Source organism: Meles meles, chromosome 6 (genome assembly GCF_922984935.1).
Source record: "Meles meles chromosome 6, mMelMel3.1 paternal haplotype, whole genome shotgun sequence".
Classification (NCBI taxonomy): Eukaryota; Metazoa; Chordata; class Mammalia; order Carnivora; family Mustelidae; genus Meles; species Meles meles.
In genome coordinates, this window is record NC_060071.1 from 38504931 (window position 1) to 39656060 (window position 1151130).

At 37.9% G+C, this 1151130-nt stretch overlaps 2 protein-coding genes, 2 non-coding genes and 3 pseudogenes across 6 annotated transcripts; 4 read left to right on the forward strand and 3 right to left on the reverse strand.

Annotated features, from left to right (window-relative positions):
- Positions 1-97682: 97682 nt before the first annotated feature.
- Positions 97683-104010, forward strand: LOC123943520 (annotated as a pseudogene).
- Positions 104011-293450: 189440 nt separating this feature from the next.
- Positions 293451-923161, forward strand: UNC13C (unc-13 homolog C). Of its 3 annotated transcripts, none has more exons than XM_046009970.1 (35): positions 293451-293976; positions 313494-313593; positions 318285-318356; positions 327486-330734; positions 456186-456208; positions 456794-456858; positions 543876-543954; positions 545084-545089; positions 546225-546296; positions 565335-565554; positions 576722-576949; positions 577907-578048; positions 621509-621678; positions 624808-624923; positions 627065-627228; positions 645725-645881; positions 657752-657820; positions 659880-659969; positions 664662-664790; positions 708521-708654; positions 731561-731646; positions 781414-781540; positions 797165-797261; positions 797935-798078; positions 806686-806763; positions 812403-812480; positions 830644-830732; positions 835670-835819; positions 841436-841559; positions 849618-849674; positions 854683-854763; positions 868919-869066; positions 916288-916380; positions 917930-918089; positions 921324-923161. In XM_046009970.1, exons 4-35 carry the CDS (start codon positions 327743-327745, stop codon positions 921607-921609), a joined length of 6654 nt encoding a protein of 2217 aa, XP_045865926.1. In that variant the 5' UTR covers positions 293451-293976; positions 313494-313593; positions 318285-318356; positions 327486-327742; the 3' UTR covers positions 921610-923161. The 3 variants fall into 3 exon arrangements, with proteins under 3 accessions (XP_045865926.1, XP_045865927.1, XP_045865928.1); XM_046009971.1 differs by having other exon boundaries at positions 318345-318356; XM_046009972.1 differs by lacking the exon at positions 664662-664790.
- Positions 308044-309102, reverse strand: LOC123944680 (heterogeneous nuclear ribonucleoprotein A1-like). The gene has a single exon (XM_046009973.1). It carries the CDS (start codon positions 309100-309102, stop codon positions 308140-308142), a length of 963 nt encoding a protein of 320 aa, XP_045865929.1. The 3' UTR covers positions 308044-308139.
- On the reverse strand, positions 419596-419711 carry LOC123945145 (annotated as a pseudogene).
- Positions 438304-438411, reverse strand: LOC123945332. The gene has a single exon (XR_006819175.1). It is a non-coding gene; the product is annotated as a U6 spliceosomal RNA (small nuclear RNA).
- LOC123945376 lies at positions 612769-612874 on the forward strand. Its single transcript, XR_006819206.1, has one exon. It is a non-coding gene; the product is annotated as a U6 spliceosomal RNA (small nuclear RNA).
- A 98430-nt stretch (positions 923162-1021591) lies between the features above and the next one.
- On the forward strand, positions 1021592-1022915 carry LOC123944191 (annotated as a pseudogene).
- The last annotated feature ends 128215 nt before the right edge of the window (positions 1022916-1151130 follow it).

The window sequence follows — 1151130 nt, forward strand, 5'->3', positions numbered from 1 at the left end:
GTGTGCTCTGGGTACTGGGGACACATGAATCCCGTGAACTTTACAAAATGGTGTGCATTTGCAAACAGGGAGAGCCCCACTCAATTGGAGTGGATGCGGCCCAGACTCCGACATGAACGGCCAATAAATGGGCATCAAATTTGGCTGTTTTCCAGTGGCTGTAATGGGTGTTGCTGTACTCACACACTTAGAAAGCCTCCCCTGGGCAGCATTATTTAAAGCCTGGAGCCGCTTTGACAGCTGGGTACTGTTCTCTCCATTTTCCACTTCTCCAAGTCCCACCAGATTAGGACACTTACTCATGAACACCCAGCTCCTGGTGGCCGAGGAATTGGAACCCCTGTCTGCCTAAGCTTCATTGCTTGTGCCTGTTCCTCCTCTGCATGGTACTACCCCTTTCGCAAAAACTGCAGAAATCCCATGGCCAAGACAAAAATCCCCCCTCCTTTCTTAAAAAGATTTTATTTATTTATTTGACAGACAGAGATCACAAGTAGGCAGAGAGGCAGGCAGAGAGAGAGGGAGAAGCAGGCTTCCTGCTGAGCAAAGAACCCAATGCAGGGCTCAATCCCAGGACGCTGGGATCATGACCTGAGCCAAAGGCAGAGGCTTTAACCCACTGAGCCACCCAGGTGTGATTTGGGCAGAAAGCTCCTGAGAATTGGCCTTAAAGCCCTGGCAAACTGCCTTCCGGTGACAGGAGCCTTTGAGGGAGCCACCTGGTTGCAATCCGGGGTCCCGCGCGGTGTCGCCCGAAGCCTATGGGAAAGCGCTGTAAAGGGTGAGGGCACATGTGGCTCCAGCCGCCTCTGAATGCCAGCAAAACCTGTCCTCTCCTCAGGGAGCCTGCTTCAGTGGCGACAGGTGGGCCCTACCAGGCCCCAGGCCCAAGCTCCAACCCTGGGTTGGGTGCTCATGCTTCATCTGCATGGTCTTGGCCCCGAAGCCCTGCAGATTGGGGACCTCTGAGCCACACCCCAGGAGACTGCCTGCCCCCCAGGAGGAAATGGTGCCATTTGGAACTGTACAGAACCCACAGAAGGGGAGAAACTGTATGCTCCCTTGAGGCCACTGCCAACTTTGGTCACCGGCCTGCCATAAACCCAGAACCTGAAGTGCTGTGTGACCACTGCCCTCCACTCAGCACCCTGGCAATCCCGCCTCAGCACTGCAGATCTTTTCTGTACTCCAAGACTCTCATGGGACTCTTCATGGGGCATATTCTGGAAATAAATGTCATGTCAGGGCCCAGAAACCTCTGACACTGGTTATAACAAGACTCTGGGATGTCAATGGAGTCCCAAGCCATGGGCCATCTCAGAGTTTGTCTGCAAAGACATGGTTGGTGGGAAACCCGTGTGCTGACAGAGGGTGGAGGAAGATGGAAAAAGCTAGGCTTCTCCAGCATGACGGCACAAGGGGCCTAGGCCAGGTCCATGCCAGTGCCACAGAGGGCGCAGGAAGCCAGGTGCTCCTCAACATTGCTGAGGGCTGAATCACACTCATCCTGAAGCCCACACAAGCCAGATCCTTCACCAACTCAGGAGAACCCCATATGTGCTCATGGTCTTGACCTGAACAAGATGAGCATCTATGTGGTATAGAACCCGCAAGATACACCTGCCAGGCAGTGGGGACTGACTCAGCCAAAAAACATGTACATGGGATTCAACCACAGACAAACGTGTTGTGGGAAGCTCGAGGCAGACAGAGAAATGGGGTAGGGAAGGGAATTCTTCCTGAGGCCTTCATTGTTGGCCAATCTCACTATCAACTTCTTTTCCTTTCATGGGTAGGGGCCAGGGTCAGGCAGGATAGATCCCAGTGTCTTCCCACTCTGCCACTGGACAAAAAGAGCCCTCTCCCCCACCATCCATCGTGTTGTAGATCTAGGGTGGGGAAAACTACCACCCATGGGGCAAATGGACCTCCCCCAGATTCTCCCAATCCAGTGTGTCTGGAACATTAGTTATGGATGTTCTGTGGCTGCTCTCAAGCCACTGTGCAAGAGTGGAGTCATTGCTGGAGACACCACATGGACTGCAACGCCTCACAGAAGATCTTTACAGAAGACTTCCCAGAAAAGTCTGTGATGGTCCCCAGTCTCAGAGATCCTTAGAACATGTCCTTTCTTTGAGTAAAACGTAGCGCCTCCTTGGTCAAATCTAATATCTTCACCCCCAGAGGCAAGGACTTCCATCCTTTTAGCCAAAAGACCATCTCTATCCACCCCTATGGACACCTTGAATGGCACGTCTACAGGTCTGTAGCCCAACGGGAATTCACTGTCATTTCCGTGGTGGTGACGCTCAGATATGGAGGTGTGAGTGTGAACGTGTGGGGGTGAGCGTGCATTTCCTCTTTGGTAGCCACAGTGTGCAAGGAGAATATGATAGAGCAGCGTGCTTTCTGTCCCACAGGAGCGGCCACGCCATGTGTTTGCAGAATGCTCTCAGAAGGAAGCCACCTTCATAGAACAAACTTCATCTGGGATGACTCCCAAGTCCCCTGTCCTGGACACTAGGTTCCACCGAGGCTGGGGGCACACAGAGGGACAGAGACTCCCCCTACCCATCAGGGTTTTGAGGGACGTCTGCTGTTCCAGGACCAAAGATCCTGAAACCACTCATCTGCCTGTCATCCAGCCAGGCATCTATGAGAGAGATCTCAAGCAGAAAGGACACACCAAGAGACAGCAAATGACAGCCTTGTGTGGCAAATGCCATGAGAAGGGACACTTAGGAGGACTGGGGGTATGCAGGGTTAGCCAGACCATGGGGGAGGGGGGACCAGGGGTGCTCCAGGAGGATGTCACAGCTGTGCCCTTGGGTGGATACACGTGTCATTGTGACTGATCATTGGCCAGACCGGAAATGACAACATGGGCGGGGGGCGATGTCCCTAAACTGTCTTCTGTAAGGCAAAAGTTCAGTAACGCCATTTCTTTCAGTACCATTTCATGTCACATGCATCCGTGAGTCCCTAAAGCTGATTGGGTAGAACATGAAGTATGTTGTTGGCCATGGCTTTCACCCCTGAGGGGCCGGGGGCAGAGCACACCTGACATTTCTTTTGGCAGCTTTCAGAGTAGGATGACTTTTCCCATCTTCATCTGGGACTCCAGGACAGGGAACAAAGGCAACACAGATCTACACTTAGAAATACCACAGAAATCTGCAAACCCACGTTCTCACAGGAGCTCAAGGTTCAGGACCTGGGTGACAGAAAGGGGAGGCCGATAGCAAGGAACCAAGGGAACATGTCATTGTGCATATGAGCTGACCCCCTTCTCTACCTGTCGGGAGCGAGCCATGCCTGCCAGGAGGGAGGTCCACCTGCACCTGGTCTGGCTGTTTGCTGCCCTTGAGCAGAGCAGAGGATGGGCTGACCTGGGTGTGGCTGTCGGGGGGGCAGAGGGTCAGCTGGACACAGATGCTACCTGCCAAGTACCTCTAGGACCAGCTCCTGGTCCTCAGCTAAGATGAAACAATCATTTTGTGGAGTGACCTATTTCCAGGGACAAGCCATGTGCTCAGTACTTGTGTGACCACATCCTCTCCCACTGTAGTTTTTTAAAAACACCTTAGGCAGGTAAGACTGACATACACAAAGCCGTCACTCGTTAATGTATGTGACTTGACCCTGACTCCAACCCTAATATCTAGTTAAGATATACTCAATTTAGAATATTTCTCGTATAGTAGAGGATGGTTTTTAGGAGCTAAGGAGTTCAGGGACCAACCTTCTTTGGTCTTATTCTCCCTTGAATCCAGTTAAATGGGAACATATTCGGCCACGTGCTATCTGGAGAGTGGCCACACGGAGGCAACAGTGAGTCAACAATGCCCCCAAACCGCCCACAAAGCCCATTCTTCATCCTGTCAAGCCTTGTTCATTCCATGTCTACAGGTCATTGTATAGATGATGCAAAGTGTGACGTTGTTGAATTTTTTGAAAACCAAACTAATGCTTTCAACCTGTTAAGAATAGAAGATGTTTTCTAAAATCTTGGACTTGGAGAGCACGTGAGGGCCCAGGGGACTGGGAAAGGGCTATGCCTGTGGAATCTATTCAGGTCTACTTAGGAAACAAGGATGGCTTCTATTCCATTTCTTTTCAGGAAGAATTTGTGTCAACTCACAGCACTGAATCCACACCAAACAAAGAGTGCAAAATGGTGCAGCTCAGAGGAAAACAAAGCAGAATCATCAGCCTCCAGAAGCGGAGAAAGAGCCACCCCCAGGAACAGAGAAGACTTAGCAGGAAGGTTCTATTCAGGCCACTTAGCATTACTAGAGATCCTCTGGAGCTAGAGGTCCAGAGACTCCAGTGCACCCGGGGGTTGTGGGTCAGGCAGAGCGTACACCCTGATGCTGCCCTGTTGGAACCCGGGATGAGTCTCCTGGTCCCTTCCTCCACGGGACACCCCCTACCCCCTGGCGACTCCAGCCTGCTTCTTGGAACTCCTGTTCCCCTTTCTGATGCCATCCTTCACTTTTCCTATTCCTGCCATCAGATAGAGTACGTTGAACTACTTACTATTCTGTCATTTACATGTTTTCGGTCATGTCTGCTGTGAAATGATACCTCGCATCATCCACCCTGATGTAGAATCCGTTGTCGCATTGCCTGACTTCGCTGTGCCCTCACAGCGTCACGGGGCTAGTGTCCTGGGCAAGGTCCTCACCAAGCCAGCTCAGCGGTTGCAGTGAAGTCCTGACCCAGGCACTGCAATTTGTGTGCAGGTAAGGCAGCACAGCCCAAACCTTGGTTTGTGTTCAGGATTTCTCACGGCAACTCAGCAACATTGATGGCCTGGGGGCACGCCCTGAAGACACTTGCTAGTCCAGTGTTGCCCTGGCGAGTCTCCATAGAACAGTCACTGTGTCCAGTGGGGGAACCCCATAGGAGTGGGGGTGATGGGAGTCAGAACTCCTGAGATAGAATCCATCTTGGAGACACCCCAGAACTTAAAAACATTTCAAAATAGAGCTACCCTGTGACCCAACAATCACACTACTTGGTATTTACCCCAAAGATGCTGATTGAGTGAAAAGTAGTGACACCTGCCCCTCATGTTCCTGGTGGCATTGATCACTCTAGCCAAACTATGGAAAGAGCCCTGATGTTCGTGGACAGATGAATGGATCAAGAAGATATGGCTCATATCTACAATGGGATATTATTCAGCCATCAGAGAGGATGACGACTTATCATCACATCCACCTGGGTGGAACTGGAGGGTATTATGCTGAGCGAAATAAGTCTAATAGAGAAAGACAATTGGCACATGGGTTCACTCACATGTGAAATAGGAGAAGCACCACAGAGGATCAGAGGGTAAGGCAGGGTAAACTGAATGGGAAGTCATCAGAGAGGGAGAAAAACCACGGGAGGCTCTTCTTTACAGAAACAAACTGAGGGTTGCCGGAGGAGAGTTGGATGGGGGATGGGGAAACTGGGTGATGCGCATTAAGGAGGGCACGCGATGCAATGAGCGCTGGGGCTTATACACACCTGATCTATTATTGAACACGGCATGTGAAGCTAATGATGTTGACATTTGGTTAAACAAAAAGAACTCAAGCAAACACTCCTAAAAATCTGTATGGAACCACCAAAGATACTGAACAGCCAACGCAATGTTGAGAAAGAGAAACAAAGCTCTAGGAGTCACAATTCCAGATTGCAAGTTAGACTATGAAGCTGTGGTCATCCTAACAGCAAGGCACCGGCACAAAAATACACGCGACCTTGGGAACAGGAGAGAAGCTCAGATATAAACCTGCAATTGTGTGGCCAATTAGTGTTCCCCAAAGCAGGCAAGAATATCGAAAAGGAAAAGGACAGTCTCTCCAACTAACGGTGCTGGGAAAACTGGACAGCTACGACCAGAAGAATGCAATTACTCTGCTTCCTTACACCATACAGACACATAAACTCAAAACAGTTTCAAGACCTCAGTGGAAGATCTGAAACCATAAAAATCCTCCAAGAGGGCACAGACAATAACTTCTTGACATGGACCAAAGCAACATTTTTCTAGACTGTCTCCTAAGGCAAAGGAAATAAAAGCAAAAATAAACAATTGGGACTATATCAAAATAAAAAGTTTCGGCACAGCAGAAGAAGTAGGAAGAAGTAATAATACTAAGACAACCTACTAAAAGGGAGAAGATATTGGCAAATATCCTATGTGGTAAAGGGATAGTGTCCAAAAATACATGGAGTGGTTACAACTCAACACCAAAAAACAAACAATCCGACAAAAAATAGTCCAAAGACATGAACAGACATTTCTCCAAAGAAGAAATACAGATGGCCAATGGTCCCATGAAAAGATGTTCACCATCACGCAAGCTCAGGAAAATGCAAATCAGAAGTATAATGAGATATTAGCACGTACTGTCAGAATGGCTCCCATCAAGAGCACAAGGAACGGCAGGTGCTGGGAAGATGTGGAAGAAGGGGACACTCGTGCACTGTTGGTGGAACAGCAACCTGCAGCAGCTGCTCTGGACAACAGTATGGAGGGTCCTCAAGACGTTACAAATAGAGCTACCCTGGGATCCAGCAACCACACTACTGGGTATTTACCCAAAGCATACAAAAACAAGAACTCAAAATGATACATGCACCCCTATGTTTCCTGCAGGATTATTTACAAGATCACAATATGGAAGCAACCCATGTCTGTTGATAAAGTGCTAAATGAGCTGAGAGATGTGTACACAAACACACACACAGTGGAATATTACTCAGCCATAAAAAGAATGAAATCTTGCCATTTGCAGCCACAAAGATGGATCTAGAGAGGATTATCCTAAGTGAAATCAGTCTGTCAGAGAAAGACAATACCATATGATGTCACTCTTGTGTAGAATTGAAGAAACAAACATACATAAATAAAGGAGAAAAAAGAGACAAACCAAAACACAGATTCTTAACCACAGAGAACAAACTGACAGTTACCAAAGCGGAGGTGGACGGAGGGATGAGGGAAATGGATGAAGGGGACTCAGAGCACACTTGTCTTGATGAGCAGTGAGTAATATATAGAATTACTGACTCAAGTTATTGCACCCCTGAAACTAATGTAACACTGTATGCTAACTCACTGGAATTAAAATAAACAATAGAAAGATTTTTCTTTCAGTAACCTATTTGAAAACGCTTTGATACACAATGTTCATATGGCCTCCTTGGGAGTATTTACTCATCAATATTTATTCATCCTATGCCTTGAGTTCAAATTTCACTAAGTTCTTATATTTTACCTGTTAATCCTAGCCCACAGGAGCCATGGTCCCTTTTCATACAGAGTCAGCACCTATGCATTCAAGAGTGTAAGTAGAGAAAGATGCCATGTCATATCCAGAAAGCTATTACTGTGTCTGTTTTAGTATGAGATTGTCACAGAGTGTGGGACAGGTTTCAGAGCTGGTTTGTTCTCTATCCTGGATCATCAATTCAGTGGCCCTGACTTGGATCCATTTGGCTACTAGATTTCCTGTGGATGAGCTTGCTTCCAAGCACATCCATGGAAGACACAAAAGTGAGTGGGCTCAGTGCGGGGTAGGAAGAGGGTCAAGTACAGACAAGGGTACGATCCCTCCCCTACTCCAGGAACTGCCATGGGTGTGAGTATGGGAGACAGAAGCAGCGGGAAGCCACCAAGCTCACCAGCTGAATGCTGGAGGCACAGGTCAAGGGATCTCGTGACGTGGGTTGTGGAGGCTGCTTGGAGCTACCTCTGGGAGGGAGAGAAGGGAAGGAATAAGAAAGAGAAACTGCCTGCCCCTGGCCCATGCCACCTGCCCACTGCTCCTGGCACCCATCAGTCTACACTGCTGACAGCCTGGGCTCAGGATGGGCTGGCTCGGGTCCCTCAGCACTCAGTGGGGCAGCTGGCTCCACGGCTCAGGGACATGCAGAGGGCGGTGGCAGGGAAGGCTGGCCCTCCAAGGTCATCCTCTTTGAGCAGACAGTGCTGCAGGACTGCTGAAAACCCACTGAGAGGGTTGAAAGACATGCCATGGATGAACTAAGGCACAGAGAAACAGAAAACAATATTGGTTTTTAAGGTTGCAGCTGTCACCTGAGGAAGTATGACAGCTTCCCTGAGGAGGACTGAGGGGAGGGCAAGTCAGGCTGAAAAGGAAGACACGGCTCTCCTGATTGGGGACCTGCATCCCCTTCCAGGGCAGCGCATCATCCTCACCTCACAGGGGACCGAAGGAAGGGTTCCCTCAGGAGACTGACAGAACTACTTCTTGGGAAGGCTACCCTGGCATCGGCTTACACCAGGCAGAGGATGAGGGCCAGATGGAGGGAAAGCAGTATCCCGGGGGCCATGGGGCAAGAGCAGAGGCTCATGAACATGAAGATGACGAAAAATAGGAGGCGGCAGCACGGGAGCCCCTGGCATGAAAGTGCCACCGGGACAGTGCCCACAGCTACAGTGACTGGGCGCCTTCTGTGGCGCCTTCGGTTGACTTCAGTGGACTCCAGGTTAGTGCTGACCACAGCCCTAGGAAGTGTGCAGCACCACCGCCCTCCTCTCCCCATGCTGCTGCTAGGAATCACAGTCACCAGATCCTGATGGGTTTTCATGGAAAAGGAGTACTGGCTCCCACCACACGTTGCCACTCTGGTGGCAGTCTAGTGTGACCCTCGTGCCTGGCCAGAGACTGCTGTCTACCTGTCGTCACACAACTCAACAGACAGGAGGGGGCCCCTGAATTCCACAGGTTCTGATGAGACAGATCCACAGGCCCCCACCCACCACCAACATGCAGTGGCTCACTTGGGACCTCGGCTATTGTCATGAGCCACACCATGCCCTGTTTCTGTCACTTCCAACAGAAAGTCAGATTCTGAGGCCCCAATATACTATACATCCTGGTTTACGAGCTGGGGCCATGCCATGAAACCACATGGCAACTGTCTGTTAGAGAAGGCCACCCTGCACCTCCTGGAAAATGTTTCTAAGGAACTACATGTCCATCAGGGCTACAGTATGAACAGTGGTACACAGCTGGCATGGTAGTAATCAATAATTCTGACAAGGGTTGACCACCTCCCCCAGCCCCAGTTTCACAAATCTTCTTCTGTCCCCATGGAAGTCATGGTCTGCCCTCAGAAAAGACCCCAGGAAACTAACCTTTAAACTGAATGCTCCCTTCATGCTCTGGTTTAAATCTTGTCCAGCCACAATAGTATGAAAGTAGGAATCAGTCACAAGAAGAAAATGAGACAGTCACAAATATGTGGAAATTCAACAACATGCTAGTTAACAACCAATAGTCAAATAAGAAATCAAAAGAAAATTTGAAAGTATGTTGAGACTAAAAGAGAACCTATGAAAAGTTATGGGATGCAGCCAAAGTAGCTCTAAGGGGGAAGTTCATAGAAATTCAGGTTCTCATTAACCCATCTGAAAGCTCTCCAATGACCAACCTAATATACAAGGGATAGAATTGGAAAAAACAAAAATACAAACAAACAACAAAACAAAACAAACAAACAAACAAAACAAGCAAAACCCAAAATCAGTGGCCAGAAAGCAATCAAAAAAAGGAACATGGAAATAAATCAAATGGAGACTAAAAAGACAAAGGATCCATGAAAATATGGGATGCCATTTTTGGGACGATAAACCACACTGACAAACTTTTAGCTAGACTCACCAAGAAAGAGAGAAGGCTCAAATACAATGAGGAAAGAAAGAGGATTGATTCCTGTCTTACATCAAAGTCCTAGAGGAGAACACAGACAACAACCTCTTCAACCTTGGGCACTGCAACTTCTTGCAAAACATGTCTCTAAAGGCAGGGAAACAAAAGCAAAAATGAACTATTGGGACTTCATCAAGGTAAAAAGCTTCTGCACAGCAAAGGAAACAATTAACAAAACTAAAGGCAACCTACAGAATGGGAGAAGATATTTGCAAATGGCATGCGAGATAAAGGACAGATAAAGGTCTGGTATCCAAGATCTACAAAGATCTGCTCAAACTCAACACCCAAGAAACAAAGAAACCACTCAAGAAATGGGAAAATGACAGGAAGAGGTACTTCTCCAAAGAAGACGCACAAATGGCCAACAGTCCATGAAAAAGTTCTCCACATCAAGTCTTGTCAGGGAATTCAAAACCAAAATGAGATACCACCTTCCAGCAGTTAGGATGGCTAAAATTAACAGGACAGGAAACAACAACTGTTGGCAAGGGTGTAGAGAAAGGGGAACCCTCTGTTGGTGGGAATGTAAGCTGGTGCTGTCACTCTGGAAAACAGCATGAAATTTCCTCAAAAATTTCAAAGTAGAGCTGACATACGACCCAGCAATTGCACTCCTGGGGTATTTACCCCAAAGGTGCAGATACAGTGAAACAAAGGGGCACATGCTCCCCAATGTTCATAGCAGCAATGTCCACAAGAGCCAAACTGGAAGGAGCTGAGATGTCCTTCAACAGAAGAATGGATAAAGAAGAAGTGGTACATACATACCATAGAATTTTACTCAGCCATCAGAAGGGATGAATGTCCACCATTTGTATCGACATGGATGGAACTGGAGGGGGTTATACTAAATTAAATCCATCAAGCAGAGAAAGACAATAATCATTTGGTGTCACTCATATGTGGAACACAGGAATAGGGCAGAGGACCCCAGGGGAAGGAAGGGAAAATTGAATGGGAAGAAACTGGAGAGGGAGACAAACCATGGAAGACTCTTAAGCATAGGAAACAAACTGGAGGAGAGGTAGGTTGGGGGGCAGGGTACTTGGGTGATGAGTGATGGGTATTAAGGAGGGGACATGTGGTGATGAACCCTGGGTTTACGTGCAACTAATGAATCATTAACTATTACATCAAAAACTATACTTGGCTAACTGAATTTAAATTAAAAATGTGAAAAACTTACCAAAAAAAAAAAAAGAGAGAGAAACTTGAGTTATTACAAAGAATATCACAAAAATACAAAGGATAGTCAGATCTTCCCAGGAAACAAATGCCCAAGACCAGACAGTTTCACCGAGGGGCTCTAACCAGATGGTAGAAGAAGAATTAATGCCAACCATTTCCAGACTGTTTTTTTTTTTTTTAAAGGAGAGAAAAGGGACCCCTGAGTGGCTCAATGGAGTCAACCGCTGCCTTTGGCTCAGGTCATGATCCTAGTGTCCTGGGATCGAGTCCCCCATTGGGCTCCTTGCTCAGTGAGGAGTCTGCTTCTCTCTCTGCCTCTGCCTGCCACTCTGCCTGCATCTGTGTGCTCTGTCTCCCTGACAAATAAAAAAAAATAAAATCTTTATTTTTAGTAAAAATAAAAATAAAAATAAAAAAGGAGAGAAGGGCATATGCAAATTATCGGCAACATCAATTCAACAATCCATCAGGAGAATCACACAACTTGATCCAGTGGGATTTATTCCAGGGATGCTAGGTTTATTCCACATCTGCACATCCACCAATAGCACACAGTACCTTAACAAAATAAAAGATAAAGATCCTGGGATTGTTACAATAGATGCAGAAAGAACACTTGACATGATTCCATATGCATTCATGATGAACACTCTAAACCATCTGCAATTGAGGGAACACACCTCAACCAAACAAAGGCCCTATGTGAAAAGCCCACAGCTGGCATCGTACTTGAGGGTGAAATGCTGAAAACTTTCTCACTACCAGCAAGAACACATTAAAGATGATCACTTTTATCACTTTCATTCATCATTGCATTGAAAACCATTGCCAAATGATTTAGACAAAAAAAAAAAAAAGCCCCAAAACCAAAAAACAAAAACAGATATGAAATCTAAATAGGAAAAGAAAATGGTCACTATTTGCAGATGACATACTACATGTAGAAATCCCTAAGGAGTCCACAAAAAATGTTTTATTAACAAATAACACAAATTTGAATACATTAGAATAAATAAATTCAGTAAAGTCGCAGGATACAAAGTCATTATACTGAGGCCTGTTGCATTTTTTTCTTTTAAAGAATGCAAGTATTTGACATGGAAAGAGACAGAGAGAAAGAGAGCATAAGCAAGGGGAGCAACAGAGAGTCAGGGAAAAGCAGACTCCCTGCTGAACAGGGACTGTTCAATGCTGGACTCATTCCTAAAACCCCAGGACCATGACCTGACCTGGAGGCAGACACTTCACCGACACTACCAAGGACCCTGACTTGTATTTCTATGTACTGATGACCAACTTTCATAAAGAGATTAAGAAAGCAATGCCATTGACAATTGCATCAAGCCAAAAAAAAAATAAATCTAGGAATAAAAGTAACCAAGAATGAGGAAGACCTAGTATACTGAACACATAATGGAAAAGGAAGGAAAAATATGTGTGTGTTGGTGGGTGAATGTATGGGCCAAAGATTTGGAAGACGACACAAATAAATGGAAGTGTATGCCATGTCATTAACTAGAAGAGTTAATAATGTTAACATGCCCGCTGCACCCAAAGCAATCCGGAGAAAGAAGAGAGAGACAGAGTCCAAGATGGCAGAGCAGTAGGACACCTTCCTTTCATCTGGCACAAGGAAATTTCGCTAGCTAGCTATTAAACCGTTCTGAACACCTGCGAATTCAAGCACAGATCCAAGAAAAGAAGAGCAGCAATGCTACAAACAGAAAAGTGACCACTTCCCACAAGGGAGGAAGTAGAGAAAAGTGAGTCTAAGCTGATAGGTGGGAAGATAAACCTGGGGGGAGGGAGCCTCTGTCAGCCGGCTACTGCCAAGTGCTAGGGCATTTGTAATTGTTTTCATTATATTGTAAGATGAATTCCGCCTTAAAGAAGATTCATATGGGAAACTTTCAGGACAAATACAGATATTTGATATACTTAAAAATCCTGGAACTGAAATGGGTAAGAATTTCCAGAAGTAAAGCTGCATTCTGACTAAACCAGATTTAGTAACATGGGACTAAATAAACTAAAAGATTATAATGTTGTGTCTCTTAATGTTTTGTCTTATTTTAAACGTTGCTGGTTCTCTAATGTTTGCTCTTCCCGACTAAGGAAACTTTTTTTCTTAAGATGTCTGTGACTTACAGGGGCACCTGGGTAGCTCAGTGGATTAAGCCACTGCCTTCGGCTCGGGTCATGATCTCAGGGTCCAGGGATTGAGCCCCGCATTGGGCTCTCTGCCCTGTGGGGAGCCTGCTTACTCCTCTCTCTCTACCTGCCTCTCTGCCTACTTGTGATTTCTCTGTCAAATAAATAAATAAAATCTTTAAAAAAAAAGATGTATATGACTTACAGAAATGTAAAATTTTTATTTGCAAACAAATCAAAGGATTCAACATTTTTTTCTGTCCGAACCCTCTGAAAATCAAAAGGTCTCAGTAAGTATTCTTTCTTCCATGGCAATCAGTTATTTGCATAAATTCAATAAGAATCTGTTCTCCTTGTAACAGGACACTATTGGAAACATGGGTTATTTTACCAAGGCTTTTCAAAAATTTTGCCAAACCCTTCAAATTAAGCATTCGATGAGTATTCCTTATAATTCTCAAGGACAAGCCATTACAGAAACAGCTAATAGAGTCCTAAAATCCTATCTCAAAAAATTAAAAGAGGGGGAGATACTACAGGGAACAGTGAAATATTCACCTCATACGCATTTAATTTTAACTCTTTATGTTTTAAATTTTTTGATATAGGTCGCACAGCAGCTGAACGGCCAGAACAGATGGAGAAGAAGAAGACGCCTCCCCCCTTACAGTCAGAGCTTAATAAGAGATCTCCTGAATCAGGCCCTAGAGATAGCGAATCAGATCCAACCCAATGAAGCATTGATCACTATATTATTAACATTATTAACTATGGTTGGCCTCCCCCATAGTGAGGCCCCCTATTGGGCATATCTGTCTGACCCACCTACTATAAGGCCTGTTACTTGGGATGATCCCACTCCCTGAGTACACACTAATGTTACAGATTATTTTGGGGGCAGCAGCTCTGATGGCATGGAGTGCACGGAGCATTATATTAATTGGACTAGTCTAGCAGCTCAAGTACCTATATGTTTCCAGTTACTCTCCTCTGGCCATGATTTTATCAATGGGTGTATGGTGGTCCAATTGAGACCTCATATAGTTACCTATATTTTAGGATACAAAAGAGGTGGAATCATTTGGTCTAATTCTGAGATAGGGCTGGAAAGATGGACAGTCTATGAGGTTATAGGTGACAAAATTCCTAACACTCCCCAGAGAGATATGCGTCCTCCTGGTTATCCTAATTGTCCCCCCAAATTAAACTATTCTAACCCACACTTCCATTCTAATCCGGCCCCATTTGGACAGAATGTCTCCAAGAAAAGCCCTTGATCATCTCTCCTCATGGCATCCCTGATTTCTCCATCACTGATTGGTCAAGAATGGATGGAGAAGAACCTCTGCAACATGTTGCTTACCCTCCTGGCCTGCCAATGCATAATGTGACTATCCCTGGTGGGATCTTCTCTACAGCTGGAGGGATGTTTCATGCAGAACTCTGGAAACTGGTTACTGCCCTGGGACCAATTGGGATGCAAATAGCTAAGAGCGGTTATACTGCCACAAAAGACTTCAACCTAACCTTACGGGGCCTGTGTTCCTTTTTTACTGGTAGTGTCTTGGGAACAATAGTTCTCACCCCCTTTCTGGGGGGACACCTACTGTATAACATCCATTGTAACAACTGTGTATTAACTAATTGTTTATCATACTAATGTTAGCCTTGATTTAATGGAATTGCAAAAAGATATATCAAGCATCAGTCAGTCTCGACTGGATGTAGTTAACCCTCCTGAAGTGGTTGCACATATTCTAGATAGTGTCCCCGGGTTTAACCCTGGTAACTTGTTAAAACATTCATTTTGGCTGTTTACTGGACTTCTCCTTATGTTACTACTCTTGTGTTAATATGGTGCAGTGTACAGGTTCATGCGGGACAGCAACAACTACATGCCCAAGCACAAATACATTTGCTTGACTTATTTAAAAAGGAAGGGGGAGATGTGGGAGGGCGCGATAAGGCTTGAGACGAGGACCAAACCAGGCGCTGACTTGTGTCTCCTTTAAAGTCCAAATAGCCTAACAAAATGTTTAGGATGGAAAAGTTGAGTAGCACTGAGAAAGGGTCTGCGCTATGTGTTGTGTGCTCGCCTACACGATTTCCCACACGTTTACTTGTTAGATGAGATCAATTTGGTTGGGGTCATAAATTCATAACTGGTCCTTGCTGTTCCAGCACAGCTTATGAATCACTCTCAGGTTTGTTGTTACTTCTTGTATGTTTGGAGTTACTTTGGAGTCAGTGCAGCTGGTTAAAGAATTATCTGAAGACAGAGACCACTGGCCTTGGAGAGTCTGCATTTAGACTGTGAGAAGTATATAATGGGGAAGTCTGGAGGGTTTTTTGTGCATGTAGTAAAATCTTTTGTAATCAGTTAAAAATAGTTATTGTTGGTTATATAATGCCTTGCTGCCCTGAATAAACTCGGCATTGGTGGAAATCATCCCCTATGCTCCTCCTGCCCCCATCTCTTTGTCTCTTTAATTTCTTTTCACCATCCTTTTACCCTCGTGCTTCCTGGTCGATTTGTCACGCGGGCCACGGCAGGTCACCCAGTCAATTCAAGATGAATTTTAAAAATTAATGAAAACACAGGAGAATTAAAACACAACCATTCAATATCTTTGGGATGCAGCAAAGACAGTCCTAGGAGGGAATATTATAGCACTGCAAGCATTTCTCAAGAAACAAGAAAGGTCTCAAATATACCACCTAACCCTACACCTGAAGGAGCTGGAGAAAGAGGAGCATAGAAAGTCTAAACCCAGAAGGAGAAGAGAAATAATAAAGATTAGAGCAGAAATCAAAGAAGTGAAAACCAAAAAAAAAAAAAAATAGTAGAACAAATCAATGAATCTAGGAGTTGCTTCTTTGAAAGAATAAATAAGACTGATACACCGCTGGTCAGATTTCTCAAAAAGAACACAGGAAGAACCCAAATAAATAAAATCATGAATCAAGAAGGAGAGATCACACTCAACACCAAGGAAACACAAACAAGTATGAGAACATAGGATGCCAACTTTATGTCAACCAATCAGGCAGTCTTGAAAAAATGGATGTATTTCCAGAAACATAGAAATAACCAAAACTGAGCCAGGTAGAAAAGGAAACCTGAAGAGACTCATAATCAGCAGTGAACTTGAAGCAGTCATCAAAAATCCTCCAGGAAACATGAGCCCAGCACCAGATGGCTTTCCAGGGGAATTCTACCAAGCATTTAAAGAAGATTTAATACCTCTTGTTCTGAAACTTTTCCTAAAAATAGAACTGGAAGGGTAACTTCCAAACCCTTTTGATAAGGCCAGCATTACCTTGATCCCAAAACCAGACAAAGACCCCACCCAAAAGGAGAATTACAGATCACTATTCCTGATGAATATGGATGCAAAAATTCTCACCAACATACTAGCTAATAGGATCCAACAGCCCATTCAAAGGATGATTCACATGACCAAATCGAATTTATTACTGGGCTGCAAGGGTGGTTGAACAACCACAAATGAATCAGTGGAATCCACTACCTTAATAGAAGAAAGAACAAGAACCATAGGATTCTCTCAATAGATGCAGAAAAAGCATTTGACAAATTAATGTATCCCTTCTTGATCAAAACTCTTCACTGTGGAGGGAAAGAGGGTACCTCTACATCATAAAGGCCATCTATGGGAGACGCACAGAGAATATCATTCCCCATGGGGAAAACTGAGAGCTTTTCCCTTCAGGTCAGGAACACGACAGGGATGCCCATTCTCATCACTATTGTTCCACATAGTACTAGAATTCTTAGCCTCAGCCATCAGAAAAGAAGACAAAAAGAAATGGAAAAACGTTCCATGGCCAGGGATTGGAAGAACAAATATTGTGAAAATGTCTATGCTACCCAGAACAATCCACAGTTTCAATGCAATCCCTATCAAAATACCATCCACATTTTTCACAGAACTGTAATGAATAATCCCCAACTTGTGTGGAAGCCGAAGAGAGTCCGAATAACCAAAGGGATGTTGAAAAAGAAAACCATTGCTGCTGGCAATGCAATGGCAGACTTTACGCTTTATTACAAAGCTGTGATATCAAGACAGTATGGTCCTGCACAAAAACAGACACACAGATCAATGGAACAGAATAGAGAAACTAGAAATGGACCCTCAACTCTAGGGTCAACTAATCTTCCTCAAAGCAGGAAAGAATATCCAATTGGGAAAAAAAAAATGTCTTCAATAAATGGTGCTGGGAACACAGTACAGCCATATAGAGAATAATGAAACTGGACCATTTCCTTATATCATGCACAAAATATAGACTCCAAGTAGATGAAAGACCTCAGTGTGAGACAGGAATTCATCCAGATCCTTGAGGAGAGCAGAGGCAGTAACCTCTTTGACTTCAGCCACAGCAACTTCTTGCTACACATGTCTCCAAAGGTGAGGGAAACAAAAGCCAAAACAAACTGTTCGGATTTCATCAAGATATCATCAAGCTATCATCAAGATAGCAAGGTTTTACACAGCAAAGGAAACAGTCAACAAAACCAAAAGACAACATAAGGAATGAGAGAAGATATTTTCAAATGACGTATCAGATAAAGGGCTCATATCCAAAATCTAGGAAGAATGTATCAAACTCAACACCCAAGGAACAAATAATCCAATCAAGAAATAGAAGACATGAACAGACATTTCGGTAAGGAAGACATCCAAATGGCCAACAATCATATGAAAAAGTGCTCAACATCACTCGGCATCAGGGAACTACAAATCAAAACCACAATGAGATACCACTTCACACCAGTCAGAATGGCTAAAATTAACCAGTCAGGAAAAGACAGGTATTAGTGAGGATGTGGAGAAAGGGGAACCTTTTATACTGTTGGTGAGAATGCAAGCGAGTGCAGTCACTCTGGAAAACAGCATGCAGGCTCCTCAAAAAGTTGAAAATAGAGCTACTCTATGACCCAGCAATTGTACTACTGGGTATTTACCCCAAAAATACAAATGTAGTGATCCGAAAGGGCACGTGCACCCAACTGTTTATGGCAACAATATCCACTATAGCCAAAGTATGGAAACAGCCGAGATGTCCATCCACAGAGGAGTGGTAAAAGAAGATGTGGTGTATGTATGTATGTGTGTGTGTGTGTGTGAGTGTGTGTATGTGTGTGTGTGTGTGTGTGTGTGTGTGTGTGTGTAATGGAATACTATGCAGCCATCAAAAAGCTAAAATCTTGCCATTTACAAAGACGTGGATGGAACTAGAGATTATGATGCTAAGCGAAATAAGTTAATCAAAGCCAATAATCATATGACCTCTCTGATATGACAAATTTGAGAAGCAGGCAGGGGGTCAGGGGGTAGGGAGGAAAAAATAAAACAAGATGGGATCGGGGGGAGACAAACCATAAGACTCTTAATCTCACAAAACAAACTGAGGGTTGCTGGGGTGTGAAGGGATAGGGAGAGGGTGGCTGGGTTATGGACGTTGGGGAGGGCATGTGCTATGGTGAGCGCTGTGAATTGTGTAAACCTGATGATTCACAGACAGATTTCCCTGGGGCAAATAATACATTATATGTTAATTTTTAAAAAGGCAATAGAAAACGTCTTTGGAAATAAATAAACTTCTCTTGCAATGTGCACACACAAATCTGCAGGGATTAAAGCTAGAGCAAAATTGAGATTCTTCCTCATATCTAGTCACCAAAAGTTCATCTTCATTATACACACTTAATTTACCATTAATTCTTCTGTTTATGACAAAGTAAGATAATATAATTAGAAAATACAATTTGGGCTTCCTCCTCTCTGATTTTTATATACAGAACTGACTGCAGTATATTTCAGCCAATAACTAATTTATATTTATTAACAATTTATTATGTGCTAGGCACAGTTTTAAATATCTTATATTCTAATCAATCCTCACAAATGTATGAAATATTTACTGAAATCTTCAGTACCATTTAAAGGTAAAGGATATAAGTCATTGAGAGCTTAGGTAAATTTCCCAAGACATCACAAATAGTAAGTGGACAAACAGATTTGAACCAATGCAGTCTGGGTAGAGACTCTTTGCTGTTCAACTTCATTCTATTTTGTCTAAATTAGACTCTACGGTAGGGATCATGAATACAAAAAGAAGGCAAACTGGGACTGTGGAATTTAGAAATGGATATATTGGTAAACTGTCCAAGATTGAAGTCATTATGTCCAGGATTGTCCTGGGTTATACCCTCTCTTCTTTTATTACAATTAATAGCGCCTCTTTTATTCTCAAAATTTCCTTGTTTGGGAAATTAATTACAAATTCATCTTATAAATAATGCATTTATGCTATTAGAACATAGGCTAACATTTCAAGGTTATCAATAAAAAGGACTTGACATGTTGAAATTAAGGTTATCACAGACTCTCTTTTATTCTTTGGGGGAGAGTCAGTCATTATACTTCAAATTAAATCAAAGTATTACAAGATAAATATATAAAATATTTGGGGTAAACATACAGGTAGAGATTACTCAATTATATTATTGATGGAATTGATGTGTGCTAAATACGTTTCTTCACATATGTATACAACAGGGAAGGCAACCGTTGGCTTACTACCTGTTTTTTATTTAGTGATGTTTTTCAGTTTATCCACTTTTTTTTAAATATTTATTTATTTAACAGAGAGACAGAGAAAGCACAAATAGGCAGAGAGGCAGGTAGAGAGAGAGGAAGGGAAAGCAGGCTCCCCGCTGAGCAGAGAGCCCGATGTGGGGCTCAAGCCCAGGACCCTGAGATCATGCCCTGAGCCAAAGGCAGAGGTTTAACCCACTGAGCCACCCAGGCGCCCCATATCCACCGTTGTTTTTAATCTTACCTCACATTGATAAGCTAGGAAATATACCTAAAGATAAAAGAACAGATTGAGCTTCCAGCTTGAGAAAAATACATTGTATTCATTTAAAATATTTTTAAATTCACCATTGTTATTCTCCAAAACTCCAAACTATAGGACCCTTTCTTGAAGACCTGACATCAAAAACTTCAGATGTCTTTTGGTAAAAAGAGATTATGCCATTATTTATGTGGATTATAGCTGCCATAAATTTATTGTTATATCAACTGAACAACCTTATCAACAACTACCCTCTCCAAGAAAAAAGGTAGAAAAACCTTTGGGGAGTATCTAATGGGACATGAATTAAATAATAAATCTCTCATTCATAGAACATGGTGTTTAGAATAAATTAAATCTTTTTAAAATTTGCTCATCAATATATTCAAGAATTTATATGCAGACCAAAAATATTTAATATAAAATACTTAAACCTGATTATATAAAACCAGTAGGCTACATAAAACAAGTAGCACACATAGAAGTAAAAAAAAAAAAGATTTTTATGAAACAATAACAAAATTTTGACAAGATTGCTCTAAAAACTAAAGCATGAATGTATGCAGTTTGCATTGGGTAACTGGTACCATAACTCAGGGCCGGCTGACAATAAGTTTTTGTATGTATCCTTGTATGTATTTTGTAAATCTCATGTTGTTTTTCATTTTTCCAATCTGTTTTGTCTTGTGGATGATGATCTTTGTTATATAAAGTTATAAGTGATGTTACAAATTAGAGCACCTAACAGAAATACAGAAAGTATCCACCTCATCATTATGAGGGCACAAGATAAAAGTTCCCTCTTAGCAAAGCATGAAGGGGAAATCAGAAGTGATTTAGTATTTTCAAGCAGGAAATTAGCTGCTTACATGCATTTTGTAATTTACTCTTTCCAAGTGAGAAAGCAAAGCACGAGTGTTTTAACAGGGGCAGGGTATTTATATACATTTCTAATAATATTGCAAGTAAAGAGCGCTAGCAACTCAAATTCAAAGCAATACTGAAGATAAATTTAAAGGTGAACATTCAGTAGTATTTTTGTTGAAATACTATCCATAGAAATCTCCATTTATTAGACTCCTCTAGTTCATAGCTGTGTTACCTCCAAACATTGTATTTCTTCCTAAAGATGATATTTCCTTTCACCTTCTATCTAAAAGGATAAGGATTTTCCTCCCAGATAAATGAATGTAATTAAAGTGAATATATTAAAAAAAAAACAAAACTACATCAGCTTTCTATCTTTTCATTTGATGAAGCCACCCTTCTAAAATAAAACAAATAGTAACTCTATCCATTTTAAGCAAGCTATCTCCCTATATGAATGCATGCTTTATATTTCTCTTTGTAAGTCTGAAAATGTCTCAATGAGTCTTCCTTGTCAACTGGTTATTAAAAATGGAGCATGATTTTCTTCCGCCTCTTTGTTCTACTTTACAATGCTTTTAGGTTCAGACCAGATCAGAAGTAGAAAGAGTGTACAGATAAGTGGGAAACAAGGATTGCATAAACAAGAATAAGCATGTTTTGAAAATAATCAAGAACCTTAGTAATTGGTCATGAGCATTCCAAAGGAGGTGCAGCAATGAGGTAATATGTACCAGCAGGAACACGATAGTGCTTGCTTAAGGGTGTCAGAGCAGAGAGGTACAGAACTTGAGGCTGGAGAAACAAGAGTTCATAGACTTGGGAACACTTTCCCAATATAGAGTTTAACAACCAGTGAAGACCCAGAAAATAGGACAAGTTCACTGGTAGAGTGGCTCTTAAAAGCCTGGAGAGAATGAGTGTCCACATTGAACAAAGTGGGAATGCCTGAATTTCCCTGGGCTACAGTTCTAGAAGGGGTCAAAATGGCTCAGAAAAGTGACTTAGCAGGGGCAAATATATTCTGTGAGACTAGACCACTCGATGGAGGATTATATCCAGTAAGAATGCCCAGAGGGCACATCCATTTACCAAAGTCATCAGGAACACCACTGGTGAAAGGGCTACTGGTACCATTTTGTAGTGTAGAGACTTTCTTCTGTAGGCCAGTGATGACAGTAAGAAAGACGATCACAGAGTTTGGCTTTAGAGCAATAGAAAAGATGGAACACCGAAGCAATAATGAAGAGGTGGGAGTGTATAACTTCCAGAAGCTAAGGAACCACGGTTACTATAGTGACCTGCATATCAGAAAGATAAGCAAGGGTCTCCATCCACAGGAAGTTAAGGAGATGGTTAGTAAAACATAGTATCTTGGAAGAGTTGGGCAGAAAATGGATTTGGATGCAGATAGCTTTTTCTTTTCTTTCCATATCACTTGTCTTGTATTTGTATATCTTCCTTTTCCTCTCCTTCAATGTCCATTTATTCTCACAGTGTAAACCTTTCCAAGATTATATTTGGCACATATATGTATATATTATACACACAGCCATATCAGTATTCTCCACCAAACTGAGAGAAGTATAAGGTGTAAAACAAAATCACCAGCATCCATTTTTCTCTTTATAAATTCTAGCCTTCATTGTTTCATGTTTCTCTCACCATTTCTTGGCTCTCAATAACCTTTTCTGCCTTTATTCCTTCACTCGGCTGATGTTCACTGAGGGTATATCACATGTTAGTTTTACTGGAGACACAAAAGTGAATGAAACAAAATTTGTGCCCATCTGGCACTTCCATTCTTGGGGGGAGAGAGAGAGTAGAGAAACCATCACATGAAATACCAGGTAGTGATTGCTGCTCTGGAAAAATTCAAGAGAGGTCAGTGGGATGAGGCTCCAGGGCTGGCGGGGAGTTGTGGTTTTATCGTATTCTCCTCTCCTCTTTGGTAAACCATGGTTTTATTTTATTTTTTATTTTTTTTAAAAGATTTTATTTATTTATTTGACACACACACAGAGAGAGAGAGAGAGAGAGAGAGGTCACAAGTAGGCAGAGAAGCAGGCAGAGAGAGAGGGGAAGCAGGCTCCCCGCTGAGCAGGAAGCCCGATGCGGAGCTCGATCCCAGGACCCCAGGATCATGACCTGAGCTGAAGGCAGAGGCTTTAACCAGCTGAGCCACCCAGGTGCCCCTAAACCATGGTTTTAAAAGGAGCAGTTTTCATCTCAGTCTGAGGAGGTTAAAAAGATTACTAAGGGAGAGTAGTATTTGTGATTTTTTATTTATGGTGAAATGTGAAATTCTATCATTTTTGGGTACAGGAAGCAGTTGAAGAGCCTAATTCTTCTCTTTGGACCAGCACAGCGTCCTCTGCTTATATATTACCCCCGACCCTTGCATCAATACCTTGAACCTTTTTATATAAATGGTAAAGATGATAAAAACAAATGATCTAAACTTCATTTTGATCCTTATGTCAGAGCACCCACCACAAAAATCAAAGTTTTCTCCAAACACCTGGGTTTTACTATTTCTGTGAGATGCTGCCTAGACAAACATGCAGATAAGTCAACCAGACATCCAAGCTCTAGTCTCCTGTTTTGAATTCTGTGAAGCATTGAAACATTGTCAGGATAGAGGGGCTGTCACTGCCAGTAAAGGCTGATGGTACAGACTGTTTTGCTCAGATGGTAGCAAGGTAGTATTTGCTGCCACTTTGATGATAATAGTTAAGAATCTCACATACTGTTAAATTCTGCCATCACACTACTAGCCTAGTTTAGGCAAAGCCAATGGCACACTGATCTTCTAGTTCAGAGAAGAGATATATTGTCTCTGAAATAATAGGTAGAATCAGTGGCCCTTCTTTCTTCCTCTCTTCAGGACTAGATCATCTGGTCTGTTTTTCTCTTGCTGTTTGAACCACAATGATTCTACCCTGAACAGACATCTGAGTCCTCATTGACATTTGCTGCTGGTCTGAAGAAGACATTTGGCAGCAATTTGAAAAATTACAGTGGGGTTATTTAGAAGACCTCATGTTCCATGGCATTTTTTGGTCATGCTGCCTTTTCCTGGTGGCTGGGTAGAAGCACTAATAGGACAGGAGGCTACATAGCCTCTATGCACTGATATCAATTAGCTGGCCTGGGCCTCACGCTATCATCTGTAAAATGAGCTACACAGAAACAAAATGGCAAAACCATACTAATCATATGAATTACGGAACGTTCTATTCAGGCAGAATTTCATCTGGAGAGATACATTTCAAAATGTAATTTATTTTATTTTTATATGGAAAGCAAGACTGTCATCTCAAAAAGATGGTAAACATGTATTGGAATTAGATGAGGGATTTTGTTAATAAGTGAGACCAATAACATGTTAGAAAGCGTTATCGTTAAATCACTGGGAATGTGAGAGTGTTGAGGAAGTCAAAGTTGCTTGCAAGGTGTACTTCAAATTGGGTCACATGCACGTTGCTGCAGCCACTTGCAGCCAAATCTATGCTTGGTGATGGGAAAGGGAAAGAACATAATGCTGGAGTGGAATCCTTCCCTTGAATACTAGATGCTGGGAGCTGTGGCCAGATTGCTTATGCTCTAACTTAAAATCAGTAAACTTCTCAGTCATTTATTTACTCCCATATAAGGGCTTAAAAACAAAAGAGGCTAAATTTGAGTGTCTATAAATTGACTTTTGCAGAGCATCTAGGTGGCTCAGTTGGCTAAGTGTCTGCCTTTGGCTCAGGTAGTGATGCCAGGGTCCTGGGATAGAGCCCCACATGGGGCTTCCTGCTCCATGGGGAGTTTGCTTCTCCCTCTCCCACTGCTTGCTGCTCTGCGTGCTTGTCTTCTCTCTCTGTGTGTCAAGTAAATAAATAAAATCTTAGAAAAAGTAAAAAATAAATAGACCTTCAGTGTTGCAGTATGAGGTATGAGGAGAGGAGAAACATTCTATAGTAAATGAGTATTATTAACAACTCTATGCCCACCATTTTGGTATATGTGCTGCCGAAGCGAGCACACCACCATTTTGGTAACTTGATGAAATAGAACATTCCCTCAAAGTTGTCATCTAAAGAAACCCCCACAAGAAGATGTAGAATCTGAATAGATCTCCATTAAAACAACCAATTCAGTCATTAACAACCTTCCTAAATGAAATTACCTGTTGCAGGTGGCTTCACCAGTGAATTCTGACAAACATTTCAACAACAATGATATCAGTTCTCTACAATCTACCCAAAAAATAGCTAGGAAACCCTTCCTAAGTCATTCTGTGAGGTCAGTATTATTCCAATAACAATACTGGATGGCAACAGGAAAAAAAAAAAGGAAAAGAAACTACAAACCAAGATGTTTCATGATAACAGATATAAAAAACCTATAAGAATCCTTTAGTAAATAAAATTCAACCCTGTATGAAAACATCTATATACCATGAACGGGTGGAATGGATTCCAGGTATATAAGGCTGTATCAACCTTTTTTTAAAAAAAGATTTTATTACTAATGTTGCAATGTTCATGGGATCAGTAGTGATGGGCACTTTCCAAATTCTGATATTTGTAATTTGTGTCTTTTTTGTAATTTTTTTCTTTGATAACCTGATTAGAGGCTTATAAATTTTACCGTTAAGGAAAACTGAAAAAGTAGTGGTCCATAGTTTGTTTTGGTGAAGTTACAAGTGTTCGCCTGGCTAAAGCAGGAGGTAAAAAATACACCTAGTGAAGTTGCTTTGAGAGAACAAGTTTGAGACAGAATGTTAATACTGCAAGTGATACGTTACTAATTTCATCTTACTAATGACTATAGGAAGTAGAATTCTAAAAGGAGTCTAACTGTTGGCAATCAGGGACTTACTGAAAGAAATAAAACAGATTTTTGTTTGGAAAATCAGCATGGAAATTTGTTACTGTTTCTTTATAAAATCATAACAGATTAGTTTGAGAAAGGCAATGAATAACACTTTGCTACTTACAGTGCTGTCTTGGGCAAGAGAACATAAAAGGAAGCATGTTTATAAAATTCATTCCTAATATATGTGCGTTAATTTAGTTCTTAAGGAATATTTTCATTTTCATTTGGACATCCCATTTCAGATTTCCTATAAACTGGTCCAATTAATAGAGCCTAGAAAAATGGAACCAACTATCTGAGCTACAACCATTCGGAAACTGTAAAAAAAAAATAATATTTATTTTGTAATTCATGGAAAATTTTATTGATTTCTGCAGCAGAAAAGTAGTACAGGATGAGGGACAAAGAACCATTAAAACTATTATTTGTCTACAGAAATCCTAACCTTCCCAATATTTTATGTATACTGTGCATTTTTTGTCATTAAAAATGCTATCACCCTGGGCACATCTGATCTTCATAATGTTGTGTTAGACCACATTTCTAGACTCAAAATTTTAGAGTCTAGAAAACTTATAGAGGTAATTTTCTAGCTCCTAGTAAAGATGAGGAAAGACCAAGGTCTTTTGATAATACAGCTAGTATTTTTAATTACACTAACTTTTTTGAAGTGTTATGCATTAACTATGTAATTTTATCTGGTTTATACTTATGTTAGTCACTTAAATAGCAATACAAGAAATTAAAACGTTCTTCAAAGAAATACTGTTATTATTAACTTCTTTATTGGTTTGAGAAGACCATAAATCATTCAGAAACCAGACTATGTGTGGTCATAAAAAGGACATAGATCACCTTGATTTTTAGAAAGTATCACTGCCTCTGGCTTCCTGATCTGTATCATAAGCGACATTTAAGATACAAAGGAAATACTAGCATTTATTTCTGCTCTATGCCACACATTCTGACACTTGATTTTATTTTCATTAGTTTTCACCTCCAAGATTTACATATCCTCTGATGTCCTTATATAAGATTAAAATCTTTTAGAGGACAAAAACTTGTTTTTTCTTTTAACACATTCACCATGATTTTAAGAACAAATGGTAGATGTGTTAAAGTTTTAATTCATTAAGTGACCAAATAAATGTAACTTTCACTTTTCTTACCAAAATTTGTGTTTAATTTTGTTAAAAAGGTACTCGTATATGCAGAGGCTAAACTTAAATTGTATTTATTTCTATGCATGAGAATTTTGCTTCTCATTAAGGAGTACTAAATGAATAGCCCTTCTTGTGTTCCATATTGACTTTTTTGGAGATTACCTATTACTATAATATGTATGTATCTATCAGAGAAAAATAAAAACACAGTTCTTTTTATTTAAATTAAATTAAATTTATTTTAATTTTTATTTATTTTTAAAATTTCTTTTCAGTGTTCCAGAGTGCATTGTTTATGCACCACACCCAGTGCAGCACACAATACATGCCCTCCACAATACCCACACTAAAGTTTTACAGGCGAGATAAACACGACACCAGGCAAGGTAGACACAAGGCAAGATTTATTAAAGGCCCCCTCAGGAGAGGTTCTGCCACTCCGGAGAGGAGTCGGGGAAGTCGCACTGGGAGGGGGTCGAATGGGTCTTTTATCTGGGTTAAGACAGGGAATAGGTTCACAACCATATAAGGTATGGTATTCAGGGATTGGAGGGTTGGGGGAGTCCTGATGTTCCGGTTACTTGCATAGGTATTGGGTTACTTGTGGAGACGGGACCTGGGCATACATCCTTATGGCGGGAGAGTCAAGGGTTAGGAGTGGGGGGCCTGGAAGATGGTGGCCCGCTGGTCATTTCTATTGTTTCTCCTGCATTCCCAGAGCCACCGACCCCAACACCCACTGTAAGGGCCTATTCAGCCAGAGCGGCCCCACCTCGGTTGAACTGCCATTTTGTTGGAAAACTTAAATTGACTCTACCCTCCCCTCCCCCCAGGGGAACTTACTTGAAAACAAGTCCTGGAAACCAGTCCCAGGTAACAAAGTCCAAATATAAGGGTGGGTCAGGCCAGGTGGAGGTATTCAATCAGTGGGGGCACATACTGTCTCCTAGCTACCAAGGAGTATGGGCCCCGCCCTTTGGGCACCTTTTGGGTGCCAAAATAACAAGGTGATAGGCTGGTTCAAAGGTCTACTAGGGTAAATTGTAATTCAATTGGCCACCTAGCATCACTGTGCAGCTTTCTCTGTGTGTTACAATTTCATTGGCCACCTGTGTGTGGCCAGGCCCAGCCACATGGCCTTTGCTTTATAAAAGTTAGCCTGTGAAACAGAGAGGGGTCACCCTTTCTGTAAGGGGCGGCCCCATCCAGTCTGTTTGATGGTAGGCTTGATTCTTGATACTTGGCACGAAATAAAGCTTTGCTTGACCTCTGCTTTGTATCAGTCTCGCTCCTTTAATCACGGACCCATTATTGGGGGACCCAACACCACCAGCAGGTTCACCCAACCTCCCCTCCAAAACCCTCAGTTAGTTCCTCAGAGTCCACTAAATTTTATTTATTTGTTAGAGTGAGAGAGAGAAAGCACAGTCAGGCAGAGGCAGAGGGAGAAGCAGGCTCCCCATGGAGCAAGGAGCCCAATGAGGGACTTGATCCCAGGATACTGGGTTCATGACCTGAGCTGAAGGCAGCCACTCAACCTACTGAGCCACCCAGGCATCCCTAAAAACACAGTTCTGAATGCAGAGCTCTTCCATTATAGAATGATTTTAGTAAAAAGTGGGTATGTGAATAGTTGGGATTATTAATAAAAACTTTAAAGGAAATTGATAAAATTCATTAATTCTCCAAAAAGGAAATAATTTCACTCTGCTTTATAGTCATGAAATTTAATTTCATGGTTACCCAACAAGTTCAAACCTGCCAGTGAAAAAATGTCTTCAGCCTAACTAATGCCAACTTTTGGAGATGTACAGTCTATGCTTTGAATACTGATATTTCTGGTTAAGAATACCGAAAGTAAGACTTGGTAGAATTTAAGAGGCAATGTATTACCTGTTAGTTTCAAAATATATTGATCCATACTTGGAACTTTTATGTAAGTCTTCAGTGCTGCGCCATTGCTACTTAATTCCATTTACAAGTTACTATACCTTTGTTCCATTCTAAGAGGAGGTAATTTGTCCCTATTCCCTATAATCCAAAATGTAATAGTTCACCTGAAGATTGTTGAGTCACCCCTAAGAGTTTACTCCATGCAATCTCAAAATGATAATGCTTTCAACAGCAGATGGAGACATCTATATAGATATTCAAGTCAATATTTTTTCCAAATTTTTCTTCAGAATGCATAATGGATTTATGTGTATATAAATAGTTGTCCCGTGAAAGGTTAACATTATGTTTTAACTACTAAAATATTCCATTGTGCTGAACAAATTGGTTTTTTTTGGTTTTGTTTTGTTTTCAGTAATTGGTTACTACAATGTTTTTCAAAGTTTTTGTTTTGTTTTGTTTTGTTTTTTAAAAAACACTATCATGTCCAAAACCTCCTTGTGTGTTGGCTTTTCTAGTTGGCCCATGTTTTTACCTTTGATCCTAAGAGTCTTGTTCTACTCTCTCTAAAATTTAGGGATGTCTGCTTGATCCTTAAAATCCAATTTAATTAAATTCAAAGCTCCTATATTGAGTTAGGAACTGGGTTCAGCTCTGAGGCCAAGTAGGATAACAGCCCCCTATGAGTTTCCCTTGGAAGTGGACAAAGGAATATGAAAGAAGGCATGGAAACAAATAATTATGTTAAGTTAGAGATGCAACAGAGTTAGGAAAACATTTGCTTTATGTGACTAAAGGACGACAGTGCTACTTCTCTACATAAGAAAGGTTTCATGTGTATGTGCTACAAATAGTCATCTGATTGTCTTGTATAAAACCATAATCTACAAACCTATATAATATCTCCAAACTTAATTTCATTATGAGTTAAATTGTTTCCTAACTTTCTCCAAGTATTACAGCTTGAAATATATAATTTAATTTCTTAGCCGATTCCTGAGAGTACAACATACTTTAATAAATGAAGTCAAGAATGATTTTTATGGTCCTTTTTGAAGCCAAGACTGGAAATAACCTCTCTTCAGTGACTCTGAAAGTTCTGAGGAAGCATTACAAGTGAATCAGAAACCCCACATATGTACAATAGGTGCCTGATAGTAGAGAGATCACACTGAAAATGGAGATCAGCTGCTACATTTAATTTTGGAAAACCTCAGATAATATTGATATTGACAAGAGTTGGAGGGGTGTGTGTGTGCGTGTGTGTGTTTGTGTTTATCTATATATATGGAAAACATGAGAACGAGAGCCTTAAATGATTATTCCTTATGTGGTTTATTGTGATGGTCTTCGTAATATCTTATTTTCAAAATATCTTTCTGCTTCTTATTTTCTTAGCTATTAAAATATTATTTTGAGGTATAATTTGACTTTAGGACTATTGGCTTACTGAACTAGCTATACAGTTTTGGATACACTGTTTAATTTCCCTGGTAAGACTGAAACATGTTGTCTTGTTCCTGATCATGGGTAAGGTGGTCTGTATTTCAGCATTAATTACGGTATCAGCTATACCTTTTGGTTTCAATTTTGTTTTTGAGATTTAATTCATGAGGCTACCATTATTCTTAATGTACTGAGTTTATCATGAATGCATGTTGCCTTTTCTCAAGGGCATTTGCCACATCTTTTGCAGTTAGCATATAATATTTCTCCTTTAATTTTAATAGAATAAATTAAATATGTAGAAGGTTTTCTTTATCATGTTGACAACTTTGATTGACTCTGGGATTATTCTGTTCAACTAGCTTCATTAAGAATTTGTTTTAAAAGATTTTATTTATTTATTTGACAGAGAGAGACAGATTACAAGTAGGCAGAGAGGCAGGCAGAGAGGGAAGGGGAAGCAGGCTCCCCACTGAACAGAGAGCCCAATGTGGGGCTCAATCCTAGGACCCTGAGATCATGACCTGAGCCAAAGGCAGAAGCTTAACCCACTGAGCCACCCAGGTGCTCCAAGAATATTTTTTTTCTTGGTTATGTAATCTCAATACCCAATATGGGGTTTGAACACAAATCACGAGTCATATGCTCTACTCACTGAGCTAGCTAGGTGTCCCTCAACTAATGTGGCAGTTTATATCCTAGATTGGACTCCTTTTTCCTTTTTCTTTATTGCATTTAATGCTATAAAATCTAAGCATTGATTGGCTTATGAGACTACTTTTAATAAGTTGTGTTTTCCTCAATTATTTTTGAGGTTTTTTATTTTCAGACCTATGATCCATTAGAAATAGATTGTATAATCTTCAAGCATGTGGAGCTTTTCTAGATCTATACTATTTAGTGACTTAGAATTGGATACTACTGTAGTACAGAACAAATTTTGTAAAAATTCTCTTCTAACAAAATGTGACCTGTTTTGTGGCTCAGCATATGGATTTTATCACTGAGTATTTCCGGTAACTTTGAGAGAAATGTATATTTTACCAATATTTGGTAATATTTGTTATATAATGTCAGTTGAGTCTAAATAGTACAGCTCTTCCAATCTGCTATATATTTACTGACTTCCTTTGCTTAATTAAAGACTGGAGGAAGGATATTAATGAGGCCAAGTACTAATGTATGAAGAGGTTTTTTAGTGAATTTTTTTTTAGATTGTTGTATTTACACATATTTATTCTTCCAGGCATTGCTATCTATTCAGAATTACTTTTCTATATGGCACTTTTCTCTTCAGTCTAAAATTCTTTTAACAGACTTTATTTAGCAGGTCAGCTGGAGATAAATTCTTCCATATTTTGTCTGAAATGTATGTATTCATTGATCTTCATCTGCTATTTACAGTTCTCTTGAAAGTCCGCCAAAATAAATCTTAATGCCTAATGCCATTTTTTTATTGTAGTATTTCCATTCAGTGCTTTTGAAAATTTCCATCTCTTTATTGAAAAGCATTATTTATTCCCTCATGATGCTTACTTCTTTAAATTATTTAACACATTAATCCTAATTACCTTAATCCATTTCTGGTAATTCTGACATCTGGACATTTCTGGGTCTGAAAACATTATTATGATAGTAATATGTTTTCACATTTCTTAATATTTCATTAAATGTGAGGGACTTTGTATAAAAAAAACTGATAAAAATTGTTTCCCATAAAAATGAGACCGTTTCATCTGCCAAGTTACTCATCTGGGATCGAAGGTTAGAGGGCCTGATGCCTGTGTAAGGTTCAGCCACTTGTTAACTTTCTCCTGTTCCTCTCCATACATCCTTACTCTGCCAGGCCCCTTGCTGTGCCTTGACAAGAGACCCTTACTTCTCCTGCCTCAACTCCAGGGACAGACAGTCATTTCCCATGTTTAAATTTCAGCTGTTTTCCTCATAACAGCATTTAGGGAGGTTTCTTCCTCCTCTCACTTCTCTTTTAAAGGTTAAGTCCACCATGGGGCTCATCTAGCAGGGGACTTGTTACTTTTCTGTATTCACAGGGTTCATATTCTCATGTCCATTTTCTAATGGTGTAAAATAACTCTATGATTTTGAGTATTATTTGTCTTGAAATAATTACTGGGTCTCAAGTGGCATTCTTTAGTGATTCTTTACTAGCCTGGTACTATTTTAAAATGGCACTTGGAGATCTGGTCTTAAATTAGTTGTACTTGAAAGTACTGTGAAAATGTATTTCTGTACTTGTGCCAAAATACCCACTGTGGGTATTTTAGTCGCCCCTTACTGCATCCCCAAAACTTACAGTTTCCTGGAGTAAACTGTTGGGAATGGAAGAAGAAAAAGGAAAAGACCATGTAACATGTATACTGAGAAGTACAGGTTTATATTTTCTAAGGAATCAGGCAATAAGGCTTCCCAACTGAGTCTAATAGACACTGCAAAAAATACAGAGTAAATAAGTTTGGGGCCACTCTGTATAAACATTCATTGTTGCTATTAGAGTAAAAATGAGAACGAGTTATCTTATAGGAGGTCATTGAGTGGAAAATTCTTATATCTTGCCAAATAGGTATTAATCGAATTATTTTGATTATGTAGTATGCAAATCAAAAACAAAAAAGGGACAATCACCAAAAAACAACAGCAAACATATAAAGGACATCGGGGTGTATCTGCTTGACCAATAAAAAGACCTGTCAATCTGAAAAGAGGGAGCCAGGCCATACTTTAGAAAAGATAGTTGATTAATAATTAGAAGACAACTAATTTTGGTGAAGTCCTATTGTTTTCTTTTTACTTTTATTTCCCTTGCCTCAGGAGACATATCTAGAAAGAAGTTGCTATAACCAATGTCAGAGTTTACTTCCTGAGTTCTCCTATAGTACTTCATATTCTCCTATGGTTTTATGCCTTACATTTAGGTCTTCAACCCATTTTGAATTAATTTTTGTGTTTGGTATAAGAATATGGTCCACTCCCATTCTTTTGCATGTCATTATCAAGTGCTTTGTCAAAATAAAAGCTTCTGCACAGTGAAGGAAACAACAAACTAAAGGCAAATTACAGAACAGGATAAGATATTTGCAAGTGACATAAATGATAAAGGGTTAGTATCCAAAATGTATGAAGAACTTAAGAAACTCAAAACCCCCAAAATGAATAATCGAATTAAAAAATGGCCAAGAGACATGAATAGACCTTCTTCCAAAGAAGACATACAAATGGCCAACAGGCACATGAAAAGATACTCAGCACCACTGATCAATAGGGATATACAAAACTACGATCAGCTATCAACACAAACCTGTCAGAATGACTGACATCAAGAACAGATGAAATAACAGGTGTTGGCAAGGATGTGGAAAAGGGAAACCCTCTTGCATTGTTGGTGGGAGTGTAAAATGCTGCAGCCACTCTGGAAAACAGTATGGAGTTTGGTCAAAAAGTTAAAAATAGAACTACTGTACAATTCAGCAATTTTGCTACTAAGTATTTACTCAAAGAATCTAAAAATACCAATTCAAAGGAATCCATGGAGCATTATCTACAATAACCAAATTATAGAAACAGTCCATCTGTCTGTCAGCTGATGAAGAGGTGTGTGTGTGTGTGCAATTTTACTATTTTTATGGCTGAGTAATATACAGTGTAATATCACTCAGCCATATAAAAGAATGAAATCTTGCCATTTACATTGACATGGACGGCGCTAGAATACATAACGCTAAATGAAATAAGCCAGTCCAAATAAAACAAATACCATACGATTTCAGCATGTGTAGAATTTAAAAATCAAGTGAGCAAAAGAAAAGAAGAGAGAGAAAGACCAGGAGACGGACCCTTAACTATAGAGAAACATGGATGGTTATGAGTGGGGTTGGGTGAAGTAGGTGATGAGGATTAAGGAAGGCACTTGGCATGGTGAGCACAGGGTATCTTACAGAAATGTTGAATCACTATATTGTACACCTGCAACAAATGTTACACTGTATGTTAAATAGCTGGAATTTAAATAAAAATGCACTTTTAAATTTTCTTTTTAAGTTCATAGTAGAACACAAATTTATGAAATTCAAGCAAAATTTGTAAAGAAAGAGCAGAGATGAGAAGAAAAGAATGTAAAACAAGGGGTGCCTGGGGGCTCAGTGGGTTAAGCCTCTGCCTTCAGCTCAGGTCATGATCTCAGGGTCCTGGGATCAAGCCCCACATCAGGCTCTCTGCTCAGCAGGGAGCCTGCTTCCCTTTCTCTCTGCCTGCCTCTCTGCCTATTTGTGATCTCTCTCTCTCTCCCCCTCTCTCTCTCTCTGTTAAATAAATAAATAAATAAATAATTTTTTTTTAAAGTCTTCAAAAAATGTAAGATAAAAAGGAGTGCATAAAGCAAAGTTTAAATTATTTAGTAATAAAAGGATGTATTAATGTAGTTATTGATGAGGCAGAAATTGAGCTTTAAAAAATCAAAAAGACACAAAACCATTGAAAATAGCAAGGAAGAAAAACATGGCTGTCATGGTGGTAATATTTCCAGAAGGAAAGTTTTTTCAATAATTGAAACAGTCAAATATAAATCATAATTTTGAGATGAATGTAAGGTTTTAAGACAGTTTTTGTCTTTTTTTTGTAATAATAGTCTTTCTGTATTTTATTTTTTATTTTATTTCTTTTTTTTTTTAAGAATGGTTGACTTTTTTTTTTTTTTTTTTTTGACAGAGAGATCACAAGTAGGCAGAGAGGAAGGCAGGAGAGAGGAAGAAGCAGGCTCCCCGCTGAGCAGACAGCCGGACACAGGGCTCGATCCCAGGACCCTGGGATCATGACCTGAGCCGAAGGCAGAGGCTTTAACCCACTGAGTCACCCAGGCGTCCCAGTCTTGCTGTATTTTAAAACATTTTTAACAACCACAGAAAGGATAAACTAAGAACTATTTTTATCATGCAGAAATAATCATGGTTTTAAAGTACAAAATTCTACAAAATTGTTACCATATCAAATTATATTTTCAAATAGAAATTACTCTAATTTTATAATCAACATAACAAAGATTATTGTGTTCACTATTCAGAACCTGAAACAATAGCTTTGATACAGTAGTAGTTACTGAACATTTATAAACAAAGTTTTTGTTTAAAGGACTATCATTTATAAAAGCAAGAAAGGAAAACACATCTGTAATCACACTGCAGCTACACTCAGTGTTAATGTTTGATCTATATCTTCCCAGGCTTTTGTTTATCATAAATGTGTATATATTTAGAATGATACTATATCTACAATAAAATGCATATTTAGTATGATTTGAGTACATTCCTCAATCCTTCTTAACACAATATTTCAGAGAGTCTCCAAGCTGAACCTGGGTTGAAAGAGATGTTTAGCTCCAAACTGGAATCCAAATATTTGAGGAGCTAAACCAAAGCCGTTGAATGGGCTTCCCCATCTTCCTCTGATCTGGCACATGCTTGAAAATGAAATCTGGTGTTTCACTAATATCAAATGTTTTTTTCCCCCTAAGGGAAAACATGAATATGAGTGTCCTCCAGCAACTGAGTTACATATAAAAATGTTTATTTTCTTTCTTTCTGTTATTTACTTTCTTTTATTTGCTTTCTTTCAAAGTTTATCTCTTTGAAAAATGCTTTGCTTTCTATTTAGCCCATCTGGTGTCATAAGAAAACTCACTTTTGGGGGTCTTATGTGGCTCAGTGGGTTAAGCCTCTGCCTTCAGCTCAGGTTCTGATCTCAGGGTCCTGGGATTGAGCTCTCTGCTCAGTGGGGAGGCTTCTCCCTCCCACCCACTGCCTCTCTGCCTACTTGTGATCTCTCTGTCAAATAAATAACTAAAAAATCTTAAAAAATGAAAAACTTACTTTTTTGGATAACAATATTTACTTTGCCTATTTTAGAAACATGCAGAAAAATATGGTAAAATGCCCTATTTGAAAATATATTAGAATGTAATTCATTTTAGAATAATGATTATCGTTCCAAGAAAGAATCTTTCTGAGATTCAACATAAAATATGACATAATGCAGCTTCATCGGGCACAGTCCTGTTTTACTGCTTTCCCAGTGAAATGATCTGTGTAGCATTCATAAAATGTCATACTAAATATTCTTCATGCTAAAAAATGATTCTTAAGCTCCCAATCCATGTAATATGTAAAACATCTGATGATAATGACATAATGTCTGATTTAATCCAACACAGTGTGGATCTCTGACAGGTGCACCACAAACAGCATTGCAATCTGAGGCCAGTAGATGTTTTAAATCCTTGATTTACCCATGTACATTTTATAGTTAGAGGATTCATGTCTTAACTCTGCTTAAATAAGAATAACCATACTGGTAGTAGTAAAAAGTGTTTCTTATATAAGTGTAAATAAAAGCAGGAGGTAGGGGCGCCTGGGTGGCTCAGTGGGTTGAGCCTCTGCCTTCGGCTCAGGTCATGATCTCAGGGTCCTGGGATCAAGCCCTGCATAGGGCTCTCTGCTCAGCAGGGAGCCGCTTCCCCTTCTCTCTCTGCCTGCCTCGTGCCCTCTGTCAAATAAATAAATCAATAAAACCTTTAAAAAAAAAAGCAAGAGGTAAAATGACGTGGTAATTATTTTAGCACTTTTCTAACCACATTGTTCTCTCAAGGTGATGGAAAAATGTATTGCAGGAAGTACTGGATGGTTTTATATGTAATTTATCTCAGTGTGTATTTGTTTAATCCTAGGCAGCTAAACGGATGAATGCATGCACTAGAATATAGTCCCACACCAACATGTGTCTTTCTTTGTGCATCTCTCCAGTAAGAGAGTGGATGAAAAGATCCAGTTGGGAAAGTATCAAGTTCCATTAATAAAGATTTGGAGTATGCACAGAATAATAGTTTTTTTTAAGATTTTATTTATTTATTTGACAGATAGAGATCACAAGTAGAGAGGCAGGCAGAGAGAGAGAGGAGGAAGCAGGCTCCCCGCCAAGGAGCCCGATGCGGGGCTCGATCCCCGACCCTGGGATCATGACCTGAGCGAAAGGCAGAGGTTTTAACCCACTGAGCCACCCAGGCGCCCCAGAATAATAGATATTTTAATGAAGAAACATGGAAAAGTATAAACCACTTGAATGCAAATTATAAACACCAATTTCAATATTGTTTACAACTGAATTTGGAAAGAAGTATTTAACCTGTATCTAGGAAACATAAACGTGGGAGATAAGTCTCCTAGGGTGCTCATGGAGAAAGAAGTAATGTACTGGCGTTTCAAATTTAAACCTAGTTCAATAGTAGGTAGTAACTTAAAACTTTTCTCTGTCAACAAAGAATGGTTTGGGCTATTTCCTGAGTACAGACACCATCTAAAATTTTGTTTAAAAAAAGTGTAATGGGGCATGCAGTGTTTTCTCTAAATTAATGAAATAATGTGATATCAGAGAAGTGAACTTCATCTGTTTTATTCATAAAGTATTACTCAGAGCAATTCCATTAAATATTCTCTACTTATCTTTGTAGCATTATATTTTTGGTAGAAATATTCCTAGAAACCTACACTTTAGTCTATTTGGCCCAATAAGAGTGATGCTTAAAAAAATTACAATTCTTAGCTTTACTTGAAATTATTATTATTTTTTATTTTAAAATTTTTTAAAATTTATTTGGCAGAGAGAGATCAGAAGTAGACAGAGAGGCAGGCAGGGAGGGAGAGGAGGAAGCAGGCTCCCTGCTGAGCAGAGAGCCCGATGCGGGGCTCGATCCCAGAACCCTGAGATCATGACCTGAGCTGAAAGCCGAGGCTTAACCCACTGAGCCACCCAGGCACCCCTAGCTTTACTTGAGATTATTATCTGCATGCAGCAGCCTTTAGACTTTTACTTTTAAACACGAATCTGGTTGAACTCAAGATCAGTCGGTGAAGTGACTGCCTTCCATCAGGTCATGATCTTGAGGTCCTGGGATCCAGCCCTGCATTGGGCTCCTTGCTCAGTGAGGAGTCTGCTTCTCCTTCTCCCTCTCCCTCTGTGTGCTGGTTCTCTTGCTCTCTCACAAATACATACATAAATCTTAAAAAAAAATAAAACAAAAAAACCCACAAGCTAATACCTTCTGTTAGTCAGTCTCATGATCCCTAAAAATGCAAGGATGTAAATCTCAGGTTAGGAAAACCTGAAAGCTACTTCTTCCATTCTTAGTGCTCTTACTTCATGTGTGTGTGATGTGTGAGTGATGCAAATTAAAATCATACAAAAATACCTGCTGTTACATAATATGTATGTAAAATTATATGTACATAATATGCGTGGTTATCACGGTTAACTTTACTGGGAGACAAAAAATGAGAAGGCTCCTATATATAAAATACTTGTTGATCAACAGGCCACATATTTGAAATTTCAGAAGTTAAATATTTTTCATTTGGGTTAAAGTACATTTTCCAAAACTTTCACCAAAACAAATTTACTCTGTTACCCAGGCTCTCCCATAGTAATATATTTACACATAAAGAAATTACCATGTATTAATGTATTTTAATCTAGTTTTATTTAGCAAGTGCTTGATGGGTTAATGATATACTGTGGAAGAAACAGTATCTGATAAATGTGCCAAGGTCATAGTGACAGAACAAATGCTGTACTGAGAAGAAGAAAGGATTGCAAAGAAATGTCTATCAGGAGCTGAGATTTATACCCAAGATTTGTTTTGAGAGACAGGATGAACACACTAGGGTATACCTTCTGTCTGTACAACACACACATGTGCATGCCTATGTTCACACATGTTGCTTCTGTGTGTGTACACATTATTTTGATATTTCTTAAAATCACCTAAAATTCTATACAAAAGTATAAAATGTAGACCAGTTAAATTCAGGGAATATACTTTACTTAACAATAGATACATCTAGTCTAGTAACATCTGAATTCTAATAATTTTATGGTTATAAAATGTTAATATAATAAAAAATAAAACCACTTTCTGATAGAGGCATAATACTCTATTGTATATATGGACCATATCTTCTTTATCCATTCGTTTGTTGAAGGGCATCTTGGCTCTTTCCAGTTTGGCAATTGTGGCCATTGCTGCTATGAACATTAGGATTCAGATGGCCCTTCTTTTCACTACGTCTGTATCTTTGGGATTAATGCCCAGTAGTGCAATTGCAGGGTCATAGGGTAGCTCTATTTTTAATTTCTTAAGGAATCTTCACAGTTTTCCAAAGTGGCTGCACCAATTTGCATACTAATAGTGTAAGAGGGTTCCCCTTTCTCCACATCCTCTCCAACACACGTTGTTTACTGTCTTGTTGATTTTGGCCATTCTAACTGGTACAAGGTGGTATCTCAATGTGGTTTTGATTTGAATCTCCCCGATGGCTAGTGGTGATGAGCACTATTTCATGTGTCTGATAGCCATTTGTATGTCTTCATTGGAGAAGTGTCTGTTCATGTCTTTTGCCCATTTTTTGACATGATTATCTGTTTTGTGTGTGTTGAGTTAGAGGAGTTCTTTATAGATCTTGGATACCAGCCCTTTGTCTGTATTGTCATTTGCAAATATCTTCTCCCATTCCGTGGGTTGCCTCTTTGTTTTGTTGACTGTTTCCTTTGCTGCGCAGAAGCTTTTGATCTTGCTGAAGTCCCAAAAGTTCATTTTCACTTTTGTTTTCTTTGCCTTTGGAGACATATCTTGAAAGAAGTTGCTGTGGCTGATATCGAAGAGGTTACTGCCTATGTTCTCCTCTCCTCTGATGGATTCCTGCCTCATGTTGGGGTCTTTTATCCACTTTGAATTTATCTTTGTGTATGGTGTAAGAGAATGGTAGAATTTCATTCTTCTATACATAGCGGTCCAATTTCCCCAGCACCATTTATTGAAGAGACTGTCTTTTTTCCACAGTATATTTTTTCCTGCTTTGTCGAAGATTATTTGACTATAAAGTTGAGGGTCCATATCTGGGCTCTCTACTCTGTTCCACTAGTCTATGTATCTGTTTTTGTGCCAGTACCATGCTGTCTTGGTGATCACAGCTTTGTAGTAAAGCTTGAAATCAGGCAATGTGATGCCTTTTCTTTTTTTTTTTTTTTCATTTTATGCCTTTTCTTTTTCTTTTTCAACATTTCCTTAGCAATTCAGGGTCTCTTCTTGTTCCATACAAATTTTAGGATTGTTTGCTCCAGCTCTTTGAAAAATACTGGTGGAATTTTGATCAGAATGGCATTGAAAGTATAGATTGCTCTAGGCAGTATAGACATTTTAACAATGTTTATTCTTCTGACCCATGAGCATGGAATGGTTTTCCATCTTGTGGTGAAGAAGTAGGAGAAGCTGTTTCAACTGTCCCTTAAAATGAGCTGACTGTCTACCAGAACACTCTGATCACCCATGAAATCAGCCTGAAATGTAGGAGTATACACTTGTGAATCTCTATGGGGGGCAGAAGATGCCAGTGGACAGGCAAAGCAGAGTGGGAACTTTGGACTGATATCAGGAGATAAAAGGGGGAGGGAGCCACCAGAAGCGACTCACTGGAAAGTAATACCCCAATATGAAAGTGCCCTGTGATTGGAGACCTGCATTAACTTGGAGTCTGGTTAAAAGTACTCAAAAAGAGCAAAAGATCTTAAGGGGAAATTGGTGGAATTAGGCAGTTATGGGCACAGGCTTAAGCCCACAGACCCAGGATGGCCACCGCCGGTGCCATGCCAGAAGGAATGTGGCAAAGCATCCAGGCCATGGTCCCCAAGCCACCAGCAGGCACATGACAGTGTCTGGTGTGGATGCTAGCCAGGGCTCTCTAGAACCACAGCCTTTGCCCTCTGCACACACACTGCATGACTGGGGTCTGAGTCACGCTCCACACCCTCCCCTGAGAGAGGTCCGTGTGGGCACAAGCTGGTGCACTCTAGGACTGGTGAGAATCTGAACACTTTCAGCCTGGGCCAAAGTGAAAATCTCTGCATGCTCTCTCTGGTTGGGATCTCCTCAGTGGTCTGGACCTGCCCAGACAGCTGGAGCAAAGGCAGCCCCTGGAAGTGGCTCTCTGGACTAATATTGCTTGAAGTTTTTGTAACACCAGGGTACAGAGACAAATGGGAGCTCCTGGGACCCCTGAGACTGTGGCTGGGGACGTGCTCTGCGGGTGGGAGGTGGCAGAGGGAGAGTTTATGTGCTCTGGACCCCCAGGGGGTAAAAGACTGAGGCTTCTCTCTGAGATGGAGGTCTGGGTGCAGTTTGCTTTCCTCTAAACCTCCGAAGAACCACCAAAAGCCACAAAAGGGAAAACAGAAAACCCTCCAGAGAACAAAAGACTGAAAAACTGGTTTCCTCAGAGCCCAGCCCCTTGATGGGGGCAGGACGACTCAACTCTAGCAAGCCTGGAAAACCACACAGCAGGCCCCTCCCCCGGAAAGCCAGTCAAATCCCCTTCCCCCCCCAAAAACAAACAAACAAAAAAAACAAGAGGACAACCACCACAGGGTCCCCATAAAACTGTAAAACCCCAATATCAGGGGAAAAGAAGATATTAAGTTCCTGGTTTTGCCCTAAAACCTGTATACTTCATAGATACAACTTTTATTTTTTTCCTACTATTCTCATTCTTTTTAATTTTTTATAATTTTTAACCTATTTACCATCACAATGAGAGGTTCAATACAACAATATCCATAATAACCTTTTAACTTGAACTTTTTGATACATATACATGTGTTTTTCTTTTTCTTTTCTATTTTTTTAATATTCATATAGAGATAAGCTTCAAGGTAATCCTCTTTCCCCAATCAATACTACCCTTATATATAAACCAGTTTTAATCCCCCTTTATCTTGGGAAAGTTGAGTCAAAAGTATTTCTAACAGAGCTAAAACATGACACAAACATTTAAAAAATGTCTCCATTTTTAACATCAGAGGAAACTATTTATATGTGTATATCTTCTAGACCTCACACCCATATCTGGCCTAAAGAAAATATTGAATAATGACTTATTTAAATAAAAGAGAAAAATATTTAAAACTCTAGGAAAAAATTCACCCCTATATAACCTTCCCTTTTCTAAACTACATCTTTTAAGTATTGAACACAGTTGTTATTCATATTAATTTTTCTTTTGGTCTCTAGGGACCTAAGAAATAAAAACTGTAGGAAAAAAATTAAGAGAAAAAGTCAAAACTTTAGGAGAATAAAAATAGAGTGAGTCAGATTTTTCTTCCAGAAAGGTGTACTTGTGTTCTTTCTCTAAGTACATCTTTTTTTTTTTTTAAAGATTTTATTTATTTGACAGACAGAGATCACAAGTAGGCAGAGAGGCAGGCAGAGAGAGAGAAGGAAGCAGGCTCCCCACCGAGCAGAGAGTCCGATGCGGGGCTCGATCCCAGAACCCTGGGATCATGACCTGAGCCGAAGGCAGAGGCTTTAACCCACTGAGCCACCCAGGCGCCCCTCTAAGTACATCTTTTTTTGAAGGCCCAACTGCATAATTTGCAGCACCCAGTAGAAAATGAAAATGTAGGGCCTTGTGTTAAATGACTACTATTTACAAGACAAGCACAGCAGAGCATGAAACCAAGTGTGAGGTTCTCCTCAGCGTGGGGCTCTGTGTGACTGCCTAAGTTGCACACCCATGAAACCTACTACTTAGGTATTTTCCATGTAATTCTTCTGATTTTAAAATGGCTGGTCAATTCTTTGCCTTCCTCCATTTTAAAACCACACTAGCCCTTATTAGAAAGTAGATGAATATTGATTAAAAACCTCTAAACATGTTCATAATTTTTGATGTGAAAGAATAATGTTATAATACATTTGGAGAGTTTTTTGGTTGGCAGACATATTCAAGAAAATTAGCCTTTGTTAGTTCATTATAAATACTAGCTGAAGGAAAGCCAATGATGAACTTCCTAGTTGAACTGCTATCAGTTGCTCTGTAATTGATTTATTTAGAAAAAATCATTTAGCCCTTACCTATTATACTTAAGACAGTATTTTATCTAATATCACTGCAATGTGGACTAAGTTTTGTTAAGTACCCACTGACAAACTGAGACCAATTAAATGCAGTGAAGAAATGAACATGATAATGTTTATATGAAAACTGTTAATTTTGAGTACAGGCAGAACATGTGAGTAAATTGAGAGTGAGTAAAGGTCACTACTGAAAATTATGCCAGATTTATTTTAAATTAACTGAGGAAAACTATCACCATGGTCCATGAAAGTAAATTTCACCTATATTTGATGTATATCTGTAATGTTATTAATTTCATAATTGAAGTTTCAAAAACAGACATGTATACAGTGCACTGATTTGTTTTTTTCATATTTAGTAGACAACAATGGGTATATGCATGGCACACAAAAAATGAGGGATCATAATTGAAAGCTGGAGTCCTAGCCCAGTCCAGTGCTACTTCTCAGCAATCTGACTGTTACCTCCATATCACTGAGTAACATGGTCTGTGTTCTTTATTTATCTTTAGAAATTTTCTCGTGAATTACTGCTAGGATGGCTAAGAGTGCAGATCAAATTCACCATCTTGTCCCTACTTGTATCATTTTAATTTTTTTACTTCTGGGATATCTCAAAGATACACTGTAACTTCTATTGCTTGACCTAACTGGTTTACATGCTGCCTCTTGATTTACCTCTCAGATGAAGAAAATTCCTCCATTTACAGTTCTTTCTCCTTCCCATCAATCCTTTTCTGGCAGTTAGAATCTTCGCTTTCATGCTGTGTAGGCTGATTAATATGTACACTGCTGAATATTGAGGTTTTAGCCAAGATGAAACACAACAAATGTTAAAGTTCTATGACTTAGAGCCATGCTACTTGCACAGGCAGCAGTATCCCGATGCCAAACTTGTTTCTCTGTGGTCAGTGTCCTAGCTCTGAGCTGCTCAAGAATGGAACTCACATGTCTTTGAAATGGATTCTGTCTTCTTACTCATCATCCAGGTCTCAAAAGTGTGATTTGTTACAGTTATTTTATATTTGAATCAGGTTTGTCTTGTTTGTCTTTTTCCAGAATTTCTATTTCACCTTTATGCTGTCCTTATTGACTGAAGTAGTGTGAGCTTTCTTTAGTGTGGACTATTTATTCCATACATATTTTTTTGGTATCTAATCAGTTTCCTTTCTTCAAGACTATTTTTCCTTTACATGTCACTCAACTTATGTTCTTATTTTAATGTTGTATTTCAAGGTCTCCTTAGTGCACATACCAAGTTACCATTTCCATTTTGCTGGAACTCTAGGTGAATTTCACTATTGTGGGTATAGCCTTCCTTTATTTTACTTTTTGCTTATATTTCTCTTGTTAATATGTTCAGACAACATCCTTAAAAAGAAACAAAGATAGGAAAAGAGGCAGGCAGATAGGAAGATTCAGAGAGCGTGGAAGACACAGGAGGAGAGAAAACCTAGGAAGTAAAATTTATGTCTGGTGGTCTTGGTTGAGAATTTTAGGTTCCAAATCATATTTTAAAATCAAAATGTTAAAAATACACTACAGTTTTATTTGTAGATTCCACTCTGATGAAAATCTGATGCAGTTCTCCTGTACTTTCTCTCTAGAAACTTAATGCTCTGCATTTCAAAGTTATGTATCAAGGCGAAGATTTATTTAGGCATATTTTCCACCTATTCTCAAGGGCACCGAGCAGTCCCTTTTATTGTGAAATTTGTGGGGTGTTTTTCCCCTCAGCTTTTATAAATGACTTATCTTCCTGCTTTAAGTATTTCTCCTTCTCCATTCCCCCTCCCTTCTCCGCAGCTCAAATTCACACCATTCATATATGGACACTGTTAGAATGCTGCATTAGGCTGCTTTTCTCTCAAAATCAATCTCTCAGTCTTTTTTTAAAACTCTGAATAAAATTTCCTTCTTTCTTTTTTGCATTTTTTAATGTTTAAAAATTTTTAATTTACAATACGAGTATACAATTTTAAAGCTCTCTTCCCTACCCCATCCTACCTTTTTTTGTAGTTCATTTTGTATAATATTCTGGTGTTATGTAACCAGTACATTCTTGAGTCATTCTGAAAATAGGAACTTGAAATGTTTAAATTTTCTCTTGAAGCCTGCAATTCTAATTGTTTCATTCCTTTCATGCTATTAGTTCTTCTTGGTCATTCCTTACTCTGCTGCTGATTTGCCTCATGCGTGTAGCAATAAGAAGATAATTTAGATTCTGGAACAAGCATCTACCATAGGATCTCTAATTCTTTCAGGAATTGTGTTAAATTTCTGTTGAGGTGTGTAGTTCTCCACTGACCTGGGTGTCTTAAGTCTGTGCCACTTAATCTCTGTCCTCTGTGGAATCTAAAATGCCCCAGTACAGGATACAGGACCAAGAGTGTGAGTGGAGGGGTGTCACCTATTCCACTTGTTGCATATATGGGCTTCCTAGAAACCACTCTCAATCCCTGTCTGCGCCCCCCCCCTCCCGCCCCCCCCGCTCCAAGCTTTCTGCCTGTCTTGCTTTTTTCCAGAACTGGATCTGGGAGCCTGTCCAGATGACCTGCCTGGCCACGTCCCCCTCTGCTTCATCAGTAAATAAGAGTCCACCATCTCTTATGCTCCCATAAATGGATTTAGTTCTGTTACCCACTGTGCTCTGCATCCCCAGCTCACTCATACATCTCCAGATTTCTTGGCTGTGACAAGTACATTAAACTACCCTCATTTTTAAATGGGTCTAAAGATGGGTATGGGTCAATATATGTGCTCAGACGCCTCTTCAGCAATGATCTTTGTTCCTATTTTATCCATTCTTCTTTGAAATTTTCATTTTCTATTTTTTGATGAACTTTATTATTTTGAAGCTACTGTCTATTTAGAAATTTTCAATTAAATAATTTTTATTTAATAATTTTCAATTAAATTTTTTTAAAAATGTATTACTTGTTCTGTCACCATTTCTCCTTAAATCTCTTGTTTTCATTCTAGGCTTAGTTTTGTCTTGACATAAACCATGTGTAATACTTTCTACCATATTCTCCAGTAGTAAACTTTCTTGTGCATTCTTTTTTAAAAATTATTATTATTATTATTTTAAAAGATTATTTATTTATTTATTTGACAGACAGAGATCACAAGTAGACAGAGAGGCAGGCAGAGAGAGAGAGGAGGAAGCAGACTCCCCGCTGAATGGAGAACCTGATGCGGGACTCCACCCCAGGACCCTGGGATCATGACCGGAGCCGGAGGCAGAGGCTTTAACCCACTGAGCCACCCAGGCGCCCCTCTTGTGCATTCTTCTGTCTGGGAATGCTCTTTTTTCCCTTAGTCTTGAATGATACCTTTGTGGCATATGAACAACTAAATTGTTATCACTGAGCACATGGGGAATGTTCTCTAGGGTCTGGTCTGTATTGTTAACATGAATCCCGACATTGATCTAAATTTTTGTCATGTCATGTTTAGAATTACTACCCTTTCCCTCTGCTTTAATATTCTTTGCTTTAATTTGCTCCTTTCCTTACTATAATGTACACATATAAGGAGTTCTCACCTGTGTGTGTGTGTGTGTGTGTGTGTGTGTGTGTGTGTGTGTGCATGCATGTGTGTCTGGAGAGAGAGAGAGATACATGTATCTCCCGATCTATATATTTATGGAGAGAATAACTTTAGCTTCCTTAATGTGAGGATTCATATTTTTCAAAAGCTCTAGAAAATTATTAATTATTATTTCTTTTAATACTGCCTCTTGAAAAGTTATTTCATTTTGTTGAATTTATACTATGACTTTCCATTCTATTTTGGTGTCTCATCCCTTTTTTCCTATTTTTTATATTTTTTAGAAATGATAGTTATTAGATTTGATGGAACCACCAGCTACTAATACATTGGTGACTGTGTTGCAATATATAAATTGATAAAATCTCTCTCTCTATATATATATTCTTTAGTTTTGCCCTTTTTCCTAAGTATTCTGCTGCATTTTTAACTTACAAGAGCTATATTTTAACTTGCAGAAATTCTAGTGGTTATATTATCCATCTCCTTGCCAATTTCCCTGGTGTCTAAATTTTTTTTTTTTTTATGGTTTGCCTCCCCTTCCAAATTTTTTTTTTTTAATAAACATATAATGTATTTTTATCCCCAGGGGTACAGGTCTGTGAATCGCCAGGTTTACACACTTCACAGCACTCACGATAGCACATACCCTCCCCAATGTCCATAGACCCCCCCATCCCACCTCCCCCCAGCAACCCCCAGTTTGTTTTGTCAGATTAAGAGTCATTTATGGTTTGTCTCCCTCCCAATCCCATCTTGTTTCATTTATTCTTCTCCTATCCCCCTAACCCCCCATGTTGCTTCTCCATGTCCTCATATCAGGGAGATCATATGAGAGTTGTCTTTCTCCGATTGACTTATTTCACTAAGCATGATACCCTCTAGTTCCATCCACGTCGTCGCAAATGGCAAGATTTCATTTCTTTTGATGGCTGCATAGTATTCCATTGTGTATATATACATCTTCTTTATCCATTCATCTGTTGATGGACATCTAGGTTCTTTCCATAGTTTGGCTATTGTAGACATTGCTGCTATAAACATTCGGGTACACGTGCCCCTTCGGATCACTATGTTTGTATCTTTAGGGTAAATACCCAGTAGTGCAATTGCTGGGTCATAGGGTAGTTCTATTTTCAACATTTTGAGGAACCTCCATGCTGTTTTCCAGAGTGGTTGCACCAGCTTGCATTCCCACCAACAGTGGAGGAGGGTTCCCCTTTCTCCACATCCTCGCCAGCATCTGTCATTTCCTGACTTGTTAATTTTAGCCATTCTGACTGGTGTGAGGTGATATCTCATTGTGGTTTTGATTTGTATTTCCCTGATGCCAAGTGACGTGGAGCACTTTTTCATGTGTCTGTTGGCCATCTGGATGTCTTCTTTGCAGAAATGTCTGTTCATGTCCTCTGCCCATTTCTTGATTGGATTGTTTGTTCTTTGGGTGTTGAGTTTGCTAAGTTCCTTATAGATTTTGGACACTAGCCCTTTATCTGATATGTCATTTGCAAATATCTTCTCCCATTCTGTCAGTTGTCTTTTGGTTTTGTTAACTGTTTCCATTGCTGTGCAAAAGCTTTTGATCTTGATGAAATCCCAATAGTTCATTTTTGGCCTTGCTTCCCTTGCCTTTGCCATTGTTCCTAGGAAGATGTTGCTACAGCTGAGGTCGAAGAGGTTGCTGCCTGCATTCTCCTCAAGGATTTTGATGGATTCCTTTCTCACATTGAGGTCCTTCATCCATTTGGAGTCTCTTTTCGTGTGTGGTGTAAGAAGTGGTCCAATTTCATTTTTCTGCATGTGGCTGTCCAATTTTCCCAGCACCATTTATTGAAGATGCTGTCTTTTTTCCATTGGACATTCTTTCCTGCTTTGTCGAAAATTAGTTGACCATAGAGTTGAGGGTCTATTTCTGGGCTCTCTATTCTGTTCCACTGATCTATGTGTCTGTTTTTGTGCCAGTACCATGCTGTCTTGATGATGACAGCTTTGTAATAGAGCTTGAAGTCCGGAATTGTGATGCCACCAACTTTGGCTTTCTTTTTCAATATTCCTTTGGCTATTCGAGGTCTTTTCTGGTTCCATATAAATTTTGGGATTATTTGTTCCATTTCTTTGAAAAAAAATGGATGGTATTTTGATAGGGATTGCATTAAATGTGTAGATTGCTTTAGGTAGCATAGACATTTTCACAATATTTATGCTTCCAATCCAGGAGCATGGAACATTTTTCCATTTCTTTGTGTCTTCCTCAATTTCTTTCATGAGTACTTTATAGTTTTCTGCATATAGATTCTTAGCCTCTTTGGTTAGGTTTATTCCTAGGTATCTTATAGTTTTGGGTAAAATTGTAAATGGGATTGACTCCTTAATTTCTCTTTCTTCTGTCTTGTTGGTGTACAGAAATGCAACTGATTTCTGTGCATTGATTTTATATCCTGACACTTTTCTGAATTCCTGTACAAGTTCTAGCAGTTTTGGAGTGGAGTCTTTTGGGTTTTCCACATATAGTATCATATCATCTGCGAAGAGTGATAGTTTGACTTCTTCTTTACCAATTTGGATGCCTTTAATTTCTTTTTGTTGTCTGATTGCTGAGGCTAGGACTTCTAGTACTATGTTGAATAGCAGTGGTGATAATGGACATCCCTGCCATGTTCCTGACCTTAGCGGAAAAGCTTTCAGTTTTTCTCCATTGGAATGATATTTGCAGTGGGTTTTTCATAGATGGCTTTGATAATATTGAGGTATGTGCCCTCTATCCCTACACTTTGAAGAGTTTTGATCTGGAAGGGATGCTGTACTTTGTCAAATGCTTTTTCAGCATCTATTGAGAGTATCATATGGTTCTTGTTCTTTCTTTTATTAATGTGTTCTATCACATTGATTGATTTGCGGATGTTGAACCAACCCTGTAGTCCTGGAATGAATCCCACTTGATCGTGGTGAATAATCCTTTTAATGTACTGTTGAATCCTATTGGCTAGTATTTTGGTGAGAATTTTTGCATCTGTGTTCATCAAGGATATTGGTCTGTAGTACTCTTTTCTGGTGGGATCCTTGTCTGGTTTTGGGATCAAGGTGATGCTGGCCTCATAAAATGAGTTTGGAAGTTTTCCTTCCATTTCTATTTTTTGGAACAGTTTCAGGAGAATAGGAATGAGTTCTTCTTTAAATGTTTGGTAGAATTCCCCTGGGAAGCCGTCTGGCCCTGGGCTTTTGTTTGTTTGGAGATTTTTGATGACTGTTTCAATCTCCTTACTGGTTATGGGCCTGTTCAGGTTTTCTATTTCTTCCTGGTTCAGTTGTGGTAGTTTATATGTCTCTAGGAATGCATCCATTTCTTCCAGATTGTCCAATTTGTTGGCGTAGAGTTGCTCATAGTATGTTCTTATAATTGTCTGTATTTCTTTGGTGTTAGTTGTGATCTCTCCTCTTTCATTCATGATTTTATTTATTTGGGTCCTTTCTCTTTTCTTTTTGATGAGTCTGCCCAGGGGTTTATCAATCTTATTGATTCTTAAGAACCAGCTCCTAGTTTCATTAATTTTTTTCTATTGTTTTCTTGGTTTCTATTTCATTGATTTCTGCTCTGATCTTTATGATTTCTCTTCTCCTGCTGGGTTTAGGGTTTCTTTCTTGTTCTTTCTCCAGCTCCTTTACGTGTAGGGTTAGGTTGTGTACTTGAGACCTTTCTTGTTTCTTGAGAAAGGCTTGTACCACTATATATTTTCCTCTCAGGACTGCCTTTGCTGTGTCCCACAGATTTTGAACTGTTGTGTTTTCATTATCATTTGTTTCCATGAATTTTTTTCAATTCTTCTTTAATTTCCTGGTTGACCCATTCATTCTTAAGAAGGATGCTGTTTAGTCTCCATGTATTTGGGTTCTTTCCAGCTTTCCTCTTGTGATTGAGTTCTAGCTTCAGAGCATTGTGGTCTGAAAATATGCAGGGAATGATCCTAATCTTTTGATACCGGTTGAGACCTGATTTGTGACCCAGGATGTGATCTATTCTGGAGAAGGTTCATGTGCACTAGAGAAGAATGTGTATTCTGTTGCTTTGGGATGAAATGTTCTGAATATATCTGTGATGTCCATCTGGTCCAGTGTGTCATTTAAGGCCTTTATTTCCTTGTTGATCTTTTGCTTGGATGATCTGTCCATTTCAGTGAGGGGAGTGTTAAAGTCCCCTACTATTATTGTATTACTATTGATGTGTTTCTTTGATTTTGTTATTAATTGGTTGATATAGTTGGCTGCTCCCACGTTAGGGGCATAGATATTTAAAATTGTTAGATCTTCTTGTTGGACAGACCCTTTGAGTAGGATATAGTGTCCTTCCTCATCTCTTATTATAGTCTTTGACTTCAAATCTAATTGATCTGATATAAGGATTGCCACCCCAGCTTTCTTCTGATGCCCATTAGCATGGTTAATTGTTTTCCATCCCCTCACTTTAAATCTGGGGATGTCTTCGCGTCTAAAATGAGTTTCTTGTAGGCAACATACTGATGGGTTTTGTTTTTTTATCCATTCTGATACCCTGTGTCTTTTGATTGGGGCATTTAGCCCATTAACATTCAGGGTAACTATTGAGAGATATGAATTTAGTGCCATTCTATTGCCTGTAAGGTGACTGTTACTGTATATTGTCTCTGTACCTTTCTGATCTACTACTTTTACGTTCTCTCTTTGCTTAGAGGACCCCTTTCAATATTTCCTGTAGAGCTGGTTTGGTGTTTGCAAATTCTTTCAGTTTTTGTTTGTCCTGGAACTTTTTTTTTTTTTTAAAGATTTTATTTATTTATTTGACAGAGAGATCACAAGTAGGCAGAGAGGCAGGCAGAGAGAGAGAGAGAGAGAGAGAGAGAGAGAGAAGCAGGCTCCCTGCTGAGCAGAGAGCCCCATGCAGGACTCGATCCCAGGACCCTGAGATCATGACCTGAGCCGAAGGCAGCGGCTTAACCCACTGAGCCACCCAGGTGCCCCAGTCCTGGAACTTTTTATCTCTCCTTCTATTTTCAATGATAGCCTAGCTGGATAGAGTATTCTTGGCTGCATGTTTTTCTCGTTTAGTGCTCTGAATATATCATGCCAGCTCTTCCTGGCCTGCCAGGTCTCTGTGGATAAGTCTGCTGCCAATCTAATATTTTTACCATTGTATGTTACAGACTTCTTTTCTCAGGCTGCTTTCAGGATTTTCTCTTTGTCACTAAGACTTGTCAATTTTACTATTAGGTGACGGGGTGTGGACCTATTCTTGTTGACTTTGAGGGGGGTTCTCTGCATCTCCTGGATTTTGATGCTTGTTCCCTTTGCCATATTAGGGAAATTCTCTCCAATAATTCTCTCCAATTGACCTTCTGCTCCCCTCTCTGTTTCTTCTTCTTCTGGAAAACCAATTATTCTAATGTTGTTTCGTCTTATGGTTTCACTTATCTCTCGAATTCTCCCCTCGTGGTCCAGTAGCTGTTTTTCCCTCTTTTGTTCGGCTTCTTTATTCTCTGTCATTTGGTCTTCTATATCACTAATTCTTTCTTCTGCCTCATTTATCCTAGCAATGAGAGCCTCCATTTTTGATTGCACCTCATTAATAGCTTTTTTGATTTCAACTTGGTTAGATTTTAGTTCTTTAATTTCTCCAGAAAGGGCTTTTATATCTCCAGAGAGGGTTTCTCTAATATCTTCCATGCCTTTTTCGAGCCCGGCTAGAATGTTCAGAATCGTCATTCTGAACTCTTGGTCTGACATATTACCAATGTCTGTGTTGATTAGGTCCCTAGCCTTCGGTACTGTCTCTTGTTATTTTGTTTGTGGTGATTTTTTCTGCCTTGTCATTTTGTCCAGCTAAGAGGATATGAAGGATCAAATAAAATACTAAAAGGGTGGCAAGGACCCCAGCAAAATGCGTTGTAACCAAATGAGAAGAGACCCCAAATTGTGGGGGGGAGAAAGGGGATAAAAAGAGCTTCAGAAAAAAAAGGAAAAAAATTTTAAAAATAAAAAAAATAAAGAAAAAATATAAAAAAGAAAGAAAAAAATATATATTTAGATAAACTAGTCAAAAAACGTTAAAAAAGAAAAGGGTAAAAGTTTTAAAAAAATTTAGCAGAAGAAGAAAAAAGAAAAAAAGAAAAAAAATTGAAAAAAGAAAAAAAATTGAATTAGCCACAAGACTAAAGAATCAAGGGGAGAAAGCCATGAGTTCCTTGCTTTGCTTTCTCCTCCTCTGGAATTACGCTGCTGTCTTAGGAATTGAACCTGCTTTCCTTGATAGATGAACTTCGTCCTGGCTGGATATTTTGTTGATCTTCTGGGGGAGGGGCCTGTTGTAGTGACTCTCAAGTGTCTTTGCCCGAGACGGGATTGCACTGCCCTTACTGCTGGCCGAACTAAGTAATCGGCTCGGGTTCGCTTTTGGGAGCTTCTGTTCCCTGAAAGCTTTCCGTAGAGTTCCGGAGGACGGGAATGAAAATGGCGGCCTCCTAGTCTCTGGCCTGCAGGAGCCGAGAGCCTGGGGCCCCACTCCTCAGTGCGCCCCCAGAGGACAGCACCCAGTCACTCCCGTATCCCCAGTCTCTAGCCGCGCTCGAGCTCACCCAGCCTGCGACCAGTTTAAGGTAACCCCGAGCTGAGAGTTCAGTCCTCGGCTCTGTCTCTGTAGCCGGCTTCTCTGTTCTAATACCTGCGAGCTCTGCGACACTCCAACACCCTTGATCCTTCTGTGACCCTGCGGGACCTGGGGCCACGCTGACCCCGCGTGGGCTTCACCCTGGTTTAGCCTCTGGAGCAATGTCCCTCAGTGGAACAGACTTTTAAAAGTCCTGATTTTGTGCTCTGTTCCTCCGCCGCTTGCCGGGAGCCGGCCCCTCCCCCCGTGGTCTATCTTTCCTGTCGTTTTAGATTCACTTCTCCACCAGTCCTACCTTTCAGAAAGTGGTCGATTTTCTGTTTCTAGAGTTGCTGTTCTTCTTCTCTTCGATCTCCTATTGGATTTGTAGGTGTTTGCAATGTTTAGAAAAGCTATGGAGCTGATCTCCTGCTACCTGATGTAGTCTCAGCCTGCTACTTCTCCGCCATCTTGACTCCTCCCCCGCCTGAAATAATTCTGGTGGAGTTTCTAAGATCATAAAAACCTTGCCTTGCATTGAAAACTATTTTTTTGTCTAGATTTTTAAAAGCTGGCTTTGCTCTTATTATTTATGTTTTCTTTATGCACTTGAGTGGCACAAGGTATTCTAGTACAGAACACAAAGTTTGGTCAGCATTCTGGGGGGCTACAGATGAAGATTTCCAGAACCTTTGCTATGTTACTATTTCTGCTCTCCCAACCCTGCTTTCCCACCTTATCTAAAGCAGTACTTTCTCTAGCACCAGTGGGAAGGTGTGGAAAGGTCAAGTAAAGCTGTGAAACCTACCTGTAATTTATTTCTCGCTAGCATTTTGCAACATATTTAGAGATGCTTTAAAATAGTTCACTTTGGGACGCTTGGGTGGCTCAGTGGGTTAGGCCTCTGCCTTCAGCTCAGGTCATGATCTCATGGTTTTGGGATCAAGCCCCACATCTGGCTCTCTGCTCAGTGGGGAGCCTGCTTCCTCCTCTCTCTCTGCCTTCCTCTCTGCCTACTTGTGATCTCTGTCTGTCAAATAAATAAAATAAAGCCTTTAAAAAATAGTTCACTTCTTCTTTCTGTATGGTGATCACAGTCTCGTCTCTTCTGGCATAATGAAACTAATTTGACAGAAACAAGGGAGCTGGTTGATACTTTTTGTGCTCAGACTGATTGAAGAGTAAACAGAGAGGCTGAATTTCTCTCAGAATTTCTTCATTTTTCCAACTGTGGAGGAAGAAGAAAAGAAGACAATTGCTGTATTTTCGAATTTGTATTAATCTCCTTAGTCTGAATACACAGATCAATGATCGTGAAGATGGTGTTTGTCTTTGAGAACACGTGATCATTTGCTCTGCTAATCAGCTTGTCCCATAGACTTGTTCTACTAATTAATTATAATTAATTATAATTCTTCTACTAATTAGTAATAGACTAATAGACTTGTTCTACTAATTAATTCTCCTAACCTACTAGATTTTTCTACTAATCAGCTTGTACCATTTGTGCAACACACGTGTTCCTGCGAGAGGTATGAGTTTCTATAGTGCAGCAATTTCATCTTCATATACTGCCCTTCATGGTCTCCTAAGAATCTTCAGGAAATTTTCAAAAAAGAATTTCAGAAAGGCCTCTCATCACATAGCTTACTTTTTCCCACTTGGTAATGTATGGAAAACAGTTGTGCCACTCTCGATATCTGTGAGTACTTACTACCATTAGTCATTTTTCTAAGCTTTATTTTTCCTGCTCTTAAAGCTGAAACATGGGCAAGCCCACTCCGTGGCATATCAAATATATTATAAAGATATAAAGATGTATTTATTCCAAAGTCATGGTTTTCTTCTTTTTCTGATAATTCTATTTCAATATTAGCTATTTTATTTTTTTTTCCCTTTTTATTTATTTATTTTTTTTTCAGCGTAACAGTATTCATTCTTTTTGCACAATATTAGCTATTTTAAAACACTTACCCTTGAGCTCACATTCTTAAATTTCAGAATTTCATTCTACATGTGTGGATGGGAATTCCTAATGGGAGAACCTTTAAAACAAGACGTTAGAAATATCAGCAAACAAAAGTCTGCAATTAAATTAGCTAACACCGCGGGTCTGAGCCATCACATGCAGATGGGCCACCGAACAAGAACACCAGACTTCAGGTGACCTGCACCCAGCAGATGATCGTGCAAGAGACACAGATATTAAGGCTTATGGGTGCTGATGTATGGCCTTTAAAAATGCAGTTAAATGCATGCCTCACTCTTTATTTTATATGAAAATTACATGGAGCATCATAAAAGGGAAGCGACATTTTTCATTTATTTTGCTCTTTGAAAAGCTTGAAGAAAGTAAAATACCTTTTTAAAATTCCTCCATAGATGGAAACAATCCTCATCTGTGGAATGATGTTTAAGTGTCATATGACCTATGTAAATTCTTCTTACTTCTCTTTTATCTGTTTGAGTATGCTTCCCTGACATTTACAAGCCAGCAAATAGACTTACTGTCAGCTAATTTAACATCTGCAGATTGTATTCCTTAGGGGCATAAAATCTGAATAACTCATATGTTCTAAAATTCCTTATATGGGTTCAGAAAGCTTGCCTCACTCTGAGACCTCTCTCCTAGCCGGGAACACACAGAGTGAATTTGGAACTGAATAAGTGAAATAGAGTGACTGTCTGGATATGACAGTTCCCAGGGATGAGCTCCCTAATAATTCACTACACTATTTCTAGAATTAAAGATGTTTCACATGTAAAGCATTCCTCCCTTCCTCTACTTTAATCTCCCTGACTCAATGTAGATTATTAAGGACTATAAATGAGCACTTAGGAAGGTCTTTTGTGTGAATGGGAGCTCACAAGGTCTTCTGAGAAATAAAATGAACAGAATATTCCAGAAAGTTGGTAATCTAATAGAAGTCCTAAAATTTATATGCTAAACCACCATTAAAGCGTTCTAGGTAAGCAAGTGTACCCTATCAAGGTACAAGTGCCTGAGAGTAAGTAAGTTTGTTTACTCAGAGTAAACAAACATTCAAAGTGAAATAGAATTACTCAAATAAGTCTTCTTAGAGACTTATTTAAGCCAAGCATGAGAAGAGAGTGATCAGCAGAGATTGGGGAAGGAAATTCAGTAGCTTCTAGTCAGCGCCGATTTTATAAGGTAAAATACCTCATTAAATGGCCTCATGGTTTTATTTATTTTGCCTTTTAATAACCACCACATTTGGTTTCTTTTGTTTATTAAGTGATTAAACTGCCATCTCCATTAAAACTGTAACTTTTTTTTAACACAAAACTGTCATTTTTTGTATAAGACTACATTCTCAGAAATTAGCATCGTCTATATCAGGAATGGCCAATTGGTAGGCTTTTGCTGAATCAGTTAATAACAGGTAGAGATGGAAACAAGTAAGTCATAAACATGGTTCACTTTATCAGGAAAAACTGCCCTCCCATTGCAGAAATGTCATCTCCCAGATTTGGACTCACGAATGAAATCCTGTTCCCCAATTCAGATATATTAACGCTTCCTCCCTGAGAAGGAAGGAAGTTTGAGGTAAACCGGCTGAAATTTCTTTACCTTGATACAAATTGTTTTTGTCATAGAAGTGAACTCACAGAAACATCAATGTGCCCCCAGCTCAAATTTAAAAGAAATCAGAAACTGCATTGCTGGCGTCTGTCATTCCCAATGAATCCCCAACAACATAGGAACATTCCAGTTAGGATACATTCACCAGCAGACAGACTGGGTTTAAAGAAAGATGGTGACCAGCAACAGCAAGCAAGACAAGGGAATAGGGAGTCCTCCTTTCTGGTAGAAGAATAGGGAAAACAATAGTCATAATGTTTCTAAATCAGTAATCACAATCAGATTCAAATGCAGCTCTTGAGTAACTGCCAAGTGGTAATAAAACCTATGTTTGCTTTTTAAAGAAACGGATGTTCCTACACTGAGAGAGAATCCATACTCTTCTAATTGGGACTTGAAACTTTTACATTTGGTGTGATACAGCAGAGATAACCACAGGGTCCTCTCTGGACCTGGATGGTCACTTTGGTATTCACAGAGGTGTTGACAATTGAACTGAGTTTTAGGAAGGAGTAATACTCAGAGTGAGGTGTAGGGGAGGTCATGCAGATGAAAGAAACATCATGAGCAACACAGAGGTTTTCAGCTGATCTGGCTGAGTTATAAATGGTTTTCTTTGACAGCAGTGGTGAGTGTTAAGAGGTAAGGCAGAGAAATTAGGATGAATTTTTACAAACTGATTATATCTGTATAAATAACACCAAAATGAAGAGAAAACTAGAATACTGGCCATATCTCCTAATTACTTCTCATGTTCCCTTTCAGTCACCGACGCATTAAAGAAGAACCACGGTCCTGACTTCTAAAATACATGTGTCTTTCGTTTCGTGTTTTTTTTTTTTTTTTTTTTTTTTTTGCACTATATGTAAATGAGATAAACTGTGTACTTTTTGTTTGGGTCCTTTTTCATTCAGTTTCGTTACATTTATGGGTTTCAGCTATGTTGTTACATGATTTAGATATTTCATCTTATTGCCATGGAATTGGTGTGACTACAGCACCATTTACTTATCTGTTTTATTGCTGAAATGTTTTTGATTAGTTTCTGAGGTTTTGACTACTTCAAATAGTGGTATTGCTAGGGCGTCTGGATGGCTCAGTTGGTTAAGCGTCCGACTCTTTCTTTCAGCTTACGTCATGACCTTGGGGTTCAGCTGTCTCCCCACTCATGGGACATCTGCTTGAGATTTTCTTCTCTCTCTCCTCTCTCTCCCTCTGCCACCACTCCCCCACATACATGCACTCTTGCTCTCTCCCTCTCTCTCAAATAAATAAATGTTTAAAAAAACAAAAACAAATATTGCTATTGTAATAACATTCTAGTACTATTTTTGGATGAAATTTTGTGTGCATTTCTTTTAGGCATAACTATAGGAGTAGAAATCCAAAAGCATATGAAATGCATTTCTGGTTTTAGAAGAGATTGCAAAAACATATTTTCAAAGAAGTACCAACTTACACTGTCTTCAGCAATACGTGAGAATTACCATCTCTATATTTTGTCTAAAACTTAGTATTTTTGTCATTATTATCGATCTTCACAAATCCGGTGGATTTATGACTAGTACATCATAGTGGCTTTAACTGACATTTATCAAATGATCCAAAAAAGAAAAGAAAACTCTGCAGTTTTTTTGGATGTGGCTATACATAGTCTCTCTCTCTCTCTTTTTTTAATACATAGTCTCTCTCTTTTTTAAAATTTATTTATTTATTTTAAGAATAACAGTACTCATTGTTTTTGCACCACACCCAGTGCTCTATGCAACACGTGCCCTCTCTATTACCCACCACCTGGTTCCCCCAACCTCTCACCCCCCTGCCCCTTCAAAACCTTCAGGTTCTTTTTCAGAGTCCACAGTCTGTCATGGTTTACCTCCCCTTCCAATTTCCCTCAACTTCCTTCTCCTCTCCATCTCCCCATGTCCTCCATGTACTTTGTTATGCTCCACAAATAAGTGAAACCATATGATACTTGACTCTCTTTGCTTGACTTATTTCGCTCAGCATAATCTCTTCCAGTCCCGTCCATGTTGCTACAAAAGTTGGGTATTCATACTTTCTGATGGAGGCATAATACTCCATCGTGTATATGTACCACATCTTCCTTATCCATTCGTCTGTTGAAGGGCATCTTGGTTCTTTCCACAGTTTGGCGACCCGTAGCCATTGCTGCAATAAACATTGGGGTACAGATGGCTCTTCTTTTCACTACATCTGTATCTTAGGGGTAAATACCCAGCAGTGCAATTGCAGGGTCATAGGGAAGTTCTATTTTTAATTTCTTGAGGAATCTTCATACTGTTCTCCAGAGTGGTTGCACCAAATTGCATTCCCACCAACAGTGTAAGAAGGTTCCCCTTTCTCCACAACCTCTCCAACACACGTTGTTTCCTGTCTTGCTAATTTTGGCCATTCTAACTGGTATAAGGTGATATCTCAATGAGGTTTTAATTTGAATCTCCCTGATGGCTAGTGATGATGAGCATTTTTTCATGTGTCTGATAGCCATTTATATGTCCTCATTGGAGAAGTGTCTGTTCATATCTTCTGCCCATTTTTTGATATGATTATCTGTTTTGTGTGTGTTGAGTTTGAGGAGTTCTTTATAGATCCTGGATATCAACCTTTTGTCTGTACTGTCATTTGCAAATATCTTCTCCCATTCCGTGGGTTGCCTTTTTGTTTTGTTGACTGTTTCCTTTGCTGTGCAGAAGCTTTTGATCTTGATGAAGTCCCAAAAGTTCATTTTCACTTTTGTTTCCTTGGCCTTTGGAGACATATCTTGAAAGAAGTTGCTGTTGCTGATATCAAAGAGGTTACTGCCTATGTTCTCCTCTAGGATTCTGATGGATTCTGTCTCACGTTGAGGTCTTTTATCATTTCGAGTTTATCTTTGTGTACGGTGTAAGAGAATGGTTGAGTTTCATTCTTCTACATATAACTGTCCAGTTTTACCAGCACCATTTATTGAAGAGACTGTCTTTTTTATATTGTATATTTTTTCCTGTTTTGTCAAAATTATTTGACCATAGAGTTTGAGGGTCCATATCTGAGCTCTCTACTCTGTTCCACTGGTCTATGTGTCTGTTTTTATGCCAGTATTACGCTGTCTTGGTGATCACAGCTTTGTAGTAAATCTTGAAATCAGGTAACATGATGCCGCCAGTTTTGTTTTTGTTTTTCAACATTTCCTTAGCAATTTGGGGTCTCTTCTGATTCCATACAAATTTTAGGATTATTTGCTCCAGCTCTTTGAAAAATACTGGTGGAATTTTGATCAGAATGGCATTAAAAGTATAGATTGTTCTAGGCAGTATAGACATTTTAACAATGTTTATTCTTCCAATCCAAGAGCATGGAAAGGTCTTCCATCTTTTTGTGTCTTCTTCAATTTCTTTCATGAGTGTTCTGTAGTTCCTGGAGCACAGATCCTTTACCTCTTTGGTTAGGTTTATTTCCAGGTATCTTATGGTTCTTGGTGCTATAGTAAATGGAATCGCTTCTCTAATTTCCCTTTCTGTATTTTCATTGTTAGTGTATAAGAAAGCCACTGATTTCTGTACATTGACTTTGTATCCTGCCACGTTACTGAAGTGCTGTATGAGTTCTAGTAGTTTGGAGGTGGAGTCTTTGGGGTTTTCCATATAAAGAATCATGTCATCTTCAAAGAGAGAGAGTTTGACTTCTTCATTGCCAATTTGAATACCTTTTATTTCTCTTTGTTGTCTGATTGCTGTTGCTAGGACTTCTAATACTATGTTGAACAAGAGTGGTGAGAGTGGGCATCCTTGTCGTGTTTCTGATCTCAACGGGAAGGCTGCAAGCTTTTTCCCATTGAGGATGATATTTGCTGTGGGTCTTTCATAGATAGATTTTATGAAGTTCAGGAATGTTCCCTCTATTCCTAGAGTTTGAAGCGTTTTAATCAGGAACGGATGCTGGATTTTGTCAAATGCTTTTTCTGCATCAATTGAGAGGACCATGTGATTCCTCTCTCTTCTCTTATTGATTTGTTCTATCACATTGATTGATTTGCGAATGTTGAACCATCCTTGCAACCCAGGGATGAATCCCACCTGGTCATGGTGGATAATCTTTTTAATGTGCTGCTGGATCCTGTTTGCTAGGATCTTGTTGAGAATCTTAGCATCCATGTTCATCAGTGATATTGGTCTGAAATTCTCCTTTTTGGTAGGGTCTTTGCCTGGTTTGGGGATCAGGGTAATACAGGCTTCATAAAAAGAGTCTGGAAGTTTTTCTTCTGATTCAAGTTTTTGAAACAGCTTCAGGAGAATTGGTGTTATTTCTCCTTTGAAAGTTTGGTAGAATTCCCCAGGGAATCCATCAGGTCCTGGTCTCTTGTTTTTGGGGAGGTTTTTGATCACTGCTTCAATCTCATTACTTGATATCGGTCTATTCAGGTTGTCAATTTCTTCCTGGTTCAATTTTGGGAGTTTATAGTTTTCCAGGAATGCATCCATTTCATCTAGGTTCCTTAGGTTATTGGCATATAACTGTTGGTAATAATTTCTGATGATTGTTTCTATTTCCTTGGCGTTAGTTGTGATCTCTCCCTTTTCATTCATAATTTTATTAATTTGGGCTTTCTCTCTTTTCTTTTGGATTAGTGTGGCTGATGGTTTATCGATCTTATTGATTCTTTCAGAAAACCAGCTTCTAGTTTCATTGATTCATTCTACTGTATCTCTGGTGTCTACCTCATTGATCTCTGCTCTAATCTTGATTATTTCCCTTCTTGCATTATACATAGTCTCTTATATGTTCTCTTTATACATGTTTTCTCAGAAATATTGGGAATGAATATATTCCTCCAATTTATCCATTGACTTTTTCCTCTCTTAATAGTTGATAAACAAAAGTCCTTTCTTCTACTATAACCCCTTAATGGTTAACACATTTTTCATCCCATACAGAAATTTTGATCTTCTCTTGTGTCATCAAATTGCAACTTTCATCTCCGAAAGTTGCATTTCATGCATGCGTGACATATATTTAAAATACATGGGGTTAGAGCTTGGAGTTCACTCTGTTGTCTTAATGTGCCTCTGTGTGTAGTTTAGGAACTACAGAGAGAGAGAGAGTGCGAATGCACGTTTCTTCTGTCTGCTTCACCGGTGTTACTTTGAAGGAGTTTGCCAGTAAATCAATTAGCAAATAAAGATATTAATGATTACTTCACATGATCTCCTCTTCAGACCTGTCCTCATATTCTGTATTTAATCTTGATATTATAGTTTGTTATTTTTCCTTTGCATCTTTTATTTTTCTTGAATAAGTTATTAAGGGGCTTATTTAATTAGTATATTATACTATTTAAAAAGTAAGGTTTGTTTTTAAATTTCATATTTTGTTTTTTAATTTTTTAATTTTTAATTTTTAATTTTTTAATTTTTTAAAAAATTTAATTTTTAATTTTTAATTTTTAAAAAAATTCTCAGCCTTTTATTTTTATTTATTTATTTTTAGTACGTTCAATTAGCCAACATATAGGTCACCATTAGTTTTTTGGTACAGTGTTCAGTGATTCATTTGTTACCTATACCATCCAGTCCTCAATGCTACATGTGACTTCTAAAATTAGGACAAAAAATTTTAAACTTCTTACTTTCAAGAATCATCAGTGGATTTTGTCATCTTAGTATTCCTTACCAATTATTTTTCATTTCTGAAGAGTGTTTTTCATTTATTAACTCTTCCCTAATTATTCTCACCTCATTTCTGAGATTTTCAACTTAAAATAGTAAATAATTACTTTTATCTGCTTTATGAGTGTGAACCTAAATCAATTCTAATTGTATGCAATCTATTACTTCGCTCTTTCCTCTGTGATAACTTCACATGGTGAATGTTGATTGTTCATTTGGTATGAGATTAGTTGTCTGAAAGCCTTAAGAATGAGAGTGAAATTGGGATGATTTTTGTACCTCAATGAAGTAAAGGAATAAAGATGTTCTAATAGCTATTTTCTTTGATATTCTTGGAATTTAAGTGGTAAGATGTTTTCACATTCTCACTATAGCAGTTCGTCTACTCTTTTCTTTGTATCCGTGTTCCTCTCTCACTTCTCGTGTCATCGTTGTTACAGGCTGTTACAATTTTCTTGATTGTTTCAAAAGAAAAACTTCTGAACTCTTGGCTTTGTGAATTTACTGTTTACTTGCTACATCATTGCTTCCTTACTGAATTATTTCCCTTCTTCTCCATCCTTGTCATTTAATTTGTTCTTCTCTAGCTTTATAAGATGAATATTCAGATCCTTAATCTTAGGCCTTTCCTATTTTCTATCATAAGAATGTAAAGCTATGTTTTTCTCTCTAGACATAACAAATGCCTTCTGGAAATATTGGTATATAATATGTTCATCATAATTTATTTAAAATCACTTGTAATTTCTTAAGTTGACCCATGAATTCTACTTTTTTGACATATGTATTATTTAAAAGCAAGTTGTCGTTGTTATTTTTAAACACTTAGGACTTTCTCAGGTATTTAATTTTACTACTTCTAATTTGCTTCTGTTTGTGTCAGAGGACATAGTCTGAAAGAGTGCTCTCCTTTGAAATTGAAGGACATTTGTTTTCTGGCCCAGCTCAGTATCTACACTGGTAAATGTGTCCTGTGTTCTGGAGAAGAACTTGTATGGTCTGGGTATTGGAGGTAGTTTTCTAGGAATACTATTTGGGATACAGTAATCATTAGTGATATTCAGATCTTCCGTATCTCTATTGCTATTTTGCTTAGTTGGTCTGTCAATTACTGAGTGGTGTTAAAGATCATAATTATGATTATGGGTTTACCTGGTTGTTTTGCCAAATCATACTTCAGCTATTTTGCAGTTCCATTATTTCCATTATTTGGGGAATACATAGCTATCAATGTTAAGTTTTCTGATATATAGAGTCTGTAATCACGAATTGTCACTTCTGCCCTTGGATAATCTTCCTTGTCTCACTATTTGTTCTTGTACTTAGACAATTATTCTAGTTACTCTAGCTTTATTATGATTCAAGATGCGTAACACATGATTTTGCTTCCTTTTAGTTTCAGTGTCTTCTTGCTTTTCGATTAAGCATATATCTTTAGTAAAAGCATATACTGGAGTTTAGATATTTCTCCTAGCCTAAAAATCTCAGTCTTCTGAGAATTTAGTCTACTTACTTCTACTGCAGTGATTTAAATGTTTGAATTTTTATTTATTTTAGGATCTTGATTAATAGGCCATATTTTTAGAGCAGGTGGGTTTTTTTCCTGGACACTTTATTTATTTATTGTTTGAAAGAGATCTGGGAGAGGCAGAGGCAGAGGAGGAGGGAGAGAATCACAAACAGGCTCCATGCCCCATGCACAGCTCGATGTGGGGCTCAATCTCATAACTCTGAGACCATGACCTGAGTCGATATCAAGAACTGGAAATGTAACAGACTGAGCTACCCAGGCGCCCCTAGGGTAGTTTTAATTTCACCAAAAAGGAGCTAGAAGTACAGAGAGTTCCTACATACGCTTCATCCCTCCATGTATGTCGTTTCCCACTATGAGTATCTTGCATTAGTGAGATACAGCTGTTAAAAGGATGGGCCAATACTGTTACATTATTATTAAAGTTCTTAATTTACCTTCTTCCTACTGTCAATTCTATTGCTTTTGACAAATACAGAACTACATGTATCCACCATTACAGTAACGTACATGACACTTTGCCCTAAAAATGCCATTTTCTGCCTATTTTTTCCCTGTGTCCCTCCCCTCAACTCCCTAGTCCCTGTTGAGCTTTTTTACTACCTCCATTGATTTATATTTTCCATAATAACATACAGTACATAAACTCACAATTGGCTTTTTTTACTCAGCAATATGTATTTAAGTTTGTCCCATGTCATATCGTGGTTTACTAGCTCATTTATGTTTAGCCTTGAATGATATTCCATCACCTGGACGTGTCCCCAGTTTGTTTATTTACCTGCTGAAGGACATCTTGGTTGCTTCTGAGTTTCGGCAATGATCAATGAAGCTGCTATAAACATTCGTATGCAAGATTTCGTGTGGATATTTGTCTTCCAAATTTGTTCTGTTTGCAAGTTTTCAACTTATTTAGGTAAATGTCATGAAGTGCACATGTTGGACTGTATGCTAAGTTTTGTAAGAAGCTGTCCAACTGTCTTTCAAAGTGGCTGTACAATTTTGCATTCCATCAACAATCAGTCTGAATTCCTACTGATCTCTATCCTCACCAGCATTGGTTATTTTTCCTTTGCATCTTTGCATCAAGATGCTGTCAGTGTCTTGGGTCTTTGCTGCTCTAAAAAGCTATGGAGTGGGATCTCATTGTTTTGTTCCTTTGTTTTGTGAGGGTGTGCTCTGCACATATTGTGTGGGGTAGGCACAGAGAGAGAGAGAGACTCTTAAGCAGACTCCCTGTGGAGCACAGAGTCAGACATGGGCCTTGACCTCACAACCCTGAGACCATGACCTGATTCAAAATCAAGAGTCAGAAAATTTCATTTTAAAATAGTAAATAATTACTTTTATCTGCTTTTAACCAACTGAGCCACCCAGGCAGCCATCTCATTGTTTTAATTAGCAATTCCCTGGTAACTTAAGATGCTGAACATCTTTTCAAGTGCCCACTTGCTATCTGTGTATCTTCTTTCCTGAGGGATCTATTCATATTTTATCCAAGTTTTAAGTAGGTTATTTATTTACTTAATATTGAATTTTAGGAATTCTTAATATATTGGATACCATTCTTTCACCATATGTGTTTGTACATATTTTCTAACAGTCTGTGTCTTTCATTTGCATGACAGTGTCTTTTTTTTTAAAAACGTTTTAATTATTTGACAGAGAGAGAGAGAGAGAGATAGTGAGAGTGGGAAGGCAAGCAGGTGAAGTGGGAGTGGGAGGCAGAGAGACAAGCAGACTACCCACCGAGCTGGAAGCCCGATGTAGGGCTTGATCCAAGCACGCTGGGATCATGACCCCAAGCCAAAGGCGACGCTTAACGACTTAGCCACCCAGACATCCCTGCATTACAGTGTCTTTCACAGATAATATATTTTTAATTTTAGTGAATTCCAACATGTTAATTTTTTTCATGGCTCACTCATTTCAGGTTGTAACAAAAATGTATCACCAAACTCACGATCATCTAAGTTTTTTGTTTTTTGTTGTTTTTTTTTTTCCCCCTGAGTTTTATACTTTAGTGTTATATATTTTGGTCTATGGTCCATTTTGAGGTAATTTTTCTGAAAAGTACAAGATCTGGGCCTAGATTCATTTTTTGCATGTGGATGTCCAGTTTCAACACTATTTGTGTTAGACTTACTTCATTGTCTTGCTTCTTTGTCAAGGGTCAATTACATATATTTGTGTGAATCTATTTCTGGGCTGTCTCTTCTGTTCCATTGGTATATTTGTTCTTTCACACACACCACACTGTCTTGGTTATTGTAGCTTTACATTAAGTCTCAAGCTGGGTAGTGTCAGTCTCCCAGTTGTGTTCTTCCCCTTCTCTGTGTGTCAGCTGTTCTGGGTCTTTCATCTCTTCATACATATGTAAGAATCAGTTTGTCAATAACCAGAAAAAGCTTGTTGGAATTAGGATTGTGTTGAGTCTATATATCAAGTTGGGAAGAACTGACATCTTGACAGTGTTGAGCCTTCTCAAATATGAAAATGGAACATCTTCAGATTTCTTTAGTTCTTTGATTTCATTCATGAATTTTACATTTTTCCTCTTGTAGCTTTTGTACATCTTTTTTAGATTTGTATGTGTTTCACTTGGGGTATATTAATGTAAGTGCAACTGTGTTTTTAATTTCAAATTCTACTTATTCATTGTTAGTAGTCCTTTGTTTTAATTGCTCTCTTTAGGAAGGATATTTTCAAACAATCTGTCTTTGATATCATACATGTTTTCTTCTGGTCTGTTGTTAAGCTATCTACTGAATTTTTGAAAATATATTAAAATTCTCAAATTGAGAATCCCCATTTGTTTTTAATTTTTATTTTTTGAGATTATATGTATGCATTTTTTCCAAATTTAAAGTGTTTATAGTAGTTTAAATTCCTTTTCTAGTAAGTACAACATCTTGATTACTTCAAGTTTTGATTTTTTTCTTGAGTATGAGTCATTTTCCTGTTTGTTGATACAGTCCTTTGCTTACTTTTAATTTGAAAAAATTTTAAAGATTTATTTATTTATTTTAGAGAGAGAGAGCACAAGCAGAAGGGGCTAAGGGAGAGGGAGACAGAATCTCAGATAGACTCTAAGCTGAGCCCAGAGCCTGATGCAGTGCTCTATCTCATGACCCTGAGATCACGACCTGAGTTGAAACTAAGAGTTGAATACAACTGACTTTGCCACTCAGGTGCCCCTTAATTTCAGATTTCAAACAATAGATTGTGTGGTTTTATTGTACATTTTGAACATTGTATTTAGAAGTTCAGGGTCTGGGATATCTCAGAAGAGTGATTTTCTTCTAGCATATGGTTAATTTGAATGGACTCAAACTCCAGACTGAATTCCTCTGAAGATAATGGTAACTCAAATTTCTGCTGAGATTTTTTTAGTTTCTAGAAGCTGCTTTTTCTTTGTCAGACCCCCTCTTCCCCACCTACTGTGGTTGTACAATTTAGTGGTCAGCAAAAGATTTGGATAAATTTTACATGCAGATTTTAGCATTTACCTCACTTGATTTCCTTCTCCCCATGTTCTTTTTTTTTTAAATTTATTTATTTTTATTTGTTTATTTACAGCATAACAGTGTTCATTGTTTTGGCATCACACCTAGTGCTCCATGCAGTACGTGCCCTCCCTATTACCCACCACCTGGTTCCTCAACCTCCCAACCCCCCCACCCCCCCGCCGCCCCTTCATAACCCTCTAGTTGTTTTTCAGAGTCCATAGTCTCTCATGGTTCATCTCCCCTTCCAGTTTCACTCAACCCCCTCTCCTCTCCATCTCCCCATGTCCTCCATGTTATTTGTTATGCTCCACAAATAAGTGAGACCATATGATACTTGAGGTCTCCCCATGTTCTTGATTTAACTCTAGATTCGTACTCTGCTCCAGACTCTGTGCTCTGACATACCAAGCCAGGAAGGCTGTAGCTTTCTGCCTTCCCAAGAAGCACATGGATTTGAGACTATAACTGAACAAAGACTCACAAATTTGTTACTTTGACAATGTGGTTTTTTTCTTTTAATTATAGACTCTTCTTTAGTATTAGTTTACTTGTGTTTGTTTTTCATTGCCTTTAAGTGGACTTTTCTGATATTTTCTCTTGGAACAGCAACCTAAATTAAGTACACTATGTTGATAGTGAAGGAGTTCAGGACATGGCATCCCAGCACATGTCCCTTTGGTATAGAGATTGTTTTGAGTTGAAGTCTCTCTCTGAATTCCCCTCATCTTCCCAAAGAGAGATCTTTCAAGGATCTCAATCATGATAAATCCCCTCCTTGTGTGTTTCATCACCCAGAGAAGGCTGACTATTGTCACAGAAAGAAAATGAGAAGTTGATATCAGTTTGGCACAAACTATCCTGTCTCCCATCCACTCTTCTAAGGGCTCATTCATCATTGCTCAAAATCATTGGCTGTCCCCTAAGGTGTCTACAATCCTAGGGAACAGGGTAGTGACAGGTTAGGTAGAGAAGGTGGTCAGAGTGACTGGAAGTTTGGTTACATTGTTTCAATTTTGTTGATTGGGCAAATAAGTTGGTATGTTGGGAATAGTTGGATTTACACTGAGGTAATGCACTAACAAAGGATTCACAAACATGGCAGGGGCAAAGGCCAGTGTGAACTTTGAGATTTGGGGTTGGAATTGAAAAACAGGCATGAACTCTTATCATCTTTATAAATATACAACTTAATCCCAATTGTTCATGGATTACATGTTTCAGGATTTGCTGGTTGGCAAGAATGTATTTGTAACCCCCAAATCAACCTAGGTTTTTCATAGTTAATTGCAGATATGAATAGATTCATAGAGAAAACAGAGTTGTCTAACTTGCATGTTGCCAACTGTGGGCAAACAAAGCGATGTCCTGCTTTTCGTTTAAATGCCCACAATGTGAACAAATTTTGTTTTAAGTCAGCTTAGGGCCATGGCTTTCACATTTCTGTACTTGGGGACAGATTTTGTTGCATAAAATGGCTCCCCAAGCATAGTTCTGAAGGTCTGTCTTGTGTTATTTTTAAAAAGTTTTAATAACATTAATTAATTTATTTTTACTTAAGAAAGTGAGAGAAAGGGGGCAGAGAGAGAGGGAGAGAGAGAATCTTAAGCAGGCTGCATGCTCAGCACAAAGTCCGAAACAGGGCTCGATCTCATAACCTTGAGATAATGACTTGAGCCAAAATCAAGAGTTGGTCACTCAACCGAATGAGCCACCCAGCTCCCTCCATCTAGTGTTCCTAGTACAAAGTAACTAGGATGTGCCTTATAGAAAAATGCATGTTTTAGGTAAGTTTTGTTCAGGTTTGACTTACACTGTTACCATGAGTGATATGTTAATGAATTAATAATATATATTAAAAATAGGTTTTCAACCAGAAACACACAGAGAATGTGATCTTGTATTGGTCAGTTGGCAATGTGACCAAATATGACCAGAGGCTACTAGGAAATTAACCCTATATCCACAGGGACAATGATTCAGTGTTTCCTAATTTGGAACTTGCAATGACTTCATAGAATAAAGTCTATTTTTATGTTATGAATAATGAGAATCAGGAGTGTGTGTGTGTGTTCACAGATGAGTATAGGCTTACTGATAGCCACTTACCATTATTTTTGGCTTCTAAATATCAGCTGCCCTAACAAGACTTCTTGTCCAGGAATAACTTATACCAGAAAGTGAAGACGTGCTCAAAGAATGATAAAGACATGTCAAAGTATATAAAAGCCTGCTTGATCATTCTCTCACTGAGTATTATCTAGGACAATTGGGCATCAAAATAACTAAAACTATCAGATTATATCCTCTTTCATAAAACAGGAACTCATGAGTCCATACTGACAAAAACACATAAGGTAAAAAAGAAAACTCTTCTTTAATAAAATAACAAAATGAGGAAGTAATGCTAGGCATTAATAACTGGGAAAATAATGCTGGTGGCTGACGCTTTGTTAAGGAACAGTATGCTGGTCTAATACTGAAATAGCACTCTTCACAGTGATGATTTTACCACAGAGAAATCGGAGTCTGGTTATGAGGAAACATCCTCCAGACCCAGATGAGGGATCATTTCATAAGGTGAAAACTTGTGAAAGTTCAAGATTGTTAAGGATATAAAAGACAGGACAGATAAAGCAACTCTTTCAGACTGAAGATCTATGAAACATGAAAATCACAAGCAATTGTTTCCTGGGCAAGTAGCTGAACCAGAAATGGAGAAGATACATTCATGTGATGGCTGGCAAAGTAACAGTGACATCTCTGAACTGAGACATAGCATTGTAGGAACGTTGGTTTCCTAAATGGGAGGGTTGTATGATGGTGATGGTGGAGGAGTGTCCTGATTTTTAGAAGATGCACACTAGAACACTTGACCAGTTGTAGGGCATTACAATATAAAAAGATTAACTTTCTCTCTTTCTCTCTTCCTTCCTTCCTTTCTTCCTTATTTGTATATATATAATATATCTATATAATCTATAATAGAGAGCAATATTTCTTAATCATTTCATTCAGGGGAAATTTTTGGAGTATTTTTTAGGTTTAGCCACACAAGAAGTTATTATATTCACAGCTTTTAGTAACTTAATGAGGTCACTAATTTGTAGGTATAATTTTCCAGTAATAATCTTCACTGCTGTTTTAAGGAGAGAATGCCATTTTCCTGTGGATGTGCTTATTTCAGCCAATTCATTAGCTCACTCTCTCTGTGTAGTTTACCATCCCCATAAACAATATCAACATTATGTCACAAAAGGTAATTGAAATTATAGTTTTTCCATACCAAAAAAAGTATTCAATTCATTCTTAAATTCTTGTCACAGATTTTTCTATACAAGTTGCTAATGAAGAAGATTAATTGTACATGATTTATTTAGCATCAGTTTCAATGATCCCCATTCTTCAAATTAAAGGCAAACTTCCTGGAAAGAACAAAAAAAGGCTCATAGGGAGGGAGTCAAGATGGCAGAAAAGTAGCAGGCTGAGACTACATCGGTAACAAGAGATCAGCTAGATAGCTTATCAATCCATTGTGAACACCTACAGATCCAACAGGAAACTGAAGAGAAGAACAGCAACAATTCTAGAAACAGAAAATCGACCACTTTCTGAAAGGTAGGACGGTTGAGAAGTGAATCCAAAGCAACAGGGAGGTAAACCATGGGGGGAGGGGCCAGCTCTCGGGAAGCGGTGGAGCAACGGAGCACAAAATCAGGACTTTTAAAAGTCTGCTCCACTGAGGGACATCACTGCAGAGGCTAAACCAGGGTGAAGCCCACGTGGGGTCAGTTTGGCCCCAGGTCTCGAAGGGTCAGAGAAGGATCAGGGGTGTCTGAGTGTCCCAGAGCTTGCAGGTATTAGAGTGGGGAAGCTGGCTACAGAGACAGAGCGGAGGAGTGAGCTCTCAGCTCGGGGTTATGTTGAAATAGTCACAGGCTGAGTGAGCTTGGAGCACAGCCAGAGGCCAGGGAGACGGAGTGATTGAGCACTTTTCTCTAAGTGTAGCCAGAGGCCAGGGACATGGAAGTGATTGAGCACATTTCTCTGAAAGCTCACTGAGGAGTGGGGCCCCAAGCTCTTGGCTCCTCCAGACCAGAGATTGGGAGGCCGCCATTTTCATTCCCTTCCTCGGGAACTCTATGGAAAGTGTTCAGGGAACAAAAACTCCTGAAAGTGAACCCGAGCAGATTACGTAACCCGGCCCCTGGTAAGGGCGGTGCAATTCTGCCTGGGGCAAAGACACTTGAGAATCACTACAACAGGCCCCTCCCCCAGAAGATCTACAAGAAATCCACCCAGGACCAAGTTCACTTACCAAGGAGAACAGCGGAATTCCAGAGGAGGAGAAAGCAAAGCATGGAATTCATGGCTTTCTCCCCATGATTCCTTAGTCTTGCAGTTAATTTAATTTTTTTTTAATTTTATTTTTTTCTTCTTCTAAATTTTTTTTAACTTTTACCCTTTCCTCTTTTAACATTTTTTAACTAGTTTATCTTAACAATACCTTTCATAAACACATGGTCCTCTCAATTGATACAGAAAAAGCATTTGACAAAATCCAGCATCCGTTCCTGATTAAAACTCATCAAAGTATAGGGATAGAGGGAACATTCCTGAATTTCATAAAATCTATCTATGAAAGACCCACAGCAAACATCATCCTCAATGGGAAAAAGCTCACAGCCTTCCCATTGAGATCAGGAACACGACAAGGAAGACTACTCTCACCACTCTTGTTCAACATAGTATTAGAAGTCCTAGCAACAGCAATCAGACAACAAAGAGAAATAAAAGGTATCCAAATTGGCAATGAAGAAGTCAAACTCTCTCTCTTCGCAGATGACATGATTCTTTATATGAAAAACCCCAAAGACTCCACCCCCAAACTACTAGAACTCATACAGCAATTCAGTAACGTGGCAGGATACAAAGTCAATGTACAGAAATCAGTGGCTTTCTTATACACTAACAATGAAAATACAGAAAGGGAAATTAGAGAAGCGATTCCATTTACTATAGCACCAAGAACCATAAGATACCTGGGAATAAACCTAACCAAAGAGGTAAAGGATCTGTACTCGAGGAACTAGAGAACACTCATGAATGAAATTGAAGAAGACACAAAAAGATGGAAGACCTTCCCATGCTCTTGGATCGGAAGAATAAACATTGTTAAAATGTCTATACTGCCTAGAGCAATCTATACTTTCAATGCCATTCCAATCAAAATTCCACCAGTATTTCTCAAAGAGCTGGAGCAAATAATCCTAAAATTTGTATGGAATTAGAAGAGACTCTGAATTGCTAAGGAAATGTTGAAAAACAAAAACAAAACTGGTGACATCATGTTACCTGATTTCAAGCTTTACTACAAAACTGTGATCACCAAGACAGCATGGTACTGCCATGAAAACAGACACATAGACCAGTGGAACAGAGTAGAGAGCTCAGATATGGACTCTCAACTCTATGGTCAAATAATCTTCGACAAGGCAGGAATAAATACACAGTGGAAAAAAGACAGTCTCTTCAATAAATGGTGCTGGTAAAACTGAACAGCTACATCTAGAAGAATGAAACTCAACCATTCTCTTACACTGTACACAAAGATAAACTTGAAATGGATAAAAGACCTCAACATGAGACAGGAATCCATCAGAATCCTAGAGGAGAACAGAGGCAGTAACCGCTTCGATATCAGCAACAGCAACTTCTTTCAAGATATGTCTCCAGAGGCCAAGGAAACAAAAGTGAAAATGAACTTTTGGGATTTCATCAAGATCAAAAGCTTCTGCACAGCAAAGGAAACAGTCAACAAAACAAAAAGGCAACCCACGGAATGGGAGAAGATATTTGCAAATGACAGTACAGACAAAAGGTTGATATCCAGGATCTATAAAGAACTCCTCAAACTCAACACACAAAAAACAGATAATCATATCAAAAAATGGGCAGAAGATATGAACAGACACTTCTCCAATGAAGACATACAAATGGCTATCAGACACATGAAAAAATGTTCATCATCACTAACCATCAGGGAGATTCAAATTAAAACCACATTGAGATACCACCTTACACCAGTTAGAATGGCCAAAATTCGCAAGACAGGAAACAACGTGTGTTGGAGAGGATGTGGAGAAAGGGGAACCTTCTTACACTGTTGGTGGGAATGCAAGTTGGTGCAGCCACTTTGGAGAACAGTGTGGAGATTCCTCAAGAAATTAAAAATAGAGATTCCCTATGACCCTGCAACTGTGCTCCTGGGTATTTACCCCAAAGACATAGATGTAGTGAAAAGAAGGGCCATCTGTACCCCAATGTTTATAGCAGCAATGGTTACGGTCGCCAAACTGTGGAAAGAACCAAGATGCCCTTCAACGGATGAATGAATAAGGAAGATGTGGTCTATATACACTATGGAGTATTATGTCTACATCAGAAAGGATGAATACCCAGCTTTTGTAGCAACATGGACAGAACTGGAAGAGATTATGCTGAGTGAAATAAGTCAAGTAGAGAGAGTCAATTATCATATGGTTTCACTCACACAGAGGACATAGGGAGAAGGAGAGGAGATGAGAGTTGAGGGAAATTGGAAGGGGAGATGAACCATGAGAGACTACAGACTCTGAAAAACAATCCGAGGGTTTTGAAGGGACAGGGGGTAGGAGGTTGGGGGAGCCACGTGGTGGGTATTAAGGAGGGCATGTATTGCATGGAGCACTGGGGGTGATGCAAAAACAATGAATTCTGTTATGCGGTAAAGAAATTTCAAAAATAAAATTAATTAATTAAATTAATTAAATCATTTAAAACAAAAAAACAAAACAAAACAAAAAACCTGATACCATTCATAAAAAAGTAATAATAATTTTTTTTGAATCTTCATTATTATAGTCATATTTTATCCTTCATTTTATCTTACTTTATTTTTTGTATACACATAGGGTTTTTTCTTCTAAAGAATTTGGGATACAACTTCAAATAGATCAAAATATATCCTAAATCTAGCTCTGGGCTTGTTCTAGTCTCCAGACTGAGCAAAATCTCTCCACTTTCTTTTTCTTTATTCTCCCAATGAAATTACTTTATCAACTCTTTTTATAGAAATTAAAAATTTTTTTATCCATCTTTATAGGCATATTCCATCCCTTCTTTGAGTTTACCCTTATATATGTTTTTTTCATTCTTTAAAATTTGGGGAGGTATTTTCTTCTAAGAGACCAAAATACTCCCAAAATTAAGTATATACATATATATACATATATATATATGTATATATATTTCTTTTTATTTTTTTAAAATTTGTTTTCTTTTTATTAAATTTTTTTTTTCTGATCTTCTTTTTATCCCCTTTCTCCCCCCCACGATTTGGGGTCTCTTCTGATTTGGTTAAAGCACATTTTCCTGGGGTCTTTGCCACCCCTTTAGTATTTTATTTGCTCCTTCATATATTCTTATCTGGACAAAATGACAAGGTGGAAAAACTCACCACAAAAAAAAGAACAAGAGGCAGTACCAAAGGCTAGGGAGCTAATCAATATGGACATTGGTAATATGTCAGATCTAGAGTTCAGAATGATGATTCTCAAGGTTCTAGCCGGGCTCAAAAAAGGCATGGAAGATATTAGAGAAACCCTCTCTGGAGATATAAAAGCCCTTTCTGGAGAAATTAAAGAACTAAAATCTAACTAAGTTGAAATAAAAAAAGCTATTAATGAGGTGCAATAAAAAATGGAGGCTCTCACTGCTAGGATAAATGAGGCAGAAGAAAGAATTTGTGATATAGAAGGCCAAATGACAGAGAATAAAGAAGCTGAGCAAAAGAGAGACAAACATATACTGGACCACAAGGGGAGAATTTGAGAGGTAAGTGACACCATAAGAAGAAACAACATTAGAATAATTGGGATTCCAGAAGAAGAAGAAAGAGAGAGGGGAGCAGAAGGTATATTGGAGAGAATTATTGGAGAGAATTTCCCTAATATGGCAAAGGGAATAATCATCAAAATCCAGGAGGTGCAGAGAACCACCCTCAAAATCAATAAGGATAGGTCCATACCGCGCCACCTAATAGTAAAATTTACAAGTCTTAGCAACAAAGAGAAAATTCTGAAAGCAGCCCAGGAAAAGAAGTCTGTAACATACAATGGTAAAAATATTAGATTGGCATCAGACTTATCCACAGAGACCTGGCAGGCCATGAAGAAATGACATGATAAATTCAGAGCACTAAATGAGAAAAACATTCAGCCAAGAATACTATATCCAGCTTTGCTATCACTGAAAATAGAAGGAGAGATAAAAATGAGAAACTCATTTTAGACCAGAACACACCTCCAGATTTAAAGTGAGGGGGTAGAAAACAATGTACCATGCTAATAGACATCAGAAGAAGGCCAGGGTGGCAATCCTTATATCAGATCAATTAGACTTTAAGCAAAAGACTATAACAAGAGATGAGAAAGGACACTATATCATACTCAAAGGGTCTGTACAACAAGATCTAACAATTTTAAATATCTATGCCCCTAACATGGGAACAGCCAATTATATCAACCAATTAATAACAAAATCAAAGAAACACATTGACAATAATACGATAATAGTAGGGGACTTTTAACACTCCCCTCACTGAAATGGACAGATCATCCAAGCAAAAGATCAACAAGGAAATAAAGGCCTTAAATGACACACTGGACCAGATGGACATCACAGATATATTCAGAACATTTCATCTCAAAGCAACAGAATACACCTTCTTCTCTAGTGCACATGGAACCTTCTCCAGAATAGATCACATCCTGGGTCACAAATCAGGTCTCAACTGGTATCAAAAGATTGGGATCATTCCCTGCATATTTTTAGACCACAATGCTCTGAAGCTAGAACTCAATCACAAGAGGAAATTTGGAAAGAACCCAAATACATGGAGACTAAACAGCATCCTTCTAAAGAATGAATGGCTCAAGGTCAACAGGGAAATTAAAGAAGAATTGAGAAAATTCATGGAAACAAATGATAATGAAAACACAATGGTTCAAAATCTGTGGGACACAGCAAAGGCAGTCCCAAGAGGAAAATATATAGCGGTATAAGCCTTTCTCAAGAAACAAGAAAGGTCTCAAGTACACAACCTAACCCTACACCTAAAGGAGATAGAGAAAGAACAACAAAGAAAGCCTAAACCCAGCAGGAGAGGAGAAATAACAGCAAAGGCAGTTCTGAGAGGAAAATGTATAGCAGTACAAGCCTTTCTCAGGAAACAAGAAAGGTCTCAAATACACAACATAACCCTACACCTAAAGGAGCTAGAGAAAGAACAACAAAGAAAGCCTAAACCCAGCAGGAGAAGAGAAATCATAAAGATCAGAGCAGAAATTGATGAAATGGAGACCAAAAAACCAATAGAACAAATCAACAAAACTAGGAGATGGTTCTTTGAAAGAATTAATAAGATTGATAAACCCCTGGCCAGACTTATCAAAAAGAAAAGAGAAAGAACCCAAATAAATAAAATCATGAATGAAAGAGGAGGGATCACAACTAACACCAAAGAAATACAAATGATTATAAGAACATATTATGAACAACTCTATGCCAACAAATTGACAATCTGGAAGAAATGGATGCATTCCCAGAGACGTATAAACTACCAAAACTGAGCCAGGAAGAAATAGAAAACCTGAACAGATCCATAACCAGTAAGGAGATTAAAGCAGTCATCAAAAATCTCCAAACAAACAAAAGCCCAGGGCCAGACGGCTTCCCAGGGGAATTCTACCAAACATTTAAAGAAGAACTAATCCCTATTCTCCTGAAACTGTTCCAAAAAATAGAAATGGGAAGAAAACTTCCAAACTCATTTTATGTGGTCATCATCACCTTGATCCCAAAACCAGACAAGGATCTCATCAAAAAAGAGAACTACAGATCAATATCCTTGATGAACACAGATGCAAAAATTCTCACCAAAATACTAGCCAATAGGATTCAACAGTACATTAAAAGGATTATTCACCACTACCAAGTGGGATTTATTCCAGGGCTGCAAGGTTGGTTCAACATCCACAAATCAATCAATGTGACACAATACATTAATACAAGAAAGAACAAGAACCACATGATACTCTCAATAGATGCTGAAAAAGCATTTGACAAAGTACAGCATCCCTTCCGGATCAAAACTCTTCAAAGTGTAGGGATAGAGGGCACATACCTCAATATTATCAAAGCCATCTATGAAAAACCCACTGCAAATATCATTCTCAATGGAAAAAAACTGAAAGTCTTTCCGCTAAGGTCAGGAACACGGCAGGGATGTGCATTATCACCACTGCTATTCAACATAGTACTAGAAGTCCTAGCATCAGCCATCAGAAAACAAAAGGAAATTAAAGGCATCCAAATCGGCAAAGAAGAAGTCAAACTATCACTCTTCTCAGATGATATGATACTATATGTGGAAAACCCAAAAGACTGCACTCTAAAACTGCTAGTACTTGTACAGGAATTCAGTAAAGTGTCAGGATATAAAATCAATGCACAGAAATCAGTTGCATTTCTGTACACCAACAACAAGACAGAAGAAAGAGAAATTAAGGAGTCAAACTCATTTACAGTTGCACCCAAAAGCATAAGATACCTAGGAATAAACCTAACCAAAGAGGCTAAGAATCTATATGCAGAAAACTATAAAGTACTCATGAAAGAAATTGAGGAAGACACAAAGAAATGGAAAAATGTCCCATGCACCTGGATTGGAAGAATAAATATTGTGAAAATGTCTATGCTACCTAAAGCAATCTACACATTTAATGCAATCCCTATCAAAATACCCTCCATTTTTTTCAAAGAAATGGAACAAATAATCCTAAAATTTATATGGAACAAGAAAAGACCTCGAATAGCCAAAGGAATATTGAAAAAGAAAGCCAAAGTTGGTGGCATCATAATTCCGGACTTTAAGCTCTATTACAAAGCTGTCATCATCAAGACAGCATGGTACTGGCACAAAAACAGACACATAGATCAATGGAACAGAATAGAGAGCCCAGAAATAGACCCTCAACTCTATGGTCAACTAATCTTCAACAAAGCAGGAAAGAATGTCCAATGGAAAAAAGACAGCCTCTTCAATAAATGGTGCTGGGAAAATTGGACAGCCACATGCAGAAAAATGAAATTGGACTACTTATTTAAACCACACACAAAAATAGACTCAAAATGGATGAAGGACCTCAATGTAAGAAAGGAATCCATCAAAATCCTTGAGGAGAACACAGGCAGCAACCTCTTCGACCTCAGCTGCAGCAACATCTTCCTAGGAACATCACCAAAGGCAAGGGAAGCAAGGGCAAAAATGAACTCTTGGAATTTCATCATGATTAAAAGCTTTTGCACAGCAAAGGAAACAGTTAACAAAACCAAAAGCCAACTGGCAGAATGGGAGAAGATATTTGCAAACGACAGATCAGATAAAGGGCTAGTGTCCAAAATCTATAAAGAACTTAGCAAACTCAACACCCAAAGAACAAACAATCCAATCAAGAAATGGGCAGAGGACATGAACAGACATTTCTGCGAAGAAGACATCCAGATGGCCAACAGACACATGAAAATTGCTCCACATCACTCGGCATCAGAGAAATAAAAATCAAAACCACAATGAGATATCACCTCACACCAGTCAGAATGGCTAAAATTAACAAGTCAGGAAATGACAGATGCTGGCAAGGATATGGAGAAAAGGGAACCCTCCTCCACTGTTGGTGAGAATGCAAGCTGGTGCAACCACTCTGGAAAACAGCATGGAGGTTCCTCAAAATGTTGAAAATAGAACTGACCCAACAATTGCACTACTGGGTATTTACCCTAAAGATACAAACATAGTGATCCGAAGTGGCACATGCACCTGAATGTTTATAGCAGCAATGTCCACAATAGCCAAACTGTGGGAAGAACCTAGATGTCCTTCAACAGATGAGTTGATAAAGAAGAGGTGATATATATACACAATGGAATACTATGCAGCCATCAAAAGAAATGAAATCTTGCCATTTGTGACGACATGGATGGAACTAGAGGGTATCATGCTTAGCAAAATAAGTCAATCAGAGAAAGACAACTATCATATGATGTCCCTGATATGAGGAAGTGGAGATGCAACGTGGGGGCTTTGGGGGGTAGGAAAAGAATAAATGAAACAAGATAGGATTGGGAGGAGACAAACCATAAGTGACTCTCAATCTCAAAAAACAAACTGAGGGTTGCTGGGGGTAGGGTGGTCAGGAGAGGGGGATAAGGGTTATGGACATTGGGGAGGGTATGTGCTATGGTGAGTGCTGTGAAGTGTGAACCTGGCAATTCACAGACCTTACCCCTGGGGATAAAAATACTTTGTATGTTTATAAAAAAATAAAAAAAATTTAAAAAATGCTCTTAGGAAGAATTGTTTTATCTTAAATTTAATTTTGTTTCTTTGTATAAATTTTTAAAATTCAGAAGGTAAATTTTAGTTTTTGTTAAATTACTGAAGTAAAATCAAAGTTGATTTTCATTAATGTTCTTGACAGTGTTCTAAATTTTAACTCAGCCATAATCCAAAAGAATGTGAAAGCAAATTAGTCTAAGACACAGATTTATATGACTTTGGAAAAAAACATTCCTTATGGAGTGGCATCACAGAAGTGAATTGTTAGGTACAGTAATTACAGAATTACTATATAAAGGCTTTATTTCCTTGAACTCCTTTTACAAGCTCATGTATGTATAAAAAGTATTTTTATGCTGCAAGTGAAGAATTGAAATTTCTTTCATGTGAGACCCGTGCCTAGTTTTTGCTGCCCAAAATACTTAATTCTCAGGCAAAATTGAGTTAAATGCAAAGGGATTTATTTTCGATTGAAATGAAATAAATTCTTGCTCATGTTGCTTGTTAAACACTGCGGCTTGCTCACACATGAAAGAATGGAAAAGCGTAGCAAAATATTCACTGCTTTCCTATGAAAAGGAATAGAAAGTCTTAACAGGAACTGTGACAGAAATACCCTGCTGGCTTAGGACAGAGCAGTCATCTCAACTGGCGTGTCAGCAGACTGCATACCACAGCTCACTGACATTTTCTTCTCTCAACGTCACTACTCTGGCCAAGCCAAAGTTTCAGAAAAATGGTTACACTCGCTCAGTCCAGAAAGGAAGCTAAATGTTCATTTTGTCCTGTAGTGCTTCCCATCCTTCAGTAAGACTTGAGACTTGATTTCCTTCTGCACTCTCAAACCTAAGCACAAAACCAAAACCAAAACAAAAACAAACCAATTTTCGAGTGGTTTTAGTCAATGTGATCTTCCATAAGATTTTGTTTCCATTTAAATCAGAGGATTTTGCCGTCTGAGGCCAAAACATTTTCTCCAAGTCCTTGCAGACACTTGTTTGATTGGCTTATGTATTAAAAATTGTCTCCTAGGGGCGCCTGGGTGGCTCAGTGGGTTAAAGCCTCTGCCTTCAGCTCAGGTCATGATCCCAGAGTCCTGGGATCGAGCCCCTCATCGGGCTCTCTGCTCAGCAGGGAGCCTGTTTCCTCCTCTCTCTCTGTCTGCCTCTCTGCCTGCTTGTGATTTCTGTCTGTCAAATAAATAAATAAGATATTTTAAAAAAAATTGTCTCCTAAGACTAATACTGTAACAGAACTAACGTGGTTCTTCTTGGTGAGTTACAGAGAGTGACTATACCAGTAGAGTTGTCAAACAAAGGATGTTTTCTGCAGCAAAGAAGATATTGGGGAAGAAGTTACAGAGCTGTGACTCCCCAGTTGGGGGGAGTGGGTGTCTTTTATTTAGGGTTAAGATGAATGTTCACAAAGGGAGTGTTGTCATTGCATGTTCAGGTGGGTGTCATGTTATGCGTGAGTGCTTAGGCAACGTGCCTGTACATGTGTTGTATGTGCTGTTCATGAGGTTTCCATTGCTCCTTGAGTGGAGATTTCATTTTATTTTAAGATTTTATTTATTTATTTGACAGACAGAGATCACAAGTAGGCATAGAGGCAGGCAGAGGTGGGGGGAAGCAGGCTCCCCCCTGAGCAGAGAGCCTGATGTGGGGCTCGATCCCCACATGACCTGGGATCATGACCTGAGCCGAAGGCAGAGGCTTAACCCACTGAGCCACCCATTTGCCCATTGAGTGGAGATTTTAACATTATAATGAAGCAGAGGTAGGATGAAGGAAAGGGGGCTGTGAGCATGTTCCGAGAGACCATATAAACTAAATGGAGCACTGGCTGTGATGAGCACTGGGTGTGTGTAAATGATGAATAAATAAATTTTACACCTGTAAAATATTACACTGTAACTATAATATTACACTGTATGTTCATGAACTGGAACTTAGATGACAGGTTGACACCAAAAAAATAAGCAAAATAAAAAGTAAATAATAAAGTAGATGGGGTTTGGCGGCTCCTTATCTCAGGTAGGGAATGCAGGGCCTCGCTTACTTATGACCCAGCACTGGGGCTTTTCTACTCATTCAGTGTCTCTGATATGGCTAGTCTCTTTCCTTGTCTGATAGACCGTTCATTTTTTGCAGTCCCCTTTTCTCCCTTAAAGTCCTTAATAACAAGATTTTTGTCTTTGTTTTTTCATTGGCGGTGGTGGTGGTTGTGCTGGTGTTGTGATTTTGACACTTTCTAGTAGTTCTGCAACACATGTGCTTGGGCAAGTAGAGTATAGATTACAGAAAGTAGCTGGGAGCCTAAAATGACTTTGTGTCACAGACGCTATGTCTCCTGGGGCACCTGGGTGGCTCAGTGGGTTAAAGCCTCTGCCTTCGGCTCAGGTCATGGTCCCAGGGTCCTGGACTGAGCCCCGCATTGGGCTCTCTGCTCATCAGGGAGTCTGCTTCCTCCTCTCTCTCTCTCTCTGCCTGCTGCTCTGCCTACATATGATCTCTGTTTGTGAAATAAATAAATAAGATCTTTTAAATAAATAAAAATAAAATTAAAATTAAAAATATTATTCCTCAACCTTAATTGTATACAACATGCTATAATTATTTCATCCTAGAATTAGAAGAAAAATACAAATTATAGGTTCTCCTCAGAAACTGAAGATTTTTGCCAATTCATGGACTTACCACAAATCTGCTTTCCCTTACTGTTAAAATGCCATAAAGTAACATCACTTGCCATGCTTAAACCACACTAAGCAGAATATAAAATAGTTCCTTGAGAGAGACATCACTATATTTCCTCTGTTTTTAAAATTTCCATTAAATTGTAATGGATTCTATGTACTTCATTGACAAAGAGAAAGCCATTGCTTGTCTTTCTCTAGAAGAGAAGTGGAAAGAAGGCAACAGGGCACTGTGATCTAAGAGCCAAGAGATAAAGATGTTAATTTCCATTCCTTAATAACTGTGAGACACCATATCAGCCTCAATTTCCTCAACAGCAAAAGAGTGTAATTGGAACAGCACCACTTACTTCGGCACTGTTCAAGGGGTCAAAGGACAGGATTTATTTGACAAACATTTGAAAATTACAGAGCACTTTGGAGAAGGATCCTATCAATAAAATCACATCTCTGACCTATTTCAGCTCTTACTATCCGTGACAAAAAACTAACAAAGGCAACAACAAAGAGAATACTCTGAAACTTGCTTCAAATCTTTAAATTCTTTAGTTGCCTCTTGGCTGCCTTACACATCATGATTTTTACCCAAGAGACTTGTCCATTCGGTGTCCTGCTCCCTGTTACCATCCATAAATGACTTTGTGGAAGCCTCCCTTTCTGTTACCATTCCCCTGCTCAGCTTAGCCCAGCTCCCATTCTTGCTGCTATAAACTGTATGAGGTAATTATATACGTATTTTCTTTTTTTTATATATGTATTTTCTATATTCTCCAAGATTGCAAGTTCTGAGAGCTGGAAAGTTATCTACCTTATTCACTGTTGTTTTCCCCTGCCCCATCACTTACTAAAGCTTCTTAAAAATGCACAAATAACTACAATGGCTTATGAGTCCACAGAATTTTCTGTATCACTTTAAAGGGGTAGCCAAATAAACTTAGAAGGTAGAGCTTACAAGAGGAGTCTCCTCTAATTTTTCCATAGCATATATTCTTTCTTTAAAAAAGATTTTATTTCTTCATTTGAGAGAGAGAGAGATATATATAGAGAGAGCATGAGCTGGGGGAGGGGGAGGGGCAAAAGGAGAGGGAAAGGCAGATTCCCTGCCCCTTGCTGAGCAGGGAGCCTGGATTGGGGCTCTATGTGGGTCTTGATTCCAAGACAGACCCTGAACCATCTGAGCCCCCCAGGTGCCCTCCAGAACATATATTTGAAAACTAGAGATTCACTCTTTTTGGGGGATGAACTATCTATTACTTTATTACCTTATTTATTGCTAATTATTTAATAGCTTGAGGAATAAAGACAGTTTAGGGACACTGCCCCTCGCCCACGCTGTCCTTTCCAGTCTGGCCAATGCCCAGCCACACGGACACGTTTATCCACCCAAGGGCACAGCTGTGACATCCTCCTGGAGCATTCCCTGTCTCCCTACCCCCACATCTGGCCAACCCTGTACACCCTCAGTCCTCCTGAGTATCCTCTGTCGTGGCACTTGTCAGACAAAGCTGTCGTTTGCTGTCTCTCGGCCTGTCCTTTTTGCTTAGAATAGTTCTCTCTCACAGATGCCAGGCTGGATGACAGTTGGATGAATGGTTTTGGGATCTTTTGTCCTGGAATAGCAGGATTCCCTGAAATCCCTGATTGGCAGGGGAAGTCATGTTCCTCTGTGTGCCCTCAGCCTTGGTGGAAACTAGTGTCCAAGGCAAGGGACTTGGGAGTACCTCTAGTTTAAGTTTGTCCTATGAAGGCGGTTTCCTTCTGAGATCACTCTGCAAACACATGGCGTGGCCGCTCCTGTGGGACAGAAAGCACGCTGCTCTATTGTATTCTCCTTGCACACTGTGGCTACCAAAGAGGAAACACACGCTCACCCTCATACATTCACACGTACATCTCCATTTCTGAGCATCACTACCATGGAAACAACAGTGAATTCCCGTTGGGCTGCAGACCTGTAGACATGCCATTCAAGGTGTCCATAGAGGAGGATGGAGATGGAGTTCTGGCTATAAGGATGGAAGTCCTTGCCTCTAGAGGGTGAAGAAATTAGATTTGATCCAGAAGGCATTTTGTTCTACTCAAAGAAGGGACATGATCCTAGGATCTTTGGGACTGGGGATCAGCACAGACTTTTCTGGAAAGTCTTCTGTAAAGATCTTCTGTGAGGTGTTGCAGTCCATTGGGTGTCTCCAGCAATGACTCCACTCCTGCTCTGTGGCTTGAGAGCAGCCACAGAACATCCATAACTAAAGTTCCAGACACACTGGATTGCGAGAATCCAGGATGGGGGGTCCATTTGGCCCATGGATGGTAGTTTCCCCCACCCCAGATCTGCCACACAATGGATGATGGGGAAGAGGGGGAAGACACTGGTCTCTATCCTGCCTGACCCTGGCCCCTGTCCGCGAAAGGAAAAAAAGGTGATAGTGAGATTGGCCAACAACGAAGGCCTCAGAAGTTCCCTCCTCTACCCCATTTCTCTGTCAGCCTCGAGCTTCCCATAACACATTCATCTGTGGTTGAATCCCATGTAGGTATTGTTTACTGAGTCAATTCCCATTGCCTGGCGGGTATATCTTGTGGGTTCTATACCACGCAGGTTTTCAGGCCAAGACCAGGAGCACACTTAGTGTTCTCCTGAGTTAGCGGAGGATCTGGCATGTGTGGGCTTCAGGACGAGAGTGATTCAGCCCTCAGCAATGTTATGGAGCACCTGGCTTCCTGCGCCCTCTGTGGCACTGGCATGGGCTGGTCCTAAGTCACTCTAGAAGTCGCAATGGAAAAGCCCCTGGGCTGGGGGGTACACGCTATGCTTGGCTACAAGCTGAGACTTAAAGTTCCTCCCTCCTTATTGGCTGGGAACAGGTCACATGCCCATTTATGAGCCAATCCCTGGAGCCGGGAAGTGGAGATGTGGAGATTGCACAGGTTGTTAGGACCTCTGTTGTAATGACTTTTCTAATGACCATGGTGGCAAGATCTTTTATGATGCATCTGTTAATATAACAAATATTAGTTTCTGACAGTATGTGGTTGAAAGTGGTGGCTTAGCTCCTAGCACCTCAGTGCCTGCTCCTCAGTACTGCTGTCCTACTCTGCAGCGACAGTGGCTGGGAATGAACAGGGTGGATGGAAACTCATCCGGAGTGCACAATGGAAGTGTGTGTGTGTGTGTGTGTGTGTGTGTGTGTGTGTGTGTGTGTGTAGGGGGTTGGGATAACAGCTCTGGCCAAGCTGTAGCTCCAGCTTATCTAGGTTCAAGAAGGTGAGGGGAATCCTGGTGTTTCAGCATCTATCATTTTGCAGAGGAAGAATATGCCTTTTGCATGGAGAGTGGCAAGACTTGTTCCAAGTATTCTCTAGTTGGTATGGAAGTCAGGGAGGGCAGCACCCTCCATCTGCTAGGATAGGCATGAGATGCTGAATGCTCTTAAGAAGGTATGTGGCTTTCGCAGGGCTCACTGTGAGCCTGCACACAGGACTGACGAGGACAGTCACGGTTTTGTTCTGAGGATGGAGTACTGGAAGAATGCAGTACCCTGTATAATCCTAGGCAGAGGACAGACCTGGAGTCCACTGTAGAGTTACTTCGTGGGAGTGGTCGTGATTTGCAACATCCACTTTCTGAAATGTCTGTCCTTTATTGAGTTCTGGGTGTGGTTTCTGTGACTGTGTCCTAATGGCTGGGATTTCCAAGGAGTGGGATTTTTTTGGCTGCACTGTAAGAGTTGGTCCCCTGGGAGTGGGCAAGTCCTGTTCTGCTGCTGAGAAGTGTGTCTCAAGCGGCTGGAGTGTGTATTACAAGCCTAGAGGTCAATGGTGAGGTGGTTACAGTGGTCAGCAGATTATTGTTATTGATGACTTATAAGGGTGAATTCCGTAGGATGAGATGTTAGATCTTATGGTTAGGGATCCTCATTAAGTGCCCATCAAGGGTGCTTTTTCAGAGTTTCATATTCAGTATCTTTTTATTGCTTCTGATAGCCCTCCTGGTACTTGGTGTTCCAATGAGCAGTGCATTACAACATTGCCTGCATTTTACTCATGTGTTGGTGAGGATTTGAGATAGGAAAATGTTGTCAGTGCTTCCACAAATTGTACACTGGAACAGCCAAATAATAAAATTTTGTTTTTGACACAAAGTAGGATGTATCCTGCTGCGATTCTCAGTTTAAAGCAGGGGAGGGGGGGCCTCTTTCAGTACTGGTAGTGAGTACCATAGACTTTCCTAGGGAACGTTATCAGATTCTAATGGAGACTTAGTCTTTGTTATTGTGGAAGAATCAGAAGTCGACTAACAACTTGTCACCTGTTTCATTTTTCATGAACAGTTCCACAGTATTTGGATTCACACCTCGGCCATTGTGAAACCATATCCCAACTTTGGCAGCCACTTGCTCTTCCCTGCCAGGGGTCTGTTTGAGCCAAGAAAAAAGTGAATTCTCAGTGACTGGGAGACCCTGGGATCAGAATGCTGTTGGTAGGTAGTTACTGAGATCTCAAATTCTAAACGAGCTCTTGACACCCAGATGAAATGCACTTCAGATTTAGAAAGTTCAGATCGACATTTTTTGTCCATGATGACAACTGAAGAAATTGTGTCATCTCTAAACCAAAATTTAACCCCTAACTTTAACGGTGAAACCTAACCTGACCTTAAATCCCAAACTGGAACCCTGAATCCCAAACCTGAAATTGAACCCGAAGCCTAAAATCTGAACCTGAGCCATAGATCCAAGCCCTGAACCATGAACACAAACCCAAAACCAGAACTCGGAGCCATGAACCCTCAACCCAAATTCCAGCATGAACCCAAACCCCAAATTTGACCTTGAACTTTAATCCAGAATCCCTCAGTCTTAAACCCTAAATCATAAAACTAAAGCTCTAAACTATAACTGTTCCCTTGCCCCTCACTCTAAATCCTCACCCTGATGCTATCCCCAAAGCCTGATCTAGAACCCTGGCTGAGACCTGAACCTGAACCCAAATTTAAACCCTTCACCACACTTTGTGCACGCATTCGCCACTGATGGATATTTGCAGTTTCTACTTCTTGATTCTTGTGAACACTGTTTGGGTAGGGGGCTAGGGTTAGGGTCTTGGATTGGGGTCAGGGCCAGGATTGAAAACAAGTTCAGGTCAGAGTATGAGTCTGCATCAGGGTCAGGATCATGTTTGGTGCCACCGTTTGGGTCAGGGACTGTTGTCATCCCATATTGTTTCCAATTCATTGTTCCTTAGAAATTTTTGGAGAACTTTGGGGATATTGGGCTCCATGCAGCTTGAATTTCCAGAATGAAATGGCTCCAGCTAGCTGGACCGGGAAGGAGCAGGTGCTTCCATTGAAGGGTGAGCTCCCTAGTCCTGCACGGCCCTCCACCGCCTGCAGAGGGCGCAGGACCCCAGCTCCCGCCCTGAGCCTGGCCTGCGCAGCTGCAGCTGGGAAAGGAGTCCAGCCTCCTCAGGACCCGCTGTGGAGACTTCTGGAGGAGGTGGGGCCACTCGCATTCTGATAGGACAAGCTGGGGAGGATATGGGTCCACATCCACACTGACAGGACCCACTGTGGAGGACGTTGGGCCATGTCCGCACTGACAGCAGTCTCATCCCCCCAGGACTGGCCGCTGGAGGAGAAGGTGAGGAGAAGCCGCCTGAGTGGGGACAGACAAGGCTGTGCGTGGTCTCAGGACCCCATGGAGGAAGAGCGTGCTGTGTAGACACTGGGGCTTCCGCAGTTTTGTGTGTGGTGATGTGGCCTCCCATGGTGCTGTTTGCAGGGCTGTGGGGTCCCCCCTTTCTGGGCTCGGATGCGTGCCCTGGGTCCCGCATCTGTGTTTGTGCACATGCAGATTCGGTTCCTGGGGCTTCTGCGACAGTCTGAAGTCAGGGAGTGGCCGCCCACCTCAGTGCTCGTACTCCCGCCACCTCAGCCCTGCAGGGTTCTTACTGTGTCCATACCCACATCAGGGTTGGTCTGGAGTCTGGAAGTTTGGGAGCGACAGCGCAGACTATGTAGATGGCTTTGGGGAGAGAAGATATTTTCCCAGTGTTGGCTCTTCCCTGAGCACAGAGTGTCTTCCCATCTCCGTGTGTCTCCCTTCCTGTCTGTCATCCATGTCCCACAGCTGTCAGAGGACAGATCTGTCACCCCCTTGGTTCAGGGGACTCCTAGGTATCTTGTTCTTTTGGATGAAGTAGTAAATGAGATTGTTCTCCGTAGTCTCTTTCTGATGGTTCCTTTGGAGCCAGTAGAAATGCAATTGATTTGTTTATATTGATTTTGTTCCTTGCAAGTTTCTTGAATTTATTAGTTCTGTTTGCCTTAAACTCAAGCTGCCAGTTATTTGACCAGCCAGATGGGTTTATTTGGGAAGAGAAGAGAACAGCAATCTGGGCTGAGCATGCTACGGGCACATCACAGGGAAGTGCAAGAAACAAAGGAGAGGAACATTATTTCATGGAGAAGGAGGAAGAAGTTGGGAGGGTTGTTTGGAAAGAAAGTCCACTAGAGAAAGGCAGGGGTTCAGGGGGTTGGAGGATTCTCACCGGCCAAGCTGTGGGGTTGGTGGATTTCTTGTAGGAGATGAACCCTCCAGCTTCCCCTGCAGGGCCTGGAACGGATGAGTCTCTCCCGTGAGGGATTGTAATGCGGGGTCTGTAATGGGCACTGAGTGCCAGGTGCCCTCTTCCTGCCTCCCCTTTTGGTATCCCCAGTCCACTTAACTGAGACTTCCCTTCATGCTTTGTCACAGTTCTAACCAGGTTGTGGTGGAGCATTGTGGAGAATCGGAATTCCGAATCCCACTGCTTCTACTGCACCCAAGACATGGGGGCACCCAATTTAATACTCCTACAATTCTCTTGCTAACATGTGGCTTCCTCCAAGGGCGACTGGCCTCTCCACCGTGGGTGAACTGGATCTGGGAGGGCTTGGCCTCCAACCCGAAGTCTGATGTCCTCTCTGCTTCTGTGACGTGGTGCTAATGTGGGTGTTTGGAAGAGTCATTTACTCTGTGGTGATTTCAAATCTGCAGTAACTTGTCACAGCAGCACAAACACGCTTTATCTCCACACTCAGACTCCCCAGCTGTCATTTCTTTACCATGTTTGCCACTTCACACAGGCTACTTTGGTGCATTTTACTCCAAACAGGGAAAGTGTCCCGCAGAACCACCACATAACCCCAAGTGAGGAAATCATGATGGTTCCCACATTTGAACCCAGACCACAGACCCGCTTCAGCTGTCACCACCTGCCTGAGGGGCTGAAATGTTTTCTCCATTCAGATCCAGTTTTCTTCTGGAACTCCTTCCAGGACTTTCCCTTATTTGGGTAACCTTGATGGACTTCAGGAGCACAGACACCTCCCATCTGAGTGGTATTTCTCTGTGGCTTATGTCACTGGGGCTGTTTTCAGTGTCCATCTGCGTGGTGACATGCATCAGTCCTTCATTCACTTTTTCAAGTGACTGAACATAAGAACATTGACCCCTTAAAACATTTCAGGTATACAATTCTCTGGCCTTAGCTGAGTTCCCATGGTTGTACATCATTCACCAGAATTTTCTCATTCTCCCTGAGGGAGCCTGTATGCATGAAACACCAACTCCCCATTGTCCTTTCCCCTCAACACCCTGTGGCCACATCCAGTTTTGTGTCCCAGACACCTCATCCAAGTGGGATCATACAGTACCTGTCCTTCCATGACTGGCTGATTTCACGCAGTGTAATGACTTCCAACTTCAACCCGTGTTGTAGCCTGTGTCAGAACTCCCTTCATTTTTAAGGCTGAATCATGTTCCATGGTGAATAAACCACATTTTGTTTATCCATTCATCTTCCGTGGACACTTGGGTGGCTTCCACATTTTGGCTGTTGTGAGAAATGCTGCTTTGAATATGGGTCCTTCTACTTTTAATTTTTGGGGCATATAGACTGCAGTGGAATTCTGTGTTTAATATTTTAAGGAACCACTATATTTTTTCCCCACAAATTAACCATTTTCCTTCATTCCTTCCTAGGGCAGAACAAGATAGCCATTTATGGATCTACCTCATTTTGTTTATCCTTTTACCCAAGGATGGACATTTGCATATGTCATTTGCAAAAGAACATCCTTTCCCCCATGGATGGACATCTCTGTTTTTTGCCTCTTGTGAACATGGCTGCTATGAATATTCCTGTACATTTTTGTTTGCTTGAGCCAGTGTTTTCAATTTTGGGGGTATATATCTAGGAGTAGAGTTGTTGAACCCTGTGGTAATTCTGCTTGGATCTATTTGAATAAATGTCAAACTGTTTTTTTTTTAATTTATTTCTTTTCAGCGTAACAGAATTCATTGTGTATGCACCACACCCAGTGCTCCATGCAATGTGTGCCCTCCATAATACCCACCACCTGGCTTCCCCAACCTCCCACCTCCCGCCCCTTCAAAACCCTCAGATTGTTTTTCAGAGTCCATAGCCTCTCATGGTTCATGTCCCCTTCCAGTTTCCCTCAACTCCCTCTCCTCCCCATCTCCCCATGTCCTCCATGTTATTTGTTATACTCCACAAATAAGTGAAGCCATATGATACTTGACTCTCTGCTTGATTTTTTTCACTCAGCATAATCTCTTCCAGTCCTGTCCATGTTGCTACAAAAGTTGGGTATTCATCCTTTCTGATGGAGGCATAATACTCCATCGTGTATATGGACCACATCTTCCTTATCCATTCATCCGTTGAAGTCATCTTGGTTCTTTCCACAGTTTGGCGACCATGGCCATTGCAGCTATAAACATTGGGGTACAGATGGCCCTTCTTTTCACTACATCTATGTCTTTGGGGTAAATACCCAGTAGTGCAATTGCAGGGTCATAGTGTAGCTCTATTTTTAATTTCTTGAGGAATCTCCACACTGTTCTCCAAAGTGGCTGCACCAACTTGCATTCCCACTAACAGTGTAAGAGGGTTCCCCTTTCTCCACATCCTCTCCAACACAGATTGTTTCCTGTCTTACTAATTTTGGCCTTTCTAACTGGTGTCAGGTGGTATCTCAATGAGGTTTTAATTTGAATCTCCCTGATGGCTAGTGATGATGAGCATTTTTTCATGTGTCTGATAGCCATTTATGTCTTCATTGGAGAAGTGTCTGTTCATGTCTTTTGCGCATTATTTGACATGATTATCTGTTTTGTGTGTATTGAGTTTGAGAAGTTCTTTATAGATCCTGGATATCAACCTTTTGTCTGCACTGTCATTTGCAAATATCTTCTTCCATTCCGTGGGTTGCCTCTTGGTTTTGTTGACTGTTTCCTTTGCTGTGCAGAAGCTTTTGATCTTGATGAAGTCCCAAAAGTTCATTTTCACTTTTGTTTCCTTGGCCTTTGGAGACATATCTTGAAAGAAGTTGCTGTGGCTGATATCGAAGAGGTTACTGCCTATGTTCTCCTCTAGGATTCTGATGGATTCCTGTCTCACGTTGAGGTCTTTTATCCATTTCAAGTTTATCTTTGTGTACAGTGTAAGAGAATGGTAGAGCTTCGTTCTTCTAGATGTAGCTGTCCAATTTTCCCAGCACCATTTATTGAAGAGACTGTCTTTTTTCCATTGAATATTTTTTCCTGCTTTGTCGAAGATTATTTGACCATAGAGTCGAGGGTCCATATCTGGGCTCTCTACTCTGTTCCACTGGTCTATGTGTCTGTTTTTATGCCAGTACCATGCTGTCTTGGTGATCACAGCTTTGTAGTAAAGCTTGAAATCAGGTAACATGATGCCCCCCATTTTGTTTTTGTTTTTCAACATTTCCTTAGCAATTCAGGGTCTCTTCTAATTCCATACAAATTTTAGGATTATTTGCTCCAGCTCTGTGAAAAATATGGGTGGAATCTTGATCAGAATGGCATTAAAAGTATAGATTGTTCTAGGCAGTATAGACATTTTAACAATGTTTATTCTTCTGATCCAAGAGCATGGAATGTTCTTCCATCTTTCTGTGTCTTCTTCAATTTCATTCATGAGTGTTCTGTAGTTCCTTGAGTACAGATCCTTTACCTCTTTGGTTAGGTTTATTCCCAGGTATCTTATGGTTCTTGGTGCTATAGTAAATGGAATCTCTTCTCTAATTTCCCTTTCTGTATTTTCATTGTTAGTGTATAAGAAAGCCACTGATTTCTGTACATTGACTTTGTATCCTGCCACGATACTGAATTGCTGTATGAGTTCTAGTAGTTTGGGGGTGGAGTCCTTGGGGTTTTCCATATAAAGAATCATGTCATCTGCAAAGAGAGAGAGTTTGACTTCTTCATTGCCAATTTGGATACCTTTTATTTCTCTTTGTTGTCTGATTGCTGTTGCTAGGACTTCAAATACTATGTTGAACAAGAGTGGTGAGAGTGGTCTTCCTTGTCATGTTCCTGATCTCAACGGGAAGGCTGTGAGCTTTTTCCCATTGAGGATGATATTTGCTGTGGGTCTTTCATAGATAGATTTTATGAAGTTCAGGAATGTTCCCTCTATTCCTATACTTTGAAGCGTTTTAATCAGGAATGGATGCTGGATTTTGTCAAATGCTTTTTCTGCATCAACTGAGAGGACCATGTGGTTCTTCTCTCTTCTCTTATTGATTTGTTCTATCACATTGATTGATTTTCGAATGTTGAACCATCCTTGTAACCCAGGGATGAATACCACCTGGTCATGGTGGATAATCTTTTTAATGTGCTGCTGGTTCCTATTTGCTAAGATCTTGTTGAGAATCTTAGCATCCATATTCATCAGTGATATTGATCTGAAATTCTCCTTTTTGGTGTGGTCTTTGCCTGGTTTGGGGATCAGGGTAATGCTGGCTTCATAAAAAGAGTCTGGAAGTTTTCATTCTGCTTCAATTTTTTGGAACAGGTTCAGGAGAATAGGTGTTATGTCTTCTTTGAAAGTTTGGTAGTATTCCCCAGGGAATCCATCAGGTCCTGGGCTCTTGTTTTTTGGGAGGTTTTGATCACTGCTTCAATCTCATTACTAGATATCAGTCTATTCAGGTTGTCAATTTCTTCCTGGTTCAATTTTGGGAGTTTGTAGTTTTCCACGAATGCATCCATTTCATCTACATTGCTTAACCTATTGGCATATAACTGTTGATAATAACTCTGATGATTTTTTCTATTTCCTTGGTGTTAGTCTATTTTCTTGATCTCTCCCTTTTCATTCATAATTTTATTAATTTGGGCTTTATCTCTTTTCTTTTGGATTAGGTGGCTAATGGTTTATTGATCTTATTGATTCTTTCAAAAAACCGCTTCTAGTTTCATTGATATGTTCTATTGTATTTCTAGTTTCTACTTCATTGATCTCTGCTCTAATCTTTATTTCCCTTCTTGTGTGTGGAGTTGGTTTAATTTGTTGTTGATTCTCCTGTTCTTTAAGGTGTAGAGACAGCTGGTGTATTCTGGATTTTTCAATTTTTGTGAGGGAGGCTTAGATGGCTATATATTTCACCCTTAGAACTGCCTTTGCTGGGCGCCTGGGTGGCTCAGTGGGTTAAGCCTCTGCCTTTGGCTCAGGTCATGATCTCAGGGTCCTGGGATAGAGGCCTGCATTGGGCTCTCTGCTCAGTGGGGAGCCTGCTTCCCCCTCTCTCTCTGCCTGCCTCTCTGACTACTTGAAATCTCTCTCTGTCAAATAAATAAATAAAATATTTTAAAAAAAGAACTGTCTTTGCTGTATCCCATAGGTTTTGGACCCAAGTGTCTTCATTCTCATTGGTTTCCATGAATTGTTTAAGTGCTTCTTTGATCTCCTGGCTGATCCAAGCATTCTTAAGCAAGGTGGTCTTTAGCTTCCAGGAGTTTGAGTTCCTTCTGAACTTTCCCCTGTGACTGAGCTCCAGTTTTAAAGCATTGTGATCTGAGAATATGCAGGGAATAATGTCAGTCTTTTGGTATTGGTTGAGTTCTGATTTGTGACCCAGTATGTGGTCTATTCTGGAGAAGGTTCCATGTGCACTCGAGAAGAATGGCTATTCTGTTGTGTTAGGGTGGATTGTTCTGTATATATCTATGAGGTCCATCTGGCCCAATGTTTCATTCAATGCTCTTGTTTCTTTATTGATTTTCTGCTTCAGTGATCTGTCTATTACTGAGAGAGGCATGTTAAGATCCCCTACTATTAATGTATTCATATCAATATGACTCTTTATCTTGATTAATAGTTTCCTTATGTAATTGGCTGCTCCCACATTGGGGGAATAGATATTTACAATTGTTAGATCATCTTGGCGGATAGTCCCTTTAAGAATTATGTAGTGTCCTGTATCTCTGACTACAGTCTTTAGTTTAAAATATAATTTATCTGATATGAGAATCGCTACCCCGGCCTTCTTTTGAGGCCCATTGGCATAAAAGATGCTTCTCCATCCCTTCACTTTCAGTCTGGGTGTATATTTAGGTTCAAAATGGGTCTCTTGTAGACAACGTATGGATGGGTCCTGTCTTTTTATCCAATCTGCAATCCTGTGTCATTTTTATGGGTGCATTTAGGCCATTCACATTTAGAGTGATTATTGATAGATAAATTTTTATTGACATCGTGTTACCTTTGAAGTCTTTCTGTAGATTGTCTCCATATTTTTGTTCAATGATATTTTTAGGATTTTTCCTCTTTTATAGAACTCCCCTTAATATTTTTCTGCAGTGTCGGCTTGGAGGTCGCATACTTTTTTAAGCCTTGCCGGTCTTGGAAACTCTTTATCTCTCCATCCATTTTTAATGTCAGTCTTGCTGGATAAAGTATTCTTGGCTGCATGTTCTTCTCATTTAGTGTCCTGATTATATCTTACCAGCCCTTTCTGGTTTGCCAGATTTCTGTGGACAGGTCTGACATTATTCTGATGGGCTTTCCTCTGTACATAAGGAGCTTCTTTGTCCTAGCTGCCTTCAAGAGAGTCTGTCTACAATTATGATTCCTCATTCTTACTATCAGGTGTCTCGAAGACTTTTGAGATTATATAATCTTGGGGGAGACCGTTCTGCCTCTAGTACATAAATGCTGGTTCCATTCACAAGATTGGGAAAATTTTCATGGAGAATTTGTTCCACTATATCTTCTAGACTTCTTTCTTTCTCCTCCCCTTCAGGGATTCCAATAATTCTGACGTTGGAACGTTTCATGGTGTTATTTATTTCCCTAATTCTGTGTAAATGGCTTTTAAGCTGTTTGTTCCAGACTTCCTCCTGATCCCTGTTTGTCCTCCAGATCACTAATTCTATCTTCTGTCTCAGTTATCCTAGCTTTTAGAGAATTTAGATTAAATTGGAACTCATTGAAAACATTGCGAACATCATGCCTGGTGGCTTTCAGTTCTGCCCTAATCAATTCCATTTTGTCATCCATGGCTTTCTCCAACCTAGCTATTGTCTGGATTATTGTGAGCCTGAATCCCCTTTCTGACATATTGTCTATGTTGATAGCCATTAGCTCTGTTGCAGATGGCCCAGCCTCTGAATTTTTCTTCTGTTGGGCATTCCTCCTCCCAGTCATTTTGGTGAGAGATGGCTGAACGGTTGTAGCTGGATGTATTGACCATGGTGCAGTCAAGGTGCACCCTGGAACGCTTCTGAGCAATCAAGAGTCCCCACCCAAATGAAAGAAAAAAGAAAGAAAGAAAAAAGGAAAAAAGAGAGAGAGAGAGACAGAGCCGGAAAAAGAAAGATAAAAAGAGAAGGCCCAGCCCAAATGGGCCCCAAGGTAAGATTTATGAAATATACAAAAACAGACAAACAAAAAGACTGATAAAAGTAAATGACAAGAGAAAAAATTATATATATATATATATATATATATATATATATGCAAAACAAACAAATAAAAAGAACCTCCTCAAAAAGAACCCCAATTATAAGATTTATATACTACTGGGACAAACACAAATACACAGAAACACTGACAGAAGGAAAAGATGGGAGAGTGGTTATAAATTCTCAGTGTGGGCGAGGAAGGTTATTTTGATTCTTCCTGGATGTATCTTAATATCTTTGTTAAAGGACTCAACTTTCCTAAGATAAAGGGGGATTAAAAATTGGTTTACATATAGGGGTAGCATTGATTGGGGAAAGGAGGTTAACTTGAAGTTTAACTCTATATGAATATTAAAAAATAAAAATAAGAATAAGAATAAACTAAACTAAAATTAAAAAAATAAAAAATAGAAAAGAAAAAGAAAAACAGGTATATGTATCAAAAAGTTCAGGTTAAAAGGTTATTATTGAATTTGATGTACTGGACATCTCACTGTGATGGTAAATAGGTTAAAAAATTATCTATAAAAAAAAATGAACCAGAATAGTGGGAACGAATTAAAAATAAAAGTTGTATCTATGAAGCAGTGGTAGTTGTTCTCTTGTCTTTTTTTTTTTTTTTTTTTCCAGTTGGCTTTCTGGGGGAGGGGCCTGCTGCATGGGTTTTTAGTCAGTGTTTCCTGAGTTAAGTCCTCCTGCCACCATCAAGGTGGTAGGCTCTGAGGAAACCGGTTTTTCAGACTTTTGTTCTCTGGAGGTTTTGTTTGTTTTTTTGTTCATTTGTTCTCTCGCCTTGACAGCTTTTGATGGTTTTTAGAGGTTTAGAGGAAAGCAAACTGCACCCAGACCTCCCTCTCAGAGAGAAGCCTCAGTCTGTTCCCCTCTGGATGCTGCAGAGCACCTAAGTTCCCCCTCGGCTGCTGGCAGAGCACATTCCCAGTCGCGGTCCCTGGGGACAAAGGAACTCCTGCTTGTACCCAAAACCATGACAGTGACAGCTGTCTGGACAGCTCCAAACCACCAGAGAGGTCCTAAGCAGTGATCGCACACTGAGATTTTCCCACTGGCCTGGGCTGGGAGTGCTCAGACTCTCCAGGTCTGAGAGCACCAGGCTGGCACCTGCATGGGCCTCTCTCAGGGTAGGGTGTGGGGTGCGACTCAGACTCTGATAGAGCGGAACAGCGCGCTCGTGGATAATGCCAAGGGCTATTGCTCTGCCAGCTGGCGAGGCTTCCAGCCCCTCAGGGGAGCCGCACCCCACACACTCTCAGGTGTGCTCGCAGCTCAGGGGCCAAGACCTTGTTTCTTCGCTGCACTCTCTCTGGCTCAGCACCAGGGGTGGCTGTCCTCTGTCCGGGGACTTAAGCCCCTGTCCCTACCGCCCCAATTCCCACAATTTCCTCCATGATCCTTTGCTCTTTTTGAGTGCTTTCAACCAGACTCCTAGTTAGTGCTGGTTCCCAGTCGCAGGGCACTCTCGTATTGGGGTATTACTTTCCAATGGGTCACTTTTGGTGGCTCCCTCCCCCACTCTGCTTTACCTGCCCACTGGTGTCTTCTGCCCCCATAGAGATCCAGATGTGTCTAATTCTAATCTCAGGCTAATTTCATGGGTGATTGGAGTTCTTTGGTAGGTAATCAGCTCACTTTTGGGTACAGGTTGAAATGGCACCTCCTCCTAGTTCTCCACCTTCTTGTCTCCCCCCCAATGCCAAACTATTTTATATGTAGATTGCACCATTTTTCACAAGCAAGTTTGAAGGGTTTCAGTTTCTCAACATTCTTTTGTTGTTTTTCGTTTTCTTGATCATAGTGATTCTCCTTGTGTAAAAGGACATCTAACTGGTTTAAGTTTTATTTCCATAAAGACTAATGATCTTTAACATCTATACATGTGCTTTTCACCATTTGCATGATTTCTCTGGAGAAAGGTCTATCTAAGTCCTTTGTCCATTTTAAAAATGGGGTTGTCTTTTTGTTGAGTTGAAAAAGCTCTTATATATTCTGGGCAACAGAACTCATATTAGGTAAATAATGTACAAATATTTCCTTCCATTCTGGGGGCTGTCTTTTCACTTCCTGGGTAGTATCTTCTGATGTACAAATATTTTTAAATTTTTTACATTTTTTTTTTTAAGAATGAGTGAGAGAGAGTATGCAAGTGGAATAGGGCAGAGGGAGAAGGAAAGAGAATCTTAAGTAGGCCCTCAGTGTGGAGGCTGATGTGGGGCTCAATCTCATGACTTGAGATCATCATCTGAGCCAAAATTAGGAGTCAGACAGTTAGCCAACTGAGCCACCCAGGCATCCGGGACAGATTTTTAATTTTAAGGATATTATTTTATCTATTTTTTTTTTCTTTCCCTTCTTATGCTTTGGTGTCCAATCTAAAGGCATTGCTAAATCCAAGGTTATGAAAATTTATCTCCATTTGTTTCTTCTAGGGTTTTTAATTTTACCTCTTACATTTAAGCCTTTAACTTATTTTGAGTTAATGTGTATATATGTTGTGAGGTAAGGGTCCTGTTCCATTCCTCTGCACATGGATAGCTGATTGTCTAGCACCCTTTGTTGAAAAGACCATTCTGTCTCTCCGGTGTAATGTGGTCCACCCTTGCAAAATTCCGTGGACCATAGATGAAGAGGTTTATTTCTGGACTCTTAGTTAAGTCCCACTGATCTGTATGCATACTTCTAAAAAAATTTTATTTATTTAAATTTTTTAAAATTTAAAATCAATTAATTAACATATAATGTATTATTTGTTTCAGGTTGTATACATACCTTTACGATAGTATCACAATGTTTTATTTACTGTTGCTTTGTATTAAGATTTGAACTTTGGAAGTGTGACCTTTCACCTTTGATTTTCTTTTTCAAAGTGGTTTTGGCTATCTTGTGGTCTCTTAAAATTCCATATGATTGATACGATTAGCTTGTGTATTTCTTCCCAAAGGCCTTTGTGAAATTTCTTGGGAGCATATTGAATTTCCACATTGCTTTGTTACCGTTGCCATCTTATCAATAGTATATCTTTTCATCACCATGGGGTGTCCTCAGATTTATTTAGGTTTCCCTTACTTTCTTTCAGCAATGTTTTGTAATTTTTGGTGTACAAGACGTATACCTTGATTACATCTCTTCCTAAGTATTTTGTCCATGTTGAGGTTCCCTAAAATGGAATGGAATTATTTTCTTAAATTCCTTTTTGGATGATTCAGTGCTAGTGTACACAGATAAGAGAGATTTTTGTGTATTGATATTTTGTCCTATAACTTTACGGAATTAGGGAACTGGCTGTGATAATTTTTTGTTGATTCTTTAGGAAGCTCTCTATAGAAGATGATGCCATCTCTGGTCTCTGAATAGACCTAGTTCTACTGTCACCTTTCACATGTGGATTCCTTATTTCTTGCCTTACTATTCGGGGGAGAACTTTCAGTGCAACACTGAGCAAGGAGTGAAAGTCAGCATGATGGACTTGTTTGTGATTTCAGAGTAGAGCTGTCAGTCCTCAAAAGCCAGTGCAGTGTTTGATTAGGGTTAGGGAGTAGGGTGTCCAGATTGTCCTCCGCTGTACAGAGCCCATTCTTCTCCGGTAACCAGCAGTGTGATCTTTTCAGAACATAACTTTGGAGCCTCTCTGTGATCCACTCCCCAGCTGCCTGTCCTTTCTAGCCCTTCCTCTTCCACTGTATTCCTGCCACCTCCATGGGGCTCCAAGGGGTGTGGTCGTCCCACATGTGCCTTGGCCCTGACTCCAGGCCTTTACATTCTCTCTGCCCTCTGCCAGGAGCATTCTTCTCCCCCACCCCCTCCCCGCTTCATGTCTGGCTTTTCCCCCTGTTGGCTGGACCTGGACTTGTCCCCCAGTGATCGGATTCATGTCTGTGGGCTGTGTGTGGCCATGTCCCTTATTTAAATGTAGTGCCCACTTTCTCTGTGTGAGCGATTTACTAAGCTGCCAGGTATGGGGCAGGCACTGGGAAGTAGCCTTAGTGCCTGTGTGAAAAAATCAGTCTCAGGGCACCTGGGTGGCTCAGTCATTAAACACCTGCCTTCAGTCTGGTCATGATCCCTGGGTCCTGGGATGGAACCCTGCCATGTTGGGCTTCCTGCTCAGCGGGGAGCATGATTCTCCCTCTCCCACTCCCTGAGCCTGTGTTCCCTCTCTAGTGGTCTCTCTCTTTATCAAACAAAAAAATAAAACCCTAACAAAAATTAGTCTCAGAGGGTCTCACCACCCTTGCTGACAATGGGGGAGCTGCTGTCCCCCAGGTAGTCCCCTCAGAGAGACAAGACTTCCAACTTTCTGGAGCCTGGGAGATGTAGACCTGGACCTCAAAGGTTCCACTCTTGGATTCACAGCTGGGGCCCAAGCAAGGCCCCTCTTCTTCCAGCGGTCCTCATTCCCCTTCCCTGCCCATGGGCTGGACCTGATTCCTGATCTGGGGGAGTTTGAGGGTGACCACTCCTAGGAATAGCAGCAGTTGACCGATGGACCTTGTCAGAAAGAGGCCCAGTAGCCTTCAAGGGAGGACCCTGTGGGGGTGGAAACAGCTCGGTGGGGGCAAGTGACAACCCCCTCAAAGCAAAGTGGGGCAGGAGGATAGCCCTGCTGATTCTAGCCAGTCTGTAGGCCATAGAAAGGAGGGCTGTGTCCAAAGGGGCTCCACTCCTGGCAGGTGGGGACAGGACCTGCAGGGGTCAGCCAGGGAAGGGCACCTGCGGGGTTTGCCTGCGAGCTCAGCACAGGGGGAACACTCCTGGCTCCAGCATGCTGACTGTGGGGTTGGTTTCCCATCTCTGAAGCCTCTGGCTCCCCTTTGTATGATGGGATGCTGATCCATCTCTGGGAGCAGAAGGTAGGGAAGCCCCACAAGCAGACTTGTTTGGGACAGGCTGGGAGAGTGGCTGTAGCTTAAAGCAGCCCAGGGCCCGTCCCCCTTGAAGAAGGTGTGCATGCCCATGGCCCCCAGCTCTGGTGTCCTGCTGCCAGTCTCTGACAGTGACCCTCCTCCAGCCTTGTCCTTCGTCCCTCTAGATAGTTGAAATTCCTCGAGCTGTTCCTGCAGAGGCAGAGAAGCCCACCATGGTGGTGGTTCACCTACTAGGTCATCACTGACCAGCGGGCTGCTGGGCCCGTGTGCCTCCCTGGAAAGGCTGGAGGGTGGCAGTCCTCAAGGTCCCCAGTGCCCCGCACTGGCAAGATGTGTCCATGCAGCACATGGCAATGGTCAGCTGCTTCTGTGAGCAGTGCTTCCTCCATGAGGTGGACGACCTGCCGTGTGTGGATGTGGACATGAAGTTTTGTGACCCTTGGGCATGGAGATCCTGTCCTCCCTCTTTGGCACCCTGCAACCCAGTTTCTACCGGCTGTCCCATGAAGACTTCAGCTACCAGTGCTGGTCACAGTCACAGGTCCACATCCCCAGGGACCAGGGCGATGTTTACTATATGGGGACCTTTTTTGGGGAGTTGGTGGTGGAGGTTTGCTGATTGACCTTGGCCTGTCACCCAGTGATGGGGGGTCAACCTGGCCAATGGCATGAAGGTTGTGTGGCGTGACGAGAGCCATTTGAACAGGTACCTGCTGGACAACAAGCTCACCAAGGTGCTATCCCCAGAGGACCTGTGGGACTGGCGGTGACTGGGCTGTCCCCTGGAGGACCTGGAGGAGCTATGGTGACTGAGATACCCACCCCACCCTTCATGAAGAAGCTGAGATTCAGGTCATGCCCAAGAATCTCCAGGACATCTGGGACTCATGAGGGGCTGCCCCATCTCCATCAGGGGGTGCTGTCCTGAGCAGAGCTGTCAGAGCAGGTTCCTACTTCCGTCCCTTCGAGGGAGACGATGGAGCCCAGCCCTGCCCACATGGGCATTTCCAAGACCCCAGCGGCACCCGCACACAGGAGGCCTGCCAGGGGACACAAGGTCTTCTCTTTGTGGTCACTACAGTTTGATAACTTCTGGGTCATTTGCAGCTGTGAACAGCTCCAGTTTTATGTCGGATGATTTTTGCATCAACGCCAAGCAACCATCTTTAAAAAGAACAATCAAGGGAAAAGGTTTTCTTCTTGGTTCTAGACACACTGCCTGGTGGGGGTGGGAGTGGTCCTGTAGTGGCCCTGAAGCCACTTCCCTGTCAGTCCCTGCACCTTGCCACAGCCATGGGGATTCAGGTAGGGGTGTACTGAGCTACATCTCAGACCTTCAGTTCCCTGACACCAGAGGCCTTGGCCGTGGCTGCTAGCTCAGCCTCCACGAGCATGGAGCCCTCTGAGTTATGGATGGTTTCTGCCTTGGTTTTTTTTATTTTTTGATTTAAGTTAATTTTTAAAATTTAAATTCATTAGTCAACATATAAGTACATCAGTAGATTTTAATGTAGTGTTCAGTGATTCATTAGTTGCCTGTAACACCCTGTGCTCACCACAATATGTTCCATTCTTAATACCTGTCACCCAGCTACCCCATCCCCCGACCTCCTCCCTTCTGTCAGTGGGGCCAAGTCCCCTGGCTGGGGGTCAGGTATCTTCCTACATGTTCCACCTGCCTCTCCCTGGCTCCCTCAGCCATGCACAGCTCTGTGTTGCTTCCCAGCAGAGGGCAGTTTTAACCAAGGTCAGGAAGACCCTGACTCCACCTGCCACCCCAACCCCCCAAACCCTGGGCTGCAAGAGAGGAAAGTTTTCTTCAACTCCTCTTAAGGGCCCTGGCTGGGTCTGGAAATTGACAAAGACAGATGAACGGGAGAAAGCTGATTTTTTTGATTTTTCATCAAAGACAGATGAACAGGAGAAAAGCTGATTTTTTTTTTTTTTTTTTTTTTTTTTTTTTTTTTTTTGCTGGGAGCCTCACCAGAACATAGAGACCAGCATAGGCAATTGAAGCAGACATTTCTTCTATGTTTTAGGCAAAGAAGCAATCAATGTGGGAAGAACTGAGACACACAGGGGTTTGAGCTAGGGCTGGTAAGCGGTAAAAAAGTAACTGGGAAGATAAAGATTAGTTTAACCAGGTTTGTTCCTCTAGCCTTTGTGGCCCTAAATTCCTTGATTCTGGTGATAAGCATGTCCTCCCTGCCATCTGGGGAGAGAAAGTGCCAAATGGGAGTATTCTGACCTGCTTCAGGGAAGGAGGGCTGATGACTGGGGATCAGGGGGACCTTCCTGCTTTTGCTCTATGGAAAATTCTTTCAGTTTCTATATTTAGTTTGCCAAGGTGCCATATTTGGGGCAGTGTGTCCTGACCCACACTGGCCTGATGCTGTACTCTGTCTCCTCCTAGTATCTAGGACATTAAATGTACTGCTGTGGAGACAGTCCAGCCCTGGGGCAGCCCATTGTCCAGGGAGGCACCTGCCTCCCAGGGTGGGTTGCCTACTACTTCCCACATGGGTGCCCTGTTGCTAAGGGTGGCCGCCCCTCCTCAGGGAGATTGGGTGAGAGAGTGCAGATCTTACTTCAAGAAACTGACTTCATTTCCTGCACATGATCCATACAGGAGCACTATTTTTAGTATTTGGGGGAAACTCCATACTTCTCCCAGCATGGCTGTGCCTACCAAGGTCAATTCTGTATGATTTTACCTGCAAACCAGAGATTTTTCAAGATCCTCTCCAGCAGAGAACATGAGGAGAACATTTTCAAGGCCTTGCAAAGTATACTAACCATAGGAATAAACCAGTAACTCAGAAACTATTGAAATGCAGAACTGGTTCTCCTTCTTTCATTTGTGGCTAGTGTGCTGGTCGGGGGCTCGATCCCACCTCAGGCAGCTGGAAGGTTGACCTCCCATGTCAGCTGCCACTGAGATGGCTACTGTTTCCAGAAATTCTTTGGCGACCGGCTAGGTTTCCCCAGTTGTGCACAGATCAAGTTGGCGATCTCTGATAGTGGAGCCCTGGGTCCTCCCGGCATGGTCCCTCCCCCATCCCCCAGTGGAGTCATCACACTGAGGGTTTAGGGGGACAGGAGCTGCCCCTAGGCAAAACCACCCGAGATTCCCACTGTCCCTACCTGACCTTCAGACGCTCCTCAGTTACTCCTGTGCCTCTGGTGTCTTCCTGGAACTCTGGCCTGGCTGTTTCCAGACAGCTTGTCCAGCACTACCCTCATTTCTGGGAGGGGGATTTACTGGAATCTGCAGTGTGTCCTGCTGCCCCACCAGGATTGCTTTTTGAAGGCACATCATCTGGGCTTTCTGAGGACCCAAGACCATGGGCGTGTGGCCTGGAGGGGTTCTGAGCAGAGCTGGTGGGATGGGCAGGCTATAAGGCACAGAGGCAGGTTTCTAGAAAGCTGTCTGGTGTCCCTGGTATTCTACCATTTTTAAAAAAGATTTTATTTATTTGACAAAGAGAGAGAGATCACAAGTAGGCAGAAAAGGAGGCAGAGAGAAAGGGGGAAGCAGACTCCCTGCTGAGCAGAGAGTTCAATTTGGGGCTCGATCCCAAGACCCTGAGATCATGACCTGAGCCGAAGGCAGAGGCTTAGCTCACTGAGCCACCCAGGCACCCCACATTCTACTATTTTTGAATCAAAGCCCTGAGATCTTTAAAATGCCAGCAATGTTACAGCGTGGGCCAGAAAGTCACATGTCTCTGTGCACCCAACACCACCTAAACTATTGGTCATTTCTTGCACTTGAGCTGAGTACAAAGGATTGGGAGTAGGAGCTTGAGGGGAGGTCCTGGACCAGGCTTTGTGTTTGGGGTCATAGGCCATCCAGACAAGCTCATGCTGAACCTCAGGAAGGGGCCTGTGTGGAGACCCCAGCTGTAGACACTGCTGTCCATTGATGCCCCCTCAGTCCACCCCAGTGCACCTGCTGCTGGGGGAGCACCTGTCCCCTCCTCTCTACCTGAGGGCTCTCTCCTGGCACAAACCATGCCCCTCCCCTGCCAGTCACTGCCAGCCTGCAGCTTGGGAGGGTGGATACCCCAACAACCTCCAGCCCTGGGGACAGATCCGGTGTGGGTGGGAGGTGGTCTCCCAGAAGGCCTAAGCACCAGGCCCCCACAGTGCTCTCTCTTCTCCTGGGGGCTCAGTGTGCTATGTCATCCCTCAGGCTCCCTGGGCCCAACTCCTCCTCTGCTCAGTCACCACTCTTGGCTCCACACGCTGGGACTGAGAGTGGGTCGTCTGGACTTTCTGGACTCATGCTTCTATGCCTGTGACATGGGCACAGGCTGGCCTCACAGACTCATCAGAGAAGACCCAGTGCAGGAAGATGGAACCTGCTTCAACAGAAAAGCCAGGCGACCCCAGAGGGAGTGCACAGGACTTGCACAAAACATAGGGCTCATGGAACCCAGTGTGGGATGTGGGCATCCAGCGAATGGGCATTGGGGAATCCTGGTGAGGGTGGCCCTGGTGGGGGGAGGGGAGACCACAGAAGGGTCGCAGAAAAAGCAGGAGACAATGAAGATGACAGGACAGAGCTTCCTAAGGAGGTTGATAGAAGAGTCAGAGATCACAGAGACCCTTGGGAAAAATTGGAGGCCCTGGAGATGTTGGCTGAAATGCTGTCATTTGGTGAGAAAAGTTGTGTCACTAATCCTCAGTCAACAGTGGATAATTTACTCTTTGTTGCTTCTAGGAATCAGGGCCTATGGGCCATTAGCACTCACATTGCATGATGTCTAGGATATATTTATTTTTCATCACTTTTCAGGACTAGATTTTTCTAGAGGAAGTGCTAAGCATGGGTATCTCCATTCTTTTCTTTGTGCAACCGGCCTCTGTTTTCAGGAGTAGATTCCTGGTGCTCATTACCACTGCTAGCCCTGAGGGCTGCCCCCGTCACCTCCCACAGTGGACATGACCACGTGGGTTGGGGGGAGTGCTCATGGATGAAGCCCCAGTGCTCAGTACAGAGCAAGGACCCCAGATCTTCTGCTGAATGAAGGAAGGCATGAGAGAGGGAGGGTAAGGAGGGAGGGAGGGAAAAGAAGGAAAGAAGGAAAGGAGGAAGGGAGGAGAAGGAAGGAAGGAGGCAGAAAGGGAGGGGAGAGAAGGAATATGGCAGGGTGGGAGTGAGGGAGGTGGGATGGGAGGGAGGCAGGGAGGGTGATGGAGTGGGAGAGGGAAGGGGGGGTGGGGGGAAGGAGGGAGGGGGTAATGAATGAGACGGTGAATAAATGAGGTGAGGAAGGAGGTGGTGAAAGAACAGAGGTCGATACATCAGGAGCCATTGTTTGGGGTGAGGTTGGAGGGCATTCCAACCTGGGCCCTGGATAGTGGCTCAGGGCCCATCCCTCTGTCCTCCCAGTGCTGACCTTCCATCTCCTTGGCCCTGCTGTCACCCTGGGTCCTCTCCACCTCCTCAAACAATTGTGAATATTCCCAGGAGCAAGGTGGCAGGAGGGGGGGTCTCAGGAGGGGCTTCCCGGATCCTGTGCCTGGACGACCCTGGGACAGTAGCTACAGAACATTCTATCATGAGGACTGGGACCATGGATCCCATCCATTTTGAGCATTAACATTGTTCCATTCCCTGCTCTCTCCACCACCGCTGTGCTGAACACTCCTGACAATACATCTGTGAAAAATCATGCCAGTTTCTGGGGCTGAGTCTGAGGCTGAGCACTGCTAAGTGATGGGTGCACCTGCGGCCTGGGATGGCTGCTGCTCACTGTTCTCCCACACAGGATTGCCCATCACCCCTCTCTCCAGAGGACCTGCATTGCATCTCTGGTTCTTCATGTTCTCCCAGAGCTGCCGGACCCCAGACCAGAAACCTGCTGCTCTGAGGGTGACCAGCGCTGCCTCCATAGTGTTTCCTTTGCCAGAGTCCTTCCCCAGGAGCTCCCGCATCTCTGACACATGCCTATCCCCACCCCCCCCGGACTTGCATGAATTTGGTCTCTGTCCCTGTGGAGCCCTGTGACTTGGAGCCTGGTTTGGAACAGAATCAGGTGAAACTTTTCTCTGGCCTTGGGTTGTGAGTAATGTGTTTGCTCTCTGTGGTGTGTCTTCCAGCTTTCTGCATTTCCCTGGTTTCTGTGTGGGCCACAGGAAGAACCAGCGGTGTCCTGTCTGGGGTCAGGCTGTGGTGTCCCAGCAGGAACAGGGGCCTTGACCCCGACATTGTGCACATAATTTCTAAAGGGGTCTCTATGATTACATCTCATCTGTAATCCATCAGAGGTTTCAATATCAAATAAGGGAAATTCTATGTCACATAAACACAGAAAAGAAAAAAAAAAACAAAACAAGTGCCCTTTGAAAATAGGTGGACAGACACAAAGGCACATATTGTGTAACTCCACATACAGAAACATCCAGAACAGGTAAAGGAACAGAGAGAGAAAGCAGCTTAGGGGTTGTAAGAGGCTGGGCTGGAGGAGAAATGGGCAGGGAGGGCTTTGGGTTTCAGGGTCTCCTTTGGGGGAAGGAGATATCCTGCATCGGTGTTCTGTGGCGTGGTGGCACAGCATTGGCAATGTACTTAATGCTTGTGATGTGTTCAAGTGAAAACAAGTAATTTTACTTAAAACAAACAATAAACAGTATGCAGACCATGGAAAGATAAAATAACAGTTAATATGTACCAGAAAGAAAGAATATACAGGTAGGGGACGAAGCATTCCTGTGGGCCATCAGGGTCAGGGGATGGATCAAGGGATAACTGTACAAGGAGCAGGGCTGTGGGCTCTGCATGTGGCTGTGGGAGCCCCGAAGGAGCAGGAGTAGGGGCAGGGGTTGAGACAGGGACAGGGATAGGAGCCAGGACAGATGCAAGAGTAGGAGCACAGGCTGGGGCAGGGGAAGGGGGAGCAGCTCTGGCAGGGGCAGGGGCAGGGGCAGGAACAGGAGCAGGGGTGGGAGCAGGGGCTGGGGCAGGGGAAGGGGTAGTGGCAGGGACAGGAGCAGGAACTGTAGCAGGAGCAGAGGCTGGGGCAGGGGTCTTCCGGGACAGCGTCAGGCTTTCCGTGGGCAGGTGCCTGGTCACCTGCTGGCTCCTGGTCTCCTGCTGAAGTGTCTCCAGGCACCATCCCCCACTCTGGAGCTGCAAATAAAGTCGGGGCCCACTCTGGCTCTCCAGAGCTAGACCCAGGTATCCAGACCCCCACATTCCAGAAACAGCTCCCTGCCCAGCTCATTTCGTTGGAGATCCTGGAACAAAGAACATGTTTGCGTGTCTTTGCAGGGATAGAGCTCAACCCAGGGCCTCTCCGAGAAGCTACAGCCAGGAAGGAACTCTCACCGGGACATCTCCCCAACTGCAGTCCACCTGCTGGGTGCTCTGAGCCCAGTCCTTGCTCCTGGCCCCACACCAGCCTGTGGGGCCTAGCACCATCCCATCCCCAGTCTTCCCACACTTGGGCTTGGCCTCCGTGTGCTGGGTGGTACCAGCAGGGACAGTGTCCTGGGCAGTTTCAGAGGCCTTCCCAGGCAGTCCCCAGTCCCTGCTCCTGGAAAGACCCCTACGGTCACTCCCTGTGTCAGGGGGGTGGAGTCAGTGTCTGCCAGCCTCTTCCCTGTTTCATCATCCCTGGTGTTCTGCAAAGACAGGGACTGGTAGCCAGCCTGGATGCATCACAGCCCTGCCCGGCCATCCTCACTGACCTCCTGCCCAGTCCCCCTGCTGCTCCCAGATTGCACACAGACCTGTGTGTGCACAGCCCCACACCTGGGACAGGGACCCATACCTGCAGGACACAGGATAAACCCTGGGAAGAAGCTCACAGTCTCCCACACTCCATCCTACCCAGCCAGCTTTGACCTGGGGTGTGAACACGACCTGCCCATCAGGCATCTGACTTCTGCTGGAGTAGGGTGGGCGCACCCCACGTGAGCCTTCTTTACACACACACACACACACACACACACACACACACACACACACGGGGAGGGGACCTGGAGCTGCACAGGTTGGATCAGAGCATATGGGGCTGGGGGCTGGCTCTGGGCCTCATGGTGTCACCTTTCTGTACTTCTGGCCAAGTGACCAGAGATGTGGTCTGATATGATATCCCCATCGAGGGAAAGTATTTGCAGGGTCTGCTTTCCTCCGCCTGCAGCCTCCAGACTTTGGGATGCAACAGACAAACATGTTCTTCTTTCGAGGATCTCCAATGAAATGAGCTGAGCGGGGGCTGTCTCTGGAATATGGGTGCCTGGTTACCAGGGTTCCAAATTCTGTTAGGCTCTGTTGTCAGGGAAGTGAGGTCACCACTTCCTAGGGACCCCTTACCCGACTTCCTCCTCACACCAAAGCCCCTTCAGGGTTCCCCTCCCCCAGCTGCTCAATGCTCACCGTCTACCCCATGCCCCATCCATACAGTGATACCCACACAGATACCCACAGCCCCCACAAGGCCTGGGTGTGGATGGTGTCCCTGCTGTGAGGACACAGAGCTGGGTTCAGACCGGGCTCCTGCTCATACCCAGGACTGTGACCCTGGACAGACCCTGTGTCTCTCAGGGCCTCAGGGTCCCCATTTGCACAGTGGCATCTTCTGGCTTCTACTTCTAGGGACACCGTCAGGGGTAGAATCTCTACATACATTCCTGCTATCCCAGGAGGCTGGGACACACACGTGGCAATGCAAGGATGAGTTGGGGGCTGGATGAGACCTAGAACACAGCTCAGAGGGGCCTGGAACTGCTCTGGGGTCCAGGCAAGTCCACCCTCCTCCTGCCTGTCTCCCAGCCCCTATGGGAAGGTTGCAGTGAACTGATTCTGACCTTGTCCTCTCATAACACAGACTTCCAGAGACTCCAATTAGGTTTAGGACCAGTCCCAGGGCCTCGTCTGCGCCCATGTGCTGGGCAGTCCCCACAGTGGCTCCTGGCATTCCTGAATCCTGGTCACACATCCCTGTGGAATTCTCTCCCCTCCAGCGTGGATGGCCCATGTGACTGTGCTCTAAGGAATAGAATGGAGCAAAAAGGTGGGATGTTGTTTCCAATCCGATTGAAGAAAGTCTGTGACTTCTCCTGGTTCCCTCTCTTATGTTCATTCTCTGTCTTCTGTCTTCTCTGTGTGTCTCCCAGGAACAGGAGCTGGGGGCTCTGGGAGAGATGTGAGAAATCTCAGAGGCCTACCTTCTATGCATTTCCCTCTTCTGTCCTGGTGCTTGGTTCCTTCGTAAGGCCTCCTCACCCTGACCAGAGAACTGACTCTGGAACCTCTTCCAAATGGGGACCTTGAGGTTACAAGAGGGTCCTGACCTTGGTCCCCAGACCAGTGGTCCAGTGCTCTGCCATGTTCTGCAAACCCAGGTCATCAGGACCCCAAGTCCTCAGGCTGTCCTCTGCTCAGAAGACCTCGAGAGCATACAAAGCATTTTCCCAGGACTGGGAGCACAGTGCATCAGGGATGAAGATCCAAGACCAACAGAATTTCTACAAGCCTGTGGGACCCTAGGGACACCCCATCTTTATAGCCCAATTGACAGAAGAGTAAGCTGAGTCCTTTTGTGTTGTAGCCCCGTCTGGACTTGGGGGGTTATCTCTTTATACTTTCAGTAGCCCAGGATGGTGATGGACACCAGACCCCAGACCCTGTCCTTTCCCAGTGCTCTGGCAATCTCCCGGGCCCCTTGGGGAGCCCCTGACCATCAGCCTGTCCTGTCTCCCAACCCCATGCTAAGGATCTGTGTTCTTGCCAGGGGTCCTGGTGCCCCTGCACCATGGCCCAGCTGTCTCCAAACTCTTTCTTCTTGTCACCCAACTTGATCCCAGGGTGCCCGCCCCTTCTGATCCTGAGATGAACAGTCATAGTGGTGTGTGTGTGTGTGCGTATGTACACACATGTGAGCAGGCACACATGCCTCTACTTGTCTGGGGATGCCCAAGGTCATGTCCCCAAATGGGATGGGGTGCATAGCTATCCCTGAGGATCTGAGGGGCTATTACCCCCAAAATGAACCTCACAGGAGGGTAGGGGCTGGCCTGGGACTGGAGAGCAGCCCTGCTTCTTGGACTCCGTACCCTTCATTTATCCTGGGTGAGTCCCTGCCTCTCTTGACCCTAGGTTCCCAACTGTCCCTGAGGGTTAGACATGGAAATGTTTGAACTTGGCCACTCCTCCAGGGGTAGGTGGAGGACAGGTGCACCAAGCACAGGGGCCACCCTTCTGAGAGCGACCGGTGTGCACAGGAGACCTGCACACAGCACCTGTACCATGACCCAGTCCCATGGCAGATGTGCATGACACCCATGGCTCTGCACCTGACTGGTCCCCGTGTTTCCTCAACGCCGCCAAGGACTCTGTGTCCCCAAAGTCCGCTTAGCCACTGAACCATGCTCATCCTGGGCAGCAAGACTCAGGGTGCAAGGCCAGGTGCGTTGGACATCTGGGGACACAAAGGTCTCTAAATACCCCCACCCAGCTGGCCGAGAACGCGGACTGCCTCCCAGGATCCAGCTAAGTGCAGTGCTGGGCCAGAGAACCTGGAGGCAGCAGTGGAGGCCGACCCAGGGCAGGGGGAAGAGCAGTCCATCCCATTCCCCTTCTCCTCTCCTCTCCTCCTTCTTCCTCATCTTCCTGGTAGGACCCTGGGACAGAGGTCCAGCCTGTCTCTGGTTGCAGCCCTGGCTGGAGTCAGAGGTGTGGGAAGGAGGCCGGGGAGGAGGGGCTCACCACCAGGATGCCTGATTGTGAGGGTGTTGTTATAGTAATGAGGGACCCCGTGGACATTCAGGGATTTCAGCCCTTTTTAGACATGAACAGTGGCCCAGGACTCAGCCCCTGCCCCATCCTTCACCCTCCATGAGGCCCCACATCTCCCCCAGCCCAGTTCTTGTCTGCAGCCAGTCCTCCCTCCAGCCCCAGGAAATCCAGCTGCTCCAGGGGCAGCAAATTCATTACAAGCTGGAGCCAAGCCAGCCCTGTGGGGCCTGGTTCTGGGTCCTGGAACAGTGAGGAGAGGTGAGGCAGTGCAGGAGAGGGGAGAGGGCAGAATGGACTCTCCCTGGAGGCCATGGCTCCCTAGTCAGCACAGACCCTGTTGTAGGCTGACCCCTAGGGCACCCAGACTCCAGCTCCCAGGCAGGCTCCGGGAGGGAGACCAGAGTGTGGCTCTGGCTAGCTCATACGTGTCTCTCTGTCCTATAGCTACAGCCTGTCCCACCAGCTGTACCACCCCTCCTAGTCAGCCAGCAACACCCTCAGGGCCAAGAAAAACAGTCTGTCATCCAGCTCAGGGGCCAGTGTGTGGCTGGGCAGGCAGGGGAGGGCTCACTCTGGGTTCAGAGATTCTCTGGCTGGGCTAATGGGGGCTCAGGAGGGTTGGCTTTCCAGCCCCTCTGCGGACCAGTCCTGTGACTGGAGTCATTTTGCCTTCCCTCTCTGGGCCTCAGTCTCTGCCTCTGTGCAATGAGAGGTTCTTTATAGATCTTGGATACCAGCCCTTTATATGACATGTCATTTCCAAACATCTCCCATTCCATGGGTTGCCTCTTTGTTTTGTTGACTGTTTTCTTTGATGTGCAGAAGCATTTTATCTTGACAAAGTCCGAATAGTTCATTTTTGCTTTTATTTCCCTTGCCTTTGGTGATGTGTCTAGGAAGAAGTTGCTGTGGTTGATGTCAAAGAGGTGACTGCCTATGTTCTCCTCTAGGATTTTGATGGATTCCTGTCTCACATTGAGGTCTTCCATCCATTTTGAGTTTATCTTTGTGTGTGATGTAAGAGAATAGTTGAGTTTCGATCTTCTACATGTGGCTGTCCAATTTTCCCAGCACCATTAATTGGAGAGACTGTCTTTTTTCCATTGGATATCCATTCCTGCTTTGTCAAAGATGATTTGACCATAGAATTGAGGGTAAGTTTCTGTGGTTTGTATTCTGTTCTATTGATCTATGTGTCTGTTTTTGTGTGAATACCATGCTGTCACAGCTTTGGAATATAGCTGGAAGTCAGGCATTGTGATGCCCCCAGCTTTGGTTTTCCTTTTCAACATTTCCCTGGCTGTGTGGGGTCTTTTCTGGTTCCATACAAGTTTTAGGATTGTTTATTACAGCTCGATGAAAAATGCCTATGATATTTTAATAGGGATGGTGTTGAAAGTGTAAATTGCTCTGGGCAGCATAGATATTTTAGCCATGTTTATTCTTCTGATCCATGAGCATGGAATGGTTTTCCATCTTTTTGTGTCTTCCTCCATTTCTTTCATGAGTGTTCTGTAGTTTCTTAGAGTATAGATCCTTTGCCTCTTTGATTAGGTGTATTCCAAGGTATCTTACAGTTTTTGGTGCTATTGTAAATGGAATCCATTCTTAATTTCTCTTTCTACAGTTACATTGTTAGTGTATAGAAAAGCAACAGATTTCTGTGCATTGATTTTGTATCCTGCCACATGACTGAATTGCTGTATGAGTTCTAGTAATTTGGGAGCAGAGTCTTTTCGGTTTTCCACCTAAAGTATCATGTCATCTGGGAAGAGAGAGTTTGACTTCCTTGCCAATTTGAATGCCTTTTATTTCTTTTTGTAGTCTGATTGCTGAGGCTAGGATGTCTGGTACTATGTTGAACAACAGTGGTGAAAGTGGGCATCACTGTTGTGTTCCTGCTCTTAAGGAAAAGCCCTCAGCTTTTCCCCATTGAGAATGGTATTCGCTGTGGGCTTTTCATAGATGGTTTTTATGAAACTGAGGAATGTCTCCTCTATGCCTACACTCCAAAGAATTTTAATCAGGAAAATGTGCTGTATTTTGTCAAATGCTTTTCTGCATGAATTGAGAGGATCCTATGGTTTCTGTCTTTTCTTTTATTAATGTGATCTATCATGTTGATTGATTTGCAAAAGTTGAATCACACTTGCATCCCAGGAATAAATTCCAGCTGGTCGTGATGGATAATCCTTTTAATGTATGGTTGAATCCTATTATCTAGGATCTTGTTGAGTGTTCTGGCATCCATGTTTATCAGGGATATTGCTCTGTAATTCTCCTTTTTGATGGGGTCTTTGCCTGGTTTGGGGATCAAGGTAATTCTGGCCTCATAGAACAAGTTTGGAAGTTTTCCTTCTGTTTCTATTTTTTGAACCAGCTTCAGAAGAATAGGCATTATTTTTTCTTTGAATGACAGCCTTGCTGGATAAGGGATTCTTGGCTGCATGTTCTTCTCATTTAGTATCCTGGATATGTCTTGCAAGCCCTTTCTGGCTTGCCAGGTCTCTGTAGACAGGTCTGACATTATTCTGATGTTCCTCTCTCCATACATAAGAAATCTCTTCCCCCACGCTGTTTTCTAGATTGCTTTCTTGGTTCTAAGATTTGTGAGTTTTCCATTTTTAATTTTAATGGAATATTTACAGACTATTTTATATTTTCTATGTACACCCTCATATTACCTGTGAACAGTCACTATTATCCCCTCAATTCTTATTCTTTTTGTTTCTATTGCCTTATAACACTTGGTAGATTCTCCAATGCAATGCTGATTAGAGTAGCATTGTTTGAAGATTTTAATACACCTTTCTCAATATCTGATAGAAAAAGCAGATGAAACACTGGTAACAAATGTAACCTAATTGACATATAATGTGTAATTGACATTACACATCAAGTGCAGATTACATTATTTTCAAGTGGTCCTAGGGCATTTACCCAAGTAGATGAAATGTTGGACCATGAAAAATGTCTACACATTTTAAAGCCTGAAATTAACTATATTATATTCTTAGAGCACAGGAGAATTGAGCCATAATCACAATGAAAAGAAAACCAGGAAGTCCCTCAATGTTTAAAAATTAAATGTAACTTTGCTACATATCCTAAGGGTCAGAGAGGGAATCACAAGGGAAATTCACAACCTTTCCTACATCAGAGCTCGCAGACAATAGCACTCTATCTGTGGAGAGCAGTAGAATTAGCTAGACAGGAGTTGAGCCTTAAGTCGGAGTTCTGCCTGCCCCAGGCACACCTGGCAGCCTTGGCCTGTGGTCCCCCCACAGCTGCCCTTTTTGGTTGCCCTGAGCTAAGAGGGACAACATAGCCATATGGAAATGGGAACCTTCACACTCCTACTGATGATGGTGACCCCTCCCCCATCCAAGCTGCCCTTTCTGGTGACCCTGAGTGAAGGGGGACAACATAACCATATGGAAATGGGAAGGTCCACACCCCTAGTGATGACAGTGCTATTGTATTGTCCTCACCAGTCCAACAGCATGTTTTCTGGGTGAAATATGACACAATAACATGTTCTTGACCTTCCTTAAAGTTTGAAAATCCTTTTGTGAGTCAGCTATTAGAAATATGGATTCAACATGCATTCTTTATTCTGTAAAGGAAATAGACCCCAATAGTAATCATGGCTTCCTAAGCACCTGCTCTTGAGAGCCATCACACCGGCTCTTTGTGGAATTCTTTCTCTTAAAATTCCAAACTGTGATGTAGATATTATTAGTCACATTTTCTAGATGGTTAGACAGGGGGTCAGAGATGATTCAAATCACAGAGGATTTTAGTGTCAAAAACCTAAGTGGGATCCCCAAACTGACTCCAAATCCCTTATTATTCTGTACATGGTACTATTTCTCCCTTATTTCTGGTCTTCTCAATCTAGAAACTTCTTAAGTCTCAGGATTTTTTTGCTGTGTGGTCAACTGGAATGAATTCAGCTGGCCTTTTTGCCTCTGCCCATCATGATCATTAAGAGTGGAGGACCTCTGAGTAACATACTCAAAGATCCCTAGGAATAGAGACATTATAATATTTTTCTGATAATAAAGTTACTGAAAGAACTATCTTTTTAAAATTCATTCAGGTTTTGGTATGTTCAGAGTGTACTGTAAGACAGGTCTGAAATAGTATTTAAAAACTCTCAGCTCAGTCTCTTCTACAAAGTGAGACAATGCTTATAAACATTACTAAACTATTCCCTTACCCAGGATCACTTTTTAACCAACCATCATAGTGCTTATAAGGTATGACTATGACTTCCATTAGTCAAAATCTTCAGGGAAAGAACAAAGACAGTGTATCTAAGCTTTAGGGGGACTTCATGTTAAATTGTTGTGGCAATGAGCTACTCTGTTTTATTCTGTAGTCCAAGGGAATGGTGCCAGACATCTCTAAGATGTTGGGAGGTTCCAAAATTCTGATTTTAAATTATCTGTGTGCTTCAGAGATTTGGACAGGAGAAAGGGAGGAGGCCAGCTTCTGTGAACACCTCTGTTACCTGTGTTGACCATGGAACAAGTAACCTTCTGTAGACATTGTTTTGATTTCTTAGTAGGATTGTTAAAGGTGATTTTATCCCAAGTTCCTCTCTTTAGTAGTAATCAGAATGATAATGGAATTTTTTGTTTTTCATCATCCATGGGCCCAGATCCTGGGCTCCCAGGGAAGCTATCCTTTAACATTTTACCAAACTCACAATGACTGGGCAAAAACCTAAGAGCATGGGCCCTATTTCTGCCCCACACTCATGTTGTACATCTCCTTCAAGAAGAAAAAGATAACCAAAAAATGTCATTGCAAACATAAAGATAAGAAAAACAAAAGAACCTCTCCTGCTCCCATAAGATTAAAGTCATACTGACTTGCACATACTAAAAACATAAGAAAAAGTCTGTAACTTTCTGGAATGTTCTTTTTCATGATGATGTGTAACTCTGTACATAAAACAAAACAGAACAAATATAGAAACCTATCCCAATGTTCCTCCCCCAGAGCATTCCCTTCCTTGTGAAGACTGTGTCTCTCAGGCAGCTGTCTTGACTTGGGTTTGAATAAAACTCTCTTCTTTTCTCTCTAAAATGTTTAAAGTGGTTTGTTCCTTTAGTGTCAGCTTTTTTTTTTTTTTTTAAAGATTTTATTTATTCATTTGACGGAGAGAGAGATCACAAGTAGGCAGAGAGGCAGGCAGAGAGAGAGGAAGAAGCAGGTTCACTGCGGAGCAGAGAGCCCGATGTGGGGCTCGATCCCAGGACCCTGAGATCATGACCTGAGCCCAAGGCAGCGGCTCAATCCACTGAGCCACCCAGGCGCCCCTAGTGTCAGCTTTTTAGTGTTTTTCTTTTTAAGTGAAAAACCAATGTTCCTGGTTCACCACTCCAACAGCATGGAAGGGCGGTTGTTGTTAATTATCCTGGAGCTTCCCTGAAGAACCAAGCATATGTACATATATTCCAGCACAAATGGGTTCATCTTAGAAGGCTGCTCAGAAGGTCTGAGAAGCACTATTCACTCCCTGGGTGAGACCAGAAGGAGAAGCTCCTCCCGCGGAGAACATTACTTTTGGGTCTTAAAATTGCCTTGGAAATGTGGGAAACCATTGCATTTACTTTTTTTTTTTTAAAGATTTTATTTATTATTTGACAGAGAGACTCAGTGAGAGAGGGAACATAAGCAGGGGGAGTGGAAAAGGGAGAAAGCCTCCTACTGAGCCAGAAGCCAGATGCAGGGCTCCATCAGAGTACCCTGGGATCATGACCTGAGCTGAAAGCAGACCCTTAAAGGCTGAGCCACCCAGTTGCCCCCACCATTGCATTTCCTAAAGCCCAAGCCTGGGAAGGTTTGAGAGCATCTGATTGACCTTGCCAGGAGCCAGGAACAACTCCACGGGCATGGTTGGTGCAGGAAGGGCAGGGGCAGAGCTCTGAGGGTGATCTGCAGCCAAAAGGGTCCCCAGAAGGGGCAAGATGTCTGGGGAAGGGGGGGGGCCCACGACACACCCCTGCCTACCCTGTAGAGCCAGGTGTTGGAGCAAGGAGTGGACGCCTCCAGAGTATGTGCCAAAGCCCAGAGGTGCGGGTGTAAGGGTAGGTCGCTGGTATAGGCAGGCGTGGCATCCAATCGGCTCAGGGCACCACCCTCCCTGACCGATCAGCACGTGGGGGTGGAGCTATGTCCTCTGTGGTTGGACCCAGAGCTGCCTTAGGATGTAGAGGCAGGGCAGGCAAAGGGGCGCTGGGAGAGATCCTGGGAAGGGGTCCTGGCTCACTGAGTGCCGGCTGTGCACTGGTGTGGGGGCGCTGGGGGTAGGGTCCTTGAAGGGCACATGAAACGAGTTCATTGTGGGGACTCAGATGGGTTTTCTTTTTCCCTTGAAAGTCTCTTCTGCCCAATGTCCAGCAACTGGCCTTCTCCCCCAAACCCCTGAACTCCAGGGCGCCTGCTCACCCAAGCTTTTGTGGAATGGGTTGCAGACATTTCAGGGTTTCCCGTGTTCCCCAGGAAGAGTGCATATAAAGACAGCACTCTCTCTCTCTCTCTCTCTCTATATATATATATATGAGATTATATATATATATATATACTCATATAAAGACAGTCCCCAACTTCAGTGGGGTGCCTCCTGTCCCCTGGCACAGTGCACATAATGTTCCTTGAGCAGCACCCTGAATTCAGCAGGCTGTCCTCTGTCCCCCCCCCCCCCCCCACACACACACAAGTGTGGCACTAACAAGCTCCAGAACAGTTCCCCAGCTTCAGTATTTGGCGCCCTCTCCATGGGGTTGGTGGTAATGACTGTCAGGGTTGTGTAGGAGGGTCCTCCAGGTTCCTGCCCCCCAAGGCACAGGTGTGCACTAACAAGCCTCAAAGCCATCCCCCAGCTTTAGCATTGTGCCCCGTGTTCCCCAGGGATGGTGGTAATGGGCTATCAGGATCCCACTAGAGGGTCCTCCAGGTTCCTGTCCCCTCCAAGGCACAGGTGTGGTGGTAACAGCCCCCGAGCCATCCCCCAATTTTAGCATTGTGCCTGTGGATGGTGGTAGCGGGCTGTCAGGATCCTGCAGGAGCGTCCTCCAGGTGGGAGCCTGGAAGCCAGAGGAAACCAGACCCACTCAAGTTGCATGAGGAACAGGTGAGTTGAGGTGTTCATCTGGAGGGATAATTTCACTTTTCCAGAAAAGACAGAGTCATTGGTCTACTTTAGAATGTTGATAATTACTACTTAAGAAACAGTATGTGTTTCAAAAAGAAAGAAAGAAAGAAAAAGAAAAGAAAAAGAAAAACAAGTATGTTTTCCCTTCTCTCAGGAACAGAAGCAGGTGTGCCTGCCTTAGGTCAGAGGGGCCTTCTCATCCCCACCTGATAACACTTCCCTGATCTGGCTCCATGAGACTCAGCATTTTAAACAACAGCATCTGAGTCAGTCACGCAGTTCATCACGGGATGTCAGTGTTCTGAGAAAGCAGCAGGTACGTTGGGCGCAATGTCACTTAGGTGTCAGGACTAGAGGTAAGACTTCTTTTGAACCCAAAACCTCCTGGACTTTTCTCTTCTTTAATTGACCACAAAGAAAAAATCATGTAGCTGTCAGCATTCTGGGATTTGGTGCAAGAGTTACTTAGTTTCCCTGCAGGTAGGACATCGCAGAGTATACCATTTTCTTTGTTCATTTACTGCTTACAAAATGTCACCGGCACATCACATATGTTTCCTAGAAAATCACTTGTATTAGAGAAAGAAGATGAGATTTACTCTTTGTGTGGTTTTAACTTATAATTGGATCCTTCATCTAACAGCTTTTATTCACTTGGGCCTGGGGTATGGTTGAATGGCCACCATCTGGAGTTCGGTGGCTTTTTGCAACCAGATAGAGACATGGATGATGTCCTGTCATTTGTCAAAGGTGATGTATCAAAACTGATTAGTATTTTCATCTAAAGAGTTCCATTTAAGGTAGAGGGAAAATTCGAAGTTATTCAAAGTAGGCTTTCACCGTTTAAAAGCAAAGCTTGACTTTCTAGTTTGACTAAATGGATCATCTAGATATTTTGACATGCTGTATTTTCTCTGTAGTTTCTTTTGTGGTGGAGTCAGAAGGAGAGTCTCTGGGAATTCTCCTGGACAGAGGCATGCTGGTGGCGTCAAGGGGCTTGGCAGACTCCAGGAGCCCTGGGTGAGTTCTGGAACTGCTTGCCTGATGCTGGGTGAGTCAGCTTATCCCACATAGTTTGTTTCTCCTCATGAAATTGCTGGAAGGTAATATCTGTGGAAAGGCTTTTTACACAGAAACTTTCAGGCTAACGAAGAGCAACTAACAATGAGGTGATTTGGGCTGTATTATTCTGTAAATCATACTGTTATAAACCCTGTCCTAGGCCATGGTATTTTATCACACAAGGAGTCCTCAGAAGTCTACAATGAAAGACTCAGATCTCAGCGCACGTTCATGTTCCATTTATATGTGACTTACAGTTTGCCCAGGTAGGAAGGTGAGTTGAGAGAAATACGACACATTTATGAAAGGCTTGGGCGGGTGTAATTCTGACAAGAGTGGGGAATCCTGGAGCTTTGCAGCAGACAGGGCAGTTCCAGGTCTGGGGAGAGCTGACAGGGGTCCCGGAGGAGAGCGGAGTACATTTTGCAGGAGGGTGTGGGCAGGGCTGACTCTAGGGGTGGCTGTGTGTCTCCCGTGTGACAGTTGTGACAGGTCAGGACTGCGAGCAGGTTCCTGGCTGCAGACAGGTGAGGCCCAGGTGGAGAGCTGGCAGAGTCCCTTCTTCTGTGCCACCGGCCTCAGCCAACACACACGAGCTCTTCTTCTCTCCCTGTCCCTCCGATTCAGACTTCTCTGTGGTGCCAGGCCAAGACGTTGGTTTGCACTGCTTTCTCTGAGTGTGTGTGGAGTTTCACAAGCTAGATGATGAAATGATGGGGCATCAGCACATCTGTTCTTCTGGTATTTCCTGCTCTTCTCTAAGTCACGGCAGTAACTAGTACCTGCTCTTGGAAGGGGCGATCTGTGCATTTTTATTCCCCGTTTTAATTAAACAATGGGAAACAAATCTGAAATATTAAAAGAATTCTTTGTGGGTGTTCATGTTTTTCTCTTCCATGAGCCACATTCCAATATTAGAAAATGTTTTTTGAAGTAAAGCCCAGGTGTGGGGCTCTAACAGGGGGCAGTGGCCTTTGTGAGGAGGACACAGGGAAAAGGAGTGTAGGTTGTTGAGTAGCTCAGGTGAGGAGTGTAGGTTGTTGAGTAGCTCATGGTGCTCCCAGGGAACATTTTCCCTGCCCTGGGGGGGAGGGGTGGCCGCCCACCTGGTGGCCCATCCTGGGCTCTGAAACCTGACCCAGCAAGTCCCTTGTGACTAGAACTGGGGGAACTGATAAAGAAAACAGAATGAACCCTGGAGGGGGCCTGCATCCTTTGCACTCGGACAACTCCATGGAGTAAAGGAACTCATCACCCATGAGACGCTTCAGGATCCCTGCGGGTGTGGGCTTTGCTTCCTGGGAAGAGGTTGTGTCTTCATCCTTATCTGAGCCAGAGCCATGTTGTCTGGTTATGAAGACCCAGAACTTGACGTGACTATGTCATTATTATTCTTGTTATTTTAATAAAACAATATAGACAATGACTTCAAGATCCAAATATCTAAAGGAAAAACATAAGCTCAAATATATCTATGAGGACTGAACTTGTGGTGCCTCTCATTAGTATGGGTGATGTCGGGCTGCCCGTATGAGAGGGACATGGAATTCTATTTGGATAGAAGTGTGCTTTGCACACATAGTGTTTTATTCTATCCTTTCCCTTACTTCTCGGAAGGGAAAATAGAGTGGTGACAGGAACTTGGTTTCTGATTTGAAGGAATGGGAGACAAGAGATTTGAAAGAGCAGTGTTCATGCTGACGTGGTGCTCTGTGCCCAGTGAGTGAGCATTTGAAGCTTGGACTTGGAAGCATTGGTGTTCAGGGAGGATGTGGTCCAAGTTTTCTGCACACAGAGTAGCTTAGCTTGTCTGCCTAAACAGACCCATTCCTACCTTTTGAAGGGCAGCTTGAAGGTGACTTGAAACCCTAGGGCACTGGAGGAATGATCTGGAAGGGACCAGTGGGCCAATGTAGGCAAACCCAGGGAATTTCAGAGCTAATGATGAACATTTTTCTGAGCCTGGAGTTGGCTTCTCTGTGAGCTGCATTGAGCTGGGGAGGAAAGCAGTCTCCGGGTCTTAGGAGTCACCGTGTCAGCAGGTGTGAGCCTGGCAGGGCAGTCAGATCAGATAGCTGGGAGATTGTGTGGCCGTGACCTTCACTCTTGATGCACAGGCCAGCTTGCTCCAGGGACAGGGCCCTGCTCCCCAGCCAGCCCTCCTGCTGCAGATGTGATAAGAAACTTGCTTCCTGTTTGGTTCTCCAGCCCTCGTCTCAGCAGGGGGCTTGGTGGGAAGCAGCCCACAGGCAGCATGAAGGATTCTTGCCCAGTGTGCCCCTTGCTTCCTCGGAAGAGGTTCCACAGGTGTCCTGTGCCTGGTGCCTGTGAATTCCGCCAGCAGAAGCACTTCTTCCAGAGCCACAGCCCGGAAAAATCCTCCACTTTCCTGTGCTGTGTAGAAGAGGTCAGTGTTCATTGGAACTAAAATCTCAGCTCCTGCCATGCGGTTCCAAGGCCACCCAGCACACCAGTCTCCTTGAAGCTCTGGTTCTACATGGGACCTGACATGTGAGACCGAGACTGATCCTGGGCAGACTATTGCTGCTACTGCTGCTGCTACTGCTGCTGCTACTGCTGCTGCTGCTACAGGTTCCTTCCTGAGAAGTGGGCAGCAAAGTCTGGTTTGTGATGATGTCCCAGGAAAGAGGGACAGGTGCAGCATTCTGCCCGAGCATAGGAGGATGCCGGATGTCAATCACAGGTGGCTGGTGCAGGGAGGAGAGATGTTTGTTTCCTAGGACCTTGGCCAGAGGGAGATTTGGACCCTGGGATGCTTCTCTGCTCAGCTTTCTCAGATGAGCACATCAGGCAAGAGGAGGATGTGTGTGTGTGCGCACCTAGAATGGAGGAAGGTATCTGGTTTCAGGTTTCATGTGCAAGTGGATTTCTCTTAGGGCTCATTTTCCTGATGGTCTTTAGGGTGCCTTGGGGTGACCCATTGTCCTGGGAACCCTGGCTGTGCAAGAGCTCTGGTCACCTTTCCCCCCAGCGTTCTGGACTAGGAGATCAGAAGAAGTCAGTGGTGAAACCATCCGAGTAGGGCTCCATTTCCTACTTGCCAATATGACTCTGTGACTGTGATAACTGGTCTGGAAGTAGAAAGCAGGAGATGGGACTGGGGTGCTGAAGGGGAGGTGGCAGTGGTGCTTGAAATTTACATAGGGGCCAGGTGGGACTTTGCTAGGAAGGTGATGCTTGAGTCAAGTTCTAAAGAAGGTGAGTGATATCACATGAAGAGCCTTATAAATGGAAGGGAATGCATATGCAAATGTCCTGGGGCAGGAGCATAACATGTATATGCAGGTGCAGCAAACCTTATGGTTGCAGGAGTCAGCTTAAGACATGACCTCAGGGAGGTGACAGTTGGGTGACAGAAAGCATGGCAGGGCTGTGACCCCATGGAACCCTGTTTCATTGGGCCATCCTGACTACAGTGTTGAGAATAGATGTCACAGGGTTGAGAATAGGAAAGGGAGGTCAATGACGAAGCTTTTCCCGGAACTCAGGCAAGAGACGGGCTCCAGTGTAGACCAGACAGGCAGCCTTGGAAGGAGGGGTTAGTGCTATTCTGGGTACCTATTGAAGATGGAGCTCACAGGATTTGCAGATAGGTTCAATATTGAGAATGGTAGAAAGGAAGAACTGAAGTGAGTCCAAGCTCTTGTGGGTTGTCCCAAGCAAGGTGAAGGCGGCGGTTTCTGGGGGTAAGAGGTAATCCGTGTTCCACCTGCTGATGATGGTGCCTTTCACAGTGGACCTGCCAATGTTTGTGTCTTAGAGAACTTTGAATTTTTACTCCCTCAGCAACTTTCAAATACAAGTCTTCCCCACTTTTCTCAAAGTTCATGGTAAGACACTTGGCTTTTGGAAAGATCTATGTTGTTATGCGGCTCCAGTAGCGGGAAGATACCCGAAGAGGATTTCTCCTTTATGAAAAAAATTTAAAAATGGGCATCGCACTCAGCATCTGTTTTGTGGGGAACTGCCTCAGGGTTGTTGCGCACCCCAACCAGCTCCTTCCTGGGCACAGCTCTCCATGTCCAGCCACCAGCGCTTTGAGTTGTGTCTGTGAGCATCTGCTGAGCTTTATCTCCATTTATTTTAGGGATCTGTTAGGATGTTGTGTCCTGAGGCCTAAGAAGAGCCAAAGAGAAGGAACTTTTAGTGTATGAAAATGCTCACTCACTTTTCTGTAGAAATGAATGGTAATTCCCTTTTCCATTTACACCACTTCTGCTGTGAAAGGTTTCCTAGGAGCACTGTACTTTCAAGTAGCAGGGGAGCCTGTACCCCATCCTGCAGGGTTAGCTTTCATCTCCATGCTGCACAGAACATTCCATGATTTGTGGATTTTATCACTCAAACATGGCACCTTTGATTAATTTCACCTGTTTCCCCCACATCCCTGAATCTATCAACCACAGATCAACCATCTGTCCTCATTATCTATGCATTCAGTATTTTTTTTTTTAACCATATGGAATGTCCGTGAGAGCCTCTGGTGTTTGTCTTTCTGTGTCTGAGTTACTTAGCATAAGGCTCCCAAAGTTGATGTTTCCATATCTGTTTATTGTGAATAATGCTGCCTTGAACATGGGAGTGTATCTCTCTTTTGGAGGGAGTGTTTTCATGTTCTCCAAAGAAATACTCAGTAGAGCAGTTACTAGGTCATGTGGTGGTTCTATTAATCCTTTTCCTGGAACCTCCACAGCATTTGTCACAGTGGCTGCACCAATTTCCATTCCCACCAACAGTGCACAGGGTCTCCTTGTGTGCACACTCTTGACCACACCTGGTGTTTGTTTCTGGGATGATTGCCTTTCCCATAGTTGTGAGGTGACAGCTGATTGTGGTTTTGACTTCTGTTTCCCTGATGACAATTAGTATTGTTGAACAACTTTTTCTGTCTGTTGGCCACCTGTATGCCATCTTTGGAAAATATCTGTTTACATATTCTCCCCAGTTTTTATTTGGATTTGAAGGAGTGTTTTGTATATTTTCGATATTAGCCTCTTCTCACACATAGGATGTGTGGATATTTTTTCTCATTAGGGAGGTTGCCTTTTAAGGGTTTGATGGTTTCTTTTGTCATGCAGAAATTTCAGTTTGTTGTCCTTCCACTTGTTTATTATTGCTTTTGTTGCTTTTGCTTTTGGTGTCTGATGACTCTTCACCAAAACCAATATTGAACTTAAACCTGGATTATGGATTCAGTTCTTATGTTCAAGTCATTCATCCATTCATAATTTGTATGTGTGGTGTAAGGAAGTGATCCAATCACATTATTCTGCATTTAGTGTCTGGTTTTCCCAGACCATTCACTGAAGAGACAGTCCTTTTCCATTGGATATTTTCTGCTGCTGTGTCATAAGTTAAGACCATACATGTGTGGATTAGTTTCTGAAGTTTCTCCTTTCGTTTTTCTTTTCTTTTCCTTCTTTTTTCTTCCTTTCCTTTCCTTTCCTTCTTTCTTTCTTTCTCTGCCTTACAGTTTATTTGTTGGAAAAATATTTTTCCCATTGGAATATATGCAGTGTGGACTTCATTGGTGATGTCTTCTATACACTTTGGTAGGAATTTTCTCTGATGTCTGTGTTTTTGTAAAAATGTAGCTGGATCTATAGCTTTCAACAAGTTGAACATTTGGGCAGAACAACTTAAGTAGTATTCTATTCTTCCATCAGACACCAGATTGTGTCTGATTGTCTTCTTTTGTGATGTTCTCCATTGTGATGATGGATATCTACATTTCCTTTTCCATGGTGGGTTTATGAATGTGAATTTAACTTTTCCTAAAAGAGTGGATTCTAAATCATCCTTATTTTATAATATACATGTATATAAAACAGCATGTTTAAAAATGAATTTATTGGTAGCAAATGTTGGAACAGGACATCAATATTAAAAATTCCCATTCAGGGCAGAGGACATGAACAGACATTTCTGCAAAGAAGACATCCAGATGGCCAACAGACACATGAAAAAGTGCTCCACATCACTCGGCATCAGGGAAATACAAATCAAAACCACAATGAGATATCACCTCACACCAGTCAGAATGGCTAAAATTAACAAGTCAGGTAATGACAGATGCTGGCGAGGATGCGGAGAAAGGGGAACCCTCCTCCACTGTTGGTGGGAATGCAAGCTGGTGCAACCACTCTGGAAAACAGCATGGAGGTTCCTCAAAATGTTGAAAATAGAACTACCCTATGACCCAGCAATTGCACTACTGGGTATTTACCCTAAAGATACAAACATAGTGATCCGAAGGGGCACATGTACCAGAATGTTTATAGCAGCAATGTCTACAATAGCCAAACTATGGAAAGAACCTAGATGTCCATCAATAGATGAATGGATAAAGAAGATGTGGTATATATACACAATGGAATACTATGCAGCCATCAAAAGAAATGAAATCTTGCCATTTGCGATGACATGGATGGAACTAGAGGGTATCATGCTTAGTGAAATAAGTCAATCAGAGAAAGACAACTATCATATGATCTCCTTGATATGAGGACATGGAGAAGCAACATGGGGGGTTAGGGGGATAGGAGAAGAATAAATGAAACAAGATGGGATTGGGAGGGAGACAAACCATAAATGACTCTTAGTCTCACAAAACAAACTGGGGGTCGCTGGGGGGAGGTGGGGTTGGGAGAGGGGGAGTGGGTTATGGACATTGGGGAGGGTATGTGCTATCGTGAGTGCTGTGAAGTGTGTAAACCTGGCGATTCACAGACCTGTACCCCTGGGGATAAAAATACATTATATGTTTATTAAAAAAAAAAAAAAACATTGGAAGGGGAGGTGAACCATAAGAGACTATGGACTCTGAAAAACAACCTGAGGGTTTTGAAGGGTCAGGGGTGGGAGGTTGGGGGAACAGGTGGTGGGTAATAGGGAGGGTACGTTTTGCATGGAGCACTGGGTGTTGTGCAAAAACAATGAATACTGTTACGCTGAAAAAATAAATAAAAAAAATAAAAATTCCCATTCAGAGTTAATCATTCTATCAGAGCTAAGTTTAAATAGACCCTTAATATCTGAATGAATAAACTTTGCCAAAAGTACTATGATTATCAGTTTCCAAGCTTTCTGTTGTGTTCCATTGTCCTGTGTGTCTGGTTTTTTTTTGCCTGTAGCATACTGTTTTCAGGACAACAGCTTTGTAATCTAGCTTGGAACTGGAACGTGGTGACTCCAGGTGGCTTAGTCACTTGCTTGCTTGCTTACTTTCTATCAGTGAGATTATTTATTTATTAATTTAATTTACTTTTACGTAATTTACGTATTCTAAATGTTTTTCTTTCACTTCTTTTTTATTATGATCATATAATGTATTATTTGTTTCAGGGTACAGGTGAGATCCTTCTGTTTTACACACCACATATTGCTCACCACAGCACATACTCTCCTCATGCCCATCACCCAGCCACCCATTCCCTCACCTTCCTCTCCTTCAGAAACCCTCAGTTTGTTTCCCAAGATTAAGTATCTCTTTGCTTTGACTCCCTCTCTGGTTTCATCTTGCTTCCTTTTTTCCCCCTCTTCCCCTATGATCCTCTGTCTTGTTTCTTAAATTCCACATATCAGTGAGATCATATGATAATTGTCCTTCTCTGATTGACTTATTTCACTTAGCATAATACCCTCTAGTTCCATCCATGTCATTGCAAATGGCAAGATTTCATTTTTTGATGGCTGCATAAAACTTAATGGTATATATACCCATATAGATCCATTCATCTGTGGATGAACCTCTGGGCTCTTTGCATACTATGGCTCTTATGGGCATTGCTGCTATAGACATTGAGGTGCAGGTGACCCTTCAGATCACTACATTTGTATCTCTGGGGAAAATACCCAGCAGTGCAATTGCAGGGTTGCAGGGTAGCCCTATTTTCAACTTCTTGGGGAAACTCCACACTGTTTTCCAGGGTGGCTTTACCAGCCTGTGTTCCCACCAACCATATAAAAGGGTTCCCTTTTCTCCACATTCTCACCAATACCTGTCTTCTCCTGACTTGTTCATTTCAGCCATTCTGACTGGTATAAACTGGTATCTCATTATGGATTTGATTTGTGTTTTCCTAATATCAGGGGATGTTGAGCACTTTTTAAAGTGTCTGTTGGCCATTTGGATGTCCTCTTTGGAGAAATGTCTGTTCATGTTTTTGGCCTATCTCTTGATTGGATTAGTTGTACTGTGAGTGTTGAGTTTGGTAAGTACTTTCTAGATTTTGGATAGGAGCCCTTTATCTGATATGTCATTTGAAAATATCTTCTCTCATTCTTTTTGTTATCTTTTGTTTTTGTTGACTGTTTCCTTTGCTGTGTGAAGCTTGTTATCTTGATGAAATCCCAACAGTTCATTTTTGCTTTTGTTTCCCTCGCCTTTGGACACATGTGTAGCAAGAAGTTGCTGTGGCTGAGGTCAAAGACGTTTCTGCCTCTGCTCTCCTCAAGGATCTGGATGAATTCCTGTCTCACACTGAGGTCTTTCATCCACTTGGAGTCTATATTTTGTGTATGATATAAGGAAATGGTCCAGTTTCATTATTCTGCATATGACTGTCCCGTGTTCCCAGCACCACTTATTGAAGACACTTTTTCTTTTTTTTCCCAATTGGATATTGTTTCCTGATTTGAGGAAGATTAGTTGACCCTAGAGTTGAGGGTCCATTTCTGGTTTCCCTGTTCTGTTCCATTGATCTGTGTGTCTGTTTTTGTGCCAGGACCATACTGTCTTGATATCACAGCTTTGTAATAGAACTTAAAGTCTGCAATTGTGTTGCCATCAGCAATAGTTTTCTTTTTCAACATCCCTTTGGCTTTTCGGAGCCTCTTCGGCTTCCACACAAATTTGGGGATTATTCATTCCAGTTCTGTGAAAAACGTGGATGGTATTTTGATAGGGATTTGTATTGAATCTGTAGATTGTTCTGGGTAGCATAGAAATTTTCACAATATTTGTTCTTCCAATCCATGATCATGGAATGTTTTTCCATTTCTTTGTGTCTTCCTCCATTTAGTTCATGACTATGGTATGGTTTTCTGAGTACAAATCCTTTGTCTTTTTGGTTAGATGGAGTCCCATTGTGATGATACATGGGATGGAATCCTTAATTTCTGTTTCTTCTGTTGCATTGTTGCTGCAGACAAATGCAAGTGATTTCCGTGTGTTGATTTTATATCCTGCCACTTTACGGAATTCCTGGATGAGTTCTAGGAATTTTGGGGTGGAGTCTTTTGGATTTTCCACAGAAATTATCCTATTGTCTGCAAAGCGTGAGAGTTTAACTTCTTTGCTCATTTAGATGCCTTTTCTTTTTGTTGTCAGATGGCTGAGGCTAAGAATTCTAGTGCTATGTTGAACAATAGTGATGAGAATGGGCATCCTTCTCATGTTCCTGACATGAAGGGAAAAGCTCTCAGTTTTTCCCCATTGGGAGTGATGTTCTCTGTGGGTTTCCCATAGATGGCCTTTATGATGAGGAGGTACACTCTGTCCCTCCACAGTGAAGAGTTTTGGTCAAGAAGGGATCCATTAATTTGTCAGATGCTTTTTCTGCATCTATTGGGAGGATCCTATGGTTCTTGTTCCTTCTTCTATTAAGGTAGTGGATTCCACTGATTGATTTGCCGTTGTTCTACTACCCTTGCAGCCCAGTAATAAATTCAATTTGGTCATGGTGAATCATTCTTTTAATGGGCTGTTGGATCCTATTGGCTAGCATGTTGGTGAGAATTTTTGCATCCATATTCATCAGGAATACTGGTCCATAATTCTCCTTTTGGGTGGGGTCTTTGTCTGATTTTGGGATCAAGGTAATGCTGGCCTTATCAAAAGGGTTTGGAAGTTACCCTTCCAGTTCTATTTTTAGGAAAAGTTTCAGAACAAGAGATATTAAATCTTCTTTAAATGTTTGGTAGAATTCCCCTAGGAAGCCTTCTGGAGCTGGGTTCTTGTTTCCTGGAGGATTTTTGATGACTGCTTCAAGTTCGTTGCTGATTATGAGTTTCCTCAGGTTTCCTTTTCTTCGCAGTTCAGTTTTGCTCATTTCTATGTTTCTGGGAATCCATCCATTTTTTCAAGACTACGTGATTGGTTGACATTGAGTTGGCATCCTATGTTCTTATACTTGTTTGTGTTTCCTTGGTGTTGGGTGTGATCTCTCCTTCTTGATTCATGATTTTATTTATTCGGGTCCTTCCTGTGCTCTTTTTGTGAAATCTGACCAATCTTATTAATTCTTTCAAAGAAAAAGCTCCTAGATTCATTAATTTGTTCAACTATTCTTTTGGTTTCTATTTCATTGATTTCTTCTCTGATCTTTATTATTTCTCTTCTCCTTCTGGGTTTAGGCTTTCTATGCTCCTCTTACTCCAGCTCCTTTAGGTGTAGGGTTAGGTGATATATTTGAGATCTTTCTTGTTTCCTGAGAAATGCTTGTAGTGCTATAAACTTCCCTCCTAGGACTGTCTTTGCTACGTCCCAAAGATATTGAATTGTTGTGTTTTCATTCTCCTGTGTTTCCATGAATTTTTAAAATTCATCTTGAATTGACTGGTTGACCCATACATTCTTTAGTAGGATGCTCTCTAGCCTCCATGTATTTGAGTTCTTTCCACTTTTCCTCTTGTGATGGAGTTTCATTTTCAAAGCATTGTTGTCTGAAAACATGCAGGGAATGTTCCTAATCTTTTTGTATGAAAATGAACATGGCAGCCTCCCTATCTCTGGCCCTGGAGCTGAGAGCTCCGGGCCCCACTCCTCAGTGTGCCCTCACAGAAAAGTGGTCCATCCTTCGTGTCTCCCTGGTCTCTGTCTGCACTCTGTGCTCACCAGACCGTGACCAAGCATTTCTGTGTCTGGCACACAACCCAGTTTGGAGTCTCCAAGCCCAGCAGACTCCTGCAGCATGCTCAGGCATCATTCCTCCTGGGGGAGGAAGGGAGATCTGTCCAGTTATGCTACTTCTTAAGCCCCTTCTCAAAGAACCATGGGCAGACTGCGCTGTGGATCACAGTTTATGGCAACCTCCAGCTTAGAGCCCACTCCTGGGCTCACTCTTTGCAAGCAGCTTCCCTGCTTCAATAACCTGGGAGCTCTGCTGCCCTCAAGCGCCCCAGTCTTCCTGGGACCCCGAGGATCCTGAGACCACACTGTCCCATCAAGGGTTCCACTCCCTGCCCAACTGCCAGAGTGACATCCCTCACCAGCCCATATTTCCAAAACTTCCGATTGTGTGCTTTGCTGCCCCTAGCACTTGGCAGTAGCTGGCTGACAGAGGCTCCCTCCCCCCAGGTTTATCTTCCCACCTATCAGCTTAGACTCACTTTTCTCTACTTCCTCCCTTGTGGGAAGTGGTCACTTTTCTGTTTGTAGCATTGCTGCTCTTCTTTTCTTGGATCTGTGCTTGAATTCGCAGGTGTTCAGAATGGTTTAATAGCTAGCTAGTGAAATTTCCTTGTGCCAGATGAAAGGAAGGTGTCCTACTGCTCTGCCATCTTGGACTCTGTCTCTCTCTTCTTTCTCCAGATTGCTTTGGGTGCAGTGGGCATGTTAACATTATTAACTCTTCTAGTTAATGACATGGCATACACTTCCATTTATTTGTGTCATCTTCCAAATCTTTGGCCCATACACCCACCAACACACATATATTTTTCCTTCCTTTTCCACCATGTGTTCAGTATACAGGGCTTCATTCTTGGTTACTTTAATTCCTAGATTTTTTAGCTTGATGAAATTGTCAATGGCATTGCTTTCTTTTTTTTTTTTTTTTTTTTTCCCTTTTTATTTATTTATTTTTTTTTCAGCGTAACAGTATTCATTCTTTTTGCACAACACCCAGTGCTCCATGCAAAACGTGCCCTCCCCATCACCCACCACCTGTTCCCCCAACCTCCCACCCCTGACCCTTCAAAACCCTCAGGTTGTTTTTCAGAGTCCATAGTCTCTTATGGTTCGCCTCCCCTCCCCAATGTCCATAGCCCGCTCCCCCTCTCCCAATCCCACCTCCCCCCAGCAACCCCCAGTTTGTTTTGTGAGATTAAGAGTCATTTATGGTTTGTCTCCCTCCCAATCCCATCTTGTTTCATTTATTCTTCTCCTATCCCCCTACCCCCCCATGTTGCTTCTCCATGTCCTCATATCAGGGAGATCATATGATAGTTGTCTTTCTCCGATTGACTTATTTCACTAAGCATGATACGCTCTAGTTCCATCCACGTCGTCGCAAATGGCAAGATTTCATTTCTTTTGATGGCTGCATAGTATTCCATTGTGTATATATACCACATCTTCTTTATCCATTCATCTGTTGATGGACATCTAGGTTCTTTCCATAGTCTGGCTATTGTAGACATTGCTGCTATAAACATTCGGGTACACGTACCTGAACAGGCCCATAACCAGTAAGGAGATTGAAACAGTCATCAAAAATCTCCAAACAAACAAAAGCCCAGGGCCAGACGGCTTCCCAGGGGAATTCTACCAAACATTTAAAGAAGAACTCATTCCTATTCTCCTGAAACTGTTCCAAAAAATAGAAATGGAAGGAAAACTTCCAAACTCATTCTATGAAGCCAGCATCACCTTGATCCCAAAACCAGACAAGGATCCCACCAAAAAAGAGAACTACAGAGCAATATCCTTGATGAACACAGACGCAAAAATTCTCGCCAAAATACTAGCCAATAGGATTCAACAGTACATTAAAAGGATTATTCACCACGATCAAGTGGGATTTATTCCAGGGCTGCAGGGTTGGTTCAACATCCGCAAATCAATCAATGTGATAGAACACATTAATAAAAGAAAGAACAAGAACCATGTGATACTCTCAATAGATGCTGAAAAAGCATTTGACAAAGTACAGCATCCCTTCCTGATCAAAACTCTTCAAAGTGTAGGGATAGAGGGCACATACCTCAATATTGTCAAAGCCATCTATGAAAAACCCACCGCAAATATCATTCTCAATGGAGAAAAACTGAAAGCTTTTCCATTAAGGTCAGGAACACGGCAGGGATGTCCATTATCACCACTGCTATTCAACATAGTATTAGAAGTCCTAGCCTCAGCAATCAGACAACAAAAAGAAATTAAAGGCATCCAAATTGGTAAAGAAGAAGTCAAACTATCACTCTTCGCAGATGATATGATACTATATGTGGAAAACCCAAAAGACTCCACTCCAAAACTGCTAGAACTTGTACAGGAATTCAGTAAAGTGTCAGGATATAAAATCAATGCACAGAAATCAGTTGCATTTCTGTACACCAACAACAAGACTGAAGAAAGAGAAATTAAGGAGTCAATCCCATTCACAATTGTACCCAAAACTATAAGATACCTAGGAATAAACCTAACCAAAGAGACTAAGAATCTATACACAGAAAATTATAAAGTACTCATGAAAGAAATTGAGGAAGACACAAAAAAATGGAAAAATGTTCCATGCTCCTGGATTGGAAGAATAAATATTGTGAAAATGTCTATGCTACCTAAAGCAATCTACAGATTTAATGCAATCCCTATCAAAATACCATCCATTTTTTTCAAAGAAATGGAACAAATAATCCTAAAATTTATATGGAACCAGAAAAGACCTCGAATAGCCAAAGGAATATTGAAGAACAAAGTCAAAGTTGGTGGCATCACAATTCCGGACTTCAAGCTCTATTACAAAGCTGTCATCATCAAGACAGCATGGTACTGGCACAAAAACAGACACATAGACCAGTGGAACAGAATAGAGAGCCCAGAAATAGACCCTCAACTCTATGGTCAACTAATCTTCGACAAAGCAGGAAAGAATGTCCAATGGAAAAAATGGCATTGCTTTCTTAATCTCTTTGTGAAAGTTGGTCATCAGTACATAGAAATACAAGTTGGGCCACTTGGTGGCTCTGTCGGTTAAGTGTCTCCCTTCATGTCAGGTCATCATCCTGGGGTTTTAGGAATGAGTCCAGCTTTGAACAGTCCCTGTTCAGCAGGCAGTCTGCTTTACCCTGACTCTCTGTTGCTCCCCCTGTTTATGCTCTCTCTCTGTTTCTCTCCATGTCAAATACATGCATTCTTTAAAAAACAAGAAATGCAACATGTCTCTGTATATTGACTTTGTATCCTGCAGCTTTAATGCATTTATTTATCCTAATTTATTCAAATTTGTTTATTTGTTAATAAAACAATTTTTTTTGTGGACTCCTTAGGGATTTCTATATATAATATGTCATCTGCAAATAGTGACCATTTTCTTTTCCTATTTAGATTTCATATCTTCTTTTTTTTTTCTAAGTCATTTGGCGAGGGCTTTCAATGCAATGATGAATGAAAGTGATAAGAGTAGGCATCTTTATTGTGTTCTTGCTGGTAGTGGGAAAGTTTTCAGCATTTCACCCTCGAGTATAATGTCAGCTGTGGGCTTTTCATATATGGCCTTTTTCTGCTTGAGGTATGTTCCCTCAGTACGCAGATGGTTTAGAGTGTTTATCATGAATGCACATTGAATCGTGTCAAGTGTTCTTTCTGCATCTATTGTAACAATTCTAGGATCTTTATCTTTTAATTTGTTAAGGTGGTGTGTGTTATTGGTGGATGTGCAGATGTGGAATCATCCTTGCATCCCTGGAATAAATCCCATTGGGTCATGTTGTGTGATTCCCCTGATGGATTGTTGAATTGGCATTGCCAATAATTTGTTGAGGATGTTTGCATCTGTGTTCATAAGGAATATTGGCCTTTCCTTTTCTTGTATCATCCTTGTTTTGTCTTGGTAGCAGGGTACTGCTGCCTTCATGAAAAGAGTTTTGACATATGCTCTTCTCTCCTTTTTGATTTTTATTTTTTAAAAGATTTTATTTATTTGTCAGAGAGATGAGTGCACAGAAGCAGGCAGAGTGGCAGGCAGAGGCAGAGAGAGAAGCAGGCTCCCCATTGAACAAGGAGGCCAATGCGGGACTCGATCCCAGGACCCTAGGATCATGACCTGAGTTGAAGGCAGCAGCTTAATCCATTGAGCCACTCAGGGGTCCCTTTTCTCTCCTTTTTAAAAAACAGTTTGGAAAGGGTTGGTATTAATTCTTCTACTGTTTGTTTACAGCTCCTCAGTGGAACTGTCTGGTCTTGGGCATTTGTTTCCTGGGCAGATTTGACTATCAAATCAATCTTTTCATTAGTGATCAATCTGTTCAGTTTTTTTTTTTCCCCCTTCATGGTTCATTCTAGGTTGTTGTCAGGAACTTATCCATTTCTTTTAGGTTGTCCAAGGTGTTGGCCTGTACTTGCTCATAGTACTCTCCAATGATTCTTTGTATTTTTGTGATATTCCTTTTAATAGCTCAAGTTTCTTTTTTTTTAATTTTTTCACATTTTTAATTTAAATTCAGTTAGCCAAGGTATAGTTTTTGATGTAATGTCAATGCAATCATTAGTTGCACGTAACCCCCAGCGCTCATCACTATGTCCCCTCCTTAATACCCATCACCCAAGTACCCCGCCTCCCAACCTACCTCGCCTCGTTTGTTTCCTATGATTAAGAGTCTATCATGGTTTTTCTCCCTTTCTGATTTCTTCCCATTCAGTTTTCCCTCCCTTCCCCTGTGGTCCTCCCCACTAGTCCTCGTGTTCCACATATGAGTGACACCATATGATTATTGTCATTCTCTGCTTGATGGATTTCATTTAGCATAACCCTCTCCAGTTCCTCCCATGTCAGTGCAAATGGTGGACATTCGTCCCTTCTGATGGCTGAGTAAAATTCTATGGTATGTATGTACCACATCTTTTTTATCCATTCTTCTGTTGAAGGACAGCTCAGCTCCTTCCACAGTTTGGCTCTTGTGGACATTGCTTCTATGAACATTGGGGAGCATGTGCCCCTTCATTTCACTGCATCTGTATATAAGTACCCAGTAGTGCATTGCTGGGTCATAGGTCAGCTCTACTTTGAATGTTTTGAGGAAACTCCATGCTGTTTTCCGGAGTGACTGCACCAGCTTGCACTCCCACCAACAGTGTAAGAGGGTTCCCCTTTCTCTACATCCTTGCCAACAGTTGTTGTTTGCTGTCCTGTTAATTTTAGCCATCCTAACTGCTGGAAGGTGGTATATCATTGTGGTTTTGAATTCCCTGATGACAATTGATGTGGAGCATTTTTTTCATGGACTGTTGGCCATTTGTGTGTCTTCTTTGGAGAAGTGTCTCTTCCTGTCTTCTGCCCATTTCTTGAGTGGTTTCTTTGTTTCTTGGGTGTTGAGTTTGAGCAGATCTTTGTAGATCTTAGATACCAGATCTTTATCTGTACTTTATCTGTCATGCCATTTACAAATATCTTCTCCCATTCTGTAGGTTGCCTTTAGTTTTGTTAATTGTTTCCTTTGCTGTGCAGAAGCTTTTTACCTTGATGAAGTCCCAATAGTTCATTTTTACTTTTGTTTCCCTGGTCTTTAGAGACATGTCTTGCAAGAAGTTTTAGTGCCCAAGGTCGAAGAGGTTGTTGTCTGTGTTCTCCTCTAGGACTTAATGTGAGACAGAAATCAATTATCTTTCTTTCCTCATTGTATTTGAGCCTTCTCTCTTTCTTGGTGAGTCGAGCTAAAAGTTTGTCAGTGTGGTTTATCTTTCCAAAAATGGCAGCTCATATTTTCATGGATCCTTTGTTTTTTTTAATATCCATTGGATTTATCTCCACTTTCCTTTTTTTATTTCATTCTGTCTACCAATTTCGGGCTTTGCTTCCCCTCCCTCCTAATTCTATCCCGTGTATAGTAAGTTGGTTATTGGAGAGCTTTCAGATGGATTGATGAGAACCTGAATTTCTATGAAATTGTCCCTTAGAGGTACTTTGGTTGCATCCCATAACTTTTCATAGGTTCTCTTTTTCATTAGTCTCAAGGTAGTTTTAAATTTTCTTTTCTTTTTTTTTTTACATTTTATTTATTTATTTCACAGATAGAGATTACAAGTAGGCAGAGAGGCAGGCAGAGAGATAGGAGGAAGCAGACTCCCTGCTAAGCAGAGAGCCTGATGCAGGACTCGATCCCAGGACCCTGGGATCATGACCTGAGCCGAAGACAGCGGCTTTAACCCACTGAGCCACCCAGGCGCCCCTTATTTTGATTTCTTATTTGACTATTGGTTGTTTACTAGCATTTGTTGAATTTCTACATATTTGTGACTGTCCCATTTTCTTCTTGTAACTGAGTTCTACCTTCATACTATTGTGGTTGGACAAGATTTGAACCAGAACATGCGGGAGCATTCAGATTAAAGGTTAGTTTCCTGGGGTATTTTCTGAAGGCAGACCATGACTTCCATGGGGGACAGAGGAAGGTTTTATTTTTTCCTTAAGTGAATGTTTTATTTCTGATTTTTTAAATAAATATATAATGTATTTTTAACCCAGGGGTACAGGTCTGTGAATCGCCAGGTTTACACACTTCACAGCACTCACCATAGCACATACCCTCCCCAATGTCCATAACCCCCCTCCCCCTCTCCCAACCCCACCTCCCCCCAGCAACTTCCAGTTTGTTTTGTGAGATTAAGAGTCACTTATGGTTTGTCTCCCTCCCAATCCCATCTTGTTTCATTTATTCTTCTCCTATCCCCCAGCCCCCCATGTTGCATCTCCACGTCCTCATATCAGGGAGATCATATGATAGTTGTCTTTCTCCGATTGACTTATTTCACTAAGCATGATACCCTCTAGTTCCATCCACGTTGTTGCAAAAGGCAAGATTTCATTTCTTTTGATGGCTGCATAGTATTCCATTGTGTATATATACCACTTCTTCTTTATCTATTCATCTGTTGATGGACATCTAGGTTCTTTCCATAGTTTGGCTATTGTAGACATTGCTGCTATAAACATTCAGGTGCACGTGCCCCTTCGGGTCACTACGTTTGTATCTTTAGGGTAAATACCCAGTAATGCAATTGCTGGGTCATAGGATAGTTCTATTTTCAACATTTTGAGGAACCTCCATGCTGTTTTCCAGAGTGGTTGCACCAGCTTGCATTCCCACCAACAGTGGAGGAGGGTTCCCCTTTCTCCGCATCCTCGCCAGCATCTGTCATTTCCTGACTTGTTAATTTTAGCCATTCTGACTGGTGTGAGGTGATATCTCATTGTGGTTTTGATTTGTATTTCCCTGATGCCGAGTGACGTGGAGCACTTTTTCATGTGTCTGTTGGCCATCTGGATGTCTTCTTTGCAGAAATGTCTGTTCATGTCCTCTGCCCATTTCTTGATTGGATTGTTTGTTCTTTGGGTGTTGAGTTTGCTAAGTTCCTTATAGATTTTGGACACTAGCCCTTTATCTGATATATCATTTGCAAATATCTTCTCCCATTCTGTCAGTTGTCTTTTGGTTTTGTTAACTGTTTCCTTTGCTGTGCAAAAGTTTTTGATCTTGATGAAATCCCAACAGTTCATTTTGCCCTTGCTTTCCTTGCCTTTGCTGATGTTCCTAGGAAGATGTTGCTGCGGCTGAGGTCGAAGAGGTTGCTGCTGTGTTCTCCTCAATGATTTTGATGGATTCTTTCTCATATTGAGGTCCTTCATCCATTTTGAGTCTATTTTCGTGTGTGGTTTAAATAAGTAGTCCAATTTCATTTTTCTGCATGTGGCTGTCCAATTTTCCCAGCACCATTTATTGAAGAGGCTGTCTTTTTTCCATTGGACATTCTTTCCAGCTTTGTCGAAGATTATGGTCTATGTTGACCATAGAGTTGAGGGTCTACTTATGGGCTCTCTATTTCCATTGATCTATGTGTCTGTCTGTTTTTGTGCCAGTATCATGCTGTCTTGATGATGACCGCTTTGTAATAGAGCTTGAAGTCCGGAATTGTGATGCCACCAACGTTGGCTTTCTTTTTCAATATTCCTTTGGCTATTCGAGGTCTTTTCTGGTTCCATATACATTTTAGGATTCTTTGTTCCATTTCTTTGAAAAAAATGGATGGTATTTTGATAGGGATTGCATTAAATGTGTCGATTGCTTTAGGTAGCATAGACATTTTCACAATATTTATTCTTCCAGTCCAGGAGCATGGGACATTTTTCCATTTCTTTGTGTCTTCCTCAATTTCTTTCATGAGTACTTTATAGTTTTCTGCATATAGATTCTTAGCCTCTTTGGTTAAGTTTATTCCTCGGTATCTTATAGTTTTGGGTGCAATTATAAATGGGTTTGACTCCTTAATTTCTCTTTCTTCTGTCTTGTTGTTGGTGTACAGAAATGCAACTGATTTCTGTGCATTGATTTTATATCCTGACACTTTACTGAATTCCTGTACAAGTTCTAGCAGTTTTGGAGTGGAGTCTTTTGGGTTTTCCACATAGAGTATCATATCATCTGCGAAGAGTGATAGTTTGACTTCTTCTTTGCCAATTTGGATGCATTTAATTTCTTTTTGTTGTCTGATTGCTGAGGCTAGGACTTCTAGTATTATGTTGAATAGCAGTGGTGATAATGGACATCCCTGCCGTGTTCCTGACCTTAGCGGAAAAGCTTTCAGTTTTTCTCCATTAAGAATGATATTTGCAGTGGGTTTTTCATAGATGGCTTTGAAAATATTAAGGTATGTGCCCTCTATCCCTACCACTTTGAAGAGTTTTGATCAGGAAGGGATGCTGTACTTTGTCAAATGCTTTTTCAGCATCTATTGAGAGTATCATATGGTTCTTGTTCTTTCTTTTATTAATGTGTTCTATCACATTGATTGATTTGCGGATGTTGAACCAACCCTGCAGCCCTGGAATAAATCCCACTTGGTCGTGGTGAATAATCCTTTTAATGTACTGTTGAATCCTATTGACTAGTATTTTGGTGAGAATTTTTGCATCTGTGTTCATCAAGGATATTGGTCTGTAGTTCTCTTTTTTGGTGGGATCCTTGTCTGGTTTTGGGATCAAGGTGATGCTGGCCTCATAAAATGAGTTTGGAAGTTTTCCTTCCATTTCTATTTTTTGGAACAGTTTCAGGAGAATAGGAATGAGTTCTTCTTTAAATGTTTGGTAGAATTCCCCTGGGAAGCCATCTGGCCCTGGGCTTTTGTTTGTTTGGAGATTGTTGATGAGTGTTTCAATCTCCTTACTGGTTACGGGCCTGTTCAGGTTTTCTATTTCTTCCTGGTTCAGTTGTGGTAGTTTATATGTCTCTAGGAATGCATCCATTTCTTCCAGATTGTCAAATTTGTTGGCGTAGAGTTGCTCATAGTATGTTCTTATAATTGTCTGTATTTCTTTGGTGTTAGTTGTGATCTCTCCTCTTTCATTCATGATTTTATTTATTTGGGTCCTTTCTCTTTTCTTTTTGATAAGTCTGGCCAGGGGTTTATCAATCTTATTAATTCTTTCAAAGAACCATCTCCTAGTTTCGTTGATTTGTTCTACTGTTTTTTTTTTTGTTTTGTTTTTTTGTTTGTTTGTTTCTATTTCATTGATTTCTGTTCTGATCTTTATGATTTCTCTTCTCCTGCTGGGTTTAGGGTTTCTTTATTGTTCTTTCTTCAGCTCCTTTAGGTGTAGGGTTAGGTTGTGTACTTGAGACCTTTCTTGGTTCTTGAGAAAGGCTTGTTCCGCTATATATTTTCCTATCAGGACTGCCTTTGCTGTGTCCCACAGATTTTGAACCATTGTGTTTTTATTATCATCTGTTTCCATGAATTTTTTCAATTCTTCTTTAATTTCCTGGTTGACCCATTCATTCTTTAGAAGGATGCTATTTATTCTCCATATATTTGGGTTCTTTCCAGCTTTCCTCTTGTGATTGAGTTATAGCTTCAGAGCATTGTGGTCTGAAAATATGCAGGGAATGATCCTAATCATTTGATACCGGTTGAGACCTGATTTGTGACCCAGGATGTGATCTATTCTGGAGAAGGTTCCATGTACACTAGAGAAGAATGTGTATTCTGTTGCTTTGGGATGAAATGTTCTGAATATATCTGTGATGTCCATCTGGTCCAGTGTGTCATTTAAGGCCTTTATTTCCTTGTTGATCTTTTGCTTGGATGATCTGTCCATTTCAGTGAGGGGAATGTTCAAGTCCCCTACTATTATTGTATTATTATTGATGTGTTTCTTTGATTTTGTTATTAATTGGTTGATATAGTTGGCTGCTCCCACGTTAGGGGCATAGATATTTAAAATTGTTAGATCTTCTTGTTGGACAGACTCTTTGAGTAGGATATAGTGTCCTTCCTCATCTCTTATTATAGTCTTTGGCTTAAAATCTAATTGATCTGATATAAGGATTGCCACCCCAGCTTTCTTCTGATGCCCATTAGCATGGTAAATTGTTTTCCACCCCCTCACTTTAAATCTGGAGGTGTCTTCACATCTAAAATGAGTTTCTTGTAGGCAACATATTGATGGGTTTTGTTTTTTTATCCATTCTTATACCCTGTGTCTTTTGATTGGGGCATTTAGCCCATTAACATTCAGGGTAACTATTGAGAGATATGAATTTAGTGCCATTAGTAGCCTGTAAGGTGACTGTTACTGTATATTGTCTCTGTACCTTTCTGATCTACTACTTTTAGGCTCTCTCTTTGCTTAGAGGACCCCTTCCCATATTTCCTGTAGAGCTGGTTTGGTGTTTGCAAATTCTTTTAGTTTTTGTTTGTCCTGGGAGCTTTTTATCTCTCCTTCTATTTTCAATGATAGCCTAGCTGGATAGAGTATTCTTGGCTGCATGTTTTTCTCGTTGAGTGCTCTGAATATATCATGCCAGCTCTTCCTGGCCTGCCAGATCTCTGTGGATAAGTCTGCTGCCAATCTAATATTTTTACCATTGTATGTTGCAGGCTTCTTTTCCCAGGCTGCTTTCAGGATTTTCTCTTTGTCACTAAGACTTGTAAATTTTACTATTAGGTGACGGGGTGTGGGCCTATTCTTGTTGACTTTGAGGGGGGTTCTCTGCACCTCCTGGATTTTGATGCTTGTTCCCTTTGCCATATTAGGAAAATTCTCTCCAATAATTCTCTCCACGATACCTTCTGCTCCCCTCTCTCTTTCTTCTTCTTCTGGAATCCCAATTATTCTAATGTTGTTTCATCTTATGGTGTCACTTATCTCTCGAATTCTCCCCTCATGGTCCAGTAGCTGTTTGTCCCTCTTTTGCTCAGCTTCTTTATTCTCTGTCATTTGGTCTTCTATATCACTAATTCCTTCTTCTGCCTCATTTATCTTAGCAGTGAGAGCCTCCATTTTTGATGGCACCTCATTAATAGCTTTTTTGATTTCAACTTGGTTAGATTTTAGTTCTTTAATTTCTCCAGAAAGGGCTTTTATATCTCCAGAGAGGGTTTCGCTAATATCTTCCATGCCTTTTTCGAGCCTGACTAGAACATTCAGAATCGTCATTCTGAACTCTTGATCTGACATATTACCAATGTCTGTGTTGATTAGGTCCCTAGCCTTTGGTACTGCCTCTTGTTATTTTTTTGTGGTGATTTTTTCCGCCTTGTCATTTTGTCTAGATAACTGGATATGAAGGTTCAAATAAAATATTAAAAGGGTGGCAAAGACCCCAGAAAAATGCGCTGTAACCAAATCAGAAGAGACCCCAAATTGTGGGGGGGGGGATAAAAAGAGGTTCAGAAAAAAATTTAAAAAATAAAATAAAGAAAAAATATAAAAAAGAATGAAAAAATATATATTTTAGATAAACTAGTCAAAAACGTTAAAAAAGAGAAGGGTAAAAGTTTTAAAAAATTTAGCAGAAGAAGAGAAAAGAAAGAAAAAAATTGAAAAAAAAATTGAATTAACCGCAAGACTAAAGAATCATGGGGAGAAAGCTATGAGTTCTGTGCTTTGCTTTCTCCTCCTCTGGAATTCCGTTTCTGTCTTAGGTATTGAACCTGTTTTCTTTGATAGATGAACTTCATCCTGGCTGGATATTTTGTTGATCTTCTGGGGGAGGGGCCTGTTGTAGTGACTCTCAAGTGTCTTTGCCCAAGGCGGAATTGCACCGCCGTTACTGGGGCGGACTAAGTAATCCGCTAGGGTTCGCTTTTGGGAGCTTCTGTTCCCTGAACGCTTTCCGTAGAGTTCCGGAGGATGGGAATGAAAATGGCTGCCTCCTAGTCTCTGGCCTGGAGCAGCCGAGAGCCCAGAGCCCCACTCCTCAGTGCGCCCCCAGAGGACAGCACCCAATCACTCCCGTATCCCCAGCCTCTAGCCGCGCTCCGAGCTCACCCAGCCCGCGACCAGTTCAAGGTAACCCCGAGCTGAGAGTTCAGCCCTCGGCTCTGTCTCTGCAGCCAGCTTCTCCATTCTAACTCCTGCGAGCTCTGCAACACTCCGACACCCCTGATCCTTCTGTGACCCTGCGGGACCTGGGGCCACGCTGACCCTGCGTTGGCTTCACCCCGGTTTAGCCTCTGGAGCAGTGTCCCTCAGTGGAACAGACTTTTAAAAGTCTTGATTTTGTGCTCCGTTCCTCCGCCGCTTGCCGGGAGCCAGCCCTCCCCCCGCAGTCTATTTTCCCGTTGTTTTAGATTCAGTTCTCCGCCAGTCCTACCTTTCAGAAAGTGGTTGATTTTCTGTTTCTAGAATTGCTGTTCTTCTTCTCTTCAATCTCCTGTTGGATTTGTAGGTGTTTGCAATGTTTAGATAAGCTATGGAGCTGATCTTCTGCTACCTGATGTAGTCTCAGCCTGCTACTTCTCTGCCATCTTGACTCCTCCCCCAGAGGAAGGTTTTGTGAGACTGGGGCTGGGGGCAGTGGTCAACCCTTGTTAGAATTATTGATTACTACCATGCCAGCTGTGTACCAGTGTTCACACTGTAGCCCTGATGGACCTGTACTTCCTTAGAAACATTTTCCAAGAGGTGCAGGTGGTCTTTTCTAACAGAAAGGTGCCGTGTGGATTCATGGTATGGTCCCAAGTCATAAACCAGGATGTATGGTAAGTTGGGGCCTCAGAATCTGACTTTCCGTTGGAAGTGATAGAAACAGCGCATGGTGAGTTTCATGACAATAGCCGAGGGCCTAAGTGAGCCACTGGGTGTTGGCGGTGGGTGGGATAGTGGGGCCTGTGGATCTGTCTCATCAGAACCTGTAGGATTCAGGGACCCCCTCCTGTCTGTTGAGTTGTGTGAAGACAAGTATACAGCATTCTCTGGCCAGGCACGAGGGTCACACTAGACTGCCACCAGAGAGGGAGTGGGAGTGGTGGGAGCCAGTGTTCTGTTTCCATGAAAACCGATCGGGATCTGGTGACTGTGATTCCTAGCAGCAGCATGGGGAGAGGAGGGCAGTGGTGCTGCACACTTCCTAGGGTTGTGGTCAGCACTAACCTGGAGTCCACTGAAGTGAACCGTGCCTGGCACAGAAGGCGCCAAGTTACTGTAGCTGTGGGCACTGTCCCGGTGGCATTTTCATGCCAGGGGCTCCCGTGCTGCCGCCTCCTATTTTTCGTCATCTTCATGTTCATGAGCCTCTGCTTTTGTCCCATGGCCCCCCAGAGTACTGCCCTTCCTCCATCTGGCCTTCATCCTCTGCCTTGTGCAAGCCGATGCCAGGGTAGCCTTCTCAAGAGGCAGTTCTGTCAGTCTCCTGAGGGAACATTTCCATTGGTCCCCTGTGAGATGAGGACGATGCACTGGCCTGGAAGGGGGTGCAGATCCCCGATCAGGAGAGCCACGTCTTCCTTTTCAGCCTGGCTTGCCCTCCCCTCACTCCCCCCTCAACGAAGCTGTTGAACTTCCTCAGGTGACATCTCTGATCTTAAAAACCAATATTGTTTTCTGTTTCTTGTGCCTTAGTTCATCCATGGCATGTCTTTCAACCCTCTCAGTGGGTTTTCAGCAGTCCTGCAGCACTGTCTGCTCAAAAAGGGGATGACCTTGGAGGGCCAGCCTTCCCTGCCACCGCCCTCTGCATGTCCTTGAGCCCTGGAGCCAGCTGCCCCACTGAGTGCTGAGGGACCCGAGCCAGCCCATCCTGAGCCCAGGCTGTCAGCAGTGTAGACTGATGTGTGCCAGGAGCAGTGGACAGGTGGCATGGGCCAGGGGCAGGCAGTTTCTCTTTCTTATTCCTCCCCCTTCTCCCTCCCAGAGGTATCTCAGAGCAGTCTTCACATCCCACATCACGAGATCCTTTGACCTGTGCCCCCAGCATTCAGCTGGTGAGCTTGGTGGCTTCCCGTTGCTTCTGTCTCCCATACCTACATCCATAGCAGTTCCTGGATCAGGGTAGGGATCCTACCCTTGTCTGTACTTGACTAGACTTTGGAAGGTGGGGGTGGCCTCAGGGGGTCATGCAGGTTTTTCCTGCTTTGAGGGTTTTGCTTCACTTCAAAATGAACTCTTTCCTCCTGGGTGGCAGGCAGCATCCTGTGGTATGACTCAAGGGTCTCCAATCTAGTGTTTGGGGACTCGACCTCTGGGGATGGAAGCCTGAAAACCCAATCTAGAGTTAGGGTTACAGCTTGGGGCTTGGTAGGCCTGACCTGCCAGTGCTGAGGCGGGCTCCCGAGGGGGCTGAGTTGTGGGCGGGTGTCAGGCTGAACATCGGGCTGCGGGTTTGTGGCCAAGGGGACCACCGAAGGTGGGTGTGGCCTCAGGGGAACATTTAGGTTTCTCCTGCTCTGAGGGTTTTGTGCAGCTCTAAATGGCTCGCTTTCATCCTAGGTGGCAGATGGAGTCCTGTGGTATGGCTCAGGGTCCACATACTTGAAGGCTGGGGTGGCAGCTATGGAGTTCGAAGCCTGAAAACCTAACCTAGGTTTAGGGATCAGGCCTATGGGCATTGAATACCCAATTTTCCAGTGCTAAGGAGAGGTTCCCAGGGGGCTGAGTTGAGAGCAGAGATCAGGCTGAGTTTCAGGCTTCAAGTTTGTGTCTAGGGGGCCGCCAAAGGTGGGGGTGGCCTTGGGTGGGGACATGCTGGTTTCTCCCACTCTGAGGGTTTTGTGCAGCACCAAATGGCATTGTTTCCTCCTGGGTGGTAGGGGGAGTCCTGTAGTGTGGCTACAGGAGTCCCCAATTGGCAGGGTTTGGGGGCCAGGCCTCTGGGGACAGATGCTTGAAAAGTGAATCTAGGGTTAGGGTCAGCGCTTAGGGACATGGCAGGTTAGATCTGCCTCTGTTGAGGCAAGGTGCCTGGGGACATAGTTGAGATTGGATGTCAGGCTGTGTGTCAGGCTGCGGGGTTGTGTCCAGGGCGGCCGCCGAATGTGAGGGTGGCCTCAGGTGTACATGCAGGTTTCTCCCACTCTGAGGTTTCTGCACAGCTCCAAATGGCACAGTTTCCTTCTGGGGGGCAGTGAAGTCCTGTGTTGTGGCTCAGGGTCCTCATACTTGAAGGCTGGGGTGCCAGCTTTGGAGTCAGAAGCCTGAAAACCCAACCTAGGGTTAGGGTTAGGGCCTAGGGGCATGACAGGCCCAAACTCCTGGCACTGAGGTGGAATCCCTGCGGGCCCGAGTAGAGGGAGCTATTTGCCCACGTTCCATGGCGATATGGGCCGTATGCATTTGCACCTGGCTTTTAGAACAATTTCTTGCAGGGTTTGGGCTGCGACCACTCGGGATCATGGGGCATCACAGGCAGCTCCCCTGAAGGCCCCTGTTACCAGAAGCGAGTTTGCCGGTGGCTTCCCACCAATTCTCACACGGTTTCTGCCCAAATCAATATCGATCGTGAGAACAGGGCAGTGTTGTGTGTCCTTTTGGGCCTCGTGCCCGTCCAGTGCTTTGAGCGCTTTCTTGCTAGGTTTGTGTTGAAACCATCTGGGATCATAGGCCAGGTCCACGTGGCTCACCTGACGGCCCCCAGTGGTGTGAGCTCCCAGTGGCAGAGTTGAGGGCAGGGGTCAGACTTGAGGGTCAGGATCTGAGTTTGTGCCCTGGGAGGGGTGCCAAAGTGAGGGTGGCCTCAGGAGAACATGCAGGCTTCTTCCACTCTGAGGCTTCTGGTAGCTCCAAATGGCATGGTTTCCTCCTGGGTGGTAGGCAGAGTCCTGTGGTGTGGCTGAGGGGTCCCGAATCTGGAGTGCTTGGGGGCCAGGTCTCTGGGGATGGAAGCCTGAAAACCCAACCTAGGGTTATGGGTTTGGGCCTAGGGGCATGGCAGGTCCAATCTGCCAGCACTGAGGGGGGCTTGCCAGTGGGCTGAGTTGAGGGCGGGGGTCAGGTGGCACATCAGGCTCCTGGTATGTGTCTAGGGGGGCTGCCAGTGGTCGGGTTGCCCTCACAGGGGCATGTAGGTTTCTCCTGCTCTGTGTGTTCCTTGTCATAGGGTACTCTATTTTCAACTTTTTGAGGGACCTCCATACTGTTTTCCAGAGTGGCTGCACCAGCTCGCATTCCCACCAACAGTTTCGGAGGGTTTCCATTTTTCTGCATCCTTGGCAACATGTGTTGTTTCCTGACTTGTTAATTTCAACCATCCTGACTGGTGTGAGGTGGTCTCTCACTATGGTTTTGATTTGTATTTCCCTGATGCCTGAGTGATGTTGAGCACTTTTTCATGTGAGCTTTTTAAATAATCATTACTATTATTATTTTTTTTTAGAGAGTAGGGGAGAAGGGGCAGGGATGGAAAGAGAGGGAGAGAAAGAATCTTAAGCAGGCTCCATCTCATGAACTGACATCATGACCTGAGCTGCAACTAAGAGTTGGCACTTAACTGACTAAATCATCCAGACACCCCTATAATTCTTTTTTACAATCCTCTAGCTGGTAATTAGGGTAAAGGGAACCATAGCAGTCATATCCCACTGTTCCATATATAATGCACAGTAATGATGTCTGAATTAAATGTCATCCAACCTGTATTTGGACATTTCTAGTCAGGAAGATATCATTGCAATCTAAGGTATCTCATCCTGTTGTTGGACATTGTCATTGGAATTTTTTCTCTGAGAGTGACCTGAAATCTGCAACTCTGTATCTTTTTTCTGATAATAGCCCTTCAGCTATTTGGAGACAGGTGCCAATGCCCTGAGAAGGTTTTGCTTATCTAGGTTAAGTATTCTTAGTCCTTTCAACCATTCCCTTTTCATACAATTTTTTGAGATTTTATTTATTTATTTGACAAAGAGTGATATCACAAGTAGGCAGAGAGGCAGGCAGAGAGAGAGAGAGAGGAGGAAGCAGGCTCCCCGCTGAGCAGTGAGCCTGATGTAGGGCTCGATCCCAGGACCCTGGGATCATGACCCGAGCCAAAGGCAGAGGCTTTAACCTACTGAGCCACCCAGGTGCCCCTCATACAATTTTTTTTTTTACCTTAATCTTTTAGACTGAATTTTCCTAAATAAATTAACCATTTTAAAAGTGTTTTGATTCATTCAGCTCCTGGACCTGTTCACCATGTTCCTGAAAAATTCTTACAAAACATAGCATGGTTGACTATTTCTTTTGGATCAGTTGGCTGAAAGTACCCCTATTCATACAGCACAAGACTGGATTAGATCTTCAAAAGTGTTCACATGAATTTTGTAAAAAAAAAAAAAAATCCTGGGGCACCTGAGTGGCTCAGTTGGTTGAGTGACTACCTTCAGCTCAGATCATGTTCCCAGACTCCTGGGATCAAGCCCCACATTGGGCTCCTTGCTCAGTGGGGAGCCTGCATATCCCTCTCCCTCTACTTGCTATTCAGCCTTCTTGTGCTCTCTCTCTCTCTGTCAAATAAATAAATACAAATTCTTTTTTTTTTTAAGATTTTATTTATTTATTTGACAGAGAGAGAGATCACAAGTAGGCAGAGAGGCAGGCAGAGAGAGAGGAGGAAGCAGGCTCCTTGCGGAGCAGAGAGCCCGATGCGGGGCTCGATCCCAGGACCCTGAGATCATGACCTGAGCCGAAGGCAGCGGCTTAATCCACTGAGCCACCCAGGCGCCCCAATAAATACAAATTCTTAAAAAATCCTGTGATTTCATCTTCGCAGCTGAAGTAGGCTCTTTCTATCCAGTTTTTGTTTGAATTTCTGAACCAAAAAGTAGGGCTTCAGATTTATCTTTTTTTTTTAAAGATTTATTTATTTGACAGAGATCACAAGTAGGCAGAGAGGCAGGCAGAGAGAGAGGAGGGGAAGCAGGCTCCCCACCAAGCAGAGAGCCCGAGGCAGGGCTCCATCCCAGGAGACTGAAATCATGACCTTAGCGGAAGGCAGAGGCTTAACTCACTGAGCCACCCAGGCACCCTTTAGATTTATCTCTGTTAAAATTAACATCGCCAATATATTTTAGCATTCACTGTAAGGTGGAGATACTCGACATTATTTAAAGAAAGATCACATTAAATCTTATTTTATTATTTATAATATACGTTTTTCTCCATTTCCTCTTATTTGCACACTCAGCTCAGTTTTCTTAGAAAGTAAATCTGTGTCAGTGATAAACAACAAGATGAATCTCTCAAGGACTCTGTATATTTGAGACTCCTCATCAAATTTATACTCTGTCATTAATTCACATTAATTGGATGTAGTTTTCTAAAAGCCAATTAATAGTTTATTATTTAGCTCATGTTTTATTCAAGGACATAATTGGAAACTAATTGGAAACTTTATTGCTCACTTTCTAAAAGATAATAGTATCTGAAAAACCATCTCAAACAGAAAATGACTCAGTTCAGGAGTTTGGCACATATTGGTTTTTTTTTTTTCTATTAGTTCATTGGACTTTTTTTTTTCCTCTTAAAGTAAAAATATAGGGATGCCTGGCTGTGGTAGTAGGTGAAGCAGCTGACTCTTGGTTTTGGTTCAAGTTGTGGTTTCGTGGTCATGAGCTCGAGCCCCATATAGGGCTCCATGCTCAATGGGAAATCTGCTGAAGACAGTCTCCCCACCCTGTGCCCTCTCACTCTCTCTAGTTCTCTCTGTAAATAAATAAATCTTAAAAAAATAAAAATAAAAAGTCTTTATAAGACATGTATGTGTAAGCACTGATCCTTTAGAAAGGAGACCCCGAGGCAGCAATGAAAGCGTGGTGCAGGTATAGGTGTGGTAAGATAAGGGACATGAAAGAAGTGAGGCAAGGGAAGATTGGAACAGAGATGATGGGCTGCTCAGTGGGCAGGTTTGCTTAACATCCAGCACTTCCCAGAAGACTGTAAGGAGGAATCCCACCTCAGATCAGTCCATGGAAGAGTTAAAAAGGAGGATATATTTGCAAATATATTTGCTCTGTGCTATCTCTTGCTTTGCGTCAATCACGATTCACCCATGCTAACTCTCCACCTTCCACCAGCTCAGTCGTCTTGTCCTTTCAGCCTCATTCTCATCTGGTATATCTGCGCCTGCACATACGTGGTTGGGGGCACTAACTCTCAAACCTGCAATTAAGACAGATGTATTAGTCTGCTCAAGTTGCCATCACAAAATACCATAGACTGGTTGGCCTAAACAACTGATTTCTCATAGTTCTGGAGGCTGCGAAGTCCAAGATCAGAGTGCCAGCATGGTCAGGTTCTGGTGAGAGCTCTCTTGCCGGCGTGCAGATAGTCACCTTTTTGCTTTGTCCTCACGTGGCAGAGGGAGAGAGACAGACACAAAGCTCTTTGATGTCTCTTTTCTAAAGGGTACTAATCTTGTCATGATGATCCCATTCTCAGGGTTTCCATACATGGATTTTGATGGGACACAATTCAGTCTACAGCATCCAACCCCTAAAATTTATGTCCTTCTCACATGAAAAATGCATTCACTCTATCCCAACAGCCCCAATACACTTTTTTATTTTATTTTACTAAGATTTTTTTATTTGTTTATTTGAGAGAGAGTGAGAGCAAGCAAGAGAGAACATGAGGTGGGGGAGGGATGAATGGAGAGGGAGAAGCAGACTCTCCACTGAGCAGGGAGTTTGACTCGGGGCTTGATCCCAGGACCCCAGGGTCATGACCTGAGCCAGAGGTCAATGCTTAACTGATTGAGCCACCCAGGCACCCTAGCCCCAATACTTGCAATTCACTCTATCATCAAGTCTAAAGTGTGGAGTCCAAAGTCTTATCTAAACATCATTCAAAGAAGCTTCACCCTGAGGCAAAATTCTTTTCTAACTGTGAACCTGTGAAACCAGGCAAGTGATGTGCTTTCAAAATACAATGGTATTCTCATTCCAAAAGGTAGAAATGGGAAGGAAGAAAAGGGTAACTGTGTCCCAAGCAAGTCTAAAACCTAGCAAGGTGTGGGTGCCTGGGTGGCTCAATCATTTAAGCATCTGCCTTTGGCTCAGGCCATGATCCCAAGGTCCTGGGATTGAGTCCTGCATCAGGCTCCTTGCTCAGCAGGGAGCCTGCTTCTCCCTCTGCCTGCCACTCCCCCTGCTTGTGCTCTCTTGTGCTTTCTCTGTCAAATAAATAAATAAATGTTTAAAAAATAAAATCTAGCAAAGCAAATTATATTAGATCTTTGGGTATGAGAAAATCCTCTGGTTTGATGTTCTGCCCTTTGCATCCACTAAGGTGGCAGCATTCCCACTGCACCATCACCCCCGTGACCCTTTGGGGCAGCCCTTTCCCTTTTGGTCAATATTGGGCAGGAAACAATAGAAATAAAGCCCATTGTAATTGTGTAAATTGATATAATCTTTCCAGAGAGCAACTTTGTGATGCAAATCAAAAACCACAAAATTGTGCATATCTTTTGGAGCAGTGATTCCAAGTCTAGCTATTTATAAGAATAATATTTATATAGTGGCACAAAATATTTCTATACAAGAATGTTTATCGCAATGCATATATTTTAAAAAAAATTATTATTTATTTAATTGAGAGAGAGCGAGCACACATGTGTGAGCAGGGGGAGGGGCAGGGAGAGGGAGAGACAATCTCAAGCAGACTCCCTGCTGAGCATGGAGCCCAACACAGGACTCCAACCCATGACCATGAAATCATAACCTGAGCCAAAACCAAGAGTTGGTTGCTCAACTGACTGAGCCACCTAGACACCCCCACAATCCATGCATTATAATTGATGAAGTTCTAGAACATAGGTGAGGTTTGGTGGGGTGAGGTCCAGAGCCGATGACCAAGAAAGAATTCTTGAGACCTCTTTGGTGCAAAATGGTGGTTTATTAAAGCACGGGGACAGGACCTGTGGGCAGAAAGAGCTGCTGCCCCGCTATCCTGAGGAGTGGCTGATTATATACACAGGAGTTGGGTAGGTGAGGACAAAGGGAGTGTTCAGAAGGGCTATCAGGGTAAAGAAGACTGTCAGGATATTGAAGGCCTGGTTACTATCAAGCCAAGGCTGTTTCTCCCTCTAATGGGCACTAACATGAAGACAATTGGGAGTTTCCTGGTGGAATGTCACATTCCTTCTATCAAGCGTCTTTGTTAGTGAGATTTAGGTTTAGAAGAAATTTAACTTTATTTACATTTCCTTCTACCTCAGCCTCCTTCAGTTTAGTTTATGGAGGAGAGGGTGATGTTAGGGCTTGAGGAACTGAGTTTTGTGGCTCTGGAAATTGGGCTATTGATAAGGTAACTTCTTTGTTGTAAATCTCTAGGCCATTTGTACACCAAGGGAGACTCCTGCCTTGCAAGATTGTGATCTCTGCAAGTTAATTATTTGTTTTCTTTTAGGGCAGCCAGGGGTGCCTGAGGAATGTCACATATTACCAGGGGAGCGGGTGGAGAGGGGGTGCAAGGTGCCAGCTTTTGCTTTGGCCTCAGCCAGCCTCCTGCTGCCTCATCAATAATGAACATGTGGAAACGCCAAATGTCAAGAGAGATTGATGTAATTATTCGATGGCCTAATATGCAGACAAATGACTGTAACCTCAGCTTCAGACCATCTCATGTCATAGAAGAAGTCCCAGGTGTAATAAATGAGCAGGTCACCAAACAGCATGTGACTTGTAGATGCTGTGTGTGCTGTAGCGGTGCACCCTCGCCCTCCCTACTTCCATGTATGTTTGCTGTACTGCCAGCTGCCAGCGTCTACTTCTGTTTGCCTGATGTGGGGCTTTTTTTTTTTTTTTTTTGGTCCATATGCTTAGTAGACCAGGAGTGGTAAAGAATAGTGCTCCTGGATGAGGATGAGCACTCACCCAGTAATAGAATTGGAGTTCATACATGCATAACCCGGGTCATTCACTCTTTTGTTGAGATGACTTGGAGAATAGTGCTGACCCCCAGAGTTCCTCACTGGAATCAGCTCAAGGGAGCCACAACAATACTTTCCCAGATAATGTACCCTCTATTTGGCTGCTTTCTCTTCCCTATCTCAGTTATCTACTCTCCTACCCATGTTTCCTGATGTCATCTCTCAGAACTATTAGCACTTGAATCCTTGTTTCAAAGTCTTCTAGGGACATTCAACTGAAAACACCAATTCAAACAATTCCAATTGAACACATATATATATTTAATTATACATTAAATATATATAAATTTAATATATTTTTAATTTAATATAGCTAATTTAATATATTTACTATTTAATATATTTAATGTAATAAAATAATTTATTTTATATTTAATAAAATAAAACATTTAATGTATTCTATTTAATTCAATAAAATATATTAAATCATATATTAAAATAAAATAATAATATATTAAAATAAATATATAATATAAAATAGATAAAATGAAATATATATTTATAAATATATATTATGTATAATATAGTAAAATAAATGTATAATATAGAAAAATATATAAAATAAAAATATATAGTGTATATATGTATTAAATATATATATTATATATAGCATATATATATAATTGACTGGAAATATGTACATTGAATTAGCAATATGGTTATTACTGGGGATGGTGAGATGCTAGATGGACATTTTATTCCTTTTTACCTAGTTATATTATCTTTAATGAACCTGGAAGAAGTAAAAAGTAATGAAAGTTATTTTAAACAGGAAAAGACAAATGTTTTTTCTCTTTTTCACTCTTTCTCAGTCCCATTCTCATCTCAGTCCCTTCAAAGGAAAGCTACTTGATATGAGTTCCATTGATTTATGGTTCAAGGACTTATTGTGTAATTATATAATGGCTTTTAGTCACAGGAATATTAAACTAAAAGGCCTCAAGCAGTTCCTGTAACAAGTGAATTTCAATTTTAAACTTTCAGAATTCTTTCTGCCTCAGCCACATCCTTAAATATTTCAGAGCTAAGAAATTCTGTTTTTCACCAGAAGATTGACCTGTATAAATGAATAGTGTTTTCAGAATTGTAAATATAGATAGTCCCGAAAACTACCCTCTTCATATATTGTGTTATTTTAGAATAATCACGATTCCTTTTAAATTAGAAGGTAGCATACCTCAAGACTTCAGAAATGTTCACTTCAAAAACACTTGAAGGACAGTTGTTTGCTTAACATACAATTCTATTTGTAGGGTTGGAGAGAAAAGTAAATTTTTTAGACAAACCTTGAAGTCTTTGAAATGAGTAGTGCAGTGAATGGTAAAGGACATTCAACCAGGAGTTGAGAGACTGGAATACATAGCCTGGGACCAGTCTGTAACCTGTTTGTCCAGCTGTGGATTTGATAAACTTCAAGCAGAAAGAAAAGAATGAGCAAATTGAACGAGTGAGTTAATTTCTATTGGAACAGAATAGTTACATAAATAAAGTGACCTAATTTGGAACTTTTGTTTTCTATGTTTGATAAAGACATGAGTCCTGAGAAATATTTCTCTACCTAAGAAAAGCAATGGTTGCAGGGGTGACGGGTGAATAGTAAATGCACTTGGCCTCTGCTATAAAGGGCATTATGGGAACTGTGGTCTGTGGGTAATTGTATTAGTTTGCTAGGGCTTCCGTAATAAAATATCATTGAATGGGTGGTTTAAACAACAGAAACTATTTTCTTCCAATGCTGCAGGCTGGAGGTCCAAAATCAAGGCTTCTGCAGGTGTGTTTTCTCCTGAGGCCTCTCTCCTGGCCTGGCAGATGACCGTCTTCTCGCTGCATCCTCTCATAGCCTTTTCTTGGTGCACACACTCCTGGCTTCTCTTTTTCTTGTAAGGACACCAGTAATTTCGGATTAGGGCCTACTCTAAGAGGCTCATTTTGACTTATTCATCTCTTCAAAGGCTTTATCTCCAACTAGAGCTACCTTCGGAGGTACTAATGGTTGGGACTTCAACCCATGGATTTTGGGAGACGGTTAGATCTATAGTGGTGATGTAGGTAGGAAGGTGGAAGAACGATGAAGGCTCAGATTTTGGGGCACCTGAACTCCATAAATCTACTTTGAATCTCATGCTGTATTTTTCTTGATAGAGCTTTGAAAATCTGTTTCTAAAATTATATTTTTATTTATTGGTTTCTTTTATTTTGATAAATATAGAAAATTGGGAAAAATTGGCTCCACTTAGAAGTAAGTTGACTATGAAACATTCACACACAAAAAAATCATTACATATTGAGGCAAAAGAAAAGTGTCAACAAATCCCCCAAAGTGGAAATCCTGAAACTAGAGCAATAGACCAAGAAATCAATGATCAAAATATGGTAAAAACAAAACCTACAAATTAAAGGAAAACAGTAAAATAACTGCAAAGAAATCATTTTTTATAAATTTTTATAACTTTATTATAATTTTTTATAATTTTTATATTATATAAATATATATAATATAATTTATAATTTATAATAATTTATAATTTATATATATTATTATATATATTATATATTATATATAATAATATATATAATTTATATAATATGTAATTTAAAATTTATAATAATTTATATTATATAAATATATAATATAATTTTTATATTATATTATAATTTTATAATTTAATATAATTTTTATAATTTTATAAAAAATAAATCATTTTTAATATTTTATTTATTTATTTATTTATTTGAGAGAGAGAGTGTGTGGGGGGCAGAGGGACAAGTAGACTCTATGCTCACTGCAGAGCCCAATGCTGGGTTCCATCCCATGACCCTGAGATCATAACCTGGGCCGAAATCAAGAGTTGGACTGAGCCACCCAGGGGCCCTGAAATCATTCTTAAAAAGAAACTCCTGAGCACCTGGGTGGCTCAGTTCGTTGGACAACTGCCTTCGGCTTGGGTCATGATCCTGGAGTCTCAGGATCGAGTCCCACATAGGGCTCCCTGTTCGGCAGGGAGTCTGCTGCTCCCGCTGACCTCTCTCCTCTCATGCTCTCTCTCTCTCTTTCTCAAATAAATAAAATAAAATCTTTAAAACAATAAAAAAAAAAACCTCCTAAAAACTCAGGTTCAAGAGGCAAGTGAAAAAACTATGTGGTTTATTCTTCTTCAGTACTCTGGAGCTATGATGTCAGTAAATATTATGATGTTATTAAATCACAATAAATTGATGTTTATAAGTAAACAGTGGTAAAAATGAAATATATGAAAACTTCATATTTTTTGAAAGCAAAAAATTTCCAAATGTATGTGCTATACATTCCACTTCAGAAGGCAGATGAGTCATAATACTAAAGAACTAAGAATAAAGGAATTAATGACTATAAGAGCATAAATTAATGAAATGGAAAGGAAAATATTTGTGTTCATAGCTATTTCTTTTAAAAGGCCATCTAGACAACCCAAATACGAACATCAATTATGAGAAGGTATTTTCTCAGCTAATGAAGAAATTTAACCATTTTAAATGAATGCTAACTCTACATTTATACAACAAATTTGAAAATAAAGATCAAATGAATAACCTCCCTGAAAAAAATGAGGGCTCAAGAATAGTTGGAAACTGTAACTAAAGGGACTATAAAGAATAGTTAGAGGGGCGCCTGGGTGGCTCAGTGGGTTAAAGCCTCTGCCTTTGGCTCAGGTCATGATCTCAGCGTCCTGGGATCAAGCCCCGCATTGGGCTCTCTGCTCAGCCGGGAACCTGCTTCCTCCTCTCTCTCTGCCTGCCTCTCTGCCTACTTGTGATCTCTGTCTACCAAATAAATAAATGAAATCTTTTAAAAAAAAAAAGAATAGTTAGAAACTATAAATCAGAGCTCTCTCCCCTTTTGAACCCCCAACTCAAAGGTGTCAGATAAATGTCTGGGCAGTTAAGTCCAATTCAACTTTTAAGGCACACACACACAAAGAGATATTAAAACAATTGAAAAACATAAAGCTATACAAATTAGTAATTCAGACTATGAAATGGTATGCTACTAGTTCCAAATGTTGGAGGATAACACCACAAAATACATTTGCAGACTTATCCTGTATGTGAACATAGAAACAAAAATAGCCATCTGCTGTTGTCTAGCACACTACTAAAACAACACTGTGGCATGCTTCAGAAATATGAAGATGGATCAACATTTGGAAATCTACTGAAGTGATTTGCAACATCCATAATTGGAGAAAGAGTATATGATGGATGTTAGGCCATTTGATGAACATGTTTGATTTTAAAAGTTTTTTTTTTTAGATCAATAGTTAACAGCAGAAATCATACTCATTGAGAAACAGAGGGATTTCTGTAAATTTAGGAAAAAGACAAGGATGCCCACTCATTACTATTATTTAACATCAGACTAGAGATCAAGGGATGTGAGTGGGCAGTTACAGAAGGACAATCAAATGAACACCAACAATAAACATGAGAAGACATGCACATCTGTAGTAATAACAGGAATGAAAACTACAATAAAATACAGTTTTTACTTATAGGATAAAACATTAACAATGCTTGATTTTGATACAGCTGCTCTCATTACATAAGCAGTTCTTATGTGTCTTCCTTTCTTATTTTTTTAAAAGATTTTTATTTCCTTAGAAATAAAGAGAAATAGAGAGATCACAAGTAGGCAGAGAGGCAGGCAGAGAAAGGGGGGGAAGCAGGCTCCCTGCTGAGTGAAGAGTCTGATGCGGGGCTCGATCCCAGGACCCTGAGATCAGACCTGAGCCGAAGGCAGAGGCTTAACCCACTGAGGCACCCAGGTGCCCCCAGTACCTTCCTTTCTTAATGCCCCCACTTCCCTGTGGATTAACGATAATCACTATACAACTATTCTTTTTTTTTTTAAAGATTTTATTTATTTATTTGACAGAGATGACAAGCAGGCAGAGAGGTAGGCAGAGAGAGGGGGGAAGCAGGCTCCCCGCTGAGAGGAGAGCCTGATGTGGGGCTCGATCCCAGGACCCTGGGATCATGACCTGAGCGGAAGGCAGAGGCTTTAACCCACTGAGCCACCCAGGCGCCCCACAACTATTCTTTTCTAATTCTAAAACCCTAAGGCATCCACTGAAAGTCAATGACTTTCTTTTCCAAAAAAAGAAAAAACTGCAGATGGGGGAGCTTGTAGTGGAGGGAGGGGTGAGATGGAGTAGCAGGAGAGCTTTGGTCTTGTGGATGGTGGTTGTTTTTTCCAAGTTGTCTAATAATAAATACAGCTTGTCACTGTGAGGATTGATTTCCTTCCTGCCCATTAACATGGCTTGAATCCTTTTTCCTGTACAATAATAATCCTTACATTAGTTTGCTAAGGTAGTCTTTTCTTCCTTGTTCAAGGTTGTATTATAAATCTTGATCACATTAATCTATGTATGAATAGAAAATGGCCAACTTGCTGTTCTCTAATCCCCAGAAATCTCCACTGACCACCTGACTGAATTTGCATCAGGCAGGGAAGGGTGCAGGACATTTCCATGCACTCTCACCTCACTAGCAATGGAGAAAAAATTTGTATTACATGATTGCACTGATCAACAAAAAAATGCAGCCAGAGGCCACTTGGATTGCTGGCCTACGGTTCTTAATAACAAAAGGACTAATTTAAATGGAGAGAGGATGGGATGCCCACGTTGCTCAGTAGTCAGTTAAGCATTTGCCTTTGGTTCAGGTCATGACCGCAGCATCCTGGGATCCAGTCCCACATCAGGCTCCCTGCTCAGCAGGCACCCTGCTTCTCCTGTTCCCTCTGCCTGCTGCTCCCCCTGCTTGTGCTCTCTCTCTCTGACAAATAAATAAAATCTTAAAAAAATAAACGAAGAAAGGAGGTACAGTGATTCATCTAGGCCCCTGAGTTATTTTTCCTGGATCAGGAGGCTGAATGCTGGGCTTGTCTTGCTAACTATGCTGCAGGGGTCAGAAGAAGGATGCTCAGGGAGTCCTTATTTATAGCCTGTGCAGCCTCCCAGCAGGGTCCTTCCCTCCGCCTAATGTACAGGGTGTTCTTGCTTGGGAAAGTGCCCTGTCCACAAAAGTCATACATCTTTTGTTGTTGAAACCACAGGCAGTTAGGATTGTTGATTTTTGCTTCTGGCCAAACCATAAAGAGCTAAAAATGACCCATGTAGTCTGGAGGGATGAAAGTAAGATAAATTCTAAGTTATGGACTCAATTCCATTACTCAGGGATGTAGAAAAAGCGAGATTTTCTATAGAGACTTTGCTGAGACCCAGATTTAATAACAAGAATAATCATAATGACAGAAAGTTAACTGATAGCCCAACAAATTGGATCAGAGATAGAGATCTTGGCTCAGAGTTTTGGAATTGAAAAGTATAAATCTTTGGGGCAGTGGATGACCAAAGGTCCCTGCAGTTACAGAGAATAACCACATGGGGGCAGCAAACCTTTGCAATCAAGCAATACCTGATATTAAATGATGAACAAAGTGTTTTTAAGGAAATAAGCTATTTTTTAAAAATAATTAAATTTATATTAGCTGTACGGGAATTAGCGTATCTGGTATTATGAATTTGGAATATTTTTTACATATTTTTATAATGTTGTTACTTCCGTGATTGGATGAGTGGTAAATAATCATGTCGGTTTTAATGGTGTCGCTTTTTGTAAAATAAAAATTAATCCTGAAACACTTTTTACTTTACAAAATGTCCATAGGCAGCACTTTTAATATCACATTATAAGGGAAAAGGCACTCTTCGGTTTTTCTGATCATTGGTTTATTTACTTGTCATTAAGTATGTATTTTAAATCACGAGATTGCTGTCCTAAAATCTGGGCTAAACCTGCTACCCTTTCAAAAAATGTCCTGGAGACTTATAGATTTCCAGATTAACTGGGTAAGGCGTTTGCCAAGCTGTTTCCTGTCTCTCTGAACCTGGAAGGAGAATGCAGCAGACAGAATGGGGCCTTGTCTGCTTTTCTTTTTTTTCCTTTGGATGTGCTTAAAATATTTTCCCTACAAGTTTGGTTTGGGTAATGTTCCTTTGCTCCTTTTGTTTTAAGGAGCTGTGTTGTTTTTTTTTTTTTATCCCCAGAAGATCATCACTGCTCAATTCTAATCAGTTCAAATAAGACTAAAAGTCAATTTTATTTTTAACATGAAGAGAATATCAGTATTGGTGTAGTTTATTCTTCACATCTCCTTTTTTTCTCACCGATCACTATTATTTTAGTTTAAGAGCCAAAAATATTTGTTACCTCTATTTTGCATTTTTATTTCTATAGCTTGTTGAAGTTTCCCCTTTTTCTTTAAATAAGAAAACCAATATAATCTCATGTACGAACTTAAAGCAGTAGATTTTCCAAATTCTGTATAGCGTAACTCTAAAATGAGAATTTTTATATGTGTCCATGTGCTTTTTTCTTATGTCTCTTATTGACTTTTATTTTCTCTTGTCCTTTATCGTTATTGAAATATGTGAGATGTCTATCTGATGCTTGTGCTTTGCTGAGAATGTACGAATCAAGTAAACGATACAGTGTCATCCTTTAGGAATTTTGCAGCTCAGTAAGAATGCAAAGACAAATATATATGAGGACAGACATCTGTACCGATATCAAATACATAAATAAAATATTCTCTATCAAAAAAAAAAAAAAGTTGTGGGTCTCAGGTGAGTTACCACACAGGTCCCGAGTTACCAAGAAGCAGTTGTTCATACACTGGTATAAACATGCATCATTTCGTTTTTGTGTGAAGATATTTCGTGAGCAGAAGAAAATCATTAATATTTTCTCCACGGTGTCATGCACTGCTTTATAAAAAGACAAATCCATAAAGACTCTTGTGAAGTTACTCATTTTTATTTCAGTATTAGGATATATTTCTCCTTTCCCTGAAAACAGTTCATTAAGCATATTTGGGGGTTCCTGTAGCGTTGTACTAAATATGTTAACTAATTCCCTCAACATCCTTGTTACATGGAGATCAAATCTTTTGGGTTCCTCATTATCCTTCATTTTATCCAAATTCTTCTCCAGTAAAACATTGGAGATATTTTAGGTCTTAAGTTCACCCAGTCTCACCCACTGGGAATTATTTTTTCCTACTTTCTTCCTCATTCAAACAGTTGTTTTCTATCTTTACAACACAGATATACATTGAATATTGTTGGTTGCTAACTATCCCCTGAGGAGTGTCCTCCCTTTTCTGTAGTGACACAGCTCCAGCATTTTAGCTGTACTGTGCATGCTCTTCCTTTTCACCTTCCTTTCTCCTTTCTTCACATGAGCTGGAATGGAGGTGTCGTGGGCGGCGTGGTTAAGTGCATCCTCGCGCTGATGGCAGAGCAACGAGATTGAAGAGCCGTTGGTTGAAGAGCCGTTGGCCATCCAGCTTGCTTTCCTAGGACTGCTTACACCTGGATCTAAGAAAATGCACTCTGTCTTAATTAAGCCAGTGTGATTTGGGGGTTTCTCTGACAGCAAGTGAGCCTATATCCTAACAAGCATCTAATAGTGGAGCCCATTGTGTGCATTATCCTGTTTAATCTTCATAACCACTCTGTAAGGCAGTTCTTACTGTTATCACCACTTTACAAATGAGTGCCTCAAGGGATAGGGACTTAAGAGGTTTGGCCACAGTCATACAGCTGATAGGTGGGAAAGCAAGCCTCTGCTCTGAACCCCCATGCCATACATCTACTCAAGGATGACTCCATCCCTTCCCTCATTTCTCACGTATAATTATGACCAAGGCCTGCAAATCACTCTGGACGTTAGGCTTGAAGAAATCTATTCCTTTCTTCCCAGCTCTACTACCACAAGCCATTCCTGTTCTCGCCAGGTGGTTTCCCAGTTGACAATCATTTTCTCCTTAATTCGTTCTCATTTAACCTCCAAAGTTATCTGCCCCCAAGATAGATTTGACTGCTTGAATTCCTTGTCAAGTCCTTTTACGAAGGCCTTCATTTATGATATGACTCCTAGAATGTCCTTTTTTCTTTATTTTCTTTTTTTAAAATGACTGTCTTTTTAAAATTTTTATTTGAGTTTTACTTAGTTAACGTACAGCACAGTATTGGTTTCAGGGGTAGAACTCAGTGATTCATCACTTACATATAACAATGCAGCGCTCATCTTAACAAGTGCCCTCCTTAATCCCTATCACCAATTTAACCTATCCCCCTCCCACCTCCCTCCATCAACCCTCAGTTTGTTTTCTGTTATTAAGATTCTCTTGTGGTTTGTTTTCCTTTCTCCTCCCCCCTCCTTTCTGATATGTTCATCTGTTTTTTTTTTCTTAGATTCTATGTATGACTGAAATCATACAGTATTTGTCTTTCTCTGATTGACTTATTTCCCTTAGCATGGTACATTCTAGCTCCATCCACATCGTTAAAAATGGCAAGATTTCATTCTTTTTCATGGCTGACTAGTAGTCTTAGAAGGTCTTTTTGACCTCCTTACTCTTGCCCAACTTCCTCTGCCAACCCTCACTCGCTCCTTTCTCTAGTCCCTACTGATACTATTTGACTTTCCACACTCATGCCATGTTCAGACATGTTTATTCTCCCCTTGGAGTTTTTGCATGTGCCTGGAATATTAATTCTTGATTATCCCGATTGACTCTTTCTTCTCCCTCAAGTTCAGCTTATGTCTGAATTTTGGAAAACATTCTCTGACTCTTCCATAACCAATCACTAATCACTTCCATAACAACCCCTGATCATTCATATCAGAGGTAACGTTCTGCTTTTTGTCTTTGGTGTATTCCTGACAGGTCTATGAGCTCCTTAAGGACAGCTTGATTTTGCTTATTGCTATATGCAACTGAGGTCACAGGGCCTCACACAATTTGGGCCTTTAATACATACATTCTGAATGATTGAATAAATGGAGGAAATTGGGAGGTGGCAGCAGACGTCCATGAGTCTCCCTATAGGTCTGAGCCTGTGGCCTTGGTTCAGGTTTGAAATTGTGAATTCTGGAAGTTGAAAACGTTGATTTTGTGTGGTTTCCTCTTCACCTAGCATCTTGATTAAGGCGATCACTTACAATGACCTATCCCGACATCAACCTTTTAGGAGAGTGATTATTATGAAAGTGAGTGCTTATGCTTTAACTCTTCAACTTGTAATTCTGCATGCCTTTACCCCCTAAAAAATATGTGAAGGGAAATAGTCCTCGACTGCTGGTTTCTGGAGCTGGTAGTGTTGGAGGTGTCCACACAATGGACATTTGGATGGTGATGTGGGTGGGTGTGTGAAGTGGGTGAAACCAAAAATATTCCAGGGACCCCACAGAGAGCAACTATTAAGATGTGTTAAAATGACCTCTGATCTAAGCTTCAGGAAATCTGGCTCATTGTTCATGTTTCTGGACTCACAGTCAAATGTCCTAAAGAGCCATGCATCTTCTATATTTTTGCATTCGGTATGTTCCACCATACTACACCAGCTTCATTCTCAGAGCAGAGAGAACCAGTGGTGATGATAACAGCGTCTTTGGATCTTTGGGAGGCTCCCTTCTAGTGTAGGGAGTGAAGATTTTATGGGTTGGAAAGGAGGACTGTAGACTGCATTGATCTCTTCATATTTTCTCTTAAGATTACACCCATTCATAGTTTTTTTTTTCTTTCTTTCTTTTCAGTAGATGCTGGGAGGTGTGTGGTAGTAGTGGACAATGGTAATCATGATCTAAGTTCAAGAACTTCAAATCAAGTTAGTTATCCTTTATTGTTACTCCCTAGATTTATATGGTTGCCAAGATCTTTAAATTCTGCAAGTCAATACCATTGCTGTCTATCCTTCATATTCCATTTCAGTAGTCACATGGGTGTAAGTCCCAGTGACTATGAGTCATCACAATGATTGTAACAGCTCTCTCTTCAGGCTCTGTGTCTCAAGGCTCTGCATCTGTAATTTACAATACACACTATAGTTCAGTTAATCCTCATAAAGATCTGTACTGACCTGGTCCCAAACCTTGAATGTTCTCCATGACCAATTTATCTTCAGGATAAATTTCAAGTGCTGATAATTTGAGATTCTTACAATCTGGCCTCAGTTTACCTTTGCAATATAACATCTTATTGTTCCTTTAAGCTGATTATACCTATAACTCACCTTGTTGGGGGCACATACACTTTCTTGGAGGAAAAATCATATTCTTTTCTCTAATCACTTTCTTCAGGAAGCTAAAGCTCTTTAAATGGAAAATTCATCAGGTTATGTGGCTTTTCAGTCAGTCTAGTTCTTTAAAAGCCTCCTCCTAGAGGAGAACATAGGCAGTAACCTCTTCAATATCAGCCACAGCAACTTCTTTCAAGATATGTCTCCAAAGGCCAAGGAAACAAAAGCAAAAATGAACTTTTGGGACTTCATCAAGATCAAAACTTCTGCACAGCAAAGGAAACAGTCAACAAAACAAAGAGGCAACCCACGGAATGGGAGAAGATATTTGCAAATGACAGTACAGACAAAACGTTGATATCCACGATCTATAAAGAACTCCTCAAACTCAACACACACAAAACAGATAATCATATCCAAAAATGGGCAGAAGATATGAACAGACACTTCTCCAATGAAGACATACAAATGGCTATCAGACACATGAAAAAATGTTCAGCATCACTAGCCATCAGGGAGATTCAAATTAAAATTACATTGAGATACCACCTGACACCAGTTAGAATGGCCAAAATTAGCAAGACAGGAAACAACGTGTGTTGGAGAGGATGTGGAGAAAGGGGAACCCTCTTACACTGTTGGTGGGATTGCAAGTTAGTGCAGCCACTTTGGAGAACATTGTGGAGATTCCTCAAGAAATTAAGAATAGAGCTTCCCTATGACCCTGCAATTGCGCTCCTGGGTATTTACCCCAAAGATACAGATGTAGTGAAAAGAAGGGCCATCTGTACCCCAATGTTTATTGCAGCAATGGCCACGGTCGCCAAACTGTGGAAAGAACCAAGATGCCCTTCAAAGGATGAATGGATAAAGAAGATGTGGTCCATATACACAATGGAGTATTATGCCTCCTTCAGAAAGGATGAATACCCACCCAACTTTTGTATCAACATGGATGGGACTGGAAGAGATAATGCTGAGTGAAATAAGTCAAGCAGAGAGAGTCAAGTATCATATGGTCTCACTTATTTGTGGAGCATAACAAAGAACACGGAGGACATGGGGAGATGGAGAGGAGAGGGAGTTGAGGGAAACTGGAGGGGGAGATGAACCATGAGAGACTATGGACTCTGAAAAACAACCAGAGGGTTTTGAAAAGGCGGGGGGTGGGAGGTTGAGGAACCAGGTGGTGGGTAATAGGGAGGGCACGTACTGCATGGAGCACTGGGTGTGGTGGAAAAACAATGAACACTGTTACGCTGAAAATAAACAAATAAAAAAAAAAGCCTCCTCCAGTGCAATTTTTAAATTCTAGTTTTATCTCCGCCCTGCCATTTAATAGGCTTCATCTGTGTCCCGAGATCTTCAGGATGGTAGGATATTGCTTGCTATTGCCCTCCTCTTTATCTTCCTTCCCTGGTTCTAGATCCCTTGGAGTGTTAAGGAGGAAGAAGAAAGACAGGGGAAAGTCCCTTTAACTTTTGTGGCCATTGTAATCTTGTTTCTGGGGTTGTCCCCGTTTCTCTACTGTAAACTTGTTTTCAGTGCCCTTTGTGTTTTCCTTAACAAATTGTGGGCTTTGGAGCCACTCTACAGCCATGTCCTTTCCTTATCCCCATACCTCCTTTGTCCTTTTTCTCCAGCTCAAATAGTTTCAGAAGGCTAATCCTCTGGTATATACCAATATACGTCTAATCACAAGATAAATGATCAGTTACTCCCATGTGCTAAGTAAATCTCTTGGAGGCCACCTTACTTGGCTTTGGGGGCAGGACTGAGCACCCCCTCCCCCTTTAATGAAGAGGAGAGGGGACAGTAATATAAAACTCTTGCCTTGGTAGATAACTTACAGTTTTGACATTTCCTCTATTCCCTTCACCTCTACCATTGTACATTCCTCTGCTTGGGTAGATTGGATGGGAGAGTTCTCATGGGGTAATGATTTTAGGGTAGATAAGGTAGCTTAGTTGCCCCTAAAAAACCTTAAAGGGGTGTCTGACATTTCATGGGTTTTCAGAATGTACTTGTTGTCCACTGTTGGTCCTCAGTTCTGGGAAACTAGACAGTCTGGCTAAGTGTTCTTATAGATTCCTGAAGAGTCATATTTTTTATAATAAAAGTAGTAGCTAGATTTTACTGTGCATTTAAAAGGCACAGTATTTATATACAAAAAGGCACAGTATTTATATATAAAAATTATAATTATAATAAATTATAATAAATTAATTATAAATAAATTATAATAAAATTATAATAAAAGTAGTAGCTAGATTTTACTGTGCATTTAAAAGGCTAGGTATTTATATATAAAAAAGGCACAGTATTTATATATAAAAATTATAATTATAATAAATTATAATAAATTAATTATAAATAAATTATAATAAAATTATAATAAAAGTAGTAGCTAGATTTTACTGTGCATTTAAAAGGCACAGTATTTATATATAAAAAAGGCACAGTATTTATATATAAAAATTATAATAAAATTATAATTATAATAAATTATAATTAAATTATAATAAAATTATAATAAAAGTAGTAGCTAGATTTTACTGTGCATTTAAAAGGCTAGGTATTGTACAAAATACTTTGCTGTATTATCTCACTTAATCCTCTGACAACGTAATGGAAGATGCACTATTAGTATTGTTCTCATTTTATAGATGAAGCACTTGAGGTCTAAATAAGTTATACAACTTTTCTAAGGTCATACATGCAGGAAATGGCAGTACCACGACAAGTCCAGGTCTGTCTGATTTCTGTGCCCACACTTGTAACCTCTGTGATGTATTGTCTCCAAATACACCATGCACAATGACTTTATCTATATTGTTGAAATTAGATTTTAGAGATTATCCAATTAGATATTTCCATCATGCAGATAAGAACCTTCACCTAGAGAGGATAGGTGAATTTGTCAGGGTCACACATCAGAACTTTCCTGATACTTCCTTTACTATCCTATATATCCATACCCTATAAAGCCTTCAGTATCTAGCTATAATCCCACTTCACCCCACCTCCCAAAGCCTTTCCTGTCCAGCCTAGTCCTCAGCGGTCTCATCTTCCTCTGAAGCTCACAGCACATTTTGCTGGCAGCCCTTACTTCATGCTTCCACATAGGCTGTCTTGGCATTTCTTTAATTCCATGTGACTAATTCAAAAAATCATTTCATGTGCACATGGCTTTCTCCCTCATATAGATTGTGAGTACTGTGAACAGTACTTTAAAAAATATTCTCTCAGTTTGCAGTTTCAATCCAGTTTGTTGAAAATGTGTTGAGCACCTAACCAGGTTAACACCAGGTACCTGGAGGTGAGTAAGAAATTCTCTAATTTTAAGGGACTTTCTGCTTTGTCAAGAACATAATTTAAGTGCACACATTAGTATTTTTGAAATAACAAGTAACATAAATGCCGAAGCTATGAAACTTGAAAGGACAGGTTACATCTGGTTTGAGAGGATTTGGGAGGCTTCTTAGAGGAAGCAGATTAAAGAGCAGCCTTGAAGGTGAAGATGGGTTTAGGAGCATTGAAGGCCAAGGAAAAGCAATGGGTAAGAAATGGTGCTTGGGGAAAAAGCTCAATATGGCCTCCCTTGCACTGTGGAGACCCAGCAGGTTGACTACAGACTACATACTTTGTTTCAATGTCTTTAGGTGGGTCATGCCTTCTCTTACTCTCTGTGGTTTTCTAAGAGACCTGCCTAGCCCCTGAAGGCTTTTGAGTGAGGAGGTAGCAGGGGGAGGCTGGTAAGATGGCTGGAGGGCCAATGTTATGTCAGGGTAGAGATTTTCAAACAAACAAGTCTTTTGGGGAGACTCGAGTTTTGGAGAGAAAGATAATGTGACTAAAACTGCACTTTGTTGGGCACCTGGGTGGCTCAGTGGGTTAAGCCTCTGTCTTCAGCTCAGGTCATGATCTCAGGGTCCTGGGATCGAGCCCTCCTTCCCCCCTCCCCCTCTGCCTGCCTCTCTGCCTACTTGTGATCTCTTTCTCTCTGCCAAATAAATAAATAAAATCTTAAAAAAAAATAGAACTGCACTTGGAGATAGCAGATCTGGCAGTGGTGTGTGAGATTGGGCAGAAAGAAGTAGGGTTCAAGAAATCAACATGCCCTGTGTTCCCTTGAAGCCAGTGGCACATGGAGTTCTACCTCTCCAACAGTTCTTATGGCCTGTGTCACAGTTTGGCCCTGTCCTGTGTTCCTTAATGTTTTTGCTTGCAGCATTCTTTATTCAAGCTCTGGACATCCGGGGTTGTGTCTTTTATCTTCTGTGTGTCACACCATGCTGACCCAGGACAGGCAGTCCATGGACAGTTGTTTGAAGACTCAATGTTACTTCTCTGGGGGCAACTACAGCAGTGAGGGAGTGACATTAACCAATATGTTGTATAAATTTAAAGTATTAAAGAAGTTCTCTCAAATACCTGAGCACAGACTGTATGATCTAAAATGCTTTTGTTTTGCTCTAGTCCCATGTAATGACCTTTTATATTAAATAAACTTTCCTGTTCAAGATCAAATATCTTTCTTTTTCAAGTCTGACATACATGATAGGATCTGAATTATTCATGATTGTTTTGGCTCATGTTGCATTCTGAAGTCTAATATGCAGAGACGTTTTGACATGATGTGCTAAATTCACTCATTAAGACATTCGCGACTCCCTAATTCAGTGGAAAGGTAAAACCTATAACCTCAAGTGCCCAGACTTCTATTGAGTCTCAGGTAGACACCTTCTCACTTGAGTCCTTCTCAAAGTCAAACCTTCCTATTTCAGTCTTGTCATTAAGAATGAAGACTTGGAGAACTGACTCAGTGGTATGTTCATCTTTGTAGCAAGACTGGACAGGACTCACAGTACAGCTGTCCCATGTTATCTACCACACAATAGAACTAGAATGTGGTGCCATTAAGAAAACGCTATAGGCGTGGATTGGTTTCTTCTATCCAAAGCCTCGAGTCTCATAGTGCTCACACAGCACCTGTGTGAAACCAAGTAAGAAGTTCAGAAACTGCTGTCAGGGCCAGAGGTTTTTGTCCCGAATAGTTTTTATAACACTATCTTTGGATAAGTCTCTCCAGGTTTATGTTTTTCACAAAATATGGGCAAGAAAGTTATAACTTCATCTTCCCCTCCGTTTCATCCTAGAATCATTTTTATTATATCTATAGATGTTTTTGTGATTATAGAAACAATATGCTAATTGCAAAAACAAAACAACAGAGGTGAGTGCGATAGAGTAGACTTCCTGTGATTCCTGTCCCCAGAGACAACCACTGCCAACTGTTTTGCTTTTTGATGTCAAATAGGATAAGCAGCTAGATAAGTGGGAGCCATGGTGCTTAAAGCAAAAAAGAGTAAATAATGGGGTTTCTGTAAGTCCAACTATGGCATATTCTTTAGGAATCGTTGAGGCGATTTATTTCATATTTGGATTTTATCTTGCTCTACGGTCCAACAAATTCCATGATGGATATTTCTTAACTCCATGACTGTGAAGAGGAGCACCTGGGTGGTTCAGTTGGATAAGTATCTGCCTTTGGCTCAGTTCATGATCCCAGCATCCTGGGATTGCATCCCAACTTGGGCTCCCTGCTTAGCAGGAAGTCTGCTTCCCCTTCTCTCTCTGCCCCTTCCACCCCTTGTGTGTGTGTGCACTCTCTCTCTCTCATGCAAAAACAAATAAATAAAGTAAAATTAAAAAAAAAAAAACTGCATCTGTTAAACTCTTCATTTCTGTAATTTAAATCAGTGGCTGAGTTAACGTGGTGGATAACTTACTGGATCCTAGAGACTCTGGAAGTGGTTTCCCTTGGTAATTTAGGAAGTTGTCAAGATAAGGTCCCTATGGGATAACATAGTAATATGCCAAAAATCCAGCTTAGAAAGGTCATTTTAAGATAATTATCCAACTTGACTAGATGAATCATGTGGTCCACAGATAGACTGTAGCAGAGCCAGAAGAGACTCCTGTGCTCCTTTTACCTTATTCTTTCCAATGTCTCCTGTGCCATCAGTCCCTTCCATCCAGTGTAGTCCTGAAATAAGTAAACAACAACATTTGTGTAAGTGCCCTGTTGCACTGCTGAAAAACTACAACTATTTTATTCATGGAATCAGCCAATAAATGAACCTCTGGAGCGATTCATGTGCTTATGCAAACCATATCTGGAGCAGCGATATTCTTTTGAAGATTTATAATATTATGTTATGAGCTCTTTGACTTTCATTCTAAAATAATTTTTGCTTTTGCACAATTAAACCAAATCTGGAGATGGTTCTTGTTGAAAAGTGTCACTCCAAGTTCTATGAAGAAGACATACCTCGTACATTTTGATTGCCTTATGAAAGTATGTTGAGAAGTAAAAGAAAAGAAAAAAATAGGAAAGAAAATATTCCTCCATAATTTTAAATAGGTTTCATTTTTCTGATTTTTAAAAATTTTTGTTTAGTTAAGTCTAGTATAATTAGCACACAGGGTTAGTTTCAGGTGTACTGTTTAGTGATTTACCAGTTCTGTGCATTACTCAGTGCTCATCATGAGGACTGTGCTCCCAATCCCCTTCACCTATTTCACCCATTCCCTCCTAGGGAATAAAGAACTCCTCCTAGGAGTTACTAGACTCCTGTCTAGTAACCATGTGGGTTCTCATATTTAAGAATAGGTTTTTTTGGTCTCTTTTTTGTGTGTCTATTTTGTTCCTTAAATTCCATATGTGAGTGAAGTCCTATGGAATTTGTCTTTGAGTTATTGCTCTTAGCATCAAATCCATCCATACTGTTGCAAATGACAAGATTTCATTCTCTTTTATGAGTGAGTAATATTCTTTTGTATGTATCTATACCACGTCTTTTTTTTTAAGGTTTTATTTACTTATTTCACAGACAGAGATCACAAGTAGACAGAGAGGCAGGCAGAGAGAGAGGAGGAAGCAGGCTCCCTGCTGAGCAGACAGCCTGATGCAGGGTGCCATCCCAGGACCCTGGAATCACGACCTGACCCGAAGGCAGAGGTTTTTACCCACTGAGCCACCCAGGTGCCCCTACCACATCTTCTTTATCCATTCACCTATAGATGGACACTTGAGTGTTTTCCGCACATTGGCTCTTGTAAATAATGCTGCAATAAATATAAGGGTGCATATATCTTTTTGAATTAGAGTTTTCATTTTCTTTGGGTAAATACCCGGTAATGCAATTACTGGGTTGCAGGGTAGCTCTATTTTTAACTTTTGAGTAACCCCCATACTGTTTTCCAAAGTGGCTGCACCAGTTTGCATTCCCACCAGCAGTGCACCAGGGTTCTTTTTTTCCTACATCCTTGTCAACACTTGTTTCTTATTTTTTTGATCATAGCTTTTCTGACAGGTGTGAGGTGATATCTCACTGTTGATTTGACTTGCATTTCCCTGATGATGAGTGATCTTGAGCATCTTCTCATGTGTCTGTTGGCCATCTGTATGCCTTCTTTAGAGAAATGTCTGTTCATGTCCTCCCCCCATTTTTAATCGGATTAATTTGTTTGAAAAGAATGTGTACAAATAGCATTTATGTTCATGGTTATTTATAAACTCTCTGAGTAAATCAGGAACTTTGTTCTTGTAGCTCTTTTACGTATACCTGTGACTTTTTTGAAGTAAATCCGGAGTATTTTTAAATAACAAAGATATATTCAGGTCATGTAATCTAATGTATGCAGTATGACAAAAATTTTAAATTCCTTATGCTCTGTGTGTGTGTGTGTAATTTTTCTTCTACATTTGCTTTTAGACAGCACATTTTATCAAGGATGACTGGCATTTTTGCTTAAACTGTGCAGTTACTCTACAAATCTCTATGGTTACTTCATAGAGTAAGTGCCCATTTTGCAGATAGGAAGGTAACCCTTCAATACTGAATTGCTAGAAAGAGGTGAGGATGGAACCAAATTTCAGCCTACTCTGAGAGATTTTCCAGTCCTTTCCGTGCTACACTTTTTTTTTTTTTCCTGGCTTGTCTTTTTCAGTTTTGGTACAGCCATGCAAGGCAATAACCAGGAGCAAAGCCAAGAACAAAAAGAGTTTGCAAATGCCATAATGAGAGCTCTGGATGAACAGCAATTTTACTCAGAAGTGAGAGGTAGAAATCTGGCTGAAAAACTGTATTATCAAGATTGAAGAAACTAGATGGAAAAATCAATATTCATCAGAATGAACTGTACCGACCAATTACTTAAATTTCAAAGAGGTTAATTGTGTTGTAGCAGCACCTTTGCAACTGTTTCCTGAAGAACTGAAGAAAGAGCCTAATAAAGTCGGCCCTGAATGTTTGGTTTTCAGAGAGAATTGTGGGCAGTGCACCTGCCGGTCAGCATTTTGGTGACAGCATGAAAGGGCTTTAGCTTCAGGGAACTTCTGTGAGGTCATCGGGGAGCTCTCCTGGGACCAAGTCCTGATCTATGATTAGGATAACCCACTCTGCTCCCCAAATGAGATTTTTAATGGGAATTAACCACAGCTGCTGCTTCCTCTCTTTAAAAGCAAGCTGCTTTGTCATCTTTCCCTTACTGAAGTCATCAGAAAAAAGGGTTTTGAGAATTTTCTGCTTATGGCATTGCAGCAGACAATAGACAAAATAAGATGTAGACAATTGCTCCCTGTCCCCTCCCAACACCAATGTTTCTTAGTCCCTTTAGAGATTACGCTAGTGTGTTTTAGGATAACAATGGATTAGCTTTAATGTTCATGAATAAAACAAGGAGCCTGTGAGTGAGAGTCTGAATTTGGAAGGTAATAAAGAAATGTATCAAGAGAGAAAGAAACTTGGGGGTGAATCAGAAGCAGGATATGAAAGAAGAAATCTTGCTTCTGTATAGCCCAGGTAATGGTGGCCCTGTCAGACACATCACAGCTTTTAAGTCACACTTTAGCAGAGTCTGAGGCAAAGAGAGGAATAAGCCCGTCATCATTTAAGGGGCTGCATTAACTTCCCTAAGCCAGTTGGGGACATTGTGTATGTGTGTGTGTGTGTGTGTGTGTGTGCAAATTTATATCTAATTGGTTTTGTTTTGCTCTGTGAAGGGGGCCGGGGAATGATACTTATTAAGTGTTTCTGTTCTTTTGAGCCTCAAAATAGCCAGGCCAGTTGGAGAAATTGCTGCTTACTCAAGTTTCCATGGTTAGGGAATGTTGGGATTGAAAATTGTGTTCAAGTCTGTGCCAGTGTACCCCATACCTAGCCCATTGTCAAAGTGGTTATTTTAAAATATGTGAAAATTAAGGGGTGCCTGGGTGGCTCGGTGGGTTAAGGCCTCTGCCTTCGGCTCAGGTCATGGTCCCGGGGTCCTGGGATAGAGCCCCACATTGGGCTCTCTGCTCAGCGGGGAGCCTGCCTCCCCCCCCCCCCCCGTCTCTCTCTCTGCCTGCCTCTCTGCCTACTTGTGATCTCTGTCAAATAAATAAATAAAATCTTTTAAAAAATGTGAAAATTAAAAAGTTTCCTCTTATACGGGGTTATAACTTCTGATTTGAAGACTATTGAAATGAAATCCATGTAAATTTTGAAGTTTTGCGCAGCCTTCCATCACTTTGAGCCACTTTCAGGCAGATTAACATCAATGAGAAATAATGTAGCCCCTTCAGAGGATAGATTGGGGCTGCCCACTTCTTCCTGCTCTTCCCTGGTCACAGTTTAATTACCCAGAGGTGGGCATCTGACTCAAGCCACCAAATGGAGCTTTTAACCACATGACTAGGACTTCTGTAGTCAGTTTTCTCTTCATGGAAATCGTGAGGTTTGATAATTGATTTTGTCACTTGCGATCAAAATTCTGATCAGTACACTCATTTGTTTAAAGAGTATTCAGAAGGCTTATGTTCTCAAAAATCTTTTAGTATCTTCCAATAAACAGATTATTATTCCTACCTTCATTACATGAAATGATAAAGGACCCTGTCAAAATACAAATATTATTGAGAAGGACTGTATGTCAAGCTTCTAACCTCTGTGATCTCTTTAACACTTATGATCTTTCTGTTACCTACTCAGCAACCTCTTTGACAAGAAGAGTTAGCACAGGTCAATTTTGAAGGGAAAAAAAAAAAAGCCAATAAACAAACATCATAGGAGGTAGGGATAAGACAAGTTTGGTGTGAAGATGCCCAGAATGTGCATAATGGTGGGAAGTTAACCTCTGTAAAAGGGTATAAATAGTACTTAGCTCTAAAATTGGGATAATCCATTTTAGGATATTGAATATGGTGCCTAGTTCTTATTTTCTGTTCAGCAAATGTCACAAGTTATTGCTATTATAATAAAGTACTAAAATATTAAACACAATTAATGTTTTTAATTTATGACCAACTTCAAAGTCTTTCATTATCTCATAGCTATTTTATTTTTATTATGCAGTTCTGTCTAAAAATATGGTATTATATTTCAGACTTGCAAGTCTGGAAATTATTTTTTTCTATAGTTCTTTTGTTTATAATAGTTTTGTATGTATCTAAGGTTATCCTATTATAATTCATTATTCCTGTGACCCAGAGTCATTACTTCTGTCTGTGTTCCTGTGTTTGTATACAATTAAGTTTATAATATGTCAGACATATGTCTCATGACAGGGAATCAGAATTATTCATATTGACATCTCTTGATAATTTGTAGGCCCTTTAGGAAAGTCATGTCAACACTTTTTTTCACACTTCTACATTTGATAATATAACAGAGTTAATTGAGATAAAATTTGTATTTGTTGAAAGTGGATTTGGTGATGGTTGGCCACTCTTTTCCTAAAATTTTGTCCAGTCAATATGTTCAAGAAACACTTTGGATGGAGAGGAGAGTGTAACATTCCTAAGGTCCTGATTAATGTATTGGTATCATCTTTTTAAATTTTATTTTTTATTAACATATCATGTATTATTAGGCCCAGGGGTACAGGTCTGTGAATCGCCAGGCTTACACACTTCACAGCACTTTCCATAGCACATACCTTCCCCAATGTCCACAACTCAACTATCCTCTCCCTACCTCCTCCCCTAGCAAGCCTCAGTTTGTCTGTGAGATTAAGAGTCTCTTATGGTTTGTCTCCCTCCTGATCCCATCTTGTTTCATTTTTTTCTTCCCTACCCCCCAAATCCCCCACTTTGCCTCTCAAATTCCTCATATCAGGGAGAACATATGATAATTGTCTTTCTGTGATTGACTTATTTCATTCAGCATAATACCCTCTAGTTCCATCCATGTTGTTGCAAATGGCAAGATTTCATTTCTTTTGATGACTGCATAGTATTCCATTGTATATATCTTCTTTATCCATTCATCTGTTGATGGACGTCTAGGTTCTTTCCATGGTTTGGCTATTGTGGACAGGTACATGTGCCCCTTTGGATCACTACACTTGTATCTTTAGGGTAAATACCCAGTAGTGCAATTGCTGGGTCATGGAGTAGCTCTATTTTCAACTTTCTGAGGAAACTCCATGCTGTTTTCCAGAGTGGCTGCACCAGCTTGCATTCCCATCAATAGTGTAGGAGAGTCCCCCTTATTGTGCATCCTCACCAGCATCTGTCATTTCCTGACTTGTTAATTTTAGCCATTCTGACTGGTGTGAGGTGGTATCTCATTGTGGTTTTGATTTGTATTTTCCTGATGCCAAGTGATGTGGAACACTTTTTCATGTGTCTGTTGGCCATCTGGATGTCTTCTTTGCAGAAATGTCTGTTTATGTCCTCTGTCCATTTATTGATTGGATTATTTGTTCTTCAGGTGTTGAGTATGATTAGTTATTTATAGATTTTGGATACTAGCCCTTTATCTGATATGTTGTTTGCAAATATCTTCTCCCATTCTGTCAACTGTCTTTTGGTTTTGTTGACTGTATCCTTTGCTGTGCAGAAGCTTTTGATCTTGATGAAGTCCCAGTAGTTCATTTTTGCCCTTGCTTCCCTTGCCTTTGGCGATGTTTCTAGGAAGAAGTTGCTGCGGCTGAGGTCAAAGAGGTAGCTGCTTGTGTTCTCCTCAAGGATTTTGATGGATTGCTTTCTCACATTGAGGGCTTTCATCGACTTTGAGTCTATTTTTTTTTTAAAGATTTTATTTATTTATTTGACAGAGAGAGATCACAAGTAGACAGAGAGGCAGGCAGAGAGAGAGAGAGGGAAGCAGGCTCGCTGCCGAGCAGAGAGCCCGATGCGGGACTCGATCCCAGGACCTTGAGATCATGACCTGAGCCGAAGGCAGCGGCTTAATCCACTGAGCCACCCAGGCGCCCCAGACTTTGAGTCTATTTTTGTGTGTGGTGTAAGGAAATGGTTCAGTTTCATTTTTCTGCATGTGACTATCCAATTTTCCCAACACCATTTGTTGAAGAGACTGTCTTTTTTCCATTGGACATCCTTTCCTGCTTTGTCAAAGATTAGTTGACCATAGAGTTGAGGGTCCATTTCTGGGTTCTCTATTCTGTTCCACTGATCTATGTGTCTATTTCTGTGCCAGTATCATACTGTCTTGATGATGAAAGCTTTGTAATAGAGCTTGAAGTCTGGGATTGTGATGCCACCAACTTTGGCTTTCTTATTCAACATTCCTCTGGCTATTCGAGGTCTTTTCTGGCTCCATATACATTTTAGGATTATTTGTTCCATTTCTTTGAAAAAAAAAAGATGATATTTTGATAGAGATTGCATGAAATGTGTATATTGCTTTAGGTAGCATAGACATTTTCATAATATTAGTTCTTCCAATCCATGAGCATGGAACATTTTTCCATTTGTGTCTTCCTCAATTTCTTTCATGAGTACTTTATAGTTTTCTGAGTATAAATTATTTGCCTCTTTGGTTAGGTTTATTCCTGGGTATCTTATGGTTTTGGGTGCAGTTGTAAATGGGATTGACTCCTTAATTTTGTGTCTTCTGTCTTGTTGGTGTATAGAAATAAAACTGGTTTCTGTGCATCAATTTTCTATCCTGACACTTTACTGAATTCCTGTACAAGTTCTAGTTCAGTTCTAATTCTAGTTCAGATTTGGAATGGAGTCTTTTGGGTTTTCCACATATAGTATCATATCATCTGCAAAGAGTGATAGTATGACTTCTTCTTTGCCAGTTTGGATGCCTTTAATTTCTTTTTGTTGTCTGATTGCTGAGGCTAGGACTTCTAGTACTATGTTGAATAGCAGTGGTGATAATGGACATCCCTGCTGTGCTCCTGACCTTAGCAGAAAAAGCTCTCAGTTTTTCTCCATTGAGCATGATACTCACTGTGGGTTTTTCATAGCTGGCTTTGATGATATTGAGGTATGTACCCTCTATCCCTATACTTTAAAGAGTTTTGAACAAGAACGGATGCTGTACTTTGTCAAAAGCTTTTAAAGCATCTATTGAGAGTGTCATATGGTTCTTGTTCTTTCTTTTATTAATGTATTGTATGTATCACAATGATTGATTTGCAGATGTTGAACCAACCTTGTAGCCCTGGAATAAATCCCACTTGGTCATGGTGAATAATCCTTTTAATGTATTTTTGGATCCTATTTTTTAGTATTTTGGTGAGAATTTTCACATCTGTGTTCATCAAGGATATTGGTCTTGATTTGAGAATTGATAATTCTCAGCAAGAATTATCAAGGATAGTTCTCTTTTTTGATGGGGTCTTTGTCTGGTTTTGGGATCAAAGTAATGCCAGCCTCATAAATTGAGTTTGGAAGTTTTCCTCCCATTTCTATTTTTTGGAACAGTTTCAGAACAGGTATTAATTCTTCTTTAAATGTTTGGTAGAATTCCCCTGGGAAGCTGTCTGCCCTGGGCTCTAGTTTGTTGGGAGTTTTTGATGACTGCTTCAATCTCCTTACTGGTTATGGGTCTGTTCAGGTTTTCTATTTCTTCCTGGTTCAGTTTTGGTAGTTTATACATCTCTAGGAATACATCCATTTCTTCCAGATTGTCAAATTTGCTGGCATAGAGTTGCTCATAGTATTTTCTTATAATTGTTTGTATTTCTTTGGTGTTGGTTGTGATCTCTCCTCTTTCATTCATGATTTTATTAATTTGGGTCCTTTCTCTTTTCTTTTTGATGAGTCTGGTCAGGGGTTTATCAATCTTATTAATTCTTTCAAAGAACCAGTTCCTAGTTCTGCTGATTTGTTCTACTGTTTTTTTGGTTTCTATTTCATTGATTTCTGCTCTGATCTTTATTATTTCTCTTCTGCTGGCTTTAGGCTTTCTTTGTTCTTTCTCCAGCTCCTTTAGGTGTAGTGTTAGGTTTTGTATTTGAGACTATTCTTGTTTCTTGAGAAAGGCTCATATCACTATATAATTTCCTCTCCAGACCACCTTTGCTGTGTCCCACAGATTGTAAACAGTTATGTTTTCATTATAATTTGTTTCCATGAATTTTTTCCTATCTTCTTTAATTTCCTGGTTGACCCATTAATTCTTCAGTAGGATGCTCTTTAGCCTCCATGTATTTGGGTTCTTTCAAAATTTCCTCTTGTGATTGAATTCTAGGTTTAGAGCATTGTGGTCTGAAAATATGCAGGGAATGATCCCAATCTTTTGGTACCGGTTGAGACCTCATTTTTGACACAGGATGTGATCTATTCTGGAGAATGTTCCATGTACACTAGAGAAGAATGTATATTCTGTTTCTTGGGGATGGAATGTTCTGAATATATTTGTGATGTCCATGTTGTCCAGTGTGTCATTTAAGGCCTTTATTTCCTTGTTGATCTTTTGTTTGGATGATCTGTCCATTTCAGTGAGGGGAGTGTTAAAGTTCCTTACTATTATTGTATTATTTTCAATGTGTTTCTTTGATTTTGTTATTAATTGGTTTATGTAGTTGGCTCCTTCCATGTTAGGGGCACAGATATTTAATATTTTTAGATCTTCTTGTTGGACAGACCCTTTGGGTATGATATAGTGTCCTCCATCATCTCTTACTGTAGTCTTTGGTTTAAAATCTAATTTATCTAATATAAGGATTGCCACCCCAGCTTTCTTTGGATGTCCATTAGCCTGGTAATGGTTTTCCATTCCCCTCACTTTAAATCTGGCAGTGTCTTTGGTTCTAAAATGAGTTTCTTGTAGAAACTCATTTTCCACTCCCCTCACTTTTTTTTTTTAAGATTTTATTTATTTATTTGACAGATAGAGATCACAAGTAGACAGAGAGGCAGGCAGAGAGAGAGGAGGAAGCAGGCTCCCTGCTGAGCAGAGAGCCCGATGTGGGGCTCGATCCCAGGACTCTGGGATCATGACCTGAGCTGAAGGCAGAGGCACTAACCCACTGAGCCATCCAGGTGCCCCCACTCCCCTCACTTTAAATCTGGCAGTGTCTTTGGTTCTAAAATGAGTTTATTGTAGACAGGATGTTGATGGTTTTTTTTTTTTTTTTTTTTTTAAATTTGAGAGACAGAGATCACAAGTAGGCAGAGAGGCAAGCAGAGAGAGAGGGAGAAACAGGCTCCGCACCAAGCAGAGAGCCCAATGTGGGGCTGGATCCCAGGACCCTGGGATCATGACCAGAGCTGAAGGCAGAGGCTTTAACCCACTGAGCCACCCAGGTGCCCCGTTTTGTTTTGTTTTGTTTTGTTTTTTAAATCCATTCTGATACCCTGTGTCTTTTGATTGGGGCATTTAGCCCCATTACATTCAGGGTAACTATTGAAAAATAGGAATTTAGTCCCATTGTATTACCTGTAAGGTGACCGTTACACTACATTGTCTCTCTTCCTTTCTGGTCTACTACTTTTAGGCTCTCTCTTTGTTTAGAGGACCCCGTTCAATATTTCCTGTAGAGCTGGTTTGGTGTTTACAAATTCTTTTAGTTTTTGTTTATCCTGGAAGCTTTTTCTCTCTCCTTCTATTTTCAATGATAGCCTAGCTGGATAGAGTATTCTTGGCTGCATGTTTTTCTCGTTTAGTGCTCTGAATATATCATGCCAGTTCTTTCTGGCCTGCGAGGTCTCTGTGGATAAGTCTGCTGCCAATCTAATATATTTACCATTGTATGTTACAGACTTCCTGTCCCAGGCTGCTTTCAGGATTTTCTCTTTGTCAGTAAGACTTGTAAGTTTTACTATTAGATGATAGGGTGTGGATCTACTTTATCAATTTTGAGGGGGTTCTCTGTTCCTCCTGGATTTTGATGCTTATTCCCTTTGCCATATTAGGGAAATTCTCTACAATAATTCACTGCATTCTCATTTCGTTTCCATGAATTGTTTAAATTCTTCTTTGATTTCCTGGTTGATCCAGATATTTTTAAGCAAGGTGGTCTGCCACTGCAGTATACCTTCTGCCCCTTTCTCTATTTCTTCTTCTTCTGGAATCCCAATTATTCTAATGTTGTTTCATCTTATGGTATCACTTATCTCTCAAATTCTCCCCTTGTGGTCCAGTAGTTGTTTGTCTCTGTTTTGCTCAGCTTCTTTTTTCTCTGTCATTTGGTCTTCTTTATCACTAATTCTCTCTTTTGCCTCATTTATCTTAGCAGTAAGAGCCTCCATTTTTGATTGCACCTCATTAATAGCTTTTTTTATTTCAACTTGGTTAGATTTTAGTTCTTTTAGTTCTCCAGAAAGTGCTTTTATTTCTCCAGACAGGGTTTCTCTAATATCTTCCATGTCTTTTTTGAGCCCAGCTAGCACCTTGAGAATTGTCATTCTGAAATCTCGATCTGACATATTACCAATGTCCATATTGATTAGGTCCCCAACTTTTGGTACTGCCTCTTTTCTTATTTTTGTGGTGAATTTTTCTGCCTTGTCATTTTATCCAGATAAGAATATATAAATGAGAGAATACGATACTATTAGAGTGGCAAAGACCCCAGAAAAATGTATGCTAACAAAATCAGAAGAGACCCCAAATCAGGGGGAGAAAAAAGGGGGTAAGAAATTTAAAAAAATATATATATATGTATATGTATATATATATATATATATATATATATATATATATATGAATGACTAGTGAATAGAACAGTGCCACTCACTTGATTTTGGGTATATTTTGATCTCTTACAAGAAATTACCACCCACAATTTTAAAGAAAGAAATATATATACATACACATACAAAAATAAGGGTAAACATGACGAAGGGATGGAATATGACTGTAAAGATGAAAATTTAAAAAAATTCTAAAAAAAAGAATTGATTAGTTGGTTGAAAAAGAAAGAAAAAGAAAGTGGAGAGAATTTTCTCAGGCTGGAGACTAGAACAAAACCCTGTGCTAGATTTAGGATATATTTTGATCCATTAGAAGAAATTGTATCCCAAAAATTTTTTAGAAGAAAAAAGACTATATGTATACAAAGAATAAAGTTAGATACAATGAGGGATAAAATATGACTGTAATAATGAATGTTTAAGAAGATTTTTTTAGAAAGCTATTGTTATGATAAACTAGTTTAAAAAAACATTAAAAGAAGAAAGAGGAAAAGTTAAAAAAATTAGAATAAGAAAAAAATAAAATTAAATTAAATTCATTAAGTTTGCAAGACTAAAGAATCATGAGGAGAAAGCCATGAATTCCATGCTTTGCTTTCCCCTCCTCTGGAATTCCACTGTTCTCCTTGATCAGTGAGCTTAGTCTTGGCTGGATGTTCTTGCTGATATTCTGGGGGATAGGACTATTGCCATGATTCTCAAATGTCTTTGTCTGAGGCGGAATTGCATTGCCCTTGCCATGGTCCAGGCTAGGACTGTTTGCTCTTGGGAGCTTTTGTTCCCTGAACACTTTCTGTAGAGCTCTGGAGGATGGGAATGAAAATGGCGGCCTCCCGATCTCTGGCCCAGAGGAGCCAAAAGCACAGGGCCCCACTCCTCAGTGTGCCCTGGGAGAAAAGCACTTAATCAGTCCCGTCTCCCTGGTCTCTGGTTGCGCTCGGAGCTCACCCAGCCTGTGACTGAGCATTTCTGTGTCTGGCACACAGCCCTGTTTGGAGTCTTCAAACCTGGCAGATTCCTCCCACTCTGCTCTTTTTGCGGATGAAGGTAGGTCTTCTAGATCTGCCATTTGTCTGGTCCGTGCTCAAAGAGCAGTGGCCTGACTGTGCCATGGATCACAGTTTAAGGTAACCCCAAGCTGAGAGCTCACTCCTCAGCTCTGTCTCTGTAGCCAGATTCCCCACTCTAATACCTGCAAGCTCTGCTACACTCAGACACCCCTGATCCTTCTGTGACCCTGCGGGACATGAGACCACACTGTCCCCGTGAGGGCTCCACCCTTTCTTAGCCTTTGAAGTGATGTCCTTCAGTGGAGCAGACTTTTAAAAGTTCAAATTTTGTGCTCCATTGCTCCACCGCTTGCCAGGAACTGGCCCCTCCCCCTGTGGTCTACCTTCAATTAAGAGGCAGATGCTTAACGAACTGAGCCACCCACCTTCAGATTCACGTCTCCACACATCCTACCTTTCAGAAAGTGGTTGATTTTCTGTTTCTAGAATTGCTGCTCTTCTTCTCTTCAATCTTCTGATGGGTTTGTAGGTGTTCAGAATGGTTTGATAACTATCTAGCTGAACTGCGACTTGTCGTCATCTCTGTCTGCTACTCCTCTGCCATATTGCTGGTATTATCTTTACAAAGGTTATTAAGAATTAAATAGTTTAGACAACCTATTCTCTATTGATGATATTACCTTTTTTTTTTTTTTATAGTAGACAGTTCTGATTCTCCTTTTTCATTACCCAGAGAACCTGGGAAGAGCTGTGTGTTTATAGCATCTTAGAAAACCTTTTTGTAGGAAAAGATGTAATGGAGAGCCAGCAACTGACATTTTTTAAACTTAAAACTATGTAAATTTATTATCTTACTATAGGTGAATGCTGGCCTTAGAAAAGGGCAAGGCAGATGGTGGTAGATCTGGGTTGCAGGTTGTATGTTTGGGAGACTCAAAAATGAGGAATTTGTTTCTTTTCACTTCTGACATCAAATATGGTTGCTTTTTGCTTTGAAATATTTCCCCTTAGTACCAGTCATAGTCTGGTCTGACACAGGGCTGACAAGTAGAGCATATTTCTTAGTTTTTTGGGTGGAGTTAAGCAAAACTCTTAAAAGATAACTGTCTTTTTTCCATGAGACTCAGAAGTTTAATTTTCTTAAACCAAAAAGAGAGAATCAAATGCCAGTTCGACTCTGTCATATGCCCTTTCATAGAACTGTTGGTAAAGCAATTAAATGCATAAATGACAGAAATGATAGATATTGGTTCTATTATTGCTATTTTATGCAGACAGAATATATCTCTCCAAGATTAGATTTTTATGACAAGAATTTTTTTTAAGTCATAATACAGAACTGTTATTCGTCAAAGAAGTTATATTTGTTTTCAGCTGTTGGTGAAATCCCAGAGGAAAAATTTCTAGCTCCATTTTACTTTTAAGAAGTACATAAACCTGAAGAGTAATATTTTTTCTTTCAAAATAGGTTTTGTTTTGACTTTGAAAACCTCAGACTTCCACAGAACATTATAGTGTTTGGAATAAGCATATAAAATATTTCAGGGTATTGGTACTTATCTTTTTTTCATAATTCTGGGCAAAAGTCCTAGGGAAGGTCTGAGGATAGGCTTTTTAATTTTCTCTCTACTGTTCTCAGTTTTCCAAGTTGCCTCTATGCCAAGGTCTGGGGGAAATGCTACAGGCCCTATGCACAGCCAAGTCTAGGCATGCACAAGACCAGCTGAGATCCTCCTTGTTATAGTGGTTAACACAAGAGATGCACAGAGTGCTTCAGACTGGAAGGGATTGTCCATATCAACTATATAGTCCTGTCATTTTTCAAATATGGAACTGGAGGCACAGGGAAGTGAAGGGACATGTCAAGGTCATCTGATCAGCTAATGTCAGCATTTTGATCCAGGGAAACTGACTCTCCATTTAGTAATTTCCCAGGATCTTTTTAACTTCACTCTTGATTTGCTTCTGTTCCAGTCCGTTCCAGCTGGCCCCTGATCTTGACCTGGCTGCTGATCTTGACCTAGCTTCTGTCCTGCCCTCTGGCTGTGCTGACTGGGTAAGATTTTGGCATTGGGACTTAGACTTACTTGTCCAGAGGTTTTTGTTCCTGGAGACCTGGTGAGGGACTCCTTGTCCACCTGTTGGCCTTTATTGCCCCTGCTGCTGCTGCTCTGTACCACCCAGCTTATTCAGGTACTACTTTCTGCCAGGCATTGTGCTTGGAAGTTTACAAAACAAGTTCATGGACTCCATACAACAGCTCTTTAAGGTGGGTATTTTATCATCTTATAGTTGAGGGATCAAAGTTCAGGAATCAAATCACATCCCCATCATCTTGCAGCAGTCAGTGCAGACAGAGATTAAAACCCAGGAATGTCCAAATCCCATTCTCTTTGCTTGATACTCCTCAGTTTCAGTCTGAAATGCTTAAAGCTCAGATTTTGAGTAACAAATTGTTGTAAGTTGCCCTGCTTGGGGGACACTAGCTCCCATTAATCTGTTTTGTAAAACATCTTGAACTATGTACTAACTCAGGAGCCTTCTCTGTGCAGGCTGGTCTGATGATAGGTCTTCCCAGGTTTCTGATCTTAGAGCTCTGTTTTCCATATTCTGCCTTGTTACATGTTCTGGATGTGGGAATGGGAACAGTTTAATGTCATTTTTTTGACTGAAATGGTAACTTCCTGACTAAAACAACATCTGAAAACAGACCTTCCAAATGGCAAGATCATAGAATGCCCTGCTGTGTTCAATGTAACACTATTGAACATTTCCACCTGCTTTCCTACCTCACACAAATTCTTTTTTTTAACTGTTACACAGTCACTATCATGAAAGCATCATGGTCAGAAAGGATCTGTAGCAGGATTGACTCCAACAGCTGCCAAAGGGCATCAACAGTTGCCTTAGCAAGTTGTATTTACCTGATTTTCCCTGCCTTGTTGCAGCTATTTGAATTTTTTTTTAAGATTTTATTTATTTATTTGACAGAGAGAGAGATCACAAGTAGGCAGAGAGGCAGGCAGAGAGAGAGGAGGAAGCAGGCTCCCTGCTGAGCAGAGAGCCTGATGCAGGGCTCAATCCCAGGACCCTGAGATCATGACCTGAGCCAAAGGCAGAGACTTTAACCCACTGAGCCACCCAGGCCCTCCATCAGCAACTACTTGAATTTGAAGATACTTAGAAGGCCCTCATGTGAAAACCTTACATTCCGTATTTCCTGGTGCAGGAATGGAAAGGAGGGGAAAATATTCATTGAGTGCTTATTATGTGCATAAATATATGTTAGAAATTTTCATATGTATTACCTCACTTGATCCCCTTATTTCACTTATTTCATAAGTGTATGAAATACGGAATTTGTTCTCATAAGGAGATATTAAATGACTTACTTGAGATAACAATATTAGAAATGGATACTATTGGCATTTGAATCTAGGAGAGACTGGCTTTATGTATATTACGAGGCTACATCTAATATTCCAGAAGCCTGGGGGCCTAGGCTCCCATCATCCTATCTACCATTATTCTCACCCTGTCTGGGTTAGATAGGGACCCTGGCTTGAGAAATCCTATCAAGAATCTTCACTAATCTTTGAAATTTGTATTTCCATTTATCAAAGAATGATGATTTACATTCTTACAAAGAGACTAAATTATAAATCTATAGTTTTCATTTTCACTACTACACTCAGTGACTAGACAGTTTTTGATGACAAATAGTATTCCTTGTTGCAGTGTGCCCCTGGTAGGTATGGGAGGGTGACATTTTTTCTGCCTTGGCAAAGACCCAGAACATCTTTCCACCTGGTGGTTTGATGAAAACCAAGGTATTATTTATTTTATCTATGTGTTGAGTCCCTAATGGAGAAAAATCCAATTGACTTGAGTAGCTGACTAATTATTTTTCTGAACTGAGAGCTGCAAAACTAAATTGAAAGGTGAATCCATTCCTAACTCACTTGTATGCTCTTTCTTACTCTCTCCTAATCTCTCCTGCTTTTATCTCATCCAGCTAGCTCTGCCCAATTCAAGGACACCTTAGCCCCACACATGGCCAGTATGCACTGACTCTTCCCTTAAAAAAATTATGTTATATAAGTTATCATTAGTTTTTGATGGAGTGCTCCATGATTCATGTTTATGTATAATGTCCAGTGCTCAACGCAATCCATGCCTTCCTTAATACTCATCACTGGGCTAACCATCCCCCCCACCTCCCCTCCCCTCGAAAACCCTCAGTTTGTTTCCTGGAGTCCATAGTCTGTCATGGTTCATCTCTCCCTCTGATCCACACCCCCCCAGCCCACACTTCATTTTTCCCTTCCTTCCCTTAATATCCTCCATGCCATTCCTTATGTTCCACAAATAAGTGAAACCATATGATAATTGTATTTCTCTGCTGGACCTATTTCATTTAGCATAATCTCCTCCAGTCCCACCCATCTTGATGTAAATGTTGGGTATTCATCCTTTCCGATGGCTGAGTAATATTCCATTGTATATATGGACCATATCTTCTTTATCCATTCAGCTGTCGAAGGGCATCTCGTCTCCTTCCACAGGTTGGCTATTGTGGACATTGCTGGTATGAACATTGGGATGTATGTGGCCCTTCTTTTCACTACATCTGTATCACATTCCTTTCTGTGAAGCTGAATATAGATTATTTATTTTTATAATTCAGGTCACCATTCTAAACTTGAATTTCTTTTTTCCTGAAAAACAAGGAGATTAATCTGGAAATATTTTAGAATTCAATATGTTTGCCAATCTGGTTAAAATGAATGAATCTAAATGAGCATTTTTAAATTTATCCTGCATAAGATTTTAGCAATGGACCTCACCAGCCACAGGTGACTTCCTCTGTCCAACACTGTGAGGCAGAGATATATTGTCATTTCTCTCAGGTTTATCAGCATAGAGCCTCCTTTCCACCTCCTCTCCATGACATCCACATTCTCTACAGTTCTCTTATTTGTTTTTCAGTAACCCACTAGTTCTCTCTGCCTCTGCCTTAGAGGCTTACCAAAGACAGGAGTTTCTGTCCCCGAATTTCCTCTGACTCCCCAACTAAGATAGGTCCTATCCATACTTGCTACAGATTTCATCAGACCATATTCAATTCAGCAAATATTTGTCTAGTGTCAATCACATGCAAGCCTATGATACTTGCTGTTTCCATTCTAAGGATACAACCTCACCAAGGAGCAAGTTTTACAGAAAGAAAAACCTGGAGGGGCACCTGGGTGGCTCAGTGGGTTAAAGTCTCTGCCTTTGGCTCAGGGCATGATCCCAGAGTTCTGGGATCAAGCCCGGCATCAGGCTCTCTGCTCAGCAGGGAGCCTGCCTCCTCTTCTCTCTCTCTCTGCCTGCCTTTCTGCCTACTTGTGATCTCTGTCTGGCAAATAAATAAATAAAATCTTTTAAAAAGAAAGAAAAACCTGGAGTCCCTTTTTGAAAGACTTCTGTATTTTTCTCAATATTCAATTAAAAATGATTGAAAAATAAGCTTTTTTCTATATCTATAAGAATCTTGATAAGAAAAAATATATATGACATGTTACTTAAAAGCCTTCCAAAAGGGAGAAATAATATATGTATCTACCGGGTTTTGTATCTTATACACTGTTTACAAGAGTATCCATGTCCTACTCATGAGGATTAAAATCTTTAAAAGTGTCCACTTGTGTTTAAGGAACTTGATAAGTAGTGGAAAAAAATGGGATTAGATAATTGAGGTTACTTATGAGTTATGAAAGTATTTATTAATATATTTTATGTTCATTTAAATAACTCAAATAAAGGCAGCCTATTAAATAGAGAGAAAGTCAATACTAGTTTATATATCTTAAATTAGTAGTAATGGGTGATATACCATTCCTTGCTCAAAGAAACTCACTTTAGGATTTTGTCCTCCAATTTTAATGAGATAATTGTTAATTTATTTAGTGTTTTGTATATTATGTAGGCTTATATTCCCAAATTGGTATTTGTTCCAAAAGAAATTGGAACAAAAAGAAATGTTGACTTGTGTCTTTTAGGTCCCCACAGTGATTGCAAAACCATAGCATAATTAATGAATGAGGTGAAACAAATAAATAAAGCATCAGGGATTCTTTAGCAAAGCTAAGGAAACATTTCTCATCCCTGATAGGTTATTCCTCTTAGTTCTTTTTATGATCACTTTAGGTCAAAGCACATCCTAGGGTCTCCTCTTTCAGAAACCTCCTTTTTCTACTAAAAGACCCTTAAATACAAGTGTTACTTTCCCTCAGATTTCTTTACATCTCATTGGAACTATTAACTCCTTCGCCCCACCAGCTAGATGTCACTTCTTGCATGAAAGCATTCTTGAACTTGAAAATTTGGAAGTTTCCTTTTTGGAATCCCACTCATTCTAATTCTGGTGCAATTACTTTGGTAGTTATCGTATTCATCTTCATTATATTGTAAGCTTGTCAAGCTCTATATTCTCTCATCTTTATTTACCCAGCAGCATCTATCAGGGATCCTGCTGAGAGTGGCTACTCAACAAATATTAGATGAAATGAATTATTGAGTTACCGTTTTGTAGCATTGTGTGAGCAATGCAAAGTTAATATTTATTGTTCAGAAAAGAATGACCAAAGCATGCCCTTTGTCTAATGTGCGATTGTTTCTTTTCAACTTCATAATGTGTTAGATTGAATCATATTAAATTGCTGTTTTGTAGTTCAAACTTGACAAAAGTTGTAAATGTCAACAATTTCATATACTTCAGTTTAGAGTATTAATATTTTTCAAATGTTTCACAGGCATTAGTATAACTTTTGGACACTCAGATAGAAATCATTAATTTTTCAGATTCCAAGGAGATTTTTTATGGTATGGAATCTAATTTGTAAGGGTTCAAACCACTCTCTCTGAATACTCTCCATTTTTTTTTCCTTTAGTTTTTATTTTTTTTTCAAACAAGCTCAATCTCTTTAAAGTGGTTAAGATAATTCTCAGAAATTCTGAAGCATTTGGAATTATATGTGAATAGAATGAAATTTTATGTGAATTATTTTTATTGTTTTAGAAATGATATTTGAGAAGAATGGGTTTGTTGTCATTCAGTTATGGATTTTTCCCTTGTTTTTTTGCCTACAGTAGAGATTTACTTGGGAAAAATTATAGGAATATTGAGTTTTTGTGCCTATTCAGTTAAATATGCAATCTGTCTTAACAACCTTAAGATTCATATGTCAAAAACATAAGATTCATATGTCGTGATCTCCTCCCCAAAACCTTCCTCTTGACAACTAATGGCAACTTCATCCTTCCAACTGAACAGGTCAAAAGCATAGGATCATTACTAGGTCCCCTTGTTTTCATATGCCACATTCAATTAATTAGAAATTACCTTTTGAGTCTGCCTTGACTTCCACTTCTCCCATCGTGACTCAAACACCATTATTTCTTATCTGCACCACTACATGGACTTCCAAAACCACTCCTTGCTTCTGTTCTTTTTCTTTCACTTTCTATTCTCAAAACTAGTCAAAGTAACACTTTCAAAACATGAGTCAGATCATCTTACTATCTGCTCAAAACCTTACTATGGCTCTCCATTTCATTCAGAGAGAAAGCCAGAGTCCTTGCGATGATCTACAAGGCTCTACCTGATCTGCCTCCTCCCCCTAATACCACCCCTAGTCCTGCCCCATCACCTCTCTCACTCAGACACTTAACCTTGCTGTCACTTGAACAGGTCAGGCACTCTTGCATTTAGAGCAAAAATCCAAACAAGTGCTAAGCCCTTAATGCTCAATAAGTATTTATTGAATTAAATTGAACTGAAGTTAGCTCACCGTGGTTGTTATGGTAAGATTTAGAACATGGGATTACCATTCTTCTTTTGCTTGAGTTGTATCTCATAGCATTCACCCATACACAATTTCCTTTTCTCTTTCAAGTATCTTTTTTGCTTTTCTTTTTTGTATTTGGTAATGTGGGCTTGGGAGAATTTCCATGGCATATTTTGGAGATAAATATGATTTAGAACAGTGTTAAGTATCTTAATTATTCAAATTATGGACAAGCATAGTGTTTGGAGACTTGATCAATGTAGGAGGGCCTTTCTAATTCTAAGAAATGATTTGGCATAGTTGTCCATGATCAAATCAGAGATTTATAAGGATGGTTTTGTTTACAGTTGTCTCCAGGATGCCATCTGCCTAATTTAAATTTAGTGGAGAGTGTATAAGATATATTGTTAGATAAGTACATAGCTACAAGCTTTGATTTTTGTAATTCATTCACAAACATGATAGTATTGGCAAATTGCCTGAGTGGTAATTTCTTTTGATCATAAATTCTAACACTACTTAAAAAATTTGTGGAAGTTTTTCTAAGTTTTTTGAGATGACTTTTCATAGCAATAAGTAATTTTGTTTTTTAAAAAGAACTATAGAGCAAAATATCATCTTGACTTCTCCGATGGCCAATGTAAGACTATATGTTTTTTTTGCCTATGCTTGCAGTACTTCACCTGGAACATTAGGTTTCTTAATTTATGAAGTTAGTGTTCCTTAAGGACAATGTGAGTAATATGCAGAAATGCAATGCTTAAAAAGTTTTTATAGTATTGACCAAAAATTTGTTCATAATAACTATATTTTAGTTATTAGAATATATTCCAATTAAACAAATTCATTTTTTAATTAAACCTTCATTTATAGCTTAAAAGGTTTTTTGTTTGTTTGTTTTTTTAAAAAATAATCTCTATTAGGCTGAGCAGGATTTCTATGCCTAAGTTAGGAGTATCACCAGTGACTAAAATACTTGGTAAACAAATTTTGAACATATAAATAAAATTTGTCAGTAAAGACAGCTAATTCTACATTTTTTTTATTTTTAGAAGAGTTGGTATTTTGTAGGCTTTAAGAAACTGTGAGGATATAATGATTTTTGAGAAAAGTGAAAATATAAGCATTAATCTTATTTAAGTGTATGCCATATATGCCAAGATTTTAAAATTACATGAACAACAAAAAAGTTGGCATATTAATTTAAATGTATCCCAGATAAGGCTTAAAAACCCCATTTAGGAATTGTGTTGGAAAAGGTAATGAAATTTGATAAAACTCAGAGGTTACAATGCCCTCTATCATAAGTGAATGATCAATTTCTGGTTTTAACTTTGACATATAAGAAGCTTGGAAGTCATCACTCCTTGCTCACAAGAAAAAAAGTTGAACACAGTGAAAATAAATGACTATTCTTGGCTCCATCAGATAATTTAGTTTACAGGGCAAACCACACTCTAAAATCTGTAGGTACAGCTGAAAACCAAAAATCACAGAAGCAACCAGCTTATCTGAGCTGAAGCCACTAGAACTGTAAACTTGTATCTTGCCAGTTTCTCCTGGTGAAGATCCAAGAAAAATCCTCTCTTGTTTCTGGCAGAGTGAGGGAAAAAGTAACCATTTTGAAATATGCCCAGAGGTAAGAAACACTTGTGGAGGTCACAGCCAAGGACACAGGGCCATTAAAATCTGAGACGGAATCATAAGACTACAGAAAAGCTTTCCTCCCCAACACCTTACCATGGCATCAACAGGGCTCCTGTATAATAGCAGTGAATGACAGCTGACAGCTGCAAGAGTCAGATGCTGTTGAAGGAGTTCTTAGGGAAACAAAATCAACAGAAGAGACAAAAAAAATTTCCAGAAGAAACAGAGGCCTCTGGCATCTTTAGCAACATTAAACACAAACCATCTCCTATCCAGATTAATAAGAAACATTACGGTCTTAGTCTTCTTGGGCTACCAACACAGAATACCTTAGACTGAATAGCTTAAATTTACTCACAGTTTTGGAGGCTGGGAAGTTAAGATCTGAGCGCCCGCGTGGTCCATGGTTAGTTTCTGGTGAGAGTTCTTTTCTTGGCCTGTAGAGGGCCTTATTGCATACTTTCATGTGGCCTTTCCTCTGTGTGTGCATAGAGGTGGGAGTAGGGGGAAAGAGAGAGAAGGAGGGTAAAAAAGAGAGAGGGAGAGGGAAAGAGAGGGAGAGAGAAAGAAAGGTCTCATCTTTCAAGGACACCAATCCTCATTCCTATCAGATTAAGACTTTACCCTGTGACCTCATTTAACATTAATTACCTTCTGAAGGCCCCTATTCCCAACTACAACCAGATTGGAGGTTAGAGTTTCAACATCTAAATTTCAGGGGTCACAATTTTGTACATAGCAGTCATGATAAAGGCGCATTTATATTATATTCTATTACCCAATGCATTTTGTTTGATAGTCAACAAAAAACTTCAAGGCATGCTAAAAGTCAAGAAACCTCACAGACTGAAGAGGCAAGGTAGGTATCAAAACCAAACTCTGATATGACACAGAATTTGGAATTATCAAATAGGGAATTTGAAATAACTATGATTAATATGTCAAAGCTTCTAATGGAAAAAATAAACAACACAGAAGAACAGAAAGGTAATATAAGCAGAAAAAGAGAAACTCTAAGAAAGAACCGAAAGGAAATGGTAGAAATTAAAAGCTGTAAAGGAAATTCAGAATGTCTTTGATGAGCTTATCACTAGACTGGGCAAGGTCAAGGAAAAAGTCAGTGAGCTTGAAGGTGTGTGAATAGAAAGCTACAGAACTAAAATTTAAGGGAAAAGAAAAGCCCAGAACAGGATATCCAAGAACTGAGGACAAGAGACCAAATAAAACAAATGATATTCCCATTGCTCTTATAGCTTAGGAAACTCCAAAGGTTTTGGAAGCTGTGAGCCAGAAAAAGTGGACAAAGACCAAAATATGTAAATCACAATGTCATAAAAAATAAACAGATTGAGGAAGAAGAAATACAACTGTTTTTGTTTATAGAAGACAAGGCTATCTGTGAAGAACTTCACACAGCTAACAAAAACAAAGTGTTCTTGAACTACATAGCAAGTATTACAATATCACAGGAAATAAGGTTGATATACAAAAGCCAATTGCTTTTCTATATGCCAGCAATGAATAATTGCAAGTTAAAAATATACCATTTATATTAGCACCAAAAAATGGCATACTTAACTATAAATCTAATAAAACATGTAAAATGATCCCTATATGGAAAAAAATAAAAATTCTGATGAAAGAAATCAAAGAAGATTCAAGTAAATGGATAGATTTTTCACTTTCAGGTATTGGAAGACTTAATATTGTCCAGGTGTCAGTTCTTTCCAACTTGATCTATACATTTAGCACAATCCCAATCAAAATCCCAACAAGCTATTTTGTGGCTATTGACAAACTGATATTAAAGTTTTTATGAAAAGGCAAAAGACCCTAACTACCCAACAGATGATTGTGGAAGAATGAAGTGGGAAGACTGACCAATAATTACCCGACTTCAAGACTTACTATAGAGCTGCAGTAATCGAGACAGTGCAGTATTGGGAAAATAATAGAAACAAAGGTCAATAGAAGACAATATATGAGAAAATTTAGGTGACCTTGCGTTTGGTGATGAGTTTTTAGATAAAAAACCAAAAGCACAATCCATGAAAGATAAATATTAATAAGTTGAACATTATTAAAATTAAAAACTTCTGCTCTCTGGAAAACCACTATTAACAAAATGAAATAATACAGACTAGGATAAAATATGTGTAATACGTATATCTTATGAAGAAGTTGTACCCAAAATATACAAAAATTTCTAAAACTCAAAATAACAAAAAACCCCACATGCTTAAAGAAAGATCTAAAATAATCTCAATAGGCACATCACCAAGGAAGAGACACAGATAGGAAATAAGCATACAAAAAAACCTATTAACATAATTTGTCATTTAGGAATGTAAATTAAAATAACAAGATATCATGGAGGGCATGTATTGCATGGAGCACTAGATGTGGTGCATAAACAATGAATTTTGGAACACTGAAAAAAATTTTTTTAAATGGTAAAAAAGCTTCAGTTATGTAAGAAAAAAAAGAAATTGGGGAGGGGAGGCGAACCATAAGAGACTATGGACTCTGAAAAACAACCTGAGGGTTTTGAAGGGTCAGGGGTGGGAGGTTGGGGGAACAGGTGGTGGGTGATGGGGAGGGCACGTTTTGCATGGAGCACTGGGTGTTGTGCAAAAAGAATGAATACTGTTACGCTGAAAAAATTAATAAAAAGGGAAAAAAAAAATAGAGCTACCCTATGACCCTGCAATTGCACTACTGGGTATTTACCCCAAAGATACATATGTAGTGAAAAGAAGGGCCATCTGTACCCCAATGTTCATAGCAGCAATGGCCACAGTCACTGAACTGTGGAAAGAGCTAAGATGCTCTTGAACAGATGGATGGATAAAGAATATATGGATATTCTATATATACATGGATATATATATCCATGTATAGATATATATATACACACACACACACATATATGTATATGTATATATATATATATATATATGGACCATTGTGTGTGTGTGTATACACAATGGAGTATTTTATGCCTTCATCAGAAAGGATGAATACCCAACTTTTGTATCAACATGGATGGGACTGGAGGAGATTATGCTGAGTGAAATAAGTCAAGCAGAAAAAGTCAATTATCATATGGTTTCACTTACCTGTGGAACATAAGGAATAGTGTGGAGGACATGGGGAGAAGGAGAGAAGTGAGTTGGAGGAAATCAGAGGGGAAGAGGAACCATGAGAGACTGTGGACTCTGAGAAACAAACTGAGGGTTTTGGAGGGGAGAGGGGTGGAGAGTTGGGTGAACCTGGTGTTGGATATTAATCGCATGGAGCACTGGATGTGGTCCATAAACAATGACTCTTGGAACACTGAAGAAAAATAAAATTATAAAAAAGAGATATTCAGGAAAAAAAAAAATGAGTCACTAAACACCAATAGAATGGCTAAACTCCCAAAACTTGTGCTAGCAAGGATGGAGACAAAATAGGTACTCTCATTCATTGCCAGTAGAAATGCAAAAATGGTATAGCTTCTTTCGAAGACAGGCGGTTTCTTACAAAGCTAAACATAGTCATGCCATATGACCCAGTAATTTGTACCTAGGTACTTATGCAACTGAGTTGAACACTTATATCCACACAAAAACCTACAGGCAAATGTTTATAGCAGCTTCATTAATAATCACCCAAAATTGGAAATAATAAAGGTATCCTTCAATTAAGTGAATGTATAAAGAAATTCTGCTACATCCATACAATAAAATATTATTTAGCAATAAAAAATGGTAACCTATCAAACTATGGAAAGATGTGTATAAACCTTGAATGAAATTCTAACTGAAATATGCTAATTTTAAAAGGCTATATACTATAAGATTCCAATTATATGAAATTCTGAAAAGGAAAAAAGCTATAGAGATAAAGATCGGTGGCTGCCAAGAGTTCAGAAAGAGAGAGAGAGGGATGAGTAAGTGAAGTTAGATTTTTTTTTAAAGATTTTATTCATTTATTTTTTATTTGAAAGACAGAAATTACAAGTAGGCAGAGAGAGAGAGAGGAGGAAGCAGGCTCCCTGCTGAGCAGAGAGCCTGATGCGGGGCTCAATCCCAGGACCCTGGGATCATGACCTGAGCCGAAGGCAGAGGCTTTAACCCACTGAGCCACCCAGGCGCCCCAAGTTAGATTTTTTTTAAACCATAAAACTGTTCATGTGTGATGCTGTAATAGTGGAGCCAGGAGATTATGCATCTGTCAAAACCCATAGACCTTTATAACATAAAAAGTGCACCTTAATGTATAGGCAAATTATTTTTATTAAAAAATAATTTAGAAGGTTATGAGATTTCAGGAAGCAATGTGGACAGTGAGAAAAGAATAGAAATTTACCATAAATGTATGAAACAGTATCTTTGATGGGATGGGGGGAAAGGTGCCGATACAAGTAAATTTGGAAATTAGTGAAGTCTAACACCAAAGGCACAAGGAAAAACAAGGAATAACTGTAGTCTCAATGATAGAGGTTTTCCCCATCTAATGCAGGTTAACAAATATGATACTGTTCTACCTATAAACTGGAATTGAATGATAATGTGAATGCATGATGGGTGGGGGGAGGCAAATTTCTCACTGTTGGGTTTCCAATTTATAGATAATTAAGAAGAGGATCCATATGGTAATGGATAAGAGTTGGAGATATTAGTAAGAATTCGTGTTTAGATGGTTATGTATGGAAATATTTCTAGATCTGTATATATATATATACACAGATCTAGAAATATTTCCATATATATATATATATATATATATATATATATATATACGTGTGTGTGTGTGTGTGTGTGTGTGTGTGTTTATCTGCTTGCTCTGTCAGCAGAGAGGGTCTAAAAACAGAAAAGATACCCTAGTACTAATTAGTATATCTAATGCCCAATCTTGATTTCTAATACCATTCAGGTAGAAATAGTTGATATTTTTTAATACTAAAGTTCCTTAGGAATTAGCTATTTCTAGGGGAAACACATGAGCTCATCTTTGTAGTTCCAGAAAGTTAGGGAGTTCTCAAAACACCAGACAAACAGAAAATAACAAACCCAAACCCACATTGGTAAGGGCACGGTAAAGGAGCACAGGAGCTAATGGAAAGAGCTTCTAATCACCAGAGCTAGAAAACATTGACAACAAAGTAAAGTAACATTTGATTATAATCTGAAGTATAAAGCAAGTATCTATGAATTTATACTGATATAAATAAATATTAAATACGTTAATAAGTGGGAGGAAAAGACAAGTCTCTCATGCAGAAATTTTATAAATGATTTATGAAGATACTCCATTCTAAAGGAGAGGTAGTGTAATTCTCTATTTCTTAAGTATGGCTTTGCATAGTAGTCACATTCTCTCCAAGAATACAGTATCTTAAAAAGTGAAGGGGAGTGACCTTACATTAAAGAAAACTAATAAACACTATTTGAGCCTGATGATCAAGGTCAACACCACCAGTCATAAATCAGGTTGATAGTATGTACCATTGCTATGATGCAATGAAAATGATACTGTACCTCAGATTTTCCTTCCTAAACCCATAACTCTAGTCCAGTCATGAGGAAAAACATGAGACAAGTTGCAATATGGGAACTCTGTACTATCTTCTCAATTTTCTAAATTCTAAAACTGTTCTCAAAAATAAAGTTTATTTAAAACTTAGCTACATAAAAAAATGCCCAATACTATCTACAGCCTTATAATTCTTTCCTCTTTAATATGTTTTTCATTCTTTTCTGCATAGCATTATATTAACAATGATAATGCATCCAAATTAAATATATATAATTACCCAGTGAAACTTTTCATGAATAATTTTTTTTTCCTTTTCTCTCTCTCTCTCTCTTTTTTAAGAGAGAGAAAGAGATGGGGGAAGGAAGAGAGAGAATCTTAAGCAGGCTCCACACCCAACATAGGCTGTCACAGGGCTCATTCTTGGGACCTTGAAATCATGACCTGAGCTGAAACCAAGAGTTGGATGCTTAAGCAACTGAGCCACCCAGGCACCCCAAAGCTTTATTCTGTTACTAGGATTATTTCTTTAAGGTACTTTTTTAGAAATTAAATTATCAAATCAACAGGTAATCATCTTTGTCTTTTGAAATATAACTTGTAGAAGATTTAGGCTTTATATGATAGCATTTAAGTCTTCGATGAAGTAATTGAGTATTCATAAATTGACAAAATAAAAACATTTTCTGCAAAATGTATTTTAGAATGCTTCTGTAAACATAATCAAAATATACCATAGCCTAAGTAAACTGAGTATCTAACTAGTAATACATATAAACCCTAGTAGATGAGTTTTGAATTCTCCAGCTGTCTGTGAGATTAGAATGTATACAAACAGCTGAAGAACAAATACTGCTCTTTGTGTTTTTCAGGAGTTTCTTAGGAGTTACAGATGGAAGGATTTACCCACCTCTGGATTCATTATACCATTAATATTTCCACTAGTTTTATAATGTTACTCCAAAATCCTAAGAGATTTGAGAAATCACTGTTCTTTAATGAGCAGTGAAAGCATAAACTAAAACTATGTTAATCCATTGTTTAATCTTAATGTCTTTAACAAAGATAGGCTTCTTGTAAGATGCAAAGACAGAATGTCTGAGTCTGAGAGTGAGATTGAAGCCATTTACTTGTGTTTTTCAACTTTTAGCATTTCTCAGAGGTTCTTGCAGACATCTTTTGCAAATATTTGATATTTACTTAAAAACACATATGAAACAAATTAAAATGAGAATAAGTAATAAAATAACCACACAAACCTAAATGTGTTAATTCACATGTCACATGTTAATGTCACATTAGCGACCATCAAGTTAATTTGAGCTGCCAATGTAATATACGGAGTTCCAAGAACAATATCCCATTAATCTATAGGAATATATTAGAGCATCTTATAAAGTTATAGATTGAAGGGCATATTATCATTGTTTCATTTCATGTTTGATTTTTAACTTACGTGTGATAAAAGTGAGAAATATACTGCTAGAACCCATATGTGCCAAACCTAATTAAGGGAGTCTAGATCTACCAGTGAACTGTGTTTTAATCTTTCATTGTAGTTTTAACACTTACTCTTAAGTTGGCTGCTACTTTGCTCTTCTGGTTCGGTTTAGTAGGTTTCTCTGATATTTCATGGATCGTTTGTTTTTCAAAGTTATCACTTATAAATACTTTTATAGAATCAGCGTTTTACTCTTAATGCTGGATACATTATGATACAGCATATCATATGATATATATCATATGATATATGATATGTGACATATCATATGATACATCATATGATATATGATATATGATATATCATATGATACAGCATATCATACAGCATATGATACAGTATGAATATTATTATAGCAATATTCCTATTATTATTATTATCACTATTATTATTATAGGAGTTTGGATGCTGAAGTAGACATACATTTGTCCTCTAAGCATTACAATATCCTAATTGCTTAGTCAATTTCTACCAGTCCTTCCTTAAATGAACGAGGTCAGTACAACTGAATATTTTTCAGCAGAGAAAATCAGCTGAAAAATATTCATGTTTCCCAGCCTTGCTAAAGATGCAAGGGGTTTCTGCTGGGAATTTTTAGGGAAGTCACTTTCCTAATGCAGATATTATTCTGTATTCCTTCTTCTTTCTTTGCTGTGCCTGGAATATGAATGTGAGACAACTCCTTTGCATTAGTGGCCATGAGCACAAAAACTACACCCTAAGGACAGTGAGTAGAATACTGAAAGTACCCAGAACCCTAGTGGCATCCGTAAACTACTCCACCATTCCTAAATTGCCTACCTCCTGCCTTCTTGTTAAATGAGAAAAAGAAATTTTATTTGGGAGAGCCAAATAGTTAATTTGTTTGGGTGTTTTTCACATGTAAATACTTAAAAACTATGAAAATTACTGGTGAAATCCAGCTTCCTCCTTTTGTAGAGAAAGTAACTAAGCCTTATTCTCCTCCATCACTTTGTAATATCTTATCCAAATTTGTTCTTCATGTTATCTAAAATCAGCCAAAATTATGTATTTATTTATTCACTGTCTGTCTTCCATACTAGAATGTAAGTTCCATGAGGTTAAGGATTAGATCTTTCTTGTTCATTGCTATATCCCTAGAACCTAGAACCATGTTTCATACAGCAGAGATATTCAGTGTTCACTGAATAAATGAATGAATCAGTGAGACCTCAGAGAGGTTCAGTGACTAGATCAAGAAGATGACTAGAGGTGCCTGGGTTGCTCAGTGGGTTAAGCCTCTGCCTTCCGCTCAGGTCATGATCTCAGGGTCCTGGGATCAAGCCCCACATCAGGCTCTCTGCTCAGCGGGAAGCCTGCTCCCACCCACCCCCCACCCCGCCTGCCTCTTTGCCTACTTGTGATCTCTGTCTCTGTCAAATAAATAAATTTTCAAAAAATGACCAAAGTGGGTATTAAAATCCAAGCTCCTGATAACCAGCTGAGTAATTCCTCATTATACTACTTGATGCTGCGGGTGCTCTTTTAAGTCCTTGGATAGCAAGAATAATTCAGTATACAAATTTTAAAAGCAACACATTACAATTCAATTGAATCTACACTTCATGTCATCAAACTCTTGTAGCATCATCTCTTCAGACTTGTCCCTCATGTAATGTTATTATTGCCACTTTTCTGGAATAGCCTACACTAGAAGCTACCTCTTAAAGGGCTCTATACATAGATCCCTTTCTTGGAAAATCACAAAGAATATTAGCATATTAAAGATTCTGTTATTTACTATAATAAAAAAAGTCCACTTAACTTTACCTTAACACTTTCCAAATTTATTTTCTCTCTGAATGCCCTATCTTCATTTTGTGGCTAGCTACTACTTAGATTTCAAGGAATTAATGCTACATTTTTAAAAAAACTATGGGTCTGATCACTGTATTTCTAGCTGGGTATTTTATGTCCTTCAGTTGCTTCTGGTGAAAACCTTGATGAGTGTTGGTATCTAAGGATAAAGCCTCCCGTTCTATACAAGTGTTTTCTTATTGGGCTAATTCTTTCAGCTGTGGGATTCGTGCAAGTCAGTTCAATGTAAGAACTTCTAGATCACTTTCTCCTGCTGCTGGTAAGAGTACTAAAAATATAGCCTATTTTGCTCTTACACAAAGATGATGACCACCACCACCACCATCATCATCATCTAGAATATTAAAGTTGGAGGGCACCTGGGTAGCTCAGTTGGTTGGGCATCATGACTCTTCTGCTTGAGTCATGATGCCAGGGTCCTGGGATCTTGGGTGCCAGGGTCCTGGAGTCTTGGGCATCAGGCTTTGGCTCCTGAGCAGGGAGCCTGCTTCTCCCTCTCCCTCGGTGCTCTCTCTCTCAAGTAAATGAATTTTGAAAAAGATAAAAAGAGAAAATTAATATTAAAGTTGGAATTACATTGTTATTTTGAAACCAGTCATATTTATCTTTTAAACATGGTCCTGATAAAATGATTTTAATAACTATAAGGTTATTAAGTGAAGTTTTTCTTGACCTAATGATTCTAAAAGTCTATTTAAATTCTTGTCCTTAGACACAAATACCCATACACACAGATATACATTTTTTTCCCTTGACAGCTATATGTATTCTTTTAATGTATATTTTTTAAGATTTTATTTATTTATTTGACAGAGATCAGAAGTAGGCAGAGAGAGACAGAGACAGAGGAGGAAGCAGGCTCTCCGCCGAGCAGAGAGCCCAATGCGGGGCTCGATCCCAGGACCCCGGGATCATGACCTGAGCTGAAGGCAGAGGCTTTAACCCACTGATCCACCCAGGTGCCCCTATATGTATTCTTTTAAAAAGTCAAAATTTTTTTTCCTAACTAGCTTGCTCCATGGGAGCCTAAAAAGGAAAGTCACTGTGGCTTCTTCTGATTCCTTAGTAAATGAGAAAAGGCATCAAAATGAAATGTAATCAAAATTACAAAAATAGTAAATGAGAAAAGGAATCAAAAGGCATCAGCTTACTGAGGGAGCAGATTGTTGACTGGGCCGTTTTAAAGTTTATGTGTCTTAAAAAGTAGGTAATTGGTGTATTTTAAGAGAACATAGAGGCATTTGTTTGTAGGCCAATGATGAGTTGTTAGAGAATTTGTTGATCTTTAGATCAGCAGCTAGGGGAGACTCTCCAGAGAGTTCTTTTCCAGGGTATTCTTTTTTTTTTTTTTTTCCATTTTATTTATTTTTTTCAGCGTAACAGTATTCATTCTTTTTGCACAACACCCATTGCTCCATGCAAAACGTGCCCTCCCCATTACCCACCACCTGTTCCCCCAACCTCCCACCCCTGACCCTTCAAAACCCTCAGGTTGTTTTTCAGAGTCCATAGTCTCTTATGGTTCGCCTCCCCTCCCCAATGTCCATAGCCCGCTCCCCCTCTCCCAATCCCACCTCCCCCCAGCAACCCCCAGTTTGTTTTGTGAGATTAAGAGTCATTTATGGTTTGTCTCCCTCCCAATCCCATCTTGTTTCATTTATTCTTCTCCTATCCCCCTACCCCCCCATGTTGCTTCTCCATGTCCTCACATCAGGGAGATCATATGATAGTTGTCTTTCTCCGATTGACTTATTTCACTAAGCATGATACGCTCTAGTTCCATCCACGTCGTCGCAAATGGCAAGATTTCATTTCTTTTGATGGCTGCATAGTATTCCATTGTGTATATATACCACATCTTCTTGATCCATTCATCTGTTGATGGACATCTAGGTTCTTTCCATAGTCTGGCTATTGTAGACATTGCTGCTATAAACATTCGGGTACACGTGCCCCTTCGGATCACTATGTTTGTATCTTTAGGGTAAAGGCTCTGATTTAATTCACCACTCTCCAAATGTAAAATGTTGAGCTATCTTGGGGCACTGGGTGGCTCAGTCGGTTGAGCATCCTACTCTTAGTTTCCTCTCAGGTCATGAGCTCATGAGATTGAGCCCTCTGTCAGGTTCCACACTCAGTGGGGAGTCTACTCTAAGGTTCTATCCCTCTGCCCCTGCGCCTACTCACATGCTCTCTGTCTCTCCTCTCTCTCAAATACATAAATTTATCTTTTTAAAAAATTGTTGAATTATCTCAGGACTTAATTCTTGGCTTTTCTTTGTTCCGGTGATCTTGTCCCAAACCATGACTTTAAATACCACCTGATTACTTCTAAGAGCACATCTCCTGCTGTGCACATCTGCTGAGCTCCAGACTTCTATATCAGAGTGCCTTTGTACATACACCTCTCTTCAGATATATAATGGACATGTCAAACTCAAGATTTTCTAAATAGAAATCTTAATTTCTATGTGCTGCCCCACCACTGTATTCCTTTGTTTTCATTATTTTAGGAATGACCAAACTCAGTTGCTCAGGAACCCCAACCAGTCAAACTTTAAATTTCCCTTTCTTTTTATATTCTATATCCAATCTATTAATAAGTCCCATGAGTACTTCTTCCAAAATATATTGAAACCTGACAACTTGAAACCATCTTGCCTGATAAACCCCGATCTAAGCCACTTTTACTTCTTTTCTGGACTGTTGCCTATTGCCCTTCTTACAGGTCTCCTGGGTCCATTGTTGTTCTCTCATGGTCATTCTTCATATAACCGAAGTAGTCTTTCCAAAGAGTAATCTTGCTGCTTAAAGCTCTTCGGTGGCTTCATAGGTCAATGAGAAGAACGTCCAGGTCCTTACCATAGCTAGGAAGTCCCAACATAATCTGGTTCCTCTGACCACATCTCCTATCCTAATGTAATTACTGACTACATTTCTGCAAACTTGTTTTTGTTTGTTTGCTTTTGTTTTTTTGGTCCCTTAAACATGCAATGCTCATTTCCTCTTTGTGCTTCTTATTTCCTCTGACAATTATATTCTTCTCATGTTTGATCTTATAGTCATCACTGAAGACTCAAGTCCATGCCACTTCTCAGAGAAGTGTCCTCTGATCACATTAACTCCAGTAGGATCCTGTGCTCACAAATCACTCTATTCTGTTGTACTGCTGTACCTACTTATACACATGTTCACTACCTGTGTATGTCCACTGGAATATACATTGAAGGTCAAGGATTTGATTATTATATATCCCCAGTGCCTGATGGAAAGCCTCTCACAATGAGTGTTCTATAAAAACTTGTTGACTGTGAATAAATATGGACTGTTACAAACACTAATTTGTCATGTTTGTCTCTAATCTCTTCCTTCAAATCAACTTCCTTCCAAATTAAACTTCTTGAAACATTGACTTCTTGTGTTCAAGAGCACGAATATTTTCCTCAAAGAATAAAGTTCCAAATTCTTCTTCCTGAATTTCAAGATACTAATTTTCTTAGCCCACTTTTCTTATATGAACTTTTTAGTCACTCTTTCCCAAAATAAACACTGGCCTTAACATTAATCCCTCTGTGCCTGAGAAAGTCTCTTCCCAGTATCTCAACTTTGCTATTCCTCTCCCAATAGGGATTCTCACCCAATTCCACATGGTTCAATTCCCCTTCTTCAACCAAGCATTACTCCAGCCCATAAAACCTCTTTCTTTTCTGCTGTGTTTACCTTATATTTCATCTTGTCATGAGATTGGTATAATATATCCTTATCCTATTTTATTTGTGTGTGGCTAATCCCCTGAAAGTGAAGACTGAATTCTAATATTAAATTGTCCCCTTCATCAACTAGCACAACATTCCACAGATAGTGCATGTATTTGACTCCAGTTTCACTAGACATGGTGAAAACATTTATTTTCTGTAAACGCTTAACTTGCTATAAAATATATATATATGTGCAAGGGTGATGAACAAAAGGCAACTGCCACTTAATCTCATTGTCAGGAAAACAAGGGAATATGGTGGTGAGGATTAGGGATAACTGCAGTCACATAATTCACCTGAGGAGGGCAGCCATACCACATGTCCAGGGGCCAATTACTGTATTAAAATGGAGCCTCAGTGTCCGCTGAATTTTTTTAACATTGAACATTTTTACTCTTTTTCAAGATGAACTAGAAATGCATATCTTTTATGTTAAATCATGTAATTTTCAAATGCTCAACACATCTGAGGCCCAATTCTGCAGTCTTTTTTTGTCCTTTTGCAATGCTGACTCAGAAAATGTCCAATGTTGTTAATTAATTGAGTTCCAGGAGTGTGTACTTTATTTTACCCACTTTGCCTTTTTTTATTTTCATGTAGAAACTATTCCTTTTTTCCTTCTCTCCAATACTAGTCTTAGAAATTTACCAAAGATTTAAAAAAAATATTTGATATGTACTTTCTGATTATGAAAGTAAATATCTTTGTAGAAAAGTTGGAAAATACTGAAAAATATTTAAAATATGTAAGAATAATTCTGTATATTGCTATCATCTTATTCATTTTATATTTAGTTTATGACATTTAATTAACATAATAAAGTCATTGGATTTATTTTTCATAAAAAGAAATTCTCCATGAAATTAAAAATTCTTGGTAAGCATTAATTAAATGTCCACATAGATTTGTATTGCTTGGACATGTCATATTTAATTAATTAATAATTTGATTTATTTATAATTAATTAATTATAACTAATTTGTTTTCTTATACAGCCACATCTCTTATCACTGGACAATTGGGTTGTTTCCAGATTTTTCCCCCTAATGAGTAGTTTTGCAGTGAACACTTTGGTACATAAACTGTCTATATTTTGAATTATTTTATTATTTTATTAGAAGTGCAGTCAGTAGATTCAAATATATAAATATTTTTTAGGTCAACTAGACTTCCATAAACATTTTTCCAGTGCTGTAGCAAAAAATAGGGACACCTGGGTGGCTCAGTGGGTTGAGCTGCTGCCTTCGGCTCAGGTCATGATCCCAGGGTCCTGGGTTTGAGTCCTGCATCGGGCTCCTTGTCCAGCAGGGAGCCTGTTTCTCTCTCTGCCTCTGCCTGACACTCTGCCTGTTGTGCTCTCTCTCTCTCTGACAAATAAATAAAATCTTTTTAAAAAAAGTAAAACACACACACACACAATACCCCCCCCCCCAATTAAGGTAATTGGTGATTCTGTCTCTACCCTCGCCTCAGTTTTTCTCTTTTACTACTGACTTATTTCAGCAGATGACCTTTATTCCTATTTAAAAAGAAAACTGAAGGGGGTGCCTGGGTGGCTCAATAGATTAAGCCTCTGCCTTCAGCATGGGTCATGATCTCAAGGTCCTGGGATCGAGTCCCGCATTGGGCTCTCTGCTCAGCAGGCAGCCTGCTTCCCTCCCCTCTCTCTGCCCGCCTCTCTGCCTACTTGTGATCTCTATCTGTCAAATAAATAAATAAAATCTTTTAAAAAAAAGAAAAAGAAAACTGAGGTTTTTTATCCCTCTACCTACACTTACCCATACTTATTCCTTTCCACTTTCCTCAATAAAAGAAATTCCTTTTCTTTCAGGCTAATACTTCCACTTGTGCCTTAGCACTCATGTCTTCCTATGTCCTGCAAGACCAGACTTTCACAGCCATACCTCTGCCTTCAGTGTTTTCAATATCTTCCTCTCTTGGGTTCTTTCCTCATAACTTATAACAATACTTGACTTTGTTTTATTTAAAAAGCATTTCTTCTTCCTTGTTTCTACTTCCAGTTGCACTCTTATTTCTCTTCTTTCTTTTACAGCCAGTTTCTTTGCTTTGTCTTAACCCTCTACCTTTAATTTCTCCACTTCTAAGATTTTCCTGAGCAACAATGTCCTTACTTTTCTGGAACAAATCTTGCTCAGATCACTGGTGATCTGAGTGATCTCCTATATGTAAATCCCAATTAGGTGTACTTTTCTAGAGCGAAGAGACAGACAGATTGAAGGAAGTTGCAGCTGAATTTTGACCTCAACAGGATTGCCATGAGTGTCTAAGGTTAGCAGAAATGGGAGAGAAAGAAGACTGATATAGTCAGAAAGTTCACTGAAGAAAGTAATAATGTTATCAGCTAGTGGCTGTGAAACACAAGGACCTAACATGAGTAGTTTGGGGCAACAGAAATCTAACATAGTAGCAGAAAGACTAATTAAGGATAGAGGAGACCACTTCAGTGATAGATAGGGGACAAGAAAATAGCTGAGATTAACAAGTCTGATTTATCTATTCATTCATTTACATAATTAGCTCATATTAAGCACTTCATACATGCTAAGAACAGGGAATACAATGTCTCAAGGGGTAGATAATTCATTGTCAATATCAGCAGGAGCAAGAAATTTGAAGTTATAGAAGCCAATGCGGAAACAGTTTGGTCAGGGGTCTTCAGGGGACTTAATCACAGCATGGTAACTGTGGCATAAATGAATCCCAGTTTTATCAGCAACAGAGAAGGGAACTGAAATTCATTTTGGAATAATATAAGGTATGGAGGAAGGAAATAATGATGTTAAAGGGATTAAGGGATAATAGGAAAGATAGAGGGAAAAACAGGAGCAGTGTCTATCTCAAAGGTGGTAGTGATAGGCTGGAATGTTGAGCCATTTATTCCAATAAAAGTTCCTGTGGAAGGGTTCCTGGGTGGCTCAGTGGGTTAAAGCCTCTGCCTTCAGCTCAGGTCATGATCTCGGGGTCCTGGGATCAAGCCCCGCATCGGGCTCTCTGCTTCGCAGGGAGCCTTCTTTCCCCTCTCTCTCTGCCTGCCTCTCTGCCTACTTGTGATCTCTGTCTGTCAAATAAATAAATAAATAAATAAATAAATAAATAAATAAAATCTTTAAAAAAAAAAGTTCCTTTGGAAAATGCCAGAGGAAATGAGCAGTCAGTCTGAAGTTTTATTCTGTTAGAAATAAAGACAAGATAATGCCAATACAATCATTTGTTTGCTTTAGGAATATTCTTTTAATACAAGGGATAAACTCTTCATAAAATATTCAAATAAGTTATGTTGATAGATATTAGTTTCCGTTCTGGAACTGTAAAGCTAATGCAGACTGCATGACATGAGATCAACTCAGATTTCAAAATTTCTTTGACCCCAACAGATGTAACACATTAGAATATTCTAGTGTAAATAAGAGTCCAGACATATTGTTCTACATCACAAGATTTCTTGATAGAGCCTATCGAAATAAATCAAAAGCATATCCATCAAATGTCACTTGAAATATTTGTGTATAATCTCTCAAGAGAAAATAATTTCCATTCTAATTAATTTTCCTGAATTTGAAATCCAGCCAGACCAAGACAAATCTGATCAGAGTCATCTCCATTAATATGAGATTGTAATATCTCCAAGTGGAACTGGATGGCTGCAAGGCTGACCAGGTAATTTTGCCTTCTTCAATTCTATTGCCCCCACCTAAACCAACTGAGGGGCAACTCCCACCAATGTCCAAGCTATCCACAATGATCAGACCAGGTACACTGCTGTCCAGTAACTTTGTTCTATAGCCTGAGAGCAGGCTTAGGGAAACAGGCAGTAGGCATGCTCTGGTATTGGGAAACTGAAAGTTGAGGGGTTGTGTTGAAGTCTAGGGCAAGCAGGAAGTCATATGAGCAGCCTAATTGTCTGTGAATGAGAAGGGATTTAGTACTGAAGACCTCTCTGAAAGCTGCTTTGGTGGTTGTGGGGTAGTAAAAAAGGTAATGAGGTTTCATTCTGAGATAGGGAATGCTTAGTATTTAGACCTTGAAAGCACATAAGAAAGGAAAGATAATGTGAAGTAGAGATGACCTTGTAAATGACATAAATGGTCAAAAAACCCCTGCAACCCAGTGGGCCTTTCACATGAATATCCACATGCCTAATACTTTTTTTTTTTAAAAGATTTTATTTATTTATTTGACAGACCGAGATCACAAGTAGACAGAGAGGAAGGCAGAGAGAGGAGGAAGCAGGCTCCCCACTGAGCAGAGAGTCTGACCTGGGGCTCGATCCCAGAACCCTGGGATCATGACCTGAGCCGAAGACAGAGGCTTTAACCCACTGAGCCACCCAGACACCCCTAATTTTTAATTGATTGACTAACTGATTGATTGGTTTGCTTGGCCAAATTCAAGCCTTAGAATTATTTTTTGAAATAGCATTAGTAGAATAGAAATCATTTCTTCTTTAAACATTTGTAAGAATTCCTCTGGGAAGTATCTGGTCCAGGATTCTTATTTTGTGGGTGGTTTTTTATTACTGCTTTAATTTCCTATTGGTTATTGGTCTGTTCAGGTTTTATGTTTCTTTCCTGTTTAACTTCTGGCAGTTAATACATTTCTAGGAATCCATTAATTTCTTCCAGAATGCCTAATTTGTTGGCATATAGTTGCTCATAATAAGTTCTTAAAAATTGTTTGTATTTCTTGGGTGTTGATCATGATCTCTCCCCTTTCATTGATTATTTTATTAATTTGGGCCCTTTCTCTTTTCTTTTGGATAAGTCAGGCTAGAGCTTTATTTATCTTATTAATTCTTTCAAAGAACGAGCTTCTAGTTTCTTTGATTTGTCCTACTGTTTTTCTGGTTTCAGTTTCACTGATTTCTGCTCTAATCTTTTTTATTTCTCTTCTGCTCCTTGTTTAGGCTTTATTTGTTGTTTTTTTTTCTCCTGCTCTTTTAGGTGTAAGGTTAGCTTTTTGTATTTGAGATTTTTCTAATTTTTTGAGAGAGGCTTTTATTGCAATGTACCTCCCTCTTAGGACTGCCTTTGCTGTATCCCAGAGCTTTTGAACAGGTATGTTTTCATTCTCATTAGTTCCCCTTTTTTTTTTTTAATCTTCTTTAATTTTCTGGTTGACCCATTCATTCTTTAGTAGGATGCTTTTAACCTCCAATTGTTTGAGTTCTTTCCAAATTTCCTGTCATGATCGAGGTCAAGTTTCAAAGCATTCTGGTCTGAAAATATGTAGAGAATGATCCCAATCTTTTGGTACTGGTTGAGACCTGATTTGTGACCCAGTATGTGATCTGTTCTGGAGAATGTTCTATGTGCACTTGAGAAGACTGTGTATTCTGTTGCTTTAGGATGGAATGCTCTTAATATATCTGTGAAGTCCATCTGTTCAGTGTGTCGTTTGAACTCCTTGTTTCCTTGTTGGTCTTCTGCTTAGAGGATCTGTCCATTGCTGTGAGTAGGGTATTACAGTCCCTCTACTATTATTGTATTATTGTCAATGTGTTTCCTTAATTTTGTTATTAATTGGCTTATATAACTGCCTGCTCCCAAGATAGGGGCATAAATATTTATGTTTATTAGATCTTTTTGTTGGATAGATACTTTAAGTATGATATAGTGTCTCTCTTCATCTGTTACAGTCTTTGGTTTAAAAATCTAATCTGTCTGATTTAAGGGTTGCCACTTCAGCTTTCTTTTGATGTCTACTCACCACAGCTTATTGAAGGGTGTGCAATCTTTCTGACTTTCTCTCTCTTCCTGACTTTGCTCCCTGAACTGGGCTTTCCTCCTTCCTGGCCTTGTGGCCCCTCAGTCCCCAATTCAGGGTTCTGAACCCTACTTTAGTCAAATTCACTTGGTCCAAATGTGTGGATTGTTTCTGTACTCTGATCCTTTTTCTGCTTGTTCAAAATAGTTGAAGGTTGATCTAGTTGTACTCAAAAGATGAGGCAAGTTCACAGTCCCCCTACTTTTCTGTCATCTTGGAGCCTCCTCAAAGTGTTTTCTCAGGTTCTTATTCTTAAAGCAAATGTTCTTCTCACCTACTTCAAATCAGATCATTGAGATAACATCCTATGTTTTCATGGTTATGAGCATCAACTTGGAGTTGGTTTATAATCTGGTTTATACCCTAGTTCTACTACTTATTAGTTATGATATCTTGGGCACATTACTTAACTTTAATGATGTCTCATTCTGTTCAGGTGAAGAGTAGTTTTATAATAGTGCTTCCAACCTATAAGTGTTGCTGTGAGGACTAAGGAAATCAGGAAAACATTAAAACAGTAACTTGCATAGTAAGGGTTAGATATCCTTATAAAAATCTCTTTAAGGTAAATAGATATCCCAAAGGCCTTAGAATTGAGGTATGCCCATAATGAACATCACAAGAGAAAGGATTCTTGTTTGTTGGCCAATGAATGTATGGCACATGGAACTCCCTGTTTCAGGGTAGAGGTATTAAAAATAGAGGGCATGTTACTACCCTTGACACATTAAGCAGGTTGAACCTGCTAATATTCTAATACATGTAACTGTCCACTGTCCTAAGCTTTTGATAGAGTAAAATGTTTGGAGGCTGAGAGAGTCCTGGGAGATCACTGAAAGTCTCTATGATGGAGTTATATAAACAGCCCTGTTACTGCTCCAGATCTGTCAGTCTGACACACACTATATACCTTGCCGCATCTGAATTTCCCACAAAACTCTAATGTTTCACATTCACTTTAACAACATCTGTCTAGGGGGCACCTGATGATTCTTCTGAAAAGTATTCTCCATTCTTCTAGTAATGACATCCTCCCTCCTGCTTGGCATGTAGATAGACTAGTCAGTCAAGATGTCCCATTCTTCTCTTGCCAAGAGATCAACCAGGACCCCTGGAGCAAGATGTATTTCTGATTTTGTTATGGATAAAAACCTAGAGCATAAAGTTAGAGCCCTCTGGAATTTTGCCATGGTTCTCAGACCTGAGTGAAAGAAGTTGCTGCCACAATTACTAGCACTGTGCTGGCTAGTACAAAGGAGAGGGATTCCTCCTCCCTCCTCTCTGGCCCCACCTCATGGGTGTTCCCCAGTGTGCCAACCTCAGATGGGGGTGGGTGGAAGGGAGCAGCATTAGAGACTACCCAGAGTCCAGACCAGCTCCACTGAAGGCTGTTCAGGTCTGGGCCTGAGTCCTGGGGCCCGGGTCAGGTAACTTCTTTAATCAGTACTCCAGGGGCACTTTTCACAGAAACAATCTACCTACTTAGGCAAGATATTTTACAAGATGAAAAATCTGTGGAGATGTTGCTTTTTCAAACACATTGGGGAGAAACTCAGTGTGTGTGTGTGTGTGTGTGTGTGTGTGTGTGTGTGTGTGTGTGTGTGTGTTTTAACACCTGTAGGCCAAATCAACTCACCCATGACCTATGTCATAATTTCTGTCTGAAAGCCCTATCCACTTCTCACAATATAGGCATCCTTCTTGATGGGGACTTTTCTGAGTATCTTTAGCAAAACACCACTTAAATTTACATATAACTGTGAATTTAGAGTTATGCCATCATTCCATTAGAACTACACCATTAGTACTTCAGTTTATCAGAGTTAGAATTTAAAACATTGAAGATATTTAATAAAGCCAACAGATCCTGACTTTCTATTTATTCTGTAAATATAATTTTGAACACATTCTTGGTATCAGTCTCTGTGCTGAAATTAGGGCAGGCAGAGTGGCTGGGCAGAGCGAGTGATTAATATAATAGAGTTTCTACCCCAAGAAACTCATACTCGAGCAGGGAGTCCAACCCGTGCATGATTAGCTATAATATAGAGGACACCCTTTAATGCTTGCTTAATCCTTCTGGGTTTTAAAAAAGGAATACAATAACCCTGCTGTAGAGGAGACAGTGTCTTGGTATTAGAAAGGCTTAAGGAGAAACTGTGAGATGAATGCAAACCGCACTCCAAATTCCAGTTGATTAAATGAAAATTATGGAAAAACAACTGTATATTTATCAAACATCTGGAGAGGAAATAATTTTTTTTATGTCAAGTGAAAGAAAAAAGCAGATCATAAATGAAAACATTTACAAATCGAAGTACTTAAGATGATTTTTAAAATATTTCAAATATGTGAAAAATTTTATTTTTTATTTTTTTGAGATTTTATTTATTTGAGAGAGAGAGAGAGATTGCATGAGCAGTGGGAAGGGGCAGAGGCAAAGGGAGAAGAAGGACTCTCCGCTGAGCAGAGAGGCCCAATGCGGACTCAATCCCAGTACCCCTGGATTATGACCTGAGCCAAAGGCAGACGCTTAACAGACTAAGACACCCAGGTGCCCTTTTTTAAGTTTGTTTTTTTTTTTTTTGAAGATTATATTTATTTATTTGAGAGAGAACAAATGTGAAAAATTTTAAACCATCAAAATAAAAATATAGACTACAGACTGAGAAAATAATGTAGCCATTATGGTCAACAAATAATTAACAATTTTAATTTTTTAATGATATTTATTTACTTATTTGAGAGAGGAGAATGGGTGAGAGAGAGAGAGAAGGAGCAGGAGTAGGGGCAGAGGGAGAGGGAGAAGCAGACTCCCCGCTGAGCAGGAAACTTGATACAGGGCTCAATTCTGGACTCCAGGATCCTGACCTGAGCTAAAGGCAGATGCTTAACTGGTGGAACCACCCAGGTGACCCATCAATTTTTATATATAAAGTGTTTGTAAACAAAAAGTCACAAAGGCCTCAAAAGACAAATGGACAAAGGATTTAAATGGATATTCAATAAATAATGGAAAACAATTAATAAACAACCATTTAAAAGTTATGTTCAGCTTCACTAGCAATCAAAATAAAATTAAATCACAAAGTTGTATCACATTTTTCTTATTATATCAGCAAAAGTTTAAAAAGAATATAAACCAGTAGTGTGACATAGTAGTATATTAAATGTTTGTTAATGAATAAATAGATAAATTAGTGAATATTGGGGGAAATATAAGATACAAGTTGTTTTATACTGTGATTGATATCTATCCATGTAAATAAAGGTACATATATGAATAAATACATATGAAATGAAATACAAGTGAATAAATAAATAAATAAAGTGCTGTTCATTGTTATTTATCCCAGTTTTCTAATTTGTAAGATGGAGAAAAAGGAGTGTATTTCTTTCAATATTCTTTCCTTATTTGATTTATTTTTCCAAGTTTTCTCTTTTCCCCAAATTTCTGTTATGGTATTGCTTATGCTTTTGAAATGCAAATCTGTAAAATAAGACTTCAAAGTAAATAAAACAAAACAAAAGCCAAGTTATATAAAAGAGGAGACAGTGTAGCAGGGAAGTCTGAAATCAGGACTAGTCACAGTTCAGGGAATGGTAATAGAGGAGCTGGCTGCCCAGGGCAAGGACCTGTGAGTGGTCAATACAACTTAAGGCATTGACTGTGCCTGGGCTTGGAGGGCAGACTAGGGGGAGCTAGCTCTAAGAATGTGACTCAAGTCAGGGCTGGCCGCACAGCATTCAGGTCGGTTGAGGGTGCTACATCATGATTTATCTGAGAAGGACATCCCGAACAATGAGATTCCTACTTGTGATTTATCTGTATCATAGCCGCATTTTCCATGAAATATTCTGAATCCCCAGTCAAGTTTCTTTCTGCACTTGGATCTAAAGAGTAGGCTGTACAGGAACAGAAGCATGGGGGTAAGGTCGCGCTGGGGAAGGCACCACAGACAGCACAGGAAAGGCCAAGATGTGTAAGATAAAACTAAGCCTATCAGTAGTTAAAGAGCTGGGGAGGAGAGCTGCCTGCCTTGCTTTCTCAAAATGTAGATTGCTGTAGTCTCAATAGTTTATTTTTGCTTTTGTTTCCTTTGCCTCAGGACACATATGTAGAAAAATGTGGCTATGGCTGCTGTCAAAGAAATTGCTGCCTATGTTAACATTTCTGTAAATGGAATTTTGTGGTTTTAGGTCTCACATTTAGGTCTTAATCCATTTTGGGTTTATTTCTGTATATGGTTTAAGAAAGTGGTCTAGTTTCATTCTTTTGCATGTTGCTGTCCAGTTTTCCCAACATCATTTGTTGAAGAGACAGTCTTTTCCTGACTGTATATTCTTGTCTCCTTTGTCATAGATTAATTGACTATATAAATGTGGAGAAAAAGGAAACCTCATGCTCTGTTGGTACAGCCACAGTGGAAAACAGTATGGAAGTTCCTCAAAAAATTAAAATTGAAATGCTCTATAATCCAGTCATTCCACTACTGAGTATTTACCCAAAGAAAACAAAAATGCTATTTAGAAAAGATAATGCACCCCTCTCTTCATTGTGGCATTATTTATAATAGCCAAGACATGGAAGAAAATCAAATGTCCATCTATAGATGAATGGATAAAGAAGAGGTGGTAATCTGTGTCTACTATATATTTTTTACTTTGAAGCAATATACATATATATGTATACATAATGTATATATATATATACATTATGTGTACATATATACACATATATGCATATATATGCATATATATACATATATACATAATATTACTCAGCCATATAAAAGGATGGGATCTTCCCATTTGTGTCAACATGGGTAGACCTAGAGAGTGTTATGCTAAGTGAAGGAAGTTAGACAAAAAGAATGCTGAGTCAAGATGGCGGGGAAGTAGGAGGAGGCGCCGTTCCAACCTGTACCCTAAAGTGAGCTGATTACCTACCAAAGAACTCTGATCACCCATGAAATCAGCCTGAGATCAGAATTATACACATCTGGATCTCTACAGGAGCAGAAGACACCAGAGGGCAGGTAAAGTGGAGTGGGAACGTCGGACTGATATCAGAAGATAAACAAAAGGGGGAGGGAGCCACCAGAGGCTACTGATTGGAAAGTAATACCCCAATACGAGAGTGCCCTGCATCTGGGGACCAGCATTAGCTTGGAGTCTGGTTGAAAGCACTCAAAAAAAAAAGAGCAAAGGATTGCGGGGAGAAATTGTGGGAGTCAGGGCAGTTAGGGAAAGGGGCTTAAGTCCCCGGACCCAGGACAGCCTCCCCTGGCACTGAGCCAGAAAGAGTGTGGCGGAGAAACCAGATCTTGGTCCCTGAGCTGCCAGCGCACCTGAGAACACGTGGGGTCCAGCTCCCGTGAGGGGCTGGGAGCCTCGCCACACGGCTATCCTGAAACGCGCGCGTCCCACACCCTCCCTTGGGAGAGGTGCTCACAGGCGCTAGCCGGGAGCTCTGGCACCTGGAAAAACCAGACATTCCCAGCCCAGGCCAGCTGGAAAATCTCAGCGTGCAATCTCTGCTTGGAACCTCTCTGGCGGTCTGGAGCTGCCCAGACAGACGCTGCTGCCATGGTTTTGGGTACAAGGAGATCCTGCATCCCCAGGGACCATGACTTGGAACCTACTCTGCTGGAAGCTCTGCAGAGCATTCTGAGGCTTCTCTGTGAGAGGGAGGTCGGGGTGCAGTTTGCTCTCCTCTAAACCTCCAAAAACCATCAAAAGCTGTCAAGGTGAGAGAAAGCAGATGAACAAACATAAAAACCTCCAGAGAACAAAAGCCTGAAAAAAATGGTTTCCTCAGAGCACACCCCCTTAAGGGGGACGGGAGGAACTAACTCAGGGAAAACCATTGACTGAAAACCCACGTGGCAGGCCCCTTCCCCAGAAAACCAACCAGGAAGGAAGAAAAAAAAAAAAAAAGAAGACAAGAGAATAACCACCACTACTTCATAAATACAACTTTTATTTTTAACTCTTTACCACTATTCTGGTTCATTTTTTTTAAACATACAGATAATTTTTTAACCTATTTACCATCACAGTGAGATGTCCAGTACATCAAATTCCTTAATAATCTTCTAACCTGACTTTTTGATACATAGACCTGTGTTTTTCTTTTCCTTTTCTATTTTTTAAATTTTTAGTTTAGTTTATTCTTTTTTAATTTTTATTTTCTAATATACATATAGAGTTAAACTTCAAGGTAATCCCCTCTCCCCAATCAATGCTACCCCTATAGGCGAACCAGTTTTTAATACCCCTTTATCTTAGGAAAGTTGAGTCCCTTAACGAAGACATCAAGATACATCGAGGAAGAATCAAAATAACCTTCCTCGCCCACACTGAGAATTTATAACCACTCTCCCAACTTTTCCTTCCACCAGTGTTTCTGTGTATTTGTGTTTGTCCCGGTAGTATAGATATCATATACTTGGGGTTCTTTTTGACGAAGTTCTTCCTTTTTTTGTTTTTTATATATATATTTTTTTTCTCTTGTCATATACTTTTATCAGTCTTTTTGTTTGTCTGTTTTTGTTTGTATACTTCATAAATCTTACCTTGGGGCCCATTTGGGCTGAGCCTTCTCTTTTATCTTCCCTTTTTTTCCCTGTCTCTCTCTCTCTCTTTTTTTTCTTTTCTTTTTTCTCTCATTTGGGTGGGGAATCCTGATTGCACAGAAGCGTTCCAGGGTGCACCTTGACTGCACCACAGTCGATACATCCAGCTGCATCCATTCAGTCATCTCTCTCCAAAATGACTAGGAGGAGGAATGCCCAACAGAAGAAAAATTCAGATGATGGACCTTCTGCAACAGAGCTAATGGCTATCGACATAGACAATATGTTGGAAAAGGAATTCAGGCTAACAATTATCCAGGCAATAGCTAGGTTGGAGAAAGCCATGGATGACCAAATGGAATTGATTAGGGCAGAACTGAAAGCCACCAGGGATGATGTTCACAATGTTAGGGTAGAACGGAAAGCCACCAGGGATGATGTTCAAAATGCTCTCAATGAATTCCAATCTAATCTAAAATCTCTAAAAGCTAGGGTAACTGAGACAGAAGATAGAATCAGTGATCTGGAGGACAAACAAATAGAGAGAAAGGATCAGGAGGAAGCATGGAACAAACAGCTCAGAAGCCACGAAACAGAATCAGGGAAATAAATGATGCCATGAAACATTCCAACATCAGAATTATTAGAATCCCTGAAGGGGAGGAAAAAGGAAGAAGTCTAGAAGATATTGTGGAACAAGTTGTCTATGAAAATTTTCCCAATCTCACAAATGGAAACAACATTCATGTACTAGAGGCAGAGTGGTTTCCCCCCAAGATTTTAGATTCTCAAAAGTCCTCGTGACACCTGATAGTTAGAATGAAGAATTACAATTCTAGACAGACCCTCTTAAAAGCAGCTAGGACAAAGAAGGTCCTTACATACAGAGGAAAGCCCATTAGAATAACGTCAGACCTGTCCACAGAGACCTGGCAAGCCAGGAAGGGCTGGGAAAATATATTCAGAGTACTAAATGAGAAGAACATGCAGCCAAGAATACTTTATCCCTTTATCCAGACTTTATCCAGCAAGACTGACATTCAAAATGGATGGAGAGATAACGCACCGGCAATGATCGAAAGACTATGCAACGACCAAGCCGACACTGCAGGAAATATTAAGGAGGATCCTATAAAAGAGAAAAAATCCTAAGAATATCATTGAACAGAAATATAGAGACAATCTATAGACAGAAAGACTTCAAAGGTAACACGATGTCAATAAAAACGTATCTATCAATAATCACTCTCAATGTGAATGGCCTAAATGAGCCCATAAAATGACACAGGGTTGCAGATTGGATGAAACGACAGGACCCATCCATATGTTGTCTACAAGAGACCCATTTTGAACCTAAGGATACACCCAGACTGAAAGTGAAGGGATGGAGAAGCATCTTTCATGCCAATGTGCCTCAAAAAAGGCCGGGGTAGTGATTTTCATATCAGATAAATTATATTTTAAACTAAAGACTGTAGTCAGAGATACAGAAAGACACTACATCATTTTTAAAGGGATTATCGACCAAGATGATCTAACAATTGTAAATATCTACACCCCCAATATGGGAGCACCCAATTACATAAGAAAACTATGAATCAAGGTAAAGAGTCATATTGATATGAATACAATAATAGGAGATCTTAATATACCTCTCTCAGTAATAGATCATCGAAGCAGAAAATCAATAAAGAAATAAGAGCATTGAATGAAACACTGGACCAGATGGACCTCATAGATATATACAGAACATTCCACCCTAAAACAACAGAATACTCATTCTTCTCAAGTGCACATGGAACCTTCTCCAGAATAGACCACATACTGGGTCACAAAGCAGGACTCAACTGATACCAAAAGACTGACATTATTCCCTGCATATTCTCAGATCACAATGCTTTGAAACTGGAGCTCAATCACAGGGAAAAGTTTGGAAGGAAGCCAAAGACCTGGAAGCTAAAGACCACCTTGCTTAAGAATGCTTAGATCAACCAGGAGATCAAAGAAGCACTTAAACAATTCATGGAAACCAATGAGAATGAAGACACTTCTGTCCAAAACCTATGGGATACAGCAAAGGCAGTTCTAAAGGGGAAATACATAGCCATCCAAGCCTCCCTCAAAAAAATTGAAAATCCAGAATACACCAGCTGTCTCTACACCTTAAAGAACTGGAGAATCAGCAACAAATCAAACCAACTCCACATGCAAGAAGGGAAATAATCAAGATTAGAGCAGAGATCAATGAGGTAGAAACCAGAGATACAGTAGAACATATCAATGAAAGTAAAAGCTGGTTTTTTGAAAGAATCAATAAGATCGATAAACCATTGGCCACACAAATCCAAAAGAAAGAAAGCCCAAATTAATAAAATTATGAATGAAAAGGGAGAGACCACAACTAACACCAAGGAAATAGAAACAATCATCAGAAATTATTACCAACAGTTATATGCCAATAAGCTAAGCAACCTAGATGAAATGGATGCATTCCTGGAAAACTATAAACTCCCAAAATTGAACCAGGAAGAAATTGACAACCTGATAGACCGATATCTAGTAACGAGATTGAAGCAGTGATCAAAAACTCCCAAAAAACAAGAGCCCGGGACCTGATGTATTCCCTGGGGAATTCTACCAAACTTTCAAAGAAGAAATAATACCAATTCTCCTGAAGCTGTTTCAAAAAGTTGAAGCAGAAGGAAAACTTCCAGACTCTTTTTATGAAGCCAGCATTACCCTGATCCCCAAACCAGGCAAAGACCCTACCAAAAAGGAGAATTTCAGACCGATATCACTGATGAATATGGATGCAAAGATTCTCAACAAGATCCTAGCAAACAGGATCCAGCAGCACATTAAAAAGATTATCCACCATGACCAGGTGGGAATCATCCCTGGGTTACATGGATGGTTCAACATTTGAAAATCAATCAATGTGATAGAAGAAATCAATAAGAGAAGAGAGAAGAACCACAGGGTCCTCTCAATTGATGCAGAAAAAGCATTTGACAAAATTCAGCATCCATTCCTGATTAAAATGCCTCAAAGTCTAGGGATAGAGGGAACATTCCTGAACTTCATAAACTCTATCTATGAAAGATCCACAGCAAATATCATCCTCAATGGGAAAAAGCTTGCAGCCTTCCCGGTGAGATCAGGAACACGACAAGGATGCCCACTCTCACCACACTTGTTCAGCATAGTATTAGAAGTCCTAGCAACAGCAATCAGACAACAAAGAGAAATAAAAGGTATCCAAATTGGCAATGAAGAAGTCAAACTCTCTCTCTTTGCAGATAACATGATTCTTTATATGGAAAACCCCAAGGACTCCACCCCCAAACTACTAGAACTCATACAGCAATTCAGTAACATGACAGGATACAAAGTCAATGTACAGAAATCAGTGGCTTTCTTATACACTAATAATGAAAATACAGAAAGGGAAATTAGAGAAGCGATTCCATTTACTATAGCACCAAGAACCATAAGATACCTGGGAATTAACCTAACCAAAGAGGTAAAGGATCTGTACTCGAGGAACTACAGAACACTCATGAAAGAAATTGAAGAAGACACAAAAAGATGGAAGACCATTCCAGGCTCTTGGATCAGAAGAATAAACATTGCTAAAATGTCTATACAGCCTAGAGAAATCTATACTTTTAATGCCATTCCGATCAAAATTCCACTGGTATTTTTCAAAGAGCTGGAGCAAATAATCCTAAAATTTGTATGGAATCAGAAGAAACCCTGAATTGCTAAGAAAATGTTGAAAAACAAAAACAAAACTGGGGGCATCATGTTACCTGATTTCAAGCTTTACTACAAAGCTGTGATCACCAAGACAGCATGGTACGGGCAGAAAAACAGACACATAGACCAGTGGAACAGAGTAGAGAGCCCAGATATGGACCCTCAACTCTATGGTCAAATAATCTTCGACAAAACAGGAAAAAATATACAATGGAAAAAAGACCATCTCGTCAATAAATGGTGCTGGGAAAACTGGACAGCTATATGTAGAAGAATGAAACTTGACCATTCTCTTACACCATACACAAAGATAAACTCAAAATGGATAAAAGACCTCAACGTGAGACAGGAATCCATCAGAATCCTAGAGGAGAACATAGGCAGTAACCTCTTCAATATCAGCCACAGCAACTTCTTTCAAGATATGTCTCCAAAGGCCAAGGAAACAAAAGCGAAAATGAATTTCTGGAACTTCATCAAGATCAAAAGCTTCTGCACAGCAAAGGAAACAGTCAATAAAACAAAGAGGCAACCCACGGTATGGGAGAAGATATTTGCAAATGACAGTAGAGACAAAAGGTTGATATCCAAGATCTATAAAGAACTCAAACTCAACACACACAAAACAGATAATCATATCAAAAAAATGGGCAGAAGATATGAACAGACACTTCTCCAATGAAGACATACAAATGGCTATCAGACACATGAAAAAATGTTCATCATCACTAGCCATCAGGGAGATTCAAATTAAAACCTCATTGAGATATCACCTTACACCAGTTAGAATGGCCAAAATTAGCAAGACAGGAAACAACGTGTGTTGGAGAGGATGTGGAGAAAGGGGAACCTTCTTACACTGTTGATGGGAATGAAAGTTGGTGCAGCCACTTTGGAAAATAGTGTGGAGATTCCTCAAGAAATTGAAAATAGAGCTTCCCTATGATCCTGCAATTGCACTGCTGAGTATTTACCCCAAAGATACAGATGTAGTGAAAAGAAAGGCCATCTGTACCCCAAAGTTTATAGCAGCAATGGCCACAGTCACCAAACTGTGGAAAGAACCAAGATGCCCTTCAACAGACGAATGAATAAGGAAGATGTGGTCCATATACACGATGGAGTATTATGCCTCCATCAGAAAGGATGAATACCCAACTTTTGTAGCAACATGGACGGAACTGGAAGAGATTATGCTGAGTGAAATAAGTCAAGCAGAGAGAGTCAAGTATCATATGGTCTCACTTTTTTGTGGAGCATAACAAATAACATGGAGGACATGGGGAGATGGAGAGGAGAAGGGAGTTGAGGGAAATTGGAAGGGGAGATGAACCATGAGAGACTATGGACTCTGAAAAACCACCTGAGGGTTTTGAAAGGGCGGGGGGTGGGAGGTTGGGGAACCAGGTGGTGGGTAATAGGGCACGTATTGCATGGAGCACTGGGTGTGATGCAAAAACAATGAATACTGTTACACTGAAAAAAAAAAAAGATTGCTGTATGATTTTGATTATTGTGGATTGTAAAAAAAACCAATAAACAGAAAAGCAGAATATGACCCATAAATACACAAAACAGATGATTTCTAGAAGGGAGGAGGATGGGTGGTTGGGCATAGGTGAAGGGGAGTGGGAGGTACAGGCTTCAGTTATGGAATGAATAAGTCACGGGAATAAAAGGTACAGCACAGGACATATAATCAATGGTATTTTAATGGCCTTGTATGGTCACAGATGGTAGCTCCACTGTGGTGAACATAGCAGAATGTATAGAGTTGTTGAATCACTATGTTGGACACCTGAAACTAATGTAAGATTTGTGTGTCAACTGTCCTCAAGAAACAAGAAGAAAAAAAATGGAAAAAAAAATCTAAATAAGCTTAAAAAATATAAAAGCTGATTGGGAACCTTACCCAAAACCACGGATTCCCAGTCCAAAGATATGCATTTTATGCATAGTGTCAACAGGATCTCAAGCACTTTAAAGTTTGAGAACTTCAAATATCAGCATGTTTAAGAATCATCAGGAAGCTTATAAAGAAACTAAGTTTGCCGGATCCCATCCTAGCAATTCTGAGGCACTGCACCGGGGTACTACCAAGGTGTCTGCAGTTTTAGCAAGCATCTTGGGGCTTAGAGACAGTTGGCTCCCATATTGGATTTAGGGAAACAATGTTACAGGTTCTTTGAAGAAAGTTAAAAATTGGCAGGGGAAAAAAAAGAAGCACATGACCTGACTCTGATAGATACTAAGCTCAGCATCAGAACGGTATCCAATCCTCCATTTGTTTGCTTGGTTGATAGTCTAGTCCTGGTGAATTCAATATTTCAATAAACACAGAAAACTTACGGAAACTTGGTGAGAGAATCTTGCCCTTTCTTATTCCCGCACCATCATTATGGGTTATCATGCAGGCTGTGAACATGTAAAGAAGTGACTTTTGTGCACTCGCTTCTTGGATGTGAGAAGAGATTTCATCCAATTGAGCCTCCCAGAACTCTTGCACCAGCAGCTGCACTGACGCCTGAGTTAAAGTGCCCAGGCCCATGGACGCCTGAGTTAAAGTGCCCAGGCCCGTGGACGCCTGAGTTAAAGTGCCCAGGCCCGTGGACGCCTGAGTTAAAGTGCCCAGGCCCGTGGTGTCGGACATCCACCTTCCACCTGGCTATGCCTGTAGGACTGGAAATCAGAGCAAAGTGGGAGGGCACTAGTCTCCCAGAGATTTCAATAAATACAAAGAGGAAGGAAAAGAAGAAAGAAGAAACAAAGTTGAGTTCTCTCATGGTCTCCAGAGGGAACGTGTATGAGTGAGTATACCAGTTCTTAGATATAAGTAGACCTCGGCTGTCATTTGTTTGAAGGCAGGCTTGTTGTGGCTGGAGATTCAGGGCCACCGGCCTCCCAAGACTCTCACAGGGAAAACTGTGGATTTCAAGAAAGGTAACAAAGTGGTAAATCAGACCATGGACAGAAATTTGACCCACGAGGTCTATACTTCCCAACACATGTACAAGTTCATACACAGTTTAGTCGTTCTGTTGTTCTTTCTCTAGAAGACAGGAAAGCAGGCCAGGCAGGATAGAAACAAAACGGAACAACTTTTCTGCATGGGACAATAGGATGTGGGACTATGTAAGCTTTTGGCTAGTTTCACTGATTTTGTTTGAGAAATTTTATTTTTAAATGGTTTGTTAGCTACTTTCATTGATTTTGCTTGTGAAATAGTTTTGTTCTGTTTTAGTCTTCAATTCGATTACCATCTCCTTTTTGGGCCCTTCCGAATTTTTTTTTTTTAAGATTTTATTTATTTATTTGACAGAGAGAAATCACAAGTAGGCAGAGAGGCAGTCAGAGAGAGAGAGAGGAGAAAGCAGGCTCCTGGCTGAGCAGAGAGCCCTATGCTCAGGACTCTGAGATCATGACCTGAGCTGAAGGCAGAGGCATTAACCCACTGAGCCACCCAGGCGCCCAGGCCCTTCCTAAATTTTTAGTAACTTAAAACCCTTAGAGGGAAGAGAAGAATGGTGGTGTTTTTGTAAAACAGTGTTTAGTTTTACGTGTTCTAGGGGAGTGAGAGCTACGAGGGGTTGGGTATACTGGTAGCCATAGGATCAAAAGAGGAGAACCCAGAAGGGGAAGTGAGACTAGGAGGAAAAGTTGCAGATGCTTTTTCTAAGAATTGCTCCCTCTGTCTCCAGCAAGAGTTTCCTGCCAGAATTTGATTTGCTAAAACCTTGGATGGCTTTTAAATTCTTTTTAATAAGGTTGATTATTTATATGCTTTCAATCCCAATTCATTGTTTTTACACTGTTTTTTTTTTATTTGTTTTTGCTTAAGAAAGCCACTCAATTGCTGCCTAAACCAACAGGGACTCAAATCCTTGGTGTGTTGAGGCCCTGTTTGTGCTGCCCTCCCTCCCCAGCCCCCAGGCTGCAACTGCGGGGAGGGAGCAGGTATCTGGCCTCAGGCCCAGCTGTTTCCCTTGTGTTGTCCACAACTGTTTACGTCTCTCCTAAGATGATTTTATTTTCTTAGCCTCTTGTCTCAAGTCACACTAATTAACAGTCTTTTTGGTTGAGGCCAAGGTCAAAATAGTCTCTCTACCTTCAGCCTTTCATAGTTTGTACATGATCTTCCCTCTCCCTCAGAGGAGCATCCGTCTGTGACATTGATACTTTTGTCCCTGTCTAGTGAGTCTTTTCTGTGTCTGTTCCCTGCTGTGACAGCCAAGTCAATGCTGAGCATAGGGACCGTCTCAGTCCTTGCAGCTGGTATTACAGGCTGTCTGGGGCTTCCAGAGACAGCACACTCCCATTGCCTGGTGACGGCTGGACCCACAGGGACTCAAAAACTGGCTGTTCTCCAAACCCAAGACTAGTAGTAAAGTAAGGATCGTCAGCCAGATGCTTCTTCCTGCAAGTGCCTGTCACCGGAGAGCCTCTAGCCCACATACCATGGAATTTATCTGGTAGTATAAATTACGCGCTTGTGAATTTGGGGCATTATGTAATGCTTTAGAGAACTTTTTAGAATGATGGGGGCACTAGGGACTTTCCTATAGTCATAGTATATGTGCTTCCCTGAGTCTGTAGGAAGGAGAAGTGAACAATGGCATGTCTTTTCTTCTCCAACCTTAGTTTGTTTCTTATCATACTTGGAGGTATAAGCAGTTCTATAATTCATGGAAACTTAATAATATAGGATTGAAGCAAGCACTTTCTAACTTGACATTTTTTCCCTTAAAATTTTGCAGTTCTCTCGTTTTCATGGTAGCATAGTGTAATGGTTAAATGTGTGGGCTCTGGGTTCAGTTCCTGGCTTGGACACTTACTGGCTCTGTGAACTTGAATAGGATATGTAAGCATTATGGTGTCTCGATTCCTTTTGTTAAAAAGTGGAGGTTAATAATAATGCCTGATCTGCAGAGTTGTGAAGATAAAATGGAGTGGAACGGTTGGCGTGCTCAGAGATCTGTCTGACGCATGACAAACAAACATTCTGGCATGCCTATTAGAAGAGCCTGTTTTCCTAGGAGACGGTGCATGCCTCAGTGAATCAGTGCTCTTAGGGTACAAGCTCCCAGGTTGGATAATGAATTAACTCCCTGACTGGAATCAGAGAGGGTTTCTCAAGGGATGGATCCTTGTAGCTGCTTGGGTGCTGATTTCTAAACAAAATGTAAATGAGCTCATCTACATTCCAGGCCCGCATGTGCCCATCTCCAGTACCAGCATGTGATTGGAGGCACACTGTAATATTCCAAGAAGCTCACATGATCTTCTGTTGAAACCGTGTTAATTTCAGATTCTAGCCAAGTATACTCAATGATAAATCCCTGAGTTTCCAAGAGTAAGACTACATGTCTGTGGGTACTCAGTCTTTATTCAAAGGCATAACTCACTTGTCCTTTATACTGGGAAATATGACACATATAACATGACACAGTGTTCTCAAGTATCTAAAATTTTGGTGAAAAATAGTCTACAGCCAGCCTCTGAGTATTACTAATGTATACTTTTAAATAATTATCTTGATATAAGTAATATGCAAGAAATAAAATTATTCATTATACTCTTAACTGCCCGTATCTTATTAATGATTCTAGGATTATATGACACTCCCATATCACATTGCTTTTCTTCTCCATGTTCTTTTTTAATCTTTATACATATAGACTTTGTGTATTAGAATATATTGTAAAGGGCACCTGGGTGGCTCAGTGGGTTAAGCCGCTGCCTTCGGCTCAGGTCATGATCTCAGGGTCCTGGGATCGAGTCCCGCATCGGGCTCTCTGCCCGGCAGGGAGCCTGCTTCCCTATCTCTCTCTGCCTGCCTCTCTATCTACTTGTGATCTCTCTCTGTCAAATAAATAAATTTAGAAAAAAAAAAAAAGAATATATTGTATAATTTTGTATTTCATTCTTACTCATTTAGCCCTGTTGAGCATTTTCTCCTTTTCTTACAAAATTCTTACAATTATTCATTTTAATGTATAGATAGCATTCTGATGGACAAGTGTATTGTGTTTTACCATTATCTTCTGTAGGCAGACTAAGGTTATTTTTGTGTTATTGTTAACATAACTCTAAAGCATATTACTTTGTGCATAACCTCCTTCCTTTTTTCTGGGATTTTGTTTCTCTAGCCATCAGTTTACAAAGTAATAACATAGGCATGATTATTTGCTAGGTTGTCTTATTCTTATAAATTATTAGCTTCCTCTTGTATAAGACCCTTTCAGAATAGATCCCAGACATTGAGTTGAAGGAGGATATGAAGCATGGAGACTCAGTGTGGATGAAGTCTTCTCCAGGAGACCCATTTGTTGTTTGTCCAAAAAAGAAAACAAGAAGTATTTTACATGTTCCAGGCAGACACTCTCTTAGGCCTGAGGATATTTTGAGTGAAAAGACATGGTCTTTGTCTTCTGAGAGATTAAATCTAGTGAGGGAATCATCTTTCATTAAATAATTGCTTAAATAAATAACAGATCACACTGCTAACAATAGTTGCAACAATAAAATGTGTATAAGCTATGGGGGTTTTATTATGGCAAAGACCTAGGGTAATTTCCTGAAGACATGATATTTGAGCTTTGTTGTGAAAGATGAATAGAAATTAAATTGGGGGCCAGGGTGTTTTCTGGGTAGTGGGTAGAGCATTTGAACCAGCGCTGCTGCAGGAGAGAAAAGGATCATTGGATATAGGAAAGGTTATACGAGGGTAGCTGGAGCACAGATACTGACATGTCCTCTGTTTTCTGGGACAAGAAGCTGCCTTGCTCTAGAATATCTACTCTGAGAATGGGGGAAAGGATGGATTGCTCTTATTATTTTTTTATTCTGCAAACTTCTCATTGTTGCTATAAAAACTGGTTCTAATATTGGTAAAAGCCTTCAAAATTGCTTGGTGATTTTTATAAGCTTACTAAATTAGTAATATATATATTATTTAATTTTATATTTAATTTAACAATATATTTAATTATGTATTAATATCCTATGTATAATCTATAAGAAAAAGTTGTCATTTATATAGCTCCTTTTAAGAAAGAAAATTTACATCTGTGACTTTATGTTAATGAAAAACATTTCAAGTTGACTTCTGAGCCAAGGAAAGCAAATATAAATATTCTGGTTGACATTAAAGTTAGACAAATCTCTGTAGAGATTATATATTGCATATGAAAGGAAGTTAAATTGCTTAAATATCTATTTATTATTCTCATAGGTCCCCAATCTAATAACTTCTTCAGTGGTGTATCAACTTTCTAAATGTCAGCACAAATTATGGCTATTTATGACTTAATCTTTCTCTAGGCTATAAAAGACTCAAAATGCCTATACTTTCACTCTGGCATGTCGGCAGTGATGGGTGGAATTTGTAGTGCTTTGGGTCTGTACAGATGGATAGATACGCATAATGGTGTACTGTGGCCACCTTCCCTCTTTGGCACTTTACATCTTTTCTAAAACATTTTAATATCTCTTACTCTATTAAAAATCCAGTTTTAGAACCAGAATAGCCTTTAAGATTTGGTCTCAAGGTGTTTTTAGCAAAAAGCAGTGGGCTTACAGAACTGTGTTCAAACTGAAGCTCTGTGATCTACCAGATAAGTGACTTTGGGCAAGTCACATCAACTCTGTAACAGTCTCCTCATGCTGCCCTGGGGTTAACTGGTACCAAATGCGCATGACTGGCTTGAGTGATAATTGAGGTCATAAATGAGAAATGTTCCCAGGAGATATTTTACCTATATGAATACGTTTAGCAATACAACACGTGGTCACACACACACCAATATAGGCAAACATTTAAGTATACAGTTCCCAGCCAAACACTACTGGCTCAGTTTTCAGGTGATGAAATGGAATTAGATGGAGACAAGCTATTTATTCAAGACAACTTATCAAGAATGAATCACAACCAAATGCGGGTCACCTGACTCTTGTTCTATCGTATTTAGGTCCCTTCTCCTTCACCTTTGGAATTTCTTTCCCGTCTCCTTATTTTCTTCTTTGGGGATTTATTCCTTTTCATATTAGGCAGAAAATAAATAGCAACATCAATGGGTTTTTATTAACATGACCCTCTGACCTCAAACTACCACTGTTATGTCTTACAAAAGATGTCTCTGACCATAAAATAATGACTTACAATGATAGAGAATCCAATACTGCAGAAAGAAATTAAGCTGGACATAGCAGTGACTAGCTGTATGATTTTTAAATAAGACACTTAACCTTTCTATTCCTTCTCAAAAAAAAATGATACTGGACTGGGATATAGCTATGAACTTTTCTGCCTTTAATATTTTGAGTGTGTGTGCATAGAAGTAATAGTTAAAGTACCCATTACTTACCAGAGGAGTTACTGCAGTGAAACGTTGAGGGGCATTTCTGTAGTTAGTATTACCTAAGCCATTCTTTTTTTTTTTTTTAAAGATTTTATTTATTCGACAGAGAGAGATCACAAGTAGGCAGAGAGGCAGGCTCTCTGCTTGGCAGGGACTAGACCCCAGGACCCCGAGATCATGACCTGAGCCAAAAGCAGAGACTTAACCCACTGAGCCACCCAGGCTCCCTTCCTAAGCCTTTCTATATTGTTCTAGAGGTTTCTTCTATTAAAATATTTCAACACTAAATTGGTAAGAACTTCCCATGGGAATTGATGTATTTGTCTTATATTTAAATGTTTGTGAACCATAGCAGGAATAAAACAGTACCTTTTCTATTCCTTGTTGGCTGAACTACTGCTTAGCCTATAAGAACCAGAACAAATGACAGAATTTTTGTGAGGCCTTCCCATTTGCCCAGGTGGAAACAATCACACTCAAAGTGCATAGTTATACCATCTGTCAGGAAGCAGTGATCATTTGTTTATCTGTCTCCTGTGTGAGACTCATATATTTTTATTTATTTATTTATTTATTAAAGATTTTATTAATCCATTTGACAGAAAGAGATCACAAGTAGGCAGAGAGGCAGGCAGAGAGAGGGGGGATGCAGGCTCCCTGCTGAGCAGAGAACCCAATGTGGGGCTCGATCCCAGGATGCTGGGATCATGACCTGAGCTGAAGGCAGAGGCTTAACCCACTGAGCCACCCAGGCGCCCCATGACTCATGTATTTTTAGAATCTAGTCTAGAGCCTGGCATATAATAGATGCTCAATAATTATTGACCAGATGATAGAAAACTCTAAAAAAATTGGGTAAGTCTCCATGTGTCCATCATTGAGTGTGCTAAACAGAACAATTTTCAGATTATTCTAGGATCCTCTTTATTGCATATTTGATTCTATGTGGTGTTTGTGGTGAAAACAATAATGAAGAGGGTTGTGACAACTCAAGTAACCAACAGCCCTCAGGACTTGAAGAAACTGCCTGTGACCCTTGACTGATACTCAAAAGTGACTGTGTGAACCTGTGTGTTTACATCTTTCTTCAGTATCAGCTGTCCTTTTAGAGCTCACATTGTTTGTTTTCTGGTGGAACTGAAGAGAATAGGATGTGGTTAGAAAGAGATGAGCACACAGAAAGCCTGGGGCATAAGGAAGGAGAGTGTGGTTCTTCCTTCGAGTGGAAATACCACCCTGAAAGTCTTCTCTTGGTTTCTCACTACTCCACAGCCACTTCTCAGGAACACTCCAGCCATGGCTACCAGACCTGTAGAACTAGCGGTAGAGTTAATTTACAGCAGACTGGCAATCAGTTGTAGTTTGGCTGCTGAATGGATTATTCCAGGTAACAGTCAAGTTCATCCAGGAGAGGTAGCATGGCATAATTCAATGCCAATAGACTGGATTTGTTTCCAAGTCTGTCATTTACCAGCTGGATGACCTTGCAGAAGCCATGTCCTCTGAGACTCAGCTTCTCATTTGTGAAAGGGATCGATGACCCTTTTCCTACTCTTTTTTTTTTTTTTTTAAAGATTTTATTTATTTGACAGATATCACAAGTAGGCAGAGAGGCAGGCAGAGAGAGAGAGGAAGGGAAGCAGGCTCTCCGCTGAGCAGAGAGCCCGATGCGGGGCTCGATCCCAGGACCCTGAGATCATGACCTGAGCCGAAGACAGCGGCTTAACCCACTGAGCCACCCAGGCGCCCCCCCCCTTTTCCTACTCTTTCATAGAATTGTTTTAAGACTCAGTTTAGAAAATAAATAAATAAGTGTTTGGGTAATGTGAGATGTTATTATTTACCTCTTCGGTTTATATTTCACTTTCATGAATTACGAAAATAATGACAGACTGCACTATATTATTAGCGTGTGGTTAGGGATAAATTTTAGCTTGGGATAATTTGGGCAATCACACTGGTTTATAATCTTGTGCAAATTTAGAAAGCTTGGCGTGTCATGCATATAGGTGTTTAGTCGGAAAAATTAAAAAGCAAAACATCTTCTTTCCAAATCTCAAAGAAAGTCTTTGTTTCTTTTGACTAAATCATAGGCGTTTGAATTCTGAATCATCTTGAATATACCACAATCTAAATAGGATGTCCTTAAGCACAAACAGACCCTGTTGATTTCAAAAACTAATGTTTCCCCTTGAAGATGGAATGTTTATAAACTGTGTGATAGTATATGGCTATATGTGTTTGGAAGCCTGCTTATAACTAAGAATCCCAAGGTGAGATGGGAATTAGCTATCAGGAGAAATCTGTGCTTTAACAGCTGTTCTAGGCCAAATATTGAATCAGAGTATTGTTTCAGTCAGTGGTTTTTATAAAGAGAAAGTAACACTTCGTTTCACGGAGAATGTCCCAAAACAAAGAGAATTTGTTGGCATGATTCTGCTTTTTCAGTGGAAGGGATAAATGTCGCTCAGTGATTTGATTATTCATAGACTTTTATAGCAATCACATCAGATTCTTATTTTGGATAGTTTTCAAAGGGTAGAATTTTTTTTCTAAGAGGGTAACATAAGCCGGGACGCCTGGGTGGCTCAGTGGGTTAAGCCGCTGCCTTCAGCTCAGGTCATGATCCCAGGGTCCTGGGATCGAGTCCCGCATGGTCTCCTTGCTCGGCAGGGAGCCTGCTTCTCTCCACCTCTGCCTGCGTGTGTGCTCTCTCTCTCTCTCTCCTTCTCTCTGATAAATAAAAAAAATAAAATATTAAAAAAAAAAGAAGATAACATAAGCCACATCATATTATGTCTTTAATATTTTGTAACATGAAAACATTGTAAATTTATGAAGAGGAGACAAAAACAAGATATTTTTGTTTGGGGCTTGTCAAGATTTCAAACCCCAGTGGGTCGGTGTGTGGCAATACAGTATCTCCTCCCCAAGGGAGAGGTTTGCTTTCTCTGTGGCAATTAGCATTTGCCACACACCTGAAACTGGAAGGACTTCTGAGGTGAGGGAAAAAGTCCTGTTAGAGCTTTGGTGTAAAGCTCCTTAGTCAAGTAGGACAGAGGGTTTTGCATTTTAAATGCTGGTTTTTCTTAAACTCCTTGGAAAGTTAGGCTAGCCCTTTTGTTTAGATTTTAAACGTGCAGCTCTCCCGGTAAAATTTCAGGCTCTGCGAGCATGGCTGCCTCATTTAATTTGTAGTGTCAGGAGAAACAATCCCCAGTGAAAATGTAAACACCAGACTATTATTTACCAGTGGCACTGGCTCTGAGCCTAATCTTCAGGTGTCCCCAAAGCTGTTTTATAAAGAAAGATCTTCCTTGTTTAGATCTGATGAAAAATTTCCATGCCTGGCCAGATGCTTTGTTTTGGGGACCACTCCTGCCTGGGTTTGTAATATATGAAATGACACTGCACAGCAGGCCTGCTTATCTCTGGCTTCAAGGACTCAGTGCCCTTGGATAAGAACCATGGATTTTGGTATCCTCCTCTTGTGAACACAAAGTATTTTAAATGAAACCCATCTAGTAATTTACAAGACATATTTGTGAGAAATGAATGCATTTGACCAGGAAAAATACTATTCTTGTTGATTAAAACAAGATAGTTTAGGGGTACCTGGTTGTCTCAGTGGGTTTAGTCTCTGCCTTCAGCTCAGGTCATGATCCCAGGGTCCTAGGATCGAGCCCTGCATCCCACCTCTCTGCTTGGCGGGGAGCCTGCTTCCCCTTCTCTCTCTGCCTGCCTCTGCCTGCTTGTGATCTCTGTCTATCAAATAAATAAATAAAAATCTTAAAAAATATATATAAAACAAGATAGTTTAGGTGTCTCTTTTTGATGGGAGGATGTGAAACTCACATTAAAACAGAGGTATTCTGTGAAGCAGGTAGAGGGGTCACTATCATTAATTTCCCAGCGTAACTAGTACAAAATGATTATCTAGAAGGTAGAGTCTGATTGTAAATTGTGTTGGGGGGGACACGTAAGATTTGGAATTGTAATCCCTGGATAAATAATGGCTGCACGATCCCAGGGAACCCACATAACTCCTGAGACCTCAGTTTTATCAGCGGATCAGCAGTCAAGTAGGGATATAAAAATAAATATATTTGCATATATTTTGTATTCTGTGGATCAAAATAAAATGATATAATGTGTTTCAAAGTGTTCCATGAATATTAGAGTGTTAAGATATTATTACTATTACCATACTATTACTACTACTACTACTACTATTAATTCTGTTTAAACCCAAAATTCAGTTGAGTAAACTTGAGTATCTAATTGGCTTTATTAAATGATTGGGCAGCATCCCATCTAGCAAGTAGAGGGGAACTCCCAGGAATTGTGCAAAAAGGGAGGTTTTTATAGGAAGAAGGGTGGTGCAAGAACTTTATTAGCAAAAGAAAAGGCTGCTTTCCCTTAGGGGTTTAGAGAAAGGGTATCAGCAGATTACCTCATTTTTCTTTGGGGGATGGAGAGGGCCTCTATGACAGATTACTTCACTGGCACTCTTAGAACTACATTTCTGGGGGAGATTGAAACCCCAGTTAGATTACATATTAAGCCTCTGTTTGCTAACTCTGCCTAAGTGGCTCCATTTCGGCCTGTAGTTTTCTGCTGCTGCTCCCCCTGCCCCCTTTTTTTTCCTTGTTTACATCAACCAAACTGACTCCACTGAGTCACTCTTACATATAGTAGATGCTCACTAAACTCAGTACCTGTGGATGACATTCTACTGGGAAAGTATTCTCAGAAGCAGTGAATCTATGTCTAGATTATCAATACATTGTGGGCAGGAGTTGTCTAGTCTTCCTCTATCTTAGACCATACATATTTTTATGATCCTTGCACAAAGCAGGGATGCTTACATTTTTTAATTTTTTACACATTTTTTTAGTATTTCATTTTTATTTTTTGTTGACTTGTAACTACCATACAATGTTATATTAATTTCAGCTATACAATATAATGATTTGCAATTCTACTCAGTGCTGACCATGATTATAGTCTTCTGTCACCATTGATTATTAGAATATTATTGATTATATTCCTAATGGTGCACTTTTCATCCCTGACTTCTTTCTTCCATGACTGGAATTTTGTATCTCTATACCCTTTATCTGTTTCACCCATCTGCCATCGCTCTCCTTTGGCAACTACCAATTTGTTCTTTGTATTCAAGAGTCTGTTTCTTTTTTTTTTTTTTTTTTTTTAGATACCACATATAAGTGAAGTCACGTGGTATCTGTCTTTCTCTGACTTATTTTACTTGGTATAATACCCTCCAGATCCATCTATGTTGTTGCAAATTTGCAAATGGTAGATCTCATTCTTTTTTATGGTTGAGTAATTTCCATTATATATACATACTGTATTTTCTTTCTTCATTCATCTATCAGTAGTCACATAGGTTGTTTCCATATCTTGGCTATTGTAAATAACACTGCAGTAAACATAGGGATGCACGTAAATTTTCGGATTAGGGTTTTGATTGTATTTGGATAGTACCTAGTAATAGAATTACTGGATTGTATGGTGTTTCTGCTTTTAACTTTTTAAGCAATTTCCATACTGTTTTCCACAGTGGTTGCACCAATTTACATTCCTACTAACAGTGAACCAGAGTTCCCTTTTCTCCACATGCTCAACAACACTTGTTATTTCTTGTCTTTTTGATTTTAGTCATTCTGACAGGTGTAAGGTGATATCTCATTGTGCTTTTGATTGCATTTCCCTGCTGATGAGTGATGTTGAGCCTCTTTTCCTGTGTCTTTTGGCCATCTGTATGTCTTCTTTGGAAAAATGTCTATTCTGGTCTTGCCTATTTTTAATCAGATTGTTTTTTTATTTTGTTTTGTTTTGTCTGGTGTTAGGTTGTATAAGTTCTTTATATATTTTATATATGACCCCTTTTTCAGATACATCGTTTGCAAATATCCTCTACTGTTTAGTAGGTCGTCTTTTTGTTTTGATGATGGTTTCCTTTACTGCATAAAAGATTTTCTTTTGGGTGTAGTCCCAATAGTTTATTTTTGCCTTTGTTTCCCTTGCCTGAGGAGACATACCTAAGACATTGCTCAGGGGAATGTCAAGAGATTACTACCTTTGTTTTCTTTTAGGTGTTTCATGGTTTTAGGTATCACATTTAGGTTTTTAATCCATTTTGAGTTTATTTTTGTGTGTGGTATAGGAAAGTGGTCCAGTTTAATTATTTTGCATGTAGCTGTCCAGTTACCCCAGCAGTGTGGTTTTCTTTTTAACAAAATGCTTGGGAGACAAGGGGGAGAGCCTAAGCAAATGAATACAAACATTTGTTTTATCCTATGTTCTTTAATAGATATTGTGCTACTCATTACAGACATAAAAACACAAGATATAGTCTTTGACCTGAAAGTACATGACTGGTGGGGGAAGTTAGTTTGTCAAAAATATAATCGGAAGGCAGTGTGGTAAATGAAATAGTAGAGACAACTACTGGATCCCAGAATGGAATTAGCTGAAGTGAGTGGTTTGGTTTGACTAAGTTTGGAAAGTATTCCGAAAGAAAAAGACACCCAGTCCTTTGATGCTTCTAGGATTGCTAGGAGTTTACTCTCCTGCCATGGAGAAGAGGGCAATCCAGAATGAAGGCATGGAGGAATAAAATAGCAGGGCAAGTTCAGGGATCTGCCAGTAACTTGCTCTGCCTGGCATTCTGCTCTTATGTAGGTTTTCAGTGGATAAGTGGCATCCATTTATTTAATGAATACGTATACTGCACTGTTCTAAAAGCTTTATAAATGTACACTCATTTCATCCTCATAACAGTCAGGTGAAGTAGATGTTTTTACTTCCATTTAACTTCTGGGGAAGAGAGGTATAATCAGGTTAAGTAACATTCCCATGATGACACAGTAGTACATGATGGAAGCAAGAGTCCATCCAGCCTCTGGAGTCCACATTTTTGACCACTCCACTCTGCTACCCCTCCAGATTAGTTACATGTTTTAGAAAGATCACCCTGACTACTGGGCAGGGAATGGATTGGGGAGGTAGGTATCGAGACCAGTTGGGACCAGTTGGATATGGGTGCAAAATCCAGGCAAGAAATGGTATATTAGTGAAGTAAAAGGAAGGAAATGGATGGGTTCAAAGGGTGTGTTTGAAAGTAGACTTGGTGGTAATTATTCTGGGCTGACTGTGAAGTATAAAGAAATTAAGGATCTCAGGCTTGGGGGTAGGTAGTAATTAAGTTTATAAGACAGGAAGTACTAGATTAAGAATGGGAGGAAAAGCGTTCCTCTTGCATTGTCATATGCATTTTTAATCAGCTGTGGAATATGCAGGTGGTCATGTACAGAAAGCAGATGGTTATATAGAGCTAGATAGAATTCAAATTCAGATTTAGAAGTCATCATTGGAAACTGTAAGTATACATATGATTTCCCAGGGAAATTATAAACAGATCCTCCCTGATTTGATAAGGCTTGGAGATGTAGATAATTTAAGTTTGCCCTTTTGGCATGAAGTGAGAAGAGCAAAGCATCTGGAATAGAAGTCTAGGTCGAGCCAGCCATCATGAGCTCTTCAAGAATGATTGAATGAGGGATGCCTGGGTGACTCAGTGGGTTAAGCCTCTGCCTTCAGCCTGGGTCATGATCTCAGGATCCTGGGATTGAGCCCCACATTGGACTTGCTGCTCAGCAGGGAGCCTGTTTCCCCTCTCTCTCTCTGCATGTCTCCCTGCCTTCTTGTGATCTCTCTCATTCTGTCAAATAAATAAATAAAATGTTTAAAAAAATTTTTTAAATGATTGAATGAGCCAAATCATATTAGTATATTCTGCCAGCTATTAGATAAAATAGGCATTTGTAACTGTTCAAATAGAGTTTAACAACTACAGAAATAATTTATAAAAAAAAGAAGGGATGAAACACGTCTACATGCTGAGCATTTCAGCACAGAGATAGAATATCTGACTATTCAAAAGGACACTGTTTAGATTCCCTTGGGAAGACACTTGATTATATCTGCTTTTAGGTTTGTTGGGAGAAAGAGTCACTGTAGGCTTTTGCAGTTGGGATTTCTAATGTAGGATGGTTTATGGAGACTAGCTTTCCAGAGGCTGCCTTGGAAACACTCCCGGAGGCACTGCTGCTTTCACAGAGTACTGGGAGGTCTAATTTCCTATTATTCCCACTGTATAAGTAATCTTAATGTACAAAAGATAATTCATGACAGTGGAAGAACCAATTTCAGGAACAGGCCAGGCCTTTTATTTTCTCTTTGGGAAGACTTTTTACTGACATTCAGCCAAAAGAAAGGCATGAAGATTACATCATGGCAGGAGTCATTGAAGAAAAGGATCATATTCAGTCTTCACTAAGATGTTTTATAGAGAATTTACCTCATTGTGCCATGTTAGTTTGAAATGCCAGTAAGTAAAAATGGTGTTGCCAGAGACTTAATGAATGTATCTACCCTAAATAGTTTTAAAGCACTTAATACTGAAATTTAGAGTGATTAGGAAAAAAAATGTGATATTTAGATATGTAGTTAACTGTATGAAGGATCAGCTGACACCTAAAGGATTTTTTTTAGGTGCCAGTATTGGGGTCAGGCTACATTAAATCTGGGATTTCTCTTGTGCTGACTACCTAAATATAAGCAGAATTTTAAGAGTAAAACTTCTGAGCATTTGAATATTTCAAGTTTAGTGAATTTGATTATAAACACTTCAGGGACAGACTGTCTGCATTATAATAAAAGTCCTGTTATCTGGCACTGTACCCACTGGAAAGTTAAACCAGCATTTTCCAAGTATGGCTCTTTATTCTAGAAAACGGTTTCAACACTGTAGTTAAAGGAAACAGTAGAATTTCTATGAGAACAGTATCAAAAAGAAAAAAAAAATTTGAGATGCTAATGGTGACAAAAGGGGAGGACTGTAATGTCATTGGTTTTAGTTATCTAATACTGTGGAACAAGTTACCCCAAACAGGGAATTAAAACAACAATGGTTTCTTTAACATTTAGTAAAATTATTATTGTTATTTTTTAAGATTTTATTTATTTATTTGTCAGAGAGAGCATACACAAGCATTGGGAGCAGCAGGCAGGTGGAGCAGCAGGCTCCTCTCTGAGCAGGGAGCCCGATGCAGGACTCTATCCCAGGAGCCTGGAATCATGACCTGAACTGAAGGCAGACACCTGACCAGCTGAGCCACCTGACCAGCTGAGCCACCCAGGTGTCCCAGGATTTGGTAACATTGGCCATTGAAACCATATGGGTGGGTCTGGAGTGTTTTCCCAGGAATTGGTATAGTTCATTAAAGTTGTCAAATTCAGGGGCACTTGGGTTGCTCAGTTGGTTAAGGATCTGCCTTCGCCTTGTGTCATGATATCAAGGTCCTGGGATCAAGCCCTACATGGAGGGCTCCCTTCTCAGCAGGGGGCCTGCTCCTCCCTCTCCTCTCTTATGCTCTCTCTCTCTCAAATAAATGAAAATAAAATTAAAAAAAAATCTTTTAAAATGTTGTCAAATTTATGGTAAAAAGTTGTTCATAGTACACTCTATTTCCTTTTTTGATGTCTATAGAGTCTAGGAGGATATCCCCTGTTTTGTTCCTAATGTTGGTAATTTGTGTCTTCTCTTTTTTAGTTTGTCAGTCTTGCTTGAGGTTTGTCAATTTTTCTGCTATTTTTAAAGAACAAACACTCATTTCACTGATTTTGTTCTATTCCTGTTTTCAATTTTTTTGATCCTACTCTTCTCTCTACTGTTTCCATCTTCTGGCTTTGGGTTTATTTTGTTCTTCTTATTCTAGGTTCATGAAGTGAGAGCTTAAATTATTGATTTGAGCCTTCTTTTTGATTGTATGTGTTTAGTGCTTTAAATTCCTTTCTCAACACTACTATAGTGTTTTTACTCAGTTCAATATACTTTTTAAATTTCTTTTGAGACTTCTTCTTTGACCCACTAACTATTTAGAAGCATGTGTTTTAGTCTCCAAGTGTTTGGAAATTTTCCTGTTATCTTTCTGTTATTGATTTTTACCGTTGATTCATTGTGGTTGGAAAATACATAGAAATTATTTCAAGTCTTTTAAATTTGTTGAGGTTTACTCTATGGCCCATAATATAGCCAATTTTGGTATAGTTCTGTGGATGCTTGAAAGAAAATGTGTTTTCTACTGTTATTGGGAGGATCGTTCTACAAATGTCAACTAAGTTTTGTTGATCGATACTATTGTTGAATTCTTCTGTATCTTTGCTAATATTTTACCTAGTTGCTCTATCCATTGTTGATAGAGGGTTGATGAAAGTTTGCAACTATAAATCCAAAATTGTCTACTTCTGCTTTCAATTTTATGAGATGTGTGACATATTATGCAGATCTGTAGTTGGTATAAGCACATTTACTATTGGTATATCTTTCCCTGGTAAATTGACCCTTTTACTTTTATGTAATGTCCCTTTTTGTGTCTGAAAATTTTCATTGCTCTAAAGTCAATAGTCTTATCTGATATTGATATAGCCATTCCTACTTTATTTTAGTTAATCTTTATGCATTATCTTTGTTTATCCTTTTTTTCAACATTGCCTATATTGTTGTATTTGAAGCAAATTTCTTATAGACAGCATGTAATAGGATCATGCTTTACTATGTTCTGTCAATATCTGTCTTCTAATTGACATGTTTAGATGATTTTCATTTAATATAATTATTTGTATTTAAATAAAATAAATATGAAATAGCTTATCCTAAGATGGTTCCAGGCTTCCTAATTGTTGTTGTTTCTTAAAGTTCAAAAATGAAAAAGTTATTTTACTATTTTAATAATAATTTATTTGGCTCATTTTTTTAAAGAATTTATTTATTTGACAAAAGGAGACATAGCAAGAGAGGGAACACAAGCAGGGGGAGTGGGAGAGGGAGAAGCAGACATCCCCCCGAGCAGGGAGCAGGATGCAGAGCTGGATCACAGGACCCTGGGATCATGACCTGAGCTGAAGGCAGAAGCCTAATGACTGAGCCACCCAGGCACCCCTGTTTGACTCAATTTTTAAAAAGTTGTGAGCACAGACCTTAGCAGGTTGTAATAAAAGTCTAACTTGGTATATTTGGATTGTGGGCAAATAAATGGAAGAGCAATCTTCTCTCTTGTTCCCTATATTTGGAAATGTAAATAGAAAAATTGGCCCCAACTCTCCAGTGATAACTTAATGTGCAGTCAGTCAACAACAATCTGTATGCCCTGCTATGGAAATTTAATTTATGCTCTGATGAGTTCTGGGATTATACACTACCTTACACTTGCAAAAAAAAAAAAAGGGGGGGGGTTAGTAATAAGGTAGGTAGAGGATTTTAAACTCTAAGTTCCATTAAGGTAGAGTTGTATCTTTTTTTTCACCATCTTATATTTAAAGCAGAGCATAGGGTGTGCCATAGAAAACATTTAGTTAATATTTGTCAAATGAATAAATTGACAAATGAAATAGAGAACTAATTTATAAATCCTCAGCTCAAGAACAGTCCATAGTTGTTAGAATATCCTTTCTTGAGTTTTATTTTATTTTTTTAAATTTCATTTTAATTCCTGTAGAGTTACCATACATGTTATATTATTTTCAGGTATACAATGTCGTGATCAACAATTTTATACATTATTCAGTAATCATCATCAATAGTGTATTCTTAGTACCCTTTACTTACTTCACCATGTCTTCACCCTCTATCTTCACCTCCCCACTGGTAACCGTCAGCTTATTCCCTATAGCTGAGTGGTTTTTTTTGTTTTGTTTTGTTTTGTTTTTGTTTATCTCATATGTCTTTGTTCATTTGTTTTGTTTCTTAATTTCACAATTGAATGAAATCACATCATATTTGTCTTTCTCTGGCTGGCTTATTTCAGTTCACATTGTACCCTCTGGATCCATCCATGTTTTTGCAAATAACAAGATTTCATTCTTTTTTTTATGACTGAATAATATTCTGTTATAGATATGTATACTACACCTTCTTTACCCATTTATCTATCAATGACATTTGGGTTCTTTCCATAATTTGACTGTTGTATACAATGCTGCAGTGAGCATAAGTATGCAGGTATCTTTTCAAATTAGTGTTTTCCTATTCTTTGAGTAAATATCCCATAGTGGAATTACTGGATCATATGGTAATTCTATTTTTTATTTTTTGAGGAAACTTCATATTGTTTTCTACAATGGCTGCACCAACAGTGCATAGGGGTTCATTTTTCTCCATATCCTTGATTCTTGTATTTTTTTATTTTAGCCATTCTGACAAGTGTGATATACCCTTTTTGGGTATATCATTTTCAAAAATCTATTCAACAGATTGTCTTTTAGTTTTGATGATAGTTTCCCTAACTATGCAGATGCTTTTTATTTTGATAGTCTCAATAAATTATTTGCCTTTATTTCCATTGCCGCAGGAGGCATATCTAGAAAAATGTTGCTATAGCTGATGTCAGTGAAATTATTGTCTATGCTTTCTTATGGGGTGTTTATGGTTTTGGGTCCCACATTTAGGTCATTAATCCATGTTGAGCTTATTTTTGTGTATGGTATAAGAAAGTGGTATGGTTAAAAAAAAAAAGTGGTATGGTTTCATTCATTTTGCATGTAGCTTTCCAGCTTTCCTTACACAATTTGTTGAAAAGATGGTCTTTTCCCCATTGCATATTCTTGTCTCCTTTGTTGAAAATTAATTGAACATATAATTACGGGTTTATTTCTAGGCTTTCATTCTGTTCTATTGATCTGTGTGTCTATTTTTGTGTCAGGCCATACTGTTTTGATTACTGTGCTTTTGTAGTGTATCTTGATATCTGGGACTGTGATACCTCCAGTTTTTTATAAATTATTTTTATTTAAATTCAATTAATTAACATACAAAGTATTATTGGTTTCAGAGGTAGAGATCAGTGATTTGTTAGTCTTATATAATACCCAGTGCTCATTTCATCATGTGCCTTCCTTAATGTCCATCCAGTTACCCCAATCTCCCATCCCCCACTGGCCTCCCCTCCAGCAACCCTCATTTTGTTTCCTATGATTAAGAGTCTCTGATGGTTTGTCTCCCTCTCTGGCTTTGTCTTGTTTTATTTTTTCCTCTCTTCCCCAATGTTCCTCTGTTTTGTTTCTTAAATTCCACATATGAGTGGGTAGAATGCCTCCAGTTTTGTTCTTCTTTTTCAAGAATTCTTTGGTTATTTGCAGTCTCTAGTGGTTCCATACAAATTTTAGGATAGTTTGTTCTAGTTCTGTGAAAAACAGTGTTGGTATTTTGATAGGGATTGCATTAAAATCTGTATATTGCGGGAGAAGTAGCAGGCTGAGACTACATCAGGTAGCAGGAGATCAGCTCCATAGCTTATCTAAACATTGCAAACACCTACAAATCCAATGGGAGATCTAAGAGAAGAAGACCAGTAATTCTAGAAACAGAAAATCAACTACTTTCTGAAAGGAAGGACAAGCAGAGAAGTGAATCTAAAACGATGGGAAGATAGACCACGGGGGGAGGGGCCGGCTCCCGGCAAGCGGCGGAGGAACGGAGCACAAAATCAGGACTTTTAAAAATCTGTTCCACTGAGGGACATTGCTCCAGAGGCTAAACTGGGGTGAAGCCCACGCGGGGTCAGCGTGGCCCCAGGTCCCGCAGGGTCACAGAAGGATAGTGGGTTCCAGAGTGTCGCAGAGCTCACAGGTGTTAGAACTGAGAAGCCGGCTACAGAGACAGAGCCGAGGACTGAACTCTCAGCTCGGGGTTACCTTGAACTGGTCGCGGGCTGGGTAAGCTCAGAGCACTGCTAGAGGCTGGGGATACGGGAGTGATTGGGTGCTGTCCTCTGGGGGCGCACTGAGGAGTGGGGCCCCGGGCTCTCGCCTCCTCTGGGCCAGAGACTAGGAGGCTGCCATTTTCATTCCCATCCTCCGGAACTCTACAGAAAGCCTTCAGGCAACAGAAGCTCCCAAAAGCAAATCTGAGTGGATTACTTAGTCCGGCCCCCGGTAAGGGCGGCGCAATTCCGCCTCGGGCAAAGACAGTTGAGAGTCACCACAACAGGCCCCTCCCCCAGAAGATTAACAAAGTGTCCTGCAAGGACGAAGTTCATCTATCAAGGAAAGCAGGTTCAATACCTAAGACAGCAGCGGAATTCCAGAGGAGGAGAAAGTAAAGCATGGAACTCATGGCTTTCTCCCAATGATTCTTTTTTTTTTTTTTTTAATATTTTATTTATTTATTTGACAGAGAGAGAGGTCACAAGCAGGCAGAGAGGCAGGCAGAGAGAGAGAAACAGGCTTCCCACGGAGCAGAGAGCCCGATGCGGGGCTCGATCCCAGGACCCTGAGATCATGACCTGAGCCGAAGGCAGAGGCTTAAACCACTGAGCCACCCAGGCGCCCCTCTCCCAATGATTCTTTAGTCTTGCGGTTAATTCGATTTTTTTTTCAATTTTTTTTTCTTTTTTCTTCTGCTAAATTTTTTAAAACTTTTACCCTTTTCTTTTTTAACATTTTTTGACTAGTTTATCTAAAATATATATTTTTTCTTTCTTTCTATATTTTTTCTTTATTTGTTTTATTTTTTAAAATTTTTTCTTTTTTTTTCTGAACATATTTTTATCCCCTTCCCCCCCCCCCCCCCCCCACAATTTGGGTCTCTTCTGATTTTGGTTACAGTGCATTTTTCTGGGGTCTTTGCCACCCTTTTAGTATTTTATTTGATCCTTCATATCCTCTTATCTGGACAAAATGACAAGGTGGAAAAAATCACCACAAACAAAAGAACAAGAAGCAGTACCAAAGGCTAGGACCTAATCGACACAAATTTTGGTAATATGTCAGATCAAGAGTTCAGAATGATGATTCTGAATGTTCTAGCCGGGCTTGAAAAAGGCATGGAATATATTAGAGAAAACCTCTCTGGAGATATAAAAGCCCTTTCTGGAGAAATTAAAGAACTAAAATCTAACCAAGTTGAAATAAAAAAAGCTTCCAGGACAAACAAAAACTGAAAGAATTTGCAAACACCAAACCAGCTCTACAGGAAATATTGAAAGGGGTCCTCTAAGCAAAGAGAGAGCCTAAAAGTAGTAGATCAGAAAGGTACAGAGACAATATACAGTAACAGTCACCTTACAGGCTAATAATGGCACTAAATTCATATCTCTCAATAGTTACCCTGAATGTTAATGGGCTAAATATCCCAATCAAAAGACATAGGGTATCAGAATGGATAAAAAGACAAAACTCATCTATATGTTGCCTACAAGAAACTCATTTTAGATGCGAAGACACCTCCAGATATAAAGTGAGGGGGTGGAAAACAATTTGCCATGCTAATGGGCATCAGAAGAAAGCTGGGGTTACAATCCTTATATCAGATCAATTAAATTTTAAGCCAAAGACTATAATAAGAGATGAGGAAGGACACTATATCCTACTCAAAGGGCCTGTCCAACAAGAAGATCTAACAATTTTAAATATCTATGCCCCTAATGTGGGAGCAGCCAACTATATCAACCAATTAATAACAAAATCAAAGAAACACATCAATAGTAATACAATAATAGTAGGGGACTTTAACACTCCCTTCACTAAAATGAACAGATTATCCAAACAAAAGATCAACAAGGAAATAAAGGCCTTAAATGACACACTGGACCAGATGGACATCACAGATATATTCAGAACATTTCATCCCAAAGCAACAAAATACATTCTTCTCTAGTGCACATGGAACCTTCTCCAGAATAGATCACATCCTGGGTCACAAATCAAGTCTCAACAGGTATTAAAAGATTGGGATCATTCCCTGAATATTTTCAGACAACAATGCTCTAAAGCTCAAACTCAATCACAAGAGGAAAGCAGGAAAGAACCCAAATACATGGAGACTAAACTGCATCCTTCTAAAAAATGAATGGGTTTGGGGCACCTGGGTGGCTCAGTGGTTTAAGCTTCTGCCTTCGGCTCAGGTCTCAGGGCCCTGGGATTGAGCCCCACATCGGGCTTTCTGCTAAGTGGGGAGCCTGTTTCTCCCTCTCTCTCTGCCTGCCTTTCTGTCCACTTGTGACCTCTCTGTCAAAAAAAAAAAAAAAAAAGAATGAATAGGTTAACCAGGAAATTAAAGAAGAATTGAAAAAATTCATGGAAACAAATGATAATGAAAACACAACGGTTCAAAATCTGGGGGACACCGCAAAGGCATTCCTGAGAGGAAAATATATAGCGGTACAAGCCTTTCTCAAGAAACAAGAAAGGTCTCAAGTACACAACCTAACCCTACACCTAAAGGAGCTGGAGAAAGAACAAGAAAAAAACCCTAAACCCAGCAGGAGAAGAGAAATCATAAAGATCAGAGCAGAAATCAATGAAATAGAAACCAAAAAAAAAAAAAAAAAAAAAGAAAAAAACAATGAAACTAGGAGCTGGTTCTTTGAAAGAATCAATAAGATTGATAAACCCCTGGCCAGACTCATCAAAAAGAAAAGAGAAAGGACCCAGATCAATAAAATCATGAATGAAAGAGGAGAGATCACAACTAACACCAAAGAAATACAAATGATTATAAGAACATACTATGAGCAACTCTACGCCAACAAATTGGACAATCTGGAGGAAATGGATGCATTCCTAGAGACATATAAACTACCACAACTGAACCAGGAAGAAATAGAAAACCTGAACAGGCCCATAACCAGTAAGGAGATTGAAACAGTCATCAAAAATCTCCAAACAAACAAAAGCCCAGGGCCAGACAGCTTCCCAGGGGAATTCTACCAAACATTTAAAGAAGAACTCATTCCTATTCTCCTGAAACTGTTAGAAAAAATAGAAATGGAAGGAAAACTTCCAAACTCATTCTATGAGGCCAGGATCACCTTGATCCCTAAACCAGACAAGGATCCCACCAAAAAAGAGAACTACAGACCAATATCCTTGATGAACACAGATGCAAAAATTCTCACCAAAATATTAGCCAATAGGATTCAACAGTACATTCAAAGGATTATTCACCACGATCAAGTGGTATTCATTCCAGGGCTGCAGGGTTGGTTCAACATCCGCAAATCAATCAATGTGATAGAACACATTAATAAAAGAAAGAACAAGAACCATATGATACTCTCCATAGATGCTGAAAAAGCAATTGACAAAGTACAGCATCCCTTCCTGATCAAAACTCTTCAAAGTGTAGGGATAGAGGGCACATACCTCAATATTATCAAAGCCATCTATGAAAAACCCACCGCAAATATCATTCTCAATGGAGAAAAACTGAAAGCTTTTCCGTTAAGGTCAGGAACATGGCAGGGATGTCCATTATCACCACTGCTATTCAACATAGTACTAGAAGTCCTAGCCTCAGCAATCAGACAACAAAAAGAAATTAAAGGCATCCAAATCAGCAAAGAAGAAGTCAAACTATCACTCTTCGCAGATGATATGATACTATATGTGGAAAACCCAAAAGACTCCACTCCAAAACTGCTAGAACTTGTACAGGAATTCAGTAAAGTGTCAGGATATAAAATCAATGCACAGAAATCAGTTGCATTTCTGTACACCAACAACAAGACAGAAGAAAGAGAAATTAAGGAGTCAATCCCATTTACAATTGCACCCAAAAATATAAGATACCTAGGAATAAACCTCACCAAAGAGGCTAAGAATCTATATGCAGAAAACTATAAAGTACTCATGAAAGAAATTGAGGCAGACACAAAGAAATGGAAAAATGTTCCATGTCCTGGATTGGAAGAATAAATATTGTGAAAATGTCCATGCTACCTAAAGCAATCTACACATTTAATCCAATCCCTATCTAAATATCATCCATTTTTTTTCAAAGAAATGGAACAAATAATCCTCAAATTTATATGGAACCAGAAAAGACCTCGAATAGCCAAAGGAATATTGAAAAAGAAAGCCAAAGTTGGTGGCATCACAATTCTGGACTTCAAGCTCTATTACAAAGCTGTTATCATCAAGACAGCATGGTACTGACACAAAAACAGACACATAGATCAATGGAACAGAATAGAGAGCCCAGAAATAGACCCTCAACTCTATGGTCAACTAATCTTCGACAAAGCAGGAAAGAATGTCCAATGGAAAAAAGACAGCCTCTTCAAAAAATGGTGCTGGGAAAATTGGACAGCCATATGCAGAAAAATGAAATTGGACCACTTCCTTACACCATACACGAAAATAGACTCAAAATGGATGAAGGACCTCAATGTGAGAAAGGAATCCATCAAAGTCCTTGGGGAGAACACAGGCAGCAACCTCTTCGACCTCAGCCACAGCAACATCTTCCTAGGAACAACGGCAAACGCAAGGGAAGCAAGGGCAAAAATGAACTATTGGGATTTCATGAAGATCAAAAGCTTTTGCACAGCAAAGGAAACAGTTAACAAAACCAAAAGACAACTGACAGAATGGGAGAAGATATTTGCAAACGACATATCAGATAAAGGGCTAGTGTCCAAAATCTATAAGGAACTTAGCAAACTCAACACCCAAAGAACAAACAATCCAATCAAGAAATGAGCAGAGGATATGAACAGACATTTCTGCAAAGAAGACATCCAGATGGCCAACAGACACATGAAAAAGTGCTCCACATCACTCGGCATCAGGGAAATACAAATCAAAACCACAATGAGATATAACCTCCTACCAGTCAAAATGGCTAAAATGAACAAGTCAGGAAATGACAGATGCTGGCGAGGATGGGGAGAAAGGGGTACCCTCCTACACTGTTGGTGGGAATGCAAGCTGGTGCAACCATTCTGGAAACAGCATGGAGGTTCCTCAAAAAGTTGAAAATAGAACTACCCTATGACCCAGCAATTGCACTACTGGGTATTTACCCTAAAGATACAAACATAGTGATCCAAAGGGGCATGCATACCCGAATGTTTATAGCAATAATGTCTATAATAGCCAAACTATGGAAAGAACCTTGATGTCCATCAACAGATGAATGGATAAAGAAGATGTGGTATATATACACAATGGAATACTATGCAGCCATCAAAAGAAATGAAATCTTGCCATTTGCGATGACATGGATGGAACTAGAGGGTATCATGCTTAGTGAAATAAGTCAATCGGAGAAAGACAACTATCATATGATCTCCCTGATATGAGGATGTGGAGATGCAACATGGGGGGTTAGGTGTATAGGAGAAGAATAAATGAAACAAGATGGGATTGGGAGACAAACCATAAGTGACTCTTAACCTCACAAAACAAACTGGGGGTTGCTGGGGGGAAGTGGGATTGGGTGAGGGGGAGTGGGTTATGGACATTGGGGAGGGTATGTGCTATCGTGAATGCTGTGAAGTGTGTAAAACTGTTGATTCACAGACCTGTACCCCTTGGGATAAAAACACATTGTATGTTTATAAAAAAAAAAAAAAAAGGAAAGATGAATACCCAACTTTTGTAGCAACATGGATGGGATTGGAAGTGATTATTCTGAGTGAAATAAGTCAAGCAGAGAAAGTCAAGTATCATATGGTTTCACTTATTTGTGGAGCATAACAAATGACATGGAGGACATTGGGAGATTGAGAGGAGAAGGAAATTGAGGGAAATTGGAAGGGGAGATGAACCATAAGAGACTATGGACTCTGAAAAACAACCTGAGGGTTTTGAAGGGGCAGGGGTGGGAGGTTGGGGGAACCAGGTGGTGGGTAATAGGGACTGCATGTATTGCATGGAGCACTGGGTGTTGTGCAAAAACAATGAATACTGTTACGCTGAAAAAATAAATTAATTAATTAAAAAAATAAAATCTGTATATTGCATTGGCTAGCATGGGAATTTTAAAAATATTTGTTGTTTCACTCCTTGAGCATGAAATAGCTTTCCATTTGTTTGTATTGTCTTCAATTTCTTTCATCAGTGTTTTATAGTTTTCAGGGCATAGGTCTTTCACCTCCTTAGTTAAGTTTATTCCTAGGTATTGTATTATTTTTGGTGCAATTGTAAATGGGACTTTTTCTAATTTTTATTTCTGGTACTTCATTATTAGTATATAGAAATGCAACAGATTTCTGTATATTGATTGTGTATCCTACAACATTACTGAATTCATTTATCTGTTTTAGTCGATTTTTTAAAGTTACTTTTATTTTTTTTTATCCGTTTATTTGTTTATTTACAGCATAACAGTGTTCATTGTTTTGGCATCACACCCAGTGCTCCATGCAGTACATGCCTTCCCTATTACCCACCACCTGGTTCCTCAACCTCCCCCCCCCCCAGCCCCTTCAAAACCCTCTGGTTGTTTATCAGAGTCCATAGTCTCTCATGGTTCATCTCCCTTTCCAGTTTCCCTCAACTCCCTCTCCTCTCCATCTCCCCATGTCCTCCATGTTATTTGTTATGCTCCACAAATAAGTGAGACCATATGATACTTGACTTTCTCTGCTTGATTTATTTCGCTCAGCATAATTTCTTCCAGTCCCGTCCATGTTGCTACAAAAGTTGGGTATTCATCCTTTCTGATGGAGGCATAATACTCCATTGTGTATATGGACCACATCTTCCTTATCTATTCATCCGTTGAAGGGCATCTTGGTTCTTTCCACAGTTTGGCGACTGTAGCCATTGCTGCAATAAACATTGGGGTACAGATGGCCTTTCTTTTCACTACATCTGTATCTTTGGGGTAAATACCCAGCAGTGCAATTGCAGGGTCATAGGGAAGCTCTATTCTTAATTTCTTCAGGAGTCTCCACACTGTTCTCCAAAGTGGCTGCACTAACTTGCATTCCCACCAACAGTGTAAGAGGGTTCCCCTTTCTCCACATCCTCTCCAACACACGTTGTTTCCTGTCTTGCTAATTTTGGCCATTCTAACTGGTGTCAGTTGGTATCTCAATGTTGTTTTAATTTGAATCTCCCTGATGGCTAGTGATGATGAACATTTTTTCATGTGTCTGATAGCCATTTGTATGTCTTCGTTGGAGAAGTGTCTGTTCATATCTTCTGCCCATTTTTGGATATGATTATCTGTTTTGTGTGTGTTGAGTTTGAGAAGTTCTTTATAGATCCTGGATATCAACCTTTTGTCTGTACTGTCATTTGCAAATATCTTCTCCCATTCCGTGGGTTGCCTTTTTGTTTTGTTGACTGTTTCCTTTGCTGTGCAGAAACTTTTGATCTTGATGAAGTCCCAAAAGTTCATTTTTGCTTTTGTTTCCTTGGCCTTTGGAGACATATCTTGAAAGAAGTTGCTGAGGCTGATATCGAAGAGGTTACTGCCTATGTTCTCCTCTAGGATTCTGATAGATTCCTGTCTCACGTTGAGGTCTTTTATCCATTTCGAGTTTATCTTTGTGTATGGTGTAAGAGAATGGTCGAGTTTCATTCTTCTACATATCGCTGTCCAGTTTTCCCAGCACCATTTATTGAAGAGACTGTCTTTTTTCCATTGAATATTTTTTCCTGTTTTGTCGAAGATTATTTGACCATAGAGTTGAGGGTCCATATCTGGGCTCTCTACTCTGTTCCACTGGTCTATGTGTCTGTTTTTATGCCAGTACCACGCTGTCTTGGTGATCACAGCTTTGTAGTAAAGCTTGAAATCGGGTAACGTGATGCTGCCAGTTTTGTTTTTGTTTTTCAACATTTCCTTAGCAATTCGGGGTGTCTTCTGATTCCATACAAATTTTAGGATTCTTTGCTCCAGCTCTTTGAGAAATACTGGTGGAATTTTGATCGGAATGGCATTAAAAGTATAGATTGCTCTAGGCAGTATAGACATTTTTTTTTTAAAGATTTTGTTTATTTTATTTATTTGACAGAGAGAAATCACAAGAGAGGCAGGCAGAGAGAGAGGAAGGGAAGCAGGCTCTCCGCTGAGCAGAGAGCCCAATGCGGGACTCGATCCCAGGACCCTGAGATCATGACCTGAGCTGAAGGCAGCGGCTTAACCCACTGAGCCACCCAGGCGCCCCGGCAGTATAGACATTTTAACAATGTTTATTCTTCCAATCCAAGAGCATGGAAAGGTCTTCCATCTTTTTGTGTCTTCTTCAATTTCTTTCATGAGTGTTCTGTAGTTCCTCGAGTACAGGTCCTTTACCTCTTTGGTTAGGTTTATTCCCAGGTATCTTATGGTTCTTGGTGCTATAGTCAATGGAATCGATTCTCTAATTTCCCTTTCTGTATTTTCATTGTTAGTGTATAAGAAAGCCACTGATTTCTGTACATTGACTTTGTATCCTGCCACGTTACTGAATTGCTGTATGAGTTCTAGTAGTTTGGGGGTGGAGTCTTTGGGGTTTTCCATATAAAGAATCATGTCATCTGTGAAGAGAGAGAGTTTGACTTCTTCCTTGCCAATTTGGATACCTTTTATTTCTCTTTGTTGTCTGATTGCCGTTGCTAGAACTTCTAATACTATGTTGAACAGAGTGGTGAGAGTGGGCATCCTTGTCATGTTCTTCATCTCAACGGGAAGGCTGCAAGCTTTTTCCCATTGAGGATGATATTTGCTGTGGGTCTTTCATAGATAGTTTATGAAGTTCAGGAATGTTCCCTCTATCCCTATACTTTGAAGCATTTTCATCAGGAACGGATGCTGGATTTTGTCAAATGCTTTTTCTGCATCAATTGAGAGGACCATGTGGTTCTTCTCTCTTCTCTTATTGATTTGTTCTATCACATTGATTGATTTGCGAATGTTGAACCAACCTTGCAACCCAGGGATGAATCCCACCTGGTCATGGTGGATAATCTTTTTAATGTGCTGCTGGATCCTGTTTGCTAGGATCTTGTTGAGAATCTTTGCATCCATATTCATCAGTGATATTGGTCTGAAATTCTCCTTTTTGGTAGGGTCTTTGCCTGGTTTGGGGATCAGGGTAATGCTGGCTTCATAAAAAGAGTCTGGAAGTTTTCCTTCTGCTTCAATTTTTTAGAACAGCTTCAGGAGAATTGGTGTTATTTCTTCTTTGAAAGTTTGGTAGAATTCCCCAGGGAATCCGTCAGGTCCTGGGCTCTTGTTTTTTGGGAGGTTTTTGATCACTGCTTCAATCTCATTACTAGATATTGGTCTATTCAGGTTGTCAATTTCTTCCTGGTTCAATTATCCAGGCAATAGCTAGGTTGGAGAAAGCCATGGATGACCAAACAGAATTGATTAGGGCAGAACTGAAAGCCACCAGGGATGATGTTCACAATATTAGGGCAGAACTGAAAGCCACCAGGGATGATGTTCAAAATGCTCTCAATGAGTTCCAATCCAATCTAAATTCTCTAAAAGCTAGGGTAACTGAGACAGAAGATAGAATTAGTGATCTGGAGGACAAACAGATAGAGAGAAAGGATCAGGAGGAAGCCTGGAACAAACAGCTTGGAAGCCACGAAAACAGAATCAGGGAAATAAACGATGCCATGAAACGTTCCAACATCAGAATTATTGGAATCCCTGAAGGGGAGGAAAAAGAAAGAAGTCTAGAAGATATAGTGGAAGAAGTTGTCTATGAAAATTTTCCCAATCTCACGAATGGATACAACGTTCATGTACTAGAGGCAGAGAGATTTCCTCCCAAGATTTTAAATTCTCGAAAGTCCTCACGACACCTTATAGTTAGAATGAGGAATTATGTTTCAAGAGAGACCCTCTTAAAAGCAGCTAGGACAAAAAAGCTCCTTACGTACAGAGGAAAGCCCATTAGAATAACGTCAGACCTTTCCACAGAGACCTGGCAAGCCAGGAAGGGCTGGGAAAATATATTCAGAGTACTAAATGAGAAGAACATGCAACCAAGAATACTCTATCCAGCAAGACTGACATTTAAAATGGATGGAGAGAGAAAGAGTTTCCAAGACCGGCAAGGCTTAAAAGACTATGCAACCACCAAGCCAACACTGCAGGAAATATTAAGGGGGGTCCTATAAAAGAGAAAAAATCCTAAGAATATCACTGAACAGAAATATAGAAACAATCTACAGACAGAAAGACTTCAAGGGCAACACGATGTCAATAAAAACGTATCTCTCAATAATCACTCTCAATGTGAATGTCCTAAATGCGCCCATAAAACGACACAGGGTTGCAGATTGGATAACATGACAGGACCCATCCCTATGTTGTCTACAAGAGACCCATTTTGAACCTAAGGATATACCCAGACTGAAAGTGAAGGGATGGAAAAGCATCTTAAATGCCAATGGGCCTCAAAAGAAGGCCGGAGTAGCGATTCTCATATCAGATAAATTAGATTTTAAACTAAAGACTGTAGTCAGAGATACAGAAGGACACTACATAATTCTTAAAGGGACTATCCTCCAAGATGATCTAACAATTGTGAACATCTATGCCCCCAATATGGGAGCACCCAATTACATAAGAAAACTATTAATCAAGATAAAGAGTCATATTGATATGAATACAATAATAGTAGGAGATCTTAATACGCCTCTCTCAGAAATAGACAGATCATCAAAGCAGAAAATTAATAAAGAAATAAGAGCATTGAATGAAACATTGGACCAGATGGACCTCATCGACGTATACAGAACATTCCACCCTAAAACAACAGAATACTCGTTCTTCTCAAGTGCACATGGAACCTTCTCCAGAATAGACCACATACTGGGTCACAAAGCAGGACTCAACCGATACCAAAAGACTGACATTATTCCCTGCATATTCTCAGATCACAATGCTTTGAAACTGGAACTCAATCACAAGGAAAAGTTCAGAAGGAACTCAAACACCTGGAAGCTAAAGACCACCTTGCTTAAGAATGCTTGGATCAACCAGGAGATCAAAGATGAACTTAAACAATTCATGGAAACCAATGAGAATGAAGACACTTAGGTCCAAAACCTATGGGATACAGCAAAGGCGGTTCTAAGGGGGAAATACATAGCCATCCAAGCCTCCCTCAAAAACATTGAAAAATCCAGAATACACCAGCTGTCTCTACACCTTAAAGAACTGGAGAATCAACAACAAATCAAACCAACTCCACATGCAAGAAGGGAAATAATCAAGATTAGAGCAGAGATCAATGAGGTAGAAACGAGAGATACAGTAGAACGTATCAATGAAACTAGAAGCTGGTTTTTTGAAAGAATCAATAAGATCGATAAACCATTGGCCACACTAATCCAAAAGAAAAGAGAGAAAGCCCAAGTTAATAAAATTATGAATGAAAAGGGAGAGACCACAACTAACACCAAGGAAATAGAAACAATCATCAGAAATTATTACCAACAGTTATATGCCAATAAGCTAAGCAACCTAGATGAAATGGATGCATTCCTGGAAAACTACAAACTCCCAAAATTAAAGTTACTTTTAAATTTATTTTATTTTTTTGAAGATTTTATTTATTTATTTGAGAGAGCATGCACAAGCAGGGGTAGGGGCAGAGGGAGAGAGAAGGAGAAGTCGACTCACATACGACTTGATCCTAAGACCCTGGGATCATGACCTGAGCCAAAGGCAGACACTTAATTGATTGAGCCACCCAGATATCCTGTTCTAGTAGTTTTTTTTGGTGAAGTTTCAGTATACTTTCATCTCCAAAAAGTGAAAGTTTTACTTCTTCCTTAATAATTTGGATGGCTTTTATTTCTTTTTATTATCTGTATTGCAATGGTTTGGACTTTTCAAATTTTGTTGAATAAAAATGGTGAGCGTGGATATTCTTGTCTTATTCCTAATCTTAGGGGAAAAGTTCCTATTGAGGATGATGTTAACTGTGGGTTTTATTATGAGCTTTATTATGTTGAGTTATGTTCCTTTTAATTTGTTGATGGTTTTTATCATGAAAGATGTTTTACTTTATCAAATGCTTTTTCTGTACCTGTTGAATTGATCATATGTTTTTATCCTTATTGATGTGATGTATCACACTGATTGAATTGCAAATTTTGAACCACATTGCATCCCAGAAATAAATCCCATTTGATTGTAGTGATTTTTTAAAATGTATTGTTGGATTCAGTTTGCTAATATTTTGTTGAGGATTTTTGCATCTATGTTCATCTTTCTCTTTTGGCTTGCAAAGTTTCTTTTGAAAAGTCAGCTGATAGCCTTATGGTGTTTCCCTTGTACATAACAGTTTTCTTTTCTTTTGCTGCTTTTAAACTCTATCTTTATCATTACTTTTTTTTTTTTTTGCCATTTTAATTACTATATATCTTTGTGTGGAGTTCCTTGTGTTGATTTGTTGGGGCTGTCTGTGCCTCCTGGATCTGGATTTCTGTTTCCTTCTCCAGATTTGAACATTTTTTCAGCTATTATTTCTTCAAATAACTTTTAGGCCCCTCCTTTTTCTCTTCTCCTTTTTTAATGCAAATTTTATTATACTTAGTGATGTCACAGAGTGCCCTATGTCTATTTTCATTTTTATTACTATTTTTTTCTCTCTCCCTTTTGCTTGTTTGCTTTTCACTACTCGGTCTTCTGGGTCAGTGATCTGTTCTTTTGTTTCCTCTAGCTTATTATTTGTTTCATTTAGTGTATATTTAATTTCAGTTCTGAGTTATTGTTGTTGTTTTTAATCTCTGGTTCTTTTTTGTGTTTTCTTTTTGTTGAGAATCTCGTTGAGTTCTGCCACTCTCTTCTCACTATCCAGTGAGTATCTTTATGCCTATACTTTAAGATCTCTATCAGGCATATTACTTCTCCACATTTTTTTTAGTTCTCTTACTGTGATTTTCCTGTTCTTTCATTTGGGACATATTCTTCTGTCTTCTCATTTTATCTACTTCTATGTTTCTATGTGTTAAGAAAGTCATCTGTGTTTCCTGTTCCTGAAAGTTGTGCCTTATGGAGAAAAGATTCTCTAGGGCTCTGCATTGCAGTGTACCATTTCACCAGGCCCTAGTGTTTCAAAAGTGTCTTCTATGTGTGTTGTGTGTGCCCTACTGTTATGGCTAAGCCATTTTTGCCTTCGGTCATATGCAATGGCTCTCTTTACCAGTTGTGAGAAGGATTTGGTCCCTGTCCCAGTGGGCCAGTCTGGGGCCTCCTTGGGCTTGAATTAAGTCAGACCAGACATTTGCCATAGATGTAGTAGTTCTGAATTACAGGGTGCTTTCCCTTAGTTGTCCCCTGAGACACTTTTGTCGGTGGATGGGGCCTGAAGTCAGACCAGATGTCAGCCCCTAGTTCAGTGCTAGATGCGGTTATGTTTGTGTGTGTGGTTATCTTCCCCTCTTCCCAGGGCAGGAGTCACTTTGGAGTGGTGCTAGCCCCTGTAGGGGCTGCTTGCACACTGACTGTCTTGTAGCACTGCTTTGGATGGGCTCTGGCCAAGAGCATATTGGAAAGTTGGCTACAGGAGACCCCAGGAATGGATGCACAATGCCAATAAAATCCCTGCTATTCTACTTTGAGAGGGGACCTGTAGCCATCTGAGAAAACTCCTGCAGAGGACTGGCAGCATTGGAGGGGTTGGATTTGCAGAACTGTATGGGGATGGGGCACACTGTTAGCAAGCTAGTGGAGAGTGTTTGTGTTGAGCCGGTTCCCACTCAAGTCGGCGTTTCTGTGCTGGGGAACAAAGGGGGGAAATGGTGCCAGCCAGCTCTTTTGTTTTTAGAGTAGTCTCCTGAAGAATATTGTTCCTCCAGCATGCACTCTGGGATTACTAAATAAATCTCCTTCCCATATATCCTAGACATTTTTCAAACTGATGCTTTTATGTTGTATCTCAATAGGGCTATTTATTGTGCTTTCCTCTTTAAGCACTGGGACTCTACTCTCCCATTTCTCCCAGAGCTGAGTCCACTGATTTTTAAAGTTCCATGTGTTAAGTCTCACTGAATTTTAGGGCTCTTTGGTTTTCAAAGCCAAAGTTACATGGATTCATCTTCCTCATGTGGGTTCTCTGTGCATGAGGTGCCTGGTGGGTTTTGCTGCTCTCCTCTCTCAGCACTCCTGGGTCCTTTCCTCTCATGGACAGTCTCTTGGGTCTCTTTGGCTCTGGACTGCATCTTTGTCTCTCCTACTCTTTTTGATGTGGTTGGTCTCTTCTCTACATTTAGCTGTGGAGAATCTCTTTTCCCAGTGTTCAGGTCATTTTCTAGGTTATTTATATTGATATGGGTGTTATCTAGTTGTGTTCAAAGGACAAAGTCTGTTTAGGATCCTCCAATTCTGCCATCTTCTCTGGAAGTCTAGAATACCCCTTCTTGTATCTTCTCCTGTCCACACCCAATTCCTGTCCTCCAAGACATAGCCTAAAGTCTAAGTCCTTCACAACATTTTCTGAATCCTCTTTCCAATAGAAGCAGTCCTCCCTTTCTTTAAATTCTACAGTCCTTTATATTGCCACTTTCTGCCTCTTTTTTAGAGATATCTACTCACATGTCTTAATCTCTTTGTAGTTCTATTTATTTCCTGAAAGAGGCATCTGTGTCTTCTCAATCTTGTCACTACAGCCCTTAATACAATGTTTTGAACTCACCAGAGGCCCCTCTTGAATGTCTCCTGCAAAAGACTAAGTACATGAGGTGGTTGCTACTATTGTCTGGGAGGCCTTCCCTTATGATGGTAAAGGATTGGTAAGGTTGGGAGATGACCTTTCAGTTTTCACTGCAGAGAAACAAATGGGCAGAAAAAATATCTAGACTGAAAATTCATGCGTGGTGTCAAAATGACTTTTTTAGAACTATATTTTTACATAAATTTTGGAAAGTGACCTTATTCTGAATAAAAAGTTTAACTTTGTCAGCAGTATTGATTTGCTGTGTAATTCAGTAGTGAAGCTAGGTGAATATATTCTAAAGGTAAATGATTAAGAATTGAAAGAACAAAAAGAATAGGCTTGGGGCACCTGGGTGGCTTAGTGGGTTAAGCCTCTGCCTTCAGCTCAGGTCATGATCTCAGGGTCCTGGGATTGAGCCCCACATCAGGCTCTCTGCTCAGCAGGGAGCCTGCTTCCTCCCCTCTCTTTGCCTGCCACTTTGCCTACTTGTGATCTCTCTCTGTCTGTGTCAAATAAATGGATAAAATCTTTAAAAGAAAAAAAAAGAGTAGACTAAGGTTATAGGTCAAAATCAAGATCTTGATTTAAAACATTCTTCACCTTAAAAACCATCCAGATAAGAACTACTTAGAATTTCTAGTTCAGTAATTTTTATTTGTTTAATCTTTTTATTTTTAATTTTTAAAGTGCCAGTTTACTAAATATTATGTTTTGAAGGTGGTTCTCATGTAGACAGAAGGAAAAAAAAGATAAAAAAGGATAAAGAAAAGAAAAAAAAAAGATACCACTTTCAGAAGAAAATACTCTATAGAGAGATCTTTAACACAGGAAGGCACTTTCAAAGCGCCAAAGACCAACAAAAATGTATTTATTACATTCTAGCAGCCTAGGACCAGCATCCTTATATTTTTTTGAGATCTTAAATTAAAAATAAAGGAGAGAAACTGGAGAAAACTCTAGAAGGATGTGTAGGAATTAGCCAGATGGAAAAAAAAAAAAAGACTTTCAAGTTGAGGAAATGGGGGGAGTGAAGCCATATTGTGGATTCAGAGTATGATGTAGAAGAAGCTTAGGATGAAGTAAATGGCAGGGATATAGTAAGAGATAAGACTAGACATAGTCAGAGCCTTAGATATTATGCTTAAAGAGCTTGGAATTTATTCTTTCTGTGGTATAAGCTGCTGAAGGTATTTCCCGTTAATCCATTCACAACTATTTATCATACTAGGCACTATTTTAAGCATTAGGGTGATGGCATTGGACAAGACACAGTGCCTTTCCTCAAGGGATTTATAGTTGAGGGGTGCAGAGAAATTGATAGGCAGTTAAAATGTAATAAATGCTTTATCTTTGTCTGCAGTAGGGAGGCTTGGCACCTTTTAAGGAATTAAGGATATTTTAGATTGCTTACTCTTGGTGGCGTTTGGAGATGGCTTTAGGCTGACAAAATGTGAGATACTTACCTTATTTAGGTAAAGTACCACTGCTATTAGCAGATACATAGTTAATGTCCTAAATCCTAGGCCACTTCCTACTTATTGCAAGGGAGATTGGCTTATGTTTGTTTGTTTGTTTTTTTTTTTTTTTTAATGCACTTGATAGGAATTATTCATTGAGGTACCAGGAAACCCATGCATTTTTTTTCATTTTATGTTGTGTTTGTCTATCGTTTTAAGGGAGAAATAAGAAAGAAAGCTGCAAGTCATTTAAAGTAATTTGTGGAGAATAATTTCTCAAGTATGTGTCTAATTGTGATCTGGAGTACACAGTGGTTTTTATTTCTCTTTCCCCATAGTACTCTATATAGACCTTCATTAGTATTTATTACAGTACAATACTGTGCAGTACTATATTATTATACTGCACAGTACTGTAATACCTCTTCTGGTTACGTATCCGAGGATTGCAAGTTTGTGAGCACTCCATGAGTCCTAAACAGATCACCTGGAATGTCAAAGAGATACTTTCCTCAAAGCATCGTCCCCAGGATCATTTGAGCTGCATGAAAAGATGCAGATTCCTAGAGCTCTACTCCAGACTTACTTAATCAAATTTTATTAGGAGGGTTTGGGAATTTCCATTTTAAATATAGTTCTTAGAAGATTCTTAGGCATGCTGAAGTCTGAGAATCATTTAATAAAGACAATAAAATGTTGATTGTTGAGCTGATACTCAAGCAGTTACTCTTTTTGAGTGAAGAAGGTATCTTATAATAAATGTGGGTTTAACTAAGATTATGTTTCGTCTTAAAAATCTCTACTATCTGGGGGCGCCTGGGTGGCTCAGTGGGTTAGGCCTCTGCCTTCAGCTCAGGTCATGATCCCAGGGTCCTGGGATGGAGCCCCTCATCTGGCTCTCTGCTCAGCGGGGAGCCTGCTTCCTCCTCTGTCTCTGCCTGCCTCTCTGCCTACTTGTCTGTCAAATGGGTAAATAAAATCTTAAAAAAAAAAATCTCTACTATCTGTTTTTGTTCTTTTTCATATTTTTGGAGCTGATATCCTCAATGTCAGAAACACATGCAGGAAAAAGATAAACATTAATACACAAAAATTTTTCTAAAAAAATATCTGTGGCACTCTTACTCAGTATATTATATCAGTACCTATTGGGGGGGAAATCATAGTAATCCCAGTTAGGCAACTGCAAATCATCTCCATGGCAGCTTCTACACTTAAAATATAAAGAAGGTCTGATGATCAGGTGTTGAGAGAACACCATGTGCACATACCTTATATTTATGAATTTGTTTTTCACAACAGCCATGTAAAGTAGACAATTTTATTTCCATGTTATAGGCAGGAAATTGATACTTTGAGAGGTCAAGGAATTTTTTTAGATAATATCTTTGTTTTTTTACATTTTATTTTATTAAACAAGTTGTGATTTTTCCATTTTACTTTTTTTCCTTTGCCTGTTTAAAAAGTATCACCAATGACAAAAGTAGAAGCTAACAAATATTTTTGATTCTATAGATTGATACTTAAGAACTAATTTTAGGCTAGCTTTTTCTGATAAAAATCTGTAGTAGCCTAATTTTGTAGTACTTTCTCATCTTCGACACTAGAAGACAATAGTTGGGAAATCAAAGATTTCACCTGACACTCTCAGTTTTTATATTTAAATCTGGATTACAGTCAGGAGATCTGTTTCTAGCATCTGTCCATATTGGTCCAAATGCTTCTGTAAGATAGGAAGCTGTTTGGAGAGGGTCACATCTCATTCTATACTTGGGACCCAACACAGCAACCGAATAGTAGCTAGTGATTATGTATTTTTCTCTTAGGTGAGAGAGCAAGCTCAGGGTTGTATTAGGCTACAACACTTTTCATGCTTGGTGAGGCATGTTTATGTTTGAAGGGGCTTTTAGGAAAACAGTAAATGCAAAAATATTCCCTCCATAAACATATTCCCACAAGTTTTAGATCTTTAAGTAACAACATTTTTAATATATTGCAAAGAGAAATATAAAAATCTGATGGAAAGACCCCTGGGATTTACTCCATTTTCTAATACTCATTGTGAGGGGGATATAGGAAGTTTTTGCTCTGAATCTCTTTCCTCAACTGTGAAATATGGGCAGTGGATTGGATAATTTCTAAAGCTTCTTTTATGAAACTCTATATAATAATGGTTTACATATGTCTGTAGCAATGTGAAGATTTATTATTTTCTCTTAATCCTAGTTCAACTCAATGTAACTAAATAAACTGACGTTAATGGATAACTTGGAACAAGAAATGCCCTGCCACAGCGTCAACATACAAGCTGAATTGGGAAGACTGTATTCCAACTTGACTCAAGTCAGTGTTTTACCCTGATTTCACTCACATCTGTCTTATTTATAAAAGCTTTCTATGGTATTTAACACAGTAATGTTAATAATCAAGCCATTTTTGTGATGCCCACTAATTGGGTTGACCATATATCCAGGTTTGACAGGGACAGACCTTATTTAAATCTATTATAGATTCGTTAAAACCTATTAATTATTGCAGTGACCCCTTTTCACTTTTATTTATTTATTTATTTATTTCTTAAGGATTTTATTTATTTATTTGACAAAGAGAGAGATCACAAGTAGGCAGAGAGGCAAGCAGAGAGAGAGGCAGAGAGAGAGGAGGAAGCAGGCTCCCTGCGGAGCAGAGAGCCCGATGCGGGGCTCGATCCCATGACCTTGACATCACGATCCGAGCCGAATGCAGTGGCTTAATCCACTGAGCCACCCAGGCGCCCCCCTTTTCACTTTTAAAACTATCCTCGTTTGAGTGATGATCAGGAACTGGTATCTGGCTTTGAGGGATTAAGCAATTTGCTTAAAATAGCAAGTAATAAACTCAAGATGAAAATTCAGTTCTGTCTGATGCCAAAACCAATGTTCTTTTTTTGTTTTTTAAAGATTTTCTTTATTTATTTGACAGAGATCACAAGTAGGCAGAGAGGCTGACAGAGAGAGAGGGGGAAGAAGGCTCCCCTCTGAGCAGAGAACCCGATGTGGGGCTCGATCCCAGGACCCTGAGCTGAAGGCAGAGGCTTAACCCACCAAGTCACCCAGGTGCCCCCAAAACCAATGTTCTTAACCACTATCGTTCAAGGATTACTTTTCCTACCAAATGCTAGGGAAAATTACTTAAAATGTAATGCAGAAAAGGTGCTATATCCCTTATTTTTATTTCTTTAAGTGCAAATAACCTTCACTCCTGAGACATTTTTCCTTATGTTAAATCCGTTTTGTTGCAAGTTCAAGTGATACCTTTGGCTCTGTCCCAGAAGAGCTGTAGAGCAGCTGAACATGAGAATTTTGTCTTTGTTCAAGGTGTATTTATCCTTCGAGCCTCAACAAATTGAAAACTTTGGCTGCAGAGAATAAAGGATAGAGATCATACAGGATGATATGCCTCTTTAGGTCTCATATCTACTGTAGGACCATTTAGGAGCTTGGGCAATGTTGAGGCTTATACTGTTAGGCTAAGGTAATGTTCTGAAGGCAAATGATAAGAGTAAACCATTCTTTGAGTAGTCATTGTCCTGAGAAAAAAAGAATAATCTTTTCTAGAGAGTAGGGATTCTGAAGACCTTGGACACATGGCCTGCAAAAGCATGGTCATTGTCCTAAAGTTGTGCAGATTTGAACCAAAGCATGAGGTTCATAAGATAGTTAAGAAGTAAATTAGTTAATGGTGGTGAAGATGATGATGATGGTGTTACTTGTTAAAACATATTATTATTTTGATTTTGTGAAAAAGGAAATAAGTTGTATGAATTTATGACTTACTTGCCCAATGTCGCACAGAAATAAATAAGCTAGAAGTCAGTACTTCTTTTTTTTTTTTAAGATTTTATTTATTTATTTGATAGAGAAAGAGATCACAAGTAGAGACAGGCAGAGACAGAGGGGAAAGCAGGTTCCCTGCTGAGCAGAGAGCCCAATGAGGGGCTTGATCCCAGGACCCCAAGATCATGACCTGAGCTGACGGCAGAGGCCTAATTCACTGAGGCACCCAGGCACCCCTAGAAGTCAGTACTTCTCATTAAGTCATTCTTCCATTCGTTTTCTCTTCCCCCATCAATCCACCTTCCCACTCATCAGTTTATTTATATCATTAGTTATTATCAAACACTTGTTGAATACCAGCTGTGTGCTAGGCTTGTGGTAGGCTAGTGGTTCTAAATGTTGATGTCTATTTAAGGTCTTGGGATCTTTCAAAAAATACTGATTTCTGCCTGGCTGCCAACTTAGATATTCTGAGTGGGCTGTAACCTGGGCATCAGGATTGTTAAAAGCTTCTCCGGTAATTCTAATGTGTAACCAAATTAGGAATCCACTGTGCAAGGCAGTTGGTTAGGAGCTAGGGATAAAAGATGACCTAGGTGGGGTGCCTGGGGGGTTCAGTGGGTTAAAGCCTCTGCCTTCAGCTTAGGTCATGGTCTCAGGGTCCTGGGATCTAGCCCTGGGCTCTCTGCTCAGCAGGGAGCCTGCTTCCCCCTCCCCCTCTGCCTGCCTCTCTGCCTACTTGTGATGTCTCTCTCTCTCTGTCAAATAAATTAAAAAAAAAAAAAGATGACCTAGGCAAACTGATATCCTTAAAGAATATGATGAAATAAGGGATTCAAAGTCTATCCTTCTTATTCCACATTTACAGAGAAGCCATTAAAGCACAGGGACCAAGGATGTTCTTTTTTTTTTTTTTTTAAAGATTTTATTTATTTGACAGACAGAGATCACAAGCAGGCAGAGAGTCAGACAGAGAACAGAGAGAGAGGAGGAAGCAGGCTCCCTGCCAAGCAGAGAGCCCGATGCGGGGCTCGAACCCAGGATCCTGGGATCATGACCTGAGCTGAAGGCCAAGGCTTTAACCCACTGAGCCACCCAGGCGCCCCGGGACCAAGGATGTTCTTAATAATCAGAGCACATATAATAAAATTTGTGGAATTTTTACAATCTCTTGGAATTTATGGTTTTGTTTTTGTTTTAAGAGGTTTGGCAAAGAACACAGCAAAGTGAAAATTAGCAGAAGTGCCTTGTATTTATGTGAAGTGCAAAATGTGAAATATGTTACTTCTGTGTTTAAGACATTAAGTAAAACAGACATGAATAGAGCAAATTGTTACTGAATTAACACCTCACAACAGAGTCTCTCAAGGGGTAATTTAGGCTTCTTTTTATATTGTGCTTTAGCCTTTGATGTGATGAGAGAATTTTGAAATGCGTTTTGAGAATTCTTTTCCTCAGGTTCACATGGTTAAATGATCAGAGATTACATTTTATTTCTATATGGAAAACCTCTATTAATTTGATGCAAAGCAGGCACTCTTGAATCCTGAGGGAAATGAGAAATTGATGGCTTTCCTTCTAAGAGCATGATGGGTAGTCAGGAGCTAGGCTGTGCGTGCTCTAAGGGCTTCCCTTAGGAGGACCCCAAAAGTCAAGGCATCAAGGCACATTAGCAATGAATTCTGTCCAACTCAACCCTGAGGAATCTTTAGACCCTGACAAATTTCTGGAATAGCAGTACTTTGGCACCACCCAGGAGTATCACAGAACAAGCAAAATAAAGATTGTCCTTTTTGAACTTAGCTAAAGCTTAAAAAGTTTCCTCTAAAAATGGATGCATTACAAATTGGGGGCAGTTGCTCTGTGGCGGGAACTGGAGGAGAGCACTCAGTCAGGACAGGCACATAGATATAACCTATATGTTCCAAGGCATTTGTGATTGCACTTGCTAATGCTTTAGATATTGAGTTTGCTTGTGGAATCATAAGAATAAAAGGGATGTGGAATGAACTTAGGGTTTTCTGCTTTCCTGCCAAATTGCCTTGAAGCCATCAAGAAATGATAGATTTCCCCATCACAAATCTCTCTTTGCTCTTATATTCCCTGGAAGCAGTGTCAGACCAGAATCCAGAGCTTCTTGTTAACAGGTCCACAGCTGCCATAAGCAATTGGGTGTGAGCAGACACAAGCTGTGACCCAAATAGACACACACCAGCCAGGAAGGTACACATGACTCTGAGCTTCAAATAGAAGAGGCAGCGGAAGAGGCAACTTTTCTTTTGCCCACCATTGTCTTCTTTATTTCTCATTCACCATTTCTTACCAGTTTTTTTTAAAGAGCCTAAATTTCTTGTAGTGATGTGTTGTAGGAAGAATGACTACTCTGTGCTTGTCATTTTATATATGCCGTCTTATTTAACTCAAATAACCTGTCATCATCATCCCCTTCACCAGTCTGGGTAAGACTGTATGTCTAAATCTATTTTACACAAGGTTTTAACTATATGTTTGTCTCAGTACACTGTGTGATTCTTGGAGGTAGAGGCAGTGTTTCTCTTTGAAATATAGCTGCTTAGCATAGTGATTTTGAATAGTAGGTATTTAGATAATTATAAATTTATTTTAAATTAGTATTGATATTTGTAAAGGAGGAAATATTGATTGAAATGAATAAAGAAAACTGAAGGCCACAAAGGTTCAAAAGTTTGCACAATGTTACACACAGTTATAAATTGATCAACTTGGGATTAAGACCCAAAAGCTTCAACTTTAGGGAAGGGCTTTTCCTGCTATCATAGGTCTTTTTAGATGAAGATACAAAATCCAAAATCAGGTGTCACCATACATTTTCACAACTTGCTACTCCTTGAGACATCTGGGTATTTATTGTCTTCTAACTTCAGTGAAATGAAAGTTTTGCCTCAAATGGAAGTTATGAGTTACGTTCGTTACAGAAATATAACCTTATTTTATTTATTTTTTAAGTTTATGTTGTGGGGAGAGAGAGAGAGAGACAAAGAAAGCATGAGTAGGAGGAAGGACAGAAGGAGAGGGAGAGACAGAGAGGAGCAGACTCTCCACTGAGCATAGAGTCCAACATGGGGCTTGATCTCAGGACCCTGAGACCTTGACCTGAGCCAAAATCAAGAGACAGCCACTTAACCTACTGAGCCACACAGGAGGCCCCAGAAATAGAATTTTAAATGGCTCCTAGGACAGGGTTATGAAAGAATAGTCAGATTTCCACTCAATGTTTAGTTTATGTTTAAGGGATAAGTTATTCTCACTTTTTCAAACCTATGGGAGAAAATTCCTAAAAATTACAAAACGCTAAGGCTTAGTTTTCATTTCAAAAAATTGTAATAAGTGGGGCACCTGGGTGGCTCAGTGGGTTAAAGCCTCTTCCTTCGGCTCAGGTCATGATCTCAGGGTCCTGGGATCGAGCCCCACATCGGGCTCTCCCCTCCGCGGGGAGCCTGCTTCCTCCTCTCTCTCTGCCTGCCTCTCTGCCTAGTTGTGATTTCTCTCTGTCAAATAAATAAAATAAAAAAAAATTGTAATAAGTGACCTCTTCTACCCTTACATGGAGTGTCAGTGTACTATCATTTTGTTACTTGAAGGCTCACATAACTTATGGTGATACCAAAGTCAAGGTGGAAGGTCAGTGCTATGGTCAAAAAGATAAAGAAATCAGCACTTTTTCACACTCCATTTATAGTACTAAAATGAGCTGGCTAGGACATTTTGAAGTTCAGCTTCTTGATTCTACTTTTGATATTTTGGCAAATTTATGCAGGGAATTGGAGCATTTTTGTTCAGTCACAGAAGCAACAAAATATGGTACCATTAAGTGCAAGATAATTTCAGGTAGATATATATTTTGAGTGTTAATTATCTAGATAATGTCTTAAGTACCTACAGTATTTTTCCTGTGTAGACAGAGATTTTCAACTGCTCCCTGAAGACTCCTTTTTATACAATGGAACCAAAGTTACAATTTTTTTTCCTAAGAGTCCTATATATCAAACCTAGGGAAAAAGTCATCATGGAGAAAGAGAACACTAGAAATAATCTTTAATACTGAACATGCTGAATTAAGGAATACAAAATTATAAGAGACAAGGTTAGTAAGATACATGATTTTTCAGTTGCCGTATTCCTGTTATTTCAATAGAATGAAAGGAACTAGCAAATGAGAAAAATTGAAACTGCTCCAGCTAAAATGATGTAGGTAATTAGAGCAATCTACATTTGGCTGAAATGCAATCAAAGTGACAGGCTGCTGAAATTCCATCTCCAAAACATTAAAATACAGTTATTCTCTGCAGAAATTAGGGGCAGTCATGATGTGGTGGGGTAGAAGTAGGTGGTGGCAGAAACACTCAAAAATACATGGAAGGTATAGGGCATGGAGAGAGAGAGAGAGAGAGAGAGAGAGAGAGAAGCAGTTGGGGCTAAAAATCCTGAGGCTTTATACATGCACAGTCAGCTAGGGGGTCTGCCGATATCATAACCACCTACCTACCTGCCCCATCGTGTTGTACTTGTGCTGGTCATTTTAATCAGATTTCTTCTATTTAAGAATATTAAGGGATGGGGGCGCCTGGGTGGCTCAGTGGGTTAAAGCCTCTGCCTTCGGCTCAGGTCATGATCTCAGGGTCCTGGGATCGAGCCCTGCATCGGGCTCTCTGCTCCGCAGGGAGCCTGCTTCCTCCTCTCTCTCTGCCTGCCTCTCTGCCTGCTTGTGATTTCTGTCTGTCAAATAAATAAAATATTTAAAAAAAAAAGAATATTAAGGGATGGAGTGTTCACACAGCAGATAGGTATTTATTGCCTACAACGTGGGCATTAGGCGAGGTGCTCAGAATGCTCAGTGATCAAAGACAGAATTATACTATCTTGCCCCAGGTTCCTGTTCTTAGCTATCATGAGATCCTGTCTTAGATGGGGTTTGGGTACAAGACAAAACAAAATAGAGGGCAAAGAAGTTGACGGTATTAGCAAGGGTGTTATTGAAACGATAGGTCTTGGAGTTTAAGCTGCATAAGTTGACAATTGAAAAAAAGGGGGGAAGCTAGTGGATTGGGATAAAATTGGGGTGCTCAAAGGGATGGGAAGCTCACTGAGTTTGCACATGAGGCAAAGTCAAACAAGAAAGTTAACCAAAGGGGTGCCTGGGTGGCTCAGTGTGTTAAGCCTTTGCCTTCGGCTCAGGTCATGATCCCGAGGTCCTGGGATCGAGCCTCGCATCGGGCTCTCTGCTCAGCAGGGAGCCTGCTTCCCCCAGCCCCTAGCCGCCTGCCTCTCTGCCTACTTGTGATCTCTCTCTCTAAAAAAAAAAAAAAAGAAAGTTAACCAAAACTTTGAGCTGAGAATGGTTGATGTAGTTAGAGGAAGTATGAGTGATGACAATGTCGAATAGTCCAGATAATAGACAGTAGAAGTAGAATGGAGGAGAAGGTCATCAGAGCTGAGCAGGTCATGAAAAAAGAGGCAACATTGTTGGCTGGGTTATTCATAGGACTGGTTAAGTTACATTCCATAGCATGCTTGTGTGCACGTGTGTATGTGTGCGTGTGTAAAACATGGACACCCTTCACCTCTATAAAGTTTAGGAGCTGCTGGGCACTACCCATAAGGCTCAAAACACTCTGCCTTCACAGGAATATTTAATCATTAAAATAAGTATCAAAGTATTTATACTATTAGTACATGTATATTAATTATGATAAGAGTTACTCTGAAATTCTATGCTATGCGAGGTGGGAATTTACAGAAATGGGCATGTTCTCAAAGTTGTGTTTTTAAAGTGAGTAGTTCCTGTCTTTGTTAATACTTTGTTTATTAAACTTTAGCTATAATACAGAAAAATCCTCACAGCACTGTGAATGTACTAAATGTAGTTAATTGTAATTTTTGTTATGTGTATTGTACCACAATTAAAAAAAAATCCTTCCCACTCTGAGCAAATCACTTTATTTTACAGCCCAGTGATTCTGACTAGCTTGATATAAATACCAATTCCTTTCTGTGGTTATTGTTCAACATTCAATTATAGCGTATTAAATGAGTAATGAGAAAAGAAGAATTTGGCCTTATTTAAATTTGGTTCAAGTCAGCATACATGTATTCAACTTCCTAGTAGATGCCAGAAACAGTGCTATGCCTTGTGCGGGAGGCAGCAGCAAATACCCAGTAGTCCCTGGAGCTCATAGTCTAGTGGGAAAGAAAGAAGCATCACGTCAATAGACAGATGTTGTAGGAAAAAAAAAAAAAACTATGGTCAAAGATTACAACACAGGTTCAGTTTGTTTTGGTGGGTGGAAGAGGAGGAGACTGTGGGTGATCTTGTTTCTTTCCAGAGCATTTACAAAGCCCTGGTAGGGCAGTGCTAAGTTAGGTTTCCCAAATAAATTAGTTGGAACATGAAGATTTAGAGAGCCAATGCTTAAAGAGAGCTGATGTGCTGTGTAGAATTTTTGCCCAAAGCTTGTCATTCAGTCCCCTTCCATCACCCTAGCAATAACAGTGTTTAATGGATTGGGGTTAAATTTCTAGAATCAGAACCATCTCAAACTTGGACAGTTGTTAGAAACACATTGCAGTGTCCTTTCTCCCCAAAAGTTCACTCTAAATTTCAAAGTCACTTAGCCTCAGGGTTCCACATGACTGCCTCATTAGGAGAATTTTTTTTTTTTTTTGTCTCCTTGTTTCCTTTGGTGCCAAGACCAGAGTGAAATGAAAGCCTGTGTTCACTGTTCTCACGTGGTCTTGAAGCCTTTGTGCTGTCTTACTTTGAGAGACTGAGTTCTTAATCCAGGAAATCAGAATGCATCTAATGCAGATGCCTCAACTTACTGATGAGGAAACCGAGCTCCTGACTGCTCCAACTTGTCCGGTCTTTTGATGAGTGAGAAGACTGGTTTTTTGATTCCGATCACAGTCTCCTCCTGCTGCCCCTGCCCTGTGTCTACTTTCTTACCCTCTTGGTGTTCATGCTGGTGGCCATCTTCCTTTCATCCGCCTTTCCTACTATTAGGTTGCTCCCCCCGGCGATAGTAAAAAAGGCTACGAGGCAAATGGATCCGAGAGATGAACTTTATTGCAAGCACCCTCGGCGAGGTTTCACGACTCACAGAGACAGAGAGAGAGGGGGTAGTGAGTCAGGGAAGTGGCGCTGGGAGGGAGTTGGCGAGGTCCTTTTATCAGGTTGAGGTAGGGCATAGCCTTGCGTCCATATAAGGCAAGGTATGTGGTGATTGGAGGGTATGGGGCGGGGGGAGTCTGTGATGGGCAGTTCCCAGTTGGGAAGTTCCTGGGTGGAGAGGTTCAGTTTCCTGGCGGTGACGTGGAGGCCGCAGTGAGGGTGGCAGGAAGGTCCGCCATCTTGGAGACGGTTGGTGGGAAGATCCGCCATTTTGGAGCCCCGGTTTCCCAGCCGGCCCATCACCTACTAGCTTCCCCACAGTTTTGTAAGGCTAAGGGTATACCTTTGGATTTCAGGGCTCAAACAAAGGCTTTCTAACCTAGCGTGATAGATTATCATTTGCTCTTGTTACTTTGGAGAGATTTCATGGCAAGGCGTTGTGGGTTAAGTTTCACAACAGAAAATAGACCCAGCTGCAATATTGAGGTAGAAAGTCAGTATGGTGTACCTGATCCATGTTGATCAGAATAAATCTGACAGCCGAGTTTTTCATAAAGTGACTTTCTATTTACATTTTCTATAGACTTTATTGCAACATCTGAGCTGGATATCACTGTGTAAAATTAAATTGCTCTTTACAGATCACGTCTTAGAAGAGAAAGAACTATGACATTTTAATAAATTTAGTGAAGTGACTAGATGGCAGCATTTAACACTCCCTGGAAAAGCACTATCTACCCCACAGCCCACCTTTTTAATTTTCTACCTCTCATACTTACAAAGAACATTGAGATCACTCCCTTAACCCTAATTAACTACAGGCACTAAGGAGATGATAAGTAGCTGTGCCATTTCCTGAAGTTACAGACTGGTCATTTGCATTTGAGTAGAATTAGATCTGGGTTAAGATTCCCCACTCTGCCATTTGCATCTTAGGCAGATAAAAAACCTCCATCTTAGTTTCTTTATCTGTGTAATATGGTAAAAATTTAGAGAGTGACTGTGAGAACTGTGTAAGATCATGGTAGTACACAACCATGCATGGAGCCCAACACATTATATCTCTTGCCTCTAAATGGTGGCTTGGATTTTATGGGTTTTTCAGGAATGCAGGAATGGCACCAGAGTGTCCATATTCTTTCATGCTCAAAGTTTGACTAACCTTCTTAGTCCACTAGTGTACCATATAAGAAACGCTTTTCTACATAAGAGGCCTGAGAGCTATACACTGGATGTAAAAATAAACTGTGACAAAAAGCAGCTCTTATTTGAAATAACCATGAGTGTGTATCTATTCAGTGTGAAGGAAGGATGTGGTTTGGAAATAGTTCAATAGTAATTAGCCATGTATACACTTTAGGTCCCGGAGTGGATTACTTTTGGATGGTGACACATAATTTGTTCAATTTCACATAATTTGTTCAACAAATTAAAATTTGTTCATTTTAATAGTCAACCCTTTCATAGCTATTTTAACTAATCCTAATGGCAAATCAAGTTTGTCCAAATTCCATCTGATACCCACTCTCACCCTTTGTCCTACCAACTACTCACCCTCTTCCCAACTTTGCACAGACTATTTTTCTTCCCCCCACATCTCCTGAGTTTCTGTTTGTGTTTTCAGTGTGTTCTTTCCAGTTTTAGTGAGATATTACATGTAACACATGTAAGTTTAAGGTATACAACATGAGGATTTGATACTATATATAGTATCTCTGTTAGTATTATATATTATACTATATATAGATATAATGAAAACATTTACTGCCACAGTAAGGTTAGTTAACAACTTCTGTCTTCTCACATAATTTGCATGTGCATGTGTGTGTGTGCGTGCGTATGTGTGTGGCGATAGCATTTAAGATCTACTCTCTTAACAATATTATATAATACAGTATTGTTCACTATAGTCACCAGAACTTAATCATCTTATAGTTGGAAGTTTGTACCCTTTGACCAATATGTCCCCATTTTCCTGACCTCTAGGCCCCAGCAACCACCATTCTATTTCTGAGGTCAGCTGTTTTAGTTTCCACATGTAAGTGATATTTCCTAGTTTTACATATTACATAACAGGCAAAGAAAATAATGCAGTTGTTTTAAATTATCCTTAGTGATGGGTAAATTATAAAATTACAGCAAAAAGTTCAAAAGTGTGTGTGTGTGTGTCCTTTACCTAAAGGCATAGATGATCAAAATTCACCATGTGAGTGACTGCCTGCTTTCTGGCTGCCCTCGGGTCTTCTGCCCTCCCCTTTGCTTTATCTCTGAGGTGCTGCAGCCAGCAATCACTAAACAATTCCCTGGAGCTCTTTGGGGCACTCCAGACAAAGGACCTGGGCTCATCAGAGGGATATCTGTCTCTGCCAAATCCTGCCCACTCACGCAGAGCCTGCCCATGAATCCCCTGGGACTTTGGTGCTATTCTTCCTCCCCCAGAGGAGTCTGCTCCAGCAGGCTGTGCCTCTGAATCATTTGTCCTCAGTGAATTGACCTGTTTGCGAAGAGGCACTACAGTTCTAGCTCTTTTGTCTGAGAAACATGGCCCTAACTTCTTCATAAAGAAGGTTGAATACATAAACGAACATGGGGATGCTTTTATCATTGGGGCCTCAGGGAAATAGCCCACAGTTGTTAAGAGCAAGCTTAGAGACTCCATGTGATTTGAATCCTGATTTTGATACTGGGTGACATCTCTAAGCCTTCATTTCCCTAATAGTGAAACAGAGAAAAAATGAGGTTATTGGAAATATTAAATTGGTTAATGTGTGTGAGTGCCTAGCACAGGGAACCATTTTATAACTGGGTAATGTTACTGTTATAACAAAACAGGCGTCCCTGAAAACCTTGTAACTGGCATCCTATTCACTGCAAACATATGAGATAATGTTCCTTATACAAATAGAAAGCATAGCAGAATAAACTATATTTCCAACAATGCATCAACAAGAGGAACTACAAATCAACCCCAAAGTGTTAAGCGTTTGGGGAAAAGCAAGAAGGTGTAGAAATTACAAACTCCCCTCCTCCTTCATTTTCTCCTCATTGTTATTTTTTTTTAAAGATTTTATTTATTTATTTGACAGATCACAAGTAGGGAGAGAGGCAGGCATAGAGAGAGAGGAGGAAGCAGGCTCCCTGCCAAGCAGAGAGCCCGATGTGGGGCTCGATCCCAGGACCCCGGGACCATGACCTGAGCCGAAGGCAGAGGTTTTAACCCACTGAGCCACCCAGGCACCCCACCTCATTGTTATTTTCAATGCCTTACTTATTTCTTCACTTCTGTTTCTATTATGAGACTTGAGAAATATCTGATTTCTGCTTGTATTTTGTCTAAATTCTGGTATCTGGCTCATACCTCACAATGCTAAGCATTTTGTTGGATTAAGGAATATTATTTTCCATAGTAACAACTTCAATAAGGAGATCAGACAAATAAATGTGTGGATCATTATATGAGAAATTAAACAGGGGCACAGATTAAAAGCTACTAATTTGCTAATGCTTTTCAGATACTGCTCTTTAAAAATACCATATTTGAGCAAATATTTTGATATATTCACCATTTCATTATGAATAGGGTTTATTTCGAGTGTGTGATTTGATATTTTTAATTTTATTTTCCGGTGTAAGTGTGTTTTTGAGTGTGAGTTGATTACATTCTGAGCCCATTGCAATTTTTTGTAGAGTACGTGTCTGATGGATTCTCTTAGCTCCAATGGAGACCTTAGCAGACGTAGTAACCCTTATTTGCCTTAAGAAGCAGACAAACCTAGGGGCACCTGGGTGGCTCAGAGGGTTAAAGCCTCTGCCTTTGGTTCAGGTCATGATCCCAAGGTGCTGGGATCGAGCCCCGCATCGGGTTCTCTCCTTGGTGGGGAGCCTGCTTCCTCCTCTCTCTCTCTCTGCCTGCCTCTCTGCCTACTTGTGATCTCTCTCTGTCGAATAAATAGATAAAATCTTAAAAAAAAAGAAGCAGACAAACCTATAAGATGCTGACTGCTCCATTTCTGTGCTTCAGCATTCGTCAGGTTACTGGCTGCAAAAAAAGAATACTGCATTATTAAAGAGAGGAGAGGAGTGGATTGGAGCAAGGTTTTTAGTGTCTTTTTTTTTTCCTCCAGACATAAAATGAAATCACAAAGGTGAGCTTCTGCTCTAATTAATTCTTCCCGTGGTTAGAAATATCAGCCTTTTCTTCTCCACTGCCCTCATCGGAACCACCTGAAGGGAATAACTAATAAGGGTTCATCTGCCATCCTTTGTAAATGACAAAGTTCTGACTGCCTAGAAATCACAGGGAGCAAGTTATCACTATCTGCAAAAAAGTCATCATAAAGCCTTCTGTATAGCTCTTTCTGTCACATGATTGTTCACATTGGCCTATGGAGACCAGAAGACTGATGTTGCAGTCCTAATTCTAAATTGACAGAAGGCAGGTTATTTTTTTTTTTTTTTAAGATTTTATTTATTTATTTAACAGAGATGACAAGTAGACAGAGAGGCAGGCAGAGAGAGGACAGGAATCAGGTTCCCCGCTGAGCAGAGAGCCTGATGTGCGGCTCGGATCCCAGGATCCTGGGATCATGACCTGAGCAGAAGGCAGAGGCTTTAACTCACTGAGCCACCCAGGTGCCCCCGCAGGTTTTTTAATGACCTCAGTGAAGGGTTCTAGCGCTGCAGAGAATGCTTCTGAAACACAAATTAGATACGCCAGCAGGGGGCAACCATTAGCCATGAGAAAGGCTCAGATTCACCTTTGTTTTACAGAGACAAACACTCCCTTACATGCCCTGGGACACTTGTACTTAATTATGTGGGGGGATTTTCAAAGTTTCAAAATTTAAATTTTATTTCCTCTGTTCTATGAAGACCCTCACCTGCTGTCTTTATAGTTTACCAGAGTTATACGAGACTTCTGTTGTACAAATGCTTCCTGTTTGGGGGAAGACAGCCCGGCATAACAAGATGCACTATGCTTTGAGTTAAATCAAACCTGTTTATGTTTGAACCTTTGGGAGCTGCGTGGCCTGAAGCAAATTCTGTGACTTCCTTGAGCTTCAGTTTCCTCCTTAGAGAAATGGGGATGGTAAGGGCATTTACCTCCTTTGTTGCTGAGATACATATATGAAATAATACATATGAAGGATTTAGCTCTATGAGCTTTGTGGTAAAATCCTGGTCTTGTGTATCACTAGTAATGAGCACAGATTCTGGGAAAGAGGAGACCCCCCCAAAATAGGATTAATACTCATTGAGAAGCCCTGCCTGGAGTAGATTTGGAAAGGCTTATTACAGGATGAGTCGGCAGAACTGAAGGACAGACCAAATGCTCAAGGAAGTTTGATGTATATTTCAGTTAGCAGAGGTGAGTCTACAGGAGAGTAGAGAGCCAATGACTGAAGTTCACGGTTCACAAACCTAAAATGACTAAGAAATTGTCAGGGGAATGGAGTGCTGCACATGGAAATGGAAATAAAACAGCCTGGATGGTTTTATATCCAGAAGCATAATTTATAGTTAAGCAATTGTGTCAGGACAGAGGGATTTTCTGCATCTATTTTAACACCCTAGCCCGTTCTGGCAGGATTCAGGGAAGAACACATCTTTTGGAGTTTGGCAAATCACAAATAGGTCCATCTGTTGTGGAAGGAAATAGTCTTTACCCATTGCTCTTTTATAGTTTGGAGTCTTGACAGATGAAAGATGTGAGCTTGAGAACCAAAAATGGGTTACAATTGCAAGAAATAAAATCAGAAAGGACCAACATGTTTATGGAGTCCAATGAGCACCGAGGCATCTCCCGGGAAACACTGTATCTACCTCTTCATCCTGAATTATGTATGCAGGGGACCACTACACCAACAGCTTGATAAAAAGAGTTTGGAAACAAATTGACAATTTTGCAGGGACGTTCATCTCCTCGCGGAAAAGAGAGATTGAAAAGGGTTGATCTGTCTCATTGAATCTTGAACACCCTGTGGAAGTAGTATTTTAAGTCTAAGAATTATATTTAGTGCAAACACTGTATTTTTACAGCTCCTTTACAGAGCTGTCCCAACGGTATCTATGAAAAGTAGATAAAAATGATCTTTCTTCAAATAATTGCTGAGTATCATCCCATATTTTTCTACACCCTGAGACATGTAATGCCTTTCACTCAGGCGAAATAAATTCTGAAGTGATGCTTAGGTGTTCTTCTGAGGTATTGAAATACACATCTAAATAAAAAGGCCTGAGGACTTACTGGAGCTAGAAATTACAGATGATATATATATAAAAAGTCAGATTTTTCTAAAACTAATGTGACAGAAATAGCATCTCATCTAGGGTCAGCATCTGGTGAAGATTTAACAAGCAACAGACAAATTTACCACCCTTCGGGTCCTTAGGGGGCTTGACAGCAGCCAGTATCACCCATGGGCGCTTAAAGCCCATGTTGTCGGCCATCATACACGTGTGTTACATGCTGAGGTGACTTGTGGATTTCCATACTTTTTATGAAGGTAGCACCTTGGAACAGACATTTCCTGCCCCCAGTGGTGGAGGAATAATTTTTCGTACTCGTCATTTACAAGTACTGTTGTCATCATAGAAGTTGTCCTCGACACTTTTTAAATAATGCTTCAGGATCCTCCAAGGTCATGTTTCACAGTGTTTGGATGTGGTCTGTGACTTTCTTAAGGCAGAAACGGTCTTGGTTGTGTTCGGCCTCCAGATGCACATCTTTTAAGCAAGAAAATATGATTGTGCAAAAGAGGAATGCTAATGATTTTATATAGTTTCTCTCTGAATATGCCAATAAACTCCAAGTAATTTTGATTTATAAAGGTATAGGGATTTTTGGCACATTATACTCACACAGGCAAAATGGACCCCAAAGAAACTTGTTCTTTTGCAATCTGATCACTAGGCATAAGATGGCTTATATTATGTTTTATTATATAAAATTTTAAATGTGATAAGTAGGCAGATTATACTGAACTCCCATATGCCTGCCGACTGGCTTCAGTGATTATTAACCTAAGACCAATTTTTCATCTGTACCCCATCCATTCCTTCTCAGCTTAATTTGAAGCAAATTTCAGATATTATATCATTTCACCCTTAAATATTTTAGGACACATCTTTAAAATATAAACGCTTTTTACCACAGCCTTCCATACCATTGCTTTATAAATTGGAAATAATTCTCTAACATTATTGACTACTCATTTGATATTTAAATTCTCAATTATCCCAAAGGTTTTGTCTTTCCTCTTTTCCCTTCTTCTCTCTTCCTTCTTCTCCCTATTAATTAGAATCCAACTAAAATCTAAATTTTGAATTTATTTGTTGTCTTTTAAATATGCTTTAACCTATATATAGGTTCTCTATCTCTTTTTCTTCTCACCATTTTTCTCTTCTTATGAAATTTGTTGGTTAGAGAAACTGTTGAAGGGTTACTTGTTTAATAGAGTTCTCACATTCTGGATTTTGTTGCTCAGATCCCTGTGGCATAGTTTACACGTTCTATGATATATCTTTTCTATAAGTCAGTAGTTGAATCTACTGGCTTGATTAGGCTCAGTTTCAACTGTCTTTGCTAGGATTATTTCATAAGTGGTAGTATATGCCTTTCCATAAGAAGACCCATGATATCTGATTGTCTCTCTTTTGTGATGCTCAATACCACCAATATTTTATTCCATGTCCCCCTTCATTTTGATTGTCTAAAAGTTCTTTTTATAGTGTATTTCTCAGGGTAAGATCATAAGAAAAATATTCCTTGAGTTTTCGCATGTTAAAAGAACTTTGTACTTAAAAAAATACAGTATTATATTAGTTTCAGGTGTATAATATAGTGATTCAGAAGTTCTATACATTAACCAGTGCTCATCATAATAAATGTATTTTACTCTCTTTCACTTCCGTCATCCTCTCTCCCACCCACCTCCCCGCTGGTAACCATTGGTTTGTTTTCTGTATTTAAGAGTCTGTTTTCTTTGTTTGTCTCTTTTCTTTGTTCATTTGTTTCTTAAATTCCACATATGAGTGAAATCATATGGTATTTGTCTTTCTCTGAATTATTGCACTTATAGCATTATACCCTCTAGATCCTTCCATGTTGTTGCAAATGGCAAAATTGCCTTTTTTTTTATGGGTCAGTAATATTCCATTATCTGTGTGTTTAAACACACACATCCTGTGTGGCTACATACACCACCTCTCCTTTATCCATTCATCTATCAGTAGACACTTGGATTGCTTCCATAATTTGGCTATTGTAAATAAAGCTATAATATATATAGGAGTACACATGTCTTTTTGAAATAGTATTTTTTTTAAAGATTTTATTTATTCATTTGACAGACAGAGATCACAAGCAGGCAGAGAGGGAGGCAGAGAGAGAGGAGGAAGCAGGCTCCCCGCTGAGCAGAGAGCCTGACTCGGGGCTCGATCCCAGGACCCTGGGATCACGACCCGAGCTGAAGGCAGAGGCTTTAACCCAATAGTATTTTCATGTTCTTTGAGTAAATACTCAGTAGTGGAATTACTGGACCATATGATGATGATATTATTAATTTTCTGAGGAACCTCCATCCTGTTTTCCACAGTGGCTGCATCAGCTTGCTTTCGCACCAACAATTACAACAGTTCCTTTTTTCCCACATCCTCACCAATGCTTTTTGTTTCTTATTTTTGATTTTAGCCACTCTGACAGATGTGAGATGTTATCTCATTGTGGATTTGATTTGCATTTCCTTGGTGATTGATGATACTGAGCATCTTTTCATGAACCTTTGGCCATCTGTATGTTTTCTTTGGAGAAATGTCTATTCATGACTTCTGTTCATTTTTAATTGGATTATTTGTTTTTATGTGTTGAGTTTTATAAATTCTTTATCTGTTTTGGATATTAACCCCTTATTTTCTTTCATTTGGTAGGTTGTCCTTTTTGTTCATTTTTTTTTTTTCTGTGCAAAAGCTTTTTATTTTGGCATAGTCCCAATAGTTTAATTTTGCTTTTGTTTATGTTTGTTTATGTGGCAAAGAAGACATATCTAGAAAAATGATTCTATGGCTAATGTCAAAAAGATTACTACAGGGATGCCTGGGTGGCTCAGTCAGTTAAGTGTCTGCCTTCAGCTCTGGTCATGATCCTAGGGTCCTAGGATGGAGTCCCACATTGGGCTCCTTGCTTGGCAGGGAGCCTGCTTCTCCCTCTGCCTGCTCTGCCTGCTCTTCCCCCTGCTTGTGCTCTCTCTCTCTGTTAAATAAATAAATAAAACCTCAAAAAAAAAAAAGGATTACTACCTATGTTTTCTTCTAGGAACTTTATGATTTCAAGTCTCACATTTAGATCTTTAATCAATTTTGAGTTTATTTTCTGTACAGTGTAAGAAAGTGGTTCTGCTCCATTCTTTTGCATGTAACTGTTCAGTTTTCCCAGTATTATTTGTTGAAGAAACTGTCTTTTTCCATATGTGTATGCAAATTTCCAAGAATTTGCCTTCTTTGTCATAGATTAACTGACTCTCTAAGTGTAGGTATATTTCTGGGCTCTCTATTCTGTTCTATTGATCTATGTGTCTATTTTTGTGCCAGTACCCCAATGTTTTTATCACTAAAAATTTGTGGTATATCTTGAAATCTGGGATTGTGATACTTCCAATTCTGTCTTTTTCAACATGGCTTTGGCTATTCAGGGACTTAAGTGGTTCTGTACAAATTTTAGGATTATTAGTTCTAGTTCTGTGAAAAATGCTTTTGGTATTTGGATGGAGAGTGTATTAAATCTATCAATTGCTTTGGGTAGTGTGACATTTTAAAGATTTTATTTATTTATTATTTATTTATTTATTTATTTATTTATTTATTTGACAGAGACAGTGAGAGAGAGAGAGAAAGCAAATGCACACAAACAGGGGGAGCAGCAGAGGAAGAGGGAGAAGCAGGCTCTCCACTGAGCAGGCAGCCCGATGTGGGGCTCCATCCCAGGACGCTGGTATGACCATCTGAGCTGAAGGCGGATGCTTAACCAACTGAGCCACCTAGGTGCCCCGGTAGTGTGATATTTTAACAGTATTTTTTCTCCCAACTCCTGAGCATGGGATATCTGTCCCTTTGTTTATGCTGTCTTCAATTGCTTTTATGAAGAACTTTGTACTCCTTGCCCTTCAAAGTCATTTTATCTGAATATCAAATTCATGGCTTTTATTTTCTTTCCTTATATATTTTAATTTTGTTAGTCCATTGCTTTCTGACAAATGTGTCAAAAAATTTAAAAACAATCTTTTTTTTCCCTTATGAATAACTTGGTCTTTTTCTCTGGATGTGCAAATTATTTGCTAGAATATCTGCTGGTTTTGATTTTTATGGATTAATTTTTCCAGGTATGCAATATGCCATCTTAAAACAACATATCTCAATTTTTTTGTTGTTTTAACTTTTAAGAAATTTTTCTTCATTTACATTTTTGCCTTTTTTTTCTTCAGGTCCTCCTATTACATGTATATTAGAATTTCTTTGCCTAGCTTTTATAGTTTTAATTTTATCTTGCATTATTTTTACTGTTTTATATATTTTTTACTTAGAGAAAGTAAAAATTATATTTCTCTTAAAGTAATATCAGTTGTGTTTATTCACTTGGTGTTCTTTCATTTCTGAAATAATTTTGCTTTATTTCTAACTTTTTCTGACTTTTGTAACCTAATTAGGTTAACTTAATTTCTAATTAGAATTTTTGTTACTCTTTCATATCTTATTTCATTATCTTATTTTTTTTTAGCTCCTTTGAAATGTTAGCTTACTACTTTTTTATTTTTTAATTTTTATTTATTTATTTGTAGGTTACTTAAAAAAGTCTTTTTGTGGGGTTCTTAATCTCACAAAACAAAGCTGGGGAGAGGTGGGGTTGGGAGAGGGGGAGGGGGTTATGGACATTGGGGAGGGTATGTGCTATGGTGAGTGCTGTGAAGTGTGTAAACCTGGCGATTCACAGACCTGTACCCCTGGGGATAAAAATACATTACATGTTTATAAAAAAAAAAAAAATTTGGAAGGGGAGGTGAACCATAAGAGACTATAGGCTCTGAAAAACAACCAGAGGGTTTTGAAGGATCAGGGGTGGGAGGTTGGGGGAACAGGTGGTGGGTAATAAGGAGGGCACATATTGCATGGAGCACTGGGTGCTGTGCAAAAACAATGAATACTGGTACGCTGAAAAAATAAATAAATTTAAATACTGAAAAAAATAAAAATAAAAATTAGAATAAATAAATAAATAAATAAAATCTTTAAAAAAATTTAAAAAATTATTTTTTTGTAACAACTTTTGGAATTATATTCCTTTTCTACTATTTTTTTTCACAAAATTCGTTTTCAGGAACACAGATTTTTTACAGTCATTACGAGTTGAAGTATGCAGTTGCTATTCTCAAATGACTGACTGCTTTCAAGTGAGTGCCTTTGTTTTTTCTTGTTTCTCCTGTTCTCAAGTCTTTTATATTTCTTGTTGCTTCCTTCTCTTTCCTCTCATACAAAAGTTGACACCAGGAGAAGCTTAGAGCTTTTTAACATTTTGGGATGAATATATTTTGTCACCTGTTTCTGTTTGTTGGTTATTTGTTGGATTTTGGTCTTGCTATCTAGTTACTCTGTTTTCAGTGCTCTTTCCTTGAACTAGTCTTGAAGGGCAGCTCATCATGAAGATTAAGGTGGAGGTAGGAGAGAAAGTAGAAACATAAATTATTTTAAATTCATTTACTTTAATGAAGTATTTTCCTTTCTTGAAGATAAGTAACTATTTTTGGCACAAGCCAGTCTGTGGAAATCAGTGTTGTGGTTTCATGTAGATAGTAATATATGGAATGGTACCCATTGTGATGAGTTATTTAAAGACAATCTATCAGTAGCTTAGTAGATTTTATAAAGTCTTTGTTCTTAGATAGCTAGCTTCATTTTCTTTTTCCTGTGACCTCTATACCTCAAAATATTTTGCATATTTAACTTGGAGAAACTTCTGAGAACTAATAAACATACGGATTTTGATTTGTACATGCATTCTCTGCACAATGGGAAATGTCTCTGATGGTAAAATGGAATTGTTTTCATGCCTTTGGAAACTTGGCTCTGAATACTAAGAGGAAAAATATCCTTGCATTCTGGGCCAGAGAGGAATGTGGCCAACTCACTGCATAGCAGAGGGTTATTTAGAGACGAGTTAAGAGACAGTTTTCTACCATGTTATAAAAGCTCATTTCTCTAGGCAGCCCCAGTGGGCTCTGATTATTCCTGTGTGAACTGGTTCCTCACCTAATTTTAAAATTTAGCACATAATTGCCTTTAGTGAATTTGGCAGGGGCCCTTGATACTGGAAGGCTTCTATCAACCTAAGAGTAAAATACCAGTAAGAACAGGAAACTTGGAAGGTACCAAGCACTTATCAGGGTAAGGAAGACCCTAAGGAAAATGGTATGAGGAAGCAGAGATAGTCAGGACATTGAGTGACAAAGGAAAGAAAGCCAGTGTAGTCATGAAACTCTGTGGGAGGAGCTTTTGCCTATCAACTAACAATAGCTTGTGGAAGCCATCCATAGCAAGAAGAACCAGAAACCATACTGGGCTAAGGAAAGATTTTAAGTCCTGAGGTCTCAGAAGATCCCATATTTGAATTTCTCTGTAAGAAAAAGAGGAGTCGGTCTTGTTTTCTGGCATAATCAGGAATTGAAAGAAGATCTGAATTTCTTATCTCTTTGACCTTTCTAGCAAGAATCAAAAACTGGGGCCCAGTAGGCAAAAAACCCACAGTTTTTTGGTTTTGTTTTGTTTTACATTTTGTTTTTACATGAAGGTTATTTTTATTTTATTTATTTATTTATTTATTTTTTATTTATTTGACAGAGAGATCACAAGTAGGCAGAGAGGTAGGCAGAGAGAGAGAGGAGGAAGCAGGCTCCCTGCGGAGCAGAGAGCCCGACGTGGGACTCGATCCCAGGACCCTGAGATCATGACCTGAGCCGAAGGCAGCGGCTTAATCCACTGAGCCACCCAGGCGCCCCTGAAGGTTATTTTTAAGATTTTTTTTTTTAATTTATTTGAGAGAGAGAGATCATAAGTAGGCAGAGAGGCAGGCAGAGAGATAGGGGGAAGCAGGCTCCCCGCCAAGCAGAGAGCCCGATGCGGGGCTCGATCCCAGGACCCTGAGATCATGACCCGGGCGGAAGGCAGAGGCTTAACCCACTGAGCCACCCAGGCGCCCCTGAAGGTTATTTTTAAAATTGCAAGAATTTACACAAAGTTCCAGATTTCTGGCCTATTTTGAAAAATAAGCAGGTTTCATTCTTCTGTGCTCCTGTCATTAGGCAGCTATCCCTATCCCTTTTATATATGCCTTGTACTTTGTGGTGTCCTATAGTTATAGTTTATAGTTATAGTCCTATAGATATAGTCCCTATATCTTTGAATTTTATCACACTCAACTGACTCAAACATTGACATGACCTTCTTGACTATTAGAAGTATTTGTGTTTGCAACCTATGTCTTGCAGGAGAAAGAGAATAATTATATTCCTTGGATTGAATTTGCCATCCAGAAACTCTGGGAGATCTCACTCAGATCCACATATTATTAGAGTAGAAGGTACAGCCATGGGAAAAATATCTGCAAGCTGGTAAAGAAGAGTCAGAGCAGAATAACTGATCATTGGAAACTTCCAGAAGGGTCAGAGAGGATAACTGATCATTGGAAACAAGCCTAAAAGAGATGACACCAGGGAGAGAAAGCACCTGAGAAATCTAGCCCCCATGCATGATTACAAGGCATTTGAGTTGGAGGCAGGTCCAGCATTCTGGTCTTTACTTCGAGCAAGAACTTGATAAACTATTTTCTGAATGTTAATACATAGTTTTATATAATACCCCCTTCACATAGCAGTATTTTTAAAAATTGCAAAAACCCATAACATAAAAAATTTATCAGCTTAATCATTTTCAATTACATAGTTCAGTAGTGTTAAGTATATTCTTATTGTTATACAACAAATATTTAGAACTTTATTTCATAAAACTCAAACTCTATACCCATTGAACAACTTCTCACTTCTCTTCCTCTAGCCCTTAGCCATCACCATTCTAATATTTTACAATTGTTCAAAGTAATTTGACTACTTTAGGCATCTCATATAATTGGCCTCTTACAGTATTTGTCTTTTTATGACTTGCTTATTTCACTCAGCATAATGTCTGCTAGGTTTATCCGTGTTGTTCCATGTGTCAGGATTTCCTTACTTTTTAAGGTTGAATGTTAGTCCATTGTATGTGTATACTACATTTCCTTTATCTGTTCATCCACTGATGGGCTTTTGGGTTGCTTCTACCTCTGGACTATTACGAATAATACTGCAGTGGACACGGGTGTACAAGTATATCTTTGAGATCTTGCTTTCAGTAGTTTTGGACTTCTGTCCAAATATTGGGTTGCTGGGTTATATGGTGTTTCTATTTTCAATTTTTTGAGGAAACTCTCTACTGGTTTGAGGAAACTGCATAGTGGCTGTACCATCCTACATTACCACCAACGGTGCAGATGAGTTACAATTTCTCCATATCCTTGTTAACATTTTTTATTTTATTTCATTTATTTATTTTTTGGATAGTGGCCATCCTATAAATGTGAGGTGATGTCTCATAGTGGTTTTGCTTTGCATTTCTCTAATAATTAGTGACATTGAGAAATATCTATTAAAGTCCTTTGCTCATTTTTAAATTATTTCTTTTTGGTTGCTGAGTTGTAGGAGTTCTTTATATATTCTGAATATTAGCCCTTTATCAAATAAAGACATATACCAATGGAATAGAATAGAGCGGTTGGAAGTAAACTTACATATATGGTCAGATGATCTTTGACAACAGTGCCAAGACTACAAGAGAAATAATAGTCTCTTCAGCAAATGGTGTTGGGAAAACTAGATATCACATGTAGCAGAATGAAATTGGACTTTTACCTTACACCATATACAAACATTTACTTAAAGTGAATTAAAGACCTTAAATATGAAACCTGAAATTATAAAACTTCCAGAAGAAAACATAGGGGAAAAATTCAGGACATTGGATTTGGCAATGTTTTCTTGGCTATGACACCTAAGGCACTAGCAACAAAAGCAAAAATAGACTACTGAAATTACATCAGACCTAAAAATATCTGCACATCAAAATAAATAAAGGTAAAAAAGCAACATACAGAATGGGAGACATTATTTGCAAGTAGCCATATTTTTAATATAGGATGAAATATTAGTGCAAACAGAGTCTCTACTAGCTGCCGGAATTATAGGTGTTAAGAAGAGAATGTTTTTAAGTGGAATGTCTTTATGGAATTCTTCAAAAATGCTTATTTTTCTTTCAAGGTATATATTTGGGAACTGCCAAAAAATTCATCTGGATGAACAAAACTTTTATTATATCCCTTTAAATTTTTAAAAAGATTTTATTTATTTATTTGACAGAGAGACAAGCAAGAAAGGGAACACAAGCAGGGGGAGTGGGAGAGGGAGAAGCAGGCTTCCCTCTGAGCAGGGAGCCTGATGCAGGGCTCTATCCCAGAACCCTGGGATCATGACCTGAGCTGAAGGCAGGTGCTTAATTACTGAGCCACCCAGGCATCCCTCCCTTTTAATTCTTGTATGATGCTATCAGATACTGTTTTCTTCTACCACTTCCAGAGGTATAACATGTCCTCCTTCAAGCATCCATAAAAAATGAATAGTGATAATGATAACAGTTGCATCTAATACTCTGTCAAGCCCTTTATATTTTTCATGTAGTTAATCTTTAAAACAAACACATGACTGGGTAGGTGTTCTTTATTTCTCCTCATTTTACAGATGCCCCATAAATAAAAATTACCAATTGTACCTAAGTGCTATGATGTCAAAGTTATCCTAAAAAGACTATGGGTTCATTGCTTTCACTTTCTCTTCCTCCAAGTGACATACTTGATTGATTTACAACATAACCTTGGTTACTTGCAGAATCTTTTCTCAATAGAATAGCTGAAGTAACCAAAGAGTTGCTGAAGAAGAAATTTAAAAAGGACAAAGACATGGAAAGTGAAAGACTCTCAAGACAAACTTTATGTAGTTCCTGGCTGACCTAGAATCAATGCTTCTTAGGATAGTTAGCAGCGGGTCTTTCTCCCTGGCTACAAACTGGAAAGCAGTGTTTTGTTTTTTCCTTTTCCCTTCCAGGCTCTGCAGAGTGTGTAGATGTGTTCTCCGGAGAAAAACAACTAAGGAGGAATTAGTTAGGAAACTAACTAATTCTGCTAGGAAACTAAGCAGAATATGAAATGCCATGAAAAAGAAGGATATGATGTCCAGTCATATTAAATAAAATGCTCTAAGTCAATTTATTTTTGTTACAAGAATTATAGACCATTTCAAAGAAATAAGTTGCTGACTTCATGGTTTGTATATACCCTAGACAATTATTAATATAGGTGGAAATGATTATTAATATGAATCATAAATCATTGCTTATAACCAGAAACTGGGCAATTAAAATTGCTTTAATATCAGATATGATTCTAAGACTATTAGACAAAGGGCCTATCTTCATGAATTTTGAATCTGTGCAGTTTCTGGTCAATAATGATTCTTACCCAATCATCGTGGAGCTTCTATTAAGGTCATTTTAATTGCCTGGGAAACATCAGCACATATTGAATAACGTTAAAGTACTGGCAAGTAATATTATGATTCATTATAATATTAATATTCACAAAAGAGTAAAACAAATCATTGCTGTTCTTAGAAGGAATCCAAAAATCATTCATCACTGTGTATATAAATATTTTATCTGAGATTTCTTTTAATATTGGGCAAGATAGTTCAATTTATATATGAACTTTATTGTCAAGCATATAAAATGTCTAGTAGGCATAAAACATTTAGTAAGAAAATATAAACGATTAAAATAATTTTTGGTTTTATGAAACCAAGTTGAAATATGCATTTCAGAATCCAGAAAGAGAAAGGAAAAATGGAACATAATGATTGAATACATAGTACATATAAACACAGGAAACTGAGGCCCAGGGAGTTTACATAAATGGTATATGACCACACAGAGAGAAAGCAGCAGAGCTATGAATCAAAGATAGGGTCTTTGGCATTATTTGGTATTGATATATTTTTTAAAAAAATTCTTATTAAAGGGGCACCTGGGTGGCTCAGTGAGTTAAAGCCTTTGCTTTCAGCTCGGGTCATGATCCCAGGATCCTGGGATCAAGCCCCGCATCGGGCTCTCTGCTCAGTGGGGAACCTGCTTCCCTCTCTCTCTCTCTACCTGCCTCTCTGCCTACTTGTGATCTGTCTGTCAAATGAATAAATAAAACCTTAAAAAATATAAATAAAAAATTCTTATTAAAAATAAGAATTCCCCTGAAAAGTTACCACAATGAATAGGGGTCAGGTTAGTAATAGCAGAAAATAATGACAATGATATCTGGTGAGAAGTTTGGTAATATATTAATTATTACTAGATAGTGATTATTGAGTACGTACTACGTGTCAGATATAGACTAAATTGTTTTACACAGACTTTGTCATTTGTCTCACTAGCAAGAGGATAAATATGAATTATTTTTATACCATTTTACAGATGAAGTAACTAAGGCTTAGAGCATTAAGAAATTTTACTGAAGACAGAAAGATAATTCATGCTGGGCCAAAGCTTGGAAACCAAGGCATCTTGTTTCCTGAGGCTAGGCTTTTCAGTGCTGGTTTGTATCATTAAATCATAGTTTCCTGAATGAACAAAAGTTGAAGGAATAAGGGAATGGAAATTATTTACTTGATATTGTCCAAATGCCATGTCTTTCTAGCAGTTAGAACCCCCTTAAAAAACAAACAAACAAACAAACAAATAAACAAAGCCTTCATCTGATGATTTGAGTACAGTACTGACATGAATTTTACAGAAGCAACGAAGAGGGTAACAGAATGGGGCTTTATAAATGCCCACTGCAAGCAGCATTCAGCATTGCAGGATGGTTACCCAAAGTCTACCCAGGTAGACATATTCTAAAAGAGCATCTGCTTCAGTAATTCACTCTTTATTAAATTTTTTAAAGAGTACACATTTTACCATTGATTATGGTGTTTAAATAAATACTTGTCAGCTATGTGGTAGAACCAGTTTTGAAATCGAAGTTGAATAGTCAACTTCTGTATAGTCAAGTAAGTCGTCAGCCATTATTGGAGCCTCTCTTTCATCATTTTAGTATGGGGCAATCATAAGACCATTATAATACCTTGCAGGTTTTTAAACATAAGTATGAAATGAGAAAAGATATGTAAGAACCCTTTGTAAGAGGGTTAAACTTCAGACATTATTATTGTGTTCTTGGCTTGCCACTGTTGGAATATGTAGTTAGGTGGTGTGTTCTGGCACACGTTTGTGAGACAGGTGGTGAGAACCAAGGGTGCCATTTGGACCAGAAAAGGAACAAAGCTAATTGGCTGCACAGAAACTCAACCCATATCCTTAGCCTCCTTAGCTCTGTGCTCTACTAACTAAACACACTGCTGTTCACTTCACTTATCTTTCTTTCTTTCTTTTTAAAGATTTTATTTATTTATTTGAGAGAGAGAGAATAAGAATGAGAAGGGGGAGGGTCAGAGGGAGAAGCAGACTCCCTGCCAAGCAGGGAGCCCGATGCAGGACTCGATCCCGGGACTCCAGGAGCGTGACCTGAGCCGAAGGCAGTCGCCTTCAATTGGTGGTTCACCAATTGAACCACCCAGCCACTCCTCACTCCACCTACCTTTCATGAGTCTGGCTTTTGGCTGGGTATTGGTAATATAAAGGTGAATGACCTCAAGGACATCACAGTCTAGCACAGAAAGGCTTAGGTAAATGAGTAAATTAGTAGTTAACATACCTTCTACTAAACTAATATTGCCATAAAGGTTTATAAAAGTGCTCGGATCACACAGAGAGCTGCAGGTACTGACCAGGAAAGTGTGACATTCTCCTCTTATTCCTGAACTTGTTGAACCTAAAATTTCTACATCTTTTTTTTTTTTTAAATTCTGGTTAGTTAACGTATAATGTGACATTAGTTTCAGGTATAGAACATACTGACATACTGATTCGACAATTCCACACATCACCAAGAGCTCATCATGACAGGTGTGCTCCTTAATCTCCATCACCAATTTCCTCCATCACTCTACACACCTTCCCTCTGGTAACTATTATTTTCTCTACAGTTAAGAGTCTGTTTTCTTGGTTTGCCTCTTTTTTTTCCCTTTGCTAGTTTGTTTCTAAAATTCCACGAGTGATATCAAATGGTGTTTGTCTTTCTCTATTTTTGCTTAGCATTATACTCTCTAGCTCCTTCCATATCATCACAAATGGCAAGATTTCATTCTTTTTCTACGACTGAATAATGTCCCATTGTATGTATGTATGTATGCGTATGTGTGTGTATATGTATGTATGTGTGTGTGTGTGTATATATCTATATCTATATCTATATCAGATCTTCTTTATCTCTTCATCAATCACAAGATACTTGGGCTGTTTCCATAGGCTGGCTACTGTAAATAATGCTGCTATAAACATATGAGTGCATGTACCCCTTTGAATTAGTAAAACTTTATATCATAAGACACTTAAGTGTCCCTTAATCCACAAGTTGAAGATTAGTCAATCTAATTTCTCATTTGGAAATTTTAATGGCATATTTCTTTTTTCTTTTTCTTTCTCTCTCTCTCTTTTTTTTTTTAAAGCAATGAATATGTATTATTAGCTGGGTGTTTGTGTTCCAGGGTTTCTCAGGTGGTTTCACTCAGCAGGGCCTGTCATCCTTTCAAACCTTGAATGTGGGTAGAAGGTCAGCTTCTAAAATGGCTTTTTCACATGACTGTTGGGAGGAAGTCTCCGTTCCTATCTGGCTGTGGGGAGGAGACTTAGTTGCTTGCTCTGGGTGTTCCTTCTAGATGGCTTGAGTGTCCTTGTGACATGGCAGCTAACTTTCCTCAGAGTGGGCAAACTGAAAGAGAGTGGGCAAAGAGGCAGCTGAAGGACCTTGCATGACCTAGTCTCCGAGGTTATACATGGTTACTTCCTTTCAAAGGTACACTTTTTACATGACTCAATTTAATGGAAAACTTCAAAAACAGAGCTTAGTGTCTGCTTTGCTATCACGAAATCAACATTTTGTCAAATTTCCAAATTCCATATGATACTTTATTCCCAATACTTGTTCCCCCATACATTATTCAGCTATACAAAGCTAGAAACAACAACCTGCTCTTTTTGACATAATCATGTTTTTGTCTTTGATTATCTTGACAATCATCCATTTCATTAATACATTTAAATGGGTACAGGGAGCCACTGACTGTTCAATTTTTCTTTTTTCTTTTCTAAATAGTGAGGTCCAGTGACTGGTAACCTGTTGCCTGAAACAAAGAGCAAGGTTTTCTAGAAAGCTGAAAATACAATTCAATATACATAAGGTTAATTTCTGCGTTTTCGAGAATTCTTCTATTGCTGAAAGCCAAATGCACAGACATCAACAGAATTATAGAAGAACAGCCCTTTTACTTGATATTTTTGGTTTAGTTAGGCTTTACTCCTGAGAAAAAATAGCCAGTGACCCAGACACTTGCTCTTCTCCTACCTAAACCAATGAGACAAATGATCTGTCTCACCTTATGTCTTGGGATATGGGAGATGAACGGTATCCTAGAGGTCTATTCCTCCTGAAATCCCTGCTGAAAGATTTAAAGGAGAAATTATCTTACTGTCTTAATGAATCTGTGAGTAAGGCTTGGGCACGTACATACCTCTAGAGATGGAAGCATGTAAATGGAAATCACTCACTTCTTATCCTGTGTTGTTTTATGTTACTAATTCAAGAATGTGAAAAGTTCTTTGCAAAAATGGAATGTGTCTTATTGATAAGAATGTGTAGAATGCTAACCTATTGCTGCCTTCGTATGATTATGATCATCCATTATTCAAATCAGGTACTTAGCTGGTGGAAATTCTGTTAGGGATTTTGGTGTCCCTGCAGGTCAATGAAGTCATAAAGCTCTGTCACTCTCTCTAGTAGTGATATACTTTATTAGCAGCTGGTGTCCCTCAGATCCATGATTCCTGCCACTTTCAGAGATACAAATAGCTTCTATTTTAAAACACATAACCACGGACGCCTGGGTGGCTCAGTGGGTTAAGCTTCTGCCTTTGTCTCAGGTCATGATCTCAGGGTCCTGGGATCAAGCCCCGCATCGGGCTCTCTGCTCAGCGGGGAGCCTGCTTCCTCCTCTCTCTCTCTCTCTGCCTGCCTCTCTGCCTACTTGTGATCTCTGTCAAATAAATAAATAAAAATCTAAAAAAAGTAAAAAATAAAATACATAACCAGAATCCTGATGATTATAGATAAACAGTACATTTATCAGAACACATACTGACTTTGGAGCCTTCATGAAACATTTCTTCTTAAAAACAGAGACTGATGATCACCAACCCTGTTATTTCCTCAATGAGAGTATTTGAATTAGAGCAATATTAACACATCTCTTTTCATCACAATATACACACGTTCTGAGAATCACACAGGAATAGGATCGTCATACTTGGATTTCCTTCTATAGACTTTAACATTTAAACCACTGACATTGTATCCTAATTTACCGAGGACTCACGTCCATTGCCGTGTTCTGGGTGCTGGGAGCTCTCCGCTGAGCATAACTCCAGCACTTTGTTCTGGGCATCACACACTAAAAAAAGAAGCAGCAGCCTCTGTAAATAGGTGTTCTTTCCTCTGTGTTTTGAAGGCATTCTTCAAAACCGTGTACTGGCTAGCCTGAATTTTTCATTGTAAAAACGTCCAGTTTTCTCGTCTCATCTACTTTTAGGTCTGCCAGTTTCCCTTGTGCTACTCTTGAGTGCTTACAGCCGGGGGCAGCAGAGCTTTGTCCTGCTCACCGCTCTGGTGCTATTGAAGGCAGGGTTCGCCCTGCCCCACTGTGAGCCCCTGATGCAGCTCATTCCATTAACAGTCACTTGAGCAGCAGGTTGAGGAAGCTGTGCTGCTGTGAGCTCAAGGTGGGGCTGAGAGCTGGGAATGGTGGTGGCGGTGGTGGTGGTGGTGGGGTGTTCAGCTGTTGGCACCTGGTCCATCGATTGTGTTAAATTGGGGAGAATTATTTTTAATCACAGAGATAACTATTTATTGGTTGTCACAGATAGTGGGTGGAATGTGTTTCGCGGCAAGTTTTTGCCAAAAATGCTCTATTGGGTTAGCTGTTCATTTTGCTGTCTGCTATTATATATTAAATGTTTAGGTAAGGTAGAGTCAATTCTAAAGTTGGTCACGGCATAGTCATCCTTACATGTACTGAAAAATGCCACACAAATCCATGTGTGTGTTTCTTCTCCTGTTTGATCTCAACTAATAATAGTTGACTCTTCAGTCCTGGAAACATCCATCTATTTTCTTAAAGACAAGGAAAAGGAGACGGAAGAAAGCCAACAGACCAGATGCAGCCTAAAATCTATAAATTATTCCAGGACTTGAGCTTCTTTAAGCCTCTATTTAAAGATCCAGTACTTTTTTTTTTTTTGTTTGTTTCAACAGGAGAGTTAGAGGATAGAAAATGCTTTATTGATGGAAAGTGGGAGCTGTTACTCCCTCCACCTCCTCGACTCAGCAAAACTAAAAAAGAAAGCAAGCCCATCCAACTCCTAGCCAGATCTTTAGAACATTAACATCAAATGGAAAGGCGTTATTTCTAAGTGAGAAGCAAACCCTTTGCATCACAGTAAATTTTCCATTTCTCACTTTGTGTATGTGTCTTTAATTCAAATTTTTTCAAGAATCACCTTCAAATGGCTTTCGACAGGTTAAAAAGGAGAAAACCATCTGTGGTGAGATACCAGCTTCTCCGCTCTCCAAACACAGAGTCCTGCTAGCTGCCTCTCCGTGGCTATTTGGCAATTATACTGTGTGCAGTGTACTTTTCATGATTCCGAGCACAGCCAGCTATGTCCAAACCAGTAATTATTAAATTATCCATGTTATCAAAGAGGTTGCACACAGGGCTAGCGGAACTGGCCGTACAATTGTCTCCTAGGTCATCACTCCGAGACTAAAAAGAAAAAAAAAAGGCCGAGGAGTTCAGGGGTCCAGGCGTTTTCCCCAGCGATGAAGCTGCACCCCACAGTTAGCTGTCAGTGCGGTGGTGACGCCGCCACACCTGGCAGCGCCAAGGATGCATCTCCCGTGAGCAGGGGCTGGTGTGGCTCAGCCTGGAGGAGCTGCTCTGTGCGGCAGCAGGGGTGGCAGCAGAGGGAGTCGAGGCGCTCTGGGCAGAGGAGGCTGGGGGATCTCAGTGTCTGTGCTGCATTCCCCAAAGCAGCCGCCGCCGGGGCTGCGCTGTGCGAAGTTCCCTGCACACACTTAGCCGCGATGCCTCCTCTCCGCCTCAATTGTTGATGAACCTTGGCACTCCTCAACGCACGGGAATCTGCCCATTTTGCTTTCTTAGAGACAGGGGTGAGAAACGAGCTGCCGAAGGAATTTGGCAATGAGGAGAGTGAAAGGCAGTTCCATGCCAGCAGCTAAGTTGTAAGACTGCTTTGGAGACTGCCGCCCAGGAGCACGGTAGAATTGACAAGAACAGACACCGTTGCAGACCAAAGGCATGCCTGATTGCACTTGAGTCGGATCGCTGGGATGCAGCCTCCTCTCCTGCTCTAACTATTGGTGGCTGAATAAAGGAAAGCAGACTGGAAACAGGATTCCAAGTGGTATTTCTGACAGGAAAACATATACACTCCAAAAGGAGGGGAGAAACAGCCCAGCTGGTGTGTACCCTTTTTTTTTTTTTAAAGGAGAATCCCTCAGGTATGTTCTCTTCTCCCTGTATGTGCTGCCTCATCTGCATGTGATTTTGTGTCTGTATTTTCTTGTTTATTTTTGTTTGCACTTTGAATCACAACCGTGGAGGTTCTCCTAGTGTAGTAGATACATTTGTACATGTTCAGCTCATCAATGTTTCTAATAGGGGTGGTTCAGCATGGGATCACGAACTTCTCAATCACTGTTTTATTTTAAATGCAGAATGATGAATGATTGCTTAGTTTCCACTCAACTTTCAGAGGAATATTGGCTCACAGACAAACAGGGCTGGGGTAAAAGACTGGGATATTTTCTAATCCCTTGGGCTTTGGGGATAAAATTAGAGCCAAACAGAAAAGTTGAGGGCTTCTAAGAAGGAGTTAAAAGCCAAAATGCCATAGACTAGCACGATGTCACTCAAGTGTTTTTCCAGCTCAGCATCAGTCTGGAGCAAATTGAGCTTTACTAGTGGTTCTTCATTTCCAGCTCTTGATCAAGATGAAGATCCTGCAGATTTGCTTTCAAGAGATGAATTGCTTAAATTGTATAGTTGGTTCCGTTTTACAATTGTTCTATGGGGCTGAAACAGGCAGTCTAAAAAAATCCTTGTGCTCGAACAGCTCGAGGAAACCCTAACTTCTGCAATTACATCATCGATATACTTGTATAATAAAGAGAAAGACAGAACAATAGTAATGTTGGCTGCCTTTAGTACCTTAGGCTGAAATGACAAAGCTTAAAGTCAATTTTCCTTATTAGGTTTAAAGAGAAACGGGAAAGAGGTGGGTGGATAACACACAAAAAAATGAGTTTTTGGAAATATTATGCATTTCTTTACAAAGCTAAGAATGTAAGTTTATCTCATTTCTGAATTAATAGTAACCATGCTTTAAAAATCTTGCTCTCTTTTACACTCAGTACATTATTTTCATAAAATTGGGTACAACTGGCAATAAATTAAACATACATGTATTTAAATTCAATGAGTTTTACTGGAGGGGAGAAATAATAGAATGAGAAAGTTTGCTACGTTTCTGTATATATCAAAATGTAGATCTTTAAGTGTTAATAACAAAGAGTTAATGTCAAAGCTCTAGAACCTGACTTTAAATTATTGTTGGTGTTATTTTCGTAGGACTTGAAAGTCCAAATGAAGTAGAAGTAAATGAAATTTAAATTGTAATTTATGCATACTGCAAAGTAAATCACTATTCTGCTCTTTTAAAACCAAAACCTCATTTTTGCCAAGTGTTAGTGATCCAGAGCACTAAATTGGGCCATACAAAGAAAAAAAAAAAAAGAGAAAGAGAGCCAGAGAGAGAGAGAAATGGGTAAATCAGGCATTTCAAAACTCCACACATTATTATAATAACAATAATACCAAAGTGTGGTAAGTAACTATAAGCAATTCCTGGGCAACAAGAGTGATTTGAAAGGTGGGTAAAAAATTGAGTTTGCATTCATTAGTAGGGTGTGAAAAAATTGTGTATTTCTTGTATTTTGACATCTTCTATGAAAAGTATTAAAATATCTGTAGATGAAACACTATAGCAATGATGCTACAGTTATTTTACCGAATCCATCAAATGGTCACTTTTCAAACTAATGAATAAACTGAGCTGAGATAATTTAAAAGACTAGTTGAAACTCTCATAATCAAAGCTGCCCATTGAGACCACAATAGAATTCTGTAACAAGTGTAACTTCAGTAGAATTGTGAACATGGATTTGAAGGTGAATTAGCAGGTATGGGCTTATTTCCTAGCATGGTTATTTATTGTCAGGTTTCCATTGTAGAGATTTGGAAAGTTCTTCCGGAAACTGTCATCACCATGTGCCATGTAAAATGTAAGGTAAACGTGTTAGATGAGCCTAAAGAACTTACTCACCCTGTGCTTATTGTTAACAAGGTAAACTGTTTCCCTTCCTTGGCCATCTAGCATCTCTCTGTGGTTGCCAGTCTTTAAATATGGAGCAGTGAAATATGTGGTACCCAGACCTCCTTACTTAAGAGTCCATAGAGATGGCAACTGGGATGATTCCCCTTTCAAAGACAAATTATGCAAAGTGTGTGTGTGTGTGTGTGTGTGTGTGTGTGTGTGTGTGTGTGAAAGAGAGAGAGAGACTTGAGAACAGAATGGCCTTTGTCTCTTTGCTGATACAGGGCAAATCTGTGATTTTGAATATCAGTGAACTTTTGGTACGATAATATCTTTTTCCCAATGCTCCATGCACTTTAATGTTTTGACCTATTCAGCTAATGCAATGTGAAGTCCCTACCATCAGTTTTCTGAGACATTATGCCACCTGTATACTGTCTTCCAGTTTTAATACCATCAGCTTCTGCTCTGTTCTTCATTCTTTCTGTCCTGAACATAGTCTTTACCAGGGAAGGGCTTTCCTCAGAATTTTTGAAACATGGGAATTATGTTCCCACCTGAGAAAAATACACCTGCTTTTCAGCTGGAAATTTTTGGAATTTTAAATACACAACAAAATTGTTTTTAACATAGTCTTACAGATAAGCCACTTTCTGAATGTCTTATGGTTTATATGTAATACCAACATATTTGATAATACGTTTAAGATAATTCCAGTCAAGCAATAATTGCAAAGTCAAGAAATTAAATTTACATCATTTGTTATAATTTTTTATCATTACAAATCCTTTTTGGATCATAAGTGTTCTGTGCTTGTGTGGCTAAGCTCCAATTCCCTTCCAGCTTAAAGAAGGGGGGTATTTACTAATAGTCCTCTCAATTTGTGAAGCTTTTGAGTGTGCAGAAGACAGAGGGCTCAGTTCTATGATATCTGTAGAGGCAACGGATGGCTCAGCAGTGGTTTGCTCCACTTGTAGGATTTGCAGGCATAGTAGGAAGTCAGGTGGTCTTCTAACCTCTAGCTCAAAAGTCCTTCAGAGGAGAAGTAGGAATAAAAACACATGGAATCATTTCTCCTTCTCTTATGAAAATGGTTGTGATCCAAGAAGCATAAATATTTCCTGTGTCTTGCATATCCTTGTTCCGTAGTTTAGCCTCAGCATATAGAAAATATAATCTCGATAGGGGAAATGTTTTATATTATTTTTCCTGCATACTGAGTTAAAGTATTTTGCAGAAATAAATACTGGTTATCAAGCTATAAACTCAACATTATGAATAATATTCAGGGCTTTCAAAGTAGTTTTAAAAAGTGACCACAGAAGGTGGGTTTTCCTCTGAAATATTTTCATGTCTCCCTTAGATTTTTACAACTTCCCCTTCAGCCTGTCTCTATTCTCAACAGCTAGTCTTCCTTGGTCTAAGACCTATGTTCAAGGTAAAATATACTCTTCTTCTGAGCATTCTGGCTTTTGAGAATCTAAGTGCACTATGTTCTTGATAGAAAAAATATTTTGAATGAAAATATGTTGCTTCATGTGTTTCATAAGTTGAAATAAGGTACTCCAGAAGTAGCTTTTCTAGGCACGTTAGAATTAAAGGGGGGAAAAAAAAGCAAAAGAGTAGCTTTCAGATAGGGATGATAATTTCTGTCTTATAGATAGAAGAACTGATGACTTGGGCACAATCATTGAGGTGTGATTCTGAGTGGGGTGCTGTTGATCTGCTTCTAGAAACACTGGGGGAAGAATAGCCATGCTTTAAATCATGTCATTATTAAGTGGCACATAGTTAAAAAAAATTTAAAAAAAACCTAAATGATTGCTTTATTAGAACCATTTAGTAAAAATTGCCAATCAGATGAAAATAAAGAATTAATGCATGCATTCCAACCAGAGTCCCATGCTTTTGGCTCTCTAGTAGAAAATACTATAGTTAGTCGAATTTTGGCTCATTTTCCAACGGACTGGGCAAACTGGGGCTGTCATTTTCTAAACATTGGTTTTCTCATCTGTAAAAGACTTTGATGCTCATGAAGACCCAGTTTTCAGACTCAGAAATTCTATAAAATCTACATAATGCAGACTGCATGGAGTTGACTGTGTTTGAAAGGTAGCTACAGAATTACTTGATTCTAGTTTGCTTCCTTCAGGGGTAGAGATTTATAAATCTCAATTCCTGCCTGACAAGCTGAAGAAGCAGTATTAATCCTGTTAGGACTTTTACAGAATTTATCAACTTGTTTTACTTCACGTAATGGGGCAATGATAAGTATTGGCTTAATCATATTCCATGAAATAGCATATTTTATGTACAGCCTTATAGTTGTGAGTCATAAAATATTTGCTGCAACTTTGATGGATGTGAAGTGCTGTCATTTCGTTACAAGAAAACAAATAGTATTCAGGTACTTAACTGCTCACTTTATTAGCTTCATTCATAGTACAATTTTATTGAGTGCTTTTAAAATCAGAGTGTATGTGCATACTCAGTCATTTGAGTGAATTTGTTCTGTCTCCTTTCAGTTGTCTTCCTCTCTGGATGAGCACACTTGTAAGAACATGCTAGAAGGGGACTGTAGGGCTCTCTCATTTCCTTTTTAATTGCAAAAAAAGGTTGATTGACAGGAGGCCAAATACATGGATTAACTTCCGATATGTAAAAATTTAATCCTGGTTGCTTCTTGGAAAGTAATTGATAGGATTAGAAGATCGTGCTAAATACCCAATAAATTATCACAATGTTACTGGACAGTAGGTGAAAAACATATTTTTTTAAAAATAGTAAACAAGAGGGGCACCTGGGTGGCTCAGTGGGTTAAAGCCTCTGCCTTCAGCTCAGGTCATGATCCTGGGGTCCTGGGATCGAGTTCCGCAGTAGGCTCTCTTCTCCGCAAGGGAGTCTACTTCCCCCTCTCTCTCTGCCTGTCTCTCTGCCTACTTGTGATCTCTGTCTCTCAAATAAATAAATAATAGTAAATAAGACATAAATAAAGCCTGATAAATAAATACAAAAAATTATAATAAATGCATACATCAGTTGCTGTTTCCCTCTATTTAGCCTTGAGTAGGGGCATTCTTTTGTTCCTCTGTCTACTCTTTGTTCTGGTGAACTGAATTTCTTTAGTGGCCTATAATACCTCATTAAGGGTATTTGCAGTCTGTGTCTCACCAAAGCGAGGAGATTCAAACCTAGTTTTCCCCAAACTGCTTCTTTTCCTGCTTGCCTATCTCCCAGACTCAAATCTTCAATCATTTGCACTGCCCTATTCTTCCTCATGACCCATATTCAATGACCAATCTTGTTTTCTCTTTGATACATCATTTCCAGCCATGCCTTCTTTCCTCCTTCCACCTTAGTTCAAGTTCTTATGTTTTTATGAGTAAAATACTACTTCGATCTTACAATTGTTCTGTCTTTATGAGCCTCTCCTCTGAGCATCTGTTCTGCGCACTACTGCCAGGTTCATTGTCCTAAAAAGTGCCTTGATCATGGCATGTGTCACTCTCTGTTCAAGAACTTTCAAGGATACCACATTGTATATAAAATCCTAAACTACTTAGATTTGGAAAAAAAAAAAAAAAAAGAAACAAAACATATAACCTCTTTTACAACCAGATTCCAGACTGCCTTTCCGGCTTTACTCTCTTTCAGTTCCTTACCGAGTCTCTGACCCAATTAAACAGACTACTAACAGTTCCCAAATACTGATATTTTACACAATTCTATAGTATCAAGATGTTTGCAAAATTCATTTGCTAATGCATCATATACTTTCTTATGAGATTTCTCTTTTGGTCTCAATGTATAGTTTAGACATTTATTATTCCATGTAATGTTAAAAAGTGTTTTAGCAATCCTATAAACCAATTAAGTACATGATCTAAGTAAACTTTGGCAAGTTACTCAAAATTTCTGTTTTAACTCCTCAATCAGAAAATAATGGCACCATAAAGAGCATTGCTTCAAAGAGTTTTTATGAGAATTAAATAAAATCATAGAAAGTGTCTAAAGAATACTAGCTATCATTAATTGTAGTTATGTTCATATTACTCATTATTTTATGTATAGAAGGTGGGCACTCAGCAAATCTCTTTATTTCTATATTTACTGTGAACTCTATGATGATATTAGAGGAGAGACTAGAAAAGGAAGGAGAGAGACTAGTATACAAAGTAAGAAATAGCCAAAAGAAAAAATGTCAGAAGAAAAAATATAAGCCTTTACTGTGACCTAAGGTAATAATTACCTTAGCAACTACATTTAGAACAAATTGGTAATAATTACCTTAGCAACTACATTTAGAACAAATTGAAAAAAAAAACTATTTTTTATGAAATTCAAGGTCCTGAAATTCCAATATTCTTATGTGTGGTTTTCCTAGAATTATAAAGCAGTAAGTCTTAATAACTTTCAGTATTACAACTGATAGAGATTTTGTGAAGAGTCTACCACTTCAAAATGCTTCTGGAAATAAACAGAGAGATTAGAGTATGACCGGTGACCTCTGATTTATCCTCATTCTTCAGGAGGCCCTCAATAGCTCTACATCAGATGTCAGGATCGAGTGCCCATGTAGCTCATGAACAGAACCACTAAAAGGCAGAAGTGTACCTTTAAGAGAGGTGGAAGATGAGTGATTAATAACAGGGGAGATACCTACCTGACTTCACATAGGTCAGAACCATGTCACATTATAGATCCATGTCAAATTGATCTGTTGTATGTCTTCCTGCTCTTTGATGTCTCTAGTAATAATACTTCCCTCATTAACTCTGGGTCTCATATCCTCCCTCCCTTTGATCTAAATCTTCCCTGATAATCTAGAATGTGGTCTGTGGCTCCCTTGCTTACTACTGCAGCATATCCAACTTGTGTGTACTTTATTGGTTTTTATTGTCCTGGTTCCTGCTTTGTGTTCTAGATTCCAAAAATTCAGCAATAGACCAATTGTGGAATGAAATACACAGAATTTCCAAAGGTGTTTTTTAGTTTTTGAAAGGAATTCTTAGGGCATCTGTTAATTCTGACATTGGAGGCAATATGGTTAATTACAGACAGGTGCTTTCATTTGCAATATTTCATTTTTGGAGGAAAAGATCCCCCCCAAAAAGTGAATGGGGATCCTGAGCAAAAATCTGCCCTCATTCCTTGGTTGAGCTTGAAATCTTTAAATTTCTCAGTAATGATGGTAAGGAAAGAGGCTGTTTATTAGGGGAAAAGTATGGTGAGATACTGAAAGAAAGAAACTGAAAGAGAACTGAAAGAAAACTTGAGCCTAACTTGGTAAGTGTTCTTTGTGAGTTTCAATGTTCCTTGTTAACTTTCTCTTAATGTACTTGACACTATAAGCCTTGATGAATTTCTCTCTTAGTTGGTTCCAGTTCCCTGTGCTTCAGATACTATTTGCTGAATGTTTGAAAGATACTAAAAGATACTGTTTGCTGATTGTTGTGTTTGGAATACAGAGCTTTCTTCCGTGAGAATGAAGATGTTTCTTAGAATGAAGAAAATTTGAAAAAGTTCACAAGATGTGAAACAAATTTCAAATGTCAAATTAGAATTATAAAACTCTAGATAGGGTTTTTAAAGAAATTATAGGAGCACCAATAAGATACATGTCATAGTAGTTATGGTTTCTGGGTGGCTGTTTTTCAACTATTTCTCAGTTAATCCACAAATTGTCTCCATTTTTATCGTGAACTCAACCTTTTAGTTTGGTTATCTGAAACTTGTAGAAGATAATTTACAGTACTACTTAATACCACTTGGAAATGGACCAAAAAGTAAAGCCTGTTTACATTTTTATACAAAGAAATTTGTTACTATATGTCTGTAAATATTAATGAATGAAAAAACCAAGCAATTTGAAATCTCATGGAGAGATACTGTGAACTCTTATTTATGAAGAATTAAAACATTAGTAAACAATTAATTAGTTTATGCCAGTAACTTTGGAACAAGAATAAATGGAATAAATAGATATTTGTAGGTGACGATACTACTTAAAGATTAAGATGTCATCTTATGTCTGTAATACTGTACAATGATATATACTCATTATGACAGCTTGGAAGATTTCCAAGGCTTCCCCTTAGCACTTTTCACATTATAAAATATTAAGTTTGTTTAGCATAATTGGTCTTTATTTAATATTTTCTAATTATTTGGTAAGTAGATATTTTAGATAACTAGACATTTCATATTTAGTTAAATAACACAGTGTTAATGATGAGAGGTGGCTGGGTAATTAGAATTCTAATTTGTTTTGAGACATAGTAGAAATAACCTTTGGAAAGTAAGTTAACTCTTATATAGATTGATTATTAGTGTTAAGGGAAATAGTCCATATCAAGATCACAGACTGGCTCCCAACATGTCATACTATACGAGGAAAACAATTGGTCTAAAGAGGAATGGAAGAGGAATTATGGTTATGCAAAATCCATCTTTTTTCCCAGAAAGCAATTCAAAGCCAGAATTCTACTGGAGGGAAACTCGAATATCAGCTCTATGCATAAAAGCAGTACATTTTTAATATTTCTGAATATTAGCAGGTTTATAATAATTATATTTTGTTTAGATCACTATCACTACTGAAATTTGTCTGAGAGTCCTGAAACCTTAGCAAATGGATACAAAAATTAGGGCCAAAGTGTCACAAACAATAAGAGAAAATTAAGTTTGGATTTGAAACATGTCTGCAAAATTCATGTTTCAGAAATCCCAGCATGCCAGAATGACTGTGTTTGTATTTTCTGTTCTTGCTGTATGCCTTAGGCTGCCTGAGGGACATCTCCTATACCATTCTGACTGGGAGATGTATATCCTGCTTCTTGAGCTGCTGCCTTTGTCCTAATTAGACCAGCTATAAAACATTTGGAGTCTAGGGGATTCCTTCTGGGTTAATTACAGAGCTGTAAGCAGCTTTTGCAGAAGTGAAGCAAGTTCAATTTTAGACAAGATGTGTATGTATGGCTTTAATGTGTGGTTGCCTGTGCAGAGGCCAAAAGGTTTGGCTTTCTTGACATTTGTCTCCCTCACTGTCTAGTCTGGTCTTAACTGATAATGCCTGTACCTGTCTTCTTTTCTATTCTTCACTGGATTGTGACTTCTGTGAGAGCAAGACATGTGCCATTGTTTTCACTGCCAAACTGGTGGAATACTTACATATATTAGTTGAAGAGAAAAAAAAAAAGACCTGGTGAATTAAAATGATTCTGATGGATACAATACAAGAAATACCTGTGTTGGATATCATTAATAACAAAACATAATGCCTAAAAGAGTTTTTATTGATATTTTAAAGAAGATAGGGTGGTAGAGACTATGATTATTGGTCAGAGAGAATATTCCAGTCAGAGGGAATCCTTGTGGGGCAAAAGGACATAAAGTTGTGAGTGGATATCAGAAAGCTGTTTTTGTTGATATCTAAGAAGCTTTTGGGGACTTGGCTAGGCCTAATAGCAAGAATGAGGAAATGAATAAAAAAGAACACCTGCCATCAAAAGTTCTTACATCTATTGTGAGAGGGAAAGGTGAACACAAATTATTATATAAGAAGTGGATTAAGGGGGGTTGCCAAAGTAGTGAATGTGGGCTAACTATGAGCTATAAATGGGAGGAATGTATTAGAATGTTCCCAACTGAAACAGTGATGGTCTGGGGACGAGGAAGTGAAAGTATATTCTCTTCAAGCAAATAGGTAAAGACATGTCTTGAGAGAGCAGAGAATATATAGTGAGGAGGAGGGCTCTTGATAGGTCTGAATTTTACAGGGTATGCAGCAAGGAGTTGCTTTTTGATGGAAACAACTGGAAGGAAAATACTATTACTTATTGAAATTGCTTGTTTAAATAACTTTCTCCATTTCTATTGATCTTACAGAGGGCAGAAACTATGGTATCCCCTAAACCTAGTATAAGTCACCTACCTGGTGCTCAATAAATATTATTGGGTGAATGAAAAAAATATTGATAAATCCATACTGTCAATATTTTTTAAAGTTTTTTTTAATTCAAATTCAAATGTATAGTGAGTTAGCTTCCTCCTGAATATATTTTTCATTTTATCTTCACCAGTAACCTATTCTGTGTAGATCACTGTGGAGGTAACAGGGTTACGCCAGACTGTCTTTCAAAGGTGAGACTTACAGCCTTATTGGAGAGGGAAGACATAGAATCATAACATGCTTAGTGTAAATGAGAACCTTACAGAATACATTGAGCTGTGTCTCTAATGTCAGCATATGGTTCAATATTCTGGGTGTTAAATAAATACATCCCTTCCAAATTATGATCAGATATTTCTCACCTGAACACTGTGACTCAATTTGCATTTATCAATGAAGGCAAGGTTATGTAACCTCAATTACAATCTTGGAAAATTGTCAACAAATTCTGATTAATAAGTACTACCTAATTGTTTAAAAAAAATATTAAGCCATCTCTCTTGGTTTCTGTCTGAAGTAACAACCTCATAGAAAATTCAGAGATAAAAATTGAACAAAGAAACAAAACATTAGTCCAAACAGTTCCTAAAGACACTAAGGCAGGACAAAGGTCTTAAATTAAAACTGTAATTCCTAGGGGTGCCAGGGTGGCTCAGTGGGTTAAGCCTCTGCCTTCAGCTTAGCACATGATCCCCGGGTCCTGGGATCGAGCCCTGCATCAGGCTCTCTGCTCAGTGGGGAGCCTGCTTCCCCCCTCTCTCTTCTGCCTCTCTGCCTACTTGTGATCTCTGTCAAATAAACAAATAAAATCTTTAAAAAAAAAACCTGTAATTCCTTATGCCATTAAATCTATAGGTTTCTTCTTTGGCTGATATAGGATCTTGTGTTTCACTTACTATGCCATGTAGAAGCTGTTTGTTTGTTGGTTTTTTTTCTTTACTATTACAAATACAGCCAAATACAAACCAGAGGGAAGATTATTTCTGATTATGTTTTCAGGTATTTCTTAATTTATACACCATCTGTATTTCCAAAATATTTGCAAGGTAATATCAATGTTAAATTCTCTAGAGAACTGGCTTTTTATTTTCTGGAAAAGTTGCTATTTTTGTAAAGCAAGTATTACTGCATTGAGTTACCTATTTTTTTAATGTAAACTTGCTGATACTGATTCATAATTGATTTTTAAAAAAAAACAATGGACAACATGGTCATTTTGTCTTCCGTGGTTAAAAAGACCTGTCCTAGGTGCTGAAATGTGACATAGCCATGGCCCCGCATCTCAGTTGTGGCAGAGCTCTTTGGCTCTGTCATAATATGGATATCAGAGGAAGAATTGGGCTGAAAAGTCTAAGATTATATTCCCATTTCTTTCAGTGATCCTGTCTACTATCCCTAATCAGGATAATGAGGCACAGATTACTTCAAGGGGGGGGGGGGGAGAACTCATAAAGGGAGAATAGGTCAGCTTGCCCAAAAGGGCAACTATGACAACTATGAGTATCTGGTTCCTCACCTTAACCCAATTTCCCATCCTGGAGTGTGTGTGTGTGTGTGTGTGTGTGTAGATTCTTCTGCCTATTAAAACACAACTGTTTTGTGTCTCATATCCTTACTTATTTGGAACAAACATGCAGATAATTATCCCACATATCCACAATATCATCTATGAAAGAGAGACCACAAATAAAGAATAAACAACTATAATACTTTTAAGAGAATGCTGCAAATGATTAGGAAGGTTCAGTGTAGAACAGGAGTGTAGGGGACTGTCTTACTCTCTGCTGGCCGAAAAACTGGTGACACAATTCAAGCTTCAGTTGCTTTATTCATATCTATATATAAAGGACATAGTAGAATGGCACCTGGGTGGCTCATTAGGTGTCTTCCTTTGGCTTGGGTCATGATCCCGGGGTCCTGGGATCGAGGCCCATGTTGGGCTCCCTGCTAGGTGGGAAGACTCCTTCTCCCTCTCCCAGTCCCCCTGCTTGTGTTTCCTCTCTGTGCCTTTTTCTATCAAATAAATAAATAAAATCTTAAAAAAAATAAAGTACATAGTAGAATCATACCTGTGTTATATGATAAAATTTTTCGATCTTTTTTTAAAAAATTTCGAGTAACAGTAGATGCAAACATTCTTCCTACCTCATACTCCCTTCTAAATATTATACATTTTCTTTGCGGTTTCATTTATCTTGTAAGTGGATTTAGTTTTTACTACTGGTAAAGTTTGAACCTGTAGAGAATGAAAAAAAATAAAGAAAAGTAAACTTGGTGTGTTGGAAGTAGGAAAGAAGCTTTATTTGGTAAGATTTCAGGGCCAAGGAGTTCTCATGCTTGGAAATAAGAACAAAATAACTCTATTTTTATCCCCCCAGAATACTGATTTAGTTTGCTAATATTTTGCTGAGATTTGTGCATCTATGTTTATCAGGGATATCATCCTGTAATTTTTGTGTGTGATGTCCTTCTAGGCTTTTTTAAAAATTTAATTTTTTTCAGTGTTCCAAAATTCATTATTTATGCACCACACCCAGTGCTCCATGCAATATGTGCCCTCTGTAATACCCATCACCAGGCTCACCCAACTCCCCTCCCAACTCCCCTCCAAAACCCTCAGTTTATCTCTCAGAGTCCACAGTCTCTCATGGTTTGTCTCCCTCTCCAATTTCTCCCAACTCCCTTCTCTTCTCCATCTCTCAGTGTCTTCCATGTTATTCCTTATGCTCCACAAGTAAGTGAAACCATAGACTCTCTCTGCTTGACTTATTTCACTCAGCGTAATCTCCTCCAGTCCCCTTCATGTTGTTGCAAATGTTGGGTATTCATCCTTTCCGGTGGAGGCATAATACTCCATTATATATATGGACCGTATCTTGTCTGCTTTTGATATTAGGGTAATGCTGGCCTTATAAAATGAGTTTGACTGTGTACCCTCCAATTTTTTGGAATTTTGAGAAGAATAGATATTAAAGTGTTCAGTAGAATTCACCAGTAAAGCCATTCAGTCTCCTTACTAGTATTGGTCTATTGGTCTATTCAAACTTTTTTTTTCTTCTCGATTGTCTTAGAATATTATATGATTATAAGAATGTATGTATTTCTTCTAGGCTGTCCAATTTTTTGACATATAATTATTTTTTCTTTAAAGATTTTATTTATTTATTTGACACACGCACAGAGAAATCACAAGTAGACAGAAAGGCAGACAGAGAGAGAGGGGAAAGCAGACTCCCCACTAAGCAGAGAGCCCAATGTGGGACTTGATCACAGGACCCCAAGATCATGACCTGAGCTGAAGGCAGAGGCCTAACCCACTGAGCCACCCAGGCACCCTTGGCATATAATTATTGATTGTCTCTTAAATGATCCTTTGCACTCCTGTGGTATCATTTGTAACTTCTCTTTCATTTCTGATTTTTTTTTTTTGAGCCCTTTCTCTCTCTCTCTTTTTTTTTTCTTGGTGAGACTAGCTAAAGTTTTGTCAATTTTATTTATCTTTTTGAAGAACCAATTCTTAGTTTTATGGATTTTTCTATTGTATTTTATTTTATTTATTTCTACCTTGTTCTTCATTAATTATTTCCTTCTACTAATATGGGCTTTTTTGGTTATTTTTTTCTAGTTCCCTTAGGTGTAAAGTTAGACTGTTTGAGATCTTTTCTTTCTCACTTTCTTTCTTTCATGCTTTCAAGTAGGCCTGCATTGTTATGAACTTCCCTCTTAGACCATTTTTTGTTGCATTCTGTAGATTTTGGTATGTTTTATTTCCATTTTAGTTTGTCTCTAGATATTGTTAACAATTTTTCCTTTGATTTCTTTATTGACTCAATGGGTTGTTCAATAGCATGCTGTTTAACATCCACATATTTGTGATATTTTGAGTTTTCTTCCTGTAATTGATTCCAAAGTCAAACCAACAAGTCATAACTTTATGGCCAGGAAACATCCTTATATGATTTCAGTCTTCTTAAGATTTATTGAAAGTTTTGTTTTTTTTTTAAAGACACATTTATTCAGCATCATGATCAGACTATTACATTTAGCAATCAACAGCATGGGTGCAAAAAAAAAATCTACATTAAAACCCTTTGTTGGAATGCTTTACACTTTCCACAGAACAGAAACTAAAATAACCTGTTATACAATTAGTCACAAATACAGTCCTCGAGTTTTTTTGCCCATACACATGAGTATTGTCTAAAACATGTCTTCTTTGTAGCAGCCAGGCCCTGCCACCACTGTACTTGGCTGAGTTCACAAATCTGTTGTAACCTGTAGCTTCCCTGCCACTTCTCTGGCTCTCCTCTCCTGCTAAGCTTTGTTTCCTGGCAGTCATTAAAACCTTCTGCCACTGCCGTAGCTACTGCTGCGGCTGGAACCACCATAGCCACCTTGGTTTCGTGGTTTGGCGAAGTATTGGCCTCCACCACCATAAGGGCCAGAGCTTCTGCCTCCAAAATTGCCTCCTTTCATGGGTCCAAAATTTGAGGATTGATTGTTGTAATTGCCAAAATCATTATAGCTTCCGCCACCTCCAAAGTTGCTTCCATCATCACCAAATCCGTTATAGCCATCCCCACTGCCACCATATCCACCACCACCTCGACTGCTACCAAAGCCACCTCGACCACTGAAGTTTCCTCCGCGACCAAAGTTGTCCTTCCCACCAAAACCACCTCCACGACCACCACCAAAGTTTCCAGAACCACTTCGACCTCTTTGGCTGGATGAAGCACTAGCCATCTCTTGCTTAGAGAGCACTTTCCTTACTTCACAGTTGTGGCCATTCACAGTATGGTATTTTTGAATGACAATCTTGTCTACAGAATCATGGTCATCAAATGTTACAAAAGCAAAACCCCTCTTTTTGCCACTGCCTCGGTCAGTCATGATCTCAATCACTTCGATTTTCCCATACTGTTCGAAATAATCTCTTAGATGATGTTCTTCAGTGTCTTCTTTAATGCCACCAACAAAAATCTTTTTCACAGTTAAGTGGGCACCAGGTCTTTGAGAATCTTCTCTTGAGACAGCCCTCTTTGGTTCCACAACTCTTCCATCCACCTTGTGTGGCCTTGCATTCATGGCTGCATTCCCCTCCTCCACAGGGGGATATGTGACAAACCCAAAGCCTCTGGAGCGCTTGGTGTTTGGATCTCTCATTACCACACAGTCCGTAAGTGTTCCCCATTGCTCAAAATGGCTCCTCAGACTCTCATTGGTTGTTTCAAAGCTCAGACCCCCGATGAAGAGCTTCCACAGCTGTTCAGGCTCTTTGGGAGACTCTGAGTTAGACATGACAGCGGTGGGAGGGGAGACTTTAACGATGCTTACTCGGCGGCATCTGCAGGCAGAAAGCTGAAAGTTGTTTTGTGTCTTAATATGTGATCTATCCTAGAGAATATTTCATGGGCATTTGAGAAGAACATGTATTCTGCTGCTTTTGGAGGAAATCTTCTGTACATATCTATTACGTATGTCTTGTCTAATGTGTTAAGGCTGATGTTTCGTTATTGATTTTTTGTCTGGATAATCTATCCATTGATATAAGTGGGGTGTTAAAATCCCCTAAAGTTATTGTATTGCTGTTATTTTCTCTCTTTAGGCCTGTTGATATTTGCTTTTTATACTTAGGTGTTTTTATGTTGCATGTTTTATGTTAGGTGTTTTTATGCCATATATATTTACAAACGTTGCATCTTCTTGTTGGTTTGACTTTTGTATAATTATGTAATGCCCAGTGTCCATCTTTGTCTCTTACTACAGTCTTTGTTTTTAAATACTATTTTGTCTAATGTGAGTATAGCTACAGCACATTTCTTTTAATTTCTATTGGCATGGAATATCTTTTTCTATTCCTTCACTTTCAGTCAGTGTGTGAGTCTCTATAGAGAGCATATAAGTGAACTTAAAAAAAAATCCTTTCACCCATTCTATGTTTTTTGATTGGAGACTTTAGTCCATTTACATTTAAAGTAATAGTTGATAGATCTGTACTTATTGTCGTGTTGTTTTCTGGCTTTTTGTAGTTTATCTCTGTTCCTTTTTTCTTCTCTTGAAGTTTGATGGTTTTCTTTAGTGTTATGTTTAGATTTCTTTCTCATTTTTTATTGTGAACCTACTATAGGTTTTTGCCTTGTGGATACCTTGAGGTTCAAATACTACATCCTATATGTATAACAGTTGATTTTAAGTTGATTGCAACTTGAGTTTGAACTTATTCTAAACTTATTCCAAACTCTCCACTTTTAATCCCCTTTCCACAGCTTATGTTTTTGATGTCACATTCAATGTCTTTTATTTTGTGTATCCCTTAACTAATTATTGTTGCTTTAGTTAATTGTATTACTTTTATCTTCAAATCTTCATGCTAGCTTTATAAATGATTAGTTCACTACCTTTACTATCAATTTATCTTTACAAGTGAGATTTTTACTTTTCTATATTTTCTTGTCATTAATTAGTGCCATTTCTTTAGCTTAAGGAAGACCCTTCAACACTTCTATTAAGGCCAGTTTCATGTAATGAATTCCTTTAACTTTTGTTTGTCTGGGAAACTGTTTTCCTTTTAATTTTGAATGATAGTCTTGCTGATTAGAGTATTCTTAGATGGCAGGGCTTTTTTTTCTTTCCCCTTACCTCTTTCAGCCCTTTACATTTATTGTGCTTCCGTCTTCTAGCCGGCAAAGTTTCTGCTGAAAATTTTGCTGATGGTCTTTTGGGGTTTTCTTCATATATAACAAAATTTTTTCCCCTCTTGTTCTTTTAATAATTTCTCCTTGTCTTTAACTCTTGACATGTTAATTATAATGTGCAATGTTGTATGTCTCTGTTTTCTCTTATTTGCAACTCTCTGGGCTTCCTGGATCTGGATGTCTTATTTTCTTCCCCAGGTTAGGGACGTTTTCAGCCAATATTTCTTCAAATAAAATTTCTACCCCTTTTGCTCTGTCTTCCTCTGGGAGTCATATAATGAGAATATTAGTCTATTTGATGTTTTATGTTTCTTAAGCTATCTTTACTTTTTTATTGTTTTTGTTGTTGTTGTTGTTTTTCTGCTCTGATTGTATGAGTTCCATTGTGCCATCTTTCAGCTGTCTTATCCTTTCTTCTCCTTCCTCTAATCTACTGTAGAACCCTCCTAGTGTGTTTTCAGTATAGTCATTATTCTTTTTTTTTTTTTAAAGATTTTATTTATTTATTTGTCAGAGAGAGAGAGAGAGAGTGAGCACAGGCAGACAGAGTGGCAGGCAGAGACAGAGAGAGAAACAGGCTCCCCGCCGAGCCCGGAGCCTGATGTGGGACTCGATCCCAGGATGCTGGGATCATGACCTGAGCCGAAGGCAGCCGCTTAACCAACTGAGCCACCCAGGCGTCCCCAGTATAGTCATTATTCTTCAGCTCTGTGAATTCTGTTTGGTACTTTCTTGTATTTTGTATGTCTTTGTTGACACTTTTACTGTGTTTACCCATTCTGTTCCCCAGTTTGGCAAGCATTTTTTTTTTATTACCAGTGTTTTGAATCCTTTATCAAGTAAATTGCTTCTCTATATTTCATTAAGATCTTTTTCTGAGCTTTTATCATTTTTATTTGTTTATTTAGAACATATAGCTTTATTTCTTCAGTTTGCTTGGCTCTCTGTGTTTCTTTGTATTAGCAAAACAGCTACCTCAAGAATAATTTCTGAAGTTCAGTACAATATACCTAAATAGGGCATTTTCAATAGAATGTTATTATATTTATATTTAGTATATCCAGTAATATATTTAAGTGGATATCCTAGCAGTTTAAATTCAAATTATTTTTCTTTTGATATAAGTATATACTTTTTATATTTTGCAGATTGTGTGTATGATGTAGTGACATAAGGTGAAGGCTTTGGTGTTTCATATCCTGCATTCAAAATGTAGGCACTTCCTGGAATTACAGTGTTAAGAAGTGTACTTCATTGTGCCATAGTTCTCTCCTAACTAGGATGGGAGAGTATAATCCATTTTTTTGGATGATTGTTGTCATGATTAAATTAGATAATTAAAAAAAAATATTCAGCATAGTGCTGGGACAAAGAGCTGGCAAATACTAAATGGTAGCTACTATAATTATTCTGTTACCCATTAGTTATCTCCACTATTTATGATACATTGTGAACATAAAAATAATATATTTTGTAGATGTTGAGTCACATAAGCTAAAGGTCAAAACTAGAGCATTTTCAGGGACAGTATGGAAAGGCTGTGAACTGGTATTTCACAAATATTCCCTGTGGTTGAGGGCCATTCCCGGAAGTTGACTCAGGGGGCTAAGTAGCTTCGTCCTGAAGGTATCATGTACTGGCATCCATTATAGTCTGCTCTGTGTGTCACTCAAGTCCACTTGCTTCATATGGCAAGTTAACACCATCTGGAAGAGTTGGCTTGTCTCTTTTCATGGAGAAACTTATATGAAGGTGATGGAATAACTAGAGCACTTTTATTTATAGCTACTCTCAAGACCACAACACATTATCTCTCTTATGTACCTTCCATTATGGATATCACCTTCCTATAGTTAGCACCTCTGTTTATCTAGTCTAGGTGGTTTAACTGGTGGGGTGACTCAGATTATGATCCCTAAAGGGTCTGAGCCCTTTGTCATTTTACCATGCTTATCCATTTACCATCAAGTTGGACAGGAAGTAAAGAAGAATTTCCTTAGTGGCTTATCTGGGTGCCATACATATTCTTCCTTATCCCCATAGTGTGATTTCAGTCCTGCACTCTCCTAATGATAAGAGTTAGTTCTTCCTGCCATGAGTTAAAGTGACCAGATGGCAACCATATATTAAGATTTCATGGCACTTTCACTGTGTCCTCATAGAATCAGTCTTCCTCTGGGAACCAGGTGCTCTGTAATCACAAAAAATAAAGTTTTAGGAATAGGAAGTACAGATACTCCAAGTGGGAAATTGAGAATGATAATAAGTAGGGCAACTACACGTTTCCCAGACACATGTATTCTGTCTACTGGGGACAAAATACCATGGGATGATCATGGATCTAGAATGTATACTACATTCTGAGGTATGGTGTCCCATCATACTTTCTAAGATATCATTTCTAAGATGGCATTTCAAATATTTTTTCAAAGGCCATTTAAAAATTTTATCAGCCTAGAAGCTTCTGGACTTTGCTGTCATCATAGGACCAGTGAGATGCATAGTCATGAGCCCACTGCTGCATATCCTCTTGGTCCATGATAAAATTGTGTAGATGGGAATGGCAAAATTAATATCTGGGATTGTGTTGATTTCAGTTAAAATGAAACATTGCCCTTTAGAGAATAGACATTCAATGTAATCAATTATTACCAAGTTGCTAGTTGATCTTGAAAGATGTATCAGGTTCTCGGCATTGTTCTCTGTTGTTGGCATGTTGAGCATTCAGCAGCAGCAGTACCTGGATCAGCCTTAGTGAATAAGTGAATAACAGCCCATACTGTTGAGTCTGTGCATTATCTCCATCTCAGCCACATTTGGACAAATCATTCTGTTTACTTGGTTATTTATTGCTTCTTTTATGGCAGACGCTCTCTGGTGGGCATCAATGTACAAAACAAAAGTTTTCACATTTTGTGTCTTTTCTTTAAATCTATCTGCATGTTTCTTTACTGGCTCTTTTTCACTTTGATATTCCAATTTTTCTTTTTACAGGCTCCTGAGAAATTATCCAAGTGATATTCACCGTTGCTCATGAGTCTGCATATATTCTTACCATGGGCCTCTTCTCTTTCCACACAAAGTGGATGATCAGGTAACCTACCACAAATTCTGTCCATTGGGAGGATTTCCCTTCACTGCTATCACTCAGTGCCATGTTAAGTGGGGCTGTGTAGCAGTCCATTTTCGTGGACTTCCCACATATTGAGACTCCTCACATGCGGAGACAACACATCCCTACACTAAGCTCAGATTGTTTTCTTCTTCCCCTAGTTGTCCTTATGGGATGTCTTCCTTTTTTTTTTTTAAGATTTTATTTATTTATTTGACAGACAGAGATCACAAGTAGGCAGAGAGGCAGGTAGAGAGAGAGAGGAGGAAACAGGCCCCTGCTGAGCAGAGAGCCCAACATGGGACTTGATCCCAGGACCCTGGGATCATGACCTGAGCTGAAGGCAGAGGCTTTAACCCACTGAGCCACCCAGGCATCCCATGGGATATCTTCCAATAAGGATATGTGTGTATGTGTGCATGTGCTTGTACACATGTGCACATACACACACACATACACATACATACAGACATACTCTGAGGAAGAGGCATCGGTACAACAATAGTGGATGACAACCATCTATACCACATATTTGTTCAGGTTACTTGTGTCCTGTGGCATGTTAATGCCACAGAATGCCAGGTATACCATTTCCATTTTATAGTGAATTGCTATTGGGCCCATCCAATTCTAGGATTTGGTGAGTCAAAGAGAACCAAGCTCACAATGAGTAGTTCTGGTAACATGGTCAGTTAATGCCACATGTTCAAGGGCTCTGCATGTATTTGAGCCTAATTGGAGATTGGGAAATATCTTCTGAATAGTGCATAGGTCTCCACTGCAGATGTCATGAACTTTCTCCAGAATCAGGGAGTCAATATTGTGATTCTCCTATTGAGTCTGACCATAATTCCACAAAGTAACTTTTTAAAAATTTTTATTTTATTTTATTTTACTTTACTTTACTTATTTTATTTTATTTATTTTTACCACAGATGTCTCTGTCCATAATGTATGAAACATGGCAACCTCTTATATTACCAGTATATGGACTATAGGGATATTCCCAAGTATGGTTTATGTTATCTCCAGAACCCACAGAGGCTACTACATTTTTGAGGCAATGATTTATTTTTTTATTTTGGAGAGCATAACCTGGCATGCTCTAGACCACTTTCTCTGAAAAGCTGCACTGTTGTGGAATTCTGAATCATCATAGGATTAATTTTCCCCTTATTAACACCTTCTTATTCACCTTCTTGCCAGTTTTCACTCACTGGATCCAATTAACAGGATATCAATGTAGTGGTCAAATGTTCTTCTGAATACTCAGATGGTCTATGTCCCAGTGGGAGAATTAACATAGTTCCAGGGCAAGGCTCTATATTCTTGTCTGCCCCACTTGAATGTGATCTGCTTCTAAACTAGTTTCCTGATAAGTATAGAAAAGCGTAAATTTGCCAGTTTGATGACCATACACCATGTGTCTAAGGTTACATTAATCTGCTCTAGCAAAGATATTACATCTGTGAACCAACTTCAGTTGGGGTGACTACCTCGTTGAATTTATGGTAGTCCACTTTCATCTTCTAGAATCTATTTGGCTTTTGTAGGGGCACATCTGGTAAACTAAAGGAGATGAATTAAATATGGATATGATGGAGACCACGGCCCTGCCTCACTTAAATCTTTATGTGTAGTACTGATCTCTGCATTCCCCAGAGTGTGATAATGCTTTTTATTTACTTTCTTGACCTTCTCCACTATGATATCTCCTATCCCACAGGCCAAGGAATCAATGTGGAGGTTCTGCCAACTACCACATATATTCACTCCAATTATACATTTAAAGACTGAAGAAATTATTGGTGGGTGAGTCCACAGACTCACTGGATCATTGAGAGTTGTATCTGAGCTAGGGCTACATTTGATATCTGTTCGCATATGCCCCTACCCTAAAAGAAGGTTATAATGGTGTTCAGGTCACGAAGTAGTGTCAACTCAGACTTATGTCTCACAATCCTTAGAATGTTTGGATAGTCTCTTCCCTAGAATATGGTTATACAAGTAGGTCCCTTGGTGAAGGTCTATGGGAATCATTACCATAGCCATTTGTTATGATGTACTGAGATCCAAACCTTGTTGGGACCTGACCTCTCCTTTACTCAATAGGTTCTGGATTTGAGTATTGACTCGGGTCCAGAAACTGGGTAGGAGATTATCTTTTTATTGTCAAGGCTGCCCTCAATCTCCTGATGATCTCGCCATGGTTTCTTTGACTTTTCTAAATTAAACATTATCTGTGGAGGAGTGTGCATCTATTTTTACCTCTAGGAACTGCATTTTAACCATTTCTTTAGCTCTAGGTTGCCTCATGGCTGCCATTCCAACATTGAAGCTTATTATGATAATTGTCCCAATTATGTTTCTGATAGTTAAATGCTACTCCCTAACGTCATTTGTTCTATGATCTTATCAATGCCATTGTTATAAGAGCCTAGTTCTGTAACATTCCTAGCCTATAGAGGGTAGCCACTGCTGTGATGTTCAATGATGCCACTGAGACACTATTAAATGATGTGTCCTCCCATGGAAATTGGGCTGATGGGTTTTTTGGCTTTATGTAGTATAGCCGCTCTAGAACATCCCTTTCTCTGAGACTATGATCCCTCTCTCTACTATTTGTCATATTATTTCTACTTAGTGCAGACTATAATTTTTTTGCAAGTTTACAAGAACCACTCTAGTTCTGTGTTATACTGTCTTCTATAGTCCCTGCCAGGCAAGGAATTCAGTATCATAGGAGGATGCTTCCATAGCAATACATTCTTCCCTATGTAACTTCCTCTACCTCCCCATTGATCCAGTACTAACAGATTCCAGTTAATAAGTACTGTCTCAATTCCTGTGAGTGCATATGGGTGCATATATATTGGTGAGGTCCTACAGTTTCTTCAACATGTAGTCTCTTTCCTCTCTTAGCAGACCCCACGTTTACTCAGTTGGATTATGTCATGACTTTACCTTAGTTTTTGATCTGAAAGCTCATGGAAGTGTTTGTGGTAGGTCTTTGGGAAGAATGCACAGATTTCCTGCAAGTTAGAGACCTCTGCATTGTGTTCAAGCAAGGATGGAATACTAGCTGCTCATGGGCCACTTTTGCAGTGTCAGAATGTTCAGGGGAATATGAAGATTCAGGAGTTTCTAGTGAATTAACCCAGATGTCCCCATCTCATGACTCAGTCCCATTCTCCGCCCACCACCCCCCCCAATTAAGGCCCTGACCTTGAAATAGCCAACCTGCCTAGGTTGAGAATTAAACCTTCTCTGGAGCTCTGCCACTCTGATGATTTATTCCTGAGTCTGGTGCTCAGCTTTTTCTGCATCTGCTGCAAGAGGTAAGAATTTATTTATCTGGTCACATGAACACCCATTGCATTTATACTTAGCCTTAAATTGGTGATTAATCACGCTTAGTCTTTGATTATCTTTCTTCACTGCATCCGGAGGCCCCAACATCTGCTATTCTATTCCATGGTGATAACTGCCTCCTCTTCTCAGCCTCTCAAATACCCTGAGATATTGCACACATGAGTTCATTTCCTTCTACTGGTATCACACCTCAGTCCACCAATGGTAAATATTTTAACAATTGCATTGCTTCAGTATACCACAGGCGATCAGTTTTGCATATAGCATTAGTAATTAGGTTCTCATTGCCAGTCCCAACAGAGAAAAATCCAAATAAAATATGTCAGTTTAGAATCACTTCCTCAGTGCTTCCTTGGTACCAACTTTCATTCATCAGCTTCCCTGGGAAATAAACTATGAAAGACTAGATAACTCCTTTTGAATGTGGTGGAGGGAAAAGCTGAACTGCAACAGATTTGTGATGGAGGCTTTAGCTAATCCTTCAGGAAGCTCTTATGCTAAGCTGGCCCCTGCAATACAGCATAGGGGGTAGGTATCTGAACACTCATATCGATTAGTCATTGGCTATGGGTTACCCTAGAGGAGAGGCAATAAACCCTTGGCCATGGGCCATTTTCAGAGTGACTTAATCACATGCCTTTGGCAATGAACACAATACTCTTGGCAGTTGAAAGAATGAGTGATTTAGTCCTGAAGGGGTATCTCTGTGGTGTACCCGCAATTCTGCTGTGCTTATCTTTTCATTAGTTCTGAAAGTAGATTCAGATGGGAGGCTGGAGTGCAAATATTATGACTGAGATTACATTGATTTTAATTTCAAAGGTATACAGAGAGTATATGTTCTCTGGGATACCTTTTTTAATGTCCTTCTTTCGCTGAAGACATAGAAGTTTACTCAGAAGGTTTTTTTCACTGATTATTTCTTGTTGTTTTTTTCATTTATATTCTAAAATGTTTTTAAAAATTGGACATTGTGGTTCCTGGGTATCAAAAATAGTCTAATTTCACACAGCATTCTTCTGGTCATTGCTTTCTAGCTGTCATCAAAACCTAAATGAAGGATATGGACTGAGTCAGGGGGAACAAACAAGCACAGGTACCATGAGAGCCTGAATGTTAAGGTGGTTTTGTGGGAGGGCGGAAGGACTTACCTTCCTTTGTGAGAGGAGGCTTTGGAACACTTGAATTTGGATAGATAGACATGGTGTATTTTAACTCCTGTGGTTATTAGAGATGTATTTTTGTATTGCCTTTTTAATTTCTTTAATTTCTTTCTATTTTCTTATTTCAATTTACACCAGCACCTAGACTTGCTGTAGATCAAGTTACCAGCTGCTTTCATTGTGATTATTTATTCCCAGATGCTGTTTGAGGTAAGACCTGGCTGATGCTAAGTATGTTTTAGTTTAAAACTGAAGAGACTTGACATGCATAATTTAGTAATCCATAATAAAACGTTTAAGACATTTTTAAAGAACTGCCTTGATATTTTGAGCTCTTCATTGGTGGCATGTATTATCTATTATTATATGGAACATGCTCTATCTTTGCTGAAAAAGCTAAAACATGTGCTTCTCTTTGAATTTTGAAATAAGTTCTTTACAGCTTTTCTCAAAAGTACTGTGTGATACAAAAATGGAAATTGCAGGTCTGTTTAGCAAGAAACTAATTTTAATTTTAGTTATAAGTGCCACACCCATTTTGCTTGTGTGCTTTCAAGCATAAGTAATTGACTTTCACCAGAGAGTTAGAATCAAATGAAGTTCCTTTGTGTGAAGAGAATTGTGCTGCATCTAATACTCTAAAGTGGAAAGAAGCAAGGATACTAATTATGAAAGCATGTAAGTTTTGGTCTTTTGCCATGTTGTATAACGTTATTAAAATTTAAAATTCTCACTTTAACTACAGAACAAGGATGCGTCTAGAGTTATGCACAATTGGGGAGGTGAGAACGGGTAGGAAGTCCTATCAATAGTCACGTGTAATAGTCTCTGGTGAGGAGTAAGTGAATTTATGTTTTCTAATGTGTATAGTATAATGACTGGAATATATTAGGGCCTACAAAAAATGCTTATGTTTTTGTTTTCTAAAAGAAGATATTGACCTAAAGTGAACACGGATGAGGGCCTGCCAAGATGCTGGCTCTGGCATGTGGAAAGGAGGTATGGGCAATGACAGAAATTATAAAGTGAAGGACCATAAGACGTGGAACTGGCTAGAAGTTTGGGACAATAAAAGAAAGGAATTAAAGGTCCTGAAGTTCCAGTCTGTATAACTAGGGGAATGTTGATTTTATTAATTAGTACTGTATCAGAAATGTAGATAATATAGGTTACGGATGAAGAGGAGTTGAAGAATATTCAGTTTGAGATGTTAATGGTCATTCAGATCAAACTGGCCAACACACGACTAGGAATTAATACAAAGAGGAGAAGCTAAATGTAGATGTATTAATTTTGTAGAAGAAAAAGGAATAAAAATCTGAAAAGAGAAAAAGAAGGCAGTCAAGGAGCTCATTAGGGTTTCTTTGTAAAGGAGAACACTTACTGAAACTGGTATCTCCTCATACCTTAGACAAAACTTATGGCCCCAGACCTAGGCCTAGAGAAGAGTCCGAAACAAAGGCATTTCCTCCTTCTGTGGCCATATATTCTCTCATTATTGCAGTCTTTTGTTTTCCTGAAAACAAGTCTTCACTGAGCATTTTTTACAAAGTTCAAATGTTGACACCTCAAGTCACAACTCAAATGACTGAAAAGAGCTGACAAACCCCATGTTCCAACTCCTGATTCCCAAGAGAGTTCCTGATTGACCTAGTGCCTATCATGTGATGACTCTGGTGCAAACAGCTGTGTCCAGAGAGAGATTCTGGTAGACCTTGATTCATGTAGGTATATAGAATGATTTAAAGAAAGGCCAAGTGGTTAATGGCTTCAGGTGCAGAAGATAGTTGTGGAAGATTTGCATTTTGTACAAACATTATTCATGCCCAATAGAAGAGGAATTTTAGTAGCACTCTGGGGCTGGAACCAGATAGCAAGAAGTTGAAGAAGAATGGACTCATGAGGAAGTAGAGACCACAGGTGTCCTCTGTGCTTTGGAAGACTTTGGCGGAATTGTAGTAGCCCGAGGCAGTAAAAGCATTTATTCTGGTCTTTTTAAATTTGAGACATTTTTGTCTCTGTAAAATAGCACCTTATTTTGTTTTTTAATTTGCATTTTTCCAACAATTAATGCTGTAGAACAAATTCCATATGCTTATTGGCCAGTTAGAAATCAGTCTGATGTGGTCACTAATTACTAATCCATTGTATTACTTTTAAGGATGTACTCTTGGGCATTAGAATGAATTTTTGGATAGGTCGGAAGTAATAACACTAAGCAAAATGAGCTAGCATCACCTAATCATCTATGAAAAGTACTTTGTGAACAGATTTTTATTGAGACACTCAAGATATAGAGATCTTTAGATTTCATTAATTAGACATGTAGACATCTAATCAAGGTACCAGTTAGCATCAGACATATTTTTGGCTGAAAAACTTAATTGTATAGACAGTTCTTTTAGAAATACAATAATATCTTCCAAATTTAGAACTTATTCTTTCAGAATGTGTGATAATGACTTCATCTAGGAAAGTATTAAATTTATATTAAGAACAGGATAACTCCTATCCTCTTCCAACCTATTAACATTTAGGTTGGCTTCTGTTTATGGTTGAATGTGCTAATGATAATAAATTAATTTATTCATTACTTTTATTTCCAGTGAAAATTAATTAAACAGCTATTAAATATCAGGCACCTTGATATATTTCATTAGGGAAAACATGCAAAAATGGGCGATTATATTACCTCCAGATGTGGGCTTAATACATGTAATGCAGTTTAGTAAGGGTGTGTATATACTTCAGAGACTGTATCCATGTTTTCCAGATGAGTTCATGACACAGATGGAGGAACACATTAACTCTGTCTGGGCCACCAAGGAGACCTCTATGGGGAGTATTGCCTGACCTGACAGGATAACTCCTTCCCTCTTCCAACCTATTAACATTTAGGTTGGCTTCTGTTTATGGTTGAATGGGTTAATGATAATAAATTAATTTATTCATTACTTTTATTTCCAATGAAAATTAATTAAACAGCTATTAAATATCAGGCATCTTAAAACATAGGGTCCCCTTGGGGTGCCTGAGTGGCTCAGTGGGTTAAGCTTCTGCCTTCAGCTCAGGTCATGATCTCAAGGTCCTGGGATCGAGCCCCGCATCGGGCTCTCTCCTCAACGGGGAGCCTGCTTTCCCCCCTCTCTCTCTCTCTCTGCTTACTTGTGATCTCTCTCTCTCTGTGTCAAATAAACAAGTAAAATCTTCAAAAAAAAAAAAAAAAGCATAGGGTCCTCTTGGTGAGATTTTCATTTCAGCAAGGACCAAAATCTTAAATAAAGGGAGTAAAGCTCTAATAGTAGAAACTGGTATAGATTCTTCCTGAAGAGGCGGTTCTTCTTCAACCATAGTACATAGGAAACCACCTTTTTCTCTAAGGTTGGTCCTTATGGGCTTCACAGTAGAGCATGGTATTTAATAAAAAGGATTCTGAAGTCAGTTTGGTTTAAATTCTAGCTACATAACTTCCTACCTGTGTGGCTTTGGGCTAGCTACCTAGGGTCCCAGTTCCTCAGTTTCTTGATCTGTAAAATAGGGATTAATGACAGTCCTATTTTGCAGAGCTTATAATCAAACATTAATGTAGTAATCTATACAAAGCACTCAAGACAAAGTATGACCTAAAATAAGCATTAAAAATGGAAAACATGCCCTGGGTATTATACGCAACTGACAAATTGTTGAGCACTAACTACATAAAAAACTAAAGATGTACGGTATGTTGTCTAATTGAACATGATAAAAAAATGGAAAACGTGTAAAAGAGCTATGTGATGAGTAGAAGATAGTTAAGGACTAAATATCATGGTCCAGGTTATAAAAATTATATGAAAAGGAGAAGATAACAGAATAATTAAAGAAACTTTAGTAGAAAAGGTTAGTCTTGATCTATCTTTTAAATGATTGAGATCAGTATAGCTGGAGGATATTGTAGGCACGGTAAGAGCAAGAATAAAAGAAACAAAGAATAAGTGCATCCATGGAACCAGAAAGCAGCCCAGTGTAGAGGGTATGCAATAGTATTTCGTAGGAGACTAAAAAGAAAAAAAAAGTATTTAGGGAAATTTAGGTGGAAATCAGTTCTTGGCATGGTTTAGAATGGTGGGGAATTATTTGAAGTTATGAAGATATTACAGTTTTACTTGCTTAAAGTAAGGAAAATGTACATTATTACAATAGTGAATGAGTCAAGTTTTGGAGTTAGGATTCCCAGGCAATTACTTTAGCAAGTAAGAGACTTACCATCATTAACCATGAACTGCAGATAATAACTTCACTAGGTTACTCTGCAGAACACATGAGTTGATAAACACAAAAGTACTTTGTAGATTCCAAAGCTCTTATAGACGTATCAGTACTTGATATGATTATTTACTCCTAAAGTAGCAGCAGTGGGAGTGAGTTAAAAAATGTAGATGGGCTATAGTTGGATAAAGAAATTCACATAATATCTACTTACCGAGAATAAAAAGACACAGTTCATTTAACCTTCATTCTTGGGGAAATGAGTCTTTCTGTTTTTTTTTTTTTTTTTTTTTTTAAGAATAATTTATTAGCTTAGGATAAACCTCTTAATCACTTTCTGGTTTGATCATTTTTGTTAAAAGAATTTTGAACATAAATACCCAGTTCACCTACTTTAGTGCATTTGGTAAAAAACATAAAATTGTTTATTGATCTGTCAGTGCTTTAACTTAATTCTGGTAAGGATTTAACAACAAATTACTGTTTAAAGGTTCATTAGCTCTTTTAACTCAGTAGGGCACCCAGCTTTATAGTCATACTAAATAGCTCTCTTACAAAATGAATTTAACATACCTGTGAAATGTATTTTACTTCCCATTCAACCCTAGTATGCTTTTCAGAGCTAATAAACTTGCAGTCCGAATCTGGGGTTGGAGTCAGGTTGTGTTTCTTGTTAATTACATGACCTAAGTAAATTTCCTAAAAACTTGAAATTGCAGCTACATTATCTGGAAAATAATAATACATAGCTCACACAATTATGGTAATTAAATGAAAAGAGGTAATTTTTAGAAAATTAGACATACATGGTGCTTGGCACATATAGTAACAATGAAATACTATTACTAGCCTTTCCGTAAAAATGTAGTCTAATATTTTAATCTCCCTCAAAGATCTTCTCAAACTCTTTAATCTTGCCCCCAAACTTTATTACCAAAATTAATGTGTGGCTGTGTTACTAAAGGTAACACAACTAGGGGGGAAGTGTAAGATTTTGCATACAGGTAGTTGAGAATCATATGATGATATCCTGATTTCTCTCCATCTCCTTAACCCCCTTTCCACATAAAGGGAACTTCTCAACCTAAGTTTCAAAACTTGTCACATTCTGTTACCATTTTGCCCATCCAGGTTTCTCTCCCGTTGGTCCCCATCTTTCTCCAAGGTGGATACTTCTCCCTCTTTGGATGGGACATGGATGTTTATGATACATGTCTTTTGCTCAGACTGCATCTCTTTCTCTGGATTTTTAAAGTACAGCACAGCTATTTCAGGCTTCTTGGATCTCCATTGTTTATCTCTTAACTCATGGACTTACTATTTGTCTATTCGTTCATTTACATAGTCACTCATTTGTACAACAAACATCATGAGTTTACTATGTAATTTGTGATATGGATACTTAAAGTTAAAAAGAACATGACCTTAGCTTTCCAAGAGTTCACAGTCCTATTTGAGAGATAGAGACATAGATAACATATTTTACATAAATAATTACTGTCAGAGTTACCATAAAAAAGGTACATTGAAGGCATTGTGGGAGCACACGGTAAGAAGTGCTGACTCTGAGGAGGTCAAACAGGTTGATGTTGATCCTTGCTGGGTCTAGGATATATAGAGATTCTAGAGATGTTCATGAGAGACACATGTGGAGGTAAAGGAAAGGATAAGTTATTGACGGCAGAAGGAACAGCATGGAAACAGGCACACTGGTGAGGCCACAATATGGTAATCAGGAACCCTTACACCTCAGTGTGGCTGGCACAGATGTGCTCATGGGAGTGACAGAGAATGCATCTGCTAAAACTGGCAGAGTTTTACGTAGGAGGACTTATATCTTTTATTAAGTTTAGAGAAGAGGATTTGAAGGAAGGGCCAGGTTAGAGTTGGGAAGGCCACAGAGAGTACAATGATAATAGTTCAGATGAGAAATTGTGGAGTTCGGAACTAAGGCATTACTAGCAGGATGAGGTGATGTAGTCGTATCAGTGTGGACCCAGGATGGATCATATGGAAGCCAGAATGACTCCTGGGTATATGTCCTGAGGAATTAGACAACTATAATAATAATTATCTATAATCATGAGATTAATAATTCACAAAAATGACTAGGCTGGATGGAGTTTAATTTGGGGCAACCAGATGAAGATATTTAGTAAGTGGCTGAAGTGGAGGTCAATTCTTTTTTCTTTAAAATTAGTTTAAAATAAATATACACCTGTGAAACCATCACCACAGTCCATGCCACAAACATATCCATCATCTTCAAAAGTTTCCACCCACCCTTTTTTAAATTACTATTTTGTGATATGAACAATTAACATAAGATCAACCCTCTTGACAAACATTTTATGTGTATAATACAACATTATTAACTTTTAACACTGTGCTATACAGCTGATCTCTAGGCTTTATCCATCTTGTATAACCAGAACTTTGTACCCTAAGGCCAATTATTCAGTAAACATTTATTGAGAGCTTATCATGTATGCTGAGACAAGTTATAGTTTTTATCCTTAAAGAGGACATCATGAATGGAGAAAGAAAGAAGGTTGTAACATAGAAAAGTTCTAATTGCCTACGAACTGGGTTATGGGAGAGTGTGGCCAAGAGAGGACAGCTCAGTGTAGGTGGTTGGTGAAGTGTTCACAGGACAAATGATTCTGGAGTTTATTTATTTATTTATTTATTTATTTTTAAAGATTTTATTTATTTGACAGACAGATCACAAGTAGGCAAAGAGGCAGGCAGAGAGAGGAAGGGAAGCAGGCTCCCTGCTGAGCAGAGAGCCTGATGCAGGGCTGGATCCCAGGACCCTGGGATCATGACCTGAGCCAAAGGCAGAGGCTTTAACCCACTGAGCCACCCAGGCGCCCCTGATTCTGGAGTTTAAATACAATTTTTATAGACAGGATGGGCGAGATACAAATGATATTCTAGGTAAGGAACAGGAAAGTTACTGAGGCATGAAGGAGCATAGAGCCCTTAGGGAATAACAAGTCACTCTGTGTGGCTGGAATGTAGAGCAAGTGAGTTTGTAGGTGCAACAGTGGACATAGGCCCTTGGTTTGTTTGTTTGTTTCTTTCTTTCTTTCTTTTTTTTGAAGCAGGGCTTCAATTCAGTTTGAACTTTCCTGCTAAAAATTTTGCCAACAATTATTGCCTAGAACAATAGTTCTGAGCAAATAATGCAGGTCAGAAAATGCATAACAATTTCATGAAACATCAGAGGCATTGACAAAATTGTTGTTTGAATTCAAACAAGTATTTTTTTAAAATATTTTATTTATTTATTTGACAGACAGAGTTCGCAAGTAGGCAGAGAGAGAGGAAGGGAAGCAAAGCAGGCTCCTTGCTGAACATAGAGCCTGATGTGAGGCTTGATCCCAGGACCCTGAGATCATGACCTGAGCTGAAGGCAGAGGCTTTAGCCCACTGAGACACCCAGGCACCCCAAATAAGTATTTGTTTTGAGGTTTGATAGACTCAGAATCTTGGGTTGAGTGATTAGTAGAATAGTTTATTGTGTGAAAGTTGGTTTTAAAATAATTTCCTTTCCTTCCTCTCACTTAAATTTCCAAAGTCTTCTCTCCACAAGGAAAGTTTGTCTAGGGGTACAATAAGTATTTTTAAAATTTAATTCAAGAGTCAATTTCTCGACTTTTATATTAGTAGAAAACAGGTCCTGGCTTGTAATTATGAATGAGTATCAAATTGTTTTGGACAAGAGGAATTAGACTCTTTAACAGTTTATGAAACCCTGAAGACAAGGACTTCTTTAGAATCTGTCTCTTTCTCTCCTCTATCTTTATGATTCCCTTTCTCACTTATATTGCCCTGTTTCTTGTGAAACTTGGCTCCTGGCCAGAGCATGTTTTCTCCTGAGTCCCTGAAGAATGCAAGTGAAGTAAACATGGCAGACTTCCAAGCAGAGGGAGCTTATAAAGAGTCAGCCAGCTCCTAAAACCATATGCAGTTTATGATGTATTCTTTAAAGAATTACATCAATTATTTACCTACCCAAATATGTAGTTCAATGTTAGCAAAGGCGTTTGGCTGTTACCTTTACTCTGTGGTATCTTTCAACTGTAAAATAGTTAAGTTTAGTTCCACCAAATTTTATTTGAATACTACCACATACAAGGTGTGCTGATGCTGAGCCAGGAAAGTGAACGTAAACTTTGTTCTCTTCCTTCTCCCTTTGCTTCTTCTTCTACTTCATGTAATTCAAGAAACTATCCATCATAATGATTAGTTACTGGTGTGGTCACATGCATTATAAAATACCGGATGAATTATATATGACCAGTTTTTGGTTATCCATAGGCACATCTAATTTGGTACTCAATCTCCAGTCATAGTTTTAGCCTAGGGATGGGTTCCCCACCATCTGCCACAAGGTTATACCAGTTGATTGGGATGGCTCAACTCTTCCAAGGCATGTCCTCTCAAAATTTGGATATATTATCTACATTTTCAGATATATTTCCTCTTGGTATTTATTTGGTCATATGAAATATTTCTCACTTGGGTTACTTTATTATTTAAGAAATTCCCAGTCATTGAATACCTAGAAAAAGAAAATGTTATTTGAATAAGAAAAGGTCTTACATACATAAATAATATTAATTTGATGAATTTTGAATGTCTAGTTTAGGGAGAACATTAAATTTTGAATGCTTATGCTTATGTTTGTATAAGTATGTAAATGTACTTTTAAGAAAGGAAATAAAGTGAAAATGATAATGTCATGTACTCAATATAGCTTTTTAAATTTGCTTATTTTCTTACATAGCCTTTCCTAAATAGCCATTGTTACCTTTTATTACTATGTCAACTCATTTATTCAGTTCAGTTGTGTCCCCCATAAGTGATTTAGGAAGAAAATATAACTTAAACATAGTTATTGGTAAGGATTTGCTTTACAATTATTTTAAAATTAACTGCATACTGAAATTCAGATATTCCCCTGCCTCCCCACCCCGACAATTTTTCACACACTGTGTATCTTGAATACTTCTGAAAAATGTTAGAAATGGGGTAAATCTAGAATTGAATTCTGATATTCATTTTAACCTTCCTTTCTTTTAGACACTCTATGAAGTTATGTGGACATGAGAGAGAGTCATGAAACCCTTTCACCCGGAGAGAATGTCTTTCATAAATGGAGCTTTGCTTCTGGTTTTCATGGGACTGTGACACGGCAGCGGAGCCATGGCTGCCCTACCTGCTATTTTCAATAATTCACAGAACATCTGAACAGAGATGCTTGCCTTGAATTTACAGATTTTCATCCCGATACCTTGTTTACTTCTTTGGGGCAGAAAAGCTTGCACTAATTGCTCTCCATGGTGGCTAATCTTTTCAAGAGCCTGATTTTACCTTACATACATAAGCTTTGCAAAGGAATGTTTACAAAGAAATTGGGAAATACAACCAAAAAAAGAGAGAATCATCCGCAGAAAAAGGGTCAAGACTTTCTTACTACTGGCCAGACCAAAACCCCCAAATTTTCTAATACCTTAAAAAGCACTGTAAAGAAGATTGCAAAGTGTTCATCTACTCGCAACTTATCCACCGAAGAGGAGGGGGTTAATAAAGAGTTTTCCCTCTCGCCAACATTCAGTTACCGAGTAGCTATTGCCAATGGCCTCCAAAAGAACATTAATGTAACCAACAGTGATAATGAGGATCGACTTCAAGAGTTATCTTCAATTGAGAGTTCCTATTCGGAATCACTCAATGAACTAAGGAGTAGTACAGAAAACCAGGCGCAATCAACACACACAATGCCAGTTAGACGCAATAGAAAGAGTTCAAGCAGCCTGGCCCCCTCTGAGGGCAGCTCCGATGGAGAACGCACTCTACATAGCTTGAAACTAGGAGCGTTACGCAAACTGAGAAAATGGAAAAAGAGTCAGGAGTGTGTCTCATCAGATTCAGAGTTGAGCACAATGAAGAAAACCTGGGGAATAAGAAGTAAATCTTTGGACAGAACTGCACGAAACCCAAAGACAAATCCCCTGGAACCAGGTTTCAGTTCCTCTGGGTGCATTAGCCAGACACACGATGTCATGGAAATGATCTTTAAGGAACTTCAGGGTATAAGTCAGATTGAAACAGAACTTTCTGAACTACGAGGGCATGTCAATGCTCTCAAGCATTCCATCGATGAGATCTCCAGCAGTGTGGAGGTTGTACAAAGTGAAATCGAACAGCTACGTACAGGGTTTGTCCAGTCTCGAAGGGAAACCAGAGACATCCATGATTATATTAAACATTTAGGTCATATGGGTAGCAAGGCAAGCCTGAGATTTCTAAATGTGCCTGAAGAAAGATTCGAATATGTTGAAAGTGTGGTATATCAAATTCTAATAGATAAAATGGGTTTCTCAGATGCACCAAATGCTATTAAAATTGAATTTGCTCAAAGGATAGGGCACCAGAGGGACTGTCCAAATGCAAAGCCTCGACCCATACTTGTGTACTTTGAAACCCCTCAGCAGAGGGATTCCGTCTTAAAAAAATCCTACAAACTCAAAGGAACAGGAATTGGAATCTCAACAGATATTCTTACTCATGATATAAGAGAAAGAAAAGAGAGAGGGATACCGTCCTCCCAGACATATGAGAGCATGGATATAAAGCTGTCTACTCCAGAGCCCAAAAGCAAGAAGAACAATTGGCAGTCACCTGATGACAGTGATGGAGAGCTGAAATCTGACCTCAATAGAAACAGTTATGCTGTGCTTTCCAAGTCAGAGTTTCCAACAAAAGGAAGTACTTCCAAGTCAAGTTCAAAATCACACAATGCTAGAGCCAAGAATAAAACTGCGAGTAGCAGCAGAATTTCAAATAAATCTGATTATGATAAAATTTCCTCACAATTGCCAGAATCAGATAATTTGGAAAAACAAACTGCAACCCGTTATGCAGATGCTACACCCCTCTGGCATTCACAGAGTGATTTTTTCACTGCTAAACTTAGTCGTTCTGAATCAGATTTTTCCAAACTGTGTCAGTCTTACTCAGAGGATTTTTCAGAAAACCAGTTTTTTACTAGAGCTAATGGAAGCTCCCTCCTGTCATCTTCAGACCGGGAACTTTGGCAGAGGAAACAGGAGGGCACACCCACCTTGTATGACAGTCTGCAGGATCAACATTTGAATGGGGCCATGGAAGGTGTCCAAGGGCAGAGTGAAATTGGGAACACAGAAACTGTGGATAGTGGAATGAGTAACAGCATGGTGTGTGCGTCTGGAGACCAAAGTCATTACAGTGATTCTCAGTTCTCTTTGCAGGAGGATCTTTCTCCTTGGAAGGAATGGAATCAAGCAGAGCAAGGAGCTGACTTAGGTTTGGATTCATCCACCCAGGAAGCTCTTGACTATGACACAAACAGTCTATCTGATCAACAACTAGACGTTTATAATAAAGACCTAGAAGACTTGGGAAAGTGCCACAGTGATGTTCAGGATGACTCTGAGAGCTATGATTTCACCCAAGATGACAATTCATCTCCATGCCCTGGGTTGGATAATGAACCACGAGGCCAATGGGTTGGCCAGTATGATTCTTATCAGGAAGCTAATTCTAATGAGCTATACCAAAATCAAAACCAATTGCCCATGATGTATGGAAGTCAAAGTGAATTGCAAAGTGATGACTCAGAGGATGCCCCACCCAAATCATGGCATAGTCGGTTAAGCATTGACCTTTCTGATAAGTCTTTCAGCTTTCCAAAATTTGGATCTACATTACAGAGGGCTAAATCAGCCTTGGAGGTGGTATGGAACAAAAGCACCCAGAGTCTTAGTGGGTATGAAGACAGTGGCTCTTCCTTAATGGGGAGATTTCGGACATTATCCCAATCAACTGCAAATGAATCAAGTACCACCCTTGACTCTGATGTCTACACAGAGCCTTTTTACTACAAAGCAGAGGATGAGGAGGAGTATAGTGAACCAGTGGCTGATAACGAGACAGATTATGTTGAAGTGATGGAACAAGTCCTTGCTAAGCTAGAAAATAGGACTAGTATGACTGAAACAGATGAACAAATGCAGGTATATGATCACCCTTCATATGAAACACCCTATGAAACGCCACAAGATGAGGGTTATGATGGACAGGGAGATGATGTGGTTAGTGAAGGGGGATTGGAACCCTTAAATGAAACATCAGCTGAAATGGAAGTAAAAGAAGATGAAAACCAAAACATCCCTGAACAGCCAGTGGAAATCACAAAGCCAAAGAGAATCCGTCCCTCTTTCAAAGAAGCAGCTTTGAAAGCTTATAAGAAGCAAATGGCAGAACTGGAAGAGAAGATCCTGGCTGGAGGTACTCATGTTTATGTGCTACATTTTGAGCTAGTTGTATTTTAACATTGGGTGGTCGGTGCTTCTTTAGAGTATGTTCTGTGTTTACTCTTTGGAAAAGAATGTATTTGCAAGAAATTTGCATGTTTATTTTGAAAAGGGTATTATTTTACTCTGCTCCCCCAACAGGCTGGGCTTGATGATTTAAAATCAAAGTGTTTTCAAGTAGGTCATACTAAAATGAGCCCTACTGTCTGTGGATCAAGATTTCTCTGTTAGCATTGGTATGAACCCCATTTCATATTAACTAACTTTGTGGCATCAGTCATAAAAAGAGCATGAGGTAAATCAAAGACCAGCGTGGGATTATTCTTTGGTTCTATTAGGTTTATAGGGATGAGGAGAATGATGTAGTTAATCTTAAAGAATTAGGAAAGTTGGACCTCCAGGATAATCGCTCTCTTTCCCATCAAATCTATAGTTTGGGGCCTGCCAGTCAGAAGAGGTGGGTTTGCACAGCCAACCCTAACCGGCCCCATGGAATAGAGCCAAAACCCTAGGCCATGCCTGAATGGTCATAAGTCCCTCTTTGAGTAGGAGTCAATATTGAGTAGAGTCAAGTTCCCCTCTAAGGAGTGGATTGGAAATCTCTCCACACTTATGGAAATGAAAAGAGTACCTTATTTAACAATTTTACTTGATTTTCTGTGGGAACAATTTTGGATCACACACATGTGAAAATTAGCCACTTAGAAATAAGAACTTTTTTTTTTTACTTTTTATTTTCATTTAAACTTCACCCACACTTACCCTGATCACTTATCATTTATTTTATTTGCATGCTTATCACTTTATATCTCTGGGATAGTTTGTTTATCTCAGGTGTAATGAATTATATGTTTTAAAATTTTCATTATTTATGGTCTTATAATCTTTAACTGAAGTATTTACATAATATTTCATAAAGGTATATATTTGTGTGATTAACTGCTACTTGCCATTATGAGGCAATATAACAATTTCTGCTGCTAGTAGTTGATTATAGCATCCTTGTCTTGAACAAAACTGTGATCAGACACTCCTCCAAACTGGTCATTTTCTCATTGATATGGGTGGATTCTTGAATAATCAGAAAATTTTATTGTTAAACTGTTTTAAGCCCTAAGGTAATTGAAATAACAATTAAGATTATCTGCTCTAAACAAATATGTTTATATAAAACAACACACCTATTAATTTAAGTACAACCTAAGTCAAAGGGATATTGGGTACATTGGCTGTGACCTTGTTGTTGTTTTCAGGAAGTAATTCTCAACTGTATTTAAAACCACTGTGAAAGTAGGGAATAGTCAAAATTTTGTGCAAATAACAATTCATACTGGAATAATAACTCTCTTATTTAAGAGTGATATATAATAGATATCCGTATGACTGAAATTCAGTTAATAGTTTCTTGGGATAAAGGCTAGCAGTTTGCCATTGTATTTTATTTGCTGTGGCTTCAGAGAAGTCTACTCAAGAGCATATTAAGACTAACCAGTGTGTGTGCATGTGTGTCATGTTGTGATATAATCAATGTTTTAATGCCAAGTGGTTAAAATATTTGAAATATTAGACAGTATTATAAAAATTACAAAACTATATGTTTCAGAAAAAAATGAATCTTCATTAACTTTGAAAAATTCCAAATTAGCAAGCATCTACAAAATAGATTGCTATGGGTATTGCCCCTTCAAGTAGTTAACCTTAATCATCCAGGTGCACTTAACCTTAGAGAACAGAAATTCACTTAGTTAGCTATACCTCACCAATTTAAGAATCCTCAAATAGGTAAAACAACGTTGAACCATATAGCTGACTTACTAGCCCTGGCTACTGAGGACCTAGACCCCCCCCCCCCCACCATCTTGGAGCTTGGCTTGTTATCCTTGAGCCAGCTTTGAATGGAATCTGTTGGGGATCATCTGTCCTAGAGGAAATCAGACACACATCCTTAAGATGCTCTTTGATCACTTGAAAGGCACCAGATTGACTACCCAGGAGGCTGCAGTAGCCTAGATTTTAAAGGCCATCTTTTCTCCCTTTGGCAGGAGTCAGGCAGTTGTCTCCCTCCTGTGCCACCAATATGCCTCAGGAGAAAGGGCAGCCAAAGAAGGGCATTTTTTCAGGCCCCTTCACTGCTCTGAGCATCCCAATGAGGTGCCAATCGTCATGATGGATTTTGTGCCCAAGGCCATCTGCTTACTGGGCTTTGGGCAGAGGCCAACAGATTTTCTCTCCATGACTACCTAGTCATCACTGGGTAGCAGTGCTGTCTTTTCTCCATTACTAATCTGGCAAGATTAGACTGTAGAGCTCTTGCTGTAAAACTCCATGGGATGTTATTTCCCTGATAGAGCTTTATGGAATTATAAGCTCATAAATGTGAATTATTTCAACTTTTGTCTACAGGGTCCTGGTAAAGAGGAATTCTAAAGACCCTAGTATTTATACATATGAATATTTGGTCATATTGTTTTTGAGGGCCTTCATCTTGAATAGCATGCCAGTGGGAAAGAGATTTTGGACTGTGTGTAGCCAGAAATTCCATGAGGTCATCTTCTTCCCCTGTTGCTGAACCCTGCTGAGTGGTATCTTTTGTGTAGCTGGCCTAAACACTATACCATGATAGTGACTCGGATCTCCCACCTCCAACCCTGTATCACCCGTCAAGTGGAATTAACTATTGTCTCTTCTGAATTCCCAGATACTTGCCTCTTATGGTACTGGCTTCCACCTTACATAATGACAGTTTGTGCACATTTCTCATTTGCTCTTCTAAAGTAATCTAGAGATGAGAGGTTTGTCTTCTTCTTCTTCTTCTTCTTTTTTTATTTTTCATTTGCACTGTGCCTAGATCAGTGCTTTATACAGAGTTGGCAATGAGTTAAGATGTGTTGGATTAAAGCCTGAATCAAGTGGAACAGAATGCTAAATAAAAAAAAAACAAGCTTCAAAGTCACATCAAAATCTTAAGTGTGGCCTTAATTGCTAAGACTGTGACTTTAATTTTTGAGAATTCAGATGTGTGATTAGAAATGGAAGATTATCATTATTAAATAGTAAATTTTTAAATTCGAGTATACTTAACATACAATCTTACATTCGTTTCAGTGTACAACGTATTGATTTGACAACTTCTACATTATGCTGTGCTCACAAGTGTCGCTCCCATCTGTCACCATGCAATGCTCTGGCAGTACCATTGACTTTGCTCCCCATGCTGTGACTTTTATCTCCATGACGTATTCATTCCGTAACAGGAAGCTGATATCCCCCCACTCCTCTTCACTGATTTTGTCTATTCCTCCGTCCCTCTCCTCTCTGGTGAACATCAGTTTGTCCTCTGTGTTTGTAAGTCTGGTTCTGCTTTTTGTTTGTTCATTTATTTATTCATTTATTTGTTAGAGTCTCCTTATGAGTGGAATCCTGTGGTATTTGTTTTTCTCAGTCTGACTTATTTCACTTAGTATAATACCCTCTGGGTCTGTCCTCATTGTCACAAATGGCGAGATCTCATCCTTTTTTTTTTTTTTTTTTTAAAGATTTATTTATTTGACAGAGAGAAATCACAAGAGAGGCAGGCAGAGACAGAGGAAGGGAAGCAGGCTCTCCGCCGAGCAGAGAGCCCGATGTGGGACTCGATCCCAGGACCCCGAGATCATCACCCGAGCTGAAGGCAGCGGCTTAACCCACTGAGCCACCCAGGCACCCCTCATCCTTTTTTTTTAATACCTGCATGATATTTGTGTGTGCATGCACCAACACACACCCCACATCTCCCTTGCCCATTCATCAATCGATGGACCCTTAGCTTGCTGGCTTTATTGACTATTATAAATAATGCTACAATAGACAGAAGGGGTGCATTTATCTTTTTGAACTAGTAAGAGCTAGTTCAAACTAGAACTAATAAAAGTATTATTGAATACTGCTATGTACCAGATATTTTCCAGGCAGTTTCTTTGTTTTCATTTTTACTTCTTACAATACCACTGTGAATTTGATTCCATGGTTATTCCATTTTGCAGGTGAGGGAACTGAGGTGCTGAAGATGTGCATGACTTACTCGATGTCTTACAGATAGTAAGGGGTGGATCTACAGTTAAATAGATGGTTATTTTAGTTATTTAGAGAGCCATATCCTTACTTCAGAGATTGTTTTTTCACGTTTTAAGGTGGAAAAACATGCTGGGAAAGGGACAGCACTAGCCACAGGTTTGTTGCAACTAAAGGATTTTCTTTAAAAAATAGTCATAGTATGAAAGGCACTGGGGTTTTGATATAAAATAGTTCATTCACAGTTTTTCCTGCCTCAAGTCCCTGGTACATCTTATAAATCAAGACTTGTAGAGCCCAATAAATACAGTACAATAGCAGCTCAAAGGATGATGTTTTTGATGTCTGAGTATACTTGACCTGGAATTAGAGTCTAACATGAGTTTGAGGTAAATTTTCTTTAGCAGAACGAAAATCTTGTTTTGTTTTGAAATGCCATTCCCAGGCTGTCTGTAGATTCTGAAAGAGACTGTGACACCTGTAATTAACATAACTGATATTTTTACCATGGTGTGCCTTTTGTTTTCTAGTAGTTGTAGAAATATTGTAGAAATATGTAGAAATAAGTAGTTGTGGAAATATTTTGGTTCCAACAAAGATATGAGATTGGATGTAGAATGTTTACCTAAAGTTCAGACTTCATTATATTAGACAAGTGGTTCCTAATCTAGCTGATTGTTGGAATCATCTGGAAAGCTTTTGTAGTACTTGTTGTTCCCAACAAGAGTTGTTGTAAAATTATTAATTATATATATTAGGATTATATATATATAATATTAATTATATATATTAGGATTAATTAATATATATGTATATGTATTAAGATCTTGTCACTAAATGTTTTGATTTTGTGGTTCTGTTTTGGGGCCCATGGATCTTTATCCAAAACTGTATGTGTTATTGATGAATTATATGTGCCCTTGTAAATAACACACACATACACACAAATAAAATCCAGAAAATTCTGAAGTGAAAAGTAAAATTAACAACTTCTATCCTTCAGAGAAAGATAATTTGTTTCTGTCACGCTATAAGCACACATACACTTCTTTTCTTTTTGAATTTAACATAAATAGTATTGCATTTCATATATTCATGTTGTTCTGCACCTTGCTTTTTTCACATAATATGTATTTGAAAGATCTTATTATGTGATTACCTGCTGTATTATTTTTAGTGACACAGAGATTTCCACTATAGTTACTCCATAATTTATTGACTCAATGCCCTACCACGAACAGTGAGGTTTCTTACAAACTCAAAAACAATGCAGACTTATTAGCTGCCTTTATGCTAATGAGATAATAGGTATAAATTCCTAGATGTGAAAATTACTCAGTTAATGGATATCCTCCAGCTTTGGAGAGTTAGGATCTCAGGAAGTCTATATCAATTCATAGCACCTATCATAACTGTAAATTTATATTTCTGTATATAATTATTTTGTTATTGTAGATCTCTGCTACTAGACTAGCTGATAGGGTCAATGAGTGAATTTTTTTTCTGTTACTATTCTGATGCTAGAGCCTAGGTCAGTGGCATAGAGTAAGTACTCAGTAAGTTTTTTTTTTTTTTAAAGATTTTATTTATTTATTTGACAGAGAGAGATCACAAGTAGACAGAGAGGCAAGCAGAGAGAGAGAAAGAGAGAGAGGAGGAAGCAGGCTCCCTGTCCAACAGAGAGCCCAATGTGGGACTTGATCCCAAGACCCTGAGATCATGACCTGAGCCGAAGGCAGAGGCTTAAACCACCCAGGTGCCCCTCAATAAGTTTTTGTTGACTAGATAAATATATGCTAGGCTACTTGCTATGTTGCTGGACTACCTCATTCCACATATGGTGGAGAACTCATAAAATTAAAATACATTTGGTTTTTTTTCTTTCAATCAAAAGGACATTTCAAGACTATACATATTTCTACATAATACAATAAGCAAAACATGATTGAGAATGAGAGCATGACTTTTCCTCCTTTGGCTCAATCACATCTGTGAGAAGGCTAGCTATTCTCTCCATGATGGTGTAACCTGTACATCTACAAAACCTTAGTTGAATTTACTTAAATTCCAGGCTTAATGTTTAAAATGAATAAATATTTCAACTAAGCTTTGGGGCTTTGCTGGCCCAATTCTATCAAGAGGTGTCTCTCAAACTTTAGAATCCAGGTCAGGAGCGATGGGGTCTGCCTTTTTTCATATGTGCCGTGGGCGTTTCTGATGCCGGTGATCATCAGAACACATTTAAAGAGTGTTACTCAATACTGTGTAGCAAATTTTCACCTGCCTACATAGAGTTGTTTTTAGCTCTTCTTTTCAAATTAGAAGAGAGAGAATCAGTGTAAAGAAACACAGGAATAATTTTCACACTTAAAAACAAGTACAGAATGACTTCCTAGTTCTCCAGAATGGAAGGTTATTACGTTTATGAAAAGATTTTGGTAATATCTGTACATTAAAGCATAGAAAGCAATAGAGGTATTCCTTGAAAGGTGTGTGTAAACTGAAAATTTTAGAAATTATCTATTTCAAAAATTCTAGGAGATTTTGCTGTAGAAACCATTCAATGCATATTTTGTCTACAAATAAATTCCCACCATCCTACATATCCCACATTTTATGTGTTTTTGCAAATTTGAGGTTTGATTGATTATTATTGTTAGCAGCAGTAGTAGTAGTAGTAATAGTAGTAGTACATCTTTACTCAAAGTAAGTGTAACGATACTGGTTATGGTAGAAGACAAGCCATTTGTCAGTGTTCCATTAAAGTGCAATGCTTGGCAATAAATTTTTGTTTTTAATGCTTTAGAATTACCTTATAAAGTGTTTGTTTCAGTTTTTGAAATAAACTATGATCTAGAAAGGAGACCTGTGAAGAATGAAGTGGCCGAGGGCCCCTACAGGCAGTAGAAACAGCTGGCATCTCTACTTCTTGCTCGACATAAAACCCCAATGCACAGGGAGTAATTCTTCTCTATCCTTCTAGCATACAAGATTGAAACTCAAAGAACATTTGGGAAGAGAGACAGATAATAATGGTGGTGTATATAAGGAGATTAGTTCCAAGTGGAGCCAAAAGTTTTCTTCTCTTTCTTTTCCTGGCTTACTTGCTTTCTCTCTCTCTCCCCTTCTCTTCCCTTCCCTTCTCTTTTTTCTTTTCTTCCTTTCTTTTTTTCTTTTCTCTTTGGTTCTATTTTTATTTTTTTAAGTGAAGCCAAATGTTTCAAAGTATATTCTGGTGTGAGATAGAGCAAAGAGTAGAAAACCAATGCATATTTAATGCCGTCCTAACAGATTCAGTTCTAGAAATTTTAAGGACATACTTAATTTTCACTATAATCTTGGGAAGATATCACAGATATTCACACACACACACACACACACACACGCGCACCCACACACATAATCTCCACACTTTAAATATGAGATGACTGAGACTGAGGCTCAGAGAAGCAAAAGCAGGTCCAGGTTGGTGGCTCAGCGGGTTGGGGCCTCTGCCTTCAGCTCGGGTCATGGTCCCGGGGTGCTGGGATCAAGCCCCGCATCAGGCTCTCTGCTTAGCTGGGAGCCTGCTTCCTCCTCTCTCTCTGCCTGCCTCTCTGCCTACTTGTAATCTCTATCTGTCAAATAAATAAATCTTTAAAAAAAATAGTGTTGATGGAATCTGATATACATCAGACAGAATCGAAAGTCTGATGCTATTTCTGTGACATCCCATTGCAAGTTGTGGGTAAGTCTTATCATGAAAGGGTTTGGCCCATGTCCTTCAAGGTCAGCCAGTATTGTGTTAATTGCTGTAGTAGTGATCTCTGTTAACACAAAATGAATAATAATGATTTGGGCTTAGAGGTAGTATCACATTTTTAGGCAGCTTAGAAATTTGGAAGGGTGACATATGTCACATTAAAAGACTTTATTAGGAGTGAAGAGGTGCTAATAACAGTAGTTTTTGAGGATTGAAACCATTCTATAGAAGATAGGGGAGAAATTCACAAGGATACATAAATGCCATCTATTAACAGTAACAATAAAAATGTAGAGTTCAAAGATTTTATCTATTTATAATTATTAATGGTTCCCAAACTATGTACCTGGAACACTTATCTTTGTAGAAAAGTTAGAAACAGAACACATTTTTCAAGAAAATATGAACTGATAATGAAATGTGGTGATTTCCAGATAGTATTAGGAGACTGCAGTGCAAATTTCCAAATGCCAGAGTTTCAAGAGTGTTTTGTCAAAATCTCACATAAATAGGTTTTTCTGTGTTTCTGCTATTGTCAGTGTCCATATTCTTCCTGCAAGTTCAAAAAGAGAGATATGTTCTATAAAAATTGTGACTCATTTGTGAACTTTCTGCGTGGAATGAGATAAACTCTGAACCTGATGTAAGATATGGTAAAGTATAGCTTAATCAGTTGTTATTGATTGGATTAAAATGGGAGATGCTAGGACCTGGACTAGATGTACCTGTTGGGGTAATTCAGGATCTGAAGCTCAGGAGTGAGGGAGGGGAGGATGTCCGAAGTGCCAGAGAAAATCTGCCACCTGGATGCCGCCTGGAGATAATATTTTGGATAATGGGTGATTTCTAAACCATCTGCTAGTCTACCTCTGGATGTCAGTTGAGGAGGTGGAGAACTGCTGGGAGCAGAGAAGATTGATAACTAAGGTGAGCAGGAAGCTGCTTTTTGCTTATAGGACCTTGGTTACTTGGTGAGGGACTAGGGAGGAGGGAGGGCTCTAAACATCCCAGAATGTTCCCCAGAGGGAGTGGGAGTGGTATACTAGACAAGTTATCAGGAAGTGACCTAGTTACCTGTGCTAGGGTCCAGGATCAGGACTGAGTCCCTAAAACAGGTTAAAAAAAAAAAACCACAAAAAACTTGATTGTTCTGCTGGCGTCTAAAGCCATTTGCAGGCGGAAGGACATGAGGCTGAGTCCCAGGTTGCTGGGATACCCTGACCCAAATAGAACTATTTCTCATGGTTAAGCTATTAGCTTGGATTACCTTCTTAGACTACAATACCAGCTAGAACTAAGTGCATTAACAGGCTTCTTTTTTTTTTTTATTATGTCTTATTTCAACTTATACTATGCTACTACTTCTCCTTTTAAAGGAAAGCGTGTTATAGAATCTTGTCAACTACTTCATTCATCAAACTTAGTTCATGCTGGCTCTTAGCTAATCCCCAAAATAAAAGAAGTCTTCAGAGGATAAAGTGCCTACCATTCAGCAAGTTCGAACAACTGTGCTATGATTCTGTAGGCAATCCCAAAGGGTCCTGAAAATATATAGAGCAACTTCATTTTATTTAGAATAAATGTATCGCTCCCTACTCCTTTCAACAATCCTCACTGTCCTCACTTATCCCTCTATTTTTCCCCAGTTCAAGAATAGTTACTACTTTAAAAAGGAAAGTGCTTATTTTGAAGTATGAAATTTGATGTTTGTGTGAGCATATTTTTAAAAATGTAGTATTGGCACACACAAGCACATACATATTTTCTTAAGAGCGCTATAAGGTATATAGCTTGATAATAGATAACATTTATTGAGTCCTTTGTTGTCTGCCAGACACAGTTCTAAATATTTTACACTGTAGTCATATAATCCTCAAAATTATTACCTGGGTGCTATTATCTCCATTTTATAAATGAGAAGCAGAAACAGGGTGACTTAATTAAGGGGAGGGAAAAAAAATTAAGTGGCAGATCCAGGATGTAGAATTAGGTGTTTTTCTTCCAGATTCTATGTGCTTACCTACTGCCAGCCTAGTTTAGGCTTTTGGAAATTAAATGTTGATATTCAACTGTATATGATGGAGACCTGAGGTGGCAAAATGTTGATTTACCTGACAGCACGGAACTGTCAGCCGACCTCTAATTACCAACTATTATCTGAAATCATAGGCTAGCATTCAAGCTATCAGATCATTCTCCTATTTCACATAATATTATTATAGGCAACATGATTATCCAGGTGTCATTTCTGTGTAACTTGTGATAAAAGAAATTGTTGACTGCATGTAACAGTGGCGACAATAAATGGCAGATTGAATATGACCTTTTTTCTCAGAGATGTAGGTTAAACTTCTTCTTTTTTTAATGCCTTTTTTGAAGCTTAGTGATGTCTTGTGGAAAGGCCATGGATTTAGTTGTCTCTTTCCATTGTTTAGTGATTGTAGTGAAAGATACACACACTCTCATGGACAGCCACACACACAGAAAATATCAATTCACTGAATGCTTGACGTGGTATTTACTTTCTGAGGGAAACCAATAGGATATTCCCAAGTTGGTCAACATTCCTTTTGCATTTTCTAGACACATAAAGCAATTTTAATATTTTTAAAAGTTAAACTATCACATATATTTAATCTTTATAAAACATCAATGAGATAGACTATGACCAACCTCCTCAAGTCTCTTACCTCAAGTAATTAGCAGTAGTTATATAGATGGTAAAACCAGCAAGTGATGGGGCCAGGTATCAACCCAGGACTTCTGTATCCTACTCTGGTACTCTGCACAACAACATGATCTTAGCTACTTGCACATATTTGGTGCTTCTTTCTCTTAGACATAGAGCATCTAGTCTGTAAAAACTTCTCGGGGCTATGTCGAGGCATTTCTCCACTGGTTCCTAAAGTTAGTTGTTCTCAGATTTTAGAATGCATAAAAATCACCAGGAAGTGCTTGGTTAAAAATGTAAGTTTCTTGGTCTAATCTCCAGTTGGTTCCAATGCAGGATGACCCATGAATCACATTAAGAAATGTTTAATGGCTAATAGTTAATAGATTCTAAATGCGCTTCTGCTTTCATTCTTTCTTGAGTGATTTCATTTGCTCCTTTGGCTTGAGTTCCCATCTGTATGCTGATGGCTTTTTTTTTTTTTTTTTTCCCTTTTTATTTATTTATTTTTTTCAGCGTAACAGTATTCATTCTTTTTGCACAACACCCAGTGCTCCATGCAAAACGTGCCCTCCCCATCACCCACCACCTGTTCCCCCAACCTCCCACCCCTGACCCTTCAAAACCCTCAGGTTGTTTTTCAGAGTCCATAGTCTCTTATGGTTCGCCTCGTTATTTGATACAGAGAGAGACATCACAAGTAGGCAGAGAGTCAGGCAGAAAGAAAGGGGCAAACAGGCTCCCTTCTGAGTAGAGCCCAATGCAGGACTTGATCCCAGGACCCTGAGATCGTGACCTGAGCCAAAGGCAGAGGCTTAACCCACTGAGCCACCCAGGTGCCCCTCTGCTGATGGTTCTAAATCAGTGTCTGTGGACCAACTCTCCCAGCCTATATACATTCATATGCATTTATTCTTTCTATCATTAATTCACCCACTAGTGAACTCATTCTTTAGCACATATTGGATTTCCTGCCTGGGCACTGGGATAAAGTGGTGACAAATCTTCTCTGGTCTTCGTTACGTGGGTGAGATAAATTTAAATTTAAAAATTATACAAATATATCATTTTGTTAAGAGAGCATATTCTAGTTTGGAAGTTAGAGAAGACTTCCTATAGTAAATGATATTTGATCTGAGATCCGAAGACTAAAAATGCTGAACTAAGCTAAGAGGAAGGAAAAAGAGCATTCCAGGCAGGGGAAATTACATGAACCAGGGTCCTAAGGCCAAAAATGGCTTGACATAGTTGAGGAACCTAAAGAAAGCCAGGCGCGACTGACATACCTCAAGCAAGGCAGACAGTAGTGTGACACAAATCTAGTATAGTAATCAGAGGCCAGATTTTTCTGAGTCTTGTGCATCACTTGGGGATTTTTTTTTCTCTTAGTAACTGTGGAAATTCATGAAAAGCATTACTATAATGAGTCGTAGGACTTCCATCAAAGAGTAGATCTCTCAAGCCTCATGCCTGAACTCTTTTCCTCCTCTGTCTCCTAATCCTGCTTCTCCTCCTGGATTTCCTGTCTCAAGGATACCATGATCCTCGTGTTTGCTCAAGGCCCCTTCCTTGTCACACTGTAGTAGACATTTGCTCCTTTTCTGGACACCCATAATCTGAATTCTTTTCTTATTGGTGCTCCTGAGCCCTTGGTGGGGAAGAGTACACTGTATCTCAATGCAGAAGCTGAAGGGAGCTGGAACTTCCTTCTCCCCATGCCTGGCACCCTTGGCTTGAGCACATGATTCAGAACTGGCTGATGGGAATCTTCTGCCAAGTACTTTGAATTTGAATCCATCATTTCACAAGCCCTGATATTTTTGCCACATAATTATTTGTCAAATACAGTTCTTTTGGTCTCCATTATCTCCACCCTCATCTAGCAACTGCCATCTCTTGTGTGGACTATATTAGAGCTTCCTAACTGGTCTTCCCATCTCTTTGTCTTGTTACGCCTGCCCCATCTTCTAAAATGTCCTCTCTCTGCATCCAGAGACACATACAAATCTACAAAACTACAAAAAGAAATCATTGTAGTTGCTTTTAGGATGAAGTCCAAACAATCAGTGAACCCATTGTGTTGAAGATGCCTGTTGGCTTACTATCCCCCTAACATGAGGACATAAGCTTACAGGAAGCAGGGGCTGTGCCCTGTATCCTGGCATCTCCTAGGGCACCCACTGTGACCAGCAGTGAGACAGTGGAACATTGCGGTTAGGAGCATGGGCTCTGGAGTCAGCCTACAATTGTGCAGTCTCAAGCATGTTGTTTCATCTCTCCATGACTCACTTTCCTCACTAAGAACATAAAAAGACCATAAGAATATTTCCGTGTGATAATAAAACAAAAATAAGACGGACTTTTGGCTGAAGCAGTAGGTAATCAGTAGGGAGCCAAGCTCACTAAGAAGGATAAAGACTTCTTCCTCCGATCTTAAATAATTTCTGAGAAACATGAGCCAGAAGCCAAATGCTACAATTACCTTCTTATGTATTTTTTAACTAAGCTAAAGTACCATCCAGAATGCATTTGGGAAGTGATCAATTATGTGATTATTTTTGTGGTTGGATCCTTGAAAGAAAGACTGGGCACAAGCCGCTCCACGCAGTATTAATAGTTAGTTATTGATGTTTTCATGAAACACAAAAATATGCAACTGCCTGAACTCCCTGGCTCGTTAACTGCTTTGCCTTGGGGCAGCTTCAACACACAGAAGCTAGTAAGTCCATCAACATTTATTGAGAGCTTAGAAGTGTGATGAGCTCAAGATTAGGGCACCGGGAAGAGAGAAAACACAAGATGCAAAGACATAGATTCTTTCCTTGATGAGGTTACAGCCTCATTCCGGTCAATACAAAATTATTTCTTAAGCTAGCTGTTGTGAGAAACGTGATGGCTTATGACCAAATATTATTATCCCATAGTTTATTTAGAAAGTACTGATTAGCATGTACCTGAATGTATACCGTGCCGGGCATCATAGAAGAGTAGACACAGAAAAGGTAATGTATAACGAAATGACTAAGGACAATTACTTCTTAATTAGTAATTATTATTTAATTCATAGCTATTAGTTATTTTTAATGTTAAGATTCCTTTTTAAACTTACTACTAAGTTTAGAAAAACTTAGTAGTAAGTTTAAAAAGGAATCTTAACATTAAAAATAAAAACTGACATTTATTCAACTGAAAGTGTACGTTAGAGGTAAGCACTTTGGGTGCACGTCTTCAACCGAAGTCTCCACCCACACATGCTTGAGAGGCACAGCAGATGTCTCTGGAACTCTGAGTCTCCCTCGCCATCCTTCCTCTGACTTCAGCCGTGGCTGTGGTGGACCACCCTGTGGAAGCTCAGCCTCCTCTTCCACTGGTAACCTCCCACCTCAGCAGTTGCATTCATTCTTTCGGATTTCTACCTTGAGGTCTCCATGACCTTCAGGGATTCCCTCAGCAACCCTCAACAAAGGTGTTCAGTGGTTATTAGGTAAAGTCCGCACACTTCCGCTCTGTAGGAGACCACGCCTCCGGAGGTCCTGACTGAGTCAAGCCCCTCTTGCCTGCAGTGACAGCCTCAGGAATGCACCCTCCTCCTCTGAGTCATTCTCCCTGTTCCTCATTCCTGCTCCCAGAGCACCTCCCAAAGAAACTTCCTATCCTTATGTCTTTGCCTCAGTCTCTGCTGGGGGAGTCCAAGCCAAGACCCGACATCAAGACTATTCTTATGTCTTCATTTTATCAATGGGATGACAGAGCTTTGGCCCATTGAGCTGAGTGTCGCTTACCTAGCTGACTCAACTTAAGCGGAACCAGGGTTTGCTTTTCATTACTACCCAACCTCTTGTGAACAATATAAAGGTCCTTGAGAAGAAGGCCTAACAAATCACAATAAGAATTCCTAGGTTTGAGGGACCTTAAAACTTGTCTGGTGGGGGGTGGCGCCTGGGTGACTCAGTGGGTTAAGCCTCTGTCTGCGGCTTGGGTCCAAGTCTCAGGGTCCTGGGATCCAGCCCCGCATCCGGCTCTCTGCTCAGCGGGGAGCCTGCTTCCCCCTCTCTATCTCTGCCTGCCTCTCTGCCTACTTGTGATCTCTGTCTGTCAAATAGATAAATAAAATCTAAAACAAAACAAAACAAAACAAAAACAACAACAACAACAACAAACCCCAAAACTGGTCTCAGGCCAGTGAGCTGAATTGGGTTAGAAATTTTCATTCATGACAATAGTAAGTGAGCAAAAACACTTCTGAGTCATTGAAAAACATCAGGGTAAAACTGTGTAGAAATCAGCAGCACTTCCATCATCCACTTCCCCTCTGGCTCCCCGCCTTCCCGCCCCAATCTCCTGGGCTGGCAGTGTTGTGTCTTCTGATGATGAAGTGTCCTTTGGCCACCTGCTCTCTGCTTCATCCTCTCCTGCCCTTCTCAACATTCCTTTGTACAGTGACTCTGATATTTATTGTTATTGATTTTCAGTTAATAAGCTACATCTCCTGGGAGTGGTTGCATTTTTATGCCTTTTCTGTTACCCAGTGGCAGGTTTTTCTACTGATGAAGGCATTTTAGGTAGTGGCAAACAGTTTTTGGATAGCAGAGCTTGTCCAGATATCCTGAAATCACACCATTTTAGCAACTGAGCACACATAAGGCTGGGCTTGAATGAAATCATCCTTGAACGATTCGAAGGCTCTATCTACATTTGAGGTGGAAGGACTGATCAAAGGGAAAGAAACAGCATTCTTTCTGGCCACTTCCTCGGGAGGGACACAGGTGTGTGCATTTACCTGTGTGAATGTGCATGAGTGTGTAATAACCTAACTGTATAGGTCTTTGGGCAATTGGTGTTCTTTGATGACTTTTATAGGCAATAAGGGTCAATACAGCAAAGTTCTGTTCTGGCTGCATAAAATTAACCATGTTCACAGGCAAATGTTCTCTGCCTCCCCTGGTCACATTTTTTTTTTTTTAATTTTAAACAAAACTAATTGTATATTATTCATGAACTTTGTCCTAAATTTGCCTGTTACAACACTATTACATGGGTGCTTGATCCTCGTGACCTGCTGTTTGGGTAACTCATTTTCTGCCCATAACCTAAGCAAATTAATGAAGTATTAATTAGAAGGATTTCCTCTTCTTATGGAAAAGACTCTCTATGTCTGAAAGCCTGAGGAAAAGTTACATCAAATTTATGGTCCAGGGTCAGATGATTGCTTTGTCCTGAGTAGTATTATTGAGTTATCAATGTATTTATTTCTGTAATTTGATTCTCTTGGTGGCTTTGATTTCTCTGGCATTGTTCAATGTGAGTATAAACAATTTATAAAGAAAAGTGGTTTGTGGGGAAGGGAGTCATTTCCATGTCAGGGTAAATCAAATTACATTGCTAAGAGAACAATTTGATTACAAGACTGAATAAACATGAAGAATACTTGGAAATCCTGGAAGAGGACTCTTCAGAGAAACTCTGTCTATCCTGTTCTCCTTCCCCATTGCATTGGGGGATGATGACTCAGGTGTGAAGTGTAAATAACTTTTAGAGAACTATTTGTCATATTCCCTGTGGCACAAGGTATCTGATGTTTTGGCAACTCAGACTCACTCTTTTAAAGTTCAGCAGCAGAAGATAAACGAAGGCATGTGGATTTGATGCGACATTTCTTAGGCTCATGGGGTTCTAGGCTATCAGGAAACTTTTAAATCATTTAGGCCAGTTCTGTCATTTAACAGTTAAGAGGAATGAGGGTCTAGAGGTCAAGAGGGTTTGGTTTTTTTGTTCGTTTGTTTGTCTTTTGGTCTCAGATCATGCAGGTATTGTGCTCAAGATCTGGGTCTCCTCATATGGTCGGTTATAAAACTACACACTGAATTGCAATAGAAGAATGCCACTAGTCAAACAGCTGTCCCTCAATGATAACATAGATGCTATGATTGACTGATTGCCTCAGATGAAAATCTGAAGATACAAAAAATAAAAGTTGAAGGAAATGTTAAAACATATTTGAATGAGGTTAGAGAAACATTGTTACTTTTGATATATCTTCATTCCTAATTTTCTCTATTAGGTGAGAAGAATGATTCTTATGCTCACCGTTCTCACTTCATGTCATTGTCACTGAATTTTGGGTCTGGAATGGCTAGACTGGGTCTTCCAGATTTTGAGTACAGTTGTTCCCAAGCCCAGTTGTGTGCTAACATGATCTGGGCATATTTTACATACAAAGCTTCCAGGCTCTCACTCCTGAGGATTCTGATTTATGGGTCTAGAGAATGACCTGGGCATTTGTATTGCCACTAGGATTCCCTAAGTTTCTGAAGACCAGCCAGCTTAGAAAACTAATCCAATCCCCTTGTTTCACAGATGAGAAAACTTAAAACCCAGATATTACATGCCTGGGTCTTTTGGGCAGGGGGAATGGCAAATCAGCACATTGAATGATGGGAAGGGAGCCAGCATCTTTAGGAAGTGGATCCAAACGTCAACTTCATGAAAGCTCTCAAACTGCGCTGCTTCAACACATGTAACCGATATGTCCTTTTACTATTTCTTTTTGTGGGCTAGAAAAAACATCTAACAGGAATGAGCTCTCTAGTAAAATCTCCCATTTTATACAGTGCAGTGTTATCATGGGGCCATTGAATTAGTTCCGCTCCATGGAGAGAGTGAGAGGGAGCAGGGAGCGAGGTCGGTAGGGGGAGAGAGAAACTTAAATAGTGCCAGTAATGCTTTTTGCCAACTCATTCAAAGAGCTTTTGCCCCTGAGTGGACGTCTCTGGCTTGCTCTCTGCCCCAGGAGGCTGACCTATGTCTACTGCATCCATATGGAGGAAGGGAAAGGAGGTCAATGGTATCTATTTTCACTTTTTCCTTCAGAGCCTTAGCTCTGGCTCCAGGTGTCATGGGGTGATGGGGTGTCAGTCACACCCCCCCCCAAGTACTGAGCACACCTTTTCCTCCCCTTTGTCCTTAATTAAGCCCCAGGCACTGTAACCATTTCCCACAATATCTAGATTCTAGGACCTTACCCTCCCCTTTTTGTTCCCACAATCCAGCTCTCATTCAGTAATTGGTCCTTTTCTTCTTCATTTGAACCACTGGCATTAATTTTGTTTCCTGCAGGCACTTAGATTAATACAGAGGGAAACAGAATTATTTAGTCATTCTAAAGTTCCTGTATACTGCCAGTATCTCCTTGAACCAAAAATGGTTTATCTTTAAGAAAACAATGATGTGAAATTCTCCTTTGCAAGATTATTTGATTTGCACTGCGCATTACATTTTATCATTTTGAATAATAATTTTTTGTTTTTGTTTTTGTTTATTTTTTATTTATTCATTTTTTCAACGTAACATTATTTATTGTTTTTGCACAACACCCAGTGCTCCATGCAATACATGCCCTCCCTATTACCCACCACCTGGTTCCCCCAACCTCCCACCCCCCCCGCCCCTTCAAAACCTTCAGGTTCTTTTTCAGAGTCCATAGTCTGTCATGGTTTACCTCCCCTTCCAATTTCCCTCAACTCCCTTCTCCTCTCCATCTCCCAAATGTCCTCCATGTTCTTTGTTATGCTCCACAAATAAGTGAAACCATATGATACTTGACTCTCTCTGCTTGACTTATTTCGCTCAGCATAATCTCTTCCAGTCCCGTCCATGTTGCTACAAAAGTTGAGTATTCATCCTTTCTGATGGAGGCATAATACTCCATTGTGTATATGGACCACATCTTCCTTATCCATTCATCTGTTGAAGGGCACCTTGGTTCTTTCCATAGTTTGGCGACCGTGGCCATTGCTGCTATAAACATTGGGGTACGGATGGCCCTTCTTTTCACTACATCTGTATCTTTGGGGTAAATACCAAGTAGTGCAATTGCAGAGTCATAGGGAAGCTCTATTTTTCATTTCTTGAGGAATCTCCACACTGTTCTCCAAAGTGGCTGCACCAACTTGCATTCCCACCAACAGTGTAAGAGGGTTCCCCTTTCTGCACATCCTCTCCAACACATGTTGTTTCCTGTCTTGCTAATTTTGGCCATTCTAACTGGTGTAAGGTGGTATCTCTATGTGGTTTTAATTTGAATCTCCGTGATGCTAGTGATGATGAACATTTTTCCATGTGTCTCATAGCCATTTGTATGTCTTCATTGGAGAAGTGTCTGTTCATATCTTCTGCCCATTTTTTGATATGATTATCTGTTTTGTGTGTGTTGAGTTTGAGGAGTTCTTTATAGATCGTGGATATCAACCTTTTGTCTGTATTGTCATTTGCAAATATCTTCTCCCATTCCGTGGGTTGCCTCTTTGTTTTGTTGACTGTTTCCTTTGCTGAGCAGAAGCTTTTGATCTTGCTGAAGTCCCAAAAGTTCATTTTCGCTTTTGTTTCCTTTGCCTTTGGAGGCATATCTTGAAAGAAGTTGCTGTGGCTGATATCGAAGAGGTTACTACCTATGTTTTCCTCTAGGATTCTGATGGATTCCTGTCTCACATTGAGGTCTTTTATCCATTTCAAGTTTATCTTTGTGTACGGTGTAAGAGAATGGTCAAGTTTCATTCTTCTACATATAGCTGTCCAGTTTTCCCAGCACGATTTATTGAAGAGACTGTCTTTATCATTTTGAATACATATTTTAAAAAGATTTTATTTATTTGGCAGAGAGAGAGAGAGAGAAAGTGATCACGAGTTGGGGGCAGGAGAGACAAAGGGAGAGGGAGAAGCAGACTGCCCACTGAGCAGAGAGGCTGACATAGGGCTTGATCCGAGGACCCTGGGATCAGGACCTAAGCGGAAGGCAGATGCTTTACTGACTGAGCCACACAGGCACCTCTTGAATACACAAATTTGTTGACACAAAAGTATACATACTATACTCCACGAACTCTTTAAGATATTTTCAAAGATTATTTGACTGCAGAGGCTTTCCTCCTTAGACACTGACTTCAGAACCTATTTCCATGATTGAGTGCAATTTCACTGTACATATCATAACAAAATTTAAAACTGGGAGGGAGATCATAGAGCAAGAGAACAAAGTAGAAAAAAATTCAACTGATCTAACTCCACAACCTACACTTCACTGTGTTCTAGAAGTCTTTAACAAACCCTTCTAAGTACCCCGCAGAAGAGTATAAATTGGTACAAGCACTTTCAAGGACAATTCGGCAATATCTACCAACTTTTTTTTTTTTAAAGATTTTATTTATTTATTTGACAGATAGAGATCACAAGTAGGGAGAGAGGCAGGCAGAGAGAGCGAGAGAGGAGGAAGCAGGCTCCTTGCCAAGCAGAGAGCCCGATGCAGGGCTCGATCCCAGAACCCTGGGATCATGACCTGAGCGAAAGGCGGAGTCTTTAACCCACTAAGCCACCCAGGCGCCCCTCTACCAACGTTTTAAATAAATATACCCTTTATTTCATTGTTTTTTCCTTTTATGAATGATCCTTCAAATATACACATGTAAGACTTTGTCTCCACATTGTCCTATGTAACATAGTGTGCAGCCTAAACATTCACCATCTTATGTAACTTAGCGTATAACTTAAACATTCAGTGTCATATGAAACACAGTATATAGGTTAAAGATGCATCCAAGGAGACTTGTTAAAAATGTATAATGTATTCAGACAATGGATTGGTCTGACCTTGTAAAGAATGAGAAATATCTAGATGCTTGAGATATATTAAGGTGAAAAACTCCAAGAAGCAGACAGCATGTTATGTCACCATTTGTGAAATATATCCCTACTTTTTTCTTTTTTTTTGTAATCGTAAACATATATTATTTGTATAATAAACCATATGCCATGGTGATGACAGTGAGAACATAGAGACACTTACTGCTAATTAACTGACATCATAGGACCTTATTATCGCCAATTAAGAGATACCTCTATGTGGGAGCCCCCTTCAAATCCCACCTCCTTATTCCAAACACTTTGCATCTATAACCCATTGGTGAGTGTGTGCCCTTTGTCACTAGGGAGGAGACTCAAGCTCTGACTTCATTTACAGAGAAATTCCTGTGTGTCCTGTCACTTGGGAATGTGGAAGCTCATTTTTGCAGGTGATGGGAAAGTTTTCATCATCCAGGATGCCAGCAACACAAAGGAGAGCTTAGTAGAGTGTTATGCCAGGAAGTGGGGAGAGTTCAGGAAAACAGAACAAGAATCCAAAAGTCGGAGCAACTCACAGAGAGGTTTCACCCAGAGAAAAGGTATTAAAGAGAGCAGGGTTTACATTTTTAGATGAAGCCATTGGCTGCCAGAAAGAGACTGAAAAGATAAATAGATAGTCATAAATTCCTCTATCTTAAAAGGCAGTTTGGGTAGTAATACTTCAGCGATTTTGTAGGCTGGCCATCTGGGACTTGAGGTTGTGAAGAATTATTGCCATGCTAGGGGCTTGCAAGCCAAGTTGAGAGGTTTGTCTCTAGACCACAACCTCTTTCATTTCCAGGGACACTTGTCTCTACTTACTTTATTCAGTCTCTTATTCATTCCCGAAGAAACTTTAAAGCCTAATGATTTGTCTCTAAAAACTAAGTGAGTAGCGTTAGTACATTTACAGGGGAAGTCACAGGAATGTCTTGTATAAATTGGACAGCTATCCTACATCCAAAGACAGTCTAAGTTAATTTCTAATGTTAGAAGTCAGGTTAGTGGTTACTCTATCAAATAGACAATCTGCTACTATATTTCAAATGTATATAGATGCTAGCATAATTAATAAATTATAAACTCATTTCAGTGTATACTTGAATTAAAAGTTGTTATTGCTACAATCAATTGATGTTTTAATAGCAAAATAACTAGTGACATTTTCTGATTGTTTACCCATTGGCAAGCATTGTCATTATCCTTTTGGATGTGTGTGTGTGTGTGTGTGTATAATATATGTATTATATAAAAATAAATATACGTATTTCTTTTTTTGCACAATGATCAAATGAGGAGAATACAATTGTTACCTTCATTTTATAGCTGAGGAATGCAGGGAATAAGGAGTTTAAACTACTTGCCTGGAGCATATTATGAAGACAGAGTAGAACACCTTGATCTTCTTGACTATAAAACACTTTTATCCACTTTACTGCAGTATCTAAAAGTACAACTAGTATTGAAAGGGAAACCTGAAAAATTATGGGAATCCTGTGGAGAGACACCAGTACTCAAAATAGCTGGAAAAGGTGATGTTAAACTTGAGCCTGCAATTTCTCTTTCAAGAAGCATTCCAGGCTTAGGATGCTTTTAAATGGAAAGCACAGAGAGTACTAGGACAGGTCTCTGCTGAATGCTAGCTCCTTTGGTTAACCCAAGCAATATAAAATACATTACATTTAGTCTTCACATTGGGCTCAACTTTTTGGCAGTTCTGCCTTTCATGGGGGCGGAGTGGTCTGCTTCTGGTGACCTAAGTAAAGTAAGGGCAGAAAGTACATTAGCTTAGTGATTCTCTTTACTATACCCAGGATCCTGAGTCATTGGAGTTTTTCCAAGTTTGTGTGATCATAGGAATTCAGAGGTAAAAGAACTTTGGAAGTTTTTCACTTCGTTCTGGTCCTCTAATACCTCACATCACTACTTGCAAATGTGTTTTTGGGGAGTTCATCCAGCAGTTCATTTCACTGGTGGTTTTTTGTGTGTCCTATTAATTTTTTCCCCAAAAAACCTCATATACATTTATTGTATAAAATGTGACAAATGCAAGAGAATATCTATTTTTTTACCAAAAAAATGGGAGGTATAAAAGTGAGTCTGTTTCGTGTGTGCGTGTGTGTGTGTGCGTGTGTGTGTGTGTGTCTGAGGACATCTTTTGAGCAAGAAAATTCTATTTACATGTATTGTTTTAAAACTAATATTAAATTTATTATTTAAAAAAATTTTTAAAAATTTCTTGTGCTTTTGTGTTCAACCTGTATATCTTATTCTATTTATAGATATAGTAAAATTTTTAAATCACTTGTTAAAATCAAGGAAGTTTTGAATTAATGTTATCTTCCATTTACATATAAGATTATATAATTGTAAATGTTTAGAATTTCATTTATACATTAAAATATTTAGCTTTCTTTTTGAGCATTTTAATTGACTGATAAACAGAACCTTCCCAAGTGATTAAGTAGTTCTTTAAAAGAATTAAGTTAAACTCATAAATAACGTGAATATTAAGTTCTTTTATACATCCTAACAATATTTAGAAACTTAACTAATTCTTGGAGCATCCGGATGGCTCATTTGGTTAAGCATCTGATTCTTGATTTCTGCTGAGGTCCTTATCTCAGGGTCCTGGGATGGAGTGCCTATTCTGGCTCTGAGCTCAGCAGGGAGTTTGCTTGTCCCTTTTCTTATGCTCCTCCCCTGGGTCACAATGTCTTACCCTCTTTGTCTCTTTCTGAAGTAAACAAATAAACATCTTTAAAAAAAAAAAGGAAACTTAACTAAATTAGCTTTGGATAGCTAAGACCACAATTCCAAAATCAATTAATTATGTTTAAATTTAGAATCTTGAGGCTTATATGTTAGCTTAATAAATGGCTTCAAATACTTGTAATAGTTTACTAAACACAGACTGTTTCCATTTTTACAAAAGCAATTTCCTAAACTTAACACATTTTTTTCCTAATTATGGATTTGATCTTTCATCTCCATGCTAAATTCTAAACATTCCTGTCTAAGGCCAGTTGAGATTGCAAATCAGTGGGCAATTTGGGGTCTGGATGCAGTAGTATTTGATTCTCCCTGCTTGTTATAGTTGCTATAACAACAGAGATACTGTGTCCTTTAGAGGACATTGTCATTCCTGGGTTCAGACTTTTGTTATATAATATTTCTATCTACCCCTGTTGAGCTCCTTTATAATTTTCTTCATGGCTTGCTTCAGTTTCACACTTGCTTGATTCTCTTAATGCATTTTAATGTTTTCCCATCTAGCCCAAAACACTTTTTCTTTGTATGCCATCGACTATTTCACGCACATGTGTAATATGTTTGAAATCTCATTTAACTTTATTGCTCTTTTGTATGGTTGAAATTCTGTATTCTCTCCAATATTGTTCCCGACTGGCAAAGGCATAATGAGCTAGAATGGCATAGCATTGGATACTGTATGTCCCTCCACAGATATTACACCGAAGTCAAGCTAATGACAGTAAGAGAAAAATAATTACCACCTAGGATCCCAAAGAGCACATTACCTTCCAGGATTCCTATGGTTAAAATGTTTCAGGGCTCAGTGCTTGGACTCCCTTTATCTTTCTTTCTCCTTCTCTTTTACACTTGCTTTTTTTTTTTTTCCATTTTATTTATTTTTTCAGCGTAACAGTATTCATTGTTTTTGCACAACAGCCAGTGCTCCATGCAAAACGTGCCCTTCCCATTACCCACCACCTGTTCCCCCAACCTCCCACCCCTGACCCTTCAAAACCCTCAGGTTGTTTTTCAGAGTCCATAGTCTCTTATGGTTTGCCTCCCCTTCCAAATTTTTTTTTTTTAATAAACATATAATGTATTTTTATCCCCAGGGGTACAGGTCTGTGAATCACCAGGTTTACACACTTCACAGCACTCACGATAGCACATACCCTCCCCAATGTCCATAACCCCCCTCCCCCTCTCCCAACCCCACCTTCCCCAGCAACCCCCAGTTTGTTTTGTGAGATTAAGAGTCATTTATGGTTTGTCTCCCTCCTAATCTATAAGGAACTTAGCAAACTCAACACCCAAAGAACAAACAATCCAATCAAGAAATGGGCAGAGGACATGAACAGACATTTCTGCAAAGAAGACATCCAGATGGCCAACAGACACATGAAAAAGTGCTCCACGTCACTCGGCATCAGGGAAATACAAATCAAAACCACAATGAGATACACTTTCTTTTTAAGCATCCCATTCAGTTCACTGATTTTAAATGCCACATATATGCTGATGCAAACCTCTTTTATATCTGCAACTACAGACCTCTTTCCCAAACTCTAGACTGTTATGATCCTTCTGTTACTTGACTACTAGACTCTAACTAGAATTTAGTCTAGAATCTAACTGCTTCTCACATAGCCATTGTCAGTCATCCTTCTCCCTACTGTGTGCCTCCATCATCTCTGCCCTGGGTTACTGCAGTGGCCTCCAAGCTGACCTCATTTCTTCTGCCTTTGACCCTTACTAGTGGCCAGGATGAAGCTCTTAAACTTAGAGTACATCGTATCATCTTCTGCTAAAAACTCTGCATGGTCCCTTGTTTTACTCTGGGTCAGAGCCCATACTGCTACAGTAGCCCTGTGTCATCTTTCTACATTACCTCTCCAAACTCTTTCCCTGCTGCTGAGCACCTCACTCGCTCTGTGTCAGCCACACTGGATTCCTTCTCTGGTTCATCAGTGGCACTCCTGCCTCAGGGTGTGGTATGGGCTTGTCTTCTCACACCTGGAGACGAACTGAATGCAATGAGTTTATTTCTTTTTTTATTATTAATTTCAGCGTAACAGAATTCATTGTTTATGCACCGCACCCAGTGCTCCATGCCATATGTGCCCTCCATAATACCCACCACCTGGCTCCCCCAACCTCCCACCCCCCACCCCTTCAAAACCCTCAGATTGTTTTTATTTTAAATGTGATGCCAGGTTAACACCATGTGGAAGAGAGGAAATTAGTCAGAAATGGGAAAGAAGCTGATAAGGGCTGTGCCACTGCTGGGGTCAAGTGGATCCGCCCCCTCTGAATAACTGTAGAAGCTCACTACTTAATGCATGGGCTATGAGCCAGCAGCACTGGCATCACCCAGGAGTTTGTTAAAATGAGGACATCAGACTCTACTCCAGACCTACTGGTCCAGAATCTGCATTTGAGCAAGGACTCCTAACTGATGTCCGAGAAACAAGGCTCTAAAAACGGATGTAGAACAGACGTCAGAGTTATCCCACTGAAGGGCAGGGAGTCTGGGGGTGTATGTTCCTCAGCTCGTTGATTGTTAGTGGTTGAGTCATTGTCATTCATTTCCAGATTGTCTCATGTACTGATGGAGCGTGCTACGGAGGCCTTGTGCTAGCCTAAAAGTCTCTTCCTTCAGGGATTCATGTGGCTAACTCTTCCACTTCCTCTAAGTCTTTGCTCAAAGCTTACTCTCAGTGAGGGTTTCCTTTATTAATTTTGTGACCTGCATGCACCAGCCTGGAATTTTCACTTTTCCATTGTTCTCTTCTTCCCTTTAAAAAATAATTCAAAAAAATTCAATTGTATTTATCCTAATTCACTGTATCATCCATTTCCTTGCTATGTTCAATGCTTGTCTGCTCTACTAGAAAGTTAGCATCATCACAGTGGGAAATTTTGTCTCTTTTGCTTGATTATTTGAATAAATAAGTTTCTTTCTTTCTTTTTTTTTAAAGATTTTATTTATTTATTTGACAGACAGAGATCACAAGTAGGCAGAGAGGCAGGCAGAGAGAGAGGAGAAAGCAGGATCCCCGCTGAGCAGAGAGCTCAATGCGGGTCTGGATCCCAGGACCCTCGGATCATGACCTGAGCTGAAAGCAGAGGCTTTAACCCACTGAGCCATCCAGGTGCTCCTGAGTAAATAAGTTTCTGTATTTTTAAGTATAAAGAAGATAGTAGTAGACATAAAATTTTGTTTTGCATTTTGTTGGGATTATAAATATTTCTCACATCATGAAAACCCTTAGTAAATATCATTTTTATTGGCTGTCAAATACTACATTACTTCTAGAAATGATAATTAAACATTCTTTTTTGTTGTTTTGGGTTGTTATTTGTGTTTTTTTTATCATGCTTTTATTTAAACAGTCTTATAATGTTTGGCATTTAGGTTGTTTCCTATTTTTTAGAGGGTGATTATAAATAATGCTGTCATGAGCTTCTCTGTGCCTAAATCTGTTTCATTAGAAATCTTATTTCTTGGGGCATCTGGGTGGCTCAGTCATTAAGCACCTGCCTTTGGCTCAGGTGATGATCCTAGGGTTCTGGGATGGAGCCCTGCATTGGGCTCCCTGCTCAGCGGGGAGCCTGCTTCTCCCTCACCCACTCCTCCTGCTTGTGCTCCCTCTTTTGCTGTATCTCTCTGTCAAATAAATTAATAAAATCTTGAAAAAAATAGTATTTCTTTAGAACAGATTCTTAGAGGTCAGAATATTGAGACAAAGACTAAAAATAATTGTCAAGGCTTTTGATAAATACATACAAAATTTCTTAACCTGTAACCAGCAAGGAACATATACACATGAATCGTCATACCGTTTCCATCAACTTGAGGCAGCCTAGCATAGTGGTTAGGAGCCCATTTCTGGAGATAAACTGGCTTGGCTTGAATGTCAATCATAAGCCAGTTCTCTGACTTATGAGTTGTGTGACTTTGGATGAGCTATTTATCTGTGCTTCACTTTCTTCATTTGTAAAGTGGGAATGATGAAAACAATATTACTTACCAAATAGGATTGCTGTGAGGATGAAAGGACTTAGTAAAGCTAACATACTTAGATGAGTACCTGGTACAGGATAAGCACTATGCCTGCTTGTGATATTATGCATTATGATATAATGCCTGCTAGCTAGCATTATATCAACCCCTTTGTACATTGGGCAAGTGAATGAAGGGTACTTTGCTTTTCTCTTATTTGTGTTTTGAACTTGCATCCTGAAGAAGGTGAAAATTTCTCTTTATATTTGGTGTTTATATTTTCTCTTTTGAGAATTTTATGTTCTACTGTTTTCTTACTGGTTTACATAGAAAAGATATTATTCTGCTATATTGGAGCAAATATTTTCCTAACTAAATGTTTGCTGTTTAGTTGTTTATGTTTGATATCTATAAATTGTATATGTTATATGGTAATATGTTAATATTTTCCTTTATCATATCTTCATTTTTCAAAATTTCATTTATTTATTTGACAGAGAGAGGGGGATCACAAATAGGCAGAGAGGCAGAGAGAGAGAGGGGGAAGCAGGCTCCCTGCCGAGCAGAGAGCCTGATGCGGGGCTCGATCCCAGGACCCTGAGATCAAGACCTGAGCCGAAGGCAGAGGCTTAACCCACTGAGCCACCCAGGTGCCCCATCTTCATTTTTAAGTGTAGAAGATTTTCCTCATTCAGAAATCAGAGAGATGATTGCCTACATTTTAGATTTTATTGGTACCATTATTGGTTTACTTTTTGATTCTTTTCCTAAAATGCCTTTCAGTGTTTTTTAGGGACTAAATTCTAACTTGACTTTTATTTCCAAATTAGTCTACTACTTCTTTTGAGTAAAAACAGAGAAGAAATTAGCTAATTCTCTAATGTTGGCACCAGAAGCTGTGGTGACTTGAACTTTCATAGGAAGGCTGTTTTCCAACATTTTCATGAGTCCCTCCATGTTTTCCGGAGTTTCTGTGCACAATCTCCCATAACATTGCTAACTAGTAGAGGGGATTAACTTTGACTTTCCCATAGTTGGAAGTTTTAACTTGAGGCCACATTCTGCAAGAGTCTGTGGAACAAGTGTTCTCCAATGCACAAAAAATGTCTGGTTTCATATAAGTAATTTGATGCCATCAGTCAAAGGATGCTGTTGCTGGGCACAGTTCTGGGTATTGGAATGTTTCTAGCACTTCATCCCTATTGAAGCTTGTCTGTCCAGGGAGTGTAGTGCTGTCATTGGTGAAAAGGATTATTTCGTAAGATTTATGGAGACTTTAATGTTTCAAAACCTGGTTCTGTACTTTCCCATTTAGCATGACAGAGTTGGGGCTTGTCATCACAAGAAATCACTATACTACAGACTCAGGCTTTTAAACCCTAGATCTAAATAATTGCTAGAAAACTGTTTCTCATTTTCTAAAACTTTCATTATTGATAGAAAAAGTTGAATTAAAAAACATATTGGAATTTATTGATAAATGATGACCTTATCATTGAAAACACAGGTCTGTAGGTGAAGGCTTAACCATGATTTTTCACTGGTGACATATAAGGATGCTCATTTTGTTGGAGACTCACCATCAGGCTATGCCGTGAAGCATAGTTTGTGCCGATCCACATGGATGGCTTATTTTATTGTCATTTATTTGCATTTCAGTGTCATTTAAACTTTCATTTCTCTTATTGTGAATAAACATATGTAAGAGTTATTTGTATGTCTGTTTTTGTAAACTGCCTATTCATAATTTTTGTCTTTTTTTTTCTATTGGCTTTTTCCTTCAATTTTTAAGAGTATTCTTTATGTTGACTTTTAATTCTCTAGCTGTGATATATGCTGCAAATATTTTCTCTCAGTTTTTTACTTTTCTTTATTTTGCTTATTGTGCTTTTCATACTTATTCACATTTATCAGTCTTTTACTGCCTGCGGATTTCAACCATGGTTAGAAAAAACCAGGTTCTAAAGAAATAGATTCATGTTTTCTTCTGGTAGTTTTATGATCTCATGCATTTCATTTATATTTTGGATCCATTTAGTGTTTATTTTGGTGTGTGGTATAAGCACGTGGTCCAATGTCATCATTTTCCAAATCACCAGTCAGTGTCCCAATACTAATTATTTAAGAGTGTGCATGTATTTTCTACTTAGTGGCTTGAGTTGACATCTTTATAGTATACTATACGAAATTTTTGTATGTATTGGGACTCCCCACCCCCACTGTTTAGTCTACGTGCTGTTTCACAGTCCGTTAATCATAGAGGCTTTGGTTTATGTTTCAGTATTTGGAAAAGTTTGTTGCTGACCAGGTAGCTGTGTACTCCATGGTCAAATTTTTGCTGGCTTTCTATTCTATTTCTACATGTTTTGTATTGTTTTTCATAAGAACTTTAAAGCCAGCTTGTTGATTGTTTGACAACAGATACTGAGAGAAGATAAATGATACGTTTATGGTGGTGTGAGGTACTACCCAAAAAGAAGGGATGCTTTTCTGTCTGTTAAAGTGTATCTTAAATTTTGATATTTAACTGTTTACATGCTAAAGTTCACTTTGTGGGTCATTTCCTTTCCTGGATTGTAAAGGTTATCTTTAACCCTCCTTCCTCCCTCCCTCTCTTCCTTCCTTCCTCCATCCCTTCTGTCCGTCCTTCTTTCCTTCCTTCCCTTTTTCCTTTCTGTTTGCTTTTACTTACCATCTAGGATAATGTCTTCAATATAATTGCTTATTCAATGTTGTAGTTATCCAGTGATAGGAACAGGATGCTCAGTGAAGTGGTTACTGCCTAAAGAAAAGGATACAGAACATGAAATTTGGGAATTCATTTAATTCTTAAAACTCTTCTCATGCTTAGGCTGGACTGTGCTTTAGAAATTTCTGACTGGTACAAACATGCAAATATGAACCCCACAGGAACATTGGACTTGATGTCACATTCTTTATTAAGCTTTCAGAAACATGTACGTTCCTGTCCGCCTATGATCTGATGGCTCCCTTCTCTGCACCTCCACTTACCTAATAGATACTTCCTTCAGAGTACCCACCCACTCTTTTACTCTTGTCAGTCACTTCCTCTTAAACTGTAAGCTCGTGGATGCCAATGACCATGACAGATTTGTCTCTGTATTTGCCTATCCCAATGCTCGTCTTAGAACTGGACCTCTTATGAATTTAATTGTGTGATTTGGTAAAGTTTTGTGAATAGCTTTAAACATTATGAATCTAAGACTTTGTATTTTAAAAGTAATTATACTTTTGCAGAATCAAGAAGCTAAGTCATTAAACTGGATATTCAGCATCTACTCACTCTTTATAATTTAAATATGGATACATGGTCCAAATTTGACAGATTTTCTTTGCTCCTTATTAATGTTCCATTTACTCCGCCAGTTCTATAGTGTTCTAAGTAAAAAGGGCACATCACAGTATCAATTATTTACTTCAAATATGTATTTTCCTTTTATATGCTGCCAACTAGATGAGAGTCCAAATGAGATTTTCATGAAGATATTTATTTTTTGGTTTTTATTTTATCTTGCTGGATCTTGATGAATGCTAGCCATAAACTAAATTTACTTTTGCACATTTGACTTTTATTTTCCTTTAATGCTCATGATATCTGCTGCCTAGTGATTTGGGTCAACTATTGCAACATTGAACAAACTGGCCTGTATTGTTTGATCAAAATCACTGGGTTGTTTTATTTATTTTCTTGTTTTATAATTACAGTCTATAGATAAACAGGAACTATTTTAGTAGTAGAACCTGGTTTTGCTATATGTTACATTATAAGAATCACTCTACCTACAAAGGCAAATTGACTTGGTTGAATTCATTAAAATAAGATATCATCTCATTAATCTATTATAACAAAATAGTCATCCCTTGCCTCTAAGTTGCTTAGAACATATCATTGGCAGTGTGTGAACAAAAGACAAAAAATCACATTTCTGTATATTTGGGTTTCCTCGAACACTAAATTGGCTTCTTAGGAGTTGGTCCTTACCAACCTGATTATTATGTGTTGTCCTTTTTTCCCTCTCATTTCTCTAGTAAAGTTATACCAAACTAACCATTCAGTTATACTTTGGTAAGTGTTTACTTTGGGGAAATATTATTATATTTCTTAAGATTTTCTTTTTTGTGTATGCTTCTTTTGATATGTACTGCTACAAAACAAGTAAGTACTATTGTATTGATGATGGATTTATTTGTTGCTTCAAGCTGATCAACTGAGGTATTTCAGTCTGTAACCATGTCTAGACAAAATGCAAATGTGGGTATTTGATTTTTGTTTTCTTACTGTCAGTAAACATTTGGAAGTGCTAAGCATACTTCTCTGAGTTAATTGTTTTATAGAATTAATTTTCAAGTCCGTTAAGACATCTTTGTATTAAGTGGTGGTTGATTTTTTCAGGATGAACTTATTCCTACAAACATTGTATAAGGAAACATTGATAAAGTCAATCTAATAACAGGGTGGAACAGAATTAAGGTGACACTAATAGAAACTGAAAGGATATAAAACGGAAATATTTGCTTTGCTTCCAGTAGTACAATGTATAACGGACACCAAGGAATTTTAGGACAAGTAAATGATGGAAGAGGTGAAACCTGCGGGATAACCCTAGGAGAGCTGTGGGTGCTCCCCTCCCCCCACCCTGTAAGGGACGCCTTTCATCAGCTTCTGTGAGCCTCTCTGTGATTTCTTTGGTTGAAGGAGCACACACACTCCATCTGAGGACAAGCTAGAAATGTCAGGGAGTTCACGACTTGGGAGCAGCCCTTAACTAATGACTAGAGGGAGTTGGCAAATATATCCCCCTGCTTCTGTGCACCGTAGTGGGTTAACTCTGTGGTGTGTTCCATACCATGGCCTGGAGCTCCCAGCAGGAATGAAGCCCAGTTCCCTCTGGGGCAAGCTTTTCTGTGTTGGCTTTTTTTCCTTTCCCTTTCTCACTGTCCCAACCCTCTGCCATTGCTTTCTAGGACTGCCTCCCAAATAAACTGCTGGCACTTACAGCCTACTTCACAGTCTGATTTTGAGAGAACTCAATCCAAATTGGTGACTGATGACTGTGTTCCCCCGAATGCAGGTTGCTGGGAGAAAAATAATGCTCTACCAAGTACGCTTTGGTTGTATAAACAGAGAAAAGACTTTCTTTTTCTTATTTAAGAACCTTGCTTACATTTACCCAGAAAAGAGTTTTTTTTTTTTTTCTTCACTAATTGGACTACTGCCCAATTTCCCTTAATGCTATAATCTCTCTCTCTGGCAAAGCTGGGTTGAAGTGGAAAGACAAGCCTAGGGCCTCAAGGGAAGTATAGAGTCTTCTATGTCTAAGTCCAGATCTTGCAATCTTACCTCCCTTATTAGCAGAATGATACAGAAAGCCCCTTAGGCATTCAGAAATGTGGAAAAAATAAGGAGAGCAAGATAGTGAAGAAAAGAGTATATGAGTTCCCCAACATGGGGACAAGAAAATGTAGAAGAATTTCATTCCACAAAACTTTTCATGCACAATGGCCTTGCTCAGTATAGATACAGCCCAAGTATGATTCTAGAATATCTTGGAGGCAAGAGGTATCAAGAAGAAAGGAAGAAGGGTGTGGGAAGTGTATGAGGCAGAGATCTTCTCATCCTTCCCTTCTACCACAGGTGTCAGTGAAATCAGGGTCATGAATGTTTATAAATTAAAACACACAAACACACACACACACACATGAATGTATATTTCAGAATTTAAAGGACATTTATTTTATAGTAACTTGATTCTTAGTTTATGTCAAGATGGGGAATGACTCACAATGACTCCATACACCTTTTAGCAGTTTCCATTCTTGTGCTACTCTCCTAACAACTTAGAGGTTCCATGATTCTAAAATAATACAGTTCTTCACTCCTAGCCCTCAACTCCCTTTTCTTTCTACTTTCCCTGAAGCTCAATCTCCAGAGAAAGCGAAATGCCACTATTTCAAACAATTCATGCTTTTTCACACCTCTATGTTGTTGAATATGCCCTTCCTCCTTTTGGACTATTCTTTTGCTCCCAGGTGGAAGGGAAGTTTAGTTTAAGGTGGTGGTTCTTAACATGTTGTCCTGGGACAATCAGCATCACCAGGAAGCCTGTTAGAAATGCAAAATTTTGGCCCTACCTGAACATATTGAATTAGAGATGCTGTCAATCTGTGTTTTCTGTTTTTTGTTTGTTTGTTTTCAAAGCTGTGGGTTTGTTTTTAAAGATTTTATTTATTTATTTATTTGACAGAGAGAGAGAGATCACAAGTAGGGAGAGAGGCAGGCAGAGAGACAGGCAGAGAGAGAGGAGGAAGCAGGCTCCCTGCGGAGCAGAGAGCCCGATGCGGGGCTCGATCCCAGGACCCCGAGGTCATGACCTGAGCCGAAGGCAGCGGCTTAATCCACTGAGCCACCCAGGCGCCCCTCAAAGCTGTGTTTTAACAAGCCCTTCAGGTGATTCTGATCTACCATAAAATTTGAGACCTACTTTTACAATTATTGGCAACTATAAATATTGGATACTAAGGGAGGTCCTGCTGTAGTTTGTTATAAGGTTAGACATCCTAATTGTTTTACTCCAACCCTCTTTAAAAAAGACAAAATTATAATTAGGAAAGCTCACTGGTCTTGATTCAGGAAGTTGGTGAGAAGGAGAGAAGGAATATTCTCAAACACACACAGACACCCACACACATTTATTCCTATCAGGGAGAAGCATGGGGAATTGTGGTGGGGATGGTTTAAGAGGAAATCTGAAGTTTTTGGTTTTCCCCTTCCTGGAAAAGAGAAGATGCCTTCCTATCTCAAAATATCTCCTCCACAGTGACTGAAATTTCACCAATTAGAGTTAATAAGAAAACGTTTCTGAGTAGGTTAAAGAATATATGGGGAAATGATTAGTCATAAACTTAATGTGAATTAGCTTAATTAGCTTTCATTCTAACCTGGCTGGGAGGCCTAAAGAAAATGAGAGTTTTGATTTGAAGGAAAGGTAATTTCAAAACAAGACATACAAAAGGATGAGTAGGAAGTGTGGGCCTTCATCAAGGAGAGGAGAGGTGATGGGGAAAGGATTTAAGCAGTTGTAGGCCTTGATGATTTTGCAAAGGGCAACCAGGGGGAGGAGGGAGGTACTGAAAGTAAATGGCAGAGCAAATACTGTCTGTCACTCACTTTTATTTTAGATTCCTCCTAGAAGTCATCCACTCTCAGTCAAAGTTAGGTGCTTTATTGTCTGTTCTTTGCTTTGCTTTTTTAAAGCATCCCTACTTACTTTGCCATCACTCGTTTTCATTTTCTTGGATTCAGGAGATTGGAGTGGATGGAAGCAAACTCATATTTTTTCTGGCAGGAGCATAGGTGAAAAAACATCTAAGAGGAATCTCTCACGAATGAATTTTAGGTACCTAGTAAATGCTATAAGAATCACTTGACCTTTACAAAATGACCACTCTTCGTATTAAGTATTTGGAAGAAAGTCCAAGCTTCTGTTGAGTTCCACACATATTGTGTGTGTGTGTGTGTGCAGGAAAATGCTAATGGAATCCACCACAGATAACAGGAATACCAAAACACCGGGCAGCCTCTCTTTTCTGTGTCACCAAGGAGAAGGGGAAAGGAGTGGCAGAAAAATAACTGTACTAATATCTGAAAATAAGGGATTTTATGGGGAGCAAAGGGCAGTAGGAATTTAATAGAAAGTACAATCATTGTTGTCTTCCATAAATTTCTGAGCTCCAGTCCAGATCCAGGAGCAAAAGGTCCTAGATGGAGAGGACCTGATGGCTCTTATGTCTAGCTTCTTGCCATCTCCCTTCCCCAGTTTCCCTCCTTCCTTTAGATTCTTAAGGTATATGACTTTTGGTGTCTAATGTTTGGTGAAATAGTTCTCACAATAGTCTACAAAGGTGTGGGACAGAGAATTATTTAGAGATGCTCTCTCAAGGTCACAGGGCTATTTCATGGTGAAACGGAGATCCATGGGTCCACAGTGTCCCCATAATTTCATTTCTGTTATTTCCATCCATAAGTAGACCTACTGGCTCTACATAAATGTGGCCAATTTGTTGCTAACAAGATTTTAAAGAAATGACCACAACCTTGAAGCTTCAATAAAATGTCTGTAGCTCATTTAAGTAGACTGTGGTGAGTCTTCTCCTCTCTGTAGAGCTTAGTGTAGGGAGCTGGCAAGTCAACACCTCAAATTTCCATTGTGCTCTGCCTGGTTAGGACCAACAGAGAATGGATTAGTATTGAGACTGCACAGTATCATTCAATATGCAGGTAGGAACAGTGAAACAAATTCAGTGTGGCTGATTTCCCAAGAGATGATGCTAACATGAACCAGAAGCTCATTCAGAGGAATTAAATGGAAATCTTCCAAATACATATTTACTCACATCCTTCACTTCCCTCTTTTATTTTCTGGACTTCTCGCTCCTCTGTACCCAGTCTATCAGCAGGACTACAACCTAAAAATCTTGTTAGGAGTAGTTAAATAGGAACAACCAGAGGTACCGTTTCATTTACCTTCAGGAAACAGACTATCACCGAAGAGTCCCCATCTCTTTGGACGTGCTCGCCAGAACCCTGATGGGTTTTAAGTTGCCATTGTAGACTGTCACCGGGCTAAAAAGCTTTCATTGAAGAAAGTCTTGTATTTAGTTCTCAAATTTGGAAAAGGGTGACAATGTTTGAGAAGTGAAATATACAAATAAATTCATTCTGCAGGGATGTCTAGCTACCTAATACCACTTTTATTATAGAAAACAGCTGGGGTTTGTGACTCATTCACTCCAATTTCATAGTGCTTTTGGAATTCTGAGCTAATATTTAGGTCTCCAAGTTAGATGTGCAAGCCACAGTTCCTTTCTCTAAGCTCTGGACTGACTGCAGTATGCATGTCGATTGGCCTGTCTATACAGGAGCTCACCTTCTAGCCTGGATCAGAGAGCTCAACACCAGGTACAGGGAGGAAATCCATAGGAGGCTCTCATCCCTGTGGGTGGCCTACCTAACAAGGAAACCAGCTCCAAGATATGATCTCCAGCTCTCCCAGGTCCTCTGCCGTTTCTGCCTTTGATTTTTCAACAGTCTTGGCTTCCCTAGGTTCCCAACACCACTCTCTGTTTTACTTTTTCTGCATTACATGATTTATGGCACGAACCCTCACTATTCACTGTTTCTCCACTGCTCCCATTTAGATCTAAGACTGTTCTTCCGTAAGAAGGAGCCATGCTAGGCTGACTCAGAATATTGTGTTTGAGGGAGTCCCTTCCTCCATGCCCAGGTCATGCTGGTAAGCTGCTGTAACAAATGGTGCCAGCATTTCAGTGGCTTTATGTAAAGATTTTTTTCTTGTTCACATGACAGCCCAGTACAGATCAGGAGGCTATCTTCCAAGTTGAACACAGGCATCTGGGCATTTTCTTTAGCATTTACCATCTTGGAGTCCTTTGCTTCCAATTAGTGAGAGAGAGAGTCAAGGGCTTTTAGGAGGAACTTTTAGGACCCAGTCTGTTCATTGGTCAGAGCTAATCCCAAGGCTCCAATCTAATTGCAGACAAGATTAGGAAATGTGCTCTTCCTCTGGGCCTACGGAGAAAAAAATCAACTCCAACGACTCTCTTCCACACCTGTCACTGATGATTTATTGACTTATAAGAGAAGTCATATTAAGCGATTATAATACAAGGGAGGAAAAGCAAACACAGTTTGAAATAATGATTTTCTCTTGAATGAGTAATTAACCATACCCACAATTTTTTTCCCCATTTTATTTATTTTTTCAGCATAACAGTATTCATTCTTTTTGTACAACACCCAGTGCTCCATGCAAAAGGTGCCCTCCCCATTACCCACCACCTGTTCCCCCAACCTCCCACCCCTGACCCTTCAAAACCCTCAGGTTGCCCCAACCTCCCACCCCTGACCCTTCAAAACCCTCAGGTTGTTTTTCAGAGTCCATAGTCTCTTATGGTTCGCCTCCCCTCCCCAATGTCCATAGCCCGCTCCCCCTCTCCCAATCCCACCTCCCCCCAGCAACCCCCAGTTTGTTTTGTGAGATTAAGAGTCATTTATGGTTTGTCTCCCTCCCAATCCCATCTTGTTTCATTTATTCTTCTCCTATCCCCCTATCCCCCCATGTTGCTTCTCCATGTCCTCATATCAGGGAGATCATATGATAGTTGTCTTTCTCCGATTGACTTATTTCACTAAGCATGATACACTCTAGTTCCATCCACGTCGTCGCAAATGGCAAGATTTCATTTCTTTTGATGGCTGCATAGTATTCCATTGTGTATATATACCACATCTTCTTTATCCATTCATCTGTTGATGGACATCTAGGTTCTTTCCATAGTCTGGCTATTGTAGACATTGCTGCTATAAACATTCGGGTACACGTGCCCCTTCGGATCACTATGTTTGTATCTTTAGGGTAAATACCCAGTAGTGCAATTGCTGGGTCATAGGGTAGTTCTATTTTCAACATTTTGAGGAACCTCCATGCTGTTTTCCAGAGTGGTTGCACCAGCTTGCATTCCCACCAACAGTGTAGGAGGGTTCCCCTTTCTCCACATCCTCGCCAGCATCTGTCATTTCCTGACTTGTTCATTTTAGCCATTCTGACTGGTGTGAGGTGATATCTCATTGTGGTTTTGATTTGTATTTCCCTTTTTCATGTGTCTGTTGGCCATCTGGATGTCTTCTTTGCAGAAATGTTTGTTCATGTCCTCTGCCCATTTCTTGATTGGATTGTTTGTTCTTTGGGTGTTGAGTTTGCTAAGTTCCTTATAGATTTTGGATACTAGCCCTTTATCTGATATGTCGTTTGCAAATATCTTCTCCCATTCTGTCAGTTGTCTTTTGGTTTTGTTAACTGTTTCCTTTGCTGTGCAAAAGCTTTTGATCTTGATGAAATCCCAATAGTTCATTTTTGCCCTTGCTTCCCTTGCCTTTGCCGTTGTTCCTAGGAAGATGTTGCTGTGGCTGAGGTCGAAGAGGTTGCTGCCTGCATTCTCCTCAAGGATTTTGATGGATTCCTTTCTCACATTGAGGTCCTTCATCCCTTTGGAGTCTATTTTCGTGTGTGGTGTAAGGAAGTGGTCCAATTTCATTTTTCTGTATGTGGCTGTCCAATTTTCCCAGCACCATTTATTGAAGAGGCTGTCTTTTTTCCATTGGACATTCTTTCCTGCTTTGTCGAAGATTAGTTGATCATAGAGTTGAGGGTCGATTTCTGGGCTCTCTATTCTGTTCCACTAATCTATGTGTCTGTTTTTGTGCCAGTACCATGCTGTCTTGATGATGACAGCTTTGTAATAGAGCTTGAAGTCCGGAATTGTGATGCCACCAACTTTGGCTTTGTTCTTCAATATTCCTTTGGCTATTCGAGGTTTTTTCTGGTTCCATATAAATTTTAGGATTATTTGTTCCATTTCTTTGAAAAAAATGGATGGTATTTTGATAGGGATTGCATTAAATGTGTAGATTGCTTTAGGTAGCATAGACATTTTCACAATATTTATTCTTCCAATCCAGGAGCATGGAACATTTTTCCATTTTTCTGTGTCTTCCTCAATTTCTTTCATGAGTACTTTATAATTTTCTGTGTATAGATTCTTAGTCTCTTTGGTTAGGTTTATTCCTAGGTATCTTATAGTTTTGGGTACAATTGTAAATGGGATTGACTCCTTAATTTCTCTTTCTTCAGTCTTGTTGTTGGTGTACAGAAATGCAACTGATTTCTGTGCATTGATTTTATATCCTGACACTTTACTGAATTCCTGTACAAGTTCTAGCAGTTTTGGAGTGGAGTCTTTTGGGTTTTCCACATATAGTATCATATCATCTGCGAAGAGTGATAGTTTGACTTCTTCTTTACCAATTTGGATGCCTTTAATTTCTTTTTGTTGTCTGATTGCTGAGGATAGGACTTCTAGTACTATGTTAAATAGCAGTGGTGATAATGGACATCCCTGGCGTGTTCCTGACCTTAACGGAAAAGCTTTCAGTTTTTCTCCATTGAGAATGATATTTGCGGTGGGTTTTTCATAGATGGCTTTGATAATATTGAGGTATGTGCCCTCTATCCCTACACTTTGAAGAGTTTTGATCAGGAAGGGATGCTGTACATTGTCAAATGCTTTTTCAGCATCTATTGAGAGTATCATATGGTTCTTGTTCTTTTTTTTATTAATGTGTTCTATCACATTGATTGATTTGCGGATGTTGAACCAACCCTGAAGCCCTGGAATAAATCCCACTTGATCGTGGTGAATAATCCTTTTAATGTACTGTTGAATCCTATTGGCTAGTATTTTGGCGAGAATTTTTGCGTCTGTGTTCATCAAGGATATTGGTCTGTAGTTCTCTTTTTTGGTGGGATCCTTGTCTGGTTTTGGGATCAAGGTGATGCTGGCCTCATAAAATGAGTTTGGAAGTTTTCCTTCCATTTCTATTTTTTGGAACAGTTTCAGGAGAATAGGAATGAGTTCTTCTTTAAATGTTTGGTAGAATTCCCCTGGGAAGCCGTCTGACCGTGGGCTTTTGTTTGTTTGGAGATTTTTGATGACTGTTTCAATCTCCTTACTGGTTATGGGCCTGTTCAGGTTTTCTATTTCTTCCTGGTTCAGTTGTGGTAGTTTATATGTCTCTAGGAATGCATCCATTTCTTCCAGATTGTCCAATTTGTTGGCGTAGAGTTGCTCATAGTATGTTCTTATAATTGTCTGTATTTCTTTGGTGTTAGTTGTGATCTCTCCTCTTTCATTCATGATTTTATTTATTTGGGTCCTTTCTCTTTTCTTTTTATGAGTCTGGCCAGGGGTTTATCAATCTTATTGATTCTTTCAAAGAACCAGCTCCTAGTTTCATTGATTTTTTCTATTGTTTTTTTGGTTTCTATTTCATTGATTTCTGCTCTGATCTTTATGATTTCTCTTCTCCTGCTGGGTTTAGGGTTTCTTTCTTGTTCTTTCTCCAGCTCCTTTACGCGTAGGGTTAGATTGTGTACTTGAGACCTTTCTTGTTTCTTGAGAAAGGCTTGTACCGCTATATATTTTCCTCTCAGGACTGCCTTTGCTGTGTCCCACAGATTTTGAACTGTTGTGTTTTCATTATCATTTGTTTCCATGAATTTTTTCAATTCTTCTTTAATTTCCTGGTTAACCCTTTCATTCTTTAGAAGGATGCTGTTTAGTCTCCATGTGTTTGGGTTCTTTCCAGCTTTCTTCTTGTGATTGAGTTCTAGCGTCAGAGCATTGTGGTCTGAAAATATGCAGGGAATAATCCTAATCTTTTGATACCGGTTGAGACCTGATTTGTGACCCAGGATGTGATCTATTCTGGAGAAGGTTCCATGTGCACTAGAGAAGAATGTGTATTCTGTTGCTTTGGGATGAAATGTTCTGAATATATCTGTGATGTCCATCTGGTCCAGTGTGTCATTTAAGGCCTTTATTTCCTTGTTGATCTTTTGTTTGGATGATCTGTCCATTTCAGTGAGGGGAGTGTTCAAGTCCCCTACTATTATTGTATTATTATTGATGTGTTTCTTTAATTTTGTTATTAATTGGTTGATATAGTTGGCTGCTCCCACGTTAGGGGCATAGATATTTAAAATTGTTAGATCTTCTTGTTGGACAGACCCTTTGAGTAGGATATAGTGTCCTTCCTCATCTCTTATTATAGTCTTTGGCTTAAAATCTAATTGATCTGATATAAGGATTGCCACCCCAGCTTTCTTCTGATGCCCATTAGCGTGGTAAATTGTTTTCCACCCCCTCACTTTAAATCTGGAGGTGTCTTCGCGTCTAAAATGAGTTTCTTGTAGGCAACATACTGATGGGTTTTGTTTTTTTATCCATTCTGATACCCTGTGTCTTTTGATTGGGGCATTTAGCCCATTAACATTCAGGGTAACTATTGAGAGATATGAATTTAGTGCCATTATTAGCCTGTAAGGTGACTGTTACTGTATATTGTCTCTGTACCTTTCTGATCTACTACTTTTAGGCTCTCTCTTTGCTTAGAGGACCCCTTTCAATATTTTCTGGAGAGCTGGTTTGGTGTTTGCAAGTTCTTTCAGTTTTTGTTTGTCCTGGAAGCTTTTGATCTCTCCTTCTATTTTCAATGATAGCCTAGCTGGATAGAGTATTCTTGGCTGCATGTTTTTCTCATTGAGTGCTCTGAATATATCATGCCAGCTCTTTCTGGCCTGCCAGGTCTCTGTGGATAAGTCTGCCGCCAATCTAATATTTTTACCATTGTATGTTACAGACTTCTTTTCTCGGGCTGCTTTCAGGATTTTCTCTTTGTCACTAAGACTTGTAAATTTTACTATTAGGTGACGGGGTGTGGACCTATTCTTGTTGACTTTGAGGGGGGTTCTCTGCATCTCCTGGATTTTAATGCTTGTTCCCTTTGCCATATTAGGGAAATTCTCTCCAATGATTCTCTCCAATAGACCTTCTGCTCCCCTCTCTGTTTCTTCTTCTTCTGGAATCCCAATTATTCTAATGTTGTTTCGTCTTATGGTGTCACTTATCTCTCGAATTCTCCCCTCATGGTCCAGTAGCTGTTTGTCCCTCTTTTGCTCGGCTTCCTTATTCTCTGTCATTTGGTCTTCTATATCACTAATTCTTTCTTCTGCCTCATTGATCCTAGCAGTGAGAGCCTCCATTTTTGATTGCACCTCATTAATAGCTTTTTTGATTTCAACTTGGTTAGATTTTAGTTCTTTAATTTCTCCAGAAAGGGCTTTAATATCTCCAGAGAGGGTTTCTCTAATATCTTCCATGCCTTTTTCGAGCCTGGCTAGAATGTTCAGAATCGTCATTCTGAACTCTTGATCTGACATATTACCCATGTCTGTGTTGATTAGGTCCCTAGCCTTCGGTACTGTCTCTTGTTCTTTTGTTTGTGGTGATTTTTTCTGCCTTGTCATTTTGTCCAGACAATAGGATATGAAGGAGCAAATAAACTACTAAAAGGGTGGCAAAGACCCCGGAAAAATGTGCTATAACCAAATCAGAAGAGACCCCAAATTGTGGGGGGGAGAAAGGGGATAAAAACAGGTTCTGAAAAAAAAAGAAAAAAAAATTTTAAAAATAAAACAAATAAAGAAATATAAAAAAGAAAGAAAAAATATATATATTTAGATGAACTAGTCAAAAAACCTTAAAAAAAAGGGTAAAAGTTTTAAAAAATTTAGCAGAAGAAGAAAAAAGAAAAAAGAAAAAAAAATTGAAAAAAGAAAAAAAAATTGAAAAAAGAAAAAAAAATTGAAGTAGCCGCAAGACTAAAGAATCATGGGGAGAAAGCCATGAGTTCTGTGCTTTGCTTTCTCCTCCTCTGGAATTGCTCTGCTGTCTTAGGAATTGAATCTGCTTTCTCCTTGAGAGATGAACTTCGTCCTGGCTGGATATTTTGTTGATCTTCTGGGGGAGGGGCCTGTTGTAGTGACTCTCAAGTGTCTTTGCCCGAGGCGGGATTGCACCGCCCTTACCGGGGGCCGGACTAAGTAATCGGCTCGGGTTCGCTTTTGGGAGCTTCTGTTCCCTGAACGCTTTCCGTAGAGTTCCGGAGGACGGGAATGAAAATGGCGGCCTCCCAGTCTCCGGCCCGGAGGAGCCGAGAGCCTGGGGCCCCTCTCCTCAGTGCGCCCCCAGAGGACAGCACCCAATCACTCCCGTATCCCCAGCCTCTAGCTGCGCTCCGAGCTCACCCAGCCCGCGACCAGTTCAAGGTAACCCCGAGCTGAGAGTTCAGTCCTCAGCTCTGTCTCTGCAGCCGGCTTCTCCGTTCTAATACCTGCGAGCTCTCCGACACTCCAACACCCCCGATCCTTCTGTGACCCTGCGGGGCCTGGGGCCACGCTGGCCCCGCGTGGGCTTCACCCCGGTTTAGCCCCTGGAGCAATGTCCCTCAGTGGAACAGACTTTTAAAAGTCCTGATTTTGTGCTCCGTTCCTCCACCGCTTGCCGGGAGCCGGCCCCTCCCCCCGCGGTCTATCTTCCCGTCGTTTTAGATTCACTTCTCCGCCAGTCCTACCTTTCAGAAAGTGGTTGATTTTCTGTTTCTAGAGTTGCTGTTCTTCTTCTCTTCGCTCTCCCGTTGGATTTGTAGGTGTTTGCAATGTTTAGATAAGCTATTGAGCTGATCTCCTGCTACCTGATGTAGTCTCAGGCTGCTACTTCTCCGCCATCTTGACTCCTCCCTGCCATACCCACAAATTTTACTATTTGTATGAACACCCATGGTAAAATTCTGAAGATCTGAATTTACTTATCTCTAATTATAACTTACATGCTACTTAAATCAGTCTCAAGCACATAGAAAAAAAGGCTAAAACAAAAACAAAAGAACCTTAACCCAGTCAGCTAAATAGCTTTGGGAATAGTTTTTTACTTTTTTATTTTTAAGTTAGTGTCAATAAAAGATGCTCACAGGTCATCTAATTTAATAAGAAAGTAGTTGTAGATTTATTAAGATTCTGTGTAAGGATTTCCTATCTCCTGTCACCGTGGACAACAGCCTAGTACATAGCAGGTACTAGATAAAAGCTGATTTCTTTCCCTTCCTCTGACAACTTAATGAATCTGAGGTAGTCTTTTGTAATCTTTTCCTAGTAGCGTTGGGACTTAATGTTTGTTTAGAACCAGTTCATCTTGTACCAAGTCTTCAAATATTTTTTTCTGGGCTTGGAAGTTCCTGTTCAAGGGCAATGTTATCTGAGCACTTATTAGGTTCAGTAGCCACAGAGAGAGGTGTTGTGAGCCAAGGACCTCATTCAGCCTCCTGACTTCAGACCCATCCCAGAGCCCTCAGCTGAAACAGAGGCCCACTGCACTAGATTTGAGATATGGAGGGTATATCACTGCCTAAACCTTAATTTCATGGAAGTTAATGACCAAATCAACAGGTCATTTCTTTCCTCTAAGAAGTGGAAACCAGAAATAAAGCCAATGCGGGTTATTAAAATACTCAAAATTAAGGAATGGAAAAAGAAGCCCTAGACCTGGTAGGGTCAGAACATCCCATACTGTCCAGTACAATAGTCCAGAAGGCAGAGCCTCTCCCATAGAAATATCTAAATTTAACCTCTGGAAGCTATGCATTAATGTTGAAGAGGAATATAGAACTTTGCATTCAGTTGTTTTTTTTTCTAATTTTTTAATAAACATATAATGTATTTTTATCCCCAGGGGTACAGGTCTGTTAATCGCCAGGTTTACACACTTCATAGCTCTCACCATAGCACATACCCTCCCCAATGTCCATAACCCCACCACCCTCTCACGACCCCCCTCCCCACCAGCAACCCTCAGTTTGTTTTGTGAGATTAAGAGTCACTTATGGTTTGTCTCCCTCCCAATCCCATCTTGTTTCATTTATTCTTCTCCTACCCTCCTAACCACTATGTTGCATCTCTACTTCCTCATATCAGGGAGATCATATGATAGTTGTCTTTCTCCGATTGACTTATTTCGCTAAGCATGATACCCTCTAGTTCCATCCATGTCGTCACAAATGGCAAGATTTCATTTCTTTTGATGGCTGTATAGTATTCCATTGTGTATATATACCACATCTTCTTTATCCATTCATCTGTTGATGGACATCTAGGTTCTTTCCATAGTTTGGCTATTGTAGACATTGCTGCTATAAAAGTTTTGGCACAGCAAAGGAAACAGTTAACAAAACCAAAAGACAACTGACAGAATAGGAGAAGATATTTGCAAATGACATATCAGATAAAGGGCTAGTGTTCAAAATCTATAAAGAACTTAGCAAACTCAACACCCAAAGAACAAATAATCCAATCAAGAAATGGGCAGAAGACATGAACAGACATTTCTGCAAAGAAGACATCCAGATGGCCAACAGACACATGAAAAAGTGCTCCACATCACTGGGCATCAGGGAAATACAAATCAAAACCACAATGAGATATCACCTCACACCAGTCAGAATGGCTAAAATGAACAAGTCAGGAAATGACAGATGCTGGCGAGGATGTGGAGAAAGGGGAACCCTCCTACACTGTTGGTGGGAATGCAAGCTGGTGCAACCACTCTGGAAAACAGCATGGAGGTTCCTCAAAATGTTGAAAATAGAACTACCCTATGACCCAGCAATTGCACTACTGGGTATTTACACTAAAGATACAAACGTAGTGATCCAAAGGGGCACGTGTACCCGAATGTTTATAGCAGCAATGTCTACAATAGCCAAACTATGGAAAGAACCTAATTGTTTTAAATCTAGAAGAATAGATTTTGCCATGCTAATTCAGAGTGTTACTGTACTCACTCCATTTAACGCTTGCTCCTTTTGGCAGTCTTTTTTAATTATTACTTTCAGATATAGAATTTAGTGATTTATCAGTTGCATATAACACCCAGTGCTCATTACTTCAAGTGTCCCCCTTAATGCCCATTACCCAGTTATCCCTTAGCCCCAGCCACCTCCCCTCCCCTCCCCCAACCCTCGTTTTTTTCCTAGAATTCAGCATCTCTTGGTTTACCTCCCTCTCAATTTTCATCTTATTTTATTTTGCCTTCCCTTCCCTTATGTTCATCTGTTTTGTTTCTATAATTCCATGTATGAGTGAAATCACTGGTATTTGTCTTTCTCTCCCTGACTTATTTTGCTTGACATAATACCCTCTAGTTCTATCCATGTCATTTTGAAGGGCAAGATTTCATTCTTTTAATGACTGAGTAATATTTCCACACACACACACACACACACACACACACACACACACACACACACATTTTCTTTATCCTTTCATCTGTCAGTGGACATCTGGGCTCTTTCCATAGTTTGGCTATTGTAGATATTGCTGCAATAAATACTGGGGTACATGTGAGGTTTCAAATCATTATGTTTGTATCCATTGGATAAAAATACTTTGTTGTACAAGCTAGATTGGAGGGCAGCTCTATTTTTAATTTTTTGAGGAGCCTCCATACTGTTTTCCAGAGCAGCTGTACAGTTTACATTCTCACCAACAGTATAAGAGGGTTCCCCTTTCTCCACATCTTCATGAACGTCTGTTGTTTCCCAACTTGTTCATTATAGCCATTCTGACCGCTGTGAGGTATATCTTACTGTGGTTTTGATTTATATCTGATGTTGAGTGATATTGAGCATTTTTTCATGTGACTGTTGGCCATTTGTAGGTGTTCTTTGGAGAAATGTCTGTTCATGTCTTTACTCATTTCTTGACTGGATTTTTTTGGGGGGCGGGGTTTGAGTTTGATAAGTTCTTTGTAGATCTTGGATACTAGCCCTTTATCTGGTAAGACATTTGTAAATATCTTCTCCCATTCTTTTGGCTTTTATTTTATTGATCGTTTCCTTTGCTGTGAAAGAGCTTTTAAGCTTGATGAAGTCCTAATAGTTCATTTTTACTTCTGTTTCTCTTGCCTTTGGAGACATATCTTGCAAGAAGTTGCTGCAGCTGAGGTGAAAGAGGTTGCTGTCTGCATTCTCCTCTAGGATGGAATGTTATCTCACATTTAGGTCTTCCATCCATTTTGAGTTTATTTCTATGTATGGTATAAGAAAGTGGTCCAGTCTCATTCTTCTGCATGTAGCTGTCCAATTTGCCTAACACCATTTGTTGAAGAGACTCTTTTTCCCATTTGGACATTCTTTCCTACTTTGTCGAAGATAAGTTGACCATAGAGTTGAAGGTCCATATCTGCATTCTCTATTCTGTTCCACTGATCTGTGTGTCTGTTATTCTGCCAGTACCATATGATCTTGATGATTAAAACTTTGTAATATGGCTTTAAGTCTGAAATTGTGATGCTTTGGTTTTGTAGCTTTGGTTTTCTTTTTCAGCATTGCTTTGGCTACTTGAGGTATTTTCTGTTGCCATACAAATTTTTTTTAAAGATTTTATTTATTTATTTGACAGAGATCACAAGTAGGAAGAGAGGCAGGCAGAGAGAGAGAGGGAAGCAGGCTCCCTGCTGAGCAGAGAGCCCGATGTGGGACTCGATCCCAGGACCCTGGGATCATGATCTGAGCCAAAGGCAGAGGCTTTAACCCACTGAGCCAAGATTTTTTTATTCCAGCTCTATGAAAAATAAAGTTGAAGGTATTTTGATAGGGACTGCATTGAATGTGTAGATTGTTTTGAGTAGTATAGATATTTTCACAATATTTATTCTTTCAATCCATGAGCATGAAACTTTTTCCATTTCTTTGTGTCTTCCTCAATTTCTTACATGAGTACTTTATAGTTTTTTGAGTACAGACTATTCCTCTTTGATTAAATTTTTTCCTAGGTATTTATGGTTTTTGGTGTAATAATAAATGGACTGATTCCTTGATTTCTCTTTCTTCTGCCTCATTGTTAGTCTATAGAAATGCAACTGACTTCTGTGGATAGATTTTATATCCTGCCACTTTGCTGAATTCCTGTATCACTTCTAGCAATTTTTTGTTGGAGTCTTTTGGGTTTTCTACATAGAGTATCATGTCATCTGTAAAGATGAAAGTTTGACTTCTTTGCTAATTTGGATTCCTTTTGTTTCTTTATGTTGTCTGATTCCTTAGGCTAGGACTTATACTACTATGTCAAACAACAGTGGTGAGAGTGGACATCCTTGTTGTGTTCCTGACCTTAGTGGAATAGCTCTCAGTTTTTCCCAGTTGAGGCTGATATTTGCTATGGGTTTGTCATATATGGGTTTTATGATACTGAGGAATGTTCCTTCTATCCCTACAGTGTGTAGAGTTTTTATCAAGAAAGGATGCTGTATTTTGTCAAAAGCTTTTTCTACACCTATTGAGAATGTCTTATGGTTCTTGTCCTTTATTTTATTAATGTATTGTATCACATTGATTGATTTGTGGATGTTGAACTAGACTTGCAGCCCAGGAATAAATTCCACTTGGTCATGGTGAATAATCGTTTTAATGTACGATTTGATCCTATTAGCTAATATTTTGGTGAGAATATTTGCATCCATGTTCATCAGGGATATTGGTTTATAATTTTCCTTTTTGGTGGGGTCTTTCATTTTGGGATCAAAGTAATGCAGGCCTCATAGAATGAATTTGGAAGTTTCCTTCCATTTCTATTTTTTGAAATAGTTTTGGAGGAACAGGTATTAGTTATTCTTTAAATGTTTGGTAGAATTCCACTGGATAGCCATTCAGACCAGAACTCTTGTTTTTAGAGCAATTTTTGATTACTGATTCAATTTCATTTTGGTTTTCAGGTTTTCTATTTCTTCCTGTTTCACTTTTGGCAGTTTATATGTTCTGGGAATTTATCCATTTCTTCCAGATAGTCTAATTTGCTGGCATATATTTGTTAGCTTATAATATTCTCTTATAATTGTTTCTATTTCAATGGTGGTGTTGTGATCTCTCCTCTTTCATTTGTGATTTTAATTAATTTATTTTATTAATTTATTTTATTTATATGGGTTCTTTCTCTTTTCCTTTTTTTAAAATTCTGATTAATGTTTTATCAATCTTACTAATTCTTTCAAAGAGCCAGCTCCTAGTTTTGTTGATCTTTTCCATTTTTTTATTTCTGTATCATTGATTTCTGCTCTAATAGTTAACATTTATCTTCTGATGGATTTAGGCTTTATTTGCTTTTCTTTTTTCCAGCTTCTTTAGGTGTAAGGTTAGCGTGTGTATTTGAGGCTTTTCTTATTTTTGAGAAATTGCTACTTCTCTCTTAGTTCCCACCTCTGCTGTGTCCCAAAGGTTCTGAACGGTTGTGTTTTCATTTCATTTGTTTTCATGTATTTTTTAAATTCTTCTGTAATTTCCTAGTTGACCCATTCATTCTTTAGTAGGATACTCTTTAACCTCCATGAATTTATGTTCCTTCCAATTTTTCTCTTGTGATTGAGTTCAAGTTTTAAAACATTGTGGTTTGAAAATATGCATAGTATAATCTCAGTCTTTTTGTACTGGTTGAGACATGATTGGTGACTATTCTGGAGAATGTTCCATATGCTCTTGAGAAGAATGTGTATTCTGTTATTATAAATGCTCTGAATACATCTGTTAAGTCTATCTGGTCCAGTGTGTCATTCAAAGCCCTTGTTTTCTTATTGATCTTCTGCTTAGATGATCAGTCCTTTTCTGTGAGTAGGGTGTTAAAGTCCCCTACTATTATTGTATTATTGCCAATGTGTTTCTTTAATTTTGTTATTAATTAGTCTATATATTTGGCTGCTCCCCAGGTAGGGGCATAATTATTTGCAGTTATTAGATCTTGTTGGATAGACCATTTTATTATGATATAGTGTCCTTCTTCATCTCTTATTTACAGTCTTTGGTTTAAAATCTAGTTTGTCTGGTGTAAGGATTTCTACTTCAGCTTTCTTTTGATGTCCTTTGGAAGGATAAATGATTTTCCACCTACACACTTTCAATCTGGAGGTATCTTTGGGTCTAAAATGTGTCTCTTGGAGATGGCCTATCAATGGGTCTTTTTTTTTTTTTCCAATTTGATACACTGTGTATTTTGATTGGAGCATTTAGTTCATTTACATTCAGAGTAATTATTGAAAGATATGAATTTATTGCCATTGTATCACCTGTAAAGTCACTGTTTTCATAAATTGTCTCTATTCCTTTCTAGTCTTTGTTACTTTTGGGCTCCAAAGATCCCCTTTAATATTTCTCTCAGGACTGGCATAGTGTTCACAAATTCTTTTATTTTTTGTTTGTATTGGAAACTCTATCTCTCCTTTTATTTGAATGACATCCTTGCTTGATAAAGTATTCTGGCTATATATTTTTCCCATTTAGTGCCCTGAATATATCATGCCAATCCTTTCTGGCCTGCGAGGTCTCTGTGGACGGGTTTGCTGCCAGCCTTATGTTTCTACACTTGTAGATTAAGAACCTCTTGTCCTGATTTTTTCTCAGGGTTTTCTCTTTATCTCTGAAGTCTGCAGGCTTTGTTATTATATGTCCAAGTGTTGACCTATTTTTATTGATTTTGTGGGGAGTTTTCTGTGCCACCTGGACTTGAATGCCTGTTTCCTTCCCAGATTAGGGAAGTTTTCAGCTATAATTTGTTCAAATAAACCTTCTGCCTACCCCCCATCTTCTTGGACCCCTATTATTGGGATGTTATTTAGCTTTATGGAATTGCTGAGCTCTCAAAGTGTTCCAAAAACAAAAGCAAAAAAAAAAAAAAAAAAAAAAAAAGTCAAACAAGAAACAAAATAGAACAATACAGAAAACTAGATCCTGAGTGTATTTTGGTCTGCTTGTTAAAAGAAACTAAATCCCAAAATAGAAAAAAAAAGAGAAACTCACATATATACAAAAACAAAAATAAAATAATAGTCTATGAAAGGAAACCAAATACGTATATAAAAAGTAATCTACAATAGAAAAGAATTGAAAAAATAAGAAAGTAGCTGGAAAAAAAAACCTGAAAGACTAAAGAATAATTTAAAAAAATCTCACAAATGCTACATGAAGTTTTGCTGTTTTCTGTCATTGGTAAACTGGGTGCTAGACAGTTGTTCCTGCTTGTCTTCTGGGGGAGGGTCCTGATTCTCAGGTGTCTTCAAACTTGTGGAAATGTGCCTCCTTTCCCAGAGGTCCCAGTTCAGGATAAGCTCCCGGAAGTCTTTAAGCATGGAAGGGTGGGATGAAAATTGTGCTGCCCTGCACTTTAGCCTCAGAGCTGAAATTTTGCACCCCCTACTCATCAGTGAGCCCTCAAAAAAGTAGTTGATTACCCTTGTCTCCTTTGATTCGGTATGAACTTTATGTTCACCCAGACTTTGACCAAGATTTTTATCTCAGACTTGTGACTGAGTTTCAAGTCTCCAGATTTTACGCACTCCTGCAGTGTGAACCCAAGCTGTTCCTCCTGGGTGGGAAGGAAGTCTCCCAGTGTTTCTGCCTTTTGCTGGACTCCTGCTCAGAGAATGGTTGCCACACAGGGCAGCAGTTTGCAGTTTATAGCAACACCAAGCACAAAACTGAGCCCTAGACTCACAGTTTTCAGCTGGCTTCCCTGCTTCAATGCCTGGAACTCTGCTGCACTTAGGCACCCCTCTTCTTGTGACTCTGGGGATGCTGAGACCACATTGTCTCACCTGGGATTCCACCTTGCTTTGCCACCTGACCACCTTTAAGCCAAGGATGCCCCCCACTGTGGCAGAGTTCTAAAAATTCTGATTTTGCACTCTGCTGCTTATATTTCAAGGTAGTATCCTTAAGCCAACTCCTGCCCTGCTGCCCAAGCCTCTGATATATTGCCCCAGATTTAAGTTTCTATACATCCTTCCTACCAAGAAGTAGTAACTTTTCTACTTGTAGAATTGCAGCATTTTTTTTAAATTTTGTATTATTTGTAAGATTTTTTTTATTTGTTTATTTACAGCATAACAGTGTTCATTGTTTTGGCATCACACCCAGTGCTCCATGCAGTGCGTGCCCTCCCTATTACCCACAACCTGGTTCCTCAACCTCCCACCCCCCCCACCCCCTTCAAAACCCTCTAGTTGTTTTTCAGAGTCCATAGTCTCTCATGGTTCATCTCCCCTTCCAGTTTCCCTCAACTCCCTCTCCTCTCCATCTCCCCATGTCCTCCATGTGATTTGTTATGCTCCACAAATAAGTGAGACCATATGATACTTGACTCTCTCTGCTTGACTTATTTCGCTCAGCATAATTTCTTCCAGTCCCGTCCATGTTGCTACAGTGTTGGATATTCATCCTTTCTGATGGAGGCATAATACTCCATTGTGTATATGTACCACATCTTCCTTATCCATTCATCCATTGAAGGGCATCTTGGTTCTTTCTACAGTTTGGCGACCGTAGCCATTGCTGCAATAAACAGCATTTTTAAATTAATTAATTAATTAATCTTTAATTTTTTAAAAAAATTTCTTTTAAGCGTAACAGTATTCATTCTTTTTGCACCATACCCAGTGCTACATGCAATATGTGCCCTCCCTATTAACCACCACCTGGTTCCCCCAACCTCCCACCCCCTGCCCCTTCAAAACCCTCAGGTTCTTTTTCAGAGTCCATAGTCTCTCATGGTTTCTCTCCCCTTCCAATTTCCCTCAACTCCCTTCTCCTCTCCATCTCCCAAATGTCCTCCATGTTCTTTTTTTTTTTTTTTTAAAGATTTTATTTATTTATTTGACAGAGAGAGATCACAAGTAGGCAGAGAGGCAAGCAGAGAGAGAGAGAGGAGGAAGCAGGCTCCCCGCCAAGCAGAGAGCCCGATGCGGGACTCGATCCCAGGACCCTGGGATCATGACCTGAGCCGAAGGCAGAGGCTTAAACCACTGAGCCACCCAGGCGCCCCTCCTCCATGTTCTTTGTTATGCTCCACAAATAAGTGAAACCATATGATACTGGACTCTCTGCTTGACTTATTTCACTCAGCATCATCTCTTCTAGTCCCATCCATGTTGATACAAAAGTTGGGTATTCATCCTTTCTGATGGAGGCATAATACTCCATCGTGTATATGGACCACATCTTCCTTATCCATTCATCTGTTGAAGGGCATCGTGGTTCTTTCCACAGTTTGGCGACCATGGCCATTGCTGCTATAAACACTGGGGTACAGATGGCCCTTCTTTTCACTACATCTGTATCTTTGGGGTAAATACCAAGTAGTGCAATTGCAGGGCATAGGGAAGCTCTATTTTTCATTTCTTCAGGAATCTCCACACTGTTCTCCAAAGTGGCTACACCAACTTGCACTCCCACTAACAGTGTAAGAGGGTTCCCCTTTCTCCACATCCTCTCCAACACATGTTGTTTCCTGTCTTGCTAATTTTGGCCATTCTAACTGGTGTAAGGTGGTATCTCAATGTGGTTTTAATTGAATCTCCCTGATGCTAGTGATGATGAACATTTTTTCATGTTTCTCATAGCCATTTGTATGTCTTCATTGGAGAAGTGTCTGTTCATATCTTCTGCCCATTTTTTGATATGATTATCTGTTTTGTGTGTGTTGAGTTTGAGGAGTTCTTTATAGATCCTGGATATCAACCTTTTGTCTGTACTGTCATTTGCAAATATCTTCTCCCATTCCGTGGGTTGCCTTTTTGTTTTGTTGACTGTTTCCTTTGCTGAGTTCATTTTGGCTTTTGTTTCCTTGGCCTTTGGAGACATATCTTGAAAGAAGTTGCTGTGGCTGATATCGAAGAGGTTACTACCTATGTTTTCCTCTAGGATTCTGATGGATTCCTGTCTCACGTTGAGGTCTTTTATCCATTTCAAGTTTATCTTTGTGTACGGTATAATAAGAGAATGGTTGAGTTTCATTCTTCTACATATAGCTGTCCAGTTTTCCCAGCACCATTTATTGAAGAGACTTTTTTTCCACTGTATAGTTTTTCCTGTTTTGTCGAAGATTATTTGACCATAGAGTTGAGGGTCCATATCTGGGCTCTCTTCTCTGTTCCACTGGTCTATGTTTCTGTTTTTATGCCAGTACCATGCTGTCTTGGTAATCACAGCTTTGTAGTAAAGCTTGAAATCAGATAACGTGATGCCGTCAGTTTTGTTTTTGTTTTTCAACATTTCCTTAGCAATTCGGGGTCTCTTCTGATTCCATACAAATTTTAGGATTATTTGCTCCAGCTCTTTGAAAAATACTGGTGGAATTTTGATTGGAATGCCATTTAAAGTATAGCTTGCTCTAGGCAATATAGACATTTTAACAAGCATTTCTTTTCTCAGATCTCTGATTGATTTTGCAGGTATTCAGAATGATTTGATAACTAACTGAATTCCAGGGACCAGGCAAACTTAGGGCCCTTACTCGTCCATCTTTTATTTTTTTTTTTTTTGAGATTTATTTACTTATCTGAGAGAGAGAAAGAGAGATTGGGGAGGGGCAGAGGGAGAGGGAGAAAATCTCAAGCAGACTCCCCACTGAGGGTGGAGCCCCACACAGGGCTTGATTGTACAACATGTGAGATCATGGCCTGAGCTGAAATCATGAGTCAGACACTTCATTGACTGAGCCACCCAGGCACCCCTCTTTTGATAGTCTTTTTAAGTTTCTAACGCAGGCTGAGGCTGATATTTCTCAAGGTAAATGAGTTTCTAATATTATTAAGATAGTAATTCTTCCCCATATCCCTATTTAATTCAATTTGGTGACTATTCTCTTAATCGTGGCTTAGTATTCCTAGAAGTGATATTGACTCAAGTAATTACTTTTACCTCAAGGAATATTGGATTGTCTTCATATAAACATTATTGAATATTTATATCAATGCCATATTTAAAATGCCTTTCCATCACTTACTTTATCTTCTGAGAGAACAAGTGTATGTTAACTTGTCTTTTAGGGCAACATACTCCACACCTAATTTTGGATTTTCTATTCTCAGATTTAATTCGTGTGTTATAAAAATTGTTAAATATTTGACTTTCTTCAGTTGATTAAAAAATTGTCCTTTCTCCCAGAGAAGGAGAATTCATTATTTCAGTCAATAAGTCATGCTGTGACAAATGAAGTTTGGCCCAATAAGGACTCATTTGAATATTGTATTAGGAAATACCCATAAGCCATGTACACAAAATGAGACAAAGGAGAAACTGAAGTTTTTTCCTTTTGACAGGGATGTCTTTATGAAAGTGGATAGTAATTTCACAATGAATTCAACGTTTGTGTGTGTCTGAAGTTACTAGGGGGTAGTCAGACTGATCTGTTGCTAACCCTCTGAGCTTGGGTAATTCACAGGTCCTTTTACCTCTGCTTTTTCTTGTTAAGAATGATGACAGTGCTCCCTGCACTCAACAGCCAGAGTGCTGTGAGACATAATAAAATCAATATATGTAAAAATAGTCCATCCAACTACTATAGTCTGACTCCTTTCTCAAATGAAGGAATTGGAGTAAGGTTGCCATGTGAAATGTAGGATGTTCAGTTAAATTGTACGTAAAGAACATGTAATCAATGCTTGCTAAATCTGCTCTCCCCAGATTGATGTTCTTGTGAAGCTGCAAGAGGCAGTGTCTGTTACTTTCCAAGGGGTAGAGAAATTTCCTATCACATCCTGTTACCTACATTGGTGACTGATATTCTGGGAGAAGGCCTTCAGGAGCTCATTTAGGCAGTCTTTTTTTTTTTTTTTTTCTTATTTGTCAGAGAGAGTGCACAAGTAGGGGGACCAGCAGACAGAGGGAGAAACAGCCTCCCTGCTGAGCAAGGAACCTGACACAGGACTTGATCCGAGGACCCTGGAATCATGACCTGAGCTGAAGGCAGACACTTAACTGACTGAGCCACCCAGGTGCCCCTCATTTAGTCAATCTTAAGGAAGCCTTGATAAACCATTCTGAATGTAGTTGCTATGCAACCTAAATAATTCAGTAGCCACAACTACTTGAGAGATTTTGATAAATGGCTCATAGATATTTTGAAATTGAAGCTAAACTAAAAATCACTGAATGTGCTCCTTTTAGAGATAAAGTCTCAAGCCCAAAGTGGTGAAGTGATTGCTCACCTTCGCCTGGTAGCCAGAGGAAGGACCACAGCTAAAACTCTCTTCTCCTGGTTCCTGGGCCAGTGTTCTTCCCACTCCAACATGCTGTAGCTAGGGGCTAAATGCAGGCACCTATCTGTTTTTGGGAATAAAGCTTTATTTGGAACACAGACCCAACCGGTTGTTTCCATATTGTTTGTGGCTTCTTTCACTCTATGATGGCAGCATTGAGTCACTGTGACAGAGACCATATGGCCCACAAAGCCTGCAATATTTATTATCCTGTTCTTGACAAGAAGTCTGTTGAAAGCCGCTGGAGAAAGTGTTGTCTTCATCTCATGGTTGTAAGGATATAACTGGGCTTGCTCTTCTAATTATCGCAGGCTGACCATACCCAATGTATAATTTTCTTTTCAGAAATGATAAAGCATAAGCTGCACATAGCCATGAATGAATACCTGAATTCCTATATTCCAGAATAGTCACTGAATTTCAGTAAGGTGCTCTAGAATTACCAGAACTGAATTTTGCCCCCCCTACAGTTTTGATCCCATAACGCATGGACAAATGGTTAGTGAATGATAACATGGAGAGGTCATTGTGTACAAGGTCTGTTTTAGGCCTTCTAAAGTAAGGCATACCACAAGATGGCAGCATGTAAAAAAGGGCACTAGACTTTGTACTATCCGTCACATCATAAATAATTCCTGGAACACACTGAGAGATACAGTGTATATGCAAGCAAAGGTGGGTGCATACACATTAAATTTTCCTGTATATCTATAAGACCAGACGAGGGGACAAGTGGAAGAAGCTCTAAGGAAGCTCTCCTTGTCTCAGCTGTATTCCACTCGATATGACAAGGGTTATCATGGGAAAAGCAAGTTCCCTGTCATGTTGCATGTAAACAACGCCAGGATGACCCTCAAGAAGTTGTAGATATAAGAGCTGGGACAGGTGGCTAGTAAAGTCCTTTTCTATGTTGAGAGTCTGTCGTTAACAGCCTATGACATTTTAGGAGTCCTGTTTACAGTCTCCTTTTTATCAGTTACTGGTAATCTGTTCATGCAGGCCACGTGGGTAGACATTAATAACATCACAAGTGTGTCTATGAATACTGAACCACAACACATATTTTCCTCATGGACTGTTTATTTTACAGATTTATTGCTTACTGCAAAAATAATGCCGGGGACCACATCCTTGATTGAAGTATCTGATGCATTTATTGAAAATCACATTCATCTTTGTGCTTTGCGAATTTTGCCTCAAAACTTTTTTTTTTGAAACTGTGAATATTGGGGCTCCTGGGTGGCTCAGTCATTAAGTGGCTGCCTTTGGCTCAGGTCATGATCCCAGGGTCCTGAGATTGAGCCCTGTTTCGGGTTCCTTGCTCAGCCAGAAGCCTGCTTCTCCCTTTCCCACTCCTGCGGCTTGTGCTCCCTCTCTCACTGTCTCACTCTCTGTTAAATAAATAAAATAAAAAATCTTTAAAAAGAAAAGAAACTGTGAGTATCTTCTTGTCACAGGCCTTGCACTTGCAGAGGTATTTTTATTGTTTTGATAGAAAATAATGATTTTTCAAGGCAACGTAGGAAAGCATTGATGATTTGAAATCACAGATAACACTGTGAAGTCAGATCACATCTTGAGCTACCATGAGGTGTACCTAACTCTTGGGGATTCCACAGCAATTGTTAGACTTGATTCTCTATAGATGATGAAGAGCCCTATGAGGAGTAGTCTTCAATCTTCTGGAAGAATCTTTTCTTTCCCTGGCCACATAAGCAAGTATGAGAATTAATCATTACAGACATCTGTTCCATGCTGTGTACTTTATACATTATTTCATTGAACCCACAGAAGTGTCATTAACCTTCCAACTTACAAATGAGGAAATAGATTCTCAGAGAAATGGTGTGATAAGTTCAAGGTCAGATAGCTTGAAGCAAAGATGCTGGCATTCTGGCTTAGGGTGGCTTGGTTCCAAAGCCCCTGTTAAGTGATTTTACCAGTGTCTCCCACCAGCAGTGGGGAATCCAAGTAACTCAGACTTGGGGCCCTTCTGATTTAGCCTAAGCTATTTATAGCCTGTTCTAACATCGATTCAAATGTTTTCATTAAGCCCTTGCTGTGTTCAAGGCACTGTGCCAGTTGTGACAGAAATTCAAGATACATTACCCCCCTCAAGGACCCTCAAGGATCTTATAATCTAGTTAAGGATAAAAGACATGACAGTAGGAAACTATGACTGAAAATGGAAGGCAACCCATGCCAACCGCTGACTGAGTGGAATGTGTAAGTTGCTGCAGGGTTAGAGACAGGCGGTCCCTTCCAGCTGCACGTGAAAGCCCAAGGGAAAGGACTAGGAGCATCAGTGGAGGAAAAGGCATTATTACAGCTCCTCAGTCCCTTGAGGATTGCAGCATGGACTTCACATTTAACTGACAGATCTGTTTCGTTGGCCTGCATATATTTTTCTCATTTGAAGTCAGTTCACTTAGAAATCTGGTTTGGGTGTCTTCTCGAAAGAAATGTTAAGAAACCTGAGTCATACATATTCTTATAGCAAAGGTCAGTCTGTATTTCCCAGTTTTCTGGAGCTTTGCCCTCCCAGGAACAACTGCCACCCTGCTTTGCCCGCACTTTGTCTTGCCTGGCCTGATGAGCACCTGAGTTGGTAACTACTGGTCAGGATGAGGAAAATGAGGCCCAGGAAGGATGATGTAAATTTCCTAAGCTCCCAAGTATGTAGTAGTAACAGGACTGATGAGTCTCAAAGACTCAGAACTATGAATCTAGTTTTCTGTTTACTAGACCACACTACCCTTGAAGAGAATCCATTCATACTTTCATGGAGAATATGGGTTTAGAACAGGAGTACCATTCAGCATCGGACATCTGTGGGCCACATATATTTGGAAAATCAGAATCGTTTGAACCTCCAGGAACAACTTCAGCTGGGTCTGAGGCCACAGCCTAAATTAAAGTAGTATTTCTGCTGTGAAATGTGTAAATGTTAACCTCCAGTGGGAGAAATAATGACTTTGCAGAACTATGTGTCAGTTCAGGTCAGGCTTTGCTATCAGATCAGTTCAGGTCACGTTTTACAATACTTTTTTTTTTTTTTATTGTTGTCTATTTCTAAACACTTAGGGTTTTAGAATTACAGATATAGGCCTATGGATAGCAGTGGTTTTCTTAATACTCTTGTGTTTACAGTATCACTTTTCCTATTTACAAAATGGGGATAATAATAATTCCTACTTTATGATGGATTTAATGTATGTAAGGAGCAGTGCCTGGAAGGTAGTAAGATATATATAAGTAATGGTTATTACTACTATTTTTTTATCAGTATTTTTGTTTAATTTTTTTTTTTTTTCACAAATCTTGATTTGTTTTTCTACGACCACCTGGTACCTGTGCACTTTTAAGCATACCAAAGCACTCTGTGCTGTCAATTCTGAATGGTTTACCCTGAATAGGAAGCAGTGACCCATGGGCCGGAGTGGCCTGTTGCCTCTTCATAGGGCCCATGACCGAAAAATGTTTTTTTACATTTTAAAATGGACGAAAACAGGGGCACCTGGGTGGCTCAGTTGGCTGAGCTCCTGGTTTGGGCTCAGGTCTGATCTCAAGGTCATCAGATTGAACCACACGTTGGGCTCTGTGCTGAGCATGGAGTCTGCTTGTGTTTATCTTTTCCTCTCCCTTTGCCTCTCCCCACTGCATGTGCTCTCTTTTTCTTTCTAAAATGAATAAATCTCTTTGAAAAAACGTTAAAAACAGGGGCTCCTGGGTGGCTCAGTCAGTTAAGCGTCTTACTCTTGGTTTCAGCTCAGGTCATGATCTCAGAGTCAGGAGATCAAGCCCTGCATCAGTCTCCACACTCAGCGCAGAATCTGCTTGAGATTCTCTCTCTCCTTCTTCCCCCACTTGTATGCTCTCTCTCTAAAATAAATAAATAAATCTTTAAAAATTAAAATAAGGGGCACCTGGATGGTTCAGTTGGTTAAGCATCTGTCTTCAGCTCAATTCATGATCTCAGGGTCCTGGGATCGAGCCCTGCTTCAGACTTCTGCTGAGCAGATACTTTCTCCATGAAAGTATGAACAGATTCTCTTCAAGTGATCTAGTAAACAGAAAACTAGATTCATAGTTCAGAGTCTTTGAGACTCATCAGTCCTGTTACTACTACATACTTGGGAGCTTAGGAAATTCACATCACCCTTCCTGGGCCTCATTTTCCTCTGCTTCTCCCTCTTCCACTCCCCCTGCTTGTGTTCCCTCTCTTGCTGTCAAATAAATAAATAAAATCTTTAAAAAATAAAATAAAATGGATAAGAACAAAAATCGAGAGGAGCAATATTTTATAACACGTGAAAATTATATAAAACTCAAATTTCAGTGTACATGCATAAAATTTAATAGAAGCACAGCCAAATTCATTTATTTTCATGTTTTTTTAATAGCTGTTTTAATGGCAGAGTTGAGTAATTGCATCAGAGACCATATGTCCTGCAAAGCCTAAAATATTTATAATAGTACAGATTATAGAAAAAGTTTACCAACCTTTGCTTTGACCTATTCCTGGTCACACATTCTCTGCTGCTTGTAGTTTCTCTGGCTCCTGACTCAGTTGCCCTTCTCCTCCCACATCTTGCCTTGCCAAGCAAACCCATTTCCTTGTACCTGCTTACATAAGATGCCCGGGGTCTTGCTTTTATTATGATTTGGCATATCTTTCTTCCCTTTTGCAGAATTTGACCCTCACCTTTCTTCCGTTATCCCTTCTATCATGGACTGTATACTCCCCTGCTTTCACTGTTCTAGGAGTGGAAACCAGGAGCCTGACCTGACCAGGAGCCTGGCTGATTTCTGACTGATCTGTGGAAGTAGAGGGTGAGGTACATTTGTTCTGGGATAATGTAGTCTGTGATTTCAGTTGTTATTTCAAGCATGTCAAAATCCAAGCCCAGAAAACGCCTGATAGGTCCCTTTTTGGAGATCTGTACTCCCCACACTTCAGGTATTTTGCCCCCTAGTCCATCTGTAGAAAAAAAAGTTGATGGTAAATCCAAATCCAGGGCAACCTGAAGTCTCCATCAGAATGTCTAGAAAAACCCTTGATAACACTTGAGGCGGTACCTCGCACCCATCTCTTCAATGGAGTCAGTAGAGCACGAGAAGGGGAAAATTGTGCCCGTCATCCAGTTTGGGTGTTTGCCATGTCACTGTTACATGGGTCTTGATTTGCATAGACAACACAAGGTCTTTTTATTCTCCCTGTCTTTTGAGCTGATGCATTTTCTTTTTTCATACCGCAGTGATTTTAATGGAAAGTTCAGCTTGGGGTAGGCCGAGGTAAGTTGAGAAGGGATTTGAATTATCTAGGAACTCTTAACAGGAGAGTTTTGTCCTCATTTCTCTTGGGTAATGTGCACTTTCGAGTCTTTCAGGCTGATCTGTGTAAAAGGACATTCTACTACTTGTAGGTGTAATTATATAACTGAATAATGAGTTTACTAACCAAACCTTAAGAGCTTGCCAACAATTTAAACCGCGGTGGATCCACAGCTCTTCCTATTCACAGTCCTTTAAGAATCGATCACCTTAGGGGTGCCTGGGTGGCTCAGTGGGTTAAAGCCTCTGCCTTCAGCTCGGGTCATGATCCCAGGGTCCTGGGATTGAGCCCCGCATTGGGCTCTCTGCTCAGCAGGGAGCCTGCTTCCTCCTCTCTCTCTGCCTGCCTCTCTGCCCACCTGTGATCTTTGTCTGTCAAATAAATAAATAAAATCTTAAAAAAAAAAAAGAATCGATCACCTTAAAGGTCTGTCCTGGTGGATGTAAGTTTTTAGTGTCACCAGTATGGTGTAGTTGGAGTCGAGTAGATCTCTGCTCCAACATTTATTAGTGGCTGGAGACTCAGTTTCCTCCTCTGTCAATGTCTTTTTAAATTTTTTTAAATTTTTATTATGTTCAGTTAGTTACTGGATAGCACATCATTAGTTTTGATGTAGTGTTTAGTGATTCAGTAGTTGTGTTTAACACCCAGTGCTCATCACAACACGTGCCCTGCTTAGTACCCATCACCCTGTTGCCCCCTCCCCTCACCTTCCTCCCCTTCTAAACCCCCAGTCTGTTTCCTAGGGTTCATAGTCTCTCATCCCTCCCTTCCCCTATGGTCCTCTGTGCTATTGCTTATGTTGCACATATGTGTGAAACCATATAATTGTCTTTCTCTGCTTGACTTACTTCACTTAGTATAAGCCCCTCTAGTTCCATCCATGTCAACACAAAAGTTGGGTATGCATCTTTTCTGATGGCTGAGGAATATTCCATTGTATATGTGAACCACATCTTCTTTATACATTCATCAGTTGAAGGGCATCTCAGCTCCTTACACAGTTTGGCTATTTGGACATTGCTGCTATGAACATTGGGGTGCATGCAGCCCTTCTTTTCCTACATCTGTATCTTTGGGATAAATTGCTAGGTCATAGGGCATCTCTATGTCAGTGTCTTAATGCCACTCACAGAGTAATGAAACGATTGTGGGTATGCATAAACTGCCCAACATCTCAGATTTAGTCAGCTTTCCATAAATGATGGATAATACTATTGGGAGTGTTGAACAGCTAGACTTGGCCAACTGTACCATAATTTATTATTTCAAATAATTCATGCATAATATAATCATTTAAAAGAAGCATCACTGTATATTTCATTCATGGTTTCGTGTATGCCCATATCTAAAACCATTCTCTGTATAACTGTTGTCTCCAGATACAATATTGTCAAACAATTTCCAAATATTAGATATAAGAACATGCAAATCATAATTACTTTTAATCTAAAAACTGAAGAGGCAGGGCGCCTGGGTGGCTCAGTGGGTTAAAGCCTCTGCCTTCGGCTCAGGTCATGATTTCAGGGTCCTGGGATTGAGCCCTGCATTGGGCTCTCTGCTCAGCAGGGAGCCTGCCCCCCCCCCCCCGCCTGCCTCTCTGCCTACTTGTGATCTCTCTCTCTGTCAAATAAATAAGTGAAATCTTAAAAAAAAAAAAAACAACTGAAGAGGCACTTAGAAACCATCTAGTTAAGTCTGCATATTATAGATACTGATGCTCAGTAATTTTCTCAAAGTCACATAGCTAGTTCATGGCAGAGCCCGGTTGGGAGTATGGTCTTTTCAAGTTCTTAGGCACCTCTTTCCACTTTCTCACTCAGATTCTTGCACTTAATTTTATTTCCTTTTAAATGCTTCTTCTTATTTCATTTATGAATGTAGAAAATATTTAGATGAATTATTTTCTTCAATGTTTACACTTCCCTGGAAAATACCACATTTACTGAGTCATAGAAATAGAAGTAGTTCAGTTTTCTACCAGGTGCCCAGGAGGCTGCCAGCAGTGAAGGGAAAGTCTCTGTTTTTAATTCATAATGCATTTGCTTCAATATTAGGAAACTAGGAATTGAAATTGTTGTCATTACCTCCCACTCGAACACATACACAAATGCCTACATAACTGTAACTTCACTACCGTGTTCTGTTTTAGGTCAAATCTGTGTGAGGATATTTTTTGCTGTGAAAATAGGGATGGAGGGGAAAAAGATGTTTGCTGCTGAACAAATTTTTCTACTAGCTTTCTTTCTATGAACATTGAACTTATGATTAGAGTGATTTAGATGGGTGATTATACAAACTTACTTTGCATCATAATCTTTACAAATTATTTTAATACATGTTTCTAATGTGTAGAATGGACATTTTATCCATATATGTATGCATAAAACAACATCTGAGAGATGATTTTTCAAGGTCATGTGCCTAGTTGAGGTTAAACTTGGTCTCAGAATTTTGTCTTTAGCCAATAAGTCCAGGGTCATTCTGCAAAAACCACAAGTTTTTTTTTTCCTATATTCATGCATCTTAACCTTGGTGATAAAGGGAAAGAAAGAAGAGGAAAGATTGTCCAGCATGCAGAGGCTATTTCTTACTGAATATCTTGCTTAGGAGATGTGAAATATGCATTCTTAAGAAACATTATTAAATGTTTTCTTTCTTATGGTGTGTTTTTAATGTATGTTCTTACTTGAAAAATATATTTCTTCAGTAAGACTTAATCTTAAAACACCCAGTTCAGTAATTAGCACAAATTTTACTGCTTTATTGGTTCTAGAGTATCTTATTAAATTTAATAGCAATAGTTACAAGTCAACTTACCAAATAAGAAATCATTACCTAAATTAGCCTTGTAATTTTTTTCCCTCATCACCTTTTTTCTTTGTTTATATACTCTGTGTATTCCATTATTCTATTCCATTTAGTCAGATGGATCTGAGTTCCTCATATGTAGCAGAATAATTGGGCTTTCCATCGATCTTTGAGAGATCCCTTTTGCCATCACGTTTTATGGGTTCATGGATCGTCCTTCTAACTCAGAAGCGATGAGTGTGGATGGAGGTACACCCATTTTCCTTTCTTTCTTAAATTAAATGTTTCATTTTAACACTTGATTTCTGGCTTTATAGATTCCTGGTCTCATGTCTAGATTATTTTCCACCTAATTTTTTACCTTCAGGGGTCCTGGGTCTGAATCTGTCCTTTCTACTGCCATTGTCATCTTTTAGGCATGTGACCTTGGGTGGGCTATTTGACTTCTCTGAACTTTAGTTTTCTCATTAGTAAAAGAGTGGTACTATTTGCCTACTTCAAGGGCACCTGGATGGCTCTAGTCAGTTGAGCATCCAGCTCAGGTCATTATATATCAGGGTCATGAGACAGAGCCCTGCCTCTGGCTTCCTGCTCAGTGGGGAGTCTGCTTTTCTCCTTCTCCTTTTCCCTCTTCTTCTCCCCTTCCCCCCTACTCACATGCCCTCTCTCTAAAATAAATAAGTACATCTTTGAAAACATCTACTTCAATATATATATAATGTATATTTAATAAGATAGTACTCATAACAATATGTAGCACATTCAGGTCATATACTAAGGAATCCATTATACTAATCCATATACTAAGGAAAATGGGTGTACCTCTCTTTTGGAAGAAATCCTCTCCCCTTATAGACATGAGACTTCAGGTCTTTGGGTTTCAATATCATATTTTCAAGAACTAAGAAAAGATGATGCTTTATTTTATATCTAAAAATAGTGGTATTTTTTAATAACAGTGGGACATAATTATTATTTAGGGGTTATTTTGATATGTGGAAGGCATATTCCTTTTATAGATAAATTTATTAAAAATTGATTTATTTCTTATGAAGCTAAACAGTTCAGTTTGCCTAAATTATTATTAGAAGTAGACATTTGGGTGTCAGTTATGGAGATTTATGCTACTCTTATTGGTGGATTAGTAATTTGGATTACTTCTCCCTCTGAGCACAAATAGAAAATCTGGGAAAAAATTGTTTAAAGGCATTAGAGAACTAAGCAGGTACTGAAGATTCACAGGGCTAAGATCCCAAGGGAGACAAAAATCCACAGAAATGTGCCCAAAATTTGGAGCCATTTTCTCATGGTACATTTGCTTATTTCAGAAGAATCAGCCCAAGGTAAAGTTTAACTGCACTTTTGCCAGGCTTCCAAAGCTAGGGATACATAAATTGGAGTTTAATGTTTTATAAGGAGCAATACCCATGTAGGTCCTCAGACTTCTAGGTAGGGATCCCTCAGAATTTGGCTCAGGACAGACTTCTAAGGGACTATATCTATGCTTTCAATCACCTCAATAACTGAATTTGGATTAAGAAGATTCTGGATTGCCAATGCCCATAACTCAGCATCAGGAAGAACAAATAATCAATTAAAAAATGGGCAGACGATCTGAATAAACATTTTTCCATAAAAGACATACAGGTGGCTAAAAGATATGTGAGAAAATGCTCACCATCATTAATCATCAGGGAAATGCAAATCACAACAGTGGGTTAAAGCCTCTGCCTTTGGCTCAGGTCTTGATCCCAGGACCTGGGATCAAGCCCTGCATCAGGCTCTCTGCTCAGCAGGGAGCCTGCTTCCTCCTCTCTCTCTGCCTGCCTCTCTGCCTACTTGTGATCTCTGTCTGTCAAATAAATAAATAAAATCTTTAAAAAAAATATCTGAGATCTGCATAAAGGAAGATTTGTAGATAGAACGGAACATCAAAACCCCACATTTTTAAAGAGATTCATGTCTAAGATTCTTAGAAATAGCACTTATCTCCGTAAAGGTCACATAGCCAAAGGTCACATAACCAAAAATTTATAAATGATAAATGATAAAATCCAGGTTGCTAGACCACTCAAAATGTTAATCAAAGGGCCTGGAGATGAGATGGGTTTGCTATGCCTCTATCAAAAGAATATAAATCTCTTCTCAGCTGTTGTGTTTGTTTTGTAACCTCCCTAAAATGAGAGTTCTAAGGAGAGAAAATGAGGTTAAAAAGGCGCAAAAAGGAATCAAATCTGTTTAATGCAGCAGTATGCTGCCATGGCCATTGTCTTCTTTGTTGTAGATTTGAAACATTACCATTGACTTCACATGTAACATAGGAGCTCTGATTTTCTGTCTTAGCACTTGTCAGTTGCTAGAAGCACTATTTCCCTTTCTCCTAGCAACGTAAATTGAACTTATCTGATTCAGACAAGTGTCATTCACCTCTGATATATTTTTCTTGTCACTCCCATTTCAAGCAATATTTTTATAAATTCTGCTCCAGACAGTAGAACAGGCTTAAAGTCTGGTTGTCTCTGTGCTAAATATTGTAATGTTAATTCTAACTTCTGGAGGTGGATCATTTGTCTTAGCATGTGCTCTGCTTTGGGGAAAGAGGAAGAAATCATATTTTTTTTTAATAGAATCAAAGAATCTTACAGTTCAGAGAGCCCATGGAAATCCTCTAGTTCATCAGATATGACAGATGGATTTCTAGCCTGTAGTTGAACACTACTGGTGTCAAGGAACTCATTATATTATGAAACTCTCTGCATTTTTGCAAAGCTCTATTTATGAGATAGTTATCTTCTGTATTAAGTTGAAATAGGCAACCATGAGTTTTCCATGACATTCTTATCCTCTTTGTTCTATCCTTATAATATTTGTGATCATTTTTATTTTCATACTTCTTTGTCATAAGCATATGCTAAACTGGTGTTTGCAGATTGTCGAAAGGGTCCCTCAAGTCTATAGCTGTGCAGACCACAGACTTAAATTCATTTGATGACTCTTAACTCCACAAGTGAATTTCCTATGCCCAAGCACTTCACTTATCACTGAAAGATGCCTATGGAGCAGTTGCTGTAGGCAGAGCCCTGTCTAGGCTCAAGGGAGTATTACTATAGATTAGTGCCAGCACCCAAGAAGCTGAATTAAAAAGAACTTTCTGTATCATATTCTTCAAGTTCATTTTCTCAAGGGCCCAATTCCTTCATCTGTACCAGGGTCTTCCCTGACTGGGGAAGTTATTAAATAACTTCTGACTAAATTAATTCTGGAACTTGGATATTGAGAAGGAAGGAGCTTAGATATAATTTCCAAAGGAATTTATCACAAAAGTAGTCACAATGTAGATAAAATGGAAAGAATGTAATTTCATTGACTTAAAATTGCATCCAATATTTAAGAATACGTCTTTTGTTCTAAAGACACTACCAAAATGTACACAGATGAACCCCATGTAGCTTAGGAATCCAGAATATTACATCTCTTGATTTTAAAATGGCCTTAAATGAGTTTCTACTGAATTGTCCTTAACACACACAAACACACACACACACACACACACACACACACACACACACGGCATAACTGTAGAACTAGATGCAAGTTTTTTTCTTGTTTTCTTTATTCCATCGCTAAAACCCTCTACTCCCCCATCCCGAATTCTTAGGATCTGGGCCCAGGAATCACCTCCTACCCTTATCATTACCTGTTTCCCATACCTTCAGTTTGGGGGAACTCAGTCTTTCACTTGTTGGAAAAGTTGGGCAGAGAAAAAGTGGGACATGTGGTCCTAACTGTGGCGGGAGGGTAGCATTCTTAGATGGCGCTGGTGAAAATGTGACTGTGGATGTGGTTCCAAACAAGAAATGCTTTTAAATGGATAGGATGTTGAGCTGATTCATTGGAATTTGATTTTTTTTCTCAAAAAACCCTATTTTTGTTGTTTTGTGCTGTTTTTATCTTCTTGTTGTTTAAGTTAGATCTCAACTACAAGAGGTTTAACTACCTCCGGACTTTATCTCATACCAGTGCATGCTATTTCTTTTCTCCAAAATATTCTTTTAAGTTTAAATTTGACAGAAGTGTTAGAATCACAGGTTGATAGTGAATACATTCCCTCAATTTCTCTTCTACTCTTTTTTGAAAAGATTTATTTTGGAGAGAGGGAGAGAGAGAGAGAGAGAGAGAGAGCATGCATGCACGCACAGATGGGAGAGGGAGAGAGAGAACCCTCAAGCAAACTCTGTGCTGAGTGCGGAGCCTGTTGTGGTGCTTGATTCCAGGACCCATGAAATCAGGACCTGAACCAGAACCAAGAGTCAGAGGCTTAACCAACTGAGCCACCCAGGTACTCTCCTCTTTTACTCTTTAATTTCTGAGCATATAGAGAGTGGAGACAATGTCATGTACAGTTTGACAACACTCCTATTGAAGGTAATAAATGAGGATTTAAACATTTTCTGCTTTTTGCATGAGTAACATAATCATCCTTCCTCCAGTGCTGGGGAGAAGGGAAGAAGGAACTAATTTCATACTAACGAAAAAGAGAAAATTCAAGATTGACCCCACCTGTCTTTGGGGCATAGCTAGGGAGAGAAGCATCATGGAAATTCCAGAAAGCTGATGCTGGGCTTGGCAGTATGGTTGGATCATGTACCACACCTCAGTGTCCTCGAACATTCTCAGCCGCATTGCTCTACCCTTCTGCTATGCTGCATTAGAATGCCTGCCATTCCCACATCTTTTCTGCTCCTGTAGGAGTGAGGCTATCATAGGCAGTAAGAATCCTAAATGCAGTGCTTTAGTCCAGTAGATGCAGGAGAGATTGCCGTGAAGCACAGCAGAGCTCTGACCCGTATTACTGGGAAGGGCTTTGGCCCAGACACAAACAGCCTGGGGCTCACATGTGTTTCCTTTGCGGATGTACAGGAGAAGTCTGACATTGGTTTATGTTCTTTCTCTGAGGATATGTATCACCTGCAAATGTCAAGTGATAATTCTGTGCTAGCCAAAATGAATCAGCTCCTTGAAAATAGAACCAATTCAAGATTGCAGGACAAGAATACATTCTAGATGGGCCTTCTCTTGGGGCCTTGTAGGCCATTCTGAAAGATTTCTTTAGATACTCTTTTGAAAAAATGATTTGTCATTTGTCATTTGTCAGTTAGGAATGCTGCCATTTCTGTAGAAAAAGAACTGTTGTCTAAAAGGCTTATGGATGAAGGGACTAGAAGTTCCATCTACCCAATATTAAGTGCCCTATTTAAAATAAGCAATTGCTTTTACAGGACTTTGGGCAATATGCATGCTTCTAAATGCTTTTTTTGTGTTTGCTTATGATCCTTATAACATTCTTACAAGATATTAACCCCAGTTTATCAAGATAGGCTTAGAGAAATGGTGACCTTCTGTATTTAAGAAAAGTGTAGAGTTGGGATTCAAACCCATACCCCCTGGCTCATATTCATGCTCTTAACAAGTTAGTCTATATGTGGCCAGTCATCCAGAAGCTTATTCTGCACACTTCCAAATATTGAAATGCTTGAAAAAATCAGAAGGGTCGAAGTTACATCCTCCTTTTTTCCCATCTGGATATTGATAGTCCATAGAGATGGTAGGTCACATAGCTTTTGGTGGCTCCTTGTGGAGAGGGTTTCAGACTGGAAGCCCCCATCATGGGGCCAAGCTGCCTGGGACTTAGGGGTGTGCACTAGGTCTGGGAAGCATCAGGATGGTTCTGGCCCTCCATGATGGAGAGTGTGTGATGTAACTGGCACATGTGGGGAGGGGCCTGGTGTATATTGGTGGGTAGACTGGTAGGTACTCAGAATTTGGAGCCTACGTACAGGGCTGTGAGAATGCTGCCGATGCCCGCTTAGCCTCAGTTCTGTCAGCTCTAACAGTTATCCCCAGATGCCCGGGAATCCTGCAGCTTCCACGAAGGCCAGGATGCCTTGCCCCAGAAGCCTCCCATAGCCCTTCTCACTGGATCTCTTCTGACTTCCTCTGACTCACTCTCAACTCCTGCTTTGTGCTTCTGGTTTGAGCCCACCTCTGCCTTTCAGTTTAGAACGTGCACTTGTCCCTCCTGCACTTAGAATTGCCCCTTTCCCCTAACTGACCCTCCCATGATGTGTTTTCCAGCTCTTTTTATTTAACTGTCTCAGATAAAAATCTCTCCCTAGTTCTGTCCTTGTGCAGCCTTGATACCATTTTTTTTTCTTGACTGTTTTTTCCCATGTGTTCTTTCAGATGAATTTTAGAGTCTTTTTATAGGTTCTAAATAGTCCATTGAAATTTATATTGGAGCTGCTTTAAACTTATGGATTAATTTGGGAAGAGTTGATGTATTTATAATGGTTAATCCTCTCATCTCTACCATTCTGTATTTTTACATTTATTTGAAGTTTATTTTCTATCTCTATATAAATCTTTGTAGATTTTAAATGTAGTTCTCTATTGCTATATTTATTTCTGTAAGTTTTATATTTTTATCACTCTTTTAAATGGGGAATTTTTTTCCCCAGTATCTTTTCTAGTACCTTCATTATTTTTTTCTGGATATTGCTAGTATGTAGGGAAACCATCAGTGTTTGAATATTTGTAACTTGTCCCCTTTCTGAAACCCTTACTTATCTTAAACTTTTTCAGTAGATGGACTTTTCAGGAGGCACAATTTTATTGTTTTTTGATGCAAAGCACTTAAGATGTTCCATTTGCCTTGGTTTCTTCTACTGGCATTTTCCTGTTGAGATTATTCCTTAATTTCTAGTGTTCTCATCATTGGCAAGCCTTGCTTATTATACATCCAACCATGTTTCTTTCCTTAGCCATCAGATTTGGTGTCACTATGGCATGTCTTGGATGCAAACTTACTGTACCTTTGAGATTCAGGAATTTGGATATGGAGCCTCTCTCTTAGAAGCTGGGAAAGGGGGAAGGTTACTGTGTCTTTTAAATTTCTTCTTTCCACATTGCCACCCTTTGAAGCCTTGGCTGTGATTTGCTTGCCTCATGGGCAGGACCTGAGATTCCAGAAAGCCCTTCCCTGAGGCTATCTTGTTTAGGATGCTTCCTGAACAAATGATTGAGGGATGACAGGGTCCGGTAACATGGATTCAAGTATATAACGTCATTTATACTGATTGTAAACCTCTATAATTTTTAAAATTAGGAACTATTACTGGGTTGATGGGGGTTACAAAACATTCATTTAAAAAATATTTATAGAGTGCTTCCTGTAGTTAAAAAATATGTGATAATGATAGTGATAAACTATCATTTAACATTTTAAAATAGCTATATCTGGGTTGCCTGGGTGGCTCAGTCTGTTAAGCTGCTGCTTTTGGCTCAGGTTGTGATCCAGGGTCCCTAGATCGAGTCCTACATTGGGCTTCTTGCTCAGCAGGGAGCCTGCTTCTCTCTCCACCTCTGCCTGCCACTCTGCCTGCTTGTGTGCACCCATGCTCTGTGATAAATAAATAAAATCTTTAAAAAAAAAGTAAAATAAAATAGCTGTATCCGGTACTACCTAAATCCTTACATACATTATTCCATTTATGCTCACACCAACATAGTGAGGTAGTGTTATAATCCATTTTTTAAACTGCATGTTGAAGAGGTTTATGAACTGGCTCAAGGAAACACATTTAGTGTTGAAACCAACATCTGAACCTAGAAAAATCCTTCTTCTTATTTACCAAGAGAACTGCTAGTTGCTGATGATGTGAAGAAGTTGACAAGAAGTGCTGAACCAAAACTGGCGGCATCACGTTACCCGATTTCAAGATTTACTACAAAGCTGTGATCACTAAGACAGCATGGTACTGGCATAAAAATAGACACATAGACCAGTGGAATAGAGTGGAGAGCCCAGATATGGACCCTCAACTCTATGGTGAAATAATCTTCGACAAAACAGGAAAAAATATTCAATGGAAAAAAGACAGTCTCTTCAATAAATGGTGCTGGGAAAACTGGATAGCGATATGTAGAAGAATGAAACTCGACCATTCTCTTACACTGTACACAAAGATAAACTCGAAATGGATAAAAGACCTCAACGTGAGACAGAATCCATCAGAATCCTAGAGGAGAACATAGGCAGTAACCACTTCGATATCAGCCACAGCAACTTCTTTCAAGATATGTCTCCAAAGGCCAAGGAAACAAAAGCCAAAATGAACTTTTGGGACTTCAGCAAGATCAAAAGCTTCTGCACAGCAAAGGAAACAGTCAACAAAACAAAAAAGGCAATCCACGGAATGGGAGAAGATATTTGCAAATGACAGTACAGACAAAAGGTTGATATCCAGGATCTATAAAGAACTTCTCAAACTCAACACACACAAAACAGATAATCATATCCAAAAATGGGCAGAAGATATGAACAGACACTTCTCCAACGAAGACATACAAATGGCTATCAGACACATGAAAAAATGTTCATCATCAATAGTCATTAGGGAGATTCAAATTAAAACCACATTGAGATACCACCTGACACCAGTTAGAATGGCCAAAATTAGCAAGACAGGAAACAACGTGTGTTGGAGAGGATGTGCAGAAAGGGGAACCCTCTTACACTGTTGGGGGGAATGCAAGTTGGTGCAGCCACTTTGGAGAACAGTGTGGAGATTCCTCAAGAAATTAAGAATAGAGCTTCCCTATGACCCTGCAATTGCACTGCTGGGCATTTACCCCAAAGATAGAGATGCAGTGAAAAGAAGGGCCATCTGTACCCCAATGTTTATTGCAGCAATGGCTACAGTCGCCAAACTGTGGAAAGAACCAAGATGCCCTTCAACGGATGAATGGATAAGGAAGATGTGGTACATATACACAATGGAGTATTATGCCTCCATCAGAAAGGATGAATAGCCAACTTTTGTAGCAACATGGATGGGACTGGAAGAGATTATGCTGAGCGAAATAAGTCAAGCAGAGAGAGTCAAGTATCATATGGTCTCACTTATTTGTGGAGCATAACAAATAACATGGAGGACATGGGGAGATGGAGAGGAGAAGGAGTTGAGGGAAACTGGAAGGGGAGAGGAACCATGAGAGACTATGGACTCTGAAAAACAACTAGAGGGTTTTGAAGGGGCGGGGGGGTGGGAGGTTGAGGAACCAGGTGGTGGGTAATAGGGAGGGCATGTACTGCATGGGGCACTGGGTGTGATGCCAAAACAATGAACACTGTTATGCTGTAAATAAACAAATAAACAACAACAACAACAACAAAAAAAGAAGTGCTGAACTCCTTCAATATATTTAGAAGTCTATTGGGAAGGGGAGATTGGGTGGCTCAGACAGTTAAGAATCCTCTTGATTTTGGATCAGGTCATGATCTCAGGGTTGTGGGATCGAGCCCTGGGTCAGGCTTCACGCTCAGTGGGGAGTCTGCTTAACAGTCTCTCTCTCCATTTCCTTCTGCCCCTTCCCCTTGTGCTCTCGCTCTCTAAAATAAATAAATCTTTTGAAAAAAGAAGGCTATTGGGGATATATATTTAAATAATACATAACATTTAAAATACAAATATACTGCAACAGAAGTATATATAAGAGGTAATGTGATCCAATGAGCACTGGGTGTTATACGCAACTAATGAATCATTGAACACTACATCAGAAACCAACAGTGGACTACATGTTAGCTAATTGAATTTATATGAAAAAGAAAGATATAGTGGGATCATAGGGGGGTATTTGCCTATAATATCATCACAGATTTGTTTATTAATACAGATTTTGATATTACTTCACTGGAAACCTCAATGACAGCAGTTTTCAAATTTCCAGTTATTCTATGAGAAACACAGGAAAATATTTTCTATGCTTAGAGAATAAGGGTCTGACAATGTCTTCCTCTCTGAGAAAGAGGAAATTATCTTCTATGATTGACGTGTCCCGGTTCCTTTTCCCTTCTACTCATTCATGCTGCGTGACACTAGGTTCCTTAGGATTCTGTTCTTATTTGGCATCTAATCTTGATTACCAGTTGTACTCCAAATTATATTTATGCTGCTATTACTCATCCCTAAAGCTATGTTTACAGGATGCTAAAAACTGTGAGTAAAATGTTTTTTAAAAAGATGTCAATCTTGGCTATTTTGACAATACAATCAAAGGCAGTTTCCAAACAAATAGTTGAGTCAGTAAAATGTGTTTAAACTATTTATTTCTTATTACATGGATAAAAGGAATTAATTTTTCACTTTTCCCAGAGCCTTTTAGTTTTATATCCATTCAACAGATATGGCTAAAGGGTTATACTTTGCTTTGCATCGGTTTTTTTGAGTTGTTTTTTGCTTTTATGCGAAGGTGTAATTTGATGATTAGCAACCAATAAAAAGCATGGCTAGTAACCTTTGTCAAGCTAGATATTAACGATGCTTGCTCAAAGTAAACAGTTTAATAAGAACATTATTTGTTTTTAAATGAGTTTTTATATTGAGATATTTCTCATATCAGTAAATAATTACCAAATGCTACAGCAGTTACTGCAATGACGCGACTCAGCTTGATCTGAGAGTCCTTGGAAATCCATATTCAGATTATTCCTGATATAATTTAGATATATTCTGACTCAATGTGACTTCTTCTTGCTGCTGTTGAGTATATGCCCATATTAATAGAACCTTTTCAATTCTGATGAAGAAAGTGGTCACATTCAGCTTTATAACTACATTGTCCAAGAGTAGTTCATTAACACCTGAAAATATGACATTATGAGCCATGGTTCATTTTCAGATTGCTGTTTTCTCATTTCAAGTTCTCGTGGCAAAAACAAATAAATAAATTAAAAATCTGCATAACTACTCTAGAAATTATGAGAATACACCTCCAGGATCTCTGACTGTGAGGAGCATAACTGACCTGTAGTCCCAGCTTCTGTGCTCTGGAATTCATTATTGCATTTCTGCTGAGGCCATGCTTCCCATTGGCTATGCCAACCAATGCCAGGGCAGAGCAGGGAAGCAAAGGCAGACCTTTGGTGACATTGGACTCCTCTGACAGGTGACTTTGACATAAGGACTCTCCAAAGTCTCTGCCAAGTTCTCAGAACCACAGTGCTGTGTAAGACACTGCCAACGAAACTTCCTTTCCGTCTCTTTCACCTATGGCCAGGGCCAGTTTGCATCTCCATCTGACAGCTCTCAACTTCTCCTGTTTCCCTCTTTATTTTCCGCAACAAATGTTGCTCCTAATAAATCTTTATGTAGCTAATCAGTCTCACCATGACATCTGTTTCTTGGGGGACCTGCTTAACACCATCACCTTTCAAGTGAAAGTAATATCACTGGCTTAATTTTAAGGCCAACAGAACTCATAAGTTTGCGTTTTGTATCAAGCTTTGAGGTGGCTATGTAAGTATGTCCTCCAAATCCCACCTGTGACCACGCTAAACTTTCTGGCACCCCAGAGGGAGATTTTCTGCTCCATGCTACTAAACTAGTGTTAAACAACCTTTTCTGATTTGGGGGTCCCACCATGGAATGTGCAAATAGTTGGCACCGATTCAGTAGACTGAAGTTCAAAGGGTGGTGCGAATATCATTAGCATCCTCATGTGTGGGCTTGTATGAATGCTGAATCTCGAATCCCAACTCCAGCCTACTGAATCAGAATCTGCATATAAAACTGCTCCCCAGGGGATTTATATTTCCAGGAACTTTTGAGAGGCACTAGACTAGACTACTCAGCTGAAACGGAAGAAGTTTCCCGTTTTACCGTTCTGTTTACAACTGCAGTTATTATGTATTCAACAAATATTTATTGACCTCTGTTAGGTACAGGACATATTAAAAAGGCTTAATTAGAGTCCTGGAAGGAAGATGGAACATACTTATACTTACAATGGAAAGAACAAAATTAAGATGCTAAGAGAGGACAAGAGGACGGATTACATTTTGGTTAGAGATTCTGAAATGAAATCAGTTGAATTGAGCCTTGAAAGATACATGACACTTGGCCACATGGAGTTGAGACATTGGTCTTTTTATGTGGAGGAATTAGAGTAAATAAAGGCACAGAGAGGCAAATCCTAGGCAAACGCATGGAGAGTAGCCACATTTGACTGGAAGAGAGGATGTAGGAAAGCAATATTGGGACCACACTAAGGAAGATATATGGGAGCCTTGAATGCTAAGTTGGAGTTTATACTTCATTTATAAATGAAGTGAAGGGGTTACTTTTGTGGTCTATGAAATGATTCTCCTTAGCTGCTATTCTCTTTAGCAGCTACTAGTGATTTGGAGGAATAGTTTACAGCTTTAATTCAGTTCCACACAACAATCCTGTGCCACACCATCTGAGCATCCTATAATTCAATTAAGTTCTGACACACCAGATCCCACAGTCTAAGGGCTCAGTCCTACACGATCAATCCCACTTCAGATACCATTCACAAGTCATCACCTACACTTCGGATAGGTCAGCTATAAATTGAGGCATCCACACCCCTTCCTTGGGTTCAATAACTTGCTAAAATGGCTCACAGAATTAGGGAAACATGTTTACTGGTTTGTTATAAAGGATATAATAAAGGATATGAATGAACAGTCTGATGTCCCAAGCAGAGATAATTGGACCTTCTTCTTCTGTGTCCTCATACTAGTTTGGTTTTGGCTGTAGTCTAATATTGCATTTATTCTACAAATGTTTACGAAAGACCCAATAAACATGTAGCTTGCTAAGATAGTCACTGCCCCTTCCCTGAAGAAGATCACTTTGGATAATTGCTCTTAGTGTCCATTTCTCTTTTAAAATGATCTATTTTACCACGTATACTATTTATTAGTTTGCTTTTTTTCATTTTAACAATATAGTTCAAAATTATAGAGGATATAGATTTATCTTATTTTTACCAAAATGTAAGAAAATTTTTTTGTTTTAATGGGGAACTTGGGACAAATCTTTTTAAGAGATTTTCTTAAGTATCTGATGTTTTGTGTAGTTCATTGACTTTCAGACACTTTTCATTTATTCCTTCAATAACTTGTAAGGGAATCTTGGGCCCAAAGTAATGCATTCCTTTCTAGGCAGAAAATCTTGGAGGCCCAGGAATTTAAATAGCTCACTTATTCTCATAGCAAATTCTAGGGGTAGACCCAGTCGGTGCTGTGGCCTCAAGTCATCCAATGGTTGATCTACTTGTCCATCCTTCTTGGTCTACAAAGGATTTTAAATAGTTGTGTCCAGCAATGAGACTGGTAGTTGTAGATTCCTGATAAACCAGCTCTAAGAAGAATTCATCAAAGTAACATTGAGATCATTGTTGGAAGAACTTGCTTGCAAAATGAGTGTTAAGACCAACATTTATTTGTATGTTGAAACACAGGAATTTTAAGGAAAAATAAGTCTCTCTCCTATAGAGCCTCATTTCATATATGCTAAATGGCTAAGAAGGTTTTTCTGCCATATTTCAGGTATAGGTTTAAATTTGCATTAACTGCTGTAGAACAATACAGTCAAGTGTGTTTTTACCAGTACAGAGGTCAGTAATGAGTCATGACAAATTCAGTGGTCTGGATGGAGCCAGGTGGAGCAGATTGGGAAGGTCCTTCTAAGGATAATTCTCTATTTTTCTAAACTTATAAAGGGATAACATGAAATGGAAACCCAATTTTCTTTTTTTCATGTTTATAGTTATCTTAACATAAGTTATTCAATCTTCCATTCTTTCCCCACTGATTCATGGTGCTACATCTCTCTTGTACCATATATGTTTATGCAGGGTCTACTGGATGCTCTTCTGTTCTATTGGGGTATTTGTCTCTAAACCAAATTCACAACCTTAATTACTTTAACTATCACATGAAACAATATTTATTATAGCTCTGTTTTTTTTTTTTTGTTGGATATTTTTAGCCCTTTGCTCTTTTGTAGAAATGTAAGAATCTGCTCAAATTTAGTGAAAAGCACCATGGATATTTTGATTGTCATATTATTTCCATCGCTCTATATTGCCCTTTTGCACAATAAAACTCTTCATTCTCTTTTTCTATTTTTTCTACGATTTATGACAATCTGATTTTGATCTCTTTGGGAAGGTCCATTTTGGATCCAGACTTGTATTTGTGTGTGTATGTGTGTGTGTGTGTGTTTGTTGGTGGGGGGAGGGTGGTAATGTATCCAGTAAGTGATAAGGCTACTGATATTTGCTTTGGAGCAGGGTGTGAGTGTCAGAATTTAGGTAACTAAAAATGACTATTCCCATCAGCATTTTAGAATTAACTAAAAAGCCACAGACATAATTACACTTCAGTGGGTAAATGTCAGAAGGTTAAGTTACATCCTAAGACTGATTATCCTTTTAGCATCGTTCAGACTCTTTCCTTGCTGCTGTAGCACACAGCAGGATGCTATTGAAAGAACACTGACTTTATAATTACTTGCATCTTCTCAGACACAGACTTTACAGCTTACGGGGTTGATGCAGAATCACTTATTTGAGCTTGTGTTTCCCATCCGTAAATGAAGGTAACAATATGCAGCTTACAAGGTCTGGGTAAAAATAAATGAGATAGTAAATGTGAAATGCTGTCTTCTATGTCGTAGGTGTATAATAAAACATTAATTTCCTTCCTCTTTAGAAGAACTAAATTCAGGATGTTGTACCCAGATTTTTGCTGAGAAGCAAGAAGAAACATTATTTACAGATGATTTGACTACTTGAGCTAATGACAGAAGTGGTTCAATTAATTTTCAGTGGCTAAAAGGATTATTTCTTTTACAGTATGTAAAAATGTTAAGTGAAATAAGAAAGGCTTTGGAATAAGACATTTCTTTCTTAGAATCCGGACATCACTCTTACTGCTTATGTGATCTCAGGAGAAGTCAGTTCTCTTATTAAAGATATTGAGATAATTCCTTTGAGGTCTTTATAAAAATTAGAGACATTTTAAAAAGTAGATTCAACTTTGCACTGCACTTCTAGAGAGTACGTGCTTAATAATTAGTAGCTGCTATTTTTCCTATTTTATAAGACCAAGCTTTCAAATGCATTGGCAAAGAGAAGGAACTTCTAAATCGTCTTACCTGCTTGAGAACAATTTCATTGATATATGTGCCAGTAAATAATTACTCATTTTTTGCTCAATAATAAATTGAGCCCTAACCTGAAATTTTTCATGGTACGTTTCACAGCCATCATTCAATAAGTACACAAAGAATAAATGGGATAATGGAAAATTGATATTTGTTAATTTTAATTATTGCTGTCAGAGGTGTGGTTTACAAACTACAGTCTTATCAGGATACCTGAAAAGATTAACAAATAAATCATTAATAAAACACTTTCAACTCTGGGATTCTAACGGCACAGAACAAAGGAAAAGGGATCCCGGGCCTCCTCAGGGTTAAGCTGGAGGAAAATTCTGATGAACAAAGCGCCATCAAAAGAAATTCAAGAAAGGAGATGGACACATTTTCATGACCTCTTCTACAAAGAAGCAGCAAATTGCTCCACACAAATGAGAAAGTTTTGTAAGTTAATTTTATTATATTTTGTATTTAATGGAGTACTTGGTGATTGCGGAAGACTATAAACAGTATAATCGGTAGTGTTTTTCTAGCCCAAACCCAGCTTTTAGATCTTCCTTCTTTGTTAGGTATTGCAGGACCCGTAACTATTGCCAACAGCTTTCTCCGCTGGGGGCTGATGCGTGCCGACCCCTCCCACACACACAAGCGTGCACACCTGCAGCCTGTTGTTTGTCGATGACTGGGGCTCCCACTCCCAGTTTTCCCTGTGCCAGGCCCGATCTCAGCTCGCTGGCTTCCACCTGAGACCCTGCCAGGTCTGCCGCAAGTTAGCATCCAGGTGCTGGCTGGCCAGAGCGGCGGCCCTCCCGCCCGGCACCTGCAGATAACTGTGCCAAATGAGGAAAACCCTAGAAATGCAGGAGGAAGCGTGAGTGGGTGGAGAAACTTAAACAGACCATAGGTCGGGCCCTGAGGAGGGAGGTGAGAACAGGTTCCGAGAACCTGGGGACGTCTTGGGGGAGAGGAAGTGGAGGCTGAGCCAAGGAGCCTCGCAGAGCACAGAGGAGGCTGGGCAGGCTGCAGGACAGGAGCAGAGCCTGTGTTGTTGCTAAGAGTTACTTGGATGAAGCGTTGGCCACTCCGGGAGGGGGAGCAGGTAAGAGGCGGCAAGCTCTGGAGGGAGGCATGGAAGGCCCTCTACCCATGTACCCCAGATGACCCTCAAGTATGGCTACATCGGGTTTCCTCTGGGGGTTGGCCTCCCTGGCAGGCGTGGTGAGGCTCGAGGGCAATCAGACACGCCCCCCCATTTGCTGATGTCTGAAATGATCTTAATACCAAGTAAGACCTTCCACTTCCCTACTTAGAAGACTGAAAGGACAACACAAAGGACGAAAGATTCCTGACCCCAAATGAGTTTGTAGTAGCCGGTAAGTGACTGAAACAAGACCTGTCCCGATGCTGACGGAGGTGGGGAAAAGGGACACACCTCCCTTATTTGGAAAAACACCCTGAAATGAGACCATGTGGTCCTAAAAGACCCATATCCCCAGTCTCACCTATTTCTCCAGGGCAGTTTACCTGGAATCAGTCTCAGACGCAGAGAAATGGCGGGGGCAGAGCTCCTGGTGTGAGCCGCCGCTGTGGTGGTGGTGTTAGCTGCAGTGTGGGCCACTCAATTATTTCCCCTGCCTGAGATTTCACTTGAGACTTTGGTGTAGACGTATTTCACAGATCTCTGTGCTGCAAAATACTTCCAAGTATTGAGTTCCTCAGAAGATAATGTTCATGGGCATGAACTCACATAGGTCCAAAAAGGGACAGACATAAACATGAAGTCTTTCATTATATTGGTTCTGTAGTTAAATATAAGACAGTTTTTCTGTGTCTACAGAATCTTCTCCAAAGTGACACTTTTTCCTTTTGACATACCCTCTTCATCTTCTCGGCCTCCCCTGCCAGCACCATGGGGATGACCTCATTCCAAAGTCTGTTTGCTGGGTTATGGGGGCTTGGAAGTCTCTTCAGCTAGTAGAACACAGATGTTTTTCCCAGCCCTTTTCAAATGGTCTAACATACATACAACTGTGGTCAGAACAGTGGCTCAGCCTTTGAAAATATTTCTGATGCGTGACAAATGTGGTTGAAAGCTATCTAATTGTTCCCTCTCCTCCTAATTAGGACACTGGCAAGTGCTGGGAAACGGTGCACCAACACAGTCTGGATTTCCTTATCTTTTCAGTGCTTTTTATTCTCTTTAATGTATTTTCATGTTAATAATCTCTCTTTATGCAATGCTGGTAGAGTAGGTTGCACAGGTTTTTCATTCGACAGATCGAAAAGATAAACCAAGGCACAGCAAAGGTTTGTCTTTGGTCACAGCCTAAGTTAGGCACAGACTTGGATCCAGAAGGGAGGTCAGCCTCTTTGGGTGGTCCCCTTACCCAAAATACATACAATTTCAGAAATTTGCCTGAATCTCACTCTGCCTGACCTACAAGTGAGGTTTGGAGGCTCTCCTCGGCCCATCAGGGGTATCAGGCAGAGCCAGTTGAATGGAGGTAGATAGACTGGCTGGTCTGTCTGTCCCAGAACTGGGGGCTAATGGGCAGAAGGAATCAACCAGATTTGCATTTTTTTCATATAACCATTTTAGGTTCTCAATCTGGTACTTGTAGTACACAATATTTTCAAAATAACTGAAGTATCAGCAATGGAGAATAATTTTTAAATATTACAGTTAATTGGAAATCTAATGTATCCAGATGCTTTGGCTTCACTTACCCAGGGAGCTTGCTGAGGATCTTGGAGCAAGGGTGGCTGTGCTGTCTTCCTTCTGTCCCTCAGACCTTGTTCTGTGTCTTGATCAATTTTTCTTCTGTCATCCTCTGTACTCTTTGTATGTGTGTGAGAGCAAAGAGCGGGTGTATATGTGTAAGTTTTTTTCAGTACATCTATGTGTCTTGTTATTCCTTTACAATGGCTACAAAACTTACTTTTTTGCTCCTCCACTCTGTCCTGAAGGGTTTTTATTTCAGATCATTGACTTTACTGCTTGTATCAGCCTCCCACTCCTCTCTTCAAGAAGAGAGAAGCCATTTCTCTTTCAAGAAATTTTATGGTTTATGTGGGAATGATCTGGCTCCCTACAGAGCCCTGAGAGGAAGGTCCAAGAAAGAAATGATTCTGTATTTCTGGCGTTTTCTCACTGCCCAAAACATTGCTCTACAGCTGACATTGATAATATTTCATCAGAGGACTTGGTCAATTAGGCTACAGGGTTTTTTAAAAGTATAGAAGTTATATTAGCATTTAAGATATTGGTCTTTTTTTTCTGCGTAGAATATGATGTATGTTATCTCTGTTTTGCATGTTATATTACTAAAAACTCCTATAGCCTCTAAGATGATTGAAAATAAATTTTAAAATGTAGTTTGATACTCTTGACAGACACAGAAGCATTTTTCAACAAAAAAGCACTTTGAATAAAAAGACACCTCCCATTCTTGCATAGGGTGACTCAAAATTATAAAGATTTCATTTTCCTTAAGTTAATACATTTGAATTTTTGTTTTCAAAAAAAATTTAAGATCTAATTGATATACAGCACTGTATAAGTGGGATAGCATAATAATTTGGCTTTTATATAGTGTGAAATGATTACCATATTTAGTTAACATCCAGTATTTCATATATGTACAAAAAAAGAACTCAGGATTTCCTCTTAAAGACTTTCATAGATACCATACAGTGGTGTTAACTGTAGTCCTCATACTATACGTTACATCCCTTATGCGTGTTAAAACTGAGTTTGTACCTTTTGACCACCTTCATCCCATGTCCTTTCTGGTAACCACAAATCTGATCTCTTTTTCTGTGAGTTTGGGTTTGTTTTTTAGGTTCCACATGTGTTTTCTTCTGACTTATATGACTTAGTACAGGGTCCATCTGTGTTGTCACAAGTGACAGGATTTCCTTTTTTATGGCTAAATGGTACTCGATGGTGTGTATATAAGCACCACAACTTATCTGTTAATCTTTCAGTGGGCACTTGTGTCCATATCTTGGCTATTGACAGTAATGCTGCTGTGAACATGGGGGTGCAGATACCATTCAACATGGTCTTTCTATTTCCTTTGGATATATTCCCAGTAGTGGAATTGCTGGGTCATATGGTAGTTCTATTTTTATTTTTTGAGTAACCTTAATATGTTTTCCATAGTGGCTGCACCAATTTACGTCCCTATCCACAGTGCATAAGGTCTCTTTTTCCTCCCTGTCCTCACCAGGGTTAGCTATCTTCTATCTCTTTGATAACCATTCTAACAGATGTGAGGTGTATTTCATTATGATATGGATTTGCATTTCCGTTATGGTTAGCGATGTTGAACACCTCTTCATGTACTTGTTAGACATTTGTATATCTTGTTTGGAAAAATATCTGTTCAGATCCTTTACTCTTTATTTTTTTGGAAGTGTAGTTGACATACAATACTTTATTTCAGGTGTGCAGCATAGAGATTCAACATTTATATACATTATGAAATGATCACCAGGGTAAACATAACACCCATCTGTCAACATACAAAGTTGTTACAATTAACTAAATTCCTTATGTTGCATCTTGTATCCCCATGTCTTATTTTGTTTACAACAGGAAGTTTGTACCTTGTAATTCCTTTATCCTTCCACCACCATCCCCCTTGGCAACCACGAGATTACTCTTTGTATTTATAAGTACATTTCTGTTTTGTTCTATTTTGTAGATTCCACATACAAGTCAAATCATAAGACCTTTGTCTGGATCTGACTTATTTTACTAAGCATAATACCATGTTGTTAATGGCAAGAGTTTATTCTTTTTAATGGCTGAGTAATATTCCACGTGTGTGTGTATACAATATCATTTTCCTGGATCATATAGTAGTTGTACTTTTTTAAGATTTTATTTATTATTTGACAGAGAAAGACACAGCAAGAGAGGGAACAAACGCAGAGGGAGTGGGAAAGGGAGAAGCAGGTTTCCTGCTGAGCAGGAAGCCAGATGCAGGGCTCGATCCCAGGACCCCAAGATCATGACCTGAGCCACCCAGGTGCCCCAGTAGTTGAACTTTTTAATTTTTGAGGAATATCCATACTATTTTCCACAGTGGCTGCACCATTTTTCAGTCCTACCAACAGTGCTTGAGGGTTCCCTTTCCTCCACAGCACTTCCTTTTTTCTCACCAATGTAGTAATTTATCGTCATTTTGATAATAGCCATTGTGACAGGTGTGAGGTCATACCTCACTGTGGTTTTGACTTGCATCTCCCTGGTGATTAGTGATGTTGAGGATCTTTTTGTGTGTCTTTGGCTATCTGTTGCTTTTTAAAGAAATGACTATTCAAGTCTTCTGCCCAATTTTAACTAAGTAGTTTGTGGGGGTGGGGGGTGGGTTGCTATTATGGTGTGTGAGTTCTTCATATCACTGTATGTTCTCTCTTTGTCAAAGATTAATTGACCATATAAGCATGGGTTTCTTTTTGGATTTTCTGTTTTGTTCTGTTGGTCTATACATCTATTTTTGTGGCACTACCATATTGTTTTGAGTACTGTATTTTATTGTTTGAAATCAGGGAGCGTGACACTTTCAGCTTTGTTCTTTAAGAATGTTTTGCCCTTCAGGGCTTGTTGTGGTTTTATACAAATCTTAGGATTATTCTAGTTCTGTGAAAAATGCCATTGGTATTTTGATAGGGAATGTATGAATCTGTAAATTGCTTTGGATAGTATGGACATCTTAATGATATTCTAATTCATGAACCTAGTATATCCTATTGTTTGTTGGTGTTATTTTCAATGTCTTTCATCAGTGTTTCATAATTTTCAGACCACAGGTCTTTTGTCTCCTTAAATTTATTTCTGGGTATTTTGATGCAATGTAAATAAGATTTTTCTCTTAATTTCTCTTCCACTTCATTATTGATGGAAATGTAACAAATCTCTATGTATTAATTTTGTATCCTGAAATTTCACTGAGTTCATTTATTCTAAAAAAATTTTTTAATGGAATCTTTAGGGTTTTCTATATCTAGTATCATGCCATCTGCAAATAGTGACAGTTTTACTTTTTTATCCCAATTTGGATGCCTTTTCTTTTTGTTGTCTGATTGCTATGACTAGAACTTCTATTACTATGTTGAACAACAGAGGTAGGAGTGGGCATCCTTGTCTTGTTCTTGGTCTTAGAGAAAAAGCTTTCAGCTTTTTGCTGATGGTTATGATATTAGCAATAACATTGTCATATATAGCCTCTATTGTGTTGAAGTGTGTTCCCTCTATGCAATTTTGTTGAGAGGTTTTATCATAAATGGATGTTAAATTTTATCAAGTTCATTTTTTTGCATCTGTTGACATCGTTGATGATTTTACTCTTCTTTGTTAATGTAGTATATTATGTTGATTGACTTGCAGTAGTGAACTATCCTTGCATCCCTGGGATAAATCTCACTTGATTGTGGTATATAATCTTTTTAATGTATCTTTCAATTTGGTTGGCTAATATTGCTGAGGATTTTTTTTTTCCCTTTTTATTAATTTTTTCAGCGTAACAGTATTCATTCTTTTTGCACAACACCCAGTGCTCCATGCAAAACGTGCCCCCCCATCACCCACCACCTGTTCCCCCAACCTCCCACCCCTGACCCTTCAAAACCCTCAGGTTGTTTTTCAGAGTCCATAGTCTCTTATGGTTCGCCTCCCCTCCCCAATGTCCATAGCCCGCTCCCCCTCTCCCAATCCCACCTCCCCCCAGCAACCCCCAGTTTGTTTTGTGAGATTAAGAGTCATTTATGGTTTGTCTCCCTCCCAATCCCATCTTGTTTCATTTATTCTTCTCCTATCCCTCTACCCCCCCCCCCCCATGTTGCTTCTCCATGTCCTCATATCAGGGAGATCATATGATAGTTGTCTTTCTCCGATTGACTTATTTCACTAAGCATGATACGCTCTAGTTCCATCCACGTCGTCGCAAATGGCAAGATTTCATTTCTTTTGATGGCTGCATAGTATTCCATTGTGTATATATACCACATCTTCTTGATCCATTCATCTGTTGATGGACATCTAGGTTCTTTCCATAGTCTGGCTATTGTAGACATTGCTGCTATAAACATTCGGGTACACGTGCCCCTTCGGATCACTATGTTTGTATCTTTAGGGTAAATACCCAGTAGTGCAATTGCTGGGTCATAGGGTAGTTCTATTTTCAACATTTTGAGGAACCTCCATGCTGTTTTCCAGAGTGGTTGCACCAGCTTGCATTCCCACCAAGAGTGGAGGAGGGTTCCCCTTTCTCCACATCCTCTCCAGCATCTGTCATTTCCTGACTTGTTAATTTTAGCCATTCTGACTGGTGTGAGGTGATATCTCATTGTGGTTTTGATTTGTATTTCCCTGATGCCGAGTGACGTGGAGCACTTTTTCATGTGTCTGTTGGCCATCTGGATGTCTTCTTTGCAGAAATGTCTGTTCATGTCCTCTGCCCATTTCTTGATTGGATTGTTTGTTCTTTGGGTGTTGAGTTTGCTAAGTTCCTTATAGATTTTGGATACTAGCCCTTTATCTGATATGTCGTTTGCAAATATCTTCTCCCATTCTGTCAGCTGTCTTTTGGTTTTGTTAACTGTTTCCTTTGCTGTGCAAAAGCTTTTGATCTTGATGAAATCCCAATAGTTCATTTTTGCCCTTGCTTCCCTTGCCTTTGCCGTTGTTCCTAGGAAGATGTTGCTGCGGCTGAGGTCGAAGAGGTTGCTGCCTGCGTTCTCCTCAAGGATTTTGATGGATTCCTTTCTCACATTGAGGTCCTTCATCCATTTGGAGTCTATTTTCGTGTGTGGTGTAAGGAAGTGGTCCAATTTCATTTTTCTGCATGTGGCTGTCCAATTTTCCCAGCACCATTTATTGAAGAGGCTGTCTTTTTTCCATTGGACATTCTTTCCTGCTTTGTCGAAGATGAGTTGACCATAGAGTTGAGGGTTGATTTCTGGGCTCTCTATTCTGTTCCGTAGGCGTTGCTGAGGATTTTTGCCTCTGTGTTCATCAGGGATATTGGCCTGTAATTTTCTTCCTTTTCTTTTCTTTTTCCTTCCTTCCTTCCTTCCTGGTGTCTTTGTCTGGTTTTGGTATCAGGGTAATGCTGATCTCACAGAATGAGTTTAGAAGCGTTACTTCCTCTTGAGTTTTTTTGAAATAGTTTAAGAAGTACATGTATTAACTTTTTCAGTGTTTAAAATTTATCTATGAAGCCATCTGGTCTTGGACTTTTGGGAGTTTTTGGATTACTGATTCAATTTCATTACTAATCATTCTGTTTAGATTTTCTATTCTTGATTAAATCTTGGAAGATTGTATGTTTCTAGGAATTTATTCATTTCTAAGTCATGTCATTGGTTGACATAATTGTAGTAGTATCTTACTACCCCTTGTATTTCTCTGGTATCATTTTTTTTTTCTTTTTTTGATTCTGTTTATGTGGGCCCTGTCTTACTTTGATGAGTCTGGCTAAAAGTTTGTCAGTTTTGTTTTCAGAAAAAAGCTGCTTTTAGTTTCACTGATCATTTTTTTTTAAGTCGTTCATTTTTGCTCTACTCTTTATTTTCTTCTAACTTTGGAACTTATTTGTTCTTTTTGTTCCTTTAGGTGTACTAGTAAATGGAGATTTTTCTTATTTCTTGAGGTAGTCCTATAAAACGCTGTAACCCTTAGAGCTACTTTTGCTGTGTCCCACAAATTTTGAACTGTTTTTATTTTCATTTGTTCCAAAGTATTTTTGATCTCATGTTTGATTTCTTTAACTTACTAGTTGTGTAATAGTATGTTTATCCTTCATGGTTTTGTTATTGTAGTTTTGTTTCCTAGTTTCTTTTTTTCCTCTTGTAATGAACTCCTAATTTCATACCATTGTAGTCAGAAAAGATGCTTGATGTGATTTCAGTCTTCTGCAATTTATTGAGAACTGTTACGTGGCCTAAAATGTGATCTGTCCTGGAGAATTCCCCATGCGCACTTGGAAGAATGTGTTCCTTTTTCAGATGGAATGTTTTGTATATATTAAGTCCATCTAGTCTGTGTCATTAAGTTCACTGTTTTCTTACTGATTTTCTGCCTGGATGAATTATCCATTGATGGAGTGGGGTGTTAACATCCCCTGGTACTTTATACTGTCCATTTATCTTTATGTCAATATTTTCTTTATATATTTAGATTCCCCTATGTTTTGTACATAGATAATTATAAGTGTTAAATCTTCTTGGATTGATTTATCATTAGGTAATGCCCTTCGTTTTTTCTTGTTAGTCTTTATTTTAAAGTCTATTCTGTCATGTGTATAACCCTCAGCTTTCTTTCGGTTTCTATGTTTTTTCTATTCCTTTATTTTCTTTAGATCTGAAGTGAGTCTCTTGTTAACAGCATATAACTGGGTCTTTTAAAAATTCAACCACCCTATGTTTCTTCATGGGAGCATTTAGTCCATTTCCATTTTAAGTAGTTATTAACAGATACATACTTCCTGCCATTTTGTTGAGTTCTGATTGTTTTTGTAGTTCTGTTTCTTTCTTGCTCTCTTACCTGATGATTTGGTGTCTTAGTGTTATTCCTTTCTGTTTATTTATTTATTTTTTTCTGTTTATTTTTTATGTATCTATTTCCAGTATTTGGTTTGTGGTCATCAAGAGGTTTATATATAGTACCTTACATATAGCAGCATATTTTAAATTGGTGGTTGCTTGAGTCCAAGTGCATTCTCAAAGCACCAAGGTTTTACTCCCCCACCATCTTTATATATATATATTTTTTTGAGACAGGAAGTTGGATTTATTGGTGGGCATGAGTATGACGGGAAGGGGTAGTGCCAAGGTTCTCATGAGTGCAGAGCCCTCCATTTGTCCAAGGGACCATGGTTAGGGATGTATTTGACCCCACAGCCATCTGGGATAAGCCGCTTTTCAGTCACCATGTCTTTGAATTCATCTGCATTGAACTTAGTAAAGCCCCACTTCTTGGAGATGTGGATCTTCTGGCGGCCAGGGAACTTGAACTTGGCCCTGCGCAGGGCCTCAATCACATGCTCCTTGTTCTGCAGCTTGGTACAGATGGACATGATGACTTGGCCAATGTGCACTCTGGCTACTGTGCCCTGGGGCTTTCCAAAGGCACCCCGCATACCTGTCTGCAGCCTAAATTGGAGATAGCCATGAGGTCCGACCCCAGCATCCACCAAAAGGGCTGTCTCCAAGGTCCCTTAGGGCAACCCGTACAATCAACAGGCTGCACACACTACCGAGGAGGCTATTTTAGATGTTATTTGGTGTATTCCTTAACTAATTATTATGTGTCTAGATAATTTTTGCTACTTTTGTCTTCTAACCTTCATAGTTGCTATGTAGCAGATTGGTCTACTACATTTACTATATGTTTATATTTACTAGTGAGAATTCTTTTTTTTTAATAATTTTTAAATATCTAATTATGGCATTTTCATTCCCATTTAAAGGAGTACATTTAACATTCATTAAGGCTGATTTGATGTTGATGAACCTGTAGCTTTTGTTTGAGAAACTTTCATCCCTCCTTTAATTCTGAGTGATAATCTTGTCAGATTTAGTACTTTTGGTTGAAAGTTTCCTTTCTTGAGCTTGTGCTATTGTTCTCTAGCATTTTTAACTTTAAAAAAATATATATTTGGGGGTGCCTGGTTGGCTCAGTGGGTTAAAGCTTCTGCCTTTGGCTCAGGTCATGATCCCAGGGTCCTGGGATAGAGCCTTGCATCGGGCTCTCTGCTCCTCGAAGAGACTGCTTCCTCTTCTCTCTCTGCCTGCCTCTCTGCCTACTTCTGATCTGTCTGTCAAATAAATAAAATCTTTAAATATATATATATGTGTGTGTTTGTATATATATATACATATACATATATATGTATATATATATTTATTATTATTTGAGAGAACAAGAGAGTGAGCAGTAGGAGTGACAGAGGGATGAGCAGGCTTCCCATTGAGTAATGAGCCTGCTGCTGGGCTCAATCCCAGGACCCTGAGGTCATAACCTGGGCTGCAGTCAGATACTCAACTGACTGAGCCACCCAGGTGCCCCATCACTTTGTACTTTTAATATATCCTGCCACTCCCTTCTGGCCTATGAAGTTTCTAGTAAAATATCACCTGATAATCTTGTGGGAGATGCCTTGTATAAGTGTTTTTTTTTTTTTTTCTGGTTGCTTTTAATAATTTTTCTTTAACTCTTGGCACATTGATTTTAATGTGTCTTGCTGCAGGTCCCTTTGGATTCATCTTATTTTGGACTCGGTGTTTCCTAGGCTTGGGTATCTCCTTCCTTCAAGAGGTTAGGGAATTTGTCAGCTCTTTTTTCAGATAGATTTTTGATCCCTTTCTCTTTATCATCCCTTTTTGAAACCTCTGTAATGTTAATGCTCCTATATTTGATGTTATCCAGAGTTCCCTTAAAGTATCCTCATAAAATTTTTAGCTATTCTTCGTGGTTAATTTCTACTATGTTGTCTTACAGATAGCTAATAAAATCTGCTATTGATTCCCTCTAGGATATTTTTCAGTTACTGTATTTCACAGCTCTTATTGGTTCTTTTTAAATTTTTTCCATCTTTGTTGAAGTTCTTATTATGTTCATACATTCTTGAGTTCATTGAACTTCTTTTTTTTTTTCCCTTTTTATTAATTTTTTCAGCGTAAGAGTATTCATTCTTTTTGCACAACACCCAGTGCTCCATGCAAAACGTGCCCTCCCCATCACCCACCACCTGTTCCCCCAACCTCCCACCCCTGACCCTTCAAAACCCTCAGGTTGTTTTTCAGAGTCCATAGTCTCTTATGGTTCGCCTCCCCTCCCCAATGTCCATAGCCCGCTCCCCCTCTCCCAATCCCACCTCCCCCCAGCAACCCCCAGTTTGTTTTGTGAGATTAAGAGTCATTTATGGTTTGTCTCCCTCCCAATCCCATCTTGTTTCATTTATTCTTCTCCTATCCCCCTACCCCCCCCATGTTGCTTCTCCATGTCCTCATATCAGGGAGATCATATGATAGTTGTCTTTCTCCGATTGACTTATTTCACTAAGCATGATACGCTCTAGTTCCATCCACGTCGTCGCAAATGGCAAGATTTCATTTCTTTTGATGGCTGCATAGTATTCCATTGTGTATATATACCACATCTTCTTGATCCATTCATCTGTTGATGGACATCTAGGTTCTTTCCATAGTCTGGCTATTGTAGACATTGCTGCTATAAACATTCGGGTACACGTGCCCCTTCGGATCACTATGTTTGTATCTTTAGGGTAAATACCCAGTAGTGCAATTGCTGGGTCATAGGGTAGTTCTATTTTCAACATTTTGAGGAACCTCCATGCTGTTTTCCAGAGTGGTTGGACCAGCTTGCATTCCCGCCAACAGTGGAGGAGGGTTCCCCTTTCTCCACATCCTCTCCAGCATCTGTCATTTCCTGACTTGTTAATTTTAGCCATTCTGACTGGTGTGAGGTGATATCTCATTGTGGTTTTGATTTGTATTTCCCTGATGCCGAGTGACGTGGAGCAATTTTTCATGTGTCTGTTGGCCATCTGGATGTCTTCTTTGCAGAAATGTCTGTTCATGTCCTCTGCCCATTTCTTGATTGGATTGTTTGTTCTTTGGGTGTTGAGTTTGCTAAGTTCCTTATAGATTTTGGATACTAGCCCTTTATCTGATATGTCGTTTGCAAATATCTTCTCCCATTCTGTCAGCTGTCTTTTGGTTTTGTTAACTGTTTCCTTTGCTGTGCAAAAGCTTTTGATCTTGATGAAATCCCAATAGTTCATTTTTGCCCTTGCTTCCCTTGCCTTTGCCGTTGTTCCTAGGAAGATGTTGCTGTGGCTGAGGTCGAAGAGGTTGCTGCCTGCGTTCTCCTCAAGGATTTTGATGGATTCCTTTCTCACATTGAGGTCCTTCATCCATTTGGAGTCTATTTTCGTGTGTGGTGTAAGGAAGTGGTCCAATTTCATTTTTCTGCATGTGGCTGTCCAATTTTCCCAGCACCATTTATTGAAGAGGCTGTCTTTTTTCCATTGGACATTCTTTCCTGCTTTGTCGAAGATTAGTTGACCATAGAGTTGAGGGTCGATTTCTGGGCTCTCTATTCTGTTCCACTGGTCTATGTGTCTGTTTTTGTGCCAGTACCATGCTGTCTTGATGATGACAGCTTTGTAATAGAGCTTGAAGTCCGGAATTGTGATGCCACCAACTTTGGCTTTGTTCTTCAATATTCCTTTGGCTATTCGAGGTCTTTTCTGGTTTCATATAAATTTTAGGATTATTTGTTCCATTTCTTTGAAAAAAATGGATGGTATTTTGATAGGGATTGCATTAAATGTGTAGATTGCTTTAGGTAGCATAGACATTTTCACAATATTTATTCTTCCAATCCAGGAGCATGGAACATTTTTCCATTTTTTTGTGTCTTCCTCAGTTTCTTTCATGAGTACTTTATAATTTTCTGTGTATAGATTCTTAGTCTCTTTGGTTAGGTTTATTCCTAGGTATCTTATAGTTTTGGGTACAATTGTGAATGGGATTGACTCCTTAATTTCTCTTTCTTCAGTCTTGTTGTTGGTGTACAGAAATGCAACTGATTTCTGTGCATTGATTTTATATCCTGACACTTTACTGAATTCCTGGACAAGTTCTAGCAGTTTTGGAGTAGAGTCTTTTGGGTTTTCCACATATAGTATCATATCATCTGCGAAGAGTGATAGTTTGACTTCTTCTTTACCAATTTGGATGCCTTTAATTTCTTTTTGTTGTCTGATTGCTGAGGCTAGGACTTCTAATACTATGTTGAATAGCAGTGGTGATAATGGACATCCCTGCCGTGTTCCTGACCTTAATGGAAAAGCTTTCAGTTTTTCTCCATTGAGAATGATATTTGCGGTGGGTTTTTCATAGATGGCTTTGATAATATTGAGGTATGTGCCCTCTATCCCTACACTTTGAAGAGTTTTGATCAGGAAGGGATGCTGTACTTTGTCAAATGCTTTTTCAGCATCTATTGAAAGTATCATATGGTTCTTGTTCTTTCTTTTATTAATGTGTTCTATCACATTGATTGATTTGCGGATGTTGAACCAACCCTGCAGCCCTGGAATAAATCCCACTTGATCGTGGTGAATAATCCTTTTAATGTACTGTTGAATCCTATTGGCTAGTATTTTGGCAAGAATTTTTGCGTCTGTGTTCATCAAGGATATTGGTCTGTAGTTCTCTTTTTTGGTGGGATCCTTGTCTGGTTTTGGGATCAAGGTGATGCTGGCCTCATAGAATGAGTTTGGAAGTTTTCCTTCCATTTCTATTTTTTGGAACAGTTTCAGGAGAATAGGAATGAGTTCTTCTTTAAATGTTTGGTAGAATTCCCCTGGGAAGCCGTCTGGCCCTGGGCTTTTGTTTGTTTGGAGATTTTTGATGACTGTTTCAATCTCCTTACTGGTTATGGGCCTGTTCAGGTTTTCTATTTCTTCCTGGTTCAGTTGTGGTAGTTTATATGTCTCTAGGAATGCATCCATTTCTTCCAGATTGTCCAATTTGTTGGCGTAGAGTTGCTCATAGTATGTTCTTATAATTGTCTGTATTTCTTTGGTGTTAGTTGTGATCTCTCCTCTTTCATTCATGATTTTATTGATTTGGGTCCTTTCTCTTTTCTTTTTGATGAGTCTGGCCAGGGGTTTATCAATCCTATTGATTCTTTCAAAGAACCAGCTCCTAGTTTCATTGATTTTTTCTATTGTTTTTTTGGTTTCTATTTCATTGATTTCTGCTCTGATCTTTATGATTTCTCTTCTCCTGCTGGGTTTAGGGTTTCTTTCTTGTTCTTTCTCCAGCTCCTTTACGCGTAGGGTTAGGTTGTGTACTTGAGACCTTTCTTGTTTCTTGAGAAAGGCTTGTACCGCTATATATTTTCCTCTCAGGACTGCCTTTGCTGTGTCCCACAGATTTTGAACTGTTGTGTTTTCATTATCATTTGTTTCCATGAATTTTTTCAATTCTTCTTTAATTTCCTGGTTGACCCATTCATTCTTTAGAAGGATGCTGTTTAGTCTCCATGTATTTGGGTTCTTTCCAGCTTTCGTCTTGTGATTGAGTTCTAGCTTCAGAGCATTGTGGTCTGAAAATATGCAGGGAATAATCCTAATCTTTTGATACCGGTTGAGACCTGATTTGTGACCCAGGATGTGATCTATTCTGGAGAAGGTTCCATGTGCACTAGAGAAGAATGTGTATTCTGTTGCTTTGGGATGAAATGTTCTGAATATATCTGTGATGTCCATCTGGTCCAGTGTGTCATTTAAGGCCTTTATTTCCTTGTTGATCTTTGGCTTGGATGATCTGTCCATTTCAGTGAGGGGAGTGTTCAAGTCCCCTACTATTATTGTATTATTATTGATGTGTTTCTTTGATTTTGTTATTAATTGGTTTATATAGTTGGCTGCTCCCACGTTAGGGGCATAGATATTTAAAATTGTTAGATCTTCTTGTTGGACAGACCCTTTGAGTAGGATATAGTGTCCTTCCTCATCTCTTATTATAGTCTTTGGCTTAAAATCTAATTGATCTGATATAAGGATTGCCACCCCAGCTTTCTTCTGATGCCCATTAGCATGGTAAATTGTTTTCCACCCCCTCACTTTAAATCTGGAGGTGTCTTCGCGTCTAAAATGAGTTTCTTGTAGGCAACATACTGATGGGTTTTGTTTTTTTATCCATTCTGATACCCTGTGTCTTTTGATTGGGGCATTTAGCCCATTAACATTCAGGGTAACTATTGAGAGATATGAATTTAGTGCCATTAGTAGCCTGTAAGGTGACTGTTACTGTATATTGTCTCTGTACCTTTCTGATCTACTACTTTTAGGCTCTCTCTTTGCTTAGAGGACCCCTTTCAATATTTCCTGGAGAGCTGGTTTGGTGTTTGCAAATTCTTTCAGTTTTTGTTTGTCCTCAAAGCTTTTGATCTCTCCTTCTATTTTCAATGATAGCCTAGCTGGATAGAGTATTCTTGGCTGCATTTTTTCTCATTTAGTGCTCTGAATATATCATGCCAGCTCTTTCTGGCCTGCCAGGTCTCTGTGGATAAGTCTGCCGCCAATCTAATATTTTTACCATTGTATGTTACAGACTTCTTTTCTCGGGCTGCTTTCAGGATTTTCTCTTTGTCACTAAGACTTGTAAATTTTACTATTAGGTGACGGGGTGTGGACCTATTCTTGTTGACTTTGAGGGGGGTTCTCTGCATCTCCTGGATTTTAATGCTTGTTCCCTTTGCCATATTAGGGAAATTCTCTCCAATGATTCTCTCCAATAGACCTTCTGCTCCCCTCTCTGTTTCTTCTTCTTCTGGAATCCCAATTATTCTAATGTTGTTTCGTCTTATGGTGTCACTTATCTCTCGAATTCTCCCCTCATGGTCCAGTAGCTGTTTGTCCCTCTTTTGCTCGGCTTCTTTATTCTCTGTCATTTGGTCTTCGATATCACTAATTCTTTCTTCTGCCTCATTGATCCTAGCAGTGAGAGCCTCCATTTTTGATTGCACCTCATTAATAGCTTTTTTGATTTCAACTTGGTTAGATTTTAGTTCTTTAATTTCTCCAGAAAGGGCTTTAATATCTCCAGAGAGGGTTTCTCTAATATCTTCCATGCCTTTTTCGAGCCTGGCTAGAATGTTCAGAATCGTCATTCTGAACTCTTGATCTGACATATTACCAATGTCTGTGTTGATTAGGTCCCTAGCCTTTGGTACTGTGTCTTGTTCTTTTGTTTGTGGTGATTTTTTCCGCCTTGTCATTTTGTCCAGATAAGAGGGTATGAAGGGGCAAATAAACTACTAAAAGGGTGGCAAAGACCCCGGAAAAATGCGCTGTAACCAAATCAGCAGAGACCCCAAATTGTGGGGGGGAGAAAGGGGATAAAAACAGGTTCTGAAAAAAAAAAAAAGAAAAAGAAAAAAATTTAAAAAATAAAACAAGTAAAAAAATATAAAAAAGAAAGAAAAAATATATATATTTAGATGAACTAGTCAAAAAACGTTAAAAAAGAAAAGGGTAAAAGTTTTAAAAAATTTAGCAGAAGAAGAAAAAAGAAAAAAGAAAAAAAAATTGAAAAAAGAAAAAAAAATTGAAAAAAGAAAAAAAAATTGAAGTAGCCGCAAGACTAAAGAATCATGGGGAGAAAGCCATGAGTTCCGTGCTTTGCTTTCTCCTCCTCTGGAATTGCTCTGCTGTCTTAGGAATTGAATCTGCTTTCTCCTTGATAGATGAACTTCGTCCTGGCTGGATATTTTGTTGATCTTCTGGGGGAGGGGCCTGTTGTAGTGACTCTCAAGTGTCTTTGCCCGAGGCGGGATTGCACCGCCCTTACCGGCGGCCGGACTAAGTAATCGGCTCGGGTTCGCTTTTGGGAGCTTCTGTTCCCTGAACGCTTTCCGTAGAGTTCCGGAACACGGGAATGAAAATGGTGGCCTCCCAGTCTCTGGCCCGGAGGAGCCGAGAGCCCGGGGCCCCACTCCTCAGTGCGCCCCCAGAGGACAGCACCCAATCACTCCCGTATCCCCAGCCTCTAGCCGCGCTCCGAGCTCACCCAGCCCGCGACCAGTTCAAGGTAACCCCGAGCTGAGAGTTCAGTCCTCGGCTCTGTGTCTGAAGCCGGCTTCTCCGTTCTAATACCTGCGAGCTCTCCGACACTCCGACACCCCCCGATCCTTCTGTGACCCTGCGGGGCCTGGGGCCACGCTGACTCTGCATGGGCTTCACCCGGGTTTAGCCCCTGGAGCAATGTCCCTCAGTGGAACAGACTTTTAAAAGTCCTGATTTTGGGGCACCTGGGTGGCTCAGTGGGTTAAAGCCTCTGCCTTTCGCTCAGGTCATGATCCCGGGGTCCTGGGATCGGGCCCCGCGTCGGGCTCTCTGCTTGGCAGGGAGCCTGCTTCCTCCTCTCTCTCTCTCTCTCTCTCTCTGCCTGCCTCTCTGCCTACTTGTGATCTCTGTCTGTCAAATGTATAAATAAAATCTTAAAAAAAAAAAAAAAAAGTCCTGATTTTGTGCTCCGTTCCTCCGCCGCTTGCCGGGAGCCGGCCCCTCCCCCCCGCGGTCTATCTTCCCGTCGTTTTAGATTCACTTCTCTGCCAGTCCTACCTTTCAGAAAGTGGTTGATTTTCTGTTTCTAGAGTTGCTGTTCTTATTCTCTTCGCTCTCCTGTTGGATTTGTAGGTGTTTTCTATGTTTAGATAAGCTATCGAGCTGATCTCCTGTTACCTGATGTAGTCTCAGGCTGCTACTTCTCCGCCATCTTGACTCCTCCCTCATTGAACTTCTTTATGACCATTACTTTGAACTGATTGTCTGGTATTGCTCATCTCCATTTCATTTAGTTCTTTTCCTGGGATTTTGTCTTATTCTTTTATTTGGGCATATTCCTCATTTTGCTAAGTCTGTTTCTGTGATTTAGGTAGATCAATTAGATCTCCCATTCTTAAAGGATTGGCTTTGTGCAGGTGTCCTGTGGGGCCCAATAGCACAAACCCACCAGGTTACCTGAGTCAGGTACCCCAGGATTATCCCCTGTGTGGATTTTGTACACTATTCTATTGTGGCTGGTTCACAACTGGTATGGAATCTGGTGTGCAGAGCTGTTCCCTGGCATGGCTCTCTGCAAAGTCTGGCCACAACTGCTATGGCCCGGCTGGTGAGTAGAACTGATCCCTGGCCCATCTAGCTGAGAGGTCTGGCTGCTGCTGTTCTAGACATTGTGCAAGGCTTGCCATGAGGTCTGGCTGTGACTAGTTACAGGTGTTCTAGAGTGTGGTGCTGGCCCCCCATGACGATCGTGCTTGGGATGGGTTCTAGTGGCAGCCAAGGCTATCTACCAGGAGCACTAGGGTGGGTGCCTGCCAAGAGCCCTGGGATAGGGTGCTGCTTGGGAGAGGCTCTGGTGCTGAGTAAGCAGTGCTAGCACAGTAGATTGAGAGTGTCAGAAATGGTGCTCAAGGGTGCTGGGCCAGCTAGGTTAAAAACAAGTGGGATGGGGGAAGGTACATGCCAGTGCTTTTGTCCTTGAAGACTCTTCCAGAAGATACCTCTAAGTTGGTACATACCCTAAAATTAGTCAATGAATCTCCTTCAGATATAGCCTGGGTACTTTTCAAAATGGTGCCTGTGCACTGGGACTCAGAGCAAGTGGGATTGTAGGCACACTTCATAAGAGTGGAATCTCCATTTCCTACTGCTCTCTAGGTCTCCTGACCAAACCTTATAGGTGTCTTCCCAATGCCTGTCCCCGGGGCCTTGAAGGCCAGTTTTGAGCTTGGGACTCCTGCATGTGTGTTATCACACCAGAGGTGTGGGTGTCGACAAAACTGTCTCTGCCCTTTCTACCAATCAATGTGCTTTTTCTTTGTACCATTAATTGGTTTTAATCTGTTCCTCTGTAGTTTGTTCTCAGGGATAGTTCTATATGTAACTGTAGGTTTTCTTATGCCCCTGTGAGCTCAGGATCATCCCCCTCCACCATCTTGATTCCATTTACCCAGTTTTAAATTGGATTGGATTTTGCTGTTGAGTTTCAGGAGTTCTTTATGTATTTTGGATATTAACCCCTTATCAGATAAATTGTTTGCAAATATTTTCCACATCCCTTAGGTTGTCTTTTCATTTTGTTGATAGTTTCTTTTGCTGTGCATGAGCTTTTTAGTTTGATGTACTTGCCCTTGTTTGTCACATTTTGGTACTTGTGCTTTTGGGTGTTATATCCCAAAAAAGCCTTTCCAAGACCCATGTCAAGGAGTGTTTTTCTTCAGTTTTCTTCTAGGAGTTTTATGATTTCTGGTCACGCATTTAAGTCTTTAATCCATTTTGATTTAATTTTTGTGGGTGGTATAAGGGTCTAGTTTCATTATTTTAGATGTGAATATCCCATTTTCCCAGCACTATTTATGAAGAGACTGTCTTTTCTCCATTAAATATTCTTGGCTTTCTTCTCATATATGGAAAACTAATATTAACCATATATGCATGGGTTTATTTCTGGGCTTTTCATTCTGTTCTGTTTGTCTGTTTTTATGCTAGTACCATACAATTTTGATTACTTGAGATTTATAATAGCTTGAAGTCTTCTTCCCCAGGATTCTGCTGGTTATTTGGGATCTTTTATGGTTATATATAAATTTGATTTTTTTTTTTTTGCCAAAATATAAAAAACAAACAAGCTTAAAAGTGGCTAGAGCATAAAAGACATTAGCCGATCTCAATCCAAGAAATGTTAAAAGAAGTCTTTGAGGAAGCAGCAAAATCATATCAGAGGGAAAGATACTTTTAGAATGATGTTGCAGTCCTGGAAAAATAAATTCTCTGTGTGTGTGACACATGTTCATGAAAAAATACATGTAAGCAAAAATAACTCACATCACACAGAAATTAACACCTAAGTGTCTGATATATGTATGTATGTATACATACACCATTTGGGATTACTCCTACATATGTGAACTGACACCAAATATACTGCTTTGCAACCTGTTACATTTTACTTTACAATATAGAATGAATATATTTTCATACATATGTGCATGAAACTTTCCAACTGAAAAACAGATCTGGAAAATGGGTCAAAATACAAAATCTGATGAGATTCTAGTACCAAGGAAACTAAAGGAAATTTAGCAAAACAAAATTTCTCCGGATGAGTAAAAGTCAAATGAAGGTCAAAGATACAGCAGAAAATGTTAACAGAAAGAAACCAAGAGCCAGATATTAATATCAGACTCCCCCCACCAAAAAGAAAGAAAGAAAAAAAAAAGCCTAAAGGACACAAGATAAGGATGACAGCATGAATGTCTTTGCTTCCATTGCATCATCACAAACTTGTTTATTCTTATCTCTCCCCTAAGCCTTTCCAACACATCTGTACCTCTTATTTTAAGGTCCAAATCCCTCATGGGAATGTCCTTATTAAATCCCCAGTCAGGTCAAGTCAGCTCTCCTCTAAGATTTCCTTTGTTTCCTGGCTTCTTTGGAAGGTTGAGGATTTCTTTCTGCCTCCTGTGGTACATCTTCCAAAGGGTAGTCTGCCTTGGCTGTTAGCATATTTGGTGGTTTTCCTCAATTTTCTTCAGAGGACTTTTACATGTTGAGTAATTTTATGTTGTTGTTGTTGTTTTCTAATAAATTAATCCTACAGGGATCCAGGGGATTTTCCTCCTCATTCCTCACTTTTTAGCAATATGGAGCTCAAGAATGTATTGTATTAATCCTTGATCTAAAAGACATTTAATGGAATTAGAGTAGGCCTTTCTTCTATCTCTCTCTCTCTTTTTTTTTTTAAACTTTATTTCAGAATAGCCTCTCAAAAGTATCTTGGCTTCCATATATCAAAATAATGGCTTATATTGCTGGCCCTTGATTCTTAATATTAATAACTAGTAGATTTAACAGTAGATATGCATTAAACTCAACATATTTCTCCTCTCCTCACCCTCCCATTGCTCTCTATTTCACATTTCTCATTTATGTTTACCATGATATGAATATAGCTTTTACTAGAAATGCAGGAGAATTCTTCTGTTAAATTTACTCGAACATCTTTCATTTTACCTAGAATTATCAATTTCCTTGTTCATTCATTTGCTTAAATTTCCATGATGAGTCATTTTTTTCCATATGTGGACCATCATACCCTATCAGACAACTATCAATATTATTGGCTCATTGATCTGGATCCCTCCTTCATCACTCTTCCTGGGATGTCCATTGGGAACCATCCTGGGAATTGCTTTTATTGTTCTCATATGCTTCCTTGACTATATTTCTTTTTGTAATTAGCTCTTTGGAACTGTGGAGGTCAATAACTTTCTGAGAAGGAATCCATAGGACTTTAAAAATCGGGGGAGGGGATTGGAGGGATCATACTCGTATTTGGAAATGGTTTTGTCCGTAGTAAAATTTTTTTCCCCTTAAGTCCTTGAGTTGATTTATTTTCCACAAATTTCTTTGTTCTTCTCTGTGGAATTGTTTTTTTTGTTTTGTTTTGTTTTTTGTTTTTTTTTTTATTTATTTGACAGACAGAGGTCACAAGTAGGCAGAGAGGCAGGCAGAGAGGGGGGAAGCAGGCTCCCTGCTGAGCAGAGAGCCCGATGTGGGGCTCGATCCCAGGACCTTGAGATCATGACCTGAGCCGAAGGCAGAGGCTTTAACCCACTGAGCCACCCAGGCGCCCCGGAATTGTTTTAACTTGAGAGTGGATATCCAAGATTTGTCTCTAAATTCATTTTTTCATTGCCCATTTCTTCTTCTTCTGACTTCTTTTTTTTAAGATTTTATTCATTTATTTGACAAGCAGAGACCACAAGCAGGCAGAGAGGCAGGCAGAGAGAGAGGAGGAAGCAGGCTCTCTACTGAGCAGAAAGTCCAATGTGGGACTCCATCCCAGGACCCTGGGATCATGCCGAGCTGAGGGCAGAGGCTTTAACCCACTGAGCCACCCAGGTGCCCTTTCTTGTTCTAAATTTTGAGAAATTTTTCTCACCTATATTTCTCAACACTTTAATTGAACAGTTTTGAAAAAGCATTTTCCTGCTTTTGTGGCTCTGGAAGTAGATTGAGCAAAGGGCTTGATAGTTCAGTAGTTCATATAAAGGATTTTATTTAACTTTGCTGTTTTTTATCTCATTCTCACCATTTACCTGGAGTTTTGGGGTCCATACTTCTCAGTTTTCCTATGAGAATAAACCTTGAGTCTCCTTCCTGGGGCAGGGACAGCTTGACTGTGCCTGGTGGAGAACAGGACCTGGGGGTCCAAACACTGTATTCAGATAGTAAATCATTCTCTTGCTTTCACCTCCTTTCTCTTGGTCTATATTCCTTACTGCCAACCCCAACACTTTATAGTCTGGAATCTGTGAAGCGTTCTTTGGAGTAAGTTTACACTTCAGGTTCTTTCATGTTGCTTCCTTGATTCTAAAGTTTTTATATGTTTAATATTATTGTCACTTAAGTGACAAAAGGGAGAAGATATACATGTTTTTGGCCAATTCATTTTTAAAACAAAAGTTTAATGTCGTATCATAAAGCTGTCATATGGGAAAGGAACAGAACACTTGAAATCAACACCCTCTACTACAAATGACAAAAGACATTTCTAGTTTGTGACAAAAATGCAGAAGCAGGAAAATCATACTGTTTCAGAAATCAAGAAAATCTGAACTATGGTAGTGATAGGATTGGGTAGAAGAGTGTGAGTAAGAGAGAGGTTTAGGAGATGGTTCAACGAAATTTAATGACTAGCTGAATTTGGGGGTGAATGGAATGAATGGAATAGAAAATTGAGGGTGATTTCAAGGCTTTGACTTCATGACTAGATGGAAGCCATTGCCATTCTTTACACAGAGAATATGGGAGTAAGATTAGCAGAACAGTAGATGAGTTCAGGTTTTAAACTTACTGAATTTGAGATGCCTGGGGTTCACCCAAGCAGGGATGGTCACCAGCTAGTTATTTTGTTCTTAAATCCAATGACTGCGGCATGTACTAGAGTCATCCTTCATGGTGTAATTGTAATGAGCTATAATAATTCTATTTGTTGGTATAGCAGTATTTTCAGATCCCTTGACTCAGTAGATATAAGTAATGTAGTGAATCCATTTCAGAAGCATTTGCCTTCATTTGAAATGAGAAGGAATTATAAGACCTCCGAGATTCATGCTTATAGCATTAAGAGATCAAACAGAGAGAGCAGGCTCTGAAGCCTAGAATTTGGCTTGTCAGGGTGCATAATTTCCTTTCTTATAAAAATGAATTATTTGTCCTCCAGTCATCTGGAAGTGAATAAATATTAAAACAGGAACTCCAAAATACCCCAAGGACCACCTAAAGTCTTCTAACCTTAAAAATTACATCAAGTAAAACTATTTTCAGGTTTGCTGCTGAAGTGAAGTTTTGAAAGCTTAACAGCTTGTGATGGGCTTGCTTAGAATAAAAGTAGCTTGGAAGCATCATGTCACACACATTCTTTTTCTCTTATTTTCTTTAGTTGCATCAGAAAAGTCATGCTTTCAAATAAAGTGAATCCTTTCGGTTTCATAGGTCTTTGTATTTTTTTTTTTTTTTTTTTTTTTTTTTACCCAACAAGTTTTTTTTTTTTTTTTTTTTCCCCCAGTCATTCTTTTCTCCCATTCATTCTCTGAAAAGATATTTAATAGATAACTACCATATGACTCAGGGTTAGACTGGCCAGAATGTCAAATCGGCGGATGTATTGTTGGTTTGCAACCCTCTTGGATGCTTTCTAGATCTGAAATTTGCTCCTGTACTCAGGACTGGGAGAGGCTAAAAAAAGAGGCAGACCATTCCAGTTTGGTGGGTGGAAGCTTGAATAAGGCTCCACATGAGCCTTGTCTTGTGGGGCAGCAAAGCAAATGGATCCCCATGCCACCCTCCAGTTCTTAAAAGTTTATAAAGAAGCCCTAAAGCTTTGCTCAGTCATGTATACTGTACAGTGTTTTCAACACCACATCACCATCTCAAGGCTATGGCCTTGGAACAGCCTCTGGGAACAGGAAGCGTAAATGGAAACCACATTCTAAGGATGGTGAGGAGGCCCAAATGCCCTGGTCCAGCTCACAAGTACAGTAGCCTTTGTCTTTTTGATGATCTTCCCCAACATGTGTTTAATGGCCGTTAGATTAGATAGCAGTGAAAGTTGCGTCAAGGGTGGTAGTGATAGTAGCAGTTAGGCAAGACGGAAAAGACAGAAAAAGCACTCTCCTTGTTTTTGTGGTTTTTTTTTTTTCCCCCTCTCATATATGGTCCTATACTCTATAATGAAAGACACTTTTAGAATGATGTTGCAGTCCTGGAAAAATAAATTCTCCAAAGTAGCTCACAGTTTAGTAAACAGTAGACATCTACTGACCATGTTGAAATGAAATATATTTTTGGAAAAATAATATCAGAAAGTTAGCCAATATATCACTCAAGCACTTGTTTTCACTGATACAAAAAGAAACTTGTGACTAATATTTTTGATAGTTTTCTTTATTTGAAATATTTCCCATGTAAAAATTAAATACCTAAGTCATGGTCTGACTTTCTGATTTTTTTTCCAAATATTTGTTTGAAAGAGAGAGAGAGAGGGAGAGAGAGAATGAGTCAGGGTAGGGGCAGAATCTCAAGCAGACACCCGGCTTAAGCATGGAGCTTAACACAGGTCACCATCCCACAATCCTGAGATCATAACCTGATCCAAAATCAAGAGTTGAAAGCTTAACCTACTGAGCCACCCAGGGGTCCCTGACTTTTTTTTAATATACCAATAATCGAACAGAATAAGGCTGAAAATAAGGACTACCTGGTACAAGGGTATGGGAAAGGTTATAACAAAAGAAAATTTGTATTGTAGGTGATAATCATTCAAAAATCAATATAAACCTTTCCAAGCCTGTCTAACATAGTATATGACACACTTGTATTGCTTGATGTATACAAGTATGTGCTAGACATGGAATTAATATGTAGAACTTGTTATAAAGATGATTACCTGGCTCCCGTCTTTTGAAGGAGCTCACAATCTGCAGAGAGGCAGTAAAATAAGGCAGTCTTTGAAATTTATGGTATTAACCCAACTTTGGAACTCAACTGAGTACTGGAGGAGAATTGACTTTCAATGACACTGTTTTCCTACAGAATGAAAACTCAGCTATTGGTTTAAAAGGTATTAGAGTGATAGACAACACATATGGGAAATAGTTTCCTCTCAAACCTTTGTATTAAATAGGATTATTCCCATTAATTCCAGATGGTTTTGCTGTCCACTTTTAAGGAAACGTGAGACTAGATTAGACCATCTCTTAAGCCCTCTTTATTTTCATTCTAGGATTATATAAAAAGAGCAAAACATAGTTTGAAATGAAAGTTCTCATTAGGGGATTTGAGTTGAATCTTGAGGGAATTGAAATTTTAATCCTTTATACTAAGTTACCGAGAACTGGTATGAGCAAAAGAGAGAGCGATGGTTTCTTGACTGTGTGTGATACCACACCTTGCAAAACAGTAAAACGTGCTTCAGATAGAATTTTCCAAGCCTCTTTTGTTTTTGATTCTGTAGCTGATTTTTGAAGACAATGGTTTGACAATAATTTTTGTTACTTCTACAAAAATGTATTTTAGCAAGCCCTTTAAATTAAAATCACAAACAATGTAGGTGAACAAAAAATTATCAAGTATGTAGTAGATTTGATACTGTCTCCAAGTATACCAGATTTCCTCTCTAGCCTGCCATAGAATGTAGATTTACCTCCAAAACTAGTAAGAATTATTGGTGATCAAAGGAGAGGGGCTTGTCTTTCATTTAGTTGTAACTTTATGTTTTCTCTCCATTTCTATTATTTTGATGGAAAACTAGTGGCAGTAGATTAAAGAGGTAAAAATATACAGTCAGCTGGATTTTTCTTCATGGTTCGACTCCGTGATTACAGGAGAATGAGTCTGCCATGGGGAATACTACAGATTCAAGCAACTCTATACACAGAGGCACTCCTCAGCAAATTCAAAAGGGGGAGCATTCCATGTGGCTGTTCGATCTTGGGGTTGTTTTTTGCTTTTATACATTCATCTGGGAGGAAATCTGGTCTATGGAATGAGAGTCAGAACCTGGAATGTGGGTGCAGACTTCCAAATCATTTACCTAGAGTGTGATTCCTGCCCTTTCCACCTTTTATGAGGATATCCCACTACCTTTTTTATCTTCTACACCCCTGCATTGACAGATGTTTCCTAGGATGTTTCCTAGGGTCTTTTCCATGTGTGACTGTCTTAGCCTCCAACTAAAGGTTTACAAAACCCAGAGCTAAAAGTATCAGGTTCTTTGCCAGCAGAGGCAAAATCTGAACAAACTATATTTTCCAACAGATAGAAATACTTTTGCTTTTAATCTTCAGAATAATCCGTATACTGTTAGCTCTGTGTGTGCAGGCACTCACTCTTATCAAGGGATAAGAGGTAGAATCCTGAAATAGTGTGGATTATAAATTGCAGGGGTGGGGCCGGAGATCTTATGGGTGAATAATCCCTCGCTTCCTGCCAAATCTGTTCAGATGGATTGTGAAAAACATTCCCTATCAAAGTCCCTCTGTTTTAGTGACAACACCACCTTCCTTAGGCCTTAGCCGTCAAGAAGAGGTCTATTCTAAACATCCTAAGTATGGCTGCAGGCCTTCTGTTAAAAGTAGAAATATTAATAGATAGTTTTGAATCCGGGAAATTCTGCAAGAGACAAATAGTACTTCACAAAAATCTCTACCAGGAGGGGTAGAAAATGTGTCATTATTCTGTTTGTTAGGTCGAATGAGATCTGAATGCAAATCAACTTCTGTGTTTTCAGTGTATATCCTTGGAAGTGAAATTCCTGTCTATGTTTTGAAGACTTGTAGTGAGGAGATTACAAGAATAAAATAATGAGTTTCATGGTAACTGGTTTCAAAATGATTAAAAGAGGCTTTCACTCATCAGAAGAAAAATGTAATTGAATATTATTTGAACATTATAACTCTAGCCATATGACATCTTTTGTGAAAATTAATGATTATTATTTTTCTGGACTATTAAGCAGAGCCTGGAGCAAAGATCAGAGTTGTTTTGTTGTGAATTTTCTTCCTCATGAACTTTGGTGCCTAATATAATTACTACCCACCCCCCCTTTTCTTTAAAGTGATTTCCTTGCAGAGAATTTATTAGCTTCATGAATGACTTCCATTAGAGATTACATCGCTAACAGGCAGCGATGGAAAGCTTGATGACTTAGTTCTTCTTCTGGCAACTTCACATTAGAGTAAACAGTTGCCTTCCAAAAGCTCACACCCCATTGCACTTTCTTTAACACATAATGCTTATTTACAGGGTTATCACTAGGATAAATGAATCAAAGAGTTCTGCCTGTACGAGTTGGTGATGACTCTTACTCTTCCTGGTGAGAGAGCAGGGTGTTATGCACACTAAACTTTGATGGAGCGAGCACGACCTTCTCCTTTCTCCCTGAATTTATACCAGAATTGCTGCATTGGTAAATGAAGCATACTTACCATTTCATGTTGACTTGACACTTGAAAAAGCATCCTCCTGTTTATATGATATGATGAGGTAGATATTAAGAACCCAAGGCTCCTACATACCTCCCTTAACAGTCTCCCATTGCACCAAAAGTTCTATAAACGTCAAATCAGTTAAACATAGAATAGTTACATGATCTTGCAAGAAAATGACTTTATTATGTTCTTATAAGAAAGTAAAGTCGATGCCTAAACTCCAGGGGCTTTTGTTCTCCTTTTTAAGAGCACTGACCCAGTTATAAAGCAGATCAAGTCAGAACTGCTCTGCTTGAATCTGGGGTGGCGGGTGCTGAGTCCTAGGTGCCAAGCCTTTCCTCGCCCAGTGAAGCTCTTCAGGAGCTCAGGGCTTCTCAGAACACAATTTGAAGCCCACTAGGCAACATGACCTCTAAAACAAACAAACAAACCAAACAAACCAAACAAAAACAAAGAAAACCACAAAGCAAAAAAACCCTTTTGGTTCTGAGATAACGAAGATTCCAGCAAGCAATTTTTGTTCGCATGTTATTTTTTCCGTACTCTGCTTTGCCCCATGTGTCAGTGATCGGGTATCTTGGTAAATGGAAAAGCCAAAGAATACTTGAGGGCATGAGGAGCTAGTCATGGGAGGCCGGGAACAATGGAATGGGTTGTTGGTAGTAAATAAGGAGATATGAAAGGAGCTGTGGCTCATCTTTAAAGGTTATTTCACTCTCTAGTCTTTCCTTCCTTTCCTAGGGACAATCACCATAAAAAAATCACAAGTATATTCTTCCAGGATGTATTATAATTTTACTATCCGTAAATATAGAAATGATGCCTTGCTAGATAATTCTGTCATCCTTGCACAGGGTCCATGCTAATCTTCTCTATATCGTTCCAATTTTAGTATATGTGCTGCCGAAACGAGCATTCCAGACTAGATAATTCTGGAACTTGCTTTTTAAACTCAGTGTTACATTAGAAACTACTTTCTGTGGATCCTGGGAAACAAACTGAGGCTTGTGGAGGAGGGGGAGGTGAGGGGATGGGTGAGCCTGGTGGTGGGGATTAAGGAGGGCATGTATTGGATGGAACACTGGGTGTTGTGCATAGACAATGAATGTTGGAACATGAAGAAAATAAAATTATGATGTTAAAAAATGTTAAAAAACCTGCATTCATGCCTATGGGTCTAACTCATTCATTTAAATGTATTTTACCATATAAATACATTAAAATTATTCCTTGTTAATAGGAAAAATATGGTATTTCATATTCCATATTCCAATGACAAATAATGTAGTAAAGGTCTTTTTATTTGTAATCTGCTACATAAGTATAAGATTATCTTGTTACATGCCTAACAGAGTTGGGCAATTGGGTGAGCAAATTTCAACCTTCCTAGAAACTGTGATTTCAATTTCAGAAGCGTTCATATACATTTTTAACAGTACTTGATGGAAGTTTCCATCCATAACAATTTGACAGTCTGAGATATTTGATTTTCTTTTCTGTTCCTGTGGTAGTGAAATAAGATATGAGTGCTTAATGTTAAGTTACACAATCCTCATAGCTGAACAGTTTAAGTGCCTTTTCCTATGTTAATTTCCTCTTAGGAAATGCATTTTTTTCTACCTGTTTTTCAAATTCTTTTATAGAGGCAAAGCTAATCCTCTGTTGTATGCTACAAATACATTTTCTTGCTCTGTTGTTGTTTCTTCTGATGTGACACATTTTTCATTCCTATTTGTGATAATTTATGCTTTCTGTGTCTTATGGCAATTTACACAGAGAACATATACCTATATATATGCATATAGATATAACACATATGTTCTATATATAAAATTTGTCCATATTTAGGTTTTAATGTACCGTGTTGTGAATTTTTAAATTAATTTTTTATTTAAATTCAATTTAATTAATATATATTGTATTATTTTCAGAGGTAGAATTTAGTGATTCATCAGTTGCATAAAACACCCAGTGCTCATTACTTCAAGTGCTCCCCTTAATGCCCATCATCTGATTACCCCTTCTCCCCATCCACCTCCTCTCAAGCCTCCATTTGTTTTCTATAGTTACAAGTCTATGATTTGCCTCCTTTATCTTATTTTACCTTCCTCTCTCCTATGTTTACCTGTTTTGTTTAATTCTGCATATGAGTGAAATCATATGATACTTATCTTTCTCTGACTTATTTTGCTTGGCATAAACCCTCTAGTTCCTGCCACATCATTGCAAATGGCGAGATTTCAGGTTTTTGATGGCTGAATAATATTCCTCTGTGTGTGTGTGTGTGTGTGTGTGTGTGTGTTTATAAAATCACACCTGCTTTATCCATTCATCTGTCAATGTACATTTGGGCTCTTTCCATATTTTGGTACCATGCTTAAATTTTTAAGAAATAACTACCTGTTTTCCAGTGTGATTATAGGGTAAACAAGTTTGAGTTGCTTCACATACTTACAAGCATTGTTATTGTTGTTCTTTAATTTTAGCCATTCCACAGGATAGGTCATGGTATCTAATTGTGGTTTTAAATTTTATTTCCCCGTGACTAATGATGACAGGCATCATTTTTGTGCTTTTTGGCCACTCGTGCATTTTCTTTTGTGAAGTGTCTGTTCAAATTTTTTGTCCAACTTTAAATTGGGTTGTAGTTTTGATTAAATACAACTCATTTTTAACAGTTTTTTTTAACTGCTTAATTAAAAAATAATAGGTTAATGGGATATTGAAAAGATAGTATAGAGATCACATATAACTTTTACTCTGTTTCCCTCAATATTTACATGTTATATAATTGGAGTACAATATAAAGACTAGGAATTTGACACTAGTATAATGTGTGTAAATATTTGTCATTTTATCATATATGTAGATCGTGAAACTATGATAGCAATCCAAATATAGAACTACTCCATCATGCTTGTGCTATTCCTGTGTAGTCTCTCTCATCCACCCCTCCCCTCCCATGTTTAGCCCTGCGTAACCCCTGTCAACAGCTAATCTGTTTTCCATCTGTAGAATTATATATAAATGGGCTCATGCAGTATCTGTCATCTGGATTTTTCTTTAACGTAATGCCTTTGAGATCTAAGTTGCTATGTGTGTCAGTTTGTTTTTATTGGCGAGTAGTATTTAAGGAATACTAATGTATCCCTGGGATGTATCACAGTTTCACTATTCACTTGTTGAGGGATATTTTGGTTGTTTCCAGTTTGAAGCTATTAAAATAAAGCTGTTACGAATGGTCATTTGTAAGATTTGTGTGAATGTTTCCTTTTTCCAGGATAAAGGCCAAGGAGTTCAATTGCTGCCTGTACTATAGACTTACAGTTAATTTTATAAGAAATGGTCAAACTATTTGAGAGTTATTATATCTTACATTGACAATGTATGAGAGACCCAGTTTCACTGCATCCTTTCCAGCATTTGGTATTGTCGATGTTTTTGTTATTTAACTGTACTAACACATAGAAACATTTCATCATGGCTCCAGTTTGCAGTTCCTGAATATCTAGTGATACTGATCATCTTTTCATATGCTTGTTTGTCATTAATATGTCCTCTTCAGTGAAATGTCTCTACATCTTTTGTCCATTTTCTAATTGTGTGTGTATGGTTGTGTTTGCTGTTGAGTTTTGAGAGTTCTTTATGTATTGTAGGTACTAGTTCCTTGTTTAGTATATGGTTTGCAAATGTTTTCTTCCAATGTATAGCTTTTCTTTAAATCCATTTTATATGGGATTTCCAAGAGCAAAGTTTTTAAGACCAACTTACTGACTTTTCTAGTTTTATATCATGTTTTTGATGTCATGATTAAGAACTCTTCCCGTTTTATGTCTTTGAAGACTTTTTCCCGAGTTAAGGTTTTTAAAAATTTTTATTTTAAACTTAAATATGATTCATTTTGAGATAATTTTTGCATTAAGATATGAGGTTTAGGTTGAGGGTGGTGTTTTTGCTTATAAATATCCAGTTGCTTGAGCACCAGTTATTTAAAAGTCTATCTTCCCTGAGTTGCTTTTGCATCCTTATAAAAAATAATCTGTGGGTGCCTGGGTGGTTGAATCATTAAGCATCTTTCTTTGGCTCAGGTCATGATCCCAGGATCCTGGGATTGAGCCCTGCATCAGGTTCCCTGCTCAGCAGGAAGCCTGTTTCTCCCTCTGCCATTCTTCCTGCTTGTCTTCCCTCTTTCTTTGTCTCTTTCTGTCAAAAAAAAAATCATAAAAAGATTTGTGTGGGTCTCTATCTAGGTTCTCCATTCTGTTACATTTATCAATGTTTAATATTTTCTGCTGGTATCACACAGTCTTGGTTACTATGATTATAAGTTGTGAAAAAAGAATTTATGTATTATACACACACATATATATAGTATGTTATTTTTACATATGTATATATATTATAGTGTCTGTGTGTGTGTGTATAAATAAAATCTGGAGACAGTTTGCATTTTGTATCTCAGAGGTTTCAATTCATGAACATGGTATACCTTTTCATGTATTAATATTTTCATTGATTATTCTCATCAATGTAGGGTGGGGATTTAAGTGACTGACAATTGTGGATTTGTCTACTTTTAAGTTGTATTAGCTTTTGTTTCACGTGCTTTGCAGCTCTGCATTTGGTTCATACTCATTTTGGATTGTTATCTTCCTGGTGGATTTACCTTTATCTCATTATATGTATGAGTCTCTCTTAGTTTTCTTTTGCTTTAAAGTCTACATTATCAGATATTAGGTTAGCTACTATATCCTTTTGATTGTATACTGTAACTTTTCCCATTTGCTTACTTTTAGCCTGTCTATATCATTATATTTGAGTTCCTGAGCATACAGTTAGGTAGTGATTTTTTTAATCTATCCCATTAAGCTTTTTTAATTTGATATATTTATGGTATTTTTAAAAATTTTTTTATTAATTTCTTTTCAGCATAACAGAATTCATTGTTTATGCGCCACACCCAGCTCCATGCCATATGTGCCTTCCATAATACCCACCACCAGACTTATCCAACCTCCCACCCTCCACCCCTTCAAAACCATCAGATTGTTTATCAGAGTCCATAGTCTCTCATGGTTCATCTCCCCTTCCAATTTCCCTCAACTCCCTTCTCCTCTCCATCTCCCTATGTCCTCCATGTTCTTTGTTATGCTCCACAAGTAAGTGAAACCATATGATTATTGATTCTCTCTGCTTGACTTATTTCACTCAGCATAATCTCTTCCAGTCCCGTCCATGTTGCTACAAAAATTGGGTATTCATCTTTTCTGATAGAGGCATAACACTCCATCGTGTATATGGACCACATCTTCCTTATCCATTCTTCCGTTGAAGGGCATCTTGGTTCTTTCCACAGTTTGGCGACCGCAGCCATTGCTGCTATAAACATTGGGGTACAGATGGCCCTTCTTTTCACTCCATCTGTATCTTTGGTGTAAATACCCAGTAGTGCAATTGCAGGGTCATAGGGAAGCTCTATTTTTTATTTCTTGAGGAATCTCCACACTGTTCTCCAAAGTGACTGCACCAACTTGCATTCCCACCAACAGTGTAAGAGGGTTCCCCTTTCTCCACATCCTCTCCAACACACGTTGTTTCCTGTCTTGTTAATTTTGGCCATTCTAACTGGTGTAAGGTGGTATCTCAATGTAGTTTTAATTTGAATCTCCCTGATGGCTAGTGATGATGAACATTTTTTCATGTGTCTGATAGCCATTTGTATGTCTTCATTGGAGAAGTGTCTGTTCATGTCTTCTGCCCATTTTTTGACATGATTATCTGTTTTGTGGGTGTTGAGTTTGATATATTTAGGCCCTTTATGTTTAATGCAATTATTGATAAGGCTTAAATCTGTTACTTTTTTCTTTGTCTTCTGTTTTCTCTGGTTTTCATTGCCTATCTTTTCTACATTTCTATAGATTGCTTGTACACTTTGAGTTTTTCAGTGTATCTCTTTGGATAACATTTTGAGTGACAATTCTTGGTATTGTGTTATGAATAAGTTTTTTATTGCTTCCTTGAAATTTGCTACAAACTACAACACAAACTTTTATCTTAGAATCATGAAGGTGGCAGGTCTGTTATAGCTACACTGGACTAAAGTCAAAGTGTCAGCACTGCTGTATTCCTTTCTAGAGTCTTAGGGAAGAATCTGTTTCAATGATTTTTCCAGCTTTTAGTTGGTACTTATATTTTTTGGCTCATAAACATTTTCCTCTATCTTCAAAACCAACAACTGTGTGTTGAACATTTTTTGAAAAGTTTATTTATTATTTGAGGAGGGGAGGGACAGAAGAAAATGGAAAGAATTCCCACTAGAGTCCCTGCTGAGCACAGAGTCAGACATAGAACTCAATCCCATGACCCTGAAATCATGACCTGAACTGAAACCCAGAGTTGGACGATCAACCAACTCTGTATGTTGAACTTTTTAATATTGTATCACTCTGACCTCATTAATTTACCTTCCTCTTCCACTTCTATTGTCCTTCTGATTACATTTGACCCACTAGATAACCCTGGATAATATTCCAGTATTAAGATTGGGTGATTAGGAAACTTAGTTCTGTCTGCAACTTTAATTTCCCTTTTAAATTAAATAAAGGTTCCAAGAATTATTAACATGGCTGTCTCTGGGGGCCATTAATTTCCCTACTACACATTATATATACATAATTTGTCAAAGTTGGCTGCTGAATACATTTTACCAGTTCTAGGGAAGTGCAAAAACCTTATCTACCACCATATTCCTTTATTCTTTCACATTTAAAGTAAAATTCCTTAAATATTTCCTCTATATACATTAAGAACCACATTAGATAGTGTAAAACGTTTTGTTTCAACCATTAAACATAATCTAGAAAACTCAAGAGGAAAAGGAAAGCATACTGTATATACCTATAGTTTTGTTTTATCGTTCACTCTCCTTTCTGGATGTTTCAAGACTCCTTTTTTAATTTCCTTTCTGTTCAGAAAATTTTCTTCCGCCATTCATTTAATGTAAGTTGGCTGGTTATAAAGTCTCAGTTTTCTTTCATCTGAGAATGTCTTGATTGCCTCTTCATTCCTGCGGATATGTTTTCACTGAATATGTAATCTTAGGTTGATCATTTTCTTCAGCACTTGAAAAGTGTTACACCATTCCTTTCTGCCTCTATGGTTTCTGATAGAAAATCTATTCTCATTCAAATTTTTTCTCCCCTATAGACAATTTGCCATTTCTCTTACTACTGTCAACATTTTTTTCTTTGCTTTTAGTTTTCAGAAGTTTGTGATCTGCCTTGATGTGAATTTTTCAGTTTTTCCTGTGTGTGGTTTATTAGCTTATTCTGCAGACTTGTGTTTTGTTTAGCATTTGCAAAACTTGAATTTTTCAGGCATTTTTTTTATTGAACACATTTCCAGCTCTGTTATGAATGTGTCCTCCCAAAATTCAGATGATAAAGCCCTAATTCCTACTTAATCGTATTTGAAAATAGGGCCTTTCAGAGTTAATGAGGTTTAGATAAGGTTATGAGGGTAGGGCTCAATGGTGGTTATCAGAATAGAGAGACCAAAGCTCACTCTGTCACAGGAGCATACAAAAAGAAGGTGGACCTCTGCAAGCCAGGAAGAGAGACCTTACCAAGAATCAAATCTAATAGCACCTTGATCTTGGACTTTCCAGTCTCCAGGACTATGCAAAGTAAATGTTGCTTAAGCTACTCAGTCTGATACATTGTTAAAGCAAAAATTGAGTAGACTCTATTCTTCTTTTTCCTGTCTTTCTAGGACTTCAGTGAGATGAATATTTTAACATTTTTTTAATCATAATCCCAAGTGTCCCTAACACTTGTTTTCAGGCTCTGTAGTTCAGACTGTGTAATTTCTACTGTTTTATATTCAAGTTCACTGATTTTTCTTTCACGTAGCTGTTGAGTCCATCCACTTAGTAATATTTCAGTTGCTGTATTTTTCATTTCTAAAATTTCCATTTGTTTATCTTATCTTCAATTTCTTTGAGACTGTCTACTCCTTCAGTAAAACTTCCTATTCATTGGTCCCAGACATATTTATAAGTATTATTGAAACCTTTTAAATTAGCTATGTTAAAAGCCTAGTTCAGATACTTTTAACATCTGGGTTATCACATTGGTAACTGTTGTCTTTTCTCATTCAGTTTGAGGTCCCTAGTATGACAAGTGATTTTAATATGGACATTTGGAGTATTGTCATAAGACTTTGGGTCTTACTTAAATCATGCATTTTGTCTTGTCTGACAGTGCTCCAGTACTTGAATGAGAACTCTGACTCCTTTCTTCTAGCTGGAGATGGAAATTTAGGTTTGTTTGTTTGTTTGTTTTTTCTAGGTGTTCTTAGACACCGAGCAGGAGAAACTTTTTGTTACTGCGGTGGGCATGACTGGGAGTTGAACCTTCCCACTGTTCCACTGGGTCTCTGTTTATACTACCCTAGCTTGGAAGGGAACATGTGCCTAATTGCTGCTTCCTGTGTAGACACTACTGATATTGAGGGGGTGATTTCTGTTATGTCTTTGCAGTGATGAAAATTCTTACTTTCCACTAGGCCTCTTTAAATGAAACTCCAGTGAGGAGGGAAAAGATTTCTCATTATTACTTTTGTATGGGAGAAGTTCAGGCTGTCTGTGATTTCCAACTCCCTGCTTGGTCTTCTCTGACAGCACTCAAGTCAGTATGGACGGTTGGAGTACTCATTACAATCCAGCAAAGGTAGAAGTCTAGGTACTCCTTTTGACCTTCATTGACAGGAGTGGAAATGGGGACCACAGGATTTTTTGTGTGTGATGTTTGACTGGAGTGGGTTAATTATCATTTGAGTGTTTCTGTCTGAGTGGCCTGTTCCTTTCTTGGTTCTTCTGCTAAAGAGAGTAGTTTTTTCCTGGAGCCTTTCTTGTCTGTGCCGTTGTTATCTCTGGGTTGTAATGTTCAGTTTGGGATATTTGAGGCAAACAGAAAACCCATAAAACTCATCAGTGTCTTATACTTTGAGTCAAAAGTCACTAGTCACTGTGCCATCTCTCCAACTTTCAGAGCTTTGTATGTGTTTATTTTATATATTATGTACAAAATTTTTAGTTTTATTTAGTGGGAGTAATAGGGACGGTAAGTCTACCCATTTTCTTTCTTTCTTTTTTTCTTTTTTTTCCTGGAAGCAAAAGTCTGATAGATTTTTATATTGTTAAAGCACTATTTTATTTTGGGGATAAATCCAATTTGGGTAAATGTGTACACCCATGTTGGATCAAATACAAAAGTTTTATTTAGGATTTTCTTATGAGTTCTCCTATATGATACTGTTATATAATATTAGTTTGTACCATTCTTTTCTGATTTTAATGGCAAGCTATACTAGCCTCAGGAAATATACTTTTCTTTCTGTTTACATTCTATGTGTTCACTTTACTTATATAGTCAAATTTGTATTACAGTGGTATTATCTGTTTAATATAGACTTCATAAAACTTTTAAAAAACCATCTGGTGTTCTGTCTTGGGGAGATTTTCCTACTGAATAAAGGTTCCTTAGTAATGGTTTTAGTTTCCTATATTTTTGAATAAATATTAGTAATTCCTTTTTTATTTTTTCAGTTCTCCAAGATTCATTGTTTATGGATTACACCCAGTGCTCCATGCAATATATGCCCTCTTATATTTTTGTTAGTGTTTAGAAAATTACCTTAAGTCTTCGTATTGACATAAAGATGTTTGTAGCACACTTTGAATTTTTAAAAAAATTTCCACTGCATCTTCAGTTATATCCTTTTTACATAATGATAACATTCATATGTTCATTCTCTCTTTGTAACCAGTCTTGATAAAGAATGTAATTTTATTTAATGCTTTACAGAAGCATTTTTCTTTCATAACTTTTGGAGTATGGTTCACAACTTTACATCAATTTCAGGTATACAACATAATGATTGAACAACTCTCTTACACTATGCTACCACAAGGATAAGGATAGCTGCCATCTGTCACCATACAACATTATTACAATATGATAGAATATATTCCCTATGCCATAGCTTTTATTCCTGTAACTTATTCATTCCATAACTGGAACCCTGTATCTCCTCCCCCTCAGCCATTTTGCCCATGCCCTCACCCTCCTGCCTTCTGGTCATCATCAGTTCTCTGTATTTATAGATTTGATTCGGCTTTTCATTTGTTCTGTTTTATGGATTCTACATATGAGTGAAATTGTACCTACATTTTCATATAGGCTTGAGGTTTTCTTTATCCTGGGTAGATTTTTTTTTTCCATTGATGTTTCCAGGTAGATGGAAAGCTTCCTTATTGTTTCTCCACACTCATTGTTTTTATCTCATGCATGTATGTGTGTGTGTGTGTGTGTATGCATAATATATATGCATATTTATAATAAAGGTTTATTTACTTATTTTAGAGCAAGCTAAAGTGCATGAGTGAGCATGGGGGTGTGGGGGTTGGGGCCCAGAGGGAGAGAGAGAATCTTAAGCAGACTTCCTGCTAAGTGCAGAGCCCATCCTATCTCAGAGCTTGATCTCTGTGAAATAGAGCTGGGATTATGACCTGAGTGAAGTCAAGAGTCGGTCACCTAACTGACTGAGCCACCCAGGCACCCCTAAGCTTGGATAGGTTTTTTTTTTTTATTTTTTTATTTTTTTAAGGATTATTTATTTATTTATTTGACAGACGGAGGTCACAAGTAGGCAGAGAGGCAGGCAGAGACAGAGAGAGAGGGAAGCAGGCTCCCTGCCGAGCAGAGAGCCCGATGCGGGACTCAATCCCAGGACCCTGAGACCATGACCGGAGCTGAAGGCAGAGGCTTTAACCCACTGAGCCACCCAGGCGCCCCGCTTGGATAGGTTTTAAAGTTTTATAATAATTTGAGTATAGGTGACACAAAATGTTAGATTATTTTCAGGTATACAACATATTAAAAGCTGTTACTTACTTGGGGAGCCTGGATGGTTCAGTTGATGGAACATGGGACTCTTGATCTCAGGTTCATGAGTTCATGGCCCATGCTGAGCCTGAGCTTACTAAAAAAATATTACCTAGCAATTGTTCATGGGTGTAGAGTTGTGATATAAGTGGGGCAGAGAGCAGAATCTGTATGTTGTCTTATTCTGCCTCATTGTCCAGAGGACTGGCCTTGATTTTTAAAATCAAAATAAAACTCTGATCATGTTACACATCACGGTCTTGCTTGAGAACAGTCTGTGGTTCTACATTACAATTAGAGTATAATTTAAATTCCTTAATGGAATCTATCAAGATTTTTATGCAATAAACCCTGTTCATCTACCTTTCATTTCTTAAAGTTCTTTACTATCACACTCCCATTTTTCAGTTCCTAGTACTCTATACCCTTTCAAGCTTTAGTGCCTTTGCAAATTCTTTTCCTCTAAGAATGATTTCATTGAACTGACAAATGCCCATTCATAAATCATTGCTCCCAAGAATTGTTTACAAACCCAGTGTCCTCTCTGGCAGCAGAGTTAGGAGATACTTTCTCTATGTTCCCCCACCAACTTATTCATATCTTTCATATATCCTTACCATATTGTATTGTTATTGTCTCTCATTTTTTAGGTTAACCCCCCAGTCCATAACTGAACAAAAAAGTGTATGAGATATGAGCATTAATATCTCACACAGCACCCACCCCATTATATCCAGAATTATAACAGAAATGTGAGCCAGGCCAAAAGGTTTCCTCTGCCTTGGCAAGATCTAAGGAATATTGATAGCCTCACAAAACAGTTGATGCGATTCAATAAAAGAGCAGATAAGGTGCTATGCAAAATGTCTAACACATAGGAGGTACTCTGTAAAGGTCAATGGAAATTGAACAATTTTCTGATTACAATATAGGCTCTTCTCTGGATGGTTTTCAGCTCCCATCTCATGATTTTCAGGCATAATATACATGTCTTAAAAGTCCTATGTATTTTGATATGCTTGGAAATAAAGCAAACCTGTTTCCAAAGTGGGTAGTGAACAGTATCACTAGTGAGAGCTTTGCATTATCCTTGAAGGACTGGAGAGCAAAGAAGGGCATTAGAGGAAAAAAGTTTAAGGAAATTCCTAAGCTAGATAAGCATCCAGAACTCAGATTCTTTATAAGCTTTCAGATCACTTCCACCTAATTTTCTTCAAAAATTGTTCTAACAAGGATAAAATACTAAGAAAGGAAACACAACAACACAATGATTTTTACCTTTATCTTAAATCGTGAAATAAATGTATCTCAAATTTAGGTAGTAGATATTAATATTTTGAGGGGTAACTGGTGAGTAAATAGTTACACTGAAAATTATATCAAGAGAAACAAAATCATAGAATCTAGAGCTAGAAACTTTAGATACACGCTGGCCAAACCCTCTTTTTTTTTTCTTTTTTATTTTATTTTATTTTTTTATATTTATTTTTATTTGTTTATTTACAGCATAACAGTGTTCATTGTTTTGGCATCACACCCAGTGCTCCATGCAGTACGTGCCCTCCCTATTACCCACCACCTGGTTCCTCAACCTCCCACCCCACCCCCCGCCCCCACCGCCCCTTCATAACCCTCTGGTTGTTTTTCAGAGTCCATAGTCTCTCATGGTTCATCTCACTTATTTGTGGAGCATAACAAATAACATGGAGGACATGGGGAGATGGAGAGGAGAGGGAGTTGAGGGAAACTGGAAGGGGAGATGGCCAAACCCTCTTATTTCACTTACATATGAGGGAAAATTGAGTGCTTAGGAGGTCACATGTTGCCTTAAATCACATTCATAGTTCTTTCTTGAGGATGTTCACACAAGAAATACTCAGGAGACACATTTAGATCACATATTCTTAAAAGTTTAATGGTTTTTTAAGTTCTTATACAGTGTGATTAAATAATGATATTCACTTAGTAAATATTTTGTAAGCTTAAAAAAATTAAATACCCAGCTTATAGAATTCCGAGACATTATAAAAATGTATGGTCCCTGGAACTTCACTTTAATCCTATTTATAGAGGAGGTTTCGCTATAAAGTAGAGGGACGCATTGTGGTCTGACATTAACAACATTAAGTCACTGAACTGCAAGACAACCTTGTGCAATGATAGGACTTTTGAGACAAGGAGCATCCATACTAACATCCATACTAACTAGTATATATCCATACTAACAGAGATTTTTTTGTTTGTTTGTTTTTTGGTAATTACAGTGGTTTAGTCAGAATTTGACTAGACAAAACAACTGCATGTAGAACAAAAGGCAATTTGTCAGGGAACAAAGCCATTGTGAGTGAGTGTATATGTGTGTGCGTGTACTTATTTTATGTGTGTGTGTGTGTGTGTGTAAAATGTAATTGATACATGTATAATGTATATTAAACCTATATTATATATGTAAATATCTATACATAAACATTTCTTACATTTTTAGATAGTATTTTAAATGTTTATTTTAATGGTCACAAATGGGGCCCCTGGGTGGCTCAGTGGGTTAAAGCCTCTGCCTTTGGCTCAGGTCATGGTTCTAGGGTCCTGGGATCGAGCCCCACATCGGGCTCTTTGCTCTGGGGAGCCTGCTTCCTCCTCTCTCTCTCTGCCTGCCTCTCCGCCTACTTGAGATCTCTGTCTGTCAAATAAATAAATAAAATCTTTAAAAAAAAAGTGTTAATGGTCACAAATCGTTGAATCAAGATTGTAGAACATAATTTTCTTGTCTTTTTTTTTTTCCATTTTATTTATTTTTTCAGCGTAACAGTATTCATTCTTTTTGCACAACACCCAGTGCTCCATGCAAAACGTGCCCTCCCCATTACCCACCACCTGTTCCCCCAACCTCCCACCCCTGACCCTTCAAAACCCTCAGGTTGTTTTTCAGAGTCCATAGTCTCTTATGGTTCGCCTCCCCTCCCCAATGTCCATAGCCCGCTCCCCCTCTCCCAATCCCAAACAATCCAATCTTTTTTTTTTTTTTTTAAGATTTTATTTATCTGTCAGAGAAAGAGAGAAAGAACATGACCTGGGGGAACAGCAGGCAGAGGGAGAAGCCAGGTCCACACTAAGCAGGGAGGATGATGTGGGACTCAATCCCAGGACCCTGGGTTCATGACCTGAGCTGAGGGCAGAGATTTAACCAGCTGAGCCACCCAGACATCCCTAGAACATAACTTTCAACCCATATTTCTATAGTTGATTATGCATGCTTCTCCAGGTTTCTATTTGTAAATAATGAAAGTGCAAATATTTACACATTATTTTTTTTCTCATGACTTAAAATTATGTTCGTTTGCCATGGATGTTAAAACAAAGTACCATAAACGGAGTGACTTAGGACAACAGAAGCTTCTTCTCACAGTTCTGGAAGCTAGATGTCTGAGATGAAGGTATGCTAAAAGGGCAGTGCTCCCTCCGAAAATGTTAGGGAAGGATCTGTCCAGGCCTCTCTTCTACTATCTGGTAGATATCTTCGGCCTGTGGCTGCAAAGCTGCAGTCTTCAGATGGTGTTTTTCTTGTCTATGCATCTGACTCCCCAAAGACACCAGTCACATTGGATCGGGAATCACCATATGCAAGTATGACCTTATCTTAACTAACTGTACCTGCAACAGCTCTATTTCCAAAGAAGCCTATAGTCTGAGGTGCTATGGGTTAGCACCTCAACATGTGAATTTTGGGGGACATAATTCAATCTGTAACAAAAATAATTTCCTTAGCATCAAGTTAAAAAAAATTTTCTCATTAAAACAGTCTACTACTAGACAACACTGAAAATTTTCTAAAAATTTTATTGTTTTCACTGTCCTTAACGATGCATCAGTGTGTCAGATTAATGACATCTTTAACAGTCTTAAATATTACTTTTAATACCATTAACATATCATTACTCTGATTTTTACTGATTTTGTAATCTGATGAGGCATAGTTTTAATTAATTATATCATTTTTCTTGCTTATTTACCATTGTTGCATTCTAATTTGTGAACTACCTTGTCACATTCTTGACCAATTTTGGAGAGTAGTGTCATTTTTTTTTCCAGAGACCTGTAAGAGTTCTTTATATACTAAGCATACCAACATGTATGTTTTTAGCAAGTATATTTCATTTTCTTTTTTTATATACAAAAGTTCTAAATGGGCATAACAGACTTAATGAATTTTACCTCTAACTGTAAATGTATCTTCTTATTCCAAAGAGTTAATAAGTATTCCTTTCTATTCTTACTTATTTTCTCACTTGATATTTAATTAATGCATCTGTAATTTCATGGACACTGTGTAAGATGATATAAATAAGCATTACAGATACTTGACCTATGTGTTAGGCAGCCTTTTTTTTTTTTTTCTTTAAAGATTTATTTATTTATTTATTTATTTATTTATTTGACAGAGAGAGAGATCACAAGTAGGCAGAGAGGCAGGCAGATGGAGAAGCAGGGTCCCCTCTGAGCAGAGAGCCCGATGTGGGGCTGGATCCCATGACCCTGGGATCATGATCTGAGCCAAGGCAGAAGCTTTAACCCACTGAGCCACCCAGACTCCCCAAGCAGCTTTTTTTGGCCAGTTATTTGTCTTCGTTAACAATCCATCCTTCCTTATTTGTCAAATTCTTAAGTACAAGGGTTTGTTACTTGGCTAATTTTGTTGAATTTATCTTTCAATCTGTTTTGAAAGATAATTTGGGACAGTAATATTTGGTTAGTACAGATTTTTAAAAATCCGTACAGACTTTCCTCATAATTCTCCCTTTAAAACGTCATCGATGTTTTTGACTTACTAATCCAGTTATACTTGAACTATTCTTAACCCTACAACAACTTGCCATTATGATTTTAATGACTAAATCTATAAATGTGTTATAAAATAATTTATCTTCCTAGACAGGAAGATGAAATAAATTTTATTTTGATTTTTTAGATACTTCATAAAGTGTGGTAGTTTATTTAAGATTGTTCACTCAATGTTCAGCAAACATTTGTTGGTCATCTATTATATTTCAGAAATGTACTAGAAATTAGAAGGAGCAGGCAGAAGGCACCTTTTATCTAGGAGGACTGCAGGTGAAGAAACTGACAAAAGATGAGGTTTAGCCAGGAGGAAGGCAACGTGCAGCGCTCCTGCACAAAAGCTATGAATCCCTGATATGTTACTAGTTTCCAGGACAGAAGGTTATGCTTGAACTGAGTTTTGGAGGCTGACAACTAGATGAGGAAGGGGAGTGCTTGTTTCAAAAGAAAGAAACTGTAAATGCAAAGGCACTCAGATTTCAAAGAGCATGGCATGAAGATGAAATGGCAAGAACTTAATTGTGGCCAAAGTGTGGGATATGAACGAGGGCTGGTGAGCCTGCCGTAGATACACACCTGTTTTGTCTGCTGTAGGTACTGGGTGGCCTTGGTGGATTTTAAACAGGAAGGGAAGTGGTGTCATTTTAACTGTATTTAGAAAGCTTTCAAGGAAGACAGGATAGCAGGTAGATGAGAAAGGAGTAGGAATGAACAAAATATATTTGTTGGCAATTAATAAAAATACGTATTAAGTGAAGGAATGAGGGAAACATTGAATAATGAATGAAAAAGTTGAAATGTTTTAAATGTAGCAGTTAAAAGATAATTCACTTTAGGATTACCTTTACTCGTTAGAAAGGTTGATATAGAATCCAGTTATTAATAGGAGACCATGTCAAAGTAATGGATATTTGAAATCAGATCTCACGTCATTGTTTTTCAAGCTAGTTATTGTAGGTTTGTAGGAAATAACTGTTCTTATTTATGTTCACATTGCTACCTATTTTATTAACCCTAACAGTTTTCCAGGTGACTTGTCTTCTGGGTTTAAAATGAAAATAACAATTTTGTGTTTGTTCTGCCTTCTAACATCTATATTGTTTGTTTTTGCTTTAATTGGCCTGCTTTAATATATTATCAGAATTTCAATAAATACATTAAAATGATGGTTGTGGACATTTTTGTTTTGCTTGGAATTATGGGAATGCCCTAATACTTTGATTTATGTCTCTGGAAGTAACATGTTTGTTTATTTGTTTGTTTTTAACATATTAAGCTCAAGATTCATTTAAATCAACTTTCAGTATGTTTAAAAATTATTTAGAGAGTTTTGTTTTGAAATTTTACCAAATAGCTTTTTGGTACCTGTTGAAAAGCAGGTGCATGTTTCCTGACCAGTTACCTCATATTATTTTATGATTTTAAATTATGTTTGTGACAGTTTTCATGGAGGTATTGTTATTTAATGCTTAATTTTCTATATTGAATGCAATATCTTAATATTTTATGGCCATAAATAAGATCTGTTTTTATTACTTGTGCTTTTATCCTATTTTATATTCAAAGACATAATTCTGACATACTATGAAATATCTAAACTACAGCCAAAAATATTGCCAAGTAATTAATCAAGCCATACTTAATGAGTCAAGAAAACTAATACATCTCACATTTTTTATCAATAAAAGTTGTCAGAGAGCTATATGACCTCGATAAATCTTGGTATTGCTGGGGCTCATCCATAAAAATGAAAGGTTTTGACTCCATGAACTCCAAGGTCATTTTAGCTTTAGCTTTCTGCCAACTTGTATTCATAGAGATGTTCCTCCAGCTTTATACTAATAAGCAAAACTGAATTAGTAAATTTAAGAGCAATGCTACTGTGTAAAGTAGAAATGGACCACACTAGGAGGACCCTGGTCGATTCAGATTTGAGTTTAAAAAAAAAAAAAAAAATTCAGACAACTCCTTGGCTCTACTCCCTCTTTGGGAGCTTCATACTATCACTTTGTTCTTGCTCAATAAACCTTGCTTCGCTGCCCACACACACACACACACAAAAGTCCATCATTTACCATTGTTCATTGAGCCCAAGAGAAGTTGCAACTGAGAAATGTTTACCCTGTGATGTATCTTAAACTGGGCTGGAAAACTGCACCAGCACCCCTCCCTCTCTGCTTTGTTCAACTTACCTGAAAAATGTGATCTATAGGGCAGAAGCTAGGGCATCAGGAGCCGTGGGTTTGTCTCCCATTTCTGCCACGCACTAGCTTTGTGATCTCAATCAAGTCACTGAAGTGCTTTCAGGCATCAGTTGTTTTTTGTTTGTTTGTTTCTTTTGCAGAGTGGAGTATATTTGATTAATTTTTTAGCACTTGAGTCTCTATGACAAGCCATAAATAAATAATCCCTTAATAAAACGTGCTTGATTTATGTAGTCACCTGGAGTTTACTTTGACCTATATTCATCTCAGTTGATTCTCTGAACAATGTTTGGATGCAATAAGCACAATATCCATGATCTTTTTGCAGAGTTGGGTCTAGATTCCAGACTCCAGAGAGTTTGGTAGTTTGCCTCATGTGCTTAGTAAGTAGCAGAGCCCCAAATGGGGCTTAGGACTTCTGATTCTTCAACTGTGTTCTTTTCCTTTACATGACGCATTGTCTTTCATTAAACCCTTTAATCACCTTTTGATACTTTGCAAGGATTTGGGCACATTTTCCACATCTTTAAATGATGAAGACCAAATATCTTTCTCTCTCCCCTTGGGGGTTCAGCCTTGAAATTCTGTTTATTTATGATTTTAAGCAATGTAAACTAGTAACATTTTATTCATGTATATGTTTAAATGACTTCTTAAAGTACTCCATCTAACATTTATTCCTTCTTTTCCTGATTCTCTTTCAGATAGCAGTTCTGTGGATGAAAAGGTTTTAAATTATACTTTTTCTTCTCTCCTGAGGGACCTTGTCTTTTGTACATGTTTGTTTGTGACATATTAGACCTGTTTGGTTCCTCTGTTTTAGTTGTGAGATGTGCATGATATCCCAGCTTTCCATTCTTTGGTTGTCCTTTAAGTGTGCCCCCCGATATGTTGCATTTATGAAGAGGTTACACCTTGCCAGCTGCGCTTACTTTAGCTTACACTTGCCAGCCTCGGGGTCTGCTACGGTCAAACTCAGCATCTGTTCTTAAGTCTGGCTAATCATGGTCTCCTTGACTGATTCATGATGTTCACTGCACCTAGCAAGTTTTAAGGGCAAGTGTTATTGGGAACATGATATATTTTCCTGGACTGTGCCAGTGCTTTTGTTTAAATGCTGACAGCTAATTGTGAAACCTCCACTCACAAAAACATAGTAGCTTTGACTTGGAGCTGACCCTGCTTAGCATCTGTCATACTAGGTGTTACGTGTCTAGTGCAGTTGACTTGTGTCCCTAATTCATGAATTTGCAGCTCTGGTGTGCTAAAAGCCTGTTTGTTTTTTTGTTTTTTTTCTTGTTTTTGATTTAAGGCTCGAATAGTAAGTGGCAGTGATTTGGATGCTTGCAAATTCTCTGGACTCCAGGTGATTGGTGGGTGAGTACATTCATAATCTTTTTAATTCATTGCATTCAACAGTGGTACCTGGCTCTGCTCTCACCATATGCATTTTGAATGCAGGATACTGCATGATGGTATAATTAACTAGACTTATGTTTGCTTTCTTTTTTCACAAAGTGGATTTTAGAGTTTTGTTTTTTTTAATAATGTACAGTTTGTGTGTATGTATATATATAGATATATATACACATATATATATATAATTATGCTTACATGTGTCTTATACAAAGAAGAAAGTCAAAATCACCTAAATGGATTAGTTGTTAAGGTTATCATTGTATACACAAATACATATAATTTTACATAAATGAGTTCATATTGATACAGTTAATACTATCTTTTGATCTGCTTATTAGCAATTAAGGAAATGTGCAGGAATGTCTTTCTATTTCAATAAGTCAATGAATGTAAACTTCACTGTTATTTAATGGTTGAATGAAAGGGTTTAAAATTTAATCACAAAGTGACATATGAAGTATATTTTGCATGTATAATACTCAAAAAGGATCTCATTTAATGCCCACAGTTACACATTGGTATCCATTTGTAGCCTTTTTTCTGTCGCTTGACTACATGTCTATGTTCCTATAGAATAAGTAGTTCTGCCATAAACTAGGCAAAAAAACTAGGAAAAAAATAAGCACTGATTTAGTAATGACATTGTAGCAAGTATTGTTTTGATTGTTTCTTACATAATGTCTGATCTGATCCTTAAAATGGCCCTGTGAGGTAAGTACTCATTTGACCTTCATTTTACAAATTAGGGAACTGTTGTATGAAACGGTTAAAAAAAACCAAAAACAACAACAACAAAAAAAACCCTGTTCCTTCATATAGCTAATAAGTGGCCAAATCAGTATTCAAACCCATCTAGTCTGTTTCTAGGGTCTGTGACCTTCTTTGGTAGGCTATCCTGCATCTCCAGCTTTGGGTTTTTTCCTCTTCTCTTTATCATTTAACAACATGCCTTTAACAAACTTTCTACTTCCTTATTTTGAAGTGATGCAAATATTTCAAGACATTTATTTCTTCTGTTAATGGATTTTCAAGAATATTTCTAGGTGCCAGTATTGCAAATGATACTAGAGCAAAATGTAATAAATTTTTAAAGTGAAATTATCAACCAAACCTTACGTTACAGTATAGACATACAGAAAGATGAGTTTTATACATGTTGACATTTGAATACATGTGTGTCTAATATAGAGAGAAGCAACATTTAAGATTGTGTATTGTGTTTTTTAGGCAAAGACATAGTTTTACATTTATGCTTATAATACTCTCACCTTTTGAAAATCTGTTAGATACATCCACACGTTACTTTGCTTTAAGTGAAATACGTAGAATTTCACATTTTAAATATGGAGCTCCTGGAAAATAACATAGACCATTGTTAGCTTGATGTACATCAAATAGAAGTTTGATTTTTGTCAAATAGCAAGTCATATCTTCATTACTTTTATGTCTATAAACTCTTAAATGTTTTTAAATATGTAAAGAACTACTCACATTCTCATTACAAAATCACAATGCTTTAAATGTATTAGGATTAGCTGTGATAAAAATTCAGAAAATTGAATCAGTGGATTACTCACTCTCCTACCTCCTACAGACTGTGTCTTTAAGTTTCCTAGAAAATGATAACTTGACAAAATGAACGCTTCTTAGAAAATAATTAGGTTAAATTCCAATTTGATTATGAAAACATGTTTGTAGATGATCTTGGAGACTTACCTGAGTCTATGGCCTCAGGGTTCCTGCAACTGCTCCCTTTGGCATCCAGTACTTCATAACATCTTGCTTTCCTAACTCATGTCTGAATATGAAGTTTATCAGTGTTAAAGCAACAGAGTTAATCTACACCCATATTTTTAAGTGCAAGATGTGTACGTGGTTAGCTAAAATGATTACCTTTGCATATTGAACAGATCCCTTCTACTTTTCCAGAAACTTCAAAGACTTGCCAAGAGATTTTAGTGTTGTGATGGTATTGGAAATGGGTGATAATTTTTAGTCATCAAGAGAGTTTGCCCTTATCTGAACGCTTATTACTTCTTGAAGAACCTGAAGAGTTCCTTTAAATATAACCTTCAATCACAACCTCTTTCAGCAAGATTTGTTTTGCTTTTTCTATAAAAACTTTAAAATATATTTTTTTGTAGAATGAATCACTATTTAGAAGATTTACTATACATCTTCCAAATATTATAACTTCTGTTGTCCTGGAAAAGAACCTGCAGTCGACTTTCAGACTGGGGTCACCACTTCTTCATGACAGTTCTCCATCCCTCTCTCCTCTACCTTCATTACTAACCAGTTTAGAACCAGACCACATTGATCCTTCCCTCCCCCTTCTCAAGTGTCAATGAATAATCTGTAGACACTGGAACCAGATAATAGAGTTAATATTGCTGCTCTGATATCTGCTCATCTCTCTGTACATCTCTTGTAAGTGTTGCTAGAAAAGACATAGCAAACTTTTCTTTTTCCCATTTGTCAAAAAAGAAGAAAATCAGGCAGGCTCTGGAAAAAGAATCAGGAGAAAGAAGAATCAAAAGATAGGAAAAGAAAAACCTGGAAAAATGCATGTTTCAGCGATAACATTAGTATTTAACACCATATTTCTCCCAGTTGTTTTACAGGAATTTGGTAACTTTTCTCATATTCATAAGCTAAGAGTCCTACCAGAAGCACACAGCAAGATATTAGAAGTACAAGAGCTTTTGGGGAGGGAAACATCTGAGATAAGTGGAGAGGCAGCTGGAAGAGATGAGAGAAACATTTGGACCATAATATGGGTCTGACATCTATGAGAGGAGAGGGGGAAGGAAGGAGAAAAACTTGACCAGTGAGGCTAGAGAAAAGTGCCAGACCAATGAGGAATCCCAGATAAGTATATGGTTGAGAGTCCCACATTGTGCATATGTGGCCAGCTCTGTGACCTCCATCCATCATGTTCAGTCATTGGTTTGAATCAGCTTGATGAGTATGGCCTTTGGATGAATGCTACAGCGGATTCTGGAAGCATGGTGGCTGAAGGCTGTCATCCAACTACACTTTTCTCAGAAGATTTACTCTGAGGGATTTTGAATGACACATGCCCATAGCTACCTAGCCTCAGATAAGTCAATTAGATGAAACTACTTTAATAAATGATAGTGAATGAAGTCACACAAGTACTTTCTCCAAATATGAATCACTTTTTATTTATTTTTTATTTTTTAAATCTTTATTAACATAATGTATTATTATCCCCAGGGGTACAAGTCTGTGAATCGCCAGGTTTATACACTTCACAGCACTCACCATAGCACATACCTTCCCCAGTGTCCACAACCCCACCACCTTTTCCCTACCCCCACTCCCCCCAGCAACCCTCAGTTTGTTTTGTGAGATTAAGAGTCTCTTATGGTTTGTCTCCCTCCCGATCCCATCTTGTTTCATTTTTTCCTTCTCTACCCCCCAACTCCCCCCTTTGCCTCTCACCTTCCTCATATCAGGGAGATCATATGAAAATTTTCTTTCTCTGATTGACTTATTTCACTCAGCATAACACCCTCTAGTCCCATCCATGTCGTCACAAATGGCAAGATTTCATTTCTTTTGATGGCTGCATAGTATTCCATTGTGTGTATGTATATGTGTGTGTATATATATATATATTCACACCACATCTTCTTTATCCATTCATCTGTTGATGGACATCTAGGTCCTTTCCATAGTTTGGCTACTGTAGACATTGCTGCTGTAAACATTCAGGTGCATGTGCCCCTTCGGATCACTAAATTTGTATCGTTAAGGTAAATACCCAGTAGTGTGGTTGCTGGGTTGTAGGGTAGCTTTATTTTAAACTTTTTGAGCAACCTCCATGCTGTTTTCCAGAGTGGCTGCACCAGCTTGCATTCCCACCAACAGTGTAGGAGGGTTCCCCTTTCTCTGCATCCTCTTCAGCATCTGTAATTTCCTGACTTGTTAATTTTAGCCATTCTGAATGGTGTGAGGTGGTATCTCATTGTGGTTTTGATTTGTATTTCCCTGATGCTGAGTGATGTGGAGCACTTTTTCATGTGTCTATTGGCCACCTGGATGTCTTCTTTGCAGAAATGTCTGTTCATGTCTGTTTTGCCCATTTCTTGATTGGATTCTTTGTTCTTTGGGTGTTGAGTATGTTAAGTTCTTTATAGATTTTGGGTACTAGCCCTTTATCTGATATCTTCTCCCATTCTGTCAGTTGTCTTGTGGTTTTGTTGATTGTTTCCTTTGCTGTGTAAAAGATTTTTTTTTTTAAGATTTTATTTATTTATTTGGCAGAGATCAGAAGTAGGCAGAGGGGCAAGCAGTGAGAGAGGAGGAAGCAGTCTCCCTGCTGAGCAGAGAGTCCGATGCGGGGCTTGTTCCCAGGACCCTTAGATCATGACCTGATCCGAAGGCAGAGGCTTTAACCCACTGAGCTACCCAGGTGCCCCTGTGCAAAAGCTTTTGATCTTCATGAAGTCCCAATAGTTCATTTTTGCCCTAGCTTCCCTTGCCTTTTGCGATGCTTCTAGGAACAAGTTGCTGTGGCTGAGGTCGAAGAGGTTGCTGCCTCAAGGATTTTGATGGATTTCATTCTCACATTGAGGTCCTTCATCCATTTGAAGTCTATTTTTGTTTGTGGTGTAAGGAAAAGTTCCAGTTTCAATTTTCTGCATGTGGCTGTCCAATTTACCCAACACCATTCGTTGAAGAGACTGCCTTTTTTCCATTGACATTCTTTCCTGCTTTTTGAAGATTAGTTGACCATAGAGTTGAGGGTCTATTTCTCTCTATTCTGTTCCACTGATCTATGTGTCTGTTTTTGGGCAAGTACCATACTGTCTTGATGATGACAGCTTTGTAATAGAGGTTGACATCTGGAATTGTGATGCCACCAACTTTGGCTTTCTTTTTTAACATTCCTCTGGCTATTCGAGGTATTTTCTGGTTCCGTATACATTTTAGGATTATTTGTTCCATTTCTTTGGAACAAATAGATGGTATTATGATAGGGATTGCATGAAATGTGTCGACTGCTTTAGGTAGCATAGCCATTTTCACAATATTTTTTCTTCCAATCCATGGGCACGGAACATTTTTCCATTTCTTTGTGTCTTCCTTAGTTTCTTTCATGAGTACTTTGCCTCTTTGTTTAGGTTTATTCTTAGGTATCCTATGGTTTGTGGTACAATTGTAAATGGGATTGACTCCTTAATTTATCTTTCTTCTGTCTTGTTATTGGTATATAGAAATACAACTGATTTCTGTGCATCAATTTTATATCCTGACACTTTACTGAATTCCTGTATGAGTTCTAGCAGATTTGGAGTGGAGTCTTTTGCGTTTTCCACATGAAGTATTATATCATCTGCAAAGAGTGATAGTTTGACTTCTTCTCTGCTGACTTGGATGCCTTTAATTTATTTTTCTTGTCTAATTGATGAGATTAGGACTTCTAGTACTATGTTGAATAGCTGTGGTCATAATGGACATCCCTGCCATGTTCCTGACCTTAGCAGAAAAGCTTTCAGTTTTTCTCCATTGAGAATGATATTCTCTGTGGGTTATTCATAGATGGCTTTGATGATATTGAGGTATGTACCCTCTATTCCTACACTTTAAAGAGTTTTGATCAAGAAAGGATGCTGTGTTTTGTTTCCATGAATTTTTTCAATTCTTCTTAATTTCCTGATTGACCCATTCCTTCTTTAGAAGGATGTTTTTAGTCTCCATGTATTTGGTTTTTTTCTAAATTCCCTCTTGTGATTGAGTTTTAGCTTCAGAGCATTGTGGTCTGAAAATATGCAAGGAATGATCCCAATCTTTTGATACTGGTTGAGACCTGATTTATGACCCAGGATGTGATCTATTCTGGAGAATGTTCCTTGTGCACTAGAGAAGAATGTGTATTCTGTTGCTTTGGAATGGAATTTTCTGAATATATCTGTGATGTCCATCTGGTCCAGTGTGTCATTTAAGGCCTTTATTTCCTTGTTGATCTTTTGCTTGGATGATCTGTCCATTTCAGTGAGGGTGGTGTTAAAGTCCCCTACTATTATTATATTATTGTCAATGTGTTTCTTTGATTTTTGTTATTAATTGGTTTATGTAGTTGGCTGCTCCCATGTTAGGAACATAGATACTTAAAATGGTTAGATCTTCTTGTTGGACAGACACTTTGAGTATGATACAGTGTCCTTCCTCATCTCTTATTATAGTCTTTGGCTTAAAATTGAATTGATCTGATGTAGGGATTGCCACCCTAGCTTTCTTTTGATGTCCATTAGCATGGTAAATTTTTTTCCACCTCCTCAATTTCAATCTGATGGTGTCTTTAGGTCTAAAATGAGTTTCTTGTAGACAGCATATTAATTGTTTTGTTGTTGTTGTTATTGTTTTATCCATTTTAATACCTTATGTCTTTTGATTGGGGCATCTACGTTCTGGGAAACTATTGAAAGATATGAATTCAGTGCCACTGTATTGCCTGTAAGGTGACTGTTACTGTATATTGTCTCTGTCCCTTTTTGGTCTGCTACTTTTAGTGTCTTTCTTTGCTTAGAGGACCCCTTTCAATATTTCTTGTAGAGCTGGTTTGGTGTTTACAAACACTTTTAGTTTTTGTTTGTCCTGGAAGCTTTTTATCTCTACTTTTTTCAGTGATAGCCCAGCTGGATAGAGTATTCTTGGCTGCATGTTTTTCTCGTTTAGTGCTCTGAATATATCATGCCAGTTCCTTCTGGTCTGCCAGGTCTCTGTGGATAAGTCTGCTGCCAATCTAATAGTTTTACCATTGTATGTTACAGACTTCTTGTCCTGGGTTGCTTTCAGGATTTTCTCTTTGTCAGTAAGACTTGGAAGTTTTACTATTAAATGACGGACCTATTCTTATTAATTTTGAGGGGGATTCTCTGTGCCTACTGGATTTTGATGCTTGTTCCCTTTGCCATATTAGGGAAATTCTCTATAGTAATTTGCTCCAGTATACCTTCTGGCCCCCTCTCTCTTTTTCTGGAATCCCAATTATTCTGATATTGTTTCATCTTATGGTATCACTTATCTCTCGAATTCTCCCCTCATGGTTCAGTAGTTATTTGTCCCTCTTTTGCTCAGCTTCTTTATTATCCATTATTTGGTCTTCTATATCACTAATTCTCTCTTCTGCCTCATTTACTCTAGCAGTAAGAGCCTCCATTATTGACTGCATCTCACTAATAGCTTTTTTGATTTCAGCTTGGTTAGATTTTAGTTCTTTTATTTCTCCAGAAAGGGCTTTTATTTCTCCAGACAGGGTTTTCCTAATATCTTCCGTGCCTTTTTTGAGCCCAGCTAGCACCTTCAGAATCATCATTCTGACCTATAGCTCTGACATATAACCAATGTCTGTATTGATTAAGTCCCTAGCTTTCCATACTGCCTCTTGTTCTTTTTTTTAGTGGTGAGTTTTTCTGCCTTGTCATTTTATCCAGATAAGAATATATGAATGGGAGAATAAAATACTATAAGGGTGGCAAAGACCCCAGAAAAATGTGCATTAACCAAATTGGAAGAGACCCCAATTCATGGGGAGAAGAAAGGGTGTAAAAAAGGTTCAAGAAAAAAATTTAAAAAAAAAGAAAATAGAAAATATATATATTAGACTGGTGAATAGAACAGAGCCACCCACTTTATTTTGGGAGTATTTTGGACTCTTAGAAGAAACTACCTTCCAAAAAATTTTTTTCTTATAATTTTACTGATTTCTTTCTTTCTTTCTTTCTTTTTTTAAATTTCTTTTCAGCGTAACAGTATTCATTGTTTTTGCACCACACCCAGTGCTCCATGCAACACGTGCCCTCACTAATACCCACCACCTGGTTCCCCCAACCTCCCACCCCCTGCCCCTTCTAGACCCTCAGGTTGTTTTTCAGAGTCCATAGTCTCTCATGGTTCACCTCCCCTTCCAATTTCCCTCAACTCCCTTCTCTTCTCCATCTCTCCATGTCCTCCATGTTATTTGTTATGCTCCACAAATAAGTAAAACCATATGACACCTGACTCTCTCTGCTTGACTTATTTCACGCAGCATAATCTCTTCCAGTCCCATCCATGTTGCTACAGAAGTTGGGTATTCATCCTTTCTGATAGAGGCATAATACTCCATAGTGTATATGGACCACATCTTCCTTATCCATTTGTCCGTTGAAGGGCATCTTGGTTCTTTCCACAGTTTGGCAACCATGGCCATTGCTGCTATAAACATTGGGGTACAGATGGCCCTTCTTTTCACTCCATCTGTATCTTTGGGGTAAATACCCAGTAGTGCAATTGCAGAGTCATAGGGAAGCTCTATTTTTCATTTCTTAAGGAATCTCCACACTGTTCTCCAAAGTGGCTACACCAACTTGCATTCCCACCAACAGTGTAAGAGGGTTCCCCTTTCTGCACATCCTCTCCAACACAGGTTGTTTCCTGTCTTGCTAATTTTGGCCGTTCTAACTGGTGTAAGGTGGTATCTCAATGTGGTTTTAATTTGAATCTCCCTGATGGCTAGTGATGATGAACATTTTTTCATGTGTCTGATAGCCATTTGTATGTCTTCATTGGAGAAGTGTCTGTTCATATCTGCCCATTTTTTGATATGATTATGTTTTGTGTGTGTTGAGTTTGAGGAGTTCTTTATAGATCCTGGATATCAACCTTTTGTCTGTACTGTCATTTGCAAATATCTCCTCCCATTCTGTGGGTTGCCTCTCTGTTTTGTTGACTGTTTCCTTTGCTGAGCAGAGAAGCTTTTGATCTTGATGAAGTCCCAAAAGTTCATTTTCGCTTTTGTTTCCTTTGTCTTTGGAGATATATCTTGAAAGAAGTTGCTGTGGCTGATACTGAAGAGGTTACTGCTTATGTTCTCCTCTAGGATTCTGATGGATTCCTGTCTCACGTTGAGGTCTTTTATCCATTTTGAGTTTATCTTTGTGTATGGTGTAAGAGAATGGTCGAGTTTCATTCTTCTACATATAGCTGTACAGTAAATACCCAGCACCATTTATTGAAGAGACTGTCTTTTTTCCACTGTATAGTGTTTCCTGTTTTGTCGAAGATTATTTGACCATAGAGTTGAGGGTCCATATCTGGGCTTTCTACTCTGTTCCACTGGTCTATGTGTGTGTTTTTATGCCAGTACCATGCTGTCTTGGTGATCACAGCTTTGTAGTAAAGCTTGAAATCAGGTAACGTGATGCCACCAGTTTTATTTTTCACCTTCCAAAATTTTAAAGAAAGAGAAAAATATATGTATGCATGTGTTTGTGTGTGTGTGTATATATATACACACAGAGACACACAGACACACACTCAAATATATGGATAAACATGATGAAGGGATGGAATATGACTGTAAGGATGAAAACTTAAAAAAATATTCTAAAAAAGGAGTTGATAAGTTGCGAAAAGAAAGAAAAAGAAAGTGGAGAGAATTTGCTCCGGCTGGAGACTAGAACAAACCCTGTGCTAGATTTAGGGTATATTTTTATCTATTAGAAGAAGTTGAATCCCAAAAATTTTTAGAAGAAAAAAACCCTATGTGTATACAAAAGATAAAGTTAGATACAATGAAGGGTAAAATATGACTAAATAATAAAGGTTTGAAAAGATTTTTTAAGAACGGTATTGATAAGATAAACTAGTTTAAAAAAAAGTTAAAAGAGGAAAGAGTAAAAGTTAAAAATATTAGAATAAGAAAAAAAATTTTAGGGACACCTGGGTGGCTCAGTGGGTTAACGCCTCTGCCTTTGGCTCAGGTCATGATCCCAGAGTCCTGGGCTCTCTGCTGGGAGACATTAGGCTCTGCTCAGCAGGGAGCCTGCTTCCTCCTCTCTCTCTGCCTGCCTCTCTGCCCACTTGTGATCTCTGTCTGTCAAATAAATAAATAAAATCTTTAAAAAAAATTTTTTTTTAAATTTAATTAACTTTGCAAGACTAAAGAATCATGGGGAGGAGGCCATCAATTCTATGGTTTGATTTCCTCGCCTCTGGAATTCTACTGTTCTTCTTGATCAGTGAACTTGTTCTTGGATGGTTGTTCTTGTTGATCTTCTGGTGGAGTGGCCTGTTGTAGTGATTCTCAAGTGTCTTTGCCTGAGGCAGAATTGAACTGCTCTTGCCAGGGTCCAAGCTGAGTAATCTGCTCCAGTTAACTCTCGGGAGCTTTTGTTCTCTGAATGCTTTCCATAGATTTCTGGAGGACAAGAATGAAAATAGTGGCCTCACAGTCTCCAGCCGAGAGGAGCTGAGAGCTTGGGGCCCCACTCCTCAGTACGCCCTCGGAGAAAAACGCTCAATCACTCCCATCTCCCTGGTCTCCTGCTGTATTCTAAGCTCACCCAGCCTGTGACTGAGCATTTCTGTCCCTGGCACACAGCCCCACCTGGAGTCTCCTAACCCCACAGATCCCTGCCGCTCTTCCAGGGGGGTCTCCCCAGATCTATCACTTGTGGGTCCCTGCTAAAAAAGCAGTGGCCTGACTATGCCACGGATCACAGTTTAAGGTAACCCCGAGCTGACTGCTCACTCCTTGACTCTGTCTCTGTAACCGGCTTCCCTTCTCTAATACCTGCAAGCTCTGTGACATTCAGACACCCCTGATCCTTCTGAGGCCACGCTGTCCCTGCCTCTGGAGCAATGCGCCTCAGTGGAGCAAACTTTTAAAAAGTTCTGATTTTGTGCTCTGTTGCTCCACTGCTTGCTAGGAGCCCGCCCCTCCCCACTGTGGTCTATCTTCCCATCACTTTGGATTCACTTCTCTGCCAGTCCTACCTTTCAGAAAATGGTTGATTTTCTGTTTCTACACATGCTGCTTTTTTTTTTTTTTAGCAATAACATTGATTATATTTATTTATTTATTTATTTTTATTTCTTTTCAGCATAGCAGTGTTCATTGTTTTTGCACCACACCCAGTGCTCCATGCAACACGTGCCCTCACTAATACGCACCACCTTGTTCCCCCAACCTCCCACCCCCTGCCCCTTCTAGACCCTCAGGTTGTTTTTCAGAGTCCATAGTCTCTCGTGGTTCACCTCCCCTTCCAATTTCCCTCAACTCCCTTCTCCTCTCCATCTCCCCATGTCCTCCATGTTCTTTGTTATGCTCCACAAATAAGTGAAACCATATGATACTTGACTCTCTCTGCTTGACTTATTTCACTCAGCATAATCTCTTCCAGTCCCATCCATGTTGCTACAAAAGTTGGGTATTCATCCTTTCTGATAGAGGCATAATACTCCATAGTGTATATGGACCACATCTTCCTTATCCATTTGTCTGTTGAAGGGCATCTTGGTTCTTTCCACAGTTTGACGACAGTGGCCAAATTGCTGCTCTTCTAATCTTCAATCTCCTGTTGGATTTGTAGGTGTTCGGAATGGTTTGATAACTATCTAGCTGATCTCCTACAACCTGATGTCATCCCATCCTGCTACTCCTCTGCCACCTTGACTCCTCCTCTGAATCACTTTTTAAAATTAGAATGACAGTTCTTTGGTTCTTTGTGTATAACTTAAGTCCCCCCTCACTGAACATTTGTAGTCAGGGTTTCATTGGTTGCATGATGAGGAAAATTATAAGGCATTTATATAATATCTTTCTAGTCTTACGGTCCTAGCTTTGTCTATACTAGACTCCAAGGAAGTCCACAGAACAGTGGTGAGAACAAGTGGAAGATAGTTGGGGAGAGGAAATTCTGACCTTCTTTGTTCTTTTTCTCTAGTTTTTCAAATTCTCTTCAGGATAGCTCTCTTGGTGCTACGTTCCTCAAGCATATGTGAAAGGAAGGTTTGTTTCCTGTCATGGTTCTGACCTGGACTATATAGATGCCTTCCTGATCCCAGGAGCCTTGTGGTGACTTTGCAACCACTACTAGGAACATTGAACCTTGGCAGAAAAGAGGTGTATGTTGACAGAGGTGAGGAAAAGGGATTGTTGAAGGGCAGGACATTAAGAGATTGCCAAATAGAAAAAGAGAAGCTTCCATTTTGATTTCACTCTCAAATAGATACAATTGCAAACAAAAAAAATTTTGTGTATTTGTATGCATGTGTGTATACATATGTACATATATAAAAATTTTGCCAAAATTTTCAAGGTAGTTTGATTATTGCCATGAATGAGTAACGTGATAAACGTGAGCAAGCAATTATCAGCCAAAGTTCTGAATAATTCTTTGCTTTTAAATTTACCTTGATTAAAATAGTGATTTTTTTTTTTTTGTTAGAACACCTAAAATGAGTTAGGTTGCACAGTATGTGGATATAAGTGGTTTAATATATTCCTGATACTTGCCATGGTTCTGACATGGATTTTGTATTTCTCTCTAGAGTTGAAAAGCTTATATACTGTCCTCATGCCCTATTTCCCCACTCCTGGTCTTGACATTCATGTTTGGCCAATGCCTAAAATCATTTAAGATGTCAGCTAAGGTTGTTCTTACTCTCCAGAGGCTCCTAACTCACCTTTTCTCATAGCAGTCTCCTCTTAGGTAGCTGAGAATAATCCATTTCATTTTTTCCTACCTAGTCTATAAATGAGGTTCTCCCACATCCCTACATTTAACTTCCTTACTTTTAAGGAAAAGCCCAGAAATTCTCCTAAGTCTAGACAACGGCTGTTTCCACTTCTATAATCCCTTCCTTGGGTCACTGGTTCATATTACACAAATACCCCTGCATGCCCTGAACCAAATGTGCCAAGTATTAAGAAAATAACAGCCTGCATGTAAGTTTGCTTCAGTCACTATGGCAGGTTACTCTTTGGAGAGAAAGGGAAGCCTTTGTCCTTCTTTTACTTTTCAGTTAGCTGTTCAGGTATGTAAGTATGCAAAAACTTCAAAAAAAAAAAAAAAGTATGTAAGTTTTTATGTAAGAGTTCCTTTCCCTTCAGGAAATTAGGTATAGAAGGAGTTTGCTATAGATTTAGGTAAAAATGAATTCAGATTAGAGCTTATTAACTATTATAAGAGCTAGCAGACACAGAGAGCTCTGCATTCCTAATTCATTATTGGGTAGCAATTCAGATCACCATGCCCATAATTTTTCAACTTATTTTTATTTGTATTGCCATTAATTTAATTTTAATCCTCAATACCTTTTACCTAGGTGAATGCAAACTGATCTTCCTTCATTAATTCCTCCACATTAAATTCATTCTATACACTGTTAAAGATTAATCTCCCTAAAGCACAGTCATTTCTACTTAAATGTATTTAATGATTCCTCATTTCTGCAGTGTAAAGTATGGATCTTTCTATATGGTTTTGAATATCTTGATTTCTATTTCTCTTTAGAAAATAAGGAATCATCTCTATTTTATGTTCCTATTTGTGTCATTCCTATAGCACGTATGAATTCAAGTTGCATAAATTAACACATATTTGTATCTTTCAACCTGATTTTAAACTCTTTAAAGGACTAAAGTTGATCTTTTTCAGTTAGATTGTTCTCCATAAATTTTATGAGAGTACCTTGCCCCTATGAGGACCTCACTTATAAATTAACCTTGTTTTGGATTTGGCAGTCTCAGATGAGTTAGTTAGAATTATTTCATAAAAGATTCAGGCCTACTCCATTTTAGGAGGAAAATAATCCTGAAGCAATCATGCATTCATGATAAGACCTAAATGAGAAGTACTAGGAGCATTAAAAACATCTGGCTCCTCCTCTCCCCCTAAATTTAGTGTCACTAAATCCCTACAAGGAAGAAAGAAATCAAGGGACTTTTCTCACACTGGATTTAATTCCAGTTGATCAGAAGGCTACTTTGCTTTTGAGCTTGAATTCCTGTTTCTCTACTTGGGAGAAACTTGTGAAGTTTGGGTTGAACAAATCTATAAAAATATTACTCTAATTATGCCTAGATATAAATTTTGCCCTTTTCTTCTCCCATCTGAAAACCTTCACACTTTAGAACACCCTAGATATAAATTCATACCGTATTAAAATTTTTCTTTAATCAGTTCCATTATTACTCCAAGGAGGAGACCTTTTATAGTTAATAATTGAATGACCCTTGTCACCTTGCTCTTTGTAAAAGTAATAAAGGAAATTTTCTTGCTTAATCCATTAAAGGTTGAATAAGACCTGGCATCTCTTGGCTAATGTCAGATCTAGTCATGCCCCAGGGTAGTTAGATCAGCCAGAAAAGAATCTCATGCAAAGCTAGGGGAAGTCCCAACCTTACCATAAACTCTCCATACTTACTAGTCCCCAGCAGTCTGCCTACAGTCCTCCTACTGGGCAGATAGATACATTATATCCTATAGACCAAGGTTTGGCCTAGACAAAGAATCTCTTAATTTGGAAAGCTGACAGCAATAAGGCCACCAACATTCTAAAACCCATATATTAAGAACTGGTTGCTAAGCTGCCATTAGCTTCCTATGCCCTCCTCTCCCTTCACTACCCACCAAAAAAACTGCTTATCTAATTTTGGCTTACTACTGACAATTAGTTCTCTAATTCAAGATCAGCTGAATGCTTCCCAAGGCTCTCCTGGAAATTATTCAAGAAGCACTTGATACCTTCTTTATTTAGAAAATCATGGGGTCATTAGAGTATATCTTGATAGTAGCCACAGAAGCCAGCTACATCTTCGATGTATGGACCTACAAGACCCCAGGACTACAATCATGACCCCTTTGGGAACCATGGAAAGTACATTTTGACCTGGAATCTGTGGAAGTAAGATCAAAGTCACTACCATCTAAATCAGCCTTATAAGCTTCATAGTGTTTGTGGAGTGGATTATAAACCATTTCCTTTAGGCATATTGTTTTCCTACACAGACAATGGCAAAGAACTTACTCAGTAAGTACTCAGTCAAAGGGCTAAGAAAATGAAGCTGTTAAGCTCAAGCATCTAATAGCTTATAGTTGACAACATTAGAGACTGACACCTTTCTATCCTCTCATATTCAGGTCTGAGTTTATAGCTTAACGTTCTTTCTTAGTAATAGACTACAGACACAGAAGAGACATGTGAATATTATCCGCAGTCAACCCAGGGATACTGTATAAGACCATCCCCCACCAGCTGCAATCCCCAGTGATACTGTTGAACAGGTTCTTCCAGGTTTACATATCCACAAGAAATCTGATTTCTACCATCACAGAAGCCTTTTTTCTGTGCTGAGATGGCTGGCCATAGAAAATTCTTCCAAATCCATTTTTTTCTTTTATTACTTAATACTTAGGCTAAAAAAATCTTCAGGATCATCCTGGGTTGCACGCAAGGGCAACCCCAAATTTTATTCATTGTATAAAGGCCACTCTTTTATTCTTAGAGATAGGTTTGTATTTTAGATTCACAGAATGCACATGACCCCTCTTCTGTATCAGCCCAAGATACAGATAATGGCTTCATTTCAGGGAAGGAAACTGTAGCCACCATCAACTCTGACAACTTTCCTTTAGCTAGTTCCTTGCACTGGCACCTTCCCTAATTGTGCACAGTGCTGGTTGGTTCCCCAGAAAGGGATCATGTTTCCTTTCATCCTTAGGTGACTGCCAGTTGAAACTACACCCAGCCAAGGGTCTACCTTCCTTAGTTTCTCAAATCACTACCTCCACTTCATAGTACTTGAGGCATAATTTAAAGGAATCCCAAATCATATATTTTCCAAAGATCAGTATTTATTAAGGTCAGCTCAGTTTTGGTGGTAGAAGTTGTATCATACACCCAGACCCTGAGACCACATGTCTTCTCAATTGGAAAAGTAAGGGAACCCATGTAAGACTAAGTGTGCTGCTGCTTCTACCTTCTCAACTTTGCACCTCTTACTCAAGTTTTCTTTCACTGCTCTGGCTCCATCTCAAAAGTAAAAAACACAACAATAAAAAACATCTCTCAAGCTGCCACTTGTTATAATTTCTTTGGATTCTGAACATCATGGAAGGACGCTTGTAATTAATCCAGCAGCTACTGGGGACAATCCAGTCTCATAAAAATAAACTTGCTAGTTAACAAACTTAAGAGCGAATCTGTTGGGGGAGTGCTTTGTAGAAGCACATTTTATTAAAGCCTTTTCTGTGTTCAGTTTGCTTATTGACGATATGCATGTTATTCATTTCCTGTTTTTTAAAACCTCTTTAATTATGACATGTAAGTCTGACTTGGCTTAAATTTATTAGGAAATCAATAAATCTTTTGGGATACAGCATATAGAATCAAGTTTAATCCTCTAAGGCCTTCCAGATAGTTTGTGTTTGAGGAGTGGCAAATTAAAATCATTGATAGATCCTTTATAAAGATAATACTCAAGTAGTCAGTCTTTTAAAATAGTGTCAGTTCAGTAACTATGGAAAATATCTGCTACACTAAGCAGAATAATCATTATGTTGGAAAAGTTAGATGACTTCTGTCATCAACAATTTTAGTCAGAAAATATTGAAAATAACCCTAGTAAATAAGTTGGCAATTATGAGTATCATGGTTCTTAAGCCTGCTAATTCTTTCCAAAATGTAATTGATATGTCTGTTGAGTACACCTAACATACATAAAACATCTTGGGAAAAGAGGAGCACTGAACTTGATTATTGTTTTTCCCAATACAGCATATATCAAATATGTTTTTAAGTATCTTTTGATAAATGAATACCATATACCATAAAGATAAATAGTGTTTTCTCTTATAGGCTGACTATAGTACAACAGAACCGTAAAATAATTACTGCCAGCAAAACAGTATTTTTCCATAACCTTGTAACTACTTTTACTGAAAGTAACAGGGTTTTTCTTTTTTCATTTTATTTTCTTTTCAGTGTTCCAGGATTCATTGTTTATGCACCACACCCAGTGTTCTATGCAATACTTGCCCTCCTTAACACCCACCACCACGTTTACCCCTCCCCCCATCTCCCTCCCCTCCAAAACCCTCAGTTTGATTCTCAGAGTCCACAGTCTCTCACCGTTTGTCTCCCCCTCCAATTCCCCCAACTCACTTCTCCTCTCCATCTCCCAATGTCCTCCATGTTATTCCTTATGCAGGTTTTAAGGGCATCTGGGTGGCTCTGTCATTTAAGCATCTGACTTGTGATTTCAGCTCGGTCATGAGATACAGCCCTGCCTCAGGCTCCTGCTGGGTGTGAAGCCTACTTAAGATTCTCTCTCCCCTTGTCCCTCTGCCTCTCCCTGCCCTCCAAACCCCACTTGTGTGGTCCCTCTTTCTTAAAAAAAAAAAAAAAAAAAAAAAAGTAACAAGTTTGTTTAATACACAATTCTTAATTAAATGCGAAGTGTCTTGCTGTTAGAACTCTGCCACAATTCATTACTTTTAGTCTTCCTTAGCATTTAGAAACAGTATGAATTAGAGAAAAAAGAAACATTTTCAATGTCATTTTAAAAATGGGATACTACCTCAAATTCACAATTATTATAAAGACATAATAACTAATACCTTTTTTAATCTTAGACTGTAACAGCCCCACATCTAAGCATTATTTGTGCATTACCTCCTTTGATCCTCATTGCAGTGTTTTGAGGTAGATGTTGCAATCATTCCATTGTTCAGGTAACATAAATGAGGCTTAGAGACATTAAATATGGTCAAAGTCAAACAGTGGCTAAGCGTCGGAGCCAAAGTTTGAACTGGGTCTAGCTACCTAAGGGCAGAGCTTAGCTACTTCACTATTAGGCCAAACTGATTAATTTGCAAATAAATCATGCTTATTTCTGGTTTCGGGTCTTTTGAATTAAATATTCTATTTTCAATTTAATGTTTAATTATGCATTGGTGTTTATAAGATTTCTAAGAGGATATATCAATTAAATATTGTAGATATATTTCTACCTAGGTATTTATATGGATTTTCAGAATCACCCTTAAAAAATCACCTAAAGGAATTAAAATGAATAATTAGACCCAAAGTATGATAATTCGTGAATAATTCTGTATCTGGGGAGGCTCTTAGGGAGTGCTTTAAAAATTGCCTGTAAGCAGATTGCCTTTAATTGGTTGAGATGGAAATATAAAGGATCTGGTTGTATAGGCTTTGGGGATAACATAAGGCTGGGCAAAAAAAAAAGAACTAGTGTATTAGATGTTGTAATTAATATCCAAAAGCTCTTAGCATACCACAATAATCTGAAGCTAACAAGAAGTATAAATAGTATGCCAGTCAGGATAAGCTAGGTTATAATACAGTAACATCTACCAAATCTCTATGTATTAAGTAAAGGTTTATTTGTCACTGATGCTACAATTTCAATGCATATAGATACAGGGGAAGAAGATGCACTTTCCTCTTCATTGTTGCTTGGGGTACCAGGCTGGCAGGGATTTTCTCCAACCCATGCTTTCATGATTGCACTGCAGAGAAATTAGAATGCGGCAACCAGGGCTCAGACCCTTAACACTTAACACACAGATGTGACATGCCTCCCTTCTGCTGATATGGCAGTGAGCAAAGCAGGTAACAGGGCAGCGACTAGGTTTAAAGGGAAGGTTGAAGTGCAATTCCATCATGTGTCTGAGAGGAGAAAAACACTGGAATGTTCTTAGGTTCTATAGAAGAGAGGAAGATGTTTAATGTCAACACATGAAAAGATTAAAACAGTCATCACATCTGGTGATGGATTTCAGGTAAGATTGTGGTGATAGCAGGTGGGCTGGAAAGGCAAGCAGACGTAGGGTGCACCGAGTACCGGGTCCACAGTGGGGGTGGGTAGCTCTGCGGCCAGTGGAGCCCTGCTGCTTCTCGGGACGTCTGTACTTGGTAAGGGGCACAACAGTTGAACAGATGTAGAAGGAGGAGAGCTTGATCTCCTTGTAGAAGGAGGAGAGTTTGATCAGCTTGCATATCAAACAGGCAAGCTGGAAAGGGATCTCAAATCAGACCATAGGGAAAGCCACCTGAGAACAAGACATGCCGAATCTGGAAAAGAGAGGAGGTTAGAGGTCTTCAAATATTGACAAGAGGAGGTGTAGAAGAGGGGTTAAATTGTCCTGAGCTCCCCACAGGGCAAAATAAAGTCTGCAGTCTTCTGCTCAATATGAGGAGAAATTTCCAAAGTGAGAGCTGTCTTTGTGAAAACTAGGTTCCCCATTTCTAGAGTTATTTAAATAGCTTATGTGGTGACGTGTTAGAAGTGTTGCAAAGGGAAATTTAAATATCAGATGCTTGAGTGTTTAAAGCTTCTTCCCATCTGAAGATTCTGTTACATCTTATACTAATATTATATCCTAATATGATCACACCAACCACCCTAGAACTCAGTGGCTTAAAATAATGACTCCATGGATCTTGCCTGCATTCCCTTACACATGTATGGTCAGCTGGGTAGAGGTTACTTCTCACATGTCTGTGGGTGTCTGGCTATTGTCTGGGCAACAGAGGGGATTGGACTATGTGGTACTTGTTGTCTAGCTGGTCAGATCAAGTTTGTTTGTACTGGCAGTGACAGAATTCTAAGGAAACAAGTAGAAGCAGGCAAGGCCATTTGAAGCCAAGACTAGAACTGACAACCATCGTTCTAGTTACTTTTTTTTTTTTTTTTTTTGTCCAAATCAAGTCATAAATCCATATTCAAGGAACCTGGTCGTAGACCCTGACTCCATGGGAAGAGTAAAGAACCAAGGCCATTTTTATGATCAACTATAAGCATGCATACCTACAATTAAATCTTCTTCAGAATTACCTATGTCTCATAAGTTGAAGAATATAGAATGTTAGTTCATATATTTACCTCCACTTATAATATGACATCCTCTGTAAGTGGAATAATAAAGAAGATAGCAATTGCTATAAAAGCATCAGAATCTCATTTTGGGTATTTACCCAATTAGCTACAGTACAGGGTGATTTACTTGATAATGGGTAGTAGCTCTGAAAATTTAAGGAAGATATTCCTGATTTGGAGTTACCAAGGCACACTTCATGGAGAAGAGGACATTGTAATAAACTTTAAAGTTTGGATAGAATTTTGATTTTTTTTAAGGTACTGTTTGTTTATTTGACAGAGATAGAGAACACAAGTAGACAGAGCGGCAGGGAGAGGGAGAAGCAGGCTTCCTGCAGAGCAGGGAGCCCAATACAGGACACAATCCCAGGACCCCGGGATCATGACCCAAGCTGAAGGCAGTTGCTTAACCAACTGAGCCACCCAAGTGCCCCAAGAATTTTGATATTTGCATATGGAAAAGAAAAGACAGAGCAGGAAGCAGTATAAAAATTTGAATATTTTCACAGGCAAGAAAATACATCAAAGAATAACATGTCAGAGTACATTAAGGAGAGCAGTGGAAGGTATATTTGGACAAGCTGAAACTTTGATTTCCTGACTGAAGATACTAAATATATTAATCTTTTGAATCATATATCTATAATTTTGAATACCTGTGTCTTGTGAAAATGACTCGGGTGTTCTGGGAACATGGTGGTTGAGCCAATACCACTAAATAATGACAATGAGAAGAAAGAATCTGTGAATTTCTCTTCAAAAGATAGTATACTTTTCATTAACTAGAGCAGAGTCATCTGCTAAAAGTACAAGAAACTTAATTTTTAGATAGAACTTAGTCTCCATAAGCAAGTGCATTCAAGCATAGCAGACATGGCTTTTGCTCTGAGTATTTCTACCACAACTCTGTCAACCATGATAAACATCACTATAGCTCGTGCTCATTATCTTGATGTTCAGACTCTAAGGTTACAGGTAGGAAAGGCCAAAGCAGGAGACTGGAAGAAGCCGTCACTGCTAAGAACAATTTGAATATAATTTTTTTTCACATAAGAGGACACCATCTGCCACATAATCTTTACATATAAAGATACGATCAGGAAACAATACTTGCAGTAGTTATTCCAGAGTCAGAGTGACAACTACAGAAAATCGTGTTTTCGAAGATTCCTTAATTTTTGCAACAAGATACATTTATTTTTTATCAAGTATGGGAAGTACCCATGCTGTAGATTAAATGAAACCATGGATTGGCATACCCTATCTGGGTTGGAGCTGAGGCTCAGATTTGTCCAATGTGATGAGATCTGTGAAAACTTTTCTCAGTGTGTATATTTATTTGTTTCCAGTTTATGCAGAATCTGAAGAGAGTACTTGGACAATATCACAGTTGAGGTTTGGATTAAGACCTATTTTATGGAAGACTGGGTTAGCAGTCAGGAAATTGATGGGTCACAGAATTCAGGAAGGACAGAGGAGTTCCTGTCTTATAAGGGAACAAAGAACCTGATAGGGCTATTCAGACTCATCAGTAAGACCTTGAACATCAAGGGAAGGGAATAATTCTGGTGCGTGTGTGTATTTGTATTGTGTTGTATAAGTAACTTCTAAGGAGAAACAAAAAGCTGTGTGACATTGAGCTGTTTCTTTGGGAAACAGTTCTGGAATCCCCTCTTGCCAACTGGGTGCAAACAATTCAAAGGATGCAAATTACAAATAAAACAGTAAATGAGGGCAGATAATATCTTTATTCCTTCCACTCGGTCAGTGGGACCTAAAGAGGGGACTGTTCTGTATCATCTCTGAGGAAAAGACAGACAGACAATATGTTATAATGGCAAATATACAGAATTTGGAATAGAAGGCCGAGTTTTAAGTCGATTCCATCATTTATTAGCTGGGTGAGGTTGGACAAGTCATTTAATCTGTGAATCATAATGCCTCATTTGAACTATGGATTATAATCGTAGTGAGCACACAGGATTATTTAGTGCATCTCATCTTTTGTACTTAGCACATAAAAAAAGTCTTATGATACATTATCGAAAAAGTAAAAGCTTTGCTCATAGTGGTCAACATTAGGCTTTCCTGTGATTGAGGGGTTTTTCAGGACACGGGACCTTCCATGCTAAAACTGGGAAAATCCCGAGCAAACCAGGATTAGTTGGCCACTGGCAGGAACCTAGGGGACTCTAGCTGCTCCAGGTGACCACTGAGAAGGTTTCTCTGGGATGATTCCCACACTTGTAACATAGGTAGCTCATCAATGCTCTTGTAGAGATTTTAAATTAGGCAATGTGCATCTGCCTATGAAGCTCTACTTCTTAGGGTTTCTGCCTGAGAAAATGCATAGATTCAAGCTTGAAAACGTTATCATCTATACTAGTTTCCTGCTTGGCAAATTTCATTGGACCTGATTATTTGCCTCTTGAAAACCTATCTCAAGAAAGAAACAAAAGTAGAACCCATCTCCAGAAAGACAAAGGAACATGAAAGAGAGAAGCCTTGGGGCACTTGCATGGCTCAGTGGGTTAAGCTTCTGCCTTCAGCTCAGGTCATGATCCCAGGGTCCCGGGATTGAGCCCCCCATCTGGCTCTCTGCTCAGCAGGTAGCCTGCTTCCCCCTCTCTCTCTGCCTGCCTCTCTGCCTACTTGTGATCTCTCTCTCTCTGTCGAATAAATAAATAAAATGTTTTAAAAAAGAGAGAGACCTTAAAAGATAGAATGAAGAGTCCATTTCTGAATTGAACACTGAGGAGAAACTTGAGTAGAGCAGAAATCTATTCTATTGACTCTTGGAGGAAGCCAAGTAAATAAAACTCAGTAGGACTGTCTCATTAAAAAAAAAAAAAAAATGACATTTGAGTGAAGACATAACAGATATTGACAAACTTCTTCTATTTCATTGTGTCTCAAAGTGCAGTTCTCTGCTTTTGTTAGCTAGATACTTATCTCAACTGAGATAAGACTTTTCCTTTTTATTATCCAGGCTGGGGCATGAGCATGGTTTATTCCACTATGTTGGCAGGAAAGGCCAACCTCTTGGAGTCAAAGCTGAAAACTGATCTTACTACTGCTTAGAAGCTTGTCACTTCCTGCATCACACCATTAAACATCTCCCTAATGGCGGTGCATCTTACTTCTACTTCAGCTATTTCATGTTCACTGTTGAACAGGCTGCAGTACAACTGTCTCGTAAACATGCAGATATAATAATTGCCAAGTTTCTCTAGCATCCCAATTCTATTGAGACTACTGGACCAGACAGAATGAACACAGTAAAAATCTGACACACACACACACACCATATATATATACGTATATATATATATATATATACGTATATATATATACGTGTATATATATATACGTATATATATATACGTATATATATATATATAGTGTCAATGTACTTGAATAGAGAGGGAAAACTAAAGGAACGGAACTGCAAAATTATTTCAAAATCAGGTCAGCACATTTACTGAGGGCGCACCAAGTGCAAAGGCACTATCTATTCCATGACTCTTTCCAATTAGAGGATGCAGAAGCATAAGGCCATCTCTCTTCTCGCGCATGTTGTATTGTGTTGAAAAGATCTTTGAGTGGATAAGACAGGCATGTGAATTAAAAGAGATCACAGGAAACAAGAAAAACTGGGTGGTCTTGAGGCCAAAATGTATATTAATGATTTCTTGTTACTTAAGGCTCTACTGGCACGGACAATGATTTGGAGGTGGGGATTAGTGATCTAGTATGGTAGATAAATAAGGTTCACAAGGGGTTTTGTTGGGATCTAAAATGTTTTGAAGATAGGCTAGTGCCAGATTGGGAAGGGACTTAAATATTAGCTAAGAAGTACGGATTTTGTTTTGTTTCATTTCCTAATCTGCTTTTATAACTCCAAATGCCCGAAGACTATGTTGGCTCACCATTGTGGCAGTGGCACACTGGAGAAAGCGTCTGAATCTTGAGAATGAAGAAGAGCCATATGTACCTTCCTCTTCCTTGGGCTATTATATCATTTGTGTAATTTATCTTTTCTTGAGTTCTTGAGTAAAACACCAGTTTTAAGGAAGTCAGGAGCCAGGGGAGACATCTGAATAGGAAGTTAAAAATAAATATATTTTTTACATAATGAAGTTATATATCCTATGTAGGTAGAAGTTATTTGTAATATATACCAGAAACCAAACCATTGAAAGACTTATGGAGTATTATTGACAAGAAGAGAGCAGAGGGACTACTTCATCAGAATAAATGATGTCTTTAGCTTTAAGCACCTTCAACTTGGAGAAAATATAAAATGGATGGTCAAACAGAAATGTTGGTTGGCCCACTAGGAGTGGGGGGCTAGACCCTGTGGGACAGTTTCACACTGGCATAGAGTTTGGAGAGTGAACTCCATGGGAGTGCTAGCTAGGTGGAAATGGCACAGAAAGAGATACTGTAGAAACCTGGGTTAAATGCCAAGAAGAAAGAATGTTGCTAAACCCTCATAACAATGCATACAACTTCTTTGTTCCTTTTATCAAGGAACAAAAGCTTATGGCATGTGTTTGTGTCTTAAAAACTATGGTAAGCTATTGATCACTCCAGGATATCCTTAACTTGTTTACACATACTTGTGTTCCAAGACTAACTTAAAAAGATCTAGAGTCAGCCATCCTCTTTTTTTATTTAGAAATGGAATTCCTGAGCTTTAAATCTGATTTAAAGATTTAAATCTGCATAAGATTCTGCAGTCTAGAATTAAAATTCTAGCTAAATAGCTGTTCAGCAGTATACCCGCAGGCAAGTTACCTAATTTCTATAAAACCATTCTTCACCAATACCAGAGAATAAGCCCAATTTTTGCCTCATTCTGTTGTATTAAATGAATCAACATAGGGAGACACTTCACACAACGTATAGCTCATAGACAATGTTCACTACAAGCTGGTCACTGATAATATCATGTTTTCAAATATGCGTCTCTAACTGTATCTGATAGTTTTTTAATAGTTTAGATTTTAAATACCAAACTATAATTTAATGAGAATTTAAATAGTCACATAGGGAAAACCCTTTGTAGTGTAAAAAGTAAGCACATCTGCACATTCAGATTGGACTAGGATATATGAGTCTAAGCTGGGCTAGGAAAAGCCAATGGGGGTAACAGGACAGCCCCACAATTAAAAGGCTCAGCTGGTCCAGACTCAGTGGGTTGTTATAAATAGTTCTTTGGTCTATATTTAATCTCCATGTCATTCTATAAAATCAAATAATAAACAAGAATAAGTAAGCTGGCCAGTTTGGCCCCAGGATGGAGGTCTAGGCTAGCATTACTCATAAAGCCTTAATTTGCTACCTAGCAGTTGTGCCTAGTTGGACAGTGGTACAAGGCTTTCTGGGGTCAATGGTTTTTGTCTAGGGAAACTGCAACTGGCTGATTTAATTACTTATGAATATTTCAGTGAACTGGGAGAATTCATAACACTGCCATAATTAAAATGGGACTAAACCTCTCAATATTTTTGTTAAGTTCAGAGTTTTCTTTTGTTTCGGTATTTTTATGTTTTGTTTTGTATTAGATAGAGCAGGCATTTTGTGAATTAGCAAGCAAATTGCTTTTTCTAAGCAGCTCCATGTCCCTGCTGTAGATGGATTTGTGATTTTGCTAAAGCACAGATTTTCTGTTGGCCATCTGAAATTCCCATTTCCATTCTGCCTTGCCCTCTGGTTATTAGGAAATGACCTATGATAGTCATTTTACTATATGTAAATCTCTATGTGTGAGTGTATGCGTGAAAGAGAAATACAAGAGTCTGTTGCTCTAGAGGTGATTGTTTTTGTTGTTTTATTTTTTCTTTGTTTTTTTTTCTTTGTTGTTGTTTTGTTTTTTTCTCTTATATAGCAGATTACAGCCTATGACTCCAAAAGGGCTGAAGTGATCCCAGACAAGTGGCTTAAATATAATCCTTATTAATTTCATTAGAAAGGTAAAGACACAACCATTTCCCCGTTTGGCTCATTATAGGCATCATCCTCTGTAATGGCATAATTTAGGGACCCAACTCCTTTGGCTTGTGCCATTATGAAATAATAGATGAAAGAAACAAAAGACATCTGGAGATATTACCTGGGCCAGCCTTTGCAATCAGAGATAGATGAACTATTTGAACTATTGTGCTCCATTAGATCATATTCTGATATTTTATCAGCTTTGCTATCTGATAAAGGGTATTTTTGTTAAAACCAGAGTCCTGCTTTTAAATCAATTTCTCATTATGTTTTCTTCCTTTTAATTTTTTAAATTTTACTTAAAGAATTTATTTATTTATTTGAGAGAGAGAGAGAGAATGAATGAGCATGGGGAAGGGAAGAAAAGAGAGGCTAAGGGGAGAAGCAGGTTCCCCAATAAGCAAGGAGCCCGGTCCCAGGACCCTGGGATCATGGCCTGAGCTGAAGGCAGACATTTAACTGACTGAGCCACCAGGTGCCCCTCCTCTGACCTTTTAGACCAGTTCCAGAAAACTCACCTTTCCCTGGCTATTAGTGAGAAAGTTTTCTTGGGGTTTCTGGACTCAAGAATCTTCCCCCATGCCTTTCCTTTGCATTTAAACCAAACCAGTTTATCTGTTTAACATGTTTAACATGCTTTTTTTTTTTTTTAATTAATTTTTTTTTTTTTTAGTTTCCACTTAATTTATCAGCTTTCTAATCTTTTATAGAGCTGGGTTTTAAAAAAATTTCTGAGTTTGAAATAATCCCCTAAATAATCCCTTTTCAAATCCTACCAGATAAATCTTGAGGGAGAAATCTAGAGAAAACATATGTTGAGCAATCCTAATCACTGAGTTTAGTTTTAACTTTCCAATCTATGTTCCCCAAGCAGGTGACTGAAGAGACTTCTAGATAAAGTAAAATTATGCCATCTTGTCTTTCTCTGTCTCCCTATGCAAATATTACAGCATATATATTTATATATATGATGTTACATTATATATGTAATCTTTATAATGTAATCATTATACATATAATCATATATGATTTACATTATATTATAGCTATATATAATTATATATAATACATGCTATATATTATATATAAATATACTATATTATTAGTTATATATATCATAGATATGATATATAGTTATAATATAATGTAATATATAATATATATTATATATAATATATATTTATTATTATATTTTATTATATAATATATATTATATATTATTATATTATATTTATATTTTATTATATAATATATTATATATTAATAATATATAATATAATTTATACATAATGACAGCCCTGCAGATATCTCCACATCTTAATTCCTGAAACCTGTGAATATATTACACAGAAGGAATACTGTGGATATGATTAAATTCAGGGTCTTGAAATGGGGACATTCTGGGTTATCTATAACTATGTCATTATAAGGGTTTTTATAAGAGAAGCAGAAGGGTTAGAGGAAGAGATGTGATGACACAGGAGGCAGAGGTCTGAGTGATGGAGTGAAGGGGGCCACAAGCCAAGGGAAGTGGGTGTTTCAGCCCCTGGAAGCTGGAAGAGGCAAGGAAATGGATTTTCCCCTAAAGCCACAGTAGGAACATAGCCCTGCTGACACCTTGATTTTAGAACTTCTTACCAGAATGGTAAGATAATAAACTAGTGTTATTTTAAGCCACTAAATTTGTGGTACTTGGTTATAGCAGCCAATAGGAAATGAACACCCTCTCTCTATATATACTTTAATGGGTCTAAATCATCTTTAAACCTTGCCACCAGAGCACTTTGCATCTTCTGAAATACCTACTATTCTTTTCAGTCTGTCATTTCCTTACTCTGTGACCTTGGACTTAATGCTATCCCCTCAATTTCCTCATCTGTAAGATAGTAATAACCTGATACAGTGTAAATTAAGTGAGACAGTGGGATTAAAAACTAGCAATATCTGGCACATAGTGCTTATTATAGTTTAGTATTTATTTATTTATTTATTTTTAAAGATTTTATTTATTTATTTGACAGACAGAGATCACAAGTAGGCAGAGAGGCAGGCAGAGAGAGAGAGGAGGAAGCAGGCTCCCCGGGGAACAGAGAGCCTGGTGTGGGGCTCGATCCCAGGACTCTGGGTTCATGACCTGAGCCGAAGGCAGAGGCTTTAACCCACTGAGCCACCCAGGTGCCCCTATAGTTTAGTTTTTAATAGCCTTCCAGAAATATTCTAAATATATGCATAGAATTATTGCTACACATTTAAGTGCAGATAATTTTTAAATATTACACTAAACATGATTGCATTCTTGTTAAAAATCTTATTAATACAGATGCTTCCCTATATAAGTGTTTTCAAGTTCTAACTTTCATATCCTCTATAGCACAAGAGTATCACTGCCCATATTAACATCAGATGGAGGGAATTTTTTTTTTTTTTTTTTTTTTTTTTAGATGGAGGGAATTTTTGCCCACAGTCCTTTTGTTCCTTAGACAGCTCAGGCTATGGCTTGCTTTCAGTGCTTGGTCATTTTTGAGGTAGCTTATGAATACTGTAACCCCAACATGTTTATTAAATTCAACAGCAATGAGAGTACCAAAACATGAAGAACTTCAGAAAGTAGAGTTCTAGGATTAAATTGAAAATGAAAGTAAAAATAAAAGAAAATTAAAATATTATACACGCACATGAAATAAATTGGCAAGCCAAACATTTAAAGGATGTGAATAAATCTTTTTTTTTTTTTTTTTAAGATTTTATTTATTTATTTGTCAGAGAGAGAGAGAGCGAGAGCAAGCACAGGCAGACAGAGTGGCAGGCAGAGACAGAGAAGCAGGCTCCCCGCTGAGCTCGGAGCCCGATGTGGGACTCGATCCCAGAACGCTGGGATCATGACCTGAGCCGAAGGCAGCCGCTTAACCAACTGAGCCACCCAGGCGTCCCATGGATGTGCATAAATTTAAAACACACAGCAAGTGCCCATATGCAATCAGCATTGATCGAGAATCAATAAAAGTGACTAGTGAAATGGAAAAATATTAAAGATATGGCTATGGGGCGCCTGGGTGGCTCAGTGGATTAAGCCGCTGCCTTCGGCTCAGGTCATGGTCTCAGGGTCCTGGGATCGAGCCCTGCATCGGGCTCTTTGCTCCGCGGGGAGCCTGCTTCCTCCTCTCTCTCTGCCTGCCTCTCTGCCTACTTGTGATCTCTCTCTCTGTCAAATAAATAAACAACAACAACAAAAAAAAAATCTTTAAAAAAAAAAAAAGATATGGCTAGACCATTTATATTAATTTGGTCACCCATTAACTGAGTATTAATTCAGAAGGTGAAGCATAGTGGAGTCCTGCTAATGAAGCAGATGTTGGCCACAGGTTGGTGAGGCTAAGGGCCCATCCAGAGAGGCACAACATCAAAATGAAAGGTGACAAGGAAGCTGTTGCAGGTAACTTAGCCTTTGAACTTGGCAGAGACCATCAAAGGGAGTGGGCATTTACTTAAAACTTTTCAATATAGAGGGCGCCTGGGTGGCTCAGTGGGTTAAAGCCTCTGCCTTCAGCTCAGGTCATGAGCCCAGAGTCCTGGGATCAAGCCCTGCATAGGGCTCTCTGCTCAGCAGGGAGCCTGCTTCCTCCTCTCTCTCTGCCTGCCTCTCTGCCTACTTGTGATCTCTGTCTGTCAAACAAATAAAATCTTTAAAAACAAAAAATAAAAAAACAACTTTTTGACACAGATGAAAAATGTCCCTTTAAAAAAGCCTGAGAAAATATTTAGAAGCGTGTGTCTTGTTAAACACATTTATTTTTCATTTATTTCCCAGTCTAGTTCGCATACAGTGTCATCTTAGTTTCAGGTGCACAAAATAGTGATTCAGCAGTTGTGTACTTTGCTCAGTGCACATCATGGTAAATGTACTCTTAATCCCCATCACCTATTTCACCCATCCCCCACCTCCCTCCTTTCTGGCAGCTACCAGCTTGTTCTCTAGAGTTAAGTCTTTTTGTTGTTGTTGTTCTTTTTTGTTGTTGTTGTTCATACGTTTTCTCCTTAAATTCCATAAAATCATACGATATTTGTCTTTCTCTGACTTACTGCGCTTAGCATTAAACAGCTTTGATGGACTAATTCACAAGCCCATTTGGTGAAAATACACAGCATGGGTACAAGCTTAAATTTCTCTCAGTCATTTTGCATTTATGCTAATGGAATTATGAACAGCTTTTCAGAACCCAGCCTCTTCCTAAGTATGGGATTTTCTCTGTATAGAAAAGCTCTTGATTTTTTTTTTTTAGCATTTTTCATATTACTGACCACCTTACTAAACTTTCCTGTCAATTTTGATAGTTGGCGCAACTGACTACTGGTGTTTCCAGGGCCCTTCTCTGTAAATAATGGCATTCCATTCCACTTAAAGTTCAAATGCTGAATGTGAGCTAGATGGTCCAGGCTCCCTCCTTAGCCCATCTAATAACCCCTCTTCTCTCCCTTTACTCTACTGCCCACCATTCTGGCTCATTTTGTTTCCTTGAATGTGATGATTCTACTGTCCAGCGTTGGGGCTTTAAGCTTGCTGTTCTCATTACCTAGAGTGCTCTTGGACACATACCTATACCTCTTCTCACCAACTCCCGTCCATGCCTTAGATCTCTGCTTTGGGGACCATTCTTCCAAGAAGCATTCCCCTGTCCTACAGTTTATATAGATCACCCTGTTCTCTTTCATAGTGGCACTGCTTTTCCTTCAAGGAACATTTCACCGTTTATGAATCTCCATCTTTTATGAGATGTGTTTGATGTCTGTCTCCATTCCCACAAGGTTGTAAGCTTCATATCAGAAAAGATGATATCTGGGTTTTTTTGTTTGTTTTGTTTTGTTTTGTTTTGGCCAGTCAGTATACTTCTATGCCTAGAAGAGTGCAAGTTAGATAATGGGAGCTTTATAAATACTATAAATACCGTTAAAAATTGAATGCTATCAAAATAAGTTTCTGTTTCTTTCAGATAAGAACTTGCTCTCACCTATCTGTTTAGAAAGAAAGAAGAAGAGCTTGTTGCTAACATAATACCCATGTCTGATAGTGACTTAATAGATTTGCACTTGAGAAGCATTTGTATTTGAGAAGTATACAATGTGTTAATGGAGAGTTTCTCTAATGATAGAATTCTCAGACATAAAGCTACAGCGTGCCAAAAGAAAAAAAATGGGGAAAAAACACAATCATTTTAGCTCATAGCCACATAGGTGACTGTTAATTCCAAATTCATAACTGGCAAAAGATAAGATCTCCTAATATATAAATAGTATAGAGGGAGTATATAAATATACGAGAGAATATGATCTATATACTTTGGGGGATTTCAGAATAATTATATTGTCATATATGGTACTGAGAGACTGTTTTTAAGATTAAATACATGGGTAAGGGGTTTTATAAAAATTGCCTTTTTCCTTACAATGTCATAATTTTCTGAGGAAGATAGAGCCATTTCATTTGAAGACGTTATAGAATTTTATGTGTTATAATGTATATCCAGTACATCAAGTTCTTTGGACTTTAGAGGTGATGCATGGAAGGCTCAGTGCTCCGTTAGAGTTCTGCAAACAGTACTCCAAGGTGAGCCCTTTTCCCTAGGTTTTTTTGGTTTTTTTTTGTTTTTTTTCCACAAGAAGACACTTCAGGAATCCCCCATCTTTCACAAATACCTAGTGACTAAGCTGGCCTAAAGGTATAAGCCACTATTTCAGTCAGGGACTAGGCAGGGAACAGAAAGGATTATAAAACAGGAGAATCCAAGGGGTTTGTTTGCAAAAGGGAGTGCATACAAAGTGTGGATATAGGGGCGCCTGGGTGGCTCAGTGGGTTAGGCCTCTGCCTTCAGCTCAGGTCACAATCTCAGGGTCCTGGGATCAAACTCCACATCAGGGACTTTCTGCACAGCAGGGAGTCTACTCCACCCCCCACCCGCCGCCCTGCCTGCCTCTCTGCCTACTTGTGATCTTTCTCTGTCGAATAAATGAATAAAATCTTAAAAAAAAAATAAAAAACAACAAAGTATGGATATAGGAAAACCACAAGGATGGGCTTCTACATTATACACAGTAGGTCGAATCCATTTTAACTGTGTAGTTCAGTGAGTTTTGTCAAATGGGCACACACTTGTTTAACCAACTCAATAAAAATGTAGAATATTTCCATCATTGCAAAACACTCACTTGTCCCTTCACAATCAATCCCTAACCCTAGGCTGTGGGCAATCAGCAACTTTTAATCACTATGGATGAATTGTACCTGTTCTTGACTTTTTGAATATAGATGGAATAATCCAGTAAGTACTCTTGGACTCCAGCTTCTTTGGCTCTGCATAATGTTGCTGACTCTATCAGTGGTCATTTCTTTTTGTTGCTGAGTAGTATTTTTTTAAGCTATTCTAGGTTCTTTGAATTTTCATATAAATTTCTAGAAGTTCTGCTAAAAAATGTCTGCTGTGTTTATGCTTGTTAGAACATTAAATCTCTTGATCAATTTCTGGTTGCTGTCATCTTAAAAATAATGAGCATTCTCATCAAAGAACATGAAATATCTCTCCATTTGGGTTTTCTTTAATTTCTCTTTGAATTTATTTATTTTTTGTAGTTTGTAGTGTATGATTTTTGCAAGTATTTGTTAAATTCATTTCTGAGTGTTTCATGATTTTGAATGCTGTTGTAAATTGTACTTTAGAAAATTTTTCTTGCCAGGTTTTTGTTTCTCAGAATTAGAGTTTGAATTTATTTTTGAAATATTAACCTTATATTCTGCAGCCTTGCCAAAATCACTAGTTTTTCTACCTACAGCTTGCTTAGCATTTTCTATGTTTACAACCCTGGTGGTTTAATAGTTTTTATCCTTCCTTTCCATATATGGCTGTTGCATAGAGGGTGAGGAAATACTATTTCTACTTCTGTGAATTTATTTTAGATATTTGAGCTATTACACTTAAAAATAATAAGAAAGTGAATGATTGCAGCACAGAATAGAATTTTCTTTTATACAAACTCCATCTTCTCCAGGAATATAGGAGTTTCTACTACTAGTGAGCTGGCTTATTTATATAATCAACTCTCATTTATTTGTGTATAGATAATTCATGGAAATGCCTTGCTTTTAATTTTTAATCATACTCTTGCTATCTTAATTCATATCAAAATTTAGCAAATGCTTTGGTTCAGGTGTACTATAATCATATTCTCTAATATATAACATCAAGAAATAAAACTAAAACACAAGGATTAAAACCAACTTGCACTTACAACAAACCAGCTTCTTAGATAAACTATGATTCTACCTTAGTCTCAAATTCTTAAAGCAAAGTGAGGCCTGAAGCATACATTAATTCCATAATTATTTTCAGACCTTGGCCTCCAAGAGCTAATAGGCTATTAGGGAAGATGGACTCAAAAACAACTAATGAAAATAAGAGCTTTAATGAAAGAGTGGACCTAAGAAGAGGGGCGGGGGAGAAAGCTCCATTCAGAAAGTGGTAATAGAGATGTGTTCTTGTGAGCTGGGTCTCGAGAAATGAATAGAGATCTCCACATAGACTAGAAGGAAATATTTTCAAGGCCAGGAACACAGGATTTTTAAGACATGAGGTATAGACTGACACGGTGAATTTCAGCTAGTGGAATTTCAGCACGGACATAGTAAAGGGAAACTGGTGGAAACTAGTGGAATTTCAGCATGGAGATAATAAAGCTAATGTGTACCTCCACAAAGCCAGGGAGAGGATGTACCCAAGGTCTCCGTCGTGAAGGGTATGCTATGCTGAGATGCATGGGTTTTATATAGAAAGCTTTTTTAAAACTCGTGTGGGATTTTTATTTTTATTTTTTTAAAAAAGATTTTATTTATTTATTTGACAGAGAGAGACAGATCACAAGTAGGCAGAGAGGCAGGCAGAGAGAGAGAGGGAAGCAGTCTCCCCGCTAAGCAGAGAGCCTGATGTGGGGCTCGATCCCAGGACGCTGAGATCATGACCTGAGCCGAAGGCAGCTTAACCCACTGAGCCTCCCAGGTGCCCGACTCATGTGGGATTTTAAACAATAGAACTGACCCAGTATATTGAACTCTTAGCTTATAAGCATGAAGAGAGAGAAACCAGTTAGAGTACTATTGTAAAAAAAAAAAAAACACACACACACACACAAAACAAAAACAAAACAAAACATAAAAACGGTATGAAAGGAAACCCAAAATGAGGATCTTAAAAAAAAAAAAAAGAAAGAAAAGAAATAGGATAAATTCTCTACTTATTTAGGTGGTAAAATTCAAAGGACTTGTGACAAACTAGATGTGTTGGAGGGACGTGGCACTGAGAGAGGGACAAAAAGCTATAGGTTTAGATTCCGTGTGGCAGTCGATGAAGAATAGAACAATTACCATACGATTGGAAGGTATCAGCCACTAATGTCCAAGTCATATACCCTGGAACTCCATGCTTACACAAGGCCAGTGGATCAGAATCAAGATTTAAATATAGAGATCTTTGCAACAGCAGAAAAGAGAGCCAGGCAGGAGTCCATGCATACTACCTGCTACAGTGCCTGTAGGATGTCACTAACTCATCAGTCCTGTGAGATCAATATCATCACTCACATCTAAAAGGAGTTTCTCGGAGAGATTAGTTATCGACCCAAAGTCACTCAGCTAGTAGACAGCAGAACCCAAATGCGAACCCAAGTTTGCTGAAATCCACAGGATTCAAAAGAGACAAAAGTGATATGAGAATTGAGTGCAGGGAGGAAATAACAACTGTGCTGGGCTTCTAATGTTCAAGATAAAATGATGCGTTGAGATCATCTGATTTTCGGTTCTGTCCTCTGATATTTCTCATAAGTATAATCCGTCACCTCAAACTAGATCTAGAATCTTGTTATGAAGTCAGTAGTATAAGCCTTTATTCCTAAAGGCTACCTCTAAAAGGAACAACTTGTGCATTGCATAATATATATGAAGTTTATAAGGAGGCCACATGTAACACTGATGAGGGAAATTATTAACTAGTATGATTTGTACATTAGTGATAGTATATTCCATTCACTCTCAGAAGAATTTCCAATTTAGGTGATATATTTTATAGTTATCTTAAAAGATTTATTTCTAAGACTTAGAAATTCGATTGTCTGTCATTGTTCAATAATGTGACTTGTGGTAAGAGGTTTAAACATAGATTTCCTTGAGGTGGTCTGAATTTTAAGTGAAGTCAGGCTATTTCCCCAAATTTAAGATTTAGTGTAATTTTCCATAATCTTATACCTTACAGCTAATCAACTTACTCCTGTGGTACAACTAAATTATTGAATGAATGCAAAATTGATAAATCTCCTTAGACTTCAGGGTACGATTTAAGTTACATTTACTTTTAATAGCTTAGTTCCAACAAGTGTTCATTTAGGAGTTTGGCTGTTTCGGGCTAAGACATCACATACTGGTAATATTTTGAGGGATTTTAGTTATGCAGAATTGTTCTTGCCACTTTGTAAGCTTGTAAAGGTAAAGTGAGTTTATTCAGGGAAGCTTAGTTCCTATGATAACTGAAGCATGGTATATAAATTTATTTGAAACTGATTTATCCTAGAAAATTGGAGTATAGACTTTTAATTAAACCACTTAGGTCATCTACTTTCTCACATCATAAGATACAGAATATTGAGTCAATAGATTATAAAATAGATTATAATCAATGGATTATGAAACATGAAATGAGTAAAATAAGGTGGATGATTGGATCCTGTTGTCAAATACAATAGTCACGAGCCACGAATGAGTATCAAGCACTTGAAATGTTGCTAGTCCAGATAGAAATGTACTGTAAGCATAAATACACATTGAATTTCAAATAATTGGTATGATAAAAATACAAACTATCTTAATTCTAGATTGATTATGTGTAAAATATTTTGAAAACATTGGGTTAACTAAAATACACTTTATTAATACAACTACATTAATACAACAACTACATTCTGTTGGACAACACTGAGATCTCATTAGCTTTTGTTAAAGCCTAATTAAGGATCTCTGCTAAATGAGGGGTAGAGGTGAGATTTTAATGATTTCTGAGGATGAAGGAATGTTGTAATCCTTCCTTGCCGACCACCCCTCCTCTATTTACAAGATTAAAGCAATAAATAATAATTAAATGTTAGTGTAGAAAGAACTGCCGGGTACCCAGTAAACCCCAATGCAGACCTTTTAGTGAAAAGCTCAATTAGGGAACGTTGCTTAGGCCCTGATCCCAAAGTGAAACTATATAACAACAGTGATGATTAACATTTATAGGAGGATTGTCCTAGGAACTTGAAATGTATCAGATCATTTTTTTTTTCAGCCTTACAATAACCTTACAAGAGAAGTACCATGAGTATCCCCATTTTGTAGCTGTGAAAAATAAGGCACAGGAAGGTTAAGTAAATTGCCCATACTTACTAAGTTGGCTCAGAGTCAGGGATAGGAATCCAGGCAGTCTGACTCCAGAATCTGGTCTCTTAACCTGTATACCATATTTCTCCTGAAGGCCAAGTATGAAATTTTCAGGCTATGCTAAGGCCAGACTTCAAGGAATCCAATGAGAAGAACAGGAGGAATTCTACCCTTTGTTCCAGGAGTCTGGAACTAGCTGAATTAATCCAGCAAGTTGCATGTCAGAGAATTGGAAAGTTATTAGAATATGGATTCTTAGCCTTTTAGTACACGTCAGGTGTGGCCACTGGTACATATGGCCAAATAAATGTCTTAAACTTTACCAGTTTAATGAGATTAGTAACAGCTCCTCCCAAAGTGAAATGGTGGGTGTGGCCTTGGGGAGGTGTATAACAGAAGAAATACCCTGATGTCCTCAAGAGGGAAAACAGTCTCCTTTCCCTACACCCTTCCACTTTTTTTTTTCCCCTTAATCCTATGGGCTGAAGTCAAAATTATAGTTAGGGCATCCAGCTCTCACATTTATAAGGCTATTTCCCCAAAATATATCCTGGTTCTGCCACATCCTAATAAACCAGTGTGACTGGTTATCCTGAGTTAACTTCATAGACATTCTGTAGCATAGACCAACAATTCATTCATATTAATAATTCCCAACTGTGTTATCTATGTTATTAACCAGAGTATAACATAATAAAGTCTGAATGATAACCTGACTCCAGATCCTAAATTTGTCGCAATATAAAAATAGTATAACAGTATAAACAGTATAATAGTATGAGCAGTAAAAATCTGCATTGTTACATTCTATCAGATTAAAATCAAAACTAATTTTCTTCACAGAAACTGAATTCTCCAAATTATTAAAATTTAAAATTCTTTGATTTTCTTTTTCATATTTTTCACTGTTTTTATCACTTGATGCTCAGTCTCAGAGAATTTAGTATCATCTTGAATCCTTATGTAAGGAACAGTAGCCCAGGACCTTGTTCATGGGAATAGGTTAGCTCTTTTAGCATCTCCAACATTCAGTTAATCCATGTCTCAGTCCATCCAGAGTCCCACTTGTCCAAAGCACTAATGAGTTAATAGGACACGTAAGAAAATCATACCACCAGCTCCAAGCCCACACAATTTAGAATCCAGTATTTTCTCTGAAGCAACAGTATTTCTTAACGAAATGTATAGTCCTCTATTTTTTTCCAGGCATAAGCAATTTGAGTGTGCACACAGATAAAGCAGGTGATCATAGTGATAGGGGTCTTGATTTCAGTTTGAGTTTAAATGCATTCAGAAGAAATCTCTTATGAAAGTGAATTTGCCAAATATTGAAAATTTTACTTTGGCCAAGCTCAAGCCTCCTGACCACACATGCTTCTACATGTACTTTCCAAGCTGTGAGTCCAGGGGTGGTGAGAAGCAGGCTTATCTGTGCCTTTATCTTTGCTTACCTCTTCAGCACCCCAGGCTGTGGCTGACTTTGATTATTTTAATGGGGCCAAAATATTTCCTTCCCACAACTTGTTGTCTTGCAGGAGAAACTAACTTACCATGGAAAAGCAAGCCATTGATCATCCCTGAATGAGAAATCAGACTAAAGGAGAAAAAAGTTTCAAAATAAGCACAAGAGAAACAGAATCCATAGTGGCCAATCTAATATCAATAGCTACGTCTTACTTACTCTACTAGTACCCATAAAGATACTCTACTAGTACCCATAAAGATAAAGATCAGTTTTGAGGGGAGTCTCCCCTGGTGAGTCTGTCTTGTGCATCTATTAGCAACTGTAGTCTTAAGTTGCTTAACTTAGAGCCATGTTGCTCTCAAAAGCTGGTTCATCAACTGAACTATCAAAATTCCTCCTTTACTATTTTATTTTAAATTATATTTGATGGCATAATGGCCAGTAATATTTGGGGGGGAGCAGCGAGAGGGAGAGAGAAAATCCTAAGGCTCCATGCCCAGTGTGGAGCCTGACATGGGGCTTGATCTTACAACCCTGAGATTATGATCGGAGCCAAAATCAAGAGTTGGAAGCTTAACTGACTGAGCCAACCTGGCACCCCATGACCAGTAATCTTTGAAGTTCATAAATCTCATCTCTCCATCAGCTTCTCTTTGTGTGGAATTCCAAGTCACCAATACAAACAAAATAGTACTTATTATTTAGATTAATATCTGATAACTTAATGTAGGATTCTCCTGCAAATCTGATACTGAGCATGTAGCTCAGGCCAGAGACCTAAGTGCATTTCATCCTCCTTGTAAAGTCTGAATTTGAATATTGAAATCCTGCCATTATTGTCTTTAGCAGACAGGTTGGGCATTCAAGTGAGGAGAGGAGGGTAGTACCACTTGGGAAGGACTTGAGTTTACCAAGTGACCAACTTTCACGAAGTAGAAATTTGGGGGAGAGCAGAGAGACCAGAGGCAGGATGAGAAGGGAAGGGAGAATAAGATCATTGCCCAAGTATATAACCACTACATGGAATCTGTATTTGAGTATGGAATGATCCTAGGCTCTTATGCAGAGTGCCAACCTGACATCTGGAACTTGACCAATCAGAATAAAATTACTTGTTCTTGTGAGGAAATGAGGATAGAGTTGAATGGAGAGGAGGTCAGAGGAAAATAGACAAACTCTGTTGTGGTCTAAGCCCACTTACCATTCCACAAGATGTACAGAGGCTGAGAGTAAGCATTTAGAAAATGCTGTAGTAATTTGACGTAACTCCAGCAGTCAAATCAGTGGGACTCATGTGATTAAATAGGAGTAGGAATCGTGTGGTGTGAGCCACATACTGGTTATGAGAAGTAAGACCACATAGTGGTCTACCATAGACAGGAACTTCTTCAAGTGAAATCTTGAAATCTCATAATCAAAAACAAATCATAAAACAAATAAAAAAACAAATCATAGTTTGTTTGAGAAGCAGTACTACAGACCATACTTTCAGTGCCTAAAACAATGTCTGCCATGTGGAGGGTTTCTCTTCCCCCACCTCTGAGACAAACAATCTGCCCAAACAACCTACAATCAGCATAGATGTTTAATCTGCACTTAAATTTGTATAATATCTTTTTTCATTTCAACCTCATAGAATCATAGATCAATCCTGTCATAAATCAATCCTAGATCATCATGAAGAGAATCTGAAAGGACAGGCAGTCCAGAATTCTTTTTCAGCCACAATCTTCAAACCTTAGATTTTTTTCCTCTTTTAAATTTTATGATGGTGTTTCCAATGATGTATAAGAAAGTGCTCCCCAGGGGCGCCTGGATGGCTCAGCGGGTTAAAGCCTCTGCATTCGGCTCAGGTCATGATCCCAGGGTCCTGGGATCGAGCCCCGCATCGGGCTCTCTGCTTGGCTGGGAGCCTGCTTCCTCCTCTCTCTCTCTCTGCCTGCCTCTCTGCCTACTTGTAATCTCTATCTGTCAAAAAAAAAAAAAAATAAATAAATCTTTAAAAAAAAAAAAAAAAAAGAAAGTGCTCCCCACTTTTTAGTAGATTTCTAAATCATGCAGTGGAACAGTGTCTTCTGGAAGATAAGAGCCAATTCCAGAGAAGGTATTGGAGTTATTACCTTTCATTAAAGAAACTACATACTATTTCACTTGGATTATCTGTTCTGGATTTCTGCCTCCATCTTTCTAAGTTTTGAGATCTGACTTACTTTGGTCTATAACCTAAAATTACCTTTTTATAATACCTCCTATAACACCTATTTAGCTTTTATGATAATATTTCTATAAATACTGTATATCAAAAATGCATTTGGATCAGATTTTGAAAGGCTTAAGCCCTTCAAAAAGTTCTTAGGGAAAAATTAAAATTATAATAATTTACATCTATAATAAGACCAGAGAGAATTAAAAAAAGTTAAGCCTATAGAGCTATCTTTCATAAGGTTTAACATTGAATGATAGATTTAATTTAAATAGATTTAATTTTTAATACTCAAATAGTACTTTAGAAGCACAAATATGGGTTTAATATTTGAGGACTTTGATACCAGATCTAAAATTAAATTTTTGATTCACCGTGCAATCATGATTTCCACCTTGCTCTATGGAGCAAGAAGATGGAAGGTTTATAGGAGATGTCTTACAGTACTATAAAAGAATAAATGCTATTGATAACAAAATCATCAAGCTAAGGTGAAGAGAGGTTAATATTCTTTATCAAGTGAATACCAGTGGCATTGAGACAGATAATACCAAACTATCTTTAAGCTGGCAGGTCGGATATGTGATTGAGTTGCCTAACTCTCACCTCCCAAATGAATGCTCTTCTCTGGTTGTAGCCAAGAAACTGGAAAACCTAAAATACCTTAAAGGCATTCTGAAGGATGATCTTAAAAATCATCTAGATCTAGTAATATGGACATATATTTTAGGATCAAGCTACTTGCATGTCTAAGGATTAACACAGAGAACTGATTCTATGAAGTTACTATCCTAGAACATTCTGCCACTACTAGCCCAACCACCAACAGTAATAAAAAATGATAGTGATGGTAGTAGTTGCCAGAGGTACTGTATATGTAGACTGGGATAATAACTTACATCAATCTGTTGGGTTCTCCTTTAATACATGAAGATGCTCTTTACAATTCAGGGTTTCATAAATGTGTCCCCTGCCACATACCCACACAAATGGGCTAAAGCAACTTCTTGTACTCTGGGAAAGGACTGCAAGCTGCTACTTGTATTAATATAAGAAGATATGTAGTAATGAAATAAATACAGATAAAACTAGATTTTAGTTATAGCATGGGCCAACAGTCTGTCCTCACAAAGAGGCAAAGAAAGATCATACACAAATTCAGAGGAAAAGCAGAACAAGTACTGAAGAACAGACAAGCAGACCCTTATTTTCCCACTTTTCTTCCAGTACATACTATTTTCTATGGATTTGTTTCCTGGTAAATTAACTTAGAAAGAAGTTCTTATTTAAGCATCACGTGTATAAACTCTGACAAGGTAAATTATTAAGCAAGTCTTGGAAATAGAGGGGTGGACAGCCCTACACCACACACTCGTCTGGAGTCATGGGTTATTTCCTTGGCCAGAGATCCCGGGTAGAGTTCACTTAGGGGTTCTTATACTTCCATTTTTTAGGACTCTTGACATAAAGGTAGCAAAAGTGGAGGTTTCTCCTTTAGGAAGGCTTAAAGACCATTTACATATCTCAGGAGTCTCTGAAGGTACAAATGCCCTGTTCCTTTGAAAACACTTCCCTTTTTTCTTGCAAAGTTCAGACTTGCAGAAGCATTTTTATAGTCAGGATAAATTCATATTTTAAACTTGCACATTATAGAGTTGATTATATGACAAAGATTATGAAAATCATGTCCATTTTTTGTTAAAATCTCTCACAGAAAATTCAATTACTGTATATTCATCCTCTTGAGTTAGTAAAGTATAATAGCTGTTATTTCATTCCCAAGGAAATAATTAATTATAATAGATAAAATCCTGTTTCACTCATTATTTGTAGGTAGCATTACTAAACATACTTTCTCTTCCTTTTTGTCCTTTTTTTTTTTTTTTTAATAGCTGGTGACCTGTGATCCTACAGAAATTTACTCTGAAATTTTTGTCTGTGCCATTTTCTTTTTTTCAGGATGTTTTGGCAAAATATAAATACGTTTCTCCTTCTGCTAACTTCTACCATATTTTTTAAAAGGATTTTTTTTTTTATTTAAGTGAGAGGGAGGGAGAGAGCATGTTGGGGGGAGGAGAGGCTGGTGGAGAGGGAAAGAGAATCCCAAGCAGACTTATGCTGAGTGTGGAGCCCTATGTAGGTCTTGATATCACAACCCTGAGATCATGATCTGAGTTGAAATCAAGAGCAGACACTCAACCAACTAAGCCACCCAGGTGCTGCACTGTATTTTTTTTTTTTTTCCCAGCAGAAAAAATTATATTGATTTTCAGCCCTGGGAAACCAATTATTTGGTCTTTGGGCATGGTTTTCAAGCTATAGAATTCTGTATTAAATGGCTCATTGGATACACATTGAATTAGTAAAGCCATTTAAAATGGTCTATTTCGTTTGACATGGGATTTAGAAACTCCCTTTAGGGAGTTTAGGGACTTCCTTCTCACCATGGTTTTTTCCTCCCCAAGTCAGGATAGCCTTGACAAGCATATAAAGCAACTCAGGAATAGATTAGAAGTTGTTGGATTTTGAGGTATCCCCAAGTTTCAAAACAGAAGGTATCTGCAAATACAGAGGAGAATAATAGAGACTTAAATCACCCGTGTTTAATAAGTAGTTCCTAAAAAGAGAGATTTGTGGAAAGAAAGAGGATTAAATGAACAAAAAATCCAAGAGAGATGGACAAGCCTTTTTCAAGGTAGAAAATTGAACACCTGTTATTTTCTTCCCTGGGCGTAATTACAGTTCTCAGTATGAGTTAAAGATGAGGCTATGCTCACACAAAGAGGAAAGTGAAATGAGCAAACTCTTTGTAGAACTTGAACAACATGTTAAAAACTATGGCCTATTCGCTGAATTTAGGGTCATGCTGAAGGGTAGGAAGCTTTTTTTTTTTTTTAATATTTATTTGACAGAGAGAAATCACAAGTAGGCAGAGAGGCAGGCAGAGAGAGAGGAGGAAGCAGGCTCCCTGCAGAGCAGAGGGCCAGATGCGGGGCTCGATCCCAGGACCCTGAGCTCTATCTCAGGACGCTGGGATCATGACCTGAGCTGAAGGCAGAGGCTTTAACCCACTGAGCCACCCAGGCGCCCCTGAAGGGTAGGAAGCTTTATAGGGATGTCTAACATTTTCCCATAGTTTCACAAAATTGAGGAAACAAAGTCCCACTTGAAGAATAGGTCTCCTTCAAACATAGTTTGTCTTCTTAAGATCTTTACCAAATTTGAAAGTCGCATGGAGTGGAAGGCCAAACGGTCAAACTCAAAACCTACAAAGGCTGAATGAATCTTCCTTAGTCATTGAGAGATTAGGTTGTAGAAACCTGTTTCTAGCCTGGGCTGTGCCTGAAGAAAAAGAATTAGAAATAAACCATTCTTTTTAAAACAGCAACCTAGCCCATAACCCATCTCAATGCATGATTGAGTGGAAATGATTAATCATCCCCCCAACCTTGTCTCCCTTACAAAAGAAAAGGGGAACTCTGTCCAGGGCAAAACACACACACACAGCAACAACCACCACCACCAGCAAAGCCTTTATGCTTTCTTTTTATGTAATATACACACATAATAAAAATTTAATAGAAATGTGAATAGGCAGGAAACTGGCCTATAACAAGAACAAAAAATAAGTAGGCCAACAAATAATTCAATATCAGATTGAGTAAATACAGATTTAAAATAACTACTTTTAATATATTAAAGAACAGAAGAAAAGGTACACTAAATATGTGACTAGATGGCAGATTTCATTAGAGAACTGAAATATCTAAAAATGAAACAAGTTGACATTTTAGAGATAGATAGCGTAATATATTAAGAAATCATTGGCCGGTCCTAACAAATGGAGAGACATGGAGAAGATGCTATTATAAATATAGTCAAGACAAACCGATTGGAAAGGTCTAAATGAAACTCTGAGGGAAAAAAAATAAAACTGTAAGAAAAATACAAGCTACAATGAGAAGTTCAAGTATATTTGCAATTGGAATCCCAGAAGGAGAGAGATGTTCAACCAGTGGAAAATCAATACTGAAAAAGTAAATAACCACAGTATTTCCAAAAAATGATAAATGAAATCAAATCACAAAATCCAAAAGCACCAAGGTAGGTTAAATAAAAAAATCTCACCAAGGTACATTTTAGTCCACTTGTTCAATACCAAAGGAAAGGATAATTTTTTAAAGCAATTAGATATATTATTTAAAAAGAGAAAAAGACTTACAGTTGATTTTTCAACAGAAACCATGGACATTAGAGGAAATTAAAATGACATTTTTGAGTGCTACAGTTGTTTTAAATGTCAATTTAGAATTCTATATAACTGTATAACCAAGGAAAATACCCTCTGATAAAAACTGAAAGAATTCAGCAGCATAACTTTATTTTAACAAATACAAAGTCTAAAGAACAACTTTAGAAGGAAGGAAAGTAATTCTAAATCAAAGCATGGAAACTTAGGAAAGACAAGAAAGCACCAGAAAGAGAAAATATGTACATAGATATAAAGGGTAAATAAAATAGTGTTTGGTCTACAACATATGAAATAATAAATACCACATATACTATGTAAGTAGGGTCAAAATGTTATCTTTCTTTTATTCAAGATATAAAATTACTTATCCAAGGTTGACTTCAAAAAAGATACAATTTTAGGATCTAGAATAACTACCAAAATAAGATACAAAAAAGGAGGTAATGGGGAGAACAATGGAATAAAAAATAAAAAATGTTTTATCCAAGAGAAGGTAAAGAAGGTGGAATAAAGGAACAAAAGAGATATGGCAATGAATATCACATATTCATACATATTATAAAATATTTGTATCAATATAAAGTTTATTTTACAAATACACTCAAATGAAAAGTAAGTTTGATTTAAAGAAAAATATTAAAAAGTGGTACAGGGGTGCCTGGAGACCTCAGTCAATTAAGTGTCTGACTTCGGCTCAGGTCATGATCCAGGGGAGTCCTTGGATCAAGCCAGAGTCAGGGTCCCTACTCAGCAGGGAAACTGCTTGGCCTTCTGCCCCTCCCCCATTCGTTTTTTCCATTTTTTCTCTTATCTCTCAAATAAATAAAATCTTTTTTAAAAAGTGGTACTAATTGTATGTAGAGGATAAAAATCTGGAAAACACTAACATTAAGTATTATAGAGAACTACGGAGAATACTTTCTGAATTTAGGCAAACTGGGCCCAGTAATATGTTATTAACTATTTGTATAGCCAGAGGATAGAAAGTTGTCTCTACAAAGCAAAACATAATTTTTAAAAACTTTTCTTTAATACCTGTGATTCTTAAATCATCTTTTTCCTGAGGAAATAAGTAACACTATTTTACTTGCATACCTCTGTACATATGAAATGACAAGGTTATTGAGGGATAATATATGTGCTAAAAATCAGAAAGAAATTTATCCACAGAGAGGATTTATGAAGTTGAGGGAATGAGTTATTGAAATGACATTCTGGAAAATATGAGTAATGGACCATGACTTGAAATTCAGTCATTTGTGCGATGAGTATTTACTGAGCACATAATATATGCTAGTTTTTGTCATAGGCACAGGACATAGTGAGGTAGAAAAGCATTTCAGTCTTTTTCTGGTGGAGACCCATCACTTCAGACAGTGATAAGTATGGGAGAACAAGTGTCCCACTCTGAGCAGGGACACAAAGAGAAGAACCGATTTTGTTGGAGCAAGACACGAAGTCACAAAGGACCAGGCACATTAGCTGTTTCTTAAATTAATTGAGTTCAGTAGAGGAAGGGGTATTTTTTTTTTCTCATTTTATTTATTTTTTCAGCGTAACAGTATTCATTCTTTTTGCACAACACCCAGTGCTCCATGCAAAACGTGCCCTCTCCATTACCCACCACCTGTTCCCCCAACCTCCCACCCCTGACCCTTCAAAACCCTCAGGTTGCCCCAACCTCCCACCCCTGACCCTTCAAAAGAGGAAGGGGTATTTTTAACTAGTTTTGGCAAGTTGCAGGTAGGCTCATAACTTATAAAAAAGTATAAAAATAATCTTAAAAAGTATGACAGTTTTTCAGCATCATCATCTATGAAATACTGTGTTTTTCCATCACAAAGTGTGACATCTGACTTAGTTGGTTTCTTTTGTCTAGTTTCTTAAGTAAAAATGCTAATAAGAACATGAACAAGAAAACAAGTCAAGGGTTTTCCTATGGTGAATTTTTAAACAATTTCTGTATTTTATTCAGTATGCATTTGCTTTGTGTTTTAAATTTCTTTCACTGAAAGTAGATGGAGAAAATAAAATAAATTCTGGTATATACTTGACACTTGAAAAGTGATGTCTTAAGCCACAGAATAATTGTATGGGAACAGTCAAGTAGAGTAGTACTAAAATATTCTCTGCTCAATTATATCCTGTATTTTAGGATTCTAAAAACATTTATCTTTTCATTTTATGTCATACAATATAATTTTCTCAAGGTAAATAACTTACATTATGATTTTTACATAACAGAACAAATTCACACCCACTGTGGGGGAAAAAATTTTATTATGAATTGGTAGTAAGGATGAATCGGTACCATCACAATATAAGAACGACTTACTACCTTTGGGCTTTCAGAGGAGGTCTCTATTATGTAGTTGAGAAAAGAGACTGTGTCTTTGACTTAATTACTTAATGCACAATACCCCTAATCACTAAAGTATTATAACCTGTAGTACACATAAAAAACCATAGCTGGTATGGTATTTATGCATTTAAAGTATGTATATAAGAGGATACATATCTTTCTGAGGATAGTTTCCAAATTAAAGCACAATTCTAATTATCTTCTAAGTCTGTTTTTCTCCATCACCACTCCCCTGCTCTGACCTAGACTTCTGTCAGGGTCCTTTGTGCGGCATCCCTGTACCCATTCTGGCCCCACACTCAAATCTTTCCCTTACCGTGGCTCGAGTGGACTATTTCAAAATGCCATTGTAAACAGGCCATCCTACTCTTTAAAATTCCTTACAGACTCGTCGTTACTCTTGAAGATCAAACCATCTATGAAATGGCATTACACTTCACCATAAGCCTATAGTCCTGCTCTTTGCATTCCAGTCACACCAAATTGTCAGTTTCTAAAATGTGTCTAGCTCCCTCTGCTTCTGGTCCTTTGTGTCTAATGCCCCCCCTGGTTAGAGTAGTTGGCCTGTTTTTTACTCTTTGCACAGTTATTTCCTAGTCACCCCTCAAATCTCAGTCGGCATATCCTCAAGGAGAGCCTTTGTGGCCTCTGGGATAAGATTTTCTTCGATAATACTTTCCAACAGCACCGTGTGTGTCTTTCCTACATCATGCAGCCAGCTGTATCTGTCCCTGTATCAGTGCAGCGGTTGGATAGATCTCTCTCCATGACACAGTAATGGCCCCGGGGACGCAAACTGTGTGTTTTTATCTTCCACTGATTCTCCAGGTCCTGGTCAGAGTGCTTGGCACATAGTAGGACTCAGTAAACAATTGTTTAATGTTTTTACATTATTTAAACCAAGTGGAAAGTCATTACAACTTATGTCAATTCCAATACCATAAATAGGCATAAACTGACTTTGGTTTTGGATAAAACCCAAATTGAAGTAATTTTCTAGTCGTGATGTATATTAAAATAAAATACTTAACAAAGATTTTATCTCACTTATGTGCTAGAAAAGGGAAAATAGGAATTATAGAAGGGATTTTCTCATTGTCAAAAACTATGTAATTTTAATAGAATTTAATAAAATGATTTTATAATGACAGATTACAGTAAACCACATTTATTTTGAGTTTATTGTGTGGGTGGAATCTGCTGAACAGTTTTTAAGAATTTGTTCACTTCTCACACGTCCAACTTTGAATGAATCAGATTGCCTGACTGCACGGCCTATGCTCTTAATTATACTTCCGCTTTGCTGTGGCAATTTTATATGTACACTATTATCTACCTTTTGTTAAGCATCTGTTTTTCTTTTTTTTTTTTAACTTTTAAAAAGTTTTATTTTTTAAAATTTATTTTTATTTCTTTTTTTTCTTTTTATATTATGTTATTCCCCATACAGTATCTGTTATGTGCCAGGCACTCTGCTAAGGGCTTTATGTGATCCCACTTGAGCCTCATTGCTAGATAAGTATGAATTATTATCTCTATTTATTAGATGCCCTCTTTGTGTAGTTACATGTATTGGAAATTTAAAATTGACTACACCCAATAGGGGAAATCACTGAAGCTTAACTATTACTGCCTTTCCCAAATAGGAGCTTTTATCGGGAAGCAATGGAAGTTCACTCTTCCATTGTTACAGTTTACAAATTTTTTAGCAGGAAAGCATATGTTGCATAATACTATTTTGATAAAAACTGCCTTAAAGATCAGGAGTGCTGTTGATTGGGAACTTGGTGTTGGTCAAGTGATATTCCAAAAAAGTCAGTCATTGCTAGAAAAGTATATATATATATATATATATATATATATATATATATATACACACACACACACACACACATACATATATATATATGAATGATACACACACATATATTATATATATATATAATATACTGTGGGAAATAAATTTCTGTTATTTACATATATCAGGGACATCCATTGGCTAGTATGAGTACTGGTCATCTGTCTTTATATAAAAAACCCCATTTTTTTTTTTTTTTGACCTGCAGGCCAGTGTGTGGAATCAGGGTAGAATGTCTAAAAGTGACTCAGGAAAATTTCTTTTCTCCTCACCCAGAAAATAAACATTCCCTCAGCACACGAGGGAGAAAAGAGCTGGAAGACGTGGGTGTTTAGCTTGGCTGTTCATATTCTATTTAGACTTTCTTTTTTTATAAAGTTAGTTCTTTAATGTTACTGTTTTTAAAAATTCAATTTATTTTAATAGCAATTTCAAGAAAAACAGTGCCTTTATAGCACCAGTTGCCTACTGAATCTTTTATAACTATTAGGAAAATGAGCTCCATAAGTAGTGACTGCTTCGAGAGAAGTTATTAGCAGATTTTAAGAGTATCTTAGGGTATAGAGCTGTGTCAACAGAGGCAGAACGAAGAAGGCAGTTGAAGCAATATTCTAGATATTTCGAGCAAAATAGCAAGATAATTAAGAGAACATTGAAGTATTGAACTTAAGGGGCCTCTTGGTCAGGAGTCAATATTAGCTGCAGCAAAGTTTATGAGCAGACATGCAGCTGGAGTTCTCACAGCCACCCAAGCTGCCCTGTTATGTCCTCTTTATTCTCTGGAGCTGCTAGATACGCATTTCAGTTAGGAAAAATCCTATTTAGGAAAGAAAATGCTGCTATAAGGAAGAAGTGATTAGATAGTTTGGAAAAAAAATAAATGTGATGTAACACTTAATGTTGTTGCATTTGTAAGAAGGCTTTAGGGGACATGACTGATTCTACAGAATTCTATGAAAATGTCCAGTGTGGCATCCACCTTTCCTCCTTAAGGTTGTAGAGTAATGTGTAAGGTCAACAAGGTTAAAGTTTCTAGTATTCTGGTCCCTGCAGTTGGCTAAAACAACTATATTTATGAATATATGTTTATATAAATAGAGATACATTAACCGACCATATGCATTAATACTATGATGTTCTGCTGTAGAATGAAGGCTTGTGTCTCCCTATTCCTCCAAATTCCTATGCTGAAACCTAATCACCCTTGTGAGGGTATTTGGAAGTGGGGATTTAGGGAGGGGATTAGATCAGCCCTCATGAATGCCATTAGTGCCCTTAAAGAAGATACCCCAAAGAGAGCCCCCCACCTTGTGGGTTTGCAGCAACAACACTGCTACCTATGAACTCAGAATCTTCTGGTTTGAAGTTTGCTCGATCCCGGACTTACCAACCTACAGAACAGGGAGAAATAAATTTCTGTTGTTTATAAGCTACTCAGCGTGTGTGACATTGGCATAGCAGCCCAAGCTCACTAAGACACCTCCATTGCAACAATGAACTACGGCACAACGTGTTGAGTGCCCAAGTCAAGACTCCAGCTCAAAACCTACCAACCTGAAAGATTTTTCTTTAAAAAAGAAAACAAAAGAAAAGTCTTAAAAAATAGCCAGTACACATACACAAAAATTCAAAAGGCACCAAAACCACATAGCAATAAAGTCTCTTAAAGCCCTACTTCTGGCCACCTGTTCCTTTTCCTTAGAGACAAAGACATTACTCATTTACTTATGTATCCTTCTGGTGATCTGTGCACTGTAAGCATTTTTATGTATGCTATTATGTGTGTAAAAATTATGGCAGAATACCACATAAGTTATCCTGTATATTTTTTAACTTCACATATCCTACTAGAGATTCTTTCATACTAATCGATAAAGAGCTGCCTTATGTTTTCCAGGAGCTATACAGTCTTCCATTCTATAATGTATTATATTCATGAGGAATGTTTAAGTTGCTTTCAGCTTTATTACAAATGCTAAAAATGCTAAAAAGACTTATTTTTATATATGCCATTTAGTAACTTTGTTTTAGGTATATCTTTATGCACGCAATAGAGTTGAATTCTACTTTCTTGACTGAATGCTACAATATCAAAACCATTTACATTTAGTGATATGTGACTTAGTTTTATGTTTATCATTTTATGGTTTCTCTCTCTGTTACCTATGATTTCTTTCTGTTGGCAGTCTGTTTATATATTTCCTTAGTAATCTGTTAAATTTTTCTTTCTTTTTTTTTTTTAGTAGACACATCATGTTACATTAGTTTCAGGTGTAGAGCTTAGTGATTGGACAAGTTTATACGTGATGCTGTGTGCACCACAACTGTAGCTGCCATCTGTCTCATCACATCGCTATTACTTTATCCTCTTTTTATGCCTGTGACTTACTCATTGTATAACTAGAGGCCTGGATCTACCAATCCTCTTCACCCATTGGTTTGTTCTCTATTTTAATAGTTCTGATTCTACTTTTCCTTATACATTTTTTTAGATTCCATTTATGAGTGGAATCCTTTCATATTTGTCTTTCTCAGTCTGACTTACTTTATGTAGTGTAATAGCCTCTAGATTCATCCCTGTTGTCTCAAATGGCACAATATCATCTTTTCTATGTGTATAGATAGATAGATAAAATATATATATAATGTGTGTGTATATACACACACATTATATATATATTCTATCTAGATCTATCTATCTATCTATACACACACATATAAAAGATGATATTGTGCCATTTGATATTATGCCATAATGGAATATATAATGTATATATATACACACATATCATATATTCCATTGTGTGTGTGTGTATATATATATAAATGTATATATATTCCATTGTGTGTGTATATACACACACAATGGAATATATAATGTGACAATATATACACACAATGGAATATATAATGTGGTATATATATATATGTGTGGTATATGTATACACACCACATTTTTCCTACCCATTTGTCTATCAGTGGACACTTAGGCTGTTCCAAGTCTTGGCTACTATAAATAATGCTGCAGTGAACATAGAGGTACATCTATCTTTTCAAGTTAGTGTTTTCATTTTCTCTGGGTAAAGACCTAGGAGTGGAATTATTGGCTCATACGGTGTTTCTATTTTTAATTTTCGAGGAACCTCTACATGACTTTCCACAGTGGCTGCACCAATTCACATTCCTACCAGCAGTGCCTGAAGATTCCTTTTTCTCCACATCCTTGCTGATATTTGTTATTTCATATAAGGTTATCCTTTTAATCTGGAATTGGTCTTTCAGTTTTTGAGACATCATTATCTATTTTCTTCTGATAAGCAATGATAGAATACTTTAGACTCCATTAATTTAAACCTTAAGTGTTCTCTTCACTACCACCCTAATGTAATTTTGTTATTTATTTCTCTTAAATATATAACTTCTAAACTTGTACTCTAAATGTTAGACTTGCCCATGGTTAATGGATAATGAGTTCAGCTAACTTAAACCACTTCTCTCCTTCTAGTTCCTTCCCCTTGCATCTTCTGCCAGTTATATCCATTTTGCATCATCAGAGCTTATATTTACATTCTTTTTTGCAACTTCAATGTTTATACCTATTGTTGTTGACCTTGTATAACAGTTAAAATGACTCATTGTTCCTTCTAACTCCTTTTACCATAGTTTTTCCATTTACCTTTTGGTTAGTTAAGACTCATTTTCTACTGTTTCCATGAAGAGCTCATGGTTTAATTGTGTTCTCTGAATTCTCAACATTTAACAAAAGTTGGCTTATTGTCTTTATAATTGAGCAATAATTTAACTTTTTTATTATTATTTATTAATAAGAACTCAGTGCATGAAACAAAAGCCACCATGAGTATTGTAAATATCCTTCAGAAATGACTTTCTGAATTTTTAAAAAATTTATTTATTTGAGAGAGAGTGAGGAAAAGCACAAGCAGAGGGAGAGGCAGAAGGAAAAGTGGGCTCCCTGCTTAGGACCCTGGGATCACGACCTGAGCTGAAGGCAGATGCTTGACAACTCAGGACATCATGATCTCAGGGTTTCGAGATCCCGTTGTGCTTTGGACTTTACGTTCCGTGGGGAGTCTACTTGAGGATTCTCCTCCTCTCCCTCTGCCCTTCCCTCCATTCATGCACTTCTCTCTCTCTAAAATAAATAAATCTTTAAAAAAAAAAAAAGTTGCCACTGCTGCTGATAACATCCCACCTTCCACTGAACCTGGAAACCTGGAGAATGAAAAGTGTAATGTTGTACAGAAAAACTTGTTACCATGCTTGATCCAAAGAAGCAGGGAATGAACCTTGCATCACGCCTGCCTTCTGAATCTTACTTGACTGCATAGAATTGATGGATGCTAATTTAATGGCCATCTCTGCTTGTGAATCTGGGGAAGGAGTTTTTACCTCCCTCATTGGTAATCCTGGAATATATACTAAACAAAAGATAGTATGGAGATCAAATTAGCCAACAATATGAAACAGTTCCCAATATCTGGGTAATAAAATACATTGGGATCATATTTTCTTTTCTTAAGGAACTTATAAACACTTCTCTGTTCTGCATGTTGCTGTGATGGAATCTAAGGATAACTCCTTTTCCCCCTTTATTGGTAACTTAGTATCTTTGCCTCATTGCTTGAAGTATTCTTTGAAGTTCGGTAATTTAAATAAGATATATCTTGATATTTATCATTATGAGTTTTAAATTTTTTTTCAAAGATTTTATTTATTTGTCAGATAGAGAAACAGAGCACAGAGGGAGCAGAAGGCAAAGGGAGAAGCAGGGTCCCCACTGAGCAGAGAGCCCAATGCGGGGTTCGATCCCAGGACCCTGAGATCATGACCTGAACTGAAGGCAGATGCTTACTGACTGAGGCACCCAGGTGTCCCTTTTTTGAAGTTTTAAAAATGGGAACATAAAGTACTTTCAATATATTTTGAACCTTCACTTATTTTTGAAGTATTTTATCTTAAAATGTATAATTAGTGTTATTATTTAATCCTTTACCTTTGGAGAATTGAATATGCATGGATGGGATCTCCTCTTTTGTTTCACTTTCTATTTATAATTTTAAAAAAAGATTTTATTGATTTATTTGAGAAAAAGAGAAGAATGAGCAGGAGGGAGAGAGAAGCTAAAGCAGGCTTTGCACCGAGCACAGAACCCAGCACGGGGCTTGATCCCATGATCCTGAGATCATGACCTGAGCCGAAACCAAGAAATGCTTAACTGACTGAGCCACCTATGTGCCCCTCTCTTTATAATTTTTTATGCTGAATTTATTTCCACCATAGTTTGGTCACATCTTACCCTTCATGTCTCTCTCTGTCTTTTCACTGGTGTCTGTTTGGTTTTTGCTCTAGTTCTTCATTTCTGTAATGTTTTTTCTTTACTTCCTTCCATTTTTAGTTCTCTCTTCCAGTGATTTGTCTGTAGATGCTATCTAAGTGTATATTCTCTGAGCTTGTATGTTTCCTGTGAACTTTCATTTTACAGAGGCAATTGTTTCATTTCATTCCTCAAACTAATTCTTATATACCAGATTGTGTGTTTATCTCTAGTTTCATTTCTTCAAGAGAAATCTTGTATACTTGGTAATATTCTTTCCTGGCATTTTGTTTTCCTGTTTTTTTTCACCTTCATTTTTGTAGTATCTTTGTGTCAATCATTTATTTTCTGTTGTTGTTGTTGTTATTCAGTTATTTTTATATTTTTAATTTAAATTCAATTAGCCAACATGTAGTACATCATTATTTTTATATACTGTTTAACAATTCATTAGTTGTATATAAGACCCAGTTTTTTTTTAATATTTTTTTATTTCTTTCAGCATAATAGTATTCATTGTTTTTGCACCACACCCAGTGCTCCATGCAACATGTGCCCTGCCTAATGCCCACCACCTTGTTCCCCCAACCTCCCACCCCCCGCCCCTTCAAGACCTCAGGTTGTTTTTTAGAGTCCATAGTCTCTCTCCTGGTTCATCTCCCCTTCCAATTTCCCTCAACTCCCTTCTCCTCTCCATCTCCCCTTGTCCTCCATGTTATTTGTTATGCTTCACAAATAAGTGAAACCATATGATACTTGACTCTCTCTGCTTGACTTATTTCACTCAGCATAATCTCTACCAGTCCCATCCATGTTGCTACAAAAGTTGGTTATTCATCTTTTCTGATAGAGGCATAATACTCCATCGTGTATATGGACCACATCTTCCTTATCCATTTGTCCGTTGAAGAGCATCTTGGTTCTTTCCACAGTTTGGCGACCATGGCCATTGCTGCTATAAACATTGGGGTACAGATGGCCCTTCTTTTCACTCCATCTGTATCTTTGGGGTAAATACCCAGTAGTGCAATTGCAGGGTCATAGGGAAGCTCTATTTTCAATTTCTTGAGGAATCTCCACACTGTTCTCCAAAGTGGCTGCACCAACTTGCATTCCCACCAACAGTGTAAGAGGGTTCCCCTTTCTCCATATCCTCTTCAGCACACATTGTTTCCTGTCTTGCTAATTTTGCCCATTCTAACTGGTGTGAGGTGTTATCTCAATGTGTTTTATTTATTTATTTATTTATTTATTTGCTTATTTATTTATTTGACACAGAGAGAGAGAGAGAGATCACAAGTAGGCAGAGAGACAGGCAGAGAGAAAAGGGAAGCAGGCTCCTTGCCGAGCAAAAAGCCTGATGTGGGGCTCGATCCCAGGACCCTGAGATCATGACCTGAGCCGAAGGCAGAGGCTTAACCCGCTGAGCCACCCAGGGGCCCCTCAATGTGGTTTTAATTTGAATCTCCCTGATGGCTAGTGATGATGAACATTTTACATGTGTCTGATAGCCATTTAACACCCAGTTATTTTTAAAAAGAGCTGAGTTCAAGGACGCCTGGGTGACTCAGTCTGCCTTCGGCTCAGATCATGATCCTAGGGCTCTAGGATGGAGTCCTGAATCAGGCTTCATGCTTAGAGGAAGCCTGCTTCTCCTTTTCCCACTCCCCCTGCTTGTGTTCCCTCTCGCTGTGTCTCTCTGTCAAATAAATAAGTAAAAATATCTTTTAAAAAAAAATGAGTTGTTCTTGAATCCTCTACCAGTAGACGAGTGTCCCAGGGGCAATAAAATGGATTGCGTATGACTGAGAGGAGTATCTGGTGACACGGTACTGTGTATACCTGAGTTCTTTAAGCTTTGACCTCTCTCCCAGAGCCCCCAGGCTATTCGCAAAGCAGCCATCTTCTCCAACATTTTATTTCTCATGACTACATCTGGATAATTCCTCTTTTTATTGATTCTTTCTTAATTTACTTTACCACCACACAGCATTTAGGGCATATCTTTTTTCACCATTACAATGGATTATTTGCTTTGTTATTTGGAGTGGAATATCTGATTTTGCTGGCTGTGATCTGTTGGCTCCGTCTGAGAGCTGTAGCCATAGGACTACTCTCGCGAAGCGCCTTCCTGGACCTTGTTTGACCTTCACTGCATTTGGCAGCCCTTTCTCGGATCTTGTGGTCTGGATTACAGATATCTTCTGGTTTTATCTAAGATCAAATTTGCTTCTCCTTCGTCCTCTCATTAATTCCGGAGGAAAGGGGTGAGGAGGCGGTGCTATTTATTTTTTATCCACTTTCAAAATAGAAACCTGTGCAACTCAAAGCTCATCCTCTCAATTACTTTGCTACACTACATGCCCCACAACTATTTTCCAGGTACTTACACATTTTTTTCTTCTACTTTTAATTTTTATTTAAAGATTTTATTTATTTATTCAACAGAGATCACAAGTAGGCAGAGAGGCAGGCAGGTGGGGGCGCGAAGCAGGCTCTCTGCTGAGCAGAGAGCCAGGTGCAGGGCTCGATCCCAGGACCCTGAGATCATGACCTGAGCCAAAGGCAGAGGCCTAACCCACTGAGCCACCCAGATGCCCCTCTTTTACTTTTTAAAGTATTATATGAGGTACTAGTTAATATGCGGCAAATGAGAAAGACGTTAAGGTTTGAGGCTTGTAGGAAAAAATTCTTTCTAGAAAAGTTCTTATCAGTCTTCACATACCTCCTTGGGAATCAAAAATTTAGTCTGAAACTCCCAGGTCCCTCATGACCACATGATACACTTGTCATGATAACCTACCCTTCATGCCTTCATTCTCGAAGAAGCCCAAGTATTTAAGGCACACATTTCCTACCATTACTCAGTACATGTTGACAACTCCTCATAGAGGTAATCACTGCTTTCTTTCAAAAGCTTACTCTTTTTATTTTTTCCTGCAGCCCATCACTTCTCACTACTTTCTTATCCCCTCTCCCCTTTCCCCATCTACTTCTATCCTAGAAGCTTCCATTTATGTTGAGGTGACTTTTTAATGCTTCCTCCTGTTCCAACTACCAAGAATCCCTGTACTCACATCCTGGGTCCTTTAGATCTGCACTGCCATTTCTGTTTCACCCTTTACAAATAAAAAGTTGAAAAGCCAGGCAACCTAGTGGTGTCTACTTTATCTCCATTTTAGTGATAAGGGAATTAAAGCAGGAAGAGGTAAAGTGACATAACCTCAACTCAATATATGAAGCTTTAGCATTTTCTTTTTAGTATTTTTTTATATTTTATTTTAGTATTTATTTGTTTATTTACTTAAGAGAGAGTATGTGCACAAGTGGGAGGAGGGGCCAAGGGAGAGGCAGAGACTCTATGCTGAACACAGCACAATGTGGAGCTCAATCTCATGACCCTGAGTTCATGACCTGAGCAGAAACCAGGAGTTGAACACTTAACTGACTCAGCCACCCAGGCACCCCTCAATAGAGCTTTATCTTCAGGAAAATTCATCTTCCCATGAAGATTTCTCTATTGTATAATATCAATTCCTAAATGTACATATGTAGATTAGATTTTTTCCTTTCCACTTAGGTCGCCTTTATTTTTAGTGAATTAAAAGAGTTGTGGTTTTTTTTTTTTAAGAAATTATTTATTTATTTAGAGAGAGCACATGAGCAGGGGAGGGGCAAAAGAGAGGGGGAAAGAGAGAGAGAGAGAGAGAATCTCAAGCAGACGCATCACTGAGCACAGAGCTGGACATGGGGCTCAGTCTCATGACCCTAAGATCATGACCTGAGCCAAAATCAAGAGTTAGATGCTTAACTGATTGAGCCACCCAGGTGCTCCAAAAGTGAGTCTTTTATACAAATGAAAATTAAATATTTAAAAATACATTAATTTTTCTTCTTTATTTCCATATAGAAAATATTTTTTACAGTTTTTCTCTAACAGTTATAATCCTGCTTACCTGTTTTCTAAGGGTTAAAACCCTGATAATACTGTTAAACTCTTCTATCTTTCTCTGTGTGGTCTGTCTTCATTTAAATCCAGTTTAATAATGTAATGCACCACAGGTTTCTGCTAGCCATCATAATTTGAATCTCTGCTAAGTCTAAACATATTTTTACATGAGTGCTCTGTGTGAATAATGTATCAGTTCCGTGCTTAGAAGTTGCTCTTGTTCTCTACAAAACATTGGAGAATATTCTTTAATTCATTCAACAAATAATTATTTACCTCCTCCAATGTTTCACGCGTGGTTTTAGGCTCTAGCGTAACTGTCACAAGACAAGATCTCATGTTGATAGAACTTACATTCTAACGTACAGGGAGAATTAAGTAGATAAACCATGAATTATCAGATAATGTTAAATGCCATGGAGAAAATAAAGCAAGATAATGTGGTAGGGAGTGCCAAGGTAACCTATTGCATGGCTTTTCAAAATACTATATGCATTAATACCTGGATAATGAAATCTAGAACCAAAAAGACCCTCGCAAAGGGAACAGGTGAGATGAGCCTAGGCAAATAGGGAAACAGAACAAAGACTAATGTGGTCCAAATATAGTAAACCAAACGGAAGAATGGTTGAAGATGAGTATGGAAAGGTGGACTAGAATACTGAGGGCTAGACTAGAACATATAGGGTGTGGGCTTTATTCTAGGTTTAGTGTGAAGCATTAAGGGGATTTGAATTAGCGATTCTGATATGGATAGTGTTCACTCTGGCAGCTCTGTTAGAACAGTTAAGAGACTGTGCAATAATCCACACTAGAGGGAATGATGATTTGGGCTAGAGCCGTGATAGATGTAAATTATCACATTTTGAAGGTTCTTTAAGATTGTTCGTCAAATCCTGCTTTATGAAGCTTCATGTTTTCTCTGACATGCTCTTAATTTTCATCTTCATGCAGAGGGATGGTTTCATTCTTACGATAGTGACATCATCGTCCATTAGTTGAGTTTTTATTTTTCTTATTTTTCAAAATTCTTTGACATCTTTTGTGGCAAGAATAATATTGACCCATGATTTAGTCATAACATTTTTAATCTTAAAAGACAGAAGCTTTAAAATTGAAGCTTTTAGATTATCATTTGTAATGAAGACTGCAGCTGTAATGTACATTTCTACATTAAGTGCCATGTAAGAATTCTATAATTTTGTTTACTTCTATGGATTAAAGCAAAATGATGAAAAACTCCTTTGAATTCAAATAGTTTGAAAGCTTGTTTGTGAAATTACAATGTGAAGCCATGAGGTGCCTTTATCACTGTCTTGAGGGAGTCGGGTATAGGGTATGGAGTTGGATACTGCCTGGGAACAGAAGCCATCCACACACTTCCACATTTTAGAGAAAGGCCATTCCTGCTTCGTAAACCCCCAGTGAGCCCCATAGACATGCTTGTGCACACAGATACAGTTAAGGGCCTCTGAGTTGGTTCTCTGTTCTTGAGATTATGTAAAATGAAATGAAATGAAAATATACTTGTAAAGTAACTTCAGACACTGAACATATTTACTGAAAAAAAGATGAAAGAAGAAACCATCAAACAAGAATCATCAATGAAAGAAAAACAGGAAATGATGATAGAGTTCATAATTTAAAGTTGCTCTGCATGTAATCTGTTATCCTTGATCCAAAAATTATAATTTAATACTGGCATTCCATGTATACAAATTCAGTTCAGTTAGCCTATCAGGACAAGAAAGAGTTTTATATATGTATTTATGATTTTTTGATTCTTCCCTCAAGATCTCTGATACTGAACATATAAAGAAACTAGAATTTCCATTTTGAGTGTTCTCCAGTTGTTAAACAACCCTGCTGGAAAAGGAAAAAGTCTGTGTCCCCAGTAGGAGGCAAGTTTATATTCTACATTATTAAAGTAGAAGCCTGGCTGGCAGAAAAAAAAGAATGTAGGTGGAAAGAATAATCATTTGATAATTTTAACAATGCAAACACCACAATTCCAGGGTACCATTCCACCGTAGCTTTGGTATCGGACCAGCATATAATAAATGACAATGATTTTGAAGAGGGCCATGGGTGTAGTAATTCATCTGATGAATATAACTGAGTAGCCAACTTTGCACTTCTTGATCGAAGAATATTGGAAGGAGGACAGACGTAGTCCTTGGGTACCACAGATAGATTAACAGATAGAGCATTAATATCATGAAGATTCACAGGTAAAAAGTGAGTCAAACTTTACATAACCCAGACTCCTCTGATTACTCAAAATCCTCTACTACTTGCTCTTCAGTCTCCATACTCATCGTAAATCAATTTCATCATCAGTCTATTTGTACTTTCTTCCCAGGGATGTTTATCAATGTTGTTTTATGTGACAAAGTATAAGAAGGTTTCAGGAAAGTAAAGCCAGAGGATATAATGCTGATGATCACAGAGAGAAACTTGCTGCATTTGTTAAAATTGCTCAAATTGGCCTCTTGCTCTATGATAAACTGGAGTTGATTTTTTTTTCTTTTAAAGAAGATACCACTTAGCTATATTAAAGTATAGTCAATGACGTCCTCTAGGATCCATTTCATATCGCATTCTGAAATTTCTTCCCTACTCTTTACTCCCCAAAACATTCTAAAGGATTGTCCAGAATTCCCAGCCCATAAAAACTTTCATTTGAATATATAGGCATTTTTGCCTCAAAGAGTGAAAGGAAATAAAATGGGGGGAAATGGGTTCTCTTCAATAAATAGTGCTGGAAAAATTGGACGGCCACCTGCAAAAGAATGAAACTGGACCACCATCTTTTACCATACACATAAATAAGTCAATGGATTCAGGACCTAAATGTGAGACCTGAAACCATAAAACTCCTGAAGACACCATAGACAGTAATTTCTTGGAACATCAGCCTTAACAATGTTTTTCTAGCTTTGTCTCCTAAGGTGAGAGAAACAAAAGCAAAAATAAACTATTGGGACTGTATCAAAATAAAAGCCTTCTGCACAACAAAGGAAACAATTAACAAAACACAAAGGCAACTACTGAATAGAAGATATTTGCAAATGACATATCTGATAAAGGGTTAATATCTAAAATACATGAACACCTGCAATTCAACACCAAAAAAAAAAAAAAAAATCATTTAAAAAATAGACCTTTAAAAAAAGGGAGAGGGGAGCACCTGGGTGGCTCAGTAGGTTGGGCCCTCTGCATTCGGCTTGGGTCGTGATCCCAAAGTCCTGGGATCAAGACCTACATCGGGCTCTCTGCTCGGCGAGCCTGCTTCCCCGCCCCCCCTCTGCCTGCCTCTCTGCCTACTTGTGATTTCTGTCTGTCAAGTAATAAATAAAATCTTTAAAAAAAATAGGCCGAGGACATGAATAGATAGAAGAAGACATACAGATGGCCAATCAGATACATTAAAAAAATGCTCAACACAAGTAAGTGAAACCATATGATACTTGACTCTCTCTGCTTGACTTATTTCACTCAGCATAATCTCTTCCAATCCTGTCCATATTAATACAAAAGTTGGGTATTCATCCTTTCTGATGGAGGCATAATACTGCATTGTGTATTAGACCATATCTTCTTTATCCATTCATCTGTTGAAGGGCATCTTCTTTTCACAGTTTGGCAACTGTGGCCATTGCTGCTATGAACACTGGGGTACAGATGGCCCTTCTTTTCACTACGTCTGTATCTTTGGGGTAAATGCCCCATAGTGCAATGGCAGGGTCATAGGGTAGCTCTGTTTTTAATTTTTTAAGAAATCTCCGCACTGTGTTCCAAAGTGGCTGCACCAACTTGCATTCCCACCAACAGTGTAAGAGGATTTCCCTTTCTCCACATCCTCTCCAACACTTGTTCTTTACTGTCTTGTTGATTTTGGCCATTCTAACTGTGTAAGGTGGTATCTCAATGTGGTTTTGATTTGAATCTCCCCAATGGCTAATGATGATGAACATTTTTTCATGTGTCTGTTAGCCATTTGTATGTCTTCTTTGGAGAAATGTCTGTTCATGTGGGCTCTGAGAAACAAACTGAGGGTTTTGGAGGGGAGGGAAGTGGGGGGTTAGGTGGGGGGTTGGGTGAGCCTGGTGGTGGGTATTAAGAAGGGCACGTATTGCATGGAGCACTGGGTGTGGTGCATAAACAGTGAATTTTGGAACACTGAAAAAAAATTTAATTTAATTTAAAAAATAATAATAAAAATAAAAATACTGTACAAGTACAAGAAAAACCCAAAACAAAACAACAACAAAAATGATCTCAACATCACTCATCATCAGGGAAGTGCAAATCAAAATCACAAGATATCATTATCTCACCCTGTCAGAATGGCTAGAATCAAAAGACAAGAAATAACAAGGGTTAGTGAGGATGTGGAGAAAAAGGAACCCTCAAGCACTGTTGGTGGGAATGTAAATTGGCACAGCCACTGTGGAAAACAGTGTGGATGTTCTTCAAAAAATTACAAATAGAAGTGTCATATGATCCAGTAATTCCACAACTTGTTATTTACTCAAGGAAAACAAAAACAGTCACTTAGAGAGATATATACAGTCCTATGTTTATTGCAGCATTATTTACATTAGCCAAGTCTATCGATAGATAAAAAAGATGTGATATATATACACAATGCAGTATTATTTAGCCATAAAAAAGAATGAGATTTTGCCATTTACAACAATGTGGGTGGCCCTAGAGAGTATTATGCCAAATGAAATAAGTCAGAAGCTGAATTAATTTTAAATAAGCTGTAGAGCCTGCTGTACCACAGCTGTGTCTTATTTTACCTAATTACTGCCACCTTGCAAATATACACACGTTCTCCTCTCTCTCACAGTACTGCATGGGCATGACCATCTTTGTTTTATCCCACAGTCTCCATTTCTATGATTATGTCCCTATAGTCATTCAAGCAAATTAAGTTTCAAGGTTAGAAGGGTCTCCTACAAATGGGGCAAGGTTTATATTTCTCTCCACTAAAATTATGATACACACTTATTTCCTAAATAAAACATTAAAGTCCACCTCTTAAATGTATGGCTGAGTTTACAAGAAAGTAAGGAAAATCCTCATAATGACCTGGAAGTGCAAATCCAGATAAGCAAAGTATCACCTGTCCTGGAGGCACCTGCTAATCTCAGACTAGATTTTTAACCTTAGCAGTATGCAGGCCATAAGAGAAAAGGACCAGGGACCTCCAAAAATGAGTCTTTCTAGTGGAGTTTCCTACATAAAGCAGACCCAAGGAAGGCCCTTCCTGTACTCATTTTTAAAAGAGAATAGAAAAACAGTCTCCGATTTATTGAGGGAACAAGAATAATCTTGATTGCCAATTCAGACCAAATAGGAAGAAAGAAAGTTACAGGTCATGCTCACACTTATGTGTGTAGATTGAAATCACTAAAGACAATATTAAATAGCATCCAGTAGTGTATAGAAGGATGATATATCGTGACTGACTTAGGTTTATCCCAGGGATGCAAGTCTGATTTAACAGCAGGTAATCTATTTTATCTGAGTTAATTAAAAGAGAAAAATTATATGACCATTTATTTCATCGGATGGTAAAAAAATCACTCAGTAAGATTGAAAACCCGTTAGTGGTTTTGGGAAAAAAAAAAAAATCCTAGTGAATTAGGAAAAAAAAAAGTCTTAACCTGAGGAATTTATATAACAAAAGCCTATAGGAAATGTCATTCCTAATAGTAAAAACAAAATTCACTTTAAGACTGGGAATGAGAAAACATCTGTTCTCACTACCTCTATCCAGCATTGTTTTGGAAATCCTAAACAGCCTCATGAGAAAAGCAGAAGAAATAAGAGTGAAAACATTTGGACAGGGAAAACCAAACCTTCATTTTTTGCAGATTATATAGTGCTCTAAATAGAAAACAAAAATTTCAAACAAATTATTAGTTTTAATAAGCCTGTTAGAGAGAATACCGGATAAGCTTAATATACAAAACTGCATTTCTCTATATTGGCACCAAAAAGTTAGAAATACAATTTTGGAAGAATTCACCATGTTAATAAGAGTGTAAGGACTCTAGGACCTCTCCAGTGGATATTTGTGCCACTTTTAGAAAAATACAAAACTTGAGATATACCACCTTTATGGATAGGTTGGCCCAAAGTAAAGATAATGAACTCTTAGGAAACGGATCTATAGATTCAACATAGTTAAAATCTCAGTAGGTTTTTAAATTTAATTGAGAAGGTGATCTAAAACATTTATGGAAGACAAAGGCAATAATAGCTAATGCAGTTTTTTAAGAAAATAAACAAGGCGGAGGCACTTATCGTACCAGATAATTAACTTATTTTTAAACTCTAGTAATTAAAATAATAGTGTTTCTCCATGTCCTCATATCAGGGAGATCATATGATAGTTGCAACATGGGGGGTTAGGGGGATAGGAGAAGAATAAATGAAACAAGATGGGATTGGGAGGGAGACAAACCATAAATGACTCTTAATCTCACAAAACAAACTGGGGGTTGCTGGGGGGAGGTGGGATTGGGAGAGGGGGAGGGGGCTATGGACATTGGGGAGGGTATGTGCTATGGTGAGTGCTGTGAAGTGTGTAAACCTGGCGATTCACAGACCTGTACCCCTGGGGATAAAAATACATTATATGTTAAAAAAAAAAAATTGGAAGGGGAGGCGAACCATAAGAGACTGTGGACTCTGAAAAACAACCTGAGGGTTTTGAAGGGGCGGGGATGGGAGGTTGGGGGAACCAGGTGGTGGGTAATAGGGAGGGCATGTATTACATGGAGTACTGGGTGTTGTGCAAAAACAATAAATACTGTTATGCTGAAAAAAATAAATTTATAAAAAAAAATAAAATAATAGTGTTGAGAAAAGCAAGAGAATTAACTTCTAAAAATCAAGATAGTTGCCTCTGGAGAAGGAGAATAAAACTGAGGAGAGCTGAATAGTATCAGAAATATTTTTTTTGAACTGAGTAATAAATATGTTATATATATGTCCCTTACATTACTATGTAAATAAGTTATTTCATCCTAAAACAACTTAAGTGACATATTAAAATAATTTTAATCCTAAAATAGACTTTATTTTACTGCTTCCTTTGAGACTTCTTAAATCTTAGACCCGGGAGATATTAAAGTGATGGTTCCTAATTCTGATTCATCAGAGTACTGAAGGATTTTTTAAGACCTAGATGTCATTGTTTTCTGTAGATCGATCTCTCTCTCTCTCGTTACACAGGCATTCAGTTTATTCTCCTCATCAGTATCCATAGATCTCTTTAATCAGAACCTTGCTAAATCAGATCTTGGGTCAGGAGAATATGGTAATAGGAGTGTTGGTTGGCTATGTAATACTCTTTAAAAAAACAAACACCTACTTGCATTTTTTTTTTTAACTCTATAGATTATGGTGATATCCAGCCATTTAAGAGAACTATTAGTTCTCTTATTCCTCCTTCCCCGCCAAAGTAAGATTTTTTTCTACACCGTCATACTAGACAGTCAGAAGGCTTCAGTTTGTGTATTTCCACTGGCAAGGAACTCATTAAAGCAGTTCTTCCAAGAACATTAGGTCCTCATTTTTCAAAAGCATTAATGAGAAACCAGTGAGATACCTTTTGCATAGCTCCTAGCATTGTGCTTCATACCTCGCATACAGTGAAGGCTTTATAAATATTGGTTGTTTCCAGGTTTATTGTAGTTATAGTTATCGGTGATGATTCACTTTCTGATTGCCTGTTATTTCCCCCAATTTGTCCTAGTTCTGATTTCTACAGTAATTGAAAGCAGGTCCTCTTTTGTCTGCCATAGTACTTGTTCTTTAAACATTCAAAATGTCTTGTCATGTCATCTTTGAATTTTCTCTATGTTTTGCAAATTATCTGTAGTTCTTACTGTCAGAAACTTAGCTGAGCTGGGAGAGAGAGCTGAGCTGCCAGGTGCTCAGAACATCCGATTAAAATAGCAAGCCAAAAATGAAAGAGTTAAGCCTTTAATCACCTACTGTTAGGGTATAAGCAGGAGTCTAAAACCAGAGGAAGTGCCAACTCCTAAACCATTTTCCCCCATGGATCAGGGATAGAGGGCCAGGGGAATCAGTGCAGACTTGTGAGTCCTTCTCACTGTTTAGGAAACCCAGAACAAAGGGCTCCAGAAGTTTTATTGATCCTCAGGTGGGTGTTTTAGGTGGGAAGAGGGAAGGATTAGGAGTGGAAAAGTACTGAGTACCGGTCAGTGTGGGGAGAAATGTCTTCCCGGTTTGCCTCTCCAGCCCCGCTAGGCAGACCTAAAGAGCCACCTATAGACCTCAGATAAAGAGGCCTAGGAATGAAGGCCGAAGAGCCAGGAATGGAAATACATGAAAGAACCTGTCCAGCCAGGTGGGTCTGAGCATGTGACTGTACCTCCTTCTAGAGCTTTGCACCAAATCTGGTCGAGGAGGGCAGCTGGCTGACTTCCATGAAGCCTGCCATGTAGAGCCTTCATGATTGCTTATGGTCCAGCCTGAGAATTCACACATAGGTTTCTAACCAGTAGCCAGGCTCCTAACTTGCAACCATGATCTAGCATAGATACCCTTCACCTTTCTGTGCACACTCCTCTGAGTATGTTATGGGGTACAGCAACACAGGGAGGCAGTGTAATGCAGAATCCCCAAAATGAGGTCACTGGTGAGGAGACAGGGAAGTAATTAAGTTATTTGAAGTTACAACTGTGATTCTGAGAATTTATGACTGATGTAGGATTAAACTGCATATGTGGGGATACACTTCTCTAGCAGAACTATTAAGCTCTTCGTTTGATGAATTATGGGAGAATCAAATTTTAGATCAAGCATTTACTATCATGTAAGATAACAAAATATAAAATCAAGGATACTAAAGTATTAATGTGTAGCAAATTGGATTTGTATTTAATCAATTTTTAAGAGTACTGTTATTCCTGATGTACTCTCTACAAATTTTTTTAAAAATCACCTTTCTAAAAATATTTATAGATGGTGATTTTTCTGTTTGTTGTTGTTGTTGTTTATTTTGTTTTGTTTTGTTTTGTTTGAGTCCTGTAATAGTCTCTCTCCTCTTGGCACTGTTCATTTGCCAACCACTTGCCCTGCCTAAATCAATCTTCATAAGGTTCCTACCCCTCCTCCTCTAATCAACTTAAATACTCATTTACATGAATAGAAATTAGTTTCGTAATAGCAAAAAGGATTTTTTTTCCTGTGGAAATATTATTCTTAACTCAGCGCTGCCTTCTTTAAACAGTTCAGTGCGGTGTAGCATTCCTTTTTTGCCCCCACGTTTTTATTTAAATCCCAGTTAATTAACATAGATGGCAAAATTGGTCTTAGGTGTAGAATTTAGTGATTCATCACTTCCGTGTACCACCCAATGCTCATCCCATGAGGAGCCCTCCTTAATGTCCATCACACTTTTAGTCCATCCCCTGCCTACCTCCCTCCATTACCAGTTCTAACAGAAAATGGTTAACAAATGAGAAGACTGCCTCTGCTTAGACATTTAAATGCTGACAGCTATTGAAGTATGGGCCAGGAATCAATGCGCAGAGGATTTAAGGACTCTATCACTTGCTTCTACTTCCTGGGGTAAAGAGGAACATCCTCACAGTTGGGCACCAAATGAGTAGTAGGTGAGGGAAGTGCCTGTCAGATACGATTCTGTCTAGATCAGACAGTAAATTGTGTTAAAGGTATTTGTGGCACTTTTCAGCAAGTGTAATGTAAAAATGGGAACTGCGTGATGCTTCTCATAGATGAAGCGAAGGGATATAAGCCGTCACCTCTTAGTGTGTGCAGACGATCACAATCTGGAAAATTACGACAAAGTGAAACTGCAGGGGAAGGGCTCTTGGCTTATGAAATTGCTCTGGTAAGAACACAGTTCATGAATGTCAGAAGTCTATAATGTGGTGACCTCCAGTTACATTTTTAAGTCCCAATATAGAAAGTATTGTGCTGGGGTTGCTAAAATACCACTCACTTCCAGTGGGAAATAAAACTTAAGGCCTCTGAAGTAGGGAGAATAATGCGGGCTTTCATTGGAAGTTTTTTTGTTTTTATTTATTTATTTATTTATTTATTTGATTTATTTATTTGACACAGAGAGATCATAGGCAGAGAAGCCAGCAGAGAGAGAGGAGGAAACAGGCTCTCTGCTCAATGTGGGGGTCTATCTCAGGACCCTAAGATCATGACCTGAGCCAAAGGCAGAGGCTTAACTCACTGAGCCACCCAGGTGCCCCTCAATGGAAGTTTTGCATGAAATTCTGCATTGTACCATATCAGAGGAAGCATTCTCATGCAATGCAATGAGCCAATTTATGAGAGCAGTGACACCTTGGTAGTGATGATGATGGTGATGATAATGATCAAGTATGAGAGAAGATGAAGGACAGGAGTGGAACAGGAAAGAGAAAAGGATTAGGGGAAGGAAAGAGGGAAAGAAACAATGGAAACAGAAATATGTCCCATTGGAAAATTCTACTCTTAACCAAATATTTGAGGGAATGGGGTAACCCATATAAAATATTTAGATAACCAAAGTGCCCGCTAAAGATCCCTAAATAATATTTTATTACAGTAATTTTGATTGTTTCTTTCTAAAAAGTATTACATACCATTTCTGCCTTCTTAAAACATTGAGAACATATTTGCCTTTTCTTGAAATGGCTCAGGTCATTATAATGAATATTAATCGCTGATGTGGTGCTTAGGAAGTTTGGCATTGAAATTAGAATTCCTGAGTTTAACTCAGCTCTACGATTATTAGTGTTATGCTTTGGAAGCAAGATTCTTAACATCCCTGAATTTCAGTTTGCTAACTTCTAAAATAAGAATAATAGTAGTTGCATCTTACAGATTCATTGTGAGGATTAAATGAGTTAATGTGTGGAGGGCACATAGCAAGAGCTCAGAAGGTAACCTTGAACAGTTAATGGTTGCTTACTAATTTATTCCCATAATATATATTGAGCAATTATGTTCTAAGCATCTTTAAAACCATACGGAAACAAAAGAAAGATTTGTTTTCTTTGTGGAGTTGGAATTCTAGTAGGGATGACAGATAATACTAAATACAACTAAACTGTATAATGTATAAGATGATCATAAGAACTATGGCAGTAGAAAAAAGCAGAGCAGCATGAAGGAGATGGGGAGTTCTGAAGTAGGGGTGAGGTTTGGGGAGAGAGTACGGGAAGTATGCAGGCTTCAGTCTCCATTAGTGCAGTAGAGTGGTAAGGTTAAGTAAGTCTTATTGAGAAGATGAGATTTAAACACAAAAATTATATGTAATAGTTCTAAACTACAGTATTTTTGAGTTCTGGTATATTTTTTCAAGGAAAAAGGAAAATCACTTCTTGATTCTTGTATATTATTTTGATCCTAATATATTTATGGTTACCAGTGTTTCTTTACACGGTCAACCCAAAATGGAGTGAGAACTCTTGCTTTGTGTGACTCAAGGTCTCCAAGAGAGAAGGAGATTCTTTATTCAAGGGGAATCCACAGTTAACTAGGCAAGTCCCTGGACCTTGAACAACTTGACCTTGTGTTCCTCATGGCTCAGGGCTCCCGTGCTGAAAACAAGTGTCCACTGGTCTTCAGCCTTTGTCCTCAACCCCTCTGCCTTGTCCCATTCCATTCTGAATGTTAAATGTATGGAGAAATAAGTGCCAGAGAAGGAATGCCTTCAGGGTTGAATTAGAGGTATAGTGGGGCAAATGTTCCAGAAACAACTGGGACCCTCAATTCTATCCTTCAATTATAAACTATCCTAAGTGCTCCAGAGGGAGAATGTAGGATCTGGCATTTGTTCATATGTTTGTTTTATTAGAAGTATGTATATGACATTGTATTTCCTAGCTACCCAATTAATATTTGGCAACAATCTCCTGCTATTTAGTAGTTGTATTTATTTTGAATAAATTAACCTCTCTGAACCACGATTTCCTCTTCTACAAAATAGAAATAGCAATTTCTACTTGACAAGTTACTGCATTATAAAGAATACGTATAAAGAGCCTAATGGGGGTGCCTGCGTGGCTCAGATGGTTAAACATCTGCCTTCGGCTCAGGTCATGATCCCAGGGTCCTGGGATCGAGCCCCACATAGGGCTTCCTGCTGGGCGGGGAGCCTGCTTCTCCTTCTCCTTCCACTGGCCCCCCTCTTGTGCTCTCTCACTCTCTTTCTGTCAAATGACTAAATAAAATCTTAAAAAAATAAAAACTTGAAGAGCTAGTGTACTACCTGACATACAGTTAATATTAAAAAAAATTGGTGAAATATTTAATATTGTTTATTTTATTAAGCAAGAAAAACTTATTAAACTATTTCTTTTTCATCTAGCAGAATAAAAGTTAATTTTTCTAATCAGTGATTTGTTGAAAGTCATTTAGATCTTGGTTCTTCAAATTACTTGTTTTGTCACTAGTTAGATGATTAATGCTCTTATCTAACATGATCATGAGTAAGGGTTGTGTGGCATAAAATACTTATTTTTTATGATGAAATGCAATGCTATATCACAAATTTCATGATGAGATGCTCAAACATTTATGGTACATTTTCCTTTTTAATGACAATAGGTAAGCATTATATATTTTAGCTATATGCAGTTCAGTGCTTTATAATTACATGTGTTCATACATCATCACATAACTCAGCAAGCTTATATGTATCTTTAAGATCAAGAATAAACTTATTATATGTCCTCCATGTTGGAAACTGTGAGGTAGCTAATATTTTACCCTCCTTACTAGCTGATACGATAGCCTAGCTCATTTTCATAGATGCTGGCAGAAGACATGAATTCTCGTCTGGATTATGCTGAGAGCCTATGTTGTTATGCTCGTTCAGAGGTCCTGGATAATTGCAAGTGCTGTGAGCTCATCTATTTGCCTTTATTTCTGAAGTGTTTCAGATTGTCCTCTTCTCCTTTTTAGAGTACTGAACTGATATGTGTGTTTATTTAGACCACTAGATCAGACACCGGACGGTATTACTCAAGACAGAGCAGGTAGTATGAGCTTTAGGTTTGCATCCATTTCCATTGTCTTTTTTTTAAAGATTTTATTTATTTATTTGACAGACAGAGATCACAAGTAGGCAGAGAGGCAGGCAAAGAGAGAGAGAGAGGAGGAAGCAGGTTCCCTGCTCAGCGGGGCTCAATCCCAGGACCCTGGGACCATGACCTGAGCCAAAGGCAGAGGCTTTAACCCACTGAGCCACACAGGTGCCTCTCCATTGTCTTTTAGGTCCCAGGTAGACAATGTGGACATGGGCATAGGGGAAGATGCAAGATGCACAGTGGGTTTGCATCAGTTTTTGAGCTCAGGAAACCCCAATCTTTTAAAACCAATTCAAATTTTGCCCTAGAGGGAGGCGTTATATTTACTTTACTAGCTAGTGCATGGATCTGTCCGTTACTCCAGAGGAGGACACTATTTCTGTGTGCACTCTATGTACATCTGTGAAGAGTTAGTCTAGAACCAAAGTTAGTGCCTCCACTCTCAAGGTGTGCAGAAAAGCAAGAGACCCATGAACAATTGTCTCTCAATACTGCATGGAGGTTAGTAGTCTAGATATATAGTAGGAACTCAATAAATGTTAGGGTGAATGAATTTGACCAGAGAATCCTGAAGCCATTTTTGTAAATTCTGTGACTGTTTTTTATATGTATTATATACTGACCTCCTGTCAGTTGAGTTTCTAAGGAAGATAGTAAGAATTGAATTATTTGTACAGAGATGATAAAGGAAGATACTAAGGGTCTATGTCAACCAAAACTGGAGATGAATGGGAACAAGGAGTTCAGGTAGTGAAGTGACAAATTTTAGGAGTTTCTTACTGGGAATATTAGTAAGAGTTGTGATTAGTGATATGTGGGTAAGTGTTTTACAACTGGCTTTCTATTAAAAGTAACAAGAACAAGAACAACAACAACAACAACAAAACCCACAAAACTAGTTTATAGTGTTTGCCTATTTTCCTGGTCTAAGTTACTCTACCATGGCCAGTTTCAAGCTATCCACATGACATCTCTAAATGTGGAATTCAGGAAAGATGTGCACAGTCTGCTTTCTAGAATCAAAGGACTATCTCCAAGGCACCATTAGTTACATTGGACAAAATGGAAGTGATAGTACAAAATGCCCATTCCCCCAACTTCCAGTCTTTGTCTTCGTTTCCTCTCTCAATTTACAAAGAGTAATAAGTGCAATTATAGTGAGACTTCTTGGGATATGCATGTTTGACATAACTAGTCTTAGATGCTTTTACTAGAGAAAATAAAAGGCAATGAGTTTGCAATAATAGCTGCCCGGCTTATGAGCAAGCAGGACTCAGTTCAGGATACAGACTTAGCTCCCATCCCCTACAACACTATTATGAACCGTGGCAAAATTCTGTTCTTCCCTCATACATTACCACCAAGTTATAGGTTAAGAAGTAGTCGATTACTGGGGCACCTGGGTGGCTCAGCGGGTTAAAGCCTCTGCCTTCAGCTCAGGTCATGATCCCAGGGTCCTGGGATCGAGCCCCACATCAGGCTCTCTGCTTAGCTGGGAGCCTGCTTCCTCCTCTCTCTCTCTCTCTGCCTGCCACTCTGCCTACTTGTGATCTCTGTCTGTCAAATAAATAAATCTTAAAAAAAAAAATTTAAAAAAAAGAAGTAGTCGATTACTACCCATTTATTTTATATGGGGTCTTAACTGTCATTGGCTCAAGTGCTTTATGTTGCATAGGGGGCCAAAATGACCAACTTAGGACAACAGGAACTAATACAGTCTGTGACTAGCACTTGGTAACTGGTATAAGGTTGCTACCTTGGTTATGTTATCAAATTGCTTGCATTTTTTTTTGGTAGGGACTGTACTTTATTTATTTTTTCAGTGTAACAGTATTCATTGTTTTTGCACAACACCCAGTGCTCCATGCAGTACGTGCCCTCCCTATTACCCACCACCTGGTTCCCCCAACCTCCCACCCCCTCCCCTTCAAACCCTCAGGTTGTTTTTCAGAGTCCATAGTCTCTTATGTTTCACCTCCCCTTCCAGTTTCCCTCAACTCCCTTCTCCTCTCCATCTCCCAATGTCCTCCATGTCATTTGTTATGCTCCACAAATAAGTGAAACCAAATGATACTTGACTCTCTCTGCTTGACTTATTTCACTCAGCATAATCACTTCCAGTCCCGTTCATGTTGCTACAAAAGTTGGGTATTCATCCTTTCTTTCTTTTTTTTTTTTTAAATAAACATATAATGTATTTTTATCCCCAGGGGTACAGGTCTGTGAATCGCCAGGTTTACACCTTCATAGCACTCACCATAAATTGCTTGCATTTTATAAACAAACTTGACATGTATTCTCTTTTCCTCATTTTCCATAATGAAACAATCACAGTAAGGTAAGTAGCTCAACTCCCACGACATCAAATAGCAGAAGAGAGCTCCACATGATGGACAAATGTCAGGCAGGCATGCACCCAAAGGAAAAATTCAGGTAGATCTTTGTATAATTTTTGTATTAGCGACCATATCAGAAACATACCTGTTTTCAAGTTACTGTACTTCTGCACCACTGGCCAGGTGATTCTTGCCCCAATCCAGAGAATCATACAGTCGTTGAAAGCCAGTTCTAATATCACCATGTATTGAGAGACTGCTGATTATCCACGAAAGGCTCCTCCTAGCTGTCAGGAAGAATACAAAAGGTCTTTCCTCCTTCCACCTCCCATTCAGTACAGTCAAACCCCCCAAATCTGCCTAGTTTGGTTCCTACCCTCTCCCCTCCATTTTAATTAGATTTATGTTTGTTTGTTTCAAATACTGTGTTTGAGAAGAATTTCTAGAAAACTGGTTTGACAGTCTGCTAGCAGAGTGGCTTGCACATTAAGCTAAACATAGATGGATTTGTCTTTGTCTAAACAGCTGTAATTACCTTTTGGTTGGGTGTGTATGTTTTAAAGCTCCATTTCAATGCCAATAACTGTACCTGAAATGGCAAGACATGTTCCCCAGAAACAAACAATATTTATTCTCTGTTTAACCCTTGATTGCATTGAGTTGGCAAAATGTTCCTATGCTAAGAACCATAAGAACAATATTTTGGATTACACAAATGATGAGTTGATTTGTTCTTCAGTTTTCAGAGAAGCATACCTTTTAGAAGAATCATCTTTGTTCCAAATCCTGAGGCAGATGAAAAATCTAGAACAGTTTTAAAATTCCTAATGACTCAGAATTCTAATTGCATATGTTTATTTGCCTTCACAAGGAGTGCCTAGAAATTAACCAAAAGGAGTTCTTCCAATCATTAATTTTCCTTTTTTTTACTAAGTAATATGTTAACCAATACTAGTAAGTGTCAAGTCCTACACTAAATACTGGAGATTGAAAATAAATTGTATATACTTCCTACTTTGAGAATTCCATAATCTAGGTGAAAAATAGATGGGCAAGTAATCATAATGTGCATTGTAAATAAAATAGAGTATGATGGTAGCATGGTGAAATTGGTCGTAGGCTATTCAATTGTTATTTAAGACCATGGAGTTGAGTTAAAAACTTTGTAAGCTTCTGATTACTTGCACAACCCTGGGCAGTCACTTGAGCATCCTCATAGGTTGCAGAGCAATGATTTGCAGCAGATGGATAGATAAGGGGAGCCACTTCTTAACTTGCTCAACATAGCTGGTAGTTGTGCTTAAAATTTTCAGAGGTATGACAGTGTTCTCTAGTTCAGTGGTACCAGAAGTTCGCCTGCCACAGGACTTGAGTTCATATATCCAGGAAATCAGAGCACAGGTGGAATTGCAGAGAGAAAGCAGTAATGGACTGGAAATTGGTGAGAAAAACATTTCCTTAAAAAGTATAACTGCTATTACAGAATTATTCTATTCTATCCCTAAATGTTTGATGCAATTGGAATCCCTTCAACACATACCCCCTTTATGGGCGATCCATCAAAACAGTATCTGGTGGATATTTATTGTTTTTCTGAAATTAGGCTTTAATTCTACTTTAAGAATTCCATAAATTCCTGAAAATAACAGGGCAACCATGGGATAATATACAACCAGAGCTTGACTCAGTTGCTCTGTCTGTGACTGGAGTACTTCCCAAGGTGCACAGTTTTCTTCTCTCTCCATCTTTCTTTACCCTTTGAGGTGAGCAGGGTTTCAGGGCGTTTCTTGGTATCAAATTTGGACCGCAGGGTTAAATGTGTATTTATTATCAGTTAGAGTCTGGGTCATGCTTTGTGTTTCTGTTGGCATTGTTCAGGGAAATAGTAAAAAAAGGACACAGAATAGATTGTCAATAATAAGCCTGGGCTATGAAAGGCAAACAGCAAATGACATTAGTCTCTGCCAGCAGGGTCTACTAATTTTCATTAGTGATAGGAGAAGGATTGTGAAAAAATTCAGGGGATTAACTATGCAGCCTATGTATAAAGAACAGTATAATTAAAAGGAATCTAGGATTTCAGCTTTGATAAATGTAGCTTCTTTGCTATTGCGTGTTTGATTCTATGTCATGGCATTTAAGTAAAGCATATTAATAAGTTGGTCTTTCATTCGTTTATGAATAACTAGCTAGAAACTATGTATAAATGGATGCAGAGATTTTCCACAGAGAGATTACTAAGAAAATTAGCTTCAAAACGAGGAGCATTAATACACACAATGTAATACTTGTAGCAGCTTTGAGCCACAGAAGCATGGTTTAGGAGTTTAAAAACTAACACTTTAAATTGAGACCCTTCGTAGCATGAATTCTAATTAAATGGAAATTTTTTCCAACAATAATGGGTGCTGAACTATGAGAAAGTTTGGGGCTGAATTTTGTATTTTCTGTTCTGTAGCTTGGCATCATGTCTGAGGTTAATTTAGCTGTAGACAGTGTTTTGGAAGAAGAAAGGTTTTTGTTACAGGGAATTGCAAGCCCCAGGAAAGGCTATATTGTCCACTTGATAAACAATCTGTTAAGGAAATGAGCCCTGGAAGGTACATACTGTAATTGAGTTGTTAGAAGTTAGTCCCCAACACCTGACATTGTTCCCTCAAGCCTAACATTGAGAAACCTTCAGGGGAATGTTTTTACAGCTGTATTTTACATTTTCACTCCTGAAACTCATTGTAATAAAACCTAGGACCATTTGGTTGTTTCTGCTATAAAAAAATATTTTTAATCACTGGGAGTACAAAATGTTACACCAGGATAGTAAATCCTTCACATCCCCTTTATTTCTTTAAATAGTTAAAAATGGCAGTAGCTTAAAAAAATAATATAAAGATAAATAATGAGGTAGTCAGCACTTCTGAAACCTTGTTTCAAAGGAACAAGGGTTTGAAAGAAAGAGCCTGCTTAAAGTGTTAGAGAGCATTATGGAGCATTAAGAGGTCAAATGCCCAGAAAAGGAGAAAGTAATTTAGTGGATACAAAGACTCTCCTTGACAATGAGGCCATTTGTACTTTAAAATATTATAGTGGTTTGAATTGGGAATTCTACCAGAGTTCATAAGGCAGAATGAAGGGTTTGGAAAAGAAAATGGTGAAACCACTTAAGTCAAGGCCCTCATTAAGGAATCCGTTAAAGAACCTAGGTTACTTCAACAATCTTTTTAGACCATCTGTCTCCTTTACCCCTCCTCTAATCAATCCATCATGAACAGCACTGCCAGACTGGTCTTCTTCCAACATCCTTTGGTCATGTTAGTCTTATGGGCATGAACTACAGGAAGGTGGAAGCAGGAGTTTTTTTCAAGATGAATGGAAGATGGGAGAGAATGCAGATGGGGAGACTGGTCATTACAAGGTCCACGAAAAGAATTCTTGGCCTAGGGGCATCTGGGTGGCTGAGTGGGTTAAAGCCTGTGCCTTTGGCTCAGGTCATCATTCCAGGGTCCTGGGATGGAGCCCCACATCAGGCTTTCTGCTCCACAGGGAGCCTGCTTCCTCCTCCTCTCTCTCTGCCTGCCTCTCTACCTATTTGTGATCTCTGCCTGTCAAATAAATAATCTTAAAAAAAAATTAAAAAAGCATTCTCGGCCTAACAAGAAGACTTCTGACCAAACTGGGGCGATCCAAATATAAAGGAAGTTGTAATTGAGAAGAGGATCTCTGAGGATGACAGAAGAGAGACTGGGATGAGAAAGAAAATGGACAAATACTAACAAATATCGATGCCTCTTGTATATTAGAAGCAGAGAAGGAAGGATTGCAGTGATGATCTGGAGCCCTAAGTATTTCTAGCTTTCTGCCAGTCAGCTGCAGCTCAGTTTCAATAGCCCTAAAATACAAGAATGTGGGAACATGCCATTTCTTACATCGCTTGAGGCTTACAACTCAGATTAGCTGTTATTTAGGATTTTAAACCTCTGGGACCAGCCAAATGGTGATAGTATTAAAAACCGTGAAATAAAAATGAGACATCCAAAAAAATTTGCAGAGAGAATAATTGATCCTAAAATGGATGTCTTGGCTTAAAAGTGCTGATAGGCTTGTGGAAATATTCAAGAACATTTAAAAACTATTTATTGATACCCACTGTGTTCCAGGCACTCAGCAGAATAAACATGCCTCTTGCCTACTTCAGTGAAATAACTTTGTATACAAATTTACTGCCTGAATTCGAGAAAGAGCAAAAGAGGGAAAGCAAGCCACGGGGAAGAAAAACCGCTTAAAAATGATGGGCAAATTCAACATGACAGTTCACCGTTTTATTAATACATGCCAGGGAGAGGGAGAGAAAGAAGATATGAATATTCTGTACCCTGTTTACATCTCATTTTCCTCTTCTCGGATGTTAATGGTACTGTCCCACTGTACAAAACTTTATATATTTGTCATACAGCCATGTCCTCTAAACTCAAGCCAATTATTTCATCTCTTGCTCAACCAAGAGAGGTAGTGATCACTCCAAGGCAAGAGGAACTATGGCTGTAATGGTTTTATGGAGAGAGAGCATGTTGGTGTCTAACAGAGTTTCTGCCAAAGGGTCCATCAAGGGTAGTGTAGAGGACTCTCTGTGATTCCAGTAAAGACAAACATTCTGCTTTATGGCCACAGTTAGGAGAAGCCGGGAGGTAATGAGAAGATGGAGGAGACTGGAACAGTTAGGACTGATGAGGAGCTTTGTGCTTTGAGTTTTATTTCCATTTTGAGAGAAGCCTTAGAAAATAGAGAAGATAAAAGTAGTGTTTTTCAAAGATTAGAATTAACAGGGGGAAAAAGCGACTTGGTTGGGGCATCTGTGAGACCCTTGTCTGATAGGAAGTTGAATAGCTGGGACCAGGATTGTTGATGAGTGTGGGGCAAGGAATGATCTCAGCCAACAACCATCATCACCAGAGCTGAGATGCTACACAAAAGGGATTGGCATAGGAAAGAAGTCTAGACCAAAACTGAGTCCGAAGAGAACGTTAATAGAGCTCAGAGTACAGCGTAGAGTATAGCCACAACTTTGACTTTTGCCCTTCTTTTTCTTTAATTCTTCAAGTAGATAGCTACCTATAATTTCCTGTGTGCCAGGAACTCTGCTACAAATCTGTTCCTTAGTTTGGAGGATTATAAACAGGCCCAGGGCAGTAGTGAGGCAGGATATATTTGATCAACTTCAATAATGTCCCTGCCGACACAAGTCTATAATAATTACTACCAATAATAGATAACCTACTTTAATATAATATCTCAGTGCTCCCAAAAATGCTACAGAGGCAGTCATTATTCCATTTTCCATATAAGATAACTGAGATTCATAAAAGTTAAAACAATATTTACTGGTCTAGTAACAAAACTCCTGTCTTTTTTTTTTTTTAAGATTTTATTTATTTATTTGACAGACAGAGATCACAAGTAGGCAGAGAGGCAGGCAGAGAGAGAGGAGGAAGCAGGATCCCCACTGAGCAGAGAGCTCCCAAGACCCTGGGATCATGACCTGAGCTGAAGGCAGAGGCTTTAATCCCCTGAGCCACCCAGGCACCCAGACTCCTATCTTTTCCAGTGAGAAAGCTCTTGCCAGCTAACTCACTTCAGTGTGAGGTCATTGACTTTCTCTTTGGTCCTCACGCTTTGGTCTTGCTCTTTCCAGGTACTCTTTCAAAGATAGGAATCTTAATTTTTAAGTCAAGATGATGGTTTATTTAATGGCTAATCTCTCTGGTGTCAAGGCCTGTTCACCTGAACCTCTACCTTTTATTTCTCCCTGCTCCATGCCAGAGTTAGCCCAAGGGCGGTAGAGATGACTAAGTTTTGTCATTTTTTTGAAACATATGTTCTAGTGGGGACATCCATGCAAACAAATAGAAAGTAGTTCTACAGAGGTTATAACAGAAGGCTTAGAACAATTATTCTCAAAAGTTTTTCTGCTTCACCCCTGTGTTTACAATTGTATTATCTACAATGGCCAAATTACGGAAGCAGCCAAAGAGTCCATTGGTAGATGAATGGATAAAGATGTAGTGTGTACACACACACACACACACACACACACACACACACACACACGAATATCATCTAGGCCTAAAGAATGGAATCTCGCCATTTGCAACAACATGATGGAGCTAGAGAGTACAGTCAGCAAAATCAGCCAGTTAGAGAAAGACATATACAATATGATCTCACTAATATTGGAATTCAAGAAACTAAAGAAATAAAGGGAGGAAAAAGGGGGTGGGAGACAAGCCAAAAACAACCTGAGTCCTAACTGTAGAGAACAAACTCGTGGTTACCAGAGAGGAGTGGAGTGTGTGAAGAGAACAAAGAGTGCGTTTATCATAATAAGCACTGAGTAATGGATGGGACTATGTTACTGTGTTGTACACCCGAAGCTAATATAACACTGTATCTTAACTATACTGGAATTAAAAATTAAAAAGCATTTCTGCTCCAGTTCACCTAAAAAGTATGCCCTCCTCTATTAGCAATAAATATTTGCCTTTGAATCCACACAGCTGCTGAGAAGCCCATCTGGAGACCAGGAGTCATGGTTTCCCCCTCTCCTCGTCCACTCGTGACCCAGTGCCTCCTACTGAGAATCCCCGATGTTTAGCTTATAGAAAGGCGCAGTTAATTGAGATGGGGAGGAGGTACCTTAAAATTGCATTCAAATTTTATTTAAGAGAGATAAGTGTGAGCCTGTGCTGCTCGCAAGGAGGCCAGTAGCAGCAGAGGAAATTGTGGAGTGAAAACAGACAAGGGGAAAGAGTGTGTGGTATCTGGGGATCTACAAAGGCATTCAGGACGACTGGAACATGAAATTAGAGGGAGAACTCAGAGGAGAGGGGATTGGAGGGGCAGTCCTACCTTGTTGAAGTGAAAAGGAATTTGTTCTCTATCTTGGAAGCAGTAAGGGATGTTGAATATGAAAAAGATATCTTTAGATTTGTATTCTGGAAAAGAACTGTTGGCAATTAAAAAAAAATGAGCTGGCAAAAAAAAAAAAAATCTAAGAGATGAGCTAAAATAGTAAGGCCTGAAATAGAGCACTATCAGTGTGGGGGTTCAGGAGGGAGATGCCAAAAGTACTATATTTTATCAATCCTACAATATACATTTTTATACATTGTAAAATATCAAGATGCACCTAATCAATGGTATCTTAAAAAATATTGGTAATGATTACAATTACAAGAGTTTCATTGTCTGTACATTTATAAACATAGTTAAAAGTGTCCTGGGAAAGTGTTGTGATTTTGTTCTTGCAGATGGTATGGGCTGGATAATTGCATTTTCTTAATGTTTTAGTCTGGAGAAAACTCAGGATGATTTGAGGAAGACTAGGAGACCTGTTAATCTCCTTTGAAGCTTTAGGTGAGGTTGAGAGCCTACCAAAATCCGTATCTGCAGCAGAGCTCCCCACTTCTTGGAATAAAAGAAACAGTAATGAAGTGCCATTTTATAAAATGCTACATTGCCATTGCTCTTGATGGCTTAAAAGACCATAATTTGGACACAGGCCAAGACATTGACAATTCTGTGTTGAAGAGTAATTTTAAAAAGCTGGACTCTGACTGAGAAACTTAAGGAATAATAATTTATTTTGTTTATATTTTTATTTTCATGTATAGAGAAATGATAATATGACAAATCTGTGGCATAGATGAAGTCAGTTTAGGAGGATCCTTTGAATAAATACACAATTTAAATTCTACTTGCTAAGAAAACAGTGTCAGAGATTAATTTGGTTTTCCCCAACATATAAATATATAATGCTATATCTTATGACAGATGGTGTGTTAATTGTGATGAAATATAATATCAAAAAATCTTTAGAAATTGGTGATTAATTGGATGTGGGGAGTGAACTATCCAATTACATAGACACAAATGCTCATTCAGTGTTGACAATAATAAAAATAAAAAGATAAAAAAAGGAGAATGGAGAATATCCTGAATAATGGATTCTAATACAGAGCAGGTAAATAAAGTTCATAATAATCATCAGGCTAATTGTTAAAATGTATGTAAAATATATGACTGTAATAAAAAAAAAAGTTACTGTATGTTTACCATTAAGTAACCAAATAAATACAAAGATTTGTTTTCTAAAACTCTGAAAGAAGAAAGCTGTATTATAGGAGAGGGATTTAGAGTGATTCATTATTAATCTTTTACATTGCCTTAGTGTTCCATAATGCTAAAAAAGATTAATTACATAGTCTTGCTCAATAATTGTCTTGGAAACACAGAAATAAACAGAACTAATGTAATCTGTTTTTTTTTTTTTTCTTTCTTAGGCTTATGGTCAATTAATTTAATGACTCCTTTGCATATAAAGAGAGTACTAATTTTCTGATTTCTAATGGATATTAGATAGTCTATGAATATTGCCAATTAACCATCAGCTACACACTTATGGAAACAGCACACTTCTCAGATTTCTTTTCCAATCAATGTATAGTCAGTGTATTATCACCAATTTTGGATTAAGATAATTATTAATATATTAAAATAAACCTTACCTCTTCTACCTTAGATACCAGATTGGTTAACAGTTACAGATTATATGTCTTTTAGATAATTTGTGTTGTGTTTGTTCTATAACAAGATGGTTAACTGAATGAGTCAAAGTAAAATCTCCAATTTTATTAAACTCAGCAAACTTTTAATTATCCAAAGAACTAGGAAATAAAAGTATGAAAAATATGAACTATGTAATATAAGACATAATAAACTAGACTACATCACAGTTTATGAAATTGTATCCATTTTGTCATTCTTTAAATTTTATCCTGTTTGTTTATTTATTTATTTAAAGTGTGCTTCACTTAAAATAGGCATAGAGCCTAACATAGGACTTGAACTCACAGCCTGGAGATCAAGACCTGAGCTGAGATCAAGAGTCAAATGCTTAACTGATTTAGCCACCGAGGCACCCATTTTTTCTGTTTTATTTGATGATTGACTTTCCAGATATTTCTATAGATCTGATGTTTTCATCTCATTTGTAATGCCTGTGGTCTAGGGAGAACTCTTTTTTCCTAGGGGGAACTCTTAAATAGTTGAAGAGGAGCTGCTTGGGGAGGATTGGGACTATTTTATTCAGTGATACAGGGTTTCTGATATGAAGATAATAGTGTCCTGGAATACAGTGAAAGCATTTCAAATAATGGTAACAACTCTAGAGTAACTGGGATAGACATTTTATATCTTCCTAAAATAGGAAAGATGTATGTATGTGTGCCCGTTACATGTGTGTATACATATATATATGTATATATACACACATGTACACACATATACATACATATTTTCACACACACATAATAGGCACACATACATACATTTTTCCTTTTTTAGGAAGAATGAATGAAACATGGGGTTCCAGGTAAGACTGTCTTTCAGTGCAAATCAAGCCCTGCCATAGACTTCTAGGCCTTGGTAAGTTGCTTTTGTTTCATTAAAAGTAAAATAGGAAGGATTAATTTAATCCTTGGTTCATATTATTGTTGTAAATATGAGATGATCCAATCATATAAGCAGTAGGATATGATAAGCCCTAGAGTTTGGGTTCAAATCCAGACACTGCTATCTATGATTTAGACTAATTATAAGAATGATTCTAAACAATTCATTCATCCATTTCCTCCTTGAATAATTGTGCCTCTACTTTACTGATTTTTTTTTTTTTTTTTTGAGAATAAAATGAGGACTATATGTAAAGTTTGACTCTATTTGTTAGCATTACATCTGGCTCCTGGTAAGTACCAAATAAATATTAATGATTGTTAACTAGTTTGCTGCGGGTGGTTAGCAACGGCTGTTAATCAAATCAGCTGTACCAAAAAGGACTGAAATCAGACCGCTTCTTCCCTAGGATCAGATCTCACCCCTGGAGTTTCTTGTCTGCTGTTGCCTGTCTTGATGACTCTCCCTGAGTTCTTCATCCCTGAGCCTAGCTAGTTTCTTCTAGATTTTAACTGATCTCCTTGAACTTGACTTCTTGCCTAGAAGGTCAAAGACTTATTTATCTATTGATACTTCTGGTCTTCACAATTTTAAAATTTAATCTCTCCCAGATGTCTCTTGGTTAGGAACACTTTCAATAAATATTACAAAAATGTTTTGCATTTGTATGGACCTCTATAGTATTTACTAAGCACTTCTCCACTCTTGAGGTAAGACCATTAGGGAAACCTTTTCTAAAGCTCAGATTTGCAATGAAAGTTTTACTATTACTTGAGGAATAAGAAAATGAAAGTATATGTTTATACAAATGTCTTATAGTAATAATGAAAAGGTATAAGTATAAGGAAACACAACATGATTTTGAATATTTTTAAGATTATGAAGATTAAGCAAATATTTTTATTGCATAGCAATTTTACAAATTATGAAATATGGGTTTGATTAAATTAATGACAAACTCGGGACAGAGATAATTTTGGATTCAGGTCTTCTAACTTGGGGTCATTATTCTATAATGCTAGGTTTGGCCTGGGTCCTTGGCTTTCTCTGTTCTAATGAAACAAGCTAAGGAGTAAAGTGTAAGACCCAAGAAAATATGTATGTGTAATGAATTACTGAGTGTGTAAGTTTGCTCAAAATTCTAGGTGCTCTTAGGAATTTGAATTAAGTTTGTGAGAGGGAAAACAAATCATTAAAGAAAGTGACCCATCTATATATTACGTTTTGTAGTTTATAAATCACTTTGTCAATCATTACCACAATTGAATTTTTTTTTTTACATAGTTATTAAAGTCACCTTATTTAGCAGACAGAACATTTCAGAAAACTCGAAGGCAGCTAGTTAGTATGAATGCCATGTAATGTGACGGAAAGACATTTATTAATTACACTTTATGTCATTATTAGTTTTCTTCACAAGAAACCACTTGGAATCAGAGTCTTATATTGGAGCAAATGAAACTCAAAAGGTCCTTCTAGGGGGAGGTGAACCATAAGAGACTATGAACTCGGAAAAACAACCTGAGGGTTTTGAAGGGGCGGGGGTGGGAGGTTGGGGGAACCAGGTGGTGGGTAATAGGGAGGGCATGTGTTGCATGGAGCACTGGGTGTTGTGCAAAAACAATGAATACTGTTACGCTGAAAAATAAATAAATAAATTTAAATAAAAAATTTAAAAAAAAAAAAGGTCCTTCTAGAAACCCACTAGCATAGCCCTTTTCCTATGAATGTGATGTTTGGGATGCAGCAGAATCAAGCATGAACTGGTAGGGAGAGGGAAAGACTATGGAAAGAGAATAGGAGAGAAGCAAGAAGTTATACTTTTGGAGTAGCTGGCTCACATTCTTAAGATGGGTGTTGAAAAAAAGAGTTAATTTCCCTTTTCCCCTATTTGATGTTGGTATTTCTTATAGTTCATAAGGGCATACTGCTAATGATTGTTTTTTGCGATCTCAGTCTTGATATTTGACTGTCATCATGACAACCACTGCCACTGGCCCAGAGAGTGTCAGTTGGCTTTATTCTAGGTAATGATGGAGGCTGTGTAAACTCTTGCAGAGTCCATGGTAGACAGGATCTCAAGTGTCATCTGTACCACACATATTTGCACCCGTGCTATCTCCCCTCCTGTTGTTTCTTCTGTTGCTCTTCTCTCATCTGTCTTCAGCTCTGCCCCACTGTTACCCTTTTCCTGTGTTCTGTGATCTAACCTAAAGGTAACTTCTTGCTGAAATTCATGAACTTAAGTATAATTTGTTCACCAGTGATATCCTTCTTACACGTGTGCAGTGGTTTTCCTACTTCACACGTATTACTGGATTTGATCTTCACTTTGAATCATGCATGTTATAACATTACTATTTATTATCATTCTATCCTTATTAATACTTCTATTATTTCACATGAGTTTTATGATAATTTAGTGAATTATTCAAGATCATCAAGCTAGTGATCGATGCAACTAGAAGTATTAGAGTTAAGACCATGGCTACTAAGAAAAATCCAATAAGGCAAACCTTCTCCATAATTAAGCTAAGCAGCAGGAGCAAAGGGGCATCTCTGTGTCACAGAAAAACTGGACTATGAGATGCTGTTGTGGCCTGTTATGGTAGCAGAGCTGTCTACCTAATAGCCCAGCCTTTCAATTGTGTGTTCCCAGTGAAAAAAGTTGACTCTAAGCCAGAGTTAAGCAGGAGTTTTGTAGGTCAGATAAGCATAGGAGAAGCTGTTCATCAGTGACTTGAGCACCTTTTTGGTGATATAAAATGACTAGCTCAGATCCAACAAAAATCAAATTCAATGTATTGAACTCATTTTAATAAACAAAGATAAATATATATATATATTTTTATTTTTTATTTATTTTTTATAAACATATAATGTATTTTTATCCCCAGGAGTACAGGTCTATGAATCACCAGGTTTACACACTTCACAGCACTCACCATAGCAAATACCCTCCCCAATGTCTATAACCCAACCACACTCCCCTAACCCCCCTCCCCCCCAGCAACCCTCAGTTTGTTTTGTGAGATTAAGAGTCACTTATGGTTTGTCTCCCTCCCAATCCCATCTTGTTTCATTTATTCTTTTCCTACCCCCAACCCCCCATGTTGCATCTCCACGTCCTCATATCAGGGAGATCATATGATAGTTGTCTTTCTCTGATTAACTTATTTCACTAAGCATGATACCCTCTAATTCCATCCACGTCATCGCAAATGGCAAGGTTTCATTTCTTTTGATGGCTGCATAGTATTCCATTGTGTATATATACCACATCTTCTTTATCCATTCATCTGTTGATGGACATCTAGGTTCTTTCCATAGTTTGGCTATTATAGACATTGCTGCTGTAAACATTTGGGTGCACGTGCCCCTTCGGATCACTACGTTTGTATCTTTAGGGTAAATACCCAGTAGTGCAATTGCTGGGTCATAGGGTAGCTCTATTTTCAACATTTTGAGGAACAAAGAAAAATATATTTTAAGATTATTTTAAATTACAGAAACGGCAATGCTTAGTAGAAAAACGTTGGCTATTGCTGAATTTATAACGTAGTGAGACTCTTCCCCCCCTTTTTTTTTTCCACCCAGTATCAGTCCACAAAGGTAATTCTGGTTATCAATTTAATGAATATCATTCTAGATATTTCTGTACATATGTAAACACACACACATGTATTCTATTAAATTTACTAATAGGCAAACTTTTTCATTTAACATACTGTGAATATTTGTCATTTATACACATATATATTTAACTCATTTACTTTGATTATTATGTTCTTCCCATTGGATAATATCATTCATTCAATAAATATTTAGGTTATCCAACTTTTATTGCTATTACAAAAATAAATGTCACAGTGAATATCCTTGTACAATAAATCAATCTCTTATTGGCAATTTTTCGTGGGATAAATTCAAGTAAGTGAAAATTCTGCTATAAGGGTTACCACACATATTTTACATGCAGCTATGGCTCTTTGAGATACCACTTTGGGGTTTAATCTGTGACACATCAGAAAAGAATGATACTTTTACAAATACAGGTAACTATTTTACTGTTGAGAACCAAACTTATACTTTACACTGACCATGGTTTCATTCTGTCTCTTCCTGGAGATACAAAGTTTCATATAAGAAACAATTTCTTTAAATGTTCTCTGTGATATTGACAGAAAAACTGTATCAAACCAAGCCAGGCATATTTTAAAGTTTCAGTGTATAGAACCGTCCAAGAATACAAGTGAGCACTTGGGTAGCTAGAGTCTTTCTCCTTCTCTCTGGGTGAATTCTTAGAGGCTGGATCATTCTTATTTTGTGAGCCAGTTGAAAAGCATGGTATACATTTCATCTTTTTCACAGCCTTTTTACCATGAATAGGGATTTTTTTTTTTCCCCCTAAAGGAAGTCTGTTTCCCATTGGAATCATTTCTGTTTTTCCTTTCAGGGCTGGCCGAGGACTTTATGGCATTGACAGTATGCCAGATCTTCGCAGGAAAAAAACTTTGCCTATTGTGCGAGATGTGGTAAGTCACTCCTGTTTCATTCTCTGATTGCATGTGTCCCCATTTTCTTCATTAGCTGTCGTTTTGGCCTTCTCATTAAGTGCCTTGCCTGTATTTCATAGAATAAAATATATAAGATGCTGGATTCTACCAAGTATTGGATTTCTTTAAAATCTTTTAGATGAATGAGAGAACTCCAACCTTTGACAGCTCTTTTTTTTTTTTTTTTTTAAGCTTTCCTTCCCCCCGCCCCGAGTGTGGGACTTGAACTTATGACCCCAAAATCAAGAGTTGCATGCTCTACCTACAGAGCCAGACAGACGCCCCTTGACAGCTTTTTATATTGGTTGAAATGACAAACTGAGTTAAAATCACACTATAATTGAGCAGAAAGTCACACAGCATGCCAAGTGAGATGCTGCAGCTAGGCTTTGATATGTACAGTGTTGCAAATGACCACAATCTTAATGCACACTTTCAGTCTTGATTGACTTCCTCACCTTAACCCAGTGAATTTTTCTACTTTAAAAAGCAGATAATATTAACCAGTTCTTTATTTTCTTAAAATCTAGTCACATTAATAAGTGATTCTACTGTCTAAGGAAATCTATGACTCCCAAGTTATTAAAAACTTTATAAAGCCAGAACATAACTTTCAATAACTCAAACTCTCCTATAACAAAATACACAGGGACCACATGAAGATGCAAAGAATTTATAATGGTGTGCATTAGATTCTAAAAACAAATCGCCTACCAGCTTGTTTTTTATTATCTCAGTTGTCTTCACATTTTTTTCTGGAAGCATATTCTTAGTAGTTTATGACACAAAAATTTGTTTTATCTAAGAGAAATAGAAATTTCCCTTTTGCAACATTGTACACAATTTCTTATATCAGCAATTTTTAATTTTGCTATGAAAACCATCATGTGAAAACCATCACTTTGGCTTTAAATTAGGAAAGGTAAAATCTTGATTGGAAAGATCTTATACTGAAAAGCATGACGTGTCTGTACAACTCATCTTTATGTCATTATAGTGTGAACATTATTTTAAAGTGTTAAGTTTATTTTAACATCATTATACTCTTCTCACATTTCTTATTTCTAATTTTTTATGCTTTGTTTCCTCTGACACTTGGAATCTTCAGGCTATGGTAAGTGATTTTCAATTTAATATTTTCTATACTTAATATACACTGTACTTATTCTTGGGATGAAAGAGGTCTAGATGGGAAGTAAAAAAGAGACATAGGAATAAGAAATTTAGTTTCTCCAAGTATTTAACCTCTAGTTCAGTCTGAAAGATACACCAAATTATATATACGACAGGTGTCAAAACAGACTAAAATAGAATACAGACATAATTTTAAGGCTAATAGTTGTCAGAGTTGGAAGATCATCTTGGGTAAGTCCTTGGAGAGGTAATCCCTATATAGGTTTACACAGTCAGGGTGGAGATGAGTGGACAGTGACTTCCTCACTCAGCACTGTGCTGAACTTTTGTCTAAGTTTATGGCTTTGTCCTCCACGCAGATAGATTAAAAGACCAGGTACAGAATACCACTATGTCTTCCCTTTGCTCCTAGTGGAATAACATACTGAAAATTTCCATGTAAAACTTCTGATTCCAAAGTTCTTGACAGCACGGCTGAGTGCATTGTATCAGACACATTTCCGGTAGGAGCAATGTAATGGTTCTATTTTATGGTGGGGGAACTAATGGACTTGACTTTTAGTTAAAATCACTGAATTTAGCAGCACTGCATTAAGAAAACCGATCTGGGTATAATGCTTTTCAGTTGATAAAGTGAATACTCAGAAAAACTATCCTGGTTAGGTATGAAAGAATATTCTGGGGAATTGTGAACAATTCATGATTCATCTAACCTCAGTTGTGCTTCACGGCCATCACACAGAGCCTGTGGCTCTGTACCAGTGCCCATGTTTTATGAAGGAATGTGATCATGATAACCTTGGGAAAAACAAAGTTATAGAAGCCTCTTGTTAGCCTGGAAACTTGGAGCTGATCATCCTGCCTTTCTGGGCCTCAGTTTTGTCATCTGCAAAGTGTAGAGGTTGGGTTCAACAATAGAAAGTTCCTTTTTCAGCTTTGATGGTCCACGATTCCACATTCTGGATGAACTTGCCGACTATTCAAAATGGCAGGTCCCTGTTGACTAAAACATGAGCAATGATCCGTCGGTATTCGTACTTTTTCACATGGTGCTGAGCCATGTGTTCATGACAGCCACGTGGTGTGCCAATAACTCCTAATTCTGTTTATTTTAGACTCTGGCTGCCCGGAAATCTGGACTCTCCCTGGCTATGGTGATTAGGACATCACTAAACAATGAGGAACTGGTAGGTGCAGAGTCAATTATTATGTATTGATCAAAGTCCAGTGGAGAGTGATTCTGATCAAGCCACTCAGTCGTGATGTTGATCCCAAAATTCCAGAAATAACTGGGAACATGGGGATAGTCTGACCCTAAACAAATTTCCTCAGTACCTCAGCTTCACTATCATACAGATGATCCTCTGCTGATCCAATATCCAAGTGCCTATCCATCTTTACAAATGCTAGTCCATCCTCACACGTTTTATCTGTAATTCTCCCCCTGAGAAAAGTCCTACTATGTGTTGGTAAGGTTCAAGTTTTGACTCCTTTCTGGGGCTGACACCAGACGGCTTCCTCCTCTTCTGACTGAATTTTAAGTTTCCTCCTCTGGGCTCTTCTAGCCTTTAATCACAACCTCCATAGTGTAGTATGACATGAATGAAGGTTGCTCAAGGCGAGTCCCATCTGTACAGCTAAAACTAGCATTGTTCTACCTGGCAAATTTTCTAATTTCTCTGAGTCTGATTTCTCTCATCTGTCTAGTGAGGTAATAAGACAAATTATGAAGGGAGGGGAAATGAGTTTAACACTCGGCATAGCTTAGAGTATCATAGAAAAGAATAAATGCAAGGTGCTGTTTTTATTATTTGTGTAAGCAATTAATTTTGTTATTTTGCATAAACCTTTCCTTTAGAGGCTGATATTCTTAAGTGTAATACCATATCGTTTGTTTTTCTTCGTAAATACTTTGATCCCTCTGCTTAGTCTGGTATGAGGTAGATACTTTGAAAGAACCAACATGATTAGAAAATACAAGTAGGCTGCAGATATCTAGGTCAGGGATTCTTAAATTTGGCTCATTACAATCACCTGTGAGAGCTCTAAACCATGCAGATGCCTGGGTCTCACTCCTAGTGATTCTGATTTAATTGACTTCAGATGTAGTCTGTGTACAAGGGTTTAAAAAAAAAAAAACTATCAGGCAATTCTAATATGCAGTGGATATTGTGCCCTGGTAACTCCTTCCTGCCCAGCCACTCTATTGGGCTACTAATAGAGACAAGTTATGTGTCCTCCCTTAGGAGAACTCATATATAATCTACCTCTTCCAATTTTAGCAATTTTAGTGGCTTCATCTTTCCTGTAGAATAAAAATTTGCCAGTAGTAATACTTGCTTTAAATTTCCATACACTTGGCATTTAACACCATTATTTATATGTATATTTTGTATTTTCTTCTTCCTGTCATTGTCTTCTTCCACCCAAAAGCCAACCTTTCCTAGGTCTCTATTAGCAAACTCCCCCAACTCCCCATGCACATCTGTGCTACAGTATATGCCCATCTGAACATCTGGATGTTATAACAAGTTAAAACATTTTCTATTATGCCCAAGGATTAAAAAATGTGGCTGCTTTCCCAAGGGTCTTATCCTTATCTAGTAGCTTTACGATGCTATGTACTATTTGAGTAAAGCTTGGATACAAGAGAAATTAAACATCTTCTGGTGTATGAGAAACCCCCATAGTGCTTGCCTATTCTTTTTTTTTTTTAAGATTTTATTTATTTATTTGACAGAGAGATCAGAAGTAGGCAGAGAGGCAGGCAGAGAGGGGGGGGGAAGCAGGCTCCCTGCTTCCCTGGCTTCCACCCAGGCACCCCATGCTTGCCTATTCTTGAAGTATCTCATCTTTTCTTTTGAGGGAGTAATCAAGGTTGAGGGCTTTTATGATTAAACTCCTATACTATTCCCTTTTAAAAAAAGAAATTAGGGGCGCCTGGGTGGCTCAGTGGGTTAAGCCTCTGCCTTCGGCTCAGGTCATGATCTCAGGGTCCTGGGATTGAGCCCCGCATCGGGCTCTGTGCTCTGAGGGGAGCCTGCTTCCTCCTCTCTCTCTACCTGCCTCTCTGCCTAGTTGTGATTTCTTTCTTTCAAATAAATAAAATATTTTTAAAAAAAATTAAAATATGGTGTTTGGTCTAAGCCACAAATACTCATTCCTCTGAAAAGTTAATAGGAACGAGATGGAAATAAGAATGCTACTCCATTTTCTGAGGTCCTGAACAGGGAACATACCCTCGCTTTATGGTTAAATTAGTTATTGATCTACTTTTCATCCACTTAAGAATACATAGTATTTCTTTAGTTTCAGAAGACCTATGTAAAAAAACTTTTCTTTGTGGGTGTTGGGCGGATAAATGGAGTCCATCAGTTCCCTCTAAAATTCATAAAAGCCCATTTCCCTGGGGCCCATGTCTCAAAAAGTAAATGAAAGATGACTTCGGCACAACTGGCATATTAAATGTCACTGTTAACAAGCTGTCACATTAAGTCATTACATGGACAACTAATGCAAATGCTGAAGCAAATAATGTCCACTTTTCCATGCTGAAAGTCTTCCCAGGCACCCTCAATGTGAAAGCATGAAATGTGTGTCTTTACATGAAGGAAAACGGCTTGGCCATGTGGAAAATATCAAATGTAGCAGATCTATTTTAATTAAAGAGATGTATGGCAAAACGTCCAGTCAGCTCTTGCACAGCAGGGAAGGGCTCTAAAGTCTGATGTAAGGTGACAGTGGGCTAGCAGACACCGCCTCCAATGATGCTCTGTGAACAGTGGGGGAAGCATGCCAGGTAGCCCAGCCATCACCAGTTCCGCCTCACCCACCGGGAGCTACTGGGGCAGATTGGAAGTCTCAGTCTAAAGAGCCCCTAAGGACCATAGTTTCTGAACATTTCTATCTGGCCTAATAGTTCAGGAAGGGGTAGTGTTCTAGTCCCCATTTAATAGTAGTCTTCCGGACACTATACTACTATCACGGAGTGATAGTTTCCTATGTGTAGCCCCCAGCAGAGGGGGCAATCCAAGTAGAACTGTTCATAAGTCGGATATAAACTGAGTGTGTACTGTGTCAGGCATTGTATCAGATTCTGGAGGTGAGACCTTGAACAACCCTGCTATAAATCCCTGCCATCATGAGGCTGATAATCTGGTCATAGGGGAGCTGAGCTAATATGTTTTGCATGCCATATTGCTACAGGTCATAATGGAAGTTTCTAACATGGGAGTATTTAAACTGACAGTGTCAGGTGAAGGTGATGGGAAACTCAAGTAGAGTGAGGAATGCAAATCACCAAGACTGAAAGGGATTCTAGAACCCCATTTATTCTATATAGTTAATTCATATCTAACTACCACGAGGGGCTGGTCTAATGGCTTGCTTCCAGGAAGTGTTAATTCTCAATCAAGTTTGGTTTTCAAGGAGAGTAGAGGTCCTCCTTCCAATAACAAGATCAGGATCAGGCCTGATGAAAGGGACTTACAAGAACTATGTATGGGAATCATTAGATCAGACCTGGGCCCTGTTCCTAGCATAATCCTAAAAAGGTGCCTGGAAGCAGGAAGCAGATCAGCATACCTGTCTGGTGCCTGGGGTTCGGTCAGGAAGCTGCAGGCTCGCAATATGCAGGCAGTCTGGACTTCTCTTTAACTGGGAGTTGAAGTGATAAGAGCCTGAATCTGAATTTTGGCTCTACCTCTTATTACCTTTGAAAAGTCATTTCTTTTCAATACTTTCTGTGTCCCCGAGACTCGTTCATCGCATCTGTAAAATGAAAGTAATAATGCTTATCTCGCAGTTTGTGAGAATCAAAAAGGAATGTGTCTCCCCAGACAGAGCAGGTGGTAGTCAAGAGAAGTTGGGGTATGCCGCAATGGGGTATCCAGAGCAGGGGCTGAGTCCAGTGTCTCCCTGCCCCCTTTGCCGCTGAGGGTCAGCTTCCAGTGTGTACTGGTGGGAGGATCCATCTATCCACACATTTAAATATTGTTCTCTTGCTTGCGAGTATTGTTCTTGGTCCTGTTTCTATCCTCCTTCAAGAGCACAGTCTGTGGCTTGAGATAGTTGTAGGTCCAGCTTCACTGTTGACTAGTTGTAGGAACTTGGGCAAGTTACTGAAACTCTTGGCCTTGTAATTATGTAAGATTTTGCACCCATGGCATATGTTTTCCTGTGTCTTTGAGCAACTTTGGCATCAGTTAACTAGTAAAATAAGTTGGGAAACTGTCTTTTTTATCACCCACTGGAATAATTTGTGTAAAATTGTTGCTATGCCTTGAAAGATGAGTAAACTTATCTCAAAAACCATCTTGTAATTTTTTTGAGGGTGGTTATTTGACTACTTTCAAACAATTTAATGATCCCATACATATTCTTTAAACATTGGTTTTTTTTTTGTTTTGTTCTTGTTTTGTTTTTTAAGATTTTATTTGACAGACAGATCACAAGTAGACAGAGAGGCAGGCAGAGAGAGAGAGGAAGGGAAGCAGGCTCCCTGCTGAGCAGAGGGCCTGATGTGGGGCTTGATCCCAGGATCCTGGGATCATGACCTGAGCCAAAGGCAGAGGATTAACCCACTGAGCCACCCAGGAGCCCCTAAACATTTGTTTTTGAGTCAATTTTGGTCATTTATATTTTTTCCAAAACATTGGTTTTTTTTCCTAAAATTTCAAATTCCAACAAATTGTTCATGATTTAAAAGTTCGTGCTGTTTTCATCTTATTTGTCTGTCTTCTTTCTTTCTTTCTTTCTTCTGGTCAGTACTCCAAGAGATGTCTCTGGTGTTTGTTGATTCCATATTGTTTTCTATTTTTTTTTTTTCTTATTTAGATTCATCTTCTGTCCTCTTTGTATTTACCCTGAAGCTACTTTTCTAACATACTGAGTTGAATATATAGTTCACTGATGTTTATTAATTATTGCATATACACAAAAGAATATTTACAACATAAGAAATAATGCATATATCTGTGTATCTGTAACAGCTTTAGAAAGAGGAAAATAATGATTTAATAAATGGTGCAATTATTATTTTGACTCCTCAATTTAGAGTGTTTATTCTCCCAAAGACAAACCATATGACCTTTATTGTTGTTTCTACCTTGTATTCAGAGCACATAGACTGTATATTGTATATTCAGTGATTAACATTTAATTGACCATTTTATGGCTTTCATAATCAGTTTTGTAGATATCCCATATGAGCTTTTTTTGTTGGGTACATAAGTTTTGGGACTTCTATATTCCAAATAAATCGTTTCTTTCAACTTTGCTAATAATCTTATTAATTTCTTAAATGGTTTTTCTTTAAGAATTTATTTATTTATTTGACAGAGAGAGATCACAAGTAGGCAGAGTGGCAGGCAGAAAGAGAGGAAGGGAAGCAGGCTCCCTGCTGAGCAGAGAGCCCGATGCGGGACTTGATCCCAGGACCCTGAGATCATGACCTGAGCCGAAGGCAGAGACTTTAACCCACTGAGCCACCCAGGTGCCCTTAAATGGGTTTTCTTTAAAATATCTTCTCGATGCTACTAATACTGCTCTACCAAATTAATAAGGTCAATATTTCCTTGATAGAACTTTCTCTAGCCCCTTCTTTAATTCTTAATGTGTTTTATGTGTATCTTACATAGCTTTTCTTCTTCTTCTTCTTCTTCTTCTTCTTCTTCTTCTTCTTCTTCTTCTTCTTCTTCTTCTTCTTTCTTCTTCTTCTTCTTCTTCTTTCTTCTTCTTTTCTTTTTCTTCTTCTTCTTCTTCTTCTTCTCCCCAGAGGGGGAGAGGAGGTGAAAAGGGGAGAGGGAGAGAAAAACCCAAGCAGGCTCCATGCCCAGTACAGAGCCCAACTCGGGGCTAAATCTCACAGCCCTGAGATCTTGACCTGAGCCAAAATCAAGAGTCAGCCACTTCACAAACCGAACCACCCAGACACTCTGTGTATCTCATGTAGTTTAACTTTATTTTATTTATTTTTTAAGATTTGACTTAGTTGAGAGATGTGAGAGCAACCAAGCACAAGAAGGGGGAGGGGCAGAGGCAGAGGGAGAAACAGACTCCTTGCGGAGCAGGACCTGGGGTTAATGACCTGAGCCCAAGGCAGATGCTCAACCTGCTGAACCACCCAGGCATCCCTCTCATATAGCTTAATTTTAAATTCAGTCTGAGAATTTGCCTTTTTACATGTGAATTCAATTTATACTTCCCAAAATGCATTTGAGCTTAGTTCTCTTACTTTTTAAAAGTTCTTCTTCCTTTCTTTTACAAGGTTCATTCATGCAGATTGAGTTTTATGTTCCCTCTTCTTCAACAAATGGATTAAATTGATCCATACTGTTGATTTTAATGTGGGTGTTTCCTAAATGTTTACTGAAAGTACAACTTCTTTTACCGAAGTATAATTAACATCGTTATATTAGTTTCAGGTGTCTAGCACTGATTTGATAATTCTATGCATTATTCAGTACTTACCATGCTAAGTGCAGTCTCCATCTGTTCCCAAACATGTTATTGCAATTTATTGAATATATTCCCAATGCTGTATTTTTTTTTTAATTTTTATTTCTTTGACAGAGAGAAATCACAACTAGGCAGAGAGGCAGGCAGAGAGAGAGGAGGAAGCAGGCTCCCTGCCAAGCAGAGAGCCCGATGCGGGGCTCGATCCCAGGAACCTGGGACCATGACCTGAGCTGAAGGCAGAGGCTTTAACCCACTGAGCCACCCAGGCGCCCCCCAATGCTGTATTTTTTTATGTCTGATATATTTATTGTAAACTGGAAGCTTGTATTTCTTAATACCCTTAATCTGTTTCACCCATCTCTCCACTCACTTCCACTCTGGCAATCACCATTTTATTCTCCTTATGGGTCTTGTTTGTTTGAATGTTCATTTGTTTTCCTTATTGTTCTTTTTTTAAAGTTTTTGTTTAAATTTCAGTTAACATGCAGTATGATTTTGGTTTCAGGTATACAATACAGTGATTTAACATGTCCATGCAACACCCACCGCTCATTGCAGCAGCTGCCCTCCTTAATCCCTGTTACCTGTTTCCTCCTTCCCCTGCACCCCCCACCCCCACCCTCTGGCAACCATTAGTTTGTTCTCTATAGTCAAGAGTCTGTTTCTTGGTTTGTCTCTCTTTTTTTGTTCCTCTGCTTGCTTGTTCCACATATGAGTGAAATTGTATGCTATTTGTCTTTCTTCAACATATTTCACTTAGCATAATGATGGATAAGTCCTTTCTTTTGTCACAGTTGGCTAGATCTCATTCTTTTTTATGGATAAGTAATATTCCATTGTGTGTGTGTGTGTGTGTACCACTCCTTCTTTGTCCATTCATCTATGGACGGACACATGGGTTGCTTTTATATCTTGACTATTTAAATAGTGCTACAATAAATATAAGGATGCATCTATCTTTTCCCAATTAGCATTCTCACTTTCTTTGTGTAAACACTCAACAGTGGAATTACTGGATTGTATGGTACTACTATTTTCAATTTTTTGAGGAAATTCCATACTGTGCACAGTAGCTGCACTAGCTTACATTTCTACTAATAGTGAATGCTGGTTCCCTTTCTCCAGATCCTCACCAGCACTTGTTATTTCTTGTTTTTGATACTAGCCATTTTGACTGGTGGAAGTGATATCTCATTGTAGTTTAGATTAGTATTCCCTGATGGCTTGTGATGTTGGCCATCTTTTCATTTGTCTGTTGGCCGTCTGTATGTCTTTTGGAAAAAAATGTCTATTTAGATTCTTGGGTCATTTATTTTATTATTTTTTAAAGAATTTATTTATTTATTTGACAGATAGAGATCACAAGTAGGCAGAGAGGCAGGCAGAGAGAGAGAGGAGGAAGCAGGCTCCCTGCTGAGAAGAGAGTCTGATGTGGGGCTCTATCCCAGGATCCTGGGATCATGACCTGAGCCGAAGGCACTGAGCCACCCAGGTGCCCCACTGGCTCGTTTTTTTAATTTGATTGTTTGTTTTTGGTGTTGAATTATGTAAGTTCTTTATATATTTTGGACACTAATCCCTTATCAGATATGTCATTTGCAATCATCTTCTCCCATTCAGTAGGTAGCCCTTGTGTTTTGTTGATCATTTCCTTTGCTGTGCAGAAGCTTTTTATGGTGTAGTCCCAATAGTTCATTTTTGCTTTTGTTTCCCTTGCCTCAGGAATTATATCCATAAACATGTTGTTAAAATTGATGCTTGTGTTTTCTTTCGGGAGGCCTGTGGCTTCAAGTCTGACATTTAGGTCTTTAATACATTTTGAGTTTGTGTGTAGGTCTAAGAAAGTGGTCCAGTTTCATTCTTTTCCATGTAATCATCCAGTTTTCCCATCATTACTTACTGAAGACACTGACTTTTCCCATTGGGTATTCTTGCCTCTAATATCATAGACTAATGGACTGTATAGGTGTGGGTTTATTTTAGGGCTCTCTACCCTACTCTATTGATCCCTGTGTCTAGTTTTATGCCAGTACCATACTGTTCTGATTCCTACAGTTTTGTAGTTTATCTTAAAATCTGAGATTGTGATGCCTTCAGCTTTGTTCTTCTTTCTCAGGATTGCTCTGGCTATTTGAGGTCTTTTGTAGTGCTATACAAATTTTGGGATTATTTGTTCTAGTTCAATGAAAAATGACAATGCTATTTTGATAGAGATTACATTGAATCTGTAGTTTGTTTTGGATAGTGTTGACATTTTTAAAAAGATTTTATTTATTTGGGATGCCGGGGTGGCTCAATGGGTTTAAGCCTCTGCCTTCGGCTCAGGTCATATTCCCAGCATCCTGGGATCGATTCCCCACATCGGGCTCTCTGCTCAGCAGGGAGCCTGCTTCCAACTCTCTCTCTGCCTGCCTCTCTGCCTACTTGTGATCTCTCTGTCAAATAAATAAAATCATGACCTGAGCTGAAGGCAGAGGCTTTAACCCACTGAGCCACAGGTGTCCCTAGTGTTGATATTTTAACAATATTCTTCTAACAGAGCATGATATACCTTTCCATACCTTGTGTCACCTTCGATTTCTTTTAACAACATCTTAACAGTTTTCAGAGTATAGGATTTTCACCTTCTGGGTTAAATTTATTCTTAGGTATTTTATTATTTCTGGTACAGTTGTTTACTTAGTTGTTTTCTTGGTTTTGTTTTCTTAGTTTCTCTTTTTGCTACTTCATTATTAGTGTATAGAAACACAATGAAGTTCTGTTTATTAATTTTGTGTCCTGTAACTTTTATCAAATGATCAGTGCTAATAGTTTTGTGGTGGAGATGTTAGGGTTTTCTCTATGCAGTATCATGGTAGCTATAAACAGTGACAGTCTTACTTCTTCCTTACCAATCTGGATGCTTTTTATTTCTTTTTTTTTTCTTTTGTCTGATTGCTGCAGCTAGACCTTCCAGTACTATGTTGAATAAAAGTGGCAAGAGTGGACCTCCTTGTTTTGTTCCTGATCTTAGAGGAAACGCTTTCAGTTTCCACCATTGAGTATGATGTTAGCTGTGGGTTTTTCATATATGGCCTTTATTATATTGAGGTATGTTCCCTCTAAACCCACTTTGTTGAGAGTTTTTATCGTGAGTGGATTTTGTATTTTGTCAAATGCTTTTTATGCATCTGTCAAAATGATTACACGTGTTTTTATTATTCCTTTTGTTAATGGGATGTATCACATTGATTTGTGAATATTAAACAAACCTTGCATCCCTGGAGTAAATCATACTTGACCACTTGACCATGGGGCATGGTTTTAAAGAGCGTATTTTGAATTCAGTTTGCTAAGATTTTGTTGAGGATATTTGCCTCTATGTTCATTGGAGACACTGGCCTGAAATGTTCTTTTTTTTTTTGTAGCATCTTTGTCTTTAAACTTTAAAGTTAATAATTCTGTCCTGAAAGAGAAAAACATGATCTGAAAATGCTTAACCTCTCATTACTACCCTCAATGCCCACATCAAATAAAAGGCAAATCTAAATGTCATGTCTGAAAATGGTCTGAAAACTTCAAGTTTGTAGCCCATGGAGTCTAACTGGATCCCAAACACAACCTTTGGGTTTCCACAGAATCAGCTTTCACAATTCAGGCAGTAAGTTCTTTTTTCCCCACAGACACCTGGAGAATCTTTTCCATTTGGGCTTTTTTACATATGAAAATTTTTTTCAATACTTCTGTAGTAGCCTATATCAACTTCGTCTTGCCAGATCAGATTTCCAACATGTAAAATAAATATATTAGTACTGCGAGAGTACTCTTGGTGGGATCAGTAAGATAAGAAATAGAAAGCAATTCAATCATTTTGACACATAATTATGTAATAAATATTAATTATTGTTTTTATTATTAACTACATCTGCTACAACTTTCCATGTCTCCATGACTGGCTTTGCTTTGTTACACAAGAGGACAGTGAAACAGAGTCCCTTTATGAGGAATAATCACTCCCTTACCTCTCTTACTTTTAGAGAATCCTAACCCTTTTTTCTAATCTTTCATGGCCTTTCTCAGATTTGTAAGAACTCTACCTTGACCCCAAGTGGTAAAATAAACAAATAAACAAACAAACTTTTCACATTAAAATGATGGAAGTTTCCTTCCAGTGAAAGAATTCATATTATTTTTGGTCTCTTATATTTAATAAATTATTCATCTCCTACCTCCATTATTTATATATACTTTTTTACTGAGGTATAATTTATATATAACATCTGAGTTTCAGGTGTTCAATATGAAGATTCAATATTTGTATATATGGTGAAATAATCATCACAGGAAGTCTGGTTAACATCCATCACCATACATGGTTATGTGTTTTTTCTTTCTTGTGATGAGAACTTTTAGGATCGCCATATTTCAAATGCGTAATAGAGTGTTATTAACTGTGGTCCCCATACTGTACATTATAATCCCATAGCTTACTTGTTTTACAACTGAAAATTTGTACCTTTTGACCTCCTTGACGAATTTTCCTCACCCACCATTCCCTACCTCTAGCAGCCATCAGTCCATTCTCTGGATCTATGAGCTTCACGTTGTGTTTTTGTTTTTGTTTTTGTTTTCAGATTCTCCATGTAAATAAGATCATACAGGGTTTGTCTTCCTCTGACTTAGTTCATTTAGCATTATGCTGTCAAGATCCATCCATTTTATTGCATATGGAAAGATTGTACTCTTTTATAGCCGAATAATGTTGTATTATACACACACACACACACACCACACCAGATTTTTTGTATCCATTCAACAACACTGAGGTTGTTTCTGTGTCTTGACTATTATAAATAATGGTACTGTGAACATGGAAGTATACGTCATTTTCCAAATTAATGCTTTTGTTTTCTTTGGATAAATACTCAGAAGTGGAATTTCTGGGTGATTTGGTAGTGAGGTTTTTAATTTTTTGAGGTGACTCCATATTGTTTTCCATTTACATTCCCACCAACACTGTAGAAGTTTTCCCTTTTCTCCACATCCTTGCCAACACTTATTATTGTTCTGGTTTTGATGAGAGCCCTTCTGACAGTTGTGAGGTGTGATCACTTGATTGTGATTTGCATTTCTCTAATGATGGATTATGATGAACATCTTTTCATGTGCCTTGTAGCCATACCTATATCTTTTTTTGGGACAATGTCTATGCAGACCCTCTGCCCGTTTTTAAATCATGTTGTTTGTTTTCTTGCTATAGAGTTGTAAGGGTTCTTGATATATTTTAGGTAGTAGTCTCTTACCAGATATATGATTGGCAAATATATTCTTCCACTCAGCACGTTGGCTTTTCATTTTGGTGATGGTTCACTTTACTGTGCAGATTTTTTTTTTAAGATTTTATTTACTTATTTGAGAGACCACAAGTAGGCAGAGAGGCAGGCAGAGAGAGGGGGAAGCAGGCTCCCTGCTGACCAAAGAGCCAGATCTGGGCCTCAATCCCAGGACCCTGAGAGCATGACCTGAGCCGAAGGCGGAGGCTTTAACCCACTGAGCCACCCAGGTGCCCCTATATACACATTTTCATTTAAAGTTTGAATTGGAGAACAAGTGTCACATACAGTACATGACAAATCTATCCTAATTTGTTTACAGAACATGTTTTCTATCATAACAAGCATATTCTATACTGCACTCTTCTTGAATTACTCAATCATCTTCTTTACCATTATTCACTCTCTATTTGCACTTACTGCGCATGTTACTTAGGTGTCTGTTAACAGACTGTATAAGTAAGAACAAAGTACTCAGGCTCTTCCAAAGATAGGCAAATAACTTTTGGTCTCTGTTTACATTTTCAGATATAAAATTTTACCTGAATAACTTTAGCTTTTACAGTCTTTTTTTTTTTTTAAGATTTTATTTATTTATTTGACAGAGAGAGAGATCACAAGTAGGTAGAGAGGCAGGCAGAGAGAGAGGAGGAAGCAGGCTCGCCGTGGAGCAGAGAACCCGATGCGGGGCTCGATCCCAGGACCCTGAGATCATGACCCGAGCCGAAGGCAGCGGCTTAATCCACTGAGCCACCCAGGCGATGATTACTCTCATGAGCAAATTGGACCTGAAATTTATAAGCTCTTTTATTCTTTTAAGATTGATATATTTATTTTAGAGAGAGCTCAAGTGGGGTGGGGGAGGAGAGGAAGACAGGTAGAGGTTGGGGAAAGAGATGCAGACTCACCACTGAGTGGGTAGCCTGATGTGGGGCTTGATCTCACAAGATCGTGACCTGAACTGAAATCAGGAGTTGGGTGCTCATCTGACTGAGCCACTCAGGTGCCCCAAACTTAAACCGTTTTATACTCAAGAACTTATTATGCCATTGTTCTGTCTTCGTGTTTATAACAAATTTCAAAAGTCACATTATACCCAATCTTTGTTCTACAGATCTTTCTGAAGTTTTTGTCTAGAAATAATGCAAAATGATACCTACAGGACAGCAAAGAGATTTTTAAAAAAAGATGTTATTTATTTATTTATTTACTTACTTACTTACTTATTTATCTATCTGTTTAGTGTGTGAGCATGGGAAAAGGCACAGGGAGAGGGAGAGAGAATCTCAAGCAAACTCCCTGCTGAGCTCAGAGCCTGACACAGGCCTTGATCTCATGACCTGTTGCTGAACCAGCTGAACCACCCAAATGCCCCTAGGTTTGTTTTTTTTTTCCCTAAAAAGTGCATATCAAGGTACATAAAAAATGCTTCAAAACAAGAAGCATGTTTTTTCTTGTGATTATCAAAATGTGGTGTTCTTGTTTTTTTTTTTTTTTTGTTTTTGTTTTTTGAGTATGGGAAGGTCATAGTTCACATAATCTCATGAGGAAAAACCAGAGGATGATGAGAAAAATGCAACTTCATTAGTTGTGTCACTGGTTAACAGAGTAGAGGAAAAAGAGAAAAAATATATGGCAAATGGAGACAGACATGCTTTGTCCCTGTTGTATTAAGAGTTAGTTGATTGGAATATTGATGTTCTAAAAATACTAGTCATCACTTTTGGCAAGAAGCCTTATTGTTTTATTTTGGGGGCTCATTTTAATTTTCTTATATAGTTATGAACAGAAAAGGCATTCATTTTTTTTCCTGTGTCCTTATTGTTCAAAAAGTGACATATTAGAACATTTCACCTTAGATTCCAGTTTCTTAAAGGAGAAATTATTAACAAAATAATTGTTCAGGATGTGAGCATCTTACCTTTTGTAATCTATAAGCTGTACTTTGCTAAAGAGGCTTATCAGAGTCAAAGCATTCCTTAACCTCATTTCTACAGATAAAACAGTGTCTCCACAAAATAAAATTTGACTTCTTTTTTCTGCAATCACTTCAGTAATGTAAAACTGATGTTTATCAGTTTTATTCCTAATTGTGTTGTCTTATATTCTGTTCATAAATAGACGAAAATCACAAAAGAACCATGGCTAACTTTGAGAAATTAATTGAGTAACTTTATAAAAATTTTAGTGCAATTTTTGTTGTATAAATTAAATTTACAGTGAGCATGCATTTTATTATAATTAGAAAATACATACTAGAGAAGAAAATAACATATGAAATTTTTGTTTGTTTGCTTTGTTTTGTTCTCATTTTGAGTGGGGAAAAGACAGGATTATTGTTTGCCAATAAGAATTGTTTCATTTTGCAAGTCACTTCCGTGAAGTGTTGAGCATGATTTACAAAATCTTTGTGATTCTTAGAAGAGAGGGGGAAAGATAGAATGTATATACACATCTAAAATACCAGTATCATTTAGAAACAAGAGACTCCTATACGATGTAAAATGCAGCTTGATCTATAATTATTGAAAGGATAATAAAAAAAAGAAAAGAAATGAAAGTGTATATGTTTATTGTGAAGATTGGAGAATTTTAGAAACCTTTAAAATAGATTATACTAATTCTCCTCTATTACTGAATTCATTATGTTCTTGAGTCTGAATCCCAGCAGATGAAGGCTCTGCTTGTTCTTGGGACCACCCTCTCTACACACTTGTCTGCTGGTTTACCTAGGCCAGAGACCCTCTCTAGATTACATTCCCAGTCCCATCCTTTTGTGTCAGCTAGGATCCTACTAACTACAACTAGTTATCTTTCTAGTAAAAAGCACTACATTAAAAAAAATCTCTTTGCTTTCAATCCAACTCCTAATGGTGTTAGATTCCCATTTTCTATGGCCTGTGGCTAATTTTGGAGTCTCCCCCTTGATTTCTTCCCCTTTGTTTTATTCAGTGCTCCTTACTTTTTTGATTTATTCCACAAAACTTTCACACTCTTGGTCCTTGCTTATAATCTGATTTGATCTAGTCTTCTTTTGCTGCTAGGAAAGTACCTCATTACCTCAGGGTGAAGTATTTTCCTGAGAGTAAGAATCCCTTACGAGATAGATTTGTACATGCTTTCCTAACTACTCACTTCCTGAGTTTCTAAAGTGGCCATCCTTGCATCTTATACTTCGCTTCAGTAAGAAATGTTGCCATATGTCATTTTTTAAAAAAGGTTTACTTGTTAGAGAGTGTGCACAAATGCGAGGGGGCGCAGAGGGAAGAACCCTCAAGCACACTCTCCCCACTGAGTGCAGAGCCCAGTGCTGGGCTGGATCTCATGAGCCATGAGATCACAAACTGAGCCAAAACTAAGAGTCAGACACTTAACTGAGCCAACCCGACGTCCCTCCATGTGTCATTTATTTCAGAGTAATTTTCAGCTTTGATAGACAACACTAATATCTCAAAAATCACAAATAAAAAAGATGCATATTTTCATTTCTTTAAGACTGGGGATATATACCCTCTAGTGAGCTATCCAGTATTTTCTCCAGTGTCTGTAGCTTTTAAATGTTAGATTTATTTTAATGTCCCATTCAATTGATTTTCATTATGCTATCTAGTAATTTTTCCCTATTTCCTTTATTTTTTTTTAATTAGCTTCCCTCTCTTTTTGTGAAGTAGATCATGGCTCTTTGATCCCAACCAAACAAACATTTCAATGAAAACTTCTCAGCTGTCTATTCAGAACTCTTTTTTTCTCTACCATGCTTAATTTTTTAGGAACTATTTCTTATACTTATTGCATCTAAGGAGGCCAACTACATATCCCTTGAATTCAATAAAAAGAAAATATACACATAGGGACCTGGAGAAAATGTATGAATCGTTTACTTATCCTGAAATATATGGATAAGTTCACGTTCAGAACAACCTTTTAGCTAACCCTGCTTTCTAAGTTCATGTATATTTTACTTTTCTTGGGTTCATTAGCAGACTATTCCCACCTAGTATTCTATTGGGTTAAAATTACTTCTCCCTACTAAGACAAACGACAAATTACCTGATGTGATTGCAAATATAACTAAATTTCCTACTATTTTTTAATCTAAACTAAAAATGCTACATTACACACACATACCCCCTCAGCTCAGAGCAGGAAGCTCTCTGTGGATGGCTGATTGAAAAATCTATTATGGCAAGAATTGTTCAATTCACTTTAATGATATTGAAGATACCCACTCCGCTAAGCGTTACAATGGAAGCAAACATGAATAATACATAGTTTTAATTCTGAAAGAACTCTGAACAATTTTTTGCAAGATAAGATGTCTTCATTATGAAAGGAAGCTGAAAGATTTACTTGGCTTAGGCTGTATTTATTGAAAAGGATGGATCCAGTTGTATTATAAACCTTAATATGGGGGGTCTCCCACTCCCACATTAGGTCATACTGCTGCTCTGTAGATTCACGGGAAGTGTTGAAAGTTTTGACTAGAAACTCATGTAATAGCAAGGCTGGATCTTGATGTTTAACAGTTAGAAAAAGTTTCAATGAAGCTTAACTCCCTGCAGGGAGTCTTCCAGTACCATGACCAAACATATTCTGGGAAAATACACAGTGAGAGGAATGTACTAAGAAAGGGGAATGTGCTGTTACTATACTGTGGAATTGAAAAATTGTGGAAAATTGGTCATTTCAGCCCTGTGAAGATACTCTGAAATGAGGTCTAAGATATTTTAAAATTAGATTTAAGGATTATTAATGCAAAATATAATTGTTTCTTGTAAATGCTAAGCTCCTACAGGATTTATGTAAATATTCATTCATTATGCATCAGGCAGTTGTGTGAAATTACCTGTAAATGTAACTTCAGAGAGTGATAGTCTTTCTTTCAGGAAGTCATTTGCAGGCATTCCCGGTGGCTCAGTAGGTTAAGCATCTGACTTCAGGTCACATCATGATCTCAGAGTCATGATCTCAGAGTCCTTGGATTGAGCCCCATGAGGGCTCTGAGCTCAACAGTGAATCTGCTTTTTGCACTCTCCCTCTACCTCTCTGTCAAATACATAAAACCTTAAAAAAAAAAAAAAGAAAAGTCACCTACATAGTTCGATATGGAAAACACAGAAAAGGACTTGCCCAGACAAGTCTCTTTCCTATCAACCTATGGTGGTTTCTGGAAAATCCACTATAAGTACTAACAGTTGGTATTTATTTAGTGTTTTGTAAATTGTGTTATATCATGTTGGTTTTCATCATATAATTTGGTCTTCAAAATAATACTGCAGGTAGGTAGATATGTAGGGGAAGAAAGTGAAGAAAGTGGACTTAGAGATCTAAGTCTCTCTGTGAATTATAAGATTCCTAAGTGACAGAACATTCACTCCACAAAATATGTGTTGTATCCCAAGTATGTGGCAGGGACAATGATAACCACTGTTAGACACTAAGAAAAGAAATATGGAAGACTGGTTGTAAATATGGCCTGAAAAAACCCATGTGAAATGTCATGTGATTGGCCCCATGCTAGGGAACACAGATCTCCTGGCTACTCATGCAGTGAGTTTTTCTACTGCACCAGTGGCTTATCATTGAATGTCTTTCCATATGCTATAAAAAGTTATGACCCTACCCTTTGGTACTGCCTCTTGTTCTTTTTTTTGTGGTGAGTTTTTCTGCCTTGTCACTTTATCCAGATAAGAATACATGAATGAGAGAATAAAATACTAAAAGGGTGGCCAAAACCCCAGAAAAATGTGTGCTAACCAAATCAGAAGATATCCCAAATTGGGGGGAGAAGAAAGGGGGTAAAAAGAAATTTTAAAAAACTTTAAAAAAATTAAAAAATATATATTAGACTGGCGAATAGAATAAAGCTACCCACTTGATTTTGGGTGTATTTTGGTCTCTTAGAAGAAACTATCTCCCAAAATTATAAAGAAAGAAAGATATATATATATGTAAACTTATCAAATATAAAACTTATAAAATACTTATAATAATATAAAACTTATTAAAACTTGCAAATTTATAAAATAAAAAACTTATAAAAACTTATAAAATAAAATATATGTATATGGGCATATATATATATATATATATAGAGAGAGAGAGAGAGAGACAGATAGATAGATGGGTACCCTTATAAAATAAGGGTAAACACAATGAAGGGATGGAATATGACTGTAAAGATAAAAAATTTTTTAAAAAAGGAATTGATAAGTTGGTTGGAAAAAAGAAAGAAAAAGAAAGTGGAAAGAATTTTCTCTGGCTGGAGACTAGAACAATACACTGTGCTAGATTTAGGGTATATTTTGATCTATTAGAAGAAATTGTATCTCAAAAATTTTTAGAAGAAAAAACCCTATATGTATACAAAAAATAAAGTTGGAATACTATGTAGCCATCAAAAGAAATGAAATTTCGTCATTTGCAATGACATGGATGGAACTAGAGGGTGTTATGCTGAGCGAAGTAAGTCAGAGAAAAACAAATATATGATGTCGCTGATATGAGGAATTTGAGGCAAAGCGGGGCTTTGGGGGGTAGGGAAGGGAAAAATGAAACAAAATGGGATCAGGAGGGGGACAGGCCATAAGAGACTCTTAATCTCACAAAACAAACTGAAGGTTGCTGGGGGGTGGAGGGTATGGGGAGGGTGATTGGGTTATGGACATTGGGGAGGGTATGTGCTATGGTGAGTGCTGTGAAGTGTGTAAACCTGGCGATTCACAGACCTGTACCCCTGGGGCAAATAATACATTTCATGTTAATTTAAAAAATTTTAATTAAAAAAAGTTATCTCCCTTTAAAATATTACCATTACCATGGGAGAGTGCCACTTTTAGCCTTTACCTACTACTAATGGTCTCTTATGAATGAGTTGATGAGTTCCTTCTGAACGGATAGGCAATGAAAGCAGTCCCCTACAGAAGGAATTGTAGAATGAGCATACTTAGGGGCTGGGAAGGGTTGAAGTGTCAGGGAGAGTACAGAGTCAGGAATGAGAGGCCTTAGTAGAATACAAAAGGGGGGGGGGGATGTTTCTGGAGGGATAGTGTCAGCGTTGAGAATCTATTTCCCATCTACTTCACAATTTTGTCAACAACCAGTTTAGCCCAAGGAGATCTATATCATCCTTGGCCTCATAGAGTCCACAATGTAGCAGGATATGTACATTATCAAGTAATTAGAGCTTCCTGCTGCTATGAAAGAAGTTGCACAACAGTGGAACCCAGTCCAGTCTGGGAGATCAGGGAGTTCTTTGTGTTCAAATGACTGACTTGGGCCCCAGAATGCTGAGGGAAGAATAAGTGAGCAGAATTACTGTGCTTACTATCATGACTTGTCAATAACTCAGAGGCTCTTTCAAAATAGTATTTTCAGGGAGAAGTGATAAAATAGTTTTATGCTAAAATTCTCCAAATCCACTGACTTGGCTGGCATTATAACTTATCTTTACAGAAAATACATGTCTTCAAGAAGACTTTGCAGGCACTGATCTACCCCATGTCCTCCACTACCCCCCACAACTTCGAAGTCTGGACGGCAACAACACCCACCTACTGTTACGAGTGTGAAGGGCTCCTGTGGGGCATTGCTCGCCAAGGCATGAAGTGTTTGGAGTGTGGAGTGAAGTGCCATGAAAAGTGTCAGGACCTCCTAAATGCTGACTGTTTGCAGAGTGAGTACCTGGTTAGGGTAGAGATATATATGCAGAGTCTACCTCATCCTCCATGTTTTCAGATTAGACCTCTTCAGCTCTTGCTGCTTTTCAGTAATTCCAACCCCCACCCCTCCCATCACACAAAGATTCACAAATCACCCGTCAAGTCATATCGTTGACGATCTGTTCTCACAGTGCAGAGCGCTAACTTAGATGCCTTAAAGCAATGGCGCACTTGCCGGGTAGAAAACTTGAAAGCAACTTCTGTTCTGTTTGGTCACTTCCATCTCATAATAGCCCTGTGTGGAACGTGAGACCCTGTAAAGTCATTTTCCTCAGACAAGGGCTAAGGCACACCCTTGTGATTACAGCAATCTAAACTCCTTCCCAAGCCTATTTGGAGTCTGCCTGAAGGAGTCATATTCTTGGAATTGGGAGGTTTTGTGCTTGAATATTGTAGACACATCTCACCAGATATGTGACCTTGGGCAAGTTTTTTAACTTCTCACGGCTTCATTTTTCTCCACCAAATGAACAAGAATAATAAAATTTACCTCAGAGGGTTATGGGGAAGACTTAATGAAGTAGTCTCTGCTAAGAGTCTGGCACATAGTAGATACTCAATGAATATTAATGGCTTCCCCCATCCTTTTACACTTCTGAATAGGTACATGTCACTTCGACCTTTATGACAAGTTATCTTAAATTTTCCATTTCCAGAAAAAATTCTTTGTACTGCTGCTTTGGATTAGGTCCAGAAATGCCAAAACATCACCATCTAAAATACATATTACTGTCCTTTCAGTGCTGCATTGATTTGGTTGTGGCTACAACCCTTAAATTACTACAGAAAACAAAACCAAAAAACAAAACAAAACAAAAATACTGCCAATGAAATCTATTTAAACAGGGACTTCCATTTGCAAACCTTTCTTCACGTGTAAACATTGTCCCCTGTGTTTATTGTTCATATGAATACAGTGAATGTGTAACATCCATGGGTTGCCTAAAATTGAAGGGGATCAGAGGAAAAAGCCAAAATAAAGATTAAATCATAAATGCTGTCACAGCTGGTTTTGTAGTAAGTCGTGCACATTCTACAGTTTTCTCTACTTTATTAGTATTCTCCCTACACTATCAGATCCCATGGAGGCTACTAATGGTAATGAATGTTTTGTTTTGTTTCGTTTTTTTCCAAAATGGGTAGTGTCTCTTTGAAAAATAAAAAGTATGTTTAGGAATACCTGCTTAAAAGGAAGGGGGATTGATTCAATACTATGGAGCTAACTTGCATAATCTCATAATCCGATTAGAATTCTATGTATTTAAAAAATGAATTGTAAACAGGCATTTTAAGAAATTAGTGTCAGGGGTGGGAGGTTGGGGGAACAGGTGGTGGGTAATGGGGAGGGCACGTTTTGCATGGAGCACTGGGTGTTGTGCAAAAAGAATGAATACTGTTACGCTGAAAAAATAAATAAAATGGAAGAGTGTAAAAAAAAAAAAAGAAATTAGTGTATTAGGGCAGTGCCATTTGAAAAAAAAAAAAAACAGAAAAATATTGCCATCTAGAAACAAATGGCTTGAATCCATTAAGGAAAAAAATGTTGTAGATTATACTTCAGAAATGAGCTGATTCTTCTCTCAGTGTTTTAGAGAATAAAGATGTCACACATTCATTAGACTTTGGAAACATTTTTGTATTCTGTTTCTCAAGATACATTGATGGATATTGGCTAAATTAGGCAACTTTTTCTTCGAGGTTATTCATTAAAATGCGCATATAAATTGAAAGAATCAAAAATAGTTGAGAAAAACGAGGGTATGTGTGAGTGCCCCAGGAAGGGAATATTTGCTTTAGTAATACCTTTCTACTGTTTTCCTAAAATCCACCCTTGCGTTGAAGAGAAAGAAGCTTTGCAAGTATACGAATTCAACTACACCACTTTGCACAATAACTATCAGTAAAATTTGAGTTTGACTCTACAGAATCAATAAGAAATTTAAGAAATTTCTCTTTTCATTGTTTTAAGCAAGAAATTTTTAATGGTGACACCCATCGTGTAGACTTCCACATTTTTCTACGATGGAAGAAAAGGAGAGAATAAGAAAGTGGGAAATCAGTGTGGGAAGTCTAGCTAATGTAGCCAGCCTCCTGCGGAGATGAGGAGGTTCTATGATTTCTTTCTCAAAATGGTCAGTCTGTTTGAACACTTCTAAGAAAAATGTAGACCTTGTCAGGAGTGTAATTCATCATTAGAAAATTGCAACGTGTAAATTAACAGCTTGAACAAAGCCCCGCTTCCTAGTAACTTCTATTCTTTAAACTTCTATCCTTTAATCTTATCACTAGAGAAAATATTTAATAAATGGACTTCCTATGACAGTTTTTCAAATACTTGTCTTTTTCAAATCAGAGTCTTCAGGTTTTTAGAACGTTTATTATTTTGCTAATCTTTTTCTGAAGACTTTGCAGTCTGTCAACATAGACACACACAAATACACTCACACTCAGAATAAAAACAAGAATTGTTCTCTTTATTTCTCCAGAATTTAGCACATGTTGTAGCATAATCAGATGCTTAATAAATGTAGGTTAAGCAACAAACGAGGGCATGAGAACTGCAGTTCGAAATAACATGTAGTGGTTGAAAGACCATTCTTTTGTAAAATCACAGATTTTTAAGGGAGCCTTTGAGTTTAGTGGATTGGAGAACCCAATCTACTGATTTTACTGAGTTCACATAATCCAGTTTCTTGTCAAAAAGAATCATATATATATCATACATAAAGTTAGATCCCACATCTCTGAACACCCAACATAGTGTTCTGTCCTAATTTATAAAGAAATATGCAAAGCTTGTATTAGGGGAAAAATGGCAATTTCAGGAATTTTATTTATGGTGCTTTCCCACTCTCCCATGTAGTACCCCTGACTTTTAGGCAAATTATGCTGCCCAGATGTTGGCCTCACATCATGGTTATGACTCAAGTCCTGTCCTCTGTGGCCAACCCACTGAGCTTGAGTATATCCCTATCACAATAAACCTACTGCATTGACTTTTCAACAACATTAAGGAGAAGATCATCTAATAAGTTTGTTTGGGTAAAAATGGAATCAGTATTTGAATCATTGTAATACAGTGGTCATTTTCTTAATCTTAAGGAATAAACTAATAAAGGAATAAACTAATAATAAATAAACTACGAATAAATCTTCAGGTTTAGGGTAGGCTGCTGTAGGGGGACAAAAATGGTGAATATGCCATACTTGACACCATACAAGTATTCAACATCAGTAAGTAATGGATATCTTTATATCTATATCTAGATTTCACAGTCCTCAGTTACTTGAAAAAGATCTGGGTGCTAATCCTGCTGCTACTGGAATTTTTCAAAACCTTTCTGAACATCATATTCTACATATGTGAAAAGAGTTAATAATACTTGTAATGCCCCTATATAAAGACCACTGAAAACATATTTGTAGTATTTTATTATTTCATTTGATTTGAATTTAATTAATTAACATTAGTATGTTACTAGTTTCAGAGGTAGAGTTCAGTGATTCATCAGTTGTCTGTAACACCCAGGGTTCATTACATCATGTGCCCTCCTTAATGCCCATTACCTGGTTAACCCATCCCCCCATTTACCTCCCCTCCACCAACCTCATTTGTTCCCTGTGATTAAGAGTCTATTATGGTTTGTCTCCCTCTCTGATTTTGTCTTATTTTATTTTCCCTCCCTTCACTATGATCCTTTGTTTTGTTTCTTAAATTCCACATATGAGTGAAACCATATAATAATTCACTTTCTCTGATTGACTTATCTCCCTTAGCATTATACCCTCTAGTCCTTGCAAATCCTTGCAAATAGCAAGATTTAATTTTTTTTAATGGCTGAATAATCCATTGTATATATAAACCACATCTTCTTTATCCATTCATCTGTCGGTGGACATCTGGACTCTTTCCATAGTTTGGCTATTGTGGACATTGCTGCTATAAACATTGGGGTACAGGTGCCCCTTCAGATCATTGTATTTGTATCTTGAGTAAATACCCAGTAGTGCAATTACTGGGTCATAGTTTAGCTCTATTTTTAACTTTTTGAGGACCCTCCATACTGTTTTCCAGAGTGACTACACCGCTTGCATTCCCACTAGCAGTATAAGAGGATTCCCCTTTCTCCACATCCTCACCAACACTTGTTATTTCCTGTGTTGTTAATTTTAGCCATTCTGGCCAGAGCGAGGTAACGCACCTGTAGTTTTATAAGTTCAGTTTATTATCCACTGCTACAAAGGAGAATATACAGCAGGATAAACCATGGGCCATCTCAGTAAGATGGTGTTAGAAAGCAGAGGTTGGTCTGAAAGTGAGGAAAATTTATGACTGCGTAGGTGAAAGAAAGTCTTATCTACCAGGAGGAAGGACGGGGGAGTGAAGCAAATAGCTGTACTCAGCCAAGAAACAACGGTCACTCATTAGGTAGGAGAGGGATTGTTTGGTATTTTATGGTTTGTTTTCATTTGTGGTTAGACAAACTTGTAAGATGACCTTGTTTGTCTCATATCAGCATGGTCATGGTCACACAGACCAAGTGAAGTTGGTGTCCTATGAGGTTGCTCACGTCCAATAGGAGAACAGTGTGGCCTGTTAATGCCAGGCTAGCTTCCAATAACACTGTGAACTAGTCGTGTCAGCCAACTTCCATTCAGAGGCTGGTTAAGAAAAGAGAAATAGAAAAAAAATCTTGTGCTTAAAATTTTGTTTTCTTTTCTCTTGTTAAAAAAAAAAAAAACCTGTTGTGAAAAGTGATAAGAACAAAAAAGATCTTTCCTCTTTCCATCTCTCCTTTGATTTCTTATTTCCTTACTTCGTAAAAATACTTTTGAAATCAAGCACTCTTCTTTCTTTTGTTAAAATTAGTTTTCCCCTCATCTGTACAATTTTTGACTCTAAAATAATTGAGACATTTCAAGGAAGTTAGTATCTAATTTTAGTATATGTGCTGCCGAAGCGAGCACGGAAGTTAGTATCCAAAGAATGCTGTAGCTTTGACAAACAATTTTGAGAATACATTCCTGGTTTCATCATCTTTTAATATGCAAATGTTTCTGAACTTGTTCTCAAAGTTTGCATTTACCAATAATGGGATGACTGAATATGGTAAAGGTGGGCAGCGAAGAAAGGTTGACTTTTGGTTTTGGATCCAAACTCAACAAAAGTAAAATTACTTTAGAGAAGGTGACAGTTCCTTGAAAGGGGGCTCCCTGCCCACATTCTCCTACTGTCAGTGATGGGGACGCCTACGAAAAGAGGAGGTGATGCTATGCTAGGACTGTGACCCTCCAATTATCCTTCTGTTAAATGTCAGTTCTTTGTTGTGTTCCAGATATTGTGTGGAGTGTGTAGCTTTGATTGTGTAAGACAAAGAAGACAGGTGATTTGAAGATGGGAGTTGTAGGTCTGCTCCTTGGAAAGACTAAAGGCATGTTAGAAGGGGAGGGTTAAGATGATCTTGGCTGTAAAGCAACTAAAGGGAAAAGGCAAAAAATGCCAGCTACATGCCCACCTACATGATCTCATGAGAAAGAAAAACAGAGGCCCCAAGAGCAGGGCCACCTATAGGATTTTATGTGAAAGAAAAGAAAAGCAATAAAGTTTCTTAGGCAGAGACTCCTACAGGGAGAAATGCCTTAATATCAGACGTTTCCATGCATATCAATTACCTGCCTCCTCTGGCTTCACCAGCCTCAAATGCATTTATGGATATGAAAAATTAAAATACTATAATAATAATTTCTTCTGGTTTCCTTGAACTATTTTTTTAAAGATTTTATTTATTTATTTGATAGAGGGGAGAGAGAGAGAGTGAAAGAGAAATAAAGAGGACAAGCAGGGGGAGCTGAGCAGGAAGTCTGATGGGGCTTGATCTCTGGACCATGGGATCATGACTTGGGCTGAAGGCAAATTCTTAAACAACTGAGCCACCCTGCCACCCCTGGATTTTATTTTCTTAAATCTTCAAATACTTCATTGGCTCCCATTGCAAGTAGTTCTAGAGCATTAAGCACATGGCAGATATTGGGTGTGGCATTGTCCGTGGGGAGGGCTTTCAAGGAGTTGCTTTAAAAAAAAAAAAAAAGATTTTATTTATTTATTTGACAGAGAGATCACAAGTAGGCAGAGAGGCAGGCAGAGAGAGAGGGAAGCAGGCTCCCTGCTGATCAGAGAGCCCAATTTGGGGCTTGATTCCAGGATCCTGAGATTATGACCTGAGCCAAAGGCAGAGGCTTAACCCATTGAGCCATCCAGGGGCCCCAAGGAGTTGCTTTACAGGTCAAATAATCCTTTTTTTTGTTTTTTTTTTTTAACATATAATGTATTATTAGCCCCAGGGGTACAGGTCTGTGAATCACCAGTTTTATACACTTCACAGCACTCAACAGGTCAAGTAATCTTAAAGCTAAAATCCCCAAATTCCATATTAACGTAAAATTCTTTAGTAAATGCTTGTTTCTTGACCTTGTGACATCTAGACCTTATACTTGCTCAATTATTAGTGTTGAAATTTTTATATTTTATCTCATTTAATCCTTAAAATGACTCTGTTAAGAAAATGCTGCTATTATTTCCTTTGGTTTTTCAGATGAGAAAACTAAGGTTTACAGAGATAAAGTAGCCCAATTTCAGATGGTTAGTAAGTGGCAAGTCAGGAGTCACACAGGACTGTCACCTTCTAGTATTCGCAAAGCATCATGAACCACTATGCTCCTTTGCCTTATTGAAAAGTGATTTTCTTGATGTATTTCTTCCATTTCATATTTGATCTTATGCCCTTGTTTTATGCTGACTCTAAGTGCATAATGTATGTAAACCAACCAGTTTCTGCTTTCTGATGATGGGCATAGCCTTTGTTTTCTGAAAATTCCAAACCTGTGCCCAGTATATATTATCTTTTTTTTTTTTTTTTTTTTTCCTTTGAGAGTTTTATTTATCTGGCACAGAGAGCAACAGTGAGAGAGGGAACACAAGCAGGGGAAGTGGAGAGAGGGAGAAGCAGGCTTTCCGCCAAGCAGGGAGACCCACACAGGACTCAAACCCTGGACCCTGGGATCATGACCTGACCCAAAGGCAGATACTTAATGACTGAGTCACTCGGGTGCCTCTATTTTGTCTTTTCATAAGACTCCACAATGTGTGTATCATTTTACAATGAATTTATTTTCATTTTTTCCAGGATTGTGGCCTTAGGGTGAGAGCATACACAAAGTTCCTAAGACATAAAATTGAACCCAGAGCCAAATTAAATACTCAAATATGGCAATAACTTAGTTTTAGGTTTCCCAGGAACTATTTTATCTTCTCTTTTTGTTGAATGTATCCTGTTTTCTAAAAAGCATGCTTGAGACGTGGAATACACATTTAGTTGAGGTTGACCTTACAGGATCGTGGTTAAGCTACAAAGCTACATGGATTTACAGGCATCTGAGCCAGTGAGGATTGATAAATGTTTAAGACTTTGCAAGGCAGTTGCTTGAAATAAGCCATGTTAGGAATATTTTATACCATAGAAATCTACTAATATATCAGGTAAGCTTTGGTTTTGTTGTTGTTACTATTTGGTTTTGCTTGTTTGTGTTCTTCCATAAGGGAGGGGAGAAAATGTGCCAGTGAGTTAGGGAAACTCTGTCTCTGTTAAAGAAGAGATAAGATCATATGCTGAGAATGGAGGTTAATGAGGTGAGGCAAGTGACTTGAAAATAGAAATTTTTGGAATTGCTTTTGAGAAAAACAAGAAAGAGATTGAGACCAAGAGAGACTATTGCAGCTGTTAGATGTATATAGATAATAATCTGAAACACTAAAATCATAAATTGCCATGCAAAGGTGGTGAAATTGTGAATTTCACATGAAATTTATGTTCTGGGTAAAAAATTAAAAATTATAGAGAAAGTGTGTGTTCCGACTTAGTGACCTTCCCATTAAATTATATAGAAAGAGACCATGTTAGCTAAGTTTGCCTCTGTTTACAGATGAATTCTCTTGTATCTCTTACAAGGATGAATTTTGTTGTGCATAATTGTATCCTCTGATCTGTCAATTAAGCGTTTTTAAAAGTAACAGTGATACATTCCATTTGGATAATGTATTACATTTTACAAAGTGCTTTCAGTGTACATTATCTCTTTTGATCCCATTTATTGTTGATCCCTGAATGACATATTACTCACTGTATTTCAGTGAAGCTACTAGACCTTCTGCCATGCACTTTGAAGGAAGAGTCATATAAATGCAAATTTAAGTTTACCTCTGATGACTTTGAGATAAACAGACCAAACCTGAAGGAAAATAACAGATCCAAAGGGTTTGGAAATTCATGGCAAATTGCAGCCATCTCAGAAATAGTTTCATTAGGAAAATCAGGTTCGATAAACAATAGGCAGTGGAAAGTGCTTGTAGATCGGTGACAAAAATTAATTATAGATTCTTCTCTGTATCTCCAAACGACATAGATTTAAGTTGAATCATTTCCGTCAGATCAAAACATGTAAAAGTAGAACATTTAAAATGCCACATATCTTTTTCTAGAAATAACAGATGAGAGGTTTAAACATAAGCCTCTGTTAACCTGCTCTCCCTGAACAGTGGTTTTGCAGTTGGGGATTTGCCTGTTGCCCACAAATTAAGAGTTTTCTACTCCAACATCAAGAGCATTGGTGAAAGATTTCACAGCTAATAGTCACGCTTTCTTAATTAACTCATTCAAGAAGTTCAGGATGCTGTTGTTAAGTACAGAGATTAGATTCCTTTAGGTAAAAAAAAAATTTAGTATATTCTACCTTTAGTATATTCTACCTGAATTCGGTAGTGATTACTTGAATGAGCATTATTATGTGGATGGTCATCTGCTATAGCTCTTTCTGAATTTAGAAAAATAATCCAAAGGACTTCAACTCTCAAGGACTTTAACACTTTTTTTTTTTTTCTTTCTGTAGCCTTTGAGAGCACTAAGAGCTAAAACAGTAATAGTTACATAGAAATTTGGGGGAGAGTTACATTTTATGGCACTTCTCACCTTTTGAACATTCATTCTTAGGATGATTGTCACATACTCAAGTTTTGGGGCACTTTGAATCTTGCAATAATTTTTTCAAGGCAACACTGCTCTTTCTATTTAATGACTATTTCAGTACTTGAAGTAAAATATGCCTAGTGGCTAGTTGGGGATTATTCAGTAGCCTAAGCTAGTTTTATTGTGTAAGAATTAAGGATGTGCGGTCAAACTGTTGATGCTAAATTATAAACATGCTGAATTGTTTAAGGATATGCAGTTTACAAATGCGTACCTTTTCTATGGCCTGTTTTAACAGAAGACTAGGGCATTTGGAATGTACTTTCAAGTTATCTTAAATGTAAGGCATTCATTCTTTGTATTCTTTTTTTTTTTTTTTTAGTGTGTTTTAAGTCCTCAAAGTTTTTTTTTTTTTCTTGCTTTTGTTTTGTTGTTGTTGTTTTAAGATAAAGACAGGGAATCTGCTCTTTATATTATTAGAATATTCATCCCTTTAACTTTCTTTAATTATACCTTAGTTATTATGAATGTGTTTTTTTCCACTTCAGGAAACAAATGTCATACTTTCAAATAAATCAAGATTTTCACTTCAGTACTGCTGTTAAATGTGAATTTATTACAAAGAAAGCTAACAGCTGACCTTTTCCTCTTTGTCTGAGTTTCCGTGCTTCCATTAGGCTTACCATTCAAAGACTTAGACTCAAAGAGCATTAATAAGGCTATCCCTTGTGGTAGAAATCATGCAGATAAATTCTCTCATTTAACCTCTAAACATTCTACCAGATATTAATGTGGTTATTTCAGAAATATATTTCAAAAAATTGTAAGTTGGGTGATATAGTCATGTAGATGAAAATTGGATCTGTTACTGAGTTTTGTTTTTGATTCTTTTCATTACATCACCTTTGTTTGGCACCCAAAAATGTTGGGTATCAGCGGTGGCTGCTCCTGCAATGCTGGTCCTTGGAGTTTTGCTTTCTCATTTCAAACTCACTAAGGAACTATGAGAGTTGGAACCATGGTTTGTTGTAAACTTGTCATGGAATGTTGCACAACCCAGAGGCCACACAGAGCATTGAAAATACCTGGCGGGTGGCTGGGGGAAGGTGAGGGATCCAAGAATGGACTTTTGGAAATTTTTCATTGCCAAAAGGATTAGTGTTAAAAACAAAAATACCCAGAAAGTTGGGACCAATCATAAACAAACAAACAAACAAACAAAAAATCCTGGAAATCAAAAAGGGTTTTGAGTAGAAAGAATTTAGCCTATTGAAAACGATGGCCATATCACAAAATGAGAGGTTGGGCCTGTGATCCATCATGTACTTACATGGTTTCCAAATCCTTTTTTTTTTTTTTTTTTTTTTTTTTTTTTTAAAGATTTTATTTATTTATTTGACAGGGAGAGATCACAAGTAGATAGAGAGGCAGGCAGAGAGAGGGAGAGAGGAGGAAGCAGGCTCCCCACTGAGCAGAGAGCCCGATGTGGGACTCGATCCCAGGACCCTGAGATCATGACCTGAGCCGAAGGCAGTGGCTTAACCCACTGAGCCACCCAGGCGCCCCTCCAAATCCTTTTTAAACAGCACAATCTCTGTAATTCCAAGTAAAACCTTACCAATGGTGGTATTTATTTTACAAGAAGAATTTAAACACTTAATCATGATGAATTCCATCATTAGAAATAATTAAGCACTTTGAACACAAGTATTTGAAATACTGAATTTGGGGAAACATTTGCCCTCTATATCCTGTTTCTCAGTTTTGTCTGGCATGTGGTATATACCATATTTGACTTGTGCATTCTTTTTGCTCTTTGAAAATTCAAACCACACATTTGTTCAACCCCTGACTTAATCAAATAATATGACTGAAAAAGCTGGGAATGATGGAAGTCCATTTAGTTGCCACTAACACAAAGGCTAGTTCTGAATCTCAGCCTAGATATTTTGTCCAGCAGCATTTATCTTGTCCTGCTGTGCCGTGAAGAAGGTACCCTGACTCCTTATTCATTCTCCTGTTTCTTCTTTCTCTCTCTCTCTCGGGCCATCCAAAAGTCACCTTATGTGCATTTATGTCACAATTGATTTTTCCATTATAGGAGCAGCAGAAAAGAGTTCTAAGCATGGTGCTGAAGACAAGACTCAGACCATTATTATGGCCATGAAAGAAAGAATGAAGATTAGGGAGAAAAACAGGCCAGAGGTGTTCGAAGTCATTCAGGAAATGTTTCAGATTTCTAAAGAAGATTTTGTGCAGTACACAAAAGCGGCCAAGCAGAGTGTACTAGATGGGACATCTAAGTGGTCAGCTAAAATTACCATTACAGGTAAAAAGTCTTCTTTAAAATTTTTATTCCACCTTGAGATTTTTATATGTTTTAGAAATCACTACTAATGATAATTATAGGTAAAATAAGTAGAATTTTCCAGTCTTGTCAATACTGATAAGAAGTATAGTCAGTATTTGAAATTTCTAAATTATGTCCTAGATAATTGAAGTAATTGCAGTCTGTTGTCCTAATCAAAAGCTCTTTTAGAGGAAGAAGTTTCTCTTTTACAATATACTCATCAATACCCTGCAATTTACAAGAGATTAGCTTTGTAGCTGCCTGCCACTGATAAATTACAAGAGTAACTATAAATCTCTTTAGCCAGTTTTTCTTAATGAGAAAACACACATCATTTCACTTAATTCTTGATCAGTACCCCTCAAACATTTGATCCTTGAGTCAAGGCAATTTGAGCTTCATGATGTCTGGTAATATGAACTTCTGAAGTTGCCTATAACTAGATAAACATTAACCAAGCCTCTTAACTTACTCATATAATACTTACAAGATAAAATAAAGATGCCTTTTTTTTTTTTAACTAGGTTGAGTTGTTCAGTAGTGACAGCAAACTCACAATTAGACATACATTTTAAATCATGGACCTTTGTATTATGTTGGATAACTTTGGGCATGTTGTATGTGCGTTTTTATTTCTCTATACATATATATAGTAATTGTATATAATTATATAGCTGGTGTGAATAGGGCAGTATATGTGTATAGCTGCTACTCATTACAGGCAAAAGAAAATATTTATTCAAGGAAGGTTTTAATACTCAGTGTTTTCATTCTTTCATTAAATATTTTTAAAGTCCTAATGTTCATGACAATAAAAGCGATGGGAATATATCCACAAACCCAGGGTGCAAAGTGTTAGAAGAGCTGCCCTTCGTTGCCATTTTTGTTTGTTTGAGGAAATCTTTATATTAAAATGTTTGTTCTTATTTATTTCAGTGGTTTCGGCACAAGGCTTACAGGCAAAAGACAAAACAGGGTCGAGTGACCCATATGTTACTGTTCAAGTGGGAAAGAACAAAAGAAGAACCAAAACCATTTTTGGAAATTTGAATCCAGTATGGGATGAGAAGTTTTATTTGTAAGTATATCATGTGAAACTATTGCAAGTATTGATATATTTGGGAATAAATTTAATACAGGCATGCAAAATACAGAAGCGATAATTATCTCATATTGAATACTAAGCAGAAATTATCAAAAGTGAAATTAATATTATGAAGTCATTTAATACTCACATTTATTATTCTTTATCTTTGGAAGAAAGTGAATAAAAAGAATTTTTCAAACAAAAGGTGGCATGGTTGGGGTGACTGTACAGGAGGAAAAAAGATTGAGATAGGATCTGTAACTTGGGTTGACCTAACATAACTTCGAATTTACGGGCTTGATTCAGCAATATCCTGACATCCGATGATTTAGGACTAGGGGCAGGAGAATGATTTGGGGCATCACCTGACCCATCACACCTACACCATGATGAAATGGTTGATGATAATTTTTACAGACTCTCATTTTCTAAGAAGTCATTTATTTTTAAAGCCTCTTATATTTGTACCAAAAGGTAAGAAATTATTTTTATGGCATAAGTTCTTTTCTTTCTAAAGACAAAAGATGACTTTCCAATTGGCATTTTATAGAAATGAAAATTCCAAACCCTGATTCCTTTCTTTTTCTTCCCTCCTTTCTATGCTGATGGTGTAAACAAGGATCTTATTAACACACCGAGTGAGCAAACCCAAAATATACAGCTTGTTTGGAGATGTAGGCAATAGTGAATGAGAAATAGAGAGCTTTTGTTTGTATGGGCTGATGAAGAGTGTGTTCAGAAATAGGTTTGGAAAATCAGTTGGGACCAAATAACAGGATGCCATAGAATGAGTTTGGATAGTTCCTTCCTTTTCACTGACGGAAGAAACTATTTTAGCCTCCATATGTTTGTTAACCGAAAACAAGAAATCCGTTGGTAGTCATAAATCCAAATCTCTAAACCAGTCAAATAAATGAATCAAGCAGGATAATGGCAACAAAAAAAGGAAAGGACTACGGCAAATGCAGAGCAAGCAACTTGGAAAAATACAGCTTCAATGGCCGCATGTTCATGCAGATGTAATGAAACTAGAGCCCACGGAGTCTCAGGAGAAGCTGAATATGAATAAAATCAGGTTTATCGAAGTAAAATTAGCAAAATGTAAGTCTACATATTTAAAGTGTACTGTTTGTTAAGTTTTGACTTGCATATACCTCAATGAAGCCATCACCACAGACAATATAATGAACATATACCTCGCCCCATATTCATGCCCCCGGAAAACCATCCCTCCTTAACTGCCTCCATGGCAAGGCAATCACTAATCTCTTTTATGAGGTTATAGAATGCTCTGCATTTTGCATTTTGTGACTTTTATATAGAGCATGCATTATGCATTCTTCTTTTGTAGGGTTTGATTGACTCAGTGTAATTATTTTGAAATCCATCGATGTTGTAGGATTCAGCAAGAGAGCATTTCTTTTTCTTGTTGCGTAGCATTTCATTGTAATAAAATATCAAAGTTTATTTATGTATTCACCTTTTGAGGAGCATTTGGTTTGTTTCTAGTTTTTAGCTATTAAAAATAAAGCCATTTAAAAAATTAAAGTCGTTTGGAAACTTGTAAATTATGTCTATACAAATAGTTATATGCATTTCTCTTGAATAAATACATAGAGTTGAATAGATGGGATATCTATTATGAATATATATAATTTTTAAGATAATTTTTCCAAGTGGTTATACCATTTTAAATTTCCATCACCAATGTATGGGAGCTCCAGGTCATTACACCTTTCTAACACTTTGTAAGGTCAGTCTTTTAGATTTTTGCAATCCTTGTATGTGTGTAGTGTAGTGGTATCTTCTGGTCGTTGTATTTTGCACTTCTCCGATGACTAGTGGTTTCGGGCGTCTTTCATGTGCTGTCCATGTATCTTTTTTAGTTAAGTTTTTAGTTTGCTCATTTTTACTGTTTTTCTATTTTGTATTTGTGCAAGTTTTTTTTTATAGTTTTATATTTTATATTTAGGTCCATCATACATTTTTGAGGTAGTTTTCTAATGTGGTAGAAGTTATAGACCTAAAGTTCATTATTTTGCATATGGATATCCAGTGGTTCCTGCACTATTTTTTGAAAGCACCATCATTTCTTTACTAAATGGCTTTTGCACCTTTAATAAAATTCACCCATCCCTGGATGTGTTGATCTGTTTCTAGATTGTTCTGTTCTATTTACCTGTTTATCCATCTGTATGCCAGTACCACACAGTCTAGATTACTGCAGTTTTACCTTAAAATCAGTCTTAAAATCAGTGTTAGTCCTCCAACTTTTAATTTTTTTTAGTTATCTATCTTAGAGCCTTTGAATTATTTCCAAATGAGCTTTAAAATCTGCTATCCTTCTTCACACAAAAAGAAACCTGATACAATTTTGATTGCCTTATTGCTCTGGCTAAGATTTCCAATATGATACCAAGGAGAAGTGACCCAAGTGCATCTCCTGGCCTTGTTCTCAGGCTCAGACAAGACACATTGTTTTTTTGATTAACTACGAGCTTAGCTTTAGGCTCTTTGTAGATGCCCTTTATGCAGTTGAGGCAGTCATCTTCTGTTTCTGATATGCAGAGAGTTTTGATCAGAAACAGATGTTGTAGTTTGTCTAATGCTTTTGCTGCATTTTTGGGATGCTCATAGGATTCTGAATGCCATTTGAAAAAAAAAAAAAACTTGGAAGGTATTTTTCCATCATCTTTGTGTTTACATGCTTTTCTTATTCTTGGTGAGAAAGTCATTGTTGCCCTCATCTTTGCTCCTCTCTGCATGTCTTTTTCCTCCTGAGTTGCTATTAAAAGACCATGTTTTCTTTACTCGGTTGCACAATATAGTAGTGTTGTGCCATGGTGTGGTTTTCTTTATATTTCTGGTGCGTGGGGTTTATTAATCAATTGGGACTGTGAGTCTGCAGTTTTCTTCAAACTTACAAACATTTTGGCTATTTCTGTAAACATTTTTTTCTCCCTCTACCTTTTGGAGATTCCCCTTATAAAATATATTAGGCCTTTTGAAGTTGTCCCACAACCGCTGATGGAAAGTTTATATTTTCTCTTTCTCTCTCTCTTTCCTTTTCTTCTGTGTTTCACTTTGGATTATTTTTATTGCTATTTGTTTACATTTGTTCACCTTTTCTTTGGTCATGTCTAATCTATTATTAATCCAAGCCACTGTATTTTTCTTTTTCTTTTTCTTTATTTTTTAAATTTCTTTTCAGTGTTCCAGAATTCATTGTTTATGTACCACACCCAGTGTCCCATGCAATACGTGCCCTCCATAATATCCATCACCAGGCTCGCCCAACCTCACACCCTCAACCCCTCAAAAACCCTCAGAATGTTTTTCAGAGTCCATAGTCTCTCATGGTTTGTCTCCCCCTCTGATTTCCCCCAACTCCCTTCTCTCCCTCTCCATCTCCCCATATCCTCCATATTATTTCTTATGCTCCACAAATAAGTGAAGCCATATAATTGACTCTCTCTGCTTGACTTATTTCACTCAGCATAATCTCTTCCAGTCCCATCCATGTTGATATAAATTTGGCTATTCATCCTTTCTGATGGAGGCATAAAACTCCATTATGTATATGGACCGCATCTTCTTTATCCATTCGTCTACTGAAGGGAATCTTGGTTCTTTCCACAGTTTGGCGACTGTGGCCATTGCTGCTATGAACATTGGGGTACAGATGGCCCTTCTTTTCACTACATCTGTATCTCTGGGGTAAATTCCCAGTGCCACTGTATTTTTCATCTCAGACATTTCAGTTTCCATCTCAGGAAATTCAAGTTGGGTCTTTATATCTTCCATGGCTCTACTTAACTTTTTTCAGGTAAGACTTTATATTCTGAGAGGTTTTAAGTTCACAGAGAAATTGAGGGGAGTATACAGTGATTTCCCATGTGCCTTCTACCCCACATATCCATTGCCTCCCCTTATTACTAACACTCCCCCATCCACCAAAGTGGTATATTATTTTACAATTGACAAACCTACATTGACACATCATTATCACCCAAAGACCACATTTACATTATGGTTCACTGCTGGTGGTTTATATTTTATGGATTTGGACAAATATATCATGATGTGTGTCCATCATCATGGTATCATACAGAGGACTTTGCCTTAAAAATCCCATGTTCCACCTTTCATCCCTGCCTCCCTGAATATCTTTTTACTCTCTGTATAGTTTTTTTTTGAAGAAGGTCCTAGGGTTGGAATCATACAGTGTATGACCTTTACATGTTGGCTTTTTTATACTTAGTAATATGCAGTTAAGTTTATTCTGTGTCTTTTATGTGGCTGGATAGTTCATTTCTTTTTCACACTGAATAATAATCCATTGCCCAGATGTGTCACAGTTTGTTTATCCATTGACCTACCAAAGAACATCTTGGTTGCTTCCAAGTTTTTGCAATTATGAATAAAGCTGTTATAAACATCCATATGCAAGTTTTTGTGTGAACATAAGTTATCAATTTCTTTGGGTCAATGCCAAGAAATGTAATCTCTGAATTGTATGGTAAGAGTGTATTTTGTTTTGTAGGAAAAGTCAAACTGTCTTTTAAAGTGACTGTACCAGTTTGCATTCCCACCAGCAATGAATGAAAGTTCCTGTCGCTCTGAATCCTCCGTAGCATTTGATGTTGTCTGTGTTCAAGAGTTTGGCCATTCCAGAAGGTGGATAGTGGGATATTGTTGTTTTAATTGACATTTCCCTGATGACATCTAAGTAGCATCTTTTCAAATGCTTACTTGCCATCTGTCTATCTTCTTTGGCAAGGTTTTAAGAAGGATTTTTTAAAGATTTTTTTTTTAAATGTTGAATTTTAAAAGTCTTTTAACTGTTTTGGATACTAGTCCTTGATCACCTGTGCCTTTTGAAAATATTTTCTCCCCATCTGCGACTTGTCGCCTTATTCCCTTGACACTGTCTTTCTCTACTTCCCTTTTTGAACACATGCAAAACATATCACTCTTTTGATGTCCTTGACTACCAATTCTAAATCGATGTCAGTTTTGACTGATCATTTTTTTTCTTTGTTATGTGTCATATTTTTCTGCTACTTCAGATGCCTGGTAATTTTATACTGAGTGCCAGACACTGTAAATATTATCTCGCTGGGTGATGGATATTATTGGCATCCTATAAATACTACTGGACTTCACTTTGAGACATAGTTAAGTCACATAGAAACAGTTTGGTTTTTTGGATGTTGCTTTTAGAATCTGTTAAGTGGGAAATTAAATAGTGCTCAGCTTTGAGCTAAGCTCAATACTGAGCTTATTCCTCAATACTGAAGCAAGACTCTGCCAAGTACTCTGCCTACGGACTCATGAAATGATCAATTTTTTCAAGGCTCCCAGGTAGAAACAAGCGCTATTCTGATCTGGGTGAGTGCAGCACACTGTTTGAGCTCCTCCCTTTGATGCGTCTTTTTTTTTTTTTTTTTTTAAGTTTTTAAAATTTATTTATTTGATAGAGAATGTGAGAGAGAAAGAGAGCACGCAAGACATGGGAGGGTTAGAGGAAAAAGCAGGCTCCCCACTGAGTAGGGAGCCCGATGTGGGACTTGATCCTGGGAGCCCGGGATCATGACCTGAGCTGAAGACAGTTGCTTAACCAACTGAGCCACCCAGGCACCCCCTTTGATGTGTCTTAACCAGGCCTTGGGTAGTTTCAGTGTGTGCAGTTACCATGACTCACTGGATTGCTCAAGGGGAACCCTCTGCAGATTGTCAAAGTTTTCCTTCTGTTCAGTTCTCTTCTTTTTGACATGCCTGTGTTCTTCAGCTGCCTTGGTGTTCCCAGATTGTTGGCTCAGAGAATCTAGTAGACTCCACTTGAGTTCCTTCTCCTTGTACAGTGACCGGAAAACTATCTCCACGCAGTCAGCTGAAGTTATCATAAGACTTACCTTGTTTGTTTTTTGTTTCCTTGGGATCACTGTCCTTCTTTGACAGATCTCCAGTATACTGAAAAACCTTAGACTTTGTTCACTTTTTGATTTTTCATGTGGGAGAGTATGTCCAGTCTGTTATTCCCTCTTGACTACAATTAGAAAGTCTGAAAATCTCAATTTAATTGATAAACAAAGTGAAATAGTATAAGAACCAACACAAGGCATGTCAAACAACATCTGAATTCTAGACATATTTGATCCACAGGTTGTCTTACATGTGTGAAATAAAGCATTCATCCAAAGGATTTTAATCCTGCAGAGGGTCCCTTGAGAAATCAGCTGAATAATGATAAGTACAGGGATGTGGGGAAACTACCCAAGAATAAGGTAAGCATCACCAAAAGACCTAGGTACAATAGTGTCCGGTGCTCATCGAGGGCAGGAATAGTGTTTGTTCCCACCAAACAAAGTAGAAGGCCTCATAACTGATGGGACAAGTACACAAAAAAGTACACTGGAATGGATGCTTAAGATATGAATTATATTTTGGGGCAGTTTTCCTATAATTTACTGTATGCCTTATTTTTTGAGAGGAAACATTATCTACAATGGCTATAACAATATATCTATGTTTAAAGCAACACTGTTTTCAAGGAAGAAGAAATTCAAATTCAAACCCATTCTGCCCTGCTGTTCATGTAATATGTATATAATTTGCACAACTTTTTCACAATTTTTTTTAGTTTACTGACAAAATATGTGTGAGTGTTAAATTATGCTCACACATATTTCTATTTGTCCCCTCTAGAATACCAAAAACAAATGCCTAAATTTTCAACAGTGACTCTTTTTGTTGCCAGCTTCTAGAACTCTACAATTCTGTTCTGAATACTGAGGTTCTACATCACTGGCTCCAAAAACACTGTTTTGGATCTGCCTGTGCATACTTCCATTTTACCATGAAATGGCATGAGAATTGCAAATATATCTTCTTTTGTAAGGTTTTCTGTTGTTGTTGCTGTTTTGGGGGGTAGCAGGTGAAAAGGAGTTCATAGTGAATTTACACGCAGATTTTGAAAAAATGCATACATGTCATAGATGAGCTCATCCATGCCTCACACCACCTTGACAGTTCTGCCCTGTGAGCTGGAGTGTAAAATGGTATCCTGGCATTCTGAAAATAAGATATCTTATTAATAGTATGACTATTGTTTGCATTTGGGGGAATTAAGTTCTGAGGTTTGGTTTTTCCAATTGAAAAATTGAAATTGTTAAATTGAGATCATGTATATACATATACATTAAATATCTATACATATAATATATATAATATAATGTAATGTAACAGGATTGTTATATTGAGATAGTGTATATAGATTTCATGGCAGTTGGTAAGCATTAAAAATGGCAGTATTATTGGGCGCCTGGATGGCTCAGTGGGTTAAAGCCTCTGCCTTCAGCTCGGGTCATGATCTCAGGGTCCTGGAATCAAGCCTCACATCAAGCTCTCTGCTCAGCATGGAGCCTGCTTCCTCCTCCCTCTGCCTGCCTCTCTGACTACTTGTGATCTCTGTCTGTCCAATAAATAAAATCTTTTAAAAAAATAGCAGTATTATCAATAATTATTATTGGCATTTGTAACATGACATTCTTTGTGGTAAGATTCAGGACTTCACAGCAAAGATGGCAGTAGTGTTTGCATTTAAAAAAAAAAGTTCCAGTCTGAATAGTAAGGCTGAGAAGAGACTAATGAACAAGGTGCTGTAAAAGGAAAGTATTGCAGAAATAAGAATTACAGAACTGAAATTGACACAGGATCTGAGAGACTGTTCTATTCAACTCCCTCATTTTACTGGTGACATTTGAATCTCACAGGCAGGTTATAGCAGAGCCACGACTACAAAGCAGTTCCCTGTTCTGAAGCCACCAAAAAGATGCAAGTAAAAATAAAGAAGGATGTTTTTTTCAACACCTAAACTATTGTCTTAGGAAAACTGCTTTGACCTGGAAAAACAAACAAACAAACAAACAAAAAACAAGCCAGGCAGTTCCAAAGCTGGTAAAATGAAAATGCAAATGAAGAAATTTTTTAAAAGTTTTTTGAAAGCTTAATAATTTCCCCATTAATGGCAATTTGATACCCTCCAGAGATTAATGCTAAGTCATTTCACTTTTAATTTTACCTCTCTTACCATGAGTTGAAAAAAAGAGTTTGGAATTTTCATCTTAAAAAGACCAAGATGTTGTATGATTTTAAGAATGAGACACTCTAGAGAGTGTTGACCCAGAACAGAGGCATGACTCTCTGCTCTCTGGCAGAAATATGGGTTAGGAGGGGTTGTAAACACACATAATTTTTAAAGCATCATATGGGTATGTATTAAGGTATATTAAAGTGCTTTGAAATGATAAAGTATGACATAAATCAAAGGCACTAGTTATCTTTGTTCTTTGTTCCTGGTAAGTTGTATATTTGATCATTTCATAATTAATTATGACATTTGCTTTTATTTGCCTATACTATAGTTAATGAAGTGTTTTATGCTTGTCATAAATCATTGCCTCAGGAGGAAAGGGAGTAAGTTTTTTCCAGTGGGTTTTAGAGAGAAAATGGCAGTATGGTCTATTTGAATAAGAAATTTGAAGTTACGAGGCTTGCATTTATGTTATGTAGATACTGTACTTTCCAGAAGACTCTATAGTTGATAGTTGGTGCTTTGTTTTTGCTATCTTATGAAATAAAACTTAATGCTGATTCCCTCTTTGAGGGAAGCTGGCAGGCATGCATTATTTTTTTATATCTATTATTTATTTTTTTGAGCTTTTACTTAAATTCCAGTTAATGTACAATATAATATTTGTTTCAAAACAGTGTACAGTATAGTGATTCAATACTTCCATAAAACACCTAGTGCTCATGATAGCAAGTGTACTCCTTAATCCCCATCACCTATTTCACCCATCCCTCCACCCATCTCCCCTCTGGTCACCATCACTGTGTTCCCTGTCGTTAAAAGTCTGTTTCTTAGATTGTCTGTCTGTCTGTCTCTCTCTCTTCATTTGTTCATTTGTTTCTTAAATTCCACCTATGTGTGAAATCATATGGTATTCATCTTTTTCTGACTGACTTATTTTGCTTACCATATTACTTATGAGCTCCATCCATGTCATTGCAAATGGCAAGAGTTCATTCTTTTTTATGGCTGAATAATATTCCTGTGTGTGCGTGCACGTGTGTGTGTGTGTGTGTTTGTGTGTGTACACATCTTATCCATTCACCAATTGGTGAACACTTGGGCTATTTCTATAATTTGGAGATTGTAGACAATGCTCCTATAAACATCAGGGTCCATGTACCCCTTTCAATTAGTATTTTTGTAGTCTTTTCATAAATACCTAGTAGTACAGTTGCTGGATCATAGGGTAATTCTATTTTTAATTTCTTGAGGAAACTCCATACTATTTTCCAGAGTGGCTGCACCAGTTTGCATTCCCACCAACAGTGCAAGACAGTCCCCCTTGTTAGTTATATTTTTAATTTGTATTAAAGAATTATTTTAAGAACAAGGTCTAGTCAACACAATGCCTGTGGTGGGAACAGGCACAGCAGTGGTGTTTAAACACTTACCTTAATGACTGGACAATCACCTCCACTTGTTCAGTGGGTATCAATTAAACTCTACCCACATTCCCTGAGTCCCCATTTCACGCAAATCGCTGTACTTACAAGGTCCATAGAAATACTGACTTGAAAAGTGACTTCACGTTATTACCAAAGAGCTGTTGACCTACTAGTTTATAGATTTGAGTTCCAAAAATTTGCTGGATTAACATGCTCCTTGACCTCAAGGAAACCCTTTAGCCCCTATAAATCTGTCTCAGAGTGGGCAGTGTGGGGAAAAAAAAAAAATTACTTCCCACCTTGACACAATAAGATTTTTGACAAGAGGCAACGAACATGCAAACTCTTAAGATGTGAGCATCAGAAACTCCTAAAGCTGTTGTTTATAGAAGCATAATTGCCTTGGCCATCTACAAGAATGTCAGCTATGTTTAATTCACAATCAACCAAATGTGTGGCACGCAGAGTGCCTCAGACCCATGGCTCTCCATCGTGCCCTGTGCTGCTCCACTGAGGACCGAGCAGGAATTAAGCATAAACTAAGCTCTATAGGAGATAGCTTATTTAAATACTGCAACTAAATACAAATAGCTCCATAGCACAGCCGATTAATATTTTAAAATGACAGCCTGAATGTAATCAGTAATTTGATTTATTGCCTAGTTTACTAGCACGGGCCTTTTCGGGGCTACACGGAAAGGGAGTATTTCCTCAGTTGTCTGAGCTAGCTTACAACGATGGTATTAGCATCAGGAAGTCATTTGTCAGGAAGATTGTTCCACAATTGTCTAAAGCAAGGAGTTTAGTCACACTTTATGGGATTGGAAATTTGTTTACTAATCAGTGTCTACATTGCAAATATGTCTGGCAATGGAGAGACATGACAACCAGTACTGCCTTTCACTTAGTAAATGAGATTGAGCCATTACCCGTCCACACACAGCAGAGCCAGTAGAACACGTTTACGTTATCACTGCTTCACTCCAGAAACAAAGGGATTTGTAATAAGGAGAGGAAAGGTATGTGGAAAGAGATCCGGGCTGAATTCACTAAACTTAGAGTCCCCAAAGAGAACTGCTTGCCAGTCAACAAACCGTAAGCTTTCAGATCAGGACAGATCCTTGGAGATGGCATTGTGATGTTCCACTGACCAAGATACAGAAGGCCTTGTACTTCGTTTCAGACAGAGGATTAAATAGAATTCAAACACAGTACCCCAAATCTTGAGGAAGCAGTTGGATTACGAACCACAAACCCTTGGGGCAATGCGGACTATTCTGTAAGGACGCTTCTTGGTGGGAAGAAAAAGAACCCCCTCTCACTTAAATTGGACCATGGAAAAAGGATTTTTACTTGGACACAGAATGCCCTTGCAGGAAACCAGGAAAAAGCAAGTAAGAACTACAAAATGGCAGAAATTATTATGCCCTTTGATTCCTCTCTTTATTTCTCAGTTTGTTCATCTGTATCTGTTTTTCTCTATCTCTACTTCCTTTTTTTTTTTTTAAGAGTTTACTTATTTATTTGACAGGCAGAGATCACAAGTAGGCAGAGAGGCAGGCAGAGAGAGAGAGGGGAAAGCAGGTTCCCTGCTGAGCAGAGAGCCCAATGTGGAGCTCGATCCCAGGACCCTGAGATCATGACCTGAGCTGAAGGCAGAGACTTGACCCACTGAGCCACCCAGGTGCCCCTCTCTATCTCTACTTCTTATTTCTCCTCTCCCTCTCTTTCTCCTATCACTTGGTCCCTCTTGCCCTTGACCCATGGCTCTTTCTTCTTCCCTCTTTCCTCTGTACTCTGGTTTGATTGCTGGTCACTATTCAGTAGCTGATCATATCATCAGCGTCCGTGTGGTCCGTAATAGCCTCAGTCCTGTGACCATATGTCTTTCAACTCTAGCATTCACAGATTTCTGCCAGGAATGTTCTTTGCATTTTAACCAATTAATCCAATTCATTTTTAGAAATACCGGGCTGGGGGCGCCTGGGTGGCTCAGCGGGTTAAAGCCTCTGCCTTCAGCTCAGGTCATGATCCCGGGGTGCTGGGATCGAGCCCCGCATCGGGCTCTTTGCTTAGCTGGGAGCCTGCTTCCTCCTCTCTCTCTGCCTGCCTCTCTGCCTACTTGTAATCTCTATCTGTCAAATAAATAAATCTTTAAAAAAAAAAAAAAAAGAAAGAAATACCGGGCTGTGTTAAGAGCACCTTACATCCATCAGTTGTGCTTTGTATGAGGAACAGAGAGGAGGGAAATCCTAGTGGTATGTTGGTAACTGATTCCACCCTGTTGGTCGAAGCAATTACCCCTGAGTGATATATCTAGTCAAGACACTATAATGATCTGGATCTGTCAAGGGTTTTCAAGACCCAAATATAACAATTCTAATCAACCTCTGTTTAGTTCATCTTCCCACCTCTTGGTTATACCCCATGTGTGGACCAACCACTTTGAAGGCAGGAGAAGGAGAGCTAGTCCATATATAGCCAGTCCTATATATACATGGTAGTCCTATATTTAGCCAGACTGAAAGTTGGCAGATCGCCATTGGCCCAGTAAAATAAAGTGTAAAATCTAATTTTCTGGTTTGTTTTTTTTCCCCAGTATCAGTGCTGATAATCTTTAGAGAAATAATTTATTCATGAGGCATTCTTGTAGGTTCTACAGACACTGAGGTAAATATGAAAGATGATTTCTCCCCTTTACAGAGTTTGTTTGTTTGTTTGTTTCCTAATTGGGATGGAGATGGTGCTAAGGCTTCTATCATCAGCTGGGGAGGAAGAGCCATTCCCCAGATGTTAGGGGAAATGGGCAATTCTGCCTCATGCTGTCATTGTGGCTGGGCTTGACAATAGGATAGTTAGTTATTTCTAAGTAAAGATTGTTTATATTTTTAATTTATCTATTTGAAAGAGAGAGCACAAGCAGGGGGAGCAGCAGGCAGAAGGAGAAGCAAGCTGTCCATGGAGCAAGGAGCCCGATGTGGGACTCAGTCCTAGGACCCTGGGATCATGACCAGAGCTGAAGGCAAATGCTTAACCCAGTGACCACCCAGGCATCACCCAAATAGTGTTTAAAGCATGTTACTATTTGACAGCTGAGCAAAAGAAATTCTAGCTAGGCAAGTGCCTTGTTGAAGAAATATAAATGTCTAGGAAGGAAAGTCTAAAACCCAAATCATTGCAAATCTCATAGGCACTGAAATTTGTGTAGCTATTTACAGTAACTCAATTCCTGTCACAGGTATTATATGCCATAGTGCTTTACAAAGCATTGTTGTTGTCATTTACAGATGAGAAAGCTAAAGCTCAGGGAGGTCTTGGATAGAATGTTTCTGAAGAATTCTTCCAGTAAGTGAAGTAAAAGAAGCAGAACTCCTTTTCTTCTTTTACCACAGTAAAGTCCTTTCCACACTATTTCATGCACCCACTAGTGCCATGTGTTCAAACCAGCCACCCAAAGAGAACCATGGAGAAGTCCGTACAAAAAACCCCACATGAGTAAAAGGTTAAATGGAGAGATATGGAAGCTATTGGGGGGAAAAAAAAAACCAGAAACAGCTGAAACTGAACTTCTAGAAGTGAAACATACAATATGTAAAATGAAAAGCACATTGATTAGGAATGACAGATTGGATATTGCAGAAAAAAAGATTAATAAAGACATAATAATAGAAAAAATGTGGAACACAGGCAATTTTTTAAAAATAGAGCAATGAGACCACTTCAAGCACCCAAAACCAAGTAACTGAAGTCTTCTAAAGGACAAAAGGGAAGAATTGGTACAGAAAAAAATATAAAATATTTGAGTAGATAATAGCCAATTTTTTCAAGTTTGATCAAAATTGGCAATGCATAGACTCAAGAAGCTTAACCTCAAGCATAAGAAAATGAAAAAAATTACACCCAGGTACATCATCATCACATTATTCAAAACCAGGGAAGAAGAGAAAATCTTGAAAGCTTCCAGAGAAAAAAGACACACACAAATACAGAGTAAGAAAAATAAAGATGGCATCCAGCTTTTCATAAGAAATGATATGAGCAATAATAAAGTTGGACAACATCTTTAAATTATTGAAACAAAAACTGTCAAACTTGAATTCTATACTCAGAGAAAATTCTTTTCAAAATTAAAGGCTACAAAATAATTTTTTAACAAAATAATTTTTAAGCCAAAATAAAGGCTGTTTCAGACCTAAGCTAAAAGAATTCCTTTCTTCCAACCTATACTATAAGAAATGCTAATTAAAGTCCTTTATACAGAGGAAAAGTGATACCAGATTAAAAATGTAAGTTCATATAAATGCATAAAAAGAAATGAAGAACATTGGCAATACTAACTGCCTTGAAAAATATGAACAATTAAGTTATTTTGATTTATTTGAAAGATTACTCAATATTTAAACACAATAACAACTAGTCCTTCTTTATGTAATAATCGAAACAAAATGATTGCAGAAAGGCCTGGAAGACACAACTAGAAACATGCTATTATAAGATTCTTATACTGTACATAAAAGGATATCATATTGTTTGTAGATTATGGTAATTTAAAGATGTTTACTATAAAAGATGTGTACTATAAACTCTAACCACTAAAAAGAGGACAAAAATATTATAGCTAATACTTCACCAAAATAGATCAGTTTTAATTATAAAAAATAATCCAAAACAGAAAAAATAAAAAGGGAAAGGAGTGTTGAAAAAAATGGGGAAATTAAAAAAAAATAAAGATATTAGACAGAAACCTCAGTATGTCATTATCACATTCAATATAAAAAATCTAAACACCAGGTTTAAAAGACAGAGATTATCATATTGAACAAAAAACCCCCAAAGACCAACAATATGTAACCTGTGAGAAATACATTTTATTTTATTATTTTTTTTTACTTTTATTTATTTATTTATTTGACAGACAGAGATCACCAGCAGTCAGAGAGAGAGGAGGAAGCAGGCTCCCTGCTGAGCAGAGAGCCTGATGCGGGACTCGATCCCAGGACCCTGAGATCACGACCTGAGCTGAAGGCAGAGGCTTAACTCACTGAGCCACCCAAACACCCTGAGAAATACATTTTAAATATAAGAAGATACAAATACGTTTATTGCTTGTAGGACTGCTACTTAGAACACTTCACCCAAAAACAACAGAGTACACATTAATTTGAAATTCACAGAACATTTACATGGATAGCCAAGTAACATATGAAAATATGTACAATATCATTAATCATTCAGGAAGGCAAAACTACAATGAAACACCATTCTGTAATTAGTAGAAGGGTGAGTTCTTTGTCTCTTTTTTGTTCTCTGCATTTATTTCTTGGACCAATCAACTATTACAATTACATCTGATTTACTCTGAGTTGTATCTCATTTTGTTATTTTAGTAGTAGCGTTAGGGTGCATAGTATATATCTTTAAATTATCACAGTGAACTTAGCAGTGATATTGTACTTCATACACAATATAAAAACTTTATAATAGTATACTTTCAGTTGTCTCCCTTAGATTTAAGCTTTTGTTGCTAGTTCTTGGCAAGGAACTTTATGGCAAGTGAGAACATAAGATGGTACAACCATTTGAGTAAACCGCCGGTTCCTTAAAAAGAAAACGTACTTGTATGAAGATTTATACACATATATTTATAGCAGATTTCTTTGTAATAAAGACTAAACACCCAAATGCTGTGACATTTGATAGGCAAATTGTGACATCTGCAGAATACTAAAAGCAAATGGTGTACACAACATGAATAGATCTCAAGCTAGCTAAGTGAAGGAATTAAAGTGTACGGTTTGATTCCATTTATATAAAATTATAGAAAAACTAATAGTGAACTAAAATGTAAGACGTCGGATCAGCGGTTGCCTGGGGAGTAGGACAGAGAAAGGATGAGAGAAAGTGATTACAGGAAGTCCAAGAAAACATCTGGAGGTGATGGATATGTTAATTATATGGATTGTGGTGGTGGTTACATGGATGAATATGTGTGCTCAGACCTGGTGAATTACACATTTTAAATATATACAGATAATTGTATGCTGGTTATACCTCAACTAAGTAAAAAGTCACTGACAAACATTAATCTCGTCACTCTATTAACAATACTACATTAAAGATCCATTTACATGCTGCAAATTCATAATACAGAACTGTTCTAGGAGGAGGAGTTTGTTGGTGGTGATGAGGGCCACAACGGGGTGATGTCTGTGACCTCCGCCACTACCACCCTCGCGATCTGGCAGTTTATCGTTCAAGTGTTCTACACATCTAACAGCATTTAAGTTCTAGAAGAAATTCAGTGTCATATGCATTTGTATCTTTACATTAACAGCTGAAAAAAAGGAGTCTCAGACTTTCCTGAAGTTTCAGGTTGTGCAGCCAAAACCCCAGGCTCTACCGCCTTCTCTAAGTACTTGACTCTTTCACTAGAGGTTTCTGGAGGAGCCAATTAGTACATAATACCATTGTAAATGTTTCAGAGCTCATTGATTGCTATATAGTAAGTCATTACTCAAAAGAATGTGACATCTTAGGCACATCGACTTCCACTGATGTTTTTTTCCCCAAGTAGTTATACAGCATTTTAGATCACTTTTGTTTTGGTCCATAGTGATTTTCATGTCTTTAATGTACATTAGGGTTGTCTTCCCACCAAAGTTTTGAGCTTTGTGAGGGAGAAACCCTCCTAAAATAATGTCAGGTACAAAATAAGCCTAAAAATATACAGAATTATTTTCAAATGATCATTTCCAAGGTTAATTGCTTACCTATGGAAGTGTCTTTTGCAAACTTTATTTTTCATTTCCAGTATTGATTAACACTGATTTCTCCCTTCATGCTATTCTTTCAATGCCATTTTTTCCCCCAAAGAAATTCCAAAGAACTTTCTTCTCTGTGTATGCCACTTGAGCATCATTTGGTGAACTTGAACATGTAGTGCTTTACTAGCTTCTGCGGTATCTGTTTTCCTGCCTGACGAAAATTCTACAAATGACTTTAATCTTCATGATAGGCTTTTTTTTTTTTTTCCTTTTGGTTATGTCTCCACCTGACAAACTTTGCTACTTTTGATTAGAGTCGGACTGGAAGGAATAAAAAGGACAAATGTATTTTGATTTGGTTAAAGCACTGAAATAAGCAGTGAAAGTAACTCTTGAGCTTTTATTATGGCTAGATCGTGTCATCCTTTTTCATTCTGTCCACACAGAACTGAAGATAAAACTCAGGTCAGGTCAGTCAAATTTAGTAAATCTTGAAGATCTCCAGGGGTTTCTCAACTTCACTGTTAAACTACTTGGTACTTAATCTCTTTTTGAAGATTTTATTTATTTATTTATTTATTTATTTATTTATTTATTTGAGAGAGAGAGATAGCAAGGGAGAAAGAGAGATAACAGTAGGGGAGGAGAGGGAGAAGCAGGATCCCCACTGAGCAGGGAGCCAATGTGGGGCTTGAATCCAGGACCCTGAGATCATGACCTGAGCTGAAGGGGATGTTTAATTGACTGCACCCAGGCATCCCCCAAATGGAATTTCTCATACATGCCAGGTATAAACTAGGACACAAACAAAACTTGATTATGAAAAGCTGGTTATTACTAGGTTGAGTCGAATGAAATTGCCGATATTCAACTCTGCTGACCTATAGAAATGGCAACTTCATTTGATCAATTTAAAGTAACATCCTCTATTAAAATTTCATCTGAATAATCAGCCTTAACTTTTTATCTGGTTGGTAGTGGGTTTTTTTTGCACTTTTTCTGTTAACTTAAACTGTGTGTGTACAGTTTTATATTTATTACTCAAATTTTTGGAAGTTTGAAAACAATCAGATGTTTGGCTAAAGTTTTCTTCTAGCTGTTCCTAATTATATAGATTCAATTTAAAGTTTCAAGACACTTGGTTTTCATTTTAGTGATAAGGGTTAGCTCATGTAGATGCCAAAATATTCATAGATGCTGTCAAGTGTTTTTTCTTGTTTGTGCAGTGGCTTGTTTTGTTTTGTTTTGTTTTGTTTCCTCTTTAGATTCCATGTCTCTCTCTCTCTCTCTTTAATATATATATATATATATATATATATATATATATATATATTAAGATTTTATTTATTTATTTGTCAGAGAGAGAGAGAGAGAATGCACAAGCAGCCAGAGGCAGGGAGAGAAGCAGGCTCCTTGCTCAGCAAGATCTGGGACTCGATTCCAGGACACTGGGATCACGACCTGAGCCGAAGGCAGCAGCTTAACCAACTGACCCATCCAAGTGTCCCTGGATTCTGTCTCTTGGCATTTTCTGTATTATCCAGCTCAGAAGTGTTCCAGAGAGGACTAAAGTATAATCCATGTTACTATGTATGGGTTGTTAAACGAAGTTATTCCCTTTCAGATAATTGATTAAAGCTTAGATTTAAGTGGAAAAGCTAGTTGGAGTGTAAGATTTCTTAACACTTCTTCTCTTCTTTAGCAATTCATTGGTGATCACTGCAGAAGTCTTCCATAAGCTGTCCTGTGTTGCTCATATTTGGAATGAGAAGGCTGTTAGTAAATAGCTTTTACCTTTGTGGTTGTTGCTCCTGCCAAGTGTGGTGTTCAGATAAAGTCTGATCAGGCAGTTGTTGCAACTGTGGCTTGTTACTGACATTTCTATCATTGCTTTAAAGTTTCTTGGGAGAACAGCAGCTCTTCTTTTCTAACAAAAGAGTGAAGGCAAATTTGGTGCCATAGAAACTAATGGTGACTAATTCTGTTCTCTTCCCAGAGATAAATTCTGGCTATTTAGTTGAACTGTTTTTCTGTGGCCAGAAGTAGTCAGAAGCTCTTGAAAGATTTCTTTGATATGAAGGGGGGCAGGAGAAGGGGAAGGTGGGGTGGAAAAAGGTACTTTCTATTAGTTTTTGTTTTCTTTTTTTCCCTCCTTTTCAGGTGGACTAGTATGGGAAGGAGGAATATATTGCACATATATTCTATATACACATTTCATTTAATGTATAACAAGTATGCCCCCTAAAGTTAACATAATATGAAAAGTAGTTTTCACCTATCTGATTAGCAAAGATTTAAAAGTGCTAATACTCAGTATTTGTGAGAGTATAGAGAGTTACAGGGGTAAGCACGCACATGCTTTCTGGAGGATATTTCAGTAATGCAGATGTGATTTACCTGTGGCTATATACAGATTTCTATGTGATTAATACACATGCCTTCCAAAATAGAAAATCCACTTTTAATATTTTGTCAAACTGAAGTAGTGTTACAAGTTCATAAAAATATACATACAAGGTGTTCTGTGTAGTGCTGTAACAATAAATGGAAACTACCCAAATGCCTATCTACTATCTACAGTAGGGGGGGAGCATAAACTGAATAATTTAGGGCACATCTGTATAATGCAGTATGTCACGTCACTTAAAAGAATATAATCGTGTGTATGTCTGCATGTACATGATATATTAAGTTTAAAAGTCCACATGCCAAATTTTATGTATAGTATAATCCTGCATTTGTAACAATTCAAATTAGATACATTTATATAGAGAAAATAATGTGTCAAATCTTTCAGAAGTAAATACTAATAGTAAACAATGTTTGCATTATAATATTGACAATGACATTGAATAAGGAATGCACTGAATACAAATATATAATAACATGAATTGCACTCATTGCAGTGGAAATTGGTAAAGGGGTGCTCAATCGTAAAGTCTGTAAAACATCTGTCTACTTGTAAAGAATGACTGTAGAACATTAATGATAATGAAATGGTTCACATTTATAAAGCTCTATTATTTTTTTCTAAAGCATTTTTGTACCATAATTTTCTTTGCAAACCACTCACACTACCTCGTACAAAAATGTTTATTATTTATCAGTTCTTTTCTTGAAGTAAAATTAGAAAAATGCTTTTAGCATAGGAGTTTTATCTCTCAAGATGCAAATGCTGAGTCCTCTCAGGGAATGTCAAAGAAATGTTGAAAGGAATAAGAATGAGAACCACTGAAGTACTTCTAGCTAAGTATATAGTTTTACATATCTCTCTAGGGCACTTTGGCTTAAGTGCTGGCCTGTTTGCTCTTCCATTTAATCCCTGAAGTTTCTGCAGTGTGCTCTGCATCTCAAGGAACTAAATTCCGAAAGTTACATTTCCCAAATTTTCTTGCTCAGTAGGTTTAGTTGTGAGGAGACCCTTGGATATAAGATCAGAGGTGGGAGGCCAGTGGAAGCCATAGTGTTTCTTTCTTCTCTCTCTGCTTGGACAGCACCACCATTGTCTGAGTCTCCATGATTCAAGCTCCAGCTGGATGGGATCCCCTCTCTGTGGTCCAAGTTCCTATCTTGTCTCATTGTGTAGTCTTGGCACCCTTGTCAGTGAATCTTTGTACACAGTTGGTGGGAATGCAAAACAGTGCAGCCATTGTGGAAAACAGTATGGAATTTTCATAACAAATTGAGAATAAAACTACCATATGATCCCAAAAATCCCACTTCTGGGTGTTTCCCTTAAAAAAAATTGAAATCAGACTCTCAAAGACCTATTAGTATTCCCATGTTCATTGCAGCATTATTGGTAGTAGCCAAGAAGTGGGAACTACGAATATGTCCATCAATAAATGAATGAATAAAGAAGATGTGATATACACATACGATGGAATATCATTCAGTCTTACAAAAGAAGGAAATTCTGCAGTATACACCAACATGGATGAACTTTGAAGACATTATGCAAAGTGAAATAAGTCAGTCACAGAAAGACAAGCATTGCATGATTCCACTTAAATGAAGTATCGAAAAGAGTCCTATCTGTAGAATCACACCCTAGAATGGTGGTTTCCAGGTGCTGGGGAGAGGTTGAATTGGCAAGATACTAATCAGCAGGCACAAAGTTTCAATTAAGCAAGAGAAGTGAGTTCTATACATCTGTTCCACAACATCATACCTCTAGTCAATAACAATATACCATATGCTTAAACATTTGTTAAAGTGTAAAAAACAAAACAAAAAAAACTACAAAGCTACAGTAATGAAAATGGAATGACATTGTCATAAAGGCAGACATGTGGATTAATGGAACAGAATAGAGAACCCCCAAATAAACCCTCACCTCAAACAATATTTTTAATAACTGATTGAGATTTTATCTTATTAGTATTCATCAATTATTTAATCAATTTCCTGTTTTGATAACTAGACTAATTAAAATTTTTCCTATTTCTTATATCTTCAGTAGCTTGTTCTTTACTGTTAAGGGCAAATGATATGTGTATGTTTGAGTGATAGAATTAACTACATTAGTTAACTATAATTAAAAACCTACCAAGTGCCCAGTACCCTTCTAAGTGTTACATATGTAATCATCTTTAAATGATAATTATTAGGGCGCCTGGGTGGCTCAGTTGGTTCAGTGGCTGCCTTCACCTCAGGTCATGATTCCAGGGTCCTGGAATCGAGCCCCGCAACAGGTTCCCTGCTTAGCAGAGAGCCTGTTTCTCTCTCTCCCTCTGCCTGCCACTCTGCTTAGTTGTGCTCTCTCTCTCTGTCAAATAAATAAATAAAATCTTTAAAAAATGATAATTATTGATATTCTAATTTTATAGATTAGACATGGAGGCTCAATGTAACTGCATAACTTGCCCAAAGTCATGCTGCTAGTAAGTGGCTCAAATGAAATTTGAATCAGTCAGATGTTTTTCCAAGCCTGTTGTATTACTCCATCAGACCTAATACAACTTGCTCTTGAAAGTAAAATGAAAATGGCATAACTTTGGGGCTCCTCAGTGGCTCAGTGAGTTAAACATCCGCCTGATGGAGCCTAGCATCTGGCTCCCTGCTCAGCAGACAGTCATCTTCTCCCTCTTCCTCTGCCCCCCCACCCCACTTGTGTTCTCTCTCTCTCAAATAAATGAAATATTTTTTTAAAAAGAAAATGGCAGGGCACCTGGGTGGCTCAGTGGGTTAAAGCCTCTGCCTTTGGCTCAGGTCATGATCTCAGGGTCCTAGGACTGAGTCCCCCATCCTGCTCCTTGCTCAGCTGGGAGCCTGCTTCCCTTCCTCTCTCTCTGTCTGCCTCTCTGCCTACTTGTGATCTCTGTCTTTCAAACAAATAAATAAAATCTTTTTAAAAAATGGCTTAACTTCAATAAATCACATCTTGGAATATTGTCCTACAATAGGACCACTGTAAACCTTGCCATACAGCTTCTTTATTTCATGGATCAACAAGTAAGTTTAAGAAAAAAAAAAATACATGTTACCACTGAGAGTCAGACCTAGGAAGATAATGTCTTTATTCAAATGTCAAATAAATGTCAAACACAAATCCAAAGTAGAGTTTATTTCTGATTTCAAACAAATGGTTTAATTTCAGGTACCTCATTATGCCACTAATTAGAACATGCATAATTGTAATATTTAATGAGCAACAAAAAAGAAGAGTATGATTATTCTTATTATAATATTTATTTTTATTTTGTTTATTTAAGTATAGTTGACACACAATGTTACATTAATTTCAGGTATACATCATAGTGATTCAACAACTGTATATGTTACGCTATACTCAGCAGAATTGTGGCTACCATGTGTCACTGTACAATGCTATTATAATATTATTAACTCTATTTCCTGTCCTGTACCTTTTATTCCTATGGCTTAGGCTTATTCATTCCATAACTCCTCCTCATCATTTGTCCATCTTTCCACACCCTTTTCCTCTAGCAGCCATCATATAAATTATCTGTATTTATATGTCTGATTCTTATTGTTTATTCATTTGTTTTTTAGATTCCACATATGCATAAAAACATAAGGTGTTTGTCTTTCTCAGTCTGATTTATTTCACTTAGCATAATATCCTCTACATCCATCCATGTTGTCTCCAATGGCATGATCTCATCCTTCTATATGACTATGTAATACTCTTGTGTGTGTATGTCTGTGTACATGTATGTCTTCTTTATCCATTCATCTATCAGTGGATATTTAGGTTGCTTCCATATCTTGGCTATTATAAATAATACTTCAGTAAACACAGGGAGGCATATATCTTTTTGAATTTACATTTGTTTTCTTTGGGTACATACCCAGTAGTAGAATTATTGGATCGTATGGTATTTCTGTTTTTGATTTTTTGAGGAACCTCCGTATTGTTTTCCACAGTGGCTGTACTGATTTATATTCCCACTAACAGTACACAAGCGTTCCTTTTTCCTCACACAAAATAGAAAACTTTTACATAGCAAAGGAAACAATCAACAAAAGCAACCTACTTAATGGGAGAAGATATTTGCAAATGATGTATCTGATAACAGGTTAATATCCAAAATAAGTAAAGAATTTATAAAACTCAATACCAAAATATCCCCACTAACAATTATGTTAAAAAAAAAAATGGGCAGATGGGGCGCCTGGGTGGCTCAGTGGGTTAAGCCTCTGCCTTTGGTTCAGGTCATGATCCCAGCGTCCTGGGATAGAGCCCCGCATCGGGCTCTCTGCTCAGCAGGGAGCCTGCCTCCCCCTCTCTCTCTGCCTGCCTCTCTGCTTCCTTGTGATCTCTCTCTCTCTCTGTCAAATAAACAAAATCTTAAAAAAAAAAAAAGGGCAGAGTACATGAATGGGCATTTTTTTCCAGAGAAGCTATACAAACAGCCAACAGACACAAAAAAAGGTGCTCAGCAACACTAATCACCAGGAAATGTAAGTCAAAACTACAATATGCAACTGATAAATTATTGAATACTATATCTGAAACTAATGATTGAACTTAAAAATTTATATACATATATATATATACACACAGATGTGTGTGTGTATATATATATATATGTGTGTGTATATATATATACATATATATATGTATATATGTATACATGTGTATATATATAGATGTGTGTGTATATATATATATATATATATACACACAGATGTGTGTGTATATCTATATGTATATGCCTTCAAAAGAAAAAAAAAAACACAATGAGCAATGAGATATATTTCGCACCTGTCAGAATGGCAAATAAAAAGATAAGAAATAAATGTTGTTGAGAATGTGGAGCCAAAGGAACCCTGTGATTTTTTAATTTTTTTTTTTTTTTTTTAGTAAGCAATTTTGAGTATCTATTTGCTTCAGGGATAGGGATTGAAACATGAGAAACAATAAAAACAAAAAACAAAAACAAAACAGGGAAGTTTCATTCAGAAATGATATTTTCTCTGGGTCTTGAAAGATAGGTAAGTGTTCATCAGGTAGAGAAAAAGGGAAAAGAAATCCTTGTCCTAAGAAAGACAATGAATAAGGTGTCTGCATTGGAAAAATACATGGTGACCAAAGAAACGGTGATTAGAAACGACGCCCATCGTGTGTAATACATGCTCTTACACAGCTCATGCTCTTACACATGTGAGAGCCATTTGGTGCTCCAGTTTTCTACCTGCTATTTTTACTTGAAATCTATTTGAGGCATAGCATTATATGAATTTGGGGTATACACGGCGATAATTTAATACATTTATATATTGTAATATTATAGCAATAGTGCCTCTTACATGTCACATAATTATTTCTTTATTTGTGGTGGGAATAATTAAGATCTAGTCTCTCAGCGTATTAGATGATTATTTTAATGTTATCTGTTTTCAAAGTGCTGTGCGTTAGCTCTCCAGGGTTTCCATATCTACTAACTGCAGGTGTGTACCCTTAAATAAAACCTCTCTTATTCTCCCAACCCCAGCTCCAGATAGTCACCATTTTACTCTTTTTACTAGTTTGTTCTTTTAGACTCCACGTATAAGTGATACCATATAGATCTTCTAATCTCCGTCTTCATAAGTGGCCTCTCTCTTCACAGCAAAATGGACACCAAAGTATTTGTCTAAAGGTTTTTTACCTCTATTACTGTAACAATAATCAATTTTGATTAATGCTAATATTTTAATAGCATTTAAAAATTCTTTATTTTTTTAAAGATTTTATTTATTTATTTATTTGACAGACAGAGATCACAAGTAGGCAGAGAAAGAGGAGGAAGCAGGCTCCCTGCCGAGCAGAGAGCCCGATGCAGGACTCGATCCCAGGACCATGGGATCATGACCTGAGCTGAAGGCAGAGGCTTTAACCCACTGAGCCACCCAGGTGCCCCGCATTTAAAAATTCTTAAGACAGCTATTAAAATCATATTATTCTGCAGCATTAGCATCTGTGAAGATAATACTAGATACAAAGATAGAATATAAAACTTTGAGGTATTCATGATCTCACTGTGGGGCTCAAAGTTGGGGCAGACAAATGGGTTTATCTTATAAGGTATTACTGTGCCCTTTGGTTCTGTGATCTGTTACACTACAAGGGCTTCTTTCAGCCAGGGCATGAATGCCTCTCCACCTCCTGTCCTTCTTCAAAAGTGCTACTAATAATGAGTGAACCTGGTGGTGGGTATTAAGGAGGGCACATATTGCATGGAGCACTGGCTATGGTACATAAACAATGAATCTTGGAACACTGAAAAAAATAAAACTAAAAAAAAAAATAATTAGATTAGAATAAGAAAAAAAAGGCTGCTAATAATATAATTGATTTCTTGTTCTTATTTTTTAAATTTTTTTATTAATTTATTTTTTCACCGTAACAGTATTCATTGTTTTTGCACAACACCCAGTGCTCCATGCAACACATGCCCTCCCTATTACCCACCACCTGGTTCCCCCAACCTCCCACCCCCGCCCCTTCAAAACCCCCAGGTTGTTTCTCAGAGTCCACAGTCTCTCATGGTTCATCTCCCCTTCCAGTCTCCCTCAACTTCCTTCTCCTCTCGATCTCCCAATGTCCTCCATGTCATTTGTTATGCTCTACAAATAAGTGAAACCATATGATACTTGACTCTCTGCTTGACTTATTTCATTCAACACAATCACCTCCAGTCCCGTCAATGTTGCTACAAAAGTTGGGTATTCACCCTTTTTTTTTTTTAAATAAACATAAAATGTATGTTTATCCCCAGGGGTACAGGTCTGTGAATCACCAGGTTTACACACTTCACAGCACTCACCATAGCACATACCCTCCCCAATGTCCATAACCCCCTCCCCCTCTCCCAACTCCACCTCCTCCCAGCAACCCCCACTTTGTTTTGTGAGATTAAGAGTCATTTATTGTTTGTCTCCCTCCCAATCCCATCTTGTTTCATTTATTCTTCTCCTATCCCCCTAACCCCCCATGTTGCATCTCCACGTCCTCATATCAGGGAGATCATATGATAGTTGTCTTTCTCCGATTGACTTATTTCACTAAGCATGATACCCTCTAGTTCCATCCACGTCGTCACAAATGGCAAGACTTCGGTTTTTTTGATGGCTGCATAGTATTCCCTTTGTGTATATATACCACATCTTCTTTATCCATTCATCTGTTGATGGACATCTAGGTTCTTTCCATAGTTTGGCTATTGTAGACATTGCTGCTATAAACACTCGGGTACACGTGCCCCTTCGGATCACAATGTTTGTATCGTTAGGGTAAATACCCAGTAGTGCAATTGCTGGGTCGTAGGGTAGTTCTATTTTCAACATTTTGAGGAACCTCCATGCTGTTTTCCAGAGTGGTTGCACCAGCTTGCATTCCCACCAACAGTGGAGGAGGGTTCCCCTTTCTCCGCATCCTCGCCAGCATCTGTCATTTCCTGACTTGTTCATTTTAGCCATTCTGACTGGTGTGAGGTGATATCTCATTGTGGTTTTGATTTGTATTTCCCTGATGCCGAGTGACGTGGAGCACTTTTTCATGTGTCTGTTGGCCATCTGGATGTCTTCTTTGCAGAAATGTCTGTTCATGACCTCTGCCCATTTCTTGATTGGATTGTTTGTTCTTTGGGTGTTGAGTTTGCTAAGTTTCTTATAGATTTGGATACTAGCCCTTTATCTGATATGTCGTTTGCAAATATCTTCTCCCATTCTCTCAGTTGTCTTTTGGTTTTCTTAACTGTTTCCTTTGCTGTGCAAAAGCTTTTGATCTTGATGAAATCCCAATAGTTCATTTTTGCCCTTGCTTCCCTTGCCTTTGCCAATGTTCCTAGGAAGATGTTGCTGAGGCTAAGGTCGAAGAGGTTGCTGCCTGTGTTCTCCTCAAGGATTTTGATGGATTCCTTTCTCACATTGAGGTCCTTCATCCATTTGGAGTCTATTTTCATGTGTGGTGTAAGGAAGTGGTCCAATTTCATTTTCCTGCATGTGGCTGTCCAATATTCCCAGCACCATTTATTGAAGAGGCTGTCTTTTTTCCATTGGACATTCTTTCCTGCTTTGTCAAAGATTAGTTGACCATAGAGTTGAGGGTCGATTTCTGGGCTCTCTATTCTGTTCCACTGATCTATGTGTCTGTTTTTGTGCCAGTACCATGCTGTCTTGATGATGACAGCTTTGTAATAGAGCTTAAAGTCTGGAATTGTGATGCCACCAACTTTGGCTTTCTTTTTCAATATTCCTTTGTCTATTCAAGGTCTTTTCTGATTCCATATAAATTTGAGGATTATTTGTTCCATTTCTTTGAAAAAAATGGAGGGTATTTTGATAGGGATTGCATTAAATGTGTAGATTGCTTTAGGTAGCATGGACATTTTCACAATATTTTTTCTTCCAATCCAGGAGCATGAAACATTTTTCCATTTCTTTGTGTCTTCCTCAATTTCTTTCATGAGTACTTTATAATTTTCTGTGTATAGATTCTTAGCCTCTTTGGTTAGGTTTATTCCTAGGTATCTTATAGTTTTGGGTACAATTGTAAATGGGATTGACTCCTTAATTTCTCTTTCTTCTGTCTTGTTGTTGGTGTACAGAAATGCAACTGATTTCTGTGCATTGATTTTATATCCTGACACTTTACTGAATTCCTGTACAAGTTCTAGCAGTTTTGGAGTGCAGTCTTTTGGGTTTTCCACATATAGTATCATATCATCTGCGAAGAGTGATAGTTTGACTTCTTCTTTGCCGATTTGGATGCCTTTAATTTCTTTTTGTTGTCTGATTGCTGAGGCTAGGACTTCTAGTACTATGTTGAATAGCAGTGGTGATAATGGACATCCCTGCCGTGTTCCTGACCTTAACGGAAAAGCTTTCAGTTTTTCTCCATTGAGAATGATATTTGCGGTTGGTTTTTCATAGATGGCTTTGATAATATTGAGGTATGTGCCCTCTATCCCTACACTTTGAAGAGTTTTGATCAGGAAGGGATGCTATACTTTGTCAAATGCTTTTTCAGCATCTATTGAGAGTATCATATGGTTCTTGTTCTTTCTTTTATTAATGTGTTCTATCACATTGATTGATTTGCGGATGTTGAACCAACCCTGCAGTCCTGGAATGAATCCCACTTGATCGTGGTGAATAATCCTTTGAATGTACTGTTGAATCCTATTGGCTAGTATTTCGGTGAGAATTTTTGCATCTGTGTTCATCAAGGATATTGGTCTGTAGTTCTCTTTATTGGTGGGATCCTTGTCTGGTTTTGGGATCATGGTGATGCTGGCCTCATCAAATGAGTTTGGAAGTTTTCCTTCCATTTCTATTTTTTGGAACAGTTTCAGGAGAATAGGAATGAGTTCTTCTTTAAATGTTTGGTAGAATTCCCCTGGGAAGCCGTCTGGCCCTGGGCTTTTGTTTGTTTAGAGATTTTTGATGACTGTTTCAATCTCCTTACTGGTTATGGGCCTGTTCAGGTTTTCTATTTCTTCCTGGTTCAGTTGTGGTAGTTTATATGTCTCTAGGAATGCATCCATTTCTTCCAGATTGTCAAATTTGTTGGCGTAGAATTGCTCATAGTATGTTCTTATAATTGTCTGTATTTCTTGGGTGTTAGTTGTGATCTCTCCTCTTTCATTCATGATTTTATTAATTTGGGTCCTTTCTCTTTTCTTTTGATGAGTCTGGCCAGGGGTTTATCAATCTTATTGATTCTTTCAAAGAACCAGCTCCTAGTTTCATTGTATTTTTCTATTGGTTTTTTTGGTTTCTATTTCATTGATTTCTGCTCTGATCTTTATGATTTCTCTTCTCCTGCTGGGTTTAGGGTTTCTTTCTTGTTCTTTCTCCAGCTCCTTTAGGTGTAGGGTTAGGTTGTGTACTTGACACCTTTCTTGTTTCTTGAGAAAGGCTTGTACCACTGTATACTTTACTCTCAGGACTGCCTTTGCTGTGTCCCACAGATTTTGAACCGTTGTGTTTTCATTATCATTTGTTTCCATGAATTTTTTCAATTTTTCTTTAATTTCCTGGTTGACCCATTCATTCTTTAGAAGGATGCTGTTTAGTCTCCATGTATTTGGGTTCTTTCCAGCTTTCCTCTTGTGATTGAGTTCTAGCTTCAGAGCGTTGTGGTCTGAAAATATGCAGGGAATGATCCTAATCTTTTGATACCGGTTGAGACCTGATTTGTGACCCAGGATGTGATCTATTCTGGAGAAGGTTCCATGTGCACTAGAGAAGAATGTGTATTCTGTTGCTTTGGGATGAAATGTTCTGAATATATCTGTGATGTCCATCTGGTCCAGTGTGTCATTTAAGGCCTTTATTTCCTTGTTGATCTTTTGCTTGGATGATCTGTCCATTTCAGTGAGGGGAGTGTTAAAGTCCCCTACTATTATTGTATTATTATTGATGTGTTTCTTTGATTTTGTTATTAATTGGTTGATATAGTTGGCTGCTCCCACGTTAGGGGTATAGATATTTAAAATTGTTAGGTCTTCTTGTTGGACAGACCCTTTGAGTATGATATAGTGTCCTTCCTCATCTCTTATTGTAGTCTTTGGCTTAAAATCTAATTGATCTGATATAAGGATTGCCACCCCAGCTTTCTTCTGATGCCCATTAGCATGGTAAATTGTTTTCCACCCCCTCACTTTAAATCTGGAGGTGTCTTCGCGTCTAAAATGAGTTTCTTGTAGGCAACATACTGATGGGTTTTGTTTTTTTATCCATTCTGATACCCTGTGTCTTTTGATTGGGGCATTTAGCCCATTAACATTCAGGGTAACTATTGAGAGATATGAATTTAGTGCCATTATTAGCCTGTAATGTGACTGTTACTGTATATTGTCTCTGTACCTTTCTGATCTACTACTTTTAGGCTCTCTCTTTGCTTAGAGGACCCCTTTCAATATTTCCTATAGAGCTGGTTTGGTGTTTGCAAATTTTTTCAGTTTTTGTTTGTCCTGGAAGCTTTTTATCTCTCTTTCTATTTTCAATGATAGCCTAGCTGGATAGAGTATTCTTGGCTGCATGTGTTTCTCGTTTAGTGCTTTGAATATATCATGCCATCTCTTTCTGGCCTGCCAGGTCTCTGTGGATAAGTCTGCTGTCAGTCTAATATTTTTACCATTGTATGCTACAGACTTCTTGTCCCGGGCTGCTTTCAGGATTTTCTCTTTGTCACTAAGACTTGTCAATTTTACTATTAGGTGATGGGGTGTGGACCTATTCTTGTTGACTTTGAGGGAGGTTCTTTGCACCTCCTGGATTTTGATGCTTATTCCCTTTGCCATATTAAGAAAATTCTCTTCAATAATTCTCTCCAAAAGACCTTCTGCTCCCCTCTCTCTTTCTTCTTCTTCTGGAATCCCAATTATTCTAATGTTGTTTCGTCTTATGGTGTCACTTATCTCTCGAATTCTCCCCTGGTGGTCCAGTAGCTATTTGTCCCTCTTTTGCTCAGCTTCTTTATTCTCTGTCATTTGGTCTTCTATATCACTAATTCTTTCTTCTGCCTCATTTATCCTAGCAGTGAGAGCCTCCATTTAATGGCACCTCATTAATAGCTTTTTTGATTTCTACTTGGTTAGATTTTAGTTCTTTAATTTCTCCAGAAAGGGCTTTAATATCTCCAGAGAGGGTTTCTCTAATATCTTCCATGCCTTTTTCGAGCCCGGCTAGAACCTTCAGAATCATCATTCTGAACTCTTGATCTGACATATTACCAATGTCTGTATTGATTAGGTCCCTAGCCTTTGGTACCACCTCTTGTTCTTTTGTTTGTGGTGAATTTTTCCGCCTTGTCCAGATAAGAGGATATGAAGGATCAAATAGAATACTAAAAGGGTGGCAAAGACCCCAGAAAATTGCGCTGTAACCAAATCAGAAGAGACCCCGAATTGTGGGGGGGGGGGGGGGGGGCGGGAAAGGGGATAAAAAGAGGTTCAGAAAAAAAAAAGAAAAAAATTTAAAAAATAAAACAAATAAAGAAAAAATATAAAAAAGAAAGAAAAAATATATATTTTAGATAAGCTAGTCAAAAAATGTTAAAAAAAGAAAAGGGTAAAAGTTTTTAAAAATTTAGGAGAAGAAGAAAAAAGAAAGAAAAAAAATAAAATAAAAAAATTGAAAAAAAAATTGAATTAACCGCAAGACTAAAGAATCATGGGGAGAAAGCCATGAGTTCCGTGCTTTGCTTTCTCCTTCTGGAATTGCGCTGCTGTCTTAGGTATTGAACCTGTTTTCCTTGATAGATGAACTTCGTCCTCGCTGGATATTTTGTTGATCTTCTGGGGGAGGGGCCTGTTGTAGTGACTCTCAAGTGTCTTTGCCCGAGGCGGAATTGCGCCGCCCTTACCGGGGGCCGGACTAAGTAATCCGCTCGGGTTTGCTTTTGGGAGCTTCTGTTCCCTGAACGCTTTCCGTAGAGTTCCGGAGGACGGGAATGAAAATGGCGGCCTCCCAGTCTCCGGCGCGGAGGAACTGAGAGCCCGGGGCCCCACTCCTCAGTGCGCCCCCAGAGGACAGCACCCAATCACTCCCGTATCCCCAGCCTCTAGCCGCACTCCGAGCTCACCCAGCCCGTGACCAGTTCAAGGTAACCCCGAGCTGAGAGTTCAGTCCTCGGCTCTGTCTCTGCAGCCGGCTTCTCCGTTCTAATACCTGCGAGCTCTGCGACACTCCGACACCCCCGATCCTTCTGTGACCCTGCGGGACCTGGGGCCACACTGACCCACGTGGGCTTCACCCTCGTTTAGCCTCTGAAGCAGTTTCCCTCAGTGGAACAGACTTTTAAATGTCCTAATTTTGTGCTCCGTTCCTCCGCCGCTTGCCAGGAGCCGGCCCCTGCCCCCGCGGTCTATCCTCCCATCGTTTTAGATTCACTTCTCCGCCAGTCCTACCTTTCAGAAAGTGGTTGATTTTCTGTTTCTAGAATTGCTGTTCTTCTTCTCTTCGATCTCCCGTTGGATTTTTAGGTGTTTGCAATGTTTAGATAAGCTATCGAGCTGATCTCCTGCTACCTGATGTAGTCTCAGGCTGCTACTTCTCCGCCATCTTGACTCTCCTCTCTTGTTCTTATTTTTATCATCTTCTTTGTAATCAGCTTATAGGATGCATCTACAATGCCCAATTACTAAAAAGAAAAACCTCAGGAAAACTTAAAAGTGAAATATTGGGGACTGTTTTTTATCCTGATACCCATAACTAAATTGTCCTTAATAATGCAGGTGGGAATAGTTGCTGTGTGCTGTCCCTGGGTTTTGAATTTAGAGTCTGTTCACCTACTGTAATAGAATTCAAAGGTAATAGGGTTGGGATCTTAATTCAGGAACAAATGAGACATCAATATGGCAATGGATGTGGGTTATGTAATTCATAATAAATCACTAAAAGGAAATGTGACCACTGAGTGTCTCACAGTATTTCCATTTGGTGGGTCAGAGATTAAAGAATTAAGCTGTAACTAGAGAATTTAATTACTGTTTAAAAGCTGCTGCCGCTTTGCCTCAGGATGGCTCTTGCTGGTTTCTGGTTGCTGATTTTTTCCATGTTTTTCCTTGAAGCCCGAGTTGAAGTGGGATTATTTATAATTACTAGATATTTTAAAATACACTTTTGTTGATTGTACCAGATAAATATGAAGAGTAAAATACACGTTTACTAATTCTGGCACCTACATTTCGATACATACCCTTACAGCTTGTTTTAATGCAAACACACACACATATACGTGTCCATGCGTGTGCGTGGACCCACACACATTTATTCATATGTAATCTGCCTTATTAATGTTTTTGTTAACCAAACCTGGTATAATACCATTTAAAATACAGAATTCTCATTTGTTGCACTTAAAATGTGTGGCTGTAATTTTACATAATTTTAATGATGTGATTTTTAATGAAAACATCACTTTCCATTGGCTTTTTTCCTGACAGAGTTGTTACGTGGGGAATATTTTACTCACTTCGTTAGATCTAGCTCTGCTCCAGGTGCAGTTTTCATTCTTCAGACCACTGTTTGTTTACGTACTGCATTAGTGAGGAATTCCCATCGCAGTGTGTTTACTTGGTCAAGGGCTTCTTTCTTCTCATCGAATTCAGGCTTTATGGTCTCTATGAAATTCATGGACATCTCTTAACGTAAAGTAACTTTTCTCAGAATGGGTTAAACTCTGATAACTTGGGGAAGAGCTGAGTTTTATTTTTGTTTTGTTGTTTTGTTTTTTGCTTTAATCATTGGAGATAGGTATTGTTGAGCCTTCTCCAGGAAACTTTAAATCTAAAAATACTTGCATTGAGACCATTTGCAAAGTTGGAATAAATAATTACAAAGAAATTAGTCATTTGGATGGCTGCCAATAAAGAAAATTTGGCCAAATAGTGATGGCCCGATAGAGATACAGTACCTGTGAATTAAAACCAAAACACAGACACACGCAAAAATCCTGAGTCCAGAGGGGGAAATATGTTCCTTTAATTTGGGAAGAAATAAAATATCTTATTCCCGTGGAAACAAAACCAGTCTTCAATAATTATAAAAATGTGAAAGTAGATGTATGAACCATTCCTTAAGAAGGGAATTATTTTTAGTTAAAGGAAATCTACAAAGCAAATGGCTCTAACAATATTTATTTTATTTACCAAGAGTTTATGTAGTAAAATATTTATTCTCCATTGATTTAAAAAAAAAAAAAAAGCCAAATTCACAAATTGGTAAACTAAACCAGAAATCTTGGCTAGCTAATTAACCTGGTTGGATATGGTCTAGTAGAGGAAGATTTAATGGGACTGTTTTTTGTTTTTCTATCAAATGTGACAGATTTTTTTTTTCTTACATGAAAGGATATTTCTCTTGCTGCCAGATTCTGTTTCCTATGTGAGCCTATCATTTCCCACCTGAAATGAAAAACTTTGTATTTTCATAAAAGCCAGGGTTTATGAAACACATATTAAAGAGTTGAGAAGTTTATTTGCTTGTATAAAATCAAGCAAAATGAACTTTGTAGTTTATTATTTTTCTACTTGATTTTATTAGAATTTCATGCACTGTCACATTATGCCACAGTTCTAGATTAATAAAAAGCTGTTTCATTCAATAAGAATTTCAGGTATAGGCATTTGAGGTCTAGCAGAGTAACTGAATCATTCCGCCAAAGAAGAAAGCTTCTTCCATTTTCCTATTGTAACATCTATAGTGAAAGCTGTTCGATATGCACATATGCAATAAAAGAGGAAAACATAAGAGAGAAGACCAGAAGACTTTAGCATATGTCTGATTGTCAGAACTATGTTAAGTGGTCATCTCTGCTTAAAAGGAAGGGGGAGATACTGCATAAAAGTGGAAAAGGAAAAGGAGGGGTTGAAAGGTTGTTGAGTGAATACATTTATAATGTCAGCTGCCTCCCACCTCACAGACTATTCAATGTTTATATACAATCATTCTATCTATATATTTAATTTAAATAAAAAGGTAGACAGTCCCAAAATTTTATCCAGTTATTGCATTTAGCTTGAAGTCTGTGATCTTTGGGTAGTCTCTGCCTCAGCTCCGTGTTTGGTCCCTTGTGACCCTGTGACTTATGTCATTTTCCTCCAAAATGCTCAGTGTGTTATTGTAATGAGAGAAGAAGATAGGGTAACAGCAATTTTAAAGTCTCATTCAGTAATTGGGGAAGTGGGAAAGACATGACCACTTTTGGTACATTAGCAAAGACAGACTCCTTCTAGACAGGTATACTCAGGACTTTTCTGACCCTGGTAGCAGGAGTAGTTACTTGGCTAACCAATCTGGCAGGCCCTTATGTTTTCCATGTGAATTTGTTTTATCCAATTTTCCTCCAGGTCCTTGGTTCTACATCTGGGGAGACCTTTCTTGCCCAATTTGTCAGTGCCTACACTGTAAGCAGGTACTCTGGAAAACAAAAGCAGATGAAAGAGGGCTATAAAAATAATTAAAAGGGACTCACTTTGCAGGACCTATATTAAATTCAGAAAAATACAGAGGAAATTTAAATGGCCCCTGTATGAGGGTAACATACAAATTAGTGAAACATTCCTTATTTGATGATGAGAAGGATAAGCAGCAGCATAAGACTAAGGCATTTGCAGGGGACCTGTGTGGTGCAGTTAGTTAAGCACCTGACTTGATTTTGGCTCATGATCTCAGGGTTGTCAGATCAAGGCCCACATTGGGTTCACACATTGGATCCGGAACCTGCTTGGGATTCTCTCTCTCCTTTTTCTCTCTCAATTAAAAACAAAAATAAAAACAACAACAAAAAACCCCACACATTTATTTTAAGTACAGCTGTAGCCAGCCTGAGGCACATTGGACAATACTGTTCCTGGAAAATTTACCAAGATTCCAGTAGATGGGTTTCAAGACAATTTTACGAGTAACCACATAAACCTGCAAACTTCAACTCTTCAATGGCAGCTCCTCTGCTCTTCTTTCTTTCTTTTGACCTGATGGTTGCTGTCTCAATTTCTGCAAAATAGTAAGCATGCCAAGGTGAGAATGAATGCAACACCACTGATTTTATCTTTAGCACTGAATTCCCTTCATTGTCACTCAGATTTCCTGAAGGAAACCATTTGAAAAGCCCAGGGGCTACAATTTTCTTTTTGAAGTTGCACTTGTTACATGTAAATTACTTTTTTTTTTTTTTTTAATATACAGAAGCAGCTGGTTCTTCTCAAACTTGTAGGGTTCCAAATTATGATATTCTCAGTCAATTTATATTTCAGGACCCAAGCAGAGTGAGCCTCTTTGGGCATAGCTGTTCTCCCTTGCATCTCTGCTTACAGACTGTCTGGATTTAGTCTGAGTACATCTCCCCTGTAGTGCATTTTTGAAAGTAGCCAAACTTAATAAACATGTGGCAACATTCTAAATTTTATTCCAACCATTCACATCATAGAAAAGCTTTGCTTGGCATGTGCTCAGAGTTGCAAGGAATAACAAGCAACAGTTTGACCTGCTGTTCTGCTATTGTACTTGGCAATGAATTGGCTTGTAGATCAACGTCTTGAAAGCATCACTGGCTGCTCCCATCTTGTCCTCCAGTCAGTTCCAAGTAAGTCCTGTTATTAAAACTCCCTTCATTGTTTCAAAGTTGCTACATTCATCAATATTCTTAGTTTCAAATGAACTAGGGTTTGTTCTAATTAGTCTTGGGCAGAAAAAGAGTATTTCCTACACTGTTAGGTTGCTCAAGACTTTTGGGAGAGGTCAGAGTACCTGCCTTTGAAGCCACTGTAGAGAAACTGTTACATCACAGGGTCTCTTTTTCTTCCTTTCTAAAAAAAAAAAGATTTTATTTATTTATTTGGCAGAAAGGCTCCCTGCTGAACAGAGAGCCCGATGTGGGGCTCGATCTCAGGACCCTGGGATCATGACCTGAGCTGAAAGCAGGCCCTTAACTGACTGAACCCCTCAGGTGCCCCATCATAGGGTTTCTTTGGAGAAAACAACATTTCCTTCATTAATATTTTGCTCCTCAAAACTAAATACCAGAAACTTTCATCAAAATACTAAAGGCGGGGCACCTGGGTGGCTCAGTGGGTTAAAGCCTCTGCCTTCGGATCAGGCCATGATCTCAGGGTCCTGGGATGGAGCCCCGCATCGGGCTCTCTGCTCAGCAGGGAGCCTGCTTCCTCCTCTCTCTCTCCCTGCTTCTCTGCCTGCTTGTGATCTCTGTCTGTCAAGTAAATAAATAAAATCTTTTAAAAAAAATACTAAAATTAATACTAAATAAAATACTAAATGAAAATACTAAAAAAAAATACTAAAAGGCTCCACCACCACTATTGTCAAATGAGCAAATTCTCAGAATAGAACCACTGCTTCACTTGGTTTAATTTTGGGTTCAGATCTTGCTTGAATGTAGGTCAGGTATCTGGGCCATCACTAGAAAGGAATCTAGGAATGAGAGTTACCTAGCTTCAGTCTTGGGAAGATAAGGAATCTAAGGAGGCCTAGAGCCAAAATGGAAGGGGAATGTTCAGAGAGGCCGAGCATCCATATGCGATGATTCTCCACCACACTACCGTGAACTAAATCTCCTGTGGGTTTTTGTTTAAAAGATTTTATTTATTTATTTGACAGAGATCATAAGTAGGCAGAGAGGCAGTTGGGGTTCGGGGAGCAGGCTCCCTGCTGAACAGAGAGCCTGATGCGGGACTCGATCCCAGGATCCTGAGATCGACCTGAGCTGAAGTTAGAGGCTTAATCCACTGAGCCACCCAGGCACCCTAAATCTCCTGTTTTATGCATTGGAAAATCCTTGTCATTTTCAGTATTCACAGCAGCAGTCCCACAATTGTCCTTACAGAGATGAAAAAATGTAAGTTTCTGACAGCTTAAACTTGAAACATAATAGCAAACATTGTTTATTTTTAAGTATTATTTACAAAAAGCTCTTTGGGAAAGATAAAGTAGGAACTGGCATGTCCTTATGAGAAAAAAACAAAAAATAAAAAAACAAAACCCAGAACCCATATTAGTAATAGAAGATGTTAATAATAGAGAAATCTGGCTGGGGGACATATGGGACTCTCTGTATTCTCTTTACAGCTCTTCTCTAAATATGTAATTATTCTAAATTTAAAATTTTAATTAAGAAATGAAAAAGAATCAATGAGAAATACAGAGATATTCAAATTCCCTTCAGCAAAATCACAAAAACTAGGGCATGTCATTGATTATATTTGTTCTGAATCCATTAATATCACATGCAGTTTATTTTGACATTAAAGAAGGAAGACTATGGTGGGTTGAATTATCTAACCGAAGACTCGATCGTGTCTATACATTAATAGGTGCCCCCAAAATAACTATTATGTGAGTGGATGAGTAGAAGGGTTTATGGGTGAGGGAATGGTGAACTCTTGATGGTACAATACAAAAAGTACAAACCAAATTAAGGAAGAAAATAATGGAAATGTGAGCAGGCATTTGGAAGGTGTGCTTCCATCTGGTACAGAGAAATTATTTCTAATAGGAATTTGAAAAGATATATTACAGTATTACCTCTCTATTTGATATATGCACATACAGAAACACACAATGTGTATATATGCATATAAAGTTATGAATTATGTACAAGAAAAAGTTAGACTACATGTATGTATACATATATATAGTTATACTGTTTTATATGGATTATTATTTACTGTTTGTGTGTGTATATGCACGTGTGTGTGTGTGTGTGTGTGTGTCTTTGTATCAAGCTAGAAATCTTTACCTTAAATTCATGACAAAAGCTTGGGCCTCAAATACTTATTCTTAAAAATGAAACAGGATATTTTGATTTTGTTAAATGATAGATTATAGAAATATTTAGCAATCTTTGTTATCTAGAGTTTGCTATTTATTGCACCTGTTATTTGGAGGTAAAATTTTTTTATATGTCTGTCTCCCGGGATGTACAAGAACTCTGATGATTTATTTTATCAAAAGGTGACAAAAAGGATTTATTTCTGCTTTTGTAATATTTTGCATTTTACATTTATGGCAACGATAACTATTTTGATTGATATTCTAGGTTTTCTTTCATTTTTCTAAGAATGACACAAATGAGCTGAGAGCTGGGTTTTTTGTTTCTACATTGATTTTTTAATTTTTGATAGCAAATAAATTAAAATCTGAGCGATTTTTAATATAAATTTTGGTATAAGCCAAAAATTTCTCTATCTCAATATCCTCACTACCATAACTTCAGGTATTGTCTTTGGAATTCTGAATTAAATAAGAGACAGCTGTTCCAACCATCTATTCCAACCACTGTCCTTGGCAGAAAGTGGTTTCTTTTGCTGTAATGGATACAGTATCATTGATGAGTCATTTTTTCCTTCCCCACTATTTCCACCACATTTTAATAGTAAAGTAGCTATCAAAATTGAAGAACTTCTTTAATATACACGATATTTCTAAGAACGACTTTATTTTTTCCTTCAAATATAATAAAGGGAATTTTTTGAGGTAAAACGTTGCAGATTTCTTAATGAACATTTTGTGAATGTGAAATGCATGCCAGAAACTATGTTAAGAATAGAGATATTAATAAACCTAGATCCTACCTTCAAAAATAACTTATGAAATGACGACATTATATTAATGACTACTATAGATCAAATACTTGTGTCTGTCACTGTACTAACTGCTGTAAGATATTATTTCAGTTAATTTCTATAAATATCTTTTAAGACCGGTATCATTAACCCCTTTTTATAAAGAGATTCATAGAGATGAAGTCAGGTAGAAGTAGTTAGTAGTTCTCAAACCCTATTAGACCTAATGACCCCCCTTATATAAAGTAATTCACGATGACTTTTTTATGCTGAAACAAAATAATATGTAATTTCATCTATCAATGTAATTTCAAAAAAATGAGCATGATGTTCCAAAAGAAAAAAATGTTTAATGTAATCTATTCTAATATGTATTTTGGCATATAAGATACAACTACCCTGGAATACATAATTTAGTAGTACATGCTTTCATATGTTGGCAGAATGAGCATATATGTGACTATCTCAAGTACAGACTGATACAAATACTTTGACTCAGATACTTTGAGCGATTTTGACATTGGTAATATAATTCCTCAAAGTGGGAAATGGCTCTTGGTATCGTTCTGAGCAGCAACAACAAAATTTTCCTTTGATTAGTGCTTTAGATTCTAGCTGTTTTCTAAGAAATGTCTATGTCTTAAAATACGCAAAAGAGTCGGCGTTTATATGTAAAAAAAAAGTAAGTCCCAAACTGAGGTGATTTTCAATTCATTTTGCATCTTTATTAATGTCTTTGCATCATTTCAAATCATGCAAGCTGTCTAGTAGATGGTAAGGTGTCCAAATCCTGGGCCCCCACCTAAGGCCACCAGTGCACCTAAATGTTTATAGCAACCAAAAAAAAAAAAAAAAAGTCCCAGAAATTGCCAAAATATTCTATGTAGAAAGCTCTAGCATTACATAGAAATAGTGGGGCTTATTTTTCACAATGCCATGTCATACGGCAAGTTTTATTCTTAAATGTGCTGTATGATCTTGCCCGTAGGCTAATGGGAGAGAGAGAGAACTCTGTCAATAGTAATTTAGTATTTTTTTTAAGATTTATTTATTTATTTGACAGACAGAGAGCACAAGTAGGCAGAGAGGCAGGCAGAGAGAGAGGGGGAAGCAGGCTCCCCGCTGAGCAGAGAGCCTGATGTGGGGCTTGATCCCAGGACCCTGGGATCATGACCTGAGCCAAAGGCAGAGGCTTTAATCCACTGAGCCACCCAGGCACCCCAGTTCTTAAGTATTTTTTTATGCCATGAGTCCATTTGGCAGTCTGGTGAAAACCATGGATGCTTTTCAAAATCATTTATTTGTAAATTCCTAACATAAATTACATAGAATTGAAGAGAAAATCAATTACTTTGAAGAATACTTTCAGTACAGTAGATGATAGTTACAAATAATATTATAAATTTCTTAACAATGATAATGTTACATGTAAATATCTTGGTTTTATTGGTGACAAAATTTTTCAGGTACTCATAGTATAGCTGTGGTTTATTGTTTATGTTCATAATTAAAGGAAAATAAAGGTGAAACTATTTTATTATTTTTTTCTTTCAAGCTGATTACATTCCAGTTAGTTAATATATCGTGTAATATAGTTTCAGCTGTAGAAGTTGTGATTCATCACTTACAATGTCTTACAATGCTCAGAGCTTGTGACAACAAGTGCCCTCCCTAATCCCCCCCCATCACCCATTTAGCCCATTCCAGACTCTCCTCCCCTCCAGCAAACCTTAGTTGTTCTCTATAGTTTAGAGTCTATTTTCTGATTTGCCTCTTTACCCACTACATTTATCTATTTTGTTCCTTAAATTCGACATAGGAGTGAAATCATATAGTATTTGTCTTTCTCTGTCTGACAATTTGCTTAGCATGATAACTCCAGCTCAATCCCCATTGTTGAAAATTTCAGTCTTTTTTAATGGCTGAGTAATATTCCATCATATATATATATATATATATATATATATATATATATATATATATGCCACATCTTCTTTATGCATTCATCAGCCGATGGACATGTGGGCTCTTGCCATAATTTGGCTATTGTTGATAATGCTGCTGTAAGCATTGGAGTGCTGTGCCCCTTTGAATCAGTATTTTTGTATCCTTTGGGTTAATACCTAGTAGTATAATTGCTGGATCATCTGGTAGTACACTCTTTTTTGTTTCTGTTTTAATTTTTTAAATCAAATTCAATTTAATTAACATATAGTGTATTATTAGTTTCAGGGACAGAATTTAGTGAGTCATCAGTTACATATAACACCCAGTGCTCGTTATATCAAGTGTCCTCCTTAATGCCCATCATCTGATTACACCATTCCCCTCCCAACCTCCCCTCCAGCAACCCTCAGTTTGTTCTCTGTAGTTAAAAGTGTCTTATGGTTTGCCTCTCTCCCTATTTTTTTTATCTTATTTCATTATTCATTCCTTTCCACTATGTTCATCTGTTTTGTTTCTTAAATTTCACGTACGAGTGAAATCACATGATAATTGTCTTTCTCTGACTTATGTTGTTTATCATGATACCCTCTAGTTCCAGCCACATCATTGCAAATGGCAAGATTTCATTCTTATTGATGGCTAAGTAATATTCCATTATCATATCTTCTTTATCCATTATCTGATGATAAACATCTAGGCTTTTCCCATCTTTTGGCTATTGTGTACATTGCTTCTCTAAACACTGGGGGGCATGTACCCCTTTGAATCACTATGTTTGTATCCTTTAGCTAAATACCTAGTAGTGCAATCATTGGGTCATAGGCTATTTCTGTTTTCCATACTGTTTTCCAGAGTTCCCACCAACACGTAAAAGGGTTCCTATTTCTCCACATCCTCATCAACATTTATTGTTTCCTTACTTGTCAATTTTAGCCTTTTGACTGGTGAGAGGTGGTATCTCATTGTGGATTTGATTCATATTTCCCTGATGTCAAGTGACACTGAGCATTTTTTCATGTGTCTTTTGGCCATTTGGATGTTGTCTTTGGAGAAATATCTATTCATATTTTCTGCCCATCTCTTAACTGTATTTATTTTGGGGAGTGGTGTTGGGTTTGAGAAGTTCTTTATAGATTTTGGATACTAGCCCTTTATCTGATATTTCATTTGTGAATATCTTTTCCCATTCTGTGTAGGTTGCCGTTTAGTTTTGTTGATTGTTTCCTTTACTGTGCAACAAGCTTTTTAGCCTGATGAAGTCCCAATAGTTCATTTTTGCTTTTGTTTCCCTTGCCTCTGGAGACATTGTCTAACAAGAAGTTGCTATGGCTGAGGTCAAAGAAGTTGCTCTCTCTGTTCTTCTCTAATTGGATGGATGGATTCCTGTCTCACATTTAGGTCTTTCATCCATTTCGAATTTATTTTTCTGTATGGTGTAAGAAAGTGGTCCAGTTTAGTTCCATTCTTCTGCAAGTGCAGTTGCTGGATCTAAGGTTGTTCTATTTTTAACTTCTTGAGGAACCTTCATACTCTTTTCCAGAGTGACTGCACCAGCTTGCATTCCCACCAACAGTGTAAGAGGGTTCCCCTTTTACCACATCCTCGCCAACATCTGTTATTTCCTGGGTTGTTAATTTTAGCCATTCTGACTGGTATGAGGTGATATGTGATCATAAATTTTGTTTGTATTTCCTTGATGATGAGTGATGTTGAACATCTTTTCATGTGTCTGTTAGCCATTTGAAGGTCTTCTTTGGAAAAATGTCCATTCGTGTCTTCTGCCTATTGTTTAAATGGATTATTTGGTTTTTAGGTATTCAGTTTTATAAGTTCTTTATATGGTTTTGATGTTCAGATTTCATCCACTGACCCCATGTTGGACATGCTTATGCTAGAGTAAATGCATGTGCAGAGCAAATCGGAGCTCATCATTGATCATCCTAACTGGTTCAATAGCTACAAAAAAAAAGAAAGAATAGGCGATGACCTGATGCTTAAAGAATGATTGGTTGGCAGGCAGAGAAGCAGAGGGAAGAGTGTATACAAAAACCATAGGGTCAGGAAACACCATAATATGTGTGGGCAATACTAACATCATATGTGTGGGTTCAGCAAGAGTAGGTGGAAGAAACCTTGAAATGAAAAATGGATTCAAGTGTGCAGTTTATTCTTAAAAACAAAAGGGTTTTTCTCTAACTCTAATTGATTTAACAGTATCTTATACTTACTGGGATTTGTAGTTTGCTAAGTACAAGCACATAACGGTGATGTCATTTATACTCTGTGACATCCATAGCAGTAACATTAACTTTATATGGATGGTACAGTATTTTCTGAGTATGGCTGTGTTTTTTGAGAAAACCATTGCAAATAAGAAATATATCAAAGAGAAAATACACTAAATATTTTTGACCCATATTTGATTGCATTCAGTCCAGTTAAAGGAAATATGTTTGAATAGGGTATTACCCCTTAGTAACTTTGCTTAATTAATGCAACATTTTTCGATGTCCCTGACACCTGTAACATCCTCTAGATGGAATGGGTCAGTGGGAAATCTCATTTATTAGATAACATACTACACCTTTCTGGATTAGACAGATTTAAAAGGAGTTACTAACATCAAATGCCACTTAGAGCAGTTACCAATGGTTATTAACTTATCCACCTTTATTTTCAGTGAGTGCCATAACTCCACAGATCGAATCAAAGTCAGAGTGTGGGATGAAGATGATGACATTAAATCCAGAGTCAAGCAACATTTCAAAAAGGAGTCAGATGATTTTTTGGGACAAACAATTGTAGAAGTGAGGACCCTGAGTGGAGAGATGGATGTCTGGTACAACTTAGGTGACTATTTTTAAATTTACTTGAAAAACAGTTAAATAAAATTTGAGTATCTGTGGCCTATGTTATATTCCCATATAAGTCAAAATAAGCAGTGTCTTTCTATAACGTCTGCTGAAATATTTATTCAAATTCAGTATTATTGTAAAATGTTGGTAAATTTGAGATGAAATGAGAAAGCCTTTCAAAAAAACAACTGGTTGTCTTTTAAGAGAAAAATATCCCATTCTTGATTTTAAATTCATAAATATAGCTTCAAAAACTTTGCTGAATATATAGGAAACAACATATGACTTTATGCTGTTTGTCTTATTTCCTTTTGGTCCCTTAATGACATTTTAGCAATAAAGGAAAAGTGTATTTTGGATATCTTTCGAATGATGATATAAAAGTAGGGTTTAGTTAGCCAAGCAATATAAATGTGGACTTATGTTTACCCTGTTGATAAAAATATTGAGAATATATTTAGTTGGCATGACTTTTTAAATGAAATTTTATTACAGAACCGAGAATTAAATAAAGCTTTATTTTGACTTTTATAGTAATTGAATAATAACCTAGAATCTTCAGTGCTGATTCAATAATAGTAAAAAAATATATGGATCAGCTCCATTTCTATAAAGGACATGATCCAAAATATCTTTTTTTTTTTTAAATGTATTTGCCTATAGTTGATACACAATGTTCCATTAGCTTCAGGTGTACAACATAGTGATTCAACTCTATATGTTACGCTATGCTCACACAAGGGTAGTACTGACCATCATCATGCAACACTGTTACAGTATTATTGATTGTATTCCCTGTGCTATAACTTTTATTCCCATGATTTACTCGTTCCACGACTGGAAGCCCGTTTCTCCCACACCCCTTCACCTATTTTGCCCATTCTTCCAACCCCAGTTCACTTATATGTGGAATCTAAAAGACAAAACAAATGAATAGCCAAAAACCAGAATCAGATCTATCAATACAGAGAACAAACTGATGATTGCCACATCCACAATTTTTTAGTCATATCATTTGAAATGTTTTAATTAAATTTTTAAGGGCTGGTTAAATCAAGGAAGTGTTTATACAGTCCCAGGATTACAAAGAGTTTCCATTTAGGATATCAATATATTGTAGTAAATTTAAGAGTACTTTCAGCTTTTTGAAAAACACACATACTTCAAATAATGTCATATTCGACAAGACATAGTGGTAAAGTCATAGAATTTATGAAACTAACAATTTTAAAGAAGGAAAGATATATAACTTATCTGGATACAAATGATTCAAGCTAGAATAAGAACCCACTATGAAAATATGTTTTAAAGAAATCTTCCTTAAAGAAAATTGGTGCTTTGACATTATTGATAAAATTTTTAGTTCTGTTATAGTGATCATCGTCCTGTATCTTGTTTCTATGTAACACAACTTCCTATATGAAAATGGAGATGTTAGGTAAGAGTAAACTTCAGGGCATTAGCTCTGTGTAATCAGTACTCACAAATTGTGTTACAAAGTGGTTTACCTATACACAGACTGTTTTTTCTGTAGTAAGTTAGCATGTCCTTGGATTGAGGCAGTTGGAATCCAAAACGGAAATTCCTTAAATCATTCTTTTGACAAAAGAACAATTCTTTTGATGTTCTTTGCCTCCTGTCACATGTTTTTTGATGTGGGTAAATTCACTTTGCCAAGGAGCTTGAATGAGATATTAGTAAAATCAGTAAATCAGTAAAAATTGGCTATTCAGCTCCTAGGCTGAAATGGTCCTTCCATTTCAGCCGAAGAAAATAGGAAAATAGGATGTGGCAGGAGAGGGAAATCTTGGCCTGATCACCATCAGTTTTTATGTTTGTGCCCTCTTTTGCTGATCTTGGGAGTTTTAGAGGAGAGAGAAGGAGGCTGTGAAGGACAGGTTTTAGATTTGTGTAAAATCCCTCGGTAGGTTCAATCCACATAAGTATCATATGTATACTCTTTGTATCGTGTTCATCACATTGAATTCATTCCGCCCTGCAGAGGAGGACTTGGCCAAAAGCCCTGGGCCTCTAAGCAGAGCCTGTGTCCCATAGGTCGCTGGGGCTGATGGTAGTTAAAATCAAAGAACCAGTAATGCTCCCTGGGACTTTGGACAAAGGTCTGTGACAAAAAGATTCTAGCACTTGCATTTCTTTCGACCCCAGCAGAAAACTTTAAGATTTGTTGAGAATCAACTATCTCTCTGCCAGTAGGAGAAACTCTCATGATCCTGGCCCTCCTCAGGGAAGAATATTCATAACACAATGATTATCAAATATTAACAATGAAAAGTCAATAGACATTACACAAGACGAAGGCAGACTTCATGATTTAACCATATCTTTTATGACTATAAATACAGTTCTGCTTAGAAAGAAGGTCAGTAAGTCTTTGCCACTTTCTCTGTCACTCTGCCTCCTTGTGTTTTATTTGTGAAATGGGTCAGCTTGCCTCTTTTATTTCATCTGTGAAGTACATATCAAATGTAGGTCCCCTATGTACAAACTCTAGGAATTTTGTGATTATGCTCTTCTTTTTTTCTCTTAAAGCTACTGATCAGGTCATATTAAACCCCACATTATTTGACTGAATTGACTACATATTGATTCCATCCAAATAAACAGTTTATCCAACACATTAGTAAACAAAGGCCATAGACTGTAGGTCTTTATGAATCACTGATAAAGAAAACCGTGAACAGATTTTTTTGTTAGAGCTTTGCTTTATCTTTTCAGGCATAGAAAGAGAAGCAAACGCTTTTACATGAAATAGTTTTCTGATTAATTATATTTTTAAGTTATCTTGCTTTTAATTGTCCAAACAATTAATTTCATTGTAGAAACACATTTCTGTGTAATCAAGTACACAGAAATTTGTATCAGAATGTCAGGATCTTCTGATTAAGCTTTTTGTTTGAATTATCTGTAATGTGGTTTGACAATTAGTCACACAATAGGCTCATTATTTTAAATTGTGTTTACCAGAATCATAATGGCTAATTAATAATCAAACCTAATCTAGAAAAGTCGCTTTTAACCATGTAAGCCTTTTAAAAGCTTTTGAGAAATTCTATGAGAAATATGGTATTTTCAAAAATGACCAGTTACTGTTTTCTTTTATCAGAGAAACGGACCGATAAGTCAGCTGTGTCTGGGGCCATTCGATTGAAAATCAATGTGGAAATAAAAGGAGAGGAGAAGGTTGCCCCATATCATATACAATATACATGTTTACATGAGGTAAGTGAATTGAATTGTATTAATGATAAAACCTAGAAGATAGGTCTTTATGGATCATACAACAAGATATTTGGCTTTAAAGTATAATTGAATTAGGTTTGTGCAGTTGTTCCTAGAGGTCTGACCCTGTACTATGTACTATCGCGGTGATGTGCTAGGGAGTCACACAGCCCATGTCTCACTCTCTGAAGAGTGGGCACATGTCCTCCACTGAGAGTCAGGACAAACGCATGAGGCAGGTATTAACAAACAAGGCAGTAAGATGATGTTAACCAAGGAGGAAGAAAAATATCAAAAACATTTGTTAAAAAAAAATAAGTCATGACAAATATTTTGGAAGCACTAAACATGCGATACTTTAGTAAAGCAGGAGAAGTTCCAAATATAATTATTTTTGAGAACTCCGAGTTAGTGTTCACATTTTACTAAAGGTTTAGTTGGGAGTATTAGAAATACAAAATGTTGATATTGCTCAGTGGTTTTTGGCAGCCAGTGTAATAAGCAGTGATTTTCTTCTTCTAGAATAACAAAGAGCTTCATACATGTTGAACCATCCTCCATTTTAATTACTGATTCCACAAACATGTTGGGAATGAGAAGGACCAAAATGTCCTTACCACCCAAGAATAGCAGAGAATATACCCACCCTAAAAGTAGGGCTTGGTTGTCTTAGAGGTTAGACTACCCAACTTGAATCCAAAGGGCAGATTCCCCTCGGTGTAGATATACAAACACATAATCTGTGCTTCTACTGAATGCTTTGCATCTGAGAGCTTAGAGTTGTGCCCAGAGGCTTTCTCTGATACAGATGACTCTTGGTCCACATATCAGAAAATAAGAGGTGAAGCTGATGAATGAACCTTTCCCCATGTTCAGAGAGGTGGAGAAAAAATACCTTCCTAAGGCAGAAAAAGATAACAGAGAATCCTTGTCTTTTGCATATAATTTTCCTAAATATATCTATGAAAATATATATGTGGAATTATTTGCACTTCCATTTTACTGAAGAAGGAATGGGAAACAGTATTTAGATTATTTACACCTTACACATAATGAGATGTAGGACCCAAGCTTAATTTCATGACCCCAATCTTGCCAGTATTATTATTCCTTTAAGAAAGGTGGTTCAGTTTTTCAAATCAATAAAGAGAAATTCCGGAACTGACAGGATGGAGAGCCAACTCTGGCCTTATAGTTTGGGCAGAGAACATTTGGATCAGAGGAACAGCATTATACTTTGCTTTTCAGAGTTCTTTTCTGCTAGTCCAGGAACCAAAAAGAATTGAATACAAGAAAGGAAAGATCTTTTAGTGACCCAAGTGCATCCATGTAGCAGTTGCCAAACTTGTCAGAAGCAGAAAGAAATTATAGGTCATGATTTTTGTTTCATTACAGATTTCTCAAGCATTCTTTTTTTTTTTTTTTTAAAGATTTTGTTAATTTATTTGACAGACAGAGATCACAAGTAGGCAGAGAAGCAGGCAGAGAGAGAGGAGGAAGCAAGCTCCCTGCTGAGAAGAGAGTCTGATGTGGGGCTCTATCCCAGGACCCTGGGATCATGACCCGAGTTGAAGGCAGAGGCTTTAACCCACTGAGCCACCCAAGCGCCCCTCAAATATTCATTTTTTTTAATTATTCGTTTATTTGTTTATTTACAGCATCACAGTGGTCATTGTTTTGGCATCACACCCAGTGCTCAAATATTCATTTTTAACCTCAGCTCGTAGCTCTGACTCTTATCATTTCACAGTCAAAGCTCTTTTTTACATACTAAAAGCCTGTATTAACATAGCCCCAATCACAGTATTCTTCAGGGCCCAATAATTTACTCAGAACCCACGAGCACAAAATATGTTCTAGCATGTAGAAATGTTTCCATGCAAAACTTTTACTTCCTTTTGAATTGGTAGGTATGAAACATTTGAATCATTGATTCTTTGTAGACCTAGGCAGAAATAAAACCAATTTGCGTAAGTAGGAGGTAACTTAGAATAAAAATCCAATGTATTCCTATTGCTTATATATGCTAATGAAACATTAGGTGCCTTTACAATGCAAATATAAATTACTGAGAGTTACAGTTACATAGTTCTGGCCTATTCCAAGGAATTACTGAAGGATTGAAAACCGCTTGCTTTTAGAACCTGTTCCATTACTTGACTGAAGTGAAGTCTAATGGTGGAGTGAAAATCCCAGAGGTCAAAGGGGAGGAAGCCTGGAAGGTTTTCTTTGATGATGCTTCCCAAGAAATAGTCGATGAATTTGCCATGCGTTATGGGATTGAATCCATTTATCAAGCTATGACGTAAGTACTCTAGAACACGTGCAGTGTTCAAAAGTCTCTGTTGAAATCTAAAGAGAAAGAAAGAAACGCGTTCATCTCCTTCTTCTAATTCAAATGAAATTTGATTGCAAAGTCAATTACATTTGAATGTGCACATTTGATGCCAGCTAGTCCCTCTCCCAGTTACAAAGTGTTAAGGATCTGCTAATTCACTACCACCATCTTTCCAAACCTTATTTTGTTCTCAGAGGGTTCCCCATTGAGATACAGAGCCGTTACAACGCCTGGGAACTTGCACATTCTCCACCCTACCCCAAACCTACTGAATCAGAAACTCACAAAGTGGGGCCCAGTGATCTGTGTTTTATTTTTTTAAAGATTTTATTTATTTGACAGAGAGAGATCACAAGTAGGCAGAGAGGCAGGTGGGGGGTTGGTGAAGCAGGTTCCCTGCTGAGCAGAGAGCCCAATGCAGGGCTCGATCCCAGGACCCTGAGATCATGACCTGAGCTGAATGCAGATGCTTAACCCACTGAGCCACCCAGGTGCCCTGATCTGTGTTTTAATAAGCCCTCTGGATGCTTCTCATAAACATTATAGTTTGAGAACCAATGCCTTATTTGTTAGCCAAGGATACTAAAGCCTGATGATTGAAGTGCATCATCAAACTTTACAGAGTCTGTTAATGTCAGAGAGACACACATCTGGAGCCATAACGGTGTCTTGACCCAAACAATAGGCTGCATATTCTTCCTTCCTGTATTTATACCAGTGTCCCTAATTCAGCAAAACCAAGATTTACTAGAATGCACATACTGCAGTAAATGTGGTTCCATGGGAGTGACCCATATAGACTTTTACTGAGGAGTTTCCGTAAGGGTTTAGAATTGGGTTATTCCTTGCCTACAGTTTACCTTTTGAAACCTGGCCTAAGAGTATAAATGCATCTTGTTCAGATGTATATGATATATAATATGTGAACTCTCTATGTGCATATATTAGAAAACTGTACTTTCATTTTAAGGTTGAAAATTTTTCTGTCAACCAAATAGATGCCAGCCCAGCTAATGAGTCATTTTGAACCATCTGAGTGATGGATGTGGATTGGACAAAACTCAATGCTCTACTTCAAAAGTTTACTGTTCTTAGCATTTAATCACCAGACATAATTCCAGAAGAGCATATGTAAGACTACATTGAAAAAATTTTTGACCAATTATATGATTTTTTAGTTGACAAAATGTCCTAAGTCTAAATAGTAAGACTTATAGATTATGGAGATGAAAAGGAACTTAGGGGTCATGCAGTTGAACCTCTCTCTGATTGAGAAACCCTTTTGCTGCATCCATTACTGATGGCCTTCATCCCTCTGCCTGTTCACACACAGCAACAGCACATTCCTTTTAAGGCAACCTATTTTGTAACTGGGCGGCCATAATGGAGTCCTTTGAGTTTGTCATTTGCTCTGTCCCATGTCATTGGTTATAACTCAGAATACCTCATATCAAATTAAGCACAAATAAAAATGCAACTATGATTAAGAGTCTAAAATAAACAAACTGTTTTGTCGAAAAGGAGCTATGTTAAAAAAAAAAAAAAAGACAACAGTAAAACAACAGTAATGAGAAGTCTGTTTCTGGAAAAATTATCAGTAAAAGAAATGATCAAGTTAAATTTATTCCAAAATATCTCTGTGAGCTGATATCACGTTACTTCTTTACCATATTTCCGATATTCTGAGAAGCATAATCACGTTAACATAAAAAAAGGTTAAAAGCTGAAAAAAGGAAGATCATCCTTTATTCATTTTATCACATATATATTTTTTCTTATCCTTAACCTAAGTAAACCGTAACAAGAAAATATTTGTGGCTACTTTTGTACCAAGTGACCTGCCTGTGAGCCCATAATTATGAAGGGCCATATAGCAAGTATTTTCAGCTTTGTGTGTCCTACAGTCTCTGTCACAACTGCATCACTGCACTCCAAGTGCAAAGGCAGCCACAGATATTAAGTAAACAAATGGGCATGGTCATGTACTGTTAAAACTTTATTTTAAAAACAAAAACTATGGGCTGGGTTTGGCTGTGGCCTTAGATTGCCAACTGCTGGTCTAAAGAGTGAAAGCAAGGTAGATAGGTATAAGGGGAAAAAATGTCTTCTTTTTTTGGTAATAATTTGAGCAATGCACTTTGATGATAATAAAATACAGTAGATTATGTAGTTGACCCTTGAACACCAAGGGTTCGGACTGTTGTGGGTCTACTTACAGATTGTAGATTTTTTACAGTAGTGCAAATGTATTTTTCTCTTCCTTATGATTTTCTTAATGCTTTCTCTTCTCTATCTTATTCTAAGAATACATAAAATACATATCACCCACAAAATACATGTTTATGACTATTTATGTGACTGGTAAATAATATGTATGTCACAATCAATAGTATGCTACTAGTTAAGATTTGGGAGAGTCCAAAGTTAAATGTGGATTTTTGACTGTGTAGGGGTCAGTGACCTTAACCCCTGTATTATTCAAGGATCAACTCTATCTACTTCTGGTTATGCATTTGATTTGACATTGATATTTTCATGTATTTATTTTTCATTCATTTGAGGGGGAGATAGAGACAGAGCACAGCACGGAGAGAGACAGAGGGAGAAGGAGAAGGAGATTCCCTGCTGAGCAGGGAACACAACGTGGGGCTCCATCTCAGCACCTGGAGATCATGACCTGAGGCGAAGGCAGATGCTTAACCATCTGAGGCACTTAGGTGCCCCTCATAATGATATTATTATTTATTATATGTTACTTTAAGCTTTGAGCACTGACCAAGATGGCCTTAACATTTCCCTCAACTTGATATAACTTTAGGCAGATTTGTTACTTGCCCCTAGGCTCCTGACTTTCCCTCACACACTTGGCCCTTACAAAATGCAGAGGCTTAAACCCAGAGGTCACTGACTTCCCTTTTTTAAACAGCATTTACTTTAGAAAAGTTATAATGGTAAATTCTTTGAATTGTAATTTTTTTTAAAGCCTCTTGCCAGTTTTAACCAAGGAGTAGCTTTCTCAAGGACCTGGCAGGCATCCCTCTCAAATGCAGTCATCAGGCAGTATAGATCCCTGTCTCCCAGTCTCTGTTGGAGGGTAGGAGCCTAATTTGGACAGGTGGCTTGATCCAAGTTATAATACTGTCTTGGGACATAAGTATAAGGGAAAGTTTATATTTTCTGGGGGGATAATGCCAACTAGCAAACACAGGTGACTGTCATTCCCCCAACTCCAGGTCGTAAAACCTTCCATCCATTCCCCTTCCAATTCAACAATGTCCCCATCTGTTATTTCAGCAGAGTTGAGTTAAGACTGAATTCTGATTTATCTTCCCTACTGCACACCCTTGAATAAAATTTTCCTGGCCTATTTCATTATGTCCAGTGCGATTTTGCTTTGGCAGTATAAATTTTATATTCTCACCAGAATAAAAAATATTCCTGTTGTTTGACAGTCCGTTAACTCCTAAGAAGTTTGGCTACCAATATAAATATGATCTCTTCATTTACGCTTCATGGATGATCCTTAGTTGTTGAAATAGTTTTTATAGAAAAATACACCTGTAACCATTTTTTTTAAAGATTTTATTTATTTATTTGACAAACAGAAATCACAAATAGGCAGAGAGGCAGGCAGAGAGAGAGGAGGAAGCAGGCTCACCGTCGAGCAGAGAGCCCAATGTGGGGCTCAATCCCAGGACCCTGAGATCATGACCTGAGCTGAAGGCAGAGGCTTTAACCCACTGAGCCACCCAGGCGCCCCCACCTGTAACCATTTTATATCAATACGTTAATATTATAATTACTTGTGTAATCTAGTTTGAGAGATGGCAGAATGGTGTCACAGGGCACTTGAGTTCTGTTCAAAGATTTACAAACTGGTATCATGAATCCAACAGCCATAAGTTTTATTACTGCTTTATAAAAAATTCTGGGTGCATGATAGAAACTCAGTACATATTTTTAATTGAATGCATCAGAAGCAGAAACTGTTTATTCTCAACTTCCCATGGCATATTTCTTCATGTCAGAAGTTCACAGTTGCCAGGGCTCCTGGGTGGCTTAGTCAGTTAAGTGTCCTACTCTTGGTTGTGGCTCAGGTCAGGGTCTCTGGTCTTGAGATTCAGCCCAGCATTGGACTCCACACTCAGTGGGGAATCTGCTTGGGATTCTCTCTCTCCCTCTCCCCCAACTCATGTATATTCTCTCTCAATCTCTCTCTTTCAGATAAATAAATCTTAAAAAAAAAAAAAAAAAGTTCACACTTGTCCAAAGCATGCAAAATGAAATTTGAAATATTAAGCTGGTATTGGTATCTATTTTACTTTATAAGTGTTTAGAGCATATCATATTGATTGATAATTTATGATAATTTGGAGAAATATCAGAATACTGACATTCTTCTGTTAGCCGTTGAAATGTAACTTTCAGGGATTTTTTTTCCTCCCTCACCATAGCACATACCCTCCCCAATGTCCATCACCCAGCCATCCCATCCCTCCACCCCTCTCCCCTCGAGCAACCCTCAGTTTGTTTCCTGAGATTAGGAGTGGTTTGTCTCCTTCTCTGGTTTCAACTTGTTTCATTTTCCCCTCCCTTCCCCTATGATCCTCTGTCTTGTTTCCCAAATTCCTCATATCAATGAGATCATGTAGGGATATTTTTTTACCATATTTTCCAAGTGATACTCCTGCAGCTAAATTGTAAATTGATTCCTAACCAATTGTTGGCCAATGAATAACACATTTTTTTAAAAGGAATTTATAAATAACCAGCTATATCTTCAAATTTAAATTGGTTGCCTGTTGGATCAGTAGTATTTTCCTGTTGTCTTGAAACTTGGCTTCCGGGGATCCAGAAAACCAACCAAGCAACAACAGCAAAACCTAGAACTAAGTATGTCAAACTTACCTGAGAAGTATTTCCCTTAATTTTAAAAACACAAAATTGGGGGACTCAGCTTCAAGGAAGAAACAGACATCCTGTCTATATAGTAAGGGCGTTTACAAAATTAGGAAAGGGCAAACGGCTTAATTTTTGTGGGCTTTCCCTAGATATGATTTGATCAGAAAAAAAAGTCAAAACTCAGTTTCTTTTGATATTTAAAGCCTACTTATGTTTAGCCAAATCCCCAGGTAACCTCATACTCTTCCTGTTTTTAGTAGAGATTGCCTGGTTCCTTTTAAGCGTACTCCCATTTCTTTGAAGATGGATTTGGAGCAGAAATAAAGGCGAAGTGTGTATTAAGCCAGAGAGTCTGGTTGTACATTATTACGTTTTCCTCTTGTGTATTTCTCCTCATAAGAAGGAGGCTGAATCTATTTTGCTGGTAAATAATCTGAACATTAGTACTGAACTTCCCAGTCCTCTAAGGTACCTCTTGCTTACTGTAAATCTCTCTCCTTTTACCAGAAAACATTTTCTATAAGGGCACAATTTATTGGCCCAATTTGTTGCATAAAAATGACTCCTTGTTTTGGGACATTCATGAGGGAGGAGAAAAGGGATTACTATTTTCCTGTTTGGACAGCCGATTAATCAAGGACCAGGAGGATTTGTTCCCACACAGTAAATCCATCTTTAAAAAAAAAAAGGCAAAAAAAAAAAAAAAGGGCAATTTTCCAATACATGATAGCAAGAACGAAAGTCTGTTTCCTTTCCAAAGAAGCACACCATTTTACATATTTTGCACCATGATGCTGGGCATGGAGTCTGTTTTCTTCGTGAGAATTTTGGGAGTCCTTCATGCTTTTCATGGATCAATGCAAACATAAATGCTCTTGAAAATGTTCTGAAAGACTTGCTATTCACCCCTAAATACATGCAGGGAATTCCATGTCAGCATCAGAGATGAAATTGTCCTCTAGAGGTGATTTCTGTCAAACAAATACATTTAAACCGAGTATTTAATGAGTATTAAATTTATTGTAAAATGAAGCCTCAGGCATCTCACAGAATCTCAGATTTCCTTAGACTAGAGACATGCAACTCTACTACCAAGTGAGAAAAGCATTTAGTCAGTGTTTTTCACCTTGATGTCCTTAAAATAACCTTTACTTTGGTACTGGCCCTCTTAATTGAATTTACATTCGAACAGAACTATTGGGATATAGTTTATTTTAAAGGCACTGGTCTATTTTAGCTGCTTGAGCCATGTCTGCTTTCTAAGGAGAGTGCTGCTTCATTGACGAGTGAATCACTGGTTCCTGTAAGAAATATTTATTGAGGACCTACCATGTGCCAAGAAGTTTTTTAGGCACCAAGAATACATCAGCAAACAAGTCAAGATCCAGTCTCTAGTGGAGTCCCCATTCCAAAAAAATACAATTCATCTATCTGATAGACATTCTGAGCGTTTACGTATGAGGACTTATACGGGGCATGGGGATACAGCAGTAAAAGATCTCTCTTGCTTCAGTGAAGTCCTAATCTAGAGCAAAGAGGAAGAAGAAATTTAATAGCAAGACCATGCAATAGAGGTATACGTGGGTCCTGTAAGAACGTAGACATGAAGGGACCAAATACAGGCACAGATGTGGAGAAGTGTCAGAGAAAGCTGATGGTAAACTGGGGGTCCCGCCTTACTTACTCTTTAGCTCCAACCTCCCCACCCCCAAACCCTGCGCATTTCGTCGCCTTCCTGTCTCCCACCACTGCCCTCACAGTCCAAACCTCTGTAGTTGAGTTCCAGCAATCCATAGCATCTGTGAAAAGTTATGATGCTTTTTGCCAGAAGAGAAGTGGATCCTTAAGTGTTTGACCCCCTCTTTAGTGACAAGTGTAAGGGCCTATTTAGCAAGAGCGAGTCCATCCGGTTAAACAATGACTTTGTTTATGCAGTAAAACTGAAACAGTCCCTGCCCCCCCTTCCCCCAAGGAACCTACTTAAAAACAAGTCCGGGAAACCAGTCCCAAGTAACGAAGCCCAAATACAAGGGCGGGTCAGGTCAGGTGGAAATAACGGCCTGAATGCAGGGATGAGTGGGGTCAGGCGGAGACATCCAATCAGTAAAGCGTGCATACTGTCTCCCTAGCTACCAAGGAGTGTGGGCCCCATCTTTTGGGTGCCAATTCTGACCAAGGTGATAGGCTAGTTCAAATAGCTACTATAGGGTAAATTGTAATTCAATTGGCCACCCATGTATGACCTAGCATGACTGTGCAGCTTTCTCTGTGTGTTACAATCTCATTGGTCACCTATGTGTGGCCAGGTCCAACCACGCTCTATAAAAGTTAGTCTGTAAGGCAGGGAGAGGTCGCCTCTTTGCAGGAGACGGCCCTGGCCTGTCAGTTTGATTCTCTTTGCTTGGCACGAAATAAAGCTATGCTTGACCTTCGCTTTGTATCAGTCTCGCTCCTTTGATTATGGACCCCATTATTGGGGGACCTTTCACAAACATGTATGCAATCGCTGAAATGCATGCAAATTTGACTTTTAGGGAGCAAATGTGATAAATACTGTTTTAGTGTATTTCTGACATGACAATACAGATAGTCTTTCCCTTCACCTTATATTGTTTCTTTGAAATCCCCAAAGGATCTAGAAATTACTGTTTCTTTATGGTGCTCCCTTCCAATCACCCTGCTCGTATTTTTATTAAAAAAAGAAAAAAAAGAAAAAAAAAAGCAGCAACTGATCTTTAAGTCTTTTGAATTAAAGGCATTTGGATACCTTGAAAACCACAAGAGGATGTGATTGGGGACAATTGTCCCTGAAAAAGCATGAGTTAGATGATTATCCTTCCCTGTCCCCCACCCCAGCCCCATTGTGATACCTACAAAACAATAAATGACCTGAATCGGGATGTATAATTTGAAATACACATGACTTCTCAACATTTTGCCACTAATATTTGAGAATTAATGCTTGATTATGTTGTAGCGATTGCATTAGCTAAAAACGTGCCAGTAACTATCTTACAACCGCCAATTTAAGCATCATCTTTTTGAGTTTATTACTCTAACTTTTGGCATGAAGCTGACATTCCATTTGTTCAATTGGTTTGACATTGACCCCATTTTCTTCAAAAAAGCAAAGTCAGGGGATTTAAACATTATTAATCCATTGTTTTCAGTTGTACCTGTGTTGGGAAATGTTAGCATTTTCAGAGATTACAGTAGTACTTGTGGGCTTCTTTTGTTTGAAGGTGTACTTTTTGAAGGGGTGGTTTTCTGCAAGGTACTCTTCAGTCCTTTTAAATTGCTAATTGTTCTTTAAATCCCGTTTTCCCTCTTGGTCCTACAACAATATAAGTAGCGTTGGAATTATTGAAACTACAGCTTTTAAAAGGAATTGATTTTCAAGGAGATGCTTAGAAGCAAGAAACTTCACCTTGGCAATAACCACACATAAAGAAGAGGCGCACATAAAGTTAGAAGAATGTGCTTTGCAAATAGAAGACTCTGTAGAGGTCTGTTAGCTGGTAACTCCCAAGGAGCGAAAGATGCCTGCTGATGACTCCCTTGTCCCCTGCTTTCTGGTTACCCTTGTTAACCAGGGGCTCTGATAGAATCAGATGTTGATGGTGGGAGGAAGTAATGTTTATGGTTGAACACAACCAATTATCTGTGTTCAGAGATGAATAGCATATTAAAACTTGGAAGGATTAGATCTTTTCAAAGATGGAGAAACTGAATCTAGGGGTGATAAAGTTACTTTTCTAAGAGATAGGATTAGAGTGAATCATGCCTATGCCATAGTACCTATAACTCCAAATTAGCCACCCAGAATTCCTCTTTCTGCCCCACACACCAAAAAAGCAATTTGCTGACTGTTTTTTCAAGGTTTTCAAGAAGTGTTGGGGCGCCTGGGTGGCTCAGTGGGTTAAAGCCTGTGCCTTCAGTGTGGGTCATGATCCTAGAGTCCTGGGATCAAGCCCCGCATCGGGCTCTCTGCTTCCTCTTCTCTCTCTCTGCCTGCCTCTCTGTCTGCTTGTGATCTCACTCTGTCAAATAAATAAATAAAATCTTAAAAAAAAAAGAAGTGTAGCCACTAACTCTGTTTAATACTTAGCCTTATTCAAAATTTAAGTCTCTCTCTCTTTTTCTTTCCATCATCTGAGAAATGTGTACTTTGATGCTTACTATTTTCTTGATTATATTGACTGCCTCATCATTTGCCATTTACATTAAAAGGGAATGTGAAATGGCAAGTTCAACGTAGACTATTACTTGGTACCAAGATATACCAGCTGTGATTTACCATGATCCTCGTCACAGTTTCTAGAAAAGGACAGGCATGCCTGGATGGCTCAGTTGGTTAAGGGCAAGACTCTTGATTTCATTTCAGGTCATGATCTCAGGGTTGTGAGATTGAGCCCCTCATCTGGCTCTGTGCCAGGTGTGGAGCTTGCTTAAGATTCTCTCTCCCCGTCTCTCCCCACTCTCAAAAAAAAAAAGAAAGAAAGAAAGAAAGAAAGAAAGAAAAAAGAAGACAGGTATTTTTACTAGCCAGGGAAAAGGTTATATTCATAAGAGTGACTTGGAAATTCTGAATTTTAATGTTTGATTTTAAAAGTTACTATCAAATGCTTAAACTTTTTTTTTCCAAACGCTTTAACTTTTAATATTACTATTTAAACTCCCAGTTAACTCCAGAGTCACTAGTTTTAAGAAGACCATTTTAATGTAAGTGCTAAAAAGTAACAATTATTGTATCTTTAATTTTTAGATATATTGAGACATGTTCAATTTAATTCTGACCAAATTAAGGAGGACCATATTTATGACTGTAATCTATTTACCTTCTTCCTTTTACCAGATAATGAAAATTTTATTGCTTACAATTTTAATTAATTTTAACCTCACAAGAAAAACACCATTGTGAGGTTAATTTGATGTTTACACTGATGTGAAGTTCTAATGGAATGAAAAGTAGCATTAAATGAAATAGTGAGTTTTTCTCATTGTTCTCCTTTGATTTTCACATCACTTGTTCTTGTCTCTGTATTTTGCTTTAGGAAGTTATGAGTGAAGAATCATTCCATTAATATCTTCAAAATTAAGTCTCAATATATTTTATTTAGTGAAATCAATTTTATCTATTTTATAGTAATTTTTTTGCATGTACACATTAACCAGAAACTGGTAAAGTCTATGATAAACTTTGAAAGAAAAAACATTTTACATGTAATATGTTGTTGACTTCTTCTGTAAAAATCTTGTTTAATAGTATTTTAAAGAATAATATGGATTATATACTTTTTTATACTTTTATATGTTAAAATAATATGTAAAGATGTTTGCATCTTTCTTGTTTGGCAACTTACAGGTTCCTTTGTATCCATATTTTTTTGATCACCTAGGTATGGTCAACATTCACCTAAAGACCTTAAACTGGAAGCCAAGCCTCTAAAAATGTTCCACCATTACCCATGACTTTATTTAAATGCAGCTCCCCTTTAGACTGGGAAAAGATACCTGTTCTTTTTGGTGGATTTTCCATATATAAAAACTGGATTTTCCACCCCCCCCCCCCCGATAATCTAAACAAGCTGTGAACTCTTGTCTTACTCGAAGTAAAACATTAAAGATTATGTATAATCCCCAGGATATACTGTTCCCAGTGTTCTTCCAGGCCTTTTTTCTAACAAGCTTCAAATCCTATTGCCTAGTCCCTATTACACAAGCTGTACGGCAATCTTGGGATTTGTATACTCTTTAACGGATATAGAGTGAGTAGGTGTGAGAAACAAGAGATAGCTCTGTACAGCCTTGAGAAGCCATTAGCATGGAATAGGGAGTGATTGACAGTCTGCTGGCCAGCAGTCTCCGCCCCAGTCTTAGATACGGGGTAGACAGTGTATGATTGCTAGAAATATCCTCCCATTTCCTCTCTAGTCAGGTTAATATTTTAGGAGTTTAGACTCTAGTCAGCCTATAAACATCTCTCAACCTAGCCAGCTGCCCTAAAGTTAGGCAAAGTCTACTTAGGAAAAGTATCTTTTCCTAATCTAAAGATACCAGGAAATCTTTGATCAATATCCTAATGTCTAGTGCTTTTATGACTTGACATTCTTTTTTGTTTTTCTCAGATATTTCCATGGGAAGTTTCAAGGGGCGAATCACATTTAGCTAGCTACGTCCAGTCGTACCCCGGAAATTATCTCAGTTAAATTAAAATCAGAAAGCAAAGTATTTCTGTCTATCCTCTAAGATGACTATATGCCTAATGCACTGGAAAATTTGAAATATATAGAAGTTATAAGCAGGATACTATTAACCTTCAAAGCTATTGTCATCATTACTATTAATCGTTATGTACTTCAACAAATGTTTATAAAGCAATTATCTGTTTTGATAAACTGTTGTACTCAAGGTAGCAAACCACATGTCCTGCACACTCTAATTCTACATAAATACATTTGGCTCACATTGTTTTTGTTTTCATTAATAAACATTGGTCATCTCCCTTGTGCAAGAAAACACTGCACTAGAGGCAGGCTGAATAAGATGAGATGACAAAGCCTGTACTAGACCCATGCTGGAAGGACCAGATACATGTGCAAGTAATGTACAACATTGAAGAGATAAGGAGAAGGATAAATTAAGAGAAAGATACCTAGTGCTTAAGAGAGATGGCTTTAAACTTATATTGCCTGAGCTCCAATCCTGAATCACCTTACTTGTTCTGTGACCTTAAGAAGGAAAAAAAAATTAGAGGGGTGCCTGGGTGGACAAGTTGGTTAAACATCCGACTCTTGGATTCAGCTCATGCCATGATCTTAGGCTCATGAGACTGAGCCCCACATGGGGCTCTGCACTCAAAAGGGAGCCTGCTTGGGATTCTCCCTCTTTTTCTCCCACTGTCCCTGTTCCCCATGCATACTCTCAAAGAAATAAATCTTTAAAAAAGAAGAAAATTAGAAAAGGAAAATAAATATTTAATTACAGCAAATACAGGGAGAGAGTCAGACTTCAAAAGCACTGGCAAAACAAAGCAAAAGCATAACCTACCTAAAGTTACGTATTTTACATGGAATTCCTGTGCTATTCTTGGTGGGGCACCAAGTTGGTGTCCGTATTTTCAGAGGTCATAATAAACTTTCAGATATAACAAGTAAAAGCAAGTTCAAAATTATTTTGTTAGAAACTTTAGGTTTCTGAGAAATATTCAAGATTTTATATCTTGGAGGTCAGAAACCATGTGATTCTGTGACTTTTTGATTACCTCAAAATTATTTTGTTCCAGAATGATGAAGTGCTTCATCATTTTGGAAGCAGGACAGAAGTATCATTTTTACTTCTATATCTTCCTAAATTGTTTTTATTCTGCTTCCAGTACCTACTCATTTCAATTTATCTTTACACCACTCTGGAATCATCTTTCCAAATTTGTCTGATAATGTCAGTTGCCTCTGCAAAATCTCCACCAACTCCAAATAATCCACGTGAGATGTGAAAACCCCTTAGCAGGAAACCAGCAGAATGTGGCCTTGACCCACTTACCTTGCTCACCCCCAGCACCTACCCACTTCTCATCCTATTTCCTCTTACTGCAAACTCCTGTCATTCTACTAACATTGATCTTGTTAAGGTCACAGTAAAGTGTATCTGTCAGTCCAATAGTCTACTTTCTGTCCTTAAAAGACTTTCTCACTGTACCTAACAGCATCATTTATACTTTACCTGAAAACCTCCCATTCTCATGGTTTCCCTGGTCTCATCTCCCCCCCCCCCTTTGGCCCCAATCATAGAATCCCCTCCCCCCATTTCTTTCCCTTTCTCTATATATGTATTTCACTATATATATTTTCCCTTTTTCTTATATATTGGTGTTTCCCTAAACCCTGGCATTTCTCTCATCATGCTACATGATCTTCCAGGATGATCTTATTGTTTCTCATAGTTTTGACTGATGCAGACATCCTGGTGACTCCCTCCACCCTGATCCAAGTGTCCAGTTCAGTAACATGGTAGACATTCCTATGTGAAAGCCCTGTAAGTACCTTAAGCTTAAACTCAACTGAACACCTATTCCCCACCTTACAATTCCTTTCTCCTTATTAATTCCTAGTTCACTTGGCAGGGGTACCAGTAACCCAAACTGAAACCTTGGAACGAAACCATCTCTCTCTCTCTCTCTCTCTCTCTTTTAAAGATTTTATTTATTCATGAGAGAGAGAGAGAGAGAGAGAGCACATAAGCAGGGGAAGAGAGAGAAGCAAACTCTGCTGAGCTGGGAGTCCAGCATGGGGCTCCATCCCAGGATGTGGAAATCACAACCTGAGCCAAAGGCAGATGATTAACTTTCTGAGCCACCCAGAAGAAGCCCCAAGGAACTTAACCATTTCTCTTCCCTACTTCTCTTCTTCTCAGTCCTCATCAGTCACCAAGTCCTGAGAGTTTTTCTTCCCTCCATGTTTTCACATTCATTCTCTCCTTCATATTTTATACAGCTATTACTGTAGTTCAGATACCTTCCATCTCTTTCCTATATATCCTCCTGACTGGACTCTTCAGTATCACCTTCTTTATTTTTTTTTTTTTAAGACTTTATTTGTTAAGAGAGTGAGAGAGAGAGAGAGAGAGCATGAGCAAGGGGAAGGGTCAGAGGGTGAGGGAGAAACAGATTCCCTGCTGAACAAGGAACTCAATGCAGGACTCCATCCCAGGACCTTGGGATCATGACCTGAGCCGAAGGCAGATGCCTAACTGACTGAGCCACCCAGGTGCCCCTGTCTCACCTTTAAACCCATTCTCCTAAAGTCTCCTCCCTACCAAGTTACTCTATTTAAATTCAACTCTCATGATGGTACTTTCTTTTTCTTTTTCTTTTTTTTAATATTTTATTTATTTGACAGAGAGAAACCACAACTAGGCAGAGAGGCAGGCAGAGAGAGAGGAGGAAGCAGGCTCCCTGCGGAGCAGAGAGCCCGATGCGGGGCTCAATCCAGGACCCTGAGATCATGACCTGAGCCGAAGGCAGAGGCTTTAACCCACTGAGCCACCCAGGCGCCCCATGATGGTACTTTCTATCCATGTAAAAAGATAGAGTTCCTTGGAGATACTGTTTTTACTTAAACTCACTCTAAGATTTTGAATTTTGTGTGAAAAAGTCTTTTGGTCTAGAAAATAAGTCCAACTTGCCTAAATTATTTCACAAGACTCTCCTACATACCCCCAACCTTGTCTCTGGTCAGACCAAGTGTAGAGTATTCTCTGGGAAATTTGGGCTCTACCAACCTGAAATTGCTAGGGTTCACTGCACACAATATTTTCCCCCATTGTGCCTTGGTTTTTACTCCTCTATTCCCCTGAAATACAACTTTTATGTATCAGTGACAGCAAGCCCTATGCTGGTTTTGGCTGTCTCTGAGTCATGCATTAGCTCTTAGCCCAGCCTCAGTTTGAGACCCACCAGGGCACAGTATGCACACTCCAACTTACTCTCCTAGCACTCTGTTTGGCTTTTCTTTCTCATAACATTTGCATAATTGTATTACATTAGAATTAGAATAACTAATTCTCCCATTTGTCTGTAAGTAGATTCACTAATATAGATCCAATGCCTAACACAGTATCTCACACTTAGAATAAATATTTATTAGACCAAAGTGGCTGCACCAGCTTGCATTCCCACCAACAGTGGAAGAGGGTTCCCCTTTCTCCACATCCTCTCCAACACTTATTGTTTACTGTCTTGTTGATTTTGGCCATTCTAACTGGTGTAAGGTGGTACCTCAATGTGGTTTTGATTTGAATCTCCCTGATGGCTAATGATGATGAACACTTTTTCATGTGTCTGTTAGTCATTTTTATGTCTTCTTTGGAGAAGTGTCTGTTCATGTCTTCCCATTTTTTGACGTAATTATCTGTTTTTTGAGTGTTGAGTTTGAGGAGTTCTTTATAGATCTTGGATACCAGCCCTTTGTCTATAGTGTCATTTGAGAATATCTTCTCCCATTCCATGGGTTGCCTCTTTGTTTTGTCGACTGTTTCCTCTGCTGTTCAGAAGCTTATGATCTTGATGAAGTCCCAAAAATTCATTTTTGCTTTTATTTCCTTTGCCTTTGGAGATGTGTCTTGAAAGAAGTTGCTGTGGCTGATGTCAAAGAGGTTACTGTCTATGTTCTCCTCTAGGATTTTGACAGATTCCTGCCTCACGTTGAGGTCTTTCATCCATTTCAAATTTTTCTTTGTGTATGGTGTGACAGAATGGTCTAGTTTCATTCTTCTCTACATAGCTGTCCAATTTTCCCAGGTGCACCATCAGAAAGGATGAATACCCAACTTTTGTATCAACATGGATAGGACTGGAGGAGATTATGCTGAGTGAAATAAATCAAGCAGAGAAAGTCAATTATCATATGGTTTCACTTATTTGTGAAGTATAAGCAATAATATGGAGGACATTAGGAAAAGGAAAGAAAAAGTGAATTTGGGGAAATCTGAGGGGGAGATGAACCATGAGAGACTGTGGACTCTGAGAAACAAACTGAGGGTTTTGGAAGGGAGGGGGATGGGAGGATGGGTGAACCTGGTGGTGGGTATTAAGGAGGGCACATATTGCATGGAGCACTGGGTGTGGTGCATAAGCAATTAATCTTGGAACACTGAAAAAAATAAAATAAATTAAGATATTAAAAAATATATATTTATTGGACAAATTCTGGGTACACTAAACTCTTTACTCTTCTGTAAAGCCATTGCATGAATTTTAATCCTCAAGACCTTGACTCAGACATTTCCCTCTGATGTCTCCTCTGTGGGCTTACCACCAGTGGACTCCAATCAGCCTTTGAACTTGCATCCTCCATCTCTGGGCTTCCAGACTTCCTCTAGCCAGTGGATAACTCTGTAATAGGACAAAAACTTTTACATGATTCTGTAATAGCACTTTCTCTTGCATGGGAAAATTAGTCTTTAGTGTGTGTCCTCTTGATTAGGGTATACATATTTTACTCCAGGAGCATGTTTTAAACAACTTTAGATTCCTGTCATGAAAAATAGTTCCAGGAAGATAGTAAATGTGTAGTTATTGAAGAGAGAGGACTCTGGCCAGATGCCTTTAATTAAAACAAACAAACAAACAAAATGAAAGGTTAAAGAACGGAAAAATACTACAGTCAATTCTAATTCTATTTCTAATCAGTTCTAATAGGAGAGAGTATTATAACCCTACCATTTAGCTACAAATTGAATTATTTTTTGAAGAAAACTTTAAAGTATGAAAACCAGTGTATTTTTTACTGCTTTTCTGCTTTTATGAGTATATATTAACATAATGATAAGTACATAGCAAATATTGTGTTACACTAGGTAACTCAAAATTACATCTCTCAAAGTCCCCAGAGCCACAATTTTGTAGGGCATTTTCATCATTAAAACACTAAAACATTCATCATTAAAACACTAAGTTTACCAGCTCAAAGTATAAAAGAGGCAAAGCTTGCTTGTTTATATCCCTGGTCTCCCCATATTATGCTCATTTTCCCTCTCAGATGGCTTATAAGCAATGAACATTGTTCAATAATTGTGTCATCTTCCTTATAAGACTTTGAATTTCACCTACAGAATTCACGCTAGAAGCACCTTCAGAATATGTATTATGTTTGTCCATTATTTCTCCTTATAGTCCCTGCTACACTGTTATTGATCTCATGGGCACCAAAAATCAGAAGGTGGCAGCAACCAGATTTAAATACTAGGTGACACTTGGCTGCATCAGGGAGATATGGATGCCTTGTTTTTAAAACCAAAAGCAAGATTGTTCATCCTGGTGACCTCCAGTATCCCTTTAAACATATAAAGCATGTTCAGGATAATAAACTTCTTGTGTTTGAGTTTCTTACCAATTTATTTTGATAAACTGATGTTTCTATAACTCTTGTTCCCCCCTAGGTATGTATATTTTTCTTGTGCCATCCCCTGTACCATTACATTTAGGTCTTGCATATTCCAGGACTCTTAACCTCTAACTTGGGTCTAACAAATTTTATTATTGTGAATTACTCAAAAAAAAAAAAAAAAAGAGAGAGAGAGATACATAGGGTTAAGAGATTTTGCTTTCTATTTTTAATATCTTTATATTATTTGTGATATTCTTAACAGATATAATTAATTTAGTGTATAATAAAGTCAAAGTAGGTATCATTTACCTAAAGGAAGCAATCAGTGATAATGTATTTCTAGGGTTAAATAGCAAAACATTATGCAGCTCCCACAGCAGGCTTTGTTATTCATAATCCTCAAAGATCTGTGTTTAAAACTTTGACCTATTTTTATCAGCTAGTATCTCGACAAGCTGCGTGAGTGACATAGCTAAGATCTAAGAGAAGCCACCATTTCCAGGACCATCATCCATTTCTTTTGAGGTGTCAGTCAGGGCATTTATTTATGTTTGTTCATTCTGTGATTGAGTTTAGTAATACGGAATTCAGAGAAGCCTAAGTGAAGGAAAAATTACTGACATAGGAAAACAAAATAGCATCAGATCGCACACTGAAAATTTCTTTCCTCTGTATTTTATCTTCTCACTTTTATCATAAGCTGTGTTTTCAATTTTCAACTCTTTTGTTATAGTTCAAATGAAACAGGTTTTCTTGAGAGAAGTAACAGAACTGAACATTGGATGCTTCTGATGTCTGTGAATGATACTATTATTCAGGGTTTAAAAGAAATGGTCTTTAAGCATTGAGCTGGCATAATTCAATCTGTCCTCACTATTCATCCATTTGCCTTATTAAATCCTGGTTGCAGCAAAATGCCAGGAAAGCCAAACTGCTTCTGGAAGGTATCCTGATGACAAAATTCCAGAAACTGGACTCAAGTCAGATGTTAAGTTCACTTGTTTGGTAGACTTGCAAAGAAAGGAGAGCCTTGGGGTGCATGGGTGGCTCAGCCTCTGCCTTCGGCTCAGGTCATGATCCGAGGGTCCTGGAATCAAGCCCCACATCAGGCTCTCTGTTCAGCAGGGAGCGTAGTTCCTCCTCTGTCTGTCTCTGCCTGCCTCTCTACCTACTTGTGATCTCTGTCCGTCAAATAAATAAATAAATAGATAAATAAACTCTTAAAAAAAAAAAAAAAGAAAAGGAGAGCCTCTTGGTTCATCAGTGTGATAGGAATACAAGAATGAAAGGGCATTCTGGTTGAAATAGAGCATTTCGGGAACTAAGTAAGTGACGGCATAGTTGCTGGAGAAGGGGAGACTCCCGTGGAATTTCTTTCCATCAGCGCTGGATGCCATTGGAAATTGCACTTTGGATGTGTACACGCAACACTCCCACAGCTGAATTATGCACTCATCCCTGGGACAAATCATGTTCTAATTAAGCCACCTCCCATTTATGAATGAGACATTTTTAAAAGCTGAAATTGCTTTCTCTTTCATGTAGTGGAGATTGTGGGAGTTTTTGTTCTTTTTCATAGATGTAGTTAAGGAATTAATCACTGGTATTAGAGGGTGCGCTGTTACATGAATTAATTGGTTTGTGTTTTAAGAGTGCTTAATGTTTTTGTCTTGTAGGCACTTTTCATGTCTGTCTTCTAAATACATGTGCCCGGGCGTCCCTGCTGTCATGAGCACCTTGTTGGCGAATATAAATGCTTTCTATGCTCACACAACAGTTTCAACAAACGTGCAAGTTTCTGCCTCGGATCGATTTGCTGCTACCAACTTTGGTGTAAGTATTTTTGGATTTTCAGATTCCTACTAGCTTATGGGAGTAACATTTTCAACAGACTTTGGATTCCAGATATTCTTGGAATCTCACTGCAGGAGGCACTTCGTAGAGAATATCTTACAGTATAATGGGCAAAAGCTAAAAGTTCATTGGAAACGTACCCTGTAAAATAACTAGGGTCATCAGTAGGCATCTTCATGGAATGAAGTCACCCTATATGGAATGACCTTTTCCAATGAGGTCACATCAATTTTCTGAAAGAATACTGGGACTTTATAGGACTTTCTCCATATATGCAAAGTTAGGATTCACCCTTTCAGATGCTCCCTGGTAAAAGTGAGTTTGGTTGACTTCTCTCGAGACTATTAGCCTCCATTTATACCTCTGATTGGTTTCTACTGTTATTGATAGATATTGGCACATCGAAGTAAAACGTGGTAGGTGTTTTTTTTTGTTTTTTTTTCCCATTTTATTTATTTTTTTCAGCATAACAGTATTCATTGTTTTTGCACAACACCCAGTGCTCCATGCAAAACGTGCCCTCCCTATTACCCACCACCTGTTCCCCCAACCTCCCACCCCCTCCCCTTCAAAACCCTCAGGTTGTTTTTCAGAGTCCATAGTCTCTTATGGTTCGCCTCCCCTCCCCAATGTCCATAGCCCCCTCCCCCTCTCCCAATCCCACCTCCCCCCAGCAACCCCCAGTTTGTTTTGTGAGATTAAGAGTCATTTATGGTTTGTCTCCCTCCCAATCCCATCTTGTTTCATTTATTCTTCTCCTATCCCCCTAACCCCCCATGTTGCTTCTCCATGTCCTCATATCAGGGAGATCATATGATAGTTGTCTTTCTCTGATTGACTTATTTCACTAAGCATGATATGCTCTAGTTCCATCCACGTCGTCACAAATGGCAAGATTTCATTTCTTTTGATGGCTGCATAGTATTCCATTGTGTATATATACCACATCTTCTTTATCCATTCATCTGTTGATGGACATCTAGGTTCTTTCCATAGTTTGGCTATTGTAGACATTGCTGCTATAAACATTTGGGTACACGTGCCCCTTCGGATCACTACGTCTGTATCTTTAGGGTAAATACCCAGTAGTGCAATTGCTGGGTCATAGGGTAGTTCTATTTTCAACATTTTGAGGAACCTCCATGCTGTTTTCCACAGTGGTTGCACCAGCTTGCATTCCCACCAACAGTGGAGGAGGGTTCCCCTTTCTCTGCATCCTTGCCAGCATCTGTCATTTCCTGACTTGTTAATTTTAGCCATTCTGACTGGTGTGAGGTGATATCTCATTGTGGTTTTGATTTGTATTTCCCTGATGCCGAGTGACGTGGAGCACTTTTTCATGTGTCTGTTGGCCATCTGGATGTCTTCTTTGCAGAAATGTCTGTTCATGTCCTCTGCCCATTTCTTGATTGGATTGTTTGTTCTTTGGGTGTTGAGTTTGCTAAGTTCCTTATAGATTTTGGATACTAGCCCTTTATCTGATATGTCGTTTGCAAATATCTTCTCCCATTCTGTCAGTTGTCTTTTGGTTTTGTTAACTGTTTCCCTCCAAATGGATGAAGGACCTCAATGTGAGAAAGGAATCCATCAAAATGTGGTAGGTGTTTAAAGAGTCTTAAGAACTATCTGTACCCAATGAAGACTGTCTACCTGAAGTAGTCACACGCATCAAAGATGCATTGAAAAGTAGGAATGCAGGTATCTCAAGGAAACTCAAGTATTTAGTGTAACTGTCACTGGAACTCATTCTCTATAAGCCTCATTAAATTGAAATCAACAAGACTGGAAACAGGATATAATTTATAGTAAGTGCAGTAACATGGTGCAGATCTAAACTAAGACAAAATGAGTGAAGATGGAGAAGAAAAGACAAATTTCAGAGCTATTCATGGCATAGAATCAACAGTTCTTGGTGTCTTTGGGGATGAAGACAGGGAAGGAAAGGGAAAGCTGTCTGGAGAGAAAGCTGTCTTTACTTACACAATTGTGACTAGGGCATGTAACTTGGTTGGCAGTAGCTCTGTTCAATAACCCTATCAAACAAGTATTTTTACTTTCGTGTGTGTATACATGAAACTAAGATCCATTGTAGAAAAATGATTTTCATGACAACATAGTTACTTTTTCCACTGTACTTCAGAATTGGTTCACTGAATAGATTTTTGTTATTATGTTGGTAGAAATTAAATTTTGGGTTATGTGTCATAGAGTAGAAACAAATGAGACTCAGCAAATAAAAGTGTGTGAAGTCAGTAGGGGGAAAAATGTGCTGCTGTGTATACAGTTTTTCTGTCCTTTTTATCTGAAAGAAAATACATATGAGGCATGTGAGATGAGTTGGAATGAATCAAAGGAAAAAGTCATTGTTATTTAATGACAAATCAAAGTAAGTACTAGTAGATGAAAATGCTATCTGGGTTAGGAGTCATGGGATTTGAGTTTGTATTCAAATTTAGCAAGCCAATCCAGTCATTCTAGCTTGAATTTCTCAATCTGCTCAATGAAGATAACATCTACCTTTCTAATGTGTTTCTCAAATTGAAGATGAAAGCAAATGAGGTAAAATATGATAATCCAGTTTGTAGAAGTTGAAAATGCTCTATAGGTATCAGGTGTGAGGATTTCATCTCTCCTGCTCTACCTACTGTATAAACAGCATACCATCAGCTACTTCTGTTACACATGTTGAGTTTTGTACGAGCTAGGACCAAAGAGCTGTCCCTGACCAACTCAACAAAATACGATTATAACTGATAACAGATCATCAGAATGGTTTTGCTATAAAAACCTCATCTTGATAATAAGACTGTCTTGAGATTTTACCTGTAACATAAAGCACTCAGTGTTATGAAATTGTTTTGCTTTTAATATTCTGCCTGGGCACCTTGTAGAGAATAAGCCAGCGTTGTGGAACACTGAGCCTTTGTAGCTCTGAAAAAGAAGACATGTCTATATGATTAATATCTGTCATAAAAGCTACCTGGAGGAAAATGAGATAGAACTTCCTGCTGACCCAAAGAAGAAAAACCAAATTGATTTCGCTACTTTTCAGTGACAACATGATTATAAAAAACCTTATTTTACAAATCAAACAACTTATTGTGGAAGAGGGTCAAAAATTTTTTTTCCTCAAGCTACATTTTGATAAAATGATGATTTGGTATATAAATGTGAGTGTATTTTTCTCTGCCTATTGAAAATAATCCTACTTGCTCAGTCAGAGGTATCTAAGTATAATGTCTCCCACCTCCAATTTATGGCCAAAGGTTCTTGTTTACCTGAATTCTGAATCTGATCTGTTTCTTCTGATTCAAGAATATCATTATATTGGTCCTTCTTCATCCTTCTCAAAGGTGTAACCCAGACATTTTGAGTATCTAAGTAATAAGCCAGTGGAAAAAGCTTTTCTTACTTTTTTTTTTTAAGATTTTATTTATTTGACAGACAGAGATCACAAGTAGGCAGAGAGGCAAGCAGAGAGAGAGAGAGAGAGGAAGGGAAGCAGCCTCTCTGCTGAGCAGAGAGCCCGATGTGGGGCTCCATCCCAGGACCCTGGGATCATGACCTGAGCTGAATGCAGAGGCTTTAAACCACTGAGCCAACCAGGTGCCCCAACTCTTCTTACTTATGAGGATTGTAAACAAACACATATTTAGGAAAAGAAAACCATCACTCTTATAATTTAGACATTTCAGACATGCGTACAATCATTATTTCTGGTCATGCTTTGGATAAAAAATGTTCAAGAGTTGGGTGTGAAGAAAAGGAACAAGAAAACTTCGTTGAGGAAAATGATTAGAAAAATTGGATGAAAATGATAATAAAAAATGTCATATTATGAAAGACAAGGGGAAACTATTTTGAGAAAAGGCATCTGTATAAGACTGTCAACTGTTGGAAAAACTTCAAGTAAGATGGGGAAAGAAATGACCCCTTTAAATTTGGGAAATAGGAGGTAATTATCTAGTGAAGCAGTTGACATTGAAGCCTAATTTCATTGTGTCCTTCAGTGAATGGCATTGATGAATCGTTGTGCAAATTAGGTTCATTTATTCACTAAAATATAATGCAATCACCAAAAATCATGTTTTTAAAGAAAAGTTCATAAAATTGAGCACTGTCCATGATATGATAAATGAAAACAAAATTAATTCTGTAAACAATCTAATTCCAACATTGAAAACAACACACACAACTGGTTTAGAAATAAGACTGGAAGGAAATGTGCCAAAATGCCAATGATACAGCCACCTGGTAGGACGACAGTTAATATTTTGTTGTTTTGCTTTGTAGTCATCTTTATATTGGCATTGTAAAAGTGACCTATATTTATATTAATTTTATAATAAACTTGAATGAATGGATGAATATGGCAGAGGAAACAGACTGTTTTGTTAAGGAACTGGAATGAAAAGGGAAAAATGGTCAAGGGAAGATTTGTCATGAAAAAGATTTTATTTTTACTGGCTGGTCGGGTAAGGATTTTTTTCTAATTTAATAAGGTAAATTGAAACGTGTTTATAGGTTATCAGGAAAGGAACAAGTTGTGGCAGTGAAGTCGCAGGTTTATCAGATGGAGAACATGGGATGCAGTGACATTGCAGAAGAGAAAGAAGAATAGGTGGTTGAGAGGACAAAAGGAGGGACATTCTTTGGAATGAGAAAGGACAAGTTCCTTTCTGAAATTTCAGGAATAATGTAAGTATCCTTGCAGACAACTGGGACCTTTTGATACTGGAGTGAAAAGTTGGGTTTTCATACCCCATTTCCATAATTTTCTCTGTGGTTGTCTGCAGGAACAGGAAATGCTCACCTATAAGACAGGGGCTATGATACAGATGCAGGAGGGGAAGGAGGTTATGGCAGGTTTAGATAAGTTATCAGAGGGAATAGAAAGGGGAATGCTTCAGGGCCATGTCAGAGGAATTCCTAGAAAAGTTGAAGGTCTCGTTTGATGTTGAGAAGCATAAATCACATTGTCACAACAATGCATGTGGCTGTCAGATTTTCTCAGAATTTTGCAGCATTCTGTTGCTCATGTAACAGACACGGCAGAAGACTGGATTGACTCCAGATGGAAATTTTGTAGAAAAGAGGCAATGGAAGGGTGAGTGAATTAGTACATAGATTTCACCATGGGATCTAGGTTTGAGAAGTTGCACCATGAGAGACAGAGACAAAAGATTTATGTAGGAACATAATACATTTCAGTTAAAATTTCAAAGGGAAAGTCTTGGGTCCAAGATGTAGCTCTGGAAGTAGATTGTTGAAAATTAAGTATAAGACTGTTATAGTTTAGTTAAACCTGCTCACAGGCCATGACCGCTGAATTTTCAGGAATACTGCAAGCTAGTTGGTGAACATAACCGTCCTTGAAACCAGAAGTACTGAGAATACTAACATCATGGAAATTGGCAAATGCTAAAAATCAAGGCATTTTTCTTTTGAAGAGATGATTTAATAGCACACCATTGATTGTAAAGCTTGGAGTCAGGAAGATTAAAGAAATTTTTTGGATAAAACATCCCTGTGGGTGTGGAAAACACCAGGGTAGATCAAGGGTTGGAAAGGAAGAAAACTCCATGAGTTGGGGTTCGATATCTCAACTTTAAAGAAAAGTCTTTAGAAAATTTATTGAGTTATCTTAAAATACAATGAATTATTAGTAAAATTGATATTTATCTAGTTCATTTTTTCTAACATATATATCCTCTTTGACCCAGCCAGTGTTGGGTAAAAATAAATAAGCAAATGCTAATAAATATTTCTTTGCCATTACATATGTTCTTCTATTTGTCCACTTGTTCATTTGATATGTATTCATGTGATACCTCATGTAAGGCACTACAGCAGGTAGTGAAGGGACTGAAAGATAAAAGGTAACTTCTAATCTCTGAAATTAATGGGATAGTCGCTAACCATATGTAGTGATAACCATAAGTCACTTCCAAAATATGATTGTGTCAAAGGAGGTTATATTAACAAATTTGCTTTGAAATTTAAGAGGAACAAATGACTGATTCTTTTCAGGGGCTCATGAAAGTTTGACAGAAGGAACAGGGCTTTTAGGGATGAGTAGTATTTCCCAAGCTTCAGGAAGTAGTAGGATAACTACTTAGGTCTGGAAAGACATTTGAGTAACATCAAGAGTAAAGATACAAAATAAATTCAAAGTGTGTGGAAGGTAGCCTGCCTACTGAGTAGGGCAAATAGAATAAAAAATGGTAGTAGAAGAAGAAGCTGTACAACTGGGTTGATAATAGATTGTTGAGGGCCTCTTAAACTTACTGAGATATTTGGACATTATTCTTGAAGCTTAGGGTGTAATCTGATAGAACTTTGATTTAGAAAGTTAACCTGTAGAAGAGATGTTGTAGAGGGGAGAGAGAGAATGTGTATCAGAGTTCAGGTGTAGTAATAGAAACCATCCTAGAAGTTTTAAGTAGAAAGGGATTTGGCAGAGGGGATTGGGTGCTTATAATATCATAGGAAGGCCTGGCCGAAGATTCTTCTATAATAACCCTCAAAATATCATAGTGAAACTGATTTGCAAGAGAAGTTGTGAGCTTACTTACAGTCAGGAAGGTGAGGAATCAGAAGGTGGCTTCTGTTAATGCAGCTATCTTTTTGAAACCACAAACCTAGTGACCAGAGACTGGGAACTGCATGTCTCTAGGACTTGACTTAGCAGCAGAAGTAAACCAAGAAGCAGGAAGTGGGCCTCCATCTCCTCCTGTCTACTTTACAAATGTAGAGTGCACATGCGTCTAGAAGGCAGAAACTAACATAATTGCATACACTTGCAAAGGAGTTTGGCAAATATGGTGCTGAGTTTTCCAGTCTCAGAACTCCAGAAAGCCACTCTGAGGAGAGAAGAATGATTAAACCAGCTCCGGTATTGAATACAGGAGGACTACATAGAAATTAGTGATAGGGCTGATGCGCGCAAAGGTGGATCTAAGCTTTGTGCTGCCTAAACCTTGTGTAATTTGATGAAACTCTTTTTCAGAAGAATACACATTGTCAATAGAAAAGTAATATTCATTTCTAATAAAAAATGAATCCCAATGAATTTCAAGTTATTATAGTGGGATACCACAAACATTACAAATTCCAGAAAAACAACATGATATTTTCATTAACTTCCCGATACATCTCTTTAAAAGTTTTTCTAGAGTTTTTGAGGGCAAATTCTTTGATCACTTCTTCATATAGTGAAAATTCTGCAATATAATTTTTTTATTGAAAAAAGATAATGCAGTCTTTACAAGAGTTGATCAAACTTTTTTTTTGAGTTGATCAAATGTTTTTATTTGATGTTTTAGGAAAGTTTCTATTAACTTCAAGATTTATTGATAATGCGACACACATTTTATTGACTTCCATTAAGTTTGGGAAAACATTTATTATATTTCTTTTGTATGTGATATCCAAGCAAAAATTGTGCCTGAGAGAGTTAAACAGTCAATGAAAACAATCTGAGGCTATCTATTGCCCTAGCGGGAGAGGCTAGGGCTCCCTCTAAACTTAGCTATACTAAAACAAAAGATAGAGTTTTTAAGAGCTGGAATAAGCTGGAGAAAAAAATACCTGAAGCTATTGAGGGGAAATTTGATCAGTGGCATATGTCCAGCTCATTAACTTATTCTTGGGTGTGCAAGTGTCTTTTTCTGTGATGAGACTGTTTGTGTTTACTACTTGGTACCCACCAAAATTAGTCTCCTACCCTCCCCACAGAGGCTGGGAGTTACAGATACTATCCCTTAGCTAGAGGCTTTTAAAAAGATTTACATTTCACACGTTTTGCATGGAGCACTGGGTGTTGTGCAAAAAGAATGAATACTGTTACGCTGAAAAAATTAATAAAAAGGGAAAAAAAATGTAGATCCTCAAAAAAAAAAAAAAGATTTACATTTCAAAGGAGCAGAGAAAGAATTTACAATTGTAAGTTTTTTAAAGAGAATGCTCTAAAAAAGAGAGGGAGGGAGAGAGAGAGAGAGATCAGGGCCTAGAGTCAGGAAGAAACCTGTCTAAAATTTAGTCAGACAGGGAGATGTTGGGGTTCTCTAGGTCCGTGAAGAGCACTGTCTCAGGGCTTTCCCAGTGCCTATGAAGTGACTCCTTAAATACTCTTTGAATCGATCACATTTATTTGTCTGTAACTGATGCCATCATGTCGTGACATTTTATAATTTTATTGTATCTGTTGATAGCAGTATTAATCTCGAATCAGTAAGAAATGTAAGCCTATTTTCCATATGTTCCCATGATTAACTAAATTATCAAAAAATATCAAAATAGGCTATGTATAATTTCTACTTGAAATGTTTTGTTCTTCTTAACGAATTACTGCTTTTGATATGATCTGGAAAAAAAAAGTTCTTCCAATTAGCTGGTCCACGTCAGAATACTTCTTATCCTATTTTTTCCAAAGTTTACGGAAACCTGAGATCATGGGAACACCTAGCTAGGGATCTTCTCAGGGAAGCTGAAGTCAGTGAGGACCCCCAACACTGAAGCAGCATCAGTTTCAAGTGAAATCCACCCCTCCTTCTGGACTGAGATACTGAGAAAAAAAGAAATGAAAGAGAGAAGCTGAGGTTGATACAGAGGTGTTTACACACCTTCCTTATGAAGATTTTCCCTTCTCCAGTTCCCAGGATCCCAGGGCAACATGTTGACATTTCGTGTTGATTTGAATGCATTTGTGGGGTAACAATACCTTCCCCCCTACTCAAATCCCTCCTGTCCTCTTGGGCCAAAATCAGCCCACCAGCTGGTTTCATATGGAGATAAGAATAACTTCCACATTTTAAAGGGTTAAAAAAATATCAAAAGAAGACTATCATTTTACAACACATGAGAATTACGTGAAGTTCAAATTTCACTGTCTAAAAAACAAAACTTTGTGGGAGACCAACCGTGCCCCTTAGTTTCTATATGGTCTCTGGGAGCTACTATGCTACCGTGGCAGAGTTTAATAGTTGCGACTGGCAACAAAGCTGAAAACATTTACTACCTGGCTCTTTCCAGACAGTTTTTTGACCCCTGGCCTAGAGTTATTTTTATTTTTATTTTTTAAAAGATTTTAAAATTCATTTTATTTATTTGAAAGCAAGAGACAGAGGTAGAGAGCACAGGCAGGGAGAAGCAGACTGCCCCCTGAGCAGGGCACCCGATGTGGGACTTGATCTCAGGATCCCAGGATCATGACATGGGCCAAAGGCACATGCTTAACCGAGTGAGCCACCCAGGCATCCCTAAAGTTACTCTTATCACCTAATGAATCATAAGTTTTTGATAACGGATAGCAGTGTTTTGATTAATGTGGTCACTACCAAATCCCAGGCCTGTGTAGACCTTCCTGGGCAGGAAGAGCAGGGCGACAGGACGGTTTTAGATGTTGTGGGCATGCTCCTCCGGAGAATCACTTCTTAATCACCCAGTCTTTCGTCATTCCTCCAGTCACACCATGCAGGAAATAGGCCTCCTCAGTTCTTGCAAAGGCAATCTCTACTTAAATGGAAAAATGATAAATAAAATTAAATTTCAAGCTGTCCTGCTGTTTAAAGAATCTCTATGAGAATTCAATCAGTGGCATACTTTTAATTTCCCATCATCTGATATTGTCTGGAATTTAGAGACAACAAGCCTGGCAGTTTTCTCCCCATTTCTGTGTTCCTTGAATGTAAAATTTCCAGCTGGGCACGGAAGACTTGGGTAAGACGTCCACACGTGTGATCTGTATCAGTCACCGTTCTGTTCGGCTGCATGAAACAAACTGAATTAAACAGACTTAATAAGATTTTTTTTCCCCATGTAACCGAAGTCCAAAGGTAGTAAGGAATTCAGGGCTAGTGTAGCTGCTCAGGATTGTCATTTTTTGGAAGGGTGGGCAGACAGGGCTAAGGGGAGAAGAGAGGGCTCTCAGCTTCCTGCTCCACTAGGTGTAATCTCTTGTTTAGCTTTTCATCTGGCGGTCCCACAACTGTTTTGCCTTCTTGTGTCTAGTCTGAGTTTCATGTGGGGGAAGGAAAGAAACCCACGGCAGATGGAGAAAAGCCCGATAAAGAATTATATAGCAGACACCAATATGATAGTGTTTGCCAAACTCTTCTAGAATCCTTTAAAATAATAATTCATTGGCAATATGCTAGCTGAGTCTATCCTGTTTAATAAACTCTATGTATATATATATCTCATTAGCCAAAATCCTACTGCATGGCCATTGCTAGAGGAAAAGAGGTCTGGGAAGGTAGGCATTTCATAATGGACACATATGACTCATAAGGTCATGAGGTTCTCTTAGTAAGGAAGAATGAAAAAATGGATATTAAGCAGACAACCAGAACAGTCAGTCCCAGTGGAAGTAAGAGGCCCAATGAGTTGGGCATCAGCACGGATGACTACAGTCATGTCACCTGTCCTGATGATTTGTACCACCCGCGGAGGTCAGATAAAGCATCCCAAGGCATGACATGAACACGTTAACTTTTATAATCATTGAATGATTAACTTTGCTGTGGCCTAAACTGGTGATGGTTAGGGCTCTTCCATGTTTCTATTTTGACTGAGAGCTACTAATCCAGGTGGTTGTGGGATGGGGGTTAATAAAAAGGACAGTATAGTTCACTTCTTCCCCTGGAAAGGTATGATGAAGAGTAGGAAAGAAATACCTAAGACCTTCGACTCATCTGTATGTTTCATGGAGAGTTTTACTGGAGAGTCTTCTCTGCCTAACAAGGTGGCAAGCAAGTTGAAGGCAAGGTTCATTACTTAGACTCCTTCATTGCCTCCACAAGGGATTAACACAGAGGAGGTATCAAGCTTTATTGCCTGATAGATAAACCTGATTAAGGCAGTTATTCAGAAAATTGGAGTTTCAACTTAAGAATAATTCATCAACTCGTGATAATATTCAGCTCACTTCATCAAAATCGGTGACTTCAAGGGAAGACTTACAACCCCATAAATCCACCTCATACGTGAAAGTATTAGGAAAGTTTCTACTTCTTCCAAAGTGCAATTTGTTATTTACAGAATAGTAATGTAGGCTGAGGCATTTAATGTTACTTACTTAAGCTCCCAATTTTTTTTTTTCATTTTTGATTAGATATCTAAGACTCAGAATGGGGGATTGTCTATCCTATAAAGTTTGTGTGATTTTGATGTTTTTACCTTATCTAACTTATTTGCTTTATTTAATCAGCAGAACTTCATCCGTATAAGCAGACTCCCTATTCTTATCTTCACATCCTATGATGAGGTCAGTTCAACTGCCTCAGAGGGAAGCGTCATTTTTTTGGCTTGATATTTTGTGCTTTTTTAAAAAAACACTAAATCATAAACATACTTTAAAGGTGATCGATACTTTCAGATTATGAAGTCTGTACTTGTCACCAAAAGGAAAATGCTTTTTGAAGTTGTTCTTGATGAGAACAATAGCTATCTCACTTCAATAGTTAGGAGAAACTTAAAAAACAATCATTTCTTTCTGGAGTGGTGTGTGGGGATAGGAAGTGTGTTTTTCTTGCTGACTCATAGTGTTGTGAATTAGTACAGTGGCAATTCAGTGATCTGGACTCTTTCTGAAGTGCACAACTTTCTGGATACTTTCTTATTCATCACAGGCCCTGTGGCTTACTGGCAAGAGCCTGGATTTGGTGTGAAAGGTCTGCATTTGAAGCATTGTTATGTCACATACCCGCGCTATCAACTTAGATAATCATTGACATCTTTGAACCCTCCTTTCTGTGGAAGGAGGACAATAACTCAAAGAGTTGTTGTGAGGACTGCGTTTAGAATGACCCTTTATTTCCATTCTCCTCTTTTGTGTTTGCTTTGTACAGAGGGAAAAATTCATAAAACTACTGGACCAATTGCATAACTCTTTAAGGATTGACCTGTCAAAGTATAGGGTACGTACAAAATTATCTGCCCGAAGGTAAAATGTCATGTTTGGCTGAGATGCTTTCTTGTCGTACTATGAAAAAGCATGCACTGTGTAGTGGGAAAGTAAAAATACTGGTGTTGGGATCTCAGGTTCTGTCACACTGGACAGCTAAGCCCTTAAGTAGGAAATCTGGTGTCTCGTGTTCAGGGACCTTGCCCCACATAAGCCTACAATAGTTAACATGTGTATGTAATTTTACTTTTATAATTATTATATTAGCTATCAGATTGAGGGGCAGCTAATCCACGAGGTAGACATGTGGCAGAGTCCACATCCTAAAAGCTCACCCCTCGTTAATGAAGATATCCTGCTACAATTCCCCCAGCTTTTAAGATGCCTCTTGGACTCATTGCTTGATTTACTCCTCCTAGATCAGTACAATGTGCTCTTTTGAGCACAGAGACAGAGAACCAGAGTTCTTGTCAACTCTTCTACGTTTCACCTCCAGGTGAAATACACACAAATACACACACACAAAACATATTCATGTATGTGTGTGTAAATATACATATGATGTTATAAAAAAAACTTAGTTACAAAACATTTAGTTATCAATTTTATTTACAGAAAAAAACTGTAGTAATAACTGTTGTATTCTTTATTTAATAATGTATTTCAAACATAATTCCATATCTGCACAATGTAGACCTTCTGCATTCATGTTTTAGTTCATGATGAATGGGTATCTTAATTGCATATTTCTGGAAATTATAAAATTACATTTTGTCAAATTCACCCTTCCTGTTGGAACGGGGGCTAACACTAGTAGAAGACAACTTCTATGCAGGCAATCAAAAAGGTATTTGGGGGGGCGCCTGGGTGGCTCAGTGGGTTAAAGCCTCTGCCTTCGGCTCGGGTCATGATCCCAGGGTCCTGGGATCGAGCCCCACATCAGTCTCTCTGCTCAGCAGGGAGCCTGCTTCCTCCTCTCTCTGCCTGCCTCTCTGCCTACTTGTGATTTCTGTCTGTCAAATAAAATAAATAAAATCTTAAAAAAAAAAAAAAGGTATTTGGGGGCCAAAAGGGCCTGGAGGCCACCTCATTTGTCACCATTTGGACACTGTAACGCAGTGTGAGTTCATGAATATCTAAAAATTACCTGTGGTTTTTCTGATTGTTATTTATTATTTATTTTTTTTATTTATTTTTGAAAGTTTTTTTTGTTTTGTTTTGTTTTGTTTTAATTTGAGAGAGAGAGAATGAGAGAGAGAAAGAGCATGAGAGTGAGGGAGAAGGTCGCAGGAAGCCTGATGAGGGACTCAATCCCGGGACTCTAGGATCATGACCTGAGCCAAAGGCAGTCGCTTAACCAACTGAGTCACCCAGGCGCCCTCTGATCGCTCTTTAAAAAGCCAGTCTGAAAGCATGTTAAAATGAGAAATTTCTCAGTGTGAAAATTGTTCTTCAGATCAAACATTTTCATAATTATACCTTCCCTCTACATCAAAGCTCTGAACATTTTAATTTTTATATCACATCTCCACCAAATCACATTAATCAACTTGTTGAAACCCGTAGTACTTCCAGGAAAGACACTGCCATGTGGTCTGATTTTTCTTTTAGCTTTTAAAAGTTTCTTTGTGACTCAAGGTAAATGCAGCACATGTAAAATTCCCAAGGTATTTTTGGAAAAAATTGCCTGTCTTCAGAAAACTATAAAAAAATGTTTCCAACTACATGCTGTCCCCTCCACTTCTAGTAGCAAAACTATTATGTGAATATAAAACTATGATATGAACAAGATTAATGATAACACTGCATGAATGATACTATTTTGTATATTTTTATCGCACTGTGGAAATAAATAGAAGGATGTGGCTTTCTAAGACTAAGAAGAGTATTTCCAAATTGTTTACTCTTTATATTTTATGATAGAATATTTTCAGAATAATATAGGAATATTTTTATAATTTTTACACAATTCGCTTCCCATTTCTTCCCCAGAAAGTTGGTTTTCGTTTATTTTCCCATCACAAGCTCTTAAGGCTGATGATTTACCCATTTTCTATTTCTTAATGAACCAGGAAAACTTTCCTGCCAGCAATGCTGAACGGCTGCAAGACCTGAAATCAACTGTTGACCTGCTGACAAGTATCACCTTTTTTAGGATGAAGGTACCTTATTTTATTTGTCGCTATCTGGTGTGGCATACCCCATTCATTGCCCATTGAAGTCTGGTTTTTGTGCATCTCTTGGTCATGACCGTTCAACCCCAGCGATTATGCTGTGATGACTTTCCAGTGCTGTGAATCCTCTGGTTTAAGGTGTGTGGGAAAGGGATTATCCTAAATACCTAAATATTCTGATACATTTGGCTCAAATGTAGTTTTAAATTAAATCCGTCTTAAAGAAAGATGGCACTCACTAAAAAAAAAAAAAATCCCTGCGAATGCTAAATGGAAATGAGTTGACTTCTTATTTTACTTTTCACTCAGATGTCTTGCTGACTTTTTCATTCCAAGAGAGTAGCTGATTCTTTTACGTTTGCCTCAGTTGTGGCAACTCTTGTTTTCAGTCCTGGAAATGTCTACATAGGAATAGATTTGATTGCTTAAATCATTAGTATAACTCTCGTCTACCAAACTATGCAGACATTTCTTTTTAGATCCATCTCCTCTGCTTTAACAGCAAATGCTTTGCAATCATAATTTGGCAAGCAGGACAATTGATGGAAAGTGTTTCCTAAAACTACTTGTCAGGCTAGGCGCTAAAAAAGTTTTGCTCTTTTATGATGTTTATTCAGAAAACTTCTGTACAGAAAAAACCAAAAGAACAGTTTTCAGCTGTCCATGATTGTTTTCACTGGAAGCACTAAAAATGGTACTGTATAATAGGAGAGACAGAAAACAAAACCATACTCTAGCAGCAGTCACTTAGATTTGTTAAAGTTCAGATAAAATTCATTTGGCTTAAAATCACAGTTAAACTGGGTGACTGGGATAACTAGAATTTATATCCATTCTGACCTCCTGGCAGCAGCTGCCAGAACAGTGAGTAGAGAATGATGGTAAGCCTCCAACCAGGCTCAGAGGGAAGTGTTACTTTATTGGCAGGTGGTGCCCGCCATCAACACTGTGGCTTGGGGAAATAGGAGTGAGGGTAGCGGGAGCCTAACGTGTGCTACACACCGGCCATTCCTCAGTCACCAGCCTTGTGTTTGGAAACAAAGTCTCGAACTGACAGCACCCTCCTCTACCATCGTCACCACCAGCTGAGGACCTTGCTTCCTATTTCCCTGCAAAAGAACAGGAGCAAAGTCTGGAGAACTTCCTCAAGCTCAGACCACATGCTCCTCCCACCCACCCCATCTCTCTACACACCTGCATCCGTGTGCATCTACTCTTCCTTCTTTTTTTATGACTATTGATTAGCTGTCTGTTCTCCTAGGAAAGGCCATCTCTTCCACCTGTGCAATCGATTTCATCCCCTCTCGAGCTCTGAAGCCTTGGTGTGTCAGTCCTCCCCACTCTCTTCAGTGATTGACTCCACTTCCTTCTCCAGCTGCTTTACCTTAATTCCTCTTTTCCTGTAATACCCAAACTCCTCAAAATCACCCTCTTTGTTGGCTTCCCAGTTTCTAATCTTCTAATCTTCCAGTATCTTTTGATACTTCCAGTATCTTTTGAGTGAATTTCGACCTCCCATTTTCCTCTCTCATTAGAGACAGTAAAATTCCTTCCCGTTGTACGGATCTATGAGTTCTGGTGGGGGTGTATAACCTCCGCTCCAGTCAATGTATAAAACAGTCCCATAGTCCTCTGGAATTCCCTCAGGCTGCCCGTTTACACTCAACCCCTCATCCCAGGCCATCTATTGTCTCCCTATAGTTCTGCCTTTTCCAAAACATCATGTAAATAAAATTCTCTGCTACACAGCATGACACACTGGCTTTTCATCCATCTTGTTGAGTGTAGCAGCTGTTTATTCCTTTTGATTGCTGAGTAGAAATCCTTGGTTACGTATACACTACAGGCATTTGAGTTGTTCCTAGTTTGGGTTATAAATAAGACTGTTAAAAATATTTATGTACAGGGACGCCTGGGTGGCTCAGTGGGTTAGGCCTCTGCCTTCGGCTCAGGTCATGATCTCAGGGTCCTGGGATCGAGCCCCGCATCGGGCTCTCTGCTCGTTGGGGAGTCTGCTTCCTCCTCTCTCTCTGCCTGCCTCTCTGCCTACTTGTGATCTCTCTCTCTCTGTCAAATAAATAAAATCTTAAAAAAAAAATTATGTACATGTTACTAGTGTAAACAGAAGCTTTCGCTTGCATTGAAGCAAGGTTCCTGGGTCATCTCATAAATGTATGATTAACTTTATGAGAAATGACAAATTGTTTTTTCAGAGCATTTGTACAGTTTTGCATTCCTAGCAGCAGTGCATGGGAATTCTAGTTGCTCTACATCTTCTGGTGAAGGTCTTGGTATTTTCTGTGGTTGTGATTACTATTACTATTTTTTAGCCATTCTGATAGTGAAGCTGTATCTTACTGTCTTAATTTTATTTCTCTATTAATAATGTTGATCATTTCTTGGGCTGGTTTGCCATCTGAATTTCATTTATGAACAGTCTGTTGAATAGTTTGCTCATTTCTATTAGTGTTTTGTTTGGGTTTCTTTGGTTTGTTTCTGTTTGTTTTGGTTTTGAGTATTAAGAGTTCTTTGGGGTCCCCAGCTGGCTCAGTTGGAAAAGCATGCCACTCTTGATCTCTGGTGTCATGAGTTCAATCCCCATGTTTAGAGATTACGAAAAATAATTTTTAAAAAAACTTCAAAAAAAGAGTCCTTTATATAGTCTGGATACAAGACTTTTTTAGGTATTTTATTTGCTAGAATTGTCTTCCTGCCTGCTTTGTCTTTTCATTCTCTAACAGCACCTTTTGTACAGCAAAAAAGTGTTTGATTTTGATGAAGTTTACTTTGTCAATTTTTTGATTTACAGGTAGTGCACCTGGCTAAATTAAATCAAGAGATTTCACTATGTGTCTCCTAAAAGTTTTATTTTACCCTGTATGTTTAGTCTTGTGTTTTGAGAGTTTTTTTTTTTTCCTTAAATGTGATACAAGGTACGGTGTCCTTTTTTTGCATACCACATGTTCAATCATTCTAACACCATTTATTTAAAGTATTATCCTTTATGCATTGATTGCCTTTGCATCATTATAAAAAATTGTCCGTTTTGTTTGAGTCTATTTCTGGACTCTATACTGTTCAGTTGTCTATACTTTCACCTTTACCATATTGTCATGATTACTGTAGCCTAATAGCAAGTCTTAAAGTCAGATACTGTGAGTCCTACACATTTTTTCTTCTTTTTCAGAATGCTTCGTTGGTATTAGTTCTTGTTGGGATGTTGTTTGGGATTGGATTAAATCTATAGATTAATATGGAGAGAACTGAAATTTTAACAGTATTAAATCTTCAAAATCACCCTTATTTTTGAACTCACTCCAATCAGACTCCTACTCCACCATTTCACCAAAAATTATCTTGTCAAAATTACTAAGGACCATTGTCAAATCTAGTGGTCAGTTATTGATCCTTATCCTACAATGTTCAGTATCAATATATGTCATCAATCTTTCCTCCAGGAAACCCTTTCTTCCCTAGATTTTTCTTCTTGCTTAGTTTTCCTCCTATCTCATTGGCTGCTTTTTCCCAGTTTCCACTGCTTTGTTCTTTCTCATTTGCCCAATGGCTAGATTATCCACGATTTTTTTTTTTCTTAGGCTTCTCTTTTATATACATACTCATCTGGTCCTGTTTCTTTAAATTCTTTAAGCTAATAATTTCTAAATTTGTATCTCCAGCCCCAGACATCTCCATGAGTCTAGACTAATATACCCAAATTTCTACTTGAAGTCTACTGTGCATAACAACCTGTTCATTCTTAACTTGTCTGAAACCGAGTTCCTGATTTCCTGTGCATGACTTTGCCCATCTGAGTTGAGCCGCCTCCATTGTCCGAAACCATGAGGTCCCAACGGCTTTCTTTCTCACACCAATCATCCAGTCTGTCAGCAGATCCTGTTAGTTCTTCCTTCCCAAAATAACCAGAACATGATTTATTCTAAACATGATTTCCCCTAGCTTAACACCATAGTGCAAGCACTATATTGACTGAATTATTCTGCTGTCCTCATTACTGGTCTCTCTACTTTTTCCATAGCCCAACTTAGGCAGCCTAAGGGAACCTTTTAAAAGATAGTTCAGTTAGGTCATTTTGCTCTTCTGCTGAAATGTCAAATTGCTTCCCACCTTACTCAAATCTAAGGTTTGTAAAAATGGTCTAGATACAGATGTTCCTCCTAGTCCCATCCTTTTACTTCTCTGAACTCACCTAATATTGTATCCTCTGTTTTAATTCTATTCCACTGAAACACTTTCTATCCCCTCTTCTCTGCTTTATTTTTCTTTTCAGTGTGCATCATATATTTTCTTGATTAATTTTGTTATCTACTAGAATTTAGCTCCTTGAGGAAAGGGATTTTTATTTCTTTTGTTTCATTGCAACACAACCATTGTCACGCATACAGTAGGTGATAAATAATTATTGAATTATTGCAAATTATAGGTGGATGAGTAGTGTGATTAGTTGCTCTAAGAGTATCTAGCTGAATATTTACAACTGTGATCATTTTCACTGAATTGTATCAGGAAGTTAAAGTAAATATTTACACATTTAAAACATTGCTAAGACCACATTTTTCCTGAACATAGAAAAATCAACTAAAAACAGTTATTGAGGTTAAGTTGTTTATACTGGATTGCAATCTTCTATTTTTGAACTTAAAGAAAAAATTTGTCTGTCAGGTTCTGGAGTTGCAAAGCCCCCCAAAGGCCAGCATGGTGGTGAAGGACTGTGTTAGAGCATGCCTGGATTCTACGTACAAATATATTTTTGACAATTGCCATGAACTCTATTCTCAGCTAATAGACCCGGTAAGAAAAGATACATGTTTCCTTTCTGTTTCTAATGTATGTTTCTGTAAGTGTAGAATGACACTAAATGGGAAAATATGTTCAATTAATTTCACATTAAGTGTGGGTTTTGAGAAGTCCCAATATCTTTTCTTCACATATGAACATCATTTTCATTTACATGAAATAATTCACTGTTTAAAAAATAACTTTATGGGGGCACCTGGGTGGCTCAGTGGGTTAAGCCTCTGCCTTCAGCTCGGGTCATGATCTCAGGGTCCTGGGATCGAGCCCCACATCGGGCTCTCTGCTCAGCAGGGAGCCTGCTTCCTCCTCTCTCTCTGCCTGCCTCTCTGCTTACTCGTGATCTCTCTCTGTCAAATAAATAAATCTTTAAAAAAAAAAATAACTTTATGTAGTAGAGGTAGACACTGGTTTTCTTTTTGTTTTGTTTTTCAGTTTTTTAGATGAGGAATCAGTTTCAGAACAATTAAGTGATTTGCTTAGGGTCACACAGTGGTTAAGTGGCAGATTTAGGACTAGAATTTAGGACTCCAGCTCGACTCTTATGTTCTTCCCCTAAGTCATAACTGCTTTACTTATCATATTACCCCATAAAAGTGACAAATGTGGAAATATTTATATAATGGATGTTAAAATCATCATAAATGTAAATTTATTATTAAAGAATATTTCAAAAATACACAAGAAAATAAAGCAAGCCAAACTTACATATGATTGCCACCAATATCACCAAATGTTAGCATTTAGTAATATTTGCTCTGTTTTTGTTGTCTGAAGGCAATAAATGTTACACACAAAGCAACCTTCCCCTTTGTGCCTTTTCCAAATGGAATTTTCCTCCCCTCTCTTCCTTCGGAGATAAATACTCATATTAGTCCATTTGAACATATTTTCACAATATGCACAATAAACACCTCAGTTTTATTTTCTGTGAATTGCCTATTAATCCTCTGCTGATTTTTTCTGTGGGTTTGTCTTTTATTTATTAAGTTGTAAACAAATTCTAAAATAGATTCTGAATACAAATCCTTTGTTGGTTATGTGATTTCATAAACATTACTTCCCTCTTTATATGTGATACGTTGTTTACGACATTCAAGTTTTCTAATACACATTATGATTTTATGCATTTCTATCATGTCAAACACTTCTAGTGTTTGGGGATGGCTTCTTAATATGTATTTATTGCCTATCCACTTTCCTGAAGAAAGCAGTCACTCCATTTGATATTGAAAACTTCACAATTGCCTCTGGAACTTCTTGGTTACTTAAGGTGGGGCTGAATCTAGATAGTACACAGTGGATGAAAGCAAGTGAGTGTCTTTTAAGCTAGGTTTCAAGCTGGGTATTAAAACTTTCTGACTAACTAAGCTTAGTAGGAGAAAAAACTTAAATGGAGTTTATCATTTCATAAGAAAGCAATGTATAACCACATAATCGTTCATAGCTTTAGCTTATTATTCCTGCTAGATGTGCTATAGTTTAGAAACTTAGTTCTCTTGGATTTCTAATGATCAAATTGTCTCTCAACTGTGCTTTTCCATTGGGTGATTTTACTAATGGCTTCCTTTGTCCATTGTCTACAAACTTCCTCCCGTAAGGCTCTTCAGTTCTTTTACATTTTCAACCTCATTGTCTTTATTTTTTATTATTTTTTTATTTTTTAAAGATTTTATTTATTTAAGAGAGAGGGTGAGAGAAAGAGCATGAGAGGAGGGAGGATAAGAGGAAGAAGCAGACACCCCACTGAGTGGGGCGTCCTGTGTGGGGTGTCCTGTGTGGGACTCCATCCTGGGACTCCAGGATCATGACCTGAGCCGGAGGCAGTTGCTTAACCAACTGAGCCACCCAGGCATCCTCTCTGTCTTTATTTTAACTAAAAGTTAAAATTGAAACTTACTGTTATAGCAGGTATGTTATTGATACGTAACACCGTAATCAATCTTACCAAATGTTGTTGGCCTCAATTTCTTACTCCTTATAACTCCAAATCCACTGTCCCCTCTTATGAGCTCTAAAATCTGTTATTTTCATGAATTGGCCATCCTGTTTTATATCCATGCATTTATTTGTCATGTACACCTCAATGTTTCCCCATTCTCTGCCTTCATCAAATTCAATTTAAATATGACCTGCTGTTCTACTAATTCGCACCCAGTGGATGAACCGAATCACTAACGTGGTGTACCTTATTTACTGTCTTTCTACTCTCCTCCTCCTACTAATTAATAAACAGCATGAAGAGTTTTATTTTTATAAAAGATATATAAATATGGGCAGGTCCCAGAAAGCAAACATGTCCCTAACAGAAAGCAAATAAGGTGTCACATCAAAATGAATCAAGTTTAGCTTAATATTTGCCGACTTGGCTTTAAAAACAAAGACATTTATGTAGTTTGCCAACCAGTTAGTTTTCTTCTTAGGTAGAGAGATCTATACAGATTGTACAAGAAATCCTGTGAGTATGGGAAAATGGAGTATTTGGAGCTAAACTTTCCATCTAAGAAAAAGACCTTTCCATAAATAACATTATCATTTGAAATTCTAAAGGAAGCATCTATTGGATCTGAATAATTTAGGAAACTAATTCTCTCTAGAGCCCTTCTGAAACCATCTTTAAAAAGTTTTAATGATAAAGGTTCATCTCCCCTCAGTGGACTGCAGTGTTCTTCTCTTGGGAGTGCAAGACATTTATTCCTCACACCACATATCTAAATTGTGCTGTAATTCCGATGACTTTATCTTCAAACGAAATACCTTATCTTCATAATACTTCCAGAATCTGACCGCTTTTCACCAGCTCCATGCTTCCATCCTTATCTGAGCCACCACCATTGCTCACTTGGATTACTCCATAGTTTCTTAATAGAGATCAGTGCTTGCACCCTACCATTCTATGTCTATTCTCAGTAGAGCAGCAAGAATGATCCTTTAAAAAGTAAGTCGGATCATATCCCTCTGTTGCACAGAATGTTCTAAAGTCCCTTCCTTTCAATCAAATTCAGAGTCCTCACGATTGCCTATAACATGCAGAATCTGGCCCATATTACACCTTCCACTCCATTAACTCTGTTACTCTGTCCTTTGTGTATATCATCGTGGAAATGGAGAGTTAAGTAAGAGTTTACCCACAGGAATAGTGTTAGACCCCTCGATATTTATGTGAATGCCTGGATCATAGTAAGTGCTCAAGAAAGCCTTTGTTGAATGAGTTGAATAAATGAACAAACAATAATTCTTCTCACACAATACAATAACAATTTATAGGTATATTTGGTCTATCATGAGAGATAGTCTATCATAAGAGAAATGAGTGCTCTATTCTATAGTAGACACTCAAGTGCTTGCCTAAAGCCTCTTGAGCTGTGCTGGGTCATGCTGCAGGGTCCTGGAAGATGAAATATGGGAGAAATGAATGAATACCACATCCAGTTTCAGTGCTTGAAAAGATCCCATAATATCCTGCAGCCCTTTCTCCTCTGCTGCAGTAACCTCGAAGTACACACACTCTAGATGGTATAGCTACCAGGTGGAAGAGGGCTCTCCAGCCTTGGATATTTAAGAAATAATCCATTATTGCACTGGCTCATTGAGATTTGTAGATTTATTTGTTACCACAGCACAACTAAGCTTATTTTGCCTAATAGACCTTCAAATCGGTTTCTAACCTGCTACCCAAACTCTACTTAAAATATATCCAGGTTTTTGTGACTCGCCTATCTTTAACTCTATAATCCCATTCGCTTATGGGATTAAATTCAGTTTGCCATTATCCTCTCCTTATTTCAGCCTCCGTTTCATCATGCATTCTATGATTCAAAGCACTAACTCCTTGATGCCTTCATCTGCGTTGTCTTTACTTGCCTGGATTTGTTTCACTTTCCCCAACCTCCTTCATGGCTAACTAGCTCATCTGCCTGTTTCTTCAGAAAGTTTTTAGGGCCTTTCCTAGCTAAATTAGGTGTTCCTGCTCTCTGGTCTCATAATACCCTGACATGTTCTCACCAGGGCACTTATCGTGCTGAATTGAGTAGGCACAAAATAGTATAATAGCTGCTTATCCTGTCTTCTCCACTAAGCTGTGAGTTTCATCTTTGTAGCCCCAGTGTTCAATGCTGTGCCTGACAAAGAGTAGGGTTGATAAAATAATAAATTAATAAAAAACAAAATTTGTAAAAAGAGCATTATGTTAGCAATTTAGAGTCTCTTTCAATGACTCCACTTCAAAATCTGTGATCAAGAACATGGTCTCTGATGTCAGAACCCTTGAGTTCAGATCCTGGCTTTCCTGATTATTATTTTTGTAGCCTTGGATGCACTACTGAGTCTCTTCATGTCCTAGTTTCTTCGTCAAGATGTATTTTTAATATTCATGTTACTTCTCTTTTATCTGAGTTCTCTTTAGATGAAGTAATGCCGGAAACTAAAAAACCAAGAATTTCAGAGTTGTTAGACACAGTATAATTCTGATTATTTAAATGTGGAAGCATACTTTCTCCAAAGGGGTTTTTGAAGAATCATGTAAAAGCAGTGCTTGGAATAAAAATGGAAAATAGGTTTAAGAGAAAAGTCAAAGTAGCTGCACACTCAAGGAACAGCCTTCACCTTGGCTGAGTCACCTAGCTCTGTTTGTCCTTGAGTTTAGCAGAACTAAGAACTCCAGTGTGGCCCTGTGGACATAGGTGATTGATCGCCTACATAAAGACACATGAGATAATCGATAAACTCACCCAATGTTCTTTAATATTAATATTTAATAATATTAATATTATTAATATTTATTTAATTAATAATGAGTTTAAGAATCCTCTCATAACTATATTAGTTTTTTGAGTGACTGTTTTTATAAATTACCTGTTTATATCTTGTGCCTATTTTTAAAAATAGAACTTTTCTTGGTTAATATTCTTGAGTTTCTTAGTCCTTTGTCAGCTTTCGACATTGCAAAGATTTTTCACAAACTGTGATCTCTATCTTTGCCATGGTGTACACTTAAGAGACATTCTCAATTTTAATATACTCAGGTGAATGTTTTTCTGTTTAAATTTGATGTTTGGAGTTTTAAAGAGTCTGTTCTACCCATCCTATAAATAGAGTGCCTCCTTATGTGGACTTCAATAAAATGGATGTTTTCTTGCTTGATGATATGATTATTAAGATCATTAAGTTAATTTCCCTTTCTATTCCATGCTCCTAAGGCAAACTTCAGATTACAGATTGTCTTTTTATTTTTTCATTTATGTTATTTTATTTCTTTTCCGTGTCCCAAATTCATTGTTTATGCACCACACCCAGTGCTCCATGCAATGCGTGCCCTCCACAGATTGTCTTTTTATATAGATGTTCTTCTAGGAAAGGATAGGCCAAAAATTCTCAAGTCTGAAAAAAACACTTGTCAAGTCTGATTGAACTATTTATATTTTATTTTAGAAAACTATCATCTGTTCCCTGCAGTGAGTTTACACTTACATTAGTGCCTGATATGTGATAGTGCTGAATGAACAGCCACCTGCTTGACTGCCTGCCTGCCTACCTCCCACCTACTACGTAGCTACCTATTTATGGAAAATCACATACAGATGGTCTCCAACTTAGGATGGTCCACCTTACGATTTCTTGACTTTACACTGAAGGGAAAGTGATAGGCATTCAGGAGAAACCATACTTGAAATTTTGAATTTTGATCTTTTTGTGAACTACTGGCATGTGGTATCATCCTTTCCCATGATGTTGGGTAGTGAGAGTAAGCCATAGCAACTTCACCCCCACGATCAAAAGGGTAAACATCTGATTCAGCTGTTCTGTACCCACATACCCATTCTGTTTTTCACTTCCAGGACATTATTCGATACATTTCTTGAGATCTTCAATTCTTTATTATAAGATAGTCTTTGTGTTAGATGCTCTAGACTCACTGGAGGCTAATATAAGTATTTTGAGTGTATTTAAGATAGGCTACACTAAGATGAGATGTACGGCTGGTTGGGTTTATCAAGTGCATTTTTGACTTACAGCATTTTCAATTTATGATGGGTTCATTGGGACATAATCCTACTATAAATTGATGAGAAAAAGTGTGTGTGTGTGTGTATATATATATATATATATACATGTATATATATACACACATATACATATATACGTGTATATATATACACACATATATATATGCCTAGAGTTTCGTTTCCCTCCCAAATCAAATTACCCTGCCTCTTGCTTCTCAGGCAATCTCTGTTACGAATTTGATATTAGCTTTCTGATTCATTTTCTGTACAATTAATATACATGTCTATTATCTATCTGTGGTACCATCTATATCTCAACCAGTCTCTCATGTACTACGTTCTATGAATATGCAGAGCAATTGTATAGTAACACGTGCTAACTTCAGAGCCAGATTGCCTAAATGTTATTTGGTAGGAATTCTGCAGTTTTTAAAGTTAAGTATTACTTTCTGAGAATTATCTATGCTGATATGTTTAGGAACAGTTTCTTGGGGTTTTTTTGTTTGTTCAGGTTTTTTGGGTTTTTGTTTTTCGTTTTTTTTTTTACAGCTACCTATCATATAAATGTATCACAACGTACATATCAATTTTAACATTGCACTTTTACAAATAATACACAATGAATATTTCTGTGGTAGAAACTATGTTTGCAACTTCCAGTCTGTGGTCTTAAAAATGGCAGCAGGTCCTTCTTTCCTCTTCTTTCCCAGTTTTTCTAGAAATAATGTAAATCTCATTGTAAGCCATTTAGTACCATGTGATCAAAAGCATGCCCTTTTTCTCCCACATGTGTTAAAATGCCCTTTTACTTGTCTAACTCCCATAGTACATGCTGAGTTTAACGAGAACAAAACTCTCTTATTTAGTATTGAATTTATAGCACATAACACTGTGTATCATATGGAGTAACGGAAATCAGCAAATACGTATTTAATGGAAATTCCATACAAAAACATCTGTTTGTATGTATGTAGCATGTGATAAGTATCCTGCTGTTTGTTTAAAACTTGAACAAGTTATCTTCTGAAAAGATCTTGGGACAGAAAATACCCTCCAAGAATATTTTAAACTGGCAACTTACATGAACTTTAAGGTATCAAATTTTGAAAAGTCTAACCTTGAGCCACAGGTGTGTACTTCTCCAATTAGTTTAGCCAAAGCAGTTGCTTTAGTTATCTAGTTTTGTTCCTTTGCTTTTGTTTTTGTTCTAGCTAATTCTAAATAACTCGGTAATAAAAGGAAAGTTAAAAATAAGATATGATTTTGAAAATTACAGATTCTTTACAAATTCAATTCTTTAACTTTTGAGATATTATTTAAATAGTGATTATTAAGGTACTGGCTAGAAAGTATCCCTGACTTAAGCTTTTTGATGATGATGATTATGGTGATTATTATTATTATTATTATTTTAAAGCAATGGGCTTTCTTTTGCAATCAGTAACATTAGTTTAGGGAATGGTGTTCATTCTGCACATAAAGTAACTTTTTGCTACCTCACGAGATTATTGTATTAGCACTGAATCTAAGTAAATACAGACATATTTAAAATTTAATTCTCTTTTAAAGTTTGTTGTAAAATGTGTAGGAAAAAGCTTATGAATATGAAATTTCTTCTTAAATACCAGCTTCATAAGTGATACATAAGTTCTTATAAAAAATTGCTCAAAATGAGAGGTGTATTGACTAATGTATTGATGAAGAAGAAGCTTGAAAATTCAAAGCCTAAGACATTATTAGCCCTTTGTTTTCATCAATGTGTATTTCAGTTTTTCTAACAAAGTAAAATTAAAAGTCACAAATGAAATCTTTTGAAAACAAAAATAAAAATTCTAAAATAACCAAAGAGTATATTGTATCAGTGAAACTAGGAAAGTCTTGATTCTAAAAATGGATTATGACAATGAATGCAAAGAAAGTAATAAATCCATAGTGTTTCATAAACACTGATGAAACATTTTCAAAATAAACTATCAAATGACATATTTAAAATATAAGTGAACCAAGAATTTTATACCAGAAATGCAAGGATGGTTCAACATTAGAAAAATCAATAAATATTTATATTCATAGATATTATAATTCACTTTAGTACTTAACTAAAAGAAAGATATATATTTATTCAACATAAGTATAAAAAATATGTTGAAATTTGATGCCTCCTTATGATTAAAAAAGAAACTCAGAAAACTAGGATGGAACATAATTTTTTTTTTAATTTGGTTAAAGTTACATTAAAAAATATTTATGGCTAACATTTAAAGTTAAACAGATGAAGTTTAAGAAATATAATTCAGAAATATAATTTCAGAAATATAATTATCCTATTAATACTGTTATATAATGTAATATTTGAAGAAATAGAATAAGTATTAGAAAGGGAAAGAAAAAAACTTTTATAATTTATATGATGATATGACTATATACATACAAAAACTAACAGAATCTACCTGAGCTAATGGTTCATATCAGAACAAATCTCATTAAACAAGTACAAAACCAGGAATTTTTTACACCAGAAATTGTGCACATATTATTAGGGAAAGGAACAATAGTTTAGTATAGAGTGTTAAGAAAATTATATGGAACCCCATCATATGGAGATAAGGGAAAAAAAGAGCTGGATTCTTGCCTAACACTATATACAGTGTAAATTCAAAAGAATGAAAGAGGTGAGTATAAGTAGTAAAATTAATGGTAGTATAGGAGAATACCTTTCTAGTGCAGGATAAGAAAGACTTCATAAAACTCCAAAGCACAAATTGTAGGTCTGTATGTATGTACGTGTATATGTATGTATAATTAACATACAGTCCTATATTAGTTTCAGGTATACAACATTCAATTCAACAATTCAGTATATTATTCAGTGCTCAGAACAGTAAGTGTACTCACCATCTACCACCATAAAATATTATTACAATATTATTGACTATATTCCCCATGCTATGCTTTCTTTTCTGTGACTTATTTTATAACTGGAAATTTATACTTCTTAATATATATAATATGTTAATATATATTAAGAAGTATATATTAATATATTTATTATATATTTATATATAATTTAAATATAATTACATAATAATTATATATAATTTATATATATTTATAATATATATAAAATAATAGCCTTTATTTTGCCTATCCCCCCACCCACCTCCCCTCTGGCAACAACCATTTTGTTCTGTGCATTTAAGTCTTTCTGTTGGCTTTGTTTTGTTTAGATATGACATATAAATAAAATCATATGGTATTTGTCTTTCTCTCTCTGACTATACTTAACCTAATGTCCTCTAGGAACATCCATGTCAAAAATGACAAGACATCATTCATTTTTCGTGATTATTCCACCAAATATATGTACTGCATCATCTTTATCTATTCTTTTATCAGTGGATGTTTGTATTGCTTTCATATCTTATCTATTGTAAGTAAATCTACAATAAACACAGGAGTACATATTTCTTTTCAAAGTAGTGTTTTTAATTTGCAGGGCATAAATATGCAATAGTGGAATTACTGATCATTTTGATTTTTTGAGGAACCCCCATACTGTTTTCCACAGTGGTTGCCCCAATTTCTATTCCTACAAAGACAAACCAAGTTCACAGGGGTTCCCTTTTCTTCACAGCCTCATCAACACTTGTTATTTCTTGTCTTTTTGATGTTAACCATTGTCACTAGTGTACGGTGGTATCTCATTGTGCTTTTGATTTGCATTTCTCTGATGATCAGTGATGTCATGTGTCTGTTAGCCATCTGTATATCTTCTTTGGAAAAATGACTACTTAGATCCTTGCCCATTTTTTAATTAGATTTTTATGTTCTTTAAGTGTTAGGTTTATAAGCTCCTCATGTATTTTGGATATTAACCCCTTATCAGATATGTCATTTGCAAATATCTTCTCCCATTCAGTTTGTTAACTTTTTGTTTTGTAGATGGTTTCCTTCATTGTAAAAAAGCTTTTTATTTTGGTGCTAGTTTATTTTTTGCTTTTGTTTCCCTTGCCTCAGGAGACATATCCATAAATATGTTGTTGAGGCTGATGTTCACGAGATTACTGTCAATGTTTTATTTGAGGAGTTTTATGTTTTCAAGTCTCACATGTAGGTCTTTAATTCATTTTGATTTTATTTTCTTAACAGTCTAAGAAAGTGGTCCAATTTCATTCTTTTGCATGTAATTGTCTGGTTTTTCCATCACCATTTACTGAAGAGACTGTCTTTTCCCTATTTTGAATTCTTTCCTCCTTTTTCATAAATTGACCATAAATGTGTGTTTATTTTGGGGCTCTCTATCCAGTTCCATTGATCTATGTGTCTGTGTGCCAAGACTATATTATGTTGATTACTATAGCTTTTTTGCATATCCTAAACTCTGGAATTGTGATACTTCCAGCTTTATTCTTTTTTCTTAAGATCCTTTACTATTTCAGGTCTCTTGTGGTTCTATACAAATTTTGATATTATTTGTTCTAGTTCTGTGAAAAATGCTATTGTTATTTAGATAGGGTTTGCATTAAATTTAAAGATTGCTTTGAGTATGGACATTTTAACAATATGAACGTGGAATATCTTTAAATATGTGTCATCTTCAATTTCTCTCACTGTCTTATACTTTATAGAGTATAGGTCTTTCACCTCCATGGTTATATTTATCCCTAGTGTTTTATTTTGGGGGGACAATTATAAATGAGATTGTTCTCTTAATTTCTATTTTTGCTACTTTATTATTAGTGTATAGAAACCATCCGATTTCTGTATATTGGTTGTGTATCCTGAAACTTTACTGAATTCATTTACCATTTCTTATAGTTTTTTGGTGGAGTCTCTAGGGCTTTCTTTATACAGTATCATGTCATCTGAAAATAATGAAAATTTTTTCTTCGCTATCAATTTTGATGCCTTTTATTTATTTTTCTTGTCTGATTGCTGCAGCTAGGACTTCCAGTACTGTGTTGAATAAAAGTGGTAAGAGTGAACATGTTTGTCTTATTCCTGATTTTAGAGGAAAAGCTTTCATTTTTTCACTATGGAGTATGATATTGGCTCTGGGTTTTTCATATATGGCCTTTATTATCTTGATATATGTACTCCTAAATCTACTTTGTTGAGAGTTTTTCCATGAATGAATGTTGTATCTTATCAAATGTTTTTGTGCATCTCTTGAGATGATTATACCTTTTTAAATTATTCATCTTATTAATGTGTTATATTACACTGATATGCAAATATTAAACCACTTTTGCATCCCAGGAATAAATTCCACTTGGTTTTGGTGAATGATTTTTTAAATATATTGTTGGATTTGGTTTGCTAATATGTTTTTGAGGATTTTTGCTTCTATATTCATCAGAGAAGTTGGACTGTAGTTTTCTTTCTTTTTTTCTTTCTTTGTAGTGTCTTTGTTTGGTTTTGGTATCAGGGTAATGCTGGCCTCAAATGAATTTGGACATTTGCCTTCCTCTTCTATTTTTTTTTGGAATAGTTTGAGAATAATAATTTGAGAAGAAATAATATTAACTCTTCATCAAATGTTTGATATAAATCATTGGAGCTATGTAATCCTGACTATGTTGTGCTCTCTTAGAACCATTTTTGCTTCATCTCAAAGATATGGACCAATGTGTTTCCATTTTCCTTTGTCTCCATGTATTTTTTTGATTTCTTCTTTGGTTTCTTCGTTTAACCCATTAGTTGTCTAGTAGCATGTTGTTAAGCCCCCATGTGTCAGTGTTTTTCCTAGCTTTTTCTTAAAATTTATTTCTAGTTCCATGCTGTTGTAATCAGAAAAAAATTCTTGATTTTGTATCAATCATATTGACTTTACTGAGACTTATTTTTGCAGCTTTAAGTGATCTGTGGTAGAGAATATTCCATGTGTACTTGAAAAGTCGGTATATTCTACTTTTGAATGGATATTCAGTATATACCTCTTAGTTCTGTCTTGTCTAATATGTCACTCAAAGCCACTGTTTCCTTGTTGATTTTCTGTCTGGATGATCTATCTATTGATATAAATGGGATATTAAAGTCCCCTACTATTATTGTATTTACTTTCACTTTCTCCCTTCAATATTGCCTTGCTTTGTTGCTCTAATATTGGGTGCATAGATGTTTACAATTGTTGGACTGATCCCTTTATCATTATGTTATGCTCACCTTTGTCTCTTGTTATAGTCTTTGTTTTAAAGTCTATTTTGTATAATATAAGTTTACAACCCTAAGCTTTTTCCTTTCCTTTTCTTTTTTCTTCTTTTTCCCATGTCCATGTTCAGGGTATATCTTTTTTCAAACCCTTCATTTTCAGTCCATATGTGCCTTGGGTCTAAGGTGAGTGTTGTAGGCAGAATATAAATAGGTCTTTTTATTTTCTTTTAATTCCTCCAATCATCCTTTGTTTTTTGATTGAAGCATTTAGTCCATTTATATTTAAAACAGTTATTAACAGAAATGTATTTATTGCCATTTTGTCATTTGTTTTCTGGTTATTTTTTATAGTTCTCCCTTATTCCTTCCTTCTTTTCTTGCTTTCTTCCCTTATGATTTGATGCCTTTTTTTAGTAATATACTTGGATTACTTTCTCTCTTTTTTTTTTCTTTGTATCTTTCTAAGGTTTTTCATTTGTGGTTACATTAGGTTCATATATAGCATCTTATGTGTATAGCAGTCTATTAAGTTTATGGTTACTTAAATTCTAAAACATTCTGAAATCACTATATTTTTACTTCCCCCTCTGTGTTTTATGTACATGATGTCATATTTTATATATTTTTATTTTGTTTATCCTTCACTAATTTTTGTTGAAATTGATTTTACTAGTTTTGTGTTTTAACCTCCATACTGGCTTTATTTTATTTTATTTTTGAGATTTATTCATTTATTAGAAAGAGGGCACACAGATGGGGAGAGGGGCTGAGGGAGGGCAAGAGGGATTCTCACGCAGACTACCTGTTGAACACAGAGCCTGATGCCAGGTTCAATCTCACAACTCTGAGATCATGACCTGAGCCAAAATCAAAAGTTGGATGCTTAACTGACCAAGCCACCCAGGTGCCACCATATTGGCTTTATAAGTGATTAATCTACTACTTTTATTATAGGTTTGCTTCTACCTGTGTAATTTTTTTTTCATAATTTTATTTCTAGTAATGCCCCCCCCCCCCCTTAAGTAATTTAACATTTCTTGTAAGGCTCGTTTAGCAGTGAAAAACTCCTTTAGCTTTTATTTCTTGAGAAACTCCTCATCTCTAATGTTCTGAGTAATAATCTTGCTAGGTATTCAAGGTTGTTGATTTTTTTTCCATTCAGCACTTTGAAAATATCATGCCACTCCCTTTGGGCCTCTAGAATTTATTCTGAAAAATGAGTTGATTACCTTATGGGCTTTCCCTTATATGTTAATGTTGGGTTTTTTGTTGATTTTTTTTTTTAATTGCTGCTTTAAAAATTCTCTCTTTATCATTGCATTTTTCTACTTTAATTCTTATGTGTCTTGGCATAGATCACCTTGGTGAATCTTACTAGAATCTCTCTGTACTTTCAGAACCTAGATGTCTGTTTTCTTTCCCTGATTAGGAAAGTTTTCAGCTATTATTTCTTCAAATAAATTTTCTGCCCCTCCTTCTTTCTCTCCCCTCCTTTTGGATCCTTATAATGTAATACTATTGCCCTTAATGTCACTGAGTGTCCTTAATCTATTCACCTTTATTCTTATGTTTACTCTTCACTGTTCAGCTTGTTTGCTTTTCATTGCTCTGTCTTCCAGATCACTATTTCTTTCTACTGTATCTTCAAATCTCTTTATTTTCTCCAAAGTATTTCCTAACTTAGCTGTTGAATTCTTTAGCTCTCATTGGTTCTTTTTTTGTTTTCAATCTCTTCCTTGAAGTTCTCAAAGAGTTCATTCATTGTTTTCTCAAGTCCAATGAGTATCTATATGACAATTACTTTGAATTCTTGTCAGGGATATTGCTTATTTTTATTTGATTTAGCTCATTTACTATGATTTTGTCTTGTTTCATTCAGGACATATTTCTCTGTCTCTTCTTTTGTCTAACTGTCTGTGTTTCCATGCATTAGATATGACAGCTACATCACATGGTCTTGAAAATAGTGGCCTTGTGTAGAAAAGGTTCAGTGGTGCCCTCTATCACAATCTCCCAAATTTTAAAGTTCCTTTAGTTTACTTCCCACTGGTTTTCAAAGGTAGCTGTAATGGGGACTCATCTTCCCAGTGGGGGTCCCCAGTGCCAGGCATACCTGTTTGTGTTCTGATCCCTTCACTTCCACTTGCTTGTAGTGTTTCTCCCATTTGTGATTAGTCATTCTGAGGTTTTGTTTTGTTTTTTTCCCAGCTGAGTCCCTGACCCTCTTTTTTCAGTATGGTTCTCTCACTATTACTGGGTGTAGAACATCTGTTCTCCCTGTCTTCGGGTCATTTTTAGAGTTAGTGACATAAATGTAGCTGTTACTCTGGTGTGTTTAGGTCAGAGAGAGCTTAGGATGCTCCTACTCTGCCATCTTCCCTGAGTCCTTCCTGTTTCCTAATTTTTTTTTTTCCTTTTTGGGAAATATCTAGGTAAAATGTGAGAGAGCAATATGGTATGTAAGAAATCTGCTTAAAGGTTATACTTGCCTAATAGTCTGTATTTTATTTCATGGCTTAGTCTCCTCTTTCCCAGCTTCCCAGAATTTATAGAAGTCTTAATATTCATATTTTAGAGAAAATTAAGTAGATGTTAGTGATACTACTGAATCATTAGTAAAATAATAAAAACAATTAAGATCATAGAGGAGACAATATAGTAGAACAAATTATAAACCCATTAGAGTAGAAATTTTGTCTCTCTTGCTCACCAATGAGTTCTTCATATGCAGTATAGCATTCAAACACAATAGGCAATCCAAAGTTACTGTGTAATTATCTCAGCAAAAGAGGTAAAATAAATCTACCTCAGTTGTGCTTCAGTTACCCACCTTAATGTAACTATCTTAACTAGATCATGAGTTACTTAGATTTTGCCTAAACAAATGATCTGTTCTCTTGCCTCATTTTACTCAACCTCTCAGTAGCTTTTGTAACTGTTGACCACTTTGTCTTTCCTGAAACAACTTTATTCTATAAGTGTTTGCCATCTTTATTTGGTGTTCTCCAACTTTACTGGCTCCTTGCTTTTGGACTTCTTTGTCAACCCTTCTCTCCTACCAGACCTTTCAGTGCTGGAGTTTCCAGGGCTCTGTTCTCTGTTCTTGTTCTTAGTGATTCAGTCCAGTGCTTCAACCACAAGGCAGTCTCCTAAAAATCCTGCGGGGACATCAACCTATTGGAAAACAGGTGGAATTTGGGCCAGGATGAAGGAGCTAGATCCTTTTTTTTCTTTTTTCATTTCGGGAAACAACCCTCACAAGTTCTAAAGAAGAATAAGTAGTCCTGCTTGCTTCATGCCAACAAAAAATATGTTCCATTTTGGTAAGCAGTGGACATGTCTTAAGAAAAGATTAAGTTTTGGGGCGCCTGGGTGGCTCAGCGGGTTAAAGCCTCTGCCTTCAGCTCAGGTCATGATCCCGGGGTGCTGGGATCGAGCCCCGCATAGGGCTCTCTGCTTAGCTGGGAGCCTGCTTCCTCCTCTCTCTCTGCCTGCCTCTCTGCCTACTTGTAATCTCTATCTGTCAAATAAATAAATCTTAAAAAAAAAAAAAAAAGAAAAGATTAAGTTTTGAAGTCAGACACACCTGGATTCAAATAGACCAGCCCCAATCCAACCCACCAGCACCACCAATCAACTAGAAAGATGTTGAGTCTTGGGCAAATTGTTTTCCTAAGCCTCAATTTGGTAAAAGGGAATAAGAAGAATTACCTCATAGGCTTGCTGTGCAAATTATATTAGTTCATATTTGTGAATCAACTTACTTATAAATATTCAGAACATCCTTTTCTTTAACATTTGGCTTGTCTTGTCCTAAATTCACTGATGGATAGGAGTTTGTGCTATAGGACCATTCACTAAAACATATTATTTTGGTTTAGTGCTCCTTAAAGTAAGTGCGACCATGAGCCCAATAAGGTAAGAAGAGATTGTAATACACAAATATACAGTTTTTTGAACCCATTAGGCTAACTCTGAAATCTCTATACTGTTTCTCTTCCTCTGTTCACAGAGCACCTTCCAGGTATTTCAAAACACTGGAATATGCTCTGTAATTAAATTTGGCACTGAAACCCCATCAAAATTGCCACTGCTGAAAATGTATTTCACTGTCCTTTCCTTCTTTTGGTGTCAAAGCTGCTGATACAGGTTTCTCTCAGAGCTGGTTATAGGATCAAAGTTGTACAAGCCAAAGAAGCATTCTCAACTCAAGGAAAATCCCAACTCTGCTGTTGTTCAGGGAGAACAACTAAAAGATCAATAACCAAATTTTCTGTATAAGTTGTAACTCAGAATAAAAAAAAATATGAGAATTGTTATTCAGCTATCAAAGGAAGGCAACAATTGAAATTATTTTAGGGGCACCTAAAATAGGGGCTCAGTGGTTAAGCAACCTACTCTTGGTTTTGGCTCAGTTGATGATCTCAGGTTCCTGGGATCGAGACTTGGGTGGGGCTCTGCCCTCAACAGAGAGTCTGATTGAGATTCTCTCTCTCTCCCTTCCTCTGCCTCTCCTCCCCAGCATTCTCTCTCTAAAAATAAAGACATCTTTACAAAATTATTTTCACCATCATGCAACCAAAGAATCATGTTTGATTATCTCTGAATTGATGTTGATTTCTGATTTCTTTTTGCTTTTCATCTAAATTGCATTTATTTTTATTTAGCAATAATAAATTCATTGGCTACATAATTGGAAAGGTATTTTTTAAAAAGTGTATAGAAAAACACTTCTTCTCACCCTGTCCCAAGTACTTGGTTCCTCATTTCACCTCCCTAGAAGTAAACGATATCATCACTTTGTTATTTATCCTTTCAAGGATACTATATTCATATACAAAAATATATACTTGCCAGATAGACATATCATTATCCATGTATATATACAGATATATACATACACATATATATTTACACACATACTAGCATGCTATACTATTCTGTACTTTCACTGAACAGTGTTATCTTTGAGATGGCTTTATAGCAATGCAGAGAATACATTTTTTAATGTTTGCCCAGAGTTCCATTGAATGGATATTTCATAATTTATTTAATCTGCTCCAGTGATGGAAGTTTAGGGTTTTTTCTAATGTTACATTATTACAAACAATGCTAGAAAAGAAGCTTATACATATCATTTTGTAATTTGTGAAAGTATATCTGTTGGATAAAAGTTCAAGAGGTGTAACTGACAGAACAAGAGACATACAGATTTGTAATTTTAGTAGATACTGGAAGATTATCCTCCAAAGAGGTTTTATTAACTTTCACTTTCTCTAGCAATATATAAAAGTACCTTTTCCCCATATCTCAATAATACACTGTCCTAATAAAGTTGTTTTTTTTCCTTTTTTTCCCCTGATTTGATAAATAACAAAAAATTATTACTAAAGGGTTTCCATTTAAATTTCTCTTATTAATGATGAGTTTAAACACTTTTCATATGTTAAAAAAACGAATTCAATTCCTGATCTAAGCTTTACTCATTTCTTTTATTGGTTTGTGGAATTTTGATCTGTAGAATATCTATTCTATCTTAGGGAAATTGGATCTTTGTCCTCGTAAAGATTGCAAACATAATTTTTGCCCTATTACCTTTTTTGTTTTTGTTTATAGCTGTTTTTTTCTGGGTGAATTTTTAAAAAAATTACATTGTCAATTGTTTCAGTTTGTATCATATTTATAACATATTGAGAAATACCTTCTCAGGTTACTTTAAAAATCTAAGCCTGTGTTTTTATCTAGAATTTTTATAATTTCTTCATGCTTAAACTTGTGTCTCACTGGAATTTGTTTTGATGTTAGGTGTCACGAAAGCAGTGTTTTAAAATAAAGTTTTAACCCAACTTGGAAAATAAAGTTAAGTATAAATTATAACAAGAATCAAATCAATAATGTTTTGCTTTGTATTCCATTTCTTTCTAAAATACAGCCTGGAGTACTGTTAAAAAAAAAAAAAAAAAAGACTTGTTTTCTTATAGTACCTAACAGGTCTTTCTGTAAATTGTTTTTGTGAATAGTAAATGTAAGAAGAGTTGTTAAACTCAGCTTTAGGAATAAAATTATTTTCAATTTCTTGCTAACCTCATCATGATAGTCTAAAAGGAAAAAAAAAAAACAACCCCCCAACCCTAATATTTACTAATTTTTAATTATTAAATAATTCTTCATAGCTTTTTTTACACTACTAAATATTTTAAAAGACAAAGCAGAAATTAAAAGAGGTTTCCTCAAGTTACTATGGTTTTAAAAGATTTGAAGCCTCCAAAGTTATGTTAAAAATAGATAAGTTAGCAGATGTAATTTTTTTTTTTTTTTTAAGATCTTATTTATTATTTAGAGAGAACAGGAGAGAGCATGAGCCAGGGGAGGGGCAGGGAGAGGTATTGGGGGGGTGGAGGGGCAGAAGCAGACTCCCTCCTGAGCAGGGAAGCCCAGGAGGCTCAATCCCAGGACCCTGGGATCAGGACCTGGGCCAAGGGCAGATGCTTAATGGAGTGAGCCAGCCAGGTGCCCCTGCAAAAGTAAGCTTTCTGGAAGAGAATGACTTAGCAAGTAACAGAAATCTGGGTGGGAGCGGGTAGAGGGAAGAATACAAACAAATACAAACAAATCCTTTAATCTCTTCAGTAAACTATTCTGTGGTTTTCCATATAAAATACCCTTGTTCTCAGAACAGCCCTTGCTTAAAAAAAACAAAAACAAAAACATTCTGTCTTTTAAAAATAATTTTAGTCTTTTCTCAGCTATTACCAAAAGCAGTGTAGGCTTGGCTATGCTAATTATGGTTTTGCTCAAAGATACCTCTTTTAGTTAAAAAATCAAGGGATTCTGTGTTTAATCAATATGCATTCTAGGTTATTCTCATAATTAATTTAGATGTTGAACATTTGACCATGTGAAAACATAGTGGTAAATGTTGAAATACTAGGAAATCTGGTGAATGTTGAGCTAAGGAAGCTTAGCTCAGGAAGCCCCAAAGGTTTACCATTATCTCTATGTGTAAGGTGATTATCTCTATGTGTAAGGTGGATTTCCAATCCATGCAATAAAAACTTGTGTGTAAGGCATTAGAATTGACACTAGGTATGCCAAGATAAAGAACTCAAAGCCTTGCTTTCAAAGTTCTTTCTTTCTTTCTTGATTTGAGAGAGTAGAGAGAGTACGAAGCAGAGGTAGAGATCGAGGGAAAGAGAGGGAGAATCTTAAGACATGGGGCTTGATCTCACAACTCTGAGATTATGACCTGAGCTGAAATCAAGTCACTTAACCTATGGAGCCACCTAGGCACACCTCAAAGTTTATTTTCTACGGCACAGTTAACAAAGTATAGTCATATTCCTGTAACATCAACATTACCTGGGCATGTAGAAATGCATATCGGAGCCCTCCCCGACCCACACACACAAAGGAGCTACTGAACCAGAAACAGTGAGGGTGGGGTTTAGCAATCTGCAATTTTTTTTTTTTTTTAAGATTTTATTTATTTACTTGACAGAGAGAGATCACAAGTAGACAGAGAGGCTGGCAGAGAGGGGAAGCAGGCTCCCTACCAAGCAGAGAGCCTAATGCGGGACTCGATCCCAGAACCGTGAGATCATGCCCTGAGTGGAAGGTAGAGGCTTAACCCACTGAGCCACCCAGGTGGCCTAGCAATCTGCATTTTAATCTGCAGATGATTCTGTTACATACCCCGGTTTGAGAATTACTGCTCTACTTCAAAACTCGAAGTAAAGTGTAATTAAGATAGTGTGGGGGCACCTGGGTGACTCAGTGGGTTAAAGCCTCTGCCTTTGGCTCAGGTCGTGATCTCAGGGTCCTGGGATCAAGTCCCGCGTCAGGCTTTCCGCTCAGCAGGGAGCCTGCTTCCTCCTCTCTCTCCGCCTGCCTCTCTGCCTACTTATGATCTCTGTCTGTCAACTGAATAAATAAAATCTTAAAAAAAATAAAAAGATACAGTGTGGAAAGTACTCTGAGGAAAAAAAAAAGATGGGGTGTTTTGTGAACACAAAGCAGACTCAAATAGTGCTCTGCGGGGAGTAAGAAGGGATCAAGGGAGGCTTTTAGGAAGAAGCGACTTCAAAGGACACATATAAAGAGTAAGAAGGACTATAAAGATTAAGTAAAAGTCAAACAGAGTGTATTAGAAAAAGAAGGATGGGGTATGGTGAGGGACAAAGGCAAGAGAGATCATTGTAAAATGAAGGAGGGCCCCACCCATGCAAAACCTCAGAGGCTTATGAGGGTTAGATCCCTCCCAACTGGAGCTGGAGCAACTGTGACCAGCCTCAGTGCAAGCTGGTCAGGAGGCTTAATCATAAATCTTTTAGTACTAATAATAATGAAAGCAGGACTGGTGAAATCAGCTAAGACTGAAGAGAAAAGCAGATGCTTTGTAAGCGAAGTTAAGGAGTTTGGATTTATTCTGAAGGAAATGTAGTGCTTCTGCGAATATTAAGTAGAAACATGGCACGATCGGATTTGTGTTTTCTAAAGATGGGTCTGGCTGCAGAATAGAGAATTAATTGGAGAGGTGGGACTGGAAGCAGGTAGAGCTGCTAATAGGCTATTTGGGTAATCTAGCTAAGTTAATTTCCTAATAGAACCTGACTTGTTCTTGCTAATATAATTTATTTTCAAAAATACACCCTAGGTCTCCAGTGTATGTCGATTAAGAATAGGTATGGAAAGATTAAAGTCTTATCTTCTAGATAAGGGCTTCCAATTTGGAGATTCCGGATAATTGTAGGGGTTTATAAAAGGTAAGGGGAAGTTATGCGCATTTTCAGTGTATTAAGAAGCCTGGTAGGAATCGTATATTTGTGTAAAGGCAAATTAAAAATTTATGTTTCTCCCATTTTGGCTGTGGTTAGGTCAACTTGGTGTAGGTACTCTGGTCCCTGAATGTTGATTAGAAACTCCAGCTTAATCTTTGCATATCACCGGAGAGAACAAAAATAGGAGAAAAAGCTTTTTGCTTAACTGATATAGTGTGAAAGAAGAAGTGATAGAATCCATGGGAGAAAACGAAATACATGTATCTTGATATTTAAAGATTATAAACCCTGACATTATCCATTTGATACAGCTGGACCCAAGTGAATTAGACTTCTCGAGTGTTAAGACAGAAAACAGACCTGAAATAACAAGAAAATAAAAATTAAGTTGCATGAAAACAGTTCAGTTTTTGAGATAAAAATCATCTTTTATTTGTAAGTAATTACACTCAGAGACGCTGTGAGAGGGAAAGGCATCAGCTCCCACGAGAGCCCTGTGCTCCTGGTATTTGAGCCGGGTCCAAGCTCGGTGTTGGTGTCACTCACGCACAGGAAGCCTGCTGCAGTTTAATGCCATTGGGTTCCCCTTCAGACTCTCAGCTCCTGTGTGGCAGGTGCCTTTGTAATCCGATGGAGCTGATGACCGTTTGTACTTTTCGTGAGGGACAATATCAATTGCATTTAGTAACTTATTTAATAGGAACAAACTGACACGAATCTAAATAAAAAGTCAAAAGTGTTATGGAAACTAGAAGTCCCAGATCCAAGGTTCACCTCAAGGCATTAGAAATGTAATGTGGTACTGGTTGTACTTTGTGTGTTCCTCATTAAATGACTTAATGGACCTTATTTAATGTAATTTGTGTCTAGAAAGTGCTGGTAACATACTTATCTAGTGATTGATTCTCACTGATCAGTAGTTGTGTGCACTAAGAAGCCATAAATGATTGTAAGAGTAGCGTACTAGAACCGCTTTGGGCTGGACATAAGAACCATCCGGCGGGGTCCTAACCGCTGTGCAGACTAGGACATTTCCACCTGCTCTTGCTTGTTGCTGACATGAGCACCACGTCTGGAGCAGTAGCTGTGATTGAATTGCCAAGAATCTAGCTACTGACACGGTGCAGCCCCTTCCTCAGAAATTCCACAGGCATTTCTTTGCTGCCCAGCAGAGGAGATCCCATCCAGGGAGTTAAACAATTCGCTGTTGCAGCTGCAGAACCAGCCAGCAGCCCAGGGCTGTTTTCAGGACCCTCCCAGTCCTTCCCTGTCCCTGCTCTGTTCCTGACCTCACTGAATGCAGCAACCTCACGGAGCTCCTTCCCTCTGCACCCTTCTTCCCCTTCTGGGTGGTTCACTTCCATAGGTTAAGCTCGCTGTGACCACCACAAGTCTCTGCCTCGGTTTCATAATACCTTAGGGGAAGGGCACTTCTCTGGACACTGCTCATGGGCCCTGCACTGAAGTAGTTTTTTTCATTTTTATCTTCCCAAATTTGTTTCTTACGTTTGTAAGATTTCCTTTGCATTATGTAGGTCTTGGGGATAAGATAGGGGTCCACAGCGATTTACAGTTCTACCTGTGTCAGCTATGAGTGCTGGGGGACTCAGGCTTTAGGACTGGAGAGAGTCTCTGTGGTCAGTACTCCTGTGATTTCTTAGGCTCCCATCTGTCCTGTTGCTCACATTTGACTCCAGAAGCTGCCCCATCATTGCGAACACTGAAATATTCTTTAGAACTTCTGTTACACCATGTTTTCTGAATATTTAGGACTTGGACTACTCATCTTATTCAGGTGTAAAAATATCACAGATTTTTATTAAAAAATGTACCAGTTTTCTGCATTTTGAAAACATCCAGGATTATGTGAACTTTTCTGATCTTTGAAGCACTCTAGGTAAAAGTGTTCTAGGAGAATTTGATTAGTTGTGCCAAAGAAGAAAAGCAGTTAAGAAATTGCCTGTGTGTATTATTTTATTTCCTGTTTTTATCAATGGCTTCCTCTAACATCAAACATTTCTCCCTCAGACACAAATACCTTATTTTTATTTTATTTATTTTTATTATGTTCAGTTAGCCACTGTGTAGTGCATCCTTAGTTTTTGGTGTAGCGTTCAGTGGTTCTTCAGTTGCATATAACACCTGGTGCTCATCACAACAGGTGCCTTCCTTAGTACCCATCACCTGTTACCCCCGTCCCCCACACCCCTCTCCCTTTGAAACCCTCAATTTGTTTCCCAGGGTCCATAGTCTCTTATGGTTCGTCTTCCTCTCTGATTTTTCCCCTTTCAGATTTCCCTCCCTTCCCCTATGGTCCTCCGTGCTATTGCTTATGCTCCACATATGAGTGAAACTATATGATAATTGTCTTTCTCTGCTTGATGTACTTCACTTAGCATAATCCCCTCCAGTTCCATCCATGTTGATGCAAATGGCAGGTATTCATCCTTTCTGATGGCCGAGTGATATTCCATTGTATATATGTACCACATTTTGTTTATCCATTTATCTGTTGAAAGACATCTCAGCTCCTTCCACAGTTTGGCTATTGTGGACATTGCTGCTATGAACATCGGGCTGCATGTGCCCCTTCTTTTCACTACATCTGTATCTTCGAGGTCGATACCTAGTAGTGCAATTGCTGGGTCACGGGGTAGCTCTGTTTTTAACATCTTGAGAAACCTCCATACGGTTTTCCAGACTGGCAGTACCAGCTTCCGTTGCCACCAACAGCGTAAGAGGGCTCCCCTTTCCCTACATCCCTGCCAACATTTGTTATTTCCTGTTTTGTTAATTTTTGCCATTCTAACTGGTGCAAGGTGGTATCTCATTGTGGTTTTGATTTGTATTTCCCTGATGGCTAGTGATGTTGAACATTTTTTTCATGCAAAAGACCATTTTTATTTTAAAGCATCTTTTAAGTATGATTTACCCTGTTATTGAGAATGAATTACTAATGTTTCATCTACATATAACTGTGTTGATGCATTTTCTACCTGCTATTCAACAGATTTATTCTATAACATGGCAAAATGTTATAAAGAAGCTGGAAGCTTAGGGTACTTATGTTTAGCCCTTCCAGATTTCCCTTATGGCTTTACAGATGTGGATTTTAATCCAGCTTTGTATTTTCCCTGAGATTTATTCCCCAGTCCAAAGTTAGATCTCTAGGATAAAATGCATTCTTGTCTGAAAACATTTCATTGTAATTTACTTATGTGCACACGGACACACACACAGCTCTACCTGGTACCTATAGTATTTTATTATTCTTTTTGATATCTTGGTTTTACATGGTTTGTCTTGGCTAGAATGATAAATATTATCTGGTAATTGCTTTGAAAATGATGAACTGTTTGATCCAGGATACTGGCAGTAATTCTATTCCCAGTTAGCTGGAAGAAACAAGTTAGACACATTGATAAGAAGAGAAAGTCTCTTAGTGATATCTCTGTTAAACATCATCCCGAAAACTGATGGTGTTTTATTGTGGCATTGTGCCTGAGCACTCACAAGTATTTGACAGAAAATCCATAGAAGATATTTATCTTCATTTTTCTGGAAAATGGCTACCCTGTCTTTAAGGCATGTTCGGACAGCCCTCTATTGTATGTGTATAATACACTCAGTTATCCAAGGGCTGCAAGGCACTGAAGTAACCATAAAACAGAGCAGGATGCTATTCTGTAGGACCCATTTAGATCAAGAATCACTTCACTCCAGCACTGCTATTATTTCATGGGAATGAAACTCGGGAGCTAAAAATGACCTTACAATTCATGGAATTTAATGATACATAAGATCAGCTATTAATAACATAAAAATTACTCATTAGTTTAAAGCTATTGATAGTGACTATTTAAATTATTTCTTACAAGTTACCAATAAACATAGAGAATACCAACTCTGTAACACCTTACATTCAAAGCAAACCAAACAGATCCTGTTATATATGGTTCACATTTTCTTGTTTTAGCTTTTGAAAATAGAGCTTTCCTGCTGTGCCATATATGTATACATACATACACACACACACACACACACACACACACTAGCTCTACCTATCCCTGTATTCTCATTTTAAATACTACCTTTTTTATAAAGATTTCTGATAGATCCCACAGTAAATAATTTCACCTCAGTCTAAATTCCTACTTGAGAATTTGTTCCACTTCATATGATTGTTTTATTTTTTTTATTTTTTTTTTTTTTTTTTTTTTGCAAGGCTTAGCTCACTTATTATACCATAGGCCATTTGGAAGAAGGATTTGCATCTGATTCGTCTCTGAGAATTCTTTTCTTCCCGTTCCCCTGCCTATACACAGTGCCCCATAGTTGTTACTGACTCAATCAATAGTGGTAGAATGAATGAATTCAAAATAAATATTTCAAAGTTTGTAGAGAGAAAATGCAAATGATTCAACAAATTATAGCTATTTTGGCTAGAGCAATTAAGGAACCAAATTTTAATTTTATTTAAATTGAAATAGCCTCATTTGATGTGGCTTTCACGTTGCAAAACGCAGCTCTAGAACTTAGAGCAACCATTGATATTCACACTGTTCATAACACTTCAGTTGGGTCAAGACTGGGGTTCACTAGGCTGAGATCCCCTGGATTGTGCAACTGTAGGGCCAACTTTTAATTTTGCACTCAAGGCTTGTCTCGCCTTAGTACTAAACATGCATTTCAATGACTATTAACAAGAGTTTCTTACCACGGACACATTGCCTTTTATTGTTGAAACCCCATTAAGTCACAGATGGCGCTGGGGCACCACTACTTGAAACTCTGATTACTTGAAACTCATTATTCAAGAACAGTATCATCTGTAAAATGGATTATTCACAGATCTGAGAAATGCCCTTTCTGCTGTTGTAGGAATCAAGACATGTTTGCTTTTACCCTGCCCCTGTCCCTCGGTAGCTTCTTCCCTATCAGATCTTCTTTATATAATCACATCAAATGTAATCTCTTCTGTGAACTGAGACTTGGTGCTTTGTGTATTTACTTCTCCTGACAAAATTAGATTTGAACAGTGGGTAAGCAGTGTTACCCAAACAAGTTATTTAACTTTCCTAAGCCTCAATTCCTCTCCCAGCACCTCCCCTCAAAATATGACAATGCTAATAACGGATTCATATTATTTCCTTAAAAATTCCTTAACGACTGCTTGCTGTGTCCTTGGTATTTGCATTCAATGTAGTTAATTCTTGTGGCAAGACGGTTTGGCTTTTCGTTACGCAAAATAGATCTAGGTCGATAATTACATAAGCAATTACAATAAATGCCTATCAGGACTGTACAACTCCTGTTTTAGAATCTGAAACAGAGCAGGCATTTGTTAAACAGTACTTTTTAATATTATTCTATTATTATCAAGACTGAGAGTCCAGAGAACAAATGAGTTACTATGGCATCACTGTGCTTAACAGCTGCAGATTTATTTCACTATAGTTTGTTGATTAAGAAACAAAAGCGTAACTCGAATCCTCTCCTCCATTTGCCACTAGAATCATCTCCTTCATGAAATAATGATTTGCTCAGATATGCCTTGTAAGGCCCTACCAGTGCTACAAATGAAGAATCAACGAGTTTTGTCTCATCACCACAAGTGATAAAGTTGTACAGCATTGTGTTTTTGCATCCACAAGTAAATTACATAAATAGACTGTGTAGGTTAAAGGATTGTTAACCAAAGAAAAGTTGAATTTTGAATGTTGGTGTCTACCAGCTGAATGGTAGGATATTACCTTTTTATTTCATTTTAATGTTGGTAGTTTTGAACTGCAATAATTTGGGGCAAGGCTAATATGGTGATTTTTCCTCCCTTGACAGAAATAATGGCTTTTCTGAACCCTGTTCCTTTCTTTACTTGCTTATTGCAATCCAGCATAACAGCCATTTTTACAATTAAATTGGTAATTGACTATTTGGATCACTGTTCCCTATGCAACAGTAAATTCATTAAGTAATTATTCAGGAATTAATAAGAAGCCACATAATTTAAAAAACGCACCACCAATTTTATGTTTACCCAATGAGTTGATAAATCCAGAAGGAAATACTAGATGGGTGCCATTAGCTGTAAAATTAAAGATAGGATATGAAGAAAGTTTAGCATCCTTTTGGTTATTTGCAGATGAGTTACCTAGTTTGAAAGACACTTAGATTTCCCTTTTCTATTTTTTGTTTATGAAAATTTCACTGATTGATTTTTCCACTACTGGGTGGACACTTAAGAAAGGTGACCCTCAGATCAGTCAACTTGCATGCCTAAAAGAAGAGAGAAAGAGGAGTACCAAAAGGATATCAGGACTTCTATTCTCTTCTAGTTATCCAACTTAACATTTTCTGCTGTTTTTAAGAAAAATGAGCTTTGGCTCTATTGGAATCTCTGGTTAGTCAGAGATCCTCAGCATTGACTATATACTCCTCTTGTGTTTTTAAGGGTGATAAATAATAAACAACATTTGTTTCTTACAAACTCATTGCTTGTACCAAATATCATGGTTAAGTTTTTCTATGCCATTATCACTGTTGTATTCTGGCGCTGCTATAAAGCTAACACTTGACATTTCTATAACCTTAGTATTTATTTAGTGCTTTCATTAACTATGCTCATCTCCTTCCATGCACAGATGGAAAAAAAAAAAAAACAAAAAACCAGTAGGAGATGGAAGTCAACTGATATCCAATCTTTTTACTGACCCCATTTAGCATGGCTGTTAAACATTGAGAAATAATCAACTTTAGAGAAGCAACACCCTAGCGACTGTCTGTTTTCGCTAAGTCTGACATAAATTTTGGAAATTTGAATTACCCTCAAGCAATTTAGTTCACGACACATAATCAATAAATTCCTTATAAGGAAATAGGCATTTAGGCCTACAGATAAAGCTGGCTTACTTGCATTAAGCCCAGAGAAAAAATAGCACTTGAAATCTTTAAGGCTCCTTGCAACTCTGTAACTCTATGAGCCGTCTGACAGTTTACATTATATCCTGACAACATCTGCAGGTGCCTGAGTGCTAATTCTCCTCGAATTACCCCTGCCTGCATCTTGACTTTCAGCCTACGTTTGACAAAACAGGAATTGGACATTTTCTAGTTGATCATTCTGATATCTAAACTGACTTCTTGTCATCTTTTTATTTATAGATTTCAGTTTACAAGCCAGCACTTCAAAGACTATTTACAGCTTCCTGGCTTTCGGTCTATAGTCAGTCTTTTACCTTCGTAGCTGGCTAAGGTAGAAGAATCTAAATTTCTCCTAAGAAGCATAAGAAATCTAAAAAAAAAAAAAAAAAAAAAAAAAAAAAAAAATTAAACCTCACTGATAGAAGCTTTATTGTTTTTTAAAGATTTTATTTATTTGACACAGAGAGAGATCACAAATAGGCAGAGAGGCAGGCAGAGAGAGAGGAAGAAGCAGACTCCCTGCTGAGCAGAGAGCCCACATCCCAGAACCCTGGGATCATGACCCAAGCTGAAGGCAGAGGCTTTAACCCACTGAGCCACCCAGGTGCACCGCACTGATAGAAGCTTTAAAAACAAATATCAATCTTCATTAAAATGTAAATTTTCACTAATCACTAGTATTTTTTTTAATTTGGAGTGGTGATCAAGCATTTGCAGGAAATGTATGGAAGAGATGTTCTTCTTAGGTCCAGTGACCCCACACACTGCTCCCTCTCCATTCTTGTCATCAACACAGCATCCTGTTAAGTTCCCAAGTTGCATAAACATATCCAACTCATTTCAAAACTTTTTGGATGGTCTGAGGCTTATCAGTAGTTCTTAGGTAGTCTGATACGGATAAGACTACTTTATAGAAAGTTTTAATGTGACGTTATTAAATTGTAGGTCTGCTTGACGCCTCTAATCTTATTTCCATGGGCAATTATTGGATGCTCAGGGTTTACCTATGATTTTTACTACAGCTTTATTCAAAATAAAAGACACCTTAATAATGATGATATGTCATATTAGTGGAGTTTATTCTTACTTATACCGGTTGTCTATTAATATTAGCCTCCCTTTTTTAGGGCCCAGATTACTTTTTTTTTTTAAACTGTTAATATTTTTTTAATTCCATTTGAGAGAGAGAGAGTGAACACAATTTGGGGGGCTGGGGGAGGAGGGCAGAGGAACAGTTGATTCCCAGTTGAGCAGGAAGCCCTAGGCAGCCCTGGATTCCAGGACCAGAGATCATGATCTGAGCCAAAGGCAGACACTTAACTCACTGAGCCGCCCAGGCATCCCTCCCCAGATTACTTTTTAAGTTCTTAGTTTGAAAAATGTCTTAAGTAAAAAATAGTAAATGCTTATGTTTTAAAAATAATAATACTGAAATGAACACCTGAGTATTTGTAACCCAGATTTAGAAAGGCAGCATCTGTTTCCTCAGAAATAACCACTCTAATGAAGCTTATTCTAATGATCCTTTTGCTTTTCATTATAGTTTTGCCACATATAAACATTTACTTAAATTAGTTACTATTTAATTTAATTCATTTTTTAATTGATATAAGTGGAACCACGCTGAATATATTCTTCTGTGTCATGATCTTTTTTCCTCGGCATTGTGTATTTGAGATTGGGATGTGCTGCTGTATGTCATGGTTTGTTTTAGGCTGGGTTCTCTCGAAACAGATCCTGAGGTGGAGAATTGCATGCAGAAGTGTCCCCAGGGGTGCCTTCGTGGCTCAGTGGGTTAAAGCCTCTGCCTTCGGATCAGGTCATGATCCCAGGGTTCTGGGATCGAGCCCCGCATCGGGCTCTCTACTCAGCAGGGAGCCTGCTTCCTCCTCTCTCTCTGCCTGCCTCTCTGCCTACTTGTGATCTCTCTCTGTCAAATAAGTAAATAAAACCTTAAAAAAAAAAAAAAAAGAAGTGTCCCCATAAGAGTGCTCTGAACAGTGGACTGTGCAATAGAATTTTGTGTGATAGTGAACATGTTCTCTCTATACTGCCTTATATAGTGGCCATTGCCACTAGCCACATACCGCTATTGGATACTTGAATTAATTTAAATATAAATTTAAACATCCAGTAGCCAGTGGGCTGGTCTCTCTCAGCTCTGGAGAGACCTATCTGTAAGGAAGTGGGAAAGGGAAGATCAGGCAGACAGACAGGCTGACTTGTGATATATCAGAGAGGGCAGCCGATCCTTCAGGCAACAGGTGAACGATTGCTCTTTAGAGATGTCTCCCATTGACACAAAGCAAGTGAGCTTTGGTAACACAGCATAAACTGTGCTTTTATGTCATTCGTACTTTATCTTAGAAGAGGGAATAATTTAGGTGAATCAGTTCCTTGCCTCGGAGTGCCACTCCCAGTGAAGATCACAACTCTGATCCTTTTGCAGCCTCTATTACTAGTGGTGAGGGGGCTGTGCTTGGCCCTGAAGAGGGAATTGGAGCAGAGCTCTGCAGTATCTACTACACAGCTGGCCATTCGCTTTCAGTACGCTGTGGAAATTCCATCACATAAATAAATCACAATTTATATATTCTACAGAAGATAGAGTTGGGTTACTTCCACTTTGGGGAACTGTGGCTATAGTGAAAATGTTTCTCTAAGCATTTCTGTATATGTCTCTTTGTGAATGAATGGGAAAGTGTCTCCAAGATATATATGTGTAAGTGGCATTATAGAGAGTTAGGATATGTGTATAATTGACTTCATGTAATAATGTCAATCTGTGTTCTAAAATGGTTGTATATTTTGTAAATTACAACTCCTCATTCAATATCTCAGCTGTGTCAACTGTGAGAGGCTTACTGAGAATATGTGTTCAACCACTCAGCAAGACATGCTTGGGTTTTTAACATTTTCTCCCACCCCACCCCCTGGGTAAGTTAAAAATAACTTCTACCCTGCAGTGGTTAGCAGAATTCTAAGACCACTCTCAGTAAATCATGCTCCAATATAATGCTTTTCCCTAAATGGGAGGTGGGGGGTGGGGGTGGGGGAATTTGACTTGCTTCTAGCCAACAGAAAATGGCAAAAAAAAAAAAAAAAAAGGAGAGAGAAAGAGAAGAAAAGAAAACATAAACCTAAAACAAATGTTTAAACCTGCAATTAGATTATGTTATATAGTAAAGGCAAAGGACCTTTCCTGATTAAGGTCCCCAATCAGTTTGGCTATGATTTAATGAAAAGAGAGATTAAACTAGGTGGGCCTAACTTAATCATGTGACCCCTTAAAAAGGACACTTGAACCTTTTCTGAGGTCAGAGAGATTGTCCTGCTTGCTATGAAAAATCAAGTTTCTCTCTGTTCTCTAGATACAAGGAAATTAATGCTGCCAACAACCACATAGACTTGCCTCAGATGAGATCCCATTTCTGGCTAATACAGCCTGGTGGAGCACTGAGCAGAGTACCCAGTTATGCCAAGCCTGGATGCCTGACCCATAGTAACTGTGAGATAGTACATGCCTGCTATTTAAAGCTGCTAAAGTTGTGGTAATTTGTCACAAGGCAACGGAAAGTAAATATACCTGTTTCACAGCAAAATTTGTTTATTTCAATTACAACATCTTATTTTCTCCATTGATTTCATTTCCTTGGGTTTTTCGTATTTGGAGCAAAAGACTTTATTGTTTTTTTCTTTAAGAGAATTTCTAATCCATTGAAAAGAGACACTGAGTGGACTTCAAATTGTTGCACTATAGGATCCAGTAGTAACTGCTTCCTTTAAAAAATTACATTCCTTTTTTTGAGAGAAATTATTTATTAATTTTAAGGATAAAATATCTAAAAATCACTTTCCTGAAACATCTAAGAATAGCTAAGCTTAAGAAGATAAAATGTACAGATTTTCACAGTGCTTCAAGATTCCATTAAGGACAAAAATGGTTTTAGAAGCTAATGACAGAAACAAAAGGAAAATGTGGATGACACTGAAAACCTAGCCAGAAAAAGCCTACAGAGAGTTCACATTTTATAAAGAACAATGGGGTTTATATTATTTCAGATCAAACCATCTGCTTAGACAAACCCAAATATGAGTCATGTTTTATTCTTACTCATGTAATGTCTATAAAATTGGATGCTCCTGGTACACAAGTGGTTCTTCCTGTCATACTTGGGGTTCTTTGAAAGCAGAGACTAAAAAAAGGAAGTTGTCAGTAGTTTGAGACATGACCCCAGAAAGAGAAGTATAATAGGTAGAGAAAATGAGATATGGAAGTCAGAAAAGCAAGAAAGAATACTAGAGTGAGCTGCTTGTTTCTGTTGTCACCTGAGGCTCGGTTCCTTTGAGAGCCTGCTGAGAAAACCCATAGAGCACACACCTCAGAATTGTTCCAGTGAAGGATGGGGAGTGTAATAGGTTGAATGGTCCACCCAGATAGTCCACCCAGAGCCTCAGAATATGACTTTATATTGAGTAAGATTTTTACGGATGTAATTAAGGGAAGCATCTAGAGATTAGGTACTGTCCTAAATCCAAATACAGATATTTTTACAAGAGACAGAAAAGAAGACACAGATGCACAGAGAAAAAATGAACACAAATTGTAGAGGTAGAGATTGGAGTTCTCTATTCATAGACCAAAGACTCTCAAGGGTTGCCCAGTCATCATAAGCGAGGAGAGAGACATGGGAGGAATTCAGAGTATATAGGAAGAAACCAGCCAGCCAGCCCTTTGATTTTGGACTTCTCACCTCCAGAACTGTGAGAGAATTCATTTTTGTTTTTAGCTACCAAATTTTTGGTAATTTGTTATGGTAGGACTAGGAAGCTAATACAGGGAGCTGAGCTATTGAGCCTTTCACACTTCTGGGCCACGCTTGAAGGTCACAGAATGGCTGCCTCTGACTTTGTAAGAAGCCCAAGCAGCAAAGCAGAGAGAGGCTGCAGCAAGTGCTTGATGTTGGCTTCAGCCAACATACACAGAATTATTCACCAGAGATGCACTGATGTCAGGTGAGCTGAAGGGATGCGACAGTGTATCCACAAGCAACTGCTTCACATCTCCAGCCATGATTTGGGGAACCAAGTCCCTTCCTTGTGAATCTGCCATCTTAAACTTGGTACTAAAGCCCATGCTTTTGAAGAGCAACTAGAAGAGGAGAAAAGAGTATAGTGGATTAGATACGGACAGTAGTAGGCTGTAGTACTTCTGCTCACATTCTACTGGCTAGAACCCAGATTTCCACAACTAACTGCAAAGGAAGCTAGGAAATAGAATTGTTTTGCTTATCTATGGCTATTTAACAAAAGATTCCAAATCTCAATGACTAAAAAAAGAAATTGCTCATTAATCTATCCTGCAATTTGGACAGAGCCTAATGGGATGACTTATCTCTGTTCCAGACAGCATTAACCAAAGTGGCTCAAATAGGGCTGAGGGGGTCCACTTCCAAGAGTGCTTACACACATGGCTAGAAAGTTGGTAACGACTTTCATCTGAAGGCTTAGCTGAAGGGTTTCTTGGAACTTGAGTTTATTTCCATGTGGACCTCTCCAAAGATTCATGACATTTGTCTCAAGTGCATATTGAACTCACTCCCAACACCTTACAAAGTTCTTGTGCTGTTATAGTTTCAAGCTCATGCTTGAGGTTCAGAATCACTCTAAATCATGTCCAGATGGAGATGAAGCTCCTTGGGTCCCATTTCTGAAGCATGGTTCCTCTTCATCTAAATATTTGGAAACTACATATCCTGGTTGTTGGCTTCTCCCACATGCCCAAGGTACAATGGTGAGATAGAAATAATATAACTGATACAGAGATTTCTGTTCAAAAATAGGAGACACATGACACTCACTTGTCCATAAAAATTCTGAAATCTAGCAGGGAACATGTTGTCAGTTCTTAATTGCAGCTCAGTCCCGCTGTCTGGGAATTACTCTCTGTGACTCTTGGCTCCATTTGATGGGTTTGTAGCCTTGCCCTTGGGTCATTTATCCTGTTCCATAAGGAACAGCTCATTGTTACAACTGAGTAGCCTTCTTCTCAGCTTCCTGCCCATAGATGATTCAAAATCATCTTTTCATTTTATGCTGACTTAATTTTTTTCTGTCCAAACTGATATAATTTATTTTAAGTATCTGTGGGCATTGCATTAGATAAAAATGGTACTCACATTTCTTACTGAGACAGACCTTCTTAATGTGAATGGAAAATCTTGGGCTAAGATTGGATAATGCACTTAAGAATCTTGGAAGTCTTCTGTCTAGTTGAAAGAAACTACAAGGCACAAGAAACTACGAGATTCTTGCAAGCCATTTTCTTCTAGCAGAAAAATTCAAAGAAGAACTTCCTTAAGATTCTTAGAAACTGGTATATCTTAAATATTCATAAAGCTCTCAGAAACTTATTTGGACCTAGACATTTTGACTGTAGAGTCATACCCATAAAGTTACCTGGATTTGATGTGTTCCCTGAAGCTATTTCGCAGATTGAAAGCCTTAGCTTCTGGAAAGATTAAGGATGAGAAAATTTTACTTTTGAACCCAGGAAGTACACTTCTGCCTGGAAAATGATGTGTTTTTGTTCTGTTTGGCTTTGTTTTGTTTAGCTCCCCTCACTCTAGCTATATCATATTCTACATGGCTATAAGAAACCACTTGGCATGTTCATTATTCTGCCAAATCCATCAGCTTACATTCTATTTTTATTGTAGATGACAATGTTGACAAATTTTCCCCACTAAATAATAGGAGTCATCTTTTACCTGGCTTGAAATAATTTCTTCACTGTCTTTCAGTTTCTCCCTGACAAGTCCTCTGATATCATTAATTACCTTCTTGAAACCCTTCTAGCTTCTGCCTACCACCACTCAGTCCCAAATCATTGCCACATGTTTTAAGTTTGTGCTACATTAAGGGTCCACTTTCAGTGTCAAATTCTGTTCTACTTATCTGTTGAATAATGAACTACCCTAAAACATAATGGTTTAAGATAGTAACAGTAGCTCACTTTAGTCACATAAACGCAATTTAAGCAGGGCTGAGTGGTAAAGTCTCAACTCTGTTCTTTGTGGTTTCAGCTGATATGGTTTGACCAGAGAGGAAGTTCTATTTCAGACATTCTTACTCATATGGCTAGCAAGTTGGGGCTGTCAGCTAGGAATTCTGTACCAGATGTGTTGGTTGGTTCTTTTCTTTTCTTTTTTAAAGATTTTATTATTTATTTGACTGACAGAGATCACAAGCAGGCAGAGAGTCAGGCAGAGAGAGAGAGGGGAAGCAGGTTACCTGCTGAGCAGAGAGCCCAATGCGGGACTCGACCACATGACCTGAGCTGAAAGCAGAGGCTTTAACCCACTGAGCCACCAAGGCACCCCTGTTTGGTTGTTTTCCACACGGACCTCTCCACAGGACTATTTGGGCAAATTCAGTTAAGAGAGATGGTCCAAGAGACAGGACTTGGGAATCGTCAGTTTCTTAACACCTCAGCCTGAAAACTGACATAGGTCACTTCTGTCATATTCTGTTGGTCAAAGTTACCCATATTCAAGGAAAGGAAATATAAACATACGTTTTAATGGGAAGATTATCAAAGAATTTAGTCTTATTTAATCTTCCACAGTAATGTAGATGTGTACTCAAGAAAAAGGGAAAACTGATTTGGGGAACAGCTATCCACTTTCTGCCACAATTTATTCCAGCCATTTAAAATAGTATCTATGTAACATCTGGATGGCTCAGTTGGTTAAGCATTGGGCTCTTGATTTTGGGTCAGGTCATGATCTCAGGGTCCTGATATCAAGCCCTGCATCAGGCCTCATGCTCAGCAGGGTATCTGCTTGAGGATTTCTCTCCCTCTGCCTCTCTCCCCAACTCAGGTATGTGTATTAACCTTTTCTCTCTCAAATCATTAAAAAAAATTAAATCTTAAAATAAAAAATAATTAAAATCAAACAGTACCCATATGTTCAGGGGTATGAAGTTATAGTTAGGCGAGACAAATTAAGTTCTAAATATCTGCTGTACACTGTAGTACCAACAATTAACAACACAGCGTGCATTTAACAATTCATTAAGAGAGTAGATCTCATGTTAAGTGCCTTGTCGTAAGTGGGGCAAGGGAAAAAAAGCAAAGAGACATAAGGGAATTAGGGGGGGAGGTGATAAGTTTATTACCTTGTTTTGGTGATGGTATCATGAATGTGTGCATATGTCCAAACTTATCAAACTGTATACATCAAACATATGCAGTTTTTGTCTATTCCTTATACCTCAATAAAACTATTAAAAATAGTAACCATATATTTTTAAATCAACATATCAAGTGCTTAAAACTTAGGGATTATGTTTTCTTCTCTGTAAATTTAACTACAGGTATAATCATAGAAAATATATTAAAAAGAGACTCAGCATGTGGTTAATTTTTAGGTATGATGTAGACGGATTTCCTATATGCCTCATAACACTTAACATCTGGGAGTTAAAAATATCTGGAGAGATCTGATATTTAGGAAGTTTTTCTTTACACTGTACTGAAATCACCTGTATTGAAAATTTTACTCATAGATACTAGTTTTCCTCTTGACCACACAAGATAAATCTAATTTATCTTTTAATCTCTTCCTATATGACAGCATATCATGTATTTGAAGTCCACTATCATGCTACTCCTGAGTTTGGTCTAAGCACTGCTAGTTCTTTTAAAGGTGTAGTGTCTTCAATGGAAAATAAATGCCAGCTACATGTGACCGGCTGCATTTTTCCTTTTTTTTTTTTTTATTTTTTTAATGATTATTTATTTATTTATTTATTTGACAGATGGAGGTCATAAGTAGGCAGAGAGGCAGGCAGAGACAGAGAGAGAGGGAAGCAGGGTCCCTGCCCAGCAGAGAGCCCGATGCGGGGCTCGATCCCAGGACCCTGAGATCATGACCTGAGCCGAAGGCAGAGGCTTTAACCCACTGAGCCAGCCAGGCATCCCAACATTTTTCCTTTTTGATATAAGTTTAATTTATATAAAGAGAAAAGGACAAAAACTATTAGTTTACCCACTGAAATCGTTTTATATTTAAGGAATGTTCTTTTGCATCTCTCTTCGGATTCAGATAAGAGAGTTATCAGTTAGGTAGACCGTATATCATATGCCATAAATTTAATTAAAGGCAAGTTCACCTGTTACAGTAATAAATGTCCTCTTATTGAAGATATTCTACCTATATACTTGCTTGAATTATCAGAAACAGGATTGGGTTTATATAATCCTATTTTAATAGAAGAAATCTGAAGTTGAAAAAATGAAATCCTTTTCCAAATTGTACACATTCATGTTAAGCTGAGAACAAAATATAATTTCTGATTTTATGTTCAATTATTACTTTTTTAATTACACCATTCTGTTAAGCAATTTGTATATTTAAATCTAAATTCAGAGTTATGTCAATTTATAGTTGTGTATAGATCACTTACCCATGTACAGTCTATTCGAATTCAAGGAACCATTAAATGCTGTTAAAAGCCACTGAGAATGTCCAAACACCTTGAAATGCGGTTTTGGCGATTTAAATGTCAAGATACATTGGATTTACTGAAGCTGAAAGGACCTAGTAAAGATTCTTTAGATATTTTGCTAGAGTAAAAGTGAATTATTCTAATATATATAATTTTTTCTAACTAGATTTGCATAGTTTTAATTTTCAGTAATTAATCCTATTTAAGGCCACTAGTTGCTCAATTTTTATTCTCAGTTCGCAACATCTATTAAGTTCTTTGAGTGGAACAGTAATTTCCCAATGACTATTAATTTAAAAAGTAATGTTTTACAGAGGGATCTAACATAGGAGTTTATTAATGCTTGGAAGAGGCTCCACGTAAATATCCAGAAAGCTATTCCATTTCCTCTTATAATTAGGGAACTGCGTGTAGTTGGAAATTTCTCAGATGTAAAGTGAAACAGAAGTCTTTTGTTATACTGAGAAAATGCAAAATCCAGCAAATCTATGACCAATACTGGTTTTTAGGAGGAACAATAGCACTCTTCTTCCTAAAAAAAAAAATATTAAATAAATAAATAAAAAGCCTACTTTCACCTGATTTAACTATAACTCTGACTCTTCCTGTGAACATGAGAATTTCAAAAGAGCAGAGCTGTATGTGTAAGTCCAGATTCCCAAGCCATACCTCCGTCTAAGCTGATTTTGTGTCTTCAAGAGAGGCTTTAAAGTCAAATGTATTTCTTATAAGCAACCCGGGTGACTCTGATGCACATCTGTGGACCAGACTTACAAAAACACTGATCAGTGGCTTTGAATATAGTCTCAAATTTCACTCCTGAGTCCGTTTCTTTGAGATTCTCATTGTTGCAATACACTTTGCCCCAGGCACTTTTGCTATGGATTTTAAAACCCAGTTAAAGAACAGTACTGGCATTAAAGAACAATAGTGGAAAAAACTTTTGAAGCAGGTAGATGAAAGGTCATGAACTTCTAAATGGTCTACGTAAGTGGTGAGCAGAACTTTGCCAGAAGCAAAAAAGAAAAAAACAGTAATAGGAAATGTTGATACCACCTTCAAAAGGATGTTCCATTTATTTATATATATATGGAGACTTAGGTCATCAATTAAAATTATTAATGTTTCCATTTACAGTGGCTCTCAAACTTTTTAATTAAGGGAGCCATCATAAACTCTGTTAATCAGCCTTAATTTGTTCCTTTATGACTTCGCAAACAAGATCCAACTCTGTTTTCTATTTAACTTGAATAATTTTTAATTTGAGGAGAATAGAGGATAAAACAAAGTACACTCCCTTGAGAACATGAAATTTTCAAGGTCTGGGTATTCTGATGTTTAGGACATTTCGTGACCTTAGATGGACCACTTTAAACCAGGTCAGCCTTTGTTTTCTCTTCTGTAGAACACAGGAATTACCATAATTGTTTGTAGCCTTTTCAGCACTATAAGGTGATTACAGAACAAAGAAAAGAGGTATAGTGATGTGAGGGGCGGGGTGTCTGTGAGTGCCTGGCAAAAGTTGAAAAGATGTGAGATAAAAAAAAGATTTGCATTTCCTTGTGCCTTTGTGTTTTAGTTCTTCCTTCCTCTGGACCAAAGTAAATATTTGTTCCAGCGCTTCAACCACTCAAGTCAAACATTTAAATCTCTTTCTCTTTTCCTATTTTTACTATACCTCAGTAGCAAATCCAACGCCCTTGACTTCTAAATCCAGAAGAGCCATGATTATCCTGAGAAGTGACACTGTCAGTCCAGGGCCCCACTCTCAACAAAGCTCCCAAGCTAACGGTGCCACCGTGGGTTCCAGTGCTACCGTGGGTCCAGTTCAGGCTCTCTGTCATTCCTTGTGGAGGCTGTTTCAAATCTTTACTATTTATTCCTCCTCTTCTCTCAGGATAGAAATTCTTAGCTATTCCTTCTCACCATCAACAAGACTTACCTGCAAGACTGTCTTCTGACTGGAAGAAGTCATGTTCTTCATTTGTTTGAGGCCAATTCTCCCACATACACTCTGGATCCCTTCTTTCCCATTTCAGCTCACTCCCCCACCTATGTCTCTCTTTCATAAAATTGTATTATTTTCCTTATTCGTATTTTCTCCAAGGTCTTGCCTCTGGTCATATATTCTCCCTCTCTCTGATTAATCTTATTTACTCCATAATTTCAGCTACCACACATACCCTGGAATTCTTCTAGCTATATCAGCAGTCCAGGATGTTACTTGAAAATCCAAACTTATCTACCCAATTGCCTTCTGGATAGTCCCACTTGATTTTCCCTTTCTCTCTCTTCTTTTTCACCACTTAGGCAATGAATTTGGTCAACTTCACTTATTAACCATCTCATAAATATTTTCATGAGTCTATCAATTCTCCTCATTAACTATTTCATTAGTTTAACTTCAGTTAAACTTCCTGCTACTGACAAATCATTTAAAACAAAATGTAATTAAGTAATCCCATGTTTGAAATCTTCTACTGGTTCTTTTCAAGTCAGGTTTAAATGTTAATTCCTTGGGGCGCCTGGGTAGCTCAGTCGGTTAAGCCTCTGCCTTCGGCTCAGGTCATGGTCTCAGGGTCCTGGGATCAAGGTCTGCATCGGGCTCCCTGCCCAGCAGGGAGCCTTCTTCTCCACACCCCCTCCCCCACCATCCAGCCCCACCTGCTTCTCTGCCTGCTTGTGATCTCTGTCAAATAAATAAAATCTTTAAAAAATAAAAAAATAAATAAATGTTAATTCCTTGACCTGACACATAGGTCCTAAAGGATTTGACCACGGTAACTATCTTTGCAGCCTTTTGTTTCCCAAAGTAAGTTCAGAGGAAGATCATTCTGCGGGAAGTTGTGTAAGAATGATATATGGGGAGTAGGAGGGGGGTGGAGGGCTTTGTCAAGTTCAAATACCCTTGAGGAACTAATGCTCCATTTTTAGCTCTCAGAGTAGTGGTTTTCAAACTAGTCTGAGTTAGTAACACAAACATTACTAGGAACTTTATTATATATGCAAATTTTCAGGCCTCACCTTGGACCTGGTGAGTCAACAACTCTGGGGTGAGGACAGCCCGTCTGTGATTGAGCCAGCTTTTCTAACAATGCTGCTGAACGCTAAAGTTGGAGAACCACCATATTAGAGAATCACAGGACACATAGCATGTTACTCCAGGAATCTAGAAAAAAGTGATTTAACTTTGTTTTAAGCAAGCATTTTCTCACTTACTTTGAGCATGGACTCTGTGTGTGTGTGTGTGTGTGTGTGTGTGTGTGTGTGTGTGTGTGTATAAATAATGCTGATATCCACTAGAACCAATGATAGAGAAACACAGTCTGTCAAAAGGCTATATCCTTGTATCCTCACATTGCTGGTAATTCCACAATTATGTATCTGTCATGTACTTTTGCATTTCAGTATCACCTTATTTTACTAAATATCTTCCCCCAACCCTTGTCTAGCCAACTCCTTAGAGGAGGGGTTTCAAAATTATATAGTTAGTAAACAAAGACATGGAATGCCCCATATTTTATAACCGATTCGATATGTTGTGTAAGCCCCACGTTAACATGAAGATGGTATCTGTTATTTTGATACTTTTTTCCTCACGTGTAATGGTTCTTTCTATTTGGAAATCTATCTTCATATTTTCTCATTTGACATATTATAATGCATATCTTTTCAGCCTGTCTGGTAAGGCTTTTCTGTATTGAAATATCCTTTATAAACATGATCATTAGAAACTTTCTTAGGCTGATTCCACACCCTGGCAACTTTTCCACATTCACGAATTCTCTTCTCTTATACTCTCACAGCTTTTCTCATCCCTTTTCCTTAATAGTCCATTAAGAAAATAAGGTTTAGTCACTGTAATTCTAATGATCATAATCAAAATCAATCTACTAAGTTATAGTTTCATGAACTAACTGTATTCCCATTTTTTTTCCCTTGACATTAATGGGTTTATCATTGTATATTATATGGAGTATAAATATATAAGATACATTTTTCTTATAATAAATATTAATTTTTAAGGGCTTCAGTAAATATTAATGTACTTATTACTAGCTTCCTAAATTTCTGTTACCGTTGTCTTATTTTTTCTGACCATAAATCAAATGCCCTGATAGACCTCTAGGATATTAATAAATTGTTGCTTAGGAAAAAATTAATCTTTAACAAATCTGGTAAATATTTCAACATACATGATTGCATCCCATCCTTTTAAACATTCAGGCTCTTAAAGTACACTATTAAATTAGGGATAGCTTGATTTATTTTAATGTTATGGGATATGTAAAAACTTAATGATTCAAAATCCAGTTTGGTTTATTCTGGGGCAGCATACAGAATTCGATGAAAAAACGGTACCATCTATAATCCTCTAATGTCATAAAAAAGTATAATGAAAGTAGAATTTGTGACAGCTAAGGGATTTTGAAATTAATACATATTCAACTACTTTATTCTCCTTCTTTCTTTATTACTCTTTGCAGAATGACAATAAGTGATTGTGATGTTAGGCATGTCATCTAGAGTCATTTGCTTTCATTTAATCATATTACTTGAAATAAGCTAGACATATAGTTTGGCTGTATACACATCAGGACGATTAATGGCAGTATTAATCAAGGTCAGATGCCTTTGAGAAACAAATGCTGTGGCCATCAGAACTGATTTTATTTACAACCTTTATAATCTCCCATGTTCTCTTGATTTTTAAATTCATAGAGGAAGAACTCTATTGAACTTAATCTAATGAGTAAATAATTACATTATTGTGATAATAATAAAATCTTATTCATCAAAGAAAGATAAATTTAAAAAGAAACTATAACTTGAAAGTAGGCAAAGCTGAATATTTGCAAGCCTGGATTGCTACCTAATTTTCTTCTTGAAGATCTTCCAATGTGCCTTGATGTACCTTGGAAATTGAAGGAGGAAGCCTGCCAAGAAGTTTCAAGTGGTTCTCCAGGACCACATATACAAGGTTCTTAAGAACCTTTGGAGAGTACTTATAGTTCATTCTGGCAATCTGAAGTAATTTGTGCCAGCCACTGATTTTTGGACTAATGGAGCTCTCCAACATTTAATATCTGTTGCATTTTGAACATAAAAGTAAGTCAGCGCACTTAGAAGCACCTTAGGAAAATACATGTCCCTAAGGATACATTATATTTTCCTAAAGGTACATTATAGTGTATGGAGGTCTTTACTAGTAAGTGGATTCAACATAGGGCTATATCTTAGCTTAAGTGAGAACAATAATGTGGTGCTGACTCACTCAGGTCGGGTTACATGTCTTAGGCAGTATTACAAGATATGCAGACAGCCATTCAGCAGAGGGCAGCTGATCTTTGGATGAGACATAATTGGAAAGGCAATAGTTTGGACCCCCCAAAATCTAATCCACCTTTTCTACCAGAGAACCCATGAATTTCCTGAGCCACAAATTGAAGTTTTCAGATATCCTGGACCTATAAGCTTGTAAATCATTTGGCAAAAATAATTGCGGGAGGGGAGAGCCACATGCTTCCTACTTATTTGTGTATTTGAGTGAAAGTTGGCTCTGCCTTTATCTTTTTTGCCTCTTTATTTAAAGTAAATGTAAAAGAAGTTCTCTAAGAAGATTACCCACCAACGAAAACAATTGTATGTGTTGGGTATGATGTTGATATGTGACACATACAAGATTGTTACTATACTCTGTTCAACTCATTATAAACTTAGATCATCCTGGATAACACTCTCAGAGGTGAGAGCTGGAGAATTCAGTAAGCATGATAAAACAAGGATTCAAATATGATTTGAATATGCACACACACACACACACACACACACACACACACACACACAAGAAAGATACATAACTTTTAGTTGATTAGGTGCATTTGTGGGTGGAAGTAGAGTGGTCCATGCCATTCAGAGAACACTTATATACTGTAGAATTTAATGGTACTGGCTTTGTAACCAGGCATCCCTGAGTTCTGCACACTTACCACCAATGTGACTGTGGACAAAATATTTAGAAAGGATAAATTATACACACACACACACACCTTTGTACACACAGAATTCAAACTCTCTCCTTGGAAGAAGCCACCTTAAAGGGATGATTTTTATAATAATAATGAACTGAAATTTAGAAAGCACAACCTCCAGTTCGAAACCAAAGTTGTAGAAATGCAAGCCAGGCCTGGCTGTTGTGACTTTATCCCATGGGAAACCTGAATTTAATAGTTTTGGTTCACATAACCTAAGAATTTTTCCAGAACCACTTTTTCTCTAATCCTTCCATTTGACAGTGACAAACTAAAGTCATATCATTTACTCTTTTCTTTTACATGTTGTGTGACCTTGTGAGCAGACTAAGAAACAGGACATTCCTCGGGAAGATCAAGGACCAACCACCAGAAATTTGGATTTTTGGCCCCAGCTGATTACACTGATGGTCACTATTATTGATGAGGATAAAACTGCCTACACACCTGTCTTAAATCAGTAAGTACATTGTCTTGGAAATGAATGGATTTAATTTCACTAAAGTTATGAAAACATAAAATATGTGAAGATGGTTTGTACTCATGATTTATACTCTCATTGGAAAAGCTTGTTTTCCAAAATTAAGCTATATAAAGCAGGATTTTTGTACATTTAGCAGTAAATATCAATTTGGTGATATTATGAATTTTTAGTTCAACCCCATAGAGGGAGATTCTTTGGATATAGAGACAAATAGTTCCCCAAATTTATTTATTTTTTGATGTAGAAAAGTTTCTTCATTTGTTCCTTTCTTAATAACAACAAAACCCACAAAACTATCCCATTGCACTTCCCCTAAAACTAAAATGTTGAAAAGTTGGTAGTAAACATATTTCATTGTGACTTTGTAATAATAAAGATTTGTCAAAAGAACACCTGCTTTCAGAGTAGTTCTGTACCATGGACGTATTGCAGTGTGTAACAGAGTAAGTCCATTTTCTCAAGTAACAATGTTAAGCCTATGCCCCCCTGCATAGAGCTTGCAAATTATGAGCAGAGAGACAAGCAGATGACTTGAAATTCATGGCTATTCTAGAATAACAGATTCTAGAAGAGTCTAAAATTATTAATTCATCAAAATGCCACTTGCTATGAGAACTTGGACAAATTATCTAATTACCGTGAGTCTCAGTTTCCTCACATATTACTGGATAATATCGAAGGTCCAGTCCAACCTCAGTGTTGCCTGTTTAGGATTTATTGTATGCCTACATGTCGACGGCTATATAGCAAAAGCAAAATAACAGCTAAGTCTACAAAACTAGGTGCTTGCAATATGATTAATGGAGAGGGTATCCTGACTTACTGGTAAAACCTGAAATGCTCTGGCAGCAAGGATAGCAATAGACAAACCATGAAGTAGAGCATGAAGTAAATTCAGACTTTATTTCTAGAGAACTCGTTTTATTGTTTTTCTATAATGGCCAAGACAGAGTCAAAAAGCTTATGTTGAATCCAACTGAAATTTCAGTTACAGAAGGAATAAAGTTAAGTGTCCCAATTTTCCTCCTTTGCTTGTTCCATAACCGTCGATTTTCACCCATCCCCAGTTCCTAATTGCGAAGAAACTGATTGTTTTTGATATGCAACCATGATAACATCATTAGGTTTGCCTTTATACGTTCTTCTCCGTGGCCCTGTTACACTCACCTCTTCTGCCTGAAGACGGGAGTACCTCCTGATGACCCTCTATAGAGACTCTGCGGTTTTACTTTCTTCTGATAGCTTAGGACTGTATCTTCTCTTCTCTTTTTTATTTTTTAAAAATATTTAATATATGTATGTATGTATGTAGGGGGTGAGAGAGGGAGCATGAGCAGGGGGAGGGGCAGTAGGAGAGGGAGAGAAAAAATCTCAAACAGACTCTGTGCTGAGTGCGCAGAGCCGCACCAGGGGCATGATTCCATGACCCTGAGATCACAAACTGAGCTGAAATTAAGACATGGTTGCTTAACTGACAGAGTCACCCAGGTGCCTTTCTCTTTTAATATATGACATGTCATCCACTCATCTTGGGCAGCTTTATGGAACAGATATGTTTTCTCCTTCATTCTTTGGACCTTCTTTGAGACAGAGTAGATTTCCTGAAGATAGGGAGATCAATACATGTTTTATGCCCTTGAGCTGGTATAGGCCATTTGGTAAATGACTATTGAATGAAAATAGATATCTTCTCAGAAATGCTAATTAAAAGTTGTATGAAAAAGATTTTACTTCTAATCAGAGAAATTCTTTACATTTACCAAATACTAGATATCCAGGTATCACTAGTAAAAGATATATCATAAAATAATGGAATCAAAGTTTCCCAGAATTATTTTTAATCGTATACTATTAAATATATACAAAGATTTTATTGGACTTTTTGGAACTATATAAAAAGAAGTGGAGGAAATACATTCAGTTACGGCAAAAATTTAAATTATGACCTAAGTTAAGTCTACTAAGTAGAAAAAGAGGAAATGAGAAAAGAAAGGGATATCTTTGTTTTGCTTTTTATTTTTGTTTTTAATGTCAGAGTTTAGAGTCATTTTTTTTCCTGTGAGAACCTAGCCCTAAAAAAACTTGAATGCCTTCCTGGTATTTGGAATCTATGTTTCATGATCTTACTTGCTCAGATTCTGAGGCTATTTTAAAGACTTATTCAAATTTTATGACAATTTATAATAATTATAGAATGGAAACTTGAGAAAATAGTTTTTCTTTTAATATTAGCATATATCCAGGTATTTATATTGGTTGAATGAATAAAGAAATTAAAGTAAACCTTATATGTAGTTAACATCTCTTCTTTCTGTTCCTACTTCATTATTAATAGGTGCATAAACAATGAATCTTAGAACACTAAAAAAAATAAAATAAAATTACCAAAAAAAGAAAAAAATAGGTACACTACAGTATTTGAGCAATATTTATTCAGATTTTTAAAATTTATTTAGTAGCTTTCTAGATGCTCATAGAAATTTTACTATTTTATTGAAATTGAAAACCATTTATTAAAGTATTTTCAGATAGTAAGGTATAGTTCTCTCTCTCCCTTGTTAACATTTATTGAAGTATAATTTAATACAGTAAAACTGCACATTTGAATTACGCAATTTGACTAGTTTCAGCATATGTATCTAGTCACAAAACCCTCACCACAATCAAGATAATTAATATATCTATCACCCTAATAAGTTTCCATATGCCTTTTGTAACTCACTCCAGGCTGATACTATAAATTAGTTTAGAAATTTTACCCTTTTATGTAAAAGAATCATATATACATTTTTTTGGTCTACTTCTTTCCCTCGTCACAACTATTTTGAGATTCAGACAGGTTGTTGTGTGTAGCAATACCTTGTCACTTTTTATTTCTGAGTAATAATCCATTATAAGATATACCTCAAAATGTTCCTCCATTTGTCTTTTATGATTAGGGTTACAAATTGTTGGTTTTTTGCCCCTAGGTTAGGTTGCTATGAATATTTGTTTACAAGTTTCTGCATAGACATATTCTTTCTTTTCTTTTGGGTCACATGGTAGGTGCATGATTTGTATTCTTAAAATAGCTGAACTTCTTTCCAAAGTGGTTGTACATTGCCAAAACTTAGGATTTTTTTTAGTCATTCAGATAGGTGTATAGTGGCATCTTATTGTGGTTTTAATTTGCATTTTCCTAAATACTGACGTTGACCATCATTTCATGTGTTTAATTGCAACCTATATAGCTTTGATGAAGTAAATGTCCAAAAGCTTTTTACCATTTCCAAATTGGGTGTTTATCATTTTATTATTGAGTTATAATTGTTCTTTATATACACCAAATAAGGGTCTGTTGTCAGATAAAATGTTGCAGTGTTTTCTCCTAGTTTGTGACTTTCTTTCCCTTGTCTTACTAGTATCTTTTGAGGAACTTTTTAAAATTTTTGATGGCGTAGTCCAATTTATTAATTTATAATTTGAGCTTTTTGTGTCTTATTTAAGAAATCTTTGCAACACCCACAAGCCAACTTTTAATATCACAGTTTTCTTCTAGATGTCTTACGTTGAGATCTATGATTCATTTCAAGTTATATTTTTATACATGGTATGATATAGAGTTTAAGATTCTTTGGGATTTTCTTTTTCATGCTTATCTTTCCAATTCCACTTATTAGAAGAATTATCCTTTCTCCATTGAATTAATTTGGCAACTTTGTCAAAATACAGTAATTCTGTATTCTCTGTTCTATTGATTTATTGATCCATATATTTATCAGTTTAGTGATGATGAAATTCTTTGACTTTTGTTTATCTGGAAAACTCTTTACCTCTTTCAATTCTGAAGGACAATTTTGCCAACTAGAGTATTGGTTGGCAGTTTGTTGGCAGTTATTTTTTTTCCTTTCAGCATTTTGAATATATCATCTCATTCCCTCCTGGGCTGCAGTTTCCTCTGAAAGTCCACTGATAGCCTATGGGAATCTCTTGTGAATAGCAAGTTGTTTTCCTCTTCCTGCTTTTAAGATTCTCTCTTTGTCTTTTATTTTTCTCTTTGTTGAAGTTCTCACTTTGTTCATGCATTGATCTCATGACCTTAGTGAGCATCTTTACAACCATTATTTTGAGATCTCAATTGGGTAAATCACTTACCTCCATTTCACTAAAAAATCACTTTCTGGTGATGTAACTTGGTTTTTGTTTGTTTGTTACATAGTCCCCTGTTTCTTCATTTTCCTTGACTGTTTTGGTTTCTGCACATTAGAAAAAACAGCCATCTCTCCCAGTCTTGACAGAATGGGTCTCATCAGTCACCCCAGCCTGAGTTTCAGGTTGTCTCTCAAGCATTTATGATTATCCAGGCCACAGTTTTTTGGTTTTTGTTTGTTTTGTTTTTAATTTTTTTTAGTCTCCCATAGTTGAGCATTTGTCAAGATTTGTCAGTGTCCCCAAAGGGGGAGGGGGATAGCAGTCCGCACGTAGATGCAGGCTAATTAGTTAAGCCCCTTCCAGGGAGAAACTTGGAAAATGGACATTTTTGCCTATTCCCTCTGCACTGGGCCCAGAGGGTAGGGGAGGGGATGCTCCTGTATGTGTTGAAAAGCTGCTGCTTTGTTTGCCATAGTCCTGTGGGAATCTGGAACACAAGACCCACTGGCTGTCAGATGTAGGTGATGTGGGGACCCATCCCTCAGAAGCCATAAGTTGGGGTACCAAATAGGCAGAAAACCTTCTATCAGGGAGGTACTTGTAATTTCGTTTTGTTGTTGGAGCAATCCAGAGGGATAACATGTGAGAAGTGCCCACCAGTTCCACTGAGCTCTGGGAAGGATCTTAGCCAGCTCCTATACGCATGCTAAATTAGAAACCAGACCCTCAGCCTTGTAAAGTATGCACTCAAACGCTTTCCAGAAGACAGGCAGACAGGCATTTTGGCTGTTTTGTCTGGGCTAGACCTGGAGGAGTTTCCCATAGGGAGTGCTTACAAGCCTGTTAACAACTTCTTTATCTGCTATCATCCCGTGAGTCCTGAGGATTCAAGCCCCAGCTGGCTTTTAGAACTAGGTGTTTTGAGGGTCCTCCTTCAGGTGGGAGTCTTAAAAGCTGGAGAACTAGGTGTGCAGTCCAAACTCTTTGCTGCTCAGGGAGAAGCTGGGAGTCGGGGATTTCCTCTTGACTGTATGGCGTTGTGTCATGGGTGGAATTTATGGCAAAACTGTATTTCCTACCCATTTGATAGGGCTTTTTTCTCATTCACCTGATGTGTAAGAGTCACTAAGATACTTCCCAGGTTTCCCTCAGAGGGAACTGCTCCATGTGTAGTTAGTTGTACATTCAGTCCATCCATGGGTAAAGGAAAGTTCAGGAGCCTCTAAACTGCTGCCATCTCGGTCCCTCACAAACATACTTGTTCTTGATGGAGCATTGGAGTTTGTGTCTTTCAGGGAATTTTTACATTTAATCCGAGTGGTCAAATTTGCAATCATGACATTTCTTTACTCATGACGTTTCTTTATTATTATGTTCCCCCTCTCATTCTTAATATTGGTATTTTGTATCTTCTGTCTTTTTTTACTGGCTAGACAGTTATGAATTTTATTAGTCTCTGGAAAAATATTTTGGTTTTATTAGATTTCTATATTGTTTTTGGTTTTAAAGTAAATTTGTTTCTTCTTTTTATTATATTCCTTCTTTTGTGAGGGAAGAACTGGTAAGTAGCTATAGCAGTGATCCAGTGAGGAGATATGAAGGCTTTATATGAGATAATGGAAATGTAGGATCAGATTTGGTAAATATTAAGGAAAAAGGGGATATTTTGACTAACTGCCTTGAGTGGAGTGTAGAGAGTGCAGAGACCATGATGACGCTATATTTATGGGGGCATCACTAATTGAGTAATAAATTCAGGAAAAATGATCAATTTAAGGAAGTACATAGAAAAAAAAGGAACTATGTAGTGAATTATATTTTGATATGTAGAGATTTGGCTATCTGTGACTTCCATGAATTATAAGAACTGGACAACTGCATACATAGATGTCAAAGTCCTATAGATTTGGCATCCAATAGATACACAATGTAGGGGGAAGATTGCTGTACGTACTTGAAAGTAAGAAATACTATTTCTTTTTAAATATTTATTAAATTTCTGTGACTTTATATCATTTTTGTTTTTGTAATGCTCATCAAAACATAAGTCAAAATATGTTTTGTGTGATCCTGTGCATTTGTATGTTATTACTGTCTGTAATTTCTTTTAGCTTCCTTCAAAAGATACATATAGTAAAGTTTCAGTTTTTCTCTCTGAATTAAGAGTATAGATCAGGACCAATGTGTTGAGTAGGAAACGGACCAGTTTTCAAAGATCTATTTGATTTGCAATGATAAAGTATGCTGCTTTTATGTTCTCAAGGCTGTGGGATGAACCAGAGCATTATGTCCAAATCATTTAAAAAAAAAAATACAGAATACTTTATTTGCTCCATGAGGAGATTGGATTTAAGATACCTTAAATAGGGACTTCTATCTTGTTCTTTCTATTTTGGAGCTAATGATGTTCAAAGTATTAAAGATGTTGATTTGTTTAAACTATGGCTTCCATTTGCAACAATGTGGATGAACCTTGTGGGTATTATGCTAAGTGAAATAAGACAGACTAAGGAAAACAAATACCATTCGATTCCATGCATAAGAAGAATCTAAAAAAAAAAAAAAAAAGAATAGAATTGCTGAAGGGAGTGGGAAGCATAAGCTTCTAATTTCAGAATGAAAAAGTCATGGGAATAAAAGGCACAGCAAAGAGAATATAGTCAACAATATTTGAATAGCATTGTATGGTGACAGGTGGTGGCTACATTTGTGAACATAGTATAACATGTGGAGATGTTGAATCACTGTGTTGTATGCCTAAAACTACTACAATATTGTGTGTTTCATATAGTAACTATGTGTGTGTAACATGTGTGTAACTATAGTAAAAAAAATTTAATTTTTTAAATTGTCTTTTTAGTGAAGTGACTTCTTTTTGTTTTAAGATTTTATTTATTTATTTATTTGTTTGTTTATTTATTGGTCCAACAGAGAGAGCGAGCACAAGCACGGGAAATGGCAGGCAGAGGGAGAGGCAGGCTCGAGGAGCCCGATGCTGGACTCTGTCCCGGAACCCTGGCATCATGACCTGAGCCAAGGCAGCTGCTTAACTGACTGAGCCACCCTGGCATCCCTCAAAAACAAACAAACAAACAAAAAACCTATAAACACTAAAATTTAAAATGTCTTATAAAACTGTTCATCGTTCTAAAAAGTAGAGTGTCTGTATAATGCAGACTTATATCCATCACTCACATTCAACAATTACAAAGATTTTGTCATATTTTCCTCATATATACTTTGAGCTTTTTTTTCTTTGCTGAGTCATCTTGAGCAAAACTCAGACATCATATCATTTCATCCCTACATACTTCATTATTCATGTCTAAAACTAATGACTATTTTCTTGCATATCACAATTAATAACATCACCGGTAATGCCATGGTATTGTGTTTTCTGTTCCATAGTTAAATACTGCTGTTTTTCCTTAAAAATGCCTTTTTACATTTGTTTTAATCAGGATCCAAATAAGGCTCACATCCTACATTTGGCAACTATGTAGCCCAAATCTTATTCTATCTCAGCTCCCTTCACTTTTCTTTTATCCATGCCATGGACTTCTTATGGAGACCATATTCGTTGCCCTTTAGAATGTTGTACTTTCTGGATCACTAATTTTTTGGACCTCTTTTTTATATTTAACTTGTTCCTCCATTTATGATACTCCCCATATTTGAATATTAGCTTTTGAGGCTCTTTCAGGGTTCCTTTTAAGCGATCTTTTTCAAGATACTGAACAGATAATTCTGTGTACTTCCTACCATCATGTCGAGGGTCACATTAAGTCTGGCTATTTCCCCTGTGGTGATGCTAAGATGAGTCCGTGCTCACAGCCTGAATCCTCCACTCTAGAATTCTCTGTTGACTTCTCCTCTGATGCTTTTGATTATTTATAATCAGTTCAAAACCATTTATTCCAATAGGGATTGCAAAATTGTGGTTCTATAATATTATTCCTTCAATATTTGTTAGTTAGAATTTTTTCTTTAATGACGAGCTTCCCTTTATCGACTAGGATTACTTACTTGATTACCCTGAAATAGAATAAGGACAGGGAAGATAGGGCAAATGCTTAATTTTTTTCTCTTAGCTGAAAGACTTTTATTCCATTTTTTATTTCCTGCTCTATTTACTTTTATCATTTTTCATTAACCTTCTCATTTAAATTGAACAAATACATATTGAGTACTCAATATATGTCAAGCACTAAGCAAAGTTGGAGACCCGAAGATTAGTTGGAAAAGAGATATGTACAAAATTAAACATTGGTCTTCAATTGGTTAATCACTGTGTCTGCCACATCACAAGTCGTTTTGGAATTCAATTCTTTCCCTCATAGTCCCTTGTTGAGATAACCTAATGAGAAAAACTTGGTTTGCTCTCTGGTTTAGACTGAGAAATCCAGAGAATGAGACAGTTGACTGGAGAATAGACACTGAAAGGTTGCAGGTTTGGAGATATGTATACTAAGTGATCTAACATTAAGAATACATCAGGGACGCCTGGGGGGCTCACTTGGTTAAGTGTCTGTCTTTGGCTCAGGTCATATCTCAGGGTCTGGGGTCAAGTCCTTCATCTGACTCCTTGCTCAATGAGGAGCCTGCTTCTCCCTTTGCCTGCCATTCCCCTTGCTTGTGCTTGCTCTCTCTGACAAATAAATAAATAAAATCTTTTTAAAAAATTAAGAATACATGAATATAAGAATTAAGAATAAAAGAATAAATGAAGTATAAGCAGAAGCCAGGAGAGAAACAGCATGGAAGGGGGATTAGGCAGTTGTTGGTGAAAGAAGAAAAAGGCTACCTGGAAGGGAAAGCAGAAATGGTGAGAGTAGCAGAGTTATGGTATTGGCCGAGTTCTTGAGTGAGGATCCCATCTATATGGCTGTGTGCTGCACTCCCCTGACTGCCTTCATCTGTGAAAGCTTCTTGTCCATGGTTCTGTGAAGCCTGACTCTACTGGTCTTTGCTCCATCTGTTAAATGGAATTCAGCTTTCCTTGGGTTTCCATATAATATGCAAAGCAGTTTAGACTTATCTCTCCATTATGTAAATTACGCTTACAGAAATTACCTGTTAATTATTTGTAGTTAAATGATTCTTATAACCAAAGTAGCATGACTAACCCGGTATGCTATTTCATGGAATGACTCATGTCTTCCACTGGAAGCACAGTTAGGCTAATGTTGAAGTGTAAAGAAATCTTTCAGTTTGAATTGTTGTGGAATATGAGCAAACAATTTGCTTCCTACACGTGATTGGTTGTGCAGAGCTGGGGTTTACAGTGGGGAGAATGGATATCAGAAAATCAAAAAATCTGATCTAAAACTATCTGTCTAGAGGTACAAAAGAAAAGATGCTATTTTGAAAGTTTTTACTCATGTTAATTACAGCCAGTTTGAATTTTTAAAACAGATAAGGTGTTTCTCTGCAAATTCCTGAAACAGTACATTATCCGAAAAGATTAAGGATACTTTTCTAAAAGCACTCTTATAAAAATGCATACTAAGAGTTGAACTAACTCAATCACTTGCGAAGATTGCAGTTCTCTACCTCCCTGCGTGCATATCATAGAGGAAAGAAAAGGTTCATCTTGGATTTTCAAGGGTTCTTATGCTTGCCAGATAATTTAGGCACAACTAGATATCTGTATGTTCTAAATATTGATCATTATCGTGGAGGGAACTATAGTGAATTAACTGGAGCCAGGCATTGTGCTAAGCACTTACACGGTTTAATGATTGAATTAATCCTAAACTTAATTCTAATGACATCAGTACTATTATCATCCCCAAATTGCAGATGATGAAACTGAAGCCCACAAAGGCTAAGTAACTATCTAGATCACACACCCAGCAAGTGGCAGAACCAGAACCTCAGCATCTCTCTGAATTCACAACAGGATTAATCATAAATTAAAAATCCCATGAGTAAAACAGTGAGTGTTAATCCTTCAGTCCAACCCAAACATTTTTGATGTTTTCCTGATTAGTCTGGATCTGGTCACAATAAGCCTGTAACAATAATGACTCACAAAAAAATTTTAAGTGCACAAGATATGCCAAACGGTACCAATTGCAGTTATATATAAACCAATCAAAAAATACATGCAACTCATTATTTGTCAGAAGAAAAATATTCATAAATAGTGTGTACTTACTGGCACCCTCAGGAGAAACCATGATTTTTTTTTCCCCTCAATTCACTGCTTAAAGGAACTTTGCTTGCTAAACAATTAAGATAGATAAAAATGACCAAGTTTTCACTGTGGGTTGGGTTCCAGGAATGTCAGGACTGAGGTCCACATTTAATAACTCTATAGAATCTAACAGCACACATTTCTATGTCTAATCTTATTTTATTTATAATTTATAGCCTCATTTTTCCTTTAGTTTCTCTACTTTCAAGGCAAATCTCACTTTATTATAGTAATTTTGTAAATCAGCTTAATATTTTTGAATAAGATGAATACATAAGTAATAAGTAAAAATAAAGAAAAACGACTGTGTTTTAAGTATTCAGAGGGAAAGGTGACTTGAGTGGTTTAGTGATCTAATATTTCTGAGTGAGACAGACGGAGCCAGGAGAACTTAGAAAAGTTTTGTAATGTCTTTCAGGGTGATTTCCACATTGAAAAATTCAGAAGGTACCACTTAAGACATAGGACCATTATCAGGATTCGAGGAGATAATGTATGTAAAGTAGTTAACCCAGAGCCTGGCATGAGGAGCCTGCTTCTCCCTTTGCCTGCCATTCCCCTTGCTTGTGCTTGCCTAGACCCTCTATGGGTGTGAATTCCCATCTCTTTTCTGCTCCCTCAAGCTTCCTGCCCCACATAGTGGATATGAGGACTCGCTTCCCTCCAGGTCTCTAACCTGGAGGTACTTGGGGAGCTTGAGAAACAATGATCTGAACTCAATAAATTCCATTTATCATTTCCCCCATGCACATAGCCCAAGGTTGTAGGACATTTCTGCCCATCTTCTCCTCCTCTCTGCTGCCAGGTGGCATTTTCACTGCTTTATAAAATATTAAGTATAATGGTTAACCTAGATCCATCTCTAATTTTACCTTTCATGTTTAAGTTAAATATCTATTTAAACATCTGAGTTCATTAAAATAATGCCTTAGGTTGTAAATAAAGAAAAAACAAAAAGATAAAAGGGTAATTGGGTTTAAATGGTGTTGGTGATCTACATGGTTTAGGTGCAGGAGAATTTCAGTACAAAAAGAAAAATTATCACCAAAGGAAATGTTCCATTAGATGCGTTAACACTCAAAAAAAGGTTAACAAAGTTAACTTTGATCCTCAACTGCAATGTTCTAGTATGTCTTAGTTTCCCTTTAATACAGCTTTAACTTGTAAGGCTAGTTTATCATTTACTAGCAGAGTCTTGCTCAATTAAGTTCATTCTTCTTAGCTGTTCCTTCTCCTCATGATGATGGCAGCTAATTGCACTAATGTGTGTCAAGTGTTCTTAAACGGAGAACATATTAACAAAAGGTGGGTTTTTTTTTTTTAAGAATGTGAGAAGAGCACAGTGAACTAAGTGTCTCCTGGATTCTGACCAATGAAGTTTCAGTTGCGCAGGAGACATGCTGTAACAGAACCATTGCTTACTCATTTGTAACAAAGAATACTTTCTTCAAAGACAGACTTAGCATATCAAAATAATACTTCACATTTAATGTATTCTAATCTTATCTGTTGTGACTAATGAATCAGTATTACCAAATTTGGCAGTAGTAGATTGTTTTTCTTATTTCACTAAGATTTTCAGATAATGAATGGGGTTATTAAATTGTGTCTCATGGGATTCAAGATTTAAAACATTTATGCTTTGTATTAATTGCTACAAATTAAAAACAGGAGACATTCTAACAGTGTTGGAATAGATGCCTTATTTCATTAAACCTCCTTTTATAAATGATAGACTAAGTTAAGCAATAACTGCTTTGAAATGAAGAGGTAGCTGTACGTTAGAGAATATACTTCGTGTACAGTGAAACCTCACAAATTCAGATCAGCAGGAGGAGCGACAATCATGTTTTTAAAATATGAATAATGAAATATGAAAATTTAATGGGTCCTATGTGAGTGTGTTTTAGAGTGTAAGTTCATATAATACTTATGAGGTTAGGGACTGGTTGTGGAAGTCAAAACCTCTTCCAAACTGCTTATCTCATAGTTTGGAGTTTGTGATTAGGATATATATTATTGGAGTGTATTTGTGATTTTTTAAGTTGCTGAGACAGTTTACTCTTGGGAGTGCTAAGAATTCCCCTCTGCAATCAAGTTTATTGCTATTAATCTTATTAGCAACTTACTTTGTTCTAAAAAACTGAAAACTAGCAAATTCAAATGTAAACTTCCATTTGGCTTCTATGATAATTTTGTTCACATTAGAAATCAGTGGAACTTAAATAATGTTTTCATCTATGTCTCATTTATAGTTAAAATTTCATTATCATCAGTAAACCCTACTGAGGCTCACAGTGTGCCAGGGACTGTACAAAGTACTTACATATAAAGTATCACTTAATTTTCATAACAGCCATAGGAAAAAAAAAATCCCAAATTTATTAGCATTCCTATTTGACAAATGAGTACATTGAGTGTTTTAAGAGGTTAATCACTACTCCACCGGGTGAATTAGTTAAGCAGCAGAGGAGAAATCAAATATCTCTCTTCTGCGTTGCACTGAGGTTTAACCACTCCATTATACTGTTGTGGATTGTGCAGATGAAATAACCAAGAGTGGTGTTAAACTGTGGAAGAAAAGCCTCTAGCCAATATGCAGGTTGCATGGGTTTATTAGCCAGTCCCAAGAAAAGGCAAGAATATTCAGCTGTGAAGTGTGTTGGAAGAAAACAACTCTACCTTCTGCATCATAATTTGTTACTGGGGAATCAGCACAGATAAAGCATATAAAATTTGCCGATGTGAGATTATGTATTTGCAAATCTATAAGGGAAATTTGGACACAGTGCAAAAAAACAAAAACAAAACAAAAAAAAAAACCACTTTGGGGGAATAGGATTATTTCTTGCCCCTTTAGAAACTGGAGAGAATATCTAACCAGTAGTTACTTGGACTTGATAAAATCTGTTAGGACACATACTAGATGTCTCTCTTCTCACTCCAATGACAGATTTTTTTTTCATCTTTTATTTTGCTCATAGCTGTGAGTTTTTTCTCCCCTTTTTTCTCTAGGTAGGTAGGAATAAAGTTGTTGCAGAAATTGTTAGCTTTGCAGATATTGTCAACAGGTTATATCTTGGCTTCTGGAATTGTCATATGGAGAAGAAATACATGTTTAGAAGATGGTATAAACCTAATATTATTGGGTAGTGAAGAGATTCTAAGTGGAGAGTTGTTTTCTAATGCCAAACAAAATTAGTTGAAGAAAAAAAATATATAATTTTCATCCATTTTGAACCATAAAGCAAATGTTAATGAAATTATACTGTTAAATCTAATGTCAACGGTAAAATTGTGGTATTTACATAGTAAAAAAGCACCAATACAATTACTAACTCCTGATATTAAGTGAGCTGTGATGCAGTTTATAGTCATGGTATCCTTTTCTTTGCCCTTATCCTTCACAGCTAAGAAATCACTGCTAATTCTGCCTTGAGTGCAACAGAGGACTTTGGAGAGAGGCCATACTTGAGCTGTGCTTTGAAGGAAGAGGCATTTAGGATCAAATGGAAAATCAGGAAGAAAGAGAATAGATGGGGAAAATGTTGAGAAGATATGGGACATCAGATATGTTGAGACATTATAAGTAAGCCTGGTAGGTAGAGCATGAAAGTGTTGGAGAGTAGAGATAGAAGTTAAAGTCAGGATGAGATCTTCACTGGCCAAGAAAGTAACATTAATGAGTTGATACTTTTCTATGCTAATGAATGTGTTATAAGCAGTTGACGGTTTTGAAGCAGTAGTTTAAAATACTGTGGCCTAAAAAAAATAAAATTAATACTAAAAAATAAATAAAATTTTTTAAAAATTAAAAATAAATTGTTGAAATAGTATGGCCTGTGTTTTTAAAAGGTAATTTACATGGTAATATGGAAGTGTACTGGAGGAGAGAGAAATGGAGGCAAATAGATAAAGGAGTGCAAGTCTTGAGGCAAATGAGGGTTAAGGCTTGAATAAGGGAAGTGGTGGTAGGAAGAGGGGAGGGACAACAGATTTCATAGGCTTGATAATGGAAGAATTCACAAAATTGTGGAAAGGAGAAGATATGGATTGTGGCAGAGGTTGATGACTCCATTTGCTCTCTAGTTCAGGGTTAAATAGTGATGTCTTTTATTTAACTAGATTATTTGTAAGAAAGAGCCAAAGAAATATTTTAAAATGCACCAAAAATACCATAGAGAAGTAGCAAAGTAAAAGTATAGATTTCAGAAGAACCTCTATAACTATTAAATAAATAAACGTGCTTTGAGTTCTTTTTTCCTAGCAGAGGGTATCCATTATCTCCATAGGTAATGATAAGTGCAACCAAATTTGGAACCAGCATATCATAATACACTATCAACAAAACTTGTAAAACAAATCTTGAAAATATCTCAAGCTCCAAAGATTGTCTCTTGCATAGTAGTAGAGCTTAGCAAGTAGTAGATACTGAGATTTAAATTTTAAGAGGAACTATTGTATAAATTATGAAGCTAATAATTTGAACTATAAATGATTTAAGGCAAAATTAATAGGCTAACACAAAAAAAGAAAATGAACTATGAAGGTATTTTCAATGCTAAGGAATTTTTGTTACTGTCATTAAAAAAAAAAAAAAGAAAAATATGGTTTGGAAGCACAAGTTCTGTTTCTGCCATGATTTGTTTCATGGTTTAGGACACATTTCTTAATCTCTAATGTTCCTGAGTCTAAAATGAATGTAATCACAGTTACCTTTATGTCTCTTCTAAGTATCAAAAAAATAATTGCTGAATATCTTCTGTTTTATTGAAGACATCATGAACTCTGGGGAAAATAGCTCAATGCTCAAATTCTGACCACTTGTAAAATTCACTCACTTGTAAAATGAGAATATTTCTAACCAAATACAGAGTCTGTGAGAAATAAAATTTTTTAAAAATTACATATTTGGCAAAATTCCCATTGATTTTTATTTCAAAAGAGAAATGATTTTTAAAATATTTGTGGTTACAAAAATAATCTTATCCAGCTTCACAGAGCTATGTAAAGCAGAAAATGAAAGTTCTCAGGTTTATGCATCGTTTTTGTGAAGAAAATAATAAGTGTAAGAAGCCCCCTCTCCCGAGCCTTACAAATTTTCAATAGTTTGGGTATATATTTTTCTAGCTCATATTTTCTGCACATACAAGCATAGATATTCATTTAATAATGTTTATTATACATATGTTAAATAGATATACATTGATTTTTTTGTTTTTTTAGAAAATATTGTATCATATTTTGTATACTGATTTGTAATTTCCTTTGTTCATGTAACACTTCCTGGTAGGCATCTTTTTTTTTTTTTTTAAAGATTTTATTTATTTATTTGACAGACAGAGATCACAAATAGGCAGAGAGGCAGGCAGAGAGAGAGGAGGAAGCAGGCCCCCTGTGGAGCAGAGAGCCCAATGTGGGGCTCAATCCCAGGACCCTGGGATCATGACATGAGCCGAAGGCAGAGGCTTTAACCCACTGAGCCATCCAGGCGCCCCTGGTGGGCATCTTTCTGTGACAGTACATGTAAATCTATCTTGTTCTTTTTGATAGTTGCATATTATTCTGTGGTTTCATGTAACATCAGGGTGATGCAGCCCAGAGAGGGGACTCCTGCAATACAAGACAGAAAGGAGTGGGAATAACACAGGTATTGGAATTGCATAAGCATTGGAAGCCCATAGAGTCATTAGATGACTTTTGAAAAACAAGTTTAAACAAGTATGAATTTTTTTTACCATTTTTAATGGTTTCTAATCTGAAATTTTTTCAATAAATTTTCAATAAAATTTTTTCAATAATTTTCAATAAATTTTTTTTTAAAGATTTATTTATTTGACAGAGAGAAATCACAAGAGAGGCAGGAAGAGAGAGAGGAAGGGAAGCAGGCTCTCCGCTGAGCAGAGAGCCCGATGTGGGACTCGATCCCAGGACCCCGAGATCACGACCCGAGCCGAAGGCAGCGGCTTAACCCACTGAGCCACCCAGGTGCCCCTCAATAAATATTTTAATGAAGATTTCATTATTAGAAATGTTAAACATCTCTTTTTCTGTTTTTAACCTTTTGTGTTTTTCTTTTTAAATTGAGCATTCAGGGACACCTAGGTGGCTCAGTCAGTTAAGTGTCCACCTTCAGCTTAAGTCATGATCCCAGGGTCCTGGGATGGAGCCCTCCATTGGGCTCCCTGCTCAGTGGGGAGCATGCCTCTGTCTCTGCCTACTGCTTCTCCTGCTTGTGTGCTCTCTCTCTCACACACAAATACATAAGTAAATCTTTTTAAAAAATAAATAATTAAAAAATGGCCATTCCATTAACCATTTTTTTCCAGTATTCATCTTTTTCCTATAGATTTATGACAGTTCCTTTTATATTAATATTATTCTTTTGGTTTTATATATAGCATGTGTTTTTCTCCAGTGTTGTTTTTATTTTAAATGGTGGCTTGGTTTGGTTTAGGTTTGCCATGTTGAGGATTTAATACTAGTGATGAGACCCCTTAACGCACAGTTTCTCAAGGATGAAAATCACACTTGACATTGACTGATTATGTAATTGAGAAAATCCTGAGATAAACAGCTCATTTTTAGGTTCCTTGTTTTGAAATTATCTCCCTAAAGCTTCCATATTAAAGGGAAAATTGTTTTAGAAGTCACTCTTAGAGTCTTTTCTTATGGTAATTACAACTATTAATTGGGGTGCACAGCTTATCTCTTCCTTCAATTGATATTTTCTTTTAAAGATTTTATTTATTTGCCAGAGAGAGAGAGCACAGGCAGGGGCGCTGCAGACAGAGGGAGAAGCTGACTCACTGCCAAGCAAGAGCCCAATGCAGAACATGATCCCCAGGTCCTAGGATCATGACCAGAGTCAAAGGTAGACGCTAGATCCTTAACTGACTGAGCTACCCAGGAGTCCCAGTCAATATATATTTATTTATTTATCTCCTTGAATTTCTTATGATATACACATGCGTTTACTAGAAAACTGTGTTGGATATGTGATGACCCTCTCCCCTAGAAGCCTTAACTGATTTAGCTAGAGAGAAAGATTGAGAGCCTGAGAAGCTCGACAGAAAGTAGCAGCTGAAAAACTGAGAAAGCTGAACACAGCAACAGGAGCACAATTGAAATTCAGGCCCTGTGAAGTAGTGGGTCCACGTGAACATTCCAAGCATACAACCTGGGTTATGTATGAAGGGATACATGCTAGAAGTATGAGTCAAATACAGACCTACTTTGAATGAACTCAGTCCCTAAATGGATACAGGTCATCTGTCTCAAACCCTAAAACACTTCTGTCAGAAGAAAAATAAATCCTTTCTGAAGAATACTAACATCCGGGCGCCTGGGTGGCTCAGTGGGTTGAGCCGCTGCCTTTGGCTCAGGTCATGATCTCAGGGTGTTGGGATCGAGTCCCACATCGGGCTCTCTGCTCAGCAGGGAGCCTGCCTCCCCCTCTCTGCCTGCCTCTCTGCCTCCTTGTGATCTCTCTCTCTGTCAAATAAATAAATAAAATCTTTAAAAAAAATGCATTCTCTAAAAGAATACTAACATCCTACAGATACTTAAATTGTATATACATTTTTCACAAAAAGTCTTTCGTTCAATAAAAAACAGTAGAAATGATAAGAGATTAATATAGCAGAATTTAGATACTCAGATGTTGTCATTGTGATTAATATATATTTAAGAAATTAACAACAAGGAAATATTTATTTATGCACTTGAAAGTAAATTCTAGAACTGAGAACTACAACAAATGAAAATAATACTGGATTTACCAGCATGTTAGACACAAATGAAGAGAAAATTAGTTAACATGAAGATAGTACAGAAAAAATAACCAGAATTATGTTCAAGAACACAAAAAATGTAAAATAAAGATTATTTATCAAAATTAACTATATGGTGGGGTATAAAGGAAATCTCAACAAATTTCAAAAGATCAAAATCCTTCAAAATGTGTTCTTTGACTATAAGCTAAGGAGAAAACAGCAACAAAAAGAGCTGAAGTTAAGAAATCAAGATTAGACAAATAACATACAATTTCACTTACATATGGGATCTAAAAAACAAAGTGAATGAATAAGCAAACAAAAAGCAGAAACCTATAAATAAAAAGAACAAACTGATGGTTCCCAGAAGGGAGGTGTTTGGGCATGGACAAATGGGTGAAGGAGATTGGGAGATACAGGCTTCCAGTTGTGGAATAAATAATCACAGGAATGAAAGGTACAGCATAGGGAATGTAATCAATGTTATGTAATAGGATTGTCTCATGAAAGATAATAGCTACAGGTGTAGTGAGCAAAGCATAGTATAATAGAGATACTGAATCACTATGTGGTACACCTGAAATTAATGTAACATTATGTGTCAATTAGACTTCAGTTAAAAAAAATTAGGACAGTAAAATTGGAGAATTCTCAAAGTAGAAAAATACCAAAATTAAAATTTTAAAATAGTCTGATTGGATTAATATGTGTATCCAGCAAAATATTTTTTTAAGATACCACTAAACGCAGTTCCTGTAAGAAATATATGCCCTAAATACACACAACAATGGAAGAAAGTCCTCAAATTAATTACCTAAGAATCTTTCTTAAGAATTCAGAAAAGAAACAACATATTAAACTCAAAGAAAATGAGGAAATAATGAACAGAAACTGATGAAATAAAAAACAAACATACAGTCATGTAACTACCAACATTAAGATATAAAATATATTGATCACCCCAAAGTTTTCTCCATATTCCTTTATAGTCAACCTCTCTTCACCAAGCCACTGGCAACTGCTGGTATGTTTTCTCTTTCTGTCTTTCTGATACTGTATTGGAATCATGGTATATAAGCTTTTGAACCCAGCTTCTCTCATTCAGCATAATTCATTTGGTACTCATCTGCATTATTACACGTATTCGTATTTTATTCCTTTTTATTGTTTAGTAAATTCCATCCTATGAATCTATCACTGCTGATTTATCCATTCATCAGGTAAAGGACATTGATGTTTGCAGTTTTGGGTGGTTAAGAATTAAGCAACACGTACAGTGTTTGCTATAAATATAGTTTAATTTCTTTACTACCTGGAGAGGGTCTGCTGGTTAAATGTATATTTAGCTTTATAAAAAGTTGCCAAATTGCTTCCCAATCTGAATCTAACATTCTTTTTTCTCAGCCAAAATATATCAGCATTCCAGCTCCTTTGCAACCTTGCTAGCATGGTATTGGCAGATTTTGTTTTACTTTGTTTCATTTTGTTTTCAAGCTGTTCTAGCAGACATATAGTAGTACCACATTATAGTTTTATTTTGAAAGTACCTAATGGTACTGTTGGAACACATTTTCATGTGCTTAATTTTCTTCCTTCCTGAAGTGTCATTCAAATCCTTTGCCCATTTTTTTTATTGGGTAATTTTTTTATTATTGAGATTGGAGAGTAATCTATATATTTTGGATAAAATTCCTTTATCAACTATGTGTTTTGCAAACCATTTTCTCCTATACTTTTGCTTGTGTTTTCATTTTCTCAGTTGTACTTTTTGAAGAACAAACTTTAATTTTCATAGTATAAGTTATCAATATTTTATTTTATGATTTGAACTTTCTGCATCACATCTAAGTAACCATTGCCTAGTGCAAAGTCAGAAAGATTTTCTATGTTTTGTTTTAGAAGTTTTATAGTTTAAGGTCTTATATTTAGGTATGTGATCCATTTTGAGTTAATTTTTTATCTGTCATAAAGTATGGGTCAAGGTCTATTTTTCTTTTTTCTTTTTTTCTTCTTCTTTTTTTTTTTGCATATGGATATCCAGTTACTGTAGGACAACTTATTGAAGACTACCATTTTCCCACTGAATCACTGGAACATTTATTGAACAATAATTAACCTTGTATTTGAAGATGCAGTGTCTTAATTCCTGTATTTCATAGTAAACTATGAAGACAAGTGTTGTAACTGCTTCAGCTTTTTTTAACATTACTTTTTGTTCTTTCTGGTCTTTTGCCTTACCATGTAAATTTTAGAATCACTTTGTCAGTTTCCACAAAAAAAAATCCTGCTGGAATTCTCGAGATTGATTGAATCTATAAATCAATTTGGGAAAATTTGACATCTTAACAATATTGGATTTATCTATCCACAAGTACAATATATTTCTCCATTTAGGTTTTATTTGGTGTCACTCCTCAACACACTGTAGTCTTCTTCATATAAATTTTGTACATATTTTCATAGATTTATACCTAAGTATTTCATAACTTTTGGTGACATTATGATTGATACTGTTATTTAAATTTCAATCCCCAATGGTTGAATGCTAGTGTATAGAAATACAATAAGATTTAGATATTTACTTTATATTCCATGAGACTGCTGGACCATTAGTAGCTTTTTCTCTAGTGGTTTTTTTTTTTAATTCTCTGCATAGATAATTATGTCTGAAAATAGAATTTTATTTCTTCCTTTGCTATAGATATGCCCTTTTCTTTCTTTCTTTCTTTCTTTTTTAAGCTTTTATTTATTTGAGAGAGAGAGAGAGAGCAGGCATGCACAAGCAGCAAGGAGGGGCAGAGGGAATGGGAGAAACAGACTCCCTGCTAAGCAGGGAACCAGACATGGGGCTCAATCCCAGGACCCTGAGATCATGACCTGAGCTGAAGGCAGACGCCAAATCGACTGAGCCACTCAGGGACTCTATATATCCCTTTTCTTATTTCTTTTTCTTGTTTTTTTTTAAACTTTAGGAATGCCAGCATAATGTTTAATAAGAGTAGTGATGTAAATATCACTGCTTTGATTTCAGTATTAGTATGAGACCATTAAATATACTGTTTGTTGTAGGTTTTTCTACAATTTCTTTATAATGTTGAATTCCCTCTAATTCCTAGTCTTCAGAATTTTATTTGTTCATCATGAATAAATATTAAGCTTTGTCAAATAAGTTTTTCTACTTAGTCAATTAATACAATAAATTACATTGATTCATTTTTGAATGTTGAAACAACATTGCATTTTTGGGATAAACCTCTCTTGATCATGATGTATTATCCTTTTTATTTATTGCAGGATCAAATTTGCAATTTTTACTGAAAAATTTTGCAACTATTCTTATGAGATATAGTGTTTTTTGGTTTTCATTTTGTATAATATATTTTTTTTAATATCAGAGCATTATAAAGTGAATTAATATGTTCTCCATTCTTGAATCAAAAAGTTAAAATAATTTCTTCCTTTAATGAGCTTAAAGCACTCTCATTATGTCATCACTTACAATTTTGTTGCTACATAATTATTACATAAAAAATAATATACTACAAATAACGCGATGTTAGTGGCTATCCATAAATGAAAAGTTTTGAAATAAATTACTTGCCTAAGTGTATTTTTATATCCATAGAATAAAATTTAATGTTGAAACTAATTTGCATATATTCAAGTTATGTAAATTTTTCCTATCATAGCAAGTGTCCTGAGTTTCAGTACTTAATAAATGTACAGATTCTGCACATAATTTCAAAAATATCAATTGACATTATTAGATAAATTGATAGATGGCAGTTCGTAAGGGATATGTGATGAAACACAGCTTCTTTTGGTGGAAAGTTGGGTCGGAATAGTTTTATGTAGTGTCAGTGTTTTGTTTTGTTTTTTATTTGAGGTCATATTGAGGTCATGTTAACTTAGGTAACACTTTCTTTGCCATTCAGCATTGATATTACTCCTTTTTTATTTAAACTCAAAAATATAAATGAAGGTGAGAGTTATTTTTATTCCTTACTGTATTTTTTCTTTCTTAGTATATATTATTTTTTGTATTTATGTATATATTAAATATTTATTAGAACAGAAAATACTTTCAGTCTTAATATATTGGCATGTCGTGTTTTCAATATAATGAAAAGACTTAGTTATTCTATTCATTGGGCTTATATTACTGGGAGACTTATAAGATTGAAAGCACGTACAAAGGAATGTATATTCAGCAGCACTAGGAAGGTTAATCCTGAAGTTTATTTGATCTAAAACACAGACATACTTGGGAATTCTGGAGTCTTGAGGAATGGGTCCCCCGTGGGCCATTTTACTAGAGAAGTAGGGAGTCTTTCTGAAATAATTTATTTTAAGCAAATAAAGAATGGAAGGACTCAAACGTGCTTTAAGGAAAATGACAAACAGATGAATGTAAGGTGTTGTTTTGGCTATTACGTACTCAGAGTCTTTTGCCCTCTGTTCAAACTTGAGATATAACTAGAAGGGCTCTTTAGAACAAACACACACGTGGCCTAAGACATCCATCAGGAGCTCCAGGCACCACTACCTTGGACTAACGTTATGGAGTCTATTTTCCAAACACCAAATAACTGTGTTTATTTCCACACTCTGGTATGTAGCGTTGCCCCTGCCTATGAAAGTCTATAATGAAAAATCTCACAAATAAAAGTATTTATGAACCAGACATCAATTACTGTGGCACATATGTCAAGTGAGGTGTTTCATTTTTTAGACAGATTTCTCTTTTGGATGTACTCACATATGTGTTTGGTTTTAGGTTTCCTCAGGAACTGAACATGGGAAAAATAAGTGCTGAAATTATGTGGACCCTTTTTGCTCAAGATATGAAATATGCACTAGAAGGTAATTACAAGTATTTATACTTCTCAGAATACATGTTTTAGGTAAATTGAGATTTTGTTTCTTGATTTTAAATGTAAAGAATTGATGCATTAAAATGTTGTGATTGGTTCTAAAACTTATTTCCACATTGTAAGAAAATAAAGGTCTCCAAGTCTTTCAAAGCCCTCAAAAACATCTATTTTTTAATCAAGTCATCAAAGCCTCAGGATCGTACTAAATATCTCACTCATAGGCTCATGCTCGATGCAGGGGTACCTTATGGAAGTTTATTTACCAGGGTAGACCATACTGAAGGTGTGAGTAGATAGAAATATTTGTCCAGATGGACTTGGAAATTGTATCCATGGCTATGAAAGTTAAAATCTGACCAAAGTCTTCAAAAAGATAGTGGCAGGGCTCTTTGCCAGAAAGACTGTTCTCAATAAGTCCAAATCTTACAAGGGAAATAGAGTTCTTTAAAATAGAACTTTAGGGACACCTAGGTGGCTTAGTAGGTTAAACTTCTGACTCTTGGTTTTGGCTCGGGTCATGATCTCTGGGCCATAGGATCCAGACCCTGATCTGGTGAGGTTAGCTCTGCACTCAGCATGGCTCGGCTTGGGATTCTTCCCCGCTCCCTCTACCTGTCTCTCTGTCCCTCTCCCTATCTCTCTCTCTCTCTCTCCCTGTCTATATATATATATATATATATATATATATATATATATATATATTTAAAAAACCCAGAACTCTAAGTTTAAAAATTCTATCAATATCCTCACACAATGCTTAGAGTTAGAAAACCAGAAACCAGTCTAGGTTTCCTGTCCTCTAGTAACTTATAGTCTAGAAGAAAATTTTCTTTGCATTTGTTCAACAATATATTTTGAGCCCTTGAAGCTAAATGTCCACAAATAAACTCAGTGTGGGGGGTAGAGCAGTGAACACAACAGCTATGGTCCCTGCCCTCAACAAAATTATGGAGGGTAGTCACAAATAATATGAGATGATTAAGGTTAATGATGATTGAATATCTGGAGGAAAAGCATCTAAATCAGATTTGGGACAAGGGAACAAGGCAGCCTTTCTAGAAGAACTTCCTCTGTGCAAGTGTTATCTGACAAAGATCTAAAGAATAAGTAGGAGTTAGTTCTGGGAAGAGATGAGCAGGAATCCTCTGTCTTGTCCTGGTAGAGGACAGAGCATTGGTGATGAGAGTGAGCACAAGGCACATTTGAGGAAAGCACACTCAGAAGGTCCTACGAGCAAGAGGTAGCAAGAAGAAAGGCTGAAGACATTGACAGGGACTGGCACACAGGAGCTGGTGGACCATGGTGAGGAGTTTGACAAAAGATGGTAAAGGGGTTTCAGACGTTCATGCCCTGTTCAGATTTGCAACTTCAGAAAAGCATTCTGACTGTAACATGAAAAATAGATGAATACGGTAAGACTTGTTCAGAGTTCATGCTCATTGTATCACTGTTTTTGGTTTTGTTTTTATTAGTTTTATTTCTTGGCATTGCTAAAACGTAAACATGATGCTGGAGGACCCGGTGGAAACATACAGACATTTTCATTATTTGAAAGAGGCACACAGTAGATTTTAATATCTGATTTTCTGGTAAAGTCTGGGTCTCCCACCCACCAATACAGGGGTTTTCTATCTTTAATGTTAAACCAGACTCTTTGGAGGCAGAAATTCCTTATTTTGCAGTGAGATATTTGTTCTCTATGGTATCAACCAGGCGCGTTCTCTCTACCTCTGCCTCTGCCTCTGCCTCCCACCAGCCACATCCTTTGACGTCACTCTGCTGCACATCTAGGAGTCTCCTTAGGTCAAATGGGAAGCACCAATACATTCGGCCTGTAAGTTTCTTCAGTTAGCATGTGCTCCCTTAGTCCAATCCCTCATATTTCCCCACCCTCCTCAAATGTCTTTCAGGCATCTCAACTTTCTAAGATCAACAAAGAATTCCTAATCTCTCCTGTCAAAACCTGCTTCTTCCTCCTTGCAAGGTACTGCAACATTGGCATGACCACTCATCCAGTTACCCAAGTCAAACACAAAAGGGTTTTGCGGATTCCTTTCTTTTCCTCAGCACATTCTAAGTTCACATGGAATTCCATATCTAGATTAATGGACAACAAATGAAAACAAAACTACAACAAATGATCCCTTATTCTTGATGCTCATTATTGCAAAAAGACAGCTCTATTCATTTAAATTTTCAGTGACTGTTCACATGAATCACCCAAAAACAGAAATAGGATTTCTGGACTAATATATCAGTTTAGATGGGATAAGTTTATTTGAGAGATCATATATTATATTTGCCCCTCAGTCCCTCCAAATAAAGCTGATAACAAAATATATTATGTGTTACATTTGTCCCCACCACCCCAAAATAAAGGCAAGAACAAAGTATATTTATTGGTATTTAAGTTTTCTGGATTCACTGGGCCAGTAGTTCTCAAAATATAGGGCCTAGCAGTCTGTTTTTTAAACAAGACCTCTGGGTGATTCTGATGCATGCTACAGTTTGAGACTACCATTTTTTTTTTTTTTTAATTTATAAGAGAAAGAAGAACAGAAGAAAAAATAACAATAAAAGGAGAAGAAAACTAGAAAATAAGTCTCAAGGAAATGAAAGGAGAAAGGCTGAGTTAAGTCCATTAGCATGAAACGCAATTGGAGAAAAATGACAAGGAAGATATCAGTAACTCGGCCTAGAAGGCTTACATTCTTATGTCAAGAAAAGTCCGTAGAGTATTCAGTAATATAAAGAAAAATGAACCTCTGTTAAAAATGAATGAAAAACCTGCTTATTTTGTTAAATCTTCTATTCAAAAGAAAAATAGAAATACATATTGTATTCATGTTAAGCTGTTTTTCATATTTTCCCTTGGAGTCATATTCCAATGAAAGCAAATAAATTTCCTCTAGTATTTACATCTTTTTTTTAACTCTTTATTTATCAGTTTTTGTAGAATAATACTCAGTGCATTTTGAAACAGTTGGTGCTTTTTTGTACCATAATGCTACAAAGCAAAATGTCATAGAAGGTGGATGGCTAGCTTTACCATTTGCATATATTTTGTTGATCTTATGGTGGGACTTTGGAACTGGTGATTTTGGTAAAAATTGGCCTAATGGTATTTTACATATTTAACTGTTCAGTGTTCTTCAATATATGTTTAACAGAGTAAACCTTTTCATGGTTTTTAAGTAGAATGCAGGGTCTTACTAATGACATTCTTAATTATATGACAGTATGAACTCTGGGGTAAAGGACCATATGGACTGTGTTTAATCTTTTACATAAGCCTGGCAGTTATAGGTGCTTAATAAATAATCATTGAATGAAAATCTAAGGTGGATGAAAACTGTGTGTGTGTGTGTGTGTGTGTATATATATGTATATATATATATGGCATGTGGTGTAGGTTAACTACATAGTTCAGAAAGATGTTTGTCCTGATTAGAACCAGGGATTGTACTTGTAAAACTTTCTGTATGGTTTCAGGAACATTCTATATTGAAGTATATTCCTCATCAGTTTAATTGTTCTTATTGATGTTTGGAAAATAGCATAGTAAAGTTTCAGTACATAAGGATGGCTTTCATTAGAGAAGCCTTTGAGAGTCAAGTGTCAACTAAATAACACAGATGGTGATCTAATACATAATGATCTGTTTTACATTAGCAAGCACAGCTCACAAAACATATGGTAAAACTGAGAGAGAGAGCCAGATTTTAGCCATCAAACAGGTTTTCACAGGCCAGTTAATAAAAACCAACTGTCAAGCTCTATAATCAGAAGTGTAAAAACATTCCATTAGATCCCCCATGGCATTTAATGGGGAACTAGAGATCACTGAGAGTCAGTGCTGAAAACCAGGGAGAGACGAAGGTAGACGAATGTATTTCATCCCCACCTCCCTCTGCTTGTTCTTCTCCCTCTGCTCTTTCCTTCCTACTCCTACCTGTCCCTGCCCCTTCTTTATCATCTTCTTGAAGATATTGATCTATTCAGGGTACACTTAGGACTTTCCAGCAGATTGACTTGATTAAGGTGTTTGGGACATTCGATAACCCTTCCAAAAGATCTGAAATCAAGATAAGAAAGGAAACATATTAAAATTAAAAATTGAGAGGGATGAGGATAGGAAATAAATCCTGCTTACAAGGTGAGCTGGGAGTGGCCATAAAATGGGAACTAGAAATGAAGCTTGTAAACCCTTTGCTTTTCACTTTCTAAACATAGTATTTCTCAGACATTTAGGGGATCTCGCTCATCAGTGTTAGTTCAAAAGACCTAAACTGGAAAGCAAGGAGCCCCTTTCACACTTAGAGTAAATGTATTTCACAGTTTCCTCCTCTCTGGTAGCACCCCTCTCCCCCCACACCAAAAATTAAGTTAAAACTATATGTTTTGTATTTCTGGAGAAGATCGAGAGTATAAACTGTGTCTGTAATTAATCTAGAACATGCTGACTAAAACACTTAGCTTCAAAATAACAAGGAAAGAAAAATAGGCATTCAGGAGTCTTTGGAATACCATTATTCATCTTAACATTTAACTGTCTACTAACTCACCTTATAATCTATTTTAGTAAAAGATAATTAAAATATGTTCACATGAGTAATATACTGCATTCCTTTGATAGAAATGAGTGTATTAGAGTAAAACTTAATTAAATGGTCTGCTGTTTTCTCTGAGTTCCCCAATCTCCAACTCAAAACATAATCACACAGCAAAAACAGGTCTAAACTGACTTACACTGTGAATGTGGCCTCACTAGCCACACAAGGAGATCTGTTTGTCAGACACACCCCGTGTGTGTTCTGAAATTAAGTTCAGTGATTTTTAAGTCTATCTTTTAACTTTAGCAAAATCCCACGCAAATAGAAATGAGTCCCCCAAAGCCCAAGGACTGGTTTTTTAGGACAAAGAGATGGAGTATCACCAGTTCAGGTATTTTAAATTCTTACATAGCCATATGTAAGTAGCAATAAAACTCTGTCTACCCAGACTCGGGCTCTTACAAGAAAATTCTCGTAGTATTTCACATAATCTGGTAATTTATTTGATGTTGAAATAAAGAACACTCATGTACACCAACAATCCAAGGAGTCAGATAAGCAACCAGGTCATCTGAGCTCCTAAAAACCACCGAGCTTTGTCACATTTTTCTTTTACCACTGTATTTGAATTTAAATATTTTGTTGACTCAGTTCAGGGTCCCTGTTTTCATGAGCACAGCTGGCCTCTAACTGTTGAGATAATTACAGGTCAAGAGTCTCAGGATTTTTTTTTTTCCTGTCTGAATGTGAGTCCCCAGGAAAATATAAGGCAAGAGACTGGGTTCTCCTTCTCTCCTTCACATGACACGGCCACTTCACTAGCTCATCATTTCTTTATATCCTAGGGGGGCATCAAGAATAAAATGTTCGCATCACCTGCAGTAGCACCAAAATAACAAAAGGGAAATTCAGGCAATTGTCTAAAAAATATAAAGTTCAGGATTAGTACATCAGTTACCTATTGCTGTGTAAGAAATTGTCCAAAACCTTTGTGTATTAAACCAAAAATAAATACAGAGTATCTCTCATGGTTGCTGTGGGAGAGGAGGTTCTAGGTTGGGTTTCCTGTGAGGTTACAGTTAGGATACTGACTGGGGCTGAGTTGCTGAAGGCTTGCTGGACTGAAGAATGTTTACCCAGTGGCTCACTCACATGACTACCAAGTCCTTGTAGGCTCTTGGTGGAAATCCTCAGTTATTCTAGTTATTCTCAGTGTGGAGCTCTTCACAAACTGCTTGACTGCCCTCACTGGCAGCAGCAACTCACTTCTCCCAGAGTGAGCGCTGTAAGAGAAGAGGTAGAAACTGCAGTGTCTTTTCTGACTGAGCCTGGGAAGTTAGGCTTCCATCACTTGCACCACAACTTCTTGGTCACACAGGTCAGCTTAGTGAGGGAGGGAGGGAGTGGACAAGGGCATAAACTCCAAGAAGCAAGGATAACTGGTATCCTCTTGAAGCCTGGCGTGCACAATTAATGTGTGCTTCTCTGATCACTTCTTTATATTAGTATGGTCTTCTATTAGGACACTTTTATTATAGCTTTTTGTTTAATGACTTTTGGCAACTTTTTGTACATTATAGAAAACAATTTTTTAATTAACATGTAATGTATTATTTGTTTCAGGGATACAGGTCTGTGATTCATCAGTCTTACACAATTCACAGCACTCACCATAGCACATACCCTCCCCAGTGTCCATTACCCAACCATCCATCCCACCTCCCTCCCCTCCAGCAACCCTCAGTTTGTTTCCTGAGACCAAGAATCTCTTAAGGTTTGTCTCCCGCTCTGGTTTCGTCTTGTTTCATTTTTCCCTCCCTTCCCCTATGATCTTGTCTTATTTCTCAGATTCAGTGAGATCATATGATAACTGTCCCTCTCTGATTGACTCATTTCGCTTAGCATAATACCCTCTAGTTCCATCCACATTGTTGCAAATGGCAAGATTTCAGGTATTTTGATGGCTGCATAATATTCTGTTGTATATATACACCACGTCTTCTTTATTCATTCATCTGTTGATGGACCTGTAGGCTCTTTCCATGGTTTGGCTTTTGTGGACATTGCTGCTATAAACATTGGGATGCACGTTCCCCTTCAGATCGGTACATGTGTATCTTCGGGGTAAATACCCAGTAGTACAATTGCTGGGTTGTAGGGTAGGACACACTTTTATGATTTGTTTGCTCTTAAACAAAACTGACAATCAACATAGATAAAACCAATGTTCTTCCTTCTCCTTCCCTTCAGCCCTGTTCACTACCACAAGAAAGAAAGACAGCGTGATCCTACTCTTGAAATTTTATGAAGATAAATTCATTTCCAAGATGCTAGGGTTCTTGTTAGCCCTCTCTCATTTCTTACTTAAGCAGCTCCTTTGGGAAGGGGAGTCAGATTCACGGAGAGGATATTAACCCCACATTCTGAAGAAAGACATTTGTTTATCTCCTTGTTTGCTTTCTCCTCATTCCACAGCAGTGGTTTTCAACTCTGGATGTACATTAGAACCACTGGGGTTGGAAACTACAGTTTTTAAAAACAATTCCAGGCTTTTAATCTTACTTAACAACCACCTATTTAGTACTTATTAGGTACATCTCTGAATGATGGGCACTATTAATTTATTTGAATTTCAATAATAGTACCTATGTGATAGGTACTATTATTCATTCATTTTATGAATGAATAAATTGAGGCACAGAGAGGTTAAATATTTTGTCCAAAGTCAAACATCAATTGACTGGAAAAGCTAGGACTCCAGAAAGTTTTAATATATATCCATGATCAAATACCACTGCTCTTACTGTTAATTAAATTTTTTTTAAATTTTATTTATTTGACAGAGAGAGAGATCACAAGTAGGCAGAGAGGCAGGCAGAGAGAGAGGAGGAAGCAGGCTCCCTGCTGAGCAGAGAGCCCGATGTGGGGCTCGATCCCAGGACCCTGAGATCATGACCTGAGCCGAAGGCAGCGGCTTAATCCACTGAGCCACCCAGGTGCCCCTGTTAATTAAATTTTGAAGCCCTTTGAGAATCTGATGAAATAGGCAGGCTCTATTACCAAAAAAAAATGCACATAGCATATACCTCAAAAATGTGCATACTTCCTTCCAGGAAAGTGTATGTGGTGTACATGAGTACCTCACAGTCCATTTGTAGACTTCTTCCAGCAACCCGTGAACATTTGCTTTGCTAGAGCACTGGTTTTCCTTGGATCAGCATCACTACCTTCACCAGGAAGTTGTTAGAAATGGAAACTCTCAGGCCCCACCCTAGATCTACTAAATCAGGAACTCTAAGAATAGGGTTCAGCAATCCCATCTTTAACAAGATCTCTCACAAGGAAACCAATATGTGCTAAAGTTTGAGAACCACTACTCTAGAAGGCTGTTGTGTAGAAGCGTGTGACGAACTAGAGACTGATGCTAGCGTCATAGTTCTCAGTAGATATTGTTCTTGTCTTACCATTATGTTAGTAGAAGTTCTCTTCTGTTAAAACTTAATTTCTGTGAAATCACTAAAAGAAACTTGATCACTAATATTCATTCAGGGATTCGTTAATACCAAAACATCTGTCGTTTATGCAGCGGATATTCCCTGAATGCTTGTTTGTGTCAGGCATGCAAGGCTTGATACAACACACAAAATAAGCAGGAGTCCTGAGCACCGCCTCAAGGAACTTTTTACAGTAAGCAAATGATTACCCAAATAAATATATAATTAGAAAATATGATCAGTGCTATGAATGAAACGTGTGTCTATGAGACATCTTGAACATACATGTTAAAAATAAATGTCTAGAACTAAAATCTTCCTACCAAATCCTATTCCACCCTGGCCTTTCTCGTTTCAGTAGAAGATGCCACCATTGGGTAGTGTTTGGACATCATCTTGGATACCTGTATTTCTCTGACTCTCCCATCATCTCCAGACAAATGACAGACACAAATCCGTAAATAAATGATAGCTGTACTACCTCTAAAACCTATCCACCTCTGCAGTCTTTTCTTCATCTCTACTACCTCCAACTACTTGCAGCCACACATACCTCCTTTGCTTTGATAGTCATAATAGCCCCCTCAGTGATTTGTACTATTTTCATTATGCTCATAGCTTCCAGATTGACCTGCTAAACTAAAATTAGATCAAGGCATTCTCTGGCATATAAAAGCTTTCAAAATCTGTCCCTTTCGGGACACCTGGGTGGCTCAGTGGGTTAAAGCCTCTGCCTTCGGCTCAGGTCATGATCGCAGGGTCCTGGGATGAAGCCTCACATGGGGCTCTGTGCTCGGCAGGGAGCCTGCTTTTCCCCCTCTCTCTGCCTACTTGTGATCTCTATCAAATAAATAAATAAAATCTTAAAAAAAAAATATTCCCCTTTCAATAGATCAAAGTCCTTTTTTTTTTTTTTTAACTATGGCTTCTAATGTGCTATGTAGTTAGTCTATCCTTCTGTTCAACTTCATTTATTCCCATTCCTCTCACTTATCTCTAGCCCCATTGTTCTCATGCCTGTACTTCAACGGGGTCAAATCTGTTCCCACACCAGGACATTCAGACTTGTTCTTCCACCTATAAAGTTCTTCTTTATTCTCTATATGGCGGGCACTTTCCTACCCTACAGATCTCATTTTCCGTATTATCTCTTTTCATAACCTGTCCTGACCATCCCATCTCTCACTACTCTTCTACAAACCACCCCCATTTCCCCTCCAACACGTACTATATCTGAATCATTTAGCCTGTTATTTATTCACGTTTACTAATTTTTTCCTGTTTGTTTTATAGCACTGTTTGTAAGAGTTTGGGTCACAATCCAAAGTAAAAACTATTTTTGCCTGACACAGTACACACACACACACACACACACACAGAGACAATACACACAGATACACACAAAACCAAAACAAAAATTTCATGAAACACAGATTCTTGACAAGGATAGAGGTGATAAACTCTGAAAATTTCTCATTCTATTTTTTCAATTCCATATATATATCTCATATATATTTTATATATTTCAATCATATATTTATTTTATATATAATATATAAAATATTAAAATATAAAATATATGATATATATGATATATATCATATATTTGTATTTTATATACATAATATATATTTATATATAAATATATATATATATTTGAGTTCTAGATATAAACCTCTAGACTGATTTTATGACCCACTGAGGAGTTGGGGACAACAGTTTAAAAACATTGCTTTTAAACTTAAAAGTCAGCTTCAAGGAGTCAAACTTTTTAATCCCATTTGCATGTGTACCCTCATTCCTAGGCCATGGTAGATAGTCAAATAATAATAATCTTTTAATCATTTAATAATACCCTGTACAGTAAACCTTAAGTCACACAAAAGAACATTAGACATATTTCCTAATTCATGAATTTTCAATTACCAATAAAGCATATATGTTATCTCCCCTGTACTATTTGAGAATATGACACAACCTGGGTCTGATTTTTGTGTACTGAGTTCTCATAAATACCTATAATAAGAATTATATATTTAGGCATAAACTTTTTTTTTCCCCTTAAGACTAATTAAAATATTCCTGGCCAATTATCACATCTTTTGGGCAAACTATTTGAATGGAATATTTAAATGTGGTAAGTTATAATAATCAGGAGGAAAATGTAGTAAGGGTACAATCAAGAAAACAAAGCTGGCACTTGCTGAAAACAAAGGAATGCATTTGTATATGTCAATATCATAATAAATTATCTACTTATATGAAAAATCTATGTTTAGTCTTAATTTTTGTCTTCCTAGTATAAATCTTTCAGCTATCGCTCATCTTGGAGAGGGGGAATAAAGAAAAGCAAAAAATGTGATAAAACCTTGATTAGATTTTTCTTCCTTATTAGTAACATTTGAGAGAAAAGGTTTAGAGAAATAAAAGAAATAATTAAAATTTAGAAAAATCCAGTTCCAACAGGAAATATAAATATTTAAACATCATGGCCTTAGATACCGATTTCTGCCTTGCTATTATGAAGACAAAATGATTTAAGAGTGAATGAACATTATCTAAACTGCTTGACTTTAACTGTAGACATTGTAAATTTAATCTTCTAATTAAATCAAATCAAATCAGTCACAAGTGCAGCCATGCATGCACATATACAGATGGAACCAAAAAATGCAAGTATCCGTGACTATTTTGGTAATATTTTGGCCAGGAATCTGTCTTGTTTGGAGACTGCCAATACTCAGTAAGTGAAAATGTTTGGCAGTGAAGAAAATCTGGAAAGTAGATGATAATTGGTATAAAAGCAGGGTTCCAGAAACTTTCCTAATAAGGAGTCCTGAAAACCCTGCTTTTTCCGTTTTTATTCGGAGACCTTCCAGAGAAATCTCTGAAGACATGACCTCCTGTGGGCATTTTGGGGGCGATTGCCAATCATATAGACTGGCAGTCTGATGTTGGAGAAACAGAGCAGGTTGGAGCTTGTGGGCAGTTTGGAGAGGATCCCTGATGGGGAACGTGTACATTCTGTTGTGTAGTATGGTAATCCTCGCCTCCATCTCCCCAAGAGACTAAAGTGTGCTGTAAACTGCTTGTCACTGGAAGGGTTCTTGAGGAGTTCTCCAAAATGCTAATCCTCACTTCAGAGTAGGTTTGACTAGAGCCGAGTCTGATGAGCTACAAGTAAATGCCGTGTGCTACAGGAAACCGCAGCCTTTTCTCTCCCAGCGTTGACCACTTTAGCATACAACAGAGTGTGATTTTTATTCTATATTATAAATATAACATATACATATTAACATATATATTATTTCAGTATTATAATAATATAATATTTAAAATCAGTTTTTTTTAATAAAAAGAGTACAGAAGCTTCAGTACCATCTACCATCACTGCAGTGAACAAAAGCTCCATTGTGGTGCGTCTGACTACTCATTGTGTAGACGGCGGAACGCCACAGCACCGTGGCCAAAATCCTCTGCTCTGGCTTAGAGGAATACGAAGGCAGAAAGTTAAAAGAAAGAAAACGGAAAAGAAAAGAAAGCTGAGCACCAGGTGATAGGGTGGAGGTATGCATGAAGATTCTGCAGACACCAAGAAGGCAGCCAGTGGTAAACAGTTTGCAAGCAGGAGAACTCCCAGCACAGGGGGATGGTGATTCGAGCATGACCCTCACCTACCATCCTGTGCTCCACAGAAGAAAAACTTGCAGGGGGGCGCCTGGGTGGCTCAGTGGATTAAGCCGCTGCCTTCGGCTCGGGTCATGATCTCAGGGTCCTGGGATCGAGCCCTGCATCGGGCTCTCTGCTCAGCGGGGAGCCTGCTTCCCCCTCTCTCTCTGCCTGCCTCTCTGCCTGCTTGTGATCTCTCTCTGTCAAATAAATAAATACAATCTTTAAAAAAAAAAAAAACAAAACTTGCAGGTACAACTAGGCATGAGAGATCGGTGTTGATAGACCCAAAGGCAAACAAGGCCTAGAATACTTAGTTATTCTTTTTTCAGTGACCGTAGTCCCTCTTACTGATACTGTTGAAAGGAGTTTCTCCGTCTCTTGGGAAGTTAGTGTAGATCATTTGCCTTCACATTTGCGCTGTAGGACACTAGGTTGAAACTTCAGGGACTACTTTGGTAGTCCCTGAAGGGAAATGTTAATAAAGACTCTAAAGCAGCTACTTTTTCCTCTAAGTGACAAAATATGTTTATTATATATCTGTTTCTGTATCAAGTTATCCCCTGAGTTAGTGCTTAAAGCAATGCAGTTTATTGTATTAGGCTGTTCTGTAGGTCAGAAGTCTGATGTGAGTCTCTGGGCAAAATCAAGGTATTGGCAGAACTGCCTTTCTTTCTGGAGACTCTAGGGAAGAATCCATTTCCTTGCCTTTTAGAAGTTTCCCACACTTCTTGGCTAATGGCCACCTTCCATCTTGCAAGCCAGCCATATTTTTTTTTGTAATTTTTTATAACATTATAAACATTATATGATTATAATATAAATATTATATTAACATATAATGTATTATTAACCCCAGGGGTACAGGTCTGTGAATCACCAGGTTTACACACTTCACAGCACTCACCATAGCACATACCTTCCCCAATGTCCATAACCACACCACCCTCTCCCTAGCCCCTCCTCCCAAACAACACTCAGTTTGTTTTGTGAGATTAAGATTCTCTTATGGCTTGTTTCTCTCCCGATCCCATCTTGTTTCATTTTTTCCTTCAGTATCCCCCAAACCCCCCACATTGCCTCTCAACTTCCTCTTATCAGGGAGATCATATGATAATTGTCTTTCTCTGATTGACTTATTTTGCTAAGCATAATACCCTCTAGTTCCATCCACGTCATCACAAATGGCAAGATTTCATTTCTTTGGATGGCTACATAGTATTCCACTGTATATATATACCACATCTTCTTTATCCATTCATCTGTTGATGGACATCTAGGTTCTTTTCATAGTTTGACTATTATGGACATTGCTGCTATAAACATTTGGATACACGTGCCCCTTTGGATCACTACGTTTGTATCTTTGGGGTAAATACCCAGTAGTGCAATTGCTGGGTCATAGGGTAGCTCTATTTTCAACTTTTTGAGGAACCTCCATGCTGTTTTCCAGAGTGGTTGCACCAGCTTGCATTCCTACCAACAGTGTAGGACGGTTCCCCTTTCTCTGCCTCCTCGCCAGCATCTGTCATTTCCTGACTTGTTAATTTTAGCCATTCTGACTGGTGTGAGGTGGTATCTCATTGTGGTTTTGATTTGTATTTCCCTGATGCTGAGTCAGCCATATTTATTCAAGTCTGTCTCACACTGAATCACTGACACTGACTCTTCTGCTTCCCTTTTCCACATTTAAGTACCCTGGCAATTACATTAGGCCTATCTTAAATCCAAGATAAGTTCTCTTCCTTAAGGTCATCTTATTAGAAAACTGAATTCCAACTACAGATTTAATTTTTATTTGCCATGTAACAGAAAACACAGGCTCTGAGAATTAGAATATGAACATTTTCCCCCTTGGCGAACACGTGGCATTATTTTGCTGAACACAGTGATCAAGGCATTGCTCAACTGGGTCCTCTAGCTTAGGGTCTCTTAGGATGCTGATATCAAGTTATCATCCAAGACTGTGGTCTCATTGGAAGGCCCAACTCTGCTTCCAAGCTCTCTCTTGTGGTAGTTGGCAGAATTTAGTTTTTCAAAAGTTGTTGCACTGATGGCCTAACTTCTTTCTTGACAGTTGGCCAGTGACCATTCTTCATTCCTGGGCAGGTGGGCCTCTCCAACATGACCTTTTTTCTTCATCAAAATGTGGAAAGCAATAGAGAGAGTCTGTTAGCAGTTGGAATTCATAATCTCTTTTAACCCAATCACAAAAGTGATATCTCCTAACTTTCATTGTATTCTACTTACTGAGGAAGTCACTAAGTCCAGCCTAGAGTGAAGGGGAAGTGATTACCCAATGGTGGGGATAATTTGGGGATAGTTTTAGAGGATGTCTTCCACAGAGTGCTTAATAACAAAAAATACTGGCTTTCCTTGGCCAGTATTTTTACTTTTACTTTATATTTACTTGGACAGGCTGAATACAAAAACTGTCACCACTACTTACTGTCCATATGACATTGAATAATTGCCATGTCAACTCTATACTTCAGCTTCTTTATCTGATAAATTATATTGTGTGAAGGTTAAATGAAATAAGCAAACTGGATAGATAGTTGCTTGGTGTCTATGAATAAGTTCTTGGTGAATATTAATTTTAGCGATGATTATTTAAGTCTTCATTTAAATGAAGAGTTCAGTGTGAAAAGATGAGTTGTTTAGATATATTTTAAAGCCTTAGGTAAATTAAGAATCTTTGTATTTCATCAATGACATAAAAACTCAATTTTTTCTCCTATTAAAATATATGGAAAATATGGAACATAACATTTTATTTAATACCAGAGGGTATTACAGAATAATTTATTCTTTCTCTGTTGAAAAATTATACAATTATTTTTTGCCTGAAAAAAACAATTATGGGAAATGTGGAAGATATTAAAAAAACCACAGAAAAGAGCATTAAAATCACCCAGTCTTATTATTCAGAAATTATGTATATAAACACATATATAAAATACATATTTTGTATATATTTTCACAAATTTGTCATATACTTTTATACCTTTAATTTTTACAACTAACCAAAATACTTTTTTTAAAAGATTTTATTTATTTATTTGACAGAGAGAGAGAGATCACAGGTAGGCAGAGAGGCAGGCAGAGAGAGAGGGGAAGCAGGCTTCCTGCTGAGCAGAGAGCCCATTGTGGGTCTCGATCCCAGGACCCTGAGATCATGACCTGAGTCAAAGGTGGAGACTTAACCCACTGAGCCACCCAGGTGCCCCCAAAAATATTAAAATATCCTACTATTGCTTTATTTTTATTTTTTTTACATGTCATCCTTGATCTTAATTTAGTTATTTGTCCAGCATATATCTGCCAGTCTTCATAGAAAGTGTACATGGTTATATATTATAAGCCCTTGCATGTCTGAAAATATCTCTATGTTGAACTTGAATGATAACTTCACTGAAGTGTGAATTATTGGATCACACTTGTTTTCTTTCAGAATTCTGCAGACATTCTCTATTAGTTTATGGTGTTCAGGGTTATAGTGAAGGAATATGAGGCCAGAATTTTTTTTTTCCTTTGCAAATGATCTGTTTTGTTGTAGCCTAGGTGTTTATTGGATTTTAAACATTTATTTCAAAGTTTGAAAAAATATTTAAGTATTGGTTTCCTTGTTAATTTTGCCCGGTAGTCAATGGAATCTTAAGATTTCTTTACTTTGGTTATTTCTTCAATTCTGAAAATATCTTTCTGTTGTTTCTTTGCTTTGAACTGACAAAAAGCAAAATACATCACTCTTTGACTCATAACTCTCATCACACTCAGTATGAAATCCTAAGTCCTTACCCTGGACCATAAGGCTCTGCTCACTTGCTGGTGGCTTCCCTTGAACTCATCTCCTTCCCCATTCAGCTCATCTCTTATCTTAGCCACTAGGACGACCTTGCCTTTCCCCATCATATGAAGCACATCTCTCCCGCAGGTTCTCTGCACATTCTGCTTCCCCGGCCTTGCAGTGCTTTTGTCCTAGGTAGCTGCTTTAGGTATCTGATAAGAGAGTCCTTACCACCTTATAAAACAGGAGAACAGAACTGCCTCCAGTCTATTACCGCTTCCCCTGTGGAATAGAAGCTCCATGAAAGCAAGGACTTTTCTGTTTTGTTTGCTTCTGTACATCCAGCATCTACAAAACACCTTGACACCTGGGTGCTAGGTGCTTAACAAATGAATGTTCTTGAGTGACTTCCTCAATTTAGGATCCTGGCATTCTGTCTATGCCAGCTCTACAGTGGACATAAGCAAGCAAAGCTGCAGCTCCCCAGGCAGAGTACTCTTTAGCTCCTCCTGTGGTTCCCAGAAGGTTGATGGATTCCAAGTACACTCCATGGGGCTCTTGCCTCCTGCCCCAGCTCTTCTGGGATGTGTGGTTCCTCAAAAACTGATGGATTGTTGCCTCTTTGTTAACAATGTTTCACTCATATACCCCCTTCTTTTCTCTTGGTCCCATATTCCTCAAGTCTTGTATAATTTCTTAAGGTTTCTGGTACACGAATACCATCCTTTGCTGGGTCTTGGCTCTTAGAGGCTTTCCAAAGCATGGAATGAAATAATGCTCAAAATGCTTTAGTATATTTACCATGTTGTGCAAACATCCTCATAATCTAAATTTAGAACATTTTCATCATTGCAGTGATTTACTTTCCCCTCACCCACTTTGAATTGTACACATTAAATAGATGAACTTTGTGCTATGAGAATTATATCTCAATAAAGTTGCATTAAAAAGTGATTTATAAACAAGAGTGTTAGGTAAACATTTTCAATTCTGATGATGAAAACACGCACAGGGAAGCCTCTGAGGGTAACTGGTTAAAGCATTATTCTTTTACAAACTTCCTATGTATTCCATCCTTTCCCTTTAAAAAAATATCAGTGGTGTATAATTTTAACACATTTTCCATTATTTGTCTCAAATCATAACACTTATTTCTGATTCACCTTAATCAGTGGTTCTATGTAAGTAAATATGGAAACATACAGTAATTATTAGACTCTATAGTAACTCTAACTAGTAATTTTTCCATTATTTTTTTCTCAAATTCATTCACATAGAGATATAAATTCCTTTGCTAATAGGTATCAGTATTATTTATGAATATTTATTCACTTGTAATTCATTAGTTTTTTCACCAAGTTGGATTTTACCCAAGCTCATTAATTTCAGATTTTATCATCTACCAAGTATTATACTTTATGGAAAATTGATATTGAAACTTTGAAGTCTGTGTACTGACAATGTTGCCATTTTGCTATTCCTTTAACTTATTTCTATTTGCCTAAGGAGAAATATGTCATGTGACTTTAAAAGTAGGATCAGAAAATGGAGAGTAATTAAGTTCTGTGTTTTTTTTGTTGTTTATTAAGATTTTATTTATTTGACACAGAGAGAGAGAGATCACAAGTAGGCAGAGAGGCAGGCAGAGAGAGAGGGGGAAGCAGGCTCCCTGCTGAGCAGAGAGCCTGATGCGGGGCCTGATCCCAGGACCCTGAGATCATGACCTGAGCCGAAGGCAGAGGCTTAACCCACTGAGCCACCCAGGCGCCCCGAGAGTAATTAAGTTCTGAATAAAATGTATGAGATTTGATTTAGATAGTAAAAATTGAATTTTAATGGCATTTTATCTTTTATAGTCAAAACCAAAAGATATACTGAGATGTATACTTGTCACTAAAATACTTTATTATAGTAAGGCAATTTGAGAGTATGAACCTATGAACAAATGTATAATTGACTACCACTTTACTTTTCAGAGTGTAGTTCATATTCAGGCACATCTTTAACCATAAAACAGTCTCTCACGGTATTTTGAAATATTTGATAAGTGAAAGTCTCAGATTCCATACTCACGTGTCTTGTGAGCAAGGAAAAATAAACTACCTATTTACCCTCTTAAGTTATGATTTCTCAATTCTTATTCCACTTAACTTACGGTGAGAAAGCATTATTCCATTTAGTTTTAGACTCTTCAAATTATGGTAATTTATATGTTTTGGTTGCTACTTGATAACCAAATCCAACTGACATCAGCTACCATTTGTGGTAAAGTATGAAGCAATCTTAAAATTATATTATCACTAGTCTTTGCATGCTTCTTTCATATCGAATTCTGCTTTTCATTGATAAGTTTCATCACTTTTAAAAGGTACACTTAAGAGCATTATCTTCTTAACCTTTGTACTAACTGAATAAGATTGTTTGCATGGGAATTTGAATCCCATTTTCGCTCCATGTAGTGGAGAGGGATCTCGAGATACTGATAACTGCACTAAATACTATCTCAGGAAATTTCAAAAAGCAGAATGAGCCTGCTGGGTAATGGAGTTCTTTCATTCATTTATTCCTCTGAGAGGTCTGGAATTTGGCAACTATGTTCAAAAACCGATGTAACCAAGGGAACAGTTGGTATGTGGGTTTGGGCAGATTCTGCCTATTTTGTGAACCTTCTTCCTCTGGGAAATTTCAGAGATCATGAACCATGTTGCAGATTCTCTTTAGAAAAAAACCTGGACAGGAGATGATAACACCCAAAGCAGTAACATTAACATTTTTTTTTTCCCACTTCCCTTGCAAACAAAGTAATTTGCTAACTCACTGTTAGGGGGAACATTCAGAATAATTATTGCTAACAGAGTACTGGATTTGAGGATTTATGTTGGTGAATGTTTGGTTTTGCTAAATTACATATTCAAGAAAAGTAATGTATAAAGCTGATTACAATATGAGAATTTTCTGGGGTAATTAAAATTTTAAAATCTGAAATCTCAGATGTTATGTCTTCATACTGAGAAATCACCTCTGCCAGTTGAACTCTGAATCACAAGACTGTGTCCTACCTAGGGATTCAATATTTTCCTTCTGTCTTTATAGTGGTCTCAGAACTTATCCCCTCTTGCCATCATGTCTGTTTCAAATGTGTAATAGAGCATTGAATATGCAATGTCACATCTAGTAGGCACATGCCACGATATTAAAATGTACATCCATCTGGCTTTGTTTATTTTAAACTTGAAAGTTTGAGGAAATGAATTTTGATTGTTTCACCATTCTTGTAAGATTCACATTCTGTAAAACACATCTACTTCAAACATGTGCTGTAATCTTCTGTAATATGAATTGATTGCAACTGAGCAAGTATTTGCTGAAGACTGTTGGCTTTATGCAAATTTCTTTCTTAGCGTTTTCTGGAATTCAGAATACCCTATAGTTATGTTGATTATTTCCTCTAGCTAAAATAACAAGACACATGGTCTGACAAGTAAGCGAATATTTTCATACAATGTAGAACAACGTATTTGAACTGGAACAATCTCAGAGAACCCAGACTATAGCTATCTCCATAGCTATAATACTGAGAGTATCAAGTAGTCATTCTGTAAGATCATTTTTTAAAAATCTACTAAAAAATATTCTTAAGGTGTGAGTTGATCTATCATTTGTATTTAAATCCATTCCATGATCCACAAAAAAATGTTATTTATTTGACTTTATAAGCTAATATTTAAATATCTCTTCTATGTCAGGCACTGTGTTAGGTATTTGGGACAGAAAAGACAGAGTCTCTGCCCTTCTGGAGCTCATAATCTTGTCAAGAAGATAGGTATTTATCAAATATTCATGCTTCTTTAACTAAAAGTAACTGTGATATCTTCTCTAAAGGAGAACTATATTGTGCTATAAGAAAATTGAGAAGGGCACTTTATTTTATGACGTGATTCAGAAAAGTGGTCCCTAAGGAAGTGATTTTCACACAGAATTCTCAAAAACAAGCAGGAGTTAACCAGCTGAAAAGGGATGGGAAGATCTGTTGTAATGTAAAACTTTTAAGCCAGTAAATGTATGGCAAAATATTTTCCTCCAAAATACTGTTTATAAATCCCATCACTGACCCTGTAAGTGGATGATGGCTTCTGAAATTTAAAATTTACATTTCTCTGTTGACTGCCTGCAGCAGGATTACTTGGTTTATGTGCACATACATTCACCAATTTGTCATGTCTGGTAACAAATCTGCTTCTTCCCATTGTAAAATTAGCCTCCCCTTGGGTAATTGCTCTCATTGGTTACCACTTAGCCTCAGCTATTTTTTTTTTTTTTTTTTTTTTTTTTTTTTTGTGCTGGCAAGTCCCCAGAAAGCTCCCAAAGAGGAAATGTATGTCCATCTTTAGCTATTTGATTATGTGTATGGTATTTTAGTCACGAAATAATTTCCAGCTGGCAAGCCCAGCATACATATTCAACAGCAAGCATCTAAATATTGTTGTTGCATCTATTACATAAGCTGCAAAGAAACTCAACAGATGGTCCAAAATTTATAAAAACTTGCAATTTTCAAAACATTTGGTGTTTCTATCATAAAGTCTGAGTCTTATCTATGATTGATCTGATTGTTCACATTACAACACTTCCCTTCCCTGAATCTAGACAGTTTGTTTCTTTTCAGGGCTCTCATGTGTTCTCTTTCTTCAGAATTAGGCCATCTTCCCAGAAGTCAGGCCAAGAGGGAAGTTGAGTGATAGGGAAGCTTTTATGGCGAGAATCATACCAGTTGGAATTTAAGACACAACAGAGGGAGGTCAGTCAGTGCAACTCTGTTCTCTTACAAACAGGAACACTGGTAACAAGGAACATCAAGTGATTGCTCAAGGTCACACAGGTGGCTAGAACACAGCTGAGGGCTATGAGTTCCGTTCTCCAGCATCTGTCTAGTAGAGTTTGTATGACACATTCTGTAGGCTAATGTTTAAAATCCACTTTTGAAGTGCATGAAATTAAAAATAGTTTTTGACTAAGCTACTTATAGGCAGCTCAAAGCACTGCTACATTTTTGGCTATATATGATGGAAGTAAGTATTCCTGTGTCCTTACATTTCTTATATTTGTTGACTATCTAAAATTATATAAATTTATCTAGTTAGCAGAGGTATGTCCATAAGTCGAAATACAGTAGACTAAATTTTAAGCAATCACAAGTTTAGTACCTTAACAAAATACTTCATGGGGTTTAGTCTTAAGGAAGGCCTATAGGCATTTCTGGTGGGGGGCGGGCGGGGACAGCAGGAAGCCCACGTTACTGGCTCAGCCCAGGTCAGTTTTTCAGGTCACATCACCCAGTCAGCTAGGTGAATCCTAAGCTGAATTCTAAGCTATATAGAATTTGTGACTAAATCCTTACAAATGCAAACGATTGCCCAAAGTGTGTCTTTTATTGCTTATGGTTCTTCTAACTGAAAGATGGATGAAAGGGGACAACAGTAAAAAGATACTCATTCCTTTGCTTCTCCTCTAGTAGAAAATGTCATATCTACAAAGCAGTTGTATTTTGAAAATTCAGTTCCTTTGTTTCCACAAGTTTGTGTTCAGTTTTAAGCACATACATTGTTAAAATGTTAAGTTTAATGTGATTGACCTCTCTAGTCAACATAAGGAGTCGTATTTCTAAGTTCCTGGTTTCATATAATCAGAATCTTCTCAACTCTAAAATGATAAAGAAAATATATGTTAATGTTTATGCCCTTGCCATAAAGGCACACAATCTCAGACTTGATATCTAGGTACAATCTCTGTCTTTTCAGCTGCCTTGATCTATATATCTCTGAGTTACAATTAGACTCTCTAGGGGGCTGCTGGTAAGGAATATCTTTAAAATCCCCAAAGCACAATAAGAATTTATCCTTTTTCCAAGATTGTTCTTCCTGCATTCCCTATTGTACTTGGCAGGATCCTTCTGAGCCCAATACCACAAGTCGTAGCCTCAAGTCAGACTAGGTTCTCCACCTCCCTTACTCTATCCTTGGATAGTCAAGGCTTTGTCACCTTTCTCTGTAAGTATCTTCTTTCTCCCTTTCTTCACACACCCACCAATAGCTGTACTAGTCCAGGACAACATCATTTTCCCCATAGAGTTCTTTCTAGGTACTAGGGTCTCAAACTGCCTTTCTCTTGTTACATGAGATCTTTCTCATTTTATACATGTTTATGTATATATGTATATATATGTATATATTTTTTGCCTGAGTATAGTTAACACAGAATGTTATATTAGTTATTAGTTTTAGGTGTGCAACATAGTGATTCAATAAGTTTATACATTATGTTCTGCTTACCACAAGTATAGCTATCATCTGTCTTATTACATTACTATTAAAATATCTTTAACTATATTCCTTATGTTGTATTTTTATTCCCTTGACTTATTCATTCTGTAACTGGAAGCCTGGATCTCTCTCTCCCCTTTGCCCATTTTTGCCCAAACTCCTAACCCTTTTCCCTCTGGCAGCCATTAGTTTGTTCTCGATATTTATAGGTCTGATTCTACTTTTTTTTTGTTTATTCGTTTGTTGTTGCTGCTTAGGTTCCACTTAGGAATGAAATCATATGACATTTGTCTTACTCTGACTTATTTCAGTTAGCACAGTACCCTCTATATTCATGCAGGTTGTCTCAAATGATATGGTCATATCCTCCTTTTTTATGGCTGTGTGATAGTCCTGTGTGTGTGTACATACATATATATGTATGCACACACCACATCTTCCTTGTCCATCTATTGATGGACAGTTGGGTTTCTTCCATAATGTGGCTAGTGTAAATAATACTGCAATAAATATAGGGATACGTATATTTTTTCAAATTAGTGCTTTCATTTACTTTTTAAAAATGTTTATTTAAATTCTAGTTAGTTAACATATAGTGTAATATTGGTTTTACAAGTAGAATTTAGTGATTCATCACTTACATATAGTATCCAGTGCTTAACACAGTAAGTACTCTTCTTAATGCACATCACACATTTAGCCCATCCCCCTTCCATCTTCCCTCCATCAACGCTCAGTTTGTTCTCTATAATTAAGAGTTCCTTATGGTTAGCTCCCCTCTCTCTCCCATCCCTCCCCTGTGTCCATCTGTTTCTTCCTTAAATTCCACATATGAGTGAAGTCATATGGTATTTATCTTTCTTTTATTTATTTCACTTAGCATAATACTTTCTAGCTCTATCCACATCATTGCAAATGGCAAGGTTTCATTCTTTTTTATGACTGAGTGATATTCCATTGTGTGTGTAAGTGTATTTCACATCTTTATCCATTCATTAGTCATTGGACATTTGTACTCTTTCCATAATTTGGCTATTGTTGATAATCTGCTATAAAACTAGGGTGCACATGTCCCTTCAAAATCAGTATTTGATATCCTTTCGGCAAATAGCTAGTAGTGCAATTGCTGGGTCATAGAGTAGTCCTATTTTTAACTTTTTGAGAAACCTCCATACTTTTCCCAGAGTGGTTGCCCAGTTTGCATTCCCACCAACAGTAAAAGAGGGTTACCCTTTCTCCACATCCTCACCAACATCTCTTGATTTCTATGTTGTTAATTTTAGCCATTCTGACAGGTGTGAAGTGGTATCTCATTGTGGTTTTACTTTGTAGTTCCCTGATGATGAATAATGTTGGGCATCTTTTCATGTGTCTTGGCCATCTGTATGTCTTCTTTGGAAAAATGTCTGTGCATGTCTTCCACTCATTTCTTAACTGAATTGTTTGTTTTGGGGTATTCAGTTGATAAGGTTTTTTCATAGAGTTAGGATAGAAACCCTTTATCAAATATGTCATTTGCAAATATCTTCTCCTATTTCATAGGCTGCCTTTTAGTTTTGTTGTTTCCTTACTTTAAGTAAATACCCAATAGTGGAATTATTGGATCATATGGTATTTCCATTTTTAAGTTTTAAGGAAACTTCATACTGTTCTCCACAGTGACTGTTCCAATTTACATTTTCACCAATATTGCATGAGGGCTCCCTTTTCTCTGCATTCTTACCAGCACTTACTACTAGTTGTCTTTTTGCTACTAGTCATTCTGACTGCTGTAGGTGATATGTCATTATGGTTTCGACTTGTATTTCCATGATGTTTAGTGATGTTGAGCATATTTTCATATGTCTGTCGTCCATCTGTATGCTTTACGAAAATGTCTATGTAGGTTCTCTGTCCACTTTTTAATGAGAGTGTGTGTGTGTGTCTGTGTGTGTGTGTCTGTGTGTGTGTGTTATAAGTTCTTTATATATTGTGGATAGTAACCCCTTACCAGGTATATCATTTGCAAATACATTCTCCCATTAAGAAGGTTGCCTTTTTGTTTTGTTGATCATTACCTTTGCTATGCAAAACCTTTTTAATTGGTATGGTTCTAATAGTTTATTTTTCATTTACATTTAGGTCTTTACTCTACTTTGATTTGTTTTTGTGTATGGTATGAGAAAGAGGTCTAGTTTCATTATTTTGTCCCAACACATTTACTGAAGAGATTATCTTTTTCTGATTGTATATTCCTTCTTCCTTTGCCATAGATTAATTGACCATATAAGAACAGGTTTATTTCCAAACTCTCTACTCTGTTACATTTATCTTTGTGTCTATTTTTGTGCCAGTATCATGCTGTTTTGATTACTCCAGCTTTGTGCAGTATATCATAAAATCTGGGATTGTGATACCTTCAGCTTTGCTATTCTTGATTCTCAAGATTGTTTTTGCTATTCGGGGTTTTTTGTTCCTTAAAAATTTTAGTATTATTTGTTGTAGTTCTGTGAAAAAATGCTATTGGTGTTTTAACAGGAATTGCACTGAAGGTGTGAATTGCTTTGGGGAATATAGACATCTTAATAATATTAATTATTCCAGTCTATGAACACAGTATATCTTTCCCTTTGTTTGTGTTGTCTTCAAATTTGTTCATTAGCGTTTTATATTTTTGAGAGTATAGGTCTTTCACCTCCTTGGTTAAATGTATTCTTAGGTATTTTCTTCTTTTTTGGTGCAACTGTAAATGGTATTGTTTTCTTAAATTCTCTTTCTGCTACTTTGTTATTAATGTATAGAAAAGCAACAGATTTCTCTATATTAATTTTTGTCCTGAAATTTAATGAAATCATTTACTAGTTATAATAGGTTTTTTCTTTTAGTATTTAGTGTTTTTTATAGTATGTCATCTGCAAATAGTAACAGTTATACTTCTTCCTTACCAATTTAGATGCCTTTTATTTTTTATTCTTGTCTGATTGCAACAGCTAGGTCTTCAAATACTGTGTTGAATAAGAGTCATGAGAGTGGACATCCTTGTCTTGTTCCTGATCTTAGAAAAGCTTTTAGTTTGGGTTTTAATATATGGTCTTTTTTTTTTTTTTTAAGATTTTATTTATTTGACAGATAGAGATCACAAGTAGGGAGAGAGGCAGGCAGAGAGAGAGAGAGAGAGAGAGGAGGAAGCAGGCTCCCTGCCCAGCAGAGAGCCCGATGCGGGGCTCGATCCCAGGATTCTGGGATCATGACCTGAGCGAAAGGCAGAGGCTTTAACCCACTGAGCCACCCAGGTGCCCCAATATATGGTCTTTTTTATGTCAGTGTATGTTCCCTTTAAACAAGCTTTGTTGAAATTTTTTTTATCATAAACAAATGCTGTGTCTTGTCATATGTGTTTTCTGCATCTATTAAGATGATCATATGGTTTTTATCTTTTTTGTTAATGTGATGTGTCACATTGACTAATTTGTGAATATCCTTGTATTCCTGGAATTAATTCTTCTAATATATTGTTGGATTTAGTGTTAGTATTTTTTTGAGGATTTTTGTATCCATCTTCCAAGATATCAAAACCCAGTTATTTTTTTGTAGTGTCTTTATCTGGTTTTAGTATCAGAGTAAAGCTGGCCTCATAGAATAAATTTGGAAGTTTTCTTTCATTTTCTATTTTTTGGAATAGTTTGTGCAAAAGGAGAAGGGGTAGTAACTTTTAAAATATTTGTTAGAATTCACCTGTGAAACTATCTGGTCCTTAACTTTTGTTTGTTGCAAGTTTTTGGTTACTGATTAAATTTTTTTACTAGTAATCAGTCTATTCAAATTATTTATTATAATTTGATATAATTTGATAAGTTGGCAGATTGTATATTTCTAGGAATTTATCCATTTTCTCTAAGTTGTCCAACATGTTGGCATATAATTTTTCATATTTTCATAATTTTTTGAATTCACATGGTGTCAGTTATTTCTCCTTTTATTTCTGATTTTATTTATTTGAATCCTCTCTCTTTTTTCCTGATGAACCTGGCTACAGTTTTATTAATTTTGTTTATCTTGTTAAAGAAAGAGCTCTTGATTTCATCAATCATTTCTATTGTTTTTTGTCTCTATTTTATTTATTTCTACTCTCACATTTATTACCCCCTTCCTTGTACTAGCTTTGGGCTTTGTTTTTCTTTTTTCTTGTTCCTTTAGGCGTCAAGTTAGGCAGTTTATTTATAAGCAAGTTTTTCTTGCTTTATGATGTAGGCCTGTATTGTTATGAACCTCCCTCTTGAAACTACTTTTGCCATGTCCCAAAGATTTTGAACTGTTTTTTTTCATTTTCATTTGCCTCCATGTATTTTTTTATTTCCTCCTTGATTTTTTTGTTGACCTGCTGGTTTACAACTCCATATTCCATAGCTACATATGTATATGGGATTTTTTGCAATTGTAATAACAGTGTAGGGGCAGTTCTGTACTTTTCACAGGTTTTTTTTTTTTTTTTTTTTTTTTGGTCACATTCACACAGAGTTTTAGAATTGTTTTAATAGTTACATAATAAGTCACCAAATCCACTAGCCTCAGCTTTTAAACCAGCCCTCTCTTAGTGGATAATCAGGTTCTTCTCATTCTTTAAAGTACTATGAATAAAGCTACAATGAAAATATTTTTATATTATACTTTTTCCTTACGTTGTTTATGTACTTAGGGCACATGAGCAGTAGAATTATTGAGTTAAAGGTGATTATATCTCCAAATTGTATAGCCAAATTATCTCAAAAAATTTTTAATCGTGAACACTGTCACCAGTGGTGGGTTGGTGTTCTTTTTTTAGTACACCTTTGAGAGAAAAAATATTGTGATGATTTTAAGTTTGTCATTATACTAGTCGTAAACGGATGCCTCATTGTTTGTTTACACTTTCAATTTCCTTCATAACTAATGAGTTGAACTGTTTTTTTAAATTGAATTTTATTTTATATTTTTTCAGTGATCCAAAATTCATTGTTTATGCACCACACCCAGTGCTCCATACAATACATGCCCTCCTTGTCCACCACCAGGCTCATGCAACCCCCCACCCCACTCCTCTCCAGACCCCTTGGTTTGTTTCTCAGAGTCCACAGTCTCTCATGGTTTATCTCCCTCCCCGATTTCCCCCAACTCACTTCTCCTCTCCATCTCCCAATGTGCTCTGTGCTATTCCTTATACTCCACAAATACATGAAACCATATGAGAATTTACTCTCTCTGCTTGACTTATTTCGCTCAGCATAATCTCCTCCAGTCCCATCCATATTGATACAAAAGGGTATTCATCCTTTCTGATGGAGGCAGAATACTCCATTGTATATATGGACCATATCTTCTTTATCCATTTGTCTGTTGAAGGGCATTTTGGCTCTTTCCACAGTTTGTTGACTGTGGCCATTGCTGCTATGAACATTGGGGTAGAGATGGCCCTTCATTTCACTACACCTGTATCTTTGGGGTAAATACCCAGTAGTGCAATTGCAGAGTCCTAGGGTAGCTCTATTTTTAACTTTCTTAAGGAATCTCCACACTATTTTCCAAAATGGCTGCACCAACTAGCATTCCCACCAACCGTATAAGAGGGTTCCCCTTTCTCCACATACTCTCCAATACTTGTTGTTTACTCTCTTGTTGATTTTGGCCATTCTAATGGTGTAAGGTGGTTAAGGTGGTACCTCAATGTGGTTTTGATTTGAATCTCCCTGATGGCTAATGATGATGAACATTTTTTCATGTGTTTGTTAGCCATTTTTATGTCTTCTTTGGAGAAGTGTCTGTTCATGTCTTCTGTCCATTTTTAAAAAATATTCTTTAAAAAAATTATTTATTTATTTATTTGACAGAGAGGGAGAGATCACAAGTAGGCAGAAAGGCAGGTGTGTGTGGGGGAGCAGGCTCCCTGCTGAGAAGAGAGATTGATACGTGGCTCAATCCCAGGACCCTGAAACCATGACCTGAGCTGAAGGCAGAGAGAATGGACCAGTTCCACTGGTCTATGGGACCAGCTTTTGTGCCAGTACCATGTTGTCTTGGTGATTTGTAGTAAAGCTTGAAATCAGGCAATGGAATGTCCCCATTTTTTGTTTTTTCTTTTTCAGCATTTCCTTAGCAACTTGGGGTCTTTTCTAGTTCCATACAAATCCTAAGATTGTTTGTTCCAGCTCTTTGAAAAATGCCTGTGGAATTTTGATCGGGTTGGCATTGAAAGTATAGATTGCTCTAGGCAGTATAGACATTTTAACAATGGTCATTCTTCTGATCCATGAGCATGGAATGCTCTTCCGTCTTTTTGTGTATTCTTCAGTTTCTTTCATGAGTGTTCTGTAGTTCCTTGAGTACAGATCTTTTACCTCTTTGGTTATAACCATAAGATATATGGTTCTTGGTGCTGTAGTAAATAGAACCGATTCTCATTCCCCTTTCCATATTTTCATTGTTAGTATATAGGAAAGCAACTGATTTCTGTACATTGATTTTGTATCCTGCCACATTACTGAATTGCTGTATGAGTTCTAGTAGTTTGGGGGTGGAGTCTTTTGGGTTTTCCATATAAAGTATCATGTCATCTGCAAAGAGAGAGAGTTTGACTTGTAAAAATGTGTTTGTTGACTAAGTTTACTTATTTTTGTCCCTACTCTCTAAATATGTACTTTAATTTATTGAATACTGTTTGAATTTTTTATCTAAATGTCTTTTTTATAAAAATAACAGTTCATTTTTAAAACAATAATGCATATATTTTTTTCCTCAGGGTGTTTTCCATATAAGTTACATTATTTATTGTAAGAGCTTATTATATAAACTTTGTAGTTTCTTCACACTTTGGTGTTATCTAACAAAATATTTAGCTAGTCTTTGTTTTTTTTTAATTCTTTAATCTCTTTGATCTTTATTTTAGAAGTAAAAATCCATTCAAAAAAAGGAAAATGTCATATGGTTTTATGATTATGGGAATAATTCAGTTGGACAGAGAAAAAAATGATAAAGCAGAAGAGATAATGCACAGTTGTAATAGCCAAGTCTTTGAATGGGAGAAATCAGGTGTAATTCAGTTCCCTGTAGACTGGTTAGCTTGAATAGTAGTATGGGTAGTTTATCAGTGAGAGTGTGAGGCAAGGTATATGGCTTTAGAAGAAGGCAGGTTGATAAATGTTAGCAGAGAGAAATGTAGAACTAAGAGATCACTTGAGAGTAAGGAGAGGAGACAGGTTTTTAATGTTCGTGAAAAAAGAAGAACACTAGTATGAAATAATTTCAGAGCATAGGAGGCAAAGCACTTAGCATAATGTAGAGATCACTGTCAGTACTAAAGGCCCTTCTTAACTTTGTGGCAATCACTTCAGATAACAATATTCAGCATGACTGTATTTTTTTCCAGTTATATTGAGTCACTGGGATAAAGGCACAACATAGGTAAGTAGTTGTGTCTACCCCAGTTAGGCCTTTCTTTGCCAGTGGAGCATGACAGAGACAAGGAGAGGCCAAGTATTTGAGAGTCTATGTAAAATAGAAATTACAATCATGAGCCATCAATTCTCAATTAGATAAGGAGAAAGTAAAGTTATGAAGGAGGTCATCTGTAGAAGAAATGTGGAGCTCAATGGATTTAAGAGGGAACAAGATGAGGTAGTAGTCAGAGTAAGAGAAGAGTGCTTGAAACTGAGATTTTGGAGGAAATGTCCTTGTTGGTACTGACATGACCTAGGGGAAGACCATGGAAAGGGATGGCTGTGGTATAGGGAGGACTAGCCCAGTAGAGAAGTGGAGCTCAGAGGCTGAGATCCAGGGCACTCAATAGTTTATCTAAATCATTATTAAGATCATGAAAAATGATGGCAGGAGTGATAGTGAGGGGGAAAGTAGTAGTGGGCTAAGGGATGTAAGTCCAATGTTGATAGTAATTTTCAATAACTTTATATTGTTAAAGTTCCCATTAATGGTATTTAATAGTACTTGTAAACACCATATCTTGTCAGTACCAGTATGAGAAATATCCTTAATCTTTATCAATCAGTCTTGAAATTGGATTGTCCTTGTCTAATGATGAATAAAATTGATCATCGTTTCCCATATAGTCATTTGTATTTCCTTTTCCATCTACAACCTTTTCCCATTCTTCTGAGCTATTATTATTTTTTGTTAGCTATTTGAAAGAGATCTTTCTGTACCAGAGAAACTCTCTGAGTTATCAACTGCCTTGCAAGTGTTTTCCAATTATTTTTAAATTGATATTTTAGTATTAATAATTTTTCCATTCTCAAAAATAAATATTATAACCAATGTATTTACTAATTAACTTCTGGTAGATAAAGCATCAGGTTGAGGTATTTGTTTATTTGGATTTCCTGGGTTTTTTTTTTTTTTTCCTTCTAAAGGATGAAAACTCATTATATATGAGTAAAACATAGTTTTGAAAACTCTATAGGACTGTATTCATCACAAGGGAATGGACATATAAGTTTAAAGGCCTCTTAATGAAAATTTGATTTGACTAGCTTAGGTTCTCAATAGCAAACATACACATATTATAAGGTTAGTACTGTTTCAGATAAACTTGTTGGATTTTTCAGTATAAAATAAAAGTAAATCAATGTATTGCTAAGGGTAATACAACTTTATTGACTATTTTCCTGAGTGATGAAAAGATATTAAGCATTCACAAATGGAGCTCTTTTTATAAATAAATAATTTCAGAGGTATTCACACATTGATTTTCTCTTATTTTGGAACATCTGCAATAACATGCTTTAGAAAATTTTCATTTATTGTCTGGCCCCAAGGATAATGGAAGCTGACTTGCCATACAGAATTTTTCTGTGTATTAAATTGATAATACATTCTGGTGGCAGCATTCAGTATCATGTAATTTCAGTCTGCATTGATGCTGTTGTTATCTGCTTTTGTGATTTGTTTGTGAAGTACTTCAACTTGAAAGAAGCAATACATGAACCAAAAGGAGACAATTAATGAGATAATAAAGATAATAGGGTAAATTCTCACATTTCAAAGGAATTGTTCTATTTTATGACTCCATTCATCTTTGAATTATCCCATGTATTCTGTCACCAAGATTACATCAGAAGATAATTCAGTCTATATTGTGATATACATATCCTTTGGTCCTTGAATGATGAATTCTGATTCATTTATTCAAAGTTGTTTGAACTCCTACTCTTTCAAACACTGTTGTACACATTGTTGACATGATCAAAAGAGGGTTCTCAGCATTATAGCTTGTTTATGGTAAGAGTTAATGAGAAAATATAAGGAGCCATTAGTATGATTTCCCAGATGGGTAAGAGGTCTTTACAAAATAGTACTAGCAAGAGATAACTTCTAATATATATAATCGGCATCCCTGAAAAAGAGACAATAAAACAAAGAAATAGAACTTACATTTAAAACTTTAATTAAAAAAAAAAAAAAACAACAACAACTTTATGGAAACAAAGAAACTCTTCCGGGTGTGTATTGACAAGGCCTACTTGATGCTAGAAAAATCAACCTGGAGTGGTCAACTCTGAAACAGATCCTGGTAAAATTATTTTAAGAATAAAGAAAATATCCAGAGGGTGTCTAGGCACAAAGAACAAATGAAAGGAGAAAAAAAAAATCTGATGTCTCTAGAAATATATAAGTATGGCAACATTAGTAAGGCAGTATTTTGAAGAATCTCAAGGGAAGAAACTATAAAACCAAGGATTTTATATCCAGGAGCCCTTTGTGAGTAATCTGTTAGTAAAAGAGCTTTATCCATCAAGAGATGATAGGAGAAACTCCAGCTAAAGAATTTATGGGGAGCACTTAATTGATTTAATTGTAGAGCTAAGACTGAAAAAAAGATGACCAAGGTAGCACCAAGGGGAAAAACAATATACTAATATTATATATTCTGACAAAGAAAAATATACAACTGATATATATATGATCACAGATCACAAAAAAAGCAATTAGAAAGTTCATGTGGTAGAAATATGAAAAAAATACTCTGATCAAAATGCAATGAACTAGAAATTAATAACAAAGGTCCTAATTGAAAATTAAACAAAAATTCTCTATCTTGGGATAAAAGAAGAAATAAAAACTCAAATTACAGAATTAAAAAAAATGATAAAAAACACTACATGGATTTATAGGCTACATTTTCAGCACAGATCATAAGAAAATACCTAGTTCTAGCCACTTAGAGCATTAAAAACATAAAATTGAGTATAAGAGTTGTATTCTCAACTTGAAAATTTAGAAGGAAAAGCAACAAAGTAAACCAAAAGAATTAATAAGGAGGAAGATAATGAAGCTAAAAATAGAAATATATGAGGTAGAGAATAAAAAGGTAATAAAAATCCTAGTTTTTGAAAAATTAAATTAGAATAGCTCTTAGCTAAAAAAGCACAAATATGGGGCTCCTGGGTGGCACAGTGGGTTAAGCCTCTGCCTTCAGCTCAGGTCATGACCCTGGGATTGAGTCTCACATCAGGCTCTCTGCTCAGCGGGGAGCCTGCTTCCTCCTCTCTCTCTGCCTGCCTCTCTGCCTACTTGTGATCGCTGTCAAATAAATAAAATCTTAAAAAAAAAAAAGCACAAATATATCAAATAAGAAATTATAAGTGAAAAATAGCCACTGAAAATTTCTGTATAAAGAGATTTTAAAAATTTAGAAAAGACTATTGTACAAAATTATACACACATTTGAAAAACAATGAAATTGATAATTTCCTGGAATAGTGAATCAAATTCGATATATTGATGCAAAAACTAAATACTAGTAGACAAAATCCAAAGTCATATTGCAAAAATAGTTCATCATGGTCAGATGGAATTCAGTCCAAAGATGAAAGTTGCTATGGTCTGAATGTTTGTGTCCCTCCAATTTCATATTTTTAAACCTCATGCCCAGTGTGATGGTAGTTGGAGGTGGGGCTTTGATGTGATAATTAGGTCATGAGAGTAGAGTCCTAGTGAATGTGACATTACCCTTATAAATAACAACAACAATAACGACAACATCTAGGAAACGCACCTCCTCCTTCAACACTTCAAGAATACAAAAAATCAGCAGTTTGCAAACTGCAAACTTCACCAGAACATCACCATGTTGGTGCCTTAATCTTGGGTTTTCTAGCTTCCAGCAATGTGAGAAATGTTTGTTGTTCATATGCCACCCAATCTATGATATTTTGTTCTAGAAGCCTGAGTAGACCAAGACAAAGGGCTAGTTTAATATTGGGAAACCTATTAATATCATATAACATATTAATAGGCATAGAAGAAAAAGCATAAGATAATCTCCACAGATGCTAAAAAAGAATATGACAAAATTCATTATACATTGTTGAAAAAACTTTCACGAAAATTGAAATTAATGGACATTTTCTGAGCATATTTCATAAAATTATTTATGTTTATATATCTATGTATATGTGTATGTATGAAATATATGCAATATATGATATAAATGAGAAATAGAGACATAATGCAAATTTGGCAAAGTATTAATCACTGTTGGGTCTGAATAAAAAATATATGAGAGTCCAATGTACTATGTATGAACTTTTTCTGTAATTTTTGTATTATATCAAAGTAAAATATTACAAATTTCATTATTTCTGAATAATGGAGATAAAGAATGGACTAAACAATGTCATTTCCTGCCACCATTATATCTAGTTCATGCTTTTGATCTCTTTTAACCAAGTTAATGTAATACCCTTCTCACATGGTGGTGGTTCTTACAACTAATACTGCCATTTATAAAGTGTATTTCAATTTTGGCATTTATATAATGTTACATAACTGGATTTCCTCTTTCCCCTTCCCCGTAAAAAACAAAAAAGGGAAAAAAAAAAACCCCAAAACTGAAAGGAAGCTGTAATTATGGTCCTGTTTTATGTAAAAGGGAACTGAGACTTCTCAGGGCAAAATGGCTTGCCCAAACTGACAAAGCCAATAATTGGTACAGGCAAGACTGATGTCCACGTCTTCCGGCTCTCTTGCTCTTGGTAGTCTGTCCTCTAATGTATCCATTCAACCCAAAGGACAGAGTAGTCGTTCTACACAACTTTGTTTAAGTGTGGGGACTCTGCTCAAGGCTTCCTTTGTATCTACACAGCATGTAGAACAGTGGTTAGCATGCAAGAATCAATAGTACTTGCTGAGTTAAATTAAATTACAATGTAGTATGAATAAATAGAAAGAAAAAGAAGAAAGAAGAAAAGTCTGTGCTTCATTAGTTCCATAGATATATTAATTCTATTTGTCCAAACTTTCACCTAAGGAGTAAAATTTGTTGGCTGACACAATGACAAAGTTAGATAAATGAATACAGGTGGAAAAGTAATTATAAAAGTAGTGTTTAAAATGTAATTAAAAAATACAGAACATACCTTGTTACCAAAAAAAAAAAAAAAAGATACAAAATATTTTACCAGTATTTGTTTTCCCCATACTGGTCATCTTTACTGGATGTTAATTCTCAATAAGGATTTGAAAGGATTCAAGGGTGTCAGGCAAAGGTCATGGTCAGGAATGCAGAATGTGCCTCCACACTGGGCCCTCCTCAGTGGTACTTGCATAGAAGCTCCTGTTTGAGTTCCTTGGTAACAGTGACAGTCGTTGAGGGGTGCCTGAGCAGTTCAGTTGGTTAAGCCTCAGACTCTTGGTTTTGGCTCAGGTCATGATCTTGCAGTCCGGAGATGGAGTCCCGTCTCTGCTTCGGGCTAAGTGCTGGACATGGAGGCTGGATTCTCTCTCTCCCTCTGCCCATCCCTCCCCATTCCACCCCCCCCCCCCCCAAAAAAAAACCAATGAAAGTAGTTGAAAAGCACATAAAAATCCCAGCACCATACAGATCCCAGGACATCCCCTACCTCCACACTGACAACTTGTAATACCAGCAGTACCTCTTTGAAATGCTCCAGCCATGCCTTCAGGGGTGAAATCCCACATCACCATCCAACTTGGCAGCTCTCCTAATTTGACAGCCATGAGCTTCTCCTTCTCTCGTCCAGAGATGCCGTCCTGGAGTTCTGAGTGTCCATTATGCTGGGTCATGCGAGCACTCTATATTCGGATTTTTAACTTTCTGGTGGTTATTCTGTTGATGTTAAGTTCTAAATAGGGGAACTATGCCAAGGCATTTATGTCTTTCACACTGTCTAGTTTGACTGTCTAGACAGCACAGTTGACATCATGCAAATTCTATGTTCATAAAGCTTCAACTACATGAAGTACTTTGAATTAATGACCATTGCCTAAAGGGTGGAGTGTATTTTTATTAAGTAAACATTTTATTGAACTATAGGATACATAAAGTACACAAAATGTAGGTGTCCTGCTGGATAAATTTTCACACACTGAATTTACTTGTTAGAACCCGAGAAGCCTCATCATTTTCTTTCTAGTCAATACCTAATCCTTCAAATACAGTTACTCACTACTTCAACTTCTAACACCATATATTAGGTTTGAGTGTTCTGAAACTTCTTTAGATCAAATCTTAGGGCACATTCTGTTTTGTACATTAAGCATTATTTTGGGGGGAGATTTTTTACACATAAAAATGATGTATATCATTTCATCCAATTATAGGTCATTATTGTTATTCTTTTCCAATGAACAAATATGCAACTATTTATGTATGTTACTTCTAGGGTATATTTGTGTAGCTTCTTATTTTAGGCTATTAATAACTGTGCTGCTGTGAATGTTTCTTTCAGTGCATATCTGTCATGGATCTACCCAAGCAGTAAACTTACTAGGTCATGGGTATGCCTATGTTTAGTTTATTAGATATTGCAAAATAGATTTCCAAAGTGATTATGCTAACTACTAATTATATTAATTAGTGTATAAGAGTTCTAATTATTCCACATCTTCACCAACTTGGTATTGTCTTTTTCTTTCCAGATATTTTAGTAGGTCTGTAATGGTGGTTAATTAAAACTGTGGTTTAATTTCTACTTCACTGATAAGTAATAAAGTGAACCATATTGGCCATTTGGATATTTTTTATGAACTAAGTTTTCTGTATTTTGCCCTATGTTTTCACTAAGTTGTCTGACATTTTCTTAATATTTAAAATTTTTTAATGTATTATAGATGTTAGCCTTTTGTTAGTTATTTGGATTGCAAATATTTTCTCTCAGTCTGTGGTATTTTTACTCCTTTAATGTCTTTAGATAAATAGAAATTCTCAATTGTAACCACAATTTATTGATAACTTCGTTTCTTGCTAGTGCTATTTTTGTCTTATTAACATCTTTTCTACCTAAAATTGTGAAAAATGATCTCCCATGTTTTCTTCTAAAAGCTTATTGTTTTACCTTAAAATTTTAGATTTACAGTCCATCTGAAACTCATTGTGTGTGTGTGTGTGTGTGTGTGTGTGTGTGTGTGTACCAAACCACCTTTGACATAATGGTAAGAGCTTAGACCCCAAAGTCAGATAAATATAAAAAATAATAACAGTTATATGTAAAATGCATGCCTAAGAATAGACAAAGCATAGTTTCTTAGAAATAATTTTAAATGATGATGCAAGTCTAGTTTTATTGGCATGGAAAATGTTGAGTGAAAGGCATGGGTTATATAAGAAAGTATTTACACAAATTGTGTATGTGTATATATATATATATATATTTATGTAGATCTGTTATATATTATGTATTTATACTCAGGTATGTATAATGTATAAATAAATGCATAAATATATATTTATAGCTACATAATTCATAGAGCATTATCTGGAAGGGTATTCAATCATAGTTAAATGGCAAATCTGTGAATCATGGTATTTCCAGTACTGTTTATATCTTCTTTGAACTTCCCTATACTGTTTGAATTTTTTTCAATGAATATGTATCTTTATTTCCAAAATAAACATGAAAATTATTCTTTTTTTAAGATTTCATTTATTTATTTGACAGACAGAGATCACAAGTAGGCAGACAGAGAGGCAGGCAGAGAGAGAGAGGAGGAAGCAGGCTCCCTGCAGAGCAGAGATCCCGATGTGGGGCTTCATCCTAGGACCCTGGGATCATGATCCAAGCTGAAGGCAGAGGCCTTAACCACTGAGCCATGCCCCAGACATGAAAATTGTTCTTATTAAAATACAAAAAAAAAAATACAGACAAGTACTTACAGCAAGAGAATCATCCAGAGATAACCACAAAAACCTTTTGGATCTGTCCATTCTACATTTTCCTTGGCATAGAGAGGCGGTGGCTTTTTCATCCTTTAATAAAAATTGTAATTCCTATTTAATTGGACTTCTGAATCTGGTATAAGTCTAACCTGAGTGAGAGGCTTTAAATAGGAACTTCTTGCATTCAATAAATAGATTTATTTCTATAACAGAAGATAATGATTCATGATAAAATGTATTTATCCTCATGTTGTTGGGAAAGAAGGAACCAATCCCTCCACATCTTTGTATGTTTATTAATGGAACCAGACAGTTTAGCTGTATGTGCTTTGCCTCCCTGTCAGAAATAAGATTGAATATTTAGTACTAACAGGTTTTCCTCTCATGACTCTATAGATGTTGTTTTCTTATCACATAGCTTCTACTGAATGGAAGAGACAGCCTGTTTAATTGTATATGCTTGTTTTTCTGTTTAGAAGCCTATAAGATTTTTTTAAATTTATTTTGTCCTTCAGACATTTTGGCAAAAGTGTCTATTCACTAATACTCACTAATCTCTAGATGTGACTATCTTTTCACTAGTGGAAAATTCCTTAACTGTGTACTTGCTTTCCTCTCTCCCTTTCCCACTGCAAGATAGTTTTCTTTAATTGTGCCTTCCATTATTCTGTTCCATTTGTTTGACTTTTTTCTGTTATGTTGGGTCTCTAGTATTAGAAGTCGTCTCGATTTCCGTGTCAATCATTCATTCCCTAATTTTCTGCTTTAAGAATTATCCCTGAATTCTGGAAGATTTTGTTAAATTATTCTTCAAAGTACTGATTTGTTTTCCTAAATTTTCTATTTTGCTCTTTACTATTTCTAGTTATATTTTTTTAATCAGGTATCTGTTTTTGAAAATATAAGATGTATATGGTTGAAACAATCAGTATAAAAGAATATTCAGAGAAGAGGTCCTTATTGTCAACTATAAGAACCTATGTGACTTGGCCTTGGTTTTTCTCTGAAATCAGCTCTCACCATTCTCACTCAGTCACTCTGCTGTAGTCACACTAGCTTCCTTGCCTCTCTTTGAACCTGCCAACCACACTCTGTTGCGTGTTTCTGCCTGACATGTTCTTCCAGGAGATAGATTCCTGGTTTGCTCTCTGACTTTATTCAGTTTTGCTGGCATGTCACCTCATTAGATGTCTTCCCTGAGCACCTTATTGAAAGAGGCACTCTCAGCTCATGTGCTCCCTTGCCTTGCATTATTTTTTTTTACAGACCACGATATTTCATATTATATGGAATGTTTCTTATTGTCTGTCTCTCCTCACTGTATTATAAATTTCAAGATGGCAGAAACACTGTTTTATTTGCTATACTCTCAGTATGTGGAATAGTACCTGCTTCATAGTAGATAATAAATACATGTTGCATAAATAAATGAAAAACATTTCAGATCTCAGCTCTAACTCTCGTGGAAACACTCTATACTAAATTTCGTGCTGGGACTCAGTAAAAAATATGATATAAATAAAGCTTGTTTTTGTTCCTTTTTTATGCCCTTGCTCCATGACTTTTCGACTCCAGTAGCTTTTTGGGGTCCCCAAAATTATATCATTATGTTCCAGCCTTTTGGCCATCTCTGATTTTGAATACTTTTTCTCATCTCATTCCATTTTTTTTTCTTACAACTATCCATCTCTAGTTTGCTACCATCAGATTATGTGGTCTTGCCTTCATACTGCTTCCTGATTTTCCAAGGTCACGAAATGTTATGTTCTTCCTTCTAGGTGTTATGGAAGAGTAGCTCCACATTCTGAGTTGGTTACAAAACACTTCACAGATGTAGAAATTGGTGTCATGGATGGAGACTATAGAGGAAATGTTGATGTTGTGTTATTTAAATTTGGCAAAGAAATTTTAAAGTAAAAGAAGGTGATTGAATTGCACAGCTCATTTGTGAATGAATGTTTTATCCTGAAATAGAGGAATTTCAAATTTGGATGACATTGATACGAGTTCAGGAGGTTTGGGTCCCACTGGAAAGAACGGGTCTTATTCTAGGTATGTGGGTTGATCTATGTCTAAATTCTAACCAGATGTGGCAGAGTGTGTGTTTATGAAGTATGTCTGAGTCTACATCATTCCTGGCTTAATGAACCCAGAGAATCTAGATTCATTCTGGGATTCTCCTAAGAGATTAGTTCCATTTATGAGTAGGACTGTTAGCTTCTGCTCCCAACGGTAAGATCGCTCCTAGTATTGGTTGCGGTTCATGGAGTAAGGCAACATTTTACTAGTGTTTGTTGGCTTTTCCTTTTCCTAGTGTTTTCTAAGGCTGGGTTATCAGAAATGTGTCATGAAAGAAACCAGTATTTTCTCTTACCCTACAAAAATTAATGGTATTTGTTCCCATGCAGTCATTGAATCTAATAAAGTTGATTACAATAATTTATTGTTGTGCATAATCTCCTCTCTTGTTAGCTGATTTTCCTCCCTGGAAGCTTCACATTGGTCCAAATTACTTTTTTGGTAATATGTTATATATATATATTTTTTTTCATTTTTATTTTATTAGTCCAAGCTTTATAGCTTCATAATACCATAGCTTACTTTGGTAGCCAGAATTTTAGATGATTTCTTAACCCAAAGATGCACTGATACTATAAGACCTTTATAGAGCTGCTTTAAAATGGAAAACTATAAATTGTATTTTCTTTTTTTAAATTTCTAATTACATGGCTTAGCATTCTCATGCTTAAAAAGGAGAACGTTACCCCCATCCATTGATTGTTAATATGAATTTATGGTGATCTTTGATAGATGTTTATATGTTTCTATGATACACAGAAGTTTAATACATATTTATTTTTAGAACCAAAGGTTCTGATGATGTGGTTTTGGATTTCTGAGCACAGTATCTCACAAAACGTCATGTCATTGGGCCCCTAACACTGGTTTATTATTTGAAATTACTTCCATAGCTTCCATGTCATCACCTCTTTTTTGTTTTTAAAGATTTTATTTGTTTATTTGACACAGAGAAAGCAAGCACAAGGAGAGGAAGCAGCAGGCAGAGGGAGAGGGAGAAGTAGGCTCCTCACTGAGCAAGGAGTCTGATTCAGGGCTCGACCCCAGGACCCTTGGATCCTAACCTGAGCCAAAGGCAGATACTTAATGACTGAGCCACCCAGGTGCCCCTGATACCATCCCCTCTTAAAGCAGAGTGTCACACATTCAGAGAGATGTTTAGGATAGTTCTAAAAAAATGCACACTACCAACTACAGGACAACACAGCTGTTATTCAATAAAATTATGTCTCAAATTAAGAACTAGAAATAACACTGTGATGGTTGACAGCAGCACATTTGCTTTTGGCATGAGAATATACTGCCCCACCCTATAAACTAATACATAATTGTACATTCTTACCTGTTTTTATGTATAATAAAATCTCATGCATAAACCCTAACTTTCAGAAAAAAATACATTCTTTTCAAGTAAGGGCTGGTAAATACCATCTAAAGGAGAATAGTCATATACTTTCAAATGGCCAAGATTTTTTTTTTTTTTTAAAGTAGGCTCCATGCCCAGTGTGGGGCCCAGTGTGGAGCCCAGTGTGGAGCCCAGTGTGGGGCTTGAACTCACAACTCTGAGATCAAGAGTCAGATGCTTCACCAACTGAGCTGCCAGGCACTCTGCCAAGCTTTTTCTTTGTACAATTTTAGCAAAGCATTTTTATACTGGTAGTAAAATATTCATATTTATCATTGAAATTCAAAGATTAAATTTTGTGCAAAATTATTGTACTGCAGTTTGGAAAACTAATTAAATTTTTACTTTGTAAATGTAATAAGCTGGTTAAATCTTTGTTGCCAAAATTAAAAATGTAGGAGTACTGATGGCTAAATAAATTCTAAGAGTCATTTATATTGTATGAGATAAATGCACCTTTGTCAATGTGGTCTACCACTAAGTCGAGGATAATTTGAATAGAATTAAAGAAAATGTGAAGAATATTTTTGAATTTGACATAATCTCTTAACACTGATATTTGGTAGGTGGTAGTTAAGATGTAATTGTAGTTTATTTGAAATGTCTCATATATAATTACACATTATGGGAGGAATATATAAATACACAAGAAAAACAGGTATAGATTTTGGAACAATAAGAGCTCACTTTTTATAGAATCATTTAAGTGGTAATAATAACTACTCAAAATAGAGCTGAGAGCCCACAAATATGAAGTAAAGCTGACAGAAAAATAAAAAGTGGTATTAGTCTATCCACAAAGTCTATGTATTTTACTTCTATGATTTTTCCTCTCTCAGAATCTATTTATCATTTTCTTAACATAAACATTACAAGTGTGATTATATGATTTGCTCTGTCATGGTGGATCAACTCATAGTGGGGTCTGCGAGAGGTAGTTTTGCTGACATAGTTCCACAAAGCAAGGGGATAAACTGAATACACATATTCATATATATATAAATAAAAATAAATATGAATAAATAAATAAATATATACACATGTGTATATATATATACACACACACATGTATACACACTCACACACACATATATATAAAAATATATATGGAAACAGGAATTTAGAAAGCAGAGTAGTTTGGAGGTTAATTAGCAAGTGGGTCTCAATCTTTGAAAACCTTGTAGTGATGCTACAAATATAATCCCATGTAGCTTAACTCAATTTCACAAAGTATCAGTTTTTTTATTTCTTACTTGCATAAATCAAAGCAGGTATTTCTGATTGGGCAATTTTTTCCTGAGAATTGGCTCAGGAACCCAGACTTCTACCCTCTAGTGGCTCCGTGATTCCCCTAGAGCCTTAAAATCCTTGGCTGGATCTTCTGCATCTGACCAGCAAATGAGAGAAAAGAGAATTATTTCACAGTAGGTATTTTAGGGCTAGACTGGAAATGACATACATTGCTTTAGCACAAAATTTAGTCATAGGGCAGGGGTATTGCAATAAAGGTTGGGACATGTGGCATCTGCTTTTGTGCCTGGGATGAAAAGGACATGGCTTAGTAGCCAATTAGCTAAATCCACCACAAATACTGAGGTTTATGATAATTACAAGTCACTGCTAAAAAAAGTTTAGATTATAATTAATATTTGCTACTTAAAAACAAACATCACAGATGGGCTTTATTATCTAGTTGCATAGCCTTTTGTTTGGATTTTCCTCAAGATCAAACCTACATCACCAACCAACTCAATAAACCGGAAACCTCTCCCTGTATCAGCTAAAGTGCATAATGCATGTAAAGATGTCAATTATTCTTGTTGAATTGGCAGAGTATGAAAACAGATTGGACTGGTCTCCTGTTTCTGTCCACACATAGCAGTAAATATCAGTTGATAGTGCATGAGAAATATGTAACTTCAGGGGATGGAAACACATTCATATGGGTGTGAAAGCAATTCTATCACAATGAAACTAATAGTAATCTTCTAAGTTTATTTTCTGCAAAGAAGCTGGTACAACCCTGATAGTTTGAGCTATCCTATCAGGTATATTCTTAGGAACTAGAATCAGTGGTTCTGGTATTAGAGCAATACCAGATTTCATTTTGCCAAAGGATAATTGGCATCATTCCTGTCTCCTCTCCCATACTGATCCACAATGGAAAGACTTGGGAGTTGGGGAAGAAGGAAGAGGAGGAGTCTGGCTACTGTGTGGCTACAGGAAATTAGACACAGGTGATTCTTTTCTGAATTGTGGGAACAGCAGGAATGAGGGGAGTATAGGCATTCAGGGAGCTTGCAGAGTCAAAGAGAATGAGTTTAAGATGATCTCTGTGTCTGAGCAGAGTATCTAAATAGGGAGGAAAGACTTTTGTAATCATGGGGAACTGAAGTGCACATGGATTTTGCAAATAAAATGAAAGTTTTACCTGAAAAACTGACTGGGACACTGCCCACAGCTGGCTTTTACCTGCTTTCTGAAGTAAAGAGATGACTTCATTGTAAGGAGCAAAGATTGGTGAACTTTTTCCCTTCATGGTATAACATAAACTTAAGGTTCACTCAAACTCACTACTAAAACATGTGAAAACATGAGTAGAGAGGGAAAAAAAAAAGCTGAAAGTCTTTTTTAAATCTAAATTCAATTAGCCAACACATGGTACATCATTAGTTTCAGATGTAGTGTTCAACAACTCACCAGTTGTATATAACTCCCAGAGCTCATCACATCACATGCAGTCCTTAACATGCATCATGCAGTTATCCCTTACCCCCACTCACTTCATATCCAGTAGCCCTCAGTTTGTTTGAGATAATTAAGAGTCATGGTTGGTCTCCATCTCTGATTTCTTCCCTTTCAGTTTTCATTCTCTGCCCTTATGATCCTCTACACTGTTTCTTATATTCCACATATGAGTGAAACCATGTGATAATTGTCTTTCTCCGATTGACTTATTTTGCTTATCATAATACCTTCCAGTTCCATCCATGTTGATGTAATTGGTAAGTATTCATCATTTTTGATGGCTAATATTCCACTTATACACACACACACACAAAACACATCTTCTTTAGCCATTCAACTGTCAAAGGACATCCCAGTTTCTTCCACAGTTTGGCTATTGTGGACATCACTGCCATTAACATTGGGGTGCAGGTGCTCCTTCGATTCACTATATCTGTATCTTTGTGGTAAATACCTAGTAGTGCAATTGCTGGGTCATAGGATATCTCTATTTTTAACATCTTGAGTAGTGCAATTGCTGGGTCATAGAATAGCTCTATCTTTAACATCTTTAACATCTCCATATTGTTTTCCAGAGTGGCTGTACAAGCTTGGATTCCCACCAACAGTGTAAGAGGGTTCCTCTTTCTCCACATCCTTGCCAGCATTTGTTGTTTCCTGTTTTGTTGATTTTTGCTATTCTGATTGGTGTAGGGTGGTATCTCATTGTGGTTTTGATTTGTATTTCCCTGATGCTGAGTGATGTCGAGCCTTTTTTCATGTGTCTGTTGGCCATCTGTATGTCTTCTTTGAAGAAATGTCTGTTCAGGTCTTCTGCCCATTTCTTGACTGGATTATTTATGTTTGGGTGTTGAGTTTGATAAGTTCCTTATAGACCTTGGATACTAGCCTTTTATCTGATATGTCATTAGCAAATATCATCTCCCATCCTGTAGGTTGCTTTTTAAGGTTTTGTTGACTCTTTCCTTTGCTGTGCAGAAACTCCGTATCTTGATGGAGTTCCAGTAGTTTATTTTTGCTTTTGTTTCCCTTGCCTTTGGAAACATGTCTTGAAAGAAGTTATTGCAGCTGAGGTCAAAGAGGCTGCTGCCTACATTCTCCTCTGGGATTTTGATGGATTCCTATCTCACATTTAGGTCTTTCATCCATTTTGAGTTTATCTTTGTGTGTGACGTAAGAGAATGGTTGAGTTTCAATCTTCTGCATGTGGCTATCCAATTTTCCCAGCACCATTAATTGGAGAGACTGCCTTTTTTCCATCGGATATTCATTCCTGCTTTGTCAAAGATGAGTTGGCCATAGAGTTGAGGGTCCATTTCTGGGATCTCTATCCTATTCATTGATCTGTGTGTTTGTTTGTGTTCATATCATGCTGTCTTGATGATCACAGCTTTGTAATATAGTTTGAAGTCAGGCATTGTGATACCACCTGCATTGGCATTCTTTTTCAACATTCCTCTGGCTATTTGGGGTCTTTATTGGTTCCATATGAATTTTAGAATTATTTGTTACAGCTCTTTGAAAAATGTTGATGGCATTTTGATAGGGATTGCACTGAATGTGTAGATTGCTCTGGGTAGCATAAACATTTTCAAAATATTTATTCTTCCATCCATGAGCATGGAATGTTTTTCCATCTCTTTGTGTCTTCCTCAGTTTTTTTTTTCATAAGTGCTCTGTAGGTTTTAGAGTACAGATCCTTTACACCTTTGGTTAGGTTTATTCCTAGGTATCTTGTGTTTTTTGGTGCAATTGTAAATGGGATCAATTCCTTAATTTCTGTTTCTTCTCTCTCATTGTTAGTGTATAGAAAGGCAGAAAGCATCATATTATCTGTGAAGGATGAGAGTTTGATTTCTTCTTTGCTAATTTGAATGCCATTTATTTCTTTTCATTGTATGATTGCTGAGGCTAGGACTTCTAGTACTATGTTGAGCAACAGCAGTGAGAGTGGACATCCCTGTCATGTTCCTGGGCTTAGGGCAAAGCTCTTGGATTTTCCCCATTGAGAATGATATTCACTGTGGGCTTTTAGTATATGGCTTTTATGATATTGAGGTATGTATGTATCCCTACACTTTGGAGAGTTTTAATCAAGAAAAGATGCTGTATTTTATCATATGCTTTTTCTGCATCAATTGAGAGGATCATAAGGATCTCATTCTTTTCTTTTATTAATGTCCTCTGTCATGTTTGATTTGCAAATGTTTACCATTCTTGTATCCCAGGAATAAATCCCACTTGATCATGATGAATCATTCTTTTAATGTACTGTTGGATCCTATTGCTAGTATCTTGGTGAGTATTTTGACATGACATCCATGTTCATCAAGGATATTGGTCTGTAATTCTCCTTTTTGCTGGGTTCTTGGTCTGGTTTTGGGATCAAGGTAATGCTGGCCTCATAGAAAGAGTTTGGAAGTTTTCTTTCCATTTCTATTTTTTGAAACAGTTTCATTAGAATAGGTATCGTTTCTTCTTCAAATGTTTGGTAGAATCTCCCTGGGAAGCCATATGGCACTGAGCTCTTGTTTTTTGGCAGGTTTTTGATAACTGCTTCATTTTCCTTGTTGGTTATGGGTCTATTCAGATTTAGTATTTCTTCCTGTTTCAGTTTTGGTAGTTTATAAGTTTCTAGGAATGCATTCATTCCTTCTAGATTGCCTTATTTGTTGGCATATTGTTGCTTATAATATGCTCTTAAAATTGTTTTTATTTCCTTGGTGCTGGTCATGATCTCTTTTCTTTCATTCATGATTTTATTAATTTGGGTCCCTTCTCTCTCTCTCTCTCTCTCTCTCTCTTTCTTTCTCTCTCTCTCTCCTTTTTATGATTTTATTTATTTATTGACAGAGAGAGACACAGTGAGAGAAGGAACACAAGCAGGGGGGAATGGGAGAGGGAGAAGCAGACTTACTGTTGAGCAGGGAGCCCAATGTGGGGCTCGATCCCAGGACTCTGGGATCATAAACTGAGCGAAAGGCAGGTGCTTAATGATGGAACCACCCAGGTGCCTCTAAGGGTCCTTTCTCTTTTCTTTTTGATAAGTCTGGATATGCGTTTAATCAATCTTATTAATTCTTTCAAAGAACCAGCTCTTAGTTTCATTGATTTGTTCTACTGTTCTTTTGGTTTCTATTTCATTGATTTCTGCTCTGATGTTTATTATTTCTCTTCTCCTGCTGGGTTTAGGCTTTATTTGCTGTTCTTTCTCCAGCTCCTTTAGGGGTAATGTTAGCTTGCGTATTTGAGATTTTTCTCATTTTTTGAGAGAGGCTTGTATTGTAATTTACTTCCTTCAGGACTGACTTTTCTGTGTCCCAAAGATTTTGAACAGTTGTGTTTTCATTTTCATTAGTTTCCATGAATTTTTTTAAATCCTTTAATTTCCTGATTAACCCATTCATTCTTTAGTAGGATGCTCTTTAACCTCCAGGTGTTTGAGTTCCTTCCAAATTTCTTCCTGTGATTGAGTTCAAGTTTCAAAGCATTGTGGTCTGAATATATGTAGGGAATAATCCCAATCTTTGGGTTTTGGTTGAGAACTGATTTGTGACCCAGTATGTGATTTATTCTGGAGGAAGTTCCATGTGCACTGGAGAAGAATGTGTATTCTTTTGAAAAGCCCAAAGTCTTCACTGGAGACATCGTTTTACAATTTCATGAATGAGACACATATATGAAATAGTATTTCTTAAAGTAAAAAGTCTTATTTTATATATGTGTCCTTTGACTAAAATTCATCTTTGTGCAGTGAACCACTGCTCACAAATCATTTCCGTCTTGTTCATCTAACACACAAAATTTGGGCTAAATTCATCTCCTCCAAGAAACAGCATCCTCCTGTGCAAATCATGACACTAGCCATGTTGTATTAAACGCACTGTTTTATGTCAACATACCTGAGCTCTGCACACTCAATCTTTATATCTGCAGTGCCTCCCACTTAACTTAGTGCAAGATAAATGCTCAATAAACATTTTTGGTATTAGCTGGAACTGGGTTACCCTTACCTTCAGGATTCTTTTAATGTACAAACACTCTTGGAACAGGTAGCACATTACATCAGACTCACCCTAACACTTGCAAAATCAGGTCCATGATGTCTGCTGCCTTTAATTTTTTCCTGAGTTAAAAAATTTAAATATACCTTGCCATTGAACTCTTTTCTATTTATTTTCAGCCTTTTCTTTTCTTTTCTGAGGTCCACTTACAGTTTATGCACATTCTTAATATTTAATGGATTAAAAAAATATATTCAAAATTCACATGATTTGAATTTAAACTATAAGTACAAAATTTTAAAATAATTTAAAATTATTTCCATGTGTGTTTTCCAATATGGTTCACATATGGTTTGCAGAAAGTTACTTTCTTCTAAGATATTTAAAAATATTTATTAAAATGAGGACAAAATGCAATTAACATCTCATATAAATTTTTAGGTAAATCATTTGAATAAACAAAAATCATTGCATTAGAACTCATAAATCTAAATTTCAAAAATAAAACTATTGATAAGTCTGGGATTCAGTAGATAACTGGTTGGCAAGGAATTTGAGGCTTCATGTATATTACATCTAGAACTACACATAACTTTGAGAGTAATATGAATCATTTAGTATTCAAAATATTCCCCAGCCAGCAAGTGCACCTGTTTTGCATGCTGCATTGATTCATGAGTGCCCTCCAATGCATAAATTGAAACCAATGAAAAAATGGGTGCTTATTAAAGCTTTAAAATAATGCTTTGTTATGAAATGACCTATTACATTTATGCCATCCAGGGAAAGAACCTGGTGAGTTAGTTTGCCCTTTCTCTTACTTAAATGCATCCATAGCTTGAATTCCTCCCTGTACTCCAAAGCAGTATCTACTTCTGTCATCAGCAATGACAGTCTGCAAACTGGACATAGTCAGTCACCTTTTGTTCTCAGGATATAAAACAAAAGCTGGTCCAAAGGTGTTTCTGTGGGGTTATATTATTCTGTGGGGTTAATTATAAGAACAGGTGGTATTAGTCACAAGAGCAGATGTTTGGGTTCTGGCTTACTCTGCCCACACCAAGTGTGAGATCCCAAGTGACAGAGGAATCCACGATCTATTTAATTTTTGAGTTTATATTTCTGATGAGTTGAGCCATTTTGGTGTATGAGTCCTAGGGCAAGGGTCCTCTCCTGTCTAGGTTTCAGGGTAATATTGAATTAAATCCTTACCTATGAGTATATCAAATAAATGTCTTCCCTTAAGATGTAGAGGGATACTATTCATGTGAGGAGAGGGGTAGGAGAGAACTCAAGTTAAAAGAAAGAATGAATGGAATAAGTTTGGAGGGAGTTGAAGCAAAATATCACCTTGCTCATAATTTTGTTTGCGAGTTTAGTCTACAAGTATTATTTATTCTTGTTTCTGTGTATATATATGTGTTTCTCTCTCTCTTTTCTACAAATTGTCTTAAATTAATCATTGTTTAGATATTTTGAAAATGTTTGATTTGGGGCTCTGTTCCCTCTTGTGTTTATCATTGGGATTTAAGTCCCTCTATAGTGAGGTTTTGGAAAGCAAGGATGTCCTCAATTTTTTTATAACAATTCAATTGCTTTAATTGGTATTTTCAGTCTGGAATGTAAAGTAAAGGATGTTTCTACCATAAATCAAAGCCCTTGGCTTAAAAAAAGATCCATAGACCTCAACCAGAGCTTCTTAGAGGACACTTAAATGTCAATATAGTCTGGGATATTTGGGGTTTGCTTATGTCTATACTTATGGCTGGAATTGGCAAAGATATTAATATTGGGGGTAGGGGAGGAGCAGAGATAAACATGTTCAGTAATATTATTACTTGTCTCTGTTTCCCAGTACTATATATCCAAATTAGATTAAAAAACAAACAAAAAAAAAACTGTTTTAAGCTACACTTTCTAAGCTAGAGAGAAGAAAATGTCACATATTAGGAAATCCTGCTAAAGAAATATCAAAAAAGCCACAGGGTGCAAAATAATTTTAGCTGAACTTAAAATGGGAAGAAGAAATCATCTGGCTTAGAAGTTAGATACATTTCCTCTCCTTTTCAACTTTTAATTCTTTTAAGTGTTCAATATCCAGACCTTAATGTGATCTACTAATTCACATTTGCAATATATATCAAGGATTATGTCTCTTAGTTTGATTCATGTTTTATCCATGCTTAGAATTTTAATTCTTTCTGGAATTTTGTTTGCAATAAGCTTAAAGTAGTCAAAATATGAAAGCTTGCAAACAAACAGAAAATTTTTGGTCTGTTACCACTCTTGACATCAGAATTCTTACCTTTTTCATGAAGGCACATTAGAACATTCAAGTTACTGGTCATTACTAGTTGATCTATTCTACATGGCATCTGTGGTACTTTGGGATTTTGTAAAATTTCAAGTCTGTCTTTGACAGTTCCCTTTGCTTTTACCTCAAATACACGATTCTCTTCCTTTTTAAAATACTGCTAATAACAGTAGATTGGAATACAGCAGCATTGTTGGCAAACCAAACTTCATTAAATGTTCGATTTTATCTGTTACAGAACATGAGAAGCAGCGGTTATGCAAGAGCACCGATTATATGAATTTGCATTTCAAAGTGAAATGGTTTTATAATGAGTATGTGCGGGAGCTTCCTGCCTTCAAGGATGCCGTTCCTGAATACTCTTTGTAAGTGGTGATTTTCACCCCCAAGTTCTCAATTCATAGTCCTGTAAAAATTATACCTGAATTATGCTGTCTTAAAATCTCTTCTCATAGTCTTTGCTGGAATGCAGACATTTCTATTATAAAATTAATATTAAGTGATTTGTGTTTCTTTGGGACCATATTTAATTGAGTTGTTTTCATTTTTCAACTATGCCTTCCTCAGATATTCGACTCAAAGAAAAAGAAATGCAAAACAGGATATGGCTTACATGATAAGGTTATCTTCTGTGAAAGTGTTCAAACTCAGTAATTTTATTGGGAAAATGAGGGTATTTGTATACTGAGCTTTAGAATCAGATTTTCCCTTTAATTCAAAGAAATACCTTAGGTATTCATATTTCTAAAATAGAAGTTCTAACTAAACAGGTAACATTTTTCATAAACATACCTGTATCAGATATATTTCTAAGCACACAGACTTGTAATACTCTGCATCTGATATTTTCCAGAATTCTATTTAATTCTGTCGATGAGGGTCTTCCGCATACCAGGCACTGAGCCAAGTGCTGTAGGACAGTAGCTAATAAGATAAACACCTCTGCCCTGAAAGAAGCTTGTACTTGATGAGATACTGATAAGTATAAAAATCATGATAAACCAAGGCACAATTAAATAAGTACTAATTCAAAGAGGACAAGCAAAGTACAATGGGTTCTCAAAGAAGAGAGACATTACCCCTATTTGGAGGACTCTACATAATCTTTATGGATGGGGTAACATTGATGTAGGCTTTGAAAATTAGGTCAGTTGATGGCAAGAAAAGCATTTAGATTGAAAGGAAAATTATGGGCATTATTATGTGAGTAGGAATATATGGGCTATTGTCCATGGGAAATGTCATTATAGTGGGGATGTAGAGTATGTTTACAAAATGAGTAGGTAGGAAAAGTAGTTTTGAACCAGATTATTATAAGTAAATGCTATGAAGCTTGCCCCATATTCATGAGGCATTATGGGCATTGGAAGAGGCAATGACTGGGCAACAGGAAAGAGATTTGGAAGATAGTGAATAATGTAATGATGAGATTAGAACTTCTCTTTATGACTTTTCCATAGAAGTTTATAAGATACTGTGGGATACTGCGACAAGTTAAAATCTATATACACTGGAGTGACTATAGTAAGAACATATAGGATGAATATGTGTGGGAGAGAGATTCCAAGATAGAGTTTACATAATTTGTCAACTAAGACATATGAGGATGAAAGAAATAGGGAAGAATTACAGATGGATTATATGTGCCTAAGCAGCTGGTAATACTGACTTGGAGTAGCAAAGTTAAAAAACGATGCCATTAGCCAGAGACCTCTGCTTTGACTCTGTCTAAACTAACTACACTACACTAACTAAAATCAGACTGACATGACCACTGAACACCGGTATAAAAGCTGAATAAAATTAAACAGCATCAGAGAGCAATCAAGGCAACCAGGAAGTGAGAAACTACTGTTCCTGAGAAAAGAGAAATGCATTGAGGTGAATCCTGTATTTGCTGCTGTTTTTCCCCCCTTGGTCCTTTCCTCCCTGCTCCTATGAATTTGCTAATTTGCAATGACATTTACAATGTCACTGTGACCGAACAGAGAACAGTAGCCCAGCTTATAACAATGTCCATGGGGTAGAGAATTAAATGTTGGTGTTTAGGACTATGAAGGTTGTTTGGACGTGTAGGACCAAACTCCCAGAGAAATGCAAACCACAGAAAAGTAAGCATGGTGCCTTGCACACAGTTTTCTCCCTGAGGTATTTTCTCATTCTTTAACTGCTCAGGTATTGGGACTGAGGCAGAAATAAGCAGGTATAGAAAGAAGGCACTGAGAAATTAAAATTTAAGTAGGCACTTGATCATCCTTGCAATGCTGGGGAGATAAAAGTTAGTGAAGATTTCCTAAGAAACGAGACTTCCCAGACTTTCAGGTGAGATCCCTGAGCGCTCTGCCCTAGAAATAAGAGCTAGAAATAGCCCAGCCTAAAACTCAGCCTTATCTATTTTATGACTCTCTCCCTGCAAATGTAAGGAATTTAGATTTTTCTCTAGAGGAAATGACCAAAGTTTCCATATTTTTTCCATAGACAATGTATGATATTCAACAAAATTTAAAGACTCCTAGGCAACAGGACCAAATGAATAAGATCCAAGAGAAAAATAGATATTAGACTTACCAGATATAGACTTTGATCTAAACTTCAAAATGTGAGAAAACTTACACAGAAAAATAGAATCTATAAGAAGAATAAAATAAAAACTACAGAACTGAAAAGGGATGAAATTAGGAATGTAATAAATGGGCTTAATAGCAGATTATACATAGCAGAAGAGTGGATAAAAGAAATGGAAGAAAGAAATACAGAAGAGAGAAACACACAAGGGATATATGGGATAAATTGTAAAGGTCTAATATGCAAAGAATTGAGTCCCAGAGAAGGAAAAGAGAGAAGGAGTAGTTCCAGAGCAATGTTTGATAAGATAGTAGATGTGTATTTTGCAAAATGGTTGAAAAACATGGAGTTATAGCTGAGGAATTTCTATAAATCCTAGGCAGGATATTCAAATGCAAGGAAAACTACTGGTCATTACATCATACAAAGTTGCTTAAAACCAGAAAAGCATAAAAAAATCTTCCCATTTATTGGAGTCAAGGAAGGTAAGACCCTTTACCTTCAGAGGAGCTGTAATAACACTCGTGGATGATTGTTCAGTGGGAGGGACTGAAACCAGAGTACACTGCAATATGTTTTAAGTGTGGAAAGAAAACGGCTAACAACTTAGAATTCTATAATCATCAAAAATATCCTTCCAAAACAAGGTGCAATAAGTATATTTATATACTGAGAAGCTAAAAGAACCCATTTCTAATAGACCTTCACCAAAATATATAAACCATGCTTTAGGTAGAAGGAAAACGACTGAAGATAAAAATGCAGGAATGTATTAGATAATAAAAAGCATTAGAATAGATAAGCAAAAAAGGACACTTAAAAATACATCAACTATTTAAAATAAAAAATCTGTAGAAGAAAATATACATAGAATTAAAATACAAGACAACAGTAGCATAAAAAGGTAGAAAAGCAGTAAATGGAGTGAATATGTTATAAGATCCTTGAATTGTTTAGAAAGTGTAAAATACTCAATTTAAAAATCCTCTAATGTGTCATGGATGGGTGTTATAATTTACAGTGTAACCCCATAAGTACTATACACCCACAAAACAATAGGGTGAAGGGAGAGTAGAATAAACATATCTAAGGAAAGGAGAAAGGAAAGATGAATGCAAAAAATAAAGAGCAGGCAGGAGGGATGGGGGAAGCAAGATGATAATTTAAAAATTAAATTTATCAGAAAATTAAGTGTAATCATTAAACATAAACGGATTAAGGTTCTAGTCAACAAATATTCTCCTACAGACAAAATTGTAAATCCCAAACTATCACTTATAATTGATTCACCTAAAGCGTAAGCATCTAGACAGGTTAAGTAAAAGAATGAAAACAATAATTGAGATCAAATTTTCATAGCTATACTAATATTAAACAAAATAGAATTCAAAATAAGAAATATAGGGGTGACTGGGTGGCTCAGTGGGTTAAGACTCTGCCTTCGGCTCAGGTCATGATCTCAGGGTCCTGGGATCGAGCCCCACATCGGGCTCTCTGCTCATCAGGGAGCCTGCTTCCCTTCCTCTCTCTCTGCCTGCCTCTATGCCTGCTTGTGATCTCTGTCTGTCAAATAAATAAATTAAATATATATATATGTATATATATATAAACAAAACAATTTTGAGAGAGAAATATTTCATGATTGAAGGAGCAATTCAATAAACATCAGTTATAAATGTATCTCATAACATGTCAACAAAATATATAAAGCAAAAATGGTCAGAAGTAAAAGGTCAGAAATGACCAAAAATGGTCAGAAGTAAAACTCAGCAATTCTACTTGGAGATTACAGCAACTCAAGAAACAGACAAAGTCAGTTAAAATATATAAGTTTTAGGGCGCCTGGGTGGCTCAGTGGGTTAGGCCTCTGCCTTCAGCTCTGCCTATCAGCTCAGGTCATGCTCTCAGGGTGCTGGGATCAAGCCCCGCATCGGGGGTGGGGGTGGGGGGTCTCTGCACAGCGGGGAGCCTGCTTCCCCCTCTCTTTCTGCCAGCTGCTCTGCCTACTTGTGATCTCTCTCTCTGTGTTAAATAAATACATAAAATCTTAAAAAAAAATAGAAGTTTCAATAACATGAATAAACACTTAAAGATATTTATCTATCTGTATCTGGTCACATAGAGGTTCCACAATTTTCCATGGGAATTATTTACACACACACACACACACACACCTCTATCTACAACTGATGACCAACAGTGACAAAACACAGGTCATTATCACATGCACATGGTGCATTTACCAAAACAGACTATTTGCTGAACCATAAAACAGGTCTAATGTACTTTAAAAGAATAAAATATATACTGTATGGTCTTGGACCACTGTGGAATTAAGCCAGGTTTCAACTCCAAGAAGGTAACTAGAAAATGACCAGATATCCAAATTAAGCAGAACTCTCTAAAACCTGAGTAAAAAAGAAATCAGTGTAAATTATGAAATATTTTGAACTAAGTGATAGTAAAATATGGGATGTTGAAACTTGTGGATTGAAGCCAAAACAGGAAATAGAAGAAAGTGTGTATCTTCTAATTCTATAGAGACAAAGAGGGAGAAAGGTATAAAATCAATAGTGTAAGACTAATTTAAAAAACAAATTAAGTCAAAAGAAAGTAAAAAGAAAAAATGATCAATATAACCTGGAAGAAAATAAATTTTAAAATAGATTTTTAATAGGTTTAAAACAATTTTAAATAATTTTTAAAATAGAAAATAAATTTTAAAATAAAATACACAGACAAAAGTTGGTTCTTGAAAAACATGATAAAAATAAAAAATGGGAAAAAAAGGAAAAGCAGATATCACAAATTATCATTGCCAGAAAAGGACATCACTAAAGATGTCCTTTTTTATTTATATAAAATATAAAATATAACAAGACATTATTTACGACAGTACATCTAAAAGTTAGACAAAATGTACCAATTATCCTCAACTACTGAAAACTATTGAGAATATGACATACAATTAAAGAACAATTTCTCTCTGAAAATATATTTAAAAAGTAAAATAAAATAAAATATTAGCCAATAGAATCCAGTAGTTTATAAGAAGACTAATATAACATGACCAAGAGGTATTTATTTCTGAAATATAAAATTAGTTTAACATTTTAAAAGCAATGAATACAATTCACTATATTCAAGGAATAAAAGAGAAAATCCCTACAGTCTTTACACTAGGCACAGAACAATAATTTAATAAAATACAATATCGATTTATTACAACAATCTCTTAGAAGTTAAGAATAGAATGGAACTATCTTAATCTAATAAAAGACCATTCTTTCTTTCTTTTCTTTTTTAAGATTTTATTTATTTATTTGACAGACAGAGATCACAAGTAGGCAGAGAGGCAGGCAGAGAGAGAGGAGAGGGAGCAGGCTCCCTGCTGAGCAGAGAACCTGATGCACGGCTTGATCCCAGGACCCTGGGATCATAACCTGAGCTGAAGGCAGAGGCTTTAACCCACTGAACCACCCAGGCACCCCAAAGACACACTCTTTCAAAAAAGAAACAACTATAAAACCAGTGAGCCTATTTTTTCATTGAAATGTAGTGGCATAAAATATTTTAGTTTCAGGCGTACAACATAATCATTCAACATTTATAAACATTATAAATTGATCACCACCATACATCTAGCTACTATCTGTCACCATACAAAATTGTTATATCAATTTCCTATACTATCCATTGTATCTCCATGTCTTATTTATCTTATAACTGAAAGTTTGTATCTTTCATTTTCCTTGCTCTATTTTACCTATCCCTCTGCTCTCCTAGCCTCTGGCAACCACCTGTTTTCTCTCTCTATCAATGAATCTGTTTCTGTTTTGCATGGTTTTTTGTTTTTTGTTTTTTTTAGATTCCATATGTAAGTGAAATCATACGGCATCTTTCACTGACTTATTTCACTTAGTGTAATAGCCTCTAGCTGTACTCAATCATTTGTGACAAATGGCAAGAATGTATTCTTTTTTATGGCTGAGTAATATTCCGTTGTATATCTTACCCATTCATCTATTATAAGATGGACACTTAGATTGTTTCCATATCTTGGCTACTATAAATAAGGGTGTAATGAATATAATGCTATATATGTCTTTTTGAATTACTGTTTTCATTTTCCTCAGATGAATTCCCAGAAGTGGAATTGCGGGATCATACAATATTTCTGTTTTTAACTTTTTGAGGATCCACCATAAATTTTTCCATAATGGCTGCTCAATTTTGAATTTCCACCAACAGTGCATGAGGATTCCCTTTTTATCACATCCCCGACAATACTTGTTATTTCTTATTTTGTTTTTTATATCGTCATTCTTTCAACTGTGAAACAATATCTTGTACTTTTGGTTTGCATTTCCCTGATGATAAGTGACCTTGAGCATCTTTTGGTGTGTCTGTCGCCATTTGTATGTCTTCTTTACAGCAGTATCTATTAAGGTCTTCTGCCTAATTTTTAAATGGATATGTTTATATTGAGTTTGCTGAATTTTTTATATATTTTGGACATTGACTGCTTACGAGTCATATCATTTGTAAGTATTTTTTCCATTCAGTATGTTACGTTTTGTTTTGTTGATGGTTTTCTTTGTTGTGCAAAATCTTTTTAGTATGGTGTAGCCCCGGGTGTTTATTTTTACTTTTGTTGCCCTTGCTTGAGGAGGTAGATCCACAAAACATATATATATATATATACACACACACACACACACACACACACATACATATGTGTGTGTGTATATATATACATATACATATATATATATACATATACATATACATATATATATATACATATACATATATATATATATATGCCTAAGAGCTCATGCATATGATTTCTTCAGCAATTTTATGGTTTTAAGTCTTACATTTAAGTCTAATACATTTTCAGCTTATTTTTGTGTATGGTATAAGAAAGTTGCCGCTTGCAGTCCGTGACGACGGGAGAAGAATTAGGCACAAACAAGTCAGCTTCAAGAGATTGGGAGCAGGGGGCAACAGTGGAAAAGACTGCGGCCAAGAGCAACTCCACAGTCTCACTTTTATTAGATTGAAACAATAGCCAACAGAAGAATCGATGAAGGTCAAACGCTAGTCACGTGTCTTGTGGACAACCTGCAAGGAGGAAGATAAAGTTTATAGTTAACCAAGCACATTCAAAGGACGCATCTAAAAGACAACAGGCGCTTCTGGGAAGACAAAGGAGCGATAACGGAAAAGGGAAGCAGGCGGTATTTCGTTCCACCCTGAGCTGACAGGTGGTTCCCTGATGCTCGGCTTCCCTGAAGCAGGCTGCGTTCCGCCCTGGGCGAGCCAGGCGTTCCCGGCTGCCCGGCTTCTGTGAAGGGGCAAGCAGCATTCCGCCCTGAGCGAGCCGGGCATCCCCAGCTGCCCAGCTCCACGGTCGTATATCGTCCTTCTCCCCAAAGACCTGTTGCCAATACATGTTTTTCTTAAGGCCATATCTAAATGTGTTTGGCAACTAGTAAAATCCTCCAGGGGCTATATTTTAAGCAACAAATTGTTCCAAGGGGCAGTAGCAGAGAGTAATCCAGTTTTATTCTTTTGCTTGTAGCTTTCCAGTTTTTCTAACACCTTTATTGAAGAAACTACCTTTCTTCATTGGATATTCTTGCCTTCTTCATCATATATAAACATGGGTTTATTTCCAGACTTTCTGTTCTGTTCTGTTGATCTTTGTGTCTTTTTGTGTGTGTGCTTGATTACTATAGTTTATAGTATAGTTAGAATCAGGAAGAGTGATACCTACAGATTTGTTCTTATTTCTTAAGATCCTTTGGCTATTTTGGGTCTTTTGTGATTCCATACAATTTTCAGGATTATTTTTCTAGTCTGTAAAAAATACCATTGGAATTTTGATAGGGATCACACTGAATCTGTAAGTGCTTTGGGTATTATAGATGTTTTAACAACATTAATTCTTTAAATCACAAACATGGTATATATGTCCACTTGTTTGGGTCATCTTCAATTTCTTCTATCAATGTATTATTTTCAGAGTACAGTTCTTTAAACTTCTTTGCTAAATTTATGCCTAGGTATTTTTTTGATGCAGTTGTAGATAGGTTTTTTCCTTTAATTTCTCTTTCTGATAGTTTATTATTAGTGTATAGAGGTGAAACAGATTTATGTATATTACTTTCATATCTGGCAACCTTACTGAATTCATTAGTTTTAATAGTTTTTCAGTGGTGTCTATAATGTTTTCTAGACATAGTACATTATCTGCAAATAATGACAGTTTTACTTCTTTTCCAATTTGGATATCTTTGATTTCTTTTTCTCATCTGATTGCTGTGGCTAGGATTTCCAATACTGTGTAGAAAACAAGTGGCAAGACTGGGCATCCTTGTCTAGTTCCTGATCTGAAAGGAAAAAAACCTTCAATTTTTCACCATTAAGTATGATATTAGCCATGGGTTTGTTATATATGGCCTTTATTATGTTGACACATATTCTCTATATACCCATTTTTTGAGAGTTGTTATCATAAGTAGATGTGGAATTTTATCAAATGTTTTTTATGCATCTCTTGATATGATTATATGATTTTTCTTCCTTTTTTGGTTCTTGCTAATGTGGTATTACATTGATTTATTTGTAGATAATGAATCATCCTTTCATCCCTGGAATAAATCCTACTTGATCACAGTATATGAACCTTTTAATGTATTTTTAAATTCATTTTGCTAATACTCTGTTGAGGATTTTTGCCTCTATGTTCATTAAGGGTATTGACCTGTAACTATATTGTTTTATCTTTGTCTAACTTTGGCATCAGAGTAACACTGAGAATGTAGAATGAGTTTGAAGCATTCCTTCTTCTTTACTTTTTGGTATAGTTTGAGAAGGATAGGTATTAACTCTTCTTTAAATATTTGGTAGAGGGGCGCCTGGGTGGCTCAGTTCTTTAGCATCTGCCTTTGGCTTAGGTCCTAGGATTGATCCCCACATTGGCTTCCTGCTCAGTGGGAAGCCTGCTTCTCTCTCTTCCATTCCCCCTGCTTGTGTTCTCTCTCTCACTGTGTCTTTCTTTGTCAAATAAATAAGATCTTTAAATTTTTTTTTTTTTTTTTTTTTTTTGTAGAATTTGGCAGTGAAGCCATCTGGTCCGGGGCTTTTCTTCTTTGGGGAGTTTTTTTTTTTTTTAATTTATTATTATTATTGATTGAATTTTATTGCTAGTAATTGGTCCACTCATATTTCCTATTTTTTCTTGAGTCAGTCTTAGAAGATCATATATTTCTGGGAATTTATCCATTTCTTCCCATTTGTTGGTACATAATTAGTTTTTTAATGATCCTTTGTATTTCAGTGGCATAAGTTGTAACTTTTTTTTCATTTCTGATTTTATTTATTTGGGCCTCTTTTTTTTTCTTCATAGCTAAAGGTTTATCCATTTTGTTTATGTTTGCAAAGAACTACTCTTAGTTCATTATTTCTATTGTTTTTGTGGTCTCTATCTTATTTATTTTTGCTCTTTATTATTTCCTTTCTTTTACTAAACCTGATCTTTGTTCTTTTTTTCTTTTCTTTTAGGTGTAAGGTTAGATTTTTTTTTTTCTTGTTTCTTGAAGTTGGCCTGTATCACTATTTACCTCTCTTTTAAAACTGTGTTTTCTGTATCCCATAGATTTTGGGCTGTTTGTTTCCATTTTCATTTTACCTCCCTTTTAAAACTGTGTTTTCTGTATCCCAAAGATTTTGGACTGTTTCTTTCCATTTTCATTTGTCTCAAGGATTTTTCTTTGCTTCTTTGATTTCTTCATTGACTTACTGATTTATAATGGTGTCGTTCAGCTTTCACATGTTTGTTTTGTCCACTTTTCTTTTTGTAATTGATTTCTAGTTTCATGCCATTTTGGTCAGAAAAGATGTTTGAAATGATTTTAGTCTTTTTTAACTTACTGAGACTTGTTTTGCAGCCCAACATGTGATGTATCCTGAAAAATGTTCTATGTGTTCTTAAAAAGAACGTGTATTCTTCTGCTTTTGGATGGAGTGTTGTGTACACATTAAGTCCATTTGGTCTACTGTGTTGTTCAAGGCCAATGTTTCCTTACTGATTTTCTCCCTAGATGATCACTCTATTGTTATAAGTGGAGTGTTAAAGTTCCCTACTATTGTTGTATTACCATGAATTTCTCCCTTGTCTAGTAACATTTTTTTAAATGTATTTAGGAGTTCCTATGTTGAGCACATAGATATTTACAAGTGTTATATCCCCTTGTTGGATTGAACCCTTTATCATAATCTAATGCCCTGTTCTGTCTCTTGTTACATCCTTTCTTTTAAAGTCTATTTTGTCTGATGCAAGTATTGCTACCACAGCTTTCTTTTTGTTTCTATTTGCAAGGAATAGATTTTTCCATCCCTTCACTTTTAGTTTGTCTGTGTCTTTAGATCTGAAATGAATCTATCATAGCATATATAGAAGTCTTGCTTTTTTGTTTTTTGTTTTTTGTTTTTGTCTATTTAGCCACCCTATATCTTTTGATTTAATCTATTTACATTTAAGGTAACCTTTGACAGATATGTACTTCTTACCATTTTATGATTGTTTTCTTTTTCAACCATTTTATGGTTGCTTTTGTAGTTTTTTGGTTTTTGTGTTTTGTTTTGTTTTGTTTTTCTGTTTCTTTCTCTCTTACTCTCTTCTCATGGGATTTGGCGACATTCCTTAGTGTTATGTTTGTATTTCTTCCTCTTTAATTTTTGTGTATCTGTTATAGGCATTTAGGCTGTGGTTATCACAAAGTTCATATGTAATATCCTAAATGTATATTCTCCTTTAAGGTGATTAGGTTCCAGCATGTTCCAAAAGCACTACAGTTTTACTCTTCCCCTATTTTTTTGTTTTTGATGTCATATTTTACATGTAAGTATTTTGTGTGTCCTTTGACCAATTATTATAGGTCTAGATGATTTTACTGTTGTCTTTAACCTTCATACTACCTGCCCCTTCCAATCAGGGACGGGAGAAGAATTAGGCACAAACAAGTCAGCTTCAAGAGATTGGGAGCAGGGGGCAACAGTGGAAAAGACTGCGGCCAAGAGCAACTCCACAGTCTCACTTTTATTAGATTGAAACAATAGCCAACAGAAGAATCGATGAAGGTCAAACGCTAGTCATGTGTCTTGTGGACAACCTGCAAGGAGGAAGATAAAGTTTATAGTTAACCAAGCACATTCAAAGGGCTCATCTAAAAGACAACGGGCACTTCTGGGAAGAGAAAGGAGCGATAACGGAAAAGGGAAGCAGGCGGTATTTCGTTCCACCCTGAGCTGACCTGGTGTTCCTGGGTGCTCCGCTACCCTGAAGCAGCCGGTGTTCCGCCCTGGGCGGGGCAGGCGTTCCCGGCTGCCCGGCTTCTGTGAAGGGGCAAGCAGCGTTCCGCCCTGAGCGAGCCGGGCATCCCCAGCTGCCCAGCTTCACGGTGTATATCGTCCTTCTCCCCAAAGACCTGTCGCCAGTATATGTTTCTTAAGGACATATCTCAATATGCTTGGCAACTAGTAAAATCCTCCAGGGGCTATGGTTTAAGCAACAAATTGCTCCGAGGGGCAGTAGCACTACCTGTGTTGATGCTTGAAGCACGACCTTTACTATGTGTTCACCTCTTCCACTGAGATTTTTTTATTATTATTTTTTGTTTTGTTTTTTACCTATGGCCTTTTCTTTTATGTTTAAAGAAGTTCCTTTCCCATTTTCTGGAAGGCCAGTTTGTTGTTGATGAACTCCTTTCACTCTTGCTTGTCTGGAAAATTCCTTTTGCTTCCTTCAATTTTGAGTGATAATCTTGCCAGGGAGAGTATTACTGGTGGTCATTGTTTTTTCTTTCAGCATTTTGAATATATTGTGCCATGTTTCTGGCTTGTAAATCTTCTGCTGAAAAATCAGCTGGTAATCTTACTGGGGTTTTTCTTGTACATAAATAATTGTTTTCTCTTGCTCCTTTAAGAATCTCTTTTTAACTGTGGACACTTGGATTATAATGTGTCTTGATATGGGTCTCTTTAGATTCATCTTTTTGGAGATTCTATGTGATTCCTGGACTTGGAAGTCTGCTTCCTTCACCAGTTTTGGGATATTTTTAGCCATTATTTCTCCAAATTGGTTTTCTGTCCCATTTTCTATCTTTTCTCCTTCTGGGACCACTATACAATGAATGTTAGTATGCTTGCAGTCCTAGAGGGCCCTGAAATTATCCTTATATTTTACTTATTTTTAAAGATAGATTTATTTATTTATTTAAGAGAGAGAAAGAGAGAGCATGAGCGGGGGGTGGGGGGGAGAGGGAGAAGGCAAGAAAGAACCTCAAACTGAGCACAGAGCTGGTGTGGGGCTTGATCTCACAACCCTGAGATCATGATCTGAGTTGAAACCAAGAGTCAGATGCTTACTGAACTGAGTCACCCAGGTGCCCCAACTATCCTCATTTTTAAATTCCTTTTTCTTTTTGCTGTCCAGTTTGGATGATTTCCACCATCTTGTTTTCCAGATTGCTGATCCATTCTTCTGTATCATCTAATGTTCTGTTGATTTTCTGTAGTACAGTTTTCATTTCAGTTATTGTTGTCTTCAGTTAGGATTGGTTCTTTTTAATATTTTCTGTCCTTGCTGAACTTCTCATGGTATTTATTCATTCTTCTCCTGGGTTTAGTAGACATCTTTACAACCATTACTTTGAACTATTTATCTGGTAAGTCACTTATCTTCATCTTCACTTAGTTCTTTTGGGGGGGGGGGCTTGTCTTGTTCTTTCTGTCATATTTTTTGACATATTGTTCTGTCTTCTTATTATGCTTCTTTGTGTTTAGATCAGCTAATTCTCTTGGTCTTCAAGGAGGAGCATTATGTGGAAGGTGTGCTATGAGGCCCAGTGTCATAAATTTCCCTGGTCTCCTGCCAGGTGTCCCAGGGGTGTCTTCTGTGTGGTTCATATGCACCCTCCTGTTATGGCTGGAGGTTGTTGTTGTTGGGGTTTTGGTGCATAGTTGCTTGTGTGGGGGGCTGTCCCCTGGCACAGATGTCTGTTAGGCCCCACTACAACTGCTATGGGCATGCTGGTGAGTAGAGCTTGACCTGACCTGTATGGCTGAGGGACCAGGCTATAACTGCTTTAGAGGTGCTAGTGTGCAGGGTTGGCCCTGGTGTGACTAGTTGCAAAGCCCAAGATGGGTTAGACTTCTGGTGTGGATAACTGTGATTGAGTGGAGTTCCATTTTCTGCTGCTCTCTGGCTCTCCTGGATATGGGTGTTCATCTTCCCTGTGCAGGTTTGCTGAGCTTTGGAGCCTTAGACTTCCTTATTCTTCAGGGAAGATCTCTACACTCGTGGGTCTCACTGGGGGTACTAGTCATGACCAGACCACCTCTTCTTGCCTTAACTGTCTGCATGTGACGTATTATTTATATCTTTAGTTGTAAAAGATCTGTTCTATTAGTCTTCACTTCATTCTCTGAGATGGTTCTATAATCAATTGTAGATTTTGGCGTGTCGGTGTGAGGACAGAAGCTCAGGATCTTCCTATTCTGCCATCTTGATCTCCTCTCTAAACATTATGCTTATGGATAAAATTTTGAAATCTTCCGCCTGAAATCAGAAATAAGACTGACAGCTGATAACATCACCTTTATTTAACAATTTACTAGAAGTCCTATGCAATACAATAAGATAAGGGGTAGAAAAGTATAATGATTATAAAAGCATATGTTGATGTTGTTAATATGTGTCTATGACATAATAGTACTTCTAGAAAATCCAAAAGAAACTATAGGATAACTAATAGAATTTTAAAAGTGGCTCCTGGGTGGCACTGTAGGTTAAGTGTCTGACTCTTGATTTTGGCTCAGGTCATGATCTCAGGGTAATGACATCGAGCCCTGGGTAGCGCTCCATGCTGAACTTGGAGCCTGCTTAACATTCTCTCTCTGCCTCTCCCCTCATGCTCATACACTCTTTCTCTCTCTCAAAAAAAGTGAATATAATAAGTCTATATAAAAGTTAATTAAGTTTCTATATAGTAGCCACAAGCTGTTAGAAAATTACATATAAACAATACCATTTAAATAGCATTAAAACCATGAGAAACAAATAGTGATGAAAGATGTGCAAGCCCTCTACTCAGACAACTATAAAATGTTACTAAGAGAATTTTAAGATGAACCAAAATAAAATACTGTTCCTAAAAAGATGTATTGTTGTAAAGAGAGTAATGCTCCCCTCATTGACTTAGAGATTTAATGCAATTCCATAAAAATTCCAGCAGGTATTTTTGTGAAGATTGACAGATTCACTCAAAAAATGTATAAAGAAATACAAAAGGCGGGGCGCCTTGGTGGCTCAGTGGGTTAAGCCTCTGCCTTTGGCTCAGGGATCATGATCTCAGGGTCCTGGAATCGAGTTCCGCATAAGGCTCTCTGCTCAGCAAGGATCCTGCTTCCCCCTCTCTGCCTGCCTCTCTGCCTACTTGTGATCTCTGTCTGTCAAATAAATAAATAAAATCTTAAAAAAAAAAAAAAGAAAGAAACACAAAAGGCTAAGAATCACCAAGGCAGTGTCAAAGAGGAAGATAAAAAAACCCTGGAGAACTGCATTATCAGTTATCAAGACTTTTTTTTTTTTTTTAATTTTTATTTATGTATTTTTTCAGCGTAACAGTATTCATTGTTTTTGCACAACACCCAGTGCTCCATGCAATACGTGCCCTCCCTATTACCCACAGTTATCAAGTCTTATTAAAAGAGTGTGGTGTCAGTTCATGACAAAGAGACCGATAGGACAAACTAGTCTGGAGACAAACTCATATATGCCATTGCCTAATTTATACCGAAGATGACAATTCAAGGCAGTGGGGGAAAGAATGGTCTTCTGAATAAGGGGTGTTGTGCAATTGTACCTCTTCAGGAAAAAGAACTCTGAAACTTAGACTGTTCACAATATACAACTGCAGGTGGATTGTGGATCATAACAAGCCAGAGATGGGCACCCAGGGTCAGTTACAGGAGACGAGTAGGTGTGGATGAAAGGAAGCCCACCAGTAAAGTACTAAGAAGTGAGAGAATGGCATGATAGGGGACAGCACACAAGATGTACATTTTATAGGATTTTGAATTGTGAAGGAAATTGTAGTACAGGAATTGGGAACGAAGCATATTTAAAGTAGCATCGGAGGAGCCAAGAAAGAGATAGACATTGAAAGTAAATAAACAAGGATGTGTTGGATGACGTAAAAGCTAACGGTCTTTGAAGAAACAGAGCTGCAAAACAGGGAATAAAGAGAAATTTTTGGTCCTGAATTACTCTCATTTAAGAAAAGAGCAATATTCAGTGTTAATTATGTGCAAGTAATATCTTTTATGGTATGTAACATTATTAATTTTTTTAGGTGGTTTGAGCCTTTTGTCATGCAGTGGCTGGATGAAAATGAAGATGTGTCAATGGAGTTCCTTCATGGAGCACTAGGAAGAGACAAAAAAGATGGAGTGAGTTTGAATTACTTTAAGACAGCTTATTGTCAAGATTCATTCACACAACTCATTTTTAAGATAATGGAAATTATTAGGCTCATTGTTATTATTTAAGGTTTATTTTAATCCTCTCATGACCAAATTAAATGTAAAACACAACTATAAAGGGCTGGTAGGAACCTTAGGGAATTGTTTAAATTAAAAAAAGAAAATCAATCCCCCTTTTGCTCTAAGATTCTTTTACCTCCTGAATTGAAGTCTAAAACTTCAGTAGGGTTATACAAACTTTCTTGTCCAGAAACCTTTCCAGGATTTTAAGACTGGGAGCAGACACCCTCCAAACCCCTCTGGAGCACCTTAAGTGTTGAGCCACAATATAAAATCTAAACCATTCTCGTATCTATGGGGAATGAGAAAGAAAAGGAAGCAGTCCCTCAGTGTCACAATGGAGAAACCAGTTAATAGCAGCCTGCCCCATGATACGAGTTCTAATACATTCTCCAGAAAAGGACATGAGTGATTTTCAAACGGGGAAGCGTTTTATTAAATAGGAAAAGAAGGCATGTGAAATGAAGGTACATGATACAGGAGACCGAGTTATTTATGTGAAATGATTCTCCTCTCGCCACACTCCCCCGAATGTGCTTATTGGGATGGTCTGATCTGGTTTCCTCTTCTCTCCCCTCAGTTCCAGCAGACATCTGATCATGCCCTCTTCTCTTGTTCCGTGGTTGATGTCTTCGCCCAGCTTAATCAGAGCTTTGAGATTATTAAGAAACTGGAATGCCCTAATCCTGAAGCATTATCTCACTTAATGAGAAGATTTGCAAAGGTAGGTTAAAGAGAATGAATGCTTTCCTTTCTGAGACTGCGGCATGTTATTATTTTCTTGCACAGAACCTGAAGGATGTTGCAGTTTGTATTCTTCTCTGACTCTAGTACCCCAATTTCCTTTCTAATTCTAGTACCAATAGGTTTGGTTTCCAGGTTTGTCATCTGACTTTCTTTCTGCCCTTCTTGTTTCTTTCTTTTTTTTTTTTTTTTTTAAGATTTTATTTGTTTACTTGACAGAGAGAGAGAGAGACAGATAATATAGGCAAGCAGAGTGACAGGTGGAGGCAGAGTGAGAAGTAGGCTCCCTGCCGAGCAAGGAACCAGATGTGGGTCTGGATTCCAGGACACTGGGATCATGACCTGAGCTGAAGGCAGCTGCTTAACCAACTGAGCCACCCAGGCGTCCCTGCCCTTCTTGTTTCTTAAAATGGATTTATTATTCTTTAAAAATCTATTTGTCATTCGCATTTGTGACTCAGTCATTTGTAAGTGAAGAGACTGCGAAGAATGGCAAAATTATTTATTTCAGTTATAGTGCTTCTTAGCTGAAAGTATGCCTTGGCATTTCATATTTAAATTGCAAGTATTCTTAACACACAGTGTACTACAGTGAAAAATATATTAGACTTGGAATCATGAAAATGATTTCAAATCAGCCATTAACTACAGTATGAATCTGAATTTTTTTTTAATTTTTTTTAATTTTTTAAAATTTAATTTTTAAAATTAAATTAAATTTAAAATTAAAAAATTTTTAAAATTTTTAAAAAATTTTTTAAAGTTTTTTTTTTATTATTTATTTGTCAGAGAAAGGCAGAGAATACAGCAAGGGAAGTGACAGACAGAGGGAGAAGCAGGCTCCCCAGCGAGCAGGGAGCCGATGTGGGATTAAATCCCAGGACCCTGGGATCATGACCTGAACTGAAGGCAGAGCCCAACCTACTGAGCCATCCTGGTGCCCCCCCCCACCCAGTTCATTTCATTTTTATAAAATGTAGTTTTCTTAGATGACAGACTAAGTGGGAAAGCAAAGATGTGTCTAGATCTTGCAGAACCCTGCTGTCCAAATTAGGAAGTTTAAAGTTAATCTTCTGAACAACCCAAGTAACACTGAACATGTGGGGAATTTTAAGCAGGGTAGTGACATGGCGGACAGTGATGTAGGGGAACGACCTGCCTGGAGCTATGTGTGACTGCCCTTCGGATGAGTATGGCTCCATGGTTTGGATGATGAGCAGAGGTCTCCACTGTCCATCCAACAAGCGCTTACTTCTTACCTCGTTTGCATATTTCACTAGTCACTTTGAAAGATGAAGCCATGAATAAGCAATATCTCTGGCTACAAAAAAGTTTATAATGGGAGTGCCAAATCTATGACAAAGTCAAATGCTATAGTCAGGGCATCTCAGAGGTTAAAAGACCATATATATATATGTGTGTGTGTGTGTGTGTGTGTGTGCGTGCACGCGCTTTCATATATATATATATAAACATACATATATATTTATATTTTTTGTATTTATATATAAATATATAAAATTTATATATAAAAATATATATGTATATATATTTATATTTAAATATTTATAAATACATGCCTTTGACATGTTAAAAATAAGAAAATGCCAAAACTCAGTTAATTTGTAAAATATTTAAGGTGTATTAATGTTCTAAGGCTGCCATAATTAAATATCACAGAATAGTGGCTTAAAAAGCAGAAAAGTACTTTTTGACAGTTTGGGAGAGGTCTGAGACCCAGGTTTTAGCAGATTTAGTTTCTCCTCAGGCTTCTCTCCTTGGCTTAGGGATGGCAACCTTCCTACTGGGTTTTCACATGGTTCTTCCTCTGTGTGTATGCTCCCCTGGTGTTTCTAGGCATACCCAAATTTGCTTTTCTTATAAAGATACTGGTTAGTTTCCTTAGGTAGGCACTTCAAGGGGATCTGGGATCATTCCAGGGAGGAAGCCCTGAACAGTTAGTAGCTGTTACTATTTTGTTCAAGTCTTTTTAAATTTTTTTTATTTTTTTAAAGATTTATTTATTTATTTGAGAGAGACAGCACAAGCAGGAGAGAGGGAGAGGGAGAAGCAGAACCCCCACTGAGCAGGGAGCCCAATGCAGGGTTCTGGTCCCAGGACTCTCAGATCATGACCTGAGCTGAAGCCGCAGGCTTAACCAACTGAGCCACCCAGGTGGCCCAGTTTTGTTCAAGTCTTGATAGGCCAAGATTGAGGCCAGGTTGAGAGAGGCCTGGAGGTAGCCTGGCCAGAGTTTGGTCAAGGAGAGAGTCTTTGTCACCCTCCTCCATTCTGTTGACTCAGGTTCTCCCCTGACAAGTATGAGAGGTCTCAAAGAAAAGAAAGCATAGGATTAGTATAGAGCTGATGGAATTGTACCATTGGACATTTAGGCCCTCCTTATAAGGAGTCTGGAAGAACAGGCAAAGTGGAAACATCTTTAGTAGAAAACTGGGATATTGTATCAGAATATTGAAATCATATAATTAAAAAAAATCAAAAGGCTGAAAAAGAAAATGAGAAGCCAATGAAGGCCTTTAGGTACATAAGCTGTCAGCCTAAACCATATTATATTATTTGTTTACCATTGAGTAACCATCAAGTATTGTTAACCTTTGAACTCTAGTCTTTATATGTTAATTATGATAGACAGAAGTAACCTTCTGCTTTTAAAGATAATAGGTAAAAATCCTTTCCTTTGATTCTTTCCAGAGGGGACTTTCTTGGTAGCCACTGATTTCAATTTCCCAGTGTGGTAAAATGATTCAATGCTCCCAGTGTGGTAGAATTACTCTTGGAGAAAAAAAAAAATCACTGTCTTTTCTTGACAAGCAGCTGCATTGTGGGTGACTGCCAAGAGAAGAATGGAATGGGGTCATTAGGGATACTGTTGAAAAAAGTGTGTCACATACTGTTCTTGGAACTCTGTGGGACTCATGGAAGCAGGGTCATATGGAGAATTTAATAATCTCAGAGTTAATATATTTAGTGACATACTATTAAATGGTACACAATATTAGAAAAGTAACTAGAATTCACCCTCAGAGTAGTCAGAAAGCTGGTTATGTAAGGTGGAGGTGTGGAAGCAGGGAGAGAGAGCAGGAGGAAAAGGGCTCCGGGCTCAAGCTGCTGGGCTCCAGACCACTCTCCCCTCCTTGGTACCTTTGACCTTTCTGTAGCTCTGAGGTTGTGTGCAGCCACGTGTAAACAAGTGGGTTGCAGGAAAGTGTAAAGAAGTGGGAGGTTACAAAGAGGGTTATGTTAGAATCCACACAGGAAAATGCCTTCTTTGAAGCGAGGAGAAAAGAGCTAGGCTCCATGTGTCACTGAGGAAATGTGAGCTTTTATTGGCACAATAAAAAAAACTTTTAGGGGCGCCTGGGTGGCTCAGTGGGTTAAAGCCTCTGCCTTCGGCTCAGGTCATGATCTCAGGGTCCTGGGATTGAGCCCCACATAGGGCTCTCTGCTCCGCGGGGAGCCTGCTTCCTCCTCTCTCTCTGCCTGCCTCTCTGCCTACTTGTGATCTGTCAAATAAATAAATAAATGAAAGTCTTAAAAAAATTTTTTTAATACCTAAAATATTCTTAATCCATGTAAATTCAATACTACCAATTATCATCCCGTAGAAATAATGCAAGGAAAAAAAAAACATTTACTGGGAAAGCAGAAATTGGTAATTTTCATTGAAAGATAAATTCTATTAGAATGATTTTAAAAAATAAAAATGAAGATAGGACTTTGTGGTTAATATAATTAGCTATTTCACAGTAACTTCAGACTGTTAGAATTTGTTTTGTTTCATCAGATGGGACCTTTGGTCTTGAAAACCCTATCCTTTTTGGAATTGGGATCCTTGTATCAGAATATTGAAATCAGGGCGCCTGGGTGGCTCAGTGGGTTAAGCCGCTGCCTTCGGCTCAGGTCATGATCTCGGGGTCCTGGGATCGAGTCCCGCATCGGGCTCTCTGCTCAGCAGGGAGCCTGCTTCCCTCTCTCTCTCTCTGCCTGCCTCTCTGCCTACTTGTGATCTGTGTCTGTCAAATAAATAAATAAAATCTTTAAAAAAAAAAAAAAAGAAAAAAGAATATTGAAATCATATTCTCCTCCTAGGACTTATATTTATTTAAACTATCTCTCGGAGAAAAGACATAATTAATGATATCTGCAGACAGGAAGATTTGGCATTGTAAAATGGGGATTGAAAGGATGGTTTGTCCATACTAAAGCATGTATAAGACTCAATATACCAATCAAATGCTTCACATTTCATAGCTGTGATAAGAGGTGAAGAGTGTACACAGGCCATGGATATTTCTGTGGCTTTACTGCTTCTCTCTCTCTCTCTCCTTTTTTTTTTTTTTTTTTTTTTTTGGTGCTCAGGGACCCTGGAGATACAATGCTGAATGAGACACATGTATTTCTTGTTCTTTGGGAACATAATCCTAATTTTCTAAAGTAATGATGATAGATAATTGAACATTGCTATGTGCTAATAATCTCTTACTTATTCTTCACTACAACCCCGTGACAAGGTGCTGTGGTTTTTCCTAATTATTCAAATGATGAAATAAGTTTAGAAATTTAAATAACTCAGACAAGCACCCAACTAGAAATGGCATGGTTCGTGAAATGCTTTTAACCACTAAGCCATACTAGCTTCCCAGTCTGGTGTCATCACAAATCAATTAGTAAGTTGGAGAGCAGAATCTCAACATTTCTTTTTATGCTCTGGGCCAAGCCTAGGCAGTTCAGGGGAGAGTCTACGTTATGCTGCGTGTGTTAAAATGCAGTGCTAGAAAGCACCGAAGTGACTTTCTAGTGTCACTGAACAGATACTACACCTCTTGTCTTCCCTGCATTGCTCTAATACTAAAAGTCCCCTGAAAAGATGGGTTTTGAACCAGGGTTCTTATCTTACTGATTGCAAGAGTCATACCCTAGAGGGACTGACTGGTGATGTTGACAAGATATTTAGCCCACTTCTAACACATGGCATTCGCTCAGGAGATCCTACTGACTGACTGACAGCTATCCCCCTCAATAACAGGAGTAGCTGCCATCTAATGAGAGCAGAGTGAGGATGAGAGGTATTTTAGTTATCCTGCTTGATCTTTAAATGCAGAGTATCCCTGGCTTCACCACCACAATCCTGTTAGAATGTCACTGTATTGGGTGCCTGGGTGGCTCAGTGGGTTAAGCCTCTACCTTCGGCTCAGGTCATGATCTCAGGGTCCTGGGATCAAGCCCCGCATCCGGCTCTCTGCTCAGCAGGGAGCCTGCTTCCTCCTCTCTCTCTGCCTGCCTGTCTGCCTACTTGTGATCTGTCTGTCAAATAAATACATAAAATCCTTAAAAAAAGAAAAAAAAAAGAATGTCACTGTATTTAATCTGGAGTTCTTTGAAGGACAGTTCCTTTGCTGCACCCATAAAAGAATCATCCATACTTCATGACTCTCTCCATGTAAACTATACTTTCTTTCAGAACATGATGCAAACAGCTTCTCACTCTGTGCTGCCCCATTTCTGAAGCCCAAGAGTCCCACAGAGAGAAGTCATTATTAGCTAAGTCCACATACTCTGAAAGAAGTTCTGTCTTCCCAGCTTTGCTAGGTACCCCTTCCATCAACAGATTCTCTCTGAAGAGTTAACCTCCACCCTGCTGTGCATTCAGTAGGACTGAGATTTTCAAACTTTAGCTTGCATCAGAATCATCTTGGGGGCTTCTTAACACACACCAGAATTGCTGACTCAGTAGACCCGGGAGAGGACCAGAGACCTGGAACTTCCTCAAGTTCCTAAGTGATGCTTATGAGGCAGCAGGTCTGTCTTAGGTCACTATGTCTCAAGTAACTGCTTACTGGTATTAAAGAAATAACATCTGAAATGGTTTTACTTTGTTGAATAAATTAGAGTGAAATTGCAGTTGCCCCTAAAATGTGCACGAGCCACTTTCATCAAGCATACTTTGTACATTAGTAAAGAAATGGATGTTGTCATTGCCAATGTATCCACAACTCTTACGGGCACAAGGCCTTACACTATATCCTACCTGGCTGAGCTCTCTGTCTCACCCCACAACTCATCCCAACTTGCTAACAACCACTGGTGTTTGTAGGTTAGTGGATGCGAGATCCTAGGATCAGTTCGTTGACCCCACAGGGGAACTGAGCAGACCAGGATTTTCTTGCAGAGTCAGGTGCTGGGCTGTGGGGGATACCGTGACAGTAATCAGAAATGAGTGTCTGGATTCTGCTCTCCACACTTTCTCTGGGGCAAGTTAGAATCTGTGAGTCACAACAAGCTGCCCGAGTCAGATTTGCCTTCATTTTTGCTTTTACCACATGGTGAAATGTTTCTAAAGAGTTTACACTGTCATTAGAAGCTGTAAGTTGAAAGCAGTACTCCTATGTATGAGTGAATTGGTACTTCACAGGTAAGTTCCAAAGTGAGTTTCAGCATTGTATCTGAAGCCAGATACAGCTGCATTTGGACGATACTTCAGTCTGATCAGCCATCTGTTTCTCTAGACTTATGGGTCTTCTGCTTGATAAGATTCTATATTTTCCAAGGCCAACTTTCTATTTAAACTGATGCATATTACCACGATACTTTGTACTTCCACAAAATATCAGTTTCCTTTCTCCATGTTATCCCTACTTTCAGGTTTTCACCGTGATCTTAATTGTCCATAAAACAAGTTCATAGTTACATTTGGTGAATTCAGGGTTGTCAAGTAAGAGATTAAGCTAAAGGAGAGATGTTTAGAGTGTCTCCTGAATTGATTTGAGCCACAAAGAAAATTCAGATGAATATGTTATACAAAAAAGGCAACAGAAGTTTTTTTGTCCTTGCTTTTCTGTGAAAAGAGATAATCTTTATCTACAGTTAGTGTTGCTTGAGAAAATCATGTCCGCATTTGGTTTATGATCATTCAAGCTATATAAGTAAAACTGGTAGGATACAAATTCATCAATGTATCTTGAAGTAATTGAAATAGAATTTAACTAACACATGTGTTTGCCTTTCCTTATTTTGCATAATTAGTGGAACAGAGGGCATCCTTCAGCTCACAAATAGTTATTAAATGGAGAAGGTAAATGCAAAATTAGGATGAAGAGGACAGAACAAAGGCAAAAATTAGGCAACATTTTTAGGAAATAATGCACCAATAACTAATTTAGTAAATTAAAGGTAAATGTATTGAAATAGTGTGATACAACAAAAGTCTTCAGAGGGGTATTTGATATTAGTAAGGTTCCTTATCATAGAAAATTACTGAAAATATTCATTACTAAGGGACATATATAGGAATGCTCTGACAACACTTATAATTGTATAAGGTATTTAGGAACATTGTAGAAACTTGAGAAAATAACCACCACAGTTTTGGCATGCTATATGTATGTGTGATAGGGATGAGAGGGGTGTAGGAACTGGAAATCAAGAGGAAGGAGCCAAAGAAAAGTTTGGTTATTAAGGGGGGAAAAAAAGAGCATTAGGGTCACTAGGTACTAAGCATCCAAGCATAGAGGAGGCTGCCACAAAATCATTTCTCTTCTGCGTACTTATTAAAGTTAGAAATAAGAAATTTCAGGATGGAGCAGATTATATTAAAATGGAATGAATTAATGAGTTCATGTAGAATGTTTTTCACATGTACTCAGAAATATTACACATTGTCATCTAAGCATGGTAGTTTTGATGAAGTTCTAGAACCTAGGTGAGGTTTGGTGGGGTGAGGTCCGGAGCCGATGACCAAGAAAGAATTCTTGAGACATCTTTGGTGCAAAATGGTGGTTTATTAAAGCACGGGGACAGGACCTGTGGGCAGAAAGAGCTGCTGCCCCGGGTTCGGTGGTGAGGGATGGCAGGTTCTGTACCCTGTGGTTGGCGGAAGGTGAGGGAAAGGGAGGTTTCAATGGAGCTTTCATATGCGAAAGAGGGCCTACAAGGTGCCTGAGGTCTTGTGGCCTGATCAAAGTTGTCTTTTGGCAAGCCATTAACAGCAAGATAGTTGGGAGATTCCTGGTGGAATGTCAAATTTCTGCTATCAAGTGTCTTTGTTAGTGAGATTTAGGTTCAGAAGAGATTTAACTTTATTTACATTTCCTTCTACCTCAGCCTCCTTCAGTTTTGTGTATGGAGGGGAGGGCGACCTGAGGGCTTGAGGAACTGAGTTATTTGCGTCTGGAAATTATCAATAGCACAAGGTAACTTTGTTTGTAGATCTCTAGGACATTTGTAAACCAAGGGAGACTCCTGTCTTGCAGGATTGTGATCTCTGCAAGTTAACTATTTGTTTCTGGTTTATGGTGGTCAGGGGTGCCTGAGGAATGCTACACATATTACCGAGGGGAGCCGATGGAGAGGGGGTGCAAGGTGCCAGCTTTTGCTTTGTCCTCAGCCAGGCTCCTGCTCCCTCATCAGTTTGAGATCCTTCTTTTGGCAAGGGTATACATTGAATCACTGCATCCGTCTCTCTCTTAGCTGAAAAAGATGTGAAAAGTTTGCCTGGTTAGCATTAAGCTGGCAAGTGCATGTATAACTGGATACATTTAACTGGGTACATTTCCTGCTTTTCCTCTAGACTATCAATAAAGTACTGCTTCAGTATGCTGCGATCCTATCAAGTGACTTCAGTTCATATTGTGATAAGGAAAATGTGGTAAGTAAACCTGTTTCTGCTTTTATGTATTCCTCAGTTGAGATCCGTTTTTTAAAAAAACAAATGAGTAAGCAAGAGATTTTTTTTCTTTCTTTCTGTTTTCAAGGGTAATAGGGAATAGGGATCTCAAGAAATTGTGTGAATACTTCTCTGGGAATCCTGATCTGGCTACAGAACAGAATTGAGGGGAAGGCTGAGAGTATCTCAATGCCAAGCCAACTTGTGGTTTTCCATGACAATAGGGACAAGACTCACATAAACAATTAAAAACCCACATAATCATAAAACACTGAAGCTGAGAACTAGGAATTAAAAACCTGTTTATGTTGATACCAATCACATAGTTTGGACACTGGTACTAAATTGAGTATAATTTTTCTCTCAGTTTTCAAATAAATTGAGAAAGATAGTTCGTGTAAGAAGTAATGCTGGTTTCTCCTCTAAGTTATTAACTTAGCCTTTTCTTTTGTTATGCCCCAATAATGGGTCTGTGATTAAAGGAGCAAGACTGATATAAAACAAAGGTCAAGCAAAGCTTTATTTTGCGCCAAGCATCAAGAATCTAACCGAATGTTCAGGGCCGCACCTCTTATAAGAGAGGGCGACCCTTCTCTGTTTCATGGACTAGCTTTTTTTTTTTTTTTTAAATATTTTATTTATTTATTTGACAGACAGAGGTCATAAGTAGGCAGAGAGGCAGGCAGAGAGAGGAGGAAGCAGGCTTCCTGCTGAGCAGAGAGCCCGATACGGGACTCGATTCCAGGACTCTGGGATCATGACGTGAACCAAAGGCAGAGGCTTCAACCCACTGAGCCACCCAGGCGCCCCACAGACTAGCTTTTAAGGGCAAAGGCCATGCGGTCCGGCCTGGCCACGCATAGGTGACCAATGAAATTGTAACACACACAGGAAACTCCACAATGATGCTAGGTGACCAATTGAATTACAGTTTACCCTAGTAAACATTAGAATCAGCTTATGACACCTTGATTAGGATTGGCACCAAAAAGGCTCCCAGAGGGCGGGGTCCCTACTCCTTGGTAACCAGGGAGACAGTATGCAACCCCCCACTGGGATGTCTCCACCTGGCCTGACCCACCCTTGTATCTGGGATGTTACCTGGAGCTGGTTTCTGGGGCTTGTCTCCAAGTAAATCCCCTGGGGGAAGGGGAGCAGGGACAGTTTCTAAAAAGGTCCTTACACTTTTCCAGATGATTAAGAAAATCTTAGAACATCGAAAAAATTAAATTAAATTAAGAAAAGAAAAAAAAATCTTTATAAAATTGAAACCAGCATTGCAACTGAATAAAAGGCACCAAGAGATAAACTAAAGAAAGATAAACTGAAGTGATTTGGAGTATAATCAGTGGTAGTCTGTGGTGGAAGGTGAAATCTTTCCTAAATACCAAATGTCATTTTCGGAGAAATATATTGGTAACATTATAGAAATTTTTTAAAAACACAAAAGTTTTAAAGAGGATTTTTAAGGGGCGCCTGGGTGGCTCAGTGGGTTAAAGCCTCTGCCTTCGGCTCAGGTCATGATCCCAGGGTCCTGGGATCAAGCCCGGCATCGGGCTCTCTGCTCCGCATGGAGCCTGCTTCCTCTTCACTCTCTGCCTGCCTCTCTGCCTAGTTGTGATTTCTCTCTGTCAAATAAATAAAAATTAAAAAAAAAAAAAAGAGGATTTTTAAGAGGAAAATCAGTTTTTTTTTTGTTTTGTTTTGTTTTTTTAAACACAATTTTAAAGGAGGAATATCAGTTTTTTTCCTCCTCAAAAAATTAGTTCCCACTATCAGGCAAGTCTAAAAGAATTCTCAGTGAAACCTCATTGACCTCTCGCTGACAGCTCATTAATATAAGTCAGTCTTAATGGTTCTCGAGGGTCCCAGAAGATGCTTCTTTCTCTAAAATTAATATGCTGCCCAGAAATTTTATTAAAACTTGCAGATATCTCAGTGGTGATTTCTACCTGCCATTGGTTATACTCTAATAGATAAGACAGGATATTTATTTACTGAAACTGTATATTTACAATTAAATTCATAATACATTTGAAAAGTAATATGTTGAAAATCAAAACAGTGCAAGATAATTTCAGGAAAAATTCTGATTATATAAGGATAGCCAACTTGAAAATTTTAAAAGGTAGCTATGAATTACCAGGGATAGTCCTTGTCATTCAGAAAAGACAATCAACCTTAAAGACAGCAGACTTTTCACGGTATGATGAGTTAACATTCTGTAGTTTATTTTTTAAAACATTGGAGAAAAATCATATATCAATGTTTATTATTTTTTGTATTGTATTATTTGTATTTTTCTGTATATTTTATACTTCTAAAATCAAGCATTTATAAAGAAAGAAAACACCCTTGCAAATATTACAACACAGGACCTTTTCCTCATTGCTTTTCTTTCCTAGTTCCTGATATCTTAATGAGTCCTAGACTTTAATTCAAATGCCAAGCATCATTTCAGTGTCTCCATGAAAGAATAGCAACAGCTTAGTGTATGCTTTCAGCTGAGATAAATTGAAGAAATTCTTTTGTAGATTCGTGCATGTACATATAACTATTTCTTTCAGTATCAAGAACATTAAAGTTATTTTTCCTCAGTATATTTATGGCCATATGCCTATTACATCTGCAAATTGATCTAGAAACTTTTTTTTTAAAGATTTTATTTATTTATTTGACAGACAGAGATCACAAGTAGGCAGACAGGCAGGCAGAGAGAGAGGAAGAAGCTTTTTTTTTTTTTTAAGATTTTATTTATTTATTTGACAGACAAAGATCACAAATAGACAGACAGGCAGGCAGAGACAGAGGAGGAAGCAGGCTCTCCACTGAGCACAGCACCGGATGTGGGGCTCGATCCCAGGACCCTGAGATCATGACCCGAAGCCAAAGGCAGAGGCTTAACCCACTGAGCCACCCAGGCACCCCTGATCTAGAAACTTTTAAAGAGAGATATCCCCATAACATTTGCTTTCTCAGGGTTCAGAATTAAAGATGACAGTTAGAATGTCTGTAACAGAATATATATTTTCTCTAGCTGTGATGTTTTACCTTGAAAATGGATCACAAGTTTTTAAATCCATTTTCTCATACTCCAAAAATAGCACTGCAACACATATAAATCAGAATTACTTGATTTTGAATATTTTAAAAAACCTTTTTCAACTCAGAAACATACTTTGGTCATAGAGAAATGGCCCTAGTCCCAACACAAATTTCATATTCATTATAGTTTAGGTTCCTAACTTTGTTCCAAATTTAGATCAGATGAAATACATTATGATATTTCTAGGGGGAAAGCCAAACTGTATACAAATAAAAAGATGACAACTTCAACATAGGTTATTTTATCTAATTAAACTCATCAACAAATGATATTTCTGAATTAAGTTACTGTTCTCTTTACTGTGTGTGTTTTCTGTTTTGTTTTCAGTACCTATAGAGGTGCTTAAAATAAAAGCTGTTTCCAGATTAGGTTTAAGGTAGATTTGTGTAATTCAGTCCTCAGTAGTGATTTGATAAATTGATTCCATAAAATTGATATTTCAACATTTCATAGTCAGAGAAATCTTAATGAAAGAGAAGAGTCTCATATTTATTTTTCTCTCTCTCTCTAGATGACTGCATCTCTTTTATATATGGAGCCTTACCTGGGGTCAATAGCAATCCATGCATATTATTTATTATGTTTCTTGGTTGTTCTTTTCCATTGGAAATAGTCATATTAAAAAGACTTGGAGGTTGGTTTTTATTTATACAACCAGGATGCTAAAGTACTAAAGTACTGTTTTTGGTACTGAAGTACCGTTACATGTGCCAAAAAAGATAAAATTAATATCTAATAATCATAGAAGAGTCTTCCTAGCTAACTTAGATCCATGGGGAGCAGAGTGATACATACAACATTTACCCATGCGCTCTTCCTGCTTCTCATTAAGAGTCGTGGTCTTTCTTTGACCTTCATTTTCTCTGTCAAATTCAAGCCAAATTTTCCCCTTCTGCAATGAAAGGGAAGAAAAAAGAAAGAAAGAAAGAAAGAAAGAAAGAAAGAAAGAAAGAAAGAAAGAAAGAAAGAGAAAGAGAAAGAAAATCCCAATGACCCCAACCCCTAGTGGGGGTTCACTTTGCCTTTGGGTCAGGGTGCTGAATCCCTGAAAGTTCTGGCCACACATACTGCGGAAAGCTTAAGCCTAGAGCAAGTGGCTCTCAGTCACAGCTGGGGACCAGAATTCTTTGTGGAATATTGTGGTTCAACTTACTGAACAGAATCTATGGCAGATAAATCTTAGATATCCGTGTTAGAGAAATAAAATATTTATATGACCGGAATCAAAGGAACAGAATCAAAGTTTAAAATTGTTTTCATAAATCGAAGTTAGGATGTGGTCACTTTAAGAATCAAGTAGAAAGTTTTTCAAAGGTCAGTCATGTGGTTGAAGCAATAATAAAATCTTTCCACTGATGTGTGCTAACACCTCCCTGTTGTCCTTTAAGTCCTTTCTATGCCTCTCTAATTCATTATTGGCTCATTTCCCAGAAACTTGGAAGATATATCCATTTTCTTTTCTTTCATTCTTTTCCTCCCCCACATCAACTGGCTTTTTGAATCAGAATGCAAGAAATATTAAATTATTCTATAACTATTCTCAATTCTATTTTCCAGTGATAAAAATTAATTCCCATTAGTCTAAGTCTGTACGTAGTCCTGTCACAAAGCTTTCCACCTGCATGTTATTGTTCGATTTCCACCTTTTTGGCAACACTGCATCAAACAGCATCTTTAAACATGTGTTCTGTGGAAAGCTCTGTGAGGACTCTGGGATTAAGAAAAAGCAGAAGACATAGCAACATGCATGGTTCATTTAAGGTCAGTGGGTGAGACAGTGAAAAGCAATATAAATGTAAAGTCAAAGAAAACAAATGTCAAGTGAGTGACAAAGGGATATAGTCTGGGAAAGAGAAAGCTCCAACCTGGAATGATGGATGTGATTCAGATAGGCAGTGAGGTTCAGGTGAAGAGGCCACATGCCAAGCCAGGTCAGAGTCTAGAAAGCACAGGTGTTTTGGGAGGAATAAGCTGCTTAAAGGGGGAAGTTACTCATATTTCAGTAGACAGAGATGGGAAGGAAATACTAGTTTGGAACCAGATAATTAAGGGCCTTGAATACTAATGTGCAGGCTTTATCTATAGCCAAAGAGAGTCTATTAAATGTGTCTTTTTTTTTTTTCTCCCTTGGATTTTTAAAATTCAGATGGTGTTTTGGTTTTTTAAATGGGGAAATAATGACAAAGTTAAACTATTAACTTTTTCTTAAAATAAATCTCTAAAAACAGAATTCAGCTCAATGTTAATAACAAAAGAAATAGTAGTATTAAGTCCCCAGTGGTTTATTGTCTGGGGTATATTATTGAATTGCATTCCCCAAAATGGTAACATTTCTCCCTTCCATTCTTAATTTTTAAAATGTAAAATGAAAATAGAAGGATTATTGCCAAATATAATAGGACATCAGTGATAGTTGTATACTTAAATCACATTTAAGGTAAACTTATTCAATAATTTATTCTATGAATTATTCTCACACTACTTTTTTTTTTTTTTTTTTTTGCTTTATTTATAGCCCTGTATATTGATGAACAATATTCAGCAACTGCGGGTCCAGCTGGAAAAAATGTTTCAATCCATGGGAGGGAAAGAGGTGTGTATATTTTTATGACTATATTTGCCAAATATCTACTTAGAGAACATCAGCAGCATATCTCTTTGCTATAGAAAGTGTCAGTCAAGTAAGGAACAGGATATGATAATGATCTAAAACACCATTAACAACTGAAGTGATCATTAACCACGACAGAATATTGAAAGTAAATGCTTTAGAAGTGTGAATGGGAGGAGGGAGATGGCCAGGAGCCTTCTGTAGTGTGTATGTATAAACGTAGTTGTATGTACACAAATATGGACATACATGCTAATGATCTGTACAGTTCCACAAACTACAGAATTTTTTTCACCATAGTGCACAATGTCAAGTCGGTATCAGACTTTTTGCTCTGAAATGTGCTTTGTGGTGCTAGCAATTTTTGATGTATCGGTGGTTTATTGTTCACATCTAAAAGTCTCTGTCAAAATGTGCTGTGTGCTGTGTCTGTAATGTGTCGTGTCTTTGTCCAACATCTTTGACTTGCCACTCCCCGAGCAGAAGAAGGAAGGAGAAAGATTCTCTTACGAGGTTTGTGATAGTAAGCACCTTATCCTTTACCTGGCTGTTTCCCCCAAACCTAAAGACCATTGCACTTCTGATTTGTTCTCATTTGCTTGTTTGGATCAGGCAGACAGTGAAATATTAGCTGAGCACCTGCCTCCTGCTGTTGCCACAGTCTTTCACGAACCACCATGCGCGTCCAGGGACCTGGGGACTGGAGTTGGTGCCAAGAGGGAAGGTCATGGGGTTGGCATTCTCCCACCCTTCCTCCTCCCTAAAACAACCCCAAGGGCAGCTAGAATGTAGAAATATTTCTGTTTCAGATTTCAATTACAGTGTTTCTTATTGTGGTATGTGAAGCAAGGTTGGATTTGGAAGCAACGATCCCTTTTACTTCTAAATTTACAAGGCTGAAAATGCTGCTTTTAAGAGTGGGCTTCACGTGTGATGGTGCCGTTAATCCCAAGGAGCCATTTGTCCATTTCCCTCTCTCAGAGCCTCAGTGTTTTGAAACTGAACTTGCCATTTAGGGCGCTACAAATGAGAAGCACTAAGATCTGTGTGTGAAGGTAAAGAACTTCAAAAATGAACTTTCATGAGTTATGCTTCCGCTTCAGTGTCCGTTTATTTTGTATAAAATTGGCTCCATTTCCTCACAGTGTATTAGTGGTTTCTGCACAGTGTGAGGGCATGAGCCTCATTTTTAAATTCTTTTGCCGAATTAGGTGAGCACAAACAACCGGGGATCATAGTTGGAGAGCCCCTTTTTAATTGGAGTGATGTTTTATATTCAGACTTTAAGTCCGCTTACTGTTTGAAGAGCCATGAAGAGATCAGTGATTTCTTGTGAGACATTCTGCCTCCTTTTACTGAATTTTAAAGACCATAAACCGTGGAAGGATAAAGTTATATTTAAAATGCCACATTTCCAGAAATTTCTCCTAACGCTACTTCTGCTTCCTTACTCTTCCATTGTTGGACTGTAGTGTGACTAATACCCGGCTGAGCTGAGTATTAACAAGACAGAGCAAACCTGTCCTTACAGGAAGCTGTGTGGGCCACGCTGCTCACTGACCAAAAATGTTGTGGGGCAGCTTGTTCACCAAACAAGAATGGATACTTTACCTCACGTAAAATTGCCAGTTGGCAGTATGTGGGTTTCACATGAAGAATTTAGCTACAGCTCTATAGCTAAATCACAGGACTCTTCTTACTGGAGGAAAGTAATGAAGAAAGAAATCCTGGGGTTCGTGCCTTCTACCCTCATGACTCTTGCAAGGTCAGCTGCTAAATTCCTCATACATAATTTAAAGGGAAAATGCAATTCAGTGAATGAAATAAATGTCCAGTTTCTAACACCGTAACTTGTTAGGAGGCAGCATGGACCCTAGCTCCTTTCTTTTCCTGCATTTAAATCTTATACATCCCTTCCCCTCCTCTCTCGATCATCTTTTGATGTTCTGTCTCCTTCCTACACACAGTTTCTTTTATCTTATTGTTTTCTACTTTCACCTCATCATCTGTTACCGGAAAAAGCTCTCGGCAGGCCCAGTCAGCACTGGCATGGGGACTGGTGGAATGTCAGGAGGAAGGAAGACCTGAACTCAAGTCTGGGTGTCCCATTGAACCTCCCAAGAGAAAGAACTGTGATTGACACAGATATATGTTAGAGAAAGAACCGTGATTGACACAGATTTATGTTAGAGTTGCTGGTTGCTACACTCGACCTCCCAGGGCACCAGAATCTCAAAATAACAATCAGTTACCTGTGTATGGCAGGACGGACATGGGTTGCTTAACTGGGGGCTTTTATAAGGATGGAAAAGGATTTTATCGAGAATGACACAACTGACCGTTTGATATGAGAGGTTTATATGGAACTTAACGCGGGCATGCTCTGCTCGGTGGCCTTGAGAGGGAGCGCAGTGCATCCTGATGCCGGTTCTTCTCTCACCCTGGAACTCCTTACAAAACCTTGACTGGTGGTGTTGCGGGAAGCTTCCCTGCCTCCTTCTCCTTTTAGGAGTTTCTTAGTTTTTGTCCCCTACCGCTTGTGCTGGGATGTGCACTTCTTGCTGCAAAAGTCTAATTAGCAAACGATTAATTGCTTATGTACTTGCTCAGTGCCGTTTTGGATGCCACGTGTTTCTCCGCTGGCCCCTAACAGCAGCATGGCTCGCCTCTCCCACCCCTGCCAAGCGCTCACCCATCGCAGGCCCGGTTGCTTGATGCTGTAGCTCTCTGCCGCTTGAACCTCCACTGTCGGGGTAGCTCTTCTCTCCTGATAGGATCAGCCTTGCTTCCCTCTGGAAACAAATAATGTTGAACCCCCCCCCCCCCCGCTTTTTTTTTTCTTAAGGTGAGGGGGAAAAAAAAAACCAAAAACCAAACCAAAACAAAAAAAAACCCTCTATTTCTGGAGTCCAAGTTGGCCTAACACACTCTGAGTCTATGGGTGAGGCTGTTTCCCGGTGAGGGGCTCCCCAGGCAGTCCTAATCCGATCCTGTTGCCACCTGCATGCGTGATATCCTGGATGTCATGTGGGCATATTTTTCTTCTTTCATCTCACGCCCTACTTAAAAAGAAAAGAGAAAAGCAAACCACTAAATTTCTTTTCTTCCACTGTGACTTTCCCACACGCTTCCTTGTGTAACAATGAGGAGCATGTTTTGGCATGACAACTCTGATCACTGTAAAGAACACAAAAAGCATAATAAGTCACATGGGCCGTGAAGCAAATATAATCTTAGAAATGAGGCCTGGAGTCTATTGTGTGTGTGTATGTGTGTGTGTGTGTGTTTCTTTAATAAAGCATCTCATGTGATTTTTCATGTGCATATTGTTTTGGGACACATTAACTAAACCAGATGAAGTAGCCAAGCCCTGGTATGGACGGGAAGTTATTCCAGTAATACCCGATGTTGTGTTGGAAGTTAAATTATGTGCCCCACAATCACCCTACTGCATTATCAGTCCTTTTAAGACATAGTAATGGCAAAAATACTGTCAGGATGCCAGGTAATAATTTTCTTTATTGGCGAATGATCATTTTACCATTCTCACATAGCTCAAATACCTTAAAAGTAAAATGGATGTACTTTGGTTTACATTATTTTTTTTTAAAGACTTTATTTATTTATTTGACAGAGAGAGATCACAAGTAGATAGAGAGGCAGGCAGAGAGAGAGAGAGAGGGAAGCAGGCTCCCTGCTGAGCAGAGAGCCCGATGCGGGACTCGATCCCAGGACCCCGAGATCATGACCTGAGCCGAAGGCAGCGGCTTAACCCACTGAGCCACCCAGGCGCCCCTAGTTTACATTATTTTAATAGCTGATTAAACTCAGTATAACTTAGTATAATTCAGTGTAGAGCAACTGCAAATAAATACACAACCTGTATTCATTTTTTCTTAAAAATATATTGCTACAGCCTCTGAAAAGGACTCCATTGCATTTCCTTGATCTGCAATCTAATTTGTATAAGTACATGAAAAAGAAAATCAGATAATCCAAAATTTAATTTCATTTCAGGAAGTCGTAGGTATTCGTTATGGAGCTCTGGAGAACTTGTAGTAATTGATTTAGAAGAATTATGACCATGCTCTGTAAGCAGAAGAGGCATTACTCCTTCACAATATTGTATTGGCACAATCATCTGAATGATAGAATTCATAATTATCCATAACCCTGCTAACTTCCTGACAGTATTTCAAATGCTAGAAGTTAGTCATCATTAAGATATTTAGGGGAAATAAGGTCATTTGTTCACTTACCTAAATTCTCTTAATTCTGTTGGCCACAAAGCAAACTAATTAGGTACAGTGGTAATATTATTTTCATTGCTGTGTCTCAAAAACATAATTGAATTTCTTGATGCGTTTCACCGTGGTAGACTTTCCTGAACAGGGCCATGGAATCTGGAACATAACACCACCTATCCTAAACACGTGTATATTTTCATGAGCAATTTAATTACTCTTTTGTTTCAAAAAAGCATTGTCTATATCCATTTTCATTGTTTTAACGGTGAACTTGAAGAGTTAGAAACTGCACCTGACCCAAAAGTGTATGCCTGTAGCTGACTGAAATTCATTGTATTTCATTGTATGTGAAACCTATTAGCTGTAAGGACTTAGTCTTCAGCTAAGCAAATCCCCACTGGAGAGGACATAAATTAACCCCTATCATATTTTTCTGAGCATTATCCTTTTAACTTTATGCTTGCTAGCAACAGGGGGATTGAAAGAGCACTGTTTTAAAGGAAATAATACTTTACGCTGATAGTTCTTGAACTTCAGTATGCATCAGAACTGCGTGGGTTGCTGATTAAAACACACATTGCTGAGCTCCATCCCTGGACTTTTTGATTCTGTAGGTTGGGTGGGCCTGATCATGTGCTTTCCCAACAAATTCCCAGCTGACCCCGATCTACTGCTCAGGGGACCACATTTTGAGAATTACCTCTCTTTGCTTTCAGAACAGCTACCCAGTAATTAGGAAATGGCTCTGAGTGCCCCTTTGCCTAATATGGGCAACATATTTGACTGATCTACTTAATGTTTTGAATCTTGAGGACACAAATGATTCCATATGTTTGAATGGGCCTTGAGACAGCATGCAGTCATACAAGCAAATATCCTATTGTATTAGGGCATGCAGTAATCCATAAATACAGGTGACCAATTGGGAGTGATAAATGAACATTCAGAATTTTTCTTTAACATTTTAGACTTTATGCTTACATTTTACATATAATCTTATCAAAAGGTGGTGATGTTATATGGAGGCTAAGCTTTATGTTCAAGTTTCTGATCTGTCTCACCTTTTCTTAGTGTAAATAGTGATATGACTCACTAGTTAATACATTAATGAGAATCAATCTACTATTTTCATCTTTCCCAGCAATTACAAAGCAAATTGTAACATACGCATCAAATGTCTTAGATAAGAAAATAGACAATGTAAACTAGTTGTAGCTTCCTTTTAGTTCTAAAATTGTTTCCTAAAACAATTTGCAATTTTTTTTTCCTATTTTATAGAAGAATCTGTTGTTGCCAGTTATATTTACCAAATCCGTAGGGCAGCAGGAGTTGAGATGGGAGTTTATTAATGGAGTCAGAACAATTAAAGTAATAAAGTTTGGGAGTTGGAGACCCCCTCACCTCCCCCCACCACTCCCCAGCCCAACACTTTCTAAATTTAAAAATACTTTTTAAATGCAAGTTGTCACTGTTATATCTCACCCTGCAACAATTCGAAAACTAAACTGAAACCTCTAACCTCTTAATGTGTACACAGAGTGCAAAGGCGGGCTGTCCTCTGGCTGAATTCAGTAAGAGCAAGCAGCTATTTTTAGATTTATGACAGCAGATAACAAGGAGACGTGAGCGTTTGAGGCTGTGGCCTTTCATTCCAACAGCATTCAGCTCTTACGGGGTTTCCTTCTCCTCAGAGTTCGGCTCGGGTCATGATCTCAGGGTCCTGGGATCGAGTCCCGCATCGGGCTCTCTGCTCAGCGGGGAGCCTGCTTCCCTCTCTCTCTGCCTGCCTCTCTGCCTACCTGTGATCTCTCTCTCTCGCTGTCAAATAAATAAATAAAAATCTTTAAAAAAAAAAAAAAAAAGAAAAGAAAATTAAAAGAATAATGAGGGCCAGAAGGGCAAATCGCATAGAGGTGATTTAATAAATATGATTAAGAATGTAGTGCCTCTACCACGGAAAGTTCAGCTAGGTGCTACGCTTGTGAGATTAAGGAAAGGCGCTCTCTAGGAGGTTGAAGAGTTTCTGGGCGGGTGACGCAGGTCACGATGAAGTACAGACTGAAGCAGGTGCTGCTGGTCACCCTTGTTCCCCAGAGCATTCGCGGGAGAGCACAGGGTCACTCTTGTGCCAGCGGGTCTCTTTTTAAACTCACCTGTCTCTGAACCTTAAGAAAATTTGAAAGAGAATTCCAGCCACAGCTAGGAGGGAGGCAAAAAAAAAAAAAAAAAAATAATAATAATAATAAAATTTTAACTGCCATTTTCTATAACAGGCCTATTTTATTGTCTTGTGATGCTGTCCTATTGGGATTGTCTGCCTTCACAAACCATCGATCCATGCAAACTAGACAAGCTCACCTCTCTAACCCAGCCAGTCCCCCTCTCTTCTTGTAGTTGCTTGGGGGGCCCTCCGGCACCTCATGCAAATGGCTGAGGGAATTGTGTCCCCACCGATTAATGGTCAACAGGTACTCAGTCCAGTTCACTGAACAGACCACATTCACATCACCTAACAGTGGATGGATGCAGTAATGCGAACAGCAGAACAGGGAAGGCAGAGTGAGACAGGGTATAAAGGCAGCTTTTAACAGAATGATTCCTAAACATCAGTTCTGTGCCTTGTTTCTTCTACCCCTGACTGAATCCTACTCTGTCCGGTTTCATAGTTAGTCAGCCAATAGACGGAGCTAATAAGCCCGAAGTTCCTTCTCAGTCCAGTTTTTATACTTCCTTATTTTTTTAATGAGGGTTTTCAGAAGAGACTGCCTTAAAAAAAAAAAAAAAAAAAGCTTCTTAGACTTCTGCTTCTCAATCCTTATGTGCCCCACTAGATACGTCAGGGAGCATGGCACATTGCCTCAGTTTTCCTGCTTGTAAAAATGAGGAGTGGTACTGTATGGTTTCTGGAATTCATTCTAATTCTAAAATTCTGTGGTTATAAGGACAATCTTGTTAGCAATCCATAGAGTAGAGGTATAGTCTATAGGTAAGACAGAAAAAAAAACCTTTCAGTTAAGAGAAACGAATGTCATGTTGCTCATACAAGGTTTGAAGGTATCATTTTTTCCCAAGTACAGACAAAAAGGAAAGGCATTTTTTCCCCCTTCAGTTGTCTAGGCTGAAGAACCTACCTTAACATATCTCAAAGGCATTTAGTTGATTTGAAGCACAGTGACAGTTGGATTTACTGTATACTCGCTTTAATTAGGATGAGAGACAGCTACTGATGTTCAACTTTTGAAACCAGAAGTTAGAAGCATTAATTTATATAACTGATACTCTACCACAACAGTTCATGCAAACCTGAATGACATAAAGAAAATGTCATAGTCTATCTCTTAAAATGGTCTTGTTTTGTAAGTTCTTGGGGAGGGTCTCTTCTAGGAGGAATAAAAAAGGAAAAAAGGAAAAAAAGGTAGCATGGGTGGAGCTAGGACACATTTCTTTTTTTTAAATACAGAAGACCATGTACGTTTTTAAATTTCAGACAACATACCATAGGACCCATGCTGAATGCCATACCTGTACAAAGTGATTTAGGGCATTTCAAGGAGAGCAATTTCCAGCTGGATTCACTAGGGAATGTTCAGTGATGCCTCAATCATATATTGTAAGTTGAGCTGGCCATTTTAGGATGGATAAATTCTGATCACATAGAAGGGTTGGAGAGAAGTTATATTAAAAAAAAAAAAAAAGCACAGCCCAGATAAGATTATAATAAGTTGTTTGAAGCACTTCCTTTGTTGAAAGCCAACTGGTGAGGTAGCAGGGTTAGCCTTCATTAAAACAATTCTAGGTATAGTTAGGAGAATAGAATAAAAAAGGAAAAAAGAACACAATTTTGAGATAATTGCATTATAATCTAGATGAGAAAAATTCTGCATCAGAAATTGAAGTGGAGAGGACAGAGAAAATGTTTCATAGATATTATCATATTTGGTATCCAAGTGAATGTGGAAGGTAGAAGGCAAAGAGAAGTCAAAGATGATTTTCAGATTTCTGCCTTAAACAACTGTATGCTATCAATCAAGTCAGAGACGTAAGTTAAGGATGGGCAGGTAATAAGTTCACTTTTTGATATGTTGGCATTTAGGTCATCCATGTAGAAAAGGTCGATAGGCATGGGAAAATATAGATATGATGCTCAGATCCCTGTTAAAGCTGTGGATACAGATTCAAGGGGTTGCTAACACAGGGGTGGGAGTTAAAGACATAAGCATGGGTGTGATTGCTCAAGAAGAGAGAATAGAGTAAAAAAAAAGTAGATGAGGAAGGGAAAATATTGATATCTAAGGAGTACAGAGAAGAATGGAAGTCAGAGACAAATGATAGGCAGAAAAATAGAGTTAGGAGAAGGTAGTCTCTACAGAAGCAAGGAATAAAGAGCTTGAGAAAGCAAAAGTGAATGCAGCATGAGTGGGTTGAATAAAGTCACTGGAGATCACAGTTAAGAGATCACTGGTGATCTGTATGTGAACATTTTCAGTGTTGTACTCAGCAGAAATTGCACTAGCATAGTTAAATATTTAAGAAATAAGGAGACTGAACAGTTTGGTCAAGAGAAGAAAAAAAATTACTAGCAAGATGTTGATGAGAAGATAGTATAAAATAAGTTAGGGTTTTATTTTTTAAATTGTCCTATTTTTTTATTTTAACAAAATACTGTTTGAGCACACTTACAGGATGTGGTCACAGAGGTAATGATAGAGGGATGGAAAATAGAAGGGGATATTTGATGGAACAAATGCAACAGGAGGAGCCAAGAGCTCAAGTTGAACAGTGTTTTTCTTGGAAATGAGACTTTCTTTTTCATAGAAAGAGTTATGAAATTTGCACTTATTAAAGGATTTTTCTGCAAAAATCTTCAGGGTGTAAAATCTGTCAGTCTGATGATCAAATTTTAGACCCTGTGTAGATGAGGCTCAGGGAGTAATTAGTCTCCCTGCTCTGTACTGCTTTAGCGAAGCAAATAAGGGAACTCTAACACTGATGAGCTGAACAGGAGGAAAAATAACCTAGTAAACTGTAAACAACAGAAAGGAAATGAGATAGTAATGTACAATAGAGAAAAGGAATCAAATCCACACAAAATATCTTCCCACAAAGAGTTTATTTTTCAAGAGTTTGTATTGAGCTTTAGAAAGAGTTTAAATGCCTGTTTCCAACTGACTAGTTACATCTCTAGCAAGAGTTTGATGGTTGGATATACAGTTGCTATTTTAAGAGGGTGAAACAACATTTACTCCCTTCTCATCCCTTAGGGAGAGAATTCATGCTGGTAAAATATGAACAAACAACAAAACATGCAGAGTGGTTATGGTAACAATATTTTTAGAACCAGCTGAGTATCAAGACATAATCTGACTTGGTCTGACAATGAGAGAAAAATTTGAAATCAGGACTGAGTTTGTAACTCCAGAATATATGGTTGCTAAGGAATGAAACATTTCAAATGCAAAAATATTCTATTAATAGTCAATGCAAATTATCACTCCAAGAAGGAGCACTCTGGATATCAGGATTTCTTTTGAGGGGAAATTTTCATGCTTCTTTCGGCCCTCACCTCCTTCCTCAAATATTTGATGAATGCCTGGGCATCCCGGGACAGACACCCAGGATGGACAGTTAAGGAAGATAGATTTCAGTGGAAGAGATTAAAAAGAGAACAATTAAAAGAGAGTCGTATAAAACATTGTAGTCAACAGCACAGTTGGTGCAGAAGTTAGAGCTCCTAATTGTGTGGGGCCAGAAACATGGGGAGGAGGGCAAATTGAGGTGATAGGTAAATTGTCTTTTAAAGGAAAAAAAGTAGGCCTTAAGGAAAAAGAACTTAAAAGATAACTTGCATGCTGGCTATCTCTTCCAGACAAGTAATTTATATTATCACAGCTCAGTGGTGTTACCCGCATGTTACCAGCCTTGATTTGGGGATTCTAAAACCCTTCAAGGAATATGGTTAAGATCTGTTTTGAAAGTTTTACTGTAAATTCACATTTTGACTTTGTATTGTTAAATTTTCAATGTGGAGCTTCTTTTTTTTTTTTTTTTTTTACGCCAGGGAAGATGTTTAGGTACACATGGTAATTTAGTTTCTCATTAGAATAAATTTAATAACTGTTACTTTTGTTTTGTTTTTACTTTTTTAAAATTGTTTATGCACCACACCCAGTGCTCCATGCAATATGTGCCCTCCTTAATACCCACCACCAGGTTCATCCACCCCCCCCACTCACCTCCTCTCCAAAACCCTCAGTTTGTTTCTCAGAGTTCACAGTCTCTCATGTTTCATCTCCCCCTCTGATTTCCCCCAACTCACTTCTCCTCTCCATCTCCCCATGTCCTCTGTGTTATTCCTTATACTCCACAAGTAAGTGAAACCATATGATAATTGACTCTCTCTGCTTGACTTATTTCACTCAGCATGATCTCCTCCAGTCCCATCCATGTTGATAAAACATTTGGGTATTCTTCATTTCTGATCTCCATCACAGTACTCTGATATATATATACATACATATTACTCCATTGCTTACATGGACCATATCTTCTTTATCCATTTGTCTGTTCAAGGGCATTTTGGCTCTTTCCACAGTTTGGTGACTGGCCATTGCTGCCATGAACATTGGGGTACAAATGGCCTTTCTTTTCACTACATCTGTATCTTTGGGGTAAATACCCAGTAGTCAATGGCAGGGTCATAGGGTAGCTCTATTTTTAATTTCTTAAGGAATCTCCACACTTTTCCAAAGTGTCTGCACCAACTTGCATTCCCACCAACAGTGTAAGAAGGTTCCCCTTTCTCCACATCCTCTCCAACACTTGTTGTTTACTGTCGTATTGATTTTGGCCATTCTGACCGGTGTAAGGTGGTACCTCAATGTGGTTTTGATTTGAATCTCCCTGATGGCTAATGATGATGAACATTTTTTCATGTGTCTGTTAGCCATTTGTATGTCTTCTTTGGAGAAGTGTCTGTTCATGTCTTCTGCTCATTTTTTTGATGTGATAATCTGTTTTTTGAGTGTTGAGTTATCAGCCCTTTGTCTGTAATGTCATTTGCAAATATCTTCTCCCATTCCGTGGGTTGCCTCTTTGTTTCCTTTGATGTGCAGAAGCTTTTGATCTTGATGAAGTTCCAGAAATTCATTTTCGCTTTTGTTTCCTTTGCCATTAGAGAGACGTGTCTTGAAAGAAGTTGCTGCGGCCAATGTCAAAGAGATTACTGCCTATGTTCTCCTCTAAGATTTTGATAGATTCCTGCCTCACATTGAGACTTTTATCAATTTTGAGTTTATCTTTATGTATGGTGTAAGAGAATGGTCGAGTTTCATTCTTTTATATGTAGCTGTCCAATCTTCCCAGCACCATTTATTGAAGAGACTGTCTTTTTTCCACTGTATATTTTTTCCTGCTTTGTCGAAGATTAGTTGACCATAAAGTTGCTGGTCCATATCTGGGCTCTCTATTTTGTTCCACTGGTCTATGTGTCTGTTTTTATGCCAGTACCATGCTGTCTTGGTGATCACAGCTTTGTAGTAAAGCTTGAAATCAGGCAACGTGGTGCCCCGAGTTTTGTTTTTCTTTTTCAACATTTCCTTAGCAATTCGGGGTCTCTTTTAGTTCCATACAGATTTTAGGATTGTTTATTCCAGCTCTTTGAAGAATACTGGTGGAATTTTAATCGGGATGACATTGAAAGTATAGATTGTTCTAAGCAGTATAGGCATTTTAACAATGTTTATTCTTCCGATCCATGAGCATGGAATGCTCTTCCATCTTTTTTGGGTCTTCTTCAATTTTTTTCAAGAGTGTTCTGTAGTTCCTTGAGTACAGAGCTTTTACCCCTTTGGTTAGGTTTATTCCTGGGTATCTTATGGTTCTTGGTGCTATAGTAAATGGAATTGATTCTCTAATTTTCCTTTCTGTATTTTCATTGTTAGTATATAAGAAAGCAACTGATTTTTGTACATTGATTTTCTATCCTGCCATTTTACTGAATTGCTATATGAGTTCTAGTAGTTTGGGGGTGGAGTCTTTTGGGTTTTCCATATGTCATCTGTGAAGACAGAGTTTGACTTCTTCTTTGCCAATTTGAATACCTTTTATTTCTTTTTGTTGTCTGATTGCTATTGCTAGGACTTCTAGTACTATGTTGAACAACAATGGCGAGAGTGGACATCCTGTCATGTTCCTGATCTCAAAGGGAAGGCTGTCAGCTTTTCCCCGTTGAGAATGATATTTGCTGTGGGTTTTTCGTAGGTAGATTTTAAGAAGTTGAGGAATGTTCCCTCTATCCCTATACTTCGAAGGGTTTTAATCAGGAACAGATGTTGGATTTTGTCAAATGCTTTTTCTGCATCAATTGAGAGGACCTTGTGGTTCTTCTCTCTTCTCTTATTGATTTGTTCTATCACATTGATGGATTTGCGAATGTTGAACCGCCCTTGCATCCCAGGGATCAATCCCACCTGGTCATCGTAGATAATCTTTTTAATGTACTGTTGGATCCTATTAGCTAGGATCTTGTTGAGAATCTTGGCATCCATATTCATCAGGGATATTGGTCTGAAATTCTTTTTGGTGGAGTCTTTGCCTGGTTTGGAGATCAGGTTAATGCTGGCTTGATAGAAAGAGTCTGGAAGTTTTCCTTGTGCTTTAATTTTTTGAAACAGCTTCAGGAAAATAGGTATTATTTCTTCTTTGAATGTTTGTCGAATTCTCTAGGGAATCTGTCAGGTCCTGGGCTCTTGTTTTTTGGGAGGCTTTTGATCACTGCTTCAATCTTGTTACTAGATATTGGTCCATTCAAGTTGTCAGTTTCTTCGTGATTCAATTTCGGAAGTTTATAGGTTTCCAGGAATGCATCCATTTCTTCGAGGTTGCTTAACTTATTGACATATAACTGTTGATAATTATTTCTGATGATTGTTTCTATTTCCTTGGCGTTAGTCGTGATCTCTCCCTTTTCATTCATAATTTTATTAATTTGGGTCCTCTCTATTTTCTTTTGAGTTAGTTTGGCCAGTGGTTTATCAATCTGATTGATTCTTTCAAAAACCAACTTCTAGTTTCATTGATGTGTTCTACTGCATCTCTAGTTTCTAACTCATTGATCTCTGCTCTGATCTTGATTATTCCCCTTCTTGTGTGTGGGGTTGGCTTAATTTGTTATTGACTTTCCAGTTCTTTATGGTGTAAAGAGAGCTGGTGTATTCTGGACTTTTCAATTTTTTTGAGTGAGGCTTGGATGGCTATGTATTTTCCCCTTAGGACCACCTTTGCCATAACCCATAGGTTTTGGACCAATGTGTCTTCATTCTCATTGGTTTCCATGAATTGTTTAAGTTCTTCTTTGATTTCTTGGTTGATCCAAACATTCTTAAGCAGGGTGGTCTTTAGCTTCCAAGTGTTTGAATTCCTTCCAAACTTTTTCTTGTGGCTGAGTTCAGTTTCAAAGCATTGTGGTCTGAGAATATGCAGGGAATAATCCCAATCTTTTGGCATTGGAGCCCTGATTTGTGACCCAGTATGTGGTCTATTCTGGAGGAAATTCCACGTATGCTTGAGAAGAATGAGTGTTCTGTTGTTTTAGGATGGAATGCTCTGTATATATCTATAAGGTCCATCTGGTCCAATGTGTCATTCAATGCTCTGTTTTAATTATTGATTTTCTGCTTGGATGATCTATTACTGAGAGTGATGTGTTAAGATCCCCTACTATTAATGTATCATATCAATATGACTCCTTATCCTGATTAACAGTTGGCTTATGCAGTTGGCTGCTCCCATATTGGGAGCATAAATATTTACAACTGTTAGATCTTCTTGGTGGACAGACTCTTTAAGAATGATGTAGTGTCCTTCCTTATTTCTGACTATAGTCTTTAGTTTGAAATTAATTTATCTGATATGAGAATCGCTACCCCAGCTTTCTTTTGAGGCCTGTTGGCATGAAAGATGCTTCTCCATCCCTTCACTTTCAGTCTGGTTGTATCTTTAGGTTCCAGATGGTTCTCTTGTAGACAGCATATGGATGGGTCCTGTTTTTTCATTCAATCTGCAATCCTGTGTCATTTTATGGGAGCATTTAGGCCATTCACATTGAGAGTGACTATTGGAAAATACGTTTTTATTGACATCATGTTGCCTGTGAAGTCCTTGTTTCTATAGTTTGTCTCCATAAATTTCTGTTCTATGTCATTCTTGCATTCTTTCTTCTTTTATAAACCACACCCCCCTTAATATTTATTGTAGTGACAGTGTGGTGGTCACATACTCTTTTGAACCTGGCCAGTCTTGGAAGCTCTTTTTCTCTCCATCCATTTTGAATGTCAGCCTTGCAGGATTAAGTATTCTTGCCTGCATGTTCTTCTCATTTAGTGTCCTGAATGTGTCTTGCCACCCTTTCTGTCTTGCCAGGTTTCTGTGGACAGTAAATAACTGTTACTTTGAATGTTTGGTTTCTTTGTTTTTTTGTGTTTTGGTGGTTTGTTTGTTTGTTTGTTTGCTTTTAATAATTAAACAACACTACAAAAATGCAAGTTAATTTTGTTATTTGATACCATATTACAGTTAGAAACTGGCTAAGTTTTAAATCTTGGAGGAAAAAAAATAAGGTAGTCTTTTACCTTTTCAAAGTAGCCAATAATTTGTAAAACAAGCTGTTGGTAATTTAGGCAATAAAGCCTGACAGCCCAAGTTATTATTCTTCACAAACTTTAGGAAGTTTGTAGTAGCAAGGAAAATTTCTCCAATACAGGCACATAAAGAAATGCAGAATTGAAAAATTGGTTACTGGGGCGCCTGGGTGGCTCAGTGGGTTAAGCTGCTGCCTTCGGCTCAGGTCATGATCTCAGGGTCCTGGGATCGAGTCCCGCATCGGGCTCTCTGCTCAGCAGCGAGCCTGCTTCCCTCTCTCTCTCTCTGCCTGCCTCTCTGTCTGCTTGTGATCTCTCTCTGTCAAGTAAATAAATAAAATCTTTAAAAAAAAAAAAAAAAAAAAGAAAAATTGGTTACTTTTCTGCCTAAAGAGATTGTTTTATAATTGGTGAGTATGATATTTATGACAGTTATTACAAAAGACCTTCAATTTAGCTTCATAATACCGAATACTGTTTCAGTGGTTTAATGGTATGATTTGGATCAGATAAACATCGAGTACTTAACTAAAACTAAAACTTTGCTTTTTTTTTTTTTTTTTTTTTGACTGGTTACATGACAGAGGTGTTTGTCTCCACCTACTTAGAAACTTAAGCTTCTCTCAAGAAATGAAAACTGTCATCCAATATTGAAATTGCTATAGATTTGACAGTTTCAGGTTTTCAGGCCACAGACAATTATTTGATAAGAAATTTCCATTCACAAAATACCAAAGGTGGACTAAAATAATTTATGGGAAAATAGCATAATCTCATCCAACTGACCTACCTATCCATTGTATATGACTTTAAAGTCATTATCTTAAGTGAAAAAAAGCCATCAATATATATCAAACTAATATGAAAACTAAGTGCACATTTTAAATAAGAAGTAACCCCATTTCCTAAAGAAAACTCTACTCTCATAGCCATTTCCTTGGAGATGGCAGATGTGTCAGTGGGGAACTACCATCTGTCACCCCAAGTGGCTTACCAAAGAGTGGGGAGCCTGAAGAAAATGATGAAAGGGCTTCTCTCTCATTCTTATTCCCTAACAATCTTATCCAAATGAAATCAGGTTAAAATTGCTATTAGGTCAATGGCAAGACAATATAAGAAAAAAACATTCAGGCTGCATGATTCCCTAGGATTAGGACAGAAAATCCACAAATGTCTTCCTGGTTGAAGTTCAAGGAGTTATGGTTTATTGGGCAATTTGTGTTTTAAATGCCTGTAAGTGTCTTTTTAAAGTGCGTACCTTTAATGGTCTTTCTGAATCACTACCTTACAACCAGTTATAGCTTAATGGAACTCGCAGAAAGTATGAGACTCAAGGATATTCCAATTTTCCAACTCCTCGAGAAATTCATATGTGTTATACTGGCTTGTGTGTCTGTGGGTAAGAGCTGGGACCCTGTCTGTTGATAGGGACAGAAAAAAGATAAAGTCCAGAAGAATCACATCAGCTCTATAAGGGCAGCAGAAACTAACCAATGTGGAAACCACCTGATTTTGAGTCAAAGCTGACATCAAGGATTGGTCTGACATAATCAACAGTTAGATGCCAAATGCAGTTTTTTATTTCCATTCAAGTGTTTTTAGTTGTGTTAATACAAGCTTGTTGAGATATATAAATATTACTTCTTCCTAACATTTTCTTAGTACTAGAAAACACTCCTGGAGGATTACAGTACTTAATGACGAGTGTATACTGGGACATTAATTGGTCCTGGGCTTGTTCCCAGGAGTTTAAATTGCTATTGGGTCCTGCAGTTTTACTGTCTTTCTTAGGTTCTCCTGTTTATACTAAGTCCTCCTTTAATTTGTTCTACTCCCAAAAGTTGGCTTTATCCTATCCCTATTTTTCAATAGTAGACTAGTTTGTATAAGAATACTTAAGAATTATATATATTTTCCTTGGCAGGAAAATAATTTCTAAAGATTCAAAGGAAGGAAGGATGGCTTAAATTTCAGAGAATATTCTAGATTGCTTTACATGAATTCCTATCAACTTGAGACAGTGCGTCTCTTACAAGTCATTCTTTTTTTTGACAACTAGTTTGCAAAAACACACTTAATGAACAGAATAAGTTTCTAAAGTGCTAGTAGAGTTTCTGTTGATCCTGAACTTTAATACAAAAAATATTCTGTCAGTTAGTAGATTGATGTATTTGTTTATGTTTATGCATAGTATAGGGGGGTTTTTTGGGTAATAGTTAACATTATTTTAAGAACTAAAACCAAGGGGCGCCTGGGTGGCTCAGTGGGTTAAAGCCTCTGCCTTCGGCTCAAGTCATGATCCCAGGGTCCTGGGATCAAGCCCCATGTAGGGCTCTCTGCTCAGCAGGGAGCCTGCTTCCTCCTCTCTCTCTGCCTGCCTCTCTGCCTGCTTGTGATCTCTGTCTGTCAAATAAATAAATAAATCTTTAAAAAAAAAAAGAACTAAAACCAAGTAAAAAGAATAGGTGACTTTTAAAGTTTGCATTGGAAAAGTAAGCTGCAGATATGTTATCTTGATTTCATTATTTTTCTCTTGACCCTAAATTTGCTCAAAAGTTTAATTTCAAACTATAAATATTTGAATTCTTAAAGCAAAATGAAAACAAAATGAGAAACATTGGATCTTGAACTCTGAACTGCAAATTGGCACCGAGGAAGAAAATTCAGGCCTATCACTTCAGAGAAACATTGGAGTACTTGGATAATTTATTTTTCCTATTCTTTTAATTTCATAGTTAGACAACATAGCTAGACAACTATGAAGTTGCCTTCATAGTTGAAGGCAAATATAAAAATGCCTTCAAATAAGCTACAATGGAACACTCAAAAATTATTTTTTCTGTTTTTTAAATTTATAGTGGGCCTATGTATTTACAGGGCTATTAAAGATTGAAATACACTTTGAAGCAGCATGTGTATTTGACTAATGTATAATATGATATATTTAAAAAGTTATGAAGTGACTGTGTTCCAGAGGTTATCTTGTCCTGCCTTGCATCCCATTGCTGTAACCAACAACGGCTTTGCTGTGTAGTTCTTATTTCTATGCATGCCATGCATTTCGATCAATTTTTTTTCATATATATTGAAAATTTCCTAAATTTTTCACTCGAATTCAAAGATTGAAAAAAAGGAACGGAAAGAAGGTATATATGTTCTGTTGTTTGAAGTTTGCCTTGTAACAAGCAAAACACTTGTAGGAGAAACAAAAGCATGCTTTCTCAGAACTCCAGAGTAATACTGTTTATGGTCTCTCTGCAGCTAGATCCTGAAGCTAGTACTATTCTGAAAGAACTTCAGGTTAAACTCAGTGGGGTTCTGGATGAGCTCAGCATCACTTATGGTGAAAGGTAAGTGACCTAGTTACTAACCAACTGTGTTAGGTTTCAGCTAATAGTAATCATGCTTTCAATGCTGTTTCTCTCCTTTGACTGGCTAAATCCATTTAACTTCAAGAATCTATCCAAGCATTAGCTCATCTGACCAGGCTTTCACAACCCCACAATAACCTGATGTCTGCTACATGTTCCCCAGAACTCAGTGTAATCCTTCAGTTGGGTAGCACTTACAACACTATGCTTTAAATTCTGGTTTACTTGCCTGTCTCCCTGACTTTACTGGTATACTTCCTAAGGGCAAAAACCTCGTGCCTCATTCCTACATGAAATTCTAGTATTTAGAGCTTAGCAATTGGCTGTTGAAAGAAAGGGAGGGAGGGAGAAAGGCACAGAGAAAACCTTTTCATACCAAAGAAGACTGAATTGCATTTAGGCCATTTATATCAATGTAGTTGGACTTCCAAATAACTGAATCCAACCCATAACCTAATTAAGTCAGGGTTCTAGGTTTTAGGGCTTAGGAATCTTAATGTAATTACCCCCTGGGAGAGTATTGGCAATTTTTTTTTCATATTTTTAAAAAATTAACTTTGTCTACAGTGTGGCTTTAAAGAAGGAACAATTAATCTGAGATAAACTTCACTTTGGTCCTATATGAAAAGGCCATTATATCATCATCAAATGTTAAAATAAACAGAAAAGCAAACACATCTTTGGAGAGGTTCACTAATTTCATATAGAATTTGCTTTAAATATTAGTTCAATAAATGTTGACTTACTGTGCTCAGTTCTCAAGTGACACTATAAAAATTGCTCTAATGGTAAAGGCTGGCTATCTCTTTGTACACCACTCATCATTTATTAATGGATTTTGGAAAGATACATGCTTAATAAACATTTATTGATTAGATATGCTACATTTATATCAGAAAGACTGAAAAGAAAAAGACACTAAAAGCCTCATGTAGTTTTTCAAATATAGCAATGATGCAAAGTAAAGAAAAACCCCATACTGGCCTTCTCTTTATTATCAGGGAGATGGATGTTCATTGTCTTTATACAGTCCACCTTCCCAGGTGATGAGCCAGAGATAGCCTGTGCACTGAGTGCAGGGTGACTGCTTTGCCTTCTGTTTCGTGTTGTTAGCTGAATTGAATAAGTCTGCTTACTTGGCCTAGATGTTAATAAGCAATTTGAAGGTTCTGTTTACCTGGAGTTGGAAATGTAGACATTGTCCCAGAGACATGGGAGCTCATTGACTCTGACTCGAGTGACACTTAGTTGATGGGGTCTTTGGTCAGCCAGTTCAGCCTTACCTGTCTTCATTGTAATTGTGAATTAATATGTGGTTAGCAAAAGACTGTTGTCTTCAGCTGGGAAGGCAAAAATCGAGGTTATTTAGCAAAGTCAGGGAAAATAAAAAGGTATTGGGGAGAGCAAGGGGTGTTCAGAACCTCCTGGGAAATAAGATGACTAAACAGAATAGTAATCAGAATAGAAATAGAAAAAGCATATTCAAATTACTTTTTGTAAATAGTCAAGTCATCCTTATGAATAAAAAGTTTTTTAAAAAAATTTGTTTTGTTCTGTTTTGTTTAATGAAAGGGAATTCAGGTTACAAAGGCTGAAATAGGAATTATGATTTTAAAAATTAAAGCAAACTTCAGTTATGAAATAAGAAATGGTGCTCTTAGAAGGGCACTGGTGGTATTTTCCTCCTATGAAGCCAGCTGTTTTAACCTAGATATTGAAACTCCTTGTTACCTTGTACTATGACTTCATTATTTTTTAAAATATAGGAAAGAATTTAATATTTTGTGCAAATAGGGCAATAAACAACCCACATGTCCTGCTTTTCTTATAAAAAGAATGATTATTATATATCTGTTGGTATCAATTTATTTCTCACACAACCACCCAGATCTACATCACACACACACACAGGGTGGGTAGCAAGTCTGTAATGCTCAGGGTGACCATGCTGTGAAAACAAACTGGATCATTTTAATCTGAATCTACCCTCTTTAGAGTCTTAATTAGAAGCTTAGAGCCTTAAAATTAAGTGTGTAATTAATTGTCCCAAACCTATTTTATCTGGTGTTCTTAAAACCCACAATTAAATAATTCTAGTGTATGTTGCTGAGAGGATAATTTCACATCACAGGAGAGCCAGCGCAGACCCAAATCACACATCTGAAACCTGGGTATCTGGGTTCTTGACACACTCACGGGGTATCCACTTGTGACTGAAACTAAGTGATGTCATTTCAGTGATATCTTAAAGATGTTCATAAAGATGTTTGTACATTTTTGAAAACTGGTGCCACTTCGGTTTTTGCTTACATTTTGGACTTTAGCTTTTGGTTTACTGCATTTCTTTTAATGATGCCTTTGGTACCAGGGCCTAGCTGGGTTACATAAAGAATTCAGGAACATTTCCTAGGAATCTTCCCTTTAGTATTTGGTTTCATGAGTGCTCACAAAATCCATCAATATTAACTGGTACCACTTTTATTCAAGATGATTACTAAAGACTTCTCTGACTAAAAAGTGGATAGAGAAAAAGTATTTTGGACAAATTTGCCAAAAATTGATTCACCCTGAATTAATGCTAAGATAAAATGTCATTATCTCTGATACACTGATAACCCTTCCTCTACATACCTGATCTCACACACGCAGAGCTGGCTTCCAATGGGAGTCCACATGTTGGAGGAGAACTCATTTAAACATTTTTGTAACATGGCTGTCATACCTTCTGCTCAGTCTATCCTCCACCCTAATACACTGATTTGAGAATCAGTGCAAAAGAAAGTAGCTATTTCAAAGGTTATTATTACTATAGTCAGCAGGATCATTGATGACCCAGTGGGAATCAAATTAGTTCAGATTTTCCAACATTAGGTACCTTTCTTTTCTATTGTCCCAATTATTTACCACCTCAGTCCTCAATAAATACACACACTACCACTCAAATTTCTCACCTTCTCCACCATGCCCAACACTACCTTCCTCCATAACCACTGCCTGACAAAAGTCCAAAGGCAATCCTCGCCAGATAAAAGCCAAATGTTCACATATCTGGATTCCTTTGGACATAGTATTTTTTAAAAATATTTGTAGAATGCATGCATGCATTGATAAATATTTATATTCTTTCTACTTAATAATGGAAGCACTATATAGTGAAAATTCCTAAACTTGTATATAAAATTTTAGGAATTTGTACAGTTGGATACTTGTCAAATAATATGAACCCTATAACCTTTGTGTGTGGAGAAAGAAGAAAGGGACAGACTTGATTGCAGTACTTTATAAGATGGACTCTTCCCTTTTAATCATCAACATTCTAGTGACAGGATTATTTCCCAAGTTTTCATTTATCCCCATTCTCCTAAACGTTTTTTTTTTCCTGCCTGCCTGTATATCTGTTATAATTACTCCTCTTGTTGGAAATATGAAGGTGACAGACAAAATAGAGGAATGGTGGCGATGATGAGTCTCCATTATTTAAATCGCTTACTTTGTGTCAGTTACTTTTGTAAGGGATATAAAGGATGAAAAATAATGCTAAAGATTACTCTTCACAGAGTGATTTAGATTCTCAGAGTGGTGAGGTAATAAAAGTGGGTGGAAGGAGGAGAGTCCTTGATACCTTCAACCATTTTTTTCCGGAGCAACCTCTTTGTTCATCTTGTTCCATGGTGTGCCTATATAGCACTAAAAGAAGGAAAAAAAAAAAAAAAAGTCCCTGCCCTCATGAAGTTTACATTCTATTTGGGCAACAGGCAATGAACAAATAAAGAATAAAGAATATGCAATGTGTCAAATAATTACTATATATGTGTGTTTGTGTGTGTATATGCAATTAAGAACAAAAAAAAAGAACTGCAAGGGAATGGTGAATGATAGAAATGTCATTTCAGATTGAGTTCAAAAAGACCTCTCTAAAGACCTCACATTGGGCATATACCTAAAATAACTGAGGTCAAGAGACCCATGAGAAATTTCATGGAGGAGGGAACATAATAGTGGCCATGAGGTAATTCTAAGAACACTAAGATTTAGGATACTTTATAATGATTTGCTAGTGGATATTGGGTATGAGAGAACTCATTAGACTTCTAAGTGGACAGTTTTTGTAGGCATGAAGCTCACATTAGAAGTCAGGTCTGCTGATGTGTTTTGGAATTACCAGTATATTGATGGTGTGAAAGCCATGAAACTAGATACAGTTGCAAAAACAAAACAAAAAAAACAACCTCTATTTGATGGAGAAATGGAGTGATCCAATTATCAAGCATAGAGGATTACAGTGTAGGGTTGCCAGATAAAATATAGGCTATACACAATTAAATTTGAATATCAGATAAACAGTGGATATATTTAGTATACATATGTCTGAAATATTGCTTGGGGAATACTTGTACTAAGGAATAATTCATTATCTGAAATTCAAATTACGTGGGTATCCTGACTTTTCATTTGCGAAGTCTGGCCACCCAACTCTAATTGTTAGAGGTCAAGTAATAGAGAAAGAAGCATAGCCAATGAGGTTAGAGGGAAGCCAAGAGGGTATGGAGTCCCAGATGCCAAGTGAAGAAGGTGTACCTACATGCCAAGAATCTTTCAAAAGCTGTCATTTTCCCAAACAATGCTCAGAGGAACATCTCAACTATTACTGTGAGACATGGGGGCCACATGAACCTCCACTCGAATTAATTCAACCCAAAGAGCATTCCTTTTATCTGCTTTATATATATGGGTCCCAAGTGAGCTTTCCTCCAGCAAAATTTTTTGCAGCTGAACCAGAAGTCTGAAGACTAAGCAGCAAGGGAATTCACACCATTTAAAGCCAATCAGACTCCTCAGAGTTGAATTAAACTGACATAGACAATGAAGTCATAAATGCTTGCTTTTATTTCAGAATTTATATTCCTTATTTTTAGTTTCCAGCTTATCATTGAAGAGTGTATAAGACAGATGAGTTTTGAACTAAACCAAATGAGAACAAATGGAAATACTGCCTCCAATAAGAACAGTGCAGCAATGAATGCAGAGATCGTATTAAGACCCCTCATGGACTTCTTGGACAAAACGTAAGTCTTCCACCTGGTTTTCTCTTTGACCACTACCCTAAATTTGATTGATGTGGGGTTAAGGAAAAAGTTGTTTTCCTCTACATAAGACAGTTTTAAAAAGTTTTCTACAGAAATATAATAATTCATTAAAAAGGAAAAGACTTCTAGTTTATGACCTGATGGGAAAAAAGTGGGAATGACTTTGTGCAGGAAAGGAAAAAAATGGAGAGGAAATAAATACTGGTAACCAAGGAGTTTGGTGTTCTGAGGGAAAGGAGCGTTAAGATTTGATGCTCCTCAGATAAGACATTGTTTCGCATCCTCTTGGACGTCCAAAAAGACTGGGTTAAGTCCAGAATGTCTGATTTCATGTCACAAACCCGAAGAAGAGAATAGCACAAATACGACTAGAATTAATTCAGTTCAGAGACAAGTTGAGTGCCTGACTCAACCTTCAATAACTTATTAAGTACCTATCTTTATCAAATTTTATTCTAGGCCCTAGGTAGTGATGAAAAAGAGAGTCAAAGTCCCTGAGTGATGGAAATGATGGTCTCATAGTGGTGGAAAAGCAGGCCTTTGTGACCAACTAGGACAGTGTTCTTAACGAAAAACTCTTGTTTTTTAATGCTTCTACTAAGTCCCTACTCTTAGTAGCTCTAATTTGATCAGTTTGGAGTAGGGTCTAGGCACGTATATTTTAAAATGTGTCCACAATTGGGAACCAATGATGTAAAACAATCAGAGACATGTTTTCTTTCTTTTTTTTTTTAAGATTTTTTTAAAATTTAATTTTTTCGGTGTTCCAAAATTCATTGTGTATGCACCACACCCAGTGCTCCATGCAATATGTGCCGTCCTTAATACCTGCCACCAGGCTCACCCATCCTCCCAACCCCCGCCCCTCCAAAACCCTCAGTTTGTTTCTCAGAGTCCACAGGAGACATGTTTTCTTAAACAGGGATAACTTAGCACCAGACTGAGGGTAGAAAAGTAAAAAAAAAAAATTCAAAAGCCTACCAAGGGACCAGTGTTATACATGGTAGTTTGCACATGTTACCTCATTTAATATTGTTTCAGCAAATTAATTCATACCAAAGGGACCAAGATAAATAAGGATACAGTACCTTTCTTTAAAGAAAAAGACAACAAAGAAAGAATTATTAAGGAGGACCTATTCTATAATTAACATTTTAATTCAATTTCCCTTTCCTTATAGTCTTACTGCATAAGCAAGACTAATGTTCTTATGACTTTAATGTTAATATTTGGTAGACAAATTAAGTTTTCTGTTTTTCATGAGAAAATATCTAGGAGATAGCTTAGCAGAAGGGAGGTAGGCAAGTGATGTAGAAGAAAGGACAGAAACTCAGAAAGCCTTCTTCCCTTCCTTAGTTTCTTAATGCATACTTTTACCATCTAATATGCTACACAATCCCTTCAGGTTTTTATCGTATTAGATGTTTTCTCTGGCCATTATGGAATCAGATCATACAAACAGACCACCATTTTGTCAGGAGTGTGATAGTGAATGGAGAGCAGGACAAAAACAGTGCCAATTCTCTTAAAATTCCTACTGGAAGAATGCCTTCTGGTTTTTTTGACCTCCAGCCAGCAGTTTGGAGATATGTCATTTATCATTAGCAAAACTATGTATTTTTGTATATATTGTAACCAAACATTATAGAACATACAGAAAGTTCTAACTTATCCTAATACTGTCAACTACTAGCTGAGAGACCTTGAATCCATTTCACCATCTGTAAAATGGGGCTAATACATAAAGTCAGTGGACCTTTTTTTTTTTCAGCGTATTTAAATTATTTTAATTTCTGTTTCTATTTTATTTCTATTTTTATTTAATTTTCTACTTAGAATTATACATCATTATATCATTTTCTATATAAATTTTTCTAATTCATAGGAGAAAGTGACAGTATATAAAGATACAAAAAAAACCTTGAGCTTTAAACATTTGTGAAAGATTAAAATTTTTGGAAAGAGACATGAGGCATAAAGAGTTGAAGAAATTCTCAGAGCTAATAAAAAATGTGTAACCCTAAAGCCAATTTGTTAGGGGAGATTTTTAAAAAAAATTTTTTATAAACATATAATGTATTTTTATCAGGGGTACAGGTCTGTGAATCGCCAGGTTTACACACTTCATAGCACTCACCATAGCACATACTCTCCCCAATGTCCATAACCCCACCACCCTCTCCCTCCCCCCCGGCCCCCCAGCAACCCTCAGTTTGTTTTGTGAGATTAAGAGTCACTTATGGTTTGTCTCCCTCCCAATCCCATCTTGTTTCATTTATTCTTCTCCTATCCCCCTAACCCCCCATGTTGCATCTCCATGTCCTCATATCAGGGAGATCATATGATAGTTGTCTTTCTCCGATTAACTTATTTCACTAAGCATGATACCCTCTAGTTCCATCCATGTCGTCACAAATGGCAAGATTTCATTTCTTTTGATGGCTGCATAGTATTCCATTGTACATATATACCACATCTTTATCCATTCATTTGTTGATGGACATCTAGGTTCTTTCCATAGTTTGGCTATTGCGGACATTGCTGCTATAAACATTTGGGTGCACGTGCCCCTTCAGATCACTACGTTTGTATCCTTAGGGTAAATACCCAGTAGTGCAATTGCTGGGTCATAGGGTAGTTCTATTTTCAACATTTTGAGGAACCTCCATGCTATTTTCCAGAGTGGTTGCACCAATTTGCATTCCCACCAACAGTGTAGGAGGTTTCCCCTATCTCCGCATCCTCACCAGCATCTGTCATTTCCTGACTTGTTAATTTTAGCCTTCTGACTGGTGTGAGGTGGTATCTCATTGTGGTTTTGATTTGTATTTCCCTGATGCTGAGTGATGTGGAGCACTTTTTCATGTGTCTGTTGGCCATCTGGATGTCTTCTCTACAAAAATATCTGTTCATGTCCTCTGCAGTTAGGGGAGATTTTCAAAAGTCCGATATTAATTCTGTTCTCAAAGAACCAACGAGTGAGACTGGAAAAATAAACACAATAAGGTGTAAGTTTTAATTCCTTGTTCAGATCATCGATAGATATTCCATTTGGTTGGATCTTTCCAGGTGGATAGGAGTTAGAGGCATGGAAATGAGGGACAGGGATTTCGGAGGAGCAAGAACATCTGGATATGGTTTTCATAAAAATCTGATCAACTGTTTGACAGCAAATTCCTATTGCCAGCTGGTATGCATGGCATTTGAAAATTGTCTGGTTGATTGGTGTATGGTCAACCAATCTAGATAACTCTGTCTCCAAAATACAGGATTTTCAGCTTGCCTTATGCTGTTGGTTAACTGACTAAATTAAGGAAGCAGTTGCTAGATCTCCTGTTTGTTCATTTAAAATGAATAATAAAGGGCTGGGAGTCTTCAAGGTAGCTTTGAGAAAAATCCCTTTAGAAATCGTATTGTGTTAGAAATGTACAGGTTCTCTAAATATAAGTCTTATTTCTTTTTGTTTCCATTTCTTCACCAAGACCTCCCCACTCTATAAAGCAAGCTGTAAACTCTTTGACCAGCTGGCAGAAATCCCATGCAGAGCTGCAAACAGGTCAAGGATTTTATACCTGTTCATTCAATACCACTCTCAGCCGAGTTAGCTGGCATGCCAAGTATATGAGCGGACCATAAAAACAAGGTCAATTCTTAAACTCAGACCTTTTGAAAATGGAAGTGACAACGTCTGCTACAAAACTGGCAGATTCGTTTTGTCTCAAATTACCATAGGGGTGTCTCTGAGATTAGGTCCTGTCGTTGGGCTATGATCCATCTGCTGGTTTCTACCCTACGTCCGTCCGTATCGTGGCTGCTGCCCTCCAACAGCATTCTGCAAAAGAGCGGGGTTACACGTCGCACAGCTGTGCACAGGGGCCCCGTCTTTCCTCTTCAGCCAAAGGGTGCTCTTCTGCATTTTCATATACTAGGGATCGGGATCTGCATATAGTAGTGTCAGGAGAAGTAGTTCTACATAAATATGTATTTGGGAAATCTTTCCCTTTGCCTCTCACATGTCACATGCCTTTATATATTAATCACATGCATTTAAAATAATAAATTCTGTCTCTATTAGACACCAGAATTCAAGTTATAATTTCTGAGCCCAAAAGCATACAGAGTACTCGGCAGCACTATAGGAGAGTTAATGAGGCTATCCTGAGGTCCTCTGCGGAACAGGTTTGATTAGCTTTATTAAAGGTGCCTCGAAGAGTTCAGTGTCCTATTACAGCACATTCGGTAAATGTCTGTGCAGCTGTGGGACTTCACAGACCGCTGGGTCTTCATACAGTAACGTATTTGTCCAGGGCAGCAGGGGGGCATTGGACGACACCCTGGATTTGGAGGATTTTTCAGCCCTCACTAGCTTCACTTCCTTGGACAAGTACCCTAACTTCTCAGAACCTGTTTTTGGATTATAAAATGGGTATAGTAATAAAAAAAAAAAAGATCTGCCAGAAGAGGTTTTTAAACTAAGGCGTTATATAAAAATAGGTGTTATCGTCATTCTCACACTGAGAAGAATTTGTAAGAAATATTCATTTAAACCTATTAAAGCTGGTAAATTTGGAATCTTCAAAACTGAACTTAGAGAAACGAACAGATTAGTAGTTGCCAAGGTGGGAGGGGGTGGGGAGAAATGGGTAATAGTCAAAAGTTAGGAACTTCTAGTTAGAAGATACATAAGTCCTAGGAATGTAATGTAGAGCACGATTACTATATTAACAATATCTTATAGTATATTTAACAATTGCCGAAGGTAGGATAGATCTTCCAAGAACTGTTAACTGTCTGAGGTCATGGATGTTAACTACATTTGCTGTGGTAATCATTTTACACTATATATGCATGTCAAATCATTACGTTATATACCTAAACTTACAAAATGTTCTACGTTGTCTATCTGTAAAACTGCAACATAAGTAAAGCTGGTAAGTTTTGCCTCTTGAGTAAAATCGCATGCATCTTTTTTATGTTAGAGCAGCGTCAGCTAGTGAGGAAAGCATGTTTCTTTGGTGTTCGGCCTGTATCATGAATATGGGGTATGTAGTAAATAGAAGTTAGGAATGTGGATGAAAATCATATACGTTGGGGGCCTTGGTGTCAATTTAAGAAACAATTTAAGCGGAGAGAGACCCTGAATTCATTTTCTACCAAATAGCAAATTGTCAAATATATGTGTTGAAACGTATCTTTGATATTATGTACTTTGTTCGATAAATGAAATTTAACATTTGAAAATTACAAAGGCCTATTCATATATTTAAATCTCAGTATTGAGGGGCACCTGGGTGGCTTGGATGGTCAGTGGAGTGACTGCCTTCGGCTCAGGTCATGATTCCAGGGTATCCTGGGATCAAGGCAGCACTGGATTCCCTGCTCAGCAGGGAGCCTGCTTCTCCCCCTCCCTGTGCCTGCTGCTCTGCCTACTTGTGCTCTCTCTCTCTCTGTCAAATAAAATCTAAATGAAACAATCAATCTCAGTATTGAAAAACTTGAATTTCTGATCAATAAAATAAGTTGATACTCTCATATGGGACTTTTAAATGATTGAAAGTTTAATTTTAAGTGATTATATGTTTTGTTATATTTCAGATTAAGTCTCTCAGCAAAAATCTGTGAGAAAACAGTCCTGAAGCGAGTTCTGAAAGAGTTATGGAAGCTAGTTCTTAACAAAATAGAAAAACAAATTGTTCTCCCTCCTCTGACAGATCAAACAGTAAGTATTTAAAACCAAGATTCAATTAAACTTTTTGTTCTAATTTTTATTTTTTATTATTGAAGTGTGGTTGACATACACTGTTAAATTAGTTTCAGGTGAAAAACTGATCTGACAATTCTATATTCAATGCTCACACAATAAATGTAGTCATCATCTATTAATATATAACAGGTTATTAAAATATTATTGACTGTTCCCTGTACTCTACTTTTCATCTCGATGATTTATTTATTTCACAACAAAGTTTGTACCTCTTAATCCCCTTCACATATTTTGCCCATCTTCCCACACACCTCCTCTCTGGCAGACCCCACTTTGTTTTCTGTATTTATGAGTCTGTTTCTGTTTTTTTGTTCGTTTATTTGATTTGGTTTTTAGATTCCAGGTATAAGTGAAATCATATGGTATTTGTCCCTCTCTGTCTGACTAAGTTCACTTGGCATAACACCTGGTAGGTCCGTCCATGTTGTCACAAATAGCAAGATCTCATTTTTTCATGATTGAATAATATTCCATTATGTGTATGTGTACACACAAACACACCACCACATCTTCTTTTTTTTCAATATTAATTTTTTTTATTTATTTTTTTCAGCATAACAGTATTCATTGTTTTTGCACAACACCCTGTGCTCCATGCAATATGTGTCCTCCCTATTACCCACCACCTGGTTCCCCCAACCTCCCGCCCCCGTCCCTTCAAAACCCTCAGGTTGTTTTTCAGAGTCCATAGTCTTATTGTTCGCCTCCCCTTCCAGTTTCCCTCAACTCCCTTCTCCTCTCCATCTCCCCATGTCCTCCATGTCATTTGTTATCACACCACATCTTCTTTATCCATTCATCTGTTGGATGGACATTTAGGCTGCTTCCATATCTTGGCTCTTAATAAATAATGCTGCAATAAATATAGAGGTACATATATCTTTTTGAATTAGTGATTTCATATTCTGTAGGTAAATACTCAGCAGTAAAATTACTGAATCATATGGTATATCTACTCTTAATTTTTTGAAAAACCTCCATACTGTTTTTCATAGTGGTTCCCCCAAATTACATTCCTATCAAGCAAAATCAAGTGCATGTGGATTCCCTTTACTCCACATCCTCACCAAGCGTTCTTCTTTCTTGTCTTTTAGATTCTAGTCGTTGTGACTAGAGTGAGGTGATATTTCATTCTGGTTTTAATTTGCATTTTCCTGACGATTAGTGATGTAGAACATCTTTTCATGTGTCTCTTGGCTATGTGTGTGTCCTCTTTGGAAAAATGTCTGTTCAGGTCCTCTGACCATTTATAATCAAATTACTTAGGGTTATTTTGCAGTTGTGTTGAGGTTTTGCAGTATTAAGCTTTGTAAGTTCTTCACATGTTTTGGGTATTACCCCCTTAACAGATAATATCATTTGCAAATATATCTCGGATTCATTAGGCTGCCTTTGCATTTTGTTGATTTGTGTTGCTTTTCAAAATCTTTTTATTATAGTACAGTCCCAGTAGTTTTTTTTTGTTGTTGTTATTTCCCTTTCCTAAAGAGAAAGACCCATAAATATGTTGCTAAGGCCAGTTCCCAAGAGATCACTGCCTGTTATCTTTTAGGGGGTTTATGGATTTAGGTCTTACATTTAATGTTTCATCCACTTTGAGTTTATCTTTGTTTATGGCATAAGAAAGTAGCCCGATTTCATTCTTTTGCATGTAGCTGTCCAGTTTGCCCAACACCATTTATTGAAGAGACCGTCTTTTCCCCATTGTACACTGTTGTCTCTTTTGTTGTAAATTAATTGCCCATATAAGCATCGACTTATTTCTGGATAAATAGCATGGATTTATTTCACGGATTGCCATTCTGTTCTATTGATCTATGTGTCTGTTTTTGTGCCAATGCCATACTGTCTTGATTACTATGACTTGGTAGTATATCTTAAAATCTGGGACTGTGATGCCTCAAACTTTGTTCTTTCTCAAGATTCCTTTGACCATTCAAGTTTTCCATACAAGTTTTAGGATTATGTGTTCTAGTTGTGTTAAAGATGTCATTAGTATTTTGATACGGATTTCATATAGACTTCCTTGGGTAGTACGGACATTATAATGATATTATTTCTTCACATCCATGAGCATGGTGTATTTTTTCATTTGTTTATACCATCTTCAGAATATAAGTGTTTCACCTCTTTCGTTGAATTTATTCCAAGGTATTCTATTCAGTCCTCTGGTGCAATTGTAAATGGGATTGTTTTCTTGATTTCTCTTTTTTGCTACTTCATTATTAGTGTATAGAAGTGTAACAGAGTTCTGTATATTAATTTTTTATCCTGTAAGTTTACTGCATTCATTTATCGGTTCTAATAGTTGGTTTGTTTTTCGTTTTTTTTGTGTTTTTTTTTTTTTTTTTGGTGGAGTCCTTAGGTTTTTCTATATATATAGTATCACATCATCCTCAAAAAGTAACAGTTTTACTTCTTCCTCACCCATTTGGATGTCTTTTCTTTCTTTTTCTTATCCAATTGTGAAGCCAGTTTTCCAGTGCTGTATTGAATAAAAGTGGTGAGAACAGACATTCTCATCTTGTTCCTGATCATAAAGGAAAAGCTTTTTTTTTTTTTTTCCCATCTACTGAGGGTATTAGCTTTGGGTTTTCATATATGCCCTTTATTATGTTGTATTTTGTCAAATGCTTTTTCTCTATCTATTGAGATGGTTCTCTTTTTATTTTTTGGAGTGTCTTTATCTGGTTTTGGTATCAGGGTGATACTACTTTGGTTTAAAAATGATACCAATCTTCTTAAATTCATTGAGATTTGTTTTGTGGCCTGCCATGTCATCTATCAGTCCTGGAGAATATTCCGTGTGCACTAGGAAAAAAAATGTGTATTCTGCTGTTTTGAGATGGAATGTTCCGTTTACATCTGTTAAATTCATCTGGTCTAATGGATTCTTCAAAGCCACTGTGTCCTTTGATTTGCTGTCTGGATGATTTATTTATTGACATGAGCTGTTGCAGTCCTCTACTATTATTGCATTACTGTTCGTTTCTTTCTTTATGACTATCAGTGTTTGCTTCATGCATTTCCACGCTCCTGTGTTAGCACATGGATATTTACCAGTGTTCTGTCCCCTTGTTGGACTGATCCTTTTGTCTTTATGGGATGCCCTCCTTTGACTCTTGCTGTGTAGACTTTGTTTAAAAGTCCACTCTGATACAAATCCTGCTACTCTAGCTTTCTTTTTGCTTCCAGTTGCATGGAATATCTTTTCTATCCCTTCTCTTTCAGTCTTTACATGTCCTTAGGTCTGAAGTGAGTTTCTTGTAGGCAGCATATACATGGGTCTTTTTAATTTTTTATTCCATTGAGTTATCTTGGAGCATTTAGTCCACTTACTTTTAAAGTACTTACTGATAGGTATGTACTTACTGCCAATTTGTTGTTTTCTGGTTGTTTTTGTAGTTCTTCTTTGTCCCTTCTTTTGCTCTCTGTGGTTTAGTGGCTTTCTTTAGTGTTACCTTTGAATTTCTTTTTATTTACTGTATATCTTACAGGTTTTGATTTGTGGTTACCATTGAGTGTATATAAATACCAAATGTTAAGTTCGTGGTCACTCAAGTTTGAACACATTCTAAAAACACTAAATTTTTATTCCCCCCTCTACGTTTTGTTAACGATGTTATATTTTAAATATTTTTATTTTGTATATCCCTTGACCTATTTTGGGTAGATAGAATTGATTTTGCTATTTTTATGTTTTAATTTCCATACTGGTTTTATAGGTGATTAATGGACTACCTTTACTACAGTTTTTCTTTTATCTGTGAATTTTTTTTCCTTTCATAGTTTTCTTATACATAAGCCTTTTATGTCTACTTAAATAATTTAACATTTCTTCAACACTTCAACATTTCTTATAAGACTGGTTCTGTGGTGATAAACTCTTTTTTGCTGGGAAACTATCTTTTTGTCATTCTGAATGATAACCTTATCAGGTAGAATATTTTTCACTGTAGATTTTTTCCTTTTAGCACTCTGGCCTGCAGTTTCTGTTGAAATTTCAGCTGGTAGCCTTACAGTGTTTCCCTTGATGTAACTGTTTTCTTTTCTCATTTCTCTCTATGCCTTATCTCTCCTTAGCATTACATTTTGCCATTTTAATTATCACGTGTCTTGTTGTTTACTTCCTTGGTCTCATCTTGTTAGGTAAGGGCTTTCTGTTCTTCCTGGGCCTGAATGTCTGTTGCCTTCCCTGGATTAGGAAATTTTTGAACCCCCTTCCCTCTCTCCTCTCTTTCTGGGATGCCTAAAATTTAAATGTTATTACTTGTGATGGTGTTATTCTTGGGTTTTACTTGATGCTGTTCGGCTTGGATGCTTTCTGTGACCCTGTCTTCCAGATTGCTAATCCATTCTTCTAGTGTATGTTTCATCTCAGTTATTGTATTCTTTTTTATGTTTTTTTTAATATTTTTCATCTCCTTTTTGAAATCCTCATTACATTCATCTACTCTTTTTTCAAATCTGGTGAGAATCTTTATGACCGTTACTTTGAAAACTTTATTAGGCACACTGAATAATTCTGTTTAGATCTTTTCCGTGACTTTTGTCTTATTCTTTCATTTGGGACATATTTTTCTGTCTCCTCAGTTTGTCTAACTCGGTGTTTGTTTTTATGTATTAAGTAGGTCACTGCCATTTTCTGGTTGTGACAGTTGTGGCCTTGTAGAGATGTCCCATGGTCCCTTGTAGCACAGTCTCTTCTGGTCACTAGAACCATGGGCTATAGGGTTCTATAGAGTTCTGTGTGGGCTGTGTGTACCCTCTGTTGTGGCTGAGCTGAAACCGCTGTGAGCTCACTGTTGGGTGGGGCCGGCACTCATCCTAGATATCTACTACTGGACTCTGACAGCTTCTTGCACAGCAAAGGGCAGTGCTTTCTCCCTGTGCAGCCATTTAAAGGTCCAGCCGCAGGAACCATGGACATGCTCGTGTGGGAGGTTATCTCCCACTCCAAGAGCAAGAGCCAATCTAGAGGGGCACTGGGCCAGGGCATGTTTGCTTCAAGGTAGATAGAGTTTTAACACTGACTCCCACAAGTGTCTGGCTATTCTGGCTGGGGAGGACAAGAAAAATTGCACCTGCCACTTCTATTTCCAGAGAAATCTGCAGATGGCTGACCCTCTGGCACACACCCTAAAATTAATCAATCAGCTCTCTTGTATACCCTGGGCACTTTTTCAAACTACTTCTTCTGTGGTCCTGACCAAGTTATTTAGCTTGCTCTCTCTGTAGGAGCGGGACTTGGTTACCTATCACCTTCCAGGGCTCCCAGAGTTAAGCCTTGCTAATTTTCAAAGCCAGATGTTATGTGGACTTCTCTGCCCTCTGTGGGGCCCCAGGGATAGGGGTGCCCAGTGTGGGGTCTGATCTCCTCACTGCTCTGACCTGTGATGTCTTTCCTATTTGCAGTGAGTCACACCAGGTGTTTGGTTCCTGATTGTGTCTCTGCCCCTCCTACCCTTTCCCATGGGAACTTTTCCCTACGACTAGCTTTGGAAGATCTGTTCTGCCAGTCTTCAGGTTGTTTACAGAGTTAGTTGTATAGAGGTAGTCATTTCCTTGGTGTGTCCATGGAAGGAAGTGATCTTCCTGTTCCATCTTGTTCCTCTCTCCCTTGGTTATACTTTTAGTAACCCATCTAATTGTACTTTAGTGAATGATTTTCATCCAGCTAAAATAATGATTAAATCCATTTTGGGAAAAAGTCTTCAGCAAACAGTAACTAAACAACAATCATTCAGGTGACATTTTCCTATACAAATCAATTTTAAATAGTGTCAGTAGCAGTCAAATTTCACAATTCCTTGACATTCAGAACTTCATTTTTGGGGGGAAAAAGTATGAAAGTTTAACTTACAGCATTATCTGGTCTATACACATAATTTTTAAACTTAATTTTACTGTGAAACCCCAGGGAAATAAATTTAGGATAGGATACCCCCACTGTGCTTTTTTCTAAAACATTGCAGTTTAAGAAGACAAATCCAACACTGCTATATGGAATATTTTCCTCCTTTCCATTTTACTTTCATCTATTACCTTTCCACTTGGAGGTTAATAGAGGAGATGCCTTTTACTGGGTTCAAAGAACATGATTGTATCATACATAGTGAAATAAAAAGGAACCAAAAATCTCATTTGGTGGCAAAGTTAGACAGTGGTCAAATGGATGCACACAGTACCAGGTATCTCAGTTCACATACCCTGAATCAAACAACAAAAAAGAAATAACCCTGGCATGCATATATTATGGAACAAGTATTTTTTTTTCCGTGACTGAGAAATATAAGTTGATGCAAATAATGAGTAATTATAAGCTAAACTCAAATGTTTTGACACCATTAATCGTGCAGACTAAGTCCATATTTCATGAAATTCTATAGGAATTGTTTTCTTATAAAGTGTTCAAAGATGCAAAGATTCATGTTTTTGTTGATTTCCTGCCAAGAAGTGATAAAATCTGTTATAGCCTACACACATATGGAAAGGGTACATGCACCCTTGATTCTGCTACATTTCTGTAACACCAGTTAGCTCTAATGGAATTGGTAACAGCGGGAATGACGTCCATATAATCTGGAAGTTGAGTTGGTTTATGTATAAATTTTCCTAGGTGGGAGGCTCTGAAATATAATAGGAGACCTATAAATTCAGCAGAAAAGAAAAGGACACTCAGCTAGGCTACTACATCGTGGTGGAAGGCACACTTGGACATGGTTCTTCTACTCAAACAGATGAAGCTTGTATGGCTCTCACACAGGGAAGGCTACCCTCCCCCTGCTGAGAGTACCAGTTGTATGAGTATTGCCCCAGCCCACATTTGTACTCCTTTGTTTGGGTTCTTTATTATTTTGCATTTCGACTACCCCGCTGTGGCCGCCTTCAGCCTCAACGTGTGTGCCATCCAACCTGTGTGCCATACAAGCTATCTCCCAAAGTAGCACTTCCTGTTTTTGATCACTCATTGGTAATAAAATTGCATAAGCTTTGACTGTGCTGCCCATTGCTATTTTGCCCATGAGCCCTATTATTTCTAGAGCACAATTTTGTAGAACGAGGTTTTTCAAAAATACATACATCATGCTATAGTAGAAACTATATGACATACCATTTTTTTTCTATAAGGCGTTCCCTAGGACAACTTACCATCACCTCAGTTTTCTCTAGCATTAAGTTCTCAAAGTACGAAGCAATATCTGTCACTCATTCATTCACTATGTGTTCTCTGAGCTCTGGTCTGGGCACCATGGTGGGGATGCAAATAGGAGCAAAATTAGATGCGGTTGCTGTTCTCATAAACTTTGTAGTCCTTCATTTCCTAATCAATTCACAGGATCCACTAAAAAATGAAGAGTGTTATTCCAGAATAGCTGATTTTTCCCTCCTGAGAAAATATTGTAGGGACTTAGAATGAACTTGGTACCAAATTTACTGTTTTCCTGCCACTTTTACCAACAGACGTACCTCTAGTTTTTCATTCTAGTAATGCTGTGGATGGTTCAGTCCTCTGTTTTTCAAGCTTTTCCTAGGACGTTGGCGTTCTAGGAAGAGCCTCTGGCTGAGGGGAGAGTTAAGAGGGCAGGTCTCTGATGGACTGGACAGCATTGGAAGAGCCGCAGCTTCGCCTGCCTCAGCTCTGTATCTTGAAAGTTTGCGTAGATCTATTTGGGGCCAAGTGGAGTGGGGGAGCTGTGTCTACTAAAAATGAATAAACATTAAAGATCATGGATTAAATCCATGTGCTACATTAAGCCAGCTACGTTAGTAATAATCTGTGTGTTAACTCGGACTTAACATTCTCAGGAGTGGGATGTCTGTGAGGACAATTATCTGGCCAGCAGTACTAGATATCTTTGACCCAATCTGTAAAACCAGTTAAGTGTGTATGGCATAAAAGTCACAAGTATAAGAAAAGAAATTTAATTTTCTATTGACTACATTTCTATTGTTACTGAAGATCTTAAGACTGACTGAGTCTTCTCTCTCCTTTTCTATGTGTGTCTCTAGGGACCTCAGATGATTTTCATCGCAGCTAAAGATCTTGGACAATTATCCAAACTGAAGGTAATAAGAATAAAGGGATTATCGGTTGTCTGTGAAAGATAATGAGCTAATTACAGCTCTACAAGAAACTATCCTCCTACTAGTAATGGTATCCAGCACAGCAGGACTAAGATGCATGTCTGTGATCTCACAGTCTGCTTTAAGGATGAATCAAGTCAAAAGTTAGGGTCTGGGGGCGCCTGGGTGGCTCAGTGGGTTAAAGCCTCTGCCTTCGGCTCAGGTCATGGTCCCAGGGTCCTGGGATCGAGCCCCACATCAGGCTCTCTGCTCCGCAGGGAGCCTGCTTCCTCCTCTCTCTCTCTGCCTAGTTGTGATTTCTCTCTGTCAAATAAATAAAAAAATATTAAAAAAAAAAAAAAAAAAAAAAAAAAAAGTTAGGGTCTGAACTTTATGGTTTTCCTTTTTTCCCCAAAGATTTCTAATACTTTCCAATTGGTAGGGCAACTGGGAAATTTTGGCTTCAAGTTAGATCATGTTTTCTTTCATATATGAAACAGGCTTTGTATGAATGAAGGCAAAATGGAGCACTTCGTCGAAATCTAGTAAAGTCTAGAAAAATCTTAAGCAAGAAAGCTAGGGTGGAAAAATGAAACTCTTCAAAGCAGACCTTAAACTTCTCAACATATTCAAGCACATTGTAAATGGGGATTTGCTGACTAAATAACTCTGCCCTTTCTTATTGCTGAGATTCACAGGACTGTGCAGTTATGCAGGGAACATCAGCTTCTGTCCTTCTAGAATAGGAACTCGACTGATTAAAATATGTATTGTGCTTCTTTGACTGACTTTTTCACTTAGAATAATGTCCTCTAGGTTCTTCCATTTTGTTGCATGGGGGTAGATTTCCTCCTTTTTTTTTTTTTAAGATTTTATTTATTTGACAGGCAGAGATCACAAGTAGGCAGAGAGACAGGGAGAGAGAGGAGGAAGCAGGCTCCCTGCTGAGTAGAGAGACTGATGTGGGGCTCAGTCCCAGGACCCTGGGATCATGACCTGAGCCGAAGGCAGAGGCTTTAACCTACTGAGCCACCCAGGCGCCCCAGATTTCCTCCTTCTTAAGGGCCAAATGAGATTACCACATTTTCTTCATCCATTCATTCATCAGTGGATAACATACAGGCCAACACTGTCCTATTGTAGAAGTATGTGTTGCTTTAGTTGCATTTCTTTCTCTTAGAATAGAGTTCCAGGCACAGACCACCTTAGTTCAAATTCTACCTCAGCTTTTTCCCACACATTGACAAATGACATTGTCATTGCCATGTGTCGATGACACACGGGCCTTTGACACTGGCCAAAGTATTTAAACTTTTTCATCTTCAGGTTTGGCATTTATAAACTGCAGAACATTTTCACACTTGCTTTATAGGATTTTTGTGAGGATAAATGAGATAATGCATACATTAGCTTTGCATGGTAATTGCCAAGATTATGCCACCACCCACGCACAGAGGCTGGCAGCTCAGAGTCAGGTCTCACTGGGATTGTTTTATGTGTATAATACAGGGGAAGAATAATCCACTTAACTGCATAATTACTTACTGAGACGAAATAGGTGTCCTATAGTTTCAGTACCCTGTATTACCCCCTTGCTCAGATTTAAAAAAAATGGAAGCCAATAATCCATTTAAAAGACATCACCTAAAATTTCTTCTTACAGGTGTTCAGTTATGTTGATGGTTTAGAGGAAAGGTCAAAGGTAGATGTTACTCCCACACTATTGCTTTTGATCTTAGATCTTGATCCCTTCCTTTATCCCTCTTATTATCTTCCTAGGATTTATATTCCCTACTTTGAGAAATGGATTTATACAGGGTTGAAATTCCTCATATAAAACCATGAAGGTGAAACAGCATAGTATCTCATTGCAAAAGAATGGCCCTAGACATGCTTCTCGCATCTGTGTGATGTTAGAAAACATACTCCATCTCCCACAGCTTCAGTTTCCTGAGTTGGAAGTCTTATCAGCCAGAACTGCTTTCAGTTCCAAGTGCTAAAAAGCCAGACTAACATAAGCAAGGAAGGAATTTATTGCTACATGGAATTGTATAGTCCTAGATAACTCTGCTTTCCATCACTGCTTGATTAAGAACTCAAAGAATGCTAAAAAGCCAGACTAACATAAGCAAGGAAGGAATTTATTGCTACATGGAATTGTATAGTCCTAGATAACTCTGCTTTCCATCACTGCTTGATTAAGAACTCAAAGAATGTTATGGAACCTGCTTAGTATCTCTCGACTCTGTTCTTTGCTTGTGTGATGTATGGCTGTAACAAACCTACCTTCTTATTTGTAAGATGGTTGTCTCTGCTCTATTTCTAACATCCTTTGAACTTGAAATGTTGTAGAAAAGAACACCAAGCTTGATGAGAGGAATTCCATCAAATCCCACCAGCACATCCTGTTCTCTGATAGTGTTATCACCACTCCAAAGCCAACCATTGTGACACAGGCTTAACTGACATACCAGCCTTTGAGCTGTGGGTGCAGTGAGCTCTGCCTGCATCTTATGAACTCTGAGTGGGGTGGAGATAGCTCCCCAGAGGGCATACATATTCTAGGTGGGAAAAATCAAACTCAAACAAAACAGAACACATTAGGTCCCTTTGAAATTTCCAAACTTCTTCAAGACTGTAACAAACTAAAATCAATAAAATGTCCTAAAAGGGTAACTATTATTCAAATTATAGAATAAGGCCTCTACAGTATTTTGCAAAATTAAAACTCTAACCATAATAAAGAATTTCAAATTTTCCAAACCATTTTCCCTTATTTTACTAAAATGTCACTTCCATTTTAAATACTTGGTCTTTGCAATATTTGTATGTTAGTTTGAAAGAAGATTGGGATAAATCCAGAAATCCTATATGGAAATATTAACAATTATCTAACTTACTTAAAGGAAAATAGAACAAGGAAGGAAATTGTGTTTCTGCATTTGACTACCATTTAGGATTAATCCATTAAAGAAGTATTTATTCAGCCATTTGACACATTACTTTATGCTCTGGAACTTCATAATGTAGATATATTTTGTATGCCTAACTTATTACTATTTAATGGCATAATTTTTTTGAAAAAAGTATTTTTAGACAGGTGATATAATATTAAAACCAATTACTACATCAGAGACTGTAAATTTACTGCAAGCATGCAGTAACTCATTGCCAGCCTCTTTCAGAGACTCCCTTATTTTAATGAGCTATTTTTAGATCTCTGAAATTATTTCTTGCTAAAATATTTTTCTATAACAGAAAGAGTTGAAGCCAGACTGGTTTGTACTTACTTACCCTTAAACATTCCCACCTACAATTTAGTAAATGTTTCCCATTACTGTTTGAGTCTCAATGGGTAGTTAATATTCCTATTTTTAAAATATTAAAAGGACACATATGTTTGTGTTGAAATCCTGTATCAGACAAACATGTAGTGAGATGTCGTGGATCCATGGAGCATTGTATACCATTTTTTTTTTTTCAAAATCTTCAAAGGAGTATGATTTTATTCAAGGGTATTGAACCCTACAACACTGTACTTGAAAGAAGTACAATTCATTTACCAAAAATATATTGAATTCCTAGCAGGTTATAATTGCCCAGACAGGTACTGAAATACTGCAGACTTGAGTAAGACATAGATCAAGATTATCTTGAGAAAGTCATGGCATCTACCAAATAACAGTAAGAAAAGGGCTAGAATAGGGTGAGGCACTGGGGATTGCACAATCTGAGCATTGCACACAAGTGCCTGACCACTTTTGTGCAATGACCACTGAAAGAGAGCCCATGCTCCACCTGCCAAGTCGTACATGTTGATGTAGAGTTGTGCCCTGTAGAACAGGCACCTGTTCTTAAGAAGGAAAGGCAGTGATTGAACCATTAGTCAAGCCATGCATTCTCAGAGCTGTGTGTGGGCTTTTCCTCTAATTCACATAAGACACCTATATTAGTTTGCAGTTAAGCTTCTGGAGGACAAAAGCCTTTCTTTGAATGAACAACATATCACAATTACCTGGGATGGCAGAGGCATATAATAAGCACTCAATAAATATCCATTGAATATTGTTGACTAGAATAGTGCCACCTCTGGGGAGACTCAGTTTTGGTGGGGGGGGGGGGTGTCAGGAATTTTTAAAATTGTCTCTTAAGTTTCTTTTTCCTTTGTGGTTGTCTTCACCTTTCTTTTTCTTTTTTTATTTTATTTTATTTTATTTATTTTTTTTTTTAAAGATTTTATTTATTTATTTGACAGAGAGAGATCACAAGTAGGCAGAGAGGCAGGCAGAGAGAGTGAGAGGGAAGCAGGCTCCCTGCCGAGCAGAGAGCCCGATGTGGGACTCGATCCCAGGACCCTGAGATCATGACCTGAGCCGAAGGCAGTGGCCTAAACCACTGAGCCACCCAGGCGCCCCTGTCTTTACCTTTCTATCATCATTTCCCTAAGGAAGTTTTGGACGATGGGTTGAGAGAGTCCATAATGAACAATGAGGAAAATCCACCAAAAATATGAAAATCAGCTCTAAAATTTTAGGGAAAAAAAGATTTTAAAATAATAAAAATATCCAGAGCCAAATTCAGTTAATTCTTGGGGGCTTTTCTTAGTAATGACTAAGCAGTAAGGGGAATCAAGAAAGGAAAGGAATTGGGGGCATTATACTTAAAGTAGACTTTATCGTCGTAATTGAAAGAGGCTAAAATTCACCTCCTAACTCCCTGTCATGATTGATTTTCCTCAAAGTAACAGATAAGGTGAAAAAGCTTTGACACATATTTCCAGATTTCTCTCTCTCTTTTTTTTTCCCTAATATTAACTCGCAAGTGAAAAGTAAAACCACATACAAATCAAAGTTCAACATTTCTTCTTTTAAAAAAGGGGATATTTATTGAATAAATGACAAAATAATCCTCTCAGGTGTGTCCATGTGGGGATTATGCAGAGTCTGTTTGAAAACAGTTGTTAAATGGATGAATTGGTTAATGCATAAGTAATTGCTAACCTGTTTTCTAGGAGCACATGATTCGGGATGATGCCAAGGGTCTGACACCAAGACAGTGTGCTATAATGGAGGTAGTCTTGGCTACCATCAAGGTAAGGTTACAGTACTCCTGAATTATGCATCCCCAGTCCTCTATTTGCCCTCAGAGAAAAGTATCCCACATGCATATCTGTAGAGCTGTGCCACCCATAGACACAGAAGATGGTAGTATGGGTATATTCCCAGAGTATGTCATATTGAGCCTGTACTCTCACCACATTATCCATGTTCTCTGCCCTTATCCTTGTTCCTTTGTCTCTGGAAGAAGATGTGTGTGAAACCTATGTTATAACATGTGTTTTCAAAGAAAGACATGTATGTACACCCCCCCCCCCCAGTTCAATTAAATAGCTGCTTCAGGAGGTTTGGGGTTAACAGAATTTCTTTTCATGTTTTCTACGCTTGTTGAAATGGGTTTTAAAAGATCAATCTTCTCCTCTCTCTTAGTAAATGCAATAATTTAATTTTTTGCTGGAAACCCAAAGGTATTGTGTTGTGTGCATCAATTTTTTCATAGCCAGAGGTTGACCAGAAGTTTGTGGTGGGGGCTAAAAATGGACAGAGCTCAAAATGTAACTGAGAAGTTGTTTCCATATAATTCCTTTTATATTTTTACACATGTTTATATATATATGTATATATATATATATATACATATATATATATATACATATTTTTACACATATTTATATATATATATGCATTTTATATTTATATGTGAAAGCTTACTAGGAGTGAATTAATTAATTTATTGTCTGAATTTAAACCATGTCCATTGTCTCCACGCATCACTGGGGAAGCATCTCCTCTCCAGCATGCGTGAACAGCATAGCAAAAACTGCTAGCTACCATGAGCCATTTTCGAAGCTCAGAATTGTACAGGATACAAACAGCATTACGATGCTGTTCATTAAAATAGACTTGTGCGACAATTGGGCACCTCCAGAAAATTGTTACCTCCCAGGTTTGGTTTTAGTTTCAGCATTTAATAAGAGGCCATCTTTTCCTGCTTCAGTGTAAAATGAAAAATGAAATAAAAAAATGAAAGTTGTGAGGTGGGAATTTTGTGACACCTGGTGGAAACTGGAGAGTGGATTTGGGCAGTGAATTTACTATAGCAATGGAATTTCTAAAGCTACAGCTAGAGTGTTATCTGGAAGTTTGGACATTTTACACAAGCCTTTTAAGGGAAAAAATGGAAAACTTGAAAAAAACAGAAAAAAATGCAAAACAAGCTCTTTCTAAAAAATTAGTTTCAGAAAAGTGAATAAGAAATGACTGAGGGACGCCTGGGTGGCTCAGTGGGTTAAGCCGCTGCCTTCAGCTCGGGTCATGATCCCAGGGTCCTGGGATCGAGTGCCACATGACCTCCTTGCTCGGCAGGGAGCCTGCTTCTCTCTCCACCTCTGCCTGCCTGTGTGCTCTCCTTCTCTCTGACAAATAAATAAAATAAAATAAAATAAAAAAGAAATGACTGACCTTTGGAGTTATAGTAGAACTAATGGCCACAAATCAGAAATGCTAGTAGAAAAAGTAAGAACTTTGAAGTATACCATGAAGAGAAGAAAAAGTAAAATTTTTAGATTCTGAATTTAGCCCTTTTTGAATTTTATTAAGTCAATGCATGACTTCAAGAGAGGAAGAAAAATGTGTTCCATGAAAAGAAATGGCATTCGGACCTGGCTTCTGTCCCCACGACCAGCGTTTCTTCTATACTTCTTGGTTGGGGCACATGATTGTCATCTAGTTATACCCAAAGTCTGGGACATTCCTGATGTTCAAACAAGTTCCCCCTTCTACATTTTGGCAGCTCAACAATCCCATCTTCCTCTCCAGGTCATCTGGGATGATCTTTTATTTCAGTCTTAAATACTTCTACTAGCTCCAATAAATGGGTTCATGCCATTATCTTGTTCCTCTAGGGCCTGACTCTGGTCCTCCCGAACCTCTGAGACTGAAGTCAGGTCTCTACCTCCTATCCCTATTATGAGATTCTTATCCCTCTGGTCTGCCCATCTGCCAAGGCATACACCTGGGCATTCATTTCTATGGCTCTGTCATCCGTTTGCCACAACTGGAACTCCCTTTATCTTGTCCGATTCTGAGATTTGCCCCAACTGAATGTCCTACCAAGCCCTAATTCTGATGTTGACTACAAAGGAATTCAGGTAAAAGAGGAATAACTACTTAAAGGAATTATAGCCCTACCAGCTAGTGATGGAAAGTCTTCTCAGAGCCCAGCAGAGGGAACCTATAAGGTAAGTGGAAACTTCATGAGAAGGATGTTCTTATGCAAAAGCAGCAGTTGCTACCCAGGCTGCCTCACAAAGGCTGCCAAAGACCTAATCCTACTTCCTCTGGAACTCAGTTTAGGCAAACAGGGTGGAAATAAAAAGTGAACAAGGAGAATGCTATGGAGTTTGTAGACTATGGACTGAAATAGTGTTTTACATTTTTCCAGATATCTTCCATTGTATGTACATTGTCTTGCCTGATCTTTAGAAACATCTGGTTGTTAGGTGTGTCAAGAGTGATCATTCACCTTTTATAGATTAAACAACAGAGGCCGAGCAGGTTTAAATTACTGACAAAGGCCAGAGAGCTTCTAGTAATTGGCAGCGCTGAGAAAGGACCCAAACTGTCCTTGCTTCTACATCGTTATTTCACCAACAACCAACAAATGGTTGGTGAAATACAGCAGACCAAAATGAATAACATTTCTTCAGAGAGATTAGTTATTTCTAGATTAAAATGCCAGATTTCAATATTTAGATGATTTTTTAAAGATGCTTTAAAATCTTCCAACTCCTACAAAAGTATTGATGAAAATACTCTCTTAAAGACTAAAATTTTAACTGCTAGAGTATTTTGTCATACTGGTCTCATGTAGTTTCAATTGTAAATCAAAAGTGGGGACACTGTGGCACAAGTATCAGAAATTACAGTGATCTGCTACAGCTACTCTGAGTGGGCCGTGACACATTTTATTTATTTCCCTGCCAACAAGCAACCAAATCAGTAGTATTTGTAAGTGAAAGTATAACTGCTGTCACAGTGGTGATATATAGATAGCCAACAATTTAATCGGTATGTACCAGCTAAAAAGCCAATAGGAAGACTCGGGACTGCTGTGGGATTCCCTGAAATGTGGATTTCTTTGAAAGAAAGGCAGGAGACCTTTTTCCAACAATAGTCTCTTGACCTGAGCATAATCCCAAGAGTTTAAGGAAATTTCTTAAGTCTTGAACAATGCTCTGGTGACTTTCTGATGAAGTTTGAAAATGGAAAAACCTGGGAAAAAAGCTGGCTGGTTTCACTTTTTGCCCAGCCTTCCAAATTCCCTGGAACACTTGTTCTTTGGACCCAAACATGACACTCCACAATGTATGTTGCAGATGTCTGACATCATGTAGGGACAATACAGAGATTTCCCTAAAAACAAGAACCTTGTGAATTAGGGCCTTCTAGAAATCTGAATTGCTTGGTATAAAGGAGAAAATTTGGAGTAGGTATGAGTATCTATTCAAATATAGCTTTGGAATTTACTTCTTATTTAATCCTATACAGTACCATTTCTGATCATTTAGATTCCAGACAAATAGCAGAATACGTGATGTTATGCCTCTGAGGCTCTTACTCCTGACTGAGGCCCATCCCCATCCTGCCATCCATTATTCATGAGGCAATTTTGGTGGCTGCTTCTTCGCATCTTTTTTATCATTATAAGTATAGTCTTTGCATTATTTAAATTTCAGCTGCTCATGAGAAGAGCAAAATACCTAGTTTGGATTATTGCATTTCAAAAATCATTACTTGCAAGCTTACGTGTGCATAGAAAATAAGGTGGGCAATGAGGAGATGGTTGAGGAGAAGAGGGATCTTGCTCTAGTCTTGGGAACCTAGACCTCTGCAACTAATGAAATAAGAGGTGTGAACAAAGTGCTGCAAAGTACAGAGAGGGTAATATAGTCTCTGTAAGTGTCTGGGGGGAGCTTCATGGAGAGGGAAGTTTGGGGATTTATAAAGAGGCTGGAATGGGGAAAAGCAAGGGGAAAAGTCATTGTAGGCTTAGAGAAAAGCTTGACTGAAATGCAAGAAGGAGTAAGTCAGTTTGAAAACTTCAAGTAGTCTAGTGCAGAGGAACAGATCACGACAGCTTGAGTATTGTAGGAAATAAAAGAGGAACATTGGATTGGAGCCCAAATGTTGACACTTGCACCAAGGTCAAAGGAACACAGTAGCATATTTGGATCTAATATATGTAAAAAGAGGACTCCAGCTGTGGTAGAAAATAGTTTCTAAGATATTTTTCAAGTAATTCCTAAAAAAAAAAGGAAACAAAAAAAAAAAGTAAACCTTAGTTGTTAAGGGCAGATGATAATTTTATCTAAGTTTGCAAAATAAACTGTCTGCATGGATTTTCCAAAAATACGATATAGATATTGGAAGGAAAAAAAAATATGTGATGATGGGAAATTGCTACCAAAATAGTGTATGAAACCAAGAAGAAAATTCTTCTTGTAAACTTGTAAAGAAACATTAGCATGTTCCCATCAGTAGTAAAAATAGATTGTAAAAGTTCTTCAAATATATGACAAATTTAAACAATTAGAGGAATTTAGAATTTTTATTGGGATTATAAAAAGAATGGCTTGCTAAGCATGCAGACAGTATTTATCCTGATTTTTAATTTGGCAAAACTCTTTATCTCTCACAGATCACAACCAGGTCTGAAGTGTTTTAATTTTTGTAGATTTATGAAGAATATAATAAACAGAACAAAATCTCTGATTATTTTTTAAGAGAAAGAGAATGATACTTATACAAGGTCTTTCTATCTCTGTTCGGATGTAATAACAACATTCCTCATCACCCACCCTTATCTTACTAAATCCAGTGTGTCACTGTATTAGGGTGGAAGCCTTTGCAAATATCAGAATATGAATGTTAATGCAAATATAAATAAAATATTGGGAACCACATGGGGAATTATACCACTGACAATGACCAGAGTATCAGAGTAGTAAGTGATTAAGAGAGAGGGAAACTACAGTGTGTAAATCGCTGTCCACTCCTATGGGAATAACAGGGCTTCAGGAATCATTGTCAGAAAATTAAATGAGTTATCACACGTTAAACAATTAAAACAGTTCCTGTCCTACAGAAAGCTCTCTACAAATGTAACCATCAAATCACCTGAAAACTTGTTTATTTTGGATGAGCCCCTTTCTGTTGTTAAACCCAAGATCCTACCTATTCAACTGCCATCAGGTTTTAGTTTGGTTTGGTTTGGTTTCCCACCTTCCCTAATCCCTTCATTCTCTCTCAGTGAGGTTAACTAGTAAACCTGAGTCTGCTCCAAGCAATAGTCTGAATCCTTCTGGCCTTGCCCTCTGGGCTTTTGGATCTCTGTGCTCAGCAAGCATCCTTTCTCTAGAAGGACATAAACTCCATAGGATTCTCCAGTGTTCCCTGAGACTCTCCTCTGGGAAGCAGTGCCGTTTTGTTTTGTTTTTGTTTTTCCGAGGAGTTTCTAACCCAGATTGAAAAATGAAAAAGGCACATTAAAAATTAAATGATCCGTGTTGACTTGTAAACACCAGTGTAAGATATGTAGTAGGTGATCCAGACGCCATTTAAACGGGACAGATAAAAAGTGGTCAGGATTCAGAAGAGGGAGCAACCAGTGGGAGCTCAGGGAATCAAGAGAAGCTAGAGCAGTGATCTTCAAGGACAGATGGGGATTCACAGGCTGGATAGGAAAGACCTTAGTTTCTCTTGGAGAAAGATTCACGACTTGAACATAACCAGGGGGAAAAGGATTTCATCATAGAAAGGCGCGAGACCAGAGGGCTGGGAGTCAGTGACAAAACTACTCAATGGCCTGGTCCGGATTTAACTAGATAGAGGTTTGGGTGGTGAAGCCATGTAAAATGACATTTCAGGAAATCTTCGGGGTGAAAGGACAGAGATCCTTTTACATCCTCAGTGTTTTCTATAAAAGAAGACCCATTGATGATTTTATAAACACGTGGCATACTCAGCGTGCCATTTTAGCAAGGGAAATCTTACAGAAATGTACAAAATGCATGGGGTAGTTGAAGAGTTAGTCACAGAAATCAGTTACACTTATTTAATGCATGAGGTGACGCGGGCAGTCATTAGGAGGGTGGCTTGAGGAACAGAAGTGGAAGACGGATATGGATGACAAGAAGGAGACAGTCACTGGAACTTGGCAACCCAAATTGGGGCAAGGGTAAGGTGACTTGGAGATTTTAACCGAAAGGATGGAAAAGCATGGTTCCACTGAGAAAAATGACGAATCAGGCAAGAGGCTGTTTTTCTACTCCTATGGTGAAGTTAGGTGCGGTGGCAGGAACATCGAAATAAATAGCTGGTACATCGCTGGAGACAGGGGCTGCTGCTTAGGAAACAAAGCAGGACTCAAGTTTGGGCAGTTATTCTGCCAATTAAGCATATTTTCTCACAAGTAGAAAGAACGTCACAGTTCACAAAGCTCTTCCAGATGGAATAATTCATCTCCTCATTACAGTACAGGCAGGGTAGACGTCTCTGTCCCCATCCTTCAAATGAATGGACTGATACTCTCTGAGGTTACATAACCCACGTACACATCGCATCGCACAGAGGAACGAGGGTGAATTTACATTTCCTCACACATTTTAAAGTAGAAAACAAAGAGTCAAAGAGGTGAAAAAGATTCTAAAATCTCAGAATTGGAAACATAACCCAATAGCTCCCCTTTCCTGTTCAGACGGGCATGTCATCTATAGCACTGTTGGCCTAGAGACAAATGGCCACCACTTAATAATGGCCAGTGACAGAACCTCACTGACGCTCAAGGAGCAGCTTCAATTTTTAAGATGCACTTTATTACCAGAAAGGTCTTCTTTTTTTTTTTTTTTTAAGATTTTATTTATTTATTTGACAGACAGAGATCACCAGCAGGCAGAGAGAGGGAGAAGGAGAGCCTGATGTGGGGCTTGATCCCAGGATCCTGGGATCATGACCCGAGCCGAAGGCAGGGGCTCTAACCCACTGAGTCACCCAGGCACCCCCAGAAAGGTCATCTTTATATCAAACCAGTATCTGTTTCCCTGGTACTTTTAGTGCTATCTTGGTCCTTCTGTCCTTTGAAAAATAATTCTACTTCCTTTTCCACATGATAGCCTTTCATACGTTGAAGAAAGCTATCATGCCTCCCCAGTTTATCTGCGGCCACTTATTGAATGACATGCCTTCTAGACCTTACAATATCCTGGCCCTCTACCTTTGGATGCCTTCCACTTTTTCATCTTTCTTATAAATCATGAAGCCTGGGAATAAATTTATAATGACCTTAATATTTCAGATGTGTTCTAATCAGCAGAGGATGTATTTGCTCCATCAGACCCTTCATCTTGACCCATCTATGTATATTAATGCATGATCAGAATTCATTATCTTTGATAGCTGCCCCATCACTTTATTAAATCATGCGAAACATGAGAAAAAAATGCAGCTTTATGGCTTTTGAAATTTTACTGACATTAATCCAGGTCACCCCCATTCCATACTCTGAAATAAACTTTTTATCATGAATATAGTCTTTTTCCCTTTTTTTTTTTTTTTTTTTTGTCTTTTTGTCATGCCATCCTGTAATGTTGATCCATGATTCCTGGCTGCCAAGACCTTTTCTGAAGCCACATTCTGTCATTCAAAGTAATACCGTCAAGCCTTGGCTCAACTCTACATTTTAAAAACATGCTTTCTGCCTTTGTCCAAGTCCATTGTGAAACTATCAGCCAGAACAGGGCCAAGGATGGAGAGAATGACATCCAGCTGACATCCCTATCCTTCACAGCTGTGAACAGCCAACTTGTTCACAGTTCCCTGATTAAAAATCCCTTTCTTGGAAGAAAATGGCTAGTGCTAACTTATTTTGCCAATTGTTTTCTGCTATTTTGTATTAATCTAAGTAAACAGAATAGATTAAATTGGAGGTTCTTGGTTTACACAGCTGGTTGCAGAGAAACAACAGGAAACTGAGTCCCGTTTTTGTTTGTTTAGAACCAATGGGGAAAAATCCACTTTTACATGCATAAGGGAAACATCTAGAAGGTTTTAAAACCCCATGTACACAAATTATTCTCTAGGATATAATCCCCCTCCCAATGCTTACTATAATGAAGGGAGAGCAACTAAGCTGAACTGAGCTATGGATAGTGGGGTCTGTTTAATAGCTAAGACATTCACTCCCACACATCAGCCTCCAGTTTATATCCTTCAGACATAAGCCTCAGCAAAAAACAAATGCCACCCTCCTGCTTGGCTCCTGCAGAATCAAAACAATGTGAACTCTCCGAATGCCAAGGTATATGCCTTATTTGCAGCCCTCTTTCTTATTATCTGTGCCAGTGAGAGAAACAGACCCATGTTCTCAGGAGCGGTCACCCAGGTTCTCAACACTGTGTGAAAGGTTTCTATTAAAATAATGTTTTCATCCAGTTTGTATTTGCATAACCATAGAAGTCCTCTCCTCCTCTCTCTGAGTTAGGAGCCAGTGGCATGTGTTATTTATCTGTGCTCACTGAATGGAAGCTTTAGCTCTTAGGATCTTGCAACCTGTTTTTTTTTTTTCTCTGAAAATTGCTACCTTCTGTCCAGGGTTTGTCTTGCAACATTTCCTATTACACAATGCACTTAAGAGACAAAAGTATCATTTCTGCCCTTGCGCAGCATCTTCTACTGTTCACTTAGGATCCTGCTAGAGCCTTTAGAAGGATGACTCATGATACCCTCTGGCTACAAAGTCAGTTTAGTATCATAACCAAAAACGCCAGGGGGACCCTTAGGTTTTACCCAGGAACAAACTCATTCCCTGTTTATGTTTTCACTTCATAGTTGTTCCCGGTGTCCCAAAGGTCCATAACCTAATGTCTTGGTAATAAAACATGTTCTCCTATTACAATTGTGAAAAGTTCAAGAACAAATACACAGTCTAGGCCTTCAAAGCCCGACTCTAGTTCTCTTTGTTCATGAAGACTTCTCCACCCTTATATATATCTCCATTCTATAATGGAGATATAATATATATCTATATAATATATATTATATATTATATATAATAATATATATCTATATATCTCCATTCTATAAAGTCTAGTTTTCTTATTTCCTCTAGGGTTTCCTAAATCTATCCCATGGAACACTTCTGTGCCCTATAGTGTTAATAGATGTTGTATGGGATATGTGTCCTAAAGCCAAATAATTATAAGAAGCAGGTATGTTACTGCAAGGTTAAGCAGATTTCGTAACCACAGTGGGTCTCAGAGCCTTTCCACATGTCAACAAGTCTTGTGAATCTTTAGGGGTACAAAGTCATCTCAACTTCTTATGGCCCTCTACTGCCTAGAGGCAACTGGTGTCTCCCTGGCCCCACAAGTTTAGTGATGAGAACAGAATAACAGTAGCAAACAGTATATTTTAAGCTATACCCAGGAACTATATTATTAAGTAGAGCTGGGACTGCTGGTTTCCCTTGATTACGTAAGTGGGATTGTCCTGTTTCTCTTTTCCACTGCAGCAAATGATCTAGTGGCTGCCAAATTTAAAAATGGCAGTGCTAAAAAAACTGATAAATACCAAAGATGACACCTCTTTGGAAGCCTTTACGGACCCTTCCCTAATAGAAATGTTCGCCAACCCCATGATCTGTATTTTCCACTTGTTTTTCTTACACCTGCAACATTATTGGAGTCATTCATTGACATCTTGGTGACATTTCCCACTAGATTATAATCCCTTTGAGAATAGCCTGTACACCTCCTTGGCTTCATATTCTTGGCATTCAGCACAAGGTCTGGTTTAAAATACAAGTTTAATAAACATTTGTTAAGGGACAGAGGCAGAGAGAACAGGCAGGAAGACAGACCCCACCACTCATAGTGTCAGTGTGAGCCCACAGTTCTAGCTCACAAACCGCACAGTGAAAACCATGCCCATCCTTGTGAATGCTGTCATCATGCTGCCTTATCCATACCACGAAAGAACAGTGTTTGAAGCAGAGTAGAATTGTGACATGCATGCAGTTGTAAAACTTGTCAAAAATGTTATTTAACTCATCAGTTAATGAGGGCACCAGTAAGATCTTACAACTAGCTTATAGGAGAATTCCAAGAACCACACAGAAGAATATGCAAAAAGGAAAGCTGAAATCAGCTTACAAATAGAAGCAAAAAGGATCCATCCACAGAACAATAATCAGTTGCATCCCACCAGAAATAATTAATTTACATTTCTATGAACAAGAGTCATTTACATGATTATCCATTTTCTATCATTTACAGAGTTTTAAATAGCTCAGAAACAATGAAAAGCAAAGATAACCCAGCCGGGCAGGCTAAGCGGAACACCCACTAATCTTTTTTGGTCCATTTCAAAATCTTTGGCAGTTTTTCCTGACAAGTCTCCATTGTCCCAAGAGAGGGCAATACGTCCTCTTAGGTGCTGCTCCTGGTTTCTCCTGCATTGCTTTTTATCCTAATTTTCTAGCACTTGTGCTCAGTTTGGTAAGAATGGAGCTTATCTGAAAAAATTTGAGAAGCAGATTGTGTTGCCAAACACGCCCAGAGATCATGCCTATTCCTGTTCGGTGAACGCCACTGCTACACTATATAATGAGCGTGAGCTATCTCATCTGATGGTTCCTTGGTTCATTATATAAATAGATCTCGGGGGGGGGGCACCCCTCCGTTCCTCTAGGTAAACAGTCAAATCCCACCTGAACCTTCCCCTCTCAATATATCCATTTAATGTTTTCTACCTTAATTATCATATCATGTTTCCTGAACTGAGGAGGTATCATATTTTTTGATCCATTAAGGCTCCTGAAACAATTCTGGACTCATACTCCTCAATATGTACTTTCTGCCTGTGAAAGTATTTTAACTTTCTTTTCTTCTCCTTCTCCTCCTTCTCCTCCTTCTCCTTCTCCTTCTCCTTCTTCTTCTTCTTCTTCTTCTTTTTTAAGATCAAGGTTTAGGGAAAATTTTAAGTGTTTTATCTCATCATCTCCCAAAAGGAACAGGCTTTTGCCATTTTTCTATGCCTCCTTTCCATAAACATAGATTGCTTTTGGCACAGCTTGTGTTTTCACAATGCACCCAGCTAGTACAGGCATTTTTAAGTTTAAGAGGTTTTTCTCCTTAGGGACGGTGTCTGGAGTGGTAGCAGTCCTTCTGCAGATTCTGTCTCCTTTGTCTACTTGCTCCGGCTTATGCCCTGAACCTTCTCTACTTTACACTCTTTGAAAGTGCACTCAGCTGCCTACAAATGCCCAGAATATTTTTCTGCATCTCCTCTTGACTAGGGGAGAAAATTAAGATAGCTATGAGTTTTCAATTCATGGAATTCTTTTATTCAGAAATTTTAATGTGTGGGATAAAGGGATGGCACATACCCAGTTAGGAGCCATCTATACATTCATTGCTATTCTGATCAAAATTCCACCATCATTTTTCAAAGAGCTGGAACAAACAACCCTAAAACTTGTATGGAACTAGAAGAGACCCAAAATTTCTAAGGAAATGTTGAAAAAGAAAAACAAAACTGGGGGCATCATGTTGCCTGATTTCAAGCTTTACTACAAAGCTGTGATCACCAAGACAGCGTGGTACTGGCACGAAAACAGACCCATAGACCAGTGGAATAGAGTAGAGAGCCCACATATGGACCCTGAACTCTATGGTCAACTAATCTTCAACAAAGCAGGAAAAATATACAGTGGAAAAAAGTCTCTTCAATAAATGGTTATGGGAAAATTGGACAGCTAGGTATAGGAGAATGAAACTTGACCATTCTCTTACACCATACATGAAGAAAAAGTCGAAATGGATAAAAGACCTCAACATGAGACCGGAATCCATCAGAATCCTAGAGGAGAACATAGGTGGTAACCTCTTCGACATCAGCCACAGCAACTTCTTTTAAGACACGTCACCAAAGGCAAAGGAAACAAAAGTGGAAAATGAACTTTTGGGACTTCATCAAGATCAAAAGCTTCTGCACAGCAAAGGAAACAGTCAACAAAACAAAGAGGCAACCCACCATGGAATGGGAGAAGATATGTGCAAATCACACTACAAAGGGCTGATAGCCAAGATCTATAAAGAACTCCTCAAACTCAACACTCAAAAAACAGATAATCACATCAAAAAATGAGAAGACAGGGACGCCTGGGTGGCTCAGTGGGTTAAGCCGCTGCCTTCGGCTCAGGTCATGATCTCAGGGTCCTGGGATCAAGTCCTGCATCGGGCTCTCTGCTCAGCAGGGAGCCTGCTTCCCTCTCTCTCTCTCTGCCTGCCTCTCTGTCTACTTGTGATCTCTCTCTGTCAAATAAATAAATAAAATCTTTAAAAAAAAAAATGAGAAGACATAAACAGACACTTCTCCAAAGAAGACATACAAATGGCTAATAGACACATGAAAAAATGTTCATCATCATTAGCCATCAGGGAAATTCAAATCAAAATCACATTAAGGTACCAGTTAGAATGGCCAAAATCAACAAGACAGTAAAGAACAAGTGTTGGAGAGGATGTGGAGAAAGGGAAATCCTCTTACACTGTTGGTGGGAATGCAAGCTGGTGCAGCCACTTTGGAAAACAGTGTGGAGATTCCTTAAGAAATTAAAAATAGAGCTACTCTATGACCCTGCAATTGCACTACTGGGTATTTACCCCAAAGATACAGATGTAGTGAAAAGAAGGGTCATCTGTACCCAATGATCATAGCAGCAATGGACATAGTTGCCAAACTGTGGGAAGAGCCAAGATGCCCTTTAACAAATGAATGGATAAAGAAGATATGGTCAATATATACTATGGCATATTATGCCTCCATCAGAAAGGATGAATTACCTAACTTTTTGTATCAACATGGATGGGACTGGAAGAGTGAAATAAGTCAAGCAGAGAGAGTCAATTATCATATCATTTCGCTTATTTGTGGAGCGTAAGGTATAACATGGAGGACATGGGGAGATGCAGAGGAGAAGTAGTTGGGGGAAATCAGAGAGTAAGACAAACCATGAGAGACTATGGACTCTGAGAAACAAACTGAAGGTTTTGGAGGGGAGAGGAGCACGGGGGTTGGGTGAGCTTGGTGATAGGTGTTTTGGAGGGCACGTATTGCATGGAGCACTGGATGTTGTGCATAAACAGTGAATTTTGGAACACTGAAAAAAATTAAATTGGAAAAAAATACATCATTCTGTGAGAATCATAGATCAAAGCAAGTCAGGTTGCAGTGAGTATATAGTTTAATACTCTCGTTACAGGGAGAGAGTGAGAACTATTTATCTAACCTTAACAGTACACTGTAAATATGTTACCATCTATAAGTGGTTGGGAAAAAAAATTCCCTTAATTCTGTCACGTATTTGTATATAATTACTGTCTAGGTGATATCTGCACATAATACTTTCAGCATGAAAAATGCTAATGTCCCTCAATGACTATATTTATTATTAAAGAGCATATACCTTCTCTAGTATCTTAGCTGCAGATATTTTAATGTTTTGAGTATTGGGTAATAATATAAAAAAATCCCTATGTTTTATTACATTCATCAGACATGAGGTGCAGGAGATGTTGGATTTCCAACGACCACTCTGCCTCCTCAGGTTGTTCTATATCTGCCCGACTGTGGGCTTAGAGCAGGGGAAAATGGAGCAGCAGGCACCTGGCCTAGAATCACAAACTAGTATCTGGACAATATGTGATGCGGGTACTACGGTCTTTGTGAAATGTTGACAACCCTGGAAATACATACATACATACATACTAGAAACAAGCCAATAACCAAGTTGACAACTGTCATCTAAACCTGTCATTCTATAAATAGCCTTTTTACCACTGCATCTTCATGATCCCATATACTTAAGTTTTGAATGAGAGGAAAAACCTTAAGCTTTAAGGATCTGGGGTCTGTGATGTAAAGCATCAGTTCAGAGATAGTGAGGGGACCTGAATGACAGGCTTATCACCTAGTAATGGGAAAGCGTCAGGACTGTCCTTTTGTCATAATTTCACATTGATCATATTGTATTATTCCATTTGAGCATCACTATTATGGCAATAAAATCCTTCCTTCAATACTTCTTTCTAAATCCTTCTGCTTACGTTATTATTTTTTTTTTCTCTTCAGCAATACTTTCATGCGGGAGGAAATGGCCTGAAAAAGAATTTCTTGGAGAAAAGCCCAGATCTTCAGTCTCTGAGATACGCTCTCAGTCTTTATACCCAAACTACTGATGCCTTGATAAAGAAATTCATAGACACTCAGACCTCACAGAGTAAGTAACACACTGGATGTGAGAATAGAGTCAGCTGAATACAACTAACATTCAACAGAAGAATTATTATAAATACTATTAATAATTTTTACTACAATAAATTAAACCATCAATTAGAATTGAAGATTATGTTTAATAGAAAATGATCAATATATTTCAGCCCTCCTGAATTACAGTTTTAGAAATAATTTCAGTAACATGAGGATCAGCTTAATACTAAAACTGTATGGAATGGTTGACTCTTGGTGATTCTAACTTCATAAGATTTAGTAAAACCTAGTTTTGAATATCGACAGTCATGGTAGTCTCTTTAATTCAGTATAAGGGTGTAGTGTTTGCTCTTCCCGGTAACGTCCAAAATATGATAATAATTCCCCAGATCTTGACTTAAATCGTAAAATCTGCTCTGCGATTTCCAGAAGAGAAACCTCATTTTACTCTAATTTTACATGAAAGAAATTTTAAATTTTACTTTGAAATGAACCAAGAAGCAAACACATTCTTGGACAATTGGATTTGTTTCATGTGGCAAACTTTCCACCTCATATAGGATATTACTAGTAAGCAGCCTCTCTTTCAAGTTCCTTTGTGATTTATCATATTTTGGTAATTATATGAATTTAAGATCTGGCATTTCTGAGAGATTATTAAAAATGTCAATATAAGTCACAAAGAGCCAAATGCAGGATCAAACTTAGAACATAATAAATCATGCCATAGAAATAGTAAAAATGAATATGAGAACACTATCTTCATCCATGAGGAATCCTCAGGAAAGAAAGTATACAGATTTTTTTGTTCCCATGATGAAAATGCTCCAAACTTGTCTGTGTTTCTTCATGAATATTTGAACTTTTCTAACTACATCACAGGTAGGTGCTTTCCCTGTAATACCAAGGCATGTGCTAGGTACGACCTTCGCCTGTCTTTAACACTGTAGTTTCTGAGAGTGCCCAATCAAATGCAACAAATAGTCCTTTCCATGTGCTACACAAACCCAGGTTACCTCTTGGGGTAATTTGAGAAAGGGAAAAAGAGTTGAGCTCAAAAGGGGTTGTCCAGAGTTACAGAAATATTCAAAACATTGCTCCCTTCAATCCATCATCCCTCAAGATGTTCCAAACTTTATAAATATACATTAGAATTACATTCTAGTATCATATAGAGTTGCAGTTTTATTCCCAGAAAATTTGAGTGCATGAAACCTTTGCTTTGCTTTTATGGTATACGCATGGTACACACACACACGCACACACACACGCACACACACATGCACAGAGCCCATTTTGTAGCATAGATGTCACAGCACACAATACTACATTATGTGTCTCAGTTTTGGTATAAGGATAAGTAGGAAAAGAGTTTGGTATTATTTATTAAAGTTGAAGATTTGCCTTCCCTAATACCTAGCAATTCAACTCCTAAGTGCGAATCCAAACGAAATGTGTGTGTATGTGCACCACAAGACATGCGTAAGAAAATTTGCTAGGAAAAAAAAATGTCCATTAACAGTTGAGCAAATATTGTAGCATATTTGTACAATAAGATCCTATAGAACTATAAACCTACACAAGCTACAGTTACATACAACATGGATGAATCAGAACAAACAAAATATTCAATAAAACCAACCAGATACTAAAGAATATATAACATATAATATTATTACTGATATTAATAATATATAATATTAATCACTCAGTATTAATATATAATACTGAGTGATTAAATGTATAAGAATTCCAAAACCTAAACCTCAGTGTTCAGGGATACACAGTAAAGGGACAACACATAACAAGGTAAGGATTTCTACGAAGTAAGGAGAGCAGCTCTCTCCAGGGAATAGGGACTAAGGACTTCTGTGGCATTGGCAGTTTACTGTACCTTGACCCAGATGTTCTCTTTGTGATGTGTAACTAACAACATTTAGCTCTGAATATGCTTAAAAACTGGTACAGAAATAGAAGGGCTAAAAAAGAAAGAAAGAAAGAAAGAAATAGTGTCAAAATCAAAACCAAGAATTTATTTTATTGCTTATTTTAATTCAACTTTGTCATTAATGGGTCTTATAAGTATAGAAGAACCTAGTATATCTTGTTCACTTCTTTTCCTCCTCCTCCTCTCTCTCTTTCTTTCCCTTTTGCTCCTTTCTCTCCCATTTTCACCTTGATTTCCTTCTTCTTTGTTTTGGAATCAATTTAGACATCCTCTTTCTCTAGTGATAAAAAAAAAAAAGAAAGAAAAAACTGCTAGGGATCGAGTCCCATTAGAAATTTATGAACCACAGAGTTCAAGTGAGAACTATCAATTTGGAAAAACACTGTCTTCTCTTTCTATTCCAAATATTGGGAAATAAGCCAATCCAAAATGGATATAGAAGTATTAAGTACTCAAGTGAAACTGATAGTTCATTTTATAAGAATGTTTATTATTCTACAAATGAACTGCAGTAAGAAAGCACCATCTTATTCTGTATTCACTTTATAAATATTTACTGAGTATCACCTCTGAATGAAGTTTCATACATTGAGGCATATATTCAAAACTGAACATGATGTTATATATACCAGTTGCTCTAATATGGCAGTTCTCCAGCAGGGTGATTTGGTTCCCTATGGACATTTGACAATATCTGGAGAGTTTGGTTGTTGTATCTGGGAGTGGTGGTCATGTTACTGGTATCTAGTGAGTGGAGACCAGGGACATCGCTAATTATCTATGGTTCAAAAAAAAGCTTCCTACAACAAAAATTTATCTGGCCCAAAATGGCAGTAATGCCGAGATCAGGCCATCCTGCTCTTATGACTGGACTGAAGTGAGAAGTGTTGTAACTTAGGTCATGTCAGAAGAGGAAAAATTTTAACTTCAGAAGACAGGAAAGGCAGAAAGGCCAGTGGGTAAACTGAGTCATGAGGTGATAGAAAGAGGAAGTCATTCTGGATATAGAAACTGTCGAGGAAAGTGTATCTACTTCTGCTCTTACTTTTAAAATCCCACTATGTCAAGACCATCCATGGTTTATTTTTATTATGAAATAATATTTTGCTTTTAAAACAAAATTCTCCTCACTTCCAATTTTTTTTTTTTAAAGATTTTTTATTTATTTATTTAACAGAGAGAGATCACAAGTAAGCAGAGAGGCAGACAGAGAGAGTGAGAGGGAAGCAGGCTCCCTGCCGAGCAGAGAGCCTGATGCGGGACTCGATCCCAGGACCCTGAGATCATGACCTGAGCCGAAGGCAGCGGCTTAAACCACTGAGCCACCCAGGCGCCCCTCACTTCCAATTTTTGATCAGTAAATATATTTGAAAGTACCTCAGATTTCTCTGCACCATTAAAATATACAGAAGTACTGTTTTAGGTTTTGTGTAATAATATTAGCAATTACTTTAATATTTGTAGTAATTATCACCTCTTCTTCCTCTTATAGTTGATGCAATGGTTCAGATTGGGTAGTTAGCTTAAAAAATTATACTTTTGTTGTTGTTGTTTTTCAGGGATATATTACTTACAGTTTGAGAAGGTGCTACAAAATTGTTTTCTTGCATCTTGATTATAATATCCATTATAAAAAAACTTTTCGAAGAGCTATTTCATTATATCAAGGGCCCTTTGAATATTTCATGCAGTAGCAGACAGTGAGAAATTGTATAAAAGTTTAACATATTAAGTGGAATTTTTTTCAGTGTATAACACAATTTGGAATGAGGCACAGAATGATTAATTGCTGAGCTACTCTCTGTCATATTGTTTCCTTATCTAAGCTTGTATAAGAGCTTGAGGAACCTGAATCTTAAAAGCTTTACAGACAAAGGGATATTTATGGCTCTGTTACAACTGGCTCATAAAAAAAAAATTAAACTTAATGAGTATGTGATTTAAAATATATGAGATAAAATATTTTATTCCATGATCTGTCCTGTTAACTTTTTATCATCTTTGAGTCCCTGCTTATTTAAAAAATCAGATCCTTTTGGTCATTTTAATGACCTGTTTCCTGCTAAAATAGAGTATAAAGTATTTAAATTTGAAATAGAAATCAGATAGCTACTGATTCACATTTGGAATCTGTGAATATGTTCCAATGTATACATTATGTATATAAGGCATTAATTATCTCTAAATTAGCTTCCTCCAGCTATGGGAGTTATGTCCATAAGTAGAAAAGAAACCCTTCTGAAATGGCTCACTGAAGAAAGGATCTCTTCTTATCAGAAATGTAGGAGAATTTAACATTGATAATATTTATTTCACAAAGAACTGGCTTCAGAATAAAGAAATGACCTACTACTGGATGTCACCTATCGGTAAAAACACCAAGAAATATCCTCAGCTAACATGGGGGAAGTAATATTAAAATCCACTTGGCCATCTTCAGTTTAATACTGATTGGACAGCACAGTCAGAAATGGTTTCTCATTTTAGCTGATAAGCCTTGCCCAGGTAGCCAGAGATCTGGAATCCCATCCAAAGGATTTTATGCCACAGTTTTATCCCTGGGCCAGTGGAATTCAACTAGCTAGCACTGCCTTCCAAGAGGAGATGTTAGTATGTTTTAGTAGTGCAGGGGGAAAATTGAGAATTTATGACATTTGGCTCTTCAAAAGTTGCAGTTGGTCTGAAACAAAACTGGATGAGACTCTTCAGTCCAGTCAAAAAGGTGTACTCAAATAACTTTACTAGGAGTGGCGATGTGATATGGTTCGGAATATGCTGAATCCTTTTCCAAAGTAGAAATGGTAAGGGTCAGATAAAGTTACTGTACTGCTGAGCGTTACTATATAGCAAGTCAGCTGTCTACCACTATGCAGTGCATTCCAATAATCCTCGGAGGCCGGTAGCATTATCCATACTTCTCAGATTAAGAAATGTCATCACAAATAGATTAAGATACATGCTGAAGTCATGTAGAGAAGTGGCAGAAAACAATGTACTTCCCACCAGTTCATACTTATTTTTTTCTCATACTTATTTTAACCAGAAATCAGAATATCAGAATATATATTACTTTCTATAGCTCACGCTTTCTTCTTTTTTTTTTTCCACTTTTTTAAAAGATTTTTTTTAATTTGACAAGGAGAGAAAGATGAGAGGCAGGCAGAAACGGGGGTTGCGGGGGAGCAGGCTTCCCGCTGAGCAGGGAGCCCAATGCAGGGCTCGATCCCAGGCCCCTGAGATCATGACCTGAGCTGAAGGCAGAGGCTTAACCCACTGAGCCAGGCACCCTTCTTCTCTCTTATTTTGAATAACCGAGTTTACTTCAGGCTCCTTACTTTCTCATTTTAATATGACTTAATCTCCCTTCTTTGCAGGAAATAATCTTTTAATTTTTTTTTTCATGTCAGCAACAAACTGTATCCCCAAACTTCTTCCTTTGCTTTCCAGTTTCTCCTCATTCTGGTTGCTGTTACGGGGCATGCTTAGTGTTCAGAACACTAAATATTAATTAGAAGTAATTGCATTGGAAAAATTCAAGTTGAAGAAAAGAAAATTCATACTGGTTTCAGAAAGCCCTTTCTAACATAGCCTGATTTCATTCCTCTGGAATATACTGTGTAGGATATTGTGGCTTTAGACAACCTTGCCTATCCTAATCTTCACCGCTCTTGTCCCCCACCAGCAGTAACATAATTTTGTAACACTCCCTAGCACATTGACTCATATCATGATTGCTAGTTTATATTTCTCTCCCATCTCAATGTAGGAGGACAGAGACCTTGCTTACTCATCCCTGAAATCTATGTGCTTAGAACAATGTTAGATACGAAAAAGGCGCTCAGTGATTTTTAGAACTAATGAGTGGTAGAAAATTAAATGTAGGAAATTAGAAATTATGTAATATGACATAGTCCTCATATTTGAATTGATAAAATTACAAACCTTTCAACAAATCTTTTCTGAAAGTATGCCCATAGCCCTATGCTAGACACTGCAGAGCACCTGAAGTGTGTGTGTGTGCTCCCACTTAGGAAAAAGGCTTACAGTTTGATGGTGATACTGTTCAGTAGTTCTCAGACAAGGTAAAAGGTACTAAGTGCCTAAGAGAGATACAAAGGGATGTGTAAAGTTAGATGGAGAGAATAAGATTTCTAATTTTTATTAAACGATTGAAACCATGTTTTATTTAATCTGTTACATAAAACTCAAAAGCAACCAGGAAAAGAAATGAAATACATGACTGTTTTCAGTTTCGGCCATGGGCAGATTCATATATGCCTTCATCTGACTCACGATTAGGAGGATTCACCATGTGTCAGCCTTTGTGCCGGATAAACTGCAACAAAAGGTTAGGCAAAATGTTTTCCATCCACCCGTCCAAATATACCCTTATTCTCTCCAGAAAGCTGAGTTCTATGGATGGCAGCTATGGACTCTCTCACTCCTCGTTTCCCATTGGGTCAGCCCGGAGGGGGCTCCTCTGAAACTCCATGGGAGGAAAGAACAGGTCAAGTATTCATTCTCCAGGCGCTCTCTGGGCATGGTCCATTCAGGCTGACTGTGTCTTTTCAAAGTACCTTTCCCTATAGTACTCTCTCGTTCTAGAGCCCACAAACTACTTCTGTCCCTCATATTTTATGGCCTATGGGTGTTAACAGCTCCACCACTCCTTTTGTTTTTCCTAAATTCCTACCTAAACCTTCATAAACAGTCACTTTCTTAAACCATCCAAAATTACTGTTTGCTATTGATACCCTGGCTGATACAAAGGCAGATCTTTGCTAGGTTTTTCTTTCATGCTGACTCTCCTTTATGTCATAAAAAATTTATACATAAAAATAAGCGAGTCAAGTGTCAGAATAATTCTCTTTGGAGTGAGATAAAAAATCACATTTTGATGCCTGAGCTGTCCAGAATGAAAAAAAAAAAAAAGAAGAAGAAGAAGTGTATTCGTTTTTCATTCTCAGGAATATTTCCATTACACTCTGGCCAGGGCATCAAAATCTCAGATCTCCATTTCTCATAACGCAATTAATCTTACCCAGCATCTCATCTTCTCTGGAAACATGATGGCATCTTGAGACAACTGAGAGTCATTGGTAAAATCATTTGCAAAATAAGACCTGTCCTTATGGCACAGATTAAGCAGGTGTTGCTTGTAGACCCTGCAATGGGGAAATTATTATTTCTAGAGCACTAAGCTAAGTATATGTATTTGTAGGTCAGAACTGATACACTTTCATTGCTGCTTTTTTTTTTTAAGATGAATAGTTGAAAGACTTTGTCCTAATACTACCCATATAAAATCTGTGTGTGTGTGTGTGTGTGTGTGTGTGTGTGTGTGTGTGTTTTGTCCATCTTTTCATTTCTCAGTTGGGTGAGGACCAGATATCATTCCCAGGTCATGAAGAAGATCAATGCAATTAGAACCTTGTTTTCTAAGATTAAGTTGTTCTGTTACTTGCCTCTCAAAGGCTAATCTTGTGAAAATAAATCTGAATGGAATGTATATTTATCTAAAACAAAATTTTTGTTTTGCTATTAGAAACAAAACACTTGACATTTGGCATTACATTCAAAGATCTAAATAATAAGTACCCACACTTGGAGTTGACTTTTTAGGCATCCTCAAATACTTTTTTCTCACTTGATTCTCAGAACAACCCTGTAAATTCAGACAGAGGTCTTCAAGTTATTGGTCTGATATTCTACACTGCCTCTGGGTATTCTTTTGAGATAATAATTTCACCCAAAAGCAAGAGAAGGCATGGAAGTGATTTGAGCAAGGGGGCACTGTGAAAAAGTAGAACGTTTCTCTGACATCTCAAAAAAAGAGTGCAAAGTAGATAAGAAGGAAGCAGGCAATTTGGAAGCTGGGCTGGCAACAGTGATGGAGAGATATGGGGAAATTCATGATTTAGTTCAGCAGTACCATAGGCATGGGCTAGTGAAATAAATCTTGTTAAATTAGTAAAGATCTAGGATGATAAATTTCTTTTACAAGATTCCAAAATAAAGCAACGTTTGCTTCTGTGTGGTAAAGTTATGATGGATTTTTTTTCCACGTGCTTAGAACTTTCTGCACTTTCAAATTATCTGAAAAATTGTCCCAGCATTTCTTTTTCAATCATATAAAGAACTTATAAAACTCAATACCAAAAAACAAGCCAATTTAAAACTGGGCAGAAAACATGAATAGACATTTTCCTAAAGAAGACCTACAGATGGCTATCAGATACATGAAAAGATGCTCAATATTACTCATCATCAGGAAATGCAAACCAAAACTACAGTGAGATACCAACTCACATGTATCAGAATGGCTAAAATCAATAACACACGAAACAACAGATGTTGTCAAGGATGTGGATAAAGGGGAACCCACTTGCACTATTGGTGGGAATGCAACCTGGGGCAGCCACTCTGAAAAACAGTATGGAGTTTCCTCAAAAAGTTAAAAATACAACTACCCTTTGACCCAGCAATCACCCCACTAGGTATTTTCCCAAAGAAAATAAAAAATACTAATTCAAAGAGATACATGCATCCTGATGTTCATCACAGTATTATCTCAATAGCCAAATTATAGAAATAGCCCCAGTGCCCATCAATTGATGAATGGATAAAGAAGATGTGGTATATATGTATGTACACACACACACACACACACAAACACTGGACTGATACTCAGCCACAAAAAAGGAATGAAATCTATTTGCAGTGACACAGATGGAACTAGAAAGTTCATGCTATGGGAAATGTCAGAGAAAGGAAAATACCATATGATTTCACTCATAAGTGGAATTTAAGAAACAAAACAAAGAAGCAAAGGGAAAAAACAGAGAGGGAGGCAAACCAAGAAACAGACTCTTAACTCTAAAGAATAAACCAATGGTTACCCCAGGCAAGGTGGGTGGGGGATGGGTGAAATAGGTGATGAATGCACTGATGATGAGCACCAGGTGTTGTATGCAAGTGTTGAATTACTATATTGTACACCCAAAACTAAGATTACACTGTATGTTAGCTGGAATTTAAATAAAAAATTGTGAAGAACATACTTTTCAAAGTATGCAAAGTCAATTACTTTAATTGGATTCCAAAGTATAATTAACCCAGAGTGATAAATTTTGAAGTTTTTCAGGGCCTTAGATTTAAATCTGTGGGCTCTAATAAACAGCCCAATTCAGCTTCCTCCTTAGGATTCAAAAGATCTGAAAATTGCTCTGGGGGTAGGAGAATTATCTGGGAACTCTACACACACACACAATTACCATATATTTATATACATAAATACATTATATGTGTATTTGTAATTGATAATTTATAAACCTTATTTAATGAAGAAATTTACCAGAGTAATTATGTAATACGTTGGTTAAAATTAAGCAAATGCTAAGTCTATGATAAAACAGGTATTTTCAAAATCATATAATACTTTCTTATTGTAAGTAACTATGATTTTTTTTAATGTTTTTGTTATTGATGTTTTAGATCTGATTGGAAAGTAAAATCAAGGTTAGAATCAGTGTTTTGTAAATTTATGGAAATACTGACAAACTGAGATGTCAGAAAAACATTTTACAAATCACTGAATCAGGAAAGCAAAATGCAGTATAATATCTCTGTACCTACTGAGCCATCACATCTGTTTTTTATTCACTGAGAACAGGTTTTGTGACCAATGGGGTCAGTGGTATTAATTGAAAAACCACAGACTATTGCCTCACAAGTTCCATATGCCCTTTATAACTAACTTCTGAGAAAAGACAGGGGATATTTTCTTCTTCAATCACCCCTTAGCACTAGAAATTAAGCCTGTTATTAAGTATTCGATTTTGCTTAGAAAAAGATATATGAACTGTGTTATATGGCATGGAAATAGTGACTAAATCTCTGAAGGTTAAAAGGCAAGTTTGTAATCTCTGGCATAAAGTACTCTCAGTAATGGAGAAAAGGGACAAGGAACTAATAGGTTGGTTAAGACAGGGGAATGGGTAACCATTAAGTCATGACCCAAGCATCTCCTTTCCCTCTGTCTAGCTATATGACCTTGAGATCAATCACCTAACCTCTCTAAGCCTCAGTTTTCCCATCTGGCAAATGGCTAGCATAGTAAATCCTAAGCCCATTGGGTTGCTGGGAGGATCACACATGGTAATATACGTGAGACACTTCGTGCACAGCAAACTCTCAATAAATGTCAATTATTATTGCATCATCATCATTACCATTAGATGTACTGTCCAGAAAGTACCCCTTTCTTCTATAAACATGAACAAAGAACTCTTCAAATGCAGCCAAGCAAGAAAATCAAGCACATTTCCCTGTGAATGTAACTTTGCATTGCCGAGAAGCTGGCAGAGTGGTAGAGAAACCTAGGACACAGACACCTGAAGGAATCAGGTTCCTGTGAACTTCTCCATACACGCCATGCTCGTCAAAGATTAACACGCCACACTCCAGCCATCGCAAAGCACTGTGCTCGGTGTGAGACATGGGAAAAAGTTTCTACTCCGAGGAGCTTACAGTGAAGCTATTTAACAACTACACAGAGGGAAAAATAACCGTACAAGGTAATTTATGCTAAATATTGGATGGATCTAAAGACAATATTAGGGGCTTTCAGAGGAGAGAGAAGTTACTGTGGTCAGAAGAGCTGGGAGGCTTCGTAGAAGAAGTGTGGCCTGAGGTGGGCTTTGAAGGATGTGTGAGGTTTGAGTAAGGGAAGAAAAGAAAAGCACATCAGCAAGACAAGTCAGGTTGACGAAGAGACCATCAGGAAGACTGGAGAAGCGCTTCTCAGAGTCTAGTCCCTGGGACAGCAGCATCAGGATCTCCTGGTGTGTCAGTAAGCTCAGACCACTAGAACAGAATACAGTAGACTAGGTAGCATAAACAACAGAAGTTTACTTTTTTACAGTTCTGGAAGCTGGAGGTACTGACTGATTTCAGTTTCTGGGGAGAACCTTCTTCCTACCTTACAGATGGCTGCCATCTCATGATGTCCTCACATGGTAGAGAGAAAGGGAAGTCTCTGGTGTCTGTTCTTATAAGGACGCATCCTATTGGGTCCTATTATGACCTCATTTGACTTTACTTCCTCAGAGGCCCTGTCTCCAAACAGGGTCACACTGGAAGTTAGGGCTTCAATAAATGAATATTGGAGGAGGGAAGGGCATATGCAATTTATCCATTTATACTTGAGAACTTATTAATAATGCAAAATCTGGGGTCTTACCCCAATACCTACTGAATTAGAAACCCCAAGAGTATGGTCCAAAAATCTGTATTTTAATCAGTCCTCTAGGTGACATTAAGAACCACCAGAGTAAAGAGTCTGTAGGGAGGAGTGAATGAAAGAGAGATGAAAGAAGTTGGTTGTGGTTAGAACTTGGAGAGCTTTGAATGTCAGGCCCAGGAGTGTGGAGATTGATCTGCATTCAGTGGGAGGTACAAAAGGAGGGGAGGTCAAACAGGTTAATTTAAAATACTCATGCTATGCTATCTGTTTTACATAGAAAAGAAGGAACAGGAAAAGAAGGAAGGGAGGGAAGAAATCTTTAGAAAAAACAGTTTTGCATTTTAAGTACTTGGAATCTAAATATAGCAGTAGCAGAAATAGATGAAGAATGGGAATGAGAAACATCATGAAGGAAGAATCTGTAAATCATTAAAGATAAAGCAAGCAAAGGACAAAGTGGTATCTTAGGTAATGCAGATCTGTGCCACCTACCAAGACCAAAATGTGGAAGTGTAGATGTTTTGAGGCATATGATAAATACAGCTGTATTATTTCTATAAGTATTAATAATAGGATATAAGGTGACTATATTCACTGAAAAGATGGAAGATATGGTCAAGAGAGCAGTCAGTTCTGAAACTACATTCAAGAGGTAATTATTGAATCCTGGGGAGTGGGTGCAAGCTCTGAGAAAAGATACACCTCAAGGGAGAATGAGCAAACTCATGGTGTAAGCCATTGTTCAAAAGAAAGGAAGGGCCTGGAAATACAGGGTGAATATCAGAGCAGGGTAAATACCAATACCATCTAAACACTTTGGCTACTAGCTCCCCAAAAGTTCTTTGAGTCTGAGTACTTCTGAAGGGATATGTTTGTAACTCAGTGTGAGTCCTCTTGTGGTCAGCATGCTTGTGAATGTAGCCAGCTAGGAAAAATGTCAATTATAGCTGTCACTGGTATTAGTCTGACACATTGTTAAACAGGATAACGGCCAATGGCACCATTTGAAAGACCTAAGGGTGTTAGCCATTTATATGTACTTAAGAAACGTGTCCCATTGTAAAAGATCTTCACTCTGAAAACTTAAGACACTGATGAAGGAAATTGAAGATGACACTCATAAATGAAAGGGTATCTCATGTTCATGCATTGTAAGATAAAATACTTACACTTGTATGTTAAAATACCAATACTACCAAAAGGCATCTTAAGACTCAATCCAATCTCAATCAAGATTCCAGTAGAATTTTTTTAAAGATTTTATTTATTTATTTGACAAACGGAGAGATCACAAGTAGCAGAGCAGCAGACAGAGAGAGAGGAGGAAGCAGGCTCCCTGCTGAGCAGAGAGCCCTATGTGGGGCTCGATCCCAGGACCCTGGGATCATGACTTGAGCCAAAGGCAGAGGCTTAACCCACTGAGCCACCCAGGCACCCCCCAGTAGAATTTTTTATAGAAGTAGGAAAAACACTCCTAAAATTTATGTGGAACCACAAAAGATTTTGAATAGCCAAAGGAATCCTGAGCAAGAACTAAACAGAAGACATCGCACTTCCTGATTTCAAGCTTATACTATAAAGCTATACTAATCAAAACAGTAGGCCCTGGCATAAAAACAGGCATGTAGACCAATGTGACAGAATCAGGAGCCCAGAAATGAATCCAAGCATATAGAGTCAATTAATATTTGACAAGACAGCCAAAAATACTCAATATAGAAAAGGCAGTCTTTTCAGTAAATGATGCTAGGATAATTGGATATTCACATATTTTAAAAAATGAAAATGGATCCCTTTCTTACAAAAATTAAAACATTAACTCAAAATGTATTAAAGACTTAAATGTAAAACCTGAAACCATGAAATACCTAGAAGAAAACATAGGGATAAAACTTGATGTGGGCCTTGAAAATAAATATGATACCCAAAGCACAAGCAACAAAATAAAAAATAAGTGGGACTACATCGAACTAGACAGCTTCTGTTCAGCAAAAGAAACCATCAACCAAATGAAAAGACAACCTATGGCATGGGCAAAACGTACTTGCAAACCATTTAAGAGGTTAATATCTAAAATACATAAAGAACTCATACAATTCAAAACCACAATGAAATAGAATCTCACACCAGTCAGAATGGCTAAAATTAACAAGTTAGGAAATAACAGATGTTGGCAAGGATTCAGAGAAAGGGAACCTTCCTACACCATTGATGGGAATGCAAGCTGGTGCAGCCACTCTGGAAAACAGTACGGAGGTTCCTCAGAAAGTTGAAAATAGAGCTACCCTACGGCCCAGCAATCACACTACTAGAGATTTGCCTCAAAGATACAAATGTAGTGATCTGAAGGGGCACCTGCACCCCAGTGTTCATAGCAGCAATGTCCACAATAGCCAAACAATAGAAAAACCTCAGATGTCCAAGGACAGATAATGGATAAAGAAGATTTGGTGTATATATACAATGGAATACTACTCAGCCATCATAAAAAGAACTCTTGGCATTTACAACAATGTGGATGGAACTAGAGGGTATGCTAAGTGAAATAAGTCAGAGAAAGACAGGTATATGATCTCACTTATATGTGGAATTTAAGAAAAAAACAGGATCATAGGGGAAGGGAGGGGAAAGTAAAATAAGATGAAATCAGAGAGGGAGACAAACCATTAGAGACTCTTAAGCATAGGAAACAAACTGAGGGTTGCTGGAGGGGAGTGGTGCAGGGCAATGGGCTAACTGGGTGATGGACATTAAGGAGGGCATGTGATATAATGAGCACAAGGTGCTATATAGGACTGATGAATCACTGAACTCTACCTCTGAAGCTAATAATATGTTAATTAATTGAATTTAAATTTAAAAAATTTAAAAAATGATTACAGGTCCTTAGGTAGGAGATAATGGCCTAGCTTATTGCCAGTTAGGTGTGGAAAACACAGAAAGTTTTGAGAAGTATTTAGAAAGCAACATTGGCAGTCATGGTTAACTATACATAGATTGCTTGGCAGTAATTTCAGAAAAGAAGAATATCGTTCTCATCATGCCTGAGTGGCAGCAGGTTAAAATGGCAAAAGCCTGGGTTATGAAAGGAAAAGTATATTCAGTTTTTAGCTCTGCTGCTTATTAGCTGTGGGGGTTGGACTTGTTACATAACTCTCAAGCTTGAATTTGTTTGCAAGTAACCCATGTTAATGTCACTCTGTAATCTGAAGTGTGTGAGGAAGAAAAAAAAAACCTCATACAATTAAATAACAAAATGAAAACTAGGGAAATTAAATTAAAAAATAATTAAAACTAGGACCTGAATAAACATTTTTCCAAAGACATTAAGGCCAACAGATACATGAAAAGATACTCAATATCACTAGGGAAATTCAAATTCAAATCATAATGAATATTAAAGTGGCCATCATCAGAAATACAAAAGGCAACAAATGCCAACATAGATGTGGAGAAAAGAGAAACTTTGTGTACTCTTGGTGGGAAGGTAAGGTGCTACAGGGACTATGGAATGCAGTGAGGAGGATCCTCAAAAAATTAAAAATAGAAATACCAGGGCGCCTGGGTGGCTCAGTGGGTTAAAGCCTCTGCCTTCGGCTCAGGTCATGATCCCGGGGTCCTGGGATCAAGCCCCACATGGGGTTCTCTGATCAAAAGGGAGCCTGCTTTCCTCCCTCCCTCTGCCTGCCTCTGCCTACTTGTGATCTCTGTCTGTCAAATAAATAAATAAAATCTTTAGGGGTGCCTGGGTGGCTCAGTGGGTTAAAGGCTCTGCCTTCAGCTCAGGTCATGATCCTGGGGTCCTGGGATCGAGCCCCGCATCGGGTTCTCTGCTCAGCAGGGAGCCTGCTTCCTCCTCTCTTTCTCTCTCTGCCTACTTGTGATCTCTATCTGTCAAATAAATAAATAAATAATCATTAAAAATAAATAAATAAATAAAATCTTAAAAAAAATAGAAATACCATGCAAACCAATGATCCCACTTCTGGGAATATATCCAAAGAAAACAAAACCATTTAGCTGAAAAGATATAACCCCCCCAACTGTGTTCATAGCCCCCTTATTTACAATAGGTAAGGCATGGAAACAACCTAAGTGTCTATCCATGGGTGGATGGGTAAAGAACTTGTGAACACAATGGGATGTTATTCAGTCACAAAAAAAGATGAGGAAATCCTACCATTTGCAACAATATGGATGGACCTCGAAGGTATTACGCTAAATGAAAGAAGTCAGAGAAAGACAAATACCTTATGATCTGCTTACATGCAGAATTTAAAACAAGCAAAACTTAGAAAAAGAGTTCAGGCTTCTGGCTACCAGAGGCTGGTGGGGGAAACTGAAGAAGGGAGTCAAAGGCACAAACTTCCAGTTATAAGATAAATACGAGGGATGTAATGAGCAGTATGATGACTGTGGCTAACACTGCTATAGGATATGTAGGAAAGGTGTTAAGAGAGTAGATCCTAAGAGCTCTCATCACAAAGAGAAACTTCCATTCTTTTCTTCTGTATATTGTATCTGTATGAGATGATGAATGTTGGCTGAACCTATTATAGTATCATTTCACAAGATATAGAAATCAAGCCATCATGCTGTATACCTTAAATTTACACATGTTATATATTAAGTATCTCTCAATTAAAGGGGGGAATGGGTCACCTCACTTAGGGGTTTCTACAACCACAAACTTGTGGTTCTTAAACTTTAAGGCACATCAGAATTATCTGCAGACCCTGCTCAGAGTTGCTCATTCATTAGATCTGGGGTGTGTGGAGTCTCAGAATTTACACGGCAAGTTCTTAGGAGCTGCTAGTGCTGCTGGTCCAGGAGCCACACTTTGAGAACCACAGCTATACCTTAACCAGGCACACTCCCTACAATGAGAGATACCAGTAGCTAATTCATGGTGTTGACTGTAACTATAATTTCAGGTTTGTGTATGTGTGTGTGTGTATTTGGTACTGTGTTTCCAGGCTGAAACCTCTAGATAACAGGAATACTTGAAAAGCGTTAGAGCAAAGTACGGAGTCAATAAAACTGTTCTTTCCAAATGAAAGCATGTGCTTTACAGCCTTAAAGGAAGATCTTCGTGTAGACAGCAAACCAAACAAAAAATAGAGGGAGCCCTTTAAGAGAGAAAAACAAGAGCTTCATTGCTTACCAAAGGTGATATTTGGGTCTATGTATTTCCCTCAGGTTTTCCCCATATTTTAGCTTTCAGTTAAAATGACATTTTACATATAAAAGAAAGACCTAAAGGGGTGCCTGGGTGGCTCAGTGGGTTAAAGCCTCTGCCTTCTCCTCAGGTCATGATCCCAGGGTCCTGGGATTGAGGCTGGCATCTGGCTCTCTGCTCAGCAGGGAGCTTGCTTCCCCCCCTACCTCCCGCCTGCCTCTCTGCCTACTTGTGATCTTTGTCTGTCAAATAAATAAATAAATAAAATATTTTTTAAAAAAAGACCTAAAAATTTGATTCCTGCCTGCTATTCCACACAAAAGGGGTTATTTTCAATTCCTTTCAGTTTAGTTTTTGTTCACCAATAATATTCTGTAAGTGATTTAAAGCCAGTTTCCGTGGGAAGGCTTAGGTGTTTACGTGTATGTTTATAATGTACAATTTTACGATTTTGAACACATAAGGTCCATTTTAGCTCTAAACTGCGTTGCTACCTTGTAGTATGCAGTTACGCCTCGTTTCGTTTTATTTTCCGCTCGAAGTCACTTCATTCCCTTCGTTTACAAACACCTTAAAATCTCTTTAACGGAAAAGGCAAAGCAACTTGATAGAGCATCCTCCGCAGCAGTAATAGCCCCCAAGGTAGAACCAAATTAAACAGAGCAAAACTATAAGCAACATGTCCTACATCATTAAAAAAAGGAAAGAAAATGGTGTTGTGGAAAAGCAGGAAAGGCACTACGAAGAAATTCAGGAGAAGGGAAGAATAGCCAGTTGCACTGGGTTTGAAAAATGAAGTCAGTTTTTCTTTTCTTTTGAAGTAAGCCAATTTGGAAATGAGCAGGTAAATTTTACAGCTATTTAGATGACAAGGTTAGTGAATTCTAGGCAAACATGGTCTACATGTGTGTTATAAAAAACACACCTGTGTGTCCTACTTGATCTGTCAATAGGAGGATACAAGAATACACCCATTTTCCAATGAGGAGAGAGGTTTCCAGATGATATTGGTGACTTACAAAAGTCACATCGATGAGGTTGGAACTGGGCTCAAATCTAAATTCTTCCAAGTGTAAACACAGGACATTTTCCACTAACTGATGCTTAGAGAAAACTAATTTTCTAAATACTTAGAGTGATTCTGTGGACATGTGAGTTAAGTCAGTGTTTGTCTACAGTCAGTACTTTTTCTCATCAGCCTGCCACTGGCTATCCCATAGGAGTAGCCGAATTAAGATAGAATAAATTCTAATAGAACCTCTTATTCTTTGTGTGGACACAATAGTAACAGAGATAGGAAACTAAGGACATTAATTCATCAGTTGTTTATGTATTGCTTAGTGTTTGCTCTCACATTGGGAGATGTTTGGAAAAATATAGCTGAAAACAGCATTTCTTCCCAATCTTTGGGAAGAGAGAAGCTACAAAAGTGAATGTATAAAAGTCGAATTACATAGGTAACTCAAAAGATATAACTAGGTTGTACAGACTATTCAGGACATGGATAGTAATTTACCTGCAGCCATTTATTCTTTGATTCATGTATTCATTCACTCAATACTTAGTCATTCGTAGATGTATTTCACACACCAGCACGGCTAGAAACTGCCCAGATAATGTATTTCCTTCCAGAAATCATTTACTACCGGTATAGATTTTATAAAACTACTGATTGGGACTCACACTTAGTCTTCAATTTCAGACTGCTGTGTTGTGTTGATTTAACAGAAGTATCTAGGAAGCGACATGACAACATCAGATGGCAGACTTCTACCAATACAATTCCGAATCCCATGAAACATTTACATGGCCTGAAGCTTCATCCATGCTCAGAGTCTACTATGGGAAACAGGGTTTTCTATATCCCTTCCTAATTCCTAAAAACAACCCCCAAGCAACTAATATAACTCACTCAAAATGGTATAAAAGGCAATCTGGACAGAGTATGAATTTATAACACTTTTAAAGATTATGTAGTTTTGCAACTCCCACATTTAAATAGTAACCTGACAACTAAGGAGTTGGGCATCAGTCCTCAAGGCCTCTGTGCCACCCCTTTTCTCAGTTTATAGGCATCTCTGTTAGGGTGGGGTTCATCCTAACCTGCCCCTTCCCTCAGACAATCAAGCTTAGTGGGAGGGTAAGTAAAGGCAAGATGATACTAAGCCTCCTCCATAAAACTTCCCATTTTCCACTTCTCTACTTCATATAACCCCTGTATATACAATGGAAAGCATCTTTTTTTTTTTTTTTTGGTCAGGTAAAAAAGTAGACCACATCATGTATAATCTTGGAGGAGAGTCCAATTGGACATATTTTCATGACTGAGTTACCATTTTTTTTAAGGAAAAGAAGACAATTCATTGTGCATTTGTTATTCTAAGTTTCAGAAGACAATAAAATTGGTCCTGGCACCAACTGTGGGTGACACATATTAGTCTCAGAAGAATGGATTTTATACCAATTCCTGGATCAGGCAGAATCAAAGGGTACAAAGTAGAGTTCCCTAGGTGTGATGGTTTATCAAGCACCCCCAGATCCAAAGAGGTATCTGCTCAAATACAAAGGAAATTCTAATATAGTTTAAATTTGTTTATTTTCTGAAACAAATTGAACTTTCATTTGTAAATAAGGTCATATTATTGATTTCCTCAAATCTTGACTCAGCCACTTATTAACTATGTAACATTGGGTAAGTTATTTACTTCTCTACGCATTAACTCCCTCATCTGTAAAATGAGGATAATAGTATTCCCAAGTATGTATGGGGAGAAGACTAATTCAATATATGTAAAGCTCTTAAAACATTGCCTGGTGCCTAATAAGTACTTGATAACCAGACTCAATTATGAAACTAATGATATTTTATTGTTTTTATTTAAATTAACTAAGGTAACTACTTTTCACCTCTTATTTTGCTATGAAAACTATATGGAAATGCATTTTTCAATCCTTAAATCTAAGAGTGGTTTTAGTGAGTAAGCATTTAACATTTTTCTCCAGAAATAATTTAAAATTCTTGGACAGCTTCTATTTGATTCATTCTTTGGCTCATTTGAATAGCATCACTTTTGAATGACTTACTTGGTATTGTACAGAAATGTAGCCAAATAATTAAGAAATAATCTCTTACTCATTTTATTAATCACCCAACCTCTTGAAAAATAAAGCTAAATGAAGTAGCTGATTTCCTTATAGTGTAAAGAATGCGAAATATGAAAATGACTAAAAACCTTCAATGAAAAGAATTCCTTCACTAGCAGTTATAACTGTATGTTTAGGGTTTGGTCTCAATGTTTTGACTGAACAAGTAATTTTGGTCAAACATCCAATAGGACTAAGTCTAACTGAATTAGACAGGATTTAAGCTGCTTAGTCTAAAAGTTAAAATTTTTAAAAATACATGTAAGTTCTATTTCACAGACTCTATTTACCAAAAAGCTGTGCTTTTTAATGGTGTATGATATACTGGCTGGAGGACAAACCCTCCCGTACCTTCAGGCCCCCCTTTCTACCAGGCTCCTCTGGTAGAAAGATACTCCACAGTACCTCCAGGCCACAGCTACTGCTTAGTTAGGCTGTCTCTACTAATTGGGTTTGTGTTAGCCCAGGGTTTGGGGTCCTCTGTTTATGAATCCCACAGGTGAATCTGGGGGAAGACATATGGAAGGGGAGGGAGAGTTAATCATCTCATCCCTGGGGCATTGTACAAGGGGGCAAGAGAGCCCCACCTCTATGAAATGTAATAATTACAACAAAAAAATGACTTTGATCTTCTCAGCACTGAAACCTATTACCTAACATAATACTCAAAATATTATTTAATTAAATAAATTAGTATATAAAGTATTAAGACAGTGTATCAGAGATATCACAGGGAGATACTAACATTAATGATGATTTCAAGCCTTTTGGCTAAGATCAAGTGAAGCATTAGAAAAAAGCAAATATATATTTTTATTCTGACTATATAAAAACACTGTTACGTTCAGCTAATAATGTAAGTCATTTCCACTAGATCTAATTTTCATGGAGCACAATGATGTAAAAAAAAATTGAGTTATCATCTGTATTCCAGAGAGAGAGAGGTTGGATTAAGGGCGGAAAAGGTACTAATAGTTGGAGCAATCCCATAAAGGAATGAGTTGGCTTTTAGATAGTGATGTCTACTTTGTAGAAAGTAGTTAAGCTAAGGCTGGTCAAGACTTTCCAGGCTGGCTGGAGAAAGGCCTCCTACAATGAGTGGAAGATTTTAACTTAAGGTCCTTTTTAATTCTAAGAGTCTATGACATTGTGTTGGGATTTTAGAAATTCAGAGTAAAAAAAGCCATGCAGGTCCTGAGTATAGTCCTACAGTTTTATTCCATCTGGAGATACGTCCATGCACAATATGGATGATTTGAGTGGATTCAAGTTCCCCTGAATCAAGAGGAAGACAGCAGCCTTAGGAAAGTTTACTAAGGTTTTCTTAAAAGACTTTATGCTGACTAAGCCAAGAACTGTAAAGTTCAAATACTAAAGATTGAGTCCATTTTGTTGACATAACTTTTACTAAATGTCCTAAAATTTCCCCTCTATTTTTAGAAAGATTTGGCTGCTCCCATGTCAGACACTACTTTAATCATCAAGGTTCAGTTCCTAAAGTTTATGTCAGAACATTCATACATACGGCATTTGTCATGAAGCAGGCACTCAATAAATGTTTTCTTTATGGTAGTGAGGCCAACCTTTGACAGGGTGCACATATGTGCTTAGTTTATTAGGCTAAATAGAACAGTAGAGTCATTCTACTTAAGGACTACCAAGTAAAGAAGGGCTCCTTGTTTCCCGGTTGTTCTTGTGGGTGATACAGAGGATAAAAGGGAAAAAATACAGAACCAAAATATAGGCTATGTGGTCAAGTTCATTTAGGGAACTTGGGCTTAAATTTGGAAGGAAAACACAGTTTCCTCTAATTTTTAATTTTCTAATGTGCCTTGGGAGGAAAACATAGGTATGATATTTTCACATATATTTGTTTATGGAAATCTCTTATTTATAAAATCCTTTTGGTATAGCTGATTCATAATGTCATTTATAAGTATTGGTTTGTCTAAAACATATGAATATACACATGAATTTGAAGTAAGAGTTTATTTTCCTTCAAAAATGACCGTAGGGGCATTTGCCTGTTTACCTATACTCCTGGTTCCTGGTGCTCAATAAATAATTAATGAATGAAAAAAATGAGTAATTGTGCTATTACAAAAACAAAATACTCTCTTCTGTGGCTCTCACCTTCCCACTTCTTCCTGATTAACCCCTTCATAATGATCATCAGACCTTACAGTAATAGCAGATTTTAGAGTTTATCAAATCTATCTTCTTCGTCTTACTTTATCCTCACAGAACCATAGGTAGAGAAATATTATCATTCCTTTCTTATCAGAAAGGTTAAAGGCTCACTCAAAGTCACATGTAACTAACTAGGACACAAATCCCTGTTTCAAGATTCCATGTACAGGACTTTCTCTACTAAACATGAGCATTACAGCAGCTTCAGAGGTGCAATCAAGAAAAGATAAAGTTTGAGCAGTTTCTACTGCATTTGACTTCTTTTGCTTTGAATTTGAATCTTTTATAAATCTGTGAAGTAATTTATATTTCCTCAGTATCTCCTTAAAAGTAGTGTTACTATTTTTATCTATGGTAGTATAAAAGGTAAGAATCTGTTCTCCAGTTCTGATAACTGTCCAAATTTTGACCAGTGTGCATCCAGGATCCTGGAAAAACTTCAAGAAAGCAATTTTCCTATGGTAGTCAAATGTTTAAATCACCCAAAACACATGGTCATCTCCTTTTTGAAACATCCTTCAGGTGGTCAGTATTTAATCACTGATATGTTAAGGACTTCTCCCCCACATCTAGTCAAGTTCTCTAGGCATGGGTTAACTCTATTGTATCTAGGTTTCTGTGGAAATGAAGGGCATCTGGTCTTTTCTTCCTGAGTATTACCTATAACTAAAGAAAAATATGGTCTTCCTTTGATTCATCCATCCATCCATCCATCCATCCATCCATCCATCCTTCCTTCCTTCCTTCCTTCCTTCCTTTTTTTCTTTCCTGCCTCTCCCCAACCATTGCAAGTAAACCTGGAAAGAATAATAATTATCTATACTATTTAAGTTAGAGACCTTGAAAAGATTAACTTCCTCTTCTGCTTTTAACATGATTATTTTTGTTTTTAGAAAGAGATTTCATAGATGTAACTTAGGAAGCGTATCATCATTTACTAAGCCCTTATTCTATGAAGTGCTTTAGCCAAAAAGAATAATGGGTACCAGTCCTACTCCAAAGTAGTATTGATCTAATTCACCAGAGCGTAATAGGTAAGCATAGGACTATAAGAATGTCATTTCAAAGCAGCACATATTAGCATGGGAACATAGGAAGCCCTGGACGTTCCTTGATCCCCTTAGGGTGAGACCTCTATGAATTCCAAAAGAATAGAGCTGTTTTCCATGGAATACTGTGTGATAAAGCAAAATCTAGGAAGGGATATTCATGGAGGCCTATGATTCACAGAAGAAAAAGGGATCTTCTATGAAAACAAAATGGTATCACCGAAGGCAAAGAGGTAGAAACAAGCAGACTATGTTCAGGGCAAGAGGCAGTCCGCCAGGCAGACTGGAACAAAAGGTCTACTTTGAGAATAAGATGAGCTCAGGTAGAAGAGATTAGATTACAGGAGGCCTTTTATATTTCTCTTTCCATACAGTACTTTCATAGTGCTGAAGCATAATAATTGTAACATCTGAATACTCACTACAATTCACTTTTTTGGTGCCTTACCTTTCAGGTGCTTATTGATAAACAACATTTCTGAGTTATGAAACATACTTCTCACCTAATGGGGTCTTTATTTCTCCTTATTATACAAAAGCAGCATTTGTTTCTCTTAAAAAAATTATGTTTTATACCTTAAGAGTTTCCATAGTTTGATCATTTATTCATTCTTGGGACTAATGTAAACTAAGTGTTTATCATGAACCAAGCACTGCACTAGAGATATTAGTGACACACAATTAAAGACTTCAGCCCTTCCTCTAAGGTAGTCCACAGCCTAATGGCTTAGATTAGATTAGAAGGAACTACTGCTCTCTTCCTAGCAAGTAATTCCTCAATTCCAAAGATCATTTGGCATGTCATGCAATGGATAAGAGTAACAAAATCCATCAAATACATGATTTTTATGTGAGGAACCCTGCTGGATGCTACAGGGAGTCTAAAGCACAATGTAACAGGGTTTCTAACATCAAGGAGAAGAAAACTTCTTGGGGGAATCGGCCACAAACAATATTGCTAGACAGTCCACAGGAGGCCTATCAAAGCATCACAGGACAGGAAGGAAAGACAAAAAGCAGGCAAAGTGGTGTAGCAACTGTGTGATTTACATCCGTGTCTTCTGCAGGCAGCTCATAAAAAGTTAACTCTGACTTCATTGTCTAGGTCAACAGGAAAAGGTATTGAAGTTTTGGTGATCCCAGAGAGAATGAGACCCCCCTCCCCCATCATTACTGTATGCTCCTTCATTCTGGGGGCGTGGTGGCACCATCCAGACATTCAGCTCACTTCCCTCCTACCTCCACACCCTAAAGGAGTTTTGTCGGTGCTGGTGAATTTAACAATAGACAAGAGGAAATAAAAGCAGCCAGGTATCAACTTTGGGCCTCCAGTATTCATCAAAGGCCCTGATTCCCCTCAACATGGAGAAGGAGAAGCAGAAAAAGGCAAGCAAAGAGTGAGGTGAGAATGGCCTGGTCCTTGCAATCTGCTGCAGCGACTTCTAGTCCTCCCCTCCCACCGCCCCATGTGAGAACGAGAGGACTGACTTGCACACTCCTCCCACCTCACTCCTCCTGTGGTTCATAGCCAGCCCCTCAGTCTCTTCTTTCCTCCTCACTAGCGCCTTCCTTCACTGGTTCACCCTGGCTTATCGTCAGCAGGAAACCCTTTTTCCATCCGTTAACAGGAGAAGAGATCAGCTTCTTACTGCCCTCAGAAGACCAAGAAAGCCTCCGAAGGAAGCAAAGCTATAAATGGTTTCCATGGAGATTTGCAGTCTGATGGTATGGGCGATAACTTTACTTCTGAAACACCTTAATTATCACAGTAGCCCTTTAACATCCTATTCAGAGTAATTAATGCACTTGTTTCTAGTTTTTGACGAAAAGATTAATTTCACTGGGCTAAAAGGGAGAAGGTTAGGAAGCAAGAGTAGGAAGAGAGGGGCACCTGGGTGGCTCAGTGGGTTAAGCCACTGCCTTTGGCTCGGGTCATGGTCTCAGGGTCCTGGGATCAAGCCCCGCATTGGACTCTCTGCTCAGCAGGGAGCCTGCTTCCCCTTCTCTCTTTGCCTGCCTCTCTGCCTACTTGTGATCTCTGTCTGTCAAATAAATAAATAAAATCTTTTTTAAAAAAAGAAAAAAGAGTAGGAAGAGAATCCTACCACCCCTAGCCAACCTCATAGAAATGAGACAGCCCCATTCTAGCTCAAATAGGTATTTTAATATTTTATTTTTAGATTTATTATCAATAGATATTAATGGTTTTTCAGTATTTTTTTACCTTCTTACTGTAAAATAGCTACAGAGAACAGCATTAAAAAATGTAAGGACAAAATGAAGGTCAACAAAGAGAATTTGCCAACCACTACAGATGCTTCTCCATGTGCCCTGTCTCTGTTACACCCTCATCCTCCTTCCAGGGGTAAGCACTGCCCTCACTTTTAAAATCCCTCCCTTATAATGCTTTATCGTTGTATACCCAAGAGTAACTTTAGACACCAGAGTTTCATCTTGTCATTCTTTTTAAGATGATGGCTGTTAAGTCCCTTTAATTTGTAAGTTCCTCCTCCATCTCTTTGTTGTCTTTACAATTTATCTTTTGAAGAACATGGATTGCAAGACTGTAGAATCTCCCAGTCTGGATTTTCTTAATGGAGGACATAGACTGGGATTCAGCACATCCTTCTGTGTTCCTGCTAATTGTCCACTGGCTCCAGAGGCTTGACTGAACTTGAGTTCCATTCCTTAGGCCAAAGGATGGGTAGAATCTGGGTGCATAGGGAGAATGCATAGGAACTAGGTTGCTCCTGCTCTTTGGTCCCTACTCTGTTGCTCATGCACTCACCAGTTCTTGGATTTGGCAAATCCCCTCCCAATTCCAGCTACTATCTCAAGTTGGCTCTCAGGACCCTCCCATAAGAACCTGTTGGCTGTGTTGGGGTTCTCTGGTTCTCAAGTCTGTCAGATGTTCCCATGCTTCTCCAGTTACACAATGGCCTCGCGGCTGTTGGTGATGTCTCCTCCATCCATCTTTATGTTTAGGGGTTCATAGGGCTACCTTGGCACCTGTTTCATGGTAGATGTTTTACATAGGTGTTTGTTTTTTTTGGTCTTTTGTGGATTTAGGAAGACCCCAAAACTAGGCTGCCACTTTCTCAACCACCTTCCCAGAATTCTGTTACTGATTTTTTTCTTCATATATTTTTGAAGGAATAGATTCTTGAATTTTAACATTTTATTTATGTATTTGACATAGAGAGGGAGATCACAAGTAGGCAGAGAGGCAGGCAGAGACAGAGGGGGAAGCAGGCTCCCTGCCAAGCAGAAAGCCCAACATGGGGCTCAATCCCAGGACCCTGAGACCATGACCTGAGCCGAAGGCAGTGGCTTAACCCACTGAGCCTCCCAGGTGTCCCTGATTCTTGAATTTTAAATAAGAAAAATATCTCAGGTTTAGAAAGTCACTTTACTGGCAACTTTGAAAGAATATGCCTGTTCTATATATTGAAAGATGCTTATATGGCTGTTTATCATTCCACAGTCAAATTGATACCAGAACCTTTTGTAGCATTGCACTCTTTCTTAGCCATATACAGAATATCAAATCCCTTCCTACATGGATGGTAAAGATACAAAGAACTTTTCTGTTTATATAGACCTTTTAGAAAGTTCACTCCTAAGCATGACTTTTCTCTACCTGACTTCCTGAACATAGCATGTCCACTGTCTTTACTACCAAATCTAAGTGCTCAACCATACTTATTCTAAACTTTGATGTCCTCTCATCCCAGAGCTTCATACCCACATTTTCAGACCTTTGATCTACTTCCAATGCTTTAACCCTCAGCTTATTGATCAGAGACATGGAACCCTGCCCATCTCTTTATGGAGTTGGCTTTTTCTAATCCTACACTGGACAGGCTGGCCCCCATTATGGTCAGTGTCCTGGCATTGTATACACCATATTGTACATTATAGTGTTGTCTGATTTATTCCTAATAACATTATATAGCACCTTTAAGCATCATTAAACATCTCTAAAAGTATAAGTCTTAAAGATGCAATTTCCCACCATACAGATAAGCCACACTCTATTTAACCATGGATCTACTACTTGTAGTAGGATATTTACAGTTATTTTTCAAGAAAAGCAACTATGAGTTTGAAATTGCATTGATTCTTTAAAAATTAATGTAGTCATGGCTACAGTACCTCCAAGTTTAGGTGCAGATTTGCTCATACACACTTTATTTTGACTAGGGCATTATAAGTCTTTGGTATCACTACTGTCCATATCCTTAAGGTGTTCCCCTGACTCTCCAATTCCGTAGAAGCAGCTCTCGTTCTAAATCTTGATTCCAGAAAATAAGAAGTCACTCCTGTCAGAGCAGACTTCTCTCTGCTCTTTCATCTCTAAAGTCCTTCTTAGACCATGTTATTTCTGGTGAGATAATATTCTCATTCAACACCTCCTTCATTGCCAATACAAGGCGGTCCTATGGCAGCGGTGTCCTGGAGGACATGGAGTTGCTGCTAATGGATGCTGTTATTTTGAGAGTTCATTGAAGAGAAAGGTCATAATAGCATGAGAAATATCAAACAAAATGGGCCCCTCCTAGACCTTAAGAAAAAGTAGAGGCTAAAGCCTAATAAATGATCCAAACCTAAGGCCTACCTAAATCTGAAAAATCTTTGTTCTCTGTGTTGATGGGTAATCTCCTCAACTCCTAAAGAGGCTTCATCGGGAGGGAACCTTGTCAGGGGTTTGTTCCCAGCTGTGGTTAGGACTCACTGCCTGAGACGCAGGCCACAGCACCTGCTGGGTAGCAAAGCTGGAGGGCGAGGCCATCAGTGGGAAACTCAGAGACACAAGTCAACAGTGGTTCCTGAGGAAGGGTCAAACAGTCTGCATTCAGGCCTGTCAGCAAGGCATCATCTTCCACCCCTACTCTGGATCAGATGACTGAAATCTAATAGGGGCCACTCTTAGGAAAATGTCAGCTAAACGGTGCAGAATAAGAGCACTGAAATTGGGCTTCGATATTCAACTTCTGAGCCATGTACTAGATGAAGGTTTCCCTCTTTGAGCCAGTTCACCCCTAGTCTCAGTTAAGTGTTCTATTATGTGCTCTCCAAGTCCCCTATCTTTCCTAACATCGCAAAAATCCCACTAGCTCGTGAGTGCCCATCTACTTTGCTACCTCTCCTTGAGCGTATGAGCTCCTACAACGGTTTGTGTTTCTCACTTGGGAGCTGCTGTATCTGTAGTTCCCAAACTTGGCAGAACCAAAACCACCTACAGAACTTTTAAAAAATATAAATGCTGGAGCTCTACCAGAGATCCTACTGGCTTGGAATGGAGTCCATATGTATGTTTTTAAAAGCTCTCAGATGTTTTTAATGTAGAACACAATGTGTGGGAATCATGGACTTCAACCACTTTTAGTGCTTGAGATATATGTTTGATGGATGCCTGAATGAATGAATAAATGAGTGACTCAATGCTAGTTTCAGTCAGTTAGGATGGAGCTAGAACAGGGTAGGAACTGGTCAGACCCATGTAACTTCAAGGCTTAAATACTTTCCAAGCAACATGCTCCTTCTCTTTTTCCTTTGATTAAGAGGCAAAATTCAGGAACATTTCTGCTGAGTGTAAACATTATTCCTGGACACTGGGTCAATGTTGCCTGAAACTCCTGATAATAAGTTTTTGCAGATAGGGAGAATAAGCCAGAGCTGGGTGCTGTACCCCCCTGGGCAGAGTGTGGTCTCTTTCATCTTTGGGAAGCATAGAGTATCTGTCTGCAAGACCCCTGCATGTCATGGCCGGGCTGCCTCTCTCCTCTGTTGTGAAAAGATTTTTTTTTTTAAATTCTACTATAGAAGCTAAGTACATTGATTAAGCAAATATATTCTATCGTTATTTAGTATTATAACAGAAATTGTGGACTCCCCAGACCACAGATTACATTTCTCTGATTGAACACATGGTTGAATCATCTTACTTTTCAGCACAAATTTGAGCAAGAACCTAAGGCTTAAGAGTTTTATTCAGAATGAGAATATTATACAATGAACCTTATAAAGTTTTGCAAGTGTTCACAAGAGACATTTAATTTGAAAGAGTTTGTTGACAAATTTAAGAATGAATGTGTCCCATATTTGGTCAGTAGATCATATCAAAGGCTGGTTGTCACTCAAATACTACCATAGGAATTACCATAGTGTATACTATAGGAATCATATGAACCATTTGTGGGCTCCTCAGGGGAACTTAGGGGGTCAAACTTTGTCATTTTGTCAACTTTGAGTTTTTTTTTTTAGAAAGATAAACTTTAGCTACTCAAATGCCTTACCTAGCCCCAGAGTTCTGAATGCAAATGCTTTTGAGGAGACTGTACTTCAGAGAAAGTGTTAGCCACTAGCATTTATTGAGCATTTATTATGTGCTAGGCACTCCACAAAGTACTTTATACTGTTCAGTCTTCATAATGACACTATTAAGTAAATACTATTATTATCCCATTTTTTTTTTGGATGAAGAACCAAGAATAGAGAGATTGAGGAGCTGCTCAAAATCACACCCTAAGTTAGAAGCTGGATAATTCTGGCATCTGACTTCAGAGCCTGCGTTCTTGTCCTTTCTCTCTATTCCATTACTGAGCCCTTACCAAGTTTGTGGCACTGGGGAAGGCATAACAGATATACAGAGGAATGTATTAAAATCCTTTGTCCTTAGGAAGTTTATAGTTTACTGAATTAGAAATATGAGCGGTTTGTATTCCAATAACTCTAATCAAAGTAAAAACTATTAAGAGCTTTGAAAGAATGATAAATGAAGTTGTATCAGAGGAGAAACTTTCCTGGTAGAGTGGTCAAGGAGGGCTTCATGAAGAAGATGGCATTTGACTTCAGCCTCAGATGGATGGATGGATTTTTAGGACAGTAGTGTCCAGTTTTATGCCAAATTCTGCATTTTGAAGGCAACCAGTGATTGGCTCTGAAAGAGGTATAATCCTAAATAGTTTAAACAAAAATGGGAATGAATCATAAGAATGCTAGCAAGTCTCAGTTTAGAAGCAAGCCACAGGACACAGGGAGGCACTGGGCCATGGAAATTATTAGAAGCCAGTATTTAAATTCCTTCAGAACACAGTCTCTTATCTGTGTTTCTCCATTTATCAGAGTCAAATGTAATGTTTTCTTTATAAAGAAAAATAATTTTTAGTGTTGTACCCAACCTGGGAGTTCCTCAACATTGTTTGAACTTACAAAGTCTTTATAGTAATATAGTTGTAAAGAATACAGTTTGGGAGAATCATTTCTGAGGCTCTTTGCTTTGTTCCTGATGGCTTCAGACAAACAGTTGATATTATATTTTTATGTGTGTTTACTTCAAAACTTAAAGTCCCCTCAAAAATAGGTATTCTCCCTTCATTCTTTAGAAAAAAAAATCTCTTTACTTGTCAGATGAAGTTCAAAGTTTTTGGAAGAAAATACACATTACCAAAGAGTAGATGTTTAAATAATTCTGCTTAAATCTAAAGCTAAAATCATATCAATGTAATCCAGATATTTGTCTTTAAGATAACTTTTTTTGCTCTAAATATGAGTTTTTAAAACAAAAAGTAAATAGATCGTTTTACCCAATTTAAAATGAAAGAATGTAAAGAAATTAACATTTATAAGCACCTAATATGTGTTAAACAGTGAGTTCAGTCAGTGTTATCTCATTTTTAAATATATTTATAAACAAACATTAGTTTGTTTATTTCAGTTCCAGAGGTAAAGAAAATGAGTCTCAGAGATGGTAAAATGACTGCCAGGGCCATAGCTAGTAAATGCCAGAGGTAGGATTCAAACCCAAATCTTTCAGATTACAAAAATAGTTATCTGCAAATACAGTTTATTTTTTTTTTTAAGATTTTATTTGTTCATTTGAGAGAGAGAGAGAAAGAGAGAGCACAAGCAGGGGGGAGTGGCAGGCAGAGGAAGAGGGAGAAGCAGAATCCTCACTGAGCAGGGAGCCTGATGTGGGACTTGATCATAAGACCCTGGGGTCATGACCGGAGCAGAAGGCAGACACTTAACTGAATGAGCTACCCAGGCTCCCCTCAAATACAGTTATTTAAGTATATATTTTATTTCACTTATCTGAAGGTAGGGAATGTAATGCATTCAATTCATGGACTGTTCCCCCCACAGCACCTCCAGAGTGGGAGATTTTATAAATTAATTACCAAATGAAGAAATTGTTTATTTTTTAAAATCTGTAAGGTAACTCAGTTTTTACACATTCCAGATTTCGAAGTTCAAAGTCTTATTCAGTACTGTAGAATGAGTAATAAGCCTCCCCCCTCCAAAAAAAAAAGAAGAAGAAAAGGAATTGTAGCAGTGGGGACCAGGGGGTTCTTTCATTAAGTCCCTTATGTTCACTTTGTTGGGAAGTGGAACCATAACTATTCTCTTATTTCTATTCTGACAAATACTATTTAGTCTGTCCGTTACAGTTTCTTCCATCTTGTTATCCATACTGCTTACATTAGATTAGACCAGTTCCTGATGAAAAGGTCAGAGCCTTGCACTACTAAGTCTCTGTTGCCTTTTCTGCAAAGGAGTTAATTTGTGTGTACCCGCCTCCTGCAGGGTAGCTGCTCCAAACTGATGCGGAAGTTACATTTTACTGTTTCAACATGAGTTTCTATTTCTTCATGGTTTGGCCTGCAATAAAGTCTTTTTTATTAAATGAGTCCTCAGACCTACTATTGGTATCTATGGTCATCTCTGGGATCTTTCCATTATCCCCAGCAAACTGAATGGTTTTTACTGCTGCTTCAGAATATTCTGCCGGGTGAGCATTCCGGACTGATTACCCCAAGGAAGTGAGCTCTGTCTTCTGCTGTCATCCAGGTATCTATTACCGGATCACTGCGGACATGGGTCCATCTACCCATCAATGCATATTACTGATTTTCCTCTCAACACTGTTCAATTACTTGCTCACATGCTGCATTCAGCAATTTGGTCATGATATCTGCTCGGCAGGATGGATAACATCCTGCTCAAAATGACAGCCACATCAGAAAAGCGTGCACTCTCATTGTTAGGGAAAACAGAGGATTGTAAGTCAGTGAAATGAACTCATCATCTTCATTTTCCTACTCTAGGTTTCTTTTTATATATGGAAACATTTTAATTAACAAGTGATAGATGCTCACTAAAATCAAATCAGGTGGTTTGAAAGTGTTTCATATGTAAGAGCTAATACCCTTTGCTGATTCTATTTATTCTCCCAGACTTTTGGTCATACACAATATAAAACTTATATTCATCTTTCTTTACCCCCCTTAGTTGGATAATGTACATACTTTTAGGCTATTTGATTTTTCATACTTATCTTTTCATAACTTATACACAGATTTTTTTCACTTTTTAAATGCACATTCATATTTCACAATGAAATATGATTATATTTCCTATTTTGCTACTTATATAGGTTGTATATATATTTTTTTATTTTATCTGATTTTTTGACCATTGTAAAAATGTTTCCATTAACATCTTTAGTCAGTCATGTCTTTGTATATTTATGCAAGTATTTCTGTATGACAGATTCATAGAAGAAGATAAATTGAAGATTTTCTCAATAGAAAAAAGGAAATTTCTAGGTCAAAGGAGAGGACTGGTGTAATATTTTAAGAAACAACCACAATTATAGGAAAGACTTCCTATAAGCCATATACATTTGTTAAGTCCCTTACAGGTGATAATGCAATTCATCTTTGTAGCATATTAATGGGCAAGTACTACTATTATTTCTGTTTTTGAAAACGAGGTAATTAAGGCACAGAGAGACTACATAACTTGCCCAAGGTCACCCAGCTAATATATGGTGGAGCCTGCATTCAAATCCAGATAAAACGGTCCAGAGACTGAGCTCTTACCTTCTCTGCCCTGTGTCATAGCAACGCTGTATCTCCAGAACTTACTTTCCAACTGACTTTTTTTACATCAAAAATCCTACCTGCTTTGTCAGCAGATATTGTCAAACATTTTAGACAACTATAGTTTTCATTTTAATTTAACATTGAAACTATTTTAATATTGTTGTAACATCTGATGCAATAATGTTTGGTAGGAGAGAAAATAGGAATACATGGTAAGGTAGAATATTATCAATTGCCAGAGTGAGTGGTATTGAATAAGAAATGCAGAAGTGGCTCCAAGTGACAGTAAATAATGTAGACTGGAGTGACTGGGAAAGCCAGAGAAGGACGGCAAAGCTTGGAGGGGAGCAGGATATAAATGTGGAATAAAGGTTTGTGAAAAGGAACATTGCTGAGTGTAGTGAGAGAGGAATATGATTATAATTAATGGAGGCAGAATTTCTAAAGCCATGAGTTACTTAGGGGAATTTGGAATGTTCTGTCAAAGCAACAGGAGCCCTTGGTTTTCAGAGAAGAGTCAGAAGATGGAATCTGTAGCTTGGGAAGCTTAGTCCTGCTAAGTTCTATAAAATACAACAGAAATACATGAAAACAAGATGATTTCTTGGAAGGTGACGTAGCTCTCTAGATGTGGTGAAAAGATCCTAAATTAACAGAGTAGCATGGTGAAGCAGAGACTGAGTCAAATAAACTATGTAAAGAGTAACAGACAACATTTGGTTATTAGGATCAGTAAACAAAGCAGAGGGAAAGTCCCATGGGGTTTTCAATGATTTGAGCTTGGATGGCAGGAAGAATGGTGTTACCAAGGTTGGAAAAGGAGAAGGTGCCAACTGGAGGAGGTGTGAGAACATCGTTAAGTTAACTCTGGAGGGGGGGAGTCAAGATGGCGGGGAAGTAGGAGGAGGTGCCGTTTCAACCTGTACCCTAAAGTGAGCTGATTACCGACCAAAGAACTCTGATCACCCAAGTTAACTCTGGAGGAACTTGTAGGGATCCTGACTCAGCTATTTATAATCTCTATCAAACTCTTCTGTAAAAATACATGGATGTATTATTTCAAACCTCTATAACTGGGAGTTTAAAATTCCTATTTATTGACAAACTTTGTATTTTAAATAATATTAAATCAAACTTCCTTAATATGAGTTTTAAAACCTTGTTTTGACTACCTTTATTTTATTTTGATTATAAAGGTAACATATGCTGGGCTGCCTGGGTGGCTCAGTGGGTTAAGCCTCTGGCTTTCGCTCAGATCATGGTCTCAGGGTCCTGGGTCGAGCCCCACATCGGGCTCTCTGCTCAGCAGGAAGCCTGCTTCCCCCCCCTTTCTCTCTCTGCCTCTGCCTACTTGTGATCTCTCTGTCAAATAAATAAACAAAATCTTAAAGAAACTATTCAACTTTTGATATTCATATTTGTTAGAAATACTTCAGGAGCTTTATATGCAAGTGTATCTTTTCCATACAGTATTTCAAACTAAGTATTTTACATGGTATTATCTGCTCTTTGTCAGTATGTCATACTTATATCCAGTCACATAGACGATATTTCATAATTTGCTTATTCCCCAAAATACTTAAATTTCTCAATTTTCAATTAATATTATAAACGTAAAAATATTATAAATGTAAATTTTTTTATGTATTTAGAATTACATTTTGAATAGAATTCAACTATGAATATCCTAAACCCAAAGTTGTGAATATCTAGAAAGTATGTAATACTCAAGTATTTTTCCAACAAAAGCTTGTTCCAACTTTCAATCCCATCAAAAGCAGATTAGAATTTTAGATTTTTCACTAAATCCCTAGCATTTTTAATATAAAGTAGTTGAATTTCTCTTTGTGAATTGTCTGGTTATGACCTATATTCAGTTATTTACTGGCATCCTAGAGTTTATCAATTTATATGATTGCTTTATAAATTAAGGAGAGTAACTCTCTGTAATATTGTTGTAAACATATTCTCAGTTGATTATTGCCTATGATATCTTTTGACCTACAAATGTTTTCAATGTGCTTTCATCCGTGATTTATTTCTGTAAGTCCAAGGAGTCTTTCCACATACAAATATCAAATAAAAATTTGCCTATATTATATTCTTCTTTTAGTTTGATTTTTCAATTTTAACTTTTTTTTTAAATATATCAGAATTTATCTTTGGTATATGATATATGGTGAGGATGTAAATTAAACTTTTTTCCCCCGGTATTAGTCAATTCTACAAGATTGAGTCATCTCCCCCTTTCCCACCAATGGTCCCTTTGCCACTGATATCTTAATTATACTGGAATTCTGTTTCTGGACCTCTTACCCTATTCTGTCTACTTACAGTCCAGAATTAGACCAAGTTAATTACTGTGGCTTAATAAAATGCTTTAATATTTTATAAGAACAAGTTTAATTTTTCCTTTTAAATATGTTCTTAGGTACTTCCTTGAATAAGTTGTGATAAGATCTTAGTTCCCTTTAATAAGTTCTGTTTTTAATAAGTTCTTAGTTTCTATTAGAAATGCATTTCCAAGTGGGCTTTGGAGTCTGTAAGAAAATATATATTTTAAAAGCCTTTGGGAATCTGATTAGAATTGCAGTAAATCTATAACTAAATATGCAAATAAGTGACCATCCTTAATGTATTTTATCTTTATGCTAGAGATATATTTTTCTTTTATTTATAATTATCCTTTTATGCCTGAATCAAATTTCATGGTTTTATCATTTTTTTAAAAGATTTTATTTATTTATTTGTCAGAGAGAGATCACAAGTAGACAGAGAGGCAGGCAGAGAGAGAGAGAGGGAAGCAGGCTCCCTGCTGAGCAGAGAGCCCCATGCGGGACTCAATCCCAGGACCCTGAGATCATGACCTGAGCCGAAGGCGGCGGCTTAACCCACTGAGCCACCCAGGCGCCCCGGTTTTATCACATTTTTAATTAGGTTTATTTCCGGGTATACACACACACACACACACACACACACACACTTCTCACAAATTTCTCTTTGTGAGAAATTCATACACACACACACACATTTATTTTGCTGCTTTGAGAATGATATATATTGTCATTCAAAATCATATAACTATTCATTTCTTATGATTTTTATCTCATCAAGTTAATTCAAGAAGCTCTCTTAAAGAAAAAACATTAGTTTTGTTTTCTTTTGTTTTGTTTTTTAACAAACATAAGGTTGCAAAAAAATTGTTGCCATTTCTAGGACCCAAACAATACTTTCTATTTTTTAAATCATTGGTTTCATATAAATTTTCAGACCGTTGTATTATTCTCATTTTGCTCTGAATTTTAAAAGGAGATTTCTAATAATTAACATGTGGGTATGATATTGGTTATTGTTTTAAAAGGAATATTCTTTATCACATTTAGAAACCATGCCTAAAATCTGAATTATGTAAATTTTTGTTATGAATGGGCACTAAAATTTATCAAATTTTTTTCAGAATTTGAGATAATTTTTTAGTTATATTTATTATGATTATAGTTTAAACAAACCTTTCCTAGTTAAAATAAGCTGTACTTGGTGAAAGGGTTGTATTTTATCAGTATTTCATTTAGCTTTTATAGTTATATGTACAAACAAGTTTCATGGGTTTCCCTTTACATATTGTCCATGTTAAGTTTTTATTTCAAGGTACAAATACATAAAATTAATTCTCTACTCAAAAACAGAAGTGAAAAAGAGAAAAAAACTTAAAAGCAGACGTTATTTACATAGAAGTCATAAGCAAATCTGTAAACTATTAGAATAAAAAGTTTTAACAAGATCCTTCCTTACAAAATCAACATAAAACCTCAACAGCATTCCTTTGCTCATGAGTGGCCAATTAGAATATGAAATTTAAAAGTCCTTTAAAACAATGAAACAATTAAAATACCTACAAGTAAATTTGGCAAAATATGTATAGGACCTCTAGGAAAAAACATGAAATTTTATTCAACGTAAGATGTAAGAAAATAAGTGAATGAACAGAGCAAAGTACTGTGCTCATGTCTTACACAACAATATCATCAAAGTCCCCAAAAATCTATAAGTTCAGCGCAATGCTGATCAAAATCTCAATAGGAGACATGATAAAAAAAGGCTATTGAAACTGCCTTGCTATTTTGTTACTTCATTTGCTACATAACAAGATATTGGAAACAACCTAAATAATCATTAATAGGGGAATATGTGAATAAATAATGATCTATTCATAAAATAATACAGAGGTTATAAATGAACTATAGCAACGCTTATTAAACCTCTAAAACCAAGATATAAAATCATACTCAGAACCTTTTATAAATATTTTTAAATGTATTGAATAATATAATTATAAATGCATAATATTTATAAATTGACCAGTAAAAGTATAAAACATTTAAGATATAAATTCTGAATCCACTAATGGAGAATGGGGACAGGAAGAAGTATTCTTGGAATCTCAACTGTTTCTATAATACTTTATCTCTTTTTTAAAATCTGCAAATCAAAATAGAAAGGTAGATAACAATAAAACTCCCAAGTCATAAAACCAGTTTATCATTTATAATTATTCTTTAGAACTTCAAACTTGAACTTTAAGCATTATTCTTAACCTTTCTTTCGAATTTTATAACTATATGTATTCGGCAAAAATTAAGTGCCTCCTATGTATTGGGCATTGTGTTAGTCACTAAAGATCTGTGACCAGGGTGGGTGCCTGGGTGGCTCAGTGGGTTAAAGCCTCTGCTTTCGGCTCAGGTCATGATCCCAGGGTCCTGGGATCGAGCCCCACATTGGGCTCTCTGCTCGGCAAGAAGCCTGCATCTTCCTCTCCCACTCCCACTGCTTGTGTTCCCTCTCTTGCTGTGTCTCTCTCTGTCAAATAAATAAAATCTTAAAAATAAAATAAAATAAAAAGATCTGTGACCAGGGCAAAGATAATTTGCTCACAGAGCTTATATTTTGTTAAGCAAGACAGACTGAAAGCACATAAATAATGTAATGGAACATTAAAGAAGTGCTAAACGTTAAAAAAAAAAAAAGTAAAAAATGACATCACAATTTCCTAGTGTTCCAGCTATTTTAACAATGAAAGCAGTTCCCCAGGGAGACTTGGTGGGGAGTGGTTATTGACTAATTATCAATTAGTACTGTGGTGCATATATACAATGAACTATTACTCGGCCATTAAAAATAAAGAAATCTTGCCATTCACAACATCGTGGATAGAATTAGAGTGTATTTGGCTAAGCCAAATAAGTCAGAGAAAGAAATATCATATGATTTCACTCATATGTGGAATTTAAAATAAGATAAAAACAGAGAGGAGGCAAACCATAAGAGACTCTTAATTACAGAGAACAAACTGAGGGTTGCTGGAGGGAAGGTGGGGAGTGGGGAATGTGCTAATGTGAGGCGGGCATTAAGGAAAACACTTGTTGAAATGAGCACTGGGTATTATATATAAATGAGGAACCACTATAGTCTACTCCTGTAACCAATACTACACTCTACATTAAATAACTGGAACTTAAAGAAAATTTCAAGAAAAGAAAAAAAAAACATTTCAGTTAGTAGTAACTTTAAGGATAAAGCACAGAAATCTAAGAAACCATATTGTTCCAAGAAGCAAAATTAATTTAAATGCATATTGAATGATAACTGGAATTTGATAGGTAAAATACTGTGGAATTTAATATAAAAAGTTGCAAATGCAAGCTTAATGTTATCACATAAAAACACATAATCAGGGGCGCCTGGGTGGCTCAGTGGATTAAGCCGCTGCCTTCGGCTCAGGTCATGATCTCAGGGTCCTGGGATTGAGCCCCGCATCGGGCTCTCTGCTCAGCAGGGAGCCTGCTTCCTCCTCTCTCTCTGCCTGCCTCTCTGCCTACTTGTGATCTCCCTCTCTCTGTCAAATAAATAAATAAAATCTTTAAAAAACAAACAAACAAACACATAATCATAAGATATCCAGATGCTATTTGTCTATATAGTGTGATGTTTCTCTTTGATTTCAATCTTTTCTACATTTTAGTTCAGCAAAACTTTATTTTTATTTTTTTAAAGATTTTTATTTATTTATTTGATAGAGAGAGAGATCACAAGTAGGCAGAGAGGCAGGCAGAGAGAGAGGAGGAAGCAGGCTCCCTGCTGAGCAGAGAGCCCGATGCGGGGCTCAATCCCAGGACCCTGAGATCATGACCTGAGCCAAAGGCAGAGGCTTTAACCCACTGAGCCACCCAGGCTTCCCTAGTTCAGCAAAACTTTAAATGCCATTAAGCAAAACACCAAGACAGAGTTTGCTTTTTCCTCTTTGATGTGTAAAAGGGTAAGTGCTGGGAGAAAAGTAGTGTTTAATGAACATCACAGCACCATATACACCAGACCCTCTAAACCAGAAATCTGAGACCAAACCCGAGCTTTCCCATTTAGTGACTTGGACAGGTAACATATAGGCCCCAGTTCCACCATCTGTAAAATGTACATATCACCTTTAATATCAAAGCAAGATCTTCTAACTAAAGCACTTAGCACAATGCCTGCCACACATAAGTGGTCAAAAATTATAGCCATGCATGATTACCATGCATTCCTTCAAATATATATTAAATATTGTGGAGGTAATGAAAAAAGAATGGAGAAGAAACAGAGGAAAGCAAAAGAAGGGCTCAGAGAAGAAAAGGAGTTCAAGTTAATAAAGCCACTTCCTGGTTTATTTGACCTTACCATCTTTAAGGTCGTTTAACAACTTAGAGAACTTAATGGAGGTAGGTTACTCCCACCTTGAGTTGTAGACCTGTCAGCTCTGATATTCAACTGGGACGTTGCCAGAATGGTCGTCCCCCATGAAGTCCCTATGCCTTCCCTTTGTGGGTCCCAGCAAAGAGCTATGAGAATAGATTCAAGGCCCCTTTTCAGAGGCTTAGCTAGTTTGGCTAAAATGGAGTGGTCACTTGAGCAGCTGTAGTATTTTTCATCTAACATTTTAAAGAATGCTTATTGGGGATGTGGAGATAATTATCACATGAATAATCATTTCTAAATGTTTATAATATTATTTAGTCCCTCACAGTGCATGTTAAAATTATAAAAGATGGGAGACTAACTCTATTAGCATGCTTATATAATAGTATCATAATCTGATAGTACTCAGGATCTTTTATCCTCAAGAGCTGCTCTTCTTAAAAGGACTTCAGATAAAGAAGTCCTACACCATTTGCCAATGTTTATTCACATAAGCAGTTTTCATTCCTGAAGGGGAAAGTCTAAGCTACTAACATCAGTGACAAAGGACACATTCCAGAGGCTCAGGTGTTGATCTGAGACACAAGTGTCTAATTCCTATGGATTTTGTATAGACAAGATTATGTAACAGGCATAGCCTCTGATTAAATTTTCATTCAATTATCATAAAATTTGTTAATAAAAAGCAGCATATTAGGCGATTTCCATATTCCATTCCATGGGAAATGGAATCTCTTATATGTTGCCTTTCTCTTTTGGGGAAATAACTGCCTGATCAATATATATTTTCTTCAGTGCTCACTTCGGCAGCACATATAATAATATATATTTTCTTCAAATGCTTTTTTCCAAATCCTTTTTTTTTAAAATCCTGGGATAGGCAATCAACATTTATCACCATGTACATGGATAATCAGATTCAGGGCTATAGCAAACCTATCAGATAGGAGGAAAAATATCTTGCCAGTATAACACACCTGTAACCCACATCTGATTTAAGTAAGCAGCTTCCATAGTTTAGCACCTGCAAAAGTAGTTAATAAGTCAACGCAGATATATGTACACAGTGTGACTTTGCACACTGATGCAGGACTTTAAAAATAATTGTGCAAACTGTATCTGTGCAAAGCACTTTTGCTAATTAACAGGAAAAATTGGGATTCTACTGTGACTCTTGCAAACATTGTCAGAAGAAACAAGACTTTTTACTGTCAGTTATACAGGCAAATGAAAAAATAGTACAACACTTGATACATTGTAATTGGAAATACTAGAAACATTGAGAATTGAAGTGTTTCATTTCTTTTGAAAATCTTAATCAAGAGTAGTTTGACTAGTACTTGCATTTTTCATCTCATCATGTAAGTATAAAGAGCAAGCATCTTTTGCACTCCTTGATAGAATGTCATATCCCTTCCGAAGTTTGGGTCAATTACTGACAATGTATCCTTTCTACTTTCAACATCATAACATCTCTCAGAGTTCTTTAGTGTAAAGATTTTCCTCCAGTGTCGCTTCCACTAGGACATCTTCATCTTCTGCCTCATCTATTTCCAGTAAGTTCACGTTCACTGAGTTCCCCGTCTGTTTCTCTAGTCTCTCTGTTAGTGGTAGTGTCAACATTCCCAAGTTCAATAACCTTGTCCATTAGTTCATTTACATTCTATGCAAATTTCACTCCAGCCTCATCACTTTTTATTTCTTTTCCGTCCTTTCATCTTTGCTGGTCAGTCCCCTCTTTTGATTGTCCATGTTTGTAAAATGTCACATGGGTTCATCACTGGGAAGGCAGCATCACAACTACACCCTTTGCTGTATGTGTAAACTGAAGAGGTAAATACTAGCAGACTGTGAAAGAAACAATGTAATTGATCACTAATGACATCTCTGTTATTTATGTAGTGATTTGTGGACTAAAAAACTAGCAGCAAAGTGTATACTTTGTACAATGATACACATTTACTACACCATGATAAGTGAAATCTGAACCTATTTGTAGGGACAGGGGTGTTATTTTACTAAACTATGGGAGCTGGAATCTAGGCCCATCACACCATGTGAAGTGAGGACTGCTGGCATGTTTAATCAATGACTGGTCCTTTAGTATCTATCAAAATAACATCATAAGTTTATTATATAATTGGAGATAAAATGTATGGATTCTTAATATTAATAGAATCTCCCTGCCATTATGGAATATAGTTAAAAAGAAAAAAACACTACATAATTTACTACAATACCAGGCATTAGCATGGCTTCTAGGGGGTGGTATAAGCAGCTGGCCATGAAAGCAGGACCTAGAGTCCTAAAGAGACAATCGTACACAGCATGACTATTAAAGCAATAATGGCAATCAATGATAAACGCTTTTAAACTACTTCTTAACTCCACTTGTTTTGGGTTGTGACACATTAAGAAGTCAGTTCTCAAGCCTACGTTTGACTTGATTGAGCAGTAAATTTCACATTTTGTGTTAGAAAGGGAAATGTGTATTTTTAGATCTAGTATAAATGACTCTACCCAGGCAGTTTCACAGAAGTGTTCATTCACTGCTGAGTACATAAGTATGATTTTTAATGTCTTTCTCTTCCCAGTGCAACTGTCTGTTTCTCTTTAGGGAACACACACACACACACACACACACACACACACACACACAGTGGGTACATGTAGAAGATGGCAGAAAAGCAATTGTAAAAAGGGAAAACTTATATCTGTGCATTTAAACCTTTTGAAAGGTTTTGGGCAAGTCTCATAAGCTGTTCCTTGTTTTGAAAGTGTAAAATTTTTCCTCCAAAATAAAGGTAGCAAACAGAAACCCAAGTTCCCTAATTAGAACTTTAATATTCCCTGCTATAAAAATCTCTCAAATTCTGTAACACAATTAAAGACTTTAAATTATCTTGGTGATTAGAAACTCAAACGAAGAAATGACACCTCCTGGCGAGGTCCTGACAGAAGGCTTTCCTAAGTTATAAACACGTTCAATCAATAACTTGCCTGATGACCATTTCATGATGTTTGCTCTGGGCAGAAACCCGCCACTGCTGTATCATCGCTCAAAGAATACATGCAAGACAAGCCACATCTGTTTTAACCACAAACCCAAGCACTGAGCAGGCTCAGCTCTTTAGTAAAACAATGAAAATACGCAAACTAGATACATGCATTTTCACTGTCACTTAGAGACCTTTCCCATCAACTGTGATTTCAGCAATAGCTACAAAATCAATTAAAAAAACCTTTGTTCATTAAGAAAACTCATCTCACCAGATTCTTGGTTAATAAGTGGTCTCACATTTTAAGGAAGACTTCCTTATTAGACATTTGAGGGCTCTAAAAATCTGCCATCTCTATTCTACTCAACCCAGGAAGTCTGAGTGAAGGAAGTAAAATTCCAAGGTTGCTAGGCAGACTGTCCATCATTCTGGATTTATCTTCTTACAGTCTTTGATCTAGATAACCATAATGTCCATATTTTTTTCATAATTTTTATATGTGGGCATTCTGCGTGAATCTTAAAGGAATTTAATAATTTTGAAATATTCCCTTATTAAGAATTGAATTATTGTCATAATAAACTTGGAAGCATTTCCTAGCAGCTGTTAAATGCAAGGCTCAAAATATTCTCTGTATTCTTTAATTATCTCTTTTTAGCCTCACCACAGTGTTGCCAGGTAGGTGGTTTTATAGCCACTTTAAAAACAAGAAAATGAAAGTTCATGGAGTTTTAATTATCCGTTAATGAGTGAGTGAGACCATCTGCATAATCAAAGCAGTAGGATTCCACTGCCCAGGATTTTTAGCATTTGAAGAAATCAAGACCATAATTGCAGCTTATTTGTAGGATAAAGAAATGAAGATATTTTTATAGTAGAGGTGTTTGGATAGGGCTTCATAAGATAACAGAGAAAGGCTGTCCACAACATGTGGTTTTCTTAGTGAAAACATGAAGAAAGTTTTCAAGAATTGACTAATGTGAACAGCACGGACCTACAACATGGATCAAGTAAAAGGTCATCAGAAGCATCCTAAGAAAGAGCTAGGTTTTAGGACTTGATTCATGGTACAGTGAGATGCAATGGTCTTTCCAGAAGAGAATGGAGTAATGACAATGATCCATCTCTTACTCACACGAGAGGAATTATTTCTAGAAATAAATCTGACTATGCCTCTCAGAACCAAACACTTAAGAGACTTCTCTGCAGCTCTGAGATAATATCTCAACACTTCCAAATGGCATTCAGGGTACCAACATTTTGTTAAAGCTTTCCTCTTGCTACTACTCCCTCATCTGTGTCCCATCATACTAAGCTACTCGCAGTTTCCAGGATGCGCCATTCTGTCTGATGCATGTGCTCTCATGCTATTTCCTTGACTTTGTCTAAGAGATGAACTCCAACTCAGCCTTTAGGAGCCTCCTTAAGGATTTTCTCCTCTATGAGTAATATTTCCTAAGAAATTCATGTCTATTTTTAGCCTGCTCCTCCCTCAAAGACTGTCTCATTGTTCCATGTAGGAGTATTGGGAAAATACTAGAAGCATTTTCATTAAAGTTATGAGCAAATCAAAAACATTAACTCTGTTAACCAAAGTCCCAACAGGTGGCACACCCCAATTAAGATTATTTGCAAAGTATTTAATAAACTACATAGAAAGGTATGGGCAGGGGATATAAAGAAACCAGAAGGAATAGTGAACTGTTGAACTACTCTTTGCGTTAACAGTAACAAGGGAGGAGGAAGCAACTAGAACTCGAAAAAATATTGTCACCTAGTGAGGGTTGCTTGAAGGAAATTATGATGTTTAGTTGTAGGATTCAGTCAGCCTAAGGTAAGCCCACAGGAAGGTGACCAAAGAAATAAATATCTGATGTGACTTTCTTCCCTTCTTTTAATCTCTTGCCAGGGCTTCCCTTTGGCCAGACCCAAATAGACACTAGAGTATAGAAGACATCACTGAAATTGTCAGACAGCCTCTGAGGACAGAAGGCAGAGTGGAAAAGTGTGGAAAAAGAATTTAGAGAGCCAAATGGAGGATAACAACATATCTACTTTAAATACTATTACGTAATATAATAGAAGTACAAGCCAATAAAATTACCAAAGGCAAATAAGAGGCATAAAAACTAGAAAGGAAAACTGAAATGTTTCACTGATTAAAGATAATTTATTATATATGTGTGACACTCAAAAGAATTAAGGGCACATTTTTCATTAAAAAATTCAGTTGGGGGGGCACCTGGATGGCTCTGTTGGTTAAGCCTCAGGCTCTTGATTTTGGCTCGGGTCATGATCAGGGTTGTGGGATCGAGCCCCTCTTTGGGCTCCACCCTGGGCATGGAGCCTGCTTAAGATTCTCTCTCTCCTTTTCCCTCTGCCCCTGCTATCTCTCACTCACTCTCTCTCAAAAAAAATTCAGTGGCATAAATAAAAAAATTAACATACAGTCATCACTGGCCTCCTTATTATCAATATATGGAAGAAGTGGTCCCATTTGAAATAGGATAAGATAAACTAGGAATAAGCTTTCAAAAATATGTAACATCTTGGGGTATCTGGGTGGTACAGTCAGTTAAGCATCTGACTCAGGGTTGTGAGATCAAGCCCCATGTTGGGCTCTGCACCCAGCAAGGGTCTACTTGAGATTCTCTCCCTCCACCCCTCCCATTCATGTTTGTGCTCTCTCTCTTTCAAATAAATATTTTTTTTAAAAAAGCCTTTAAAAATATGTACCATTCACACAAAGAAAAATGTAAAACATAATTGAAGTACACAGAAGACTTGAATAATAGGAAGTTATATTCCATTCTTGAAGAGGAGGATCTCATTTCATAAGGTTATTACCAACTTAGGGATAACATAAAACTATCCTATATATCACCAACTTGGTGGTGAATCACCAACATGGATGGATCTAAAGGGTATAAGGTTAAGTGAAATAAGTCAGTCAGAGAAAGGCAAACACCATATGATTTTACTCATATGTGGAATTTAGAAAACAAAACGAATGACAAAAAAAAAAAGAGACAAAGTGAAAAACCAACTTTTATCTACAGAGAACAAAATGATGGATAGTGGGGAGGGGTGGGTGAAACAGGTGAAAGAGCTAAAGAGTACACTTATGATAGCATTGAGTAGTGTCGTAGTATTGTTGAAGCACTGTATTATAATACCTGAAACTAATATAATGTTCTATGTTAATTACATTGGAATTAAAAAATTTTAAATGAATGAGAATCTGCTTTAAAAAATCTCTATGGGACAAAATTAGAGTCCCACCTACTATGACAAGTAAATTTCACTTATAGAATATAAACTTATAAATATGAATAATAAAATACCTACTATAGTTTGTTCCTGACAGCAAAAAATTGGAAACCAAAGTGTGGTTAAATAAATTGTAGTATATTCACATAATGGAGTAAAGGCCAAACATTATTTTAAATGTTTTAAATATTTCCATGTTTTAATTATTTGTAAACATTTTAGTGATTCATTTTCATGCAACTACTCATTGAACATTTACTTTGTAGTTAGTGCTGTGCTATTCCAGGCTATCTAGGGATAACTTTATACATATTGAAATGGAATAATCTATGAAGTTTTAGGTAAAAAGATAAAGGTAGGGTAAAGGATAGTTAGAACATATGCTCCTATTTGTGATAAAATATGTATGTTCATAGATGGTAATACATGTGTGTATATTAAGAGGTTGGTGTTATTATCCTTATTTTACAAATAAGAAAACCAACTTGAGAATATGGCAAAATCTGATCAGGGAGCCAGTAGTGGTATAACCAAGATTTGAATTTAAATTTATCTGACCCCAAATCACAGGGACTTTCCAATACAGCATGTCAACTCTTGAGTAAACTTTATGAAGGGGAATGAACTACTCCTTTTTATACCATCAATAGACCTTGCAAATATGTATTATAGAACTTGTCACACTGTATTGCAGCAATGTGTTCATAGGTTGGTCTCTCCTGGTCTACTGTGGGCTTCATGAAAGTAGAAGCTCTACAGAGTCATCTTTGTGGCCCTACTGCTTTGGTAGGGCACATTAGAAAAGCTCTTTTAGGGGCACCTGGGTGGCTCAGCGGGTTAAAGCCTCTGCATTCGGCTCAGGTCATGATCCCAGGGTCCTGGGATCAAGCCCCGCATCGGGCTCTCTGCTTGGCTGGGAGCCTGCTTCCTCCTCTCTCTCTCTCTCTGCCTGCCTCTCTGCCTACTTGTAATCTCTATCTGTCAAAAAAATAAATCTTTAAAAAAAAAAAAAAAGAAAAAGAAAAGCTCTTTTAGGCATGAAAGGCAATAACACACCTTTGCACATAAACAATGAAGAGAGCTTAATTGGGCCTAGTAAGGCAAGTGCAAGTTCTTCTAACCATACAAGTACTAACACAGTGTCTTTTTTTTTTAATTTTTTAGAGATTTTTTAATTTTAATTCTTTGAGAGAGAGACAGAGTGAGAGAGCATGCGAGGGGAGGTCAGAGGGAGAAGCAGACTCCCCATGGAGCTGGGAGCCCGATGTGGGACTCGATCCCAGGACTCTGGGATCATGACCTGAGCTGAAGGCAGTCGCTCAACCAACTGAGCCACCCAGGTGCCCCTAACACAGTGTCTTATAATATAAAATTTTAGCTCAGTGGGCTAAATATGTGTATACCAACGCTTCAACCCTGAAGAGCAAATTTAACTTTGTGAACATTTGTCGATACCTATTATGTGCTATTAATCAAAAGAACCATTCATTTCCATGAACTCACTTTAAAGTCCCTTATGCAGAAAATGTACCTGTCTATTACTAAAGTAGCCTGAAAGTTTGAGCCAGTAAATGTCTGCTCATTTGCAGGTCGCCCCTCCAAAGATTCAGTGGGTCAGATATCTGTTCATGTGGACATCACCGCTACCCCGGGAACTGGAGAGCATAAAGTCACTGTAAAAGGTATGTATCAAGTCCAGATGGACCAAATAGCCTAGTAGACTTTAACCTTTACAATAATATAAAAAATGTAATTTTTTCTTAGATCTGTTTTTAAAAACATGTAATGATTTTAGGGCATGCTCATAATTTTTTCATGAAACCAGAATTTTTGATCTAAAACTGAAAAATATCAATGGCCCAGATATTTAGCTATATTATCTGAGGTATCTAGATGATTTAAATACATTGGAGATTACATTTCAAACTGGCATACATTGAACATTTTCTCTTGTTGATGCTAGTATGTACATTGAACGTTAGGGCTATGGTCGGCTCCATAACCTGTCAAGTCTTCTATGTTGGGTCACTATGTTCTTACCATTCACATTATCTACCTATATTCTTGTTTTTTCTATGTGATTTTTCAACAACAGACTTGATTTTTTTCTTTTTAATGACTAGTTCAATCTATTGGTTTTAGATTGCAAAAATATAATCTGAATGCTGCAGATATTTCAAAGGTGAAATTTAGTGGTTAATTTTGCTCAATAAAACCATATCCTGTTTTATACTATTATAGAGTTAGTCACAGTATCCACCTGATTAAAAACCATGGCCTTCTGACACATTTTAAATTTGCATTGCCTGATGTATGCTTGCATTATAAAAGTAACACAGTTATAGTCTATAATGGATTACTTACAGTGTTGGTAAACGGACATGCCTACACTTGCCAGTGTCTTTAAATATTTTTCAAAAATATTTTGATACTACATATCAAATGCCCAAAGTTGTGAACTTTTACAATAAGTATTTTAATTATAATATATTTTTAAACATTTTTCAAAGGATGACAAAAGTATACATGTAAGAATGTACATTTAAGAATTATTTATGATGCCTGAAATTAGGAAACAGCCATAACAGTAAGTTATTTGTTAAATATAGGATGTAATATCCATATAGTTGAATATTTGCAATTTGAAAATATATAATGAATTAGAAAGATATCCACGATAGACTTTAAAAATATAACTTACTCATAAGACTACAATTGCTCCCACTCTAATATAAATATTGAAAGCATACATACCAAAATATTATATCATTGCCCCTTACTGATAAAATTACAAATTTTATTTTAAACTATCTCCTATTTTCTGTATATTTCTTTAGGTGTTTCATAAACATATTTTCATTTTTGATATCAAAAAATCACATTTTTACTTAAGAATAACTTTTCATTAGTAAAAAATGTCATTTCAATTTTAGCTAAATTTTCACTACACCGATGCCACACAGTTTAGAACTGAAAGCTCAGTCAAGTGTGCATTCAGAAGAGTAAATTGCTTTATGTGTGTGTGTGTGTGTGTGTGTGTGTGTGTGTGTGTGCACGCGCACGTGTTTATCAGTGGGGTTACAGCACTATCAAGGGCAACTTATGGCTTCATACATCATTAAAAAGAAATTAACTCTAAGAAAAAAATTAACTCTAAGGACCAATGAGGAGGCTAAGATTCCACACATTTATTTGCTAACACTTTGCATTCCTTTCCTTTGTGGTTTTTAGTGATAGCTATTAATGACCTAAACTGGCAGACCACTGCAATGTTCCGGCCCTTTGTGGAAGTCTGTATACTGGGACCTAACCTTGGGGACAAGAAGAGAAAACAAGGCACGAAGACAAAAAGCAACACATGGTCACCAAAGTACAATGAAACATTTCAGTTGTAAGTTGGGACCCCACTCACCCATTCAACCAGGCAATAGCCATTATAGAGCTTAAACTTATTGAGGGGATTAGGGTGGGAATGGTACTGGGCTTTGATAAGGAAAGCAAAACCTATAGGCTGATGTATTCCTGCTCATCCCTCATCCCAGCAAATTAAGACAGCTGAATTACGGTTTTAGTTCCCTTCCATTGCTCAGTAGCTGTCCAGTGCCCACCATGCATTAAGCACTATTGGAGGAATTTGGTATATACAACAAAAGGTCTCTGCTCTCATGGAAGTTACTTTCTGGAAATGAGGAACGTCATGGATGAGAAACATCAAAATCACAAATAAGTAAAAATTTATCATAGGATAATACTATACAGAGAACTAAAACAGGCTGATATAATAGGTTGGTTGATTGGCTGCCTAGAGTGGGTGTTCAGAGAAGCCTCAATTTGAAGACGTTTCAGATAAGAATGTGAATGATCTGATTTATATATTTAAATGATTTTTCTGTTTACTGTATTAAAAAATGATAGGAAAACAAGAGCAAACATGGAAAGATGAGTTAGTTAGAAGGCTGTTGTAGTGGTCAAGAGAGTAGTCAAGGCAAGAGAGAATACTGATTGACAGTTGATAGGAGGGAAATGGAAGTAGGTAAGTAGTAGAGAGAGGGAAAGACTGTGGTTATATACTAGAATAGAACTTGCAGTCGACTGGAGGGAGCCCATGAAAGAAAGAGTATATAAGCTAGGCTTCTGAAAACACTTAATTTAGGATATTTCATCAAGACAGCCTTATTTACAAAGGAATCTACCAGGCTGTGAGAACTGAAGGGCTATAAGCCATAGTGATATAAACTGGGTCTAGTAGGGGTCAGGCTACTCCCCCTACTGTGCATGTAGAAAATAAAGATTAGTTACTATAACCAGGGTGTGTGTGGGGGGGGACTTCACGTGTCATCAACCACCTCAAAAGGAGCAGGGGCCTTCTCTGGAAGCAAACAGTACCCTAGAGACAGCATCACACATGAGGGGCCAGGGAAATAGACTCTGACCTCATCCTATTACTTCTGATTTCCTGAAGGAGCTTCCTTTTGGTTAAAACCAACAGGAAGCCACAGCATGAAGAAACTCTACTGTTACAGTCCTCACAGGTCAGCATTCTTTTGCAAAGTACAAGGAGAAGGATGGAAAGTATATCTGGTTGAGGCAAATAGACGTTATCTGGCTCTGAATGAAATCGAAGATGACCTCTAGGTTTGGGGCATAAGCAGTTGCATAGATAATGATTTCCTGAGGTGGGAGAATTGGGACAAGAGGTGAGATCAAAGATTGTTTTGAATGGATTGATTTGGAGATGACTAAGGGACATTGCAGATGGGCTATCAAATAGATAGTTGGATCTAACTTGAGAATTATCTGCATACAGATATAATTTCATAAATCTAGATGAATCTATCAGGGATAGAGAAGAAAGGAGGACCAAGCCCTTGGGGTTTACAAGTGCAAACATGCTTAGCTTACCTAAATACTTTCTCACTGGCTTGGTTCTTTGTTTGTTTTGCATCCCTAGTTTCCCAGAGACTTTTCAGCACAGTAAATTCTGAATATTAAACTCTGTTACCACTCATTAGAACTTAACCATCCTACCACATCTCTTAAAATGGCTGTAATAGATTAACCGTATTCAAAATCCCTGCTAATAAACCAGCTCACAAGATTCCATGTATGTACTCCTCTAAATTACACACACACACACACACACAAATTGATCAGTTAAAATGTCTTCTACAAGTTTCTAGGAATTACTTGAACCACGCAAAATTCAGATATAACACTGTGAGGTCGTAAAACCATGCATAATTCTGGGAAAAGGCAGCCTTTTGGTGCATTTTAATCCACAAGAAGATCTGGCTCCCATCAGATTTTGCTATTCTGTTCTTACCCATCAGGCCTCCATTTTCTTTCACATTATTTCAGGTTGTCTCTAAAATAAGTACACACTTCAGTTATCAGCGTTGCCCAGAAACAAAAGTTGGGTCTCTGCAAAATGTTTGATCTAAGAAAGTCACTTAGAAAAGGAAGGGATTTGGAAGCTCCTACTGCTGAGGAACAGATGTGCATTCAATAGAAAGTCAGGGAGATCTGAGGGTGAAGTAAAATAAGGGGCAGGGGAGGATTATTCTCAGTGTATTACCTCTCAGCCTTCTTCATTATGCTCAGTTCTGCACTGCCAAGTTGTTGTTAGTCTAGGCCATCCTCAGCCCCACACTTGACAGGTGTCTAACTGTTGCCATCAGAAAGAACCAGCACGGAAGCAGCATGCTCTGCTGGAACTGATTTACTCTAGAGATTTGGATCTAATTTGGCATCTTGTGAATAGTCTTGTTGTCTGTGGTAGATTTGTGTATTCCCCTGAGAAAAGGCTCCTAGATATAACAGCATGGCCAGGAGTCCAAGGTAAAGAAAAGAGAATAGAACTTCTATTCTGAAAAGTTCTATCAAAAGGCATAGAGCTTCTGGCAAGAACTACTGCTTTCCGTGGTCTAGCCTCCACAACCCTTCCCCACCCCATCCTACTCCTATATCAGTGAGAAGATCATACCTCCAAGAATTAAGTATAACATATTTTGATTAATGACCTATGGGGCTTATTAATAGTAATTAATAATAATAATAATAGATAATAATAAACCCCTTTGGGGTTTATTAATAATATGATATTAAGCATATTTTATATTGATATTGATATTAATATGCTTAATATCAAGACAGCAAAGCATATTCAGATTGATTTCCTATTTCTATGTAGGCAAAAAAGTTCTTAATTTAGATTGCTAAGTCATATCTATGTAAAGACAATTTAAAATGGAAATTATATTTGCATCAGAGTTAAAGTACATGATAATCAGGGGAGGGAGACAAACTGTAAGAGACTTTGAATCTCAGAAAACAAATGAGGGTTGCTTGACGGTGGGAGGGGAGGGATAGGGTGACTGGGTGATGGACGCTGGGGAGGGTATGTGCTATGATGAGTGCTGTGAATGGTGTAAGACCAATGATTCACAGACCTCTACCCAAATACTATGTTATATGTTAACAAAAAAATAAATACATGACACTGCATTTTGCCAAATAATAGGCTGAGGAATGGAGAAAACTTAATTTTAACAGTATTTTAGAACCATATTGAGCCCTAGGTGAAGTCAAGTTTTTGCTCAGAATTCTTGTTTTTAATTCACAACAGCATTCTGGGTAATGAAAACCGGCCAGGGGCCTACGAACTTCATCTGTCAGTTAAAGATTACTGCTTTGCCAGAGAAGATCGAATTATCGGAATGACGGTAATTCAACTACAGAACATAGCAGAAAAGGGAAGCTATGGGGCATGGTATCCCCTTCTGAAAAATGTCTCTATGGATGAAACTGGTTTGACTATCCTTAGAATACTCTCTCAGAGGACCAGCGATGACGTGGCTAAAGAATTTGTACGACTGAAATCTGAAACCAGATCAGCTGAAGAGAGTGCTTGAAACAAATACTGCAAGATATCATCCTTGAGAATCCACAAACTCTGACTACTGCATGCATGTGCAAATACATGGGAATGTTTAGTTCACTACGTTTCAGTGTTTGCCAGTACTCAAGTACAATGTCTACAAAGTATGTGGAAAACCTACTGAACTTTTATACCAGTTCTGGTCTTTGGAAAATAAATGTTCCATGAAGTGCCAAAATTATGATGTTAAGTGAAATATCCAGAATATCTTTTAAAAATGTTTCATTTCATTACCAATTTCTCATCCTTTAAACATACTAAAAAAAAACCAAAAAAACAAAAACAAACTCATTTTTTCAGTTTGTCCATTGTCTTTGTTAAATTCGCTTTTATTTCCCATAGATCAGAAAGCATTTGTTACCAAATTTTGTTTTATTTAGACTTACCTCATTGTAGATGTCATACAAGTTAACTTTTTCTATCATAAGTAGAAATACAGTCACTTCTAGAAAGTGTTTGTAATTTTATAGTTGCAGATCTATTGTGATGATTTTTGCATACAAATTAAAATAGAAAAGGTGGGAAATATTTTATGCCGACCAGTTTCCAACCTTTCTGAAATATCACTGTGAAGAAAAGCTATTAAAGCAAACTTATACAAAGCAATGCTAAATAGTTTGTTAACAATGTTTGATATATTGACAAAACTTTGTTCTTTTAAACTGCCAAGGTCACATCACACTTGTTTAAAAAAAAAAAAAGGTAAGTTGATACATTTACCATCTAGCATTATGTCTTGGCTTTACCAAATGTCATTCTTTACAAAGTCATAGGATTAAGGGCATAGAGATGCAGTGGAAGGTTTGTTTCTTCAAATTATCTATAATAAGTAACTATACTGTTAGTGTTTTGCCTCTGACAGTTATGACTATCTCCTTATTTACTTAGCACTCTAATCAAGTTACATGTTTTCTTTTAAAAAAATATTCAACAATTTATACTGAATGCAGCATTCCTATATATTGTGCTGGAGCAAAAAGACATGTCTTCATCTATTTAGTGAAAAATGTAAAATAAGATCTGAAGAAACTGCTTATAATTTTATAATTTATGTTATTTACAAGCCCAGAATGCATCAGATACAATAGGAAAACAACTCAATACAGCTTGGTACATTAAAATATAACTAGGTTGGATTTTGAATATGAAATAGTTTATGAATATTTGCATTTTCTGTCTTTTTATGGTTTGACTTTTTAGAGTCTGTATCTAAATACTTGGCTGTAGAACAGTTCCTTGTAATTGTAACTTCTGGTCATAACTGTTAGTGGACAACATACACATGCAGAAACAAGAACCGTTACAATGATTATGTTTTGTGATCTGGTCTGCTGGTCTGCTATGGTAAGGACAGAAATGACTGGTATCATGACTCTCCGAACATTTTGCTACTGGGTGTATAAACAACAGACCAGTGAGATCCACTAATTCATGTTAAATTGTTAGGCAATTGCTTTGTTGATGACTTCTCCAAATGCATAGTACAGTGCTGTCCTCTGGCATATGCATTAATAAATGGATGTATATTGAACACATGCAACACTATGGTATTTTCTGCCTTTTTATTTCACTTATGCAGCAGAATTCATTCCTTAGGAATAAAAACCCCAGACTCTCTTTATTGGCTAGAACACTTTTCACATTATTTGGTTCTAATGTCCCATTAAAATTTGAGAAAATTGGGGTGCCTGGGTGACTCAGTGGGTTAAGCCTGTGCCTTCAGCTCAGGTCATAATCTCAGGGTCCTGGAATTGAACCCTGCATTGGGCTCTCTGATCAGCAGGGAGCCTGCTTTGCCCTCTCTCTCTGCCTGTCTCATTGCCTACTTGTGATCTCTCTGTCAAATAAATAAATAAAATCTTTAAAAAATTTTTTGAGAAAAATTTTCCAGGTGTTGTATTCATGGAAACAGGTCCCCATTATAGATAATGACACTAAACATAAGGAAGAACTAAGATATCCACCTGTAGGTCTCTGAATACTGTTAAGCCCAAAGAGGAAAACTCAACATTTACCATATGAACAAGCAACATTCTTAAATAAAAACTTTGTTACAGAAGATTTTATTATTTGATTGCATGATTAATTCTAGATTTATCTTTCAATGATTTTATAGAACATGAACTTGAGCTCTTTAAGGAGCACGTTGTCATAAAGCATGACACACTCAAAGAAATGGCAGTTTGGGTTCTCATGGATCACTAAAAAAAATTTGAGTTAAGTATTTGTATTTTATGGAATGTATTGTCTTTTTAAATACAGTTGTATACAATATATATCAAATGCTAATGGTGGCATTGTGAAATGAGTCTATTTATTAATATCACAAACACAGGTAATAATTTAGAAATGGTTCTAAATTCTGTAGGCTTTGTTGTTTTCTCCCAAAGTAGTAATCACTTGAGGTTCACAGTGATCACTGTCAAATGTAAGGATCTATTACAATGTGTGGTAATTTATCTTATTCTAGATAAGATACACAAAGATAAAGCTCTGTTATTCATCTACAGATAAACCTCACATTAGAAGTTCTTAAAGAAACCCGTGAAAATCAAATTCCACCAAAATGAAATACTGAAAACCATAGTGGAGCACTTACTATTTAAAGGAACTCTGAAGAATGATCATTTAAGTAATGAGATGTCCCTCTATTTCTAGGATAATTTATATATTGAATTTCCTTAAACGAGGCAAATTTACAAATGACAATTCTAGCCTCATGTTTTTCACTTGGCTTAAAAAAAAAAATGTTTGGAGTGACCTTTATGGTCTCCTTTTAATTTCTCTAACTTATATAAAGGTATGCTACATGACCTTTTTCATGAAGTAATAGTTTCAAATCTTTATACTTAAATAATCATTTATACAGAGGTCAGAAACTATCCGTGGATGGATGTCTGATTCCCACATTACCATATGCAGAATTCTTGGACACACTGGGAGGAGGAAACTGCCTTTGCTGGCAGTACCTTGTGCGTATATCGTCTCCAGTCCTTTGAAACAGCTGGCTCTTGCTCCTGAACTTTAGCCCTCCAAGGCTGCTGATCTCTCTGCTTGACACTTCTGGTGTTTTTTGTTGTTGTTGTTGTTTGTTTTTTGTTTTGTTTTATTGAAATCCAAAACTAGAATATATCACTTAAGGGAGGATAAATTCCAATTTATGAATATCACATTAGGTATAGTCTAAATTATCTTTTTCACATTATGACAGCTTTGAAATCAGGATACACTTTATAAACATTGGCGCATTATAGTTTGATGTTTCCTTAATAATATATAAAAATAGGTCATATTTCAATGAATAACTTCTTGGAAATAGTAACTTTATTTATGAAGGTTTATATACATAGGAAAAGAAAGTGATGGTTTTCTATTTAACACATCATACATATTTTAAATTGCATATACTCTGTGGCTATACATTTGTGTTTTGACAGATTCATAGAATCATGTTTGGTGAATATTTTTGCACCTATATTCAGGAGCTATATTGATCCCTAGTTATCTTCTCTTGTTATGTTTATGTCTTATTTTGGCATCAGGATATCCTCCTAAAATGAACTAGGAATTGTTTCCTCCATTTCTACTTTCTGGAAGAGATTATATGGAAATGATTTAAATGTTCCCTTAAAATTCGGTAAAATTCGGGGCGCCTGGGTGGCTCAGTGGATTAAGCCGCTGCCTTCGGCTCAGGTCATGATCTCAGGGTCTTGGGATCGAGCCCCGCATCGGGCTCTCTGCTCCACAGGGAGCCTGCTTCCTCCTCTCTCTCTGCCTGCCTCTCTGCCTACTTGTGATCTCTCTCTGTCAAATAAATAAATAAAATCTTTAAAAAAAAAAAAAAATTCGGTAAAATTCAACACTGAAAACATGTGAACTTAGATTTCTTCTTTATTGAGAGGTTTGAAACATAAAATTCAACTACCTTAATGAATATAAAACTATTAAAGGTATCTATTTCTCCTTGAGTTTAAATTTATTTGTGTCTCTTTTAAGGAACTGCTCCCTTTCACTTACTTGATCAAATTTATGAACATCAAGTTTCTGTAGTACTCTTTAATTATCCTTTTTACCTATAGGATCTATACTGATTTTCCCTCTTAACTTTTATATTGATATGTTAGTATCTTGATTCTTCTTGTTCAACGTAAGGACTTAACCTATTTCATTCATCTTTTAAAAGAACCAGTTATGATTCCACTGATCTTCCCTTTTTTTCTGCTTTGAATTTCAACATCTTCTGTTCATTATTTTCTTACATCTGCTTGGTGAAGTCTTTTCTACTTCTAATTCATTAAAGTGGGATCTTCAATTATTGATTTGATATCCTTTGTCTTTTAAAATTTAAGTACCAATACCACAAATTTTCTTTTTTCAAGAAATTTATTGTATCATTTTTTTATTATGTTATGTTAGTCACCATACAGTACATCATTAGCTTTTGGTGTGGTGTTCCATGATTCATTCCTTGTGTATAACACCTTTTGCTCCATGAAATATATGCCCTCCTTAATATCCATTACCAGGCTCACCCATCCCTCCAACCTCTCCCCCTCTAAAACCCTCTAAAACAAACCCAGTTTGCTTCTCAGTGTCCATAGTCTCTCCTGGTTTGTCTCCCCCTCTAATCCCCCCGCCCTCGTTTTCCCATTCCTTCTAATGTCCTCCATGCTTTTCCATATGTTCCACAAATAAGTGAAAACTATATGATAATTGACTCTGCTTGACCTATTTCACTCAGCATAATCTCTTCCAGTCCTGTCCATGTTGATACAAAAGTTGGGTATTCCTCCTTTCTGATGGAGGCATAATACTCCATTGTAGATATGGACCATATCTTCTTTATCCATTCATCTGTTGAAGGGCATCTTGGCTCTTTCCACAGTTTGGCATCTGTGTCCATTGTTGCTATGAACATTGGGGTACAGATGACCCTTCTTTTCACCACATCTGTATCTTTGGAGTAAATACCCAGTAGTGCAATTGCTGGGTCATAGGGTAGCTCTATTTTTAATTTTTTGAGGAACCTCACACTGTTTTCCGAAGTGGCCGTACTAATTTGCATTCCCATTAACAGTGTAAGAGGGTACCTCTTTCTTCACAGCCTCCCCAACATTTATTGTTTCTTGCCTTGTCAATTTGTTTTGCCATTCTAACTGGTGTAAGGTCTCAATGTGGTTTTGATTTGACTTTCCCTGATGGCTAGTGATGATGAACATTTCTTCATGTATCTGTTAGCCATTTATTTGTATGTCTTCTTTGGAGAAGTGCCTTTTCATGTCTTCTGCCCATTTTTTTGACGTCATTATTTGTTTTGTGGGTGTTGAGTTTGGTAAGTTCTTTATATATCTTGGCTATCAGCCCTTTGTCTGTAGTGCATTTGCAAATATCTTCTCCCATTCCATGGGTTGCCTTTGTATTGTTGACTGTTTCCTTTGCTGTACAGAAGCTTTTTATCTTGATGAAGTCCCAAAAGTTCATTTTCATTTTTGTTTCCTTTTGGAGACGTGTCTTGAAAGAAGTTGCTGTGGCCGATGTCAAAGAGGTTACTAACTATGTTCTCCTCTAGGATTTTGATGGATTCCTGTCTCATGTTGAAGTCTTTCATCCATTTTGAATTTTTCTTTGTGTGTGGTGTAAGAGAATGGTCCAATTTCAATTCTTCTGTACATAGCTGTCCAATTTTCCCAGCACTATTTATTGAAGAAACTCTCTTTTTTTCCATTGGATATTTTTCCCTGCTTTGTCAAAGATTAGTTAACCATAGAGTTGAGGGTTCATATCTTGTCTCTCTATTCTGTTCTCCTGGTCTATGTGTCTGTTTTTGTGCCAGTACCATGTTGTCTTGCTGATCACAGCTTTGTAATATAGCTTAAAATCAGGCAATGTGATGGCCCCAGCTTTGTTTTTCTTTCTCAACATTTCCTTGGTGATTCAGGGTCTTTTCTGGCTCCATACAAATTTTAAGATCATTTGTTCCAGCACTTTAAAAATGCCTTTAGTATTTTGATCAGAATGGCACTGAAAGTATGGAATGCCCTGGCAGCATAGACATTTTAACAATGCTTATTCTTTTGATCCATGCAATGTTTTCCCATCTTTTTGTGTCTTCTTTGATATTTTTTCATGAGTGTTCTGTAGTTTCCCGAGTATATATCCTTTACCTCTTTGGTTATGTTTATTCCAAGGTATCTTATGGTTTTTGGTGTTACTGTAAATGGAATTGATTCTCTAATTTCTCGTTCTACTGTTACGTTGGTAGTATATAAGAAAGCAACTAATTTCTGTGCATTGATTTTTTATCCTGCCACATTACTGAATTGCTGTATGGGTTCTAATAATTTGGGGATGGGGTCTTTTGGGTTTTCCACATAACATATTATGTCATCTGTGAAAAGAAGAGTTAGTTTGACTTCTTTTTTGCCAATTTGAACACCTTTTCTTTTTGTTGTCTGATTGCTGTTGCTAGGACTTCCAGTACTATGTTGAACAACAGTGACAAGAGTGGATATTCTTGTCATGTTCCTGATCTCAATGGGAAGGCTGTCAGTTTTTCCCCATTGAGAATGGTATTTGCAGTGGGTTTTTCAGAGACGGATTTTATGAAATTAAGGGATGTTCCCTCTATCCCTATATTCTGAAGAGTTTTAACATGGAAAGGATGTTATATTTTGTCAAATGCTTTTTCTGCATCAATTGAAAGGCCCACGTGATTCTTCTCTCTTCTCTTATTGATTTGTTCTATCACATTGATTGATTTGCGAATGTTGAATCACCCTTGCATCCCAGGGATAAATCCCACCTGGTCATGGTGGATAATCCTCTTAATATTGTTGGATCCTATTAGCTAGGATCTTGTTGAGAATTTTGGCATCCATATTCATCAGGGATATTGGTCTGAAATTCTTCTTTATGATAGGGTCTTTGCCCAGTTTGGGGATGAAGGTAATGCAGGTCTCACAAAAAAGATACTGGACGTTTTCCTTCTGTTTCTACTTTTTGAAACAGCTTCAGGAGAACAGGTACTATTTCTTCTTTGAATGTTTGGTAGAATTCCCCCAGGGAATCGATCAGGTTCTATACTCTTGTTTTTCCAGAAATTTTTGATCATTGGTTCAATCCTGTTACTGGTTATTAGTCTATGCAGGTTGTCAATTTCTTCCTGTTTCAGTCTTGGTAGTTTATAGGTTTCCAGGGATGCATTCATTTCTTCTAGGTTGCTTAACTTATTGCATATAGCTGTTGATAATAATTTCTGATGATTTTTTTTATTTCCTTGGTGTTAGTCATGATCTCCCCCTTCATTCATAATTTTATTAATTTGGGTATTTTCCCTTTTCTTTTGGATAAATCTGGCCAGTTGTTTACTGATCTTATTTCTTTCAAAGAACCAGCTTCTAGTTTCATCAATGTGTACTACTATATATCTGGTTTTAATTCATTGATCTCTACTCTAATTTTAATTATTTCCTTCTTATGCATGGGTTAGGTTTAATTTGTTGTTGATTCTCCAGTTCTTTGAGTTGTAAAGATAATTTATGTATTCATGATTTTTCTATTTTTTTGAGTGAGGCTTGGATGCTATGTATTTCCCTCTTAGGACAACCTTTGCTGTATCCCATAGGTTTGGGACCAATGTGTTTTCATTCTCATTGGTTTCCATGAAATGTTTAAGTTCTTCTTTGTTTTTTGATTTTCTGGTTGACCCAAACATTCTTGAGAAGGATGATCTTTAGCTTCCAAGTGTTTGAATTTCTTCTAAATTTTTCCTGTGATTAAATTCCAGTTTCAAAGCATTGTGGTCTGAGACTATGCAGGGAATAATCTCAATCTTTCAGAATTAGTTGAGACCTGATTTGTGACCCAGTGTGTGGTCTATTCTGGAGAAATTCCATGTGTTCTTGAGAGGAATGACTTTTCGGTTGTTTTAGGGTGGAATGTTCTATATATATCTATGAGGTCCATCTGGTCCAATGTGTCATTCAAAGCTCTTGTTTCTTTGTTGTTTTTCTGCTTAGATGATCCATTTCTGAGAGTGGAGTGCTAAAGTCTACTACTATTAATGTATTATTATTAATGTGTATCTTTATTTTGGTTAACAGTTGATTTATGTAGTTGGCTGCTCTTGGGGGAATAGATATTTACAATTGTTAGATAGACCCTTACAATTGTTGGATAGACCCTATAAGCATGATATAGTATCCTTCTGTATCTCCAACTACAGTCTTTAGCTTAAAATCTAATTTGTCTGATACGAGAATTGCTATCCCAGCTTTCTTTTGAGGTCCATTGACATGAAAGACTGTTCTCCATCCCTTCACCTTCAGTCTGAATGTATCTTTAGGTTCACAATCAGTCTCTTATAGACAGCATATGGATGGGTCTTGTCTCTTTATCCAACCTGGAACCCTGTGCCATTTTATGGGAGCATTTAGGCCATTCACATTGAGAGTGATTATTGAAAGATACGATTTCATTGTCATCATGTTGCTTATGAAGTCCTTGTTTCTATAGATTTTCTTTGTAAATCTCTGTTCGATATCACTCTTGGTCTTTCTCCTTTTATAGAATCCCCTGTTAATATTTCTTGCAGGGCCAGCTGGGAGATCACATATTCTTTCAGTTTTTGCTGGTCTTGGAAGCTTTACCTCTCCACCCCTTCTAATGACAGCCTTGCTGGATAAAATGTTCTTGGCTGCATGTTCTTCTCATTTAGTACCCTGAATATGTCTTGCCAGCCCTTTCTGGTTTTCCAGGTCTTTGTAGACAGATCTGATGTTATTCTGATGTTCCTCCCTCTGTACATAAGAAATCTTTTGCCCCTAACTGCCCTTAAGATGATGTCCTTTGTTCTAAGATCTGCAAGTTTTACTATTACATGCCTGGGAGTCGGTCTATTCCCCTTCATCTTGGGAGGGGTCCTCTCTGCCTCTAGGATACAAATGTTTGTTCCATTCCCCAGATTAGGAAAGTTCTCAGCTATGATTTGCTCAAATATGCCTTCTAGTTCTCTCTCTCCACCCCCTCAGGAATCCCAATAATTTTGACATTGAAATGTTTCATGGTGTCATTTATCTCTCTGTTCTCATAGATTTTAAGATTTTTGTTCCAGGCCTCTTCCTGTACCTTCTTTTCTATCAGTTTGTCTTCTTGGTCACTAATTTGTTCTTTTGCCTCATTTTCCCTAGTTTCTGACATTTTGTTTTTATTCATATCCATTAGTTCTGTGGCAAAGGTCAGAGTCTCTGAATTTTTCCTGTGTTGGGTGTTCCTCTTAGTCATTCTGTTGGGCGGTAGTTGAGGGAATGTGCAGAGTCCAAATTACCGACAACCCAAGCAAGATGCACCTTTTTATAGGGACCTCAGAGTTGTCAGCTGCTTGTTCTTCTAGCCTGTCTTCCAGGGGAGGGGCCTGCCATGCTGTTACTCAGGCAACCGTGTTTGTGCAGAGTGGCCCTGCCCCTTGTGGGGAGGATGGCCTCAGTGAAAACCATTTTTGGGGGTGGGGGCTTTTGTTCTATGATGGATTTCTGTGTCTCTTCTGAGAGTCAGAGCAGAGTGACTATATCCAAACTTCTGGCTCGGAACAGAGAGATAGTCTGCTCTCCAGTGAACTCTCCAGGCCACACTGTCCTGTTTCAATCTGTGCTGCTAAAAACTGCATCATCCTGGGATGTGCACCCCACAGCAGCACTCCTAGCACTTGCTTCCTGGTCTAGGCACATCTCTGCCCTTTGTGCTTCTAAAACCACCGGCTGCCCTCAGTTTGTACATGTGCCCCCAAAGCTCCAGGTTTCAGTCTGGGGGACTGCCCTAAAGTCCTGTCCCTTCCCCTGCTGGTCTGTAAGTCTGTGCCTGGTCTCCAGCATGGGAGGCTTTTGCACTCCAGTGGTGCAGGATCTCAGAGACTCCTTCCCCCTCTGTTTATCTTTTTTGCTTTTGTTTCCCTTATCTCAGAAGCCATATCTAGAAAAAATGTTGCTATGGCTGATGTCAGAGGAATTACTACCTACCTTCTAAGAGTTCTATTGTTTCAAGTCTCACAGATCTTTAATTCATTTTGGGTTTTCTCATGTGTGTGTATTGTATAAGAAAGCTGTCTAGTTTCATTCTTTTTGTATGTAGCTATGCAGTTTTTCCAGCACCATTTGAAAATACTGTCTTTTCCCTAATGCATGTTCTTGCCTGCTTTGTCATAGATTAATTGACATGCCTGGGTTTGTCTCTGGACCGTCTATTTTTTCCATTGATCTATGAGTCTATTTTTGTCCCAGTGCCATATTGTTTTCATTACTACAGCTTTGTAGTATATCTTAAAATCTGGAATTTGGATACCTCTGTCTTTATTCTTCTTTCAGGTATTTACCCCCCCCCAAAAAAAGATGAAAACACTAATTTAAAAAGATACATTCACCCCTATGCTTATTGCAAAATTACTTACAATAGCCAAGATACCAAAGCAGCCCAGCATCCATTGATAGAAAAATGGATAAAGAAGATGTGGCCTACACACACACACACACACACATACACACACTATTCAACCATAAAATGAATGATACCTTGCCATTTGTGGCAACACAGATAGACCTAGAGTGTATTATGTTAAGTGAAATACGTCAGATAGATGAAATCATATGGTCTTGTCTACCTCAATGTAAGGAATCTAAAATACAAAACAAATGAATAAACAAAAAGTAGATTCAGACCTATAAATGCAGAGAACAAACAGAGTGTTGTCAGAGGGAAGAGGGATGAGGGAATGGGGAAAATAGGTGAAGGGGAGCCAGAGACACAGTTTTCCAGTTATGGAATGAATAAGTCATGGGAATAAAAGGTACAGCACCGGGAATATAGTCAATGGTATTGGAATAGCTTTGGTGACACATGGCAGCTACACTTGTGGTCAGTGTAGCATAACATACAAAGTGACTGAATCATTATGTTGTATACCTGAAACTAATATAACATTTGTGTATCATCTATACTAAAAAAAAAAAAAAAGTAGCATTGCACGAAGAAAAGTTTAAAAATATTAATAGATAAATTTTAAAGACTCATTCTGTAAAACATGTGTTTAATCTGTTTTTTTTTAATCATTTTTAAATTTCTTTTCAGCATAACAGTGTTCATTGTTTTCACACCACACCCAGTGCTCCATGCAACACGTGCCCTCACTAATACCCACCACCTTGTTCCCCCAACCTCCCACCCCCCCCGCCCCTTCTAGACCCTCAGGTTGATTTTCAGAGTCCATAGTCTCTCATCGTTCACCTCCCCTTCCAGTTTCCCTCAACTCCCTTCTCCTCTCCATCTCCCCATGTCCTCCATGTTCTTTGTTATGCTCCACAAATAAGTGAAACCATATGATACTTGACTCTCTCTGCTTCACTTATTTCACTCAGCATAATCTCTTCCAGTCCCATCCATGTTGCTACAAAAGTTGGGTATTCATCTTTTCTGATAGAGGCATAATACTCCATCATGTATATGGACCACATCTTCCTTATCCATTTATCCGTTGAAGGGCATCTTGGTTCTTTCCACAGTTTGGTGACCGTGGCCATTGCTGCTAAGTTTTATACATGAAACAGAGCTTTGAAGAATTTAAATTATTTGGCCAGATTCATACACATTCTTATTTGCTTACACTCATATAAAGATGGATGGACATGTTCATAACCAGTTAGATAATACATTAAAGGAAAAAATACCTTATTCATATCAGCAAGAAAATTTTAAGAAACCAAGGAAGAAATCTAACAAGGCATACAAATTTTTAGGCAAATTCTAAAACTCTATTCAAGAGTATAAAAGATAACACAAAAAAAGGAAAACCAAGATGACAAAGCTCGATATAATGATGGCAATTTTCTCCAGATTAATCTAAAACTTTCATTACAGTCCAATGAAAAACTCAACATATTTTCTTAATAATATACTATAAGCTCATATAAAAATTAATAAATGTGAAATAGCCAAGGCAATTTTGAAAAATGATCAAGCATTCCACCAGTTGCATATCTCTTCCAATTATCAAGGTTTGTCATAGGCTGTAATAAATACAATAGTGTAGAGTTTACATGGAAAAAGATAGACAGTGAAATAAAAGGTTCTTTAGAAATATGTCTATGGATATGTGAGAATTTGATACCATGTGGGACTTCTAATAAATGCAGGTATTTTAATATACATTTTTATACTATACATTTAATAAACATATATATTCTATGTCATATAGAAATAGATACAACCAAATCTCAATGCACAACACAACAAAAACAAAATGAAATTGAGATGGATTTCACATCTAATAATTAAAGTCAAATAGTGATATTTTAGAAGAAAACAGGATCTTCACAAAATGAGAATTAGAAACTATTTCTTCAGCAGGAATTAGAAAGCATAAAAGAAGAATGCTTACTGAATTTGAACATATTAAATTTTTTAAAAAGATTTTATTTATTTGACAGAAATCACAAGTAGGCAGAGAGGCAGGCAGAGAGAGAGGGGGAGGCAGGGTCCCTGCCGAGCAGAGAGCCCAAAGCGGGGCTCAATCCCAGGACCCTGGGATCATGACCTGAGGCAAAGGCAGAGGCTTTAACCTACTGAGCCACCCAGGCGCCCCTGAACATATTAAATTTTAAAACTTTCCTATGATGGAAGGAACAAAGTTCAATGAATAGTCATACAGAAAATATCTATTTTCATATGATTAATCAATAAGGGATTCAACTACATTTTGGCACAAATTTATACAAATCATTTAAAATTCCAATAGAAAAATGGGGAGATGATCAATGAGCAATCAACAGAAGAAAAACCACCAATGACGAGAAATAGATTTAGAAATGCTTGCTCTCAGTACAAATAATAGGAATGCAAAAATTTCTCACTCATCAAACTGACAAAAAAGTCAAAAATTTGATTCAAGAATCAACATAATATTTTGCACAATGCTTCATCAATGTCATTAAACAAGATCCAAGAGGACAGTGCCTATATGAACTTTATGAGCCAAAACCAAAATAAATATTCATGAGATACAATAAACAGCACACATTGTTATTATGATGGCAAGAAAGAGAATAGTGAGAGAAAATATTACATTTGGAGCAGGATAATCCTTAGTTGTAGAGAGTTGTCCTGTGCATTGCAGGATGTTTAGCAGCATCAGTGGCTTCTACACTAGGTCAATGTAATTAAGATCTTCACCTTAGAAACTGGCGAGGACCACCCAGTGCCATGAAAGCACTATTAAACCAGGTGGAAGCAGGTTGGCTGCATGACCAACCTGTCATGACCAAGTCTCTCTGTCCCCCACCCTTCTAAACTCCCAGGGCCTAAAAATTGCAACTTAAGCAAACTGTGTCCCTCCAGTGTTACTTCTTTTGAGAGTTCAGAGATAAACCTCTGACAGCCAGATGTTTTCTATGGGGCAGTGCCCTGTAGAACGTGGTGACAGTATCTCTTTAGTGCCAAAGACTCTGTCCTGTGGCTCATTTCTCCCTTCTTTAACACGCAGGGAGGTCTTGACTATGTTTTTCTAGAGTTTATCTTCTATAATAATTTGCAAGAAAAATACTCCATTTAAAGTTCTACTAGTGATTAATTTATAGTTTTCGTCACAAATATTCATTTATATTCATTATTTAATATACACAAAAATTATTTTTATATTATACCTACTATTCAAAAAATTTAACACATTTATTTCTTGGGGATTTTTTTTTGTTCCTTGGTTGGTTTGATTTGTTTGTTTGTTTTTTTTTTTTCAGTTTACTGACCTTTCTTAGATTGCTTCCCACCCCACCCCCCCAAAGGGTAATTAATCCTGTTATTTAAAACATGAATATTTTCAAGCTCAAAATATTTTTATACTTATCATTACAATCCTATTTAATCAAACACTTATATTTGCTGTGTCAACATTTCTCTCACAAGTGGTTCACTATTTTATTCAATTTTCTTTTGGGCTTTATGGCCTCAATACTTAATAACTAATCACTGCCATTAGCTGTGTTAGAATATGCCAGCCACTACTCTAAATGCTTTAAGTGCATCAGTTTATTTAATCTTCACAATATCATTATGAGGTTGTTATTATAATAATCATTGTAAAGATAAGAAAATTGTGGCTTAGATAGATTAAATAAATTGTCTTATGTCATGAAGCTATTCAGGAAATCAAGATTTAAATTCAGTCCAATTCCAATTTTAAATTAAAGGCAAAAGAAAATATCTAAGAACAAAAAGAGACAATGATATGACTATCATGAACAGTCAATATATAAAAATATATTTAAGCAACAACCTATAAATCAAGAAAAAAAAGAGAAAACAGAGAGTACAGTTTGAGAGTTTAGTATGATAACACCTTGGAAATTCATAAGGCCCTCCAAAATAATCTTAGACATCAATGATCTCAATAATTAATGAGTCTTTGCTATTAAATGTATAGGGAGAATTCTATATCTTACAAGTGGGAAATATCAGTTGATCTTAGCAGGAGCAGAACATTTGGGAAATTGCTAATAGGCTACAAAAGCAAACTCAATACCTTCCAAAGGATCAATAACACACTGACTGTGTTCATTAAGCATAAAAATAAAGGTATAAATTGGTAACAAAAGGAGAGCTAAAAATTGTATGTTTGAAAACTAGGGTATCATCAAATAATCTCTGGCTTATGAAAGAAGAAGAAATATTGAAGCTGGATTATATTAAAAATGTGTCAGAGTGTGTGTGAAAGCAATATGTAAGAGCAATTTTATCACCTTAAATGCATTTATTTTAAAAATAAGAAATGATTGAATATATAAGTATCCAACTCAAGATGTTGGAATACAAATAGAAGAATATTCCAAAGACACAGCAAAAAATTAAATACTAAAATTAAGGTTAAAATAAATGAGACCTTGGAGGTCTCCCACAAAAGAAAATCCATATAATTTATCAAAATCAAAAATCTATTTTCCTGAGAAGATTTGTAAAATAGATAAATCTGTGACAAGACTAACCAAGAAAAACAAGAGAGAAAATATTACTGTGTGGAACACAGAATGAGAAGGGCAAATAGGATACACTAGAAATATAGTAATAATAAAGGGAATAACAATAATCTAATGGATAGATGAAATGAATAAATTCCTAGAAAAAAGTATAAAATGCCCAAACTGACTGAAACCTATATAAAACTTCAAACTCTTAAGCATTTAAAAATTTTGAACATTTATTGAGAAATTCACCCCCCCAAAATGCTAGTGGTGTGTGAACTGGTATTGCCACTTGGGAAAGCAGTATGGCAACACTCAGTGGTCCCACACCATAGGCTTTATATTCCAAAGAAGTGCTCACACAGGCCTAAATATGTGAGACTAATTATATGAACATGCAGCACAGGGATAGAGCTTAAAACACATATGGTTTTTTGAAAGTATGAAATGACAAAATCAAGAACTTGTCATTTGTATTAATCAAAAAATACAGTTCATGAAAAAATACATATTTTAAAATAGCACATGTAAAAAAAAAAAAACAAAAACAAATATCTTGAGATGGTTGCAATCCACGGGACTGAGGTCCATAATGGGAATGGGGACAAGGGATTAAGAAAACATTTTAAAATCTTCTAGAAGGTAAACACATTTGGGAAAAATTTTATAAGATCCTTCTTTCTAACCATCTATTTCTACTTGAATCACAATAAATACCGGAGATATGACATCTCCACTAAAAGAAAAATCAAATTATACTAGTGTTTCAATTTTAGGATTAATGTTCTTGAAAAATGCTTGGATTTTGGTAAAACATTTTATTCTTATATCTGCAAATAGTTTTGTTCACAGTCATTAATTCTAAGCAACATAAATGTTAATGGCTTCCTTAAACACACTTTCATTATTTCGGAAAATCTTCAAATGTCAGGAAAGTTTATTATTGGAGTTCATAATTTCTTCACATATTTCCACTGTTCCTCTTCTGCGGACCCCCCCTTTGCAATGTAGAAAAGCCTAGGCACATAATTAGATCATTGCTATTACTGCAGTTCTTATTGTAAGCTTAGCCAGCATGTCAGAGATCAGACATGCAGAGATTAATTTATATTACTTTTAAATTTATTTTTGAGTCAAATGTCACTAAAGAAACTGGGTATTTTTATTGTTGTTTGTTCATGAAAGAATAATACACTCAATTTGAATAAACTATTTTTCTTCTAGTCTCTATTTCATTTATTTCCACTCTGATCTTTGGTTCTTTCCTTCCACTAACTTTGGATTTAGCCAAAGCAATTATGAGAAAGAAGAATAAAGCTAAAAGCATCATACTTCATGATTTCAAACTGTACTACCAGGGGGTAGCAATTAAAACAGTATGGTAGTGTAAAAATCATCACATTGATCAATGGAACAGAATAGAGAGAGCTGTACAGGTATGGTCAACTAATAATTGACAAGAAAGCCAAAAACATCCAATATAGGAAAAATTGTCTCTTAAACATGATTGTTGAAAAAACTGGAGAAAAACCCATACAGAAAAATGACATCAGACTCATATATTACACCACTTAGAAAAATTAACTTGCAATGGATCAATGACAAAAGCATAAACCTGATACCATAAAATTCCTAGAAGAAAATTTAGGAAGACGTTCCTTGAAACTGGTCTCAAGACTGATTTTTTGGATATGACACCAAAACGCAAATCAACAAAAGTAAAAATCAACAAATAGAACTGCATCAAATGTAAAAGATTCTGCACTGCAAATCATCACAATCATCATCACCATCATCAACAAAAATAAAATGAAAAATCCAACCTACTGAATGGGAGAAAGTATTTGCAAATCATATATCAGATAAGGGGTTAACATCCAAAATATATAAAGTATTTGTACAGCTAAATAAAAAAGAAAAAAAAATCCAATTTAAAAATTTGCAGAAAATGAAACAATTTTCCAATGAGACATCCAAACAGCCAAGAGATTTATAAAAATGTGTTCAGAATTACTAATCATCAGTGAAGTATAAATCAAAACTACAATGAGGTAACAACCGCACACTGCTTAGAATGGCTATCCTCAAAAAGACGAGCGATAAGTGTTGGCGAGGATGTGGAGAAAAGGGAATCCTTGTGAATTATTGGTGGGACTGTAATTAGTACAGCCACTATGGAAAACAATGTGCAAGTTCTTCAAATGTTAAATATAGGACTACCATATGACACCCCCCAATATACACACAATGGAGTATGATTCAACTATGAGGGAGAAGGAATTCCTGCCATTTGCAACAACATGGATGTACCTTGAGGACATTATGCTAAGTGAGATAAGTCAGAGAAAAACAAGTACTGTATGATACCAATTATAGTTGATGCAGAATCTAAAACATGCTAAACTCATAAAAATATAGAGCAAAATGCTTCACAGGAGCTGGAGAAAGGGGGAATAGGAGAAATGTTGTTTAAGGGTACAAACTTAAAACTAATAGGTAAATAAACCCTGCAGATTTAATGCACAGTATAATGATTACAGACATTATATTATAAACATCACACTTGTTGAGAAACTAGATCTTAATTATTCCCACGACAAGAAGAATTGATAATTATATGGTAGAGGTACTAACTAACATTACAATAACAATCATGCTGCAATATATGGATGTATCAGAACAGTATGTTGTACACCTTAAACTTACATGATGTTATCTGTCAAATATATCTCAATTAAAAATATTATTTGAGGGGCACCTGGGTGGCTCAGTGGGTTAAAGCCTCTGCCTTCGGCTCAGGTCATGATCCCAGAGTCCTGGGATCGAGCCCTGCGTCGGGCTCTCTGCTCAGCCGGGAACCCACTTCCTCCTCTCTCTACCTGCCTCTCTGCCTACTTGTGATCTCTGTCTGTCAAATAAATAATAAATAAAATCTTTAAAGATATCTATTATTTGAATAAATACAAAAGTCAAGAGTAAGGACTAAAAGCAAACACTAGTTGAAATTTAGAAAGATACTGACACACCAAGTAAAACGAAAAATATATAACCAGTTGAATAATATCCTTAACTAGAAAGAATTGCTAAGTCATTCTTGAAATCTGCAAATATTACAAACAGTACGCATTTTTTAAGCTTATATAGAATGTTTAAAAATATTATCCAAATATTCTGCTATGAAGGAAATATCATTAAATAGGTAGGAAGGGACAGAGGGAGGAGAAAGAGAATAGGTCATACTAGACTCACACTAAAAGGTAGTAAAACAAATAATAAAGTTAACTCAACTTTAGCAAAGTAAAAAATGAAAATACAGGCAAAATTGGGAATGAAAAGGTACTTTAAAAAAAGGAAAATACCATAAAGACAAAATTTTAAGAAATGTATAACCCCATGCTATTAAAATTAAAGTATGAATAAAATGCCCACTTCTCCAGCAAACTCATTTACTAAATATATTAGTTGGTAATTAATGGTAGCTTCTGCAGCAAGAAATGTCAGTGGTTCAAAACAATAAAGGTTTATTTCTTTCTCACCGCAAACCCATATGTGTTGCTTTACTCCTGGGCAGTTTTTCTTTAAGCAGTGACTTTGACATTCTTCCTCTACTTCAACCATCTAGGTGAAAGAGAAGATAACCATGGAAGTCATATGGGCCATTTTAAGGCAATCATGGAGGTTGCATACATCATTTCCACAGACACATTCCACTGATCTCATTGCAAGGCTACCTATCTGCAAAGGAGGATGAGCAAGGGAGGCTAAGGCATCCTGCGCTGCCTGAAAAAAAACCCAGTATTACTAGGTATGTAGCCAATTTCTGCAATATCAATATTGATTCATAATAAAGCAGCAAAGATGGTTGAACTATAACTATGAATCACATTGAAATTATTTTTTTTTATATTTTATTTATTTGACAGAGAGAGAGATCACAAGTAGGCAGAGAGGCAGGCAGAGAGAGGGAAGGGGGGACGCAGGCTCCCCACTGAGCAGAAAGCCCAACGTGGGGCTCGATCCCAGGACTCTGAGATCATGACCCGAGCCGAAGGCAGAGACTTAACCCACTGAGCCACCCAGGTGCCCCACATTGAAATTATTGTTAAGAGAATCTTCTCCCCTTAAGCTCTGGAGCAATTTGGTTTTATTTGTGAGTTCACTGAAATAGTTAAGAAGCAGTTCATCTCTGTACCTTACACAATTTATGAAGTATTTAAAAAGGAAACTACTTGAAAAAATATTTTTGGAAACCAATTCAATTTATGAAGCCAATCTAACACTGATTTCCCCTGTGCTAGAAATACTGTCTCATCTATCTCATCTGTAAAGTAGGGATAACAATATTCCCAATGTTGAAGTTATTGAGAGTATTAAATGAATAATGTAAAATGGCCCAGAGTAAAAAAAAATAATGTATGCTATTATTATGCTACAAGTAAATAATATCAATCTCCATTTTAAATAAAATCTCAATTGTAAGTAAAATTATTTCAAGCTGCATTCAATAGCATTGTAAGAAAATTATCAGAGTAAGTTTATTCTAGGAATACAATATCTAACATCAGGAAATCCATGAATAAGTTGTTTCATTGATACATAAAATCATCTCATTTGACACTACAAACTGTGAAATTTAACAAATATGCTAGATAAAAGTTTAGAGACAATATGGAGTAAATCAATAGCTCTCATCACAAGAAACTACCCTTTTAAAATGAGGAAAAGGACAAATTTTCTTTGTAGCATTACTCAACATTTTTCTAGAATTTTAGAATAATTCAATAATGCATGAGTCAAAGAAAAAGCAAGCTCTCTGCTTCATTCATAAAAATTATTGACAGGGCAGATATACAAAATAATGATTTTTGTTGTTTTACACAGCCACTAAAATTGATGGCCAGGAGTATTATATGAAAACATGGGACAATTTCTAGAATCTAATATTAACAGGAAAACAAGATACAAAATAATATTTCAGTAGAATTATAGAAAAGGAATACTCATACATTTAAAAGACTAACTTTTATTTCTAGGGCCATAATTTTGAAACCCAAGTAGTTTTTCAATATTTATAACAAAAGCTGAACTACTTTTCAAGTACCCACAGAGCTAATAACTTTGGAATTAATAACAATAGCTAACAGTGTATAACATTTCCAAAACACCTTTTTCACTTACAGTATACCATTTATTCTTCACAGAGGATTTTTTTTAAGTTTTCATTTAAAATACCATTAGTTAACATACACTGTAATATTAGTTTCAGTTATAGAATTTAGTGATTCATTACTCAATCATCACAGAGGGGTTTTTAAAGGTAACAAGTCCCATTAACTGTGAGGCTTGCAATCAGACCCCATCTCCCCTCTCTAACTAGAGCTCTAGTTATCTGCCCATATTCTTTTTCCCTTTCTTCTTCGCTAACAGAGAGACAAGACATTTTTCCAGGTGATAATGTGCCCTGTTAAAACAGGAGATTTCTCAGTTTCTCTTGTAGCTGTAGGTAAACAATGCCTTTCTATTCTGCTTTGTATTTGCTTCTAGAATAGAGGATTACTGATTAGAGATGTAGCAGCCATCTTGGATCATGAGGCAATCTTTAGGTCCTAACATGTTCTAAGCCTGGAAACCTGATGACCGTGGAACCAATACACTGGTTCCCAGACAGCAATCTTTGACTCCTTTGACATGAAGAAAAATAGTTCCTTGGGTGTTACTGTTCATATAGAGTAGAACCTAATTCTAACGGATACGTGCTATTTTCTTTATACAACAGGAGAGGTAATGAAATTTTAGCATAGGACGTAAGTATTTTAAAACATTTAAAGTGACCTTAATCAACTTAGTCCTGTACCCAACCTTCAGTGTTTGAAGAAGAGTTTTATCTCTTCAAAACACCTACGGGAAAAAGGTTAAACGGCATCTGATCATAAACTGATGAGACATTCTTCTTTTGGCCCATCACTTTAAGTGAGGAATTAACTTTATAAAATAATGAAGAAAATCCCAGTGGTGCATACCATACACATAACTTCAAATTACCATTTGGCCCTAAGTTACCAAATACCTTTTATCAGCATAGATCCTGTGGATCCTGAACATCCTACCCAACTGCTTGCTGATATTTCAATATAAATTCTGAAGCACTAAATTAAACATTACCAAAGCTGATTTCAGAAGCATCTCTTAAAACCTGGCTACCTTAACTCTTTCCTATCACAGTGATTATCTTCTGCTGAGTTAAGCCAGCCATAACTTAGGGGTCAACTTAAGGGGATCTCCCTAACTTCCCACACCAAACTTATGAGCAAGTATCATCTGTTTAAGTTCCTGGGTATCTCTCAAGTTTGCCAATTTTTCTTGTTCTTCACTGCACCCAGGTCTATGCCTCTGTCATATCTCTTATTTTCTATCACCAAAACCTCCAAACCTTTCTACCTGAACCCATTTTGGCCTCTCTTTGAGGAGAGGCCTTGAATCTCTTTGGAACCAGTGTGACTTTTTAAAAGTTGATCTCATCATACCAGTCCTTTGCTTAAAACAATATAATCAACAACAAATCAAACTAACTCCACACATAAGAAGGGAAATAATCAATACTAGAGCAGAGATGAATGAGGTACAAACTAGAGATACAGTAGAACGTATCAATGAAACCAGAAGGTGGTTTTTTGAAAGAATCAATAAGATCGATAAACCATTGGCCACACTAATCCAGAAGAAAAGAGGGAAAGCTCAAATTAATAAAATTATAAATGAAAAGGGAGAGATCACAACTAACACCAAGGAAGTAGAAACAATCATCAGAAATTATTATCAACAGTTATATGTGAATAAGTGAAGCAACCTAGATGAAATGGATGCATTCCTGGAAAACTATAAACTCCCAAAATTGAACCAGGAAGAAATTGACAACCTGAATAGACTGATATCTGGTAATGAGATAGATGCAGTGATCAAAAACCTCCCAAAAAACAAGAGCCCAGGACCTGAGAGATTCCCTGGGGAATTCTACCAAACTTCCAAAGAAGAAATAACACCAATTCTCCTGAAGCGGTTTCAAAAAATTGAAGCAGAAGGAAAACTTCCAGACTCTTTTTATGAAGCCAGCATTATCTTGATCCCCAAACCAGGCAAAGACCCCACCAAAAAGGAGAATTTCAGACCAATATCACTGATGAATATGGATGCTAAGATTCTCAACAAGATCCTAGCAAACAGGATCCAGCAGCACATTAAAAAGATTATCTACCATGACCAGGTGGGATTCATCCCTGGTATGCAAGGGCAGTTCAACATTCACAAATTCATCAATGTGATAGAACAAATCAATAAGAGAAGAGAGAAGAACCACAGGGTCCTCTCAATTGATGCAGAAAAAGCATTTGACAATATCCAGCATCTATTCCTGATTAAAATGCTTCAAAGTATAGGGATAAAGGGAACATTCCTGAACTTCATAAAATCTATCAATGAAAGGCCCACAGCAAATATCATCCTCAATGGGAAAAATCTCACAGCCTTCCCATTGAAATCAGGAACACGACAAGGATGCCCAATCTCACCACTCTTGTTCCACATAGTATTAGAAGTCCTAGCAACAGCAATAAGACAACAAAGAGAAATAAAACGTATCCAAATTGGCAAGGAAGAAGTCAAACTCTCTCTCTTTGCAGATGACATGATTCTTTATATGGAAAACCCAAAATACTCCACCCCCAAACTACTAGAATTCATACAGCAATTCAGTAACGTGGCAGGATACAATGTCAATGGACAGAAATCAGTGGCTTTCTTATACACTAACAATGAAAATACAGAAAGAGAAATTAGAGAATCGATTCCATTTACTATAGCACCAAGAACCATAAGATACCTGGGAATAAACCTAACCAAAGAGGTAAAGGATCTGTACTCAAGGAACTACAGAACACTCATGAAAGAAATTGAAGACACAAAAAGACAGAAGACTGTTCCACGCTCTTGGATTGGAAGAATAAACATTGTTAAAATATCTATACTGCCTAGAGCAATCTATACTTTTAATGCCATTCCAATCAAAATTCCACTGGTAGTTTTCAAAGAGCTGGAGCAAATAATCCTAAAATTGGTATGGAGTCAGAAGAGACCCCGAATTGCTAAGGAAATGTTGAAAAACAAAAACCAAACTGGCGGCATCACGTTACCTGATTTCAAGCTTTACTACAAAGCTGTGATCACCAAGACGGCATGGTACTGGCATAAAAACAGACACATAGACCAGTGGAACAGAGTAGAGAATGCAGTAATGGACCCTCAACTCTATGGTCAAATAATCTTCGACAAAGCAGGAAAAAATATACAGTGGAAAAAAGTCTCTTCAATAAATGGTGGTGGGAAAATTGGACAGCTATATGTAGAAGAATGAAACTCGACCATTCTCTTACACCGTACACAAAGATAAACTCGAAATGGATAAAAGACCTCAATGTGAGACAGGAATCCATCAGAATCCTAGAGGAGAACATAGGCAGTAACCTCTTCGATATCAGCCACAGCAACGTCTTTCAAGATACGTCTCCAAAGGCAAAGGAAACAAAAGCGAAAATGAACTTTTGGGACTTCATCAAGATCAAAAGCTTCTGCACAGCAAAGGAAACAGTCAACAAAACAAAGAGGCAACCCACGGAATGGGAGAAGATATTTGCAAATGACAGTACAGACAAAAGGTTGATATCCAGGATCTAGAAAGAACTCCTCAAACTCAACACACACAAAACAGATAATCATATCAAAAAATGGGCAGAAGATATGAACAGACACTTCTCCAATGAAGACATACAAATGGCTATCAGACACATGAAAAAAATGTTCATCATCACTAGCCATCAGGGAGATTCAAATTAAAATCACATTGAGATATCACTTTACACCAGTTAGAATGGCCAAAATTAGCAAGACAGGAAACAACGTGTGCTGGAGAGGATGTGGAGAAAGGGGAACCCTCTTCCACTGTTGGTGGGAATGCAAGTTGGTGCAGCCACTTTGGAGAACAGTGTAGATATTCCTCAAGAAATTAAAAATAGAGCTTCCCTATGACCCTGCAATTGCACTACTGGGTATTTACCCCAAAGATACAGATGTAGTGAAAAGAAGGACCATCTGTACCCCAATGTTTATAGCAGCAATGGCCACAGTCGCCAAACTGTGAAAAGAACCAAGATGCCCTTCAGTGGATGAATGGATAAGGAAGATGTGGTCCATATACACAATGGAGTATTATGCCTCCATCAGAAAGGATGAATACCCAACTTTTATAACCACACGGACGGGACTGGAAGAGATTATGCTGAGTGAAATAAGTGAAGCAGAGAGAGTCAAGTATCATATGGTTTCACTTATTTGTGGAGCATAACAAAGAACATGGAGGACATGGGGAGATGGAGAGGAGAAGGGAGTTGAGGGAAATTGGAAGGGGAGGTGAACGATGAGACTATGGACTCTGAAAAACAACCTGAGGGTTTTGAGGGGGCGAAGGGTGGGAGTTTGGGGGAGCCAGGTGGTGGGTATTGAGAGGGCATGTATTGCATGGAGCACTGGGTGTGGTGCAAAAACAATGAATACTGGTACGCTGAAAAGGAATTAAAAAATAAATTATTGAATAAGACACAAAGAAATGGAAAAAAGAAACAATATAATTGTTTCCCATTGTCTTCATGATCAAGATCAAAATTAATTATAATCTGAAAGAAACTATCATCTGGCCCCTGATACTTCCTCAACATCAGATACTATACTCCAAGTTCTCTGAACTTTCATTTCATTTATCATTTAAATATAGTTAACATATATTAATTTCAGATGTGCAGCAAACTGATTTGACAATTCTATACATTATTCAATGCTCACCACAATAAGTGTAACCACCATCTGTCAGCATATATTATTATAATACTATTGACTAAATTCCCTATGCTGTACTTTTTATCCCTATGACTTATTTCATAACTGTAAGATTGTATGTCTTAAGCCCCTGCACCCATTCCTCTGCCTACCTCCCGTCTGGCAACCAGTGTGTTCTCTGTGTTTATGAGACTGTTTCTTTTTTTTGTTTGTTCATTTGCTTTTAATATTCCACAGACAGGTGATAGTAGATAATATTGGTCTTTCTCTACATTCCCACCAACAATGCACAAGGGTTCCTTTTCTCTACATCCTCACTAACACTGGTATTTCTTGTTTCTTGATACTAGCAGTTGTGGCTAGTATGAGACGATAGCTCATTGTGATTTTGATTTGCATTTCCCTGGTGATTAGTGATGTTGAGCATCTTTTCATGTATCTGTTGGCCATCTGTAAGTCTTCAGAAAAATGTCTACTCAGGTCCTCTCCCCTTTTAAAAATCAGACTGTGGTTTTTTGGTATTGAGTTGTATGCGTTCTTTACAGATTTTGGACATTAACCCTTATCATATTTATTACTTGGAAGTATGTTCTCTCATTCAGTAGGTTTATTTTTCATTTACCAATGAGATAAAAGACCTACACGCTGAAAACTATAACACAATGATGTAAGACATTGAAGATGACACGAACAAATGGAAACACATACCATACTCATGGATTGGAAGAATATTGTTAGAATGTTCATACTATCCAAAGCAGTCTCCATATTCAGTAAAATCCCTATTAAAGTACTAATAACATTTTTCAACAACAAAAAATTCTAAAGTTTGTGTTGAACAAAAGACTCCAAATAACCAATGTCAACTTTAGAAAAAGGAAAAATTTGGAGATATGACAATCCAAGATTTCATGATACAGTACAGGACTCAAAACAGTATGGTACTGGCACAAAAATATACACATAGATCAACAGAATACAAATGAGAGCCCAGGAATAAACTCATGGTTATATGGTCCATTAGTCTATGACAAAATTGGCAAAAATATACAATGGGGAAAAGACAGTCTCTCCAATAAATGATGTTGGGAAAGGGCACAGCTAGATGCAAAAGAATAAAACTGGGCCACTTTCGTACACCATACACACACACACACACACATACACACACACACACACACACACACAAACCCTCAAAATGGATTAAAGACCTAAATGTAATACCTGAAGCTATACAACTTCTAAAAGAAAATAAAGGCAGTAATCTCTTGGACATTAACCTTAGCAATATTTTTTTGGATATTTCTCCCTGAGCATAAACAAAAAACAAACAATTGGATTGCACCAAACTAAAAACCTTTCACACAGCAAAAGAAACTATCAACACAACAGAAAGGGAATCTACTGAATGGAACAAGATATTTGAAAATGACATATCCAATAAGAGATTAATACCTAATCTTCTTTATGTTCACCAAATATACCCTGTGTTTGCCCTCAGAGTCTTGGCTCTTTCTTTGCCTGGAATCTCTTTCCCTGCTTCTCTCTTTACTCCACATTTCTTCCCTATGTCTTATTTTCTACTTAGCCTTAAGATCTTTTCTAAAATTTTCTTTACTGAAGAACTTATCTGATAAGGTAGTTTCCTTATATATCATTGTATCATTTATTTTTTTAATTTCTGATTATCTGATAATTTTCTCTATGGTATCTCTGGTCATATACATTTCTTCACACCACTAAATCAGTGGCAATTATATATTTGTGTGATTATTTGGTTATTATTTATCCCCTCTCTCAAAACTGTGAAAGCATAGGGTATATTTGTTTTACTAATTATTGCATTCCTATGCAGTACCTGACACTGAGTAGGTACTGATATAGATGTATATATGGAGGGAGATAGAGTTTGATAAAATGGATACAATAAATTAATATGTAAATATTCAAAATATTAGTAAATATTCTAAAATATTAGTAATGAGAAATAGGGTTATAATATTTTCCTCTTCTGTTTCTCCTTTCCTACAACTAGTATTAATAATTTTTAAAGATACTTTATTTTCCCTTTAATCTTAAAAAATAGTCAATTCAGTTCTGTCAGGTAGGTAAGAGTTTTTAATTAAACCAATGACACTTTTTTCCTTGATAATAGTGGGTTTTGCAAAGGCTAAAGCTTTCACAGAGTAGTTGACCAGAAAATTCCATAAAAACTTATTTTCCCAGAATAATAAACATCTACTAGCCTAGTCCTAAACTAGAAATAGAGAACTCCAATATTTCTTAAGCAAGACATCCAGTAACTACACATGTCCCATAAATTCATCTTCGTCCAACAACACTGTAAAAAAAAAATTAAAAAGTGGGGCACCTGGGTGGCTAAGTGGGTTAAAGCCTCCGCCTTCGGCTCAGGTCATGGTCCCAGGGTCCTGGGATCGAGCCCCACATGGTGCTCTCTGCTCAGCAGGGAGCCTGCTTCCCCCCACTGCCTGCCTGCCTCTCTGCCTACTTGTGATCTCTGTCTGTCAAATAAATAAATAAAATCTTAAAAAAAATGAAGAAGAAAAGAAAAAGACTCTCAGAAATAAGAGAACCACACAACGCTTTACCACAGTACTAGTGAGATTTCAAGACCCTATCTGAATATACAGTTTAATGCTCCCTTATTTAACCCTTTCTTAGGTAACTTGCTTGTTTTACATGAAACTTTTACTTTTTTTTTTTTGTTTGAATTAAGTTAGCCAACATATAGTACATTATTAGTTTTTTGGTGTAGTGTTCAATGATTCATTAGTTGCATATAACAACCAGTGCTCATCACATCACTTAAAGTCAAATAGCCTGTCTTTTTTCATGTATGGGGCTCCTGTGCTGATTTTGTTGCTGATTTTACCTTTGCTTTTCTATTCTGATCCTTCATCTTACTAACTGCAGTGTGATCTTGCCATAAAAATCATCTATCGGGGCCGCCTGGGTGGCTCAGTGGTTTAAAGCCTCTGCCTTCGGCTCAGGTCATGATCCCAGAGTCCTGGGATCAAGCCCCACATCGGGCTCTCTGCTCTGCAGGGAGCCTGCTTCCTCCTCTCTCTCTGCCTGCCTCTCTGCCTACTTGTGATCTCTGTCTGTCAAATAAATAAATAAAATCTTAAAAGAAAAATCATCTATCATAGATACTCAGTAAATGCTTTTTAAACACTTATTAACACAATGTTTACTCATTCATTTAAGGGGGAGGGGAGCATCAAACAAGAATGCTTCATTTTCCTATGTGTCCAGAAACAATTTGAGGATTTTCACCACTTGTGATTCTTATTAAACATGATGTGAGGGGCGCCTGGGTGGCTCAGTGGGTTAAAGCCTCTACCTTCAGCTCAGGTCATGATCCCAGAGTCCTGGGATCGAGCCCTGCATCAGGCTCTCTGCTCTGCAGGGAGCCTGTTTCCTTCTCTCTCTCTGCCCGCCTCTCTGCCTACTTGTGATCTCATACTTGTGAAGTAAATAAATAAAATCTTAAAAAAAAAAAACACACATGATGTGAGTTAGAAGAAATGTCAAAATGTCTAGTAATACATAAATCCTGGTGAAGAAAACTAATTGATTCAAAAACCCTCTCCCTTTTTTGATTTTGTGTGGGGGTGTTATTTAATAATTTTTTTGTTTCTAAAATTAGGTAAAGTCCTATCACTTGTTGGTATTTTAAAAACTGGACAAAACATCTAAAATCGGGGCGCCTGGTTGGCTCAGTGGGTTAAGCCGCTGCCTTCGGCTCAGGTCATGATCTCAGGGTCCTGGGATCGAGTCCCGTGTCGGGCTTTCTGCTCAGCAGGGAGCCTGCTTCCCCCCCCCTCTCTCTCTCTGCCTGCCTCTCTATCTACTTGTGATCTCTCTGTCAAATAAATAAATAAAATCTTTAAAAAAAAAAACATCTAAAATCTCATACCCATCAAAAGGGATGAGGATTTATGTTAGGCTGGGTTTTTGTTGTCATTTTGTGTTTCCTTTTAGCTATTTTGAGAAGCTAGATACTAAGCTGTTTTCTGAAACACCAATATATATTAACACTTCTCTTTGCTTTTAGAGAGTCCGTGACACCTTAATGTTTGGGAATTCCCTCCTATTGACAGAGTTTAAGGGAATGGGCAAGAACTTGGCATCATGCAGGTTTGTCTCAGATCCTCCCTCTGCATTAACACAGTGAACTTGAACAACTGGTTTACCTCTGAATTTCAACTTTCACTTTTGTAAATGCAGGGTAATACTTGCCTCGTGAGTTTGTTTCGAGAACTGATTAGAGAAATACACTTCATGCCCCAGCACAAAATAGGCACTCAATAAATATTAGCTTCCTTCCCCTTTTTCAGAAACTATATTACATATTGAATAGCATTTAAACAAAGGATTTTATGAGGTGTTTAAATAGAGAATTCAACACGTTTTTTGTTTCATAGAAAAATGTTTGGGTTCTAACAAAAAATGGCCAAATAGAAATGTGAGAACAGGAGCACTGTCGACAGAAAATTCTCTGACTAGAGACACACCAGCAACAGCAGGGAGCTTGATGTGGATGATGTGTGAAGTATGCAATCGGAGCTACAGCTTCTACAGAACACTCACTAAAGGTCATCTCAAAGAAAAATATCACACAACACTTTGATGATGGCTTTCATTTAGTATCATGTCGACAGTCGCTGTCAATGTTCTGCTGCCTTTTCTACTGCTAAACAAACATGGACAGTCTAACAAAACTTTAATAGCTAATAAAGATATTAATTATTACCTTGTCAACTAACAAATTAAGATATTCATTGAAAAATACAAACATTCCTGGGGCACCTGGGTGGCTCAGTGGGTTGAAGCCTCTGCCTTCAGCTCAGGTCATGATCTCGGGGTTCCGGGATCGAGCCCCGCATGGGGCTCTCTGCTCAGCAGGGAGCCTGCTTCCTCCTCTCTCTCTGCCTGCCTCTCTGCCTACTTGTCATCTTCTGTCAAATAAATAAATAAAATCTTAAAAAAAATACAAACATTCCTATATCTTCATATTGGAAATATTAAGTCCTTTTTTGTTGACTTTTAAAATGGTTCCTCATGCCAACCAGTGTGTGGCCCTGGTGTAATATTCACATATAATTATTACTTAGAGGAGAAGTTACACTGAAATTTGACATTCCACAAGGAAGAGAATATGAATTCCTAAGATAAATGTCTTTTTTATCAAAGATTACTTTTTCTGCACTCTGTGACTGCTGAGTGAAGACACTTTGTTTAGAAGACAGAATCACTTATATTTCTCACTGGACAGCCAGCTCTCTATCAGCATTTATGCCTTTCAGCTGGGTGAGGAATTCCACATGGCTTCACCAAATAAACTCTGCCTCCTTTGAAAGAGATAAAAGTGGGTGATTGAAGAGATCTACAGGAAGCACTCTGTAAGCCCTTCCTCCCACTTCAGGAAAGTCCTCCATCACTATTAATGAACCTAATGATGCTTCAGATTCACCAATTCCTCCAATTTCCTGGAGGGTATAGTCATACGAAGTGTTTCAAGGAGCTCTTCTCCTTCAGACAGTTTCTGGCACTGCTAGCTGTCATCTAAAGCCACAACTCACATATTTTTGAATGAAAGCAAAAGAGAGCTTTCAGGGAACAAATGCCTTTCAAATACTGATGATAATGTAAGCATCTCTCTGAACTGATACAACAAAATGTCCTCTGCCTAGAATGCCCTTGCTTTCATTCTTTCTCATCGGGCTAGATCCTTTGAGCCTTTCTTTCACGTAAGTCCAGAAGTCACATTTTAATGATGATGTGTCCTTCTTTATGTCCATTTTCCCACCTGACACACAGGTAACCCCTCCTATCCTATGCACCTGTTTACTTATCTCTCTCCACAAGAAAACCTTTATTTGTGCATCCTGAAAGCTTGAAAGCCTGAAGCTTTGAATGTATGAGGAAAGAAATTATCAAATGAACAAACCAGTAACTCTGTTTACCTACATCTGCTCAGAGGACAGGACTCAGAAAGCCCCAGAGATTCACACTTGCCTTTGTCTGAGTACAGCATCCAGAGGTGACCCAACAAATGTCCTCTCCCTGAAAAACGTCTGAAGATTATTTGGCAGTCAGTTACACAAAACTCTAATATGAGTCATATGTTTCAAGTATTATCTCTTGATTGCATCCATGGCTCTTTAGCCAAGTCTAGTTCATTCAAATCCCCCACTGCCAGTTTAGTAACATTTGGATTCCAAGTGTGTGACATATAGTCCTTGAGGATGATTTGTCTCCTCAGAGTGACAAGTCTGAGAGCTAAGGAGACCTTTGGTGTCTGAAGTCCAGTTGAAGTGAAGGAGTAAGTGGTGCGATAAAGAAAAACTTGCTTGCCTTCCTTCCTGCATGTAGGCTGCCTGTCCATGGTCTCTGTCAGGTATAACAACGCATCCGCCATGGATGAGCCACTTTCCCAATAACAGCTTATCACATTGGTATTTAATCTCCAAATCACAATAAGAACTATCATATTGATAGACAAATCTAACCAATAAATACAGTGGGATACACCATCCATATTATGACTTTGGTAATATATGAACTATTGTTTCTTCTTTTTATTAATGGCTTTGGTGTTTCCTTTTTCTTCTCAAGTCACATTCTCATTACTTCTGGCTTAGAATATGATAAAAGTACTACAGTGGTCTCCATATATGGTTTCCATCCCATCCATCTTGAGACACCACCTACAACTCCATATTGAAACTCTTTGTCTACAGTTCAGCAATGGCAGAAATCCGACACTACCATGGTTGTAAGTCCATTTTTTTTTCTATTTATTGTTTGCTTTAACCAGGCTGATCTCATTTTTCTCCCCACTATCTATGAGTCATGACACATAGGCCTACCTCGAAGCCTTTACTCAAAGTGCTGCCTCAGCTGGTAGCTTCATCTGTTTATTTGGATCAAGTGCCCACATACCTAGCTTACCCTGAACCAGCCATGTTCAAGCTATGTGTACAAATGCCATAGTGGTGGTAACTAGGATAAAGTTAGAACATTGGGAGAAGCTGTAACAGAGCCCAGAAGACATTTCTGTGTGCACAAAGGACATTGGTAGGCTGCCTGTCATGAGTTTGGAAACTCATTTTGGCATTCAAAGGAAGAAGTCAAACTTATTCTGTCACACAGCACCTTCAATCTATACACTGCATTCTCACCCAACAGGCACAATTCCTACAGAAGGGGAAAATACTCATTGTCTAAAACAAAGGCAGAACAGATACTACAAATCCAGATAGCTGAAAGAAATGAGTATGAGAAGACAGGACACAATGTCGTTAGGACAGGTGGGTACCACAAATGTATGAGGTGGCCTTGCTTTTGTGAACCAGCAACTGCCATCCATGGAGTGAGATTAAACCCAAGGGAACCCACCTTTCCCAGGGAAAAATGTCCAGAAAACCCCATTCAGTTGATTAATATAATGTTCTCTGCCCAAGAAATAATATATTATTTGGCAGCTAATTTCATTTATAAATCTAGTAAGAGTCAGAAATCTCGAGGATCTTATTTCTTTCTTATGTCAGGGACATTTTTGTAACAGCTGTGCTTCTTAGAAGCTATATACCTTGGACAAAGAAAGTAAATTCTTTCTCCCTGCATCAATTTTACTTTCACCTCTGAATTGAAACATGTGGTAATATATAGTCCCCTCAGGGGATAGAGTCAGGTATCGTCCTCTCAGGGGCAAAAAAATGTTATTCCTTCTCTCTTAGGTTGTTACATTAACCAACATCAACTCCATGAAATATCATCCAATCACAAATCATGGTTGAAGCTCCCTACAAGTCATACCTTTCCAGAAGCTCTCTCAATCACCTGGAAAGACTGACAAGTTAACTAGTCTATCTCGTAAAGATGTTCCATAATATTCCACTTTAACTCACTGTAAAGACATGATCTTAACATTATGTTCATATATAAAATACATCACCTTAGTCTTATTTTTTTTAGGAGAAATAGCTAACATTTTAAAAGTATTATCTTTTTTTGTGGTTAAACCATCCTAACTACCTTAACCTCCCCACAGAGACCAAAAAAAAAAAAAAAAAAAAAAAGAAAGAAAGAAAGAAAAGAAAAAAAAACTGCCTGATGAGATTTTTACTCTTTCCAATACAATAGTTGTTGCTCTGAAATTCAATGTTTATGTTGTCTTTAAAGTTCTTAAGCCTACATCTTAATTTTCTATTTTGGAAAATTACCATTCCAGTAATTTTCAAAATTAAAGGTGGAAAGTACTGAGTTCATTTCTGAATCATGAGAGGTGGGTAAGTCCTAGCAATTTCCATTTTTTTTTTTAAAGAAACTTTATTTCCTTATCCACAGAGACTTTTCAAAGCCGTCAGCAAATAATGGTAGGTATCTAAGGTCATGCTCAGGTCTGTCTAGATTTCTACCTTCTATCTCAAAAAACCAAAAGCACAAGTATATAAAATATATGTAGAAAGAGGTTTGGCACAGCATAGTTTGTGATAGAAAAGACCAAAACAAATCAAATGCTCATTAATGGGCAAATATTTAAATTGTTGGCATACTGTAAAATATTCTGTATCCATGAGAAACAATTATACATAGACATGTACACACAAATACACTTTAGGAAGATGTTCACTTCATACTGTTAAATAAAAAAAGTTGCAGAATACTACACAAAGTATGATTACCTATTAACCTACTATAAGGACAACTTATGTATATGTTTGTTTCTATAGCATAGGAAAGAATACAAAATAAACCATTAATGGTGTTTACTTCATTAGGGAAAAGAAGAAGGGGAAAACTATCATTTTTTTAATTTGCATACTTTTTGTTTCTTTTTTTTAAAATTTGATTTGATTTTTTTCAGTGTTCCAAAATTCATTGTTTTTGCACCACACCCAGTGCTCCATGCAATATATGCCCTCCCACCACCCAAGCCCTCAATTTTCTCTGAGTCCACAGTTAATTATAAAAGCACACATCATTCTTGTAGTAAAAACAGATAACGAATGATTCTGCAAAAAATGTTTAAAATATGGATGTGAAAACAATTGCATCACAGGAATATGCTTTTAGTAGGGTGATTTTTGAGTGGCATAGATAGATACAGAAAGAGTCTTAAATCATGGGTGAGAGGAACAAATGCTAACTAAAAGATTTCAGGCATCAGGAACATAAGAGCAAAGAAGACAAGATAACTAGTCTGTAATGCCCATAGATATCCTATGGAGGAACTCCACCTTGTTATTTAACGTTATTTGCATCTCTTCCCATCACAAAAATATGCCTAGCTTTTTTATGTTCAGTAGCCCCTTAAAAAAAAAATAAAAGCTACACTACAACTAAATTTTAAGGTAAATTTAGTTAATTAGCAAAATCCATCATGGCTGCAAAAAGTGTATTTTCTTGGAAGTGTAAAGCGTTTCTTAGTTTAAAAGAAAAATGTGTGTTTCAGCATAGTGTGGCTTGTTCCCTAGACATTTTCAGGGTACAGTATAATGAGTTTTTAACAAATGTACACAGTCATGTAACCAAGACCACAATAAAGATATCAAATACATCCATCCACCCAAAAAGTTACCTTTTACCCCCTACCCCTTGTGAATCCTGCCATTCCTGCCTCTTGTCCCAAGTCCATTTATATGCTCTATTTTCCTATCAATTAGATGTGTTTGCTAGAATTTTTAAAACGTGGAATATAGAGTATGTAATTTTTGTGTTGACTGTTTTCATTCAACTCAGTATTTCTTACATTATTCCACATTTTTTAATGTATCAGTATTTTGCTCATTTTCATTACTGAGTAGTAATTCCACCAAATGGAACTTATTTATCCTTATACTTGCTGATACACTAAAATTGCCTCTAGTTTTTGGCTACTGTAAGTCACGCTGCCATGAATAAGAAGGCCCACATTTTGCATGGTTACATATTTTCCTCTCTCTTGAATAAATTCCATGAAAGTGGAATTACTAGAATTTATTATAAATGTACATTCATTTAATTGTATTAAAATTTCCAGAATCTTTTCCAAAATGAGTGCTTCCTTTGGAATTTTTAAACATAGTGCATGAGCATTCCAGTTGTTCCATATCCCTTCCAACTTTTATTAGTATCAGCATTTCTAATTTTAATCATTCTAGAGGGATACCATATGAAGTCATATGGTACTGAAGATTTAATTTGCCTTTCCATAATGGTAAGAGATAGTGAGCATACTCACATAATAGCCATTTGGATACCCCAATTTGTGAAAGATCTATTCAAATATGTTTCTCATTTTTACTGGGTTGTCTTCTACATGGGTGGCATGTACATACACATACAGATATACACATATACTTAATTTCATCCTAGTCTTCTGTGCCATGCCTATCCATTTTCTCAAGGTTACCTTTTCAGGAGAAGTTTTAAATTTCAAATTAGTCTAATTATCACCTTTTTCTTTCATAATTCATGCTTTTTGCATCCTGACAGCTCTTCTATGCCAAGGTTAAAAGGATTTTATTATTGTTATCCTATACTTTCTTTGAGAAGTTTTAGAATTTTAACTTTTATGTTTAAGACTTTGATACATTTTGGATTAATCTTTATATATAGTTTAAGGTAAGAATTGAAGTTCTTTTTAAATGTGTGTATCTGTTTCTGGACTTTGTATTCTGTTTCTGATAAAATAGGCAGTTAGCCAGACATGAGCAGGGAGCAGGTGTTTTCTGACTGCTAAGAAGGGCAGAAACCACGTTTCAAACAGCCAGGAGAAACCCTGGAGAATGAGCCTGTGTTCTGCTCTATATATTCTGCCCTACTGTAGAGTATAGCTTCATGACAGTACAATTACATTGTGGTTTTGACTCACCTTTCAGGGGACGGCTGCCCTGCCAGTTCTGATGAGGACCATACAGAGCCCAAACCTCCCCTTCTCACCCTGTAGGAGGAGATCTAGTCAGAGACGGCTCTGGCTATGACTCACAATCCTTGCAAGCACAAAATGGAAAGATGACCCTGACCCTCTGTGCAGTTGGCACCTCTGGACCTGTCCCCTCCTCCACCTTAAGAGTGTACTTTCACTTTAACTGTTGTTAAAGTCTTGCTTACCTAAGAGTCTGGCTCTGACATCTTTCTCCATTGAACTCAAAAAACAGAGACTAAGGTGAGGGGGAGGGAGAGGAGGGACATGCTGACGTTTCTATTTTGTTTTGTTTCTTTTCATCTTAAATCTACAGTGTCTTGATGACCATATAACTAAATAAATCCTTAAAATCAGGTCTGTGTCTTCCAACTTTCCTTTTCTTTTTAGAAATGATTTAGAATATTCTAATTCCCTTGTATTATCTCCTTATATTTTCATGTAAGTTTCAGAAGCGGCTCCATTTCTACCAAAACAAAACAAAAGTTTACAAGTGTTCTAATTGGCATTCTGAATCTGTATCTTAAGGAGGAAAACATTTTAATAGTACTGAATTTTCTGATTTATGAACATTTATGTAAGTCTTTAAATTTCTCTCAATAATGCTTTCAGGATGTAGGTCAAACAAATGTTGTATTAAATGTATCCCTAATTATTTCTTGGTTTTTGTTGATACTTTAAATGGTAATTTTAAAATTTTATTTTCCAAATTTTCTTTGCTAAAATATAGGAATATGATGGATTTTTATATATTAAACTTGCATCCTGCATTAAGCTTGCATCATAAGTTTTATGTTCTGTTTTCATTTTAATTCAGTTCAAAATACTCTCAATTTCCATCATGTTTCTTTCTTATCCCCATGGGTTATTCAGAAATGTAGTAGTTTCCAAATATGTATTATCTTTCTCCAGTCTACGCTTTGCATGCTGCCAGATACTTGAGGGCTCAATCCCCTCAGGCCAATAGTTAAGGATATATAGAGGCTGAGGTTACTAAATTCCAATTTCTAACAGCATTTACCAAAAGCTGCTAGAAATCCAGGGTTTCACTGAACCACCTTTTCTTCCATCTTTAGCTCCTTTAGAAACTATGTCACAGCAGGAAAAAGCGCACTCAAAAGGGATGACTTCAGGAAGTTGAATAAAGGGATTGTTCACATAGGTAGACACAGGTAGGGGAAACCACAAAGGATAGGGAGGCATCTTGGGGCAAGCAACAGTGGAAAGCAAACAGAGGGAATGGTTACTGGAAACTACAGAAAGTTCTAAGAAAGGGACATCCAACAGGAACTGCAGTGGCATATAGAAAGATACAGAGAGGGACCAAAGAAAAATACTCCAACCTCTTTTTCTCCCCATACTCCAATCTCCTTTTGATTCCTCCCATTGGCCATTCCAACTGAAAGCTAAAAGGCAAGAGAGCCGGGTTTAGACAAAACTTGGAGGTCAGTGTCCTGGTTCATAAAGAAAGATACAGCTGGAGAGTGAAACCTGAGGCAAAGTGAGAATTTTTAGGAAAGAAAGCACACTACGATTTCCCATACACCACGTTCCAATTCTTATCAGTGAAGTCACCAGCAAAGTAAGATCACTTCCACAGCTATGTCGTTTTCACTATGGCAGGAACCGCTAACAAAAGATACTCTGTTTCCCCTAGGACTAAATACATCTGTATCTCCTGTCCAGCTTTGTTCTCAGGGCCCTACTGAACCTGACTGATTGACGCGCAGATTTGAAATGTAATCCTAAATGACATTTACTCTTTTTCTCAAAGCTGCCTAGCTCTGGTCTGTAGGGCTATTAGTTCACTCTGGGTTCACCACAGAAACAAATGCCAGGTGAAAGCTGGAATTCTGAAAACGGTTGCATGACTATATCCAGGTGTTTTTCAGGACATCAGGAAGCTACAATTAAGTATATTCATGGACTCGGCATTTAGTATAGCTTTCTAGATGTGCCAAATAGAGAATTTTCAGGAAGTTGCGAGTACATACTCAGCACGTACTGGTCTGCGGTCACAGCACCTCCTTTAAGATCATCTGACCATCAACTAGTCTAGTGTTATGTCTAATCCATTTGACTACTGACAATTAAATACCTTTCTGGGAGCCACTGAGCAATTGTGCACTGAGAAGTGCATTTACTGTAAATCAAGGTTTTTTCCGCCAGTAATGGGTGTTGATCAACCCTAACTTTTTTCTTTAAGATGTGTGGGTATTAATCGACTACCGGGAGTCAATCTTGCTATACCTTGGGGTCACCCCTTTTAAAATATTTTACTTCTCTTATTGACTTCAGCAATTTTTGAAAAAAATAAGCATTTGGGATTTGGGAGGTATTTTCTTTATAGCCATCAACATCATTTACTGGGACAGAAAACTGTGTGATTATTTTACAAGCTACTGTAAACACAGAGCCTGGGGATCTTTTAGAAGACTAAGATATTTTCTTGTCCCAACAATAATTGCTCCTGTGGGTTTTTTTTTTTTTTTTTTTTTTTTTTTTTGCTGAGAGAGAGAGATCACAAGTAGGCAGAGAGGCAGGCAGAGGGAGAGGGGGAGGCAGGCTTCCTGCTGAGCAGAGAGCCCAATGTGGGGCTCCATCCCAGGACCCTGAGATCATGATCTGAGCCGAAGGCAGAGGCTTAACCCACTGAGCCACCCAGGTGCCCTAATAATTGCTCCTGTTTAAGGAACACCTACTATATGCCAGAAACTGTGCTCAGTTTTTAAGTACTTTACATTATGAACTCTCTTAACAGACGCATGAAACAAATAGCGTTATCATCTTTCATTAGATGAGACTCAGAGATTTGTAACTTGTCCACGGTCACACGTCCAATAAGTGGGAGAACTGGATGGGGTTAAGATGTAGGTCATCGTGGTTCTGACATCCATATTCCTTCCTGCCCTGGTATTTGTTTACCTAACAACACATCTGAGAGAGCACCAATGTCTTAGCTTCACAGGCTGGCTTAGCTGTGCATATGGAATGTAACTGTGTATTTCGGTGGTAGCACACCAGCCATATATGAGGTGTGCTTTTTCTCTCTTTATGGCAAAGCCTTAATTAGCTTTTCTATGAGTTCTTTGATTCTTAGAACTCAGCAAGAGTCATGAGCTCATAGTAGGAACTGAATTTTTTATATCTCTCTTTGAGGTGTTCCTTGTGTTTTCTTTGGCTAGTTTGGGAATATCCTCACCATGAAATGTCCCAAACAGCTGTCAGCCCCTTAGCTGGGAGGAGACAGGAGGGGGGTTTGCTCATGGTGCAGAGAGATGACACTATAGCACGTTTCTCTCAGTACATTTCCTTTTAGTAAGAAATACTAAAGCACAAGGAAAGTCAGTTTCTAAGTGACTGATTAAACGTTTGCATTAAAAGCATGGAGTTCAGAATGAAGTTAAACTGAAATGATAATTTAAGAGCAGAGCCATTTACAATGAGAGTAAGAAACTAGTGTTATCAGACGCTGTTAATTAGTACTGAGATCCTCAGAAATCTCAGGACCTAATGTGAGCAAACTAACAAAGCAGTCATTGAAACAATGGTCATGTAAATTTAGAGACTACGTGTTGTTATAATTCTATACGCCACAAAGAATGTAGTATTAATTTCTGAATACCATTTCAAAATTAATTTAAAAATCACTCTGTACTTATGTGACATTTCAATGTTAAAGAATCATCCTAGAAGCCAGTAGCTTTCCAGAAAAAAATATCTGAGTTAGAATGTTCCAGAGTTCACATCAGAGAGCACTGGTTGGATAACAAGATCAAGAGGTGCAGGGAGAAGAGAATGACGGTAAATCCGTCATCTCAGTTAAAAGGCATAAAAAACATAGTCAACAAGATGGACAGATATCCACTCTTTCAGAAACTCTGTAGGAAATCATCCTTCATGTCAGAGCTAGTTCCCCTGCCACTGACAAACTCGAATAAGTTGGACTTCCCCAAAGAATGTTCTCTGGCTAGCTGCAGATGCCACAAAAGTTGCCAATAAAAGTCTCCTTCAAGACGAACATTAGGGAAACCCACTTCATATGGGCCATGACCCACAGGGCTGTCTGAGAAACAGAGATGAGAAGCCCAGGACACAGGGTAGGGATCAACAGGGCCAGGTTAGCAGGATGGGACTAGTGTAATGCTTCAAATGTCTTCACGATATTCTGTCATTAACATTTAATATAACACAAGGGTAAATACATTACTTTTTAAAGTCTGGACTTGAGGGGTTGCAGACTACTCAGTGCCTTCCCCAGACTATCAATAACAGCAAAGAGAGCTTAACCTTTTACAGTCTGTTTCACACATATTGGATTTTGTCCCTCATCCTAAACAAAAAAGTAAACCTTCAAATGATGGAGCTAGAATTCACACAACGTCTGTTTGATTCCAAAATCTAAGCTATTAAGTATCTGCTCTACTGCTTCCAGTAAGTCTTAACATACCGTTATTGAGTTTATTGGAAATGCATGGGCTTGGTATAACTTTGAGTTGTCTATCTTCTTCCTATTCATAATTCCCCTAAAAAGACAATTTATGGAAATGAATGGGAATTTAAAATTCAATTATATTTGGGAGCCATTCCTGCAAATAAACAAAAGCATTTGAGTCATTTAAGCAGTAAAAGGAATGATACAAACCTGTTCATTAACTCTCAGTCAGACCACTGATAAAAAGCAGTAGTTTCTTTCAGTACAAAATAAAATAGGAAGATCTCAAGGAATCTGGTAGAGGGAAATAGTATGTCACTTAGGTATCCCAAGATCACTTAAATACGAAATTACAGAAATGGAATTCAAATGTAGGCTTGTCCTATTTCCAAGTCTGTTCTGTAATTCTTTTTTTTTTTTTTTAGATTTTATTTATTTATTTGACAGACAGAGATCATAAGTAGGCAGAGAGAGAGGAAGGGAAGCAGGCTTCCTGCCGAGCAGAGAGCCCGATGCAGGGCTCGATCCCAGGACCCTGGTATCATGACCTGAGCGGAAGGCAGAGGCTTTAACCCACTGAGCCACCCAGGTGCCCCTATTTTATAATTCTTAATAAGATGTTAATTTGACTTGTTTCCAGTTTAACTGACATGTCAGTATATAAATACAAATTAGTGTTTAAAGCCTCATTTGTATTCTAAAGAATTATAAAAACTTCATTTTATCTAAAATGTGTATGTATAGTTCATAGCAGAATAAAGGAATTTTAGGTCTAGAAGTCACATCTCTAGAAGACAGAGATGTATCAACATTTCAAGGGCCTGTGACTGCAATGTCCAAATATTAATTATGAATTCAAGTGTTGTAATAAAATCAGAGTACACTCAAACAGAAAAACCTTGAATTTGACCCTTAGCCTATTCAATACTTGGTATCTGATTTTATATTCTCTAAGCATGATAGATTTGACAGGGCAAATATTTGCTGACAGCTTTTCAATAGTGCCTGTTAATTGATATAGAACACCATGGCAGCCCAACCTTTCCTGGGCCCATGACAGCCCTTTGTGCACAGAAGTGCAGCTAGAACAATGTCCTATATGACATGTAAAACTTATGTTGGGACTTAAAAAAAAAATTGGTATTTATCCACTTGAGAGAGACAGCACGAGCTGGGGGGGATGGGAAGGGGGAGAGGCAGAGGGAGAAACATACTTCATGCTGCACAGGGACCCTGAAGCAGGACTCTACCCGAGGACTCCTAGACCAGGACTTGAGCCAAAGGCAGACTCCACCAACTGAGCCATCCAAGCACCCCCTAAATTGGGATTTTTGATGCTTGACATAAATGCATAGTAGTCTAAGATCTATTTAGTTAAGTCATAAGTCATGTAATATCAAGGAAGATACAGCTCTGAAGAAAAATAAGCATCAGGATTTTTTTACCCTTTGCAGTATGGTTAAAATGGAACTGCGAAAGGAATCCACTTGAGAAATGAGAAATACTGTATTATTGTACTTTTAAGATCATCATTCAATTTCTCCTTTCTCAGATAAGCTTATATCGTCTGATTCTCACTGCATGTAAGAGTTATATAAGAGAAAGCAAACGAATAATCAATATACTTTAACTTTTCTTCTTCTGATATGGTATCCCCAAATCCAAAGGGCAACTGGTTAAAGGAAGAATGAGCCTAATACATGGAGAACCCAAGCCTGTTATTTACAAAAGAAGTTGGGAATCAGAGATGAAGTGTTATACTGCCGATAACAGGGACAGAATAGAAATCCTAAACTTTGAATTCTGAATCAAATTTACAAGCTGTATCTTTCCAAAGAGAGCTCTTTTAGCATTTAATTTATTTCATAGATGAAATTTAAGAAATAATTATTAAGCATTTATTGTGTGTGAGGCACCATCCTAAATACTGGGAACAAAAAAACAAAACACACCATCCCTGCCCTTATGGTTCCATGACTCTAAAGAGAGAACAATTTAAAATAATTTTTTAAGGGGCACCAGGGTGGCTCAGTTGGTGAAACATCTGCCCTTGGCTCAGGTCATCATCTCAGGATCAAGACCCACACCAGGCTCTCTACGCAGGGGGGAGTCTGCTTCTGCTGCTCCCCTCTGCTTGTGCAAACTTGCTCTCTCTCTTTCTCTCTGTCAAATAAATAAAAATCTTTAAAAAATATTTTAAGTTAAAAAAAAAACCTTCCAAAAATATACATAACCTTAGAATATGAGAAGTGCTATAAAGAAAAATAAGACAATACAAATGAGTAGCAAGGCCAGAGGGGAATTCTAGATACAATTTAGATAAAGTGGTCAGAAAAAAAAATCTCTGTAATTATGCCATTTAAACAGAAATAAAAAGAATGCATAGTCTTCTTAGTACATCTGCTTTAAGTATCTTTCTCTAATGCAAAGCGTTGGTAGTAAAGCCCTCCAAATTGCATAGGGGGAAAGTCCATTTTTTCAGAGCTTGTGGGAAAATACAGGAGACTGATAACATATGGCTATGTAGGATATTAGAGAGAAATTGGATTTTGGAGCAACAGGGTGGTTCAGTTAAGCCTCTGCCTTCAGCTCAGGTCATGACCTCAGGGTCATGGAATCAAGCCCAGTGTCCAGCTCCCTGATCAGTGGGGAGTCTGCTTCTCTCTTTCTCCCTCTCCTCTCTCAAATGAACAAATAAATAATTTTTTTTAAAGTTTGTTTGAAATATAGAAATTAGATTTTATTCTAAGTACGATGATAATCTCTTCCAGTCCCATCCATGTTGCTACAAAAGTTGGGTATTTATCCTTTCTGACGGAGGCATAATACTCCATAGTGTATATGGACCACATCTTCCTAAGTACGATGATAAATCAAAGAGGAATAACATGAATAGGAAAATTATTTAAGATATATCAATACATTTGATAAACTTTTTCATAAGATCAATATAGAAAACATTTCTAGACAGTAACAAAGAGTAATTAGAAATAAAAAAGATGATTTTGGGGGGAAGATGCTGAGTTTCAATTCTGGAAGTGGCAGTCTCAGTTAGTAGATGAAACATCTTGCTGAGAACAATTAGAAACCTGGGGCAATGTGCTATAAGAATGATGTTTAACGGTATTAGAAAGCTCCAAGTTAGTGAGGAATCATAAGACCTGGGAGAGCAGGTAATCAGGGAGGTGAGCCAGCATTTGCAGCAATTTTTTTCTTCTCAAGGTCATTGTTGATTGAAGAAACATCAGCTTCCATGCTAGGGACAGAGCTTACAGATTACCTGGACTGTGTGGATAAAGACTGAATATCCCATAAGGGTAAGCTCCAAAAGTTCCCCAAGAGTATACTTTAGTGTAATGAGGGTGAACTCCCCTCATACCAGAATCATTTTATCCCCTGATTGGATTGTGATACTTAATCTCTAGCTGCCTCCAAGAAACCAAAGTAACTCCATATTACAAGAAGATTAACCAGGGCTTCAAATTAGTTTGGTAATTTTCCCTAAACAATGTTCAGCACACAATAAAAAGTAAATAAGCCTATGAAAAATGAGGCAACTGAAACAAAGCAAAAACAATAGCAGACTAAAGGGGAATTAAGGCAATGGTATTATTAAGATTCAAATTTTTTTAATTAATTTTTTCAATGTTCCAAAATTCATTGTTTATGCACCACACCCAGTGCTCTGTGCAATACGTGCCCTCTTTAATACCCACCACCAGGCTCACCCAGCCCCCCATCCCCTTCCCCTTCAAAACCTTCAGTTTGTTTCTCAGAGTCCACAGTCTCTCATGGTCGTCTCTCCCTCCGATTTCTCCCAATTCACTTTTCCTTTCCTTCTCCTAATGTCCTCCAAGGTTCAAATTTTAAATAACAAGGACTATTATTTTCAAGGAATTATATGACTAAATTGAGATTTTCTCACAGAAATGCAAACTACAAAAAAGAAATCAAATACAAATTCTAGAAATGAAAGATACAACTAATGAAAGAAAAATAACTGAATGAATGAGATATTGTTAGAAAGATAAATATTGAATGGAATGCGAATTGAAGATGATAAGACTAAAGAGGCAACAGAATGAGAAAAATAGAAAATAAGATGTATATTAAATGATTTTAAAAACCCAATTTTATCATTTTAAATTGGAATCTCAGAAGGAAAGAAAAAAGACGGAAGAAAGTAATATTTGGAGAAATATTGCCTAAGAATTTTTCGAAACTGATGAATGGCACCAAGCCACAGATTCAAGAAGTACTATGACCCTCAATAAGGATAAAGAGAAAGAAATCCACATCTTAGTGAACCTGCAAAAAATAATGAACAAAGTTTTGGGTTTTTGTTTGTTTGTTTGTTTGTTTAATTTTAAATAGGCTTCATAATCAACATGGAGTTTGAACTCACAACCCTAAGGTTAAAAGTTACATGCTTTACCAAGTGAGCCATGATTTCTTAAAGACAGTAAGATAAAAGGGAGATAATCTTAAAAAGCAAACAAAATATAAACAGAAAGACAGAAAAAAATAGAAGAGACTTACTGACTTCCAACAGAAAAAATGGAAGCCAGAGAGCAATCTGTTGATTTAAAAAGAAAATGTTGAAAAAAATTACTATCAAACTAGACTTCTATATTCAGCAAAAATTCCATTCAACAATGAAGATAAAATTAAAGATGTTTTCCAAAAAATTAAAGAATATTCCAACTGTAGATCTGAATTAAAAGGAGTGACACTGAGTATAAAGAAAATCAACTAAATGAAAGGCCAGAGATGAAGAATAGAAAAATAATGAAGAGAATAAGTACTGATTACGAGAAAACAAAAACAATGATGTTAATGTCCAGTGTGGATCATATTTAACGAAAAATAAAATGTCCTCACAAAAATTTTTCATGTTAGATTTTAGTATATGTGCTGCCGAAGCGAGCACTTCATGTTAGATTTTAATAAAATAATGATGCAAGGTAATTACTGAAAAAATAGAAAACAATCATCTGGCTAATAGATAAGGGAAAATACATTTCTGTAAAGGGATTAAAAAAAAAGCAAGAAGGTGACAGGAGGAGTCAAGATGGCGGAGAAGTAGCAGGCTGAGACTACATCAGGTAGCAGGAGATCAGCTCGATAGCTTATCTAAACATTGCAAACACCTACAAATCCAACGGGAGATCGAAGAGAAGAAGAACAGCAATTCTAGAAACAGAAAATCAACCACTTTCTGAAAGGTAGGACTGGTGGAGAAGTGAATCTAAAATGATGGGAAGATAGACGGCGGGGGGAGGGGCCGGCTCCCGGCAAGCGGCGGAGCAACGGAGCACAAAATCAGGACTTTTAAAAGTCTGTTCCACTGAGGGACATTGCTCCAGAGGCTAAACCAGGGTGAAGCCCATGCGGGGTCAGCGTGGCCCCAGGTCCTGCAGGGTCACAGAAGGATCGGGGATGTCGGAGTGTCACAGATTAGTGTCAAAGATTAGTGTCAGATTAGTGTCACAGATGTCGGAGTCTCACAGGTATTAGAACAGAGAAGCCGGATACAGAGACAGAGCAGAGGACTGTGCTCTCATCTAGGGGTTACCTTGAACTGGTCGCGGGCTGGGTGAGCTCGGAGCGCAGCTAGAGACTGGGGATACAGGAGTGATTGGGTGCTGTCCTCTGGGGGAGCACTGAGGAATGCGGCCCCAGGCTCTCGGCTCCTCCGGGCCGGAGACTGGGAGGCCGCCATTTTCATTCCCGTCCTCCGGAACTCTACGGAAAGCGTTCAGGGAACAGAAGCTCCCAAAAGCGAAGCCGAGCCGATTACTTAGTCCGGCCCCCGGTAAGGGCGGTACAATCCCGCCTCGGGCAAAGACACTTGAGAGTCACTACAACAGGCCCTTCCCCCAGAAGATCAACAAAATATCCAGCCAGGACGAAGTTCATCTATCAAGGAAAGCAGGTTCAATTCCTAAGACAGCAGCGCAATTCCAGAGGAGGAGAAAGCAAAGCACAGAACTCATGGCTTTCTCCCCATGATTCTTTAGTCTTGTGGCTAATTCAATTTTTTTTCTCTTTTTTCAATTTTTCTTCTTTTTTCTTTTTTCTTCTTCTGCTAAATTTTTTAAAACTTTTACCCTTTTCTTTTTTAAAGTTTTTTGACTAGTTTATCTAAATATATATATTTTTTCTTTCTTTTTTATATTTTTTCTTTATTTGTTTTATTTTTTAAATTTTTTCTTTTTTTTTTTCTGAACCTCTTTTTATCCCCTTTCTCCCCCCCACAATTTGGGGTCTCTTCTGATTTGGTTACAGCGCATTTTTCTGGGGTCTTTGCCACCCTTTTAGTAGTTTATTTGCTCCTTCATATCCTCTTATCTGGACAAAATGACAAGGTTGAAAAATTCACCACAAACAAAAAAACAAGAGACAGTACCAAAGGCTAGGGACCTAATCAACACAGACATTGGTAATATGTCAGATTAAGAGTTCAGAATGACAATTCTGAACAGTCTAGCCAGGCTCGAAAAAGGCATGGAAGATATTAGAGAAACCCTCTCTGGAGATATAAAAGCCCTTTCTGGAGAAATGAAAGAACTAAAATCTAACCAAGTAGAAATCAAAAAAGCTATTAATGAGGTGCCATCAAAAATGGAGGCTCTCACTGCTAGGATCAATGAGGCAGAAGAAAGAATTAGTGATATAGAAGACCAAATGACAGAGAATAAAGAAGCTGAGCAAAAGAGGGACAAACAGCTATTGGACGACAAGGGGAGAATTCGAGAGATAAGTGACACCATAAGACGAAACAACATTAGAATAATTGGGATTCCAGAAGAAGAAGAAACAGAGAGGGGAGCAGAAGGTCTATTAGAGAGAATTATTGGAGAGAATTTCCCTAATATGGCAAAGGGAACAAGCATCAAAATCCAGGAGATGCAGAGAACCCCCCTCAAAATCAACAAGAATAGGTCCACACCCCGTCACCTAATAGTAAAATTGACAAGTCTTAGTGACAAAGAGAAAATCCTGAAAGCAGCCCGGGAAAAGAAGTCTATAACATACAATGGTAAAAATATTAGATTGGCGGCAGACTTATCCACAGAGACCTGGCAGGCCAGAAAGAGCTGGCATGATATATTCAGAGCACTAAACGAGAAAAACATGCAGCCAAGAATACTCTATCCAGCTAGGCTATCATTGAAAATAGAAGGAGAGATAAAAAGCTTCCAGGACAAACAAAAACTGAAAGGATTTGCAAACACCAAACCAGCTCTACAGGAAATATTGAAAGGGGTTCTCTAAGCAAAGAGAGAGCCTAAAAATAGTAGATCAGAAAGGTACAGAGACAATATACAGTAACAGTCATCTTACAGGCTAATAATGGCACTAAATTCAAATCTCTCAATAGTTACCCTGAATGTTAATGGGCTAAATGCCCTAATCAAAAGACACAGGGTATCAGAATGGATAAAAAAACAAAACCCATCTGTATGTTGCCTACAAGAAACTCATTTTAGACGCGAAGACACCTCCAGATTTAAAGTGAGGGGGTGGAAAACAATTTGCCATGCTGATGGGCATCAGAAGAAAGCTGGGGTGGCAATCCTTATATCAGATCAATTAGATTTTAAGCCAAAGACTATAATAAGAGATGAGGAAGGACACTATATCCTACTCAAAGGGTCTGTCCAACAAGAAGATCTAACAATTTTAAATATCTATGCCCCTAACGTGGGAGCAGCCAACTATATCAACCAATTAATAACAAAATCAAAGAAACACATCAATAATAATACAATAATAGTAGGGGACTTGAACACTCCCCTCACTGAAATGGACAGATCATCCAAGCAAAAGATCAACAAGGAAATAAAGGCCTTAAATGACACACTGGACCAGATGGACATCACAGATATATTCAGAACATTTCATCCCAAAGCAACAGAATACACATTCTTCTCTAGTGCACATGGAACCTTCTCCAGAATAGATCACATCCTGGGTCACAAATCAGGTCTCAAACGGTATCAAAAGATTAGGATCATTCCCTGCATATTTTCAGACCATAATGCTCTGAAGCTAGAACTCAATCACAAGAGGAAAGCTGGAAAGAACCCAAATCCATGGAGACTAAACAGCATCCTTCTAAAGAGTGAATGGGTCAACCAGGAAATTAAAGAAGAATTGAAAAAATTCATGGAAAAAAATGATAATGAAAACACAACAGTTCACAATCTGTGGGACACAGCAAAGGCAGTCCTGAGAGGAAAATATATAGCGGTACAAGCCTTTCTCAAGAAACAAGAAAGGTCTCAAGTACACAACCTAACCCTACACGTAAAGGAGCTGAAGAAAGAACAAGAAAGAAACCCTAAACACAGCAGGAAAAGAGAAATCATAAAGATCAGAGCAGAAATCAATGAAATAGAAACCAAAAAAAAAAAACAATTAAAAAAATCAATGAAACTAGGAGCTGGTTCTTTGAAAGAATCAATAAGATTGATAAACCCCTGGCCAGACTCATCAAAAAGAAAAGAGAAAGGACCCAAATAAATAAAATCATGAATGAAAGAGGAGAGATCACAACTAACACCCAAGAAATACAGACAATTATAAGAACATACTATGAGTAACTCTATGCCAACAAATTCGACAATCTGGAAGAAATGGATGCACTCCTAGAGACATATAAACTACCACAACTGAACCAGGAAGAAATAGAAAACCTGAACAGGCCCGTAACCAGTAAGGAGATTGAAATAGTCATCAAAAATCTCCAAACAAACAAAAGCCCAGGGCCAGACGGCTTCCCAGGGGAATTCTACCAAACATTTAAAGAAGAACTCATTCCTATTCTCCTGAAACTGTTCCAAAAAATAGAAATGGAAGGAAAACTTCCAAACTTATTTTATGAGGCCAGCATCACTTTGATCCCAAAACCAGACAAGGATCCCACCAAAAAAGAGAACTACAGACCAATATCCTTGATGAACAGAGATGCAAAAATTCTCACCAAAATACTAGCCAATAGGATTCAACAGTACATTAAAAGGATTATTCACCACGATCAAGTGGGATTCATTCCAGGACTGCAGGGTTGGTTCAACAACCACAAATCAATCAATGTGATACAACACATTAATAAAAGAAAGAACAAGAACCATATGATACTCTCAATAGACGCTGAAAAAGCATTTGACAAAGTACAGCATCCCTTCCTGATCAAAACTGTTCAAAGTGTAGGGAGAGAGTGCACATACCTCAATATTATCAAAGCCATCTATGAAAAACCCACCACAAATATCATTCTCAATGGAGAAAAACTGAAAGCTTTTCCGCTAAGGTCAGGAACATGGCAGGGATGTCCATTATCACCACTGCTATTCAACATAGCAGTAGAAGTCCTAGCCTCAGCAATGAGACAACAAAAAGAAATTAAAGGCATCCAAATCGGCAAAGAAGAAGTCAAACTATCACTCTTTGCAGATGATATGATACTATATGTGGAAAACCCAAAAGACTCCACTCCAAAACTGCTAGAACTTGTACAGGAATTCAGTAAAGTGTCAGGATATAAAATCAATGCACAGAAATCAGTTGCATTTCTGTACACCAACAAGACAGAAGAAAGAGAAATTAAGGAGTCAATCCCATTTACAACTGCACCCAAATCTATAAGATACCTAGGAATAAACCTAACCAAAGAGGCTAAGAATCTATACACAGAAAATTATAAAGTACTCATGAAAGAAACTGAGGAAGACAAAAAGAAATGGAAAAATGTTCCATGATCCTGGATTGGAAGAATAAATATTGTGAAAATGTCCATGCTACCTAAAGCAATGTACACATTTAATGCAATCCCTATCAAAATAAAATCCATTTTTTTCAAAGAAATGGAACAAATAATCCTCAAATTTATATGGAACCAGAAAAGACCTCGAATAGCCAAAGGAATATTGAAAAAGAAAGCCAAAGTTGGTGGCATCACAATTCCGGACTTCAAGCTCTATTACAAAGCTGTCGTCATCAAGACAGCATGGTACTGGCACAAAAACAGACACATAGATCAGTGGAACAGAATAGAGAGCCCAGAAATCGACCCTCAACTCTTTCGTCAACTCATCTTTGACAAAGCAGGAAAGAATGTCCAATGGAAAAAAGACAGCCTCTTCAATAAATGGTGCTGGGAAAATTGGACAGCCACATGCAGAAAAATGAAATTGGACCACTTCCTTACACCACACACAAAAATAGTCTCAAAATGGATGAAGGACCTCAATGTGAGAAAGGAATCCATCAAAATCCTTGAGGAAAACGCAGGCAGCAACCTCTTCGACCTCAGCCGCATCAACATCTTCCTAGGAACAACGGCAAAGGCAAGGGAAGCAAGGGCAAAAATGAACTATCGGGATTTCATCAAGATCAAAAGCTTTTGCATAGCAAAGGAAACAGTTAACAAAACCAAAAGACAACTGACAGAATGGGAGAAGATATTTGCAAACGACATACCAGATAAAGGGCTAGTATCCAAAATCTATAAGGAACTTAGCAAACTCAACACCCAAAGAACAAACAATCCAATCAAGAAATGAGGAAAAGGACATGAACAGACATTTCTGTAAAGAAGACATCCAGATGGCCAACAGACACATGAAAAAGTGCTCCACGTCACTCGGCATCAGGGAAATACAAATCAAAACCACAATGAGATATCACCTCACACCAGTCAGAATGGCTAAAATTAACAAGTCAGGAAATGACAGATGCTGGCGAGGATGTGGAGGAAGGGGAACCCTCCTCCACTGTTGGTGGGAATGCAAGCTGGTGCAACCACTCTGGAAAACAGCATGGAGGTTCCTCAAAATGTTGAAAATAGAACTACCCTATGACCCAGCAATTGCACTACTGGGTATTTACCCTAAGGATACAAACATAGTGATCCGAAGGGGCACGTGTACCCGAATGTTTATAGCAGCAATGTCTACAATAGCCAAACTATGGAAAGAACCTAGATGTCCATCAACAGATAAATGGATAAAGAAGAAGTGGTATATATACACAATGGAATGCTATGCAGCCATCAAACGAAATGAAATCTTGCCATTTGCGACGACGTGGATGGAACTAGAGGGTATCATGCTTAGTGAAATAAGTCAATCGGAGAAAGACAACTATCATATGATCTCCCTGATATGAGGACGTGGAGAAGCAACATGGGGGGTTAGGGGGATAGGAGAAGAATAAATGAAACAAGATGGGATTGGGAGGGAGACAAACCATAAATGACTCTTAATCTCACAAAACAAACTGGGGGTTGCTGGGAGGAGGTGGGGTTGGGAGAGGGGGAGGGGGTTATGGACATTGGGGAGGGTATGTGCTATCATGAGTGCTGTGAAGTGTGTAAACCTGGCGATTCACAGACCTGTACCCCTGGGATAAAAATACATTACATGTTTATAAAAAAAAAATTTGGAAGGGGAGGCGAACCAAAGAGACTATGGACTCTGAAAAACAACCTGAGGGTTTTGAAGGGTCAGGGGTGGGAGGTTGGGGGAACAGGTGGTGGGTAATATGGAGGGCATGTTTTGCATGGAGCACTGGGTGTTGTGCAAAAACAATGAATACTGTTATGCTGAAAAAATAAATAAATTATAATTGGAAGAAAAACCAAGAAGGTAATGAGAACTTTATATGGCCATTATGATATTAAATATAAATGAAGTAAATGTTCCAATGAAATTTTTTCTTAAACTTATATCCAGGTTTCTAATTGTTGCCTAAGGCAAAGGATGAAGGAAAGGGACACAGGGGTACATTTAGGTGTTATGGAACTTGTTCTATATCTTGATAGGGATGATGGCTATACAGATGTATACATTCATCAAAATTTTTAAATATGTACTTCAAATGCATACCACTGTTACAATAATCTGTTTATATATTTTTTAAAGATTTTATTTATTTATTTGACCAACAGAGATCACAAGTAGGCAGAGAGGCAGGCAGAGAGGCAGGCAGAGAGAGAGAGAAGGGAAGCAGGTTCCCTGCTGAGCAGAGAGCCTGATGCAGGGCTCCATCCCAGGACCCTCGAATCATGACCTCAGCCAAAGGCAGAGGCTTTAACCCACTTGAGCCACCCAAGCGCCCCGATATTTTTTTAAAAAAGTAAAAAGGATAGTGAAGTCAGCTTGAATAGATTCCCATTGGCCAAATATGTAGTAGTTTGAGCACCAAAAGAAATGATGATAATAATAATAATAATAATGGATTACAGCATAGTGTTAAAATGGAAATCTCTAAGTTCATACTATATAAATACATGAATAAATAAACAGAATAAAGGAGATCTCGTCCTTAGGCCAAAATAATTAAGTAAAGTTAAGAAGGAATAATACAAATAGGAAATCACTCTTCAGAGCCAATATAGGGGTTGCTAATTCAGTTAAGAATCATCTATAAATACTATGGTTAATGGGTGGATGTTTGATAGGAACCAGATACTGATGCAGTCCCAGAGCATTTACCCACCAAATACTGGTTAATTACAAAGCCAAAATAGTGGCATCATTGTGAAGATTCCTGGCAGACACCAATATGGCCAGGTGACCAAGGTTAACACTGTAGTGCTGAGACACATGTCTCTGGACCTGATATACTTGAAAGGATCCCAGCATAATTTTTTATTATAGTTCAGCTAATAACATATGACCTGAGAATGGTCATGAAGAAACCTGCCTTCTTTCTTTGACTGACATCTTACAGACTAAGAGACCAGTGTTCTCTAAGATTCTCATGTCATGACAAACAAATAGCAAGGAACCATTCAAAAGAAATTTAAGTAACATGAGAACTAAAATCTATGCAGGATACTGGATTGGATCAAGGATCAGACAGAAAAAAGGAAATGCTGTTGGGACAGTTGGTGTGATTTTAGTGGGGTTGTGAGTTGGATGCTGGTCATGTATTAATGTTGATTTCCTATTTGGAAAATTGTATTGTGCTTATGAGAAAGCATAGGGGAAATAGAAAATGGAATTTTCTGGGGTGAGGGGCACCACGCCTGCAATTTGCTTTTAAGTGGGTCAGAAAATAACTGATTATGAGCATAAAACATTTTATACATGTACAGATATACACTGTATGGAGAGAGGGAGAAAGGGATTATGGCTGATGAAGTATTAAGTGGTCAAGTAACAAGGAGGGCATCTGTGTGAAGGGAATATAGGAATATGAGAGTTTGTTTTTGGTTTTGGATTTTTTGCCGTTGTGGTTTTTGTTTTTGTTTTGTTTTACCATTATTGCAACTATAACCTAGGTTTGAAGATATTTCAAGATAAATTGTGAAAAATGTAGTGAGGATTATCTCTATATCCTGATAAAGAGTGATCTTCGGGATATATTTAAGTGAAAAGCAATGTGCATTATTATTAGTACAAATAATATTATTATTTTATAACTATTATATGTACGATATAGAATAAGGGAAATCATTATGCTAATGTTATTAGGAACTAAGATTATCAATTTAAAAGAAAATAAGATAAACTTATTTTCTAAATTAAGTAAAAAAAAAAAAAACTTGCATTTTTACTCCTGGAGTATTATATTAACATTAACTCATAATTTATTTCTTAAAAAATGTATTTTCTAATACTGGCCACAGAAATAGCCTAGAAATAATGACAACCCAGTAGCAATAAACAGCAGAATTGCCCAGGTTATAGCCTCTAAAAAACAACCCACTAGAACCAAGGATCCTTGGAAAAACTGCTAAGTCCAGATCTTTGGGCAGGAAATATACAAAATAAATGTGGTCCATATTTTTATGAAAGCAAGAAAGAAAAATCTCTAAGAGTACTTACTAGGCTAGTGTCAAAAGGACACCAAAACCATCTTGAAAAAACACAGTGGCTAAGAGAAAAATTAAACATCAGAAAGAATAAGGACTACAATTGATTGAAACAGCACATATATTTGTTAAAATCCATGATTTTATACTGATACTTTTAAAAAATAAAACTATTAGTCCTCCTTGGAGGTTTCCAGGTTACCAGCAAATTCTAAAAGCTGGAAAGTTCATGGGCAAAATTAAACACTGATTCTACCTTTCTGTATGAACTGTATTTAAGGTTAAAAAATTCTTCCATTACTCCCCTGTGTAACCTGCGTAAGTTTCCTTCTCTCTGAGCCTTGTCCTCTATCAATGAGGATAATAATGCCCACCTCAGTGTTATTAAGAGCATTAATTAATAGTTAACATATGCAAAACATTAGTCCAGAGGATTATCTTCTCTGCAGAGAGATGTTTAAAACAATTAACCTTTTATAAACTTCTCTATTTGCTAGTTCATTAGTTTATCATTAAACTTTATCTGCTCAAGGGCCCACTATAAATCAAGGACTGTGTCAGAGTTGAAATATGAAGATCAAGACATGCTCCCTGACCTCAGAGGACTTTTAATCTAGTAAAACAATGACCAAAAAGATAGTCAAGCCTCAACAGAAGCGTTCAGACTGGTTTAGACTTTACGAGCCTTCAGGTGGTTCTTTACCACCCCTGCTTACTGTGCTATAAAAATGAAAGAGGGGAACAGCAGAAAACTCAGGGCTACATTACCAAAAAGATAATAACAGAAGAGCTATGTTATTAACAAAACTACAAAAATAGGAGGTTTAGTATTACTTAGATTTAGAGGTAACAGTGTTTGGAGGGTATAGCTGTATTTCTGTTTTAGCTGGCTGGACAACACACAGGCACCAGTAAGCGATTCAGGTCACGTTAACTGTCCAGGATAAATGGAGCAAGAGTGACGACTAATGAGGACAAATAGATTTGAAATGGCAGGATCCGATTCTAGGTAAGCTGCCCTAGAGATGACAGCTGAAATTTGCTCGTACCCCGAAACTACACCCAAAACCAATTCATTATTTGCATGAAATGAGATGAGAATCAATGAGCCAGAGTGTATGCATGCCTACTGGGAGTCTCCTAGAAGCAGGTGACAAGCTGCATGCAAAAATCTATTCCACCCCAGGTAGAAAGATTTCTACTGTTTAAAAAAAAAAGAAAGGGAAAAAAAAAAGAAAGAAAAAGAAGCACACACACACACACACACACAACTATGGTAGTACCCACTGAGAAATTCTGTGTAATGGCAATAGGAAATGATTCCTTGGTTTCGTGTTTCCTGTTATAACCAGTTGTGGATTAAATTTGAATTAATACCTTTTCTGCAAGAATTACCAATAAACATTGGAAAGAAAGCAAAACAGAAGAAAGCAACAATAGTGAATGTATGAACTTGCAGCAAAAACAAAAACAAACAAACAAACAAAAAAAACAAACCTTTGAAGGTGCTGAAATGTGTTCATTAAATTATTAATTGTTGTAATGTTTGTGCAGCAAAATCTGAGACCACATCTATAGTGACAAAACTGATTTAAAAACAATTTCTTAGACCAGGGCTTCCCCATATTAGGAAAGACACGTCTCAAGATGCCCAGGAAATGGGAATGTTTGTAGAGAATTAGACTCTGGAGGCAATTAACCAGATAGCCATGTTGTCTGCATCCTGCCCAGCTGACCAAGAACTAGAGGGATAAATGTCCAGGGGCCACTTTTTTTTATGATTTTATTTATTTGACACAGAGAGAGAGATCCACAAGTGGGCAGAGAGGCAGGCAGAGCGAGGGGGAAGCAGACTCCCTGCTGAGCCAAATTTGAGAAACACTGAACTAGACCTACTGGCCAGTCAGAAAAGTTCCCGTAATAAGATTCAGTTGAAACCCAGATATGCTGGTCAGATGTAAGAACCTTATGTGAGTCCTAATTTTCTTAATTAGAAGACAATAGCGGTCACACTCACAGGTTGTTGTGAGTTTTCCAAACTGAGTTTTACCTGGGAAAAAGCCAAAGTAGGCAGCGATGAGAAGTATCTGGAGGCAAAAGTGGGGGAAAAGAGCCTTGACTTTTCTTTCTTAAGGAGACAGAAAAACTGAGTGCAGCAAGAAAAAAAAATTGTTGAGAATTGGATGTTCTGAGACTCATTATCTGTTCCTTCTTCCAATTCTCTCAGACACCCATTAGTGAAAGTCAAGGAATCAGGGTCAGTCAAAAATGGAAACTGAGAGAAAAGAGTACAAAGCTGGAGACCTTAAGAAAGAAAAAGAAAAATGGAAAGTCAAAGAGAGCCATGAAGAGAAAATCTGCAACAAAGATGTGGTTTGCTCATTTTGTTTCCTAGAAACCTAAAATTTATGAGAAACACACACACACACACACACACACTAATTATCCAAGTGACAAAGAGAAAGAAAATCTGTAGAACTTCTGGAAGAGGAGAGAAACTAGCTGTGACACTAGGTACAAAAGATACATGCTCATGGCAGTTTTGCACTTGGAAAGCATCTGAAGCCTGCATTGGCTGAAATCATAATACCGACCATTTAATGAATACTTTAATGGACCAAGATGTTGTATTAGATGTACCACATACATTATATGCACTATGTGTATGTGTTTATCATCCTTTACATATACAATCTTAGAGTTTTATTATTTCAGCATCCTGAAAAGTATAGTTTGCATTATACAAAGTAAGAAATTGATGGATGAGGAAACTAGATATCAAGGCCACATAATCAGCACAGAATGGAAGTTATTTGAAGTGCATTTTGTCTGCTTTCAAGATCTGATGTCTTTCTACAACACCCAAGGATGTTTAGGAATTAAAGCTTTTGTCAAAGCTTTTGGATCAGTGGTAAACACACCTAACATTTTGGGAATTGTGGCAATAAGAAGAGAAAGCCCAAAGAATTTTTTTTTTAAAATTCTCTTTGAAATAGAGTTTACTGTAAAAGCAAAAAAAAAAAAAAAAATGATGTAAGAAAAATCTGAGTAAAGTCTGTCCGGCTTGAATCTAGGAAAACAAAGATGGAATAAAATTGTGGCAATCACAGAAAGGATAAGCCCTACCAGATAGTTTTCACTTAGGATGAGATTAAAAAGTCACATTTTATGAATCCAGAAATTAACTGAATATAATATGCAGTAAATAAACACATCATAAAAAACAAAAAACATCAAAGATCTTTTTAGGGGAGAAAAACAGGGATACATTTGTGTAATCTGTGTTTTAGAAAAGTACTAATCTGTTCAAGTTGCGAAAGACTATACAATGAAAAATACTGGGATCAAGGTACTCATGTTCAGAGCCAAGAACACAGGGTGGGAAAGAACAAACAGCAGGTGAAATTTGCCCCAGTAAATTCGGGATAGTTTTCTGTGAGAAAGGGAAATCTCAAGTGGAGACTTCAGAAAGAGATGGGAGAAATTAAAAAATGGTGGTTGGTTTATGATATTGAATTGAGGAGAAGGTGGAGGAAGGCAGGTAATTTTAGCAGGAAAATGAAGGTTGTCTGGTGCAGAAAGAGAGAAGATTAGATTCAGAGGAAAAGAGGAACCAATACTTCCTGTAGAAAAAAAAAAAACAAAACTGATCCACCAATAGGCAGTACAAGGGAACTTTCTGAGAACAATGGAAATATTTTTCTTTTTCTCACAAATGTTGTGGTGGCTATAAGACTGTATATATACCAAACTGTCCACTTATAATTAGAGAATTTTAATTTATGGAATTTTAATATAGAGAATTTTGATACATGGAAATTATAGAAAGCAGACAGTAAAATCAAATAAGAGTGAAAGTGGATGGAAAATATTCAGCAGAAAATCCTGAAAGCATGAGATAAACAGACCACTGACTCTCTGTGGCAAGATACATAAGAACAATATCCAGAATAAAATCAAGAAACAGAAGATGAGGTAGTACAGGTGGAATGAGAAGAGATTTATAGAAAACCTCATAGGACTAAAATCATCACAAAGGGGGACAATAGGGGTACCTGGGTGGCTCAGATGGTTAAGCATCTGCCTTGATCTCGGGGTCCTGGGATGGAGCCCCATGTCAGTTTCCCAGCTCAGCCAGGAGTCTGCTTCTCCCTCTCCCTCTGCCTCTCCCCCTGCTTGTTCTGTCTCTTCCTCTCTCTCTTTCAAATGAATTTTAAAAGAGGAGGAGGGGATAGGCAGAGTGATTTTTCTCTTTTCTACCAAGAAGTCCTGTTATCCTAATACATGGGCTGTGCTTCATATCAGCTGGCAAACACAGCAAGCCATCTGGAGCACTTCACACGGGGGCCCACAGAAAGATGATGGTAAAGCATAATTTTTCACACTGTTGATTTTCAGTGAATAAACACCAAATAAAGGATACCTAGGTTAGAAGGTTATTATTTGTTTAATTCTTCCAAAAAAAAAAAAAAAGAAAAAAAAACATGATTTGAAGATATAATATATTCCTACCTAGTACAAGAAATATTGTAGTTTGAGCAGGGGGAGGGTTCAAAAAAGGAGAAAAGACAGAAGTAACCATGTGGGAATCCAAATCTTACAAATATTTATATCAATTCAAAGAAATGGAACATATTTATTCAAAAACAAAATGACCCAATAATTCTGAGAATATGAGAATAAGCATGGGCTAAGGAAAAAAAATAGATGAGAAAAATACTACTTTTCTTTTTTTCAGTTTTTAAAATACTACTTTCTTTTAAAAGATTTTATTTATTTATTTGATAGAGATCACAAGTAGGCGGAGAGACAGGCAGAGAGAGAGGGAGAAGCAGAACCCAGAGAGCCCGATGCTGGGCTCCATCCCAGGACCCTGGGATCATGACCTGAGCCGAAGGCAGAGGCTTTAACCCACTGAGCCACCCAGGCACCCCTAAAATACTACTTTTCTAAACATGCAATGGCAACGGCTTTTTTTTTCCAAAAGTTGAGAAATTTTACAGAGGTGTAGAATATACACTAAACAAATTTCCATTTGAAAAATGGAGAAAAATGTAAACCATGAAGAATAAAAAAGCTAAGAAAAAATAAAGGAGAAAACCCAGAGGCTTTACAGAACCAGACAGATATTACAAAACTCCACTCATTTAAGAGCATACACACACAGAATTTAAAAAGTGGAAAATTAGAGAAGATGAACATTCTTAATGAATAGAGTCATGGCAAGTAAAGGAATGCAAGGGGACAAGACTATAGTAACAACGAGTGGAAGGTGCTATGAAGGGATAGAAAATAGCTGATTGTTTGAGCTTTAGGAAAAAATATCATAGAACACAAAGGAGGGAAGTATAAAAAACATATTTAAAAGTTATCCATCTAATAGACGACTTCTTTTTGAAGATTTTGCAAAATAACCTTCACCTAAAAAAAGGCTGTAGATGTGATATGACAGCATCCCTATGTATCCCTAAGTTGGATATGGGAAGAAGAAAAACAACCCTAACATGAGAATAAATATGTTGCTCCATTAGTTCCTTGAAGTCCACTGAAATTCATAGAATGTCAAGATCATTTCTTAGGAAACACTTAGCAAAATTGAGAACAGTATAAATATGCATAATAAATGGGGATATCCAAGTGCTGCCAACCCAGTCATGGCGTGTACAGTGGATGTTTCTCTAGAAATAACCAAAAGATATAAAAAGTCTGTTAAAGAGATTAGCCAAGAAATTTAAGGGTAAGACTCAAAACTATAAAAACTATAAAAGTGGGCAAAAAGTAAATACAACTGAATTGAAGAAATAAAATCAGTGGAGGAGCCCAAAAACATTATTTATTGTCCTATGCAGCAGGAAAGAACTGGAAATAAGTGAGGTATTAAGCCAAGTACTTAAGCTAGTAAATGGGTAATTTACTAGCTGACAGAAAATGACAATATGGTCCTGGTAAATATTTATTCTTCTCTACCGGTTGTTGACAATGCCTGCCGATAGGGTCCCTGATAACCCTATGAAAAAACAAGATGTGCCTGACTAGAGGTGTTTGTGTATCTGTAAGTAGAGAAAGGCAAGTTAAGCAAAAGATCAGTGCAGAGGTGTTCAATGTTTCTGTATGGGAAAAAAAAAAGAAAAAAAGAAAAAGAAAAAAAGCAGAGGATGTTACCATTTGTAGATCTTGCTCCAAATACAGATTCCACTTAGCAGTCTTGAAAGACTAGGAGAATGATCTTTCCCACAAGAGGAACCATATTAACATAAAAACAATGTAACACACAAAAGTGAAAAAGGTGACATGGTTGAGGATACAACCTGAGGAATTAGAAAGACAGCAAAGATCATACGAAGAAATCTCGAGGAGTGACATTACCAGGATGGTAACACCCGTCATTCCTGATTTCATTTCTCCTCATAACAGGAGCAACTAACGAGTACTCATGAGCAAGACCCCATTGATGGAATCCCAGAATATGGAGGTGATGGAAAAGCACCCCTGTACTTCAAAGACCAAAAGGGACTGCATTAGAAGAGGAATTGCAGCAGTCACACACTGACTGCATTGTCCCTCATCCACACCAGGGCACAGAGCTCTCCCCTGAGCCTCTGGTTTCTCCAGTGAGAAAGGACAACCTAAAAGAAACAGCCATCTTCTCCCCCTCAGCAATGTGGGTCACTTTGAAGTAATCTCTACTTGGATTGAACCCCACAGGCACTTCAGAGGAGTCTGTAGGGCCCAGCCACTCAGAATCTGTGACAGAGTAGGGAGGAGGGGCTTGTATGCAACAAACAGCATGTGGGTCTTGGCAGACGGAGTTCACACCTGCAGTGCTCAAGGAGAAATCCCAACCAGCAGGTTTGCTCATCAGCACAACCAAGCTGGGCATGTACTTGGACCACGGAACTTGGCAGATGGCATATCTACCTGATTTGGATCCCCAAATGAAGAATTTTGTTGGTCCTAGAGCCTGGCTAACCCACACCCAGCTGAGGAGCTAAGCCAGAGCCCCAGTGGTTGTGGAGAGTGTCTCCTGGTCACACCTGACTAATGGGTTGGCAAGAACACCTGGAAACTGTGCTTCCCAGCAGTATTCAGAGGAGCAGGTGAGTTGAGCTGATCACTTCCAGAACAAAGCCAGGACAAAGTATGGAGAACCTGTATGCTAAGCACACACAGGGGGATTAATTCTCAGCCAAGGATAAGGGTAGTTTCCAAACCTTCCCAAATGGAAAGCTTGTTTGGGAAGTTGAGAGTTACCTGTAATGGCACTTCTCATTGCCACCTAGACAAGGGACTGAGACATAGCCATATGCACTGTGGTTCCTGCACCCATCTGACCAGAAGGGTTGGGAAGAACACCCGGAAGCTGTGCAGCCCACTGGCGTGTGGGCCAAGACAAGGGTAGGCAGAGATGATAGTGGGCAGAACAAAGACAGAGACCTGTTTGGCCAGAGAACTTGGGGTGTGGGTCAGCTTGAAAAAAGACAACAAAGCTTTACTGGCTTTAGAGCTGCTTCTCCCACTGTACCCAGGCAAAGAAACCAATTCATAGCTCCACTTATCACTGAATATAGCTTCCTGTTTGCCCAACCAGCAGATCCAACCAGCAGACCCAACCAGATCACATGGAAAGATACAGAGCTCTTCTAACAAGCCTGATTACAGTGACAACTAAACAGAAAGCACAACCTGTGATTTTCCCCATCTGCAGAGCAAAACTGATGGCCTCCCTGACCAAGGAATTCAGGGCACAGATTTGCCTGATTTGGGTTCCCAAACAACAATCTGTATAGGGTTCTCTCCTGTTGTCCTACCAGGGCAGGTAAGCTAATTCATAGGCCCATCTGCTACCTAGTCCTGATTGTCTAGAGAATCCAGGCCATCATGATGACATCCTATAGCCTCGCTTAGGTGGGGAATCAAGCCAGCAGTTATATTCAACTCTTCTCAGCCAGTGGAAAAACCACCTACCCTCAACCTCAGGCTTGAACTGTTACCTCACTCCAAGATAGACCACAGCAGCAGGCAACACCTGCCCAAGACCATTACCAGAAGACAGAGCCAGAAACCCAAACTGAGCTGATCGGTGAAGATCTTATTCTACCAAAGGAAACCTGTGACGTCTGGGGGAGAAATTATATTACCTAAATATGTAGATACCAACATAAGGAATCAAGAACCACAGAAGAACAAGAAAACATGACACCAAAGAAAACTAATAAAGCCCCAATAACTGATCCTAAGGACATGTTGATCCATGTACTGTCAGACAAAGAATTCAGAGTAATTGTCTTAAGTTTAGTGAAATAAAGAAAACACTGACAGTTCAACAAAATTAGGAGTAGTTCAGCAGGGAAATAGCAACCACCAAAAAAAAAAACACAAAAAAACAAAAAAACATAAATACGAAGAGGATAAATCCTCGAGGTGAATAGTATAATAACTAAACTGAAGAATTCAACAGAGCTTCAAAACTAGACAAGAAAAATCTCAAGTAAACAATGTAACTTTGGGGCGCCTGGGTGGCTCAGTGGGTTAAGGCCTCTGCCTTCGGCTCGGGTCATGATCCCAGGGTCCTGGGATCGAGCCCCACGTCTGGCTCTCTGCTCCGCAGGGAGCCTGCTTCCTCCTCTCTCTCTCTCTGCTTGCCTCTCTGCCTAGTTGTGATTTCTCTCTGTCAAATAAATAAAATAAAAACAAAAAAACAAAAAAACAATGTAACCTTATATCTAAAGGAAATAGAAAAAGAAACAAAGCCCGAAGGAAGCAAATAATAAAAATTAGAACAGAAGTAAATGAAATAGAGACTAAATAGACAATAGAACAGATCAATGAAGCCAGGAGTAGCTGTTTATTTGAAAAAATTGACAAAATTGATAAACTTTTTTAATGTTCAGTTATCCACCGTATAGTACATCATTAGTTTTTGAGGTAGTGTTCAGTGATTCATTAGTTGCATATAACACACAGTGCTCATCACAACACCTGCCCTCCTTGATACCCATCACCCAGGTACCCCATCCCCCCATCCCTCTCCCCTCTGAAACCCCCAGTTTATTTCCCAGAGAGACCATGGACTCTGGGAAACAAAACTGATAAAATTCTAAGACAGATTCATCAAAATGAGAGGGTGAGGGAACTGAAATAAAATGGAAATGAAAAAGGATTGATAACAACTGACACGACAGAAACACAAAGGATTATAAGAGAATACTATGAAAAATTATATATCAAGAAACTGGACAGCCTAGAAGGAATGGATAGCTCCTAGAAGCATATAACCTTCCAAGACTGAATCAGAAAAAAATATAGAACATTTATACAGACCATTTACTAGCAATACAGTGAAATCAATAATTAAAAATTTCCAACAAACAAAAGTCCAAAACAAGAAAGCTTCAGGTGAATGCTGCCAAACATTTAAAGAAAGTGAAGACCTATTCTTCCCAAACTACCACAAAGAAAAAAAAAAAAAAAGAAAGAAAGAAAGAAGAGAAAGGAAAGCTTCCAAATTCATTCTATGAGGACAGCATTACCCTGGCATGAAAACCAGGTAAAGACACTACAAAAAAAGAAAACCACAGGCCAATATCTGATGAACATAGATGTAAAAATCCTCAACAAAAGAGCAAACCAAATCCAATAGTACATTAAAAAAAAAAAAATTCACCATGATCAAGTGGGATTTGTTCCTAAGAGGTAAGAGTAGTTCAGTATTTGCCAATCAATCATGTGATACATCACATCCACTAGAGAAAGAATAAAAAGAATAAAAAGAATAAAAAAAATCACCATATGATTTTTAACTGATGTAGACAAGGCATTTGACAAAGTACAACACCTAGTCATGATAAAAATCCTCAACAAGTATATTTAAAGGGAATATGCCTTAACATAATAAAGGATGTATGTGAAAAAACCACATCCTAAATGCAGAAAAACAGAGATTTTCTCTACAGTCAGGAAAGAACAGGATGTCCACTCTCATAACTTCTACTCAATGTAGTACCTGGAGTTCCTAGCCATAGAAATCAGAAAACAGAAAGATTAAAAGGTATCCAAATCAGCAAGGAAGAAGTTAAACTTTCATTAATTGCAAACGACATGATACTATATGTAGAAAGCCCTAAAGATTCCACCAAAAAAACTACTAGAAGTCATAGACAAATTCAGTAATACCACAGGATACAAAATCAATGTACAGAAATCAGTTGCATTTCTATAGACTAATAATGAAAGACCAGAGAAATTAGGAAAACAATCCCATTTACACCAAAAATAATAAGATATCTAGTAATAAATCTAACCAAAGATGTAAAAGTCATCCTCTGTGAAAACTGTAAAACACTAATAAAAGAAATTAAAGATGACACAAAGATATGGAAAAACATTTCATGCTCATGTATTAGAAGAACAAATATTGTTAAAATGTCTATACTAAATAAAGCTATCCACACATTTAACGCAATCCATATCCAAATACCAAGAGCATTTTTCACAGAACTAGAACAAACAATCTTAATATTTATACAGAACTACAAAAGACCCCAAATAGCCAAAAAAAAAAAAAAGAAAAAGAAAAAGAAAAGAAAAGCAGGAGGCATCACAATTCCAGACTTCAAGTTATATTACAAAGCTGTGGTCATCAAAGCAGCATGGTACTGGCACAAAAATAGACACATAGATTAATGGAACAGAATAGAAAACTCAGAAATGAGCCCAAAACTCTACAGTCAATTCATCTTCAACAAAGCAGGAAAGAATATCCAATGAGAAAAGGACCGTCTCTTCAACAAATGGTGTTGGGAAAACTGACAGCAACATGCAAAAGAATGAAACTGGACAACTTTATTATTCCATCTATAAATATAAACTCAGATAAAGACTTAAATGGATAAAGACCTAAATGGTGACCTGAAACCATAAAAATCCTAGAAGAGAACACAGGCAGTAACTTCTTTGACCTTAGCCATAGCAACATTTTTCTAGATATGTATCCTGAGGCAAGGGAACCAAAAACCAAAATAAACTATTGGGAGGACATCCAAATAAAAAAGCTTCCGCACAATGACGGAAACAATCAATAAAGCCCAAAGGCAACCTATGGAATGAGAAAAGATGTTTGAAAATGACCTGTCTGGTAAAGGGTTAGTATCCAAAAAAATATAAAGAACTTACAAAACTCAACACCATCAAAACAAATAATCCAAATAAAAAAATTGTTGGAGGATGTAAATAGACATTTTCCCAAAGAAGACATATAGATGGCTAACAGACATGTGAAAAGATCCTCAATATTACTGATCATCAGGGAAATGCAAATTAAAATTATGAAATATCACCTCATACCTGTCAGAATAGGTACAATCAACACCACAAGGAACAACAGATGTTGGCAAGGATGTGGAGAAAGGGGAACCCTCTTGCACTTTGGTGGTAGAGCAAACTAGTGCAGCCAGTATGGAAAACAGCATGGAGTTTTCTCAAAAAGTTAAAAATAAAACTACCTTATAGTCCAGCAATCACACTGCAGGTATTTACCCAAAGATACAAGAATACTAATTGCATCCTGATGTTTATAGAGCATTATCTACAATAGTCAAATATGGAAAAAGTCCAAGTGTCCATTGACAGATGAATGGATAAAGAAGATGTAGTATATATATGCAATGAATTACTATTTAGCCATAAAAATGAATGAAATCTTGCTATTTACAACAACATGGATGGAGCTAGACAGTATTATGGCAAGGGAATTTAGTCAGTAGGAAAAAGACAAATACCAGATGGTTTCACTCACATAAAGAATTTAAGAAATGAAACAAATGAGAAAAGGGACAAAGAGAGAGAGAGAGAGAGAGAGAGGCAAACCAAGAACCAGACTCTTAATTATAGAGAAGAAGTTGATGGTTCCCAGAAGGAAAGTGGGCAGGGGAATGGATTAAATAGCAATGGGGATGGAGGAGTACACCTGTGATGAGCACTAGGTGTTGTATGGAAGTGTTGAATCACTATATTGTACACCAGAAAATAATATCACAGTGTATGTTAACTGGAATTTAAATCTAAAAAAAGAGTAGTTAGGAACACACTACACCAAGGAGTTGAAAATTCTCTACTCTGTAAACTGCAAGACATTGATGAAAGAAATCAAAGAAGACATACATAAATGGAAAGGCATCTGTCTTCATTTCACTGGAAGAATATTGTTAAAATGTCAATACTACCAAAAAGCATCTCTACATTCAAGGTGATCTCTATGAGATCAATGGCATTTTTTACAAAAGAAAAAAAACTCATAAAATTTATATGGTAAAACAAAAGACCCCAAATAGCCAAAGAATGCCTCAGAAAAAAGGAAAAAAGTAGGAGGCATCACACTTCCTGATTTTGAGCTACTATAAATCTGTAATGATCAAAACAATCTGGTACTGGCAAAAACAAAACAACAAAACAAAACAAAAAAAACACAGATGGACAAATGAAACAGAATCAAGAACCCAGAATAAATATCAGCATATATGGTCAACTAATATTTGACAAGGGAGTCAAAAATACTCAATGGAGAAAAGACAGTCTTAAAAAACGGTGCTAGCCTTTGGAGAACAGTGTGGAGATTCCTCAAGAAATGAAAAATAGAGCTTCCCTATGACCCTGCAATTGCACTACTGGGCATTTACCCCAAAGGTACAGATGGAGTGAAAAGAAGGGCCATCTGTACCCCAATGTTTATAGCAGCAATGGCCACGGTCGCCAAACTGTGGAAAGAACCAAGATGCCCTTCAATGGATGAATGGATAAGGAAGATGTGGTCCATATACACGATGGAGTATTATGCCTCCATCAGAAAGGATGAATACCCAACTTTTGTAGCAACATGGACGGGACTGGAAGAGATTATGCTGAGTGAAATAAGTGAAGCAGAGAGAGTCAAGTATCATATGGTTTCACTTATTTGTGGAGCATAACAAAGAACATGGAGGACATTGGGATATGGAGAGGAGAATGAAGTTGAGGGAAATTGGAAGGGGAGATGAACCATGAGAGACTATGGACTCTGAAAAAGAACCTGAGGGTTTTGAAGGGGCGGGAGGTGGGAGGTTGGGGGAACCAGGTGGTGGGTAATAGGGAGGGCACGTATTGCATGGAGCACTGGGTGTTGTGCAAAAACAATACTGTTACGCTGAAAAAAAAAATGGTGCTAGCATCATTGGATATTTCATGTAGAAGAAGCAGGTTGGACTCCTATCTTATACTGCTCACAGAAATTAACTTAAAATATATCAAAAACTTAAATGTATGACCTGAAACCATAGAAATCCTAGAAGAAAACATAGGAATAAAATACTTAACATGAGTCTTAGTAACAATTTTTTTCTATATGACCCTAAAACACCAAAAAATATCAGAAATAAACAAATGGGACTACATCATACTGAAAAGCTTCTGTACAACAAAAGAAACAATCAACAAAGTAAAAAGACAACCTATGGAATGGGAAAAATATTTGCAAATGATGTATCTGATAAAGGGTTAATAATCAAAAAATATAAAGAACTCATACACTTTAAGAGCAAAAGAACAAGTAAGTCACCTAAGAACTGGGCAGATAGACATTTTTTCAAAGGCCTTTTCTTTTTTTTTTTTCTCAGTGTAAGGATGGACTTTATTTTTTTTATTTTTTTTAGATTTTATTTATTTATTTGACAGATAGAGATCACAAGTAGGGAGAGAGGCAGGCAGAGAGAGAGAGAGAGGAGGAAGCAGGCTCCCTGCCAAGCAGAGAGCCCGATGCAGGGCTCTATCCCAGGACCCTGGGATCATGACCTGAGCGAAAGGCAGAGGCTTTAACCCACTGAGCCACCCAGGTGCCCCAGGATGGACTTTATTTTTTAAAAAAAGTCTTTTGAGGACTACAAATTACAAAGTTTTTTGTTTTTTTTTTTTTGTTTATTTGTTTGTTTGCCTTTTCTTTTCCATAAAAGGGCAATAGGTCCATGAAAAGTTGTTCAATAACACTAGTCATTAGGGAAATGTAAATTAAAACTACAATGAAGTGTTAATTCCCATCTTTGGAATGTCAATTATCAAAAAGACAAAAGATAACAAATGATGGAATGAATGTAGAGAAAAGGGAACTTTTGTGTACTATTGATGGGATTGTAAATTAGTACAGACACTATGAAAAACAGTACAAAGAATCTTTAAGAAATTAAAAATAGAAATAGAATATGACCAGCAAACAAAATTCTGACAAAAAGATCTGTACCATCACGTTCATTGCAGCATTATTTCCAACAGCCAAGGCATGGAAACAACTTAAGTGTCCATTAATGGATAAAGGAATTGTGATACACATGCTCACGAATATAATTCAGACATAAAAAATGAGGAAATCTACCATTTACAACAATGTAGTCAGAACCTAAAGACCTTATACTAAGTGAATAAAGTCAGACTGAGAAAGACACCTTATGATACCATTTATATGTGGAATGAAAAACAAAAACAAAACCAACTCATAGAAAAAGAGATCAGATTTGCGAGTACTAGAAGCTGAAGGAAAATTGTGGAAGGTGGTCAAAGGTATAAACTTCCAGTTATTAGATAAGTAAGTATTAGGGATATCATGTACAACATGATAACTATAGTTAATGCTTCTGACAAGAAAAAAATTTGGCAAGAAAAGATGTCCTTTTAAGATTTATATGAATAATGCCTAGGATAGATGATTTTTTTAGGATAGATTATTTTTATACAAAGGTAAATCTGTTCTGTTTCTTAAAATGCACTTTCCTCTACTACTCAAATTTAATAGTGAAAAATGAATATACCAAGTTTCCTAAAAAATATTATTCTTCTTAGACTGAAATATGCATTGTTGTTCAAGGAAAGCTACCATCTAACATATTAGAAAGGTAATATCTAAAATTATGAATAATTGATATTATTTCTGTGATATTATGTTTTCTTTATGTCTATTATTACTTTAGTATTGTTAAGATATAGAAATTAATAATAAAAAATAATAATAAAATTGATGCCCTTTAAAAAAAAAAACTCCAAATTAGAGTTATATGGAAAAGTTAAGAGAGTAAATCCTAAGACTGAAAAAAACAATCTCATAAGAGGTTTTCACCACCCCTAAAATAGATATTGATTTCTTTGACACTGACCATGGAAACATTTTTCTACTTACGTCTTCTCTGGCAAAGAAGACAAAAGCAAAATTAAACTCTTGGGACTACACCAAAATAAAAAGGTTCTGCACAGTGAAGGAAACTGTCAACAAAACAAAACAACAACCAACGGGATGGGAGAAGGTTTTGCATAAACAAAGGGCTAATATCCAAAACATATGAAGTACTTCTACAATTCACAAAAACAAATAATCAAATTACAAAATGGGCAGAGAAAATAAATAGAAATTTTCCCAAAGAAAACATACAGATGGCCAATAGACCAATGAAAGATGCTCAACATCACCAGTTACCAGAGAAATAACATTTCAAAACCACAATGAAGCTGTCACCTCACACTGGTCAGAAAGGCTAAAATCTAAAACACAAGAGGTAACAAGTTTTGGTGAGGATATGGAGAAAAAGTGCACTGTTAGTAAAAATGCAGCTGTTCAGTCACTGTGGAAAACAGTATGGAAGTTCCTCAAAAAACTAAAAAAATAGAATTACCATATGGTCCAGTAATTCCTCTACGGGGTTTTACTCCATGAATTTGAAAACTCCTATTCAAAAAGATATATGCATTCCTATGTTTTTTGCAGCATTATTTACAAAAGTCAAACTATGGAAGCAACCAAAGCGTCCATCCATAACTGAATGGATAAAGAAGATGTGGTATGTATGCCTTATGCATATATACATATATATATGTATATGCACACACGTATATATGTATGAATGTGTGTGTATGTGTGTATACACACACACACACATGCGGTAGAATATTAGCCATAAGAATAAAGTGTTGCCATTTGCAACAACATAATGGACCTCAATGGTATAATGCCAGTGAAATAAGTGAGGGAAAGACAAATACCTTATGATTTCACTAAACAAAACAAATGAATGAACAAAGAAAAAAAGCAACAAATTAGAAAACAGACTCTTAAACACAGAGAACAAACTGGTGGTTTCCAGAGGGGAGGTGGGTGGGGGGATGGGTGGAACATGTGAAGGATTAAAAGCACGCTTGTCTTGATAAGCACTGAGAAATTTACATAACTGTTTCATTATTATAAAAATAGGTATTATATAAAATTAGATATGGATTACAGTGTTCTTAGGAACTAAAGGAAACTTGATAGTTCAGAGCAAATCCATCACATGGAGTACTTTGCTTTGAAAATTCTAGCTAAACCAAGAACAAAGTTCTGAGTTTCTAAGACGAGAAGAGAGAGCACCTAGAAGAGAACACGGTAGGAGAGATGGAGCACCAAAGCACTAAGACTCTGAAGACATCAGACTGACAGGTGAATCTTCTGACACTCCAGGAAGGAAAAAAGGTACCCAATTCTTAACAATGATAAAAAGTATATGGGAGGTTCTAACTTTAGTGTAGTTGATATTTATGATATAACAATAACTAAAATCCCATCAAATTTTCAAATTTCAAATTTTCAAATTTTCAAAATTTTCAAAAATCAAATTTTCAGAACTTCTCACTCTTGACATTCAAGGGACTTGAATAGGACCTGTATAAAGTTTGGGGTCATCAAAAAGTCAATAGATGAACACGTGTGGTCAGGTGTCAAGACATCTGGTTTACGAAACTATTTTGTTCACTGTTCCACATTTAGAGTCTAGGTAAACACCTCACTCTGAATAAGTATTTATTAAATGAATGAGTAAATGAAGTTGCCTTTTCTGGTGAGAGTGTTTGTAATAAAAGATGTTATGTTCTTTAACAACAACAGAAAATCACTGTGTTGACAGGTTAGCAATAGAAATGAGACAGAATAGAAATACGAAAAAATTATCAGAGAAGAAACCATGAGGGTTAAAAACATTACCCAAAAGATGATAAAGTAACTGAAGGAAAAACATCAGCATTTTGAGAGCAGTGAATTGATTAGAATGCAATAGTTGGCAATGTTTATGAATACTTTGAGACAAGAAAATTAAAAGGAAAGTGTGCATGTGTAGAACTGTAAAAGAATCAATCCAAGATTCAGTGGGCCACCTTGTGAAACACTGGATTCTCTGGAATGACCAGAGAAGTTTATCCAGCAAATGATAAGCTGGTGAGATGTGGCTAGACTAGAGAAGAGAAGCAGTTTTGGAATTTAATAGGTTGTCAGGTAACTCTTTGTGCCTTCCAGGCTTGATTCTATATTTCTCTTCTTAAATGTAAATATACTCTTTTTTTTATTAAAACAGAAAACAAAAAGGTTATATGAGAAAATGAATTTGAGACCTCTCTGTGATATGCTAAGTCAATTTCTATCAAAAAGAAAGTTGATGTTTACTTGTTTTAAGGCTAAGGCTTTTTAAAGAGAATGAAAGAAGAGTCGGTAGGGGGACTCTATGTGAATAAACAATGCTGAATGTATCATGTTTAGTCACAATACAGACTGAGGACAGAAAATTCGAAAATTCAAGGTAACCTTTGCTCAAAGGTATCTTTCCTCATTGTACATCAGTTGTAAGTATGTGTTATACAAAAATGTTTTGGTTACCTGCTTTTGTCCCAAAGGCAGATACCCCTGTAGGAATGTGTTCATATGGACTACGGCATAGCAGTTAAAAAGCGTTTTAGCTCTTCATCTCTTATTTTTATATCAATTCCTAATTAACATTAGCTTTGATGGGGATGATATGAAAGACGTTTGGTATCTGCAGAGTAGAGTCAAAGAGCACTTGAAGGAAAGCAGTAATTAAAGGAGTTAGGACATCAGAACACAAACCCTACCACTGAAATTTTGCCCAGAATTCTAGTTGCAACCAGCATATAGATGAGTATTGATATTAGGACCAGTTTGGAGGACAAAATTCTTAGATTCCTAGATTCCACGTAGTGTCTTTGCAATTTAGACTTACTCACATTCACAATTCCAGAAGAGTGTATCACCATCCCCCCTCCCCTTCTTTTTTTCCGGTCTTTCATTTATTTGGGGTAGGACAGACTCCTCTATGGAGATGAGTAATAGTGATTTGGAAAGAACATTTCTTAAATAACCTCTATTTGTCAGTTTTGGGGATAGAGTCATGCATATACACAACTTATTTTAACCTGGCCTGACAAACCTTACATAATCTGGCTCCTCCTTCTTTTGGTAACTATTCTATTCCACTCACCTTCCTCCCACTTTGCTGCAGCCTGTGGCTTTCCTGCTGCTCAAAATCTAAGCCCATTCCACCTCAGGGCCTCACACTTGCTGCTACCTGTGCCTAGAATGCTCTTCTCCCCGTTTGACCTTCATAAGGACTAATCCATTTTTTCTTTACTGTCATTCAGTTTCCAGTCAAAAGTCACCTACTCTTACATGCTGACTGCCCAATGCAATATAGTTCCCACTTGACCCATTAGTCTCTGTTTTTTTTTTTTTTTAAATATATATTTTATTTATTTAACAGACAGAAATCACAACTAGGCAGAGAGACAGGCAGAGAGAGAGGAGGAAGCAGGCTCCCTGCAGGGCAGAGAGCCCGATGTGGGGCTCGATCCCAGGACCCTGGGATCATGACCTGAGCCGAAGGCAGAAGCTTTAACCCACTGAGCCACCCAGGCGCCCCCATTAGTCTCTGTTCTTGTCCTGCTTTATTTTTCTTCAAGGGACTTATAACTACCTGAACTTATTTTTTTTTCTTACATGTTTAAAGCGTGTCTATTTCCAATAAAATGCAAGCCTTGTAAGGACAAGGGATTTCTTCTCTAATGTCATCCCTGTGTCCCAACCATCTTCAATGTAAGTATGAGTTATACAATGACATCTTCAATGACATCTGATGGGCTGCAGATGCCAAAAGAAATGTTTCATAAACAGTATATTCTAGTCTTCATAATAGTACAAAGATATGCCATTTTTTGTAGGTTACAAAGTAATTACTGCTAAAAGTGATTAAGTTTTCCAATGCCACCTGATAGTGGCAAAACTTTGGTTTCCACCTAGTATTAACTGGCTACAAGTGCAAGCTTTTAAATTCACCATAACCCCCGGTCACATTATGGCTTCTGGCTCATGTTTCTTTTTTAAGTAAATGAGAATATGCTTAAGGGCTAAAAGTACCCAAATTGAGACTATTCATTCCACTATTACTTCATAAATACCTAGAACCAGGAATAAGGAAAATTAAATAGCTACACTTTCTTCTTTTTAATTATGAATGGACCAGGGGTTTCTACTGCCACTAATAGAAAACTGCAAGAAACATAACTATCACCTAATAACAACAAAGACCTGAAAAATCTCCAGAATCAATTTTCTTCAGCCTATCGCAGAACTGAGGCTTCAGAACAATTTGTTGAAATAAGTTCCAAAGGAGAGATAAGACAGTATTTCACCTTTGAACTATTTCAACTTTGATAAAACACAGTCAAGAAAGAGGCAACTGCCATCAAAGATCATAAGGAACGAGCAAGGTAACTTCAGTTGATTTTTGATCAAAACAAATTTGAAGTCCAACAGGTCCACTTATACATGGATTTTTTCAAAGAATATACTAGCAAATTTCTTGGAGATTTTCAAGAATTTGAAAAACTTTCAGATAAACCATATAACCTCTAAACACTAAAAAAATTAAGAAAAATGTATTACTATAAGAACACAGTATATAATACATGAAACAAAGATAAGTATAATCAGCTTTATGTTATTGGTAAGGCCTTAAGGCAACAGTAGGCTACTAGTAGTTAAGTTTTGGGGAACTCCAAAGTTACACATGGAGTTTTAACTGTGGGGAGGTCAGTGCCCTTAACCCCCATGTTATTCAAGGGTCAACTGTAATTAATTCTTCAAGGCTATGTATTAGTGTGATGGTTTGTGATCCTGGGAATGCAGACACAACAGAAGCCTGAATTCACTCACCAGCTCTTTTCCTAAGTCTCCACCAAGTGCTCACGAAAAAAAACAAAGAAAAAAAAAATTGGGATCAGAGCAGGAGGTCCAAATGAGTTCCCTCAGTGGTACACAGGGATAATTGTATCCATTCTCTGAACCATTCTTCTGTGAAACAAAAGCCTTAAGCCACAGGAGATGATTAGGAAATCTTACCATCCTCAGCAGAGAGAGAGGAAGATAGTAGCAAATGTTCTTTGCTGCTGAGGGAGAAGAAGAGTATAGGGAAGGATACCCAAAACAACCCAGGTCTGCAAATTGGTGCAGGTACATTGAGAAAAACTTTGTGCCCTGCCCTCCAACACCTAGGCCATATGCAGGTAAGCAGTAGCCATTGCTAGAAGACCGTGGTTCGTTGAATCCAAGTACGACAACAACAGAAGCCAAACCCAGCTCATCAATGGACTAGATATACTCAACTCCCTACGTTCATGATCTGATGGAAGAAGAAGTGGGCCCAGAAGAGATGGAAGAACAGGCATAAATACTATTTACCTCAGTCTCTACCATTCTTTTACACCATGTTTGGCATTCAAGTGAGAAGTATAAGACCCCAAAAAAGGCTAAGATAAAAGCAACCCAATGACTTGTGAAAAAGTAGTCAATGGAACTAGATCTAGAGTGGGCTGATGTTGGAACTTTCAGATAAAAAACTGAAAATATCTATGATAAATATGCTAAACTAATTCAAAAGGGTGGACAGTTCTCATGAACAAATGGGAAATCTCATCAAAGAGACAAAACAGTCAAATGAAATGCTGAAATGTGAACAGACTTTAATTTTACTAACCTGTTTCTCATTCTTTTCATGAAGCAGGGATCTGTTTATATTTTGTCAAATTTATGTATCTTAAGAATATTCTACTTAGTTGCCAAAATAACAGGAGTTAGAGGAGTGGTTTGGTTGACTTTTACTAACCTGTTTCTCATTTTTTAATTTTTTATTTTTTTAAAATATTTTATTTATTTGACAGAGAGAGAGAAAGATCACAGTACGCAGGCAGAGAGAGGGGGAAGCAGGCTCCCCGCTGAGCAGAGAACCCGATGTGGGGCTCAATCCCAGGAGCCTGAGATCATTACCTGAGCTGAAGGCAGAGGCTTAACCCACTGAGCCACCCAGGCACCCCTCTCATTTTTTTATTAACATATAATGTATTATTTGCTTTAGGGGTACAGGTCTGTGAATCATCAGTCTTACATTATTCCTTTCATGAAATGTAAACAGAGTCTACAGCTAGTATGTATTACTTTTCAATTTTCTTTGGCAAACAAAATTATAATGTTATATATGTATACTTCAGTTTTTACATATCTTTAAATATACAGAATAAATATTATATCCTAAATTTAGACTTAATGAACATTTTAAAAACCAATGCATTCCTATATGATATTGCTGTTTATCTCAGCCACCACCAGAAATCCAAGCCCTTCCAACTCTCCCATTATGTGGGTTCTAACCCTGTCAATATTTTACACATTATGGGAAGACTCATATCTCCTCCATACTCCTTCTCTTGAGACTGAAACAGACCAGGCCTTGGCTCAGCTATTTACTCTGTGTGTGGATTTGAACAAAGTCATGTGCGTTTATGGGCTTAAATATGTAAAATGAAAAACTTAATTACCAGTTCACAAGTTGTAAGGATTATAAAGACTATATGATATCTAGGTAGTGTATAGAAGACACCCAGTGAATGGTGGCTATCATTACTCTAATCGAGTGCTTGTGTTTGTAGTTCTCATATACCTGAATGTGAGGGGTTACTCGTTCGGGTGTCTGTAGAGTGCTTGGTCACCTGTCAGTGAAACAAAACAGGTTTGTCATGAAAATCAGAACCAGATTCTTCTTTATTCATGTCAACATAATCAGAAAATTCACATCAGGCTTCTGGGTCCAAGTTTCCTCAAATATAAAATGGCCAAGCCAGATCATCTCCAAGGTCTCTTGACATAAATTCTATGATTCAAGACAAGGTGAGTTCTGAAATTGTGATTTTTGGATGAGGTTAAGGAGGTTTATTTTTCTTTACAAATCAAACAAAATGTTATCTCTACCATGACTTAATATATAGTATGATCAGGAGATAGGCTAAAATTTGCCATCAAACTGTGGAATAAATGAATAAAGTGATACAAATTTGTAAACATGTAGGATTGATGTACACCCACTTTATCTAATAGCAGACAACTATATTTTTTTCTGTCTTTTCTGCTCAAGTACATATTTCTGTGTATTTGATTTTTTTTTTGTCATGTGAATTTGTATTTTGTTCTTTATAAAATCATATAAAGAACTGTGGTCATTGCCCAATATAATCATTACCTAATATATCCCTGAATCCCCACTAAAGATTTTCAGCCATAAAACTATTTTTCTAGACCAAACAAAATAATTCTGTAGCATCTGGCTTTATTCTTGAATTACATGTGGCAAGATTAATGAAACTGAAGTAAATCACACATTGGATTAGCATGAAACATTTGGTGTTGCCATCAAGAAGTTCTGATGATTATTATAAATCTACAAATTACTGTAAGCAAAATATTCCAAAGAGGGTTGGTGTCAGAACATTCAGGTTTTTTGGGTTTTGTTTTTTATAATAGCTGCAGGATTATGGCTTCCCAAAATTCTAACGTCCCTCTGGATTTCATGATAATTGTAGAAAAAGGTAACATAGGAAAGGTTAAAATTAATTTGCCATGAAGAATTTATTTTCAGTCAAAAAACAATATATTTGGGAATAATTGGATTTTAGGCGAAAATTTTTAAATTTTATTCAAATGTCACATAAACACAGTTTTACCAAGGAAAACAATTTGATATTAAAATAAGACAATAAAACTGCCTCCTATTCAAAAAAATTCTAAGCCCCAGTGATTTTTAAAATACAGCAAACTATTTTGTAAGGTGGAAAAGAAGGTCAAGGAACATTTATTTGAAAGTGAAATAATTTGAAAGTGAGAGGAGGGTTTGGGCTTTTTCAAAAGAAAGTATTTCAGGACATTTTCCTCTCAGTTTAGGGGAACTAATATACAATGTATGACACCCAATTTATACCTCACCGGATATTTTGATCAAGATGCTAAATAATCCCAGACATGTAATGAGAGATCACATAAATTAAAAGACATCATGTTTTTCACAGGCTACAAAATTTTAGAATGTAGTTTTAAGAGCCAAATACCCATTTTCCTCTCATGCTTTACCAAAAATAATTGCTTAAAAATAATATAATAATATGCTGACCTATTTTTAAATAGTGATTCCTAATTACATAAGTAGAAAACAGGTAGTTAGGCTCTTAGGGAATCAAAGGGTGGAAACCAGAAGGCCCGCAGTCTCAGACGTCCCTGTATAAGGAGACCAGAAGGGTCCTGACATAAGACAAATCAGTAGATGGACAGGAACAACAACCTGAGGTGACATCCAAGGTCAATAGTAAGTTCTGGCAGATCCAGAGGCCTCTTGAACAGTCCTATAGTCCACATTGTGGTTCTATAGTTAACAGAATTAACTTCCCTAAATTAACAGGGAAGTTATGGAGTAATGGTCCACAATCTAAAATTTCTGAGAATAGAAATGATAGTCACTAATCTTTCAAAATGGAGTTCAGTATTTCAAAAAAGCCTAACAGAAATAGTGTCAGACAAATTATGATGAATTCTTAGTAGACAAAAAAACTTCTTTGCATGGATTCCTATTGTGAGAAACACTAACATCTGCCATCGATATTATTATTTATATTATAAGATATTAATATATATAAGATATTATATTATAAGATATTAATAGTTTGAGAAATGTAGAAAATATCTGGACAAGGAAATGAGGGTCAAACAAAATACAGGATTTTTTTCCCTTCCTTATCCCTTTCCTTTAATTTTTTTTTAATCCTTTATTATCACTTTCCTTTAATTTTCATGTTTTCTGTAGTCTTTTCTTTCCCTCCTTTCTTTTGTCCTTACTTCTTCTATTCTCCTTTCATTATTCCTTCATCTCTAGCTTTACTAGCTAGAAATCAACCACCCGTTTTGCATCACTGGTGGACCCTGAATGAAAACCGTCCCTTGAATCTCTTACTACTAGCAACACCAATAGCCAGTTGCTCTGCTTCTTATAGGCCACAGGGACACACAGCAGACCCAAAGCAAAGAATGATGTTTTCACTTGCAGGTTCATCTTTCTGTTATAGATTTTTATGGCTTAAACAAACAAATGAGTCTTCAAAAAAAAAAATCTTACCTCTAGTGGCTTGATCCATTTCTATACAGCCTCATAACCTGAGTGAAAGTCCTTCAGTTAGACTTTGCAAGAATGCAGCCCTACATTTAACTAAAATCAACTAGAGTAACCCAATAGGCTAATGGGAAACAAAGGAGCAACCACGAACAACAACAAAGCTCAGAGTTCCTCAATTATTATATTCTTTTATGACTAGCTTCTGGCCCTGTCCATGGTTAAGTTCAGGTCATGGATGTCACCACATGGTCCTACTATGTGTCCATCTTTCACTTCCCTTACAGCTTATTAAAATGCACCAGTCATGGCATGATGTTATGGCATCCCCGAAGAACTACATAGTATTCACCTACCAGAGGAGCTCCCTTCTAGATCTAGGAAGTGATTAATGATACTGTGGCAAAACGCAGCTCTTACAATAAGAGTATTGCTCAGTTCCTTCAGAGTATTCTCAAATAGGTTTAGGTCTGCTCAGAAGAGGGCTCAGACCTTTTTTCCTGGGCCTGAAAAAGATACCCTGGTATTTTGCTAAGAGATTGGCCGTCCCTCCCAAATAGTTAAAAGTTTCACCATCTGTTGAATGTATATTAAAAGCATACATGAAAACTGATACATTGAAAGACAGTGGTCTTACTTTGGGTAATTCTGAGGCATTCTGGAAATTTGTTGTTTTAAATTATCCAGTCTCATTAAGTGAGGCTACCTTAATTTTTAGGTAGTAAGGGACAGCCATTTTTTGCAAGCTAGTTGTTCATCTTATCTCAATTTCCAATTTCTTTTGACCATGTTTTTCTGTGCTGCTTCTTGACTAAGTTTCTTGCTCGCCTAATCCAAGTAGAATTTATTACAGCACAGTTGTTGTTGTTGTTGTTGTTTTGAAATCAGGTTTCCTTGTTCAAATTCAATTTATGTGACTTCAGCAGATAGTTCTAATAGACCAATACGAGTCAGTAATCGATATAATTTAGAAAGCTTTCCCACGCAATTCTAATTTCAGAGAACAAAATTATCAGCACGAATCCTGAGTACTCTGTATTTTTCCCTCTTATTAACTTTGCCCTTGGCTCTCCCATATATTCTCATTTGACCACTAATGTTTTGTCACTTTGTTGCTCACAAAGCACATTTATCTTACCCCGTTCTTCTTACAAAACTGCCTATGTCTACTCAAAGCAATAAATGTGAAAATGCAAAGGGTAACAAAAAGTACATCATTTTTGCTATTAATAATTTACGGAAACATTTAAACCCATGATTTTTCAAACTTTCCAACTCTAATGTGTCATCCGGCACTTAGTATCGAGCCTTGCTCATCTTGCTTTTCTATTTTCACATGTTACAAGATAAATCGTCTATCTCCTTTCACGGCCGCATTCGTCATCACTGAATTCTGTGCTTGTACATGTGGAGTCCTAGCACATACCCGGCCCATGACTGTAGGATGCCTAAGCAAGTACGGAATAATTGGGAACAAGCACTTCTAGAATTCAGATGGGGGTGGGAATCAATGCTAAGAAAGGAAAGCTGATGTATACACGTTTAATCAAATACAGTGAACCCAATGGAGGAAATTCTGATTACCCTACTATTTCAATCACGATCTTTCAAAAACCAAATACAATGATACAACTAAATATGCTTTGGTCTCTAGACTCCTGAAGCTAATGTGGTAGGTGGTTAGAGAACTAGAGGGCGAACAATTAATTATAATTTTAATTATAACAATTAATTATGATTATAATTAATTATAACAATTAATTATAATTTTGTCAAGTTTTGCAAATAGAGGCATGGGCTCCTTAAAACTTGTAATTTCTTTTCATAAGGTTCATTTATTTGCTCAATAATTATTTTGTGAGCACCTACTGTGTTCTGATGTTGTATTGCTATAGTCCTCAAGCAAAGAAAAATATACAATTGCTTGATGCCAAAACATGACCACTTTCTCTTCATATCTCTTTTGCGGTCTCCGTAGTGATACCAGCAAGTAGAAATAGCTGCAACAGCAATGCTCTTTGTGGTGAGAATATGCTGTGTCCTCATTTTAGACACCAGCTCTCTGGAAGCCGGGGACAGACAACCTTGGCTCACAGATAACAGAACTACTTTAGGCTTTGATAGTAGTGCTTTGGAAGGGTATCAGTGTCATGGAGGAAGTGTCACTGTGAAAGCTAAGACACCAGGAAATAAGGAAAATGGCTGTGATTAGGAAGTGGCCATGAAGCTTCACTTTCTAGAGGCTATCCGATTTTCTTTCTTCCTTTTTCTTTCTTTCTTTCTTTCTTTCTTTCTTTCTTTCTTTCTTTCTTTCTTTCTTTCTTTCTTTCTTTTTTAAGGAAGAGCCAGTCTTGGGGTTGCCTGGGTGGCTCAGTCATTAAGCAGCTGCCTTCAGCTCACGTCGTGATCCCAGGGTCCTGGGACTGAGCCCCACATCGGGCTCACTGCCTGGCCAGAAGCTGCTTTTCCCTCTCCTACTTCCCCAGCTTGTGTTCCCTCTCTCACTGTGTCTCTCTCTCAAAGAAATAAATAAAATCTTAAAAAGAGAGAGAGAGGGAGAAGAGCTAATCTTATGCTAATTATGTGGGCCCAAGTAGAAAATATAGTTTTTTTTTTTTTCAAAGATTTTATTTATTTATCGGACAGAGATCACAAGTAGGCAGAGAGGCAGGCGGGGGATGGGGGGGGAGGCAGGCTCCCCACTGAGCAGAGAGCACGATGCGGGGCTCGATCCCAGGACCCTGAGATCTTGACCTGAGCCGAAGGCAGAGGCTTAACCCACTGAGCCACCCAGGCGCCCCAGAAAATATACAGTTTTTATAAATGGCTTCATTTTTATACCCTGCCTGGCCTGACAGAGGCAATAGAAGACATAGAAAATATCCACACATGGATATAAAAATAGAGTTAGTAATACAAATTTGATTTTGTTTAGGGGTTGATTCCTATGCACTGAGAGAAATATGCCTCCTGCTGATGGAAAGATCTACCAAAACCTCACAGCCAAAATGACAGATCTTGGGACAATGGAGTCCCTACAAATTACACATTCTCCTCTTCTTAAAGAATACTCTTAACTGGAAACAAATACATAGTTATTTGTCTTGTACGGGGTCTGTGCCTCAAAGAATACGTAGAGACATTATCAAACTATATGATCTGTGTGGAATATTAAAAAATGAACTCCTAGAAAAACAGAAGTCAGATAGGCGGTAACTTTAGGCAGGAGGAGGGGCTGAATGAGTGGTTGAAGGGGGTCCAAAGATATCAACTGTTAGTTATTAGAAAAGTAAATTTGGAGGATTGAACAAGCAGCACGGTGACTACAGTTAACAATACTGTGTATTTGAAAGTTGCTAAGAAAATAGATTCTGAAAGTTCTCATCTCAAGAGAAAGAAAATTTAACCATACAAGTTGATGGTATTTAACATTGTGATTCATTTCACAATGTACACATACATCATTATATTGTACAACTTATAAAACGTTATGTCAATTTTACCTCAGTAAAACTGGCGGAAAAGAGGAGTTTATTACCAAAAGTAAGAGGGGGTTAGGGAGAGGGTTGGTTGAGTTATGGACATTTGGGAGGATACGTGTTATGGTGAATGCTGTGAAGTGTTTAAGCCTGATGATTCACAGACCTGTACCCCTGGGGCAAACAATATATTATGTTAATTTTTAAAAAGTAAACAAATAAAATAAAGACCAAACAAAACAGCCTTAGGAACCTCAAGATTCAGAACCAGACTCACTGGAGTTTAATGCATTTGCTGCTGGTCTTTCCCAAACCAAACTGTCAAGACCAGGCATATACAAAATTGGGTTATCTCATATGCTACAGGATGGAAAAGATGATCCACTGGAGCATAACAAAATATCAGAATTTTAATTTTTTACAGTTATAGTTTTATTTGTATAAAAATAACACAAATTTCATTTGACATATGAACCAATACCACATCTGTGTGTCAGATAGTATATTCCCATCATCGTGCCACTCTGAAGCAGAACAGGAACTTCCTCCACAGTGTAGATGAGAGTGTACCTTTACTGATGCACTAGCTTATAATGTATTACATTACATGTAAAGTTGGTTGAATGGATTTTCAGTTTATATTGTCTTTATTTGTCCAAACTAACATTGCCAAAAATAAAGCAACTTTAAAAAATTTCTGGAAAAAAGAATCATTTGAGCAACAAACAAAAGCAGAACCAACATTTTTGAAATCTTTGTCAGCTTTGAGATTAAAAATATGAAATCACAGCCTCCCAGAAGTAGGCCCCAGAAACTTGGATTAATCAAGATTTTAAATACATATCTACATATACATCCACCACTGATACTGGAGAACCTCATCTTAAGTATACATTGTGTCTTGAGATAGTACCTCATGTTGGATGAAGCCAACATTACACCAGAAAATAAATCATCTTGACTCTGGATAGAAGTATATGCAATATTACAGCAAGTCATGTGGTTCTTAATCCATGACATGACAAATTTTATAAAATCATCTTTTGAAATTTCTTATTTCACATTACAAGCCAAAAAAAAAAAAAAAAGGAAGGAAGGGGGCATGGCTTTGGGACAGCGTTCGATCCATCTGAAGCAGTAAAAGTAGCTAAAATAACACACTGAATATAATATAGTAACTGAAATGCATTTCTAACCAATAATGCTTTCAGATACATCCTGAAATTTTGAAAAACAAAACATTAAAATTTGAAAAAAAATGAAATGTATTTCTAACCAATAATGCTTTCAGATACATCCTGAAATTTTGAAAAACAAAACATTAAAATTTGAAAAAACAAACATTAGAGGAAATTACTTATTATGGGAGGATTGTTACACAGTTGGATGAAGGAACAGATGTTTCTAACATCTCAGCATATGGTATTTGTTGGGTTCCATCTCAGTAATGCATCAAAAACTTTTTTTTTTCATGAAACACTAAATGAAAGAATGCACACGCATTCTCTCAATAGTATATATATAATTTAATTTAATAAATACAAGTTTCTAAGAAGAATACACACAAGTAGGATTTCTGATGGAGTTGTACTTTGACCAGACTCTTTAAATAATATAGATAATTCAGATTCATTCCATTATTCATCTATGATTTATTCCAAGGCAATATGATATTCTTTTACTGCATACACAAGCAACTACACCAACAAGGTATGGGCTAAAAAGATGGATAGATGGAGTATTATGCCTCCATCAGAAAGGATGAATACCCAACCTTTGTAGCAATATAGACAGGACTGGAAGAGATTATGCTGAGTGAAATAAGTCAAGCAGAGAGAGTCAATTATCATATGGTTTCACTTATTTGTGGAGCATAACAAATAACGCTGAAGACATAGGGAGATGGAGAGGAGAAGGCAGTTGAGGGAAATGGAAGGGAGATGAACCATGAGAGACTACGGACTCTGAAAAACAATCTGAGGGTTTTGAAGGGGTGGGGGTTGGGAGATTGGGTAAGCCTGGTGGTGGGTATTATGGAGGGCACATATGGCATGGAACACTGGGTGTGGTGCATAAACAATGAATTCTGTTACACTGAAAATAAATTTTTAAAAAAAGAAAAAGAAAAGATGGACAGAGTACTAAAGGATGAAATGATGTTGCTAATTGTGTAAAAATTAGAATTTTAAAATACAGTTGGATCTTTAAAATACCTGATGAGATGAAGAGAAAACATTTCAGTTTTATATACACAAAGTTTTGCCCATGACAAAGCACTTAGAAGATCTGCAAAACTTAGAAATGAGTCACACCTTCTTCTTTCAGAGAGAATTAGTATTCCTTAAACCTTTTTATGATCAGTGCTCCCAAGCAGATTTTTAAATGTACAGATACATTTAATTTAGTCCTTCAAGATAATATTTTAATCAGTGAGAAAAGTAGTACCTTTTATTTTTGTTTTTTAAAGAAGATCACATTTCAGCAAGAATATTTTAGGAACCGATGTTTGGAAAATGTTCTAGGATCATGTCATTTTGATGCGAAGCCTAATCTAAGTGTGATAACTTTTTTGAAATTTGTCATATCTACTCACTTTAAAAATTCAGAAACAAAACACTCTAAACTGATTTCAAATTGTTCAAAAAGCTTCAGTGGATTCTAGGCTACCTTGTTAAAAAATATAAAAAAGAAGCACCTTCTGATTACTTGGTGATAGTAACTGATTGTCAGAGGACAAGATGGAAACTTTATACCTAAGTTGGGAAAAAATTTCGTAATTTATAGCCAAAGTTGAAATATGGAGGTTCATGGTTAAAAGGTCTTTTCTATCATTGTGCAGTAAGAATTCTGAAGACTGCCGACCTGTAGAAATAAACGGTTACTTATTTTTTCTTACTTCTGTCTTTCTCAGGAATGATCACCGTCATTGCATTTAGTTGGCTTTCCTTATCTGTCCTTCCATTTCATTAAATGCTATTACTATTTATTTTATCTAAGTGGTACTACTGATATAATAACATTTGTACCTCATTCTCCCCATACAAAAAAGAAAAATGATTTCCACCATAGTTAAATCACAGAATTCTTCTAAGAATCAAGTAATATTATGGATATGAAATGCCTGTGTACATGGTAAAGTTTGATACACATATTTCATAGGTTGGCCTTGTCTATTTATCTTAAATTGGTTTAACTGTGTCTCCCAATACCATGAGGCATGGAGATTTCTTATCTACTCCTTGTTTTTTTGTGTTTGTTTTTGTTTTGTTTTGTTTTCCTTAAAGGTTGACAAACAAGTATTTACTCCTAGAAAGCAGGCTCTTACTTATTTCCCTCGATCACAGAAGTTAGTATAAGAAGTAGGTAAGGATCCTGGAAGTTTTTAGGTCCTCAGAAAATCATACTCACTTACTACACATTTGCCATTCTGAGGTCATTTTCTCTAGGTTTACCCTCAAAATCTTTACCAGTGTAATACAAATAGTGTTGCTTCTCCAATAGTATTTAACAAGACAAATACTCAATTTACACTCAAATACAAACCTAAAACTGCTTGGATAAATTGACCTAACAAATAATCAAACTAATGAGTATATCCCAACTCCACAATGGCATAGTGGAAAACAAGATTTGTCCTGTAGTTTCCTGTGACACATCCAGTCATCACAACCACATGACTGCATGATTGTTGGCAAATCATCTAACCCTACTACAATGCCCAGCACTTGATACACTTTAAAAAGAGGTTACCTATTAGTGTTACTGCTACAATAGTGATAAAAAAGCTCTCAACTTCAGTTTCACCATATGGAAAAAAATAGGGGGGGGGGAATAATTCCTGCTACACCCAGTTCCCAGAACATTTCTAAGAACCAAATAAAATTGTGCATATGAAAACTCCTTGAGACATTAATAGACTACATAAAACTAAACACTCCCGGCTGATTGTTTTGGCATTGTAAACTAAAACAGAACAATTACAATGTTATCAACTTGGCTACAAGGAACTTTATGCAAGTTAATGTACTTACACACCCACTAACTATATACAGTCTCAAAATACTGGATGAGATAGGTAGGACAATTTTAAAAGAGTTTTTATTCCCAAATGTATTGATGGATAAACTGAAGCCGTGAGCTGATAGCAGGTGCACAAAGAGAAACCAGTTCTCTGATCCTAGTGCAAAATGTCCCCTCCTCTGTCACACTAACTTCCACAAACTTTCTATAGCTACTTATCCGCGGATTTATAACAACCCATTAGGACTATGTAAGTGTGCATAACTCAGAAAATACATTTGCTTAATTCTCTACCCATTATTACAGTAGATGAAACTTCCTCCCCTGGCTCATTTAAGTTATGATTCATGAGGCCTGTTGTAGGCTGACCATTTATGTAGAAAATGTTTTAAAACACATCATTAACAATAAGAAATTCCCATAAGAGTGAAGCCATAGGAAAATTTCAAGTGACTGGGGAATATGTGCATTTTATATACCATATTGATACATAATATGATGAATTCATGTATATAATTTATTCACTTTGAAATGTAAAATATATGGCTATGTTTCCTTATATCTGCTCATCATTTTTCTCTCATTTGTAAGTTGTATGGATCAAGTAAAATTATGTCTAGTATCATTTTTCCCAATAATCATCCATGAATAAAATTGAAAGTATATTTACATGTAGTGAAATTGTCTGAATAAATTTAAAAGTCCAAATGTTTTGCTTCTGATACTATATGATTCTTATCAATAAATTTAGACAATACTGAGAAAAAGAAATCCTGTTACAGTCCTACACACAGACAAAAAATCCATAAAGTTTGTTCTAACATAAGGGAAGGGAAGGAAAAATAAAATAAGATGAAAATCTGGGTGCCTGGGTGGTTCAGTGGGTTAAAGCCTCTGCCTTCAGCTCAGGTCGTGATCCCAGGGTCCTGGGATTGAGTCCCATTTTGGACTCTCTGCTCGGCGGGGAGCCTGCTTCACCCTCTCTCTCTGCTTGCCTCTCTGCCTACCTGTGATCTCTGTCTGTCAAATAAATAAATAAAATCTTTAAAAAAAATAAGATAACAATCGAGAGAGAGGCAAATTATAAGAGACACTGAACTCCAGGGAACAAACTGAGGGTTGCTGAAGGCAATGTGGGGGTGGGAGAAGTGATAATGGGGTGATGGGCACTAAGGAGGGCACTTGATGTAATAATCACTGTTACATGCTACTGATGAACCATTAAATTCTACCCCTGCAACTAATAAAAAGTAAGTTATTATATATCCTCTCATTACTTTACACGATTTTACTTTTTTATTCAAAATCAAATTGTTAATAGAAGAATGTTGAGAGTTATATTAACATAGTTTTTACAAGTTTGGAAGACAGAGCCAAAATTCAAGCGCAAAACAAAATTTGTACCACTAAAAATAACACTATTTTGAGCTGTCCTGAGAAAATAAAGGTGGGGGGGGTGTTATTTATAGCACTAATCCTCTCATTTGACACAAGTGTAGCAGATGTAGCTGGCCTTCAGAAAGATTGAATCATCACTTAGAAAGTATGGAGAGCTGCTCCTGGGAGGCTCAGTGGGGTAAACCTCTCTGCTTTCGGCTCAGGTCATGATCCCAGGGTCCCAGGATCAAGCCCTGCATCCCACTCTCTGCTCAGCAGGGAGCCTGCTTCCTCCTCTCTCTCTGTCTGCCTCTGCCTAGTTGTGATCTCTTTCTGTCGTATAAGTAAATAAAATCTTAAAAAAAAAAAAAAAAGAAAATATGGACTTCACCTTCCATCTTTTGTCTCTGTATATCTGATTCATTACTCTCTTACAATACCAGCTTTCTCTCTTTATAGGTTCATTTATATAGTGTAAGGTAATTCCATAACAACTAAATTTTCCTAAATTTAACCCATTTTAAGGCATCAAATCTGGGATCGAGGCCTGAAATTTAGTCCTAATTCCAAATGAACAGAGAAACACTCTGTATCAGTCAGTGTCCCAACAGAAAACAGAAGGCTTACTCAGCTGTTATTTTTTTAGCAGAATTTAATTAAAGGCATATTCACAGTGGTGAGGGGAAAAAAGAACTGATAAAGGAGAAGGAGACACCCAAGATCTGACAAAAGGAGATTATTTATCACACTGAGACTTGAGGGAACAAGGAAAGGGAGATTAAGGGGGTTGGCATTTCCCCAAAAGAGCCATAGTTAAAGACAGATGCAAGCACTTTAAGAATCATAGTGAGTAAGGGAAGAAATATTCAGACTTTCCTCCATACTCCAAATCCAACTGAAGGCCAGAAAGCAAAGGATCCCTAATAATACAGTCTGCAGGGGCTAGCCACATGGGCACAGAACAGGACAGAGAAGATAAAGAAGAAAAGAATTGTGGGGTGGGGGGGAATAAAAGATGGGGGAAAGGTAAAAGAAAAAAGGCAAGCATACACTCCAATCCACCTGACTCGGACTGTTTACTTTCTCATTAAATTAACTATGACCAAGAGGTTAAATCATTGAAGAGTGACTTAAGAATATCCTTATAACATCCTGTACTTATTCTTTGTATGTATACATTTCTGTTAATACTTTTCAGTGTCTGCATTTCACTATGAAATTCCCAGGGCAGTTACCATATTCTTTCTTTTCATTACAGTATCTCCCCTAAGTTTAGTCAGCCAACCTCTAGCAAGCCATCAACAAATATTTGGAAATGGATGTGTGAATACATGAAAATATTTGACAAAATTGTTGTTTTTTGGAATACCCTCAATTCAATTCATTCCATTGGTTTTTTTTTTGGTAAGTTTTTAACTTTCTATTTGGAAATAATTTCAAAATACAGAAAAGTTACAAGAATAAAACACAAGTAATTCCTGTATATCCTTTACACAGATTGATCTAATGGTAACATTTTGTCGCATTTGTTTCACTCTGTGCATTTGTGCTCTGGGTATATCTGTATATTTTTTACTGAACCATGTGAAATTAAGTTACATGTATTGGGGCCACTTACCTCTAAATAATTGTGCATGCATTTCCTAAGAATAGGGATTTTACATGGCCACATCACAGTTAATGTTCTTAGGATAATTTGTAGTCCAGATTCCAATTTTGTCTTTTGACATAATTCCCCCCCTCCAGTAGAGGACGCAGTCTAGGGTCGGGCATCGCCTTCAGTTTTCAAGCCACAGCCTTCACTAGTCTGAAACATTTCCACAGCCACTTTTTTTTTCCTGTCTTTTACAACGTTGACACTTTAATAGGCTACATTTTAATGGAAAGTTCCTAATTATGGGTTTGGCAGATGTTTTCCTGAGAATATATTCAGATTAGGAATTCTAAATCAGAACACTATATAGGTGATATTTTGTCCTTCTCAAGGTACTACAAACTTGAGGTTCAGAATGTCCATTTGCTCTTTATTAATGAGATTTTTTGATTATCAGTTTTGTATATAAGCTTCCAGAGATTTTTTTCTCCCACACATTACTACTGCCCTACTCTTTTCTCTGAGACTTTAATTTCACATATATTGTAACTTTATATTATTTATGTCTCTTTTTTTTTTTTGCATTTTGCATGGCTGCATAAAAGCATTTATAGTTTTTCTTTTGATTTAACTTTTATTTCCCTAATTTACTCTTTAGTTGCACCTTTTTTATTATGTTAATTAGCCAACATATAGTATATTATTTTTTTATATAGTGTTCAGTGATTCATTAATTGCATATAACACACAGTGCTCATCACCACACGTGCCCTCCTTAATACTCATCACCAGGTTATCCCATTCCCCCCACCCTCCTCCCTTCTATAACCTTCAGTTCAGTTCCCGGAGTCCAGAGTCTCTCATGGTTTGTCTCCCTCTCTGATTTCTTCCCATTCAGGTTTCCCTCCCTTCCCCTGTGGTCTTCCATGCTATTCCTTATGTTCCACATACGAGTGAAACCATATGATAAATATCATTCTCAGCTTGATTTATTTCAGTTGCATCTAACCTACAGTTAAACCCATTAAATTATTATTCAGTGAAATTTTCAGCTCTAAAATTTTTGTTTGTTCATCATCTTTGATTTTATACAAACTGCTCACCTAAACTCTTCATCTTTTAGTTTCCTGAACATATTAAAATAATTTTCAAGTTTGTGTCTGAAAACTTCATTATCTAGAGTCTGTTTTAATTACCAATTTTGACTCATAGATTTCAACGATTTCTTGTCTGATTTTTGAAAAGATTTTATTTGAGAGAGAGAATTAGCAAGAGAGAGTGAGTGAGCTTGGGGGTGGGAGAGGGCAGAGGGAGAGGAAGAAGCTGAGCAGGAATCCCAATGTGGGGCTTGATCCTAGGACCCTGGGGATCACGACCAGAGCCGAAGGCAGATGCTTAACTGACTGAGCCACCCAGGTGCCCTGGAAATCGAATAATTCTTAATATTTACTTTGCATGCTGAGGAAAAAAAGTCAGTTATGAATCTACTGTTCATAACATAAGAGGTGTCAGAGGTAGTATTTAGAAACTTTTTTACTACGATGTGAGAATAAGGACCAGTTAGCTATATATAAAGTTCTTTTCAATATCTTAACTGACAAGGTGCAATTTCATAACTGAAAAGTTTTTTTTTTTAATTTAAATCCTTCACTTGAACAGAGAAGACAATCATCAAGGACAGAAGACAATCATCAGGGACATAGAAAAGTTTTGTTTATTTTTGTCTTGCTATTGTTTTTTCTGTACTTGAACTAAAAATCGTTAAAATTGGGAAAGGAATTGTTGTTATTATTGCTTTAATTATTATAATTACATTCTTTTTTTATAAAGTTTTGTTTTTTTTTTGTTTTTTTATTTGACAGACAGAGATCACAAGTAGGCAGAGAGGCAGGCAGAGAGAGAGGAGGAAGCAGGCTCCCTGCTGAGCAGAGAGTCTGAAGCCAGGCTTCATCCCAGGACCCTGAGATCACGACCTGAGCCTAAGGCAGAGGCTTTAACCCACTGAGCCACCCAGGTGCCCTAATTATTATAATTACATTCTTCATCATCATCAATCCAGGAATTTTAAATACACAGCACAATCTGGCCATTAGATTATGTAAGCAAAATATATTTTTTAAAAAATCAGACACAATATAAAAACTAATTGCAGCTTACATGATTCATTTAACTTAGCACCCAAATCACTGTCTTAAGTGCTAATATGAAGTTAATTCATGGCATTCAATTTGTTCAACAAATAGTTATTAGGCACTTACTATGTGCCAAGAATAGTTCCATGCACGGAGTATAAAGTGGGGAACCCAAATTTGCAGCCCTCACTGAATCTACATTCTAGGTAAGAGAGGCAGACAATAATAAATACAAAGGTAAAAATAAAATACATTTTATCAGATGATAAAATGATGAGAAAATAAAATGACAATGGAGAAAAAATAAGGTAAAGATAATTTAGAGGAATGGGCAAGGAGGGATTCTGTCTTATTGTCAGGATGATAATAATGACATTTGAAAAAGACCTGAAAGGATTAAGAGAGCTAAGCAGATATCTGGGGGAAAAACATTCAAAGCAGAGAAAAGGCAAGTGCAAAGGTCCTGAGGTAGAAGCATGCCTGGTATAATAAGGGAACAGATTGGAAGCCAGAATACATATGATCTAATAATCAAATGATCAAATAAGATTAGAGTGGAAATAGAGTGTAGCCATATGTTTAGGGTCTTAGGGGCTATTATAAAGTCATGGAGTTTTACTCTGAAGTATGGAAGCCACCAAGGAATTTCAAGCCGAGAAGTGACATGACCTAACTTATGTTGTTAAAGGACCACTCAGATTTACATGTCAAAAATAAATAGCAGGGTGAGAAGAAGGAAGCCAGGAAACCTGTTATGAGGCTACTGCAAAAGTCCAGCTAATAAATGATCGTTCTTGAATTGGTGTGTTGACCTAATAGTGGTAAGATTTGGTCAGATTCAAAATGTTTTCCAAAGATAAGAGTAACAGCTTTTGTTGACAAATGGAACATGGGTATGATGGATAACTTCACAGGTTTTGCCTTCAGCAAGTGGAAGGATGAAAATGTTATCAACTGAGATGTGAGAAACAGGGCAGAATAAAGCTAACTATGGTGTGGCTGAGTTCATATTTAGACATGATAAATTCTAATAGCTATTACACATCTGCAGAGAGATGTTGAGGATATCATAAAATATATGAATCTGTATTCTGGGAAAAGGAAGAGATATAAATCTAGAACTTGTCAGGTCACTGATAGTAATTAAAGTCTTCATAGATAAGTGCACCGAGTTAGTGAGTATGAAAACACAAGAGTAGCAGTTTGAAAACTGAACCCTGGAATATTCCAATATCCAGAGGTCTTATAAGTGAGAAAAGCAAGCTGAAAATTAACTGCCAATGACATAAGAAAACCAGAGGTTGGTCTCCAGAAAACCAAGTGATAGAAGAGTTTTAAAAGAGAATGAAGTGATCAAGTGATCAAATCATGCTGTTAAATTAGTTAAGACAAGGACTAGAAAATCATCATTGGGTTTAACAGCATAGTAATAACTTAAGACTTTTTATAGAGTAGTGGAGTTAAGTCCTGATTAAAGTGAATTCAAGCAAGAATGGAAACAAGACTACACATATTGAGACATCAAGTACAAGCAATGCTATTGAGGAAATTTGCTGAAAAGAAGCCCAGAGAAATAGAAAGGAACTGGGGAGGAATTTGAGGTTGAGCAAATTTTATGTTTAATTGAGAATATGACTCCTTGCCTGAATAAAGCAGTGAAGGGGGAGAAATTGATAATGCAAGATAGAGGGGCAGGACAATTACAGCAGTCATGTCCTTGAAAGGGAATGGATCCAGTGTAAAAAAGTGTTGGCCTTCAACAGAGGCACAGACATCTCGCTAGTAACGAGAACAAAAGTAGTGTATGTGGACATAGAAGCAGTCAACATTGTTTCAGTTATGTGGAGGAGAAAGAATTGAACACAGCCAAGCTTGAGAATATTCTGGAAACATACAATGTAGGAAGAAAAGGGCCATGAAAATATGTACAACGGTTGATGAGAATGACAGGCCATGAACTCTATGTGAAAGTCAAAGACATGAGGACATGCAGCATGTGGAAATACCATAGAAGTAGTAAAATGAGTGTCTTATAGATCCTGGTAGGGTTCAAGATTTGACCTCTAGGGCACTAGAAGGAGTGAACTGGAAAAGAGGAATGGTAGTTGAGAAGTATAATATTTAACATTAAGATTACGGGGGAGTGAACTAGGTCATGACCATAGAAATGAGTACCTGACTGGGGAGGGAGACAAACCATAAGAGACTCTTAATCTCAGGAAATAAACTGAGGATTGCTGGAGGGGAGAAGGAGGGTTAGGGTGGCTGGGTTATGGATATTGGGGAGGGTATGGGCTATGGTGAGTGCTGTGAATTGCAAAAGTCTAATGAGTCACAGACCTGTACCTCTGAAACAAATAATACATTACATGTTAATTTTTTAAAAAAAGAAAGAAATGTGTACCTGAGTCAAGGTAAAGGATAAAATCAGTGGAGGACAGGAGGTCAAGGAACTGAGATGGCAGAGAAGTGTATTATAAAAGTGTTAAAATTACATTTATATATAAAATTCATTCTATCTCTTATACAAATTACATAATTAATATATATTATACCTAGAAAATTCATTCATATATATTCATTCATATAAAATATTGACATATTTTATATATAACATATATATATATACACACACATATATATATAATACACACACACACACATATATATATATATATATATATATATATATATAAAGAGAGAGAGAGAGAAGGGGAGAAAAGGAAGGAGAAAGAATGAATTTGGTAGATAGTGAGAGTTTGAAGAAATGTGTGTGAGAGAGAGAGACCTGGGATCAACAGAAGCTTGCACCAGCATGGAGTAATGAATGGAATAATCTAATAATTTGAACTTCAGACTAGGTACTTTTAAGGAGAGTAATGGGAATGGACTGAAATGTACCAAGGGAATCTACCTCTCTGTAGGTCCAGTAGCAGAAGAGCACAAAAGGAAAACCATCTCCCTCTTCACAGGGATCACAGCAAGCTGATTCTTTAGGAAAAAATCAAGTTTCCAAGAGTAAGGAGGTTAAAAAAAAAATGTTTCCAAAGAGGTTAAGAATTCAGAGGTTTTTGCTCATAACAGACACTGGGTCCCAGAGTACTCAAAGGAAGATTTGGGGAGTTAAGAAGGGAGAAAGATTTTTACAAGTAAAGAGACTTAATGAGATGATAGATGAATGCAGATGATGGAAGAGGACATGGAAATGTGGCTCACAGGGTAAGTGACAGAGACAAGAGTGAAGGGCACAATCTGGTTAGTCCTGGGTCCTTAAGCAGGATATGATAGGGAGGAAGTGAGTGTTGTTGAGAAGGGAACAGAAGATCTTGTAAAGATCTAAAGATCGATCCAAGAATATGTAAAGCCCCAAGATCCAGTCTTCACTCCCACTGATGACAATGTGAAGGCCTGAAGAGAATCCACATCTGGTGGAATCATCAAAAACATACACAGAAAAAAAACTGGATTTATCTTGCAACTGCTAAGGGACTTACACAATTGAGCTTGAGACGAAATACCATAGGGTCTGTGGAAAAGCTAGCATTAAAATTTTAGTTAAAAAATAAGAAAGATACAATAGGTAGTTTGCTGTCTCTGGCATGTAAAAAATAAATCAGCTTCAATTTTCATTGCACTACCAGATTCTCCACCTGTTGGTTGGGTGCCGAAATCTTAGACTTATTTTCAATCACTGACATAAAATATCCACACTGCAGACACACACACACACACACAAACTTTAAATTGAAGAGAATTATTAAAAACATTAACAACGATAGATCACTCACCAGTCCAGGCACCATGCTTAAACCCCTTCTCTCAAGTAATACTTGCAATAGCCTTGTGATGGGTTATCCTCATGTTTCCAGAGGTAGAAACTGAGGCATAGAGAAATAAATTTGTCCTAGGTTCATACAGTGAGTAAATGTTTGATACCTGGTAAACCTGAGTTGAGATCAGTATCTGAAAACACAGTATCAGGATTCTATAGTAAGTATTTCTCAGAGTACAGTCCCTGGACCTGTGAATTTGTAGGAAATACTAATTTTAGTACCCCATCCCAAACCCATTTAATCAGAAACTCTGGGGTTAGTGTCCGGAAATCTGTGTTTTAACAAGTCCTCCATGTGATTCCATTTTAAGCTCAAGTCTGAGAACCCCTGTTCTAAAATAAGTAGGGATGGAGTATCAGAGTATTGAAAACCTGATAAAAGACGGATAACTACCTATCCCTCCAGAGACTTTAAATTCTGACTCATATGACACTGTGTGTATGTGTTTCCGTGTGTATTTAGGTACATGAGTAGCTGGTGAGTATGAGTATGTCAATGTAGGGATGTAGTACTAGCTAATCTCACTCCCTCATTCTAAATACTTTCAGAATTATTAAATTCAGGATTTACTGAAGACAGCTAGGATTTAGATATTAGCACAACTGTCATCCTTATGTTATAGCCTATTAAATATATAAAGAAACACCTCTTACTATCTGAAACATTAAAGTTTTCATTTTTATGACAAAATATATAACTTACAGGTGTTTTGCACATTTTGAACCTCTCAATTTTATTAGAAGCCAGACTTTGCTGAACATGACAGTAACGATGTGGGGCTTTAAGACAAGAAAACTGTCATGACATTAATCTCTGATTCTATACAGGGAACACCTTGTTATAAAAGACGTTCTTACTGCCACAGAGCTGTTGCTAGGGGCAGTTAAATTGCTGACACAACCAGTTAATCTCTTCTTTTTCAGTGAATAGAGAATATGAAATAGAGTGCAACTGATTTTTTTGTATTATATAAATAACTGAATTTCATTAAAAGATTTTCCAAAAATGTAGCAGAATTTCTCTCACCTATCTTCACACTTTGCAATAAAAAAAAAAAAAAAGACCATTGCAAAGCCATCTATCAGGACAATACTTTCCCTCTAGTCCTAAGGGCATGATGAAAAACTAAATTTACTAGGAAAGAGGATGTTTGAAGGGAAACTTTTGCATGCATTACTCACTCTGTGAAGCAGGCATGGTGAAAGGCAATGGTGGTGAGAAGCAATTAAAGTCTTGTATTTCTCTGCTTCTGCTTTTTCTTTTCCAGCCACTTTACAACAGTGATATCATATGTATTATCATCAGAGAGAAATCTGGAGAGGTATAGCATCTCTACTTTATAGAGGGAAAAAACCATGAAAGTTTAACAAATAGGCATGGATAATGCTATATGTTGGTTTAAAACTTAGATTATAACTCAGTCAACTGATTGTTACCTCTCTGACACTGCTCCAGTTCTCACCTAAACTTCTGAATGTGTCTAGATATAGTACATGACACTTCCACGCAAAAGGTGACGATCTAGACCAGAGTTTTCAAACAGTTCAAGGACAACACTAAGATGTTATTAGTCTTTTTCACTCGCATTCATTCATTCGTGCACAGGGAGGTCCTCCAGAGCTCCGTGATATATGACGTGGCAACAGACTGAATACAGAAGCAGATAGGAAAATCTGGCTTTTTTCTATTAAGTTGTCATTAAAGAGATCTGTAAATTGTATAAGTTAGTAAGTAAGTAAGTAAGTAAGTAAATAAATAAATAAATAAAATAGCCTCTCTTTTGACCTAAATAGTTCCTGAAATTTTCAGGAAACGATTTTAACATATAAGAGTGTCATCATTGTTTCAAAATGAATAAACTAAAACATCTTAGTATAGTTTCTAATACAAAAAATATAATTTACATTTTAAAAAGTTCTTTGTGAAGAAGGATGGTCAAAGAAAAGTCCAGGAAGACCCTGAACTCAATTCCTGCCACAGACATATTAAACTTACACCTACATATAGAGCAATTCCTTCTGAAGAGCTGAGGGCTGACTAAACAGCTTCTATCTGTTGTATAGAACAGTGAGGGACCACAAAGAGAAAGGAAGGAGAGATGGAGATTCGGTGATAATAGGAACCTCACCCTCAAATTTGTGACTTGAAGTAGGGAGGGCTATCACTACAGGGCCCATTGCACAGGCTCACCCACCATGGATTATAGTTAAAACAAAAACAAAACAGCACTTTCAGGGCAATTAGATTGTATATGAAGGAAATCTGTTTACTAAACCTAGCAAGCCCATCAAATGAGCAGGGAACTACTGGAATGCTCTTCAGGGTTGGAGGCACTAGTGACTACCTTTTTTTATGTTCACTCTCCACCTTGATGTATGGAAAGAAGCATGGTCCAGGCACTCTAGCTGACATCCTAGGACTATTCAAGTGCACCCTGACCCCCATCCCATGCCAGATCTGGCTGTTTCTGCAAGGTACCCCTAGCAAAATATCCTCCAGGATTCCCTGGGCCATGCCTACACCAATTCCAGCCCTACCATTAAGGTAGCCCCAGCGCACCATGACCCAGGATATTCCTGCCTGAGTACACTCCCGTTTCAGCCAAGATGGGCCCAACACAGCACAGGCAGGGACCACCTGGCCTATGGTTGTTGCAGCCAGCCTGCCAAAGCTGCCAGGCAGATGCACTTTATGTAGAAGATTCTCCTATATAAGGTCAGTCCTTAAGATCAGATGAGGTAGCTGTTCTGCCTGCTTTGTAGAAGCAAACACAGAAAAGTCAAACAAAATTATGAGACAAAGGAATAGGAGCCAAAGGAAGGAACATAAAACCCAAGGGCAAAGAAACCCTAATATAACAGAAATAAATAATTTACCAGATAAAAAGGTCAAAGTAATAGTTATTAAAAAGACTCATTAAAAAATAATACTCATTAACGTGGGAGAAGAATGGGGTAACACAGTGAGAACTTCAAAAAAGTCTTGAAAATATAAGCAAAAAAATATGCAATAATTGAAACGAAAAAACACACTACAGAAAAGAAGCAGTGAATTAAATGATACAACAGAACAAATCAGCTGCCCAATTTGGGAAAACACCCAATCCAAACAACAAAAACAAAAACCAAAGAGGTAAAGGACCTGTACTCGAGGAACTACAGAACACTCATGAAAGAAATTGAAGAAGACACAAAAAGATGGAAGACTGTTACATGCTCTTGGATTGGAAGAATAAACATTGTTAAAATGTCTATACTGCCTAGAGCAATCATACTTTTAATGCCATTCTGATCAAAATTCCATCGATATTTTTCAAAGAGCTGGAGCAAATAATCCTAAAATTTGTATGGAATCAGAAGAGACCCCGAATTGCTAAGGAAATGTTGAAAAACAAAAACAAAACTGGCGGCATCATGTTACCCGATTTCAAGCTTTACTACAAAGCTGTGATCACCAAGACAGCGTGGTACTGGCATAAAAACAGACACATAGACCAGTGGAACAGAGTGGAGAGCCCAGATATGGACCCTCAACTCTATGGTCAAATAATCTTCGACAAAACAGGAAAAAATATTCAATGGAAAAAAGACAGTCTCTTTAATAAATGGTGCTGGGAAAACTGGACAGCGATATGTAGAAGAATGAAACTCGACCATTCTCTTACACCGTACACAAAGATAAACTCGAAATGGATAAAAGACCTCAACATGAGACAGGAATCTATCAGAATCCTAGAGGAGAACATAGGCAGTAACCTCTTCGATATCAGCCACAGAAACTTCTTTCAAGATATGTCTCCAAAGGCCAAGGAAACAAAAGCAAAAATGAACTTTTGGGACCTCCTCAAGATCAAAAGCTTCTGCACAGCAAAGGAAACAGTCAACAAAACAAAGAGGCAACCCACGGAATGGGAGAAGATATTTGCAAATGACAGTACAGACAAAAGGTTGATATCCAGGATCTATAAAGAACTCCTCAAACTCAACATGCACAAAACAGATAATCATATCAAAAAATGGGCAGAAGATATGAACAGACACTTCTCCAATGAAGACATACAAATGGCTATCAGACACATGAAAAAATGTTCATCATCACTAGCCATCAGGGAGATTCAAATTAAAACCACATTGAGATACCACCTGACACCAGTTAGAATGGCCAAAATTAGCAAGACAGGAAACAACGTGTGTTGGAGACGATGTGGAGAAAGAGGAACCCTCTTACACTGTTGGTGGGAATGCAAGTTAGTGCAGCCACTTTGGAGAACAGTGTGGAGATTCCTGAAGAAATTAAGAATAGAGCTTCCCTATGACCCTGCAATTGCACTGCTGGGTATTTACCCCAAAGATACAGATGTAGTGAAAAGAAGGGCCATTTGTACCCCAATGTTTATTGCAGCAATGGCTACGGTCGCCAAACTGTGGAAAGAGCCAAGATGCCCTTAAACGGATGAATGGATAAGGAAGATGTGGTCCATATACACAATGGAGTATTATGCCTCCATCAGAAAGGACGAATACCCAACTTTTGTAGCAACATGGACGGGACTGGAAGAAATTATGCTGAGCGAAATAAGTGAAGCAGAGAGAGTCAAGTATCATATGGTTTCACTTATTTGTGGAGCATAACAAATAACATGGAGGACATGGGGAGATGGAGAGGAGAGGGAGTTGAGGGAAACTGGAAGGGGAGATGAACCATGAGAGACTATGGACTCTGAAAAACAACTAGAGGGTTATGAAGGGGCGGCGGGGGGGGTGGGGGGGTTGGGAGGTTGAGGGACCAGGTGGTGGGTAATGAGGAGGGCACGTACTGCATGGAGCACTGGGTGTGATGCCAAAACAATGAACACTGTTATGCTGTAAATAAACAAATAAAAATAAATAAATTAAAAAAAAAAACACAAAAAAAAAACAACAAAAACAAAAACAAACAAACAAAAAAGAACTTTAAAACAATGAGGACAGTTTAGGAGACTTCTGGAACAATATCAAGCATACATAGAAAATTTTAATTCCTAGAAACACACAACATTCTAAGACATAGTCAAGCAATAGAAAAATGTTCTCTTTCACAATGGGTTTGTCGCCAGAACACAGGTCTCATGAAAACCACTGCCAAACCTAAACCAAAATGGAAAAGGAAAAGACTCATATCAACATCATCACTAGACACATAGATTTGGACTAGTTTCCACTACTGATCATCTGATCTGCAAATGTAGTAGTGACAAAAAGAACTATCAAAAAATTTGAGAAGGAGACTCCTGAGATGGGAAAGAGCTCCTTCAAGTATGCCTGGGTCTGGGATAAACTGAAAGCTCAAGGTGAACATGGTATCCCACTGATATCTCCCTGTGGAAATTTGAGATCAACAAGTATTATGTGACAATCATTGATGCCCCAGAACACAAGGATTTCATCAAAAACATGATTACAGGCACATATCAGGCTGACTGTGATATCTTGATCGTTGCTGCTGTGTTAGTGAATTGGAAGCAGGTATCTGCAAGAATGGGCAGACCCATGAGCATGCACTCAAGCTTACATACTGGGTGTGAAACAACAAAGTTTTGATGTTAACAAAACGGATTCCACTGAGCTACAGTCAGAAAAGATACAAGGAAATCATTAAGGAAGACAGTACATACATGAAGGAAATTGGTTACAACCCTGACAAAGTAGCATTTGTGCCAATTTCTGGTTGGAATGGTGAAAACATGCTGGAGCCAAGTGCTAACAAACCTTGGTTCAAAGGACGGAAATTCACCCATAAAGATGACAATGGAAGTGGAACCACATTGCTTGAAGCTCTGGACTGAATTCTGCCACCAACTCCTCAGACTGATGATTCTTGTGTCTGCCCCTCCAGGACATCTACAAAATTAATGGCATTGGTACTCTGCCTGTGGGTCGAGTGGAGACTGACATTCTTAAACCTGGCATGGTGGTCACCTTTGCTCCGGCCAATGTTACAACTGAAGTAAAGTCTGTTGAAATGCACCATCAAGTTTTAATTGAGGATCTGTCAAAAGGTTCCCTGTGGCAATATGTGTAGTGACAGCAAAAATGGCCCACCAATGGAAGCAGTTAGCTTCATGGCTCATTACCCTGAACCATCCAGGCCAAATCAGTGCTGGATGTGAACCCGTGCTGAAATGTCACACAGCTCACAATGCTTACAGCTTTGCTAAGCTGAAGGAGAAGATTGATTGCTCTCCTGGGAAATAGCTAGAAGATGGCCCTAAGTTCCTGAAATCTCATGATGCCACCATCATTGATATGGCTCTTGACAAGCCTATGTCTGTCGAGAACTTCTCTATCCTCCTCTGTTCTATTTCACTGTTCATTACATGAGATAGATGGTTGCTGTGGATGTCATCGAAGCACTGGCCAAGAAGGCAGTTGAAGCTGGCAATGTCACTAAGTTTGACCAGAAAGCTCAGAAGGCTAAATGATTGTAATCCCTAATACTTGCCACCCCAGTCTTAATCAGTTGTGGAAGAAAAGTCTCTGAAATATTTTTGTCAGTTGACCATTTAAATTTAATAATAAAAGACTGGTTAATTATAATGATATATTGCCAAAACCTTCAAAAGGAAAGGACAGTATTTTGTGGACCATTTGGTGTGTGTGAGTGCATGCATGTGTGTGTGTAGCAGTTTTAAGTTATTAGTTTGAAAATCAGTACTCTTTAATGGAACCAACTTGACAAAAATCTTTCACAGAATTTGGGATTAACTAAAACAAAAGTTTAGGGTGCCTGGGTGGCTCAGTCAATTAAGTTTCTGCCTTTGTTTGGCTCATGTCATGATCCCAGGGTTCTGGAATCAAGCCCCAAGTCAGGCTTCCTGTTCATCAGGAGTCTGCTTCTTCCTTTGCCCTTCCTCTACCCAACTCATGCTCTCTCTCTGTCTCGCTCTCTCTCTATGTCTCAAATAACAAAATCTTTTAAATTTTTTTAAAAATTAAAAAATAAAAACAAAATTTTAATGAGAAAAAAGAAGTAGAAAATGTGAATAAACCAATTACAAATAATGAAATAAGTAATTTTAAACTCCCCCCAAAAAGATCCAGGACCAGACAGCTTCACAGGTGAATTCTACCAAACATTTAACACTTTAGTACCTATCTTTCTCAAATTAGTACAAAAATATTGAAGAGGAAGACATGATTCTAAACTTTTTACAAGGCCAATATACCCTAATCCTAAAACCACACAAAGACATCACAAAAAATGAAAATTACAGGCCAATATCCCTGATGAACATGGATGCAGAATTTTTCAACAAAACATTAGCAAACTGAATTCAACAATATATTTTAAAGATTATATACTATGATCAAGTGGGATGTACTCCAGGGATGTAAGGATGGTTCAGTATCTCCATATCAAACAACATGCTATACCATATTAACAAAATAAAAGATAAAAATTATAAAACCACCTCAAGAGATACCGATAAAGCATTTGACAAAATTCAACATCCATTTATGATAAAAATTCTCAAGAAAGTAGGTATACAGGAAACATACCTCAACATAATAGAGACTATTTATGACAAACCCACAGTTAACATACTCAATAGTGAGAAGTTGTAAGCTTTTCCTCTCAGATCAGGTAAAAGAAAAGGATACTCGCTCCTGCCACTTTTACTTAACATAGTATTGGAAGTACTAGCCATAACAACTGGGCAAGGAAAAGAAAAGGCATCCAAATTGTAAAGCAAGGATTAAAACTCTATTTGCAGATGGTAATACTATACATAAAGAACTCTCAAAATGCCACACACACACACACACACACACCCCCAGAGCTACAGGATATAGAACATACAGAAATTACATTTTTATATACTAATAATGAGCTGTCATAAAGAAATTAAGAAAATAATTGCACCAAAAAGAATAAGATACCCAGTAATAAATTGAACTAAGGAGGTAAAACACTTTTACTCTGAAAGCTATAAGAAGTTGAAAATGACAAGAAAAATAAAAATACACCATACTTATATAAGAATCAATATTCTTAAAATAGCCACACTTCTTAAAGCAATCTATAAATCTAATGCAGCCCCCATCAAAAAAGCAATGGCATCCTAACTGATGTAATTGACAAGACAAGAAACAACAAATGTTGGAGATGCTGTAGAGAAAGAAGAACCCTCTTACACTCTTGGTGGGAATGCAAGATGGTATAGTAACTTTGGAAAAACAGTGTGGAGGTTCTTCAAAAAGCTAAAAATAGAGCTACCCTATGACCCAGCAATTGCACTACTGGGTATTTACCCCAAAGGTACAGATGTAGTGAGAAGAAGGGCCATATGCACCCCAATGTTCACAGCAGCAAGGTCCCCAATAGCCAAACTGTGGAAAGAGCCAAGATGCCTTTCAACAAACAAATGGATAAAGAGGATGTTGTCCATATATATAATGGAATATTACTCAGCCATAGCAAAGGATGAATACTCACCATTTGCACCAACATGGATGGGACTGGAGGGGATTAAATAAAATAAATAAAATAAGTCAAACAGAGAAAGACAATCATTATATGGTTTAACCTATTTGTGGAACATAAGGAATAGCATGGAGGACATAAGGAGAAGGAAGGAAAAATGCAGGAGGGAAATCGAGGGGAAGATGAATCATGAGAGACTAGGGACTCTGGGAATCAAACAGAGGGTTTTAGAGGGGAGGGGGGGTAAGGGGATGGTCTACCCCGTGATGGGTATTAAGGAGGGCACATATGGCAATGAACACTGGGTGTTAAACACAAACAATGAATCATGGAACACTACATCTAAAACTAATGATGTACTATATGGTGACAAACATAATAAAAAATGATAATAAAAAATGCAATAGCATCTTTCATAGAACTAGAATAAAGAATCCTAAAATTTATATTGAACCACAAAAGTTACTAGATAGCCAAAGCAATTTTAAGAAAGTACAAAGCTAGAGGGTTTATGCTCTGACTTCAAACTATACTACAAAGCTAAAGTAATTAAAACTGTATTGTACTGGCAAAGAAACAGATACATAAACCAATGGAATAGATTAGGGAGCCCAGATATAAACACACACACATATATGGTCAATCAACCTATGACAAAGGAGGTAAGAATATACAATGGGGGAAAAGAAAGTTTTTTCAATAGTAGGACTGGGAAAACTGGACACTGACATGTAAAAGAATGAAACTAGACTACTATTTTACACCATACACAAAAATAAACATTAAGACCTGAAATAATCAAACTTCTTAAAGAAAACATAGGTATAAACTCTCTGACATCGATCTTAGCAATCTATCTTTGGTCCAGTCTCCTCAAGCAAGGAGAAAAAAAGGCTAAAACAAACAAATGGGATTAGATCAAAGTAAAATGCTTTCTTTTGCATAGCAAAAGAAACCATTACATTAAAAAAGCTAACCTACTGGATAGGAGAAAATATTTGCAAATCATATACCCAATAATAGATTAATATCCAAAGTAAATGGAAAACTTTCACATCTTAGTATCAATAAAACAGACATTTCAATTAAAAAAATGGGTAGACTTTTTTTCCCCTGAAGAAGATGCACAGCTGTACCTTAAAAGATCCTGAGCATAACTGGTCATCAGAGAAATGGAAAATGACAATGAGATATCACCTTACACATACCACATTGGGTATCCTCAAAATGACAAACAATAAAATGTACTGGTGAGGATATGAAGAAAAGAGAACCCTTGTACATTGTCGGTAAGAATGTAAATTGCTGCAGGCACCGTGAAAAACAAGATGGAGGTCCCCTCCCCTAAAAAAAATAGAAATACTATACCATTCAACAATTCTGCTTCTGGGTCTACATCTGCAGAAAATGAAAAACCAATCTGAAAGGATATATGCACCCCTATGTTCATTGCAGCGTTAATTACAATATCCAAAATACAGAAGTAAATTAAGTGTCCATCAATAGGTGAATGGGTAAAGATGTAGTATGTAAATACAATGAAATATTACTCAATCATAAAAAATAAAATTTTGGCATTTATGACAACATGGATGGGCCTAGAGGACATTATTGCTAATTGAAATAAGTCAGAGAAAGACAAATACTGTATTGTTTCAATTACATATGGAGTCTAAAAAACAAAATAAATGAACAATCAAGACAAAGCAGAAACAGACTCCAAAGTCCAGGAAACCAACTGTTGGTTCCCCAAGTGGAGAGGGATTGGGAGGTGGGAGAAATAGGTAAAGGAGTTTAGAAGGTACAAATGTACAATTATAAGATAAGTAATTCATGTGGATATAATATACAGCATGGGAACTACAGTCAATATTGTAATAATTTTGACAGGTGGTAACTGGACTTAATATCAGCATTATTTCATAATGTATAAAAATATCAAGTCACTAGGATATCCACCTGAAACTAAGAGGATACTGTATGTCAATTTTGCTTCAAAAAATTCATAAAATAAACATTTATTTGGGATCTTCAATTATTTTTAAGAATGCCAAGGAGGTCTGAGAACAAAAATTTTGAGAACTGTGGGGCTAGGCTAAAGAAAACCTGACCCACATTCCAATGTTTCAATCATATTCCTTATTCACTCTTATTTTCATTCTGTCTTCATTCTTCATTCATTCTTCTAAATCCAATAATTATTTCTTGAGCTCTGTTTTGTGCAAAACCAGTTACATAATGATGAACAAAGTAACTTTCATTATTCCTAGTAGATGCAGAAAATGATAAACATAGTACCTGTTTATTGCAGACTTTGATACATTGTTTTAAAGAAAAAGAATAAGATGCTAGGAGGTAGAATAAAGGAGTGAAGGAACAGATTAGAGAGGTTGTATGGAAGGATAAAGAAAAATCACCATGAAATAAATGAGAGAAAAGAGATCTGACAGAGGAAACATGTTTTTAAGATCCTTAGGTAGTCAAAAGCTGAATGTACTCCAGGAACTTAAGTATGAGCGGGTAGCTAGAGTGTAACATGCCAAGGAGAGGTTGGAAAGGAAGACATTGGAAACAGGCAGGGGCATAACTTACAGACCATTGTATATCATGACGAAAACTTTAGGTGTTATTCTATGTGCAGTAGGAAGTTTTTAAAATATCAGACAGTGGAGTGACACAACCTGCGTTCAAAAGGCAATACTAATTAAAATGTAAACCTATTAGATTGAAAAGGGATATTTATCTAAGTTGACCAACAGAAATAGAATGACAAAAACTGTAAACCCAGTGGAAAATCTATACAGTAGTCATATCTTATCTATAAGAGATATGTTCCAAGACCCCCAGTGGATGCCTGAAATCATGGATAGTACCAAACCATATATATCCCATGTTGTTTCTGTGTATACATACCTATGACAAAGTTTAATTATAAGTTAGGCACATTAAGAAATTAACAATAATAATGGCATAGACCAATTATAATAATATACTATGATAAAAGTTATGTGAACATTCGCTCTTTCTCCCCCTCTTCAAAATATCCTATTGTACTGTATTCACCCTTCTTCTTATAATGATGTGAGATGTTAAAATGCCTATCTGATGAGATAAAGTGAGGTGAATGACACAGACACTGGGACATGGCACTGGGCTGTCAGGCTTCTGAGGATACATCAGAACAACAATCATTTGTTTCCAGACTATAGTGGACCATGTACAACTGAAACCACACAAACCGCAACTGCAGATAAGGGGATACTACTGTGTAACACTAAAACCTTGCAGAGAAACAGGCAAACTATTTGTGGCCTTGTATGAGAACAAATTTGACACTTATTGCTTGGGCTATTCTCTCTACCCTTACTCTCACCCAGGAAAATTGCTTATACAATTCATACTGCTTATACATTCATACTATATTTAAAAGGTCACCTCAACTGTCACATGAGAACAGAATGGGGCTAGGGGAGCAAAGCTGGAGAGATTCCTTCAGAGGATATTATAGTTGTCAAAGATAAAGATGATGGTAAGCTGGATAAAATGGTGATGGCGAAAATGGAGAGTATGTAACTGTGAGAAAGGAAATAGATTTTAAAAATTAATTTTTTTTGGTGCAACCTATTGTGAAGGTTGAAGAAAGGTAGAGATAAAATAGAACTTGCAGTTTACTGGTTTGTGCAGCTAAGAAAAGGTTGATTCAATTTACTGAGTTAAGAAAAACAGCGAAAACGTGCTGAGTAGGAGAGAAAGAAATTAAGTCTTTGGGACACATTAGGTTTAACTTGTTTATGAGACACCTCTGGCAAATGTCATGGAGGCAGTTGGGTTAAAAAGTATGGAATATATAGACAAGTTTTAGAATGAAATACATAGTTAGGAATAATTGGTATATATATAACACATTTTTTTAAAGATTTTATTTATTTATTTGACAGACAGGGATCACAAGCAGGCAGAGAGGCAGGCAGAGAGAGAGGGAGGAAGCAGGCTCCCTGCTGAGCAGAGAGCCCAATGCAGGGCTCTATCCCAGGACCCTGAGATCATGACCTGAGCCGAAGGCAGAGGCTTTAACCCACTGAGCCACCCAGGCGCCCCTGATAACACATTTTTTAAAAGTAGGTTCCACACCCAGCATGAAGCCCAACATACGGCTGAACTCATGATCCTGAGAGCAAGACATGAACTGAGAGCAAGAGTCAGATGCTTAAATGACTGAGCCACCCAGACGCCCTTATAACACTTACAATTTTAAGTGCTCCCTTAATATCTTTGAGCCTTATAGCCTCCAAAGACCTAACCATGAGTTGTCCTGCTCTCACAAGATAGGGTTCCTACCCAGAAGTAGGCTTCTCAACCAGCTAATTCCCCCATCACCTGCACAAACCCTTACCCTAACTCCACCCCAATTTTTTGCTTCCCTGACAGCCTATAGGATTATTCAAACAAGTCAATCACATCAACCCATGGGAAGCCTGGGGTACCCAACTTTCCTCTTATCACAGAGTCTGCCTCCCACAACCCCTGCTGGTTCACTCCATTCCCTTGTGCAACACCCATGTGGCCCTTCATGATCTCCAGGGTCTTTGTTCACCAAAGGGTAAATATTCTTGATAATAAACAGTTGCCAATCTCATCTGTCCAGTGTTGGGTGTCACATGTTCAACCGTCATAGTACTTAGGGCAAGGGATCCCTTCTTCACTACAGAGTGAATAGAGGGTAATAAGAACAATACATAAAAGTCATTTCAAACTACTGAGATTTGGGGACGCCTGGGTGGCTCAGTTGGTTAAGCGGCTGCCTTCAGCTCAGGTCAGGATCCCAGTGTCCTGGAATCGAGTCCCACATTGGGCTCCTTGCTCGGCAGGGAGCCTGCTTCTCCCTCTGCCTCTGCCTGCCACTCTGTCTACCTGTGCTCGCTCTCTCGCTCTCTCTCTCACTCTGACAAATAAATAAAATCTTTTAAAAAAAAACTACTGAGATTAGATTAAGTCATGCAGGCAGAAAGTTTAAAAACAATAGTGCCTAGCAATAAGATACAGTAATGATCTAGCAAGAGTAGCAGATAAGTAGGTTGAGAGATGAGAAGAAAACCAGTAAAATTCAGAGTCCTGAAACCAAAGACAGAATATTTCTAGAAGAGGAAAAAAATTACTTTTAACCTGGGGCACCTGGGTGGCTCAGTGGGTTAGAGCCTCTGTCTTTGACTCAGGTCATGGTTCCGGGGTACTGGGATTGAGCCCGGCATTGGGCTTTCTGCACAGCAGGAGCCTGCTTCTTCCTCTCTCTCTCTGCCTGACTCTCTGACTGCTTGTGATCACTGTCTGTCAAATAAATGGATAAAATCTTTTAAAAAAATTACTTTTAACCCTAGTATAAAAGTTAGAAGATAAAAATACATTAATGGATATACAATATAAAAATAAGCAAACTCTACAAGAACACAAAGCATTAGTGCACTAAGTGGAATAAAAGTGGAGAGGTTCTGTGTGTGGTTAAAGTTAAGCTGATATCTACTTAAAATAGATGGTTATAACTCCAAGATATTTCATGCAAACCTCAAGCTAACTACAAAGAAAAAAACCTTTAATAGGCACAGAAAAGAACAATAGAAAAGAATCAAAGCAAGTAACTAAGAAACTCTAAAATAATGAAGGAAGACAGCAATAGAGGAAGAGAAAAAAATAAGGACATCACAACAGACCATATATATATGGTTTTGAGAAAAGATAAACAAGACTAACAACACTTTAGCTTGCCTAAGTAATAAACAAAGTCTCAAATAAGATCATAAGTTAAATAGAAGACACCACAACAGCTGTCTAATAAATAAAGGTGAGACTATTATGAACAATTATGTGCCAGTAAATTTAATAACCTAGAAAAAATGGACAAAGTCCTAAAAAGATACAACTTACCAAAACTGAATTAAGGGGAAATAGGAAACCTGAACAGACTAATAATAAATAAGGAGATTGACTCAGTAATCAAAACTTCTCAAGAAGGACAAGCTCAGAGCCAAATGGCTTTATGGGTAAATTCTACCAAACATTCAAAGAAGAATATTTATTTTTTGTAAACACTTCCAAAAAATCATTCTACTCATTATATGAGGCCCAAATTAACCTGATATGAAAGCCAGAAAAAGACGTCATAAGAAAACAACAGGATATTAACTCTGATAAACATAGATGTCAAAATGCTCATTTAAATACTGGCAAACAAAATTCACCACCAAATTAAAAGGATCAACTATCACAACCAAGTGGGATTTATTCTAGGGATGGAAGAATGATTCAGCATACACAAATCAATGTGATACACCATGTGAACAATATTAAAGAAATCACAGAATTCTCAATAGATGCTAAAAACAGCATTTGACAAATTTCACCATCCATTCATAATAAAAAGTATTAAAAAAAAAGGCATAGAAGGAATTTAACACAATAAAGGCATTTATGAAAAGCCCACAGCCAACATCACAATCAGTAGGAAACAACTGCCAGCTTTCCCTCTGGTACAACTCTTGCTACTGTATTCTACTAGTATTAGAAGTATTATCCAGAGCAATTAGAAAAAAAGAAAAGACATCCAGATCAGAACAAAAAAAGTAAAATTATATTTCTGCAAATGATCTAACCATATCTATAGAAAACCCTAAACTGAATTAGAATAGACGAATTGAGTAAAATTGAAGGATGCAAAATATACATCCAAAATTTAATCACATTTCTATACACAAACAGTAAATAAAGAAAATAATTCCATTCACAATAGCAACAAAAACAACGAATACTAGGAATAAACTTAGCCAAATAAAAAAAGACTTGTACCTCAACTGTTAAAAAGTTTTATGAAGGAAATTAAAGAAGACCCAGATACATGGAATGACATTCCATATTCATAAACTGGAAGAATATTTAAATGCCCATTCTCTCCAAGGTTATCAACAGACTCAGTGCAATTCATATTAAAACTCTAATGGCATTACTTACATAAATAGTAAAAGTAATCCTAAATTCGTATGTAACTACATGGACCCCAAAAGCCAAAGCCATATTAAGAATGAACAAATCTAGGGGCCTCATACTTTCTGATTACCAAAGATGCTCCAACCAAAACAGTATAATACTAGCATAAGACAGATACATAGACCAAAGAACAGAATAAAGAGGCCGGAAATAAATCCAGGCATATATAAACAACTCATCTTTGACAAGGTGTCAATATAAAATGCAGAAAGGATATTTTCCTCAATAAATGGTGCTAGGTAATCTGGATATTCACATGAAGAATGAAACTGGACCCTTATCTCATACCATATTAAAAAACCCATGCAAAATAGATTGACGACTTAAATATAAGACCTAAATTGTAAAATTACAAGAGAGAAAAACAGGAAGGACGCTTCTTGACATTGGTCTGGGTAACAATTTTTTTTTCAACAAATCACTTTTAATGTGCATTATTTTTTAATTCAAGTGTAAGTAGCATAAATTATTAGTGTCAGGTGTACAACATACTGATCCAAAATTCTAAACATTACCCAATACTTACTGCATGCATTAAGTCATCATCTGTCACCATACAACATTTTTACAATATTTTGACTATATTCCCTCTACTGTACTTTTCTTCTTCATGACTTATTTATTTTACAACCAAAATCTATAGTTCTTAATCCCATTCACTCTGCTCTGTATTTAGAGTCAGGTTTGTTTATTTGCTTTGTCTTTTAGATTCTTCATATAAGTGAAATCATATGCTATTTGTCTTTCTCTGACTTATTTCACTTAGCATAATACCCTCTGTCCACCTATGTCGTCACAAATGGTAAACCTCAGTCTTTTTCACAGCTGAATATTATTCCACTCTGTGTGTGCATGCATGCGTGTGTGTGTGTGTGTGCATACACACATCTTCTTGATATGGAGATAGCGCCTCATACCAGTCAGAATGGCTAGTATCAAAAAGACAAGAAATAACAAGGGTTGGTGAGGACATGGAGTGGGAGCAAAAAAAAACCCCACTTATGCACTGTTGGTGTGAATGTACGTTAGTGTAACCACTTTGGAAAACAGTATGGAGGTTCCTCAAAAAAAAAAAATTAAAAATTAATGTACCATAAGGTCCAGCAATTCCACTACTGAGGATTTACCTCCCCAAGCCCACAAAAACAATAACTCTATGGTCAACTAATCTTTGACAAAGCAGGAAAGAATGTCCAATGGAAAAAAGACAGCCTCTTCAATAAATGGTGCTGGGAAAATTGGACAGCCACATGCAGAAAAATGAAATTGGACCACTTCCTTACACCACACACGAAAATAGACTCCAAATGGATGAAGGACCTCAATGTGAGAAAGGAATCCATCAAAATCCTTGAGGAGAATGCAGGAAGCAACCTCTTCGACCTCAGCCACAGCAACATCTTCCTAGGAACAACGGCAAAGGCAAGGGAAGCAAGGGCAAAAATGAACTATTGGGATTTCATCAAGATCAAAAGCTTTTGCACAGCAAAGGAAACAGTTAACAAAACCAAAAGACAACTGACAGAATGGGAGAAGATATTTGCAAACGACATATCAGATAAAGGGCTAGTATCCAAAATCTATAAGGAACTTAGCAAACTCAACACCCAAAGAACAAACAATCCAATCAAGAAATGGGCAGAGGACATGAACAGACATTTCTGCAAAGAAGACATCCAGATGGCCAACAGACACATGAAAAAGTGCTCCATGTCACTCGGCATCAGGGAAATACAAATCAAAACCACAATGAGATATCACCTCACACCAGTCAGGATGGCTAAAATTAACAAGTCAGGAAATGACAGATGCTGGCGAGGATGTGGAGAAAGGGGAACCCTCCTCCACTGTTGGTGGGAATGCAAGCTGGTGCAACCACTCTGGAAAACAGCATGGAGGTTCCTCAAAATGTTGAAAATAGAACTACCCTATGACCCAGCAATTGCACTACTGGGTATTTACCCTAAAGATACAAACATAGTGATCTAAAGGGGTACGTGTACCCGAATGTTTATAGCAGCAATGTCTACAATAGCCAAACTATGGAAAGAACCTAGATGTCCATCAACAGATGAATGGATAAAGAAGAAGTGGTATATATACACAATGGAATACTATGCAGCCATCAAAAGAAATGAAATCTTGCCATTTGCGACGATGTGGATGGAACTAGAGCATATCATGCTTAGTGAAATAAGTCAATCGGAGAAAGACAACTATCATATGATCTCCCTGATATGAGGACATGGAGATGCAACATGGGGGGTTAGGGGGATAGGAGAAGAATAAATGAAACAAGATGGGATTGGGAGGGAGACAAACCATAAATGACTCTTAATCTCACAAAACAAACTGGGGGTTGCTGGGGGGAGCTGGGATTGGGAGAGGGGGAGGGGGCTATAGACATTGGGGAGGGTATGTGCTATCGTGAGTGCTGTGAAGTGTGTAAACCTGGCGATTCACAGACCTGTACCCCTGGGGATAAAAATACATTATATGTTTATTAAAAAAAAAAATTTGGAAGGGGAGGCGAACCATAAGAGACTATGGACTCTGAAAAACAACCTGAGGGTTTTGAAGAGTCAGGGGTGGGAGGTTGGGGGAACAGGTGGTGGGTAATGGGGAGGGCACATTTTGCATGGAGCACTGGGTGTTGTGCAAAAACAATGAATACTGTTACCATGAAAAAATAAATAAAATGGGAAAAGTAACACTGAAAAAAAAAAAAACAATAATTCAAAAAAATTTATGCAACCCCTATGTTTACTGCAGCATCATTTACAATAGTCAAGGTGTGGAAGCAACCCAGTGTCTATCAATGGATGAGCAATAATTTTTTTTAACACAACACCAAGAACACAAACAGTAAAAGCAAAAATAGGCCAGTGGGATTGTATCAAACTAAGAATCTTCTGCACAACAACAATAACAAAACAATCAACAAAATGAAAAGGAAATCGATGTTTTCATTTCAGCTCAGGTCATGAATCTCAGGGCTGTGAGATGCAGCCCTTCACTGGGAATCTGCTTCTCTCCTTCTCCCTTTCCTCATATTGTCTCGCTCTCTCTCTTTCAAATAAAAAAATAAATCTTTTTTTTTAAAAACGGTAATGTATGCAAGAGGAAAGCCCATTTACAAGTATTTTATCTGTTAAGTGGTTAATATCCAAAATACATAAGGAAATCATAGAACTCAATAGCAAAACAGAAAAAAAAGTTCATTTTAAAAAATGGGTAAAGGACCTGCATAGACATTTCTTAGAGAAAGATGTACAATGGCCAAAAAGTATATGAAAAGGTGTTCAACATCATTAATCATTAGAGAAATGCAAGTGAATATCAAACAAGTTATCACCTTGTTTCTATTAGTATGGCTATTATCAAAAAGTAAAAAGTAGGTATTGGCAAGGATGTAGAGTAAAGGAACCCTCTGTATAGTACTGGTGGCCTATAATTTTGTACAGCCATTGTGAAAAGCAGTATGGAGTTTGCTCTGTAAATTAAAAACAGAACTACCTTATAATACAGAAATGGCATTCCTGGGTATATATTCAAAGGAAATGAAATCACTGTCTCAGAGAAATATCTGCACTTCTTTGTTCATTGCAACATTACTCACAAAAGCCAAGACACTGAAACAACTTAAGTGTCCATCAGTGAATAAATGGATAAAGACAATGTGATGCACACACACACACACACTGAGGAATATTTTCAACCTTCACAAAGAAATAAACCCAGCCACAAACAAACCTGGAGGAAGGGAAGTAAGCTAGATATAGAAAGATAATGCAGGATGATCTCGCTTACATATAGAATCTAAAATAGTCAAATACTAATAGAAGAGAGTAGAACAGTGATTGCTAGGGGCTAAGGTGAAGATAATTGGGAGATATTGGGAAAGGCATACAAAGTTTTAGCTATCCAAAAAGAATAAATTCCAAAGCTCTAATGTACACTAAAGTGACTATAATTAGCAATATCATACTATATACTTGAAATTTGCTAAGAGGGTAGATGTTAAATGTTCTCACCAGAAACTAAAAAAGTAACTATGTGAGGTGATGTATGTTAGTTAGCACAACTGTGGTGATTTCAGTGTATACATGCATCAAAGCGTAGTTGTCCACCTTAAGTATATACAGTTTTTTAAAACAAAAAAACCATTGACTCAGCTATGTTTGGTAATATGGAAGTCAATGCTGAATAAGAAGTCTGGAATAAAAGAAAAGAGCTTGGTTGAATTCTAGTAGGAATAACCAATAAGGAAAAATTTTGAAGATTCTAAAGAAAAAAAGGATAGTAAAGAAAGTTCCTTAAAAGGCAGGATGCCCATCAGGGAGATTCAAATTAAAACAACATTGAGATACCACCTGACACCAGTTAGAATGGCCAAAATTAGCAAGACAAGAAACAACGTGTGTTGGAGAGGATGTGGAGAAAGGGGAACCCTCTTACACCGTTGGTGGGAATGCAAGTTAGTGCAGCCACTTTGGAGAACAGTGTGGAGACTCCTCAAGAAATTAAGAATAGAGCTTCCCTATGACTCTGCAATTGCACTGCTGGGTATTTACCCCAAAGATACAGATGGAGTGAAAAGAAGGGCCATCTGTACCCCAATGTTTATTGCAGCAATGGCCACGGTCGCCATACTGTGGAAAGAACCAAGATGCCCTTCAACGGATGAATGGATAAGGAAGATGTGGTACATATACACGATGGAGTATTATGCCTCCATCAGAAAGGATGAATACCCAACTTTTGTAGCAACATGGACGGGACTGGAAGAGATTATGCTGAGCGAAATAAGTGAAGCAGAGAGAGTCAAGTATCATATGGTTTCACTTATTTGTGGAGCATAACAAAGAACATGGAGGACATGGGGAGATGGAGAGGAGAAGGGAGTTGAGGGAAATTGGAAGGGGAGATAAACCATGAGAGACTATGGACTCTGAAAAAGAGGGTTTTGAAGGGGCAGGGGGGGAGGTGGGAGGTTGAGGAACCAGGTGGTGGGTAATAGGGAGGGCATGTATTGCATGGAGCACTGGGTGTGGTGCAAAAACAATGAACACTGTTACGCTGAAAATAAACAAATAAAAAAAAAAAGGCAGGGTGAAGTAGAGCACAACTTCCTTCTTTGGAAGGAATAAGAACTCATCATCCTCGTGATTGTAATAAATAAAAAACTGAATGTAGATCCTGATATTTTCAAAACTTGGTATTAGAAGAAAGAGTTCTTTTCTAGTGCTTCTGTTTTCCCACTGAAGTATGGGCCAAGCATCACTGCAAATAAGAATAGGAATTTGAGGAGATAAACCGTATAAAGTAGTTAATGTGGAGAGGAGAGACAGAGTCTACTTGAAAATCATGGTAGAATTCTGAGAGTTTGTAATTCTTAATTAAATCGGTTCTCAATTGCATGTAAATCACAAACATGACAACAATTGCTACAATCTTATAAACACCTATCATTTCATACACATCATCTTTTTAATTTAAACCTTAGAACAATCTTATGATGTTGAAATCATTTTCCCACTTTATGTTGAAGGAATTGCAGCTCATAGAGCTGTTGTAATTCATCAGTCTAGAAAGTGACCGGGTGCTAAAATGAATTAAATTTTTTTTCCCATCTAAGTTATATCCAATGTACTGCATCAGTTTTTCTCAAACTTGGGTAATGCAGACACACTTTACAAGGAAACAATTCTCATAGACTCCTAGCATTAATTGTAATTAGTTTTCATTTTTTTAAAATATTACAAACATAAAGGAAACAAGAAAACAATTCTCATGAACTCTTAGCATTAACTGCAATTAGTTTTCATTTTTTTAAATATTACTAACATAAAAATGAGAATAAACCCTATACTTACAGCTCTTAGACAACTAGAAAACCATACAAAATCTACATATTAGCAACAAAACTATAAGGCCGGTAAAATTCCAAATACCATTATTTTAAAATGGTATTTGTTAAAACAGATTATTTATAATAGATTAAAAAGAAAAATGGTATTTTTGTGTAATATGTTTCACTTTTGTTTATATTTTTATTTTAAACATAAAATAAGATCATTTGAATTGCCGTCATTATTTTTTTCTTACGATGGACTCATTTCTAACCACCAATCATTTTTACAGTGCACTTAAATACAACACTGAAAAATATTAAGGAAAATGTCTTCATTGTGCATTTACTATGCTTATAGCTAACACACATTTTAAGATGGCACTTACAAAGGTTGTATGTTTTTATAGTTTTCAGGCATGTTTCTGACACCTGAGTGGAGCCATACCTGAGGTGCAGCTTTGTGAACTAATTATTCAGTTCAAATAACACAGTAATTCCAGTTACTGTGCTATGAAGTCACTTGTCTACTCTTCACACCAGAATATTTACAAACTGAAATACAAATAAATGTAGCGTTAAAATTCTCTGAAAATATCATCTATAAGGTAATTATTCAAATGATCTAAAATTTGAGATATTAATCCATTTCTCTCAACCCTGCTCAACTCTGTAATCCTACCCCTACCAACACAATCACCACACCTCTTTTAAGTAGGTGGTCAGCTCCGTGCTTGTTACCATTACAAAAAAAAGCAATGAGCATACTCAATTGGAAGAATACATAAACTATGTTGAATATAAGCTGGGAGAGATCAAGAATACAACACAATTCAATATACACATAAGTATGGCAAATATATGAAAGTAGTAGACACAGCTTTGACCCTCACATAGGAGTAGACAGTCAGGTAGAGACTGCACCAAATGGAGGATAGAGTAGTAGGGCCTAATGGTGGGGGATACAGATAAAACAAGCAACTGAGGAGTCAAACACTGAAGGGAAAATCACTGAAAGCAAGTCCGAGGCTGTGGATCAGAGCACTAGCTCCAAGGAAACCAAAAGGACAGGAATTCAACCTGTGGGACTGATAGTAGAAATCTTAGGGAGGAGTGTTTAAGGCTTGTGAGGAGAAAATAACCAGCAGAAATATGGGACATAGAGGAAAAAAGAGAATCACAAAATCAGAAGACATATCACTCCTTTTTTTCCTCACTTCACCTAAAAAATCTACTAAAAGTTGTTCATCCTGAACAGATGCCTCTTAACTAAGGCATCAAGAAAACCACCGAAATTTCAGAGTAATAGAATCATCTGTTACTGCTAATCCAAGAAAATACACATTTAAAGTAAATGGCAAATGAAAAACAACCTGAGGGTTATTGGACGGGGGGAGGTTGGATGAGCATGGTGGTGGGTATTATGGAGAACATGTATTGCATGGAGCACTGGGTGTGGTGCATAAACAATGAATTCTGGAACACTGTAAAGAAATTTTAAAAATAAATTAAAATAAAAGCAACAAACAAACAAATAGTTAGCATGGATAAATGAGCTCAGCGAGTTTGCGGGACTAGCAACAAACAATCCAAAAATGAAAATGGATCCAAACAATCCAAAAATGAAAATGCAGAAAACAACGCTATATACAATATCATCAACGCATCACTTAGGAATACACGTATCAAAGGAAGTGCAAAACCATAAACCATTGTCGAAAGAAATGAAAGAAGAACTAAATAAGCAGAAAGATATCCCAGGTTCCTGGATCTAGAGACCTAATATTGTTCTACTGGCAACACATTCCAAATTGATCTACTTATGTAATCAGTTCAATCCTTACCGGACAGAGTAGAATGCCAAAGGGTAGCTAAGTGGGGATAAAAGGAAGAGAAGGAAAGTCCTGGCTGGACTGATAAAGAAGCAACTTCATAATCACACAGGGCAAAAGACAATAAGCAATTTAAGAACTGGAAATTAAAATTCATAACCATTACATATGATCTATTGCAACCTGAACAATAAACTATATACAATTCTCATTCTAAAAAGAATAATAAATGACAAATGGTAGATGCCATCCTACAAAACTATTATAAGAAAAAAATTACAATAAAAACATTTTACCTGATGAAAACTCCCCTCAAATAAGTAAATACAAAGCAGAGAAAGGTTGAAATGCAGTATCTTAAGCTGAATTAAGTATCTTTAGATAAGCATTTACAGATATTAAAAAAAATGCTCTTATCAAGTATTTAAATCTCTGAATGTAAATGGACAAAAAAGAAAGCTATGGAATAAGAACCAGAAAAGAAATTGAAAACACAAAACATCTCAAAAATGAAGACTAAATGTAACTAATGTGCTCAAGAGAGTGAGTATAACTTAAAAAAAAAATTATTGCAATACTGATACAGTATATCAGCAAAGCTCCAACAAATTATTGATGTTCTTGAAGGAAAAAAATAAAAAAGAACACTCAAAAATCCAAGAACTTTGCTTTGGTTTAAAGAAAATCCAAATGTATCTATTAAATGCATCTTTTTTTTTTAAAGATTTTATTTATTTATTTGACAGACAGAGATCAGAAGTAGGCAGAGAGGCAGGCAGAGAGAGAGGAGGAAGTCGGCTCCCCTGTTGAGCAGAGAGCCTGGTGTGGGGCTCGATCCCAGGACACCGGGATCATGACCTGAGCCGAAGGCAGAGGCTTAACCCACTGAGCCACCCAGGCACCCCTAAATGCATCTTTAAAATTGAATTTTTCCCAACTCTATTAAGACATAATTGACAAATAGCATTGTATAAGTTTAAGGTGTACAAGGTGTTGATTTGATACACTTCTATCTTACAATATGATTACCACCACAATATTAACTAACACTTCCATCAATGTCACATAATTACTATTTCTTTTTTTGTGGTGAAAATATTTAAGATCTTCCATCTTAGCAACTTCTAACTATATAATACAATATTATTATCTATAATCACAATGAGGTGCATTAGATCCCCAGAACATCCCCAGAATATCCCTCATCTTCTAATTGGTGAGAGTGTATGTTTTGAGCTACATCTTCCCATTTCCCTCACCCATCAGTCTAGGGTAACCACCATTCTTTGTTTCTATTTTGTACCTACGAGTTCTCCCTTTTTAGATGCCATGCCTAATTGTTCTCATACATTGTTTGTCTTTCTATATCTGACTTACTTCACTTATTTTCTAGTACCAGCCATGTTGTTGCAAATGGCAGGATTTCCTTGTTTCCTGTGGCTGAAAAATATTCCATTGTATGTATATAAAGTGCATCATCTATATCCATTTATTTATCTGTCCTTTGAAAGACATAGATTGTTTCCATACCTTGACTATTACGAAGGAGTACAGATATCTCTTTTAGATTCTGTTTTAACTTCATCAGATATATATACCTGGAAGTGAGATGGATTACAAAATCATATGATATTTCTCTTTTTAATTTTTTGAGGAACCTCCATACTATCTTCCATAGTGGTTGTAGCAATTTACACTCCCACCAACAGTGCACAATGGTTCCCTTTTGTCCAGATCCTCGCCAACACTTGTTCTGTCTTGTCATTTTGATAACAGCCATTCTAACAGTTGTGATATCTCATTGTGGCTTTGATTTGCATATCTCAGAAGATTAATGATGTCAAACACTTTTTAATATACCTGTTGGCCACTGGGGTATCTTCCTTGGAAAAACATCTGTGCAGGTCCTCTGTCCATTGCCCAAATTGTTTAAGACTAATTTGTATGAGGCCTTAATATATTTTGGATATTAATCCCTTATCCAATAAATGGTTTGCAAATATTTTCTCTCGTTTGCTGGCTGTCCTTTTACATTGTTGGTTTCTTTTGCTGTGCAGAATCTTTTAAGTTTGATGTTGTCACACTTACTTTTGTCTTTATTGCTTGTGTTTTTGGGGGCCCTATCCAAAAAGTTGTTGCCAAGACTTATATCAAGGAGCTTTTTCCCTATGTTTTCTTCTAGGAGTGTTACAGTTTCAGGGCTTATGTTTAACTCTTCAATTCATTTCTAATTAATTTTTGTAAGCAGTGTAAGATACGGGGCCCAATTTAATTCAGCATGTGTATATCCAGTTTTCCAATTAAAGAAACTATCTTTACCCCATTATGAGTATTCGTTGATCCCTTGTCAAATATGGTGGTTTTTTCTGGGCTCTCAGTTCTGTTCCACTGGCCAAGTTGTGTGTTTTTATCCCAGTGCCATACAGGTTTTTTTTAAAATTTTTATTTAAATTCAATTTAATTAACATACAATGTATTATTAGTTTCAGAGGTAGAACTCAGTGATTCATCAGTTGCATATAACACCCAGTGTTTATTACATCCAGTGCCCTCCTTAATGCCCATCACCCAATTACCCCATCCCCTAATCCACCTCCCCTCTAGCAACCCCCAGTTCGTTTCCTGTAGTTATGGCTGTTTTAACTCCTAAAGCTTTGTAATAGGTTTGAAATCAAGTATCATATTTCCTGCTCCATCTTTCTTTTTCAGGATTGCTTTAGATATCTTGGGTCTTTTATGGTTCCATACCAATTTTAGGCTTAATTTTTCTATTTCTGTGAAAAATAACATGGGAATTTTGATGGTGATTGTACTGAATCTGTATATTGTTTTGGGTATTATGAACATTTTAGTATTTGTTCTCCTGAACCATAAGCATGGGATTTTTTTTTTCATTTGCTTGTGTCTCCTTCCATTTTTTAAAACCAGAGTCTTGCCATTTTTAGTATAAATTTTTTACCTCACTGGTTAAATATATTTCTAAGTATTTTATTATTTTTAATGCTATTGTGAATAGGGTTGTTTTGTCTTTTTACAAATTTTTGTTGTTACTATATAAAAATGAAAATGATTTTGAATTTATATCCTGCAACTTTACCAAATTCATTGATTAGGTTCAATAGTCTTTTGCTTTAGTCTTTAGGGTTTTCTACATAAAATATGACATAATCTACAAATAAATATAATTTTACTTTTCCCTTCAGATTTGGATACCTTTTATTGCTTGTTTCTTACATGATTACCCTAGCTAGAATTTGCTGTATTATGCTGAATAAGAGTGGTGAGAGTGAGCATCCTGTCTTTTTCCTGGTCATAGAGGAAAAGCTTTCCAACTTTCACCACTGAATATAAAAAATCAGCCTACACCAGTCATATATGACCTGTATTATGTTGGGGTACATTCCCTCTATACAAAGTTTGTTGAGAGTTCTAATTATGAAAGTATGTTGTACTTGGTCAAATGTTTTTATGCATTTTTAATATAATCATATGGATTTTTAGCTTTTGTTCTTTTAATGTGATGTACTACATTGGTTGATTTTTATATATTGAAACATAATTGCATCCAAGGGATAAATCCCACTTGATCATGATATGTTTTTTTTTTTAAAGGTTTATTTATTTGACAGAGAGAGATCACGAGTAAGCAGAGAGGCAGGCAGAGAGAGAGGAGGAAGCAGGCTCCCTGCTGAGCAGAGAGCCCAATGTGGGGCTCGATCCCAGGACCCTGAGATCATGACCTGAGCTGAAGGCAGAGGCTTAACCCACTGAGCTACCCAGGTGCCCCGATATATGATCTTTTTAATACACTATTGAATTTGGTTTGTTGCATTTTGTCAAGAACCAAATTTTTATATAAAGTTTATATAAAGCTTCATTTAAATAAGTATAACCTGATACCTACCTTAAAAGATAGTATCAAAAAAGAAGTACAGACGAATCACAAGAATATCATTTCAAAAATCCTGTATGAAGCAATAGCATATGGAATCCAGTAACAAATTTTATAAGGATGAACATTCTAGTAATGTCAGAGTGGTTTTTTGACAAAAAATAATGCATTATTATAATTCATCATACCAAGTTCTAAAGAGAAAAATCCTATTTTGTCAATAGATGCTGAAAAGACCTTTAGCAAAATCAACACCTATTTGTGAATTTAAAATAAAAATTGGTTAATACATCCTTACCATGATAAAATAAACATATCTCAGCTCCAAGCCAGAGTCATACTTCATCGGGAAATATCGGGGGCATTTCAGTTATGATCAGAAACAAGGCATAATGCAACCAAACAAGAAAGAGAAGTAGAAACTTAAGAATTGGAAAGGACTTCCACCAGTTAGAATTACTAAGAATAATTTACTAATATAAATATAGAATATTTTAAATTTTCTGTGTAATACTTTATCTGATGTTATTAAAAATTGTGTTGGGCATTTCTGATCAAAAAAAAAAAAAAAAAAAAAAAAGAATTGGAAAGGAAGAAATAAACTGTATCTGTTTCCATTTGATATAATAGTATTCCCATTAAACCAAAGGAAATTCACATCCAAAAAGTAATACATACAGTAAATGATTACAGGATATAACATTAAGATATAAAAGCTAATAATCTATACATATACACAATAATGAGCTAGAAGAAATAAAAGAAAAATCAATTTACAATGCATGAAAAATGGTTATAATACTTAGGAACAGACATAAGAAGAAATATGCAAACCTATGTGAGGAAAACCTCAAAACTTTATGAATAGAAAACCTTTCCTTATTTTTCAAAAGGATTGCTGAATACCACAGTATGGCATTTTTTAATAGCATTTCTGCTTAAGCTAGTATATAAATGTAAGGCAACTCCCCCACAAAACAGTGTTTTTATATAGAATTAGATAAATTAATTCCAAAGTTATAAGGATAAACATGTAATAATAGGTTGGAAAACACTTAAAGACCAGTTGGGGAGACTGATCATACAAGATATTAAACAAACAAAACCCTCTATAATTAATATAGGAAAATGTGGTGTATACATGCAATAGACTATAATGCATCCATAAAGATGCAGTTGTGCCATTTTAGACAACATGGATGGACCTGGAGGATAATATTATGCTAAGTGAAAGAAGTCAGACTGAGAAAGAGAAATACAATATGATTCCATTGATAAGTAGAATCTACCAAAAAAAAAAAAAAAAAGCAGAATCAGACCTTTAAATACAGAGAACAAATTGGTGGTTGACAGAGGGAAGGAGGATGGGTGGTGGGCAAAATGAACGAAGGCGAAAGGAAGTCCAGTTAGAGAAGGAGTAAGTCATGGAAATAAAAGACACATAAAGAATATAGTCAATAATATCATAATGGTGATATAATGGGACAGGTGGTAGCTACAGTTGTGGTGAATGCAGCATAATATATAAACTTGTCAAATCACTCTAAGTTGTACACCTGAAACTGTTGTAACATTGTATGTCAATTACACCCTTTTAAAAAAAACTATGAGATTTATATATGAATATTTGGAAAGACTAAAGAAACAAAGTGGTCTCAGTTATGCATGGTTAATACATAAAAAAAGTAGATGACATGAATGCATGCTCAAATCATCAGGGAAAAGATAAATCGTGTTGGGGGTTACTGGATAACCATTTGCAAAAAGACAAAATTGGATCCATACCCCATATCATAAACAAGAGTTAACTCCAAAATAGGTCAGAGATCTAAATGTGAAAAAATTGAAATCTTATGAGTAGAAGAAAATGTATTTGGTTTCATTATATCTTGAATTATAAAGAATCCAGTTGCAATTATTACATATTAATACATTCTATTTAATGGGGAAAATATTGGCAAATTATATATCTGAAAAGCAGTTAACATCCAAAATGTCTATTTAAAAAACTCCTACAACTCAACAACAACAACAAAAATCTAAAAAATTGAGGATCTGAACAGCCATTTTTCCAAAGAAAACCGACAGATGACCAACAGGTACATGAAAAGATAGTCAACATCACTAATCATCAGGGAAATGAAAATCAAAGCCACAACAATACTTGTTAGAATGACTAATTTCAAACACCAAGAGGCAAGTGTTGGTGAGGATGTATATAGATACATGTGTAATGCTATTATGCACAGAAAATGAAAAAAAATTAAAATGTGTATATATGCATGCACTCATATACATGTGCATGCACTTTAGCTATTCTTGCAAAAAAAAAAAAGGAAAGAAAAAAGAAAAAAAGCAGGAATGATAAACCAAAGCAAAATGAAAACGGTTACCGACAGAAGGAATGAGAAAGAAGTGAAAGGGACAGTGTTAAGAATAAGACTTCTCTGAGTATAATATTTTTATTGTTTTGATTTTGAACTACACAAGCAGTTCACATATTCAAAAGTAAAATTAAGTTTAAAAAGAATGAAGACAAATAAACATTAAAATTAAACAGAAACAAAAGTTGACAACCACACAAAAATAATTCAGATAACATAGTTCTGATGGTAAATGTTAAAAAGGTGTTTTGTAAGAAGAAAAGAGCTATAAAGGAATCTTAAAATTTATTTGGTAGTTTTTTTTGTTACTGGATACAGTAATTATGAAACTGTATATACTTTAGGGTACAGAAAATGTGTTGATGCTGTTGAGAATCAAAATTTTTAATATAGAAGAAGAAGAACTTTGGAATGAAGATGAGAAATCTCTCTCTCTCTCACACACACACACACACACTCTCACACACACACACACCCCACAAGGGAAGGGAAAGCTCTTCTTTAAAATCTGAAAAAAATGAAAAATAAATGAAATCTGAAACAGAGGCCATTAAATTACTGTCCAAGGCTTCAATCCTGTTGCATTTTTTCCCACATAGTTTTCCCCACATAGTCCATGAGCTAAGAATATTTTTTTACATTTTTAGAGGAAAGAATGAACTATGCAACAGAGGCCCTGTGTGGCCACAGAAAAAACTGTGGACCTCTGATCTAGAAGAATGATTGAATTAAATAAATACCATTTCCAGCCACCAATGTAATACAAGATGCAGGTAAAAAATTAAACCTAAAACCATAAGCTAAAAAACCATAAGCTAAAAAAGCTAAAACCATAAGCTAAAACCATAAGCTAAAAACCATAAGCTAAAAAAGATTGCTGGAAAAAGGATATCTGTAGACTTCCCAGTTATTATTCACCAGATTTTTTAAATTACAAAGGTAGAAAGTTACATTTAAAATGAAGACTTCATATGTAGCTTCACCGATATTGAGACAAACTAACATTACGAACTTCCTGATGTGATGCAATGGGAAATATGTTCTATTTGGCCCAGACATTTTAACCATAATCTAATCCTGAGGAAACAATCAGACAAATCCAGTTTGAGGAACGTCCCACAAGCCAAATGGTCTGAAGTCTTCAAGAACATCACTGTTTTAGAAAAGGGACGGACAGATGGAAGGAGGGGAGGAAGGAAGGAAGGAAGAAAGGACAGAGGGAGGGAAGGGGGGAAGGAGAAGAGAGAGGGATGGAGGATGGGAGAGATAAGGTGGGGGTGAGCTATATTTTAATAATTTTTTTTAATTTTTTAAAAATTTATTTGACAGAGAAAGATCAGAAGTAGGCAGAAAGGCAGGCAGAGAGAGAGAGAGAGAGAGAGGAGGAAGCAGGCTCCTTGCCTAGCAGAGAGCCCGATGCAGGACTCAATCCCAGGACCCTGAGATCATAACTTGAGCTGAAGGCAGAGACTTAACCCACTGAGCCACCCAGGCACCAGAGCTATATTTTAAAGGGATTAGAAACATAGTAAGAAAATCCAATATAGGATATCTGGCATAAAGGATATTTGGGAACAAGTGGAATTATTTAGACTGTTCTGTTATAAAATATTAATTATCAATGGAAAACGTCTTTCCTGTGATTATTGTTGTGGTATATACTATGTCCTTGAAAACAGTAAGTTTTCAAGAGAAACAGATCAAGTACTTTGGAGCATAGTGTCTTGATATTTGCGACTTACTTTCAAACAGCGCAGCCCACTGAAGAGTGTGTGTGTTGTGTGTCTGTCTGTATGTATGTAGGGAAAGAGAGAAAAAGACAGAAATGAAATACCAGAAGATGTTAGCCATTAATGAACATAGGTAAGGGGATCTATGTATCCTTATCATACTACCTTTTGAACTTTTCTGTTAGTTCAAATTTTCATTAAAAGTTGGGCAATTTTATGGGGAGCCTGGGTGGCTCAGTGGGTTAAAGCCTCTGCTTTCAGCTCAGGTCATGATCCCAGGGTCCTGGGATCGAGCCCCACATCGGGGGTCTCTGCCCAGCAGGGAGCCTGCTTCCTCCTCTCTCTCTCTGCCTGCCTCTCTAACTACTTGATAAATAAATTAAAAAAAAAAAGTTGGGCAATTTTAAAAGGCAGTTGTTTCTTTAAATTAAACATGTCTTCAAATATATCTGCTGCAATTTGTTTTTCTGTAGTTTTTCAATTCCCTCATACCATCTGATTGTCTTTTGACTAAACTAAGCCCCCCCCACACACGTGCTATCCATGTAAACACAAAAGCTGAAGTTTTTCAATTCAACAGAAGACCCGCCATCACAGACTTAGTGATTTTCTTTTAAATTATTACTCTCTTAATGCAATTCAACAGAAGTAGCCCCACCATCACTAAACTTACAGTAATTTTCTTTCAAATTGTTACTCTCTTAATGCAATGTACCAATTATTGCCTTGTGTCAGCATCTACTCACAGGAAGAGAAACAAAAAACTTATGGCCAATTACACTATGGAAAATCTTTGTACTCCAAGAATAATAATACATCAAACATTAATAAGATATAGGAGGTATTTTTTCATGATTTGCAGGACAGGAAATCAAAGTATCTCCTTCTATTACATGATTAAATATCACAGGAAAACGTACTTTCAGGTTTATAGTTCTAACAGACAAGTATAAAAGGTATATAAACAGTTTCATCATTACAGCCAACCCAAGCTGAAAAGGAGCAAAAAAATGACATACAGAAAGGGATGCTGGCCTTACAGACAAAAGATCAATGTTATAGTGTTAGCTCTGCTTCTAAATTGCTCTATATTTTTTGGTGAATTACTTCTGAGTTTCAGTTTTATCCATAAAATGAGGCACCTGAACAGAATAAGATCGTTGTAACTGTATAAGCAAGAGCTGTTTATTCTTTAAGGACTAGGGGAAGAAGAGGAAACTTAAAATAATCATTTTATAGGAAATAAAGACTCAATCTGATATAGATATTATTCATTAGAACCCAAAGGGACAGAGAAGGGAGGAGGCCAGTATATACATAAAACTGATTAGCCTGAAGAGTCAGTCACTCCCTTCTAAGACTATATGACTGTGCTCCATGGAGAAGTTCCCTTGGCCAGAAGCCCCGCCTACAGAAGTGTTGGATGGGGGATGACCCCAGAAGAAGTGTGATAATTAGATTGGGACAGCAAGCCAGCCACTGACTGCTTATTATCTGATGTGACCTTTCTACTCAAAGCCACAACAATCCTTATATATTTGGTGTAGTTAGTTTTTTTTAATTCTGAATTCTAGGGAAAAAAAATTATCTACTACAACCAGGAAGCAACAGAAATTGTCAAGTCATGGGGTGCCTGGGTGGCTCAGTGGGTTGAGCCTCTACCTTCAGCTCAGGTCATGATTTCAGGGTCCTGGGATCAAGCCCCTCATTGGGCTCTCTGCTCAGTGGGGAGCGTGCTTCCCTCTTTGTTTCTGCCTGTCTCTCTGCCTGCTTGTGATCTCTCTGTCAAATAAATAAATAAAATCTTAAAAAAAAAAAAAGAAATTGTCAAGTCCTGCACAAAGGGAAGATGAGTAAGCCCTGAGGAAGTCAAGTCAGAAATGCCTAATACTGTGAAACTGGAGTTTTAAGGAAAATTTTCCTAAACTTCTAAGGACACGGATGCTCCCAGCTGAAGTATGGATTAATTCTAACACAGTAAGACCGTGGGTGGGTAGACTGCTTGAAAAATCGATGATCTGATTAACTGCAAGTTAATTTGGAAAACTGTCAGTCTCAACCTCTGTACTACTCAAAGTGTTGTGTTTTTTTTAAGCACTGGCAAGTTTTCTTTCCTAAATAGAAACAGTCTCTGAACATTACTGAACCTTCCTTAGATGACTATAGGCTCTGTGGTACCTCCAAGTCATTATTTTAAACATCATTATTACCACTGCATAGGATTGAGAATATGGGATGTGTTCCCATTGGACTGAAACAGTGTAGCCTCTTCTACATGAAATTCATGGCGGGGTGGGGCAAAAGTTAACTGAGGTTTCTGATTAGTTTATGTTCATAGGTTTATTTAATCATACTCTTACTGGATTTTCCCCTAAATCAAAGTGAATCAAATTAAGATTCACATCCCCTGTGCTAAGACTTCATTCTTTCAGCAAGTGATTATAGCAACATATCTTTGCCCATACATTTTTCAAGGAAGTTCCTGAAGCTTGTAACTGACCTGTCATTTTTTAAAGTAAAAGAATTTGGAAACAAATTCAACTCACAACTTAACTTCCTTGAGTTGACAGACGGAGTGTTTTAAGTTCTAATTCTACCACAAGACAAATCTAGATTGAAAAGTTTAAGACTGATAAACTGCATTATTTGCACTGGGAAATTGTATCCATCAACTGAGTTTTTGATACACAATGGCAGGTTTTGATTAAGATATTTATGCTTCCAGGAGCTATTTCTAGCTTTCCTCCATTGGATTATTTGTACACTGAGCAGTGTCCACAAACTTTGAATATTGGTATCAATTCGAGTAACGAAAAAAATATCTAAACATAAAAACATTAACAGGGTGAGGATAAATTATTTTTATATTAGTATAAGACTTTGAGTCTTTTACTAAAAGATGTCTAATTACTCAAATTCTTTGTTTAAAAAAAATGGAAAATAGAAACAGCGTAAGAATGGGTGACTGCAAAGAACAGACCCTATGTCCCTGAGATGGCTTATAGAAACACTACCCATGGGGATTCCGGACCAGCATTCTTAAAGCAGGAAAGTCTTTCAGATTTCTTAAGATTATTCTTTGATGCAACTAACAAAAGAAATTTAAGCCTTTGACTTTCTTTAAAAAAAAAATTCTGTGTACTCAAGATAGGCCTGTTGGGGAGGAAAAAAAAAAAAAAAAGACAGACCTGTTGGTATTATGGCAGGAATGAAGGTATGCATGAACCAAACTGCATGTAATTTCATTCAACAAGGAATATCTGGAAATGCTACTGCCAAATGACACGTCGAACAGCAATAATGAGCCCTCTCATAGCACTACCCCACAGAGACCAGGTAGCCACTTGGTGGTCAGCTAGCTGAACAGGACTCTTTCTGTCCCAGAAGGCACTCTAATTAATTATTTTTTAAGATTTTATTTATTTATTTATTTGACAGAGAGAGGGATCACAAGTAGGCAGAGCAGCAGGCAGAGAGAAAGGGGGAAGCAGGCTCCCCACTGAGCAGAGAGCCCGATGTGGGGCTCAATCCCAGGACCCTGAGATCATGACCTGAGCCGAAGGCAGAGGCTTAACCCACTGAGCCACCCAGGCACCCCTAGCACTCTAATAATTTTAACAAGAGTTACTAGTTACATTCCAGATAAAGCTTTGTAAGCACCACTATCAAAGGGCTTACAGAACATTTGATTCACTGGCAGGTACCCCCTACACACTCAACTCAGACCAAGAAACTCTCTTTAAACCAAAGGAAATAAGGCAGTGAGTACATGACCACAGGTCCTTACTTCACTACCCAGAAGGTCTTGGCCTAATAGTGCAGCAAAACTTTGCAGCAAAGCCATAGGTGTTGTTAAGGCCTCAGATTAGAGACAGTGTCCTGCCAGCATGGGACACCAAAATGCAGCACACTGCATCAGTGTGTGTAAGACACATTGTCTCCCAGAGAAAGAATATATGTGTTTCAGAATAAATTCACAGAAACAATCCCTTTTACCATCCCCACCAGGGACCCACCTAGATAATGTATGCCTCCCATTCCCAAAACTCTGGGTTTTGCAGATTTAGAGAGAACCCTTCCACCAGCAGATATAGCAAAAGACCCATTGGACATTTGATATGGCTCTCACTTGGGCACCTGGTGTCCAGAGCTAGCAAAAAAAAAAAAAAAAATAAAAAAAAAAATCCAAATAAACAAAAAAATACAAAAAGTATAACAAAACAAAACAAACAAACAAAAAAACCAGAAGGATCACCATCCTGACCAGGGTAGGTGACCTCATCATGAGGAGGAGGTAGAGCTGCTGTTATACGCTGGAGAAGAGAGGAACATGCTGGCACTTGGGTAACTGACCTGACTACTCCCTCCACCCCACAATTTGGATAAGAAACCCATTATTGGCACAGCCACAGTCTAAGCAGGGTATGGTAAATAGGGACTGGACCCCTTAAGAATAAAGGTCTGGATCACCCACAGGAAAGCCTCCTCAACCAGCAGAAGAAACAACCCAGGGTAAGGGATATAGAATGGATCATAAAGGAATCTTATCTCAAGCCTTTAGCAGTAGGGGCTACATTTCCCCCAGTAGCCTTTCTCTTACAAGATTTCCCCCTGGACAAGGCCCACCAGAGTCCTGATGGAGATGCTCCCCGGACTTAACAGGACAAGTAGACCTGAGGACAAGAGACACACGGCCCAAATCTTCTTTCCCCTGTGCTCCCTTCAGGACTAAAGAACTTATTTTCCCAGCAGAGTAGGGCTTCAGCGAAGGAAAGTCCCCCTCCCTCCCCAAAGAGCCCTACCTAAGGACGGATTGACACCAGGGCACAAAGCGCAGCCGCATTCCTCAAAAGAAGGAACTCTGAAGGGGTTAAACCAGTTTCATAGCTGAGTCCTTGCCTTGAAAGCGTTAACAGCCCAATTTTTTTCCATGACCTAATCCTGCTTCCTTTCCTTCTCTCTACAGCTGTAGATCTGAGACGACTCCCCAACCAACTTCCCCCATACTTATTTCCATCTGAGAGTCTTGGGTAAACAGTCTGCAACAATAACTTTTCCTAGGAAAACTCTTATGTCTCCCTGCCAGACTAAAATAAGAAAGTTAATCTATTTTACATAGACTATATTTTACATAGACTTTCTGTATCCTAGCAGTATGGTTTTCTTTTTCTTCTTAAGGGCTTTCAAAAAGCAAAGCAAAATTTCCCCTCAAATGTATTATTTTCCAAAAAAAGCTCCATTATCCGAGATTACTTTTTTTTCTTTTTAAAGATTTTATTTATTTATTTGACAGAGAGATCACAAGTAGGCAGAGAGGCAGGCAGAGAGAGAGGGGGAAGCAGGCTTCCTGCTGAGCAGAGAGCCCGATGCACGACTCCATCCCAGGACCCTGAGATCATGACCTGAGCCCAAGGCAGAGGCTCAACCCACTGAGCCACCCAGGCGCCTCCGCGATTACTTTTAAAATAATTCTTGATTCCACCAAGAGAGGAACATACTTAAGATACCTAAAGAAAGAGGATGACTAGGACAAAAGAATCTAATTATGACATAGAACATTTGAGTCTTTGTGGCAAAGAAATTCCTGGCATATTTGTTGTGCATAATTGGCACGTAATCTTAAATTGATCCAAAATATCAGAAACAAAGTGACTTTTTATATTAGTAGCAGATTGTGATGCCATTTGCAAGCCCTACTCTCATTTTTTCCTGTCTTTGCTCATCTCTCCATCTCTGAAATGTGTTTCAAGCCCGGAATCCCAGGAATGTGTTCTTCCCCTTGTCACTGTTTGTCACTGAGACCTGTTTGTCACCCAGGACCTGACAGACTCCTCCTATTATGCACTGACAGGAAGCACCCACTGCCCAGAGCTGCACCATTCAGTAGTGCCTAGTGTCTACCTGAGCACCTTGTCCTGGCCAAATAGATTTCTTAATTATAACACAGAGGGGCCACAGCTTACTCCTGGGTTAGGTTCTAAATCAATCTATAAAACAAAAATGTACCATCAATATTACCCTTGAAAATCAAATAACAATTTTAAAAACTCAATAAATTCATCACTCCTGTTTTTAATTCTAGCACCTGGGCCAAACACACTGAAGTGTTTGGTTTTCATTTAAAAGGAGACATTGTCTCTTTAAAATAATAATGTGTTTAAATACTAAAGTTCTACTCAGCTTAGAAAGGTGTTAACACTTTCTTTAAAAATTTTATTTATTTATTTGATACAGAGAGAGCATGCAGTGGGAAGCTGTAGGCAGGAGAAAGAGGCTATCTGCTGAGCAAGGTGATGACCCAGGACGCTGGGATCATGACCTGAACAGAAGGGAGATACTTAACCAATGGAGCCACCCCAGACATCCTGAAAGATGCTAACACTTTAACAGGCATAGACACTTGAGACCCATGGAAGGAAAAGCCATTCCTGCTCCTGGAGGGAAATCACTGGTGCATTCATTTACAAAATGTAAATACTTATTTTTCCTCACTCTATTTTTCTTTGTTGGTTCATTTGTTTCTATGATTATCTATATACATCTATTCTTGTAAATTAAATGCATGCATACAATGTGACTCAATGGATTTGACAAGGATAGAAATATAATGAAATCAACTCACCCTAGCAGATGTCAGACTCACCTATGCAAATGCACTATGCTGCTGAAACTCTGTCTCTGACCTCGTTTCACATGACTTTCATCTCTTCCAGATTGTTTAAATTTACATATGTTCAACCTCTAATTTCTATGCATATAATTTCAGTCTAACTTCAATCCATAGCTGGTGTCCAGTTTTGCTATTGTGCATGAACACTGACCCTCAAAGGAGCATCAAACCTATTTAGCTACTGGATTATTACACAGAAGAGAAAAATGAACACTGAATTCACAAACCTATTAGCTTTTTAAAAAATCAGATCAACCCTGGTGGTAAAGCCTCAGCATCCATCTCTTGGTTCATTAATGTTATAAGCAAGTCTGTCCCTTGGGCAGACTCTAAACATGAGAGTCAGTAACTTATAACATGAGGAAAAGGATTGGCAAACCACATTTTAATTTAATGGGTTCTTCTAACACTACTTAGGTGATATTTTAAATTTTTTTCACTAATTAATCTGGGTAAGATGGTTTTAATAAATTCTAATAAAAAATACTATGGTACCATCTTTTCCTCTCAGCAATAGTTTTTTCCCTATCCTATTTGACATTTGTAAAAACATCTCCTGGGGTCATGTATTTTCATGTCCTCCAAATCTACCAAGCTATGTCAGTGTCTTTAAGTCATAATGGTTCAGTATGTTACCAAATGAAACAACAAGTTACACAATAAACAACAGGGTTTCTGAAAACTACTGTGTTAGTAAATTTCATGTATGCTTCGAAGTTGCAATAAATGGAGAGGTAAAGAGTAGTTACCTCAAAGCATATTAAATTCTGGAGCACTGTTGGACAATTTCAGGAGCTATACAGTTCTAACAATGCAAAATCATTTTATATTTGTGGAAAATTAAAAGTAAAGGCCCTAATAGCATTAAAGATTCAAAAGGAAGGTGTTTTTTTGTTTTTTGTTTTCCTCTGTCGTTTGTTTTATGGCAGGTCTCAGTACAGTCTTGTCTAGCTATTTTTAAGCAACAGTTCTAATGAGAAATCTAGCTTTAAAAGACATTTGATCCTTTGACATTCTTAAGTCCTCCTGGTTCTAACAAATTGGAGGTTGAAGGAGGAAGGCATGTAAGTCTTATAAACCACCAGGCTGCTGTGTTTAAAAAAAAAAGAAATCTTACACTGTTTTTGCTCATTATAAAGTACTCCCACATGGGACAACCTATCTGATCACTTAAAGTCAATCAGGATTGACATTATCCTAATTTTATAGTTGAGGAAATAAATACTAGATAGGTTTGGACTTGCTATTACTGGAAAGCTTCCAATGTTCTCTTCAGTTTTTGTAACATCACACTTTTGCAACAATTGGAATGTTTATATTTGCATTAGTGGGGCACAGAGCAGATAGCCAGCAGTTTAATGTATGTTTGATAAATGAATGATGGGTGACATGGCCCACTGCCCAAGTTATCCTTGGGCTGTATGGGTAAAGGATGACATGGCTGCTCTTTGACAGGGAATGGATGCTTTCTGCTCACCACAGTGGCACTCAAGCTCCTAAGGTCTGATCAACTTTAAGTAAGTCCCAAGACATGAACACCTAAAGATCCAGTTGTAAGCCACTTAAAAAATGTCCAATTCTACTGAGAAATCTATAGGGAATGTATCTTAGAAGTCCAGGTAAAATTGAGAGAAAAACAACCCCTGTAATTTGGTGGATATGACTTCCAAGTCAAAAAATTATCTGCCTATGGGGCGCCTGGGTGGCTCAGTGGGTTAAAGCCTCTGCCTTTGGCTCAGGTCATGATTCCAGAGTCCTGGGATCAAGCCCCGCGTTGGGCTCTCTGCTCAGCGAGGGAGCCTGCTTCCTCCTCTCTCTCTCTGCCTACCTCTCTGCCTCTTGTGATCTCTATCTGTCAAATAAATAAATAAAGTCTTTAAAAGAAAATTATCTGCCTATGAATCAACCACTTCAGTGTCTAGCATTTCTATAAATAAGCCACTGGTATCAATTGTATTCAAAACCAATTTTTGGAGAATAAAACAAAAATAAGCCACTAAACAACCCAAACCTGGAATTGAATTGAAATTTGATCTTTTCAGATGTATTGTTTTTGTTCATTAGTAACTGCAGAAAAGTTCTCCTGCGGTGCATTCAATAGTATGGATCGCATTAAAATTTTTCCAAATTTTTCTACACATATATTCACTAAAATGTAATATGAAAATACTCAGTAATTCAGTAGAAATACTTTTCTCTAGTTACTGTGAATTTGAGTGAGATTTTAAATGCTGTCTAAGAAGGCAGAGTGGGCTGCCTGCCAACTGGCTGCTTCATGACATGCATCACAACTCATGTGCTTATAGATCAGGACATCTAATTCTTCCTGAGAACTCTGTAGCATGCACTTTAGTTTACTACTGTGAACCAGGAATGAGTAGAGAGAAGGTGTGATGGGCTAAAAACTCAAAAAACAAAGCACAGCTCAGGTAGGTTGGCCAGAAGACTTGAGGTTATGAAATTGCATGTTTTCTGTCAGAAGCTAGGAATCTTTTCTTTTTCATCAATTTCAGCCTGTTTTCCTCACAAGTGGAGGAGAGCATGTGGGGGTAAAATCACACACAGGTTAGTATAGGAAGAATAAGCTAGCATTCGAGAGAATAGAATGGAAGGAAGATCCGTCATGGCAAAGGCCACATATGCAATAATGAAGATCCGTCATGGCAAAGGCCACATATGCAATAATGAAGATCCGTCATGGCAAAGGCCACATATGCAATAATGAAGATCCGTCATGGCAAAGGCCACATATGCAATAATGAAGATCCGTCATGGCAAAGGCCACATATGCAATAATGAAGATCCGTCATGGCAAAGGCCACATATGCAATAATGAAGATCCGTCATGGCAAAGGCCACATATGCAATAATGAAGATCCGTCATGGCAAAGGCCACATATGCAATAATGAAGATCCGTCATGGCAAAGGCCACATATGCAATAATGAAGATCCGTCATGGCAAAGGCCACATATGCAATAATGAAGATCCGTCATGGCAAAGGCCACATATGCAATAATGAATACCTATCCATGTCCTCATCACCACCTAGTCGGCTTATTACCACGTACCAACAATAGGTTTAAGTGCTTTGGACTCACCCTCAGAAGATCTCTATGAGCCGGGTATTCTTATGAGCTTGATTTCACAAATGAGAAAATCAGGACTTGAAGAAGTTTTAAGTAAGTGGCCCAAGGTTACTATACGGGTAACATCAGAGGTTCCGCTTGTTCCCCAGCCCCAATCTTCCCAAATGGACAGAGTAGAAAAGTGAGTACCCTTGAAATGAGGACTTGAGTAGAATTTGGATAAGGGGATAAAATGGTAGAGGAGTAAGGAAAAAGAACAGAGGAACAAAAAGAGAAAAAACAAGCCAGATTTGTAGTATAATTAGGAGACCAATAGGGTCAGTGGAGCATTTTTATTGAGGAATGCTGAGAGGCGAGCTGAACATAGATTGGAGACAAATTAGTCAAAGATATTTAAATACAAGGCTAAACCTGGGGCAGTTTAAAGCCATTGACCATTTTTGATAAGAAAGTCCAATGCTTGATTAAATAATCCTGTTTTTTAGGGGAAGAAATCATGCAGGCTCACTGAAATTTAGACCCAAAATGAATCGTAGAGATCATTTGGTTAAACACCTTTAACTTAGGAATTAGACACTGAGAAGTGAGCTGAGAATCCCTGCTATCTGCTTCCAGAATTAATTTAAAAATCAAGATAAGGGGCACCTGGGTGGCTCAGTGGGTTAAAGCCTTTGCCTTCGGCTCAGGTCATGATCCCAGGGTCCTGGGATCGAGCCCCGCATCGGGTTCTCTGCTCCGCATGGAGCCTGCTTCCTCCTCTCTCTCCGCCTGCCTCTCTGCCTAGTTGTGATTTCTCTCTGTCAAATAAATAAAATATTTAAAAAAAAATAAAAAAAATCAAGATAAGTGAACCCTTTGTATGTAGCTGAGTAAAGAAATAACCAATAGCTACATTTTGAACATTATCTTTTTAATCACTGTTAGAACATTTTGTTCCCTGTGGATCTGTAATTCTAAAATAGGTCCCTTAACCTTTTGGTGGGAAATTTATAAATAGCTACATTCAGTGAGAAGCAATTACTTTAAGTGATACCAGCCAGAAAAAATATGAAAGGGAAAGGAAAAGAGACAGTCATGCCCCCCCTCCCCATACACACACCATGACCCTCCTGTGTCCCCAAGACACCCAGAAGGCCACTTTTCCACATCTGCTTGCTGACATTCTATGGCTTTCAGGCTAATACCACAAAGCTTTTTGGACAAGGAGCACAGAGAATACAGACAAGAACATAACTTAAGTCACTTTCCACAGGGAACTAGTTCCCCTCATGGACTTTCTCTATGTGTTTTCTCAGTAATCAGTTACAACCTATCACCCTACCCCTTCTAGTTTCTGCCACTGACTTCTAGAATTTCCACGGAAATGATACTGCAATAGGCACTTACTAGTGGAGGCTGCCCAAAACATTCCCCACAGGGCTGTGCTCCACATCTGAGAACTGAATTTTGGCTTCATGTACTGCTCGATACTTATGCTGGGGAAGTAAATGCATCCTTGAAGGATGCACTAAATCTTCCCATCTTCTAGGAAGACTTCTTCTGCACACTCCTTCAAACATAGAAATTTTATTTTTAAAAAAGGCCAAAAATGGGAAAACCATGATTGACAAGTTTTCCTACATAGTAGTTCAGAAAAGAGTAAATGATAAAAATGGCATTGAATACATACATCACACATACAAGACTAGTAGATAATAGATACATACATAAGAATTCTGAAGGCTATCCAATTTTAAAACAAAACAGACTGATTTTACTTTCTCTTTGCTGTATTCCTATTCCCAAATTACCTTCAGACCTTTATGGGCAGAAGACATGGACACTTCTCCAAAGAAGACGTACAAATGGCTAACAGACACATGAAAAAATGTTCATCATCATTACCATCAAGGAGATTCAAATCAAAACCACATTGAGATACCACCTTATACCAGTTAGAAGGGTCAAAATTAACAAGACAGTAAACAACAAGTGTTGGAGAGGATGTAGAGAAAGGGGAACCCTCTTACACTGTTGGTGGGAATGCAAGTTGGTGCAGCCACTTTGGAAAACAGTGTAGAGATTCCTTAAGAAATTAAAAAATAGAGCTTCCCTATGACCCTGCAATTGCACTATTGGGTATTTACCTCAAAGATATAGATGTGGTGAAAAGAAGGGCCATCTGTACCCCAATGTTCATAGCATCAATGGCCACGGTCGCCAAACTGTGGAAAGAACCACGATGCCCTTCAACAGATAAATGGATAAAGAAGATATGGTCCATATATACAATGGAGTATTATGCCTCCATCAGAAAGGATGAATACCCAACTTTTGTATCAACATGGACGGGACTGGAGGAGATGATGCTGAGTGAAATAAGTCAAGCAGAGAGAGTCAGTTTCATATGGTTTCACTTGCTTGTGGAGCATAAGCAATAACACGGAGGACATTGGGAGATGGAGCAGAGAAGTGAGTTGGGGGATACTGGAGGGGGTGATGAACCATGACAGAGACTGTGGACTCTAAGAAACAAACTGAGGGTTTTAGAGGGGAGGGGGGCAGGGGGTTGGGTGAGCCTGGTGGTGGGTATTATAGAGGGCATGTATTGCAAGGAGCATTGGGTGTGGTGCATAAAAAATGAAATAAATAAAAAGAAATAAAATATAATAAAATGGAAAAACTCAAAAGAAAAAAAAAGAAAAAAGAAATATTGCAAAAAAAAAAAAATGTTACTACTTCCTAAGGTATGTTCTCCAGACTAACTTTGGTTCTTTTTTTTTTTTAAAGATTTTATTTATTTATTTGACAGGCAGAGATTACAAGTAGGCAGAGAGGCAGGCAGAGAGAGAGAGGAGGAAGCAGGCTGCTCGCCGAGCAGAGAGCCAGATGCGGGGCTCGATCCCAGGACCCTGAGATCATGACCTGAGCGGAAGGCAGAGGCTTTAACCCACTGAGCCACCAGGCACCCCAAACTAACTTTGGTTCTTTTGAAAGGCATTTGAACCAATTGCTTAGCGGTTCAAATGCCTTTTAGTTAAAATGCTTTTAGTTAAATTTTAGCATTTTTGAAATTTTTAATTAATTTTTAAATTTTAATTAAACTAACCAATTGCTTAGTTGTTCAAATGCCTTTTAGTTAAAATGCTTTTAGTTAAATTTTAGCATTTTTAAATTTTTAAACAAATTTTTAATTTTTAGTTAAAAATGCTGTATTGCATATTTGCAAGTCCCTAGGAGTACATCCTCAAAGTTCTCATCACAAGAAAAAAAATGTAATTATATGGTGATGGATGTTTAAGACTAGACTTACTCTGCTGATCATCTCATGATATATACAAATGTCAAGTCATTATTGGGTACACTTGCAACTAATGCTATATATCCATTATCGTTCAAATAAATACTCTTTTGCATGAGCATTTTCTCTTCCTTCGAGTCACAGAAAGTCACCAAAAAAATGCTGTTGTTGTCATCACTATTTGATTTCTTCATCAAAGAAATCAAAGCCTCAGATCAAAGGCTTCATCAAAGCCTCAGGTTATGTTTTGCGGCTTTGCATCCATACATGGAACGGGTAGACATTTCTCTGTGGGCCACTCCACAGAACAAGTGTGCAGGGCCAAAGGATGGCTGTTACATGTTGTGCTCACACACACTCGGATAAACAGAGCTTATGTAAAACAGAGCACAGATGTTTTGTTTATTAAAAAAAAACAAGATTAGAGAAGAATTATTATAGCCAACTCCACCCTCATCTCTCTGGTCATTTACCCCCTACTTTCCTTCTAGTGCATCAGTGTTGAATACCTATCTGTGTCTCATGGTTTGCCATTTCTTTTCAGTTCCTCATATAAACTAATTTCTTCTTTTCTAAGATTTTATTTATTTGAGAGTGTGTGAGAGGGAGAGAGAAAACAAGCATGAGGTAGGGAGGGGCAGAAGAGGGAGAAGCAGACTCCCTGGTTGAACAGGGAGCCTGATGTGAGACTCGATTCCAGAACCCTAGGATCATGATCTGCACGTAAGGCAGGCACTTAAAACACAGAGCCACCCAGGTACCCTACTAATTTCTTCTTTTTTTTAAGTGTTTATCTTAGAATCACTCTCTGCCCACAAATGAAGTTTCTCACAGCATTACATAAGGGTTACCTTGACTGAGTGACTTTTTGCACTTTATTTTTCTTGGTTTCTTATTTAATTCTTAGAAAAACTTTTATTTTTTTAAAATTTTTTTTAGATCTTATTTATTTATTTGACAGACAGAGATCACAAGTAGGCAGAGAGGCAGGCAGAGAGAGAGGGGGAAGCAGGCTCCCTGCTAAGCAGAAAGCCGGATACCAGGCTCAATCCCTGGGATCATGACCTGAGCCGAATGCAGAGGCTTAACCCACTGAGCCACCCAGGCACCCCTTAAAGAACTTTTAAAAAGAGCTTGAAGCCCAATAATTTAATCTGGGAACATGCAACAATATGTTCCCAATCTTTGATCAAATCCAATCTTAGAAATTTACCCCAAGAATCAAAAGATAGTGGTATTTTTAGGCATTAAGTATTAATAACACCAACTTTTAGAAGGATCACAATGTCCAGTAATTGATTGGCTAAATAAGTTCTCAAATATCTGTATGAGGTAGTACAGCATGCAATGCTCATGACAATGTCAAAGATCAAAGGAAAGACATAAAGATATGTTCAAGATAATGTAAACTTGAATATATTTCTACGTGGATATGTACACCAGATGGCTAAATGTGTATCACTAAATGATGGGCATATACATTCCTTTTATTTTTATCCTTACTTTCTCCCTTTAAGTGAGATATACACGCATGTGTACACATATATACACATTCTTATGCAGATACATATACATGTGCATGTGTATACAGACATATAATTTGTACCAGAGTACTCACTGAAATTTTACTTACAAAGCAAGAAAAATAGAACTTCTATGACTACATAAATCCTAGCAATTCCACTCCTAGGTGTGTGTCTGAGAAATAAAAACACCTCCACAGAAAAACTTATACACAAATAGTTGTAGCAGTATTATTCATAATGGCCAAAAAGGGGGAAATAACTCACATGTCAATCTGACAAATGAATCAACAAAATGGGGTATCCATACAATGGAATGTTCTCTGGCCAAAGAAGGAATGCAGTGCTGATATACGCCACAACATGGATGGACCATGAGAGAGGAGCCACCAGTCACAAACACCATGACTTATTCTACCTATATTAAATACCAAGAATATGCTCATCTATAGAGACAGAAAGTATATTAGTGGCTGCTTGGGGCTAGGAGGGACAGAGACTGAGGGACAGCGAGAGATATGGCTTCTTTTTGAGGTGACAAAAGCTAAAATTGATGGTAGTGACAGATGCCTATACCCATGATTACACTAAAAGTTATTGTATTGTACATTTCAAATGAGTGGGTTATATGGTATGTGAATTAGCTCTTAAAATGGTTTTAGAAAAGAAAAATAGTACTTGCACAATTAACAGTTCTGTTTCCTTTGCTAATTTCTGTCTATCTTCAGAGGAGCATTTTAGAAAAAAAAAAAAGAATCAAAAAACTAAGCACTTAATTGATACAAAACAAGTACATACCCCTTGATTCATGGAAACTTTGGAATCCCAACAAATCTCAAAGCAGAGGCTGCAGGCTGATATATTATGTATTCTGTATGTTCATATAAAATGAGTATGTTAGGGGCGCCTGGGTGGCTCAGTGGCTTAAGCTGCTGCCTTCGGCTCAGGTCGTGATCTCAGGGTCCTGGGATCGAGTCCCACATCGGGCTCTCTGCTCAGCGGTGAGCCTGCTTCCCTCTCACTCTCTCTGTCTGCCTCTCTGCCTACTTATGATCTCTCTCTGTCAAATAAATAAATAAAATCTTTAAAAAAAAAAAAAAATGAGTATGTTAATTTAGCAGCATTTGCCTGTGGAAATTTGGATCCCCTTTTCCCCTAACAAATATGTATTTAGTTTGAGCTGTTGGTATTCCGCACTAAGCCATTTCAAGCTACAAAGTCCAACCTTTGAGCACTAGACTGGCAACACTATGAGTGTTTCCTGGGCCCAGAAGGATAATTACACCATTATAGGTACGGTGTGAGTTTCTAAGAAGAAATGGATGTTACTCTTGTCAAACATCCAATACCATGAAATTAGTAAGTCTTCCTCAGACAAAAGGAGAGGGCACCTGCTTCACTCTCTAGCATCCAGGAAGTATGCTTCTGAGTATCCATGGTATAAGACGGTAGATTTCTGGCCACAGAGCAGCCCTCCAGGAGCTAAGCAAGAACCCTGGAGTTGGGTTTGTGTCCGAGCGCTAAGAGAAACTAGTGCTAACAGCAGTGAAACACACTCCCCCTACTTTGTTCTAGGTACCAACAATCATTCACTAAAATTTTGTGACACACCATAGACTCAGCAAACATAAGATTTGGAGAAATTAAAGGACTTGTGTTCATCCTGTGAGTGAATTGATAAAGAGTAATATAAGCCAGAAAAGCCCTTGGAGACAGTAAAAGGTGACCAGGTAATTCTAGAGATTTGGAATAAAAATAGGACACAAAACTGTAAAATAATTTCCAAATATAACAAAAAGTAGATTTGCAGTACATATTCTGTACACTTGTTTTGGGAATTTCCAGAGATTTCTTGGATAGAGGAATGGACTCCTCCTGTGACCCAAAGGAAAAGGTCTGAAATCACTGTAACATAGGTATTTAAAAAGAAGTGATCAAATATTAAATTTATAACACAGAAACAAATTTCCTTTACTTAGGAAAAAACCTACACAGAAATAACAAAATATTAATTAGGATTATATGTGAATTATAAAGTAAGATTTTTTTCTTATGCTCTTCAAGTTTTTCAGTATGAATTTCTATAAAAGTGTATGTTGTCCTGTTTTGAAGGGTCAGGGGTGGGAGGTTGGGGGAACAGGTGGTGGGTAATGGGGAGGGCACGTTTTGCATGGAGCACTGGGTGTTGTGCAAAAAGAATGAATACTGTTACGCTGAAAAAATAAATAAAATGGAAAAAAAAAGTGTATGTTGTCCTTATGAGACAGTTATATTTTAAAATAATTTATATCTTTAAGCTATACAACATGATTACATATACATGGTAAAATGATTACTACAATCAGGCTAATTAACATTTTCATCACTTCATACAGTTACCATTCTTGGGGAACTGCATGTGATAAGGGATCCCCGAGATCTACTTTCTCATCAAACTTCCAATAGGCAATCTATTGTTATTAACTATATTCAACATGCCATACATTAGATTTCTAGACTTATTAATTCTACCTAACTGCAACTTCATACCCTTTGAACATCTCCCCATTTCACCTACCTCCTTGCCCCTGGTAACCATCATTATACTCTTTGCCTTTATGTTTTTAACTATTTTTTTTAAAGGTTTTATTTATTTATTTGGCAGAGAGAGATCACAAGTTGGTAGAGAGGAAGGCAGAGAGAGAGAGAGAGGGAAGCAGGCTCCCTGCTGAGCAGAGAGCCCGATGTGGGACTCGATCCCAGGACCCTGAGATCATGACCTGAGCCGAAGGCAGCGGCTTAACTCAAATTTCACCAATAAGTGAGATTATGCAATATTTTTCTTTCTATGCCAGGATTATTTCACTTAACACAATGTCTCCAGATTCATTCATATTGTTGCAAATGGGAGGAACTTTTTTAAAGGCTGAATAATATTCCAGAGAGAGAGAGAGAGAGAGAGAGTACATCTGTACAAACCCATGTATTTCTTCATCCATTCATCCATCAACAGACACCTAGATTGTTTTCCCATCTCGGTTATTGTGAATAATACAGTAAGTACAGAATGCAAATATCTATTGGAGGCACTGATTTTATTTCCTGTCAGCATATACCCAGAAGAAAGACTCTGCACATGGTAGCTCTGTTTTTTAATTTTTTTAATTTTTTGAGAAACCTCCATACTGTTTTCCAACAGCTGCACCAGTTTGCTTTCCTACCAACAGGGCCCAGGATTGGTTCCCTTACTTCACACCCTGACCAACACTTCTATCTTTCTGGTAATAATAATCCCAACAAGTATGATGGTATACTTAAAAGTCATATACTTTTGTTATATATATTATAGATATTAAATTTGAATATATAATTATCCCTCAGGTTAGAGAATAAAGTACCTCATTTAAATTTTGGTAAGGTTTTACATTTGGAAGTTTCATGTTTTTTTGTTTGTTTGTTTTTTTTTTTGGACAGAGAGAGATCACAAGTAGGCAGAGAGGCAGGCAGAGAAAGAGGGGGAAGCAGGCTCCCTGCTGAGCAGAGAGCCCGATGTGGGACTCGATCCCAGGACCCAGAGATCATGACCTGGGCCGAAGTCAGCGGCTTAACCCACTGAGCCACTCAGGCGCCCCTGGAAGATTCATGTTTATATTGAGAATAAATCTGTCCTAGGTCTAAATCTGTAATCTACAGTTTATCTCAAACTAGTCAATAAGCCTTATTGCATCTGACAACAAAACATCCTTCCTGAATCTGGTCTACTTCGAAGTCATATGTCATTTCTTTCAGATACTCCTCAGATGATACAGGTTAGAGTTCCTTTATTCAAAAGTGATAGTAAAATTATTTAACATAGTACATCGTGGATATTGACCAATCAAAACTGAAAGCCAATGAACCCAAAAATATGCAGCTCAATCAGAACACATGCCAAGCAATCAGAATGGACAGAGGTGAGGCTATTAAGAGGGTCCTGAAAGTCTCTCTCCTCTGCCAGGCATAACCTCATCAGTTGTCATATCCAGAAGGGGCAGGATGCCTGCGGTAGCAACTAATAACCAATGTGTGGGAAAGGATTGGAGTATTTGAACTTGGATAACCATAACAATGCACATGGCTGATTATCAGTCCTGCTTTCACTGGACTTCCTTCTGATGTCTTCTAAGGTGTTGTAGATCCTTTTTTTAAAACATTGTAACAAACAAGCAAACAATAAATAAATACTGTAACAACAGAGTTATGATTAAAGTGATAGCTAACTCTGCAGAAAGGAGAAGTGGCTGTTAAAGAAGATTCAGTGAGAAATATGCTGAGTACCCTTTACAACCCTGGAAAGTATCAGACTTTGGAGACATCCAGTGTCTCTGAAGGTGGGAGGTGGGGGAGGAACAACTGTGAAAATGAGGAATTATTTGACAGTCTGTCCAAGAGCTGTTGGGTTCTGTGTCTCCTTCCCTGCTCGCATGTAACCAAATGATTGAATTTTTTGTTCAGTCCCACCCTGAAGAGACTTATTTGTTCTCTGGGGAAAGAGAGTCCAAGAATCTCAGAATCCAGTAAGGCACAGTAAATATTGGGGTGAGGTACTATACTAGAAACAGGAAGATTTAAAGGACTAGATCTAATACTCCCACACATACCCACATTCTAAAATAGAGATAGGCCTTTAGAAGGTGAATCTCTAGAGAAAATGTTGGCAGAAATATAGAATGTTACAACTATTTTATAAAATCACTTGGTAATCTCTTAAGAAAATCAATATTTATTTATATATTAACATTTATATATTTATTTATGTATAACATGTATTTAATATTTAAATATATTTATTATATATGATATAATATATATTGTTATTGTAATAAAAATATTAATATAATAGATGACATATAATCATATATAATAATCATTATAATAAATATAATACATTATATATATTATAAATATATAAATATATGTTTTATACATTTATCTATATATTAATCAATATTTATTTGATCCAGACATTCCATTCCTGGGTGCCCAAAGAAAAGCAGCATGTGTTCATACAGACTCATATATGAACGTTCATAGCACCTTTATCTGTAGTAGCCAAAAACTAGTAACACCCTGGATGTCCATCAAGAAGGGAACAGAGTAACTGTAGCCTATCTACAATGGACTTGGGAACAGTAAGAAATGAACTATTGGTACGTGCAACGCAGCTGAATATCAATAATTATGCTGGGTGGAAAAATAAGCTACACACAAAAAAGGAGTACATTCTGTGCTCGCTTTGGCAGCACATAATACTAAAACTGGAACAAAAAAGGAATACATTCTGTACGTATGTGGCATGGGAACAAGGGAGAACAGAAGCTAGGGATCGCAGAAGGGCTTGAATAAACTTTGGATGGTGACAGGTATGTTCACTATCTTTGTTATGCCAATATCACAAGTGTGTATGTGTCTAAAATATTAAACTGTGCATTTTAAATATACACATTTATCATCTATTTTAAGTACACACAAGTATTGTGTATCAGCTAGAACTCAAATAAGTAAGTGTGAAAAGATAGGGGTCCCCCTAGACCTTTATGTCTTTAAAATTTAGATGATTCTTTTTAATCATCATAGACCTAATTGCTAGTGAATAAGATGATGATCTGAGATCACTGACATTGTTATTTTTCAATTCAATTATTACAGAAGTAATTTTTGTAGTTATGCTATTATGTATGCTTTGGCTAAAGTAAAACTTTCTCCACAATGGACACCAGTATACAACAACAGACTACAAGTTTTTAATGTAATTTAAAAAAACATTGAGACATCAAAATATAAAATTTGCAAGTGCAGAAATGATGGTTCTGCCTTTATTATGTAGATAACAACAAAGCATGCTAATGATTATGTGCAAAAGTGTTTACCTTCATTTAAATGTTTTGATTCCTTTTATGAAGACGGAATCTAAATTTGATGTATTTGTTTTGTATCTGATTTAAAGTAAACACAGGTGTATAGTATTTGATATACTAGTTAATCATTTCTGCTGGAGGATGTGAAGATAATTTTTATATATTCATTTGGAGAAGGTTGAAAACATCCCTGTGGATGCAGCATAATTCAGTTCCTTTACCACTTTATCAATTTCCTTTTGAATAATTTATCATTGTTTGAATTTGTATATCATTTTTACCATATGCCCGGTATGCTTCTATTTTTATATTACCCCAGGCTTCTTTTTCATACATTCTCTAGAGTCATTATTTAACCTAGAGTTTAGTGCTAGTTGCATATTACAATCACCTATTAAAACAACAATGCCCAGACTTATTTGCAGAGATTCTGATTTAATTGTCTCCAGCAAGGCCCTGGTATAGCTAATTTTTTTTATAAAACACCACAGGTGACTCTAACGTGCAGCTAGTGCCAAGACCGACTGACTTAACAACTTTCTTACACCTGTGTGTCTTAAACTTGTTTGAATACAACAACATTCAAATGAGGTATTTTTTTTTCTTTAAATTAATATATTATGTGTTCTTAGTTTCAGAGGCAGAGGTCAATGATTGATCAGTCTTATATGATACCTAGTGCTGATTACATCATATGCTCTCCTTAATGCCCATCGTCCAGTTACCACTCCCTCCCCTCTAGCAACCCTCAGTTTGTTTCCTATACTTAAGAGTCTCCCACAAATTTCATCTTATTTTATTTTGATCTCTCTTCCCCTATGATCCTCTCTTTTGTTTCTTAAATTCCACACATCAGTGAGATAATACAATTGTCTTTCTCTGATTAACTTACTTCCCTTAACATAACACCCTCTAGTTCCATCCACATCACTGCAAATGTCAAGATTTCTTTTTTTTTTTTTTTTGATGGCTGAAGAGTATTCTAGTGTGTGTGTGTGTGTGTGTGTGTGTGTACACATACACCACATCTTCTTTATCGATTCTTCTGTTGATGGACATCTGGGATTTTCCCATAGTTTGGCTATTGTGGATATTGTTGCTATAAACATTGGGGTGCAAGTGCTCCTTCGGATCACTACATTTGCATCTTTGGGGTAAATACCCAGTAGTGCAGTTGCTGGGTCATAAGGTAGCTCTATTTTCAACTTTTTGAGGAACCTCCATACTGTTTTCCAGAGTGGTTGCACCAGCTAGCGTTCCCACCAACAGTGTAGGAGGGTTCCCCTTTCTTTGGATCCTCACCAACATCTGTCATTTCTTGACTTCTTAATTTTAGCCTTTCTGACTGGTATGAGGTGGTATCTCCTCATGGTTTTGATTTCTATTTCCCTGATGCTGAGTGATGTGGAGCACTTTTTCATGTGTCTGCTGGCCACCTGGATGTCTTCTTTGCAGAAATGTCTGTTCATGTCTTCTGCCCATTTCTTGATTGAATTCTTTGTTCTTTGGGTGTTGAGTTTGGTAAGTTTTTTATAGATTTTGGATACTAACCTTTTATCTGATATGTCATTTTCAAATATCTACTACCATTCTGTCAGTTGTCTTTTGGTTTTGTTGATTGTTTCCTTTGCTGTGCAAAAACTTTTCATCCTGATAAAGTTCCAATAGTTCATTTTTGCCTTTGATTCCCTTGCCTTTGGAGACGTGTCTAGCAAGAAGTTGCTGTGGCTGAGGTCGAAGAGGTTGCGGTCTGTGTTCTCCTCTAGGATTTTGATGGATTCCTGTCTCATATGTCTTTCATCCATTTTGAGTTTATCTTTGAGTATGGTATAAGAAAATGGTCTGGTTTCATTCTTTTGCATGTGGCTGTCCAGTTTTCCCAGCACCATTTACTGAAGAGATGTTCTTTTTCCATTGGATGTCCTTTACTGCTTTGTCAAAGATTAGTTGACCATAGAGTGGAGGATCCATTTCTTGGCTTTCTATTCTATTCCATTGATCTATGTGTCTGTTTTTGTACCAGTACCATGCTGCGTTGATGATCACAGTTTGTAGTATAACTTGAAGTCAGGATCGTGATGCCACCAGCATTGGCTTTCTTTTTCAACATTTTTCTGGCTATTTGGGGTCTTTTCTTGTTTCACAGAAATTTTAGGATTATTTTTCCAGCTTTGTGAAAAATGTAGACAGAATTTTGATAGGGATTACACTGAATATGTAGATTGCTCTGGGAAGCATAGACTTTTTTTTTTAGCATAGACATTTTTAACAATATTTATTCTTCTAATCCATGAACATGGAATGTTTTTCCATCCCTTTATGTCTTCCTCAATTTCTTTTATAAGTGTTCTGTAGTTTTTAAAGTACAGATACTTTATCCCTTTGCTTAGATTTATTCCTAGGTATTTTATGGTTTTGGGTGCAATTGTAAATGGGATCAACTCCTTAATTTCTCTTTCTTCTGTCTCATTATCAGTGCATAAAAATGCAACTGATATCTGTGCATCAATTTTATATCCTGCCACTTTTCTGAATTCTTGTATGAGTTCTAGCAATTTTTTGGTGGGGTCTTTTGTGTTTTCTACATAAAGCGTCATGTCATCTGCAAAGAGTGACAGTTTGACTTCTTAGTCCATTTGGATGCCTTTTAGGTATTATTGATTACTGCTTCAATTTCCTTGCTGGTTGTGAGTCTGTTCAGGTTTTGTATTCCTTCCTGGTTATAAAACATCTCTAGGAATGCATTCATTTCTTCCAGATTCCCTAATTTGTTGGCATATAGTTGCTTATAATATGGCCTTATAATTGTTTATATTTCTTCAGTGTTATGATCTCTCTTCTTCCATTTATGATTTCATTTACTTGGGTCCTTTCTCTTTTCTTTTTGATAAGTCTGGTCAAATCAATTCTGTTAATTCTTTCAAGGAACCAGCTGCTACATTGATCCATTCTGCTTTCTTTTGGTTTCTATTTCGTTGAATTCTGTTCTAATTTTTATTATTTCTCTTCTCCTGCTGGATTTAGGCTTTATTTGCTGTTCTTTCTCCAGTTCCTATAGGTGTCAGGTTAGTTTGTGTATTCAAGACCTCTCTTGTTTCTTGAGAAAGGGTTGTATTGCTATATACTTCCCTCTTAGGACCACTTTTGCTCCATCCCAAAGGCTTCGAATGGTTGTGTTTTCATTTTTATTTGTTTCCATGAATTTTTTAAATTCTTTAATTTCCTTGTTGATCCATTCACTCTTTAGTAGGATGCTGTTTAGCCTCCATGTATTTGAGTTCATTCCAAATTTCCTGTGACTGAGTTCATGTTTCAAAACACTATGGTCCAAAAATATGCAGGGAATGATCCCAGTCTTTTGGTACTAGCTGAGACCCGATTTGTGACCCAGGATGTGATCTATTCTGGAGGATGTTCCATGTACACTCAAGAAGAATGTGGATTCTGTTGCTATAGGATGGAATACTCTTAATATATCTATGAAGTCCATCTTACCCAGTGTGTCATTCAAAGCCCCTCTTCCCTTGTTGATCTGCTTAGATGATCTGTCAATTGCAGTGAATAGGGTGTTAAAATCCCCTATTACTATATTATTGATGTGTTTAATTTTGTTATTAATTGGTTTCTATAACTGGCTGCTCCCATGTTAGGAGCATAAATATTTACAATTGTTAGATCTTCTTGTTGGATAGACCCTTTAATTATAATATAATATTTAATATTATAAATTTAATATGAAATTTTAAATTAAAATTTTAAATATTAAATTTAATATTAAATATTAATATTTAATTATAATTAGGATCTACTGTTATTATGTTAATTTTAATTAATATTAATATTATATTAATATATTATAAATGCATAATATTTAATTATAATATAGTGTCCTTCCTCATTGTTTACTACAGCCTTTGGCTTCAAATCTAATCTGCCTGATGTATGGATTGCTACCTCAGCTTTATTTTCATGTCCATTAGCATGATACATTGTTTTCTACCCCTCACTTTCTATCTGAAGGTGTCTTTGGGTGTAAAACGAGTCTCTTACAGACAGCTTATTGATAGGTCTTGATTTTTTATACAGTCTGATACGCCATGTATTTTGATTGGAGCATTTAGCTGATTTACATTCAGAGTAACTATTGAAGATATGAATTTAGTGCCATTGTATTACCTGTAAAGTCCCTGTTTCTGTAGATTGTCTCAGTTCTTTCTGGTCTATGTTACTCTTGGGCTCTCTCTTCACTTAAAGGATCTCTTTTTAATATTTATTGTAGGGCTGGTTTGGTGATCATAAATTCTTTTAGTTTGTTTGTCCAAGAAGCTTTGTATCTCTCCTTCTATTTTGAATGACATCCTAGTTGGATAAAATATTCTTGGCTTCTCGTTTAGCACCCTGAGTGTATCACACCAGTCCCTTCTGACCTACCAGGTCTCTGTGGATAGGTCTGTGGCCAATCTAATGTTTCTGTCCTCATAGGTTACAGACCTCTTGTCCTGAGCTGCTTTCAGATTTTCTCTTCATCTCTGAAATTTATAAGTTTCACTATTATATGTAGCAGTGTTTACCTATTTTTACTGATTTTGAGGGGGGATTCTCTGTGCCTCCTGGACTTAGATGCCTATTTCCTCCACCAGATTAGGGAAGTTCTCAGCTATAATTTACTCTGATATACCTTCTGCCCCTATCTTTCTTTCCTCTTTTTCCAGGATATGAATTATTCTAATTGCTTCCCTTTACGGTATAAATTCTCTCTCAAATTCTCCCCTTATGGTCCAGTAGTTGTTTATCTCTCTTTTTCTCAGCTTCTTAATTTTCCGTCATTTTGTCTTCTGTATCACTAGTTCTCTCTTCTGCCTTATTTATCCTAGCAGTTAGAGCCTCCATTTTTTATCATCTCATTAATAGCTTTTATTTCAACTTGATTCAATTTTTGAGCTTTTATTTCTCCAAAAATGGATTCTCTCATGTCTTCTATTCTTTTTTCAAGCCCAGCTAGTATCTTTATAATCATTTATTGTTTCCTGGTTAGTAACCCCCAAGCTGAGAGCCAACTCCTGGGCTCACTGATTGCAGCTGGCTTCTCCACTCCAATGCCTGGGAGCTCTGCCACATCATTACCCCCAGTCTTCTTGTGACTCTGAGGATCCTGAGACCACACTGTCCCACAAATGATTCTACCCCCATTTAGCTGTCTGAGTGCCTTTCAGGCAGTGATGTCCCCCACAAAGCAGACTTCTGAAAGTTCCTACTTTGTGCTCCACTGCTCTATCACTCTCTGGTAGCCAGCTCAGGGAGGCTCCCACCCCCCTCAGTTTGTCTTTCCATATATCACCTCAGATTCACTCCTCTGCACCTCCTACCTTACAGAAAGTGGTTGCTTTTCTATTTGTAGAGTTGTAGCTCTTCTTTTCATAGATCTCTGGTTGAGTTACAGGTGTTCAGAATGATTTGATAGGTATCTAGCTAAATTCCTGGGAACAGACAAAACTAAGTTCTACCCCTCTGCCATTTTGGACAGGAACCTATGCAAAGAACTCTTAAATTTCAATAAGAAAAACAACCCAGTTAAAAAATAGGCCAAGGATCTTAAGGATCTTAACAGATACCTCACCAAAGGTATACAAATGGTAAGTAAGCATATGAAAAGATGTTCCACATCAGTATCTTCAGGGAAGCCCACATTTAAACAATGAGATAGGGGTGCTGGGCAGCTCAGCCTAGCGTGGGTTAAAACCTCTGCCTTCAGCTCAGGTCATAATCTCAGGGTCCTGGGATTGAGCCCCCACATAGGGCTCTCTTCTCAGTGGGAAGCCTGCTTCCTCCTCCTCCTCTCTCTGCCTGCCTCTCTGCCTACTTGTGATCTCTGTCAAAAAAAAAAAAAATCTTAAAAAAAAAATAAGTAAAACAATGAGATACAATTACAAACCTATTAGAATGGCCAGCATTTAGAACTCTGTCAACAGAGTTGACATTCACAGACCAAATGTCTGTGAGGATGTGGAGCAATAGGAACTCCCATTGCTGGTGAATTCAAAACTGGCACAACTACTTAGGAAGACATTTTGGTGGTTTCTTACAAAACTTAACATATATTTAGCATAGGATCCAACCATTACAAGTCAAAAACTTATCCACACAAAAATCTGCACACAATATGACATTCCAGAGAAGGCAAAACTATGGAAAGAGTTAAAAGTGCTGTGGTTGCCAAGAGTGATGGAGGAGAGAGAGATGAATAGGAAGAGCACAGAAGATCTTTAGGGAACTGAAGTCACTGTGTTATTATAACAATAGGTAAGTGTCATCATACATTTTTTTCAAACCCCTAGAATGCACAAGAATGAACTGTAATGTCAACTACAGGCTTTGAGTAGTAGTGAAATATTTTTAAGATTTTATTTATTTATTTGACAGAGAAAGATCGCAAGTAGGCAGAAAGAGGGGGGAAGCATGCTCCCCACTGAGCAAAGAGCCTGATGTGGGGCTTGATCCCAAGACCCTGGGATCATGATCTGAGCCAAAGGCAGAGGTTTTAACCCACTGGGCACCCAGGCACCCCCATAATAGTGAAAAATTAATGTAAGTTTCTTAGCTGTAACAAATGTACTACAGTGGGGACTGCTGATAATAAGGAAGGCTGTGTGTTTTCTGGGGCAGGGGTCATAAAGGAAATGCCTGTACCTTCCACTCAGTTTCCTGTGCATCTAAAACTTATCCAATAATAATAATAATAATAATAATAATAATAGTTTATTTTTTAAAACAACATAATTTCTGAGTTTCAAAGTCTCAAGCCCATCCTCCAGAATCGAGTTTCAGGGAAGAAAGAAGGAAAGAAGGATCAAAAGGCCCAGAATGAGAAACACTATTTCACAAGATTCAAATCTTAAAAATTTTGAAACATGGAGAAAAAGTAAATAAATGTGCATTGGGGTCATTGAATCTCCTAATTCCTCATCCCACTTCTAACGTATCGCCCAGTTTGTAATTTTACTTGATAAGTATCTTTAAATATGTATACTTACTTCTATCACTCCTCATTTCCACTTCAGTCCAACCTCCTAACATCAAGGGTCAGTGCTACTATGACAGCCTCTCATGGGGATTTTGGCTTCCATTCTTGCCTCCCTCCAACTTTAGAGCAAAAGTTATTGTTTGGAACAACACAATCATGTCACTCAGGTCTTAAAATATTTCCTACAGCTTCTAGGATAAACACAAACCTTTAACACAGCCTCAAACCTTCTGTGGTCTGACTTCCACCTTCTTTTCCAGACTCACTCTAGACTTACACTCCCCTTTACTTCTTCACCTCTGACCATAAGTAGCATTCTTTCAAGTCTTTCCATACTGGGTAAGTCCCCTTTTGTCACAGGCCACTCACAGAGGCTGAAATGCTCTTCTACTCTGACTTTGCCTAATTAATTCCTATGTATTTGTCAGATTCCTGGTAACAGCCAAGTCCCAGCATTCTCTAAACTGAGGCTAATTTCTCAACTTCATTAGCATCATCCAGAGCTCCTTCCTAGATCTTACCAAAATTGTAACATCATATTTACATGCTCACTTCATTTTTTTTTCCCCACCTCCCTAACACTCGTTTGACAATGAACTCAACAGGGATGAGACATTAGTTTTGCTCTCTGAGACCAGACTACCTGGGTTCAAACTTCAGATCACTGATTTTATTTTTAAGACTTTATTTATTTATTTTAGAGAGACAAGGAGAGCACAAGTAGGAGGAGTGGCAGAGGAAGAGGGAGAAGCAGGCTCCCCAGGAACAGAGAGCCTGACATAGGACTCAATCCCAGGACTCTGGGACCATGACCTGAGTTGAAGCCAGATGCCTAATTGACTGAGCTGAGTCACCCAGATGCCCATTAACTCACTGATTTTAGGCAAGTTATTTGTCCTTTCATATCTCAGTTTATTCATCTGCAAAATAAGACCCATACTAGTACCTTTCTCAATGGGTTGGTTTGTTAAATTTACACTCAGAATACTGAGTAGCAGGGCTTATTTTTTTCACCTTATTATTTCACACATCTCTTAGCACAGCACCTGGTTGTGGTAGACAGAACAGTGGGCCCTCATCTTAGGAACCTGTGAATATATTACTTTACAGAAGGTAGAGCAGGTAGAGGGGACTTCTATTATGATTGATTTCAAGATTTTCAGAGGAGAAGATTATTTTGGATTATCCAGGGCCCAATCTAATTGCATGACTCATTAAAAGCAGAGGAGTAAATCAGTGAAGTCACATGGGGAAGGAAGAGAGATTCAATGTGTGAGAGGGACATTCCTGCCTTTGAAGATGGAAGAAAGGAGTCATAAACCAAGGAATACAGGTGACTTTTAGAAGCTGGGGTCAGCCTCCAGATGATACCCAGCAAAGAAATGAAAGCTCAGTCCAATAACTGCAAATAAATGAATTCTGAAAACAACCTAAATGAACAGAGAATGGTCTTCCCTAGAACTTGCAGAGAGCAACACAGACTGCTTATATCTTGATTTTAGCCCATGAGACCATCAGAGGCTCCTCACCTACAAAACTAAGATAACATTTCTTCTGTTTGAAGCCACTAAGTTTGCAATAATTTGTAATGGTATCAATAGAAGGCTACCAGGCACACAGTAGATAGTAATAGTAAGATAAAAAAAAAAATTCCTACCTGTACTAAAATACTGGAAATGTAAAATGTTTTACATATTATTTCATTTAATTCTCACAGATAGTTTGTGAATTGATGTTAATTTCTCCATCCTAAAAAAAAAAAGATTGATTTATTTAAGAGAGAACACCTACAAGCAGGGGAGAGGGGCAAAGGAGAAGTCAATCGCTGAGTGAGGAGCCCTAAGTGGGACTCAATCCCAGGACCCTGAGATCATGACCTGAGGCAAAACCAAGAGTTGGATGTCCAACCAAATGAGCCACCAGATGCCCCAATTTCTCCGTTTTTGAGAAGACAGGACTAAGGCTAAATGTATTTTATCAAAAGTCACCCAGATTTTATCCTGACTTGTCTGACTCCAAAGCTGAAATTTTCCTCTACCACACTGTATCTCTACTACTAAAAATATCAAGTTATATACTGCTTGTGAATTTGCAAATCATTTTGTATTTACATTATCTCCTTAGTCCATCTCCTTGTTAATCTAAAATCACCTAGCCTTGTAGAATAAAGGAAAATGTATTTTAGAAAATATGTGTTACAAAGCTAAAAATAGCTTGTGTAACAACAACAAGAAAATTCATTAAACACTTACTATGTGCCTGGTACCATTCTAAACACCCTACACATGTTAACGCATTTAGCCCCGATATCAGTTTAACAGCAATTACTCTGATTTACTCCCCACTGTCTTTTTTTTTTTTTATTTGCTTAAGAGCAGTTTGTTTCTTCATAATTGTAGAGTCATGTTAAGCTCAACCTTTGATATCATTATGGAAGAATTGGGCAAATATTTGTATTGTTATTAAGCTTTTCAGATCAGCAATATAACAAACATAACAAAAAGTTAGCAGACTGTTTTGTATCTTTCCCATTCTGAGAATTGTGTTTTTTAAAAACCCAAGTTATATTTGAATAATAAAGTGAGATATGTTTAAATGGCAACGATGTCTGTAGAAGAGATATGTTGTCCAGATGCATGGCTCCCTGGAAAGACATTAAACCTATTAATGTGTAATCACAACTTAAGGTGTTAATTGGTACAGCAAAGAATTCTTTCAAGCAAAAGTGTTTTTATTGCTTTGCACTTATATATTAAAATAACAATTAGATAGCATAGAAAATGAACACATGATTTTATTGGTATGCATTTAAACTATACCAAATTGTAAAAGTTCTTTTAATATTTTCATACTGCTGACCTTTGACTTTGTTATTTTTAACATACTATCTATAAACTTAGAGGCATTTTTATCATAAAATTTGAAATTCATTATTTCCACATGTGTGCATATAGTTAATCACTCTAAAAATCTGCCCATCTCATGTAGAGTGGAGACCAGAGTTACCAACATTGACTATCCAAAAGAAAAAAAAAAAGGTGCTTTACCTCAAGTATTTTCTGTCAATATTCTTTTTCATATTATTCTACATTCAGTAGCATTCATTTCCTCCTCTTTTTCACACACCTTTTTTGCTCCCAGCTTCCTTTACCTAACTTGACTGTTCTTTTCTCTACTTGACAAATCAGGAGCTCAGTGTTCTTGATCCAGCTTGAATACTACACTGTAGGGGAAAATGTCCAGGCATTTACCACATTTATCTGCTTATATGTCTCCACCAAGTGAGCATCTGGAAGTCAGGGACCAAGAGTCAGTCACTTCTGAATCCTTAGAATCTGTAGTTTCTTGTGCATACACAGTATATACTTAACACAAATACTGGTCAAGTAAGTGCTTTGTGGAAGAATTACAGTGTATAAATGTATTTATTCATTCATACTTTCATTAGCTCAACATAAATGTACCGAGGGCTTCTCAGATGCCAACCAATTCATGGTTTACTAAAGATACCATGAAGATAATGGCACAGCCTTGACCTTAGGAGGTGATCGTTTTAGGAAATCCTAAGATATCATCACACAGTGTGACAGGTTCCTTAATGAAGGCTTACTAGTGTTTCTTGGGAAAAGGAATTTATTTAAATCAAATTGACTCTTTCCTATTAGATAACCTGGGGTGGATGCTTGTCTCCCCTATCTCAGGTTTTTACCTATGTCAAAAAGAAGTAAGACCATATATATAAGGTTTTATGTACTTCTCATTTAATCACATATATATGTGACTCATTTAATCACACACACACGCACGACTTAACTAAAACTGGAAACTTAAAATGGTTTAAAGATTCCATGAAATGCAAAAGGGGGCATTGTAGGATGAACAAGAGTGACCATCTCTACCATTGTTCACATGTGCAGGATATGAAGACCTACTCCAACCACCTGCAACATTTCTCCACCAGGCTTGCAAATTAGTAGGGCTTGGGAGTTATTCTCAATAGCAGGCAGGGCTGTGAAATAGCTCCTTTGCCTGGGCATAGCAAGGGAACATTTATGCCTGAACTAGCTTTGCCCTATGGGCAATCATCTCTGTCTGCTTGCTAGTCTTATTGAGGATTATTGGGCTACACAGCTTCCAAGTGCTCTCACCAGCCGTTTTTGGCGATACATACTAGTTTTAGCAAATTCTAGAAGACTGAAATTTTATCAAGTATCTTCTGACCACAATGATATGAAACTAGAAATTACTTAAGAGGAAAACTAGAAAATTTATGAACACATAGAAACCAAACATTCTCCTGAAGAACCAATGGATCAAAAAAGAAATTAAAGAAGAAATAAAGTTTCTTAACACAAATATGGATATATATATACAAGAACTTATCAGATACAGTTCTAAAAGGGAAGTTTATAGTCATAAATGCCTACCTTAAGAATAAAGAAAGATCCCAAATGTTTAACTCCATACCTTAAGAAACTAGAAAAAGAATGAATCAGCTCAAAGTCAGCACAAGAAAGGAAATTATATAGAGAAGAAACAAATGAAATAGTTACCAGAAAAACAACAAAAAACATTAACCCACCTGAAAGTTGCTCTTTTGAAAAGATAAAATTGACATTTAGCTAGACTAACCAAAGGAAAAAAGGAATAGACTCAAATCAACAAAATTATAAATGAAAAAATAGACATTACAACTGAAACCACAGAAATTCAAAGGCTAAGAAGCTACTGTGAACAACTATAAGCAACAAACTGGATACTATAGAAGAAATGTAAAAGTTTGTTCTTAGAAACATGCAAACTACCAAGACAATCAGGAAGAAATAGAAAATCTGAACAGACCAATCACTAGTAATGAATTAGTAATCAGTAATCTTTCAACAAAGAGAAGCCCAGGAACAGATGGTTTCATGGCTGATTTTTATCACACATTTTTTTAAAATTTTTTATTTATTTCTAATTTTTTTATAAACATATAATGTATTTTTATCCCCAGGGGTACAGGTCTGTGAATCGCTAGGTTTACACACTTCACAGCACTCTCCATAGCACATACCCTCCCCAATGTCCATAACCCCCCTCCCCCCTCTCCCAAACCCACCTCTCCCCAGCAACCCCCAGTTTGTTTTGTGACATTAAGAGTCACTTATGGTTTATCTCCCTCCCAATCCCATCTTGTTTCATTTATTCTTCTCCTATCCCCCTAACCCCCCATGTTGTATCTCCACATCCTCATATCAGGGAGATCATATGATAGTTGTCTTTCTCCAATTGACTTATTTTGATAAGCATGATACCCTCTAGTTCTGTCCACGTCATTGCAAATGGCAAGATTTCATTTCTTTTGATGGCTGCATAGTATTCCATTGTGTATATATACCACTTCTTCTTTATCCATTCATCTGTTGATGGACATCTAGGTTCTGTCCATAGTTTGGCTATTGTAGACATAGCTGCTATAAACATTCGGGTGCACGTGCCCCTTCGGATCACTACATTTGTATCTTTAGGATAAATACCCAGTAGTGCGATTGCTGGGTCATAGGGCAGTTCTATTTTCAACATTTTGAGGAACCTCCATGCTGTTTTCCAGAGTGGTTGTACCAGCTTGCATTCCCACCAACAGTGGAGGAGGGTTCCCCTTTCTCCACATCCTCGTCAGCATCTGTCATTTCCTGACTTGTTAATTTTAGCCATTCTGACTGGTGTGAGGTGATATCTCATTGTGGTTTTGATTTGTATTTCCCTGATGCCAAGCGATGTGGAGGACTTTTTCATGTGTCTGTTGGCCACCTAGATGACTTCTTGCAGAACTGTCTGTTCATGTCCTCTGACCATTTCTTGATTGGATTGTTTGTTCTTTGGGTGTTGAGTTTGATAAGTTCCTTATAGATTTTGGACACTAGCCCTTTATCTGATATGTCATTTGCAAATATCTGCTCCCATTCTGTCAGTTGTCTTTTGGTTTTGTTAATTGTTTCCTTTGCTGGGCAAAAGCTTTTGATCTTGATGAAATCCCAAGTTCATTTTTGCCCTTGCTTCCCCTGCCTTTGGCGATGTTCCTAGGAAGATGTTGCTGTGGCTGAGGTCGAAGAGGTTGCTGCCTGCATTCTCCTCAAGGATTTTGATGGATTCCTTTCTCACATTGAGGTCCTTCATCCATTTGGAGTCTATTTTTGTGTGTGGTGTAAGGAAGTGGTCCAATTTCATTCTTATGCATGTGGCTGTCCAATTTTCCCAGCACAATTTATTGAAGAGGCTGTCTTTTTCCATTGGACATTCTTTCCTGCTTTGTCAAAGATTAGTTGACCATAGAGGTGAGAGTCTATTTCTGGGCTCTCTATTCTGTTCCATTGATCTATGTGTCTGTTTTTGTGCCAGTACCATGCTGTCTTGATGATGACAGCTTTATAATAGAGCTTGAAGTCCGGAATTGTGATGCCACCCACTTTGGCTTTCTTTTTTAATATTCCTTTGGCTATTCGAGGTCTTTTCTGGTTCCATATAAATCTTAGGATTATTTGTTCCATTTCTTTGAAAAAAATGGATGGTATTTTGATAGGGACTGCATTAAATGTGTAGATTGCTTTAGGTAGCATAGACATTTTCACAATATTTATTCTTCCAATCCAGGAGCATGGAACATTTTTCTATTTCTTTGTGTCTTCCTCAATTTCTTTCATGAGTACTTTATAGTTTTCTGCATATAGATTCTTAGCTTCTTTGGTTAGGTTTATTCCTAGGTATCTTATAGTTTTGGGTGCAATTGTAAATGGGATTAACTCCTTAATTTCTCTTTCTTCTGTCTTGTTGTTGGTGTACAGAAATGCAACTGATTTCTGTGCATTGATTTTATATCCTGACACTTTACTGAATTCCTGTACAAGTTCTAGCAGTTTTGGAGTGGAGTCTTTTGGGTTTCCACATATAGTATCATAACATCTACAAAGAGTGATAGTTTAACTTCTTCTTTGCCGATTTGGATGCCTTTAATTTCCTCTTGTTGTCTGATTGCTGAGGCTAGGACTTCTAGTACTATGTTGAATACAGTGGTGATAATGGACATCCCCGCCGTGTTCCTGACCTTAACGGAAAAGCTTTCAGTTTTTCTCCATTGAGAATGATATTTACAGTGGGTTTTTCATAGATGGCTTTGATAATATTGAGGTATGTGCCTCTATCCCTACACTTTGAAGAGTTTTGATCAGGAAGGGATGCTGTACTTTGTCAAATGCTTTTTCAGCACCTATTGAGAGTATCATATGGTTCTTGTTCTTTCTTTTATTAATGTGTTGTATCACATTGATTGATTTGCGGATATTGAACCAATCCTGCAGCCCTGGAATAAATCCCACTTGATCGTGGTGAATAATCCTTTTAATGTACTGTTGAATCCTATTGGCTAGTATTTTGGTGAGAATTTTTGCGTCTGTGTTCATCAAGGATATTGGTCTGTAGTTCTCTTTTTTGCTGGGGTCCTTGTCTGGTTTTGGGATCAAGGTGATGCTGGCCTCATAAAATGAGTTTGGATGTTTTCCTTCCATTTCTATTTTTTGGAACAGTTTCAGGAGAATAGGAATTAGTTCTTCTTTAAATGTTTGGTAGAATTCCCCTGGGAAGCCGTCTGGCCCTGGGCTTTTGTTTGTTTGGAGATTTTTGATGATTGTTTTAATCTCCTTACTGGTTATGGGCCTGTTCAGGTTTTCTATTTCTTCCTGGTTCAGTTGTAGTTTATATTTCTTTAGGAATGCATCCATTTCTTCCAGGTTGTCAAATTTGTTGGCGTAGAGTTACTCATAGTATGTTCTTATAATTTTCTGTATTTCTTGGGTGTTAGTTGTGATCACTCCTCTTTCATTCATGATTTTATTTATTTGGGTCCTTTCTCTTTTCTTTTTGATAAGTCTGGCCAGGGGTTTATCAATCTTATTGATTCTTTCAAAGAACCAGCTCCTAGCTTCATTGATTTTTTTCTATTGGTTTTTTTTTTTTTTTTTTGGTTTCTATTTCATTGATTTCTGCTCTGATCTTTATGATTTCTCTTCTCCTGCTGGGTTTAGGGTTTCTTTCTTGTTCCTTCTCCAGCTCCTTTAGGTGTAGGGTTAGTTTGTGTACTTGAGACCTTTCTTGTTTCTTGAGAAAGGCTTGTACCACTATATATTTTCCTCTCAGGACTGCCTTTGTTGCATTCCACATATTTTGAATTGTTGTGATTTCATTATCACTTGTTTCCATGAATTTTTTCAATTCTTCTTTAATTTCCTGGTTGACCCATTCATTCTTTAGAACGATGCTGTTTAGTCTCCATGGATTTGGGTTATTTCCAGCTTTCCTCTTGTGATTGAGTTCTAGCTTCAGAGCATTGGGGTCTGAAAATATGCAGGGAATGATCTTAATCTTTTGATACCAGTTCAGACCTGATTTAGACCCAGGATGGGATCTATTCTGGAGAATGTTCCATATGCACTTGAGAAGAATGTGTATTCTGTTGCTTTGGGATGAAATGTTCTGAATATATCTGTGATGTCCATCTGGTCCAGTGTGTCATTTAAGGTCTTTATTCCTTGTTGATCTTTTGCTTGGATGATCGGTCCATTTCAGTGAGCAGAGTGTTAAAGTCCCCTACTATTATTGTATTATTATTGATGTGTTTCTTTGATTTTGTTATTAATTGGTTTATATAGTTGACTGCTCTCACGTTAGGGGCATAGATATTTAAAATTGTTAGATCTTCTTGTTGGACAGACCCTTTGAGTAGGATATAGTGTCCTTCCTCATCTCTTATGATAGTCTTTGGCTTAAAATCTAATTGATCTGATATAAGGATTGCCACCCCAGCTTTCTTCTGATGCCCATCAGCATGGTAAATTGTTTTCCACCCCCTCACTTTAAATCTGGAGATGTCTTTGGGTATAAAATTAGTTTCTTGCAGGCAACATATTGATGGGTTTTGTTTTTTTATCTTTTCTGATATCCAGTGTCTTTTGATTGGGGCATTTCCCCATTAACATTCAGAGTAACTATTGAGATATGAATTTAGTGCTATTACATTGTCTGTAAGGTGACTGTTACTGTATGTTGTCTCTGCACCTTTCTGATCTACTACTTTTAGGCTCTCTCTTTGCTTAGAGGACCCCTTTCAATATTTCCTGTAGAGCTGGTTTGGTGTTTGAAATTCTTTCAGTTTTTGTTTGTCCTGGAAGCTTTTGATCTCTCCTTCTATTTTCAATGCTAGCGTAGCTGGATAGAGTATTCTTGGCTGCATGTTTTTCTCGTTTAGTGCTCTGAATATATCATGCCAGCTCTTTCTGGCCTGCCAGGTCTCTGTGGATAAGTGTGCTGCCAATCTAATATTTTTACCATTGTATGTTACAGACTTCTTTTCCCGGGCTGCTTTTAGGATTTTCTCTTTGTCACTAAACTTTTAAATTTTACTATTAGGTGACAGGGTGTGGACCTATTCTCGTTGACTTTGAGGGGGGTTCTCTGCACCTCCTGGATTTTGATGCTTGTTCCTTTTGCCATATTAGGGAAATTCTCTCCAATAATTCTCTCCAATAGACCTTCTGCTCCCTTCTCTCTTTCTTCTTCTGGAATCCCAATTATTCTAATGTTGTTACGTCTGATGGTGTCACTTATCTCTCGAATTCTCCCCTCGTGGTCCAGTAGCTGTTTGGCCCTCTTTTGCTCAGCTTCTTTATTCTCTGTCATTTGGTCTTCTATATCACTAATTCTTTCTTCTGCCTCATTTATCCTAGCAGTGAGAGCCTCCATTTTTTATTGCACCTCATTAATAGCTTTTTTTAATTCAACTTGGTTAGATTTTAGTTCTTTAATTTCTCCAGAAAGGGCTTCTATATCTCCAGAGATTGTTTCTCCAATATCTTCCATGCCTTTTTTGAGCCTGGCTAGAACCTTCAGAATTGTCATTCTGAATTCTAGATCTGACATATTACCGATGTCTGTATTGATTAGGTCCCTAGCCTTCAGTACTGCCTCTTGTTCTTTTTTTTTGTGGTGAATTCTTCTGCCTTGTCATTTTGTCCAGATAAGAGTATATGAAGGAGCCCGTAAAATACTAAAATGGTGGCAAAGACCCCCAAAAAATGTGCTTTAACCAAATCAGGATAGACCCCAAATCGTAGGGGGGAGAAAGGGAATAAAAAGATGTTCAGAAAAAAAAAATGTAAAAAATAAAACAAAGAAAAAATATTAAAAGGAAAGAAAAAATATACATAAGATAAACTAGTTAAAAAAGGTTAAAAAAGAAAAGGGTAAAAATTTTTAAAAATTTAGCAGAAGAAGAAAAAAGAAAGAAAAAAATTGAAAAAGAAAAAAAAATTAAATTAACCCAAGACTAAAGAATCATGGAGAGAAAGCCATGAGTTCCATGCTTTGCTTTCTCCTCTTCTGGAATTCCGCTGCTGGCCTAGGTATCGAACCTGCTTTCCTTGGTAGATGAACTTCATCCTGCCTGGATTTTTTTCTTGATCTTCTGGGGGATGGACCTGTTGTAGTGACTCTCAAGTGTCTTTGCCTGAGGCGTTATTGCACCGCCCTTACGGGGGCCGGACTAAGTAATCTGCTCGGGTTCACTTTTGGGAGCTTCTGTTCCCTGGCCGCTTTCCGTAGAGTTCCGGAGGACAGGAATGAAAATGGCGGCCTCCCAGTCTCCAGCCCGTAGGAGCCGAAAGCCCAGGGCCCCCTCTCCTCAGTGCACCCCCAGAGAACAGCGCCCAATCACTCCCGTATCCCCGGCCTCCAGCCATGCTCGGAGCTCACCCAGCCTACGACCAGTTCAAGGTAACCCCGAGCTGAGAGTTCAGTCCTCCGCTCTGTCTCTGTAGCCGGCTTCTTCGTTCTAATACCTGTGAGCTCTGTGACACTCCCACACCCCCGATCCTTCTGTGACCCTGCGGGACCTGGGGCCATGCTGACCCTGCGTGGGCTTCTCCCCGGTTTAGCCTCTGGAGCGATGTCCCTCAGTGGAACAGACTTTTATTTTTTATTTTTATTTTTTTTAAAGATTTTATTTATTTATTTGATAGAGAGAGATCACAAGTAGATAGAGAGGCAGGCAGAGAGAGAGAGAGAAGGAAGCAGGCTCCCTGCCGAGCAGAGAGCCCGATGCGGGACTCGATCCCAGGACCCTGAGATCATGACCTGAGCCGAAGGCAGTGGCTTAACCCACTGAGCCACCCAGGTGCCCTGGAACAGACTTTTAAAAGTCCTGATTTTGTGCTCCATTGTCCCCCGCTTGCTGGGAGCCAGCCCCTCCCGCCGCGGTCTATCTTCCTGTCGTTTTGGATTCTCTTCTCTGCCAGTCCTACCTTTCAGAAAGTGGTTGATTTTCTGTTTCTAGAATTGCTGTTCTTCTTCTCTTCAATCTCTTGGATTTGTAGGTGTTTGCAATGTTTAGATAAGCTATCTAGCTGATCTCCTGCTACCTGATGTAGTCTCAGCCTGCTACTTCTCTGCCATCTTGACTCCTCTCCTTTATCACACATTTTAAGAAGAATTAATGTCAATCCTTTTCACAGCCTTCCAAAAGATCAAAGAGAAAGGAAATACCTCAAAATGGTTTTAACCCTGATATCAAAGCCAGAAAAGGACACTACCAGAGAAGAAAATCTGTAGGTTAATAACCTTGATGAATACAGATGCCAAAGTTTTAATAAAATACTGGCAAGTCAAATTCAATAGCCCATTAAATGGATTATTTATCATAACCAAGTGGGATTTCTTCCTGGAAGGAAATAAAGACAGTCTAATAGTCACAAATCAATCAGTGCGATGCATGACATTAAGAAAATGAAAGAAAAAATCATGACCTAAATAGATGCAGAAAGGCATGTGACATATTTCAACATTTTTATTTTTATTTTTTATACCTTGATTTTATTAACTATATTTTATTAAAATTTTTAATATTTTATTATTATTTAAAACTCTTGGGGCACCTGGGTGGCTCAGTGGGTTAAGCTTCTGCCTTCGGATTAGGTCATGGTCTCAGGGTCCTGGGATAGCGCCCGACATTGGGCTCTCTGCTCAGCAGGGAGCCTGCTTCCCTCTTTCTCTCTGCCTGACTCTCTGCCTACTTGTGATCTCTCTCTCTGTCAAACAAATAAAATCTTTAAAAAAAAAACCCAAAAAACTCTTAACAAATTAGATATAGAAGGAATGTATCTTAACATAATAAAGGCCATCTATAACAAACCCACAGATAACATCAAACTCAATGGTGCAAGGTTAAGAGACATTTCCTTCAAGATCAAGAACAAGACATAGGTGCCCCTTCTCACTACTCCTTTTCAACATAAAAAGTCATACTTCACTTTATCAGGCTTACTGTACTGCACTTTGCAGATGTTGCTTTTTTACAAATTGAAAATTTGTGGTAACCCTATGTCAAGCATATCAATGCCCTTTTGCCAACAGCACTTGCTCACATTCTGTCTCTGTCACATTTTGGTAATTCTTGCAATGTTTCAAATTTTTTCATTATTATTATATTTGCTATGGTGATCCATGATCAGTGATTACAGCCTGCTGTGAAAATAAAATGATGGTGAAAAATTGTTTAGCAATAAGGTTTAATATATACGTGTACTTATATTTTAGACATAATGATATTGTGCACCTAATAGGATGGAGTATTCTGAAAACTCTTGTGTGTACTGGGAAACAAAACTCACTTTATTGCAATACTCCCTTTATTGTAGTAGTCTGGAACTAAACGCACAGTATCTCTGATGTATGCCTATAGTGAAAGTCCTTGACAGAGCAATCAGTAAAGAAAAAGAAATAAAAGTTATCAGAATTGGAAAGGAAGAAATAAAACTGTCTCTAGTTGATGGTGACATGTTTTTATATAGAGACAATCCTGAAGATGTCACCAAAATACATTAAATCTAATCAAAGAATTCAGTAAAGTTACAAGATTGAAAATTAACATACAAAAATCAGTCATGTTTCTGTTCACTAATGATTAGTTATCTGAAAAGAGATATAAGAAAAACAATCCCATTTACAATTCAATCAAAAACAATACTTAGGAATAAATTTAACCAATGAGATCGAAGAGCTCTACCCTGAAAGCTACAAGACACTGATGAAAGAAACTGAAGAGAGACACACAACAAAAGGAAATATATCCTGTATTCATGCACTGAAAAGTATTGTTAAAATGCCAAAAGCATGAGAAGCCAACCACAGATACAATGAAATTCCTACCAAATTTCCAATAACATCTACAGAAGAAAAAAAAAATCCTAAAATGGATATGGAACCACCTAAAGCCCCAATAGCCAAAGCAATCTGGAAGAGAAGGAGGCATTGCAATTCCTGATGTCAAGATGTACTATGAAATTATAGTAATCAAAATCGTATGGTTTTGGTATAAAATAAACCAGTGGAAAGGATTAAAGCCCAGAGATAAACCCAAGCATATACGTTGAACTAATGTTTGATAAGAGAATACTCAATGGAGAAAAAACTAATCTCTTCAATAAATGGTGCTGGACAAATTAGATATTCACACGCTGCAGAATAAAAATAGACCCCTATCTTAAATCACTCACAAAAATTAACTTAAAACGGATTAAGGTTTTAAATGTAATGACTGAAGCCATAAAACTCCTAGGGAAAAATTTCTTTGATATGGGTCTCAGTAATGATTTTGTGGGTGTGACACCAAAGGCACAAATGACAAAATGAAAAATAAAACAGTGGAACTACAACTAAAAGCTTTCTGCACAGCAAAAGATACAGTCAACAAAATTAAGAAAAGAAACCTAAAGAATGAGAAAAAATTTTGCAAGCTATGTATCTGATAAAGGGTTGATATAAAAAATATACAGGGAACTCACACAACTTAATAGCAAAAATTTTTTTAAATTGACATTTTAAAAAACATTTTATTTATTTATTTGACAGAGAGGCCACAAGTAGGCAGAGAGGCAGGCAGAGAGAGAGGGGGAAGCAGGCTCCCTACCAAGCAGAGAGCCTGATGCGGGGCTCAATCCCAGGACCCTGAGATCATGACCTGAGCCAAAGCAGAGGTTTAAACCACTGAGCCACCCAGGCACCCCTAAATTGACATTTTTCCAAAGAAGATGTATGAATGGCCAAAAGTACCTAAAAATATCATCGATATCACCAATAATTAGGTAAATGCAAATCAAAAATACATTATCTCCTCACACCTGTAAGAATAAAAAATACAAGAGATAACAAATGATGAAGAAGATGTGGACAAGAGGGAAATCTTGTGCGCTCTTGGTGGGATTGTTAATTGGTACAACCACTGGGGAAAACATTATGGAGGATCCTCAAAAAATTAAAAATGGAACTACAATATGAACCAGTAATTCTATTTCTGGCAATCTATCTGAAGATAACAAAAACATTATGTCAAGGAGATATCTGCACCCCTGTGTTCATAGCAGCATTATTCACAATAGCCAGGATGTGGACTAAGTGTCCATCGATGGATAAACAGATAGAAAATATGTGTTTTATAAATATACAATGGGTTATTATTCAGCCATAAAACTTGATGAAATACTGTTTGCAACCACACGGAGGGAACTCAAGGGTACTATTCTAAGTGAAATAAGTCTGACAGAAAAAGACAAACACTGATCTCAGTTAAATATGCAATCTAGCATAACAAAGCAAAAAAACTCATTGAAAAAGAGATGAGATTTGCGCTTAGGGAAGAGGAGGATAAGGGGGAGGGGGAATTGGGTGAAAGTGGTCAAAGGCACAAATTCCCAGTTTTAAGATAAATGAGTACTAGGGATATAATGTACAACATAATGACTATGGCTAACATTGCTGTATGATAATACAGGAAAGTCATAGACAATAGAACCTAGAGTTCTTATCACAAAGAAAAATATATATATATAACATATATATACACACACACACACACATATATATATATACACATGCAATGATGGATGTTAACTAATCATGATCATCATTTCTCAACATATGTAAGACAAATATTATACTATACAACACAGTTATACAGTGTTGTACGTCAATTATACCTCAGTAAAACTGGTGGTGAAAAGAATGTCTTTTTATCCTTAGCAACTGAAGTTTCACAAATAAAAGCAGTGATTGGGCTGGGAATTTGCTGGACCTTTGCAGTGTGAAAACTTGTCCCTTTGTTCTGGAAAATATCTACCATTATTTCTTTGATATTTTCATTCCCAACACTTCCTTTGATCTTCCTTTCTGAAACTCATTAGATTGCTATCCAGCTGCCTAAATTCATAAAAGTATTTCCTATTTTTCACCTATTAATCACATCATTTTACGTCCACCTAGCCAAAAGACACACCAAGTATTTTCTCACATATCCCACTGAATTTTTATATTTTAGAGCTTATATTTTGACTTTTCAAGAGCCCTTTCTGGTTCTCTTACTATTCCTTTTAATTGGGATAGTGCTCATCTCATTGAAGAAAAGACACTCCTTCAGTGGATATTTAATTATATGACTTGATGTTTTTTGCCTGAACTTTTTTCCTACATTGTTTTTTGCCCCTCTACTATTTACTTGATGTGATTTCTTTCTTTCAGATTAAAGGCTTGTTTAGTATGCCAAGGGTTAAAAAGTTGATTAAAAATTCTACATTGGGGTGGGCAGAACTTTTAGACTACTCTTACATATGGGACAATGGTAATTTTTACTGGGCATATATATACAAATATCAATTTAAGTGTTTTCTCTAGGAAAGGATTGCTGGAGAAGAAACCGTCCAGTTCCCTGTAAGAGGAAGGGATGAGGAGGGGAGGCAGTCACTTAAAATAATTAAAAGCCATCAAGGAAACAGCCACCAGCCAGGAGGGCTGGAGCAGCTTCTGCAGCTGCACCAGCTGTTATCCCTTTAGCTGCCCAGAAGAGGAAAGGAGTGACATCACTAAGATTGGGGAAGTAAGATCATACCAGCGTCTCTCAGCTGAATAACTAGGGAAGAGACAGTAAACAAACATGACTGCTGGAACTCTGGAGATGGGTAGAAGAAATGACCTCAGGGTTTCCCAATCAGTATGCAGTCCCAATCCTCCTATTTATAGCATGTCATCTAGTTGCCTCTCCTCTGTCGCCAGTATTTCAAGGCTTTGTGACTCCGTGTCTTAGAAAATCAATCTCCAATCTCCCATGGGAGTTGGAGGAGGGATAGGTAACTATGTGGGTTGGAGGGTAGGGTTATAACCTTCTGTCTCCTCACACAGATTTTCTTGTGATGCCCATAGCTCATCTCCCCATTCCTGAGTGTAAACCGTCTTGCTTCGGGTCAGCATGTTCACTGATATCAACCCTACAGGAATTTATAATGGACTTTCCTCATCTCTGTCTTCACTTACTATGGTGCAAGCTTATAGGTACAGTCTATTTTCATCAGAGTAGGTATTCTTTCTTCTGTTTCTTATTCTGTGTATTGTTTGGAATGATTTTTAAGCAAATAAGAGGGGTAGAAACTACTTTATTCCACTCTTAAAACAAGTATGCCCCCATCTGAGCACCCTAAATCAACCCTGTCATAGCACTTTGCTCTCTTTACCTGGCTTAGAGTTTAGGCACATGTCTTCTTTCTATTATTAGATCTCGTGTTTCTGAGAGGAGGCTATCTGCGTTTCCTTCGGCACCTAACACAGGGACTTATATACCAGGCTCTCACTGTTTGTGGACTACTTGAACATATTTAGGGAATCAAAAGAGGGTGGTTTTTTTTTTTATTTCCCTTAATTTCCTTTTTTCTGTAAATTCTGTAAGGTATACAGGCTTAACTCTTTCAAACTTTCAAACTCTTTCAAACTATATTTCACTTGCTTGATTCTAGCATGAGAATCCAAAAGAGAGAGAGAGAGAGACAGAACTGAATGAAAGCACAATCAGTTCCCTCAAGGAAATAATGATCCTACAGGAGTTATAAGGTTCACAATTATATAACTAGAGAAGACTAGAAAACAGTATTTAGTGAATCATTACATATTTTACAATAATGTAAATGCAAAGATAGAGGGGCCAGACTAGGATTCAGCAAGAGATTCATAGTTTCAGTTGTCTGCCTCTTTATCAAAGACCTTTGAAAAGTAATTCAAACATTTTCCATAACTGGCTGCCCATGTACTATTTTTAAAAAATATTTTATTTATTTGACAGAGAGAAATCACAACTAGGCAGAGAGGCGGGCAGAGAGGGAGGGGAAACCGGCTCCCTGCTGAGTAGAGGGGATCATAACCTGAGCCGAAGGCAGAGGCTTTAACCCACTGAGCCAACCAGACGCCCCCCATGTACAATTTTCCAATAAAAATATTTAGGAGTTAAGTCTTCTGAGCAAACCAAGATACCTTTTCACTCTTTACTCTTTGGAACAAGCATCATCATCTGGTTGACATCTTCGTTAGTTGGCATTATTTATGACTTTATAAATGCTTCCTCCTATTCCAAGTGGTTCTAAATTACCATCATTAATACATCAATAAATCATGTCTATAACTCAGAAAGTCTCCACAGGTATTCATTAATGGCAAGTAATTTGTGAAAGAACCAAAAATTCAGAAATTCAGATAGTCTTGGAAGATTTGTTTTCCTAAGGCTTTGAGAAAGTTGCTAGGTTGGTATCTTCCAAATTCAAGTTCCTGTGATTAGATAGATATGTACACACACATACACACATATTCATTACATATTTGTTTAATATACATTACATGTATATATTACATGTGACGTGTATTGTGTTACATATGTATAGGTATTACATAGATGAATGATGGTTATTCATCTACTTTTGATATATTTGTATTCCTTGTAATAATTTCAGTGTCAGTAGCACTATCAATGTCCAAAGTTTCTGATAATCAAATAAATGATTTCCTTTTATTAAAATGAGTGATAATTTATACAGAAACTACAGATGGACATCAATAGACAAATTGATTAAATCCTAATGCATAAGCTCTTGGCCTCTGGAAACAGACCTGAAGTTGAATCTCAGCCCTATTACTAAGTATATAATGTTAGAAAAATTACTTCCTGTTCCTAGGCTTTAATATTCCCATCCGTAAAGTGGCATGGTAACATTTGCCATCAAAAGGTGCCATATTATATTAGATAATGCATATTAGGTACAATTCTGGTACAATAAGTGCTCAGTAAATGTTATCTCCTTACTTTAATCAAAACTGTCAAATGTTCTAAAATCTAAATCTTTATGCAAGTATATGATGCCTAGGACATGGACACCCTTTTTTCCTCTGTGGATCACTGATGTAAGGTCTAATATGTCAAATATTTTTATCAGATAGAAAATGGTCTGGACTATCTGTATTCTCCCCCACTAACTCTAAATTCTACCCGTCTTCCCCAAATATGTCACTCTGTGCAGTGCTTTGAGATCGTTGTAAATGTCCTTTTTTTTTTTTTTAAAGATTTTTATTTATTTATTTGAGAGACAAAGAGAGAGCTAGAGAGCACACGTAGGGCAGAAGTAGAAACAGGCTCTCCACAGACAGGCAGCCCGATGAGGTGCTCCAACCAGGACCCTAGGATCATGACCTGAGCCAAAGGCAGAAACTTAACTAACTGAGCTACCCAAGCACCCCTTTATAAAATGTTCTGACAAAAAATGTACCTTCCTCCTTTCTACATGTAGAACTACAAATTTGTGAAGACATGGCTCAGGTACTTCCATCTCTGTTAACCCTTCTTCTCACCTAAAAAGCAGAACAGATCACTTTCTCTCTGATTCCACCAAAGCACTTGTAAATCACTTTAATTACTATCTGTTTCAGAGTTCTTTGTTCACATATTAGTCTCCATGGCTGGTCCTTGAGCTTGCCAAAGGTAGGTACTTGGTCTTAGTTTTCTCTGCACTACTAGTGCAGAGCATAGAATCTGACATCAAATGTGAAAAGAGGAATTATTGAATGACTGAACAGAATATAGTATATTATAAAATAATTCAACTTCATAGATCAAAACGGTGCCAGGGAACCCATCCCATATGATAATATCATATCACTACACAGATATACCAGTTAAGAATAGATTCAATGTCATGTGACAGAAAACCCAAAATAACAGTGGTTCAAAAAATTTGGAAGTGTTTAAGATACAAGTCCAGAGTTAGTCACTCTAGTGCCAATGTGGCAATCATTGTCATCAAAACAGATTCCTTTAAACTCTCAGCTATACTATCCCTAGAATGTGACTCTTGTGTTCTTGATTTAGAATGAAGCTACTGTTCTAGTCATCACTTTGATGTTCTATCATATTCCAGCAGTGGAATGAAAACAAAGAGGAAGGGCATCCTGTTCTTAAGAGAGCATTTCGGAAATACTACACAGCACTTTGGCTTATGTGTTAGAATTTAGTCACATGACCACATTTCCTAAGGTGTTTGTCAATAGTGAAAATGTAGTCAGTCATTTCCCCTCTGGATTTTGTCACCAAAAAATATTCAGTGAATGCATATTAGTGGCATTCAACAGTCTCTATCCCCAGTAATCAGAGAACATCTCAACCACTTCTCTGCAGGTTAGTTTAGCATAGCATGAAGAGGTTGCACGAGAAGATCTCTAAGATGCCTTATAAGTCTCTCCTATTTGTCTATTTTTGTGAAAAAAATTTTTAGATCTACAGATGGAAAATATCAAGTGTAATACAATTAGCCTATGACTTTGTAATTATTCCCCAAATCTGTGTCCAAAAGGGTTCCAGCACCAAAAGAACAAGAAAACATGAACAGTGGAGGTAAACCTGGGTTTCAGATGAAGGAAATATATTGCAAGCAAAACCTTCAAGGACATTCTTGTAAGGCTAAAGATAGGTCTAAGTCTGTATCAGCAATGGGTATTTTGGGGAGCCCCCTCATTATCCCCAATCACCTCAAGACTACCAAATTAAATACATTACTGATACAGACCATTGGGATTTCCTCAATCCTATACTATGCACGAATAAAAATCAGGTATTTATTTTTGTTTATCTGTAGCATAAAAACAGTTCACTTGGAGGCACCTGGGTGACTCAATGGGTTAAGCAGCTGCTTTTGGCTCAGGTCATGATTCCAGGGTCCTTGGATCAAGCCCAGCCTTCTCAGCAGTGAGCCTGCTGCCTGCTTCAGCCCCAACCCTGCTGGTCTTAAATAAATAAAATCATTTTTTAAAAATAAGTAAATAAAAGCAGTTTGCTTATGAAACAAACACAGGTTTGGAAAAAGCCCCCCCCCGCCCCTGCAACTCCATCACTGTCATTGCCCCCCCCTTGAGGGCCAAAGCCCTCCCCTCCATAGAAATTCTGGTAGCACTGCAGTTTTCAATTTGAGGAGCAGGAAACTCATAGGCATTGCCAAAAATCAAGTTATTACATAAGAAAGGATTTTTGTAACTGTCATGTACTAAAGCCTTTATTAATTCTTTAATCATTGTCATTTTCAGCCTCTTACAAGATGCTGCCAATCCAACAATGAGTGGACTCTTCCCATCTCCAAATTTAAACACTGGTCAAAACATCATTCTGAAGTGCTTCTCTAAAACCATTCACCCATGCCCGTATGCTCTTTGAGCTAATATCTCCTATCTCCTAATGCCAACTTTACTGCCAAAAAAAAAAAAAAAGTGAACCTATGTGAGATCATTATTTTTGTCTTATCTACTTACATGTTACCATTTCAGAGCAATCTAATTTAATTTCACGTTTTGTCACATGACCACATATCAGAAAATACTGAGCTGCTTTCATAATTAATATGCTTTCCATACTGCTGTCCTTATAACTATTGAGAATATAGAATTATTTTTTCCATTATTCAGCATTAACCAGTTCTAAGAAATATAAGTGCTAAAAAAAAAAAAGAAATATAAGTGCTATTTATTGATAAAAATTTTTCTGGGTCAGCATTTAGATTGAAGACAACACACTACTTTAGTACAACTAATTCAGTCTCATGCCATGTCCCTGGGAACTGAAAAACTATTACTATTACTATGTCCCTAAGGGAAAGAGAGGTCATAAAGTGGCCTATTCCACACCTCAGAAAGGATTTCAGCCTAAAATGGGGTAAAATAGCCCCAGGGCCTGTTGTTTTAAGAGCAGGTAAACCATCAAAGAGATTGGGACTGTTTTGAGTGTTGGTCTAATGCTAACATAGTGAAAAATAAATAGATTATACTTGTGTACCAAATGTCAAATCATAATGGAACGATCTGCCTCTGTTGTCCCTTGGAGGAGGCCATCAACGCATTTTCCTGCCATTCTGGAAACCAGTAGCTCACTCTACCTTCAACTAGCATGCTTTCTTTTATAGTGAGGAAACTTTAATCACTACAACTCCTCTTACCCCCAGATTCTCATAAATCTCCTTTGAGACTACAATCTTGTCTAAAATACTACAGTCTTCATAGAAAATTATTCACAACATTCCTATAATCTATTGAATCAAATACAAAATTTTCATTCATTATGCCCATTTTCTGTACTTTGAAATTTGTGTTTAGCACCTACGTAATAGATTAAATACATTTTAAGGATTTTTTATTTATTTAGTTGAGAGAGAGAGAGATCACAAGTACACAGAGAGGCAGGCAGAGAGTGAGAGGGAAGCAGGCTCCCCACTGAGCAGAGAGCCTGATGCGGGGCTTGATCCCAGCACCCTGAGATCATGACCTGAGCCAAAGGCAGAAGCTTAACCCACTGAGCCACCCAGCACCCCGATTAAATATACTTTAAATGCATTGCTGAGCCCTTCAAAAGAAAAATTTCCAAAAGACAAAAATATAAAGAAAAACAGCACTCTAAAATAAGAAAACTAAGTAACCTCAGACATGAGGCCTGTCTTGGAACAGTGCTGATGCTGAAAAACTAGAGCCTAGGGATCACCTCACACATGTCAGAATGGCTAAAATTAACAAGACAGGAAACAACAGGTGTTGGCGAGGATGCAGAGTAAGGGAAACCCTCTTACACTGCCGGTGGGAATGCAAATGGGTGCAGCCACTCTGGAAAACAGTGTGGAATATTCTCAAAAGGTGAAAAATAGAGCTACCCTACAATCCAGCAACTGCACTACTAGTTTACCCAAAGGATACAAAAATACTGATTCAAATGTATACATGCACCCTGATGTTTATAACAGCATTATCAACAATAGCCAAATTACGAAAAGAGCCCAAATGCCCAACGACTGATGAATGGATAAAGAAGATGTGGTATTTTTATGCAATGGAATATTGCTTAGCCATGAAAAAGAATGAAATCCTGCCATTTGCAATGACATGGATAGAGCTACAGAGTATAATGCTAAGAGAATTGAGTGAGAGAAAGACAAATACCATATGATTTCACTTATATGTGGAATTTAAGAAGCAAAACACATTAACAAAGAGAGGGGAAAACACGAAACCATAAAACAGACTCAACTATAAAGAACAAACTGAGGTTTGCTAGAGGGAAGGTGGACAAGTGATGTAAGGGATGAATAACTAAATTCTACACCTGAAACTAATTACACTGTATGTTAACTAACTGGAGTTTAAATAAAACTTGAAAAATAAGAAGAGAGAGAACAGGAAATTAGGCATGGGTTTGTCAAAGTATATGTGTATGTGGGGGAAAAGTACCAAAATCTGAGACCCACACCAAGAGTCAAGACTCCATAAAAAGGGCATCTCCATCAAGGAGGGGTAGAAAAAAATTCTACCTGCCTAGAGTAATGGGAAACCTGTTTTTCCCTTCTAACATTTTGTGTGTAAAGTCACAGCAATGCAAGTGGTATCCCCTGGTCTCTTGGGTGGCTCAGCCATTAAGCAGCCAACAATTGGCTGCTTGAGTCATGATCTCGGGGTCTTGAGATCAAGCCCTGCATAGGGCTCCCCACTCAGTGGGGTCTGCTTCTGCTCTCCCTTTCTTTCTGTCCCTCCCTCCCCCCCCCCAACATTCTCTCTCTAAAATAAATAAATCTTTTTTTTTAAAGTGGTACCCCTGACAATTTGTAAATATAAACTTCCCTTCACATTGATATGCAATCCAAATATACAATATCTACACAGTAAGGAGAGGTTTTACTTTAAAAACTAAAGTGATCCCAAGAATGTCTTCGAAGGTGTCAGAGAAAAAAAAAAATTAGATAACCTACAAGGAACTATAATTAGATTGACTGCAAACTTCACAAAATTGAGCAAAAATTGTCCTGTGCAAAATTAAGTAAAGGAAGACTTTACCCAAGACAACTGAAATGGAAAAAACACAGATCATCATTAGAATGCACTCCATATTCAACTCTGTCGAAGCAAAGATGTGGGAGAGTTTTTGCAACTGGGGCAGGAGGTTTATAGGCCATCTGTGTTTGTCAACTGGCTTTACCCAAAGGGAAATAAATTTTATATGTTATCTTGAATATAGGAGGCAGTTTTGTAGCTTGGAGGAAGGTACACCCGAAATCAAGCTCCTACCCTCACAGAGGGCAGCTTTCTAGTTTTTTGTTTTTTCTTTTAATTTATCATTGACACATGATGTTACATTAGTTTCAGGTTTACAACATAGGGATTCAACTTCTCTATATATTATGCTATGTTGACAAGTGTAGCTACTATCTTTCACCCTACGATACTTTTAAATATCATTCACTATATTCCCTATGCTGTGCCTTCTGTTCTCATAACTTATTCATTCCATAAGTGGAAGCCTGTATCTCCCATTTCTCTACACCCCTTCCTTCTGGCAACCATCAGTTTGCTCTCTGTATTTATAGGTCTGGTTTTGTTTTTTATTTGTTTACTCTTTTTTTTTTCTTTTTGATTCCACATATGAGTGAAATCCAGTGGTATTTATCTTTCTCAGTCTGACTTATTTCACTTAGCATTATACTCTCTAGGTCCATCCATGTTGTCATGAGTAGCAAGATCTCATCCTTTTTGTGACTATATAATATTCTTCTACATCTTTCTTAGCCATTCATCTATTGAGGATTAAATCGCTTCCACATCTTGGTAATTATATTTCAAAGGAGTGGTTCCCAGGTAGTTGAGAAGGATACCCTCCTTTGTAAAATTGGAAAAGGTTTTTAAAAGATTTACATCTCAAAAAGATGGAGAAAAAATTTACAATTACAGTTGACCCTTGAACAACATGGGTCCTCTTATATGCAGATTGTTTCAATCAATATATAGGAAATTTTTTTGGCGATTTCAGACAATTAAAAAAAAACTTGCATACAAACAGCATAGCTCTGAAATATCTAAAAATTTTAGGGAAGTTTGATATGTCATGAATGCAAAAAATATATATAGTCTATTTTATCATTAACTATCATAAATATATAAATCCATTACAAAAGTTAAAATTTATCAAAACTTATACAAACACAAACCACGCATGCCATTATTTGCAGCCAAAAGAAATGTTAATAAATGTAAAGATGCAGTATGAAATTAAAACTGTACCACTGATCATTGAACAACAAGGTTTGAACTGCATGTGTCCACTTTTATGCAGATTTCTTATAGTACTATAAATGTATTTTCTGTTATAATTTTAATCATCTCTTCTCTAGGTTACTTTATTGTAAGAATAAGGTATGTAGTACACATAACATACAAAATATGAGTTAATTGGCGTTTATGTTAGCAGTAATGCTTCTAGTCAACAGTAAGCTATTAGTAATTAAGTTTGGGGTGGGGGGATTCAAAAGTTATACATAGATTTCAAATGCATGGAAATTGGTGTCCCAACGCTCATGTTGTTCATGTAGTCATCTGCACAAGTTTTCTAAAATAAATGTTCTAAGGAAAAACTGGTCAGGGATCTAGAGTTACAAAAAATCCTGTGTGAAGTTTAGTGAAACTGAAGCCCTCTTAGCCAAGGATTATAGATAAAACCAGTAAATCTACCTTCATTGTGTGAGATTTTACATCTCTAACTGATAGATCAAAGAGGCAAATATGAAACATAACTAATCTAAGCAAGACAGTTAGTATTTTGATTTATTGGCACAATAATTAGAGAAGGCACATTTTTTATAAAGACACATAGTTCATACAGATTACATAGTAGACCGTAAAGCAAGAAATTTCAAAGTCCATATTATACAAATTGCTTTCACAAAGCAATTACATTAGAAAGCTAAATTTTTATTGTTTTGGAAAACAATACTTTTGAGAATCTATTATTTCTCAATCTCTTCTTATTTGTCAAGCCTCTTCTTGGGAAGAGAAGGAGATGGGAGATTTGGTAATGATGCTGATATTTCTATTAAGTAACTGAATGAATGGGGACCAATTAACCCAGACTCCTTTATTCATTTAAGAAGTTTTATTTTCACTGGGTGTGGTGCAAAAACAATGAATACTGTTACGCTGAAAGGAATAAAAAAAAATATTAATCCAAAAAAAAAAAAACAGATCAGAAAAAAAAAAAGTTTTATTTTAGGGGTGCCTGGGTGGCTCAGTCAGTTAAGCATCTGCCTTCAGCTCAGGTCATGATCTTAGGGTCCTGGGGTAGAACCTCACATCCAGCCTCCTGCTCAGCAGGGTGTCTGTTTCTTTCTGTCCTTCCACGGGCTTGTGCTCCTTCTCTCTCCCTCAAACAAATAAAATCTTAAAAAAAAAACACTTTTATTTTAGTCCTCTACTGTTCCTAGTGTATCACATTCAGAGACATCCTAAACTCTTATTTTAGCCTTATCTTTCCAACGGAACCCTTGAAATACAATCAATCCTTATCCTACACTACACAAGTAATTGGTTCTTCATGAAGGTACCCACCTCTAACTTCCAACCTCAGCTCACCATCAGAGATAGGCAGAATTATTTTCCTTCACTAAGGTGTGCCAATTGGGTTCCTCAATTTTCACAAAAATAGTTGAAATTAAAATGATCTGGATCTTGCTTCAATTACCAGCACACCATGTCCACACTAAATTACTGTCAAATGCACAAATCCTTTCCCTTATTCTCCTGGACCACAGCTAGACTGCATTTCTGAACCTCCCTTCAAGTTACCAGTAGCCAGATGACTAAGTGTTACACAATGAAATGCATTCAGATGTGATGAAAACTTGATACGGTCCACAACTCAGCTACAAATTCTCCTTCCCTTTCCACCCACTCCTGGGTAAACGGAAAGAAATCTGAGGATCAGGAGAAATCCCAGCCACATTTCATCCTAATATTACTACCAAATACATTGTGCATTATGTTCCATGATGGCTATTACGTGCCAGTTTAGAATTAAGGAGCAGACATCATTTCTCATCTAAAGAATTCGTACACGACCATCCATCAGACCAACTCTCATATTTACCTTTCCTTGTTTTATTCCCAGGAAATTCAGAGATAAATGTAAGGCTGATTTTTTAATGTTACCTAACCTTTTAACATTATTTTAAGCTGTACTAATAGTTTTTTTTTTTTTTTTAATGCACCTTAATTCCTTTTGGAATCAGAGTAAGATAGAATATTACGAATGGTAAGAATGCTATTCAGAAATGAAACAAGATGGGATTGGGAGGGAGACAAACCACAAGAGACTCTTAATCTCACAAAACAAACTGAGGGTTGGGGGGCGGGGCAGGGCGGGGAGGGAGGTCGGGAGAGTGGGGTGTGGTTATGGACACTGGGGAGAGTATGTGCTATGGTGAGTGCTGTGAAGTGTGTAAACCTGGCGATTCACAGACCTGCACCCCTGGGCCTAATAATACTTTATATGTTAATAAAAATAAATAAATAAATATAGAAATGTAGAGTTACCTAAAAAAAAAAAAAAAAATGTTTATTGGAGCACAGAAGAAATGCTTAAGTCGTAAGAGTAATACTGAATTTTAAATAAAGTATAAGCAAAGAAAAAAAAAGAATACTATTCAGTTTATGCCTTTGTTTATGTAGTTCCCCACAATTGAAATGTCTTTTCCCCCTCTGTTTGTTGAGTCCTACTCAATCTTATGGACTTAAATGCCACTGCTTTTATAAAGCTATCCCCCATGGCAACAGTTTGCTTTGTCCTCCTTCCTTTCTGATCTCTTAACGCATTTTCTGTCTGTAAAACGTGTTACTGGCTATACTAATGTTTCCCTACAGCCCCATTTAAGATAAAAATAATCACAATCTCACCTTGCACAGTAGCAATTGTGCTTCCAACATTCCATAAAAAATAAACAATCCTATGGGTATGTATATTGCACCATTTTCTCTACCATGCATCCATAGCCCACAAGAGCAACCACAAGTTTGTCACACCGTTTCGTCAGCTGACAGACCATTTTCCTTCCAGCCGTTACATTCTAATTCTCAGATTCAAAAGAAAAAACTAGAGATCTAGTGCCAAGTGCTATGCCTTTGTTATGTCTTTCCAAGCTCCTCGGTAAAATGCTGGGCATAATGAGTTCTCCAACAGCTGACAGTAATTCATAGACTGAGACATAAACTGGCCTAGGCAGAGTACCTCAGGAGGGGGTAAAACCAAAACCCCAGAAATTTAATTCCTATCCAGGAATCACTGTGCCCCAAGCCCAAAACTGTAAAATCCTGGCTCAACTTCCTTCCCTTTCATCTCAGAAGCTCTTCATCACAGAAAGCAAGGCACAGTAAAAGAGAATGAGCTCTGGAGTTTTGGCAGAAAAACTTCTGCATTTTGACTTATTTGGCTCTCTGATACTGGTTATGCTCCCTAATCTCTTGTAACCTTAGCTTCTGTAAGATAGGAATGATAGTTCCTAACCTAAAAAAAAGTTTTATGAGAAGCAAATAAGATATTGCCTGCAAAACACATTGCACAATGCCTTGCACTGAGTCATTCAATAATATTTTCCCTTGTCCCTTCTACAGAAATCTACTTCCCTTTATCTTCATCCCCTGCTCTACTCTTTTACTCCCATGTCTATACACACTTAAATGCAGTTACAACACTTTGGGGCTAAATGTCCTATCATTATCCACTTGAAATTAGACTCTCATAGACCAAGAATCCTTACAACTTGAAAACTTGCAACATATCAAATCAGATTTTTATCATTCCAGATTTTTAAGTGTCATGAAAATGAGGAGATGACAAGAAATATTTCCTTGAATGTAACCAAGATAAGTCTGTATCTATTCCTGTCTCAGACACAACTAACTGGAGAATCAGCAAGAATCAAAATCCTTTGTGAGACCTCAAAGCTCTCCAGTTTAGTGGGAATTTCTTACCTTCATTCCAAAACCTACAGCAAAATCAAAAGGAGAGGATATATAGCCATGGAAATAAATCTAATAAAACAATTATTAGGGGTGTTATGACTTATCAGTTGTCATTTGGTGATCAATCCATCTATGGCATGGAATCACTAATTCCTTGCACTCTCTCTCAGAATGATGGCTTGAAGTTTCTTGCCTCTTATAACAATATACACCTTGCACATAGGTATTTAAAAATACTGATGTTCACTGTGATTTCTGACTATTGTTATTTGTTCTCAAATTCAACAATTTATACATACATTTTCAAATATGTAATTATTTTATTTCTTAAATTATTTTAAGGGCTATCAACTGTATGAAATACTTCTGTGTTAAGTGGGCTGGATACAGAGCTGATATAAGTTAAAATCCAATGTTTATTTGCACTTTTAAAATTAGAAGTATATTTTAAAAATCTATAGATATATACTTCTTGAAAGTATTTCTGAAGAATGATGAAAGGTTTATACAAAGAATACATTTACGGTATCTTTTTGTGATCCATGTTTCCCATGTTTCAAATCCATTTCTAGTGAACTATACTGAGCCTTCACACATGCAGCACATGCAGTTTTACTGAGTCAAAAGCAATATGCACAGTGTAAGGACATCCAGTCCCAAATAGGACTTGACAGTTGAGACAGTATTAACCACTATTAATGAATGGAAGATCAGAGTGGGCTACTTAAGAACACAGAGTATCAAATGACAAAAATCAGCCTTTGTATATCCAAGCCAAGATTTTGGCTTCCAAGAAGAAAAAGCAAAGAGGTAAGAATTTTAGTTACAAAAAGGATAAGAGCAAAGAGTAAGACAAATATGATAACTGGAGAACAGAAGGTTATGCAGTTGAGTGCTTAAAAATCTCTAGTCTGTTCTAAGACTGATGGCTGGTCCCCAGGCCACGCCCACATCCTTATCTCTTTAAACTTAATGTCAAGGTGTGGCCATTTCTCCAAGACTCTGCTTAGTAGTTTCCTCTGTGTCACATGCATGCTAGCCTTTTTGACTATTGCTTTTCTTCCTTCACAAGCAGGCAATATTTGCCAACAAAACCCTACTTGCGTTTCTCCTGTCAAGATGTGGGCAGCTGGGTCAAGGCCTAACCCATACTCAGATCCAAACCTGCTGCCAAGGATTAACAGGCTCACTGAATAGGTATGAAGACTCTCCAGAGTAAAAATTAGTAGCCTGGGCAATAGAATATATGGGAACTCTCAGTATTTTGCTCAATTTTACCATGAACCCCAAACTGCTCTTAAAAAATGTCTATCAGAAAATTAAAGGATTCAAAGTAGGAGCAACTCTGAAAGTTCTAACATGTAAAGAGAATCTCACTTGTTCATATCTGAGCAAAGAAACAATTTTTTTTGGTGGCTGTAGTCATGAGTAGTGCCTCACAGTTTATAGCAGCAGAGTCCTATGTATCTTGTACAATCTAAAACCAAATGTAACATGATAGAGTAGATTTTCTCTTATCGCTAGTGACTCATTTGCAGTATTTCTACCTATGCCTTAGTTTCCATGTATCATATGGAGGCAAGGATATGTGATTCTGAATAACTAATGGATCAAAAAAGAATTTAAAAAGGAAATAAAAAATATCTTGATACAAATTAAAATGGAAACAACATACTTAAATTTTATGAGATACAGCAAAAGTAGTTCTATAGTTAAGTATATAACATCTATATCAAGAAAAGAGAAATACATCAAATAAACAAATTTAACTTCCTACCTCCAAGAACTATATAAAAAAAACAACAAACTAAACCCAAAGTTAGAAAGAAAGAAGGAAATGAATATCAGAACAGAAATTAGAGATTAGAAATAAAATGGAAAAGATCAATGAAACTAGAAGCTGTTCTTTTTAGATACACAAAATTGACCAATCTTTAGCTGAACAAGTCAATATTCAACATCAGAAATAAAAAAGAAACATTACAAACAATAATAACAAAGATATACTAAGGATCATAAGAAACCAATGTAAACTATTATATGCCAATAAATGGGATAACCTGGAAGAAAGGAATAAATTCCTAGGAATATACAGCCTACCCATACTATATCATGAAGAGAAAATACGAACATATAAATTATGAGTAAAGAAACCAAGTAATCAAAAATTTCCCCACCAATTACAGGACCAGATGGCTTCACTAGTGAATTTTACCGAATATTTAAATATGAATGAACACCAATCCTTCTTAAACTTAAAAAACTATGAAGTGTAGAGAATACTTTCTGACTCATTTAACAAGGCCAGCATTATGCTGATACCAAAGCCAGAAAAGAACACTAGGAGAAAAAAAATATTATATGCCAATGAACACACATGCAAAAGCCTCAACAAAACATTAGCAAACTGTATTCAACAACACATTAAAAGGATTATACGCTATCACCAAAATACACAAAATCAATGTGACACACCAGTTTCAACATACAAAATATCAGGGTGATACACCACATTAACAAAACAAAGGATAAAAGCCACTTGGCAAAATTCAGCATCCTTTCATGGTTAAAAACTCTCAATAAGTTAGATATACATGGAATGTACCTCAGCATACTGAAGTCCATATATGACAAGTCTACAGCTAACATCACACTCAACAATGAAAAGCTGAAAGCTTTTACATTAAGAACAGGAACAAAACGCCCACTCTTACATTTTTATTCAATATAGAACTATAAGTCCTAGCCACAGCAATCAAGCAAATGTAAAATTCATCCACACTGGAAAGACATAAGTAAAACTGCCTCTAATTGCAGATTGCATGATTTTATAAATGTCAGTCAATAGATAAATGGGAAAAGATGTGGCATACAAACACAATGGACTATTACACAGCCATAAAAGGATGAGATCTTACCTTTTGTGACATCATAGATGGATGTCATCAGACCGAGAAAGATAAATATCATATGATTTCACTCAGTATGTGGAATCTAAGAAATAAAACAAAATGAATAAATGAATAAACAAATAAGCAGGATCAGTCTATAAATACAGAGAATAAACTGACAATTGCCAGAGGGAATGGGCTTAAGAGATAAGTGAAACGGGTGAAAGGGAGTGGGAGATACAGTTTCCAGTTATGGAATAAATTAGTCATGGGAATAATAGATATCATAGCAAATATAGTCAATGATACTGTAATAGCATTGTATAATGACAGGTTGTAGCTAGTGGAATCATTGTTATACACCTGAAACTAATGTAACATTGTGAATCAACTATACTCAACTAAAATTTTTTTTAAAACTCTCAAGATTCCACCAAGTAAATAATAAATTAAATTTAGTAAAGTTGCAGAGTACAAAACTAAAATACGAAAATAAATTATTTCTGTACATCAGTAACAAATTATTAGAAAGAAATTAAGAAAAAAAACCCACTTACAATAGCATCAGAAAGAATAAATTACTTTGGAAAAAATTTAATCCAAGAATAAAAGACCTGAATACTGAAAATTATAAGACACTAATGAGAGAATTTGAGGATAAAAATAAATGGATTTTGGATACTAGCCCTTTATCTGATATGTCATTTGCAAATATCTTCTCCCATTCTGTCAGTTGTCTTTTGGTTTTGTTAACTGTTTCCTTTGCTGTGCAAAAGCTTTTGATCTTGATGAAATCCCAATAGTTCATTTTTGCCCTTGCTTCCCTTGCCTTTGCCGCTAGGAAGATGTTGCTGTGGCTGAGGTCGAAGAGGTTGCTGCCTGCATTCTCCTCAAGGATTTTGATGGATTCCTTTCTCACATTGAGATCCTTCATCCATTTGGAGTCTATTTTCGTGTGTGGTGTAAGGAAGTGGTCCAATTTCATTTTTCTGCATGTGGCTGTCCAATTTTCCCAGCACCATTTATTGAAGAGGCTGTCTTTTTTCCATTGGACATTCTTTCCTGCTTTGTCGAAGATTAGTTGACCATAGAGTTGAGGGTCTATTTCTGGGCTCTCTATTCTGTTCCACTGATCTATGTGTCTGTTTTTGTGCCACTACCATGCTGTCTTGATGATGACAGCTTTGTAATAGAGCTTGAAGTCCGGAATTGTGATGCCACCAACTTTGGCTTTCTTTTTCAATATTCCTTTGGCTATTCGAGGTCTTTTCTGGTTCCATATAAATTTTAGGATTATTTGTTCCATTTCTTTGAAAAAAATGGATGGTATTTTGATAGGGATTGCATTAAATGTATAGATTGCTTTAGGTAGCATAGACATTTTCACAATATTTATTCTTCCAATCCAGGAGCATGGAACATTTTTCCATTTTTTTGTGTCTTCCTCAATTTCTTTCATGAGTACTTTATAATTTTCTATGTATAGATTCTTAGTCTCTTTGGTTAGGTTTATTCCTAGGTATCCTATAGTTTTGGGTACAATTGTAAATGGGATTGACTCCTTAATTTCTCTTTCTTCAGTCTTGTTGTTGGTGTACAGAAATGCAACTGATTTCTGTGCATTGATTTTATATCCTGACACTTTACTGAATTCCTGTACAAGTTCTAGCAGTTTTGGAGTGGAGTCTTTTGGGTTTTCCACATATAGTATCATATCATCTGCGAAGAGTGATAGTTTGACTTCTTCTTTACCAATTTGGATGCCTTTAATTTCTTTTTGTTGTCTGATTGCTGAGGCTAGGACTTCTAGTACTATGTTGAATAGCAGTGGTGATAATGGATATCCCTGACGTGTTCCTGACCTTAGTGGAAAAGCTTTCAGTTTTTCTCCATTGAGAATGATATTTGCGGTGGGCTTTTCATAGATGGCTTTGATAATATTGAGGTATGTGCCCTCTATCCCTACACTTTGAAGAGTTTTGATCAGGAAGGGATGCTGTACTCAGATAAAGGGCTAGTATCCAAAATCTATAAGGAACTTAGCAAACTCAACACCCAAAGAACAAACAATCCAATCAAGAAATGGGCAGACATTTCTGCAAAGAAGATATCCAGATGGCCAACAGACACATGAAAAAGTGCTCCACGTCACTCGGCATCAGGGAAATACAAATCAAAACCACAATGAGATATCACCTCACACCAGTCAGAATGGCTAAAATTAACAAGTCAGGAAATGACAGATGCTGGCGAGGATGCGGAGAAAGGGGAACCCTCCTCCACTGTTGGTGGGAATGCAAGCTGGTGCAACCACTCTGGAAAACAGCATGGAGGTTCCTCAAAATGTTGAAAATAGAACTACCCTATGACCCAGCAATTGCACTACTGGGTATTTACCCTAAAGATATAAACATAGTGATCCGAAGGGGCACGTGTACCCGAATGTTTATAGCAGCAATGTCTACAATAGCCAAACTATGGAAAGGACCTAGATGTCCATCAACAGATGAATGGATAAAGAAGATGTGGTATATATACACAATGGAATACTATGCAGCCATCAAAAGAAATGAAATCATGCCATTTGCGATGACGTGGATGGAACTAGAGCGTATCATGCTTAGTGAAATAAGTCAATCGGAGAAAGACAACTATCATATGATCTCCTTGATATGAGGACATGGAGAAGCAACATGGGGGAGTAGGGGGATAGGAGAAGAATAAATGAAACAAGATGGGATTGGGAGGGAGACAAACCATAAATGACTCTTAATCTCACAAAACAAACTGGGGGTTGCTGGGGGGAGGTGGGATTGGGAGAGGGGGAGGGGGCTATGGACATTGGGGAGGGTAAGTGCTATCGTGAGTGCTGTGAAGTGTGTAAACCTGGCGATTCACAGACCTGTACCCCTGGGGATAAAAATACATTATATGTTTATTAAAAAAAAAAAATTTGGAAGGGGAGGCGAACCATAAGAGACTATGGACTCTGAAAAACAACCTGAGGGTTTTGAAGGGTCAGGGGTGGGAGGTTGGGGGAACAGGTGGTGGGTAATGGGGAGGGCATGTTTTGCATGGAGCACTGGGTGTTGTGCAAAAAGAATGAATACTGTTACGCTGAAAAAATAAATAAAATGGAAAAAAAAATAAATGGAAAAATATTCCATGGTGAAGAATCAAGACTGTTAAGAAGTCCACACTATCCAAAGCAGTCTATGGATTCAGTGCAATTTCTATCAAAACTCCAATGGCATTTTTTTAAAGAAATAAAAGAAATAACCCTAAACTTTGTATGGAATCACAAAAGGCCCCAAATATCCAAAGCAATCTTAAGAAAGTTCTGAAGAAGAATTACACTGCCTAATTTCAAACTATATTACAAAACTATAATTATTAAAACAGCATGGTATTGACGTAAAAATAGACACATAAATCAATGGAGAAGAGAGAACCCAGAAATAAACCCAAACATATATAGTCAATTACTTTTCAACCAAGTCACCAAAAATATACAATGGGGTTAGGATAGTCTCTTCAATAAATGGTACTGGGAAAATAAGGATATGCACATGCAGAAGAATAAAGCTGGGCCCCTATCTTACACCGTACACAAAAATCAACGTGAAATGGATTAAAGACTTTAAGACCTGAAACCGTAAAAGTTCTATAAGAAAACATAGGGGATAAGCTCCTTGACATCAGTCTCAGTGATGATTTTTTGTTTTGGACACTAAAAGCAAAAGCCAAAATAAACACGTGGTGTTATATTAAACTAAAAAGCTTCCACACAGCAAAGGAAACCAACACTAAAAAAAAAAAAAGGACCTACTGAATGGCAAAAGATATTTGCAAATGACCTATCTGAAAAAGGGTTAGTATCTAAAATGTATGAAGAACTTACACTACTCCATACCAAATAATAGTAATAATAATTCACTTTAAAAATGAGAAGACATGAAGAGACATTTCTCCAAAAAGGATATAAAATCACCAACAGAAGAAACAACAGGTGTTGGTAACAACGCGATTAAAAAAAAAAAGAAGAAAGAAAGAAAGGAACCTTGGTGGGAATGCAACCTGGTACAGCCTCTGAGAAAGACAGTATGGAGGTACCTCAAAAAATTAGAAGTAAAATTACCACACGACCCAGTAATTCCTCTACTGGGTATTTTACCCAAAGAATATGAAAACACTAATTCAAAAAGATATATGCACCCCTATGTTTACTGCAGCACTATTTACAGTAGCCAAATTATGGAAGCAACCCAAGTGTCCATCTACAGATGAGTGGATAAAAAAGCAATGGGATGTGTGTGTGTGTGTGCCATAAAGAATGAAATCCTGTCATTTGTAACAATGTTACAAATTTGTAATTTGTAACAAATTTGTAACCTGAATCAATCCAGAGGGTATAATGCTAAGTGAAGTAAGTCAGAGGAAAATAAATATCATACTATTTCACTCATATGTGAAATTTAAGAAATAAAAAAGAGAAACAAACAAAATACTCCTCTATAGAGAACAAATTGATTGTTATGGGGAGTGGGGGAGGATAGAATGGGTGAAATAGGTGAAGAGAATTAAGTGTACACTTATCATGATGCTTTGAATACTTCCCCTTGGAAGTTTGAATACTTCCCCTTGGAAATTTCTTTGATTTCTCTACCTGCTTGGGATGCCTACACATGTCCAGATGGAGTCTAGTGTATCAACATTTACTTTTTATAATGATGCCCACTGAGGCCGCGCTTTTCCCCCCACAGGCTACTATTCTCTAAGCCATAGAAGAGAGAATTTCCCAAGGCCACAGAAATCAGGTTTCCCCCTCATTTTCACTGCCCTTACTAACAGCCCATGTTTGCTAACCTCACTTTGTCAAAATTTTCTTCCTGTCAGGACTGAGCTTGCCAAGTTCAGTCCTTATGCATACCCTAAACCCAACCTGCAGCTGAGGGGGCTTCCTGCTCACTGAATAAGAACAATGTAGGACCAGGGGAGAAATAACCTTTCTTATCATAAACTACTGAGATTTGGAGACTATTGATGACTGCAACATAATTTGTTCTGTTCTAGCTGATGCAGCAGGATTTGAATATGTGGCAGGAGAGAGATTGCAGATAAATAGGGGAGAATTCTGAAACTCTGCAAATATTTATGAAAAAGAGCAATAGTTCAAAACTTATCACTTAAGGTGTATAAAAATAAAGTGAAGCCTGCTGTGTTTGAACCTACATTTCAACAAAATTTGCAAGTTCTTATACCCAGTGATATCTATTCTGAGCTCAAGTAATTTTTTTTCCTCAAATTTTCTTTGATTTCTCTACCTGCTTTTATTTAATCTAGCACAAAAAAATTGACTCAATATTATTCCCTCATCTCCAGGTGACATTTAAAGATTGAATTAAATCCAGCAAACTGTGATTTATGTGGCTCTGATAAACCATGACATTTCCCAAATGAGTCTATAAAAAATGCATACCTGATAGATTCTACTGATGTTCTAGGGGTATGATGACGATTTCTGCACTAAAGAATACATAAATTCTGCCTTTTAAATTGTCATTATATACCTATGTCTTCTTGATTTAGAGAGTGAAATGAATATATTATAAGAGAAGTGCTGCTCTTTGAAATGCACAAAATTTTCTCTGATCTGGTAAGAGAACTTTGGACAAGTAACCAGCCGCTCATAGCCATTTTCTCATCTTGTAATGGAAATACATGAAATTTACAATTATTTTATGATAGTTTTATTGGACTGGAATGGCCACATATAGCCTAAAGCTTACATTCACCTTTGCTTTATAATAAATAAAATATATCTTTCATCCACATAGACTGTTACTAGCCACAAAGGGCTTTCACATACGTAAGTTCATTTAATTCTATTAACAACTCAGGACAGCACCATCATACTTAGTTTACAAATGAGGATACTGAGTTTCAGAGAAGTTGAGATTTTCCTATGAATTGTATTTACGACAAATATAAGTTACAGAATTATACATAGTAGAGCTAAAACTTCAACCTCATAATTCTGGCTCCAAGTTTTCTTGTCAGCTTAGTACATTTCCTATTTCACCTTGAGCCCTCTTCCACCATGGATAAACTCACGGGCATCATATTAAGTGCTCCCTTCCTCTCTCCAGCTGTATTTTCTGCTGGTGTATCAGCCACCTTCCACCTTTTGGTCTTGCTCCCAGTTGCAGAAACTTCACTGTGCATTGCAAGATCTGTGCTTTAACATCTCAGAACTTCTCCTTGGCTCCTGAGCTCCTGTTCTTCATCCTTCTCAGGCAACATCAAACCTGGCTTCTTCTCACCTCACTCCTAGCCTTGGCTTCTCAGGTGACTTAAATCCCAAAATGCTACTTGTTGCAAAGAATTCAACATCTTTCTACTTTTACCATTTTATGTATTCTTTTCATGCATGTATATGTGTATTGTGGGCTCTTAAACAAAACTATTCTAACATACATTTCTAATGCTTCATCATGTTCTGTGATTCACACTTTAAATCCCAACCAAGACTCCTAAGATGTTTTTGATATATATTCTTCCCATCTGAATGCACTGAGATTTCTATCATTTCTAGGCCACACGTAATTGGTCACAGCGACACCCTGCAGTCAACAACCACCTGTACTTACAGAAAAGTCCCAGCTCAACAGCAGGTGTCAACAGAAGTCAACAACTGTAAACATCCCCTACAGTCAAAAAAATAAGTCACAATTCAGGAACAACTTGCATGAGGGGACATCAATACAGTTTGCCTAACAAATGTAATTCTTTTTTTTTAATATTTTATTTATTTATTTGACAGAAAGAGAGGTCACAAGTAGGCAGAGAGGCAGGCAGAGAGAGAGGGAGAAACAGGCTCCCCACTGAGCAGAGAGCCCGATGCGGGGCTCGATTCCAGGACCCTGAGATCATGACCTGAGCCGAAGGCAGAGGCTTAAACCACTGAGCCACCCAGGCGCCCCAACAAATGTAATTCTTGACTAGATATATATCCCAGGCAGTACAGAGGTCAAAAGATTTGCTACAATTTATGTGGTAAACTGAGAAAACCACATGGCAATGTAGCAATTCACTTTTTTCTAGTTAAGTTTAGTCACTATCCCTGGCCCTAATCTAGGGATTAATAAGAAAATTATTTTTAAGTGGTTACAATGCTCTATAAATCTGGTGGGAAAATTCAGACTGAGATGGTCTGGCAAAAATGAACCTAAAGCATTCCCAACTTGCGAAATATTACAAGGGTCAGTGCCTTCTGCTGTATTAGAAAACTTTTTGTTGTTGCTGCTCAAATATATACTTCTAAGATGACCAAGATCATGACTTCATTTCTCTCATTCTCACAGGGTCAACCACAATGCCAAATGCTTAGATAACAGTATGGTGAAAGACTTCTGGATTGGAAATTGAACCATATACTTTCTGTTCCTGTCCCTGCCTTCCCCAGAAACCATTTCGTTTTTGTTTTTCTTAATTTCTCCCAGTCTCTGCCTGCTCATCTGTGGCATGAGGAGAATTGGCCCAGGTGACCTTTGCCTACTTCAACTTGTTGGGCTCTCCTGATTTCTTTCAACCCATGCCTGTTGATAGTAATACATTTATGCAAATAATGTTCTCTCATCTTGAAACTATAGGGTTGATAGAGTTCTGTTGGACAAATTTGGTACTAGCATTCTCAGCTGGACAAAGATAACTTACAAAAGTAAAATAACTGAAGACTTAAAAATGAGAATTATATCTTTGTTGGAGCCAGCAGGTTAAGCTGGGGAATTGCTCCTTGCAACAAAAAAGGGAAAAATGAAGATGAAAAAATTGAAAAGAAAATTAGAACTGTTATTCCTAGGGGCCACTAGTTTGTTTTTTTAATCAAATCATAACAAGCCTCTTGACACTGATTCTCCCAATCTCAGAAACGTTTATTGTGAGGAGACCAGCAGCCTACCTAACAGTGAAAACCTGGTTGGTTTTGTGAATGTCCATTAGACAGAATACACCACCTTTGAGCCAAGAAATAGTGACTGCACATCATGTGGTTCTCTTGCTAATTTCTATTACATTCCTCATCTCTAGAAAGAAAAAAAGTCTGCCTGACACTATCATCAATATGCATAGCTCTACTCTCCTCACAGAATTCCCATAAAGTTATTAACCCCGGCTCTCAATTATCTTTATAAGCTATTAAAGAAATGTTAAATTAAGAAGCCAGAACATGGGGCACCTGAGTGGCTCAGGTCATGATCTCTGGGTCCTGGGATCAAGCTCCACATCAGGCTCCCTGCTCAATGGGGAGCCTGCTTCTCCTTCTGCCTGCTCTGGTTGTGTTAACTCTCTCTGTCAAATGAATAAATATATCTTTAAAAAAAAGAAGTTAGAACATTTTTCTACTGATCAGGTAGAAGGTCCCACCAGTACCGACAAAGTCTGCTATTCCTTTCTTTTTTTTTTTTTTTAAAGATTTTATTTATTTGACAGATAGAGATCACAAGTAGGGAGAGAGGCAGGCAGAGAGAGAGAGAGGAGGAAGCAGGGTCCCCGCCAAGCAGAGAGCCCGACACGGGGCTCGATCCCAGGATCCTGGGATCATGACCTGAGCGAAAGGCAGAGGCTTTAACCCACTGAGCCACCCAGGCGCCCCCTGCTATTCCTTTCAATGCCACTGCCATTGTTCAGTTACTAAGGTGTAAAGCATTTGCATTATTACTGAATTTTTACTTCCCTAGCCCCCAAAATATAGTAAGTTGACCCAATCTCTTAGCTACATTCCAACATGTTTTTCAAATTCTCCCTTTCCCACTTCTGCTATCATTCTTCTACTTATCCCATAATTCATCTTGCTGAGATCACTGAAATAAAGTCCTATTTTTTCGCCCAGCTTAATCTCTCCTTCCTTCAATCCATCTTTATTTGGATTAAGCTTCTCTAAGTACAAGTCACAGCTCTGCTCAAAGCTTAGAATTCTTCTTTACTTAGGATAAAGTCCAAATTTCCTTAGCCTAGCATTAAAGTGCCACTGGCGTATATTTCTTATGCTTCCCACAAAATACTATTTTGTAAGGTTAATTAACTATAATGGTTAATTTTATTTGTTACCTTGGCTAGTCACTGTTTCCAGATATTTGGTCAAACATTATTCTAGAGGTTTCAGTGAAGATATATTTTTAGATGACATTAAAATTCAAATTAGTAGACTTTCAGTCAGGTACATTGTCTTATGTTTTTGAGTTATTTATTTCAGAGAGAGAGAAAGAGAGAGATCAAGTGGGAGGGGCAAGAAGGAGGAGAGAGAACGTCAAATAACTCCCACTTAGTGCAGACTCCCACTGAGATTGATCTCACAACCTCAAGATCATGATCCATGCCCAAACCAAGAATTGGTGCTTAACTAACTGGGCTACCCAGGGACCCCAAGTACATTATTTTTTATAACGTGAGTGGGTCTCATTCAATCAGTTAAAGGCCTTAAGAGAGAGTAAAGGTTGACCTCCCTAGAAGAAATTCTGCCAGCAGACTGCTTTTGGACCTCAACTGCAATACCAGCTCCTGCCTGAGTCCCCAGCCTACCAGCATACCCTGTATATTTTGAACTTGGCAGCCTCCACAGTTGTGTGAGGAAATTCCTTAAAATCTCTCTCTGCATCCCCCACTACCACCCCCTAAACACACTGGTTCTGTTTCTCCGAGGAACCCTAATCGATATATCAGTTTAATGTAGAAACCAAAAACAGAATAAAACAAAGATTCAGTGGACAAATGCTTTCAGAAATGCTAGTTGAAACAAGTTTTTTTCATGGTTTTCTAAAATCTAATATTTTATATGCATTCCAAAATACCAAGTCATCTTAGTTTGTGACCCCAAAATGTGTATGAAGAAAAAAGTTGTCAGCAATAAGACAGCTGTAATTTGAGACAGCTGGGAAATAAGGATACAGAACACCCTAAGGGAGAGAACCTCTACTTTATTTAAGCAATTGCTTGGTTATAAACGGTGACGCCACCACTTATAAGCATAGTTCAGATGTGAGAAATTTAGACAATGAGTTACATTGTTCTACATATTAACTGCAAACGTGGAATTGTGTTTTGCTATCTAAATGAGGGGTCTGAGAACCTTCACACCTGTTGGCCAAATGAACACAGCAAAGGCAGAGCTAAGATTAGAATAAGACTCCTATGCCACACTGAACTCAAAGCTGAGGATCAGACTAAACATGGAAGAGGTGGTGAAGTCTCAAGTGAAAATAAAGAGTGGAGGTGAAAAACAAAGCTGGACAAAGCAGAGTCTTGGAAAAGGGAATTATCTGCAATGTGTGGAAGTTCACTCTGTAATAGAAGGGGAATTCAACACCTCTGAGATGGAGAAGGAAGTCAGAGGTGGAAAGGAAAATAGCATGCTGAAACATTTTGAGGTCGAGAGAAAGGAAGTTGAAGCAGCCATTTTAAATTGCTTCATCTTCTCAGGAAAGTGGAAGTCTTTGAGTGAGGAAGAAGTAGTCTTCAGATTCAGAATCTTGATGTAAAACCCAGCTCTACCATTTGCCATTTGTACAACTGAGACAACTTTCTTCACTGTACTGAACCAAAAGCCGGCATGTAGAAATAAATCAATGAACTTTTATTACCACTGGTGGTGTTGCAATGAAGCTCTAGTCTGACTCATTTATTTAATAGACCATTTACGTAATGCTTTCTATGCACCACACACTATTCAACAAGCTTTACAAATATCCTACTGAACCATCATAGCAACTTTGTCAAGTAGGTATGATTATTATATCCCATTTTACTAATGAGTTCACTGGGGCCAGAAAGGTTAAGAAACCTTCTGAAGGTAATAGGTGTTATATGAATAAAGAGGTTTTTCACTAGACATGCGGGAAACCACCTATATTTATCCTCAACTGACACTTATCAGATTTAGGCAGTTAATTGTTCATTCCTTGGTAAGTAAATCGAAGCCATAGAGGTCAAATATCTTTGTTAGCAAAAAAGAACAAAATTAAAGATATTAAATAAAATTATTATAATATTGTTTCTAGCATGCTCTCTAGAAGTCCAAACATATGGAGGGATTTTATTTTTTCAACATTCTGTGAAGAAAAATAGGCTTATACTAGTAATTCTATTGTTTAATTTTTAGCAGTAACTTCAATTTCTAGAAATTTACAATAAGTAAAACTAGAGGTCCTATGTTGTGCTGACACATAAAAGAATGAAATATTTTAGGACAAAGTATCTGTTCAAAGTATCTTCCAAGTGTGATACCAATGTATGGTTTACATAAACATAAATTGACATATGCAGGGATATGAAAAATTTTAGTTCGGTATTTACATTTGTAGTGATTATAGAGCCTGATTTTTTTTTATTCCACTTTAAATGATACAAGTACTTTCACATACACACATTCTGTCATCCTATGATTAGAGCAGCCATGTGACAGTAGGAAGGGAACAGCTTTGTGATCAGGGAAATTGGTTAGTTTTCCTCTCCCTCGTGCTGGTTTGCTTGTAATGTTGAGAAAATTTAGGTACTTCGTGGCTAAATTTTCTGAACTCTAATAATGAGGAAAAAAACCCCGCCAGATTCTGTACAATTATAATAATGTGTAAAAATTTCCAGCATCATGCCTGGCTTGTTTTAGGGAAAAGAGTAAACCACAATCTACTGGGAGCTGAATTCTCCTGGTCAACTTTACTTTGTGTCTAGAATTTTAGAGCATTAACTGACTCAATAAAAATATGCCCAACAGAACACACAGTGATAATAAAGCCATTCACATTGTTCTTGTTGTGATAGAAATATTGTGATCTGATAGTTTTACTACTCATGAAAAAGTGTCCATTTCACATTGACTTTCTTATGTATCATGTCTTGACATCTCTAAACATCTCTACTTCAGAATGAGACTAAAATTCAGGTTTATTCAGAAAAAGAGCTGGGGAAGAGAGTGGAATAGAAGGATCCTGAGCTCCTGTCATCCCACAGACACACTGATGCAATAACTACTACATCTATTCAACCAGCTCTGAAAGGAACCTGAAGACTGGCAGAACAGATCTTCTATAGTTAATTGTAGAAAGAAGGCACAATTAAAAAGTGTAGGAGAGGCAGAGATGCAGTTGCAAAACAACCCCCCAGCATGACTCACCACAAATAAGAAGGACATCACAAGTACAGAGGAATAAGGGAATCAGATCCCACACTGAGCAACCTCAGCCCTGGGAACCCATACACAGAAGATGAGTGCCCACAATGTCTAGTTTTGCAAATTAGTGGGACTTAGCTCTGGGAGGTTTCATATCTAGGAGACCTTTAGTGGGTATAGGAAACCAAGTTTCCATCTTTAAAGTTCCATCAAGCTCAATAATTCAGTCCAAAGCATAGCATAGAAGCAGCAGTTTGAAAAGTACCTGGGGCATAAGTTAAGGAGATATATTGACTAATCTTAGAACATATGCTGGCAGACCAAGGATGTACAAGAGATTTCTCCAGAGACTAAAGGACTGAATGGTGTCATTCTGTCTGCCCTTCCCCAGCTTAGATAAAGGGACACTTGCAGGAGCCCTCCATCAACCTTGCTAGCACCACACACCCAAACCCAATATTCTCTTGCAGACTCAATGACACTCAAACTGTCTGCCTTAATAGACATCCTTACAGAGTGGCTTCCACCTTGTCACAGCCCTAATGCAGCCCTGGTTGGTAGTGGCAGTACTCCAAAGTTACTCCTGTCCTGGGGAGGTGGAGGGAGTTAACACCACACACCAACACACTCACATTTCCTGCAGCTAGACTTCTTAGGGAGACAGGCCTACTGAAAGAAACGAGAAAAATCTTAAACAAGTTAAGCTTATACCTAAAAACACTAAAAAAGGAACAATTAAAACCCAAAGTTAGAAGAAAGGAAATAAAGGTTGGAGATCAAATAAAATAGATACTAAAAGAACAGTAGAAAAGATCAATGAGATGAAGAGCTAATTCTTTGAAAAGATCAACAAAGGTGATCAACCTTTAGCCAGGCTCATAAAGAAAAAAGAGAATTCAAATAAATAATATCAGAAATGAAGGAGAAGAAATAACAACCAACAGCACAGAAAGACAAAGGATCATAAGAGAATACTATAGAAAGTTATAATGCCAACATATTTGACAACCTAGAAGAAACGGATAAATCCTAGAAGCATACAATCTTCCAAAACTAAATTAGGAAGAAATAAAATTCTGAACAGAATAATCACTCATAACAAAACTGAACAATTTAAAAAAAACTCCCAATAAACAAAAAGTCCAGACCAGATGGCTTCACAGGTGAATTCTAACAAATGCTGTAAGTATTAATACCTATTATTCTCAAACTATTACCTATACCTAAAACAACAACAACAACATAAAAGAAAGGTTTCAAATTCATTCTATTAGGCCAGCATTACCCTGATGACAAAACCAGTTAAAGATGCCACAAGAAAACTACAGACCAGTATCTCTGATGAACATAGACACAAAAGTCTTCCACAAAATATAAGGAAATTAAATCCAACAACACTAAAAAGATTATTCACCATAATAAGGGAGATATATTCCAGGTATATAGAGTGGTTCACTATTTGAAAATCAATATGACATATCACATTAGCAAGAGAAAGAATAAAAATTATATGATCATCTCAATATGTACAGAAAAGACATTTGGCAAAGTGCAACAACCATTCATAATAAAAACTTCAACAGAATAAGTTTCAAGAAAACATACCTCAACATAATAAGGGCCATATATGAAAAACCCACAGCTAACATCATAATCAATGATGACAAAATTGAGATCTTTCCCCTAAAATCAGGCACAAAACAATAATGTCCACTCTTACCACTTTTATTCAACATATTACCGGAAGTCCTAGCCACAGCAATCAGACAACAAAAATAAAAGCATCCAAATTGGCAAGGAAGATCTAAAACTTTCACCATTTGTAGATGACATGATACTATATATAAGAATCCATAAAGACATCACCAGAAAACTACCAGAACAGATGAATGAATCCAGTAATATTGCAGGATATCTGCAGGTCCAAAAACCTGTTGCATTTCTACCCACTAATCATAAAGTAGCAGAAGGAGAAATTAAGACAACAATCCCATTTATACACCAAAAGTAAAATACCTAGTAATGAACTTAACCAAGGAGGTAAAAGACTTAAACTCTGAAAACTGTAAAACATAGATGAAAAATGGAAACTGAAGATAACACAAACAGAAATATTCTATGTTTATGGATTGGGAGAATCAGTACTGTTAAAATGTCCATACTACCCAAAGCTATCTACACGTTTAAGGTGACCCCTATCAATACACCAACATGTTTTTCACAGAACTAGAACAAATAATCACCAAATTCATATAGAACCATTAAAAACTCCAAAATACCCAAAGCAATATTGAAAAGGAAAAATAACCCTAGAAGCATCGTAATTCCTGATTTTATTTTTTTAATTATTTACTTTTTAAATTTCTTTTCAGTGTTCCAGAATTCATTGTTTATGTACAACACCCAGTGCTCCATGCAATACATGCCCTCCATAATACCCACCACCAGGCTCAACCAACCTCCCACCCCCTGCACCTCCAAAACCCTCAGATTGCTTTTCAGAGTCCATAGTCTCTCATGGTTTGTCTCCCCCTCCAATTTCCCCCAACTCCCTTCTCCTCTCCATCTCCCCATGTCCTCTGTGTTACTCCTTATGCTCCACAAATAAGCAAAACCATATGATAATTGACTCTCTCTGCTTCTCTTATTTCACTCAGCATAATCTCTTCCAATCCCATCCATGTTGATACAAAAGTTGTGTATTCCTCCTTTCTGATGGAGGCATAATACTCCATAGTATATATGGACCACATCTTCTTTATCCATTCATCTGTTGAAGGGCACCTTGGTTCTTTCCATAGTTTGGTGACTGTGGCTATTGCTGCTATGAGCATTGGGGTACAGATGGCTCTTCTTTTCACTACATCTGTATCTTTGGGGTAAATACCCAGCAGTGCAATTGCAGGGTCATAGGGAAGCTCTATTTTCAATTTCTTAAGGAATCTCTACACTGTTTTCCAAAGTGGCTGCACCAACTTGCATTCCATTTTGAACTTAAGGATACATCCAGACCGAATGTGAAGGGATGGAGAAGCATCTTTCATGCCAATAGGCCTCAAAAGAAGGTTGGGGTAACAATTCTCATATCAGATAAATTATATTTTAAACTAAAGACTGTAGTCAGAGATACAGGAGGACACTACATCATTCTTAAAGGGTCTATCCACCAAGAAGATATAACAATTATAAATATTTATGCCCCCAATATGGGAGCAACCAACTACATAAGACAACTGTTAATCAAGATAAAGAGTCATACTGATATGAATACATTAACAGTAGGGGATCTTAACACACCACTATCAGTAATAGACAGATCATCCAAGCAGAAAATCAATAAAGAAACAAGAGCTTTGAATGACACATTAGACCAGATGGACCTCCTAGATATATACAGAACATTCCACTCTAAAACAACAGAATACTCATTCTTCTTGAGTGCACACGGAACCTTCTTCAGAATAGACCACATACTGGGTCACAAATCATGGCCCAAACAGTAGCAAAAGATTGAGATTATTTCATGGATATTCTCAGATCACAATGCTTTGAAACTGGAGCTCAACCACAAGAAAAAGTTCGGAAGGAATTCAAACACCTGGAAGCTAAAGACCATCTTGCTTAAGAATGTTTGGATCAACCAGGAGATCAAAGAAGAACTTAAACAATTCATGGAAACCAATGAGAATGAAGATGTATCAGTCCAAAACCTATGGGATACAGCAAAGGTGGTCCTAAAGGGGAAATACATAGCCATCAAGCCTCCATCAAAAAAATTGAAAAATCCAGAATACACCAGCTGTCCTTACACCTTAAAGAACTGGAGAATCAACAACAAATTAAGCCAATTCCACACACAAGAAGGGAAATCATCAAGATTAGAGCAGAGATCAATGAGATAGACCTAGAGATACAGTACAATGCATCAATGAAACTAGAAGCTGGTTTTTTGAAACAATCAATAAGATCAATAAACTATTTTCCAAGCTAATCCAAATAAAAGAGAGAAGACCCAAATAATTAAATTATCGATGATAAGGGAGAGATCTCAACTAACACCAAGGAAATAGAAACAATCAACAGAAATTATCATCAACAGTTATATGCCAATACGTTAAGCAACCTAGAAGAAATGGATGCATTCCTGGAAACCCATAAACTTCCAAGACTGAATCAGGAAGAAATTGGCAAACTGAATAGACCAATATCCAGTAATGAGATTGAAGCAGTGATGAAAAACCTCCCAAAAAACAAGAGCCCAGGACCTGATGGATTCCCTGAGGAATTCTACCAAACATTCAAAGAAGAAATAATACCTATTCTTCTGAAGTTGTTTCAAAAAATTGAAGCAGAAGGAAAACTTCCAGACTCTTTTTATGAAGCCAGCATTACTCTGATCTCCAAACCAGGCAAAGACCCCACCAAAAAGGAGAATTTCAGACCAATATCTCTGATGAATATGGCTGCTAAGATTCTCAACAAGATCATAGCTAAGATCATCCACCATGACCAGGTGGGATTTATCCCTGGGTTGCAACAGTGGTTCAGCATTCGTAAGTCTGTCAATGTGATAGAACAAATCAATAAGAGAAGAGAAAAGAACCATATGGTCCTCTCAATTGATGCAGAAAAAGTATTTGACAAAATCCAGCATCTATTCCTGACTGAAATGCTTCAAAGTATAGGGATAGAGGGAACATTCCTCAACTTCAGAAAATCTATCTATGAAAAACCCACAGTAAGTATCATCCTCAATGGGAAAAAGCTGACAACCTTCCCTTTGAGATCAGGAACACGACAAGGATGCCCACTCTCACCACTTTTGTACAACATAGTATTAGAAGTCCTAGCAACAGTCATCCAAAAACAGAGAAATAAAAGGTATTCAAATTTGCAGTGAAGAAGTGAAACTCTCTCTCTTCACAGATGACATTATACTTTATGAAAAACCCTAAAGACTCCATCCCCAAACTACTAGAACTCATAGAGCAATTTAGTAATGTGGCAGGATACAAAATCAATGTACAGAAATCAGTTGCTTTCTTATACACTAACAGCAAAAATACAGAAAGGGAAATTAGAAAATCGATTCCATCTCCTATAGCACCAAGAACCATAAGATACCTGGGAATAAACCTAACCAAAGAGGTAAAGGATCTATACTCAAGGAACTACAGAACACTCATGAAAGAAATTGAAGAATACACAAAAAGATGGAAGACCATTCCAGGCTCTTGGATTGGAAGAATAAACATTGTTAAAATGTCTATACTGCCTAGAGCAATCTATACCTTCAATGCCATTCTGATCAAAATTCCACAGACATTTTCCAAAGAGCTGGAGCAAACAATCCTAAAATTTGTGTGGAATCAGAAGAGACACCGAATGACTAAGGAAATTTTGAAAAAGAATAACAAAACTGGGGGCATCACGTTGTCTGGTTTCAAGCTTTACTACAAAGCTGTGATCACCAAGACAGCATGGTACTGGCACAAAAACAGACACATAGACTAGTGGAACAGAGTAGAGAGCCCAGATATGGACCCTCAACTCTATGGTCAAATAAACCTCGACAAAGCAGGAAAAAATATACAGTGGAAAAAAGAGAGTCTCTTCAATAAATGGTGCTGGGAAAATTGGACAGCTATGTGTACAAGAATGAAACTCGACCATTCTCTTACACCGTACACAAAGATAAACTCGAAATGGATAAAAGGTCTCAATGTGAAGCAGTAATCCATCAGAATCCTAGAGGAGAACATAGGCAGTAACCCCTTCAAATCAGCCACTGGAACTTCTTTCAAGATATGTTTCCAAAGGCAAAGGAAAGAAAGCAAAAATGAATTTTTGGGACTTCATCAAGATCAAAAACTTCTGCAGGACAAAGGAAACAGTCAACAAAACAAAGAGGCAATCCACAGAATGGGAGAAGATATTCACAAATGACAATACAGACAAAGGGCTGATATACAGGATCTATAAAGAACTCCTCAAACTCAACACACACAAAACAGATAATCATATCAAAAAATGGGTGTACTGCTGGTGGAAATGCAAACAGTGTAGCCACCCTAAAAAACAGTATGCAGGTTTCTCAAAAAATTAAAGATAGGGGGCACCTGGGTGGCTCAATTAGTTAAGCTTTGGCTCAGGTTATGACCTCATGGCTGTGGGATCAAGCCCCCAGCCCGGCCCTACACTCAGCATGGAGTCTACTTGAGCTTTTCTGTCCCTCTCTTTCTGCCCCTCCCACTCATGCTGTCATGTTCTCATGCTCTCTCTCTCTCTGAAATACATAATAAATAAATTAATTAATTTAATTAATGATAGAATTACCTTATGATCCAGTAATTCCACTACTGAGTATTTACCCAAAGAATATAAAAATACTAATTACTAATTAATAAAGATATATGCCCCCCTATGTTTATCACAGCATTATTTAAAATAGCCAGATTATGGAAGCGACCTGTGTCCTCTAATAGATGAATGAATAAAGAAGTGACATACACATACACATAGAAGAATATGACTGAGCCATGAAAAAGAATTAAATCTTGCCATTTGACACAATATGGCTGGATCTAGAGGGTATAATGCTAAGTGAAATAAGTGAGAGAAAGACAAATACTCTATGATTTCATTCATATGTGGAACTTAGTAGAACAAATATACAATGGGAAAAAAAGAGAAACAAAAAATAGACTCTAAGTACAAAGAACAAATGTACTTGCCAGAAGGAAGGAATGTGGGGGGACGGGTGTAATAAAGGGGATTAAGGGTATACTTATCTTGATGAGTACTAAGAAATGTACAGAATTGTTGAACCAACACCTTGTACACCTGAAACTAATACAACATTCTATGTTAATTATACTGGAATTAAAATGAAATTTTTAGATTTTTAAAGATTAAAAAATAATACATTGGAATATTATTAAAATGCCCATTCTACCAAAAACAATGTACAGAATCAATGTAATCCCTACCAAAGTATCAAGAGTATTTTTCACAGAAAAGTATAAATCAGGCCAAAATTTGTATGGAACCACAGAAGATGTCGAATAATCAAAGCAATCCTGAGTAAGAAGAATAATGCTAGAGGTATCACAATCCCAGATTGCATGATATACTATAAAGCTAAAGTAATCAAGAATTATGGTACTGGAACAAAAACAGAAACACAGATCAATGGCACAGAATAGAGAGCTCACAAATAAACCCACACTTATATGGTCAATTAATCCACAACAAAGGAGGCCAGAATTAACAATGAAGGAAAGACAATCTTTTCAATAAATGATTTTTGGCAAAACTGGATTGGTACCTGCAAAAGAATGAAAATAAGCCAGCTTCTTATATTAAACTCCTGAAAGAAACATAGGCAGTAATCTCGCCCATTGGTCTTAGTGATGTTTTTGTGGATATGACTCCAAAGGCATGTGAAGCAAAAGCAAAAATAAACATGATTACAACAAACTAAAAAGCTTCTGCATAAAAAAGAAAAAAAGCTCATCAAAACCAGAAGGGATTCTACCAAATGAGATATTTTGCAAATCAAAGGAAACAAAAGCAAAAATGAACTTTTGGGACTTCATCAAGATCAAAAGCTTCTGCACAGCAAAGGAAACAGTCAACAAAACAAAGAGGCAGCTCACGGAATGGGAGAAGATATTTGCAAATGACAGTACAGACAAAAGGTTGATATCCAGGATCTATAAAAAAACTCCTCAAACTCAACACACACAAAACAGATAATCATATCAAAAAATGGGTAGAAGATATGAACAGACACTTCTCCAATGAAGACATACAAATGGCTATCAGACACATGAAAAAATGCTCATCATCACTAGCCATCAGGGAGATTCAAATTAAAACCACATTGAGATATCACCTTTCACCAGTTAGAATGGCCAAAATTAGCAAGACAGGAAACAACGTGTGTTGGAGAGGTCGTGGAGAAAGGGGAACCCTCTTCCACTGTTGGTGGGAATGCAAGTTGGTGCAGCCACTTTGGAGAACAGTGTGGAGATTCCTCAAGAAATTAAAAATAGAGTTTCCCTACGACCCTGCAATTGCACTGATGGGTATTTACCCCAAAGATACAGATGTAGTGAAAAGAAGGGCCATCTGTACCCCAATGTTTATAGCAGCAATGGCCACGGTCGCCAAAATGTGGAAAGAACCAAGATGCCCTTCAGTGGATGAATGGATAAGGAAGATGTGGTCCATATACACAATGGAGTATTATGCCTCCATCAGAAAGGATGAATACCCAACATTTGTAGCAACATGGACGGGACTGGAAGAGATTATGCTGAGTGAAATAAGTCAAGCAGAGAGAGTCAAATATCATATGGTTTCACTTATTTGTGGAGCATAACAAAGAACATGGAGGACATGGGGAGATGGAGAGGAGAAGGGAGTTGAGGGAAATTGGAAGGGGAGATGAACCATGAGAGACTATGGACTCTGAAAAAGAACCTGAGGGTTTTGAAGGGGCGGGGGTGGGAGGCTGGGGAAGCAGGTGGTGGGTAATAGAAAGGGCACTTAGTGCATGGAGCACTGGGTGTAGTGTAAAAACAGTGAATGCTGTTATGCTGAAAATAAACAAATAAAAAAATAAAGATGCTTATTTACTTAGAAAACAAAGATATTTTGCAAATCATACATTCATAAGGGTTAATTTCCAAAATACATAAAGAATTCATACAACTCAACAACAACAACAAAACCACAAATAATCCAATTAAAAATGGGCAGAGGATCTGAATAGACATTTCTCCCAAGAAGACAGAGGGAAACAGGCACATAAAAAGATGGTCATCATCACTAATTATTAGGGAAATGCAAATAAGAACCACAATGAGATATCATCTAATGCCTATTAGAATGGCTATTATAAAAAAGACAAGAAATAATAAGCACTGGAAAGGATGGAGAAAATAGAACACTCATACACTATTGGTGAGATTGTTAATTGGTACAGCCACTATGGAAAACAATATGGAGATTCCTTAAAAAACTAAAAATAGAACTACATTAAGACCCAGCATACTTCTGGGTGTTTATCTGAAGAATACAAAAGCACTAACTGAAAATATATATGCACTCTTTGTTTCTTGCAGCATTATTTACAATAGCCAAGATATGGAATTAACCTAACCATCCATCAATAGATAAAGAAATGTGGTATAATTTATATAATGGAATACTTGTCATTCATTAAAAAATATTCTGGCCATTTGTGATAACATGGATGGAGCTTAAGGGTATTATGCTAAGTGAAATATATCAGAGAAAGACAAATACTCTATGATATCAATGATGTGTGGAATCTAAGAGAAAACAAGACAAAAATGAAACAAACTATAAATATAGAGAACAGACGGTGGTTATCAGAGGGAAAAAGGGTTGGGAGTTGGGAGAAATGAGGTTAACTTTATGGTGACCAATGATGGCTAGACTAGTGGTGGTGATAGCTTTCTAATGTATATAGATGTCAAATTACAAATGTGTGCACCTGAAACTTACATAATTTTAAAAAGGAGCCTCTAAATCTTGTTTTTATCTCAAACATCAAAAATGCTTTTGTGTCTGTGGTCACGGTGGGACTTGCATCAACAACTGCCACAAAATAAATTCTTTGAATAATTAAAACAGACTGTTTTGAAAACACCTGAGTTGCATATTACTTGCAGCAATACTAAATGAGTTTATAAGTACCTTAATGAATTCCAAAAAAATTTTAGCAAGCAAGGAAGAGCAAACAGAATTTGACTGCACATTAGCCATTATCACTAAATTGACATGTAAAGAAACATCATTTATTTTTGCTAGTTTAATTGTTTTAATTTAGTAAACTCATAAGACCAGATTGATAGGGGTTTTCATAAGGTTGTTCATCACTTGGACCTGACCTTATTTTCCCCTAATTCCTGCAGTCTTTCCAACCAGCTCTTCTCTGACCAAAAAAGCAGTTTTCAATAGAACCCACAGGGGTAGGGCCATGGTTGGACTTAAACAGATTCCTGACTTATAACTAATACAATGCCATTTTTAATCTTAAAATTTTTCTAAATTATTTTTAATTCTGTAGACAAAGAACCTTTACCAGGGTCCCCTAGGAACATTATACATTCCACTCCTCTTGAAGAATAAAGTTTAAAAAACTATACTAGAATTCCTTCCAATTTATGGTTGCCCACAATTCCAAATCCAGGGTTCTTTCACAACAAAGATAGGAAGATAGGCTTGATAAAAGGAAGATAGGACATGTAGTCTTATGATATGGGCTCAAAACTTTTTTTTAGCTGTGTGAACTCAGTCACATTTAAGATTTCTTCAACTGTTGTTTTTTTTTTAGTAGTAGTTTTCTTCATATCAAATATAGAATATTAAAACCTAGTACATGTGACAATTATATGAATTGGCATATACAAATATGACTGGAGTTGTTAGATAAATGAAATGTGTGTCCCCTCCAATCTCTACCCCCAAAATCTGAACAGGCTGAAGAATGAAAAATGCAGTGAGCCTAGGTGAATTCAAGAGGAAATAAATTAGAAGCATAGATAAAGGAGGCTACTCTCTTTTCCTTCCTTCCACTCATAGTTAAAGCACAAGCTTGAAGACAGAAGGTGTTTAAGGGGCTAAGGAATGTGGAGAGCTTATAATGGGCGGCTTTTATTCACTTCCCTTCCCACTCATGAGTCTCCATACCTATCTCCTACAACCTTCTGCCCACTAGCTAGGCTTCCTCTCGTCCCTTCTTTTCCTTCCCTTCCCTTCTCTTTGGACAGAGGTGGTCTTCTGTTTCAGCTATTTATCTTTGGAGAATTTATCTTTGGAGATCAGATGAAGGAAAGGAAGAAGCCTGCTGACTGGAGACTTCCCCAAGCTGCAGGGAGAGGTAAAGAAGACCTCTGAATCAGTGAAGGCTCAGCTGTACTTCTAACATGACCAGGATTTAACACAGTGAAATCAGTCACTGATAAATTTTTCCAAGTCCTGCAGAAACATCAGTTAGGGAAGTAAGGTCACTCTGCCCAGAAATCAGGAAATTTCAAGAAGCTTCAGCTAAAACACAGCTATCCACAGCCCCCAAACCAGAGGCATACAGCAAGTCACAGAACCCAAGGAAGCCGTTGCCACCATGACTGCAGGTACCCTCTCTGGTCTGCATCCACCACAGCCAAACCTCATCTCAAACCTGTCTTCCAAACCTCATCCAGTCTCTCTCCTTACGAAGTTGCAAATGAAGTTCTCAGGCTTGCCACACTGTGACAGAGGAGAAACCACAAAAGGAACCGCATTTTTTTTTTTCATTTTTTTCAGCTTACCCAAAAAGGTAATGAAGAAGTCAGAAAATCAATGCAAAAAAAAAAAAATATCCATAGCTTGGCTGGAGTGTCCCTCTATCATGTATCTCAGGAACCTGCACATAGTGGAGGGAGTACAGGAAGACCTAAGCCTTGCTATACACCATTGTCAAGAATTCAACATCACATAACAGTTGAGTTCCATTCCTGTGTGGCTAATAAGAAAGCTGGTTGTCAATGGCATTGCTCTTGAGGAAACAAAAGGGTATACTCCACTTTTTCTTAATTAGCTTTGAATCCCTAATGCCTATCATAGTTCTTGCAACCTAGTAATTGTACAATGTTTCCTGATTAAGCTTCAGGAATATGGTCTACTGGAGCTTTTGAAGTAACAACTTATCACTGAATACAGGGCCTAGCATTTAATGAAGTGGCCCATCATCATATAGCCTCTAAGTTACAATATCTTACTCACCTGTCTCTTCCACTATTCAGTGCCAGAGTGATCCTTTTACAGGATTAGTCATATTCTCCCTCCTAACAGCTCTCCAGTGACTCCCCATCTCTCTCAGAGTAATGTTCTGTCTTTAAAGTGGTTCCCCTGTTACCTCTGGCACATCTATTTTTCCAGGTACTCACAACCCTCTAACCATATTGGCTTCTTGCTGTTTTGTTTTTGTTTTTGTTTTTGTTTAGGATTTTATTTATTTGACAGAGAGAGAGAGCATGAGCATGGGGGAGGGCCAGGGAGAGAGGGATAAGCAGGCTCCCCACTGAGCAGGGAGTGTGAAGCAGGACTGGATCCCAGGAACCTGGAATAATGACCTGAGCCAAAAGCAGACACCCAATGACGGAGCCACCCAGACACCCCTCCAGCCATTCTTTGAACATGTGATGGCTTTCTGGATGTACCAACTTGATGAGACTCTAGTCCCCAGTTATTCAGTCAGATGCCAGTCTAGGTGTTGTTGTGAAAGGACTTTGCAGGCACAGTTAAAATTTCCAATTCCTGGACCTTAAAAAAGAACGATTATCTTGGGTAATCTGGTTAGCCTGATTTAATCAGAAGGATTTACAAAAAATCAGATGGCTTTCCCAAATGAAAAGAAATTCCACCTGTGTACAAAAAAGCACAGCATCCTGTGTACAAAAGCCCAATGTCCCTAGTCTTCCATTATGTTCATAGTCTTCCCTTCCTCGCTGCTTGCTCTACAGTTTCGTGCTTGTAATATTTGTACTTGTAAGATTTCTTGTAATAATCTGTGTGTGTGTGTGTATTTGCTTGCCTCTTATTAGTTCTGCTTCTCTAGTTGAACCCTCACTGATACAGACAGCAACCACTCTCTCACCTCAAAATCCTTTACTGCTTCTCTCTGAAACCCTCTTACTCTATATGGACCCATGACTCACTCCCTCTCTTCCTTCCAATCTTTCCTCAAGTGCTACTTTCTCAGAAAGATTCTTTCAGTCTACTATTTAAAATTGTAACACCTGTATCTTGATATACTTTATCCCCATTCTTTTTTTTTTTTAAGATTATTTATTTACTTGAGCAAGATAGGGAGAGAGAGCATGTGCACCTACAAGCCAGCAGGGAGGGGCAGAGGCAGAGGGAGAAACACACTCTCAGCTGAGCAAGGAGCTCGATGTGGGACTCAAACCCTAGGATCATGACCTGAGTTGAAGGTAGATGCTTAACTGACTGAGCCACCCCGATACTCCCTATCCCCAATTCCTAGCTCTATTTTTCTCCATAGAAGTATGTGACATAGTCTTTATTTTACTATTTATCTTCCCCTAGTAGAATCTAAGCTCCACAGAGACAGATTTCTATTTTTACTGCTATTCCCAATACATGAGATATAGTAGATACTCAGCAAATATTTACTAAACGAACAATGAATTAGCTTACAACTGTTTATTATTCCAGTTAATAGAAATGATCCTTTGCCTTCACTTTCTAATTAGCTCTATCATTCCTTTGGTAGAAGTGAAGTCCAGCCCTGAACCCCAGCCTAGTTTTTTGGGACCTCTCAGCTCTGCCATTTGTGAGTGCCCAAGGGATATCTCCTACTTCTCATATGCCAAATATGGTTTTGGATCCTTTCACCAGTGGATAGATTCTCCACAACAATGTCGCCACACATTTGCACCACTTCTGAGTTCATTCACCTATTGGACTTTCTTCATGACAATGTTTGGCCAAACAATTCCTAAATTTTCTGATCACTAGGTTGTTGTGGGCCACAGATCTACCTCTTCTAGAGACAGATAATTTTATCTTCCCCATGCTATGCTAGTTATTACTTCTCACTGATCTCTGAGAAGTAAACATGCTTTAGTTTTAAGTCCACTAATGACTGTTATTTTTAGGATTTTTTCAATTGCCATATATATATATATATAGAGAGAGAGAGAGAGAGAGAGAGATGGAGGGAGGATTGGGGACCTTTCCTGTATTACAGTTTTTAATTCACTTTTTAAAAACTAACTATAGTCTAGTTAGTTTTGTTCCCATCTGTACTGACAGAGAATGGGAAATATTATTTGCCTTATATCCTGTGGTTATGTAGCTTTCAATAGGGAGACAATTCAGCATTGGTACTTTATGTTTAGGTCAAACCTCTAGAAAATCTGGAAATGATTTATCCTCTTTACTGATCCATATACAAACAGAAAACCAACCAGTTGAAGATACCTAAAAGAAAGAAGCTCACAGCCACTAATATTTAAAGAAATATCAAATTCTTATGCATCTCTCTAGAATTCTTTTACTCAATAGTTGTTTAAAAGTAGGTCAAATCATCATTGAGATTCATCGATTCAACTCACTAATACAAAGAAATTTAATTATTTCTTAGAGACAGATGGATAATATTGTTGATAACTCTCTTTATGTCCTCTTCCCTTACATTCTATTTTATTTTTATATGTGCTAATAGAAATTCACAGGAATTCTACTTATTTAAAACTGGGTTGAACTATTCAGATTTGTTTCCAATTCCCTGTTATAATGGTGAGTATGGTCATATTAATAAATACATATAAGGGAAGACAAAGGTTTCTTAAACATATCCCAGAACAAAAGAACCATAATGGAAGATATCAATGAATTTTATTATATCGAAAGTTTCAGAATCCACTATAGGGGGTGTAGCTCAGTGGTAGAGCATTTGACTGCAGAATCCACTATAAATTTTTCAAAATGAGAAATTTCTCAAAATGAGAAATTAAAAAAAATTCCTCATTTTCAAAATAAGAAATTGGGAGAAGACTTTCATAACATGGATAATATACAAACTATTTCAATCATGAGTTTTAAAAACACTGCAAGTTAAAACACAGATAATAACTAAATATTAAAAATGGGCAAAAGATAAAAACAAGAAATTCACATAAGAGCTCAAATGACTAACAAACACGTGAAAATATGTTCCACATCACTAATATGTAGAAAAATGAAATGTAAATAAGGCGATTCTAAATTTGTCCATCAGTTTAGCAGATATTACCAAGATTGGTAATATTGAAGCCTGGCAAAATTCAAAGGCATTTTATCTTTTTTTTTTTTTTAAGGGAGAGTAAATGGGAACATTTTAGAAAGAATCTGTCCATATATATTAGTATTTTAAATATACATTTATTTTGACCCAGAGATTCTACTCTTTATTATCTATATATTTGGACATTTTCACTTAGAGACTTCATGTAATAATTCTTTGTAATTACTAAGGAAAAAATATCTATCATTAGGGGAATCATAGGACATAGGGAATACCCATGTCCTATGCACTTACAGTATGTAGCATTAAAAAGATTTAGAAGATTACATTTTTAAAAAAAGCAAATTGCAGAACAATCTATATGTTATGATTCCATTTGTATTTAAATACACAAAATGCTACTTGTTTTTGTACGCTTTAAAATAAATGTAGGAAAGACACAGAAATTGAGGATGGAGGTGATAAAAGGAATACTCATTTTATCTATTCTAGTTTAAATGTGCACCATGACTTAATAGTCATTCACCACTTTTCTACTTAAAAACTTTCTACAAGTCATTAAGGAAATAAAAAAAACACACACAAAATCTATTTCCACACTAACCAGTTAGAAAAATTCTTCTGATTCTCTTACTCTACTCCTTCAGTGCCCAACCATCTTGTAATTAATAGCTCAGCTTATGGGTAATTTCATTTGCAAAACCTTTTCTGACTGATCCCTAAGCAGTGGTATTTTCCCAATCCATTTTCATCTCTGTCATATAACTTTTAACCCATTAAATTACAGAAAAATTGACTTACTCCTTGATCTTTCCCAAAACAATGAGCCTTCTAAGGGCAAGAATTTTTTTTTTAAGATTTATTTATTTATTCCAAGAAAGAGAGTGCATGTGCAAGCTGTGGGAGGAGCAGAAGAGGAAGATAGAGAATACCAAGCTGAGCAAGAAGGCTGATGGGGTTCAATCCCACAACCTGAGACCATGACCCTAAGCTGAAATCAAGAGTCATATTTTTAACTGATTGAGCCATACAGGCACCCTTCCAAAGTCAATAAATCTCAACCCACCATCTAACATGAGGTCTGATCCATAAATAAAATACAGTATTGGGTCTCGTCTTCACTGAAATTTAAATAGAAGCTGCCCTCCTCATGATTCTTCTAGACTCCTAACAAGACTTTTAACTCAAGTCTTACTTCTCTTCCTGTTTGTCAAACTCACTCACCTTTTCAGCTTTTATACCCCCAGTCCTGAGTAGTTCTTATTTTCTATTCTTTCCTTTCTACTTCATTACATCTTATCTTCTCTCCTCTACCTAATCTTGCTGAAGCCAGAGTATTATTTGATAGAGTAGAGAGAGAGTGAAGAGGTATTTAAATACAACTAAGTTACATGAATATGAGTCCCCAAAATCTATTACAGTGTCTAACACATGGCAAGTACTTAGTGAATAAATGAATGACAAACAATAGTGAACCTGAAATAATTATAGACCCGAAGTCACTACAGTTACCACACTCTCAAGAAAGTCCTTCCTGACCCTAAGCTCACATCAACACCCCAAAACTTGGCTTTCTATAAATGAGGTAACAATTATTCTTCATGGATAATATAAATGTCACAAATTACATGGACTAAAATAAATGTATGTTGTAGGGAAACCACCCAGACTCTCCCTGAAAAACCTACTTTCACTTTACAATTTAAGCAGTACAGTGTAGTAGTTAAAACTAAGTCCCAGGGTCAGACCTTTGACTGAATCTTGGCTTCTCCACTTACTAATCATGTCAGCTTGCTTGAAGGGAGCTACTTGCTCACTATGTCTTCTTTTTATCGTTTGAGGGGAAAAAATGAGAATAAGAGCATTTATCTCAAGTGTTGCTGTGCAATAGTGCAGACAAAAGGCCTACTATAGAACCTGACACCCATTTGATTGAGACACTTATTACTTATCTAATTCTTTCTGGATTTATGCCTCAGAGCATAACAAAAGCAGAACATAAGAAGAAAAGGAGACTAAATATGTTAGATAAATCAAAGACTAAGAAGAGAAAGTAGTTTCTAGAATTTATAAAAACCTATTTATCCATGGTCCTTTTCTGTAGATTGACATACATCAATAGCCACAGAAGTTTTGAGAGAATTACAGCTGGTTCAAATATTACTGATCACATTAATGTCCAGGACAGAACAACTACGGTTTTGCTTATACTATTTTTTAAAAGCAAGAAAATATGTGTGACATATTTTTAAATATATATTTGGATAACTTTTATAATAATCCCTCTTAGGAAGAGACTTCTGTTGTTGAGGAAATGTTTAAATCATTCTAATATGTGTAGATTAGTTGGTATGGGTCATGGGTTTCTCCTGGACCCTGGGCTACACAATAATAGTATAATAAAAATAAAACCTACTTTCTGTGACAGGAAGAGGAACTTGATCCTGATTAGAAGACATGAGTGGGATGACTGAGTGACAGGAGAGAAAAAAACAGACAAGTGAGTAAGAAGGTGGGCCAAAAAGGAACTCCTCCTGAGATTCTCCTAGTATTCAGTGAAGCCTACAAAAATCAAATATTTTATAGCTGGAGATGTTCCATAAACTGGAAAAAGCTTTAGGTTCTGAAAGTAGAAGAGGTAAAAGGTAGAATTTGCAGAAATTGTGGCATGGCCAGAGCCTTGCCTGCTATATAAATTAGGAAGGGACAGAAATTTCAACTGGAACACAGGAAACAGTAAATCACTTCCCAAATACACAACTGGAGATACTCCATGTAATATAATGATCAGTTATCTCTATCTAAAACAGAGGTCAAGCATTCAAAAAGTGTTAGTACTTGGGGCACCTGGGTAGCTCAGTCAGTTAAGCCTACGGCTCTTGGTTTCCTCTCAGGTCATGATCCCAGGGTCCTGAGACCCAGCCCAGCAGCTGGCTGTGTGCCTGTGCACACAGTGGGGAGTGTGTGCCTCAGTGGGGAGTCTGCTTCCCTTCTGACTCTGCCCCTTCCCCCGCTCACTCACTGAAGTAAATCTTTAAAAGTTGGTACGTTAGAACTAGGTTACATTCATCAGAGTAATTCCTGGGGTGTCAGTATGAAGTAACTCATATTTTCTTCGGAGCAAGATCCCCACCTCATAAGAGCAGCAGTCACTGGATGTGATATGCTTTTCAATTTTCACAACACCTGACTTCATTCCACATCCTAACTCACACTGGACCCAGAGCTGTGTACATTGAAAGGATTTCTTAATTCCTGAGTTGGGCTGAAGTCAAACACTCTGTATTCCCTTCCATACTAACTGCTAAGCTCAGTGATATGTATGGCCTCAAGGTCAACAGTATTTAGATTAATGTATTCTAGGAAGGACAGGGTGCCTTTGCCTCCCCAGGCCTTTTAATAGTTTCACTCCAGAAAAGAACTTCAAGCCATTCCAGATCACTTTGTTTTCAGCCTCTTCTAAGGGCCCACACAGCAGGAAAATAAAAGTCAAAGGCCAATTCTCTGAATCACCATGCCCAGACGACTTCTGCTTCTGTCCCCAAGGGTCAGGTTGCCATCATCCACCAATGATACTGAGACTCCGGCAGCCAAGCCACTTGTCTGGGCCTGAAATAAACTGAAGCTTTTTAGAAGGGGACACCTGAAAGGATCATGAGCCGTTGCCGTGCAAATTGCACATCCAACAGCCACTTCATCCCAAGGCAGAAGTTCCTCTCCAGCCCAGGCTCTAGAGCTGGGTGAGCCATGTGCTCTGAGAAGAGAATATTGAGAGTTTCTCCTGTCTGCATAACTTCACTTGCTCCCTGGATGGAAGGCAAATTGAGTATTTATTAAGCACTTACTGCATATAAGCATTTTGCCAGCATTTCTCCTATCACCTCATTAAATCCTCACAACAAATCTGAACAGTGCTCTTGCTCTCATATTAGAGAGGAGAGTGCCCGTTAGGATGCCTCCAGCCCTGCGTAAAAATTTCCAACTGAGAATGGTTTAAGATATTTCTGGAGTAGTGAGTAAGAGCAGATGCTTTGAAGACAGAATGTCAGTTTTCCCAATCCATGTTCTACTGGTAAGTGTGTGCAAAGCTTTGGACCGCTTCACTTAAAACGCTTCATGCTTCAGCATCCTCAGTTTTATAATGGGGGAAAATGGTATCTTCACCCTAGAACTGATACAACGGTAAAAGTGTTTGCATGCAAAGCACTTAGAACAGAGCCTGGCAAAACAAACAAACAAACAAAAAACAAAACAAAACAAACAAACAAAAAAAAACAGAGCCTGGCAAATCCAAGAAGTCTGCAGTAAGTCAAGTCTACGGTAGGTTCATGTTTTCTGTGATGTCACCAAGAACTTCCACTCTTTCTGTCCCTTCATTTTCAGTATGTCGACCGTTAGTCTCATGTGACAAGATGATGGCCACAGTTTCATGCTTTGCATGTAGAAATAACATCTGACAAAAAATAAAACTGTTTCCACTTATGCTTCTCATTCTAAGAAAAAGAAAGCTTTCCCCTGCAAAGCTTTCCCCTGCAAAGCTTTCCCAATGTCTCTCAGACCCTATGAGAGGCTGGGAAAACAATTATCAGGAGTCTCAGGCTCTAATATAATTTCTGCCAACAAAGCCGCAGCAGAGGGGGTATGAAGAAGACTGTTGAAGAGGCCACTAACAATGAAGGGAAACTGATTTTCAAAGCTTAAGTCTCTTGAGAACTAGTGTATAACAAAGCTGAAAGATAAAAACAAGTCTGGACCTTCTGCTAAAGATGATAACCTCCCACATCACTTTTCAGAGTTTATATTCATTTGCTAGGGCTACTGTAAAAAAAGTCCTGCATACTAGCTGGAGGTTAAGCCACAGAAATTATAGTTTGGGAGGCTACAAGTCCAAGGCAAAGCATCAGAAGATTTCCTCTCTTCTGAAGGTTGTGAGGAAAAACATGTTTCATGACTCTCTTAGCTTCTGATGGTTTGCTGGAAATCCTTGAGAAGTATCACTCCTATTTCTGGCTTCATTTCACATTTCACATTCTCCCTGTGTGTGTTGCTAAATTTTCCCTATACATAAGGACAGTAGTATTATTGGATGAGAGTCTACCCTAAGGAGATTTTAACCCCACAGTCCTTCATATTAACTGAGCTGAAGATTTTATTGTAATTCTTGTAGGATACATAAATTTAAGTTCTGCCCTGTTCTGTTTTGATTTTCCATTTATACTGATGTTTCATAGCTTTGAGATATAATTGACATACAATAAAACCCACATATTTAGTATATAATTTGATGAGTTTAACATATGTATATTCTTCTGATACCACCACCACAATCCAATGAACATATCCATCACCTCAAAACAAAAACAACAACAACAACAACAACAAAAACTATCTCCAAATAAGGTCACATTCTTATGTACTAGGTGTTAGGACCCCAGCATATAAATTGGTTGGGGGGAAGGAGACACAATTCAACCCATAATACAGACAAAAACCCAGGGGTTTAATATATATACTTAGAAAAAAAGGCTGAGGGTGACATCTTTCTATTCATTTAAGTCACAGAGAATCAGTGCAAAAGGGCTGGTTCAGACAAAAACATTCATGAGCACAGTACGGAAAAACACAGATTAATTGAGCTCAAGAATAGATATTCCTTCAACATAACTAGTAACTATCTTGAGGGGGAAAATATGTTTTGGTTCTTTGCATCTTACTTGTCTCTGGAAAGGCATAATGCATTATTCATAATGTAATAATGCTTTGCATGATAGAAGCACTTTTAATTGAAACCTTTAGGGAAAGAAAACATGGAATAGACTCTTACCTTCCTTCTCATTTTTAAAGAAGTACTTAATAAGTATTGATTCTAAAATGTAGTCTATTAAGGACAAGAGCTTTGTTCTTAATTGAACTATTATTGTGGGTCAATCTTATTCACTTGCCACTGGTCATTAACAGACTAGGCAAGATCTCAAAGAGTCAATTGAAAAAAAAAAACTAATTCTCATGTTTCTCAATATTATGATCACTGTTTCTAACAGCTAATATTAAGAAAGCATGTGCATTAACCAATTTATCTGTGCTAAGCATTCTATAAGGAAAGCAACACACTTTGCATCCCCTTCGACCTAAAGCCAATCTTCTGCCTATGCTTTAGGTTCAATTTCTTTTTGTTTCTGAGGGTATGTTCACTATTGATTCTTTTTTGTCAAACCTCCTGGTTTAGAGATATATTCATGATTCCCAATTTATGGCATACTTTCATCACTGACCTATACATATTCTCCATTTATTTGTCTCCTCTCATCACATTACTTTTTCCCATGTTTTGCCCCATAAGCAACCATTGCATTTATTTTAATGTAACCTGTTAGTCAAGGTTCTTCAGGAAAACAGAATGAAGATTTTAGAGGACTGGCCTATGCAATTGTGGAGGTTAGCAAGACTGAGATCAGTAGGCAAGCCAGCAGCCTGGAAATTCAGGTAAGAATGATGTAGTCTGAGCCCAAAATCTACCGACTGGAAACTTAGGATTCTGTGTTTCAATACTGACGAAGAATTGCTTTTTCTTTATGAAATATGTCTTCGTTCTCAAGTCCTTGAACTAACTGGATGAGGCCCACCCAGCATTATGAAGGATAACCTGTTTTGCTTCCCATTAACATTAACATTTTGAGTATTTGTTTTTTCCACAAATACCTTCACAAAAACACCTAGACCTGTGTTTGACCTAACAACTGGATACCATAGACAAGTTAACACAAAGTTAACCATGACACATGGGTTCCAAAAAAAAAACCAAAAAAAAAACTATCATTGTTGTCCTGTTTTTATTTTTCGTGAATGTTAACCCTTTTTACTCAAAGTGTAGTCCACGGACAGGCAGCATCAGCATCACCTGTAATTTTTATGCAAGAACACCATCACATATCCAACCCAGACCTATTGATGCATAAGTCGTAACAGTAAATTAACAGTAAAACTGCATTTTAACAGTAAATATCTCCCTATTTCCCACCCATACACAGAACTACTGAGAACGCTATAAAAAAGACTATATGCAAAAGAATATGTATTGTGGGATTCCATTTACATGAAGTTCAACAAGAGTCAAAATTAATATGTAGTACTTAAGGTGGTACCTGTCTGTCATGATGCAGAGTGATGTAATCAGAAAGTGATCAGACAATTTCATTGACGATTTGGAGCAGGTGGCGCTGATACTCTAGACCCACGCAGTGATAATACCAGTATTATTATTATTTCATTAGCCTGCGCATTGAAGTTTTGTGCACATTTCTGTATACGTTTTATTTCAGAATGAGAATTAAAAAGATTGAACGGTGTTTGCTATGTTTAGACCGTTCAATCTTTTTAATTCTCATTCTGAAATAAAACGTATACAGAAATGTGCACAAAACTTCAATGCGCAGGCTAATGAAATAATAATAATACTGGTATTATCACTGCGTGGGTCTAGAGTATCAGCGCCACCTGCTCCAAATCGTCAATGAAATTGTCTGATCACTTTCTGATTACATCACTCTGCATCATGACAGAATGGGAGAAGATATTTGCAAACGACATATCAGATAAAGGGCTAGTATCCAAAATCTATAAGGAACTTAGCAAACTCAACACCCAAAGAACAAACAATCCAATCAAGAAATGGGCAGAGGACATGAACAGACATTTCTGCAAAGAAGACATCCAGATGGCCAACAGACACATGAAAAAGTGCTCCACGTCACTCGGCATCAGGGAAATACAAATCAAAACCACAATGAGATATCACCTCACACCAGTCAGAATGGCTAAAATTAACAAGTCAGGAAATGACAGATGCTGGCGAGGATGTGGAGAAAGGGGAACCCTCCTCCACTGTTGGTGGGAATGCAAGCTGGTGCAACCACTCTGGAAAACAGCATGGAGGTTCCTCAAAATGTTGAAAATAGAACTACCCTATGACCCAGCAATTGCACTACTGGGTATTTACCCTAAAGATACAAACATAGTGATCCGAAGGGGCACGTGTACCCGAATGTTTATAGCAGCAATGTCTACAATAGCCAGACTATGGAAAGAACCTAGATGTCCATCAACAGATGAATGGATCAAGAAGATGTGGTATATATACACAATGGAATACTATGCAGCCATCAAAAGAAATGAAATCTTGCCATTTGCGACGACGTGGATGGAACTAGAGCGTATCATGCTTAGTGAAATAAGTCAATCGGAGAAAGACAACTATCATATGATCTCCCTGATATGAGGACATGGAGAAGCAACATGGGGGGGTAGGGGGATAGGAGAAGAATAAATGAAACAAGATGGGATTGGGAGGGAGACAAACCATAAATGACTCTTAATCTCACAAAACAAACTGGGGGTTGCTGGGGGGAGGTGGGATTGGGAGAGGGGGAGGGGGCTATGGACATTGGGGAGGGGAGGCGAACCATAAGAGACTATGGACTCTGAAAAACAACCTGAGGGTTTTGAAGGGTCAGGGGTGGGAGGTTGGGGGAACAGGTGGTGGGTGATGGGGAGGGCACGTTTTGCATGGAGCACTGGGTGTTGTGCAAAAAGAATGAATACTGTTACGCTGAAAAAAAAATAAATAAATAGAAAACATAAACTAAAAAAAAAAAAAAAAAAAAAAAAAAAAAAAAAAAAAAAGATTGAACGGAATACCCACAAATATCCCAAATATACTCTGCCTGGTTTAGAGTAGTTGAGCTTGAACAATTTTTTCATGAGTATATTCAAATTTTAACATCCAAGTTTTATATTAATAAGGGCAAAAAACGTCATTCGGTAAACAGACAAACAAGTAATTTTTGAATATAAAAAAGCAAGCCTGGGGCGTGGTTTAGAGAAAGATGTAAAGAATTAAATTTCTCTCAACAAGAGCACAATCGAGAGGGGTGAGTGGGCAGCGTAGGAAGTCCAAAAGAAGGCTACAAGGAAAGAAATGAAACATCTACAAGATGATTGATATCCCCAGAATCTAGAATGGGCAAAGTCTCCTTTCTTGATAGAGGAGTAATGAGGGTTTCATACAGTGTCTAATATTCAATTTTAATTTGTTGTCTACTAACCAGACAAGCTTATTATCTGATTATGCATTAATCAGTGTTGTGCATTAATCAGTGATCCCATTACCCAACATTTCATTAAAATTCAGGCAAAATTCAGCCATCGTAGCTTATGATAATTGGTGCTATAAGGAAATGAAGGAATAAACACCATGTTCAACATGACTAAGACAACAGAAAAAGGACAGCAGTTACGGAAACAAGAAACAGAGATCAAGAATTCCCCGGATGGAGGCACCTGGGTGGCTCAGTGGGTTGGGCCTCTGCCTTTGGCTCGGGTCGTGCCCACGGGGTCCTGGGATCAAGCCCCACGTCTGGCTCTCTGCTCAGCAGGGAGCCTGCTTCCCCTCTCTCTCTGCCTGCCTCTGCCCACTTGTGATCTCTCTGTCAGATAAATGAATAAAATCTTAAAAAAAAAAAAAAAAGAAAAGAAAAGAAAGAATTCCCTGGATGGAGGAGACCAGAAATAAAGATTGCTGAGTGGGAAAAACAACAACAACAGCAAAAAAAAAAAAAAAAAAAAAAACAAAAACAAAAAAAAAACCACTCTGAAGCTGCTTGAGGCTCTTAAGCAAGAATCTGGATTTCCTACAACATGAAGGAATGAGGACCAGTGTCACTCTATTAAAATATTTTAAGAAACAGTAATCCTAGCAGACTGATGATTTGAAAATACCAGAAAATGGGCACTCTGTCACCACTGCCTTATTAGTGTTTGGCATGAGAATTCAAAGATTTTACCAAAAGCCTTATATGCGATTCAATTAAGTATTATAAATGAAGGTCATTTCAAAGAAAGACTGGGATTCTGAAACCAGGAGCTCTTAAGGCAGTGACTCAAAATTCAAAAGCTCCATAGTGGGCTATAGTCACCCAAAACTTCTATATATTTCCATGGAAATATATAGAAATTCCCACTCTATCTTGACCGTTTACTCATAATAATCCATATTTGGTATTGTGAGAAAGTAATTAACTCAAAATTTAAGAAAGAAAAAATATAGGTGACCCTGGTCCCAAAAGAAAAATATCTGAAAAAAAGTTTAGTAGTCTTAAAACTCCCAGGTTAAGGGCTTTCTGTTTAAGAAAGAGAACAAAACTGTCTCCTTAAAAACAAAAACTGAGGGACACCTGGGTGGCTCAGTGGGTTAAAGCCTCTGCCTTTGGCTCAAGTCATGATCTCAGGGTCCTGGGATCAAGCCCCGCGTCTCGCTCTCTGCTTCCCTTCCTCTCTCTCTGCCTGCCTCTCTGCCTACTTGTGATCTCTGTCCATCAAATAAATAAATAAAATCTTAAAAAAAAAAAAAACTGAGAAATGTCCTCTGTGATGCCCAGGCATGATACTCGTGGGTGTAATTTAAGAAACCAAACAAAGAAAAAAGACAAATAATCCCCAAAACAAAACAAAACACAAAAAATACTCTTAAATACAGAGAATAAACTGTTCATTGCCAGAAGGAAGATGGGTGGGGGGTTGGGTGAAAAGGTCAAGGAGATTAAAAGTACCCTTAAAACAAGCATTCAGTAATGTGTAGAACTGTTGAATCACTGAAACAAATTAAACACTATATGTTAATTTACTTGAATTTAAAAATTAATTGGAAAGTATTACCTGGAGAAAATAAAAGTCAACAAAAATAGCAACTGAATTAAAAGTATTGAAATAAATATCTCCTTAAAATAGTTCAATATTTGCCTAACAGCTGTGGAATAAATGATAAGGCAACAGTAAGAGAAAAATCACATGCCCAGGTCAAAAATAAGGTGGGAAAGAAAACCAAAAACCATTATAGAGAGATCAATTTCACATCAGAAAAAAACATAAGGAAGAAACGACATTGACAACAGGATAAGAGAAATGCAAAAACTAAGTAAAATGAAATGACAATTAAAAATAAATTAACATACATCACTTCTTGGCCTTTTGGCTAAGATCAAGTGTAAAAATAAAATAACATACAAATTCAAAATAGTTTCATACCTAAATCTTTTCCCTAAGATAATTGCATTGACAGCTCAGAAAAAATTCACACATAAGTATTTGTAGATGTATAAGCAATTGTGCATTTCTAATCATAATGAAGCAGCAGTTTTTATAATTGCAAACTATTTTAGACTGAAACATTAATTTAAAATAAAATAGTGTCGTTACCATGTCAAATGGCTGTAAAAATATCCAGTTGCTTACTCTTGTTCTCTGTATCCAACAGACAAACAATTCATGACCCAGCACTAGTCCACAGACCATACTTTGATTATCTGGCTTATACATAGCTGAAGAAATTGCTCTGAATGGAGTACAGAGAAAGACTAAAAACATGAAGAATAAAAAAGCTTAGCAAATAATGGTGGACCACAACTGGCTTTTTTCCTCCCATGTGCTCTCTGGAATGTAACAATAAAAATAATTTTTAAAACACCAAAAAAAAGAAAGAAAGAAAGAAAGAATTGACAGTATTAGAAAGACTACTATTATAGTTTGTGAAAGAGAATTCAGCGTACATGGGGAATATTTGAAGATATATTCCCTGAAAAAAATTTTCAGTATTTGGAGGCTCATGAAAATCTTCTGACAGAAATCACAAATTTAAAGCAAAATGACAAACAAGAAATCTATTCCTAGCTATATCACAGTAAAAAGTCGAACACCAAAGACAAAGAGTCGAACACACAAAGACAAAGCAAGCAGAGATAAAGACAGCTGACCTATGGAAGATCCATAATTATACTGATAAAAATATAGAATACTGGAGAGTAACTTTAAAATGAGAAAGTGGTATCTTCAAGACATTGAGAGAAAAACCACTATTAACCACAAAATCTATAACTACCTTAAACAGTAATTATAGCAAAATTAAGAATTTTTCAGACAAATGCTAAGAGTTTAAAAATAGATTCTTAAAGTAATTACTAAATATGTATTTTAGAAAACAAAGGATTATTCAATATCGAGGAAGAACTGAAATGAGAAAAGAAATGGTGACCAAACGTGTTATAAACTTGTCAGTCAATACAAACAGGAGTTATATTCAACAACAGTAAAAATTTGGAAAGGAAAACAAGCTACAACTTAAATATTAGCCAAAATTAACACACACCAATCTTCTGTCATTCGACAGTATAAAGTTTGGAGTTATATTTTTGCACTGAATTGCACATGTGCAAACAAATGAAATGTTTTATTTAGATTTTTTCTAAAAGCCATTAGAAAATGATCAATAAGTATTGCAGGGGGTAGAAAGCAACACAGGTTATTCAAATAATATCTGTGTTTCTCATGGACATGTTCTAGACTTTTTAGATATATGTATATATATGTGTATATATATATATAGTGTTAGAAAACAACATCAACTTAAATTATTTAAGGCAATTACAACTGAACAGCAAACACATACTGTAATTTGTAAGCATGTATTTTGAGATATATGCATTCAATTTCTTGCTTTAGGGTGTTAATTTTTTTAATTTTTAACTTTCTATTTTGAAATAATTTCAAACTTGAAAATCTTCAAAAGTTCACAGAATTTCCACTTAACTTTCACCAACATTTCCAGTGTTAATATTTTACTACCTTTATGTCTCATCCTCTGCACACTTTTTTCTGAACTGAGAGTAAAATTGCATACACGAAGCCCTTTGTTCATAAATGCCACAGTGTGCATTTCCTAAGAATGAAGATATTATCTTACATAATTGCAATGTAATTACCAAAATCAAAAATCTACCTTGATAGTCTTACATGGTCTTGCCGGCCTTATTCAAATTTGGTAATATTCACAATAACATTGTTTATAAATCACTTAATGGAAAAGAGACAACCTGGTGCAAGATTACACATAACATTTAGTTGACAAGTCTCCTTATTGTCTTTGATCTTGAAGAGTTAATGTTTTTAAATTTATAATCTCGAGGTCCTTAAAAATAAATTTTGAAAATAAGTGACATCGATATTTATAGGCCAGTTAGTTTAGAGAATGTCCTTCAATTTAGGTTTGATCATTTGCTCATGATTATATTCAGGTTACATGTGTTTTGTAAGTTACAGAACTAACGTTACATAGTGTCCCTCTCAATGCCCATCAAGAGCTACATAATGTCAGTTTGTCCCATTCTTGATCATAATATTTTTGATTACTTGGTTACAGAGTTATCTGCCAGGTTTCAGCTTTGTAAAGTTATCATTTTCCCCTTTGTCATTAATAAATATTTTAGAGGTATATTTTGTGAATATCATTTTTAACATTACTGATTTTTCCTTGAATCAAGTACTATCATGGTTATTATTACCTGTATTAGTTAATACTTCGCTAAAGGCAAGAGCTTCTCCCTCATTTTCCTTTTTTTTTTTAAAGGTTTCATCAATGTTTTCATTTTACTTAATAGGATATGATCCATTATAATCATAAATTATTTTTATGCTCAAGTTAATTCTCCTTAATTCATTTAGCAACTCCTTGCTTTTGCTACAGCAAGATGTTTTAGGCTTATATTGTACTTTCCATGCCTCAGCTCTGAAATTAGCTGTGTCCGTAAGGATAAACGGTTGTTTTTACTGGAGAATGAAACAAAAGACCTGGTGATTATATATGTTCACTGCTGCTCAAGTGTCCTTGCTTCTAGGACATCTCAACAGGAAGAAAATAAATCTATGCATACATACATATATATGAACAAATACAAAAACCTACACTATGGATTCATACTGAAAGCTCTACCTCAATACATCACTGTTTATCCAAATCCTCCTTTCTGAATTTATAACTTCATTCCTTCAAAATGAGAAATCTGGTGCACAAAAACTGAAATGTATTTATTTGTCCATTCCTAAAATGCATAGCGAGTAATTTTAGAATTTAACCTGTATTGATGGCAAAAATAAAATTACTACACAGAGTCTAGTATATGATCATCATTTATTTTGTCATTAACCTTAAGAATGTACAGCCAAAGACTGTTTAAAATTAGCCTTTCAGTTATTCTTTTGGACTATAGTTAGGAGTGGGTCATTTCTACTTACATCCATTAAGGAGAATCCTCCTTATATCCTTATGGAGGTTTTACTTTGTTGGGTTTTTGTTTTGATATGTAAGATATTAACATGTCCCAATCTTCTGTTTATACATCACTGTATCTTGAAAATCCTACTCCATTATTCCTGAATTTTGTTGCTTCTGGAAGTCTAACTCAAATATAATTCTCTTAGCCTTGTTAAGTTACTTGAGCACCATGATTTCAAAGTTAAAAACTATACAAAAAGTTATTCTAAAAGAAGTAATGTTCCCCTTTTCCCTCTTTCCACCCCATCCCATTCACCCGGTACAGGCAACCAACTTCATTAATTTTTTGTTTTTCCTTCCTTTGACTCTTTTTTGCAAAAGTAAGTAGATAAGACTTCCAGGGAAGACAGTGGAGTAGGAGGGCCCTAGATTCACCGCAACCCACAGATATAACTAGATAACACTCATAGTATAAATAATCCAGAAAATGATCCAAATACTGGCAGAATAAACCCCATAACTACATGTGAAGAAGAGGCCACATCCACATGTGGATGGAAACAAAAGGAAATCATGGGACTGTCCCTGGGAGGGAGGGGCACCACAGGCATGCAGAGGTGAGAAAAACAGAACCCCATGCCAGAGAGCCTGCACAGAGAAGACAAATTGCCATAACATTTTGTTTTGAAAACCAGAGGGACCAAATTGTGAGTTCTTATAATCTGCAGGACTTAAAACCTGTAATTAAAAAATCAGTGGCCTCTGCTCTGGGAGAGCCAGGAGGGTGACAGGAAATGGAGTCCCTACTCTTAAGGAGAGCAAAACCAAGAGCCCCTGGAAATACAGGGTAGAAGCAGCTGTTTTAAAAATGCCTGAGGAGGGGCGCCTGGGTGGCTCAGTGGGTTAAGCTGCTGCCTTCGGCTCAGGTCATGATCTCGGGGTCCTGGGATCGAGTCCCACGTCGGGCTCTTTGCTCACCAGGGAGCCTGCTTCCCTCTCTCTCTCTCTCTCTCTCTCTGCCTGCCTCTCTATCTACTTGTGATCTCTGTCAAATAAATAAAATCTTAAAAAAAAATAAAAAATAAAAATGCCTGAGGAATACAGGAGGGAGGGTTATTTACTAATATCGTAGTATGTTCCAGAAGGGACAGAAATCGTTGGGGAATGCCTCCAAGAACAAAGAAGCTGGTGGATGACATCTCCCTCCTCCAGCCCCCAGCAAAAATACACGGCCACCTGCAGGACTCACCACCCAACTTGCTAACACCATTACCCAGCAGCATCATTCCCTGCATGAGCTTCCACAGATATCCTCTGGATACCACCTCAGTCTAGGCATTGCACGGCCTGGTGCGGGGGGGGGCGGTGTACAAAGCTTGCTAGTACCACTGCCCTTCTGTGCTGTGTTTGCAGGGAAATACACTCCCATCCCTGCCAACACACACACAGTGAGGACCACCTCAGCCCTGGTGCCACAGGGCCCCTCTCACAGAGGACCAGGAGTATACAAAGCTTGCCAACACCATCCTACTGCCCTCACCCACTGCTGTGCTTCTGTGGAGACAGGGGGATGCTTCAGTCCTAATGCTGCAGGACCCCTCCTGAAGAGGACTAGCTGCTTGTAAAGATGTTAGCACTGCCACCATACTGCCCTACCCCTGCCACTCTGCTTCAGTGGATCCACCCACTCCAATAAGTCCTTGGCCAGTGCCCATACAGTGTGGTACTCCAGGCCTGGCAGTGTGCAGAGCTCCTACAGTGGTCAGCACCCTCCAGAGTGACTCCTGCCCTGGGGAAAGGGAAAGACAACCATACACACCAGTTGGAAGGAAACCCAGCAGTGGGCTGTAGGCAGACAACTGGTCTAACTATATGTCCTGACCATCAACAAAAGCTTCTTAGGGTAAAGTCAGGGAATGTGCCCTGTAGTTTGGTGCTATGGCATCCCTGGTATACATGGTATGACTCAGCTACAGCCCAAGGTATCCCCAGACTGGCCCACTAAAAGCACAGGGATCAAACGCTGCCCATAACATGCAAAAGCCATTGCAGATAACTCAAGGTAAAAAGCAGCTCAGCCAGAACAGCAGGGCACTTGCATCACATATAGGAGAAACCCCAAAGAGCACCAGATTCTGGTGAACAAGGAACACTGCACTACAGGGCATTACAAAATTACTTCTTCCTAATGCCTTTACTTTTGTGTTCAGGAAACACAGCTGTCTTTCCTAACACATAGAAGTAGACACAGAAATGTAGACAAAAAGAGAAGACAAAAGGATACATTCCAAATGAAAAGACAAGACAAAAACCACAAGAGGCCTAAGTGAAATGGAAGTAATATGCCAGATACAGAATGATCATAAAGATACTCATTGGACTAGAGAAAACAGTGGAATACATCATTGAGACCCTTATACTGAGATTAAAAAAAAATAATAATCCATCAAAGATAAGGAGCATAATAAGTAAAATTTTAAAATACACTAGATAGAATAAATAGAAGACTAGATAAAGTAAAAGAATGAATCAGTGACCTGGAATACAGAGTGATGAAAAGTAAAAAAGCTGAGCAGGTGAGAAAAAAAATAGTTATGCAAAATAAGAATAGATTAGGGAACTCAGCGATACCATCAAGCAAAATAACATTCACATGATAGGGATCCTGGACAAAGAGAGTGAAAACAGAGCAGAAAATTTATTTGAAAAAATAATAGCTGAAAACTTCCTCAAAATGGGCAAGGATACAAAAATCCAGATACAGGAGTCACATAGATCCCACAACAAAATCAACACAAGGAGGTCCACACCAAGACACAAAGTAATTAAGATGGCAAAAAGTACTGATAAAGAGAATTTTTTTTTTTAGTATTTTTATTTATTTATTTGACAGAGAGAGATATCACAAGTAGGCAGAGAGACAGGCAGAGAGAGTGGGGGAAGCAGGCTCCCTGCTGAGCAGAGAGCCTGATGCGGGGCTCAATGACCCAAGACCATGACCCAAGATGAAAGCAGAGGCTTAATCTACTGAGCCACCCAGGTGCCCCTGATAAAGAGAATTTTAAAAGTAGCAAGAGAAAAAGTAGTTTCACAGAATGGAAACCCCATAAGGCTAACAGTGGAGTTTTCAGCAGAAACTTCACAGGCCAGAAGAGAGTGGTGTGATATAGTCAAAGCACTGATAGACAAAAATCTGTAGCCAAAAGTATTCTATCTAGCAAGGCCATCATTCAGAATAGGAGAGAAGGAGTTTCCCAGAAAAACAAAAGCTAAATATATTCATGACCACTAAGCCAGCCCTCCAAAAAATGTTAAAGAGTACTCTTACAGTGAAAAGGAGAGACCATAAGTAAGCAAGAATAAGGAAAGTAGGAAGCAAAAGCAGTAAAAATAAGTGTATTTGTAAAGACCAATCAAGAGATTCATAAAGTAAAAGGATGAAAGTATGGCACCATATACACAAAGGAGACCAGGGGAGAAGAAGAGTAGAGAATGGGTTCACTCAAGTACCGTCAACTTAATATAGACTGCCATATATAAAAGATGTTATATACAAACTGAATAGTAGCTACAAATCTAAAACCAGCAATAGATACGCAAACAAAAGAGAGAAGAATCCAAGTATATCACTAAAGAAAGCCAAATAATTGTGAAAAAAGAGAGCAAGAAAGAAATGGAGAAAAACTACAAAAAAAAAAAAAACAAAAAGTAACAAAATGGCAATTAATACTTACCTATCAATAATTACTTTGAATGTAAGTGGACTAAATGCTCCAATCAAAAGGCACTGGGTCACAGAATGGATAAAAAACAAAACCCTTGTATACATGCTGTCTACAAAAGATTCATTTCAGAGA

What these genes read in the sequence shown, in the direction of transcription:
- LOC123944680 (XM_046009973.1), bottom strand. Translation starts at nt 309,102, where the DNA reads ATGTCTAACTCAGAGTCTCCCAAAGAGCCTGAACAGCTGTGGAAGCTC.
- UNC13C (XM_046009970.1), top strand. Translation starts at nt 327,743, where the DNA reads ATGGTGGCTAATCTTTTCAAGAGCCTGATTTTACCTTACATACATAAG. An exon ending in TGGGATGAGAAGTTTTATTT is followed by an intron (nt 578,049 to 621,508) that starts GTAAGTATATCA and finishes CTTTATTTTCAG; the next exon opens with TGAGTGCCATAACTCCACAG. An exon ending in ATTCTCAGCTAATAGACCCG is followed by an intron (nt 664,791 to 708,520) that starts GTAAGAAAAGAT and finishes CCTTGTGAGCAG; the next exon opens with ACTAAGAAACAGGACATTCC.